The sequence below is a fragment of the Sorex araneus genome, chromosome 1 (genome assembly GCF_027595985.1).
Source record: "Sorex araneus isolate mSorAra2 chromosome 1, mSorAra2.pri, whole genome shotgun sequence".
Classification (NCBI taxonomy): Eukaryota; Metazoa; Chordata; class Mammalia; order Eulipotyphla; family Soricidae; genus Sorex; species Sorex araneus.
In genome coordinates, this window is record NC_073302.1 from 229,870,568 (window position 1) to 230,954,235 (window position 1,083,668).

The 1,083,668-nt window shown below is 41.7% G+C and overlaps 8 protein-coding genes, 3 non-coding genes and 1 pseudogene across 18 annotated transcripts; 6 read left to right on the forward strand and 6 right to left on the reverse strand.

The window, feature by feature from the left end:
* Nucleotides 1-2,110: 2,110 nt before the first annotated feature.
* Nucleotides 2,111-125,460, reverse strand: ZMYM2 (zinc finger MYM-type containing 2). Of its 3 annotated transcripts, none has more exons than XM_055134245.1 (24): nucleotides 125,323-125,460; nucleotides 95,889-96,743; nucleotides 83,578-83,863; nucleotides 81,261-81,426; nucleotides 79,727-79,939; nucleotides 58,473-58,544; nucleotides 50,542-50,692; nucleotides 50,052-50,167; nucleotides 43,377-43,493; nucleotides 41,304-41,454; nucleotides 36,648-36,820; nucleotides 31,371-31,536; nucleotides 29,847-29,881; nucleotides 20,574-20,703; nucleotides 19,325-19,440; nucleotides 18,180-18,351; nucleotides 17,596-17,721; nucleotides 15,837-15,931; nucleotides 14,300-14,468; nucleotides 13,268-13,419; nucleotides 5,964-6,078; nucleotides 5,118-5,369; nucleotides 4,673-4,793; nucleotides 2,111-2,993 (listed from the first exon to the last, which is right to left on the reverse strand). In XM_055134245.1, the coding sequence occupies exons 2-24, from the start codon at nucleotides 96,733-96,735 to the stop codon at nucleotides 2,801-2,803; spliced, it is 4,134 nt and encodes a 1,377-aa protein (XP_054990220.1). In that variant the 5' UTR covers nucleotides 96,736-96,743; nucleotides 125,323-125,460; the 3' UTR covers nucleotides 2,111-2,800. The 3 variants fall into 3 exon arrangements, with proteins under 3 accessions (XP_054990220.1, XP_054990211.1, XP_054990228.1); XM_055134236.1 differs by having other exon boundaries at nucleotides 5,115-5,369; XM_055134253.1 differs by lacking the exons at nucleotides 50,052-50,167; nucleotides 50,542-50,692 and having other exon boundaries at nucleotides 5,115-5,369.
* LOC129401472 (U6 spliceosomal RNA) lies at nucleotides 113,805-113,907 on the forward strand. The gene has a single exon (XR_008628365.1). It is a non-coding gene; the product is annotated as a U6 spliceosomal RNA (small nuclear RNA).
* A 63,484-nt stretch (nucleotides 125,461-188,944) lies between the features above and the next one.
* Nucleotides 188,945-233,595, forward strand: ZMYM5 (zinc finger MYM-type containing 5). 2 transcript variants are annotated; one of them, XM_055131428.1, is made up of 7 exons: nucleotides 188,945-188,998; nucleotides 196,349-196,838; nucleotides 197,075-197,168; nucleotides 213,212-213,497; nucleotides 214,513-214,678; nucleotides 217,083-217,295; nucleotides 223,994-233,595. In XM_055131428.1, exons 2-7 carry the CDS (start codon nucleotides 196,359-196,361, stop codon nucleotides 224,735-224,737), a joined length of 1,983 nt encoding a protein of 660 aa, XP_054987403.1. In that variant the 5' UTR covers nucleotides 188,945-188,998; nucleotides 196,349-196,358; the 3' UTR covers nucleotides 224,738-233,595. The 2 variants fall into 2 exon arrangements, with proteins under 2 accessions (XP_054987403.1, XP_054987414.1); XM_055131439.1 differs by lacking the exons at nucleotides 214,513-214,678; nucleotides 217,083-217,295; nucleotides 223,994-233,595 and having other exon boundaries at nucleotides 197,075-197,175; nucleotides 213,212-213,385.
* Nucleotides 233,596-275,506: 41,911 nt separating this feature from the next.
* On the forward strand, nucleotides 275,507-359,878 carry PSPC1 (paraspeckle component 1). 3 transcript variants are annotated; one of them, XR_008628421.1, is made up of 9 exons: nucleotides 275,507-275,997; nucleotides 279,248-279,549; nucleotides 290,339-290,434; nucleotides 297,123-297,319; nucleotides 304,062-304,146; nucleotides 306,566-306,671; nucleotides 337,413-337,445; nucleotides 356,186-356,290; nucleotides 358,653-359,878. XR_008628421.1 is itself a non-coding variant. In XM_004604510.2 (9 exons), exons 1-9 carry the CDS (start codon nucleotides 275,638-275,640, stop codon nucleotides 331,172-331,174), a joined length of 1,560 nt encoding a protein of 519 aa, XP_004604567.1. In that variant the 5' UTR covers nucleotides 275,508-275,637; the 3' UTR covers nucleotides 331,175-332,708. The 3 variants fall into 3 exon arrangements, 1 of the variants encoding a protein (XP_004604567.1); XM_004604510.2 differs by lacking the exons at nucleotides 337,413-337,445; nucleotides 356,186-356,290; nucleotides 358,653-359,878 and adding exons at nucleotides 325,049-325,106; nucleotides 328,737-328,906; nucleotides 330,989-332,708 and having other exon boundaries at nucleotides 275,508-275,997; XR_008628422.1 differs by lacking the exon at nucleotides 337,413-337,445 and having other exon boundaries at nucleotides 275,508-275,997.
* Nucleotides 359,879-360,021: 143 nt separating this feature from the next.
* Nucleotides 360,022-411,698, reverse strand: MPHOSPH8 (M-phase phosphoprotein 8). Its single transcript, XM_055124523.1, has 14 exons — nucleotides 411,381-411,698; nucleotides 399,291-399,443; nucleotides 384,819-385,640; nucleotides 382,503-382,605; nucleotides 380,764-381,021; nucleotides 374,142-374,267; nucleotides 373,767-373,855; nucleotides 370,355-370,495; nucleotides 368,943-369,029; nucleotides 365,230-365,384; nucleotides 363,045-363,199; nucleotides 361,428-361,555; nucleotides 360,806-360,889; nucleotides 360,022-360,258 (listed from the first exon to the last, which is right to left on the reverse strand). Exons 1-14 carry the CDS (start codon nucleotides 411,597-411,599, stop codon nucleotides 360,217-360,219), a joined length of 2,562 nt encoding a protein of 853 aa, XP_054980498.1. The 5' UTR covers nucleotides 411,600-411,698; the 3' UTR covers nucleotides 360,022-360,216.
* Nucleotides 411,699-412,772: 1,074 nt separating this feature from the next.
* On the reverse strand, nucleotides 412,773-508,914 carry PARP4 (poly(ADP-ribose) polymerase family member 4). Of its 2 annotated transcripts, none has more exons than XM_055139998.1 (34): nucleotides 508,575-508,914; nucleotides 497,912-498,044; nucleotides 495,866-496,067; nucleotides 493,494-493,560; nucleotides 491,221-491,296; nucleotides 490,245-490,352; nucleotides 488,906-489,055; nucleotides 487,489-487,626; nucleotides 485,960-486,133; nucleotides 483,076-483,236; nucleotides 477,373-477,510; nucleotides 475,125-475,220; nucleotides 470,215-470,398; nucleotides 469,890-470,046; nucleotides 467,403-467,527; nucleotides 464,939-465,070; nucleotides 460,636-460,722; nucleotides 453,598-453,762; nucleotides 452,255-452,301; nucleotides 451,857-451,935; nucleotides 442,997-443,134; nucleotides 440,779-440,974; nucleotides 440,033-440,100; nucleotides 438,529-438,716; nucleotides 437,180-437,279; nucleotides 435,517-435,687; nucleotides 435,069-435,149; nucleotides 433,456-433,536; nucleotides 432,648-432,743; nucleotides 431,088-431,378; nucleotides 427,912-429,576; nucleotides 424,535-424,634; nucleotides 419,247-419,373; nucleotides 412,773-412,961 (listed from the first exon to the last, which is right to left on the reverse strand). In XM_055139998.1, the coding sequence occupies exons 2-34, from the start codon at nucleotides 498,041-498,043 to the stop codon at nucleotides 412,847-412,849; spliced, it is 5,835 nt and encodes a 1,944-aa protein (XP_054995973.1). In that variant the 5' UTR covers nucleotide 498,044; nucleotides 508,575-508,914; the 3' UTR covers nucleotides 412,773-412,846. The 2 variants fall into 2 exon arrangements, with proteins under 2 accessions (XP_054995973.1, XP_054995970.1); XM_055139995.1 differs by lacking the exon at nucleotides 412,773-412,961 and adding an exon at nucleotides 417,036-417,382.
* Nucleotides 508,915-526,340: 17,426 nt separating this feature from the next.
* CENPJ (centromere protein J) lies at nucleotides 526,341-578,459 on the forward strand. 2 transcript variants are annotated; one of them, XM_004604630.2, is made up of 17 exons: nucleotides 526,341-526,584; nucleotides 530,175-530,681; nucleotides 531,255-531,378; nucleotides 537,248-537,535; nucleotides 542,724-542,835; nucleotides 543,973-544,075; nucleotides 544,586-546,170; nucleotides 549,535-549,667; nucleotides 556,928-557,093; nucleotides 562,911-563,111; nucleotides 564,657-564,735; nucleotides 565,353-565,417; nucleotides 565,649-565,765; nucleotides 572,842-572,982; nucleotides 573,059-573,143; nucleotides 573,224-573,344; nucleotides 575,313-578,459. In XM_004604630.2, the coding sequence occupies exons 2-17, from the start codon at nucleotides 530,241-530,243 to the stop codon at nucleotides 575,503-575,505; spliced, it is 3,954 nt and encodes a 1,317-aa protein (XP_004604687.2). In that variant the 5' UTR covers nucleotides 526,341-526,584; nucleotides 530,175-530,240; the 3' UTR covers nucleotides 575,506-578,459. The 2 variants fall into 2 exon arrangements, with proteins under 2 accessions (XP_004604687.2, XP_054979166.1); XM_055123191.1 differs by lacking the exon at nucleotides 537,248-537,535.
* On the reverse strand, nucleotides 539,565-539,822 carry LOC129400915 (small Cajal body-specific RNA 13). Its single transcript, XR_008627968.1, has one exon. It is a non-coding gene; the product is annotated as a small Cajal body-specific RNA 13 (non-coding RNA).
* Nucleotides 578,460-578,729: 270 nt separating the features above from the next.
* RNF17 (ring finger protein 17) lies at nucleotides 578,730-771,927 on the reverse strand. The gene is made up of 35 exons (XM_004604511.2): nucleotides 771,798-771,927; nucleotides 767,680-767,774; nucleotides 756,084-756,175; nucleotides 750,780-750,891; nucleotides 749,560-749,640; nucleotides 745,355-745,455; nucleotides 723,652-723,823; nucleotides 722,471-722,547; nucleotides 722,128-722,202; nucleotides 707,050-707,357; nucleotides 703,731-703,889; nucleotides 702,920-703,109; nucleotides 701,641-701,809; nucleotides 696,220-696,410; nucleotides 690,853-690,994; nucleotides 680,461-680,614; nucleotides 668,467-668,582; nucleotides 666,196-666,316; nucleotides 663,711-663,831; nucleotides 647,000-647,227; nucleotides 646,340-646,490; nucleotides 646,092-646,210; nucleotides 628,838-628,928; nucleotides 627,564-627,679; nucleotides 626,121-626,407; nucleotides 623,013-623,176; nucleotides 607,438-607,557; nucleotides 602,641-602,721; nucleotides 600,356-600,481; nucleotides 597,222-597,278; nucleotides 589,576-589,692; nucleotides 587,827-587,995; nucleotides 583,778-583,913; nucleotides 580,480-580,669; nucleotides 578,730-578,828 (listed from the first exon to the last, which is right to left on the reverse strand). The coding sequence occupies exons 1-35, from the start codon at nucleotides 771,925-771,927 to the stop codon at nucleotides 578,730-578,732; spliced, it is 4,857 nt and encodes a 1,618-aa protein (XP_004604568.2).
* Nucleotides 654,138-663,257, forward strand: LOC129400835 (60S ribosomal protein L5-like; annotated as a pseudogene).
* A 41,794-nt stretch (nucleotides 771,928-813,721) lies between the features above and the next one.
* ATP12A (ATPase H+/K+ transporting non-gastric alpha2 subunit) lies at nucleotides 813,722-974,434 on the reverse strand. The gene is made up of 30 exons (XM_004604512.2): nucleotides 974,332-974,434; nucleotides 970,102-970,217; nucleotides 969,165-969,280; nucleotides 965,083-965,209; nucleotides 961,951-962,082; nucleotides 960,125-960,329; nucleotides 843,211-843,819; nucleotides 842,929-842,981; nucleotides 842,346-842,507; nucleotides 838,727-838,786; nucleotides 835,304-835,507; nucleotides 834,466-834,579; nucleotides 833,321-833,455; nucleotides 833,077-833,194; nucleotides 832,561-832,829; nucleotides 831,027-831,225; nucleotides 830,752-830,861; nucleotides 829,092-829,226; nucleotides 826,420-826,612; nucleotides 823,254-823,429; nucleotides 822,053-822,189; nucleotides 819,875-820,025; nucleotides 819,249-819,417; nucleotides 819,016-819,170; nucleotides 815,933-816,056; nucleotides 815,640-815,785; nucleotides 815,010-815,143; nucleotides 814,735-814,836; nucleotides 814,108-814,199; nucleotides 813,722-813,826 (listed from the first exon to the last, which is right to left on the reverse strand). Exons 1-30 carry the CDS (start codon nucleotides 974,432-974,434, stop codon nucleotides 813,798-813,800), a joined length of 4,575 nt encoding a protein of 1,524 aa, XP_004604569.2. The 3' UTR covers nucleotides 813,722-813,797.
* LOC129401275 (U6 spliceosomal RNA) lies at nucleotides 924,432-924,538 on the forward strand. Its single transcript, XR_008628206.1, has one exon. It is a non-coding gene; the product is annotated as a U6 spliceosomal RNA (small nuclear RNA).
* Nucleotides 974,435-1,083,668: the final 109,234 nt, after the last annotated feature.

A 1,083,668-nucleotide genomic window follows, 5' to 3' on the forward strand; every position in this document is an offset into this window, starting at 1 on the left:
GAAATTCTGGAAGCAAAAAAAAAATAGTGCTAGAGAGATAACACAGAAGGTAGGGGATGCAGCTGACTTAAATACCATCACAGGCACCCCATATGGTTCCCAGAGCACCACTGGAATGATCCCTGAGTACAGAGTAAGGTGAAATCCCCTGAGCACTGTCCAGTATGGCCCTAACCGCGCCCCCCCCCAAAAAAAAAGGAAAGAAAAAAAAAAAACCACACACACACACACACACAACCAAGAGCTCTAAATCCTCAATAGTGGCAAGACAAAATTATACAGGCATTTGTTTAGAAAAGATGTACAATAAAGAAAATGTAAAATAAAAAGACAAGAGGCTTAACTGTTGTACTTTAACTGTAGATGCTAAACTGTAGCAGAAATAAATGTATGGCATTTTGTTAAATACACAATGTGACCTTTGGGAAAACTATATTGTGTTTGATGGAATATATCACCACTCTGAAGATTATAAGGTGGTTGGAATTAATCACCTTTTAATCAACAATAGTCATTCTTGGGAAAATTCTTGATGTAGTAGTTTTGGAAGAAGATTAACTATGTGAAATAGTTTGTGTTATTTTTATCTTTCTTCAACAGATGAGCAATCTATTACTGTAAAGTTATAGCAAATTTGTTGCTGTTAGTAACTAAGGAAAAACTAAGAAATAGTAACATTACTCAAATTGATAAATCACATTAAAACATCGTCATTTTTGTCAAAAATTGTTCAGATTAGGGGACTGATGGGAGGGAAACTGGGACATTGGTGCTGGGAAACATACACTGGTGGAGGGATGGGTGTTGGAACACTGTATGACTGAAACCTAATATGAACGAACAGCTTTGTAGCGGTCTATCTCACAATGATTCAATAATAAAAATCTTTAAAAAAGTAAAAATTAAAACTAAAAATATTGTCAAATAAAACCAAAACAAAATAATTGTTCAAGTAATTACTGCTTAAATATATTATCAATTACACTTGTGAAATTTTCTTAATCATGAGAAAGACACTTTTCTTAATATTTATCCTAAGAGAAATCATCTTAGGGATGGGTAGATCCTGCCTTAAAAACACCCAATTTCCCTTATTAATTAAAAAAACAAACTAGGGGGCTGGAGTGATAGCACAGCGGGTAGGGCGTTTGCCTTGCACACGGCTGACCTGGGTTCGATTCCCAGCATCCCATATGGTCCGCTGAGCACCGCCAGGGGTAGTTCCTGAGTGCAGAGCCAGGAGTAACCCCTCTGCATTGCTGGGTGTGACCCAAAAAGCAAACAAACAAACAAACAAAAAAACCCACAAAAACAAAAACCAAAAACTAATGTCATTGTAGTCCACTTCTCAGTTAGAAATAAGGTAGCAATGATTAAACACAAGTCATACTGAAAGGAGCCATGATTTCTCCATGGTGATTTGCAACAAGCACACCCCGTACCCCAAAACCCCGCCCCAACCCCTCCCCGTCTTTAGTAAGATTCTAAATGTAAAGGTTTGAACGCATTCATTGCTAGGCAGAAGCAGGAAGTTTTATAAATGCAATCTTCTATAAGAAGTAATTAAAAAATTGAAGCCAAACAACCTAACAATGAATGTGATTTCCTTTGGAAAATTTTATAGTTATTTCTTTCTTCATTTTTCAACCATCTGAAATGTCAGAATTACTACATTAGTAATCTTCATAGTAAAATATAATACCTTGCTCAAGTGAGCTTTTGGAGTATATCCAAAAATAATTTTGTGAATTTATGCACTAGTCATATTTGAGGGCAGGTACAAGAACTATAATAAAATTAGTAAAGTTTTAGAGTATTACTTGGATATCGCAACATGACTTGTATACTGAATTGAGTAGGAAGGGGTGATGGTGCGGGAAGGAAAAAAAAATCAAGCTTCTATAAATGAAAAGAATGGTTGACAAAGACCTTTTTATATACTTACACAGGACATTTTTATAAAGAAAATGTTTTGATGATCATGTTTTCAACTTATTAGTTGCTTTTTGTATATGTGTATACATATACATAGATATATATGCGTGTGTATAAATATATATTCCTATACACACACTCCTCAATAAATTGGGATAATGCAGAAAGCCACAAATGAGAAAAGGACACTAAGGTTTTAATAATGGGAACAAAAAGTTGTGTTTACCAGTAAAGATTCACATTACAGTACACCAATATTGACAGCATTCTCTTGTCTATTTTTGGTACAGAAGATGGTATCTCTCTACAGAACCTTGTAAGGCTTCAGAAACTAAAATGTGAAACAACTCCCTCCCCCCGAAACAAAACAAAAATACCCAACCTATTAGTTTACAGTTTATTTTAAAAATTCTGAAAGACACTGCAAGTTCTAAACTTTTAGTAGTGCTACCTATACATACATAACCATCTGGTTAAGAACCCAATAAAAGAGTCCCCTGAATTCAAGGAGGATTTGCAACAGTAGAGTTGTGAAATATGGATGTTTCTTACTACAAGAAAAAAAAATTATAAATGGCACATTCTCATTCATATTTTGTAATGTAAAAAGTTATAAACATACCTAATTAAATAAATAATAATAAAAAAAGAATTTGAACGTATTTGTTAAGTATCCTAAAACCACTACATAGAATAATGGCAACTTTCACTCACAGATTATTTACATGGTAATACCCATGTGTGGGTACACTGCTACAAAACTCAAAACAGGAGTAAACTTGAAATGTTTTCCATAATAAAGATCTAGCAGCATGACTGACTATCTAATGCTGTTTTATCCCGATTGCTTCTGAAATGTTCCTTTTTAGTCTGTGTCTTCATCCAGTTCATAATTGTCTTTATCATAAATATCTTTTACTAAAAGAACCCGTACGAGCATATTTTCCAAGGTGTTTCGGTCCAGTGAAGTAGATGTGTACCAGACAGGGCTATCTGTAGAACTAGAGCTTTCTGGTTGCAAATAAAAAACATCCATTCTCTGATTAAGATTCTGTGGACTTTGGAAGAAAGAAGAGAGTTAATTTTACAGTATATAATATCTCACATAATTCCCTTTTATTATCTGAAGTTAAGTACACTGCGACTTAAAGTGAATATGGTCAGACCATATATCTCATTGCTTACATTAAATATCATTACTATGATATTCTGAAAATGAATTTCTACGAGTATAAAAATTTAAATTTAATTAACTCCAAGATACTATCAACAGAAACAAATGCTATCACTAATAATCATAATGCTGCCGATTATAATTTTACAATGTGTCAGTAACTGCAAGCATCCCAATTTCAGATAGTAAAATATGAAAAAGGTCTTAGAATTGATGAAATATACTAGCACATAAAAAGATTTTTTTGTTCTTATGGGGCTATCCAGTGGGTGCATGGGGGAATTGTGGTGTTGGACAAGAAACAAGGTTGGCGGATAAAGGTAAGTGCTTTAACCATCGTACTATCTAACCCTAAAATAAAAATATTTAAAAACATTATACAAAAGAAACTTTAAATGTAAAAAATATCACCAAGATTATACTATACTAAGGTAAAAGTTTCTAACAGTTACTACCACAAGAACATCCCCGATAATGTTGCAGCCAAACTCAGACCTTTTATCAGATATATTACTTATTAGCTATAGGTTAAAGTGTTCTTGTGAGTTCTTAACAGCTAAACTGAACCTAACTATAATTTATAAAACTGCTTTAAAGAAAATTAAGTTAATGCTAATTCTTTTAAAAATTAGAGTGTACATTTTAGTCTATACACATCTCACTAGCTTGTATTTTTTATTACTTTGGTATTTGGGCTATAACCCAAGGTGCTTTTTCCTGGCTCTGTACTCAGGGATCACTCCCAGAGGGACTTGGGAGACCTTAAGGGTTGCTGGGGATTGAATCTGGGTCGGCTGTGTACAAGGAAGTGCCCTACCCATTGCACAAGCTCTTGGTACTGTTTCACAACACTCATATCTTTTAGATCTTAAAGGGCTATTTTTCTTAAATACTTAACCAACTGTTTGATTTTGTGAAGTTTTATTTAAAACTATGTTCATTATAGTATATATAAGTTACTTTCTGGCTATATCAGCAAAATTAAGTAACTGCAATAGTGACTCTTACCCACCCCCAAGCCCTACCTAAAACTTTGAATACTATTTACCCTCTACAGGAAAGGAGGTGTTACTCTTACAAATCACTAGAATGACTATTATTTAAAACCCAGATTCAGAATCCTTCCGGAGACCCCTCCCATAATCTGGGAGCTTCCCTGCTTTTTTTTCTTATCATTAAACAGTCTGCTCTAAATAGAAGGGGGAGAAAATAAAAGTCAGTTTTAAAGAATTAAAATAGCAGTCATAATTTCATTAGTTAGTCAGTGGTTTCTTAACATACGCAAGAATCCTAAAGTATGAAGTATTTTATAAAAAAGAGACTAAAGTTGTAATTGAATTAATTTGGCTATTAAGTGATTAGTCAGAGATGAGGCACAGAGATAGGAGTGCATGCCTCACCCTCACATGTGTGAAGCCTTAGGTTCAATCCCAGGTACTACCAAAAGAAAAAATAAATAAACAAAAAGACTGTGAAAAATTAAAACCAGGTCAGTGAAAAAAAATATTATTTTTCTAAAATTCATACTTCATTAAAAGAAATTTAAACACCATTAACACCTACCTTTTAGATAAGTAGCATTCAAACATTTTAACAGGACATCTAGACGGATTGGCTGTGTTTTCAATTTGTTCAAATACTGGTTCATCATCTTCATGTTTTCTTTTTCCAGTAGTAATTTTATCTTAAAAAATAAAGACTGTGTAACTTTCCTAAGTCCAATTCTGAAGATAAGTACTATTATTCACTCCTATTATCTATTATACCAAAAATTGAAAGTACCAAAAAATGGAACAAGATGTTCTTAGGAATCCCAAGTTCTGGCTTCTTTTAATCCATAATTTTTCAAACAACTTTTTTCAAAAAAAGTGAAGTGAGGGGTTTTAAGAAGACAAACTTGACTCATTTTATGAAAATGACTATCCTTAGGTTCTTAACCCAGGGGGGGTCATGGTTTGGCTATCCCTCTGCCACAGATAATCCCAAATAATGTCCATTATACTACTACCTTCATTATCTGTTCCACACAAAGAAGACACTTGATATCGAAGACAGGCTTTGTTTTCCATTGTTAAAGAATTTTTTTTCCAATGCCTAAATACAGTGCCAAAGGAAAGTCTTAAATGTTGCTCCACTGTTTTCAGACCAAAATATTTAGTGTTAAAGTAGAACAGGGTATTCAGAAGAGCTACTGGAGAGTGTGATCCTAATTGTTTTATCCTCCAGAGATAATCTTCTTCAACTCGAGAGAATATTGACCCTTAAATAGAGATATTTAAAAAGAAATATAATAAATAAAATTCTTATTTAATGGTCTGTAACAGAAAAAGTAAAGAACAATTATGTTCCAGTCCTCCATTCACACCAGGCCAACTGGATTTCATTTCAAAATTACCTATGCAGTTCTTTAACAATACAGAGGCTAAGGAACACATCAGACTATGGAACTAGCCCCTCTGGAGTAAGGGACTGGATGTTAGCTTCTGTTCTTCCGGAGGACAAGCAGACAAAGATCAGAAAGGAATTTAAATCTGTAGGAGTCCTGAAAAATACAGGTGATTTCCATTCACAAACACAATTTTTTCAAACATCTAAAAAGTAGCTTTCTTAAAGAAATTTATGTCATAATCCACTAGAGGGCTTAAAAATAAACATCCAGTTTCTTAATCCAGAGAAAGTAGGTCACATTTATTTTGAAGTTCTTCATAAATACTAGTTACCTACCACATTCTAATTTCTAATTCAATAAAAAGATAGACAAGTTTATTACTAGATACTCTAATTATGTCCAAAAGTTTCCTTAAATAAAATATCAGTAGCAAGTCAGAAACACTTGTATTTAAAAGAGCATTACCATCTGGAAGAATGCTTGGTTGCCAACTTCGGAGTATTTTATTCAATTCTTGTTCAAATGTCTGGTATCCTGGATCAATAAATATGTTGTCTTTTCGATTACTACCACACAAATACTACAAAAAAAAAAAATTCTTTAAGAAAACTCCTGCTAATTATAGTTACTGTATTTTCTTATGTTCTGTACTTAATAACAAAAACTACCTAAGTCATTAATTGTAAGTGATTTATAAGTAAAAACCCATTTAGCCTGCTCTTAAAAAAAAAATCCCAAAATATATACCTAAGACTCAGAATGTAAGAACAGGTCACTACTTGCGAGATGTAAGATATTTTCATAAAGAGTATCTGAACTCAGTTTTCATAATATAATACATGAAGAAATGATACATTAATGATTAAAAAATTCTGGTTAGAAGAACATAAATCTTACTCATGGGTACTTCAAGTTTGCAAATTATCTTCAATGGGATTTTAAAATAATATAAAAGTAAAATGTACAACAGTAGCACAAGGAATGGAAAGTAGAAATTGGGAGTACACTTGTAAATTTGCTATATTACACATGAAGCAACAAAATAAATTTTGCAAGCAATGTTTAACTGAAGATACAATCAAATTTAAATCCAAAGGCAAGCGCTAAAATATTTTTTAGTCAATAAAATAATTTGAATGCAAAAACAAAAAAGATTTTAACCGAAAACAGAAAAAGACCACAAAACAATGAAAGAGAAATACAACTAGTGAGCTTAAAAGAAAATTTTGTTTTCTTTGTGGGTCACACCCAACGATGCACAGGGGTTATTCCTGGCTCCGCATTCAGGAATTACTCCTGGTGGTGCTCGGGTGACCATATGGGATGCTGGGAATCAAACCCGGGTTGGCCTCGTGCAAGTCAAACAAGTGCCCTACCCACTGTGCTATTGCTTCAGCCCAGTGAGCTTAAAATTTTTAACCCAATTAAACTGTTTTCTCAAAACATAGGTATGTCCTTCAATTTCATATTGGCAAAGACAGCTTTCATGGTATTCTAGCAGAGCGGAATGACTTACACGGTCAAAAACATGAAATCTGGGGCCGGAGAGATACCACAGAGCTTGCCTTGCATGCACCCGATCTGAGGTTGGTTTCTTGGCATCCCATATAGCCCCTGGAGTACCACCAGGTGTGATTACTGACTGCAGAGCAAGGAGTAACCCCTGAGCACTGCTGTGTGACCAAACAAAACCCAAACAAAAAAACCAACCCTCCCACCTCCACCACCACCAATACCAAAAGATTCCCCTTCCCATTAATCTGGCCCTTTATTTTAAAATGCTTGTTGACCTAAATACACAGAAACCAGTATTGTCAGGCTGGACAAAATGAACAAAGGAGCAGGAAAGATAGTATAGTGAGGGTAAGGTGCTTGTCTTGCAGGCTTGGGTTCCATCTCTGACAACCCATATGGTGCTCCCAAGCCCCAACAGAAGTAATCCTGGTTCTGGAGCAAGCCCAACAGAAGTGATCCTTGTCTGGAGCAAGCCCTGACATTGCCAAATGTGCCCCACCCCTCCCACCGCCCCACCCCCCCCACCCAAAAACAACAAAAAAGCAAGGCCCAACAATATACAACACACTTCCTGAAGAGACCTATTTAAAGTATGCAGGTTAACAGAAAAGACATCAAGTATAAAAAGTATACACCAATCAAAAATATACTAGAGAACATCATCATCTGAGTTTATCTAACATTACTCAAACTAGTCAGAAGGAAGATCCATCAGTATAATTTAAATGTGGGAGTAAAAAAATTCTGAATTAATACTAAAAGGATGATTTAGACCCATTTACCTGACAGTCAATAATTCATTTCTAATTTTTAGGTTGGGGTGGGGTGCATTCTATAAAAACCCCTTTACTATTTCCTAAACCAGGGGAAATAATGTTGATTGTGGCACTGCTAGGTTAAATATAATAGCCAGTGGCTGGGGAGACTAATTTATGCAATTTGTTGTTGTTTTCAGCTCACAACTGCAATGTCCAGAGAATCAAAAAGATATTTGGGGAACCAGAGAGTACGGGGACACCAGGCACTCCAATATACAAAGCTAGTTTGGTTACCTCCCTCCCAGCCCTAAGCTTGGTATGTTTGTTTTTGTTTTGGGGCTACACCTGACAGTACTCAGGGATAATTCAGGGTGGAGCTCAGGGACCCTGTGTGGTGTTGGGAATCCATACTGGGTCAGGGAGTGCAAGGCACTACCGGCTGTACTATCGCTCCCACTGACATACATATGTTAGCAAGTTCCTAATTTGCTTTGTTCTGAGGCCACACCTGGTAGTGTTCAGAAACCATATGTGATGGAACTCAGGTCTGCTGTGTGAAGGGCAAAAGGGTCTTACACACTGTACGAGTTCTATGGCCCAAGTTTCTAAATCTTAAAACAGGAAATAGTGCACATTTTAATAAAACTATCAGAAAAGTGAAATTCTCATAATTAGAAAAGCTATTTTATCTTTTACTTTTGCCATAAAATATTACATATTTAGTGAAGCAAAGATCCTGAAATAATCCTCACCTATAATCTAGCAATAAGAGGCAAATAATTTCTGTGTACATTCAAAGCCCTCACAATAACATCCAAAATCTACTAAATTCAACTCTGTTACAAAAAGCAAATCCTAAATGAAGTGCCAATATTCAGTCTTTCGGAAAAAGGCTTCATCAAGAAATATATGACAAGTTAAGTGACTAGATGTCCTTACTGTTAAGAAAAGGCATGACGCTGTGTGCTTTGTTGTCCAACACTATTATGGTAATGGGAGCAATACTACACTGTTAATATTTTAATTTTTCATTACAGACAGCCTGTACTGCATCCACCTGTAGCAGTGTCGTCCCGTTGTTCAACGATTTGCTCGAGCGGGCACCAGTAACGTCTCTATCGTGAGACGTTACTGTTTTTGGCATATCGAATACGCCACAGGTAGCTTTTGCAAGGCCACCTAATTTACACAATTTACAAATATTTAATCTGCTCCATTATCAGAGTTTTCTAATTAATTACTGAAGTAAGTTTACTGGAGAAGATACCAAGGACAATCACACCTACAGAAAGTGATTCTGAAGAAAACTCAATGGCACAACAGACCAGTCTCAAGACTGGTTATCTTGATTATCTTAATTATCTTCACAGAAATAATTATCTTCACAGAAAGTTTTCAATCATGGGATTATTTAAATTAACTAGAATCAATTGAACATATGAATGCATGCAAGTGTAAAATGAGTAATATTTATATTGTATCTCATCTAGATGTATCTCTTAAATTGCTTTGTAAATATCTGAAGAAACAGTCATCAGAGCACTACATAGCACAGCATTAAACAATAAAAATAAGCTATGTAGCTCAGGCCTGTCTTGAGGTATGAGGTCAAGACTCTGATCCTTGGCTGTACTTCAATGCCCTATTATCAATCCCAATGTAATCACCAAGCCTCGCACAGTATAACCAGGTGTGTGCAAGCAACAACCACAACAAAGAGTGTGACATAAGTGGTGGCACCACTGCCAAGAACAACAAAAAGAAAGGCAGGAGAGGAAGAGTAAAAGATGAAAAGAAAAGGAAAAAATAGAGAGAGAGTTACACATTTAATTTTGCTTTCTCACAGCCACATTTTTTAAAGTATGTCAAATATTTTAATTTGATATATCTAAAATGTCAGTCCAACATAGAAATGATATATTTTCCTATTTTTCCCCCCTTTTTGAGCCTCCCCATCCCAGGAATGCTGGGGATCACAGCAATAGGGAAGCTACACAGTGCAAGGATCAAACCTGGGACTCTGCATGCCAGGTCACATGTGCCTACCTTTTCAATTATCTACCCTTATATTTTTCAAGAAGCATGTTTTAAAAATTTCTGCCTTTAAGGCCTTCTCTGCTGGACTGCTCCAGAAGGGGGAGGGTGTTGTCTCTCCGCCTGCCCTCTAGGAGCTCCAGTGAGTGCCATATTCGAGAAGCCAGCCAGAAGCTCCAGGTATGAGTTTGTGGTGATGGCAAATCCCAGTCTAAGGGACAGGGGAGGAGTAGGCCGTCCTTTCCTGCATCCCGATGGGACCCTGAGCTGAAGTCACATCCGCGCACCTTCTACTTAAGCTCCCATGTGGCCACAACCCACAGATACAGAGATGAATCTCCAATTTGAGCAACTGCTGCAGCAATTTCTTCAGACCCTGATTATGAAAAACTTAGAATTCCTTGAGCGTGCGGCCACTCTTGTAGTTGCACAACATTATATCCATAACAAGCAATACAAAACACATTGTCTAGCATTGCATTTTTGGCAGGTATGAGGGGTGGTAGGACTGGTCTTAAAGTATCGAAGGTAACTAAAGTAGAGAAAGAATATTTTGCAAGTCGTCTGCCATACAGGCTGGAGGGAGGGGGCCTAGGGAGGTGAATCTGAGGATTTTAGTGGTGGAAAGGATGGGTGTTTGACCGTATGATCAAAGTTCAAACATGAGATTTTTATTACTGTACCTCATGGTGAATAAATTTTTTTTTTAATTTCTGACTTTTATTTAATTTTTTGGGATTTTTCCACCACTTGGGACTTGAACTGGGGTCAGTAACATGCAAGGCAAGCGCATTACCTCCTGTACTATCTCTCCAATGCACAGAAATTTTGTGTTTTTATTAGTGAGAGCACTTCTTATTTCAAACTGAGTTTTAGGTGCTCTGGGTGCATTTTATAGTTCAAAAATGGCAAGTAGCATAATGTTAGATGCCTTATTAAGCTAGCTCTGATACTGGTAATTAAGAAGTAGAATATAAGTATATATATGTGTATGTGTGTGAATGACTTATTATATTTATGAAACTCTTTCATAAAATCTGAGTTTACTGGTCAAGAGGTAGAAGAATTAGGGCACATGACTACTAGGTACTGCACCAAATGGTCATCCACATGTTGCTAGGTGCAGCAATGGAGGCCCCAGACAATGTGGGGATGTGGCCCAGTAACCCCAGCACCACAGAATCTGAATTCTTCAGTACTGAATTCTTGGTCCTTCCATTAAATGCAGAGCCACCTGACAGAGAATCACTAATAGGGCTCCAAATCTCCTAAGCACTGTTTGAAAACACCCCCCACTTTCCACCCCTTTGGCACCAAATCTAAGGTGGTTTCTTTGTTTTTTTTTTTTTTTTCAAGTGAACCAAGACAATTTTTATTTAACAGAACTTAGAAATAAGTCTTAGAATTCTCTCTTTTTTGGGGTGGGATACAGGGAAGAGGACAGGGAAACACACCTTGCAGTGCTCAGGATATTCCTGGTATGTGTCAGGGGACATGTTTGGTGCCAGGTATTTGAAACAGGGCCAGCTGCAGGCAGTCAAGAGACTTGCCTTCTGTACTCTTTCTGGTCCTGTCTGGGAAATTAGAGTGTTTACAAACTATAGCTTGTGCTTACAAACGATAACATTCTTCCTAGAATGGCCTTACGGTAAAAATCTCTGGTTTTTCAGTGATTTGGGAATTTTAAATGGTTGGACCCGTTACACCATCAAAGCATGTAGCTTAAAATACATGCAAATCTACCAAAGAAAATTATGGGAAGGTAAGATAAAATCTAGTAAATTTCTCTTAAGCTATTAGTGCAAACTCATGGCCTTTGAATATATAGTTATTTACAGCAAGTACTATTCTATACCACCACTGCTAGGATAACCTTAAACAAATTTGTGCTATAGAAAGAATGTTAGGTAAAATATAAATTAGAATAGTTTGGATTATCTTCAGTAATTTCAGTATCACCATCTGCTTGTAGCATAACATCAAATTTAAGGCATACAAACCGAATTATATAAAAGGATCTCCAGGGACTGGAGACAGTACAGTGGGCAGGGCAGCTGACTTTGATTCAGTCCCCAGCATCCTATACAGTGCCCTGAACACTTCCAGGAGTACAGAGCCAGGATTAAACCCTGAGCATCACCAGATGTGGACCCCAAACTGTGAGCAGGCACCAGTAACGTCTCTTATTCAGAGACTTACTGTTACTGTTTTTGACATATCCAATACGCACGGGTAGCTTGCCAGGCTCTGCGTGCGGGCTCAATACTCTTGGTAGCTTGCTGGGCTCTCCGACACGGGCGGAGGAATCGAACACCGGTTGGCCACATGAAAGGCGAACGCTCAACCACTGTGCTATCGCTCCAGCCCGGACCCAAACAAAAAAAATAAACTTTAAAAAAAAAAATCTCCTATTATTTACCACATAAAAAATATATAGGATCCTTTGTGACCTCTGGATTCAAATTTTCAGAACTAGAGGTCATTACCTGAAACTGATCTTCATGCCCGAGACAGAAAACTCAACTCACAGATATATATTTGAAAACTATTTAAAATTCTGAATCTTTTATAAGTTGATTGCAAAGAATTAGTTACATAATTTGACAAGTTAGAAACAATTATTTGCATCTTTCTGTAATATGAAAAGCACATAGATCTATACATACATAGATATATACATCATACCTCATGATGTTAACTCATTTGCAATTGTAAGGAGGGAATGTTACCATTGTGGTTACCAAATACAATGGTAGCAAACATGTAACTTTTTTAGGCCTGCCTGTTACAAAAAAATATGAGAGAGATGAGAGCTTGTTCTAAACTTTATATTCACATTAAACTCATTTTGGATTTAGTGTAGTCTTAACTTGAGAGTTTTTTAAAAATAAATTGTTTGGGGGCTGGAGTGATAGCATAGCGGGTACGGCATTTGCCTTGCACGTGGCCGACCTGGGTTCAATTTCCAGCATCCCATATGGTCCCTCGAGCACACCAGGAGTAATTCCTGAGTGCAAAGTGAGGAGTAACCCCTGAGCATCGCTGGGTGTGACCAAAAAAGCCAAAAGAAAAAAATTGTTTTGCAGCAAAAATACCTATAGTTAATTTAAAAAATCTTTATAATAGTCTAGAATTTTCAGAGATTTTGTTCTTCTTTGTATTTTTAGTTAATAAATGATCAGGTTCTATAATGTTTAACATCTAATATTCTTGTAGCATAATGTTTTTTTCGTTCCAAAAACTAATCACATCAGGCTAGAGTGATAATACAGTGGGTTGGGTGCTTGCCTTGCACATAGTCAACATGGGTTTGATCCCGGAACCTCAGATGGGTCCCTGAGGCATGCCTAGGTGTGATGCTGAGCACCAATAGATGTGGCACCCAAACAAAAACAAACTATCACATCATCACAACAGTATTGTTATTAATATACTTTCAAATGCAGCCTTCAAATTACTAACCTCCTGTATTCCAAGGCAAAGATAATAGATGCTGTCAGGTGCATAATTCTCTCCATTTGGTCGGCGAATTTCATTGACAAAATGAGCTAACCCATAGTTAAGCTCAGCTGTGGTGTGAGAGAGGAGATCCTCTTTTAACTTTACTGATTTAGCTAAATAAAAATGAGATTAAAAATTAGTAATATTATTATTAACATAATAATAACAACAACAGCAGCAACAATAATAATAATATTAATAATAATTCCGGTGGCCAAAGACCACCGGAACCTAGCTACAGCCATGCTCGAGGCCCCTCTCCACACGACGTTCAAGGTACCAGCAGAGGAACCCAGGTGTGTGTAATCCCATCAACAGCCAACATCCAGAGATGTAAAAGCAAGCTTCCAGAAGCAATATCTTGTAGCCTACTTCTCCCTGTGGGAGAAACTGGCAAGCTTCTGAGAGTTTCCTGCCCACATGGGACAGCCTTGCAAGCTTCCCATGGTGTATTCATATGCTAAATCCAGTAACAAGCTGGATCCCATTCCCCTGACCCTGAAAGAGCCTCCAGTGTGACATCATTGAGAGGGCCCAGTCCAGAGAGACTTCTAAGATCTCAGGGGAAGGACGAATGGAGAGGTTACTGAGCCCGCTGGAGAAATCGATGATTAACGGGATTTCGTGATTGTCATCGTGATTACTAACATAAGATTAAGACGCCTTCTAACATTTATTTCATATAAGAATTTAAAAAGTAAAAGCTACACTTAAACTTATTTGAAATCACCCAGCTGTGTTCAGGGCTTACTTCTGGCTCTGTGCTCAGGAATCACTCCTGGCAGGCTTCCAAAGAACATATGGGGTGCTGTACTCAAACCTGGGTTAGCTACATTCAAGGCAAAAACCTCTACCCACTGTGCTATGTTTCCAACTACAAAAAAATTTCTTAAGCTACTTTTATGGGTTTTTTTTTTAATCTTTTAATGAACAAATCTTGACAATTAAACTGGACGCAAGAAACAAGTAAGAAAACAAAGTAAGAATACTTACAGGATTTTAACTCATCTAATACCAGAAGATCTTCATCAAGTTGCCTAGTTTTGACCCAGTGTTTCCAAGCATTTACACCATATGTGTACTTGAAGGGAAAGCTGCATTCCGAATTGTCAGAACTATCATCATGAGACTGGTATCCTGATATAGCTTTTCTCTTGGCTCCCTATTAGCAAAACACCACATGAACTCTTTTTTGGTGAAATCTATTGTTTGAAAACAATATGTCATTTCCCAGCAAATGAAAATTAACATAAATGTATTTCTATGCTTAAATTAACTGGTAGTCTGGAATAAAGGAATAATAATATTACATTATTACTTAAAATGCATATCCAGTAATGTCATATTTGTCACTTGTACAAGATTTTAAATTATTTTAAGAATCACTAAGAGGAGAAAATAAATGAAATAAGATCTTTCAATGACTAATATTTCATCTTATAAAAAATGAGCACTCAGCAAATACTAATAACTTCTTTACTTTTTAATGACACTGTTTTCTATGCAAAATAATTGCATTCTTATGCAATCAAAGTGACTTTTCATTTTGTTGCTTGTACTTTTGGTGCTCTAGCCAAGAAATACTACCAAACGACGATCACAAAGATTTAGGTCTATTTTTCTTCTAAGGCTTTTTTTCTTCTAGTTCATTTTTGGGCAGTGTCAGTATGAATCCAACTTCATCCTACTATAGGTACTAATTTCTTTTTCAGTTTTTGGGGAAATTTATAAGAGCCATCATTTGAGGGGGTTAACTTTTGATCTGTATTCTAGAAACCAGGCACATTGAAAGTTGATAGCATATTTTAAACACCTACATTTATTAATTTATTTGGATTTGATCTACCTCAATGATCAAGCAACCCATTATGTCTTCTAAATGATGGCATACTTAAAAGAGATCAAATATGATCATATTTGATCTCTTTTAAGTATACATACATACCTTAAATGAATACCTCAACCTCACTGATTTGTTTCACCAAAAATAATGAGCAAAGAACAGGTCTCCAAAAATAGCCCAAATTCTCGCAAAGTATTAGCCATTTACTTTTTGGGGGCAACATTTCATTTATCTATCTACATCAATCTTGTGAAGCTAAAAAGAAAAATTAAGTGCACTAATAACATTCATTAGTATATGAAGTAAAAACTGAATGCGAATTTTTATTACTTACAAATGAATTACTTCAATAGTCAAATCCAGAAAACAAAGTGTCTTCTAACATTCTAAAGGCCTAACTTGAAGATGATTGTATTTTTTTTTTTAATTTTGCTTTTTTTTTTTGGGTCACACCCGGCAATGCACAGGGTTACTCCTGGCTCTGCACTCAGGAATTACTCCTGGCGGTGCTCAGGGGACCATATGGAATGCTGGGAATCGAACCCGGGTTGGCTGCGTGCAAGGCACCCTACCTGCTGTGCTATCGCTCCAGCCCTAGATGACTGCATTCTTATTCTACCCACTGACATAGGCATATTACTATACAGAGTTAATATATAAATGCAAGAACACTATTAAAGTTTGTACCTTCTTTTTAGATCTAGGTCTAGGTTGCTCCTCATATTCTTCTCCAAAAACAGGAGGTAATAAAAATTCATTTTCCATATCAAGTTCCTCGGCAGCTACCAATTAAACCAAAAGAATTTTTATGTCAAAACTAAATTATACAGTCTTATAACACAGCTTTTCTGAAATAAACACAAAAACTAATCACACATACACATAAATGCACGAAAAAACTAAATGGCTATGGGGATAATCTTTGCCTGAGTGGAGAGCAAATGATTTTCTGAAACATATTCAGAAAACATTTTCTCAACATATTCTATAAACTTTGTTCACTCTTAAAAACAGTATATATATAATGGGACTAGGAAATTAAGAGATGGGTTATGCGCCTGACCCAGACTTGATTCCCGACTCCACATAATTTCCTGAGCATTGCCAGGTTACAGTCCTCATGGAAGCCCCCAAGTACTGCAAGCTGGACCCTTGCACTGAACTGTTTCAACCATTTGACCCAGCATCTGTTTGATCGAGTATTGGCAGGAATGGTACCCAGGTCTCCTGAGCAGTGTTTAGAAGGCTACCCGAAAATAATGAAATAATGAAATAAAAACTGAGAATTACTATAGTAATGAATTCATAGTAATGAACTGAAATCAATGAATTGAAATCATAGTAATGAGTTGATATCAGTGACAAAAACTATTCTAGTACAAATTAGCCACTGGATAGATGGAATTTTTTTTTTTTTGGCTTTTTGGGTCACAACCCAACGATGCTCAGGGGTCACTCCTGGCTCTGCACTCAGGAATTACCCCTGGCCGTGCTCAGGGGACCATATGGGATGCTGGGAATCAAACCAGGGTCGGCCGAGTGCAAGGCAAACCGCCCTACCCGCTGTGCTACCACTCCAGCCCCCGATAGATGGAATTTTAAAATAATGAAAGAGGACAAATCTCTTTTACAACAAAATACCTAAAAACAAACTTTTCACTTTGAAGATGAACCTAATTTCCTGAACGGTCTAAAGGAAAATGCAATCAATATTTTATTTATTTATTTATTTTTAAAGACACAACTCTTTTGGTTTGGGGCCATACCCAACTGCATTAAGGGCTCGTTCCTGGCTCTGTGCTCAGGATCACTCCTGGTAGGGTTCAACCATATGAACTACCATGACAGAATTGAGTTGACTGTAAGGCAGTGCCTTACAATATATATTAGATAGTGTAGTGCCTCTGTACTATCTCTCCAGCCCCCAAAAGACACATATCATATTTTGGGAATCCTCTGTAGAAGACCCCATATCATACCGTAGGAGATTTCCTAACCTTGACCACTTTTTCTCTTTATCTCAAAGAAAAAAAGGGGAGGGGAAGGAAAACTGTTCATTTTATATTTTCAATTGTTTTCTTTCATTACTTTGCTAAGTTTTTGGTTTTCTTTGGCCAGATATAGGGGTGCTAAGGGATGCCTCCTGGTGGTGCACAGGAGATCGACCAAAACTGGGTCTGCTGGATTCAAGGCAAGCACCTGACCTCCTGTGCTATATATACCTATGCCCCCTCCAAGACATTCTGTTTAAGTCCCTACAATTTCACCCTTTACTTCATTTTATTAAATTAGAAGTTAACCATATTCTGAGTAAAAAGTAGTAGTATATATGAACCCTAAAGACAATGATACAAACACAATTATTAATAACAGTTACAACTCCATAACTAAATTCCCAAATCATATACTTCACACCGAAAGAATGAAATAGCACTTTATTGATTACCTCTGGGAAAATCTATTTCGATATCTAAATCTGGTTCATACGGTACATCAGGCATGTTGGACTGTGTCTCTGGGTCGGAGTTCTTCAACAGATCTGAACCAATTATGTCTGTTTCAATAATTACACCTGTAATCAATTTATAGCATCATTAGAAATAGAAGTATCTATATTTAACTGAGCAAAAGTAAATAATTTAATTGTAAATGCAGAATAAGGATACATGGATTAACATGTCAACCAACAGGCATAAAAATCTTGAGATGTCAGCAAATATCAACTTTGCAATTAAGACAACTCTTAACATGCAAAAAACTAGAAATTAGAAACTAGAAATTTTTGGCTGCTCCTCTTCAAAATCTAATTTGCATACGTTGCTAGTGAAGCAACTCTGATATGTAGAATATTTCTAAAAGTAATACCTTGTCAAACACTAATGATGTACGTAACAGTATACACATGTTATTTTGTAATGCTTCCATACCAAGTTGAAGCACAATTACAACTCCCTAGAACATATTATACAATAACACTTATTAAAAACCAAGAATGTATTTATTCACAAGGAGTAATATACTGCAGCTCACTGTTGATGTTGGAAGCTTCTGTTTTCCCATCATCTTCAGTCATTATATCTGCCATTGTAAGTAACTCTGAATCGAGAGGATCAGAAGAAACTTTGCTTTTTAGCTCCTCAACCGCTGCAGAAATCTTCTCGCTACTGTCCAAAGGGGCAGGCAGAAAAACAGGAACTGGCACCTATTTAACCAAAGTGCTTACTGTTAGCATTTAGTAAACTCTTTAAGGCATTTTCCACATGAAATTTGTTCTACAACATAGTCTACTTTATAGCCTTACACTGAATAAAAGTTTTGTAAAGAACACAAAGTAGAACTGAGACAGCAACCAGACCAGAAGAGGCTCATATACAATCAGCTAGCTTTAGACGTAAAATTTTTTTCTTCGTGGACCAATGATAATGAAAATCCTGATATAGTGCCTAAGTAACGTGAGTGATTTACAAATAATATACATTTTTTTTTGCTTTTTTTTTGGGGGGGTGGGGGAGTCACACCCGGTGATGCATAGGGGTTATTCCTGGTTCTGAATTCAGGAGTTACTCCTGGCAGTGCTCGGAGGACCAAATGGCTGCTTAGGATTGAACCTGGGTCAGCCACATGCAAGACAAATGACCTACCCACTGTACTATAGCTCCAGCCTCCACAAAATAATACTTTATATCAAACATTACTTGATGTTTCAGTTCTAAACATTCTTTCTTGCTTATTAAATATTTCTTTTTCTTTTCAGTATTTGGGTCATACCGTGCAATACTCTGGGCTTATTCCCCACCTCCCACTTGCTGGCTCTACAGACAAGAATCACACCTGGCAAGGCTTACAGAAACATGAGAGGCCAGGAATTGAATCCAGGTCAGTCACTGGTAAGCTAAAGGCCTTACCCTCTGTACTATCTCTCTGGTCCCTAACAAATATTCCTAAAATGAACTTAAACATAAAACACAGTATGTGTAAAGCAAACACAGACATTTGCTAAATATTACTACAATGAAGCCATTTGATTAAGTGAAAAGTAATCTTGACAAGAGAGACTCATCAGACCTATATTAATAAAGAAAGGCTAAGACTCAATCCTCCATTCTATTAACATCATTAAAGTAGCAATCGCAACAGCTGATAAATTTCCAAATAGAAAAGAAGGTCTGACTTACAGGCACAGGAACAGTAGTGGGAACAGGAATACTCTGACTGTACATGTGCATGGGCACCGGGATATACACAGGCACAGGGATAGGCACCGGGACATACTCTGTCTTCCAAGTGTCATCTTAAAACACAGTCAATGTTAGAGGAGCAGTGTTAATTAAGACACACAGCTTGCATGGTATTAAAATAATTTGGTAACAAAATTTAAGTACTCCAGTAACCACTTAAAAGAAATTCCCAGTTCTTACTTGGTAACTAGCTTAAAAAGAATATGAACAATACAAACTAAACACAATGGCTATTATACAGAAGAAAAAGAATTTTGTCTGCATATTTTTGGCCCAAACCCTGCCATGCTCAGGACACCAGCTCCAGTGATAGGACCTGGAACTCCAGCATGTAAAACTGGCACTCTAACTCACTGAGCAACCCTGACCCACAAATAGAATTTTTTGATATAAAATAAATATTTAAAAAACACTCTAAGACTGAAGAAATAGCACTGGGGTTAAGGAGCTTGTCTTGTATCCTACTGACCCCAGCTCAAATGTCCAGCGACTCAGATGATACCCCAAGCATCACCAAGCGTCACAGAGCCAGAAGCAGACGCTGAGCACTGCTAAGTTTGGCCTACCCATCTCCAAAATTTAAAAATCATTCAACAGGCACGGAAATCCTACCAGATACCTTCCTGCCACCCCCTCAACCCCCATTTGTTTAATAAAATGAGAAGACAGGTAACATTTAATATTGAGGGAAACATATGATTTTATCTGAATCTGATTTGAAAAAGCGTCCTATCATTGCAGATTACACTTTAAAGAGACGTACCTCAAAGTTAATACTTTATCGTAGATCTTACTCAAGTAAGTTGTTTTTATGAAAAACTTCATTACTGGAGGGGGCCACACCCAGCAGTGCTCAGGGAACCATATGTGGTAGTGGATTTTAAAATTTGGGTCAACCACAAGCAAATAAGAGCCTTAACCCTTGTACTATCTCTCTATGTCTCTCCAAGGACATTTCTTTTTAGGGTGGTGGGACACACCTGACAGTGTTCAGGGTGTGCCAGGGATTGAACCTGGGTCAGCCACACGCAAGGCAAGTGCTCTCCCCACTGCACTTCTCTACTCTCTCTGCTGTGCCCCTATCCCCACCCCAGGGAAACTTCTTAATACACTTTTTTTCATTTGTGACATAATTTAATTCCAGGCTAAGGTCTGAGAGTACATAATTCTAATTTTCCTAAGTTACCTGTCTGACAAGACTTTGTCTGCATATGAGGTTTACAGTAAGTAGCTTTTGTCATTGTTAAAGGTTTGCAAAGAACTGCTTTGTTCTTCATCTCTTTGTTAGGTGTTGGAGAAGGGGGTGGTGCTGAACCCTAAAGAAAAGCAGAGAAAAACCTTATTTTTGCCTCTATTTCCCATTACCTCTTGGTTTTAATAAGTATCTGGCTTCTTGGTCCTGAAGAAGGAAACATATAAAAATGGAAGAGCAGAGCTAAATTCAATTACTGCTATCTTTATACCATAATTATAATCTGAAAGGATCAATAGGAATCTATACTAACTACTAACAAAGCAGAGTAAGCTTTCATTCTTGTACCATTTGCAAATTATTTTTCAAATATGAAAGGATAATTCTTACTTTTAAGTACAAAGGCATGAGTGTTAGCTCATGGCTATTTGAAGCTAAGTCCTAAACCCAAAAGAAACAACAAAGAGATACAAAGAATTGCTAAAATAATGATCAGAATTAGGTTATGCATTTCCTAGATCCAGGCAAATTCACTGTTTGGAGCATATCCTACAGGACAGTATGTCAAGGTCGTTTAAGCATGTTCACGACAGCAACACTTGAAGTGAAAAAATAAACAACACCCCCCTTACACACAAAAAAGTTTGAAACAAGCTAAGGACCTGTCGTTAATGGACCAAAAATGTGGTTTCATACTACCTATCAATATGGGGCAAAAATAAGATATAGAATACTAATTATTTTTTTCTCTTCGGATTTTGGGCCACACCCGGCAGTGCTCCAAGCTTATTCCTAAATGCAAACTCAGGGATCAGTCCTGGGCTGGGGAACCATATGAGATGCTAGGGACTGAACCTGGGTCAGTTGTGTGCAAGTTAAGGGCCTTACTTGCTGTACTATTATTCTGGCCCTAACAACTTTCATTACTTGGGGTAGTTCTTGGGCAGGTGGAGGGGTTGGGTGAAGCCACACCCAGAGATGCTCAGGTCATGACGCAAAAATTACTACTGGTTGTTTCAGGGACCATATAGGAGGCTTGGAATTGAGCCTGGGTCAGCCATGTGCAAGGCAAGAGCCCTGCCACTGTACTATCACTCCGGCCCTCCAGGGGTACTTAACTTTTGTACAGTTACCAAAATATGGCAAATATTTGCTCTAAAAGGTTGCTTTGAGGCTCTGAGCATATATATATATACATATATATAACCTGTTTCTTTTCAAAACCACTTTATACTTGTAATTGCATATAGTATTTCTTTAATAATGCAACATTCAGCTATAGCACTTTTTGTAATGCATATATTCTGGACTTTCACTCAGACCTGTATATAGTACACTGTAGCACTGTCATCCTATTGTTCATTGATTTGCTGGAGCAGGCACCAGTAACGCCTCTATTGTGAGACTTGTTGTTACTGTTTTTGGCATATCGAATATGCCACAGTTAACTTGCCAGGCTCTGCCATGCGGGCAAGATACTCTCGGTAGCTTGCCGGGCTGAGAGGGATGGAGGAATCGAACCCGGGTCGGCAGTGTGCAAGGCAAATGCCCTACCTGCTGTGCTATCGCTCCAGTCCGTATATAGTACAAAGAAATACAAAATAGTATTTACACTCAGTATTGTGAACACATACTGTATTTTGCATAATAATACAGATAAAATGTACCAGGGGGAAGATTAGGCTCTTAAAATCTTACACAAACATTGACCAATGTCTTTGTCTATTAATGGAGCTGCAGAATATGGCATAAGGAAATGCATTGTTAATGCTTTCAACCTTGGGCTACCTCATGAAAATCAAGGGAGAGGTTAACAAACTCTTTCAATTAAAGGAAAAGACATCAATGAAGACAGTTTGGAAGTTGAATCTCAACAATGAGTCTGACCCTTGGAACTTGTTAACAGTGTCTGGGATTCCCCATTATTTATTTATAAAAACACATTTAATGTTGTTTAAGTCTGTGCCAACATAATAAATGTCTAGTGATTGATTTCCAGTTGTCTATCACGGTGGTTTCCTTTGTTAATATCAAGGAATATTAGAGGGAAATATATTTTTACAGATACTTATAGACACACACACACAAGCACATAGACTCAACCCTTAGTAGCATATTAGTAATCTCTTATATAAAGGCTTAATGCCCCCTGGGAGAAATACAATAATCTTCACGCACGCTCTGCTAAGGAAAGGTTTTTTGGAGCATTTTCAGCAGTTTATTCATAACGAACAATACAAAATAAACTATTTCAGTTCTGCTTTGGGGCAGAGGTTGGGGTTCCAAATACGGTGGTGGGAAGTGTAATGGTGGAAGGATTGGTGTTCAAATATAAAATATAATCAAATATTGTGAACTATTTTATAAAATTATAATAAAACTAAAAGAAAACACTGCCTCACAAGCTCTCTCAGGAATTGGGGTTTGAAATTTCAAGTATACCTTGATAAAGACCTTGGATCAAAGATCACAGTTACAACAGCAGTGAGTGGACAGAAGCTGCAGTTCATCTTTACCTAAACTGTTTCTCAGGTAAAGTCTCTATAGAGAGCCTAATTTTGTAAGCTGGAACCAGGCCTGGAAATCTATGTTTTAAACATATTTTGTCACATGATTCTGGTATGTGGCCCATTTTGAAAACCTTATGAGGAGTCCATTGGTGAGCTCTTGAAGTAAAATCTCTGTGATGGGAAACAGAGGGAAGGGAGGGAAAGGGAGAGGGAGAGGGAGGAAGGGAGGGAGAGGGAGAGAGAGGGGGACAGAGAGAGAGAGAGAGAGAGAGAGAGAGAGAGAGAGAGAGAAAGAGGGGGGAGGGGGGGGAGAGGGAGAGGGAGAGGGAGGGAGGGAGGGAGGGAGGGAGGGAGGGAGGAGGAGAGAGAGAGAGAGAGAGAGAGAGAGAGAGAGAGAGAGAGAGAGAGCGCCAGAGTGGTTAGGAGTGTGCCACTGCAGGAAGGGGATGGAAAAAGGCTTTACCAGAGAAAACCCAGAAGGGGGGTGTGGGGAAGGGAGAGAGAGACACAGAGAGACAGAGAGAGACAGAGAGGGACAGAGAGAGAGAGAGAGAGAGAGACACTAAGGAGAAATCCAACTGAATATAGCATTGGTGAGCCAGAGTAGTTAGGAGTGTGCCACTGCAGGAAGGGGATGGAAAAAGGCTTTACCAGAGAAAACCCAGAAGGGCTGGAGCAGAAGTACAGGGCATAAGGTGCTTGCAAAACCATACATGAAATTTCAGGAGGCCAGTAAATATGTAGTACTGGTTATTCCTCTAGTCTATGATATTTTTATGGAAGATATAGCTCTGTAATCTCATGATCAAGTCATCAGTAATGAATAAAGAATTCCCAGGAATGGAAGTGTGGGGGGTGGGGGTGGGGGCAGAACAGAGTTAGGGGGTATTAAAAGAACTACATGAAGGCAAAGGATATTATTCAGAAATAAAACCTTGAAGACAGGGTTATCATTGTGAAGATAAGTTTTCAAGTTCTAGAAGGCAGCAGTTGTGGAACCAATTTTAAAATATTGTAGAAACTGTTCATGCTTTTTTGACCCCCCCACCAATAAACTGGCATTCCACCCCCATTTCTGCTCATATATTGTTATAGATTTGCATTCAAACTTACATTTGAGCAAGAATTCAGAGTCTCTGAAATATTTAAATCCTGGGGGATTTTGGTGACAAATGAAATTGCAATAGTTCATTTGCATAAACTTATAGGACTCAAACCATGAAAATCCCTATAACTTTTCACCCGCATAATGCTTGACAGATACTCTTTCACCGCTTTCTGATCTGCATAACATATTTTATCAGCAAACTTAGCATTTTTACACCATACCAACTAAAAATATACAGGTTTTAACATTATACCATACCAACTTAAAATGCATAGGTTTTAACATTTTCCTGATCCTTGTGTAGCATGCAATGAACTACTAAGTTCCAAAACATTATTCACAATATTTTTAAAATAATTTAGTCATACACTTATGAATCCACAAACTTAGTCATTATTTCATCTTTTCCCACAGCTTCACCATGTTAAAGAATTTATTTTAGCAATTACAGCTACCTCATCTAAAAGGAAATTCCGAATCTCTTTTCTGAATATATTCTATTCATTCCGTTAACAAAGTTCACCGTATTTCCTCCAGAAGAAACACCGATTACCTGTGCTTAGGGGCACCAGACAGCACACTTATGTTAATCCTTTATGATGGAAAATAATTAGCAAAAAGCATGAAAATATGCAAAGTATGTTTTTGCTTTTGTTTTTAAGGAAATTTGTTTACAAGAGATGAGACAAGAATGCAAAACTTTCACCTACATCAAACTTAATAAGATGTGCCTCTGTATATTTCTACCAGTATTCTCTAAAGTCCTGCAAATACTGATTTAAGAATGACAAACTTTAGAGAGTAGACAAATTTGCAAGACTTAATGAAGATTTAAATATTGTATTATTTAGGAAGCTCATCTGTGTATATGAAAGTCTGGAAGAGTACAAATCTTAAAACTTCGTGGGAGGCAGAGAGGTAGTTTAGTGAGATAAGCACATGCAAAGCATGCAGGAGGTCCTGATACCACTAGGTCCCCTATAACTCCTGAGCACAGATGGGTGAGGGCCAAAAAAACCCTGAAATATAAAAACTTTATGGTGGCTGTCTTATGTTAGAAATAATAGATATGGTCATTAAGATTTCAAACAACATACTTTATCAGAAGTAACAAAGTAATAAACAAATAAGTGACTTGGGAAATTGGTTTTAATACTACTATTAAGGCTGGAGAGATAGTACAATAGGTAAGGCTCTTCTTGCCTTGCACACATCCAACCCAGGTTCAATCCCCAGCATTCTACATTGTCCCCTGCGTCAAGAGTCATTCCAAAGTGCAGAGCCAGGAGGAACTCCTGGGCATTGCTGGGTGTGACCCAAAAACTGAAAAAAAAAAACAAAACAAAACAAAAACAAAAAAATAACAACCAATAAACAAATATTATTGCTGTTTAATCGCAGGCAAGTCACTTGAACCTCAAGTGAAAAACGAAACATTCCAAACGGCTACTTCAAATCTTTTACTGATCAAATATCTCTTATCAGGATTTTTTATCAAACATCAGTTATTTTTCAAATGAATGATACCAAACAGCTATACTAAATACCAACCACCAGTTAGGTTTGGTCTGGATTGAAAAACACTCTAGAAGCCCCCCCACAGGCATAAATGATTCCAAATTCTGTATGTCCTAAAATTGTTTTATGTTTAACCATTTATCATTCTGCAAATATTTCAACATGTCAAACTATGTCACTGGTGGCAATCTCTATTGATAATGCCTCCTATTTTAAGTCCATAAGCAATACCTATGCCTACTTATAAACACTCACATACCCAAAATAATTTTGATGACAAAAGGCATCATGTGGGGCTGGAGTGATAGCACAGCGGGTAGGGCGTTTGCCTTGCACGCGGTCAACCCGGGTTCGAATCCCAGCATCCCATATGGTCCCCTGAGCACTGCCAGGGGTAATTCCTGAGTGCAGAGCCAGGAGTAACCCCTGTGCATCGCCAGGTGTGACCCAAAAAGCAAAAAAAAAAAAAAAAAAAAAAGGCATCATGTGACTTACGTGCTAGAACAATATTCATGTCCCTCTAAAATTCACCAGAGATGGCTTTTTAAGGCGTAGCTTTTTAGGAGGTTTTAGGTATGAAAAGAGCCTTCGTAAATGGAATGAATACCCTTATAAAAGATAACCAAAGAGACTCTTACCTGTTTTAGCACTGGGACACATAACAAAAGAAATGGCCTTCACAACTATGAATAGCAGTTTAAAAAAATTTTTTAATAAAATTGAAAAAACTAAAAGAAAAAAAGGCTAAAAGAAAAAGAAATGGCCTCCAATAAGCCAGGAAGCAGGTCCTTATCAGACACCATTTCTGCTAGTACATTTATTTTGGAATTCCCAATTTCCAGAAATAATTTGCTGTTCTGTTATTAGCCATATCTGGCAGTGCTCAAGGCTTTCTTCTGTCTCCCTGCTCAGGGATCACTCCTCACTACTCTGGGGAAGCGGTGCCAGGAAATGCTCCAGCCCCAATAATTTGTAAGCCACCCAGTCTATAGTACTCTAAAGCACTTATGTTAGTTTAGAACTCAATTTGGTTTAATTTAGAAACTCAATTCAGTTCTCAAAACGTGGTCTTTTTATAACTCATTTGACAGATGAGGAAAAAACAGCACAGAAGTCACATAACTTTTTTTTTGGGGGGAGAGTAGAGTCACACCTAGTGATGCTCAGGGCTTACACCTTGCAGGCCAGAGGGTTCATATGAAGTGCCAGGGACGAAATCCTGCTCAGTCACGTCCAAGTCAAGTGCCCTCCTCACTGTACTATCTCTCTGGACTCCAAGTTACATAACTTGTTAAAGCTAAAAGCTTTGGAATGTACGTTTACCTAATGTCAGTGTCTATTTACCTACAATCTACAAATAATATCTATGCCATCTGAAATCTAAGAAAGAGCTACCATGTGTTTACTACTTATACTGAATAATCCTGAGGCAGGTACTACTTTTAGCCCCACTTTACAATACGGAAATAAAAAAAATAAACTAACAGTTAGTCCGAAATTTTAAAGCTAAGTTCTTTATCTTTATAGGATAAAGAAAGAGAATTAAAAATGATTTACAAAGCTTATAAGGATGACAGATAACTGGAAGAAAGGCAATCACAGCAATGGCGCACAGACTTTTTCTTCCTTGCTAACAATGTTCCCTCCATTCTTCTGTCATATAATGCTAATGAGTATTTCATTTTGTAGTAGGAGAAAAAAAATTATATTTAAACCCATTTCAAATGTATAATCTTTGAACTGAGATAACAAAACAGGAAGTGATCAGCTATATATTCTTCACCAGGATAAGAGTAATATTTGGATGAGTCAGATGAATTAATTTATGAACATTCCAATTACATTACTTTAAAACATTTCCATTTTGTGTGTGAAGATCAGTATCCAGACAGAGGAATAAACAGATGAATTCCAGACTCCTGTGACAGAGAAGATGTAAAGCAAAAGAAAACATACTACTTTTCTAGGATAATAAATCCATCAGTATAAAAAATAACTGAATATATAACCACCAATCTCTTGCTCATGAGGTCTCTTCAGCTGTGATTCATATTAAAATCATCAGAAAAGCTCTACCCATCTCCAACCTACTCTGGGCACCAAAGATCAAACACAGGGACTTCACATATACAAGCCATATGCTTTATCACTTATTCACATCTCCAACCCCTAAGATTTTTTCAAAAACAGAATTTCTGAGTTGGAGTCCAGTCACTCAAAGACCTCAAAAACTCCCCTAGGTAATTCTAATATGCAGTCAGAACAAAGAACCAATGATTTATTCTATCTTACCAAAACAAAAACTAGCCCAGAGTTATTGTGAACCCAATTAATGGATCCTATAAAAAAAATCTTTCCTTGGATAGAGTATTTACTCCCTTGGATAAATACAATTATTCCAACTCTAGACTTCGCATACACAGGTCAGGCTGAGTGTTCTTCAAAATATAGCAAAGTATTTTATTTTGTAACCATTAAATATAAATGGATGCCTTCAACCGAAATGTCTTAAAATTATCATATAAAAGCAGAATTTAATATCACCAAAAGAAAGAAAAACATTCAGGTTCTACCAGTTCCAACAAAAATCTCCAGATTCGTATTTCAGAAATAAATCCACAAAGCCATTAAAAATTTGGTTCTGCTGTTTCTCCCGGAAGGGAGCATAACATGAGGCCCCACAGCCATGACACCGGACTCTGTGCCAGGCTGTTCCACTCAGGGAGCCTCAGAGGGGGGCAGGTGAGAGCCCTCCCCACCCCAAGGAACCCAGCCCTGGCAGTCAACCACCCAACCCAAGGCCAGGCCTCACATGCATGAGTGAAGTACCAAGGAACCCAGGTAATACGGAACTTAGTGACCTTGGACCCTGGGCTCAACAGGACCCAGGAGCGGAGATCCTCTGCCCATTTCCCCCAGTCTCCAGCGACCCAGGGGTTATTTCCATAAGGCACCTACCACATGCTCAGGCCGACCCTCACATATGAGTGAACATATTCCTGGGGCACTCAGCCTCGAATCATAAGACACTTCCTTACCCATTCTCCATAATTGCCACACCATATTTGATGGGGTTCAGATAGTAGGCAACAAATCATTGAGGTAAATATATATATATACACATGCACATATACATATTTTCAGATATATTTACCAAAGCTCACATCACCCAAACTTGGACAAAATGTTAGTAATATCCTATAAAATGTCTTAGTGGCTCCTACCAAAATAGAATAATCTTCACACTGTTTCCTACATGAACACTTTTTTGTAAGCATGTTCAGCAGCTCTTCACAACAGACAATACAAAATATATTCTTTCGGTTGTGTCCTGGGACAGGGATTGGGGCTGGGGATGGAAACATCCCAAATTTGGTGGTGGGAAGGTGTAATATAATGATGGTGGGATTGGTGTTTGACTATTAAATGTAATCAAATATTGTGAACTAACTTATAAAATTAGAAAAAAAAACTTTTAAAAGAAACAATTATTAAGAACCAGCTGACATTAAAATAACACTTTGAAAGGAAGAAAAATAAACTTAGTGGATAAATGTTGTCTAAAAAAAAATTGGTTCTGTCTATCCTTTCACCCTTAATTCCCATAATTCCACTACAGACTCATTCACGTTAGGTCCTAATGATATCTTTTCAAATATTCCCATCCTTTACCTATTATTATTCATTTTATCTGAGACAACTTTCTAGTCAATTAAATTTTAGAAGCTTTTCATAGTTTTTAAGTATATATATTTTGGTGTGGGGTCACGGCTGGTGATGCTCAGGGATAACTCCTGGCAGTGCCCAGGTGTGTCATGTGGTGTCAGGGATAAAACTAGGTTGGTCACATGCAAGGAAAGTGCCTTACCAGTTACAGTATCTCTGAGGCCCAGTTAATGTACTTAATTTATATAGATGCTTCCACTCACATTTCAACCTCACCCAATATAGATGAAAATAACAAAAGTCACAGCGATACATTCCTCAGCATATATAGAATTTCTTATGTTAATATCTAGCAATTCAGCGAAATACTACTTGCACAGAAAAAAAGAATCTTTTATTACACAATCAGATTAGACTGTTTTATTCCTACATTATAAAAATCAGTATCTGGCACTTAATACTTACTGTTATTTTGGTTCGGGACGTCTGACAACCCTGATCTAAAAACAAAAAGATAAATATCATTTTCTTCAGAATTTTCTATTTTAAGTTATCACTTAATTTATAAAAAGTACATTTTTAAAAATATTTTTAAAGCATATTTTTAAATATATTTATAAAAAGTAAACTGTTTCAAACAAATCCACATGTGCATTGGTGAAGGGATGGGTATGTGATCGTTGTATGACTGAGACTTGCCTGAAAGCTTTGTAACTTTCACATTGTAATTTAATAAAATAAAATGTATGGGGAAAAAAAATAAAAGTAAAAATAAAACAAAACCAACAAATTAAATGAAAAAAAAGATGCCCACATCAAATTAGGGTGCTGAAATAGAGCTAAACAAGATAAATTAATTCTATATCCATTTGTTACCTCAAACACAATGCTCTTGAGGGAAGGGGACAATACTGAGTTGAGACTTAAGTCACAGTATAAAGAGTTTTTGGTACTGATCCCAACCTACTCCAGAATTGCTAAAGATGACTTTCATTTGAACTTGCAGATAACATAACAGGTCATGTTTTTTTTTCCTTTTAGGGTCACAGCCAGCAATGCACAGGGGTCACTCCTGGCTCTGCACTCAGGAATTACCCCTGGCAGTGCTCAGGGGACTATATGGGATGCTGGGAATAGAACCTGGGTCAGCTGCGTGCAAGGAAAATGCCCTTACCTGTTGTGCTATGACTCCCACTCCTTTATTGGTTTTTTTTTTGGGGGGGGGGTCACACCCGGCGATGCACAGGGGTTACTCCTGGCTTTGCATCAGGAATTACTCCTGACAGTACTCAGGGGAACATACGGGATGCTGGGAATTGAACCCGGGTCCAGACCCCATATCTGTTAAATTTTTAAGAATTTTTTTTATGACATTGTTTAGCTTTTCTATGTCAAATACAAGCTCTTTAGCATAACTTTTTTTAAAGAAAAAAATAAATTTAAAAAAAATCAGGGAGTTGGAGCAATAGTACAGCAGATAGGGTGATTGCCTTGCATATAGCCAACCACAGCAACCCCAGAGCCCCACAAACTGCAAGGGGTAAGTTCTGAGTGCAGACAGGAATAACCCCTGAGCATCACCAGGTGCAGCCCCGAAATGAAAAAAAATTAAAAATAAAAGCGAGACATCTATAGGAAAAACATATAGGTCATTTCCACCCAGAGAAATGATGACAATTTTAAGCAGCTATTAAACTAATGGCACAGGGGCTGAGCGACAGCACAGCAGGTAGGGCGTTTGCCTTGCACGTGGCCGACCTGGATTCGGGTTCGATTCCCAGCACCCCGTATGGTCCCCCAAGCACTGACAGGAGTAATTCCTGAGTGCAGAGCCAGGAGTCAGCCCTGAGCATTGCTGGGTGTGACCCAAAAAGAAAAAAAAAAAAAAACCTAACAACATAATATAGCACTTATTGTTGCTATGAATCCAGAACTAAGAAATCAAAGGCTGTTATGCAGGTTTAAGTCACTACCAAAACTATTACATACCATAATGTAAGTTTTCAGGTCCTTTCTGGGTTGTCATGTTGGGCTCATTTTGCTGACAGTAGAAACGTAATAAGCAATGTTGATCACAGAAATGTTTCATTTCCCCACGCCACTGCACTCTCTCTTTAAGAGTTCCTTGAGATTTACAACAGTCACATCTTGCAGCCTTAAAAAGAGAAGTATTGGGCACTTGGAACATGACATTTTAAAAGTGAGGTATTTATTTAAAAAAAAAAAATTCTACAAATGTATCAGTGATTATCAAATGCATTAAAAGAGTGACTAATAAGGAAAAAACAGAATTTCAACATAAATCATAGGAAAGCTATTTTTAATAATAAAAAAGCTTATAAAAATAAAGTATGCAATAGTCAAAAACATCTAAATAACCCCCAAAACTCTTACACTAAATTGATGCAATATATTTTCATATCAAAAGAGCTTTGAGAGATTAACGGCCATGATCCAAAGATTGGCAAACGAATCCCAGAACCGAGTAGCTTGCTGCAGGGATGGCTCCAGATCATGAGCCAGGCTGATTCCATCGGACACCTCAGATGGAAGCAGGTGCTCTCTATTCCCGCCTGCACAGATGAACCCCCGAAGCCCCAAACCTCCAGAAACCAATTGCCACCACCCTCACAGCTCATCTTCCAGGATTGTCCTGGGCCGCCCATGCAAGAGAATAAATTCGCTGAAAAGCTCAGGCATGCAGGACCAGTTACCAAAAATGCCAGGCTCATGGGATTGGGATTATTCGACCTTCCCGTCCTCCCCCCCCCCCCCCCCGCCCCTGATTCTGGGGTCTTGGCTCTCACACCCTCGAACTGCCTCCAGCTGCCATTTAGCACATTAATGGCCGTGAACAAATGAATCTCAGAATGGAGCAGCTTGCTGCAGGGATGACTCTGAACCCCAATTACTGAAATTGTTACAATCCCAGGAGCGCCCGGCCATGTGGTTTTTTAAATATTTTTTTTCTTTTCTGTTGAATCACTGTGAAGTATACCCTTACAAATATCTTAAACTATTCATAACAAGCAATACAAGCAATACAAGATAATTTATTCAGCATCTGCCTATGGGGCAGTCTTGAGTGGTGGTTGGAAACTTTGATATAATGTTGGTGGGAAGGTGTGATTAATGTTGGGAAGGTGGTGGGATTGATGTTGAAATATTGAATACAATCAACTATTATGAGCAACTATGAAAATAAAATTTAAAAATAAAAAAAGTTTTGAGAGCAGTATGTTATTAATGAATATCCAAAAATCCTATTACACCAAAAATATGAATTATAAATTAATCCCAGGTTCAACTGATAATTCATAAATCAATCTCAAGTGCAAGACCTGAAAATTTTATGACATCAAATTGATGGATGTTAACTTGAAGTAGCTTTGTTTCCAGACCATTTAACATAGCAATTGTAAGCATTTAAACAAATATGAATTAATCTTAACAGCATGAACTCCAATATTTTAATTCTAAAACACTCTAATTTAAAATTCATGTTTTAAGACAACTTATTTCACCAATATAGGGGAAAATAATTAGCACTGTGTTACAACTCAGTATATAAGCTAATACCAACAAATATACCTATACAGTTACATTGTATGATGGTGAGTCAATAACTCTGGTGGGAGTGGGAGGGAGTTTGGGTACCATCCATCTGTGCTCAGGGTTTATTCCTGCCTGGCTCTGTGCTCAGGAATCATTCCTGTCAGGAATCATTCCTGGCAGTCACATCTTGCAGCCTTAAAAAGAGAAGTAATGGGCACTTGTAACATGATATTTTAAAAGTGAGGTATGTTTTTAAAAAAAAAAAATTCTACAAATGTGTCAGTGATTATCAAATGCATTAAAAGAGTGACTAATAAGGAAAAAATGTATCCTGGCAGACCTGAGACAGGGTGCTGGGGATCAAATCCAGAACTCAAGGCAAATGTCCTACCCACTGTACTATCCCTTTTGCCTTGAAGAATGAATAATTTAAAGACAGACTTATTTTTGAGAGATTTCCATTTCCCTAGATATGGCCTTTTTCATTATTTAATGACTTGATAAACGTGGAGGCCAATGAAATAAATCATTAACTTGAATACAGTTGTTTTCAAACTTTGGTTTCTGATCAATAAAAATTAATTCCTGTAATTTTTTAAAGTATACTTTGGCTTTTGGGGGAGGGGAGGTAGGAAGACTAAATCACACCCAGTGGTGCTCAGCACTTCCACATATGTCTGGCTCGCTCTCAGTGGTGCTTGGTGGCCCATAAGTACTGCAAGGATTAAACTTGGCTCAACGCAAGGCAAGTAAATTAAGTACCATCTCTCTAATTCTTACTTTGGCTTTGGTTTGTTTTCATGGGTTTTTTTTTTGTGGGGGGTGGGGGGAGTTAGGGGGGAGGCAGACACACCTGGTGATGCCCAGGGGTTACGTCTGGTTCTGCATTTAGGAATTACTCCTGGTGTCGCTTGGGAAAATTACATGGGATATCAGGTATTGATTCCAAGTGGGCAATGTGCAAGGCAAGTGCCTTACCTGCTGTACTATTCTTCCAGGCCCCTTCTCTGGTTTTTTTTTTTTTTTCTACTTTTTGGGTCACACCTGGAGATGAATAGGCGTTGTTCCTGGCTCTGCACTCAGGAATTACTCCTGTCAGTGCTCAGGGGACCATACAGTATGCTGGAAACTGAAGTCAGGTCGGCCGAGGGCAAGGCAAATGCCCTACCTGCTATCTCTCCAAACCCTCCTTGGCTTTTTTATTGATATCGTTTGTGGTATTTCTGGCAGTACTTGGGGAGTCCCTGCTAACAGTGATCAAGGCGTCAATTTGTGACAGGGATCAAAATTAAGGCTCCCAAACACAAAACATGGGCCTTTTGAGCCATCTCCTCAGCCCCATTACACTTTCATAACTTCTAAGTGTTGATAAAATATTAAGTATTTTGCAATACACTATAATTGTCCTAATATTTTAAAACATTACAATGTGGATTGAGACTTTATGCCTCAAAAGGAGTTCTATGAATAAATACTATATCAAAATTCCCAGGTAGGAATATAACAAATGATTGGATTGATAAACAACTCTTATGTTGCAAACATACCCCAAAGTTAGAACACAGGCTCTTTTTTTTTTTCTCCAAGTCAGGTTATTTCTTCTGCTGAATAAATGTTAAATAAATGAAGATTTGAGATATAAATAGTAACTACTAAGTGTTCTCATTATCACATGTCTTGCCCAAAATTTCTTAACTCAAATAGTATACTGCTACAGTATTGTGTAGTTATTTAACTCTTAGCAGGTAATATCAACCAATCACATTTTATTAAAGAATGAAACACATCCTATGAAAAATTCTTATCAAAAATATTTTTAACTTAATTTAATTAATTTTTAATTTAAGACTATTCCTTAAAAACTATAAAGTGTTTCAGCTTTTAATGATCACACCCCATCTTTCTATAATTTATTCTCAAAGAAAAGACAAAGCACAAAGGTAGACATTGAAAACTGAACATTCTATTTAGTGAGTATAAATAGTACAGAAAACAGTAAAACAAGCTTATAGTTGACTATGTCATTCAAACCGGGATTGGTGGAATGTAAAGTCTTAACACCTATACTATTTCCTCTTTGGCCCAACACCCATCATTCTTCAACAACATCACTAGAATCACCCCCTCCCAACAAGAGAGAATTCTAAGTGTATAATTTGCACAGAGTAAGATATGAAGTGTTACTTAATTCTGGTAAAAAAATACCATTTATAATTTCCCTGTCACTACATTTGACCAGAACTGAGTTATTATTTTAGTTGTCACTAATTCAATCTAAATAATAAACGCTTTATTCAAAAACCCTTATTCAACCTATTAAACTAATACAACAATCTACTGTCCGATAACTGACTTTTGTCAGCATCCCAGATAGTCCCCACAGCACCATCAGGAGTGACTCCTGACCATCTCCAGGTGTAGTCAAAAACCAAAACTAAACAAAAACAAGTTCAAAATTATGAATTAATGTTTTGTATCTTATTAAAATCTACTTCAAAGGATTGTGTCCCTTTTTTAAAAAATTTTTTCCATTGTTGGCTTTTGGGTCACACCCAGTGATGCTCAAGGGTTACTGCTCACTCTGCACTCAGAAATTACTTCTGGCAGTGCTCGGAGAACTATATGGGATGCCATGGGGTGCCATGGGATGCGAGGACTCGAATCCAGATCAGCCTGTTGTTCTTTCAACCCAGTCCCTCAAACTGTAAATTTGAACTTATTCGCCCTCTCCCTCCTTCCCCTTCCCCCTTCCCCTCCCTCTCTCTGCTTTTTGTGACACACCCAGCAATGCTCAGGGGTTACTCCTGGCTCTGCCCTCCTGGTGGTGCCTGGGGGACCATATAGGATGCTGAGGATCAAACCCAGGTTAGCCCATGCAAAGCAAATGCCCTATCTACTGCACTATCGCTCGGGCCCCAAATTTGAAATTTTTTAACTGAAATTTAAGTCCTTTCAATTTAACATTCTTCAGAAAACCATAATTCAAAAGGCAAAAAACTCTGAACTGTTTTAGCCTATATCCAAGTATCCCAAACAGTTATTAAATTTTAGAAAATTACCAGCTTTGTTAAACTGTTGGGGACTGGCATGGTAGCCCCTGATTGTTTTCCCTGAAAAGGGAATAAGCAGGGGAAAAATTTGTCATTTGGGAGCACCATGCCCTGGCGGTTGACCCTGATAAGGGGGGCGAAAGGGAAGGCTGCACCTGATCTGCCTTGGCTGGGCCAAGAAGCCACATTTTCATTCCTGTCCTGTTTTGCTGAGAAAGTTCAAGGAACTGCCTGCATACGCAGCTGCAAAACGAGTAACAGAGTAGCTGGCCCAACTTGTAACCCTCGGCTTTCCCACAAATTGTCTACCACATACTATAAAGTAAATGAGTTTTGCAACAGCTGCTGTATGTTCCATACGGGCCTCCCTACCCCGTCTGCAGCTGATTCCTTCTCAGGTTAGCGTTCGACTAGCAGCGCGGTCACAGCACTAAACTACTGCTGAAAATACAGGGAAACTCTAGTTTTTGGTAATGTCTAAGTTATAGAAAAAGTAAAAATGTTTCTGTAAGTTATAAAGAGCAAACTGAAATGACAAAATGAATGAACTCTTTAACTGAACTAGGCCCATTTTGTTGACATTTTAAACACAGACAAGCTATCATATTTGTAATAATTTCAAGCTTATTCAAATAGTTGTATTAAAAACTGAGTTACTTGCCTTATAGTACCAATCCTGAAATTTTTTACAGCAGTCTTCACTACAGAAATCTCTTACAACACCATCAAGCTCTTTTGTTGCTCCCTTCTTGCAAAGCTGAGAGCAATAGTTGCAAGTAACACATCTCAGTCCTAAACGTCTTGCAAAATCTTGTTTGTACAAGAGTTTACAGCCTGAAAAACAAAGTTTTACTCTTAAATTTTTTATATTAATTTTTGATGTAAGAAAGACATTACAGGTCAAGGAGGTCACAATTTTAGAAAACTATACATACACAAAGTCCTTTCTCTCCAGATACACATCACAATTAAAACAGTACAAACACGTAAAATTTGGGAGAATATGAAGTAGCATATTAGGTAATGCACATAGGCTCAAATTGTTAATATTCTAAGACATTCAAATCAGGTAATGTCTCAGTGCTTCAGACACAAACAGGTATTTAAAAGAAATCAAACAATGTAAACCATTGAAAGGGATTTAAAAATCTTACTGATTAAGCTAAATAGGCATTTAAATTTTTTTTTTTTTTTTTTTTTGCTTTTTGGGTCACACCCGGAAATGCACAGGGGTTACTCCTGGCTCTGCACTCAGGAATTACTCCTGGCGGTGCTCAGGGGACCATATGGGATGCTGGGAATCGAACCTGGGTCGGCCGCATGCAAGGCAAACGCCCTAGCCGCTGTGCTATTGCTCCAGCCCCAGGCATTTAAATTTTTTAGGCTTACCTGTCTTAACCCTATGGGGACTTTCAGGAAATTAAATTACTTATTTTTATTTTCTCTTCCTTGCTCCCTTTCCCTTCCTCTCCTTCCCTTTCTTGACCCTACAGTGACTTTCAGGAAATAAAATTACTTTTTAATTTTTTTTACTTTTCCTTCCTTTGCTCCTTTTCTTCCTCCCCTTCCCTCTTTCTTTTCTTTTTCTTTCATTATTTCTTTCTTGCTTTCTCTTTCTTTCTGTTTGTAGGTGTGGGGTGGGGATGGGAGGGAAGGGACGCACTTCCAGTAGTCTCAGTGCTTTATCTCATTTTATTTTAAAATTTTATCTTACAGTATTTGAATACATTTAATATTCAAACACCAATCCCACCATCACAACTTCCCACCACCAAATTTGGGATATTTCCATCCCAAGCCCCAATCCCTGTCCCAAAGCACAACTGAAATAATATTTTGTATTGTTATGAAAAACCACTGAAAATGCTACAAAAAAAGTGTCCATAGAGAAAAGAGTATGAAGACTGTTCTATTTTGGCAGGGGCCACTAAGACCTTCTTTAGGATACCACTAACATGTTTAAGGTTGAGTGATGTGCACTTTCGTACATATATTTGAAAAATATATATATATGCATACATATTTCTCTCTATGATTGGTTGCCTACTATCTGAACCCCATCAAATGTAGTGTAGTACTCTTGGGAGTATGGGCAGGGTGTATCCTATGAAGTGTATTCACAGCCGCATTTGCGGCTGTGCAGTCCTGGAATAGGTTCACTCGTGCGTGAGGCTCTGCCCAAGCGTGTGTGGCGGCGGTTGGGTTTTGGAGTTTTTTAGTTCCTGGGGCTGGGTCCCTTGGGGCAGGGTGGGTTCTGATCCCATCCCTCTCTGGGGCGCTTCAAGTGAAACACCTGGCTCAGGGTCTTGTAGATGGCTATGGCAGGTGTCATATTGCTCCCTTCCGGGAGAGAAAGCCTTCGATAAGGATAGTGGCCCATGACAAAATTATCTAGCGCCAGCAAGTGGCTTATGGGCATGACCTGTGGGTTGCCAGAGACAGTGGGAAATGACAGAGGATCTCCACTCCCCGTCCCACTGAACCCACAGTCTTGATTCAAAGTTTCGTGCGAACCTCGGTAGTGCTCAGAGCTTTATTCTGAGCTCGAAGCTCAGGGATCATCCCTGGAGAGGCTCGGAAAACCATACAGGATTCTGGGGATTGCACCTGGGTCTAGTGGGTGCAAGGCCCTACCTGCTGCACTGTCTCTCTAGCTTAATTTAATTTTCCAGAGAAAACATTTTTTCTTTCATTAGTAAAATATTGCATTTACTATGTAAATGTTATTTTTAAATACAGACTTTATTTTCTAGAATCTCTACAAAATGACTAAAATATTTTTTAACTCTACTCATTGTGACACTAAAAAATGAACTTCCATTGAAGAAATCCTAATCTATCCTTAATAAACTCAAATTACATTTCCCAAACTTAACTCTCTCAACAGTTTCAAATATCCATAATTTAGTTGGCAATCATTTATGTACTACTCAATGATTTCTATTACCTTGAACTATATTTTAAAACACTCTTGATTATTTTATTTGGCTTTGTCTTCTTAATTAGATTTTGGTTGAAGTAAAACACATGTTTTTGTATTTCAGACAGTTCAGACAGTTGTTATCAAGAACAGCTGGAGAAAGCAAAAAGTGTACTTTTTTTGTGGAAGTACTGGGCACATCAAGCCAAGCTATTCCTGGCTCTGTACTCACAAATGATCCTTGGTGATGTTTGGGGGACCACATTCATGCAAGGCAAGAGCAGTTACCCCCTTTACTATTGTTCGCTGGCCTCACAAAATTATTAAAGAGGAAAAGACATATGCTTTTTAACCTTTTTTTACCCATCTATATAAGTAAGTACACACACATGAAATTTACTTAAATCAATAGTCTATTTGCTGTTGCCTATTCATTTGTAGGTGACTGGTAAAATAATAATAAATAATAATAATAGGGTGAGAAAGATAGTACAGCAGGTAGAACATGTGTCTTGCACACGACCAATCCAGGTTCAATCCCCATGTGTGCAATGCTATATTTCACCATGTATCACAAGGAGTGATTCAGAGTACAAAGCCAGGAATAACCCCCAATCAACATCAAGTGTTCCCCTCACATCAAAATAATAATAGTAAAAATGATCAATATAAGATCATGGGCAACGTGTGACCCCTCAGAATCACTTTATTCAGAGGAAACAGAAACTCCGTTTTACCGAAACAACAGAGATGGAATACAGGACACTCTATAGTGAAAGGTGTGTTGTTGGAATGTTATATACATGTGACCTTATCACTAACAGTATTGTAAACCACGGTTCCTCAAAAAAAAAAAAATTTCAAGTATTAAAAATTCTATAATTATTAGGAGCACAGAATCTGACTCAATAGTAAAGCAATGTGTAAACCCATGCTACCATTCAATCAACAGTACCACATCTGGGTCCACATATGGCAATGCCAGAAATTAAATGTGGGTATTCACACATGATTATATGCTCCAGACACTGACATAGCTCTTCTGCATTTTGTAATTGATTTTAAATAAACAGTCAACCAAGTTATTAATTTGGTTTCAAGCGAAATATACCAATTATTTAATACTTATTATATAAAGAGAGGCTCCTAAAATCTTAGGGCTAGGATGAATGGAGACGTTACTGGGCCCACTCGAGCAAATCGTTGATCAACGGGATGACAATATATACATACCTCTCAGAGAGCCCAGCAAACTACCAAGAGTATCCCGCCCACACAGGCAGAGCCTGGCAAGCTACCCGTGGTATATTTGATATGCCAAAAACTGTAACGATAGGTCTCATTCCCCCGACCCTGAAAGAGCCTCCAATCATTGGGAAAGAGTAAGGAAAGGCTGCTAAAATCTCAGGGCTGAGAGGAATAGAGAGGTTATTGGTTCCCACTCGAGTAAATTGATGAACAACAAGATGACACTGATACAGTGATACCAATTATACCTCTATAAATTAAAATCACTTGATTCAAAAGCAGTACCCTTTTACACATGTAATCTTAGATGTAAAATGTATATGTGCAAATGAAGTCAATTAATTGAATTTACTGACAATATTTTGATAATTGCTATTATTACTAGCATTTAGGATTTTCCAACCATTTCTTGCCCTCAACCAGTAATAAAATGTTGTACACAAACTAGATCCAAGGGAAAATAATTAACTATAAAACAAAGGATAAGTTTCTAACTATAAAGTTCTGGAATTCAATGTCAGAGTCAAAAGAAAGAATAAAAAGCCAAAAGCTAACTTACAACAAAAACAGTTGTAATTTCTAATAATAACAAGAACCTGAGATTTCTCATTACAACCTTGACGTGGAGAAATTAAATAAGAACTGAAATCCACTTCTATAATCTGCTACCTAAAACCTGACATCCCAAATTGAATATCTTAATTTGTAGTTAATGGCACATAATTTTTCTTTCAATTTGTTAAAAGTCTTTGCAGACTAGATCATAAGTTAGACAGGTAAATGGACATAAGGCAGGAAAAAATTCTACTCCACTCAGAAAATCAACTTTCATGCCACAAATCTGTATATTTAGAAGTAACATAATATTACTTTTATCAAAATAGATCTCAAATTTCATTGTAACAGAAAAAACAGGTTACCAAGCTTATAGAGATAAAACATCCAGAGGTTTACAGGTATTTTTAATGAAAAAAAAGCCATGGCAAAAAAAAAAAAAAATCTGCTGCTATTGTTCTACTAGACTAAATTATATAGCATTGTACAGATGGATGTAGTTATTTATCTCTATGTATACATATATATTAAAATATTTTGGAACGAATACATTAAACTTTAACAACAGTTATGAACAACAGTGTAAATACTTGCCTTCACTACAGAAAGGTCTCTTAACTCCAGAGAAATTTACTGTTTCATGAAGAGTCTTCTCCTCTTGGCAGTATTCACAATATGTAACTATGCAATGCAACTTCTTATAGTCATCTGAGCAAGTTTTGCTGCAGAATTGATGTACTTTGTTCTAAATGCACAATGGCAACCTTGGTAAGTATAACAGCACTTCGCCAGTAAGTTTTAAAAAAATAAACAAACCATTTGAATAGAAAGTTATATCATTATCTACAAATTGTGTTAAACCTCAGCTATACATTTACTATGAGCTAAAAATACCTCATTTAAGTCATTTACTACTAAATTTAAGTAATGCAACAAAATTCAATACTATTAGCTGTTTTAAAAACTACCTGGTTAAAAACAGTAAAAGACCACTAAGATAAATCTAGAAACAAACAGAAGAAATGATAAGAGAAAAAAAAATATATAAAACACAGATACAAAAAAAGATGAGAATTCTAAAGTTAATAACATTTCCATTCAAAAAAATACTCATGAATATATTCAAATAGACTTAATCATATTCCAACAACTCAGCAACAATTTCAATCGGGTCCACACAGTGCACTGATAAAAACTGTTAGCATTTCTTTGTTACCAACAATAGAAAACATACAATCTAATGATGTCATTCCAACAGCTCTGACTGTTAGGGGTTAAAACACCAAATAATGATAGTGAGTTTCCTGTCAAAAATTGCATGTAATCAAAGTAAGGAAAGAGTAAAATGATAATCATCTGCCACACAGGTAGAGGGGGAGTGGGAGGGGGGGCATGCTGGGGTTATTGGTGGTGGAACACATGCACTGGTGAAGGGATGGATGTTTGAGCTTAGTATGACTCAGACTCTATCCTAAAAGCCCTGTAACTGTTATCACGGAAACGCAATTAAAAAAAATTTTTTTTAATTAAAAAAAAAGAACTGTTAGCATTATTAGTTTCCTGAATGAACCAAAGTTAGTAATTACTTCTCCTGACCCAAAACCTACAACAGCCAGAGCTATTTTTTTTAAAAGCCAAAAATCATGAACTTGTTAAAATTTCTGGGGAGATAATTTTTCCTTGTTATGAAGGTTATACTTGATTTAAATCATCTATAAAACTTAGCAAAACTTAGCAAAGAACAAAGTAAGGAATATGGAAGCAGGAAGCAGCTCAGTAAGGAATCATTAGTGAAAGTTGCCCTATAATTGACATATAAAAAAATGAGAATAAGGAAACAATGGCCAACTGCAGAGGTCCTCTCTGAATTCTCTCTGAGGAATACTCAAGGTATTCCTCAGCAGAAACCAGGAAGTCTAGTTATGGGTATCCCTCAGATACAAATACAGATACAGATCACTTAGATTCAGTTACAGAATGACTAGCCAAAACCCAGTATTAAGATTGACTGAAGTGCAATATAATTTATCTTGTACACCCACCCCTTGTTACATACTCCACAGACTCGAAGAATGCAAAAATGTTGAATACTGTTTAAGGAAGAAATAGGAAATTAGGGCCATCTTATAAATTCATTTATTCATTCAACTGTTACTGCTTCCTTATGAAAACAAAAATTAATGATCAGATTTTGTGCTAATGGCAAAAGATATGGCAAAGTGAATGAATATACAAGAAGGCAGCAAGACAGGAATATAATTTATATTGTTATATTATTTATATAATTTTTCATTAAAATACAACTTATTAAATGACATAATAAATGACAAATTCTAATTCTTATAGGTAGCAGATCATGTAAGATGGTTTACATTTTATAGAAAACACATGAAGAATGAAGCAAAAATAGGAAGAAATGCTGTATAAGTAGATGCTCCAAATATGTACCTAAACAAAGTGGTACTCTAAACACTATTATAATTATGATTTTAAAAAGTACAGACTTGAAAAGAAACCTAGAACAACACTTCCACATTTTAAAAAAGTAACTATTATAATTATAAAACCTAAAAAGTTGATCTTAATCAAAATAAATGTAAATGGAAAGTTACTTTTCTAGACCTTTATTTTAACATTAGATAGTATTATTAACAAAATATAACTTGCCTCCCATTCCAGGATTTCTGGCTTTGAACAAAAGGAATTTTTACAATAGTTGCATTTCAACTGAATGTCACTTGGAACTACAAACTGTCCATTTGTAGATGACTGCATACTTAGTGCCTAAAACAAAGAATAGAACATACTGAGTTGTGGATTTTTTAAATTTTACTTTTCATTATTTTCAATTATCTTGATTAAATACTTCCCTAAATATATAAAACAGCATTTCTAGTTTGTCCTTTAAAATTATGCAGATAAGGGTTGGAGAGAGAGAGGCAGCCTATCCAGGTTCAATCCCTGGCACCTCATGTGGTCCCTTGAACACCATCAGACTGCTCTTTGAGAGGAAAGCCATGACTAAACCTGAGCACAACTGGGAGAAAAAAAAAGAATTATGCTTCCATTACAAAGATTTTGAAACTTAAGTTCATGTATTTTTTACCACATGACTACTAACACTTATTTTAAAAACTTTTTGTTTTTTACTTTAAGGAAATGTGAAAAAAATAATGTGAGATTAACTGAGTAATGAATTCATAAAGAATGTAAAAAAAAAACACCCCTATATCCCAGTTGTCTTTGCAATAGTTAATTTACTAATGATTTAGTCCAATTTCATCACTGCCATCATTTTCACCGGTAACAGCTTATCTATTAAACTGATCCTTTCTGGCCAGGGGGATTGCCCCATAGCTGGAAGACTGCTTCATGCTCATGAGGGGAGAAGGCAGACGGAATAGAGAAGGGATCACTAAGAAAATGATGGCTAGAGGAACCAGTTGGGATGAGAGATGCATGCCTAAAGTAGATAATGGGCCAAACATGATAACCTCTCAGTGTCTGTGCTGCAAGCTATAGTGCCCAGAAGTAGAGAGAGAGTATGGGGAATATTGTCTGCCATAGAGGCAGGGGGAGGGTGGGAAAGGGGGTGTATACCCAGGATATTGGTGGTGGGGAATGTGCACTGGTGGAGGGATGGGTGTTAGATCACTGTGAGATTGTAACCCAAACATGAAAGCTTGTAACTATCTCATAGTGATTCGATAAAATTATAAAAATTTAAAAATTTAATTAATTAATTAATTTATTAAATAAACTGATCCTTTCTGTACATTAAGAGACAGGCAGGCATTTAATTTAGCTTGGTTATAATTTTAAGAGTTAAAACAATTGGTTATAATTTTTGTTTTTTTTTTCTTTTTGGGTCACACCTGGTGATGAACAGGGGTAACTCCTGGCTCATGCACTCATGAACTACCCCTGGCGGTGCTCAGGGGACCATAGGGGATACTGGGATTCGAACCCGGGTCGGCCGCGTGCAAGACAAACACCCTACCCGCTATGCTATCACTCCAGCCCCAACAATTGGTTGTAGTTTTAAGAGTTAAAACAATTTATAGAAAGTGATGCAAACATACAGTGTCGCACTGTAGCATTGTCTTCCCTTTGTTCATCGATTTTGCTTGAGTGGGCACAAGTAACATCTCCATTGTAAGACTTGTTGTTACTGTTTTTGGCATATTGAATATGCCACAAGTAGCTTGCTAGGCTCTACCATTCTCAGTAGCTTGCCAGGCGCTCCAAGAGGGACGAAGGAATAGAACCCGGGTTGGTCACATGCAAGGCAAACGCCCTACCCGCTGTGCTTTCTCTCCAGTCCTATAAACACACATAGGCTTTAAAAATTTTGCTTTTTTCACTAGAAGAGGCATGGAACTTGTCTTGCACCCAGCCAACCCAAGGTTTGTCTAGTCAGGAGTGATCCTTCAGTGTAGGACCAGGAATAATCCCTTTAACACCATTGGGTGTGGCCCAACTCCTTCCCCAAAAAACTGTTTTGCTTTGGGGCTGGACTGATGGATATTTGGTACAGCATTGGCCTTGGACACAGCCAGCAGGCGTTTGATCCCACAGCACTGCCAGGTGTGGTTCCTAAAAGTGCAGAGTCAGCAAGCCTTGCACTGCTGGAAGTGGCACAAAACCAAACAAAAGTAGTAATAGTTTTAAAACATAAAATTTTGTCTTTTAATGAGTGGTAAATACACTGGTAATGAAAAATCATTCTTTAATCCATGCTGCATATAATTCTCTAAATTTATAAAACAACAAAAAAATAAAGGCGACAGTGAAAGGGGAAGAGAAATGATTATTTTATTGGGGTGGGGTGAGTGGGGGATTGGGCCATACCCAGTGATGTTCAGGTCTTACTCCACACTGTGTGCTCAGGGATCATTCCTAGTGATATTAAAGAGACAGAACTGGGGTTGGCTGCATTCAAGGTATGGACTTTAGCACCTGTATCTCTCCGGTCCCTATTTTATTTCACAAACTTCTGTCCAGGGTCAGAGATAGGTAGGGCACTTATCTTGCATAAAGCTGACCCAGGTCCAATCCCCTATACCTCAAATGGCACACGGGGAGTGATCCCTGAACTGAGTCAAGGGTAACCCCAGAGCACCATGGGGTGTGTCTTCCTCATTAAATTTCTTTCTCTTGGGGCACTAGTGAAGGGAAGTGGGCACTCTGACAACGGATGTAGCATAATACTAATATACACATATAAATTATAGTTAATAGTAGCATAATACAAATGCTAACTAATTTTAATTAAAACACACACAAAATTTTTTTTTGTCTTTTTGGATCACACACAACAATGCCCAGGGGTTTCTCCTGGCTCTGCATTCAGAAATTACTCCTGGTGGTTCTCAGGGGTCCATATGGGATGCCGGGGATCGAATCTGGGTCGGCCGCATGCAAGGAAGACACCCTACCCGCTGTGTATCACTCCAGCCTCCCAAAAAACACAAAAAGTTCTCCCCACATTTTAAAATACAATTAAAATTTACAGAAAAATAAAGTACACTTAAGACCGCCTCTCTCGGCTATGTATATTTTTAAAAAACTGAAACAGGAGAGATAGAACAAGTAAGGCCCTTGCCTTATGTGTACTAATCTGGGTTTTATCCCTGGCACACCATGGGTCTCCTTAGTGCCACTAGGGGTGATCCCTAAGCTCAGAGCCAGAGTAATCTAGCACTGCTGGATGTGATGCCAAAACAAAATAAATATATATAAAACAAAATAAAATTAAACCAGCAACATTATCCTAAATGTTTCTACAAACTTAAAGTACACTGAAGCTATCATTTCAAAACAGAAAATACTGTTTCATTATCTTGCTTGAAATAAAATATTAAAGGGCAAACTTCAAAAAGTATGGTTTGGTCTAAGTTTAAAAAGGGGACACATGCACACATACACATATACACACACAGAGAGCTTCTAAAGTGTTATTTTGCATTACTTTTAAGTGGGGGCTGGAGCGATAGCACAACAGGTAGGGCGTTACCATGCACGAGGCCGACCTGGATTCGATTTCTCCGCTCCTCACGGAGAGCCCGGCAAGCTACCGAGAGCCAGCACAGCAGAGCCTGGCAAGCTCCCTGTGGTGTATTTGATATGCCAAAAACAGTAACAAGTCTCATGATGATTGGAGATGTTACTGGTGCCCACTCGAGCAAATCAATGAGCAACGGGATGGCAGTGACAGTGACTTTTAACTGGAACTACTGGATTCTGAAGCCGCCTAAAGCTTATCTAGATACATCTCTCAGAAATAAAGGGTCTCGACTGAAATCTCCAGGCTTCCAGAATCAGGAATGGATCCCATCCCTCCATCTTCTTGCATTTCTGCTTTCCTAGCAGTCAGGATCACGAACAACCTCTGGGCGCCATTTAAGCGCATTAATGCCCATGATCCAGACTCACAAATGAATCTAGGAAGAGAGCAGCATGCAGAGATTCCTCCAGACCCCAAAATCACCATCCAGTTAAAAAACAAATAAAGAGGCTGGAGCGATAGCACAGGGGGTAGGGCGTTTGCCTTGCACACGGCCAACCCAGCATCCCATAAGGCCCCCTGGGCACTGCCAGGAATAATTCCAGAGTGCAAAGCCAGGAGTAACCCCTGTGCATTGTTGGGTGTGACCCAAAAAGCAAAAGAAATAAAATAAATTTTAACTCCTGTTCTAGCACCCTATGAAAAAATTGTAGAATTCCAGGATCGTGAGGCCGCTTTTATGCCCCTGATATAACAAGAGCAGCATACCATATTTGATGTGGTGGAAGGCAGAAGACAACCAATCTTGATTTAAAAAATATATACGTACATACATAAGTACGCACACACAAAGACACAAAGACACACATATATAAGCACACAAAACTCAAACTCTAACATGTTAATGATAATTCAGAGGTTTAATGGCTCAAGATAAGATACAAATATTTTCACACACTTTCCTCTAAGGAAACCTTAGATCATTTTTAGCCAACTATTCTTAACATGCAATACAAAATAAATTTTTAGCATTTGCCATTGGGGCAGGCTTGGGTGGTGGTGGTAAAACTCAAAGATGGTGGGAAGGTCTAATGATGGTGGGATCGGTGTTGAAATATTGAATGTAATCAATTACTGTGAACAACTCTTTGAAAATAAAATAAAAAAAAAAGAAGAAAGAAAGGGTCTGTGCATATATTGCTTTGGGGGTTAGGATCAAACCCAGGGATTCATAAAACAAGGAAATCTTATCTCCATTCTATAAATTAAGTACTGTACTGACAATGTACAGGAGTCAGGGATTTAGCTCAGCTTCTTAAGCAGAGGTCTTATGTGCATAAGACATGGAGTTCAAGCCTCTGAACCATATGAGCCCCTGAGAGCTTCTGGGTACAACTGACACCATATGTAACCCAAAAAATATTGTCAGATCTGCCTACCAGGTTGAGCACTGCTAGGAATGACCCCAACCTTCCCAAACACCATTGAGAGTGTCCCTTATAAAAATTTTCTTGAAATCCTCATTCTGTTTGCTCAACAACAAAAGTGAAACTAGCCCAGGGAGAGCTTAGCAATAAAGTACTTGTCTTATAAACAAGTCCAAATCTCAACTTAAGTATGACTCCCAGCAGTTGTGTTTTTTTGGGTACCACAACGAAGAGTGAACAGCAACGAAATATGTGTGAGCACTGCAACTAAAGAGCATAACTCCCAGCAAGTATGCACAACCCCTGGTGAGTAATGCAACCCAAGTGTATACAAGCACACACAAAAAATAAGTCATGCCCAACAAGCACTGTGTGTGTGCACGCACGTGTGTGGGTTCTCAAAACTTAGACCTCTAGTGATTAAGAAACAAGAAAGCAAGAGAGAGGGAAAATGTTGGCAATTTGAAACAATATTTACTAAGAATATGTGAATGACCAAGACCCCATCTTCCAAAATGAAAATCTAGTCTCCAACATGATTTATCAACTATGCTTACTCAAAGACATGACTATTAAAATAACATTCACCTGGCAAAATTCAAAACCACCTTACTTTGAAGATTAGTAACATTTTTTGTTTTGGGGCCATACCCAGTGGTGCCAGGGCTTACTTGTTCTGTTTTCAGGGTTGAGCCTGGGTCAGCCTTATGCAAGCCAAGAGGTTTACTGCTGAACCATGAAGACTAATTTACTTTTAATAACTACTGTATCATACTCAGAGCAGTGCCTAGAAGATAGAACTTTTGGACAAATTAACTTGTGAAGCATGATTTTATGCATTGATTTAAACCTTTGAGTAAAAACCTTAAGCAGAAAAACTCTACACTCTCTCATTTTTAAGGTTAAATTTGTAAGTCTAAACTAAAACTAATAAACTAATACTATCCTCTGGGGCCAGAGTGAAAGTACTGTGGGGACAGTGTTTGCCTTGCAAGTGGCAGACCTGATTTTGATCCCCAGCATTCAACATGATCCCCCAAGCACCACCAGGAGTAATTCCTGAGTGCAGAGCCAGGAGTAACCCGAGCAATGCTGGTTATGGCCCCAAAACAAAAACAAAACCCCCCAAATAATGCTATCTGATACAATCTATACTACAACTTTGATCAACTAGGTAAGAAAGCCAATCGTAACATAAATCAAAACTATCACCGTGACACTGTCTACTATAATCAGTACAATCCCCACGTACATGACATACATCTGACAGATATGGTAATATTTAAGCTCATTATTTTTGGGCCAAGTAAAAATTTAGACTTCAATAACTGGGTTCTTCATATATTTGCCATAAAATGGAATTTGAAGTGGTAAGGGGAGCAGAGGGAAAAGTTACACAACTGAAGGGAACAAAACAATGCTCAAGGAGTCTAGTGATACTTCATCAATCAGGTAAAATGGTTCATTGCTTTGGCTTAGTGATATACTGTTGCTTGGGCTTAGTGGTGCTATGATGTCTGCAGGGCTAGAGCAGATACTATTGGAGGGGAGAGTCACGTAGGGAAGGGTGGAAAGAGGCGGAGTGCTGGAAACAGAAAATTAAACTTCATCTCCAACCCCAGAATATGGAATTTTTAAGAGTCACAACTCATACAATTGTCCATACTAAGAAAATATTACACATCAGATACTGAGCTCAATTATATTAGCATCTTTTTCTCCAGTCTAAGTTATAAATACAAAAGTCCCTTAGATCAAATGCTGTTTATTCTGACTCTATAATCACTAATCTTCAATTAATTCATATCAAACTATAAAATTAGCAAATTAAAAATAAAGCAAAGAACATTACATGTTTTCTATGTATATTGAATAGGGGACTGAGATTATACAAAATAAATAACAAACCTGAAATTTAGCTACACAACTGGAATTGCAAAAGTTATACAGTTTTCCATCAGGCATTGTGGCTTGATATTGAGGTAAAGAGTTTCGTTTACAAAAATGGCAAATAATTCCCAAACCTAGGAGAGAAGATACAAATCTGATTTCTTCAAGAAGTAATAAAAGCTTTGTAAAACTCCTAGCTGACCTCTGAGAACAGTTTTTAAATTAAGCTATGCAAATTTTTATTATTTTCAAAATTATTTGTTCCTTAAATGTATCAGGTTTCTATAACCACAGGATCAATAAACAATCTCAGTCCAGGAAAACAGATATAGTAACATAATTATAGACTTCAATAACTAAAAAAAAATTTAATTTATGGAATGGCCAATATTATTTTAAAGTTGAAGCAAATTATTATAATAAAACCAAATTTAAAGAAGAAAGAATAGCTATGGGCTGAGTCATGTTATTGTGTCTTTATCCAACTTTCCAAATACCTGAAACTTACTTTGTGATTTTGCATATTTTGTCTTGTGACTATTCATGCATGCTGTTGAACAATATGGCTCCATATAACCATTAGGGCCTATACACTGAGTCATATCAAAAAACCTGCACTGTGTCCGGCAACCAGTACATGTGGTCAGTTTTCCGTATTTCTAAAATTTGAAACAAAAATACAGTTAACCATAATTTTAAAAGGTAAAGTTGTTTATTTTTCAATTACACATTTTCTTTCTGCGAAACAATTCTGTTAATCTCTAATCAGGTTTAATGGACAAGAAGTCTTCATCTGGATACAAACTGTTCCCAGCAAGGAAGCTAAATTAAATAAAAGTTTCCTTCAAAAATAGTTTTTCTCCAAAATTTAACAGAATGCCTATACGTACACAAGCGAAAAACTGAACATCAAGAAGAGTACAGTGTCTTCTCTTATACTAAAAACACAATTCTTTATCACTTAACAAAGACATTAAATGAACTACAAAAAATATATATAAACCTCATGGAAGAACTGCAATTCTTCAACAGAACAATTTAAAGACAATAAGTACTTTCCCACTGAACTGCTGTTAAAAGCACTTTTGTGACTTAAAACTTATTTACTTAAATCTTATTTACATTTAAAACCTCATTCAATGATAATAAAATATTCAAAATTATTTTTGGATATCAAGGTTACTAATTAGTTAACAGATAATAATAAAAATGAATTCTTCTGTCAAAAGTATTTGCCATCTGATAAATTAAAAGAAATGAGATAAAATATATAAAGGTAAGACTTAAGAAGGTACACGTTAAACATTAGTAGGACAAACGCAGAAACACTAAGATTTACAGTCTTACAGAAAAGCAATTCAGATAAACTGGTATATCTGATTTCCAAACTTATCATCATAGACATAATTAGAAAACAAGCATAAAACGCAGTACAACTTTTAAGTACAACTTGTATTTGAACTCTTCTGGAGAGTTAAAGAACTGCCACAACCAATTAAATCATTATCACATCCAACTTCGCAAGATAATTTTTACTGTCTTTCCACCTGATATTATTTACTCATATTTATACCCAGCAGTATCTAAATCTAATATAGCATGATGACGTAAGAAGGCACCAAATATTCCATGGGTAAATCTCTAACAGATATCAAGGAATCTGATAATCAGACTACAAACAGCATGTAAAGCAGATAAAATGTATGGATAAACTTCACAACTGCCACAAGATTTAGAAAACAGATAAATTCAAAGGAAAAAACAGTAAAAAACTAACATCAACACATACACACATTAAAAAAAATAGAAAAATTTGCTTATCATACAATAAATAAAACAGATCTGACAAAACAGTTATGTGCATGTTTTTTCTTCACTCTAGTAAAATAAAAATAACCTGTGCTGCCTGGTCTTCATTTACTAAACTATCACTAAAAAAGAAGCCCTAATTTTTACTTTTCAAAGTAAAATAATAACCCATTCTTTAACCTCTGTTAGGCTCCAAAATAAAAAATAATAATAGAGAATAATAAAGAATAGCTGCAAATCTACTAAGTCTAATGATGAGTATATACCAATGTTACAAACAATGAAGTCTTAAGAAACCCAGGCGGGGTGCAGCCACCGCCAAGAGGCCCTACACTCCAAGGACTCCTCTTTCCCAATCCAGGTCAGAGGCCCGGTGGGGGTGGCATCCAGAGCTGTGGCCGGGCTCGGGCTAGGACCGTTTTGGAGAAGTAAGCAAATGAAACCTTTTTTTATGCTTTGCATTAACAGCATGTTTTCCAAAGGACTCTAGCATAATAAAAATTTTCTTTGACCATAAGAAAATTCATCAATAAAAACAATGGAAAGATAAAAGAATGTTTAAATCTGGAACACGAAAATTACCAAGAAGCCTGCTATATGTCAGAGGGATTACAGAAAGAAAAAGTAGCTCCTAGTAGGTCAAAAAAATCTTTCATCAACATAAAAGAACTCCAATCACCTCTAATCTCAGATTAGGAATTCATTTGTTTATTAAAAGCATTCTTCATTTTGACACTGATTTGATTGGCAGAATGATCATACAATTAGTAAGTTTTAAGACGTACCAATAAAAAGTAGAACAGCTGAATTGGATCAAGTAAACAAGGAGCTAATCAACATTGACAAATGCTTTATCTGAGGAGAATGAGAGAGTACTATCAGAAAGATAGAATCATTAATACTGAGAATATTTTAACAAAGCCACTTTCATAACCACCAGTGTTTCAACACAAGGGATCCATCTAATAAAAAAGAAATATTTGCTCATGTCATACTTTCTATGTTTTAAATTGTACACAATAAAACTTAACCATTAAATGTTATAATATATGCGTTGTGTCATTTTATAAAACAAAATTAAAGGGAACGAATCCACTTTTATATTCCCTACACACGGGAAACATAAACCTACTTACGTATTCAGTGAAAGAGAATGAGACAGAAATGACTGAAACTCGATACTGATAGGAATAAATACTGGATAATTTAGGGCAAGTTGTTTTTCAGCTTACTTTTTAAAAAAACTTAATAAAATAATTTTTTAAATTGTAAGTTTCATTTAGAATATATATCAAATAAGTCACACAGATGATTAATCCAAAATCTTCTATTTAGAACTCTACATGAATATTGAAATTAAATTATCATGTATTTAAAAAAATCTTTACTCATAACTTTCCTCTTTCAACTTACAATAAATTTTGTTTATAAAATGAATTTGAACTAAATGAAACCTATTGTAGATTAAATGAATATTGCAATTTATGTAAGCACTGCATGGAATGGTGCTCAAGAGAGAAAAACTTAATATACACTTTACTAGTTGCTACAAATATATAAACTAGGAAATGGGCTTTGTTTCACAATCTCAGCCTGCACAGAACCTACTTCTTAGTACATTCAAATGCAATGTAAATATATTACCTTTATATTCATTAACATTAATGAAATTTAGCACAATCTGTCATTTTTATTGGTGGTAGCAAACCACAATGCTTTTACCAGGATCTGAACTTTATGGAGGAATAGAGAAGGAGGAGAATTCATAACTTTTATATCATTTATATTCAGCTTTACCTCAAAATATATTATAATTATAGATTAGTAATTTAATATTCTTTTATTAGTTTTCTTTTCATTTTCACTGAGACATTGTAATTGATAAAGTTCATACTAGAATTGTTTCGTGCATACAATGTCCCAACACTAAACTATCCCTACCAGTGCCCCCCCTTTCACCCATGTTAATGTTCTGATAAATATATTACATTTCAATTTTTTACAAATTTTTCTAATTATATTTTGGTATAACTGGTCCAGGTTACAGTCATAGAGATTTAATTTCTTGCATTTAATTTTATTCTGAGAATTTATGTATCTAATACAAAGAATGCCTAAAGCACACAAATAGTGGTGAACCAGTGATAGAGGAAGAGGCAATAAAACTTCACAATGACTTAATTTTCTTTTTTTTTAATTTATTTTATTCTTTAATTAGTGAATCACCATGAGGGTACAGATACAGATTCACACATTTTTTAGCTTGTTTTTCCATCATACTATGTTCGCAAACACATCCCTCCACCAGTGCCCATTCTCCACCACCAATAAGCCCAGTATCCCTCACAATGACTTAATTTTTAAACAGGGATCTAAGAAATAAATTCAGGTAGAATTTATTCTTTAAGAAAATCACTAAAATTATCTTTAAGTTACAAGATGTTTGTACTAAAAGGGGGAAAATACGAAATTCACACACCATAATATTTTTAATTTTCTTACTACTGTAGAGTTTATAATTTTTTTTATAACATAAAGTACTGCTATTTATTCAGCCATTGATTAAGCTGACTGAATTGGGCATGAACTCCACCAGTTTATAATTTTTCTCAACACAAATGTGCAACTTGTCATTTGAAAAGTTTGAACTGGCAATGTAATGCTAAGTGAATAGTTTGCTAATAACTGTGTGTGAGTGTATAAACAGTATGAAATATAAATACACAAGCACACACACAACACACATATAAAGGGGAAAATAACAATTATACCATAGATAAATCAAACACACCTTAACTAAGTGAATCATTACTATGCAATAATCACTGTATCACTGTCATTCCATTGCTCATCGATTTGCTCGAGCAGACACCAGTAACGTCTCCATTGTGAGACTTCTTGTTACTGTTTTTGGCATATCAAATACGCCACAGGTAGCTTGCCAGGCTCTGCCATGGGGGCGAGATACTCTCGGTAGCTTGCAAGACTCTCCAAGAGGGGTGGAGGAATCGAACCCGAGTCGGCCGTGTGCAAGGCAAACGCCCTACCAAACACCACATGCCTCTAGCAGATATACTAAGAAAGAACTATTAGTAGTATCACTTATGAAATACTTAAGCTAAAAATTGCATTGCTTTCATCTAATCTTGAGAAACATACAACCAATCCAGGTTCAAAGTCATGCTACCATATACCCTCAATTATTAAACTTGTCAAAGTCAAGAAAGTACAAGTTTAAAGAGAGGATCTCCACATCTAGCCATCAGGAGTTAAGAGAGATAAGCTATAACCTCTACCTTTAGCAACTAGAAAACTCGGTGAAAGATAGGAAACAATAGCTTTTAAACATTAAGCATATACAACTGGACACTCAAGGGAAAAGAAAGTGAGTTCCCCAACATTTTTTTATTGCTTTGCATCAGATTCCAGGCACAGAGCTACAAACAGGCTTCCAGTGATGAGAGGAAGAAGCTTAGAATACCTGGGCAGGGGCTGGAGTGATAGCACAGCGGGTAGGGCGTTCGCCTTGCACGCGGCCGACCCGGGTTCGAATCCCAGCATCCCATATGGTCCCCTGAGCACCGCCAGGGGTAATTCCTGAGTGCATGAGCCAAGAATGACCCCTGTGCATTGCCAGGTGTGACCCAAAAAGCCAAAAAAAAAAAAGCCTGGGCAGCTAGAACTGATGATCAGAGATAAAACGCAGTACAAAAAAAGGTATTTGGGTTATCTAATGAGGTTATGTCTGGTTGAGAATTAATCTGTACATATTTGAGAGTAAGCACCAGAGGCGAGAGAAAGAACCTCAGAAAGCAGTACTTATTCAGAGATACTCTCGGTGCTGAGATAACTCTCTGTTCCTATTTGTTAAAAGGCAGGGAGCATCAGATAAAGTAGAAGGTATCACCACGAATGTAAAAAATATATAAATTAGACTAAAGTCTGTACCACCGAAGGTTATGAAAAAACTTAAATGCAAGACCTATAGAGGTCCTGACAGCATGCCAGGACAAACTTTAAAACCATATGAAATAATAATAATCCCAATAAGCAATAATGTAAAATTAAGGATTTAAATTTTAAAAATCTACCAAGCATTTTAAAAAAATAAAAACCAGGAAAATGGCTCATTAAGATTATCAGCTGTAGAAAGAAATCTATAACTGACACATATAAAAAGAGGCAAAGATGTTTAAAGAGCTGCTGCCAAGATGTGATCCTGGGGGCCACACGTGTATGCGGCCTCTCCACAGCTGCACGAGCGTCACTCCAGACGCCAGCTAAATTTTTCAGCATAGGCAGCTCCTCGCAGAATGTCTCCAGACTGAGAACTAAGCCGCGGCCGATGCCCGCCCAAAAGGGGAAAGGTATTTCTCTCTCACCTCTTCCTTGCCGGGGGTGAAGGGCGTGGTGACTGCCATATTATGACGACCACAGATGGGGTTTACAAGCTTGCAATGATCCAATATCTGGAAGAAATCTCCCTGGACTTAGTTGTTAAAGTACAGAAATCCAAAACCTCATACCTCTTCACAACAGGTCTGACTAGTGGGGTACTCCTAACAATAATAGTGAGGTCTGTGTTGAAATATTGAATGTAACCAAAGCAAATAGAAAGTAAAGTGAAATTTATCAGTTACATGGGGGGGGGGGGGGCGCGAGCGGTGTACTGTGGTTTTTTTTTTTTGGTGGTGGGATATGGGCACTGGTGAAGGGAAAAAAAGAAAGATGTTTAAAGAGCTATAATATGCTAACATTAAACAAATCATTAGAGGAAAACATACACATAACAAACCAAAAGATGGAAGATAGAAATAAGACCCAAATGAAACTTATAGAAATGATAAATATAATATGAAAAATATACTATGAGAGATCAAAATAGTGGGTAAGGCATTTGCCTTACATGTGGCCAACAGAGTTTGATTCCCAGTAGTATTCCGTATGGACACACACACACACACACACACACACACACACACACACACACACACACACACACACACACACACTCTGAGTTATTAGAAAAGGTTAGTAAAACTAAAGATAAGGCAACGAAACTCCCCAAAGAAGAGGGTGAGAAACACTTGAGATAACAGCCTATGATCTTAAGAAAAAAATATTTTTTCTGGGGCTGAAGAGATACGACAGTGGGTCTGGCACCTGCCTTGCACATGACCAACCTATGTTCAATTCCCAGCATCCCATATGTTCCCCCAAGCACAGCCACAAATAATCCCTGAGCATCACTGAGTTTAGCCCAAAAACAAAACTAAAAAAACAATTAATTTTGCTATAAGGGATACAAATAGCTAAAATTGTATTTAATCAGGTAGCAGTATGATATCAACAAAATTTTTTATTTGATAATTGCACCATAGTTATAATTTTTTACAAAATTATATAAAATTATATAAAATTTTAAATAAATTTTTTAAAGTGATAAAACTATAAATTTTTATAACTTTATAGTTAAATATTACTGGGGATAAGATATTGTGAACTTAAAAAATTGTATCTGGGGGACTGGAGAGATAGTACAGTGGGCAGGGAGCTAAAACTACACACGGCCTACCAGAGTTCGATCCCAAGTATCCTATATGATCCACCAAGAGTAATTCCTGAGCACTGCCAGCTGTACCCCTACTCGAAAAAAGTTCTAAGAGTGCTCAAATAATCCCCAGGATATGCCACTATGTTGTCCCTCCCCCACCACCCGGCATCCAGTGTAGCACTGATGTCTGCTGAGGAACACTGTTACTGGCCCAGAGGATCCCTACCATGACTGGGGCCAAGTACTAAACCTTCAGGCTTACACAGTTAGACTGACCCTCTTGGGGGGGGGGGGGGGGGGAAGAGGAGCTTAGGACCTGTGAGCACTGCCTGGAAGGTCTTTCCATCAACCGAAAACATGTTTGAGGTGGGGTCAGAAAATAGTATAGTGGTTTGGATACAACCCAGTTTCAATTCCCACACCACATGATCCTGAGCATCTCTAGAGGTCCCTAGGTGTTTTGTGCATATGCAAAGGTCCACAGAGGGCCCTAGAACACCAAAGGGGTAGCCCAGGTGATTCCTGCCCCTCAGGGCCCAAGAAGCACTGTACCCTAGGGTCTTGCATTGAATTGTCTTCCCAATGGGCCAAAATCTTCAATTGGGTCCCCAGTGTTCTGAAGACCACCTGAAAGGCCCCTCCCAAATAATAATATTTGGGTATAAGGCTCAATGGTAGAATACATGTCTTGCATGTTTGAGGCCTCGAGTTGGATTACCAGCACAAAGAGTCATAACTTAGAATATTTTTAACACATATACCTAGAAGAAAAATATCTGTACAAGGCCAGAACCACAGTAAAGAGAGTAAGGTCATCCTGGATTACGTTCCTGGTGTGACATATGGTCGCTGGAGTCAGCTTTCCCTGAGCAAGCTAGGAGAAGAAAGTCCTGAGTACCTCATATAATTTAGTGAAATCTAATCCAAGTAATAGAAACCAAAAAAAATCAATAACCATTTAAATTCATAAATTTTAACATATGTAAATATGTCTGATTTCTCAGATACATTACAATGTGCAATGGCACTGCTAAAAACTGTTACGAGTCTTAAATCCCAGCTACTTTCCTGCTTACCTCAGGCTGCATTAAGAAGGAGTCCTGCATGTGATCTCGAACCTCTTTCAGGAAGCTTGGATGGCTACCTACCTGAAAAAAGATATTAAAAGACTTTATAAAAGCATATAAGAATAAGAAGGCAGGCTAAAAAGATAAATAAGCAATCTATAAAAGTTGATTTTATTTACCTATTTTGCAATTTATAAATTTCAACTTTATTCCAAAATGCTATCTGTCTTATCCCCAACGTCACTGTCAAATTACAGAAGAATTCTTAAATGAATTTAATTTTCCTGTAGAAAAAATTATCTGATTAAAAAAAGAAAAAAAGAAAAAAAATTATCTGTTGATAAAACAATAACGAGATAGGAAATTAAAAGATAGACCATTAGATTTGAATCATAAGGAATCATAAGGAGATCTTGGAAATATGTACTAACTTCATCTAGATAACAATATAAGTCCTACTGTAGTCTATTAACAACATTTAAAGCATCTCAAGTACAGCAAATGAAGTATCTGAAAATTAAACAAATTATAAATTTCATCATCTACAAATGACTGCTTAGGGGAACTTTTACTTAAAGCATAAGTAAAGTGCTTCCAGCACATCCCAACTTAAAACTTACAGAAAGTTTAAAGAACCCTACTTCCTGATTTTCATGAAGTTAAAATTATTATATAAAGAAGCTAGAGAGATAGTACAGTGGGCAGAGTGTTTGCCTTGCCCAATCGACCCAGATTTGATCCCCCGAACCCCACAGACCTGCCAAGAGTGATCCCTGATCACAGAACCAGGAGTAAGTCATGAGTATAGCTGAGTATGACCCAAAACCAAAAGGAAGGAAGACTTGGGGGTAAATGCTAAACATTATACAGTCTCCACTGCCAAAATCTAGATTATTAATAATCCTTATCTATAAATTCCAGAAACAAACTAAGCATTGGAAACAAAAAACAAGACAGACAAGATAAAAGTTAGGAACAAAATTTAAAAAGGATGGGAGATGGAAACAAGAAAAATAAGCAAAATAATAATAATAATTCCCAAGTAAAAAGAAGAGAAGACATTCACTAGATCAGCTGGTAGAGTGATTTCTTCCAAGCATGTCTGTTTCTTTATCCTTAATAAAGTTTACACAGGGACCCACTTATAAATCATTAACATATATATGACTTGTAAAGAATAAAAATACTTTAAATCAAAATTCTAATTCATAACAATTGTATTTGAAATAATTATTTGTTTCATTTTATTTAATAAAATATGAAGAACACTTTCTATATTCACTAGAGTTAAATCATTAGGTGCCTGTGGAAGGAGACAGGAACTAACCCTCTAGTCCACAGAATATGAGAAAAATTGGCAAAAAACACAGAAAAAGTCAGACCACCGATACCCCCAAGCAGTAACAAAGAGCAGCTCTCACTTTCATGGCTACCAACAGAAACAAAGTAGAGAGCCGAGAAAGATACCCATGGCTGACAATAATTATGCAGGGCCTTCCATTCCGCCCCCCCACCAAAGTAGAGTCAAATAAAGCCCACTAAAGAGTAAGATTTCTTAAAATGGAGGATAATAACCAAAGTGTCCAGTTTTCAATAAAAATACATCATTTATTCTATCAAAACTCAAAGAACAGCTTCTTAAAAACAATCAAGAGTTGTTTTATTTTTTTCAAGTGTTAAGTACAGATGAATTTTTTTTTGAAGTACAGATGAATTATCTGAGATTTTTAAAAAATTAGAACCCAGAAGATACCTATAGGCTTAAGAGTTCAAACCTTAGCGCAATCACATATATTGAGATGATCAGAACACTCGCTACACTGCACAAATCCTCAGCAAGAAAGGCCCAGAAGACAGCTTAGAAAGAATCTGTACCAAAAGGGAGGTCCTGGTCTTAACTATTAGGCCCCACACAGCTAGGGCCGTATTCTAGTTTCCATTAGACAGCAATGCTTGGGAAGTCAAGTAAAATAATTTAAGATATTAACTATTATAAACAACATACACCAAATATCAGCATGAAAACAGAAATAATTAACAGCAGAAAACCTGAAAATTTCACAAGCTGGATAGTATTACACTACACTCTTAAACATGGGTTAAAGAAGAAATCATAGGGCCAGAGAGATATTACCAGAGGTTAAGTTGCTTGCTTGCCATGTAAGCAGCCAACCTCAGTTCAATCTTGGGTACCATATTCGGTTCCCTGAGCACTGCCAGGATGATGCTTAGGCACAGGACCAGGAATAGCCTCTGAGGACAGCCACATGTCACTCAATCTTCCCCACTAGAAATCATAAGGAAAATAAAACTAACAACTTTAATACTAGAGATAAATAAAAATCACAAAACAATAGTAGAAATGGGGTATAGTATAAAAAGTAACTAGAGAAAATACTATAGTTATAAATATCAAAGGATAGTTTCTAATCAGTAACCTAATATTTTATCTTAACACAAAACGAAAGACAGAAAGAGAAAAGTAAATAATAAAAATTAGAGTGTAGACAAGTATAAGAGAGAACAGGAATGTAATCAAGAATGCCCAGGGCTGGAGAGATAGCACAGCGGGTAGGGCGTTTGCCTTGCATGCGGCCGACCCGGGTTCAAATCCCAGCATCCCATATGGTCGCCTGAGCACGGCCAGGGGTAATTTCTGAGTGCAGAGCCAGGAGTAACCCCTGTGCATCGCCAGGTGTGACCCAAAAAGCAAAAAAAAAAAGAATGCCCAAAGTTGGACATTTGAAAAATCACAAATCTTTATTTCAACAATGACTTCTGACTATAAAAAACAAAAAGGCAAAATATAAAGAATGAGAGGGTGGAGCAACTGTATGGCAGGTTGGGTGTCTACCCTGCAAACAGCCAACCCAGGTTTGATCACTAGTATCCCATATGGTCCCCTGAGCACTACCAGGAGTAATTCCTGAGTGCAGTCAGGAGTTAAGTCTTGAGCACTGCTAGGTGGACAACCCCCAAAAAAGAAAAAACAAATTAAAATTAAATAGGAACAATAATGGGGTGATTCCTGGAGAGATATAAGAGTTCTGATAAAATGCTATCATAAAAATTATCAACAATTTAGAAAATTCAGATGAAATAAACTATGCACTCACAGAGGACAACCAAATCTAACTAAGAAACACAAAATAGTGGCTGGAAAGAGGATGGTGGGTATTGGTTGAATCTGAAGACAACCCATATGGTACCCCAAGTCCCACCAGGAGTGATCGCTAATGCAATCAGAAGTATTAAGCACTACCAAGTGTGGCCCCTGCAAAACAAACAAAAAATCAACAAAAATACAAAATATCAACAGAGTCAAGTGACTAAACATCATCCAAAACTTGAACTAAGAGGTCCAATGATGGTTCAGTGACTTAAAGCAAGCACAAGGCAGTTAAGTTCAAACTCCAGTGCCCATACGTGCTAAAGAGTGATCCGGATAATTTGGCTGCTCGGAATTCCCAAATTAGAAAGAGCCTGTCAGCTGACTTAATGACTTAGAAAGCAACCAAATATGAAATTATGAACCTAATCACAGATGTCCTGTATAAAACAGAATGCCTTTATTAATAAATTTTGCCAAACACTTTATATAGAAAAATTATTCTCAAACTATTCCAAAAATCAGGTAAGATAGATAGCACAGGGGTAAGGTGCTTAGTTTACATGAAGCTGTACTGGTTCAATCCTTAGAACCACACCCACAGGAATAGCTAGGAGTGATCACTGAGTATCACTCTGGGGCAGGGATGAACCCTGGGCATAACTGGGTGTGGTCTCAAAATAAACCAAACATTTCCAAAAATCAGAACACTTCCCACCCTGTTCCATAAGGCCAGCATGACACCTTGATTCCAAAGCCAGATAAAAACATCACAATTAGGGGCTGGAGCGATAGCACAGCTGGTAGGGCGTTTGCCTTGCACGCAGCCGACCTGGGTTCTAATCCCAGCATCCCATATGGTCCCCTGAGCACCGCCAGGGGTAATACCTGAGTGAAGAGCCAGGAGTAACCCCTGTGCATCGCCGGGTGTGACCCAAAAAGAAAAACAAAAACAAAAAAAATCACAATTAAAAATAGTAGAAACCAGGGGACAAACAGCAGGTAAGGCACATGCCTTGCCCAGATCCAACTCAGGTTCATTCCTGAGCATCCCATATGGTTCCTTGAGCACTACCAGAAATGATCCCTGAGCAGAGGAAGGAGTAAGTCATGAGCACCATCAGGTGTGGCCAAATGAAGTATTACAAACCAATACCCTTTATAAGTATACGTATAAAATTCCAGACTATAGGGCTGGAGCAATAGCACAGCTGGTAGGATGTTTGCCTTGCACGCGGCTGACCCGGGTTCGATTCCCAACATCCCATATGGTCCCCTGAGCACCGCCAGGAGTAATCCCTGAGTGAAGAGCCAGGAATAACCACTGTGCATCGCCAGGTGTGACCCAAGAAGCAAAAAAAAAAAAAAAAAATCCAGACTATACTGGTATACAAAATTCAATAGCACATTAAAATTATGCACCATCAAGCAAAACGTATTCCAGTACAGCCAGAGTGTTTCAATTTAAGAAAACTAAGTTATCTGGATACATTACTAGGATAAGGTTTTGTTTTGTCTTTGATTTGTAAAGAGATGGGTTTCACATGCAAGTTCAAAAGCAGTAAAATATAATTTTTTTTGCCAGTACTGTCTTTATGCTTTTTAACTTATTATTTCAATAGTACTTCTATATTGAAAAGATGGTATGGCCTCCCACCTACAAGATGGTCAGACTTCTTCACCAAGACCCTGAATAAACGGTTTGAAGTTCTTCGTGTTCCTGGAGTGAGCAGATGCCATTGGACTACACTAGCACTCGACAGAGACAAATAGAGACATTATTGGCACCCGCTCAAGCAAATCAATTAATAACGGGATGACAAGTGAAACAAGTGATATTTCTATATTTATATTGGTATCAAAAAAGGTTAAAAAGTCAAAAGAGTAAAAAAATAAAACGTAATAACATATAACGGTTAGTCTAGTGAAGCAAGGATGGCTAAAGTAGTTTTAAAAATCCATGAAAATGTAGAGATTCAGATTTGGGGGGAGGAGGGTGACTTCTGTGCCACATCTGGCAATGCTCAGGATTTTACTCATGGTTCTGTACTAAGGAGATCATATGGAATAGTTTCAATACCAATATAAAAATATTATTGGTGTTTTGATTATACTTCATCAGCTATTTCTTAGAATGAACATTTTTAGTGTATTCATCCACAAATGTGAAATGTCTTCCTGCTTCTTGATACCTTATTTTATAGGTTTTAATATCGTATTGTACTTCTCATTATACAGACCCTTCACTTTGTTAAATTTATTCTTAGGTATGTAGTTCTTTTGTATTTATTAATTTTTGGCTTTTTGGGTCACACCTGGCGATGCTTAGGGCTTATTCCTGGTTCTACATTCAGGAATTACTCCTGGTGGTGCTCAGGGGATCGTGGGATGATCATATGGGATTATACTACATGCAAGGCAAACGCCCAACCTGTTCTACTATCACTGCAGCCCAAGATGCACTTTTCTTTTTCTTTCTTTACTGTTTTGGGTCACACCCAGAAATGCTCAGGGGTTACTCCTGGCTCTGCATTCAGGAATTACTTCTGGCAGTGCTTGGGGGACCATATGGGATGCCGGGGATTGAACCCAGGTCAGCTGTGTGCAAGGCAAATGCCCTACCCACTGTACTATCACTACGGCCCCCCTGAGATGCACTTTTAAATGGAACTGCTTAATTTCTCCTTTGTTATTTACATACAGAGCATACTGAATTTGTACCAGCTACTTTCATTGTGCTTAATAATTTTAAAGGAGTTTTTAGAATTTTGAATATACACTATCTACAAATAATGACAGGTTTGATTTTTAAAAAAATTTATGATAGCTATATTTGTTTGGGCTGGAGCAATAGTACAGCAGTTGGGCGTTCACCTTTCACAAGGCCGACCTGTGTTCGATTCCTCCGCCCCTCTCGGAGAGCCCGGCAAGCTACCAAGAGTATCTTGCCCACACAGCAGAGCCTGGAAAGCTACCCGTGTGTATTGGATATACCAAAAACAGTAACAATAAGCCTCTCAATGAGAGACTTTACTGGTGCCCACTCGAACAAATCTATGAGTAACAGGATGACAGAAGACAGCTATATTTGTTTACTGGTGATTATCTGGTGCCGGCAGGAGGTGGCTTATGGGTGAACTCAACAGTTGTTTCTCCCAGAGGGGAGCATAAAATGAGGACCACGCACAACCATGCCACCGGTATCTGCACCAGGGGTGCAGAGAGTGCCCCAGAGAGGGTGGGTGAAAGCCCTCTCTGCCCCAAGGGACCCAGCCCGAGCAGCTGATCTCCACTACCCCACTGCCAATATGCTCCAGGCTGCTTTCCACATGTACTGGCCGAACCTCACGCATGAGTGAACATATTCCTGGGCCGAGTTGCAAAGGGAAATATGTGTATATATATATATATATATATATATATATATATATATATATACATATATATATATTATATGCCTCTCAGAGCCAGCAAGCTATTGAGAGTATCTGGCTCACACAGAAGAGTCTGGCAAGTGCCCCTTGGCATATTCGATATACAAAATACAGTAACAATAACAGGTCTCATTCCCCTGACGATGAAAAGAGCCTCTAATCATTAGGAAAACCAAGTATGGAAAGGCTACTAAAATCTCAGGGCTGGGACGAATGGAGACGTTACTGGCAGCCACTTGTAAATAGATGAACAATGGGATGACAGTGATACAGTGAGATTTGTTTACAGTGGTACTGGATCTGTGGTCTTGCTGTACATAGTTGCTTCAGCACCATCAAAGTGCCCAAAACCCAATTCATGTCCCTGTGTCACTTCCTCTCCACCTACTACTCTTGAAAACATTCCTTCCCTCACCCTACCTGAACCCCCAAATTCTAGTCTTTCAGTCTGTACTCTAAGAGTTTATTAACTATCTTTTCCTTTGCTTTCTTTTTTGGTTGGGTTTTTGTTTGTTTGTTTGGGGGTCAAACATGGCAATGTTCAGCTGGCCGTATTGTGGCAGTCTACAAAAGCCTGCCGTAACCTCTTTTACTGTTCCCTGGTTCCCTTCACTCCTATTTTGTTCTATTTTTTAATTATCTATTTTTGGTTTGGGGGTTATGTTCAGGACTTATTTCTGAATCTGTGCTCAGGAATTTCTCTTGGTGGAGCTTTGGGGCCCTTATGTGGTACCAGAGATTGAGCCTCGGTTAAACCACTTGAGGAGCCTTACCCACTATTATCTCTTCAGCCATTGTTGTCTACTGTAAGTGAGATTTTTCTTCCATCAAACTGTGTGTGTATGTATACATGTATTTTTGCATTTTGTTTTCTAATTGACTTTAAATACCTGCTGCATAAATGAATTTGGTTGATTTTCTTTATTTTAAACTTGAACCGACACATAACAAATCTCAGACCGAGGAGCTCGCTGCAGACATGCCTCCAGACTTTGCAATAGGCCACTCTCTCGCCGGGCTACTCCAGACAGGAGCAGGAGCTGTCCCTCCGCCTGGCCCCTAGGAACCCCGACAGCCACCATCTTCCAGAACTCAATGAAAAGTCCAGGTATGTGGGACAGTAGCGACAAACACCAGGCCTCACAGGACAGGAGAGGAGACGGTTCCTTTCCTTCCCTCTGCCCAGATGGGACTGAGATGATCCCCAGGAACTGCCCCTGGCTACTTATTAAGCTCCTAAATGGCCACGATCCAGACTGCGAAACAAATCTTTGAACCAACCAGCTCGCTGCAGAGATCTCTCCAGACACTAGTTATTAAAATTTTAGAATTCCAGGAGCACATGAGAGCGGCCACATGACATTATATGCTATTCATAACAAGCAATACAAAACAAATTGTCTGGCACTGCCTTTTCAGCAGGTTTGAGTGGTAGTGGGAAAATTCCAATTAATAATGGTGAGAATGGTGTCAAAATATTGAATGTAATCAAAATAGAGAGAAAGTATTGTGGAAAATTTCTGCCACACAGGCAGGGGAAGGGTTGGAATGGGGGAGTACTGGGGATTTTGGTGGTGGAAAATTTTGGTGGTGGAGGGATGGGTATTTGATTATTGTAGACCGAAACTCAAACATGAAAGCTTTGTAACTGTATCTCACAAAGATTCAATAAAAAATAAGAAAATAAGAAAAAAATAAAACCCTAGATTTAAGAAAAACAAAAAACTTTGAACCATTATATGGTTATAGTGGTTATAACCATCATATTATATAATGTTATAAGAGAAGACTTTTGTTTTGGGGTCATACCTGGCAGTGCTCAGAGATCACTCCAAATGTACTATGGGGATCATATGTGGTATTAAAGATAAGCAGCATACAAAGCGAGTGCCTTAGTCTCTTGAGTATCAGAAATAGTTTAACCTTGGGGCTGGAGCAATAGCACATCGGGTAGGGCGTTTGCCTTGCATGCGGCCGACCCAGGTTCGATTCCCAGCATCCCATATGGTCCCCTGAGCACCGCCAGGAGTAATTCCTGAGTGCAGAGCCAGGAGTAACCCCTGTGCATTGCCGGGTGTGACCCAAAAAGCAAAAAAAAAAAAAAAAAAGAAATAGTTTAACCTTTTATAATTCTTATTCCCAATATTGTTTTTATTTACTTGATGGTGTTTCCTAATAATTTCAACATAATTTCATATAGTGGAAATAATATATTTTCCGTGTGAATGCCACATTAGATGCTGGTTTAAGGCTGAGCTAAATTTTAACTTTTATTATAAAGAAGTATTGGTATTTGTGAAGTATTAAGTATTTTACCAAAACTGAGTGTTGAATTATGAGAATTCTTTTCAATACTAAAGATAACTGTCCGGATCCCTTAAATATGGAGGTCAGAGTGGATAGGGTGTTTGCCTTGCACATGGTCAACCCAGGTTAGATCCCTGGCATCCAATGTGATCCCCTGAGCACAGCCAGGAGTAATTCCTGAATGCAGAACCAGGAAAAACCCCTATGCATTGCCAGGTGTGACCCAAAAACCAAAATTTTAAAAAGTGAAGAGTCTGTGTAATGAGAACTACAATAGTGTTAAAAGCTATACAACAAGGTATTAAGAAGCAGGAAGACATTTCACATTCATGGATAAATACATTAAAAATGTCCATTCTAAGAAAGTCAATAAAGTATAATAGAATGCCAACTAATATTTTTTTAAAAAAGCAAAACCTTAAGATTTATATAAACCCTAAGAGCCCAAACACCAACTACAATAATAAGAAAAGAAAAATGGAGGACTATTCCTGATATCAAGCTGTAACAAGAAGTGACAATAATTAGGTCCATTCACTTATATTTATGACAAATGAGCTAAAAACTATACAATGGAGAATGGAGTCTCTTCAATAAATGGTGCTAGGAAATATGCAAAATAAAATAATAAGGCTGGAGCGATAGCACAGCAGGTAAGGCGTTTGCCTTGCACGCGGCCAACCTGGGTTCGATTCCTCGCCCCTCTCGAAGAGCCCAGCAAGCTATTGAGAGTATCTCGCCCACACGGCAGAGCCTGGCAAGCTATCCGTGCAGTATTTGATATGCCAAAACAGTAACAAGTCTCACAATGGAGACGTTACTGGTGCTCGCTCAAGCAAATCGATGAGCAACGGGATGACAGTGACGGTGACAGTAATAATTGTAATAATAATAATAATAATATGGGACTCAATCCCAACAGCAAGGGAAATAAAGATAAATAGTTCTGATACATTAAGTTAAAAGGCTTTTCTATAGCAAAAAACAAGGAAACAAAATGAAAGGACAGTTTGAGTGGGAGAGGAAGATAAATTATTCATACAATGAGAACAAAAACAGGATAGAATATGAACAAAATATTTGAATAAACACATCTCCAAATGTGATGGTGAGCAAACATGCTCACCATCACTGATCAAATTAAGGAAAGCACAAATTAAGGCCCTAATGAGATACCACTTCACCCCTGTGAGAATGGCATACATTAAAAGCAGCAATAACAACTGTTGAGAAAGTATAGAAAAAGGAACTCTTCTACTCTGATTCTGGGAATGGAAATTGGTACAATGATTTTGGAAAATGTTATGGGGGCTTCTGAAAATCAAAAGATAGAGCTACCATAAACAATTTGATCTAACAATATCATTTCTGGGTGTCTATCCAAAAAATATTTATAGAAAAAAATTTCATTCACCACTCCCAGACCACAATTATTTACAACACCCAAAACACACAATAAACTAAAACGGCCTAAACAGATCACTGATTATAAAGTACATTTATACCATAAAGAACTGTTCAACTATTTTTTAAAAAGACAGAACGTTGCATTGGCAACAAAATGAAAGGAATTGGAAGCAAATAGCACTATACACTGTCGCCCCTTTGTTCATTGATTTGCTCGAGCAGGCACCAGTAACATCTCCATTGTGAGACTTCTTGCTGTTTTTGGCATATTGAATATGCCAAGGGTGGCTTGCCAGGCTCTGCCATGCGGGCAGGATACTTTTGGTAGCTTGCCAGGCTCTCCGAGAGGGACGGAGTAATTGAACCCAGATCGGCCACGTGCAAGGCAAACGTCATAACTACTGTGCTATTGCTCCAGTTCGGAAGCAAAAAAGTGAAGCCAAATAACACAAAAGGAAAGTTAAGCATTGGATGATTTCCCCTGAAAATGAAATGAGGAAATAAAACTGATTAACAAGTGGAAATCAGTAATAAAACTGAGATTACTTATCAAGGGATTTGCAGGTGAGATATAGAGGGGGAGAGGAGGCTGCTTTAAAGATTAATACAAGAATAGAAAAAATAGGAAGCCAGAGAGACGAATATCAGGAAAGACAATTGCTTAGTAACCAAGTAACTCAGTTTCAATCTCCAGCATCCCATATGGTCTCCTGAGCACCACCAGGAATGATTCCTGAGCCAGGAGTAACCCTTCAGCATCACTGGGCATGGCCGAAAAAACAAAAACCACAACAAAAAAGAAGGGAATAATAGAGTATTGAGTCGAGACTGATAGAAGAGGAGCCCTTTCCATTGTGCTCCAATCCTCCGCATCTTCTGTCTCAGCCTTTACTACCTATCTTCCAGGCAGGCTGCAGCTTTTTCCTAAAGTTGTATATGTGTGTTCTATTTTCAACCTAGAACCCTGTGAAGCCTCCCTACCTTCTTGATACCTGCCACCTGTCTACTCTCTCTACTCGTTATTTAGTTGCCACTTGGGTTTAACAACCCTTTGCACTTTTCTGAGTCTTTTCTGGCTGCCTTAACTATATATTGCTTCTTAAATATGTCCCTCCTGCATTTTAATAAACACCACCCCAGTACAAGAATCAATCCTGAAGTTTTGTTCTCCTTTTAGGAGTCACCATTAGCAGGATAGGATATGTACAAAGAGGTGTAATACACACCTGAGAAGTTCAAGAACTTGGCTTTGATCTTCAGCATTGCAGAACTCTCTGCCAGGCCAAATATCTCCGAGAGTGATCCTAGTATCCCCACCCCAACACTGCTGAAAGTGTCCCCTGCTTTTTAAAAAAAGAGTTCCCACTACCCCAGTACCTAGTCAAGTATCCAGAGTTTATAAAATCTTGGGCACAAGAGATAGTACAGGGGTGAAGGCAACTATTTTGCATGTGGCCGATGGCAGTTCACACTCCGGCATTTTTATGGTTCCCAGGACAGAGCTGTCCCTGAGCAGAGCAGAAGTATGCCCCCAAGCACAGCTGGGTGTGGTGCATGACCCACATATACATTTCCTTTCATAACACACAAGATGGTTCACTTAAACCCTGTCTGGAAAATTTAAAAAGTAACAATAAAAATAAAAAACAAACACTACTCAATCACCTGCGCAAAGGCTATGAGAAAGACCATCCACACATGATGGGCTGGGAGTGATTGTACAGTGGCTAGGACCCTAGTCCTGCATGCAGCTAAGCCAGGATCAAGCCCCAGTGTCCCATATGGTTCCCCGAGCCCTTCCAGGAGTGATCCCTAAGTGCAAAGGCAGGAATACGCCCTGAGCACCACTGGGTGTGAGCAAAAACAACAAAAAAAAAAAGGTAAAACTATAGACATATTTTTATTTTCAACAATGCATGCCTAAAATTTATAATGTAAAAATTAAAAAGCAATTAAAATATTCCTAAACAAGATCACTTACATAATAAATAGAATAAAATTGATTATCTATATAGAAGCCTATATAAAATATATATTTTAATATATAAAATAAAATGTATTTTCTATATAGAATACAAGGGTTTATTAAGTTAGTATATTTAAATTACACTTAAGTTTGAAGACGTTTCAGTACCAACACAAATGTGAAAAAGACAGTCATTTTAATTCTAAAATTTATGTGGAAAAAAAATGAAATATATATATAGTGGGAAAAAGTATATTGAGAAAATTCTTGTTTACTAGATACTAAGATGTACTATAAAATATTTACTAATAAAAAATCATGTAAAGAGTAGAACAAGAAGACAAACCAATGGAATAGTGGGTCCTGAAAGAAGCATGTAAAAATTTAAAATTTAACATAAAAAAAGATTAAACAGGGGCTGGAGAGATAGCACAGCAGGTAGGGCGTTTGCCTTGCACGCAGCCGACCCGGGTTCAAATCCCAGCATCCCATATGGTCCCCTGAGCACAGCCAGGGGTAATTCCTGAGTGCAGAGCCAGGAGTAAGCCCTGTGCGTTGCCAGGTGTGACCCAAAAAGAAAAAAAAAAAAAGATTAAACATATAATCAAAGTGGCATCTCGATCCCCCAAGTACAATTTAAGTAATTTTCAAACAGCTGAATGCAGACAATAAGATCCTATTTCTATTCAGTTATATACCAGAATGAATTCCAAGGATTAAAGATTTAAATTTCAAATGAAGGCTTATATGCATCTGTGACACAGAAAAGAGGTATATATATGTCTATATACCTACATATAGGTATATGAGACCCAAACTATAATAAAAACAAAAAACTATGCTATCACCTGAGTGCAGAGCCGGGAGTAAGCCCTGAGCACCATCAGGGGTATCATCCCCCACCCCACACAGCCCCCCCCCAAAAAAAGTGCCTGTCAAGAAAACAGGATAGAGGGTGGGAGGGAAACTGGGGACATTGGAAGTTCACAATGGTGGTTAAAATTGGTGATAAAAATTGTATGACTGAAAACTCTATTTTAAAAGTTTTGAAAACCATGGTGCCTTAATAAAATAATTTTAAGTGAAGGCTTACAGAGAAAACATAAATAGTACTCATGTAGCCTAGAGTGAAAAAAGAACACAAAGCAAAATCTAGAAAAACAATTTTTTAAAACAATTAAAATCTTGACACAATTTTTAAAAATTTATAGGGGCCTGAAAGGTAATACAGGGTAAGTATTTGCCTCACAGGCAAGTAAACCATGGTTCAATCCCCAGCACCACTCCGTAGCCAGAGCACTGCCAGGTGTCCACCTCCAAGCACAAAGTCAGGAGTAGCCCTTCTTAAGCACCACTGGTTGCAGCCCAACAAACTCCCCCCAAATTTCCATGATGAAAAATAAATGTAAGAGACAGTACAAAGGGTTAAGGATCCCCAGTTCCATATGACCACTGTAGGATGACATTACTTTGTCCTTTCCCTCCTTGCCACAAGTAGCTTGTCCCGGTTTTACCCAGAGTTTAGGCTTACCCCAGTCACACCCATCAAGGTGTTCCCGAATCTCTCCCATCCCTTTGTTTAGCTATAATCACTTCTCCATGCTCTCTTCCCCAAAAGAGTTAATCCTCTGGCTTTCCCTTAATCCGACTCTGCTAATTTGCAAGGTCAGACCTTCCTAGGATACTGAATTTATATTATATAAGTTAATATTGCCTTTCTCTTCTTCTTGTGCCTTTTGAATAATTTACTTTAAAGCTATGACTGTTTTGTATAGACACAAGAAGACAATATTATGTTTCTATAACTTGGGAATTAATTGGCCTCGAATATTCCCTCCCGGGCCTCTGCTTTCTCCACTTAAGCCTCAGTTGCCCTCAGTTCCTAGCACCCCAAAGTAGGGTCCCCGACGTGGGACAGGAAGGATCCAGGGCAAGCGGTGAGTTATGTGCTACCCTGGCATCGAGATGGGCCTGGCCAAAGTGCCTAATTCTTAACTATAAGTTAAGAGCTTGATCATAGACAAATGCTGTCATGATCCAATAGTAATTATGAGACTGGGACCCTGCCAGGGATAGGAAAGACTGATCTGGCCTGAGCACTGTAGTCTGAGATTGAGATGGCTCCAGGAGTGCAATTCTATAAGCTTTAATGCATCTCTTATTGTGTCCATACAAAATAATTAATATTATGAATTCTTATATGTTTGCTGGCTGAGGAGAAGAGAAACACGTTCATGGGACTCCGCCCTTGGGTGGATCCTCCTGCTGAAAGAGAATTAAGTCCTAGGAGAAGCATCCCCTAAGGAAAGGAATCTTACCCTATTGATGGTGACCACACCTACGTGTAGGCCCCAACCCCCTGATGCTGTGGAGATTTAACTAGGCTGTGAGAGTGGGTTGGGGGCCAGATCCACGAGCCAGATCCACGGGCCAGATCCACGAGCCAGATCCACGGGGCAGATCCACGGGGAGAGATCCAGGAGAGCGGGAGAGAAGCGGAGGGAGAGAATGAAATAAACGGATCGAGCAACCAGTTTGGCCTTCTTCCTTCTTCCTTCCGTCGCCTGCCCTCGACTGACGGCACACACAACGGTTCTGGGGCACCGGACGCAGGCGGTGAGACAGAGCCGCCTAGAGAGCCCTCGAGTGCACGCGCCCCCTCGGCGTGCTTTAGTGTTTTACAACCACCAGCAGGATTGATCCCTATACAGAGTCAAGAGTGAGATCTAAACACTACCAGGTGTGACTCAAAAAGAGAAGAAAAATACGTAGGCATTTAATGAGAAATATACAACTTAGATTAATTTCACTAATACATATTAATGCCAGTTAAAAAGTTTATAAACATGGAGGTATGGTGCCGCCAGCAGGTCAACCTGTACCTGCGGAGCGAGTGCATCAGCAGCCTGATGGTGCCTTTAGACTTCCTGATACCCTAATACGCTGATATGCTGTGCCCCTGGCCGGACCTCAACAACTTGGGGCCAAGTTTAGCAAGGAATCAAATGGCCAAAAGTTAGGTATGTGGGAGCCACACCCACAAACAACCTCCGACTTAGCTATACAAGCTTATTTATTGACCTTATTTCAGAGACCCATAAATCTTGAAAGAGATCAAAAGCAGCAGTTAGGGCCAGAAGTACAGCACAATGCAGGTGAGCAGGTGCGCCCTGCAGGGCATATGCCAATAGTTTATTTCTCTGGAAAAGATGGACACAAGGGCCATGATTCAGAAACACACAAAAGAACCGAGCAGCTTGCTGCAGAGATGCCTCCGGACTTTAAGCCAGGCCGACTTCACTGGGGTGCCTCAAATGGGGGCAGGCATCGCCCTTCTACCTGTCCCCAAAAAACCCAGCAGTTGCCAACTTCCAGAACCCAATGAGAAGTGTAGGTACGTGGATCCAGTGACAGCAAACTACAGGCCTCAAGAGATAGGGGATGGGCTGGTCTTTCTCATCTCTCAACCCCCCCACCATGCCCCATGGGACCCTGGAGGTCATGCCCGCAAACTGCCTCAGACTGCAACTTAAGCTCCTTAACAGCCATGATCCAGAGATACACAAAGGAGTCCCTGACCAGAGGAGTTCACTCTAGAGATTTCTCCAGACCCTAATTATCTAAAATTTTAGAATTCCAGGAGCATGCTGTTGCTCTCAAGGCTGCTCGACATCTTATGGTATTCATAACAAGCAATACAAAAGGGAGTATGGGAGAGACTGTCTGCCACAGAGGTAGGGGGAGGGCTAGGATGGGAGGGATACTGGGGATCTTGGTGGTGGAAGATGTGCACTGGTGGAGGGTTGGGTGACAGATCACTGTATAACAGTAACTCAAACAGGAAATCTTTGTAACTGTATCTCACTGTATCACTGTCACTGTCATCCCCTTGCTCATCAATTTGCTTGAGCGAGCACCAGTAACATCTCCATTGTGAGACTTCTTGTTACTGTTTTTGGTATATCGAATATGCCACAAAGAGCTTACCAGGCTCTGCCTTACAGGCAAGATATTCTTGGTAGCTTCCCAGGCTCTCCAAGAGTGGCAGAGGAATAGAACCTGGGTCGGCTGCGTGCAAGGCAAACGCCCTACTGCCCTACCCACTGTGCTATCTTTCCAGCCCTACTGTATTTCATGGTGATTAAAAATTAATAATTTTTAAAACAATAAAATAAAATTAACATTTTGGATAAAAAAAAGTAATATGGAGTTCATGCCCAATTCAATCAGCTTAATCAATGCCTGAATAAATAGCAGTACTCCTACATTTAAAAAAGTTTATAAACAAGCTAAACCATGTTTCAAAGAAAATGGTTATCAGGGCTGGAGTGATAGAACAACGGGCAAGATGATTAGCATTGCATGTGGCCAACCAAGGTTCAATCCCAGGCACCCCATATGGTTCCCCAAGCCCACAAGGAGTGATCCCTAAGCACACAGCTAGGAGTACAGACCCGCTACGGTGGCCCCCCCAAAAAATTTTTTTTAATTTTTAAAAAGACTTATTTGGGGCCTCTAGTGCAGTTTCAGGGGATGTGTTCTTTTACATTAGGGTTTGTTCAGATTCTGGGGACACTGGTTCTGGGAAATGTACACTGCTAGAGAAATAGGTGCTGGAATACTGTGTGACTGAAATCTAATCATGAACGGCTTTGTAATGCTCTATCCCAGTGATTCAATAAAAAAGTTAAAAAAAAAAAAACAATGATAATGGCTACATCTGAGAAGGCAGAAGGGGATAGTTAATTAAGGAGAACATGTAATTTTAGTTCCTTGAACTATGATCTTAAAAAACAAAAGGCATAGATTTAATCCTTTAATGGGATTACCATTAATCTTGTCAGTAGTGATTACTGATTCTACAACAAGGCAAAGCAAGAACATAACAATAATTTCACCAAGACAGAAATTGGTGGAGTTAAGATTTAACCCAGACCAACCAATTAAAGTCATACTAAACCCCCTAGGTATCAGAAAACTACAAATGATTTGCTACATGCCCAAGAGGAGAAGAGGAAAAATGGGGACACTGATGGAGGGAAGGGTAATCTAGTGGTGTTAGAGCACTAAATGCCTGAAACATAAGTAAAATCAACAACTTTGTAAGTCACAGTATTTTTAATAAAATTGAAAATGTTGTATCATGAACAGGAGCGATAGCACAGCAGATAGGGTTTGCCTTGCACGTGGCCAACTCGGGTTCGGTTTTTCCTGCCCCTGTTGGAGAGCCCAGCAAGCTACTGAGAGTATCTCGCCCGTACGGCAGAGCCTGGCAAGCTACCCATGGCATATTCGATATGCCAAAAACAATAACAAGTCTCACAATGGAGACGTTACTGGTGCCCGCTCAAGAAAATCAATGAACAAAAGACGACAGTGCTACAGGATCATGAACATCAAACACTATGAGATCTAATCCTTCCCATCTCCAAAGCTAGTCTTCCTTAAATTGATGAATCTCAAGTATGATACTACCAAACCAAGTTCTATAAAAGCAGCAACTTTATTTTACCTCCTACTAGAATGTACCAGCAACACAGTAGGTAGTAAATTAGTTAGTCATAAAAAATTACAGATGAACTTTTGCATTAAAAGCTCCATTTAAGCATATATGCTGCCTGAGCCCATGTGTTGCTTGCTACTATGTGGCCGAGCACATGTGTCGCTCACATCTCCCATCTTGAGATGTGTACTTTCATGCATTCATGTCTAGTGCTAGGATGTATGTAAGGGCTCTCTCCACCTTTGGAGAAGCCCGCATTCTTTCTTGAGCGCGTTACTCTTAATATTCTCTCTTCCACTTATCCCTTCCTCCTTCCCTCAAAAAGCCTCTAAATAAAATCTGTTTACTTTAAAAAAAAAAAGCTCCATTTAATAAAAAAATTGATGACCAAAGTCCAAACAGAAAAATGAGTAAAGATGCAAACAAATATGCTAACAAAAAAGGAAAGACAATCATATCTGAAATGCAATTAACTGCAGTATCATCCCCAATATAAGGGTTACAAATAAAATACTAACAGCATTTGACCAATGAAAAGGATAAGTTAACATTCTATTCAACAGACTAAAAAGAAAAGTCACTTCCATATATATTACTATTCAGTAATTACTTTATATTACTTTGGTAAGGCAAATTAGTACATGTGCATTTCACCTTTGGCCAACCATTCTGAGACTTTGCCTTAAGAGAAACAGGAGATAAAGCACTTACTTTGAATACCACTATAGTGCCCTGACACTACCAGGGGTCACTACTGAGACCATGAGGTGTAGTCCAAAGTCCCCTCTTCAAATTAAAAAAAAAATAAAATCCATCCTAAAAATCACACCTCCAAAGGACAAGGTAAAGCATAGTCTAGGTTATATCTGGAATAGCAGAAGACTGTAAGTAACCAATACAAACAACAGCAAAAATAAAATTACTATATATATATATATATATATACACACACACAGCCCCGTGGTTACTGGCATGTAAACTAGCTCAAGCAACAATATACTACATCAATAAGAAGAATTTTTAAAAGATACTATTTGTAGCATTTGATGTAAAAATATTGCAACGATGACAAATTTTAGGATACAAAAAAGTAAATAACCTACCATGAGTAAGCATTAAATTACAAAGGGCTGCAAACACTCACATATTTCCATCATAGATGTAAAAGATATATAAAATCTTAAGTGCACGGGGCCAAAGTGATAGAACAAGAGATAGGGTGCTTGCCTTCCACATGCTCAACCAACCAGGGTTCAATCCCCAGCATTCCATACGGTCTCCCGAGAACCACCAGAAGTAATTCCTGAATGCAGAGCCAGGAAAAAGTCCTGAGCATAGCAGGGTGTGGCCTCCAAAAAAACCCAAAAAAACCTTAATTGCAAAGGTAATATTAAAACACAGTAATTAGGAAATGCTAAGTGCACGAATAATGTTAAAAAATAATTAGGAAGTGATAAACTCATTACTGTTACTGCCATGAATTATCTACCCCAAATTTTTATCTTAAATCCTATTCCCAAAGAGACTGTTAAAGAGAATATAAGCTTAAAAGGAGGTAATTAAAGTTAAATGAAGCCCTAAAGGATGTGGTCCTAATCAGACAGGACTGATGTCTCTCAAACACAAAAAAACCATTCTGAGGACACAGAAATGAAACTAACTAAAAGCCAGAGAGATCTCATGAAAAAACACCACAGGGGCCGCAGCACAGAATAGTGGGAAGAGTGCTTGCCTTGCAGCAGGCCCTGGTTCTATCCCTGGCACTCCATACTGACCCCCTGAGCATTGTCAGGAGTTAATTCTTGAGTGCAGATCCAGGACTAAGCCCTGAGAATCTCCGGGTATACTGCCCCACCCCCCCAAAGCCCTGTCCACCCCTCCAAAGCAAATGAACTATCTATACATAAAAGTATATTCATCTTGGATTTTTAAGCTCCAGAATCATGAGAAAATTAACTTATTATTTAAATCCTATTTTGTTATGGTAGCATTAGCAAACTCATACAAATATAATTAAAGTTTCAATAATTTTACTTTTAATAATCAGCATTCTAAGATTATTGAAATTCCTGATTATTTTAACTTTAGCAACTACAAAAAGAGATGAGGAAAATACACTGATAAGAAATGAAGTAGGGGTCAGTGATGATACAACGGTATGACACTTTCCTTGACACAAGACCAACCCAGGTTTGATCCCCTGCACCCCACCTGATCCCTAAACCTCCAGAAGTGATCCCTGGGCAGAGCTAGAAATAAGCCCTTAGCACCACCAGGCATAAACGCACCCAAAACCCGCCAAATAGAACTGGAAAGCATAGAAAAAGTAGGTGGCTCTTTGCATTAAAAAATGTTAAATTGAGCCAGAGAGAATACAGCAGGTAAGGTACTAGGCACTGCACACAGCAGGCCAGGGTTTGATCCCCGGCACCCCCAATGGTCCCGGGCACCAACAGCAGTGATTCCTATGTGCAGAGCCAAGAGTAACCCCTATGCATCCAGGGTGTAGCCCACAAACAACACACACACTCTCTCTCTCTCTCTCTCTCTCTCTCTCTCTCTCTCACACACACACACACACACACACATTAAGAATGATGCAGAAAAATACAAAATAATAAAAACTGAAAATCAATACCTAAGAGGATCAAGAGACTCTAACAGAAGACATAAATGGGAGCTGTACTTAAGTTTCTCCTCTTTTTATATAGTTTGCTTTTGAACCATATGTATAAATTAAATAAATCAGAAGACCATAAGGACCAGTGAGAGTCATCACAGGGCAAGATCTCTGGCACATCACAGTCCCAAGCACCACCAGGAATAACCCCAAGAAAAATGCCAGTAGTAGCTCCTAAGCACTGCCAAACATGCCTCTCCCTCCCCCCCAAAAAAAGCCCTTAAAATTAAGATCTTAAGATTTTATTAAGAAACATGGGGGGGGGGGGGGGCAGGCGGGGAGCGAGCGCTGGAATAATAGCACAGCGGGTAGGGCATTTGCCTTGCACAAGGCCAACCGGAGTTGCATTCCCAGCATCCCATATGGTCCCCTGAGCATCGCCAGGGGTAATTCCTGAGTGCAGAGCCAGGAGTGACCCCTGTGCATTGTCGGGTATGTGTGACCCAAAAGGGGGGAAAAAAAGAAATAGGGGGCTAGAGAAATAGGAGAATGGATAGGGCACTTGCATCTATGAGTAATCTCAGACTTTGGTCAGGTGTGACCCAAAACTTAAAAAAAGAAAAAAGGAAATGTAAGATAACCAATCATTTGTAAGCTTTTAACAGTTTTAATGATGATATCTGCAATCTGTCTCCATCTGCACTAAAGAAAATTCCAAAGAGGAATTTTTAGTAGCTTCTTAGTAGGTAAAACCAAGGTTGATTTCCAACAACCTTTAAGTATCTCAGAATTTGTTTTAAGAGGTCATATCCATTATGTGATGACAATAATGGAATTAAACAAGACTCAAGATAAATTTGGTTAACAAATGGTGACAGGACAATATTATTATATTAATTTTTATTAAAGCAAGTTACCTGTTTGTATTCACTGACACAACTTTGACAGCAAAATCTTTTCTGCTGACCATCTATCACCAGGACATTATTCCCAGCCCCTTTGCTGGGCAGGTACTCTCCACACTGTTCACAGCAATTCATTATCAGACCATTAGCCATTCTGTATCTATTAAAGCAGTGGTCACTGCACAGCTTATGAGTCATATTTTTAAAGCTGACTTCATGGCGAATCTAAAAGAAAAACAATTTTAAAAATCTTACTGTAGCAGCATGACAAGATTGGCTAAATTACAAAGTATTCTAACAGAAAACAACTGCCTCAACAACTTTTCTGTTGAAAGCCTGTTTTGGGCAAAGTAGAAATTCATAACATTATTTTGAAACTATATATAAGTAAGGACTACGGAAGGCAGGGGAGAATGCACGAATGTCATTACTATGAAGTTTTCTAGAGACATTAAAAAGAAAAGGTAAAGACCTAGTTTTGATAGTTTTGGCATTAAACTTCTAAATAGACTGGAAATCTTTGTACAAAGCAGAAGAATTGAGACCCAAAGAAAGTAGATTTATGTTTCTGCTGGGTCAGACCCCAGTTCCACCCTCACACATCCTAGAGCATCACTGTACCCTTAGGATCCCACAATCTCTGAATCATCAAAATCAGCAAAGAATCACTAGAAAGGTGCTCCTCCACCAAAAAGATACCAATAAAGTGCTGACAAAAAGAGTCTATCAATATATGCAAGTTAGGCTCAGGTTTCTATTTCCTTTGTTTAATATTTCAATACCAAATATTTTATCAAATATTTCAATACCATAATAAACTGGAGACTGGTAAAAGAATTGGTGTCAAAATATTGTATGCCTGAAACCAAATTGTAAATAACTTTGTAATTCAAGGTGACAAAATTTCTTTTCAAAAATAGAATATGAACTTGGCTGTAAATGCTCCAGATATTATTTTTAAAAAAATAGAAAAGAAACCCAGGTAAGGGGCTGGAGCGATAGCACAGCGGGTAGGACATTTGCCTTGCACGCGGCTGGGTTAGAATCCCAGCATCCCATATCGTCCTCTGAGCAGTGCCAGGGGTAATTCCTGAGTGCAGAGCCAGGAGTAACTTCTGTGCATTGCCGGGTATGACCCAAAAAGCAAAATAAAATAAAAAAAAGAAACCCAGGTAAGTAATATATAAATTTTCCTAGATTATCCCCTATGGAAGGATGGATTATATAAAATATTTATAAAAACTTTAAAATATTCTCATCATGAAAGAGACCATATCTAACAGTCGGTAGGGTTTCTGCCTTGCTAACCCACATTAGATTCCTGGCACCCCATATGGTTCCCCAAGCAATGCCAGGAGTAATTCCTGAGTGCAGAGCCAGAAGTAACACTTGAGCATTGCTGGGTGTGCCCCATAAACCAAAAAGATTTAAAAAAAAGAGGAAAAAAAAAAAGAAAATAACAGTGATGAGTATGTAGTAGCAATTAAAGTTAAAAATATTCCATTACATATAACTAATAAAACTGACAAAACACAAAAATACATACCTCTGTTAGTTTACCACAAATTGTACATCTTGATTTATTTAGAGCTCCTTTTGTAGGATTCTGCTTATCTTCATAGAGAGACAAACAAGACGTACTACAGAATTCCTGGAAGGATTCACTTGAATCAACTTGAGCAACAATGGTTCCTTTCATTGTAGTTATATCTCTGAAAAATAAGGGAACAACAAATTCTATTTTTAAAATAATCAAATAAAAGTTTAACAAAAAAATGTTTTTAGGGGGTGGAGTGACAGCACAGTGGGAAAGGCATTTGCCTTGCACGCAGCCGACCTAGGTTTGAATCCCAGCATCCCATATGGTCCCCTGAGCACCGCCAGGAGTAATTCCTGAGTGCAGAGCCAGGAGTGACCCCTGTGCATCGCCAAGTGTAACCCAAACAGAAAAAGAAAAAAATTTTTAAAAAAAGTTTTTAAATCTCCATAGATTAAAGGATCAAACACCATTTTAAAACCCACTATGCAGCTTTAATTATTTGAAAAATATTTGAAATTATTTTAATTATTTGAAAAATATGAATATGAACATGAAAGTTGGAGAAGGAAAGCTTTTGCACAACCAACTTTATCTTCAAACTCCATAATAAGATTTTATATAATGAAAACAATCAGGGGGAAAAAATGGTAGCTTTAATTATGTGGAGTTTAATGTAAAGGACTAATAACTTACAGAACTATAAATTTGCAATTGTTATCCAATTCCCTTCCATGGTAATTAGAAAGTTTATCTAGGACACAGGAACTTAACATATATTTTTAGAGAATAAACTTAAATACACACCATAACTCAGAAAAATCCCACCATCATTCTGTAGATTTCTAACTGCAATTAGAGATATTTAAAAATAACAATAATGATCACCAATGAAATTACTCCTTCATTCTGAATTTTAAGACCCTACATAGTATAATATACAAATCTACTATAAAGCAACCTAAAAACTACATAACCATGGCTCCGATACTTGAACTTATTATTACAGTTGTAAGAGCACTAAGCCTTTTCGAAAGCTCTAAGATCTAAAGATACATTCCAATTCTTCTCCAAGAGAGAGTAAAATCCCTTTTCTGGTTTACACATACTATTTGATTTTGCTTTCCCTCCCTTTCCCCACACCCCACCTCTATTATGGTGACAGTTATTAAACTCAGGACCTCACACATGCAAGGCAACTGATCTACCAGTGAGCTAAACAATGGCAGAAGGGGCCAGGGACTTAGCTCACTTGGCTTGCATGGGTGAAATCCTGATTCAATTCTTGGCACTGAAAAAACAAACAACAAACAATAAAAAGCATTAAAAACCAAAAAATAGGGGTAGAGACAGCTCAACAAACTGAAGCATATGGTCTGCATCCTAGAGGCCAGGGTTTAAAAACCAGCACCACTTGGCCCCCTGTGCATAGCAAGAGTGACCTCGGAACACCAAGTCAGAGGCAGGCCCTGAGCAATACTGGGAATAGCCTCAAAACACAAGAAAAATACAAAAAGATTTTATCTCTCAAAAAGCTGTTGAGAACTAGAACTGGATTATTCATCAGTGAGGAAGCTAATGACTCAATGTTCAAAACAAATATGTCACTGCACTGTCACTGTCATCCCGTTGTTCACTGATTTGCTCGAGCGAGCACCAGTAATGTCTCCATTGTGAGAGTTGTTACTGTTTTTGGAATATCGAATACGCCACAGGTAGCTTGCCAGGCTCTGCCGGAAAACAAATGTAATCATACTTTTCAATAACCTTTAACAAAGTACAAATTCTGGCCCCAATATATAGTCAACATAAATTGTTTAACTTGTTTTATCTAAACAGAACTTAATGTGTAAATACATACATGAATTTTTACAATTTAAAAGAATTCAAAATGGATCACAAACAAAATTATAGACAAGCTTTTATCTATCTAAACCAATCCCAAAGCCTATGCAAGTTTATTCTATTTTCCCTCTTTTGGGGAGATAGGGGAGTTGGGCCACAGCCATCTATGCTCAGGACTTAGCCCTGGAAGAACTTGGAGAACCATCTGGGGTGCCAAGAATAGAACCTGTGTCAGCCATATGCAAGGCAATTGCCCTGCCCACTATATTATCTCTCTGGTCCCAAGTAGAAATGTCTTTTAACTACAAGCAACCTGAGCTTTATAGAAAACCCTACAAACTCATTACAAGCTTGAATTTGGCTTTAAAATTAAACTAAGTCTAACAACATTTTAAATATCTCTTTGCCTTTAAGACTGATGATTTTCCTAAGATTTCCTATGGATTTTCAAACATGGAATTATGTTAAAAGATAAACCTACTTTTTACACATCACACAGAGCTTCTTTGGGGCAGGTTTGTGAGAAAAGGAGGAAAGGCAGGTGGTGGAACAAAAGAGGTGAGCAGATCCTTTCCGTTGATAAGCTGTCTGTCCTTTCTGCAATGGCTTTTTGCAGTTTGCACAAGTGACTTTAACTGGTTTAGTAGGTTGCTGTTGGGCAGACGGCTGGAAAATCTGTTTAGGAAGCGAGGCCACCGGTGACAAAGAATCCACCCCTGGTTGCTTCTGATTACGAGGAAATGAAGCTGACTGCGAGATCCAAGAATCTTAAAAACAAAATACGAAAGAGTAATGAAACAGGTTACATATATTGAAATTTCTATCAGTTTTAACTTCCCACTTTGTACAAGTTAAAACATTAAGACAATAATACAATTCCTCTTCTTTAATATCGTTGACACATCTTTATAGACTGTGGAAGTAAAGAGTACTCAAGATCAGCACACACATGGGGAGAACATATAAATTCTAAACTAACAATGGCCCAACCCAAGAATATTTTGTTTGCCTCATCAACTTTATAATAAGGAAGCTGAAAAAACTACATTATCTGTACAGCTGTCTACAGCAAAAAGGTAAAGGACACTAGTTTTTTGTTTTGTTTTGTTTTTAATTTTATTGAATCACATAAGATAGTTACAAGCTTTCATGTTTGGATTACAATCACACAATGATCAAACACCCATCCCTCCACCAGTGCGCATCCCCCACCACCAATATCCCGGGTATACCCCTCCTTTCCCACCCTCCCCCAGCCTCCATGGCAGATAATATTACCCATATTCTCTCTCTATTTTGGAGTATCATGGCTTGCAACACAGACACTGAGAGGCCACCATGTTTGATCCATTATCTACATTCGGCACACATCTCCCAGCGCGACTGATTCCTCCAGCCATCATTTTCTTAGTGATTCCTTCTCTATTCCATCTGCCTTCTTCCCTCCACTCATGAAGGCGGCTTCCAGCTATGGGGCAATCCTCCTGACCCTTGTATCTACTATGTTATATTATTCTATACTCCACAAATGAGTGTAGTCCTTCTCTATGTCAAGAACACTAGTTGGATTTTTGGGTGTTTTTTTGTTTTGTTTTGTTTTGTTTTTGCATTTTGGGTCACACCAACGATGCACAGGGCTTATTACTAGCTCTGCACTCAGGAATCACTCCTGGGGGTGTTCAGGGGACCATATGGGATGCTGGGAATTGAACCCGAATCGGGCACGTGCAAGGCAAACACCCTACCCACTGTGCTATTTCTCCAGCCCACAAGGACACTAGTTTTAAAGAATGACTGGCTGAGGTGCTGGAGCAATAGCACAGCAGGTAGGGCGTTTGCCTTGTATTCCGCCAACCCGGGTTTGAGTCCCAGCATACCACATGGTCCCCTGAGCACCGCCAGGAGTAATTCCTGAGTGCAAAGCCAGGAGGTAACCCCTGTGCATCACCAGGTGTGACCCAAGAAGCAAAAAAAAAAAAAAAGACTAGCTGATACTTCAGTACACTAGACTGAGAAGTTACTTAAACTGCACCTGATTCTTCTATAAACTGAAAATGAAACAAACCTCAGGAATGGTAATATTCAACAGATACAATAAGCTTCTGAATAAAACATACAAATCACAAGAAATACTATGATTTATCTGTAAAAATACAAAATATTAATTAACAGAACTTTAAGTACTGTATATACATCAATTTGTATTAGTATGAGCAAACAAGTTTGACAAATATAACACAGGTATAAAGTTTACATGAGCTTATGTTCAAAACAGCTTTTTAAGAACAATTTTTCTTGAAGATGGAACAACAGACAACACAGTGGGTGAAGGGCTTACTTGTCTTGTATGCAGTCAACCAGGGCTCAATCTCAGGCACCTCATATGGTTCCCTGCACCCACCAGGACTGACCCTAAGTATAATGCCTGGAGTAAGCCCTGAGCACTGCCAGCTGTGGCCTCCCCGCAAAAGAAGAACATCTTTTCCTATTGGCAAGAGGAGAGAAGGGGGCGCAGGAAATAACTGAGGGTGTTTCACCAGTGATTCTCAAATATCCACGTCATTGGTTCTGTGCAAGAGCCCGTGGGTGTGATGCTGCTCAGGCGGTGCAGTGCTGGGATATCTGAGCTAGCCCAGCAGTACTGGGGACCCCTGGGGCTGCACTAGTGATGCTCAGGGGATCATGTGGTGCCAAGATTCAAATTCAGATTGAGAGTATGTAAGGAATGCTTTCTAATGGTTATACTGTCTCCTGTTTCTCCCAGGCTTTTTGTTTTATGTTCTGTGCTTCCATATTCTCTTGCACATTCTATAAAAGTAATTATGAGTACTCAGGCCCAGACCTCTACCTAATACCATGCACAAAAGTCAGATCAAAATGGATTAAAGACCTCAACATCAGACCAGAACCCAAAAGTACATTAAAGAAAAGGTCGGCAAAACCCTCCATGATATTGAAGCTAAAGTTATCTTCAAAGATGAAATGCCATTGACCAAGCACATGAAAGCAAAGATAAACAAATAGGACTACCTTAAACTAAGAAGCTTCTGCACCTCAAAAGAAACAGTAGCCAGGATAAAAAGACAGCCTACGAATGGGGAAGAATATGCATCCAATGCCATCCTGATAAGGAGTTAATATCAAAAACTAAAATCCAATCATAAACAGCTTTGTAAGATTCTATCTCACAGTGATTCAAAAAAATAGCTTTAAAAAATTATGAGTACTATAGAAATTATGTTAGGCCCACATATAATGATGAATCCATCATATTACTTTACCATTCCAATTTTCACATCAAACAGCATTAAAAGATGTGTACAATTATAATGGCATGGTTGCTCATCTTTTCTATGGTACTTAGAAGTCATCAGCTTACTACACCTACTGTTCCACACTCTTTTTATTATACTACAAATACTGTAACTTTATTTTTATTTTGGGGCCACACCTGCTGGGTATCCAAGGTGTACGCCTGGCTCTGCACTCAGGGATCACTCCTAGCAGGATTTGAGAGATTATATGGGATGCAAGTGTCAGTTGTGTGCAAGGCTAGTAACCCTACCCACTGTACTATCACAGTGACTCCGAAACTTTGCCTTCAAATTATTGGTCATTAATCCTCATGTCTGCTACCTATTTTCTCTTAATTTTTTCCCTTTCTAGTATCTTGAATTTTTAACTTTCATACATAACAGCACCCCTCACTCATAAGGAGCACTCCCCAAACCCACCACCACATCACTCCCAAACTTCGAAAAGTACATCACAAACTTGGGGAAATGTCCTTAGAAACAAAATCTTGAAGAGGGTAACCTCTTGGTTCTGACCTTGTCCACCAACCAATGTTTTTTTTTTAAGAGGGTTGGTATTTTCTTTGAGCAAGGGGAACACACACCCAGCCACGCTTAAGGGTTGCTACTGGCTCTGCACTAAGAAATTACTCCTGGTAGCACTTAAGGGACCATATGGGATGTAGGACTGGCCCCATGCAAGGTCAACACCCCACCCGCTACACTATCACTTGGACAGAAACCAATGGTTTTAAAGGGGCTATATATATAAAATGTCATTCAAATTCTACCTTATCACACATACTCCTCCAAAATATGTATTTTTAAATACAGAGTCAACAAAACATATTCTGAAATTTCGTTATATTGTTAATATCAGGATGATTGGCCACCTTTAATAAACTTAATAAACTTTAATAAACGGGATGTCACTGTCATCCTGTTGCTCATGAATTTGCTTGAGTGGGCACCAGTAACGTCTCCATTGTGAGACTTGTTGTTAACTGTTTTTGGCATATCGAATATGCCACGGGTAGCTTGCCAGGCTCTACCGTGTGATCAAGATACCCTCAGCAGCTTGCCGAGCTCTCCAAGAGAGCTGAGGAATCAAACCCAGGTCAGCCACATGCAAGGCAAACACCTTAACCGCTGTGCTATCGCTCCCTCATGGCTTTAATAAACAAGACAGTCAGTCAATCATAAAATAGACAATGTCATCTTAGAAAAGATATCCATCAAAAATTATTTCTGAGGAGCCAGAAAATAATCCAGAGAGCTGGAGCACATCTACTGCATGCTTGAACCTCAAGGTCAATCCCTGGCTCCACAAAGCACCCACACAAAACCAGCACTGGGTAAGATCCATGAGAAGCACTGCACTGCCAACAGAAGCACTAAACCACCAGTCCAGGGGACCAAGTATTATGGGAAGTGCCCACAACCTTAACCCTAAGCATTGCTTCAGATGCCAAAAGAAAAAAAAAATTATTTGAACATGGAACCAGGACATAATGCAGCAATTAAGGTACATGCCTAATATGCACCCTATCCATGTTCAATTCCCAGCACCACATGCCATAACGAGTAGCGCCAGATGTGGTCCTCAAGACCCCTCAACACTGGACAGGTGGCCCAGGTATCCCTGGTACTGCATGGCCACACAATATTGCATCTTTGGACACTTGCATTTCATGGAAGCTGGCCATTCACCAGAGGGGAACCCAGTTTTCCTGAACACTGCTTGGGAGCCTTACCCCCCAGAAAAGTATTTACAAGGGAAACTGAACTCAAATATAAAGAAATATCTTTTGCAACACAAATACTCCTTCAGATTTTCAAGTCTGTAGGTCTAGCACTGAATATGGTAGTACAAAAACCAATAAAAAGTTTAAATTTTATTTTTTAAGGTTTTTTTTTCTTAAACATTTAAAGTTTTAAATCAATTTGTGGGAAGGGGGGGGGCACACCTGGCAGTACTCAGGGCTTACTCCTGGCTCTATATCCAATAATTACTCCTTGAGGTGCACAGAGGACCATAGAGGATACTGGGGATCAAACTCAGGTGTGCCATATCCAAGGCAAACAACCTACCAATGAACTATCGCTCCAGCCACTAATTTCAAATTTTCATGTTCTCTATCAAATTACTTTCAACAGAAGAAACTTAATCATTTTATATAAATTATTCCAAGATAGCAGATGGTTTGGCCCAGGTTTGATCTCTAGCATGGCACTATTCCCTGAGCTGGTAAGTTTCCCCTGAGCACTGTCGGTGTGACCCATAAAAAATAAGACTAACCCCACCACTGGGGCCAGGAACTAACACAGCAGTTAAGTTATATGCCTCTCATGCAACTAACCTGGATTTGATTCCCAGCACCACATGAACCCCCATGAACCGCAGGGATTGCCCTAGGAGCCTCCAAACAATTCCAAAGTGGCCCAGGTACACACAGCACTGCACGTGCAAGCCTATGCATTGAACCACTGTCCCACCTGGCCAGACATGCCTGGTGGAGGCCACCTGGGGGTGGGGGAGGGGGGAAAGATGACAACTAGCACACAGAATAAAAACATTTTTGCTTAAGTATATTCTTGAGAGGTCTGATGATAGTACAACAAGTACAGCGTTTTCCTTGCATGCAGCCGACCCGAATTCAATCCCTGGCATCGCATATCATCCCCCAAGCACTGCCAGGAGTAATTCCTGAGTACAGAGCCAGGGTGTGACCCAAAGAAAAAAATATATATATCCTTGAGTTATTTCAAAAGTAAAAACTAGAACTGAGCCATAAACAAGCATTATCCTCAATAATGGGATAATCCTCAATAAATAATCAATAATCAATAATCCTCAATAAAGGGAAAAACCAAGGGACTTCCCTCTAAGATCAGGAACTAGACAAGGATGCCCACTCTCACCACTTCTTTTCAATATAGTACTGGAAGTACTTGCAATAGTTGTTAGACAAGAAAAAGAGATTAAGGGCATCCAGATAGTAAAGGAAGAAATCAAACTCTCACTATTAGCAGACGATATGATACTATATCTAGAGAAGCCAAAAGCCTCTACTAAGAAACTCTTGGAAACAATAGACTTATACATAAGTTGCAGGCTATAAAATCAATGCCCAAAAATCCATGGCCTTCCTATATGCAAACAATCAGACAGAGGAAGGGGACATGAAAAAAGCAATCCCATTCACAATCGTGCCCCAGAAAATCAAGTACCTCGGAATCAGCTTAACCAAGGAAGTAAAAGACCTCTAGAAAAAGATGATGGGAGGCATCACCCTCCCCAACCTTAAACCTTAAAATGCTATTCCATGAAATAAAAGAGGACATGAGGAAATGGAAACATATACCCTGCACATGGATAGGGAGAATCAATATTGTCAAAATGGCAATACTCCCCAAAGCATCATACAGATTCAACACAATCCCTATAAGGATACCCATGACATTCTTCAAAGAAATGGATCAAGCAATCCTAAAATTCATATGGAACAACACACGCCCACGAATAGCTAAAACAATTCTTAGGAAAAAGATGATGGGAGGCATCACCCTCCCCAACCTTAAACTTTACTACAAAGCGGTAACAATTAAAACGGCATGGTACTAGAACAAAGGCAGAGGCACAGACCAATGGAACAGGGTGGAATGTCCCTACACACAACCGCAAATGTATGATCATCTAATATTTGATAAGGGAGCAAGAAATGTGAAGTGGAGCAAGGAAAGCCTCTTTAACAAATGGTGCTGGCACAACTGAACAACCACATGCAAAAGAATGGGCTTAGACCTCGACCTGACACCATGCACAAAAGTCAGATCAAAATGGATTAAAGACCTCAACATCAGACCACAAGCCATAAGGTACATTGAGGACAAGGTCGGCAAAATCCTCCACGATATCGAAGATAAAGGTATCTTCAAAGATGACATGCAACTGGCCAACCAAGTAGAAACAGAGATAAACAAATGGGACTACATTAAACTAAAAAGCTTCTACACCGCAAAAGATACAGTGACCAAAATACAAAGACAATCTACAGAATGGGAAAGGATATTCACCCAATACCCATCAGATAACTGACATCAATTATCAATTGGGATGATATGGGATGCCAGGGGTTGATATCAAGGGTATATAAGGCACTGGTTGAACTCTACAGGAAGAAAACATCCAACCCCATGAGAAAATGGACCAAAGAAATGAAAAGAAACTTTCCCAAGGAAGAGATACGAATGGCCAAAAGGCACATGAAAAAGTGCTCTACATCACTAATCATCAGGAAGATGCAGATCAAAATAACCATGAGATACCACCTCACACCACAGAGACTGGCACACATCCAAAAAAACAAAAGCAACTGCTGTTGGAGAGGATGTGGGGAGAAAGGAACCCTTCTACACTGCTGGTGGGAATGCCGACTAGTTCAGCCCTTTTGGAAAACAATATGGACGATTCTCAAAAAAATTAGAAATTGAGCTCCCATTTGACCCAGCAATACCACTGCTGGGAATATATCTCAGAGAAGCAAAAAAGTATAGTCGAAATGACATCTGCACTTATATGTTCATTGCAGCAACATTTACAATAGCCAGAATTTGGAAAAAACACGAGTGCCCTAGAACAGATGACTGGTTGAATAAACTTTGGTACATCTATACAATGGAATACTATGCAGCTATTAGAAAAAATGAAGTCATGAACTTTGTATATAAGTGGATCAACGTGGAAAGTATCATGCTAAGTGAAATGAGTCAGAAAGAGACAGACATAGAAAGACTGCACTCATCTGTGGAATATAAAATAACAGAGAAGGAGACTAACACCCAAGAATAGTAGAAATAAGTACCAGGAGGTTGACTCCATGGCTTGGAAGCTGGCCTCACATTCCGGGGAAAAGGCAGCTCAGATAGAGAAGGGAACACCAAGTAAAATATGGTTGGAGGCCATGCGGGGGAAGGGTGAAGCGTGCTGAAAGTAGACTAGAGACTTAACATGATGGCCACTCAACACTCCTATTGCAAACCACAACACCAAATTGGAGAGACAGAACAAAAGGGAATACCCTGCCACAGAGGCAGGTTGAGGTAGGGGGAGATGGGATGGGGGGTGGGAGGGATGCTGAGTTTATTGGTGGTGGAGAATGGGCACTGGTGAAGGGATGGGTTCTCAACATTGTATGAGGGAAACATGAGCACAAAAATTTATAAATGTGTAACTGTACCCTCACGGTGATTCACTAATTAAAAAATAAATAAGTTTAAAAAAAAATTGAGCCATAAAGATAATTAACAAAAATTACTTATCTTAATGGTCAATATTTACTAACAGACACTTAAAAAGAAATATAGGTAAAGTTACCCTCAGACTAGTATTATATGTAACATTTTCTATAGTGAAAATGAATGAAATATTCTTTTTTCACTTTCTAATTTTATATACATATATGTGTGAATAATTTTTTTTAAGTGATTTGATGGGGCAGGGAATGAAGTCTTCCAAGCAACGCTCAGAGAATCCAGGGATAGCTCCCCCTACACTCTGCACAACTACACAGGGCTGACAACTTGGTTTCAAACCTAGTGAAACAGCATCAGGGGGCTACCAGAGTGTTATCCTGCAATGCCTGAAATACCATGTAGAGCTGGGACCAAACTCAAGGTCGAGCAAAACTTGCAGGTGCTCCAAGTTTTGTGCTATCCCCCTTACCCAAGATCACTGTATCACTGTCATCCCGTTGCTCATCGATTTGCTCGAGCGGGCACCAGTAACGTCTCCATTGTGAGACTTGTTACTGTTGTTGGCATATGGAATATGCCACGGGTAGCTATGCCGTGCGGGCAGGATACTCTCAGTAGCTTGCCAGGCTCTACATAAACTTATAAAAAAAAATCCTTAAAGTTTTTCATGTTTCTTTGACCCTTATGTACTTCTATACAATTTAAACCAAGTTTTCAATGAAACAAAAAATTAAGATTACTCAAAATTCACCAAGCTCAACAAAGTCAAAGATATTTCCAGAACTAAGACATTCAATAGTGTTTCTCAAAATAAATTTGTTGCAAGCCCTTCCTGGAGCTGGAGCAATAGCACAGTGGGTAGGGTGTTTGCCTTAAATGCGGCCCATCCGGGTTCAATTCCTCCGTCTCTCTCAGAGAGCCCAGCAAGAGCCTGGCAAGCTACAGAGAGTATCCCGCCCAGCAGAGCCTGGCAAGCTACCTGTGGCGTATTAGATAAGCCAAAGCAGTAACAAGTCTCACAATAAGAATGTACTGGTCCCCGCTAGAGCTAATCGATGAACAATAGCAACAGGATGACAATGAATGATTAATCAAGTCCTCACACATGCAAAGGTGAACATTTTTTAAACTCTTCATAAGTTGAAGGCTACAATGAAAAATACCCAAATACACAGTTGTTAATTGTATTACTTAATATGGGCTTCTCAGCAATATATTTTTATAATTATGCTCCTATTCACACCCATACATATCCCACAAACACCGAGGCACCACACAACAAAAAGCGGACTCGCTGACTACCTACCTCTATAATACATGTGTGCAGGGTTTTGGAAGCCACTATAATTTTCAAAACAATAAGAAACAGATTTCTTTCTTTTTTTTTTTTTTTTTGCTTTTTGGGTCACACCCAGCGATGCTCAGGGGTTACTCCTGGCTCTGCACTCAGGAATTACTCCTGGCGGTGCTTGGGGGACCATATGGGATGCCGGGGATCGAACCCGGGTCGGCCGCGTGCAAGGCAAACGCCCTAGCCACTGTGCTATCGCTCCGGCCCCAAGAAACAGATTTCTTTAAAAATCACTGGGGCCGGAGCAATAGCACAGTGGGTAGGGCATTTGCCTTGCACGCAGCCGACCCAGGTTCAATCCCCGGCATCCCATATGGTCCCCCAAGCACCACCAGGAGTAACCTGAGCATCGCTGGGTGTGACCCAAAAAAAGCAAATAATAGTAATAATAATAATAATAAAATAAATCACTAAACCATGCAGCCACAAGATTTCATACAACTTCATAGATAATTTCATACAATTTCACACATAATTCATAGAATTATGCCACTGATATACCAAGAGTAGCGCACCACATTTGATGAGGTATTAAGGTATAACACAACCAATCTTGATTAAAAAAAAAAAACTATATATACAAGACTCAAACTCTTAATAATGCCTAATTCGGAGGCTTAATGGCTCCAAGGTGAGATACGATTTTCACACACTTTCCTCCAAGAAAACCTTTTTGAATCATTTTTAGTCGATTACTCATAACAAGCAATACAAAATAAATTATTTAGCATCTGCCTTTAGGGAAGGCTTGGGTGGCGGTGGGAAAACTCAAAGGTGGTGGAAAAGTCTTATGGTAGTGGGACTGGTGCTAACACATTGAATGTTTGAGGGAAAAAAATCACTAAACCGTTATTTTTAAAAGCAAAAATGTTTGGTGAAGGCAGGGGTAATCACATACTTTGACCTATTAACTTCACCTCTTTGAACATAGTAAAATCTGAGGAAATAATATGCAATTTAAACAAAGATTTATCTATTATAGCCAAATACAGTAGATAATGTAAAAGTCAAATATGGGAATAAAATACCCATTGTGCAAGCGACACCTGGCTCTGCACTCAGGAATTACTCGTGCTGGTGCTCAGGAAACCATGTGCGATGCTGGGAATGGAACCCAGGTCAGCATGTGCAAGGCCCTGCCTACTGTGCTATTGCTCCAGCTCCAACCACTCAAACTTTTAAATAATAGTATAAGAAAGTACAGGAAGCAAGACTACTACTTCAACTTAGTTAAAAAAGAAAAACTGAGAGTTAGAGATAGTACGGGGGTTAAGGGATTTGGCTGTGTATGCAGCCTTCCCTTGTTTGATCCCCTGCAGCGCTCCCAAGCACAGAGCCAGGAACAGCTACCAAGGATGTCAGGTGTGACTCAAGCCCCACCCTCTCAAAAAGAAAAAAGGAAAAAGACAATGAAAGAAATGATTTTTCTTCCTTTTCTTTTCTGTTTTTTTGGGTCAGACCTGACAGTGCTCAGGGATTACTTATCAATTCAGGTTTTTGGTATTCCTAATGTTTTCACAGAGAAAAGCTGCCACATCAAAAATTTTCAAATATTTGGGGGGCTGGGAGGGATGCTGGGTTTATTTGTGGTGGAGAATGGGCACTGGTGAAGGGATGGGTTCTCGAACTTTGTATGAGGGAAACATGAGCACAAAAATGTATAAATCTGTAACCGTACCCTCACAGTGATTCACTAATTAAAAAATAAATTAATTAAAAAAATTTTTTTCAAATACTTGGGGGCTAATGTTTGCCTTGCACATGGCCAACCCGGCCAGGTGTAATTCCTGAGTGCAGAGCCAGGTGTAACCCCTGAGCAAAGCCGGGTATGACCCAAAAAGCAAAAAAAAAAAAAAAAAAAAAAAGTTCAAATACTCAAGAAGCTTATAAACCTTTCCAAAAAAAAAAAAATTTTTTTTTTTTTGCTTTTTGGGTCACACCCGGCAATGCACAGGAGTCACTCCTGGCTCATGCACTCAGGAATCACCCCTGGCGGTGCTCAGGGGACCATATGGGATGCTGGAATTTGAACCTGGGTGGGCCACGTGGAAGGCAAATGCCCTACCCGCTGTGCTATCACTCCAGCCCCACCTTTCAAAAATTTTAAAAGATTAATAAAATACTAACAAGGTTAAAATCAGATAGAAGTTCAAAATTAAACAGAGTAAGTCAAGCATATCAAAATGCATTTATTGCTGACCCCAGAACATGAGTCTGGACCAACATGGCTGAATCCGTAAATGTGGAAGTCATATGGCTAAATAAAAGGGACTTCAGCTAGAGATGGTTTGGGCTATCCTAACACCGGATTCCAAGACAGAAGCAGATTTCTGACTGTATGAGGGTTGGTACACAAAATCTCTGCATTATTCAACAATAATTACTTTTTCTTCTCATTCTTGTAAAACACAGATTAGCAACAAGTACATACAAGTGAGATTTTAAATTTTAAATTTTAGTGGTGAATGCATCTTCTTTCAATCCTTTAGAAGTCAATCACTGTATGGGGCTGGAGAAATAGCATAGTGGGTTGGGCATTTGCCTTGCACGCGGCTGACCTGGTTCAATTTCCAGCATCCCGTATAGTCCCCTGAGCACTGCCAGGGGTTAATTCCTGACTGCAGAGCCAGGAATAACCCCTGTGCATCGCTGGGTGTAACCCAAAAAGCAAAAAAGTGAAGTCAATCACTGTAATTAATTTTCTAATATTCCATAAAAAAAGGCCACACATGGTTTTGCATCTCTTAGTTAAAATATCAAACATAAAAGAATAATAAATAGAATTAATATATCTTACATAAACTAACCAAAGCTGCACCATCTACTAATCAGAAAAAGAGTTAGTCAACATTTTAAATCATTTACATGGGGTAGAAATCACTTACTACTTACCAGGATTATGATGAGTTGCAGATTCTCCATTCTGAAAAACATCTCCTGCTACATTCATTCTACCAGGATTAAAAGGTCCTACTCCAGTCTTGGTCTGTGAAGTTAAAGATGGGGTGTATGTTTGTATATTAACAGCAAAATTACTTGGCTGCAGTCCGTTAGAGACATCTCCCAAGTTGGTATTCTGCAGTGATGTTACATGTGTAATCATTAAGTTCATATCTCTCCCGTCTGTGTTTTCTAATTGGCCATCATTCACAGAGCTTACACCTGTTTCTAAGGTTGTAACATTAGCAATCTGAATTTCAGAGTCTGGTTCTGTGGTGATACCACTATTACCCATTCCTGCATTTACCTTACTTCTTGAAAAAGTAGAAGTGGAGAAATCCACATCATTAGTTCTGTTTTTAGTTTCAGAGGGTCGTTGTTCAATAAAATTGGAAGAATTTTTATCTTGAGCTTGATTTGTTTCCATGTCTTCTTCATCATCAATGACAATTGTCTCACTTACACTTCCCTTCTGAGAAGCCAATTCTTTTGAAGAAGGAAGAATTTTCGAATCATTTCCTTGTAGTTCTTCATTTTTGGATGATGTAAATGTTATGGTTCTTTGATCATTTACCACTGGTGCGGAAGGTGTGGGAGGTTGTACAGGTTCAATAAAAACAACATCATCATCATCTTCCACAGATGAGTTTTGAAATTTATTAGATCTAGATACTAAAGAATTAGATGGATTATTAAATGAATTTCCAACATTCGTGAGACTAGTTGCCATGGCCGTATTCCCTATTAAAACAGGAGTCTGATCAGTCAATTCCAATCCTGCCACTGAACCTGTGTCCATGCCAGAATCTGTTAACATAAAAAAAAAAAATGTCAGTATACGATTTTTATGATGCAAGCACTCAGCCCCAATGAAGATCCCAAACTGAGTCACTGTCACTGTCAGCCCGTTGCTCAACAATTTGTTCGAGCAGGCACCAGTAACATCTCTCATTGTGAGACTCATTGTTACTGTTTGGCATATCCAATACATCACGGGTAGCTTGCCAGGCTCTGCCGTGCGGGCGCAATACTCTCGGTAGCTTGCCGGGCTCTCTGAGAGGAGTGGAGGAATTGAACACGGGTTGGCCGAGTGAAAGGCGAACGCCCTACCACTGCGCTTATTACCTCAGTAATATAGCATATATTTCCACTTCTACAACTCCTTCTAGGGCACAGAATTTAACCTGAAACTTTAAAACCGAAACAAATAAATCCTCCCACATACATGACAGAAAATAAAATTTCTACACTTTTACATCATCTATGTACTATGTTAAAATGATATGGGCCAATCTTTAACTTCTATTATTTCATTTTCCTTTTAATGCCTTCAACTAGCTCTCATGTAACTATGGTTAAATAACCTCAGAACCTGAAATTTTTCTTGACCCTATCCAAAATGTATAAGTGGTATTTAGTCAATCACTATCTTGTGGTACTTCACAATCATGCATCAGATGAACCCCAAATATGCCTGGAACCTGTAAATGTTTTACTTCATAGGAAAAAAAGAATCATTACAGATACGATTAAATGTAAGTATTTGTAAGTGAAATTAACTAGTGGAACCTAAATACAACCATAAATATACTCTTCTGAATGGGAGAGGAATTTAGAGGAATACTAAAGGCACAAGAGATGGCCTTTTGATGGTGGAGACATTAAAGTCTAGAGTGAAATTATGCAGCACAGGAAATACTGATAGTCCATCACAAGAATGCTGAAGAGGGAAAGGAATAGATTCTCCCTAGAATCCTCCAAAGAACAGCATGGCCCTACTCACAACTTGACTCAAGTCCAGTGTCACTGATTTCTACTTCTCACCTCCAGAACCATAAAAGAAAAAAATCCTTCTTTTGCTTCAAGCCAGCAAGTTTGTGGTAATGTATTACAATATTCACTGTCATCCTGTTGCTCATCGATTTGTTCGAGAGTGCACCAATAACGTCTCCATTGTGAGATTTGTTGTTCCTGTTTTTGGCATATCAAATATACACCATGGGGAGCTTGCCAGACTCTACCATGGGCCAGTATACTCTCAGTAGCTTGCCGGAATCGAACCTGGGTCGGCCACATGCAAGGCAAACACCCTACCCACTGTGCTATTGCTCCAGCCCATTACAATAATTGCAGTATCACTGTCATCCCGTTGCTCATCGAATGCTCGAGCGAGCACCAGTAACGTGGGCACAGAGTGGGCACAGAGCACACAGAGCCGTGCTGGGGCATCCTCAACAACGCGGGATGGTACCTGGAGTGGGAACTAACACCTTACAAATGCAAAGCAGGCACCCTATTAGCAAGCATATTATATGCCCAGGTTGGTTTAAAATATTCAGGTTACTACTATAAACAGTACTATGATAACACTGCAAGTCGAAATTTTCATTTCAGTAAAATTTTAGTACATCAATATTCTAGGAATGATGGGCTAGGAAGGAAGAGTATGTGAGATGGGAGAGATGAGAGACTGAATAAACGGCAACTAATCAGCAACCAGCTTGGTCTTTCTTTCTTCGCCTATCTATCACCAACAGCCATCCCAATTCTGTCCATACACAGACACAGTGGCTCAAGAGCACCAAACAGCACACACATCCTTCCAAACAACACACACACATCCTTCCACAACTCCCCAAAACAAAAACAAACAAAAAGTAAGCCTAAGCAGTACTACATCCCTAGGTCTTCGCACTGAACCACTGCCAGAGGCTCCATTACATCTTCTGAGCACTGACTGGGAAGATGACTCAAAAAGCTGGAGCCCTGGGTTTGAATCTCAGCAGCACATTATTTCTTCAGCACTGCTGGGTGTACTTCAAGGGAAAAAGAAGTGTAAACAATCATGGCCAGAGACATATGACCTCTGGTAATCCCTAGCCAAAGCATATGCATGCCACAATTTGGCACGAGTTCAACCTCCTGACAAGCACATATGCAAGAACCACAACAAATGGGAGAATAAACAGCATCTCAGACAAGAGTGCAAGCTCAATGAGGCTGTGACCCTGGTCTTCAAAATAACAACACAAGGGCTGGAAGATAGCACAGGAGGTAGGGCATTTGCCTTGCAAGCGGCCTAGTGGGGTCTGATTCCCAGCATCCCATATGGTCCCCTGAGCACTGTCAGGGGTTAATTCCTGAGTGCAGAGCCAGGAGTGACACCAGTGCATTGCCGGGTGTGACCCAAAAAGAAAAAAAAAACAAACAAAAAACAAAATAACACAAAGGGAGGACACAGGGGCTAAGGGAAGAGAAATTAAAAATAAAACACAAAAATACAAAGGACATTAGGGTAAAGCACTAGTATGTGTGCCTTAGCAGTAGCACACATGCCTCAGATAAGGCCCTGACCTTTCCTTCAGGTACCAACAACAAAAAAGAAATGCTAAGCCAGAGAGAGTACAACAGGTAGGGCCACCAGATGTCACCAAAAATAAAAATAATTTTTAAAAAATTTTAAGTGCTCCAATAGAAATACTAGACCTTTCTTCAGCACACAGCAATTCACTTCACGAAACAGAATAACCACTCGATTACAAACTCTACATTATTCAAATAAAACCTATTCAATTTAGTCACTTTTCTAGACTAAGTCTATTAGCTATTTGTATTAAGAAATAACTTCACTTCTCTAACCTTCAATTTTAACTAGGGAGAATGACATAAAAAATTACCAGGACTTTTCTGAGAATTCGAGGAAATTGGGGCTGGATAGTACAGCAAGTGCAGCAGGTGCAGCACTTGCCTTTCAGTCAACTCAGGTTCTATTCCCGTCACCCTGAGCACCATCAGGACTAATTCCTGAGTGCAGAGCCAGGAGTATTCTTGAGCTTTACCAGTTGTGGCATGAAAATAAAAATTAAAGAAATTACTGGATATGAAAGCTATTAGCACACTAAACGCTAAGGTTCCTTATAATGTTCCATTATTGTTAAGAATTTAGGTTCTTAACAAATTCATATATTGAAATCCTACCTTACAGGTGACATGGTCTTGAGAGGATGACTAATTCATCAAAATGGAATAAAAAGACACCCGAGAGAGCCCCCTTTTCTCTTCACAATTACTATACATCAAGAAGGCAGAGATACTCTATGAACTAGGAAGCATGACTTCATCAGACACCAAGTCTGCTGGTGTCTTATTTAATCTTGGACTTCCTAATCTCCAGAACTGTTAGAAATAAATGTTTTGTCATTCAAGTCACCCAGCCCATACTATTTTTGTCACAGCAGTCCCCAAACTTTATTCTGATTCAGTGAGAATTAACACAAGAGTTGACATATTGCGGAATGGGGAAATGTAGTACGATAACATTTATAAAAAAGAAGAATATCAGTACTGCTGATAATTTGCTAGTGAACTTTGAAAAAATAATCACAATGAAAGCATTCCACATTCAAAGTGGCTCAAAAAAAAGTCATCACTTTAACCTGAACGCTTTGTAACTTTCCACATGGTGAAGTAATAAAAGAATTAAAAAAAAAAGAAAAAAAGTCATCAACAAAAAGGTTATTAGCCACCCTGGAACTGCAATATTATGCAATTATGAATTGAGCATGACAAATTTTTAAATATGAAAGTTCTTTGGGAGGGGCCACTCCAGCTACACTACAGTTTCCAGCACATCAGTGAGGAGCCATGAGATACAGAAAAGACAGGTTCTCATGTACACGATTCATTCATTCCTTTGTTCCGTCCTCCCTGGCCCTTAATTAATAATCTTAGTATATTAGAAATAGATTAATCTAAGGCACAAAAACCATCAGATACCATTAATATTTAAAGGGTTACATGAAAAGCAACAATAAGTATGTATTTCTTGTAGCACAGCGGTTTGAATCCAAGAACTCACATATGAAGGCATGTATTCTATAGATGAACCATATCAATGACCTAAGCATATTCTTTACTAATACTGAAAGATGTTTTTAAAGTACCAGTGAATGCAATTATGTTGAATAAATTAAAGAAGTATGGGAGGGGCTGCAGCGATAGCACAGTGGGTAGGGTGTTTGCCTTACAGGAGACCAACATGGGTTCAATTCCCAGCATCCCATATGGTTCCCTGAGCACCACCACGAATAATATCTGAGGGCATGAGCCAGGAGTAACCCCTGTGCATCACCGAATGTGACCAAAAAGAAAAAAAAGAAAGCGTGGGAAAATAACTTAAAGGGAGGTGAAGAGATAGATAGTACAGGGCTAAGGCCTTACATGTGGGTGACTCGAATTTGATTCCCAGCACCACAAGGTCTCAGTACCCCAACCCTAAACTGCCCCCAAAATAATAATAAAAAAAGAAATTTTATTTTAGGGTTTTGTTTTCTTGTTGTTTTTCAGGCCAAATCAAGTTGTACTCAAGGCTCTGGGCTCAGGGATCACTCCTGGGGGGCTCAGGATCATATGGGGTGTCAGGAATTGAACATGGCATCAGGTGTGTGCAAAGCAACACTACACCAGCTATACTATCTCTCCAGCCCCTAAAATAGATTTTTAGGCCACACCCAGCAGTGCTCAGGGATTACTCCTGGCTCTGAACGCAGGAATTCTGCACCAGGAATTACTACTGGTGGTGTTCAGGGGACCACATGAGATGCCAGGGACTGAACCCAGGTTGGCTATGTACAAGGCAAGCATCCTACCCACTGTACTAGCTCCAGCCCCGCTAAAATAGTATTTTAAAAAATAAAGAATGCATCAATAAGATGAAAACATAAGTGGGTACAAATTATAAAAGCAGCACTGTAGCACTGTAGCACTGCCATCCCATTGTTCATAGATTTGCTCGAGCGGGCACCAGTAATGTTTCCGTTGTGAGACTTGTTTTCCTGTTTTTGGGATATCGAATACGCCACAGGTAGCTTGCCAGGCTCTGCTGTGTGGGTGGGGTACTCTTGGTAGCTTGCCGGGCTCTCTGAGAGGGTTGGAGGAATCTAACCCAGGTTGGCCGCATGCAAGGCAAACGCCTTACCCACTATGCTATCACTCCAGTCCTATTATAAATTACAAATTATAAAGATAATCCTGGTAATGATTCACAACCTAGCATACCAACATAACTATTATTTAAAAAGGAGTCGGGGGCTGGAGCAATAGCACAGCAGGTAGGGCATTTGCCATGAACGCGGCTGACCGGACTCGATGCCGGCATCCCATATGGTCCCCCAGCCACCGCCAGGAGTGACTCCTGAGTGGCCACTGAACATCGCTGGGTGTGACCCAAAAAGCAAAAAAATAAAATGAAATAAAAGTAAAAAATAAAATAAAAAGGAGTCGGAAAAGGAAGGGCTGCAGAGATAGTTTAGCAGGTAGGGAATTTGCCTTGCATGCAGCTGACCTGGGTTAGATCCCTGGTACAAAGCCAGGAGTTACCCCTGAACATTACCGAGTATGGCCCAAAAATAGAAAAGAAAAGAAGAAAACAAAGTTAAAAAAGTTCCAAGTTAGAATAAACTAAAATATATGCAAATTAAGATTCACAATAATCAAACTGTGGGCTGCCAAGATAGAAAACTTTCAAAGCAAGGAAAGAATGACTCAGGTTGGAGAAATAATCCCCAGTACCACATATGGTCTCCTGAGGACCACCAGGGATGATCCCTAAGCACAGAGCTCAGAACCTGGATCAGATTAAAAGCAAGGCAAATAACTAGCCTCCTATACTATCTCTCCAGCCCCCAAAAGGCCTCAATTTAAATACAAAGCTACAAAGAGGTTGAAAATAAACATATAATAGATACTACAAATAGTTTCAAAAAAACTGCAGTGAAAATATTTGTAGATAATCTTTAATTCAAAAGAAAGGTTATGAGACAAAGAAACCACATATTGCTAAAAAATTTATTTCAACAAGACAGTATAACTGCAATCATGTATACACATAACAGGGGTCCCAAATATAAGAATCAAGAGTTCCACAATTAAAAGAAGAAAAAGTTAAGTATTATACTTAGTTGGGAGACTTAAATATGCCAATTTCACGAATCTGAGTATTATCAGCAATAGTGCACTGTCTCACTAGTTGCAGTCAGTAAAGCTGCAAACTTTAAAGTAAAGCTCAATCCCAGATACTACCCAAGAGGCTCTACTGTTTTGGATCCCCCGAACCACAACGAAGAATGAGACTCCGAAAAAGAACCACAACCACATAGCAAACAACGCACCATCAAAACAAAAGGGTGATTGGTGGGGCTAATTATTTTCAATAGTAAACCATTAAAATAAATACTGTTTCAGGGGGACTCAAGAAATAGCACAATGGTTAGAGTGTTTGCCTTGCACACGACTGACCTGGGTTCCATTGCCAGCATCCCATATGGTCCCCCAAGCACTGCCGGGAGTAATTTCTGAGTGCAGAGTCAAGAGTAACCTCTGAGAACTGTTGGATGTGGCAAACAATAAGAAAAAATGTCACAGTCATCCCGTTGCTCATCAATTTGCTCAAGCGGGCATCAGTAACGTTTCATTGTGCGACTTATTGTTACTGTTTTTGGCATATTGAATACGCCACGGGTAGCTTGCCAGGCTCTGCCGTTCGGGCTCAATATTCTCGGTAGCTTAACGGGCTCTCCGAGAGGGGCAGAGGAATCGAACACAGGTTGGCTGCATGCAAGGCGAATGCCCTACTGCTGTGCTATGGCTACAGTCCAACATGTGTAAATAAATAATAACACTTTCAGTAATAAGTTGAACCAACACTTCAGATCAACTAGACTTAGAATGCTCTACCTGGAGCTATAAAGAACTCCATGGATTACACATATGATCTGCATGTTTCAGAAGACCAGGGTTCATTCCCTGGCAACCCAGGGCTGCACTTCCAAGCACTGCCCCAAGCACCAGGCCTGCATCAGTCCCCAGAATCTCTGGGTGTGGCCAAAAATAAAAGACTCCACCCAGCAACAGCAGAATATAAATACAAATAAAATATTCATTTGTATAAACTGTATGGTAACTACAAAACACACGCTATGGCCCCTTTACAAACCGAAAAAGATAAAATTATATACAAAGTACAGGGTTGAAGCAATAGCACAGCAGGTAGGGCGTTTGCCTTGCATGCGGCCGACCCGGGTTCAAATCCCAGCATCCCATATTGTCCCCTGAGCACTGCCAGGGGTAATTCCTGAGTGCAGAGCCAGGAGTAACCCCTGTGCATCACCAGGTGTGACCCAAAAAAGCAAAAAAAAGAAAAAAGAACAAGAAAAATTATACAAAGTATATTTTTCTAGTTATAATAAAATGAAACTAAAAATGGAAGCATAAAAAGAAAATCAAAAATTGATACAAGGCAAATAATCTTAAGCTACTAACTAGTCAAAGAGAGAAAATACTTTGGGAAAAATACATTTTAAAATTTAAACAATGTAATGAAAGCAGTACTCAGTCAGAAACTTAAAAGATACTAACAAAAATATTTTTAAAATATATCAAATAAAAACTAAATATGAAGTCAAAATTAGGGTCAAGAGGATGCCCCTTTCATGCATGAGGCCCTTAGTTTAATTCCCAGAATCAATAAAATAATTTCTTAAAAAACATTGAGGGGTCAGGGAGAGTACAGCAGACGAAGCACATACCTTATACATACCGGATCTAGATTTGATCCCTGGCAGCACATATAGTCTCCAAGAATGATCCCTCAAAATAGACCCAGGGGTAAGCCCTGGGTACCACCAGGTACATCCCCCAAAGTGGTATCTGTCTATATGTATATGATAACTTTAAAATAATTTTTTTGAAGACCAAGTTAACTGTAATGTGTGACCCACTAGCATGTACTACAACAAAGTGTGCAAACATCACAATCAAGCGACCTTCAGGTACTGCCACCACCAGAAAGTGTACAAGAACTATAAACCACATGTTTGTGCACCTCAACCAAGTATACTGACACAAGAAACAATAACAACAAAGAAAAGCTGGTTGGGGAGGGAGAAAATCTCCCAAGAACCACTAGGAGGGCAAGGAATTTGGCTTGGCAGTAGAACAGACACTTTGCACATCCGAGGACCTCAGTTCAATTACTGGTACCACAAAGCACACATACAACACAAACATAAACAGATAAATTCAAACATTTAAAAAGAAATGTGTCCTTTTTAAAATTTTTCCTCAAAGTTTTCCGAAATAAAAAAAAATCAAACTACTTTCTCATTCTATGAGGCCACATTATATTGATAATAGAAATCCAGACAAATACCAAAAAAGCTGCAAGCCAGTATTTCTAATGAATTAAAATGCAAAGTTTCAACAAAATAGTAATAAATCAAATTTGTCCACATTAAAAAGGTTGTATCTCATGACCAAATAATAACTGCACCAGTTATACAAAGGAAGTTAAATATTTAAGTAAATCATTAGACTGCAACAGATGATTTTCTCAACTGAGGCCCTTTTCATGGGCGTTTGGTAAAATACAACACACAGAAACAATAAGATAGGAAGCAAAGTGTAGGATAACATGGGTTTGTCCTTTCTGCTTTGCCACAGGAAGCTCAGGTTTACTGGGTTACTCCCATCACAGTACTCCCATTCCTTTGTGTTTATTTGTAACTTCTTTCCTTTTGCTCTGTTGACTTGTAAATATTGTTTTTCTCTTCTCCTTCAAAGTAATGTTCTTTTTGTATGGGCACAAGAAGACAGTTAATGCTATGCTTTTATAATGTGGAAGTTAACGGATTCTCAATGATATTTACCTCCTGGGCATCTGTTCTCTTAACTTAAGCCTCAGTTGCCCTAACTTCCTAGCACCCCTAAAAGCAGGATCCCGATAAGAGACTGGATGGACCCAGGACAAGCGGTGAGCTATGTGCTATTCTGGCACTGAGATGGGCCTGGCCAAAGTTCCATAATGTTTAACTGTAACTTAAGCACATAATCATGGACAAATTCTGTCATGACCCAAAAAGTAATACTAGATTCGCACCTTGCTAGGGTTAGGAATGATTAATTTGGCCTGAGCACTGTAGTCTGAGTCTGTGGCAAGATGTTCCCAGGAGAGCTGCCCTATAAACCTCAATGTATCTCTTACTGTGTCCATACAAAAATAACTAATATTAAGATGTTAATTAAGACGTTAATTAAGCTATTGGACTAAGGAAAAAAGGAAAACCCCTAGATGATGTTTCAGCCCTTGAGCCTGATGGGCAGTCAGGAAGGGCTTTCTTATGTTGATTTTGCTGCTGGACTGGGTGTAACATCTACTCCCAGTGCAAGGGAGATGGGTAGAGAGTTGGAGGAGTTTGGAGAAAAGAGCAGGGAGCAAGATGAAGTACAGAGAGATGAGCAGGAGAGACAGGAGGAAATGGGAATGAGGGGCAGTGTGAGACTAGAATGGGGGGCTCAGAGAGACTGGAACAGGCGCGTGGAGAGGATGGAATAAACGGCAACTGATCAATCAGCTTGTCCCTCGTTTCCATCTCCATCTGCCCCATGGCACAGGCCACCCCAGCTGGGTGAGGGGTCAGAGACCACCCACCCAGGCGGTGAGGGGGAGAGCCAGCAGGCCTTCCCTGGCCACCCTGGCTACCCCAGAGATTATACAACAAAGGACACTTCTACATGATAAAGGTTATATAGAGAGAGGGGAAGGGGCTGGCGGGAAAGGAAAGCTTCTTCTCTAAAACTAGGAAAAATGGGCAGATGCTCACTTCCACCAAGGTAGAACCAGAAGCTGTAGTTGAGGCATTACATGAAGAGGAAGGAGGGGTAAAGTGGCATCCACGGGGCCAAAGGGATAGTTCTGCATGTAAGACTTGCAGCGACTATGTGATTCAATCCCCAGCATCACATATGTCCCTGAAGCACCACCAGGAATAATTCCCAAGTGCCGCACCAGGAGTAACTCCTGAACATCGCTGGGATGTGGCATCCCCACTACCACCACTAAAAGAAATGAAATCCAAAAAATAGAAAAATTTGTTGTGCAGATGACATAAGTCCCTGTGCAGAAAACATTTAAGCAAAGTAGAGGTGAAAAATTGAAACAAAAAACTCAGAACCAGAGAGATAGTTCAGGGGTTAAGGTATATTTACCTTGTATGCAGTTAACCCCAATTGTCTCCCCAACACCACACCAAACCACCAGCACCAACAGGAGTGATCCCTGAGTTCAGAGCAGGATATGCCCTGAGAACTACTTGGTGTGGCCTAAAAAATAAAAAACAACCAAATAAAAAAGAACAATCCTAAATGGAAATTAGTAATCCTATTTATAATATCAAAAATACATAGAAATAGAGAAATATATTTTGCTAAGGTGAAAGATTTTCACAAGGAAAACACAAAACACTGTTAAATAAAACATAAGTATAGATTAAAATACATCCTAGGGGTCAAAGAGATTACAGTGGAGGCATTTGCGTTGTACATGATTCAACCAAATTCTATCCCAGCACCCCATGTGATACACCACGCACGGCCAGAGATGATCCCTGAACACAGAGCCAGGAGTAAGCATCACTATGTGTGGTCAAAAACCAAACAAAAACCTACTCTATAAAGCTTGGGTTAGAAGATTTAATACTATGACGATGACAGGTTCAACTATACATAATTCACTACCAGATTCAACTATGCACAATTAATGCAAGCTCTGATAAAACAGAAATGATTTTTCCTTTTGGGAAACATCCCAAAATTTATACAGAAGCTCAAAGAAAAATCTTGAAAAAGTACATTTGGAAGGGTCTCATCCTTCCAGATTCCAAAACTTTAAATTACGGTAAATCAAAAGTGCATGGTAATGACATAAAGACAGACACACAAGCCAGTTACACAGTACAGAGCCCAGAGAACCCTCAAATATTTGGTGGAATGATTTTCAACAAAGGAATCTGAACAATTACATTAGTAAAGGACAGTGGTTTCAGAAAAGTGGGACATGCACCTAATATTAAATACAAAAAATTAACTCTACATGGATGAAAAACCTGTTTATAAACTGACACTATGGGGGAAGACAGAGAACTCAATGGCTGTGCATGCTAGAGACACAGGTTTGATACCAGACACTTAACCTGAGCACCTCGAAGAACTTTCCTCAAGCGCTGCATGGTAATAGTCCCACCCTAACCCCTAAAATATTCAGAAGCAAACTAAGTTGTATGTCAATCTAAGCTGCAACAAATTTGATGGAGGGCAATTCAAAAGACTTACTTTTGACCAAGCAATTCTACTTCCAGGAAGCCTTCGACTCCCAGCATCCCACAGGGTCCCCCAAGTACCGCCAGGAGTAATTCCTGAGTGCAGAGCCCCTCTGCATTGTCCAGTGTGACCAAAAAAAAAAAAAGTTGCAGTATTGAAACACCAAAACTTCTCTAAAAAAACAAGAGGTAAAATGAATGATGATGGACAGACACTAAATGTTTCATTTATGTTCACCGTGTCTGTATCAAGGACCTGGAATGTAGCTCAGTGGTTAAGCATATGCCTTTTATTTTTGAGTTGCTGGTGAAAGCACTGGCATTGCTTAAAACTTAAAGTGTACATAATGGGTTAAAACCATAGGATAGCGTGTTGGGCACTTGCCTTGCACACAGTCAACCTGGATTCAATCCCTGGCATCCATTCCATAGGTTCCCCAAGCACACCAGAAATTATCCCTGAGCACAGATCAGATAAGATCCGAGAACCACAGTATGTGAATGAAAAAAACAAAACAAAAAGCATAAATAAAAGTGCACAGGGATGTAAGGTGCCGCCAACAAGTAAACCTGTACCTGTGGGGCTAGTGCATCAGCAGCCTGATGATGTCTTCAGACTTCCAGATACCTCAAAAATTGCACTAAAATGGGGTCAGCTGCATGCAAAGCAAATGCCTTAGCTGCTGTAGCATACAGGTTCAGCCTTGATAGCCATACTTTAGACAAATTCTGGTAATATCCACTTATTGGCAAGAACATGGAACTGATGAAAATATAATCAATACACTAATCCAGTTAAAGACAATTTGGCAATATTTATTAAAGTACAATTCATTTTTCTTCAGTGCTTCTCTATCTTGATAGTTTTTTTTTTTTTTTGCTTTTGTGGGGTTTGTTTTTTAATTTTTGGGACACACCTGGCATTGCTCGGGGGTTATTCCTGGATCTTCTATCAGCAACCACACCTGGCGGTGCTCAGAGGACCATATGGGATGCTGGGAATGGAACCTGGGTTGGCCGCATGCAAGGCAAACGCACTACCCGCTGAACTATCGCTGTAGCCCTTGATAATTTTTTTAAAAAACTAGGGCCGGAGCAATAGTACAGCAAGTAGGGCATTTGCCTTGCACACGGCCACCCCAAGTTCGATCCCTGGCATCATATATGGTCCTCTGAGCACCACCAGGAGTAATTCCTGAGTGCAGAGCCAGGAGTAACCCCTAAGAATTGCTGGGTGTGATCGCAAAAGCCAAAAAAATAGGGGCTGGAGTGATAGAAAAATCAATGCTACACAGATTAAACAGACAGATATCAACAGATAAATTGACAACAAAACAGATTAAACCCATGTTCCCAAATTTGTTCTACCACCCTCTTACCCAAAACAGACAAAAAGAATCAGCGTTGGGCCACAATCCAGTGGATAAGGCACTTGCCCTGCACAGCAGCTGACCCAAGTTCTATCCCTACACGCCACCTATATGGGGCACTATATGGTTCCTCAAGTGGCACCAGGAGCACCCTGAGCACAAAGCAAGGAGAAAGCCCTGAGTACCACTAAGTGTGGCCAAAACTAAAAATCAGCTTCCCCCTCAAATCTACCTTCTTTAAGGCAACAAAAAGAAAACACCTTACAGCTGCACCCAAGCCTGCTTCTACCTCACTGGATCACCCCAGGGTTGACAATATAGCCCATTTTGGTAAGACTGGATTAAACCCTTAGGTAAGTTACAGTCAAGCCACAAAATGTGTTTTATTTTTAACATATCCTTATCAGAAAACTAAAACAATGTTACTGACTTTGGAAACTGGTAAGGATCATTTATGTACTCAGCTGCTAAAAAATATATTCAAGGGTTATTTTTATGAGGTCTAAAAAAAACTCAATCTAATAAATGAATCATCAATTCATTATTTGTAAGACAAAATTTCTAGGGGAAAGAGAATAATCTCTTTTTCCCCTTAGGACCAAAATTTAACTCCCAGTAATTTTAACTTTCTTTGGGAATCTCATCAATGTTATGATATTAATACCTCAATACCCTAGACTCCTTAATTTATTTCAATCAGGATGTTTCAAAGCCCCAAACTGCCTATTTCCCACATCTGGTAAATTTATCCTGCTTCATTCTGCTTTTACACCTCTTCTAGTCTGTCATTTGGGAGAAGTCTGAGCTATTCATATCAGGAATTTAGATGTCCATTCTTTAATATTTTAAACCCAGCAGTGCTCAAGGGGCTTGGGGCAACACCAAGTAATATCTGGAGACTTGGTGATGTAATACTGCTCTACACCCACAGTTCTGAAGGCTAAAGGATCTCAACCAGTGGTTCCAAAATGGTGGAATGTGAAATGTGTGATAAATGAATTCAGGGCCTAGCACATATCATCACTTTGGAGCCACATCTCCAGTCTGAGATATCATTCTTAACTTTTTCTTTAATTTTAATTTTTATTAATCTTGGCTCTTTGGGTCACACCCAGCGATGCTCAAGGACTACTACTGGCTCTGCACTCAGGAATTACTCCTGGTGGTGCTCGGGGACCCACGTGGGATGTTGGGAATCAAACCTGGGTCAGCTGTGAGCAAGGCAAATGCCTTCCTCACTGTACCATTGCTTCAGTCCAATCATTCTTAATTTCTTCACCATTTTTCACTTGCTGTCATAACATACTACTTCCAAAATAAATCTTCAAACTATCACTTTTAGCCATGTCTACTGACATCCTCTAGGCCTAAAATCTCACCAGTTTCTCTGCTGAATTACAGATATTTTATTATATAATACAGAACATCTAGCTTTTTTTGTTTTAGCTGTATCAGAATTCACTAATCATTTCTTTTACTTTTGTTTTTGGGTCACATCTAGCAGTTCTCAGGACTTACTCCTGGCTCTACATACAGGAATCACTACTGGTAGAGCTATGGATTAACATGTGACCCAGGTTAGTCACATGCAAGGCAAGTGCCCTGGCCTTCTCCAGACCCACTAATCATTTCTTAGATGGAACTCCAGTGTACTCAGGAGAAAAACTCTATCCCCTCTCCTGTAAGATGCTTGTCTATATGTTAAGTTTAACTCCAGTACCATACTACTCTTTCTCCTCTGTATTCATTAAGCCATTGTTCCATTAAATCATCTTTTGTTTCTGAAATGGTGTAAAATCTTTGTCTCTGGGGCCCTTTGTACATACTAGTCCTCTGACTGAGAGGTCCATTTCTTAACTTTCTATGTTTAGCTAAATATGTTGCTTCCTCAAAATTTCTCATCAAACACTTTATCAACCAATTCAGTTAAAAATTAATCTAAATCAGGGGCTGGAGCGATAGCACAGAGGGTAGGGCGTTTGCCTTGCACGCGGCCGACTCGGGTTCGAATCCCAGCATCCCATATAGTCCCCTGAGCACGGCCAGGGGTAATTCCTGAGTGCAGAGCCAGGAGTAACCCCTGTGCATCGACAGGTGTGACCCAAAAAGCAAAAAATAATAATAATAATAATCTAAATCAGATGCCTGTTATAATTACATCATCATACACATCATATATTTACCTAAGCTGCACTTATACAATTTGTAATTATGTTTATTTGTATCCCCCCATTAGACTAGGCAAACACCTGTGTTCTTACTCCAATAATGATCCCCCTGAATTTAAACTAGTGCCTGGTCAATAAAGAAAAATAAGGGAAAAAAAAAACCAATGAAGAATTTCTAAATTTCTCAAACAAATTGGGTTTTAAGAAAAATCTTGCAGTAGATTAAAGGAATAAAATGTAAATATAACTCCCTATTTTCTAAAGTAATGAAAAGCTTTTTTAAAAAAAAGAAAAGGAAAAAAAAGGAGAACTGAATAATTTAGAAAATAGCACTGAGGGGCTGGAGTGATAGCACAGCGGGTAGGGTGTTTGCTTTGCATACGGCTGACCTGGGTTCAATTCCCAGCATCCCATATGGTCCCCTGAGCACAGCCAGGGGTAATTCTTGAGTGCAGGGCTAGGAGTGACTCCTGAGCATCACTGGGTGTGACCAAAAAAGAAAAAAAAAAAAAAACAGAAAATAGCACTGAAGCACTGTCCTCCTGTTGTTCATCAATTTGCTCAATTGGGCACCAGTTAACGTCTCCATTGTGAGACTTATTACTATTTTTAGCATATCAAATACGCCACAAGGTAGCTTGCCAGACTATGCAATGTGGGCGGGATACTCTCGATAGATTGCTGGACTCTCTGAGAGGGACTTATACAAGGCAAACACCTACCCACTGTGCTATCACTCCAGCCCAACTTCGAAAATAAAAACACTATTCATGAATCTCATGAAAGCTGATGAAAAAATAGTCAGGTGCATAAGACCATGTTAAGTTCAAACTTCCAAGAGGTATAGAATCAAAAATACTAAATTTCAGAGACCAGTGTAATAGTACAGTGGGTAGGGTGTTTTCCTCAAACACAGCAAACCTGGGTTCTAGCCCCAACATCCCATTTAGTCCCCTAAGCACTGCCAGGAGTAATTCCTAAGCACAGAGACAGGAGTAACCCCTGAGCATCCAAAACAAACAAAAAATTAACTTTTAATAATTAGAGAATTAAAACAAAAAAGTGATCTTTACAAATTTGGCAACTGAGACAACAGAAACAAAAAAAGCAAATGTGGGGCCAAAGCAATAGTACAGACAGCAAGGCACTGTCTTACATTGCCTTACATGCGCCAACCAAAGTTCACTCCCCAGCACCCCAGATGGTCCCTCAAACCTGCCAGGAGTGATCCCTGAGTTCAGAGACAGGAGTAAGCCCTGAGCACTGCCAAGTTTTGCTCCCCAAAATCAAATATATATATATATATATATATATATATAGACATATATACAGACTGAATCATAACCACTGTTACTATGTATCTACAATTGGCCAGATGTATTTCCTATATTATTTGTATCCCCTAGCAATCTCAGGAAAGCAAGCTTCACTATATCTGTCAAATGTCTTACCAAAGATCAGAAACTGGTAAAAAGACAAAACTTGTATAAACATTTCACTGCGGTTTAAGTTAAAATACAATAAAACTCATTTCAAGTGAAAAGATCATTAATTTTAATAAGCTTATGCAGTTGTACAAGTTATTGCCACAACCCAGTTTAAGAACACCCTCATCACCCAAAAAGATTCTTCATAGAATACTCAAATAACAATGGATTTTCAAGGTGGAAAAACTGCAAAATTAAGTTACACTACTTTCCTTTCTGGGGATGGAGTGATAGCACGGTGGTTGGGCATTCGCCTTTCACACGGCCGACCCGAGTTCGATTCTTCCACCCCTCTCGGAGAGCCCGGCAAGCTAGCGAAGAGTATTGAGCCTGCTCGGCAGAGCCTGGCAAGCTACCCGTGCTATTGGATATGCCAAAAACAGTAACAATAAAGTCTCTCAATGAGAGACGTTACTGGTGCCCGCTTGAACAAATTGATGAGCAACTGGATGACAGTGACTTTCCTTTCTATGTAGTCTTAACATATCGCTAGAGCTATACCACATTCCATGATCTCAACAAATGTAAACACTTACTAAACTCCAAATAAATCTCATCTAATCATAGAATAATTAAGACTCAAAATACTTATTGCTATTAAAAACACTGTTTAAATTCATAAAAGGGAAAGACAAATGGACACTTAAGTTTAGCTAGAAGATAAGAAAACAGAACGAAAAGAGGCAAGGATGCTGGCTTTGCATTACATCTACTAAAATTGGAGCATGCCAAGAAGATTAGAATGGCTGCTGCACAAGAATGAGCCCCAAATCCATGAAGTGTTCTGTAAATTTTTATGAATTTAGTAAGTCACGATGCTTATATTTTTTTTTTGGGGGGGGGGAGTAATATCCAGCATGCTCAAGGGTTACTCCTGGCTCATACACTCAGGAATTACTCCTGGTGGTGCTCTGGGGAACCATATAGGATCCTGGGAATTGAACCTGGGTCTGCCAAGGCAAACGCCCTACCCGCTGTACTATCGCTCCAGCAGCACGATGTTTAAGCTTTTAAAAAATGAGGCAAGGACATCAAGAATAGAAAGTACAGTACACAAACAATAGGAATCAAGAGTTTGTGAAAAGGAAGACAGAGACTACTCTTAGATAAGCAATAAAAACCTTTTTAAAGATGCAGAATGAAAGACTTCCTAGGCAAACATGGTGATTCAATAAGAAAATAAATTTAAAATTAAAAAAGAAAAAGAGACTTCCTAGGCAAGAATTTAAAAATAGGATCACAATATTTAAGCAGACAACATAAAAAACTAAAAATGAGGGGTTAGTATGACAACTCAAAAAGCTAGAGGTGGGCCAGAGTGATAGTACAGTGGGTAGGGTGCTTGCCTTATACAGGGCCCACTGAGGGTTCAATTCCTGGCACCACCATGGACTGCCAAGAATAATTCCTGAGTGCAGAGTCAGAAATAGGCCCTAAAAAAAAAAAGGCAAGAGGCATATGCTTTGCATAGGGGGACCAACGTTCAATCCTCATCATTTCATGGTCCCCCCAAACAGCACCAGATATGGCCTAAAATTAAAAAATTAAAAATAAGAGCAATATTCATGGTAATCAAGAGTTGTCCAGATAAAACTAGCTCACAATTAAAGCAATGATTTTATACAGTTAATTAGAACAAGGACAAATTTTTCAAAAACAAAGAGAACTAGGAATATTTAAGAATTCGAGTACTAGGGCTGAAGAGATAGTACATGAATAGGGTGTTTGCCTTGCACATGGTCAACCTGGGTTCAATCCCTGGAACCCAATACAGTGTACCAAGCCCTTCTAGGAATGATCCCTGAAGCAGTGCCAGGAGTAAGCCCTGAACACTGCCAGTTATGGCCCAAAACCATGAACAAAACAAAAAGAATTTCATGTAGTGGGCCACAGAGATAGTACAGGAGGCAGGAGCAATATAGGACAGCAGGTAATGCACTTCCCTTGCACAATTATATTAGGTTAGACCCCTGATACTGCATACAATTCCCCATCCACATTTGGAGTGATCCCTGCGTGCGGAGTAATAAGCCCTGAGAACTGCCAAGACAGACCCAAAAACAAAAACAATTTTTTTTAGATATGTTAGGATCTGAGAAAATGTAAAATAAAATACACTGTATCACTGTCACTGTCATCCCCTTGCTCATCGATTTGCTCAAGCGGGCACCAGTAACATCTCCATTGTGAGACTTGTTGTTACTGTTTTTGGCATATCGAATACGCCACGGGTAGCTTGCCAGGACCTGCCATGCAGGCAGGATATCTCAGTAGCTTGCCAGGCTGTCCGAGACGGACGGAGGAATCGAACTTGGGTCGGCCACGTGGAAGGCAAATGCCCTACCCGCTGTGCTATTGCTCAAGCCCCATTTAAACCGTTTAAACTGTATTTAAAGAAATACGGTTTCTTTAAATAAATAATAAAAATCCAAAAGAAAAAGTTAACATTAAAAATGTCATTTAGGGGCTGGAGTGATACTATAGCGGGTAGGCCATTTGCTTTGCATACAGTCAACCCGGGTTCAATTCCTGGCATCCCATATGGTCCCCCAAGCACTGCCATGTGTAATTCCTGAGTGCAGAACCAGAAGTAGCCCCTGAGCATCGCAGGATTTGACCCAAAAAAGCAGAAAAAAAGTCATTTAGGAACCTGAACAATAATAAAGTGGTAGAGCACTTGCCTTGCTTGACTACTTGGGTTCAATCCCTGGCACACCATATGATCCCCAAAGACTGCTCAGGAGTGATCCCTAAAGTCAGTCCTGAGCTAGGGGTTGCCCCAAACCAAAAAAATTTCATTTAACCTAAATTTTCACTTCCACATTAATAGTTTAGTTCTGTAGAATTGACAACACAATTCAAATTATCTAATTATCACTAAACCTAACAAAAAACTTACAAATGCCAAATTAGGGTTATGGGTTATAGATGTTACAGACATTATAGGTTATAAATGTTATATTAACATCCAAAAGAAATGCACTTTGAACAGAGCCAAAAAACTGCTAACCAATTAATGGAACACATCTTTTAAAACTAGTTAACACATACTAGATATTATGTGACTTGCTGCATAAGTGTTTTCTACAGTACCCTGTCTGATTACCCTGAACTATTCTCAATCTGGCTCAGCTTAATAAACCAAGAAATATTATTCTCCCTAGACAAATTAAGTATTTCTTAGAAGTGAGTGATTATAAAACTTCCAGTATTACATAAATAAACTATTTTCACTTACCTAACTTATTATTACCTAAATTATTACCATAATTTCAGTTCCAAATTCATACAACAATAAACACAACAGCAAAACAGTCTGTGGTCTGGAATGCTGAAAGAACTATGTAGTTCTGCTAAAGAATGTCTCGTTCAAGTAATCATAGTTGGTCGTTTTTCTGTTTGAAACTTCTTTTTTTTTTTTTTTTTTTGGCTTTTTGGGTCACACCTGGCTAACTGCATAATTTTACATAAGAATCATAAATACTTCTCTTATTCAAATTGTGTAGTTAGGAAATAAGCTTGCAAGAACTTTAACAGTCCTTTTCTAATCTGTTAAAGAGTTTGCAAAAATTAGTTCAAGCCCTATTAAATTTACTTTAAAATAATAATCAGAGTTGTTTTTTGTTTTTGATGAAGAGGCCTTCCAAGCAGTGCTCAAGGAGCGGTCAGGCTGTTAAGGATTAATGATGGTCCAGTACTCAAGCCAGCAATTACATAAAAAACCACAGGTGCTCAGGTCCAGCAATACTAAGGACCAGAAAGCTTCCCACTAAAATTCAGGGGACACCAGGGACCCAGCAGTGCTTTGAGGAGACATGCTGCATCAGTGATCAAACTCCCAGTCTGCTCCAGTTTACTGAGCTAGCATCAGTCCCTTAACTATGTATTTTTTTAACTTAAGTTTTATATTTTTTAACTTAAGTTTTATCTTACAAAAATATAACCCTCAAGTTCACTAGGAATATGAGGAAAATATATAGACTACTCTAGAGAAATCTGATCCTTGGCAGTCTACTGATATTAAAAAGAATAGCTAAAATTTCTACCAATAATTTGGTAGCTCTTCAAGAAGGTAAGAAAGGGCAAAGGAAAGGATGTGGCTTTGTCACAAAGTGCATGCTTTGTACGCATGAGATCTGAGTTCAATCCCAGCACTGGAAAAAAATATATGTAACACAAAAATAAAACAAAAATGCACACTTTCTTTTAGAGAAAGTCCTTATAAAGCTATCAAAAAATCATAACATTTATTCTTACATCCGTAATTCACCTTTAATTTTTTGAAATATACTGATCAAATTAGTAAAAACATATCTTTCTATCAAATTAAAGATCATCAGCTTTTCTCAAACTTAATTACTTCAAATTTTCAATGAACTATGAGGGTAAAATACAGAACCATGGACAGGATAAATCATACAGCTGGTAAAGTGTTTGCCTTGCACTCAGCCAACCAGTCTTCAATATCCAGCACCACATATGGTACCCAGAGTGATCCCAGAACCTGGGCACAGAGGCAGGAATTAATCCTTAATACTTCAGGGTGTGGCCTAAAAATAAAAATTAAAAAAAAAATACACAGAAAACCAAATCCAAGGTGAACAAGAAATTCTGTAAACCTCTCAGCAGATTTTTTTTTAAATTTTAAGAGCTGAAGTGATATGATAGTACAGCAGGAAGAGTATCTTGCATGTGGCCAACCTGGGTTCAATTGCCATAGGGTCCCAGAGCCTAGCCAGGAGTGACGCGAGTGCAGAACCAGGAGGAAACCCTGAGCACTGCAGGGTGTGACCAAAACCCAGAAATAAATAAATTTTATTTTAGTCACCATGATTTACAATACTGTCAATGGCAGGGTTTCACGAATACAATACAATGTTCCATACCACACCCACCAGGCTTTTCCCTCCACCATTGTCTTCTCGTGATCCCCACATCACATCCACCTCATGAACATTTCTAAAAATCTAAAAAATTTTTAATGGTTTACAAAAATTTATTCTGCACTTCTAAAGTGAATGTACTCTATAAAACCTTTTAATAAATATATTAAAATATACCCACACGGGTATATTTTGCCCACATGGGAGAGCCTTGCAAGCTCCCCATGGCATATTCATAACCCAAATACAGTAAAAGATATATAGATACCTCTCGGAGAGCCCGGCAAGCTACCGAGAGTATCCTGCCCACACGGCAGAGCCTGGCAAGCTACCCATGGCGTATTCGATAGGCCAAAAACAGTAGCAATAGGTCTCATTCCCCTGACCCTGAAAGAGCCTCCAATCATTGGGAAAGACGAGTAAGGAGAGGCTGCTAAAATCTCAGGGCTGAGCTTAACAGAGACTGTTACTGGTGCCTGCTCGAGTAACAAGGGAATGAACAATGGGATGACAATGATAACAGTGATTAAAATATACAGTAAAACAAATTGACTGTGATCTAAATTTTAATACACTTAAAGATAGCCAACTTCTCTTGTAAAAAGATAAGGGTTTAGTGTTAGCCTTCCATCTCTTCCTATCTTTAACATCATCAGTGTATGATCAAAAAGTGATGTGCCTCCCCACCCCGGGCAGATAATAGTACATCAGGAAGGGTATTTGCCTTGCACATGGCTAACCGGGATTTGATCCCAGGCATCCCATATGGTCCCCTGAACTCTACCAGAAGTAATTCCTGAGTGCAGAGCTAAGAGTAAGCCCTAAGAATTGCCAGGTGTGGCCCAATAATCCCCACCCCACCAAAAAAAAAAAAAAAAAGGACTCAGTTTTTTAAAGGGTAGCAGACATTAAAATGTAATGCCAGCTATAAATATATATATATATATATATAATTTTCTTGCCGGCACACAAACGAAATTTAAAATTTAGAGCTGGAGCAGTAATACAACAGGTAGGGCACTCGCCTTACACATAACTGATGCAAGCATAATCCCCAGCACCATATTTGTTCCCCAAGCCCTAGACAGGAGTAAGCCCTAGGCACTTCTGGGTGTGGCACAAAAACAAAATAAACAAAAAAGTTGTTTTGGGTTTTTTTTTTTTTTAAGAACAATTGTTACCCAGAAGGGCAGAGTTCAAAATGAAGGATTTATTTCACAGCAAGTTTTCTTACTGACAGTAAGGTCTGCTGGAGTTGTGTACTTCAAAAGATTTAGATGTGACTAGTTTAAAATAGTTTAGATTTGAGGGGCTGGATCGATAGCACAGCGGGTAGGGCGTTTGCCTTGCACGCGGCCGACCCAGGTTCGAATCCCAGCATCCCATATGGTCCCCTGAGCGCAGCCAGGGGTAATTCCTGAGTGTAGAGCCAGGAGTAACCCCTGTGCATCACCAGGTGTGACCCCAAAAAAAAGCAAAAAAAAAAAAATAGTTTAGATTTGAATAGTTCAAAAGCCCTATTAAACACATACATCCTCTGTCTATGCTACAAGAACAATAAAAAACCAAATGCAATCCAAAACTGAAAAGCACATGCATCTCTACTTGCTTCATTAAATACATATCATTAGAATATTCCCAAGGAGAAAATGCTGTGAATGCTCCTCAAGTTTCCTTAAAAAATTAGTCAGGTTTGGGTCAGGAAGATAGCTCAGTGGTACAGTGAATGTTAAAGGCCCTGACTTTGATCCCTGACACCATATACCCCACTTCAAGCACTAGTGTCTTGGCTCTGGTGTTACCCAGCAAGGTATGGGCCACATAAAAATAAGCATTAAAAAAAATACATCAAATTGGTGTATATTTGTTACATCAACATTGTTAAGTGGGGCACAACAGACAAAACTAGAAAATTTTTAATTAGATTTCTAATTATACCACCCCTTTTGACAACAGAGTTTCAAACATATTTTGGGGTTTGTTTTTTGCTTGGGTGAGGCCATACCCAGAGATGCTCGGGGATTACCCCAGGCTCTGCACTCAGGAAATCACTCTTGACTGTGCTCACAGAAAGTATGGGATGCTAGGGGCTGGAGTGATAGCACAGCGGGTAGGGCGTTTGCCTTGCACGCGGCCGACCCGGGTTCGAATCCCAGCATCCCATATGGTCCCCTGAGCACCGCCAGGGGTGATTCCTGAGTGCATGAGCCAGGAGTGACCCCTGTGCATCGCCGGGTGTGACCCAAAAAAAAAAAAAAAAAGAAAGTATGGGATGCTAGGGATCAAACCCTGGTGAACCATGTGCAAGGAAACCCCAGTCATTGCACTATCCCTCTGGCCCACAAACATTCTTTTTATTTTTGTTTGTTTGTTTGTTTTCTTATTGGGTCACACCTGGCGATGCACAGGGGTTACTCCTGGCTCTGCACTCAGGAATCATCCCTGGCAGTGCTCAGAGGACCATATGGGATGCTGGGAATCAAACCCAGGTCAGCTGCAAAGCAAATGCCCTACCCGCTGTGCTATTGCTCCAGCCCCACAAACATTCTTTTTAACAGTAATATCTTAGCAGTTGATCAAAGGCAGATAGGATGAAAATTCGCTCTTACAAAAACATTGTTTTTTCCACCTTATGAAGATTAAAAATAAAGCAAAATATAATGGAAATTCTGAGAATATGAAAATTGTCATACACAGATGGTAAAGCTCCACATTCATGCAAAAAGCTGAAACATTCATACGTCAGCATATTTGTGCTGAGATTCAAGGTTGTCTCTTCAAATACCAGTCCACCTCATGGCTTAAGAGTACGGATAATAGGAATCACTCTTATCTCCCCAACGCCTAAAAAGGCAGTTTAAAGGAGATGGCAAAAAAATTACAAACTAAAAGACACCACACTAAAGAAAGATACCACAGGGGCTGGAGTGATAGCACAGCAGTTAGGGCGTTTGCCTTGCATTTGCCTGACCTCGGTTCGATTCCCAGCATCCCATATGGTCCTCTGAGCACTGCCAGGAGTAATTCCAGAGTGCAGAGCCAAGAGTAACCCCTGTGCATCACCAGGTGTGACCAAAAAGAAAAAGAAAAACACCACAAATAGCAAAGTTGTTTTTGTGGGGGAGAGGGAAGAATAGCACATCTTGCAATGCAGGGATTGAAACAAGAGCTCCCACCTAGAAAGTAAGTGTTGCAGCCCTTTGAGCTTTTCCCTGTAGCCAGCAAAATATTTGTAACTGTCAAAATACTAAGTACATCTGCAAACAATTCAAGTATTAAGTACCCCAAAGGTATAATAAAAACCTTAGTCAATCAAAACTTGTCACATTAGTGGCCAGATCAGCAATACACAGGTAAGGCATATGCCTTGTATGCAGCTAACCCGGACTCAATCCCTGGCACCACATATGGTCCCTGAATATGTCAGGTGTGATCCCTGAGCAGTCAGGAGTATAACCCCAAAACAAAACAAACAAAAATTTCTCACATCATCTTCATACTACGTATGCAGCACACTTCAGAAGGATTTGCTGGTGCTTTTTAAAGTAATTTTTTAACTCTGAACTAAATCATCACATAAAGCAAAAATCACATTTTGGTGTTATCCTTAAGAACCATAACCAACTTTTTATTGTATAATTTGTATGTCATCATCTCCAAATAAATGCTAAAAATAGCCATCTATTAAGAGTTCCTTTATTAAAAACACAACTAAGAATAAAGGAAAAAATCAGTGGTGATTCAATAAGCACTGGGAAAGTATTACAAAATAAGTGCTGCCCCTCTATCTGAAAAATTTCAAACATAGGGCTATTGATGTAAAATAGCAGGTAGGGGGGCTGGAGTGATAGCACAGCAGGTGGCCGACCCGGGTTCAATTCCCAGCATCCCATATGGTCCCCCGAGCACCGCCAGGAGTGATTCCTGAGCGCATGAGCCAGGAGTAACCCCTGTACATCACCAGGTATGACCCAAAAAGCAAAAAATAAATAAAAAAAAATAGCAGGTAGGACAGTTGCCTTGTACAATCTACCCATGTTTGATCCCCAGCACCACATATAGTCACCCCCCACAAACACACACACACACAGACACTCACTCAGCCCCACCAAGAATGAAACCTGAGAACAGAGCCACAGGTGAGTCCTGATAATTGCTGGGTGTGGCATCCCACCCCCCCAAAAAAAACAGAAAAAATTATCCTTGATCCATTTTATCGGAATGATCTTATGATTGAAAAGAATGGAAAACTTTATTATATTCAAATGCCACTTAGTAAACAATTATAGACTATATACAACTGAAAAACCTATACAGGCACTGATAAAGAAAACAAAAGGCCCTTTAAGTTTTGAAATAACAGGGCCTGGGTGATGGTACAGTGGTAGGGTGTTTGCCTTGCAGGAGGCCAACCTAGGTTTGATCCCCAGCATCCCATATGGTCCTCCAGCACCGCTAAGAGTGATTCGTGAGTGCAGAGCCAGGAGTAACCCCTGAGTATTGTCAAGTGTGACCCGAAAAAGAAAAGAAAAGTTTTGAAATGAGGCATCAAAATAATGTAACTGATACCTCTGGTTGTACTGGTTTTATTTTTTACAGGTACTAAGTTCACATGTTCTTTATTTACAATGTCCCCTAGAAAAAGAACAGAGTCTAACCTTGGGTTTTTTTTTTAACTCTTTTTTTTTTCCTTTTGACCACACCCAGTGATGCTCAGGGATTACTCCAGGCTCTGCACTTAGGAATCACTTCTGGCAGTACAGAGGTGCTCACATCGGATACTAGAGACTGAACCCAGGTCACTGGGTACAAGGTAAGCACCCTACCCACTGTACTATGGTTCCAATCCCATCACTGTTTTAATTCCTAAATTTGCAAAGCAGGCATATTAAAGTACATATTATATACTTTTTTAAAAAAATAAGTTGCTGAACTAAGGCTAAAATCAAACTGTTTAAATTGGAATTTTTGTTTTACCAATATTATCTGATTATCAACCCTGTTCCTGTGTCCTTCCATACAAATCAGGAAGAAAAACTACCTTAATCAGTGCGTTATTATGAAAAGTGACTTAATGCTTGTTAAAAATTAGTTTAGACATGTGTTTATAATTTTAGAAAGTAAATGACAGGTTCAGCATATTATTTTCACTTAGAAATCTGAAACTTTCTATTTTCAAAAACTGAATTTAGAACTGTGCTTGCAGTTAGGACCTCAATACATGTTATTATTCCTAAGCAGGCTACTTACTCAGATTAAATAATACATAAAAGGTTTCCACTGTGATCAAAATGGTGTACATTTAATATTAAGTTGCCATCTTCATCTCACTCTTTACAATGAGAATTCAGCAAATATTCAACAATAAACTTTCATTTGACCCATTTAAGCAATGAGGCCTACAACATCTAACAGATGTAAAGTTACAGTATCAATGTGCTAAGGAGAGAAACACTGTATTCGCGATGTTAGCTTTAGTGGTATTCTGTAACAAATTCCCAAATACTTGAACTGATTCTAGCACTTTGCAAGTCCACCTTAGTACTAACAAACCACAAGGACGATCATTCTCCGTTAACATATGCAAGAATGATTCAAGTTTAAAACTGATCAACACAAAAGGTCGATTACTAAGAGCAATCGTGTTTGAACCAGTGAGGGAGAACTGCCAAGAGGCAATTTCCTACCCTTCTCTATGCAAAGAAAAGGAACAGAGACAGCAAACGGCAAACGCAGCGGGGAAACTTTGCGTTTTAACTCGACCCGAATCAAACACGAAGTAGTTCTAGCTAGTCTTGAACGTCCCCCCACCCCCACTCCCTTCAACTGCAGGGGCCCTACAGGCGAAGCTAGAAACCCCACGCAGCAGATAAAACAGCATCCATTCCCACTCAGAACTCTAGAGGGCACTCGAAAGATGCCCTCCTCGCACCCCTCCTCCCGGGAACGTGAGCAGCTGCAGGCCCAGCGCTGCTCACCGAGGTCGGTCTGCAGCAGTGGGCACTAGGTCTGCAGCGGTGTATAAGTGCATGCTCCCAGCTGCAGCACAGCCCAGCCCACATCGCCCCAGGCGCAGCTACCACCCCAGGAGACATTTCTCCCCACACACACACACACGAGGGGGCAGCCCTGCCCTGAGGGCGACCCCCTCCAAACTGACACAGCCTTCTAACACGCACCCACTGATTAACCACGGAGGACTCACAATGGGGTGTTCTCACTTTTGGTCACAGATACACCAGAGACGCAGGCTGAAGGCGATCCCAGGTCCTGGGGATAAAGGGGAAAAGGGGAAGATGGACCGAGATACAGGAGCCAGATGGGAGCGCAGGCCTGTCCCTCGAGAATACGAGAAGTCGACGCCAAGGAGGACCGACCCCGCTTTGGTCACTAGCCCCGTGACGCCGCACTCCCCTCCCGCGAGTAGCTAAGGAGGAAGGGGCTGAAAACGCGCCTGGAAGGGGCGAGGGGCGCGCGGCGGCTGGGTCGGGCAGGCTGCGCCGGGAAGGGGTGGGGGAGGAGGGCCAGTGCTGCCTCGACGCCACGAAGGGCATCGTGCTTTCCCCGCATTTGCGCAGCTGCAGCCAGCCCCGAGGCTCCGGGGCATCAAGTCTCGGGAAACTGAGGCTCGCGTCACCGCCAGGGAGAAAAGTGCCACATTGGCCCCGAACACTTGCCCTGGGCCCCAGACTTGCTCCAACCCTCCCCCCCGCAGTCGGCGACCGGCAGCGCTGCCTCCACGTCCGCCATTAGCGCCCCAGCCAAACAATACGTGAGGAGCGAGGGCCGCGCCGCGCCGGGCCGGGGCGGAGCGCGGGGCCGCGGCCGGCAGGGCAGCACCCGCGCACGGGAAACTTGGGGGCCGCGGGGCACAGCGCCGGCGCCGGCAGCACCAGGCCGGCAGCGGGAGGCGCCGCCGACAGGCCTCCCCCCACCCTGCCCCCCCACCACAGGAAAAGCCCCCGCGACCTCCCACCGCCCCGGCCCGGGCGGCCCCCGCCCAGCAGCGAGCGCCCCCGCCGCGTCTGCCTCCCCTGGCCCGCCCGGCCCGGCCCTCACCGTCGCCGCCCCGCGGGCCGCGCTCCCGGCCGCCGCGACACAAGCGGCGCCCACGGCGGCCCCCAGGCCCCGACGCGCCGGCGGCCGCGGCAGCCGCGCCGCGGGGGATTAGGAGCCGCTCGCCGGGAAGCTCCGAGGCTGCCCTCACCCATCTCCGCCTCCCCGGCCGCCTCCGCCTCCGCCTCCGCCTCCTCCCGAGTCTGCGCCGCTCCCAACCACCCCCACTCGCGGCGGCCCCGGCAGGAGGACAGCTCGGAGAAGCCTCACCTGGTTCCGGCTGCGGCTCGGCCGAAAGAACCTCCGCTCCCCAGGCCCACCCCCCCCCTTCGGCCACACGCGCAACTCCGCTCGGCCGAGTCCCGGCCGGAGGGCTGCCGCGGAGGAGGAGGAGGCGGAGGAGGCGGCGGCGGCGGCACGGCCGAGCCCGGGCACGCCCCGCCCTCGCGCCCCCATAGGCGGGAGCGGAGGGCGGGCCCGGGAGCTCCGGGCACGTCCATTGGCTGCCTCGGCCTTCCTTCACGACCCCCCTCGAGGGGGTGGTCCGGGAGGCCGTCCGTCAGACACGGGCCACGCCCCCACGCTGCCGTTCCCCTCCCCACTCGGCTGGCCGCCTCGTCCCCGCCCCGGCTTGCCCCCGCCTCCCGCCCCGCCCCCACCTCAGGGTCCGTCAGGGTCAGGCCGCGCGAGGTGCGCTACCCGCCGCGCTGGCCGCCGGCCTGCTCCCGGGGGCACTGGCGTCCTCGCGGGCCCGGCACGGCCCGTGGACGGCGGCCGCGGGCGCCAGCTCCCTCGGACCCGGGCGGCTGGGGACCGCCGGCGCCCACCGAGTCCCCCTTCCCGGAGACGCCGGGCCTCGATGTGCATCCCCGGCCCGGGACGTGAAGCCCCGCGGGGCGACCGGGGCGGCGGGGCCGCGTGGGACTGGGGCCTGGGTGCAGTGACTCCCCGAAGGGCCCGAGGGCCGCCTCGGGCGCGCCTCGTCCCGGGAGACGGGCCCCGCCGCCGTCATGGCTGCGGGAGGAGACGGCGTCCTCCATTTTGTGGGGGGCGCCGTAGGACTTGGGGCGGGTGCCACGGCGGCCCTGGGGGTGGACCGGCCCGGAACGCCCCCACCAGGCCCCCAGTGCGGCCGTGAGAGCGGCTCCGCTCCCGGCGTCCGGGCCAGAGGTGGGGGCGCCGCGGGGACCGAGCCGGACGCCGCCGCCGCTCCCATCCACCAAGATGGAGGCCGCGCGGGCGCCCGGGAGCTGGGCCTCGGCCTCCTGGCCCGGCCGTCCCCGCCGTGTCCCGTGAGGGGCCCGGGGTCGCGGGACCGGGCGGGGCGCGGCGAGGGCGCCGGGAGGAGCGGGCGCGGCCGGCGTGCGCGGGAGCCGCCCGAGACGGCGCCTTTGTTCCCGCGACAGCGCGGTCCGCGGACGGCGGGGACCGGGAACAGCCCCGGAGGTGCGGGCGCCCGTCGCACTCGCCTGGCGGCTGCGGGCGGAACAACATCAGGTTCCCGAGTGGCGGCCGGACGGAACGCAGGCACGTTCCCGAGTGGCGTCCGTGCTTTTCCACGGAGCCGGCCTCCATGATGGCTGCGCACCGCCTGCTCGCAAGTCTTGGTGCCATGACTGGAAGTTCTACAAGATCATTTTGAGCTTGAGGCTTTCATGCACTTAATCACCCATGAATTGCTTCATGATGATGATTTTCTAGACTCTACCTGCAGATCTGCTTCTATTGACAGTTGACATTCATTCTTTATGATGAAACAAATTAACCTTCCATCCAAGGCTAAATGAAACAAATGCATTCCATTTAAATAATCTCTGATATCTATTTGAAGCAGCTTTCTTAAAAGTGTAGCATAACTTAGTATACTTTTTCAATTCTGAATTGAAATATACTAAGTATCTGTTTTTATCAGTATCTTACCATGTTAACATTCTGATGTCATTAACTTCAGATCAGAACATTATTACCAATGTAGGACAACATTATAGTGAAGCTAGACCATTTATTTTGTCACCATAAAACAGGACAATACCTTCTATTTGTTGAGTTTATAGTCAGTTTATAGTTAGAAGGTCTAATATACTCCCAATTCTACTGTCATAAACTTGTAGGTTAATTTATTGTTTTTTGACAAAGCTCTAAACGTCAGTGGGGCTGGAGCAATAGCACAGTGGGTAGGGTGTTTGCCTTGCACGCGGCGACCCGGGTTCGATTCCCAGCATCCCACATGGTCCCCTGAGCGCAGCCAGGGTGATTCCTGAGTGCACAGCCAGGAGTAACCCCTGTGCATTGCCGGGTGTAACCCAAAAAGCAAAAAATAAAAAGCTCTAAACGTCAGCAAATTCCCTTGCATTATAGATTCCCTGGCCACTTGATAAATAGCAACAAGAATGATATTAAAGTATTATTCATACAATATGTTCATTTAGGTCAAAGTCAATGGGCAATGAAAATTTTCACTGGGCTGTCTATACTACAAAATTTTTAGGTGGAGTTTCGAACTGTCAGTGGCAGGAGTTTTTATGTAAATTTAAATTAAAATCATAATTTTATGTTAAGACAAAAATGTATGGATGTGGGCTGGAGTGATAGCACAGCGGGTAGGGCGTTTGCCTTGCACGCGGCCGACCCAGGTTCAAATCCCAGCATCCCATATGGTCCCCTGAGCACCACCAGCAGTAATTCCTGAGTGCAGAGCCAGGAGTAACCCCTGTGCATCGCCAGGTATGACCCCAAAAAAAAAAAAAAAGTATGGATGTTCATAATACAAGTTGTAAATGGAAGCGGTAAACCAAATGTGCATCAAGTGATAAATGATAAAATATTAAATATCTGCAAAATGGAATAGTATTCAGCTATAATAAGGAATAAAGTTCTGACACATGCTTTACAATGGATGACCTTTGAAGACATGCTAAGAAAATGAATGAGATACAAAAGACCTGACATTGTGCTATTTTTTTTATCTGAATTGCCCAAACAGGGTAAATTATTTATAAATACAGAAGATAGATTGGTAGTTGTCTAAACCTGGGGAATTGAAGAGTATAGTCGAAGTTGAGGAGGTTCTTCCCGGATCTAAGAAAATGTTAGAAAATTAATTGTAGTTAATAGGGCTGCACACATTAAATAAAATCACTTTAGGTGGGTTATTTGGATAGTTTGTAAAGGGGGCTCCCAGACAGCTTAGGAGCCTCCCTTTGATTCTCAGCCCACCTGCTGGCAGTTCAGTGCATGGCCCAAGGATGCAATGCTGCTTCCGTCCTGTAGCCATGGCTCGCTTAGGGAGGTTGGGGGCCTCCAGAACCACACCTGGAAGTTCTGAGTCTTCCTGGGTCACATCAAATGGTGCTCAGGGAACCTATATGGTGCCAGAAATCAAACTTGGGTAGGATATATGCTTCACAACCCCTAGGGCTGTGTTCTGGTTCCTATAATATGCTTTTGGAAGTGAAGGTGCACACATAGTAGTGCTCAGGGTTTACTCCTGGCTCTACGCTCAGGGATAATAGCTAGAGAGACTCAGAACCACATATGGTGTCAGGGATCCAACCAGGATTGGTTGCATGCATGTCAGGTACCTTAACTACTGTACCTCTCTTCTCCTATAGTATGCAATTTTAACTCACTAAAACTCTTACTAAAAATGTGTATAATTGCATTACTCTGTACTAGTAAAGAGGAAGAATCCAGCCTTGGACCAGGGAGGTGCTCAATGGGTTGGAGCACAGTATGCATGTAGGAACCCCAGGTTCTATCCCCAGTACTGCATGCTCTACCATCACTGCCAAGAGTGCACCCCTGTCCCTACAAGGCAAAAAAATTGGGGGAAAGCGACTAAAAATTGCAAAAAAAAATAAAGTGTGAAGTCTTTGTCCTCCAAGCTTCAGTATCATCATTTATAAACTAAAGCAAACCCAATGCTGTCCTGAGGAAAAATAGTACCTGTGGATATTATATAAAAATTTAGAAGTTACTAACAATAAATCTGAAGCATTCTCATTTAAAGTAAAAAAAATCTATGATCATGGATGTTGACTAGATATGTTGTCAGGATTGTTTCACAATGTATGCATATTTCAGGGGCTGCGGATGTGACTCAATGATAAAGCATCTGCCTTGAATGTATGAGGCCCTAGTTTTGACACCCTGATACCTCACAAAGAATAGTTCACAAATATATATATACATTCATATTTTAAGTGATTATGGTCTGCACTCAAAACTAATGTCACGGTCACTGTCATGTCATTGCTCATCAATTTGCTTGAGCGGGCACCAGTAACATCTCCGTTGTGAGAACTTGTTGTTACTGTTTTTGACATATCGAATACGCCACGGGTAGCTTCCCAGGCTCTGCCATGTGGGTGGGATACTCTTGGTTGCTTGCCCGCCTCTCCAAGAGGGGTGGAGGAATCAAACCCTGGTCAGCTGCATGCAAGGCAAATGCCCTACCTGCTGTGCTATTGCTCCAGCCCTTTTAAGTTAGGTATAATGGTTTTGGGGTAATTAAGAGCTTGCTAGTAATTGAGATAAAATAGTTACTGTGAACATATATTAGGAGTCAGAGTGCTAAACTTTGAAATTTATTGCTCATAACTCACTAAATTACTGAAGGTGTGTGTTAAATTGCTAAGCCTTAATTTCTTTTTTTTTTTTAATTTTTTATTGTGGAAAGTTACAAAGTTACAAAGTTTTCAGGTTTAAATCTCAGTTATACAATGCTCGAATACCCATCCCTTCACCAGTGCTCATATTCCACCACCAAGAATCCCAGTATAGCTCCATCCTGCCCCCTCACACCCCAACCCCCCCCACGCCCCTAGCCCCCCCACCCTAAGCCCCCCCCCCGCCTGTGTAACTAATAAATTTCACTTTACTTTCACTTTGATTGCATACAATATTTCAACAAAACTCACTATTATTGTTTGGAGAGTCTCTCCCCTAAAGTCAGACCTGCTGAAAAGGAAGCATTAGATAATTTGTTTTCCATTGCTGAGGATGAAGAAGTATGAGGTCGAGTGACCACACTTAGCGGCCTCTCAGTTTTGGGTTTCTGTAATTTAGTATTTTAGTAACTAAGTCCAGAGAGATATCTGCCAGAAGTTGCATCGTTGCCAACTTGTACTTCTCAGTTACATTATATTCCACATATGAGTGCAATCTTTCTATGTCTGTCTCTTTCTTTCTGACTCATTTCACTCAACATGATACTTTCCATGTTGATCCACTTGTATGCAAATTTCATGACTTCATGTTTCCTGACAGCTACATAGTATTCCATTGTGTAAATATACCAGAGTTTCTTTAGCCAATCATCTGTTTTCGGGCACTCTGGTTTTTTCCATATTGTGACTAAGCCTTAATTTCAGCATGAATAAACTGTGAATAATCTACTCTTTTGATGGGTTCAATAAACATGCACATGTGTAGAACATTCAATAAACGTGCACCTTGTGCTTGGTAAGTTCACAAAAATAGTTATTTGGGGGCCTTGCATGCAGTCAACCCAGGTTCAATCCCAGTACCACATATAGTCCCTCAAGCCACACCAGGAGGGCTTCCTGTGTGCAGAATCAGCTTCCTGTGTGCAGAATCACCTTGAGCTCAAACAAAACATTTTTTATTATTAGCAATTGACTCAGTGAAATATTATAAATATACATATAATATTTCTGAGGCACCATAAATACTGTACTACTATCAAAAAACATCATCATACAATAAACAAGCCAAATCTTGAAAGAAATGTCCTTCACAATATGGTCAATTTTGGAGGCCAGAGCAATAGTACAACAGGTGAGGAGCTTGCCTTGCACACAGCCAAAAAGGGCATGATCCCCAGCATACCATATGATCACCAGAAGTGATTGATGAGCATAGAGCTAAGAGTTATGTCCTGAGCACCACTGGGAGTGACCCAAAAACCAAAAGTGAAAAGGGGGGCCACACCCGGTGGTGCTTTTTGTTGTTTATTTGTTTATTTGGGCTACAGCCAATAATACTCAGTTGTTACACCTGACTCTGTGCTCAATAATTACTTCTGGCAGTGATGGAGGGAGGGGGGTATATGGGATGCTGAGAATCGAATCCAGGTCGGCTGAATGCAAGGCAAGGGCCCTACATGCTACTATTGCTTTGACCTCCTAATCCTACTTTAAACATAATTTAAGAATTGGGGTGATGGCATGAAGGGTTGGAGTACAGGCAAAAGCCTAGGGATTTAACCCCAGTCCTGCAATTCCCCTAAGTACCACCAGGAGTAGCTCCTGAGCACTGCCAGGAGTGGGGGCCAGATACTTTGAATAGCTTGACTCATTAATTTTCATTTTCTTTCATTCTTTTTTTGTGTGTTTATTTGATTTGGGGGGCCACACCCAGCTGCACTCAGGGCTTACTTGTGGCTCTGAGCTCAGGGTTCTGTCCAAGAGGACTTAGGGAGCTGTATAGAGTGCAGAGGAGGTGAAACCTGGATCAGGCAAGCCACGTACCTACTATACAATCACTCTGGCTTCCCATATTAATTTTCCTGTACTAAATGATGCTATTTTATAGTAATCAAAAGTCCCTTGATGTTGTTTTTGCTTGATTTTTGCTTTCTTGCTGCTTCCCAAATGGTGCTATATTGGATGAGGATGGCCATGAGTAGCTGAAGACAGAACTGGAGTTGGCTGCATTAAAGGTATAAAATTTAATCCCTGTACTGTCTCTCTGGACCTTAGAAGTTAAAATTTTAATAACATTTTTCTAGCATTGTATGGAAAGAATGAAAGGTAAATAAATTAAAACAAATCAATTGCACAATTTAACAACTGCTTTAGAGAATTTAATATACCAAGAATATTTTTGTGTTTATTGTTCCTAATAATTCATCAAATGAACTCTAAGCTGAGTTAATATTGGTGTCTTGCTTTTTCAGGTGAGGAAACAGGGAAACAATGGTTATTGAACTTCTCTAAGGTCTTGTGAGCAATATGGGATGGAAAGAGATTCCTTGACTAAAATATTGACTCACACACAGCACCACTGGGAGTGGTCCCTGAATACCAAAGAATTTGATCCAAAATAATCACTGTATCACTGTATCACTTTCATCCCTTTGCTCATCGATTTGCTCAAGCGGGCACTACTCATGTCTCCATTCATCCCTGTCGAGTTCAGGGTCAGGGGAATGAGGCCCATTATTGTTAATGTTTTTGGCATATCGAATACACCACAGATAGCTTGCCAGGCTCTGCCATGTGAGATTCTGCATAGCTCTCTTCCAGGAGCTTTGTTTTATGGTCTCTGGATCTTGGCCACTGATGAGACTACATGGTTCTGGGGGCAGTCTGTGGGTGTGACTGCCAAGCTACTGGAAAAAGGGGGATCTGGATGGAGGAGGCCCAGACCCGATCCAAGGAGGCTTGGAATCTCAGCCACAGGTCCTGCATACCTGGGTTCCTCTGTCAGTTCCTTCATGGATGAGGCCATCTGAGTGTGTCGAGAGTGTCGTTGAGCATGACTGTGGCTGGGTTCTGGAGGTTTTCAGCTGCTAGAGCTCTGCTTGGGGCAGGGAGGGAAACTCAACCTGCCCCCCTCCAAGGGAGCCCCAGTGAAGACAGCCTGGTGCAAGGGCAGGAGATTCTGCTGACCCAAAATATATATGTTTATTATTTGACCCAACCCAAAGTAATAAACATATATATGCATACATATACATATTTCCTTAGATAAATTTTTACTTTTTCTATCTCATTTATTTAAAGATATACTATTTGCTTTCTGTATAAAAAGGAGGGCAAGAGATAGTACAGTGCCTTGCATGATCAAACCCAGGATTGATCTCAGCACCAAATGATCTCCCATGTATTGCTGGCTACACCTCTGGAGGTCCTTGAGAACCCTTGCATATTTTCCTGGAAATACCGGACAATACTATTTGGGTGACCCAGTGTTCACAGCACTCAAGCCCTTCACTGAACCACTGCCAGGTTGGCCAAGAATTGGGTGTGGGGGGCCCAGATTCCCCAAACCTACCCTCTAGCCTCACTCCCTCCAAAGAGATGCCACTTGAATAAGTAGAGTATGTGCCTTGCTTGGGTTTGCTCCTTGGAACTCTATTCTCCCTCCCAGAACTGCCCAAAACACCATCAGGAGTGGCCCTGGTCTTTCCCAATCACTACCAGTTGTGACACCCACAACCACAGAAACATAAACAGATACTTCAACAGTGGCCCCAGCTACCAAACTGAGTTCAAGTTTCCCGCATATGGTTTGGAAAACCCTATTTTAGAGAAAGTAATTCATGTGTAAGTTCACATTTTCAAAAACAGAGGTATAAGGTTGTAACAAAAAATGAGTGATATAGAATGAACTATAGATTGAAAAAACATTCCTTCAAAATAGGTGTTGAAGTTTCCTTTCTTCCTGAATTCTACCTACATGTTTTTATTTTGTTGAAACTGTAATGCAGCTAACAATAACTGTGGAAAAATGATGTGATGATTTAGAAGAGAACATAGAATCAAAGTTGATACCAGTTCTAATAATTGTTAGTTTTGTGACACTAGATTTTTTTTTCTTCTTTTGGAATTATTTTGGGGGACAGGAGCACCACACCCAGCAAAGCTCAGGAGCTACTCTTGGTCCTTGGAGAGGATATACAGTGCCAAAATTCGAACCCAAGGCTGGAGTGATAGTACAGTGAATAGGGCATTTTCCTTACATGTAGCTGATCGGGTTCAATCCCCTGTACTTCATATGGTCTCCCAAACCCACCAGGAGTTACCCCTGAGCACAGAGCCAGGAATAAGCCCTGAATATCTTCGAGTGTGGCTGAAAAAAAAAATTCAAACCCAAGCCTCTATAACCTGTTTTTAGATCTCCTTCCTTCCTTCCCTCCTTCCTTCCTTCCTTCCTTTCTTCCTTCCTTCCTTCCTTCCTTCCTTCCTTCCTTCCTTCCTTCTTTCCTTCCTTCCTTCCTTCTTTCCTTCCTTCCTTCCTTCCTTCCTCCCTCCCTCCCTCCCTCCATGTCTCCCTCCCTTCCTTCTTTATTTCCTTTCTTCCTCCCTTCCTTCCTTCTTTACTTCCTTCCTTTTTGGTTTTTTGGGCCACACTGGTGGTGCTCAGGGCTTACTCCTGGCTCTGTGCGAAGGCACCACTCCTGGCAGGCTCCAGGAATTATATGGGACTTTGGAGATCAAAGCTGAATCAACTCCCTGCAAGGCAAAATGCCCTACCTGCTACACTATGGCTCTGGCACCATGCTTCTAGATCATTTGAAGCCTGCATCTTCATTAATAAAATGAAGTGATTGTACACACTATGTCTTTGAAGGGAAAAGACCCTTCTCTCTCTCCTGTCTTTTCATCCCTTGGGATCTCAGTGTCCCCAACCAACCCTTTTTCAGTTTTCCAGTTTATTGAACACTCTCCCTTTCTCTCAGTTCCATGAGTTGTGTATTAAAGAATAAAATATGTTTGTCACTGTAATCTTATTTCAGATTGCTATCCTCCACTTCTGGGTCAGGCTGAAGTGTTGGGACACAATGTGTTGTTCATTTTATCACTCCAGCAGTACTGTGCACTCTCCAGGCTTTAGAGGTACTCACTGAAATCTAGAAGGAAAATTGCACAGGGAAGGTTATATCAAAGGATTTATGGACATCCTTCTGACAATTACATTCTATGATTTTAGTTGCTTCCAAGATTGAGCAACTTTGAATAAAATTGCTCTAAGCATCACATTCAAATTATGGAGTGGGCATAAGTTTGCAAGTCAGGAGCAGGATTGCCTGATATTATGTAAATTTATTCTTACAAAACTTCCAAACAGTCTTCCAGAGTTTACATTTCAGCCAGTAAGGAATGAGATCTTCCTTTGTTTCACTTCCTTACCCCAGAATTTGATGTTGTCAGTGGTTTGTATTCTCACCATCCTAATAAGTATCTAGTAATAATAAGAATGTGGCCATTAATGTGTAGTTATTTATTGCCATATTCTGTTAAATTTTTGATAAATTGTTGTTTTTCCACCTATTTTTTGTTTTGTTTTTTCTTTTGTTTCTGGGGTGCTTGGTAGTGCTTGGGGGTTGCTCCTGACTGCGGCAGGGGAGGACCACAAGGATACAGGAATCAAACATGTGCCTCCAGAAAGCAACCCAATCCTGCAATCATTAAAAAAGAAAAAGAAATTAAAAGAAACCAGGGGCAGAAGCAATCGTCCAATGGGCAAGGTGATTGCTTTGCTTAAGGCCGAACCAGATTTGTTTCCCATTAGCCCATATAGTTCCCCAAACACCACCAGGAGTGTTCCCTAAACACAGAGCCAGGAGTAAGCCATGAGCAGCACCAGGTGTGGCCCAAAAATACCATAAAGAAAGGTAAAATAAACTTTTAACAGATTTACAGGTCTAGAAAATTTTAATTTCTATATTTTGGTTGTTTAGTTTGGGAGCCACACTCCAAGGTGCCTTACTCCTGGTTTTGCACTGAACCCAGGTTGGCTATGTACAAGCACCTCCTTACTCACTATACCCGCGCTCTCTGGCACTTATAATTCATTTTCACTGCAGAGTAACAGAAGTAATAGAATATGATGATCTCTAACAATTTTAAATAATAAATATATATTACATGAAAGTAAAGGTCTAGGGGGAGAGTTTAATGGAATTAGAAGTTCCAGGGAAACACATAACATGTTGAGCCAATAAATAATTTATGTGGGTTTTTGTTTGGGGCTGTACCTGCGGTGGTAGAGCCTGCTCTGAGACCATGTGGTGCTGGGCATGAACCATTACCTTCTACATGCAAAATGCGTGGCCAGTGCTCTGAGCACTGTTTCCTGTCATTTTATACCAACAGATGTGGGTATCGCTGAGGATTCGGCATGCAATTTGCATGCAATAAAGCAGCACTGGGTCACTGAGCTCAGGGGACACTCCCACATGGTGCACTAGTTTCACACCTATCAAAGAGTGTCTCTGTGAGCACAGGAGCAGGCATCATAGTTGGAGGCACCCTAAGGGAGCAGTCAGGCCTCTGTGCCATCCTGGCACTACGAAAATGAAGTCAGGTAACAAAGTCCAAAGTCCAACAACAACCACAGCGAAGAATTGCCTATTGTAAAATATCCTTGTACTATGTTTCATCTACTATTCTTAGAGATGAAAAGGCTTCCAAACAGTATCTGGGCAGAGCGTAGAGTTCCCACTCAGAAGCCTGTTCCATAGCCCTCGGTGGGAGTATAATCAAGCCCTTCCTTGTCTGGGTGGACTCTGAGAATGTGAGCTCTGTGGGTCCCACTGTTGGTGTTGTGTGTGTGCTCCGTGGATTCCACTGGTGGCATGGTTAGTGCATACTCCATGGGTTCCACTGGTGGTGCTATGTGTGTTCCATGGGTTTCACTAGTGTACTGTGCATATTCCATGTTTTTCACTGGTGGTGTTGTGAGTGTGCTCTGTGTGTCCTTTCCATTCGAGGTTTCCACTGTGAATGCATGCTTCATGGGTTCAACTATATGCGTCCTGTGAGTGCATACCCCATGGGGAACATTGGTGGCACTGTGAGTGCATGCTTTGCAGTGTTCGTGGAATCATGTGTTCAGGGCTGTGACCCAGTCCTGCAGCAGCTGGTTCTGGATACAGTGTGGGGCTGGCAGGACAAAACTGTCAGATGGTTCCAGAATCCCCGGTCTCTGTCATCTTGGCCCTGTTCAGCTTGATTTAGGATCTGTCATGACAGTCACTTATAGCTGCTGTTCTGAACTTGGTGCAGTGAAGTCACTGCCTGAGAGAGCATTGGGATAAATAAAATCTTTCCTTGTGGTCGTAGCCTCATATATGGCTGATTTTCTCAGTCACCTAGGGACCCAGATGCGTGTGGGTTAGCACAGGTCCAGGTCTGTGCGGGAACCAAAGCCTGGGCAGGAGCATTGGATCACAGAAGGTGTTGGCTTGTCGTTGTCCCATTCCCTGTGCAGCGACTGCAATGGTGGCTGTGAGTCAGATGACTGCTGCAGAGCTGGTATTGGCTAATCATTCACCCCTGGGAAGACACCCACACGATATGCCATGTTTGGGTGTGCAGCTCACACATGAGTGGCTGAAGGTGCTGAATGCCACATGCTCATTTTTTAAATTAAAAAAAAATTTAATTAAAATACAGTTACAAAGTTGTTCATGATTTGGTTTCAGTCCTACAATGTTCCAATACCCACTCCTTCACGAGTGTTGATTTCCCTCCTTCCACTCCATCACTCCCAGTCTGCCTATGTGGCTATGTGGCAGGCATCTCTCTCTCTCTCTCTCTCTCTCTCTCTCTCTCTCTCTCTCTCTCTCTCTCTCTGTCTCTCGGCATTATGGTTGTACAGGTATTGAAAGTTAACCATGTATATCCCTTTACCTACTTTCAGCACTCAATTCTTGTCCAAAGTGATCATTTCCAACTATCATTGACATAGTGGTGCCTTCTCTATCCTAACTGCCCTCCCTGATCCCAGCAACTTGTGGCAAGTTTCCAGCTGTGGGCCAGTACTCCTTCCTTTCATTTCTGTTGGTCATGGGTAATAATTTCATATGATGTTTTTTATATTCCACAAGTAATGCAATCATTCTGTCTGTCCCTCTCTTTCTGACTCATTTCACTCAGCATGATACTCTGCATGTCCATATATTTATAAGAAAATTTCATGCCTTCATTTTTTAAAAATTCTGGGTCATACCCGACGATGCACAGGGGTTAGTCCTGGCTCTGCACTAAGGAAATATTCCTGGTGGTGTCAGGGACCATATGGGATGCTGGGAATCAAACCCGGGTCGACTGCATGCAAGGCAAATGCCCTACCCATTGTACTATCGTTCCAGCCCCATGACTTCATTTTTTTTTCTGGTGGCTGCATAAGTAATCCATTGTGTAGATGTACCATAGTTTTTTTTTCTTTTTTGGACACACCTGGCGATGCACAGGGGTTACTCGTGGCTCTGCACTCAGGAGTTACTCCTGGCGGTGCTCAGGGGACCATATGGGATGCTGGGATTCGAACCTGGGTTGGCCGCGTGCAAGGCAAATGCCCTACCCGCTGTGCTATCACTCCAGCTCCCGTACGGTAGTTATTTTAATTTAATTTTATTTTTTAAAGTTGTTCACAATAGTTCAATGCAGAGAATATTCAAACACCAAACCTACCACCATGCACCTTCCCACTATCATAAGAGGAAAGTGTGTAAAGATTGTTGTATTACATCCTGGAGCCTTTAAACCCTTGTATAAGAGATTATAAGCGTGTATGTTAAACCCAAACAAATGTGTGCTACTTTTGGCACATGAGTGGGCTAGGTTGCATGGCCGCATTTGCAGCCACTTGTTCCAGGATGTTCTGTGTTGCTTTCTTTCAAGAGCTTTATTTCATAGTCTCTGGATCTTGGCCATTGATGAGATAATATGGCACCGGAGACACTTTGTGGGTGTGACTGCCAAGCTACTGGAAAACTGGGGAGCTGGGGGGAGGAGGCCAAGTCCTATTCCAAGCAACCTTGGGAATCTCAGTCACAGGTCCCACAAGCTTGGGTTTTTCTGTGGGTTCCCTCATAGTGAAACTCATCCGAGCCTGTGGAAAGCAGCCTTGAGCATGGCTGTGCTGTTGGGTCCCAGAGATTTTGGGTTACCAGGGTTCTGTTGGGGCAAGGAGAGAAACTCACCCACCCCCCGAGTTGCCCCAGTGAAGATAGCCTCGTGCCGGGTCAGGACGTTCTATGCTCTCTTCTGGAGATGCACCATAGTTTATTTATCCGGTCAACTGTTCTTGGGCATTCATGTTGTTTCCAGATTCTGGGTATTATAAATAGTGCTGCACACATTCAAAAGAACAAAAGCAACCAGTGCTGGCATGTATATGGGGGAAAGGGGATGTTCTTTCACTGTTGGTGAGAATGCCAGCTGGTCCAGCCTTTCTAAAAAGCAATATAGACAGTCCTTCAAAAACTAGAAATTGAACTTCCATATGACCTCGCAATGCCACTTCTGGGAATATATCCCAAGGATGCAAAAAAGCACAGTAGAAATGACATATTTACCCATATGTTCATTGCAGCACTGTTCACAATAGCCAAAATCTGTAAACAACCCAACTGCCCTAGAATAGATGACTGGTTAAAGAAACTTTGGTATTTCTACACAGTGGAATACTATGCAGCTGTTAGGAGAGATGAAGTCATGAAATTTGTTTATAAATGGATAGACATGGAGAGTATCATACTAAGTGAAATGAGTCAGAAAGAGAGGGACAGACATAGAAGAACTGCACTCATTTGTGGAGTATAAAATAACACATGAGGCTGACACCCAAGGACAGTAGATACAAGGGCCAGGGGGATTGCCCCATAGCTGGAAGACTGCTTCATGAGCGGAGGGGAGAAGGCAGATGGAATAGAGAAGGGATCACTAAGAAAATGATGGCTGGAGGAACGATTTGGCATGGGAGATGTATACCGAAAGTAGATAATGGACCAAACATGATGACCTCTCAGTTTCTGTGTTGCAAGCCACAATACCCAGAAGTAGAGAGAGAGTATGGGGAATATTGTCTGCTAGGGAGGCAGGGGGAGGTTGGGAAAGGAGGGGTATACCGGGGATATTGGTGAAGGGGAATGTACATTGGTGGAATGATGGGTGTTTGATCATTGTGTGATTGTAAATAAAGCATGAAAGCTTGAAACTATCTCACAGTGATTCAATAAAATTTAAAAATAAATAAATAAATAAATAAATAAGGCTGCAATGAACATAGTGCAGATAGCTTTTTTGCAATATGTTTTTGGCCCATGAGGAATATTCCCAGAATGGATTGTATGGAAGCTCAATTTCTGGTTTTTTGAGGAATGCACATTCTGTTTCCAAAAAGTCTGTAGCAGTCAGCATTCCCACAAACAATGAATAAGAGTCCCTTTCTCCCAACATCCATGCCAGCACTGGTTGTCCTTGTGTTTGTTTGTTTGTTTGTTTTTTATGTGTGCCAGTCTCTGTGGCCACATACTCTTCTTGCTCTGCAGATCACACACATCCCATAGGTCTGAGCTCACTGGCCTCATTCCTGCAAGGCAGGTAGATCCTCTGCCATAGAGTTCAGGAATACAAAGAATTAAATCTGTATTCGCACTACACTGAAATTTTACTAGACACTACTCCCCTTCAGACTCATTTGTATATTGATATAATTCATGAACTATTATAATACAAGTACAAAGATGAATTGATTACAGTACTCCCTAATTCTTTGAAGGACAGGAATCAAGTGTGTTTTTGTTTTTTATCTTTGAATAATGCTATTCCACTTCTCTTTGAATAAACTAGCAATTATTCCATACATACAGGTATGGAATATGGGCTTACTAACTTTTTACATATATATAATTCATAAAATGATGCAGGCATGCTCCAAGTTGCAGATCACTTGCCTTGCATTTGTGAGACACTAAGTTCTTAGATCCAGCACCAGCTGAGCGGAGAGGACTCCTGGTGATGCCACACATCAGTACTGAGCACCAGCCACACATTTTGATAATCTTAATCATGTCCTAGAGTTCACAGAGGGAACAGATTATAGTATTTCTCCAAAAATATCTGCACTTTAATTCTATAATGCCCTGAGAAAATGGCTAATTGCTGAACCTGAAGCTCCCCCCTGCAAAGCATGTGCTCCAGCGCTTTGACCAACTACCCCAGCTCTATCTTTTGGCTCTTAAAATTATGTATTGAGATGATAACAAGATCCCTCTTCATAATTCTTTCAAATAATTAATGGAATATGTTGCTATTTGATCTTATTATTACACAGGTTTACACAAATAATTTGAGTGGGGCACAGCAGGTACTGGATCGGCCCAGGGGGCCTCAAGGAGAAGGGACCTAAGAACTGCTGGCGAGCAACTACAGGCAGGCTCAGAGAGACTTTCACCCCACTAGAATTTCTGGAACCCACACAGAAGCCCCCATCAGGGAGCCCGCACAGAAGCTCCTACTCCCTCATTCCATCTGGCTCCTTTTCCCATGGCAAATTGCCCTATAAAATACCCCCCATGCAGCCCACAGTGGTCACTACCTCACTGACCTCTTTAAAGACCTGTGAACCTCGCCTGGGAACGCCCCCAATAAAATTTCTTTAGTTTTCTTTTCCTCTCAGCCTCAGTCTCTTAACCTCTTCCAGACTTTTGGCCAGGCAGTACTCAGGGCTTACACCTGGCTCTGCATTCAGAGACCACTCAGCTGACCTCAAGGGATCACATGGGTGCCAGTAATTGAACCCAGGTCAGCAGCATGCAAGGCAAGTACATTGCCTGCTCTACTTATCTCTCCAGCCTGTACAAATTAGATTTTTTAAAATAATATTAAATTCTGTTATTTCTGTCATTCTCACATATTAGTTTTCAATAAACAATATATTTTAAACTTTAGTCCAAAGTAATACAAATAGGTCTACGTAATCTGTTTTTGTTGTATATATATTCATAGCACTGCTATATTATATAACGTTACCATATTACTTTGTTATAAGTGTAATGATAGAAAGCACACATAAGTTGCAATAAAAACTACAATTTAGGGGCTAGAATGATAGCACAGTGGGTAGGGAATTTGCCTTGCAGGCAGCTGACTCGGGTTCGATTCCCAGCATCCCATATGGTCCCCCAAGCACCGCCAGGAGTAATTCCTGAGTGCATGAGCCAGGAGTGACCCCTGTGCATCGCCGGGTGTGACCCAAAACGCCAAAAAAATAATTGCAATTTATATAGTATACTACATGCTCGGATGAGCCTCACACATGAAGAAACCGACAGAGGCACCCAGGTATGCAGGACCCATGGCGGAGATCTCCAAACCTGCTCTGATTGGGGCTGGACATCCTTCACCCAGATCCCCAGTTTTCCCGTAGCTTGGCAGTCACACCCACAAACTGCCCCCAGGTGCCATGTAACCTCATCAGTGACCAAGATCCAGAGACGATAAAACAAAGCTTCTGGAAGAGAGCAATGCAGAATCTTGCCTGGTAGAGCCTGGCGAGCTACCCATGGCGTATTCGATGTGCCAAAAACATTAACAATAATGAGCCTCATTCCCCTGACCCTGAATGCAAAAGGGAAGAATGGAGACATTTCTGGTGCTTGCTTGAGCAAATGGATGAGCAACAACACAAAAATGATGCAGTGATAACTATGTAGTATAATAAACTGCATATATTCATGACTCATATCAGTGAAACCTTTAAATCAAGATCTTATGTTTTGTAGATTGTAATTTAAAAGATGTAGTTTTAAACTTTTTGCTCAATAAAATTTATATTTCTTATGACTTTTAGTGTTATAAATTTAGTTGTTGGGAATTACAATTTTTAAAAACCCAGTAATTTGGGGCAGGAGCAGTAGCACAGCGGGTAGGACATTTGCCTTGCATGAAGCTGAACTGGGTTTGATTCCTAGCATCCCATATGATCTCCTGAGCACCACCAGGACTAATTCCTGAGAGCAGAGCCAGGAGTAACCACCGTGCATCACCAGGTGTGATCCAAAAAGCTAAAAAAGAAAAGAAAAAAATTTTTTTTTTTTTGCTTTTTGGGTCACACCTGGCGATGCACAGGGGTTACTCCTGGCTCTGCACTCAGGAATTACCCCTGGCTGTGCTCAGGGGACCATATGGGATGCTGGGATTTGAACCCAGGTCGGCCATGTGCAAGGCAAACGCCCTACCCGCTGTGCTATCTCTCCAGCCCCCAAGAAAATAAAATTTTTAAAAAATAGTAATTTGCACTGTTTCTCACGTGCTTGTCTCTATGTATCTTTGCTTATTTATTCCACTCTGGAAAAGTCAATGGTTCTCAAGCAAGTACTTCCTCTCTGCCTCATGTCTAAGTAAGCTTCATTAAATAAAAACTCTATTGCTTCTTTTTTTTTCTTTTTAGGTAACACCCGGCGATGCACAGGGGTTAATCCTGGCTCTGCATTCAGGAATTACTCCTGGTGGTGCTCAGGGGACCATATGGGATGCTGGGATTTGAACCCGATTGCCGCGTGCAAGGCAAGCACCCTACCCGCTGTGCTATCATTCCAGCCCCTCTTGCTTCATTTTTAAAACAAACAAACAAACAAAAAAACCAACCAAAAAAAAAAAGCAATTTAGAAGTTCTGAATCTCCAAAGGAAATTTTTTTCATTTTTTCCTTTCTTTCTTTCTTTTCTCTCTCTCTTTCCTCCTCTCTTTTCTTCTTTTTCTTTTTCTTTTTCTTTTTCTTTTTTTTGGGCACACCCCGCAGTACTCAGGGGTTGCTTCTGGCTCAGCAATCAGAAATTACTCCTGACGGTGCTTGAAGGACTAAATGGGACGCCAGGGATGGAACCTGGGTTGACCATGTGCAAGGCAAATGCTCTACCTACTGTGCTATCACTCTGGCCCTCCAAAGGAGAATTTTAAATGCACTTGTAGAAATGGTTGTAAGCGGGACTGGAGAGATAGTACAGATGGTCCCCCAAGCCCCACAAGAAGTGATCTCTGACCTCAGAGCCAGAATAATCCCTGAGTATCACCCAGTGGAAAGAAAATAAATCAAGTTACAAAAAGTAAGATATTTTTAAAAAGACATTCCAGGGGCTGGAGGAATAGCACAGCGGGTAGGGCATTTGCCTTGCATGCGGCCGACCCAGGTTCGAATCTCAGCATCCCATATGGTCCCCTGAGCACCGCCAGGGGTGATTCCTGAGTGTAAAGCCAGGAGTAACCCCTGTACATTGTGCATCGCCGGGTGTGACCCAAAAAGCCAAAAAAAAAAAGACATTCCAACTCCTGTTGTAACTTCAGTACCATTTCTTCTCCTGCTTGCCTTTGTTTGGCTGCAAGAGAGACTAGCTAATATGGATATGTTGCTGTACCTCTTTTATGTCTTCAACTTTATGTGTTTCTTTATTTTTCTTTAGCTTGTTCATTATAAATCTAGTTAGACTGTTCTGTTTTATCTTTTCAACTCTTTTCATCACATCAACAGTTTTAATTGCATAAAATCTTGCTGGTATTTGATAGGTTCATTTCTACATTTTCAAATTCAAATGATTTATCTATTATTAACTGCCAACTGCTTTCCAGAATGCTTTCATGAGTCCACCTAACACAAGAAAGCTAAGGTAGACTTCTTTGTAAAATTTTGTGACTCTTAAGATTTATAGACTCTGAACATGTAACAATTGCTTCAAAATAATAGTATGTTAAATTAACACACTGTGGCCAGGGAAGAGACCCCAGGCAAAAATAACTTCTCTGTATACATGTTGAATGTACTTGGGGACCCTGCAGCTCAGAGCTGAGCTTGAGCAGGGTTCAATTTTCCACTTTAAAAAAATATTTGGGGCCTTTTGGAACCTGCTGCGGAGCCAGCACGATGGAAGAGCCCAAGGAAGCGCCCTTGGACTCTAAGCTGCCCACTGAACTAATTCCGGCACGGGACCAGAGACCCCACGGCGCTGAAACAGTGGGAACCGGGCATCCCCCAATTCCTTTAACCTCTCTCTCTCTCAACTCCGAGTCTCTCTCTAGGTTTCTCCATCTTATGAGCACCATATAAGGGTAAAAGTTTGTAGTGATGTTATTTCTGGTTGTACTTTCCCTGGACTTTATACACAAACCCAAAACCGCGTGGCCGCGCGACCTAATGTCATCTTAGCATCAGCAATCTCTTTAACAGGTCGGACTTTTGTGGGAGATCCTATCAAGAATAGTCTGTTGCTGAAATATTGAAGGCAATCAAAGTGGTAGCCATCTCTCTAGAATGAACTAAGCTATATCCCCACGCCAGCTGAGAAGAAATACCCTTCTTTCTCGGGAAGAAACGCGGCGTGGTGTCAAACATAGTGTGATGTCCATTAAGCAAATAGACCTGGTGGCGTGGGAATGGGATATAAGGGGAAAATTATGTACATGGAACAGTGGGATGCTGGTGGAATCTCGAGCCGGAGCCGATACCAGCGCAAGACCTTTGGTTCCAGAAACTGCTTGCAGACACTCTACTAGTCTATCAACTAAGCCAGAGCCCCACGCCTGCTGATGACGGGAAATAACCACCTTTTTCGGTTTTTTTTTTCCCCTGTCAGGCAGCGTGGCGATTACTAAACAGGCGTGAACTCGGTGGCGCGGGGCAAGGGGGAAAAAGAAAAGTTATGTAACAAACAGCGGGATTTAATATCTCTATATTCTTAGCAGTGGAGAACTATCAAATGCCTCCTTGGCAATAGGACTGCTTTTCTTTTTTGGGGGAAACCCCAACAACGGTAGTGAGTTATGTGTTGAAACATGGAATGTAATCGAGATAAGGCGTAAACGAAGCGAAACATCACTCACAAAGGGTGGGGACTGGGGAGGTGGGAGGGGGCGGCAGGTATACTGGGGGGGTTGGTGATGGAAGATGGGCACTGGTGAAGGGAAGGGTGTTTGAGAATTGTATAACCGACATAATCCTGAGAACTATGTAACCCTCCACATGGTGATTCAATAAAATAAAAAAAAATATATTTGGGGGCTAAAAAGATAGTACAGCAGGTAGAACTTTTGCCTTACATGTACCTAACCCAGGTTTGATTTCTTGCACCCTAGATTGTCTCCTGAGCCCTGCCTGGAATGATCCCTGAAGGCAGAGCCAGGAGTAAGTACCCCCCACACACACTTTTTGGAAAGGAAGGAAGAGAAAGTGGAGGTGAGGAGAGAAGAGGGGATGGAGGGGAGGGAGGGAGAGAAGGGAAAGACTGAAAATGAAAATGACATTTAGAATGCACAGAATGCTCGCAAGGACTCTAGTGAAAAGTGTATGCCTTGCCAGTGAAGCTTTGAGTCCCACCTGGTGTGGCCTACGTGTGCCAGACCAGTTTCCACAGACCGTGCTCTCAGGTGTTCAGTCTGATCTCCAGAGCATCACAGCCAGGAAGATGCAAGACCCCACCACTATGACCCCCAGAGCACACAGGCCTACATCTACAAGCCCCACAGTAGGTGCGTGTGTGACCCTGGTGATAGAAGCAACAGAGGAAGAAGAAAAATTAAGCAAATCTAAGTCAGGGTCCTTGAGGCTCTTTTTCAAGTTTTAGCTTTTTGAGGTCCCTTGAGATTCCTTTTTTTTTAATTATTTAATTTTATTTTTATAAAGTAGTTCACAATATTTGACTGCACTTAATATTTGGACACAATTCCCACCACCATTACACCTTCCCACGCCCATGTACATATATAAATTTATACATAATTTATACATAAATTATATATTATATATACATAATTTATACATAAATTATATTTATGTATATACATATATATATGGGCTACAGTGATAGCACAGCGGTAGGGCGTTCGCCTTTCACGCGGCTGACCCGTGTTTGATTCCTCCGCCCCTCTCGGAGAGCCCGGCAAGCTACCGAGAGTATCACACCCGCACAGCAGAGCCTGGCAAGCTACCCGTGGCGTATTGGATATGCCAAAAACAGTAACAATAAGTCTCACAATGAGAGACGTTTCTGGTGCTCGCTCGAACAAATTGATGAGCAACGGATTGACAATGACAGTAATATATATATGTATACATATATATACATATTATTCAATCACCCTGAGATACAATTACAAAGCTCCCATGTTTGAGTTTTACTCATACAATGATCGAACACCCGTCCCTCCACCAGTGCACATTCCCCATCACCAATGTCCTCAGTCACACCTGGCGATGCACAGGGGTCACTCCTGGCTCATGCTCTCAGGAATTACTCCTGGTGGTGCTCAGGGGACCATATGGGATGCTGGGAATCGAACCCAGGTTGGCCGCATTCAAGGCAAATGTCGTAACTGCTGAACTATTGCTTCGGCCCCATCTCTCTCTCTCTCTCCTCTCTCTCTCTGTTTCTCTCTCTCTCTCCCTCCCTCTCTCTCTCTCTCCTTTTGGGCATTATGGTTTACAATACAGATACTTAGGGAATATCATGTTTGGTCCTTTATCTACTTACACACATCTCCCATCCCAAACTATCCCTCCAACCATCATTGTGTCATTGTGTTAGTGATCCTTTCTCTATTCCAACTTCCTTCTCCTCCAGCTCATAAGACAGGCTTCCAACTATGGGGCAATATTCCTGGCCCTTGTGTCTACTGTCCTTGGGTGCATAACCATATTTTGGATATTTCCATCCCAAGCCCAAACTCCTGGCACAAAGTTAAACAGAAATGATTTATTTTATATTGTTGTGAATAAACTGCTGAAAATGCTCCAAAATAACTTTTGTTAGGAGAGAGTGTGTGAAGATTATTGTATTTCATGCAGGGACCATTAAGCCCTTCTAAAAGTGATTACTAATATGTTGTTAAATTAAACCCCATTTAATATGGTGCGCTACTGTTGGAATATGAGTGGTATGAGGTATGAGATATCACAAAGTTTGCAGCCACGCAGTCCAGTATTACGCCTGCTGGGACTGCATTCTTTGGGGCTAGAGGGACCTCACCACCTGCTAACCCTCCCTTCCACCCAGGACTCCCCAGATGAAACAGCCTGACGCGAGGTCCGGCGGGCAGCAGCATGGCTATAGCATGTATCACTCTATGCTCTCTTCTGAGAGAGAAGGACAATGAGTCTCTACACCATGGTCGTTGATGAGATTATCTAGCACCATCCAGAAGCGGTTTGTGGGTGTGACTGCCGAGTTGCAGAAAACGTGGGGGACTTCAGCATAGGTCACCCATTCCTGGTTCCGTGGAACCCAGAGTTTTCAGTCACGAGTCCCGTATACCTGGAGTTTCTGCAGATTCAGTTGTGGGTGAGGCTCGGCCTAGGCATGTGGAGAGTGGCAGTTGAGCATGGCAGCAGTTGAATTCTGGAGGTTTTGGGGTCCCTTGAGGTTCTATATAAATTTTTGTCTTTGAACCATAACTGATGGTGCTCAGAAGCTGTTCATGGCTGAGTGCTTAGGGGTCACTGTTAGCAGAATGGAGGGACTATTACATACTGGAGATCAAACTTGGGGATTCCGTATGCAAAATGTGCACTCTGCCCTTTTAGCTCTCTCCCTGCCCTCTATATGAATTTTGGAATGGATGTTCCTATTAATACACAAATACTAAAATTTTCATAGGGATAGCATAGAAATTGTAGGTAATTAGGGGCAGTATTTGCATATTAACAATATTAAATTTAGGTGTTTTATTTTCTTTGCTTTGTTTTGTTTTTTGGGTCACACCCAGCAGTGCTCAGGGGATACTCCTGGCTCTGCACTCAGGAATTACTCCTGGTGGTGCTCAGGGGACCATATGGGATGCTGGGAATCAAACCTGGGTCGGCCGCATGCAAGGCAAACGCCCTACCTGCTGAGCTATCACTCCAGCCCTGAAATCACCAGGAACTTTGAGCAATTATTACACAAAGCAATGAATCAAACTGGATAGGTCTAAGATCTAAGGGCATTCTGTAGTCTAAGGGCCATTCAATGGTAAGGCAAACGCCTTACCCGCTGTGCTATATCACTCCAGCCCCTCAGAGTGATTCTTTATTCCAAGGTTTTTGATTACTGATTACACTTCCCTGTTTGGAGAACTAATTTGAATTTTTATTTGTCATGATTTAATATTCATAGGTTGTGCATTTTAAGGAATTTGTTGGTTTTGTATGTTTTCCTATCCATTGGTGAATAGTTGTTTATAATATTCTCTTATTTAAAATGGTAGCAAAGTCTTTATTTTTATTTCTATTTTAAACATGTAAATCTTTTGCTCAGCTATTTTATCTAAACACTTGTCAATTTTGTCAATTTTTTAAAAAATGTTTTTGTTATGGGGCTGGAGCGATAGTACAGCGGGAAGGGCGTTTGCCTTACACGCAGCCAACCCGGGTTGGATTCCCAGTATCCCATATGGTCCCCTGAGCACCGCCAGGAGTAATTTCTGAGTGCATGAGCCAGGAGTAATGCCTGTGCATAGCCGGGTGTGACCCAAAAATCCAAAAAGAAAAAAAAAAGTGTTTTTGTTCTATCTCCAGTAATTTTCTACTTTTCATCTATTTTTGCTCCAGTATTTGTTATTTCTTTCTGATAAATTTTGATTTTGTTTGGCTTTTTTCTAATTACTTTTGATATAAACATATTCAGAAGAGTGATTTAATCCTTTATTTTTAATAAATGTGTGATCTTTAATTTCCACAATTTGTAAATATTCTAATTTTCTGAATAGATTTGGGTGGTATCTATGGTTTTCATTTGCATTTTTCCTAATAATAAGTGATGTTGAGCATCTTCAATGTACTTGCTCTTCCTTTGCATATCTTCTATGGAGAAATGTCCATCCAGATTCCTTGCACAATTCTGGTTTGGGGAGAGAGAGATACACATGTGTGTGTGTGTGTGTGTATGACTTTGAAGCATGTGTTCTACCACTAAGCTACATTCCCAATCTTAGCATGTTTTTTGAATCAGATTGTTTAGAGAGTTGATATACACCTCAAGTGCAGCAGTGAAGATATTTTATACTAGCTTTGCCAGCTGGGAGTGAATAGCTTCTGATGAGCATTATTGACAAGGATGGTGAAAAATCAAATGGTATTTCAATAATTGTACACTAGCTATAAGTTTGATCAAGCAACAAAAGCACATTTGGTTCATCAGTTATAATTGCAGCCACTACTTTAAGATTACAACGAACCTAAAATTGTTGCTCATGAACTACCTTTTTCATTATTTATTTATTTATTTTTGTCACTGTCACTGTCACTGTCATCTCGTTGCTCATTGATTTTCTCGAGTGGGCAACAGTAACATCTCCATTATGAGACTTGTTACTGTTTTTGGCATCGGTCACATTTGGCAGTGCTCAGGGATCACTCCTGACACTGCACTGAGGGAACGCTCCTGACGGGATTTGAGTAACCATATGTAGTACTAGGGATCAAATCTGAGCCAGCCAACACCTATTTGTCTTATGCAGAAACCAAGTAGGCAATTATATGGGGATGTGGTAAGACTAATCTCTACTTGCTTCTTTCAAATTCTTAATAGTGGTAAAGACTCCTGAAATTCCTTACCAAAATTCAGTGTTGTTTGATTTACAGTATTTCTAGAAAGATGTGGTTCTAGTAGCCTTCCATTGTTATTTTCCACCATCACATGCCTCACATTACAGGTCAGAGAACTAATAAAGGGTTCGCTCAGTTGCCAGTATCACGAATCACGAAATCCCTGATCCCTGTTGATCCTCGATTTCTCAAGTGGGCTCAGTAACCTCTCCATTCGTCCTTCCCCTGAGATCTTAGAAGCCTCTCTCCACTCGGCCTTCCCAATGATGCAGCATTGGAGGCTCTTTCAGGGTCAGGGGAATGGGATCCAGCTTGTTACTGGCTTTAGCATGTGAATACACCATGGGAAGCTTTCTAGGCTGTCCCATGTGGGCAGGAAACTCTCAGTAGCTTGCTAGTTTCTCCCAGAGGGAGAAATAGGTTATAAGATATTGCTTCTGGGAGCTTGCTTTTAAGTCTCTGGATGTTGGCCGTTGATGGGATTGCACACACCTGGGTTCCTCTGCCAGTACCTTCATGCGCGAGGCTTGTCTGAACGTGTGGAGAGGGGTCTTGAGCGTGGCGGTGGCTGTGGTTCCAGAGGTCTTCAGCTGCTGGGAGTTCTGCTAGAGGCTGGGAGGGAAGCTGGAGCCCATCCCCTCCGAGGCGCCCCCCCCAAGACAGCCAGGCATGCGGGCAAGAGACTCTCTATACTATATAATTGATACAAAATATACTGGCAACTCAACAACAACAACAGAGAGTTGCCAGTATATTTTGTATCAATTATATAGTACTAAGTTCGGAGGAAACAGTACTGGGGTAGGTACCCACTGACTGTATGACAGACCTAATCTGAAATGCCACTGATCATTGACGTCCATCAACTTTGTCCTGCTGGAATTAGTGTTTAGCCAGAGTCCACTTTCAGTTGTCTGCAAAAAGCCTGATTACTTCTTTTTTTTCCTGAGAAAGTTACTTTGATGAAGTATCCTATGTTCCTTTGGTGAAGGCTGAAAAGATGAATCATATAAACTTTTTGCAATGCTCTTGGGTCCTCTTTCAAGAGGACTCGCTTTCTCTTTATTTAATGGGTTAAGGAACCTCTAAATTAGTTGTGTGAGAATTGACTAAGGAGAATTGACTCACTAATGTCACGGTTCAGGTTATACTTTTAATCATTGACTTAGAAAATTTTTGTCGGCATGACTCAAATAAGAATTTCAGTGGCTATTTTAATTTTAGAAATATCATGATTTACTGACCAGTATCATAGGTCAGTGTGGGTCAGATTACTCTGATTCGTCTTTGTAAATCAGGTGTCTCAATAAACATTCCTGAAAAAAAAAAGTCACATTCAATGACTGCAATTTCAAAAGTGACCTTCAGACAAGACTAATCAGAGACCTCTCCAAAGGTGCATTCTCACAGCACTGGTGAAAGGAATAGCTACTGAGCCCTCCCAGTGTTGGTAAGTAAGTTTAAAAGATAAATTCAGAAGCTGGGGTGAGAGTACAGCTGGTAGGGCACTTGTTTGCACATGGTTGACCCAGATTCAATCCCTGGCACCCTACATGGTTCCCTGAGCTTGCCAGGAGTGAACCCTGAGTATAGCAAGCCCTGAATATCATCAGCTGTGGTTCAAAAATCAACAATGCCTCAAAATGTCATTAATTGTGGATTAAACTATGGTGGGTCAGGGGCTGGAGGGATATATAATACAGGAAGTAAGGTGTTGGATAACATTGGGTTGTCCTTGCTCCTCCTGCAGGGAGCTTAGGTTTATTGAGTTACTAACACAACAGTGCCCCTGAGGCACACCTAATTCCATTAAGCACTAATAATCCTATATTGCCTTTCTCTTTCCTTTATGTCAATTGCATGGTTTATATAGCAACGTTCTTTTTGTATAGACACAGGAAAATAGTTCATGATATGCTTTGTAACATCGGAGTTCATTGACTCCAAAATAATATTTACTCCTGGGCATCCATATTTACTTGACTCAGTTGCCCTTAGTTCCTAGCACTCCAAAAGGAGGGTCTCGATGAAGGGACTGGATGGACCCAGGACAAGCTGTAAGCTACCCTGGCATGGAAAGAGGACAAGCTAAGCACCATAAGTATAATAAGTTAAGAGCGCAGTCATGGACAAACTCTGTCATGACCCAAAAAGAAGTAACTGAATAAGGACTCTGCTGACATTAGGAAAGACTAACCTGGCCTGAGGACTGTGGTCTGGGATACATAGCGAGATGGCCCCAGGAAGAGTCAACCTTTAAGCTTAATATATCTCTTACTGTTTCCATGCAAAATGTTATGAGAAGTAAATTTACTAAGTTATGTGCTATCATAGCATAGCATGGCGGGTAGGGCATTTGCCTTACAAGTAAAAACAAGTCTCACAATGGAGACATTACTGGTGCCCACTAGAGCAAATTGATGAACAAAGAGATGACACCGCTACAGTGCTACAGTGCTAAATTTATGCTGAGTATTTAAATGGGTTACTAGCTGAGGAAATTACTAGCTGAGGATTACTAGAAAGTCTAAAGCAATACACCCTGGATGCAATCCCACCCTTGAATAGATGTCCTAGTAACCTGGAGTGCTGAACCCTTAGATAAGATTTCATCCTTGAGTTAATCTCCTGAAGGGTGGCTTTAACTCTGTTTGTTGTTATGATAATATTCAGCCCCACCTTTGTTTGGACCAGAGTGATAGATAGGGCGTTTGCCTTGCACTGGCCATCTGGGTTCCATTCCTCTGTCCCTCTCAGAGAGCCCGGCAAGCTACCAAGAGTATCCCGTCTGCATGGCTGAGCCTGGCAAGCACCCCGTGGCATATTCAATATGCCAAAAACATAACAACAAATCTTACAATGAGACGTTATTGGTGCCTGCTCGAACAAATCGATGAACAACGGGTTCGACAGTGCTACAGTGCTACCTTTATGTATCCCCACCCTTCATGATTCCTATATAAGTATGCTGTGAGGGGAAAGAGGGGGAAAGAAGGGAGAATGAGAGCTGAGACTCTGGAGACTTTGGGACTTTGAGGACAAGAATATGAGGACTGTGATGAAAGTCAAGGACTAGAAGAAGGACTAGATGAGGACAATGACTGGAAGTAGAGGACTCCAAGACTAGGATGAGGTGAGACAAGGAAGAAGATATAACGAAGGAGAGGACTTTAGGTCTGTAAGGAGACTAGGATGATGGAATTATGATGACTGGGTCTATGACCAAAACTACAACTACTGACTACACCATGAGGGGAGAGATCGGAACACGCTGGGGAGGAGAGAGAAATAAACTGACTACGGACCAGCCTGAGTCCCCAGCCCAGTTTCTCCATTCCCCCAGTCCTTTGTCTGTCCATCACCATCGTCCAGCCTGGGGTGGCAGCTCTGGGCCACTGAACGCTCGCATCCCACGTGCTCTTACTTTTTCCTTAGAAATTCACAGTAAGGTACTTACTTATCTTGCATGTGAATGCAGAGGTCATGGCCTTGGTTCAAATCCATGGCATTACAAATGGTCCCTCAGCACTACTAGGAATGACCCCTGAACACAGGTCCAGAAACAGTCCTAAGCACTGAAATATATAATCAATCTCCACACACACACCTTCAATACTACCAAAAAAGATAGTGAGGGGCTGGAGTGGGTAGGGCATTTGCTTTGCAATACGGCTGGCCCAGGTTCGATTCCCAGCATCCTATATGGTCCCCCAAGCACTGCTGGGAGCAATTCCTGAGTGCAGAGCCAGGAGTAACCCCTGAGCATCACCGGGTGTGACCCAAAAAGCAAAAAAAAAAAAAGGAAGTGAAAGAAAAACTAAAGTAGGTTTGGCATCTCCATCTCCTTCACTGTGGTCCACCTTTTGGTTCTTTCAGCCAAATAACCAAAAAGTCTTTTTTTTTTCACTCCCCTTGCCTGTTTCATCAGTATTGATGGTGTGGGGTTGCAGACAGGATTCTGGTGTTGTTCAGCAGGTTCCTGGCTGGCAGATGTGGGTGCAGCCTTGTGCAGAGCTGCCCTCCTGAGCAACAGGCTCATCCCTGCCCAGAAGGTCCATTGTGAGATATAACAATTTTCACAAACTTTCTTATAATTCCACTTTCTATTTTGCTGTAACAATGTAAAATACATTATTTTTTGCCTGCCAGGATACAAAATAATGGGGGGTTTTTGGGAAACTGGGGACAATGATGTAGGGAAAGTCACATTGTGATGAAATTGGTGTTGGATCATTGAAGACCTGAAACAACTGAATTATGAATAACTTTATAAACCATATTACTTAAATAAGTTTTTTTAATCTGCATAGGATCTGGGCTCCATCTTGTACATCTCATGGTTTCCCATGCATCAGGCATTGTTGGGAGTGGCCCTAAGGTCCAAAACATCCCAGAAGTCCTAAGTAACACCCTGCACCTCAGAGTCCAGCAGTACCTCAACTCCAGTCCTAGCGTGGAACCATCTATTGGGTTAACTGACAATCCAGGGGTGGGCCCCAGATCCCTGTGCTCCATTTAGTGTCCCCCAACAAAAACTGCACAAAAAAACTGGGATGAATAAAAATTGTAAAATGATATCTCAACTAAAACTAGATGGCACTGCAATCCCCTGAAGGTACAATCAGGTAGTAAAATATCACCAAAGCACAGCAATCTTAGAATCATATAATCATAATCTGAGACTGGAGTGATAGCACAAAGGGTAGGGTACTTACCTTGCACATGGCTGAACTGGATTTGAACCCTGGCATTCCATATGGTCCCTTGAGCACCTCAAGAAGTGATCCCAGTCTGCAGAGCCACGAGTAAATCTTAAACAAAGAAGAAGCAGCAGCAGGAGGAGGAGGAGGAGGAGCCTCTGCATCTCTGGTAATCCCTGAGCTTGATTCTTCAAGAGAGGCAATAAATAATTGTTTTAATATGATAAAATATCAGTAATTGTGTAAACAGAGAGGGAAGAAATTGATAGTTTCAATGGAACGCATACTGTGCCAAACTGAGGATAAAATCTTAAACTCTAGACTTCTGTACAAACTGCTCAGTTAAGATTAAAAAAGTATTGAGGGGCTGGAGGGATAGCACAGTGGGTAGGGCGTTTGCCTTGCACGCGGCTGACCTAGGTTCGATTCCCAGCATCCCATATGGTCCCCTGAGCACTGCCAGGAGTAATTCCTGAGTGCAGAGTCAGGAGTAACCCCTGTGCATTGCTGAATGTGACCCAAAAAGCAAATAAATAAATAAATAAATAAAAAAGTATTGAGAGAGAATACCGCACAAAATCTCAAATAAATCACTTGAATCTTTTTTCCTAGGAGTGATATTTAATCCATTTGCAAACCAAGAGCACAAAGGGAAGGAGAGTTTGGATTAAACAAGGCTACAGATCTTAGAAAGAAGGCTCACCTTTTTAAAAAGAAAATGAGGGGCTAGAAAGATGAGCAATCACTCATCATTGAGCAGTGGGCCAGCACATGTTTTGCATATGGGGAAACTTGGATTTGATGTTCAGAATCACAGAAGAGAACTCCAAATAGATATCAGGATGAAAAGAGAGGGGGGGGAGAATGTGACCTACTAGTCCAGTGCGTGTCTATACCAAATAGACAAGCAAAGACACATAGGGATGAACAAGCAAGCTATGTGTTCAAGGGAAAAATATGTTTAAGAGCAAACCAATTTTTGTAATTTTGTTACTGTCAGTTGATGTAGTAATATTCTTTTTGAGCAGTGTTTGAGGCCACAGGCAACAGTGATCAGAGCTTACTCCTGACTCTGTGCTCATTGATCACTCCTGGCTATACTTGGAGGACCCTATTTGATGCCTAGATTTAATCAGAGTTAGATGGTTGCAAGACTGGTTGCCTTAATGTTTTGCCTGATATTGTCATTCTAAGTCTGTCTTATGTATATATAAAATATAAAAACTTCTATTACAATAATATCAGACAATATTCTTGAAGATATTTTCAGTGTGAGAAAAAAGTCTCAAACCTAGCATAGAATAGTATTTTTAATACTGAATTGAATTGGGGCTGGAGCGATAGCACAGCGGGAAGGGCGTTTGCCTTGCACCCGGCCGACCCGGGTTCGAATCCCAGCATCCCATATGGTCCCCTGAGCACCGCTAGGGGTGATTCCTGAGTGCATGAGCCAGGAGTAACCCCTGTGCATCGCCAGGTATGACCCAAAAAGCAAAAAAAAAAAAAAAAAGTAAAATTAAAAAAAAAATACTGAATTAAATTGATAATTGATACTCTCAGAACAAACCCATATTCCCATCATTATTTGGGAGAGAGCAAAGAGAAAGGCAAGCATCTCCTTACTCTGTCTATTGAAGAATGAGGTCCAGCTCACGGCAGAAGTTGGCAAGAAAGGGTCAGTGTGTATCTGGAATATCTTTTTACCTCAGATAATGAGGACATAATTTAACATTCTTGGAATTATGTTAAAAATACTTGATAGTCGGGGCCGGAGCGATAGCACAGCGGGTAGGGCGTTTGCCTTGCACGAGGCCAACACGGGTTCGATCCCCGGCATCCCATATGGTCCCCCAAGCACCGCCAGGAGTAATTCCTGAGTGCAAAGACAGGAGTAACCCCTGTGCATCGCTGGGTGTGACCCAAAAAGCAAAAAGTAAAATAAAATAAAATAAAAAATAAAAATAAATACTTGATAGTCAAACTGCCAGAACTTCCGCTTAACAAAGATAAAACAATTTAAACAAGAAGTGAAATGATTCTAACAAACTGAAATCCATTGTGTATGTCTCAAACCATGACTCTTTCAAGTATTTCTTTAAAAAGAATTGATCGATTTTAGTGGTTTTGTTGGCCTTTTAGTGTTTGAGTTGGAAGACATTTGAACATGTTATAGATTCTGAAGTTATTAGATATGTGCTTAACTGACATTTTCTTCAGTTAAGTAAGTTATATTCTCATTTCCTTGATAATTTACATTGATGTACAAAAGTTTTTATTTTTCTTTTTTTTTTTAATTTTGAATGAGTTGAGGGCTGGAGCAATAGCACAGTGGGTAGGGCGTTTGCCTTGCACGCAGTCTACCCAGGTTCGATTCCCAGCATTCCATATGGTCCTCCGAGCACCGCCACGGGTAATTCCTGAGTGCAGAGCCAGAAGTGACCCCTCTGCATCGCCGGATGTGACCTAAAAAAGAAAAAAAATTAATGAATCACTGTGAGGTATAGTTACAGATTTACAAACTTTCGTGCTGATGTTTCAGTCATACAATGATAGATTACCCATTCCTCCACCAGTGCCCATTCTCCACCATCAATGTTCCCAGTATCCCTCCCACCACTCTCCCCCTCCCCCCTTCCCACCCCACCTCTATGGCAAGTACATTCCCTTTTAATCTCTCTCTCTCCTTTTCTCTCCTTTGGAGTGTTATTGTTCACAATACAAGTACTAAGTGTCCATCATGTTCAGTCCATAGTCTACTTTCAGCACACATCTCCCATCCCTAGCGAGCCCTCCAAGCTGGACAAAAGTTTTTAATTTTAATAAAGTCCAATTCATATATTTACTCTCATATTAGAGTTTGGTATTACTTCTAAGAAACTATTGACAAATTCAAGGTCATGAACACTTAATCCCATGCTTAAAAATTGAGCTTTTTAAACTTAGATCATTATTTATTTTTAATTTCATATTTGCACATAAAGCACCTATGAAAATGTAAAATTATACTCATGTAGAAGCAATCAGTTATGGAGAAACAATCTAACCCTCAATTTGCCAGAGAAATTAGGTTTGGGTTTAGTTTTTCTTTAGTTTTTTTGAGTCACACCTGGCTCTGCACTCAGAAATTACTCCGGGCAGTGCTTAGGAAACCATATGGGATGCCAGGGATCAAACCCAGGTCAGGAGCATGAAAGACAGGTGTCCTACCCACTGCACTATTGCCCCTAGAAATTAGATTTTTTTCAGTTTTTCAATAAAAAAGGGCGTGACTAAACATTGAAGGATATGATACCAGCTGAAATAGACCAGTCACTAAAAGACAAATTCTGGGTTTGGGTACTTAGCTCTCTGAGCTAGAGTATGTGCATTGTGTGCCTGAAAGCAAGGTTTGGTTCCTGGTACCACGTGGTACCAGGCACCAAGTGGAATCGGGAATCAAGAGTGATTCCCAAGTACTAAGCTGGAAGTGGCCCCTGAGGACAGAGGCGTGTTACCCCAGAAGAACAAAACAAACCAACAAAAGAAGACAAATACAATCCTCAATGCAATCCACCTGCTAAAATCAGTGGTCAAAAACATAAATAGAATGGTGGGTATCAGGGTCAGGGAAAGAGAAGAAAAGGGAGTCCGTGTTTCAGGGCACAGAAAGATTTACAAAGTGGGAATTCCTCTGGATAGAGATGGTGGTGAGAGTTCACCGCAATGTGAATGTATTTACTGTCATTGAATTACATAATTAAAAACAGGTGATATTTGGGAAATGATTAAGGTGGTGAGTTTTATGTTTTGTGTATTTTTCCACTTTCATTAAAAGAGAATTTTGAAGGAATGGGAGATAGCACAGATATTAGGGTGCGTTTCTAGCATTCATCCATCCCAGATTTCATATGCAGCACCACATGGTCCCTCAAGAATTACCAGGTGCCTCCCTGGAAGCACCTGCACTGCTGGGTCACTCCAGCACCTACAGTCCCGCAGGGCCTGCACAGTACCACATCTTCACAACTTCATGTTGAACCACTGTCTGATTGCTGGGAAACACTGGGAGCGGGGGCCTGGGAATTCTGAGAACTTCTGGGAAGATACAAACAAGAGAGAATTTTTTGTTAGTTTGTTTCATTTTTGGGTCACACCAGCAATGCTCAGGGGTTACTCCTGGCTCTGCACTCAGGAATTATTCCTGATGGTGCTCAAGGGACCATATGGGGTGCCGGGAATTGAATCCGAGTGGGCTGCATGCAAGGCAGATGCCCTACCCGCTGTACTATAGCTCTGGCCCACAAGAGAGAATTTTAAGAATATGTCAATTAAAGTTCCCCCCTTCCAAAAATAGAGAAATTTGAGGACCAAAGAGGTAATACAAAGGGTAAAGCACTTAACATGTGTATGTGGTTGGCCCAGGTTTGAGGGTTTGATCCTTGGCACAACATACAGTTCCCTGACCCATAGTATGAGTCAGTGTTGGAGAGTTTAGAAATATTACGTTATTTCTAATAATAATATTAGAATAATAATATTATTAAATCTAAATAATATTAAAATCTGCTGAAAATATTTGAGGCCACGTAATATTTCTAAATTCTCCAACACTGATAATTCAGTAGTAGCACACCAGATGGGGGGAAATGTAATATAGAAGGCAACCTATCTTAACTAACCAAACAGTAACACAGAAGGCTTAACCTGTATAATGTTTTAGTAATTCCTCATAAAAGGACTTAATATCTACATGGTGACATATAACAATTTACACAAATTTCCTTCTAAGCAAATATTTTTTGATCATTCTGTTAGCATTCTGTTATTGATAACAAGCAATTTAAATAAATTATTGTTGGCCTGCTATAGGGACAGGCTTGAAGGGTGCTTGGGAAAATTTGAAACAATGGTGGAGGGAAGGTGATAATGTTGGTGGGATTGGTATTGGAATATTGAATTCCTATAACAAATCATCATGAACAACGTTGTAAAATCACAGTGTTTATATAGTGTCATGGGAAAATTTACATGACCTATTTCATGTAATCTCCAAAATAAAAATTGGCACAGAAGTTCTTTAAATTTTTTATTGAAGACAGTTAAGGAATGATTATTACCATAATGAGATCCAAATATAAAATAAAATTTAATGCAATATACTTTAAAAAATTAAAGTACGGTTTAGGACCAGAAAGATTATTTGATTATTCAGCAGTACAGTGGGTAAGGTGTTGACACAAGCCAGGTATGACTCCTAGGAATAGTCAAGAGAGGTTTGAGAGATAGTACAGTACAGATAGTACAGTAAGTAAGGCATTTGTGTGGCATGACCCCACCCCGATTAGATCCTCAGCAATCCTTCTGAGCATTACCAAAACTAATTCCTAAATGCAGAGCCAGGAGTAAATCCTGAGGATCTCCAGGTGTGACCTGAAAAACTTATATATGAAAAAAAGAGAATGGCCCCTGATCATTGCTGGGTGTAGTCAAATGAAAGAAAACAAAATTTAAAAGAAAGAGAGAGCTGAAGAGATAACACAGGTGATAAGTCACTACTTTGCATACAGTTGACCTCAGTTTGGTACCAAGAGTGAAACCTGAGCACAGAACTCAGGAGAAATCATTCTGCACCACTAGGTATGGCCCCAAAATAAACAAATGACAACTAAACATATCTGTATATTAAGTTCCAGAGATGTGATGCGAATGGTAAAGCACTTTGCCATATTATGCAAGACCCTGGATTCCATTACCAGGATCATATGTGTCCTTGTCCCAGTACTGATGGCCATGATTCTGATAGTGCTGCCACCAAGTAATGCTGCCCTGAGCACCATAAAGATAGTGCCGATAAAAACATCCACAAACAAGTACACGTCCATGTAGGATAAAATTGGGTTTGTCCTTTTAGCCTTGCTGCAGGGAACCTAGTTTACCTTAAAGCAATGTCCTTTCTGTATGGACACAGGAAGACAGTTAATATTATGCTTTGTAACTTGGGAGTTGTATCACTTGTATCACTTGTCATCTGTTGATCTTCGATTTGCTCAAGCGGGTGCCATTAACATCTCCATTTGTCCCTGTCATGTGCCAGTGTAGCCCAATGATATCTGCTCACTCCAGGAACAGGAGGAGCCTTAAACCATTCATCCAGGGTTTTTACAAAGAAGTCTGACCATCTCGTTGGTGGGAGGCCACACGGTCTTTTGACATCCTGTGGAATCCAGTCAGTAACAGCTCTAGTCCAGTGGTCATCTCTGAATCGCATTACATGTCCGGCCCATCTGATTTTTGATGTCTTGGCAAACAAGACAGAATCCCTGATTCTTGACTGTCAACAGAGATCGGAACTCCGGATTCCTTTTCTCACTTGAGTGAGACGTGATACTCCTAACATAGCTCTTTTGATTCCTTTTTGGGATACCTGAATAGTGTTCTCATCCTGTTTGCATAGGGCCAAGATCTCTGAGGCATATGTTAGTGCAGGAAGAATGGTGGAATCAAGAAGATGTGCCCAGAGTCGGAGGTTCTTTATCCTCTTAACCACTTCTTCAATGCTCTTGAAGGCATTCCACGATGCTCTCTTCCTCTTGCGCAGTTCTGGCGCCAAGTCATTTCTCATGTTGAGTTCTCAACCCAGGTACACATAGCTGCTGCATTCGGAGATGTTCGATCCATTGAGAGCAAATGGAACTAGTTCATTTTTCATGAGCTTTGTCTTGTTGAGGTTCAGCTGCAGTCCGACCATTCCACACTTGAGGTCGAAGTCAGCCTACATTTGTGTCACTTTGCTAATGTGTGGCGTTATGAAAACGATGTCATCAGCGAAGCGGAGGCGGTGTAATTGCCGACCATCTATCTTCACTCCCATTCCTTCCCATTCCAGTCTTCGAATGATGTTCGCAAGGGTGTCACTGAAGAGTTTCGGTAAAATGGTATCACCCTGCCGAACCCCTCTCTTTACATCAGTGATCACTTCCTTGTAGAAAGGTGAGATCCTGGTGGTGAATCCATAAAACAGCTCATGGAGGATCTTGATGTACTGAGTTTGAAGTCCCTGTTTGGCTAGGGCTTCGATGACCACTTCAGACTCAACAGAATCGAAGGCCTTCTTTAAGTCGATGAACATTAGACAGAGCAGCATCTTGAACTCTCGTGAAACTTCAGAGTTTGGTCACTGTGTGGATATGGTCGATTGTGCTGAATCCTTTTCAGAACCCGGCTTGCTCACATGGTTGTCCTTTGTCTAGTGTCCTGCCTATTCTATTGAGGATGACACGAATGAACAACTTGTAGACAACAGACAGCAGGAAGGTTGGGAGATAGTTGCCAATGTCATGGATGTCTCCCTTCTTGTACAAAAGAATGGTCCTGCTGGTTTTCACCGGGAAGGAATCTTGCATTCAGACAGATAGTGTGTGAAGAGTCAAGCCAGTGTATTGATGAGTACTGGCAGCAGATTCTTCAGGTGTTCGGGTTCAAGTTGATTGACTCCAAAAATATTTACTCCCGGGCATCTGCTTTCTCAACTCAGTTGCCCTTATTTCCTAGCACCCCAAAAGCAGGGTCCTGACAAGGGACTAAATGGACCCAGGGCAAGCTGTGAGCTACCCTGGCATCAAAATGGGCCAGGCCAAAGTGCCACAATACTCAACTATAAGTTGAGAACATGGCCATAGACAAATGCTGTCATGATCCAAAAGTAACGACGAGACTAGGACCCTGCTGGGTTTAGGAAAACTAAGCTGGCCTGAGGACTGTGGTCTGGAATAAATAGTGAGATGTCGTCAGGAAGAACCAAGCTTTAAATTTTATATATCTCTTACTGTGCTCATATAGAATGACATTGCTAGAAATATTAGAAGTAGATTTCCTACTACTAATTAAGTGGAGTATTAGCTGAGGAAAGAAAAAGCAACACACCCTAGATGGGATCCCACCCTTGAGTGGATTTCCTAGTAATCTGGAGTAATATCCTTATATGAGATTTTGTTAATCTCCTGGAGGAGTGGTCTTAGCCTTATTTGTTGATTTGTTAATGTTCAACCCACCTTTGTGTCACCACTCTATGTGATTGCTATGTAAACTAAAACTGTAAGAGAAGTACAGGCAGAAGACACAGAAGCAGAGCACAAAGCGAAAGAGAATCAGGGAGCCAGAAGCAAGGGAAAGAAAGAGCACAAAGCGAGTCAGAAGTAAGAGTCAGAGTCAGAAGCGAGAATGAGAGGGGCTTGGGAGAGAGAGAAGCAGAAGGACTCCAGAGATAGAAGCAGAAGGGCTCCCGAGAGAGAGATTGGAAGAAGAGAGATGAGATTGGAAGAAGACAGATCGAAAGAGACCAAAGGAGAAACTACAGACAGAGGTCGGAAGAGAGCAGAGGAGAGCCTACAGAGACAGAGACAGAAATAGAGATAGAGAGGCAGACAGAAGAAAGCACAGTGTCACACAGAGAAGCAGAGCACAAGGAGGAGTCATCCCAATCCGGTCCATACACAGCGGCTTAAGAGCACGGAACACGAGCGGTGAGAGAGAGAGAGAGAGAGAGAGAGAGAGAGAGAGAGAGAGAGAGAGAGAGAGAGAGAGAGAGAGAAAGAGAGAAAGAGAGAGAGAGAGGGAGAGAGAGACAGAGAGAGAGAGAGGAAAGCTCTACCCAAGAGCCCACAAACACAACATATCATGTCACCCCTTCCCAAGTGCACGCTTGTATTTTTTACACATCCAGAGAGGAACAGAGCTTGTGAACAAATCTGCAAGGATTGCTCTTGCCCAGACCTAGCAAAGAGCTAAGCTAGCTAATCTAGTTGGGGGCAAACAACTATCCAGAGAGACCGTATTGGTACTAGCAGACAACAGACCCTGTCCTACCAGTTCATAGCTTACTAATACTAAGCAAGCCAACCCCTCCACAATAAGAGAGCACTCTGCAGACCTCCTCCAGCAGAGCCATTAACCAAGGAACTCCCTGCCGAGGGTGGCCCCTTTCCTACCGTTGGCAGCTATTATGTGAGCGACACAGCCAAGTGTGTGTGAAAACTCAGGTTATAGCAACAGCAAAGGGAAGAGCGAATACTATAAAAAGTTCAAGAACCAGGGGCTGGAGCGGTAGCACAATGGGTAGGGAGTTTGCCTTGCACGTGGTCGACCCGGGTTCGATTCCCAGCATCCCATATGGTCCCCCAGCACTGCCAGAAGTAATTCCTGAGTGCAAAGCCAGGAGTAACCCCTGTGCACTGCTGGGTGTGACCCCCCCCAAAAGAGTTCAAGAACCATCCCCAAAAGGATTAGAAAAAGGAGGAAAGAATTGGAGCCAGAGAGATAAGACAAGAATTAAGTTGCCTGCCTTGCACATAGCCAAGCCCGGTTCTATCTCCTTTGTGCATATAGTCCCCTGCGCACCACTTGGAGTGGCCAGAAGAAAGCCTTTCAAACAGAAATCTATGGAATTTCAAGCCAGGAGTAACCCCTGTGAATCACTGGGTGTGATCCAAAAAGCAAAACAAAAACAAAAACAACCCAGGTCAGCTGCAAGACAAATACCCTACTCACTGAACTGTCATGCTGCTCCCCCACAGCATTCTTTATGTACTTGGAACAAATATGTGAATTTTATATGGCATAAAAAAATTCCCTGGAGAGTTAAAGCAAACCAGAGAAAAAAGAAGATGGGAGGCATTGCTTTCCTGATGCTGTTATACTATAAAACTATAGTAATTAAAAGTGCGTGGTATGGGAATAAAGATAATACACAATACATAACTATATTATTATAACATAATAAAATTGAGTGCAGAGATAAATTCACAGATATATGAGCAGTTAATCTATGACAAGGGAGTTAGGTGCATTAGTGGAGCAAAGATAATCTCTTCAACAAATAAGCTATCCCAAGCAAAAAAGTATTTATCTGAACCCCTATCCCATACTACACAGTAAAGCTAACTTAAAGTGAATTAAAAGTCTTGATATTTGACCATGGGCCAAAGTTAAAGTGCAGTAGATAAGGTGCTTGTCTGCAGCAGCTGGCCTCAGTTCTTGCATCCACCTTGGTCATCCAAGCAGCTCCAGGAATGATCCCTGGACATAGAGCCAGGTGTAAACTCTGAGCACCACCGGATGTCAATCACAATCAATCACAATATCCCGTTAATCACCGATTTTTCGGGCGGGCTCAGTAACATCTCATTTCGACCTTTCCCTGAGATCTTAGAAGTCTATCTTGAGTTGCCCCTCCTAATGTTGTTGCACTGGGGGCTCTTCAGGGTCAGGGGAATGAGATCCAGCTTGTTACTGGATTTTGCATATGAATACACCATGAGAAGCTTGCAAGGCTGTCCCATGTGGGCAGGAAACTCTCAGAAGATTGACAGTTTCTCCTAGAGGGAGAAGTAGGCAAAAGATAGCTTCTGAGAGCTTGCTTTTAAGTCTCTCTCTGGATGTTGGCCGTTGATGGGATTACACACATCTGGGTTTCTCTGCTGGTACCTTCATGCATGAGGCCTGTCCAAACGTGTAGAGAGGAGCCTCCAGCATGGCTGTAGCTAGGTTCCGGTGGTCTTCGACCGCCGGGAGCTCTGCTCGGGGTGGGGAGGGAAGCTGGAGCCCATCCCCTCCGAGGGGCCCCGGGGAAGACAGCCACACGTGCGGGCAAGAGACTCTACACTGGATGTGGCCCCCAAAATACACACACACACACACACACACAATATTCGTTTATTTTTATTTTTTAAATTGAATCACTGTGAGATAGACCCTTATGAAGCTGTCCATGATTAAGTTACAGTCACATAGTGTTCCACACCCATCCCTCCCCCAGTGGACATTTCTCTGAACTAGCGCACACACACAAATCTTGATATTAGACTAGAATCCATAAAATACTTCAAGGAAAACAGGCAGCACTCTCTATGATGTTGTCTTCAGAGGCATCTTTATGATTCATTGTCACTGGCTAAGAAAATCATCATCATCATCATCATCATCATCCCGTTGATCGTCAAATTTCTCGAGTGGTCTCAGTAACGTCTCCATTCATCCTAGCCCTGAGATTTTAGAAGCCTCTCTTTACTCGTCCTTCTTAACAATGCCGCACTGGAGGCTCTTACAGGGTCAGGGGAATGAGACCCAGCTTGTTACTGGTTTTGGCATATGAAACACCATGGGGAGTCTGCGAGGCTTTCCCATGTGGGCAGGAAACTCTTGGTAGCTTGCCATTTCTCCCAGAGGGAGAAGTAGGCTACAAGATATCTCATGGCCGCTTTGTGGCCGCGCACTTCTGGGAGCTTGCTTTTAAGTCTCTGGATGTTGGCCATTGATGGGATTACACAGCGCTGGGGGCAGTCCCTAGGTGCGACCGCCTGGCTACTGGAAAATGGAAATCTGGGCAGAAGAAGCCCAGTCCCGATCCAAGCAGGCTTGAAGGTCTCAGCCCCAGGTCCCACACACCTGGGTTCCTCTGCCGGTACCTTAATGTGTGAGGCTCGTCTGAACATGTGGAGAGGGGCCTTGAGCATGGCTGCGCTGCCGCTAGGCTCCGGAGGTCTTTGGCCTCTGGGAGCTCTGCTTAGGGCGGGGAGGGAAGCTGGTGCCCATCCCCTCTGAGGGGCCCCGGGGAAGACAGCCAGGCACACGGGCAAAAGACTCTCTGTTGGGTAAGAAAATAGAAGACAAAAATACAAAAGTGAGACTACATTAGACTAAGAATATTCTGCATTGTAAAAGAAACAATGAATTACTAAAAAAACAAAACAAGACAAAAATTAGTCGCAGAAAATCTCACCAGCCATATATCTGACAAAGGGCTATTAGTCAAAATGTGGAAAGCACTACTCACAAACCCCAACAACAGCAAAAACAACTCCATCAAAAGGAACTGATTTTGGGACTGGAGCCATAGCAAGGTGGGTAGGGCGTTTGCCTTGCATGTGGCCGACCTAGGTTCAATTCCTAGCATTCCATATGCTCCCCTGAGCACTGCCAGGGCTAATTCCTGAGTACAGAGCCAGGTAACCCTTGAGCATTGCTGGGTGTGACCAAAAAAGAAAAAAAAAAAGGAACTGATTGGGAGATGTACAGATTTGAGAAGAGGAAACATACCAGTGCTTCCTCAAATATAATATAGATGACCAACAGGTGAAATGAAAAAATGCTCATAATCACTTATTATCACCAAAACTACAATGTGGTATTGCCTCACACTAGAGATAATGACTTACTTTAAAATATCCAGAAATGGGCCGGAGAAATACTACGGTGGGCAAGGTGCTTCCTTTGCATAAGGCTGACCCGGGTTCAATCCCCAGCATCCCATAAGGAGTACCACCAGGAGAAATTTCGGAGTGCAAAGCCAGGAGTAACCCCTGAGCACTGCCAGGTGTGACCGAAAAACAAAACAAAATAAAATCCAGCAACAACCAGTATGATGATGTAATAGGAGTCCTCAACCACTGTGGAATGACTCTTGTCTAATTGATCCTTTATGGAATGGATGGAGACCTCTCCAAAACTTAAGACTAGAGCTTTCACTCTTGATTCCACTCTTGAATATCTCTCTGATAAACATATTTTTTTCTGAGGAACATATATATGTTATATTTTTAATACCTAATTGTAGGATAACATTGGGTTTGTTCTTTCAGCCTTGGTGCAGGGAACTTAGTTTACCTTAAAGCAATGCCCTTTCTCTATGGACACAGGAAGACACATAATATTGTTTTGTAACTTGGGAGTTGATTGACTCCAATAGTATTTACTCCCGGACATGTGCTTTCTCCACTCAGTTGCCCTTATTTCCTAGCACCCCCAAAGCAGGGTCTTGACAAGGGACTAAATGGACCCAGGGCAAGCTGTGAGCTATCCTGGCATCAAAATGGGCCAGGCCAAAGCGCCACAATACTCAACTGTAAGTTGAGAGCATGGTCATAGATAAATGCTGTCATGACCCAAAAGTAACGAGGAGACTAGGACCTGAGGACTGTGGTCTGGAATATATAGTGAGATGTTCTCAGGAAGAACCAAACTAAATTTTATATATCTCTTACTGTGCTCATATAGAATGATATTGCTAGAAATATTAGAAGTAGATTTACTACTACTAATTAAGTGGATTACTAGGTGAAGAAAGAAGAAAGCAACACAACCTGGATGGAATTTCCCCACCCCCCCCCCTTAAGTGGATCTCCTAGTAATCTGGAGTAATCTTCTTAGATGAAATTTTATCCTTGAGTTAATGTCCTGGAGGAGTGGTCTTAGCCTTCTTTGTTGATTTGTTAATGTTCAACACACCTTTGTGTCACCACCTTATATGATTGTTACATAAACTAAGACTGTAAGAGTGGAGACGATCAGGGTGAGAGTCAGAAGTAGGGGTCAGAGTCAGAAGTAAGGGTCAGAGTCAGAAGTGAGAGCGAGGGGCTGGAGTTACAGCATAGCGGGTAGGGCGTTTGCCTTGCACGCGGCCGACCCGGGTTCAAATCCCAGCATCCCATATGGTCCCCTGAGCACCGCCAGGAGTAATTCCTGAGTGCAGAGCCAGGAGTAACCCCTGTGCATCGCCAGGTGTGACCCAAAAACAAAAAAAAAAGAAGAAGAAGTGAGAGCGAGAAGGGCTCCAGAGAGAGAAGCAGAAGGGCTCTGGAGAGAGTGATCAGAACAAGAGAGATCTGAAAAGACCAGAGGAGAGACTACAGAGACAGAGTCAGAGATAGAGACAGACAGAAGAGAGCACAGCAGCACACACAGAAGCAGAGCACAAAGGAGGATCTATCCCATTCCAGTCCACACACTGTGGCTCGAGAGCACCAAATGTGAGTGGGGAGAGAGAGAGAAAGAAAGAAAGAGGGAGAGAGAGAGAGAGAGAGAGAGAGAGAGCCACCCTGAGAGACCTCGAACACACATCACCCTTCTGTGCACAAGTGTATATTTTTTACACCTAATAAATATGCCTGCTAAAAATAAATAATAGAAGGGAGCTATTAGTTGCTATTAGTATGCATACTAATAGCAACATTAGAACAAACAAATATTTGGAAACTGGAGAGATAGTACAATGGGTAAGGAACTTGCCCATTGGACATGATTGGCCCAGGTTTGATCCCCAGGACCCAATATGGTCAGTCCCTTGATCACCACCAGGAGAGATTCCTGAGTACAGATCCAGGGCAAGTAAGCTCTCAGCACCATGGGTGTGGCCACAAAACAAAACAAAACCCCAACGAAATAACAAATTTTTCTTTGGTTTTTGCCTGTTTGGGGTTATACCTAGCTGTGCTTGGGGATAACTCCTGGAAATCCTCAGAGGTCCATAAATGGTGCCAGGGATCAAACCGCGGTTGACCAATTGACCACATGTAAACCAAGTGCCTAAATCCTGTATTATCTCTCTGATCCCCAAACAGCAAATATTTCATTTAATATGTTTGTTTCTGTGGGTCAACAGGACTGTCAGCAAGTTAAAAGCAGTTCAATGGGATGGATGGGAATCAGCATCTGAACGATTTGCTGCCCTGTACAGGCCAGTTCTGTAGTGAACAGGAAACCTGTCTGGGGCAGAGGAGTTGCCCCCAGGAACAGCCAGAGAGCATGTCTCACGAAGCACTCCTCTGAGTATGGAGCACTGTGCCCTCAGGCAAAAACCCCAGGCAAAAACCATACCTACAGTGGGTAGAGTATTTGTCTTACATGCAGCTGACCTGGGTTTGATCCCCAGCACCCTATATGGTTTCCCAAACCTCATCTTGACCACTGCCCGGTGTGGCCCTAAAACCAAACAAAATAATGAGGAAGCACCACACCAAACATGAGCAAAACACTCCCTGTGATCACAACAACATCAACATCAACAAAGGGATAGGAGTCAGGGGAGGGACGAAAATATATAAAATAATGTGAGTAGGGGCTGGAGCGATAGTACAGGGGATAGGGCGTTTGCCTTGCACTCGGTCCACCTGGGTTCAATCAAGCACCAAGCAACACCAAGAGTAATTCCTGAGCTCCTGAGCACAGAGCCAAGAAATAAATACATTAAATAATTAAATAAATAAATAATGCGAGTAAATGGATTAAAAAATAATAAACAGAAGGTGAGGAGACAGCTAAAAAGGCTATGCCAAATGATCTCCCAGGACCACTTGGAATAACCCCTGAGACATTCAAAAACAAAAAAGAAGCAAATCAACAAGTAAAGGAACAAAGGATAAAGTAAGGAAAGAAGGAAGATTACGGCTAGGACAATGGGCTAGAATCCATGTCTTGCTATTAGAAACCTCCAGTTTTGTACCTGACTCCACCTGGTCCCCCAATCAGAGCCTCGCATAACTCTGGAGGCTCCTAAACATCACTACGAATGGCATGAGTGGCCCCAGTAAACTAGGCATAGCTGCTCTGTTCTTCTGTGCCCAAGTATTGACCCATTCTGCATGACCGACCCAGAATCTTCAGACTCACCCAGAGACCCTGAGCACTGCTTTAGAAGTGGCCCCTAAACCCAGAAGCACAGAAGAGGGCAGGGACTGTATATAACTCTGCGCTAGAGCCCATACCCTGCACTGAGCACTAACAACAACAACACATTAAACGAACTCTCAGAACAGTATTAGAAGATTTTCTTTTCTTTTCCTTTCTGGTTTTTCAGCACAGCACAGCAGGCAGTGCTCAGGGCCCACCCTCGCATGGAATCTCTCCCAGCAGGGCTCGTGGGACCAGATGGGATGCTGGGAATCAAATCAGGGCAGTTTAACACCAGTCTTACCCCTCCAGCCCGGAAGGCATTTTTAAATGTGTATTTTAAATGTGTGTAGATGCGATTATTCATAAATTTTGGTTTTTATTTTAAATAGGTATATGGTCACCACCATATGGACAGAAGTCACAAGGAGCCCATCAAATGACCCGGGAGCACCTGGTAACCAAGGCACTGGGAAAGGTCGGACCCCAGGGACAGTGCATGCAGCTGAACGTGGAATTCACAGAGGACTGTTCCATGACCCACAAAATGAAAGGCGGGGTCCACTACTGTAGGATAATATGGGGTTTGTCCTTTTAGCCTTGCCGCAGGGAACTTAGTTTACCTTAGAGCAATGGTCTTTCTGTATAGACACAGGAAGACATTAATAACATGCTTTGTAACTTGGGAGCTGATTGACTCCAATAATATTTATACCCGGGCATTTGCTTTCTCAACTCATTTGCCCTTAGTTCCTAACACCCCAAAAGCAGGGTCCCGACGAGGGACTAAGTGGACCCAGGGCAAGCTGTGAGCTACCCTGGCATCAAAATGGGCCAGGCCAAAGTGCCACAATACTCAACTATAAGTTGAGAACATGGCCATAGACAAATGCTGTCATGATCCAAAAGTAACGACGAGACTAGGACCCTGCTGGGTTTAGGAAGACTAACCTGGCCTGAGGACTGTGGTCTGGAATAAACAGTGAGATGTCCTCAGGAAGAACCAAACTTTAAATTTGATATATCTCTTACTGTACTCATACAGAATGACATTGCTAGAAATATTAGAAGTAAATTTACTATAACTATTTAAACGGATTACTAGCTGAGGAAGGAAGAGACACACCCTGACACACCCTTGTTTGGAACCCACCCTTGAGCGGATTCCTAGTAATCTCATCAAAATCCTTAGATGAGATTTAGTTAATCTCCCCGAGAAATGGTTTTACCCTTCTTTGTTGATTTGTTAATGTCCAACCCACCTTTGTGTCATCACCCTATGTAATTTGTTATATAAACTGAGACTGAAGGAGAAGACAGGGGCACTGATGGGAGACAGAAGAAGATGACACAAGAGAAGACACAGAAGATACAGAAGACACATGGGAAGACACACAAGCGAAGGAGACAACACAGACAGAAGAAGACACAGAAGCAGAGACAGAGAGAGGTCGGTAGAGACCAGAGAAGAGACTACAGAGACACAGACAGAGAGACAGACAGAAGAAAGCACAGAGGCACACACAGAAGCAGAGCACAAGGAGGAGCTGTCCCGATCTGGTCCATACACAGCGGCTCCAGAACACCTAACGCGAGAGCACCGCGTGGGACAGAGAACTGCCCCGAGTGCCCGCGGACAACAGAACAACAGGACACACATCGCGTCTCCCCCTCTCGGGGACACTCCATCTTTGTGTCTCCAACTATAAAACGCTACTTCATGAAATAAAAGAGGACATGAGGAAATGGAAAAATATCCTCTGCTCATGGATAGGGAGAATAAACATTGTCAAAATGGCAATACTCCCCAAAGCATTATATAGATTTAACGCGATCCCTATAGGGATACCCATGGCATTCTTCAAAGAAACGGAGCAAGCAATCCTGAAATTTATATGGAACAATAAACGCCCACGGATAGCTAAAACAATTCTTGGGAAAAAGATGATGGGAGGCATCACCCTCCCCAACCTTAAACTCTACTACAAAGCGGTAACAATTAAAACAGCATGGTACTGGAACAAAAGCAGAACTGTAGACCAATGGAACAGGGTGGAATATCCCCACACACAACCTCAAATGTATAATCATCTAATCTTTGATAAAGGTGCAAGAAATGTGAAGTGGAGCAAGGAAAGTCTCTTTAACAAATGGTGCTGGCACAACTGGACAACCACATGCAAAAAAATGGGCTTAGAACTCGATCTGACACCATGCACAAAAGTCAGATCAAAATGGATTAAAGACCTCAACATCAGACCACAAACCATAAGGTACATTGAAGACAAGGTAGGCAAAACCCTCCAGGATATTGAAGATAAAGGTATCTTCAAAGATGACACGGAACTAAGCAATCTAGTAAAAACAGAGATCAACAAATGGGACTACATTAAACTAAAAAGCTTCTGCACCGCAAAAGATACAGCGACCAGAATACAAAGACTATCTACAGAATGGGAAAGGATATTTACACAATACCCATCAGATAAGGGGTTGATATCAAGGGTATATAAAGCACTGGTTGAACTCTACAAGAAGAAAACATCCAACCCCATCAAAAAATGGGGCGAAGAAATGAACAGAAACTTTACCAAGGAAGAGATACGAATGGCCAAAAGGCACATGAAAAAGTGCTCTACATCACTAATCATCAGAGAGATGCAGATCAAAACAACCATGAGATACCACCTCACACCACAGAGGCTAGCACACATCCAAAAAAACAAAAGCAACCGCTGTTGGAGAGGATGTGGGGAGAAAGGGACCCTTCTACACTGCTGGTGGGAATGCCAACTGGTTCAGCCCTTTTGGAAAACAATATGGATGATTCTCAAAAAATTAGAAATCGAGCTCCCATTTGACCCAGCAATACCACTGGTGGGAATATATCCCAGAAAAGCCAAAAAGTATAGTCGAAATGACATCTGCACTTATATGTTCATCGCAGCTCTGTTTACAATAGCCAGAATCTGGAAAAAACCCGAGTGCCCTAGAATAGATGACTGGTTGAAGAAACTCTGGCACATCTATACAATGGAATACTATGCAGCTGTTAGAAAGAATGAGGTCATGACGTTTGCATATAAGTGGATCAGCATGGAAAGTATTATGCTAAGTGAAATGAGTCAGAAAGAGAGAGACAGACATAGGAAGATTGCACTCATCTGTGGACTATAGAATAACAGACTATAAGACTAACACCCAAGAATAGTAGAAATAAGTACCAGGAGGTTGTCTCCATGGCTTGGAGGCTGGTCTCTCATTCTGGGCAACTCAGAGAAGGGAACACCAAGTAAAATGTGATTGGAGGTCATGTGGGGGAAAGATGATGCGGGCCCAATATAGACTAGAGACTGAACACAATGGCCACTCAACACCTTTATTGCAAACCACAACACCTAATCAGAAAGAGAGAACAAAAGGGAATACCCTGCCATAGTGGCAGTGTGGGGTGGGGGGAGACAGGACTGGGGAGGGGGGAGAGGGATGTTGGGTTTACTTTTGGTAGAGAATGGGCACTGGTGAAGGGATGGGTTATCAAACTTTGTAAGGGAGAAACATGAGCACAAAAATGTATAAATCTGTAACTGTACCCTCACGTTGACTCACTAATTAAAAATAAACTATTACATTTTAAAAAAATAAATAAATAAATTATTAATATGATAAAAAAAGAATACCTTTTATTTTAAAATAATTTCAAAGGTATAGAAACAGTATTATAAATAATACAAGAAGAGATGGTATAGCAAGTAAATTGCTTGCCTTGCACATACCTGATCTGGATTTAATCCCCAAAATAAACAAAGTTCCCCTGAACAATGCCAGGAGTGACTCTTGAATGTAGATTCAGGAGTAACCCTTGAGCATTGCTGGGTGTGACCCAAAACCTAAAAACAAAAACAAAATTATAATTTTTCAAAATCAAACAAACTAACCACAGGGAGGCAAAAGGAAGTCAAGCTGCTGATCATTCCAGGCTGATCCATCTCTGAGCCCTACTTGGAATGTGAGTGAGCAGATTCCTCTCCTGTGAGGTCCACACACCCGACCTCCTCCAACATATAAATGGCCCAGTTCCACAGCTCCTGGAGCACGTGGGCACATATGGGTACACAATACCTCCTCCATAATCACAGTATTGGCAGCCCAGTAAGAGCAGAGCAAATATGATGGGAAAAGTGCACCAAGTTTAATGACCATAAACAATAACACAATAGGCTCAACCAGAAACAACCAGATCATTAAACCTTCAAATAATGACTTTAGTGACACTGTTGTGAAATACAACAATGATCACAAATTGACTTTTATTAATCTCTTTTGCTGTTTTGCCATTTTGCTATAATAAGCATTATGAATTAAATTTGTCTGTGCCTGTTAAGAAGGAAAGGGGTGGATGGAGGGGGGAAGCTGGTGACATTGGTGGAAGGAAAGTCATACTGATTGTGGGATTAGAGTCAGAACACTGAATTCCTGAAATAACTCTGTTATGAATAGCTTTGTAAATCATGGTGTTTAAATTAAAAAAAATACAAAGTAAGATCAATAGAGGGGCTAGGAGATATACTACAACAATTAGATTCAATCCACCTGGTTCAATTCCCAGTACCATCTGGTCCTCCAGCACTTCCCTTGCACACTTTGGGAGTAGCTGATGACCACAGAAGAAAAACCAGAGAAGTTCTATCAAGAAATCCCGGTGGGGCCCAAGTTAATGGTCATGTGTTCATATCTGGTGTTCCACATGCCCCAAGTGTGATTCTGGCAGCTCTACTATTTGAGGTTTGAATTCTTTGTGTGCAGAACCACACCCAGCAGTGCTCAGAAACTATTCCTGGCTAGACTCTGTGAACAGGACTGTTCTCTGTAGTTCTCAAGGCACCATATGTGGTGCTTGAGATTTGAACTGGGCTTGTGGCCACAAAAGCCACATGCAAGGAAAGCACATATGCAAGGAAAGTACATATTGCAAGAAAAGTGTATAACTTCAACTTTAAGCTCTTTGAACTTAACTCCCCTACATTTTTTTGTTTGTTTTGACTCACACCAGCGATACTCAGGGGTTACTCCTGGCTCTGTACTCAAGAATTACTCCTGGCAATGCTCAGGTACCAGTGCTGGGAATTGAATCCGGTTCAGCCGCATGCAAGGCAAACACCCTACCCACTGTGCTATTGCTCCAGCCCCTCCTCTACTTCTTTTGATTCCCAACACCGCAAGCCATTTTCAGGTGTAGATAATACAGGTATAGATAATAAACACCACAACAAGGGATTTGACCTTCAGTGAAATAGCAAACAGATGCCTGACTGTCTCAGCCAAGAAGTGTCAACACTGCACTAAGCACTGAGTGATGCCCAAGAACACTGTAACTGGGATTTGGACTCAGAACCCTAGTACTATAAGCAAAACAGACAAGCAGGTAGCACAGGTTAGGAAATCAATCCTGGGAACCTCTGTAGGTGAGCGTAAAAGCTCTACAGTGATATATATGACCCATGGCACGCACCAGAGTTGGGTGAGTTTGCAACCTTTGGTAAGTACTACATTAGCAACAAGAGGAGGAAGGCAGGAGGGGGAATTAAAAGAATAATAATTAAAAAAAAACTAGATTTTCATTCAGGTTCACTGAGTGTTAATATTTTAAAATATCTGCCAGTCTTTCACTAATCCTTCTTTATAATGAGATTTTTCTGTCCTTAGAGCTGCAACAAATTACATAAAACTTGTCTCTTTTTTTCTTTTTTACTTTTTGGGTCACATCTGGTGATGCACAGGAGTTACTCCTGGCTCATGAATAACCCCTGACGGTGCTTGGGGAACTATATGGGATGCTGGGAATCAAACCTGGGTTGGCTGCGTGCAAGGCAAATGCCCTACTCTCCTACTGTGCTATCACTCCAGCCCAAAACTTGTCTCCCCCCCCTTTTTAATCACACCTGGTACTGTTCTGGACTTACTTCTGGATCCTCACTCAGGGATCATTCCTAATGGGGTTCAGGGAACCATATGCAGTGCCAGGGGTTGAATCTACATGGAAGGCAAGCACATTGCCCTTTATTCTACCTCTCCAGCCTCAATTACTTTATTCATTTATTAATATTTTTTAACTGAGGGTTTGGACCACTTTATTTAATTTGGATTCAGAACCAAATTAAATAGTAGTGTGGTGATTGGGGCTATAATTGGCTTGCTCAAGGCTTACTAATGGATCTATGCTCAGTGATCAGTCCTTGTGACTCTCAGGAGACCATAGGAGGAGGTTCCAGGGATTGAATTTGGGTAAGTCACCTGCAAGGCGGGACCAACCCACTGTACTCTGGTCCTGAGGCCCTATTATAATTGTTAAATGCAAGGATATGATGCCACCAACAGGTCAACCTGTACCTGCGGGGCAAGTGCATCAACAGCCTGATGGTGCCTGTCTTCAGGCTTCCTGGCACCCCAAAATTGCCGCTGTGCCTTTGGCCGGAACCAAACAACCTGGAAACAAGTTTACCAAGAAACTAAACAGCCAAAAGTTAGGTATGTGGGAGCCATGCCCACAAACCACCTCCAGCTCAGCTATACAAGCTCATTTATTGGCCTTATTTCAGAGACCCATAGACAAATCTCAAAAGAGACTAAAAGCCACAGTTAATCTCAGACTCGCACATATCTGAACAGACTGGGGTAAATCAGAAGGTGCAGGATGGCCTGTGCCTGCATAAGCAGAGCCCCCGGCAGCTGCTTGCTTCCACAATCCAAAATCTCTGCCATACCCCCCACCTGACTCCACCGTCTCAGGACGGACATCACCAAGATATAATCTGCTGAAAATTCAGGTATGCGGGTTTTGTAAGTGAAATCTCCAGGCTTTCACGCAGTTGGAGGAGGGCTACCTCCCCCCATTTCCCAATACTTCTGGAAGCACTGGCAGTCACCCCCATGAACCAACTCCAGCGCCACCCTGCAAACTCTATTACTGGCCTTACTTCAGAGACTCATAAATTTAGAAAGAGATCAAAAACCAGAGACACAGCAATGAGTCCCCAAGACACCACAAAACCGGAGATCTCTCTGGGCCCCATACTGAGCCGATTTCACTGGAGCACCCCAGATGAAGCAGGTACAGTCTCCCCACCTGCTCCAGATGGAATCCCAGCAACCAAGAACTTCCACAAACAAGGCCTAGGTATGCAGGTTCCAGGATTAAATCTTCATGTCACATGGCAGCAGAGGTGCTGGGCTGTCCCTCCCCAGGTCCCTGCCCACTCGTCAGCCTGGCTGTCATCCCCACAATGTACCTCCAGGCGCCATCTTAGCACACTGACAGTCCTGGTCCAGAGGCGCCCAATTGAATCCCAAAATGGATTAGTGCCCACAGAGATGTTTCTGGAACCCAATCATTTACAATCTAGGATTCCAGAAGCACATGACTGCTGCACCCAAGATATTCATAATGAGCAATGGACAATAAATGATCTACCATCTGCCCCTGGCAGGACAAGCTTGATTGGTTGTGGGAAAATTCTAGTAAAACATAATGCCCAAGTAGAGAGAGCATTCTGGTGAAATTACCTGCCGTGGTTAAGACTGGGATGGGGGGGGGGATATACTGGCGACACAGTGGAGAAAAGTGTACACTGGTGGAGGGATGGGTGTACATTCATTATATGGCTGAATCTCAAACATGAAAGCTTTGTAACTGTATCTCGAGGTGATTAAAAAAAAAAAGTAATGTGGAGTTCATGCCCAATTCAATCAGCTTAGTCAATGACTGAATAAATAGCAGTACTACTACATTTACAAAAAAAATTGTTAAATGCATATGCTTTGCATGCAACAGGCCCAGTTCAATCCTCAGGTTGTCATAGTCCCAGAACAATAAGCTGGGAGTAGACCCTGAGCAGCACTGTATGTGACCTAGAACAAAAATACATAGAAACAGAAATCAGTCTCTCTCATCCACTGCTGGTGGGAATTTTGTCATGTTCAACCTATACACACTTGGAAAAAGTGTGTATAGTTTCCAGTAAACGTACAATTGATTTGCCATATGACCCAGAAATTCCATTTTTGGGTATCTATCCCTAGGACATTAAAATATTCATTCAAAAGGACATATACACACCATTATTCAGTGTCATCTTTGGAAATATGTATATTCAAATATTCTTCCATTTTTATTGGATTGTTTATTATTTTTGTGTAATTGAATTATATGTACTTTGGATATTAATCCCTTGTGATTTGCAATTATTTTCTTCTACTAAGGTGACTTTTAATTTTTGTTAATGATTCCTTTGTTAATGTCCCATTTATTTATTTTTGGTTTTGTTGCTTTGCTTTTGTTAGATCCAAAAACTCATCACTAAGAGTTATTGTTAGTAGCCTAACTCAGGTGTTTGGTTTATTGGGTAGATTATAGAGCCCCATGAAGACAAGACAAATTACTACTTGTAGGATAACATTGGTTTGTCTTTTCTGCCTTGCCATAAGGAGCTTAGGTTTATTGGATTACTCCCATAACAGTGTTTCCATTCCTCTGTGTTTATTTGTCACTTCTTTCTTTGTGCTCTGCTGACTTGTAAATATTGTTTTTCTCTTCTCCTTAAGTTCTTTACATAGTTAATTCAGAGCAATGTGCTTTTTGTATGCACACAGGAAGATAGTTAATGCTATGCTTTTGTAATTTGGGTTAATGGACTCTCAATGATATTTACTTCCTGGGTATCTGTTCTCTCGACCTAAGCCTCAGCTGCCCTTACTTCCTAGCACCCCCAAAAGCAGGGTCTGACGAGGGACCAGATGGACCCAGGGCAAGAGGTCAGTTATGTGCTACCCTGGCATCAAGATGGGCCTGGCCAAAGTGCCATAATGCTTAACAACAAGTTAAGAACATGGTCATGGACAAATTCTGTCATGATCTAAAAAGTAATAACTAGATTCAGACCCTGCTAGGGTTAGGAATAATTAATCTGGCCTGAGCACTGTAGTTTGAGTTCGTGGCAAGATATTCCCAGGAGAGCTGTTCTACAAGCCTCAATGTATCTCTTACTGTGTCCATACAAAAATAACTAATATTAAGATGTTAATTAAGATGTTAGGAGAAGAGGAATACTCCTAGGTGGTATTTCCACCCTTGAGCCTGATGGGCAGTCAACAAGGGATTTTTTGGGATCCGGGGCTGAGACCTCCAAGGCTGCTGGATCAGGACTGGGCCTCCTCCGCCCAGATTTCCCATCTCCAAGTAGCTGGGCAGTCACACCCAGGGAGCCGTGTAATCCTGTCAACGGCCAGCATCCAGAGACTTAAAAGCCAGCTCCTGGAACTGCATGGCCACTTTGTGGCTGTATGGTATCTTATAGCCTACTTCATCCTCTGGGACAACTGGCAAACTATTGGGAGTTTCCTGTCCACATGGGAGAGCCTGGCAAGGTCCCCGTGGTGTATTAATATGCCAAAACCAGTAACAAGCTAAGCCTCATTCCTCTGACCCTGAAAGAGCCTCCAGTATGGCATCATTGGAAGGATGAGTAGAGAGAGGCTTCTAAAATCTCAGGGCGTGTCGAATGGAGATGTTACTGAAACCGATCGAGAAATTGAGGATCAACGGGATGATGATGATGATGATTTGAGTCACACCCCATGATGCACCAGGGTTACTCCTGGATCATGCACTCAGGAACTACATCCCTGGGGGTGCTCAGGAGACACCACATAGGATGCTGGTAATTGAATCAGGGTGGGCTGCATGCAAGGCAAACTCCCTACCCACTGTGCTATTGCTCCAGCCCCAGGAAGGGCTTTCTTATATTGATTTTGCTACCAGACTGGGTGAAGCCCAGAATGAGAGGGTGGAGAGACATGGAGAGAGGAGAGAGAGAGAGTGGGAGGAGTTGGGAAACAGAGCAGGGAGCAAGATGGAGTGTAGAGAGATGAGTGGAAGAGACAGAAGGAGACAGGAATGAGGGGCAGTGTGAGACTAGAATGGGGAGCTCAGAGATTGGAATAAGCGCGTGGGGACAATGGAATAAACGGCAACTGATCACCCAACCAGTTTGGCCCTCGTTTCCTCCTCCATCTGCCCTATGACTTGGGCTGCCCCAACTGGGCCAGCGGCCGGAGACCACCAGAACCCGAGCTGTGAGGGGGAGAGCCTCTGGGGCCTCCCCCGGCTGCCCAGAGATTATACAACTACTGAGCTACATCTCAGCTCTTAAATCTATGATTTCTTCTAGGAGTCTTATGGTCTTGGAGCTTACATTGAAGTGTTTAATTTTGAATTTTTGTGTGTGTATTGTGCCCAGGTTGTTTGAACAGCATTGCATTTTATTGGCTCCTTTGTTGTCAACTAGTTGACAATATATGTGTAAGTTTAATTCTGGTTTCTCTATTTTGATCCATTGGTTTATGTGCTCTCTACCACACTGATTTCCTTAGATTTGTATTTTATTTTATTTTATTGCTGGTGATGCACAGGGGTTACTCCTGGCTCTGAACTCAGAAATTACCCCTGGCTGTGCTCGGGGGACCATATGGGATGCTGGGAATAGAACCCGGGTTGGCCGTGTGCAAGGCAAACACTTTACCCGCTGTGCTATTGCTCCAGCCCTTGTATCATATTTTTAAATTGGAGAGTGTGAGAGCTGGAGAGATAGCATAGCATGTAGGGCACTTGCCTTGCATGCAGTCTACAGGGGTTTCATCCCTGGCATCCTATATGGTCCCCCAAGGTTCCGCGAATGATCACTAGATATGGCCCCCAAACAAACCAATCATTGGAGAGTATGATTCTTTCTCAAGATTTCTTATGTTCGGGGCTGGAGTGATAGCACAGCTGGAAGGTCGTTAACCTTGCACGCGGCCGACCCGGTTCGATTGCCAGCATCCCATATGATCCCCTGAGCACCACCAGGGGTAATTCCTGAGTGCAGAGCCAGGAGTGACCCCTGTGCATCACCAGGTGTGACCCAAAAAGAAAAAATAAAGATTTATTATGTTCTCCAGGGTCTTTTGTGCTTCCATGACTTTTGGAATTATTTGCTTTGTTTCTGTGAAATTCTCATGGTATTTTTTAAAATTACATTAAATGTGTAGATTACTTTAAGCAGTATTGACATCTTAACAATATTAAATCTTCCATTCATGAGCATGGAAGTTCCCCCTCCCTCCCTCCCTGTCTACCTTCCTTCCTTCCTTCCTTCCTTCCTTCCTTCCTTCCTTCCTTCCTTCCTTCCTTCCTTCCTTCCTTCCTTCCTTCCTTCCATCTCTTTATTTCTGTTACATGTAGTCTACCCCTTTTGAAAGCTATCTTCCTGGTCCTATCTTCTACATGGGAAATTGTAAATAGTACTGTTTTCTTAATTTATCTTTTTGATAGCTCACAATTAGTGTATACAAATCAGTAAATTTTGGGCTGTTTGGGGGGCATATCCAGTGGTGCTCAGGGGTTACTCCTGGCTCTGCACTTAGAAATCATTCCTGGAGGGCTTAGGGACTATGTGGGATGCTAGGGATGGAACCCAGGTTGGCCACATGCAAAGCAAGTGCCTTACATGCTGTACTATGCACCAAAACCTGAATCAGTGGATTTTTGAATATTGACTTATGTTTAAAAATTTACTAAATTAATTTATTAATCCTAATATTTTGTGAAGTTTTGGGGTTGTTTCATTTGGGGGAGAGTACACCCAGTGGTGCTCTGGGTTTTCTCTCTCTCTCTCTCTCTCTCTCTCTCTCTCTCTCTCTCTCTCTCTCTCTCTCTCTCTTTCTCTCTCTCTCTCTCTATATATATATATGCACACACATTTTAAATTTATTTTATTTGTGTATATGACATTTGAAAATAGTAAAAGTTTTACAGAATCAGGGTAACTTTATTTCCCCCCTCCAATTGTTCTGACTAGAACTTCCAATAATATCTTTGTGTGTTTGTTTTTGGGGGGCACACCCAGAAGTGCTCAGAGCTTACTCCTGGCTCTATACTCAGAGATCACTCCTGGCAGACTCGGGGACCGAATTGAGCGCCAGGATGGAACCTGGGTCAGTTGCATGCAAAGCAAGAACCTTACCCACTTTTATTTCCACCCCACCCCCACCAATTGTTCAAACAAGAACTTCCAATCACATCTTTGTGTGTTTGTTTGTTTGTTTGTTCGAGAAGCACACCCAGCAGTACTCCGAGGTTGGTACTGAATCCAGGTCAGCCCACATGCAAGGCAAGAGCCTTACCCACTCTACTATCTCTCCGGGCCTCAGTTGTAATGTATAATTTAAGATTAATGTTTATATACTGATGTTTTGGATGGTCTATCTATTGATGTGAGTAATGTAATTCAGTTCCCTCCAAAATATTGTGTTGCTGTCAATTATGTCTCTAAGTGTTAATAGTTAATGTTTGCTTTAAGTCTTTATTAGCTTCTATGTTGGAGATATTGTCTCTAGTTGGATTTTTACCCATTATATAGATTGGATGCCAGGATTGAACTCAGGTTGGTCTAATGCAAGGCAAATGCCTTACCTGCTACACCATCTTCTTACTCCTGCTTCACAGGTATCTAACTATGGTATCTGCACTGAACCTCCAGGAATTTGTCAATCACAAATTTCACAAATTCCTACCATAACACTGATTCCTACGTACTTTTCCACTTCTTTGTCTCTGCTTTGGCAAGTGGTGATTTCCTCATTTGACAGTCTCTGATATTTGGGACAGATTTCTCTAGTTTTCAACTCACTAATGCATCCTTGTTGATTTTTCAGCTTGCTTGCTTTGCACATGTGGCAGGACAGAGTGGTAAAAACTACTGATATCCCTCATTATAATTGATTTATAATTACTGATCAGTTAACGATAGAGAGCATCTTTTCAAATGCTTAATGGCAGTTGGTGTATCTTTTGCGTAGCGGGGTATGTAACACCCAGAAATGCTAGGGGTCACTCCTGGCTCTGCACTCAGGAATTACTCCTGATGGTGCTTGGAGGACCATATGGGATGCCGAGGATTGAACCCAGATTAACTGCTTGCAAGGCAAATGCTCTCCCTGCTGTGCTCTCGCTCCAGCCCCAGTTGTTAATATCTTCTTTGGAGAAATGGTCTTTGAAGAAATTTAAGTCCTTTACCCACTATAGAGCAATTTATTTTTTGTTGCTGAGTTTTAGTTCTCTGTGAACTCTCAATATTAACCCCTCAAACATGATTTGCAAACATTTATCTTCTTTTTTTTCTGAGTTGCCTTCCCATCGTGATATCTTTTCAAATTTTTCATTTTCATAAAGTCCAACTTGTCTAGTCTTTCTTTGGTTAACTGCCTTTTAATCAAATTTGGAATTTCATTCAAAATATCATTACTAAGTCATGATTATAAAAATTCTTAAAATATTTTTCTAAATATTTTAAAATTTAAATCTATAATCTTAATTCTGACATCTTACTCTGACATTGTCTATGATATTTTGTATATAGTGTTTCCTGTAAAAATTTTACCAAACTTTTTTTTCTTTTTGGGCCACATCCGGCGATGCACAGGGGTTACTCCTGGCTCTGCACTCAGGAATTACTCCTGGCAGTGCTCAGCAGACCATATGGGATGCTGGGATTTGAACCTGGGTCGGCTGCGTGCAAGGCAAACACCCTACCCGCTATGCTATCACTCCAGCCCCAATTTTACCAAACTTTTTATAAGCATTGCATTCTATCTGTAGATTGCTTTGTACATATTGGCCTTAATTTTTGTTTGTTCTTGGGCCTTATCAGCTGTGCTCAGGGCTTACTGCTAATTCTGTGCTTAAGGATTATTTCTGGCACTACTGATAGTGCCAGAGATTGAACTGTGTTCAGGCACTTGCATGGCAAACACTTTAGCCTTTGTAGTATCTCTCCAATCCCAAGGGATTTTAAGAACATTAATGGGGCTGGGCGATAGCATAGCAGGTAGGGCATTTACCTTGCAGGCAACCAACCCAGGTTCAATTCTCGGCATCCCCTATGGTTCCCTGAGCACTGCCAGGAGTAATTCCTCAGTGCAAAGCCAGGAGTAACCCCTGTGCATCGCCAGATGTGGCCCAAAAAGCAAAAAAACAAAAACAAAACACACTTGTATCATGAAATAGGATACCACTTATTCATGTCTTCATTTTATTCAGCAATATTTTATTATTTTCATCGTACAAGTCTTTTTATCTACTTGGTTATGTTAATTCATTTATATTCTACTCCTTTAGATTCTTTGGATTAATACCTTGGGAAAAATTTTTTATTTATGACACTGTGATTTACAATACTGTTGTGGTAGGTGTTCACGCATACAATGTCCCATCACCATAGTTTCCACCGTGTCCACTTCCTTTACCACTGCCTATTTCCTCCTTAAAAACACAAAATCAGTGGGGCTAAAGCGATAGCACAGTGTGTAGGGCATTTGCCTTGCACACAGCCAACCTGGGTTCAATTTACAGCATCCCATATGGTCCCCCAAGCACTGCCAGGAGTAATTTCTGAGTGCATTAGCCAGGAGTAACCACTGTGCAATGCTGGGTGTGACCCAAAAAGCAAAAAAAAAAAAGCAAACAAACAAACAACCCTGCGCTACCCCCACCATAGTAAACTCAGTTCTGTAGACCAATTATTAGTTTCTATTGCCTCTGGTCAATGTTTATTCCTTAACATGTTTTTTTATATCTCACACATGAGATCATTCTGTCTGTTCGTCTCCTTCTGACTTCACTTGACATAATGCTCTCCAGATCCATCCATGTAGCAGCAAATTGCATGGTTTTGTCTTTTCTCTTAGATGAGTAGTATTACATCATATACATGTACGTACCATAGTTTCTTTTTCCATTCATTTGTTCTTGGATACTTAGGTTGTTTCCAGGTTTGGTTTATCGTGAATAGAGCTACAGTGAGCATAGGAGTACAAATGTCTAGGATTTTTTTTCATTGTGAAGTCTTCAGAATTTCTTACATACAAGATAATATTATCTGCAAGCAGATAATTTTATATCTTTCTTTCCAGTTTGGATATTTATTTCATTATTGGTTTGATTTCACTGACATTGATAATTTCCTTTGTGGCAGCCACAGAACTTCTTAGCTGCAATGCTTACTGAGATTTGCACCCCCTTTTGGCTTTTTTGGGTCACACCTGGCAATGCACAGGGGTTCCTCCTGGCTCTGCACTCAGGAATTACTCCTGGCAGTGCTCAGGGGACCATAGAGGATGCTGAAAATCGAACCTGGGTCAGTCACATGTAAGGCAAACACCCTATTTGCTGTACTATGGCTCCAGCCCCACTGCACCCTTTTTTTTTTTTTTTTTTTTTTTTGCTTTTTGGGTCACACCCAGCGATGCTCAGGGGTTACTCCTGGCTTTGCATTCAGGAATTACTCCTGGCAGTGCTTGGGGGACCATATGGGATGCCGGGGATCAAACCTGGGTCGGCCGCGTGCAAGGCAAACGCCCTACCCGCTGTGCTATCGCTCCGGCCCCTGCACCCTTTTTTTTATGGTGCCTACACACACCTGACTGTGGTTCAGTTAGAAACTGCTGCAGCACAGGGGATGTCAAACAGCAGAGCTGTCAAGCAGAAACAATAGATCTGCCTGAATTATCCTCACTACGTGCGGGACATGCAATTCAGTTTCCAATAATTTTTTATCCCAAAAGTAATTTAATATTTGATAGCAAAACATCAATGGCTTGTTGATTTTGTCATTAGTTCTAAATTTTACTTATTTATTTTGGCTTTTTGGGTCATACTTGGCTATATTCAGGGGTTACTCCTGGCTCTGCACTCAGGAATTACTCCTGGCAGTACTCTGGAGATCATATGGGATGCTGGGGGTCGAATCTAGGTCAGCAGCATGCAAGGCAAACACTCTACCCACTGTACTGTTGCTCCGGCCCCTGATTCTAAATTTTAACGATTATGAGATATCATGCCCTATAGAATGTGTTTTGTTTTTTTTTTTAATAGGGGCTATTCCAAGCACACCTCAGGTACTGGTGCCAGTGATCTCTATGCTAGAGGCCACCAGAGTCACAGAGGAGAAAGAAGCTGGATGGGGAATAATGCTGGGGCAAAACTCAGGGCCTCATACATGCTCTATTATTTGAGATATCACCATAAGCCTAATATTGCTTTTCAGACTCTATTTGGGCCAGAGATATGATAAAACACATGCTTTGCATGTATAAGACCTGGGCTTGCTCCCTGGCACTACAAAATAAAAAGATTTAAAAACTGTAGAATGCAGACTGAATTGTTCATGATAAAATCTGATTATTATAAGTATCTTTAATGCAACATCTTTGGGATGGGGTTGGGGGCAAGGGGAGACTGCCACACCTGGCAATGCACAGGGGTTACACCTGACTCTGCATTCAGGAATTACTCCTCGTGGTGCTCAGGGGATCCTATGGAATGCCGGAGATGGAACCTGTGAGCCACCTGCAAGGCAAGCACCCCACCAGCTGTACTATCACTCTGGTCCTCAATACCTATTTTCTATTTACCTATTGCATAACGGTCTATATTTAATAACTCAAATGTTTGTTTAGATTTGTCTTAGCTTACTGGTTAGGGGGTTCTCCACAGAAGTATCCAAAAAAGTCACTGGATCCACTCAGGGATCCATGTGATTCTAGGAAGAAAGCTTGGGACCAGTGCATGCCAGACACGTACTCAAGGAAAAATTTAATACTAATTCTGGTGATTATATGTGACCACTTGCATTTCTTTAGTTTAGTAAAATGCATCGTAATTACAAGGCAGCGTAATTTATTATGAATTTTATTTTGGGGTCATACCCAGAGTGCTCAGGGTTTACTGTGCCCAGGGATCACTCCAGGCTTGGTTGACCATAGGGGAGCTGGGGATTGAAACCGAGTTGGTCGCATGCAAGGCAAGAGCCTACCTGATATATTTATCAGGAACCTGGAAATTTTTTTACAACGTGGAACTCACTATTCATGGAAAGACAGATTATTGCAACCAACAGTATTCTCCTCTTACTGGGGGATCAGTATAGGGCAAGACTCTTGCCTTGCACACAGCAGACCCTGGTTTCATGCTCAGCACTGCATGTTTCCCCGGAACAAGGAAGGATCCTGAGAACTGCAGAATAAAGCCAAAGTTGGTTTTTTTGTTTGTTTGTTTTTTGCTTTTTGGGTCACACCTGGCGATACAAAGGGGTCACTCCTGGTTCTGCACTCAGGAATCACCCCTGGTGGTGCTCAGAGAACCATATGGGAATGGTGGGAATCAAACCCAGGTCGGCCACGTGCAAGGCAAACGCCCTACCCGCTGTGTTATCTCTCCAGCCCTAAAGCCAAAGTTTTTTTTTTTTTTTTTAAAGGCATCTTGTTGAACTCTAGGAATGTCCGTGGAAACTGCAAAAGATCTAGCAGGACTCTAATCAACCTGACAAGAGCTGCGACTTGTATCAAGTCTTAGTCTGTCATAGTTTCGACTTCCCCGGCAAGGCGGGCTCCAGCGGCTCCGTCCGCGCATCCACGAGGACCTCAAGGCCAGAACAGTCTAGCCAGTCGGACACCTGCTGGCAGGCCAACCCCGCGCAGAGGCGAGCGCCCACCTCAGGCTGAGCCCCGCCACACGTGCCGGCGTCGTCCCCGCCGTCCGCGGGCCGCGCTGTCGCGGGAACAAAGGCGCCGTCTCGGGCGGCTCCCGCGCACGCCGGCCGCGCCCGCTCCTCCCGGCGCCCTCGCCGCGGCCCGCCCGGTCCCGCGACCCCGGGCCCCTCACGGGACACGGCGGGGACAGTTGGGCCAGGAGGCCGAGGCCCAGCTCCGGGGCCCCCGCGCGGCCTCCATCTTGGTGGATGGGAGCGGCGGCGGCGTCCGGCTCGGTCCCCGCGGCGCCCCCACCTCTGGCCCGGACGCCGGGAGCGGAGCCGCTCTCACGGCCGCACTGGGGGCCTGGTGGGGGCGTTCCGGGCCGGTCCCCACCCTGGGGGCCGCCGTGGCACCCGCCCCAAGTTCTACGGCGCCCCCCACAAAATGGAGGACGCCGTCTCCTCCCGCAGCCATGACGGCGGCGGGGCCCGTCCCCCGAGACGAGGCGCGCCCGAGGCGGCCCTCGGGCCCTTCGGGGAGTCACTGCACCCAGGCCCCAGTCCCACGCGGCCCCGCCGCCCCGGTCGCCCCGCGGGGCTTCACGCTCCGGGCCGGGGATGCACTTCGAGGTCCGGCGTCTCCAGGAAGGGGGACTCGGGGGACGCCGGCGGCCCCCAGCCGCCCGGGCCCGAGGGAGACGGCGCCCGCGGCCGCCGTCTACGGGCCGTGCCAGGCCCGCGAGGAAGCCAGTACCCCCGGGAGCAGGCCGGCAGCCAGCGCGGCGGGCAGCGCACCTCGAGCGGCCTGACCCTGACGGGCCCTGGGGTGGGGGCGGGGCGGGAGGCGGGGGCCAGCCGAGTGGGGAGGGGAACGGCAGCGTGGGGGCGTGGCCCGTGTCTGACGGACGGCCTCCCGGACCACCCCCTCGAGGGGGGTCGTGAAGGAAGGCCGAGGCAGCCAATGGACGTGCCCGGAGCTCTCGGGCCCGCCCTCCGCTCCCGCCTATGGGGGCGCGAGGGCGGGGCGTGCCCAGACTCTGCCGTGCCGCCGCCGCCGCCGCCTCCTCCGCCTCCTCCTCCTCAGCGGCAGCCCTCCTGCCGGGACCCGGCCGGGACTCGGCCGAGCGGAGTTGCGCGTGTGGCCGAAGGTGGGGGTGGGGGGGGTGGGCCTGGGGAGCGGAGGTTCGTTCGGCGGAGCCGCAGCCGGGACCAGGTGAGGCTTCTCCGAGCTGTCCTCCTGCCGGGGCCGCCGCGAGTGGGGGTGGTTGGGAGCGGCGTAGACTCGGGAGGAGGCGGAGGCGGAGATGGGTGAGGGCAGCCTCGGAGCTTCCCGGCGAGCGGCTCCTAATCCCCCGCGGGGCGGCGATGGTGAGGAACCGGGCTTGGCGGGCCGGGGGAGGTGGACGCGGCGGGGGCCGCTCGGGCCGGGGCGGTGGGAGGTCACGGGGCCTTTTCCTGTGGTGCGGGGGGGCAGGAGGGGAGGCCTGTCTGCGGCGCCCCCCGCTGCCGGTCTGTCGGCTCGGGCGCTGTGCCCCGCGGCCCCCAAGTTTCCCGGGCGCGGGTGCTGCCCTGCGGGCGGGCGCAGCGTGGCGCCTCTGTGAGAGTTCCCGATGGCGGACGGGCGGCGGCTCTTCGGCCGTGAGGCCTGTGTGCGGCACTGGGAGCCGCTCTCGGGCCCGGGACAAGTGTTTGGGGCGAATGTGGCAGTCCCCTGCCTGGCGGCGACGTGACTGTCCCACCCGGGACTTGTGTCGGGAGCAGCGCTGTGGGGCCGCGCTGCAGCGTGCGGCCCAGACCAGAGGCTTCCCCCCGTTCGGCCCCGCCGCGGGCACCGGCCAGGCCCGGAGACACGCACTTCGCTGTGTGCCCGGAGCGCGGGCTCCCGGCCGGCGCCTCCCGGCACAAGAAACTTCTCCGGAAGCCGGCCGCGCTCCCCTCCCTCTCTGCCTGGCGGGCTGGCGACACCCAGCTCTGCCGCGCCTGCGGGGGCCGGAGTCGAGCCGACGTTCCCTCCGGGGGCCCGTGCCTGGTGCCAGGTCGGGCCTGGTTTCTCTGGGTGGCGCGCGGTGGGTTACGGGTTGAAGGCTCTATGGGCAGTTTCTTGGGTCGACCTGGTAATTCCCCTCACGGCTGGGCGGGGCCGCCCCACAGCCCTCCGGGAGTCTGAAAGTTTACTCGGTTTTGACTTTGGGCCACTTGGGCCGGCGCCGGGGGAAGGGGCCTGCTCCGTGCTCAGCTTCCGGCGCGGGCCCAGAGGTCTTGCACTCGAGCTAGCCACTTGGCCCACGCTAAGGTCTTTTTAAACACTTTGCACCTAATTTCTTTTTCTTTACAAAGGATTGTTATTTTGTGTCGTTGAAGAGAAGTATTATTAATGAAATCTTACATTTAAAGTTGATTTTTTGTATTCGATAGAGTATGTGTGAGAAACTTTTGCACTTATGACAGTCCTGCTAACATACACAATATGTTGTCACTATTAGTGAGTCTAAGATTAACCAGTTAACTGAAAATGACAGTTGGTTCCCTCTTACAAAGATAATCTGCCTTTTGGAATTTTTTGCTGTGCAGTGGCAGTGGTTCTAACCCAGGGCCCCTCATGCAAGGCTCTAAGCCTTACTGCCCTGATCTTCTGAAGTTCATGTACTTGTTCTCATAACCAAAAAATAATCGATGTGATTTATTTTGATACAATAAAGTACTCAGGTTAAAGTTAATTTAGCGTGGGGTTGGAGATACAGTACAGCAGTAGGACACTTACCTGGCACATCACCCTTCTGGTTTCAATCTGAAGCATCCTATATGGTCCTCCAGACCGGCAGGAGTGATTTCTGACTGCCGAGCCACCACGAGTAAACCAGTGCACCCTTGAGTCTGTCCCAAAAACCAGAAAGGGGGAAAAGAAAGTAATTTAACTCAAGACCTAGGACAGAATTGGTATAGAGTGCTCTCATTAAAACTTAGAAGTTTCAGCTGGATAGGTTTTTGAGGCTATCTGAGGAGATTCATTTTTCAATTCTGTGATGTTTTAGTGAGATCATTAAATGTGGTTATGGTTGTGGAGCTACTGTGGGCCTTCACAGGGAAAGGAAAGTAGTGGGAAGTAAGTTTTGGGTGTTCTATGGTATAGAGAACTAGATTTTAATGTCTAATTGTGCAGATTTCTGTTCTCATACTTTGGTAAGGACAAACTAAATTAGGGTCAAGAAATAAAGGAATATTTACTAGGAATATTTACTAGGAACATTTATAAAATGTACCTATTGGGTCAAATGCTGTGTATTGTGTAAAAATATACAAATGTAAATTATGTCTAATTTTCTGAAATTGTTATAAAGATTGAGTAGCAAAACTCAGCATAGCTACTAAAAGTATGTTAAATGCTTGGAGTGTAAATTTATTTAAAAAAAATACATCATTAATGTTAGCTTTAGTACCTTTTTTTTATAGTGTCTGCTTCTGATGATGTCTTTAGCTTTATGTTTCCATTTGTGCTTAACTTTTAATTTTTGGAAATCTTTTTATGTCTTTTGTACACCTAGCAGTGCTCAGCAGCTTAGTGCTCAAGGGTCATGATGCTTCTTATGGGACCTTAATGGAATCTGCAGGAACTTTACAGGGATTTTGCTCCCTTACTGTATCACCTACTGTTCCCAAATGTGAAATATGTATTCTGGTCCTCTGAGCTATTTTCCCAGCCTTCCATTTTTTATATTTGAAATGTTAATGTTTTTGCTTTTAATGCTTTCACTCATCTCTTATCATCTAGATTTCTGACCCTGTTTTTGGTTTTTACATTGTATTTGCTCTTTACTTTCTTTCCTGTCTCACTATTTTTCTATATATTGAACCACAACCAGCAGTACTTGGGGAATCTTATGCAGTGCTGGGGATGGAACCCGGGACAGCTACATGCAGGGCTATCACCTTAACCTTCTACTATCTCTTGACCTCTATTTTATGGTTTCTGTGAAAAATCTATAAGCTTGATGCTTTAACTTTATTCTTATGAGAAAAATCTATAAGCTTGATGCTTTCTAACTTTATTCTTATGAGTTTTCCTTGAGTATTTCATGATTCTTTTTTCTTCCCCCCCCCCTCACGATTCTTGATTCCTGATTAAGAATTGAATACTGGGGCCTGGATTGATAAGCAGAGCAGATAGGTCATTTGCCTTGCACACGGCCAACTTGGGTTCAATTCCCCATATCCCATATGGTCCCCCAAGCACCGCCAAGAATAATTCCTGAGTGCAGAGCTGGGAATACTAACCCCTGCTCATTGCCAGCTATGAATGACCCAGAAAGAAAAAAAAAGAATTGAATACTGGAATGGTGTTGGAACATTGTATTACTAATAAATAACTTCTTAACTTTGACTTTCACAATAATTCAATAAAACTTTTTTTTTTCTTTTTGGGTCACACCCGGCTCTGCACTCAGGAATTACCCCTGGTGGTGCTCAGGGGACCATATGGGATGCTGGGAATCGAACCCAGGTCGGCCGTGTGCAAGGCAAATGCCCTACCCGCTGTGCTATTGCTCCAGCCCCCAATAAAACATCTTTTAATGAAAGAATTTAATACTGGAAGGCAGGTTGGACACGTGAAAGTGAGCTTTCAACCTAAAACTTTATTATAGGACAATTCATTTTTGACCGGTGATGGGGAAATTGAGTCATTTTGGTGGGTGACTGGGGGGATGCACATCTTACAGTGCTCAGGGAACCATGAGGATATCAGAAATCAAAGCAAGGACTTATTCATGCAGTGCGTGTACTTTAGATATTTGCGGTATCTACCCAGCCCTGAGTCTTTAGGCCTTTCCTTTATACTGGCTAAAAGTTCCACAGAGAAGAATGTTTTTGAGGAGTCTTCTAGGTAAGAGTCTTCAGCCTCTGGAAGATAGTAGCCTGGAAACTAGCTTGCTTGGAATCGAGTGGAAAGGGAACATTCCTTATGTCTGTTAAAGGCCACATTCACTGTAGCTTGGCAAACCTCAGGGCAGAATTCTTGGATCCTCTGCAAAGACTAATAAACAAAAGCATTTGCCATAGGTGGAGAAAATCATGTTAAAAAAAAACAATGTGAGTATTGGGATCTATCCCTTGCTTAAGCTACCCACTACTACGAGAACTGCTGAGAGCTGCAGGTTCCCAAGCTTTTTGAGGATTCCACAGTGTACAGCAAACTTTTCCCATCCCTGTTTTAGTTTGTCTATTTCAGGTTCCCTGAGTTAATAATCTGCTACTCATCTTATAAACTTATGTTCCTTTTGTTCTTTCCTTGAGAGCAGACTCCATGAAGGTAGTAACCCTTTCTTATGTATGGAGTAGGGATTGTTTAGAAAGTAATATACTTAGTTTTGGGTGGTTAATTACTTAATCTGTAATAGACTACTGGTTTCTAGACAAAATTTTTTTACTTAGCCACTAAAGTATTTCTCGCTGTCTTGAGAGTAGCTGATTCTTTTTGTCTTATTTTTTAGTATATTCAGTATAACGCTAAACTTTCATTATTTTTTTAATAGATTTTTGTTGTTTTACCTTGACAGGGATGAAATGCAGGATATTTCACATATAAGTCATGTTCTCTAACACTGAACTACTTGCCTGGTTCCTACAACTTTATTTTGTTTTTAATTTTAAATGGGAATGCCTGTACTATATACTCACTAAATATGAACCTAGCTTTGGGGTTGATTATTTTGTGTAAATACATAAATATTTTTTTTAATTTTATTTTATTGAATCACCATGTGGAAAATTACAATGCTTTCAGGCTTAAGTCTTAGTCATAAAATGCTGAAACAACCATCCCTTCACCAGTGCCCATATCCCATCACCGAAGACAAAAAAAAAAAAAACACCACAGTACACCTCCCATCCCGCCCCCCCCCCCCCGACTCTCCCCCCCCCCTTGTAACTGATAAATTTCTCTTTACTTTCTATTTACTTTGGTTACATTCAATATTTCAAGACAAACCTCACCAATATTATTAGGAGCACCCCATTAGAGTCAGACCTGTTGTGAAGAGAAATGAGGTCGTGCGGCCGCTACTGCGGTTTTGTATTTCTGTACTTTAACAACTAAGTCCAGGGAGATTTCTTCGAGATCATTGCAACCTGGTAAACCCCATCTGTGGTCGTCATAATATGGCGCTTCCCACGCCCTTCATCCCCGGGAAAGGACAGGCGAGAGAGAGAAATACCTTTCCCCTCCTAGGCGGGCATGGGGTCGCGGCTTAGTTCTCTGGCTGGAGACAATCTGCAAGGAGCAGTCCATGTTGAAGTTGGTTCAGCTGGGTCTGGATTCACGCTCGTGCAGCTGTGGAGGAGCCGCACGCGCGTGCGGCCCCCGGGGTCACATCTCGGCAGCGGAATACATAAATATTTTTATGATTAATTATTTTACTATAAATGTACAGAAGTACCATGAAAAGGGTTTTACAATTGATTTGTAATTAACAGCTTTTGTAGCCTAACATCCTATCTATATCCTTTTCAGAGCCTAAAAGATCTTATAGGCAGCCCAAAAAGGAAACTGTAGAAACAGTTATTTAGTACTTTTAAATACTTTACTTTAAATTTTAAATGACTTGTTAGCAGATGAAGGGGCCGAGGAGATAATACAGAGTTTAATATACTCTTGGCAAGTGGCAGACACTGTTTCGATGCCCAGCACTGCATGTGGCTCCTTAGTGCAGCCAGGAGTGATACCTGAGCATCTCTAGGTGTTTCACAACAAACAAAAATTCCTTCTAGGGTCTGGGGATATAGTACAGTGTGTAAGGTGCTTGGCTTCCACATAGCTTCCACGTTTGCTTCCACTTAGCCAACCCAGGTTCTATACCCTCGATCCCTACCATTTCTACCATTCCCAGCACTACCAGGACTAATTCCTGTGTGCAGAGCCTGGAGTAAGCCCCGAGCATCACTGGATATGGCAAAACAAAATAAGAAAACTAGAATTTTTTTTTTTTTAAGAATATCCATTCCATAAGCAGTTTTTTTTTTTTGCATCATGTTGCTAAACTTGACACTTTTGCATTAGTTTTTAAAATGATTAATTTTAACTTGTAACTTCTATTTGTACATGTTTAATTGTTGAATGACTACTAAATTCTTCAGTAATTTTTTTTATTGAATATGGTGTCAGAAAAATTATTTATATTCATGTTGTAATAACAAGAATTCAACATTTTCACAACACTAAGAAGCATATTTTAGCTGGTGTGAGCTTTAGTGGTATAACCTTGCCTTGCATGATGAGGTCCTGGGTTCAATACCCTGAGCACTGCAAACAAAAACACGACTTTAAAAAAATATAATACTGAGGACCAGGATTGTGGCTCAGGGATAATGCACATGCCTGGAATATGTGGGTCCCACCCATCCTCCAACAAATAAAGACAAAAAACTATGCCACTGAACTGTGTATACATTTTAAAATACTAAAATGGCAAATTTTATGTATTTTGCCTCCCTTTTTAAAAAGGCAAATATAGCAATATTTAGGAAAATTACAGCTGTGAGATGTTGCTCAAAGTAGTCTGTTTCAGAACTAGTATAGTAGGACTGTGTACCTATATTTCTATCTTTCAGAGTTAGCTCTTGGAGGAGTACTGCTTTTGAGTAAGCTGATTTAATTGGATATGAACTCCACATTACTTTTGGTGTTTATTTTTATTTTTAAAAATTTATTTATTTTGCTTTTTGGGTCACCCCCAGCGATGCACAGGGGTTACTCCTGACTCTGCACTCAGAAATTACTCCCGGTGGTGCTGCAGAGACCATATGGGATGCTGGGAATCGAACCTAGGTTGGCCGCGTGCAAGGCAAATGCCCTAACCTCTGTACTATCGCTCCAGCCCCCTGAAGTTCTTTTTGGTCTTAACCAATAATTTAGTTTCTCTTTACCTAATTACACCTCATCATGAGATGTGTTCAGAATTTTCTATTTAAAATGTATAGTATTAAAAAATATAGTATAGGACTGGAAAAATAGTAGAGTCAAGACCGTTTGCCTTGCCTGTGGCCGACCTGGGGTTTCTCCTCAGCATCCCACACAGTCCCAAGCACCGTCAAGAGTAATTCCTGAGTATCCTCTGAGCATTGCTGGGTGTGATTCAAAAATAAAAATAAATAAAAATTCATAGTATAATGTTTGGTGATTTCTGGACAGGACAAAAAACATTTAATCACAGTAATGTTGAAAGCAGAAAATTTGAAAACAAAAGACTAGGGATGGAGAGACTAGAAAAGAGGCATTTTAATAGATGAAGGTATATGAAGAGTAGAGATTATATTTGAAAACTTGGTTATTGTATTGGTTCAGACATAATTTTGTACTATTTTCTATTTCAAAGAAAGATAGGTATGGGCAAGTACCACTGGATACTTTGTTTCTGTTTAAAGATGTAAGCATGGAATGGTTTATGGGAAAGGAAAAGCAGAATAGAGGAGGGAGAGGTTTTTGTCTTTAAGAGAAAAATTAAAATTTCATTTGTGGTTTTTCACTGTAATGAAATCAAATAATTACATTATTCTTTATTTTGTTTCACAGGTTCTTTGGCATGGATAAATGTTCAGTGGAAGGATTAGAATTGACTGAACAGACTCCTGTTTTATTGGGGAGTACAGCCATGGCAGCTAGTCTCATGAATGTAGGAAATTCATTTGGTGACCAAATTAGTCCTCTGGTTAATAGGTCTAGAAATTCATCTATAGAAGATGATGAGGATGATGATGTTGTATTTATTGACTCTATACACCCTCCTTCAACTGCTCCAGCGGTAACTTATCCAAGAAAGTTTGTATTATCAAAAAATGAAAAACTGCAAGGAAATTACTCCAAATTCCTTCCTTCCTCAAGAGATTTGGCTTCTCAAAAGGGTCATATAATTGAGACAATAGTCATTGATGATGAAGAGGACTTAGAAACAAATGGAGAGAATAAAAAGATTTCTTCCAGTTTTGTTGGATGGGGATTTCCCGAAACTAAAAACAAAACCAAAGATTTGGATTTCTCTACTACCAGTCTTTCAAGAAGTAAGGTAAATGCAGGAATGGGTAATAGTGTTACACTGCAGAACGACTCTGAATTTCATATTACTAATGTTACCACCTTTAGAAACAGGTATAAGCTCTGAATGCTGGGCGAGATATGAACTTAATGATTACACATATAACAGTACTGTAGAGAACCAACTTGGGAGATGTCGCTAAAGGACTTCAGTCAAGTAATTTTGGTGTTAATATGCAAACATACGCCCCATCTTTAACTTCACAGAGCAAGACTGCTGTAGGACCTTTTAATCCTGGTAGAATGAATGTGGCAGGATATGAATTTCAGAATGGAGGATTTACGACTCATCATAGTCCTGGTAAGCAGTAAGTGATGTTAAATATTTTTCTTCCAAACTTCTGACTCTTATTTTTCCTTCCTAAAATAAAATAGCTATTTTACTATAGTTTGTACCTGAAATACCTTCGGTCTCATAATTTTTATATTAGGACAATTCTTTTACTTATAAAAATCTCCAGTTTGTGCTCCTATATTATTAAATAAATAAATAAATCTCCAGTTCATTTTGTCTGTATTTTTGAGAATTGAAGCTCTGTTCATGTAATTTACCTCCAGTGCCAATTGAAGATGTACCTATTTTTGCTAGTGTGTTTTTGTTGTTATGTTTTGGTTTTTTAATTTATTGCAGTTCTGGGGAATCAACCCCAGGGACTCATACAGCATATGTTCTGAAACTTAAATCACACATCCCTAACTCCAACGATGTTTATTTTATTTATTTACTGATTCTTTGTTTTGTTTTGGACCTACATAAGCTGTATTCAACACTTAATCTTTTTTCTGTGCATAGGGATCACTCCTGACTTCTGTTTGGGGATCACTCTTGTGCTGGGGGGATGATAAGCATCCCACATGGTCTGTGGTTCCCTGAGCACCTCCAGGGGTAATTCCTGAGTGCAGAGCCAGGAGTGACCCCTGTGCATCGCCAGGTGTGACCCAAAAATTAAAAAAAAAAACAAAAAACCAACCTGACCTTACATAGATACATAGTTATAGATGGAAGTGTTATTTTAATTGTAGGTGTTGGGTTTTTTTCTCCCTCCCTCCCTCCCTCCCTCTCTCTCTCTCTCTTTCTTTCTCTCTCTCTCTCTCTCTTTCTTTCTTTCTTTCTTTCTTTCTTTCTTTCTTTCTTTCTTTCTTTCTTTCTTTCTTTCTTTCTTTCTTTCTTTCTTTCTTTCTTTCTTTCTTTCTTTCTTTCTGTGATTGTTTTGTGTTTGAACCACACTGTCAGTGCTCAGTGGTTACTCCTTGCCTCAGTGATCAGGGCTTCTCCTGGTTAAGGTGAGTTCTCAGGGAACTATATTAGTGCTAGGGATCAAACCCAAGTAGGCTGTGCAAGGCAAGTGCCTAATGCCCCGTGTTAGTTTCTTAAAGCTTTTTAAATTCCAAAATCTGAAACCATATAATGACTTTTTCATGCTTTTATTCATTTATTTATTTATTTATTTATTTATTATTTTTGGGTCACACCTGGTAATGCACAGGCGTCATTCCTGGCTCATGCACTCAGGAATTATCCCTGACGGTGCTCAAGGGACCATATGGGATCCTGGGATTTGAACCCGGGTCGGCCGCATGCAAGGCAAGTACCCTACCCGCTGTGCTATCACTCCAGCCCCCTTTTTCATGCTTTTAAAGTAATTGATATTTGAGTCACTGTCACTGTCATCTCGTTGCTCATCGATTTGTTCGAGCTGGCAGTCTCTCATTGAAAGACTTACTGTTACTGTGTTTGGCATATCCAGTACGCACGGGTAGCTTGCCAGGCTCTGCCTCTCGGACTCGATACTCTCGGTAGCTTGCCGGGCATTCCGAGAGGGGCGGAGGAATCGAACTCGGGTTGGCTGTGTGAAAGGCGAAAGCCCAACCGGTAACATTGTGCTTTGGTTGTTTAGAAAAATACTAATTCATTTGAGTTTAGCAGATCTTCCTGATATTGACACTTGAGCAAATTTTCAGAGTAGAATGGTGCATGTAACTTCAGATTTCTGTTTCCTCTCAAAATCTCAGATATTTTTGTTTAGTGGTGGGGGTTTTTTTGTGTTTTTTTTTTTTTTTCTATTCCCAGTGGTGCTCAGGGCTTATTCCTGGTTCTGGCTCAAAGATTGCTCCTGACAGTGCTCAGGGAACCATATGACTTGCCAGGGATTGAGTCTGGGTCAGCTATGTGCAATACAAACATCTTGCCCACTGTATTGTTGCTACAACTCCTTCTATATATATATTTTTTTAATCCCTAGTGCTTGTGCCACAGTAGCCAGTGACTAGGGGTTACTCTGGTGCTGTGTTCAGTCAGGGATTACTCTTGGCAGAACTCAGGGAACCATATGAGGTACTGGGGATTGAACTGGGTCAGCCATGTGCAAGTCAAGTGCCCTACCTACTATACTCTTTCCTTCCTGCCGCCCCCCCCTTTTTTTTTTAATATATAAACTTTGATTTTTCTTTTTGTTTTTTGCTTTTGGGCCATACATGGCTGTACTTGGGGCTTACTCTCTCTTCAGTGATCACCGGATCACTCGTGGTGGTGCTTGATGAACCATGAATGGTGCCAAGGATTGAACCCAGGTTGAGTATATTCAAGGCAGCGCCCAACCTGCTGTACTATCTCTCTGGCCCCTTATTTAAAACTTTTTAACATTGCATTTTGCCGGAGATGAGAGGGGGGCGGTTGTCATATCTAGCAGAGCTAGGAGGAGGGGTCATGATGGTACTGGGGATTGAAGTCTCTGTTCCTGTGTGCATTCTGCTATCCTGTTGTTGTTGGGTTTGGAGCCAAGCCGGTGAGGTTTCTATGTTCAGAGGAGACCCCTGGTTGAGCTCATACTGTGTGGGGAGTTCAGACTAAGGTTGCCAGTATCATACATTCATGCCAAGCCACTGCCTTACCTCCTCTACTTTCCTGTCCCGAAATCTATCTCTTATCTGAAAGCTCTCATTGGGAACAAATACTGCCCATCTTTTTTTTTTTTTGAAATGGGCCACATCCAGCGATACTCAGGGGTTATCCCCGGCTCTGCACTCAGGAATTACTCCTGGCAGTGCTGGGGGACCATATGGGATGCTGGGGATCGAACCCTAGTTGGCCACACGCAAGGCAAATGCCCTATCCACTGTACTGTCGCGCCAGCCCCGTTTGTTTTCTTGACATATCAAATGCATTTGATTTATTTTGAAGAAAATACCTCAATAGCCAGTTTGTCGTTGTTTCTGAAGACTACCTTGTAGTTCAGTAATTACTTCCCCACTTTCCTAAAACAACTATTGTCTTTTGGTATTAAGCTAAAGTCATTTTATGTGTGCTTACTTTTTCATTACATGAATACATGAATTAAGCCAGCCAGCCTGCCTGCCTGCCTGCCTGCCTGCCTGCCTTTTTCTGGTTTTGTTTTTTTTTTTTTTTCACACCCAGCTGTGCTCTTGAATTACTCCTCACTCTTCACTCAGAATTGCTCCTGGCAGTGCCAGGGCACCATATGGGATGCCAAGGATGAAACCCAGATCGGCCACATGGAAACGCCCTCCCTGTTGTACTGTCCCTCTGGTCCCTATTAGGCCCTTTTCATCAAAGACTGAAATTAAGTGTTCATTGTTGTTTCATCAAGGATACCTTTTGCATAATAAATAATGTGAACTGGCCTTTATCCTTGGTCTGGGGAGAGAAACTAAATCCTTGAACTTTCCCAAACATTAGAAGTGGCTTTTCTATTGTATAAGTTTTTTTTTTTTATCACACTTGAATTTATGCAAAGAGGTAAAGAAACTTCTTCTGAAGCTAACCATGTCATAAAAATGTTAGGGTTTTGATCCAATCCAACAACAGAGGAGAGTAGAAAGGCTGGAGATTGGGCTCAGTTCCATGCAATGAATGATTTCCTTCCTTCCTTCCTTTCTCCCTCCCTTCTTTCCTCCCACCGAGTGTTGCTCAGGAATTATTCCTGGCAGTGCTTAGGGGACCATACAGGATGCCAGGGATTGAACCCGGGTCCTCCCCGTGCAAAGCAAACGCCCTACCCATTGTACTATCCCTCTGGCCCCAATAAATGATTTTCTGTTAATCATATCTACAAGTGAAACACTCTTTAAACATAGTTGGGGAACTTGTGCCAGGAAGCTCTGCATTTGAGACCTTCCCAGTCTCTACATTTGGCTGGTTTTGATTGGTATTCTTTCTAATAGCTCCGTTCATCAATTTGCTCCAGCGGGCACCAGTGACGTCTCCATTGTGAGACTTGTTACTGTTTTTGGCATATCAAATATGCCATGGGTAGCTTGCCAGGCTCCGCTGTGCAGGCGGGATACTCTCTGTAGCTTGCCGGGCTCTCGAGAGGGGCGGAGAAATCAAACCTGGGTAGACCACGTGCAAGGCAAACCCTACCTGCTGTACTATTAGCTCCAGCCCCAGCCCTGATAATTCTTAAGTGGTTGTTTCAGAATTGTTTTCAGTGGTTGGTTTTGGAATAACAGCAGTTTGTGAAAATAACACATTTCCCTCCCCTCCACACAATTTCATTTTAAGTGAAGAAAACTCTATTTACTTGTATAGTTTGATTCCATTACCAGAAGTGGAAAAACTCATCATTGTTCTTGCATCAGTAGTGCAAATACTAATATAGGGAGAAGCATAAAATAGTCATAGAATTATTGTAGAAATAGTTTAACCTCAAAAGATTCCATTTTGTTTGTATTTTTCCTATAAGAATATTGAGTAGAAGTGGTGGTAACATAAACTTTTGGTCTTAGCATAGGAGGAGGGACTTGATATTTAATCATTAGTTATATTGACTTATTTCAATTGCAGTTATACTTTGTGGTAGGGGGGCAACACCCAGCAGTGCTTAGGAGCCACTCTGAACTCTGTGTTTGGGGGGCTTACTCCTGATCCTTGTGATCCTTAGAGATCCTTGTGATCCTTAGAGGGACCACATAGTTCAGATCAAGGACTGAATCAAATTTTTCTGCTTGTAAAGCTTGTACTCCAATGTGTTGAGCTCTCTCTCTCTCGCTCTGTCTCTGTCTCTGTCTCTCTCTCTCTCTGTCTGTCTCTCTCTCTCTCTCTCTCTTTTTCAGACCTGTTATCTTTTTATATTTATAATTTAGCACCTATACCTTGAGGTTATTTTTAGTCTTAATTGTAAGCAGGATTTTCATGAATATCTACTTTTGATACAGGTGTGTCATCTTGCTTTTTGGGGGTGGTGGGTTTTAGGCCATACCTGGGAGGGTTCAACGCTTACTTCTGCTCTGTGCTTAAGGGTCACTTATAGTGGACCATATAGGGTTCCAGGGATTGAACCCGGTTTGACCGTGTGTAAGACAAATGCCCTGTCTGCTACACTATAACTCTGTCCCCCTTATATTTTTTCTTGAGGAGGGGCTGGAGGTTCTTGGGATAATAGGGATCAAACTTGACCCAACTGCTTAGAAGTGCCTTACCCACTGTACCATCTCTCTGAACCCCTATGTGGTTGTTGTCATTTTCTTTTTTATTTCCTTTTTTCTTGGGGGGCCAAGGGGAGTGGGATCCACACCCAGCTGTGCTCTGGGACCACTCCTGGCTGAGCTCAAGAGACCATATTAGCTGCCAGGAATCAAACCTGGGTCAGCCACATGCAAGGCAAGTGATATCTCTCTATACTATCTCTCTGATCCCTTTACGGGTGTGTTTTTGTGGTTTTTTTTTCTTTTTAGGTCACAACCAGCGATTCACAGGGGTTATTCCTGGTTCATGCATTCAGGAATTACTCCTGGCAGTGCTCAGGGGAACATGGGATGCTGGGAATCAAACCCGGGTCAGCCGTGTGCAAGGCAAATGCCCTCCCTGCTATGATATTACTCCACCCCCTCCTTTAGGTGTGTTTTTTTTTTTGCTTTTTGGGGTCACACCCAGCGATGCTCAGGGGTTACTCCTGGCTTTTGCACTCAGGAATTACTCCTGGCAGTGCTTGGGGGACCATATGGGATGCCGGGGATCGAACCCGGGTCGGCCGCGTGCAAGGCAAATGCCCTACCCGCTGTGCTATCGCTTTTAGGTGTGTTTTGAGAAAAGTTTCACTAGTTATACTCCTGGCTGAGCTCAAGAGACCATATTAGTTGCCAGGAATCAAACCTGGGTCAGCCACATGCAAAGCAAGTGCCTTCCCACTGTAGTAAATCTGTGACCCCCATGGGTGTGTTTTGATAAAAGTTTCTCTAGTTATAATTGTGAATTCAAGTAGTTAACATTTGGGATCTCCATGATCAAACGCAGGTTGGCATCATGCAAAGCCTTACTTGCTGTCCTATCCTTCCCCTTGCTTCTCTACACATTCCCTTTTGCGGAGGGGGGGGGGGTGCCACACCTGGCGATGCACAGGGGTCACTCCTGGCTCTGCACTCAGGTATTAGTCCTGGCAGTGCTCAAGGGACTGGACCATATGGGATGCTGGGAATCAAACTCAGGTTGGCAGCATGGAAGCAAACGCCCTGCCGGCTGTGCTATCGCTCGCTCGCTCCAGCCCCCCTCCCTCCACGTTTTCTTAAAGCTTTTAATGGTAATGCAAAATTAGACCCGTTAAAGTAATTGTATTTGCTTTTCCTTAGAATTCCCTAGTCTTGTAGCTCTCCTAGGGCTAATATTATTTAATGTTAGCAAAGTGATTATTTAAAGCATTTGTATAAAGGGCCGAAGCGATAGTACTGTGGTATTTGCCTTGCGTGCAGTCAACCCAGTTAGATCCCCGTCATCCTGTTTGGTCCCCTGAACATTGTCAGTAGTAGTTCCTGATTGCAGAGCCAGTTGTAACGCCTGAGCATTGCTGGGTGTGATCAAAAAGCAAAAAAAAAAAAAAAAAAAAGTTATGCACACACACACACATATGTGTGTATATATATATAATGTAGGGGCTGGAGAGAGTACGTGGGGAAGGCTCTTTCCTTGCATGCAGTCAGTCATTATGCGTCCTATTCCCACTACCTCATATGGCCCCCTGAACCTCCAGGAAGTGAGAGTGCAAAGAAAGAAGTAAGCTCTGAGTATAACTAGGTAAGTGCCCCCTCAAAAAAAAAAAAAAACCAAGAAAGAAAAAGAAAAACCAATATGAAATGTAATAGATAAAACACCTGACATTTATGTTAATTTAGCAGAGATTCTTAATTAAATGTGTGTTGTTGTTTTTTTTTATGAGAAATGGCAATGAATTTCCCTTGGTGGGGGGGTTGTCAAACTGGGCGATGCTCTCAGGGATTACTTCTGGCAGTGCTTGGGGGACCGTATAGGATGCTGGGGATCAAACCCGTTCAGCCCTAACCTGTGCTATCACTCCGGCCCAAGCAATGAATTCCTAATGCCTAATAGGAAGGTGTGTAAATTTACTGAGTTCTTTAATTTGGGGGGGTTTTGGGCAGAGGGAGCACATGTGGCTATGTTCAGAGCTTACTCCTGGCCCTGCACTTAGGAATTACTCGTTCACAGGGTTTGGTGGACAGGGTGTGCCTGGGATCAGACCCAACTGGGCCATGTGGAAGAGAAGTGCCCTGCCTGCTTTACTATCAGTCTGACCCAAGTTTAGTTGTGGACAAGCATTATAGAATTATATCCATTAAGTCTTTTTTTTTTTTTTTTTTTGCTTTTTGGGTCTCATCCGGCAATGCTCAGGGGTTACTCCTGGCTCATGCACTCAGGAATTACTCCTGGCTACTCCTGGCAGTGCTAGGGGAACCATATGGGATGCTGGGAATCAAACCTGGGTCGACTGCGTGCAAGGCAGACGCCCTACCCGCTGTGCTATCACTCTAGCCCAAGTCATTATTTTTTAACCTGTTTTCAACTAAGACCTCACTGTTCTGCCAGTAATTCCCTAGTCTCACACCTTGGCTCTAAATGTATGCTACTTTCTTCTCTGATCCTGTTTCCCTCTCAAAATATCCTATGGTTCCACTGGGGGACAATATATCCCCAATTAAGATACACTGTTTTCAATATTACTTTGTCTAGTATTGTAAAATATGTTAATCAAGTAACCAGGTGAGTTTCCAAGACTACTTTTTTTCCCCGTTGGCAGTACTAGAGATCAAACCCAGGGCATCACATATGCAAGACAGCTCCTTTACTACTGAGCTACTGCATCCCTGGGTCACCAAGTTGTTATCAGAGAGGAGATGGTACACCAGAACGATAGTACGATAATATAGCGGGTAGTGTGTTTGCTTTGCACAAAGCCAACCCAGTTTGATCCCTGACATCCCATCAAACATTGCCAGAAGTAATTCCTGAATTAACCCCAGAGCACCGCTGGGTGTGACCCCTCTCTTTCCCCTCCACCCCCCGACCTCCCCCCTAAATAAAAAGAAATGTTTGAAGTTTCAATTTTTTATTTACTTATAGTTTTTTCTTTTTGGTTCAAACCCAGCAATGCACAGGGATTACTCCTGGCTCTACACTCAGGAATTAACCCTGGCGGTGCTCAGGGGACCATATGGGATGCTAGGAATCAAACCCGGGTCGGCTGCGGGCAAAGCACTACTTGCTGTGATATCACACCAGCCCCAGTTTGAAGTTTTAAATCTTTTGGACTGGAGCTATAGTGTAGCAGGAGTTAGGACTTGACTACCTTACACACAGCTGGCCTGGGTTCAATCCCCAGTATACAATATGGTCCTCTGAGCCCTGCAGGAGTGATCTCTGATTGCAGACCCAGGAGTGAGCCCTGAGAACTTGGGTGTTCTGTTCCAAAACAAAAACACAAACAGAAAAGAAAGTCAGTTGTGTCAGGGACAATATTTTTGTTAATGTTACTTTTGTTTTTAAACTCTTCAAGTGAATGTGGTATTGAAAAGTTATCTAATATTAAATATAAACCCCAAATTTTCTGTCAAACTAATAAATAGTAACCAGAGACTTTTAGTATAATATAGCAACGATTGTTAGAATCAAAACTCTAAAGTATCTTCCTTTACTTACTATGTACTTCTTGTAGAAATTGAAGTTGCAGCTCAGGAAAATTTTAAATACATATGTGCAATATGAAGTTTTCTAGAGTTGTGTTCTGTTTAAATCTAGGACTTATATTATAAAAATTGTGACTGTGGTACATATGCTGCCTGAGCCCATGTGCTGCTTGTGCCCACGTGGCTGAGCACATGTGTCGCCCGCATCTCCCCTCTTGAGATGTGTACTTTCATGCTTTCATACTTTTGTGTCTAAAGCTCGGTTATGTGTAGGGGCTTCCTCCACCCTTGGAGAAGCCCGCGTTCTCTCTTGAGCGCGTTATCCTTACTATTCTCTCTCCCACTTATCCCTTCCTCCTTCCCTCAGAAACCTCTAAATAAAATCTATTTACTTCAAAAAAAAAATTGTGACTGCATAAGACATAAAACTGTATGTTCCATCTTTCTGAAATAGAACTATGACCTTTAAAATGGACCTTTCAGTTGTTCTTCCATTAACCTTTAGGCTAAACTTTGTTTTGCTGAAAATTCTCTACTTGTCACATATCTATCTATGCACTGTAGCACTGTCGTCCAGTTGTTCATAGATTTGTTCAAGCAGACACCAATAATGTTTCCATTGTGAGACTTGTTACTGTTTTGGCATATTGAATAAGCCATGGGTAGCTTCCCAGGTTCTGCCGTGCGGGCGGGATGCTCTCGGTAGCTTGCCGGACTCTCCGAGAGGGACGGAGGAATTGAACCTGGGTCGGCCAAGTGCAAGGCAAATGCCCTACCACTCTGCTATCACTCTATCTAGTCCCACATACTGTAAACAGCAAAAGTCTCTTCACACAGAGTACTTAAACATAGAACTTGCTCTCGCACCTGTGTTGTATTTCTATTGCTTTTTTAACATCTCTGGCCGTGATATTAACTCTTGGGTATTCCAGTTCTATTATATATTTTTGTTTTTTGGGTCACACCCAGAGATGCTCAGGGGTCACTCCTGGCTCTGCACTCAGGGATTACCCTGGGCGTGCTCAGGGGACCATATGGGATGCTGGGAATCGAACCCGGGTCGGCCGTGTGCAAGGCAAACGTCCTACCCGCTGTGCTATCACACCAGCTCCCGGGTATTCCAGTTCTAATAATAAGTTGTGGTGAGTAGAACTTCCCAAGCAATGATCAAGTAGCCTGGGGTCCCCTCTTGGCAATTCTTGGCCAACTATGTCAGTGTTCAGTGTAAGAACCCTGCCTCAGGAGTGCTGCTCAGGATTCCAAGGATCAAATCTGGGTTCCAAGGATCAAATCTGGTACAGTCATATGCTAGACATAGCCTCAAACTCTTTTACAGTATATCTCTTCAGCCATGTTACTAGGTAATTTTTGTTTCTTGTTTTGGAGTTCTGCCCAGTGGTTTGGGGTGCGGGGTTTCTCTCCTTGTGGTTCATGTACTGCCAGGGATGGAACCCAACCTCCTATCTGCAAAACATGTTTTGCAGGCACTCACCTGTTGAACTATCTGGTCCCCACAGTTCTTTTGGGGTGGGGGGAGATTTGGCCATATGCATTGGTGCTGAAGGGCTCTTCCTGGCTCTACTTCAGGAGTGACCACTAGAAGTGCTGGGGATCTGAACCAGGACAGAGGGATGCAAGGCAAGCACCTTAATTCCCTATGTATCTCACCTGACAGGGCAATTTTTATTTTTTACTTTATTTTGCTTTTTGGGTCACACCCAGCGATGCTTAGAAGTTACTCCTGGCTCTGCACTCAGGAATTACTTCTGGCAGTGCTTGGTGGACCATATGGGATGCCAGAGATCGAACCCAGGTCATCTGCATGCAAGGCAAACACCCTACCCACTGTACTATCACTCCGGCCCCTGGGTCATTTTTTTTTTTTTTTTTTTTTTTTTTTTGCTTTTTGGGTCACACCTGGCGATGCACAGGGGTTACTCCTGGCTCTGCACTCAGGAATTACCCCTGGCGGTGCTCAGGGGACCATATGGGATGCTGGGATTCGAACCCCGGTTGGCTGCATGCAAGGCAAACGCCCTACCCGCTGTGCTATCGCTCCAGCCCCCCGCCTGGGTCATTTTTAAACCTACAGGGGTTAGGGGCTGGAGTGGTGGGGGTAAGGTGAGAAAAAATATATAAAATAGCTATTGGTAGCATCATAAGTGCTACAAATACAGTGGAAAATCCAAATTCTTAAGATGTGAGAAATAGAGCCTCCAAGAAGTGATCTATGTTTTGGGAATATTTTATCGTGTTCAATTCCAGAGAAATCTGCTGGGAAGGACTAAACATTTCAGTAGAGCTTTCAGAACAGACTTACAAACCACGAGGAGGGATGCTGATAAATTAATTATGACTCAAGCTAGTCATATGATTAAACTATATCACTGTCTTCCTGTTGTTCGTCGATGGGCGCCAGTAGTATCTCCATTCATCCTCCCCCAAGAGAGCCTCTTTTTACTCGTCCTTCCAACAGTGCCTCATTGGAGGCTCTTTCGGGGTCAGGGGAATGAGACCCATCATTGTTACTGTTTTTGGCATATCCAATACGCCACGGGGAGCTTGCCAGTCTCTGCTGTATAGGCTGGATATTCTCGGTAGCTTGCCAGGTTCTCTGAGAGGAAGAACTAGACAATAAGAGGTCTCGCGGCTGTGAATGCCATATGATTAAACAGGAGGAAATAAATGAGAAAAAGAATGAGAATATTCTTAAATGGAGAAAAGCATTAACCTGTAAACTCCAGATGTATGAATCCTACCTGAGATAGATATTCCTCAAATAATTTTCCAAAAATTAAGGTGTAGGAGATTGTAAAGGGATTAAGGTGTTTGCCTTACATGCAGCTCACCCTGGTTTGATCCCTGGTACAGCCAGTGGACTCCTTAGTACATCAGGAGTGATCCTTGAACACTGCTTGGTGTGGCTAAAAAATACCAAAATTGGGAACAATCCAAATGTTCAACAATTAAGTGAATAAATATTAGCTATACGATTGAATATTTAACAATGAAAAAAATTAACTGTTGCATGCAAGTGTGAATAAGTCATGCACGATGTTAAATTAACAAAACTAGATACAAATAATTATATAGTAATATTTTATGTAATTTATAGTAATCACTGTTACTGTCATCCCATTGCTCATTGATTTGCTCAAGTGGGCACCAGTAATGTCTACATTGTGAGATTTGTTATTAGCTATTATCTAGATGATGGGTTGGAAAGTTTGACTACAGAATATAATGTAGGTTGTTCTGTAGAGGATTGAGGGGTTTCATTTGTTTGGGGGGGTGGGGAAGTGGGATTGGATTTTTGTGTGGGTTTTTTTTTTGTGTTTAGTTCTTTTTACTTTGGAATATTTAGAACGATTTCTAATGGAATGGTACAGAGCTAGAACTTTTTTTTTTTTCCGCTTTTGGGGCCACACATGGCGATGCACAATAGTTATTCCTGGCTCTGCACTCAGAAATTACCCCTGGCTGTGCTCAGGGGACCATATGGGATGCTGGGAATCGAATCCGGGTTGGCCACGTGCACGGCAAACACCCTACCCGCTCTGCTATTGCTCCAGCCCCCAGAGCTAGACTTTTAACGGTAAGAAATGTCCTCTCTGGGTACTTGATGATACAGCCCTTGATTGATGTACTCTGCATTCCATAGCAAGAATTTTTTTTTTTTTACCCCCCATAGCTAGGCAGTCACACCCAGAAATTTTCTAGAAATATTTAATAAGATCAATAAACATTTTCTTTAAGTTTTATGGTTATATTTTAATTATATATTTGCTTAAATAAAATTTTCTATGTTCTTCAATGTTTCTTTTAGATAACACTTTTTAGATGCTGGAGTGAGAGCAGAGCAGGTAGGGCAAGTGGCTTGTATGCAGCTGACCCAGGTTGCATCTTTGGCACCCCATTTGATCCCCTGAGGACTGTCAGAAGTGAACCCTAAGTGCAGAGCCAAGAGTAAACCCTGAGAACTACAAGTTGTGGCCCCAAAACAAACAAACAAAATAGACAGCACTCTCTATATTTTATTAAATTGATAGGTGTATATTTTTCAATTTGCAAGGACAAATTTCTGCTAACCTTGCATTCTCTTAAATATTCTTAAATATATATATAAAGTATAAAGACACAGCAGAGCTTTTAAGTTCTGGCTTTTTTAAGAGACAATGAAGTAATAGATTTATGTAGATATATTACTTTCGTCTGTGAAAAGATACAATAAAATAACACAAAGGTACAGGCATAAAATCAATATAGAATTGGAGAATTTGGCAAATTTCAATGGAAGTCAATATACTACCTTGTTCAGTACCTTACCCAATTAAGTAAAAAAGGAAAAGCCCCAAAACTGATTCTTACCCCCTTATACCAGTAATTCATCCTTAAAAATCAACAGTAGCAGAAAAATGACATTTTAGAGTTGAATAGACCCATAGTAAAAATCTAGTCCAGATTTCATTTACAGCTCAACAAGATGACGTTAAAAAAATGGAAAATTAATATTTGACACATCTACACTAGTATGGACCATATGTGACTGCCTAGCTACTGGAAAATGGGGGATCTGGGCGGAAGAGGCCCAGTCCCGATCCAAGCGGACTTGGAGATCTCAGCCCCAGGTCCTGAAAAAAAATGTAAGAAACAGAAAATCATTGTTTATAAAGGTAGTGAAAGGTAGGGGAGATTATTAATTCTGTCCATGAAAAAAAATACCTTTGTGCAGCCAAGAAAAGAAAGAGGGGAGTGTATTTGCCTTGTACACAGCCAACCTGGGTTCGGTCCCCATCATCCCATATGGTCCCCCAAGCATCTCCAGGAGTGATTCCTGAGTGCAGAACCAGGAGTCACCCCTGAGCATTGCCGGCTGTGACCCAACTATAATGCAATTTTTTCATGGTCTTTAGTTTTCAAAGAATGCTCATGTGACTGAGCAGTATCCCAATCATACAAGAACATATACAATATAATGTTGAGACTTCTTTGTGTGAAATGACAAAGTATGTGTGCAGTGAGCAAAGAGAGGCTTCTAAAATCTCAGGGTTAGGATGAATGGAGATGTTACTGAGACCGCTCGAGAAAATCGGTGATAAATGGGATGATGATTTCCCATACCAAGAATTCTTTGAGGGGGCTGGAGCAATAATACAGCAGGTAGGGCATTTGCCTTGCACGTGGCCCACCTGGGTTTGATTCCCAGCATCCCATATGGTCCCCTGAGCGTTGCCAGGAGTAATTCCTGAGTGCAAAGCTAGGAGTAACCCCTGTGCATGCCGGGTGTGACCCAAAAAAGCAAAAAACAAAACAAACCACTTTGTTATTTATTTTGATTTCTTTTTGCCTGTAAATAAAAGTGCTTAGAAATAATATGTTAGAAGTTAGTTGAATAGGGAGTTAGAAATGAAAATAAAGTTGTTAGTTTTTAGCAGTATTAAAAAAGACTTTCAGAGAAAGCTATGATAGGTAGATTTTGTGCTAGTGTGCTAGTGATAAAATTGATTTTTGGTTTGGTTTTACGGCCACACCCAGCAACGCTCAGTGGTCACTCCTGGAGGATTTCGGGGACTCTATGTGGTGCAGGGGATTAAGCCTGCATTTGCCCCGTGCAAGGCAATACCCTCTCTGCTATCTCTCCAGCCCCAAAAACAATTTTTCAAGAGATAACAGGATAATTCATTAGTTCACCCACGAGTTAGAATTGCAGAATCTCAGTTCCTTCCTAAGATTTCCTCTTTTAGAATCTGTTTAAACAAAATTCCCCAATGATGTCATATTTTGAGAAGCACTATGACTTCATATAAAGTACCTTCCTGACTCTTAACCAGTAATATGTGTTAGAGGAGTCCATATCTGAATTGGGAAAACTGAGTCTTTACTAAGTAACCTACCACCCTATAATGATGCCTTAAAATGGTTTCCAGTGGGAAACAATTATTGAAAAATTGTTGAAATTACTTATGTTGGAGTATTTTGGAAGGATATTTTATTTTTAATGCCTCAAAATACATAAAAAGATTTTTTTGGTTTTTTTTTTGGGGGGGGGTCATCACCCGGTGTTGCTCAGGGGTTACTCCTGGCTTTGCACTCAGTAATTACTCCTGGCAATGCTCAGGGGACCATATAGGATGCTGGGAATCAAACCCAGGTAGACTGCATGCAAGACATGCCCTACCCACTTTGCTATCGCTCCAGCCCTATAAAAAGATATTTTAGTGGACTAGAGAGAGTACAGATGTAAGGCACTTGCCTTGCATGCAGTGGACCCTGATTAATCTCTGACGATTATATATGGTTTCCTAAAACATTGCCAGGACTCACCCACTTAGCACACCTAATGTGACCTCAAACCACCCCCACCCTATTTTTTAAGAAAGATTCTATCTGGACAATATACAGGGGTTAAAGTGCTTTCTTTGTATCTGGTTCAGGTTCCCCCCCCCCTTTTTTTTTCTTTTTGAAAATTGATGCTATGGAGGTAGCACAGGAGTTAAGGTGCTTGCTTGCCTTGCACAAATCTTTGGCACCACATATACTCCCAGTTAACCACCAGGGGTATTCCTGACAAAGAGCCTGGAATATAGCCTCTGAGCACAGCTGGGTGTGACCTAAATATCACGCCTTCCCCTCAAAAAAAAGGTTAAACAAGAATACTAAAGTAGCAGTATTTACTTCTTGATCATATGGGTCTTTGTAAAATTCATTTTTTGTTTCTCACTAAAATGGTAGGAAAATGGGGCTGGAGCATAACACAGAGGGTTGGGTGTTTGCCTTGCATGCGGCCAACCCGGGTTTGAATCCTAGCATCCCATATAGACTCTTGAGCACCGCCAGGAGTAATTTCTGAGTGCAGAGCCAGGACTAACCACTTCACATCTCCAGGTGTGACCCAAAAAGCAAAAAAAAAAGTGGGAAAATGAATTATGAAATTGGATTATAAGGAAGCTAGTTGTCATATACGTGACTCTAGTTGTCTTGGTGTTTCATTATTTTTCTTTATCCCATATTATGATAATGCTTTACTCTTAGATAATAGAAATTGCTATTTCAGATCCCTTGCACATCAGACATAATACCTCACATAATCTAAGTATCATTGACAATATGTAGGTAAACGTATATGAGAAATATGTGAGAAAACAAAGATACAGTAAAATGTACTTGCATGATATAGTTAGTTCAGGAGGTAGATTTTGAACCTAGGATTCACACTTAAATGCTGATGGCTAATATATTGCATAACAGTATCATTCATTTACACTTCAAAATGTGCAGTTCTCCTGGGCTTGTACAATGTGGCTTCTTGGCCTCAGTTATACAGCTACCTCTCCTAGTCTTCATATTGGCACAAATTAATTTCTGATGTGAATTTGAATTATTCATGACTTTCTTTTGTGTTTTACTTTTAAGATTCTTGGATATCCCAGTCAGCATTATTTCCTCGTAATCAGAAGCAAGAACAGGTGGATTCTTTAGCGCCATTGGCCTCTCTTCCTAAACAGATTTTCCAGTCTTCAGATCAGCAGCAACATATTAAACCAACTAAAATCACTTGTGCACATTGCAAAAATCCTTTACAGAAGGGACAGACTGCTTATCAACGAAAAGGATCAGTTCACCTGTTTTGTTCTACCACCTGCCTTTCCTCCTTCTCTCATAAACGTATTTCCAAGAAGAGCAATGTAATATGTAAAAAGTAAGCTGTATTTTTCAGTGACTCCTTATGGTTGAATACGGACATATGTATGTTCTCAAATAGCAGTGTATGTTCCTAAACAGGATTGTTGGGAGCAGTATCTTCAGGTTTATTGAACCGAAGATATCCTAGGGAATGTCAACTGTGGGGATCATCGTATTGTATAATTCAGGCAGGAAAACAAGGACAGAAGTATACAGATAAATCTTCTTGCTACTGCTTTTGCCTTATCACTTTCTGCCTTAATTGTCCCAAATCACAACCAGCCTTTGGATTGTTTCTATAGCAGAATTCTTATGCTTACATAATTTTTAAAAATTTTGTTTATTTTTGGTTCTAGGGCCCCACGCAGCAATGCTCGGGGATTACTCTTGATTCTGCACTCAAAAATTACTCTTGGTGGTGCCAGAATTGGACAAGGTAGATGCCCTGTCCTTAATACCATATTTGTAGCCCCCAACTTTTTTGTTGGGGGGGGCATACCCAGTGATGCTCAGAGGTTACTTCTGGATCTTCACTCAGGAATCACTCCTGGTAGTGCTTAGAGGGCCATATAGGATGCTGGGGCATCAAAACTGGGTCAGCCGTGTATAAGGCAAGCACCTTCCCACTGTACTCACTGTACTGTCTCTCCAGCCCCTCTTCCAACATTTTTGTTTCCGTATTTAGAGACTTTTTTTTTTTTTTTTTGCTTCCTAAGCAAGCAGACCTTTAATCCTTGGGGGCACTTCTGGTGATACTTGGACAAATGATCTGCTCTGATCCAGCAGTGCTTGGGATGGTGCCTGTAGAGCTAGAGATTAATCCCTGGTTTCTCATCTGCAAGACATGTCTTCCAGCCCTTGGCACTCTCTCTAGCTCCTATTTAGGAACAATTGATAAACCCAAAAGGTAGATTTTACTAGACCGAAAATTCACAAGGGATTATTAGCAGTAAAGATTGGGAGAATGAAAACTTTTTGTTAATATAGTTCTCCTTTATTAAAATGCAGTGTTAATCTATTCTTTCTTTCAGGGACACACCTACAAATAAAGCTCCTATGGTTCCTATAATGAAGCCAACTGAATCCGTCCAGAAATTCTCTAGTACATCTGGTTTAACTCTCTTTGAAGATAATCAGAATATTAGAAAAAGAGCGCTAAATAAATCAAGGTGTACAATCTGTAGTAAACTAACAGAGGTTTGTATTTCTGTATTTTAGGATAATTGTTATTTAAACCAACAAATATTTTAACTTTTGAGTGCTGTTATGTGCTCTGCCATCTACATTATGCACATCTTGAATCTGCACAGTGAAATTTAAAGAATTGGGGGGGGGGCTGGAGTGATAGCACAGAGGGTAGGGCGTTTGCCTTGCACATGGCCGACCCGGGTTCTAATCCCAGCATCCCATATGGTCCCCTGAGCACCCCCAGGGGTAATTCCTGAGTGAAGAGCCAGGAGTAACCCCTGTGCATCGCCGGGTGTGACCCAAAAACCAAAAAAAAAAAAAAAAAGAATTGGGGGGGGCTGGAGAGATAGCACAGCGGGTAGGGCATTTGCCTTGCACGCGGCTGACCCGGGTTCAAATCCCAGCATCCCATATGGTCCCCTGAGCATGGCCAGGGGTGATTCCTGAGTGCAGAGCCAGGAGTAACCCCTGTGCATCGCCAGGTGTGACCCAAAAAGCAAAAAAAAAAGAAAAGAAAAGAAATTTAAAGAATTGGAATATGAATTATGATTTAATTTACATAGTTAAGTAAATCTCCCCCGGTTTCCCCATACAGAATTGGATGTATTCAAACAAAACAGTCATTTTATGTTGGATTTTTTATTTTAATAATAATTCTAAATAAAAATGTAGTTTCAGGACATGGAAACAAATTATTCTGGTACATTTTCATGTTAAACAATGGAATGAAGGTATGCTTATAGCTTCACATTTCTTTCTACTTGCTAACAAAATTAATTTGCATATTGGCAGTCTTCACTTTATATAGTTACTAAGTTGTGTTTTCCTAAAGCCATGCAAATTCATGATTCAGTTTTATTTCTATTAACAAAGCTAAGGAAAGCAAGAACTACTTTAATATATACACAGAGTATACCATACAGAATATGGGTAATATTGATGACCTTTGGGGCTGGAGAGATAGCACAGCGGGTAGGGCGTTTGCCTTGCACGCGGCCGACCCGGGTTCAAATCCCAGCATCCCATATGGTCCCCTGAGCACAGCCAGGGGTGATTCCTGAGTGCAGAGCCAGGAGTAATCCCTGTGCATCGCCAGGTGTGACCCAAAAAGCCAAAAAAAAAAAAATATTGATGACCTTTGCCCAGAAGTTCCTAAACATACTTTACTTACAATCCTTTCAGGAGAGAAAATTGCTTAGCAACCCCTCTAAAATCTACTCTCTTGGACCACAGAGATAGTACAGTGTTCATGGCACTTTCCTTCCTTATGGCTAACCAGGTTTGATGTCTGTATGGTCCCTAAGAATCATCAGGGATGATCCTTGAGCACAGAGCCAGGACTTAGCCCTGAACATCTCTAGGTGTCACCCGAAAGCCAAAAATAAATATGTCTTAGGGGAATAAATAGAAATCCTGCTTAGTTGTGCCCTGGGCCACTACCACCCACCCTGGATTGTTACAGCCCTTACCCTAGAGGGTGAAGAGTGGAGAGGCATTGTACACACATAAAAATGCTACCATGGGGCCGGAGCGATAGCACAGCGGGTAGGGCGTTTGCCTTGCACGCGGCCGACCCGGGTTCGATCCTCGGCATCCCATATGGTCCCCCAAGCACCACCAGGAGTAATTCCTGAGTGCAAAGCCAGGAGTAACCCCTGAGCATCGCTGGGTGTGACCCAAAAAAAAAGCAAAAAAAAAAAATGCTACCATAACCCCTTCCACAGATTTTCTGGGGCAGTGAAATTCACAAACCAAGCTCGCTCACGCTTTCTTTCTCTCTTCCCGCTCTCTCATTTTCTCTAGTTCTGTCTTGTTTTGTAGGGTTTTTGGGGGAGTGACTTGTGGCGGTGCTGTGGGGTTACTCCTGGCTCTTCCCTCTTAATTCACTACTGGTGGTGCTCAGGAGACCATATGGGAAGCCAGGGAATGAAAGACAAGCACCTTCCACTGTACTTCCTCTCCAACCCGTTTTCTAGAATTAAATGTCTCTGAGAAAATTAATATAATTGTGGGGTGTTTCTTGGGGTGTTTTTTTTTTTTGTTTTGTTTTTTTTCTTTTTGGGTCGAACCCGGTGATGCACAGGGGTTACTCCTGGCTTTGTACTCAGGAATTACTCCTCTGGCGGTGCTCAAGGGACCATATGGGATGCTGGGAATTGAACCCGGGTAGGCCGCGTGCAAGGCAAACGCCCTACCCGCTGTGCTCCAGCCCCAGAAAATTAATATAATTGTATTGCTTTTTTTTTCCTGAGTTTTTAAATTTACTAAGATAAAAATGAAAATAGCTTTTTTTTTTTTTCTCAAATGAAATTTGCTATTTAAATCTTTTCTTGAAATACTTCTTTCACTGTGGTTTATAGGAAGTTGTTTCTGCTAGACTGGCATATTTACTTATCCTGTTTTTTTCTTTTAGATTCGACATGAAGTCAGTGTGAATAATGTAACACATAAACTGTGCAGTAACCAGTGCTTTAATAAGTACAGGTTGGCCAATGGTTTAACAATGAATTGTTGTGAACAGTGTGGAGAGTACTTACCCAATAAAAGTGTTGGAAACTTTGTCCTGATCATTGAAGGACAGCAGACAAGATTTTGCTGCCAAGGTTGTGCTAATGAATATAAACAGGTAATTATTTTTAATAGAAGTAATAAATGGCCACGTATACAAGAGTTTCTCCCTGTTAGATTACAATATAGATGAATCTCATTTAGTTTGATGTATACTTTTGTTTGTATCTGGGCCACACCCAGCCAAAGGGGTTGCTCCTGACTCAGTATTCAGGAATCATTACTCGTGGTTCTTGGGGGACCATATGGAACGCCAGGCATTGAACCCAGATTGGCTGCATTCAAGACAAGCGCCCTACCCACTGTATTATTGCTGCAGCTTGTGTTTGTGGGTTTTTCATGGGGCCACACCGGTGGTGCTCAGGACTTACTCCTGCTCTGCAGTCAACGATCACTCCTAGAAGTCTCACGGGACCTTATGAGGTGCTGAGGATCAAACCTGGATGTGCCATGCATAAGGCATACTCTCGGCCCATTGTATTAGCACTCAGGCCCCCAGTTTATTTTATTTTATTATTTTATTGGGGGGGGTCACACCTGGTGATGCACAGGGGTTATTTCTGGCTCATGCCCTTGAATTATTCCTGGAAGTGTTCGGGGAACCATATAGGCTGCTGGGAATTGAACCCGGGTCAGCCGCTTGCAAGGCAAACACCCGATACCCACTGTGCTATCGCTCCAGTCCTGGCCCAGTTTATTTTTATTATCTTTATGCTGTCCCATTTCTTGTGAATATTGAAATCAGTGGATAGTTGATTTTAATTTGAAAGTTGGTTTTAATCTTTAAATTCTTATTTTCTCTACCATTTTTATGGACAACTTGTCCACGTTGCTCCATATTACCACCAAAATTTGGTACTGGTTTAGAAACTGGCCTGTGAGGCCAGAGAGATGCAGAATGCAGCATGCCTTGCATGCGGCTAACAAGGATTCAATCCCCAGCATCCCTTAAGCTTCCCTGAATACCATCAACAGTGATCCTGGATGCGGAGCTAGGAGTTTGCCAGGTATGACCCAAAATAAGTTCTTTTACGGGCCAGAAATATATACCTCAGAGTGTTGGACTACATTCTTTGCATGTGGGAGCCCCATGTTCAGTCTCTGACACCAGAGTTCACTGAGCACCACTGAGCATGTCCTACATGCTTTGCATGTGGGAGCCCTGGTTCAGTGACTCCGGAGTCCATACCATGGACCAGTCTTTCTAGCCTTTGTCTCTATTTTTTTTTTCTCCCCACATAACCATTTTATGTCTGTCCCTCGCCCTCTGACTTTTCACTCAGCATGGTACTCTCTATGTCCATCCATGTCCAAGCAAATTTACTAACTTCATTTTTCCTAATAACTGCATAGTATTCCATGGTATAGGTATACCATAATATATTTATCCACTTGTCTGTTCTCTAGCACTTGGTTTATTTCCAGATTCTGGCTATTGTGAATAGTATTGCAATGAGCATAGACTTGAAATCTTAATACATCATGTTATATATTGTAAGTAAATAAGTATAATTTTACTGTTAGTACCTCAGTAAAACAGGAATCCCAATCAAGCTGTGGTTATATAAAGATAATAGATCAATAGAATGAACATTCCAAAAACAGAATCTTCTATAGTTGATTTTAAATAAGGTATGGAATCATTTTCATGAATAAAGCAAAAAAAAAAAATTTTTTTTTTTTTTAATGTTTGGTTTTGGGGCCATACCCAGAAAAATCAAGAGTTACTCCTGACTTTGCACTCAGGAATTACTCCTGGTGGTCTCAGGGAATCATATGGGATACTGGGGATCAAACCCTGCTTGGCCATGTGCAAGACAAGTGCCTTGCCTGCTGTATTTAGCCGCCAAATCTTTTAAATAAATAATGCTGTGGCTTGGATATTTTGCTTTTGCTTTGAAAATTAATGAACCTTGGTCCTATATACAACAATTAATTCTAGGGTTGCAGATATGACTCAGTGCTAGAGTCCTTGCCTTGAATGTGTTCCAAGCCAGAATTAGCCCTCATCTACATCTGAGTGTAGTCCAAAAGCAAAGCAAAACAAATAATAATGAATTTGAGATGAATTATTAATGTAAAACCAGAAACATTCTTTTATTTTTGTATGTATACTGCAGGTGATTGAATTCAGGGTCTAATGCATATAAGACTAATATTCTGCCAGTATTTTATCCCCAACCCCAAACCAAAAGTACTCTTTTATTTTTGTTTTTGTTTTGTTTTGTTTTGGGGTCCACACCTGGCAATGTCAGGATTAACTCCTGGCTTTGCCCAGGAATTAAGCACCCTACCTGTGTACTTCTCTAGCCACCAAACAAAAGCATTTTTGCCCCTTTTTTGCTTTTTTGTTTTTTTAATTTTTTATTGAATATATTTTAGATTGACCATTACAAAGTTACTTATGATTGGGTTCCAGTCATACAGTGGTCCAACACCCATCACTCCACCAGTGTACATTTCCTACCACAAATATCAAGTTTCCCTCCCACCATCCCCCAACACCCCCAACCCCCAGCCTGCCTCTGTGGATGGCACTTTTCTTCTTTCTCTTTCTCTCTCTCCTTTTGTGCAATATGGTTAGCAATACAAGTTCCAAGAGATCATCGTGTTTAGGGCATTCAGTATTTTATCGGGAAGGTAAGGCTGGAGTAGCTTCTTTAGCTGAGTGGCAACTTTGGGGTGTGGATGTGACTGCAAAGGCTTCTGGAAGTAGAGGGAGGTAGGGGAAGGGAGCCCATCCTGACCCTGAGAAAGCCTGGAGATTTAAGTTGGAAAAATTTCCAGTAGATTATAACTTGGTTAGGTCCACCCAGGGCAGGGTGGCAAGTTTGGATTGTGGGAGCAGGCGGCTGGGGGGGAGGGGGCTCTGCTTGGGCAGACACTAGGTTGACCTTCTGATTTACCCTGGTCTATTCAGCTTGCGCAGGCCTGATATTAACTGTGGCTTTTTATCTCTTGAGATGTATTTATGGGTCTCTAAAGCAAGGCCAGTAGAAGACCTTACATGGTGGTGTTGGAGTTGGTTTGTGGAGTGACTAATGGTGCTTCCAGTAGTCTAGAGAAGTCGGGGAGGTAGACCATCCCAACTCCGAGAAAGCCTGGAGATTTCAGTCACAAAACCCGCATGCCCAAATTTTCAACAGATTAATATCCCAGTGAGGTTTATTCTGAGATGGTGGAGTGTGGCCAGGGGCATGGTGGCCATTTTGAATTGTGGGAGCAATTGGCTGCCAGGGACTCTGTTTGAGCGGGCACCAGGCTGACACCCCCCTCTGATTTTGCCCTGGTCTGAGTTCAGCCTTATGTGGTTCTGAGATTAATTCTGGCTTTTGGTCTCTCTCGAGATTTACTTAGAGGTCTGTGAAGCAAGGCCTATTTATTAATGAGTTTGTATAGTTAGCTGAGCCGGAGATGGTTTGTGGGTAATGGCTCCCACATACCTAACTTTTGGCTGTTTAATTTCTCGGGAAATTTGGTCCCGAGTTGTTAGGGTCTGGCCATAGGCACAGCGGCAATTTGGGGGTATTTTCATCACTAGATAAAGATGTATGGATTTTAGCAACAGTAACCCCGAAATATTTTTGAAAAACAGTGAATACCCGCAGGTGATTTTAAAGTTATTTTTGTTTTTGACTTTTGGACCACACCAAGTGGTGCTCAGTGCTTACTCCTGGCTTTGCTGTCAGGGATCATGCCTGGAAGTGCTGGGGGACCACAGGGTTCTGGGCATTGAACACCTGTTGGCCACATGCACGGCAAGCACCTGACCCATTGTACTACCTCCCTGACTCCTCAGTGAGTCAAACTTTAGACAAAATAATGGTCATCCTCTGAAGAGTTTAAGGTTTATATATTGAGTATAATTTTTTAAATCTTAAATTGACACTAGAGGAAGTTAAAATTGGAAATATGTATAGTTAAGATACACATCAACCATGTACACAGGCTTTTTTGAATAATTATACTGCCTGCCTGGCATTTGTGTCCCCCAAAATAAGCCTGTTCATTTTACAATACTCATATCAGTAATATAAAATAACTCTTAAGTAGCAGGAAAATATAGGAATATTATGAAAAACTTATGAAATAGAATTTACATATAACTCATGTGCTTCACCATCACTACATTAGCATTTTTTTTAAATGACTAGTAACGGACTTTTTCACAGTAGAAAACCTTGATCTTATTAGAAAGTTTTAAGCTAAATAGCATAATTTTGTTCAATTTCATACCATAACAGTGTTCCCACAACTCAAGTGCAATCATGTTGTAGTATTATAACATTATAATGTTATAAGACTGGCAACAGTATCATACATCTTATGTCTGCCACATCTGATAGTATTGTTTTTCATTGTGCTTGATTTAATCTCATCTTGTTTGGTTCATCAAGGCCCCCTAAGTTTATAAACTCTTTAATTTTGCCAGTAAGCAACTATTGCATCGATTGATCTGGAAACAAAATTTATAAGTGATTAAATAATAGGATAATGGAAGTCAGTGAACTACTTCTTGCCAGTCTGGTCTATTGCATTCCACCATAGCTACAATCACTTTCATTCTATAAAAATTTTTTAAAATTTTTCCATTTTTGGGTCATACCCGGTGATGCACAGAGGTCACTCCTGGCTCTGCACTCAGGAATCACCCCTGGCAGTGCTCAGGGGACCATATGGGATGCTGGGAATCGAACCCGGGTGGGCTGCATGCAAAGCAAACGCCCTCCCCGCTGTGCTATTGCTCCAGCCTCAGAACATAACTCACTGTTATAAGTGATGTATGACAGTATATGAGGCCTTAAATCTTTCAGTGGTGTATTTCAATATATCATATGTAGTAATGTACAGATTAAGTTTTGCTTTAATCCAAAGAGATAGTACAGTGGGTAAGGTGCTTGTTTGATGATATAGCCATAGATAATTTGTGGACGTGGGGAGGGCTTGGAGTCACACCCAGTGAGACTGGATCACTCTGCTGATGCTCTCTCTGGAGACCATATGTGGTGCTGAGGATCAAATTGCAGTTGACAATTGAAAGACGTTGTAATGTAAAAATTTTTCTATAAGGAGAATGCTATTGACGTCCAGTAGGGTTGGGATCAAATGTGTTGCTAACAATTTTTCAGTGCCTAGTTTAACACCTAACACCATCATGTCTACCACAGTAAATGGTATGGCCCAAGATACTGAGACTTCTTTTTGGTTTTTTTATTTTTGTTTTTGGCCACACCAAGCCACTCTCATGGGGTTACATCTGGCTCTGTGTGTAGGAATTACTCCTGGCCTTGTTTAGGGGGTCCATATGGAATGCCAGTGATAGAACCTTAGTCTGTCTTGTGCAAAACTAATGCCCTACCCAACTGTACTATATCACACTTGTCTCTATACTATTACTTTCTAAGTCCTATAATTATAAAGGTGGCTATGTTGTAAGTGTGGTAATGATAGTGAGAAGGAGAACTCATTGAGAAGTCCATTAATGAGGAAGTCAGTTCATGATTTCTAAAACTGAATGGAAAATATTATATAGCAAATACAGTACTTTATTACTTGGAAATGAATCCACCAGAAATGTAAAGAGGGAAAATGGGTAAATGTCTGTTTTAATTAACTAGATTTAATGATGATTCATATTAAATTTGTATTTTATTTTAAAAAGTATATTTCTCATTTGAAACACTAGTTATTAATCTGTTGCTTCCGATAAATTTAATTATACATGTTTCTGTTCTCCAGGTTCTCTGTGTGGATTTAGTAGTAATCTCCAGCATAAATACTGGGACAGTTGAAAGTAAAATAGGGGTTTGTGTTCTCATATTCGTATCTTTTTTTCTTGCGATTTTTGCCCACCTATCCTCTAATTTTGCTTTTTGGGCCATACATAGCTGAGCTCTGTCAGGTATTGCTCTGTCTTAGTTGTTGAAGATCACTCCAAGCAGTGCTCTGGTGAACATGTAGTGCCAGGGGTCAAATTCAAGCTTTCCACACAAAGAGATCATTGCGGGTAGTGCTTGAGGGACTACCAGCAATGATCAGTTGTGTGCAAGACCAGCCCCTACCCAATGTACTATTACTCAGAGTTTTCTTAAACTACACTGTGTAATGGAGTTTAAGATTTGTACATTGTTCAAGTTGGCTCTGACAAAAATCATACAGCTTTTATAGATACATATGCATAGAATTGTATATATATATATATATATATATATATCTTGAGGTTTGCTTTTTTTAACTCATAAGGAGTTTGCCTTTTTTTAAGTAGAATCATAATGTAAGTGGTATTCTATAACTAGCTTTATAAGAAGATATAGCATACTACTTATAAAATTCATCTAATTATAACATCTTTTACTAAATTATCAGTAGTGGATTTTTAAATTGTTTCTGTTTGTTGACTATTATGAATAAGCTTATTCACAGCTCTCTGTGGATATATTTTACCATTTCTCTTGAAGTTGGTGAATACCTATAGTAATTTTTGAGGAATTAACAGATTGCTTTGCAAGTCATATGTGCCATTTTATATTCCCACAAGTATGGTAGGAAGATCTGAGTTTTTCCATGCTCTGCAAACACTTGTTATATTTTTATTGTAGCCATCCTTATAGGTATGAAATGGCATGTGATGATTTTGATTTGTGCCTCTTTAAGGACCAATTAAGAGCACAATTCAGTGTGGTAATTGGGCATTTGTATTTATTTTGGGTTCTTAGTTTTAACAATTCTAAGATGACCTATTTTGTTTCACTCCAGATTATGGAAACAGATTCTAACAAATTGTCTGCATCAGAAAACAGAAAAAGGAATGCTCCTAGAGAAGAAAGTGAAAGAAAATTATATGGATCATTGGATATCTGTGTGGAAAAAATAGAGGAAATACCAGAAAAAAAGGAAAAAACTTCAGCACTGCAGGTTTCAGCAGAACGTAGCACAGATTTATCCCTAATCAAACAGGATACGGCTTTACCTTCTATGTTATCCATACCTGATAAATTTCAAGAGCAACTGGAAGAAAAAAAATCAGAGGACTCCATTGTACCAGTTATGCTTTCTGCAGATCCAGGTACATGGCCCCGAATTCTGAATATTAAGCAACGGGACTCTGTTATTGAAAATGTTCCTCCTCAAGTAAGAAATTTTAACTTTCCAAAGGACAGTACAGGGAGGAAGTTTTCAGAAACTTACTATACACGAGTTCTTCCAAATGGTGAAAAAACCACTAGATCCTGGTTACTTTATTCAACTTCAAAAGATTCTGTTTTTTGTCTGTATTGTAAACTCCTAGGGGAAGGAAAAAATCAATTGAAAAATGAGAATGGGTGCAAAGATTGGCAGCATTTATCACATATTCTTAGTAAGCATGAAGAAGGTGAGATGCACATCAACAACAGTGTTAAGTATTCAAAATTAAAGTCTGATTTGGAAAAGAACAAAACTGCAGAACACAGATTTGACGAGAGTGAGGAAAATAATGGTGTGCTGTTATTGTATACGTAATTGCTATTATATATAATGCACTTAATTTGGTTTTAGAGGTGACAGGATCTTATATTTATTCAGTAAACATCTGTACCTAACAGTACCATTTTGTTGTGATACTCCTATCACAGTAGTTGTAAATGTTCATTAGCAATAAACATAGCAAATAAACAGTAAAAATTGTTTCAATTCCAAAGCTGACTGGAGTAAATAATCATTAGTACTGAATTCATAAAAATCATTAGTACTGAATTCATAAAATTTCTCCGACTATTGATTCATTCAAATTGGTATTTGAACACTGACGTTTGATAGGTGTGATTAAATTTGTCTGATTTACCCTGAAAAAGGGAAAGGCAGGCTTATATTTAACCATACCAATTTAAACAAGATAATTACCTAAACAAAAGTTATTATTCAGGGGACTGGAGCGATAGCACAGCGGGTAGGGCGTTTGCCTTGCACGCGGCCGGCCCGGGTTCGAATCCCAGCATCCCATATGGTCCCCTGAGCACCGCCAAGAGTAATTCCTGAGTGTAGAACCAGGATTAACCCCTGTGCATCGCTGGGTGTGACCCAAAAAGCAAAAAAAAAAAAAACACCAAAAGTTATTATTCAGGTAAGGTCATTTATAAATGGCTGAAGAACATAATGGATCAGAACTGCAGCTTTTGCAGTTAAACTTTATATTTGTAATACATTTCTTTTTAAGTTAGACAATATCATTTGTTACTTTAAATAGAAGTATAATTTGCATGTTACGGGTTAATGTGTAAATATTTGCGTTTTTATTATAAATGGATATAAAGAGTTTACACTATTTTCATGTTGGTACAAATATACAAAATATTAAAATGTTAAATCAGCGTTTATGTATTGTTACTCCTCTTACCCCAGCCTCTCAAGGAGACTACTTATCTGAAATTTGAGAAATACATTAATGAATGTTAATAATCTCAATTGTTTCTGGTAGGCAAGATATTTTTTTTTTTTTTTTTTTTTTGCTTTTTGGGTCACACCTGGCAATTTACAGGGGTTACTTCTGGCTCATACACTCAGGAATTACTCCTGGCGGTGCTCAGGGGACCATATGGAAGGCTGGGAATCAATCTCGGGCCGGCCGCATGCAAGGCAAACACCCTACCCACTGTGCTATCGCTCCAGCCCGCAAGCATTGTTTTCATTGTTTGATTTGTGTTGTGTGTGTTGCTAGGAATTGAACCCAAGGCCTCACACATTCAAGATAATGTGCTTTACTTGTATCAGCAGCTTATGTTTAAATTCTTTTGTTTGTTTTTGCTTTTTTGGATCACACCCGGTGATGCACACGGGTCACTCCTGGCTCTGCACTCAGGAATCACCCCTCATAGTGCTCAGGGGACCGACCATATGAGATACTGGGAATCGAACCCAGGTCGGCCATGTGCATAGCAAACACCCTACCCGCTGTGCTATCACTCCAGCCCCTCATTTGTTTTAAGTGGAGAGGAGGCAACATTTGGATGTGTTCAGGGATCACTCCTGATGGTGGAGCCATATGGGTTGTGAGGGATCAAACCCAGGTGGGCTGTGTGAAAGACAAGCTCTCTGCCCACTGTTCTTTTTAGTCTTTGTTTTAAATTCTTGTAGGACTCTAGCTATCTCTAGGATTTTACTCTGAAACAGTGTCATATGACTCCTGAATGTCATTACTACAAAACAAAATTGTTGGAGGTCTGATTCAAGGAATATTTGCAGATTCTTAGTGATGCAATAAGAGACAATTTGGGAACATATCGGAAAGTTATTTTCATTCATTTCTAATCCCCTGAGCCCTGCTAGGAGTGACCCCTAAATGTCAGAGAGCCAGGAGTAAGTCGTCAGCATCACTGACTGGGACAAAAATAATACTAATAGGCCATTCTTATGAAAATACTAAAATCAGAACCAACTCCAAAAAGTATTACTAATTGATTTTTGAGATAAAAGGAACGATGCATCAGGGGCCAGAGCTTATAGTACAACAGGTAGAGTGTTTTCCCACAGTTGACCAGAGTTTGATCCCTGGCATCCCATATGTTTCCCCAAGCAACATCACAAATAATTCTTGAGTGCAGAGCCAGGAGTAATTCCTGAGCATCGTTGTTGTGACACACAGCCCCCACGCCCCAAAAGAAGAATGGTGCATCATAGTCAATTAGGGTTATATTAGGAATATAGAACTGTTTTACCATTTAAAATCAGTTGATAAAATTAGTCACATTTGGGCTTGGTTCAGGAGTCTTGGGTTTGATACCAATACAATATGGTCTCTTGAGCATCACCAAGGAGTATCCCCTGAACACTTAAGGGTATGTGTGTGTGTGTGTGTGTGTGTGTGTGTGTGTGTGTGTGTGTGTGTGTGTGTGTGTGTGTCGCTCAAACACACGTGCTATATTAACAGTGAAAAGAGAAAAATAGGCTGGAGCGATAATACTGTGGGTAGGGCATTTGCCTTGCTGGCAACCTACCCAGCTTAGATCCCCAGCATCCCATATGGTCTCCAGCACAATCAGGAGTAATGACTAAGTGCAGAGCCAACAGTAAATCCTGAGCCACCTTTAGGTGTAACCCAAAAGGACAATAAAGGAGGAAAACAATACAAAAACACCAATATAAAGAGGATTTGATGGGTCTGATTAGTATAGTACAGCAAATATGGGTCTTGCCTTGCAAATGGCCAGCCAGGCTTAATCCCCAGCACCACATATGGTCTCTTGAGCCTTGCCACAATGATCCCTGAACACAGAGAGAGCCAGGAGTAAGCACTGCTGGGTTTGGCTCCCAGAAATAAGCATTTGAGGGCTAAGAAATAGCTCAAATAGTGGAGCACCTTCCTACTATGTGTGATGTCAAATTAGATTTAAAGAACTACATAAGCACACACCCCTCCTTTTTTAACTTTTTTTTTTTTGGAGTCACAGTGAAGAGACCGACACAGTCTCTTGCCCCCGTGCCTGGCTGTCTTTTCACCAGGGCACCTCGGAGGGAATGGGTTGCGTTTTCCTCTTTTCCGACCCCTGCCCCCCCCCCCCAGCAGAGCCTCAACAGTTGAGGACTTCCGGAACCCAGCCATGTCCATACTCAGGGCTACTCTCTACACGTTTGGATGAGCCTCACACATGGGGGAGCTAGCGGAGGAACCCAGGTGTGTGGTACCCGGAGCCGAGATCTCCAAGGCTGCTCAGATCGGGACTGGGCCTCTTCCACCCAGGTCTCCCATTTTCCAGTAGCTAGACAGTCACACCCAGAGACTGCCCCTGGCACTGTGTAATTCCATCAATGGCAAACTTCCAGAGACTATAAAACCAAGCTCCTAGAAGCGGTTGCAATGTGGCTATGTGACATTTGATAGCCTAGTTCTCCCTCTTGGAGAACCTGAGAAGCTACCAAGAGTCTACTGTCCACTCAGGAGAGCCTGTCAAGCTCCCCGTGGTGTATTCATATCTCAAATACAATAACATATTCATACCTCTCAGCCTGGCAAGCTACTGAGAGTATCCTGCCCACATGGCAGAGCCTGGCAAGCTACCCGTGGCATATTCAATATGCCAAAAACAGTAACAATAGGTCTCATTCCCCTGACCCTGAAAGAGCCTCCAATCTGGGAAAGACAAAGAAGAGGTTGCTAAAATATCAGGGCTGAGTATAAGAGACGTTACCAGTGCCTGCTCGAGCAAATCAACAAACAACGGGATGACAGTGATACAGTGATAATAAAGTTACATAGTTGTTCAAGATTAGGTTTCAGTCATACAATGCCCATCCAGGTTCCCTTCACCAATATCCCCAGTTTTCCTCCCATCATCACCTCCCACAAACCTTGCCTCTGGCTGATACTTTTCTTCTGTCTCTCTTGCTCTCTCTTTTCTTTCAAGCATTATGGTTTGCAATACAGGTATTGAAAAGTTATCTGTGTATACCTTTACCTCCTTTCAGCATTCAGTGCTTGTCCATAGTGATCATTTCCAACTATCATTGTTGTAGTGGTTGATTCTCTATCCTAACTGCCCTCCTCACCCCCGCCCCCTGCTTTGTGGCAAGCTTCCAACCATGAACCTCATTTTAATGTTCTTGGATACTAGTCTCATACTATGTATGTCCCTCTCCCTCTGACTCATTTCATTCAGCATGATACACTGCATGTCCATCAATTATAAGCAAATTTCCTGACTTTATTTTTCCTGGTAGCTGTTCTATTGCATACCCCTCCAAGCCCCACTTGGAGACTCCCTCAACACTGCTGGGTGTGACCACTACTTTTTAAAAAACTATTGGACAAAACTTTAACCATATAAGGGGACTCGAGGGATAGTACAGTGGGAAAGGTGCTTGCCTTTCATTCACCCAACCCAGGTTTGGTCCCTGGGCACCCCATATGGTCCCCCAAACCTGCCAAGAATTACGGCTGAGAGCACAGCAAGGTTAAGCCCTGAGCATGGCCAGGTGTGACCTTCAAATCAAACCAACAAGCTAATTGGGCTGGAGCGGTAGCACAGCGGATAGGGCATTTGCCTTGCGCACGGCCAACCTGGGTTCAATTCCCAGCATCCCATATGGTCCCCCTGAGCACCGCCAGGAGTGGTTCCTGAGTACAGAGCCAGAAGTAACCCCTGTGCATCGGCAGGTGTGACCCCAAAAAGCAAAAAAAAAAACAAAAAACAAACCAACAAGCTAAGCATATAAAAAGTTAACAAACTAAATCTACCAAGAAGTCTGTAATCAAGATCATATGTAACAGGGAAGTAGTGCCTATTTCCTAAATTCCAGATTTAAAAAAAAAAAGATGTCTACTGTGTAATTTCTGTTTATCATTGTTCTACTTAGTTTGATAAGGCAAGGTAAATAGAATGCATGTTTACAGGTTAGAAAGGAATAAGACTAATTTGCATTCAACCCAGCTTCTTGCTCTTGCCATCTCTGTACAAGTCTACAAAGTCTGATCAGAAAATTGGACCTCAAGATGTGCTCCCAGTGTCTCTGTTCTTCAGAGGAAATAGACTTAATTTATTATTTGGCCTTCGTGAACTTCTTAAAATGGTCACTCAAGATGGTACATTACAGCAGAAAAAAGACTACCTAGCTCTTCGAAAACTTAAAAAACTAAGTACCTTTTTTGTCTGTTTTATATTTTGGCTACATCCAGTGATGCTCTAGGATTACTCCTGGGTTGGCACTCAGGAATTACTCCTGACTATGCTCAGGGACATTTGGGATGCCAGAGATCAAACCAGGTTGGCCACATGCAAAGCTACCCATTATACTATTGCTCTGGCTCCCATTTTCTCTTGTCTTAAAGTAGACCCCTCAGTTCCTAAAAGTTGATTTCAAGTCTATGAAGTTCCTTGTGTAATGTTACTTCAAATCTGAATGAAAGTCTGCTGCATAAAGTATTCTTGGTGGGCATTTGTTTTACTGACTGTGATTACTATATCCAACCATTGTCTTATGATCCACAGGGTGTCATTCAATCTGCTATATGTTTTGAGGGGGGCCACACCCAGTGTTGCTCAGGGTTTACTCTTTGCTCTGCATTCAGAAATCACTCCGAGGGCTCTGGGAACCACATGGGTTGCCAGAAATTGAATCTGAGTTGGGTGTGTGTAAGTTTCTTACACTATGTACAGAGAGAACTCTGGCTCAATAAATCTACTGTAAATCTTTTTTGAGGGGTTGGGGGTGGGGTGTGGGGCACACACCCAGAGATGCACCTACTTACTCCTGACTCTGCTCAGGAATCAATTCTGACAATGCTCAGGGGAGCACATGGAATACTGGGGATTGAACCTGGGTCAATCACTTGCAAGGCAAATGTCCTACCTATTGTCTGGCCTATAAATCTACCGTAAATCTTAAAGATACTCTTTTTGTATGTGATTTCCTTTGTTAAACTTTGCTCTTACCTGGTACCTTTAAGGCCTCTTGAATCTGGGTGCATGCACTCTTGAACTCTGAAAATTTCTCAGAAATAATTCCTTTAACCGTTGCATCTATATCAGAATTTCTTTCTGAGTCTTCTGGAACCTTGGTGTCGTATGTTGTTCCTCTTTAATTTATCCCAGAGTTCTATTATCTGCTCTTAATTTATTTTGAGGTGTTCTTTACTGCTGTCTGCATCTCATGTTGGAGTTCACTGATTTTGTCCTTAGCTACTACACTACTTTTGAGGCCTTCCTATGAGTTTTTTGTGTTGTTTTTTTTTTCTTTTTTTCTTTTTTGGATCATAACCGGCAATGCACAGAGGTTACTCCTGGCTCATACACTCAGGAATTATTCCTGGCGGTGCTCGGGGGACCCTATGGGATGCTGGGAATCGAACCCGAGTCGGCTGTGTGCAAGGCAAATGCCCTACCTGCTGTGCATATTGCTCCAAGCCCCTGTTTTACTTTTATATTGGAAAGAAAACTAATTGTTTTCCTTACCAATACATCCAAACAGTTTAAAAAAAACTTTTTTTAAAGATCAAAAGTTTAGTATGGCCAGAGTGATAATACAGCAGGTAGCATACTTGCCTTGCATGTAGCCCAGTAATCAAACAAGATGTGATGGTAATTTGGGGTGTGGGGTGTCAGAGCCACACCCAGGGCTTGCACCTCATCTGTGCTCAGGGATCACCCTGGTAGGACTTGATATTATAGCTGCACGCAAGGCAGATTCCTTGCTATAACCTGTATTATCTCTCCAGCCCCTGTGATGGTAATTTTGAGGAAAATTATATGATTGAATTGCAATTGAACTAGCTGCTGTTTTCCTAGAACATCAGTTTTCCTCAAAAGAATGACTTACAGGGGCAATAGTACCGCATGTACTATTTGCTTTGTATGCAGCTAACCTGGTTCAATTTTCAGGACCCCATATGGTCCCCTGAGTCCGACAAGACTGATCCTTGAGTACAGAGCCAGGAAGTAAGCACTGTGTACCGTCAAATGTAGGTCCTTAAAAATATAATGACTTACAGACCAACTATGGTTGTACAGGTTTGAGTATTTGATAGATACTTTCTTGTAAAGTAACCAAGAGGACCTATTAATTCAAGGAAAACTAATGATAGTCTGTTAATTGTAACAAAAATTTGGGTTGAGTGTAGCCCAAAAACCAGAAAAAAAATTAAATCTCAAAAATTGGAAGTTTGGGGGCTGGAGTGATAGCATAGCGGGTAGGGCGTTTGTCTTGCACGCGGCCGACCCGGGTTCGAATCCCAGCATCCCATATGGTCCCCCGAGCACCGCCAGGAGTAATTCCTGAGTGCATGAGCCAGGAGTGACCCCTGTGCATTGCCGGGTGTGACCCAAAAAGAAAAAAAAATTGGGGGGCCGGAGTGATAGCACATCGGGTAGGGCGTTCGCCTTGCACGCGGCCGACCCGGGCCGGCATCCCATATGGTCCCCCGAGCACCGCCAGGAGTAATTCCTGAGTGCAAAGCCAGGAGTAACCACTGAGCATTGCTGTGACCCAAAAAGCAAAAAAAAAAAAAAAAAGAAAAGAAAAAAAAATTGGAAGTTTGAAAAACTTGTACTTCACACCTTGAACTTCATTGTCTCCCAAACATTTCAAAGTTTTTTTTTAATTTTTATTGAATCAGCATGTGGAAAGTTACAAAGTTCTCAGGTTTATGTCTCAGTTATACAGTATTCAAACACTCATCCATTCACCAGTGCCCATATTCCACCACCAAAAACCCCAGTATACCCACCGCCCCCGCATCCCCAACTGTATAACTGATGAATTTCACTTCATTTTCTCTTTACCTTGATTACGTTCCATATTTCAACACAAAATTCACTATTGTTGTTGGAGTTTCCCCCTGAGAAAGACAGCCCTACTACGAAGGAAGCATTTGATAATTAGTTTTCCATTAAAAGATTGTATGTTTTAGAAGAAAAACAAAAAAAGAAAAGAAAAATAAATAAAAGATTGTATGTTTTCAGTTTTTAGAAAAGGTCCCCGGAGCTGTGTTAGTTGCTGTTCAGTGTCGCCGGGGCTCTATCTGGAGAGGGTGTGGTGGCTGCACCTCCTCCATCTGGATCCCCAGTGTTGCTGGCCCGGTCTCCAGAACACCCGGCTTCTTCTCTGTTGAATGTGGCAAGATGGCGCCGAGGGTGGTTGGAGGGCTTGACTTCTGGCGCTGCCCCACTCCAGTGCCACCCCCCCCCCGAGGTTCGGAGTTGTCCCAGTCCCACATCCCGGAGCCATGTTAGTTGCTGCTCAGTGTCGCCGGGGCTCCATCTGGAGAGGGTGCAAACATTTCAAAGTTTTTGATGAAATTAATTGAATGTTAACAAATTTTTAGTTACACAGGCGGGGGGGCCTAAGAAGGGGGCTAGGGGTGTGGGGGTGCGGGGTGGAGCTATACTGTGATTCTTTTTTATTTATTTATTTATTTATTTATTTGCTTTTTTGGTCACACCTGGCGATGCACAGGGGTTATTCCTGGCTCTGCACTCAGGAATTACTCCTGGCGGTGCTCAGGGGACCATATGGGATGCTGGGATTCAAACCCGGGTCGGCCGCGTACAAGGCAAACGCCCTACCCGCTGTGCTATTGCTCCAGCCCCTATACTGTGATTCTTGATGGTGGAATATGTACACTGGTGAAGGGATGGGTGTTTAGGCATTGTATAACTGAGACTTAAACCTGAAAACTGTAACTTTCCACATGGTGACTCAATAAAAAAATTTAAAAAAAAAAGAAATGTTAACAAATTAATTTGTGTCAAAATTTTAGACCACCTACAGTGAACCAATATTTTGTTTTCTTTATTTTTTAAATTCCCACTCCCACACTAAATCCGTACGAGTAAAGTACAGGCTGCTTTTTTTTTTCCCTTTGGGTCACACTTGGCAATGCACAGGGGTTACTCCTGACTTATGAACTCAGGAATTACTCCTGGCGGTGCTCGGGGGGACCATATGGGATGCTGGGAATCAAACACGGGTTGGTTGTGTGCAAGGCAAACACCCTGCCACTCACTATGCTATCACTCTAGCCCCTAGAAGCTGTTCTTGTTCAACCTTGTTTGCTATCTTTAGTACTATGTGTCAGCAGGCATAATAAGGGAGGCAGGTGATGCACTGTATCTTTTTTTTAATTCGAATTTTTAAAATTTTATTTTTGTAAAGTTGTTCACAATAATTTATTACATTCAATATTTCAACACCGGACTGGAGCAATAGCACAGCAGGTAGGACGTTTGCCTTGCATGCAGCCGACCCAGGTTTGATTTCTCGGTCCCTCTCAGAGAGCCCGGCAAGCTACAGAGAGTATCCAACCTGCACAGCAGAGCCTGGCAAGCTACCCATGGCATATTCGATATGCCAAAAACAGTAATAAGTCTCAATGGAGACGTTCCTGGTGCCTGCTCGAGCAAATCGATGAACAACAGGAAGACAGTGCTACAGAGCAGTGCTATTTCAACACCAATCCCACCACCGTTACACCTTCACACCACCATTATTTTGAATTTTCTCACCATTGCCCAAGCCTGTCCCAAAGGCAGATGCTAAATAATTTGTATCGTATTGCTTATTATGAATAATTGGCTAAAAATGATCCAAAAAGTTTTCCTGCCACTCACTATGCTATCACTCTAGCCCCTAGAAGCTGTTCTTGTGAAAAGAACAGCTTCCTAGAAGCTGTTCTTGTGAAAAGAACAGCTTCTAGGAAAGTGTGAAAATTGTTGTATCTCACCCTGCAGCCATTAAGCCTCTATACAGAGGAAATCACTAACACGTTACAGATTTGAGTCTTGTATGTGTGTGTACATACATATTTTTTTAAATCAATATTGGTGGTCTTCTACCTTACACCCCATCAAATGTGGTGTGCTACTCTTGGTATATCAGTGACATAAAATATGAGATGTTGTACAGACACTTTTGCAGCTGTGCGCTCCAGGAATTATAAAATTTTAATTAGGGTGCTAGAGCTGGAGTTAAATTTTTAACTGGATGATGATATTGGGGTCCTAAGGCATCTTTGCAGCATGGTGCTCTCTTCTAAGATTTATTGTGAGTCTCTGGATCATGGCTGTTAATGCAGAGGCAGTTCATGGGCGTGACTGCCAGGGACCCAGAAGCACAGGGAGATGGGAAGAGGGGGCCCATTCCTGACTCCTTGCAAGCCTAGAAATTTCTGTCACAAATCTTACATACCTGGGTTTTTCAGCACATTCTTTCTCATGCTTGTGAAGGTCGGTTGTGAGCATGGCAGCGAATGTGTTCTGGAGGTTTGCAGCTGCCAGAATTCTTTTGGGGCAGGTGGAGGGAGACATCTGCCCCCCTCCAAGGCATCTGAATGAGGTCAGCCTGGTGTGGGGTGAGGAGACATCTCTGTAGCGTGCTGCTCTCTTTGGAAGATTTCTTTGTGAGTCCGCACTGTGTCCTTAAAGACAACACCTTGCTTTAACAAGAAGATGTTTCCTGTTCCCTATGCTCACTGTTGCTGCTGGCTCTGTGAAATGAGAAGCAGGGAGGTTCTGTTTCTCTACTGGGTCCCTCTCAGTCACCGGTGCTCATAGAAATCACTGGTCTAGCTTAGGTCAGTCTTAACCTCAGCGTGGGAGTTCAGAGCCATCAACTTTCCCTCACATAAAAGACTATCAGGAGGGTGTGAAATGGTGAAGCAAGGAAGTTTTTTTTTTTTCAAACATTTCTCTCTTTTTTAATGTTACTGTGCAATTTTACTTGCTTTTTACTTATTTTTAAATTTTTTTTCAAATTAAATTACAGTGAGATACAAGTAAAAAGTAAACTCAGACCTCTATCTAATGCCATGCACAAAAGTCAGATCAACATGAATTAAAGATTTTAACATCCATAAGGCACATGGAGGAAAATGTAGGCAAAACCTCCATGACATTGAATCTAAAGGCATCTTCAGTAAACTAAGAATCTTCTGCACCTCAAAAGAAACAGTGACCAAGATACAAAGACATCTTGTGGAATGGGAAAAATTATTTATCCAATACCTATCTATTAAGGAGTTAATATCAGGGATAGTTTTGTTTTTTAACTGAAACTTACTTAAAAACTTAAGGAGAGAGAAAGAAGGACATGCTAGAGAGAGAAAACAGACTTCTCCAGAGTGGAAATAAATAAGCAAACGATACAACAAAGATGTGAAGCTTATGTTCAAGGGAAAACACGGCATTGAAGAGTAAACCTGAACCAAGATTTTCATATGTGGCAAAATCATGTAAGAGTAACATCTATTCCTAGAGTCGGATGAATAGCTTTTCTGTTTTTTCTGTTTTGTTTAGTTTTTGGATTACACCCAGCAGTACTCAGGCCTTATTCGGAGTTTTGCCCTCAGGGAGCACTCCTGGCAGGACTCCTGGGACGCTGGGGATGGAACCCAGGTTGACTGTGTGCAAGGCAAGCACCCTACCTGCTGTGCTATTGCTCAGACCCAAATTGATAGATTTTAATGAATTGAGTCTTCTTTAATTTAAATTTTATTTTCCCCTTACAACTTATATAAACACTCTGGTTTACAGAGTTGATTGTGTAGATTTGTTACATTCAGTACTCCAACACAACACCAATCCCACCATCATTGCACCTTCCCACCATCATTTCCACTTTTCCCAACCACCCCGTAAGCCTTCCCCCATAACAGACCCTCAATAATTTATTTTATATCGCTTGTTAAATAATTTGCTAAAATAATGATCAAAAAAGTTCCCTTAGAAGGTCAGTGAAGATTGTTATATTTCACTAGAGAGCCATTAAGCCCTTGTATAAGAGGTCACTGAAATGTTATTACAGGTTAAGCCTTCTGTGTTTATATTTTGGTAATCGAGATGGTTGCCTTCTACAGTCTGGTGTACTCCTGGTTTATCAGTGTGTAGATTTTGAGATGTCACATGGCCATGAATGCAGCTACATGCTCCAGGAAGTCCAAAAATTTTAACTCAATACAGCTGGAGTTAAATGCTTAACTGGGTGGTGACTTTGGGGTGTGAGACATGACTACCAAGCCTTTCAGAGGAACAGGGAGATGTGGGGGAGATTGCCCATCCCTGAAAGCCTGAAGATTTTAGTCACAAAGCCTGCATAACTTGAATTTTTCAACAAATTAATTTCTGGATGAGTTTGTTCAAGCAGTGGAGTCTGGCCGGGAGCATGTTGGCAATTGTGGAGTGTGGAGGTTTTTGGCCTCCAGGGCTCTGTTTGGGTGGGCATGGAGCTAACCCACCCTGCTCTGGGGTGACAGGGTCTAGAAGAATCTCTGCTGTAATTGAGTCTTAAAAACACTAAGGTGATTTCTAAATCTATATGTAACTAATTGGACTGGAGCATTCGTCCGACCCAAGTTCTATTTCTCCATTCCTCTCGGAGAGCCCAGCAAGCTACCGAGAGTATCCCACCCACACAGCAGAGCCTTGCAAGCTACCTGAGGCATATTCGATATGTCAAAAATAGTAACAAGAAGTCTCACAATGGAGATGTTACTGGTGCCCGCTCGAGCAAATCGATGAACAACGGGACGACAGTGCTACAGTGTGTATGTAACTAATTAAGAAACTGTTATTTTCAAGTTTGAGGCATAACAGCATAGAATTTACACTGGAAAGTAAAACAGCATAGATATTGGAAGACATAGATATTTAAGATATAGGTAGGAGCTGAGAAAATACCTCAAAGGGATAAAGTATGTGCATTGAATAGTAGGTGTCTTGGTTCCATCTCTAGCACCACATGCCCTCTTCCTGGGTGTAGCACCCCAGGCCTCAGAAGCAGAACATAGCAGCATCCAAAGAGCCAACAGACCTGGCACCACCACACAGCCAAGTGCATCAGGAGTAGCTCCTACGCTCCCATATACAACTGTTTGGGGAGACCGCACAAATGACTATAAAGATACAGGTAGGTGGATAGATATTTCAGTAGATGATGTATATCTTTGTGGCTAGATTTTCTTCAGAGTCCAATGATTACGATACTTTGCATCTCTCTATATATATGTATATATATGCAAATACACCTATGCATGCTCAATGCTCAAGGCTGATTCTTTTTTTTGTTGTTATTTTTTTAATTCCCACTCCCACATTAAATCCATACCAGTAAAGTACAGTATGAAAGAAATGTCAAAGGCTGCTTTTTTTGCTTCTTTTTTTTTGCCTTTTGGGTCACAGTCGGCAATGCACAGGGGTTACTCCTGGATCACGCACTCAGGAATTACTCCTGGCGGTGCTCGGAGGACCATATGGGATGCTGGGAATCAAACCTGGGTTGGCCACGTGAAATGCAAACGCCCTACCCGCTGTGCTATTGCTCCAGCCCCTATTTTTTAAATTTTTCATTAGTGAATCACCGTGAGGCACAGTTAGACTTAACAAACTTTCGTGTTTGCGTTTCAGTCATACAATGGCCAGGTTCCCATCTCTCCACCAGTGCCCATTTTCCACCACCGATGGTCCCAGTATCCCTCCCACCACCCCCACAACACTCTCCCCCCAACCCCCTGCCTCTGTGACAGGGTATTCTCTTTTGCTCTCTCTCTCTCTCCTTTTGGGTGTTGTGATTTGCAAAAGTGTTAAGTGGCCATCATGTTCAGTCTATAATCTACTTTCAGCCCGTATCTCCCATCCCGAGAAGGCACTCCTAGCACCCTTTACTATCTGAGCTGTCTTTTCCCCCAGAATGTGAGGCAGGCTTCTAAGCTTGTGGAGTAATCCTCCTGGTACTTATCTCTACTGTTCTTGGGTGTTAGTCTCCCATTCTGTTACTTTATATTCCACAAATGAGTGCAATCTTTCTATTTCTATCCCTCTCTTTCTCACTCATTTCACTTATGATACTTTCCTTGGAGGCTGGAGCAGCAGGTGGGGTGTTTGCCTTGCATGCGGCCGACCCGAGTTTGATTCCCAGCATTCCATATGGTCCCCTGAGTACCACCAGGGGTAATTCCTGAGTGCAGAGCCAGGAGTAACCCCTGTGCATCGCTGGGCGTGACCCAAAAGGAAAAAAAAAAAAAAGCATCATACTTTCCAGGTTGATCCACCTATATGCAAATTTCATGACTTCATCTTTTCTAACACCTGCAGCTGCGTAGTATTCCATTGTGTAGATGTACCAAAGTTTCTTTAACCAATCATCTGTTCTCGGGCACTCGTATTTTTCCAGATTCTGGCTACTGTAATCAGTGCTGCAATGAACATATAAGTGCAGATGTCATTTTTACTATACTTTTTTGCATCTCTGAGATATATTCCCAAAAGTGGTATTTCTGAGTCAAATGGGAGCTCGATTTCTAATTTTTTTTTTGCTTTTTGGGTCACACCCGGCGATGCACAGGGGTTACTCCTGGCTCTGCACTCAGGAATTACTCCTGGCGGTGCTCAGGGGACCATATGGGATGCTGGGAATCGAACTTGGGTCGACCGCGTGCAAGGCAAACGCCCTACCCGCTGTGCTATTGCTCCAGCCCCTCTATTTCTAATTTTTTGAGAAGCGTCCATATTGTTTTCCAAAAGGGCTGAACCAGTTGGCATTCCCAGCAGTGAAGGAGAGTCCCTTTCTCCCCATATCTGCGTCATGGCTGATTTTTGGCTCTATTCTCAGGAATCACTCCTGGGTGGAATCGGAGGACCATATGGGATGCTTAGAGATTGAACTTGGCATGGTCACATGCAAGGTAAAAGCCCTACATGCTGTATTATCTCTCTGGTCCCATCTTGCAACATACTAAATACAAAAGCAAATTTTGAAATTCAGCCATTTTCTATTAACCCAAACACATTTTCTATTAAACAAGGTATTAAAAAATGTAAAATAATGTTTACTAGATTTTTATTTTACATACAAAGACATGCAAGATACCAGCCATTTACTCCAATTTTTTTAAAAATAGATTTTAAATAGATTCATGGCTGAATTCTATGTTGTTTTGTATCTGGGGTGGAGTAGGAGGGCGGTTAGGCCATGCCCAGCAGTGTTTAGGACTTATTTCTATCTCTTCTCAAGGATCACTTCTGGTTGTGATCAGGGACCATATGTGATTTGATAGATTGAAGTCAGATGGGTTGCATGCAAGGCAAGCACTTTATTCATTGTATTATCTTTCCTGTCCCTTTTTTTTTTATGTGTTTGTTTGTTTGTTTGTCTTTATTTTGGGGCCACACCAGCCAGTGTTCAGGGGTTACATCTGGGTCTGTGCTCAGGAATTAGGAGAGATGCTGGGGGAACATTATGTGATACTGGGGATTGAACGTGGGTTGGCACATGCAAGTTAAGTGCTCTAACTGCTATACTGACTCTCCATCTCTTAAACTTTTTAAAAAGAATGTCATAGGGGCATTTGCCTTACATGTGGCCAACCAAGTTCAATCCACAGCATCCTATGTGGTTCCCCAAACCCCATCAGGAGTGATCCCTAGGTATAGAGTCAGGATTGTACCCGGAGCAATGCCAGGTGTGACCGAAAAACAAACAATTATTTTTTTTTTCATTTGCTTAAGCCTTCCACTAGATTATTGCTCTAGCAGTCCTTAGCAAATTCATACAGTCCTCAGAGTCCATTTGTGCAGCATGTGTTAAATAATACGACAGTTAGCACATACCTAATTGTCTCTGCTCATCCATTGAAGGATATAGGGGTTGCTTCCATCTTTTGGCTATTGGAAATAGTTGCTATGGACACAGGGGTACAATTATCTCTGAAACTCCACTTTCAACTCTTTTGGGGTATATACTCAAAAGTAGAGTTGCTGGGTCATATGGTAATTTCTTTTTAACTTTTGTCCTACTGCACTAGTTTTTTCACACTAGTTGTAGGATATCATTGTATCCGACAAACCAATGATATTGTAGGATATCATTGGTTTGTCCTTTCTCCCTTGCCACAGAGTTTGGGCTAATCTGGTAATAATCTCTAAGCTATTCTAGACTACATTGGTATGTCCTGCTCCCCTTGCCACTAGGAGCTTAGGTGTATCAGTCACACCCATCAAAGTGCTCCTGAGTCACTCCCATTCCTTTGTTTATCCATAATCACTTCTATGCTCCCTTCCCCAACTAGTCATTCAGCTCTTCCCCTAATCAGACTCTGTTAATCTGTAAGGTCAGACCTTGCTAGGACAGTGAACTTGTATTGTAAATTAATATTGTCTTTCTCCTCTCTTATGTCTTTTGAATAGTTTACTTTAAAACAATGTCCTTTTTGTATGAACAAAGAGAGACAATTGTTAACATGCTTTAGTAACATGGGATTTAATTGGCTTCAAATATTATTCACTCCCAGGCATCTGCTTTCTCAACTTAAGCCTCAACTGCCCTTACTTCCTAGCACCCCCAAAAGCAAGGTCCCGATGAGGGACGGGATGGACCCAGGGCAAGCAGTGAGTTATGTGCTACCCTGGCATCGAGATGGGCCTGGCCAAAGCGCCTAATGCTTAACTATATGTTAAGAGCTTGGTCATGGACATGTCATGTCATGATCTAAAAGCAACGACGAGACTAGGACCCTGCTAGGGATAGGAAAGACTAATCTAGCCTGAGCACTGTAGTCTGAGATCGACATAATCCCAGGAGAGCAATTCTATAAGCTTAATGCATCTCTTGCTATGTCCATACAAAATGATTAATATTATGAATGCTTATATGTTAGTTGGACAAGGAGAGGAGAAACTCACCCATGGGATTCTGCTCTTGGGCGGGTGTCCTGCTAAAAGATTATCTGTCCTAGAAGAAGCATCCCCTGAGGGAAAGAACTTTACCCCATTGATTGTGACCACACCTATGTGTTAGCCCCAACCCCTCATGCTGGGGGATTTAACTAAACTGAAAGAGTGGGCTGGGGTCGAGTTCCAGGGCCAGTTCCAGTGCCACTCCTAGAGCGAGATCTGGAGAAGCTAGATTGAGATCCAGATCCAGAGGATAAGGAGAATGAAGTAGGATGGGGGAGGAAGAAGCAGGAGGAGAATCAGAGGAGAATGGATATGGGAATGGAATAAACTGCAACTTAGACCAATCAGCCTGGTCCCGTTCCTTCCTTCACCTGCCTCATCATCGCCATCAACCTTCCCAGTGTGGTGCCCGCTCCTTTTTCTTTTTTGTGTTTTTACACAGTTATACCACTTTACATTCTCACTTGGGATGCAAAAGGATTCCAACTTTCTTATCACAATTGTTGTTTTATGTGTTGTGTGTATCTGATAATAACACACTAATGGGTGTGATGTGATATCTCACTATGAATTTACCTAATGATAAACCATGTGGTACCCATGTTGTATTCAATATGCCAAAAACAGTAACATAAAATTCAAATACATACACAAAAACGGTTTTTATTGAAATCAATACTGACACTTTAAACATCTCTTAGTAGGGTGTAGGCATGGTCTGGTTTGCTCCTCACTTCTCCCTAGGCAGTCAATAGGAGTGATTACTGATTTTTTTTTTTTTGCTTTTTGGGTCACACCCAGCGATGCTCAGGGGTTACTCCTTGCTTTGCACTCAGGAATTACTCCTGGCGGTGCTCAGGGGACCATATGGGATGCCGGGGATCGAACCTGGGTCGGCCGCGTGCAAGGCAAACGCCCTACCCGCTGTGCTATCGCTCCAGCCCCGATTACTGATTTTTTTTTATTTTTATTTCTTTAGAATGACCATGAAAAAAAAGTTATAGAACTTTCAGGTTTAAGTCTCAGTCATACAATGATGAAACCCCCATTCCTTCACCAGTGCACATGTTCCACCACCAAGAATCCCAGTATACCTCCTATCCCCCCCACCAGTGCTTCACTTTATTCTCTCTATACCTTGAATACATTCAATATTTCGACAGAAAACTCACTGTTATTATTTGGAATTGTCCCCCAACAATCAAACTTGCTGAAAAGGCATCATTTGATAATTTGTTTTCCATTGCTGAGAATGAAGAATCTATGAGCTTGTGCATCTGCAATAGCGTCCACGCGATTTTGGATTTCTGATATTTCAGTAATTAAGTCCAGAGAGATTTCTCTCAGAGGTCACATCACTGTTAGCTTGTACCTCTGGTTAGTGGGCTCTATAAGATGGCGGTCACCATGTGGCCACCGCCACCACCACCGCGGAAAGGAAAGGCCAAGAGAGAAAAAACTTCCCCCTCCTGGGGCGGCATGGGGTCATAGCTCAGTTCACAGTCTAGATGCATTTCTTTAAGAAGCTGCTGGGTGTCAAAAGTGGTTAGTAAGCCTCTAGGATCATAGTCTTTTAGGAACAGAGGAGTTGTTTCGTGTGCGGTCGCTCCGGATCTCATCAGATTACTGATTTATTTTTGAGTATCACTTTTTCTTCTTTTTTTCAATTTAGAAGAACAACCCCATGCCTATTATCCACGGGGAATGGAAACTTGTGTGCTCACAAAAAGCTATATACAGAGAGGCCTTTCCCCACCCATTCCACTCTCACCCAGCTATGTTCAGGGCTTCTGATTCTGTGCTCAGGGATCACTCCTGGGGGCTCGAGACCATATATGGTGCTGGGGTCGAAGCTTGAGGTGGTAGTGAGCAAGGCAAACACCCTGTCCAGTATACTATCTCCCAGACCCTTATGTTCTATGTGAATTAACTTAATTAATTAGAGTTCTGAACACTTAGAACTCTAAAGTAGGTGTTAAATATCCATAGTCTCTAAATCTTTCCCTTTTATTTTTTAATCTTTTTGGATTTTGTGTCACACCTGACGGTGTTCAGGGGTTACCCCTGACTCTGCATTCAGGAATTATTCCTGATCAAACCCAGGTTAATGCCCTATCCACTATATGTCACTCCAGCCTTGTTTTTATAAATTAAATTTTAATTGAAATACCATGTTTATACTATTATTAAGGTTTTTTTTTCTTTTTGGGTCACACCTGGCAATGCACAGGGGTTACTCCTGGCTCTGCACTCAGGAATTACTCCTGGCGGTGCTCAGGGGACCATATAGGATGCTGGGAATCGAACCCCAGTTGGCCACGTGCAAGGCAAATACCCTAGCCGCTGTGCTATCACTCCAGCCCCCTATTATCAATGTTTTTAACGCTTAGAATATTACCGAACCAGATCTCGTCTCTTTTGAGATTTCCCTTGCAGTCTCAGTTCTGTTGGCCGTATCTCAGGGTTTCCTTCATTTGGGCATTGGCTTTTTCCTTGTTTTGTTTCTTTGGTCTAGGGGCTTCCGTAGCCAGTTGTGCTCAGGACTTACTCCTCACTCTACACTCAGGCATCACTCCTGGTGGGACATGGAGGACTATATAGGATACTGGGAATTGAACTTGGGTCGGCTGCGTCCAAGACAAGTGCCCTACATGCTGTATTATAGCTTTGGCCCTTCTTTTGTTTTTCAGTGTTTTAATTTTTGTCTTGGGGGGGCACACCCAGATATTCTCAGAAGTTGCTCCTGTCTCTGTGCTCAGGGATTATTCCTGATGTGGTGCCAATATGTAGTGCCGGAGATTGAATTTGGGTCAGCTGCAACAAAGGCTGATGATACTATCATTCTGGCCCCTAAAAATTTTAATATATTTGTTAGTATATTTGTTAATATATTTGTTATTAGTTACTTTTTTGTTGTTTTATTTTGGAACCACACCAAGCTGTGCTCAGGGCTCTTTGCTAAGGGTCCACCTCTGGCGGGTTGGGGGATCCCGTGGGGTACTGGAGATTGAACTCAGGTCAGTTGTGTGCAAGGCTTATAAAACCTTATCTGATTTACTATTGCTCCAGCCCCATGTTTTCGGTATTTTTGTGTATGCTATTTTCACTGATGTGAGATGATATCTCATTGTTGTTTTGATTTGCATTTCTCTGATAAGTAACGGTGAAAACTTTTTCATATGCTCAATGGCCTTTCACATGTCCTCTTCATGGAAATGCCTTTCATTTGTTTTTGTTTTGGGGCCACACCTAGCAGTGCTCAGGGGTTAACTCCTGGCTCTGCACTCAAGAATTACTCCTGGAGATGCTTGAAGATTATGTGGGATGCCAGGCCCTCACTCTATGCTATCACTGCGGTTCCCATCTTTTTTGATTCTTAAGTACTTGGTTTTCAGAGTACAGTTATAAATGTCATTTTCTTAAAAAAAAAAGTATTATCTTTACATTACTGTTTGGTATAAGAATTAATCATATTTAAGGACCAGAGCAATAGTACAAAGGTTTGGTTGCACGTAACCAAACTCTGACTCAATCCCCAACACCCAGATGGTCCCTTAAACCCCACCAGGAGTGATCTCTGAGAGCAAAGTCAGGAGTAAGCCTTAAGTGCTGCTAGGTGTGATTCAAAGACCACCCTCTCAAAAATAAAAAAAAGAATTAATCATATTTCTGTGAATTAGCCTGCTACTTTGCTGTACAAATTAGTGTTGCTAGGAGTTTTTTTCTGGAGTTTTAGGATATTCTATGTTTAATATCAAGCATCTGAGAATAGTGATGATTTGAATTCTTTTTTACCAATATGAATCTTTTTATTTTATTTTTTTCCTTGCAAAACTAAACTTTAAAAAATTATTGAATACTTTTGACATACACCATTACAAAGCTATTCTGAGTGGGTTCCAGTCATACAATGATCCAACACCCATCACCCCACCAGTGTACATTTCCCACCACCAGTGTCACTGTTTCCCTTCCACCATTCCCCAACACCCCTGACCTTTGTGGCTGGCACTTTTCTACTTTCTCTCTCTCTCCTTTTGTGCAATATGGTTAGCAATACAGGTACCAAGAGATCATCGTGTTTAGGGCATTCAGTATTTTATCGGGAAGGTAAGGCTGGAGTAGCTTCTTTAGCTGAGTGGCAACTTTGGGGTGTGGATGTGACTTCAAAGGCTTCTGGAAGTAGAGGGAGGTAGGGGAAGGGAGCCCATCCTGACCCTGAGAAAGCCTGGAGATTTAAGTTGGAAAAATTTCCAGTAGATTATAACTTGGTGAGGTCCACCCGGGGCAGGGTAGCAATTTTGGATTGTGGGAGCAGGCGGCTGCGGGGGAGGGGGCTCTGCTTGGGCAGACACCAGGTTGACTGCCCCCTTCTTATTTACCCTGGTCTATTCAGCTTGCGCAGGCCTGATATTAACTGTGACTTTTTAATCTCTTGAGGTGTATTTATGGGTCTCTAAAGCAAGGCCAGTAGAAGACCTTACATGATGGTGTTGGAGTTGGTTTGTGGGGTGACTAGTGGTGCTTCCAGTAGTATAGGGAAGTTGGGGAGGTAGACCATCCCAACTCCGAGAAAGCCTGGAGATTTCAGTCACAAAACCCGCATGCCCAAATTTTCAACAGATTAATATCCCAGTGAGGTTTATTCTGAGATGGTGGAGTGTGGCCAGGGGCATGGTGGCCATTTTGAATTGTGGGAGCAATCGGCTGCCAGGGACTCTGTTTGAGCGGGCACCAGGCTGACCCCCCGCCCCTGATTTGCCCTGGTCTGAGTTCAGCCTTATGTGGTTCTGAGATTAATTCTGGCTTTTGTTCTCTTTCGAGATTTACTTAGGGGTCTGTGAAGCAAGGCCTATTTATTAATGAGCTTGTATAGTAGCTGAGGCGGAGATGATTTGTGGGTATGGCTCCCACATACCTAACTTTTTGCTGTTTAATTTCTCAGGAAACTTGGTCCCGAGTTGTTAGGGTTCGGTCATAGTCACAGTGGCAATTAAGCCTGATGGTACCATCAGGCTGCTGATGTACTTGCCCCATGGGTACTGGTTGACAATCTGGTGGCACTGCACCCCCCTGAATCCTTTTAATTTCTTTTACGTTTCTTACCTAATTGTTGTTGCTAAGACTTCCAATTTAATGATAGCAATGAGTGTGCACACCCTATTCTGGGCCTAATCTTTTTTTTTTCTTTTTAGGTTACACCCAGCAATGCACAGGGGTTACTCCTGGCTCATATGCACAGGGGTTACTCCTGGCTCATATACACAGGGGTCACTCCTGGCTCATTACCTCAGGAATTACTCCTGGGGGTGCTCAGGGGACCATATAAGATGCTGGGGATAGAACCTGGGTCGGCCGTGTGCAAGGCAAATGCCTTCCTGGCTGTATTCTGTATTATTGCTCCATGGGCCTAATCTTGAAGGCTTTCAGTTTGTTGGTTTTTGGTTGTGCTTTTTTTTTGGTTTTTTTTCTTGGGGGGGGTCACACCCGGCGATGCACAGGGATTATTCCTGGCTCTGCACTCAGGAATTACTCCTGGCGGTGCTCAGGGGACCATATGGGATGCTGGGATTCAAACCCGGGTTGGCCTCATGCAAGGCAAATGCCCTACCCACTGTACTATCACTCCAGCCCCTGTTTTTTTTTTTTTTTTGAAAGAAAAATATAAGCCTTTATTGGCAGTCAGAGGAGGAGATTTTATTTTATTTTTTGATTTCTAACTTTTTATTTTTTTATTTATTTATTTTTTTATTTTTTTTTTTTTTCTTTTTTATTTTTTTTTTTTTTGCTTTTTGGGTCACACCTGGCGATGCACAAGGGTTACTCCTGGCTCTGCACTCAGGAATTACCCCTGGCCGTGCTCAGGGGACCATATGGGATGCTGGGAATCGAACCCGGGTCGGCCGCGTGCAAGGCAAACGCCCTACCCGCTGTGCTATCTCTCCAGCCCCTATTTATTTTTTTAATTTTTATTAAATCACCATGTGGAAAGTTACAAAGTTCTCAGGTTTATATGTCAGTTATACAATATTCAAACACCCATCCCTTCACCAGTGCCCATATTCCACCACCAGAAACCCCAGTATACCCCCCGCCCCCACCCCCTACCCCCTACTGTTTAACTAATGAATTTCACTTCATTTTTTCTTTACCTTGATTACATTCCATAATTCAACACAAAACTCACTATAGTTGACATAACTCTCTCTCTCTCTCTTCTTTTTTCTCTTTTTCCTTTTCCCTTTTTTTTTTTTTTCTTTTTCCCCCTCATCCCCCTTCCTGCGCCTCATAGTATGGTGTACGCCACGCCACGTCGGCCAGCGTGGGGCTTTTGCTTAGTTCACAGTCCAGAGGTGGCTGCTACATTAAAAACCTTCAATATTTTCAACAAAAACTTACTGTTATTATTTGGAGTTCCCCCCCAAGTCAGACCTGTTCAAATGGAACCGATTCACATTGCTGAACAATTATAAATGCGTCCGCGCGGTTTTGGATTTCTGTATAAAGTCCAGGGAGAATTCTGCCAGAAATTACATAGCCCAGCTCACAGTCCCAGTGCATTGCTGTAAGAAGTCTCTGAATTCAAAGTCTTTAGGCGCAGAGGGTCCGATTCGCGCTCATCGGCTCCGGGTTTATCTGGGCCGAGGGCGTGCCGGTTACGCCCCCTTCCCATGAGTTCCTGGGAGCCCCCAAAGTAAAATCCGAATACCTGTGGGTCTGGAATCAGAAGATGGCGCCTGCCACATGGTGCCGCCAGCCCACTGCTTTCCATGCAGGAAGACAGGGTGGGGAGGAAAAAAAAATCCACCCCCAGCAGCACCGAGTTGTAGCCCAGTTTGGTGTCCCAATGCATTGCTCTCGGGTGCTGCGCTGGATGCCCGAATGTGTTACATCTTTGGAGTCAAAGTCTTTAAGCGCCGCAGAGGGTCCCAGCCCCTGTTTTTTTTTAACAAATCATTTTTTTGTTTTGTTGGACCACACTCAGCGATGCTGTTGGCTCTGTGCTCAGGGATCACTCCTGGTGGGGCTAGGGAGATCATATGGGGAGCTGAGGCTTGAACACTGGTTGGCACATGCAAGGCATACACTCTACTCACTTTATTATCACCCTGGCCCCTTTTAATGTAGTGATGAATTTGATTTTTTGGTAATTTGTTGACGATCTTTTCATCTACATCAGGAAAATTAGTCTGTAATTTTCCCTTTTTTAATTTGTTTTAATTTTTTAAATTTTTTTTTGCTTTTTGGATCACACCCAGCGATGCTCAGGGGTTACTCCTGGCTTTGCACTCAGGAATTACTCCTGGCAGTGCTTGGGGGACCATATGGGATGCTGGGGATCGAACCCAGGTCGGGCGTGTGCAAGGCAAACGCCCTACCTGCTGTGCTATCGCTCCGGCCCCTTTTCCCTTTTTTTTTTTTTTTTTTTTTTTTGCTTTTTGGGTCACACCCAGCGATGCTCAGGGGTTACTCCTGGCTTTGCACTCAGGAACTACTCCTAGCGGTGCTTGGGGGACCATATGGGATGCCGGGGATCGAACCCGGGTCGGCCGCGTGCAAGGCAAACGCCCTACCCGCTGTGCTATCGCTCCGGCCCCCTTTTCCCTTTTTTTAGTGGCGTTTCTATCTGCTTTCGGTATCATTATAATACTGGACTCAAAGAAACTGTTGAGGAGGAATCTGGTTCCACTTTTTGGAAGTACTTGACACAGAAAGGTATAGTTCCTCTGAAAGGTGAGAAGAATTCACCAGGGAACCCATCTGGACCTGGGTTTTGTTTGGAGAATATTTTTTTATTGCTTATATCATTTCTGTGCTAGTAATTCATCTGTTCATGCTTTTCACTTCTTCCTGAATCAGTCTTCGGTGATTGCAAGATTCTCAAATTTATTCATTTCTTTAAGTTCTCCAAATTAAAAACAAAGTTGTGGGCTGGAGCGATAGCACCGCGGGTAGGGCGTTTGCCTTGCACGCGGCTGACCTGAGTTCGATTCCCAGCATCCCATATGGTCCCCTGAGCACCGCCAGGAGTAATTCCTGAGTGCATGAGCCAGGAGTAACCCCTGTGCATCTCCAGGTGTGACCCAAAAAGCAAAAAAAAAAAAAAAAACCCAAAAAACAAAAAAAAACCCAAAGTTGTTTTGTATTATCTGTGCTATTGTTGTAACTCTCCCCTTTCACTAATTTCTCTTCCTGCGTCTTTCTTTCTTTCTTTCTTTCCTTCTTTCTTTCTTTCTTTCTTTCTTTCTTTCTTTCTTTCTTTCTTTCTTTCTTTCTTTCTTTCTTCCTTCCTTCCTTCCTTCCTTTCTCTTTCTTCCTTCCTTCCTTTCTTCTTCCTTCCTTCCTTCTTTTCTTTCTTTCTTTCTTTCTTTCTTTCTTTCTTTCTTTCTTTCTTTCTTTCTTTCTTTCTTTCTTTCTCTCTTTCTTTCTCTCTTTCTTTCTTTCTCTCTCTGTCTTTCTGTCTTTCTTTTTCTCTCTTTCTTTCTCTTTCTCTTTCTCTCTCTTTCTCCTTCTTTCCTTCCTTCCTTTCTTCCTTCCTTCCTTCCTTTCTTTCTTTCTTTCTTTCTTCCTTCCTTTCTCTCTCTGTCTTTCTGTCTGTCTTTCTTTGTCTGTCTTTCTTTCTGTCTTTCTTTCTCTCTTTCTTTCTCTTTCTTTCTCTTTCTTTCTTTCTCTTTCTCTCTCTTTCTCTCTCTTCTCCTTCCTTCCTTCCTTCCTTCCTTCCTTCCTTCCTTCCTTCCTTCCTTCCTTCCTTCCTTCCTTCCTTCCTTCCTTCCTTCCTTCCTTCCTTCCTTCCTTCCTTTGTGAGCCTTTTAATTTATTTTTTTTTAATGTTTACTTTTTACTGCAGTTGACTTTACTCCTGGCTTTGCAGTTAGGATTCACTCCTTCCAGTGTCCCAGGATACTTTGTGCTGCTAGGGATTGAATCTGAGTCAGTTGCTCAAAAGACAAACACTTTATTTATCTACTGTGTTATCACTCTGACCCTCCTTTTTGATTATTAACTAAAGGCTTGTCAATCTTGTTTATTGTTTTTTTTTTCTTTTTGGGTCACACCAGCGATGCACAGGGTCACTCCTAGCTCTGCACTCAGGAATTACTCCTGGCCGTACTCTGGAGACCATATAGGATGCTGGGAATTGAACCGGGGTAGGCCACATGCAAGGCAAACACCCCACCTGCTGTGCTATCACTCCAGCCCCTGTTTATTGTTTTAGTTATAGTACAGCCGGTAGGGGATTTACCTTGTACTTGGGAGACCCTGGTTTGATCCCCCGGCATTCCATATAGTCCCCTAAGCACCGCCAGGAGTGCAGAGCCAGGAGTAAACCCTGAGCATCGCTGGGTATGACCCAAATGCCACACACAAAAAAAAAAGCTATTGGTTTCATCTATTTTTTGAACTATGTTTTTTATTTGTATAATGTTGGCTTCTGCTATCATTTTAATTATTTTCCTCTTTCTACTTACTTAGGGTTCTTGTTTTTATTCTTTGTTTCTTGAGATGTGATAAAATGATGTTTATTTTTGCCTTATTTCCTGATGAAAGTCTATTGCTATTAAGTTCCCTCGGTATAGTTTTTGTTATGCTATCTCTGTTCTGGAAGCTGATGTCTTCCTTATTATTTGATTCCAGTAAACTTTTACTGCACAGGGCTTGGGGCACTCACTGATGATGTGTTAAAGATACTCCTGGCTCAGTGCTCAGGGAACACTGAGAGGCTGCTCAGGGAATCTGTCAGGTGGGCCATTGAACGTGGGCTCCCATGTGCAAAGCCTGACATATTCCAGGTTTTTCAGCTAACTCCTGACCTCTGTACCCTAGAACATTCTTTTTTGATTTCCTCTTTGACCCAATGCATGCTCAGAATAAGTTGTTTAGTTCACAAGTGATAGTTTTAAATTTTCTGTTATCATTTTTGTTTGTTTTGGGGCCACATCCAGTGGATATCAGAGCTTACTCCTGGTTCTGTGCTCAGGGATCACACCTAGTAGTGTTCAGGGAGCCATATGGGTGTCAGGGATCAAACTAGCATCAGTTACATGCAAGGCAAACACTCTGCGTTCTGTACTCTCTTCCGGGCCCCCTCAATTTTCTGTTATTTCCACTTTCAAGGTACTGTGGTATGAGAAGATATGTGATATAATTTTTATCTTCTTGATTTTATGTGGACTTGTTTATTGGAGGGAAGAGGACCTCTCAAGAAGTGTTCTGGGAGTCCAGGGGTCACTCCCAGAAATTCTTTGTCTATCAGGCCAGATTGTTCATGTTTGGGCCAGAGAATGTGGCACTACACAGGGCTATGGTTCTGGGAACCACCAGGGTCACCTGTGTGATTTGGGGCAACCAGGGTTATACTTGGAAATGTTTGGGTGCTTTCAGGGTTCTATCTGTTTGGTGGTCCAGGGGACAATGCAGTGTTGGGATCAGCCTACAATCCTACACATGCTTTGCTATGGCTCCTGTCCTCTAACATCTCTCCTTATTATGTGTTTCAGGACATGTGTATTTAGTTAATGGCTCATGTGCACTGGAGAAGAATGTACATTTCAGTTTTGTGTGATGGAGAGCCCTACAGATGTCTATTAAGTCCAGGTCTTCCGTTTCTTTCTTTACGACTGTTCTCTTATAGTGTTTTATCTATCCACAGTTGAAAGGGTGGTATGAAAATCTCCTAGTATGATTACACTGCTGTTTATTTTTTATTCATACCTGTTAGTAATTGCTTTGTATATTATGATGCTATTTTGATATACATATATTGATGTTACATCTTCTTGATGCGTAGATTCCCTTGGCCATTTTATGTTCATCTCTATTTCTCCTCGTTTTTAATTGGAAGTCTGTTTTGTCTGATATTTAGTATGGATAGCTCACCTTTTTATTTTTATTTTTTTTTTAAGTTTAGATGTGCTTTATTATTATTTTTTTTTAATTTATTTATTTTTAATTAGAGAATCACCGTGAGGGTACAGTTACAGATTTATACACTTTTGTGCTTATACTTCCCTCATACAAAGTTTGGGAACCCATCCCTTCACCAGTGCCCATTCTCCACCACCCGTAAACCCAGTGTCCCTCCCACCCTCCCCAATCCCATCTCCCCCCACCCCACCCTGCCACTGTGGCAAGGCATTCCTTTCTGTTTTCTCTCTCTAATTAGCTGTTGTGGTTTGCAATAAAGGTGTTGAGTGGCCGCTGTGCTCAGTCTCTAGCCCTCATTCAGCCCGCAACTCCCTTCCCCCACATGGCCTTCGACTGCAATGTAGTTGGTGATCGCTTCTCTGAGTTGACCTTTCCCCGGAACGTGAGGCCAGCCTCGAAGCCATGGAGTCAACCTCCTGGTACTTATTTCTACAGTTCTTGGGTGTTAGTCTCCCACTCTGTTATTCTATATACCATAGATGAGTGCAATCTTTCTATGTCTGTCTCTCTCTTTCTGACTCATTTCACTCAGCATGAAACTTTTCATGCCCATCCACTTAACTACAAAATTCTTGACCTCCTTTTTTCTAACAGCTGCATAGTATTCCATTGTATAGATGTACCAAAGTTTCCTCAACCAGTCATCCGTTCTGGGGCATTCGGGTTTTTTCCAGATTCTGGCTATTGTAAACAGTGCTGCGATGAACATACATTGCAGATGTTGTTTCGATTGTACTTTTTTGCCTCTCTGGGATATATTCCCAGCAGTGGTATTGCTGGGTCAAATGGGAATTCAATATCTAATTTTTTGAGAGTCGTCCAAATTGTTTTCCAGAAGGGCTGAACCAGTCGGCATTCCCACCAGCAGTGAAGAAGGGTCCCTTTCTCCCCACATCCTCTCCAACAGCGGTTGCTTTTGTTCTTTTGGATGTGTGCTAGTCTCTGTGGTGTGAGGTGGTATCTCAAAGTTGTTTTGATCTGCATCTCTCTGATGATTAGTGATGCAGAGCACTTTTTCATGTGCCTTTTGGCCATTCGTATTTCTTCCTTGGTAAAGTTTCTGTTCATTTCTTCGCCCCATTTTTTGATGGGGTTGGATGTTTTCTTCTTGTAGAGTTCAACCAGTGCTTTATATACCATTGATATCAACCCCTTATCTGATGGGTATTGTGTAAATATCCTTTCCCATTCTGTGGATAGTCTTTGTATTCTGGTCACTGTATCTCTTGCGGTGCAGAAGCTTTTTAGTTTAATGTAGTCCCATTTGTTGATCTCTGTTTTTACTAGATTGCTTAGTTCCGTGTCACCTTTGAAGATACCTTTATCTTCAATATCGTGGAGGGTTTCGCCGACCTTGTCTTCAATGTACCTTATGGTTTGTGGTCTAATGTTGAGGTCTTTAATCCATTTTGATCTGACTTTTGTGCATGGTGTCAGGTCAAGGTCTAAACCCATTTTTTTGCATGTGGTTGTCCAGTTGTGCCAGCACCATTTGTTAAACAGGCTTTCCTTGCTCCACTTCACATCTCTTGCTCCCTTATCAAAGATTAGATGGTCATACATTTGGGGTTGTGTGTAGGGATATTCCACCCTGTTCCATTGGTCTACGGCTCTGCCTTTGTTCCAGTACCATGCTGTTTTAATTGTTACTGCTTTGTAGTAAAGTTTGAGGTTGGGGATGGTGATGCCTCCCATCATCTTTTTCCCAAGAATTGTTTTAGCTATCCTTGGACGTTTGTTATTCCATATGAATTTTAGGATTGCTTGATCCATTTCTTTGAAGAATGTCATGGGTATACTTATAGGGATCGCATTGAATCTGTATAATGCTTTAGGGAGTATTGCCATTTTGACAACATTGATTCTCCCTATCCACGAGCAGGGTATATGTTTCCATTTCCTCATGTCCTCTTTGATTTCATGGAGTAGCGTTATGTAGTTTTCTTTGTAAAGGTCTTTTACTTCCTTGGTTAAGCTAATTCCGAGGTACCTGATTTTCTGGGGCACGATTGTGAATGGGATTGCTTTTTTCATGTCCCTTTCCTCTGCCTCATTGTTTGCATATATGAAGGCCATGGATTTTTGGGTATTGATTTTGTAGCCTGCAACTTTACTGTATAAGTCTATTGTTTCTAAGAGTTTCTTAGTAGAGGTTTTAGGCTTCTCTAGATATAGTATCATGTCGTCTGCAAATAGTGAGAGTTTGATTTCTTCCCTTCCTATCTGGATGCCCTTGATCTCTTTTTCTTGTCTAATAGCTATCGCAAGTACTTCCAGTACTATATTGAAGAGGAGTGGTGAGAGTGGGCATCCTTGTCTTGTGCCTGATCTCAGAGGAAAGGCCCTTAGTTTTTCCCCGTTGAGGATAATGCTTGCCGTAGGCTTGTGATAGATGGCTTCGACTATCTTGAGGAAAGTTCCTCCAAACCCCATTTTGGCGAGGGTTTTCATCATGAAAGGATGTTGGATCTTGTCAAATGCTTTCTCTGCATCTATTGATATGATCATATGGTTTTTATCTTTACTTTTGTTGATATGCTGGATTATGTTGATTGATTTCCGAATGTTAAACCATCCTTGCATCCCTGGGATGAATCCCACTTGGTCGTGATGTATGATCTTTTTGATGAGTTGTTGGATCCTATTTGCTAGTATTTTGTTGAGGATCTTTGCATCGGTGTTCATCAGGGAAATTGGTCTGTAATTTTCTTTCTTAGTGGTGTCTTTGTTGGATAGCTCACCTTTTTATTTAGGCTTCTACTCGTAGGGTTTTTCTTAAAGGGCTTTTACTTTGAGCCTATGTTTATCATAAAACCTGTCCCTTCTAAGCTCAGGTTTGGCTCTTGAAAGTTGGGTTCAGGTGCAGGAGCAATAGTACAGAGGGTAAGCATTTGCCTTGCACACAGCCAACCCAGGTTCAATCCCTGTCATCACATATAGTCCACCAAGCAGAGCCAGGAGTAACCCCTGGGTATTGGCGGGTATGATCCAGAAAGCCCCATCCGGCAAAAAAAAAATTGGTTCATTCACTTTTTGCTTATTTGTTTTTTTGGGAGCGTTGTTTGTTTGTTGGTTTAAGGGCCATACTTAGAGATGCTCAAGGCTTATTCTTGGCTTTTTGCTTAAGGTTGACTTCTCATGGTGCTTGGGGACCACATGTGGTGTCTGAAATCAGACTGGGGTTGGCTGTGTTGCAAGACAAATGTCTTAACCCCCCATTAATTTTTGTCTTTTTTTATTTTATTGATTCACCATGAGATATAGTTACAAGCTTTTATGTCTGAGTTACAATCACACAATGATCACCCATTCCTCCACCAGTGCACATTCTCCACCATCACTATCCCCAGTATACCTCCACCTTTTCCACCCTCCCACTGCCTCCATGGCAGACAATATTCCCCATACTCTCTCTCTTACTTTAACTCTCTTTCTCTCTCTCTCTACCATAAATTGCATTCTGGTTTGCAATTTAGATACTGAGAGGTTATCATGTTTGGTCCTTTATCTACTTTCGGCACACACCTCCCATCCCAACCGAATCCTCCAACCACCATTTTCTTAGTGGTCCCTTCTCTATTCCAGCTGTCCTCTCCTTGCCTGCTTGGGAGGCAGGCTTCCAACTATGGAGCAATCTTCCTGACCTTTCTATCTATTGTCCTTGGGCATTAGTCTTCTGTTATGTTATTTTATACTCCACAAATGAGTGCAGTACTGCTATGTCTGTCCTTCTCTTTCTGACTCATTTCATATAGCATGATACTCTCCATGTCTATCTACTTACAAGCAAATTTCATGACTTCATTTCTCCTAACAGCTGCATAATATTGCATTGTGTAGATGTACCAAAATTTCTTTAACCAATTGTCTGTTCTCGGGCACTTGGGTTGTTTCCCGATTTCAGCTATTGTGAAAAGTGCTGCAATGAACATATAGGTACAGTTGTCATTTCTACTGTGTTTTTTGTACCCTCAGGCTATATTCCCAAAAGTGGTATTGCGGGGTCATATGGAAGCTCAATTCTTAGTTTTTGAAGGTCTATTCATATTGCTTTTCAAAAAAGCTGGACCAGTCGGCATTCCCACCAACAATGAAAGAGCTTCCTTTTTCCCCCACATCAATGCCAGGACTGGTTGCTTTTGTTCTATTGAATATGTGCCAGTCTCTGTGGTGTGAGATGATATCTCATTGTTGTTTTGATTTGCATCTTTCTGTAATTTTTGTCTTGGGGCTATTTCCAGAAGTTCTCAGAGGACTATACAGAGTGCCAGTGATCAAACTGAGATTGGCTGTGTGCAAGGCAAGCTCTCTACCGCTGTACTATCTCTCCAGACCCCCTAGTCTCCTTAAATATCAAAGCTTGTGATACTTGAATTCATTAAACCCAATCCCATTATTACTTCTTTCCAGAATTTTGTGTTTTAATTACCTTCTTATTTTCAAATTGGGGTTCTTTGTTTATTTTAGTGACCATTGAATGCATCTTGCAGTGCATATGGTGGTCATCAACTTCTTCATATACTATTTGTCTATAAAGTTTATATCAGACTTTCAAAAATGTGACTAATGGCCTAGTTGGTTTTTCTTTTGGATGCCTGTTTCAATGTATTGTATCATTCTATTCCATTCTAATCTGTTTTGCTTGACAGATCTGCTGATTCTTATGGTTCTGGAATAAATCATAGGTCCATGATATTATCTTCATTTTAAAAATTCTTTTTTATAAATTAGAAATTGAGCTCCCACTTGACCCAGCAATACCACTGGTGGGAATATATCCCAGAGAAGCAAAAAAGTATAGTCGAAATGACATCTTGCACTTACATGTTCATCGCAGCACTGTTTACAATAGCCAGAATCTGGAAAAAACCCGAGTGCCCCAGAACAGATAACTGGTTGAAGAAACTCTGGTACATCTATACAATGGAATACTATGCAGCTGTTAGAAAAAAGGAGGTCATGAATTTTGCATATAAGTGGATCGGCATGGAAAGTATCATGCTAAGTGAAATGAGTCAGAAAGAGAGAGACAGACATAGAAAGATTGCACTCATCTGTGGAATATAGACTAACAGAGTAGGAGACTAACACCCAAGAATAGTAGAAATAAGTACCAGGAGGTTGACTCCAAGACTTGGAGGCTGGCCTCACATTCTGGGGAGAGGGCAACTCAGAGACGGGATCACCAAGTACAATGCAGTCGGAGGCCATGCGGGGGGGGGGGGAGGGGGGGGAAAGGTGATGCGGGCTGAATGTGGGCTAGAGACTGAACACAGTGGCCACTCAACACCTTTATTGTGAACCACAACACCTAATTAGAGAGAGAGAGAGAACAAAAGGGAATACCCTGCCACAGTGGCAGGGTGGGGCGTGCGGAGATGGGATTGGGGAGGGTAGGAGGGATGCTGGCTTTACTGGTGGTGGAGAATGAGCACTGGTGAAGGGATGGGTTCTCGAACTTTGTATGAGGGAAACATGAGCACAAAAATATATAAATTTGTGGGGCTGGAGCGATAGCACAGCGGGTAGGGCGTTTGCCTTGCACGCGGCCGAATGGGGTTCGAATCCCAGCATCCCATATGGTTCCCTGAGCACCGACAGTAGTAATTCCTGAGTGAAGAGCCAGGAGTAACCCCTGTGAATCACCGGGTGTGACCCAAAAAGCAAAAATAAAAGAAGAGGTTTGCCACCTTTATAAAAAAAAATGTATAAATCTGTAACTGTACCCTCATGGTGATTCACTAATTAAAAATAAATAAATTAAAATATATATATACAAAGTTAGTATTTCACATATTCATTTTCTAAAAAAATTATTTTTTATGGGGTAGGAGTGATAGTACAGTGGGTAGGGCATTTGCCTTGCACGTGGCTGATCCAGCTTCAATTTCCAGCAACCCATATGATTCTTCAAGCCCACTGGAATTGAGTCCTGAGCTCAGAGCCAGTAGTAAGCCCTGAGCACTGCTGGGTGTGGCCTCAAAACAGAACAAACAAGCAAATAAACAAAAAAAATTTTTTTTCCAGGACTAGAGAGATAGTGCTGCATGTAGGTTATACACCTTATATCTGTCCAATCTGGGTGTGATCCCTGAACCCAAAGCCAGGAATAAGCCCTTATTACTGCTGGGAATAGCCCCCAAACAAAAACAAAATTCTTTTCCCCTTCTTCTGTTCTTCTGTTCTGTGTTTTTTAAAATGCCTCTTGTCCATGAGCACACTAATCCACTTTTCCACTTCTGTCATTCTGCTGCTAAGCGCCCCTGTAATCTTCTAGTCCCCTATTTTACTATGCATTTCAGTTTGGCGATTTAAGTTTTCTCATATTTTTTTTCCTTTCTTGTTGATGCTTTCCTTCACTGTTTTCCTCAGCTCGATGACCAGCCTTCCCATTCTCACTTTGAGTTCCTCATCAGGGAAATTAGAATGGTCAGGGGCAGTGTAGCGGGGGGTCATTCACTGGTTTTCGTCTTTATCCCTTAAGGAGGTACATTCTTCTGTGTGTTCCTTGATGTGAGGGTTTAATTTCCTGCAGGCCTGGGTGGCAGTGTAGAGGTGTCTGGGCAGAGGATGAACAGCAGGCCCAGGCTATCAGTGTGCTGAGTCAGCTGAAACACAATACATGTTGCCCAGTGCTGCCACCTTGTGTCAATATCTCAGGGCTCTTGACTGCAGTGTGGCCCTAGTTTGGGCCCAATAGTAATCTTTCCATTTAGAGAGCCCAATTTTGCCCTCCACCGACCAAAGCCCAGTTATCCACCAGTTGCCACCATTTGCTGAAACCTGTCAGGTGCTGACCAACCTGGAAATGTCCATGTCTCAGTGTTCCGGAGTCTGAACAGGCAGGATGTCTTGCCAAAGGTACAATCATTCATTCAACTGGGAACAAAACCTGTGTGAGACAGTCAGCTGTAAAGGGCACGAGCAACTTTGATACCTTGAAGTTGAGCTGCCCACCCACCAGTCCTCTACTTCTGTGCTGGCATTTTGCCCTCTCTCCTGCAGAATGGCAGCAGGTAGTCGTGGGTGGGGAGGGAAGGCTTGGGGTTGTTAGGTTCTTAGGCACAGATGCCCGTCTGCCCACCACCTTCCACTTCATGGTTTGAGTGGTGGTTTTTAGGAGGGCCTTGTCATAAAAACTCTATGCTCAACTCTCTGCAGAGCCTGAGTGCAGATCCAGTAACTTCTGACCATCACCGGGTTTTCACAGAAGACAAACCAAAGAAGTATTCATCATCACTCATTATGGGAAATCCAAATCAAAAGAACAAGATATCATCTCACATCAGTAAGAATGATACATGACAAAAACTGAAAAAAAAATTACTGTTGGCAGGAATGTGGTAAAAAAAAGGAACCCTCATCCACTGCTGGTGGGAATGCCGTCTGGTTCAATCCCTATGGAAAATAATAAATTTTCCAGGGAAAAAAAAACCCAACAACTAAGAATAGAGTAGAGCTTCTATATCACCCAGTGATTTCACTTCTTAGCCTCTACAAAAACATTCATTCAAAATGATAGACACATACCTATGTTCATTACAATGAGTAGGGTCTGGAAACAACCCAAACGCCCAATGCTTGTTCTGACACCATACCCATCACCGGTGTCTAAAGGACCTTTTCAGTCACCCTCCTGCCCAAGTAAGTTCTATAGACAAACTTTCCTTTTCTGGAGCCTTTGGCTATTTATTGTTACCTATGCTTTTTTCATATTCCACATGTTAGAGAGTTTTTGTTTAATTGTGGAGGTGGTGATACACACATACAAATGAATAAAGATAAATGCCTGAAGTTCCACAAAACTAAATCAATTGATAAAATTTTGTTTGTTTTGGGGAATCATACTTAGAGGTGCTCAGGGCTTATTCCTGGCTCTGCACTAAGGGATCAATTACTCCTTGAGAGTTCAGGGGACCATATGTGGCGCCAGGGATCAAACTCTGGTCAGGACATTAAAAGCAAACACACTACCCACTGTACTACCACTCCATCCCAGTTGATAAAATTTTTTTTAAAAAACTGTATATCTCTCCTTTTCACAGGTATATAAATGAAAGAGCAATAATATGAATACTTCTATGTTAATACCTTAAAATTTACATGAAATGGGGCTGGAACAATAGCACAGCGGGTAGGGCGTTTGCCTTGCACGCGGCCGATCCGGGTTCGATTCCCAGCATCCCATATGGTCCCCTGAGCACCGCCAGGAGTAATTCCTGAGTGAAGAGCCAGGAGTAACCCCTGTGCATTGCCAGGTGTGACCCAAAAAGCAAAAAAAAAAAAATTACATGAAATGTTTGTACAACTATGTAATTCAGTGATCATCGATGTAAAGAGAGGGGTTCAATAGGGCGACACCATTTCACCAAAACTTTTCAGTGTCACCCTCGAGAACGTCATGCAAAGACTGGAATGGGAAGGAATGGGAGTGAAGATAGATGGTTGTCAACTATACCACCTCCGCTTCACTAGCAACATCGTTCTAATAACACCAAACATTAGCTAAATGGCATGAATGTTGGCCGACTTCGACCATGAGTGTGGAAAGGTCGGACTGCAGCTGAATCTCACGAAGACAATGTTCATGAGAAACGGACTAGTTCCTGACATTCCATTTGCTCTCAATGGAACGAACATCTCCGAATGCAGCAGCTATGTGTACCTGGGTCCAGAACTCAACATGATGAACGACCTGGCACCTGAGCTGCGCAGGAGGAAGAGAGCAGCGTGGAACGCCTTCAAGAGCATCGAAGAAGTGGTTAAGAGGAAGAAGAACCTCCAACTCCAGGCACATCTTTTTGACTCCACCATTCTCCCTGCAGAGATCGCCTCAGAGATCTGGGCCCTACACAAACAGGATGAGAACGCTATTTGGGTATCCCAAAGAGGAATCGAAACAGCTATGCTTGGAATATCACGTTTCACTCAAGTGAGAGAAGGAATCCGGAGTTCCGACCTTCATCGATGATCGAGAATCAGGGACGCTGTCTCGTTTGCCAAGGTGTCAAAAATCAGATGAGCCAGACATGTAATGCAATTTGGAGCTGTTACCGACTGGATTCCACCAAACGTCAAAAGAACACGTGGCTGCCCACCTACGAGATGGTCAGACTTCTTCAAGACCCTGACAAAGGCTTGAGGCTCTTCGTGTTCCTGGAGCGAACAGACGCCATTGGGCTACACTAGCATGCGACAGGGATGAATGGAGACGTTACTGGCATCCACTTGAGCAAATCTATGAGCAACGGGATGACAAGTGATACAAGTGATACGAGTGATATAATTCAGTAACTATAACTGTATAATTAAGAGTGAGGAGAGAAGAATGTTTTTTTAATATTAACTTTTTATGTTATTGAATCACTGCGAGATAAAGCATTACAAAACTATTCATGATTAAATTTCAGTCATACAATGTTCCAACACCCATCCCTCCATCAGTGTAATTTCTCAGCACCAATGTCCCCAGTTTCCCTCCCAACCCATCCCTGCCTTCCTTTATGGCAGGCAGGTACCTCAAGGAGGGGAGAATCTTTAAAGCTTAAAAGAAAATCTGAATAAGGCCATAAAAGTATAAAAATGTTTTATCATAAAAAGGGAAAATTGGATTTGTGTTAGGAAATATCATATAATGCTTAAGTGTTTAAATTAATAGATAAAATATTATTAATTTAAAAATCACCCAAATAAAAAATTTATGATTAATGAAATGCTAATTCATTATTGAAAAATATAATGTTTATAAACATCTTGGGCAAGGGACTGAAGAGAAAGTATAGCTGGTAAGGCACTTGCCTTTGCATACAGCCAACCAGGTTCAATCCTTGGCTCCTCATGTCCCTGAAACTTGCTGAGAGTGATCCCTGAGCACAAAGCCAGGAATAAGCCATGAGCACTGCTGGGTATGGCTCACATAAAAAAAAAATTCTAAGCAAGCTAGGAGTAAACAAACTTATCTTTCTTCCTTTCTTTCTTCCTCTCTCTTTTTTTTTGTTTGTTTGTTTTTGGGTATACCAGTGACGCTCAGGAGTTACTCCTGGCTGTGCACTCAGGAATTACTACCGGTGATGTTCAGGGCACCATAAGAGATGCTGGATTTCAAAATTGGGTTGGCCACGTGCAAGGTAGCAACTTACTTACCTGCCGTACCGCAGTACAATCTCTGCAACCCATAAACAGATCTTTCTTAACCAAGCAGGGATAACCACACGTGAGTGAATGCCAATTTCACTGTCAAACTGTTGAGGTTTGTCATTAAATAAGCTCATATTTCCTTAAGCTGTTGCCTATTCCTAAAGCTCTGGATTGTTTCTTCAAATATGAACGATGATCTAGATGAATAGACTCTTCTTTGTGACATGCTCATTTCATTGAGATTTATACTGTAACCTTCAATTCTCTTCTGGCTTTTAAGATCTCATTTGTGAATATCCTGTGAATCTTATGGATTTTTATTTTTATCTTTGGCTTTTGTCATTCTGGTAACAATGTATCTTGAAATTTTTCTCTTGTGGTTCATTTCTACTGGTTCCCTTTAAAAAATTATTTTTATTTTTATAGTTGTCCATAATAGTATGTTGTTTCAGGCATTACTGTGATTTACTTAGTTGTTTGTAGTATAACATTGGTTTGTCCTTTCTCCCTGGCCACGGGGGGCTTAGGTTTATTGGGTTACACATATCACAGTGCTCCCGAGGCACTCCCATTCCTATGTGTTTATCTGTAACCTCTTCTCTGTGCTCTGCTTCCCCAACAGGTCAGTCACCTTTATCCCCGAATCAGACTCTGTTGATTTGTGTTTGTAAGTAAAATATTATTTTTCTCTTTCCCTTATGTCCTTTTGCATAGTTTTCTTCAGAGCAATGTCCTTTATGTATAGACACAGGAAGACAATGCTATGCTTTTGTAACTTGGGAGTTAATTGACTCCAAATAATATTCATTCCTGGGCATGTTTTATCTGTTTTCATTTTCTTTTTTTTCCTTTTCCTTTTTTTGCTTTTTAGGTCACACTCAGTGATTCTCAGGGAGTACTCCTGGATTTGCACTCAGGAATTACTCCTGTCAGTGTTTGGGGGACCATCTGGGATGCCGGGGATCGAACCCGGATTGGCTGTGTGAAAGGCAAACGCCCTACCCACTGTACTATCACTGTGGCCCCTGTTTTCTTGACTTAAGCCTCAGTTGCCCTTAGTTCCTAGTACCCCAAAAGCAGGGTCCTGACAAGGGATGGATGGACCCAGGGCAAGCTGTGAGCTACCCTGGCACCGAAATGGGCAGACCAAGCACCATGATACTTAACTATAAGTAAAGAGTCTCTTGCTCCCACGCCTGGCTGTCTTCCCTGGGGTCTCTCGGAGGGGGTGGACGTCAATTTCCCTCTATGCCCCGAGAAGAGCTTCCACAGCCAAAGACCTCCGGAGCCTACACAAAGCCATGCTCAAGGCCCCTCTCCACATGTTTGGACGAGCCTCACTCATGAAGGAACTGGCAGAGGAACACACGTATGTGGGACCCGGGGCTGAGACCTCCAAACCTGCTTGGATCAGGACTGGGCCTCTTCCTCCCAGATTCCCCATTTTCCAGTAGCTAGGCAGTCGCACCCAGGGACTGCCCTTGGCGCCATGTAATCCCACCAATGTCCAACATCCAGAGACTATAAAACCAAGCTCCCGGAAGCATGAAAATGACATCTTATAGCCTAGTTCTCCCTCTGGGAGAACCTGGCATGCTACCGAGAGTTTCCTGCCCACATGAGAGAGCCTCACAAACTCCCCATGGTGTATTCATATGCCAAAATCAGTAACAATGTTGGGTCTCATTTCCCTAACCCTGAAAGAGCCTCCAGTGTGGCACCGTTGGGAAGGACGAGTAAAGAGAGGCTTCTAAAATCTCAGGGCTTGGACGAAGGAGATGTTACTGAGACCGCTCGAGAAATTCGATGATCAATGGGATGATGATGATGATGATGATGATGATGATGATGATGATGATGATGATAAGTTAGGAGCATGGTCATGGACAAATTATTTCATGATCCAAAGAGTAACAACTGGATTAGGATTAGGATTAGGACCCTGTTAGGGTTAGGAAAGACTAATCTGGCCTGAGCACTGAAGTCCTGGATCTATGGAAGATGTCCCCAGGAGAGCCACCCTACAAGCTTAATGTAGCTCTTACTGTGTCCATACAAAATTAATAGAAAGATGATTTAGAACTAAGTTGTTGGTTGTTGGACTAAGGAAAGGAGAAACACACCCCTAGGTGGTATTTCGCCCTTGAGTGGAAATTGTCTTCCTTGGGAAGGAAGGGCTTTCAGCTTTCATACGTTTATTGTGCTACCTCACCTGGGTGTAGTTGCTACCTAGAATGCTTGGAGGTTGGGAGGGAGGGAGGGAGAGAGAGAGAGAGAGAGAGAGACAGAGAGAGAGAGAGAGAGAGAGAGAGAGCGCCACACCCACTGCTTATTTATTTGGTGATTGCACAGTTGTTCATAATAGTATGTTGTTTCAGATATTTAGTTTGAAGAATACCAGTGTGACCTTCCCTCCACCATGTCCCCAGTTTCCCTCCTAACCCTAACCTGCCCCCTTAGACGCATAACAAATTTACTTTATATTGGTTGTTACAACAAAACTTAAAAAATGGCAAATAGATTGATCAGAAAATAAATCACTAAGAAACAATTTGTGATTGCTATATGATTTTAACCTACATAAATACAGAGATTAAAACCATTTAATACAGTCTAATAAAATGCCTATTCTCATATTTTTTTCTTTTTGGGTCACACCTGGCGATGCACAGGGGTTACTCCTGGCTCATGCACTCAGGAATTACTCCTGGCGGTGCTCAGGGGACCATATGGGATACTGGGAATCAAACCTGGGTAGGCAGCATGCAAGACAAATGACCTACCCACTGTACTATGACTCCAGCCCCATGCCTATTCTCATTTACATAAGTAAGTTTTTAACTCTGGGACCTAAAGTATATTGCACTACATTTTATTTATACTTGGATCTCCAGACCCTGGCAAGCTACCCGTGGCATATTAGATATGCCAAAAAGAGTAACAACAAGTCTCACAATGGAGACGTTGCTGGTACCTGCTCGAATAAAATTGATGAACAATGGGACGACAGTGCTACAGTGCTACTTGGATCTTATTATGGAAATTATCATGTCCTACCTGTCATTAAAACTTTAAAAAAATTTGTGCTGACATATTTTGAAATTTAGATGAACTAGGTAAGTCCTACATATATAAAATATTTCTTTTTTCACCTACACTTTATATAAACATGGTGGCTTACAAAGTTGTTCATGATGGTTTGTTACAGGCAATAATTCCAACACCAATCCCACTGCCACCATTACCTTCCCATCACAATTGTTTCCGATTTTCCCAGCCACCCTCAAGCCTGTCTGTATAGCAGACCTACCACAATAGTTTACTTTACATTGCTTGTTATCGATAAATTCCTAATAGATTGAACAAAAAATATTATTCCTTAGAAGGAAATTAGTGTAAATTGTTGTTCTCACCATGGAGACATTGAGACCTTGTATGAACTTGCTAAGATGTTGTTACAGGTTTAGCCTTCTGTTAAGCCTTTGTTAGTTGAAATTGATTGCCTTCTACATTACAATCCCATCCAATCTGGTGTGCTACTGCTGTGGAATTTGGACATGTCATGTGACTGCTTTTGTGGTTATGTACTACTGGTATCCTTTTGGGTTCTGAATATGGGTGCCTGAACTCCTCACCTCTGGGAAATCCCTACCCATTGTTTCTTTAACAAGTAGTTCTTCAGTGAATATGCTTTTTTTTTTTGTTTTTCAGGCATTTTAATGAATATTATATTGTTCCTCTTGAACTCCACATAGTTGTCTGGTCTTCTGTTCATTTATTTTTTGAACTTTTCCCATTTTCTGTTATTTTCTACTAATTATTGCATCTCATCTTGGAGCTTAATGATTTTTTTCCTCTGCTTTTGCTGTTCTGTTCTTCATACCCTCTACTGATCTTTGTGTATGTTTGTGTTTGGTCTTTGTTTTGGGGTCACACCCAGTGGTGCTCAGGACTTACTCCTGGGATCATTTGCGCTCAAGGATCATTCCTTGTGGGGCTTAGGGTACCATATAGGATGCCGGGAACTAACCAAGGTCAGTTGTATGCAAGCACCCTATCCTCTGTACTATTGCTCCAGCTCCTCTACTGGGCTTTTTATATCACCCACCATACTCTTCACTTCTGTCACTTCTCTTCTCTGTTATGTTTGTGGAGCTTTTGCTGTGCTGAGTGTGAGTCTTGGTAGTTGGCCACACACAGGGCAAGCACCCGACACATACACTATCTCTCTGACCCACAATTGGACACATTTTAAGATTCGTATAAACTTCCAATATTGATCCAGGTTGTTAAATTAAATAGGTCAATTATAAGTATAGAAATAAAGAATAGGTCAGTTTAGATGTTATAGTGTGTAAGGCATTTGTCTTGCATGCAGTGAACAGAGTTCAACCCCCAGTACCACATATGGTTCCTGCAGCCCTGCCAGGAGTGATCCCTTAGCAAGCCCAAAACAAAATATATTAAATAACAAAAAAGAAAACCAAAATGAAGAGTAATCTAATTTACCAAAATCAAAATTCCACGACCAGACAACTCCACAAATTAATTCTATCACATTTTCAAGATCTATTGTCCTTCTCAAATTTATTTTTAAAATGAGAAATGAAGGAGTTGTAGAGATAGTACAGTTGAGTAGGGCTCTTGCCCTTGCACGTGACTGGATTTGATCCCCAGCATCCCATATGGTCCCCTGAGCCCACCGGGAATGATACCTGAGTGAAGAGCCAGGAGTAACCCCTCAGAGGCACTGTGGGGTATAGCATAAGAACCAAATGAAAAAAAAAATAGAATTCTTATGCATACATTTCATGAGGCTACTGTTAACCTTATCTACAAAGATATGATAACTGCATTATAAAAATTAAAAGGTATAGACCAATATTTCTTTTTTTTTTGCTTTTTGGGTCACACCCGGCGATGCACAGGGGTTGCTCCTGACTCTGCACTCAGAAATTACCCCTGGTGGTGCTCAGGGGATCATATGGGATGCTGGGAGTCGAACCCGGGTTGGCCAAGTGCAAGGCAAACGCCCTACCTGCTGTGCTATTGCTCCAGCCCTCAATATTTCTTTTTTTTGTTGTTGTTGGTCTAACTTGCAGTTTATTCCAATCTTCTCTCTATACACTCTCCCGACCTCTCTACACCTTTCCGCCCTCTATACACTTTCTGCCTCTATCCACTTTCCCCCTCAATATTTCTTTTTGGTGTGTTTTTTGGTTCACATCCTGCAGCATGGGGCGTACTCCGGTCTGAGCGCTGGTGGGACAGAGAGGACCATGAATCTCTAGCTTGAGTTAGAGGTCCCACAAGCAAAGCATGGGTTCTGATCATTCAGGTTTTTTCCCTGGCCTTAAACTGATAGCTCTGATGATCACCGGTGTAAAAATACACAGTACATTATTTTCAAATTTAATCTGACAACGTATTCATCATGACTGAGAGGGATTCAGTCCAGGGCTACAAGGATGATTTACTTTACACAAATGAAACATTATAATGCACCTTATTAAAGAAAGTAAAGGATCAGAGAGGCCGGTTAACAGGCTGAGTACATGTTTTGAAGTTTGGAGGTCTGGATTGAATTACCAGCATTATATGTACCCCAAGAACCTTCAGGAGTGACCACAAAATAGCTGCCAACATTGCCAGGTGTGATGGCTTCAAACAAACAAAAATCATAACCAAAACAAAAAACCAAGGAAAGACAAAAATTACATGGTCACAAATACTGAAAAACATTTGAGAATATTCAATACCTGCTTATGATAAAAAATCTTAATAAATTTGGAGTATAATATATCTCAGTGGAATATAATATATTTCAGTAAGAAATTCTGAATATATTTCAGTAAGAAATTCAGTGGGGAAAGCTTTTTTTAAAATTTATTTTTAATTAGTGAATCACCGTGAGGGTACAGTTACAGATTTACTCATCTTTGTGCTCTTGTTTCCCTCATACAAAGTTTGAGAACCCATCCCTTCACCAGTGCCCATTCTCCACCACCAGTAAAGCCAGCATCCCTCCTACCCTCCCCAATCCCATCTCCCCACACCCCACCCTGCCACTGTGGCAGGGTATTCCCTTTTGTTCTCTCTCTCTAATTAGGTGTTGTGGTTCGCAATAAAGGTGTTGAGTGGCCACTGTGTTCAGTCTCTAGCCCACATTCAGCCCGCATCACCTTTCCCCCGCATGGCCTCCGACCACATTGTACTTGGTGATCCCGTCTCTGAGTTGCCCTCTCCCCAGAATGTGAGGCCAGCCTCCAAGCCATGGAGTCAACCTCCTGGTACTTATTTCTACTATTCTTGGGTGTTAGTCTCCTACTCTGTTAGTCTATATTCCACAGATGAGTGCAATCTTTCTATGTCTGTCTCTCTCTTTCTGACTCATTTCACTTAGCATGATACTTTCCATGCCGATCCACTTATATGCAAAATTCATGACCTCCTTTTTTCTAACAGCTGCATAGTATTCCATTGTATAGATGTACCAAAGTTTCTTTAACCAGTCATCTGTTCTAGGGCACTCGGGTTTTTTCCAGATTCTGGCTACTGTAAACAGTGCTGCGATGAACATATAAGTGCAGATGTCATTTCGACTATACTTTTTTGCTTCTCTGGGATATATTCCCACCAGTGGTATTGCTGGGTCAAATGGGAGCTCGATTTCTAATTTTTTGAGAATCATCCATATTGTTTTCCAAAAGGGCTGAACCAGTTGGCATTCCCACCAGCAGTGTAGAAGGGTCCCTTTCTCCCCACATCCTCTCCAACAGCGGTTGCTTTTGTTCTTTTGGATGTGTGCTAGTCTCTGTGGTGTGAGGTGGTATCTCATGGTTGTTTTGATCTGCATCTTCCTGATGATTAGTGATGTAGAGCTCTTTTTCATGTGCCTTTTGGCCATTCGTATCTCTTCCTTGGGAAAGTTTCTGTTCATTTCCTCACCCCATTTTCTGATGGGGTTGGATGTTTTCTTCTTGTAGAGTTCAACCAGTGCTTTATATACCATTGATATTAACCCCTTATCTGATGGGTATTGTGTAAATATCCTTTCCCATTCTGTAGATAGTCTTTGTATTCTGGTCACTATATCTTTTGCGGTGCAGAAGCTTTTAAGTTTAACGTAGTCCCATTTGTTGATCTCTGTTTCCACTTGGTTGGCCAGTTGCATGTCAGTGGGGAAAGTTTTAAAGCGTTTTGCCTTAAAGAAGAAAAAGATGTTCTCTCACAACTAGTGCTCAAAATAGTGTTGGAAGTCTTAGCCAGAAAATAATTAGCCAAGAAAAATATATAAACGAAATCCATGTAGAGAAAGAAAAAAATAAAGTTATTGCTATTATAATACTTACCCCAAATACAACTCATAGTAAATGAATACAGTAAAATTGGAAAACCAAAACCAGTGCACCAAAATCCATTACATCTGAATACGAACTATAAATTAAAGGAAAGAGAAATAAAAAAAATCTCGATTTACTCACTTATTAAAAAAATAGAAAGATAAAACAAGCATAAAATAACACCTGGGAGTAAAATATTGTTTTTGTTTAGTCTTTGATCCATACTTAGTGGTACTTAGCACTTATTACTGGTTCTAGGTCACTCCTGGTGGGCTTGGAGGACCATATGAGGTTCTGGGGGGTTGATCCTGGGTTTCTCACATCCAAGGCAAGATTGCTTCCTCTCTTCCCAGCACTTCCAGTAGTGATCCCCAAGCACTGAGTTAGTATAGTCTCTGAGCACCCCAGCTTTGACTCCCAAACCATTACACGACAAAAATTACTGATATGGAAACATAAAAGGTCCTGGGTAGCCAAAGGAATGATGAAGAAGGAAAAAAAAGCCACCAAGAAAAATTGAGGTCTTTCCTTTTCTTCTTTCAAAGTGACAAAGTGATAATATAGTATTCCGATTCTCCTTCTGCTTCTTCCTCCCCATGCTACTTCATTCTCTTTCTTGATCCCACTTCATTGTCCTTCTCGCTCTGGATTCCTCAGCCCCCTCCTACAGCCCACTTAAATCCCAAAGCATGAGTGGTTGGGGTAATTATTACATGTAGGTATGGTCATAAGTCAACAGAGGTAAAGTCTTTCCCTCAGGGAAAGCTTCTTCTATGACAGATTCTCATTCAGCAGGAAGATCCACCCAAGAGCAGGATCCCATGGGTGGGTTTTTCCTCTCCTTGTCCAACAAACATATAAATATTCATAATATTAATCATTTTGTATAGACACAGTAAGAGATAGATACATTAAGCTTATAGAATTGCTTTCCTGGGGTCATCTCAGTCTCAGACTACAGTGCTCAGGCCAGATTAGTTTTTCCTAACACTAGCAGGGTCCTAATCTCGTCATTACTTTTGGATCATGACAGCATTTGTCCATGACCATGCTCTCAACTTATAGTTGAGTATCATGGCGCTTTGGTCTGGTCCATTTCAATGCCAGGGTGGCTTACAGCTTCCGCTGGGTCCATTCAGTCCCTCATCGGGACCCTGCTTTTTGGGGTGCTAGGAACTAAGGGCAATTGAGGCTTAAGTCGAGGAAGCAGATGCCCCGGAGTGCGGATTGTTTGGAGACAATTTACTCCCAAGTCACAAAAGGATAATATTAACTGCCTTCCTTTGTCCATACAAAAAGGACATTGTTTTAAAGTAAACTATTGAAAAGATATAAGAAGAAGAGAAAGGCAATATTAACTTACAAGTTCAGAGTCCTTAGAAGGATCTGACCTTACAAATTAACAGGGTCTAATTAGGGAAAAAGCTGATTAGCTGGTTAGGGAGGAGAGCACAGAGAGGAGGTTACAGATAAACAAAGGAATGGGAGTGACTCGGGAGCACTATGATGGGTGTAACTCGATAAACCTAAGCTCTTTGTGGCAAGGGAGAAAGGACAAACCAATGCTATCTTACAAAAGACCATAAAATGGAGAAAGGAAAGTCTCTTCAATAAATGGTGGTGCAGGGGGCCAGTAAGATAGTACAATGGGCATGATGCTTGCTTTGCATGGACTGACCTGGGTTCAATCCCTGACACCCCATATGTTACACCCTAGGAGTAATCCCTGGCTCAAAAATAAAACAAACTCAAGAAACAAATGGCAGTGGGAAACTAGATAACCACATGCCAAAGAGGAAAACAAAACTAGAGCTATAAAAAATTAATAAAAATGAATATAAGAAAAACATTTTAAAAATGAATATAAGGACTTAAAATTCAGGCAGGAAAGATAGTAACTTAAGATGTTTGCCTTACATCCCATCCATCTGGGTTCAAAACCCTGGCATCACATATGGTCTCCTGAGCATCACGAGGGTCATTTGAGCACTGAGCCAGCAATGAACCAGGAAGAGCCCCCAAGGACCTCTTGTTGTGGGCAGCCCCCACCCTCCGAAAATAAAAGCTGAATATTATAAAATACATAAAGAGGAAACAATCAATATACTACTTATGGGCATCAGACAGACATCAGAAATACCTTTGGGTGGGCAGAGTGATAGCACAGATGGTAGGGTGCTTACCTTGCACATAGCTGACTCGGGTTTGATGCCTCCAGCATCCCTTATATCCTGAGCCTGCCAAAAGTGATCCCTGGGCACAAAGCCAGGAGTAAGCCCTGAACACCACTGGGTGTGGCCCCAGAACACAAAAACAAAACAAACAGAACAAAGAAAGGTCTTCTGGAATTCTGAATTCTGATGCATTCAAAGTTAAATGCTGGGGCTGGAGCCGACCTGGATTCAATTCCCAGCATCCCATATGGTCCCCTGAGCACCGCCAGGAGTAATTCCTGAGTGCAGAACAAGGAGTAACCCCTGTGCATTGCCAGGTGTGACCCAAAAAGCAAAAAAAAAAAAAACCCAAAAAAATACCCAACAAAGTTAAATGCTTTTGTACAGTAAAGGAAATCACTACAAAGAGGCATGAGAAATAATACAATAGGTAAGGCACTGGCATTGCATATGGCAAAGTCAGGAATAGCCCCTAAGCACCCAACCCCAAACCCCTCAGAAAAAAACTATCACAAAGACAAAAATGTAACTTACTGGATAGGAGGTATTTGCACATCATACACCAGATAAAGTGCTAACATCCAAAATACATAACTCATAACTCCACAACACACAAAAAATCTGACCACACATAGGAATAAACTCTTCTTCAAGGGGGACATTTGATTGGCCAGAAGACACATGGAAATTGCTCCTTATTTTTTATGTTTTTGGGTCACACTCGGCAATGCACAGGTGTTACTCCTGGCTCATGCACTCGGGGAATACTCCTGGCGGTGCTCGGGGCACAGTATGGGATGCTGGGAATCGAACCCGGGTGGCCATGTGCAAGGCAAACTCCCTACCCTCTGTGCTATTGCTCCAGCATACAAATTAAAACTATGAGATGAGACCTCATTATGTGAAAATCTATCTCAAAAAGACTTGGAACAATGTTTGTGGGAGAGGGTATTTATATGAACTGTTGCTGGGAATGAGTATTACTGCGGCCCTATAGAAAATGGTATGGAGATTCCCTAATTAAAAATAGCAATAGTACTTAGGGTGGGTGCTTGCCTTGTATGCAGCTGCTGTGGGTTCAATTCCCAACACTAAACATAGTCCCCTGAGCACTGCCAAAAATGAATCCTGAACTCACAGCCAGGAATAAGGCCTAAGCACCACTGCATGTCAAAATAGGAAAAAAAAATGCTATATACCCATCATTAGCACTTGCTTATAGGTACTTACCCAAATAATATCACTGTATCACTGTCATCCCGTTGCTCATCAATTTGTTCGAGCAGGCACCAGTAACATCTCTATTGTGAGACTTATTGTCACTGTTTTTGGCATATCGAATACACCATGGGTAGCTTGCCAGGCTCTGCCGTGTGGGCGAGATACTCTCGGTAGCTTGCCAAGCTCCCTGAGAGGGGCGGAGAAATGGAACCTGGGTTGGCTGCATGCAAGGTGAACGCTCTACCCATTGCCCTGTCGCTCCAGCCCACCCAAAGAATATTAAAGCACTAATTCAAAAAGACATATTCATAGAAGCACCATTCTTAATAACCAGAAATAGAACCTAAATGCTCAACCATAGACAAATGGAAAATGTGTCTATGGAACATATATTCAATGGAATACAAACCAGCTCTTAATCATTTTTTAAATTAATTAATTATTTGAATCACCGTGAGATAGTTACCAAGCTTTTATGATTGAGTTTCAGTCATACAATGATCGAACACCCATCCCTCCACCAGTGCACCACCAAGATTCCCTGTTTCCCTACACCATGCCCCAACACCCCACCCACCACCCCCAGCCTCCCTCTACGGGAGGCACTTTCTTTCTTGCTCTCTCTCTTCTTTTCCATTAGGCATCTTGCTTTTAAAAAATTTTATATAAATAAGCCTTTAACAACATAGATGGAACCTGAGATAAATATGCTCAGTGAAGTAAGTCAGAAAGTAAAAAATATTACTGTATATTTCTATTACATGTAGAACATAAATTACCATAGCAAATGAAGAAACACATTTCAACGAAATAACCCAGTCTATGAAAATATAATTTTGAGATGGCTAGGGTATATTCTGATAAAGGGAATTCAGTCTGAAACTGCAAACGGCACTGGGAATTGGTGTCAGGTGCAGCACAAATAGTGAAGAAGAGACACAATGAAATAGAATTGAGATCCTAGGGATAATTCCAATTTGATTTTTTTTTTCTTTTTGGATCACACCTGGCGATGCACAGGGGTTACTCCTGGTTCATGCACTCAGGAATTACTCCTTGCGGTGCTCGGGGGACCATATGGTTGGCTGCATGCAAGGCAAACGCTGTACCAGCGCTCTAGCCCTCCAATTTGTTTTTGTACCACAACTGGTGGTGCTCATGGCTTACCCCGATTTTGTGCTCAGGGATCACACTAGTGTGTTTTCAGGGATGGAACCAAGGTGTGGCAAAGGCCCTGCCTGCTGTACTGTGGCTCTGGCCCAGCAGTTTACTCTTTTGATTAATTCTGTTATATGAATGTACTGCTGTCTATACAATCACTTGCTTGACAATTGATTTTCTGCTCGTGCTCATTACAAATAATTTGTATACAGATTTTTGTGGGTACATAAGTTTTCATTTCCTGTGGGTAACAGGCATGGGAATGTTCTATAGTTTTTTATTTCTTTTCTTTTTGGGTCACACCTGGCGATACACAGGGGTTACTCCTGGCTCTGCACTCAGGAATTACTTCCAGCAGTGCTCAGGGGACCATGTGAGATGCTGGAAATCGAATCTGATTCGCCGGCAAGCAAGGCGAACGCCCTACCTCTTGTGCTATCGCTCCAGCCCCCCACCATCCCCCCCGCCAAATGTTCTTTTGAGAAACTGCTTAATTCGTTTTTTCATTGTGAATAAATTTCTTTTTTAATACTCAGCTAAGACTGAGGCACTGTGGCACTGTGCAGAAGTGAGTAGTCTAGTAGACAATGTATGGTTTGCGAATATTAAAATATTTGCAATTTAGGTCTTCTTAGTGGGGGTGGGGGTGGCATAGCTCGGCAGTGCTCAGAGGCTATTATTGACTCTGTGGTCAGGAGTGACCCTGGGGGGGGTGTCAGGTACCATCTGCGGTGGCCAGTATCAAATTAGGGTGAGTGAGATGCAATACAAGCATCTTAACCCCTTACTCTCAGACCTTGACTCAGGTTCATTACCAAAAAATCTTTGTTGACCCATGGCATATGGTTGCCAGTTCATGGTCTGGTTGTTTAACTTTCTTAAGTAAAATGACTCTCCGGGCTTAAAAACGTGCTTGAGCCCAAACGCTCCGCAGCTTAACTGTTTCGTCACACAACAGCACAGTTTTCCCACCAATCACCAACAATCTGTTTCCAGCGTGGGGCTGGGCGATGGGTTGCGCCGGCGGATGCCCCGGGCTCTTCCAGTCTCTGTGCTCGACAGCGACCTCTGGAGGGGGGAGCGGAGCGCGCGGGTGCGGCGGCGCGCGGGCCGGAGGCGGCCGTTAGCCCGGGCGCGCGCAGGCGCAGTGGCGCCGGCGGGCGGGGGCGGGGCCCGCGACCGTGTCTCTCAACTGCGGCGGCTGGCGACGCCATTTTGGACGTGCGGCGGCCAGGGCAGCGCGTAGCGGCCGCTTCCCCGACTCGGGCCGGGCCTAGGAGCGTTCCCTGCGCCGGCGGACCCCGAGGATGATGCTGAGAGGAAACCTGAAGCAGGTGCGCATCGAGAAGAACCCGGCCCGCCTCCGCGCGCTCGAGACGGCGACGGGCGAGGGCGAGCCGGCAGCCGCCATGGCGCTGGCGCTGCCCGCGGAGTCCGCGCCGCCCGCGCCCGCCGACGAGCGCGCGGACGAGGAGCTGGGCTTCACTATCGACATCAAGAGCTTCCTCAAGCCCGGCGAGAAGACCTACACGCAGCGCTGCCGCCTCTTCGTGGGCAACCTGCCCACCGACATCACCGAGGAGGACTTCAAGCGGCTCTTCGAGCGCTACGGCGAGCCCAGCGAGGTCTTCATCAACCGCGACCGCGGCTTCGGCTTCATCCGCCTGGTGAGGGCCGGGCTGGGCCGCGCGCATGGCGCCCGCGCTCCCGCCTCCCTTCGCCCCGCCGCCCCTCACCCCCTGCCCTGCTCTCTGTCTCCCCTCTGCCCCCGCCCCCCCGCCCCTTCTCTCCCCGCCCCCGCCCTTCTGCCCCCGCTCCCCCGGCCCCGACCCTCCTGCTTTGCTTCCTCCCTCTGCCCCGACCCCTGCCCTCGCTCCGCTCCTCCGCTTTGCTTCCCCCCTCCGCTGGCCTCCGTCCCCCGTGCCGCTCTGGCCCGCTAGTCTTGCCTCCTGCGCCCCCTCCTCCCCGGCGTTCCAGCCTCTGCTGCCTCCCGTCCTGCAGTCGCTCCCCTGGCCCCAGCCTTGGGGGTGGGGGAGGGGAGGCGCCCTGTTGGTGGCTCTCGCATGCCGGCCCCTTCGGGTCCAGCTTCCGGAGTCGCGACGCCTCTGACGCGAAGCGGGCCTGGGGCGGGCCAGGGGCGCGACGTGCCAATCGGGTGCGAGCTCCCGGAACCCTCCCCTCTGATCAGCGCCGCCGGCCGCCACGCGTTGGCCGCTCCTGGACCTGGCTCATCCTGGCAGCGATGCTCCCGCGACTGTGAAGCCCGGTGGTTAGTGCTCCACTCTGGAACCCGGCCCTGGACATTCTGCAAGGGAGAGATGAATTCTGTAGGACTGTGTATATATATATATATATATATATATATACACACATTTCTTTTTGGGTCACACCCAGCGATGCTCAGGGGTTACTCCTGGCTTTGCACTCAGGAATTACTCCTGGCAGTGCTTGGGGAACCATATGGGATGCCGGAGATCGAACTTGGGTCGGCCGCGTGCAAGTCAAACGCCCTACCCGCTGTGCTATCGCTCCGGCCCCAGGACTGTATATTTTTATTACACAGCTCAACTAGACAATACGCATCTGTCTCCCTAGAAAATTCGAAATGTTTTCCAGTAACAGGCAGGAATTGTGCTTCATTTTTGTTTTCAGACCACACCCGGGCATACTCAGGGGTTACCTGGCTCTGTGCTTAGGGATCACCTATAGGATGCCAGGGATGGAACCGGGGTTTTTCTTGTACAAAGCAAACACCCTCCACTACCAGCTGTTCTGTTGCTGCAACCCCCACACTGCCTTATTTAAGCAAACAGAAAACTTGTCTCTCCTCCCCCCATTCAGTTGCATTGACTATTTACTGGCCCTCTCATGGGTCCAACATCCCTGTTTTAATTTATTTTATTAATGCGGCCGGGGAGGGGGGCAACATCGGGTGGTGCTCGGGGCTTGGTCCCGACTATGCCCAGGGATCACTCCGGGTGAGGCTTCAGGGCCTTTGGGTGCCTTTCAGGGCCTTTGACTGCATTCAAGGCAGCACCTTCTGTTAGTCTTTGCCCCCTTCATTAAAAAAGTGGTGAATAATGGGTACAATGTCACTTATTTTGGGAAACATAGACTCTAGCCAGAGAATCTTGTGCTGTATGTGTGTGTGTTTTTTAATATGGCTGTGGGTTTTTTTTTTTTTCTCAAATCTGTTTTGGTAGTCTGATCTTAAAGACGATAATTTATAGGCTCAAAAAAATCCTTTTTCTTCCTACCGAAAAATTACTGTTAATAATTCCTTTAGTTTACCTTTGACTGGAGTGATAGCACAGCGGGTAGGGCATTTGCCTTGCACTCGGCCCACCTGGGTTCAATTCCTCCGTCCCTCTCAGAGAGCAAGGCAAGCTACCAAGAGTATCCAGCTCCCACAACAGAGCCTGGCAAGCTACCTGTGGTATTCCATATGCTAAAAATAGTAACAAGAAATCTCACACTGGAGATATTACTGGTGCCCTCCCAAGCAAATGGATGAACAACTAGATGAGAGTGCTACAGTGCTTTACCTTACCTGCCCATCCCGTGAACTTTCAGCTAACAGTGATTTGGGACTGTCGAATTTTAAAATGGGACTAGTTTAGTCAAGGTGTTAAGAAACTTACTTGATTACTGCTTTTTGGTGCTGGGGATTGCGCCCAGGGACTCCAGTGAGGCATGGGATCCATCCTGAGTCATCTCTCTGGCTCCAGATTTTATTTTTGGGGGGGGGCTCCCAAGCTATGTTTAGGGGCCAGGGGTCACTTCTGGTGATAATGTCACCAACTGGGCGAATATTTCAGTGTCGGGAAGGATGTGGTGTTTTGGGCTGCAGTACTGGGCTTTCAGAGCCATCTCTGGTGCTGGAGGGCCTCCAGGGCTGTACCTCATGCCTGATGTCTGGCAGTACTGCTCGGGATCCAAGTAGGTACTGAGCCCTCACCCATTTACTGTCTTAAGCCCCATTTAACGGGGGCTGGAGCAATAGCACAGCAGGTAGGGCAATTGCCTTGCACTCTGCCGACCCGGGTTCAATTCCCAGCATCCTATTTCCCCTCCCCCCTCAGCATCGCCAGGAGTAACCCCTGTGCATCGCCGGGTGCTACCCAAAAATAAATAAATAAAATTTAAGTTTAGATAGACAGTTCTGGCTGGTGGCTTCTATTTTGGACGGCACAGCTCACTGCTTTTTCTTTGTAAGACACTGACTTGGGGCTGGGAGATGTGCTTGCTGGGCTGTAAGGTGTTTGCCTTGCTTGCTGACCAAGATTTATCCCCAGCACTGCATATGATTCCCCAGCATCTTCAGGACTCTAAGCAGCCTCACATACTTGGGTCCTTGGATTGAACCACCAGCCCATTTGCAGAAAAGCACCAACTGTACCCCCTTTCCTGCTTAGGAAACACCTGTCCCCACCCCCAAACGAAAGTAAACAAACTGAACACAGTTCATTGGCTTATAAAATTGCAGTGAAAAGAGTTGCTTGTAGTTGTTTTCTCCTTCGGTACCTCTGCCTCCAAACCTATCATGTTAAATTTTGGTCTAGAAAGGTTAAACATTTGTCATTTGCAAAATAGAATTTAGTTCATAAGATAAGGTAATTTGAACTATTAAGAGTTGTAATTGTTAAGTAGACGTGTAAATAGTTCTTTAAAAAGCTCTTTATTAAATAGTTTTTAAGTAGTCCTTTATATTTAAGTACTTTTTATCAAATAGTTCTTTAATGTGGTGGTTGGTGAGATAGTACAGCAGGAAGTCTCTTGCCTTGCTGCTGGCTGGGTATGTTTCCTGGCACTACATGTGGCCCCAGCTAGGAATGATCACTGAGCATGACACTTGTGGCTCAAAAAAAAAAAAAGCTACTTTTTTTAACAAGTGATTTTTCTTTTTCCCCCTTTAAGGAATCCAGAACATTGGCAGAAATTGCAAAGGCAGAACTGGATGGCACCATTTTGAAGAGCAGACCTCTTCGAATTCGATTTGCCACTCATGGAGCAGCCTTAACTGTTAAGAACCTTTCTCCTGTTGTTTCTAATGAGCTTCTGGAGCAAGCGTTTTCCCAGTTTGGTCCAGTAGAGAAAGCTGTTGTGGTTGTGGATGACCGAGGTAGAGCCACAGGAAAAGGTTTTGTAGAATTTGCAGCAAAACCTCCTGCAAGAAAGGCCCTGGAAAGATGTGGTGACGGGGCATTTTTGCTGACAACGTAAGTTTTGCAAATCTGTCTTCTATCCAGTTGCATATTATATCTACTTTCCATACTGGAATTATGTCTTTCCTAAATCTTAGTAGATTTTGAGTGAATACTCAGTGATATTGATATGAAATTTTTGTTTGCCTATACAAATTAGGAGTGATATTCCCAGCGTCCCATGTGGTCCCCTAAGCACCACTAGAAGTAATTCCTGAGTGCATAAGCCAGGAGTAACCTAGAAAGCAAAAAAAAAAAAAAAATTCCCTATGATTCTTGAACCTCAGGAAATTTTCTTTCTCCAGTCATTTTTGGGTTATACCTGATGGTGCTGGAGGACACCTCCTTGGCTTGCTGGGTGTCCCTCGGGGAACTGTGGAGGTCAGACCAAGGGCTCTGATGTGCCAGGCCTGTGTTCCAGCTCTGCACCTTCTCCATTGCTCTCAGCATGTTTCCTATCGTAATTTTTTATTCATCTTTCTATTATATGCAAAGCAGAACTTTTTACTTGAATGGGAGACTTTAATATCTTTTCACCTAATTTGCATATATTATTTGTGTATTCTGCGGCTTTTTTTTTTTTTTTTTTTTGCTTTTTGGGTCACACCCAGCGATGCTCAGGGGTTACTCCTGGCTCTGCACTCAGGAATTACTCCTGGGGGCGCTTGGGGGACCATATGGGATGCCGGGGATCGAACCCGGGTCGGCCGCGTGCAAGGCAAATGCCCTACCCGCTGTGCTATCGCTCTGGCCCCTATTTTGCGTCCATTTTTAAGTACAGTACTCAGTAAGTATTAACAAATCTCTCTAGGTAACCTACTTCTAGCTTTTTTGTTTGTGCCCTATATGGGGTCATGTAAACTGAATATGAAGGTCTTTAAAACTGACAAGAGTAAAAGGTTTCTTTTTTTCTTTTTTGAGAATCAGTTCTCTTATTCCATTTGAACTAAATTTACAATAATACTTGTAGCACTGTAGCTCTGTGGTCTGGTTGTTCATTGATTTGCTCGAGCGGGCACCAGTAACGTCTCCATTGTGAGACTTGTTACTGTTCTTGGCATATCAAATACACCACGGGTAGCTTGCTTGGCTCTCTGAGAGGGACGGAGGAATTAAACCTGGGTTGTCTGTGGGCAAGGCAAACTCCCTACCCGCTGTGCTGGTTTTGCCTTTCCTCTCCCCTCATGCTTGTTCTTCTGCATTCCAGTCAGGATCCTTGGTCACCTGACTTCCCCCAAGAATCAGTAAAAAGTTTGTGTGTGCAGTGATCAAAATCAAATTCATTATCAACTGGAATGAATCCAAGGGTTTCTTTTTTTTTTGGCGTGGAGGGGGGTGGTCACACCCAGAGGTGCTCAGGGGACCATGTGGGATGCTGGGAATCAAACCTGGGTTGGCTTGGTGCAAGGCAAATGCCCTACCCGCTGTGCTATTGCTCTAGCCCCAATTCAAGGTTTTTGTGGCAGTGCAAGTCCATTCTACATTTCTCAGGCAGAGAGTGGCCCAAGTGAAGAAAATTGAAAGAAGCCCTGGTCTAACCTGTCCTCACAGCCAAGATAACGGGTGAGGAAGTTGATCTTTACTGAGTGTACAGACCTTCATTGTGAGCCTTGGGTTTCATCCCCTGTACTACAGAAACTAGCTAGCAGACAGATAGGAGACAGAGAACATTCGTATTAACCAAATTTCTTTGTGCTCTTCTGTGCCAGAGACCAGCCTTGGGTAAATAGGCCTGAAGAAGGGATGCCATGAAGGTTAAGAAAAGAGACAGATATAAGAGAAAATCGTAGTGTCAGAGTGCTCACAGCCTCACAAACTGTCCCCTACTGTCCTTCACAAACAATATTGCTTATGTGGCCTGGAAAGATAGTATGGCTGGTAGGGTGTTTGCCTTTCATGCAGCTGACCAAGTTTGATCCTCAGCATCCCTTATCCCCTGAGCGCTGCCAGGAGTAACTCCTGGGTGCAGAGACAGGAGTAACCCCTGAGCACAGCCACATGTGGCAGACCTGTCCCTCTCCTCTCTCAATTGCTTGGAACCAGTAATCAGGAAGAGTAACACAATTCTTTGGCAGAATGCCTGACTTTATTTGGGCTAGACTTTTATGCTTCTGCTGGCCTTAGTATTTCAGGACAAACATCTTTGTAATGGACTTTCTCAAAAGTAGATTCCTTGAGAGGGAGCAGAGATGACGCAGATAGTGATACTTCTGCCTGGGTAGTATTTCCTATCCAGGAGTCAGTATTCTGAGTTTAAAAAGACTTAAACTGTCATCTTGTCCTTTATCTGTCTTGGTCCCCAACTTCTGCAGTTACCAGTTCCTGTCTGTCCTAGACCACTGTGGACCTTTCTACAGTTGTAAATTAGTCTTTTTTGGTACTGCATATATTATTATTATTTTTTTTGCTTTTTGGGTCACAGGGCAATGCACAGGGGTTAATCCTGGCTCTGCACTCAGGAATCACCCCTGGCGGTGCTCAGGGGACCATATGGGATGCTGGGAATCAAACCCGCATCGGCTGCTTGCAAGGCAAACGCCTTACCCACTGTATGACCGCTCCAGCCCCTGCATATATTCTTTTATGTATTTTTCTTTTTAAAGCATGAATTTTTGTTTCTGGTGGTGTTTTTTAAAGTAGCTTGAGGTGCTTTTGTTAGTTTGCTCCTGATTGGGCTCAGTTTGCTCCTGATTGGCACTGGGGATTGAACTTGAACCTCCTGTATGTGAGTCATGTTAGCATAATATTTATGAGATTTTACCTATGTCATGATACCAGTATTCTGTTTTGCTGGCAAATTTGTGTTCTTTAGTTTGCTTTTTGTTCTTGGGCCATACCTGGTTTAGCGGACTGGAGCAATAGCACAGTAGGTAGGCCATTTGCCTTGCACGCGGCCAACCCAGGTTTGATTCCTCCATCCCTCTCAGAGAGCCCGGCAAGCTACCGAGAGTATCCCGCCCACATGGCAGAGCCTGGCAAGCTACCTGTGGTATATTTGATATGTCAAAAACAGTAACAGTCTCACAATGGAGACATTACTGGTGCCCGCTCAAGCAAATCGATGAACAATGGGACTACAGTGATACAGTGCAATGATTTCTGGTTGTGTGCTCAGGGCTTACTCCTTGCTGTGCACTCATGGATCATACCTGGCAGGCTCAGGGTGGGAGCATATAGAGTGCAGGGAATCGAACCTGAATCAGACTCATGCAAAGCAAGTACCTTACCTGCTGTACTCTCTTTCCCCTCCTTAGGTTATATTTTATTACATGTGTTTTTGACTGCTGGCCTTGTAAATCTGTTAATTTTGTATATATGTTACATATTTTCCTCTGTGATTTTATGGAAAATGGTTAGGGGGTATCACTTTTATGAATTAAAAAAAATTAAAGCCACATATTATTTAGGAACACATAGCTACAAATGATAATACCTAAAACAAAATTCCTCTAACAGTAACATAAGGCAAAGGAATGATAGACAAGTGTAAGAAAGATCTGGGGGAAGGGGCTTTGGGGGGTTTGTAAGGGCAGGGGAGAGGGAAGGGCAATAAGAATAGGGTGCGTGAGTGATGCCTGAGGTTTCAGTAATATTCTCTTAGCTGGAAGGCGGGCACAGTGATGCCTTGATTTTTCTTTTTTTTGGAATTTTGGGCCACACCTGGCTATGCACAGGGGTTATTCCTGGCTCATGCACTCAGGAATTACTCCTGGCGGTGCTCAGGGTACCATATGGGATGCTGGGACTCTAACCTGGGTCGGCCATGTGCAAGGTAAATGCCCTACCCACTGTGCTATCACTCCAGCCCCTTTGTCATATTTTTAACTCTGTAATGTGTATGTATATTATGTACTATTATTTATAACATTATTATAGATGGACTGGAGCGATAGCAATGTGGGTAGGGCATTGGCCTTGCGTGCCTGGGTTCGATTCTTTCATCCCTCTCTGTGAGCTTGGCATGCTACCGAGGGTATTCCGCCCGCCCGGCAGAGCCTGGCAAGCTATCCGTGGCATGTTGGATATGCCAAAAACAGTAATAACAAGTCTCACAATGGAGACGTTACTGGTGCCCGCTCGAGCAAATGAACAACCGGATGACAGTGCTACAGTGCTATATGTTCAACTGAATGTTGTTCCATTCTGCATTTCCACCAGCAGTAAATGAGAGAGTTCAGTTGTTCCATAGTCACATAAACATTTGATATTTCAGTTTTTAGTATGTTCATATGTATAGGAGTACCTTGTGGATGAAATTTTACTTTACTAACAGTAATGATCATTTTGTTTTTTTACTTTTTTAAAAAAGTTAAAAATTGTTGTTATAACCCCATTATTTACCAAGTTGTTGATAATGCAGTTGGTTTTAGGATTAAATGTTCCAGCACCAATCCCATAAACAGTGTGCCCTTCCCTCCACCAGTGTCTCAAGTTTCCCACCCACTATCCTAGCCTGCCCCTTGTAGGCAAATCGGATTATATTTGTTACAAGCAAATGGAGTTATAATATCTAAGATCATTAAGATTCAGTTTGTGATCCTCATGATAACGGTAATGTTACTGAGGTTTTGCTGTGCTGGTTCATGCTTTGGGCTTCTGTGTCATCATTTGGGCTCATTTTGCTGGGTGGGATTCTCAGCAGCTTTCTCTTTAGATCTGTGATCCTACTGGGTTGATGGTACTACGAAAATTTGAGGTATTGCTTGGCTGCATTTGTGGCTGCTTGGTCTGCAAAGTAGATCTGGGACAATTTGGTGGCTTGGCAGTTTGGTGAGGTTCAGTTATGGAGCCTGGCTGGGATCTACTGGGCCTTCATGCAGAAAGGAGAACCTGCTCGCTTCCATTCCAAGAAGGTGCCAGAGTTTTCAGTCATGACCAGTCTGTGTGTACCCTGTTCTAGTGAAGTGGTGACACTGGGCCATTTCTGGTTTTTTTTTTTTTTTTTTTTTTTTTTTTTTAAGTTTCCTAGCCTTTTTGAAGTGCCTCTTGAAATTTTTTTCAAGTTTTTAATATATTGGTTTTTGGAGCTATATTCAATCGGGGCTCAGGTTATATCCAGCCTCAGCACTTGGAGGTCACTCCTGGCAGTACTTGGGATCAAACCAGAAATCCTACATGCAGAACAGATGCTCCAGCCTCTTGAGCTACTTGACACTTTAAAAGCAGGGTTCAGAGAAATAGCAAGTGGGCAGGGTACTTTCCTTGTACATAGCTGACCCATGTTTGATTTCCTAGCATTTCATATAGCCCCTTAGCTTAAGTGCAGAGATAGGTGTAACCCCTGAGTGTGGCTGGGTGTGGCCCCAAAACTAAAAAAGATGGACATGGATCAGGCATGTTCTTTTCCATCCCAAACCTAGTATCTATTTTGACAGTGGGTTTGGGGGAATGGGGGCTGCACCTCTCTGTGCTCAGGGGTCAGTCTTGGGGTTCAAAGGATGGGGTTCTGAGGTTGCTCTCAGTTAAGACAAATGCCTTAACCTGTGTATACTCTCTCCAGTCTGAAACTTGTCTTTTTTTTTTTTTTTAATTTGTTTTTATTTTTGGCTGTGTGTGTGAGGTGCTATACCTGGAGGTGCACAGGGCTTACTCTGGCTTTGTGCTCAGAGTACTATATGGGGTATAGGATCTCTGTTGTCATCTTAATGGTGACTTGTCAGTTTTCCTGTAAGAAAGTTTTTATACTTTTTTTTTTTTTTTTTGCTTTTTGGGTCACACCTGGCGATGCACAAGGGTTACTCCTGGCTTTGCACTCAGGAATTACTCCTCGCAGTGCTCAGGTGACCATATGGGATGCTGGGAATCGAACCAGGGTTGCCTGCATGCAAGGCCAATGCCCTACCCGCAGTGCTATCGCTCCAGCCCCAAGTTTTTATACTTATCATGGTTTTAAAAGTGGATTAAAAGTAAAAGTTCTTATGGTGATTATTGCCTTGGCTTTTTTTTTGGGGGGGGTCATACCCGGTGATGCTCAGGGGTTACTTACTCCTGCCTCTGCACTCAGGAATTACTCCTGGCGGTGCTCAGGAGACCATATTGGATGCTGGGAATCAAACTCAGGTGGGCCAGTTGCAAGGCAAATGCCCTACCCGCTGTGCTATTGTTCCAGCCCCTCCCCGCCCCCATTTTTATTTATTTATTTATTTATTTATTTATTTATTTATTTATTTATTTATTTATTTATTTATTTTTGGGTCACACCTGGCGATGCACAGGGTTTACTCCTGGCTCTGCACTCAGGAATTACCCCTGGCCGTGCTCAGGGGACCATACGGGATGCTGGGATTTGAACCCGGGTCGGCCACGTGCAAGGCAAACGCCCTACCAGCTGTGCTATCTCTCCAGCCCCCCCCCCCCCCCCCCCATTTATTTTTTAATTAGGCACATACCCAGTGGTGCACTGGGCTTTCTTCTGGTTCTGTGCTCAGATAACACTCTTGGTAGGCTGGGGGTGGGGGGGGCCGGGGCGGTGCTGGGCATCAAACCTGGGTTGGCCACATGCAGGCCAGCACACTATCTGCTGTACTGTCACACCACTGTCCTGGTCTCTGTGTCGTGTTGTTTCCCCACCTCCCCACACCCGTTTTCTTTTTGCTCTTCTTCCTCCCCTTTTTTAAAAATCTGATAGTTTGACCATCTTGATAGAGATAATTAAGTTTTAGGGTATTGGATGTAAAAAAATATTTTTTCTCATGGAGCTTAGATTGGGGGTTTGCATAGCATTAACAGTTTAGAGGATTAGCACTATAATCCCTCAGTTGTATTCTATTAATTTCTGGCCACACAGTAAGCTGTAATAATTAAATAATGAATGAGTGAAGAAAGTAATAATGTAGTAGGCGAGGCATGGGTGTGGTTATAGGTATGCATTTTATGTACACCCATCTGTGCTCCGGGCTTTTGGCTTTGTGCTCAGGAATCACTTCTGGCGGGACTTGGCAGGGCTCTGGAAACTAATGGGGTGCCTGGGATTGAATTTGGGTTGCACACAAGAGCCTTAACAATTCTCGCTAATTTCCCCCTTTTTAAAACTCCAAGTGTTGGTTATATCTTTTTAAATTACAGCGAAGCATGGATGAATTTTATTTTTTAAGAGAATTTTATTATTTAAGAAGGCTAACTCCATGCTGGACTTAAAGGAAAGTATTGGTTTATGGAAAAGAGAAAGCAAAGATACACTCCCAGGTACAGGGAATGGAGGGCTTAAGTGAAAGCACATAACCATTTAATATATATATGTGTGTGTGTGTGTGTATATATATAAATGTAGGTAGCATTTTGAATAAAACAGCTCTAAGAGTTAATGCATTCGGGGGCTGGGAGCGATAGCACAGCGGGTAGGGCGTTTGCCTTGCACACGGCCGACCCAGGTTCGAATCCCAGCATCCCATATGGTCCCCTGAGCACCACCAGGAGTAATTCCTGAGTGTAGAATCAGGAGTAACCCCTGTGCATCGCCGGGTGTGAACCAAAAAGGAAAAAAAAAGAGTTAATGCATTAGACATTTTATATCTGTTTATAGTTGTGATTGTTTGGGTTTTCCCCTGACTGCTTAGTGCTTACTCCTGGCTCTGCTCAGTGATCACTCCTGGGGGTGCAAGGGGGTTCAGGGAACCACATGTAGGTAGTGTGGGGAATAAAACTCAAGTCAGCTGTGTGCAAGGGAATTGCCCTACCGTTGTAGCTGCTCGTTTTGGCCCCTTGCTTTCCTTTTTATCTCTTTTAGTGATTTCTTTAATCCTCTCTCTTTTTTTTTTTGTCAAGAGTGGATCAAAAGGATTTAATTTCTAAATGTAAACATCTTGTATAATCAGTTTCTCTTGGGCTGAAGTCTAGGGGTTAGTGCATACGTTGCATACATCTGACCCCATTCTAGATCCCCAGCCCTGTATTTCCCCCATCCTCTTATTCCCAGCACTGTGTGGTGCGTCTTTTTGTGTCCCAGCACTGCTGGAGTCAGGTCATCCTGAATATTGTGGGCCTGAGCTGTGAACCTCTGGGCTTGTTGACCAAGAAATGCCAGAGGACACCCAGTCTTTTGGAAACTCCCTGCCCCCCCCAATCTCCTGAAGATACTCTTAATGCCATAAAACAAAGTAAAAATGTTTCCCTTACTGTTGTAGGGGAACTTCTGCTCATATATTAAAAATGCTGCATAGGGGCTGGAGTGATTGCACAGCCGGTAGGGTGTTTGCCTTGCACTCGGCCGACCCGGGTTCAATTCCCAGCATCCCATATAGTCTCCTGAGCACCGCCGGGAGTAATTCCTGAGTGCATGAGCCAGGAGTAACCCCTGTGCAACGCCAGGTGTGATCCAAAAAGCAAAAAAAAAAAAAAGAAAAATAGAAAAAAAAATGCTGCATAATATTTCATTGTAACTACTTGCTAGAACTCCTTTAGTGGGCATTAGAATAGCACATTATTAAATGTTAATTTCTTTACCTTTTTGCATAGTGATTAACCTGTGGCAAAGATATGATAGATAAATGCTACATACTCTTCTGGACATGGATTTTTTTTTTTAAAGATGTAAGTTTACTGCAGAATAAAATACTAGGAAATTAAAAAAAATCAACATTTCAAACTTAAAATTAAAAAATATTAAGACATTTTGAATGGTTTCATAGTACACTGAACTTTGGTGAGCTGAACTGTATTAGAAAGCCAAGAATTAGCTATTGCTAGATAAATTGCAAATTCTTGAACTTTGAGGAAAGCCTCTCTGTCTTCTTTATGTGAAGAGTAGCCTTGAATATAACTATTAAGTCAAATTATTGTTTACCTCATTTTCCTTTGAGAACCTTTTCTCTTTTTTAATTTTTTTGGACCATACCCAGTGCTCAGCAGATATTTCTAGATCAGTGCTGAAGGGTCACTTCTGGTGTCAAGGGGCTATACATGCTGTGGATTGAACCCAGGGCTTGTGTGTGCCAATTTTTTTTTTTTTGCTTTTGTGGTCGTACCCGAGATGCTCAGGGGTTACTCCTGCTTCTGCACTCAGGAATTACTCCTGGCAGTGCTCGGGGGACCATATGGGATATTGGGAATCGAACCTGTGTTTGCCGAGTGCAAGGCAAATGCCCTGTCTGCTGTGCTATTGCTCCAGCCCTGTACTATTTTTGAGGGAGGATTGGGATGCTCTGGCACAAGTGCCCAAGCACCATACAGGGCTAGTAATTGAACCTGGCAAATGCTCTGGCCCTTTGACCTCTCTCCCCAGCTCTTTGATTTTATTCTTTCATTTACTTAATTGGTTTTTTGACTGGTCTGGCATTACTGGGGGTGGGGGGAGGTGGAGGGAAATGTAGTTCCAGGGATCTATTTGGGGCTCTTGGGGCTGAAGAGAGTATAGTAGGAGTAGGGTCCCTGTTTTATACGTGACCAATCCTTGGCACCTTGTACTGTTCTGACCCTCGGCAGAGGTGACCCCTGAGCATAGAGCCAAAAGAAGTCTGGTGTAGCTGAAAAAGCAGGAAAAAAAGGAAAAGAAGAAAATTTAGGGCTTTAGCAGGCGAAGCTTATGCTTTAGCTTTGGTCCTTTCATTTTTATTAGTACAGGGGGTTGGGGAGAGAAATAATTTAATGCTTCCTCTATCAGTTATTTTGTGACTTGTTACATTTGTTGATTCTTGTTTTATTATTTGGCACACCTGATGGTACTCAGAGCTTACTTAAGCTCCATACTCAAGGATGACCCTTAGCAGGCTCAGGTACCATATGGAATGTTGGGGATTGATCCTGGGTCGGCTACGTGCAAGGCAAACACCCTACCCATTGTATTATTGCTCCGGCCCCTCTAACAGTTTGTTTTTGGCTGTTGGGCCGTACCTAACAGTGCTTTGGGGATGCTCCTGGGGAGAGTTTAGGGGACCATTTGGTGTAGGATTTGAAACCCAGCATCCTGTTTGCAAAACTTGTGGGTCATGTATCTCAGCATTCTCTTTTCCTGTCTTCCTCTTTGAATTTCTTTGAATGTCACGTTCTGTTTCATAACTTGATTTTTGGGCCATATCTGGAGGTGCTGAAGGATTGCTTAGGGGAGCATATCAGGTGCTGGGAACTGAAGGCCACTTTGGAAGGCAAGTGTCCTACTTGCTAATACTATTGCCCCAGCCTTTTCTGGTTCATAAGTTTTAGGCCTCATTTTAGCTTTTAGAAAGACTGAGCAAGTCTGCCAGAAGCAGAGGGAAAGCTGTCAAGCATGCAGAGGTGGGAGTTTGCAGGGGATGATAATACCCCATACAGAAACTAGGAACTAGCGTCTCTTTTTCTTATTGTGGTACGTTGTGGTGCCTGGAATTGAACCTGGGCCTCCTGCATGCAAAGCTGTGTTCAGTCCACTAGAGCTAGCTCCTCAGCCTCTTTGTACTTTACAAAGTTAACCCCAAAAGTGGGTTAAGTGTTTATTTACTTTCCTGTTATCTTGAATAGACCGTATGTTTATTTCTTCTTTGTCAACTGTCTTTGGTACAATTGAGTGTTTGACTTGCTTTGTCAGTACATTTAATAACTTCTAAAACATTTCTCTGAATACCAAATTTTTTTAAAATTAATTTATTCTTTTATTGAATCACCACGTGGAAAGTTACAAAGCTTTCAGGTTTAAGTCTCAGTCATACAATGCTCGAACACCCATCCCTTCACCAGTGCAAATATTCCACCACCAAGAGTCACAGTATACCTCCCCCTGAACACCAGATTTCTTAATTGCATACCATGGAATTGTGAGGAAAATGCTACTAGTATATTGGTTCTAGACACTATTAAATTAAAATAATAATTATTAATGCTTTTGACCTCTTAGAACTCCTCGTCCAGTCATTGTGGAACCTATGGAACAGTTTGACGATGAAGATGGCTTGCCAGAGAAGCTAATGCAGAAAACTCAGCAGTATCATAAGTAAGATTTTATTAGATGCATGCTATTAATGGTGCTTAGGTATAGCACTACACTTGATAGGAAGTGTTTATCTAATATTCTGTAGAGTTAAATCTAGTTAGTAGGTGTGATATCTACATTGTGTACTGATTTTCTTTCTTACATGACTGAACCATTACTCAGAAAAATTTAATCTGGGCAAGAATATATAACTTTGAGAATGTCAGTAATCTAGAGAAACTGATATATTTGTATTATGAAAATTTTTCTTTAATAAATTGCAGGTGTATTATAAGTTGAAGACGGGAAGGGGTTGTTGAGAATAAAAGAAGGTAGTAAGGAGGATGAGTAAGAACTCCTTAGATATGAAAGTGGAAAAATAGGCTGTTTACAAATGTTGCAGATTTCTTACCTATTGCCTTTTAGTGTGATGCAAATAATTTAATAAAAGTTGTTTGTACTGAGCAAAATGTGTTTTAAACCATCCCTTGTTGTAAGAGTCTTAACAGGTAAGACTAGCTTTTTTTTTTTTTTTTGGTTTTTGGGTCACACCTGGCGATGCACAGGGGTTACTCCTGGCTCTGCACTCAGGAATTACTCCTGGCGGTGCTCGGGACCATATGGGATGCTGGGATTTGAAACCGGGTCGGCCGCGTGCAAGGCAAACACCCTACCCACTGTGCTATCACTCCAGCCCCATGAGTAGCATATTTTGTTTTACAGTTTTACAGAAACTGGAATGCGTTTGTAACTCATGCTGTTCAACGTGCTGTAGTGCAACTTTGAGCTGTCTATACTCATGAGGCAAACATGTATATGTATATATACATTTTATTTTTGGGCCAAATCCGGCAATGCTCAGGGTTACTCTTGAATCTGCATTCAAGATTACACCTTACTCCAGGCAGTGCTTGGGGGACTATGCCATATGCAGCGTCGGGGATCAAACCGGGGCTTGTCACATGTAAGGCAAGCACCCTACTCATTGTACTATTTCTTGAGCCCCTTCAAACATTTTTAGTGGTTTTGATTAAACAATAAATTGTGAACCAAAGGTAATACAGTGGTTATAAAAGGTAATACAGCAGTTATGAAGTGGTGGGAAATACTTCGGTGTTTTAAAGCTGCACTTAGCTATGCTCAGGAATTATTCTGTGCTCAGTGATCACTCCTGGATGATATGTAGTCCAGAGGTGCCAAGGCTTGAACTCCATTACTATCTCTTTGACCCAGAAGTTTTGTTTTTTGGGAAAATAGTAACACTTATGGGGCTAGGGATATGGCTCAGTATTAGAGTATGTGCCTTATATAAGTGAATCTTGGGCTTTGTCTCTGCACTGTATAGTTCCCCAAGCACTGCCAAAAGTGGACCCTTTTCAGCCCACAATCACAAAATGAAAACTCAATTGAGCACTATAGGTTTAGATCTAAGGGTTTGTGTATTTGAAGTTTATTAATACTGGCAATTGCTGTAAAGAATATGTTTCTATTAATACTTTTAAAGTACATCATGCTCAACAAAAAAATAAAAATTTTTAGATTTGGTAGTTCTTTTGTTTTTGGTGTTTGAGCCATACATGGTGGTGCTCAGGGCTTAACTTCTGGCTCAGTGTTCATGGATTGCTCCTGGCGGGCTCAGGGAACCACATGTGGTGCTGTGGTTCAAACTTGGTTGCGCAAAACACTCTAATTGCTATACTATCTCTTCATCCCCAAGATTTGATTGTCTTGGTTACAGATGTTAACTCATGGTTAACTCATGGTAGAGTACCTGTATTTATAAAGCCTGCGGTTTTAACCCAACATAAAAAAATAAAATTTCTGGTAAAATTTCTGGTAGGTCGTTTGCCTTGCATGCGGCCGACCCGGGTTCGATTCCCAGCATCCCATATGGTCCCCCCAGCACCACCAGGGGTAATTCCTGAGGGCAGAGCCAGGAGTGACCCGTGTGCATTGCTGGGTGTGACCCAAAAATTGCAAATATATATATATATTTATTACAATGTTGAAAATGATATTTTTTATGTTACTTTCAATGTTGATTGATGTTAATGCTGTTGAATATTTTTCTTATTGTTTACTTTATTTTTGGGTTTCCCTAGCAGTTCTCAGGGGTCCAGGGCCCAGCTCAGTCATACTGGCATGATGTGGCTTGGGTTCAGCAGTGCTGCGGGCCACCATAGTTAGCCTGGCGTAGGGAGCATGTGGTTCTGGGACCCAGACTGTCAGGCAGTTATGCACTCAAGTCCTTTTAAGTTCTCTGGGCCCCTTGCCATTGGTCTAAATACAAATACTTGCTCTATACTTAATGTTGGTAGTAGACCTAAAATTCATGCTGCATGAGGATAGAAAGCCAGTGGTGATTGGAGGAAAAATAAGAACAGAGATACGATGAAAAATGGTTGTTCGGAATCAGAGGAACATGACTCATTTACATTATTGTTCATGTAAGTTTGATGTTGTTGCTTACCTGAGAAAGTGACATTTGATTAAATAGCGTTAAAGGAGGGAGAGCGCCACACAGCTCTCAGAATTGCAGTGGGAAATGGCAATTTCAGCAGAGTGGAGTATTACTAAAGGCCTTGAAGCCTTTATTATTGATTCTGGCTTGTCGCAGGAATAGTCAAGGGGTGATTTTAGCATGAGTATCTTCAGTGAGGGGGAAAGTAGTCGGAATCTGGTTGAGATAGAACATGTTGGAAGGGGGGAAAATACCATGTTGGAAGGAGATTGCTGAACCTTATATGAGAAAGGAAGAAGCACTGTAATGACTAACAGGAGCCTTTTTGCCATTTGAAGAGCCACAGGCATAATTCAGGAGCCTGCTGACCTGGAGTCTTCAGGTGTAGAGGTGAGAAGTGGTCAGATTTTGGATATGATTTGCGTTTCTGTTTTTCATTTTTTTTTTTGGAGGGAAGCCACCAACTATAGTTGGGAGCTCAGAGCCATTCTAGACTATATCTAACCTGTTAGAGGCTTGGCTGGGCTGGGCTGCTGGGGCCCTCAGGGCTATAGCTTTAGCAATTAGGCTATTCAGTTGGGAGGATGTGCAGAGTGGGGCTGGTCGAACTCCCGGCTCTGTGGGTCATGCACTCCAGTATTGGAGCTGTCTCCCCAATCCTTGGATATAGTGTGAAAAGAAACTTGATTTTGCTGATGGGTATGGGGATATGTTTGTTTTGGGGCAATGCCTGGTAGTGTGCAGGGCCTCTGGTGGTGAGGGGTCACTGTTGGCAGTGCTTAGGGGATCACATGGGATGCTAGGAATTGAACCTGGGTTTGCCATGTGCAAGTTAAGTGCCCTGCCTGCTATGCTATCTTTAGTCCTCATAGATTATCTTTTAGGAGATTATTGAGATGATTATCCATTGAAAAGAATGGTTAAATGGAAGTAACTGAAAGTATAGATACCAGGTGAAGTATGGTAGAGATTTGGAGGAGGAAGATAAGGAGCCCTTCTTTGTTCATTCCTGGGATGGTTTGGTTATCCTAAAGATGTGTGGAAAGGTGGGGGAGAGTCAAAAGAAAAAAAGTTGTTTTTGTCTACATCAGTGTTTGAAGTTTGCTCCTGGCAGTGGTTGGGTGACTGGTGCAAGGGATCAGGCACAGGATTCTTTTTCTTTTTTTCTTTTAATTTTTCTTTAGTGAATCACTGTGAGGTACAATAGACTTACAGACTCTCGTGCTTGCGTTTCAGTCATATAATGGTCGAGTACCCATCCCTCCACCAGTGTCCATTCTCCACCACCAGTGATTCCAGCATCCCTTCAACCACCCCCCTCTGCCTCCCCCCACCCCTACCCCTCCTCTGTGGCAGGGGTAGGGGTGTTGTGGTTTGCAATAGAGGTATTAAGTTGCCATCATGTTCGGTCTATAGTCTACTTTTAGCCCGCATCTCCCATCCTGAGCGGGCCCTCCTAGTGCTCTTTACTTGGTGGTCCCGTGTCTATCTTAGCTGCCTCTTCCAGCATGTGAGGCCAGCTTCTAAGCTGTGGAATAATCCTCCTGGTACTTATCTCTACTATTCTTGGTTGTCAGTCTCACATTCTGTTACTTTATATTCCACAAGTGGGTGCAGTCTTTGTCCCTTTCTCTTCCTGACTCATTTCAGTTAACATGATGCTTTCCATGTTGATCCACCTATATGCAAATTTTCTGACTTCAATTTTTCTAACAGCTGCATAATATTCCATTGTGTAGATGTACCAGAGTTTCTTTAACCAGTTATCTGTCTCGGGCACTTGGGGTTTTTTCCAGATTCTGGCTATTATAAACAGTGCTGCAATAAACATAATAAGTGCAGATGTCATTTCTACTTTAGTTTTTTTGCATCTCTGGGATATATTCCCAGAAGTGGTATTGTTGGGTCAAATGGGAGCTCAGTTTTTAATTTTTTGAGAAGTGTCCATACTGTTTCCATACTGTTGCTGTCTGAACCAGTCAGCATTCCCACCAGCAGTGAAGGAGAGTTACTTTTTCCCCACGCGGGCAGGCCCAGGATTCTTATATGCAAAGTGTGTGTTCCAGTCTATTGAGCTCTGGCTTTTTCCTTGGTGTTCTCAAATAGAGAAAATTCAAATTGATTTTTAGGTGTTGAATACCTAGATCATAGCTACTATCTGATGCTGTTTCTCATTCTTTCTTTTTGTTGCTGCTTCCTCTTTTATTGCATAAATAATTGAACCCAAGTCGACCTTGTGTCAGGCAAATATCCTACCTGTTATAGTATCACTCTGTTCTCCAAAGATTTTTTATTTTGCTCCTTGGGTCACAGCACAGAAGTTACTCCTGGGTCTTGCACTCAGGAATTACTCCTGGCAGTGCTCAGGGTACCATATGGAATGCTGGGAATTGAACTGGGGTTTGCTGAATGCAAGGGAAACGCCCTACCCACTGTGCTATTGCTCTAGCCCCAAGACTTTAAGAGCAGGTTTTGGGTCATGCCCAGCAGTGTTTGGGCTTACTCCTTGCTCTGTGCTCAGGAATCCTGGTGGTACTTGGTGGACCACAGTGTGGTGCTTAGGGGATTGTACTGGGGTTTGTCATCTCCAAAAGCAACTCTTATTTACTCTCTGACACATCTCTCCAGCCCCTATGTAGTTTAATATATAATATTAATTTTCTGACCCAGTATCAAAACTGTTTTTGCAGCATGTGTCTTTTGCTTGGGAGTTTATGCAATGCCAGAGACTGATTCCAAGATCTCTCCAACGTAGTATTAATATTCCCTTTTTGTGTTTTGGTTTAGCTAGTTCAGGTAGCACATTATGTTCAATAAACACTAGTTGCTTTATGTTATTTGTCCTTAATTTATATTATCTTTTATAAATAGATTTTAATTTGTATAATTTTTCAGTTAGATAACAATTACATAGCCTAAATAATTACATTTTTATCATTCAGATTTACTTCTATGTTTCTGATATATTTTTTTATATTCCTTTGTAATGTTTATTCTGTATATACCTTTTGCTATTTTCTTTTCTTTCCTTTTTTTTTTTTTTAAAGAGTTTTATTTTATTGAATCACCATGTGGAAAATTACAATGCTTTCAGGCTTAAGTCTCAGTTATACAATGCTGGAACAACCATCCCTTCACCAGTGCCCATATCCACCACCCCCCCCAAAAAAAAAAGAAAAAAAAAAGCACACCTCCCATCCCGCACACACACCCCCGCCATGTAACTGATAAATTTCACTTTACTTTCTATTTACTATGGTTACATTCAATATTTTAACACAAGCCTCACTTATTGTTAGGAGTACACCAATAGTCAGACCTGTTGTGAAGAGATATGAGGTCGTGCGGCCACGGTAGTGGCCACGGGGTTTTGAATTTCTGTACTTTAGCAACTAAGTCCAGGGAGATTTCTTCCAGATATTGGATCATTGCAAGCTTGTAAACCCCATCTGTGGTCGTCATAATATGGCGGTCACCACTCCTTTCACCCCCGGCAAAGGAAGAGGCGAGAGAGAGAAATACCTTTACCCTCCTGGGCGGGCATGGGACCGCGGCTTAGTTCTCAGTTTGGAGATGTTCTGCGAGGAGCTGCCCACGCCGAAAAATTTAGCTGGCGTCAGGAGTCACGCTCATGCAGCTGCGGAGAGGCCCCCTGGATCACATCTTGGCGGTGGGAGGTTTCTGATATTTTTTTTTGGTCTCTTTTTTTTCTTTACCAGGCTAAATAGTAAGTACAGTGGGGAAGGCATTTGCCTTGCTTAACTAGGTTTGATCCTCTGGCAGTTTGATTCAGTTTGATCCATTAAGGAGTGACCCTAAGTGCAGAACCAGGATTAAGAGCACTGAGGGATGTGGCCCAAACATTAAATTTTTTTCCTTTGGCAAAACGCTTTCAGAGCAAAAACAATCTGTACATAATAATTTAGGGCATATTTCATTCAGATTTTGCAGACTGCTTTATTGTAATTGTTAAGTAAAAACCAAAATAGGTCTTATTGCATTATAGCATTATCACTTAGGTTTTATTCCTGATTACACAGTATAATCAGGCATCCATAGACAGTTTCCAAAACTTTGGCTTGTTAAATCATGTATGATCATACATTGCCATGGAGTAATTCATGTATTTCTTAACACAGGGCTCTGAACATTGTTAAGTGCTTGGCAAATAGTTTCTTTCATTTTTCTCATTTGTTGTTGTATTTTTTTTTTTCATTTATATTTCTATGTTTTTAAATTTAAACTTAGGGAAAGAGAACAGCCACCGCGATTTGCTCAACCTGGTACATTTGAATTTGAGTATGCATCTCGATGGAAGGCTCTCGATGAAATGGAAAAGCAACAGCGCGAGCAGGTGGACAGAAATATTAGAGAAGCCAAAGAGAAGCTGGAGGCAGAAATGGAAGCAGCTAGACATGAACACCAGTTAATGCTGATGAGACAAGGTAAAAGTGCATTCTCACCTAGATGTGGTATAATTTTTTTCTGAGTTATATAATACTTTTTAGTTGCATATTAAGAGGGCTCAGAGATAGTTGGAACTCACTGTAGGGCAACTATGTCCCTTTACAAGTGAACTTTATAATTTTTCATGAAGAAAAACACCATTGTAAGTAGATTGTTGATAATTAGGCATATTAAATATTGCTAGTAGCAGATACACATTTCTATTCTTAAAAAGAACAGCACAGGGTCTGGAGCTATAGTACAGTGTGTAGGGTATTTGCCTTGCACCCGGCCAACCAGGGTTCGATTCCCAACATCCCATATGGTCCCCTGAGTTCCACCAGGAGTAAATTCCTGAATGCAGAGCCAGGAGTAACCTCTGAGCATGGTCAGGTGTGACCCAAAAAGCAAAAAAAAGAAAACCAAAAAACAGCACAATATGTGGGTTGATATGTTACCAGCTTACATAACCTTTTGCTTGGTGGAAAGAATTAGGACAATTACATGTTACGGCTGCCGATGAGTATGACTATTGAATGCAGTTATAACTGAGGGTTGTAGAGATGTGATAGTGAGTGAGGCACTTGCTTGCATATGGCTGACCTGGGTTAGAGCTATAGCACCACAGACTATTCCCTTTTCGGAGTGATCCCTGAGGCTGCTGCGTGTGCCTCCAATTCCTTAAGAATAGCAGTCATAACAGGTGATAGAATCCATGTATCAGATAGTTCACATGGCTCACTAAACATATAATCAGCTCAGTTTTACCCTTCTCCTCTTGGTTTTTTTATTCAGTGTTTATTTTTTAAAAAATTCTCATTGAATTACTGTTGATTACAAAGTTACAAAGGTATTTGTGATTGAGTTTCATGTGTACAACATTCCAGTCTCTTCACCAGTATCCACTACCATCCATTGGTGTCCCCAGTTCTCCTGCAGCCCCCAGCCTGCCTGTAGCAAGCACATTTCCCCTCCACGGTTATCTTAGTGTTCTCATCACATTTATTCCCATGCCAGTGGAAGGCTTCCTGCTGAATACCGATTCTCCCACTCTTCCATTCTCTTCCTTTGGATGTTTGATATTCCCCTAGGAAATGTCTTTATGGTCCACATATGGTGAGGTAATTCTGACTCTGTTATTACTCTAGGAAATGTCTTTATGTTGCTACTGAATACTGATTCTTCCCCTCTTCCTTTCTCTTGTCTTTGGATGTTTGATATTCCCCTAGGAAATGTCTTTATATTCCACATATGATAGAGATAATTCTGACTCTGTTTCTCTCCTGCTCACTGATTTTACTCAACATGATACTCACCAGATCCATCCACGTAGCAGCAGAGGATTTTTTTTGAGTGTTTGGGGATGGGAGGGAGGCTTGGTTATTGGATCACATTTGGTTCTTAGGACTTACTCTTGGTTATGTGCTCAGGCATCACACCTGAAGCATGGAATACTGGGGATTGAACCTCGGTTGAGCAAGGCAAGTGTCCTATAAACTCCAGCCTTCATCTCTCTGTATTATTATTTTATCTTTCCCATCTTTTTGTTTAATTCTTTTTTTTTTTTTGCCTTTTGGGTCACACCCAGCAGTGCACAGGGGTTACTGCTGGCTCACGCACTCAGGAATTACTCCTGGCGGTGCTCGGGGGGACCATATGCCATGCTGGGAATTGAACCTGGGTTGGCCACATGCAAGACAAACGCCCTACCCGCTGTGCTATTGCTACAGCCCTCTGTTTTACCATTTTATGTCTCCTGGCTCTGCTTAAAGATTACTCCTGTGGGAGTTCAGGATCATAACGGTGCCCACAATTGAACCCAGGTTGTCTGTGTGCAAGGCAAATGGTCTCCCCATTGTATTTTATAGCCCTTGCAGTTTTATATTTCATTCAGCATTTTTAGGATGTGCTCTTTTTCTTTGTGCTCAGAGATCACTTCTGGCAGTGCTTGGGAGTCATGACTCCAGATTGGGAATGTGCGAGGCAAGCTTTTAATGTCTTTATACTGTCTCACCAGCTCACTATCCAGCATTTCTAAAAGTGTATTCTAGTTGTGTATGGGGGATTAGATTCTACAGAAACTCATTATTTGACTTACACAAGCTCAGACCTGATTATAGGATGTTGTTCAACATGCAGAGTGCTGGCCTTGCGTTTAGAAGCCCCAACTTTGATTTTTCATACTGCATGGACCCCCAAGTACCTTTGGAAGCCACATCAGAATACTGTGCCCTTGAGTAATATCAGGTGTGGTGACATTCTCTCTGCTGCCCTCCCTCTCCCCCTTTCAAAGAAATAGTTTAATCTCAAATCTGGAAGTAACTTGACCTAACTTCATGCACATGCACACTTCCCCAGCCTCCCCTATTTTTCCTTCTTTGTAAGTGTTAATAAAAACAGGACAATTCTGGGGATGCTCAGGGGCAAGAACCCTGTAGTGCTACGGTCACACCTGGGCCACACCCATGGTCCTGGGAGTCAGGGAGTCACATGGGCTTGAGCCGCACTAGTATGTGCTGCTATATAAATTATTTCTTACAACTTACTTTATTATTTCATAACTTATTTCATTATTTCATTTTGAGCCTTTTTTAATTTAAAAATGTCCATTCTCTGGGGTGTAGAGTATATAAGCTAAACATTCCTTGATGATAAATCATTAGGACATTTATTTTAAAACACCACCCACATTGAGTTATGATTACATATTTAGTTTCTGGAGCTAGGTGCTACACCATTTTAGCTGTCTTTAATTCAGCCATCTTCTTGGATGAATTACTTTTTATTATATCCTTTAATGGAGAAACTATGTCAGTAGATATTTTTGTCAGAGGGTCACCCTAGACTGCTCCCGGTTTACTCCTGGCTCTGTGCTCGGGGTCATTCTGGCAGTGTATATTATATTGTGATTGAGTCCAGTTGGATGTATGCAGGACACCCTACCCACTATACTCTCTCTCCAGATCAACTGTGTCAGTAGATGTGTGTATACTTTTAAAATCTAATCCTGAAAACCCTATTTATCCTTTTCTTTCTGTTTATTTTAATGTAAACATATGTATATTTATATTTATTTTTATTTATTTATTTATTTTTTGCTTTTTGGGTCACACCCAGCAATGCTCAGGGGTTATTCCTGGCTTTGCACTCAGGAAATACTCCTGGCGCTGCTTGGGGGACCATATGGGATGCCGGGGATCGAACCCGGGTCTGCCGCGTGCAAGGCAAATGCCCTACCCGCTGTGCTATCGCTCCGGCCCCTGTATATTTATTTTTAAATGGTTGTGAGACACTGTTGAATGTTTATAATCTGTTAAATAGTTTAGCTCATCTTGTGTTCATTAACATAGTTTCCTTTTTGTTAGTTAAAACTTGGCTATAAGTTTTCATATATTTTAGCAGATTTTGGTGTTGATTTTTATTGGATGTACCACAACCTTTTAATAATTGCTTTATGTATATTTTAATTTAGTTATTTAGGGAAGGGCCCATACTCTTCTGTGCTTAGGGACTACTCTTGAATGTGCTGAGGGGGTCACATTCGGTGTTGGATTGTACCAGGGTTGGCTGTGTGTTGAGACAAACATCTTAACCTTGTATTGTCTTTTCAGCTCCCTGTCATAATTCCTTTTAAAAAGGGCTGTTTGGGGCCAGAGAAATAGTACAGCAGGCAACACCTTAGCCTGACTACTGCCAGGTGTGCTACCTCCAAAAAAATCCATGGAAAAGCATTGGTTGAGTACTTGTATATTCTGGAATATTAGATGGTCTTTTTATTTTAAACTATTGCTTGAATGATAAGAGATTCATCAATTACCTCTCCTTTTTTTTCAGGACCTCCTAGAAAAGAGGGGATCATACCATGTCCTCTTGAATTGAAAGTATGAGCTCAGCTTTCTGAGCTAGTCTTCTTTAATATATAGCTTTATGTGTTTTTTTAAATCATTTTTTGTTGTGTAAACCTTTTAAAAATGTTGTTTGGTCAAGTAACATGTAGAGCTTGGACTTCATGTCTTTGTATGCCTTTAGAGTATTATTGTTACTTTGTGTAGTGCAAGGGATCAAGCCCATATGCAAAGTATGCAGAAGTCTGCTACTTGGTCATAGTCCTCATATTTATAGGTAACTTCTGAATTGACATGTCAGATTCACTTGGTCTATCCCTCATATGCCAAAAGATATTTTTTAACAAGATGTTTTTAATGTATTATTTTGTTTTTGAGCCATACCCTGTGGTGCTAAAGGCTTGCTCGTGGTTCTTTGCTCAGGAATCATTTCTGTTGGAGACTGGGGAACTGGGGTGCTGGGAATCAAACCCTGGTCACCGTCATTCAAGACAACCCTCTGTACTCTCTGGTCCTTGCTTTATATTTTTTAATGTTTGACACTTTATTTTAATCTCGGCACTTACGAAGTGTTCGTAATACCATTGTTCCAGCATTAGTCCCAACACAAGTGTTACTTCCTCCACCAATATCCCCATCCTACCCACCCTGCAAGCCTGCCCTGTTTGCAGGTACAAAAGAATTTATTTTGTATTGTTTATTACAATATATATCACAATAATGTGATAAAAGTGTTTGCAGATTTACTGAGCTGTTTGGCACTACGTGAGCCTTCTTGTATTTTCTCTAATTCAGCTTAGTGTTAGTAGGCTTCTCTGCAGCTTTTCCATCACATTTGTGGTGCTCCTTCACGGCTGTAAGGACTCTGAAATTAGTGTGGCTATGTGCTAGTGGCTTGATGTCTCATCGAGATTAATTATGGAGCTGGGATGTTGGGCCATTATATGCTTGAGGATGTTGGTGTTGGGTATGGGTAGGGCGCTGGGCCTCTTAGCAGTATGGGGACTTGGCCCGCCCTCATCCTGAGATGAGAAAGTTCCAGTGCCTGGAGACTATGCCACCTGGCACAACTCAGCGCACTCTATCGACAGTTCTGAGGATACTATTTTTTTTTTGCTTTGGGTCATACCTGGTCATGCACAGGGGTTACTCCTGGCTCTGCACTCAGAAATTACCCCTGGTGGTGCTCAGGGGACCATATGGCATGCTAAGAATCCAACCCGGGTTGGCCGATTGCAAGGCAAACGCCCTACCCATTGTGCTATTGCTCCAGCCCCAGGATATTATTTTTAATTAGGTAAATCATTTCCCCTTTGGATTGAACACTAGCATTCTATCATTCTGTATGTACTGTGGTGCTGGTATAGCATCCATCTTAATTAGGATTATTACTGCTCATTTGCCACCTCAGCTGAGATGGGGTACCAAAGCTCAAACCTGGAGTGGGCAGAGAAGTGTGATGCTTAAGGTGAGGGCTTCTGGGAACCTAGGTGGGGTGGAGAGTTAGTGAGCCACGGTGCCTGCTCAGGCTGACTTCGATAGTGAGGGCTGTGCAGGCTCTCGGCCTGAACTTAACTCGAGTTGGGAGCTGGAAATGTCCTGACCCAGGAGGGTCTTTAATTTTTTTTTTAAGTTCTCAGGTGGCTTTGAACATTAGGTAAAGTGCTTTGGAATTAGGATTAATTTGAATGACCATAGAAAAGCTTAATGGCCATTTTTTATGTATCTTTTTTCTTTGATCATTAAACATGATTAAATTTCTAGTGTGTAAATGGTGGCGGAGGATTATTATTCCATATTAAGACATTGATGCTTGCCTTACTAGAGTTACTAGTGTTTTACACAGATTGTAACTAGAGTAGGTTACTTTGTATATTGTTAAGTAAACTCTGAAGATTGCAATTTATTAAGAACATTTAGTTGATAAATTACATTCATTTCAGAAAATTTAGATAACGTGTTAAAGAGGAAGAAAAGGGGAACCAGTAATTGTACCACCCATATATATATATTTTTTTGCTTTTGCTTTTTGGGTCACACCTGGCAATGCACAGGGGTCATTCCTGGCTCATGCACTCAGGAATTACCCCTGGCGGTGCTCAGGGGACCCTATGGGATGCTGGGATTTGAACCTGGGTCAGCCGCGTGCAAGGCAAACGCCCTACCCGCTGTGCTATCACTCCAGCTCCCCACCCAGATTTTTATGTTTGTTTGGGTTTTGGGCCACACGCATTGGTGCTCAGTGCTGTTCCCCTTTAACTCTGTATGAAGGCATCACTCCTGGGGGTGCTCCAAGACTGAATGGGGTGCCAGGGATGGAACTCTGGCTGGCTGTGTGCAGGGCAAGCTCTCTACCTGCCATGTGTTGCTCTGACCCTTGATTTAGTATTTTAAACTAATTTATGAGGCACACACATGAAAGATACTACAAAGTGTTTGAGCATTTGGGAAGTTTTAGTTCTCAGATGTGTAAGATAAACCCTTATGTCTTACCCTATTCTGGAACCCCTATTCTTTATGATACATCCAAGATTGGTCAATGCAGGAATACTCTTTTTGTTTAAATGATCTTGTTATCTTTTAGTTTAGTTTTCTTTTGGCCATACCCAGTGGTGTTCAGGACTTATTCCTGGCTCTGCACTCAGGGATTGCTCTTTGTGGGACAGATTTTCATTTTTTTAACCTAAGGATAAATTTTATTCTTCCAGGCCCAAGAATCAGTTCATAAATGATACTGATTGGTATAATTTATCAAATTATATCACAGTTTACAGTCTTTGACTAGAAAAAATAATAGGTGAAAAGAGAATTTATGAACATCTCATAGGAGATCTGTTTTGATCTGTAAAAATCAGAAATGCGAACAAAAATATTAATGTGTGATCAATATTTTTAGATCTAATGAGGCGTCAGGAAGAACTCAGACGCTTGGAAGAACTCAGGAACCAAGAGCTGCAAAAAAGGAAACAAATACAAATGAGGTAAAAACATCAAGGTGCTGGGGTGATATTAAAAGGACTGGAGCACGTGGTTTTTTTTTTTTTGCTTTTTGGGTCTCACCCGGCGATGCACAGGGGTTACTCCTGGGTGCTCAGGGGACCATATGGGATGCTGGGGATCGAACCCGGGTCGGCCGTGTGCAAGGCAAATGCCCTACTCGCTGTGCTATCGCTCCAGCCCCTGGAGCATGTGTTTTGCAAGTGGGTACTCCAGGTTGGATTCCCTGGCTTCCCAAGGTCCCTGGGACTATAGGGTACTTATGAATATCACTGACTGGTTTTCCGCATCCCACAAAAGACCAAAATCATGCTAATGTGAAATTGTGTAGATTTCATTTACTACTATTGCTACTCATTATAAACATTGTACAATTTGGAAAATACATGGAAAAATAATTTTTAAAAATTGTCTTTTGCATCCATTAGACTGTATTATTTTTTCAGTTGGTATTTACAATTTGGTTATACTGTAAATTTACATAAGAAGTTTGGGCATTATTGTGCATAATTTTAGAAAGGATCATGATGACCAGAGCAGCCTCCTTCTCCCCTTTGTGATTCTCCTCACTCTTATCCAAGGGTATATTGAAATTGTTTTAATTTTCCCAAGTGCTTAAAACAATTAACAATGTTATATGTCTTGAGTTTATGCAGATTTTTAAATTACATTTCAAATTGAAAATTGGACACCCCAAGTGGTGCTCAAGGGACTCAGGGTCCATTCGTGATTCTTGGTCAGACAGCCCGAACTGTTGAATGGTAGGGCTTGAAGATGCAGATTTCTAATTAGGCACCACTGTGCCCGGAACAATCAGGTAGGATCGCTCAGGGATGCTTAGGGGCCTTCAAGGGCTGTGTTGCTCTGACCCTTAATTTATTAACACGTGATCTAACACTTGGGATTGAAAGGAGCCATATAGAACTGGCAGGTGCCAGTTTTTGTTTTTTTTTTCTTTATGGATCACACCTAGCGACGCTCACGATTTGTTCCTGGCTCTTACACTCAGGACTTATTCCTGGGAGTGCTTGGGGAACATATAGGATGCCGAGGATTGAACCCGGGTTGGCTGTGTGCAAGGCAAACACCCTACCCGCTGTACTATCGCTTCAGCCCACCCACCCTCCGAAAATTTTTTGGCTACAGTTTTTGACTAAAGAAATTTGAAACTATCATTAAAAGGCAGGCTGGTGAAGAGATAGTACAGTGGATGGTACTAGGGTGCTTGCCTTGCACACAGCCAACCCAGATTCTATCTCTGGCACCCCATATGGTCCCCGAGTCCTCTAGGAGTGAGTGACCCCTACGAGCAGATCCAGGAGTAATCCCTGAGCACCAGTGGGTGTGGGCTCCCCTATAAAAGGGAGGGTGTAGGTGGTGTAGGGTGTGGGCATTGAAAATCTATCTCAGAACCAGCCTGGAGGTAAGGTCCATGCATTATATATGTTTGAGACCCTGGGTTTGTCTTCCCCCTTTTCCGCCCTGCAAAAACTCAAATGGGGCTGGATATTACAGTGGGTAAGCCTTTCATGCGGCTGACCCAGATTAGAACCTTGGCATTGCATATGGTCTATGAGGAGTTGTCCCAAGAGTGGTTTCTGAATACAAAGCCAGGGCTAATCCTTGAGCATTGCTGTGTCTGGCCCATAAAGAAAACAAACCAAACAAAACAACCGTATGCTCAACTTAAAATGTTTCAGTAAGGAAGGTTGGGTGAGTGTATGTATAGGTTTTTTGTTTCTTTTTTTATTTTTGGGTCACATCCTGCAATGCTCAGGGGTTGCTCCTGGCTCTGCATTTAGGAATTACTTCTGGAAGTGCTTGGGGATACCATCTGGGATGCTCTGTAACCAAGCTGGGTGAGCTGTGTATAAGGCAAATGTTCCCTATCCACTGTACTGTCAATCTGGGCTCTGTTTGAACATTCAAAACTTCCCCTAGAACTACCAAATCAAGAACTGTACTGAGATGTAGTATTCTCTGAATCTTCTCAGTGGTTCTAATGTATCCTATATGTTGAGAATCACTATTTTACACTTTTATTTTTTTTTTTCCTTTTTTTGGTCACACAGTGGTGCTGAGGGTTATTCCTGGCTCTGCATTCAGGAATTTCTCCTGGCGGTGTTGGGAGTACCATATGGGATGCTGGGGTTTGAGCCTGGCTTGGCCTTGTTCAAGGCAAACGCCCTACCTGCTGTGCTATATCTCTATTCTCAGATACGGTTTAAGTTCTGTTGATTTCTTTACGAAGATTGGAGCAAAAAGAAGGAAGATAAGATTAGTAAGACAATCATTAGCCATGTTTTGGCATAGTGTAACATGTGTGAATGTTTTTTTTTTTAAACCTGCAATAAGTGGTTTAGACTTCAAGTATGTTAAAATTTCTATTTCAAAATATTTCAGACATGAAGAAGAACATCGTCGTCGAGAGGAAGAAATGATCCGGCACAGAGAACAGGAAGAACTCAGGCGACAGCAAGAGGGCTTTAAGCCAAACTATATGGAAAATGTAAGTAAAGGGTTAGTGAACTAAAATGATTTCATTTTGTCAGGGGTAATGGTATATACTTGGAATGTCTAAGATTTATGTAGTTAAATTAACTACGTAACTACATTAACTACATAAATTATTTTATAAACTCCATAATCCATAGTGTAATCAACATGTGTTAGATTATGTTTTATTTTGCAGTCGTTCTACATTTTTCATGTATAAGTTAGACTAATGCTTTTCACATTGTTTAGGTAGTGAGGAATTTTCTTGAGGAAAGTAATTATTTTTTCATAATTTTCTCCCATTAATCTTAATATATCAGTTAAATACTTTGAACAGTTCATATTTTCATCTGATTTTTCACTATTTGTTGATAGTATAGTGTCTGTATTGGAAGAATGTCAGTTATAGAAGTAGACAACTAATTTGCTTATTTTCTGATATCAATTATTAATAACCTGCTGATCCTCTTCATCTTCAAGTATACCTACTTTTAAAATTTTTGTATAAAACCTTAACTTTACTTTGTATGATTTCAAAGTATTTTAATACATATATCCAAAGATGATGTCATTATATCTTTAACTAAAGCCCCAAATTTGTTCAGATACAGTGTATCCTGATTGTTGGGTTTGTAATTTTAACGTTTTTCCTTTGTTTTTTGGACCATACCCATAGGCGCTTATTAGGTATTCCTTTTGTTTTGTTTTGTTTTGTTTTGTTTTGGAGCCACATCTGGCAATGCTCAGGGGTTACTTCTGTCTGTACAGTTAGTAATTACTCCTGTCAGTACTCAGGGACCAAATGGATGCTGGGGATTGAACCCTTGTCGACAAAACCAGGCCCTACCTGCTGTACTGTTGCTCTAACCCCTCACTGGGTATTGTTGATCTGTGCTTAGGAGTGGTCTCTGGGAACTTTAGGGGACCAGGTGTGCTGTCAGGGATTGAATTGGGGTGGGCTGTGCATCAGGCAAGCACCTTAACCACTATATATTTCCTGCTCCCAAACTACGGGTTTTTTTTTTTTGTTCGTTTGTTTTAATTAAAAGTTTTCAAGGAAACATCTTGTGCCAGAGAGATAATATAGGGGTGCACTTGCGTTGCACCCTGCCAACCGTGGTTTAGTCCCCAACACTGCTTAGAGTTGATTCCCTTGAGCTTTAGAGCCAGGAATAAACTCTTGAGTACTGCCGTTGTGTCCCAAAAACAGAAAAAAAGAAACGTTATCTTATAGGATATCTCAACATCCTGAAGTTTGCTGATTTTTATTTTTCAGCTTGTTTCTTCCATCCTAAATATTTTGTAATCTGTATTTGTTGTAATATGTAAACAGGAAACTCCAACTTAAGTTTTGTTTAGGGGAAGCAAAATTAGAACTAAACAAGAATGCTTCAACTGTTTTAAAAATTTACAGGTTCTGAATCATAATTGCCAATTTTATGTTTCATGTTGGATACAGTATCGTTTTTCAGATTATTATATTGGAGGTAGGGGAGAGGTTTTTGATTTGTGGGTTATACCTAGTATACCTAGTGGTACTCGGGGCTCACTCTTGGCTTTGTGCTCAAGGATCACTCCTGGTGAAACTGGAGGACAAGCAGTATTCAGTTTGGCTGTGTGAAAGGAAATCTCTATACTGTCTCTCTGGAAAATATATTAGTAATACTTTTTCCGGTAGCTGTTAAAGGTTTTTAGACTAAATGTGTTATGGAGCAAATCATTGTTGCCTTTTTTTTTTCTGACTTCCTTTCTCTTTGTTCTCCTGTCTCCAGAAAACATTTTTAATCATTTTTATTAGGGCCTGGAGAGACAGTACAGTGGAGTTGCCTTGTATACAACCAACCTGGGTTTTCAATCCATGTCACCTCATGGTCCCCTGAGTGTAAAGCCAGGAGTAAACTCTTGAGTACAGATGGGTGTGGGTACCTCGTACCCCGTTTTTTTTTTTAATTGTGAAGATGTAGGAGTGACTCTAAAGAGCTGAGCCACATGTTCTTTTTTTTTTTTTTGTCCTTTTTTTTTTTTTTTTTTTTTTTTTGGTTTTTGGGTCACACCTGGCGATGCACAGGGGTTACTCCTGGTTCTGCACTCAGGAATTACTCCTGGCGGTGCTCAGGGGACCATATGGGATGCTGGGATTTGAACCCGGGTCGGCCGCGTGCAAGGCAAACGCCCTACCCGCTGTGCTATCACTCCAGCCCCTGAGCCACATGTTCTACAGGTTATGGACCTTAAGTTCAATTCTTGGGTTCCCTTGGTAACTTCTAAGTAGCTGTACTCATTGCTGGACTGTGACAGTGCTCAAGCCTGCAGAGTCTGGTGGAGTAAGATTCTGTAGTGGCCCAGGCCACCTGACTCTTATGTTGGGGGACCCATCCCTTGCACCAAAATGTCTGAAAGTTGTTAACAAAACACAGAAATTTTTATTCCTAATTAGCATAAAATTGTTTTTTTGCCCTCCATTAATCTCATTGAATACAAAAATAAGTGGCATTTGAATTCATTTTTAATTTGTTACATCGTTAATATTTAACTGATTTTGAAATTTTAATGTTTTTAAGTTATTTTACTTAAAAAGTATTTATCTTGGTTTTGGGGTGACACCCAATTGATGTTCAGGATTTACCTGGCTTTGAGCTCAGGGATCACTCCTGGCGGTCACTCAGGACACCGTATGGAGATGCATGTTGACCTCATGAAAGGCAAGGGTCCTACCCAACATACTATCTCTTCAACCCCAACTTTCAGATTTTATTACAAAATTTTTTGAGTTGAATTTTAACATATTAACATTAATTTTTTAAACTATTTTTATGCATTTTTTTCTTTCTTGGATATAGAATATTGACTTACAAACTGGTGTTAATAACATTATTTGGTTGTTATATTTGTAAGTCATTTGGGTTTATTATTATTGTGAGGCTATAAACTAATGTGGAATTGAGCAATATATATAAGCACATGTTTGAAAGTTGCTAACTAGTGCTTTTGTCATCAAATAGAACTGTAACACTGTCATCCCATTGCTCATCGATTTGCTCGAGCGGGCACCAGGAACATCTCCATTGTGAGACTTGTTACTGTTTTGGGCATATCGGATACACCATGGGTAGCTTGCCAGGCTCTGCCGTGTGGGCGGAATACTCAGTAGCTTGCCGGGTTCTCTGAGAGGGATGGAGGAATCAAACCCGGGTCAGCTGTGTTCAAGGCAAATGCCCTAACCGCTGTGCTATAGCTCCATCAAATAGAAACAAGATAAAATTTCACTCTGATAAATTTTAACGATGCTTTACCGTCAAGAATTATGAAGTTGTGCCTTATTCTCCTAGTTACTTGAATAATTTATTTAGATTTGATGGAGTTCAGCCTTCATGATATGTTTTGGCATAAGTTTTACATTGTCTGTGATGTATAGATACATGTTAGGGAAGTTGATGGAAATATGTTCCATTGTGTTCAATATGATTAATTGACTATCTTACACTTTATTGCAGGCACTATACTTTAAAATTCTCTAGTTATTAAACGATACATCTGATGTTTTCTATATATTTAGTTATCATTGTATCATTGATATCATTGAAGATCAGATAGTTTTTTAATGACTATTTTATTCAGAGACTATTTGAAAATGTAACTCTAATTTAAAGCAAATTGGATGCTTAAAACTAATTTTTGTGGATAATGTTGAATGTATGATACACTTACAGAATAAATAGATATATAAATACTTAATTTAGTAGCATTTCAAAATTCCATCAAGGTTGTGCTTAGAAAATTAGATTAGGTAACAGGTACATAGTTTGTGTTTTAAAAACGTTTTGAAGTATCTATTAAGTATGTTTTAAGCTTCACATTAATTTGAGTAGTTTGACTAGAGCAGAGGTTTGCAGATTAGAATCCAAGGTACATGCCATTTTAAGCTCCCATACCAAATCACTGAGAAATGTTGTTTATAGTTTTAAAGGTTTTGATGAATAAGAGTTTCAAAAAAAGATACAGAAGTGTTTGTGATCAACAAAACCTAAAATATTTATTTATTTATTTATTTTAAATTTATTTATTTTTAATTAGAGAATCACCGTGAGGGTACAGTTACAGATTTATACACTTTTGTGCTTATACTTCTCTCATACAAAGTTTGGGAACCCATCCCTTCACCAGTGCCCATTCTCCACCACCCGTAAACCCAGTGTCCCTCCCACCCTCCCCAATCCCATCTCCCCCCCACCCCACCCTGCCACTGTGGCAAGGCATTCCCTTCTGTTTTCTCTCTCTAATTAGCTGTTGTGAAAACCTAAAATATTTAACTCTGATTTTTTTATAGAAAATGTTGGCTGTATTCTGTGTTGGAATGATTGCTTTTGATTTTTTTTAGACTGAAAAGTTACCTTTGTGTTCTTAGTTTCTGGAGTTACTGTATTTAAGGTGTTAGACTTAAATATTCCTGGGAAATTTATATTTGTCATTAGAAGTTTTGAGGTGACACAGTATATTATATTATCATTTGGTTTCTAGTCTTAGAATAAGACTACATATAAATTCACAAAGTAGTAAAATATGAACACAAGATCTTTACTGGTCTTAATTCTCCTGTGTTACTGAATAAAATCATCGAGGTAATTGCTTATCAATTCTTCAGTTACTTTGTAAACTGAAAAGTGTGAAGCAATTTGTAATGTTTGTTTTTGTTTTTGAAATCCTTGCAATTAGGCCCTTTTATGTGCATTCTCTTTTCCATTGTTCAATTTAAAGGGAGGAATCAGAATGGTAAGTGTTCAGCTTGCCCAAGTAGTAAGAGTCTATTTTTTCACCTCTCCTTTCCTTCTAATAATTCCCTTAAAACTATCCCAGTGTGGTTAACAGTCGCCAAAGTAGAATGTGAAGAACTGAGACCCTATTTTAATTCTTAAATAGTACTTTTTTTTTAGTGTAACATGATGAAAAAAGTGTCTAGAATGCATTAGCTCGCACCGATTGAAAGTTTAATTTATATTTTATACTTTATTATCTAAAATTTAAACTAATATTTTAAAGTAATTGTAAATTACAGATGTTGTCTTTCACCTCTGCCGCTTTACATTTTTTTGACTACCTTAACAAATCATTCACTTTTTACATGGAGACTTAACCGAACTTAATTTTTTTTTTTGTTTTGTTTTTGGTTTGGGGCCACACTTGGTGGTTATTCTTAGCTCTGTGCTGAGGGGACTGTGTGCATTGCTTGGGTTTAAAAGTGTGCTTCCTAGAAATGCACTTTCTATCTCCCTGATCTTTAGAAATCAGTTTTTACCAGAGTCTATTTTAACCATGTTTTAGATGATATTTTCTGGTTGAAATTTTTCATCTCAGAGGTAAATCTGAAAACAGAATTATAGGATTCCCTTGTGATTGTTTTCAAAATAAGGTGGTCCTATATTGTAGATAACTAATTTACTTATGTATTGAGTCTACCACTCAGTGGATACCGTCTTGTGTGGAATAAAAGGCAGATTTTAATGACACTATTTTGTAGTGCAATTTTGCTTTTTAAGTAAAAAAATAGTAATTCTGATCTGTTTTCAGAATATATACGTGACTTGATACTAAAAAAAATTTTATTAGCATCAGTATAAGAATTAACTGTATACTTGTGCATATGCATAATAAGCTTGAAAATAAAGGTGTTACTGTATAATAATATATTAACTTATTATCTTTTTTTGTTGAAGCTATTGCATCTAGCTTCCTGGGATGGTTAAATAACAATGCTTCCAAAAAAGTTAATAGAGTGTAACTAGATTTTAAGGATATAATGCCTTTCTTGCCTCGAACATTTTTTTGATGGTTTGTTAAAAATGGGTACTTTAGTCTTTAACCTAAGAATTTATTCATTTGTTTGTAATTCCAGTATATTCTGATGTATTGTTCTTTAATTTCTTCCCCCCTCCCACCCTCCCAAGTTCATTCTGAACAGTCTCAACCTTTCCAGCATATGTATGGAATTTAGATGTGCTGATAACCTTGTTCACCAAATATGGTGATACTGTAGTTTGATTGGATTGTTTCATTTTGTTTGCTTTTGAACCACACCTCATGATTCTCAGGGGCTACGTACGGCTCTGCGCCAAGGAATTGCTCCTGTTGGTGCCCTAAGGACCTTATATGGTATGCTGTGGATCGAATCCAGGTTGGCTGCATAAAAAACATATTTTGATATTGATCACACCTGGTGATCACTCCTGGGGGCCATATGAGTTGCTGGTAATTGAACTCAGGTTGGCTACATGCAAAGCATGTGCTCTATGTGCTGTAATAATCTGTTCAGTGGATTGGAGCTTTGAAAGAAATGTCAGTTTGCTGAGATTAAAAAAACTGCTGTATATTAAAGTGAAATTAAAATAATTGAATTTTAAAATGGGAATTAGGGGATTTAAAGGAAGGAAGAATAGACTCAGGGTCAGGGTATATTTAGCATTATTAATAACATGTTAATAGCCTGTGTGGAATTTTGCTGTGATATTTGGACTTCAGTCTATCTGTGGAAGGTGTATTATCTCAAGTGATACAGTGACCTTTTAGGTTTTTTAAGTATTTTTTTCTAGACCAAGGACCAACAGACTAGAGTAGGCCTGGCCTATGCCATATCTGAACACCAGGTATTTTCAGATCGTTTATTGGGCAGAACCTTGTATGTATATGATAATTGGACTTTCATTCATCTATGAGACTGTATTCATATGAGACTATTCTAGTATGTAATACCCTCCACAGACTGAAGACTTATTCCCTTTTTTTTGGGTGGGGGTGAGGGGGGCGGTGCACATTTGTCTATGCTCAGGTGTTACTTTTGGCTCTGCACTTGGGAATTGCTCTTGGTAGTCCTGGGGAACTATATCTCATGTTGGGGGTTGAACCCAGGTTTGCTGCATGTAAGCAACTCCCTATTAAACAAATGACAGATTAGGGGATTTTTATGGCCTCTTTATCCTGCAGGATTAATTGGAGAATTTTTTGCCTTCAGAGAATTTGATAACAGGTTTTGGCTTAGACTTGCATAGAAGGTTATATTTTTTTGAACTGGTCAGTTCCAGTGTTTGGACATGATGGTGAAAACCAAAAGAGAAAAATCAGTTACATGTTATTGGTGAAGTTTTTGTTAATATATTTTTATTCATTAAAATAATTGTTTCTACAGTGAACAAAAAAATTTTTGAAGTTATGTGGTACACAATTGAAATTTTGAGTAATTAAAGGAATATAAAGGCAAATGTTTATAATTATATAGACTCTTTAAAGTCTTTGATATTGTTAAAATTTGGGGTACTTAGATTGGTAATTATACCAACTATGGACTTTTTAAAATCATAAATAGGTAATTTAATAACTCAGTTATATAAAGGTAAAAACTTAAATTTTTTTCAATCTGGGAAAAGTAAAATTAAGAGTGCTAAAGATGTGCTATAATAGATTTGAAGTGGGTTTTCTCAAGGAAACTTGAATATATGCCCACGCATATATACGTGTCTCATAAGATTATACATAGCATTTCTTGCTTTCAACACATCTGTATTTAACAGGACCCTTAGATGTTGCTCAGGTCCTGTGGTGCCAGTGCTTACTTGAACCAAGTGGTGCTTGGGGCATCAAGGCTGCACCCAGTAATGAGTGGGGTGGGGAGAATGCTTGGTATTTGGTTAGGGTGTATGCTCAGCTTGTGACTCTATGTCCTGTTATTCATATTTAAAAATCCTCTGTTTTATTACTGATTTCTTTACACTCTACATGTTATATCAGAGCATACTATGTTCTTTCAGGTTAATATTTATATGTAATCAGTATTTATATGTAATCAGTTCTCTTCTGTTTTCTTTTGTTATTGTTTCTTGATTTTAGCTACTTATTTAAAAAACTATTTCCACTAATTGTGTTTTCTTGAGTTTTTTTTTTTCCCTTTAAAATTTATTATATTTTGGCCACACTGACAGTGCTCAGGAATCACTCCTAGCAGTAGTCCGCGGGGACCATGGGATACTGGGGGTCGAATTTGACTTGGCTGCGTGCAAGACAAGCACCCTACCCACTGTACTATCTTTACAGGTCTCATCTTGAGTTTTTGATGTCAGAAATAAAAAACTTATATTTTCTAAGCAGAGAGAATTAAATAATTGTTTGATCTGTTTGTGTTTTCCCAAAACACTAGTACAGGTAAGTCATTAAGATTATCAGTGGTATTTTGGGGGGCTGGAGTGATAATATAGTGGGTCGGACGTTTGCCGACCGAGGTTCGATTCTCAGCATCCCATTCAGTCCCTTGAGCACCACCAGGAGTAATTCTTGAGCCATGAGCAATCCCTGCGCATTGCTGGTCGTGACCCAAAGTGGAAAAAAAAAATCTGTCTTTTTAAATTTTTATTTTTATTTTTATTTATTTTTGGTTTTGGGTCATATCCAATACTGCTCAAGGCTTACCCTAGATAGCTCTACACTCAGGAATTACTCATTGTGGTGTTCAGGAATTATGGGGTGCTGGGGCAATTCCTTACCCTCAGTACTATTACTCCAGCTCCTTTAGTGTTCTTTATGCACACTATTTCCTTTCCTTTAACAAATGTTGATGTTTCAGATCATTGGTTTTGAAAATATAGGTGCCTTGGAGAGAAAATTATTCACTATTCACGTCTACTTTTGAAGACTTGATACTGGAATTTTATAATTCTTTAAATGATAAATAACTATTTGTTTAGTTTTCAGCCAATACACTTTTGATACGCGATTGCACTTGAATAATTTTTTGAATATTAGGTCTGTTTGGAGTTTTCACTTGGAATGAAAGTAGTGCTGCGACTGGGTAGCTGGCAGGTAGCTTAAAGTGCTAGAACATGTATGCGGCCCTGTATTAGATGTCTGGCACTGCCTGGATTTCGGATACTGCTGGTTGTAGACCCTGTTGAAACAAACACACATTTCTAACATTTAGTAGTACTGAATAGAGGCATCAAGAGAAATCAAGCCCCAGAGTTCTGCTTTTAAGGACTTGGAATATTTTGAGTATAGATTATGTTGAGAGAGCTAAAGGACCTGAGAATTGAGGGAGATTTCGTACTGTATTGTCAAGGTATTACTGAATAGTCAGTCTAGTTATTTCTGAATAGTCTGCATAGTTGTGAAAATTACTTTGGCTTTTAATTGATTGGTTGGTTATTTCAGCCATGGGTATAGCTCTTATCTTCTCATTTAAAAAATGGTTCAATGGGGCCGGAGTGATAGCACAGCGGGTAGGGCGTTTGCCTTGCACGCGGCCGACCTGGGTTCGATCCCCGGCATCCCATATGGTCCCCCAAGCACTGCCAGGAGTAATTCCTGAGTGCAAAGCCACGAGTAACCCCTGAGCATTGCTGGGTGTGACCCAAAAAGCAAAAAATAAAAAAAATAAAAAAAAATAAAAAATGGTTCATTATAATCTTGTTTCAGCGTGGAAAAATCTTTTTGTTAATGTCGAGTTTTTGAGGGATTGTAATAGGTATTGTACAGTGGAATTTAATGTTAAGTACTTTCAATGAAAGATTCTAGGAATACAGCATAACTTGTTACTTATATTTTGTGACTACTTTCTTGATATTGTTACCTGGGGCCGCTTTTAGGAGATGTGTCTGACAGGGTCAAGTGATTGTGTAAAGAAAACATTTTTAGGCCAATCATCTGCATTTTTTTATATTTCATACGAAAGTTGTGAAACTTCATAGTACTACCTGAAAACTAAGAATTTTGTATACTTTATCAAAGATGTTAATAAGTTCATATAGTACCTGCACTCTGATGGCAAAGTGCATTTCTTTCAGTTTTACTAAATATAGAAATGACACATTTTCAAATTTTATAATTACTAAAAATTGAAACCTCTAGGTAAGTTTGAATTTTAGTTTTTTGACACCCTTTATAACCACTTGACATACTGGCTTTTCATGTGGTTTGTATGTTTATTTTTCTCAAGATAATCTTCATTTGGTGTTTTATTGCTTTGTCTAAATCCTGCTTTTAAGTAAGTGATGTGTTTTGTACAGCTACATTGTAGTAGTTTCTCTTAGAAGATTAACATTTTTAAATTTCTTTTAGTTGCCGCTGAAATATTTTTAACAACTGTTAGTACATGTTAAATTTTGGGTTTGAGTTTAACGACTTAGGAAAAAATATGTAACTTTTTTTAAATTTCAGAGATTTTGGTAGAGTATGTCATGATATTCTACCAAATATAAGAATATAAGAAAAAATATAAGAAATATAAGAAAAAAGATAGTGTCCCTTTACCCCCATAAATTATGTACTTAATATCTTAATATATTAGCCAGATACATTTTACTTTATTCTTTTCATGGGATCAATTTGGAATTTCTTTTTGTGCAATTTAGATACTGGGTTTTTTTTTTTTTTTTTTTGGTATATATACTTTTACTTGTCAGGTCTTTTTTTTTTTTTTTTTACTTGTCAGGTCTTGATAGTTATTTTGACTGGATATAAAGAGATTGTGTGTAAAGAAGTGCAAACAGCCCTGGGAAGAAAATAGGGGGCTGAAGCAATAGTACAGTGGGAAGGGCATTTGTCTTGCACGCAACCAACCCTGGTTTGATTTCCAGCATCTCATATGGCCCCTGAGCACCGCCAGGAGTAATTCCTTCATGCAAAACCAGGAGGTAACCCCTGTGCATTGCGGGTGTGACCCAAAATTTGCAAGAAAAAAAAAAGGAAAATAAAATATATTGAAATCCGTTTTACTATGTTGTAGCCCACGTATTTATTACTGCTGCCTTTGAGAGATTGGAGTAAAATAGCACTGTAACACTGTACTCCCGTTATTTATCGATTGGCTCGAGTGGGCATCAGTAACGTCTCCATTGTGAGACTTGTTAATGTTTTTGGCATATCGAATACGCCACAGGTAGCTTGCCAGGCTCTGCCGTGCAGGCGGGATACTCTTGGTAGCTTGCCGGGCTCTCTGTTGAGTGACTCTTTTAGTTTGAGAGGTATACACATCTTGTATTTCGTAGGGTGAGTTAAGAGTCACCTAACTAGTTATTTGTTGGTCATTATTTCTGATAAAAAATGTATCAGGTAACATACTTATTTCACAAATACAATTGGTGATATAAATTAGGATCTAATTTGTTCATAAGGATGCATTAAAGAACTTTTTAATTCACCTTATTTATTAGACTAGTTTCAGGATCTGTTTGCATGGACACAGCCAAGAATCTATAATTTACATTAAGGCTCACTGTTGGAAGTGCGCACTATACTGGGTGTTTGATAAGTGAATAATGGCATTTACCTAATAATTTGGTATCATGCCCTAGTTTGACTGCCGTAAAAATCTGCTATATTCTGCATATGCCTTCTTACATAGCAAATTCTGCTGCCTTCAACTATTCCCATTGATTTTCCTTCTTCTGAATGTCTGATTCTGAGAATTATATAGTATATAGCCCTTTTCTTTTTGTCTATGTCTCCTAGATCTTTTCATGACTTGATGGTACATTTCTTTTTAATACTGAGCACTGTTACATTGTTTTGATCTACCACAGTTTGCTACTTAAAGGACATCTTGGTTGCTTCCACGGTTCATCAATTTTGACTAAAGCTTCTGTGTAAGCATCAGTGTATAGGCTTTTGTGTGGACAGTTTTTAAATCCTTTCTGTAAATACTCAGGAGCAAGATTCTTGCTGGATCTTATGGTAAGAGTTTTTAATTTTGTGTGACTCTTAATTTGTCTTTCAAAGGACACATAAATTTTGTATTTCTGCCAGCAGTGAGTGAGAACTTCGGTTTCTCACTTGCTTCCAGTTTCAGTTGTTAGTGTTTAAGATACTGGCCTTTGTAATAGTTGTGTTATCTCAGTTTGCATTTTCCTAATGACACATGATATGTTTTACTTTTGCAGCCGTAAAACTTAAGTAGTGTTTTCCTAGTATATATGGAAACAAATTTGAAAAGTAAATTTCAAAGGGGGAAAACCCACCATCGGTCTCTGAAAACATGGAAGAACGCGTCTGAAATCACACCTTTCTTCCCAGCAGTGAGCAGGAGAATCTTTGGAAATTACTTTTTTAACTGCCTGAGTTAAGGATGTTTAAAAGGATTATTAAATCTTCCTAGTATTCTTTATTGATTATACCAGAAAATTTATGTGCTATCATTTTGCTTTTATCTATAGGGAAAATGCTTACTCTTTTTTTGTTAATTTATTGTTGCTGGTTCTTTGGGGGTTGTTTACTCTTAGTTTAAATTATTTTAGTTTTATAAGGAAAATGTATAGTTAATGTATGCCTTTTTAACTTTTAACTCAATAAAATGAAGTTTATTTAAAGGTAAATCTATTTTAAAAACTCAGGTCCATGTATTTTTCCAAATGTGCTATTTGTTACCCAGCTTTATACTGACAGTTTCATTTCTCCCATTGACATTTTTGTGGGCCACAGCCAATAAATATGGGGCCTTCACTCTTTGGGCATTGGGGACTGAGCTGTACTGGGAATCAAGTTTTGGGCTCCTTTGCAAAGCATGTATTCCAGACTTAGAAGTGTCTCTCCAGTCCCGATCTTACTACCTTATAAAATCTGGAAGAAAATTTTCAAGTGCTCAATATAATGTATTTGGGGGAAATATTTTAGTAATAGTTAAAAATAGAAAGGTCTAATCATACTGTTCGCATCTTGCTATAAATCTCTCTAGAATCATTCAGTTTAGTGGAATGTCTTATGAGGGGGTGTGTGTGTGTGTTTCGTTTTTTTAAACATCAGAAAATTAGCATTTTCTTTATTATGGTATCTGAGTTATATAGTGATCTCGATAATTCTTCGAAGTTTTTTGAGAGACTTGGGTTTCATTCCTGGTACCACATGTGGTCCATAGGTTCAGAGCCAGGAGTAAGCTCTGGGCACAACCAGGTTTGGCATTTAAAAAAGAAAAAACTAAAAATACCAATCATGAAGGCCAGACCTGGTCAGGCATTTGCCTTGCACCTGGTTCGCCCTGTTTTGATCCCCAGTGTCCTATATGGTCCCTGGAGCAGGTTCAGGAATAACTTTTGAACACGCTGGGTGTGTCCCAAAAGAATTTTAAAAAAAGCAAAAAAGTATTGATCAGCACTTAGGAACAGTGATTCTCAGACTTTTGGTTTCAAAACCCCTTATGGGATTTTAAATTATTTTCAATAAAATAATTCTTTAAATTAATTTTATTTAATTAATGTTGGACCCCTTCCCCATACAGTGCGTTTGCTTAGGTTATTTTGGTGTTTATCATATTACAAATTAAAAATTTCTAAGAAACTTATAATGGATAAAATATTAACCTTTTGTGCTTTTTTTTTTTTTTTTTTGCTTTTTGGGTCACACCCTGCGATGCACAGGGGTTACTACTGGTTCTACACTCAGGAATTACTCCTGGCGGTGCTCAGGGGACCATATGGGATGCTGGGATTTGAACCCGAGTTGGCCGCATGCAAGGCAAACGCCCTACCCGCTGTGCTATCGCTCCAGCCCCAAAATAATAAACTTTTGAGGTGGGGCGAAATCTCTTCATTGTTCAACTTTACTGATGGGAAGAAGGGAATTGTGTTACTGTTCTTTAAGTGTTTTACTGCATTTGACCTATTTGCCTCAGCATTCCATCTATATCAAAATGTTCTGTTGGTTATAGTAACATGACTTAGTCATGTATACATAATTAGTACATTGAAACATAACTTTTACCCTTTTCAGAACACTTAATGGATGTTCTTTGATACAAAAATAAAATAAGCTGTTTTCTTAAAAACATAAACTGTTTTCTTAAAAACATTCTTTTCTGTTTATGATTTCTTGGTTTATATTCAACTTTAAATTCTGAAATACTGGGGCCGGAGTGATAGTACAACCTGTAGGGTGTTTACCTTGCACTCGACCGACCTAGGTTCAATCCCCGGCATCCCATATGGTCTCCCAAGCATTGCCAGGGGTAATTCCTGATTGCAGAGCCAGGAGTAACCCCTGAGCATTGCTGGGTATGAACCAAAAGGAAAGAAAAAAAACACTTAAGTTTTTTTACCCATATAATTTGCTAATGACATGCATCAAATTAAGAATAATATTGGAACCAATTCATTATACAAACTATCCAATTTGGGGGCCATACCGACAGTGCTTAGGCTCCAGGCTCCTTTCAGGGATAACTTCTGGCATTGCTGGGGGACCATGTCTAGTAGCCCTGGGACCAAACCCCCAAGTTTCAGTGTATTAAACGAAAATCATATTTTCCTTTTTTGCATGGTCAGGGGTTTGGCAAAACTCAGCAGTGATCAGGGGCTACTCCTGACATTGTTCTCAGAAGTAACATATATCCCCTATGACCATATACAATGAAAGGGATTAAAACTGCAGTTGGCAGCATAGAAAGCAGAAACCTTAATCTTCTGTACTTACTCTCTGACCCCATCTTTCCAGCTGTGCGCTAGTCATCTACAAAAACCTGACAGGTACCTAAATGCTTTTTGATGTTAAAAATATTTTTCCATGTAAAGTGTCTTTGCTTCTAACTTCCAACCCCATTTTTAAAAAGGTTCTATGTGTATCCTCTACTGTGCTCAGGGATCACTCCTGTGAGGCTGGAGCATATGTGGTTGCAGGGGTCTGTCCTTTGTTAGCAGTGTAGCAGTGTGCAAAGCAGGTGCCCTGCCCTGTACTATAGCTCTGGCCCCCAACATAAGAATTTTCATATATATTCTTTACTATTTTTTGTTGCAAGCATGTGAAGGATAGGATATTAAAAATGAATGCTAGGGTCTTGGTATGTCGTAAGGATTTTTAGCCCTTCCCTGTGTTTTTGTTTTTGTTTCTGAATTTTGAGAGTGAAATGTCTATAACTGTATTTGATATTTTAAGACATTTATTAGTTTGGTTGTAGAAGTTTTGCAAGGTTGTTGGGAATTCGTAGTGTTTCATGAACCACACATTGAGAACTGTTTTAATGAAATGCTACTTTCATATAGTCACACCTTTTTTTTATCATTTGAATTTAAGTACACTTAAGTACACTTTAGGGAATACATTACATAATTGCTCTACCAGAAAACCTCACCTTTTAATCACCATAAGAATAAACTTCTGGCCAGAAGATAGTATAGCAGGTAGGGCATGTGCCTTGCATGTGGTTGGCCCAGGTTTGATTTCCACATCCCTTTATATTTCCCTGAGCCTGCCCAGAGTGTAGACCCAGGAGTAGGCCCTGAGCACTGTAGGATGTGATCCCAAAACAAAAGCCATTAAAAAAATAAAAAGTATCCTTATGGAACTCTGGTTAATATGGGGTATAAGGCTCTTGTCCTGTGGTGACAACCACAACCCTGGTTAGGATCCCTGGCATGTCATGCAGTCCTCTGACAATTGCCTGGGCCCACTCCTGAGCATGGAGCAAAGAATACTCCCTGAACCCTGCAGAATCATCCAAATCCTTACCCTATTTCCCGCACACACAAAAACAAAAAGAAAAGAAAAAATGCCCGTGAAGGTGGAAATTCTATGCATTCCTGACAGAAGGCTATGGATTAGCTGCTATAACGGTATGACCCTCATTACCTTACTTATTTTTTAGGTTTTTGGGTTACGATTTGGCAGTGTTTTGGGAGGTATTTCATCTCAGTTCTTGGTGGATCTCTTCCTGATGATCCGGGGCTCAGATAGCTTGGATTCCTGCTATTTTAGACTATCTCATCAGTTCTTGAGTAAATTTTTGAATAGTTCTGTACTTTAGCTTTATAATCTATTGAATGGACTGAATAGCAGTAGAAGCAATTCATAGAAGAAATTTTCTTGTGCGGTTTTTGCGTAATAACACAGTTTCAATATATGACAGCTGGCTCTCATGCTTAATTTTTATAATTATAAGTACTGTCTTCTCTTTTTTAAGACTACCTTCAGGGACTGGAGATAGTATAGTGGGTAAGGCATTTGCCTTGCACATGGCCTATCTAAATTTGATCCCCAGCACTTTGGGGTGTTTACTGGGAGTAAACCCACAAAACTCATTTGCCATCTCTGCCCCTCTTTTTTTGGGGGGGGCAAACTAGAATTTGCCCTTCTAAAAAATAGATTGTATCTAGTTATACTATTTATTTTTGTTGGTCTTTTTCCCCTGAAACCCCTAATTATTAAGAAAAAAATACTAATTTTCTTAGGGGAAATGTAAACTAAATAGTTGAATATTTAGTTTTATTGCAGGATGCTTTAAACAGCATGATTTTTAATAATGGTATGCTATTGTAAGACATTCTGGTTTTCTTTTTTTTTTTTTTTTTCTTTTTAGAGAAAGACACCCCTGGGTCTCTTTATTTTTTATTTTTTGCTTTTTGGGTCACACCCAGCAATGCACAGGGGTTACTCCTGGCTCTGCACTCAGGAATCACTCCTGGCCGTGCTCAGGGGACCATATGGGATGCTGGGATTCGAACCCGGGTCGGCCGCGTGCAAGGCAAACGCCCTACCCGCTGTGCTATCACTCCAGCCCCCATTCTGGTTTTCTTAAACAAGATATTTTTCCTCTACAAAGAAATCAGTAATGTCAAAATGATCCTTGCAATGCCAGAAGACTGGAGATTTGTATTTTGGAAACAAAGGATAAAGAAGTACCCATTTAAAATGTTCTTATTGGCAGTTTAAACTCTGTAGCCCTGCTTCCAATTGAATTAACAGCCAAAATGAACCCCAAATGGCTCAATTGTTGGTACAAAGGAAGGAAATTATAAATATCAGCTATGACCTTGAGGCTAATTGTACAAACAAGCCTAGTGCAGTCATCCATGTATTTTTAAAACCTAGCATATAGATGTTAATGAGCCCCCTTAGAATTAAAACAAGATATTGTAGAAGCAACCAGTTTTGGTAAACAGCAAGACAATAAGTATTAATCCTTTAGTAATTAGATATTGCTTTCCTAAACTTTCTTTATAGGAGCAGATCCTAAATTAAAAATACAGCTCTGAAGCTCTTGCTTTCTCATCTCAGTGCCTTCATCCCTCCAAAATCAGAAACATAAAATTTGTGTGTTTTACTTTGGTGCCAAAATGTCATCTTTTCTAATAACAAGTACCTGGGTATGCTGAAGTAGTTTATACTTTTAGATTCTATGTTGAGGTAAATAGCTTAATTTGTTAGTATTACTAGATGTAGTACTTAGTATATAATAGCAAAATTACATGACTCCCATCAGGAGAGGTTTTATAAAATTGGCTGATCAATTTTACATAGAAGTTTTTTGAAATGAGATAAGCTTATTTGTAATTTCAAAAGAACGGCTTTGAGAAGGTCTGACAAAATTTCTGAATATTAGTACAAAAATTTTCTGTGAGATGTGTAAGTGGTATTTTTATTTTACCTTAACTTGAGGCTAATTTTGAAGGCCTTTCTATTATGTTAAGTATGAAGTTGTAAAAAGCTTAATGGCATTTATAAACTTAGGTTTTCATTTTTTTTACTGCCTTATAATCACTTTTCACCAATATTTTGTATTACTGAAAATACTAAATTATTTTTTAGATTTGGGCATCATTGCTTTTGTGTCTTTTTAATTGCTATATCAGAAATTGGAAAATGATTATCAAATAATAGTGGAAATTTTAGTCATAATATGTTGAATAATTTCATGTGACATTTTAACTTTCAGTATATTTCTATATAACTATTGTTTATAAAATTTTATGAGAAACAGTTTTTGTATTGACACTTAAGACATTTTGAATATTTGTATGGTTTTTGTTTTGGTAAGACATTTTATTTGTCAACTGTCTAATAACACTTTTCTTAGGTTTCCAAGTAAAATGTTGAAATAAAAGAAAGCAGGATATGTCAGGTTTTTCATGTTTGCGGAGTTGTGGTTGTAGGTCATGGGAAAATTGGGTATTTGAATCATGCAAATGTGAATCGCAGCATTTCTAAAATGAACATTTTGAACTTTAGCTTGGTATTTAAATCATAGATATTTATGTCATGATTGAATGCATTTAAATAGAAAAATGATAGGAGTCATTTCATGTTTGTCTTAAATAACCTTAGGGAAAATGATCAATGACCATGGTTATAATTCCTGGTGATCTAGATATCTGTATTTTATCTGTCAGAATTAAAATATTAAAAACATTCTGTGGTAGATTTTATATCAGCTGACTCATTAGCAATACAGTGATTTAAACTGAGTACATTTGTATTTTACTTGGGTGACTGACTTTTCTTTTCAGTGTTCTTATTAGTAAATGGCATTTGGAAAATTTGAAGAATTGAATGGAAAGTTATGTCCCAATTTATTCTTTTCTTTTTGATTTTAGATGGGAAATGTAAAGTCATAAGATCGATAGGTTGACTGTGCCAACTTATGCTTACTTTCAGAGAGAACAGGAAATGAGAATGGGTGATATGGGTCCCCGTGGAGCAATAAACATGGGAGGTAGGGATTCGAAGCAAAGACTTCGGTGACTTACTTGTGATTTTGGGGGGAACTGTACATACTGTCTGTGGTATCTCTATGTCAGTAAAAAAACTAAAACATGAAACCAACATTTTCAGTAGTGGAGTCTATTAACACATTAGATGGAAATGAAAAGATATATATGCCTAGGAAGAACTTTTTTTTTAAGGTTAAAATAATGTTTGTATTAATGGATTAATGAAAGAAACCTGTAACCAGGTTTTGATATACCCTGAAATGTTAGTTGTTGCGTTGTACCTTGGAATTGTTAGATTTTGAGTTGCAGTGTTTTAAAAACTTTTTGAGTATTTAAAAAAATTCTGTTTCAAGCTATGTTTTTGTGTAACTTTAAATCTATTTTTAGATATGACTGGTATTTAGCACTTTTAACTTGTATTACTGTGCACATAAGAACTCTTGGGGAACGTCTTTGACTTTTAAGGACATGAGTTGTGCATTGCATATTTAGTCTAATGCATATCTATAGGTTTTATGTGAAAAAATTTTTAAAGCCCCTAGATAAATACTTTCAGTGTTGATTGTACAACCAGGTTGTTCTCAAACTGTGAAAATAAGCCTAGGGAAAAGAAGTGTTTGATAAGGTAGGCCTTACTCAGTGTGGACTTTGAGGTGTCACAGGCATCACATTTGTCCTAGAAAAAGTATCTCTAAGTTGTAATCTTTACATAACCCAGATAACGATGTTGTTTCAAAGATTATATTACTGTACATTTTAGTGAATTTAACAAATACCCAGCGAGCAAATTCCATAAATTCCATATATTGCATGGAGTAAAATAATCTTAAAATTTCTAGTATGTTGAATAAGCATTTTCTATGATCAGTGTTTTTCCCAGTTAGATTATATTGAGTCATGATTTGTTGTTTACTTGGTCACTTTACTTTACTAATTCGTAGTTTCTGAGCAAATGAAGCAGAACACATGACCTTTTAACTTACAAACTTAGTCATGGGAGCTAGAGAGATAGTAATGATAGGCGGTGGGTGAAGTGCTTACTGCACATGGCCAACCCATGCTTGATCCTCAACTCCCATATGGCCCACCCAGTCCTCCCAAGAGTAAAGAGCCAGGTGTAAGCCTTGAGCACTGCATGAAAACAAACTTGGTTGTCAAGTTAGTATGATGGATAAGTGAAATAAACAGTGAACTAAGAGTGCACAGAGTTCTAAAGTTCTAATTGTGGAGCATAATTGAGTAAGGTAGTGTACAGGTACTTTCTTGACGAGGTCTCTAATAAAATTCATATTATTTTTAGGATTATAAGGGTATAGATTACAACTTTTGAAATGCTGTTACAATGACTAGTAATTAACATCAAAACCAAATTCAAAAGATTTTCTTGTCTTTTTTTTTTTAATTCTTGAAAAAAAATTCTTAGCTTCGTGGTGAGAAGTTCTTTCTCCCTCCCCCACCCCCTGTTTTTTTTCTTTTTGTGTCACACCCAGCTATGCACAGGGATTACTCCTGGCTCATGCTCTCAGGAATTACTCCTGACGGTACTCAGGGGACCATATGGGATGCTGGGAATTAAATATGGGTCGGCTGTGTGCAAGGCAAACGTCTTACCCACTGTGCTATTGCTCCAGCCCCTCCCCCACTCCTTTTAAAAATGTTTTTTGACAATCTTATCAGCATTCACTTCAAAATATTTTCTTGTTAAAAATTTAAGGAAATTTAGAAATTTTGCATCATATTCACTAGAATATTATTACAAAGCCACCCTAATTTTCAGTCCAGGTTTTCTCCTGTATAATATGGGAGTTTATCCTGAAGATTGCTTTGGATATACGAAGCATCATTATAGTTGAATGTCAGTGTTGTATTTGTGAAGTCATGTCCTGTTAATAAGTTACACTGAATGTAGCAGATGGATTTTTTTGAGGGGGTGGCCTGTAACCTGTTCCATTCCAAGTCAAGCAATTATAAAAAGACTTTATAGTGAACTTCCTGATATAAAGTAGATCTTATGGATCTTAAGTCTAAACTTAGTACCTATAAAAAGAGAAAGATGTAATGACTAGAAATTACTGTATTGGCAGTTGGAAATACTGTTTTTAAAACATATATGTTGTATGTAACAATTACATTCTATTAGTACCAGGAGGGAAAAAATACAAATCCCTCCCCCCCTTTTTTTAAAGGAAAGTTGTAAGATTTCCCTGTCCCTGTCTCATTTTTGCTTTGGGGTATATTGTTGAAGTCTACAAAAAATTATTTATTATAGGTTTGCTAAGGAAATTGAAATTTTCTTCTATAATGAAGATTCGTCAGCAAAATCTTTTTGGTATTAAGAACATAATTCTTTCTTAGAAGTTGTTACCTAATATTCACAATGTCTATAGTTTCTTGGGGGATTAGGTTGAGAAGAGCTGAATATTGCCAAGGGCCTGCTAAATAGTGAAACCTCTGCTATTCTATGGACTCAGCCATAAATGTCACATTAGGTTTTATATAGTGAGGTGTTATGTAGAGCTTGCAGTCTTTGGTTGCAGTGAAAACTTTACTGCATGCTGACACTGTTACTTGCTTTTGGGTAGTTGACCTACATGATGAAATACTGGAAGAAAATGCTAAAACAATTAGCCTTTTAAAATGAATTTTAAAATAATAAGCCAAGGATGAGTACTTAAGTTACTTAATACTTAGGTAATCAAAGTTACCTAAAAACATATGTGACTCCATTGTAAATGGATTATTATAGCTCAAACACTGATGCAATTAATGAGGAGTGCAAATGTATGATGAAAAAATACGATGGCTATCTGATTGTTCCCATTCCAAAATTTCAGCATGCTGACATTCTCAGTTTCAATAATTTATCTGTTTCACGTCAGATTTGATTGTATTTTGTTCCACTTCCTTGGTTCTGAGGGGTTATTCCTGGCTCTGTGCTCCAGGATCACTCTTAGTGGTGCTTGGTCACCATATGAGATGTCAGGGATTGAACCCGGTCAGCTGCTTGCAAGGCAAGCACAATTGCGCCGGCCCCTTCAGTTTCTTTTAGAAGAAGTTTTATAGTATTATTTCAGTGTTTTTGTTTAGATTAGTTATTTATTAATTTATATATATAAAGTTTTTAAAATAAGCCTCTAGAACGTGGGGTGTTAAGTAACTGATATCCAAGAGGTTACAGTAAAATTATATGAATTGATAGGTTTCCCCTGTTACAACTTAATAGAATTTAATACGTGATAATAAAATATTTTTAGTTAATACTTTCGCTAATTTTCTTTGCTTTTAAACTGGTAGAGTGGTGACCAGTGTTGAGGAATGTTTGGCTAAATTAAGCTAAAATAATAGTAAATAATACTTAGAGTTAACTTTCATGCGTTTATAGTTTTAAAATTTCTTAAATAATTGGCAGTCATCTCATTTGTTATAACGTGTTTGGGGTATAAAAACTACAGTATGGAGTATGAAAACTACAGTATGTGCAATTATCTTTGCACAGTAGATAATTGAGTGCTCCTTTCTCAAGAAAGCAAAATTATTTTAGTAATACTTTCATTAAATTGCCTGTGTTGTTAAATTTTTGATGTTTGCTAAACGAAGATAGGACAGCTCTAAGTATAGATTGTTTTGCATAGATGCGTTTAGCCCAGCACCAGCTGGTAACCAAGGTCCTCCTCCAATGATGGGTATGAATATGAACAACAGAGGAACTATAACTGGCCCGCCAATGGGTCCTGGTCCTGCCATGGGACCAGAAGGAGCTGCAAATCTGGGAACTCCAATGATGCCAGATAATGGAGCAGTGGTAATGTATCATGAACATTATTTTAACTATATGTGATAATGGATATTCTTGCCTCAAAGATAACTTCACACTTAGCATGATTTGGCACCTTTATTTTGGCAGTGAACATCTAATGGAGAGAAAGTAATTTTGTGAAGTTACAATGGTTTATGAAAATTAATATCCAGAGTTAGAATTAATGTCCATGGCATGCTTTTTGTCTTGAAGTTTACAGCAAATACAAATCCTGATTGCAGTTAATTTTTAGTGTCTGTTTACCAGGATTCAGTGTTTTGTGGTCAAATATTTTGACTATGTATGATCTTAGCCCATGTGAACTCATAAACTTTAATGGGAGGCAAAACTTCAGTATGTGTGATGCTCAATTTTGGGTAAACATTTTATATACAGCGGTTTGTGCTATTAATCCCAGATAAGTGAGTTTTAAAGTTACTTAATTTTATATATCTTTCAAACTTATTTAATTTGTGGACAGTATTCGGACTTGAGAGTGTGAAGATATCTTTGGTTTAAATCATTTTTCTTAGATTTGAGTATCTGTAAGGCTGGTTTATTTCCCTTAAAACTTGTCACTTTAATATATGAGACTATATTAATAAAATATTTTTTCATTCATCTGTTGTTAATACTTGCTCATTTAGAAAAAGCAAACGTGTTATGATATGTTTTGAGAAGTCACTTCAGTTGTGGCTCTCTTTTTGTTTGGGGTTTTTTTTTTCCCTCTCTCTCTTTTGGGCCACACCCAGTGATGCTCGTCTTACTCCTAGCTCTGCACTCAGTGCACTGGCAGTGCTCATGGGACCATATGGGATGCTGGGAATCGAACCTGGGTCGGCTGTGTCCAAGGCAAATGCCCTACCCACTGTGCTATCGCTCCAGCCACTCTCTTTAGTTTTGAATTGACCACAGTTACCCACGGTGCCTTCATTGCTCAGAGAGGAAGAGAGCACTGCCGAGTAACTATGGCCTTGCTTGTAAATCCATCCAAAGCTCAGAGGTGGCAAAGTGAATATGATTCTTAGAAATTACAAAGTTTAATTTCATCAGTCTAATTTTTAATGCAATATTTTTAAGAATTTGGGAAAATTATGTGTATCCTGTGATTTTTTTTTTTAACAAGTTTTTTATTGGGAAGAATGGGCAGTGCCATAATGTTTACTAGAATTAGATGGTACATTTTTCATTGAGACTATTTTATAGTGCACTAGTGAAAGTTAGTCAGGATTTATGCTACTCTGAAGTTTTTTTTGAAACTGAATCATGATAAATAACTTTAGAAATAAGCTGACTGATCCCCTGTTTCTGTCTCCATGAAGTTGTGAATGTTATTTGAATATTGATTGCCCGTAAGTTTGTTGCACTGACATTTCAGTACTGTGCTTTTGGAATTCTTTTGTTCTTTGATGAATATATGTGGTTATTATTTTGTAGATTTTTTAAATATGTCATTCAGTATATTTTAGTGAACAGTTTTTAAACTTTTCTCAGCAATAGGCATTTTAGAAAACTACCTTGGAAGTTTCCGGTTGAAATTTTATTTTTTTGTGTTTACACCAGTAATTTTTACATTAAATTTTTACATTAAAAGCTTTGTTATTGAAATTTTAATGATGTTCTTTAAAAACAGTGTGATACTGCTTTTAATTTTTTTCTGATTATTTGAGTAAAGTTTTTATTATACATGGTTATGTGCATTATAAACCTGAACAGAAAACCAAACAGTACTATAATACTGATTTAGGTAGGTTGAAGATGTCATTCACTTCATAATATCAGTCTTTTTTAATGTGTGTGTGCGCACGCTTGTGTGTGTGTGAGAGAGAGAGAGAGAGAGAGAGAGAGAGAGAGAAATTGGGCATATCATTTGCAATATGTAATTCTTCAGATGCTTCTTTGAAACACTTTTTCAAACATAGTAACTAATTAAATTGCTCCTTTCTTCCTTCTATGTATGATCCTGATTCTGCTGGACTTTCTGCTGAACTTCATGACATCACCACTTGGGATTTTGCCAATATTTCTTGTCACTTATATTTGGCGTGTTCCAAATGGACTTCATATTTATTATGTGACATTACGTAGCACAATGATAGATTTCCACAAGGACCACCGTCACAGATGGGATCACCTATGGGCAATAGAACAGGTTCTGAGACCCCTCAGGCACCAATGAGTGGTGTAGGTCCTGTTGGTGGTGGTCCTGGTGGGTTTGGTAGAGGAGGCCAAGGGGGCAACTTTGAAGGCCCTAATAAGCGTCGTAGATATTAGATATTCTTTATTTACTGGATATTTAGAGAAAACAATTTAGTGGTATGCCTTTTCACTTTTACCTGTTACTTGGAAGAAATGGTTTTATTGTTAATGTATGTAGACTTTAAAGTTTTCTTTTGTAAAACTTGAGGTTTTTGTATTTTTCTTTATTCATAAGCTTTGTAGGTTAGAACGGTAATGATGATGATGTTCATCATTGTGAATGTTAAAAATATTGTTGTGACTAGCTAAATTTAAGTATGCCATAGTACTGTGAAATCTATGTAGTTACTTAATCTCAATAAAGAAATCATTTTGGATCATTTAAAATGTTATTAGTGGTATATTCCCTTATAGTTTTGCCTAACCTTGCTATAGCAGTAATAACGTTGCTTTAATCCAGTCCATTTGACAAAATGGTTTTCTGCGTTTTAGTTTGTGCAAGTGGCACTTAGAAATGTAGTGAGAACTTTTGTCATTAAGTGTAGATAGGACAGCAGGGAGGGGTGGGATGAGGGTGCTTACATGTATGACCCATGGCTGTGCTTTGAAATCAGTTACTGTCTACATCTGAATTATTCTGAATGATTCTGAATATTTAAATATTACGAGAAGGAGTAATAAGGATCTTTATCCTTTATTATTATTTTTTTCTCAAATTAACCTGCTGAATCTTACAGGGGAAAAGAATCTGTTTGGATGGAGGCAAATTTTTATTGCTTTAAAATGATGTCTTTATAACATTATCTGCCATTTAAAATTTTTTTTTTTCTTTTCGGGTCACACCCAACAATGCTCAGGGTTTACTCCTGGCTCTGCACTCAGGGATTACTCCTGAGGTGCTTGTGGGACCACATGGGATGCTGGGGGATTGAACTCGGGTTGGCCGCATGCAAGGCAAAAGCCCTGCCCGCTGTAGTATTGCTCCGGCTCCTTAAATTTGATTTCTATATGTAGCTCTTGCCCTTCAGAATTTCTTTAAAGTATAGTTAGGTTGAATATTAAGGATTTGCTGTTTGAGTTAAAAGAATTAAGACATTTCTTGAATTTGATTTATAGAAGTATGAAGTATATGTCTTTAGAAGTATAGAGAAGTATAAGTTGTCTTAACTGCAGTTTTGTAATCTTTTTTTTTTTTTTCAAATTTGGTAATTCTCCAGGAAAACTTGTTTGATAAGTGTATTTTTTTTTCTCAAGGAGTAGCATGTCATTTTTTAAAAAATGAGGCTCATTGGAATCAGATCCTATCGATTTACTGGCAGATACACATTCTGTTTTTCAAAACCAAGCAGAAACTGGTTTTATAACATAATGCTTGTTCCAAAACACTGCTATATATTTAAGTCACTGCTATATATTTAAATATCTATGAGTGATGTTTAATTAAAAATGAAATTTAGGAATCATTTTCCATCAAAAATCCAATGCATCAGTCTCAGCTCAAAATAGGTATTTCTTATGTAACATTTCAGTTTATTATTACCATGCTTTTTATTAGCATTTTTATGGTTATGTTTTGTTTTAAAATAAACTTTAAAAAATTACCTCTTTATGGGGATGTTTTCTGGTGTTTTTTTCTGGGGGGCATGTTTTTGACAAATCTGGCTAAAAGTTGACTTAAAATAGTGAATTATGAAGCAATTGACATGCATTCTTTTGTATAAATTAATTTTTGTATACACTTATAGGATGTTAAATTTTTAAACAATAGTATGAATGAAATTTTCTAAAGTTTGCAGTATTCCTAGTAGTTTTTATTTCAACACATTTTTGACATCTGGAGATTGTAAAATAGTCAAAAGTTGTTGTCTTTTATGTTTTCCATGATTAAGTGTTTTGAGTGGAAGTTTTAATTTGATAATGTGCGGTGAATTTTACATTAGCTAATATTTTTAAGTGAGTTGTTGCAGTTAAATATACTTTCCCATCTTTATTTTACTCATAATCTTTAGGTGAATTTTAGCTTTGTATTTTGTTTCAAAGCTGAATTATGATTGGGAGAAATTTGAACCTTTGATGTTAATACCAAACTATTTGGCCAAGGAGACTGGGAAATTCTCTTTAAGATTTATCCAAGAACATTTGAATGCCTATGCGCAAAGAGATGTCTTCATCTCCAGTTCAACTCTGGCTCCAAGAACAGAGTTCTCCACAACTTTCCCCCTGCATCAAGAAAAATCTTGTTCCAGTACTTGCCAAGTTTACCTGGGGGATCAGTCAGCTTCTGAGTGAGAGTCAAGTGGAGCATCTGTGAACTCCTAGTTACTCAGTTTTTAGTGTTTTTGTATTAAACAATTTTGTGGCTAATTCGGTCATTTTGACTTGTGAATTATTATATCACAAAAGTTTTTTTATGTCATTTGCATAAAAGTGGTAGAAATAAAAATAAAGAATAGTATTAGCATTTCTAGAAAATAAGTGTGAATTTGTCATATTTGCCTCAGTAATTCCTCTCAAAGGTAATATTAAAACAATCTTCTTATGATATGAGAATATTATGTTTTTGTGTGATCATTTTTAACTCTAAACTTAAAGACTGTAGGATTTAGGTTTCGTGTGCTCTTTGTGATTAATATATAAAATAAAGGAACATTCATTTTTTCAATTTTATTTTACCAGTGTATAATGTCAATATTTTCTTGTTTATTTTGAAAATAAATTTATTTACATCCAGCGTTGAATGAACTTTTAGTTTTCTCATACTTCATAAAGTTCGATTTGTTCTAAGTCTTGAGAGTTAAAATTTTTTTAATAATTAGTGCTGAGCATTCGGTGGAAGAGCTCATAATTGTTTTTGATTCTAAAATGTGTGTAATACTCAGAGGGAACTACCTGTTTTACCCAGAATTGCCATTTAGTAGAACATTTTGAACAAGGATAGTTACTGAAATATTGTCTCTTATTACCCAAATACTATCTCTTGCATTTTATATTGAAACATTGGAATATTATTTGTTCATATATTGTAATTGCTGAATTTTAGTATGCATGATTAATAGTCATTAATGGGGTTAATCTAGATTCTTAATTAGAAAAAAACATGATATTGGATGGAAGGAACTTATGTTTAAAAAATATGATCAAAAGTATGGTTCAGGTTTGGGAATATATTATCAAGTTAATAAAAAAAAAAAGGGGCATATTTTGTAATAATAGAGGAAGCTTCCTGGGAATTGGTGGGGTATTTATATGTTGTGTTTTTGCTTCTGAAATTTAACATCTAATAGTAGTTACTGAAAATTGACATGTTAACAATGCTTTTTAAAATTCAGACTTATTTTTACAAGTAAGGTTGTGAATTCCTTTTATGACTCATAGGTCTAGTAATTGTAAATGATTTTGTGTTTTACTTCTATAGATAAGAATATGCATTAACGATCAGGCATTAGCAGGGACTCTGGTCTATGAGCATACATTAAGGAAATAGCTATCCATTCATAAGTTATGTATTATAGTGTGGGTTTATTTTATCGTAGTTCCATTCCTTACATGAGTAAATCTACATCAGTTTGTTCACTCCATTTATGTGAAATGCTGTAGGCTTGTAGTTTCCAAGTCAAATGAGGTCAGGTAATGTATGACTACAATTATATCTACATAGAGTATATTATACAATCGATTTTGGGGAAATAACTATCAGATCTTAGAACTTTATACTGTGATCTATAAAATTTGATGATAAGCATTGTATGTGAGCTTATTTTTATATCAAAACCATTTACAGTTGAAAATTTTCTTTTGTTTCCTCATTTAATTGAGTTAAAATGATTGAAATTTGAATCTAATGACTGAATATTTAAATGTTCTACCAACGTGCTAGCTTACCTTGACAGGATCTTTTTTTTTAACTAAGTTTGAACTGTAATTATCTCTCACTTGTTTCTTTAGTACTCTTTGATTATATTTTTATTATCTGGTAAAATGAGCAGTATGTACTTTGTTATATACTTAGTTTTCCTTTAAAATAGTAATTCTATATTTTCTTGAACAAAGATAGCAAATATTTTAGTTTAACTAGAGTTCATCCGTAGATATGAATTTTTTCAAAATTATCACACTGCAGCAAATAAATTATGTTGACTTATGTTTTTCAAAATTTCTAAAATAGCTCAGAATTTTTGTTTCTGTTTTGAAGATATGAATTTTCAAAGAATTTGTGTTCTGCTTGTAATGTGAATAATTTTTTTTCAAATCTGCCCATTTTATTTATTTTTTTTAAATTTTGCTTTTTGGGTCACACCTGGCTCTGCACTCAGGAATTACCCCTTGTGGTGCTCAGGGCACCAACCCTCTGTGCTATCTCTCCAGCCCCAGATCTGCCCATTTTTAAATGTTAATAAAATTTAAGTTCTGTCTTGTAGAAAAATCCAAATTTTCTGTGAATGCAGTTAGCCTGGATTCAGACATGAATCAGAGCTGGAGCAATAGCACGGTGGGTAGGGTGTTTGATGTGCTCTAGACTGACCAGGATTTGATCCCCAACATCTCATATGGTCCCCTGAGCACTGCCAGGAGTAATTCCTGGGTGCATCGACAGGTGTGACTCAAAAAGCAAAAAAAAGGGGGGGAGGGGGAAATTAGGTAAAATTAAGTTGAATATGCGTTTTCCTTTTAAATATTTCCTCATGTTTAGATAACTAGTCAACTGTCATTACTAATTAATGAAACGTTCTACATAATCTGCATAATGCGTATTTGTTTTCCTTTTGGGGTCACACCTAGCAGTGCTCAGGGGCTACTCCCAGCACTTGGGAAACCTGGTGTGGTTGCTGTGAGGGTGGAGCTGGTGCCTGCTTAGCCTGCTAAGTTCTTTCCAGCTGCACCGTGTAAGTTGGTTGGTGGTGGCGAAGCGTCTGAAATTGATGCTGATATTAAAAATTGACATGGTTTTGGGGATTTCTGGGGGGTGGAGGGGGATTTGGCTTTTTGGATCACACCCGGCAATGCACAGGGGTCACTTCTGGCTCATGCACTTAGGAATTAACTCCTGGCAGTGCTCAGGGGGATCATGTGGGATGCTGGTATTTGTACCCAGGTTGGCCGAGTGCAAGGCAAACCCCCTACCCGCTGTGCTATCATTCCAGCCCTTTGCTTTGTTTTTTAAACTCATTATTGAGTCAACATAACTTTTATTATATATTTTACTTTAAGGGTAGAAACACCTCTGTTAAGTAATATCAAGTTAAATAGCTGCAGTGACCAATAATGTGTAACTTTGTGTGGTTACCTAAGACATTATTTTTAGTTTTTTAAAATACACAATGTCAATGATTAGACTTGTGCATGTGAATAAGAATCTGCTGTGTGAAAATAAAACATTTTATATCTTGCCAGAATGCTTTTTTTTCTTTCGTATTTAAAAGAGCAGAAGTATTTCAAATCTAGTGAGTTGTTTTAGATTTATAAATGTTGTCGGGTAGGTTTTTGTTTACTTTGTTTTTGTTTCATTTGTTTTGACACTGGGTAAATAACTGAATTTACGTATGGTGATTTTCCTTTAATAGTTTTCAACTAGGAACCAGAGAAATAGTACTAAGGTTAAGGTTCTTATCTAACATGCAGTTGTGGCCATACAGCCCTCTTCGTCCTCTTAGCACACCTGGTTGTTGCCCTTCCTACCCCACTGAATATATTTTTTACCTTTTAATATTCATACAGTGATTTCTTACTATGTGGGTTTTTTTTGTGTTTTTTTGGGGGGGTCACACCCTGTGATACTCAGGAGTATCTCCTGGTTCTGCACTGAGGAATTCCTCTGGTATTGCTTGAATAGTGGTGGGAGGCTGGGGATCATGTGGGGTGCCAGGAGTGAACTCATCTGCAAGGCAAATGCCCTACCTCCTATTCTGGCCCCTTGTTTGCTTTTTAATTTGGCAGAATATGTTCATATTTGTGAACTTGTTTAGACTTTTTAAATGTTGGGATTACTTTGGAGTTAATAGTAGCTAATTAACGCTAAATTTCGCTTACAGATTTTTTTTTGCTTTTTGGGTCACACCCAACGATGGGCAGGGGTTACTCCTGGCTATGCACTCAGGAATTGCTCCTTGCGGTGCTCAGGGGACAATATGGGATGCTGGGAATCGAACCCGGGCTGGCCGAGTGCAAGGCAAACACGCTACCCACTGTGCTATCGCTCCAGCCCCTCTCTTTACAGATTTTATGGGAAACATCTTTTATTCAAAATTTCACTGTTGGTTTTTTTTTTTTTTTTTTTGCTGCCTGTTGTTCACGGATCATTCCTGATGGTGCTCAGGGGGACTACATGGAGTACCAGGGATCTGACCAGGTCAGCTGTGTGCAAGGAGATACGTATCTCTCTGCTATACATCTCCCCAGCCCTTCTTTATTTCACTGGAGCAGTATGAGTCAGAGGCCCTGCTGTATCTTGGACCCTTTTAAATAAGTGAGAAATAAGTTGAAAAGCAAATCCCCGTACTAAGTAAAGGATAGGAACCATGAATTTTATTTAATTTTTATTTTTATTTATTTATTTATTTATTTTGCTGTTTTGGTATTGGGTCATACCCAGGAATGCACAGGGGTTACTCCTGGCTCATGCACTCAGGAATTAACTCCTGGCGGTGCTCAGGGGACCATTTGGGATGCTGGGAATCTAACCCGGGTCAGCCTCGTGCAAGGCAAACGCCCTAGCCACTCTGCTATCGCTCCAGCCCCAGAAGCCATGAACTCTTAAACCAGTGGATCTCGCAGTCTGCATTAATGTCAGGTAGAGCATTCATCTTGAATACACATAATGTGTATTTCTAACAAATTCTCAGGTAATAGTAATAATTTGGGACGTCAAAACTTTGGCAGTTTATTATCTTCTTACTATTTCTTTTGTTTCGAGGGGCCTAGCAATGCTCAGGGGTTACTATTCGCTCTGCACTCAAGAATCACTCGTGCCTGGCTTAGGGAACAGCTGGAGATAAAGCCCACATTGGTTGGCTACATGCAAGGCAAGCACCCGAACTGCTGCACCGTCTTTCCAGCTCTCTCGCACATTATTTTCAAACTCTTTTTGCTCCTTTTTGGGTGGTGGTGGTGGTCAGAGTTCACTCCTGGCAGACTCGGGTCCATCTAGAGATCCAGAGATTTAGTCTTGTGCTGTACTATTTCTCTAGCTCCTGAATTTAAGAATTTTTTAAAAGTTTGTCGAGCATAGATCTTATGCTTTCTAAAGGATTTTCGCTTCACGGTAAACTCCCACAAAGAGAAATAAAACCATGTAAATATCTTCTGTCAGTATATTTGAACATACATATCCCAAGGGTGAAGATACTAGAAAAGTGTCTGGTCTTACTTTCTTTGTAATGGTGAATAGAATGACACCATTTTCCTTGAGGTATAATTGGTTCACATATGGCTCATATGTTCCAGATATCTAATGGTACCACATGAAACCAAGTAGGAGTGTGTTTCGTCTCATCTAAGAGTATGTGGGTAAATTTCTCGATATACTTGATTTTTTTCCCATTGAGAATTTCCTTAATCAAATAATTTTCTCTCCTTTGGTAATTATTTAAAGAAAACTACAGTGGTTTAGACTACTGACATTTTCTGACTCAGGTATGGTGTTATGAGCTACTTTGCTGCCATCCCAATAATACACACAGACACATTGGCCTTCCCATACTAAGAAGCTCTAAAAGGTTTAGTTTTATCGATACAGTTCAGATTTATGAAGAGTGCTTAAGGAAATAGGTAGTTTTTTAAATAGTTGCTGATGATGTTAAATTAGGTTTAATCAATAGTCACTATTCTTAATTAGGAATGGAACTCAAGGAAATTGAAAGAGACAAATCTGTAGTTTGAGACTGGAGATACAATACAGAAAGTATTCAGTCTAAATTTTTGCTGTGCATATGTAATATATATAGGAGGAGTTAGCTAATTTATGAACTAGTGTTTATAAAATGTTCTAAAGTGGTTCAGTCTTTTTTTTTTTTTTTGGTGGGGTTTCCACACCACCAGTGGTCAAGGGTTACTCCTGTCTCTGCTCCGGGTTTGTCCTGGCGTACTTGGGATCAGAAGGAGCACCATGATTGCTGGGCTCCCTGGCCCCAGTGGGTAAATCTTCTAGCCTATGAATGGATGGGATAATCTCCAGTGCCCTTCCAACCTCATCCTTTACCCCTTGGTCAGTAAACACGAAGGTTATTTTCATTTTGCTGGATGTTTTTGTAGGTTTTTTTTTTTTTTCCTTTTTTGGTCATACCTGGCGATGTACAGGGGTCACTTCTTGCTCTGCACTCAGGAATTAACCCTAGTGGTGCTCAGGGGACCATATGGGATGCTGGGAATCAAACCTGGATCAGCTGCGTGCAAGGCAAACACCCTACCCGCTGTGCTATCTCTCCAGCCCCTGTTTTTGTAGTTCTTTTAAGAAATACAAAAGTGAAATATGGTCGTCACCTCTTCCAATTTCAGGTCACTTCGTCGGACTCTTGGACAGTACGTGGTGAACATCTTATTTCATCTTTCCAATATTCTCAATACTACAACACAGTATTTGTCACTCTGTATTTCTAGAGTCAATGTGAGGAAAACTCATGGTGGAAAATCAAGAACTGAGTACCCAAGACCTCTTAAAGCACTTGAATGGAAATTATATATATATATATATTTTTTTTCTTGGTCTCTATATAGTAAGAAAATAATGTTGGTCTTTGCCTCCTTTTCCGCTTGAGGTCAGATGGTTGACAAGAAATGGTTGAAGTGTTGTGATAATATCTCTGATTATCATAGAATCAATTTATCTCTATAAAACAGATTGCCTATTAGTGTTTCATAGTCTCAGGATAAAGATAGCCAGTAGAGAATGTTACAAGTTTCCAACTTTTAATAGAACTTAGATTATATATTCTATCCTTTAGAGAAGTATTGTGAGGGAGAGAAAGAAAATGTAGGATGGATGAACGTGAATCAGAATGGAAACTGAGAGACTGGAGTTACAAAAGATGTTTTACAGTATCTGATGTAAAGGTTATACAAGTCAGTATTTTCTTCATGGTTTGGCCAACCTAAATAAAGTGTTGTTTTGATGCTGGCACCTCGCATACTTTGGAGATAAGAGAAACTGTCAAGTGCAGAGGACTTCTGTTTCCTTGCATCTGTGTGAGACCCAAGTTTGAAGCACTGCAAAGAACAACTGCACCATCAGTATAGCCCCCAAACCAAATACAGCCTCTGTTGTAAAGGAAAGAAGAGCTTTCTGGAGTGTCCAATCCCTTTTTGTCTCTCCAGAAAAACAGCCTGTGTGTGGGGTTTCAACCTTCGGCCTTTCATGTGCTGTGCTACAGCCAGCCTGTCCTATTTTCTCTGTATTGAGACTTCCCTCTTGTGTTTTTGATTGGATTTTGCACTGGCCTTTTTCTTTGCATTAAAGAAAATGTTAGATGAGCCAAATGTGGGAGCAAAGAGCAGTTTACAGGGAAAAGATACATCCAAGGAATCACGCAGCAGCTTCTCTTTTCTTTGTTGGTGTGATTTTCTCTGCAGACTTCTCACATGTGCTAATCATATATCATACAGTAAAAGGTCTGTGTGCCGGTTCTTCTCACCATTGAACTCGGATCAGTGGATTATTCAGGAGAATAAATCTCTAAAATGTGTGTTATGAAGGGAACACCTAATGCTCTTCCTGACTTTCTTGGGGTTTAGAGATTGAAGAAGTACTACTTCGTAGAAACATTTGACAAAAGACTTTTTTGTATCTTCGATGTTGATATTTCCCAAGGAAGAATTTAAAACTTTTCCTAGATGATGGAATTGTGATCTGGTTAATAATCAGTTATTGGTATGAATATTTTTGTGGAATGAAAATAATAGAATGAATTTAAATTAATTGGTTTTTAACTCAAACTTAAAATATTTTTCTCCATAGCTAATTTATAGTATAGGAGATAAATTTTTCGTTTGTTTTGTGCTACACTGAAAATGTTCAGGGGTACAATGCTTAGGGGTTACTCCTGATTGCGCTCAGGAATTACTCTTGGTGATGCTCAGGGGACCAATGTGATATGGTATGCCAGGGATGGAGTCTGGGTCAGCTGTGTGCAAAGCAAGTGCCCTACCGCCAGTACTATTACTGTAGCCTTGACTTAAATATTTAACACTTCCTAGAACCATGGTTGAATTCTCTTTTTACTAAACGTGACTTGGATTCTAAGATTGTTCAATTACTTCTGCTTTATATAGGTTTTCATAATCCAGCATTTGCTATGTATCACTGCTTTAGTTTTTCATGTTCTTTTTCTTACCTCCTGTCTCTCTCTCTCTCCCCTCTCCCTCTCCCCCCTTACCTCTTTTTTTCCCCCTCTCCCCTCTTGGGTCACAGCTGGTGACAGGCTTACTCCAGGCTCTGTACTCAGGAATTACTCCATGAGATGCTTTCAGGACCAAATGGCATTCCCAGGATAAAACCAGGTCCATCATGTGCTGCTGTGCTCCACTTAACTTCTCTCTTGATCCCACAGCATCCTCCGGAGACTTCTCTGAGCTAGGCTGGTCTATTGACCCTTTGGAATATACACGCTGTTTTTATCTTTTTGATTTTTATAATGTTTTTCACAATTTATTACATTCTATATTATAACGCCAATCCCACCACCATTATGTCATTTTCACAACTATCACCCATTCCTTCACCAATACCAGGCCCTAAATTTTGTGTTGATGTTATATATAATTTCGTCAAACATGATTTGAAAAGCTTTGCTTTGTCGGAAAGAGTGTGAAGATCTTTGTATCTCACCCTGGAGCCATTAAGCCCTTGCATAAGCAATAAGTAACATGTTGATACGGGTTGGATGCTACTATTTTTAATTGTGATTGGATGCTTTCTCCTTCACATCCCAACCAGTGTGGTGTGCTACTCCTAGTACATCAGTGGTGTAGAGTATGAGCATTTGCAGCTGCGTGCTCCAGGAATTCTAAAATTTTTAATGGGGTTAAGTGGGCTGGAGCATTAGCACAGCAGTAGGGCATTTGCCTTGCAGGTGGCAGACCCAGGTTCGATTCCTCTGCCTCTCTCGGAGAGCCCAGCAAGCTACCGAGAGTATCTCACCCACATGGGCAGAGCCTGGCAGGCTACCCGTGGCGTATTCGATATGCCAAAAACAGTAACAAGTCTCAAAATGGAGAAGTTACTGGTGTCCGCTCGAGCAAATCAATGAGCACCGGAGTGACAGTGACAGTGATATGGCTGGAGTTAATTTTTTTAGTTGGGTGGTGATTTGGGGGTCTGGAGGCATCTCTGCAGCTATTTGATCTCTTCCAAGATTTATTTGTCAGACTAAATCATGGTGGTTAATGAGCTTATATGGTGCCTGAGACAGGTCATGGGTGTAACTGCCTCCAGAGGTCCAGGAAGAGCCAGGGGTGGGGAGAGGTCACCCATCCCTGACCCTGAGAACCTAGAGATTTCGGTCATAAAACCCACACACACACTTAAGTTTTTCAGCAGATTCGTTCATGGGTGAGACTCATCCCTGCCTGTGCAGATTGGATGTGAGCATGGCTGGGACTGGGTTCTGAAGGTTTTCGGTTGCCAAGGCTCTGGGCTATGGAGGACTCATCCACTCTCCGCCAGGGTGCCCTGGATATGAGGGTCGTGATGTGGGACCTGTAAGCCTCTGAGAGCCTCTCAGGAACATGCGCTCTGTCTCTGCTCTCCCCTTCCTGCGTATTGAGTATGGGGTAGCCACAGGTTGCCTGTCAGCCAGGCAGTTTCCTCTCTGCCTTGGTGAGCGCTTCCCAAAGTGGTACTGGGTCTACTTGGTTATCATTCAGTAGACACTTTAGAATTCATGTTGCAAATGAACTGATTCCCAGTTTGTCCTGCTGGGGGAAGGGGGGCAGTGGGAGGGATTTCCCAAGTGCTGCCCTGGGGCCACTTCCCGCTGTTGTCAGTGGGTGTGCTGGTCCTGCACTGGTGACATTACCTGGCCGTGGCCATGCTTGGGGGCCTTCGGGCTATACCTGGTGGTCCAGGGGAGGAAGAGGTGGTGTTTGGAATTAAAACAGATTGGTTGCAAGCAAGATATTTGACTCTCTTAACACTGTATTACATCTCTGGTCTTTCCTGTTTTTTAATCATTTTAATCATTTCATTTTGGGATATGTGACTGATAGTTATTGTGTATTTGCCATTATTTATTTTTTTAATTTTAAAGAGGTTTTGGGTCACACAGATGGTCCTCTGCGTTCATTCCAAGCTCTCTGCTCAGGGATTGTAGCTGGTGGTATGGAGCAGGGAGTAGGATTACTGGGGTTCAAACTAGGATTGTCAGTATGCAAACACTTCCCTGCTGTGCTCTGCCCCTTTTTGGGCTTCATTCTGAAAATAGTGTATGAGCTGGAGGACTCTAGTGTGGTGTTGTAAGCTCTTCCATGGACACAGGTTTGGTTCCCTGAACTGCTGAAGGTTGCTACTGAGCACTGCCCTCGCTCCCAGAGTAACTGTTTCATCACTCTGTTAAAGGTAACTTCAGTTGTTCTTCCATCCTGAGGCCATTCCCTGAGGCTGTCCTCAGGCTGTGGTTTGTGCCATGTGGTTAAGGTGGTGGATTGCTTTCTTTTGGTACTCGGGATCACTTTACTGAGGATTAAACCCGCACATTTTGCATTGCAAACTATTGAGTTCCAGCTTATTTATTGAGCACTAGCCCGCAGAGGAGCTTGTGTATGAAAGTGTTACTACTGTATTGTCATGATACTGGTGTTTTTTTTTAACACTACTTGTTCAATAAAATTAATGACTTTATTTTCCTCCCCCAAAAACAAGGCCCACAAATGAATTATATCTTGCTTTCTTGGGAGGAGCCTAGATTTGTAGATGTGGACCGGTTCTACTGATTGGGAATGTGTTTCTGCATGGTGTTGGTGAATGGCTATGTAAGCGGGATGTCGGCTCAGTGCTAGACTGGCAGAGCGGTGTAGACAATAGGGGTCTGCTCTTCACCAGCTGCAGATGTAGTGGAAACTAAAATGAAGCACAATCATAATGCAATGCAGGAAAAGTCGAAGAACACTATTAAAATAGTACCTTTTAATAATCGATTTGAGCGGCTGGAGCTATAGCACAGTGGGTAGGACATTTGTCTTGCACTTGGCTGACCCGGGTTCGATTCCCAGCATCCCATATGGCCATATGATCACCCAAGCACCGCCAGGAGTGATTCCTGAGTGCAGAGCCAGGAGTAACCCCTGAGCATTGCTGCGTATGACCTAAAAAGGAAAAAAAAATCAACTTGAGATTTTAATTTGGTGTACAGATAGAAGTAACAACTTAGAATCAGTCTTAAAATTCTGCTATTGATACAGAATGTCTCTTTCCCTTGGTCTGGAGGTTATTAGCTATCTAGATCCCATTCCCAGTTTGAAAAATTGCGCAGAATGTGCAACAGCTCAGTGGTTGTGTGGTAGATATATCTGGGTGACTTGATATATAAAATTTATTAACCAAAGTTAAATGTTAGAAAGTTTGGAGGAAAGTGATGAATTTTTGAGAAAATTGACAGGAAAGGATTTGCACTTGTAAGGGAGGTGAGAGTTCATTTTCAAAACAGATTGGGAAGAATTAATGAGTTCAGGGATTAGAGGGATAAAAATCTCAAGGATCCTGTTCAAGCCAATCTAGATCTTGATTCAGAGAGAACTTCCTTTGTGGCCCCTGTGAACTGATGGTTGGTTTGTTGACTCAAGCGCCACACTCCCTGAGTCTCCTGTGTGCCTGAGCATGCAGACCTTGCCCTGCCAGTGGTGTGTTCTGTGTTCCTGCCTGTGTGCTCTACTGACAGGCCTTGGGGCCGCACTGGCAGTGTGGGGATCTGGAGGGCAGCCAGGTGCTGGGGTGTACTTGGATTAACATGCTAGTAGGATTGGAGCGGATAAAGTATCGATGAAGACATTAAGTAAATGACTAAGTATTAATTGGATATAATAATAAAAAGAGGAATCTTATTTAGAAGAAATAAGGTAACAATGACAAGTTTGAATTGGGAGATAATTTTGCTGCCAACTTATTTAAACCTGGGTGGAAGGCTTCAGTTCCTTGTTAAATCTAGAAAGGATGTTTAATGTACAAAATCTTGCTGGTGCTTAGGAAAAGCTCTTTGCTGGGACAACTTTTATTATCAGTCAAGTGACTATTAAATACAAGACCAGTGCAGAATTTATATGAAGGGCTTGATAAATTGAGGTTCATAACATGCTACACATTTAAGACTTCATAGGAGGGCCAGAGACAGGGCTTTTACTCTCCTGAGACTTACTCCAGTTAGCACCACCTATGGTTCCCCAGATATCATAGGGGTGGCCCCAAAACTTGAAACAGATTTTTTGTTTTTTGCTTTTTAGGTCATACCCGGCTATGCTCAGGGGTTACTTCAGGCTCTGCACTCAGGAATTATTCCTGGCAGTGCTTGGGGGGGGGGGGGGCATATAGGATTCTGGGAATCAAACCTGGGTTGGCTGCATGCAAGGCAAATGCCCTACCCACTGTGCTATCGCTCCAGCCCAAAATAAAATTTTTTGTTCTGATTTTATTTTGTTTTTTTATTTATTTGTGTTTTTGGTGTGGTGGGCGTCTGGGTCACACCTGACCATGCTCAGGGTTTACTCCTGCTTATGCACTCTTGGATCACTCCTGGTGGGGCTTGGGGAAGCACATGGGATGTTGGAGTTGAACCCAGTGGTATTATCTCTCTACCAGCCCCTCCCCCCAATTTTGAAATAAAAGGCTCCATAGAATACAGTAGTGCTTCCTTCTATCATCTACTGAAACATCAGTGCTTTTTCTGTTTTTTGTTTGTTTGTTTGTTTTGTTATTGGGCTACAGCTCGAAGTCCTCAGCTTTTCTCTCTCTCTCTCTTTTTTTATTTTTGCTTTTTAGGTCACACTTGGCGATGCACAGGGGTTACTCCTGGCTCATGTACTCAGGAATTATTCCTGGCGGTGCTCAGGGGACCATATGGGATGCTGGGAATCGACCCCGGGTCGACCGCGTGCAAGGCAAATGCCCTACCCGCTGTGCTATCGCTCCAGCCCCTCAGCTTTTCTCTTGAAATCAGTCCTGGTGGGCTTGGGGACTATTTCCATTCCATGCTAGGAATGGAAATCGGTCGGCTGCAAGTAAAGCAAGTGCCCTACCTGCTATACTGTTTCTCTGATCCTGAATCCGCAGTGTTAAGGAAATGGAAATACATCAGATACTATTGGCCTTACCAAAATAATGTGGAACATAGGAATAGGCTATCCTATTGCCAACTTTAAAAATTCATCTCCAGGCCTAATAGCTAATGTCTAATTTTTTGACATTCAGCTATTTTTCTTTGAAAAACCTTAACTCTTAAAAATCTATTAGCTGGCTTTCCAATACTATTTATTTTGTTTGTGATTTGTTTGTTTTGTTTTATTCTGGGACCATACTCGGCATGCTTGGGACCGTCATCCTTTGTTGGTGCTCTGGGAGCTTGGTGCTGCCAGGAATGGGAACTGCGTGTCTTGCACACAAAGCCTGTGCTCCAGCCTTGAAGCCACATCGCCTGTCCTAGGTCCTGCCTGTTGATTAGTAAAGATACACGACTGAGTGCTTCAGAGTATGCATTTGGCATATGTATTAAGAGAAAAATGGTGTGTGTATAGTGAAAGTGAGTTTCTGCCTCTGGTCTTAACTCATACAGTTCCTGTAGTCGGGCAACAATCACTACACATTCCTTTTTGATGCTACCAGCCTATTTTTGTGTGGTATACATCTGTGGTGCACAGGCAAAGGTACTGTAGCAGGTTCTCATCATTTTCTTATTTCCAGAGAGCATTCTGTATTGGAGATGGTATCAAATGCATGTGTCTTATTTTGACTCACACCCAGTGATGCTCAGGAATCACTCCTGGTGGACCTAGGGGGTCACAGGGTGCTGGGGATCCAACCCAGGTTGGCTGTGTGTCAGCAAACACCCTATCTCTTCAGCCTTTAGGAGTCCTCATGTTTACATATATTAGTTGTTCGTTGCTAGTTATATACCACGTTTCTTGCTATTCTGCCACTGATCTTCCTTCTTTCCTTTTCACTGTTCTGTCGAATGCTATTTAAATGTTTCTACATGCTGCCTTTCTTCATTGAAGAATGAAAATTTTATTTCCTGTAGTCCTCAAGTCAGTGAAGATCAGAATTTGAATAAAACTGGTAATGATTGTTGCAGGTAGTAGTACAAATTTAGCAAACATTGGTTTGGGGAGGGGGCTCAAAATCTGGATTTCAGGGCTGGAACAGCCTTACAGCGAATAAGACACTTCTCTTGCTCATGACAGTCTCAGTTTCTATCCTGGCACCACATATGGCCTGGCTACTCCTGGAACTACTCCACGAGTGATCCGTCAGTGCAAAGCCAGGAGGAAGCCTGAGCACCAAAGGTATAGCCTGAAAACAAAAATAAAAGTTCCTAGAAATATCCTTATAAGTATTGACATTGGATGCAGTAAGTTACTATTTCTTGGACTAGACTTATTAATATTTTAGTTGTGAATCTAGCTTGTTGAAAGACTCTTAGGATTGCCCAGGGAACCTGGGACAATGGTGACTCCTTGTCACAACTGAGGGCTGTTCTGATCATGCTCGGTCACACCCAGCCTCCCAGGGGTCCTAATCCATTCTGGTTCTCTGCCGAGCTTGTGCACCAGCCCTGGAGCTCCGTCCCCAGCCCTCGTGGGTGTGTTTGACATGACATGGTAAGCATTAACAATTTGCCATACAGGAGGTTTTACAGTTTGGGAATAGCTTTATATATCCTTTTGTGATGGAAGTGGGCATTGGTTGGTTCTCATTTTTGATATTTTATAAATTTTCAGTGACTTTTCGGGTATATATAATTGAAGCACGTCTCGGACTGTCTTCAGCAATGAGTCTCTCTGAAGATGATCTTCTGCCCGCCGAGCTCTTGGCTCAGTCTGCTCACACCCCTTTCCCTGCTGGGGGTGGGAGTTCTCTTCCATTTAGAGAACTTCTGTAATGCTCTTGTGTTGCTTTGTCCAGAGGCCTAATGGGAATTTTGTTTATTTATTAAAATTTGGTCCAACCTCATTTTTTTTCAAGGAAGATTTTAAAAAAATTTGTCTTTGACTTTTTGGGGGTCGCACATCTGGTGGTGCTCAGGGTTTTCTCCTGGCTTTGTGCTCAGGGATCACTCCTGGTAGTGTCTAGGGCCTATATGTGTTGCCAGGAATCGAGTCAGGATGGTCTTGGTTTCAGACAACTGTTATTAACAGTTGTGCCACCTCCTTGGCTTGGGCCTTTGTGTGTGTGTTTGAGAGCAGTGCGGAGAGCGGAGCGGGGAGTTAGCTTGCAGGAAGTGCTGCTGTGTTTTGCCTGACTGCTCGGGTGAGAGATCTCGGAGGTGCACAGAGGGCCAAGCACCTTCCCCCTTACCCACTACATTGTCCATCTAAATTTGACTTGAGATTAAATAATTTTAAAAAATTGAATTTACAAACAGATAATTAGTAGCCATTATTTACCCAAGAAATTGAATGTAGTTGAAAAGACAAATACCAGGTATTTTAAATTCCACCTGTACTTTAATACTGGATTTGTGTTTGGGGCCAGACCTAGCGGTGCTTATGAGACGCTGGGGTATGAACCCAGTTGGATCCCGTAGGAAGCAGGTCCCGCGCCCAAGTATTTTGATGGTCAGGTAATATGTATCTCTCCAAGGTAAGGTATAAAGTAAACATTTTCTTTCACCATGTGTCTTACTATACATTTTAAAAGATAGCTTTTTGGGCTGGACATAGTACAGTGGGTAGGGTGCTCATGTTGCACGTGGCTGACCTGGGTTCTATCCCTGGCACCCCATGAGTGTTGCCAGGAGTGAGCCCTGCCAGGAATTACTCTGAGCTTAGAGGCAGGCAAGAGTAAATCCTGAGCAGTGCTGGGTATGATTCAAAAGAAGAGTAAAACATCTTGTTTGGGTTTTAGACCTCACGGGGCTGTTCTGAGAGCTGACTCCTTCCTTTGCTCAGGTAGGTGGCTGCATGAGGATAGGACTGTATGTGATGCTGGTGATTGAACCGAAGTTGGCTGCATGTGAGGCAAGCTCCTTAAATTTCTCCCCAGCTCTGCCGTCCAAGATTCAAAAATGTTTGCATTAATATTGTGCGGTACTATAGACGGTTCTAGGTATTGTGGGGTGCAACTGGCATGTATTACTGTGGTGGGGGGAAACATTCTCCTACTTTAGCTGGGAAGGTTAGGGAACTTCGAGCCATTATATGAATTACCAAAAGGAAGTTGCAAAGTGAGGTATTGAAAGCAACAGGATGTGAAGCTGAATGGATTCTACTTACAGGGAAAATAAAAGTTTTAATAAAGACAGGAGCTGAATGAATAGTGCCATGTAGCTTAGCACTTTTCATTGTGTTTTTTTGTTGTTTGGGTGTTTTCTTTGTTGTTGTTTGACTTTTTGGGTTATGCCCAGAGATGCTCAGGGGTTAAGTTACTCCTGGCTCTGCACTCAGGAATTACTTTGGCAGTGTTCCAGGTACCATTTGGGATGCCGGGGATCGAACCTGGATTGGCTGTGTGCAAGGGAAAATCCCTTCCCACTGTAGTATCGCTTTGGCCCTTCTTTGGTGATAGTTTTATTCTGTTTGGGGCACACCCAGTGATGCTCTGCGATACTCCTGTTGGGACTGGACATTTGGGGGGTATATGAAGTGCTGCGGATTGAACCTGGGATGTCCACATGCAAGTCAGAGCTAGCCCTGTAATTCCTGTGCTATTTCCTGCTCATACAATGAAATTTTAGCACCACAATTATGTATTATAAATGTATATTTTGTTCCTAGTATCACTGTCACTGTCATCCCGTTGCTCACCGATTTCCTTGAGTGGGCACCAGTAATGTCTCCATTGTGAGACTTGTTACTGTTTTTGGCATATTGAATACACCACACATGACAGCCTGGCGAGCTTGTTCCTGGTATACATATACACATATGAATACATGTATAGAGAGAGATCTTAATCTTCCCTTCCACCTGGAACTGACTTTATCCTTGAGACAGGTACTGGCTCATGTATGATGTCATGCAGTATATGCCTGGTATATGGTCTACTTGAGAAATGCGAAGGTATCACAAAGACATGGCATGTGGGGAGTGAGGATGTTTAGTAAATGTTCTTGAAAAGGAATCTTGTGTCTTGTGGAGAATTAACTTAATCAAAGAGTGTAAAAACATTTGGATCGGTGAGACTAGAAGCAGGAGGCAGAGGAAGGTATGACTTTCCTTGACGATGTTCGATGACTGGCTTTGTACATAGTAGATGATCAATATATAACAGTGCAGATAATACTTGTCTAATGTTTGAATAAGTTTTCCCCAATATAACGTTCTAATTTTATTTGATACATGTAAATGGATTCTGAAGAAAAGTTTTTCTTAGTTGATTTACATGTCACCTTCAAAGTAAGTAACAATAGTTTGGTATTTTTATTCTGAAAGTGCTGATAAATGAATGTGAAAACTTGTTGACATTTCAAACTTCATTTGAGATATTTTCCATATCATACATGAGTCTAGTTGGTAAAATACCAGTGGGACTATTCGGTTTGGCAGTAGTTTGTTATATATATAGAAGCTTAGAAGTTATAGAGGCTGTGCAGGTAAAGTTAATCATGATCACAGTATTTTGAACGTAAAACTGTGATTACGCATGCACTGATTAAGGCGAAGTTTACTGGGCCGGAGCAATAGTACAGTGGGTAGGGTGTCTGCCTTGCAAATGGCCGACCTGGGTTTGATCCCCAGCATCCCGTGTGGTCTCCTGAGTAGCACTGTCAGGAATAATTCTTGAGTGTAGACCCAGGAGTAATCCCTGAACATCAGTGAGTGTGACAGAGGGAGGTGGGGGCAGGGGAAGGGGGAAGGATGGTTTCTGAAAAAAGTAGGTGCTCAAGTGTTCTTATGTCATCACAGGAGAAATTTTGGGGGAGGTGAAAGGGGAGACCCCTTGGCAATTATTTGCTTCTGCTTCCCGTGGTACTCAGGGAGCCCTCTGTACCAGGGGATCAACAGGACATGAATTTGCAGCCATGGTGCCCTGACCATCTCCCCGCTCTTACCCTGTGTATTCTTTGTGCACACATCCAGCTCCGTTCTCAGCCTCACTGTTGCTGCGCTTGGGAACAAGTGGCAAAGATTGACCCTGGGCCTCTGCTTGCAGAAGAAAGCAAGGCTGCTTCGCTTGCTTCTTCCCGGAAGCCATAACTGGCGGCGCTCTGCACTTAAGGGTGGTTCCCAGCATTGCATAGGAATGTCATGTGGTACAGGGATGGGTCTCAGGCCTCATGCTGCTGTGTGTGCACATGTGTGCTTGTGGGGGGAGTGCAGCCTTGTCAGCAGTGCACATGCTCTACTCATGGTGATGCATGGGAACCACCTGTGGAACCATTGCAGTGCTAGGGAGCAATGGGTCAGACTCATCACATCTTATTTCCTGTACTCTTCTGTCCCCGTGCCGTATCTATATATTATTTTGGTTTTGGGGGCATGCCTCAGGGGATACTCCTTACACCTGCCTCAGTGTTCAGGGGTCACTGGGGCTTGGGGTACCAAGAAATTAAACCAGGATTACGCTGTGCCATCACTCTCCAGCTCTTACATATTTTAGTTCCTTAAAAGTTTTTTTTATATGTTTTAAAATATTTATTAAAATTACATTTTATTTGGCTGGAGAGTTGGTGTTGGGCCATACCCGGCAGTGCTCAAAGTTATTATTGGCTATGCGCTCAGTAATTACAAGGGGCCACACACAAGGCAGGCCTGCTGTGCCACCTCTCGGGCCTCTCAGCTGACCTTAGTTTCAGTAGTTTGAGGTCTTGTGAGATCCTTTCCAGGTCACTCATTGTCATTGGCGGCAGGCACTGGTTCTTTTTTACCTTGGTGTAGAATGTGGAATGTTACAGCGCTAGAGCTCAAGTTCTAGTTCCTCTCTGTAGTGTTTTGAGATCCACATAGCCCTGCTTCTCACCTTCCATCCCCTTCTGCTCTGTTTTCTGCTGGGGACCCCGTCCACTTGTCTTCCTCATCTCGTGCCTTAATCTGTTTCTAGGGGCCAAATTGGAATCCCAAAAGATTGGAAAATTGGGATCTATAATGTTATTTTCACCAGTAGTAGATTCTTTTTCTATTCCCCCAACTTTTTTTTTTTGCTTTTTGGGTCACACTTGGCAATGCACAGGGGTTACTCCTGGCTCTGCACTCAGGAATCACCCCTGGCCATGCTCAGGGGACCATATGGGATGCTGGGATTTGAACCCGGGTCGGCCGCGTGCAAGGCAAACGCCCTACCCGCTGTGCTATCTCTCCAGCCCCCCCCCCCCACTTTTATTTACTGTTTTTCGCAGAGTTATTCATAATAACATTTGTTACAGGCATTCAGTATTCCAACACCAACCCTACCACCTTCCCTCCCTCAGTGTCCTCATTCACCAACTTCCCTCCCAAGCCTGCCCCCTTAGCAGGCACAAATTAATTTATTTTATATTTCTTGTTAAAACTAAATGGCTAATTGATTATCAAAAAACATTTCAGTAAAATTTGTAAAAAATTGTTTTTATCTCACCATGTGGTCATTAGGTCCTTGTCTGGTGGCTTACTCAGCTGTTGTTGCTAGTTGAGCCTTCTGCATTATTGTTTTTGCTTATTGAGCTTAATTGGTGCCGGTGTTACTTTTCCATTTAATTTGGAATGTCTGTAGAACATCCCGTTGCTCATCAATTTGCTTGAGTGGGCACCAGTAACATCTCCATTGTGAGACTTGTTACTATTTTTGGCCTATCAAATATGCCACGGGTAGCTTGCCAGGCTTTGTCATAGGTTAGGTAGCTTGCCGGGGTCTCCAAGAGGGACGGAGGAATCGAACCCGGGTTGGCCTCATGCAGGGCAAACGCCCTACCCGCTGTGCTATTGCTACAGCAATTGTGCATGTGGGGGCAATTTGGGATGTCAGTATTGGAGAATTCGAAGGTATTGCTCTAGAAACTCCAGAATTTTTTTTATATGTAATTTTTTTTTTTTTTTTTGCTTTTTGGGTCACACCCGGCAATATAGGGGTCACTCCTGGCTCAGGCTCTCAGGAATTACTCCTAGCAGTGCTCAAGGGAACATCTGTATGGGATGCTGGGAATTGAACCCAGGTCCTCGGCATGAAAGGCAAACGTCCCACCTGCTGTGCTATCACTCCAGCCCCGAAACTCTAGAATATTTAATTGAGCTTTGAGTTTGCATGGCAGAGCTTATGAAGGCTGTGGGTGTGACTGCCATAGCTTTTTGGAAGTAAAGGAGCATGGTGGGGCTGCCCACTCCCACTGCCTGTACCTGGCATTTTCAGCTGTTTGGCATCTCTGCAGAGCGTAGTCATAAGGCAGTGGAATCAGGCCACTGGCATGGCGGTATATGGGGTGCCAGTGCAGCTGCTGAGGCTTCAGCGGGGGCGGAACTCGGCCCACCACAGTCCAGAGGGCACCCCAGTGTTGCCCGCTGGAAAACCAGTGTGTCCCCAAGATTTTTGCAGCTAATTGGTTTGAGATTTAATTTTTTTTTTTCTTTTTGGGTCACACCCAATGATACACAGGGTTACTCCTGGCTCTACACTCAGGAATTACTCCTGGCGGTGCTCGGGGGACCATATGGGATGCTGGGAATCAAACCCGGGTGGGATGCATGCAAGGCAAACACCCTTCTCGCTGTGCTATTGCTCCAGTCCTTGAGATTTAATCTTGAGTATAAAGCTGGAGGATGATCTCTAGGGCAGTAGCTGTCAGTTCTCTTTCTTTAGTGCATAACTGGACGTCATTTACACAGAAATTGTTCTGAACTTCTTGTATAATTCATTTGTCTTGAGGAAAGATTGAGTAGAATAGCTGAGTGGGATACATGAGCGTTTCTGAGAAACTCCACTTCTCCAATGTCTGTTAGTTTGATACCCCACAAGCAGTGTCCATGGTTTCTGTTGCTCTCGCCCCCTTACCAGTATCTGACTGGGAGCATGTTTACCATAAATCAGGATAAGTTTGTGTGGCTTATTGTGGCTTTAATTTACAGTACCTTCTAATGTTAGGAACTTAGTATAGACCTTTTTCACCATTCAGATACTTTATTCTGTTATGAGATTTGGGTGGTGTGTGTAGGAATTAGGTTTTTGGTCCATACTCAGTGATGATTAGGGGTTACCCCTGGCTCGGGTTTGAACCCAGGTTAGCCGCATTCAAGGCAAGTACCCTACCCACTGTATTATCTTCAGAGCCAAATAATTTCTTTTGGAAAAACTTTACTGTTTAACTACATTATACAACTAGGTTACATGGTTTTAAGTTGTTAAATGATGTAAAAATTCACTGTGTATAACTTGTGGTATTAAAGGATTGGGGACAGAATATGGAAATAGCTCCAGGGCAAAGCACATGGTGAGAGGGCCCTGAGTCTGGTCCTTGATGCAGGCATCATTGGTGGCTTGCTAGCCTGAGCATGGCATTGCTGGATCAGGACCCCTCCCCCTGTCTGTCATAATTTGTGTGCCACCCCTCACCATAATTTGCAGACTTTTAACAATTTGTTGGCATGCAAATATCAAATATGAAGTCAAACATTTTGAACCTGATTTTTATTTACCCAGTTTTAAAATTAGTTTAAAGCTTTTGTGAACATTGTATTAGTCTTGAACTCATTGTCTTGCCTAATCATTGGGCTTTATGATCTTGGCTAGGGGATTACTTTTTTTTAGAATATTATTGAGTTGACCTTTTGTTTCACTTTGGAAATTTATAGTTGGGTGGGTGGTTTAGGCCTCACCTGGCAGTGCTCGGGGGTTACTCATGTCTCTGCTCTCAGGGATCACTCCTGATGTTGTGTGTGGGACCATATAGGATGCTGGTTATCGAATCTGCTCTACTATTGCTCCATCCCCTGGGAACAGCTGTTTTTTAGGATTAGAAATAATGATACCAGTGTATCAGTTTTTTTGTACTCATGTTTCAAATCTAAATTATGCATGTTATGAAAGTGCAGTGCTTGTAGTAACTTGCAGTAATTTGTAGTTACATAATAAACCTCATCCTCATTTTGTCAGCTTTATTGAATTCAACTGTTCAAAGACAATTATTGGCCAGGAGTGCAAGGCTAGGAGTAATTCCTGAGTGCAAAGCCAGGAGTAAACCCTGTGCATCGCTGGAGTAACCCACCCCCCACCCCCCCCAAAAAAAGGACAATTATTGGCAATTAGACCTTGGCTTACTTATTTTCTAAGTAGTAGTAAGTTAACGCTTACATTTGTAGTAAGTTATACTAATATTTACTAAAAGGTTTAGTAGTTTCTGGAATCATTAACAATCCAGTTGACCCATAATTTATAACTTTTATATTCTCCTCAGCCCTATTTTTACCAGCGCTAATAAATTCTACCAAAGCCATGGTTAAAAAAATCAACTGAACTGAAGTATATGTGCCCCCAGAGTAAGCTCAAAAGTAACTTTAAAAGCAGATACCCAAGAATTACTGCAGTAGAATGCTGCTTTCACAGGGAAAACACTGTAAGAGAAAAATATGTTGATTTGTGGCACATCTTACTGAAAAAATACCCAACATTTGTAATTCAGAGAAATCCATAATACCCCCATTAAGTTACATGCAGTATCACCATTTTGGTTTTTTTAGCAGCACTCAACTTGTCTCATCCAGGCAGTGGGTATAGGGGAACGATATGGGGTGTTGTTATAGAATTGATTGCAGGTCGGCCGATACAAGGTAGTGAATTAAAAGGATAATCCTTACTGAACAGAAATAAATAAGATGGACTTGGTGCCTTGTTTTTTTTCCAGTTAGGGGGAGGGTGGGTGCTAAGTGAGGGATTCATACATGTACTCAAAAGCCAAACCTCCAAGAGCTAAGTGGCGCTTAGTGATTGCTATAGAGACCTTAAGAGATTAATGATTAATGTTAAATTAATTAAATTTACTCTATTTCTAGGAAGATAAAAGGAAATATGGATGAAGCTGCCTAAAATTCAGCTTCCAGAATGCACCAGAAGTTTAGAGACTGAGAAATGCTGGAATCACTTTTACTTCCTTTCAGGTTTGTCAGCATGCCTCTCCCTCACTGGGTTTCTGTGGTTCTTCCTGATGCTGTTTGCTGTTGCATTTGTGGATAATTAACTGAAATTAGTCCTGTAATTTGCGGCAGTAATGCATGCCAGTTTGTCCAGGTAAAACTGATCTGAAAGTAGAAACGACTATGGCTAGTCACTTACCTTGCACCTGGCTGACTCAGGTTTGGTCCTTGGCATCCCCATTAGACCTCTCAGGAGTGATCCCTGAGCACTGCATGGTGTATGCCAGCTAATCCATCCTCCCCACCTCCACCCCTCTAGAAAACAGGAAAGGTTTTCAATCTCTAACATTAGTGTTATCTACAATAATTTTAAATGGTTTAACAGGTTTTTAAAAATATGTTTTTTTACATGGGGCAGTGTGTTGCTTGCCTGCATGCAGCTGACCTGGGTTTGAACTGCCAGGAGTAAGCCCTAAGAATCACTGGGCGTCAGACCAAAGCAAAAAAAAAAAACAAACTTGTTCATTCCAGATGATTTATTTCCTTATAGAAGTTACCAGTAACTAATGATAGGAACCTCAGAGTATTGGGAAGTACTCCAAGGACCGAAGGTTTGAAATTTAAAGCTTGTATTCCAGCCCTTTATGCTCTCCAGCCCCTCTAAACTTCCCAAGGCCTGAAAAATGTTTATTCTCAGGTGGTGATGTTGGGTAACACTGGGTTGTTCTTGCTGCTCCAACAACAGTGCAACTGAGGCGCATTCAATTCCATCAGGCACTAATAATCTTAAATTGCTTTTCTCTTTCCTTTATGTCATTTGTATGGTTTCTTTAGTAATGTCCTTTCTGTATAGACACAGGAAGACAGTTGATGCTATGCTATGTAACGTGGGAGTTAACTGACTCAAATAATACTTTCTCTGGGCATCCATATTTACTTAAGCCTCAGTTGCCCTTAGTTCCTAGAATTCCAAAAGCAGGTTGCTTTTGGATGGACCCAGGGCAAGCTGTGAGCTACCCTGGCATCAAAATGGGCCATGCCAAAGCGCCATACTTATCTATAAGTTAAGAGCATAATCATGGACAAAGTGTCATGACCCCAAAAGAGGTAATCGAGTAAGGAACCTGCTCGGGTTAGGAAAGACTAACATGGCCTGAAATATATAGTGAGATGTCTCCAGAAAGGGCCAACTTTTAAGCTTAATATATCTATTACTGTGTTCATACAGAATGACATTGCTAGAAATGTAAGAAGTAAATTTACTGTAACTGTTTAAGTGGATTACTGTCACTGTATCACTGTCATCCTGTTGCTTGAGTGGGCACCATTTTGAGACTTACTTTTTTTTTTTTTGGCATATCAAATATGCCAGGCTCTCCGAGAAGGGGGGAAGAATCAAACTCGGGTCAGCTGCGTGCAAGGCAAACGCCCTACCCGGTGTGCTGTTGCTCCAGCCCCAGGAGGAATCTCTTTAGATGAAATTTTGTCTTTGAGTTAATCTCCTGAAGGAGTGGCCTTACCTCTCTTTGTTGTTATAATGTTCAACCTCACCTTTGTATCTCTATCCTACATGATTCCTATAGAACTAAGGGCTGGCAGACGAGGTGAGGTAGAGTAGACTGGGAGGGAGAGTTACTGAACGAGACTAGACATTGGGGAAGGAAAACAGAATTAATACAGAACAAGACTCTGGGAAGGAGATGCTGAAAAGAAGGTGAGGACTGGACCACGAGACATTGGGAAGGACGTGAAGATGAGATGCTGAGGACTAGAAGTTGAGGAGGAGGAAGAGGTCGACACCAGAAAGACGAGGAGGAAAACTGAGACGTTGAGGTCTGAGAGGAGACTAGGATGATGGAACTCGGCGGGCCGAGACTACGGCCAAAACGACGACTACGACTGCACCAGGGAGGGGAGAGAAGCGGACTGCTGACAAGCCTGGGGCCCGGTTCCTGTTTGTCCATCCTTGAACGCCATAACCGTGTCCTGCCTGCATGTGCCCATCACAATACCCGTTCGCTTTTCTCTTTTATTTTTTGGCAATGCACAGAGGTTGCTCCTGGCTCTGCACTCAGGAATTACCCCTGGAGGTGCTCAGGGAACCATATAGGATGATGGGAAGTGAACCCAGGTCAGCCGCGTGCAAGGGAAATGCCCTACCTGCTGTGCTCCAGCCCTTCCAGCCCTCTTTCTTTTATTTTAAAACTTAACAATGGTACACGTTTTTAGAACCACGATATTTAACTCCGAAACTACTAGATGAGCTATACCAGTTAGAGAAGTTAGTGGATTATTAATGAAAATTTTATAGAACTTGTAATTTCATAGCTTGGAAGATTTATGACTATAAATCTTGTTTACTAATGAATTTTTTTTCCCCCTCCAGATCATTTTGTCAGGAGAAATGCTGACCCAGGAGGAAGGAGCAAGAAAACTATTTCAGTTATTAATCTGTGCAAATAACATGGGACACTATTTAAAGCTATAGCCAGTCTTATATATATGCACTGTGCAGTACAGACTTTTCCCAGCTTTTCAAATTCAGATGTGTTCTGATGTGTCAGTGCTGGGAAGTAGCACAGCCTACCCTTTCTTCATCTTGAAGTTCCCTTATGCTACAAACAGAAATTTGGTATGACTTCCATGATTAGGAATTATGCTTTGCAACTGGCTGGGTTTTGATCCCTGGTATGCAGTAAGTCTCCTGAGCCCCGCACAAAGCCAAGAATAAGCATTGAATATGGCCAGATATGGTTCCCAAAATAAAAATTTTAACAGTAATCTAGTCTGGTATTTTTTTTTGTAGCTCAGGATGACTGCAGTACTAATTATAATCTTTTTGCTAAGTTCTTTATCAGGCAGGCCCCTTGCAGCAACAAAGTATTTTGTATGCTAATCTTATAACTTGACAAATTTGATTATAAAAATGGGAGTGACTGAAACCATTGTTTTTCTCCTCAACACCACCCCTATGCTAATTGTCTAAACATACTAGATCAGATTTAGTGAGTCAATAAATAATTGAATAAACCAATTAAGCTGTTTTTTCTTTTCAGTGGATCTGGTCAGTGATCCCAGTTCTCATGCATGCTTAATGCATTCCATAATTGCAATTACTGGCTTGTACACAGCCGCAACAGGATTGGCTGCCTCATTAGAGTTAAAATGAAACAGAGCCATCAAGGAAAAGCAGGATTTCTAATAATTAAACTTTCATAGATTGTTTATAAAGTTTATGAAATAGTTTATCTATTTCTAGACTTCATTTCATGTTCTTTTCCCTGTTTGCTTGTTAGAACAACGTACCATTTTATCTTTGCCAAGACTTGAGCTCTAAAGAAAATAGGCCCAAGTGTTTCTAGTGAGAAAAGTAGTGGAAATATGAGAGTCGTTTCTTGGTGCTAAGAATATATGATGCTAAGAATAAAAACAATATTACGCATTTTCAGGCTGAGCTTTTCTGTTTTCTTGTTCACTAAGCAGTGCTTCATGGGAGCCACACACAGGGTCCTGGTGCAGCACCCATACTCTAGCTCCCAGCACAGGCTCCCGGCCCCCTCAAATATTTCCAAAAAGTGTAAAGTTAGATCTGTGAGTAACCTACAGCATTCTTGGAGGTTGGTGGAGAATCAAAGACAGGTTTGTAGAAAATTTCAAGTTTTTTTTTCAAGGCCTTTTAATACTCTTAAATTATCCTTTTATGTACCATTCCACACTGTGGAAAAACAAATAAGCCATCTGAACACAACAGTGAGAACAGTGGCACAGATACATCTGTATTTGATAACATCCATATCACTGTCCGCTTTGACAGATTACAGCAGATGACAGGCCTCAAGCTGCCAATTGTTCACAGATGAAAATTATTACTTAGAAGTGTTAGCTACGCCAGAATTCCAAACTGCTTCAGAAGAACTATTTCGTATAGCCTTCGTCCCAATTCTGTGTGGTCACTGTAGCTGCACTCTGTATGCGCCTATCAACAGCTTCACCTAGCAAAAGCAAAGACACGGATCAGTATATGTCACACCACCAAGACATTGCACTTTGTTTTGGGGGACCTTAAGGGGTGACCAGATTGGTGTGTGCAAGGCAGGCACCCTCCCCAATGTACTCTGGACTCTCACTTTCAGTGCCCTAGCAGTGGTTGAGGAAAACCCTCGTGCTAACTATGTTTGGGAATGGCCCCAAGTCTGGCAGAAGCCATGTGGATACATGGGTCATACTTAAGGCTATGTTCCCATCCCTGTCTTGTTACTTTCCAGGTTCAGGTGAAGTGACATTGCCACCTCAAAGTACTCTGTAGGACAGACACACCAGAATACATTTTCATTTCTTTTTGTTTTGGGTTCCAAGCATTTCTCCAGAGGTCCTGCCAGGAATACTGAACACCTGGGCCAGTGTTCAGTGCTGTGGTGCAGCCTGAGCCCCAGGGTCCAATCATGGCTGGTACTGGGGGCACAGCGTGCCTTCTCCAGCTATGTACTAAGAGTGAGCTAGAGAGAAGCTTTAGCAGCAACACTATGAGCATAGTCTCACCTTAGCAGAAGGTGCTTCTGTCAGTCTTAGAAAGAGTTTATTGAGGCCTGGGACGGGACTGAAGGAGTAGACGAAGTGGCTGTCCTGAGAAGGAGACGACATGCGGTGGTCACTCTATCAGCATAAACAGTCCTAACAGCCCAATGGCATGCAAGTAGAACACACAAATTCTGAACTTAAAAACAGGCTGTGATTAAGGATGGAATCTGGATAGAGTCAAGACCCTGTATGGTAACCATTTTGTTTAGTTCAACCTTAGGATTCTAAATGTGGCAGTAAGTTCACATGTGGTTACAGCCACTAGTAATAAGCTAGCTTGTTAAATATTTTTTAAAATTATGCCTGTATGATGGTTCAGCTGGTAAGCAGTGGGTCTTCTAATCGGCAGTACACCTAGCAGTATAATGAACTATTTCAGTATCAGGTATTTCCAGTAACAGTCTTGTTGTGCCAGTTCTAAGATGGTAAGATTATTAACAAACATAAATAATTTTACTTTATAGGTTATAGGGTCAGCTGCCTCTTTTGACAACTGAATTATAATGAACATTTAAAAAGCCATCTATAACTTTGTACTACAGAAAAATAATGAAGTAGGACAATAAAATCAGGAAAATCTTACCAGAAAAACAGGTAGTTGAAATTTATCATTTAAAACTACAGCTTGCACACTACATGGTCCACAGAGCCGAGCAATAACTTCTCTTCCCAAGAAATTTGCATGGAAAATAAACAGCAGGATCCCTGACCCTGAGCAAGATGTAAACAGAGAATTAATTTTTGATCTGGGGGAGTCCCCACACCCGGTTGTGCTCACAGTGCTCCAAGGCTCTGACTGGTGGTTCTGTGGATGTGGTCCAGGCATGCAGTAGAACTTGTGCTCCAGTCCACTTCTAGCCTGGACCTACAAGTGTCAATTCCAACACCAACAGGGCCAACACTCAGAACCCCAGGAGAGCCCCCCTGTAAGGGGGGAGGGGCACAGACAGCTTTCAAGAATGTGCTGGTGAAAAACCGGTGTTGGGGGTTGGAGCAGTAGTACACCAGGTAGGGCGTACTGCCTTGCCTGCAGTGTTGTGGGCCAAAGTACATGAATCTGCTGGATTCAGTTCCTGAAAAGTGGTATGGTACATGCCAGTATTTCTGACCCAGGTCACAAAGGGGGCCATGGGTAAGAAACTGCGCAAAGGGGTTTCTGAGGCTAGGATAGGGACCCAGAAGGAAGCGAAAGGAAATAAGGTCAGGAAGCGCCCCTCCCTGAGGAAGGTTGAGAAACCTGACTCTAGCACAAATAACACATGGCAGACCCCTTCCAAATTAGCTAATTATTGCCCATTAATTTCCTCACTAGGCTAAGCAGGTGTTAAATATGGTCAAAGTCTTTAAAGGAACTAGATGGAGCTTTCTCAAGTTTGAGAGTGTGTCAAGTCGCCTGAGAATCAGTACGTGACCCATTCCAACTCAGTCTCACACGAAAGTGCCAAGAAACATGAAGATTTTATAAAAAGTGTGTCTGATTATTGGGGCTTATTCTTCACTAAAAATTTCAGAACAGCTACACATTATACACACACACACATACACCACCCAGCCTGGTGTATTTCCTACCCCAAAAGGCTTAATGTTTTCATATATGCAGATTCTGTCCTAGAAGGCCAGCTGTGATCCTGTTAATCAGAGGATAGGAATCAGAACCAAAGTTTCCTTCTCTTATTACTATATTGACAGGGCAAGAAATACTTGTTTGAGGGGCTGGAGCCAGAGCACAGTGGCTATGTACAAGGGGTGGGGTGGGGGCACATTTGCTTTGTACATACATAGCCAACCTGGATTTAATCCTCAGTATTCCATATGGTCCCCAGAGCACCACGAGTAGTGATTCTTTGCTGGGTTTGATGTGACCCCAAAACCAGAAAATACTTCTGCAATTACGGGCTGATGGTGGAGCCCCATGTTCTCTCTGGCTCTTTTCTAGGTTTTTAATAAAAATGTTAATTCTGGACCTAGCACCTAAGAGAGCATATTTACTAAGAATCAGTATCGTTCCTACTGCTATCTTCCACAGTGGAACCAACCCCCGCCCCCCCACCCCGAACTCTGGGCCATTCAGAGTCCTGTAGGTATAGCAGCTCCTCAGCCAAGTGTTGTCCTATAACCATGTGGGATACCACTTAAAGGCTCTGTTCAAAGAAAGAAGCTGTTAATAAACTCACATTTCCCACAGAAAACATGAATTTACCTTCTGGTATGTTCTGTGGGGGTTTGTAATTGAAATCGGTGGAGAAATCTGGCCCCTCACAGAGACGGTGACATGCTATTGGGAAAACTGGTTCCAGAAGAACAAGACGAGCTTCGAAGTAATCCCTGATGGTTTCCTCTGCTACTCTTGAAAGTCTAATAAAAAGTAAAGTAAATTTCTATAGGGGAAGATAAATTTGACACTGCTAACCACTAAAGCCCTTCCCAGATCACAGCTATGATTTTTTCAGTCCTCAGCACCTGACACCAGGCCTCCCCCTCCACACTGCCAGCACTGCCAGTCTGCTGAGCACCCTCGGCTTGAGTGGCTGTTACAAAAAATAAAGGAGCCATTGTTCGTCACCTTTCTCGGAACAAAGGTAAAAGCTGTGTGCATTACTAGTGGGAAGAATCTCCAATTGGGGTGGGGGCTCAGGGAAACCATGTAGGAGATAGGGTGCCTGCCTTGCATGCAGCTGACGAGGGTTGGCACCCCCAGAAGGTCACCATGAGCATTACTGTGTATGGTACAAAACCAGTGAGAGTACAAACCAACCATTAGAACCTCCAATAGGAGGGCTGGTTTGAGTAGGTAGGGAGCTTATTCTGCATCAGGCCAAACCAAGTTTGATCACTGGTCCCCAGCACAAGCACTGCAACTGAAAACAGACATGACAGCACACCCAGTGCAATGTAGCCACCTCCTGCAAATGCCCAAGAATCTCCTATGGGGCCAGAGGGGCAGAGAGGTCCCTAGACACTCTCTGCAGGAGGCCAAGATCAATCCCCATCACCACAAGGCCCCCTGAACACTGCCAGCAGTGATGCTCAAACACTGAGTACATCCTGGTACTACAACACTGTCACTGTGAAAGGGGATAAGCTACCAAAGCATGAAAATGCAGAAAGACATGAAACAACTAAACAGCAAAAACTGTAGGAGAAAAATAACAGCTGACCCCTGTATGACAGAGTTGAACTATGAGATTTTTTTTCTTTTTTTTGGGTCACAACCAGCGATGCTCATGGGTTACTTTTGGCTCTGCATTCAGGAGTTATTCCTAGCGGTGCTTGGGGGACCATATGGGATGCTGGGGATTGAACCCAGGTTGGCTGCCTGCAAGGCAAACGCCCTACCCACTGTACAATTGCTCTGGTCCGAACTATGAGAGTTAATGGATTCTTCTTTCCACTGGTTCTGCATTCACTCCACCAGCAAAATGTATTCTTGTATAAATGATAGATCTACAATAAACTTCATTCTCTTCCAATTTGGGGGGACTGTAGGCAACTTTGGGGAAGTCATGAGTTACAGGCAGATCTTTCTCTCTGTGGAGTGGGCAAAACTCAGTGCTCACAAGTGAACTACACACAAACATGAAAAAAAACAGGGCGACAGCAGAGAAGGAACAGGAGGAATTGGGCTACAGGGAGGCTGAAAATACTCTGCCCCACACTGCAGTGCTGTCTTAGGGCACGTGCAATCTCGGAAGGAAGGAAGGGAGCTCTGAAAGCAGGCGGGACCAAGCCAGCTTGGGCTCTCTAGGGAATGTTGTGTGTCCCAGGGCAGGATAGGAGTGTTGGCTTACGCACACAGAGGATGAACAGGAAGTCTGCTTTTCTGCTCCAATTATAAACTTAAAACTGTGGCAAAAATAATGTAAAAATGTAAGAACAAAAGTGACCTGAAGTTTAAACAGTTCGAAGAAAATGTAAGCCCTAATAAGGAATATAACAGTAAAGGGGCTGATAGATCAAATGCTAATAAATCCCACTTCTCTTCTACCTGTGACACCACCCCTCCACTAGCTACTGCAGGGTGGGGAGGTTTGTATGAGCCTACAGCAGTGGCACCCCACAAGTACCACAACTAACAGCAGACGTGACAGTACACCCAGGACACACGGAAACAGCATGAACAGCCACAAGGAAAGGGGAGGGGGGAGGACCCAGGAAATCCCAAACCCAGAGAAATTCCTAAACAGTGTTTCTAAGTTCTTGATAATTTGCAGATAATTTATATGCCACATGTTAAATTCATGAGAACAGGTCATTAGTAGAACTTCAAACATCACAATCTTTCTGAATTATTTTTTTATATACAGGTCATTCCGGGCATATGTGTTCAACCAAGCAGTTACCTCACACTTTATGACTTAACTATGCCATACTCATGTCATACTTACGTTTCTAAATGACTCTTGAGCAAGTCATACACCAGCACATTGTTACACTGCTTTGCAAAATGGAGTGCGCTATTCTGGTGCTTGGACAGAATATTGCAGTCAGCTCCGCATTCAATTACAAGCCGTACAATGTCCGAATTGCCTCTTTTGCAAGCCTGCATCAAGAAAACAGGAATAATGACTTCTTCACTGTAAAGTAAGACAATCCACGAGTGCAGGAAGTCTTGCAGGGACAGTGGGTGAGAGTAGCAGCCAAAGTTCATTTTGAGTCTGATGCTGAGAACCTGCATCTGCAAGCAACTCATTTCCTCCAATCCACTGCAAGCAGTTGCAAAGATGCTTGTGAAGCTGGAGCAATAGGACAGCAGGTAGAATGCTTGCTTTGCATGAGTCCCAGTGGTGGGCGTTCTTGGGCACTTCGGTGTTGGTGGGGTTCAGTAAGAACATTAAAGCAACACTGTAATTTAAGCCAGGGGCAGTAAGTAAGTAGAGTGGGAGAGGCACTTGCCTTGTATACAGCTGATCTGGGTTCGATCGGAGCCTGTCAGGAGTAATTTATGAATGCAGAGTATGCCCTGTTCACCATAAATGTAGCACCCCCCCCCCCAAACAATAACAACAACAAAAAACAGGTATGGTACTTCTGAAAAGTCTTTCTAAGTTCTTCTGTGCCCCACGCTTATCATGTCTTAGCCGAGGTCTCCAGAAAATCAAGGGGTCTCTTACACCTGAAGAATTTGGTACCTCAGGCCAGAGTGATAGCACAGTGGGTAGGACATGTGCCTTGCATGCGGCTGACCCAGGTTCGATTCCCAGCATCCCATATGATCCCCTGAGCATGCCAGGAATAATTCCTGAGTGCAGAGCCAGGAGGAACCCTTGAGCATCACTGGGCATGACCCAACCCCCCAACCTGCGAGAATTTGTTATCTCTAAAGCACCTAATAGTATCACCAAGTAGCTGCATAAAGGACTAGGGAGAACAAACTGAATCCATGTCTGTTGCAGCCCAACCAGAGTTTACAGACCATATCTGGGGGGAAGCACCTAGGTTCTGGGTTCTCAGCCAGGTGAGTTCCATGTCACTGGCCGACCAGTTAAGAAGTCACAATTTCCATCCCTGGCATGAAAGGAAATAACGAGACCTGAGAAGCAGGTGAGACCCGGCAGCCAGGCCCCTCCTGGCTTCCTCTGAGCAGCAGAAGGAAGTGGAGCCATGAAGCCTCAAGCGAGACTCCCATCCACAGCCATCCAGTGCCCACATCTCCACACAATGGGCTCTGAGCTGCACAATAAGGAGGCAGTGGGCAGGGAGGGAACAAGGAGAAGACTGGGAGGGACAGGACAGAACAGGGAGAAGAATGGGGCGAAAGCTGGAGAGCAGAGACCAGCCCTTCCGAGGAGTAACCACAGGGGAGTTCAGGCTGATCCAGGAGATACTGCAGGGGAGATGTATCAGCAACTGTGCCCATTAAGGGGCACCACAACCCACTGGACAACCTTCACCTCAACCGAATCGGGCCCAGTGCAGGGAGGGGGCAAGGGAAGCCCAGCTGAGGGCTGCCAGCAATGGCCTGTGACGAGCAGGTGTCGTGTGCGTGGGGCTGGGGACCCGCCCAGTGAGGCAGGTATGGCCTCCTGCTCCACATGCAACGCAGCACCCAGTATCCCGGGATCTCAGTGACCAATCCTGAAGACGGGATCCATGTTTCTTTCTTATTCTAGAACTTCATAGAAGAGACTGGATCTACCGAACAGAGGATCCTTAAAGCAACCAAAAGCGATGCTTTCCTAACAAGCAAGTAAGTCTAGACTGTTTCATTCAGATACCAGTGACAGTGAGCAAGGCAGGGCCAAGTCTCCCTCCTTGTCCACCTCCGCTCTCAGGGGTCTCCTGAGGACCCATTTCCTCACCCTCTTCTGCAAACCTAGCACCAGCACCCCAACAAGGCTGCCACCTCCCCCCTATTTCAGCATCTCCACAGAGTGCTGGCTTGGCTCGACTCTGCAGCCCCTTCCCCTACCTCTCACCATCCCCCCCCCCACCCAGTCCCTTCCTCCACAGCTCCACGTGGCTCACACCTCCCAAGGGAGCAGGAGCAGGAGCTGGAGCACACAGAAGGGCGGGCCTTGACCTTCCTCACACCGGCATGTCCCAGCAGGGCCTCAGGCCCCCTGGGCCTCACCATTCGCTCACAGGCCACGGGATACTGTTAGGTCAAGGGGCCAGAGTTCTAACAGCAGGGAAAGCGCTTGCCTTAGTGCAGTTGGCTAGGTTCATCCCAGTATTCCATATGGATCCCCGAGTCCACCAGGAGTAATTCCTGAAGGCAGAAACCCCTGAGCACCACTGGCTGTGATCCAAAAACAAACAGAACACCAAAAAGGAAATACAACAATGAGCATTCAAGGACTCCTTCAAAACAGTCATCACTTCCTGAACTCAACTAAGTTACTTTGTAAATCATAGTGACTTAAAAAAAAAATTTTTTTTTTTAATTATTTTGGGCCATACCTGGTGGTGCTCAGGGCTCATTCCTGGCTCTGAACTCAGTTATCACTCTTGGCAGGGCTGAACAGATCATATGTGGTGCCAGGGATTGAACCAGGGGTGGTCACGGGCAAGGCCAGAACCTTACCCCTGCCCTGTACTATCTCTTTGGCCCAGATTAAAACATACAAGAATACTTCCATAAAGGCAAGGTTTCAGTCTCAAGAATGGAAGATAGTAGATGAACCCCAGGAGCCAGGCCTTAGAGCAGTGATGTTCCAGAAGAGACTCAGACCCAGGTGCTGAGTGCACTGAAACACATGCTGCTGGCCTGATGTCCCCTATCACAGTGTATCGGAGAACACCTGGGATGAGGCAGGCAGAATGTGCCTCTCAGGAAGATTAAGGAACCAAAGCAGGGCTCAGACTGGTCTCAAGGGCACAGCTGGGAAGAAGCGGAATGGAATGTGTCACGGAACAGAGGCTCATCTGCCACCAACAGAGGGTGACAGCAAGCTACTCGGGGCCAGGGAGAGAGCACAGGGGGAGGGTACTCGCCTTGCACGCAGCTGACCCCAGCTCAATTCCCGGCATCCCACATGGTTCCCAGAGTTCCACCAGGAGGCACCCCTGAGCACAAGAGCCAGAACTAACCCCTGAGCACTGATGGATATTCTCTACCCCTAAGAAAGTGGAAAGCAGTTTGGGGGGGTGGGGAACAGAAGGCTTCAACAATCTTGCACCAACACCAGAAGCCTGAGAAAACAATTGAGTTTGGGGCAAGAGCACTAAGACAGCTGGGAGAGTCTTTGCCTAGCACACGACCAACCCAGGTTCAATCCCTGGCACCCCATATGGTCCTCGAGCACCACCAGGAGTAATTCCTGAGTGCCCAATCAGGAGTAACCCCTGAGCATCAGTGGGTGAGGCCCACAAATAGACAAATAAACAAAAGGAAGACCTTCGTGGGTCTTCCTTCATAGAGGCTCTTCCCCACGCCCGTTCCGCTGACTCCTCTCAGCCTCTGCTAACTCCTTCCCACTGCAGTGCCTTCGGCTTCCTCTGCAGCCTCATGAGATCTGGAGAAGCAACACCACCTGTTCAGCTGTTCTTGTGCTGGCCTTCAAAGACGTGTCTAGGACAGAGGTGTTGAGACTTGACATTCCAGGGCCAGCAGGGACGCTGATGCACCGTGGAGGATACAAAATTGGATGGGCCTTACCTTCATCAGGGCAGTCTCCCCATTGCTCTGTTGGACGTTGACAAATGCTCCTGCCTCCAGGAGAATAGCCACTGTTGTCAGGAAGTTCTGTGAAGAAAAGGAAATCGACTGTTACTCCCAAATATCTCAACAAGAGAAGTGTTTCTATCCCAAGGAAGTGGTGACTACCGGCAGTGTGGTGCGGGGCAGCTGCCAGATTCCCCCAGCACCCAGACATGCGCCACAGCATTACCCATGGGGCCACAACTCCAGAGGAAGTCTGACCACTGGTTTTCCTCAGGGCCCCTACAAGCCGGCCTGCTAAGAGTAGAAACGCAGGGAGGGCAGACAAGAAGCTTCGGGGCTGCACCTCAGCACTTTATATCCCCAAGTACCCGCCAAATCTGAAACTAACACTACACAGACCTGGAGCAATAATAAAGAGGGCAGGGCGCTTGCCTTGCATGTGGCTGACCTGGGTTCAATCCCCAGCACCACATGCTCCACTGAGCCCTCTCAGGAATGATTCCCAAACACAGAGCCAGGAATAATCCCTGAGCCCTGCTGGATGTGGCCCACAAAACACACACAGGCACAGATCCCTAAAATACAAAGGTACATGCAATCAACCAAAAGGAAGTCAATCTTTGCTAGAAAATGTGTTAAAACCACCTCAGATGGAAATCAGTATCAGTACTTTTTTTTTTTTTTCTTTTTGGGTCACACCTGGCGATGCACAGGGGTTATTCCTGGCTCTGCACTCAGGAATTACTCCTGGCGGTGGTCAGGGGACCATATGGGATGCTGGGAATCCAACCCAGGTCGGCCACGTGCAAGGCAAACGCCCTATCCGCTGTGCTATCGCTCCAGCCCCAGTATCAGTACTTTTAGGAGTCCTTTTGAGCATACTGTACTCTGACACATTATTTTTTAAAATTCACATAACAGGTAATCCCACTTCTCTGAGAAAGAGATATGGCATCACATCTGCAACATTCCAATTATATATATCTATATAGATAGGTAGATATAGATAGATATAGATATCTCACTGTATCTGTATCACTGTCATCCCGTTGCTCATTGATTTGCTCGAGCGGGCACCAGTAACGTCTCCATTGTGAGACTTGTTACTGTTTTTGGCATATTGAATATGCCATAGGTAGCTTGCCAGGCTCTGCCGTGTGGGCGGGATACTCTCGGTAGCTTGCCAGGCTCTCCGAGAGGGGTGGAGGAATCGAACCCGGGTTGGCCCTGGTCGGCCACGTGCAAAGTTATCGCCCTACCCTCTGTGCTATCGCTCCAGCCCAGATATAACTTGGTGAATCACCAAGTTGAAACAACAAACTACTGATTATAAAAAACAAACAGTCCACGACTGAGGACCCAAAGCCTGACGGTCTGTCATGTGACTGGCAGGTTGGCCCACAGACCTTCTCAGCAGCATGGATGAGGGCTGTTGTCCCGTTCTTCTGTCGCCCATTCACCTGGGCTCCTTTTCTGATAAGGAGGCGAAGCAGGTCGTCCTGGCCCCCCGCTGCCGCGAGCATCACCAATGTCATCCCGCTTGAATCCTTGATCCAGTCAAGAAAAATAGATGTCAGCTTTCATCGAATAAGTTTCTCTACTTTTGTGGGGGGTTTGGAGCCACATCCAGTGGAGCCGGGGGAACCACGTAAGGGAACTGAATCTGGGGTGAAAGGATACAAGGTCTGAGCCCATATAATTTCTCCAGCCCAGAAATTTTGTTTTGGTTCTGGGTCACGCCTGGCAGTGCCTGGAGAACCAGATGCAGTGCCAGGATTTGAATCAGGCCATGGCAACAGTCACAAGCTAGGCAAATGCCTTAACCTCTGTGTTATCTTTCTGGTCCCACATTTTAGAATTAAATCTTTGCAAACAAGATGTTCCACTGTGTAATCCCTAAAGCACAATGACTTAAGTTTTAACTCTGAAACACAATCTTTATTCCCCTGTATATATAACACCGTAAAGCATGACTTTTCTTTTTCTTTCTTTTTTTTTTTTTTTTTTGGCTTTTTGGGTCACACCTGGCAATACTCAGGGGTTATTCCTGGCTCTGCACTCAGGGATCATTCCTGGAGGTGCTTGGAGAACCATATGGGATGCCAGAGATCAAAAACAGGTCGGCCGCATGCAAGGCCAATGCCCTATCCACTGTACTATGGCTCCAGACCCACCATGAAATTTTATAACTCTTAATCTCTGTTTAGTTGTCCCAAAGATAGCGGGCAGGAAATGAGCACTGGCAGAGAACTGGAGGGGAGTGTTTGGACTCAACAAAGGCTGGCCTAGAGGACTATAAATGCTTGCAAAGTGAGTGAGCCCCAAACTGCTGGGTGTGGGCAAAACAAGAGAATGGAGCTGGGGCCACATGCAGGCATAGAGAAGAGAATCTGAGGTGAGAACAGCACCCTCCTATGGCCATCCCCAGCAAGAGTATAGATAATGAGAAAATCAGAAAGAAAGGGATGAAATCTGCATGAAGCTGACAAAACAGAGATTGGCTGAAATAGTTCCTTGTATTAGTTGAAATTAACACTATTGTAGAAAGTCAGTAAGTGTTTAACCTGTGTCAATTAATTTAAGTTTTTTTACTGGGAAGGTCTGCCTGTGTGAATTATCTGAAAAATCACAAATGGAGAAAAACCTTTCTCTGGAGAGCACTTTAGAAGTATTCAAGAGGATACACCAAGTCTGAAATGAAATGGTTAACAGTTCCTTTCTTTTGTTAAAGTCTCTTACATGTAAAAACAAGGGGGAAAAAAAAAACCTTTTACGAAGTTAAAAAGTTTCTAACAGTGTGCTTTACTGATGAAGATCAAGCTACATATGTATTAAAAAACAATGAGAACAGAAGGGCTGGAGCCATAGTAGCTGGGTAGGGCTCTTGCCTTGTATGCAGCTGACCTGGCTTCGATCCCTGGCATATCATATGGTCCCCAGAGCACCACCAGGAGTAATTCCTGAGTGCTGAGCCAGGAGTAACCCGAGCATTGCCAGGTGTGACCCAAAAAGCAAAATAATAAAAAAGAGAACAGAAAGATAAAGGCTATTTACCAAAACAAACAAACAAACCAACAAACAAAGAGCACAACAGAAACAGAATCAGCAACACTCCTGTCCCAACCAGGAACCACAGGGTAGCATCTAGCATCCAGTTACTCGGAGGCTTGACGATACATATCACTAGGAACAAGCAACTTAATTTGATATTTTGGAGCAGACAATTCCCTATCCAGAAAATCCAAGGCCAATAATTTAAAAGTGATCAAAATAGGGCTGGAGAGATCCTCCAAGGGTTAACACACTTGCCTTGTATGCCATGCTTTAAACCCCCAGCACACCTCTGAGGGGATTGGAGTAAGAGTCTCGTAAATGAACTGCAGATAGTCCATGCACGTAACAGAAATCATAGCTTTACCGTAACATGGAACAAACCATTAGAAAACAAAAAGGGGGGAAGGTTGCATTGATGACAATAAGATTAATTTCAACCTTTGCCCCAACCCCCACAACCCCTTCAGCATTGTTGTTAATGTGCTATGGTGACTGATGCTATGCTGTGATGAGGTGACTGATGCTGTGTTGTGCTTAGCTGACAGATGTCTTGTGGCGACTGATGCCATGTTGTGCTGAGGTGACTGATGTTGTGATATGGTGAGTGATGTTGTGTTGTGCTGAGGTAACTGATGTTGTGATGTGGTGAGTGATGTTGTGCTGTGCTGAGGTGACTGATGTTGTGATGTGGTGAGTGATGTTGTGCTGTGCCGAGGTGACTGATGTGCTGAGGTGATTGATGTTGTGATGTGGTGTTGTGCTGAGGTGACTGATACTGTGATGTGGTGAGTGGTGTGATATGGTGACTGATGTGATGAGGTGACGATGCCATGCTGTGATGTGACTGATGTTGTGCCGTGATGAGGTGACTGATATGTTTAGATGAGGTGACCATGTAGTGCTGGCTGCTCACAGGGCAGGCTGAGGAGCTCACCAAGGCTTGCCCTCTGTAGCTGCAGTGCTCATGGGGGAAGAGAGGGATGGACACCCCTTCTGTGCCTGTAGCACAGCTGTCTGACTGCACCGTGCATGTGGGACATGGGATCAGACTGTGCCACACACTTGCAAGGCTCTGAACCCTCTGAACTACTGTGAGCCATTCCACCTGGCTCCCAGGAAGTTTTAAAATTTAATCTCAAAGAACTAATCCTAATAACCCAAAACTAAGCTGAAATACATGAAAATCTTTTCCAAAACAAGATACCCCTACCCCAAAAAACATAAAGGAAATGGCAGACAGATATAATTGCCAAAAAAATGAAAGCTCTGAAGCAGCAAGTTTCCAAACCCAACCCACGGGCCAGAAAGATAGCTCAGTGTGTTTGCAGGATGCCAGGGGTCCACACTCCACCCCGCACTACAGGTGCCCTCAAGCACGTCTGGTGACTCCAAAGCTAACTTTCAAAAACAAGACCTAAAAACAAGGGGGAAGGGTTATTAATGTGCTTTCATATTAAAATGCCACATATTTTAAAAGTGAAAATGAAAAACCTCCAGCAACGATAGAAAGAGCTGGAAGGAGATGAACTACGGAGGAAACGTAAATTGTGGCACAAAAACAACCACTTCCAAGACAGCAGATAAACCACACACAGATGCAGATGCAACTTAAGCAAACTCAATGGCATGTGTATTAGAGGACTGAATTTATAGGGCCTGCCATTTTCCACACTCTAGATCTCTAATTTTATAAAGCAAACGTACATTTATATATTAAGAAAAAATTCATTTAAATGGGCGACTTTCTATGTTTCAACAGATTACCTCTTGGTCTAGGTTATAGTCTTCATTTGAATTAAGAGCAATCTTCACCTTAATATACTCCCCATTTTTCACAGCATCCCTTAATGAATCTAAAATAAAAGAGAGGAGAGTGAGATCAAAAGGGAATGAATGCCCTGACACAGAGGTGAGGTGGGGTAGGGGGTAGGGGGTGGGAGAGTGGGAGGGATACTGAGAACACTGGTGGAGGGGACTGGGCACTGGTGGAGGGATGTAAAAAAAATGCAAACATGAAAGCTCATAAGTTTATAACTGTAATTCACGGTAATTCACTAATAAATAAAATAGAAAGTAAATTAGGTTTTTTTTTGCATTTTGATTCTTGAAAAGGATGCCTGTAATTCCAAAACTACTCACTGCTTGTAACTGTATCCGTCACAGGAAAATGCTCATCTTCCCCATCAAGATGCTTTTGAAAATCTTCCAATTTCATCCACTCCAATTGCAAATCCATGCCCAAACTCAAAATCTGTTGTTTACCATCTGGAACATAGATGAGACTTATTAAACTCTTCCAGACTAAAAAAATACCATGTCGGGAGCTGGAGCAATAGCACAGTGGGTAAGGCGTTTGCCTTGCACGTGGCCGACCCGAGTTCGTTTCCCAGCATCCCATATGGTCCCCTGAGCACCACAGGAGTAATTCCTGAGTGTACAGCCAGGAGTAACCCCTGTGCATAGCCAGGTGTGACCCAAAAAGCAAAAAGCAAAAAAAAAAACAAAACAACAAAAAAAAAACCACCATGTCATCAAGGGCTGGATTTATTTATTTGTTTTCTTTTTGGGTCACACCGGGCGTTGCACAGGGGTTACTCCTGGCGGTGCTCAGGGGACCATATGGGATGCTGGGAATCGAATCTGGGTCGGCCGCGTGCAAGGCAAACCCGCTGTGCTATCGCTCCAGCCCCTGTGGGGCTTTTTAACGTTATGTATATATGTAAGCCATCACAACAGGAGCTGCTGGGGGCTACCCCTGCCTGTGTCCCCTGTGGTGGTGGACAGTCGGGGACTGTGGGGTGCAGAATAGACAAGACCTCAAAACTGGGTCAGCTGCATGGCAAGGGAAACAAGAACCCTTAGCTTCTGTACAATTTACCTGGCACATTAAGATTACATACTTTTTTTTTTGGAGCTCTCCCATAAGAGAGTGGCAGAGCTCAAGGGACTTTAGAGGCAAAACACAAAGTGCTCTGGGTGTATATACACTCTGTAAATATGACATTAAATAAACTAAGGGATAAATAAGTTTCTGGTTTCCTTAGATTGTTATGGTCCTGAAGAGGCATAAAGATAGAAAGGTAGTTACTGGCTGTAACTAGTGAAGTGTGTATTTCTATACAGGCTTAAGCCACCGAAAGGGACTTGGTAAGGGGTTATCACAAGATAAACAGCACATTTTTTCAGATCATTCTCAATCATTCTTGTAGGTTGCCAAGCTTAAGGTCTAAAGCAGGGTGCAGGAACGACCTCCCTCCCCCTCTCTCATACACACAACACATGCACATGCACACACACACTCACACTCGAATCAGACCTGTGACTTCCCTTTCTCTCATACGCATACCACATATATGCACGCATGCACGCATACACACACACACACACACACACACACACACACACACACACACACACACACACACGTCAGACCTGCATGGCAAGTCTATCAATCCTCCAGCCAGCTCCGTGCCATGCTAGATCCCTCCCTCTGATCTAATATGGGTTCCGACACTAGGAGTAGGACTAGGCTCATTCATCCCCTAAAAGTAGCACAGGGTGAAAGCATGACTGCTTGGAGTAATTCAGAATGGCAGTTACATTAGAGAAAAGCTAAAAGTTATCTGATGGTGAGTTTTAAAAGGATTCTCATCTAAAACCAGTTTCACAAACTATGTAGTTGTTAGTTAGGGGTTAACCTTTCCACAGAAATGAAGTTGTTTGTTTTGTTTTGGGGCCACACGCAGTAGTGCTCAGGGCTTACTTCTGGTTCTGTGGTGAGGGGTCACTCCTAATGGGCTCAGGGGCCCATATGGATCCTGGGAGTTGAAACCGGGTTGGCTGCATTTGGGGCAAGCACCTACCCACTGTAATATTTTTCCAGGCTAGGAAATGAAGTTTGTCGAGACTTTTACAAACAGGTGAACTTTTCCCCAAAGCCCTCAATTCAGACCAATACTATCTGCTCCCTCTAAGAGCACTCATTTCACAAGTGGAACAGCCCGACCCGCTTCCTGCAATTCCAGCTTCTTGTCAGGGTCACAGAAACTTGCTCCACCATTTTTTCTGACTAACAGTAGTAGTAGCACTGTAGCAGTGTCATCCTGTTGTTCATCAATTTGCTTGCGCTGGCACTAGTAACGTCTCCATTGTGAGACTTGTTAATGTTTGTGGCATATCGAATACACCACGGGGAGCTTACCAGGCTCTGCTGTGTGAGCGGGATACTCTCAGTAGCTGCTTGCTGGTCTCTCCTAGGAGAGGGACGAAGGAATCGAACCCGGGTTGTTTGCAAGGCAAATGCCCTACCCGCTGTGCGCTCCAGTCCCAACAGTCAGTCACTGTCATCCTATTGCTTATCGATTTGCTCGAGCGGGCACCAGTAACGTCTCCATTGTGAGAATTGTTGTTAGTGTTTTTGGCATATTGAATACGCATGGGGAGCTTTCTAGGCTCTGCCGTGGGGGCGAGATACTCTCGGTAGCTTGCTGGCTCTCCAAGAGGGGCAGAGGAATCGAACCTGGGTCGGTCGAGTGCAAGGCAAACGCCCTACCTGCCCGCTGTGCTATGGCTCCAGTCCCAACAGTAGTTGTAGCAGCAGTTAAAAGGTTAATTAAGGAGTGTCATTAAGGAGATTACTTACATGGATACAGTTAATCCCTGTATAATAATGGAAGGAGGAAGCCCCTGTTCTCTGGCCAGCTGTTTTAGAGGACCCCATCCTACATTTTAAACTTTCCTGCAAATTCCACAGCTCTGACAGAGGCAGTTCATAGTTTTCCACACCCATAATTACACTAATCTGTTCAGGTCTGGGGCCCCCAGGAGACAAATTTAACAAGAAATACCTAGGCAGAAGGTGAGATACAGCCCTCCCCAGCCTAAGTGGGAGGTGCAAGATGTGGATCTTATTTTGGCAACACAAACAAAACATCTCTGTATGGGAATTTTCTGAGACTTGGTTGTATAAAAAACAGAGTCTTCCTTTATCTCCCCATCTGTTCCATGAGTCATATTTAACTGTCTTATACCAAGTTCCTCCCCACCTAGGGAGTTTGTTTTATGTTTCAATAAACTATCTTTCTGAGTATCTAGTACTTTCATTCTCGGTATCAATACTAACTAAACAACCCAGGAGCTGTGGACAGACAAGAGACCTGCGCCATGGCTCCCGCGTCAATAACCTCTAAGCAGAAGCATGTTCCAAAGAAAGCATGGCTTGCCCACGAGCTGTATCTCTACTAGATAATGGGACACCCCCCACCTCACCCCCACAGGTTTGCATGAGGACTTCCAGTACCACAGTACCATAAGGACTTCCGGGAAGCTGGACAGATGGAGGGTTCAGAGAAATCCAGAACATTAGAGGCCGGTTAAAAATAACAGAACATCAGAGGCCAGAGAGGTAAGCAGGTAAGGTGTTTGCCTTCCATGCAACCCACCCAGGTACGTCCTCAGCACCCCGTATGGTTCCCCAAGCATGCCAGGAGTGAATCCTGGGCCAAGAGCCAGGAGTAACCTCTAAGCATTACCAGGTGTGACCCCCCCAAAAGAACAGAAGTACCAGGACATCAGCGGCCCCAAGCTTGCTTCAGAACATATCTGTGTTTCTTTCGTAGTAGAAGCTGGATTCAAATCCTATCTTCAAGCCTACCAAATGCAGGATCCTTGACACAGACTGGAAGACCTTTTTGTTTTCATTTAGGTGCCACACCCAGTGGTACTAGTGATTAAATTGCTGCCTGTCCTTGGGCCCTGTACCATCTCTCTGGTCGTTTATCAGGTAGTTTCAACTTCTTATTCTTTCTGACTGCCCACCTACGAGACGGTTGGACTTCATCAAAACCCTGAATGAATGGTTTGAGGCTCTTTGTGTTCCTGGAGCAAGCAGACACTATGGGACTACACTAGCACACGACAGGGACAAATGGAGATGTTACTGGCATCCACTCGAGCAAATCAATGAGCAATGGGGTGATAGGTGATTCTTCCTTTTTAGATTAAAAAAATATTAGGTACACATTAACGAGTGTTACATGTGTTGGAGTCACACTGGAGCACTTCAGACCTGACCTGCATCTTCAGGGGTGATCACTAAATCCTGGTTTATGTGGGAGTTACATCAGGCCCAACAAAAAAACGCTTAAGACAGGTCCAAAGCAATAGTTACAGCGATGCCTTGCACTTGACCAACCCGAGTTCCATTCCCACATCCCATATGGTTCCCCAAGCCTGCCAGGAGTGATTCTTGAGTGCAGAGTCAGAAGTAACCCCTGAGCACCCCTGGATGTGGCCAAAACCCCCAAAAAGAATTTAAAAACCCTCTCAGGAAAGCAGCCAGGAGCTCTAGCATCCAACAGTTCAAACACTCTCCACAGTCCAGGCAGCAGCTCTCAGAGTCAGCCTCTCCCCAGCCCAAGAGCCCAGGGCAGAGGTAGGGGGCTCAGCCTCTGCTGGCGTGCACAGCTCTGGCATCCTACTCACCGGGTGACGGCGGCTGCAGCGTGGCCCAGGGCAGGCGCTGGCCTGGGGTGGCCGGGCACGGGCAGCTCCCTCGCGGTCCCTTGTGCACACTGGCTGGGAACCTTAGCGCACTCCTGAGCTTCATTTCCGCGTCCCGATGGAACCAGGGTCTCCGGCTCGGGAGCCAATTCCTCCCCTCTGGGGCGTGGGGGTGGAGGGCGTGGCCACAGTAATCAGGGCCTAATTCCCGGCCAACCCCGTAGCATCAGCATGACAAAGCCCCTGGGCCCACCCCTGGGGCTCAGGATCGCAGGCAGGCCGGGGGTCAGGATTGGGGGCTGCTATCTCAGCTCACTGGGAGAAGCATCTGGCAGAGAAACAGGAGCCCTGAGCACCAAGGTAATCAGCTCAGGTCTCCACACCTTGCTGTCTGTGGCTGCCCGCCTCTGTGGGAGGACTGTTGGAGATGGCGGCTACGCTCAGGAAGGGTCCAAACACCGCCCCTCTAAGCAGAGTGAACCTCCAGTTTTCTGAGCCCACATTCTCCTCAGGCTGTGTGGGACAGAACTGCACCACCCCTCTTCCTGGGAGTCGCCAGCCTCCCCCGAGGAGCTGACTCCACACCCTTGCACTCTCATTTCTCCTACTAAATATCCGATTAGATCCATCTAGAGATCTGAATAACAGTATCCAAATTTTTTTGTTTGTTTGTTTTTTGCTTTTTGGGTCACACCCAACGATGCACAGGGATTACTCCTGGCTCTGCACTCAGGAATTACCCCCTGGCAGTGCACAGGGGACCACTATGGGCTGCTGGGAATCGAACCCGGGTTCATCGAGTGAAAGGCAAACGCCCTACCCGCTGTGCTATTTCTCCAGTCCCTGTATCGTTATTTTTAAAGGTTCCATCATTACAACATTATGCTTCAGAAATTCTTTATCATTTCGGAATAAGCCCTACTTGGATGAATGACTGTGTAGCCAACATTTTTAGTCTACTTCTCATGGGGGCTTCCCAAAGGTGCTCAAGAGGCCCAAGGTCCTGCCAGTGACTGTCGGCCACCCAGGTCCATGGGTTAATGCAAAGAGGTGAGAATGTGGTGCTGCTCAGGCCCCGTGATGGGGAGCTTCACGGGTGTGCCCAGGGACACAGAAGGGGCACAGGGTGCTGGCTGAGGCTGGTTTTCTTCACCTATTTGTGTGCTGCTCTAGAAACCTCCCACCATCTCCAAAATCATGAAGATACCCTGTAAATGCCTAATATGTAACCATTCACTTTACATTTTAACCCATCAGAATTTTCTTTTCCTTATGGGGTTTTGCCTTTTCTTTTTTTGTTTTCAGGCCACACCTGGCTTTGTGTTCAGGGATCACTCATGGTGGTGATCAAACCAGCATGCAAATACCCCGCCTGCTTTCTGATCTCTCTGGTCCTTCCTTTACAGAGTCTTTCACAAATGGAGAACCACATATCCTTACACAATCTCTAAGCAGTTCCCCCTTGCCATGGAGCTGAGCTACCCATCCCTTTTTACATCCGCAAGGCTCTGGTTTAGCAGATTTCTACTTCTGCAAGGGTATTCTCACTTCAAGTGTCAAGGAAAGAATGTCTGGACCTGCCAGAAGCTTTGATAACAACACATGACTCACAAATCATAAGAAGTTCTATCAGCTTAACCTCTTTACACTTGCTATCCTAGTTTTTAACTCCTACACATGATTCTTTGCTCCTTCTCAGCCAATTTCAATATCCTAAGGAAGACACTTATAACTTATAAGTTATACTTATAAGTTATACTCTCATTGATTTATTGCTGTGTTATTTACTCCAAGAAAAAGCAAAATTTAAATTTTGATTTGATAAAGGTAGGGAATGGGAAATGGGGTGGCAGGCCAGGGAGAAAGCACAGGAAGTAAGGTGCTTGCACAGGGCCTTGCATATGGCTGACCTCGGCTCAATCTTGGGGTCCCCAAGTAACACAAGGGGTAACTCTGGGGCAGGAGGCCAGGAATAGCTCCTGCGCATTACTAGGTGTGGCCTAAACCCACCTCTTCCACCTCCAAAAGATTTTGGATGTTTCTGCAAGAGTAGGTTATGAACATACTATAAAAACTAAGAAAATGTTTTATCAATTTTGAGATCACCCCTGTCTTCAATATAAAGAAATTGTTCATTTAGAAAACTCAAACCTTCTACTTCATTATTTCCTGATGCAAAGATCAGAATTAGAATGGGAGAAATAAGGAAAAATCCTATTACTATCCTGAAAAAGTTTTACATGACCATTAATTTACGCACCAGCATTTTCCTCTGCTTGGCACACTCGGTCTGCAGCCTCTTGGTCAGCTTCTGAGGCTATGTACATCCACGTATCCACCTCTTCTCTTGGATTCCTTCTCTCCTTAAGAAATGGCTTTGTTTCCTTGGGTTTGTGATCCTCTGTGACTTTACAATCTAGTGACATATCTTCTCTTTTCCGATTATTCTCAGGAAAATCAGTTCTTTCTTCTGGAGTTAATTTAAATAAGTCAAATGCATTTCTGATTTCCTTATATGCTATTAAAAAAAACCAATGGTAGATATAATTCAATCAAAATTTGTTGCAATAAAAAGAAAATATGCTAAATAGGTATTTTCTTATTTTTATTAATAATTTTATAGTATTTGCACTGGTTAGAAAGCATGATCAGATTTACAATCAAAACCATTGAATTGTCTTTCTACAGTTGCTCAATATTTTTAATGGGCCAAAGCAAACAGCTAATAACCCATCATCCCAGATAATGCCCAGTTTTGATTTTGACAAAGGCCTACTGAAGACAGTGTGTTTCAGAGGAACCTCAGTGCTGCTACTAGCAAGTAACTGTACACTGAAGTTGATCTTGTTTAGAGCAAAACAGCTCCTGGTGGGAACTGTAAGAAACGGGAATGGCCAGCACATTGGAGTACAGCTGCAAAACAGAAACTGTATCTATGGAAACCCTCTTGGATATTAGATAGAAGTGGAAGTGGAGAGAAGATTGGCAATATATTACACCAGATACACAGGGAAAATCACAATAAAACAAGGAGAACAAAACCCAAGAAGTCGTCCATGATGAACTCTGGGCATAAAGTACATACGTTTCATTACGGGGAAAAATGAAACTCAGAATCCCAGTGCATCACTGAGAATGAAATGATTATAGGCCAAAGGTGGCTGAAGGGCTGAGAGCAAGCTCTGCAAACAGGAGGCATGTGTTCAACAGTGGCAAAAAAGGGCAAAATTGAAAAACAACAACTAAAGAATGGAAGGCTGGGGAGATGGTATAGGGGTTAAGGTGCTTGCCTCGTATATGGCCAACTCAGGTTGACTCTCTAGCATCCCATATGGTCTCCTGAACACCACCAGGAATGATCTTGGAATGCAGAATCAGAGGTAGCCCTCAGCACTGCCAGGAGTGACCCCTTCCAGACATCAAAAAAAAACCCAAAAAACCCTGAGTTTTCTCATTTAGCATCAACTATAAAATAACCCCTTTCCACAGTAACTAATGTAATTTCTCTATAATTTCTTTTTATGTTCTGGATTTTGGGCCACACCCAGTATTGCTCAGAACTTATTCCTGGCTCTATGCTTAGGGATCATTCAGGTGGGGTTTGGGGGCAATATATGGTGGTGGTGGAGATTGAACTGGGGTCAGTCACATGTAGGACAAGCTTTTCAGCCAATGGATTCTCTCTCTGGCCCTCATTTCTCTGTAATTCTAATCTACTCCCCAACATTAACTCAAAGGAATAAAAAGCAAGTTGAAGAGAGGAAAAATTCTAGAAACAACAAACTGTTAAACAACTTGGGTAACTGGCTACACATAGTTTCATACAGAAAAATCTTTAAAGTCCTTTAAATTTAAAAACAATTTAAAAACTAAATTTCTCATTTCTTTAACATTGCAAGTTAGAAAACAGAGACTGTGCTCAGAGTAAATAAAAACAAAAACAAAACCAAAATAACAGAAGTGATAAATGATAACCAGAGGTTAAGTATTCATACTTACCCTTTAATCCTTTTGGGTCTTTTCGGCATTTTTCTTCCTTGTCCGGATCATGCCTTCTCTGTACAAATTTTTCTTTGGATTCATGTTTTTTAGTGTCTTTGTCCTGAAATATTCATACATCAGACCCAAAACAAGAACACATCATGGGCTGACACTGCCTGCATACCTAGCATGGAACCACTGACTACTACATGAGTCCACTTTTGTTTTTTGGGGCCTTACCCAGCAGTGCTCAAAGACTGACTCCTGGCTCTGCACTCAGGGACACTCTTGGTTGGCATAGGGGACCATATGAAATGCTGGGATGGAACCTGGTCAGCTTCGTGCAAGGCAGATGTCTTACCTGCTCTACTATGGCTCCAGCCCATACAAATCCTTTCTTGTATCAAAGACTTCCTCAATCAAGATGAATGCCAATCAAAAACCCAACTCCAATTGTTTCACCTTTAAATAAATTTATTGAGCTTTTTTTTATATGTACCTACAGTCCAACCAATATGACTATTTTTCTTTCTCCATATTCTCCCAAGGTTGGGAGACTCTGGCCAAATGGGTGACCCTGAGGATGAGATTGACTGTTTGGTCAACAAAATAGTACTCAGGGACCTCCAGGGTCGCACTGCAAGATACCTGGGTGGGGAGGGGGAAGAGACAGTGTGCTATGAGGGATCAACCTGAGAGCAGCTACATGAAAGGCATGAGCCTTAATTCCTGTGTTGTCTCTGGCCACAACGCAAGCCATACCCAGCAGTGCTCTGGGCTTGCTGCTGGCAGGCTCAGGAGTCCCTGTGGGGTGCCAAGGATCAAACCCAGGTTGGCTGCATGCAAGACAAGTGCCTTACCCTCTGCATTATTGCTTTGACCCCCAAGCAGAATATTTTTTAAGATTACAGAAGAACTGTCACTGTCATCCCATTGCTCATCAATTTGCTCGAGTGGGCACTAGTAACATCTCCACAGTGAGACTTGTTCTTACTGTTTTTTGGCATATCGAATACGCCACGGGTAGCTTGCCAGGCTCTGCCGTGTGGGTAAGATACTCTCAGTAGCTTGCCAGGCTCCCCGAGAGAGGCGGAGGAATCGAACCCGGATCGACCGCATGCAAGGTGAACGCCCTACCCGTGCACTATTGCTCCAGCCCAGAAGAACAGTAAGAATAAAAAAAATAAGCTGAAGAACTGTTTACAATAGCCAGAATCTGGAAAAAACCTGAGTGCCAGAGAACAGATGACTGGTTAAAGAAACTTTGGCACATCTACACAAAGGAATACTATGCAGCTGTTAGAAAAGATGAAGTCATGAAATATGCATAAAGGTGGATCAACATGGAAAAAATCATGTTAAGTGAAACGAATCAGAAAAAGAGGGACCGACATAGAAAAATTGCACTCATTTGTGGAATATAAAGTAACAGAATGGGATACTAACACCCAAGAACTGTAGAGATAAGTACTAGGAGGATTAGTCCATAGCTTAGAAGCATGACTTGCATGCTGGGGGAAAAGGCAGCTCAGAAAGAGAAGGGACCACCAAGTAAAGGGTGCTAGGAGGGTCGGTTCAGGATGGGAGCGGTGGGCTGAAAGTAGACTATAGACCGAACATGATGGCCACTTAATACCTCTACTGCAAACCACAACACCCAAAAGGAGAGAGAGAGAAAAAGGAAATGCCCTGCCACAGAGGTGGGGTGGAGTGGGGGGGAGGATGGGGTGGGGGTGGTGGGAGGGATGCTGGGACCATTGGTGGTGGAAAATGGGCACTGATGGAGGGATGGGCACTCAACCACTGTATGACTGAAATGTAAGCATGAAAGTTTGTAAATCTGTAACTGTACCTCACGGTGAGTGATTTATTAAAAAAAAAAAAGAAGCTGAAGCTTTAAGCTTTCCAACACAAGGTTACATGTCATCTGAATACTTCAAATAGCTTGGGGGTGGGAGTGGAGGCGGAGGGGCATGGGGAGAGGAGGACACACACAAGGCAATGCTTATTACTCCTGGCTCTGCACTCAGGAATTACTTCTGACAGTGTTCAGGGAACCTTATGGGGTGCTGTGGATCAAATCTGGGTCAGCCACGTGCAAGGCACATGTCCTACCCACTCTAGCTCCAATATCCAGGATTTTAAAGTACTTATTACTTCTGAGTGACTCCCTAAAGACAGGAAAGCATTCTGCACAGTTGTGTTTCATTGTTTCCTCTTCATTTGCTAAATTTCTTAATCACTCCCAAGAGTGCTGGCTTGACCAGAACATTTCTGCATTCTCTCTGGTAATACTGACTGCCCTTCAATCAAATTCCCCAACCCTGGACTCACCTCCCCTCCGGGGTCTGAGGACCGGAGGATTCTCTCCTCCCCACCTGGCCTCAAACTCTTCTGAGTCTGGGCAGACACAGGGGTCACTTTATCTAAATCTGGGGAGTCTCTTCCTTGATTCCTTTGCTTCTTAAGTATGGTTTTCTTCTCTAAGAAAAGATTCCTGTTTTCCTGTTTTTTGCTCTCTTTAGGGTCCTCAGTCTTTCTGGGTTTGGTTTTTTTCCTTTTTGCTCTAATATCAGACTCCTCCTCAGTACTCAAAGAGATTTCGAACTGTTTTTCAAAGATGTTCTCCTGAATTATATCTTTCTCTTTTGCACTTTTAGTTCTTTGATCTCTGTTATCATCTGAAAGCAAATCTTCATTGTCATCTTGAGAAGGGGAATCATTAAGTACACTTGATTCTGAGTCTAAGTGAGAGTCAATACATTTCTCTTTTCTTGTCTTTCTGTTTTCTTTGGAAACATCTCTTCCTGTAGTCTTTGATTCTCTTATTTCACACCTTTTAACTTTTTTTAACTCCTTTGTCTCTTTCATTTCATCTTTTTTTTGTCTTTTGGATTCCTTTAACTCTTCTTTGGCTTCCAAGTTTCTTTTTTTTGTCCTGGCATCAGGACCTTTACAGGGGCTCTCCAGACCGGGTTTGGGTTTATCTTTCAGTTTCCCAGTCTTTGCTCTTTTCTTTTTCACCTCGTCAGGACTTCTCTCTTCTCTATTCCTCAACTTTTTCTTTTTCTTTTTTGGTGAAGTATCTTCTTTCGTCTCACTCTGCTGATCACTATCAGAGTTTGTCTCAAAGATGTCACTATTTAAAGATAGTCTCTAGAAAACATTAAAAAAATAAATATTAACAGTGTTTTAGAGGGTCTGAAAAGTACTGCTAATAAAATATGATGGAAAAACTTTCACACAGTTTCTCAACTCTTATATTTACCTTAATATACTATTATGGTAATTAAACTCAACATCGTAAACAATATAATATTACTAAGTTAAATATTACTTATATCTGATTCAACAACTAGTTCTTGGTGGTAAGGATGAGTATCAATTTAATAAAGCAGATAAATACAGTGGAACAGAAAAATGTCAGTAATGCTGAAAAAGTAACTATTATTATAATTCTATGTATGGAGGGTAATGCATAATTTAAATCTTAAAATATCTAAAAACACCATGGAAGAAATTTGCCCAGACTCTTCTTGGCTATCAAAATAGTAGGTTCCAATCCAAAAAAAGTAATTTTTGACATGATGGGTTCCAGAATATCCTCAAATTATCATTACATTTCAACTATATATAAAATAAAGAGGACTGCACTTCAATAGTTTTTATTATATAATCTGATATATTCAGTTAATACTTCAATGATTTATATTATAGCATCTGAAATAGCTCCTATAAAAACACATTTCCTTATTCATTTTTGGTTTTCTATTTTGTGGCCCCCATAGCGGTACTCAGAATTTACTCCATGGTTCTGCATTCAGGAATCACTCCTCACAGGGCTTGGGGGACCACAAGGGGTGCCAGGGATAGGACCCAGGTCAGCTGCTTGCAAGGCAAGCACCCTACCTGCCATACTTATGCTGCAGGGCCATATTTTTCTATTTAAAAAATATCGGGGGCTGGAGCGATAGCACAGCAGGTAGGACATTTGCCTTGCATGCGGCCAACCTAGTTCGATTCCCAGCATCCCATATGGTCCCCTGAGCACCGCCAGGAGTAATTCCTCAGTGCATGAGCCAGGAGTAAATATCCCCTGTGTATCAACAGGTGTGACCCAAAAAGCAAAAAAAAAAAAATCGTTAAGTATTCATGTAGAACTCAAAACAAAGTATCTCCAATACTTCCAGTCACATTTCCCCAAATTCTTTTCTCCTCAATGATGTAGGAAAATTGTAGGTATGATTCCAAATTTCTTTACAGTGCAAAGGGAATCTCCCTGAATTGATACATAAAGAATAAGGCAATTATAGTCCAGAAACTGAAAACAAAACCAAGTAAATATTTCTGGGGCCAGAGAGATAGTAGAGTGTGCATGGCATTTGCCTTGCACGTGGCAGAGTAGGATCCTGAGCCAGGACCAAGGCTTGAGCACTGCAGCACTTCCTGCCCCAAACCAGAAGACAAAAGATAAAGCAACTAGGATAGTAAAACAAAAACCCAACAGATTGGAGCTGGAGCAATAGTAGAGGAGTAAGTCACTTGCTCTCATGCTCCTGACTTGATCTCCAGTGCAACATATGGGCCCTGAGCACCATGGGATGTGCCCTATACCCAACTGAGGGGAAAAAAAGACCTAAAAAAATCTATAACCGAACACTGCACTGTGTCCCAAGGGGCCCCAAAATATATGCAGGTAGGGAAAAATCTCAAAAACTCCTAAGAGTTGTGTGTGCAATACAAATCTTTCACAGAAGGAAGCAAATGCAAGTGAGAATGGGAGAGCAGGGCAGGGTCTGCAGGACTGAGCCTGTGACAGGCTGGCTCTGCCCTGTCACATCTATAAGTGCCCAAGAATTCTGGCTCCCATCCAGAATTCCACAGCAGAGTCTCAAGAGGAGAGATACTTAAGATTGACCTAACCAACAGGATGGGGAAAGTAGAACCAGGTGTACAACATGCCCCAAAAAACTAAATCCCATCAACTAAGACCACACTTTTGAGGTGGAGCAACAGTACAGTGTGTAGGGCATTTGCCTTGCATGTGGTAGACCTGGATATGATCCCCGCATGCCATATGAACCCCCAAGTACTACCAAGAGTAATTCCTAAGCACAGAGCCAGAAATAACTTTTATCATCTCTGGGTGTGACCCAAAAACAATAACAAAAATTCAAGATTTCTGATCCCTTCATACTAATAAAAGTTTATAAGCCACAGAACTAAAAATGAGCGTTATCCTCTGCCTTCTCAAACTAAATTTAATCCTACATAGACAGCAGAAAATTATGTTTTTGTTGTTACTTAAAAAAAACAATTTAGGATCAGAGTAAACTAAATTTTCATATACTAAAAACAATAAAAGTGTGTCAAAGATGGTCATAGAAGAGTAGGGAATATACAACTCTGAGATCTTAAGAAAAGATCAAAGAAACAGCAAGCAATGCTTTATGCCAGATGTTGGATGAACCACAGTAAGATACTTAGGAAAATGGGAATCAACAAACGAAGACCCAAACTGGCATTCCAGAATAAAAGCTGACACTGCATGATGTGAGAGTTTTATTCTCAGGACCCTTCTTGTGAGAGGAGGTTCTAGAATTTGAACACGCACCAGAAACACAGGCATCCCACTTCCCAATCAGGGTTGCAGGAGCCAGACCAGCACCTTTAGCACTGATGTGTCAACAGTTGCCCAGTGACGTAGGATTGACTCAGGAAAACCCGAGATGACCCGACCTCACATAAGGCATGGGCAATTGGCTTAGAGATTTGCTTCTCGAAGAAAGTGAGAAGGATCACTTCCAGAAAACAGAGCGTGCACTGTGTACCTACAAAGAAACGAGGGACGGAGTTTCAAGAACACAGACTTTGATTGCTTTGTAACTATCAACTGGGAGAATAGTGAAGAGACAGTCTTAGGTCTGATGGGAGGGAGGAGGCAGAAAACAGGCACTGAAGCAGGTTTTCAAACATCATTTTTTTTTTTTTTGGTCACATCTGGTGATGCTCAAGTTACTCCTGGCTCTGCACTCAGGAATTACTCCTGGCGGTGCTTGGGGGACCATATCGGATGCTGGAGGAATCGAACCCAGGTTGGCCGTATGCAAGGCAAATGCCCTACCCACTGTGCTATTGCTCCAGTCCCATCATTTCCTTCTAATACTGAGAATGGGAAAACATAAACTGGTTCCAGTTCTCTGCAAGAGATACTAAACACATTTTCTGGAGAGATCTGACTTCTCTTATGTTGTGGAGATATATATTGGAGTTTAACGGGCATTTTCCAACTGTTCCAGCCCAACTGCCTGTATGAACATGGAATGGGGGTATGAGTGCATGCATTCATCCAGGGACCCTGTCTCCAACACTCCACAGCCCAGAAAGAATACTGTCCCTTGTCATTTATGAGAATACCATGCGTGAAATTCATAACCAAGTACAAGTCGCCACTTCCCATTAGACATGTTTGGGTCTTTAGAAGTTTGATTTTTTTTTTTGGGGGGGTGATTAGAAAAGTGCATCGGAAATTAACTCCTATTTATGGTAAAACTTGCTTTTTTGGGAAGAGGGGGAGGGTGTCTCACACAGCGGTGCTCAGGACTTCCTCCTGACTCTGTGCGCAAGAATCACTCCTGGTGGGGCTCAGAGGGCCATACAGAATGCTGGGGACAAACCCAGGTCAACCATGTGTAAGGCAAACACCCGACTCACTGTATTTTCGATCTAGCCCTAAGGTTTTGCTGTACTTTATTTTTAAATTCTTTTGGGCCACACCCAGCAGTGTTCATGTTTTGTGCCTAGGGATCACTTCTGGAAGGGCTCTAGAGACCACCTGTGATGCCGAGGATCAAACATGGGTCAGCTGTGTGCAAGGAGAGCACCCTACCCACTATACTATCAATCTAGCCCCAATGTTTCGTTGTACTCTATTTTTGTCTTTTGGACCACACCCAGCAGTGCTCAGGTCTCTGTGCTTAGGAATAGCTCCTGATGGGGCTTGGGAGACCGTATGTGGTTCTCCAGGATCAAACATGTGTCAGCTGTGTACATGATAAGTGCCCTATCTGCCGTACTAGTTCTCCAGTCCATGCAGTACTACTGTTTAACGTCAGCTTCAAGAAACTACTGAAGACTCTTGAGAACTCACCTTAATTAAAAAATAAATGAAGGGGCCTGAGAGCAACTACCAGAGGTCAGGCACTGGCTTTGCATAGGGCTGTGGAGGAAGAGAACATGATACAAATCTGGTACCCTTATGGGCCCTGGGCACTGCCAGGAAGTCACTCTTGAGCATGGGAGTAGGAACGAGCCTGGCTGGATGTGGCTCAACCTCCCTGTGGCCCCCATGAAACTGGCAAATGGTATTGTTTTCATGGCAGAGCACATGCCTAAGATGTTCAAAACCCTGGCTTTTATCCCTGCCACCACATGGTCCCCTGAGCACTGAGCCAGGAGTAAATCCTGAACACTGCCTGGTGTACTTCCAATTCCATGCAAAACACCAAACAATGTTTTGTTAGGGGAGTTCTTTTTGAGAGTTATGGGAGGAAGTGAGCATAGTATTAGATATTAGAAGGCAGAAAATCAAACCTTTGAGGGAGTGTGATAATGGTCATTTTTGGTGGTGGGGGCGTCAAACCTGGTGATGCTCAGGGATTGCTCTTGGCTCTGTGCTCAGGAATCACTCCTGGCAGTGCTGAGGGACCATATGTTGTCCTGGGGATTGAATCCGATCAGTGCCCTACCCGGTGTACGATCACTTTGGCACTTTTACAGTGGTCACGTTTTATTTATTTTTGGGTTTTGGGGTCAAACTCGGCAATGCTCAGGGGTTATTCCCAGCTCTACACTCAGGAATTACTCCTGGCAGTATTCAGGGGACCATAAGGGATATTAGGGATCAAACCTGGGTCGACTGTGTGCAAAGCAACGTCCTATCCACTGTACTATAACTCTGGTTATGTTTTAACAATTCCATTTTTTCTACTATTTTTTAGTCTAACTGTATCATGTAATTTGCGGGGGTGGAGGGAGTGTTTCCAAGCAATACTCCAGGAGCCTGGGGTTATCAGTGACATTTGGGCCTGGAAATGCAGTGATTGTTGCGCATGCATAGCACAATGAGGGCTTCTATGGCTTCTCCAGAGAAGGGAGGGCGGGGCAGGACTGGAACTCAGCTGGAGTATGCCAAGTGCACACCAGGTATGAGCTCTAGTACTTTGAATTCATTTGTCCCTGTTATTGTATGTTGTTACATATGGTATATTTCCAATATATGTTAATCACCGATAAATGGGAGACCTAACATATTTATTACCTCTTTTTTTTTTTTTGGTGGGGGGGAGGAAGCAGCAGTTTGAGGCTACATTCAGTAATACTCAGGTTACTTATGGTTGTGCTCAGGGTTCAAACCACACAAATAGATAGCCAGCCCTGACATACCAAATTTACTAATGCTGTGTACATGGTCTATATAACACATTTAATTTATATAACACATTTAATTTTGATCATTTCAACGATATACCTGAAATTAAGTTTAAAAACACCTCAACAATACACCTGAAATTAGCTTTTAAACACTCCGGCAAGGCGACAGTACAACAGGTACTGTTATATGCTGGTCCCCGGAGCATTATCAGGAATGATCTGTGAGCACAGAGCCAGGAGTAAGTCCTGAGCACTGCTGGGTGAAGCCTCCAAAACAAAAAATAAAACCACCGAAGTCCAAAAAAAATTTTTAAAGCCCCCACACTCCAGCAAACAGGATGGGCAAGAGGGAGTCAGACACCTCCCACAGAAAAAGTATTAATAATGGTGAACAGTCTTTGTCTTTTTGCTTTTTGGGTCACACCCGCGATGTACACAGCTTACTCTTGGGCTCTTCACTCAGGAAGTACTCCTGGCATGTTCAGGGGACCATATGGGATGCTGGGAATTGAACCTGGGTCGGCCTTGTGCAAGGCAAACGCCCTTCCCACTGTACTATTGCTCCAGCCCTTGAACAAGTCTCTTGACACTATTTTTCTCATTTCACTGATAGGTGTTTAATTTTTCTTTTTGGTATGGGTACCTCCCAAGCAGTGCTTGGAAATCTGGAGATCCTTCCGATAACTTCGGCCAACTGGGCTAGTGGTTCATAACAATGGTCCGAGGCTGTGGGGCCGGAGCAATAGTACAGCAGCTAAGGTGCTTGTCTCGTAAATGGTCAATCCAGGTTTAATCCCTGGCACCCTATATGGTGCCCTGAGCACCATCAAGAGTGATCCCTAAGCACAGAGTCCTAAGCATAAACCCTGAGTTTCACCGGGTTTAGCCCTCAAACAAAACAACAAAAGAATCCCCAAAAGGTTTGTACTGCTCAGGCCCTGAAGTATAGACGGTTACCCAGGACAGCCTGGCAGGGCCATCCCAGGGGACTCAGAGGCCTTCAGGGTAGCACCCAGCAATGCTTGGGGCCCAGATGGTACCAGGACATAAAGCACCTACCTTGATCCCTTTACTACATCTTCAGTCCCTACTACCTAGTGATTTTTATAGGGGCCTCACCTGGTGGAGCTGGGCCCTGGGATGCCTGGCCCTGGGCTGTAGGCCTTAGAGCTCGGTGCTTCGGCCACAGTGCGTGAAGTCACCAAACACAGTGATTCTCAGAGGCATGTAGGGTGGGGCAGGGCTGTGTTCAACTCAGAACCCTCTCAGTTCCCTATTCATTTTCAGATGTTCAAAGGAATCAATTCTAATTTTTAAAACTACTTGCACAGGGGACTGGGGAGATGGTACAGAGCACAATGGTGGTCTGATCCCCAGCACCAAACACCCACCCTGGCAACACAGGAGCAGGCCTGGTGCCCCCACAGCAAAATAAAACAAACAAAAACAATATATAACTGCATAGCAACCACAACAAAATACCAAAACCACACAAAGCACAGTCTGGGTGTTTCTGGTACACTATTCATCTTGTCTTATTCATTTTAAGGATTTTCCAGGTAAGACCAACGCAGTATTTTTATTCAAAAAAGAAAATCTAAGAACAAAATTGATCTCATACTATCTACACTGCGCTGACTGGCATTAATCAGGGCTGAGCAAATAGCTAAGACAGTAACTCTATGGGAACGCTCAGCACTATGGTATGAAGTGTAATGACAGTGATAGGAGATAGAACTCTTTCTTGGTGCAGAATCCTTTAGTCTTTATTTTCTCACTGTCCTACGTGAGGTAACTGTGTCAAAAGATTCAAACACACATTAAGTCTAAACACCATGCTTTACTTTTAAATTATTTACATGCCTCAAATTGAGAACCCCCAATCATAAAGCTGATTATCGCTGAGCCATGTACAGGGCCAATTTAAATTATTCAAGCTCTTCAAATTTCTGCGAGTGCTTCAATTTGGAAACTTTAATTTCAGTAAGTTATCAGGGTTCCAGGAATCTACAATACAAAGAAATCTGAAGCTGCTGAAAATACTTTTTGAAAAAACAGTGGAGCTAGGGACATGCCTGTGTTCATCTCATCAGCAGCGCACACACACAAAAAGTAAAACAAGAGAAAATGGAACCATTTTTGGGTTGTTTTTTCCTTCAGTTTTATTAAGATATAATTGACATACATCTTTAATTTAAGGTGAACAAGCATGATAGTTTCACTTACATATATTATGAAATGATTGCCACAATAAATTAACATCCATCATCTCATTAATACAATACAAGGAAAATGAAAGTTTTCTCCTTATAATGAGAACTCTCAAGATCTACGCTCATAACAACTTTCATACCTTTAACTACAGCCTACAAAAATTATGTGTATGTTTTTAATCATATAGCAATGTTAATGATAGTCATCACATTGTATCTTAGAAATTATTCTTTTATTTGTTATTCTTAGAAATTCTTTATTTTGGTTTTTGGGCCACATCCAACAGTACTCAGGGCTTACTCCTGGCTCTGTGCTCAGAATCACTCCTGGTAGGCTCAGGGGACCAGTTGAGGTGTCAGGGATCAACCCAGGTCAGCTGTTTGCAAGGCAACATTCTACCTTCTGTACTACTGCTTTCGCTCCAAATTGCTTATTCATGTAATTGGAAGTTCATATCTTTATCTGTCTTCCAACTTCCCCTATCCTACCACACAACCCTACATCTGGTGACTATATTTTGGACATCTTTTTCTGTGATTTTAAGTTTCTACATATACGTGAGATCACTTTTGCTTTCTGTCTTATTTCATCGAGAATTAATGCTCTTAATGGTCACCAATAATATTGTTGCAGAAGTTAAGATTTCCTTTTCTATTGGGAAGGGGCTGTTTTGGCCCATTCCTGTCAGTGCTCACAGAACCATATGCTGCCAGGAATTCAACCTGGTACTTCTGAATGCAGAGCCATGTGCTCTGGACAACTCAGTTCTCGCTCTGGCCATAAGATCTTCTTTTATAAATGTCTGAACATTACTTCATGGATCTACATATTCCAGCTTTTTTATCCACTCACCCAGCAATGGACACATAAAAGGTCTTTATTATCTATCTGAAACAGTGACCAGTGAGAACCTGGCCCACACATAATACTATGTTTACTTTTTTGTTGTTGTTTTGTTTGGGACCCAGGCTCAGGACTTATCCTGGCTCTGCACTCAGGGATCACTTCTGACAGGCTTGGGCGACCATGCAGTGTTGCCAGGTAATCGAATCTGGGCCAGTCACATGCAAGGCAAACATCCTACCTTCTATACTGTTGCTCTGGTCCATATCTACTTAAAAAAAAATGAAATGTTGATGTAACAGTAAAGAACACGTTCATCTGTATCATAGAATATGAATTATAAAAAGCTCAATGCAAACTAGGGGCCGCCTTATTTGTATTACAACTCTAAGGAAAACAAAGGGTTATAATAGTAGAGGCCAAGTTGGGGCTAAAAGGGGCACCTGGTAGGAGTGTGGTATTGGAATGTTGTAGACATGAAATCCTATTGTTGACTGCCTGTAGCACTGTCCTCCATTGTTCATCATTTTGCTAGAGCGGGCACCAGTAACATCTCCACTGTGAGACTTGTTACTTTTTTTGGCATATCGGATATGCCCCAGGTAGCTTGCCAGGCTATGCCGTGCGGGTGGGATACTCTCGGTAGCTTGCCAGGCTCTCCGAGAGGGATGGAGGAATCGAACCCTGGTCAGTCACGTGCAAGGCAAACGCTCTACTCGCTGTACTATCGCTCCAGTCCCATCATTGACAGTATTGCAAATTATGTGCCTAAACTTTTTAGAAAAGGTCTACACCCCTATTCTCACATAGATATCAATTAACATGTCAGTTTTATCTTTTAGTTTTAAATACAAAAAGATTGGGGCCAGAGAGATAGTATAGCAGGTAAGGCAGTTACTTGCCTTCCACATAACTGACCTGGGTTTGACCCCCAGCTTTCCTTATGATCCCTGGAGGGCCACCAGTAGCGATTCCTGAATGCAGAACCAGGAATAACTTCTCAGCACTGCACGGTGTTGCCCCCAAACTTCCAAAAAGATAAAAAGGTACTTAAATGGTGATACATTTTCATTACTGAATGAATGTCACTTCTATGTATTTTCCAGTAACTCAGATTAACCACAATTTTTGGAAGTATTATAGCAATCATTTGCAATTTCTGCACTAAGTTTTAAGAAAGCAATCTCAGACTTTTAAGTAGAAAAGTAGACTGAAGGGGGCCAGAGAGACAGTGGAGTAGGTAGCGGGCTTGCCTTATATGCAGTGACCCGGGTACAATCCCCAATATCCCATATGGTCCCCTGAGCACTGCCAGGATTAATTCTCAGGTACAGAGCCAAGAGAAACCCCTGAGTATAACCAGGTATGCCCTCCAAAACAAACAAAAAATAAATGAAAAAGACAGGAAAGTGACCAAAGGGGTCAGAGAAATAGTATAGATGAAAAGGCTGACTGGGGTTTGATTCTGAAACCCCATAGGGTCCCTAAGCACTTCCAGGAGTGATTCCAGAGCACCACACCAGGAGCAAGCAATGCCCATGCTAGGCTCTGGCTTCAAAACAAACAAAAAAGCAAAAATGCATTATAGATACTTCTGTAGAAAACCCTCAAAGTAAAAAAAAAAAAAAAAAAATTTGGCTTTTTGGGTCACACCTGGCTCTGCACTCAAGAATTACCCATGGCGGTGCTCAGGGGACCATATGTGATACTTGAACTTGAACACAGGTCGGCCACATGTAAGGCAAACACCCTGCCTGCTATGCCATTGCTCCAGCCCCTCAAAGTATTTTTACTGGAAAACACTGACAATTTTTATAGGCAGCACTAACTTAATTACAGGCGTGAACAAAGGAAATCCCCTCCCCCCCATTTATTCCCTTTTTTGATTTTTGGGTCATATCCAGCTGTGTTCAGGGTTTACTCATAGCTCTGTACTCAGGATTCACTCCTGGTGGGCTTGGGTGACCTTACGGGGAGCCAGATATCAAACCCAGGTCAATCACATGCAAGGCAAGCACCTTACCCACTATACTATCTCTCTGGCCCCATTTTATAATTTTTAAAAAATAAATCTCAATTTTTTAATCTGTAGCCAAAAAATCTCAAAAGCTAATGAGCAACAAATTCGGCAAAGGGGAAGAAAGGTCAGCAACTAGTTCTATTTTGGCTGCACTCCTATCCCCAATGATTAAGCTGAAGAGTTGGAATTGAATCCGGGTCAGTAATTAAGTGTAATACTTGGTAAATGAGAATTCGTGAGAAAGATAATGGCACAGGAAATGAGGGCCACAGAGATAGTATAGGGAGTTAAGGTGCTTGCAAACTCTGGTTAGATCTCAGGTACTCCATAAGGTTCCCCACGCACCACCAGGGGTCACTCCTGAGCAAAGAGCCAGAAATAAATCCTCAGCACTGCCAGATACAAAACCCCAAAACTTAAAATAGTGACTGTTGAGAAATTCTTTCCAATAGAGAAGTATTTTCCTAAAATTTTAAGCTTAATACATTGATGCCTGCATATAGCCCAAATGACTCATACTTGTATATGGATGAATTACCACAAATTGCAGCATCAACGCATTAAAAGTAAGTCTCAGGGACTAGAGGGACAGCACACAGGGGTAAGTAAGGCTCTGCCTTACATGTCACTGCTTAACCATGACTGTTTCTACTCTCCAGCACCATGTATAGTCCCAGAACTCTGCCAGGTGACTCCTGAGCACAAAGCCAGGAACAGGCCCTGGTGTTGCACAACACAGTTATTGTCCTCCCACCCCAATCCCATCCCCAACCCTATATTCACTCCCCAAGCTGGGGAAAACAAATCTAAAAGTGTATGTCTCAAACACATCAAAAAACAAATGAAGAATTCTCCTCATTTAGTCCATCAATAACCTTTTTGTTTTGTGGACAGCTTAGCAGTTTACAGGGGTTTCTCCTGCCTTAGTGCTCAAGGGACTTGGAGATGCCAATTAAACTGGGCTTCCTACGCAGAAAGCATCAGTTCCAGTTGTTTCAGTCATCTGTCGGGCCCAACAGTTTCAAATAAAAAAATTATAAACTACGTTTAATCAGAGGTTTAGCAAAGTGAAAAGGATAAAGACTTCTTGTGAGTTTCAGCAACACTCTAACTAATAAAGAAGTGAAAAATTCAGATAAGACCTCAATCCAAAACTCTTAAGGTTTGAGAGTAACACAATCTCTGTTGGTTAAGGCTGTATTTGGAGAGAAATAGAGAAGGAGGGAGGAGAAGCTTTCATTCTAATCACGTAAAGTGTTAGTACAGCAAAAGAATTGAGGCTGAAGAGGAAGGGTCTCTTCTGAATTCATTTTGAAGAGTACTAAAAAATTTTTTTTCTTAGCTTTTGCTTAGTAATTAAAAAAGCATTTATTAAAGATGCTATCATTGTAGCATAAATTTTAAAAATCTGGCTAATCCACTCTTCCATAGAGAAGCTCATTTAATATCAAATTAAAGCTCAAACCAAAAAGGCAATCTAGGATGATAGGTAAGAGCTGGCTCTATCATTATCTATCATTACTCACTGGTGAACTTAAGACTGGTTACTAAGTTTATTCAGGTCCTAGGATCAATACTTACCTCAAACCATTAAAGTGTTGGCACATGCATATACTCAGTATATAGAAGATGTCTCTGGTATTGCTACTACTATTATTAACAACCACTCATACGTGGTCAATCAAAATATAGCCCTAATATTGCTCTGGTGATTTAATTTGTCTAGGTTTTTGGGTTTTACTTTTGCAATGCTGGAGACTGAATGTATGCAAGGCATGTGCTTTGCCACTGAATGACATCTCCAGCAACAATAAAGTTGTGTTTTTTTAAGTGGTGGGTTGGGAGGATCTGTCATAACCAATAGTGCTTAGGACTTATTCCTGGCTGTTTTCAGGAACCATTCTCGAAGGGCTCAGGAGACCATATGTGGTACTAGGGATTGAACTGGATTTGGCTGTGTACAACCCCTACACTATCTCCCCACCCAGGAAAGCAATTATTTTTTCTTAAAATGAAGAATTTAACAGAAATCTGTTTCTGATAAGAAACTTGCACTTTCTGAATATAAGAATTTTTACTATATACGTTTAAGAATCTGCCAGTAATCTAAAATATGATCATTAACTCCAAAGAAAAGGGCAAAGCATTTAGTATGAATAATGGGCTGATTCATCTTATAAATAGAAATAAATAAAACATACGTGGAAAATGAGCAAGTCTTAACACAACTCTGGATATCCCATTCTAGCCGCCCATCAGTCTTTTTCAAAAGTGCTGATGATAGGCTAGAGCACTCGAAAAGGGCTCATCCACGCTGTACATGCTAGAGGCTGGCTCAGTCCTAGCACACCATGTTAGCCCCAGCACCACAGGGAGAAGCCACTGAGCACTGATGGGTGTGGGCCCCCAAAAGAACGAAAATAAAGCACTGATGACAAAAGCTTGATTTAGCTGAGTTCCTCTGATATCTTCCTCTTGCTTTATTTCAATTAGCAGAAACACTTGTACTATGTTATAAAGCAGATAAAATATAAGTTTGTAGTTACATTTATGTATTTAACTACAAATAATATAAATTGTAGTTAATATAATAGTTGCATTTGTAAGAGTAAAATTTTGAATAGCTCTGCATACATATATTCTTTAAGCATACAAAAATAAGTTGCTTGCACATGAACAAACAAGTGAAGCTGTGACATTCTCTCCCCTTCACTTTCATCTTACTCTTCTTTTGATGGTGGTGGGGGCCTCCCACGAGGTACACAGGAGGTCTGGGAGCCCGGTTGGTGATTCTCAGCAATCCCGGCTGTGGAGTCGGCACAAGGACCTGGGGATGCCAGGCTGCTCAGGCTCTGCGGTGTCAGGGACACCTGGGCCGGCCCACTGGTGCTGGGGGTCATCTCATTCTTAAAGAAAAATATTAACCAGTATGTCCAAGTCACAATTATTTGTCAGCTACAATCATGCCTGCTACAGAAAGAAGTTTGGCAAAAATCAAATAAAAACATCTGTGAGGCTTGGAGAGAGAGCACAAGGATGGAGTATGCTTTGCATGTGGAGGCCCTGAGTTCAATCCCAGATAAAGGACGGTCCCCCCAGCACTGCCAGGTATTACCCTGGTGACCTCCAAGCACTGCGTGGGAGGCTTCCCCTTAAGGACACACTCAGAGATACTCAACTGGTGATATGGGGTTTACAATACAAATATTTTACATTTTATTATAAATAAGCTATAGATTTTTATCAATGAAAACAATACATTCCAATAAAAATAACAAATAGATGAAGCCTACTACCTGAGTCTCATTCCTGGCTGATCTTGATTTCTCTGCAAGTCTGTTTCTAAATTCAAGAAGAACTTCTTTGCAATCCTGGAGATGAATCTCTGGTTCCCAGGTATCATCCTCTGATGAATAGCCCTTCCAGCGAACTTTGTAAAGGACATTACCCTGTCAAATACATTAAAAACAGACAAAACACGTTACAAACTTTATTCAGCTTCCAATACCAAAATGGTGAAAAAGTATGACCATCTATAGAAGTAGTTCCTTGATCCATTTCCAGACACCAAAGACTGAGTTTTCTTTTTGTGTACTCTTTGAAAAAAAAAATCAATTGAAATGGCAGGGGGTGGTGGTGGGTAGGAGGGTAAAAATGACAAACAGGGATTCCCTCCATCTGTTGTATTTATTTTGATTTTTTTTGTTGTTTGGACCACACTCAGCAGTGCTCAGGAGGACCATATGGGGTGCCAGGGATCAAACCCAGATCGGGTGCTTGCCTTGCAAATGTCTTTTAAAATGTATAAATTATGTATTTCTTCTTCTTTTTTGGGTCACAGTAATCCTAGCCCAAAAGGTTATTCTTTGTTTTTTGCTTTTTTTTGGGGGGTTGGGGGGTCACACCTGGTGATGCTCAGGGGTTACTCTTGGCTCTGCACTCAGCAATTATTCCTGGCTGTGCTCAGGGAACCATACGGGATGGTGGGGATCAAACCTATCTGGCCACGTGCAAGGCAAAACGCCCTACCTGCTATACTATGGCTCCAGCCCTTTACTTTTTTTCTTGAAAGAATAACCTTTTGATGGGGCTGGAGCCATAGTAAACAGGGTAGGGCGTTTGTCTTGCACGTGGCCAACCTGGGTTCAATTCCCAGCATCCCATATGGTCCCCTGAGCACCTCCAGGAGTAATTCCTGAATGCATGAGCCAGGAGTAACCCCTGTGCATCGCCAGGTGTGACCCCCCCCCAAAAAAAAAGCAAAAAAAAAGAATAACCTTTTGGGCTGGGGAGACAATTCATTGGGTTAGGGGCATGATGTATTTATATGCAATCTGAAAGGGTAGTTAAGAAACCAATTTCATTAATAAAGGCATCTGAAAGAATAAATTAAACCTTAAAAAGAAAAGCAAGACTTGTACACTAAAGACTCTAAGACATTATTGCAAGTAATCAACTGGAAAGATAGCCTGCGTTTTTAGAAAAAGCTAATATTAAAATGCTAACAAGAGGCTGGAGATAAGAGTAAAGCAGAGAGGGTGTTTGCTGTGCACATGGCTGAACCGGGGTTTGATCCCCAGCATCCCATATGGTCTCCTGAGCACCACCAGGAGTAATTCCTGAGTGCAGAGCCAGGAGTAACCCCTGAACATCACCAGGTGTGGCCCAAAAACAAAATAAATAAAATGTCAACATATCCAATGTAGTATTTAACAAAATTTCAAAAGCCATGTGTGAAAAGCCACAGAAAAACCAGAAAAAACACACCTTAAATTCATATGTAATTATAAGAGGTCTTGAAGAGCCAAAGCAACCTTGAAAAAAAAAACAAAAGCATTCAGTGCCTGATACCAAATTTTATTAGATAAGCTTCAGTAATCAAAACAGTATGATATCAGCATAAGGACTGATATTTCAAAAGAGTTCAAAAATGAACCTATACAGCTATGGTCAACTGGTTTAAACAAGGATCCCCAGTCACTTACCAAGTAAATAAAATTGTGCTGGGAAAACTGTATTATCACACGCAAAAAAGTGAACCCAGATCTCTATTGTACCTCACAAAATAAATGCACAATGAATCAAAGAGCTAAATTTAAAAAGCTAAAACATTAGGCTCACAGGAAAGAATCTTAAGGATCTTGATTTTGACAAAGGGTTCTTGAATATGCTATCAAAAGAACAAAACAAACAACAAACAAAAATATCCCATAAATTGATCTACACACACACACAGAGAGAGAGAGAGAGAGAGAGAGAGAGAGAGAGAGAGAGAGAGAGAGAGAGAGAGAGAGAGAAATCTTGAGATCCTTGTGGCCAAAAGTGCTTGCATGCAGCAGGAGACTGAGACATCATGCACTGGGCCACCATCCATTGCCCCTGGCGCCAGCACCACAGTTATGTCTGAGTGCACTTCCAGTCACTACAGCAAGAAGAGAGGAATGGGGTGGAGAGAAGATTTTGAATTTCAAACAATTTGAAAAAAAAGTTTTTGTAGGGGCTGGAGAGAGTGTACAGCAGGTAGAATGCAGGTGCCATAAGGCTTGCAGTCTACTGGGATTTGATCCCTGGCATTCCATATGGTGTGCCCCCTCCACCCCCCAGGAGTAACCCCTGAGCATCTCCAGGTGTGGCTCAAAACCCCTTCCCCTCCAAAGAAAAGGTCCAGAAGGGGGGGAGTTAGGGAGTGAGTTTCTGTACACCAAAAGACAGAGTTATTAGATAACCCAAACAATTGGAAGTAACATCTACAAATCATTCTGAAAGGGGTTTCTTTATATAAACAAAGTTCTACAACTCAAAAAGACAAATCACCAATATTAAGAGTGAAGAGTTGGGGCCGGAGCGATAGCACAGCGGGTAGGGCGTTTGCCTTGCACGCGGCCGACCCGGGTTCGATCCTCGGCATCCCATATGGTCCCCCAAGCACCGCCAGGAGTAATTCCTGAGTGCAAAGCCAGGAGTAACCCCTGAGCATCGCTGGGTGTGACCCAAAAAGCAAAAAAAAACAAAAAGAGTGAAGAGTTTGATGTGCATATGCTGCCTGAGCCCATGTGCTGCTTGGGCCTGCACAGCCAAGCACATCTGGTACCTGAGCACATGTGTCGCTCACATCTCCCCTCTTGAGATGTGTACTTTTATGCTTTCCTATCTAATGCTGGAATGTGTGTAGGGGTGCTCTCCGCCCTTGGAGAAGCCCGTGTAACCTCTTGAGTGTTACTCTGTCTCTTACTCTCCACTCTCTCCGACTTTCTCTCTCTCCTTCTCTTCAAAATCCCTCCAAATAAAATGTTTTACTTCAAAAAAAAAAAAGTGAGTTTGAAGAAACGCTTCTCTAAAGATATATATATGGCCAATAAGCACATGGAAAGATACCCAACATCACAAGTCCTCAAGAAAATGAAATAAAAACTACGATACTATTTCACATCCTCCAGGCCATTAATAAGACAAATATAAATATGGAAAAATGTCTTGTTGAGGATGTGGAAAAATTGGAACCATCTTACACTTGGTGATGGTAATGTAAAATGCTTCAATAGTTGTGGGAAAAGTTTCGCAATTAAAAAGTTTCATTACCCCATAACCCAGCAATTGTATTCATAGGTATAAACCAAAATAATTAAAAACAAGGGCTCAAAGAGATATTTGTGCATCAAAGCAGTATTAGTCCTAATAGCCAGAAAGTAGCAATAGTCCAACTGTTCATCAGTGGATGATCAGATAAAGTAGATGTGGGACAGACACACTTACACTACTCAAACATACAAGGAGAGGTGGAGAGAACTCAACAGGTCAAGCCCATGTTCTGCACGTAAGAGGCCTGGGTTCAACCCCTGCACTGCCAGGAGTAACACCCAACAGAGTCAGTAGTAGTCCCCTAACACTGCTGGGTGTGGCCCCAAACAAAACAGTATTAACAAAGGAGGAATTTAAGTGAAGGCATGGGGGGGGGGGGAATAAGGTGGGAGAGAGCTCAACAGGGTGAAACACATGCCTTGCAGCCTCAAATTCTCAGTCTCTGGGTTTTCTCCCATACCACATGTCAACAGCTGTATCCCCTCACCAAGTTCAACCACAGCTGGGTCAGATCATGGTGATAGTGAGCTCATACCATTGCGCTGTTTCCAGAAGTACCCCCGGATTCATGTGCATCTCCAGAGTGCCCTACTCCTCCACAAAAGGGAGCTAAAATACCAGCAAGCTTCTACTGTAACTGAACAGTCCTAAATCTAATGCTAGTTATGATATATGATCTAAGCAGGCTGGAGCGATAGCGCAGTGGGTAGGGCGTTCACCTTGCATGCAGCTGACCCGGGTTCAATTCCTTTGCCCCTCTCGGAGAGCCCGGCAGGCTACCTAGAGTATCTCGCCCCCACGGCAGAGCCTGGCAAGCTATCTGTGGCGTACTCAATATGCCAAAAACAGTGACAAGTCTCACGATGGAGAAGTTACTGGTGCCCACTGGAGCAAATCGATGAGCAACGGGATGACAGTGACAGTGACGGTGATGATCTAAGCAATGGGAATTGAGAGTATGACTAGTCCTCTCTTGCTTTCATTTTCTGGGTCATACATACCCTGAAGCTCTCAGGGGACTCTGCCATGCCAGCATGCGATGCAAATACTCCAGTTATCTGAATGATCTCCCCAGACCTAAGAGTTCCGTAAGTATTAAGAAGCATATCTCAGTCATAGCTCCACTTAATGTGCTGAATATTTGTTATATTTTGCTTTTTGGGTCACATCCGGCAATACACAGGGGTCACTCCTGGCTCTGCACTCAGGAATTACTCCTGGCGGTGCTTAGGGACCATATGGGATGTTGGGAATCGAACCTGGGTTGGCCGAATGTAAGGCAAACGCCCTATCCGCTGTGTTATCGCTCCTACCCCGTTATTGTATTTTTAATACAAAAGTGGAATGAAAGCATTTCACTCATTCAATAAATACTGAAGGTCACTGTTAAAATAAATTACAGTACTGAATATTAGGACTAAGAAGAATACTCCTCTATAGCCTCTTCCAAACAACTTTTTCATGTTCCAAATGTTTCAAGACTTAAGTAGTCACTTATTTCCTTGCTGGCAGCTATATCACAGTTTTTAAATAACAAAATACTCAATGCAAAAGTTATCAACATGGCAGTTAAAGTAAAAAATTCTCTCAAAGCAAATATTCTTACATGTTTGGAAACTGAGTTCTGTAATTATACATAATTTATAAAAATTAGGAAAATAGGGCTGGAGCGATAGTAGAGTGGGTAGGGAGTTTGCCTTGCACGTGGCCAACCCAAGTTTGATTCCCGGCATCTCATATGGTTCCCTGAGCACCGCCAGAAGTAATTCCTGAGCGGAGGGCCAGGAGTAACCCCTGCGCCATCACTGTGTGTGACCCAAAAAGCAAAAAAAAAAAATTAAGAGAAATAATATTTTGCTTTGGGGCCACACACAGAAAAAAATCTATCTTTCAAAAAATATCGGAGCTGGAGCAATAGTAAAGCAGGCAGGGTGTTTGCCTTGCACACGGCCGACCCAAGTTCAATTCCCAGCATCCCATATGGTCCCCGAGCACTGCCAGGAGTTAATTCCTGAGTGCAGAGCCAAGAGTAACCCCTGTGCATTGCCGGCTGTGATCCAAAAAGCCAAAAAAAAAAAAAAATCTGTCTGGATAACTGTAGATCAGAGGTTCTTACATATATATAAAATGCATATATTCTACACATTATTTGTAGTGCTCAAGGATCACTCCTGGTGGTGCTCTGGGGACCATGCACAGTCCCCAAGAGCCAAGAATCAAACTAGGGTCAGCTGCATGCAAAGCAAATGCCTTAACCCCTGTACTCTCTATACCATGGGAAAAAAAAAAATATATATATATACACATATATATTTTTATTAAATCAAAATAGATATCCTAGTATGATACACAATTTGAAAAGGGAAAGGCTAAAAAACAGTGACCCATGTATTTACCTCAAACTATTAGATTACTAAGGGGTTGGAGAGAGAGAACAGCAAGTAAGGCACTTGTACTGCACACAGCCAAATCTGGTTTGATCCCATACATACTAAGCACCAGGAGTGTTCCTGAGCACAGAGCCAGGTGAGCACAATAGAGCACAAGCCCAAAATAAAACCTAAATCCAAAAAGGCAGAACACTAAATTTAAAATATAAGTAAAATCTAAAAATTTTTCAAAAGTAATATCACTACCCATTACTGGTTTATTCAATGTCCTGGTTTCGTTTTTTGAGGCACACCCGGCAGTGCTCAGGGCTTATACCTGGCTCTGTGCTCAGGGCTTAGGCCTGACATTGCCCAGGGGAATCAGATGAGGAGATGGGGATCAAACCCAGGTCAGCAACCTGCTGTGACAGTGCCCTGCCCACTGAATTATTTGGTTTATTCAATAAACACAAAACTGATTTGCCAAAATAAAAGCCTTCTTAAGGTTGAATGAGAGTACATAGACTATAGATCAATAGGGGCAAAAATGATAACCAAGCAACACTTACTTCCAATCTATGGTTGTGACATATCTTTGTGTCTAACTTCTTTTAATTTTCCTCACTAATGAATTATATTTTATATTCAAATATATCAAACATTTTGCTATTCTGAATATTTTGTTCTTGTATAATAGTATCAGTATTTAAATTTCATATCCAACTGTTAGCACATAAAAATACATGTGATTTTTGTACATTACTTCTTCATCCTGCAAGTTTAAAAAATTTACTATTCATAGAAAAAAAAGAGAGAGAAGAAATTTGGTTTAACTATGAAATCAGCTAGGTTTGTGGCTCAATGGTAAAACCATGCCTTGCATATGTGATGTCCTGGGTTCAATAGCTAGAACCTCAAAGAAAAGGATCTAACTGAAATAGAGTAACTATGCAATCATCTCTACAGTTACAGGGAAAAAATGTCAATATCCAGTGAACAAAGAAATAGGAGTGAAGTACACTTGCCTGTTCTGTGGCTATTGTGGCATTAACTCCCAAACACTGTATATGGTCCTTCAGAGCACTATCTGTCAGGAGTAGCCAGAGAACTGACAGGTATAGCCCCCCTCCCAAAGTAACTAAAAAAAGATTTATTTAATAAAATCTGAGCCCTAAATTACATTATACAAAGAAATCAACTTCAAGAGAAGTGTCAATATAAAACACAAAAGGTGAAACAAACAGGGACTAGAAAAAAAGAAAGAGAATTAGGTAAGGAAAGATTTCTCAAACCAGAGAGAAAAAAAAAAACTGCATCAAGTAATAAATGTCTTACGTTATCCATATTAACTTCTGATTGTCAAATGACATAATGCTACTGCTATAATTGTGACAGAAGAAATGGATCTGGTCACTCACATCTCTCCTGTCTATGGGTCTTCACCCAATTTTTGGCTCACAAGACTCAGAAGACTTGGTTTCACTAGGAGGGCCTGCTAAAGATGTTGCCTGTTACGCAAATACGGTGGCTTGGGTGGGAGAAAGAAGTGTCCACCAAAACCCAAAAACAAGCAAGGGGAAGGTGGGAAGATGTACGTGTGTACATGGGGAACCAGGGAGATGGCATGCCTGGAAAGAGTGCTGAGACTCTGCATCAATTCCCCAAATCCTGTCCCAAGAAACCGGCCATTAGCTGCAGCCAAAGATGTAACACAAATAATGTGTCCTTAGTTCTGCAAACCAGGCTAAGAAGTGAATAAAACTGGAGCAGGTGACAAGAACCTGTGATGTACAACTCATCTGGACAGAAGCACAGGGAACAGTCAGTTCACGGCACCTGAGTCTTAGGTGACTTAGGCCTTTACCTGTGGAATGTGAAGCTACTTCAATTTGGCAGTGTCAAACTATGCTGAATCTCATGCAATACCAGTAGGACATGTGAGAATTGCTTACTGACATGGGAAACAGACAGACACATGGAAATAGGTCTCTGGACATCAACCTCAGCAGCACACCTCCAAACAAAGGGAACAAATCTAAAACACATAAAGGACTCCAACAAATCAATAAAGAAGCACAGCTCAGTGGAAAAGGGGAGTTGAACAGGCACCTTATACATGATAAACCAATAACTATATTTATGAGAAAGTACTATAATTTAATACTGATGTAGGATCCAGAGAAATAAATAAACTAGGAAACAACAACATATGCCCACGAACTAGCTAAGCAGAATAACAGTATCAAGTGTTGTCTGGGGTAAGAAACAAAGGAGAGCTAAGGCAGTAATACAGTGGGTAGGGCATTTGCCTTGCACGTGGCTTACCCCGGTTCAATCCTGGGAATCCCATATGATCCCCTAAGCACTGCCAGGAGTGATTCCTGAGTGCAGAGCCAGGAGTACGCCCTGAGCATTGCCAAGTGTAACTCCAAAAACAAAAACAGGAAATTTTGTATCATTAGTAGAAATGTAAAACAGCACACTACCACTTCAAAAATTAAAGCAAAAGACATCTGTGTACCTTATGACTAAACAATTCCAGTCCTAGATATAATCAAAATAAATGTGCACAGTGCATCAAGATATAGGAATGATCAAGTTCACAAAAGCAATATTCACATCATAACAAAACTGACAGTAATATAGTTTACAGTATATAATAGTATGCAGCAATAAAAATCTACAGACCTAAAATGTGCATAAACAGCAAAAAATGGAAAACTATAGATCACTGGACTAAAAAAAACAAAACAGCACCACATGAATTAGTCTCACAAAGAGGCTGAGCAATAAAATATAGCTACACAAAATATTTAAATAAAGGAAAAAAGTTATTCCCGAGTGTAGAGACAATGTGCAAATGGAAAAGTGCAACCAAAGCAGTAATTACAATATTACAATTCTGCTTATTCAGAGGGGCCAGCAGGGTTAGCAAGGCTAATCACCATAGTAACACACCTCATGATAACCACTAAGCTGTTAACACAGAAATACTTTGTTTATACCCTAGATGGGCTGGAGCAATAAGCACAGCAGGTAGGGCGTTTGGCCAACCTGGGTTCGATTCCTCCGCCCCTCTCAGAGAGCACGGCAAACTATTGAGAGTATCTCACCTACATGGCAGAGTCCAGCAAGCTACCCATGACGTATTTGATATGCCAAAAATAGTAACAAGTCTTATAATGGAGACGTTACTGGTGCCTGCTTGAGCAAATCGATGAGCAATGGGACAACACTGACAGTGTGACAATGATACCTTAGATAATCGAAAATAAGAAAATAAGTCCCAAACTTTTACCACGTAAAAATGAGATCTTCTGTAAACAAAAAAATGGCATCTAGTGAGACAAAGACATGGCTCAACGGGTGTGCAGAAAGACAAGGTTTGATACCCACCACCACAGGTCCCCAAGAACTGTAGGAAGCAGTTCCTAAGGGCAAAACTCAAAGCGTTCCCTAAAACCGTATTTTTGTTTTGCTGACATACCCAGTGACACTCAGAGGTTACTCCTGGCTCTGTACTCTGGAATTAGTTCCGGCAGTTGCTCAGGGGACCACGTACAAGGCAAGCACCCTACCCGTTGTACTATTTCTCTGGCCCCAACAGCCATATTTAGCAATAAAAATATGGCTTATATATAGAGGTGTACCTGTGCACCTATCTTTTTTTTTTCTTTTTGGGTCACACCCGGCAATGCACAGGGGTTACTCCTGGCTCTGCACTCTGGAATTACTCCTGGCGGAGCTCAGGGGACCATATGGGATGCTGGGACTCGAACACGGGTTGGCCGAATGCAAGGGAAACGCCCTACCCGCTGTGCTATCACTCCAGCCCCTCTACCTATCTTTATATATTAAAAAATGCCTTTGATCCCGTATGCCAGGTGGTTCCCCAAGTTCCACTAGGGGTGATTCCTGAGGTCAGTGCCAGGAATAAGCCCAGAGCACCACCAAGTGTGGCCCAAAAGCCAAAATCCAAAACAAATAAAGCATAATGCAATTCCCCTGGCAACCACTGACCAAATTCAGGCTTATTTAGGGGAGAGACGGGGAGGGTGTCACTCCTGGCTCTATACTCAGGAATTACTCTTAGTGGAGCTGAGGATATGCTGTAGGATCCTTACCATATAGGATGCTATAAGGAAGCTTGATGCGCCCCCATCAGGGCAAATGGAGAACAGGCCTTGTCATGCAGTGAGTTTCATTCGGGATATGATGCTTGTACCAAGAAGGCGGGGGGCACGCACAGGTGCCTCAAATGGCCTGGCTTCTTCAACTGTAACTCATGACTCCACAACTGAATATATGGGGTCATGAAAAAGGTAATGGGGACCAGTGGGGAAGGTGCTTACTAGCACGCCTGGGTTGGATCCCCAGCACCCGGTAAGTTTCCCAAAACCCCACCAGGAGTGATACTGAATGCAGAGCCAGGAGTATGTCCTGAGCACCACTGAGTGTGGCCCAAAGAACCCCCCTCCAAAAAAAAAAAAAAAAGCTTATAATTTATTACCAGTACCTGTGATTTGTGTACTACTTTATATACCCAGAGTTGTATAAAAATTTCTCAGGGAAGGGGCCGGAGCGATAGCACAGCGGGTAGGGCGTTTGCCTTGCACGAGGCAGACCCAGGTTCGATCCCCGGCATCCCATATGGTCCCCCAAGCACCGCCAGGAGTAATTCCTGAGTGCAGAGCCAGGAGTAACCCCTGAGCATCGCTGGGTGTGACCCAAAAAGCAAAAAAAAAAAAAAAATTTCTCAGGGAAAAAGGGGTCAGAAGCATCCTTGGATTATCAGGAAAGGCATCGGGACTTTGCATAAACACACTGGCTAATCTGCCCTCTCTTCTACAGTTCTGTTTTCTAGTCATCCCTGTTTACTGCTGTATTAATCGGAAAATCTGAAGTAGGTACAAAAATTATTTATGAGGGCACCGAAAAACCCAAGGCCCCAAGAACTAGAAATTTCTCTCAATTCTACATAACTGCCCCCCTCCTTTGCTGTGTACACATTGAAGTTTCATCATTTAATGGCTTTTGACTAGAATTTAAGGTTCAAGGTAGTGCCCATAGTTTTTGGTTTTTTGGGTTTTGTTTTTGGGGTCATATATGGTGATGCTCAGGGGTTACTCCTGACTGCACTCAGGAATTAGTCCTGGCGGTGTTCAGGGGACATATGGGATGCCCAGGATCGACTCAGGTCAGCTGCATGCAAGGCAGATGCCCTACCCGCTGTACTATTGCTGCGGCCCCCATAGTTCTTTAGAATCAGAGATAATATGTATGAATAGGTAAATAATTTTTCTTAAGGGAGGGGTGGGTGGTTTGGGGCCACATTTAGGAATACTCAATCACTCCTGGGGGCTGGAGCAATAGCACAGCAGGTAGGGTGTTTGCCTTGCATGCGGCCGACCCAGGTTCGATTCCTAGCATCCCATATGGTCCCCTGACCACCGCCAGGGGTGATTCCTGAGTGCAGAGCCAGGAGTAACCACTGTGCATCGCCGGGTGTGACCCAAAAAGCAAAAAAAAAAAAAAAAAAGAAAGAAAGAAAAAGAAAATCACTCCTGGCAAGGCTTGAAAGTGGACCATATGTGGTGCTGGGATCTGCCATGTGCAGGGCTAGGGCATTCCCCTGTACTATCTGCCCACCAACCATCATCTTAATTCCACGTTCTGACTACTTCAGTTGCAGGTGATATGTAAAGTATCTAGAATTAATCTTTTATCTCAAGGCACTTCAATCTATTTGGGAAAATCAAAAATGTTCGATCTTTACTGCACTGGAATTATAGACTGTGGAGATGGCACTGGACTTCAATTAATCCTCACCCACTGGACTTAAGAACTTGTGCACGTAAGCAATTGTGCTAAATACACTCGGTGTGCTGGTCAAGTGCTGAAGAATGAACACGGGAGTAGCTGGCAGCAGATGACCAGGGGAACCCACTCTGAAGCTAACAGGCGCTGGGCCCAGCCCGGGGGAGGCACCCCCGCCCCCACCCAGGGCCCGCCGCTGCCACACCGTATCCCCCCGCCCCCCACCCCAGGCCGACCGCCTCACACCTGCACCCCTCAGCAGGCCGAGCCACACCTCAACCGCCCCTTCCCCGGACGCCGTCCAACCCCCAACCCCGCACGCGGCCTCAGACCTCACCGTGCCCCCGTCCGCCGCCTCGCCTCCCGGCACGCCCTCCCCCGCCCGTCGCCTCTCTCCTCACAGCCGCCTCGGGCCTCGCCTCGGGCCTCCCCTCGGCCCCCACACGCCGCCTCACCCCTAAGCCGCCCCGCCGCCCTCGGCGCACGCAAAGCCCGCCCGGGCGCTGCCAGCAACGGAGGCTGTGAAGCAGCGCCGCCGCCGCCCCCTGGCCCCGCACCCCTCCCGCCGCACAGCCCAGCCCCGAGCGCCGCTCGCTCCCGGCCGGCCGCTCTCACGCGCACCTCTTCGATCTTCATGTCCAGGATCTGCTCCACCTCGAACACGTCCTCCCCGTCCACGCTCTCCGTTCTCTTCGAGGCCACGTCTGGCCCGTCCCCCGCGGCTCCATCGTCTTCGCCTTCTGCCTCGGACGAATAAGCGTGCCCATTGACACCTGAAACAGGAACTTCAGCCTCACCCGCTCCCTCCGCGTCTTCCGCCGACGGCGACGGCGCCGCCATCACCGGTGCCTAGCAAACCGCCGAAGAAAAGCGGCTGCGACACACAGGCCGGCGACACCTCGCGCTCGGCGTTCCGCCTGCGTCTACGCCAGTGACGTCACGCAACAGGGAGGAAACTAGCCAATGGAGGGCTTGGAACCTGGAGCGACACGGACACGAGCTAATCAAGTCAAGGCGGGCGACCTGGAGCCTGCAAAGCCTACGGGAAGTTGGTGGGCGGGCTGAGGGCCGGGGCGGAAAAGAAGGGGGGGGTCTAGGGGGCGGGGCGGAAGGGAAGGGGGAGGGGCCGAGGGGCGGGGCGGGGAGCGCGGGGCTGAGGCGGGCCCTGACGGTGGGAGGAGCTCGTTGCGTGAACTGTCCCCGCGGGCGGGAGGTGGGCGGGCTGTGGCCATCGCCGTGGTTCCCGTAGTTGTGGAGGCCAGTGGCTGGAGTGTGCCCGGCGCCTGCAGCGCTCGCCTCTTCCCCCAGGGCGAGGCAGGGACCTGCCTTGCCCGCCCGGAGCCGGGGCTAATTGACGCCAACAGTCCGACCCCCCCCACCCCCCCAAGCTCCTTGAAGGAGCTGATAGCTGGGTGCCACCGCTGTGGCATAACTCTCAGTGTCCCTGTGTCTCAGCGCTTTGGGAATGTCGGAGGACGGGATACGATTTTGTTCGCATCGTGAAGGAGTTGCCCAAAGTTGCTGGGTGAAATTTCCTTTAAGGATAAAATTATTTTCTCATTTTGAATCATCACTGTATCACGCTCATCCCGTTGTTTGTTGATTTACTCGAGCGGGCACCAGTAACGTCTCTATTACACTCAGCCCTGAGATTTTAGCAGCCTCTCCTTACTCGTCTTTCCCAACCACTAGAGGCTCTCTCAGGGTCAGGGGAATGAGACCTATCCTTACTGCTTTTAGCATATCAATTAAGGCATGGGTAGCTTGCCAAGCTCTGCAGTGCAGGCAGGATACTCTGGTAGCTTGCCTGGGTTAAGAACCTGGAGCAACACAGACATGAGCTATAATTTTGAATTATAAGTGAGAAAATAAAGCCTTTGTGGCAGCCAACGGGATTTTTTTTTTTTTTTTTGCTTTTTGGGTAATACCCAGCAGTGCACAGGGGTTACTCCTGGCTCTGCACTCAGGAATTACTCCAGGTGATGCTGGGAGACCATATGGGATGCTGGGAATCAAAACCGGGTCGCCCGCGTGCAAGGCAAATGCCCTACCTGCTGTGCTATCACTCCAGCCTCCCAACGGGACTTTTAAGATGCTTGTTGAGTCGTCTTCCCTGCCCTTTGCTGCTGCCATGACACCACGGCTGTGCCTGCACGGTGACCATGTCCTCGCAATGATGCCGGGCCAGCGGGGTGGCTGCAGCTGGACACATCCAACATGTGAGTCAGCGTATATAGTGCAACAGCCCGTTTCATTAACAAATCAAGGCAAAAGAAAAGGGACGGCTTCTAAATTTATGGAAAGCAAACAACTTTTTTTTTTTGCCTTTTTTGGGTCACACCTGGCGATGCACAGGGGTCACTCCTGGCTCTGCACTCAGGAATTACCCCTGGCGGTGCTCAGGGGACCATATGGGATGCTGGGAATCAAACCAGGGTTGGCTGCGGGCAAGGCAAACGCTCTACCCGCTGTTCTATCGCTCCAGCCCAACAACATCTTTTACATTCTGATGGAGTCACGAGATTTTCTTTGCTTTCATTTACTTTTGGGGGGTTCAGAAGTGGACTGGAGTGATAGCACAGCGGGTAGGGCATTTGCCTTGCCCTCTCAAAAAGTCTGGCAAGCTACCAAGAGTATCCCATACCCATGGCAGAGCCTGGCAAGCTACTCTTGGCATGTTCGATATGCCAAAAAACAGTAACAAGTCGTCTCACAATGGAGACATTACTGTGCCTGCTCGAGCAAATTGATTAACAACAGGACGACAGTGCTACTTCTTGGGGGGTCGGGAACCACTTCCTATGATAGCCAACCAAGCCAATTGTTTCAGACCTGGGGCCCAGCAATGCAAAGCTGCAATGGCCTAGCAGGATGGTGATCTAAGCTTTACAAAGCTTTCATGCTTAAGTTTCGGTTATACAATGATCAAACACCCATCCCTTCAGCAGTGCACATTTTCTGCCACCAAAATCCCCAGATTCCCCCACATCCCAACCCTTCCCCTACCTGTGTAGCAGACAATTTCCATAATACTCTCTCTCTACTTTGATTACATTCAATATTCGACACCAGTCCCACCATTACTATTTGAAATTTTCCCATCACCACTCAAACAGAGGAAGTAATTTCTTTTTTTTTTCTTTTTGGGTCACACTCAGCGATGCACAGGGGTTAACGCCTAGCTCTGCCAATCAGGAATAACTCCTGGCAGTGCTCAGGGGACCATGTGGGATGCTGGGAGTTGAACCCGGGTTGGCTGCGTGCAAGGTAAATGCCCTACATGCTATGGAAGTGATTTCTTGATAAAAAATTGGCCTCCAGGAAAAAATGTGATGCTCTAGTACCCAAGAAACATGTAATTTTTGGATGCCAGAATTTAATCCCGTGCTGATACTGAATAATAGAAAGCCATGATTCTTGGTGGTGGAATATGAGCACTGGTGAAGGGATGGGTATTCGAGCATTGTATAACTGAGATTTAAACCTGAAAACTTTGTAACTTTGTAACTTTCCACAATAAAAAATTAAAAAAAAAAAAGAAAGCCATGAGAAGAAATCAATGCTAGTCTCCCAGGAAAATAAGGACACTAGGCAGGAAAGGACCTGTATCCTCCCAGGACCACAGATGCTCCACTGACTCCATTAGCTCCATGTGGTTTAAACCCAGGATTTTGGAAGTCACTCCAAAGAAAGGCAGGTGAGGGGCTGGATCAATTGCACAGCAGGTAGGGCGTTTGCTTTGCACTCGGCCAACCCGGATTCAATTCCCAGCATCCCATATGGTCCCCCAGCACTGCCAGGAGTAATTCCTGTGTGCATGAGCCAGGAGTAACCCTGGTGCATCACTGGGTGTGACTCAAAAAGCAAAAAAAAAAAAGAAAGGCAAGTGAGCTCTACAGAAAACTCTTGGGCAAATGAGAGGGGAAAGGAACAGGTAGGCTTGGATACATAAACAGGAGCTCAAATAAACTGTGGTATTATGGTGTTTTCAAGAGAGAATGACTTGGAAACAGTAGTGTGGAAAAAAAAAAACAAAACAACAACAAAAAACCCCAGACCCTCAAAGTGGGTTATAGACCCAAATAGAAATGCAGGGCTTAGAACTTCTGGACACAGAGAGTCTAGGTGACCTTGGATTTGGTGATGAGAGTTTTGGTGCCATGTGGAAAGGAAGATCCATGAAAGAAATGCACATATCAAGGAATCTGCAAACCAACAACCACATGAGGAGGAAGCTGACTGCAGCTAATGTCTGCCAATTTAGGACCCAGAAGTGGGCTTGGATGTAGCTACATCACACAGGTCAAAGTGTGTGATGACCCTTTCTGGGTCGACCCCGGAAAGATCGACCCCAGAGGCAACTGAACCACTTTGGACACGAGTGGCGCCCCCAAAATGCCTCCAAACTGTGTGCTCGGAGCTTCTGGCCCAGGCGCTGCCGGCGGGGTATGCTCTTTTCTCTCTCAACTCTTTCTTTTTGAATGCAGCGAGGCAATAGCCGGTTTTTAGACTATGCAGGAAGCCTGGGAAAGCCGATGGGGCGGGACTTCCGGATCCGCCCTGTGCCGGCCGACATTTAAGCACAGAGCCATGTGGGGACACTCCTTTCCGGCCCCACGCGAGATCGACCCCGGAGGCAACTGAACCACTTTGGACACAAGCGGCGCCCCCAAAATGCCTCCAAACTGTGTGCTTGGAGCTTCTGGCCCAGGCGCTGCCAGCGAGTGATGCAATTACCAAAAGAATTTTCCCTGGACTTCATATAGAAATCCAAAACCGCGCGGCTGCGATTGCAGCCGCGCAACCTAATAATCTCTTGATTGTCAGCAACGTGTAAATGTTCCTTTTTGGCAGGGCTTACCGTGGGGGGAAACTCCAAACAATAGTACTGAGTTTTTTGTTGAAGGGTAAAAGATTGTAACGATAGAATTTTAGGCAGAATTTTCCCTGGACTTTATATAGAAACCCAAAACCGCGAGGCCTCGGCAGCCTAATGTCATCTAATCATCAGCAATATGAAATGGTTCCTTTGTAATGGGTTGGACTTTGGGGGGACCATAATAGGGTTAAAGTTTGTAGCGATGTGTAATTTCTGGCTGTACTTTCCCTGGACTTTATACAGAAATTCAAAGCCTCGAGGCCACTGCCATGGCTGCGCAACCTATTGTCATTTAATCATCACCAATATGAAATGGTTCCTTCTTAATGGGTCGGACTTTGGTGGGAAATCCTAACAAGAATAGTAAGTCTTTTGCTGAAATATTGAAGGCTACCAAAGTGGTAGCCATCTCTATAGACTGAACTAAGCCATATCCCCACGCCGGCTAAGAAATATCCTTCTTTCTCGGGAAGAAACGCGGCGTGGCATTAACCATAGTATGATGTCCATTAAGCTGACACGGACCTGGTGGCGTGGGAATGGGATACAAGGGAATAAATTATTATGTACTTGGAACAGCGGGACGCTGGTGGAATCTCGAGCCGAGGCCGATACCAGCGTATTACCTTTGGTTCCAGAAACTGCTTGCAGACATTCTACTAGGCTATCAACTAAGCCAGAGCCCCACGCCGGCTGATGACGGGAAATAACCATCTTTTTTGGTTTGTTTTCCCTTTGTCAGGCAGCGTGGTGATTACTAAACAGGCGTGATCTCGGTGGCGCGGGACGAGGGGGGAAAAAAATAGAAAAGTTATGTAACAAACAGCTGGACTTAATATCTCTACATTCTCAGCAATGGAGAGCCATCAAATGCTTCCTTGACAGTGGGACTGTCTTTTCTTTTTTGGGGGGAAACCCTAGCAACAATAGTGAGTTATGTGTTGAAACATGGACTGTAACCAAGATAAAGCGTAAACGAAGTGAAACTTTACACTTACAAGGGCGGAGACTGGGGGGGCGGGAGGGGGCGGGAGGTATAATGGGGTGGTTGGTGATGGAATATGGGCATGGGTGAAGGGAAGGGTGTTTGAGTATTGTATAACTGACAATCCTGAGAACTATGTAACCCTCCACATGGTGATTCAATAAAATTTAAATTAAAAAAAAAAAAGTGTGATGATTTCTCCCCATTTGTCTAATGCTTCCCACTCAGTTTTCTAGTAGGTCTCTAAAAGGGGAGAGGGAAGTGAGCTAGGACCACCAAAGAGCTCTCATCACTTGGAATATTTAAAAACAGGGAGGGATATATGACTCAGTGAGAAAGTGTGTGGGGCCCTGAGTTTGAGCCCCAATACAGAAAAGTAAATTATTCAAAATTAAAAGAATCCACAGTGCTGTCACTTAAAATTTATTGTTTATTCATGCATTAAAATAGCTCTATTATTATTTTAGGGTGACTTGCTAAATTAAATCAAATCATAATTTCATGATAGGTATCAATGTTTGATTATTTAATACATTGAAACATGATGAAAGTATAAAATACAGCTTCATTTGATTAAGACTTGACTGAAGTGTGATGAGGCAAAGCGGTGCTTATGGGTTGGATTCCAGTAGTTGTTTGGTGGCTAAGTCCCAATCTTTACCCAGCTCAAGTCGTTGGCAGATAGATGGATACTGTCCTTCAGTTTTTCTTACCCATTCACTTGCTTTCTTGATTTTCTTAAATGCCCAAGGAATATGCCTAGATTTTTAAAAAAGTTTCCATCAATTTTAGAATATAACTATATATGCCATGTAATGTGGTCCCAAAGCAAGCACATTACATCAAAGAAATTCATTCAAACGTTGAACTGTTTAATAAGCACCATTCTCTTTCACATTTTATGGAAGTTCTTATAATAACAATGTGGTGCTTTGAACACATGTGATACATTTTCAAGTGTACTTGGTGGGTAAAACATATTCTAATACTCCCAGCTTTCTGTTTTGTTTGTGCATCACTCCCAGCTCTATGCTCAGGGATTATTCCTGATCATGTACAGGGGACCATATGGGATGCTGGGGACTGAACCTGGGTCAGCCACGTAAAAGCAAACATCCTACCTGCTCTATAGTTGCTCTGTCCCCACTTTCAGCTTTTTTTTTTTTTTAGCTTTTCTGATTTCCTTGATACTCTCAGGGCAATGCAAGCTTCTTCAATTCTCTCTCTATATATTTATTAAGATCCTCTTTCCAGGGGCCAGAGCACTAGTACTGAGGATAGGGCATTTCCCTTGCACACAGTCGACCCAGGTTCGATCTCCAGCATCCCATATGGTCCCCTGAGCACCGTCCAGAGTAACCCCTGAGCATCACCAGGTGTAACCCAAAAAGAAAAAGAAAAATCCCTTTCTATTTATTTTTGGTTTTGTTTTTTTGTTTGGTTGGTTGGTTTTTGGACCATACTGGCAGTGCTGAGGGTTTACTCCTGGCTCTGTGCTCAGGGACCACTCCTGGGTGCTTAGAGGACCATATGTAGTGCATAGGATTTGAACCAGGGTCAGCTGCACGCAAGGCATACCTTACACCAGTACTATCTTTCAGGCCGCTCTTCCCATTCTTCTTGATCTAAATTTTATACATTTCTTTAAGAACAAACTCAAGAATTTTACAAACTAGACTTTCTAGACTTCAATTTTTCTTTAATTTCTACAATACTACCTACACTCAATTCTATTGGTTACCTGCAGAATACCTGAGACTCTTCCATGAAACTGACTCAGATTTGATTCTATCACATAAAAACTTGCATAGAAAAAGTATGCACCAGATAAAAACTTCAAAGTTGGCTAAAAAGACAGTACAGGAGTGAGCCTCGCACGATGCTGCAGTGGACCCTGGCTCGAACTCCAGCATCCCATTGCTGGGTGTACCCCTTCCCCCAAAAAATTTAAAATAAAAAAGAGAAAAGAAAAAAATTATAAATTTGAATCTGAGCTTTCAGGTGCAAATGAAGTTATATTTGTCAAGTAAATACTTTAGAATATATTTTCTTTAGGATGTTATTTGATGGTTTGATATAAACCTTTAAATATTTCAACAAAAATGCCTGAACGTGGGTTTCCTTTGTATTCTTATTCCAGGCCCTGGAGTTGTTGAGAGAACATGTCTGGCCCCAACATCTAAAACAAACAAAACCCCCAAAAAACAACCTCAGAGGGGTAGGAGCAATAGTCCAGTGGGTAGGGCGCTTGCCTTGCATGTGGCCAAGCTGGGTTCAATCCCGAGCATCCCATCTGATTCCTAAGCCCCACCAGGAGTAACCCCTGCAACACTGCCAGGTGTAGAACAAACAAAAACCAGAAATCACACAGCATCAATATACTATAGTGGAAAGGCACGAACTTAGGACACAATCTGGGCTCCTCTGAAGGCTCTGACTAAACTCTCAGGCCCATTTCTTGAGCAACCCAAGAGGCAAAAACTAGGCAATTTCCTCTGATTCCTCTAGAAGAGCACTGGCTGTATGGTGTCTGGAGCCCTTTGGGAGGTTTACTTAAGAAATGGTACAAGAATGGTACAACTCATTTTTTTTATGAGTTTTTCAATACTATAGTACAAGTTACCCGAAAAGAGAAGCGTCATTCAGTTTCATCAGTGATCTGATTCCCTCCTGCTCCATGGCGAGGCAAAGAAACTGCAGCACGAGAAAAGTGGCGATCAGGTCCAACAGACACTCTCTTCCTTTTATACCTAACAGTGAAAAAAAAAAAACCCACATTTATTGGGAACTGCAATTCTAACAGTGACCATTTATAATCATCCTGCTAGGAAATGACTAGGTGGGACCCGGGAGAGAGCTCAAGTGGTGTGCGCAGTCATGTTGCTTGCTGGAGGCCCAGGCCAGCCCTGACCAGCAGGGCCAGGCACACAACCAGCCAGCTGCAAGCTTCCCCTAAAAGCAGTAGGCATGCTACTGAGAGAAAGGAAAAGGAATGATCAGGCTACAGAAAGAGCTGGGTGGGCTAGAGAGCATGCTTTGCAAACTGAGGTTTGGGTTTGATTCCCAGCACTGCATGGTCCCCTGAGCACTGTGAGGAGCAACATGTAAGCAGAGTCTGGAAATGCCCCTACGTACTACCACCTCAAAAAAAGGAAAAAAGAAAATTATAATAAACTATAATACATTAGGGGCAGGAGTGATAGTAAAGTGAGTTGGCATTTGTCTTGCTGCAGTCGACCAGGGTTCGATCCCCAGTATCCCTTATGGTCCCTCAAACACCGCCAGCAGTGATTCCTAAGTGCAGAGCCGGGAGTAACTCCTGAGTACCATCAAAAACAACCAAAAGAGAAAAAAAACTATAGTACATTAGATAGATATCATAAAACATTATAACATTTTTCCAGGTCTCAAGATCCTCAGTTATTAGATTGTCGCTTTTTTAAAAATTTCCTGTTTGGCTTTTGGGCCACATCTGGTGGTGCTTAGGAGTTACTCCTCTCTGTGCCAAGATGATTCAGGCACATACTCAGTGCCGGGGACTGGACCCTGGTCAGCTGCATGCAAGGCAAGTGCCCTACCCCTGTGCTATCTCTCTGGCCCATTAAATGTTTAAATATGATGTTTAAAGAAAAAAATGAGGACGATTGGAACATAAGCCTATTATATTATCCTCATAGTTGTCAGAAAAATGAATTCTATCCACAGATCACTTCCCTTGATGCCTGCTATAATAATACATGTGCACATGCACATACACACAAATGCACATAAAAACATACTAATCCATTTGTAATCAATTGATATGACTGTACTGAGCATATTGTTACTTTTCATGATCAGTATTGCTGAGTTGAATTTCTAGACCCAAGCTGAAATTACTCCTCCCTAGGTACTAACTCAGAAAATCAAAACCTATAACTTTCCACAAAAGATATCGTCAATTTCCACACACACGGCCACATCCAGCCACCTCTGAACTTTTCTGTTCTTTTATCTTTCTAAGGTCAAATGTGCAGCCTTAGTCAATCCACTTATGCACAGATTTTATTTCTTGACTTATAATAGTTATGTCCAGATAAACAGGATTTTTTATTTATTTATTTTGGTTTGAGGACTACATCCTGAGGCTTTGCACTCAGGAATTATCCCTGGTGCTGCTCAGGGGACTATATGGGAAACCAAGGATCAATCCTGGGTTAGCAGTGTGCAAGGTAAGCCTCCGACCCCAGGATTTATTGTTTTATCACTATCACTATCACTATCATCCTGTTGATCATCAGTTTGTTCGAGCAGGCCCAGTAATGTCTCCATTCGTCCTAGCCCTGAGATTTTATTTATTTTTTATTATTATTTTTTTAAATTTTATGCTTTTTAATTGAGACACCGTGAGAAAAGTTACAGGGCTTTCAGGATCAAGTCTCAGTCATACAATGATCAAACACTCATCCCTTCACCAATGCACATGTTCCACCACCAAAAACCGCAGAGACCCCCCCTCCCTCTCCCTCTCTGCCTGTGTGGCAGGTGATTTTCACTTTACTGTCTCATTGACTTGATAACATTCAATTTTTGACAGAAAACTCACTATCATTATTTGGAGTTTCCCCCCCAACAGCTAGACCTGTCGGAATGGCATCATTAGATCGTATGTTGTCTATTGTAGATAACAATGAGCATATGATGTTGTATGGTAGTGAAAGTGGCCACCCAGTTTTGGGATTCTGATATTAAGTCCAGAGGTATTTCTGCCAGCAGCTGCTGCATTCCGAGATTGGTTTGTGTGCCTCTGGGATCATGGTTGTTCTCGATTGGGGGTGCTGTTCGTGGGAGGCCGCTTGGGGTCTCATTTGGGCAGAAAGCAAGGCCAGTTCTGCCCCAACCCCATTGTGAGATTTCCCATGCGTCCCATCATTGCAAGTTCCTACCTTTCTGTCCAATTGGCACTAAACAGTGGCAGTCACCATGCTGCCGAGAGGGGAAAAGGACGAGGACAAAAACTCTTTCCCTCCCGGGGCTGCATGGGACCATAGTTTAGTTCAAAGTCCACGAGTGTAGCTGCCAGCAGCTGCTGGGTTTCTGTGCCTCTGGTATAATGGCTACTCAGGGGTGGTGGAGCCGTTCCTGAGCGTTTTCTTTGAATATCAGGAAAGGTCTTACGCGGACTTGTGGTTTGGAGAGATATCCCAGTCCCACATACCGGAGCTGCGTTAGTAGAAGCTCAGTGTCGCCAGGACTCCATCTGGAGAAGGCGGGGACTCTGCACCTTCTCCATCTGGTGCCCTGGTGTTGTGTTGTTGGCCAGTCTGGGGTCCGGAGCATTCTCTGGCTTGCGGTGCCACTGGCCCGGATTCTTACTGCTGACTCTTGCGGCAAAATGGCACCGAGGGCGGGTTGAGGACGTGACTTCTGGCAGCAGGGGCAGGCTGGAGACTGGGCTGGCGTCGCCCTGTTCCAGTGCCCCCATGCATTTTGGAGAGATGTCCCAGTCCCACATACCGAAGCCATGTTAGTAGAAGCTCAGTGTCACCGGAACTCCATCTGTAGAAGGCGTGCTGGCTGAACCTTCTCTGTCTCTAGCCCTGAGATTTTAGCAGCCTCTCTTTACTTGTCCTTCCGAACGGTGCTGCATTACAGGCTCTTTTGGGGTCAGGATAATGAGACCCATCACTGTTACTGTATTTGGCATATGATATGATCAAACACCCATCCCACGGGGAGCTTGCCAGGCTCTCCCGTGCCGGAAGGAAGCTGTCGGTAGCTTGCCAGTTTCTCTGAGGGAGAACCAGGCTATAAGAGGTCAAGCGGCCATGAAGCCTCACACATGAAGGAACCGGCAGAGAAACCCAGGTGTGCGGGACCCGGGACTGAGATCTCCAAGCCTGCTTGGATCAGGCCTAGGCCTCTTCCACCCAGATCCCCTATTTTCCAGTAGCTAGGCAGCACACCCACAAACTGCCCCTGGCAGCGTGTAATCCCATCAACGGCCAACATTGTTTTATCAATCTTTAAAAAATCTGTTTTTATTTATCATGATTTCCTTCTTTAGTTCCAGAAAAATTTTAGCACTTGGGTCCTTTTTAATTTCCTTCCTAATTATCTTGGTGATGCTCATAGGCTGTTTCTGGTTCTGTGTTTGGGAGAGATTCCTAATGGTGCTCAGGGGACCACATGTGGTGTAGGGGACTGAACTGGGGCTAACCACAGCGAGGCAAGCATCTAACTCTAGTCCAGTCTTTCTGGCTTCCACCAGGGTACTTTTAATAACTTGTGTTGGCAACACCACCACATTAAGGCAGGTTCCTGGGTCTGTAAATAAATATGTGGATTGGAACTTCTTTTCTGGTTGATATTTGACTATTACAGATATAAGAAATTCACTTCTAATTAAGTTATTAAAAGTTTGGTTTTTTGGTTTGGGAGGGCCACATCTGACAATGCTCAGACTCTGCACTCAAGGATCACTTCTGGTGGGGCTCCAGGGACCATACAGAGTGCCAGGGACCAACGCAGGTGGGATAACATGGGGTTTGTCCTTTTAGCCTTGCTGCAGGGAACTTAGTTTACCTTAAAGCAATGGCCTTTCTGTATGGACACATGAAGACAGTTAATATTATGCTTTGTAACTTGGGAGCTAATTGACTCCAATAATATTTACTCCTGGGCATCTGCTTTCTTGACTCAGTTCCCCTTAGTTCCTAGCATCCCAAAAGCAGGGTCCTGACAAGGGATGGAATGGACCCAGGGCAAGCTCTGAGCTACCCTGGCATCAAAATGGGCCAGGCCAAAGCACCACAATACTCAACTATATGTTGAAAGCATGGTTATAGACAAATGCTGTCATGATCCACAAGTAAAGACAAGACTAGGACCCTGCTGGGGTTAGGAAGATTAACCTGACCTGAGGACTGTAGTCTAGAAAATATAATGAGATGTCCTCAGAAAGAACCAAACTTTAAGTTTGATACATCTCTTACTGTGCTCATACAGAATGACATTGCTAGAAATATTTGAAGTAGATTTACTACAATTATTTAAGTGGATTACTAGCTGAGGAAGGAAGAAAGGGACACACCTCGACACACCCTTGTTTGGACCCCACCCTTGAGCAGATCTCTGGAGTTATCTCCTTAGATGAGATTTTGTTAATCTCCTGGAGAAATGGTTCTACCCCTTTTTGTTGATTTGTTAATGTTCAACCCACCTTTGTGTTACTGCCCTATGTGATTGCTATATAAACTAAGACTGTGGGGGAAGAGAGAGAGAGAGACAATACAGACAGAAGAAGACACAGCAAGGAGAGGACAGAGGCAAGACAGAAGCAAGGAGAAGACACAGAAGCGGAGAGAAGATACAGAAGCAGAGACAGAGAGAGGTCGGAAGAGACCAGAGGAGAGACTACAGAGACAGAGACAGATAGAGAGACAGACAGAAGAGAGCACAGCAGCACACACAGAAGCAGAGCACAAGGAGGAGCCATCCAGATCTGGTCCATACACAGTGGCTCAAGGCGCGTGCGAGAGAGAACTGCCCTGAGAGAACAACACAACACACATATCATCTCCCACTCCCGATCTCACATCTTTGTAATTTTTTACAGCCACATGCAAGGCAAACACCTCCCCTGCTGTACTATCTCTCAGCCCCAAGTTCAGGTATTTTAATAGCAGCCTTTCCTACTAAGGCAACAAGTTGATAGTCAAAATAGTTGCCATGACAATAAACTTACAGAAAAAGGCATATTGTCATCTTAATAAGTATGCACAAGTAATACCTTAATTGGTGAAAAAGATATAATTAAAAATAAATCCCTCTTTCTGCTGGTTAATTAATATTATATTTACAAATAACTGATCCAAAAAATTAAAACAATTAGGAACAAGCCATTTAGTAAATAGAAAACTAGTGACTTACCTAGAGATCGAATGCCTTTTTTGTCCAGAAAGCTGCTTAAAATACTTGTATTAAGGCCTAATAGAACCCCTAATTCTGGTGTTAGTTTCCAGAAGCCATCCTATGAGATTAAGAAAATACATTTAACCTACATTGTTGAAATTTTACACATATAAAAACTATACAGTGAATATTGTACATTTGTATTTCAGCTTATTAAGATATTTCTAACACTCTTAGCTTTCTCCCATTTTTGAGACATGACAATTCAGGACTTTCAAGTACTGTGAACACCAAGTATCTCATGACACTTTAAGAAGTCTGGAACAAGGCTTGTGTGTATGTATGTTAAAACATGGCATGTTCTGGGGCTGGAGTGATAGCACAGAGGGTAGGGCGTTTGCCTTGCACGCGGCCGACCTGGGTTCGAATCCCAGCATCCCATATAGTCCCCTGAGCACCGCCAGGAGTAATTCCTGAGTGCAGAGCCAGGAGTAACCCCTGTGAATCGCCAGGGGTGACCCAAAAAAGCAAAAAAAAAAAAATTAAAAAAAAAAACATGGCATGTTCTATTTCTCCCTTGCAACAAGGATCTGATCCAAGTTTTTTCCAAACTTTTAAGTAGTGTGATTTTTTTTGTGTGCAAAGAAATTTAAAGTGCCAAAAAGGACTCATAAGAACTTCCAAAAAGATCAACAAGCTGCAGAGATGCCTCCAGACCCTGGGTCATGCTAAGTCTTATCTGGAGTACCCCGGAGAGGGGTGAGGGAGCCCAACACCCACACGAACAAAGCCGTGGCAACCCAAAACCTCCATAACCCAATCACTACTGTGCTCATGTAGGACTTCACAGGCTTGGGAGGAGCCTCATCCAAGAATGAATATGCTGAAAAACTCAGATATACAGCTTTTGTGACTGAAATCTCCAGGGTCTCATGGAATCAGGGATGGGCAACCTCCCCCATCACCCTGTTCTCCTGGGAGCCTGGCAGTCATGCCCATGAACTGCCTCTGGTGCCATATAAACTCGTTAACCGGCCATGATCCAGAGAATCGTATATCTCAAAAGAGATTAACAAGCTGCAGAGATGCTTCCAGACCTCAAAGTCACCATCCAGTTAAAAACTTAACTTCAGCTGTATCACCCATTCAAAATTTTAGAATTCTTGGAGTGACATCTCATACTCTATATTACTGATATACCAGGAGTAGCACATCACATTGGATGGGATGTAAAGTAGAAAGCAACAAATCTCAATTAACATAAAGCTTAACATAACATAACAATAAGGCTTAACCTGTAACTACATGTTAGTAATCTCTTACATAAGGGTTTAACTGCTCCAGGGTGAGATACAACAATATTCACATTTCTAAGGAAATCTTTTTTGATCATTTTTAACAAATTATTCATGAAAATCAATACAAAATAAATCATTTAGGGCTTGCTATTGGGGCAGGCTTGATTGGGAAAATTGGAAATAATGGTGGTGGGAAGGTGTAATGGTGGTGGGATTGGTGTTGGAATATTGAATGTAATAAATGATCATGAACAATTTTATAAAAATAAAATAAAATTGAAATAAAAAATAAAGTGCCTTTTGTAGTATTTAAATATTAAAATCACACTTGCTAACCATAAAATTTTTACGTTGAATATACTTTAAAAACTGATTTCCTTATGCCTGCTGCCCTCACCTGTCCAAGCTAAGGCCAATTTTTGTCCTATACATAAGAACATGTATAAGCCTGAGGTCAGGTCAGCTCTGAAGAAAACAGGCAGGGTAAATACATAGAGCAAGCAGAGGAAGGAGAAATTACAGGCAGGGTACAGGTTCAAGATCTATAGCTAACATGAAAAATAATCACAGTCTATTCTATCTTTCCAGCAAATCCTTTCAGAGCAACTACACCTTCTTGGCCTGAGAGGACTCTGGCAGAATGCCAGCACAGCTCACCCACTGTCACAGCTCATGAACAGCTAGGCTGGGTTTATGCCGAGGGCCTGGCTTCAGGGTACACAGGGAGTGATCTTGGGTAGAATTCTTGCCACACTGTTTTCCTGCACATTTTTTCATGGGAGGGAAACTGAGCTCTGATAGTATTTTGTTTAGCCTGCCAAAATGCTGTATGAGGTAGAATCCTTATTCTCCCCATTATATGGATAAGGAAACTAAAGATTATTTGACTTGCCCAAATCACAAAGTGGTAGGACTATGACTTAACCTTAGTTCTATAGGGAATGGAGTTGCCTTTCCACTTCACTAAACTAGAGATGTGATAATCAAGTTTCAAGGCTAGTGCAGGAACTAAATTTATACGATGTATGTTGGCTTCATGACCAAAATAATGGGCTTTAGCACCTGTTTGTGTAACAGTTCTAAGTCCTATGGAAAATATTCTAGAACATGCTTAACACTGCATGTGTCTTACTTCACAATGGGAATGAGCTATACAAATTGCAGTATACCATGATGACCTCTCAGTGTCTGTGTTGCAAGCTATAGTGCCCAAAAGTAGAGAGAGAATATGGAGAATATTGTCTGCCATAGAGGCAGGGGGAGGGTGGGAAAGGGGAGGGTATACCCGGGATATTGGTGGTGGGGAATGTGCACTGGTGGAGGGATGGGTGTCTGATCATTGGGAGATTGTAACCCAAACATGAGAGCTTGTAACTATCTCACAGTGATTCAATAAAATTTCAAAAATTAAAAAAAAACAAATTTTAGTTGTACAACCCAGGAAATTTAAGGTTTTAGCCTATGATCTATGTAGGAATGCTAAATCTCAACATAAACATTCATTATGCTTTTCTGGTCCTAGCAGTTAGAAGTAGATAAACACCAGTCATCACCAAGAACAATATTTTGCTCAATTCACTTTTTGTTTTGTTTGAGGGACACACCTGGCTGTGGTTGGTGATGACTGGTGTTTTTCTACTTCTAAACTCAGTCAGAAAAGCACAGTACAGCAGGAAGGGTTCTTGCCTTGCATGTGGCTAACCTGGTTTAATTCCTGACATCCCATATGGTCCTCCAAGCACTGCCAGGAGTAACTCCTAAGAGCAGAGCTAGGGAATAATCCCTGAGCATTGCCGGGTATAGTCCCCAAACCAAACCAAATCAAACCAACAAACAAAAACCTAGGCCAGAAAACTAGGGCTTGGGGGAATGCGATGCAGGTACCCAAGTCCCAGCCTCTTGCATATAAAGCCTGTGCTCCAGCCCTTGAGCCATCTCCTCAGACACTGAGCAACTTTCCAAAGCAGACCATTCTCAGGGAAGGAAGCGTGCAGGCTTCCATTCTGGCAGACGTGCCATACCTCTTCATGGTAATCTCCTATTTGATGCTAAATTACATACACATCTAAGCAGAGAAATAAGAAATAAGACAAATACCTCAGTTTGGAGATTGAAGAGTTCAGTCCAAGGCAAGAAATTCTTCACTTTTTTGAAAGCGTGGGACATATCCTCCTGGTCTTTATCTGCCAGCAAGGGAGTAATAAAGCTACTTGGTTTCCAAGACCTTCTCTTCTTTCTGAAAAGATGTCTACTTTGTGCTCCATCATTTTCTGTTTCCATATGACTTTTCTTATTTGTGGCAGTTAGAAGATCATGTTGGAGAGAATCTGGCGCTGCCTTGCTATCTGTCTGCCCACTCATTTGCTGTGAATCTGAAGTAGGAGGGCCAGGAGGTTTTTTGGAAGAGGATATCCCAAAAGGAAAGAAAACTGGGCTATCCCCAAGGACATTGCTGAGAGAAGGAAGGAGGGCGCTAGCAGCGGGGACTTCAGGAGGAGCAGGCCTCATGGGCAGTGCTTTCTGCTTATGCATATGTTTGAGAGTGGTATTAACAGCAGAACCCATAGCAGATCCAAACAGGCCAGAAGAAGAATCCAGCCTGTGATGAAGGTCTGTGGAACTGCCAGTACCTAGGACATGGCTAGATGGGGCACCATCAGGAAGAACCGATGGTGGGGAAGTGCCATGAGGACCAGCCCCTGGGCCATCAGCGAAGGAAGGACCAGATGGCAAGTGTGGAGCAGTAGAAGCTGATTTGAGGGGACCATAATGAGAAGCTGGCCCTGCAGAGCCAGCAAGAGGAATGGGAGCTAGGGCACCATAAGGAGCACCAAATGCCTGAGCACCAGTAACAGAAGGTACTGGTGAGGGGCTATAAGGGGGCTGTTGGGGGATGGGGAGAGGATCTAGCTGTGGGGGGACAGGAGAGCTGAACAGTGGGAGAGCAGGGGGACAGACTTGTCTTAGGGGAACAGGAGAGCTGAAGAGTGGGGGGGCAGGGGGAGAATACAGCTGTTGGGGGGTGGGAGAGCTGAAGAGTGGGGGAGCAGGGGGACAGGGAGGAGGGTAACCTGTATGCTCTGGGAGGCCAGGAGGGCTGACAAGTGAGGGAGCGGAGGGAGCATTCAGCTGTGGGGGGGCGGGAGAGCTGAAGAGTGGAAGGGCAGGGGGAGAATCCAGCTGTTGGGGGGTGGGAGAGCTGAAGAGTGGGGGAGCAGGGGCACAGGCTCGCCTTAGAGGAGCGGGAGAGCTGAAGAGTCGGGGTACAGGGGGAGAATTCAGCTGTTGGAAGATGGGAGAGCTGAAGAGTGGGGGAGCAGGGGGACAGGCTTGCCTTAGGGGGGCGGGAGAGCTGAAGAGTGGGGCAGTAGGGGGAGGATGCAGCTGTGAGGGGGTGGGAGAGCTGAAGTGGTGGAAAGCAGCGGGCGGGCTGGGAGAATCGAGGTGGAGCTCCTGAGCAGCAGGTACAGGAGGACAGAAGGCAACACAAGCAGCGTCCATCAGCTGATTTGGGAAACAAAGTGAAGAAGGCATAGCCATGGCTTCCTTGGCTCTTCGTTTGAGTCCCAGGGCTTTAAGTGAATCCACCTGACTTAAATCCAAAGCCTTGTCCACACCTCCAAGTTCAGAATCTGGCAGCTGAGATCCTAACTTAATCAAGTTGGAATATTCAGGAACTTCCAACTTCGATGAAAGATATTTCCTTTTAGTCACACTTTGATATTGCAAGTCTTCATCCTGTTCAGGGGACATTGAATGAGGCTGCCCAGGAGGGGAAACAATAATGAGCAGGAAAACACAAATTAATCAACAATCAAGCTAACACAAGCTGCTTTCCCAGGTGCCAGATAACTGCCCAACCCAGAGCTCTGAAAAGAGTTAATTCAAGGCCAATTAGACCACATTTTATAGTCTGAGAACTGAATATAATCAGTGATAAATATATCAAATCTTCATTTCTTTTTATCCTTAAAGTCTTGGAATATTTCTTTAATTGATTTGGATTATGGGTTTGGGGCCACCAGCTGAGCTCAGGGCTTACTCCTGGCTCTGTGCTTAGGGATCATTCTTGGCAGGGAGCAGGGTACTGGATGTGGTGCCCTCTTTACTAGTTAGCATGTGGCAACTTCCTTTCTACTTAGAGGATCTTATATGATTAGGGAAGTGAGCCCAGCTAAACCATCTCCCTGGTCCTATTGTTTAATTTTGCCATTGTGTTATTTACTATCTCATATTAAATATGACCATGAACCAAAGTAAATGGTACCTAATGTACTGCAGATTCTTAACTAACATAGTTATTTAACAATGGACAAAACTGGAGGGAAAATGGGGACATTATTGGTGCGAAATGTACACTGGTGGAGGAATGGGTGCTGGAATATTATATGACTGAAAATCAACCATGAACAGCTTTCTGTGTATCTCATGATAAATTAATAATAATAATAATAATAGATTACCTTCTTATGATATGAAAACAAATAAAATAAAAATGGGGCAAAGGTAATGAATGCTTTGCATATTACATTTCCCCAGAATTCCTGTAATCAGCAACTTTTCCCCTTCATCTCTTTTATCTTTGGGTCACACCCGGCGATGCACAGGGGTTACTCCTGGCTTTGTACTCAGGAATTACTCCTGGTGGTGCTCAGAGGACCATATGGGATGCTGGGATTTGAACCCGGGTTGGCTGCATGCAAGGCAAACACCCTACCCGCTGTGCTATCGCTCCAGTCCCATCCCCTTCATCTCTTAATTCCTAAATTTCAGCAATTTTACTTTTCTAATCTGGATACCTGAGAGGCTTATAATTAGCACTGTGTTTTTCTTTTGTTGATGACTATGCTTTCCAATTTCTGTTTAAGTCACATTTACAACTTTCTATTATGTTTTTGGTCATGAAGACAACACTATCAAGTGCAATAAGGTATAAGAGGTAATGCTGGTGAATTAAGATAATATTAGATCAAAATGCTGTCATTACTTTCATGGTGATGTCATGTCACTTAGAGAAATGGCTTCATTGCCTTTGGGACAGTTTGCTTGTCTAGGAAGGAAGTAAAAGCACAGTTGCTCTATTCTCATACTTGGCAGATGTATGCGGTGATTATATGTGGTAACTTTCCCATAATATAATAACAGTTTTATAAATGTACAAATATTTTCCATTATCAGAAAGACAACAGCTTTAGCATATATAAGGAATAAGCTGCTATTTTAGCAGAGTTCCCCTTGAATCTGAAAGTATGAAAGAAAAATTATCAATGTACCTGTTTAGCAATGACTCCCTCTATCACTCTGGCCTCTGATTGCTCCTCCTGGCACAGCATATCAAGATCTTCAACTTCCCTTGACCGGTAACTTGAGCTGTCACCGTTCAGATCCGGAAGGAGAAAATCTTCATAATCTAGAAGGTCCTCAGGAACAAGGTCCCCAATATGTAGCATATTGGACTCTGGCTGCTCTTGCTGCCAGCTCATATATGGCAGACAGTCAACATCTTCTTCAGCAATGAGGGTCATAATATTTGGAATGTTAGGTGAAGATGATTCATCACTACCCTATATTGAATCACAAAAACAGACATCAGAACTATGAATGATGACTACATATTGTAAAGCTTTGTGAGCATTTGGTTTGGAGTGTGTCAAGAGTGTCCTGCGTCACAAATCCCGGAAGACACCACAGTGCTGGAGATCTCTCCAGGTCCCATACCAAGCCAATTTCACTGGGGCACCCCAGATGGAGCAGGTGCAGTCTCCCCAACTACTCCAGATGAAATCCAGATGATCAAGAGCTTCCATATGTAAGGACCAGGTATGCGGATTCCAGGACTAAATCTCTAGGCTGCATGGCAGCAGAGGACCCAGGCTGTCCCTCCCTGGGTCCTTGCTCACCCAGTAGACTGGCTGTCATGTTCATAATTTGCCTCCGGGTGCCATCTTAGCGTACCAAGAGCCCAGGCCCAGAGGTGCCCAGTTGAATCCCAAAATGGATTAATGCCATACAGAGATGTCTCTGGAACCCAACTAATTTATAATGTAGAAATTTACATTTACAATTGTGGCTGTGCAAGCTGTCATGATATTCAAAATGAGCAATGAGGAATAAATTATCTAGAGTCTGCCCCTGGCAGGTAGGTTTGAATGCTGGTGGGAAATTTCAAGCAAAACATGATGCCCCAAATTAGAGAGTATTGGAGAAATTGTCTGCCATAGAGGCAGGGTGAGGACTGGGATGTGGGTGGTGGAAAATGTGCACTGTTGGAGAGATGGGTGTTCCATCATTGTATAGCTGAATCTTAAACATGAAAGCTTTGTAACTCTACCTCACAGTGATACAATTTAAAAAAATAAAAGTAATGTGGAGTTCATGCCCAATTCAATCAGCTTAATCAATGACCGACAGTACTAATAGCAGTACTCCTACATTTAAAAAAAAAAGAGAGAGAGAGAGTGTCCTGCATCCTGGGCCACAAGTCAGAAGAAATTAGGGAAAAGATGAGCACACTCCACAGAGGAGCACTGCAGAATGGGGCACAACCTGGGTAGGGCTCTGCCGACTGCTCCTGACTCTGCTCTCACACTTACAATGGAGGACAGGACTCTTCAAAGGGAGATCCAGCTCTGTTGTATTATTTTTGGGTCTTGGGTGAATACAATGAGAAAGGCCAAAAATGTAATAAAATTATACCTTAATCTTAAAATGTGCAAGTAGCTAATTAATCACAATGACATAAAAACTATGGTACGTGAATCACTGAGCCTGCTTGAGTCATGCCCTCTGATAAGTAAACACATATGAGGCAGGTGTAAATGAAGAACACCTACCCTCTTCTCAACCGCCACAAAGCTTGTGAACTGTGTTATGAGAGTGTTTTCTTTACTGAGTTTAATAATCAGAGACTTTAAATTTTGCTTCTTCATCTAGGAGAAAATAAATAAAATTAGGTTCTGTTTTATAGGTACTTTACAAGAACATTAGAGCATGTAATTATTCATATTTGATCCTGTCTAAACACCCTGACCAGTGACCTCACAGTCCTGGCAAACTAGGATCCAGTGATAAGCTGTCACAAAGAAAAGGGCTCATGCACTGCCTTCGTACCAGCTTTCTCTTTCTCTTTCTCCCTCCTTCCCTCCCTCCGTCCCTCCCTCCCTCCGTCCCTCCCTCCCTCCCATCCTCCCTCCCTCGCTCTCCCTCTTTCTCTCTCTCTCCTCCCTTTCTCTCCCCCCCCTCTCTCCCTCTCTCTCTCTCTCCCCACCTGGCAGTGCTCAGGGCTTATGCCTGACTCTGCACTCAGAGATCCCCTCTGGGCTTGTCCATCTATTATGATGGGAGTCCTAACACCTGCAACGTCTCTTCTCCGAGTCCATGTGTCTAACAGCAAAGCTGCTCAGGGCTCTCTTTGATAACACCAAATTCTCAGGAATCCCCTGACACCTGTTCTTTTGCTGATTCATTCAACAAACATATATTGGAATACCCTCTGCCCCAGGTATGGAAAAACACAGAATAGATGTCCCCCCACTGCTGAGTCTCCAGTACACTCTCCTCCTATAGTATATTTCCTGAATGAATCCACTGGAAAAGAATTAACCACAATGCACAATGGTGTCTACTATGGCAAGAGAGAACCTGGTGGCTGGTCTCATCCTGGTGGAGAATGCCATCTTCATAATCTCGGATCAGAGCCCGTGCCGTCAGTTTGTGGATCATCTGTGTTTCAGCAAGAAAGGAAAGACATTCAAATGACTTCTCATCAGTCTTACACAGAAAAGCATTTTCTAAAGTTAAGCGCAAATTACACAGGAGAAACATGCATTTAGGTTTACATTTGAACAGATGCATAATTATGTGACCACCACCAAACAAAGACAGATCCCCTGTGGAAGTGTCCTCCCGTGCTATGCAGCACCTCCAACCCTGAGCCAGCAGGCAGCTGCATGCTCTTCCTACAGTCTTGTCTTTTCTATGAAAGGCCATTTTGTCCATTCATTTCAAACTTTTTTGGTGGGGGGGCCATATCCAGCAGTACTCAGGGCTTAATCCTGGCCCTGTGCTCAAAGATCATGCCTGCTGGGGGTGGAGGACCATATGGGGTGCCAGGGATCAAGCCTGGGTAGGCTGCATGCAAGGCAAGTGCCCCACCTACTGTCTTCTTTCTCTGGTTCATTTCAAACATTTGTACCTTTTTTGTGGGAAGAACTGGTTTTCAGAACTTAGGTTACCATGGTAGGGGATGTAAGACAGGATGTGGGGACACTGGGACAGTAGAGGAGGGAAGTGGACAGTCTGGTGGAGATTGTGAGGCTGGTGCACTGTATGCATGAAACCCTATCATGAACAGTCTCATAAATCATGGTGCCTAAAATTTAAAATTGAAAAAATGAAAACAAAATGGCCTCCAAGTTAAAAAAGATAATGGGGTTGCTAAGGGCGGGAAACAATAAGTCATGAAAGGAAGATCCCCTACTTGGCCATTTCTTTAAAAAATTATTTTGAAGGGGTTTTTGGGGTATACCCAGTATTGCTCAGGGCTTACCCCTGGCTCTGCACTCAGGGATCACACCTGGCAAGGCTCGGAGGACCATATGGGGTGCCAGGAATCGAATCTAGGTAAGCTGTGTGCAAGACACTTGCCCTACCTACTGTACTATCTCTCCAGCCTGGGCTGCTCTCTCTGCCTCCACATACCCATCCCAGCTGACTGCAGGATGCCAAAGCACTCACCACCAGTGCACAGCAGTGGCTGCAAATTAAAGGAAGCCAAGAGGACAGAAACCAGAGCCACAGGCCTTGAGACATGGGTCATTGAGCTCCAGTGACAGGCCAGAGAGTGCCAGTGACTCTCAGACCAGAATGAAACCAGCAGTGAACCTCAAAGATGACCAGTGAGAGACCAACATGGACTTTGGGGATTAAAGCAAATGGGATCCAGTGTGATGCTGGACACAGGACAGAAGGGATCCAAAACTCCCTTCTTGAGGCTGTTGACTGGGTAACTATCTTCACAGCATTTTCATACACCACTCAAGAGCCCGAGGGGGAGGAAGCCCACTTTTGCAGTGACAAAAATATCCTTGATCATCCCGTTAACAATCCTGCATGTCATAATGCGTACTGGACTGTCAATATAGCAAAGCAACCATGAGAAAGGAAGTTTGCACAGCTTTGCAGAGTTTTATCATGAAAACAGGAAAGTGTAAATTACCAAAAATGCACCCATAGTTTGAAGCTTTGAATCTTACCGTTCCCTTTGTTTTCTGCAGTTCAGTAGTTGATACCATAGTAGAAAATTCTTTCTCATGGATTAATGCACACAGACATGCCTGAAGTAGAGATGGGGGTGGAGAATCCATTAGATCATGAAGGGGTTCAGGCCAAACCCTATGATGCTTAGGACTTACTCTTGCCTCTATGCTCAGGGTTCACTCTGGAGAGGCTCTGGGGACTTTATGAGGTTCCAGAGATTCAACCCAGGCCAGTCCCATGCAAGGCCAACATCCTATCTACTGTATTATTGTTCCAGCCAGTTTAAGCACAATGCTTTCAGTGACCCTCGCTCATAAATGGAAATCAAACCTACTATATTCCCAGAAGGAGAAAATTTGTGACTATACTATGATGGGTATGGGCAAGAGAGAAGAAGATTGGGGAACACACCACGGGCCCCACAGCTCTGAGGCACCTACTTACCTGTGTGCAGTGGGGGATGAAGCCGTAGACCAGGAGCCGCTCATTGTGGAACAGGGACTGCACCTGGGCAGGAGCCTGCAGTGGCTCTGGGGCACCAGTGCTGAGCTGCTGCCATTTGATGGAGACAGAGTGACAACTTGGGGAGTGGAACCTGGTGATCTGGGCTTCTATCTGGAAAAGTGGAATCACTTTTCTTCCAATCCAGAAAACAGTCACTAAACATCTAAACTAAGCAAGTCCCCCTTCTAGCCTGTGGGACTTGAGTTTTTTTTTCCTTTTCTTTCTGCTACAGGATATTATTTTTCCCAAAAAAAGATGTTGTTGTTGTTGTTGTTGCTGTTGCTGTTTTGGGTCATTCTCTGCAGTGCTTGGAAGTACTTGGAACTGGAGATTGAACCTCGACCTTCTGCATGAGTTCAACCTACTGAGCCATCTCTTTGGTCCCCAAGAAATATCTCAATTGGAAAATTTAATAATAGCAGTAGCACATAATTTATTTGCGTTTTTGCTGGTTTGGGGTCACACCTGGTGGTTGTGCTCAGGGCTTAAACCTGGCTCTGTGCTCAAGGATCAATCCTGGCAGTGCTCAGGGGACCTTAATACATGGTGCTGGGGAGTGAACTGGGATCTGCAGTATGCAAAACAAGCACCTTAACTCCTATATTATTCCTCTGTCCTGTTAGCACATTTAAATGTACAAAATGCCCTAAAATTATTTCACTGATAGTTAACCTGCTAAATACTTTGGAAGGATGTAGACTCCGGTCATAAAAATTCTACAAAGGACTTGAACATACATCTCTCCAAAGAAGATATGCAGATGGTTAATGGCATATGAAAGAATTGTTCAATATTATTAATCATTCAGTAAATGTAAATCAAAGCCACAAATCAATTCTAAGTGTGAGTTTACTTTACAGGAATTAGAAGGAAACAATTCAAAAGTCTACTGACAAATGAATCAATAAACAAAATATGATATCTATTATGGGGGAATATTGCTCAGTCTTAAAAAAGGAAGACACTATTGATACATGCTACATAGCATGGATGGCCCCTGAAAATGTGTGAATCCAATATGATTGGACAAATACACTCAGTTTCACTCTGTGGGACCTAAAACAAGCTTCATAGTGGACAGATGGATGCCCCCACTATGGTAAACTGATCTGTATATTTTCAAAAAGTTTAATCTGATAAGATTCTACTTTGCCCAATAAAAATTAATCTTAGCAAGACAGAGATTATGATACTTTATTAAGAAAAGTCTATCTGTAACACTTTTATTTATTTATTTTTGGACCACACCTAGTGATGTTCAGGGATTCCTTCTGGCTCTGCAATCAGGGATCAATCCTGGGGGAGTTGGGGCACCCTGTGAGATGCCGAGGGTCGAACCCCAGTCAGCTGCATGCAAGACAAACACCTTACCTGCTGTCCTCTGACCCAATCCCTCTCCTCTACGCTTTTAAGGCAGAAAGCAGTGCTGAGCTAGCAAAGTCTCAGTGTGGTATGCCTGTGACGTGCCCAAAGCATTCCCTCTAGGGAGAGGATAAGCGGTGGGTATCTCACACTGATTTCTAATGGCCTTTGCCCAGATTAAAAGCACAGTAGTCAGCACACCTGGAGAAAGAGTAGAAATAAGATGTGTTGATTAACATACCTGTTTTTTCCAGCTATGTTTGGATTTTGAGTTAAAATATTCAAACACTCCGGCACCACACTGAGACAAAATCCTTAAGGTATGACGGTTTGCTGTAGAACTGATAATATTTCACAGATTTTAATTTTTAAGAAACCTTAGAAAGATTTCTAAAGTGTAGGCAGTTAAAATGTTGACCAATTCCCAAACCCATAGAAAAGACCTTACAGATAAAAGAATGAGTATTTTTCTGTAGCTAAGGTTAACAAGAGAAAAAACCTGAAGAATTGGGAAGCTCCTATGTAGCAGAGGGCTTATTCTCTTCCACAACATAAAACTGTACAAATTCTTCTTTTTTCTTTTCTTTTCTTTTTTTTTAAATTTTGGGTTATACCTGGTGTTGCTCAGGGGTTACTCCTGGCTTTGCACTCTGTAATTACTCTTGGTGTTGCTCAGGGGACCATATGTGATGCCAGGGATCGAACCAGGATCGGTCAGTCACATGCAAGGCAAATGCCCTTCTCATTACACTATCACTTCAGCCTCTGCAGAAATTCTTGACTTTAAATTACTGAAGAAAGGAAAGGAGAACTATCCCCTGGGCACTACCAGTTGTCACTCCTGAGCACAGAGACTGATTCCACTGGATATGGTTACAAAATAAACAATTAAATGCTTGGCTGTAGCAACAGCTACAGCCTAAGCATGTGTTTTGCATGCTGGAAGCCTGGGTTGGATCCCTGGGTTGTGATTCTGCACAGTCTCCTGAGCTTCACAGGCAGCAGGAGCACAGAGCTGGGAGCATCCCTAAGCACTGTTGGGTGTTTCCCCGCCCCCCCCCCCCGCAAACAAAACTGAAAAAGCAAATGCAAATAAAGGAGCCAGAAAGGTTGTGAGGCAGCAAAGCAGTGAGTAGGGACCCAGGCCTGGGGCACTGCCCTCCCAACAGCTCCAACAGGGCCTGTGCCAGGTGCTCCCAGCTCTTCAGGTTCTTCAGGACAGGTTGGCACATGGGGCTTTCTGCAAGATCTATCATCTAGCACTGATGTGCTGCTTGCTCTAAGCTTTCAGCTCGGAGCTCTTTCAGGCAAGCCCGCAGGGTCAGTGTGTACATAGCGAGACAGTCTCCGCCAGAGCCCAGAGACTACACACACACACACACACACACACACACACACACACACACGCACACACACACACACACACACACACACACACATATATATATATGTAGCTTCTATATATTCAATCAGCTTCAAACCTGGAAAAAGGCCTGAGCAGGCCAACAGAAATACCTCTAAACCAGGGGCCAGGGGCAAGAATCGCAGCATCACCACACCTTGGGGGCTGCACCTCCTGCTTGCACTCACCTGACCCCGCAGGAGAACAGTCGCGTGTGCCCGACACCTCTCTTCACCAGCCGCAGCGTCAGCCCTTCATTTTGCAGGTGCCCATCGGAGATGAGGAGAATGTTCCGGAATCCTCGACTAGGGTACAGCAGATTTAAGTAACGGAGCACTTTCCAGAAATCCGTATTTCCCATGGTTGGTGTAGCTGACTGAAGGCAAAGAAGCAGAAGCTGATCACCCTTTTGTGCAGGTTGAATTATTAGTCACTGTGATCAGTTACTCCCCACGTCCTTTAATAAGAGTTTGGAGATATTGCCACTTGGAAGGTATTTCTTTTTCTTAGTTTTTGGGCCACATCTGGCAATACTCAAGGGTTACTCCGGTTCTGCACCCAGTAACTATTTCTGGCAATGCTCTGGAGGAACATATGGGGTGCTGGGGATTGAACCTGGGTGGCCATATTCAAGGCAAGTACCCTACCCACTGTACTGTCTCAGCATTCCTGAAAGGTATTTTTTTTCTTACACATTTGTGGAACAATCATACCTTTTATTCACAATACAGTAACTATCACCAATTGGCTCTTGTCTGCTCTTTTGGTTGCAGCTGTTTTTGGCTTTTTGGAGCTATACCTAGAACTTCTTGAGGACTACTACCAGATCACACTGCTCAGGGGTCACTCCTGAATGCTCAGAGAACCATGAGATGCTGGAGATCAAACCCAGAGATCCACATGCAAAGTCTGTGCTCCAGTCTTCTGAGCTTTCCCTGCCTCCCATTTTTCCTATTTTTATTTTGGGTGAGGGGTTTAAGTCATACCTGGTGGTCCTCAGGGGCTTACTCCTGGCTCTGTACTCACGGACCACTCCAGAGGATCAAATCTGGTCAGCCTAGTGCAAGGCAAGAATCCTACCTGCTGTACTATCTCTCAGGTCCCTAGCTTCTGCTTTTAATTTTTTCCCTTTTTCCCTTTTTTCTTTCTTTTCTTTTTTCTTTCTTTTTTCTTTTTTTTTTGCTTTTTGCATCACACCCAGCAGTGCACAGGGGTTACTCCTGGCTCTGCACTCAGGAATTACTCCTGGCAGTGGTGGGGAACCATATGGGATGCTGGGAATCGAACCTGGGTCGGCCGCGAGCATGGCAAACGCCCTAGCCATTGTGCTATCGCTCCAGCCCCTTCCCTTTTTTCTTAATGGTTTTCAGAAACATCCTCAGCCCCAGTTTTGCCAGCATGGACTGAGAAGACAACTGTCATCTCAACTTGCTTACTGGAAACAAAAAGAAGAAAACAGAAAAGAAAACACTCCTGAAGTATTTAAGCAGGATTGTGTCTGCATACTGAGATAATAGGCGAGCTTTTCTCTCCATCCTTAAACTCCCATTTTTCTCTGATGAGTTCATAATGATTTTACAATGAAGTGAAAGAGCTCTTAGACACTATAAAGGCTTCATGTCAGGAAGTGTTCTGCTGGTGGTCTCTAGGCTAAAGTCCTGGGCAGCGCCACCAAAACACGATTCTACTCACCATTATGAACTCAGCTGCTTTATTGTTGTTTTTGATATAGGTAGGATATGAAAATAACTCCTTGTAACCTGTAATAAGATTGGCAGGAGGTATTATTATTCACATTATAGAATGATGAGAAAGTGTTTACTATTTTTTGTTTCGTTTTTGTTTTGGGGCCACACTCGGCAATGCTCCAGTCAAGAGTAACTCCTGAGTATGGGAAGTCATGGGTAGAATCCAGGTTGGCAGTGTGCAAAGCAAGCTCTAGACTGTTTTAAATTGATCCAATGACTACAAAGTCAGGACCGAAGGTCATTATATTCTTATTATTTTCATCAAACAGGGAAGAAATGAAAGTTTGAATGTTTAAATACTTTGCCTTAGGTGACATTGAGAGTTAGTAAGTGAGCAGGGTTAGGATCTGAACAGAGGGACCTAATTAAGAATTCTTGTTCTTTTTTTTTTGTTTTTTGGGTCACACCTGGCGATGCACAGGGGTCACTCCTGACTCATGCACTCAGGAATTACTCCTGGCGGTGCTTGGGGGAACCATATGGGATGCTGGGAATCAAACCTGGGTCGGCCGCGTGCAAGGCAAACGCCCTACCCGCTGTGCTATCACTCCAGCCCCAAGAATTCTTGTTCTTAAACTGCATCCCATACTCCCTGTCCCCAGATGGGCCACGAGCTGTGCATAAGGAGGGAACACCTGAGCTGAGCCACAGTTCCACAGGACACACATAACATTCACAGCCAGTGCTCACCTGTGCCAAACTTGATGATGTTGATCTTTTGCTTCTTGCCCATCAAGGACAGTGCATATAAAGCAATTTGCTTGGCTTCTAAAAACACTGCACTCTCCATGGAATTGGAGCAATCAAGACAAATAATCACTTCACTCTGCTTGGCCAGGCCATGGAGAGCGATATCAAGGTTTGGTTGGAAAACAAGCATGCAGGCCTAAAAGGAACAAAGGCGCTGGTTTGATGCTGATTTACACTGCTATATTATGTGCTAAGAGGTCACAAAACTTCACCTAAGGATTATCCACCATAATTCTAAAGGATAGCCACAGAACTGAGATATTGGCCAAGCTTCTGAAAGTGGAGTGACGACCATCTAGGTGTGACTGATGTGAAGTCAGGGAAAATTTGGCAACAGTAAATTTCTGAATGTGCAGCAAGCAAAACCAAATTTAAAATCAAACATGTAAGAATTTGAGGGGCTTCACCAGAGCTTATACATGTTAAATGAATTTACAATTGTTCTACATAATTCTTTAGGTTGGGAGAGGATTTCCAATACTTTTTAAAATGGCACTGAACCAACTCCTGCCATTTTGTATTTTTACAAAGTGGCATTCACAGCACTGATAATTATAAAATAAAAATATTGATGAACACTGAAAATGTTAAAAATACTCTGTATTCCACAATTAAATTTTAACATAAAAATAAACAAGCATATTTGTCTCAGTATACAAATTTGTTTTGGTCTTTACTAAATGGTATTACTATATGTATAGCAATTAATTGTTTTATTCTTTGGTATTTTATTTTCTGGGCCATATCTGGTTCAGGGTTACTCATGGTTATGTGCTCAGGTCATTCTGGGCAGGGATTGGGGAGCACATGGGGTTCTAGACATTGGACCTGATTGACCATGTGCCAGGCAAGTGCCGTAGGTGACATACTATCTCTCTAGCCCACCAATGAACTATTTTAAAATAAATTTCTTTACTACTTATTATCAGTAAATGTTTGATTTGTGTAACTATTTTACATAAATATCCAGGGCCACATGAACATTTCTTGGACAAATAAAGCTAGAGAGATAGTACAGCAGTTTAAGGCACTTGCCTTATAAATGGCCAACACCATTTAGATCCCCAGATTTGGTCCCCCCCACCAAAATATAAATACGCACTTAGGATTTACAAAATTCAATATAAGTATAAAAATGTTGGCTTTTGTGTATGTTTTGAGGCTACACTCCTCGTGCTCAGTGCTCACTTCTGACTCTGCACTCAGGTGTCATTCCCAGCAGGGCTCCAGAGCGCTGTATGGAGCACTAGAACTGAGCCTGGGCCAGCCATGTGCAAGGCAGTCACCCTGCACAGTATGCCATCTCTCACTTACCATAGAGTTATGATTTTATTAGAAAAGATCTACTTGTAAAAGTAGAAAACTTTCAAATAAAATAAAGCTATAAAATGCACTTAGAAATAAAGCAGAATTCTAATAAAAAGCAAAGTGTCAGGATTGGTGTTTCCATTATTACAGGTCATAACCCAAATCAATGAAGACTAAACATCTGAAATTCATATAGTATCAACACTGTGGATAAATATTCTGCCTCTCTCTTTCATATATTGATATACACTATTCTAAAAGAAACATGATTTCCATTGTGACTACTAAAATATGTATACTTGTCTTTAATTTTGTCAACCAATACTTAAAGTGTAAGTGCAATCACATGATTAAAAACTCCCTCAATTTTATTGGGATATTGATATATAATTATGCTTATGTTTAAGGTATACAAAGTATTTTATACATACATAATGAAATGAATACCACAATATGTTAATCTTTCCTGAGAAATAGTAGTTTTGGTTGAAATCTTTTATACTACTTATGTTGGACAGAACCTATAGTTTTAGTTATAAAATTTTGGTGTGGTTAAAAAATCATTTTGTAACTAGTTTTTCAGGACCATCAATAATTTCAAACCTAAATAACTCATTTTTATTATTTTTTTAAACTTTCTTTTTGAGGGGGCCACACCCGGCGATGCTCAGGGGTTACTCCTGGCTCTGTGCTCAGGAATTACTACTGGCGGTGCTCATATGGGATGCTGAGAATCGAACCCGGGTCGGTCGCATGCAAGGCAAACACCTTACCCGCTGTGCTATTGCTCCAGCCCCTGATTACTTTTTTTTAAAGAGTGTCTCCTACTTTTAAGTAGGAAGGACTTTACCTCACTTTCTTTTTCTGGATGTTTTTCAACCCACATTCTTGGGAGATAGGCATCAGTCAGACCAATGCGAAGACAAAACCCACTGCTGTCTAAACGGCTGCTTTCCACGGTGCTGATGACAGCTTTGCAGTCTGTTCTCTAGAAAACAATCACCGCGACAAAGTCAATCACAGACTGGTCCCACAGCATCAGTTTGCTCTTCCCGATCAAGCAGCAAACCCCTGAGCAATTTCCATTAGGATCAAATATAGACAGACATTTTAAATTATGAGATATAGGCTTTATCAGCATGACAATCACAGCAATCACTTTCCTGAAAGTCAAAGAATGATGTACTCAGTGAAATGCAGGGAAAAGTAAAAGAATCTCAAACCCTGATTTCAAGGTTATAGATTTAACTATTCAGTTAGACTTATATGATTATAGAGGAAAGTATACCAGATAAACATAACTTAGGATAGTAAAATAGAAAATTCAATAGGGAGCTTATAATTGTACCTTAGATTTAAAGTACATTTCAATAGATATGCTGTACATCAATAGAAGTAGTTTTATCAATAGAGAACATAGATGATGAACTTTAAAACAATAATGAAAAGGATAGGCATAGAATGACTGTACTCATTTGTAGAATAAAATAACCATAGTATGAGAATAATACCCAAGAATGGTAGAAACAAGGGTCAGGAGGACTAGCCTATGGTAGGAAGCTGGCCACAGTGGTGGGTGCAGAGAGCAGTTAGGATAAAGAAGGGATTACTATGACAATGATAGCTGGAAATTATCACTCTGGACAAGAACTGAGTGCTGAAAGGCGGTAAAGGAATATATATATATAGTATAGTATATATATAGTATACTATATATATACTATATATATAGTATACTATATATATATACTATACTATATATATACTATACATATATATATGCTAACCATTCAGTACCTGTATTGCAAACCATAATGCCCAGAAGGAGAGAGAGAGAGAGAGAGAGAGAGAGAGAGAGAGAGAAGAAAAGTGCCTGCCATAGAGGCAGCTGTGGGGTTGGCAGGAGGGAAACTGGGGACATTGGTGGTGGGAGATGTACACTGGTGAAGGACAGGTATTGGAACATTGTATGATTAAAACCCAATCATAGACAACTTTGGTTTTTTATTTTTTTACATTTTTACTGAATATCCTGAGATAGACTATCACAAAGCTGTTAGTGATTAAATTTCAGTTATACAATGATCCAACACCCAACCCTCCACCAGTGTTCCACCACTAGTGTTCCCTGATTCCCTTCCACCATCCCCCAACACCCCACCCCCAGCCTCCCTCTGTAGCTGGCATTTTTCTTTTTTCTCTTGCTCCTTTTGTGCATCATGGTTTGCAATACAGTCACCAAGAAGTCATCGTGTTTTTTTCAGGGCATTCAATATTTTTATCAGGAAAGTAAGGCCGGAGTAGCTTTTTAACTGGAATCTTTGGAGTGTGGATGTGACTGCCGAAGCTTCCAGAATTACAGGGAAGTGGGGACCCATCCTGACCCTGAGAAAGCCTGGACATTTCAGTCACAAAACCCGCATTCCTGAATTATCGACAGATTATATCTTGGTGAGGTCTGGCCTGCCAGGGGCATGGCGGTGATTCTGAATTATGGAAGCAAGTGGCTGCTAGGAGCTCTTCTCACACAGGCACAAGCTGACCCACCGCCCTCTGATTTGTCCTGGTCTGTTCAGCTTTGTGCGGGTCTCAGATTAACTGTGGCTTTTTAAAAAATTAATTTATTTTTTATTTTTTTTTGGCTCAACTCTGCCTTTATTTTTTTCGTTAAGAAGGGAAATAAAGAAATACAGGAGAATAAATGAGACATCGGGCTCTGCAAACTACATGAGCACATATCCAGGCATGTAACCCAGTGAAATACTTGACAGTAAGGTTTCATAGCTCCACGCTCCATGGACATAAACAAGATATACTGCTAAGCACAGCGATTTCTTTCATGGAACTTAATTAATTTTTTAATTAGTGAATCACCGTGAGGGTACAGTTATAGATTTATACATTTTCGTGCTCGTGTTTCCCTCATACAATGTTCAAGAACCCATCCCTTCACCAGTGCCCATTCTCCACCACCAATAAACCCAGCATCCCTCCCACCCCCTAATCCCATCTCCCCCTACCCACCCTGCCTCTGTGGCAGGGTATTCCCTTTTGTTCTCTCTCTCCAATTGGGTATTGTGGTTTGCAATAGGGGTGTTGAGTGGCCATTGTGTTCAGTCTCTAGTCTACTTTCAGCAAGTATCACCCTTCCCCCAAGTGGCCTCCAACCACATTTTACTTGGTGTTCCCTTCTCTATCTGAGCTGCCTTTTCCCTAGAATGTGAGGCCAGCTTCCAAGCCATGGAGTCAACCTCCTGGTACTTATTTCTACTATTCTTGGGTGTTAGTCTCCTACTCTGTTATTTTATATTCCACAGATGAGTGCAATCTTTCTATGTCTGTTTCTCTTTTTCTAACTCATTTCACTTAGCATGATACTTTCCATGTTCATCCACTTATATGCAAAATTCATGACTTCATTTTTTCTAACAGCTGCATAGTATTCCACTGTATAGATGTACCAAAGTTTCTTTAACCAGTCATCTGTTCTAGGGCACTCGGGTTTTTTCCAGATTCTGGCTATTGTAAACAGTGCTGCAATGAACATATAAGTGCAGATGTCATTTCGACTATACTTTTTTGCTTCTCTGAGATGTATTCCCAGCAGTGGTATTGCTGGGTCAAATGGGAGCTCAATTTCTAATTTTTTGAGAAGCGTCCATATTGTTTTCCAAAAGGGCTGAACTAGTCGGCATTCCCACCAGCAGTGTAGAAGGGTCCCTTTCTCCCCACATCCTCTCCAACAGTGGTTGCTTTTGTTCTTTTGGATGTGTGCCAGTCTCTGTGGTGTGAGGTGGTATCTCATGGTTATTTTGATCTGCATCTCCCTGATTAGTGATGTAGAGCACTTTTTCATATGCCTTTTGGCCATTCATATCTCTCCCTTGGGAAAGTTTTTGTTCATTTCTTTTCCCCATTTTCTGATGGGGTTGGATATTTTCTTCTTGTAGAGTTCAATCAGTGCCTTATATACCCTTGATATCAACCCCTTATCTGATGGGTATTAGGTAAATATCCTTTCCCATTCTGTAGATTGCCTTTGTATTCTGGTCACTGTATCTTTTGCGGTACAAAAGCTTTTTAGTTTAATGTAGTCCCATTTGTTTATCTCTGTTTCCACTTGGTTGGCCAGTTGCATGTCATCTTTGAAGATACCTTTATCTTCAATATCGTGGAGGGTTTTGCCAACCTTGTCTTCAATGTACCTTATGGTTTGTGATCTGATGTTGAGGTCTTTAATCCATTTTGATATGACTTTTGTGCATGGTGTCACGTCGAGGTCTAAGCCCATTCTTTTGCATGTGGTTGTCCAGCTGTGCCAGCACCATTTGTTAAAGAGGCTTTCATTGTTCCACTTCACATTTCTTGCTCCCCTATCAAAGATTAGATGAACATACATTTGGGGTTGTGTGTAGGGATATTCCACCCTGTTCCATTGGTCTGAGGCTCTGCCTTTGTTCCAGTACCATGCTGTTTTAATTGTTACTGCTTTGTAGTAAAGTTTAAGGTTGGGGAGGGTGATGCCTTCCATCATCTTTTTCCCAATAATTGTTTTAGCTATCCGTGAGTGTTTGTTGTTCCATATGAATTTTAGGATTGCTTTATTTATTTCTTCAAAAAAGTCATGGGTATCCTTATAGGGATTGCGTTGAATCTGTATAATGCTTTGGGGAGTATTGCCATTTTGACAATGTTGATTCTCCCTATCCATGAGCAGGGTATATGTTTCCATTTCCTCATGTCCTCTTTTATTTCATGGAGTAGTGTTTTATAGTTTTCTCTGTAGAGGCTTTTTACTTCCTTGGTTAAGCTGATTCCGAGGTACTTGATTTTCTGGGGCACGATTATGAATGGGATTGCTTTTTTTATATCCCTTTCCTCTGTCTCATTGATTGCATATAGAAAGGCCATGGATTTTTGGGTATTGATTTTATAGCCTACAACTTACTGTATAAGTGTATTGTTTCTAATAGTTTCTTAGTTGAGGCTTTAGGCTTCTCTAGATATAGTATCATATCGTCAGCGAACAGTTAGTTTGATTTCTTTCTTTCCTATCTGGATGCCCTTAATCTCTTTTTATTGTTGACTGTGGCTTTTGATCTCTTTCCACACTTATTTATGGGCCTCTGAAGGAAGGCCAGTACAACAGGCTCCATGGTGATGCTGGAGCTGGTTCACGGTGATGACTGCCAGTGATTTCAGGAGTATAGGGAAGTACCTGGGGCGGGGTGGGGGGGCAAGGAGGTGGCAGAGGTTACCATTCCAACTCTGAGAAAGCCTGGAGATTTCAGTCACAAACCCCACATTTCTGAATTTTCAACAGGTTGATAACTCAGTGAGGTCCAGCCTAAGACAGTGGAGTCCAGCTAGGAGTGTGGTGATAATTTTAGATTGTGGGAGCAAGGGGATCCCAGGGACTCTGCTTGGGCGGGCAGAAGGCTGACCCACCCCTCTCCGATTTACCCTGGTCTCTTTAGCCTTGCATGGGTCTGAGATTAACTTCGGCTTTTGATCTCTTTTGAGATTTATTTATGGGTCTCTGAAGAAAGGCTGATAAATAAATTCGTACAGCTGAGCCAGAGATGGTTTGTGGGCATGGCTTCCACATACCTAAGTTTTTGTCATTTAATTTCTCAGGAAACTTGGTCCCAAGCTGTTGGGATCCAGACAAAGGTACTAGTGGCAATTTTGGGATATCTGGAAGCCTGAAGGTACCATCAGGTTGCTGATGTACTTGCTCCACTGGTACAGGTAGACCTGCTGGCAGTACTACACCTCTGGGTGCTGGGGCATGGGCTGCTCTAACTCAGAGTTGGGGGTATGACTATGTGTTATAGCTTGGTGGATGATGCCACATGGAAATGTGTTCAGGAAGTGGAACCTGCCCACCCTCTGCTACTGAGAACTCTTCAACCTCTTCCGGATGAACCTCAGGCCACCTGCTGGGAGATGAGTGTGGCCAGTCTTCCAGCTGACACAAACCACGGGTCAGGTGTGCGAGTAAGAGCATTTGAAGCCACCTGTATCCACCAAACCAGTCCAGCCTAGAACTATTCAGTCCACAAAAAATAAACACTTGCTTTAAACCACAAAGCCTGTGGACTGTTATACAGCAAAATGAGGAAGCTTCTAATTAAGATTGGACTAAAAAATTATACCTCTATTTATCTCTATTCCCTGGCAGAATCCTAACAATCCCTATAATAAAAGAAAAGCAATAAAAATAGCAGCTTCCTAGAGATATAGGAAACAGGAAGGAAAGGAAAAAAGAGGGAAGAACTATGAACAATGTTAAGACGGTGGAAGCTGGGCTAAAGAGGGAGCACAGGGGGATGCAGTCACTCTGCAGATCCCAGCCCTGCCTGAATCCCAAGCACAGAGCCAGGAGTGAGCACCAAGCACAGCAAGCATCACTGTGTGCGACCGCAACCCTTCATACTTCCACAGTCTCAGGAACACATGATTAAGGGGAATTGAAGAAACTGAAGAAAAATTGAAGAAACACATCTTATGTAAAAAAAAAAAAAGCTACTTTTATTTTAGGTATACAACAAAATGAGTGACAATCAAACTAGTAGGAAATTTCTTACTTTTTTTTTAAAGAAAAACTATTTTGGTTTTTGGGCCACACCCGGTGGTGCTTAGGGTTTATTCCTGGCTCTGTGCTCAAGTGCTCAGGGACCATATGAGGTTCCTGGGACTGAAACTGGTTGGCCACACACAAGGTAAGCATGCTACCCACCATCCACCTCTCCAGCCACTATGAAATTCCCTAATATCTGGGATAAAAAGAAGATTCTTGGAAAACTGATGAACAAAACAAAAGATATCACAAAGAACAGGGCTAAGAATATCATTTAGCTTCTCAAAAGTAACCTCGGAAGCTGAATACAATGTTTTTAACATTAAAAAATATTTTTGATTGAGAGTCTTTGGTTTACAATACCATTAATATTGGTTCCTCATGGGCATAATTTCACCATCATACCCTTCACTAGAGTCCTGACCTCCCTCCCTCAAGGACCCCAACACTCTCTCTCTCATCCCCTCTCCCCAGCTCAATTGTGTGGCTCAGTTCTCCTGTTGTGCTGCTTTTGGCCCCTTGGTGCTCCCTTGCTGTGTGCCTTTAGGTCCCCCTTTGGGCTATCATCCTGCATCTATCCCCGCACTGGCTGACTTCAGGCACAGTATACCCTCTAGTTCCATCCATGCTGTTCCTGATATCCTAAGATGATCTGTGACCTGGGATGAAACATCCACGAGCTGATCAAGTGGATCCAGTGAGTGGGTGGAATAAGAATGTTCTTGGACTCGGCAGCAAGGATCCTCTGACCGAGGGCACTCAGGGGGCTGATGTGAACAGGAACAAGAACTTGTGAGGGAAAATAGCCAAGGCAGACCCGAGTCACCAATGGGTCCAAGTGGAGCGACAGAGACAAACTGGATGGGCGACAGGTGATTGCCCCAAATGGGGGAACCCTGAATTCAATCCCTGGCACCCCTCCAAAATAAGGCAAAGTAAAATAAAAAGAAAACAAGTCTGGGACAGAGAAACAGGACAGGTGGGTATTCTGGATGGGGGAAGTAATTAACAATTGAGAGCTGGAACTCAACAGTGGGAAAACAGCATATTTGTTTCTTTTTGGTTTTTTTTTTTTTTTGGCCACATGCAGAAATGTTCAGTGGTTACTCCTGGTTCTGCACTCAGAATTATTCTTGGTGGCATTCAGGGAATCATATGAGATGTTGGAGATGGAACCTGGTCTGCTGTGTGCAAGGCAAGTACTTTGCCCACTGAACTATCTCTCCAGTCACTGGAAAATAATATTAAGAGGGGTTTTAACTGCTAAGAGGAGTCCTAGAAAAAGAAGAAATAAAAAATAAATTCTGGGGCTGGATCAATAGTATAACACGTAGGTCATATGCCTTGCACGCAGCTGACCTGGATTCAATACCTGGCATCCCATGTGGCCTCCCGAACACCACCAAGAGTAATTTCTGAGCAAAGAGCCAGGAGCAACCCCTGAGCATTGCCAGATGTGGCTCAAAAACAAACAAATGAAAACAAAACAAAACAAAAAATTCCTTCACCCCCAACTGTATAAAGCAGTAAAAAAAAAAATCCAAGTACAGAAAGAATATTATCATCGTGACCCATTTCTTGGCTTCATGGTAAAGTAATATAAGTATGTAGCAATGTAGCATGGTCGTCGCTTTGTTCATCGATTTGCTTAAGTGGGCACCAGTAATGTCTCCATTGTGAGACTTGTTGTTACTGTTTTTGGCATATCAGTATAGATAGTTATAAACATTGACCATCAATTAAAAAATTACAACAAGCTTTGAAATAAAGGAGAAGGAAAAGTGAGAGTGGTCAGGAAAAAGAGAGTGAAGTTCTCACCAACCATCAAACAGAAACAAAAGATGATTTCTGAAATGGCGAAATATTAACAGCACCAAGAAGCCAGGGAGATGCTCAAAGAGTTTGAGCATGTGCTCTGTGTGTGAGACCCAGAGCTGCTTCTGCCACAGCATTTCCCCCAAAGCACCTGGGTGGTCTGTGGCCCCAGCACTGGTCAAGCGGCCCCAGATCCTGAGCATGAGGCCCACACTGATATGTGAGACCCCCTGGGAGTGGCCCCCAAAACATCAGGGAAGTTATGCCCCCATCTCCCCTCCTCCAGATAAAAGAGGACCAGCATAAAGTGCTAAAGTTACTATTGAAAATGGGTCACCATGACCAGACTCTGGTTTGTGGAGAGGCAAAGAGAAACCAAGTCTATTGCTATTAGCATAATTTAACTTAATTTTTTTTAATATAATCACTGTAAGACAAACAGTTACAAAGATGTTCATGATTGTGTTTCAGTCATACAATGTTCCAACACCGTCTCTTTACCAGTGTACATTTCCCACCACCAATGTCCCTAGTTTCCTCCTTCCACACCACGCCCCCCCCCGCCCAACCCGCAGTCTGCCTGTATGGCAGACACTTCTCTCTCTGTCTCTCTGTCTCTCTCTGCCTCTATCTCTGTCTCTGTCTCTGTCTCTCCTTTCAGTCATTACATTTTTCAGTGTACATACAGACACTGGGACAGACATAGAATGATTGCACTTATTTGAGGGATATAAAAAACATAGTATGAGACTATTCCCTGGGCTGGAGCAATCGCATAGTGGTAGGGCGTTTGTCATGCATGCGGCCAACTCAGGTTCAATTCCTCCACCCCTCTCTGAGAGCCGGGCAAGCTACCGAGAGTATCTCACTTACACAACAGAGCCTGGCAAGCTACCTGTGGCATATCCAGTATGCCAAACACAGTAACAACAAATTTCACAATGGAGACACTACTGGTGCTCAGCAAATCGATGAGCAACAGGATGACAGTGACAGTGACAGAGACTATTCCCAAAGGACAACAGAAATGAGGGCCAGGAGGACTGGCCTACAGTTGGAAGCTTGTCACAAGTTTGGGGGAGGGGTGGGCAATTAGGCTAGAGAAGGGACCACTATGACAATGACAGTTGGAAATGATCACGCTGGACAAGAATTGAGCTGAAAGTATATAAAGGGATATATATGATAACCTTACAGCATTAAGTTTTATTTAACCCTGTGCTAATATTGCTTTGATGAAATAAAGTAAATGTTACTATGAAAGCTTGTAAGGAATAGAACATGACTAAAAAGAAAAAAGAGCAACACTAACCTTTTGTTTCAGTTCATGTGTATCACTAGAAATGAAGTCGATCACATACGGCATCTCAATGGACATAGTCAATGAGAAGCTACCGGAAACGAAGAGAAAGTTGCCTCAGTTCAGTATCTTAGACAGTAAACAATAATGCAGAAATGCTCTTCATGTTTTTAAATGAAATCTTAAACCAAAAAAGCAAACGAGGGGCTGGAGAGATAGCACAGCGGGTAGGGCGTTTGCCTTGCACGCGCCCGACCCGGGTTCAAATCCCAGCATCCCATATGGTCCCCTGAGCACGGCCAGGGGTAATTCCTGAGTGCAGAGCCAGGAGTAACCCCTGTGCATCGCCGGGTGTGACCCAAAAAGAAAAAAAAAAAGCAAACGATTTGTTTTGTATTTTAGGTACTAACCTTTGCTCTGTTCCAATTTCTTTTACACAAATCTTCTCTACTGTATTCTGTTAAAAGAAAAGATAGATCGAGGTATAGCCAGGCATCAAGTTTCTCAGTAAGGTCCTAGTTGAATATAATGCCACCAAGGCCACAGCTCAGAACTGCAACAAGTTGGCTAGGCTGTTTGGCATAAATATTCCATTTGTTCATGAAATAACAGTAACTTACACGATATAACGATTATGAAGGATATTTAACACCATCTGGACAGATTTTAATTTTACAAATGTCCATAGATATGCACACATACATACCTTATATATACATACATACCTGATGTGTGTATTACAGATATACTACCTATACACACAATTCACATGGATACATACAAAATAAAAAGTCTGGAAGATTTATTACAAGGTGTTAACCTGTAGCTTTGGGCTCCCTTATCTGGTTCTGACAGAACTAAGAACTAAGAACAGTTTAGGACTGAGGTGCTCAAAAGGCGGGAACCCTGGCTTTGCATGCAGGACTGGTTCGTTCCAAAAACACATGGTGGTCCCCCAAAAGCTGAGGATTACCCTCCTCAGAGAAAACAGCTGTGCCTTCCCCTTTGGCTTATTTGCACTCTTTATGCTTACATGGATTCCTCATGATAAACATGTAGAATAGACACAAAAAATTTCAGTGACTGCATCAAATAGGAAATGTAATTCATCTGGAACAGAGAGAGAGTGGGAGGGCATTTGCTTTTGACCCAGCACCTCACACAGTTCTCCAAGTGCCACCATCAGTGATCTCTGAGTGCAAAGCCAGTAGTAAGCCCTGAGCACCATGAAATGTGACCCTCAAAAAAAGAAACTTACATACTTTTCTGGTAATTTTTTGCTTTTAGGTCACACCTGATGGTGTTCAGAGGTGCTCCTGGACATGTGTTTCTCGGAGGTTGTTCTGATAGTGTTTGGGGAACCTCATGTTGTTCCATCCCTTTGAACATTTCCAACCCTTGGACTTGATGACTTTACTCTCTTAATTTTATAAACATCACACATGTCCAAATTTTAAATGTCAAGTTGTAAAATGCAGATGAACTCGATACCTAAAGAAATTCATCTTAGATATCCTTTTTCTTTTGTTTTTGTCTGGGGGCCTCACTCAGGAGTCCTGGAGACTCTGCGGTGCTTGGGAGCTGCTCCCGGTTGGGGCACTGACCCCGCTCCCGCAGCCCCCACCCGCCCCACGGGAAGCAGGTGTCTGGTCTTTTGCGATGTCTCTCCAGCCCTATCTTAGATGATTTTTTCCTTCTCTAAGAATAAATCAAAAAATAAAGAATCTTAAAATGTTGTCTCCAGGCTACCCACCTGAATGTTTTCATTCAAAGCTTTGTCCTGTTGCCAGGGTGCCACAGAGGCGGGAATGAAGAAGAGGGCCGCAGTGCCCTGGAAGCTGAGCTCCGTGATATAGGTGATTTTGATAAGCACCTTACCTCTTGGAGGCAAGTTCCCAATGCTGACAGTGAAAACATCCTGAAACAGAAGCAAATGACTTGGCTGGTGGCTCAAAAGAACACACGTTCTCTGTTTGTCAAACCCTCCTGCTACATGAGCTGACTGAACTGTAATATGCTGACTTTTCCCCAACTGGTACTAACAGTGAGACAGATTCTGGAGCCAGGCCTGGTTGCTACTGCAATGTAGTGTCCAGGGAGGCCTTGCCCTCAGAGAGCCTCTGTGAAGTCACACACTCAGCGCCGACTCTCACTGAGCTCAGCCAACACTTATTCTTCCTTAACTGGGTAATGAGAGTCATGGTATGAGGAAGCATAAGCTTGTAGCAGTTCACTAGGAGAAAAGCAATAAAAGTAATAGACAGGGGCTGGATCGATAGCACAGTGGGAAGGGCGTTTGCCTTGCATGCAGCCAAACCGGGCGGACCGATCCCATATGGTCCCCCGAGCACTGCCAGGAATAATTTCTGAGTGCATGATCCAGGAGTAACTCCTGTGCATTGCTGGGTATGACCCAAAAAGCCAAAAAAAAAAAAAAAGAAAAAAGAAAAAGCAATAGACAGATGCGGTTCCCCCCCACCACCCTCATATTCTCACTGAGATCCTCTGAACTCCAGCCACATTTGCACTTGACTTAACCACATGGCCATGAACATTTATATGTTCCAATGAAGAGTGCATTATTTCAATGCTTAGTCTAGGTTTATAGAATCCACTGTTCCTTTTGACATTAAGAATATCCACTTGTGGGGGAAAGATGATGCGGGCCCAATATAGGCTAGAGACTGAACACAATGGCCACTCAACACCTTTATTGCAAACCACAACACCTAATCAGAAAGAGAGAACAAAAGGGAATACCCTGCCATAGTGGCAGTGTGGGGTGGGGGGAGACGGGACTGGGGAGGGGGGAGAGGGATGTTGGGTTTACTTTTGGTAGAGAATGGGCACTGGTGAAGGGATGGGTTATCAAACTTTGTAAGGGAGAAACATGAGCACAAAAATGTATAAATCTGTAACTGTACCCTCACGTTGACTCACTAATTAAAAATAAACTATTAAATTAAAAAAAATAAAATTATGATTGTTAAAATTAAAAAAAAAAAGAATATCCACTTGTCTTGTAGCAGTGGGGCTACATATCTCTTCATTTCCAGCAATGAAAAACTAATTATCAGATGTAGTAGGTCTTTCTCTCTTGCTTGGAAACTCTAACAACTATAGTGAGTTTTGTGTTGAATTATGGAATGTAATCAAGGTAAAGAAAAAATGAAGTGAAATTCATTAGTTATACAGTAGGGGGTAGGGGGCGGGGGCGGGGGGTATACTGGGGTTTCTGGTGGTGGAATATGGGCACTGGTGAAGGGATGGGTGTTTGAATATTGTATAACTGACATATAAACCTGCGAACTTTGTAACTTTCCACATGGTGATTTAATAAAAAGTTAAAAAAAAAAAAGAATATCCACTTGTGCCCTAAAACAGATGACTGGTTAAAGAAACTTTGGTACATCTGCACAATGGAATACTATGCAGCTGTTAGGAGAGATGAAGTCATGAAATTTGCTTATAAATTGATAGACGTGAAGAGTATCATGCTAAGTGAAATGAGTCAGAAAGAGAGGGACAGACATAGAGGGACTGCATTCATTTGTGGAGTATAAAATAACATTACATGAGGCTTACACCCAAGGACAGTAGATACAAGGGCCAGGGGGATTGCCCCATAGCTGGAAGACTGCTTCATGAGCGGAGGGGAGAAGGCAGATGGAATAGAGAAGGGCTCACTAAGAAAATGATGGCTGGAGGAATCAGTTGGGATGGGAGATGCATGCCGAAAGTAGATAATGGACCAAACATGATGACCTCTCAGTGTCTGTATTGCAAGCTATAATGTCCAAAAGTAGAGAGAGAGTATGGGGAATATTGTCTGCCATAGAGGCAGAGGGAGGGTGGGAAAAAAGGGGTATACCGGGGATATTGGTGTTGGGGAATGTGCACTGGTGGAGTGATGGGTGTTTGATCATTGTGAGATTTTAACCCAAACATGAAAGCTTGTAACTATCTCATGGTGATTCAATAAAATTTTAAAAATTAGGGGGCTGGAGAGATAGCACAGTGGGTAGGGCGTTTGCCTTGCACGCGGCTGACCCGGGTTCAAATCCCAGCATCCCATATTGTCCCCTGAGCATGGCCAGGGGTAATTCCTGAGTGCAGAGCCAGGAGTAACCCCTGTGCATTGCCAGGTGTGACCCAAAAAGCAAAAAAAAAAAAAAAAAAAATTTAAAAATTAAAAAAAAAGAAATATTGAATAGAGAGAGAGTATGGGGAATATTGTCTGCCATGGAGGGAGGGTGAAGATGGGAAAGGGGGTGTATATCGGGGATATTGGTGGTGGGGAATGTGCACTGGTGGAAGGATGGGTGCTTGATCATTGTGTGAATGTAACACAAACATGAAAGTTTGTAACTATCTCACAGTGATTCAATAAAATTAAAAAAAAAAAGAATATCCGCTTGTTGGGGCCGGAGCAATAGTACAGTGGGCAGGGCATTTGCTTTGCATGTGGCCAACCTGGGTTTGATCCCTGGCATCCTATATGGTCTCCAAGCAATGCCAGGATTAATTCCTGGGTGCGGAGTCAGGAGTAACCCCTGAGCATCGCCTGATATGACCTAAAAAGCCAAATAAAAGAATATCCACTTGCAAGATAGAATAAGCATGAAGAGGTGGTTACAGAACAAGGGCATAAAAAAAACTGGAAAGATGGGGTGTGGCCAGATGGCCACTCAGCAGGGATGAACGGTAGTTCTGGCTTTGTGTAGGACATAGGACAGGTCCCACAGAGTATCACTTTCGTGACTGCCTGAACTCCTCAGGTCGCTGAGTTACAAAGCAGCCAAGGAAACTGAATTCCAAGAAGTGGCAATCACCTCTGGACAGCGGGGATACATCTGGGACACGAGGATTTCTGCAAGGCTCAGCGTGGACAGCACTCTGGTGTAGAGTAGCTGGGCTCCCTCGCACAGGAGGGCTTGAATCACTCAGCTTCTCTCCATTGCCTAGACACTCTCTCTGTTCTTGGTTTGGACAAAAATAATTTCTCTTTATTTTCCCATTAACTCTCTTTTGTTTGTTTGTGTGTGGGCCACACCCAGCACTGCTCAGCAGTCACTCCTGGTGGGCTCGGGGGACCATATGTGATGCTGGCCCATTGCAAGGCACATGCCCTACCTACTGCATGCCCAAACCTATTAACTGTAACTTTTTCCATTGCCTCCCTGCTTCAGCATCAGGACTATATACTAGCCCTCTATCTTTATAAATGGAATATTAAGAGTCTAGGACTGATACGCTCATTAATTACCATAGTAGCAGAAGGCAATGACCCAAAGTTTACCAGGTGGAAGAGAGGGACAGCTCTAGCTTTCTCTTAGATGAAGGGATGCCTGAGCTCTACACTCAGAAATTACCTCTGTCGGTGCTCAGGAGACCATATGGGATGCTGGGAATCGAATCCGAGTCGGCCATGTGCAAGGCAAATGCCCTATCCGCTATGCTATCTCTCCAGCCCGAGCTAAGATTTTTAAAACAATTTTTTTAAAAAAAATCAAACAAATATGCCACCCCGGGAGGGGAAAGGTTTTTCTCTCTCGGCCTTTCCTTTCCCGGCGGCGTGGCAACCGCCATCTTTTAAGGTGCGCTAAATAGAGGTATGAGTTTGCAATGATTCAACTTCTGGCAGAAATTTCTCTGGACTTAATTACTAAAATACCAGAAATCCAAAAGGCCTCATATACTCTTCATTCTCAGCAATGTGAAACAAATGATCAAATTATGCCTTTTTGGCAGATGTGACTGTTGGGGGAAAATTCCAAATAATAATAGTGAGTTTTCTGTTTAAATATTGAATGTAATCAAAGTAAAGAAAAAGTAAAATGAAAATCATCAGCCACACAGGCAGGGGATGGGGGTGGGATGGGAGGTATACTGGGGTTCTTGGTGGTAGAACACGTGCACTGGTGAAGGGATGGGTGTTTGATCATTGTATGACTGAGACTTAAGCCTGAAAGCTTTGTAACTTTTCACATGGTGATTCAATAAAAAATTTTAAAAAATCAAACAAATAGAGCCAGGCCATTTTAACTAGAAAGAGGTTTCTGTAAATGGTATTACAATAGTTCAAGTTTACTGGATTGTGACATGGAAGGAAGAATAGTGTGAAAAGACTCAAATCATAGCCAGGGGGTGGAGAGATGGTACAGGGTTAAGCCTAGTACACTAGGCTGTGTACTGCTGGAAGGAGGGGGAGAAGGAAGAAGGTAGAGGGTGGAGGGAGGAGGGGAAGAAAAGGAAAAGGAGAAAAGAGGAAGGAAGGGAGGAGGAGGAGGAAGAGGAGGAGGAGAAGGCAGTGGCAGCAGCGGTGGCAAGGCCAGGGAGGGTCTCTGAGGCCCATAATGAGCCTGAAGATGATGGGCCCTCAATTTAGCTGATGACTATGGAAAGGTAATATAGGCCACATTCTCTAGATAAACAGTTGAGGAAATGCCAATATCTAATGAACTGGATACGGAAGGTGGAGAAGAGGAAAGGAAGAAATAAAGGCTCGTTCTCAGCTTTCCTCCTGGCCTGGCTGGGCGAATGGGGGTGACACTGCCAAGGGAAGGAGAGAAGGAGGCTACAGACTGGGTGTGGAGGCAAGGGGGCTGATTTTATACCGGATCTCTAACAAGCAGATGAGTTTTCGGTTTGTTTTGGTTTGGCTTGGTTTTTAGGCTACAGCTGACAGTGCTCAAGACTATTCCTGGATCTGCACTAAGGGATCACTCCTGGCAGGGTTCAAGGAACCATGTGTGGTGCTGGGGATCAAACCCAGGTTGACTTTGTGCAAAGCAAATGCCTTATACACAGTACTATCACTCTGGCCCTGTTTTCAGTGGTTTTAGGTTTATTTTATTTATTTACAGGACACACCTGGCAGTGTTCTGGAATCACACCACTTCCAGCAGAACTCAACCCACCAGGAGTGCTGGGAGTCATGGAGGCTGTGTTACGTGGAGCTAGGGAGGGAACCCAGGGCCTCTCTCCTTTGCCACTATTGATTTACTTTAACAAAAGCTCCACATTATTCTTCTTAACCTGACTTCAAAATATATTAAAGTTTACATGTAAAAGTCTCTTGCCCCCGAGCCTGGCTGTCTTCACTGGGGCCCCTCGGAGTGGGGTGGGGTGAGTTTCTCTCCCTGCCCTGAGCAGAGCGCCGGCAGCCAAGACCTCCAGAACCCAGCCACAGCCATGCTCAAAGCCCCTCTCCATACGTTCAGACGAGCCTCACGCATGAAGGAACCGGCAGAGGAACCCAGGTGTGCGGGACCCAGGGCTGAGATCTCCAAGCCTGCTCGGATAGGGACTGGTCCTCCTCCATTCAGACCCCCCATTTTCCGGTAGCTTGGCAGCCACACCCACAAACTGCCCCTGGCGCCGTGTAATTCCATCAACAGCCAAGATCCAGAGACTATAAAACAAAGCTCCTGGAAGCAACCTCTTATAGCCTAGTTCTCCCTCTCAGAGAACCTGGCAAGGTACCAAGAGCATCCTGCCCGCATGGCAGAGCCTGGCAAGTTCTCCATGGTGTATTCGATATGCCAAATACAGTAACAATGATGGGTCTCATCCCCCATACCCTGAAAGAGCCTCCAATGCGGCACCGCTCAGAAGAATGAGTAAAGAGAGGCTGCTATAAAATCTCAGGGCTAGAACAAATGGAGACATTACTGGCGCCTGCTTGAGCAAATCGATGAGCAACGGGATGACAGTGATAGGGTGATATGTAAGGTATATATATCACTGTATCACTGTCATCCCACTGCTCATTGATTTCCTCAAGTGGGCAATAGTAATGTCTCCATTGTGAGACTTGTTATTGTTTTGGCATATCGAATACACCACAGGTAGCTTGCCAGGCTCTGCCTCACAGGTTGGCCCTCAAATTATATAGGACTTAAGATCACCAACCACCATGAGATGAGATGTCTTAAGTTATACTTTTGACCTCCTGCAACTGTAAGCGTACTGAAATTTGTTTATATTTCTCTGAATTCCAATGGTGCGGTGCTTACTCTATGTTAGTATAAAAGTTTTGCTAGATATATGTGTGTGTATATATATATGGTGGTTCAATATATAGTTTCTGCAAAGATGTTTAGTTTACCTTACCAAAAAAAATTCTTTATTGTGCCTTCATTGAAGGACTCTTGGAGAAGGGGGAAAATCATTTAAATTAAAATAGACTTCAGGATTGGACTGATAGTACATCGAGTCAGGAGTTTGTCTTCATGTGGCCGACCTGGGCTTGATCCCCAGCTCCCACATGGTCCCCTGAGTTCTGCCAGGAGTGATTAGTGGGTGCAGAGCAGGATGAACTCCTGAGCATTTCTGGGTATGTCCCCAAAACAAAACAAAACAAAACAAAACAAAACAAAGAAACTGAATCAGACTTGGACCCAGAGAGATAGAACTGGGATTGATGCACCTGCTTGTATGTGGCTGACCCCAGTTCACACCCTGGTACCAAACCTACTGCCTTGTCCCCACTGGGAGTGACTCCTGAGCGCAGAGCCAGACTAAACCCTAAGCACTACTGAGTATAGCCAAAATTTTTTAATTATTTGTTGGTAACACTGACTTTCTTTCTCCTTGATTTTAAGTAGTCAGACAGGTTTGATAAGCTACTAAGGCTATCAGCTCCTGGGCTAAGAGGGAATAAAATTCTGAGGCCCCAGTAGCATAGATTTTCCTAGTTCCTAAGTACAAATTTCCTATTTGTAATCACTGTACAATTCTTTGCTTTATGAGTCCGGATGCTGGACAATGGATGGAAGCTAAGTCTTACCGCTGAGTCTTGGTCCATCAAGTATGCACCATGGCCTTGACTTACAGCTTCTCTGTACTCCTGGTGGGCTTCTTCCTTCTCTTTAATCTGAAAAAGATGGGCTTTTATGTGAGTCATAATATGGTCCGTGATCTCAGATGTTATCAGTGAAGACTTCACTAAGAACCAAGCAAATTCATAACACTAAATTGTTTATGAATGAAAATGTAATAATGCATTATCCAGTAAGGTGATAGATACCATGCCTAATTTGAGTTTGGATCAGAAAAAAGTCAACCAAGAAGAAATGCTCTTGAGTTGGGACTAAACAATTTCAGAGCCAATAGTTTAAAAAAAAGTTTGGCTCCACCTCCCTGTACTTCTGGAAGCTCCAGTAGTCACACCCATGAGTCACTTCTGACAATGCCATGCAAGTGCATCTACTAGCCTTGTCCCAGAGACTCATAAATAAATCTCAAAAGAGATCAACTAGCCACAAAAATATTCTTTGGGAGGGTCACACCCAGAGGTGCTCTGAGGTTATTCAAGGTTCTGCACTCAGGAATTACTCCTGCTGGTGTTCAGGGAACCATATGGGATGCTGGGGATCGAACCTGGGTTGGCCACGTGCAAAGCAAACATCCTACCCACTGTATTATTGTTTTGACCCCCAGTAAACATTTTCTGGGTTCCTGCTCATGGCTGAGACATCCAGGGAACCAGGAAGTGGGATGGGTTAGCCCAGTGCCCACCCAAACAGAGCCCTGGCAGCTGCTCGCTGCCACACTCCAAAACTGCCTCCATGCCTCTGGCTGAACTTCCAACCTCTCAAGACAGAACCTCACTCAGAAACTAACCTGCCGAAAATGCAGGTATGTGGATCTTTGTGACTGAAATCACTAAGCTTTCCCAGAGTAGGGATGGGCTGCCTCCCCCACAACCTCCCTTACTTCTGGAGCCCCGGCAGTCGTGTCCACACCCCACAGCCACCATCCAGTTAAAAATGTAACTCCAGGGGTTGGAGCGGTAGCACAGCAGGTAGGGCGTTCGCCTTGCATACGGCCAACCCGGATCCGATTCCTAGCATCCCATGTGATCCCCCGAGCATCGCCAGGAGGAATTCCTGAGTGCAAAGCCAGAAATAACCTCTGTGCATCACCGGGTGTGACCCAAAAAGAAAAAAAAAATGTAACTCCAGCTCTCTCCAGTTAAAAATTCTGAACTTCCTGGTCCAAACTCTATAACACTAATAATCCAGAAGTAGCACACCAAATTGGATGAAATGTAATACAAGAGACAACCAATCACAAATAACAAAACCCCCTCACCCCCCACCCCACCCCACCTCTGTGGCAGGGCATTCCCTAAAAACTTTTTTACATATGTAGATCTTACCGATTCCATGTAAACTCCAAAATATATTAACAAAGAATTTTTTTAAGTTTTATTAATGACAGGTAAGATGATTATTATCATATGAGATCCAAGTATAAAATAAAATATAATGCAATATACTTTATGCTCCAGAGTTGAAAACTTTCTTCTGTGGATGTGAATAGATACTTTTTTCATTTTTATTTATTATTTTATTTATTATATTGTATTAAATGCTTAAATTTACAGTATTTAAAATCATATAGCAATCGCAAACTGGCTTTTACTGATTTATTTTCTGATCATTTTATTTGCCATTTCTTAAAATTTTGTTGGAACAAGCAATATAAAGTAAATTTGTTATGTGCCTAACAGGTTGGGTGAGAGATTGGGTGGGGAAACTGGTGGAGGGAAGGTCACACTGGTGGTGTTAGGACGCTAAATGCCTGAAACAGCTGTATTATGAACAACTTTGTAAATCATGGTGTTTCATTATATCACTGTCATCCCATTGTTCATCGATTTACTCAAGCGGGTGCCAGTAACGTCTCTGTCCCAGCCCTGAGATTTTAGCAGTCTCTTCTTACTCGTCTTTCCCAACAATTGGAGGCTTCTTTCAGGGTCAGAGAAATAAGACCTGTTATTGTTACTGTTTTTGGCATATTGAATACACCACAGGTTCTGCCATGTGAGCGGGTACTCTCGGTAGCTTGCCGGGCTCTCTAAGAGGTATATATTTTTATTTCTCTCTATGATGATGTGTTGCACAGCTGCTTTGCGGCTGCATGGTCCAGGAATATGTTCACTCATGTGAGGGTAGGCCCGAGTGTGTGAAAAGCGGCCTGGAGCATGGTGGCGGTTGGGTTGTGGAGCTTGGCTGCCAGGCCTGGGTCCCTTGGGGTGGGGGAGGGCTCTCACTCGCCCTTTTCTGGGGTGCCTCAAGTGAAAACAGCCTGGTGTGGAGCCCAGTGGTATGGTTATAGGGCCTGATTTTATGCTCCCTTCAGGGAGAAAGCAATTGTGAGTTCTAGAGGTGAGGAGATTATCTGGCGCTGGTAGGAAGTGACTTATGCATGTTTAAAATATCTCATAATTGCATATATTTGATAAATCCATTTATTTGTTCTAAGAATTTTTAATTGAATTTTGCTTTCTATAATATATATGAATTGTGATTCTCGGGATGTGTAGTTAAATACAAATAGTATGTACATGTCAGGGGCTGAAGAGATGGTATAGTGAGCAGGGCAATTGTCCTGCATGCAGTGAACCTTGCTTATTCCTGGGCACCACATGTCCCTGAGTCTTAACCCCCAAGCAAGGCACACAACTTACCAACCCACTGTACTATATTTCTCCAGATAAAATGGAAATTTTAAAACATTATAAAGTAAAGCTTTCTAGATCTTGCTTACACAGGGACTCAGAATTTGTTTAATAACCACACAGTTCAATTCCAGCAATAATACTTCTTATTATTTTATTAATGTAATGGCATTTATGAAATTCCATGAACTATACTTTAAATAAGTCTTCTACACTTGTGATTTCTTAGGTGAATGATTTACTATGTTTATGAAAACAGAATTAATATTAATGACCTCATTTGATGTTTTCTACTGACAAGTTGCGGGCATATTTTTGGTGATTTTGTTGTGACAGATGAGATCCTCTTAAGATGCAATTCGATTTCCTATGAACTAGTTAGGGAAGATGATTCTCTAAACTAATCTACCTACTAAGAAAGATTGTCTTGTTATTTTATTATGGTGGGCAGAAATATAGACTTTTGAAAAACAGAAAGAGTGTTATTTCTGGAGCTTCTGTAATGAGCCATGACCCTGGCACTGGACAAGGCCTCACTATCTCCACTAGCAGAGCTGCACAGACTTCCCCCAAGAAGTCAGGAACAAGGTGTGCTGCCAATACCAACAAATTCCACAACTATAGTCTGACTCTAAATTTGCAATAATGAGGTAGCAAAATGAGTGAGAAGCTTTCATTGTTACCAGGACCATTACAGAGATGTTGATATTTAGCAATGTGTAGTTTAAGGGAACGTGAAAAAGCATAAAGTGAGCCGCATCAGGGATGTATCAAAAGTACCTTAAAAATCCTTTTATATCTCTGAGATATCTCAGTTTTTCCTTCAGATTTCATTTTTTAATAAAAAAAGTCACCATGGTGTTTAAATTTTTTAAAAAATCAGAATTTTATACTGAACCATAATCTTTAAAATTTCTTAAAAATCAATAAAATTTAAAATTTACAGACTTAATCACCTGCTACTTCTTTTTTTTTGTTTGTTTTTACTTTTTGGGTCACACCCAGCAGTACTCAGGGGACCATACAGGATGCCGGAGATTGAACCTAGGTTGGCCGCATGCAAGGCAAATGTCCTACCTGCTGTACTATCACTCCGGCCCATCAACTGCTACTTCTTTAAGAACAATTTATCTTAAAAAGATACAACAGGGCCTAGGAATTGCTCAAAGATGAGTTCTCATGAAAGAACATGAGGAGCCCTGAGCTCAGTTCCCAGCACCGCATGGTCCCTGGCCCCCTGGGAGGGTCCCTGAGCAGCACCAGATAGGGCCCCCAAAGTTAAAACAATAACTTTCAGTTTGATTAAAATAGCAGGGTGCAGAGGATCAGTTTTCACAAAAGCAGGTGAGGGCTTCACCGATTTCCCATGTGGCTTTCCTGCTTGTCTATTAGAATCTCCCTGACAAATGAAGACATGACAGTCAGGGACGGAATGGTCCCAGGGAGGACTGCCCACGTGGGGATGACTGCAGGAGCCTGACTTAGCAAACAGTATCTCTGAGTTTTGATATGGCTGCTACTCAGCCTTATAGCTGTAAATAAACTTAGAAAATAAAGATTTGAGGCAATAGGAGGTTGATGTTTGAAGCCTTAGAGTAAGTCACAACTCATTTTCTCCCCTTACCTCTCCTACTATGTGCTTCCCATTGATGAAGGCTTCAAAACCGCACACAGCTGCCTTGTCATCCAAAGGAAAAATGTACTTTGCTTCAATGGGTACGTGACTTTGATTAGTGTATGTCTGAAAAACAACAATCTGAAAGGGAAAAAAAATCATATACTCTAGGAAACCATGTGGAACAACTATTAATAGAAACTATTAAGCACATTAAAAAAAAGTCCCTGAATTTCTATACCATCCCTTAAACCCTCACCCCTGGGTCAGGACCCACCACTGACACATAGAATCCACGTCACACAGGGGAACGGTGAAAGTGCCGGAGCTCAGCCAGCATCCTCCTCAGGGAAGCAGGGCAGCCCTCAGGAGATGCTATGTTCTCATGTTTTATGTTTCAAAGGACACTTGGAGTCACTTAGACCAGAGGTCTAAGTCAGCTTCATGTTCTGTGTATGACTGTGCATTCAAAAAGTACATGATTTGAGGAGTTAGGAAGAAGCTCAAAGAGCTGGAGTGTTGGCTTCCCTGCAGCACCCTGCATCCAGCCACTGTATCATATGGTCTCACAAGCACCACTTGGTGTAAACACCACCAAAACCCAACAGCAACAGGGGCAGACTGATAGTTCAGCAGGCAGGGCATTTTCCTTGCAAGTAGCTGGCCTGGGTTTGATCCCTAACATCTCATGTGATCTCCCGAATACCATCAGGAGTAATTTCTGAGTACAGAGCCAGGAGTAACCCCTGAGCATACCAAGTGTGCCCACCCCCCCCCATCAGAGAGAGAGAGAGAGAGAGAGAGAGAGAGAGAGAGAGAGAGAGAGAGAGAGAGAGAGAGAGAGAGAGAGGGAGGGAGGGAAGGAGAGAGAGAGAAAAACAAAAAAAATCAATAGCAACAAAATTTGCTACATGAGGAACGACTTGGCGCCAGAACTGCACAGGAGGAAGAGAGCAGCATGGAAAGCCTTCAAGAGCATCGAAGAAGTGGTTAAGAGGATGAAGGATCTCCAGCTCCCGGCACATCTTTTCAATTCCACCGTTCTTCATGCACTAACGTATGCCTTAAGACCTGGACCCTACCCAAACAGGATGAGAACGCTATTCATGTATTCCAAAGAGGAATCAAAAGAGCTATGCTAGGAATATCACATCTCACTCAAGTGAGAGAAGGAATCTGGAGTTCTGACCTCTGTCGACAGTCAAGAATCAGGGATACTGTCTCATTTGCCAAAAATCAGTTGCCAAAAATCAAAAATCAGATGGGCCAGACACGTAATGAGAATCAGAGACGACTGCTGGACTAGAGCTGTTACCGACTGGATTCCACGGGATGTCAACAGACCGTGTGGCCGCCCACCAACAAGATGGTCAGACTTCATCAAAACACTGAATGAATGGTTTGAGGCACTTCCTGTGCCTGGAGCGAGCAGACAGCATTGGGCTACACTAGCACATGACAGGGACAAATGGGGATGTTACCGGCGCCCGCTTGAGCAAATCGAAGATCAATGAAAAGACAAGTGATATAAGTGATGATGACAAAAGTTCTTTTGGGAGGACTTAAAAGAGAAACTAACATACTATATCATATTTTAAATTTTTATTCACTTCCTCTGGACAAAACTGGTATCTAACTAAACTAAAAACACTCAACTCAGGGACCCGTATACCTCACATATGTGAGGCTCTGAGCTCAATCTCAACACCACATTGCTCCCCACCTGTCTGGCATCACCAAGAGTGACCCCAAAACCAAGGACCTGAAAGAGTACAGAAGGTAGGGTGCTTGCCTTGCACATGACCAACCCAGGTTACATCCCTGGCATTCCATATGGTCCCCTGAGCACTACCAGGAATAATTCCTGAGTGCAGAGCCAGGAGTAACCCCTGAGGGTCACTGGGTATGGCCCATAAACAAACAAAATAAAATAAAACTCGAAACTCCACAAAAACAGCAACACTAATTTATTCCAAGAAGAGTACAATGTGTTAGGCATGGGTGACAGGGCTTTTGTCAATGCAGCACCCTCTACTTGCAGCAAGCCTTCTTCCCTGTCTTCATGGTTTCACTTTCCAGGACACCCAGGAAGGTTATCAGGAGATTTCCTACATTGTTGGCTCAGGCATCACCTAAGGAGGACGACCCCACTCACTCCAGTCACATGCTCAAACCTCTCCTTCCTGGGCATTCCTGTTCTCTCTGCTGAGACTTTCCTCTCTAGCACCGATCACATCCAGCAGTCTCGGCATTTCATTTATCATATTTACTGTCTATTCCCCGCACAGCCTGTGCTCTGTAAGGGAAGCTTCCTTCCTGTTTATTGCCGTGTATGAACACAAGGTAGAACAGTCCCTAGAAAGTAGTAGTGACTCAATAAATGAACATATTTAACACATACATCTGTAACCAAATTATCACTTATAAAGCACACATACTTACCTTAGATATCATAAACCCACCAAGAACATACCTGAGCTATAAAGTCTATTATTTTCCCCTTGATGCAAACATCCTCCAGAGGAACCAAATTCCCAGAGATATCCTGAAGGCCGGCCTTGATGCTGCTGTCAGGTTTGGTGTCTGGTAACTGGTAATCTATAGTCAGAACATAAATTTACATTAACTTTTAGCACTCAAGGTCACCTATGCGCTGTTTCTGTTATCTTGGTCTTTATTTCTTCCCTTCATATATTATATTTTAGGAAACATGAACAATTATACATTTTCTCATGTTCAACAGCCAATGCTGAAAAGTAAGTAAACCCCCATGAGGCACACAGTAAGCTTTTTAACAGATACCCTGACTTCTCAAATCTGGAGATTGCTAGAGTAATTTTGAAAACCAAGAATCGTACTATTACTAAATGATAGTTAAACATAACAGAAGTACACAAAGATATCAAGAATATCTAAATAAGTGTAGTTTAAGCACAAATCTAGATATTTGCATTCTATGGCTTGCCATTCTACATTGGTCTGTCACTGATTTGTAATGCCACAAACTTGTGCAGGAACAATACAAGACTTCCAAGACTCTCAATCCAATAAAGTAAAAATATAACTCCTAATACAGTTTCTGGGGAAATTTTCTTAAAACTGTTCTTGGTGGTACAAGATTATAGTTATGGTTAGATACATAAATATAGGCTCTCTTGCCAGATATTTCATTAACTGATTCCTAGAGGAAAAAAAATCATCCTCTTGAAAAAATATGAAGTCACACATTTATTTAAGAAAAAAATCTGATCAGAGCTAGAGTTATAATACAGCAGGTAGGGGTGGTCCCCAAAGCACCACCAGGAGTAATTCCTGAGGGCAGAGCCAGGAGTAATCCCTGGGCATCACTGAGTCTGTTCCCTCCTAACCACCAACTCAAAAAAAATTTTTTTTAAGTAAAACAAATCAATATAAGGGCCTTGCATATGTGTCCCATTAGCACAGCCCTGACTTGCAGATCTGAAACTACACGCTTAGTTCGGACACTGTCTACATGCCCAGTGTGAACTGAGAGCGCAGCCACAAAGTATGCAAGCACCAACACAAATGACAAAGGACAGGACTAGAGAAATGTCCATGTGTTTTATAATGCTGTTAATCATGATGTTATGGTTTGGTCTTCTCATTGTCTGAGATTCTATCATCCTCGCAAATCTCTGAACTACTAATATATGAGAAGCACATTAGAATGGAGGACCTTTACTTAATGCAGATATTAATCTCATCCCATCTGAGAGAAGATGGAAGCCACCAAGACTATGCAGTTGTCCAGCAATGCCACTTTTGGGGAGTACTAAGTTATCAGTGAAACCCAAGCTTATTCCTAAAGCTGTTTGACCAACCCCAATATCCCTACTTGACTTTCTGTACTTTTTTTTTAATGAATCACCATGAGATAGTTACAGATTTACAAACTTTCATGCTCATGTTTCAGTCAGACAATGATCGAGTACCCATCCCTGCACCAGTGCCCGTTCTCCACCATCAATGTTTCCAGTATCCCTCCTGCCACCACCATCCCCCAGCCCCACCGGCTCTGTGGCAGGCACATTTCCTTTTACTCTCTCACCTTTTGGGTATTATGGTTTGTAATACAGGTACTAAGTGGCCATCATGTTTGGTCCATACCCTACTTTCAGCAAACATCTCCCATCCTGAGCGAGCCCTCCAACCATCATTTACTTGGTGGTCCTTCTCTATCTCAGCTGCCTTTTCCCCCAGCATGTCATATGCCAGCTTCCAAGCCGTGGAGGGATCCTCCTGGCCCTTATCTCTGCTATCCTTGGGTCTTAGTCTCCCATTATGTTACTTTATATTTCACAAATGAGTATAGTCATTCTATCTCTGTTTCTCTCTGACTCATTTCACTTAGCATGATATTCTCTATGTTGTTCCACTTACATGAAAATTTCATGACTTCATCTTTCCTAAGAGCCGTAAAGTATTTCATTATGTAAATATACCAGAGTTTCTTTAACAAGTCATCTGTTCTCAGGCATGACATTCTGTACTTTGATGTCTATTTTTGTGTATTTATGTTCATACCACACCTGGAAGTGCTCAGAGGCCACTCCTGGTTCTGTGCTTGGGGTTGACTTAACAACAGTGGAGCTAAGGGGACCATGGGGTTGAACCAATTTTTGGCTGCATGCAAGATACTTATCTCAACCCTGTACTTTTACTTCAGGCCTTATACTTGGACACCTAAAGTTGGTTCAGCAGTTTTCATGTTTGCTATTCTGACACAGAAAAGATCAATAGAGTTGTGTTAATGAATAAGATGTAACTTTGCGATGACTTAATCTTTCTTAAACATACCGTGATTTTTACAAAATAAAAAAATATAAAGTATTACATATAAGGATATATGTATAGTTACCAAATATGACTATAAATTCCACTGAATATGCTTGAGTTTTCTTAGTACCATGTAGAACAGTATTCAAAAAAACAATATTACCTTTAACTTCTGAAAAATCTGGAGACTCAGTTCTGAATTCCTCTAATTCAGTATCATTGCAAGGACAAAAGTCCTTTATTTCATCTCCAGGTATACAGAACTTAATGATATACTTCATTTTAATCTGATTGGTATTATATACTACAAATTCATCATCCTAGAGAAAACAGAAATTCAAGATGGGAAAAAACTGACAAAAGTCAAAAAGCAGAATCTGCTAAGGTAGAAAATATTAAATTCATATGGTAGACATACAAGTTTTGAAATTAAGCATAATTAATAAAATCAGAAATCTTCATGCACATTTCTTGGTATAAGTAAATACCTCAAAGTCTGTGCTGCCAGTGGCTGCTCCTGCAACACCATGGACACTGTCGTAACCTGGTGGCGCTTTCGTTAAGGAGAAATCTCTCTTCTCTAAGTCCATGTACTTTCCAAGGGCAACGTCACAGATGACCAAGAGTCTGGAGCCTTCTGTCTCTCCTGGGCATGAGTACTTAATACTTGTACTACATGGGAAAGAAAAAAAAGTACAGATTTATAGACACTTGGTAGTAATATTTTGTGTAAAGAAAATACTGATTAAAAGTATTTGCTAATACTCCCCAAAGCATTATACAGATTTGATGTGATCCCTATAAGAGTACCCATGATTCTTCAAAGAAATTGACCAAACATTCCTGAAATTCATATGGAAAAACAAACCCCCCAAATAGCTAAAGCAATTCTTGGTGGGGAAAAGAGATGGGAGGCATCACCTTGTTCAACCTCAAACTATACTACAAAGCAGTAATAATTAAAACACCATGCGTTTTTGTAAGTCACACACACATGACTCCACTCAGCAGGGCTGCAGGCTTCCTCATTTTCTGTCTCCATATCACCTTCTGGTCTCAACACCACACTCTCTGAAGAGCTCAGTGACTACCTGCTTGCTTGCAATCACTCCTTAATCCATTTTGATTTTATTTTTGTGCCACTCCTGACGTTACTGCAGGCTTACTTATGGCTCTACACTTAGGGATCACTCCTGGCAATGCTCTAGGGAACATGAGGGGCGCCAGGACAGAACCCGGGTCAGCAGCATGCAAGACAAGTGCTCAACTTGCTGTAGTATGGCTCAAGCCCCTCTTTAACTCATTGTAATTAGGCTTTATTCAGTTTCCTTCACTGAAGACACTTTGCTAACAACATTGAGAACTTACATTTGGTTAAACAAAATCCCATTAAAAACTTATTTTAAGGTGCAAAAAGTTTTACTTTGAAACATTTTATACACAAAGAGAAAAGAAGGCTGACAATGTAAATATAATGTTCAAAGATAATAACACTAAGCACAATATAGTAACCACAGATTGGAAGAAAAAGAAAACCTGGGGGTATGATCCTGCCAACAGGTCAGCCTGTACCTGCGGGGAGAGTGCATCAGCAGCCTAATGGTGCCTTCAGGCCTCCTGATACCCCAAAATTGCCACTGTGCCTTTGGCCGGACCCCAACAACTTGGGACCAAGTTTACCAAGAAATTAAACGGCCAAAAGTTAGGTATGTGGGAGCCACACCCACAAATCACCTACGGTTCAGCTATACAAGCTCATTTATTGGCCTAATTTCAGAGACCCATAAATAAATCTCGAAAGAGACCAAAAGCCACAGTTAACCTCGAACCTGCACATGGCTGAACAGACGGGGGTAAATCGGAGGGGGAAGGTTGACCTGTGCCTGCCCAAGCAGACCAGCCACTTGCTTCCACAATCCAAAATCACCACCATACCCCCAGCCTGACCCCATCGTCTCAGGACAAACCTCACCAAGATACAATTGGCTGAAAATTTGGGTATGTGGGTTTTGTGACTAAAATCTCCAGGCTTTCTCGGAGCTGGGGTGGGTTACCTTTCCCACTTCCCAAAACACATGGAAGCACTTGCGGTCACTCCCACGAACCAACTCCAGTGCCACCCTGTAAATTCTATTACTAGCCTTGCTTCAGAGACACATAAATAAATTTTGAAAGAGGTCAAAAGCCAGAGACACAGCAGAGATATCCACAGGCTGGATATCTCTCCAGACCCCATACCAAGCCAGTTTCATCAGGGCACTCCAAATGAAGCAGGTGCAGTCTCCCTGCCTGCTCCAGATAGAATCCCAGAGACTAAGAGCTTCCACAAGCAAGGCCCAAGTATGTGGGATCCAGGACTAAATCTCCCTGTTGCATGGTGGCAGAGGTGCTGGGCTGTCCCTCCTCACTCCCCACCCGATCATTGTCCTGGCTGTCAGCCCACAATGTGGCTCTGGGCATCACCTTAGCACACCAACAGTCCTAGTCCAGAGACGCCCAATTGAATCCCCAAATGGATTAGCGCCCTACAGAAATGTCTCTGGAACCCAAACATTAACAATCTAGGATTCCAGAAGCATGTGGCTTCAGCACCCAAAATATTCAAAATGAGCAGTGAACAATAAATGATGTAGTATCTGCCCCTGGCCGGCAGGCTTGAATGGTGGTGGGAAAATTCAAGTAAAACACAATGCCCAATAGTAGAGAGAGAGTACTGGGGGAAATTGCCTGCCATGGACCCAGGGTGAGGACTTGGATGGGGGGAGGGATACACTGGGGACACTGGTGGTGGAAAATGTGCACCGGTGGAAGGATGGGTGTTCGATCATTATATGGCTGAATCTTGAATATGAAAGCTTTGAAACTGTATCTCATGATGATTCAATTTAAAAAAAAGGTAATGTAGAGTTCATGCCCAATTCATTCAGCTTAATCCAATGGTTGAATAACTAGCAGTACTCCTACATTAAAAAAAATAAAGAAGAAAACCATTATTCCTACGTGGCTTCATACTGACACCCCCAGAGGTAATCTAATCATTATTGGTTTTAGGGAGGGTAATGTTCTTTCCTCTCTTTTTATAGTAGTGATACAAATCTGTGCCCCTCAACAGTGAATGTTTAGTGTTGGTTTTTCTTTGCATCTATAGTCATAAAGAATTTTTTTGTTCCATGTTATATCCCATGGGTATGTGCAACTATAGTGCCCTTGCTTACACTATTATATTGTCCATGTAGAATGATACCAAAATGCTCTGACACATCCCACTGCTAACGGACCTTGTATCATTTCCATGTTCTGTTATTAGTGTCATTAGTCCTTCCTTTTTTTATATGTCTCCTGGTACAAGTATGCCATACTATAATTTTTCTAGGGTTATGTCCCTTTTATATTTTTAAGGGGACCACCTGAAAATTGCTCAGGGGGCCTGGGGATCATTTTCTACAATATGTGGCCAACTGAGCCAGACCATTCAATGCTGAGCCCAGCTTTTCAGTGCTCCTTGGCCCCAGCTGTACTGGGGAACACTTATGTCACCCCCAGCGATGTTCAGGAGCATTCGAGGCTCACCCACCATGCTTGGGAACCATGTGGTGTGGGCCTCAGCTTTTGACCTGGCTCCCTGATCTTAGTGGGTTCTTGACCCAGGTTGCATATTATATTCCTCCTTTAAAAATAGAAAACCGGGGGCTGGAATGATAGCACAGCGGATAGGGTGTTTGCCTTGCATGCGGCCAACCCGGGTTCGATTCCCAGCATCCCATATGGCCCCCTGAGCACGGCCAGGGGTAATTCCTGAGTGCAGAGCCAGGAGTGACCCCTGAGCATCGCTGGGTGTGACCCAAAAAGCAATAAATAAATAAATAAATAAATAAAGTAAAAAATAAAAATAGAAAACCAAGCCTCATTCCTAGAAATATTGATCAAACTAACTGGGGTGAAATCAGCATCAGCAGCCTTGAGAAGCTCTCCCAGATGTTCCAAGGTGTGGCTGGAATTGCTGAGTCTTACAATCAACAAATCTCTTCAACTATACCAGATAGTGTAAAAATTTTTTCAAGAGAGTTTATCAATTTATACTTTTACCAACATATCTGAGAGTTCAGATTTTTTTTCCGGTTTGTTTGGTTTTAGTTTTGAGCCACACCTAAGGGTGCCCAGGGCTTATTCCTGACTCTGCACTCAGGAATCACTCCTGGAGGTTCTTGGGAAACCATACAGGATGCCACGGATTAAACTCATGTTGGTTGCATATAAGGCAAGTGCCCTACCTGCTGTACTATGGCTCTGGCTCAAGAGTTCAGATTTTTCTAGCAAGTGACTAATACTCAGAGATGCTGAACTTCTTTTGGTCTGTATGGTAAATGTAAACTCTATCATGATGGTTTAGTAAGTTTTTGATTACCAATCTTTTCAAATATTATTGTCTGTTTCTCTTCTGTTGGTTCATATTCATGTCTTTTACTCTTTTGCTTATTGGGTTATCTTTTTTTTGGAGGATTTGTAGGAACTCTTTGAAAATCCTGGGTAATTATCCCTTCTTATGGGCCAGAACCCAGAAGCCATCATTTAGGTCTGTGACCACACAGATTATTTAATTTCTCTGAGACTGTTTCTTTTTATAAAGTGCAGTCACTATACCAGCTGTGAGGTTTACAGACAATCTACAATAGACATTTAGCCTGGTGCTTGACACAGGGCAGGGATTATACATGTTTTGGCTATGGCCAGGATGAAGCTCAAAGGCGGTGTGCTGATTTGTATGTGTGAGGCACTGAACTCAATCCCTGGCACTGCATGAACAAACAAACAAAAAGTTACATGGCTGACTAAGTATTAGCGAAGATGTTGAAGATAAAGTGTTATTGCAGGCATGCAGAGCTTATACATAATCCATAAATTGTTTAATGTGACACAGACTATAGGATCTCAGGTTATCTATGATATAGAATAAAAACAGGACTCCAGTCATGAGGGTGGGTCAGAATTAAATAGGCATAAAAGCTCTCAAGATAGAAAAAACACTCAGATGATTTCAAGTATCCTAAGTATCCACCACTTCTGTCATATAGAGAGAAAACTGGTTGTTCTCAATGATCTCTTTTGGGTAAGAAATTCCTCACCAAAGAAGACAGGAAATATACAGTGTATACTCAGTAGTGGCTGATTCCTTGGTGCTGGGTGTGAATTACATAATTTCTTTTTTCTGCTTTTTGGGTCACACCCAGCAATGCTCAGGGGTTACTCCTGGCTCTGTACTCTCAGGAATCACTCCTGGAAGTGCTGGGGGGACCATATGAAATGATGGGTATCGAACTCAGGTCAGCCGTGTGAAAGGCAAAGACCCTACCCTTATACTATCACTCCAGCCCATGAATTACATAATTAACATACTAACCTGAGTGAATTGCTGAAATATATGCCACTCCCAAGATTTCCAATGTCCGTTCTTTTCACACCACGGTCTTCAACTACTCTGGGTAAAAGTAAGCCACTAAAAAGAAAAGGACATTATAACGATTTAATAAGAAAAAACAAGCCAAGATCATGCCATACAATTCCAACAAAAATAGGTGTTTTAATTGCTCGAAGAAGACCAGTGTGCTAATAATCCAGACTCAGCAAGACAAATGTTGCATGACCTCCCCTGCATTCAAACAAGTTAAACTCTGACATCTATAGAGTAAATGACAGCTTCCAGGGACTATGGAGAGATACTTCCAAGGTGGAGAGATATTGGTCAAATGTGCAAACTCTCAGTTATAAGATGAATACATTACAAGTTCACTAAGTCCTAGAGAGCTAACAAGCCGCACAGTGGTTTTGTTCCTACGACTGTATTGTATGTTTGGAATCTGCTGAGGTCATGTCTTCTCATCACAAGGAAAACAGGTAACCAATGAGGGGATCAATATGCTCATGAACTTGATTGTGGGGATCATCACACATACCATAAAAATCACATTATGTCAACCATGTCTCCATAAAGTTGGAAAATAAGAAATAAAATCTATAGCATGATATAAAAAAAGAAAGCATTCCCGGCTGAGAAGTACTATGGGGGAAGGTGCTTGCACTGCCTGCAGCAGACCCTCTTCAATCCCCTGCATCTCATAGGGTATCCTGGGCACCATCTCCTGATGATCCCTGAGCACTGCTGGGTGTGACCCAAAAGCAAACAAACAAACAATTCAAAATAATCCCACAGAAAGAGTCCCAGGTGCCACTGAAATGTACCAAGCTACGAATGATTTCTTGTTTCTCTCTCTCTCTGTTTCTCTCTCTCTCTTTGTTTCTCTCTCTCTTTGTTTCTCTCTCTCTCATCTCTCTACCCTCTCTTCTCTACCCTCTCTCTCTCTTCTCTACCCTCTCTCTCTCTTCTCTTCCCTCTCTCTCTCTCTCTCTCTAAGCTTTTTTGGGTCACACCTGGTAACACAGGTCAGCTACGTGCAAGGAAAAAGCACTACCCACTGTACTATCACTCCAGCCCCAATTTCTGATTACTCTTAACTTGTCCTGGGTCACTGGACAATTTTCCTATTCCTGGTTTTCCCTCCTCAGGCAGAGGTGCGCCCCCACCCTGCCACTCCCTCATACCCCCATGGCCATTCTCACTTGCTCAAGGCCTTTTAGATGTTCTTACTGGCTGTTTAGTATATAGGGGATGCTGCAAAGTGAAACCATGATTACTTTTGGGAAGGGCAGCTAAAGGGAAAATTCTAAAATTCATAGACTAAAAAGCATACCATAAAAACACAAAAATCAAAGCATCAGGCCCACATAACTGCACCATTCCTTAATGGCAGTGGCTCCAAGTTCCGAGTTCTCCCTTCCCATCACAAAAATGAAGCAAGTCCCAGGGCTGGGGAGACAGACCAATGGCGGGGCACTGCTACATGGAAGAGCCTGGCTCAGTCCCTGTGTTGCAGAGTCCCTGTGGGTATGGCCCTCGTGGTCCCTTTGGCTGAACATGGCAGGGAATGGCCAGGATACTAATGATAATAATAAAGCAATTGCTAACCATGAACTATACTTCAACATATATAGCAATAAATACAAATTCTATACTTTTTCATAATTTATTCAATTTTCCTGGGAATATTGTAACTATCTTTTTTGTTGTTATTTCAGGGTACACCCAGCATTGTTCAGGGCTTACTCCTGGCTCTGTGCTCAGGAATCAGTCCTGGTGGGGCTTGGCAGACCATATGCAGTGCTGGGGATCAAATCTGAGTTGGCTGCATGTAAGGGAAGCACTTTATCCACTGTGCCATCTCTGGTTTAATAGATTTCTTCATAGTTTAGGTCACATGGTTACAACATGGCTTTAACGCACCTTACCACCACCAAAGTGCCCAAGAACTTCACCACTGTGATAGAAGTATGTTTTTTCTTTCTTTTTAAAATTTATGGTCCACAGCTGGTGGTGCTCAGGACTTATTCCTGGCTCAGGCGTATCTCCTGATGGGCTCAGGGGACCATATGGGGTACCCAGATTCAAGGAAAGTGCTCTACTCGTTCCAGCTGCATAACTAGTTTACTTTAACTGCAGATATTCATTTGATATAAACAAGACTGAAAAATGTAAGGGAAAAAACCCTGCATATCTGTGAAGGAAATGTGGGAATAGAGGAATGTCCTTTTACCGGGACAGGATTCCCACGAAGCTCTGCACGGCAGAGCCATGCAGCAAGGTCTTCACGTTGCCCAGCTGACTCTGAAACTCCAGGGTTTCATCCACTCGGCCAACTCGAAACATCTGCAGGATGTTCACAGGAGCCACACTGTAAGAGTGAGAGGAAGGCCTTGCTGAGAGAACATGATAGCAATCAAAATTAAAAATGACGAGGAGGAGCAGAAAACATACAACAGTCACTGTGAGCCAGTGAGTGACAAATGCACTTTGAGAGGCCACTAGGGAACACAGACTCTCAGGACAGGAACAAGGACATGAAGTGAAACCTATAGCAAAACTAAAGTTCTGAAAATAGGTTACAAAATCTGATGCACAGTATGATCCCAAATGTGTCAAATCCGTGGTGTGTGGGAGGCAGAGGGAGCGCATTCATCTCTCTGTGATCACACTCAGCAGACATTCTCTGTGTCAAGCATTCGACAGGGCACCCATCGCACACTGGGTGTAAGACATGTTATCAGGGCTGGAGCGATAGCACAGTGGGTAGGGCAATTTGCCTTGCACGCAGCAACCTGGGTTTGATTCCCAGCATCCTATATGGTTTCCCACCCCCTACCCTCCCAAGCACCACCAGGAGTAATTCCTGAGTGCATGAGCCAGGAGTAATCCCTGTGCAATGCCAGGTGTGACCCAAAAAGCAAAAAAAAAAAAAAAAAAAAAAAAAAAAAAGACACGTTATCAGCTTTGTGGAACTTATATTTTAGAGACAAAAGTCAAGAAGTTAACAAGCTCAGCAGGTTTTACTTTTGTTTGTTTTTAAGACTATACCGTGGTGCCCTGGGCTTGCTCCTGGTTCCGCACTCAGAGCTCACTCCTGGCAGACACTGCAGGTCATATGTATGGGGTGCCAATGATCGAAACCCAGTCTGTCCCATGCCAGGCAAGCACCTAAGCCATTCAGTAGGTTTCAAAACACAGCAGTCTTAAATGTCATGATGGTAACCAACCAGACTTAGAGCCAGAAAGATTTCTCCTTGGAATGGCATTTATTGGCTCATGGCCTGATACAACAACCACCTTAAGATCTTATCAGTGTGCACTGGAAAATGAATTGGATGGGGTAGCAGTAGGAAGGAGCCAAGCAGATATTGCTGGGGGGTTCACAGAGAGGGCAGCATCTTCCAGAGGAGACATCTCTTTTTCAGGCAGGGAGAGCGAGTAGCCATGGGACTAGTGGTGTGTCAGAGGCAGAAGTGCTAGATGTGCTGATGAGGAGGTGAGGGAGGGGAGCAGCAGAGCTTGGAGGACTAGGAGGATGAAACAGGGAACTTGCCTATGCCTAAGAAGATGGCTAAGCCAGAGTTCCCTAAAACCATCATGCGCATCCCACTGGTGGCTTGAATGAGCTAAGGAAGGGACATATGAGCTACAAAAATAAGGATATATTACAAATCAGAACCCTTACTTCAGAAAGCTGATTTACCAGAGCACTGGGTATGGAAAAAAAATTAGTAATTCCTTAGGAGAAACATTCTATATCAAGGTGCTAACATTATATATTTTCTCTGGGGAGTGAGATTTGGGGTGACCACTAGATTTTTCCATATTTTTACATACTTTCTAAACTTTTAGAAAGGACTAAGAATTTTGTAATCAGGATAAGATTAATATGCAGCCCAAGCTGAAGGAGTTGTCGTGTAAGCTTTACATGCAGGGTTTATAGCCTGGTCTATAAACCAGGCAAAGATATCTGGCAAAGATCTTTAGGAATCATTTAAAAAAAAAACAGAAGTATGAGGCTGGAGTGATAAAACAGCGGGTAGGGCGTTTGCCTTGCACTCGGCCAACCCAGGTTCGATTCTACAGGGCACCCATCACACACTGGGTGTAAGACATGTTATCAGCATCCCATATGGTCCCCCAGCACTGCCAGGAGTGATTCCTGAGTGCAGAGCTAGGAGTAACCCCTGTGCACTTCTAGGTGTGACCCAAAAAGCAAAAAAATAAAATAAAATAAAATAAAAATTTTAAAAATTAAAAAAACAAGTAGAACTTGCAAAACACTAATATCAGCTATTTTGAAGTATATATTTTGCAGTACTTAGTATACTAAAAATGCGTGCAAGCCCCACATTTAATTAGTTCCAAAACATTTCCTCACCCCCCCCAAAACACCCCACAGTCATTTAGCAGTCTGTCATCACTTCTCTCTCTTACAGCAAAAGCAATTTTTTCAGTTGCCATGAATTTTATTTACCTATTCCAGGTATTTCATATAAAAGAAATCATACAGTATGTGGTCCTGTTTCTGGCTTCTTTCACTCAGCAAATCATTTTCAAGATTCACATGTGTTGAAGCATAAGCACTGATATTCCTTTCTTTGCGTGGCTGCATAATATGTATATATGTATGTAGCAAGATTTGTTAATTAGCTCATTCATTGGTGGACACTAGGTTGTTTCTACCCATAACAGAGATCACCATAACAAAATGCTTCTATGTATAAGTATCTGTTTGAGTAACTGTTCAGTCCTTTGGACTAATAATAACTAGGAATGGACTTACTAGGGCATAAAATATGATAAAATATATGCCGAGAAACCACCAAACAGCAGCTGTGTCATTTCATATTTCTACAATCATGGTACAAGGGGTTCCAATTTCTCTTCATTCTCATCAATAGTTCAGTTTTTCCATGATTTCTTTTCTAACACATATCTTACTAAGTATGGTATGATATTGTGAATGGCATTATGAGAGATTGATAAAGGAAAAGAGGACATAATTTGTGAGAACTCAGAACTAGTCTTTTGGGGAGGCACAGCTGGGTCTGGTTTAAATGACACTGAAGGACCAGAGGGCTAGTACAGAGACTTGGTACACATACAAGGTGTACAAGGTGTACAAGTACACATACAAGGTGCTTGTCTTGTATGTGGCCAAACATGGCCCTACCTATGGTTTCCTAAGCACTGCCAAGAGTGATCCCTGAGTACAGAGCCAGGATTAAGCCCTGAGTACCACCAGATGTGGCTCAAAAAACAAACAAAAATTAATAAAAGGGTTGGCATTAAGGAATACAGCTTTCAAACAAAACCCACACAGACCCTAATTTATCTACTGATTTTCATGGAGTAAATTAATTTCTAGTTACTTAAGATTTAGCAGTTATACACCAAGTAATATGTAATTGGAGATCCTGCGCGGGAAGGGAGATGCGTGCTGAAAGTAGACTAGAGACTGAACAGGATGACCACTCAATACCCTTATTTGGAACCACAACACCCAAAAGGAAAGAGAGATACCAAATTGGAATGCCGCGCTACAGAGGTGGGGAGGGGTGGGGGGGATAGGATTGGGGGGGTGGGAGGGATATTGGGTTCATGGGTGGTGGAGAATGGACACTGGTGGAGGGATGGGCTCTTAAACATTGCATGAGGGAAAAACAAGCACGAAAATGTGTGAATCTGTAACTGTACCCTCACTGTGACTCACTAATTAAAAAATAAATTAAAAAAAAGATTTAGCAGTTATAAATTAATCCTAAATCAGCCATATACATTTGCAAGAATGGTTCCAATTCATCAACATGCTCTAAAAGTGTGTGAGGTCTCTGGTTAATTAGCTTGGTCTGTTCCAATAAGATCAGAGACGCTAGAAATGCCCAGGTAGGGGCGTATACAGTGGGATGAATGACCAAATATACAAACAGCAACTTCACCTGAGACCAACTGTGATACTGGACTTAGAAAGAAATGGCTATTTGGTTCATTGAGGTAGCCCAAATATATACAAAATATATATACAAAGTCAAAATATATACAATTATCCTATATATTTAGTTTAAGCCCATAGTTCCTAATTCACCACTCCCCAAATATCGGGAATTCCCTAAATACTAGAAATGCTAATGGTGTCTCTTGCTATGTGAATGAGAGCACTTTAGAGAAAACAGCCCCTTTAGAGGAATCTAAGGATAGGGCTGGCTGCTAGGAGCACTGATATTGATTTTAGACCAGAATTTCCAGTCCTGATCACAGATCAAGAGACAAGAAGTGAAGATTGAATTTAACTGTCAATAGTTGATGAGTTCATCCATCATAACTCTCTCCTGGGCCTCAACACATGCCCCCATAGGAGGGACTTCACAAAAGCACACTGGCTTCCAGAGAAAGGCGGGCCCGACAGACCATGGATGCTCTGTGTCCCTTCCCATACCAACCCCACGTCTCCTTTATATAGTCACTTCTGAGCAACAGCCTATGGTCAGGGAGGATTGAAGATGTAGATAGGCGTTCTGTTCCTGTGAGAAGCTGTAGAAAATAAGCCAGCTCTAAGGAGAGCACCTTCAGGATCTGTCAGTCAGAAGCACAGTAACAGCCTGGGCTCAAGAGAGCATGGAAAACAGAGCCTGGGAAATCTGATGCTCTCTCCAGCCAGCCAGTATCAGACTTAGCTGAATCAAGAGGGACTTTCAGACACTGCTGTTTGAGAACTGCTGTCAGGAGAGAAGACTCCGTGCATGTCCCCATGGGGACTGGGCCAGGGGAACCCCTAAACCCTCAGCAGCAGAACTCATTTCTGAACCTTGAAGCTGAGTCTAAACTCCTAGTCAAGATGATTCAACCCAAGTACCACCCCCAAAGAAGGGTTGTCTGAGCTGTGATTCATGTATGTGTGGTTACTATTGGTTGTAGAATCAGCATAAGAGTCAAACACACTCAGGCTGGAGTGATAGCATGGTGGGTAGGGCGTTTGCCTTGCACATGGCTGACATGGGTTCAATTCCCAGCATCTCATATGGTCCCCCGAGCACCACCAGAGTAATTCCTGAGTGCAAAGCCAGGAGTAACCCCTGTGCATCGCCAGGTGTGACCACCCCCGCCCCCCCCCAAAAAAAAAAGAGTCAAGTACACTTGGTGGGCAAGGAAACAAACAGGACTGCCATTTAAGGCTTGATCTCTTGACATGGTTTCCAGATCCCACTTGGTGTTTTGTTTGTCAGGGAATGGGCATTTAGAAGCTGCTGTGCATATATTCCCACATTCTGAGATCTTGACTGAAGTGGGATTTTCTTTTTAATGCTCTTCAAAATACAAACTCAAATACCATTTAGATTAGAAAATTTCCATGTAATTAGTAAATGAGGCAACCTTAAAATGAGTTAATTAGCATGAAGTGTTTAGAATAGCATAGAATACAGCTCCAAGCTCTATTACAAAACAGAAGAAACTGGGCTAGAGAAATGGTACATCAGGTAGTGTGTTGCCTTCAATCCCCAGAATCCCATATGGTCCCCCAAGAACTGCCAGGAGTAACTCCTGAGTGCAGAGACAGGAGTAACCCCTGAGCATCGCTGGTTGTGACCCAAAAAAAGCAAAAAAAAAACAAAAACAAAAATCGAAGAAAGAAATTTGTCATCAATATAATTATCTTGATATTTAGGATTAAACCACTTAGGAAATCATAAAAATTAGCTCTTTGGGTTTTGGGTTATTTTTTAGGGGACACATCCGGCAGAGTTCAGGGCTTAATTCAGGCTCTGTGTTCATGGATCACTCATATCAGGGGGCAGTGGGCCATACGTGGTTCGAGGGATCAAATCCACTATGCGCTGTATTATCTCTCTGGCCCTGGAGATTAGTATTTTTTTTTAACAGACTACAAAAGTATTACAAACAGAAGATCCTAAGGAATTTCCTTTGTGCTTACCTGTGGTTATTCTGTAATATCTCTTTTCTAATACTGATAAATTCTTCAGTGTTTTGTTCAACATGTTCAATTTTGCACCTCAATGCATGGTATTTGGCAAGAGATGGTGGGTTGGGTTTGGACAAATTCGTTTCACAGACATTAACCATGTCTCGTATTAGCTATTGATAGAAATTATACACAGATATTAGAAAAATCACACATTACAGTATCTGCCATTTACACTTTTAAGAAATACACTTTTATGAAAACATAAAATTTCCCCTGTCTTTGAGCAATAACAGACTGTACTGGATATCAGGCTGGAGGTGGTGAATTAAGTGGATACAGTTGCCTCCTAACCAGAGGACACACAGGATAATAATAATAGTGTATGTTAGGCTGGAAGCTCATTTATTGCTTTCAGATAGTTTTCAGGTATGTTCTTTCTTTCATTTACCCTGGTCTTCTTATTTGTTATCTTTATTGTATAGACGGGAACAGTGAAGAGAAAATGCTTTCAATAGAAACTCAATCATTAGACTTCAAGTTCAGTTCTGCTTAACATAAATTCACTCCATGTGTTCTATATGCGAGGCAGTGTATCAGGTTTGGAAGATATAAAGACAAATACGATCCTCCTGTGAGAGAGGGAAACCAAGTAAATTTTGGTATAGTTTTTCCTATGGTGGGATATGCTGCCCCTGGGGCCACAGCATCAATTTTGTGGTGGCTGGAGCACTTTCTGTTGATTTGTTTAGAGAAGACAGATTTCCAGGGTTGCTAAATGATTGTTTTTTCTGAAAAGGAGCCAGTAGGCCAAATAAGTTTGGGAACCTCTACTTTAGTACTTAGGTCATGGAGGTTCAAGGAGAGAGCACAGTTTCTGAATATTCTGAACTGTGTTTGTGATAAGGATGTGCTACTTTTAATATCTCTGACAAAAAGACATTGAAGGGATCCATTGCCATTTGCCATTCATTTTCAGGAATGAGACTTCAGGTCACTAAAATAAAGTAAAATACCAGTGTGGTCTGATATGAAAGACAAGCATTTCTTATCATTGTGATATCTGATGTATATGTAACAAGAGCTTGTCTACTGGAGCCTGGGTTTGCTGGAAATACACATGGAGGTGTATGTGATCTCTCACTACAATGCAGCAAGAGTGATTCTGCAGTCAGCATTGTAGCCATGTGATTTCGAGGTGGCTACTTGCCCAAAATAAGGAAAGAGAAACATTCCAAGAGAAAACATAAGGTGGGTACTGCTGGCTTGAACAGAGTAGTAAATTCATTTTCTTGGACTTCACTCACACAATTGTTTCTTCACTCACACATATTTATTCATGACTACACAGCAGATTCTTTTCTTTTCTTTTCTTTTTTTTTTTTTTTTGGCTTTTTGGGTCATACCCGGTATTGCACAGGGGTTACTCCCTGGCTCTGCACTTAGGAATCACTCCTGGCGGTGCTCAGGGGACCATATGGGATGCTGGGAATCAAACCCGGGTCAGCTGCATGCAAGGCAAACACCCTACCCGCTGTGCTATCACTCCAGCCCCTTACACAGCAGATTTTTAAATGCCAATTTCTGTCTTAAGTTTTATTGCTGTTCTCATAATACTATTTGAAAGTGTTTTAGTTAAGTATGTGAAGTTTATTTATAAGTCTCCTTTGGGGTGCCAGGATTCCAACCAGAGTAGAAGCCACATATTGAGCAAAAGGATCAACCTTTGTACTATCTCTCTGGCCCTTTTTCTTTGTAAACTTTTGAGGGTGGGGGTAAGAGTGGAGGAGTTGGGCCACAGATGGAGTTGCTCAGGGCTTACTCATGTATGCTATGCAAAACATGAATATTAGATTGGAAAAGCCTTTTTTTATGTAATTAACTGGTTCACCTCATTTGTTCTTTACTAATTTATATTACAGACTCCTTGGGGAATTCATTGAAACTACAATTTCCCTCCAAACATGCAAAATCCTACACTTGCAAATGCTCCAGTCTTGTTGAGCTCTCTTCCCATGTGGCAACTCAGAACCAGAGTTTTCTCTGAGAGAAAGAGAAATGTTCTGGCTTACACCAGCAGCCATATTCTGGTGGGAAGGGGAGCAGGATGACAAGGAGCTGTCCTGCCACAGGCAGCACAGAGCAGGAGAGAGCAGGGCGTGATATCACGCAGCCCTGAGCTATAACTTTGTGTCCTCCCAGACTTCATATCACCTCCGGGCAAATGCCTCTTCATTGTCAACACACTGACCATTTCCTGTTTTATCTGCAAAAAAGAATTCTATCTCTTCCCATAACCTGAAAAATTCTTATACAATGCAGTAATTCCAGACATACTTGCATTTGCAGTACTATTCCACCACATTTATGCCAGGGAATATGGTCAGATAACTTCCCAGAAAAGCCAACACTTTATAGAATAGTCCAGCAATTTATTTTGGGGAGTTGGAGAGATAGGACAGCAAGCAAGTATGCCTTGCATTCAGTGGACTCAAATTCAATCCCTGGCACCCCATATGGTCTCCTGAGACTTCTGGAAGTGAACCCTCAGTGCAGAGTCAGGAGTAAGCCCTGAGCATTACAGGCGTCACCCCAAAATAAAAACAAAAAAATGTATTTTTGTGCAAAAACTCTGGAGATAGTTTCTTTTTTTTAATTTATATCATTTATCTTTCTTTTTTTTATTTAAATTTTATTGAATCACCATGTGGAGGGTTACATAGTTCTCAGGATTATGTCAGTTATACAATACTCAAACACCCTTCCCTTCACCAGTATCTGGAGATAGTTTCTGTTATTCAACATTATCCTGTTCATCAGATTTGTTCTCAACTATTTTACATATCACCTTGCTCTCAACATATTTTAAGTTAAATTCGGTATTTCAGATATTTACCTGGCAGAGGTCTTCATCTTTAGCTATTGTTTTCAGGTTAACTTCTTTAGCAGTTGCATCTTTTTTGGGTATCAATCTATTGAACTCTGTCATTATTTTTTGAAGTTGTTCTTGTGTTTCTCCATTTTTAAGTGCTGTTTTCGCTAGAAGGAGAATTCCCTCTGCCTTGTTTACCTTTAAATAAAGGACGTCATACATTTACTAAACTAAGCCTTGATGATCATAGAAGTAGAGGGACAGCTAAAGTAACATATCATAGCCATATCATAGCCATTAGTTCTCTACCAGACACTGATAAAAACAAATGCTGATGTTTCTCAGAGGCAGAGCTCAGCTGTGACAATGGGGACAAGACAGGAGGAGTATTCCAGTACTAGTATCTTAGCTAAAGGAAAGAATTAATCTTCTATGTTTATATCTCTACAACTCTACATAGCAACCGTATCTACAGCACTTGTATCCACATTTGTAGAATCCATTATTTATACTGTACAATCATGTATACACTGATAAATCATCTGTATGTATAAATCAGCTGTGTCATTTATAACTATGTCTATACATCACTGTCCATCTGTGATTTTATATTTACAAAGCTACATTAAACTCTATGTTAATATCTATAGATGTTAGTATAGATGCTAATATATACATATTAGTACCTATACATCTACAGCTATGTCACCTGTATGTACAATGTATACATCTATATGGCATCTAAATCAGCGCAAAAAATATCCTTATATACTTCTTTTTCATCTGTGTCTATACCTATAATTACACACAGAAAGAAATAATTGTGTAACTAAAAAGGACTTAATTATTTTTTTGTAAGAAATGTAGAAAGATGTTGGAGTCAAGGTAAGAATAAAATCCTACTGAACATGTTTTTAATTATGCAAGTATTTTTTTCACCTTAGCCAGGATTTGTTTCTGCCTGAAATAGATTAGTTGGATTCCAGAGAGATAAACTGCCTGATTATTTTGTTATGGCAGTGCAGTTGCATCATGGGGTGCATTTTCTTTATCTGCTGTTTCACTAATATATAATTAAGAAGTAAAAATCATTTTCTGAAGGGCTAGAAGCATTTTGGTTTTCCCTACATTGCCAGAAGTTATAAACCTCTGAAGCCATGTGATGGTACAGACTAGAGATTAAACATTTGTCTTAGCACCCAGCCCGTCTGTGTCCTTGAGCTGGCCTGAGACCAGCCCCTTGACATTGCAGAGCGTTGTCATCTATGGAGCCAGAACCAAACACTGACCTCTGACCAGCTCCCAAACCTGATGCAGTTTTAAGAGGCTTATTTCCCCTCCATGCCTTGCTATTCTCTTTTTTCAGAGAGAGAAGACAGAACAATGAAGGGTGGCTCTAAGAACACCTGGATCAACAGTGCATTTGTTCCATGCTTTCATTTTGAATACACGTTTATTGCATTACCTTTGGTGCAAATGTATTATGCAAGCTAAAGAATCAAAAGGAGGAACTGTCTGCCAGAGGTTTTGTTTCAAGTACACACTTGACTTACATCATTGAGACTAATGGTGTTGGCCGGTCTGAGGAGCACATGTTCCAGGTGTCCGAGAGCTTCTGTCCAAATCATTTCCACCAAATCACTGACCTCCGGGTTTAGAGTATTTGAACTTATCTCTTCCTCTAAAAGCAACTGCAGTAATAAAATAACATCAGCAAGACAGTTTTTATGACTGGGTTCATCTGAAACCAAGAGGAGTTGGGGAGATGGCTCACAAGTCTGGAGCATTTGCTTTGCATGCAGGAGACTCAGGTTGGATCCCTGGCACCTCATGATGCCCTGAGCACCACTGAGAGTGATCCCAAGTACCATGCTAGAAGTAGTAACCCTCCAAATGTACAGGTGTGGCCCCAAACAAAATCAAATAAATAAATGTAGTTTATCAACCAGGTGGCAGAGTAGACCAAACCATATATATAGATATAAATTCTGCTCATCACACAGTGATTCCTAGTCAATGAATTAGCCCTTTAAAAAAAATAAAATCAGGGCTGGGGATGAGAATAACTGGTAAAGTACCTGTCTTACTGTGTTCAGTCCCTGGCACTGGCCCTCAAATAATTCAAATAAAATAAAACCAAGATGAGCAGCAGCTTGAGAAGAAAGAATCTTGCTGGGAGTCACCCACAGCCCAATATGCACCGAATCAACCTCCTGCTCACAGCCTCCTCCTCTGCCCCTACTCTTCTTCTAACCACCACTTCTTCTTTCTCCCTTTTCCAATTCCTTTCTCCATCTTCTTCACTCTGTACCTTTATACCTTCCAGAGGTGTGCAATGGTTAGCGCCTTCAGGATTCCTAGACTGTGTTCTGATGAAATCTTAGAATGCTGGCAGGGTCCGTTGCTGGAATAAGGAAATCTGCTCGGAAGAATTTCGGAGTGACAAGCCCACTCCGCCACCACAGTTTTCACTGGGGTCGCCACCCTCGAAGTCCTGTTCTTGTTTTTTTTTTTTTTTTTGAGAGTGTTTCAATTTGCCACAAAGAAAACACTTCTAGGGTCCCAGAGTATTGCTTTGAGAGCATGAGGCTGTGAATTTAATCTCCAAGTCTGCCCACCCACACCAAGGCTGGTCCTGACTGCTCTGCTGTTTCAGAAGACCAGGGATCACCAGGCATATGCAGCCCAGGGCACACCACTGCCAGGTATGTGCAAGCACTAAAAGCAAAGTGTGTGAGAGCCACAGCACTAGAGCAACTAGAGGAGTGGACAGCCACGAGCAAATATGCAAACACCGAAAGAGTGAGTGAACAGCACGTGGCCAACAGCACACCAAGCACGACTGTGAGCCCCTGGTCTGCACAGAACAGCAACAACAGAACAGGAAGAGATGAGGAAAGAAAAAGAAAAAGGAAAACTCCTATTAGGGCAATCTGGTGATTGACACGAAGTATCACACATAAAGCTTACTGCTTGCAGCTGCTCCGATGCGAACTGCATGGCTTCTGGCGTGACACGCTCCCGTAAGAGGAATCCTTGCTGCCTCAGCTTCTCAACGCAATTCTCATAGCACTGACTTGCATCTGCAGAAGTTTTCTTCACAGAGGAATGCCTTTCAGCCTGTGAATTACAGGTTGAAGAAAAGTGTTAGGTTATGAGGATGTAGTGACTTCTTAACATATCAGTCCTTGTTAAAGGCCTACTATTACCAAAGGGTACAAGCACATAAATAAGGGGTTGGTGTGGTAAGGAACACCATATGCCTAAAATATTCCTAATTTTCTAAATCATGGTACCTCAAATAAAAATAGTACGCATAACTTTTTTTTAAAGTAGTGTACATTTTAAATTATATTAGTATGTTAATAACCCCCCTTTTTTTCTTTCTTGGACACATTTAATCTTTGATGACCTTTCTAGATCATTCCCAGGGAACTAGAATAAGTGTAGATGTCAGCTACCTATTAGGGAAAGCTGCTTGGATAATTGTGACTTCTCCTAAGTTAATCACATTCATATAACGAACTTACACAGCTGGTAGGAAACCTGAACCTGAAGGTGACTTCAGAGCATCTTGACCCTAGGGCTGAGGGACAGAGCCCTGTGGGGAAGGGGAGTGATGCTGAACCCAGCTGGTGAGTCTCCTTCCCTGCAGCAGACTTGGCACACCCAGAGGGGCAAGTGGGAGCCCAAGAGCCTGTGTGAGAGCCAAGAGTCTCCTACTTGGGTCATCTACACAGCAGCTCCCTGGTGAGCTTGCGGCACTGTGTTTGAACTCTGGTCAATCTGTCTGAGTGTTTGTTTCAGATGTGTCTGAGTTGGATCCAGTACCTGAGTGTGTAGGTGAAAGCGTGCTTGGTCTCCCCTCCCATGAAGAGTTCACCATCACCTCTTCCCTGCGGTAACTTTTTTTTTCTTTTTGGGTCACACCTGGTGATGCACAGGGGTCACTCCTGGCTCTGCACTCAGAAATTACCCCGGCAGTGCTTGGGGGACCATATGGGATGATGGGAATCGAACCCGGGTCGGCCACATGCAAGGCAAACGCCCTACCCACTGTGCTATTGCTCCAGCCCCACCCTGTGGTGACTTCTGAGGAGGGACAGTGTTGTCCAGCTCTGAGTCCTGCTCTGAGAATATGGCAAGAGCCACTGGAGGGAAGGAGCAGCTGACCTGTGCCCCTGGGGCACACTCAGCCTCAAAGGAGAACATGTGCTTGTCAGCTGCTCAAACCAGGAGCGTCTGACAAGCACACACAATCATAGGAGGGCTCGGAGAACACACTCACCAGGGTTGGCCTGGGGCTTACCTGGGGGCCAGGCCCCAGCAGGACCGAGGAGATGGCAAACATCGCCTCGGTGGGTTCCTTGGCACAGCGCAGCTCTAGGAGTGCAATTTGGAGACACCCCTCTTCCTCCTGCAACGTATTAACACCTTCAGCACAGTTGCATTCACACCTACAGCATAACCACACACTCACACCTGCATGACAGCTGCACACTCACAACTGCAGCACACTCACACCTGCATGACAGCTGCACACTCACACCTGCAGCATACTCACACCTACAGCACAGTCACACACTCACACCTGCAGCACACTCACACCTGCAGCAGAGCTGCACACTCAAACCTGCAGCATACTTACACCTACAGCACAGCTGCACACTCACACCTGCAGCACAGTCGCACGCTCACACCTGCAGCAGAGCTGCACACTCATACCTGTGGCACAACTGCATATTTACACCTGAACTACAGCCTCACACTCGCACCTGTAGCATACTCACACCTACAGCACAGTCACACACTAATACCTACAGCATAGCCGCACGTTCACACCTGCAGCAGAGCCACACACTCACACTTGTGGCACAACTGCACACTCACACCTACAGCACAGCTGCAAGCTCACACCACAGCACAGACACACTCACACCTGAAGGACAGCCAGACATTGACATCCACAGTCCAGAGGCACTAATACTCGAAGCAGAGTGAGACATTTATGCCTGCAGCACAGCCTCACAGTCAACGCCTGTATAGGTCACTCACAAACGCTGCTCCCAGGGAACCAGTTCATCCAATGACAGTTCAGAAAATACAGAAAGTGTCTAGGAAAAGTTACTGTCACTGCAACCATAGAACACCAAAAAAATCATCTTATGTTAAAAACAGATATTCAGGATATGTATAATTTAAAGAGAGAGAGAATATTGCCAAACAGGAAAAATAATCAGAAGTTATTCAAATTGCTATTTTTTTTAAACAGATGAATGACTTACTTTTTCCAAGATGTTATATTTTGCCACTTCAAAAACAGGAGGAAAATGAGGAGTTTCAACATTCTCTGAGTGAAACCTGAAATTTGTATTAAAATGTTTACAATAAAAATCAACTAAAAAGAATTTTCATTCAATTTATTTTTTGTTTTTGACCACAGACAATGCTCTGGGGTTTCTTCTAGTCCTGCACTCAGGAATTACTCCTGGTGGTGCTCCAGGGACCATATGGGGTTGCAGGGATTGAACCCTGATCAGACATGTGCAAAGCTGTGCTAGCTGCTGTGCTATGGCTCCAGCCCCCTTTCATTCAATTTTTCTTTTTGTAGCTCTCCTATTCCTATAAAAAATGTCAAATCCCAAGGTCGGCAAAACCCTCCACGATATTCAAGATAAAGGTATCTTCAAAGATGACACAGAACTAAGCAATCTAGTAGAAACAGAGATCAACAAATGGGACTACATTAAACTAAAAAGCTTCTGCACCGCAAAAGATACAGTGACCAGAATACAAAGACTATCTACAGAATGGGAAAGGATATTTACACAATACCCATCAGATAAGGGGTTGATATCAATGGTATATAAAGCACTGGTTGAACTCTACAAGAAGAAAACATCCAACCCCATCAAAAAATGGGGCAAAGAAATGAACAGAAACTTTCCCAAGGAAGAGATACAAATGGCCAAAAGGCACATGAAAAAGTGCTCTACATCACTAATCATCAGAGAGATGCAGATCAAAACGACCATGAGATACCACCTCACACTACAGAGACTAGCACACATCCAAAAGAACAAAAGCAACCGCTGTTGGAGAGGATGTGGGGAGAAAGGGACCCTTCTACACTGCTTGTGGGAATGGCGACTAGTTCAGCCCTTTTGGAAAACAATATGGACGATTCTCAAAAAACTAGAGGTTGAGCTCCTATTTGACCCAGCAATACCACTGCTGGAAATATATCCCAGAGGAGCAAAAAAGTATAGTTGAAATGACATCTGCACTTATATGTTCATCGCAGCACTGTTTACAATAGCCAGAATCTGGAAAAAAGCCGAGTGCCCTAGAACAGATGACTGGTTGAAGAAACTTTGGTACATCTATACAATGGAATACTATGCAGCTGTTATAAAAAATGAAGTCATGAAGTTTGCATATAAGTGGATCAGCATGGAAAGTATCATGCTAAGTGAATTGAGTCAGAAAGAGAGAGACAGACATAGAAAGATTACACTCATCTGTGGAATATAAAATAACAGAGTAGGAGACTAACACCCAAGAATAGTAGAAATAAGTACCAGGAGGTTGACTCCATGGCTTGGAGGCTGGTCTCCCATTCTGGGCAACTCAGAGAATGGAACACCAAGTAAAATGTGGTCGGACGTCATGCGGGGGAAGGGTGATGCATGCCAAATGTAGACTAGAGACTGAACACAATGGCCACTCAACACCTTTATTGCAAACCACACACCTAATCAGAGAGAGAGAACAAAAGGGAATACCCTGCCATAGTGGCAGTGTGGGGTGGGGGGAGACGGGACTGGGGAGGGTAGGAGGGATGCTGGGTTTACTGGTGGTAGAGAATGGGCACTGGTGAAGGGATGGGTTCTCGAACTTTGTATGGGGGAAACATGAGCACAAAAATGTATAAATCTGTAACTGTACCCTCATGGTGACTCACTAATTAAAAATAAATGAATTATGAAAATAAATGTCAAATCCCTTGGTATCTCCTGAGATGTTTCAAAAAACAGTCTAAAGGTTTAGAATGAACAGATTCCTCCTTTGCATTACCCTGGGACTCTGGTGCCGAATGCTGAGGGTTTCCATGGGAGACATGAGGCAGGAAGCAGAGTGGAGGGAAGAGAAACTGCCAACCAGGGCCCCGCAGAGTGTCCACTTTCCAGGGTGATCAGTGCCTTCCAACTCTCCCCCTGACACTCCCACAAGCCTGTAGCGCTACAGTACAGCACATTGGGTGCTTGCCTTGCACATGGCCAACCCGGGTTCGATCCAGCATCTCATATGGTCCCTGAGTCTGCTGGGAGTGATTCCTGAACACAAAGCCAGGAGTAAACCTGGAGCACTGCCGGGTGTGACCCCCAAACTAAAAAACAACAACAAAAAGAGTGAGATCAATTATATAGTGATGATTGGAATTAGGCTTTCAGATGCACATTAAAGCTCTGGTTTACAACAATGTACACTTGAAATTTATGTGTTAGCAAACAGCATTTTAACTTGAATTTTAAAAAAATGTAAAGAAATAGATTACGGAGTTATGTCTACAATGTTTTCCTCTTCTGTAGAACTGTCCGGGGGTAGATCATCTATTTTCTCTTCTAGAATTAAAACAAATAAGACACTTGTTTATTACTCAAAAATTTATTAAAATGAATGAAACAACAAATCCCAGAATTAAGATTTTTGAACACAAGCCACATTTGCCACACTGTACTATTTTTTAAATATTTTTAATTAGCTATAGTTATTGGTAACCTAAGCAAATACTTTTTCCGTTGTCTTTTTTTTTTGGCAGGGAGGCTATACTTGGCAGTGCTTCAGGTGTACTCCTGCCTCTGCACTCAGGGATCACTCCTGGCAGCACCCAGGGGAAGATACAGAATGCTGAGGATCAAAGTCAGGCTGGATGCATGAGAGGCAAGTGGTCACTGTTATATCTCTCTGGCCCTTAAGGATAGTACATTTGGGAAAGAGAAAGATAGGTAAAAAGATATTGAGATCGGGGCTGGAGTGATAGCACAGCGGGTAGGGCGTTTGCCTTGCACGCGGCCAACCCGGGTTCGAATCCCAGCATCCCATATGGTCCCCTGAGCACCGCCAGGGGTAATTCCTGAGTGCAGAGCCAGGAGTAACCCCTGTGCATCGCCAGGTGTGACCCAAAAAGCAAAAAAAAAAAAAAAAAAAAAAAAAAAAAAAAAAAAAAAGATATTGAGATCATATTATGCCTCTTTTTTGATAAGCATGTGAGAATTCTAATGCAATCTATATCTGTGTCACTGTATCACTGTCATCCCGTTGCTCATCGATTTGCTCAAGTTGGCACCAGTCTCTATTGTGAGACTTGTTACTGTCTTTGGCATATTGAATACGCCACGGGTAACCTGCCAAGCTCTCCCATGCGGGAATGCAATCTATATATATATTTTAAATGGTATTTTTCTCATGTGAAGATTATGTGAGAATAGTTATGAGATGTACTTCTAACATACTATAGAATAAGAATGAGTTCTTGACTAATATGTCACAAAGGAACTTGGCATATTCTCAGAAGAGAGAAATTCAAGGACTCTTCTGTATAGCCAAACAGATTCTTCATATCTTTTTTACAAAGGAATTATAACCTATAGCATGATAAAATATGGAAGGATTTTTAATGCAAGGATTTTGCTCGTTATATTTATGCTATCAAGATTTCAAATGTTAAATTCTAATGGTGGCTTTTATTCTGTTTTGGTTTTTGTTAGTTTGGGGGACACACTGGCTATACTCAGGGGTTATTCCGGACTGCACTAAGGGATTAGACCTGATAGTGCTTGGGGGACCATATGGAATGCCAGGGATAGAACCCAGTTGGCAAGAGTCCTAGGCAAGCGCCCTACCTGCTGTACCATCTTTGTAGCCTCAATGACTATTATTCTAAACATAGCTGAATTTAGAAATTCAGAATGCTTTCCATGTAAACAGTCTATACTATCTTTGCCTATTTTGTTTCAATTATCATGTTCTGTGAGAAAGAAACACTTGATGACATTTGTTCTAAAGAAGTTGTACCACACCAAAAACATTTGTTATAACATCTGATACGCCTTACTACAAATGAGTAGTTATCAGAACTACCTGACTTGTTTGTTTTCATTTGTTTTGGGGTCATATTCAGCAGTGTTCAGGGGCTACTCCCTACTGGGAACTCAGGGGTTGCTCCTGGCAGTGCTAAGGGTCTGATGCCAGGATCAAACCTGGACCTCCACATGCCAAGCCTGCATTCCTGCCCACTGAGCAATTGCCTGGCCCAGAACTGCTTGACTATTGATGGGAATCAAAAGGAATATATTTCCTTATGTTCAAAGACTTTCTTCTTGGTAAGATTCCAATACAAAATCTGTTTATAAAGGAAATATTTTCCTTTTGAAGATATAATGTTTTGGAAAGAATAATTTTTTCAGAAAGATATTTTTGTTTATTTGCTTTGGAGCTATACTTGGTGGTGCTCAGGGCTTATTCCTGATTCTGCTCAGGGCTCACTCCTTGTACGGTCGAGGGACCATTTGGGATGCTGTGGATCAAACCCAGGTCAACTCATACAAGGCAAATGCCCTACCTGCTGTATCGGTCCAGTCCTGATGAAAGAATTTTTAAACACAAAGTTTCATCCCCTCTGCTTAAAATTACATATCACATTTTATGAGATTATCAGTGTTTTCATGATTAGCTGAACCTGACCAAACTAAACTGAATATCAAAAAAATCTCTTTTTATTGTCTTTGTCCTTCACCATTTTGTTGCCCAGTTTTTCAGAGTAAGAGGCTTATTTATTTTTATAGTTTATCTAGACAATCCTTTGAAATATCTGACACATCCATGTGTTTCACCCAAGGAATATATTGAGTACCCAATCTGAAATACCAGAACTCATGGTCACTTCTTCTGGAGGTAGTGTTTCTTTTTGTGGCTGGTTAGGATCATAATTCTTCACATCCAAAAGCCTCCTTTCTCTGACAGATTCCCATACAAAATCAGGGCTCGTAATGTGCATGTGGTTCTTCAGGGTGGACTTTAGGAGGTGCTGACTGAGGACATCCATGCAGTCTATGATGACATGTGTGCACTGAGGTGAAAGAATTGATTAATTCTGCTTTAGTAAGAAGCAAATTTAAATCATTTGTTTTTGTGCTATTATTTTCACTCTGTTTGAAGACAATCTGTAACAACTTCTCTCAGATTTCTAAAACTGGAAAACAGCATCATGTCCTGTCCTCTACAAGTTAAGGAAATCAGTAGTTTTAAAGAGTGTGATGATGGGGCACCATGACAGATGAATTTAACCAAGCAGAATTTTCCAAATTTTCACTACTATAAACAATAGGGACCACATATCTTCACGTACAACCTTCAAATGTGTTTATTTCCTTACAAAAGTGAGAGGTTCAAAGAGTATTCATTATTTATTTAAAATTTTAATGTTCATTTGTTTTGAATAAAAATAACAGAAATAGAATAGATGGAAACAGAATAAAGTACTGTAGAATACATAAAAAGCAAAAAGTGATAATGAGTTAACTTATTCCCTACCACTGTTCTCTACCCTTTCCTCCAGACATTCCTGTGATTTTTTTTCCTCACATGTCCCTCAGAACTATTTTAACACTGATAAAACACATATCAGAACACTAACCATTTTTGCATACCACAAATGGCAGCATACTAAACACATTTTGGATTTTGGGGGCAGGCAAGGGGAAAGAACATCACTGTGCTCAGGGCTTAGTCCTGACTTTGTGATCAGGGATCCCTCCTGGCAGTGCTGAGGGGGTCCTATGTAGTGCTAGAGATAAAGCCCAGGGTGGCTTCCACAAAGCAAAGCACTTCATCTCCTGTACTGTCTCTCTGGTGATATATGCTGGGTGATCATTCCTTATCATTGCCCACTGCACTTCCTAATAGCTATTGTGCACATTTCAGGTAAAAGGTTGTGCTTGCAACATGTGAGAGTTTCAAAAACAGAGACCAGGTTCACGTTCTCTACCCAGAAAATCAAGTGAGCAATTACTTCAGGCAAGAATTATTCCTCCACCCACAGAAACAGTGAGGGTGCAGTTCTGCAGAGCAAAATTCGTATACATGGCTGCCTTAATGGGATATAGACAGGGATTTCTATTTCTGATATTCATAGGCAAAGCATTAAATGTCGGAGAGAAGCTGACATTCTGAGGGAGCTGAACATGCTTACTGGACTAATCGGGCTAATCAAGCCGACTGGATTCAACCCCCCAGTAACCAACCAGACTCAGCATGCAGATCAGATTCAACCCCCAAAAATCAATCAGACTCAACATGCAGTTCCAATAACCAATCAGGCTCACCATGCAGGCTGGGTTCAGTCCTACAGCCTCAGGAGGGGCAATGGGCAGAGCAAACACTGCTTTGGAGGTCCTGGCTCATGACTTATTTTACTGGCTGACTTATTTTACTTCTGACAGGGCAGTTAAAAAAAAGAGGTTTGCCCAAATTTTGGTTATTTCCAAAATTTCATCTATCTGTGCAATGCTATCCGTAAACCCTCAGGCCCTCAGTTTGAAAGAAAAGCAGCTTCCCTGAACTTTAACTAAATCAAACTGGTGTCCAAGCTAGCACAGCTCATTTTCCCTGCTCTTTCCCTGGTTCCCTACAAGGCACATGGGCACATGTCATTTGAGTGCTGCCATCTCAGTGAGTGACTAGATTTGTATGAAATGTGGGAGTTTTGCACTTTAACTTTTCTCCTTTAAAAACAGATTTGGCTGGTGGGAAGTTATTTCTATTCCTGACACTGGCTGGGCTGGAGTGCTACTAGACACTCAGGACTCTGCTCACAGACACAAGGAGAAGGTGGGCTTTTCTCTCTATTCTCACATTGCCCTGGTCCACACCCCTTAATGCACTCTGTTTGTCATAGCAGGAATTTGGAAATACCTGAGAGTTCAGTGAAAGGGAAAAATTGCCACCATTTTCCTTGATGTCAGTTTGTAGCTTTTTCTTCTGGTCACGGGATAGGTGCTTGACTTTCAAACAGAAGGTACAATTTGCGAAGATTCCCACAGCCATCCTGCAGAGGTGAGGGAAAGAATGCTTCAAGTCAGAGTTTGTAAGTGACCAAGTAGGTGACAAATGCACCTGACAGTTGCACTTCGGGCAAATTAGCATTGTTATTGGTGCTAATCCTCCAGACACAACCCACTGGGGGCCCCTGTCAACAACAGGCCCCAGGATGTGGTGCTCTGGAGATAACTGGGCCCTTGGCAGGCTTGGGGCTCCAGGGCGGCACCAGGGATACTCAGGAGGCCTGTGGTGCCAGGGGTCAGACCCAGGTCAGGCACCTCAAACCCCGCTACTGACACCTTGACCAAATGCCCTATAAAGGGAGGAGAGGTGGGTAAAGAAATTCCTATGGAGCAATAAACCCCCACAAACAGCTAAAAAAAATCCTTGGGAAAATGAAGATGGGAGGCATCACTTTCCTTAACTTCAAACTGTACTACAAAGCAGTAGTAATTAAAACAGCATGGGATTGGAATAAAGACAGACTCAAAGATCAATGGAATAGATTTGAATCTCCCAATACTGACCCTCAAATACAAGATCACTTAATCTTTGATAGCACGGTAGCACTGTCATCCCATTTTTCATCTATTTGCTCAAGCGGGCACCAGTAACATTTCCATTGTGAGACTTGTTACTGTTTTTGGCATATCGAATATGCCATGGATAGCTTGCCAGGCTCTGCCGTGCGGGCAGGATACTCTCAGTAGCTTGCCGGGCTCTCCAAGAGGGACAGAGGAATCGAACCTGGGTCGGCCACATGCAAGGCAAATGCCCTATCTGCTGTGCTATCACAAGAAATATGAAGTGAAGCGAGAAAAAGCCTCTTCGACAAGTGATGCTGGGAAAACTGGGCAGCTATTTGCAAATAAGTGAACTCAGACCTCTTTTTAACACCAGGCACAAAAGTAAGATCAAAATGGATTAAAGATCCCAATATCAGACCTTAATTCATAAGGAACATGGAGGAGAATGTCGGCAGAACTATTCATGACACAAGCTAAAGGTATCTTCAAAGATGAAACACCACTGACCAAGCAACTGGAAGCAAAGATAAACAAATGGGACTATATTAAACTAAGAAGCTTCGGCACCTCAAAAGACAGTGACCAAGATACAAAGAGAGAATGGGAAAAATTATTTACCCAATACCCATCTCATAAGGGTATACCAAGATATATAAGGCACTAGTAGAACTCTACAAGAAAAAAAATTCAACCCCATCAAAAAATGGGGAGAAGATATGAACAGAAATTTCCTCAAAGAAGAAATATAAATGGCCAATGGTGGTGGAGCAATAGCACAGCGGGTAGTTGTCTTGCACACAGCCAACCTGGGTTTAATTCCCAACATCCCATATGGTCTGCTAAGCACTGCCAGGGGTAATTCCTAAGTGCAGAGCCAGGAGTAATCCCTGTGCATGGCCGGGTGTGACCCAAAAAAACAAAAACAAACAAACAAACAAGAAAAAAAAGAAATATAAACAGCCAAAAGACACATGAAAAAATACTCCATATTGCTAATCATCAGGGAAATGCAAATGGAAACAACAGCAGCAAGGTATCATCTCACACCATGGATACTGGCACACATCAAAAAGAACAAGAACAACCAGTGCTGGTGTGGATGTGGGGAGAAAGGGACTCTCCATTGTTGGTGGGAATGCTGACTGGTCCAGCCTTTTTTGAAAACAATATGAGCATACCTCAAAAAGCTATAAGTTAAGCTTCCGTACGACCCAGCAATACGCTCCTGGGAATATACCTTGGGGGCTCAAAAACACACAGCAGAAAAACCATCTGCACTTCTATGTTCATTGCAGCACTATTCACAACAGCCAGAATCTGGAAACAACCTGAGTGCCCAAGAACAGATGACTGGATAAAGAAATTATGGTATATCTACACAGTGGAATACTATGCAGCCACCAGGGAAAATGAAGTCATGAAATTCACATATAAATGTGTGGACATGGAGAGTATCATGTCGAGTGAAATGAGTCAGAGGGAGAGGGATAGACATAGAATAATTGGACTCATTTGTGGAATATTAAAAAAAATAGTATGAGGGGGCTGGAGCAATAGCACAGCAGGTAGGGCGTTTGCTTTGCATGCGGCCAACCGAGGTTCGAATCCCAGCATCCCATATGGTCCCCTGAGCACTGCCAGGGGTAATTCCTGAGTGCAGAGCCAGAAGTAACCCCTATGCATTGCCGGGTGTGACCCAAAAAGAAAAAAAAACAGTATGAGACTAATACCCAAGGGCAGTAGGAAAAAGGGCTAGCAGGAATTGTTCACTGTTCAAAGCCTGCCACAAGTTGTGGTCCAGGGAGGGCATCTAGGACAGAGAAGAAATCACTATGACAAAGAGAGCTGTAAATAATCACTCTGGACAAGAATTGAGTGCTGAAAGTAGGTAAGGGGACAAACATGATAATCTTTCAGTACTATATTGCAAACCATAATGCCCAAAAGGAGAGACAATGATAGAGAGATAGAGAGAGAGGAAGATAGAGAGAGACAGAGAGAGAGAGGAAGGGGTAGGGGGGATTGGAGATATTGGTGGTGGGAGATGTACACTGATGAAGAGATGGGTGATGGAACATTGCATCACTGAAACCCAATCATGAACAACTTTGTAACTGTGTATTCACAGTGATTCAATAAAAAAAAGAAGGGGGAGTGATAGTATAGTAGGTAAAGCAATTGCCCTGCATGCAGCCAACCCAGATATGATGCTCAGCATCCCAGATGGTCCCCCAAGCACCACCAGGAGTAACCCCTGAGCATCACCAGGTGTGATCCAGTACCCTCCCCCAAAATAAGATACTATAACCAGCCACAGAGATGGCAGAACAAGTAGGACACTTGACTAAAACAAAACAAAAAAAAAGGATACTGCAATCATGATCACCAGCAAAATGGAATACTTCCTTAATTTTCAGTTTGTGTTCAAAATTAAAAATATAAAATATAGGGGCTGGAGCAATAGCACAGCGAGTAGGGTGTTTGCCTTGCACGTGGCCAACCCAGGTTCGATTCCCAGCATCCCATATGGTCCCCTGAGCACTGCCAGGGGTGATTCCTGAGTGCAGAGCCAGGAGTAACCCCTGTGCATGGCCAGGTATGACCCAAAAAGCAAATATATACATATATATAAAATATAGATGCATATTGCTTTAAATGGAAAGAGCCTACCAGGAGAGATCCCCAGTGCAGAGCCAGGACTAAGCTCAGCACAGCCAGATGTGGCACCCCTCAAAAATTTCATCTTCAGATAGCTACATGTGAAAAACAAAATGAGACCAGTATTTAGCACCATTCACAGAACTTAAAGTAGATGAAGGCTACTAGATTAGGTCAGAATCTATAAACTACATTGAAGAATACATAGTCCAGACTCCAAAGGAAATGGTCCTCAGAGGGGTCTTCAATAAGCTGACCACAGAGGAATAGACAATAAAACCAAAAATTAACAAATGGGATGACATCTAATTTTAAAATTTTTCCATGAAGAAAGAAACTCAAAATTAAGACACCCTACTGAATGGCAGAAAGGTTCTGTATACAATACATCACATAAAGGGCTAATATCCAAGATCTATGGATATCAAAGCTCAACAGCAAAATTAAAAAAATAAAATCTAATAAACCAAGGGTATTGACAGACACTGGTGAAGGGATTGGTGTTGGAACATTATATGCCTAAAATCCAATCATAAATAACTTTGTAATTTCATGGTGACTAAAACTTAATAATTTTTTTAAATACCCAAACTGAGAAAAAATTCCAACAATTCTACCCAAAATTGGGAAAAGTAGATGAACAGAGATATCCCCAAATAAGACATCCACATGCTAGTAGGCATATTAAAACTAGTAGTAGTCATGGTCATTTATTAGGTGCAAATGCAAATAAAAACAAGTGAGAATTGCATATACCAAAAAGTCTGGAAACTGCCAATGTTGGCAGGGGGAGAGGGAACCTTCATCCACAGTTGGTGGGAATGGTCTCTGGTTTAATCCCTATGAGAAGCAACATGAAAATTTTTGAAAACCTAAGAATAAAGGAGCTAGAAAGATAGTACAGTAGGTGTGGCACTTGCCTTGGACAGTGTTGGGCCCAGCTCAATCCCCTGCACCACACACAGTCCCCCAAGTACTTCCAGGAGTATGCCCTGAGCTTAGATTCAGGAGTACACCCTGAGCTCTGCCAGGTATGGCAAAAAAGCAAACAAACAAAAGGTAGAATAGAATCAACTCTCATATGAACCAGAGATAACCATACTTTGGCATCTCAAACAAAAACACTTACTCAAAAGGATATATGCACACATATATATTCACATACATATGTTCATTATAGATTTATTATAATATACAAGAGATGGAAACAACCCCAATGTCAACTATGGATGGATGGATCAAGAAACTAAGGTAAATAGGGGCTGGATCAATAGCACAGTGGGTAGCGTATTTGCCTTGCACACAGCCGACCCAGGCTGATTCCCAGCATTCCATATGGTCCCCCAGCACTGTCAGCAGTAATTCCTGAGTGTATGAGCCAGAAGTAACCCCTGTGCATCACTGGGTGTGACCCAAAAGGAAAAAAAAAAGAAACTAAGGCAAATACACCAAATGGAATATCATGCAGCTATAAGAAAATTTTGCAATTTGCTGCTACGTGATGGAACCAGAAGGTATCATGCTGAGTTAAGTCAGTTAGAAGAAGAGGGGCTGACAGAACAATCCCTCTCAGAAGTTAGATATAAAGAAACATAGTTTTTCTTCTTTTTTTTTTCTTTTTGGGTCACACCCAGCGATGCACAGGGGTTACTCCTGGCTTAGAACTCAGGAATTACTCCTGGCGGTGCTCAGGGGACCATATGGGATGCTGGGAATCGAACCCGGGTCGGCCGCGTACAAGGCAAACACCCTACCTGCTGTGCTATTGCTCCAGCCCCAAGAAACATAGTAAAGGCGCAACAAATGGCAAAGGCAATATATTAGAGTTAGTCACAGAACTGATTTTTCCCTGGGGAAACAGAGAGAGGGATTCCTAGGACACTGGTGTAGGGATGCGGCACTAACAGTGGTGTCATTTTGGAATAATGTATGTTTAAAATTATCATCTACAGTACTGTAAATCACAGTGCCTCAATAAATAAAGGGGGAATGGCATTTGTAATTAAATTTGAATTTCCCCTCTTTTGGGGAGGTGGAGAATATTTGAGCCATTTCCAGCAGTGCTCAGGGCTTACTTCTGGCTCTGTGCTCATGAATCACTCCTGGGAGGGCTCAGGGGACCAGATGCAGTTCAAGGTAGCAAAGCAGGCTGGCTGCACACAAGGCAATATCCTAAGCCCTGTATTATCTCTCCAGCCTCTAAAGTTCAAATTTCTCATCATGACTCATGGCCTGGTCCCTTTCACCGGCCTCATCTTGCACTTCCCTCCCTTTTGCCTTTGCCACACTGGCTTTTCCTTCAGGTTGTCAACAAGCAAACAAAACAACAATACATTTTGGACTGGAAATGAAATACAAAGGTAATGCACTTGCCATGCACGTGGCGCACCCTGGTTCAATCCCCTACACCATACAGCCTGGTGTGTCCCAATCTCCCCTCCAATCCCTTCCCCAAACAGGCACGTTCCCTGCCGCCTGGCACATACTGTTCCTTCTCCCTAGAGCCCTTCTCTTTTCTCCAACCCACATGTGTAAACAAAAAGCCAATTTGTAGTAGAATCTGACCAACAAAGAGGGGTTCCCATTTTTTTCTTATGAGGTCTAGTTAATGAAGTTTCTTGATTTAACTGTGCCCTCCATAATGTTAACACTTTTTGTTGATTGTACTTTATTTATTTATTTGTTTGTTTGTTTGTTCATTTATTTATTTATTTATTTATTGCTTTTTGGGTCACACCCAGCAATGCACAGGGGTCACTCCTGGCTCATGCACTCAGGAATTACTCCTGGCGGTGCTCGGGGGACCATATGGGATGCTGGGATTCGAACCTGGGTTGGCCGCGTGCAAGGCAAATGCCCTACCCGCTGTGCTATCACTCCAGCCCCTGTTGATTGTACTTTATATTCAAATGGTTATTTAGCATTTGCTTCTATCTGGGAGTGATAATGACTTTGTGAAGGGTATTCACCATGGTATTTAAATTAGTCTATCTTGCTCTTAATCTTTGAAGTTAAAAACAAAACAAAACAAAAGCAGGTGCTTGCCTTGCATGGGCTCACCAGAGTTCAATCCCTGACACCCCTATGGTTCTCTAAGCCTTATCAGGAGTGATTTCTGAGTGCAGAGTCAGGAGTAAGCATTGCAGGGTGTGAACCACCCCCCTTCCCCCCCAAAAAAGTAGTTTCTACTTAGAATTCTAAAAAATCTAGAACTGTATCTTATCAACAAAACTCAAATTCTAAAAATTACATTAATCTTTTGTTTTGTTTTCCTTTTTATTCTAGCTTTCTTTTTCTTTTGGGGGAGATGGGGGCAGTGGCTATACCTGGCAGTGCTCAGGGCTTACTCATGGAGAGGGCTGGGGGACTCTACGGGGTGCCAGGAATAGAACCCACAGCCTTGCAAGGCAAGTGCTTTACCCGCTGGAAAGCACTGGAACGCACTTCCAGCCCTGTCCTAGGATTTTATTCCTAGCACATGTATATTGTAATGCACTATACTGTCAAACTTTAAATCATTCTATACTCACAATAGCTATCTTACATTTTATTTCACCATTTTATCCTTAAGCATTCCTGAAAAACATTTTTCACAGAGGTGAAGGGGTTCAGAAAAAAAGTCCTTTAAGGTGAAGTCAGGTAAGAACCAAGTGACTTCAGAGGCAAAGTTTTACATCTCCCTTCATCACCCAGAAGAATTTATATTAGGGCTCTTGTCAGAAATGAGAGTCATTATCAGAAAGAAATTTTGATGACATACCTGATGCTATGGCAACCATTTAGTTCCCGGGCTGTAGTGATATTACAGGGATTAAGGCACTTGCCCGAATACAGAAAATTTTCCATCCTTACAGTAACTATAAATGATCTATTCCTTTTTTTGTTGGGAAAATTTAATTACTTTTAAATTTTGGTATCTGGAACACAACAGTGATGCTGTGTTCTTTATATCTTTGTTTGCACCTTTATATCTTTATTTGCAGTTCCATCATCAGTCTTAAAAATTGTAACAAATGGGGCTGGAGCGATAGCACAGCGGGTAGGGCGTTTGACTTGCATGCGGCCAACCCAAGTTCAATTCCCAGCATCCCATATGATCCCCTGAGCACGGCCAGGGGTAATTCCTGAATGCAGAGCCAGGAGTAACCCCTGAGCATCGCCGGGTGTGACCCAAAAAAGCAAAAAAAAAAAAAAAAAGTAACAAAGTCCTTAACAATACTGTCAATGTAACTGGGGTGGTGATGGGGAGTGGGGAGATGGGGGATTGTTTTTGAGCCACACCCGGTGCTCTGTGCTCAGGAATCACCTCTGGCAGTGCTCATAGATCACATGGGTTACCAGTGACCAACAAAACCCAAGTTGTTCATCACTGTCACTGTAATCCCGTTGCTCACCGATTTGCTCGAGTGGGCGCCAGTAACGTCTTCATTTGTCCCTGTTGAGTGCTGGCGTAGCCCAATGGTGTCTGCTCACTCCAGGAACACAAAGAGTATACTGTTGCTACTGTTTTTGGCATATCAAATAAGTCACAGGTAGCTTGCCAGGCTTTGCCGGGAGTTGATCATGTGCAAGGTCTTACCCCTGTACATTTCTCTGGCCCCTGTGTCTATGTAATTTTTATTCTTCATAAATTAGATTACTTTTCAGTTTTAGCTTAAATTATATTATTTTTTAGTTTTGCTTAAATATCCTGATACATTATTAGATTTTCTAACACATTAAAAATATTATTTGATCTTTCTAAAAATAGCCTCTCTCTCCCCCAAAGTAAATCAACCATTCTGAAGAAATTTAAGCAACAGCTACAGTGATAAAAATCTTCAAAAAAAAAAAAGATAAAAATCTTCAAGATTCTTATAGTGGTACACAACTTAGTTCATTTATCTATAATAAATCAATCATTCAGTTGTACAATTGAAATGGGTAAAATTAAAGGCAAGAAAATCATACCAAGAAAGTTGTTTATGTGTGTTCTGGTCTGCTTTTGACCACACTCAGAGTTACTCAGGGGTTATTTCTGGCCATGGTCTGCACATGGCCTTTAAGTCAACATCCAGAAACAACCCTGCTATTAATAATTTGGTATCAGTTACTTTCTTATATTATCTTTAATGAACTATTTTTCTAAAAGAGAATTATGCAATATTCCATTTTTAATTTTATAGGCGGTCTCTCTTATCTAAGTTTCAACTTTCCCAATGTCACTTATTATCCTTTAATATATCTGAGTAACTATATAAGTTTTGCGTTATTTAACTTTTCCCCAAGTCATTAAATATTTGGTTATTATTATAAATACACTTCAAGTAAAATGAGTTTTTGTTGTTGTTTTGTTTTGGGGTCACACCCAGCGGTGCTCAGGGGTTACTCCTGCCTCTACACTCAGAGATCAGTCCTTGGTGGGGGCTGGGAGGATCAGATGGGTCGGGGTGGGGGATTAAATCTGGGTAGGCAACTTGCATGGCAAACTCCCTACAAGGAAACAGTGCTGCACCACTGCTGTGGCCCTCAAGTCAAATATCTGTAGATATATTTGGGGCCAAATAGATGGTGAGAGGTGGAATTTTTTTTTTTCTTTTTGAGTCACACCGGACGATGCACAGGGGTTACTCCTGGTTTGCACTCAGGAATTACTCCTGGTGGTGCTCAGGGAACCATATGGGATGCTGGGAATCAAACCCAGGCAGGCCGGGTGCAAGGCAAACGCCCTACCTGCTGTGCTATCTCTCCAGCCCCAAGAGGTGGAATTTTTTCAGGGCAGTTTTTAGGCTTCAGAGAGTGTGTGTGTGTGTGTGTGTGTGTGTGTGTGTGTGTGTGTGTGTGTGTGTGTGTGTGTGTGTGTGTGTGCGCGCGCGCGCACGCGCGCGCGCGCGCACAAATTTGTCTAACAAAGATGCCAGAAAAAAGAGAGAGAAGTGGGGGGACAGGGAGAGGAAGCGATAAAGGGAGAGAGGGAGGCACAGGGGAGGGGGGTAAGAGACGTGCCTTGCACACCAACCCCATGGACCTCGGTACACCCCTAAACCAAAATAATAAGTTGACTGGTACATTTTCTGTCCAACAATTGTTCTGTTTCTATTTGGGGGTACTTAAGGTTCACGCCTGATACTCAGGGACTCCACACTAGCATCTGGGTCTCCTGTTCATCTTTCCGACCCCCTTCTGACCAATCTCATCCCCAACACCCGGTGTTAAGTGGGTTGGATACAAACGTTCTGGGAGAGGGTGCCTCCCGGGGTCCCCCGCGTCCCCGGAGTCAGCTGTGGCCTGGGCAGCCCCGAGACCCGCGACCCTTGACTCTGGGGCGTGCGCCTGCCCCGATGGCCCTAGCAGACAATGCTCGGCAGGCCTGGGGCCCTCACGCGGCCTGGGTTCGAGCCCGCCACGCCACGGGCGCTTCAGGGCCCGGCCGGCCCGGAACCCCACTCGGTCCGCGGCGGCCACTCCACGGCGCCCCTGAGCTCGGGCGGGGCCACATGCTCTGGGCAGGCTCCCCGCACCCGGAAGCCCGCACCCCGCACCCCACACCGCGCACCTGCACTCCGCACCCCACACCCTGCACCCCGCACCTGCCCGGACTCCTGTGCCCCGGGACGCCCCGCCGCCACGCCGGGTTCCTCCCCTCAGGCAGGGCTGGCAGCGCCTAGCCCAGAGCCGAAGGCGGTGAGTCACCAGAACCCCTGATCCCCGTGACTCGCCACCTTTACACCGAGTTCCCTGTTATGTCGGGGTTTCAGTCCCAGGGTAGTCACCAAAGCATGTGTGCGCGTGTGTGTGCGTGTATATGCATGCGTATTCGTGTGTACGCGTGTATGTGCGCGTGTGTGTGTATGTGCATGTGTTTACATGTGTGCGCCTGTGTGTGCGTGTGTATGCGTGCGTGTATATGCGTGTGTATTCGTGTGTGCGCGCGTGCATGTATGCGTCCGTGTGTGAGTGTGTGTGTGTGTGCAAAACTCCCTTCGAAACCCGATTTCCAGGAGGCAGACAGGCTCTCCTCTCCCCACTGTCCGAATTCCTCAATAAAACGATTTCACTTTGGGACGACGCCCCGGTTTTTGGCATCTTAGAAGCAAGAAACAATCGAGGCCTCTGCAACCTGCTCGTCTACCCAGTGTGCGGTGGCGCGGGGGACCTCGGGGTGTGGGCGCGACTCCTGGGACCCTGCTCCCCTTCTCCCGGGCCCCTGCTCTCCCTCTCCCAGGACCCTGCGCCCTCTCTCCCGGGCCCGGGCGAGACCTTGCCGAGGTCCGCAAGGCCCCTGGCACCCGGAGCTGTGGCTCCCGCAGGACGCGCCCCTGGGCGGGGACAGGCTTAGTCGCGACGGTCTGGGCCCCAAGGTGCCCACGCACCTGGCAGGCGACGCGGCCGCCCGAACAGCTGCCGGCGCTGCGGGTGACGGTCCCGGATCTGGGCGCTGCGGGTGACGGTCTCGGCTCTGGGCGCTGCGGGTGACAGTCTCGGCTCTGGGCGCTGCGGGTGACGGTCCTCCAGGAAGCACTCCGGGGCGGCGCCTTCCGAGCCTGGAACCCGTCTCCCTTCCCCGCGCTTCCGGATTCCGGGCCGACCCTTGTGCTGGGCGGAACCGGCTCTGCCCGCCAGCCCCGGCATCCACGGCCACGCCGGAACCGCACACTGGGCGCAGCCGGGCGGGGGCGCGGGTCCCAACGGGAGTCCGCCGCAGGCCGGGGCTTCGGGGCTCCTGCCGGGCTGCGCGGGGGGGAGGGCGGGGAGTCAGGGCGGGGAGTCGGGGCGGGCTCGGACGCAGGCGGTGCCCGCCGCCGGGACGCGGCGCCTCTCGGGCGAGCCGAAGAGGCTTAGCGATTTAACCGCGAAAGCCTCCGAGTGAAACACAAGCCGTCACGTTTCCCTCGAGTCTGGGCACCCAGAGCGCTAACGTGCGGGGTGGGGTGTCACTGCGCGCGGCCCCTGGACCAGGGCCAGTCCATCGCCTCCTCCACCCCCCACCGCCCACTTCGGGGCAAATCCAGTTCTGAAAGCAAAGGCCAAGGCTTCGTCACTTTGTATACCGCCTAGTCCCCGCTGTGCGTTTCTGTTTGCCATAGGTGAGTCAGATCAGCCAGGATTCATTCCCTCAAGTGCCAGCCAAGGAACAGCAGAGTCTCATTTTAGAATCAAGTGGCACACCACTGCGTACCCGTACCACACCCTCGTTATCGTCCTTCTGTCTGGATATGTGGGGTGTTTCCATATCTTGGTTATTGTACTTGGCACTGAAATGAACATTGGTGTGCCCATAGCTTTTCGAATTCATGTGTATACATTTTGTGTCCTTGGGAGAGATATCAAGAAGTTTTATATGATCACTGGATCATATAAAAGCTCTACTTTTACTTTTTTGGGTGGGGGCTGGGCCACAGCAGAAGGTACTGAGGACCTGGCCCTCCTGGCTCTGAGCTCAGGAGCAACCCCTGGCTGTGCACAGGGTACCATAAGCGATACTGCTGTAGCACCAGCTACATACAGAGTGAGTGTCTGACTTCCCTTTGCTGCCTCCAAACTTCCATTTTTTATAAAGAAGTTCCATACTGTTTTTCATAGAGGTTAAAGCAAACATTTCTACCGACAGTGAGTGGTTACTTTTTCCACACATCCCCACCAACACTGGTTGTTTAGAGTCTTTCTGATCTGTGCCTTACTGGTGTGAGATGATATCTCTTTGTTCTAGTTGCATTTCCCTGGTAACAGGTGAATCAACAAAGGATGTGAAAAACTTGTACATCAAAAACTGTAAGTTAATATGAAAGAATAAAAGAGGACACCAGGAAATAAAAAAATTAGTCCATGTTCATGGATTGGAAGAATTAGCATTGTTAAAATGAAGATCCTACCCAAAGCATTATACAGATTTAGTGCAATTTTCATCAAAATATTGATGACATTGTTCAAGAATTTAGAACAAATGCTATAAAAAATTGTAGGTAGTCATAAAACTTCCCAAATGGACAAAGCATTTCTGAGGGAAAAGAAGATGGACAGTGGGCTGGAGCGATAGCACAGCGGGTAGGGCGTTTGCCTTGCACGCGGCCGACCCGGGTTCAATTCCCAGCATCCTATATGGTCCCCTGAGCAGCACCAGGGGTAATTCCTGAGTGCAGAGCCAGGAGTAACCCCTGTGCATTGCCGGGTGTGACCTAAAAAGAAAAAAAAGAAGATGGACAGTATAACATTCCCTGGTTTTAAATCATACCATAAGGAGATATGATCCAGAGCCGCGGCTCGAGAAACAGACCCTCTGTTCCTAAAGACTTTGATCAAGAGGTCTTCTAACCCATTTTGTCACCCAGAGCGGCTTCTTGCAGCTATGCATCTAGATTGAACTGAGCTAAAATTTCAGAAACCAAAAACCACACACGAACTCAGAGTCTTCACTCTCAGCAATGCAAAGAAATTATTAAATGATGCCTTTTCAGCATGCCTGATTGTTGGGGGAAAATTCCAAACAATAATAGTGAGTTCTCTATTGAAATATTGAATGTATTCAAAGTATAGAGAGAATAAAGGGAAGATCATTAGCTACTTAGGTGGGGGATGGGGAGGGGGTATATTGGGGTTCTCGGTGGTGGAACATATGCACTGGTGAAGGGATGAGGGTTTAATCAGTATATGCTTGAGACTTAAACCTGAAAGCTTTGTAATTTTTTTCACGGTAATTCAATAAAATAAAAACTTAATAAAAAATCATACTATAAGGCTATAGCAATTTTTAAAAAAGCAAAACAAAAAAACAAAAGGGCTAAAGGACTGGAGCAATAGTACAACACATAGGGTTAGATCTCCAGCATCCCAGGTTAGTTGTACAATGGATAGCCTGGGTTAGATCTCCAGCATCCCAAATGGTCCCTTCAGCCTTCCAGGAATGATTCCTGAGAAGAGCAGAGCCAGAAATAAGCCCTGAGTACTGCCAGGTGTCGCTCCCCCCAAAAAAAAAAAAAAGAAGAAGAAGAAGGAAGAAGAAGGAAGAGGAGGAGGAGAGGAGGAGGAAAAAGAGAAAGAAGAAGGAGGAAGAGAAGGAAAAGGAAAAGGAAGAAGAGGAGAAGAAGAAGAGGAAGAGAAGTCTGGAGAGAGTACAGTAGGGAAAGTATTTGCCTTGCATTCCACCCACCTCGTTTGATCCTCTGCAACTCATTTGTCCCTTGAATCCCACGAGGAGTGATTCCTGAGTGCAGAGCTAGGAGTAAGACCTGAGCAGAGCCAGATGTGGTCCAAGAACTAAATAGTAGCACTGTAGCACTGTCGTCCCATTGTTCATCGATTTGCTCGAGCGGGCACCAGTAATGTCTCCATTGTGAGATTTGTTGTTACTGTTTGGCATATCGAATATGCCACGGGTAGCTTGCCAGGCTCTGCCGTAGGCTTCAACAACAACAATTCAAGAACTAAATAAAACAATTAATCTATAGCAATTAAAATGGTTTGTACTGGAATAACAATAGACTCTCAGACCAACAGAATGTAATTCAAAACCCGGGATTAGCTTTCAGATATATGGGCAATTAATTTATGACCAAGGAGCTGCATACATGAAGTAGGACGAGAAACCTTTTAAATAGATGGATGTTGGGAAAATTGTATTCCTACATGCAAGAAGGAAAAAAGAAATTTGACTCATATCTCACATCATGCAAAATGGTGACCTCAGGATGTCCTTAATGACCTTAGGATAAGGCACCAGAGTGATAGTGCGTGCAGTGGGTTGGATATTTGCCTTTCATGTGGCAGATCAACCAGAGTTTCACTTGTGTCACTTGTATCACTGTCATCCTGTTGCTCATTGATTTGCTCAAGCGGGCACCAGTAACATCTTCATTTGTCCCTGTCACATGCTAGTGTAGCCAAATGGTGTCTTCTCGATCCAGGAACATGAAGAGCTTCAAACCGTTCATTCAGGGACTTGACGAAGAAGTCTAACCATCTTGTAGGTGAATGCCAGGCATTCTTTTGATGTCCCGTGGAATCCAGTCGGTAACAGTTCTAGTCCAGCAGTCGTCTCCAAATCACATTACGTGTCTAGCCCATCTGATTTTCGATACCTTGGCAAATGAGGCAGCGTCCCTGATTCTCGATTGTCAATGGAGGTCAGAACACCGGATTCCTTCTCTCACTTGAGTGAAACATGATATTCCAATCATAGCTCTTCCGATTCCTCTTTGGGATACCCAAATAGCGTTCTCATCCTGTTTTCATAGGGCCCAGGTCTCTGAGGCATATGTTAGTGTAGGAAGAATGGTAGAGTTGAAAAGATGTGCCCAGAGCCAGAGGTTCTCATCCTCTTAACCACTTATTTGACACTGTTGAAGGCATTCCACGCTGCTCTCTTCCTCCTGCGCAGCTCAGGTGCCAGGTCGTTCATCATGTTGAGTTCTCGATCAGGTACACATAACTGCTGCATTCAGAGATTTTAGTTCCATGGAGAGCAAATGGAACGTCAGGAACTAGTCCGTTTCTATGAACATTGTCTTTGTGAGATACAGCTGCAGTCCGACCTTTCCACACTCACGGTCAAAGTCGGGCAGCATTCATGCCACTTGGCTAATGTTTGGTGTTATTAGAATGATATCATCAGTAAAGTGGAGGTGGTGTAGTTGCCAACTGTCTATCTTCACTCCCTTCCCATTCCAGTCGTCACATGATGTTCTCAAGGGTGGCACTGAAGAGTTTCGGTGAAATGGTGTCACCCAGAACCCCTCTTTATGTCAATGATCACTTCCTTGTAGAATGGTGAGATCCTGGTGGTGAATCCGTAATACAGCTCATGGAGGATCTTGATGTATAAAGTTTGAATGCCCTGTTTGGCTAGGGCTTCAATGACTGCTTCAGTCTCAGCAGAATCAAAGGCCTTCTTTAAATCGATTAACGTTAGACAGAGCGGCATCTTGAACTCCTGTGGAACTTCAATAAGCTTGGTCACGATATGGATATGGTTAGTCATATCCTTTTCGGAACCTGCCTTGCTTGCATGGTTGTCCTTCGTCTAGCGTTCTGCCAATCCTATTCAGGGTGACTCGAGTGAATAGCTTTTAGATGACAGACAAGCAGGGTATGATTCTCAAAACTCCATATGGTTCCCTAGCACTGCCAGGAGTGATCCCTCAGTACAGAGCAAGGAGTAAGCCCTGAGCACTGCTATATGTGGCCCTTTCCCCAAATAGACCTCAGGATTAGGTCAGAATCAATAAGACACATGGAGGAGAACACAAGTATAGATTTATAGATCTTGGAATAGCCCTTTTTCTGGTTATGGTGCATAAATATTTTCTCCAACTTAAAAGTCTATCTTTTCATTTTAGTCCAAAAATTTTTTAGTTTGATCTCATTTCACTTTCTTATTTTTTGGTTGTCTTTGCCAAAAATAAAGTCAAATCACTAAAAATATCTCAGAGGTCTATCTATATCCTTCTGAACAGAAGAGCTATGCAAAATCGAAGGGATTTTGTTTGCTTGCTGGGCCACACTCATCCTTGCTGACTATTCTTGACTCTGTACCGGTTCCTCCAGGTTCGGAGGGTTGCTTCCAACACTGGCCAGATGAAACTCAACCACCTTAACCCTTATACTATCTCTCTGGCCATCACCTATGACCAAGTTAAAGGTTACAGTTTTGGAAAAGTTGAGACTGTAAACAAGTTTTATATATATATATATGTATATGTATTAAGTATCATATTGCTAATAAATCTGTTCTCTCTCTCAAAGATAATTTTTAAAAGATTTTCAGAGTGTTCAAATGTGGAATATAAAATAACAGATTGGGAGACTAATACCCAAAAATAGTAGAAATAAATACCAGGAGGTTAGCTCCATGGTTTAGAAGCTGGCCTCACATGCTGAGGGAGAGGACAGCTCAGATAGAGAAGGAAACACCAGGTAAAGAGTGTTCTGAGGACCCGCTCACGATGGGAGATATGTACTGAAAGTAGACTATAGACCAAACATGATGGCCACTCAATACAATTGCAAATTACAACACCCAGAAGGAGAGAGAGAACAAAAGGGAATGCCCTGCCACAGAGCCAGGGGTGGGGGGCTCAAGGGGAGGATAGGGTGGGGGTGGTGGGAGGGATACTGGGATTATTGGTGGTGGAGAATGGGTACTGGTGGAGGGATAGGTGCTCGATCATTGTGTGTGACTGGAACGCAAGCACAAAAGTTTATAACTCTGTAATTATACCTCCCGGTGATCCACTAATTTAAAAAAATGAAGATTTTTAGAGTTTTAAGGCTATGGTAGTGTCCCTAACTATGTATGTAAAAAATACATCTGCCACAGCATCTCATAAAATAACCAGGATTTGTGCTCAGAGATCACTTCCTGGCAGGCCAGTAATTGAATCTGGGTCAGCTGATGTGGAGGAGCACTACAATAAAACCAGCTGTCACCTTTGATTCTGTTCAGAAGAAATAGTCAGGTTGCAAAGAAAGAAGGAAACACAGTGGCTTGTGCGGGAGCAAGAAATCTCAGCATTTTGGAACAAAGGGCTCCTGGGCCTTTGAATCAAGTGCGGTCTGCCTTTCCCTCCACCCTCTTTTTTTCTTTTTTTGCTTTTTGGGTCACACCTGGTGATGCACAGGGTTACTCCTGACTCTGCCCTCAGGAATTACTCCTAGTGGTGCTAAGGGGACAGTATGAGATGCTGGGAGTCAAACCCAGGTCGGCCACATGCAAGGCAAACACCCTACCTGCTGTGCTATCGCTCCAGCCCCTCCCTCCACCCTCTTGCCATGTACACCATTAGTCATTAGTTTGTACAGAGAACAAAGGATAAACTGTTGGCTCAGCTTGGCATCAGAGACACAGGGTGGAAAAGCCTTGAGACTGTGGAAACATTTGCTCTAGCTGGCAGGAGTCTCCCTGCCAAGCTGTTTGTTTTGCTGCCCCTATAATTCTGCTGGTACTTTCTCTAGCAGAATGTTTTCCACTCAGACCTGTGCTCTCTCTAGCAGGATGGTTCTTGATTAAGCTTGAACTTTCCTAGCAGGACTTTTCTGCTTAGGCCTGAACTTTCTTTGAGCTTTCTTTACCCAGGATGCTGCCCATATCTTAGGGGGTGCATTTATGGAATGATTTCCCACAGACCTGGTGTAAGGCAAACGCCTCACCTACTCACTATCTCTCCTACCCCTCTAAACTTCTGAATCACTAGACCTAACACTACTATAAGCTGGGACTAAAACTACAAAAATTAACTTAAAAATGTGTCTGTCCAGGGGACAAGTAGGAAACTGGGGCCATTGGTACTGGGATACAGTCACTGGCAGTGGTGAGATTGAAGTTGGGACCATTGCATATCTGAAACTAAAATTGTCAACAACTTTATACATCACATTGTCTAAATAATAAGAAAATTTTGAAGAAATATATATGCCATTTCAGCGAGGTAAAGACTCAAGATTCATTGAAGGCAAAGTAATGAGAAAGAAAAAAAAGTCTCAGATACTGAATGCTACAGGCAAATGGACAGGGAGGGACCAAAGGAGTTTTCACAAAAAATAATAGCAAGATACGATTTAAAGTTATCAAGTCACCAGTCCTGAAGTAGCTTGAAGGCATGAAGACATCAAGCAACCAGAGAAACTGAGGCACCAGCCAGAGAAAAGGAGATCGCCTTAGGAAAGGAGAAGCTCCCAGAAGATCATGAAAGAGCCTATCAGAGATCTCTTCCCTTTGGCTACATCCTAACAACAAAGTCCCAGGTGGAATATTTGGGTGAATCCCTACTATGAGACCATCTCTGTGAAGGCAAGTGGGACAATCTACATCTGGAGATTTGCCCAGCCTCAATCTGAGATGTGTACTAATGGCTTTTTTCCTTCTGGAGGTGCTCTTGTTCTCGCTCTCTTTTTTTTTTTTTTTTTTTTAATTTTATTGAATCACCATGTGGAGGGTTACATAGTTCTCAGGATTATGTCAGTTATACAATACTCAAACACCCTTCCCTTCACCAGTGCCCATCTTCCATCACCAACCCCCCCAGTATACCTGCCGCCCCCTCACCTCCCCAGTCCCCACCCTTGTAAGTGATGTTTCACTTCGTTTACGCCTTATCTCGATTACATTCCATGTTTCAACACACAACTCACTACCGTTGTTGGGGTTTCCCCCAAAAAAGAAAAAGACAGTCCTATTGCCAAGGAGGCATTTGATAGTTCTCCACTGCTAAGAATATAGAGATATTAAGTCCCGCTGTTTGTTACATAACTTTTCTTTTTCCCCCTTGCCCCGCGCCACCGAGTTCACGCCTGTTTAGTAATCGCCACGCTGCCTGACAAGGGAAATAAAAAACGAAAACCGAAAAGGATGGTTATTTCCCGTCATCAGCAGGCGTGGGGCTCTGGCTTAGTTGATAGACTAGTAGAGTGTCTGCAAGCAGTTTCTGGAACCGAAGGTCTTGCGCTGGTATCGGCTCCGGCTCAAGATTCCACCAGCATCCCACTGTTCCATGTACATAATTTTTCCCCTTATATCCCATTCCCACGCCACCAGGTCTGTTTGCTTAATGGACATCACACTATGTTTGACACCACGCCGCATTTCTTCCCGAGAAAGAAGGATATTTCTTCTCAGCCGGTGTGGGGATATAGCTTAGTTCAGTCTAGAGAGATGGCTACCACTTTGATTGCCTTCAATATTTCAGCAACAGACTTACTATTCTTGTTAGGATCTCCCACAAAAGTCCGACCCATTAAAATGGAACCATTACATATTGCTGATGCTAAGATGACATTAGGTCGCGCGGCCGCTAGTGCGGCCGAGCAGTTTTGGGTTTCTGTATAAAGTCCAGGGAAAGTACAACCAGAAATAACATCACTACAAACTTTTACCCTTTTATGGTGCTCATAAGATGGAGAAACCTAGAGAGAGGCTCGGCGTCTCCATTTTGCGCTCAGAAAGCCTCGGCCCCTGCGCTGTGCTCGGGAGGAAGAGTTGAGAGAGAGAGGTTAAAAGAATTGGGATGCCCGGTTCCCACTGTTTCAGCCCGCTGTGGGGTCTCCGATCGCGTGCCGGAATTAGTTCAGTGGGCTGCTTGGAGTCCAAGGGTGCTTCCTTGGGCTCTTCCATCATGCTCTCTCCGAGGCAGGGTCCAAAAGCGCTCTTGTTCTCTCTTGAACACGTCTCTCCCCTTTCTTTTTCCCTCTTTCACTACTTTCCTCTCTCTAAATTTCTCAAAATAATATTGTTTTGCTTCACTATTCACCCACTCCTGAAATTCTGCAAGGGAAGGTGGCATTCCTGAAAAACGTGAGCAAAGGAGCTAGAGCAATAGCATTTTCACTAGCAGTGAATGAGGGTTCCTTTTCTGCCACAGCCCTGACAGCATTGACTGTTTCCAGTCTTTTAAAGACTGTTTCTAGTCTTTAGCATTCTCACTAGTGTGAGATGATATTTCATTGTTATTCTGACTTGCATTTCTCTAATAATAAATGATGATGAGCATTTTTTCATATGTTCATGAGCATTTGTTCATGAGCATTTGTTCATGTTCTTTCCCTGTTTTGTGGATGGAGTTGTTTTTTCTATTTTTCTATAGTTGAGCTTTGTGAATGCTTTATCTTTGTGAGTTCTTTATCTGATATATTGTGTGCAAAATTTTTCTCCCATTCAGTAGGGTTCTTTCTATTTTAGCTTGAGTTTCTTTTGCCATGCAAATACTTTCTTTCTTTCTTTCTTTCTTTTTTTTTTTTTTTTTTTTTTTGCTTTTTGGGTCACACCCAGCGATGCACAGGGAATACTCCTCGCTCTGCACTTAGGAATTACCCCTGGTGGTGCTCAGGGGACCATATGGGATGCTGGGATTCGAACCTGGGTTGGCCCCGTGCAAGGCAAATACCCTACCCGCTGTGCTATTGCTCCAGCCCATGTCATGCAAATACTTTTAATTTGATGTCATCCCATTTCTTTGTTTTTGGTTGTCTTGGCTTCTGTAGTCAGCTCATTGAAAACACCTCTGAGATTTATTTCCTGGAGAGTGCGGCCTATGTTTTTCTTAATGTAGTTTATGGATTCTGGCCTAATCTCAAGGTCTTTAATCCACTATCAATTTACTTTTACAAATGGTGTAAGATATAGATCAAGTGTTTTTTTTTTCTTTCTATTTGGGTCACACCAAATAATGCTCAGAGGTTACTCCTGACTCTGCACTCAAAAATTACTCCAGGTGGTACTCCGGGGACTGTATGATATGCTGGGGATTTAACCTGGGACAGCCAAGTGTAAGGCAAATGCCCTACCTGCTGTACTGTTGCTCCAACCCCGTGTTTTTTGGTTTGTTTCCTTTTTTTAAAAAAGGTAGCTATCCAGTTTTCTCAACACCACTTTTGTAGAGACTTTTCTGACGTCTCTTAAGGTACTTAGGTTTTTAGTTATAGATTAATTAACCATAAATACAAAGATTTATCTCAGCAGCCTCAATTCTATTTCACTGATCTTCAAGTCTATCTTTATTCCAGTATCATTTATAACTTTGTAAAAGAATTCAGAGTCAGAAAATGCAGTATCGGGGCTGGAGCGATAGCACAGCGGGTAGGGCGTTTGCCTTGCACGTGGCCGACCCGGGTTCGAATCCCAGCATCCCATATGGTCCCCTGAGCACTGCCAGGGGTGATTCCTGAGTGCATGAGCCAGGAGTGACCCCTGTGCATCGCCGGGTGTGACCCAAAAAGCAAAAAAAAAAAAAATGCAGTATCTCCCATCTTTTTTTCTAATCATTACTTTGGCAATTCGGGAAGTTTAATGGTTCCAATCAAATTTCAGTAGTTTGTTTTAGGTCCCTGAGGAACATCATTGGAAACTTAATAGGGATTGTTCTGAATGTGCATAATGCTTCGGGTAGAAAGGTCATTTCAACAATGTTGATTTTTCCAATCCATAATTGAACAGGGAATATTTTTTCCTGAAAAATATTTCTTTCAGTAGTGATTAAAATTTTAACTATAAAAGCCTTTCATTTCATTTGTTAAGTTGATTACTAGGTATTTGATGTTCCTAAACACTATTTTGCAAGGGGTTGTAATTTTCTTTCTTTTTTTTTAGCTCATTATTTTCATATGGAAATAGCACAAATTAAAAAAAATTGGGGGCTGGAGAGATAGCACAGCGGTTAGGGTGTTTGCCTTGCACATGGCCGACCTGGGTTCAATTCCCAGTGTCCCATATGGTCCCCCGAGTACCATCAGAAGTAATTCCTGAGTGCAGAGCCAGGAGTAAGCCCTGAGCATTGCCGGGTGTGACCCAAAATTTAAAAAAAGCAAAAGAAAATTTTTTTAAAATTATTTTTATTAAAAACACCAGGCTGGAGTGATAGCACTGCGGGGAGGGCCTTGCACATGGCTGACTTGGGTTCGATTTTTCCGTATTCTCTCGGAGAGCCTGGCAAGCTACCGAGAGTATCTCGCCCACACAGCAGAGCCTGGCAAGCTACTCATGGGATATTTGGTATGCCAAAAATGGTAACAAGAAGTCTCATAATGGAGACGTTTCTGGTGCCCTCTCGAGCAAATAGGTGAGCAACGGATAACAGTGATGACAGTGAAGATGCTTGTTCCAGTGAAACTTAAAGAAATGGCAAATAGAAAAAAAAACAGAAATGGTAAATAGAATGATCAGAAAATTAATCGGTGAGAGTCAATTTGTGATTGCTACATATTTAAACTTATGTAAACAAAGAAAATAAAACCCTTTAACACAACATAATAAAATATTTCTTTTCATTTACATAAGTAAGTTTTCAACTCTGGAACTCTAGAATCTAAAAATCTATTGCATTAAATTTCATTTTTATATTTGGATCTAATAATTCCTCACCTGTCATTAATTAAATTTTTATTTTTATTTATTTATTAATTATTTTTTGGGGGGTGTCACACCCAGCGATGCACAGGAGTTACTCCTAGCTCATGCACTCAGGAATTACTCCTGGCGGTGCTGGGTAGACCATATGGGATGCCAGGGATTGAACCCAGGTTGGACGCATGCAAGTCAAACACCCTACCCACTGTACTATTGCTCCGGCCCCTAATTAAATTTTTTTTCTTTTTGGGTCACAGGGCGATGCACAGGGCTTACTCCTGGATCTTAACTCAGGAATCACCTCTAGCGGAGCTCAGGGGACCGTATGGGATGCTGGGAATTGAACCCGGGTCGGCCACATGCAAGGCAAACGCCCTACCCGCTGTGCTATTGCTCCAGCCCCCCCAATTAAATTTTTAAATAACTTATGTGCTAATATATTTTGGAGTTTATATGAAATAGGTAAGACCTGTTTATGTAAATGTTTCCCTCTATATTTTATATAACTATGGTTTGCAACTTGACCATGATTATTTATTATAGGCATTCAAATTCCAATACCAATACCACCATCATTATCACCTTCCCTCCAGTTTTGTCTCCAAATTTTCCCAACCACCCTTCAAGTCTGCCTCCCTAACAGACCCACAATAATTTATCTGATTTTGTTATCAACAAATTGCTAATGGAATGATCAAAAAATATTTCCTTAGAAGAAAATTATTGTAAATTCCCACGTCTCACCATGGAGACCTTAAGTCCTTGTACAAGGAATTACCAAGATGTTGTTACAGGTTAAGCCTTCTGTGTTACTGTTTAGTGAAGATTGGTTGCCTTCTATGTTACATCCCATCTGATCTGGAGTGCTGCTACTGGATTTTCACTGTTGTAGAGTTTGGAGATATCACATGGCTGTGAAAGTGGCCGTGCACTCCAGGAAGTCCAGACACAGCTGGAGTTAAAGTTTTAACTGGGGGGCCAGAGTGATAGTACAGTGGGCAGGGCATTTACCTTGCATGCGGCTGAACCAGGTTCAATCCCTAGCATCCTATATAGTTCCCCGAGCACTGCCAGGACTAATTCCTGAGTGCAGAGCCAGGAGCAACTCCTGAGCATTGCCAGGTATGACCCCAAAACACTCACACACATAAACATTTTTTTAATTGGGTGTGGATGTAACTGCCTGGGCTTCTAGAAGTACAGGGAGGTGGAGGGAGGTAACCCATCCTGAACCTGAGAAAGCCTGGATATTTCAGTTCCAAAGACCTATGTACCCAAATTTTCAGCAGGTTAATTCCTGGGTGATGTCTAGTCCTGAGACAATGGAGTCCAATCAGAGGCATGGTGGCAATTTTGCAATGTGAGGGAAGCAGCTTCTCTGTGCCGGCCCTGGGCTTACCTCCCCACCCCCACCCCCTGAAACCTGGGGGTGCCCTGGATATCTCAATCTGAGAAGGTATCCAAGAAAATTTTCCATGGCTAGTTGATCTCTTTATTTATTTATTTATTTTGCTTTTTGGGTCACACCTGGCGATGCACAGGCATTACTCCTGGCTTTGCACTCAGGAATCACTCCTGGCGGTGCTCAAGGGATCATATGAGATGCTGGGAATCAAACCTGGGTTGGCCACATGCAAGGCAAATGCCCTACCAGCTGTGCTATTGCTCCAGACCCTAGTTGATCTCTTTATAGATTTATTTATTAGTCTTAGAAGCAAGGCTGGTAGATTAACTTAGATGGTATCAGAAGTGGTTGGTTGGGCATGGTGGTTGGTGTACTTCTGGGCTTCTGGAAGTACAGGGAACTTCAGTTGTGCAGCCTGCTACCTTTATGTATTGATTTATTGTTCCTAAGAGTTTTTTTTAAATTTAATTTTAATTTTTAAAATTATTTTTATTTTTTATTTATTTATTTTTTAAAAAACTTATTTTATTGAATCGCCATGTGGAAAGTTACAAAGTTCTCAGGCTTATGTCTCAGTATACAATGCTCAAACACCTCTCTTTTCACCAGTGCCCATATTCCACCACCAAAAAACCCCAGTATACCTCCCATGCCCCACCCCTCCACCCCCGCCTGCATAACTGACAAATTTCACTTCATTTTCTCTTTACCTTGATTACATTCCATATTTCAACACAAAACTCACTATTGTTGTTGGAGTTTCAACATACAACTCATATTGTTGTAGTTTACCCCCCAAAAGTACAGCCCTACTAAACAAGGAAGCATTTGATAATTAGTTTTCCATTCATGAGAATGAAGAGATATGAAATCACACGGCTGCGCAGTTTAGGATTTCTGTATTTTAGTAGTTAAACCCAGGGAGAGGCAGGCTTGGGCTGGGGCCGGAGCTTGGGCTCCGGTCGAGATTCGACCCAGGTGGACATGCCTCTGCACAGCCGCGGGAATGCCGAACGAGCAGGAACCAGAGGCAGCTTTAAGACTTGGGGTTCCAGAGAGTGCTTGCAACCATGTATCCAGACTGTGAACTAAGCTTTTGCTCCATGCTGCTCCAGGAAGGGAAATGATTCAATTTCCAACTTTAATCTCCCTGGATTTAATTACTAAAATACAGAAATTGTAAACCTTCTGTAATTTAAAATTTTATCTCTCCATTCTCATCAGTGGAAAACTCAATATCAAACATTGCCTTGTGCAATAGGGCTGTATTCTTGGGGGATAAATTCCAACAAAAATAGTGAGTCTGTGTTGAAACTCCAACAATAGTGAGTTTTGTGTTGAAATATGGAATGTAATCAAGGTAAAGAGAAGAGTGAAATTTATCAGTTACCCAGGCGGGGGTGGAGGGTGGGGGTGGGAGTGGGAGGCATACTGGGGCTTTTGGTGGTGGAATATGGGCACTGGTGAAGGGACAGGTGTTTGAACATTGTATAACTGAGACATAAGCCTGAGAACTTTGTAACTTTTCACATGATGATTCAATAAAAAAAAAAAAGCCCAGGGAGATTTGTGTTGGAAATTGTATAATTTCCTTTCCTGGGGCAGCATAGGGCAAAGGCTTAGTTCACGGTCTGGAGACATGGCTGCAAGCACTTGCTGGGACCAGAAGTCGTGTAAAAATTTTTTTTTAGATTTTTATTGAATCACCATGTTGAAAATTACAAAGCTTTCAGGCTTAAGTCTTAGTTATACAATGCTGAAACAACCATCCCCTCACCAGTGCACATATTCCACCACCAAAAAAACCCCAGTATACCTCCCATCCCCCCGACCCCTGCCTGTGTAACTGATAAATTTCACTTCATTTTCTCTTTACTTTGGTTACATTCAATATTTCAACAAAAAACTCACTATTATTGTTTGGAGTTCCCCACTAGAATCAGGCCCACTGTGAAGAGATATGCGACTGCGCGTTTTGGATTTCTGTATTTTAGCAACTAAGTCCAGGGAAATTTCTTCCAGAAATTGGATCATTGCAAGCTCGTACCTCTCATTTGTGGTCATCATAATATTGTGGTCACCACGCCTTGCTCCCTCCCAGCCCCCCACCCCCTCCGCAAGGAAAAGGCGGGAGAAAAACCTTTCCCCTCCTGGGCAGGCATGGGGCCGTGGCTTAGGGCTTAGTTCGCAGTCTAGAGACATTTCTGCAAAATGCTGACAGTACCGAAAGTAGTTTAGTTGGCCTCTGGAATCATGCTTGTGCAGCTGCGGTGAGGCCGCACACGTGTGGCTGCTGGGATCACCTTGTTTTTTATTTTTATATTTAGATTTTAGGGCCATGCCTTGTGGTGCTTAGTGCCTATTCCTAGCTCCATGTTCATGGATCACTTCTAGTTGGGCTCAGGGGATCATATGTGGGGATGGGGATTGAACCTGGGTTGGCTGTGTGCAAGACAATCAATCCCTACCCAACTGAACTATTGCTCTGGCCCTTCTAAGAGTTTTTTAGTAGAGTCTTTACACTGGAGCGATAGCACAGCGGGTAGGGCGTTTGCCTTGCATGCAGCTGACCCTGGTTTGATTCCTTTGTCCCTCTTGGAGAGACCAGCAAGCTACTGACAGTATCCTGCCTACATGGCAGAGCCTGGCAAGCTACCCATGCCATATTTGATATGCCAAAAACAGTAACAACAAGTCTCACAATGGAGACGATACTGGTGCTCACTCGAGCAAATCGATGGACAATGGGATGACAGTGCTACAGTGCATATTATCATGCCATTTGCAAATACAATCATTTAATTTCTTATTTCTAATTTGGAACTTTTTAATTCCTTTTTCTTGTGTGATTGCTGTGGCAAGGACTTCTAAAGCTATATTGAACCAGAGTGGTGAGAGTGGACATTCTTGCTTCGTGCATGATCTCAGGGGAGAAGTTTTATTTTCAACATTACATATGATATTGGCTGTTGGTGTGCTGTAGATGGTAGTTATAATCTTGAGGCGTGTTCTTCCAGCCCTATTTTTGAATTTTTTTTTTAAAAACATGGAGAGATGTTGAATCTTTTAAAAGCCAACTCTACATCAGTAGATAAGGTCATATTATAATTGGTGTGAGGAGCTACTAGGGATTGTGACCTATCTCTTTATCTGACAACTGAGAAAAAGAGGACTGCAATTAAGTTTAGAATAGTTATTCGAGGACAGTCAACATGCAGAACCTCAGGCTAGATGTAGGAAGTAGATTGCCCAAATGTGGTTGGTAATGGTGCATTCTTTTTTTTTAAAAAAAAAACTGTTGTTTTTTTTTTTATGGAATCACTGTGAAATATACCTTTACAAAGCTGTTCATGATTGGATTTCAGTCATACAGTGTTCCAACACCCATCCCTCCACCAGTGTACATTTCCCAGAACCAGTGTCCCCAGTTTCCTTCCCATCACCCCCAACCCCCAACCTGACTCTATTGCAGGCACTTTTCTTCTCTCTCTCTCTCTCTCTCTCTCTCTCTCTCTCTCTCTCTCTCTCTCTCTCTCTCTCTCTCTCTCTCTCTCTCTCTCTCTCTGTGTGTCTCTCTCTCTCTCTCTGGGCATTGTGGTTTGCAATATTGATACCGAAAGACTATTAAGAATGTCCCTTACCTACTTTTTTTTTTTTTTTTTTCCCTTACCTACTTTTAAGGGAGTGGGTTTCTTACAGGCCTCTCCAGGGAAGGCGGAAGGGCAGAAGTTGGCTCATGGGATACAAAAGTGACCACTAGCTGTTTCTGAGGACCGTTGTGCTGTGAAGACTGTCTCCTACCACAGGAAACTTCTGAAGGGTGAAATGTTCCTCTTGTTAGTCAGGCTAGGGGCCTGCTGTGTGTGCTCCCGTCTACCCACCTCTGTCCTTTCTCTCAATCTTTATTTTTCTTCTGTTGATATAGTGTATTACATTAGTTGATTTCTATATTTTAACTCTTCTTGTATCCCTCGGGTGAGATTACTTGATTGTGGTGATACATTGCTGGATTTGGTTCCCTTAAGGCTTCCTTGAGAATCTTAGAATTAATGCTTAGAATTAATTAATGCTCTTAGAATTAAGGGCGGTTGATGTACAATTTTCTTTTTTAGTGATATTTTGCCTGCTTTTGGAATTAGGGTATGCTGACTTCATGAAAGCCGTTAGGAAGAATTCCTGCCTCTTCAATATTCTGGAAAAGCTTGAGGAGTATGGACACTAAGCCTTCTTTGAAGTATTGGTAGAACTCACTAGTGGAGTTCTTGGAAATCATGGATTGCGGTTCTTCTACTAGAGAGAATTGAAGCTCAGGTACCAATGGGGACTATGCAATACTGGCACCAATTATTATTCTTTGAGTTCTTTATTTTGTGTTCAAAATAGTTTTGACAACTGGGGACACACACACTACCGAACGCATTCACTTATGGTAAAAAACGCGAGCAATGACTTTTTGCTGCGTTGAAATAGAGGGGCCAACTGGAAACTTCATCCCCCGTCAAAACAAAACACAGAGAATAAAAAACTCCTAAAGAGACCATCTGTCGGGCATATGTCCTCATCTCAAATCACCGCTAAAACTGCCGAGCTCGGTTTACCAGCTCAGATAACAATGCTAATTGACTTCCGGGCCGCCTTGGCCCAACGGGCCGGCAGGGAGGGCAGGGGCGTGTCCGAGCGGAGCGGGGCGGGCAGGGGCGTGGCCTAACGGGAGTGGCCGAGGGGTGGGAGTGTCGGTGCGTGTCCGAGCGGAGCGGGCGGGAAAGGGGCGTGGCCTAGCGGAGCCGGCGGGGGTGGGCGTGTTGGGGGCGTGGCCGAACGGGACCGTTTTTTTCTCCCGCGCCGAGCCGCGGGCCGCGTCGGGGCGGAAGGCGGAAGTGGTCTCCCGTCACACCGTCCCCTGTGGCGCTCCTGGGAGTTGGAGTCCGCGCGCGTGGGCGGCGCGCTCGGGCCGCGGGGCTGGACGCCGGCGGGCACTCTGTTTCCCAGGCGCGCTCGGCGGGGGGCGGGGCTCGCGCCCGGCGCGCTCGTGGCGGCCTTTTCGTAAAGGCTGCGGGCGCGGGCGCTGAGGCAGGCGGCGGGTGGTGGTCCGGGGCCGGATGCGGTGTGTTCCCGAGGCCGCGGGCAGGATCGGCGGGCGCAGGGCGAGGTCAGTCTGGGCGGGGCCGGTACGGAGGGCCCGGGAGGTGGGGGCGGCGGCGAGCCGGGCAAGGGGCCCGCGGGTGCAGGGCTTGGCGTTGTGCCGCGCGGGGCCCGCAGGTGAGCGGGTGCTGGCGGACCCCGAGCGCCGTGTCCCGGTGCGCCCCGTCACCGAGAGGGCATCGGCCCGTCTCCTCGGGACTGCCGGTCGTCTCCGCACTCCTCACACCAGACCCCCGGGCCCGCGCAGCGCCTTTCCCCTTCCTTCACGCTGGCAAACTGCGGCTGTCCGTGGCGGCGGGGCCCGGGGCCGCCCGCGGTGCCCGCTGGTACGCGCCGAGGGCCGCGCTCGGACCGTCCCGCCGCTCCGGCCTGCGTGCTCGGGGGTCGCCCCCGCCGGGCCCCACGCCTGCCCCGGTCACACGCTCCTGCTGGCCTGCCCTGGCGGAGAGAGGGCTTCGGGGCGGGCGCGCAGGTACCCGCCCTCCTGCCTCTCGCCCTCTGCCCGCTCTATCCCGATGGAGCCGGTGGTCTTTCTCTCGTTTTTCTTGCCGCTGGAGTGAAGTCTTCCGTCTGACTCCGAAGTTGAGGTCCCGTAGCGTCCCGCTTGTATTTGTTTTCTTGTAGTTTGAGTTTGGCACTGACATCTAACTCTTTAATCTGTTTTGAAGTGATTTTTGTGTATGGTGTTGTTTTGCATATGGTAATTCAGTTTTCCCACCATCATTCACCGAGATTTGCTTTTTCCCTTGTATGGCCCTGATTTGGTGCTGGAGGCTTGGGCAACACTCCACCATGCTTTAGGGGTGCCTCCAGCAGTGCTCTGGGGGCCTTGTGCTGCTGGGACCCGATTTGGGGTCAGCCACATCCAAAGCAAGTGCCCTGTTGCTGTTGTCTGTGGCCCTGGTTTGGTTTCTTATCCTTGCTTATGTGTGGGTTTACCTCTGTTTACCTCTGTTCTTTTGTTTGTTTTTGGGCCACACCCAGTGGTGCTCAGGCCTTACGCTTGGCTCTGCATTCAGGAGTCACTCCTGCCATGTTCGGGCACCATGTGGGATGCTGAGGATCCAACCCGGGTTGGCCAAGCGCAAAGCTGTAATATTGCTATGGTCCCAGAATGGGCTGTCTGTTCTGCCTGTTTTCATTCCAGTATCACAGTGTTAATTACTATTGCTTTGGGTTTGATTTTGTTTTGGGGCCACCCTGCCTGTGTTCAGGGTTTACTCCTACCTCTGTGCCAGGGATTGAACCTGGCTTGGTCACATGCAAGGCAGTTACTGTAATGAAGTCAGTGAGCGTGATGTTTTCCATATTTGTTTTCCAAGTGTTATTTTAGTTATTTAGGGTCTTTTGTGGTTCCATGCAGTGCAAGTTTTAGAATTGTCTTCTATTTCCTTGAATAATGTCATAGACCTATTGATTGCTTTAGGTAAGATGGCCATTTTGATATTTTTTTTTCCCGTTCATTCACATTAAGCACCTTGGGTTTTGTCCTTGTTTCTTTCAGTAATATTTTACAGTTTCCAGTGTACAGGCCTTCACCTCCCTTCCTAGATTTATCTTGGGTAGTTTTTCTTTTCTTGTGCCTCCAGTACTGTGTCCTCATCTTACACTGCTTCTGTGGGTGGGAGGCTAGTATTGGCTTCTCTCTAGCACAGCTGAACACTTTTGTGTGACTTGGACAAAGTAGGTCCATTTGCATCCTGGAGGGTAGTGTCTCCACTGCAGATGGAGCTTTGATGTCAGGGGTGGATCATTTCCTCCTCATAGGTGAATGGACCAGGAGTTTTCTACCTTAGTTGAAATATAGTCATCTGTTACTGGGAGTCCTGGGAAGGATATGATTCCATGTCAAATTCCTATTAATATGCCCTCCAAGCCTTCCTCTGTTAGGTTTGAAAGAGGAAGAGGTGTGTTCTTGAGACTAAAGTAGAAAGCTGAGTTTGGGAGGTTGCACTGTGGATTGCTTGGCCCCCCAAGTTCCTTTCCTTAGAAACAGTTGCTCTGACTTTGGATGTCCATGACTTTGACCAGTGTGGTGAGTTACAGCTGCTTCTGTTGGATCTATAATGCCATTTTACAAAGTGAAGGTTTCAGGGGCATTTCTGTACACAGGAAGGTCATGCTGGAAATTTACCCATTTCTTGATAAACAGGAGGTGGAATTGTGCCTTGCTCCTGCCTCATTGCATGGTGGACTGCAAACAACCTTCTTTTCTCTCAGAAGCTGGTGTGACTGTATCTGGTTTTCCCATGCACCAGGCAGTAAACTCTCATCTGGCTTCATTCCTGTCCTTCTCTATTTCTTACACCCATTAGCTGACTCCTGTTAATGAACACTTATGTTAATGCCAGTTTATTACAAATGTTCAAACCCCGCCCCCCCATCAGAATGCTGTTAAATTGCTGAGTCTAAGTTTCTCTGCATTTGTAGTGAATAGATACTGTCAAATTACCCTCCAAGAGGTTTTTCTAGTTTACATAGCACAGCAAGTAGGGCATTTGCCTTGCATGTGGCTGACCCGTATTTGATTTCTGCATCCCTCTCGGAGAGCCTGGCAAGCCACTGAGAGTATCCTGCCCACACGGCAGAGCCTGGCAAACTACCCTTGGCGCATTAGATATGCCGGAAACAGTAACCACAAGTCTCACAATGGAGATGTTACTGGTGCCTGCTGGAGCATATCGATGAACAATAGGACAACAATGCTACAGTATTACATTCCCAAGTACTATTTTAGGAGAGAGTTCTTTTTTTTAATTTTTTTTTAAAATTTTTAATTAGTGAATCACCGTGAGGGTACAGTTAAAGATTTATACATTTTTGTGCTCATGTTTCCCCCATACAAAGTTCAAGAACCCATCCCTTCACCAGTGCCCATTCTCCACCACCAGTAAACCCAGTGTCCCTCCCACCCTACCCAGTCCCGTCTCCTCCCACCCCAAACTGCCACCATGGCAGGGTATTCCCTTTCGTTCTCTCTCTCTGATTAGGTGTTGTGGTTTGCAATAAAGGTGTTGAGCGGCCATTGCGTTCAGTCTCTAGTCTACATTTGGCACGCATCACCCTTCCCCCGCATGACCTCCGACCACATTTTACTTGGTGTTCCCTTCTCTGAGTTGCCCAGAATGAGAGACCAGCCTCCAAACCATGGAGTCAACCTCCTGGTACTTATTTCTACTATTTTTGGGTGTTAGACTCCTAGTCTGTTATTCTATATTCCACAGATGAGTGCAATCTTTCTATGTCTGTCTAGGAGAGAGTTCTTTACAGTACTAGGTGTTAACCATTGCCAACACAGCCTGGTACAAAATTATATATTCTTACTGATAGTTTTATTTTAGTGTCTGGGCATTTATACTTTGCTGTATTGTTTGTGTGCTCATATTTTTTGGGGGGGTTGGACCACATTGGTGAGGCTGTTTGTGGCTCTGTGCTTGGGTGTGGCCTTTGGCGGTGCTTGGGGGCCATATGTGATGTCACGGATCTCAAGACCTGGGCAGCATTGCAAGGCAATTCAATAGATTTTTGTTCTGGAAGGTTTTGGGTAGAATGGCTTTAATTAATATAGATTTTTTTTTTATTATCTTCTTTCTACAGGTGTTGGACTTTACTAGCTCTTCTGGCATTTACATAGTTTTCATATAGAAGCAGCACTGGACTAAAATGTTCCTGATGCCGGCCTCTTCAGAGTTGAGCAGTGGGCAGGACTTCTTAACCCAGTGGATTACCAATCCTTCTCGGGCTGGGGTAATACTAAATCGTGAATTTCCCATCCTGGAAGCAGATGAAGAGAAGCATGCAACTGTGAACATATCTACCAGCTTTCCCGTAAAAGCTGTACATTGTTTAAATAGCTTCAGTTTTTTAAGTGAAGAGGATTCACTTGAAGAACAGAAATTGAAACCTACTAGCCCTTACAAATTACAGTCAGATGAATCTGCAGCACAGACTGTCTTCCCTTTAACCAAAAAGGGCCCACAAATTATGGCATGTGAGGGTGCTACTGGGCATTTGGAAGGTAACAAAAGTGACTTTATTTCAGAAACTGAAAATGAAAGCAAAGACTTGGCTTATAAAGATCCACTTTTTAAAAAGCTTGAACAGGTACAGTGCTGTGTGAAATATTGTGAAATCCTCAATATATCAGTTTGCTTTTTGTCTAATGTGAAACATGAGAATATGTTTAGCATGTAAAACATAAAAATAACATCTTTAAGTTCCTACCTTATTTTGCAAAGACTAAATTGTAAATGGTTGATCAAAAATTGGGAGGGAAAGTTGGTCATGAATCTACTGATATCTATCTTGTTTTAAAAGGATTCATATGACCTTTTTTTGTTCTTAGTTGAGATAGTTGATATGAATTTCCTTATAAAAATTAAATTTTAGGGGTCGTGGATGTGGCTCTATGGCAGAGCACTTGTCTTGCCAGATTTCCTGGCATTTCATGACTCTCTGCTGGGGACAAATACCCTGTCCCCTAACATCACCAGATATGGCCCACAAACTAACCAAACCCACAAACTGAATTTTTGAGTTTGCAGTTTGGTTTCGTAGGGGCCCCCTTTGAAATGATTTAGAAATACTGCAGAAGACTGATTTGGAGGGAGTAAATGTAAGTAGCAAAGGACAATAAGTGTAAAATTCACTTAATGAAGTTAATTTATGTTTAAAAAGCTGAAAGAAGTGCAACAGAAGAAGCAGGAGCAACTGAAGAGGCAACAGTTAGAGCAACTGCAGAGACTCATGGAGGAGCAAGAGAAGTTGTTAAACAAGGAGTCTGGGCAGCACATACTCCCAGGTACTTTGGCTTTTTTAGGACCTTCAGTTAGTACAATGATAAGCAGTTGAGTGTTTTTCTTCAGTAGTCTAACAAGTTATTTATCATTTCTTTAGCATATGTTGTAAAGTGTAATTTCTTTACAGGCAGGTAATTCTGATGTAATTTAGAGATGGAATATGATTGGGATGTTTGGAAGATATGCCATTTTTTGTCTAGATTAAAGGTACTTGTTTATTTATAAAATAAAATTTTCAAAAGACCTAGCAAAATAAATGGTCTAGAGCCTAGGGCTGCTGGCTTACAGCCTCTGCCTGATGAATGGAAAAGTACTCGGTTTATGTAATCCGCTTTGCTCAGCCTAATAACCATATTAAAAGATTTTCTCTGCTTGGATACGTAATTCTTTTGATGTATGCTGGATCAGTTATCAGAAAGCATGATGTCCTTACTAGAGATTCAAATGTTATCTGGAGAGTGACTTTAAAATTTTTCAATCAGATTCCGTTGTAGCAAATCCATTGCAAAATAGTACTCATACTTTCAAAGAAGTTTCATCAGCCAGCCCTTAATGGTGTTGTGTGTTTGCTCTGTGATTAAAATTATGACAGTTATGAGTAGTTGGGTCTGATAATGGTTGCTATTGTATTGTGTCCCACAAGTGTTTGAAAAACAGCTGGGACAATGTATTTGCTTCTTAGTGCTGCTTTTTTAAGTGATTTATTTTATTAATTCAGGCCTGTGTATTGTCATTGAGAACACAGAGAAGGAAAACAGTGACAAATGAGTGTGCAGGTTGTGATGGGAGGGATTTGAGTGGTGGTGGTGGTGAGGGGTGCATAGATGAAGACCAGTTGAGGGTGAAGTTTCTCAACCTGGGGCTACGTGGCCCTCTGGGGCTAAAAGGTAGTCCAGGAGGGGTCATGGTAGGAGATAAGGGGGGCAACCAATAAGACATGGGGGCCCCAGGAAGGAAACAAGGTCAGAAGGAAGTGATGGTCAGAAAAAGTTTGGGGAGAAGAAACGAGCAGAAACTTTTCCAAAGAAAATACAAATGGCCAAAATGCATGGGGAAAAAAATACCCTCACACCCGAGAAATTGACACACATCACTAGGAACAAAATCAACTAGTGTTGGTGTGGATGTGGGGAACAAGGGACCCTCATTCACAGCTGGTGGGAATGGTTCAGCCATTTTGGAAAACAATATGCACACAACTCAAGAAACTAGGAATTGAGCTTCTGTATGACCCAGCAATCCCACTTATGGGCATTTTTCACTTTTTCTAGTGAAAAGACAGATGCATTCATTGCAGCACAATTCATGAAAGCCAAAACCTGAAAACAACCCAAGCGTCCAAGAACAGATAAAGAATGTCTGTCCTGTTAAAGAAACTATGGTACTTACACACAATGGAATATTACTAGGTTATAAGAAAAGGTGAAATCATGTAATGTGCTGTTACATGGATGGATATAAGAAAGGAACATAGGGAATAATATGCCCACTGGCCTTCAGTAAGATGCTGACCGTTCGGGAGGGATGTGCAGGGAGGATAGGATGGGAGGGGGGACACTTTGACAGTGGTGGAGGTAATGGCCACTCTGAGGGAGGGTGTTGGGCTGGAATGTGTCAGGCATGAAACCCTTTCAGTAAGTGTTAAAACCCATAGTAGCAAAAAATAAATGCCTGTCATAGAGACATCTGGGGATGGGAGGGAGTGGGGGTCACTGGTGTAGGAGTTGGTGTTGAAACATTGTATTCCTGACAGTCATGAAAGACTTTGTAAATCACAGTCCCTTAATACAATTTTTTTAAAAAAAGAAGGATTGAGAAAAAATAGTTTAGGAAATTTGGATATTATATTGGAGAATAAAGAGAATGTGTACTTTGAAGTAGATGGTTCAAGATTCCTTTATGGAATATATAAAAAGAATAAGATTATAAAAATAATAGTCCTTATTTCATAATAAGATTATGAAAATAATACTATTTTAGAAATAGCACTAAAGTAGAGTTACAGGGAAGCAGATTTCAAAATTAATAAAAGCACTGTCACTGTCATCCTGTTGCTCATCGATTTGTCCGAGCGGGCACCAGTAATGTCTCTCATTGAGAGACTTATAGTTACTGTTTTTGGCATATCCAGTATGCCACAGGTAGCTTGCCAGGCTCTGCGGTGCGGGTGCCATACTCTCAGTAGCTTGCTGGGCTCTCCGAGAGGGGCGGAGGAATCAAACACAGGTCGGCCGCGTGAAAGGCGAACGCCCTATCGCTGTGCTATCGCTCCAGCCCAATAAAAGCACTAAGTTCTCTAAATGGAAGTTAGGTCAGTGAGATGTGAGGAAGGGTTGGGGATGATAAGGCCACGGTGGAGGGAAATGGGCAATATGGTTGAACATCTGGCACTGAAATGTGCATAAACTGTGCCTCTGATAGTATTATCAAATTGTAAAATACAGTGACTAAAATTAAAGAAGAAAATTTAAGAAAAGGGAGGGTTGAGACCTTGAGCTGAAATGTAAATGATCAGGTGTCAGCCTCTTCCAGGGTCATCTTTGATCTCCACATTTTCAGACTGATCTTCCTAAATGAATGTTAATAAACTATTTCTCTCCTTAAAACAAAGTACTAACTCCATTTAGTTATGGACAGTTGCTTTCAGGCAGTGGCTGCACATTTTCTTTTTCTTCTTTTTGCTTTTTGGGTCATACTTGGCAATACACAGGGGTTACTTCTGGCTTTGCACTCAGGAATCACTCCTGGCGGTGCTCAGGGTGCTGGGACTCAAACCCGGGTCGGCCACTTGCAAAGCAAACGCCCTACCCGCTGTGCTATCGCTCCAGCCCCCATGGCTGCACATTTTCATACATAACCTTCTTATATGGTAGGCGTGTGCTTTACCACACGTTTTGTTTGGTTTTTCCTGTCACATCTAGCAATGTGCAGGACTACTCGGGGTGAGTTGCCTCTGCACTGCTTGGGAGAACCATAGAGTGCCAGGGATCTAACCCAAGTTTGCTGTATGGGAAGCCTGTACTCCAGTTCATTAAGCTATACCTGACCCATGTGTGCTATGACTTGAGCTGTCTCCCTGGGCCCTGCACAGTTTTTGGCATCAGAACCACTTAAAACTCATTAAGTATTTGAGGACTCCAAATAATATTTATTGTATGTGCTATTGATATTTATTATTATAGACATTACAACAGAAGCTCAAAAAGCAATTCATTTAATAACTATTTTTTGTTGTTTTTGCTTTTTGGGTCACACTTGGTGATGCTCAGGGGTTACTCCTGGCTCATGCACTCAGGAATTACTCCTGGCGGTGCTTGGGGAACCATATGGGATGCTGGGAATCGAGCCCGGGTCAGCCGTGTGCAAGGCAAATGCCCTACCCGCTGTGCTATTGCTCCAGCCCCCAGCTATATATTATTACAGATAACTTTTTGTTTCTGTGTTTGGACCATATCCAGTAGTGTTTGGGAATCATTCCTGGTGGGCCCTGGGACTATGTGTGGTGCTGGAATTGAACTCAGGTTGGCTGTGCGAGCCTGTCACAGGATTTAGTTTACCATACTATTCCCCCAGGCTCCCCTCATGTTCTCAGTTTCTGCTCCCTTTGAGTATTTGTTATTCCCCTACTGTGTTTCTTTATATCCCACATGTAAGATAGATCATTTGTGTCTGTTCCTTTCCATCCCACTTAGCATGATGCTCTCCAGATCCATCCATTTAGCAAATTGCATAATTTCTCCTTATAGTCTAGTAGTATCCCATCCTGTATATGTACCATAGTTCTTTTATCCAATCATTTATTCTTGGACATTTGGGTTGTCTCCAGGTTTTGGCTTTCGTGAATAGTGCTGCAATGAACATAGGAGTGCATTTGTCTTTTCTAAACAGTGTTTTGAGCCCTTGAGGTAGATGCCCCAAAGTAGGATTGCTGGGTCATATTGCTTAATTCCTGCTGTTTGAGAATGTGTCCATATTTTCCCAAAAGGTTGGACCAGTCTGCATTCCCACCAGCAGTGATTGGGGTTTGGAGTTTTTTCTCATATCCACACCAGTACTTGTTTTTGTTTTTGGTGATGTGTGCCAGTCTCACCAGTGTAATCTTAAGAAAAAACACTTTCTAAAAATAAAACAAACAAACAAAAAACCAACACAGGTGGGAGTGATAGTACAGTGGGTAGGGTGCTTGCTTTACGGGTGACTAACCTGGGTTCAATCTCTGTCATCCCATATGGTTACCCAAGCCCTGCGAGGAGTGATTCTTGAGTATAGAGCCAGGAGTAAGCCCTGAGCACCTCTGGGTGTTTTTTATGAATCAAAAAGACTTTTATGGGCTGTAACACAGAATGCTTACTGACTGGAAACAGTAGAGGTCATTTTATTTATTTATTTATTTATTATTGAATCACCATGTGGAAAGTTACAAAGTTCTCAGGCTTATGTCTCAGTTATACAATATTCAAACACCCATCCCTTCACCAGTGCCCATATTCCACCACCAAAAACCCCAGTATACCTCCCACCCCCGCCCCCCCACCCCCAACTGCATAACTGATGAATTTCACTTCGTTTTCTTACCTTGATTACATTCCATATTTCAACACAAAACTCACTACTGTTGGAGTTTCCCCCCAAGAAAGACAGCCCTACTACCAAGGAAGCATTTGATAATTAGCTTTCCATTGCTGAGAATGAAGAGATATGTAGCCCCACTGCTTCAAGTACATAACTCTTTTTTTTCCCTTTTTCCTTTTCCTTTCCCCCCCCCTCACCCCCCTTCCCGCGCCTCATAGTATGGTGGACGTCAAGCCACGTTTCTCCCCGAAAATGGGAAACAAGTGGGAAAGAGGGATATTTCCTCTTCTCGGCCGGCATGGGGCTGTTGCTTAGTTCACAGTCCAGAGAAATGGCTGCTACTTTGATTACCTTCAATATTTCAACAAAAAACTCACTTATTAGTTGGAGTTTCCCCCACAAGTCAGACCTGCTAAAAAGGAACCATTTCACATTGCTTACTATTAAGAGATGTTAAGTCGCACAGGCGCGGTTTTGGATTTCTATAAAGTCCAGGGAAAATTCTGCCAGAAATTGCATAGCCCATCTCACAGTCCCAGTGCATTGCTGTAAGAAGCTGTGCTAGATGCCAAAATGGGTTAGAAGGTCTCTGGAATCAAAGTCTTTAGGCGCAGAGGGTCTATTTCGCTCTCAGCAGCTCCGGATTTATCTGGGCCGAGGGCGTGCTGGTTACACCCACTTCCCATGATTCCCTAGGAGCCCCAAGTGTAAAAACCGTATACGTCTGGGTTAGGAGTCTTAGAAGGTGGGTCCTGCCATGTGGATGTTGCTGCCGCTGCCATTTTCCGTGCATAAAGACAGGGTGGAGAGGAAAGATCCATCCCCGGGCAGCTCGAAGTTGTAGCCCAGCTCACAGTCCCAGTGCATTGCTGTAAGAAGCTGCGCCAGATACCAAAGTGGGCTAGAAGGTCTCTGGAATCAAAGTCTTTAGGCGCAGAGGGTCCGTTTGGCTCTTAGCAGCTCCGGATTTATCTGGGAGTAGAGGTCATTTTAAATGTCTGTTTTTGCTCATTATGTCACAGCTGTGGAGTTGCCAAGTCCTAAGCAGAGCTTCTCACATATGGAGCATGAATATGAGAACTTTCCACACTGAGGCATTATACCTGCTGTCTGCCCATGCAAATATAATTAAAATTACAAAAGATTAGAATTGAAAAATTTCACAATTCTTATAAATATACCTTCCTAATGAGGGGGGAAATACTTGTATAGCTTGGAAAACTTTGTTCGAGGGGTTACTAGAACATAGAGAAACTGCTATAGAAAGTCACTAGCTTTGTTGAATTTTGTAATTCCAAGGTATAACTCTACTGCCTGATACTCAGAGCCCAAAGTATAGATCTCCAGGAAATTCTGCTACCATAGAGAAAAACACCCCCTTCTTATCAACTGTCAGCCAGAGTCAAACACAAGGGAAAATGTACACTTCCAACTTTTTATCTGATCAACAAAACCACTTCAGCGAAAGTGTTCCTCAGGATCTTGTCTCAAGCGGTGCATTTCCCAGTTTGTTTTATGTAGCAAAATATCAAGGAGCACCTGTGAAAAAGAGTGATTTTAAGGAAGAAAATTGTAATGACTGTATAGGTGAGTTACATATATTTCTCTCCTGTATTTAATTTCTGTACTTAACTATTACGAAGTTGCCCTAAGACAAAAGTCCTTTGTGCATTTTTCTCCTTTTCCCTGTGGCTTTAATTTTAATGTTCTCCGTGTGGTCCCAGCTTGTCCTGGGATTGGATGCGGATCTGATGTGGAATTTGTGACTTTCCAAGAACAGTTGATCAGTACTCATGCCAACTTCTAGCGCTACCTGGTTCATGGGGTTTTGGAAAAGGAAGCAGTGAGTTCTGAATGTCCTGTTTTCTTTGAGTGCTTCAAAATAATTTTCAAATATGTGTGTGGTGAGTAAAATGATAGGAAATGTGAAATGTGACAACTAGGTGAGTGATGGGACTTATTTTTCATAAAAGGAATATCCGGGGTCGCAGAGACAGTACACCAACTGTGACCCTGGTTTGAATCTCTGGCACCATATATGTTCTGAGTATATCTCAGGGGTCACTCCTGAGCAGAGCGCCAGGAATAGTCCCACAGCATCACCAGCTGTGGCCCCAACACTCCACACCATTAAAATAGAAGAAATTTTCTTTGGGTTACGGGAGTTCCACTGTTTGTCAACACTTCTGTTACCCAGTCCAGTGGTGCCAGAAAATTGGTGCTCAGTGTGAAGGTCAAAAGTCAGGGAGTTCCCTTCAGGGCACACAACCCTCTCTTCCCACTTTTCATTTGGAGGAGCCAAGGATTGAACCCATTCCTCACACATGCAAGGTAAGTGCTCTTCTGCTCTCCTTAAAAAAAAAACTTTATATAGTGATGGGAAATATATGCATATATATATGTGTATATATACATATGTGTGTGTATGTGTTTATATTTTTTACTCATTCAACTAGAATGTATGGTACATTATGTAGTCTTCATAGCCACAATCTTTTTTTTTTTTTTTTTGTGGGGGTGTTGGTATGTTGTGTTTTTGGACCACAACTGGCAGTGTTCAGGGCTCTTCCTCACTCTGTGCTCAGGAGTCACTCCTGTTGGAGTTCAGGGAACCATTTGCAGTGCCAGGGACAGAACTGGGATCTGCTGTATGCAAGGCAATTGCCTCCCCCTGTACTTTCTCCAGTTCTTTTTTTTGGCTTTTGGGTTACAACTGGCAATGCACTGGGATTACTCCTGGCTCTGCGTTTAGGGATTACTCCTGGCGGTGCTCGGGGAACCATATAGGATGCTGGGAATTGAACCCAGGTTGGCTGCGTGCAAGACAAATGCCCTACCGCTGTGCTGTTGCTCCAACCCCACTTTCTCCAGTTCTGCACCCACAATCTTAGGTCTTATGCTATGTCCAGGCTCTGCATTCGGGATTTCTCCTGGGGGGCTTGGGGGGGGACCATATCGGGTGCAGGGGATCAAATCTGGGTTGGGCACATGCGAAGTACTACCTACTATACTATCTCTCTGGTCCTTGGTAATTTTAACATAAATTAGATATTCCATTTTAGTGATATTATTGAGTATGTTTTTGGAAAGTTATAGAATAATGCAGACAATATGACAAAAGTAATCTATACTTACTATTCAGGATTGGACACTATAATATTTCTTCCTTGTTATGGAAAGTAAGATGTCTATTTTTTTTTTTTTTTGCTTTTTAGGTCACACCCGGCAATGCACAGGGGTTACTCCTGGCTCTGCACTCAGGAATTACTCCTGGCGCTGCTCAGGGGACCATATGGGATGCTGGGAATTGAACCCGGGTCGCCCGCGTGCAAGGCAAATGCTCTGCCGGCTGTGCTATCGCTCCAGCCCCAAGATGTCTATTTTTTAATATTTTGTTTATTAAAATTTTTGAGGGATTTTTGAGCTACACCTGGTGGTGCTTCGGTGTTACTCCTGACTCAGTTCTCAGGGACCACTCCTGATTTTGTTTTGGGTGGTGCTGGGGATCAAACCAGGGTTGGCCCTCTGTAAGGTACACCCAGTACTATCACTCCTGGATGTCTTTTTATTATTTTTTAATTAAAATTTTTTATAAGTTATAAATTATTTTTTTATAATTTATAGCAGTCCTTAGTGTCCAGCAGATACCACTCTGTTTGCGAACAATATTCCAATCTCTCACTGTTACTGATAGCAACATGGCCCAGTCATTATCACTGTGGCAATAATTACTCAAGAACTGGGAGGAGAACTGCATATGAGTTGCTGGGACTCGGTCAGTCGTGTCTCTGCTTCCTCTAGAAAATGCTCTTTCTGTATGCTGTCTGTGTGCTCCTGGGCACCAGCAACTCACGTGGCCCCTGGGCTGCTCATGGGTACCAGGAACCCCATGGCTCCCAAGCTGCTTGAGGGCACCAGCAGCCCCATGCAGCTCTCAGGCTGCAGAGGTTTTTATTTTTGAAAGAAGAATATACATGGGCTGGAGTGACAGTACAGCGGATAGGGCATTTGCCCTGCATGCAGCTGATCCGGGTTCGATCCCCACATCCCATATGGTCCCCCGAGCACTCCAGGAGTGATTTTTGAGTGCAGAGCCAGGAGTAATCCCTGAGCATTGCCAGGTGTGACCCAAAAAAGCTTGTTACAATGTTATATATATATATAAGTATATATATACTATATATATAGTATATATTTATATATATTTAAATATATATAAATATATAAATTTATATATATAGTATATATATATAAATATATATATATAGTAACACACTGTCATCCTGTTGATCATCGATTTGCTTGAGTGGGCCCAGTAACATCTCCATTCATCCTAGCCCTGAGATTTTAGCAGCCTCTCTTTTCTCTTCCTTCCTGATGGTGCCGCATTAGAGGCTCTTCAGGGTCAGGGGAATGAGACCCATCATTATTACTGTATTTGGCATATGAATAGCCACGGGGAACTTGCTAGGCTCTCCCCCATATGGGCAGTAAACTTGGTAGTTTGCCAGGTTCTCCAAGAGGAAGAACTGGGCTATCAGATGTCGTGCGGCCGGAAGCTTAGTTTTATAGTCTCTGGATGTTGGCCATTGATAGCATTACATGGCACTGGGGGCAGTTTCTGGGTGTGACTGCATAGCTACTAGAAAATGGGGAATCTGGAAGGAAGAGGCCCAGTCCCGATCCGAGCAGCCTTGGAGATCTTGGCCCCGTTCCCACACACCTGGGTTCCTCTGCCGGTTCCTTCATGCGTGAGGCTTGTCCGAATGTATGGAGAGTGGCCTTGAGCATAGCTGTGGCTGGGTTCCGGAGGTCTTCACCAGCATAGGATTCTGAAAATCATCTCATGGGGCTGGAGTGATAGCACAGTGGGTAGGGTGTTTGCCTTGCATGCGGCCGATCCGTGTTTGATTCCCAGAATCCCATATGGTCCCTTGAGCACCGCCAGGAGTAATTCCTGAGTGCAGAGCCAGGAGTAATCCCTGTGCATTGCCAGGTGTGACCCAAAAAGCAAAAGAAAAAAAAATTGTCTCATGGGCTGGGGAGATATAATAGTGGGTAGGACATTTGCTTTGTGTGTAGCTGATCCAAGTTCGGTCCCTCTCACCCCATATAATCCCCCAAGCCCTGCCAGGAATGATCCCTGAGCACAGAGCCAGGCATTAGCCCTGAACACAGCTAAGAGTGGTCTAAAACCGCGGCGGGGGGGGGGGAATCATTTGTTTTATTTTTGTATACATTCCTTTTTGTTTCAGTATATTTTTATGCTCTTTTAAAATGTAATCATATATGCCATAGACATGCTTCCAGACCCTGTGCCACTCTGTTTCACTTGGGGCAATCCCCAGGGGGCGGGTGAGTTCCCCTTCCCACCCCAACAGAGTCAGTCCTTACAGCTGAAAACCTCCCGAACTCAATGGCCACCATACTCATGGATGCTCTCTATACGATCAGATGAGCCTCAGCCACATGGCCACTAATGCTTCGAATGCTTTACATCTCATACTTTACACCACTGTTGTACCAAGAGTAGCATACCACATTTGATGGGGTGTAAAAATGAAGGCAAGCAATAAATGGGGAATTATATATATATACATATATATATGCACATATATACATATATATATACACACATATACATGTATATATGTGTGTGTGTGTGTATGCACACTAGGCTCAGCCTTTGTGCATATTACTGATCTCTTATAGAAGGACTTAATGACTCCTGGTTGATATACAGCAATCTTCACACTCTTTATATACCCTCAATTTTTAGAAAATTTTAGACATCCTAAAAAGTTGAAAGACCAATGTTAGTATAATTACTACTTGGATTCAGTATGTTACCATATATTTGTGTGCATATAATTATATGTATGTGTACCTATATCTAGAGATGGATATATATGTATACATATATGTATACATGGATATATATGTATACATATATCGATATAGAATTAATATCTGTCTTGCTAAACCATTTGATTGCAAGTAATACACAGATATTTTGGTAAGTAATTTCAAGTATTTCAATATACATAAAGTAAATATTAGGAAATTCGTCCATATATAAGTACAGTGTTAGCTGTTTTACCTAAGGACAAAAGTCAGTCAAAATTTTTTAATATTTAAATTCACTTTAGTACTCTGTATTATTCTAAAAATGCCTTATAATGTTTTTTGTCACTTCCTTAAACCCAGATTTTAAATAAGTTCATGCATTACATTTGGTGGTTGTAACTTTTAAGCTTGTTTTTGTTCTTTTGTTTTTAAACCACATGCTAAATGCTCAGGTTCTGTGCTCAGGGACTGTTCCGTGAGTGTTCAAGGGAACTATTCAGTTCAGGGGTTGAGCCCCGCCTCCTACATGCAGAGCACATGTTTAGATGCCTGGTGAACTAGCTCTCTGCCCCTCTTTACCCTTCATCAATTTAGTTATCTCCATTTTGGGGGACCGTGGAGATGCCTCATGGCTTGCACACCATACTTGGCTTCCTTCCAGCTGTGCTTCGGGGAGGCCCCTCAAAAACAAACCCCAAAACAATAACAGAAAGCTTACATTTTCCCCGTAGTATTAGCCCTTTGAAGAGTGTTGCATTTAAATTAGTTTTTCTTTTATCACATTCAACAAGTCCTCAGAATTCTAAAATCTTTGGCATATATTGTTTTTATAGATAAATACAGTTTTGCATAGTAGATCATAAAATTCTCAAGACTTTACTATGTCTACCCTTTCCATTCCCACAACTTATTTCTCATTTTATCCTAGGAGAAGATATTTTACCATGTTTGGAGAAAGTGACGGAACAGTTTCAGGAGGGGAGTGAGATGAACTTACAAAAAGTTGGTGGCTCCTCAGAAGTGGTTAATATTGAAGAAAGGTACTATCTCTGTTGAATAGAAATGTGACAGTTTAAATATATCTAGCCATTGTCATTGAGCACTTTGTACTTTGCTTGAATGTACTTTTTTTTTTTTTTTTTGCTTTTTGACTCATACCTGGAGATGCACAGGGGTTACTCCTGGCTTTGCACTCAGGAATTACTCCTGGTGGTGCTCAAAGGACTATATGGGATGCTGGGAATCAAACCCAGGTCGGCAGCATGCAAGGCAAACGCCCTACTCGCTATGCTATTGATTCAGCCCCTTGAATGTACTTTTAGTGTAAATTTGAAGATACAACCTATCATAGTTACTAACAACAGAAAGAGGTTGAGCATATGGTCAGTGTTTGACATTGAATTTGAAGGATGGAAGTATTTTTTCAAATAAGAAAATTATCTAGATAGTTAATCTTCTCTTAAGTAATGAATCCTGTATTTGAGAAGAGAAAAACAATTAGAACCTCACATTTGATGTCACTTGAAAATTAAAATTTTGCAACTCTGGTCACGGAATTAAAAAAAATTGTGACAGGTAAAATCCGTATTGAGATTCTTCATTACTTAATTTTTTTTTTCTTTTTGGGTCACATCTAGGAATTCACAGGGGTTACTCCTGGCATATGCACTCAGGAATCACTCCTGGCGGTGCTCAGGGGACCATATGGGATGCTGGGAATCGAACCCGGGTCGGCCGCATGCAAGGCAAACGCCCTACTCATTGTGCTATTGCTCCAGCCCCAAATATTTGAAATATTTTAATGTAGGTTACCGATGAGCAAAATTACTTCTTTTGATTGTTGCTTAGTTTGCATTATTGAAGATATTTCTTAAAGAATACATATTTGATAAACTTAGATACTTTAAAATGATATGTATATGTCACTAACAAAGTTAACCTCTTGTAAGTTGCTGGACCTCAGTACGATACCTTAGTGCCCTGGAACCCTGGGTGGAGTGTTGTGAGTGCCTTTGTTTCAGGGAATGGAAGAGCACTGTAGTGCTTATCACATTATTGAGGCAGGGCTGAGAACTCTCCAAAGCTTATTTCTTAGTGAAGTCAGGGCATGTGAGGCACATTAAATGTGAAATGCCACATCATGATCTGCATACTAAATAATTTTCTTTCATGAGCAGGCCGATTAAAGTTGCAACTAGAGAAAAGAAGCAGACATTTGAAGACTATTTAGAAGAACAGATTCGGTTGGACGAACAGAAAATGAAACAAAAACAGCTAAGGGTTAGCATTACCATTAGTTTGCTTTATTGAAAACTTCATAAAATTATTATTACTTGGTTTTTGGGTCACACCAGTAATGCTCAGGAATTACTCCTGGCTCTGCAATCAGGAATTACTACTGATGGAATTTGGGGGACCATATGGGGTGCCAGGGATTGAACCTGGGTCAGCTACATGTAAGACAAATGCCCTATATACAGTACTATTGCTCTGGGCCAAGTTATTGAAAACTTTGAAGATTTGTGTACAATTTCTTTTCTTTTTTCTTTTTTTTTGCTTTTCACACCCGGTGATGCACAGGGGTTATTCCTGGCTCATGTACTCAGGAATTACTCCTGGCGGTGCTCGGGGGACCATATGGGATGCTGGGAATTGAACCCGGGTGGGCCGAGTGCAAGGCAAACACCCTACCTGCTGTGCTATCACTCTAGCCCCTGTATAATTTCTTTTAAAAATAACTTCATGATTACCTGAATATACCAGAATTAATTTAGATACTCTTTGTTTTAGGAAGCAGAAGGATCATTGCTAATCAAAGCAAAACCTAAACAGCCATTTTTGAAACGAGGAGAAGGCTTAGCTAGATTTACTAATGCTAAATCTAAATTTCAGAAAGGAAGAGAAGGTATTCTAGAGAATAACCAGAGCGTTTTAGAGGATCGACCTATATTTAAAATAGACAGACAACAATTCCAACGGAAAACTGCTCTTATAAGTAAAGAACTAAGTACAGAGAGTCCTCCTGTTAAAAAAACCACTAACCCCAGAACCAAGGCGGGTTCTGTCCTGCTCAATCAGAAGCCAACGGTACTTAAGAATAAAAGGAAAAGCCTTTCTCCATCAGGATTGAAAATTCCAGTAAGGAAGAATTGTGATGGGCAGGTTAGAGACCAGGCCAGATTAGAAAAGAAACATGAATCTAATAATAAAGAAAATGTACCTGAGTATGTAAAGCCTAGTAATATGACTTGTAAAGTCTGGAGTCAAACACAAGGTAAAGACAAACCACCTCCTTTGACTGGAGCTGCCAGCTGCAAGGCTTCTAGAAGTGAGGCTGTGAAAGAGGTGGAATCTGCCCTAGACATTTCTTTCCAGAAAAAGTTGGAGAACTGGGAACAAGAAAAGGAAAAGGAAAATTTGGAATTAGATGAATTTCTGTTTCTAGAACAAGCAGCTGATGAGATATCATTTTCCAGTAATTCCTCTTTTGTACTGAAGATTTTGGAGAGGGACCAACAAATTTGCCAAGGTCGCCGACTGTCTTCTACCCCTGTCAAAACTGTGCAGCTAGAAAACATGACACCAGACCCTGTTAATCATTGCAGTCAAAATGAGACTCCAGGGGGCTCTGGCTGTGGGCATCATCATGAGTGTGAGACTGCACCCCGACAAGTGGACTCTGCGTTCCCATCTGATGGACTGAGGGAACTGTCCCGTAAAGCCAGTAGGAAAGTGTTCGAATTGAGCACTTCTGAGAATCCAGCTAGGTGGAGTATGAGCGAAGAAGGTGCTATGGATAGTGACAGTAGTACTACTTTTGAGGAACTTGATATCACCATAAGGCCCTCAGCTGAGGATAAAGGAAGGGCTTTTAGCCACAGCGGGGAGAGCCTGCAGGTCTCTGACAGTGAGAGACCCTTCTGGGAAGCCGGGGCTCAAACAGAGACTGAAAGGAAAGATGCTGACCTGGATTTGTCTGATAAAGATTATAGTAGTGATGAGTTTGCCAGAGTAGAAAACTTGAAAAATGAAGCTGTAAATATCAGTAAAATTGACTTCGATGATGAAAGAACTTGGACTGACCTTGAAGAACATTCATTTAAGAATGATGCTGTTCTTGGGAATGGAGCCATTCCAGCATCTCCCCACACAGCCTGCTCCTCAAAGGGTGAAATATGTGCACCTGACAGGACAATAAGAAGGAAGGTCGCCCCTGTGAGGAAGGGGGAAGGACTGAGCAAACCCAACAGGAGCTCCAGCCCTCCCGCATCAGATCTGATGATTAAACTCTTCCCTGCTTTGAGACCGACACCAAAACCAGAGTCACACTTGGGAAATGAATCCAAATTAAACCAAAGTCAAGACCACCCGTCTGGTAAGTCGGAGCATTACAAACGATGTCAGTGTTACAAGTTTAATGTTCTTATCAGTGTTGACAGAATACCTAAAATTACTACCGAAGCTGCTCCCAAGTCAAATGAGATGAGTTGTTAAAACTTGGTTTGATTAATGACTCTAAATGATTGTAGAAGAGATTTCAATGACTCGTATGTGCAGATTTTTTGAATGAGGTATTTGAATGGTATGTCATACTATACCTTAAAATTAGTAACTATGAGAAAATGAAATAACTAGTATTTTAAATTTATGGATGTATTATTGTGGGTTCAACTTCAGCATACTTTCTTTAACGCACATACTTTTTTTTGGGTGGGAGATGTGGTTTGGCCACATGTGGCAATGCTCAGGGCTTCCTCCTGGCTCAACATGTAGGAACTACTCCTGGTGGTACTTGGGGTACATGGGATGCCGGGGAATAAACCCAGGTTGGCTGTGTGCACGGCAAGCACCCTCCCCCCCTCCCCCACTGTACTGTCTCTCTGGCCGCCTGTGCATACTTTAAAAAGTTAACACTTTTGTTTGTTTTTTGGGCTACCCTTGGCTGTGCTCAGAAGCCATATGTGTTGTTGGGGATTGAATCCAGGTCAGCCACAGGCAAGGCAGGTGCCTTACCTGCTCGACTATCTGGCCCCTTGTAATAAATTTTTTTTTCTTTCTGGGTCCCATCTGGCTTTGCACAGTGGTTACTCAATGCACTTCTGGCTCATGCACTCTGGAATTACTCCTGGCAGTGCTTAGGGAATCATATGGGATGCTGGGAATCGAACCCGGGTTGGCCGTGTGCAAGTCCTACTGGCTGTGCTATTGCTCCAACCCCCCTTGTAATGAATTTTGAAGGTTGTTCTAACACATAAATATCAGCCTCTATGTAATGGCTGTACAGTATTTAGTTGATGAACTTTGCAAACTTATATTAGAAAACAATTTTATAAACTCTTAATGTCTTTGCAGAGGATAGGTGCTTTGAAATAAAAATCAAAACCTAAGCTATATTGAAGAATACTTTGTTTTATGGACCCTAACTGGCAGTGCTCAGGGCTTACACCTGGCTCTGTGCTCAGGGATCACTCCTGGCAGGACTCTGGGGACCATCTTGGTTCCCCCCCAGGGAACTGGGCCAGCCACGCACAAGGCAAAAGCCCTACCCGCTGTGTTGTCTGTGGCTCTTGAGTACTTTTATTTAAAATAAATTCAGCCAGCCATGGATGCTTTAAAGCATAAAGCTGTTTTTAAAAAGTACTTGTCTTGGGGCTGGAGCAATAGCACAGCGGGTAGGGCGTTTGCCTTGCATGCGGCCTACCTGGGTTCAATTCCCAACATCCCATATGGTCCCCCGAGCCCCGCCAGGAGTAATTCCTGAGTGCATGAGCCAGGAGTAACGCCTGTGCATCGCTGGGTGTGACCCCAAAACCAAAAAAAAAGTACTTGTCTTCTTTTTATTTATTTTTGTCCCCCAAGCTGTGCTAAATAGACCTGGGGCACCGACTGGACAGGGGTTCACTGCGTGGGCTCTGTGGTCCCTGGGACTATCTGGGCCACCTGATGGTGCTCAGAGGCCTCCAGTGTTGGAACCCTCTCCCTTCTCTAGGGGTCTCCCCTAAAGCTCAGAGGTCAAGCTTGGGACAGCTGTGTGCTGAACAGTGTACTTTTTCAGAGTAGTCCTTTTCACAGGAAGTTTGGAGGCTTCACAGGTATAGAAGGAAACATTTTTGACTAAACCACCCAAAGGTAACTGTCATATAATTTCCTTCTTGTTATTTTTCCTTGGTATTTTTGTGTGGTAGATATAAAGCCTGCCTCATTCCTTTCGACTAGATTATTACATACATAAAACTCCATGTACTTTAAAAATGGTTAAGATCATTATGAATTTGGCATGATTTCCTTAATGTTGTACAAATGTGGTGTTTTTTTACTGTTTAACATTGAGGGCCGGAGTACTAGTATGCCAAAAAGCAAAAATGAAGTAACATCGAGGATAGATTTTTATGCAAAAATAATTTATATAATTTTATAAGTTCTTCCACTAGATATTTTACAATTAGAATACCTGGCCAAAGGATAGTTATAAACCTGATCGAACACCCACTCCTCCACCAATGCACATCTTCTACCACAATGTCCCCAGTATCCCTCCCATCCCACCTCTCCCCTGCCTCTATGGCAGACAATCTCCCCCATACTCTCTTTTGTATTGCTTGTTATGAATACCATAAGATGTCTCGCTGCTGCAAGCTCCTGGAATTCTTAAATTTTAGATAATTGGAGTCTGCAGAAATCTCTGCAGTGAGCTAGAGCTGCTCGGTTCCGTGATTCTTTTGTGTGTCTCTGGATCATGGCCATTAAGGAGCTGAAATAGCTGTGGGCGTGACCTCCAGGGTCCCATAAAGATGAGAAGGACCGACTCATCCCTTACCCCTTGAGGCCTGGAGTTTGCCGTCACTGAACCCACATACCTGCACTTCTCTTTGGGTCTGAAAGTTGGTGGCCGCCCCATGAGGGTTCTTAGGGGGCAGGTGGAGGGACGATGCCTGATCCCGTCTGAGTCACCTGGTGAAATTGACCTGGCTTAATGTCCAGAGGCATCTCTGCAGCAAGATGTGTCTTTTGTGTGTCTCTGGATCATGGCCATTAAAAAGCTTTTCTTTTGTGTGTCTCTGGATCATGGCTGTTAAGGAGCCTAAAAAGCACTGGAGGCCACCTTTTAGCCTTAAGATTTAAGATTTATTTCCCAAAACATAGTTGAAAGACAGTAGACTTTCATATGAAAAAAAAAAACCACAACCAAACCTTAATTTGTATGTGTTTGGTATGTGTTTGATTTGTAATGGAGGTAAACTTTGATTCTGATCTTTAGTTTTTTAGATTTTATTAATAACTTTTTCTTTCTTTTTTCTATTTTGCATGTGTGTATTTTGGGGCCACAATTAGCCGTACTCAGAGCTTGCTCGTGGCTCTGCATGCAGGAATAGTTCTGGCGGTGCTTGGGGGACCCTGTATGGGTTGAACCAGGGTTGACTGTGTGCAAGGCACATGCCCTGACTCCCGTTATCTCTCAAACTGCTTCATATCTTAAATGTTCTCCTTCCCCTATATTTATTTAAATAGAAATTTGATTGGAATGGTTTTATATATAATATTTACCTTACTTTCAAATTGATACTCATCTGAGGTAGAATAATTTGATTCTTTAATTTTTTCCTTTTTGTTATTTGAAGGGTTGTTCTAATCCTGTTTTACGAGTATAGGTATTTACCGGATTCCTAGCTCTTAGTTTTAATTAGCTAGCAAGTTTTGCTGCTGAAATTTGGAAATTCATTATTTGGTCTATTTTACAGGTGAGAGTGCTAGATCTCAAGTTTTGAGAGAGAAAGTTTCAGAATTGGAAACAGAAATAGAAAAATTTAAAGCTGAGAATACAACTTTAGTAAAACTTCGCATTGAACAAGAAAGTTCCTTGGAAAAACTCAGGCAAGTTTATATCAGTATATTGGGAAAAAATATACAGTGTCTCAGTTTTCTCTGTAAAATTTTATCTAAACTATTAGAAACTTTTTATTTGAGGATCAATCCAAAGGTGAAAGAAATGAAAAGGAGGTAAAATCTGTTCATGAGTTTTTTACTTGGCTTTTTTTGTTTGTTTGTTTGGCCACACCCAGCTATACTCAGGGCTTACTTCTGGCTCTGCTTTCAGGGATCACTTCTGGTGGGGCTTGGGGGACCAGATGGGATGCCAGGGATCGAATTGGGTCAACTTCATGCAAGGCAAATGCTCTACTTGTTGTATTGTGCTGGATACAATTGTGTGAATTTTTAATTAAATAAAATTATCTATTACTTTAAAAGGTGCTTAAAGGGGAATTATCTTGGAGTAAGATCCTAAACCAAAAATTGAAAATGTTGGGCAGTGTTAGTACTTACCTTGGGAGGCCTTAATAAAAATGCACACACCAACTGTGTGGCATGAGGCAATAGATGTTTCATTGATCCTGTTCTGAAGGTAGAAGCCTGAAGTCACGATTTAGGCAGGGTCACTGCTGCTAGTGGCTCCCGACATTGCTTATTGTTCCTTAGGACGTAGCAGAGGGATATCTGGGTTGTTTCGTCATGAATAAAACTGCTGTTAATGATGTTTTGAGTCTCTGTTTTGATTCTTCTCTGCTGCCCTGTTCCCACCCCCAAGTCTTCTTGTGCTGGTCCTTGTGACTCCCTGACAGAAGTTCCTCACATTTGCCCAGTGGTCAAGAAGGGTCTCATCTCGTGGTGGCAGTGTTCACCTACTTGAGCATGGATGCTTGCCTTGGGAGGGTCACTGGGTGCTCATATATGCTTATGGGGGTCACACTTCTCACACATGGCTTTCAGTTGTGGTACTTGCCGAGGTGGCAGTGGTATAGCTGGAAATCACTGTAGTGCCAGGAAGCTGCATGACAAACAGTTGAGCTGCCTGCCAGGATTGTTCTTGTTCTGTGTGCTTTGGCCAGGGATGGGCGCATGGCCTCAGTGTGCCTGGTAGGCGGTTCAGCTTTGAGCCATCTCTGCATGTATACTCCAGTGGAATCGCTGGACTTTGAGATGATTCTAGCCTCAGTGTTTTGAAGGACCACGGTACTGTTTCCCACAGCATCTGCTTTAGGTTACAGTCTGTCGATGGGTACATAGTAAACTGACCCTGCATCTCAGGTAGGAGTCTTGTGTGATTATGGGCGTTTTAAGAACCACGGTCTTTTTGTGTTACTGAATTTGGTTTAATTGAGGATTTTCGGGGCTGGAGCAATAGCACAGCGGGTAGGGCGTTTGCCTTGCACGCAGCCGACCCGGGTTCGATTCCCAGCATCCCATATGGTCCCCTGAGCACTGCCAGGAGTAATTCCTGAGTGCATGAGCCAGGAGTAACCCCTGTGCATCGCCGGGTGTGACCCAAAAAGCAAAAAAAAAAAAAAAAAAAAAAAAATTGAGGATTTTCACTTTTGGTTTCTTGTGTTGTCTTTTTTGGGCCTTGTCAGAGTGTGATAGTGTGATACTGGCCTTATATAATGAGTTGGATGCATACTTTTTTTCCCATTTTTAAAAAATTGAATCATCGGGAGATACACAATTACAAAGCTGTTCATGATTGAGTTTTTGGCATACAATGTTCCAACTACCCATCCCTCCACCACTGTTCATTTCACCACTGTACGTTTCCCACCTCCCCAGCCTGCCTCTATGGCAGGCACTCTCTCTCTCTTTCTCTCTCTCTCTTCTCTCTCTCTCTCTCTCTCTCTCTCTCTCTCTCTCTCTCTCTCTCACACACACACACACACACACACACACACACACACACACACACACACACACACCCCTCCGCCTCTTGGGCATTATAGTTTGCAATACAGGTACTGAGAGATTATTGTGTTTGTTTACCTACTTTCAGCATGTAGTTCTGATCAATAGTTTCCAACTGTCTTTGTCACAGTGGTTCCTTCTCTATTCCAGCTGCCTTCTCCCACAGCACTTGAAGCAGTCTTCTAATTGTGGAACAATCCTCCTGGCCCTTGTTTCTACTATCCTTCTGTATTAGGATCATATTATGTTTTTTTTTTAATATTCTACAAATGAGTGCAATCATTCTATGTCTGTTCCTCTCCTTCTGACTTACTGCACTCTGCATGATACTCTCCATGTCCATCCACTTATAAGCAAATTTCATGGCTTCATTTTTCCTGACAGCTGTGTAGTATTTCATTGTGTAGATGCACCATTGTTTCTTTAACCAGTCATCCATCTGTTCTTGTGTACCTGGGTTTTTTTTGGATTCTGACTATTCTGCAGTGAACATAGACGAACTATCATCTTATATCACAGAGACTGGCACCCATCAAAAAGAATAAGAACAACCAGTACTGGCATGGATGTTGGGATAAAGAAGGAACTCTCCTTCATTGGTGGGAATGCTGACTGGTCCAGTCTTTTTGGAAAACAATATGGGCATTCCTCAGAAAGCTAGAGATTTTTTTTTTTAATTTGATTTTTTTTTTTTAATTGAATCACCATGTGAAAAGTTACAAAGCTTTCAGGTTTAAGTCTCATTTGTACAATGATCAAACACCCATCCCTTCACCAGTGCACATGTTCCACCACCAAGAACCCCAGTATACCTCCCATCCCGTGCCTCCCCCCACCGCCTGTGTGGCTGATGATTTTCACTTTACTTTCTCTTTACTTTGATTATGTTCAGTATTTCAACAGTTATTATTTAGAATTTTCCCCCAACAATCAGACCTGCCGAAAAGGCACCATTTGATAATTTGTTTTCCATTGCTGAGAATGAAGAGCATGTGAGGTCTTTTGGATTTCTGGTGTTTTAGTAATTAAGACCAGAGAAATTTCTGCCAGAAGTCACATCATTGCAAGCTCGTACCTCTGTTTAGTGGGCCTTATAAGATGGCGGTCGCCACGCCGTCGGGGAAAGGAAAGGCCGAGAGAGAAAAACCTTTCCCCTCCCAGGTCAGCATGGGGCCGTAGCTTAGTTCACAGTCTAGAGGCGTTTCTGCAAGAAGCCGCTGGGTGCCAAAAGTAGTTAGTTGGCCTCCGGGGATCATGGGCATTCAGGAATGGAGGGGCCCAAAAGCTAGAGATTTTTTAAAAAAAATTTTTAGGAAGAGTTTAGGAGTTTAAGGTTGGAAATAATTATTTTAATGTTTTGTAGAATTTACTTGTTAAGTCCCCGAGTCCTGAACTTTTGTTGATAAGTTATTAATTTTCATCCACTCTTATTTGTCTTGTTTGCTCTTATTTGTCTTATTCAGGCAAGTGAACTTTTCCTAGATTCAGTTTTGCTATGTTTTATGCTTTGAGGAATTTATATTTTTTCTAGTATATTTAATTTTTTTTTATTTTGTAGGTAATAATCCCTTATGCTCATCTTTATTGCTGTGGTATTCTTTGTAATGTTTCCTTTTCATTTCTGGTTTTATTTGAATCTTTTTTTTTCTTCGTAGCTAAGAAGAGGTCTGTTGATTTTATTTTTTCAAAACAGTTTTTGGTGTTTGTATATTGTTTTCCTTTTTGTGTGTAAGTTTGGTTTTAGACCACACCTAGTGGTGCTACTGCCATCCAGGCTTGGGGGCCTAAATTTGGGTCAGCTTTGTGTAAGGCAGAGTGCTCTATTTGCTGTCTTGTCTCTCTGCTTCTCTGTTTTTCTGTTTTTAATTCTACTCTAATACTCTTTCCTTCTGCTAGTCTTGGCTTAATTTGTTTCTTGAAGTGTAAAGTTAGGTTGTTATTTGATATAAACTTCACACTTACTACTGATTTTGCCATATTCTATTTTGCGTATAGTGGTTTTTGCTTTTATTTATCATGATTAAAAAAAAAGTTTGAACCTTTAAACATAAAGCTTTTTTCCATGCAGTTGTTTCAGGTATTCAATGTTCCAATTCCAACCCCACTACCAGAGGGACCGTCCTTTCACCATTGTCCTCAGTTTTCCACTCACCACCCAAATCTTCCAACAGGCACAAACAAATTTGCTTCATATTGCTTGTTACAATAAAAGGCATAATTCCATTTGGAATTATCAAAAAGTAAATCAATAAAAGTTTCTGAGAGAGGCTGGAGCTATAGTACAGCGGGTAGGGCATTTGCCTTGCATGTGGCTGATCTGGGTTCGATCCCCAGCATCCCATATGGTCCTCTGAGCACCACCAGGAGTAATTCCTGAGTGCAGAGCCAGGAGTAACCCGTGTGCATTGGTGGGTGTGACCTGAAAAAGAAAAAAAAATGTTTCTCATAATTGTTATATCTCACAGTGGTGTTCTAGTTCCTCTTTATTTTTTAAAAAATTTATTACAGAATCACTGTGATGTACAGTTACAGACTTATGAACTGTGTTTATATTTCACTCACACAGTGATCGTTTACCCATCCCTCCACCAGTGCCCATTCACCTCCATCAATTCTTGTTCCTCTTTAAATGAGCTTTTTTGACCCTCTTTTTCTTTTTCTCACGATAATGCATATATTAGCTCTACTGTCAGTGCCCCATATATCCCATAGCCTTTTCTTATTTTCATACTTCATATTCTTTTCTTCTCTGGTTGGATAATTTAAAATTGTTTAGAGTTCACAGATTCTTCAGTTTGGTTGTATCTGCTGTTGAAGTGTTGAATTTTTATTTTTTTTTGCAATTTTCACTTTATTGTATTCCTCAACTTTAGCATTTAAAAATAAACCTTTTATTTGAACTTCTCATTTTGTTTCTTGTATTTTCCTGTTTTTTGTTGAGTTGTTTATATTCTGTTGTAGCTTACTGAACTTCCCTGAAATTATTGTTTTGAGGCCTGAGAGCAGATACAGGAATGAAAGTGCTTGCCTTGCAATGTGGCTGCTGGGCATGGTTCAACTCTTAGCATGACTTGGTCCCTGGAGCACTGCTGGTAGAGACCCTTGAGCACAGAGCTGGAAGCCTCAGCTACTCTGTTGGGTATGGCTCCAAAACCCACCTGCTCAAAAACTGAACAAACACACCTTGTCCATTTCTCTCCCCTCCCCCCCCCACTCTAGGCAATTTATAAATCTTCATTTCTTTGGAATTAGTTACTGGAGCTCTGTTTACTTCCTTCAGTTGTGGCATGTAGGTGTGATCCTTTGTAAGCCATGTGGGCCCCTGCGCTGAGGTCTGCCTTTGAAAGGAGGTGTTCCTCCTGTCGTAGTCTGGTTTGGCACTGAAAAGACCTTAGCTGTACTAGATCTCTTGTTCTGCCTCCAGGTGACACTTAAATGGGCTTAAATCATCTGGATCTATTGACTGTTGCTGGCTCTGCAGCGGGGTTCGTAGTTGTCAGGCTTGGTTGTTACCATACCCCCTGGGTGGACAGTACTGGGACCAGGGTCCAGCAGGGTTAGATCTCGGTTATGGGATTGGTTCTGGTGCCACTGTTGACCCTGTTATCAGGGTTGCACATGGATATGAATTCTGCCCAGTTCCTTAGCATACTTACGGTAGACAGAACTATCTGTCCTCTGGCAGATGAACTGTGGCTGGGTCAGGGATGCTGCTGCTTTTATTCTCTGAGGTCCAGATATGGTCAGTTTGTCTCCATGGTTTGCCTCTGCCCAGTGACTATCCGTAGTTGCTGGGCTTCCATAGTTCCCTCTCTTGAGAGCACTTTTGTTGTGATTTCTTATTCTACTGCCTTGCTAATGTCACTCTCAGAATGAAATGGGGTCTGATATTCCCTCAGATTTGTTTAGTCAAATATTCCAAAGTTTCACAGACCCTGTTTAGTTTTTTTTTTTCAGGGGGGGTGTCACATCCAGCGATGCGCAGGAGTTCCTTCTGGCTCTGCGCTCAGGAATTACTCCTGATGGTGCTTGGGGGGCCATATGGGATGCTGGGTATTGAAAATGCCCTACCCGCTGTACTATTACTCCAGTCCTGACCCTAATTAATTTGGTTCCAGGTTTTGTTATGGTGAATTTTTTTTTTTTTTTGGGTCACACCCGGCGATGCACAGGGGTCATTCCTGGCTCATGCACTCAGGAATCACCCGTTGGCGGTGCTCAGGGAACCATATGGGATACTGGGATTGGAACCAAGGTCGGTCGCGTGCAAGGCAAATGCCTACCCGCTGTGCTATCACTCCAGCCCTATGGTGAATATTTTCAAGAGTGTTCTGTCACAGGGGAAACAAACAATAACAGAGAGTGTTCTGTTGTGTTACCTGCTGCTTCTGATTTAGCCACACTCTCTCCACAGAAACCCTCAGGTCTTAGTCTCTGATTGCTTTTAGGCGTTCTTTTCTTTTCTTTTCTTTTCTTTTCTTTTCTTTTCTTTTCTTTTCTTTTCTTTTCTTTTCTTTTCTTTTCTTTTCTTTTCTTTTCTTTTCTTTTCCTTTCTTTTCCTTTCTTTTCTTTTCTTTCTTTTTTCTTTTTAGGGATGTCAGGAATCGAACCCGGGTTGGCTGCATGCAAGGCAAACGCCGTACTTGCTGTACTGTTGCTGTGAGACATTATTTTAGATAACATCTCTTCTCCCAAATTTGCTTTATTTCCCTTCACCTGTCTAGTGTTTTGTGTATTCTATCAGTCTCTCTTATTAGACAACTGCCCTCCCATTAGGCTTCGGACATCCTGCAGGAAATAAAGTGTTTGTTTCTCGCTGGTTTCTGCGGCGCCCAGTCCAGCCCCTGGCCCATAGCAGGCTGCGCTGCTTGACTCCTCCTTGGAGTTAATGTTCATCCACTTGGAGGAAGCCTGATCACTGCAATAACTCCTCAGCTCCAGCCTGTTCTCAGGGTTCCATTTGGGTTCATAGGTGGAATTCCAAATTATTACACAGATTATTAATATAAACTTTTTTTTGGGGGGCAGTGCTCAGAGGCCCTGGGGCCCCTCCTGGTGATCCAGGGACTGGTTCAGTGTGAGGCCTGAGGTCGCAGTGCTTCGAGACTTCGCACGTCTGGGTCTCCCAGGCCACCTGGGCTCAGTGTGGTTCGCTGCAGACAGGGCATGCACTTCTGTGCTATTCTAAAACTATGGAATTGGTCCCTTTAGGCCAGAGCTTCCCAGAGTGGACAGTACACCCCCTGCTGTTGGAGAGAACCATGGGGCCAGTAGTAGCTTGGGTGCAGTTGGGAGTTGCTCGCTAAGGGGTGCTTAGTGATTTATCTTTCTGAAGAAGGCCTGTGAGGCTAAATAAATAAGGGGATCTCTGCTTTAGATGGTAACAGGATTTGGTTACTTTAGGAAAGAAATTACAGACTTTGAACAACACAAAGCAAAAGAATTAGCTCAAATAGAAGAACTTAAGAAGGAGGAAATAAGGAAGCTACAAAAAGAGCGTAAAGTTTTTGAGAAGTATACTACAGCCACAAGAGCTTTTCCAGATAAAAAGGAACGTGAAGAAATACAGGTATGCCAAGGTTTTTTTTTTTTAGCTCTTTGGGTCACACCTGGCGATGCTCAGAAGTTACTCCTGGCTCTGCCCTCAGGAATTACCCCTGGCGGTGCTCAGGGGACCATATGGGATGCTGGGGATCAAACCTGGGTTGGCTGTGTGCAAACCCCTACGCGCCATACCTACTCCAGCCCCAGGTATGCCAATTTAAAAAATTTCACTTATATAAATTTATAAAGATAATCTGTTTTTTTCATGTCTTATCTTTTGGACCACACTTGGCAGTGCTCACAGCTTACTCCTGGTTGTGTGCTCAGGGACAATTCCTGGTCATGCTTGGGGGGGCCTTACACTCAATGTTAAAGAAAATTTGGTATCTTTTTTCTTTTTGTCTTTGTTTCATATTTTTGAAATGTCAAATTCTTTCTTTTGTCATTTTCTATTTTGATTAGTCATTCTTTTAGGAAAATTTTCCTCACAAAGATTATCTTAATTCTTTTTTTTTTTTTTTTTTACCATTTGAGAATATCTTGACTTCTTTGTATTTGAAAGTTATTTCTCTGGATATAAAAATTTCAGTTAACAGTTCTTTGCTTTAGCATCTGAAGAATCTTGTGCTACTTTATATTAGGTCCCATAGTTTTTGATGAGAAATCTGCTGTCAATTATTTCTCTCCATACTTTTTTTCTCTGGTGTCAAAATTTTTCTGTTTTTTAAAAAAATTTATTTATTTTTTAATTAGTAAGTCATAGTGAGGGTACAGTTACAGATTCACACATTTTCGTGCTTGTTTTTCCATCATGCAATGTTTGAGAGCCCATCCCTCCACCAATGTCCATTCTCCACCACCAGTGAACCCAGTATCCCTCCCACCCTCCCCACTCCCATACCCCCAATCCCACCCCGCCTCTGTGGTGGGGCATTGTAATTTGAAATCTCTCTTTCTCAAAATTTTTCTTTATATTTGGATTTTAGAGTTTGACTGATTTCTTTTTAAATTTTAATTAAAAAAAATTTTACCTTTTGTTAATTCTCCATGAGGTATAGTAACAAAAATTTCATGTTTGAACTTCGATCATATGGTCATCAAACACCCATCCCATCACCACTGCACATTTTCCACCACCAAAATCCCCAGTATCCTCCCTCCCCATTCTACATCTCCCCCTGCCTGTGTGGCAGACAATTTGCAAAATATTCTTTCTCTACTTTAGCTACTTTCGATATTTCAAGACCAGACCAGTCCTACCACCCCTCATACCTGCCGAAAATGCAATGCTAGACAATTTGATTTGCATTGCTTGTTATGGATATAATGTCTCACAGCGGCAAGAGCGGCCATACGCTCTAGAAATTCTAAGATTTTAATAACTAGGGTCTGAAGAAATTGCTGCTACAAGTTGCTCGGGTCCGAGATTCGTTTGTGTGTCTTTGGATTGTGGCCACTTGGGAGCTTAAGTAGACAGTGGGCAGATGTGGCGTCATCTTGGTGTCCCATCAGGGCGGGGAGAAGGAGGACCCACTCCTCCCCCGTCTTGTGAGACTTGGGATTTGCGATCACTGTGACTCGTACCTGGAGCTTCTCGATGACTTCTAGAAAATGGCGACTGCTGTGCTCTTAAAGGGCAAGCGGAGGGACAATACCTGCCCTTGTCTGGAGCAGCCCAGCAGAGAAGGCCTATTGCAAAGTCCTGGGCTATCTCTGCCACATGTTGCTCGGGTCTGAGATTCGTTTGTGTGTTTTTGGTATCAATTTTTTAATCAGCCATTGGTTCAACAAATTAATTTGCAAGATACCACATCAAGAATATCTTTATTTTAATTAATATTTTTTTGGACACATGTGGCAATGCTCAGAGCTTACTCCTGGTTCTGCCCTCAGGGATCAGTCCTGGTGGCTTGGGGGACCATATGGGATGCTGGGGATTAAACCCAGGCCTGCCACATGCAAGGCAAATGCCTTACCCGCTACTATCACTCTGGTGTCTGTAATCTGATTTTTAAAGAGTGAAACAGTTCCTTTTTGGACCTTTTTCATTACATTTCTTGCCTATTGCAACCCATAACTTTAAAGCAGCAAAACTTCTTTAAAATGTCTGTGTTCACTGTCTCCACATTGCACCTCCTGTTTTCCTTTTTTCCTCAGTGAGGTTTCCTTCTGTATTGCCACCCAAAGACTGTTCTGTCTTGATGTCCACCTACCTCGGTGTTAGGCTTGGTGGTTAGTTCTAAGTCCTTGTGCATTTGGCAGTCAGTGCAGGGCTGCGTCCCACAGGTCCTGACTGGGCTGGACTCTCAGGACCAGTCCCTGTGCTCTGTGTCTTCTCTAACCTGTTTGCCTTGTCCCATCCTCTTGATTTTTTCTGCTTCCACTTAATGATGAGATTCCTGCAAAAGGGAGGCAGTCCAGTCTTCTTTGATAGTCTCACCTTGCTTCATGGTTAAAACGATGATTTCTGGGGCTGCAGAGGTAGTCTGTAAAAAACTAAAGAACGCCGAGGGGGCGCGTGCACTCGCGGGCTCTCTAGGCGGCTCTGTCTCACCGCCCGCGTCCGGTGCCCCAGAACCGCTGTGTGTGCCGTCAGTCGAGGGCAGGCGACGGAAGGAAGAAGGAAGAAGGCCAAACTGGTTGCTCGATCCGTTTATTTCATTCTCTCCCTCCGCTTCTCTCCCGCTCTCCTGGGTCTCTCCCCGTGGATCTGCCCCGTGGATCTGGCTCGTGGATCTCGCCCATGGATCTGGCCCCCCAACCCACTCTCACAGCCTAGTTAAATCTCCACAGCATCAGGGGGTTGGGGCATACACGTAGGTGTGGTCACCATCAATAGGGTAAGGTTCCTTTCCCTTAGGGGATGCTTCTCCTAGGACTTAATTCTCTTTCAGGAAGAGGATCCACCCAAGGGCGGAGTCCCATGAATGTGTTTCTCTTCTCCTCAGCCAGCAAACATATAAGAATTCATAATATTAATTATTTTGTATGGACACAATAAGAGATGCATTAAAGCTTATAGAATTGCTCTCCTGGGGCCATCTCAATCTCAGACTACAGTGCTCAGGCCAGATCAGTCTTTCCTATCCCTGGCAGGGTCCCAGTCTCATAATTACTATTGGATCATGACAGCATTTGTCTATGATCAAGCTCTTAACTTATAGTTAAGAATTAGGCACTTTGGCCAGGCCCGTCTCGATGCCAGGGTAGCACATAACTCACCGCTTGCCCTGGATCCTTCCTGTCCCACGTCGGGGACCCTACTTTGGGGTGCTAGGAACTGAGGGCAACTGAGGCTTAAGTGGAGAAAGCAGAGGCCCGGGAGGGAATATTCGAGGCCAATTAATTCCCAAGTTATAAAAACATAATATTGTCTTCTTGTGTCTATACAAAATAGTCATAGCTTTAAAGTAAATTATTCAAAAGGCACAAGAAGAAGAGAAAGGCAATATTAACTTATATAATATAAATTCAGTATCCTAGGAAGGTCTGACCTTGCAAATTAGCAGAGTCGGATTAAGGGAAAGCCGAGGAATAACTCCTTTGGGGAAGAGAGCATGGAGAAGTGATTATAGCTAAACGAAGGGATGGGAGAGATTCGGGAACACCTTGATGGGTGTGACTGGGGTAAGCCTAAACTCTGGGTAAAACCGGGACAAGCTACTTGTGGCAAGGAGGGAAAGGGCAAAGTAATGTCATCCTACAGTAGTCCATGTGGTTAAGTGCTTGCCTTGCATTCTTTTGGACTGACCCTGGTTTGGTCCCTGGTTTGCATGGTTTCCCGAGGTGTGGGGGAAAAACCCCTTAGCACAGAGTCAGGAGTAAAGTAGCCCAAGTACTGCTGGGCATGGTCCTTTATCCCCCAGAATTGTGATTCCTGTGCTGAAAAAGTTCTAATCTTTTTCCTTTTGACCATAGTTTAGGAGCATGGTTATAGTCGAGTTAGAATTCATGGTGTCAGTGGACAGAGTCCCTGCTCCTCCATCTCCAGCTGTGCTCTTATCCCGGCCCAGACTGCTCTCTGTGCTGGCCTCTGCCCACTGCCATTGGCCTTTCCACCTGCATTCCTCAAGCTAACTCCCAGCCTCCTTTGCAAAAGTTGTCCTTAGATGATCTTTCCCTACCAGGCGATGACAGCCTTATCCTCCTCTTCAGTACCTCAGTCACAGGCTTAGAATTATCTTTCTCTTGTATTTTGTGTTGCAGAAAATCAAGTTGACTCTGAGTTAGTGGACCACCACTGTTGGCTCTGACTATTGTTTCCTTCTGTGACCACCTCACTCTGTTCTCAACTTGCATTCCTGCCATGACCACTTCTCGTAGCACTCACCCTGCTTTCCTGCCAGGACCACCTCTCATAGCACTCACCCTGCTTTCCTGCTATGTCTGCCTCTTGGCACTCACCCTGGTTTCCTGCCAGTAACTATGGGAAGCAGGTTACAGACCTTCCCTGCTCATGACCCTTCCATGGCTCCACATATTCCTTAGCCCGAGTCCTTCTTGGGTCAAGTCACTGTAAGAAGTGGAGGAATATGTTTGTTACCTGGCCCCTACCATCTGCAGCTCTTTCCTCTCAAGACTCCGCTTCAGTTTTTTCCACCCTCAGACCCAGCTCCCTGCTTCCTGCTATGTGTACTGAAGCCTCTCCTTCACCTAGAAAAGTTTTTTCCCTCCTCTAGTCTGTTCACTGTTTCAGTATGTACTGCTCCTGCCCACCTCCAGTCCCCCAGAGATGACCCCTCTGCACAGATCTCTTAGATCTCTTGCTCTGCTTTTTCTCTTCTCTTTTCTCTTCTTTTCTTTTCTTTTCTTTTCTTTTCTTTTCTTTTCTTTTCTTTTCTTTTCTTTTCTTTTCTTTTCTTTTCTTTTCTTTTCTCTTCTTTTCTTTCTTCTTTTTTCTTTTTCTCTTTGGGTCACACCGGTGATGCTTAGGAGTTACTCCTGGCTCTGCACTCAGGAATTACTCCTAGGGGTACTTGGGGGACCATATGGGATGCTGGGGATTGAATCTGGGTCAGCAACATGCAAGGCAAATGCCCCATCTGCTGTACTATCACTCTGGGCCAGAAATCAGTTTTCTTTAAGCTTACAGATACAGTGGCATCCGAAGTACCCCAGGTTCCTACCAGTTCCCGTCGTTCTAGTACCCCCGGGGCATTACTCCCAGTGAGAAACACGGCGCTGTCTTTCTGTGGCTCTCAGCCAGGCTTGGAATGACAAATGCTGTAAAGGAAGCATCACTTTGCTTAGTCTGGGCACTAGTCTTGATTTCTTCCCAAGAATTTTTTCTGAACTACTCAGTTTCTTGAAGCCTGTTCTTCTCATGAATTCTAACAGGAGTCAGTTTTGAATCTTTGTTTTTGTTTTTTTGGCCACACTTGGGTTGCTCCGGGCTGGCCACATGCAAGGCAAGTGCCTTAACTCCTGTACAGTCTTCCCAGAGCTGTGACTTGGAATCTTATTTTTTTCTTCTTTACATCAACTCATGTCTGTTCATAATGAGTTCCTGTTAATCTTTTCTTTCCCTGATTCCCCCACTTATCTTTTTCTTTCTCTGTTAGTTTGGACTTTTCTTGCCTGATCGTAGTATTATTGCTGTGAACTTCTAGGTGTTATCTGCTTCCTTTATTTCCAGACTACTGGAATGAATTTTGTTGACCTGAGGTTCAGGCTTCAATTTGACCTGTTCTTTTTCTGGAAACCAAACCAGACAGCCAGTGTTGCTGAAGTGTGGTTGACTCTGCCTTCCCTTTCTGTCTCTGTTGGGAATTAGATCATCGATCTCTTCATCTGTGACACTGCTTCCATTTAAAGATTTTTTTTTTTAAAATTTTGTCGAGAGGCTTTGAAGCAGCAAATAGCGGATTTACAGGAAGATTTGAAAAGAAAGGAAGCAAAATGGTCAAGTGCACATGGCCGTCTGAGAAGCCAGATAGAAGTGCTGGTCAGAGAGAACACAGAGCTCCGTGAGGAAATTAAAGTGATGGGAAGGTCACGGCTAGACGCTTGGAAGAGAGCCAGCGCTGCTGAGAGCAGCATGAAGGTGCATCGTGTGGGGTTGTCACCAAAGCAATTGGGCTTTGTGGTGGGGTAGGAGGTGGCAGGTTTTGTCAGCAGAATGGAGGTGTTAAATATTTGAGCAGCAAATTCATAAAGTAAAAGGGTCAGGTGGCTGCTGGGGGAATTAAATTTTATGTCATTTGTATTTTACCACAATTAAAATTTTTTTGACCATTGCTATAATAAGCAATTTTCAGTTATTTCTGTAATTATTATGAAGTAAAATTAGCCAACAGGTGAGCTCATAGTTCCAACCAAAATTGACCTTGTGAAGCTGTTGCCTGTCTAGCTGTTACCCTTTTGAATAAATTTCTTATTCTGTCTTTCATTCACCTGCACTGTGTTGGGCCAGACACTACTTTGGTTACAATAAAACAGACAAACTTCATTGTCCTCTTGGGATTTGCGTTCTAGTGCTGTAGGATTTTATAAATCAGACACATGATATGAACAGAGAAAGCAAAGAAGAAAGAGACTCATCCCCAGTATAGATTTTTTAAAATTTTTGGGTCCCATCCAGTGTTGCACAGGGGTTACTCCTGGCTCATGCACACAGGATTTAAATTACTCCTGGTGCTGCATGGGGGACCATATGGGATGCTGGGAATCAAACCCGGATCAGCCGCATGTAAGGCAAACGCCCTACCCGCTATGCTATTGCTCCAGCCCATTATTGACTTTAAAAAATTATTTTGGAGGCTGGAGAGATAGTACAGTGGTTAGGGTGCTTGCCTTGCATGCAGCTGACCCAAGTGCAATCCCAGACACCATAAATGGTCTTCCAGACCCTACCAGGATTGATCCCTAAGTACAGAGCCAGGATTAAGCCCCGAACACTGTCAATTGTGGCCCAAAATTCAATGCAACAAATTTGTTTGTCAACTTTTTAAAGAAACTGGCTAATTTTGTAGAATATCCTGTATCCTGGATTTAAACGTTTTGAAGTTTGTGATTTTTACAGATTATGACAGTGAAAAGTTGTAGTTTGCCTACTAGAAGGCATTACTGAGGAACAATGGGATAAAATTGGAGGAAGGAGAGGAAGCAGGGCAGAAAGCAGAAACTGAGGCATTATAATATCATCCCTAGTGCAGAAGGGTTTGCCACGGTTGGCATACAGAGGTGAGACTCAACTAGTTTTGGGGTAGGTGGGGAGGACAGAGAGTGACTTGGTTGGAAGTGGTGTGGGAGGGAGTAAGGGAGATACTTGTCCTCACTCTAAGGAGGACAGTGGTGAGCTGTTTAGGTTGGACTCGATGTTTAGAGCTAGGCTGAGAAAAAAGTGCTGGGGCGAGCTGAGGACTTGCTGTTGTTGACCAGCTCCTGCTTTGCTGCACAGCTGCAGGACACTCTTGTCTTCTGTTGTCTGTTATGTTCTCATTTGAAATGAATATATGCCCAAAAGGGGTGTATGTGTAAAAGGACAAACTTAGAATATAGTCTTTGTAAGCAGAGTTCTGTTAGTTTCCTTTGTTGCACTAATATGGAGACAAGCAGTAATTTTATATTTAAAATTATTTCAATATAGAATTCATCAGTTCGATTTCAAAACAACCATAGTTCTTCAGAAAACCAGGCAGAAAAATTCAAGCATTTGCCAACACAAGGTAAGAAGTTGTATATTTTTTGTAATTTTTATAAATATTTAAAAAATATAAATGGAATTTACATCCAACTTAAGAAATGAAAAGTTGAAGGGGCTGGAGGATTAGTATACAAGTTATGGCTCTTGCCTTGCTTGGGACTGACCCTAGTTCCTTCCCCTCAAGTCTGCTCTTATCGCAGGCCCTGAATAGTTTATTTTATATTGCTTGTTATAAATTCACCAAAAGTGGTCAAAAAATGTTTCCTTAGAAGAAAGTGTATGAAGGTTGTATCTCACCATAGAGCCATGAAGCCCTTGTATAGGAAGTCCTGGTTTTCTACCTAAAATACCTGTAGCTCCATTTTTTAATGTTACCTCTTTATCCAGATATTTAGCTCCCAGAAAACAGGTCAGGTATTTTTCCTTTTTTTTTTTGCTTAGGACCTAAATACTTGAATGTATATTTGAACTTACGTAGCTAAGAACTCCTACGAGTTAGTAAAGAATAATTTTGACCTTCTTAATGCTTAATGGAAGTTCATGAAGGAAATAAATTAAGGAAATGTTGGACTGTAATAATAATAATTAAAAAATTTCAAGTTAATAGTAAAACTAACTCTAATAATTCTGTTCTAACAGGCAATCCATCTCGAAGATTCAAATCTGTGCCTTCAAGTGATGTAGGCAGTTCAAATAAGGGACAAGTAAATCTCTTTATATTTTTATATATTCAAACACAGATTATTAGGCTTGAAATTGATTAGTTAACTGATTTAAGTATCTAGCCCATTGATAAGTTAATATTGTAAACGTTATTCTATATAACACAGAACCGTCATAGATTTCAATTGCTCTTATAAATAAATGGGAGATTTAGCTGCTTAGAATGCTGTTACCTGTCTTTTAATACACACAAAATTCTCTTGACTTTCTAGATTTCCTCACCCAAGGAGCCACCTGACATAGTGAACTTTACAGACTGCAGATATAAAGAGGATGATGAAAAAGGAGAAAATGAAGAAATTCAAGAAGTCAGTCATCCTGATGGAAAGGTTATAATATTTTATTTGTTTTTGTTTGTTGGTTTTTTGGGTCATATCCAGTGATGATCAGGGGTTACTCCTGGCAGTGCTGGGGAGACCATATGGGATGCCGGGGATTGAACCCTGGTCAGCTGCGTGCAAGGCAAACGTCCTAACCGCTGTACTATCGCTTCGGCCCCGGTTATAATATTTTGAAAAAATGGAATGCTATAAAAAAATTAACCCGGGTTAAAATTGAGTTAAAACATTGAGATGATTCAAATAGTTGACGTTTTGGACAGTCCATGAAGCTTATGAACCTTAAATGGGGGCCAGGAAGATAGCTCAAAGGGCTGGAGAATTTGCTTTGTTTGAGGGCGTCCACCAGACATAGTAAAAAAAAAAAAAAGGACCTACTTGCAGAATAATCCATGAAGTTTCTTAGGACATGACCGTGGGTGCGGGGAAGGAAGAATATAATTGCTTTTTTTTTAAAGAAAAAATATTCGGGGCTGGAGCGATAGCACAGCAGGTAGGGTGTTTGCCTTGCATGTGGCTTACCCGGGTTCAATTCCCAGCATACCATATGGTTCTCCGAGCACCGCCAGGAGTAATTTCTGAGTGCAGAGCCAGAAATAACCCCTATGCATTGCTGGGTGTGACCCAAAAAGCAAAAAAGAAAAAAATTGTTTTTATGAAGTTGTTCACAGAAATTCATTACACTTAATATTCAAACACCAATCCCACCACCATTGTACCTTTCCACCACATTTCAAATATTTCCACCCACTCCAAATCCCAAACCATGCCCCACAAAGCAGAATCAAAGCAATTTTGTATTGCTTGTTATGTATAATATGCTAAAAATGGTCCAATAAAGTTTCCTTAGAGGAAATTGTGTGAAGATTATAATATTTCATCCTGGAGCCATTAAGCCCTTGTATAAGAGATTAGTAACATATTTGTAAATCCCATCAAATGTTGTTTCCTACTCTTGGTACATCAGTGGTGTAGAGTATGAGAGGTTGCTACAGGAATTTTAAAATTTAGAGTACGATTATACAGTAGATTCACTCAAGGGTAAGACCGTTAGATTATATTATGCCAGGGGCAGTTTGTGGGTGTGACTGCCAAGCTACTGGTAACCTTGGGAGGTGGGAGGAGGAGCCTATTCCTGCTCTGAGTGAGCTTGGAGATTTCAGTCAGGGTCCCGCATACCTGGGTTATTCTGCAGATTCACTCGTGGGTGAGGCTCATCTGAGCCTGTGGAGAGTGACCGTGAGCATGGTGGTGATTGAGTTCTGGAGACTTTCCACTGCTGGCACTTTGTTTGGTCAGGGAGGGAAACTCACTCACCACCCCCCCTCGGAATGCAATCACTTTTTTAAACTTTGTTGTTCCTCCAATCCTAGTTCAAAACATCTTTGTAATCCTTGATACTTTTTTAAAAGCCTTAGTTCTAGGCCTGAAATACCTGCAGATTTTTTTCTTTCTTTTTTTTATTTTTTAAAAATTAAAAAAATTATTTATTTTTTTTATTGAATCACCGTGTAAAAAGTTAGAAAGCTTTCAGGTTTAAGTCTCAGTCATACAATGATCAAACACCCATCCCTTCACCAGTGCATGTTCCACCACCAAAGACTCCAGTATACCTCCCATCCCACCCCCACCTCTGGCCTGTGTGGCTGATGATTTTTATTTTACTTTCTCTTTACTTTGATTACGTTCAATATTTCAACAGAAAACGCACTATTATTGTTTAGAATTTTCCCCTAGCAATCAGGCTTGCTGAAAAGGCATTGTTTGATAATTTGTTTTCCATTGCTGAGAATGAAGAGTATATGAGGTCTTTTAGATTTCTGGTATTTTAGTAATTAAGTCCAGAAAAATTTCTGCCAGAAGTCGCATCATTGCAAGCTCGTACTTCTGTTTAGTGGGCTTTATAAGATGGTGGTTGCCACGCTGCCAGCAAAAGGAAAGGCCGAGAGAGAAAAACCTTTCCCCTCCCGGGGTGACATGGGGCCGTAACTTAGTTCATAGTCTAGAGGCATTTCTGCAAGAAGCCGCTGGGTGCTGAAAGTAGTGGGCCTCCGGGATCATAGGTGTTCAGGAATGGTGGAGCCGTTCGTGTGCGGCTGCTCGGGGTCACATCTGGGTGGAGAGTGGTGCCGGTAATGGCCCCCATCTTGAGATCTCCTGCACATCCCGTCACTGCCTCTTTCATTTTTTTATTTTAAAAGTTGTTCACAATAATTTATTACATTCAGTAATCCGACACCAATCCCACCACCATTATTTCTAATAGTTGGAGCCACCACCTAAGCCTGCCCCAATAACAGACCTAAATAATTTATTTTATATTGCTTGTTATAAATAATCCGCCAAAAATGATCAAAAAGTTTCCTTAGAAGAAAATGTGTGAAGATTGTTGTATCTCAGCCTGGAGCCAGATTTACTAACATGCTGTTACAGGTTGATTCTTGTGTGCTAACAAATATAGCACTGTAGCACTGTTGTCCCGTTGTTCATCAATTTGCTCAAACTGGCACCAGTAACATCTCCATTGTGAGATTTGTTGCTGCTGTTTTTGGCATACATAATATGCCACAGGTAGCTTGCCAGGCTCTGCTGTGCAGGTGGGATACTCTCGGTAGCTTGCCTTGCTCTCTGAGAGGGACAGAGGAATCGAAACTGGGTCGGCCTTCTGGAAGGCAAACATATATATTTCACATATATATATATATATATATACATATATGTATATATGTATATATATCTAAAATCAAGATCAGTTGCCTTCTACTTTATACCTCATCCAATGCGATGTACTATTTTTGGTATATCAGTGATGTAGAGTATGAGGTGTCGCAAATGCCAACAGCTCACATTAGGAATTCTAAAATTTTATAGAGCTGGAGATAAATACAACTGGATAGTGACTTTGGGTCTAGAGGTATCTCTGCAGCTTGTTGATCTCTCCCAAGATTTGTGTGTCTCTGGATCATGGATATTACTGAACTTATATGGTGCCAGGCAGTTCGTAGGTATGACTGTCAGGCTCCCAGAAGAGCAGGAAGATGAGTTCTGGAGGTTTTCAGCTGTTGGGGCTCTGTTGGGGTGGGTGAGTCCCACTACTTTTCTCTTTGTCTCCAGCCTGCACAGTTTTATTCTTGGGCATAGAAATGATGATGAGGCTGCAGAGATGCCTCCGGACTTTAAGTCAAGCCGACTTCACCGGGGTGCCTCAGACAGGAGCAGGCGTCATCCCTCCACCTGCCCCTGAAGAGCCCTGGCTGTTGCCAACTTCCAGAACCCAATGAGAAGTGCAGGTACGTGGGTTCAGTGACGGCAAACTTCAGGCCTCAAGGGACAGGGAATGGGCTGGTCCCTCTCATCCCTTCCCCACCCCCCATGGGACCTTGGAGGTCAGGCCAATGAACTGCTTCTGACTACTATTTAAGCTCCTTAATGGCCATGATCCAGAGACACACAAAGGAATCTCCGAACCGAGCAGCTCGCTGTAGAGGTTTCTCCAGACCCTAATTATTTAAAATCTTAGAATTCCAGGAGCATGTGGCCATAAGACTATTCTAATAAGCAATACAAAATAAATTACCTAACATCGGCCTTTTTGACAGGTTTGAGTGGTGCCGGGAAAATTCAAAATAATAGTGGTGGGAAGTTGTAATGGTGGTGGGACTAGTGTCAAAATAGTGAATTTAGGGACTGGAACGATATAGCACAGCGGGTAGGGCATTTGCCTTGCATACAGCTGATCCAGGTTTGATCCCCGGCATCCCATATGGTCCCCGAGCACTGCCAGGGGTAATTCTTGAGTGAAGAGCCAGGAGTAACCCCTGAGCATCGCTGGGTGTGACCCAAAAAGCAAAAGCAAAAAAAAAAATAGTGAATGTAATCAATTACTATGAACAACTTTATGAAAATAAATTTAAGAAAAAAGGAAAAGATGATGAACAGGAAAACTGTTGGTTAGTTTTGCCATTGGAAAAAAGAAAAGATGGAGAAGGAAGGGTCATAAATAGGTTTCTGTGGGGCTGGAGCGATAGCGCAGCCAGTAGCGTGTTTGCCTTGTATGCGGCCAACCTGGGTTTGATTCCCAGCATCCCATATGGTCCCCTGAGCACCAGCAGGAATAATTCCTGAGTGCATGAGCCAGGAGTAACTCCTGTGCAATGCCGGGTGTGACCCAAAAAGCAAACAAACAAACAAACCAAAAAAAAAAAAACCAACCAAAAAAACCCAGGATTTCTGTGAGTTCAAAATATGGGTGCATGATGCATGCGTTCTGTGACCATGAACCGCCTCCCCATCCTGGCCAGCTGACAAAAACAGATGAATGAAGGAGGGAACGGGGTCTCCAGGCTAATTAGTAATCAGTCACCGTTTATTCCAGTCTTACTGCACCACTATTCTAGTCTCACAGCATTAGTAATGGAGAAATCAATGAAGGGTTGGTGGTAGCAATTCCACATAGGTGTGGTTGCACAATGCACAGGTGTCAGCTCTTCAGGAGTAGCTTTTCTGGGACAGAATCTCATCTTGATAGGAGACCTGCCCAAGGGTGAAATAACATCTAAGGGCATATTTCCCCTTTCCTTAGTCTATATCCATTTAAACAGTCATCTTAAATTTACTTTTTAGTAATATTTCTAGTTATTTTGTATGGACACAGTAAGAGGTAAGTTAAACTTAAAGGGTGACTCTTCCTGGAGACATCTTGCCATCTATCCCAGACCACAGTCCTCAGGCTAGGTTAGTCTTTCCTAACCCCAGCAGGGTCTGTATCCAGTTACTTCCTTTTGGGTTTGTCTATGACCGTGCTCTTAACTTACATGTTTCATAGTGCTTGGCCTGTCCCTTTTCTTTTTCCTTTTTTTAGGATTTTATTATTGAATTTCTGTAATATCTTTACAGAGCTGTTCATGATTAGGTTTCAGTCACCCATCTCTCCCCAGTGTATATTTCTTTCCACTAGTGTCCAGGTTCCCTCCCACCACCTCTCAACTGCCCCTGCTGCCTTCCCCCCCCACAGCCTGCCTCTATGACAGGCATTTTTCTTCTCCTCTCTCTTTCTTTCTCTCTCTCCCTCCCTCCCTCTTCCTCCTCTCTCCTCTCTCCTTCTCTCCCTCTTCTTCTCTTTCCCTCTCCCTCTCTTTTGGGACATTGTGGTTTGCAGTACAGATACTGAAAGGTTATGAAAAGTTATCTGGTATATCCCTTTACCAACTTTTAACACTCAGTTCTTGTTCAACATGATAATTTCCAGCTATTACCATTATTCCGGTCCTTTCTCTGTCTTATCTACCCTTGCCATAGACATACTTTTGGTTGATTCCCTGTTTTCCCTGGCCGTGATATGTCTTCTACCATATATATTTTTTATATACTGCAAATGAATGCAGTCATTCTATATCTGTCCCTCTCTGGACCTGTCCCTTTTCGATGCCTGGGTAGCTTACAGCTTGCCCTAGGTCTGTACAAGTTCCTCACCATGACCCTTCTTTTGAGGTGTTAGGAACTAAGGGCAACTGAGGCTTAAGTTGAATAAATATGGCAGATGCCCAGGAGTAAATATATTTGGAGTCAACTCCCAAGTTCCAGAAGCATAACATTGTCTTCCTGTGTCTATACAAAAAAGACATTCCTCTAAAGTAAACTATGCAAAGGACATAAAGGAAAGAGTAAAGTGATATTTCATTTGCATATACAAAATCCAGAATCCTCAGAAGAATCTGACTTTACAAGTCACATTCTTGTAGTGATTAACAAGATAGGGGAAGCAAAGGACAAAGGAGAAGTTAAAGATAAACACAGAGGAATGGGAGTGCCTCGTGGGCACTGTGATGGGTGTTACTCAGTAAATCTAAGCTCCCTGCAGTGGGGGAGAAAGGACAAACTAATGTTATACAACTGATTTCTTAGCAGTTTAAACCTGAAGACAAATAAGGGATTTTTTTCCTCAGGTTTAAAAAAAACTACTTTCTCAAATGTTCCATATGTTCCCTTTACATTGAACTTACAGATCCAAAGATTTCTATTAGCATTGAGGAGTGAGGGTAACAAATTGTTCATGAGGAAAAGTTTTTCTTAGAAGATTTCTAGCTAATAAAAACGGAATGAGAAAATCCTCAGTTTCCAACTTTTGGTGGAGTCAAGGGTCTAACAGTCATCAGTACTACTGAAGCTTTAGATTGATAGTGTGGCAGATCTGACTTGACAACCTGAGGTTACAAGGAAAGTGAGAAGGTATTTCTGAATGTGCTGCCTCTAAAAAGCTCGGTACCACTTAAGTTACTGTTAGAACTGTGCACTTGATTTGAATCATGCTTCATTATCTAACTTTGTCTTTAATAAAGGATAATATAACGGAATATGAGAATGTCAGGTAACACACCATAAAGGAAAAGCAATAAGTCAATTCAGAATGTGGGAAATTTTACCTCTTCAGTGGCCAGGTTCCTTCTGTTGTTGGTAAACAGGGTATTTAAAAAGAGTATTTAAAGTTGGTGTTTTCTCTTAGAATTATGTCAACCAAGTATGTGTGCATTTTGTTTTGTCCCTGATTCAGATAAACTATAAAGGTTTTTCTGTGTGAATTAAGATTGTGATACTATGAAGGAATTTCAGTTATGGGTGATAATGGTCTGATAAGAATACTTTCATTATTATTATGTTACCTGTTGTCTACAGGTAAGGTGAAGCCTGAAGTTTGCGTAAATAAAACAGCACTATAACCTCTTTGCCCCCTGGAAAAATGTTTGGGTCCAGTGAGACCTTGCATGCTGCTGGTCTAGGTTCCAGCACCCCGTGGTCCCCCCCACACCTAGGAGGACCCGGCTGTCCCCAGCACTGTAACCTTGGGCCCATGCATTGACACTCGGGAAGCAGTTCTCCTGATCACTGTTTGGGAGGCCTCCACCAAAAAAGGTGGTTTGTGGGGAAGCAGTGACAGAGCAGTGGTAAAAGTGGATAAGTTTGTTAATAAGTTTAGTTTTGGAGAGAACAGAAATTTCAAAGCAGGCAATTAGGGTAAGTATTAAAGATTTTTTTTGTGATGTGGATCTATAAGCTCTTCATTTTTGCAGATTGAAAAGGTTTATAAGAACGGGTGCCAGGTCATACTATTCCCAAATGGAACCAGGAAAGAAGTGAGCGCAGACGGGAAGACAGTTACCATCACTTTCTTCAATGGTGATGTGAAGCAGGTCATGCCAGACGAGAGAGTGGTAGGTGTCTGGGGGCTCTTTTGCTTCCTTCCAGTGTCAGATCTCTGGAGACAGGCAGACTGCATTGTCTTTACAGATCTACTACTATGCAACTGCTCAGACCACGCACACTACCTACCCAGGGGGGCTGGAAGTCCTCCATTTCTCAAGTGGACAAACCGGTAAGAACTTGTTTTGCCCTCTTAGTATGCCCTGCCTTTAAACATAAAATACTTATAGAAACCTTGTCTTTAAAAAACAGAAAAGCATTTTCCAGATGGGAGGAAAGAAATCACATTTCCTGACCAGACTATCAAAAATTTATTTGCTGATGGACAAGAGGAGAGCATTTTCCCAGATGGTACAATTGTTCGAGTACAACGGTATGAAACCTGTTAAATCTGTTTCTAGATTTTCCCATTTGTATGGTTCCGTTGTTAGATGGCCTGTGTGAAGAGGAGAGAGGCAGTGCCTGGGAATCCAGAACTGATGAGTCTGTACCGAGACCTGCATGGTACAGACCTCATGTCTCACCATCCGCAAGAGGCCATTGTCAACCGCACTTGGATTCCACTGGTCCTCTTGGGGCGGGAAATGATCCCTCACCCGAGTTCTCGAGGACCTGTGGAAACAAGGCTGGAGTAAGGAATTGCTCTTTGCAGTAAAGTCAGTCCTAAATTCTACCCAGTTCTTCCATCACTTTCCCTTACAGTAAGAGTTTTCAGGAGGAGATGACCAGTGAAGTAAATAGTGTGATTTAGAGATTATGAGGAAGGAAAGAATAAGCATTCAAAGGGGAGCGAGGAGAATAGTATAGATTCGGGCCCACCCCTCAGAATGGGGAGGTGCCCTACTTTTGCAGTTGGGTTTTTTTTTTTCTTTTTGGGTCACACCCAGCGATGCACAGGGGTCACTCCTGGCTCATGCACTCAGGAATCACCCCTGGCGGTGCTCAGGGGACCATATGGGATGCTGGGATTCGAACCTGGGTTGGCCGCGTGCAAGGCAAACGGCCTACCCGCTGTGCTATCGCTCCAGCCCTGCAGTTGGTTTTTTTAATTTTAAATTCATCGTGAGATACAGTAACAAAAATTTCAAGTTTGAACTTACATCACATGGTCATCCAACACCCATCCCTTCAGTGCAAATTTTCCACCACCAAAATCCCCAATTCCCTCCGCCCCCCCATTTTATACCTTCCCCTGCTTGTGTGGCATATAATTTGCAAGATATTCTTTCTCTACTTTAGTTACCTTCGATATTTCGAGGCCAGTCCTACCTCCCCTCATATCTGCTGAAAATACAATTGTTAGACAATGTGTTTTGTATTGCTTGTTATGGATATAATAATATGTCGCGCTTTACTGTACAGGTCAATTGTTTCTAAGAGTTTCTTACTAGAGCTTTTAGGCTTCTCTAGGTATAGTATCATATCGTCTGCGAATAGTGAGAGCTTGATTTCTTCCTTTCCGATCTGAATCCCCTTAATATCTTTTACTTGCCTGATGGCTATTGCTAATACTTCCAGTACTACATTAAAGAGAAATGGTGATATGACTCCTTACTGGGTAATTTGACTGTTGGGTGGGACTAAGCCTACTGCAGGAGTACTGTGGAGAGAATGTGCAGGGGGAAAACTAGGAATGCGTCTAGGAGGGGCTGGAGTGATAGGACAGTGAGGAGGGCATTTGTCTTGCATGCAACACACCTGGGTTTGATGCCCACCATCCTGTATGGTCCCCTGAGTATGACAGAAGTGATTCCTGAGTGCAGAGCCAGCAGTAATTCCTGAGCATTGCCTGATGTGTGGCCCAAAAAACAAAGGAATGTGGGTAGGAGAGGAAATAAGTGCCATAATCAAGGGGCTGGAGAGATAGCGTAACGAGTAGGATGCTTGTCTTGCACGCCACTGAACCTGGTTCAATTCTCAGCATTCCATATGGTCCCCTGAGCATTGCCAGGAGTTGTTCCTGACTGCAGAGCCAGGAGTAACCCCTGAACATCACCGGTTTTAACTCCAAACTGCCCCCTGCCCGCCCCCCTGTCAATCAACCAAAAAAAGGTAAAAAGGGCTATAATCAAAAGACTACTTTAAAAATGGAATCTGCTTGCCACAAAGGTGGGGCTGGGAGGCGTGGTGGGAGGGATACTGGGGTCATTGGTGGTGGAGAATGGGCACTGGTGGAGGGATGGGTACTCGATCATTGTTTGAAATGTAAGTATGAAAGTTTGTAAGTCTGTAACTATTTCGTGGTGATTCATTATTGTTTGACATGTTAAACAAAAAGGGTACTTTAAAATGATTTTTCCCTAGTATATGTTATACTTTTAATTCTATTTAAAACATACAGAGATGGCAACAAAATCATCGAGTTTAATAATGGCCAAAGAGAACTCCATACTACACAGTTCAAGAGACGGGAATATCCAGATGGCACTGTTAAAACTGTATATACAAATGGCCAGCAAGAGACAAAATATACATCTGGTCGAATAAGAGTTAAAGACAAGGACGGTAACGTTATAATGGATACAAAATTATAATGGTCCTTAAGTGACTAATCATGAAATAACACTAACTTAATTTTCTTGTTGAAAAAATGTACATTTATTTCATGTATGTTCTGTTGTTTAATTTGTATGTACTCTGTGTGTATGTGTGTGTTTGTATGACTCTATGTAAATGGAAAAGATTGCTTGGATTCTAAAATAAAACTCAGTTTTTTAATTTTTAATCTTTTGAAGTGGATAAGGGAAACATTTTTCATCTACCCTAGTCTGTCACTTTACTGTCAGGTTTTTGACTGCTTTATTACAAACTATATAGACTTACTAAAAATAAGTGGTTGTAGATGGTTATAAAATCTAAGAAAAGCAAGTACTACATGATCATAGATTTCCTACAATGACCACCAGCTACAGAACCAGGACTTGCATAGAATGTTTATTCAAAAAATAAATTAAGTTTTACAGGGGCCAGAGAGATAGTACATTGAGTAAGGCCCTGGTCTTGCTTGAGGCCAACTTATGCCAGGTGTGGGCCGAAAACAAAACAAAAACTTTCCAGTCGAAATATTAATATTACTATGTTCAGTTATACCCAAATGATACTGTTTTTTAGTATATACTTTATTTTCACAAAAGTAGTTCACAATAGTTCAGTACAGATAATATTCAAACACCAATCCCACCACTGAGCACCTTCCCACCATAATAAAAGTGAAGTGTGTGAAGTTTATTGTATTTCATTCTGGAACCATTTAAGTCTGTATATCAGAGATACAAGCAAGTATGTTAAAACCAAATAAACGTGTGCTACTTTTGGTACATCAGTGGGCTGGAGTATAAGAGGTTCAGGACAATATGCAGCGCTCTCTTCCAGGAGCTTTAGTTTTATAGTCTCTGGATCTTGGCCATTGATGATATTACATAGCCCCGGGGGACCAGTTTGTGGGTGTGACTGCCAAGCTACTGGAAAACTGGGGAGGAGGCCCAGTTCTGATCCAAGTGGGTTTGGAGATCTGTCACAGGTCCCGCATACCTGGGTTTTTCTGCTGGTTCCCCCTCAGGTAAAGCTTGTACTTCTTGGGTGAGGCTGGTTTGAGCATGTGGAAAGTGGCCTTGAGCATGGCTGCAGTTGGGTTTCTCAGGTTTTTGGCTGCTGGGGTCCTGCTTGGGGCAGGAAGGGAAACTCAACTTTCCCCCTTCTGAGGTGCCCCGGTAAAGACAGCGTGGTGCGGGGTCAGGACATTGCCAAAATGAAACTATTTTATATCCTACAGATGTTTTTTAAATTTTAATGGGAGAGCCCGGCAAGCTCCCAAGAGTATCCCGCCTGCACGGACAGAGCCTGGCAAGCTACCCGTGGCGTATTCGATATGCCAAAAGCAGTAACGATAGCTCTCATTCCCCTGACCCTGAAAGAGCCTCCAATCTTTGGGAACGATGAGTAAGGAGAGGCTGCTAAAATCTCAGGGCTGGGAGGAATAGAGACACTACTGGTGCCCACTCAAGTAAGTCGAAGAACAATGGGATGACAGTGATACAGTGAGTAACTTAAAATAATGAATGCATATATTGCAATTGGTCAAATAAGAAATCAGGTGCAAGAATTCACTTATATTGGTAGAGAAAACCTCACTGTTGAGCAGTTATGATGAGGTTAACTGTAACTAGTCAAAATGAGACTCTTGAGGGGGCATGAACAGAAGAAAAATGTCCTTGATGGAAGGGCACATCATCTACATGTAAATTTATACAGCAGTTACAGGTTGTTCTACTCAGTAGTTAAACATGAAAGCTAAACTATTCCAGGTGACTTAAGGATTGAATGTAAAAAAAAGCTTAAAAAATTTTAAAGATAGTAAGGAGCTACCTGTATTTTGACCTCAGAACAGAGACTTTAAAGGAGACACATAAAGCACAGATCTTAATGGCTGAGTTTGCATGTCCAAAGAGGTTACAAAAGAGAAAAAAGTCACACACTAGAAAAGACATGCATAACTGGAAAAGGATTAATATTCAGAATATATACAAAATAAAAAGAAAAAGAATTCTTACAAATAACATAACTGGAAATAATTCAAGAGAAAAATAGGTAAGGCTTTGATTGTTTTTTTCTGTTTGGCCACATTCAGTGGTAATAGTAGGTGCATGGGGTGAAATCTGGGGATCCTGTATGCGAGGCACGTCCTCCAAACCTGTGAGCCATTTCTCCAGCTCCTCCCAAAACACTCAGTAAGTCTCAGGGGCTCTTGTGCTCAGGGTATTATCCAGTGCTGGGCTGGCTGCATGCAAAACAAGACAAACACCCTAATCTCTGTACTCTCTACCCCCTCCCCCAATATGTGTAACATATATATATATTTTTTGGGGGGTGGACAACCACACCTGATGATGCTCAGGATTTATGCCTGGCTCCACACTCAGGAATTACTCCTGGCAGTGCTCCAGGGACCATATGGGATGTGAGGGGTTGAACCTGGGTTGGGCACAGCAAGGCAAATGTCCTCCCCGAAGTACTATTGTTCTGGCCCCTCCCCCTAACATATTTTTTAAGGTGAATATACATTATATATAACTGAATTTATGATAATAAAATGGGCTAGATTATTATTTTCATATACCCAAAGTACTTTATTTGAAATTATAGTAAAGTAAACAATACTAAAAAAAAAAAACAAACTGTGTTTTTCAAACAACTAAGAACAGTTCAACATGCAATGGGGGAAAAAGCAAGTACCACCATTACAGAAAAAATCAGGGAAAAAAGTTTAAATAACAGAAACTTTTCTTCTAGGCTGTTGTATATTCTCTGTACCGTATATCTGAAAAATAAAATGTGTTCATTTAAACCTTTGCTTACTATAAGTCACTTGTTTTTATTAATGTGAATGGATAAATAACAGGTTTACCCAACTATCTTTAATGACCTTGTTAGGAAAACACCGATGTACAGTTTTGCTGTGATGAAACTATGCATTGGACCTGCTCTGAGCTGTTCCCATCTGAGACTCTGAATTTCCAGGATAGCCATTCTAAGCACTCACAGATGAGAGCCCTCTTTTGATGCTGTTACCCAACAGGTGAGGACTAATGAAGAAATTTAGAAGGTTCTTGTTGAACTTTGTCATTCCTTTGAGAAAACAGGTGAGGACTGTTCAAAGGTACCTTTTTTGTGAGAGTTCAGCAAGAATCTTATGCTTACATTAGTAACATGGCTTCACGCCCACTGGAGAGTTATTAAAGTCATTATCACAGTACTTACATCATTCATCTTTGTCTGCAAGTCCCATTTCTACTAATGACATATGAACTGGATAATGTTCATCTTCATACAGTGTGACTGTTAGTTCTGGAGCATGAGTCTAAAATGAAAAGATAAAGCTGTTCAATAAAAGTCTGCTGTATTTTTTCTCCTACATCTAGTTACTTTGGAAGTAAAAGACATTAAGTTTATGATATATGAACTATTCATTCATAAGGTATTTTTAATGGTTTCACATCTTTTTATGTGAAAAAGTTTCATTCAGAAGTTCCATTCTTTTCATGTATGTTTAGTTTTCCTAGATGGGGCCAATAGGCTTTATTACAATATGTGTTAAAATTCATAAAGCATTATGTATGCTGTGCATAAACTGTCCAGATTTTGAACATTACTGTCAGGTGAATGTGTGTGTGTGTGTTTATACCAACTTGCCCTATGTATTATTTTCAGTGGCTTCAGAGAAGGTGTGCAGTTATTTATACCCCTCTACACATATTAGAAACATGACAGGTAAAGATATTTTCAAAAGCACTTTCTATTGAGAGCACTTTCATAAGGTTCTTTTTATTGGAATGGGGAAGTGGTTGGGGGAGGGCTCCTAAGTAATGCTCAGGGTATGGGCTTCACTCCTAGCAATCCAGAGATTTGGTGCTAGGGACCTCTAATCAGACTTAGCCCCTAGATTTTTTTTTTTTTTAAAGCCATATCCAGCAGTGCTCAGCACTTTGTTCTGTTTCTGTGCAGATATCACTCCTGGCAGGGCTTGGGAGACCTTATGTGGTGCTAGGATCAAACCTGGGTTTGTCATGTACAATGCATGCACCTTATTCTATCTCTCCAGCCCAGAGTTCATTCTTTCCATTTTAAAATTTAGTCAGAGATACCATGACTTAGAACAGTACTGATGTTACTGTTTTAGGCTTATAGTGCTACTGTACTACATGGCTGGAGTGCCACTCTCCTTCACTAGATCTCACTGGTAAGCCTCAGTTCCGTTGGCTGTAGCAGGCTTTGTTTTCTTTGGTCATACCACATATCAGTTAGAACTTAGGTTCCCAAACTTTTGTGGCTCACTATCTCTTTTTTCAGAAAAAAAATTATTCAGAGGGACTGGAGTGATAGTGCAGCGGGTAGGGTGTTTGCCTTGCACGTGGCCAACCTGGGTTTGATTACCAGCATCCCATATGGTCCCCCAAGCACCGCCAGGAATAATTCCTGAGTACAGAGCCAGGAGTAACACCTGTGCATTGCTAGGTGTGACCCCAAAAGCAAAAAAAAAAAAAAATAAATAAAATAAAAAATAAAAAAATTACTCAGCATCCCCTGGAAATGTGCCTTTATATGAACAAAGCCTATCAATTGCATCTGCACTGTGCTTTCTATCCTGGCCTCCAACCATTCTGGCCTCCTTGGGGCACTGGCACTGCTGACTTTGGGAAACGTTAAGATGAAACCAGGAAACAAACCAGGGTTGGCCATAATGCAAGGAATACAACTTAATCTCTACAATTTCTCCAGTGCCATTCTTGATATTTTTATTCTACTTGTTGCATCAATGTTAATATAATTGAGGGCTAATAAAAAGATGGTTAAATATACCTGGGACATCATTTTAACAAGCCTCAAAATTAGTCCCCCTGTATTTACACTTTTTTCCCACTTTAAAGCATTTTTACATTGAACTGCATAGGTTCACTTTACAAAGTTAATAGGGACCCTAGAAATAGCTTCAAAAGAACTTTGGCATTTACCATTGAAGAAGCATAAAGGTGTTTTCCTTGAATACAGTCTATCATGGCCCACAATGCTTCCATGCTCCATTTAGGACAATATGGTATTCTTGTCTTTCCTGAATCTCTTATGGGTGGTTTAAACCCTGCCAAGAAAACCTTTATGGCTCGGGTTGGATACTGCATAAGACGAAGAGGAATTTGACGTAATCTGTCACAAAAGAAATTCTTAACATTCTTAGAATGTCACAATTAAAATTAAAACTTTAAAATGGGAAATATTTATGACATTAATTTAGCAATAATTTTTAAAATATGATACCAAATCAACAGGCAATAAGAAAAATGAAATTATATAATGTCAAAATTTAAGATGTGTAAAGATCACAATTCATAGTGGCAATTTGCAGGATAAAACTATACAGTAATAAATAGGTCTTTCTCCAAGTAGGCAGAACAAGAACATGGCATTACGTAGCATTAGTGATCTTTAAAGAAGTGCTTATCTGTCCACAAAATAACTCAGTCCCACTTGGATCAACAACCCAATGAAAAGCTGATGTGTGTGGGGGGCTGGAGTGATAGCACAGTGGGTAGGGCATTTGCCTTGCATGCAGCCGACCCGGGTTCGATTCCCAGCATTCCATATGGTCCCCTGAGCACAGCCAGGGGTGATTCCTGAGTGCAGAGCCAGGAGTAACCCCTGTGCATCGTCGGGTGTGACCCAAAAAAAGCAAAAAAAAAAAAAAAAAAAAAAAAGAAAAGAAACGCTGATGAGTGTGTATCTGAGTAACTAGGACTTTCCCGTAACTCAGAATGTTAAAATGGTATAGTTGCTATTTGGCACAATTTGGTGCTTCCTCCAAACAGTAAAAGTGGATAATCGTTATGATGGACTTCTGGGTATTTAGCAGGTCATTAAGGTAGATTTGCACAGTCATGTGCATGGCATTATTCCCAATAGCTAGAAGATAGAATCAACCCGATTTATCCATTGATAGATGAATGGATTAATAAAAGCAGTATGGTAGAATATTACTCAGCCTTACCCAAAAAGGAAGAAAATTCTGATAGGTGTTGGAACATAGGAGAAACCTGAGGATGCTAAGCTAAGTGAAATAAAGCCTGAAAAATGTAAATACTGTATGATTCCATTTACATGAGATAGCTACAGCAATCAAATAGAGTTAAATAGAATGTTGTTTGTCAGGGGCTGATGAGAAGGGATTGTGGAGGAGTTATGAGCACAGTTTCAGTTTTTCAAAATAGAAGTTGTGGAAATTAGGTACATAACAATATGAGTATAGTCAAACAATATTGAACCTTTAATGAGATTAAATCTACTTTTAATATGTGCCCAAAACAATAGAAAGCCATGATGGCCAAAAAGTGAAAACATCTCCACCTTGCTCACCATATCCCTGGTAACCAAAGTAACCCTAGATGTATGGCTGTCCCTTACTTCAAACTATACTGCAAAACTACAGTAATCAAAATAGTGTGGCACTAATGAATAAGGACAGACTCTTTGACAAATGGAATTGAATTGAGAGTTCAGAAATAGATTCTCAGGTGTATAGACAACTAAACTGTCAATAATGGAGACAAAAAGGAAGTGGAGCAAGAAAAAGCCTCTTCAACAAATGGTGCTGCAAAACAGATCACAGGCCTTGATATCAGACTAGAATTCCTAAATTAAATTGATAAAACCATAGGCAGAAGACTTAATGACACTGGACTTAGAGATATCTTCAGTGATTCAGTGCCATTTGCCAGGCAAATGGAAGCATGATAAAAGGGACTAAATCAAATTAAGAAGCTGCAAAAAAAATGACCAGGAGGACACCCAAAAGCATGCGAGAGAATATTTTTCCCACCACTCTGACAAAAGATTAATATCAAAGATATATAATGCACTGGTAGTATTCAACAAAAAAGAAAACCACTAGCTCCATCAAAACTGGAGAAGATGACCATAAATTTCCTCAAGAAGACAAAAAATATGACTAACAGGTATACAAAGATATGTTTTGCATCACCATCTGGGAAATGCAAATCAAAACAATGAGATAGCTTACACCAGTTAGCCTGGCACACATCACAAAAACAAAACAAAAATCCCAAACCAACCAGTATTGATTGGTATGGATTTAGGGGGAAAGGGTTCCTCATTCACTGCTGGTGTTAGTGTCAACTGGTCCAACTCTTTTTGGAAGAGTATGGACACTTCTCAATAAACAAGAAGTTAAGCTTCCAAATGACACCCTCAAATTCCACTTCTTGGCATCTATTCTAAGAGCTCAAAAACTTCAGAAAAGACATTTGCACTCTTATGTTCACTGCAGCAATACTCACAAAGTCAAAATCTTGAAACAACCCAAGTGTTCAAGAACAGGTATCAGATAAAGAAACTATGGTACTTATGCACAGTGATGAAATGCAGTTTGCTGCTATGGGGATGGATCTGGAGAGTGTGATGCTGAGTGTAACTAGAAGGAGAGAGACACAGAATGATCTGTCATGTGAGATACAAAGGAACAGTAAAGAAATAACATGCACAAAGACAACAGAAATTGAACCAGTTTTCAGCAGGAAGCTTCCCATGGTAGGGAAGTGGGGGAAGGGTAAGAGAATGGTAAGTGGGGACCCGGACAATATTGGGTGGAAGCAGATAATCTGGTGGGTGTGGTGCTAGAATGTTTTATGCATGAAAACCCTACCAATTAATAATACTGTAAATCTCTGTGCCATTAAAAGCGTCCATTTTTATGTACCAGAAATACGGGTACAATTTCTGTTGGCAGGCAAGTGGTGAAAAACGAACCCTCATTCATTGCTGGTAGGAATGTTATCTGGTCCAATCCCTGTGGAAAACAGTATGTTGAATCCAATAAACTCAGAATTGAGCTTCTACATGACTCAGCAATTCCATTTTTGGGTATCTCCCCAAGGCAGAAAAAGTTCTGGAAATAGACAGTAGTAATGGACTGTATATTGCATTGTGAAACAATGTCAATTGTACACTAAAGTTGTAAATTTTATAATAATTTATCACAACTAAAAAAACACTTAAAAAATTCCTACATGAGAAATTACATAAGAACATTGGAGGATGCTCCTGGGCACTTTGGTGGTGGTGAGTAAAATATACATACATCAAGACTAAACGCTAATACGACTACAAACATACTACCTTAAAACAGTTATAATCTTAATTCCTAAGTATGCAGCTTAAATGGTCTCTTAGAAAAGATAAAACCTTCCCAATAGTAATAAAGAAAAATCAAGAATCCTAAGTCAATCAATTTAGAAACAAAACCTGTTTATTGTCAGCTTTCCAGTTGTTCCGTAGTCAACAAATTGTACCAGGATAGTTAGAGGATTAAATTCTTTAATGGAAATTATCTTTGCTCTATACCATAAACCATCATCATATTCTGCAAGGCAAGGCATTTCTGGAAAGACAAAAAGGGAAAATACACATTGCCTTTTATTTTCTTAAAAGTATTTTGGATACAGAAAAATACAAAGAAAATGAAAGTACAAAGAATATAACAAACATATCCCCTTAATCCATATTTAAACACTCAGAAAATGAATATGGCTATATGCTGGAATCTGCCTTTTTTTTCTGTTTGTACTTTATAAATCTAGTTTTTTTCTAATTACTAGAGTTTAACATTACAGGAGGACACTTTTTCCATTTTGAGTTCCTAGTTTTTGTACTGGCCATAGCTTAAATCAAAACTTCTTAATTTTTCTTCTCTTTCTTCCAGTTTTTATGTGATCCTGGGAATAAAGGTACATAAAACAGGTATATAAGTCAAACATTTGCTAATAATAAATCATAAAATATTGATTTAAAAATAGAGATCATGAGAACAGACGGTTAAAGAAACTTTGGCACATTTACATAATGGAATAGTATTTATCTGTTAGAAAAGCTGAAGTCATGAAATTTGCTTATAAGTGAATGATCATGGAGAATATCATGCTAAGTGAAATGAGTCAGAAAGAGAAGGGCAGACAGTATGACTGCACTCATTTGTGGAATATAAAATAACTGAGACTAACACCCAAAGAAAGTAGAGACAAGGGCCAGGAATATTGCTCCATGGTTGGAAGCCTGCCTCATGAGCTGGGGAAGAAGGCAGCTGGGATAAAAAAGGGATCACTAAGTCAATGATGGTTGGAGGGATTGCTTGGCATGGGAGATGTGTTCAGAAAGTAGATAAAGAACCAAACATGATGGCCTCTCAGTTATCTGTATTGCAAACCATAATGCCCAAAAGCAGTAAGAAAGAGAGAAATTGCCATAAAGGCAGGTGGAGGGGTAGGGTGAGGGGGGGATACTGGGAAATTGGTGGTGAAAAATGTGCACTGGTGGAGGGATGGGTATTCTATCACTGTATGTCTGAAACTCAAATATGAAAGCTTTGGAACTATCTCATGATGATTCAATTAAAAAAAAAAAAGGGACCAGAGAGACAGTACAGTGGATAATGGTTCCTGCCTTGCACATGGCTGATCTGATTTTGAGCCCTGGCACCACATATGGTCCCTTAAGCACGGAGCTAGGAATAAGCCGTGAGCACTACTGGGTGTGGCACAAACACTAAATAAGTACAATTTGATTTTGGATTGCATTGACAATGCTGGGGGCTACCTCTGGGGCTCCATGCTCTGGCGATCATGCAGTGCCAGGGACTGACTGAACCTGGGCTTCCCTTATGCAAAACATGTACTCATCCCACTGAACTATATCTCCTACCCTAAAAACAAATGTTAAGATTTTTTTCACTACCTCACATTCAAGTATGTGACTCCATATGGGGCCTACATCCAGTTTATAAAGCTAAGGTTTACATCATTCTTCCATTGCGCCCCCTCCCTACACTTCCCTGAGTCTATTTCATTTGAATCATTTTTGAAAATGAAAATAGCATGTTTTCTGTCATTTCTGCTTTAAATTTTGTCTTTCAATCTGTTTCCTATAAAACCAGAAATGAAGATTTAAAAAATTGCTCTGCTCATGTTTTTAAAATTCTTCAATGAATCTTGACTCCATAGGACTCCTCCTCCTAAACCAACCATCTCCAACCACAAAGCTTTCACATGTTACTAAGAATGGTAACTGTTTCCCTGTCAGGAATATGCACCTGCATCCTTATGATAAGCTACTCTTCTTTCACATATAAGCTACAATACTTATGAAGCTCTTACTCCTCACTGCTTTCTCTGATTTTCATAAAAGCTATTTTCACACTGTACTTGATTTACAAGGCCTTTCTCTATTAGCCTATTAGTTCTTTGTGCATAATGATAGTTTAAAATTTATAAACAAAACTCCTGGTGCAAGCAATCCCTCAGTAGAATGTTTGCTTGTGCACTTTCTTTGCTGCCCGTGGTGTGCACCTGTGATGTATACTCTCATTCTCTGCCTCTTATTGTTTCTAAACAAAACTATTTTACTTCAAAAAATGTTTGCTCGTGAATTTAACCTTGAATAAAATTGTGGAAAAAAATTTTTTTTTTGTTTTCAACAGAATCAAGGCAGATGTACACCTAGAAAGATAGCAGAGTAGACAAATATACCTCAAGTTCTTATTTTGCTTTTTTTCTACCCTTTGTTTTCTACTCTCCTCCACATAATTTTCACAAGCAATTGTGTAGTGGTGGACAAGCATTTAAAATACTCCAAGGGGGGAGGGAGGGAAAAATAAGTAAAATACTCCAAGGTACAACATTTAAAAAAAATTAACAAATGCATTTTATTGGCTCTGTATATGATTTCTTGAATATACTGACAATATGAATAAGGTACAGGATCTCCTCTAGGGCCAGGAGATGGTTCAGAGGACTGAGCTGATGCTATGCATGTGTTCGACCCGGGTATGATCCCCAATGACCTGGTTCCCCGAGTGCCACTGGAGCCACCCGGTATAGCCCAACTTATAAAAGAAAAAGAATTTCATTTAATTTTGTGAGCTTAGTAAATAATGGGCTGAATTGCAGTTAAAGTCCATTTGCATTTCTTAAAAATATGGCTAATATTCAACTGCTCAAAATTAAGCTTTATAAAAACAGTGTCATGTTAAGCCAGAAAACAACTTCAAAAGAAAATTTTTTTCAGATGTTCATATTTAACAGGCACTTGCCTTGTAGAATGAACTTATATGTAGGTAAACTTAAAAAAATCATTTTATTAAAGAATACTTAGAAAATGCACAAATAATGTATAGCTCCATAAATTACCACATTAAACACTTCCTTTGAGATAAGAAGCACAGTGAAGAAGACATAATTTCTTCCAGTTTGTAGCTATGAATTTTTTAAAAGGCAATGAGCTTACTGTTATTTTACAATTTATACTTTTACAGTAAGTACTTATGAGCACCTGCTTGTGCAACTGCTGGTGAAACAGCAAGTTACCAGCTCACAGTGTTACTTGAAACTAGTGGAGGATGGAGAAGAATGAGGCCAGGGCATGAGTTTTTACAGTGTAGAGGAAGATTCCCTGTAGGGGGAAGTGCACATTTGCTGTGATTTTCTTTGAGGAAATTGCTTTGCTAAAATAACTTGATACATATAAGATATCAAGAGCAAATATATTTTCTATACTACGTACTGAATAAATATGTAGACATTACTCTTGGTATTTGCATTATCAACACCAGCAAATAGATGCATTGTCTTTACAGGAGTAACACACACATGTAAACAGATAGAATGGGCCAGAAGAAGAAAGGGCAATAGGACTGAACTCTGTCAGCTACTGACAGGACAGATGAGTTCACTTACCCAACTCCAAAATGATCAGCTTGGGTGGCTTCTAACTAAAAGTACTCTCATTTATATCTTAACTCACAGGTCCAATACTCTGAGCTAGTGGCAAAATCTCAAACTTTGAAAAATCTTTAAATAGTTGCTTTTACTTTGTCACACCTGGCAGTGCTCAGGGATTACTCCTGGTAGAGCTGGGGGCAACATATGGGATGCGAGATTGAACCCATTTTGGCCACCTGGGGTATTATCATTCTGGTCCCAAGCAATCATTTTTTGAATGTAGTCTTTATTTTTTTGAAAAGTACCCATAGCACTTAAGAATCTTCTCTTTGTTCACTTAACTACAAAATAGAAGAGATCATCTAAGGGCATCTTAAGAATCCACAGAGATCATGCACTTAAAGTGAATGTACTAAAATGATCGATTAATGGTACTGAGGGTCAGATCATTGGTTAAGTCCATTCGCTGAATATGAGACCCTGGGTTCAATTTCTACTCAAGGAAACACAAAAGTAAAATTAGAAAGAGGCCATTAAAATGACAGTTATTAAGAAGTGCCTTATTCGGAGAAGATGGTATACCTGTTCTAAAATCTGTCAGAGGAGGAAATGTCTCCACCTTCTTATTAAATCTCCGTAGTGCTTCCTCAAGGTTCTCAGACCCAGATTCCCAGGTTATTCCATTGCCATCTGAGTTACTATGCTTATTAAACAGATCACTGTTTTCAACAGAATCAAGGCAAATATACACCTAGGTAGAGGGAGGGAAAAAGCTTTCATGTTTTGTAATCTCTTAATATATAGAGGAAATTACTGTGGTATACAAGTCTTCAATGATTCTCTCCTTTATCACACGAGTTTATTTTTGTGACTCTCCCTCTCCCAAACACAACCCAGAAATTGTGGCATGACTTCTGAGATCATATTATAAAAGATGTGTGCCATTTTAGTGGTGCCATCTACCACTGCACAAACTTGAGAAGAGGGCACCAGGGCAAGAAACTGAGTCTCCAGTTGGCATCTGTGAGTTTGTTAAAATCCTTCTCCCACCCCTCCAGCTCCCACCTTTCTCACAATGAAGTCTTTTGAGAAATCTTGAGCCAATATTTGAGCAAGATGCTAGATTATCATGTACTGTTTAGGCTGCTAAATTTGGGCAGTTTTGCTATGTAACAGACAAAGCTAATACCCCCCAAATTAAAAAGACTAACAATAGTCATATAAAACTATGTCTCTGATAAAGTCTTACCTTCATGTGAGAGGACAGTTTACTGATGAAATGGCTGAAGAAATGCCTATACTACTATATCACAAGGGAAATCTTTTTTCCTTTTCAATTTTTTCTCCTTTGGCCATACCTGTGGTACTCAGGGACTACTTCTGACTTGGTGGTCTGGGGTCTTTCCCAGTGGTGCTTGGGCAAGCCCTACAGTGCCTGGGATAGAACCCAGGGCTCTTATACACAAAGAAGGCACTCCAGTTCTTTGAGCCATCACCCAGACAACAGTTTTTGTTATCGTTTATTTATGGGCCACACCTGGCAATGCTCAGGGCTTACTCCTGGATCTCGTCTCAGGGATTACTCCTTGCAGGGCTTGGATGCCCATATGGTGCTGAGATCAAACCTGGACTGTTTGCGCACAAGGCAAGCTACCTGCTATACTCCTCCCCCCAACCCTATTTGTGTTTGTAGTTAGTCATACTTACTAAATGTCTACTATGTGTCAGGAATTAATCTAGCTTCTAGGGATATCATCAGTGATTCAAACAGTCAAAAATCCCTGTCTTCATGGAATTACATTTCAGTGAGGAATGTGGCCTGGAGTGCACTAGGAGGTAGTAAGTTAAGTAGTATGGACAAAACAGAGCAGGTTAAAAAGCGTTGATGGTTGAGGCATGAGGAGGGCTGGAGAATGAGATAGGTAAGATTTTATAAATGAAAAGAGTTCCAGTTTAAAAATCTTATATAACCAAAAATAAATATATGGAACTGGTTAAGAAACATTTGCCTTGGAACTGGCATACAGTGGGTAGGGTGCATGCCTTGCATGCAGATCTAGGTTCAATTCCCAGCATCCTATAAGGTCCTCTGAGCCCTGCCAGGAGTGATCCCTGAGCAAAGCCAGGAATGAGGCTTGACTAATGCCAGGTGTGGCCCCCTAAAACAAAACAATAAACAAGAAAGGAAACATTTGCCTTAAGTATAAATACATTTTCTGATTAAGAAATAATAGGGCATGCAAACTGGAAGCGACTGATTTTCAATTATTTAAAGTCAGAATACTAGGAACAAATCCAATTCTAGCTAGAGTTTATAACCAAATTACATACTTCATTAGGTGAGATTACATGCTTAACTTGAACAGCATAGAGTTCTCCTGGGGGAGGCAGAGATGAAGATAAATATGGTGGTAAAATAGGAGTTTCTGTTTCAGACAAAAGCAATTCCTAAAATCACAAATAAATCAAATTTCAGAATAACTTACAGAAATCCTTCACTTTACTTAAATTCATTACAGTGTCTATTTAGCAGAAGACAAGCTCTTAGATAATGAAAACAAAATGATATTTTTGGTAGCAGGACCAATAATAAATGAAAGATCTTTAGTCTTCATTGTCCCTTCACCAGATTGAAAACAGATTTTGTGTTTTTAAAGGAACAACCCATGTGAATATTTAAACACATACACACCATTTTGTAACAATGAATAATTATTGGTACTTGCCTCTGCTGGGGACTTGTGATACTTCATTATTTCATTATTTTAGACTACTAGTTCTATAATAATATGTGAAATGCCAAAAGAAAATTTAAAATTATTTTTAAAAAATGTGCTCTTGGGGCTGGAAGATACAGTACAGTGAGTAGATGTTTACTTTGCACCTGTCTGGCTCAGGTTCAATCCCCAGGACCCCATATTGTCCCCTGAGGCTCCGAGGAGCGATTCTTGAGTGCAGAACCAGGAGAAAGCCCTGAGCACTGCTCGGTGTGGCTCGGTATAGTTTTTACTAGAACAAAAGGTATGCTCTTTCTATAAATCTTAAGAATTATAAAATATTATGTGTTTACCAAGAGTATTGGGCAATTAATAGTAGTTAAAAAGCATATATGAAATAAAATGTGGGTTTTCACTTAGCAAATTAAAATTCTTGGACTGTAATGAACAAAGAAACAAACCCATCACATTCAAATTGTAGATCATTTTGTTACTACAGAACCTCTTCAAACTGGTGAGAAAACATAACATTTGAAGTAGTTAACAGAAGGTGCTGCTGGAAGTAACTGCCTCCTGTTAGATTCTATCACTATGTTCTAAAGCACAAGCAACACTTCTTTTAGGGCTGGGGGTCTGCTTCCAGCACTGCTTGGGGAACAGCCTGAGTGTTCGGTGCTGATGCTGAGGATGTGGTAGTGTCTGGGCTTTGTGATACCAAGAACTATCAGGGAGGGCCACTACGGCCATACCCAGTGGTATTCAAAAGCTACATGGTGCCAGGGCTTGAACTCAGGTCTAGCACTTGCTAGGCAAGTACCCCAACCACTGAGCTCTCTCCTAGACCTGCAATACTATATTTTATAATCATTGGAATGGAATTCTATTTGTAAGTACAAATTTTCTAGCTAAAAACCCTTTACTTTCTACACCAATAACACAAGTGGCAAAAGAAAAAAAAGACCATCATAGTAAAAAAACCTGAGTCCTTCAAAGAACACAATAAAGAAAGTGAAAAAATAAAATGGGAGAAAGTTCTGCAAATCACTTATCTGAAACTTCTATATAGAATATGAGAAGTATTATAATTGAACAATATAAATACAACTCAAGTAATGGGTAGAGAATTTTGTTGTTGTTTGCTTTTTGTGCCACATCTGATGATACTCAGGGTACTCCTGGCTCTTCGATGAAGAATTACTTCTGGTGGTGTTTGGGGGATCAAATGGGGTGCCTAGGACTGGCACTGTCCTAGTGTCCCAGGTTGGCAGTTTGCAAGACTATGACCTACACATTGAACTATTACTCCAGGGCCATGGGTAGAGAATATATGCTGATGAGAACTTCTAATATTTACTATATAAGCAACTTTCACACATACAATAGTGTTAATAGCTGCAAACAGTATGAACTGAGGTTATTACAGGAAATTTTAATGGCTCTCACCCATTTTCCCCCTGACTTCTCACCTCCCCCCATTATTGGCAGTGTGTTTATGAGTTCATTTAAAAAAATGCCACATAAAAATGAGATCATAAAGCATTTTCTTATATTATTATTGAATCACTGTGAGATAGTTATATAGCTTTCATGTTTGAGTTTCAGTCATACAATGATTGAACACCCATCTCTCCACTAGTGTACATCTTCTACCAGCAATATCCCCAGTATCCTTCCCATACCAACCCTCCCCCTGCCTCTATGGCAGACAATTTCTCCCATACTCTCTACTTTTGGGCATTATGGTTTGCAATACAGATACTGAGAGGCTATCACGTTTGGTCCTTTATCTACTTTCAGCACACATTTCCCATCCTGAACGATCCCTCCAACAATCACTGACTTAGTGATCTCTTCTCTATTCCAGCTGCCATCTTCCCCAGCTCTTGAGGCAGGTTTCCAACTATACAGAAATATTTCTGGCCCTTGTGTCTACTATCTGTGGGTGTCAGTCTCATATTATGTTATTTTTATATTCCACAAATGAGTACAGTCATTCTGTCTGTCCCTCTCTGACTCATTTCACTTATCATGATTCTCTCCATAACCATCCACTTATAAGCAAATTTCATGACTTGAGCTTTCCTAAAAGCTGTAGAGTACTCCATTGTTTCACTGTCACTGTCATCCTGTTGTTCATCGATTTACTCGAGCGGGTACCAGTGACATCTCTATTATACTTAGCCCTGAGATTTTAGCAGCCTCTCCTTACTCCATTTTGTAGATGTATCAAAGTTTCGTTAACCAGCTGTGTGCCCTTGAATACCACTGGATATGGCCGTGGTGGCCCTCCGTGGTAGTCTTTGGCATCACAGAGCCCAGACAAATCCTCAGCATCAGCACTGAACACCCAGGCTGTTATCCAAGGATTTCTGGATGCAGTCCCCAATTTAATGTGCTTAGGGAAATCCCTTATTATCTCTTTGGGAACTGTCTTGTCAAATCTCTTGGCAAACATCATTTGTTTGATCTTTTGGCAATTAATTTGTATGATGTTTTTATATATTCTGGATATTAATCCTTTATCAGACATATGGTCTGCAAATACTTTCTCCCATTCAGTAGTCACTGTCCCACTTTGTTGATGGTTTTTCTTTGAATGTGACCATTTTTCTTTGTTTAATATACTTAAATTTGTTTGATTTTGTTTTTGTTGCCAAACTTTGGGTCAAACTCTGGGCAAAGCAGGCACTGTCCCTCCACCTGCCCCCTAAAAACCCTGGTGGCTGCCAACTTCCAGAACCCAATGAGAAGTGCATGTATGCAGGTTCAGTGATGGCAAACTCCAGGCCTCAAGGGATAGGGGATGGGCCGATCCCTCTCATCCCCTGTCCCCATGGGACCCTGGAGGTCATGCCCACAAAATGCCTATTAAGCTCCTTAACAGCCATGATCCTGAGACACAAAAGAATCTCGGAACCGAGCAGCTCGCTGCAGTTATTTCTCCAGACCCTAGTTATCTAAAATTTTAGAATTCCAGGAACACGCGCAGCTGCTCTTGCGTCACGTGACATCTTATACTATTCATAACAAGCAATACAAAAGAGTTTGGGGGAGAATGTCTACCATAGAGGCAGGGGGAGGAGTGGGATGGGGGGATACTGGGGACATTAGTAGTGGATGATGTGCACTGGTGAAGGGAGGGGTGTCTGATCATTGTATGACTGAAACTCAAACTGGGAAGCTTTGTAACTGTATTTCATGGTGATTCAATAAAAAATAAAAAAATTAACATTCTGAATGAAAAACAAGTAATGTGTAGTTCATGACCAATTCAATCAGCTTAATCAGTCGCTGAATAAGTAATACTCCTACATTTTAAAAAAAACCCAGAAACTCTGCACAAAGGAACTGAACATAGTTATCTCTGAAGAAAGCAAAACAACAATAGCCAATAGCTTATGAAATGATGCTCATTATCATCAGTTATCAAAAAAGTACAAATAATAGTAATAATAATAGCCAATAAAAGTCACAGTGAAAAGCCAGGGAAATAATTCAGCAGTCATAGTTGCATGTCATGTATGTGCACTGAGACTCCAATTCAACTCCTGGCACCACATGATCCCCCTATACCTCTAGGTGTAACTCTCCAGGCCCTAGCACTTAACTGTCCAGCAAGCTGGCCAAGTATCACTAGGAGGGGCTCCCAAATACCATGGTGATTGCCTAGGAGGCCCCTCGAGCCACAGTGAGATAGTCATTCTGACAATCCCAGGATGGCTAGGCGAAGAGTCAGCTAGATAGCAAGGGCTAGTGGGCATATTGAAGAAAGTGGGACCCTTGTGTATTTCAGGTTTAAAAATGAAATGCTGCTGCCTCTTTGAAAAAGTTCTTTAATGTTGTGCAAATGGGTTAAGGTGAACATTGTGGTTTAATCCCCAGCATCACCTGGTTTCCCTGGCATTGATACATCTGGCTTTGGAGGCCCTCATACCCCTCCAGGGTGACATAGGTACTTGCTGGCACCAAAGAGTCTGAGTGGTACCTCATCTGGACTGCAAAATTTTGTTAGCCAAGAACTGCAGGTGAGACTCCTGTGTCCCCCAAATCCACTGTAGCACTGTTGTCTATTGTTCATCAATTTGCTCGAACGGGCACCAGTAATGTCTCCAATGTGAGACTTGTTACTGTTTTTGGCATATCAAATACGTCATGGATAGCTTGACAGGCTCTGCTGTGTGGGTGGGATACTCTTAGTAGCTTGCTGGGCTCTCCAAGAGGGACGGACGAACCCGAGTCAGCCATGTGCAAGGCAAACGCCCTACCTGCTGTGCTATCGCTCCAGTCCAAACACCAAAAAATCACAAAATGGCATACAGAGCCTCCTTAAGATTGAGGAATTTCATTTCCAAGTGTAAAGGGCTAGGAAAAAGTTCAAGAGCTAGAGCACACACGATTATTATAGTATGTATGAGTTCAATCTCTGCACATCATATGATTCCCCAAGCATTGTTGGTCATAGTTCTGATTGCCCCCAAGCACTGCTGGCCCTTGCTGGGCAAAGATCTACCAGGGGTAGCCCAGGGTTCCAGCCCTTAACCTCTGGCACCGCTGGGAGTAGTGACCCCTGTAAATACAGCATGAAAGTTCATAGTAGCTTTATTCAAAATTGTCAAAAGATAGACACAATCTAAGTATCCTTATCAGATAACAGATATAAATAATGTGATATATACAGACAGTGAAATATTATTTAGCAATAAGAGATATAGAACATGAGTAAATCTCAAAAACATGCCAAGTGAAGGAAGTAACAAAGGACTATGTATTGTATGATACCATTTATGTGAACTGTCCAGAACAGGACAGAAAATTAGTGGTTTCCAGGAAGCTGGGGAAGGAGGGAATATGTGATGTGGGATTTTGTGAGTGATGAAATGTGAAATTAAGCAGTGGTGATGACTACAATTCTAAATGTGCAATGGAAATCTGGTCAATGGCCTTGATCCAGGGACTCATTATCCTCTTGGAAGAGAGCATAAAATGACACAGGACATAACCATGCTGCCGACCTTGCACTGTAGGATAACACAGCCTCAGGCAGTTTAGGTTTATTGGGTTACTCCCATCACAGTGCTCCACTCCTCTGTGTTTATTTGTAACTTCTTTCTTTGTGTTCTGTTGACTTACAGTTTTTCTCTTCTCCTTGAGTCCTTTGCATAGTTTATTCAAAGCCATGTCCTTTTGTATGGGCACAGGAAAGGAGTCATTTGACTCTACATGATATTTTCCTCCTGGGCATCTGTTCACTTGACCTAAGCCTCAGCTGCCCTTACTTCTTAGCATCCCCAAAAGCAGGGTCCCGACGAGGGATGAGACGGACCCAGGGCAAGCGGTGAGTTGTGTGCTACCCTGGCATCGAGATGAGCCTTGCCGAAGTGTCTAATGCTTAACTATAAGAGCTTGGTCATGGACAAATGCTGTCATGATCCAAAAAGGAATAACTAGATTCGGACCCTGCTAGGGTTAGGAATGATTAATCTGGCCTGAGCGCTGTAGTCTGAGTCTGTGGCAAGATGTTGCCAGGAGAGCTGCCCTACAAGCCTCAATGTATCTCTTATTATGTCCATACAAAAATAACTAGTATAAAGATGTTAATGAGTGTCTGGACTGAGGAAAGGAGAAAAACCTTAAGAGGTATTTTGCCTGCTGGCAGTCAGGAAGGGCTTTGGAATGTCCCTAGGTCTTATGTTGATTTTGCTACCTGACTGTGTTTAGCCTAGAGAGCAAGGTGGAGAGAGACAAGTAGGGGAGAGACTAAGGAGGGTGGATAATCCAGAGAGCGAGAGGAGAAATGGGGAGCTCAGAGAGACTAGAACAGGCACGTGGAAAGAATGGAATAAATGGCATCTGATCAATCAACTGGCTTGGCCCTCGTTTCCTCCTGTCTGCCCCATGGCCTGGCTGCCCTGGCTAGGAGAGCGGTCTGGGACTGACTGCCCACCTCCACCCCCAAACCTGGGGGCAGCCCCTGGCAGATATTTACACTGCACCATGCCATTTCATTCAGGGCACCTAGGAGAGGGCCGGGTGAGACCCCTTCCCGCCCCAAAGGCAGCACCAGCAGCTGAAAACCTTCAAAACTCAACTGCCACCATGCTCACACTTGCTCTCCACACGCTCAGGCCGAGCCTCACCCATAAGTAAACCTGTGCCTGGACATCTTGTACCTCACACGACTCAAGCTCCAAGAGTAACACACCACATGGGGTTTAAAGCAGAAGGTAACCGCTCTTAGAGGGAAATATAATTTTACACACACACACACACACACACACACACGGATTGGAACGGTAGCATAGCTGGTAGGGCATTTGCCTTGCCGACCCAGGTTCGATTTCTCTGTCCCTCTCCAAGAGCCCAGCAAGCTACCGAAAGTTTCCCGCCCATACGGCAGAGCCTGGCAAGCTACCCATGGTGTATTTGATATGCCAAAAACAGTAACAACAAGTCTCACAATGGAGACGTTACTGGTACCTGCTTGAGCAAATTGATGAACAACGGGGACGACAGTGCTACAGTGCTCTCTCTCTCTCTATATATATATATATATATATACATATATACCTATACATATGAATAATATATATTATATATATAAGCACACAAGGCTCAACTCTTAACAACATATTAGTAATCTCATATAGAAGGGCTTAATGGCCCCTGGGTGAAATACAACAATCTTCACACACTTTCTTCTAAGGAAAGTTTTCTGGAGCATTTTCAGTGGTTTATTCATAATAAACAACACAAAATAAATTATTCCGGTTCTGCTTGGGACAGGGGTTGGGGTTTGGGATTGAAACATCCAAATATGGTGGCAGGAAGGTATAATGGTGTTCGACTGGTGTTCAAATATTAAATGTAACAAAATATTGTGAACTACTTATAAAAATTAAATTAAAAAATAAATGTTCCATGAATTACTAAAGTTTAAAAAAACATAATTTTAAAACATGCTAAATGTACCTCGATAAGTTTTTATAAAAGAAAATTCTTTTTCCTTGAATTTGTATCACAGAGTTTTTTGAACTTGTTTGAATTACTGCAGCCTTTTCATAAAAATAATCACTCCCTAAGGAAAAATGCCTTTTTTAACTTGACAGAGAGTGACTACCAACAGTACCCAGAACTACTACTATATCCTTGGACTGTGCTAGTGCCCCCCAGGAGTATACTGCCCACTTGGGAAGCACTGTGGTACCACTTTGCTTGCACGAAGAAGCACCCAAGGTTTTCAAATCATTAGAAAGAGCTTACCTCAAACTTGATTTCCCATCTTTCCTCTTCATACTTTTTATTGTAATTCATTGGTTTCTGAAATAATATACACTACTATAAATAAATCCACCTTTATATTACGTCAAAGAATTTTCATATTTTATCTTTGTATAGGCAAATTAACTGTCCTTACTGGCATTTATTTTACTTCAGGTTAATATAAGAAAAAAAATCTAATCTTAGTACTTAATGCTGCAACAATATGAAATCCTAAAAATCATACCCAACTTATATCAACAGTAATTAGTTCATTAAACATGTGTGGGAGCTTTTCCTCTAATAATAGTTGAATAAATAAAAGAAGAAATTCAGATGGCCAAAAGGCACATGAAAAAATGCTCTTCATCATTAATCATTAGGGAGATGCAGATCAAAATAACAATGAGATACCACCTCACACCACAGAGACTGGCATGCATCCAAAAGAACAAAAGTAACCAGTGCTGGCATGGATGTGGAGAGAAAGGGACTCTCCTTCATTGTTAGTGGGAATGCCGACTGGTCTAGCCTTTTTGGAGAACAATATGGACATTTCTTAAAAAACTAGAAGTTGAGCTCCATTTTACCCAGCAATACAACTCCTGGGAATATACCCTGGAGGCCCAAAAACACACATCAGAAACACCATCTGCACTGCCATTGTTCATTGTAGCACTATTCACCATAGCCAGAATCTGGAAACAACCTGCCCAAGAATAGATAAATGGATAAAGAAACCATGGCACATCTATACAATGGAATACTATGTAGCTGTTAGGAAAACTGAAGTCATGAAATCTGCCTATAAATGGATGGACATGAAGAATATCACGCTGAGTGAAATGAGTCAAAAGGAGAGGGACAAACATAGAATGAGTGCATTCATTTGTGGTATATAAAAAATATATAGTAGAATACTAATGTCCGTGGCCAGGGAAAACAGGGGCTAGGAGGACTGGTGGAACTAACTACAAGTGTGTGTGTGTGTGTGTGTGTGTGTGTGTGTGTGAGAGAGAGAGAGAGAGAGAGAGAGAGAGAGAGAGAGAGAGAGAGAGAGAGAGAGGAGGGGGGAGAGGAAGGGAGAAAGAGAGGAGAGACAAAGAGAAGGGAGAGAGAGGGAAAGAAATGGGGGGAGAGAGAGAGAAGAGAGAGAGAGCCTGTCAAAGAGGCAGGCAGGGGGTGAGGGGAGGAAACCTCGGACACTGGTAATGGGAAATGTACACTGGTGGAACAATGGGTGTTGGAATACTGTATGATTGAAATCTAATCATGAACAGCTTTGTAAGGGTCTATCTCATAGTAATTCAATAAAAAAAGTAAAAAATAAAAAAAAAGAATGCCTGTGTGCATATGGGGATGGACTCTCCCCTCAAAACAAAAAGCAAGCAATTAGTATTACATGTACATAGTAACATCAAATTTCTATTTGAGAAACAATTTTCTGTAATCAACTGAACACCTTCGGTTGTAATTAACTGAACAATTTTTGGTTGTATACCCTTATTAAAATTAATATTAAAATTTTAACAGGTAAACATTACAGTCCAAAATAAAAATCTTACTATAAAATGTTAATGTTATTGTTTATTATGGCAATATTTCATTTTGCTTGGTTTTTGGACCATGGCAGCTATACTCGGGACTTACTCCTGGCTCTTTGCTCAGGAGCCTCACCTATCACGGCTCAGGGATAATCTGTGGTGCCAGAGATCAACCCTGTGTCAGCTGTAAGTGCCTCTGTACCATACTATCTCCCTGGCCCTGAATACACTGTTTTAAAATGTACTTATGGAAACTTGTGATGTAAAACTATAATAGGCAAATTATTTTTACATGTTCAATTCTTTCATTATAAATTCATTCTCAGTTAATTTTAAAAAAATTTTTTTTAAACTTTATTGAATCACCGTGAGATAGTTACAAGCTTTCATGTTTGGGTTACAACCTCACAATGATCAAACACCCATCCCTCCACCAGTGCACATTCCCCACCACCCAGATATGCCCCCCCCTTTCCACTCTCCCCCTGCCTCCAAGGCAGACAATATTCCCCATACTCTCTACTTCTGGGCATTATAGCTTGCAACACAGACACTCTCAGTTCATTTAAAGGCTAGGGTATTTGCGCACTCATTTGTGGCATATAAAGTAACATAGTGGGAAGCTAACACTTCCCTGGTCTAAGATAAAGACCAGGAGGATTGCTCCACGGCTTGGAAGCCAGTCTCACATGCTGGGGGAAAAGGCAGCTGAGATAGAGAAGGGACCACCAAGTAAAGGATGCTTGGAGGGCTCACCTGGAATGGGAGACGTGTGCTGAAAATAGATTAGAGACCGAGAATGATGGCCACTTAATACCATTATTGCAAACCACAACACCCAAAAGGAGAGGGAGAGTAAAAGGGAATGCGCCTGCCACAGAGGTGGGTCGGGGTGGGGGTGTGTGGTGGGGGTGGTGGAATACTGGGAACATTGGTGGTGGAGAATGGCACTGGTGGAGGGATGGGTATCGATTGTTGTATGACTGAAATGTAAGCATGAAAGTTTGTAAGCCTGTAACTGTACCTTACGGTGATTCACTAAAAAATATAAAAATAAATAAATAAGTGAAAAAAATCTGTAACTATGAAAGTGTATTTATCTTCCTCCCCATTAATTTTTAAAAATACTAAAAAAGAAGCAACAAAAGCAACTAGAGTGTATTGCTATTGAAACTAAGTTTAGATTTCTGCTCCAAGTTTCCAGTGCGGCATCATTGGGAAGGATGAGCAAAGACAAAATGTAAAAAGACAAAATGGAAATTCTGTTACAATTTCAAATAAAAGGAAAATACATTTTATCTGGGGAGAGAGAGTCCTTAGCTGCAACCAATCTAGCAATTAAAAAATTTATATCATTCTATAATTTAGAGTTTCTATCAAATTTTTTTGGTGTTTTGGGCCATACCTGGTGGTACTCAGGGGCTATACTGGGCTCTGTGCTTAGGAATGATTTCTTGAAGTGTTTGGGGATGGTCATATATAGCTCTAGAAGTTTGAGCCTGTATCAGGCACATGTAAGGCAAGTGCCTTTCTTCTAGAATGATGAGTTCTAGCCCCCACAGTTCAGAGTTTTATAGAAAGTATTTCACTTACTTCTTCTGATATTTCCTCAGGGTGTTCAAAAATGCAATGTTTATGGTGTGCCATAAAATAAGAAAGTGACATTCCATCAAAATAGATATGAACAGATAATTTTCCCCAGGGGTTTTCAGGTAATTCCTGTTTAAATAAAAATATAATTAAAAATAAATAAAATAGAAATATAGATTTTTAAATAAAAATCTATTTGGAAAATAAAATTTTACAAGCAGAAAATATATTTCTAACAATCACAGTTTGGGTTTTTCAATATAAATTTCCTCTCATATTTTGGCAGATTACTGGCAATAACTATACTACTCTGGTTTATGTAAAATATACTTTCCTTAAGTTAACACTTTTATTTATTAGAAAATATCTTACTATATATACAATTACTACATCATTTATAAGATGATGATAATAATTTATATTCTTCATCATCATCATCATCATCATCATCATCATCATCATCATCATCCCATTGATTGGTCGAATTTCTTGAGCGGTTTCAGTAATGTCTCCTTTCGTCCTAACCCTGAGATTTCAGAAGCCTCTCTTTGCTCATCCTTCCCAATGATGCCGCACTGGAGGTTCTTTCAGGGTCATGGGAATGAGATCCAGCATTGTTACTGGTTTTGGCATATGAATACACCACGGGGAGTCTGCGAGGGTCTCCCATGTGGGCAGGAAGCTCTGGGTAGCTAGCCAGGTTCTCCCAGAGGGAGAACTAGGCTATAAGATGTTAATAATTTATATTATAAATAATTTATATTTATAATTAATATAATTATATAATTTATAGAATTAATAATTTATATTAAGGAGGAGACTTTTAAAAGATAGCAGGAATTAGAAGAAATAGAAAATCTAAAAGGAATCATGATAACATCTTTAAAACTTTCCATTTCATTAATTACTATTAGCTACTTAACATACACAAGCTAATAAACTGATATAATTTCTTTTTTTTTTCTTTTTGGGTCACACCCAGCGATGCTCAGGGGTTACTCCTGGCTTTGCACTCAGGAATTACTCCTGGCGGTGCTTGGGGGACCATATGGGATGCCGGGGATCGAACCCGGGCCGGCCGCGTGCAAGGCAAATGCCCTACCCGCTGTGCTATCACTCCGGTCCCTAAACTGATATAATTTCTTAAGATTTTTACTTAGTCCCACTCTACTGCAAATTGATGTTATTACACTTAGCATTCCAGGACAACTCCTTGTTTCTAACTTTTCCTATGATCCAGTTTTTCATTAATGCAGCAGAGGGAAAATACTAGAACACAAAGTTAGTCGATGTCATCCCTTTGTTGATGCCCTTGAAGCCACCAACATCCCTGAACAGGGGAGGTCCTTGGAAATTTCCGAAGTATTTCAGTAGGTATTTCACTCTGTCCTATTCCTTCTACTTTTCTAAGCAAATTTTCTCTCAGCACTCTGGACATCTTGTCTTGACCCTCTTTGCCTACTCTGGTTTAGTTATCTCATTTTAAACTCTTCTCTCAAGTCCATTTTGCAGTGATAGCTTCCTGAGAGTCTACCTTTAAAACAAAATCTCCTTCCATTAACTACCCTTCCATATCACCCTGATAAAATTTCTTTCACTTCTTATATGATATATCTTATCTTTTGTGTTTCCCACCATGGAAATGAAGTTTCACAATGGTAGGCATTTCTGATAATGCAGTTCATGGCTGTCCCTCCAGCACATAAAAGCAACTTGTGATTTTATTTGTATAGATGGTCTGGGAAGGTTCCATAAATAAGGCTGTATATTCATAATTTATAAGAAATCAGGCAGCTTTCGGTATTGTACATAAGTAATCACATTAAACTATAATAGGCAAAGAAAGATACCTTGGTAAATGAAAAAAATTCAGTCTAATCTTCTCTGATTTTTTTCTATAGAGACAGAGAGGGCTCTTGATATTAAAATAACCAAAAGTAAAGTTACTCTACTTGAATCATCTCCACTGGCTTACTTCCTGTGTTACACGCAGAGTCACCCTGACAATTACTACATTAATTTATAAACATCTCCGATTCTCTGATGCTAGATATCAATTTCAAAGTAAGTACCAACTATTAAGTGACTTCAGTGATTATGAAACTTCTTAGGAATTTGCGCAGTTAGATTTATTGAAAACAATTGTAGGAACCAAAGTGGTGACTCCTTTTATGTAAATGATATATTTAGTCACATACCATTCATCATAAAAATATGCCTCAAATCATATTACCTGTAACACTTTAATGCAAATAATTTTAATCAAATATTATTTTAATATATTTTACCATGGCATGAATTTCCACTTCTCTCTTTGAAAGCAGTTCCCGCAGGAGTTCTACAGCATCTGGTTGCCAGATATTTCCAACCTATTTAAGAATAATAAAGTCAAATTAGTTGACAATACATGAGAAAGAGCAGTAAATAAGGAAAGTGTTGGAAACAAAAGTCTTTACTTCACCCTGTAATACTCAAAGCAGCTTGCACTTTAAAAACACAAACATATGTGAGGGCTGGAGCAATAGCACAGTGGGTAGGGCCTTGCAAACGGCTGACCTGGGTTCGATTCCCAGCATCCCACATGGTCCCCTGAGCACTGCCAGGAGTTAATTCCTGAGTAAGTACATGAGCCAGGAGTAACCTCTGTGCATTGCTGGGTGTGACCCAAAAAAGAAAAAACAAAAAAACAAAAAAACCCAACAACCAAAAACCAAAGAAACAAAAACAAAAAACCCACAAACATATATTAAAAGAAAGCATGCTCACTATTTAGTACCATACATAAAAATTAAGTCAAAATGGGTTAAAGATTCTGATATTAGACTGAAAAACTGTAAAATAAATGAAAGAAAACAGGTGCTACACAGCAGGAGCTCAACATCAGCGATATATTTGGAAAATAAATGTTATTAACAAGGAAAAAAAAAAGTACAAATAATAAAAAAAGAAGCTACATAAAAACTGTCCAGAGTAAAAGCAGCTTGAAAAAATGCAGAGGCAATTTGCATATCAAAGATATGAAAAGAACTGATATGCAAAATACATAAAGAACACATGGAACTTCACAAAAAAATGCAAGCAAAGCTTGAGCAGATAGCTTGATAGCTCACAGGGATGATAGAGCACATGCTCTACATGAAAGCATGAGATCCATATTTGATCCTTGGCATGGCATAGCCTCCCAAGCACCATCAGTGTGACCCTAGTTACCCCCCTGCATCAATGAGCCTAAGCACCAAGAAATGAAAGTCTCAGGGTGGGGGACCCAAACACTAATGTGAGGGCATCCCTCAAGGAAAAGTAACCCAAGAAAAATGGATGAAAGGCAAAGATTAGAAACAACAAATGTTGGCGAGGATGAGGAGAAAGAAACCCTGGTATATTACTGGTGGGCATGTACATTGGTATAGTGTGTATGGAAAACTGTCTTGACATTCCTTTAAGAAATAAAAATAAAAACATCTTATAATCCTGCATTTATATGAATATGAATATAATTTGAAAGGTACTGTACCCTTAAAATAGTAGTTACTTGCAATAGCTAAAACATGGAATCAACCTGAATGTCCATCAAAACGTGACAGGATACATTTGGTGTAGATGGGCAAGAAAGAAGAGAGCAACCCCAGGCCTAATTCCTCAGATTTCTCAGGGGGTCTAGCTACAAATACTTGTACAAGTAGAAGCCTACCAAGCTCAATGAGCGAAAACTATCACTAAAGGCACAAACAACACCAACAAGCTAAGTAAATTCACAATGTGTGAAAAATGTTGGCACACACAGCAAAGCATAAGAAAGTATGAGAGTCGAAATGAGAAAACCGCTACAATAAGAAATGACAGAAATAAAGAGCATGGGAGGTGATATAAAATATTCAATAGAAGCTCTGAATAGAAGTTGCACAAAAGATCAAGAAGCTCCAAGACATGAAGGAGGTAACTGCTAGGAAATAATTGGGAAATAACTGAAGGAAAACAGTTTGAAAAGATAAAACAGCAGAGAACTATGGGATGAGTACAAGAGGAGAAATATAAGAACCTTCAAGGTGCATGTGGTTCCTGAGCACATGTTGCTCGAATCTCCCTTCTTGGTATGTGTACTTTCAGACCTAATTCTAAGATGTGTACTGTGGGTCTCGCTTTCTCCACACTAGAGAAGCCTGTGTTCTCTCGACCTTTTTATACTCTCTCTCTCCCCTTTCCTCCCTTCCTTCCTCAAAAGTTTCAAATAAAACCTGTTTATTTTCAGGATTATAAGAATTTGACATAGAAATTAAGAATTTCTATGCTATTACATGGTTTTCAATAACAATTAAAAACGTTCCATTCATGTGTTATTGCTAAAAGACAAAAGGAATTATTGAAGTTCCTGAAGAACAGGAAGGCAAATTTGATGAATAAAGAAATCATCTGAAAGAATTTCCCAGAGCTGAGGAATAAAGGTACTGAGATCCAAGAGACCTGAAGGGACCCAAAAAAATATAGACTCAACTAGGAAAACTCCAAGACACACTTTATTAAAAATAACAAAAGTCAAAGATACAGAACATTGGAAGCAAGCAGCAAGATCAAAATTAGAACTTACATACAAGTTTTGGAAAGAGCAGATCTATCAAATATAACTCTATAAGCCAGAAGAGAATGGAGCGGTATAGTACAAAAACTCAATGAAATGAATACCTCACCAAAAATGCTCTATCGAGCTAGATTATCATTCTAGATATGAAGGAATGATACAGAGGTTCATGGATAGGCAACAGCTTAGGGAATTCAGTCTTGAAACTGGTTTTGCAAGAAGTATTAAATGAGCTTCTTTATGGACAGGACAAACTTCCCAATATATGTCATTGAGACTGGAGCAATAGTATAGCAGATAGGGTATTTGCCTTGCACGTGGACGACCTGGGTTTGATTCCTGGCAACCCAGATGGTTCCCTGAGTACTGCCAAAAGCTAGAGCCAAGAGAAAGTGCTGAGCACTGCCAGGTGTGGCCCAAAGACAAAAATTATAATATTTTCTGATATAAAGCCAATATTCCCTTTTTTAGGATAAAATACTTTTATAGGTCTATTCACATTTTTCCATTTAATTTTTTTTACCTTTTAATTTTTATTTTAAAAAAATTTTTGGCTAGACTCAGTGATGCTCAGGGTTATTTTTGGCTCTGCACTAAGGAATTGTTCCTGTTGGGTTCGGGGGACCTTATGGGATGCTGGGGATTAAACTCAGGTAAGCCGTGTGGAAGGCAAATGCCCTAACCATGATAGCAGAGATGCTCCTGCCAAACATTGCGTTTTCTTACCTTAAAATATACTATATAAGATTACAATAATAAAACTAGAGTTGTATTAGAATAAAGGCAGACTCGAAAACACAGTGGAATAGAACCGAGAGTCAAGGAATAAATCCTCAGATCACGTAAGTTTATGATAAAGAAACTACACGTATTAAGTAGAATGATGAAAGCCTCTTCAACAACAGTTGGAAAAACTGACCATCCACATGCAAAAAGTGAATTTGAGCCCCCTTTTCACATCAGATCACTGTCACTGTATCACTGTCACTGTAATCCTGTTGCTCATTGATTTTTCTCGAGTTTACACCAGTAACGTCTCCATTGTGAGACTTGTTGTTATTGTTTTTGGCATATCGAACATTGCCAGGCTCTGCCGTGCGGGTGAGATACTCTGAAGCTTGCCGGGCTCTCTGAGAAGGGCGGAGGAATTGAACCTGGGTCGTCCATGTGCAAGGTAAATGCCCTACCCACTATGCTATAGCTCCAGCCCTTCACATCATATACAAAAAGTTAATCTGAAACTGAGGAAAGACCTACATTTTAAAGCCAAATTCATAAAACACACTAAGGCATAACTGTTACTGTCTACAGTTAGTGTCTACAATGATTCAACTTCACTGGCAGAAAAAATGAAAGTAAAAATAAATGAAAGGGATTGTACCATTAAAGATTAAAAGGTTTCTAGACCAGGAAAAGAAACCATAGCTAAAATAAAAATATATCCTGAATAGGATAAAATAACTGCACAATATATAAAACCTTACAGAGGATTAATATCCAAGAGACATAAAGCACTCACAGAACTTAACAAAATAAACTATCCCATTAAAAAATGAGGTAAGTAGTAGAACAGATGCTAAATGACCAAGATCTGGAACAGGAGCTAGTCAGTGAAGATCTGAAACTACCCAAGTACCAAAAAACACACGAATGGATGAAGCAGTTTATATATGCATGGGTGTGTGTGTGTGTGTGTGTGGGCGGGGGGGGGGCGGGTATGCATGCGCCTGTGCTCAAGAGACAATGATAAAACCTTATATTTCACTAACTACAACTTGGATGAAATTAGATGGTTTCACGTGAAGTGTCAAAAGAAGGATAAATACATGATGATCTCACTCTTACAAGGAGAATAAAAAGACAAAAAAATCAGTGGCTAATGAAAAGAAACTCTAAGATTCTACTTGTAAAATTGAGCCTGACAAGGAGCATGGGATACGGAAAAGAAAGAATGCCGGGACAGTGGTAGAGGGATACTGGCACTCTGGTGGTGGCTGTGGTGTAGCAGCAACATATGCTTAAAACATTAATTTAAGCTTCAAATTTGTTAAATTTTGGATAAAATAATAAAATCTGTACAATCTCATGCCTTTATCATCAATGTGGATGCCTTTTCATCAGTTTTAAAAAATATATTTTCAAAAGGACCCTTTGGTTGTCTTAAACTTATTTTAGAAATTCTGACATCATTTTGTTTTTTTGGACCACACCAAGAAGTACTCAGAGCTTATTCCTAGCTGTATACTCAGGGATCACTCCTGGCGGGGCTCGGGGCACCATATGGGATTCTGGAGATGGGAACCTAGGTCAGCTTTGTGCAAGACAAATGCTCTATCCACTGTACTATTGCTCTGGCTCCAAATATATATATATATATGTGTGTGTGTGTGTGTGTGTGTGTGTGTGTGTATTGCTGTAATTAAAAGGAATTTCATTTTATGTTAAATTTCTAGAAAACTGTTTATAAAACTTTAAAATAAATTATTCTCACAAAATACCGTTTACTTACAGGTGCAGTATTATAGAGCTGACAAGGAATACAAAACTGGGGTGTATCAGGATATAGCAAAATAGGGTACAGATGACACTGTGGAATCTTCTCAGTGAATCCGTGGTCTAAATATTGTACCTGAAACAGGAAAAAGAAAACCTCTAACTAAGATTTACTACTAAAATCTACTACTAAAAGACAGAAAGGAGTCCCTGGCATTAAAAGAAAAAAGGAATCCCAGAAGGATACCTGAAGCTGAATCTTAAAACTCTTCTGAAAAATAGCAGTACTGTGGGGCTACAGAGAGCACTCTTTGCATATGGCCAGCCTCCAGGTCTTGGCACTCAGGCTCTTGACAATGACCTCTAGTCTAGTTGGCTGAGAAAGACCAAGAAGTGTCCCTGGGCCTTCTGAGTCCCATTTGGGACACGGACACGGACACACACACACACACACATACACACACACACACACACACACACACACACACACACACACACACACACTCTGTATTCACTCATACCATTGTATATCAAATCTCACTGTCAAATGAAAGATTCATATCAAAGTTTTAAAGACATTTTATTAATTAAAAAATGTATTTTGACTCCCACCGGTTCCCGGGCTGCAGGGGCTCCCCTGGAACCCCCCGAATTCCCTGCGATCGTGGACACGCCTCTCCACTCCTCTGTAATGCCCGAACTCCCAATCAGGTACTCACAAAGAGGACTGGGACTCCACCTACCTACCGGAGGGACACTCTCTCACCCGCCTACCCCGCCCTGTCCCCCAAGAGATTACTGGGGGGGTGGCCTGTAGGTCGGGGGCGTGCCTCAAAAGGGGGCGTGGCCACTTACCGGAGTATTGGCCGCAGTTTTTTCTCTTTTTTTTGACATAAGACAAATTTATTATGTAGAACAAGATCAATAGAAACATTTTTATAAACTATACAAAATGACTGAACTTTGATCCACACTTTTAAAATATCCATGTGGTTAGATGAATATACCTGGGATTTGAAGGGAATAGAGCTGCTAGTTGGTCAGTGGGAACCTGAATTATTCAATTTGCCAACTTTTGGTAATTCTCCTAAGATGAGTTCAATCATGGATTTATCTAACCATCGACCCATAAGTAAATTATCATATATGTTTGTGATTGATCTGTGTTAAGAATATTAAATAGAAAGATGTAGAGAAGGTTCCTAGGATCTTTTTTTTTTCTGGAATTTTATTTTATTTTATTTTTTTTGCTTTTTGGGTCACACCCGGCGATGCACAGGGGTTACTCCTGGTTCTACACTCAGGAATTACTCCTGGCAGTGCTCAGGGGACCATATGGGATGCTGGGATTCGAACCCAGGTCGGCCGCGTGCAAGGCAAACGCCCTACCCGCTGTGCTATCGCTCCAGCCCCTATTTTATTTAAAAAAAATTTTTTTTATTGAGTCACTATGTGGAAAGTTACAAAGTTTTCAGGTTTAAGTCTCAGTTATACAATGCTTGAACACCCATTCCTTCACCAGTGCACATATTCCACCACCAAGAATCACAGTATAGCTCCACCCCGTTCCCCCACACTCCTAGCCCCCCACCTGTGTAACTGATAAATTTCACTTTACTTTCACTTTGATTACATTCAATATTTTGACAAAACCCACTATTATTGCTTGGAGTGTCTCCCCCCTAAAGTCGGACCTGCTGAAAAGGAAGCATTTGATAATTTGTTTTCCATTGCTGAGAATGAAGAGGTATGAGGTCGAGTGACCGCACTTAGCAGCCTCACGGTTTTGGGTTTCTGTATTTTAGTATTTTAGTAGCTAAGTCCAGAGAAATATCTACATTACATACTCTATAACCTACTTCTTTGAAAATCACCCTGGCCATCTAAATCATTTTTTTGCAAATTAGTCCTTTAGCTGACTTGAACTTCACAAAAGCTGTCAGTGAACAATAGAATCTCCACAAATTCCTCGTAAAGACAGCACAGCTTTAAGTCATCACTAAAGGCCCCACATAAACCAAGAGGAGAGCCTGAGAACAAGGAAGTATTCTGGAATTGGAACAAAGCCACCAACATCAACTTAGCACAAACAGAATACCCCCCGCAGAAAGAGGGAATAGGGTTAGACAACTAGAAGGCTACAACTATAGACTTCCGTAACAATATGAAGAAACAGCAAAAATTCCCTCCACAAAGAGAAGATGAAGAAAATATTCAGAAATCTGCAAAGGGTCCACCCACATACTGGACCTCTCAGAAAAAGAATTCAGAGAAGAAATCTTTAAGAGAGTCGATGTACTCAAAGCAACCATGGAACAGACATCCAATAAATTAAGGGAGGAGATGAATGATGCTTTGGAACAGTCAACCAAGAAAATGCAAGAAGAAATGAGATCAGAAATTTCAAAGTTACAAACAGATGTCACAAAGCTACAAACAGAAGTCACACAAATAAAGGAGTCGGTAGATGAATTAAAAATCTCAGTAGGTGCCCTCAACAGTAGAATGACTACAGCCGAAGACAGAATCAGTGAGCTTGAAGATGAGCTGCAGAAAGCTTACAGACAACAACAAATAATGACAAAAGACCTCAAAATGGCTACAGAGCAAATCAGAGTCCTTGGGGATGACTTCAAGAGGAACAACATAAGAATCATTGGAGTACCAGAAGCACAGGGAAGTAATCCCAATGAAAAAAACACAGTCAAAGACATCATTGCCAAGAAATTCCCAGAGCTGGGGAAGGCAGGCATCCAGATCCAAGGAGTCCAAAGATACCAGCAAAAAGAGACCCGAATAAAAAGACTCCAAGGTATATTATAGTCAGAATGACGGATGCAGTGGATAGAGACACAATTCTGCAAGCAGCAAGGTCAAAGAAGGAAATCACATACAAAGGAGTACCCCTCAGATTTACAGCAGATCTATCAGAGGAAACCCTCCAAGCCTGAAGACAATGGTGGGACATAGTGAAAAAAACCAATGAAATGAATGCCTCACCAAGAATACTTTATCCGGCTAAACTCTCACTCAAACTCGAAGGAATCATACACTATTTCTCGGATAAACAACAGCTCAGGAACTTCATAGACTCAAAACCAAACTTAAAAGAAGGACTAAAGGGGCTATTGTAAGTCAACGAAGAACCCCACAAGAACAACAAACTCCACAGGAAGGTGACACAAAACCCCATGACAATAATCTCTCTCAATGTCAATGGCCTAAATGCACCAATTAAGAGACATAGAGTGGCAAAATGGATTCAGAAACTAAACCCAACATTTTGCTGCCTGCAAGAAACACACCTGAACAGTCAGGGCAAACACAGACTCAAAGTCAAAGGGTGGAAAACAATACTGCAAGCAAACAACTCCCTCAAAAAAGCTGGGGTGGCAATACTAGTATCCAACAACATAGATTTCAGGTTGAAAAAGATTAGGAGGGACAACAAAGGTCACTTCCTATTTATCAAGGGATATGTGCAACAGGAAGAAATCACACTCTTAAACATATATGCACCTAATGAGAGACCGGCTAAATACTTAAAACAACTCCTAACAGACTTTAACGAGGACATCGCTAACAGCACAATAGTAGTCGGGGACTTCAACACTGCCCTATCACTTCTGGATAGATCGACAAGAACAAAACTCAGCAAGGAAACACAGACTCTGAGGGAAGAAATAGAAGAGAGAGAGAGAGAGAGAGAGAGGCCTAAAAGACCTATACAGGGCTTTGCACCCCAAAAAGAAAGAATACAAATTCTTTTCCAGTGCAAATGGAACATTCTCCAAAATAGACCATGTACTGGGCCACAAAACATACCTCAATAAAATCAGAAAAATAGAAATTGTATCAACTATCTTCTCAGGCCACGATACACTGAAGATAGAAGCTAATCACACACAGACGCAGAGAATCAAAACAAACACCTGGAAATTAAACAGCTCAATGTTGAACAATAAGTAGGTCAGGAAGGAAATCAAGGAAGAAATCAAGAGATACCTTGAGACAAATGAGAATGAAGACACAAGCTACTAAAACCTATGGGACACAGCTAAAGCTGTGTTAAGGGGAAAATTTATAGCTCTGCAAGCATTCCTTAGGAAGAAAGGGCCTACACAGATAGCTTGACTTCACAGCTCAAGGCCTTAGAAAAGGACCAAAAAAAAGAACCCAAACCAGACCGAAGGAAAGAAATAATAAAAATTAGAGCAGAAATTAACGACATGGAAACCCTGAAAACAATCCAAAAGGTCAATGAAACCAAGAGCTGGTTCTTTGAGAAAATAAACAAGATTGAGAAACCACTAGCAAGACTCACAAAGAAAGAGAGTGAGATAACCCTAATAAACTGAATCAGGAATGAAAAGGGGGACATCACAACAGAAATCAACGAAATTCAAAAGATTGTCAGAGACTACTTCGAAAGCCTGTATGCCACAAAACAAGAGAACCTAAAAGAAATGGATGAAATCCTTGATTCCTACAATCTCCCAAGACTGAACAAAGAAGACTTGGAATACCTGAATAGACCCATTAATATATATATATTTTTTCATTGAATCACCACGTGGAAAGTTACATAGTTCTCTGGGTTATGTCAGTTATACAATACTCAAACACCCTTCCCTTCACCAGTGCCCATATTCCATCACCAACCACCCCAGTATACCTCCCACCTCCCGCCCCCTCCCATCCCCCCAGCCCCCCCTTGTAAGTGATAAGTTTCATTTTGTTTACTCTTTATCTTGATTACATTCCATGTTTCAACTCATAACTCACTATTGTTGCTGGAGTTCCCCCCCCCCCCAAAAAAAAAGGCAGTCCTACTGCCAAGGAAGCATTTGATAGTTTTCCATTGCTGAGAATGTAGAGATATTAAGTCCCGCTGTTTGTTACATAACTTTTCTTCATTTTTTTCCCCCCTCCTTCCCGCGCCACCAAGTTCATGCCTGCTTAGTAATCTTCATAGTATGATTGATGCCATGCTGCCTGACAAAGGGAGAAAAAACCTAGAAAGATGGTTATTTCCCGTCATCAGCTGGCGTGGAGCTATAGCTTAGTTGATAGTCTAGCAGCATGTCTGCAAGCAGTTTCTGGAACCAATAGTAGTGCGCTGGTATCGGCCCCGGCTCCACCAGCGTCCCACTGTTCCATGTACATAATTTTTTTCCCTAATATCCCGTTCCCACGCCACCAGGTTCGTGTCTGCTTAATGGACATCATAATATGGCTAGCGCCACGCCACATTTCTTCCCGAGAAAGAAATATTTTTTCCCCTCAGCCAGCGTGGGATTATAGCTTAGTTCAGTCTAGAGAGATGGGTACCACTATGATTGCCTTCAATATTTCAACAAAAGACTTACTATTCTTGTTAGGATTATCCCCCCAAAGTCCAACCCGTTACAAAGGAACCATTTCATATTGCTGATGATTAGATGACATTAGGTTGTGCGGCCGCGCGGTTTTGGGTTTCTGTATAAAGTCCAGGGAAAATTCTACCAGAAATTCTATCACTACAAACTTTTACCATTTTATGGTGCTCATAAGATGGAAAAACCTAGAGAAATACTGGGCCCCCGCTGTGGCAGCCTGGTGGAAATGCTCAGTTCACATTCTGGAAGTATTTCAGTGGGCTGCTGGTGTCCAAAGTAGCTCTTTTGGGCTCCTCAGTCATGCTGGCGCAGCAGCAGCGGTGAGAGTAGACCCATTAATATTAAGGAAATTGAAACTGTAATAAAAAAGAAATCTCCCCAAAAACAAAAGCCCAAGTCCAGATGGATTCACTGGCGAATTCTTCCAAACATTTAAAGAAAACCAGTTGCCAGTTCTCCTCAAGCTTTTCCAGGAAATTGAAAAAACAGGAACTCTCCCAAACAGTTTGTATGAAGCATGCATCTCTCTAATACCAAAAGCAAACAAAGACATCACTAAGAAAGAAAATTATAGACCAATATCCCTGATGAACATCGATGCGAAGATTCTCAACAAAATATTAGCAAATAGGATCCAACAACTCATCAAAAAGATCATACACCATGACCAAGTGGGATTCATCCCAGGGATGCAAGGATGGTTTAACATTCGGAAATCAATCAACATAACCATCATATCAACAAAAGTAAAGATAAAAACCATATGATCATATCAATAGATGCAGAGAAAGCATTTGACAAGATCCAAGATCCGTTCATGATGAAAACCCTCACCAAAATGGGTTTTGGAGGAACTTTTTTCAAGATAGTCAAAGCCATTTACCACAAGCCTACGGCAAGCATTATCCTCAATGGGGAAAAACTAAGGGCATTTCCTCTAAGATCAGGCACAAAGATGCCCACTCTCACCACTTCTCTTCAATATCATACTGGAAGTACTTGCGATAGCTGTTAGACAAGAAAAAGAGATTAAGGGCATCCAGATAGGAAAGGAAGAAATCAAACTCTCACTATTTGCAGATGATATGATACTATATCTAGAGAAGCCTAAAGCCTTTACTAAGAAACTCTTAGAAACAATAGACTTATACAGTAAAGTTGCAGGCTCCAAAATCAATACCCAAAAATCCATGGCCTTCCTATATACAAACAATGAGGCAGAGGAAAGGGACATGAAAAAAGCAATCCCATTCACAATCATGCCCCAGAAAATCAAGTACCTCAGAATCAGCTTAACCAAGGAAGTAAAAGACCTCTACAGAGAAAACTATAAAACGCTACTCCATGAAATAAAAGAGGACATGAGGAAATGGAAACATATATCCTGCTCATGGATAGGGAGAATCAATATTGTCAAAATGGCAATACTCCCCAAAGCATTATACAGATTCAACGCGATCCCTATAAGGATACCCATGACATTCTTCAAAGAAATGGATCAAGCAATCTTAAAATTCATATGGAACAACAAATGCCCACGGATATAGCTAAAACAATTCTTGGGGAAAAGACGATGGGAGGCATCACCCTCCCCAACCTCAAACTTTACTACAAAGTGGTAACAATTAAAACAGCATGGTACTGGAACAAAGGCAGAGCCGCAGACCAATGGAACAGGGTGGGATATCCCTACACACAACCCCAAATGTGTGACCGTCTAATCTTTGATCAGGGAGCAAGAGATGTGAAGTGGAGCAAGGAAAGCCTCTTTATCAAATGATGCTGGCACAACTGGACAACCACATGCAAAAGAATGGGCTTAGACCTCGACCTGACACAATGCACAAAAGTCAGATCAAAATGGATTAAAGACCTCAACATCAGACCAAAATCCATAAGGTAAATTGAAGACAAGGTCGGCAAAACCCTCCACAATATTAAAGCTAACTGTATATTCAAAGATGACATGCCACTGACCAACCAAGTGGAAACAGATAAACACATGGGACTATATTAAACTGAGAAGCTTCTGCACCGCAAAAGATACGGTGACCAAAATACAAAGACAATCTATGGAATGGGAAAGAATATCCACCCAATACCCATCAGATACCAAAGGTTGATATCAAAGATATACAAGGCACTGGTTGAACTCTAGAAGAAGAAAACATCCAACCCCATCAGAAAATGGGGCGAAGAAATGAACAGAAACTTTCCCAAGGAAGAGATACGAATGGCCAAAAAGCACATGAAAAAATGCTCTACATCACTAATCATCAGGAAGATGCAGATCAAAACAACCATGAGATACCACCTCACACCACAGAGACTGGCACACATCCAAAAGAACAAAAGCAACCGCTGTTGGAGAGGATGTGGGGAGAAAGGGTCCCTTCTACACTGCTGGTGGGAATGCTGACTGGTTCAGCCCTTTTGGAAAACAATACGGACGCTTCTCAAAAAATTAGAAATTTATATTTTATATTTTTATAATTTATTTATTTTTAATTAGAGAATCACCGTGAGGGTACAGTTACAGATTTATACACTTTTGTGCTTATACTTCCCTCATACAAAGTTCGGGAACCCATCCCTTCACCAGTGCCCATTCTCCACCACCCGTAAACCCAGCGTCCCTCCCACCCTCCCCAATCCCATCTCCCCCCCACCCCACCCTGCCACTGTGGCAGGGCATTCCCTTCTGTTCTCTCTCTCTAATTAGCTGTTGTGGTTTGCAATAAAGGTGTTCAGTGGCCGCTGTGCTCAGTCTCTAGCCCTCATTCAGCCCGCAACTCCCTTCCCCCACATGGCCTTCGACTACAATGTAGTTGGTGATCGCTTCTCTGAGTTGCCCTTTCCCCGGAACGTGAGGCCAGCCGCGAAACCATGGGGTCAACCTCCTGGTACTTATTTCTACAGTTCTTGGGTATTAGTCTCCCACTCTGATATTCTATATACCATAGATGAGTGCAGTCTTTCTATGTCTGTCTCTCTCTTTCTGACTCATTTCACTCAGCATGAAACTTTTCATGCCCATCCACTTAACTACAAAATTCTTGACTTCCTTAAAAAATTAGAAATTTAGCTCCCATTTGACCCAGCAATACCACTGCTGGGAATATATCCCAGAGAAGCAAAAAAGTATAGTCGAAATGACATCTACACTTATATGTTCATTGCAGCACTGTTTACAATAGCCAGAATCTGGAAAAAACCCGAGTGCCCTAGAACAGATGACTGGTTGAAGAAACTTTGGTACATCTATACAATGGAATACTATGCAGCTGTTAGAAAAAAGGAGGTCATGAACTTTGCATATAAGTGGATCAACATGGAAAGTATCATGCTAAGTGAAATGAGTTAGAAAGAGAGAGACGGACATAGAAAGATTGCACTCATCTGTGGAATATAGAATAATGGACTAGGAGACTAACACCCAAGAATAGTAGAAATAAGTACCAGTAGGTTGACTCCATGGCTTGGAATCTGGCCTCATATTCTGGGGAGAGGGCAACTCAGATAGAGAAGGGAACACCAAGTAAAATGTGGTTGGAGGCCACGCGGGGGAAGGGTGATGCATGCTGAATGTAGACTAGAGACTGAACACAATGGACACTCAACAACTTTATTGCAAACCACAACACCTAATTAGAGAGAGAGAACAAAAGGGAATACCCTGCCACAGTGGCAGGGTGGAGTGGGGGGAGATGTGAATGGGGGGGTGGGAGGGATGCTGGGTTTATTTGTGGTGGAGAATGGGCACTGGTTAAGGGATGGGTTCTTGAACTTTCTATGAGGGAAACATGAGCACGAAAATGGGGAGGGAAACTGGAACCCATCCCCTCCGAGGGGCCCTGGGGAAGACAGCGAGGCATGCGGGCAAGAGACTCTTGCCTATACACAAAGAAAAAAAAAACTTTGATTTTAAAATAGAGACCACATCTCATGCTAGAGTGGGTGGGGTCATGTGACAGGGGATTAAACTTGAGGCTTTGTGAATGTTGGGCATCTGTTATACCACTTGAGCCAAGAAACTTGTTATTTTTTTGTTTTGGAGCCACACCCAGTGGTGCCAAGGCTTTACTCCTGGCTCTGCAGCCAGGAATTATAGCTGGTGGGGCTCAGGGAACCATATGGGATGCCTGAGATTGAACCCAGGTCAACTCTGTGCAAGGCAAATACCCCACCTGCTGTACTACTGCTCCAGCCCCAAGAAACTTGTTTTTATATCATATAGTGTTCCTCAAAATTCTTGTAAAGTAGCTTTTTGAGAAGACTTTTTTTTTAAGAGTAGCTTGGTTTTAAAAGTAGAGAGAATTTGGGAAGTTGTCTGCCATAGAGGCAGGGTGAGGACCTGGATGTGGGAGAGGGGATACTGGGACATTGGTGGTGGAAATTGTGCACTGGTGGAGGGGTGGGTGTTCGATCAACATATGGTTGAATCTCAAACATGAAAACTTTGTAACTCTATCTCACAGTGATTCAGTAAAATTTAAAAAAAAGAAAGAAAGAAAACAACAATAAGAACAAAGAGTAGCTTGGTTTTAAACAGAAACTGAGAGGAAGATACAGAGATTTTGCAAGTATAATCTATAATCACCCCCCCCCCCCCCCGACTGACATCTTGCAGTAGTATGGTAATTTAGTTTTAATCTTCTAAACTATGCAGGGAACTAGAGTACAGGGCTTTGGGTGCTTGCTGTGCTTGCAGCCTGTTCTGGTTCGATCCCCAGCACCACAAATGACACTGCCAGGAGTGATTCCTCTTTATAGAAGAGCAAGTAAGGAAGCCCTCAGTGAAGCCATGTGAAGTCCCTAACTCCTACTCCTGCTGTGTCCAAAGACTTTACCTTCACATCATAGTCATCCAAGTCCACAGTTTACAGTAGTTTGTTCTTGATAGCATCAATCCTGTAAGGCTGACCTTTATAAAGAGATCTATCCCTAATTAGAAGTTCATACTGAGCATTTTTATTATACTCTACACCCACACATCATGATCCTTTGTGTTTGGCCTAGTCAACCTTCTCATGCAATTCCTTGTGAAAATAAAGCTTTTTATTGGTTGATATTCAAGATCAATAAAGCACTCAAAAAACTCACCAAAAAAATCTAATGAATCTAGAAATCCATAAATGGGCCAAGGAGATGAACAGACATTTTCCTAAAGAAGACATATGGATATGAAAAAGTGCTTGTTAATCATAATTAGGGAAATGAAAATCAAGACACTGACAGGTCTAATGCCTGTGAGAATGGCACATACTAAAAAAAAATTTGAAATAACCAGTGCTGGCAGGGTGTGGTGGTAAGAAAGGAACCCTCAACCCCATGGATATAGTTTTGAAGATTTCCTCGTGGGAATATCATCTGGTTTAACTTCTATAGAAAGAAATATGGAAATTTTTCCAAAGAAAGGAATAGAACTCCCATATGGCTCAATGATAGGACCTTTTGGCATCTATCCCCAAAGACAAAAACATTAATTTGAAAGGATATATGCACATCTCTGCACTTAGTACAATAGCCATGATATGGAAACAACATAAATGCTCAACTACAGATGAATTAATCAAGAAATTGTGGTATATACAAGAACTGTAGAAATAAGTACCAGGAGGTTGACCCCATGGCTTCGAGGCTGGCCTCACGTTCCGGGGAAAGGGCAACTCAGAGAAGCGATCACCAACTACATTGTAGTCGAAGGCCATGTGCGGGAAGGGAGTTGCAGGCTGAATGAGGGTGAGAGACTGAGCACAGCGGCCACTCAACACCTTTATTGCAAACCACATCAGCTAATTAGAGAGAGAGAACAGAAGGGAATGCACTGCCACAGTGGCAGGGTGGGGTGGGGGGGAGATGGGATTGGGGAGGGTGGGAGGGACGCTGGGTTTACGGGTGGTGGAGAATGGGCACTGGTGAAGGAATGGGTTCCCGAACTTTGTATGAGGGAAGTATAAGCACAAAAGTGTATAAATCTGTAACTGTACCCTCACGGTGATTCTCTAATTAAAAATAAATAAATTATTAAAAAAAAAGAAAAGAAATTGTGGTATATATATATATACATATATAAAACAATAAAATATCATGCAGCTCCAAGAAAGAACAAAATCATGCATTTTACAGCAACATGGATGGAACTTGAGGGTATCATGTTTAATGGAATCAGTCAGAAGGAAAGGGACAGATATAGAATAATCTCTCTTATTATGTGGGACTTAAAGATACACAGTGAGTTAGCAAGAACGGTCCAAAAGAAATATAATGAGAGAACTGATCCACACAATTGAGTTGGGAAGGTAGAAGGTGAGATTGAGGAAAGTGGGAATCCTTTGGAGAAGGAAATGGGTACACTAGCAATGGGTGTGATGTTGGAACTATGTCCATGAGAAATCATTAATAGTATTATAAACCAAAAAAATTTTAAGAAATAGTTTTACTCTCTTCAGTTTTTTTTCCCTTTTTTGGGCCACACCTGGCGATGCACAGGGTTTACTCCTGGCTTTGTACTCAGGAATTACTACAGGCGGTGCTCAGGGGACCATATGGGTTGCTGGGAATTGAACCCGGGTCGGCCGTGTGCAAGGCAAATGCCCTAGCCACTGTGCTATTGCTCCAGCCCCTTCAGTTTTTTTTTTTTGATATAACATCATATCTTTTTCTTTTGCCTCTTAATGGGCCATGGGCCAGAGAGAATACAGGAGGTACTTGCATGTGGTTGCAACTGCTGCGACCCCAGTTCAAATCTCTAGTATCACATGTGGTACCTTGAGTACTGCAAGGGGGTGGCTCCTGAGTGAAGATCCAGGAAAAACCTCTGAGCACATTATGGTGTGACCCAACCTCCCAATAAAGATTGCTTTCTTTTCATAATGGGCGTTTAAGGTTTTTTGATGGCTTATCTCTCTTTCAGTACTGTACCATAACTTATCATCTGGATATATTACAGCTTATGGTTGTTTCTAATTTCATCAATAATGAATTAAGCAGGCTACTTCCACCATGCCCGTTCTGACTGAGGACCTTCCAGTGGCAAGCAGCTGGTGTGAGCTCAGGAGACCCATGCTCCCACGTGCCCAGAAGCCAAGCATTAAAGTGAGTGAGGATTCCTGCCAGGTGCAGCTGGTAGGGAAGGTGAACCTGGAATGGTCAGGCTGATTCCTGAGGCACAGAGGGGGCTGGACAGGTGGATGAGGCTGGCAAGGAAAGGGGAGGAGGGGCTTTACAAGTCCACCTCCTTGGAATTTGACTCAGCATTGCGCTGTATATGTACCAGATCCTTTGCAGGCCTGGGTTGCATAAGCCACCTGCTGCCTGCTGCTCCATGATGGCTACTCGCCTGGGCTGGCTCATCTCATGATGCCAATGAATACCCTGCTGCAGGGGGTCGCTGCCCCCATACAGACTAGGACTGGCCTCTGCTATCTCTGTAAGCTTTGGGTTTCTGCCCACCAGGTGGGCCTCTGTCTCCTCCCTTTGGCAGTAGCTCAGCTCACAGCATGGCCATCTGAGCTCCCAGGTGACATCTGCACCTTGCTTTCAGGTGTTTGATAGGCAGTCTTGGAACAGGCTTGAGAGGAAGCAGACAGGCCCTAGTTTTGGCTTGTGCCCACCTCTGTGGGAGCTCTGAGTACTTCTGTGTCTGCATGTGTGAGCTGTATATCTTGCATCCACAGATCTCATGACTCTCCCTGTCTCAATCCAGGGCACCACTGCCTGACTCTTGTGTCCCCGCTGGTGCCTTGGTGCCTCTTCTGTTCTCAGAGTCCCTTCATGTTCCAGTTGGGTGTTGAGAGGCTCCTCTGCCATCAGCGCTACCTCCCACAAGCTGGGTTGCTCTGCTTACTTCATTTTCTGGAGCTCTGGCTCACAGAAATAAACCCTCTGTGCCCACTGCTTCACTTTTTGAATAAATAAGCCTGCTGGAATACAAGAGTGATCTCTGCATCCATTATAAACAGAAATGATTACAATTAGGCCTTAACCACCAACTTCAGGCAATCACTGCACCTCCAAGACAATGGCCTGCAGAATCACCCCTCCGGACATTTGTTTATACAATGCTGGGAGGGACTCAAACTGCAGGCCTCACTTAAGTAACTGTGTGTCCTCCCATTGAGACACCTGTCTGCCCCTAGTACGAGTCTTTGGCTTACCACTAACTCTTTCCTGAGCTGGGGAATTCCACTCTTCCTTGAGAAGGAAGAGGCCGGAGTGAAAATTCTTACACTCGGGGGCTGGCTATGAATTTCAGCATCATTAGACACTAATAGGGTGATCCTGAGCACATTAATCAGCCTAAATTTCAATTTTCATATTAGCAAAATAGGAAGAATTATCTATATTTGTGATAGTTGGAAAATAATTACAAAATGTATACACAGTGAAAGTTAAGAAAACCCAATATGCTATGGAATTGTTAGATAGTATCATCAAATAACAATAAATTCTTTTTTTTTTTTTTTTTTTTTGCTTTTTGGGTCACACCTGGCAATGCACAGGGGTTACTCCTGGCTCTGCACTCAGGAATTACCCCTGGCCATGCTCAGGGGACCATATGGGATGCTGGGATTTGAACCCGGGTCGGCCGCGTGCAAGGCAAACGCCCTACCCGCTGTGCTATCTCTCCAGCCCCTAAATTCTTATGTGAGTGAAAATATAAAATTTACTCCTTTAATTTTTCTTCCTAAAACTAAAATTTTCAAGTGAGACTATTTAATTTCTTTACTTCAATACAGTAAATGAGATATTTTCATCTATAATGTATAAGCAAGCACACTTTTTAAAAGAGCATTCAGTTCTAAACTTTAGAAAAATATTTTGTATGAAACTCAAACATTTCATATATTCTGAAAAGCAAGTTAACCTTTGTCTCAAAAGGTCAAATTATCTGCATCATAAACAAATTTACTTAGAAGATATTTAATATGCTGAAAAATAAATTTTTGTAAAATTTAATTTCAGTTTTTTGGGGCTACAACTGGCAGTGACCGGGGTTCCTCTTGATTCTGCACTTAGGAATCACTCCTGGCAGAGTGTGGGGACTGAGCCTGGGTCAACTGTGTGCAAGGCAAACAACCCTCTACTTGCTGATATGTGGCTCTGCCCCCTCCCCCAAACTTTTATTAAACACCATATATACAAAGTGGAATGGCAATTATAAGTAAGTAATAACATTAAAATATCAGTGGTCAAATCCCTACCAGGATTGCCTACTGTTATTCAGGTTAGTAGAAAAACTATTTTAAAAATAAAAATTAAAATAAAAATTCTTATTACAAGCCTTCCCACAGAATTAAGTCATTGAAGCATATTTTACTCAGTAAATTAAGAATTGAGCTGCCATATGACCTAGAAATGCCACTTTTAGGCATCTACTCCCAAGACAAAAAAAATTTATTCAAGAAGATATATACACACCGTTATTTATAGCAGCTAGAATATGGAATCAATCTATGTGTTCAGATGAGTAGATTTTGAAATAGATTATAATCCACAAGAGATGAGTGGATTCTGAAGATGTGGAATGTTATACAGTTGAAACGAATGATAAAATCATGCAATCTGCTGCAATCTAGTTGAAAATGGAAGTGAAGTGAGTATGTTGAGTGAAGTAAGGCAGACGAAGAAAGACAAGCACAGGCTAATCTCACAAATGTGATATACAGATTAGCTGGATCTATTCTGGCGGTAATGGAGGAAAAGGAAGAAAGGAAGAAAAAGGGAGAGAAGGGGAAATTCCTAAATCACCCTTGGCCCCTGAATAGGAAGAAGAACATAGAAGGAAAGAGATTGAGGGAGGAAGCAAGAAGAGTAGGAAAGGGAAATCAAGGGGAAATAGGGTCAGGGGCTGTGAACATACTGGTGATACGGGAGAGTAGTATTGCTATATATACAAAGCACAGACTCAATAACACTGAAGCAATGGGATTTAAATTACAACCACCAAACTTTGAAGTTTGTCTATCAAGGTTGGGGGTGTGTATAGGAGGGAAGCTGACACTGGTGGTGGGATTGGTGTGCCTGAGACATAATTTTGTAAATCAAGACTCATCAATAAATTTGTAAATCACAGCTCTTTAAATGAAAAACAATATAAATTAAGCTTTAAAAATGATATTTTAATCAAACTTCACATATTTATACTTAACAAACAATTTAATGTTATAGCACTCAGTTGTAAAATAACCACATTAGAATGTAGACTCACCCTGATGGTGCCTCCAACAATTTCCATGACCTTGCCCCGATACCACATGGTATCTGATCCTCTTACTGCACAGGCTTCTCCCTTCTTCCAGAAATATGGCTCCAAAAGACCAAGGCATTTCAAATTATTCTGAATTTCATTCATCATTTTTATTAGTTCAAATTCTGAAAAAACAGTATTTTAAGAGAAATTCCCTACCACTTCCAACATGAATATATCACTAATCATTAATAATTTCATCACTTAATTTAGAAATCTCTATAAAATGGTTTTAATAAATTCAAGTCAATTACTTCTATATATTTGAAAATACACTAGAATGTGCTTTGCAGCTAGGGACTAGCAGCATATAAATATTCCCATCTCTGATTATTAGGAGGATCATTATATTGACTGCAAACATCATTAAAAGCTTGAAGTATATATTAGATATGAAATACATATATACTAAATACGTATCAGATAGCCTGGCTACAATAAACTACCTCTTTAAAATATTTTTTTTATTATAAAAAAATAAAAGCAATGGCTTGTTTACTGTCATTGAAAATAGAAAAGTGTGTGGATGATAGTAAGCAGATAACATTCTAGGTATTTTATATTGCCATGTATAATTTCTTTTTTTTTTTCTTTCTTTTATTAGTTCACCATGTGGAAAGTTACAAAGCTTTCAGGTTTAAGTCTCAGTTATACAATGCTCAAACACCCGTCCCTTCACCAGTGCACATATTCCACCACCAAGAATCATAATATACCTCCCCCCTTCCCCCCACCTCCCCAGCCCCCCACCCCGCATGTGTAACTGGTAAATTTCACTTTACTTTGATTACATTCAATATCTTTAAAATATTTTTTGACAGCACACTCAAATGAAAAGGACACTAGTATTTGATGCATACAGCATAATGCTTGTGATAATTTAAAATTCTGCTATTATTTAGCAATTAACTGGTTCATAATTTCTCTAGTAAATATACCTATAATCAATACTATAAATGCCAAGTTCTGGAGTCAGTTCCCAAACTGGTTCTCCCACGATGGTTAAGTGATTTTGGGTAGTTCCTTTACCTCCATAGAGCATCAGATTAACAGCACAATGTGCATTTATTAGTACTGTTGGGTTAGGTCTAACACATTGCGTGGTATGTATAATAGACAACTAACCAACTTTATTCACAAATCAAGCAAATCTGGATTAAGAACCATTCCTAGAGGCCTTGAACGTTGTTCACTTTTTCTAGTCAATTGTCAAAATCTATTGTTTGCAAAGTAATAAATAGTATTTAGGAGATGATCAAATGAGATAAGATTTTCAACAAATTCAAAGCCACCATACCTTTCATACCTTTATCTATGGCAAACTTACATAGGGGCTAATGAAGTTTAGGTCTGCTGAGGGCTGGAGTTGCTATGAGTTAAGTGTATTTTGCACACAAAGAGGTTTTAGTATTTGTACAGAGCCTAAAAAGATCTGAGGAAGGACCTGAATATTCTCAAGGGGTCCCGAATCTAACTTTTTATGATTTTGTTTTATATATATAAATTATATTTATATGGCACATAATTTTATATAATATATAAAATTTAAATATATATATAAACTTGACTTTTTTTTTCTTTATGGCCACACCCAACTCAGGGCTTTCTCCTGGCCCTGTATTCAGAGATCACTTAGGGTGGGGCTCTGGGGACCATATGGGATCCTGGGGATCAAACTTGGTTTGGCTGCATGCTAGGCAAGTGACTTATGCACTGTACAATCTCTTCAGCCCCTTCTTTTTCTTTTATTGTAGCGTGGGGGTGAGACAACAGTGATTCTCTGTCAACTGGGTCAGAAGTTCAAAGTAAGGACCTGATGAAGCAGTGCTCTTGGGTCCTGCAGTGCTGAGGAAACCCAGGCCACACTAGTGGTGCTGTGGCTACCAGGGCTGCACCTAGTGAATTTGTACCATCTCCTGGTCCCTCAGAATTCTATTTTCTTAGTCCAAACTTATATAAACATCAGTTCTTACAAACCAGCCCAAGAAAAAGAAATCTTGTGTGAAAAAAATCATGGAATTTGCTTATAAATGGATGGACATGGAGAATATAATGCCAAGTAAAATGCTTCAGAAGGAGACAAACAGATAGAGAATGACTGCATTCATTTGTGGGATATAAAAAAAAGGTAGTATGATACTAATATCCAAGACCAGGGAAAACAGGGGCCAGGAGACTGGTTGGAAGCTTGCTACAAGTGTTTTTGGGGCAGATGGCAGTTAGGACAGAGAAGTGACCAATATGACAATCCACTGTCCAGAGAAGGTTGTCACTGTCACTGTCAACCCGTTGCTCATCGATTTGTTGAGTGGGCACCAGTAACATTGAGAGACTTACTGTTACTGTTTTTGGCATATCCAATATGCACGGTAGCTTGCCAGGCTCTGCCGTGCGGGATCCATACTCTCAGTAGCTTCCCCGGCTCTCTGAGAGGGGCGGAGGAATCGAACACGGGTTGGCCACGTGAAAGGTGAACGCCCAACCGCTGTGCTATTGCTCCAGCCCAATATGACAATAACAGTTGGAAATGATCACTCTGGGCAAGAACTGAGTGTTATAGTAGGTAAAGTGATATACATGATAACCTTTCAGTATTTGTATTGCAAACCATAATGCCCAAAGTGGGGGGAGGGGAAGAAGGTGGGGAGAAAGGAAGAGAAAGAGAAAGAGAGCGTGGGGAGGCCTGAGGGAATCTGGGGATCAGAGGTGAGAAATGTACACTGGTGAAGGGATGGGTCTTGGGACACTGATTAAAACCCAATCATAACAATGCTGTAACTGTTTATTTACAGTGATTCAATTAAATAAAAAAAAAAGAGAAACCCTGTGTTGTTCTCAGAGGCCATTTGATACTGGGGATTAAATTCAGACTCTCATGCATTTGAGGAATGTGCTCCACCACTTCAGCTATTTCCTCCACCACTTCAGCTATTTAACAACTACAACAGTCCTGTGAAAATGAGGCACAGAGGTTAAACACTTGCTTAAGGTATTTTAAACTGTATCTCTTACTACAAAACTTGAGTTGCTAGTATTTTTACTAAGTTTATATACTTTAAACAATCTTACCTGACAATTTCGGTACTACAAATATAGTTCCATCATCATCTATGCAGCTTACTATTGCTTCAAATACTTTCACATTAGGAATAGTTGGTGGTTTATAGCATCCAATGGTTCTTGGTTCTAGGATTTTCTCCTTAACTTCAGACACCTTGTGTTCACTGATATTAGCACTATCTTTTTTATCAGAGTCAAAATTAATTTTAATTTCCTTAGTGATCATTGAAACTTCTTGCCCATGAAGGATCTGCAGAGACTTCTCAGATAATAGAGAGCTTTTTTCTAACTTAGTTCTGCAATATACAAAAAAAGAATAGGTCTAAATATAAGCAAGTAAAAAATGTTATGGGGCAAAACAATATAAAATGATGATATTCATAGCAAAAAATAGAAAATAAATTATTTAGCATCTGTTCTGGCAGGTAGGCTTAAATGGTGGTGGGAAAATTCAAAATAACGGTGGTGGGAAGGTGTAATGGTGGTGGAACTGGTATTGAAATATTGAATGTCATCAATTAATGTGAACAATCTTATGAAGATAAAATTTAAAAAATAAAAAAGAATGCTTGATATACATTTGATATTTAAAGAATCTTTTTGTAATCTAGGATTACTAGTCTAAATTGGTCTATGAAAATGAATACTAACTTATAAAGATAATAATTTTAAATTACTATATACTTTCACTTGAATACTTTAAATGATCTCATTGGAACCAAAGATGCTTAAATTTAGTAACTGAACAAACTATTTTACTTTGTTTTTTTGGATCACACTCAGCTGCAATCAAGGGTTATTCCTGGATCTGTGCTCAGGGATCACTTCTGGTGGGCTTGGGGGAAGCATACAGGGTGGCAAGGATTGGACCAGGGTCGGCCACATTCAAGGCAAGTATCAAATCCACTGTATTATTTCTACAGGTACAATAAATTCTTAAATGTAACTACTGTTCAGTACTTTTTAAATTTCATGCAAACACAATTTGGCATACACCTACTCAGAATTTCTGCACAAATTTTAAAACATTTCTACCTAAGCAAATGATACCACATTTTACTCCTGGCTTAGGGTATAAATGCCAAAGCAAATGAGAAAGTATAAAAGTAACAACACCAGCATGGGTTAAACTAGGCAAAAACTGATAGATCTAAAAAAGAAATAAGTAATACCCATCGGTGATCAGGGGTCCCCTGGCACAGTGCTTGGGGGACCATATGTGGTGCTGGGGATCAAACCCTGGTCAGCTGCATGCAAGGCAAGTGCCTTACCTGCAGCACTATTGTTCCAGTCCCAAGGATTTTTAAAAACTGGCTCCTTGAGGTTGGCCTGTGAATTATTTTTAAGGGTGTAAACCAGATGAAGTTCAGGTTTGGAAATATACATATATGAATATTTATAATGGCAAATAAGAAAACTTCATCTCAAACTAATGTTTAAAAATGTCTATACCTTGTTTCTCTCAAAGCCAAACCTTTCTTAATCAAATACTTAGAAACATCAACACGCTCTCCTTTTTCATCTCTGCAGAAAATTTTTACAGGTAACGGCCACGTTGTGTTGTTTTCCTGAAGTGATTTAAAAGAATTAAGTATAAAACACAAAAATGAAATCTCATAAAAAATATAATTCCCACATGCATTTATTTCTACCACTTTTCTCTAAATCTCTCTCTCACACCCACCCACCCAATCAAATAAATTTATTCTTATGCCTGAACATATCAAGAGAAAAAAGCATGGATAACATATGGGGAGAGATAGTTCTTTTGTGAAAAATATTAGGAAGATATCACTGTGAAGCTGAAAATTACCAAAGGGAAAAGTCTGAGGACAGAGGCAGGAAGTATGAGGGAGTGCTAACTTAGAAAATCACAATGAAAACTTTTCTTCATACTAAAATGGAGTGAGGGCAATATCAACGACAGGTTTCTCTTGTCTCCTAAATATTTAACAAATTATAGAATGAATCTCTTTTGAGATATGGCTTTTTTTTCCCCCACAACAAAGGTAAAGAAAGTAAAGCATTACACAAACAAGACATTCTGCTTTATGTAGAATGATAAAATAAAATAGAGAATGTAAACAGAAAGAAAAAACTAACACAGATAATTATTTATATAAAAAAATTCTAATAGATTAATGCAGCATACATCAAATTAGGAAAAAATAGTTAAGAATATTTTAGTATTCTGGAAATACAGTGATTTCACTAAAAATCTAGTTTGTAAAGACAAAATATAGAAATGCACTGTCTTTACATTCTGGTTTTTAAAGTGCAAATTTCTAATGAAGGATATATATATATATATATTTTTTTCTTTTTTTGCTTTTTGGGTCACACCCAGGAGTGCCCTGGGGTTACTCCTGGCTCTGCATTCAGGAATTACTCCTGGCAGTGCCTAGAGGGCCATATGGGATGCCGGGGATTGAACCCAGGTTGGCTGCGTGTAAGGCAAACGCCCTACCCACTGTACTACCACTCTGGCCTGAATATATACATATTTTAAAAGAATATTTCTTTAGATGTTTTTATTTGTTCATGCAGTCATATATGGTATGCCTATCTTTAAACAGGTGAAATAAGACCTAAAACATTTGCCAAAAAGTCTTACCTTGCTATTTGCTCAACAGTAAACAAATGGAACTCTAGAAAATGTAAATGAAATAACACAGATACCATGCTTTACCTTACTTATCATACCTGTAAGATTATACTTATCATACCTGTAAGATTATAGTTGCTACAGCTCCAGTTAAGTACAATGAAAGACAGTCACAAGCTGTCGCTGTCCACTTGTCACTCCCACCAGTTGGTCTAAAACAAAATTTGAAAACTTGTTAAAAATGTGGCATTGAATATAAAAACAAAAGAACCATGATGTATTTATTTGAACCAACTACATATGGAGTGAGAAATCAATTTAAAGATGGTTGCATATTTTTAATGATTTTCTTTCTGTTTCCACTGCTGTTTGTCTATTTCCCTGTTCTACTAATTGAGTCATGTTACATACTAATTTATGTATGTTTCACTGCTATATTGACAATTCTCTCCCCTCAAAATAAGTAGTAGGTGTGTTTTAAGTATTTTCACTATATATATATGTGTATATATATATATATATATATATATACTGCATACATAACTAGAATACAAACTCTAACACAGCAGGGATACATATTCTGCCATGGCCATCGCCATGTTGAGAATGCACATGATTAAATGTTTGTCACACAAAAAGCATTCCAAAATACGAGAAGCGAATAAAAGCAGAGTCCCTTTATATCAATAACGACACTGATCAAATATTTTTGAAGTTTTTTTTCTTGGGAGAAGAGTTAAATATAATATGAAATGCCATCTATGATATCAGCCTCAATTTACAGAAAATTAATTTTAAAAATATTCCTAGTATAAAGTATTAACAGATCACTGAAAAACACAGTATCTGACCTGGGTTTCCACTTTAATTTTCATAACTGAAATTTAATCTGCAGTTGAAATCAAATGATTTTAGATGTTTCTCTTAATCAAATCCAACCCCCCAAAGTAAAGAATTGCTATATCAAAGATACAACAAATAACAAAGTGGTTCTTGAAGGCTCTCTAGACATAGTTCCTAGATTTGGAGTTCTACTGAAGTTTACCCGTCAGCTAAACACAAACTGATCCTGACAATCTTTTCAAGTTTAGTGAGCTAACAAAACCAACTGTGTTTGCAGTCTGGACACCTACAATTTATTTAATATGATATATTATTTATTAAGAAGCCAGTATTCTACTGAGCGAGGTGGTGAATACAGGAATTCTAGTGCCAGAATTCCAGTCTGAGGCTCCAAAGTGTCAGGGAGGACAAGAAGACGTGAAGACACTGAAGTCAGAGTGGTTCAGAAAACACAGTCCTGCCGTGCTTTAAGGTAATACAAGGTCTAGCAAAGAAGAAAATCGAGACTGGAGGCTAAAACTAAAGTTTTTGGTTTAGGTAGTAATAGGAGTCCTCAAGTGAAGCTGAGCCAGCAGATTCAGTTGCTGGAATGGAATTCGTGACGGGGCTTTGTCTTGTCTTCCAAGTCCCTTTTAATATCTTCTAGTTTTTTAGCCAGGCTTGGCATGTCATAGTTGTGGGCCAGAAACTTTCTGGGCACATGGCCATCCTGTAAATCCAAGCAGAAACTGGAGCGTGAAGTTGGCAAGGAGGGCATGGAGAACTCTTTTACTGGTAATACTGGAACAACAGCTCCCAGGTTAGTGTTGAGAAAATTAACCAATGTGTGTGCAACAGTTTCAACTTCCTCTTATCTACAGGGGATCTATGCCCAGGCTCCAAGAGGGTACCTATTACCTGGTGTTCGGGGCTACTTTCAGCTCTGTGCTTATGGGGTCAGATGGTGTTGGGGATGGAACACGGAGTTTCTTCATAGAAAGCTTATATATAGTCCAGCCCTTTGAATGATCTGGCCCATAAAGGATATTTCTTTTTTAAAGACCCATTTCATTTTTATTTTTCAATAGAAACTTTAAAAAAAATTAAAGCACCATGATTTACAAAGGTGCTCACAGTTGAGTGTTAGACATACAATACTGCAGCACTGATCCCACCACCACTGTCAACTTTACTCCACCAATGTTGCCTGTTTCCCTCCATGTCCCTCCCCATCTCCAGTTTGCCCTCTAGACAGGCACCTTTAAAATTTTTTTTTTTATTTTAATGAATCATTGTGAGATACAGTTACAGACTGGCAAATTTTCATTTTTTGTTTTTAATTTTATTGAATCACTATGAGACAGTTACAAGCTTTCATGTTTGGGTTACAATCTCACAATGATCAAGTACCCATCCCTCCACCAGTGCACATTCCCCACCACCAATATCCTGGGTATACTCCCCCTTTCCCACCCTCCCCCTGCCTCCAAGGCAGACAATATTCCCCATACTCTCTCTCTACTTTTGGGCATTATGGCTTGCAACACAGACACTGAGAGGTCATCATGTTTGGTCCATTATCTACTTTCGGCATGCATCTCCCATCCCAACTGGTTTCTCCAGCCATCATTTTCTTAGTGATCCCTTCTCTATTCCATCTGCCTTCTCCCCTCTGCTCATGAAGCAGTCTTCCAGCTATGGGGCAGTCCCCTTGGACCTTGTATCTACTGTACTTGGGTGCAGACTGACAAATTTTCATGATTAAATTTCAATCAAACAATACTCGAGTACCCATCCGTCCACCAATGCCCATTCTCCACCACCAATGTTCCCAGTGTGCCTCCCGTCACCCCCACCCCTTCCCAACCCCTGCCTCTGTGGCAGACACGTTCCCTCTTAGTCTCTCTCTCCTTTTCGGTGTTATGGTTTGCAACATAGGCACTAAGCAGCCATCATATTTGATCTATAGCCTACTTTCAGTACACATCTACTGTCCAACCATCATTTGCTAAGTGGTCTCTTCTCCGTCCCAGCTGCCTTTTCCCCCAGCACATGATATCAGCTTCCAAGCCATGGGGCGACCCTCCTGGCCTTTATCTCTACTATCCTTAGGTATTATTCTCCTATTATGTTACTCTGTATTCCACATATGGATGCAACCATTCTGTGGCTGTCCTGCTCTTTCTGACTCATTGCACTTAGCATGATACTCTCCATGTCGATCTAATTATATGAAAATTTCAAGGTTTCATCTTTTCTAACAGCGGCACAGTATTCCATTACGTAGATAACCAATGCTTCTTTTATCAGTCATCTGTTCTTGGGCACTCGGGTTTTTCTTCCAGATTCTGGCTATTATAAATAGTGCTGCAATAAACATACAAGTGCAGATGTCATTTCTACTGTGCTTTTTTGCAACTCTGGGATATATTCCCAGAAGTTGGTCAAATAAGAGCTCAATTTCTAGATTTTTGAGAAATGTCCATATCGTATTCCAAAAAGGTTGGACCAGTCGGCATTACCACGAGTAGTGAAGGAGAGTCCCTTTCTCCCCACATCCATGCCAACACCAGTTGCTTTTGTTCTTTTGAATGTGCACCAGTCTCTGTGGTGTGAGATGATATCTCATTTTGATCTGCAGCTCCCTGATGATTAGTGATGAACAGCATTTTTTTCATGTGCCTTTTAGCCCTTTGGATTTCTTCACCGGGAAAGTTTCTGTTCATTTCACTGCCCCATTTTCTGTGGGGTTGGATATTTTCTTCTTGTAGAGTTCAACCAGTAACAAGCAACTTTCTAAGTTCAGTTGGGTGTCTTTATATCAGTGTTATTGGCTCTGTGGTTTGGATATCTGGTTCTATCATTCTGTAATACCACCTCTGTACCTGAACCTCCAGACCTGGCCACTGTTGCTTCTCATGTTTTTTTCTCCCTGCACGTCCCCCACACCTTTCACCCACCTCCCCCCCCCAAAAAAACAGACAGATGCACACACTCTTTATTTCCTTCCCCTCCCTGGCACCAATGTTGACCTGGACATCCCTCCTTAAAACACTGCATTCTCTCAGATATTCTAAATACCACATACAAGTGACATCATTCTATGTTCATCTGTCTTCTACTTTACTTCACTTAACAGGATGTCTTCCAGTTCCATCCATGTTGCAGCAAACTGCATGATTTCATCATTCTTTACAGCTGTGTAATATTCCACTGTGTATATATACCACATTTTCATGATCCACTTAGCTGTTGTTGGAAAGCTATGTTGATTCCAAATCTTAGCTATTGTACTGAGTGCTGCAATAAATAATGTTATGCGTACATTCTTTTGAATGAATGTTTTTCTGTCCTGGGAATAGATATCAAAACTGGAGTTGCTGGTTCATATGGGAGCACAATTAGAGTTTACTGAGTACTCTACATACTGTTTTCTGTAGGGGTTGAACCAGACAACATTTCCACCAGCAGTGGATGAGAGTTCCTTTTCACTACATCCCTGCCAAAAGAGATTATTCCCAGTATTTTTGATATGTGCCATTCTCACTTGTTTAAGATGATACTTATTGTCATCTTGATTTCGATTTCCCTAATAATAAGTGATGATGTGCATTTTTTTCATGAGCCTGTTGGCCATTCATTGGTTTTCCTTAGAGAACTGTCTGTTAATCTCCTCTCCCCATTTTTACATGAGGTTTTAGATTTTTGTAGCTATTGTTGCTCTTTGTGGGTACCTAAGAAATCCCAGATATCGACCCTTTACCTGATATGTTGATTGTGAATATTTTCAACCACTCAGCTAGCTGGCAGTTTTAGCTCTACAGAAACTTTTGCCATACAGAAGCTTAGTATGATGTAGTCACAATTGTTTAGTTCTGATTCTGTAGCCTTTGCCAATGGCATCATATCATTGAAGACTCCTTTGTCTAGGTTTTGGAGTATTCTGCCTATATTTTCCTCTATATATTTTATAGATGCAGTCTGATCTCAAGGTCTTTGATCCACTTTGCATTGACTTTTGTGTAAGGTAAGAGATGGAACCAGCTTTAATTTGAGTAATAATAAATATTATGATTTAATATTTTTATTTCTGAAGTGTTCTGGTCAATATTATCCCCATGTACTCTTTTTCCCCAACTCTTAAACAGGTATTTGTTTTTTGTACCACATCTTGCAGTGCTCTGAAGGTCCTCAGGGAGACCAGATGTGGTGCCAGGGACTGAATAAGGATTGGCAGCATGCAAGGCAAGCACTTTACCCACTGCATTTTCTCTCTCTGGCCCAAACAGGTATTTCCAAATGGTTAAAGATGATATTTATTTTCCTTAAAAACATACTCAAAATCATTCAGTTCTAACAATTATAATTACATTAGCTGTTATAATATACACTTTGATGTGCTACAAGGATATACTCCTTACTTCACAGCCATTTTTTTCTTTTTCTTTATTTTTTAAATTTTGGGCCATATTCATCACTGCTTAAGGCTTATTCCTGACTCTTTGTTCAGGGATCACCCCTGGCAGGGCTTGAACCAGGGGACCATATAGGGGCTGGGGACTGAATCAGGATCGGCCACATACAAGGCACTACCCACTATGAAAGATATCTCCAACAGAATTCTCTTTAAGCTAGCTGAAAAGGTGCTTACTGAGGCCAGAGTGATATAGTATAACAGGTAGGTGGCTTGCCTTGCATGTAGATGACTCAGATTTGATTTCTGGCAACCCATATGGTTGCCCGAGTCCACCAGGAGTGGTCCCCTAGCTGAGAGTGAGAAGTCTTGAGCACTGCTGGGTGTGGCCCCCCAAAAAACAAAAAACTAAAGGTCCTTATAATATATTGTTAATGCCATATCCAACAAAACTTCTAAGGAATACTCTGAACCATATGAAAACCAAATCTATATTAGATTTTTTGTTCAAGTGTTACCTTGAAAGAAAAACAAAAAATTTATAGAACTTGAAGATGACATCTGAGTCAGATGACCTCTCCAAGATTATTAGACCAAGCTAGTATTATTTTTCTCTCACTGCTGCTTGATTCTACCTTATTTTCTTGCTCTTTCTCAATGTTTTTAGCCTGATATCCCAGTATACTGAAAAAGGGAGAACCTTTCTTCTTTTTTTTTAGGATTACTCCTATTTATTCAGCTATTGATTAAGCTGAATGAATTGGGCATAAACTCCACATTACTTTTTAAAATTTTTAATTATCATAATAGACCATTACAAAGCTGTTCATAATTGGGTTTCAGTCATACAGTGATCCAGCACCCATCCCTCCAAAGGTGTACATTTCCCACAACCAATGATCCTTGTTTCCCTACCACCAACCCTACACACTCACCCCGCACCCACCCCGCCCCAAGCCTCACTCATAGAATGAGTGTCTTCTATGGGAGACACTTCCTTTCTTGCTCTCTCTCCTTTTCCTTTTGTGCATTATGGTTTGCAATACAGGTACTAAGAGATTATGGTATTTGTTCAGGGCATTCAGTATTTTTATTGGGACGGTAAGGGTGTAGTAGCTTTTTAATTGGGTGGCCGCTTTGGGGTGTGGATGTGACTGCTGAGGCTTCCAGAAGTACAGAGAGGTGGGGGGAGGTAGCTCATCCCAAGCCCGAGAAAGTCTGGAGATTTCAGTCACAAAATTCTCATACCAAAATTTTCAGCATATTGTCTCAGTGAAGTCCATCTTGAGATGGGAGAGTCAGACCAAGGGTATGGTGGTGATTTTAGATTATGGAAGCAAGCAGCTGCTGGGGCTCTGCTTGGGTAAGCACCAGACAAACCCATCCCCCCCCCAACAATTTATTCCAGTCTATCCAGCCATGTGCAGTTTTAAGATTAACTGGGCTTTTGATCTCTTTCAAGATTTATGGGTCTCTGGAACAAGTCCAGTAGAAGAGCTTACATAAATAGAGATAAAGAGCATTTTTTCATGTGCCTTTTGGCCATTTGGATTTTTGAGAAAGTTTCTGTTCATTTCATTGCCCCATTTTCTGATGGGATTGGATGCTTTCTTCTTGTAGAGTTCAACCAGTGCCTTATGTATCCTTGATATTAACCCCTTATCAGAAGAGTATTGGGTAATATTCATTTCCATTCTGTAGACTGTCTTTGTATTCTGGTCACTGTTTCTTTTGAGGTGCAGAAACTCTTAGTTTAAGATAGTCCCATTTGTTTATCTCTGTCTCCACTTGCTTGTACAGTGGAGTTTCATCTATAAACATACCTTTAGCTTCAATGTCGTGGAGAGTTTTGCTGACCTTTTCTTCAATGTACCTTGTGGATTCTGGTCTGATATTGAGGGTTTTAATCCTTTTTTTTTTCTTTTAGGGACACACCCAGCGATGCTCAGGGTTACTCCTGGCTCTGAACTGAGGAATTATGCCTGGCAATGCTCAGGGGACCATCACTCTGGCCCCAAGGTTTTTAATTCATTTCGATATGATTTTTGTACGTTTTTTTTTTCTTTTGGGGTCATACCTGGCGATGCACAGGGGTTACTCCTGGCTCTGCACTCAGGAATTACCCCTGGCGGTGCTCAGGGGACCATATGGGATGCTGGGAATCGAACTCGGGTCGGCCGTGTGCAAGGCAAATGCCCTACCCGCTGTGCTATCGCTCTATCCCTTGTGCATGGTGTTAGGTAGAAGTCTGAGCCATTTTTTGCATTTCACTGTCGAGTTTTGTCAGCACCATTTGTTAAAAAGACTTTCCTTGATCCACTTTATATTTCTTGCTCCCTTATCAAAGATTAGACGATCATATATTTGAGGGTGTGTGTAAGGATATACAAGCCTATTCCATTGCTTGCAGAGCTGTAAATTTTCCCCTTAAAACTGCTTAACTGTGTCCCACAAGTTCTGGTAGCTCTTGTCTTCATTCTCATTTGTTTCCAGGTATCTTTTGATTTCTTCCTTGATTTCCTCCCTGACGCATGTGTTGTTCAACATTGTTTAATTCCAGGTATTTGATTTGATTCTCCGTTGCTGTGTGTGATTAACTTCTATCTTCAGTGTGTCGTGGCCTGAAAAGATAGTTGATACAATTTCTATCTTCCTGATTAAATTTAGGTATGTTTTGTGGCCCAGAAAATATTGCATGTGCGCTGGAAAAGAATGTGCATTCTGTTCTTGGTGGATGAAAAGCACCCTGTACATATATTAGCCCTCTCTCTTCCATTTCTTCCTTCTTTCTTGGTGAATTTTATTCCTGTTGATCTATCAAGAGATCATAGGGCTGTGTTGAAGTATCTGACTACTCCCGTGTTACTCTCGATGTTCTCCTTGAAGTCTATTAGCAGTTGTTTTAAGTATTTTGCTCGTCCCTCACTGGGTGCATGTATGTTTAGGAGTGTAATTTCTTTCTGCTATACATATCCCTTGATTATAAAAAAAATGCTCTTTGCTGTTCTTTCTAATCTTTTCAGCCTGAAATCTATGTTGTCTGATACTAGTATGGTCACCCCAACTTTTTTGAGGGAGTTGTTTGCTTGACTGTTCAGATGTTTTTCTTGTAGGCAGCAGAATGTTGGGTTGTTTTTTAATCCAATTTGCCACTCTAAGTCTCTTAATTGGTGCATTTGGACCATTGGTATTGAGAGATTATTGTCATGGGGTTATGTGCCATCTCTGTAGAGGTTTGTTGTGCTTGTAGGGGTTTGTCTTGTCTTACAGTAGCCCCTTTGTCCTTCTTTTAAGGTTGGTTTTGAGTCTGACGTTCCTGAGCTGTTGTTTATCCATGAAATGGTGTATCTTTCCTTCGAGTTTGAGTGAGTTTAGCTGGATAAAAAAACTCTTGGTGAGGTGTTCATTTCATTTAGTTTTTTTGACTATATCCCACCACTGTCTTCAGGCTTGGATGGTTTTCACTGATAAGTCTGGTAAACCTAAAGGCTGCTCCTTTGTGCGTGATTTCCCTTTTTTTTTTTAAATTTTTTTTTATTAGTGAATCACTGTGAGGTACAGTTACAGACTTACAAACTTTCGTGCTTGCATTTCACTCATACAATGGTTGAGTGCCCATCCCTCCAACAGTGCCTATTTTCTAACACCAATGCTCCCAACATCCCTCCCACCACCCCCACCCCGCCTCTGTGGCAGGACATTCCCTTTTGCTCTCTCTCTCTCCTTTTGGGTGCTGTGGTTTACAGTAGAGGTAGTAAGTGGCCATCATGTTCAGTCTATAGTCTACTTTCAGTCCGCATCTCCCATCCCGAACAGGCCCAGCTAGCACCTTTTACTTAGTGGTCCCTTCTCTATCTGAGCTGCCATTTCCCCTAGCATGCGAGACTGACTTCTAAGCTGCATAATAATTCTCCTGGTACTTATCTCTACTGTTCTTGGGTGTTAGTCTCCCATTCTGTTTGCACTTATGAGTGCAATCTTTCTATGTCTGTTTTCTTTTTAAAAAAATTTATTTTATTGAATCACCATGTGGGAAGTTACAAAGTTCTCAGGCTTATGTCTCAGTTATACAATGCTCAAACACCCATCCTTTCACCAGTGCCCATATTCCACCACCAAAAAACCCCAGTATACCTCCCACCCCCCCACCCACCCCACTCCCGCCTGCATAACTGAAAAATTTCACTTCATTTTCTCTTTACCTTGATTACATTCCATATTTCAACACAAAACTCACTATTGTTGTTGGAGTTTCAACACACAACTCACTATTGCTGGTGGAGTTTACCCCCCCAAAATACGGCCCTACTGACAAGGAAGCATCTGATAATTAGTTTTCCATTGATGAGAATGAAGAGATATGAAGTCGCGTGGCCGCTACTGCATTTAGGATTTCTGTATTTTAGTAATTAAATTCAGGGAGATTTATGTTGGAAATTGCATCATTTCCCTTCCTGGGGCAGTATGGGGCTGAGGCTTAGTTCACAGTCTAGAGACATGGCTGCAAGCACTTGCTGGGACCAGAAGTAGTGTAGCTGGCTCTGGATCTTGGTCGTTCAGCAGCAAAGTGGCCATGCAAAAGCATGGCCACCAGGGTCGAATCTCGGCAGAGCGCCCCTGCCCGAGACTGCCCAAGCGTCCCACTGTGTCAAGTTCAAAACACATTTTTTTTTTCCTCCTTCCCGAGCCACCAAGTTCATACCCGCTTAAAAGTCCCACGATATGGCGGACGCCACGCTGCTTCTATGTCTGTTTTCTGACTCATTTCACGTAACATGATACTTTCTATGTTGATCCACCTATATGCAAATTTCATGACTTCATCTTTTCTAACAGCTGCATAGTATTCCATTGTGCAGATGTACCAAAGTTTCCTTACCAGTCATCTGTTCTTGGGCACTCGGGTTTTTCTAGATTCTAGCTGTTGTAAACAGTGCTGCAATAAATTTATAAGTGCAGATGTCATTTAAACTATACTTTTTTTGCATCTCCGGGATATATTCCTGGAGAAGTGGGTATTGCTGGGTCAAATGGGATTTCAATTTCTAATTTTTTGAGAAACGTCCATACTCATTTCCAAAAAGGTTGAACCAGTCGGCATTCTCACCAGCAGTGAAGGAGAGTCCCTTTCTCCCCACATCCGCGCCAGCACTGGTTGCTTTTGTTCTTTCTGATGTGGTCCAGTCTCTGTGGTGTGAGATCTTGCTGTTTTGATCTGGATCTCCCTGCTGATTAGTGATGAGGAGCATTTTTTCATGTGTCTTTTGGCGATTCAGATTTCTTCTTTGAGAAAATTTCTGTTCATTTTATTGCCCCATTTTCTGACGGGGTTGGTGATTTCCTTCTTTGACCTTGTTGCTTGCAGAATTGTCTCTATCCGTGGTATCCTTCATTATGTTACGATATGCCTTGGAGTCTTTTTATTATTGTCTTTTAGCTGGTACCCTTTGGGCTCCTTAGATCTGGATTCCTGCATTCTCCAGCTCTGGGAACTTCTCACAAATGGTATCTTTAACTGTTGCTATTTCACGTGTGTTGCCTCCCTGTCCTTCTGGTACTTTGATGATTCTTATGTTGTTCCTTCTGAGTTCACTCCCTAGGTCTCTGATTCTCCCTAGTGCTATTTTGAGGACTTTTCCTGTTGTATGTTGTTCCCTGTATGCTTTCTGCAGTGCAGCTCATTTTCAAGCTCACACTGATTCTGTCTTCGGCTGCTGTCATTCTACTGTTGAGGGCATTCACTGAGTTTTTAATTTCACCTATTGAATCCTTTATTAGTGACACTTCTGTTTGTAGCTTTCTTATTTCTGCTCTCATATTTTTCCTGTATTTTATTGACTGTTCCACTGTTTCTTTCATGTCATCCTTTAATTTACTTGATGCCTCTTCCACTTTTCCTCTGAGTTCATTGAACATCCTCAACATTTCATCTCTGAATTCTTCATTGAAAAGATTGTATTTGTAGGTATTTCGTGTTGAGGCTTCTGGGCTCTTTTCCTCATCCACTCCTTGTGATGGGGATTTGCGCTGATTCTTCATGTTGCTCAGGTTGTATGGAGGTGGGAGCCTCCAGTTCACTATCAGTGTCCCCCTCTTGCTGTGAGAAAGATTTCTAGATGAACTCGGTTGATGGTGGTCACCTTTTCCTCATTCTAGAATACTAACTTCCTCTTTGATGTTCCTCTGTGACTTAGTGAGTCCTCTAGTGCAGCTTCAGAGAGGTTATATTCTTATATATTAGGCTTGTTCAGTTTCTTGTGTTCACTGTTATTTTGGTGAGATTGGAATAGGCTAGTGGACTACTGGCCTGATGTGTTTGGGATAGCCAGGCTGTTCTCTACAGAATTAGGTAATGGAATTAAGATGTGAGTCCAAAGTGCTGGGAAGGGGAAAAATAACTGGAGCTGTGTGAGTGGCTGCCACCCCAGAGGCCATGCCCCAGCCGCTGCTGTACTGTGGGGGAGTTGGCCGCTTGGTGACTGATGCCTGAGCAGGATTAAAGTCCCATTTCTCATGCAGTTCTAAAGCTGGCTGGGGATCCCCTCTGTCCAGGGAGCTCCTGAGGCACCATGGCCGAGAGCGGGGAGGGTCTTGCAGTTCCCTGGGTTGGTTTTCTGGGCACACCGTAGTGGAGACACAATCCCTGCTGCCACTATGCCTGTGGGGGAGCTGGCCACGTCTGTGCCTGAGCAGGATTAAAGTCTCACTTCTTATGTAGTCCTAAAGCTTGCCGAGGATTCCCTCAGGCCTGAGTGCTCGGGGGGCACCTTGGCCGAGAGCGGGGGGAGGGGGGTCTTGCAGTTCCCTGGGTCAGTTATCTGAATATGCAGCTCCCGGAGCCTTAAGGTCTTGTATAAGTGACTACTTATACAAGAATCACTTTCACTGTATCACTTTCATCCCGTTGTACATCGATTTACTTGAGTGGGCACCAGTAACGTCTCCATTCGTCCCAGCCCTGAGATTTTAGCAGCCTCTCCTTACTCTTCTTTCCCAATGACTGGGGGCTCTTTCAGGATCAGGGGAGTGAGACCTGTTATTGTTACTGTTTTTGGCATATCAAATGCACCACAGGGAGCTTGCCAGGCTCTGCCGTGTGGAAATTCTTACTGTACTATAGATACATTTTACTGTCCTTTTGGGCCACAAGGGGCTGTGCTCAGGGCTCACTCCTGGCTCTAGAGTCAGGGATCACTCCATATGGGGTGCTGGAGCTAGAACCTGGATAACTCATTATTTCTTCCCATTGTTCCAAATATTTCTATTCTCATATCTATATTACAAACCATTTACATGTCACAAGTATAAGCATTTCTCTTATGTTAAACTATTAATATTGCAAAAGGATAGCATTCACTAAGTGAAAAAATTCTAATGCATAAAATTTACACAAATAGTTAATACCCGTTGAAATATCACTGTGTTGTAGGCATCACTAAGTTATTTACACGATAATATTTAAATACAACAACCCTATGAATACTATTAGGCATGATTTGTGGAAACAAGTGTAGAAAAGATGTAGAAAGATGACTAGCTATTTTTAAGATCTGTATTTGCTAGGGTGAAATAAATGTAATGCGTAACACCACTCCTTGTGTCAAAATCTCTCATCCCTTGGTTATCTAAAGCATATTTTCTTACAGATTTTTCAAAAAATGGTTCACAAAAGCAATATTCTCTGGGTAGTCATATCAATTTATTATAGGCTTTACACTCAAAGATCAGTTTAGCTGCACTTAAGAGTCATAACTATTTTCCCTGATTATTTTTTTAAATAAGGTTACTCTATTACTTCTACCATAAAATCATGATGACAATGAGATTTTTAAAAAATTAGTAATTTTACTAGACAATGTTTTGGAATACTAAATATGTAACAAACCCTTTCTTTTTTTCCCTAATGCTTTTTTTTTATAATTTATTTATTTTTAATTAGAGAATCACCGTGAGGGTACAGTTACAGATTTATACACTTTTGTGCTTATACTTCCCTCATACAAAGTTCGGGAACCCATCCCTTCACCAGTGCCCATTCTCCACCACCCGTAAACCCGGCGTCCCTCCCACCCTCCCCAATCCCATCTCCCCCCCACCCCACCCTGCCACTGTGGCAGGGCATTCCCTTCTGTTCTCTCTCTCTAATTAGCTGTTGTGGTTTGCAATAAAGGTGTTGAGTGGCCTCTGTGCTCAGTCTCTAGCCCTCATTCAGCCCGCAACTCCCTTCCCCCACATGGCCTTCGACTACAATGTAGTTGGTGATCGCTTCTCTGAGTTGCCCTTTCCCCGGAACGTGAGGCCAGCCGCGAAGCCATGGGGTCAACCTCCTGGTACTTATTTCTACAGTTCTTGGGTATTAGTCTCCCACTCTGATATTCTATATACCATAGATGAGTGCAGTCTTTCTATGTCTGTCTCTCTCTTTCTGACTCATTTCACTCAGCATGAAACTTTTCATGCCCATCCACTTAACTACAAAATTCTTGACTTCCTTTTTTCTAACAGCTGCATAGTATTCCATTGTATAGATGTACCAAAGTTTCCTCAACCAGTCATCCGTTTTGGGGCATTCGGGTTTTTTCCAGATTCTGGCTATTGTAAACAGTGCTGCGATGAACATACATGTGCAGATGTTGTCTCAATTGTACTTTTTTGCCTCTCTGGGATATATTCCCAGCAGTGGTATTGCTGGGTCAAATGGGAGCTCAACCTCTAGTTTTCTGAGAATCGTCCATACTGTTTTCCAAAAGGGCTGAACTAGCCGGCATTCCCACCAGCAGTGTAGAAGGGTCCCTTTCTCCCCACATCCTCTCCAACAGCGGTTGCTTTTGTTCTTTTGGATGTGTGCCAGTCTCTGTGGTGTGAGGTGGTATCTCATGGTTGTTTTGATCTGCATCTCTCTGATGATTAGTGATGCAGAGCACTTTTTCATGTGCCTTTTGGCCATTCGTATTTCTTCCTTGGTAAAGTTTCTGTTCAGTTCTTCACCCCATTTTTTGATGGGGTTGGATGTTTTCTTTTTGTAGAGTTCAACCAGTGCTTTATATACCATTGATATCAACCCCTTATCTGATGGGTATTGTGTAAATATCCTTTCCCATTCTGTGGATAGTCTTTGTATTCTGGTCACTGTATATCTTGCGGTGCAGAAGCTTTTTAGTTTAATGTAGTCCCATTTGTTGATCTCTGTTTTTACTAGATTGCTTAGTTCCGTGTCACGTTTGAAGATACCTTTATCTTCGATATCGTGGAGGGTTTTGCCGACCTTGTCTTCAATGTACCTTATGGTTTGTGGTCTAATGCAGACGACATGATACTATATCTAGAGAAGCCTAAAACCTCTACTAAGAAACTCTTAGAAACAATAGACTTATACAGTAAAGTTGCAGGCTACAAAATCAATACCCAAAAATCCATGGCCTTCATATATGCAAACAATGAGGCAGAGGAAAGGGACATGAAAAAAGCAATCCCATTCACAATCGTGCCCCAGAAAATCAAGTACCTCGGAATCAGCTTAACCAAGGAAGTAAAAGACCTTTACAAAGAAATCCCTAATGCTTTTTTAAAGAGCCATGATTTGGGGGGCTGGAACAATAGCACAGCAGGTAGGGCGTTTGTCTTGCATGCCGCTGACCTGGGTTCGATTGCCAGTATGCCATATGGTCTCATGAGCACCTCCAGGGGTAATTCCTGAGTGCAGAGCCAGGAGTCATCCCTGTGCATCCCTGCGTGTGACCCAAAAAGCCAAAAAAAAAAAAAACGGAGCCATGATTTACAAACTAACTGAAAGTTTTAGTTCAAGCATACAATAATTTAGCACCTATCCCTCTCTAGTGTCAACTTCCCAATCCCACTCCACCTCCACCTGTCAACCTGATAGACACATTACAAAGTTCAGTGGTTGCCACTTAAATCTCATTTTTGTAGTTCTGCAAAAATCTGTGTTTTGGGATAATCACGAATCACGAAATCCCGTTGTCGAGTTGCCTGAGCGGTCTCAGTGACCTCTACATTCGTCCTATCCCTGAGATTTTAGAAGCCTCTCTCTTCTCAGCCTTCCCAACGATGCCACATTGGAGGCTCTTTCAGGGTCAGGGGAATGATATTCAGCTGGTTACTGGCTTTCGCACATGGATACACCATGGGAAGCTTGCGAAGCTGTCCCATGTGGACAGGAAGCTCTTAGTAGCTTGCTATTTTCTCCCAGAGGGAAAAGTAGGTTATAAGCTATTCGCTTCTGGAGCTTGCTTTTAAGTCTCTGGATGTTGGCCTTTGATGGGATTACACATACCTGGGTTCCTCTGCCAGCACCTTCATGCGTGAGGCTCGTCCGAACGTGTTTCACTCATATCACTGGTTATAACTGGAGCCCTGATGCCCGTTAGCCCATTACTTCTAGTTCTCTTCTTCCCTATTGATTTCTTTCCTTCTGTCTGCCTCCTATCTAAACACTGGGGTCAAGGATGACGTAAGCATCTCCTTTTACTACAATACTTTCCTCATCCAGTAGTCCAGATTCCACAGATAAGATCATCCTGTGTTTTTCTTTCTTCCTCTGGATTACTTCATTCAACATGGTATCTTCCAGTTCCAACCATTTTGCAGCAAACTGCATGATTTCATCATTCCTTGCAGCTGCATAGTTTTCTACTGTGTATATATACCACGTCTTCATAAACCATTTACCTATCATTGGACACCTAGGTTGATTCCTTGTCTTAGCTATTGTATTGAGTACAGCAATGGTGTGCATATGTCCTTTGAGAGAGTATTTTTAGGTGCTGGGGATAGATGCCAAGAAGTGGAATTGCTGGGTCATATGGCAGTTCAATTGTAAGTTTACTGAGAACTCTCCATACTATTTTTCACAGGGGTTGTACTAGACAACATTCCCATCAGAAATGAATAAATAAGTTTCTTTACACCATATCCCGCCAACAATGCTTATTCCTTCTATTTTTGATGTGCGCCATCCTCAGGTGGTATGAGATAGTATCTCATTGTTGCCTTGATTTGGATTTCTCTGATAAGTGATACTGAGCATTTTCGCATGTTCCTATAGGCCATTTGATTGCCTTCCTCTGAGAAGTGTCTATTCATTTCCTCTCCCCATTTGTCAGTAGAGTTTTTGAATTTCTTTTTAGTTATCTTTGGGAGTATTTTATATATCCTCAATATCAAATCTTTATCTAATGTGGTGACTGCAAATTTTTTTCCCCATTCACAATGAGACCTTTTGACTTACTTTAAATAGTCATTTTAGGAACAGGTTCTTCAATTGCAATGTTTAGTATTTTTCTTTAGTTCTTTTTGGTTTTCTTCTTGAGAGTCAGTCCTATTAAATATGTTATTTTTTGGTCTATTTTAGAAACCTTTTATTTTCTTTTGAAATCCTGTATCCATGATATATCACAACTACTTGTTTGACGAAGGGAGAAACTTTGCTACCTATTTTTGCTTAGAGTGACTTGTGTGATATTTATTTCTGCTTTGCAAGTTAATGTCTTTATGATAGGATTACAGGAGGCTCACAAGGTATTTTATACTATTTCCCCAGTTTTTTCTTTTTGGTGATTTATACATTTGTAATTTTTCAAAAAATTATAAGTTCTTGAAATATCTTTTATTTCTATGTTTGTCAGGTTTCTTTTTGGGAGGGGTTTTGTGTGCATGTGTACGCGTGCATGCGTGCGTGTGTGTGTGTGTGTGTGTGTGTGTGTGTGTTTGGGGGGGTTAGAGGGGGCATACCTGGAGGTGCTCAGGACTTACTCCTACTCTATGCTCACGAATCCCGGCAGTGCTCAACAACCGCGTGAGATGCTAAGGATAGAATCAAGGTAGCCTGTGTGCAAGGAAAGCACCATACTTGCTGTCCTGGTCCCATTCTTCAATTTTAAAATATCAGTTTGAATTCCACTTACATACCTCCTTACATCACCAATCTTTATTTCCTTAAAACAATTCACTAAAATTTATATGCTTCATATTTTTATCTTTTACCTTTTTTCATCTCTTAAAATCAACTACATTTTATAAAATTTCAGAATGCTAGTGGAATTAAAACTGATAATAACCCATCAAAAATGGTTAAGACAAAATAACACTCAATAATTAAAAGTTAGTTAAAAAAAACTACCTTATATCAACAAGAGAGCATTCCAAGGATAATCTTCCCATTGCTTTTAGGTTTTCTTGAAGTTGTCTTAAGTCGTTAGTATTCACTATTAGCTCAACACCCACATCATAGAGCAAGACCTATGAAAACAATAACTTTTAAGTCTGTGGAAAATAATTTTGTAAATGGAAAGAAATGTATTAAATAACTCCAGGAAATAATATAAAATATACTCATTTTAATTACTGCATTTTACACTCTGCATTTACCTCTACCAATGTGTCTGTAATCATTCTGATGATCTGACCTCTTCGCCACTGATTTTTATCTGGAACTTTAACAGCACAATGCATATCATTTTCCCACTTGATGGGTTCCCATTTTGAGTTTTCATAAGCAGCTACCATCTTTTCTTCTAAACTATATAAGGGAAAAAAGGTTGTAATTTCCTAAACCTTTACATACAATTCTATGTTCTACTGTTTCCCCTTATTTTACTCTAAACTGAATACCTTTTTCTCTTTAAATATCCAAGCATATTTTTATTGTAGAGTTTTTGAAGCAGCTCTTTCCCCAAATACTTCAGGACTTACTCGCTATTTCCATCTTCAAGATCTATTTACAATATGACTATTTCAAAAAAAATCTCTGTCCCCAACTGCTTTTCTGTTTTCTCTGTATCTTTATTACCATCTGTGTAATAATTTTTTTCATTGTCTCCCATTCTAATTTTAGTCCATGATAGCAAAGTCATACCATTATATGCGCAATAACTAAAATCATGGCTGTCAAGTTTAAAGTGCTCAATAAATATTTGTGGAATGAATACATGCTAGTTAGGTAAAATAACTAGTAAATAGCATACTATTTATGCCTTCCAGTTATTACTAATATAGAAAAAATCTGTAAGTCATTTTTTTCTATTATACCTATGAAGTAAATTTTCTGTTAATAACCACTGAACATAAATCTTCTCTGGAGATATTACATTGCAAATATGCACAGGCAGTTCCTTATTATAAAGAGATTGGAGGTTCTCAGTAGGGAGAGATTTTGCAGACACAGGATTTAAGTTGTTTACTTCATTAGAAATAATTTCTTCTGGAGAAGGATCCCATACTTCAATATCCTTTTTGGAATTATTTTTTGGGGTATATCTGAAAAATAACAGCATTAAAAAAATGAAAAGTTTGCAAAATTTATGTTTGCATTTGCATACACCTACATAGAAGAGTTTTGTTTTTGATTTTTGAGTTACAGCTATTGGTACCTGGACACTATTCCCAGTTCTGTGTTTGGAAGACAAAGGAATGCCTTAGATCAAACCAGACATCCTACAGCAAAGCAGGCACTCAGCTTGATGAGCTACCTCTCTAGTCCCTGGAGGCGAATGAGTTTTATCTACGATTCACTGCTTCCTACCTTTGAAATTAATGAAAAAATGTAGTATTGTTAAATAGGAATTCTTAACTACAACTAAAATGAACACAAAAAGAAAACCTGAAAATAAGTTTTTACTTAAAAAGTAGCTTAGTTGGGTACCCAATGATTGTATGACTGAAATGAAAGCATGAAAGTTTGTTAGCCTGTAACTGTATCTCATGGTGATTCATTAATAAAAAATTGAAAAAAAAAGCGCTTAGTGATATCCAAATCAGCTCAGAGTGGGGGTGGGTATAGGGACACACCCGCCCCAGCAGAGCCCTGGCAGCTGAAAACCTCCAAAACTCAATTGCTGCCATGACCACGGCAGATATCCACAGGTTCAGATGAGTCTCATCTGTGAGTGAATCTGTTGAAAAAATTCATGTATGTCGGTTTTGTGAACATAACCTTCAGGCTTTCACAGAGTTGGGAATGGGCTACTTCCCTTTATCTCTTAGCTTCCAGGAGCCTCGGAGTACACACCTCTGAGGTCATATAAGCTCATTAATGGCCATGATCCAGAGACTCACAAATAAATCTTGGAAGAGAGCAACAAGTTGCAGAGATGCCTCTGGACCCCAAAGTCACTATACAGTTAAAAATTTAACTCCATCTATATCACCCCATTCAAAATTTTAGAAATCCTGGAGCAACATCTCATACTCATCACTGATATATCAGGAGAAGCACACCACCATTGGATAAGGTGTAAAGTACAAGGCAACTGATCTTGATTAAAAAAAAATCACTCCTGGCTCTGTGCTCAGGGATCACTTCTGGCAGGATTTAGGGAACTATATATGAGGTGTCAGAGTGTCAGAGATGTCACTATTACTCTGGGCCCTCCCACGATTTTATTCTTGTATTAACTTCCAAGCCTCACGCATGAGTGAAGTCCCACACAAAACCCAGGTAATGTGGAACTTTATGATCTTGGACTCTGGGCTCAATGGGACCCGGGAGCAGAGATCCTCTGCCTGCTTCCCCCAGTCTCAGGTGACCCAGGGTCACCCATAAGCCACCTCCTACTAGCGCTGGATAATCTCATTGGCCACCCTCCAGAACTCATGGCTGCTTCTCCTGGAAGGGAGCATGAAATGAGGCCCCCATAACCATGCCACCGGACTCTGAACCAGGCTGTTTTCGCTCAGGGCGCCCCGCGGGTGGGGTGGGTGAGAGCCCTCCCCACCACAAGGGACCCAGCCCTGGCAGCCGACCCCCACTACCCAACCACTGCCCCGCTCCAGGCCGCTTTCCACACACTCTCAGGCCGAGCCTCACACATGAGTGAACATATTCCTGGACCATGAGGCCGCCACACATCATCATAGAGGGAAATAAATATATATGCCTCTCAGAGAGCCCAGCAAGCTACCAAGAGTATCCTGCCCACACAGCAGAGCCTGGAAAGCTCCCCGTGACATATTCAATATGCCAAAAACAGTAACAATAACAGGTCTTATTCCTCTGAACCTGAAAGGAGCCCCCAATCATTGGGAAAGACAAGTAAGGAGAGAATGCTAAAATCTCAGGGCTGGGACGAATGGAGCTATTACTGGCACCTGCTCGAGTAAATCAATGAACAATGGGATGACAGTAATACAGTGATATATTTGCACACAAGGATCCCTGTAACAGCATGGTAGTAAAATCTCTTATTACAAGGGCATAATGGCTCCAGGCTGAGATATAAAAATCTTCACACATTTTCTTCTAAGGCACCTTTTTGGGATCATTTTTAGTGAATTATTCATAACAATCAATGCAAAATAAATTATTTAAGGCCTGTTATTGGGGCAGGCTTGGGTGGTGTTGCAAAAGTTCAAAATATCGGTGGTGGGAAGGTGTAATGGTGTTGAGCTTAGTGTTGTAGTATTGAATGTAATAAGTTACTGTGAACAACTTTAAAAAAATTAAAAATAACAGCATGGAAGATATCATACTGAGTTAAATGAGTCTGTGAAAGAGGGACAGAAGGACGTAGTGATTTCACTCATTTGTTAGATATAAAGAAACAGGTGAATAATACCCCAAACTTAGTGAAAGCTTGTCACAATGGGGAGAGGACAGAGAAGGGAACACTATGGTGATGATAGTGGTAAATGATCACTCTGGACAAGAACTGGGTGCTGAAAGGAGGTAAAGTAATAATACACAATATCCTTTAGGTAATAGTATTTATTGTAAACCACAGGGGTAAAAAGTGTTTGCCATAGAAGCAAACTGGGAGGAGAGTGTGAAAGGAAAACCGGGGACACTGGTGAAGGGATGGTTGCTCAAATACTGTATAACTGAAACTCAATCATAAACAATTTTGTAGCATTGATTCTCATAGTAATTCAATTAAAAAAATTAGCTGGGAAGAGTGCCCTTGAATCCTGGGTGAGTACTGAATGGCTGGATTTTGAATATAGATCTGTATCAGCCCAGAGGACCACCCCTCCAGACCCTATACCTACCCGCATCCAGTAATCCTACTGATCAGGTAGCCCTGTCCCCAGTCTATCCAACCCAGCTTGGGATGAAGAGCTGTCAGTTGAGTATTTAGATCTCTAACCCTATGTTATTATTTTTTTTAGCTACACCCTGTGGTGTTCAGGACTTATTCCTGGCTCTGAACTTAGGGATCACTCCTCACTGGCTTGGGGGACCATACAGGGTGCTGGGGATTAAAACTGGGTCAGCTGTGTGCAAGGTAAGTGCCCTACCTGCTGTACTATCACTCCAGTCCCAGAATCCTAACTCTCTTATCTAGCTCCATTGCTAACACTCATTGAAACATGTTGGAACAATGAGAAGTTCAAGGAAATTACCTTCTAAGGATCAAAGGGACAGTTCAGGGATGTCTCTAGCCCATCAAAAACCTTGACAACGTTCAAGGATCAGGAGTCTTCATATTGCTAGAGAAAATGAAGGAAGCTCTGGAGAGGAATTCAGTCAACTCAAAGAAAAGCTGATGTAAATATTAAAAAATACACTGAAATGGAATTGGAAGAGAGAAAGAACACAGTAGCGTCACAACAGAATGCAGAAGACCAAATCAGTGATCTAGGAGACAAAACAAAGTTATCATCACAAAAGAAGAGACAACAAAAAAGCAATTTAAAAAATGGAAGAAAATGTAAAATATTAACAGAAGATGAAATACCTTCAAATCATAGGACTATCTGGAGAAGAAAATGAGAAAGAGGAAGACTAATGGAAGAGATAATAGCTGAAAACTTCCCCAATTATTGCTGGCAAAGTTGTGATTAGACACAAGAGGCCCACAGAGGCCAAAGAAAATAGACCCAAGCAGAACAATACCAAGATACATTGTAATCAAAATGGCAAGGAGCAAAGAGAGAGACAGATTATTTAAAGTGGTACAATAAGATAACCCTGGCTTTTTTAAGTTCTTAGCTTGAAGAATTGTTTTCCAGCCTTTCACTTTGAGTCTGGGTTTGCTCTGACTATTCAAATATTTTTCTTGCAGGCAGCAGAATGTTAGATTCAATTTTTAAATCCATTGTGCCACCCTGTGTCTTTTAATTGTTACGTTTAGACCACTCACATTGAGAGAGATTATTGTCATGGGGTTTTGTGCCATCTTTCTTTAGAGGACTTCTGTGTTTGTGGGGTTTGTCTTGCCTTACAGTAGCCCCTTGAGTTTTTCTTTCAATATTGGTTTTGAGTCTATGAAGGTCCTGGGCTGTTTTTCCATGAATCTGTGTATCATTCCTTTATATCCGAATGAGAGTCTAGCTGGAAAGACTTTATTTAAAAATTTAATTTTTAAATTCATGGTTAAGCCTCCATTTTGTTAATTTTTTTTAAACTGTATCTCATCATGGGTTGGAGTGATTGCACAGCATAACACAGTGACAGCACGTTGCCGACCTGGGTTTGATTCTTCTGCCCCTCTCGGAGAGCCCGGCAAGCTACCGAGAGTATCTCGCCCGCATGGCAGATCCTGGCAAGCTACCGTGGCATATTCGATATGCCAAAAACAGTAACAACAAGTCTCACAATGGAGACACTATTGGTGCCCGCTTGAGTAAATCGATGAGCAATGGGATGACAATGACAATATCTCATCATTGTCCTTGGGCCTGATTTCATTTGGTAGGTATGCTAATCTAAGGGATGCTCCTTTGTATGCAGTTTATTTCCTTGATCTTGCTGCTTTCAGTATTGTATCTCGACTATGGTGTCTGTCATTCTGATTAGGATATGTCCTTTAGTCCTTTTTATTGGGGTGTCCTTTAGGACTTCTTGGATAAAGATGTCTGCATTCTTGAGCTCTGGGACTCATTTATTTATTTATTTATTTATTTTTATGAATCACTGTGAGTTAGACCCTTAGAAAGCTGTTTGTGATTAGGTTTCAGTCATACAATGTTCAACCACTGACTGGGAATTTTTAAAAAAATTTAATTGAATCACTGTGAGATAAAGCAATACAAAGCTATTTATGATTACATTTCAGTCATACAATGTTCTAGCACCCATTCTTCCACCAGTGTAATTTCTCAGCAACAGTGTCCCCAAGTTTCCCTCCTACCCCTTCAAGTCACTCTCCACCCTCACCTGCCTCTATGGCAGGCACCTCTTTTATCTCTGACTTTAGGCATTATGGTCTGCAATACAGATGCTGAAAGTTTATCACGTATATCTCTTTACCTACTTTCAACACTCAATTCTTGTTTAAAGTGATCATTTCCAACTAGTATTGTCAAATGGACCCTTCTCTATCTTAACTACACTTCATCCCCCACACCCTTGTGATAATTCCCAACCACTGACCAGTCCTCCTGGCCCCTTTTTCCCTGGCCTTGGATATTAGTTTCATACTTTTTTTTTAATATCCCACAAATAAATGCAGTCATTCTATATCTGTATCTCTCTTTCTGACTCATTTCACTAAGCATGATACTCTACAAGTTCATCCATTTATAGGTAAATTTCATGAACTCATTTTTTCCTGACAGCTATGTAGTATTCCATTGTGTAGATGTACCATAGTTTCTTTATCCATTCATCTATTTTCAGGCACTCTGGTTGTTTCCAGATTCTTGTTATCGTGAATAGTGCTGCAATGAACACAGAAATGCAGATGGTGTTTCTGCTGTGTGTTTTCGGACCCCCAGGTTATAATCCCAGAAGTGGCATTGTAGGGTCAAATGGGAGCTCAATTTTTAGTTTCTTGAGAAATGTTCATATTGTTTTCCAAAAAGCCAGCTGCCATAATCCAGAGACTCACAAACAAATCTTGGAAGAGAACAGCACACTGCAGAGATGTCTCCGGACCCTGTGCCAGGCTGATTTCACTGGGGTGCCTTGGAGGGGAGCAGGCGTAGTCCCCAGCCTGCTCCAATGAACCCTATAGAAAAACCCAGGTATGCGGAACCAGTGACTGAAAACTCCAGGTCTTAAGAAGTCAGGAATGGGCTGCCATTTCCCATCTCCTCATTCTTCTGGTGTCCTGGCAGTCATGCCCACGAACTGCCTCCAGGTGCCATTTAAGCGCATTAAAAGCCACGATCCAGAGACTCACAAATGAATGTCGGAAGAGAGTGGCATGCTGTAGAGATGTCTTTGGGCCAGTTATTTAAAATTTCTAGAATTCCTGGAGTGTGCAGCTGCTTTTGCAGTGGTGCGACATCTCATACTATTCATAACAAGCAATCCAAAATAAATTATTTAGCATCCGCCAGTGGGTGGTGGAAAAATACAAAATAATGGTGGCGGGAAGGTGTAATGGTGGTGGGATTGGTGGTGAAATATTTAATGTAATCAATTATTGTGAACAACATTATGGAAATAAAATTGAAAATTAAAAAAGAAAAAGCCACCTGAGAAGTTTTTAATAGTGATGTCTTTAACTGTTACTATCTCATTGCCTCCCTGTCCCTCTGGGACTTCGATGATTCTTATGTTGTTCCTCTTGAATTCATCCCATAGTTCTTGTTATGCCCTTTAGTTATTTTGTAGACTTTTTCAAAACTTTGCTGTTTCCTGGAGGTTTTCTGCATCTTATTCTCAAGCTCACTGATTCTGCTTTCAACTGTTGTTGCTCTACTGTTAAGGGCACCCACTGAGTTTTTCATTTCATCTACTAAATTTTTAATTAATGCCATTTCTGTTTGTAATTTCATTATTTCTGCTTTCATTTTCTTCCGTATTTTACTGGATGTCCATTCCACTGTTTCTATGGGCTCATTAAAATCCCCACTATTTCGTCTCTGAATTCTTTATCAGAGACGATATTATGTATATGAGCATTCCTTGTTGAAGCTTTAGGGATCCCATCTTCATCCACTCCTTGTGATGGGTTTCTGCGTTATTTCCCTGTGGTGCCTATGGTACTCTGGAGGTGGTTCTTTCTATACACTATCAGAATCCCCCACCTCACTGCCTGGGAAGGATCTGGAGGAGCTTGGTGGGTGGTGGTCTCCTTTTCCCCCAAATATGGTATGGTGAACCAAGGTTGAACCAAGACGATTTGGAATACCTGAACAGAATGGGGTGGGAGGAGAGGAGAGAGGGAGGAAGGGAGGGTTATAAATGACATAATACCACTGGCGAAGAAAATAAAAACATCTTTTCTTCCCTCCAGAGGTCTGCTCAACTTGTAGTTCTGTGTCAAGCCACAAACGATGGTTTCTGTTCTGCAGGATGGAGTTTGTTAAAGTTGTCAAGAATAAGGTGTATTTCAAGAGATACCATGAAAAATTTAGAAGATGACGAGAGGACAAAATGGATACTATGCTCATAAACATTTGGTAATACAGGATAAAAATAAGTACTATGCACCAAAATACAGAACAATAGTCTGTGTAACCAACAGACATCATTTGCCAGGTTGCTTATGACTGTATAGGAGATGTGATAGTTTGTGCAGCATATGTTCATGAATTTTTAATGATGTGAATGTTGACCTGATAAATTATGCTGCAGGGTATTGTCCTGCTGCTGGTCCACAGGCTTCTCAATAGATTTGGCATGGACAAAATTTATCAAGGGTAAGTGGAAGTCACTGGAGATTAATATAATGTGGAAAGCATTGATGGACAATCTGATGAACAACCTGTTATTTGAATGCAGGACTTGTCAGAACAACTACTGGAAACAAAGTTTTTGGGGCCCCTGAAGGAGCTGTGGATGGAGGCTTTTTTTATTCCTCACAGTACCAAATGACTCCCTGGTTATGACTTTGAAGCTAAGGAATTTAATGCTGAAGTATATCAGAAACACACTATGTGGCAGAACATTACAGAGTATATACATTACCTAGTGGAAGAAGATTAAAATGCCTACAAGAAAGTTTTCTCAACATATAAAGAACAACATAACTCCAGACATGATAGAGGAGATGCAGTAGAAAGCTCATATGGCTATATATATGTATATATATATATGGTGTATATATATATAAGGTATATATATAAGGTGTATATATAAAGTGTGTGTATGTATGTGTGTGTAATATATATGAGAAGAAGAAAACTAAGAAGTTAAGAGACTGGAGCCATAGTACAGCGGGTACGGGGTTTTCCTTGCATACTGCCAACCCGGGTTTGATCTCCAGTATCTTATATGGTCCCCCAAGCACTATCAGGAGTAATTCCTGAGTGCAGAGCAAGGAGTAACCCCTGAGCAATGCCAGGTGTGACCGCAAAAGTCAAAAAAATGAGAGAAATCTTAAAATATTAGTGGGATTGTCCCAAAATATCTCTTGCTCAGAAGAAAGACTGGGTAGTTCAGAAGAAAGGAAGCTTCCTCAGAGTTCAAGACAAACTGTTGGGAGATAAAATCAAATCATTGTTTTTTTTTTTACAGAGACTTTGCAAAGACAGTAATAAACCTATTGTCCAAACAAAACCAAACAAAAATCAAACAAAAAGATCACTTTCACTGTATCACTTTCATCCCGTTGTTCATCGATTTACTGGAGCAGACATCAGTAACATCTCCATTTGGCCCAGCCCTGAGATTTTAGCAGCCTCTCCTTACCCGTCTTTCCCAATGATTGGAGGCTCTTTCAGGGTTAGGGGAGTGAGACCTGTTATTGTTACTGTTTTTGGCATATCAAATGCACCACAGGGAGCTTGCCAGGCTCTGCTGTGCAGGAATTCTAACTGTACTATATAGATAAATTTTATTGTCTTTTTGGGCCACAAGGGACTGTGCCTAGGGCTCACTCCTGGCTCTAGAGTCAGGGATCACTCCATATGAGGTGCTGGAGCTAGAACCTGGGTTGGCTGCCTGCCCACTATACTCTCTCTGCAGCCCCTAGAAAGCAGTTTTAAGAAGGCATTCAACTTCAAGATCCTCCACATTCCAACTCTGGTGGTATAATCTCTCCTTCACAGCACTCCATCTCAGGGCTACCCATATGGTCTTCAAAGTACAAACTGTGTTTATTTTGGCTTTTCTATCTTTGGAGAATTCTCCTTCGTTTAAATGATTTTACTTGGCATGCTCTTCAAGCCCGTGTTCTTCCTTGCTTGTCTCTGTATCTTTGCTTACTTCTCCTCTGGAAAAGCCTGTGTTCTCTTGAGTGTACATCTCCCTTTCTCTCCCATCACACCTTAAATAAGTTTCAATAAAACTTTCTTGCTTCACCAAAAAAAACAAAACCAAAAAAACTACCTTAACAGCAATAACAACAAACCAAGAGCCTCCACACCCAACCTTTGCCCTATTAAGGGTCCGCATTACAGCTCCCGAACTTGCTTGCAGCTCCACCACTCCAGGTGAGGCTAGTCTCCAGCGGCCATCACTGGGCTTACTCAGAACAGGAGGCAGAGCCCCTATATGCAAGCTTGGCCCAGCAGTCTCCACACCTGATTTGCGCAATAGAAACACAACAGCCCCGCAAGCGCACAGACACATACATAGTAATGCAACAGATTTATTCAGCAAATCATACACTGCTCAGTTTTACTTCCCTGTCTTTCAATGAAGACACACAGAGAAGGAAAACAGCAACCCTCAGCCTAATCCCTCAGCATCTATCAGGGGATCAAAGACTCACCCCTAGCACAGCAAAAAACCAAAATAAGACAAAACAAAACAAAAACCTGGTAAAGCAATGGGGAAAACATGATGTAGAAGCCCATCAAGTAAAAAAAGTGAAAACAGCATCCCTGAAAGCAGAAGCAACACTGACCAGCTCAATAAATCCTCAGACTATGACTTTAGTGACACCATGATGAAATATTTAATGAGCCAAAGAAATGATGGCACAGGTAGTCAGCACAGCATAAGAAACTATAGGTTGAAAAGACAAAACTACCACATCAAACATGAAGAGCCTGGAGGTGATATAGAAAACTCAGTAGAATCTCTGAACAGCAGAATAACAGCAGTTGAGCAAAAAGATCAAGGAGCTCCAACATGAGGAGGAAACTCTTTGGGTTTTTTTTGGTGGGCAAATGGTGACTTTTTTTTTTTTAGTCAATCACCATGAGTTACAGTTACAAACTTATGAACTTTCATGTTTGCATTTTATTTATATCCCTCCACCAGTGCCAAGTCCTCTCCACCAATGTTCCCCACCCCACCCCACCTCTGTGGCAGGGCATTCCCCCTTGTTCTCTCTCTCGAGGAGGAAATTCTTAAGAAACAACAGAAGGTAGAAAATGGTCTAAAGAGAAATGAAGAGCATGCCTAAGAACGATGGGATGAGTTCAAAAGAAACAACATCAAAATCATCAAAATCCAGGGAGAACAGGCAGGTAAATTTGATGAAAAAAAAGGAATAATTGATAAGAATTACCTAAAGTTGAGGAATACGGGCACCAAGATCAATGAGGCCTGAAGGGTCTCAGCAAAAGCAGACTCAAGTAGGAAAACGCCAAGATACACTGTACTCAGTGTGACAAAATTCAAAGATACAGAACATTGAAAGCAAGATACAAAACAGAGCCCTTATACAAAGTGTTGGATATCATTGGTTTGTCCTTTCCCCCTTGCCACTAGGAGCTTAGGTTTATCAGTCTCACCCATCAAAGTGCTCCCGAGTCACTCCCATTCCTTTGTTTATCTGTAACCATTTCTACCAGTTTATCTGCTCTTCCCTTAATCAAACTCTGTTAATTGGTAAGGTCAGAACTTCCTAGGACACTGAATATTATAACATTGCCTTTCTCTCCTCTTTATGCCTTTTGAATAATTTACTTTAAAGCTATGTCTTTTTTGTATAGACACAAGAAGACAATATTATGTTTTTATAACTTAAGACTTAATTGGCCTCGAATATTATTCCCTTCTGGGCATCTGCTTTCTCCACTTAAGTCTCAGTTGCCCTCAGTTCCTAGCACCCCAAAGTAGGGTCCCCGACGTGGGACGGGAAGGATCCAGGGCAAGCGGTGAGTTATGTGCTACCCTGGCATCGAGATGGACCTGGCCAAAGTGCCTAATTCTTAACTATAAGTTAAGAGCTTGATCATAGACAAATGCTGTCATGATCCAATAGTAATTATGAGACTGGGACCCTGCTAGGGATAGGAAAGACTGTTCTGGCCTGAGCACTGTAGTCTGAGATTGAGATGGCCCCAGGAGAGCAATTCTATAAGCTTTAATGCATCTCTTATTGTGTCCATACAAAATGATTAATATTATGAATTCTTATATGTTTGCTGGCTGAGGAGAAGAGAAACACATTCATGGGACTCCGCCCTTGGGTGATGGTCCTGCTGAAAGAGAATTAAGTCCTAGGAGAAGCATCCCCTGAGGGAAAGGAACCTTACCCTATTGCTGACCACACCTATGGGTAGGCCCCAACCCCCTCATGCTGTGGAGATTTAACTAGGCTGTAAGAGTGGGTTGGGGGCCAGATCCACGGGGGCAGATCCACAGATCGAGAGAGGAGCAGAGAAGGAGAATGAAGAAGCATGGGGGAGGAAGAAGCAGGAGGAGAATCAGAGGAGAATGGAGATGAGATTGGAATAAACTGTGAGTGAGACCAACCATCTTAGCTCCGTTCCGTTCCTTCACCTGCCTCGCCGCGCTCAACTTTCTTTTTATTTTTGTGTTTTACACACAAAGGAAAGCCTGTAAGATTTACAAATCTATTAAATAAGACTTTATGAGAGTATATAGGGATAGAAGACAAAAACTCAATAAACTGAACATCTAAGAATACTCTATCCAGTTAGATTATCATTTGGATTTGAAGCATCTAGAAATAAATGCGACTACACCAAATTAAAAAGTTTCTTGATGAGAAACTTGTTGGCATGGGAGGGAAGGAGGGAGAGAGGGAGAGAGGTGAGAGAGAGAAGCGGGAGAGAGGAGAGAGAGAGAGAGAGAGAGAGAGAGAGAGAGAGAGAGAGAGAGAGAGAGAGAGAGAGAGAAAGAGAGAGACCCAAATAAACCACAGGCTAAAAGACAACAAATTGAATGGAAGAAAATATTTGCACTCAACACATCAGATAAAGGTTTAATATCCAAGATATATAATGAACTCACAAACATAAACAATAAACACCAAAAAATCCTCCAAGAACACTATCAAAAAATGGAGAGTAAATAAACAGACACTTCTCTGGATATGACAGATTGATGGCAATAGGCACATGAAATTTTGGTCATTCATATTTCTTCCTTGAGAAAGTTTCTGTTAATCACCCCATTTTCTGATGGGGTTGGATGTTTTCTTCTTATAGAGTTCAACCAGTGCCTTATATATCCTTGATATTAACCCCTTATCAGATAGATACTGGGTGAATATCCTCTCCCATTCTGTAGTTTGTCTTTGTATTCTGGCCACTGCATCTTTTGTGGTGCAGAAGTTTCTTAGTTTAATATAGTCCCATTTGTTTATCTCTGTTTCCACTTGCTTGGTCAGTGGTATGTCATCATTGAAGATACCTTTAGCTTCAATATCATGGAGAGTTTTGCCGACCTTGTCTTCAATGTACCTAATGGATTCTGGTCTGATGTTGAGGTCTTTAACCTATTTTGATCTGGCTTTTGTGCATGGTGTTAGGTTGAGGTCCAAGCCCATTTTTTCGCATGTGGTTGTCTAGTTATGCCAGCACCATTTGTTAAAAAGGCTTTCCTTGCTCCACTTCACATTTCTTGGTCCCTTATCAAAGATTAGATGTTCAATCATGAAAGCTTTTTAACTGTATCTCACAGAAATTCGATAAAAAAAAACTGAACAGATACATAGTTATGAAGAGGAACATTCATGGGATTAGCTGGGTATCCTTGATTATAACTGATGGGTGATACATTCTGCTAGCTGATCAAACCACTATCAAGAATGCATAATGATTTCCCTTTAAATTCAATACTCTGCTGCCTACCCAACACAGCTGCCCCAAGTTTTCTAATTGTGAGTGTGCTTTAATAAAATATGTTTTCCTTTTGCTCCTGACTTTGGTAAAATCAGATAGAAAATAGCCAATTTGTGTGGAGCTGCTGACAGCATATTACTTAATATTAATTAAAACACTTAATAGTAGCAAAGGGATCCTAGAATCAATGTTGTCACTCCTATCATTAGTGATGTTAGGATTGTGAGCAGTCCTATATCATTATCATTATATCATTATATATTACATATATAACATTATTTTATATTACATATAACTATATATAATCATTATATCTATATCATTAGTGATATAACTGGCTAACTGCATAACTCAAAGAACACAATGCTAAGAACTGTATCTCTAAGTTCTGACAATGTAACTAATTTATTGTATGGTTTATGTATTCTTGTAAAAATATTAACATCTAATAGTGAGGTGACAGGTGCATTGTGTGTTCTGCTTTTGGTATTAAATGAATTTTGAGTATTAATTTCTTGAGTTGTTTAAAACAAAGGGAAATATAACATTTAAATATAGTTTTATCATGATCCACAAAGAGAGAACTGGTAAGATAAATTCCACTTAGATTCAAGAAAACTATACTCTGTGAAAGTCAATGTCTGAAAATATTTGCAAGAGACCAGTGATATAGGAATATTTCCCAAAACATACAAAGTACTAAAATGCAATGATAACCCAATTTAAAACTGAGCCCAAACTTTAAAATTTGCCTCCCCAAGAAAAAAACAGAGATGGTAAAGAGCATTAGGAAAGATTCTCTACATTGTAGGTCTGTGGGGCACTAAATATTGAAACAAAAAAAGTTACTATGACAACAGTATCTATTCCTATGGTCAAAATCTGGAGCTGACAACACAAAATGGTAGAAAGGAAAGCCTCATTCATTTTTGGTGTAAAAACAAAATGATCCTATTACTTTAGGTGGTAATTTGGTTATTTGTTACCATACTAAACATACTTCTACCATAGGATACAGCAACCACACTCCCGAGGGAACTGTAAACTATGTCCAGGGTCAGAGAGATTGTACAGGGGTTAAGGCAATTGCCTGGACATAGCAACTCTTTTTTTATCCTTGGCATTGGATGTGATCCCCAAGCACTTCCAAAAGTGATCTCTGAGAACAGAACTGGGAATAAATCCAAATACCACTGGGTGTGGCCCCACCGCCACCCTCATCCAAGGGGGGAAAAAAGAGAAAACTATGTCCAGACATGAATAACAGAGCAGTCGAACTCAAGAGCAACCAATATGTCTCAGAGTTACACAACGAAATATTACTCAGTACTTAGAAGAAACAAGCTGTCCAGCCATAAAGGTAACATACTATATAAGGAGGACACAGATAGAAAGACAATTGCAAAACTAAAAGAATTTGTATCTAGAATATATAAAGAAAACTAACATTTCAATGACAGTCACTGTCTCTGTCATCCAATTGCTCATCGATTTGCTCGAGTGGGCACCAGTATGTCTCCATTGTGAGACTTCTTACTGTTTTTGGCATGTTGAATACACCACGAGTAGCTTGCCAGGCTTTTGCCATGCGGGAAAGATACTCTCGGTAGCTTACCAGGCTCTCTGAGAGGGGTGAAGGAATCAAACCTGGGTCGATCGTGTGCAAGGCAAATGCCTTACTGCTGTGCTATGTATTTAAAAGGGAAAATGCAAAGAGACATGGACCAAAGAAATTCTATACACAGCAAATAACTACAAGAAAGCATTTCCACTAGCAGTGAAGGGAAGCTTATTACAAAATCCCCACCAAAACTAGTTGTTTCCACTATTCTTATGTATGGCATTCTCAGAGATTACTCCTGTCAATGCTCTAGGGATGACATGAAGTGCTGGGAATAGAACTGGGGCTGGCTGAGTGCAATGTAACTGCCTTATCTCCCCAGTTCATATCTGTGTTTCATATTGCTAAAATGCTGATTAATTTATATCTTAGGTATTTACTGAAGAGTGTATGTGTATATGTATATATATACACACTATATGTATACACACAACATACACACAAAGACCTGTATATGAATGTTTGCAATTTATTCATAAAATTTTCCTGAACAGAAAATAATCCAAATGCTCAACAATTGGTCAGGGAATGTATGTTATTGTGATGAATCTGGTGAATAATAAAAACTGACCAAATAAGGAATACTCGTGAGCAATAAAACTGATACATGCAACAAAATGGGAGAATCCCAAAAAAGCATGATAAATGGGAAAATAAATCAAATATCTAAGCAACACACTATCTGACCTCATTAACATGAAGTCACAGGAGAGTCAAAATTACACACAGAAATTAGATCATTAGATGCCAAGGTACTGTGTGGAGAGAGGGGGACTGATTCTAAGGGAAACTTTTGGTCTAAGTTTAGCTCTTCAGCTCTATGAATGTTATCAAAACTCCTAACTATGCACCTAAAAAAACATGAATTTTTATTGTACATCTCAATAATCCTGACTTAAAAATAAACGAAGCATATATTTAAGTGTTTTTCTTTATTTCCTCCCCTCTCTTAAGCTTTTTTTTTTTCTTTTTGGGTCACGACACCCGGCAATGCATGGGGGTCACTCCTGGCTCATACACTCAGGAATTGCTCCTGGCAGTGCTCAGGGGACCATATAAGATGCTGGGAATTGAACTCAGGTTGGCCAAGTGCAAGGCAAATGCCCTACCCGCTGTGCTATCACTACAGCTCAATTTTTTTCCTTTCTTTTTGTTACAGGCTTTTTTAACCACTAGCTTGTCCTGGGTAAAATTAGCACAGTGACTCAAGTATGGTTCTTTTTTAAAAAGTCTATCTTGACCAAAAGAAAAAAATCATATTTAGAAAGTGGGCTACTCTACCACTAGGCTTATTCTCTACGACCCCCCCATTTCATGCTTAACTCTCTTCTTTTTTTTTTCTTTTAAAAAAATTATTTATTTTTTAATTAGTGAGTCACCGTGAGGGTACAGTTACAGATTTACACATTTTTGTGCTTGTGTTTCCTTCATACAGTGTTCACGAACCCACCCCTCCACCAGTGCCCGTTCTCCACCACCAATAAATGCCTTCCACCATCCAACCCATCTCCCCCCACCCCACCCCACCCTGGCTCTGTGGCAGGGTATTCCCTTATGTTCTCTCTCTCTCTCTCTCTCTCTCTCTCTCTCCAATTGGGTGTTGTGGTTTGCAATAGGGGTATTGAGTGGCCATTGTGTTCAGTCTCTAGTCTGCTTTCAGCACGCATCTCCCTTCCCATGCGTGGTCTCCAACCAATTTTACTTGGTGTTCCCTTCTCTATCTAACCTGCCTTTTTTCCCCAGCATGTGAGATCAGCTTCCAAGCCATGGAGCCAACTTTCTGGTACTTATTTCTACTATTCTTGGATATTAGGCTCCTACTCTTTAACTCTCTTCTTAAACAGGAACTAAAGGCTGCCTAGGAGGCATTCTACAGAGAAGATGCCAGTCTCCTTTACTTAGAAATATTTTGGTTTTGGGCTCCTTCTGGTAGTGTTTAATAGACCATGAAGTGCATGCGTGTGTGTGTGTGTGTGTGTGTGTGTGTGTGTGTGTGTTTATGTGTGTTAAACCCAGCCTCCTGTGAACAAAATGGTTTTCAGACCTTTGAACAATATTTTCCTTCAATTTCTAGTAGTCATTCTCTTGGCTTCAAAAATTTTAAGATGAGGGAAGACCATTCTACTCTTCCTGAGACTAAAGATGCCATTTGTTATTCCCTCCATCTTTTTGGACTCCCAACAGAGAAAAATTCCCCAGATTTGTGGATGTAGATATCTAATGGAACACAATAGAACAACTTCTCTTCTTGTGACCAAATATTACAAAAGGACTTAAATAAAGCCACTATACAGTTTCACTTACCCTACTTCATAAGATGCTAGGCCTTCTTTGACTAGCTGGTCATTAATACTAGTAGGAGTCATCTCAGGAACACCAGGAGAATCAAAAAGTTCTACTACGAGCACATTATCTTCTGTAATTTCTGCAGAATCATTAATATTACAGTTTAAGGAAAAAATAAGTTATAAATATACTAAATGAGTCAATTAAAAATTGGAAATTATTACACATAGATGAGGATTTTGTTGACTGATGTTCAGTCTCTTGGGGAAAACATTTTGCTGAAATGTAATTGTATTGTCCATCATATTTGCAAGCTAATATTTTAAGTTATTGAGTAATGTTTTTAAAGAGGTTAAAAGTTATATCAGAAAAAACAAAAACTCATATATATTCACTGAAGTATTCTGTTGTGATTTTAAAGTGTCTTATCAAATTCAATCAAGTTCCAGAGATCAAAAGAAATGAATGAGTTCATTCAGGCCAGAGATTATTTGAGAAGGTTTGCAGTTTTTAAAAGAATAGCACAAAGAGAACCATACAATAACTGAAAAAAAGATGAATATATTTTATCATTTGGAAATGCACAAGATCACTTTATGTTTACACCTTTAGACAAAAGTTGGTAGCTGCTACTCAGAATTTTAATTTGAAATAAAGACAAACCATTAACAAGCATTAACACTGGTAAAGGTTTTGGTATCCATCTCAGAGAAGTCAGATATAAGGATGTAATTTTTATAATTACATTTTACTTAAGAAGAATTATTTTTTCAGAACTTTGTTTCAATGAACTGAATACATTATCATAGAGATGTTGTCTTCTTTTAAGGTTACACGACCCTGAGCAGCTATATCCAAGTTTCAGTTTCCTTGAAACAAAATAGGTGAATAATCATACGGTAGTTGGATTCATTTAATGGTAGTATGGTAAGAGTGAGAACTATTGGATAGAGTTGATTGTCACATGATCCTATATATATTGCACTAATAGGAAGCTCAATACATGCATGGTTATGGTTGTGGAAAGTTAACAATATCCACATGGAAAACATATTCTTAATATATCTAGACACTTCAAACTGGAACAGTATAAAACATATACTGCATACTTATTAAATCCCCTGGGAAATTTTGAGGAAGTAGCTCTACACCATTACCATCCCAAAGTGGAATGTATGACTATTCACTGTAGGGGAGGTAAAGGTCAAAAACAATTTCATATGAGTTCTAATCAGGTTTTGCCATTAAAACTTTGATTTTTCAGAAATTTTGCAGCTACAAAATAGGTTAACAGAAATCTGTGTCTTAGTCTCTCTCTCTCTTTTTTTTTTTTTGCTTTTTGGGTCACACCCAGCAATACACAGGGGTTACTCCTGGCTCTGCACTCAGGAATTACTCCTGGTGGTGCTGGGGGACCATATGGGATGCTGGGAATCGAACCTGGGTCGGCCGCGTGCACGGCAAATGCCCTACCCGCTGTGCTATCACTCCAGCCCCTGTGTCTTAGTCTCAAACTGTTCCAAAAGAAATAACTTTTCCCAAAGTATGCTAAAAATATGCTGTTGAAATTAAGTCAAATCATCATCATCATCATCATCATCATCATCATCATCATCATCATCATCCTGTTGATCGTTGAATTTCTTGAGCGGTCTCAGTAACATCTCCATTCGTCCTAGCCTTAAGGTTTTAGAAGCCTCTCTTTACTTGTCCTTCCCAATGGTGCCGCATTGGAGGCTTTTTCAGGGTCAGGGGAATGAGACTCAGCATTGTTACTGGTTTTGGCATATGAATACACTATGGGGAGTTTTCGAGGCTCTCCCACATGGGCAGGAAACTCTCAGTAGCTTGTGGGTTCTCCCAGAGGGAGAACTAGGCTATAAGATGTTGCGTGGCCCCAAAGTCAAATAAAACAAAATAAGACAAGATTTTATTAATCTTGTCTCACTTCCTCTTACTTTCCTGCAAAATAATCATACCCAAACCAGAGCTAGGGCCCCAGGAAAACAAAGCAAACAGAAATAAAATAAGTGACTTTCTGACTTCATCACTTTTTAAGTCATCATGTATTCACGGTGACTTCATTTTCAAGGCTAACTATGCCTTGTGTTCTGACTTCAGGTATTAAAAGACTCTAAGGAAACTGTTATTTCACTGTATCTAATTCTCAATAAATGTTCATTCTCAGTATTAGTGATGATGAATTTTTGCTGAAACCTGGAAATGGTGTTATTTTTATATAATTTTTTTGTAAGGACATAAGTGTATCAATGTATTACTGTCATCCTGTTGTTCATTGATTTGCTTGAGCGGGCACCAGTAACGTCTCCATTCGTCCCTGTGGCATGCTAGTGTAGCTGGATGGTATATTGGGGCTCTTTCAGGATCAAGGGAATGAGGACTGTTGTTACTACTTTTGGCATATCGAGTATGCCACGGGTAACATACGAGGCTCTGCTGTCTGGGAAGGACATAACAACTCATAAAAATGGAAATAACTTACTAATGACTGAGCAGGTCATAAATTTATCTTGAGTCTTTTCTTCAAATTTTTCTTTAGCTTTTTGGGGCCACTGTTTGGTCCGTTTACATGGTTCAATATAGGCCAGCTTACATTTAATTGCCTGTGTGAAACCAAACTGCATTAAGAAAGTTTCTACATTATATTTAAAAATAGTTTTATGTAAGCTTGTCTAGACCCATACTTGTATCTGAACTTAAAATATATTTATAAACTAAATGTGCAAAGGTGCTACTTAATATTAAGCCATATTTTAAATGCAAATAACTGGAGTCAGCAGAGTATTTGGGAGAATAAATTATTGTATAATCAGAGAATGAAATAACAAGAATTTCTAAAGAATCACCAGATACTTGTGCTACACTCTATAGAGTCTATTCCTATAAAGTCTAATCATACTAGATTACAAACAAAAGATTCATCTTAGAAGTACATATTCAAACATTTTGAATAAATCTGAGTGATTTGCCTAATTCTGTTTATCTACAGCTTCAATTTTTTTTTAAACATTCACACATTTCTAAAAATAATATTTCTTAGGGCAAGAGTAATAAGTGTGGTGGGTAAGGTGCTTGCCATGCACATGGCCAATCCAGGCTCAATCCTGGTACCACATATGGTCCCTGAGCTCTGCCAGGAGTGATTCCTGAGTGCAGAGCCAGGAGTTAGTAATAAAATTTCCATTAACATAGTACAGAAATAAGAAAACAAGTTCCTTTAATCTTGTTTATCTCTGAGGATTTCAAAAGAAGGATAAATTTAATTAATTTTTCCAGATTTATCTCTCTGGCACATACCATATATTCTTATAAACAAAGAGGATCACATCAGCAGTCCACCTGCAATCAGCTATTATTTACATATCAAACATGAAACTATTTTTTTTAACTTTTTAAAAATTTTTTATTATTTTTTTAATTTATTTATTTTTAATTAGTGAATCACCGTGAGGGTACAGTTACAGATTTATACACTTTTGTGCTCATGCTTCCCTCATACAAAGTTCGGGAATCCATCCCTTCACCAGTGCCCATTCTCCACCACCAGTAAACCCAGCATCCCTCCCACCCTCCCCAATCCCACCTCCCCCCACCCCCATTCCCTTCTGTTCTCTCTAATTAGCTGTTGTGGTTTGCAATAAAGGTGTTGAGTGGCCACTGTGCTCAGTCTCTAGCCCTCATTCAGCCCGCAACACCCTTCCCCCGCATGGCCTTCGACTACATTATAGTTGGTGATCCCTTCTCTGAGTTGCCCTTTCCCCAGAATGTGAGGCCAGCCTCCAAACCATGGAGTCAACCTCCTGGTACTTATTTCTACAATTCTTGGGTGTTAGTCTCCCACTCTGTTATTTTATTCTATATACCACAGATGAGTGCAATCTTTCTATGTCTGTCTCTCTCTTTCTGACTCATTAAACATGAAACTATTTTTTTGGTGGGGTGAGTGGGACATAATCTGTGGTACTCAGAAGATCACATGTGGTGTGCAGAATTAAATTTGGTTTGGCTGTGTGCAAGGCAAACACCTTAACCCTGAACTCTCTCTGACCCCAAACATGAAACTCTTACATAAAATCAAAATACTACATGTAAATACACAGACACACATATAAATGCATATATAAACATTTAGAATTAATGATTATTTCCTGTTATATCTATTTCTTTTTTTCATTAGTTTTCTTTTTGTTTTGTTTTTGGGCCAGAGTTGGCAAGGCTCAGGGCTTACTCCTCTGTACTCAAGGATCACTCCTAGTGGGGACCACATGGGGTGCTAGAGATCATATCTAGGTTGACTGCAAGTAAGGCAAGCATCCTACCTACTGTACTATGGCCCCAGCTCCAGGTATACATATTTCTTGCTTTTTTTTGGGGGGGGGGTGCGGTCAAACCTGGCGATGCACAGGGGTTATCCTGGCTTTGCACTCAGGAATTACTCCTGGTGGTGCTCGGGAGGACCATATGGGATGCTGGGAATCAAACCTGGGTCGATCGCGTACAAGTCAAACACCCTACCCGCTGTGCTATTGCTCCAGCTCCTCCAGGTATACATATTTCTTAAACAACAATTACAGAACTCTTCTGTGTCAAATTATTTACAGACAAAATATCCTTTCTATCAAATTACTTAGAGACAAAATAACAGTCAATAGAATATGTATATCGTGAAAAATTGCTTCTAAAAATGCTTTCATATTTGTGCTAAGTTTTTTTGTGCTAATAGTTTTACTCTGATTCACAATAAGTAGATTACCTTCTCTGGGGGCTTCAGAAACTCATCCTTGATTTTACGCATTTCTTTAAGAGTTATTTTTGCAGTATTACCGAAGTCTACATACTTAACTTCAACTTCACGATGTCCAGGAAATCCTTCAGAGATTATGAAATCAGAAATCACAAACTCAGAATGAAAATAAATTTATCGAGAGAGAACAAAAAGGAATACCCTGCCACAGTGGCAGGGTGAGGTGGGGGGAGATGGGATTGGGGAGGATGGCAGGGATGATGGGTTTATATGTGGTGGAGAATGAGCACTGGTGAAGGGATGGGTTCCCGAACTTTGTATGAGGGAAACATGAGCACAAAAATGTATAAATCTGTAACTGTACCCTCAAAAAATAAATAAATAAAAAAAGAAAAAAAAGAAAATAAATTTATCTAATAAAATTTATATTGGGTTTTAGCCAACTAGATTAGAATATTTCTATGTTCAATAATAGTTAAAATTATATCTAGTACATAAATTCAAAATATGGCCATGATTCACATAAGAACAATGATATTAAGGTATCCATATTCCAAAGTAGAAATTAAGAATAGTCAAATTTCAGGATAATTAGGAGAGATATCAAATGGTAGTTGTTATGACCCCCAAATTAAGAACTACACTTTGTTGGGGCTGGAGAAGTAGTTCAAAGCCACACTTTGCATACGGAAATTCCTAGTTAGATCCACAGAATCCCATGGTCCTTCTGAGTACCAAAGCCATGAGTAGCCCCTGAGTGCTGGTGGGAGTACAAGTGTGTCCCCCAAACCAAATTAGAGTTTGTTACATTGAGTTAGAACCACAACATGTAACTTTAAGCAAGCTAAATAGCATGTCTAAGACATTCTGAGCAATTACTCTTTTATTATTATTATTATTATTATTATTATTAAGGGTTTTGGGTCACTCCCAGAGATGTGTGGGGACTACTGTGCTCAGGAATCACTCCTAGCAAGCTTGGGGACCATATGGGATGTTGGAGACTGAAACTGGGTTGGCCATGTGAAAGGTCTACCTCCTATGATTGCTTCAGCTCCTGAACAGGTAACTTTTCTTGTACATGAATATTTTATCTATAAAATGATTATACCATAGAATAAGATTTATCAATTTAAAATAACATGCAAAGCACCAGCCACAAAGTGAGCCTTTAATGTTTAAATAATAAGTGTTTGATCAATATAGGTAATCAAATAAGGCAAGATATTTAAATGAGTAACTCACTAATAGAACCGTATATAATTATAAAAATTCATAAAAATTTTACTTGAGGGACTACTGTGAAAATAAGCAGAGAGAAAGATTTATTAAAATTTACTTTTGGCCACTTCCTGCTGCCGTCTGCGACCCCCGAGTTTCTGAAGCCACTCCGCGCTCGCCCTGCGCACCCCGTCTCCCGAACCGGCTTGTAACTGCGCACCTCCTTCAGGTACGAGGACCATCCCTCGGCCACGCCCTCCCGTCCCCCCCATCAACAGGAAGACACTGGGGGCGTGGCCTGTGTCTTAGTGGGCGTGGTCTCAAAGTGGGCGTGGCCTACTTTCGGAGCGGCCAACGCTAACTCGGCCGCAGTTATTCTTTGCTACCTCAGCTCAATCGGTACTGTGTATTCCTTTGAAAATTCACTTTTGCGATCTCAAACACTTACGCAAAATAGCCATTAGCTTAGGCTGACAGTATAAAAACTATCACTGAATAAGGGAAGTTTAGCACAACCGGAGCCCCTTCTTCCCACAAAAAGGAAGAGGAATAAATAACTACAAGGTGCCAACTCTATACTTCCATGACAATATGAAGAAGCAGCGAAAATCCCCTCCGCGAAGAGAGGGGGAAGAAAAGATACCAGAAACCTCAACAGGGGCTTCTCACATCTACGACCTCTCAGATAAACAATTCAGAGAGGAAATCTGGAGGAGAGTCGACCTACTCCAAGCAAATATGGAACAGACATCCAATAAATTAAGGGAGGAGATGAATGAAGCGCTGGAACGGTCTACCAAGAAAATACAGGAAGAAATGAGAGCAGAAATGAGAGCAGAAATTTCAAACCTTCGAACGAAGTCTCACAAATAAAGGAATCGGTAGATGAAATAAAAATCTCACTAGATGCCCTCAACAGCAGAATGACTACAGCCGAAGACAGAATCAGTGATCTGGAAGATGAGCTGCAGAAAGCTTATAGACAACAACAAATCATGGCCAAAGACCTCAAAATGGCTATAGAGCGAATCAGAGCCCTGGGGGATGACTTCAAGAGGAACAACATAAGAATCATTGGAGTACCAGAACCGCAGGGAAGCAATCCCAATGAAAAAAACACAGTCAAAGATATCAATGCTAAGAAATTCCCAGAGCTGGAGAAGGCAGGCATCCAGATACAAGGAGTCCGAAGAGTACCAGCAAAAAGAGACCCGAATAAAAAGACCCAAAGGCATATCATAGTCAGAATGACGGATACCATGGATAGAGACACAATTCTGCAAGCAGCAAGGTCAAGGAAGGAAATCACATACAAAGGAGCACCCCTCAGATTTACGGCCGATTTGTCAGAAGAAACCCTCTGAGCCCGAAGACAATGGTGGGACATAGTGAAAAAACTCAACAAAATGAATGCCTCACCAAGAATACTTCATCCGGCTAAACTCTCACTCAAACTCGAAGGAACCATACACTATTTCTTGGATAAACAACAGCTCAGGAACTTCATAGACTCAAAACCAATCTTGAAAGAAGGTCTAAAGGGGCTACTGTAAGACAAGGAGGAGCCCCATAAGAACAACAAATCCCACAGAAAGATGACACAAAACCACATCACAATAATCTCTCTCAATGTCAATGGCCTAAATGCACCTATCAAGAGACACAGAGTGGCTAAATGGATCCGGAAATTAAACCCAACATTCTGTTGCCTGCAAGAAACACACCTGAACAAACAGAGTAAACATAGACTCAAAGTCAAAGGATGGAAAACAATCCTGCAAGCAAACAACTCCCTTAAAAAAGCTGGAGTGGCCATCCTGGTATCCGACAACATAGATTTCAGGATGAAAAAGATCAAAAGGGACAGCGAAGGTCATTTTCTGTTTATCAAGGGATATGTACAACAGGAAGAAATCACACTCTTAAACATATATGCTCCTAACGAACGACCGGTTAAATATTTAAAACAACTCCTAACAGACTTCAAAGAGGACATCACTAACAGCACAATTGTAGTCGGAGACTTCAATACGGCCTTATCGCCTCTAGATAGATCCACAAGAACAAACTCAACAAGGAAACACTGACTCTGAAAGAAGAAATTGAAGAGAGAGGCCTAATAGACCTATACAGGGCCTTACACCCCAAAAAGAAAGAATACACATTCTTTTCCAGTGCACATGGAACATTTTCTAAAATAGACCATGTACTGGGCCCCAGAACATACCTCAATAGGATCGGAAAAATAGAAATTGTATCAACCATCTTTTCAGACCACGATGCGCTGAAGATAGAAGCTAACCACTCACAAATACGGAAAATCAAATCAAACACCTGGAAATTAAACAGTTCAATGTTGAACAATGAGTCGGTCAGGAAGGAAATCAAGGAAGAAATCAAAAGATACTTAGAAACAAATGAGAATGAAGACACGAGCTACCAAAACCTATGGGACGCAGCTAAAGCTGTGTTAAGGGGAAAATTTATAGCTCTCCAAGCATTCCTCAGGAAGGAAGAAAGGACCCACATAGATAGCTTGACTTCACGACTCAAGACCTTAGAAAAGGACCAGAAAAAGGACTCCAAACCAGACTGAAGGAAAGAAATAATAAAAATTAGAGCAGAAATTAATGACATCGAAACCAAAAAAACAATCCAAAAGATTAATGAAACAAAGAGTTGGTTCTTCGAGAAAATAAATAAGATTGATAAACCGCTAGCAAGACTCACAAAGAAAGAAAGAGAGAAAACTCTAATAAATCGAATCAGAAATGAAAAGGGGGACATCATAACAGAAACCAGTGAGATTCAAAAGATCATTAGAGACTACTTTGAAGGTCTTTATGCCACAAAAAAGGAGAACCTAAAAGAAATGGATGGATTCCTTGATTCCTACAATCTCCCAACACTGAAGAAAGAAGACCTGGAATACCTGAATAGACCCATCCATGTTAAGGAAATTGAAACTGTAATCAAAAACCTCCCCAAAAACAAAAGCCCAGGCGAGATGGTTTCACTGGCGAATTCTTCCAAACATTTAAAGAAGACCTATTGCCTGTTTTCCTCAAACTTTTCCAGGAAATTGAAAAAACAGGAACTCTCCCAAACAGTTTCTATGAAGCACATATCTCCCTAATACCAAAAGCAAACAAAGACACCACTAAGAAAGAAAATTACAGACCAATTTCCCTGATGAACACCGATGCGAAAATCCTCAACAAAATACTAGCAAATAGGATCCAACAACTCATCAAAAAGATCATACATCACGACCAAGTGGGATTCATCCCAGGGATGCAAGGATGGTTTAACATTCGGAAATCAATCAACATAATCCAGCATATCAACAAAAGTAAAGATAAAAACCATATGATCATATCAATAGATGCAGAGAAAGCATTTGACAAGATCCAACATCCTTTCATGATGAAAACCCTCGCCAAAATGGGGTTTGGAGGAACTTTTCTCAAGATAGTCGAAGCCATCTATCACAAGCCTACGGCAAGCATTATCCTCAACGGGGAAAAACTAAGGGCCTTTCCTCTGAGATCAGACACAAGACAAGGATGCCCACTCTCACCACTCCTCTTCAATATCATACTGGAAGTACTTGCGATAGCTATTAGACAAGAAAAAGAGATTAAGGGCATCCAGATAGGAAAGGAAGAAATCAAACTCTCACTATTTGCAGACGACATGATACTATATCTAGAGAAGCCTAAAACCTCTACTAAGAAACTCTTAGAAACAATAGACTTATACAGTAAAGTTGCAGGCTACAAAATCAATACCCAAAAATCCATGGCCTTCATATATGCAAACAATGAGGCAGAGGAAAGGGACATGAAAAAAGCAATCCCATTCACAATCGTGCCCCAGAAAATCAAGTACCTTGGAATTAGCTTAACCAAGGAAGTAAAAGACCTTTACAGAGAAAACTACAAAACGCTACTCCATGAAATCAAAGAGGACATGAGGAAATGGAAACATATACCCTGCTCATGGATAGGGAGAATCAATGTTGTCAAAATGGCAATACTCCCTAAAGCATTATACAGATTCAATGCGATCCCTATAAGTATACCCATGACATTCTTCAAAGAAATGGATCAAGCAATCCTAAAATTCATATGGAATAACAAACGTCCAAGGATAGCTAAAACAATTCTTGGGAAAAAGATGATGGGAGGCATCACCCTCCCCAACCTCAATCTTTACTACAAAGCAGTAACAATTAAAACAGCATGGTACTGGAACAAAGGCAGAGCCGTAGACCAATGGAACAGGGTGGAATATCCCTACATACAACCCCAAATGTATGATCATCTAATCTTTGATAAGGGAGCAAGAGATGTGAAGTGGAGCAAGGAAAGCCTCTTTAACAAATGGTGCTGGCACAACTGGACAACCACATGCAAAAAAATGGGTTTAGACCTTGACCTGACACCATGCACAAAAGTCAGATCAAAATGGATTAAAGACCTCAACATTAGACCACAAACCATAAGGTACATTGAAGACAAGGTTGGCAAAACCCTCCACGATATTGAAGATAAAGGTATCTTCAAAGGTGACACGGAACTAAGCAATCTAGTAAAAACAGAGATCAACAAATGGGACTACATTAAACTAAAAAGCTTCTGCACCACAAAAGATACAGTGACCAGAATACAAAGACTATCCACAGAATGGGAAAGGATATATACACAATACCCATCAGATAAGGGGTTGATATCAATGGTATATAAAGTACTGGTTGAACTCTACAAGAAGAAAACATCCAACCCCATCAAAAAATGGGGCGAAGAAATGAGCAGAAACTTTACCAAGGAAGAAATACGAATGGCCAAAAGGCACATGAAAAAGTGCTCTACATCACTAATCATCAGAGAGATGCAGATCAAAACAACCATGAGATACCACCCCACACCAGAGTCTAGCACACATCCAAAAGAACAAAAGCAACCGCTGTTGGAGAGGATGTGGGGAGAAAGGGACCCTTCTTCACTGCTGGTGGGAATGCCGACTGGTTCAGCCCTTCTGGAAAACAATTTGGACGATTCTCAAAAAATTAGATATTGAATTCCCATTTGACCCAGCAATACCACTGCTGGGAATATATCCCAGAAAGGCAAAAAAGTACAATCGAAACAACATCTGCACATGTATGTTCATCGCAGCACTGTTTACAATAGCCAGAATCTGGAAAAAACCCGAATGCCCCAGAACGGATGACTGGTTGAGGAAACTTTGGTTCATCTATACAATGGAATACTATGCAGCTGTTAGAAAAAAGGAGGTCAAGAATTTTGTAGTTAAGTGGATGGGCATGAAAAGTTTCATGCTGAGTGAAATGAGTCAGAAAGAGAGAGACAGACATAGAAAGACTGCACTCATCTATGGTATATAGAATATCAGAGTGGGAGACTAACACCCAAGAACTGTAGAAATAAGTACCAGGAGGTTGACTCCATGGCTTCGAGGCTGGCCTCACGTTCCGGGGAAAGGGCAACTCAGAGAAGCGATCACCAACTACATTGTAGTCGAAGGCCATGTGGGGGAAGGGAGTTGCGGGCTGAATGAGGGCTAGAGACTGAGCACAGCGGCCACTGAACACCTTTATTGCAAACCACAACAGCTAATTAGAGAGAGAGAACAGAAGGGAATGCCCTGCCACAGTGGCAGGGTGGGGTGGGGGGGGAGATGGGATTGGGGAGGGTGGGAGGGACGCTGGGTTTACGGGTGGTGGAGAATGGGCACTGGTGAAGGGATGGGTTCCCGAACTTTGTATGAGGGAAGTATAAGCACAAAAGTGTATAGATCTGTAACTGTACCCTCACGGTGATTCTCTAATTAAAAATAAATTAATTAAAAATAAATTTACTTTTGTTTTGTTTTTGGGCCACACCTGGCAGTGTTCAGATCTTACTCTTGCCTCTGTGCTCAGGAATCATTCTTGGTAAGCTTGGGGGACCAGATGGAGTGTCAGGAATCAAACTCAGATATGTTTTGTCAAGTCAAATACCCCACCTGCTGGAATATCTCTCTGATATCCTCAAAACTGACTTTTGGGGATATCCCCAAAACTGACTTTTTAAAAAATACCCAGTATGGTTGACATTAGCCTCTCAGCACATCTGCTTCTAGGCTCAAACATGCTTCTAGGCTCATCCTCTATTTTCAAATTTAAAGATTAACACAGTAACTCTGATTTTATTTTTTCTTTATTTTTTGTTTATAATTTTATTTTAATGAATCACTGTAAGATACATTTACAGACTTACAAACTTTCATGATTGCATTTTAGTGAAGCAATGTTCAAGTACCCATTCCTCCACCAGTGCCCATTCTCCACTAATCTTCCCAGTATCCCTCCCCCCCTCCCCTGCCCCTTGCCACCCACTGCCTCTGTGACAGGCATATTCCCTCTTACTCTGTCATTTTGGGTGTTATGGTTTGCAATACAGCCATCAAGCAGCCATCATTGGTCCATAGTCTACTTTCAGCATGCATCTACGATCCCAAGCAATCCGTCCAGCCATAATTTACTTAGTGCTCCTCTCTCCATCCCAGCTACCTTTTCCGCCACCACATGAGATTGGTTTCCAACCTGTGGGGCAGTTCTCCTGACCCTTATTTAAACTATCCTTAGGTGTTATGTTTCCAATTATGGTACTTTATATTCCACAAATGAGTGTAGTCCTTCTATGTCTGTCCCTCTCTTTCTGACTCATTACACTTAGCATGATACTCTCCAAATTGATCAATTATATGCAAATTTCATAATTTCATTTTTTTCTAACAGCTGTGCAGTATTTCATTGTGTAGATACACCAAAGTTTCTTTAACCAGTCATCTGTTCTTGGGCACAGTAAAAAACATCTGCTAGGGGGCAACTGGGGGAGAGCCCCGGTGGCTCTGCCTGTCAGCTGCCTCTGGCTTCAGGGGATGGGTCCCGGACCACTAGCAGCCCAGGCCATGGGGCAGATGAAAGAAGAAATGAGGGCCAAGCTGGTGGATTGATCAGTTATCGTTTGTTCCATTCTCTCCACACGCCTGTTCCAGTCTCTCTGAGCCCCCCATTCTAGTCTAACACTGCTCCTCAATCCCGTCTCCTTCTGTCTCTCCTAGCCCCTCATTCCTCCATCCCAGCTCTCTGGATTCTGCTCTTTATTAGTCTCCCCCCCTACTTGTCTCCCTCCACCTTGCCCTCTGGGCTGCACACAGTCTGGTAGCAAAATCAACATAAGAAAGCCCTTCCTGAGGGCCCCACAGGCAAAATACCTCTTAAGGAGTTTTTCTTCTCTTTTCCTCAGTCCAAAAACTCCATCAACATCTTAATACTAGTTATTTTTGTACGGACACAGTAAGAGATAAATTGAAGCTTGTAGGGCAGCTCTCCTGGGAACATCTTGCCATAGACTCAGATTAATCTGGCGCTCAGGCCAGATTAATCATTCCTAACCCTAACAGGGTCCAAATCTAGTTACTACTTCTTTTAAAAAAATATTTATTACATTTAATATTCTAACACCAATTGCACCACTATTACACCTTCCCACCACTTTGTTTCTTTTCTTTTTTTTTTTTTTATTGAATCACCATGTGGAAAGTTACAAAGCTTTCAGGCTTAAGTCTCAGTTACATAATGATCGAACACCCATTTCTTCACCAGTGCAAATGTTCCACCACCAAGAACCCCAGTATACCTCCTATCCCCCCCCAGCCTGTGTAGCTGATAATTTTCACTTTACTTTTTCTTTACTTTGATTACATTCAATATTTCTACAAAAATTCACTATTATTGTTTGGGGTCCGCCCCCAAATCAGACCTGCTGAAAAAGAAGCATTTGATAATTTGTTTTCCACTGCTGAGAATAAAGAGATATGAGGTTTTGGATTTCTTAGCTACATCAATGCTTTAAGACTCTTCAGTTTTTTGTACTGAGTTGTAAGATAAGGAATGGAACTGAACATTTTTTAAACTCAAATTTTCAATAATATATGAAAGCAGCATCAGAACACCTGGAAGGTCTCCAAACTACCTCACATTTGTTCCCTGTGAGAAAACCATCAGAAGATACTTAACAAAAATAAGGGAGCACATGGCAAACATGGAGTTGAGATAGACAGTCTACTTAAACTATAAGAGACAAGCAGTGTAATGAGAGCAGGGCGTTTTTATAGTAAAAACAGAAGGACGTTTTATAGTAAAAAAAAAAAATTAAACGATTTTCTAAAAGTCAGACTTTGTGGAAAATTGTCTTGAAATATTGGGAAAACATGACCACAGATTAAAAAATAATGAAATTTATGGAGGTAACTGAAAAAATTTAATATAGAATATTCTGCAGTTAAAATAATTATAAAGATTATGGCTTTAACTAGAATTTGTAACAGAATTATGGGGGAGGGAATGGAGATTATAAAACCACATAAGTGATCTAAGTATATGTATAAATAACAAGTGAGACTTAAGAATCAACTAAAGTATCGCATATGATTTAGAAGAAATAACAGACCTTCCGAAATAGCTAAAACAATGGAAAGTACTCAACTGTACTACAAAGTGGTAGTCATTAAAACAGCATGGTACTGGAACAAAGGCAGAGCTGCAGACCAATGGAACAGGGTGGAATATTCTGCCACACACCCCCAAATATATGATCATCTAATCTTTGATAAGGGAGCAAGAAATGTTAAGTGGAGCAAGGAAAGCATGTTTAACAAACTGTGCTGGCAAAACTGGATGGCTACATGCAAAAAAATGGGCCTAGACCTCCACCTATCACCATGTACAAAAGTCAGTTAAAATGGATTAAAGACCTCAACATCAGACCAGAATCCCTAAGGTACATTGAAGATAAGGTTGGCAAAACCCTCCACGACATTGAATCCAACGGTATCTTCAAAGCTGACACGCCACTGGCCAAGCAAGTGAAAACAGAGATAAATAAATGGGACTATCTCAAACTAAGAAGCTTCTGCACCTCAAAAGAAACAGTGACCAAAGTACAAAGACAATCTACAGAATGGGAAAGGATATTTACGCAGTACCCATCCAATAAAGGGTTGATAACAAGGATATACAATGCACTGGTTGAACTCCACAAGAAGAAAACTGCCAACCCGATCAAAAAATGGGGTGATGAAATGAACAGAAACTTTCCCAAAGAAGAAATCCGAATGGCTGAGAGGCACATGAGAAAATGTTCAACATCACTAATCATCAGGGAGATGCAGATCAAAACAACAATGAGATATCATCTCACACCACAGAGACTGGCCCACAGCCCAAAAAACAAAAGCAACCGGTGTTGGCACGGATGTGGGGAGAAAGGGACTCTCCTTCACTGCTGGTGGGAATGCTGACTGGTTCAGCCCTTTTGGAAAACAATATGGACGATTCTCAAAAAGTTAGAAATTGAGATCCCATTTGACCCAGCAATACCACTCCTGGCAATATATCCCGGAGAGGCAAAAAGGTATAGTAGAGATGACATCTGCATTTCAATGTTCATTGCTGCACTGTTTACAATAGCCACAATATGGAAAAAACCAGAGTGCCCAAAAACAGATGATTGGCTAAAGAAACTCTGGTATATCTACACAATGGAATACTGCGTAGCTGTCATAAAACATGAAGTCATGAAATTTGCATATAAGTGGATCAACATGGAAAGTATCATGCTGAGTGAAATGAGTCAGAAAGAAAGAGACAGACATAGAAAGATTGCACTCATATGTGGAATATAAAGTAGCTGAGAGGTACAAGCTTACAATGTTGCAATTTCTGGCAGATATTTCTCTGGACTTAGTTACTAAAATACTAAAATACAGAAATCCAAAACCGTGTGGCTGCTAGTGCGGCCTCTTGACCTCATATCTCTTCATTCTCAGCAATGGGAAACAAATTATGAAATGCTTTCTTTTCAGCAGGTCGACTTTAGTGGGGAGAAACTCCAAATCAATATAGTGAATTTTTTGTTGAAATATTGAATGTAATCAAAGTAAAGTGAAAGTAAGGTGAAATTTATCAGTTACACATGCGGGGTGGGGGGCTGGGGAGGTGGGGGGAGAGGGGGAGGTATACTGTGATTCTTGGACGTGGAATATTCGAGCATTGTATAACTGAGACTTAAACTTGAAAGCTTTGTAACTTTCCACATGGTGATTCAATAAAAGAATAAAAAAAATGTAACAAAAAAAAACAATGGAAAGTACTGGATCAGAGCACAAAGACTACAGAATATGACCTGCATGAGTGAGTTTATCCCTAATAAAACATGGGTCCTGAAGCATTGCCAAGAGTCCCCAGTATTGCCAGTGTTCTTGGTTAGCATCAATGGGTGTGGTATTTCCTAGGAGTGGTGCCAAGTTTCCTCCATCAAAGAATTAAAACTATTTGCCTTTTAGAGGAGTGTATCTAACCTGCGTTGTCTGCATGCTAGGTGCTGTACTAATTCTCTGTCCCCAGGTATAGGAATTTTTTGCTAATACAAATACACTGCACTATTATAGCAGAATACTGTGTATATAAAATAACAATTGAGTCATTCATTAAGTATTACATAACTTAAAAATTAGGCAGACATTAGAAAAAAAAAGTTAAATCTTAGTCAAACAGAAAGTAGCCACAGTTTATCTTTAACGTCATCACCAGTTTTTTAAGTAGAGATAGCAAAAAGTTAAGATCAAATATCACTTTTATGATTTAATCTTAATTCAAATGATATTTTTAAGCTTAACATTTCCTGGTAGAAATAGCATGAAATTACCTACCGATAACTTTTGCTCGATACCAAACTCCATCTTCAAATTTAGCTACACAGGCTTGATCTTGAACTGGACAGAGGATTTCCAGATTTTCCCCATCCTCACTTTTATAGAATTCCTCAATTGTCTTCAATAAACATAAAAAATCCAGGCTTTCCATCTAAGAAAGGAAAGAATAAAGGCAATGCAGATTCATAGAAACTTGATATTTAGATGTTGTGTTATTACAGGCATTGCTCATGCTCATTCAAGTTGCAAAAAATTTAGACAAATCAATTGTTATTATATATATATATAATATTCTGTTATAGTAGTACTGTGTATATTTATTAGCAAAAAGTTCCTATACCTTGGGAAAGAGGAATAATACAGCAGAGGAAGGTGCTTGCCTTACATGCAGACAACCTAGGTTAGATACCTGGCATCTCATATGGCCCCCAGAGCCTGCCAGAAGTGATTTCTGAATACAGAGATAGGAGTAACCCCCTGAGCACTACAAGGTGTGGTCCAAAAACAAACACAAAAATCCCCATCACCATATCTCTTAACTCCATATTCTAGCTCTTCCATAATAGTATTTATTTTATATCTTTCATAATAATATTTATCATTGTTTTATCAAAATGAGATCAGATGTTTTGATTTCCTTTTTCTATAGTCCTCATTCTTAAGTACTTAACTAAATATCTATTAGTACTTCTAGATTACATTTCTATTTCCTTAACTGACCCAAACCAGTATCCAATTAAAGATTATAAATTTTTCTTTTTTTTTCTTTTTTCCACACCAGTAGTGCTCTGGTGTCCCTGAGTGCAAGGTACTGAATCCAAGTCCCCCCACATGCAAAATATACATTTCAGTCCTAAACTATATATTTTATATTATATTAATATTTATGTTTATATCATCATGTGTGTCACCAAGTAATTCATGGAGTGTTATCTTAGAATGATGTGAATTCAGCTTTTTTTTTTCTTTTTGGGTCACACCTGGCGTTGCACAGGGGTTACTCCTAGCTCTGCATTCAGGAATTACTCCTGGTGGTGCTCAAGGGACCATATGGGATGCTGAGAATCGAACCCGGGTTGGCAGCATGCAAGGCAAACGCCCCACCTACTGTACTCACTCCAGCCCTTGAATTCAACTTCTTATCAGGCATCCATTCAATGCTTTTACAAAAGTGAATTGATAAATCTTTTTCAAACTAATTTTATTTTTTTTAATTATTTTTTTTAATTAATTTATTTTTAATTAGAGAATCACCGTGAGGGTACAGTTACAGATCTATACACTTTTGTGCTTATACTTCCCTCATACAAAGTTCGGGAACCCATCCCTTCACCAGTGCCCATTCTCCACCACCCGTAAACCCAGCGTCCCTCCCACCCTCCCCAATCCCATCTCCCCCCCCACCCCACCCTGCCACTGTGGCAGGGCATTCCCTTCTGTTCTCTCTCTCTAATTAGCTGTTGTGGTTTGCAATAAAGGTGTTCAGTGGCCGCTGTGCTCAGTCTCTAGCCCTCATTCAGCCCGCAACTCCCTTCCCCCACATGGCCTTCGACTACAATGTAGTTGGTGATCGCTTCTCTGAGTTGCCCTTTCCCCGGAACGTGAGGCCAGCCTCGAAGCCATGGAGTCAACCTCCTGGTACTTATTTCTACAGTTCTTGGGTGTTAGTCTCCCACTCTGTTATTCTATAAACCATAGATGAGTGCAATCTTTCTATGTCTGTCTCTCTCTTTCTGACTCATTTCACTCAGCATGAAACTTTTCATGCCCATCCACTTAACTACAAAATTCTTGACCTCCTTTTTTCTAACAGCTGCATAGTATTCCATTGTATAGATGTACCAAAGTTTCCTCAACCAGTCATCCGTTCTGGGGCATTCGGGTTTTTTCCAGATTCTGGCTATTGTAAACAGTGCTGCGATGAACATACATGTGCAGATGTTGTTTCGATTGTACTTTTTTGCCTTTCTGGGATATATTCCCAGCAGTGGTATTGCTGGGTCAAATGGGAATTCAATATCTAATTTTTTGAGAATCGTCCAAATTGTTTTCCAGAAGGGCTGAACCAGTCGGCATTCCCACCAGCAGTGAAGAAGGGTCCCTTTCTCCCCACATCCTCTCCAACAGCGGTTGCTTTTGTTCTTTTGGATGTGTGCTAGACTCTGTGGTGTGGGGTGGTATCTCATGGTTGTTTTGATCTGCATCTCTCTGATGATTAGTGATGTAGAGCACTTTTTCATGTGCCTTTTGGCCATTCGTATTTCTTCCTTGGTAAAGTTTCTGTTCATTTCTTCGCCCCATTTTTTGATGGGGTTGGATGTTTTCTTCTTGTAGAGTTCAACCAGTGCTTTATATACCATTGATATCAACCCCTTATCTGATGGGTATTGTGTAAATATCCTTTCCCATTCTGTGGATAGTCTTTGGATTCTGGTCACTGTATCTTTTGCGGTGCAGAAGCTTTTTAATTTAATGTAGTCCCATTTGTTGATCTCTGTTTTTACTAGATTGCTTAGTTCCGTGTCACCTTTGAAGATACCTTTATCTTCAATATCGTGGAGGGTTTTGCCGACCTTGTCTTCAATGTACCTTATGGTTTGTGGTCTAATGTTGAGGTCTTTAATCCATTTTGATCTGACTTTTGTGCATGGTGTCAGGTCAAGGTCTAAACCCATTTTTTTGCATGTGGTTGTCCAGTTGTGCCAGCACCATTTGTTAAAGAGGCTTTCCTTGCTCCACTTCACATCTCTTGCTCCCTTATCAAAGATTAGATGATCATACATTTGGGGTTGTGTGTAGGGATATTCCACCCTGTTCCATTGGTCTATGGCTCTGCCTTTGTTCCAGTACCATGCTGTTTTAATTGTTACTGCTTTGTAGTAAAGTTTGAGGTTGGGGAGGGTGATGCCTCCCATCATCTTTTTCCCAAGAATTGTTTTAGCTATCCTTGGACGTCAAACTAATTTTAGTAGGATTTGTGAAATGATCATTTTATTAAAATAGAGCCTTCTCTTTTATTTTTATTTTTGGTTTGTACCCGATGATGCTCAGGGGTTCCTCCTTGTCTCTGTACGCAGGAATTGCTCCTGTCAGTGCTCTGGGGGAACATATGGGATACTAGGGATTGAACCCAGGTCAGCTGTGTGCAAGGCATATGTCCTACCTGCTGAACTATGCTCCAACCTGCTCTTATTGCTTTAAAACATAGCTACTGTAGGGGCTAGAGCAATAGCACAGCATGTCTTGTACATGACCTACCTGGATTTGATCTCTAGCAACAGACAAGGTCCACCAAGCCCTGCCAGGAGTGATCTAGGATTAAACCTGAGTAAACCTCCCCATGCCCATAATGAAAATACCAGATGATTCAGTAATCATCATCATGATCATCATCCCGTTGATCATCGATTTTCACAAGGGGTCTCAGTAACATCTCCATTCGTCCTAGCCCTAAGATTTTAGAAGCCTCTCTTTACTCGTCCTTCCCAATGGTGCCGCACTGGAAGCTCTTTCAGGGTCAGGGGAATGAGACCCATCATTGTTACTGGTTTAGCATATGAATACACCACAGGGAGCTTGCCAGGCTCTCCAATGCGGGCAGGAAACTCTCAGGCAGGAAACTTGCAGTAGCTTGCCAGGTTCTCCCAGAGGCAGAACTAGGCTATAAGATGTCCAAGCTTCGGGAGCTTGGTTTTATAGACTCTGGATGTTGGCCATTGGTGGAATTACACAGTCCCAGGAGCAGTTTCTGGGTGTGACCGCCTAGCTACTGGAAAATGGGGGATCTGGGCGGAAGAGGCCCAGTTCTGATTTGAGCAGGCTTGGAGATCTCAGTCCCAGGTCCTACACATCTGCATTCCTCTGCCGGTTCCTTCTTGTGTGAGGCTTGACTGAACTTGTCAGAGTCTCTTGCCCTCGAGCCTTGCTGTCTTCACAGGGGCTCCTCAGAGGGGGTGGGTTGAGTTTCCCTCACCACCTCGAGCAGAGCCCTGGCAGCCGAGCAATGGCAGGCGAAGCAATGTCGTAATATTATAGCCAAAACATGCAAGTACAAAAGTACTCAGGGCCACAGTGCTAGTTAAAAGGGCTGGACTGCAGCATGCTTTGCATTCTAAAGATCAAGTTTAATCCTCATTACCACATGGTCTGGCCAGTACCTCTGGGAATCACCCCTGCATATCATGCGAGGTGTAATCCCTAAGTACAGCCAGATATGGCCGAAAATCAAACAAATAAATGAAAGCACTCCTTGTTTATTTAAAAACTAAAAGAAACAACAGCTGGAAAGATAGGATAGCATAAGGTGCCTTACATGTGGTGGACCTGGGTTAGACCCAACATCACATTTGGTCCCCCAATGCCAGCACTTCCAGGATTAATTCCTGAGTGCAGAGCCAGGAGCAACCAGAGTATCACCAGATGTGGCCCCCCAAAACAACAACAACATTAAGAAGAACAAGGCACTCAGGTAGGTTCTCTCCACCTCACTCAGACTTTCCCCATTTTAGTTACAACTACTCCCCAGGCCCCAAAAACAAATAAAAAAAAAGTATTTTATACTAATTTATCTTATTTAACCTGAACATCACTACCATCAAATGCTTATTTTCTCCCACTGTTTAGACAATGTTAAGACATATTAAGTGGTGCCCTCATGGCCACCGATTATCCTTCCATTCCCAGACCCAATACCAAAATGTGAGCTTCTTTTATTTCTCTCATGGTCTCTCCCACCAATTCCAATCTTTTTTCACTCTTTACCTTCAGGCTCACCTCTTTCAAACGTTGGGCACTCTCCCACCTACCTTCGCCCCTGCATGATATTGCTAAGGTGAGCACAGAAGTTCCCTCAAGAGGACCCCAACCACTTTTCCAGCCCTATCTCCTCTACTCTTTAACAACTCTAATCTCTTTCACAAATTCTCATGCAAAAATCATTCACACCTGTGTTCCCACCAGTAGTACACACCTGCTAGCATTTCTATCTCCCTTGCCTAAACCACAAGCTTCGCCCAACAATTCCTAGCCATCTTTGCCAGATAATAAATAGCAATGTTGTAGACCATGGGGGACTCGATTGTTTCTTAAATACAGTTAGGAAAGCAATGTTAAAGGGAAGTCTCTAGAGCACCGTGAGTCTTCATTTCCCTTAATCTTTACTTCATGTCTAGGGACCTCAATGTTCTGGTTTCCTCTAGTTGGTGTGTATGTCAGGAACTTTGTGGACTTTATAATTTTTTGCATAAAAAATCTCAAATTCAAAACCGAAATGTAAATATATGCTGAGAAGTTTACAAACACACTGAAAACTGTGAAAAAAAAGTAACTTCCATGGCTGCCAGAGATTCAGGAGAAGGGAGGAATGAATAGGCATAGAACAGAAGATTGAAGGGTGATGCAGGTACTCAGAATGATACTACAATGGTACACTGTATTTTTGTCCAAACCCCACCAAGAATGAGCCCTAATGTAAATGCTGGGCTCTGTGAGATCATATTGTGTGTCACTGTCATTCTAAGGTAACCAATTTTAACAAATGTATTCCTATATGGGTATACTGATAATGCAATTTATGTGTTGATGCAATGGGTCCAGGGGCACTCTCTGTACCTTCCACTCCATTTTTCTGCAAGCCAATTGGATACTCTGAAAAGTCAATTTTTTAAAAATACTGAGTAAGAATAATGGCATGGGTGGTTCAGCGGTAGTGGATTCAGTAATACCATTCCATTTTCTTAATGTATCCAAGAAGGGGTTGGAATGATAGCACAGTGGGTAGGGTGTTTGCCTTGCACACGGTCGACCCGGGTTCGATTCCCAGCATCCCATATGGTCCCCCAGACCGCCAGGAATAATTCCTGAGTGCAGAGCCAGGAGTAACCCCTGTGCACTGTTGGGTGTGACCCAAAAAGCAAAAAAAAAAATGTATCCAAGGAACACAGACATATTAATTTAAAGGATTATTCACAGACATAAAAATATGCTGAGTGAAATGAATAAGGAGAGACACAGAATGATTGCACTCATTTGTGGTATATTAAAAACTATGAAATTAATACCCAAAGACAGTATAAACAAGAGCTAGGAGGACTGGCCCATGCTTGGAAGTTTTGGGGGCTCACTTAGGACAGAAAAAGAACCACAAAAAGACAATGACAGCTGAAAATGATCACTCAGGGAACAAGAACAAGAACTGAGTGGTGAAAGAAAGTGAAGTGATATACACGATAACCTTTCAACACCTGTATTGCAAACCATAAGACTAAAAGAAAAGAGCAAGAGTGAGAGCAAGAGAGTGAGAGAAGAAGAGAGATACAGAGAGAGAGAGAGAGAAGAAAAGGAAGGCTATGGTGCTGGTGGTGGGAGGGAAACTGATGACAATGGGTGGTGGGAAATGTACACTGGTGAAGGAATGGGTGTTGCAACATTGCACCACTGAAACCCAATCATGAACAACTTTGCAACTATATATCTCATGGTGATTCAATTTAAAAAAAGATAAAAGGATTCTTCATACCCCTATGTTCATGGCAGCATTAATTGTAAAAGCCTGTAGCATATCGTCCTATTGTTCATCAATTTGCTCCAGTGGGTACCAGTAACATCTCCATTGTGAGATGTTACTGTTTTTGGCATATTGAATATGCCACGGGTAGCTCGCCAGGCTCAGCCGTGCGGGTGGGATAAACAGAAGCCATGAGAACTGTCACAGTTGGAAGCCTGCCACAAGTATGTGGGGGGGCCGCAGAGTAAGGATAAAGAAGGACCACTATGAAAATAATAGCTGGGAATGATCATTCTGGACAAGAACTGAGTGCTTGAAATTACATAAAGAGATATATTTGATAACCTTTCAGTATCTGTATAGCAAACCATAAGGCCCAAAAAGGGCAGGGGGAAGGGGGAAAGGGCTAGGTCAGGGGAGGGGGAAGAAAAGTGGGGGCAGGAGTGGGGGAGAGAAAGAGAGGGAGGAGAAAAGTGCCAGCATCAGAGGCAGGTGGGGGAGGGAGGGATAGGAGGGAAACTGGGGACATTGGTGCAGGAAATGTACAATGGACTGGTGTTAGAACATTGTATGACTGAAATCCAATCAGGAAAACCTTTGTAACTATGTATCTCACGGTGATTCAAAAAAATGTAATAAAAAGATAAAATAAATTAAAACAAATAAGCCATAGTTTGAGCCCAAGAGATAGTACAGTGGGTACTATCCAGGTACTACGCAGATAGGGCGCTTGCCTTGAACATGACCAACCCAGATTCAATCACTGGCAATGAACCAAGCCCACCAGGAGTGATTCCTGAGTGCAGAGCCAGGAGTAACCCCTGAGCACCACCACGTGTGTCCCAAAAACCTAAGGAAAAAAAACCAATAAATAATCCTAGTTCTTTTTGTCATTCTCCTTTTCAATGACTGTTCAAGAGATGGGCATATGGCCTATGGCCTATTCTGAGTGACTGAATTGTGAAATAAAGCCAATTAAGAAGACTTTCTTTCCAAAATAAAAATTGTTCGGGGTATTTTATCTCAGTCCCTTGCTTCCATAGTAAAAGAACTGGTGTTATCAGTCCCTAGAAAAGTGTCTGTCACAGAAGCAGGGGTGGAGGTAAGGAGATAGGAGGGAAACCGGGGTCATTGGTGGTAGGAAATGTATACTGGTGAAGGAATATGTGTTGGAATACTTGTATAACTGAACAACTTTGCAACTGTGTATCTCACAATGATTCAATTTAAAAAAAAATTTAAAAATTGGTGTTAAGACATCTTTTTGTTTTTGGGGGAAGGGGATCACTGGATAACCGACATCTGGGGCCTATACCTGGCCATAGGCTCAGGGGTCACTTCTGACAGTACTGAGGTGGGGGTGGGAGGAGTGTGAGTTTGCATATGTGTTAGCAGGGATTGCGCCTGGATCAGCTTCATGCAAAGCAAGATTACCCCTGGGCAATCTCTAGCTCTAGAAAGTCATCTTAAAAGCCACAAAGAAATAGGAGGTGGGGACAATCAGGTTTGTAGGCTTTACATGTGCCAGGATGCAGGCTTGCATGCTTTGCATGTGCCAGGATCCAATTTTGAACCCTGGTACAACAGCCCCCAACCAACACCACTGAGTATAGCCCTGGAAGCCCTTGTGCACTGTGTCAGGGTGACCCTGGTGGTAAAAGCCTAAAGATGGAATTAATCTACATGTTCACTGACAGATTATTGGATAAAGAAACTATGGTATATATAGTCAGTGGATTATAACTCAGCTATAATAAATGATGAGCCCCCACCCCAAATCAAGATGATAATGAGATATATCTTACACCAGCAAGAATGGCATATATCAAAAATATTGAGACAATCTTTTAGGCAGGAGCAATAGTCAACGGGTAGGGCGTTTGCCTTGCACACGGCTGACCCGGGTTCAATTCCCAGCATCCCTGAGCACTGCCAGGGGTGATTCCTGAGTGCAGAGACAGGAGTAATCCCTGTGCATTGCCAGGTGTGACCCAAACAGGAAAAAAAAAAAAAGGAATGTGGTTAAAAAGGACCCTCATCCACTGCTTGTGGGAATGTTGTCTGGTCCAATCCCTATGAAAAACAGTATGGAAGGTACTCAGTTAACTCAGAATTGAGCTCCCATATGACTCAGCAATTTCACTTTTTGGCATCCATCCCCGGGGGGGGGGCATTTATTCAAAAGATGATGCACACCACTTTTTACTGCAGCACTCAATAAAATAGCTAATATTTGGAATCAACTTAGATATCCAACAACAGCTAAGTGGATCATGAAAATGTGGTATATATACACAATGGAATATTACACAGCTCTAAGGAATGATGAAAACATGCAATTCGCTGCAACATGGATGGAACTGGAAGATATCATGTTAAATGAAGTAAGCTAGAGGGATAAACACAGGATGATATATCACTTGTATGTGGTATTTAAAATATCTGGATGAGGGAATGCAATGTTTTAAAGAGAGGGATGCCCAGTTCAACTTGGCCTCAGGGTATAGGGAGAAGGAAAGAAAGAGTGGAGGGGTGGGGAAGAAGAGACAAATGAGAGCAACAGAGACCAGGTCAGGGGATTCAGGTACAAAGATGGTGTTGGGAATTGTAGAACCAAACATCCAAATCACAGAGTCAGCAACACTAAAACCAAGAGACTCAAATTTTAACAAACAAAAAGATGCCTGTCAAGAGGGCAGGCTGGAGGGGGCAGGGGACGCTAGAGGGAACCTGGGAAGATTTTGGAGGGAAATGGACACTGGTCATTGGATAGTTGATGCAATATTGCATATCTACAACTCAACTATGAATAACTTTGCAGATAATGGTGCTTTAATAAAAAATTAAAAGAAAAATATGGATGGGACTTGGATGGAGGTGAGTACGAAAACCGAATTAAGGCATAATATGAAAACAAATTAAGATTTAACCCATGAGCAGAATATAAATAATACATTTATTTAGAAGCACACACATATTTACTCAGTGCCAAATAAGTGGTAATCTACAACTCATTTTGGGAGCCAGTATAGTATATGCATGAGATGTTAGGCTTTGAATGAGGCTTCACTATTAATTTAATCCTGGCTCTACCCCTTTGTAGCTCTACAGCCACAGGCAAATTGTTTCATCTCCACATCTAAATGAAGATATACTTTTCAAATGATTGATGTGAAGATTAATGAGTTAACTGAAACCACATATTATGGTCCTTAGAGTGAACTTATAGAAAACACTGATAAAAGAAGTTAACAGGACAAACTCTTCTTGCTATCTAAACAGAAAGTCGTACCACCAAAATTTAATGTAGCTATAATATCAATCTCTTTTTTGTTCAAATTCATATATTTGGTAGTATCAAACTGTCAGATATGCAAGGTCAGAAAAAAAGTTTATCATTATGTTTAAATTTGTCAATATATCCTCTTTCCTATGTCTCTATATTTCAGAAGGAAAACACTAACACTTTCAGTATCTATGTATGCCATTTACCTCCAAATTTCACTAGCATAAATAAAATTCCTTTAAGCTGCTATAAATTATGTGAATTTCTTATTTAAAGTTACAGTTACTGGAGCTAGAGCGATAGCACATGGGTAGGGTGTTTGCCTTGCACGAGGCCAACCCGGGTTCGATTCCCAGAATCCCATATGATACCCCGAGCATCGCCAGGAGTAATTCCTGAGTGCATGAGCCAGGAGTAACCTCTGTGCATCGCCAGGTGTGACCCAAAAAGAAAAAAAAGTTACAGTTACTAATACTTTAAAATTTAGAGAAGACTGATAGTGCTTTACTCTATATTCATACTGAGATCTAATTTGTTAACAGATTTCTAGCTCAAATTTGAAAAAACAAATTACTTCAAAGGAACGTTATATACTTACCAACTGAAGGTAGAAATCAGTAGGACTATTTATGTGACAAACCATAACTGAAACAGCTTTCATTTCCTTAGGCAAAATAGGTGGATGATAGCATAATGTCATGTTTTTTTCAGAGTAACCTCTTGGTGATTGTGACCGAAACCTAATTGAAACATGAACAAGAGTTATTTTCCAAGAAGAATATCTTCTCTCCCAGTGATTACATCTGAATAAAGAGCTTTTACATATATTATCTATAGATAATATTCTCTTTTTCTATCTTCTATTACATTTCTTAGAACTGTCATCAGCTATTAGATTGGGTTCAATAAGATGTCAAATCTCTAAACTCAAATCTTCAAATCTGAGCAGATATGGGCCTGTATGTTCTAATCAAATTTAAGACCTTTTACTCTTTCAGTAGAATTTATAACCAGAGTCTATGGCAGCATTTAATTAAGACAAGCTGAATGATCTCTGTGGCCCTTCAAGTTCAAAGGATGTATTTTAATTTTTCCAGTATGTGGGTAGCTTCTGGAGTCATCCTATTTCTCAGAAGAGAGAATACTTTCCACAATTTCTATGGCTACTTTGTCATCTTTGTTCAACAGACACACAGGGAAGCAACTAAAGGTAACTTTATCTATTCTGGATTAATATTCTAGATAAATGAATTAAATAGGTTGGTGACTGTGAACTTACTGCAAAGGTTAGAAAACTTAAGTAGGAACTCAAGTTAAAGCATAATATATAAAACCATAGTTGTTTATAAAATTAAACATAAAGTTGTTCATTAGTCGGACTGAAGCAAAAGTTCAGTGGGTAGGGTACTTGCCTTGCATGCACCAACCCAGGGTTGATCCCCACACCATTTATGGTACCTTGAGCCAACCAGAATGATCTCTGAGTGCAGAGCCAGAAGTTACCCCTGAGCATTTCTGGGTGACTGAGGCTCAAAAACGACAACAAAAAATGTTCATTAGAAGTAGTTTATATTTTGAGTTGATTTGTCTATTTCCCTAGAACATACTACATATACATCTTTGTTTAATATTTTATTATATTAAAACATATTTTTTAACCACTTAAAATATATCTTGTACAAATTGACTTAAGAGTCTATAGTAATTAAATAAATTTGTTTTTGGTGTTTGGTTCATACCTAGTGTGCTCAGTTTATTCATGGCTATATAAAACCATATGCAGTATTGGAGATTAACTCTGGATGTGCTGTATAAAAACTTTATATGCTGTATTCTCTCCAGCCCCTAACTTTTTAAAAATTGAGATAATATTGGTCTCTCTAACATAGTCACTTGATCTTTTCACTCTACTCCCCCACTCCTTTGTAAACTGTTTTCAATGAACACTATCCCCTTGCTTTTTACTATATACCACATGAATAAGATAATCTCGTATTTGTCCTTCTCCTTCTGAATTACTTAACTTAGCATATCCCTCTCCAGTACCATCTCTATTGTAGGCAAAGGCAAGATTTTGTCCTTTCTAATAGCAAAGTATTACTCCATTGTGTGAAGCATGCGTGCTACCACTGAGCCACATCCCTGGCCTAGAGTCTAGTTTTAAATTTATTTACTATTCTAATTTATAGCTATAATATAATCACTGTATCACTGTCATCCCGTTGCTCATTGATGTGCTCGAGCGGGTGCTAGTAATGTCTCCATTCATCCCTATTGCATGCTAGTGTAGCACAATGGTGTCTGCTAGCTCCAGGAACATAAAGAGCCTGAGATTTTAGCAGTCTCTCCTTACTCGTCCTTCCATACAGTGTCGCATTGGGGGTTCTTTCAGGGTCAGGGGAATGAGGCCTGTTTTTGCTACTGTTTTTGGTATATTGAGTATGTCATGGGTAGCTTGCCAGGCTCTCCTGTAGCTATAATATATCACTTGTATCACTTGTAGTTCCATTGATCTTCAATTTGCTCGAGCGGGCACCAGTAACGTCTCCATTTGTCCCTGTCGCGAGCTAGTGTAGCCCAATGACACCTGCTTGCTCCAGGAAAAGGAAGACCCTCAAATCATTCATTCAGAGATTTGACGAAGAAATCTGACCATCTAGTTGGTGGGCGGCCACAAGGTCTTCTGACGTCCCGTGGAATCCAGTCGGTAACAGATCTAGTCCAACAGTCATCTCTGAATCACATTACATGACAGGCCCATCTGATTTTTGATGCCGTGGCAAATGAGACAGCATCCCTGATTTTTGACTGTCGACGGAGGTCAGAACTCCGGATTCCTTCTCTCACTTGAGTGAGACATGATATTCCCAACATACTCTTTCAATTCCTCTATGGGATACCCTAATAGCATTCTCATCCTGTTTGCGTAGGGCCCAGGTCTCTGAGGCATGTTAGTGCAGGAAGAACGGTGGAATGGAAAAGATGTGCCCAGAGTCAGAGGTTCTTCGTTCTCTTTACCCCCTCTTTGACGCTCTTGAATGCATTCCACGCTGCTCTCCTCCTCCTGTGCAGTTCTGGCACCAAGTCGTTCCTCATGTTGATTTCTCGATCCAGGTACACATAGTTGTTGCATTCGGAGATGTTCGTTCCATTGAGAGCAAATGGAGCTTCAGGGACCAGTTTGTTTTTCATGAACATCGTCTTGTTGAGATTCAGCTGCAATCTGACCTTTCCACACTCGTGGTCGAAGTCGGTTAGCATTTGTGCTGCCTGGCTAATGTTTGGTGTTATGAGAACCATGTCATCAGCGAAGAGAAGGTGGTGCAATTGCCAACCGTCTATCTTTACTCCCATTCCTTCTCATTCCAGTCGTCGCATGATGATCTCAAGGGCGGCACTGAAGAGTTTCAGTGAAATGGTATCACCCTGCCGCACCCCTCTCTTTACATCAATGATCACTTCCTTGTAGAATGGTCAGACCCTGGTGGTGAATCCACAATACGGCTCTCAGAGGATTTTGATATACTGAGTTTGAACGCCCTGTTTGGCCAGGGCTTCGATGACCGCCTCAGTCTCAACAGAATCAAAGGCCTTCTTTAAGTCGATGAATGTTAGACAGAGTGGCATCTTGAACTCTCGTGAAACTTCAATGAGTTTGGTCACTGTGTGAATATGGTCTATCGTGCTAAATCCTCTTCGGAACCTGGCTTGCTCGCATGGTTGTCCTTTGTCTAGTGTTCTGCCTATTCTATTCAGGATGACATGAGTGAACAACTTGTAGAGGACAGACAGCAGGCAGATTGGGCAATAGTTGCCGATGTCGTGGATGTCTCCTTTCTTGTACAACAGAACGGTCCTACTGGTTTTCCACTGGGATGGAACCTTGCATTCAGACAGGTAGTGTGTGAAGAGTCGGGCCAGTGTATTGATGAGTACTGGCGGCAGATTCTTCAGGTGTTTGGGTCTGACCTTGTCCGGGCCAGGTGCTGTTCGCGTCTTTACCAGCGAAATGGCGTGTTGGATTTCAGAAGGGAGAACATTGAGAACAACATATCCATCCTGTGGAATTTGGTTTGTGGGCAGGTGGACATGGCTGTCAAAGAGATCCGAGTAGAAGTCATGAATAATTTTCTCCATTGCCTTTCTGGAGGATGTGACAGATCCATCGAGATGTCGGAGGGCAGTCATCTTGGTCTTGTAGTTGGCGAAGGACAGGCGAGTGTTGTGAATACTTTTCCCGGCTTCTGCTACACTGGCCAACACTGCTGCTCTTCTCTCTTTGAGGTCTTCCTTTATCGCATCTCTGCACAGCTTTGTGAGCTCGGACGTTAGCTTGTGGTTGCCTGAGGCTCGTGCCAAATCACGTTGACGAATGAGCTCGAGAGTTTCTGAAGATAGGCGTCTGTTTGTGGCTTTCTCACTCTCGGCATTCTTCGCACAGATATGAAGGTGCTGAACCAGTCGACTGTATTCCTTGTCGATGTTGTCAAGGATGGCATCTTCCCATGTTGCTGCAATAGTGCCAAAGAGCTCCCAGTTGGTGGTCATTCTGGGAGTTGTCTTCTTAGACTTAAATTTTGTAGACTTTTCTCCCCACTCTGTGAAGTAGAATTTCGCATGAAGGAGATGGTAGTCTGATCTCGTTTGGAATTTTGGGACAACAGCGACATCGGTCAGGCAAAACCTTCAACTGAATATGATGTGGTCAATTTCATTGTGGAACTGTCCACCGGGAAACTCCCATGTCCAGCGTTTAGATTCGGCCTTCTGGAACTGTGAGTTACCATGGATGGTCTTGGTCGACATGATGAATTCAGACAGTCTCTCACTCTGATCATTCCATTTTAGGCCATGTGTCCCAATGTGGAGTTCTTCGGGCGACCTTCTCGGACCTATCTTGGCATTAAAATCACTGACAATGATCTTGTAGAAGGTGTGGTCTTTATAGAACTTCTCCAGTTCCATGTAGAACCTCTCAGTTTCTTCTTCATCGTAGTTGGAAGTTGGTGCCTAGATGATGAAGATAGAAACTGCAGGCAGTGAGCCACATCTATTCAAGCGTAATTGTCCAATTCGGGTTGTTAGACATTCGAATGAATTGATGCTCATGGCCAAGTTCGTGTTGACAAGGACACCAACACCACCAACGCCTCTGTTGTCGCATATTCTGAGGAACAATTCTTCTCCAGTGTTGAAAATGGCGTGATGTGATTGATGTCTCCTTGTTTCGGTAAGACCAATGATGTCATACTTGATCTTCTGCGCTTGCACCATCAGGTCCTCGATGGATGCTTCTGATGCCAGTGTTCGTGTGTTGAAAGTACAGACAATCATTTTAGTCTTTCTTCATTTTGGCAGTCTAGTTCATCCCCGAGATTTTTTCAGCCTCTCTTTGCTCATCTTTCTTAACGCTGCCGTATTGGGGGCTCTTTCGGTGACAGGTGAATGAGGCCAATTGTTGTTACTGTTGTTGGCATATCGAATATTCTATGGGTAGCTTGCTAGGCTCTGCCGTGCGGATGAGATACTCTTGGTAGCTTGCTGGGCTCTCTGAGAGGGATGGAGGCTTTTAGGGCGGCCTCCAATTGCCCTTAGAGGTATTACCATGGTTCACACCAAATGTGAACCCTATCAAATATGGTGTGGGAATAATAGGTATTAAGTGTTTTATGGTGTGTCGCGGTGGAGAGCAAGCTGGAGGGTGGCGGTGGCTGGGTAGTGGATGTAGTGGGGGTCAGCCAGTGAGGTGTTTATCTTGGGTAGGGTGGGGCATCTGGGTTGGACCCCTCCCTCAGATGCCGGAGATTGGAGGAGGCAGACAGAGGATCTTGTTTCCAGGTCTCGCTGAACCTAGAGCTAAGGTCACAAAGTTCTGCTTACCTGGCTTTGCGGGGCTTCACTCGTGTGTGAGGTTCAGCCCACACACTATAATATATAAGTGTTTAAATTTTAACATGTTACCTACCTTGCTAGCTCCATAAAAACTAATGCATCTCTGAGAGACACAGGCATATCACTGCTTATTTTGTTTGTTGGTGGTTTCTGCAGATCTACAATAAGCACTCCATCTTCTTCCCTAAAAACTTTCATTAAAACAGCCTTCTTATTTACCATTTTCAAAAATTCTACTTTAGCTTCTTCTCCCCAGCCTTCATTCTGTGCAAAAGAATTCCAATATATTTAAATTATTATACAATGTACTTATTAGCTGCAAATTTAGCTTTAGTTGGATATATTAATCAAAACCTACAAACAAGTAAAGGCACTGAGTCAACAATAGCTATTAAGCAGCAGGTGGGGTCACAAATGAAAAGATAGTCTCTACACATGCACAATTCAAGGACCATATTTTTACAGTTTCAAGGTGTCCATGAGCTAGCAGCATTTTAGATTTCAGTTTCATTTCTAAATGTAAATGTGAACATTATATTTAAAATCTTTGGTAAGTAGTGCACAATAATTTCCAACTTAGACACAAAAAATTCAAAAGGTAATTTTGAAATTATAATTAAAGCTATATAGTAATATAATCAAGAATTTTATTATCATTATTAGTGCCATTATCTAAATATGTGAGGTATTAGGCTGCTCAACAAAGCAAAATACTTGTGTAAAAAATTGGGGGTCTCCCAAGCTGTGTTCTAGGCACCTGGGGAACAATCCCAATGATATTTGGCTTTGTGATGAGGGTCTGAGAGTTCAGTGATTGAGGTCTGATGATGTGGTGCTGCTTGGGCCAGGTGGTAGGTGGGAAAGACTAACGGGGTCATCCTAGCGGTGTTTAGAGACCATCAGAATCATTTTTGGGGGCTATAAGGCCCACACTCAGGTGTTGCTCAGAGATCACCAGAGCTACACTCAGTGGTGTTCAAGGGGTCATGCAGGGCTGGGGATGAAATTTGAGCCTGTGCCTGCACCAATGCATGTACCTTTAAGGAATCTCCCCAGCTGTGTAAAAGAAAAAATTTAAGATGACCTTTGAACCTTAAAGCACTCATACATAAAATTTCAAGGTTTAAAAACAAATAGAAATCTTTCTAAAGATATTGAGTATAAAATTTGAAATCTCTGGGTTCTTACAGAGTTGAGGATAGGCTACCCTCCCCCATCTCCCAGTTCTTCTGGAAGATTGGCAGTCATGCCCATTAACTGCCTCTGGCACCAAATAAACTCATTTGCTGTCCATGAGCCAGAGATTATAAGTAAATCTCAAAAGAAATCAACAACTTGCAGAGATGCTTCCAGACCCTGTACCAGGCTGAGTCCTTTAGGGTACCTAAAGTCACCACCTGAGCTGTATCACCCCATTAAAAGTTTGAATTCCTGGAGTGCAAACTTTTGAATTCCTGGACATCTCAAGCTCTACCCCACCCAATAAACCAGGAGTAGCATACCACATTGGATGGAATGTAAAATAGAAGGCAACCAATTTTGATTAAGAAAATATAAACACATAAGGCTTAACCTGTAACAGCATGTTAGTAATCTCTTCTACAAGGGTTCAATGGCTTCATGGTGAGATACAATATTCACACTTTCTTCTAAGAAAATGTTTTTCATAATTTTTAGTGAATTATAACAAGCTATATAAAATAAATTATTCAGGGCCTGCTAGAGGAATAGCTTTGAAGGATAGTTGGGAAAACTGGAAATAATGGTGATGGGAAGGTGCAATGGTGGGATTGGTGTTAGAATATGGAATGTAATTAAATCATAAAAAACTTTATAAAAAGGGCACTGAGTTATAAAATTAATATAAAATTATAAAATACTTAGTATAAAATTAAAGTTATTCACAACAGAAAATGCAAAAAATACATAGAAGACAAAACGTTGCTTCTGAGAGCCCCTATGCTTGACTTCTGCCATTTCAATAGGAACAACTTGACACCACAGACCCTATGCTTGCTACTTAACCCTCCTATCTATGTCAAGCTAACTTCCTGGGGATGATATTCTCTGGGGCATTTGCAACAGGAAGCAGATTCCCTTCCCTTTCAGCCAGGTACTGTAGCCTCCATGCTTGAATTGTGCCATACCTTGCCAGGCTCTCTACATTCTCTGAACAGCTCCACTCATCACAACTCACACTGCCCACACTTATATCTCCTGTCACTAAGTGAGGACTGGGATGGAAGAAAAAGCTCAACATTTAATCCTAATCCCTCCGAGACTCCCAGGGGTGCTAACTACAATGATTCACTGCAAAAGGACACAAAACCCAATGGAAAGATGCACATAAGCTCACCAAGCTTCAATGAGTGGAAATAGTACAAGTACTCTACCAATACCTAACAGCTCTTGCAAACTCCCAGAGAATGACTTTAATGACACCATGTTGACGATATTTTAAAAAGCTCAGAGAAATGAAGGCACAGGTAGTCAGCAAAGCCCAAGAACATATAAGAAGGGATCTGAGAAAAGTATACTTAGAATAAGTGACAGAAATGAAGAGTACAGTAGGTGATAGAAAGTATGAGCAGCAGAGAAACAGTATTTAAGGAGATTGAAGAATTTCAGGATGAGATGCAGGAACCCTCTAAAAATACAAAAGATGGAAAGTAATCTGAAAAGAAATTAACAACACACCAGAAAGCTATGGGTGAGTTTAAGGGAAACAGCTTAAGAATCACTGGATTCCTGAAGAATATAAAAGCAAATTCAATGAAGAATCACTAATTACAGAAATCATAGATAAGAACTTCCCAGAGATGAGGGGTGCAGGCACTGAGATCCAAGAGAATCAAAGGATCCCAGCAAAAATAAACACAAATACAAAAACTCCAAGATACGTTATAATTAGAATGACTAAGTCCAAAGACAGAGACAGAATCCAAAAGTATGAAGATCAAAAAATGCATCTTATATATAAAAGAAAATCCATAAAATTCATAGCAGATCTCCCAAATGAGACTCTGTAAGACAGAAGAGAATGTTGGAATATAGTAAATAAATAAATACTTTGCCAAAACTATAATTCATGTTTAAAAGAGTGATACAGAACTTAATGGACAGGCAACATCTTAAGGAATTCATAGCCTTGAAACCAGTTTTGCAAGAACTAAAGGAACAAACTAGTTCCTGACATTCCATTTGCTCTCAATGGAACGAACATCTCTATAAATGCAGCAGTTATGTGTACCTAGATCGAGAACTCAACATGACAAGTGACCTGGCACCTGAGCTGTGCAGGAGGAAGAGAACAGCATGGAACGCCTTCAAGAGCACTGAAGAAGTTGTTAAGAGGACGAAGAACCTCTAGCTCTGGGCACATCTTTTCGACTCCACTGTTCTTCCTGCACTAACATACACCTCAAAAACCCGGGCCCAGGGCTGGAGCAATAGCACAGCAAGTAGGGCGTTTGTCTTGCACACAGCCAACCCGGGTTCGAATCCCAGCATCCCATATAGTCCCCTGAGCACCACCAGGAGTAATTCCTGAGTGCAGAGCCAGGAGTAACCCCTGTACTTCGCCAGGTGTGACCCAAAAAGCAAAAAACAAAAAAAAAAAAAAAAAAGAAAGAAACCTGGGCCCTACGAAAAGAGGATCAGAACGCTATTCGGGTCTCCCAAAGAGGAACTGAAAGAGCTATGCTTGGAGTATCACGTTTCACTCAAGCGAGAGAAGGAATCCAGAGTTCTGACCTCCACTGACGACTGAGAATCAGGGACACTGTCTCGTTTGCCAAGGCGTCAAAAATCAGATGGGCTGGAAATGTAATGCAATTTGGAGACGACTGCTGGACTAGAGCTGTTACCGACTGGATTCCACGGGATGTCAAGAGAACGCCTGGCCGCTCATCTACGAGATAGTCAGACTTCTTTGTCAAGATCCTGAATGAACGGTTTGATGTTCTTTGTGTTCCTGGAGTGAGCAGACGCCATTGGGCTACACTAGCATGCAACGGGGACGAATGGAGACGTTACTGGCACCCACTTGAGCAAATTGATGAGCAATGGGATGACAAGTGATACAAAGGAACTCTAGACAAAACAAACCTCAGCATTTTGTCACTAGGTATGGCATTCACTCATGGTGCTTATGACTTCCCTCTGCTAGATTACAGACTGTTTACACTTAGCATGCTAAGGGATTTTTATATTTTTCCAACATGAATTAACATTTCAATTATATTGAATGTTATACTTTTTTAAATGACTCTTTACATCTATAGATTTTTATTACAATCTTTTACTTATTAATGTAGGTACTTATGCATGGTCTGTAATATAATATGTTCTAAGATAGTTAATATTCCATTTTTCTATTATAAAAACATTTTCATAGGTCTATTCAGATTTTCCTTAAGTTTTTCTTAATTTGCTGGCACCTCAGTGAGCAATCAAAAGGTTTTCACCAAGACTGGAGCTGAAGTAGTTGAAGCCACATTTTCCCAAGGCCAGTGGCTGTTAATGCAGCTGCAAGACAATTTACCCCTCCATATTTCATAAAAATTTTTTAGAAATTTAGAAGAACTCACTACAGGAGGAACACTTTTGATTATCATTGCTAGGCATGTGGAAGCAAAGATAAATAGGACTACATTAAATTTAGAAGCATCCACACCTCAAAGAAAACAATGAGTAGAACACAAAGACAGCCCACAGATAGGAGAAATTATTTGCTATCACTAATCTGATAAAGAGCTAATATCTAAGATATATAAAGCATTGGCAGGACTTCACATAAAAGAATTATCTAACCCCACCAAAATTCGGGGAGATGAACAGAACTTCAATGTTGCTGAAGAATAAATATTAATATTACAGCTATCATAAGTAGAATAATATGTTATTATGGAAAGTGAATAAATGCACATAAACATCATAAACATATAAACATAACACTCTACAAAATTTCTCCAGATTTTCTGGCTTCAAAATTTAAAAGTTTTTTTTGGTATTTTATTTATCATTACTTTAATATATGCCTGTTAAACTCAATTTCTCATTAAGAACATTTTTATTTATTTATTTATTTTGCCATCTGGACTTTATTGATCTAATAAAATTACATTAAGAATTGAAATGAATTATACATTATTGTGCTCATGTTTCCCCCATACAAAGTTCGAGAACCCATCCCTTCACCAGTGCCCATTCTCTACCACCAGTAAACCCGGCATCTCTCCCACCCTCCCCAGTCCCGTCTCCCCCCCCACCCCACACTGCCAATATGGCAGGATATTCCCTTTTGTATTAAGAACATTTTTAATAATGTAAACTGAAGCTCATTTCATATTCTATTGGTTCTAAGTATATTACGCAAAATGTTTTTTCATCAAGAGAAAATATGCCTTGAATTTGCACAGATAACAATATGATTGGTCATACACAGTTGAAAAATATAATACTTAGCACCTGAAAAAAAATAAATCTCACTTACTGAATTCTGTGGAACAATGTCTTTCAATGCGCATGGCTGTGCTAATGGCTTAATGTCTTTCAACAGACTTTCAAAATAAGATTCAGACTTCCTTAGAATCAGACATAAGTCATTTAACACTATATGCTTCTTAGCAATGTGTTCTGATCTCACATAGGAATCACCAACTCTAAATAAAATCAAGTAACATTTAATGGAAATAAAGTTTCAAGCCAAAACTTACCCCCAACTATACATTTCTAAGGATATCCTAAGTTCAACATTCTAAATAGTTAAATTCCTGCTCATACTTTTTTTACTATTATATAAACTTGGAATAGTTTTTATAAGAAAGATACTCTTTTTACCTCTAGAATTAAATTTCAACAACCTCCTTCTAAATTGCCTTTCACATAACTATTAGTTTAAGCTTAAAGGGGATAAGGACCACCACAAAACAGAAATCTAGTTTTAAAGTTATAGCTATTATATAAAGTGACACACTTTTGTTAACACTGTTCGTTACTAAAGAAACATTTTCAGTTTTTTTCTTTTGTTTTAGGGTCACACTTGATGATGCTCAGGGATTAGTCCTGGGTTCACTGTGGGCTCAGGGGACATATGGGATGCCAGGCACTGAACCTGGATTTGCTGTGTGTAAAGCAAGTGCCCTATCCACTGCACTATCTTTCTGGTCTCATCAGTTTATTTTCATTGAAAACTAATGAAACAATATTTGATCTAAGATGAGTTAGATGCCATATGCCAATATATCATGCAATAATTATTTTGTTGTTTTTGGGCCACACCTGGCTGTGCTTAGGAGTTGCTTTGGCTCTGTGCTCAAGAATGACTCCTAGCAGTGTTGGAGGGAGGTAGGTAGGGGGCATATCAGGGTGCCATATTGGATGCCGGGGACCAAAGCCTCTTGGCATGCAAAGCAAGCGCCTTACCTGATCTACTATTTATCCAAATGTAATCAACCTTCTTGACTCTAATATTCTTATTTAAAATCTCATTAAAAAATCATACCCTGCTTTGAAGCAACGGAGAAAAGTACTAAATCTATAAGATATGTATTTTTTAAATCTCCCCATCTAGTAACAGTCAACAATCATAAATACTTTACTAATTTGGTTACAAGATAAAATATAGAGAAAAATAAAATACAGGTCCTGGAAGTTGAACAGAAAAGGATTTCTTGCTACTCCTTCAAGATGTCCTTTTTCCTCTGACCTCCATTCTCCATCCCATGTTGAACAGTAAGCCAGAGACATGTAATAATTATAAAATATCATACCTTGTAACATTTAGGACTTCAGAGTTTCCAAAATCTACCATGAATATTTGTATTAGTGCGACTTCACAAACTGAGAATCTGGTTGGACTACTAAGTTTTCTAGTATCTTCACTTTCTATTGGAATTAATTCAGTGATAATTCCTCTACACCACATTTTATTTTCAATACTTTTGACAAATATTCTTGCACCTAAATAGAGAAAGTGACTGTAATTTTAGCATTTATATGGGAAAACACCTATTTTTTTATACACACAAACATTAGTTGTATAACTCTGTCATGTTATGAGGATTCACCTAGGAGACACAGTCTTCACTGGAGATGAGGTGCAAAACACATAACCCAGTTCACCTCACACCTTAATACATATATTCCTCATTCAACAATAAACATTTTTGGAGGTGAAGGATACATTTATGGCACAGATTTGGTAACTGTTTCATGGGTAAATATTTACCTATAAACAAAAATTATATTCATTAAATATGTACCATTTTTCCATGTTTATACTGTTACAATGAAGATTTTTTCAATTTTTATTTAAGCACTGTGATTTACAAAACTATTAATAGTAATTCAGACAATGTTACAAACTCAAAACCATTACTAATGTCATAGTCCCTCCACTAATGTCCCAAGGTTTCAACAGCAAACTTTAGTTAACTCACCTATAATTTAACTTATATTAAATAATTCCGAAATTTTTGTCCTTAGGATCCAAATTTATAGTATAAAAAAAGTCTATGTGGGTTAGCCAAATGTTACGATATCTAATTAAACTTCACATTTTACTTGGTGTAATTTCATTACCTAGCTCCAAAATGTCAGAATGATCAAGAGGTAGGCTCTTATTGCAAAACTGATTTATCTTCTTTTCCAATACTGTTACATCATTTATTTGTGAATACTTCCGAATGTAGAAGTGGCAAGGATGTATAACATGGCTTACAAAAACTAGCTCAGGAGAACCTGCATTAGTATTTAAACAATATTAATAAATAATATATTAGGAAAGAATTCACAAAATCTGAATAAATATTCTATAAAATAATCATTATGAAAGAGGCCAAACCCAAAATAGTACCCAAGCAGATAACACAAATAAGTAGTATTTTCAATATTAAATTCCCCAAGCAAATAAACCTGGACTACAAATATTTTATTTTACTTGTAAATTTATATTGAATGAGTAGCTGGATAATTAACAGTACTGCTACAATCCAGCATGTCCAGCATAGCTACATTATATATAATTCAGTATATTATATCAAAACTTCAAAATTTATAAGCATATTTAGAATTCTGGGTTAGTGTGCAGACAGTGTAAACAAAAATGAAAAAACGTGTTATATACAGTAATTAAGTCAACTGTTTATTTTATTTTTAATTATTCAGTGATTACATTCAATATTCCCAACACCATTATTTATAATCTTCCCAACCACTACTCAAGCCTGCCCCAATGTCAATTCTTAAATGATTTATTCTGCATTGCTTATTATGATTAATTCATTAAAATGATCAAAAAAGATTTCCTTAAAAGTATGTGTGTGAAGATGTTTGTATCTCACCCTGGAACCATTAAGTTCTTATATAAGATTACTAATATGTTGTTACAGGTTAAGCCTTGTGTGTTAATATTTTCTTAATTGAGATTGGTTGCCTTCTACTTTATATCCCATCCAATGTGGTGTGCTATTCTGGGTTTATTAGTGGTGTAGAGCTTGAGACATGCAAGAATTCAAAAATTTTAATGGGGTGATACAGCTAGTATTAAATTTTTAACTGGGGGATGACTATGGGGTCGGAAGCATTTCTGCAGCTTTTTGTTTTGTCTAGTAAAGATTAAAAATAAAGACTAAGGAGTTTAAATTTGAGACACCCAACTATATATAGATGGCAAAAGTTGAATAAATGTAGTTTTAATTATTTGATAGAGATCACAAACAGTAATGCCCACGTTGAGAACAGGGGCAGAGATAAAAGTTTTTAACACCTCCAATCCTGAACGAACACGATCCCGGAGGACCACTAACTAATTTTGGAACCCAGCGGCTTCTTGGAGAAGTGGCTCTAGACTGTGAACTAAGCTATGGCCCCATGCCATCCCAGGAGGGGGAAGGTTTTTCTCTCTCTGCCTTTCCTTTCGGCAGCAGCAGTGGCAGCAGCAGCAGCGTGGCAACCGCCATCTTTTAGAGCCCACTAAACAGAGGTATGAGCTGGCAGTGACATGACTTCTGGCGGAAATTTCTCTGCCAGAAGAAATTACTAAATAAATTACTTAATTTACTAAAATACCAGAAAACCAAAACCACGTGGCCGTGTGACCTCATATCCTCTTTTTTCTCAGCAATGGAAAACAAATTATCAAATGATGCCTTTTCAGCAGGTCTGATTGTTGGGGAAAAATTCCAAATAATAATAGTGTGTTTTCTGTTGAAATACTGAATGTAATCGAAGTAAAAATTATCAGCCACACAGGTGGTGGGAGGGCAGGATGGGAGGTATACTAGGGTTCTTGTTGGTGGAACATGTGCACTGGTGAAGGGATGGGTGTTTGATCACTGTATGACTGAGACTAAAGCCTATAAGCTTTTCTCATGGTGATTCAATTAAAAAAAAAAGGTTTAACAGGGAAGACAGTTGACAGCAGTATTAACATTTCAAAAACAATTTTACCAATAGAATCCAATATAATATTAAAAAGTTTTAGTTATCCACAAAATTCATTTTTCTTCACTGCTATATGCTATGGAAGAATTTCTATACATATAGCAATTTCAGTACATCAAGCTCAGAGAATAGTACCTGCTTTTGATCCAAAGGAAAGAGATGAGTTTTTCAGAAGGGTTTTTTTTGAGTATCTGGGTGTATCCACGGGATAATCTGTGAATGTTTCATAAAACAGAAAATGAAGGCAAGTCTACTTATTTTATTAAGTTGAAATGGTGAACAATTTTTTAAGAAGTTGTTCTTATATAGGAAAAGTACTGGAATAGCTAGACACCTATATTGGTAGGTAAAGTTATGATAGGTTTAGCACACTGAGGCTATAGTGGTGACAATACACTTGGAAATGAGAGAATCAGTACATCTTTCTTTGTTTTCAAAGTATTATTCTAAAATATGGTTTCACTTATATGTGGTAGAGAATAAAACACAAATTAACAAGACAAAAATTAACTTTAACATTGTAGCACTGTAGCACTGTCACACTGTGGTCCTGTTGTTCATCGATTTGCTCTAGAGGGCACAGTAACTTCTCATTGTGAGACTTGTTACTGTTTTTGGCATATCGAATATGCCATGGGTAGTTTGCCAGGCTCTGCTGTTCGGACGGGATACTCTCGGTAACTTGCTGGGCTCTCGGAGAGGGACGGAGGAAACGAACCATGGTCGGCCATATGCAAGGCAAACACCCTACCCACTGTGCTATCACTCCAAACTTTAACATTATAAGAACAAATTAGAGGGAACTGCAAAGGAAAGAACAGAGAAGCAGACTGGATAAATCAGGTAAAAAGGGCCAACTGTATAATGAAAGCTGGAATGAGACTTGTAACAGTAAAAATAATGTAATATATTCCTATACTGACTTATATACTGATGTACATCTAAAACCATATGCTATAAAGCAATGTGGCTTCACAGTAATATGTCACTTCCTCACCAGCATTGGAAATATAATTTTGGTACATTTAAGCATTATAAAAATATCTATTATTTTCATAATAGATTGTTTATAACTGATGTACTCAGAGAAATGATTTAAGAAAAACTTATTAAATTCAAAGACAGTATCATGAAACTTTATCTTATAATCTAATTTAAAATTTCACATTTTATACAAGGTTTAAAATATTTTCTGAAAACTAAAAAAGCAATGCCCTAACAAACCAGTTATTAAACTTATACCTCAGAGCCTTTCTATATTATTGAATTAAAAATAAGATTTTCCTTACTTTGGAAAATGAAAGCTGGGGCATAAAATCTCTAGGCAGTAACTCATAATGTTATGGGTACAGTTGCTAAAAGCAATGTTTTTGTTAAGTACAAGAAATAAAAATGATACCAAGTTTGCTTCTAATTCAGATACAATAAGGAGTTTAATTTTGTCTTTTTCACTCACTTTCCAGGTTTTCTTCAATAATTTCTTCAATTATCACATCAGGACTGGAGCCCATCTGAGGTAGAGCAGCAATAATTTTAGGAGCTGTAGCTGAAACCAATTCTTTATGTGGCTGAAATATTTTGACCTCTAAATGTGCATCATTGCTTTCTCTTTGCAAAGGAGATGGTGCGGTTTCCTTAGTTAGGATAGACAGGTCAACCTTTTTTTTTTGTAGTGATGAGTATGTATCACGAGAAGAAAATTCCTTTTTACTATTACATTTGTTTTGAACATTTTGTTCAATTTCCCTTTCTTGTGGATCACATCTGTTAAAAAATATAGAGGCATATGGCTACTTTAAATCATTTAATAAAATGTTAAAACTCCTACCTTCAAGTCATTTCCTTTTCATGTGACATTCAATACTAAGACACAATGAAAGGGGAAAAGCTGGCAGTACTTTTAAGACAGCTTTACTGACATATAATTCACATATCATGAATCCAATTTTCCTTAAATTTAAAATTCTTTCTGGAGTGATAGCACAGCAGTAGGGCATTTGCCTTTCACGCGACTGACCCATGTTTGATTCCTCCGCCCCTCTCGGAGAGCCCAGCAAGCTACCAAGAGTATTGCACCCGCACGGCAGAGCCTGGCAAGCTCCCCATGGTGTATTGGATATGCCAAAAACAGTAACAATAAGTCTCACAATGAGAGACATTACTGGTGCCCGCTCGAGCAAATTGATGAGCAAGGGGATGACAGTGACAGTGAAATTTAAAGAATTTTAAATTTAATGAACCATCACCACAATAAAATTTTGAAATATTTATACTGTCCCAAATGAAAATTTTCATATTCCAACCCCAAGTAAACATAAGGTTTTAGTTGGCCAACTAAGAGGTATAGACAGTGAAAAGCTGAAAATTTGATGGTTATGTCAGAAAAATTTTATACTAAAGAATATTGTGTACAGGGGACGTGCCTGGGCAGGGGGGGTGGGTGTCCCATGCTTCAGCCTTCTGTGCGCTGTCTTAGTCAGCCCCTCCCTATCACCAGGTAACTTCAACTCCAGATCAATCGCGCTCTCTTCTTCCTGCCCCTCTGAAAGAACTCTCACGCCGGCTCCGCCCGGCCTGGGGGACTTCCGGCTGGTGGGGGAGTGTCCTCTACTTCAGGGGCGTGTCCTCTACTTCAGGGGCGTGTCCTCAAAGGGGGTGTGGCCTATTTCGGAGTGGCTCCCACTAACCCGGCTGTAGTTGCTTTTCTCTCTCTCCTAAACTCCCCATTTAGGTCACAAATCCCTATGACCTACTACTAGGAGAACAACCTGGCCTTCTTAATCACTATATGCCTATAAGCCAGTAACTCATCCTAACTCCAGAAAAAGTGTCAGGAATACAACTAGGTACACAAAGCACTCATAAACAGACCATAGCCTCAAGCCTTGACTAGAAGCCCTACATAAACTAGGAACATCGCAGTAATGTAAGGAACTATTTTAGAAGGGGGAAAAGATTACCATTATCCATTTAGCTTGCCTACAATCCCTTCCTGGAGCAAGAGGAATACTGATATAGAATCGGGAGCTTTCACCTCTATTATTCCATAACAACATGAAGAAACATTGAAAAAATCCGCCAAAAACAGAAAATGAAGAGATTCCAGAAACCTCAATACAGGTCACCCACAAATACAACCTCCTCTCAGATAAAGAATTCAGAGAAGAAATTGTCAAGATGGTCGAGGAACCATGGAACAGACAACCAATAAACTAATGGAGGATATGAACACAACCATGGAACGAACAATCAATAAACTAAGGGAGGATATGAACACAGCCTTGGAATGGACCACTAACAAAACACAGGAAGAAATGAGAGCAGAAATTTCAAACCTATGAACAGAAGTCACACAATTACAGGAATCGGTAGATGAAATAAAAAGCTCAGTAGTAGCTCTCAACAGTAGAATGACTGCAGTGGAAGACAGAATCAGTGAGCTTGAAGATGACCTACACAAAGCTTACAAACAACAACAAATAATGGCAAAAGACCTCAAAATGGCTCTAGGGCAAATCAGAGTCCTAGGGGACGACCTCAAAAGGAACAACATAAGAATCATGGGAGTACCAGAAGCACAGGGAACTAATCCCAATGAAAAAAACACCGTCAAAGACATCATTGCTAAGAAATTCCCAGAGCTGGAGAATGCGGGCATACAGATCCAAGGAGCCCAAAGGGTACCAACTAAAAGGGACCCCAACAAAAAAACCTCCAAGGCATATCATAGTCACAATGATGGATGCCGCGGATAGAGACACAATACTGCAAGCAGCAAGCTCAAAGAAGGAAATCACATACAAACGATCACCCCTAAGATTTACAGCAGACCTATCAGAGAAAACCCTCCAAGCCTGAAGACAATGGTGGAATATAGTGAAAAAGCTCAATGAAATGAACGTCTCACCAAGATTACTCTATCCAGCTAAACTCTCACTTAAACTCGAAGGAACCATACACTATTTCTCAGATAAACAACAACTCAGGAAATTCACAGACTCAAAACCAAACCTAAAAGAAGGTCTAAAGGGACTTCTGTAAGACAAAGAAAAACCCTAACAAGAACAACAAACCCTACAGAAAAATGGCACATAATCCCATGACAATAATCTCACTCAATGTCAAAGGGCTAAATGCACCAATCAAGAGACACAGAGTAGCAAAATGGATTCGGAAACTAAACCCAACTTTCTGCTGCCTACAAGAAACACAACTGAACAGTCAGAGCAAACACAGGCTCAAAGTCAAAGGATGGAAAATAATCCTACAAGCAAACAACTCCCTCAAAAAAGCTGGGGTGGCCATACTAGTATCTAATAACATAGATTTCAGACTGAAAAAAATTAGAAGGGACAGTGACGGTCATTTTCTATTCATCAAGGGATACGTACAACAGGAAGAAATCACACTCTTAAATGTATACGCGCCTAACAAGTGACTAGCTAAATATTTAAAGCAACTTCCTAACAAACTTTAAGGAGGATATCACTAGCACCACAATAGTAGTCAGAGACTTCAACACCACTTTATCTCCTCTAGATAGATCAAAGAGAACAAAACTCAGCAAGGAAACAATGGACCTGAGGAAGAAATAGAAGAGAGAGGGATTATAGACCTATATAAGGCTTTACACCCCCAAAAGAAAGAACATACATTTTTATCCAGTGCACACGGAACATTCTCCAAAATAGACCACGTGCTGGGTCACAAAACATACCTCAACAGAATCAGCAAGATAGAAATTGTATCAACCATCTTCTCGGACCATGATGCATTGAAAATAGAAGCCAAGCACACACAGACACGGAGCACCAAATCAAACACCTGGAAATTAAGCAATTCCCTGTTGAACGAGTGGATCAAAAAGGAAATCAAGGAAGAAATCAAAAGATACCTCGAAACAAATGAGAATGAAGACACAAGCTACCAGAATCTATGGGATGCGGCTAAAGCTGTGTTAAGGGGAAAATTTATAGCCCTGGAAGCATTCCTCAGGAGGGAGGAAAGGGCCTAAATAGAGAGCTTGACTTCACAGTTCAAGATCTTAGAAAAGGACCAGCAAAAGGAACACAAGCCAGACCGAAGGAAAGAAATAATAAAACTTAGAGCAGAAATTAATGATAGGGAAACCCAAAAGACAATAAAACAAAAAGCTGGTTCTCTGAGAAAATAAACAAGATTGACAAACTGCTAGCAAGATTCACAAAGAAAGAGAGAGAACCGTAATAAACCGAATCAGAAATGAAAAGGGGGATATTACAACAGAAACCAATGAAATTCAAAAGATCATCAGAGACTACTTTGAAAATCTCTATGCCACGAAACAAGAGAACCTAAAAGAAATGGACGAATTCCTTGATTCCTACAATCTCCCAAAAATGAATCAAGATGACTTGGAATACCTGAATAGACCCATTAATATCAAGGAAATTGAAACTGTTATCAAATGTCTTCCCAAAAACAAAAGCCCAGGCCCGGATGGATTCACTAGCGAACTCTTCCAAATATTTAAAGAGGACCTGTTGCCAGTTCTCTTCAAGTTATTCAGGGAAATTGAAGAAACAGGGACTCTACCAAACAGTTTCTATGAAGCTCGTATCTCCCTAATACCAAAGGCAAACAAAGATACCACAAACAAAGAAAACTACAGGCCAATATCCCTGATGAACACGGATGCGAAGATTCTCAACAAAATACTAGCAAACAGAATCCAACAACTCATTAAAAAGTCATACATCACGATCAAAGTAGGATTCATCCCGGGGATGCAAGGATGGTTTAACATTCGGAAATCAATCAACATAATCCATCATACCAACAAAAGTAAAAATAAAAACCGTATAATCATTTTAAATGGATGCAGAGAAAGCATTTGACAAGATCCAACACCGATTTATGATGAAAACTCTCACCAAAATAGGCTTAGAAGGAACTTTCATCAAGATAGTTGAAGCCATCTACCACAAGCCCATGGCAAGCATTATCCTCAATGGAGAAACACTGAAGGCCTTCCTTCTAAGATCAGGGACAAGACAAGGATGCCCACTCTCACCACTTCTGTTCAAGACAGTACTGGAAGTACTTGCAATAGCAATAAGGCAAGAAAAAGACATTAAGGGTATACAGATAGGAAAGGAAAAAATCAAGCTCTCACTATTTGCAGATGACATGATTCTATACCTAGAGAATCCTAAAACCTCCACTAAGAAACTCCTAGAAATAATAAACTTGTACAGCAAAGTTGCAGCCTATAAAATTAATACCCAAAAATCCATGGCCTTCCTATACACAAATAGCGAGTCAGAGGAAAGTGACATTAAAAAAAAAATCCCATTCACAATTGTGCCCCAGAAGATCAAGTACTTAGGAATCAGCCTAACTAAGGAAGTAAAGGATCTCTACAAGGAAAACTACAAGACACTACTCAATGAAATAAAAGAGGACACGAGGAAATGGAAACATATTCCCTGCTCATGGATAGGAAGACTTAACATTGTCAAAATGGCAATACTCCCCAAAGCACTATACAGATTCAATGCAATCCCTATAAGGATACCCATGAAATTCTTCAAAGAAATTGATCAAACACTCCTGAAATTCATAGGGAACAATAAACGCCCCCAAATAGCTAAAGCAATTCTTGGGAGAAAGACAATGGGAAGCATCACCCTCCCCAACTTCAAACTTTACTACAAAGCAGTAACAACTGAAACAGCATGGTACTGGAACAAAGGCAGAGCCGCTGATCAATGGAACAGGGTGAAATATCCCTACATGTACCCTAAAATATATGACCATCTGATCCTTGATAAGGGGGCAAGAAATGTGAAATGGAACAAGGAAAGCCTCTTCAACAAATGGTGCTGGCATAACTGGACAGCCACATGCAAAAAAATGGGCTTAGACATCGACCTAACACCATGCACAAAAGTCAGATCAAAATGGATTAAAGACCTTAACATTAGACCACAATCCATAAGGTATATCAAAGACAAGATTGGCAAAACCCTTCACGATATTGAAGCTAAAGGTATCTTCAAAGATGACACGGACCCAAGTAATCAAGTAGAAACAGAGATAAACAAATGGGACTATATTAAACTAAAAAGCTTCTGCACCGCAAAAGACACAGTGACCAGAATTCAAAGGCAATCTACAGAATGGGAAAGGATATTCACCCAATACCCATCCAATAAAGGGTTGATATCAAGGGTATATAAAGCACTGGTTGACCTCTACAAAAAGAAAACATTCAACCCCATCAAAAAATGGGGCGAAGAAATGGACAGAAAGTTTCTCAAGAAAAAAATACGAAGGGCTAAAACACACATGAAAAAATGCTCTTCATCACTAATCATCAGGGAGATGCAGATCAAAACAACTATGAGATATCACCTCACACCACAAAGACTGGCTCACATCCAAAAGAACAAAAACAACCGCTGTTGGCGTGGATGTGGGGAGAAAGGAACCCTCCTACACTGCTGGTGGGAATGTTGACTGGTTCAGCCCTTTTGGAAAACAATATGGTCGATTCTCATAAAATTAGAAACTGAGCTTCCATTTGACCCAGAAATACCACTCCTGGGAATATACCCCGGAGAAGCAAAAAAGTATAGTCAAAATGACATCTGCACCTGTATGTTTATCGCAACACAGTTTACAATAGCCAGAATCTGGAAAAAAACCGAATGCCTGAGAACAGATGACTGGCTAAAAAAACTTTAGTACATCTACACAATGGAATACTATGCAGCTGTTAGAAAGTATGAAGACATGAAATTTGCATATAAGTGGATCAACATGGAAAGTATCATGTTGACTGAAATGAGTCAGAAAGAAAGAGACAGACATAGAAAGATTGCACTCATGTGGAACATAAAGTAGCAGAGAGGTACGAGCTAGCAATGATGCAACCTCTGGCAGAAAGCCCTCTGGACTTAGTCACTAAAATACTAAAATACAGAAATCTAGAACCTCACGGCCGCTACTGTGGCCACGTGACCTCATATCTCCTCATTCTCAGCAATGGAAAAAACAAATTATCAAATGCTTCCTTTCCAGCAGTTCCGACTCTGGGTGGAAAGTCCAAACAATAATAGTGAGTTTTTTTGTTTGTATATAATCAAAGTAAAGAGAAAGTTAAGTGAAATTTATCAACTACACAGGCGGGGTGGAGGGCTGGGGGGCGGGGGGAGGTTTACTGTAGTTCTTGGTGGTGGAATATGTGCACTGGTGAAGGGATGGGTGTTCGAGCATTATGTAACTGAGACTTAAGCCTGAAAGCTTTGTAACTTTCAACATAGTGATTCAATAAAAAAAAAAAACGTAAAAAGTAAAAAAAAAAAACAAGAATATTGCGTACAGGTCTTTAAAAGGTGTTCTTTTGACTGGTTCAATTAATACAATTTTCTCATTAATTCAATGACTTAAAAATAAAGTGTGGGCCTGCTGGAGGAAAAGGTAGCTTGAGATAGAGAAGGGAATACCAAGGAGAGGATGTTGGGAGGACCCATTCGGGTTGAAAAATGCATGCCAAAAGTAGACTACAGACCGAACATGATGGCCACTCAATACCTCTACTGCACACTACAATACCCAAAAGGAGAGAGAACAAAAGGGAATGTCCTGCCACAGAGGCAGGGTGGGGAGGTGGGGGATGAGGTGGGGATGGTGGGATGGATACTGGGAATATTGGTGGAGGAGAATGGGCACTGGTGGAAGGATGGGTAAATGATCACTGTATCACTGAAATGCAAACATCAAAGTTCATAAGTTTGTAACTGTACCTCACAATGATTCACTAATAATTTTTTTAAAGTGTAGGAAACAGTAATAGGTACAATTCACAGAAAATCACTTGAAACCCCCACTTAGTTAAAATTTATCAGTTGCCTGAGTCTTATGGGTATGATGATTCAATTGCCATTAAATCAAGCTGATAGTCACTTTAGCTATGCAAGTATAAAAATTTTATCAAAGTGTGTTTTGCACTTTATTATTATTATTATTATTTTTTGCTTTTTGGGTCACACCCGGCGATGCACAGGGGTTACTCCTGGCTCTGCACTCAGGAATTATCCCTGGCGGTGCTCAGGGGACCATATGGGATGCTGGGAATCGAACCTGGGTCGTCCGCGTGCCCGCTGTGCTATCGCTCCAGCCCCCCCCCAATGTTTTGCACTTTAAAATATACATTATATCAAAGCAGCTTGTATTTTAGTTAACTGATAAATTTGTTTTCACAGCTAATTTTAGAAGCCTTTTTATAAATACTAACCAAAGAAATAAACTGGATTCAGTAAAGACACATTATATGTCTCTTCCAACAGAGGGAATGCGTTGTTTTTGGTTTGTTTTGTTTTTGGGGTCACACCTGGTGATGCTCAGGCTCCTGAGAATCAGGAGTTACGCACTCAGGAGTTACTTCTAGCAGTACTTGGGTAAACATATGGGATGCTGGCAATCGAACTTGGGTCGGCTATATGCAAGGCAAGAACTGTTCCCACTGTACTATCTCTCCAGCACCCAAAGGGAATGCATTTTAAATAAAAATCTGAATACCTTCTGAGAACACATATTTGTACACAATTTTGCTACTTAAACACCTTTTAAGAACTTTTATTTAATAGAACATTTAGTCTAGTTTCATAAATACCCTGTGACTTCCAGGACATCACACTTTTTCAACATCTGCCTGTTTGTTCTCAGTATTTTTTTTTTAGGTTATCCTTTCCCTGTCTTAAAGTTTGGTATTTTTCTATGATATTGTCCTTTACCTGCTTCAGTACTTTCCTCTACATGTTTAATTCCTTTATTTCAGGTAACAGGATTATACAGTGTTCAAGTCTTATGTACAAAGCACTACACACCCCTGCCACTTAAGTGCCTATGATTCTCTCCCTCGAAACTTGTATTATCTATGGTACAACATTCCTCTGCTCTAGCCACTCCCTTCCATTACTTGTAGACTGACGATTATGATTTTTGCACAAACCCTCAATTTGTCTCTCTATATACTATGGATGAGTGGGATCAACCTGTCCTTCTGCCTCTGGATTATTTTACTGAGTATGATGTCCTCCATCCAAGCTGTCCAAAACTGCATGACTATTTCATTGTGTATATATCACAAGTTCTTATTCACTTACCTGTTATTAAACACTTGGACATTTTGATTGCTTCCATATCTTGACTATTGTACTAAGAGCTACATTAAACACAGTAGCACATACACCTTTTTGAATTAATGTTTTTGTGCTTTAATACCTAGATACTTAGAAGTAGGATAGGTAGGTCAAAAAGGAGCACTAATCTTTTTGTTGTTTTGTTTTTGGGGGCCACATCCAGCAATGCTCAGGGGTTACTCCTGGCTCTCCTGGCAGTGCTCAGGGGATCATATGGGATGCCAGGGATCAAACTCAGGTTGGTTACATGCAAGGCAAGCACCCTATTGGCCCCCAAAGGGAGCACTAGTCTTTGAGGAATTTTCAAATTATTTTCATAGGAGATGGACCAGGTGATTTTCCCATTAGCAATAAATGGAGGTTACTTTTTCACGACACCTGCCAAAATTTATATATATGTGTATATATATCACTGAGAATGTTGAAAATACACATATATTATCACTACATCACTATCACTATCATCCCACTGCTCATCAATTTGCTCGAGCGGGCACCAGTAACATCTCCATTTTGAAACGTGTTACTGTTTTTGTCATATCAAATACACCACGGGTAGCTTGCCAGGCTCTGCCGTGCAGGCGAGATACTCTTGGTAGCTTGCCGGGCTCTCCAAGAGGGGCAGAGGAATCGAACCTGGGTCCGAACACGGGTCGGCCATGTGTAAAGCAAACACCCTACTGCTGTACTATCGCTCCAGCCCATGTGTATTATATAAATGTTATATATAATATGGCTTTCTTCCCCAGGGCCCTTCGGAGGGGGTGGGCTCCAGCTTCCCTCCCCGCCCCAAGCAGAGCTCCTGCAGCCGAAGACCTCCGGAGCCTAGCCACAGCCATGCTTAAGACCGCTCTCCACACGTTCGGATGAGCCTCATGCATGAAAGTACTGGCAGAGGAACCAGGTGTATGGGACCTGGGGCTGAGACCTCCAAGCCTGCTTGGATAGGGACTGGGCCTCTTCCGCCCAGATTTCCCATTTTCCAGTAGCTAGGTGGTCACACCCAGGGACTGCCCCTGGTGCTGTGGTGTAATCCCACCAATGATCAACCTCCAGATACTTAAAACCAAGCTCCAGGAAGCAGCCATAAGACATCTTATAGCCTACTTCTCCCTCTGGGAGAACCTGGCAAGCTACCGAGAGTTTCCTGCCCACATGGGAGAGCCTCGCAAACTCCCCATGGTGTATTCATATGCCAAAACCAGTAACAATGATGGGTCTCATCCCCCTGACCCTGAAATAGTCTCCAATGCGGCATTGTTGGGAAGGACGAGTAAAGAGAGGCTTCTAAAATCTCAGGGCTAGGACGAATGGAGACGTTACTGAGACTACTCGAGAAATTTGTCGATCAACAGGATGATGATGATGATGATGATGATGATGATGATGATGATGATGATATATAATATGTATGTGATACTTCATTGTAATTTTGATTTGTTTCCCTAATGTGCATTTTTTTATATTCTTAATGGCCACATATGTATGTCTTCTTCATAGAAGTGTCTACTTATCTCCTTTCCCCATTTTTGATACGTTTTTTTTTCCCTTGCTAACAATACTCATTTCAACTGCACAATCTCAAAGTTTAATTACTACCTATAATCAGAACTGGAAGGTTATGAGATACTTTCCCCCCAAACTGGGAGAAAATTGCAAAGATTACTCTGTTTAAACTTAAAATTGAGATAGGATCAATATAGATTTCCTGAGATAATAGCTTCTGATAATAAAAAAAGCTTGTAGTAATATCTGAAAGAGTGTGTTGGTTAAGAAAGGATCCTGAGGGGCCAGAACAACAGTACAACATGTAAAGTGTTTGCCTTGCATACAGTGGACCGATATTCAATCCCTGGCATCCCATATTTCATACAGCCAGGAGTAATCCTGATCGCAGAGCCAGCAGTAATCCCTGAGCATCACCAGGTATGATCCCAAAAGAAAAAAAAAACAGAAAAATGAAAGCACAAAAGGATGTAAATTATCCATGGAAATACAGAAAGTTACAGAAGCAAATATGGGGTGGGGTCCCCTGGGTGGGGGGGGGGAAGATGCGTGAGTCCCCCTAACAAAAAGTCCCAATGATGGGATATGTCCCTCGGTAAAAAGTTTAGGTATCAGAATGCAAATGGTTTGCAAAAGTGCACTCAGGAAAGAATAAAGTAGCAGGAAAGAATAGAGGACAAATATCTGCCAGCTGCAAATGTGACAGACAAGCATAGAAAAAGGCTGTTTATGGTACTTTAGATACAGGGGCAGCATGGGTAAAAATAGAATAAGAAATTGTTAAAACTGTTCTCTATATTGCAAGGGTGCCTTCTGATAACTATCTAAAATACCTCAATCTCAGGTCTTCATGTACCTGTTGAATGCTGATGTGCTTACAAACTATTCTTAACGTCTGTCAACAATGGTTCACCAGTTGGATCCCAGAGGGGATGGGAAGCTATAATGTACTAAATAAACTGCTGGCCTGTGAGCTCAAGGAGGGCTGCCTAGGGCACCCAAAACTTGAACAATCTATTTGAATTTGTCTGATTCCTTATATATTTGTTTGTCTCATTAACTGTGACCAACCTTTCAGAACAGACATCAAAGATCCCAATCTGACTGGCATTAAACAACCTTTTCTTTTAAGATCTCTCCCGTGAAAAAATTATGGTAGACTATCTAGGTCTAATTATTGTGCTTTATTACAAACAAGATTGCAAACAAATCAACTTCACAGATTCAAAACCAATCATGAAAGAACTGAAGGGGTTACTTTAAGGCAAGACAACCCCTCACAAATAGACCAAACTTCTACAGAAAGATGACACAAAAACCTATGACAAAATCTCTTTCAATGTCAATGGGCTAAATGTACCAATTAAGAGAAACCAAGCAATAAGACTATTGAACCCAACACTCTGCTACCTGTAAGAAACACATTTGAACAATCAGAGCAAACACGAACTCAAAGTCAAAGGATAGAAAACAATTCTTCAAGCAAATAACCCCCTTAAAAAGACCAGGCCTCAGAAAATCAAGGACCTTGGAATCAGCTTAATTAAAGAGGCGAAAGACCTATGCAAAGAAAATTACAAAACAGTACTTCAAGAAATAAAAGAGGACATGAGAAAATGGAAACACATCCCTTGCTTACAGATTGAGAGGATTATTATTAAAATGACAATATACCAAACCATTATACAGATTCAATGCAAGTCTCTACAAGCATACCCATATCATTTTTTATTATTTATTTATTTATTTATTTATTTTTTGCCTTTTGGGTCACACCCGGCAATGCACAGGGGTCATTCCTGGCTCATGCACTCAGGAATTACTCCTGGTGGTGCTGGGGGGACCATATGGGATGCTGGGAACCGAACCCGGGACGGCTGCGTGCAAAGCAAATGCCATACCTGCTGTGCTATGGCTCTAGCCTCCCATATAATTTTTTAAGGAAATAGATCAGTTTTGAAATACATGTGGAATAATTCCGCCCCCCCCAGAAAAAAAGACCTAAAGCAGATCTTGAAAAAAAGATGAGAAGCACCACTTTTCCCAACTTCAAACTGCACTACAAAGTAGTCATAATTATAACAGCACAGAATTGGAATGAAGACTCAGATCAATGGAATAGATTTGAACATCTTGACACAGATCCTCAGGAATATTATGAAGAGATGAACAGAAACTTCCTCCAAGAAGAAATACAAATGGCCAAATGGCACATGAAGAAATGCTCAACATTAAATAAAGGAGCAAAATATACAAAATGGAGCAAAGAAATCCTCTTCAACAAGTGGTGCCAGGAAAACTAATCAGTCATATGCAAAAAATAAACTCAGATCTCTTTCTAATGCCATGTGCAAAACCCCAATCAAAACTGATTAAAGACCTTGATATTAGACCTTAATCCATTAGGCACATAGAGGGAAACTTAGGTATACTTCTCCATGACATTCAAACTAGAGACAATTTTAAAGATGAAACACCACTGATGAAGAAATAGAAGCAAAGGTAAACAAATGAGACTACATTAAACTTAGAAGCATCTGTTGTACTTAAAAGGAAACAATGACCAAAACACAAAGACAGTCAATGAAATGGTAAAAATTATTTACCCAATACTCATTTCATAAGGGGTTAATAATATCCAAGATATATAAGGCACTGGCAACTTTACAAGAAAAAAAACCCACCCAACCTGATCAAAAAATCACAAGAGATGAACAGAAACTTCCTCTAAGAAGAAATACAAATGGTCAAAAGGCACATGAAAAAAGTGCTCTGTAGAATGAATGCACTCATTTGTGGAATATAAAATAAAATAATATGAGACAAACACTCAAGGATAATAGAGACAAGGCCAGGAAGATTGCTCCATGGTTGGAAGCCTGCCTCATGAGCTGGGGGAGAATGCAGCTGGGATAGAGAAGGGACCACTAAGTCAATGATGATGGCTTCTCAATATCTGTATTACAAATCATAATGCCCCAAAGTAGAGAAAGAATGAGGGAAATTGTCTTGCCATAGAGGCATGAGGTGGGGTGGAGGTGAGGTGGAGAGGGGGTGACGGGAGGGTTACTGGGGCATTGGTGGTGGAAAATGTACACTGGTGGAGGGATGGGTCACTGTATGACTGAAATTCATTCATGAAAGCTTTGTAACTGTATCTCATGGTGGTTCAAATAAAATTAAAAAAAAAGAATAAAAAAGCAAACTATTTCACATTTTTTTTGGATAAAAAAAAACAAAAAAGTGCTCTGTATCACTAGTTATCAGGGAGATGCAAATCAAAACAACAATGAGATATGTCATGCCACAGAGACAGGCACAGGTCACAAAGAAAAACCAGTGCTGGCATGGATGTGCAGAGAAAGGAATTCTCATTCACTGCTGGTTGGAATGTTGATTGATTCAGCCTTTGGATATTCCTAAAAGATCTAGAAACTGAGCTTCCATTAGATCCAGCAACAGCACTCCAGGGAATATACCCCAGTAGCCCAAAAACAATGCAGAAAAGCTGCACTCCTCTGTTCATTGCAGCACTATTCACAACAGTCAGAATCTGAAAATAGCCTGAGTGCCTGAGAACAGATGAGTATATAAAGAAGCCATGGTATATCTACACGATGGAATATTGCACAGCTATTAGGAAAAATTAAGTCCTGAAATTTGCTTATACAAGAATGGTCATGGAGAGTACCATGCTTGATGAAATCAGTCAGAGGGAGAGGGATAAACAGAATGATTGCACTCATTTTCAGGATATAAAAAAACAGTCACTGTCAACTGTCATCCCGTTGCTCATCTATTTGCTCGAGCGGGCACCAGTAACATCTCTCATTGAGAGACTTATTGTTACTGTTTTTGGCATAACCAATATGCACGGTAGCTTGCCAGGCTCTGCCACGCGGGCTTGATATTCTCGGTAGCTTGCCGGGCTCTCTGAGAGGGGTGGAGGAATCGAACATGGGTTGGCCGTGTGAAAGGCGAATGCCCAACTGCTGTGCTATCGCTCCAGCCCCAAAAAACAGTATGTTAAGAAATTCAAAGACAGCAGAAACAAGGGCCAGGAGGAGTGGTCCACAGTAGGAATCATGCCACAAAGTAGGAGGGGGAGTACAATTATGACAGAGAAGGGACTACTATGACAATGATAGTTGGAATGATCACTCTGGACAAGAACTGAGTGCTGAAAGGAGGACACTGCCTAAAAAAAAATGACAGAGAGAAGTATTTGACATAGAGGCAGGGTTATGGGGACAGGCAGGAAGGTTGGGTTGAAAAACTGGGGACATTAGTTGTGAGAAATGTTACACTGGTGAATGGATGGGGTTTGAATGAAACTCAATCATAAACAACTTCGTAACTGTATATCTCATGGTGATTCAGTTAAAAAAATAAAAATAAATAAGATGTGCGAAGGGGGGAAGAGGGTAAATTTGTGTTTAAGAGAGAATATGGGCTTCTCCAGAGTGGAAATAAGCAGAGACATAGAAACAAGCAAGTGAGATAGATGTTCAAGGAAGAACATGGGCTTAAAGAGCAAACCATGTTCAAGGAAGAACATGGACTTAAAGAACAAACCAGAAATTTTCAGTTTGAATAAAAGTGATGCCAGAGGGTTTTGGCTGATTTGTGAATTAGGGAGAGGAAGTGCAAGCATAATAGAAAAGGGAATCTGCCCTTTTCTCTCTATTCACCTCTATCACACAGGGAACTGAAACTATTTTGATCTTTAAATAACTTTTCAGTTTTTGGATTATATACACTAAACATTATTTTTCTTGTCTCTTAGTTTTTCTGTCCTTTAATTCCTGCTAAATATAGCATGTTGTCATTCTTATACTTACTTTGTTGAGCCTTCAAATTCAATCTTTCCCATATTGTTGAGCACATATATCATCTCACTGCAATTCATATTTAACCTAAAATAAAACACTACCATGTAAGTAAATATATTTTCTAGTACAAGTTTATTATATTATCTAAGTAAAAATCAGTTGCTAAAACTGACAGTTTTAAAAGAATACTTAACATTCTAGGTTATCATAAATTACACTTACTTAAATTTGGTCACTGTCTTGAGAAACATTTGTGGTCTAAATACTGTTTATAGTTGTTATCTATTTTCATATATCTGGGCTCTTGTATATTTTTTGTACACGTTATGGTCTCCTAAATGATCTTATTTACCTGGGAGAGCTTCTTTGCTTGAGAGAGCAAACTTGTGACAATTCATTCTCAAATGTAAACTTCAAAGTTCGGATAATCTAAATCAAAAGAAAAATGTCACTAATACCTGAATTTTTGTCATATATATGCTTAAATAAAGTAAGATTTTAGAAGAAAACTATGCCATTCGAGCATTTCACTAATGTATTCAAGGTTTGATTTTAGACACTAACATGATATGATTTTAATAAATGACTTTATATAGAGTAACAAATTTTAGCAGACAACAATAAAAGAATTAGCTAATGAAGAATATAGTTATATACGTGAAAACTGTGACACTTACATTCTACATAGCTATTCTCAAATGCTCTCATTTTTTGGCTTCATATTTCTAATGACACTAAGTGGGATAAAGACCAAATATTACCTTTTTCACTTTGAAATACTTCATGAGTAATGCTCCCTTAAATGATTGTTATTTTTAGAATTATAGTTTGAGGGAGGATTGACAAAGAAATATGGTTGGAATCTTTTTTATTTTTCACTACAAGTTAGAGATTTGAGAAATTATAGGGTCAGATAAAAACTAAAGTCTGGAGGAGTTTAAAAATAATAGCATATCTATATTCCAAGGGTAAACAAAACTAGTAAGGAAGACCTAGAGTTAGCCCTATAATGCGAATTCCCTATAATGCGAAATATGTTATTCTTTCCCTCCCCCAACTCTAATCTGCAAGGCATGTGATTAGATAACAGGATAGAGCTAAAGCTTGTGTCCTGAGCTACACATTTAATGGGAAGCTTGAGGGGAGAAGAAAAAATCTGAATGGGTTTTTGAACTAAGTATTTAAGTCAAGCTAAAAGATACACAGAAATATGAAAACAGTCCCATTTGGTTTGCTATTCTTATTTCTCTTTGTTGTTTCTGTTTTTGTAGTGCCAGGAATAGTACCTACTTACTTACTCTTGTATGTTACAAAGAACTTACTAAACCATTTCTCTAAGTGGAAAACTATAAAATGCTAATTGAATTTATTAATGGTTGTCTTAGAATTAAACTAAGAATTCTAAATTGATGTCATTAGGATAACTTGAAAAACAATTTTTGTGAAGTCATAAACATTATAATCAAAAACATGTAAAATACATTGCTTCATATCATTTACATGTTTACTTTTGTACATATAATTGTAAACTACCTGATTTACATCACAGTATGTCCTTAGAGATGGTGCTGATTTCAACTCTTTTGCTATCTTCATAGCTGCATCCAAGTCATTTTTTTTCTCTTCAATATAGCTTCTGGCCATCATTACAGTTGATAAGTAATCATCTGTATTTCTTACTAATTCTTCACACAGTTTCTTTTTCCTTCATTTGAAAAGCCAGAGTTACTTTGTAGTATTTCTTAAACATTTATATGAAACTGAATTTATATTCACTGTATCACTGTCATCTCATTGCTCATTGATTTGCTTGAGTGGGCACCAGTAATGTGTCCATTGTGAGACTTATTACTGTTTTTGGCATATCAAATACGCCACGGGTAGCTTGACAGGCTCTGCTGTGCGGGTGAGATACTTTCGGTAGCTTGCCAGGTTCTCTTGAGAGGGGCGGAATTTATATTGATAGTATCAAAAGAGTAATTTTGTTAAATTACTTTAACATGTCTACATGAGGTAGTCAATTGACTACATAAATAGGATGAAAGCTATTTAAGTATAACTCTAGAAAAATCATATTTACAGAAGGATGTAGTTATGATGTAGATATAATTATCATTGAATTAGAGAGGCATAGGCCAGCTAGATGATTTGATCTAAAAGAAAGAGAAATTCTGGCTATCTTACAGTCACTAACTTCATTAAAAAGACATATCTGTATACATTTTTTAAGGTCTACCTGTTATCTTTATTAAATTTTGGATTTTGAGTCACCTCACAGTTCTTAGGACTTATTCCTGGCTCTGTGCTCAGAGACCACTCCTGGTGGGGCTCAGTGGTGCAGGGGATAAAACCGGGGTTGTCTGCTGGCAAGGTAGGTGCCTGACATGCTGTATGGTGTCAGCCTCCTACCAGCTTTTTAAAAACTTTCAACAAGAGGGACCCTCTGTTCCTAAAGACTATGATCCGAGGGGTCTTCTAACCCATTTTGGCACTCAGAGCGGCTTCTTACAGAATTGCATCTAGACTGTGAACTATGCTACAACCCCATGCTGCTCCGGGAGGGATTTTCCCTCTCTGCCCTGTTTTTCTGCAAGGAAGATGGTGGTGGTGGCAACACCCACGTGGCGAGAGCCACCTCCTAAGACTCCTAACCCAGAGATATGAGTTTGCAGTGATGTGGCTCGTAGGCGATCATAGGAGGGGGGCGTTACTGGCACGCTCTCCACCCAGATAAGATCCAGAGCTGCCGCTCGAGAAACAGACCCTCTGCTCCTAAAGACTATGATCCAAGAGGTCTTCTAAACCATTTTGGCACCCAGAGCGGCTTCTTAAAGAAATGCATCTAGACTGTGAACTGAGCTAAAATATCAGAAATCCAAAGCCGCGTGGCTGCTGTCACGTCCACACGAGCTCACAGAGTCTTCATTCTCAGCAATGAAAATAAATTATTAAATGATGCCTTTTCAGCAGGCCTGATTGTTGGGGGAAGATTCCAAACAATAATATTGAGTTCTCTATTGAAATATTGAATATATTCAAAGTATAGCGAGAATAAAGTGAAGATCATTAGCTACTTAGGTGGGGGCTGGGTGGGAGAGGGTATATTGGGGTTCTTGGTGGTGGAACATGTGCACTGGTAAAGGGATGGGGGTTTAATCATTATATGACTGAGACTTAAACCTGAAAGCTTTGTATTTTTTTCACGGTGATTCAATAAAATAAAAATTTAAAAGAAAAAAAAAACAGAAATAGAAAAAAAAACTTTCAACAAGAGTTTCATGCTAAGTGAAGTGTCAGAAAGTAAGAAATACGTACCAAATGATCGCAATCACAGGCAGAATATAAAGAAAGAGATTAGATAATCCCCAATGCAAACAAGCCCGGACACATGATCAATAGAACTGTGTAATGAAGAACCTGGGGAGGAGGCTAGAGGAACAGGCCTTGGGATAATGGAGAAATCTGAAACACTTGGTGGAGGGACTTGTTTAGCAGCAGTGCAACTATAAAAAAACTTCAATTGTACTGAAAACTGTGATACCTCAAATAATTGCTTAAAAGTCTACATCAGAAGATACATATTACATTAAAATGAAATTTTAAAATAGACTTTACTCAGTCAGAATTTAAGCATAATTACTTTTCAGGATCAGGGACACTGTCTCGTTTGCCAAGGCATCAAAAAATCACGTAATGTGATTCAGAGACAACCACTGGACTAGAAGTGTTACCGATTGGATTCCACAGGACGTCAAAAGAGATTACTTTGAAAGTCTGTATGCCACGAAACAAGAGAACCTAGAAGAAATGGATAAATTCCTAGATTCTTATAACCTCCCAAGGAGGATCGAAGAAGATCTGGAATACCTGAATAGACCTATTACTATCAAGGAAATTGAATCTTTAGTCAAAAGTCTTCCCCAAACAAAAGCTCAGGTCCAGATGGATTCACTAGTGAATTCTTCCAAACATTTAAAGAGGACCTATTGTAAGTCCTTCTCAAGTTTTTCCAGGAAATCAAGGAAACAGAAACACTCCCAAACAGTTGTATGAGGCACATGTCACCCTAATAACAAAAGCAAACAGAGACACCACAAAAAATTACAGGTCGATATTGCTGATGAACATGGATGAAAAGATCCTCAACAAAATATTAGCAAATACAATGCAACAACTCATCAAAAAGATCATACACCACAACCAAGTGCAATTCACCCCAGGGATGCAAGGATGATTTAACATTTGGAAGTCAATCAGCATAATCCATTATATCAATAAAAGAAAAGATAAAAACAATATGATCATATCAATAGATGCAGAGAAAGCATTTGACAAGTCCAGCACCCATTTATGATGAAAACTCACCAAAATGGGTATGGAAGGGACTTTCCTCAATATAGTTAAAGCCATCTACCACAAGCCTATGACAAGCATTATCCTCAATGGGAAAAAACTAAGAGCCTTCCCTCTAAGATCAGGGACCAGACAAGGATGCCCACTCTTACCACTTCTGTTCAATCTAGTACTGGAAGCAGTTAGGCAAGAAAAAGATACGAAGGTGTAGGATGACATTACTTTGTCCTCTCCCCCCTTGCCATGAGGAGCTTGTCCCGGTTTTTCTCGGAGTTTAGGCTTTCCCAGTCTTACCCATCAAGGTGTTCCCGAATCTCTCCCATCCCTTTGTTTAGCTGTAATCACTTCTCTATGCTCTCTTCCCCGAAAAGAGTTAATCAGCTTCTCCCCCTAATCTGACTCTGCTAATTTCTAAGGTCAGACCTTCCTAGGATACTGAATTTATATTAAGTATTAAGTATATTAAGTTAATATTGCCTTTCTCCTTTCCTTATGCCTTTTGAATAATTTACTTTAAAGCAATGTCCTTTTTGTATAGGCACAAGAAGACAATATTATGCTTTTGTAATTTGGGACTTAATTGGCTTCGAATATTATTCATTCCCGGGCATCTGCTTTCTCCACTTAAGCCGCAGTTGCCCTCAGTTCCCAGCACCCCAAAAGCAAGGTCTCGACGAGGGACGAGAGGGATCCAGGGCAAGTGGTGAGTTATGTGCTACCCTGGCATCAAGATGGGCCTGGCCAAAGTGCCTAATTATTAACTATAAGTTAAGAGCTTGATCACAGACAAATGCTGTCATGATCCAAAAGTAATGACGAGACTAGGACCCTCCTAGGGATAGGAAAGACTGATCTGGCCTGAGCACTGTAGTCTGAGATCAAGATGACCCCAGAAGAGCAATTCTATAAGCTTTACTGCATTTCTTATTGTGTCCATACAAAATGATTAATATTATGAATTCTTATATGTTTGCTGGATGAGGAGAAGAGAAACACACTCATGGGACTCCGCCCTTGGGTGGATCCTCCTGCTGAAAAAGAATCAGTCATAGGAGAAGCATCCCCTGAGGGAAAGGAACCTTACCCTATTGATTGTGACCACACCTATGTGTATGCCCCAACCCCCTCATGCTGGGGGGATTTAACTAGGCTGTAAGAGTGGGTTGGGGGGGCAGATCCAGAGATCCTGAGAGAGATCGAGAGCCGGGAGAGAAGCAGAGAGAGAATGAAAGAAACTGATCGAGCAACCAGTTTGGCCCTCTTCCTTCCATCGCCTGCCCTTGACCAACAGCCATACACAGCGGTTCCAGAGCACCGAACGTGGGCAGTGAGACAGAATTGCCCGGAGAGCCTGAGAGTGCACACGCCCGTCGGTGTGCTTTAGTTTTTTTACACTAAGGGCATTCAGATATGAAAGGAAGAAATAAAGCTCTCATTATTCTCTGATGATAAGATACTAAATTTAGAGAACCCCAAAACCTCTAGCAAGTAACTCTTAGAAACAACAGACTTGTATAGTAAAGTTGCAGGCTATAAAATCAATACCCAAAAGTTCATGGCTTGCCTATACACAAATAATGAGAGAGAAGAAACTGACTTATAAAAAGCAATCCCGTTCACAATCATGCCTCAGAAAATCATGTACCTCGGAGTTAGCTTAACTAAGGAGGTAAAGGACTAGTACATTAAAACTACAAAATGTTACTTCATGAAATAAAAGAGGACATGAGGAAATGGAAACATATTCCCTGCTCATGGATTGGGAGAATTAACAATGTCAAAATGGCAATACTCCCCAAAGCATTATACAGATTCAATGCAATCCATATAAGAACACCCATGAAATTCTTCAAAGAAGTAGATCAAACACTTGTAAATTCATATGGAACAACAAACCCCCACAAATAGCTAAAGCAATTCTTGGGAAAAAGAAGATGGAAGGCATCATCTTCCCCAACCTCAAACTGTATACAAAGCAGAAAAAATTAAAACAGCATAGTACAGAACAAAGGCAGAGCAGCAGACCAATGGAACAGGGTTGAATATCCTTACACACACATTCAAATATATGAATATCTTTATACACGTTCATCTAATTTCTGATAAGGGAGCAAGAAATGTGAAGTGGAGCAAGGAAAATCTCTTTAATAAATGCTGGCAAAACTGGACAGCTACATGCAAAAATTAAAAAATAGGCTCAGATCTCTACCTAATACTGTGCACAAAAGTCAGATAAAAATGGATTAAAAACCTCAACATCAGACTAGAATCCATAAGGTACACTGAAGACAAAGTCGGCAAAACCCTCCACAATATTGAAACTAAAGTTATCTTCAAAGATGACTTGCCACTGACCAGACAAGTGAAAACAGAGATAAATAAATGGGATTATCTTAAATTAAGAAGCTTCTCTATCTCAAAATAAACACTGACCAAAATACAAAGACAATATACAGAATGGGAAAGGACATTCCCCGAGTACCCATTTGATAAAGATATATATCAAGGATATATAAGGCACTGGTTGAACTCTAAAGAAGAAAACATCCAACCCCACCAGAAAATGCGGTGATGAAATGAACAGAAACTTTCTCTAACAAGAAATCTGAATGGCAAAAAGGCATATGAGAAAATGCTCTACATCAGAGATGCAGATCAAAACAACAATGACATATCATATCACACCACAGATACTGGCCCACATCCAAAAGAAGAAAAGCAACCAGTGTTGGTATGGATGTGGGGATAAAGGGACTCCTTCACTGCTTGTGGGAATGCTGACTGATTCAGCCCTTTTGGAAAATAGTATGGACGTTTCTCAAAAAATTAGAAATTGAACTCCCATTTGACTCAGCAATACCAATCCTGGGAATATATCCCGGAGAGGCAAAAAATGTATAGTAGAAATGACATCTGCACTAGTATGTTCACTGCAGCACTGTTTACAATCGCCAGAATCTGTAAAAAATCCGAATGCCCGAGAATAGATAACTGGCTAAAGAAAATCTGGTACATCTACACAATGGAATACTTTGCAGCAGTTAGAAAAGATGAAGTCATGAAATTTGCATATAAGTGGATTAACATGGCTAGTATCATGCTAAGTGAAATGAATCAGAAAGAGAGGGACAAGCGCAGAAATATTGCACTTATTTGTGGAATCACTTGTATCACTTATCATTCCGTTGATCTTCAATTTGCTCAAGCGGGTGCCAGTAACATCTCCATTTGTCCTTGTTTCATGCTAGTGTAGCACAATGATATTTGCTCACTCCAGGAACAGGAAGAGCCTCATTCAAGCGTTCATTCAGGGTTTTGATGAAGAAGTCTGACCATCTCGTTGGTGGGTGGCCATTTGGTCTTTTACGTCCTGTGGAATCCAGTAGGTAACAGCTCTAGTCCAAAGGTCATCTCTGAATCGCATTACATGTCTGGCTCATCTGATTTTTGACGCCTTAACAAACCAGACAGTGTCCCCGATTCTGATTCTTGACCGTTGACAGAGGTTAAACTCTGAATTCCTTCTCTCGCCTGAGTGAAACGTGATACTCCAAGTATAGCTCTTTCGATTCCTCTTTGGGATACCTGAATAGCGTTCTCATCCTGTTTTCATAAGGCCCAGGTCTCTGAGACGTATGTTAGTGCAGGAAGAATGGTGGAATCGAAAAGATGTGCCTGGAGCCAGAGATTCTTTTCCTCTTAACCACTTCTTCGATGCTCTTGAAGGCATTCCACACTGCTCTCTTCCTCCTGTGCAGTTCTGGCGCCAAGTCGTTCCTCATGTTGAGTTCTCGACCCAGGTAGGAGATGTTCGTTCCATTGAGAGCAAATGGAACATCACTAGTTTGTTTTTCATGAACAATGTTTTGGTGAGATTCAGCTGCAGTCTGACCTTTCCACACTTGCGGTCGAAGTCAGTCAGCATTTCTGCCATTTGGCTAATGTTTGGTTTTACGAGAACGATGTCATCAGTGATGCAGAAGGTGGCATGTTAGTGCAGGAACATACCACCTTCCATATGTTCCAGGAACATACCACATACCATAGTGAAGACCATCTATCTTCACTCCCATTCCTTCTCATTCCAGTTGTTGCATGACGTTCTCCAGGGTGGCACTGAGAAATGGTATGACCCTGCCAAATCCCTCTTTTTACGTCAATGATCACTTCCTTGTAGAATGGTGAGATCCTGGTGGTGAGTATTTAACACAGCTCAGAGGATCTTGATGTACTGTTTGAATGCCCTGTTTGGCTAGCACTTCGATGATCGCTTCACTCTAAACAGAATCGAAGGCCTTCTTTAAATTGATGATGTTAGACAGAGTGGCATCTTGAACTCTTATGAAACTTGTTTGGTCACTGTGTAGATATGGTCAATAGTGCTGAATCCTTTTCAGAACCTGGCTTGCCTGCATGGTTGTCCTTCGTCTAGTGCTCTGCCTATTTTATTCAGGATGACTCGAGTGAACAACTTGTAGACGACAGACAATAGGCAGATCAGGCAATAGTTGCTGATGTCGTGGATGTCTCCCTTCTTGTACAACAGAACGGTCCTGCTGGTTTTCCACTGGAAAGGAACCTTGCATTCGGACAGGTAGCATGTGAAGAGCCGAGCCAGTGTATTGATGAGTACTGGTAGCAGATTCTTCAGGTGTTCTGGTCTGTCCTTGTCTAGACCGGGTGCTCTACACATCTTTACCAACAAAATGGCATGTCAGATTTCGGATGAGAGGATGTTGGGAATGACATATCCATCCTGCAGAATTTAGTATGTGGGCAGGTGGAAATGGCTGTTGAAGAGATCCGAGTAGAAGTTGTGAATAATCCTCTCCATTGCCCTTCTGGAAGATGTGATAGATCCATCAGGCCATTGGAGGGCAGTCATCTTGGTCTTACAGTTGGCGAAGGACAGGCAAGCATTGCAAATACTTTTCCCATCTTCTGCTGCATCGGCCATCAATGCTGCTCTTCTCTCTTTGAGGTCTTCCTTTATCGTTTCTCTGCACAGCATTGTGAGCTCGGATGTTAGCTTGTGGTTGCCTGAGGCTTGTGCCAAACCACATTGACGAATGAGCTCGAGTTTCTGAAGACAGGTATCTGTCTGTGGCCTTCCCACTCTCGGCATTCTTTGCGCAGTCATGGAGGTCCCTGAACCAGTCAATATTATTCTTTGTCGATGTTGTCAACGATAGCATCTTCCCACGTTGCCACAATAATGCCAAAAAGCTCCCAGTTGGTGGTCATTCTGGGAGTTCTCTTCTTAAACATAAACTTTGCAGACCTTTCTCCATGCTCTGTGAAGTATAAATTCGCATGAAGGAGACGGTGGTCTGATCCCATTTGGAATTTTGGGACCACAGCGACATCGGTCAGGCAAAACCGTCGGTTGAATATGATCTGGTCAATTTTATTGTGGAACTATCCACCACGAGACTCCCATGTCCAACGTTTAGATTCGGCCTTCTGAAACTGTGAGTTACCATGGATAGTCTTGGTTGACATGATGAACTCAGACAGTCTCTCACCCTGTTCGTTCCATTCTAGACCATGGGTCCCAATGTGGAGTTCTTCAGGCAACCTTCTTGGTCCTATCTTGGCATTAAAATCACCAACAATGATCTTGTAGAAGGTGTGGTCTTCTTTATAGAACTTCTCCAGTTCCATGTAGAACTTCTCAATTTCTTCTTCATTGTAGTTGGATGTTGGTGTGTAGATGACAAAGATAGAAACTCATGGCAGTGAGTCACATGTATTCAAGTGTCACTGTCAATGTCACTGTCATCCCGTTGCTCATCGACTTGTTCGAGCGGGTACCAGTAATGTCTCTCATTGGGAGACTTATTGTTACTGTTTTTGGCATATACAATATGCCACGGGTAGCTTGGCAGGCTCTGCCGTGCAGGCGCAATACTCTCAGTAGCTTGCTGGGCTCTCCGAGAAGGACTGAGGAATCAAACACGGGTGGGCCGAGTGAAAGGCGAATGCCCGGGGGGTTGTTAGGCAATCGAATGAATCTATGCTTATGGCCACGTTCATGTTGACAAGGACACTGACGCCACCGATGCCTCTGTTGTCGCATGTTCCGGGGAACAGTTCTTTTCCAGTGTCGAAAATGGCATGATGTGATTCATGCCTTGTCTCGGTCAATCCAATGACTTCATATTTGATCTTCTGCGCTTGCACAATCATGTCCTCGATGGATGCTTCTGATGCCAGCATAATGCATTAAAAATGCAGATAGTCATTTTATTCTATCTTCTTTTCGGCAGTCTAGTTCGGCCCTGGGAACTAGCACCCTCTCCTTACTCGACCTCAACACTGCCATATTGGGGGCTCTTTTGGTGTCAGGGGGAAGAGGTCCATTGTTGTTACTGTTTTTGGCATATCAAATATGTCATGGGTACCTTGCCAGGCTCTGCAGTGTGGGCAGGGTACTCTCGGTAGTTTGCCGGGCTCTCTGAGAGGGATGGAGGCTTTTAGGGCAGCCTCCAATCACCCTTAAATGTGTTCCCATAGTTCACACCATATTTGAAGCCCATCAAATATAGTGCGAAAATTATGGAAAATGGGTATTAAGTGTCTTATGCTGTGTCATAAGTGGCCTGGAGTGTGACAGTGGCTGGGTTGTGGAGGTAGTAGATGTCCGCTGGTGAGGTATTTATCTGGCTCTGGTAGGGTGGGTCATCTGGGTTTGATCCCTGGGGTGGGGCACCGGAGACTCACAGAGGATCTTGTTACCAGGTCTTGTTGAGCCTGGATTCCAAGGTCACAAGGTTCTCCTTTACCTGGTTCTCTGGGGCTTTAGTCATGTGTGAGGTTCGGACCGAGTTTCCGGAAAGCGGCCTGGAGCATGACGGTGGCTGGGTAGTGGAATTTAAATTTTTGGAATATAAAGTAACAAAATGGGAGACTAACACTCAAAGATAGTAGAGATAAGGAACAGGAAGATTGCTCCATGGCTTGGAAGCTGGCCTCACATGCTGGGGGAAAAGGCAGCTCAGATAGAGAAGGGTCCACCAAGTAAAGGATGCTTGGAGGACCTGCTCGGGAAGGGAGATATGTGTTGAAAGCAGACTATAGACGGAACATGATGGCCACTTAATACCACACCCTAAAGAAGAGAGAGTAAAAGGAATCTGAGTGCCATAGAGGCAGGGGGGAGGGGTTGGGGTGGGAGTGGTGGAAGGGATACTAGGAATATTGAATGGGCACTGGTGGATGGATGGGTACTCAATCACTGTATGACTGAAACGTAAGCACAGAAATTTGTAAGTCTGTAACTATATCTCACAGTGATTAATTAAAAAATAAAATAGATTTAAAATAAAATTTTAAAAAAATTTGGTATATCTACACAATGGAATACTTATGCAGCTGTTAGAAAAGATGAAATCATGAAGTTTGAATATAAATTAATCAACATGGAGAGTAACATGCTAAGTGAAATGAGTCAAAAAGAGTGGGACAGATACAGAATGACTGCACCCATTTGTGGAATACAAAGTAACATAATAGGAGAGTAACACCTAAGGATAGTAGAGATAAAGGCCAAGAGGGTGGCCCCATGGTTTGGAAGCTGATTTCATGTGTTGGGAGAAAAGGCAGGTAGTATGGTGAAGAGACCACTAAGCAAATGATGGTTGGAGGGACCACTCGGGATGGTAGATGTGTGCTGAAAATAGGCTATAGACCAAACATGATGGCTGCTTAGTGCCTATGTTACAAACCATAACACCCAAAAGGAGAGAGGGAGTAAGAGGGAATGTGCCTGCCACAGAGGCAGGGGGTGGGAACAGGTGGGGGTGAGGGAGAGGAGGAACATTGGTGGTGGAGAATGGGCACTGGTGGAGGGATGGGTACTGGAACACTGTACGACTGAAACGCAATCACACTAGTCTGTAATCGCAATCACGCTAGTCTGTAATCATCCAAGTTTGTAAGTCTGTAACTATCTCACTGCAATTCACTAAAATAAAAAAATGATTTAGGTGCATATGCTGCCCTAGCCCATGTGCTGCTTTCTCCCGCATGGCCGAGCACATGTGGTGCCTCTTGAGATGTGTACTTTCATGCTTTCCTAGCTAATGCTGGAATGTGCGTAGAGGTTCTCTCTGCCCTTGCAGAAGCCTGTGTTCTCTCTTGAGTGCATTACTCTTTCTTACTCTCCCACTTTTCTCTTCCTCCTTACCTTCAAAAATCCTCCAAATAAAATCTGTTTTAACTGAAAAAAAAAGGGGGGGGCTCTAACTGACACCAGCACAAGCCCAGAAAAGGCTAGAGCCCTTCAGAGAGAAGCTCCAGCAGGAAAATGTGTTGTAATAAGGACATGAAAAAGGGCCATCAAAAACTTCAAGGTTTTCCCTTGACAGCACCATAGCAAAGGAATTTTATTTGTGTAGAAAGCCCAATGTGTGGCCAGCTAGGGAGAAAACCTAAGAAACTTTGCAAAGACAAGCATATATCTCCCAATTCTGGGGGGTGGCCTGCATTTCTACCTGAGATGTGTACTCTCTGCTTTCTCCATCTGGAGAAGCCCACATTCTCTTTTGGATACATTTCTCACTCCCTCTCTCTCCCTCCCACCCTCCTCACCCTGTTTCTTTCCTACCCCTCCTTTCCTCACAATCTAAATAAAGCTAATTTACTTTACTATTTGCTTCCTGCTGGAATTCTTTACTGTGAGGGAAAGACAATGGACCCCAAAGCCTGGGTAAGATCTAGGACTTCCTCTTGCTATAAAGGGCAATTCCTTGCTCCAGTCTGAGTTCAGGTCTCCTTGAGAAACTGGCTGGCAGAAATCATTTCCCACACCATGGCAGAACAACTGGACTTCAGGTACTTTGTTCTTTAGGTGCAAGTACACTTGTTCTGCCATGGTGTGGGAAATGATGGCTGCCTTGCAGGGCTGGTGAAATATGAGGTCAGTACCATGCAGGGGCTCATTGCAGACTTTTATCAATCCTAGATTTCCCTAGGCACTTCCTGCAAAACCAAGTTTGGTAGAGGGAGGTAGCCTACTTCCTTCGTGATCTTGCCATTTTCCTTTCTCCCTACTTCATGTAAGGTATCCTGCTGAAAGGTAGAATCTATGGGAAATATTCCATATATTTACATCATAAGTCTGAGCACTCACAAAATGAAACAAATCTCCACCAAAAAAGTAGGGAGAAGCGCTGAATAGACACATCTTCAAAGAAGACAAATACATTTTATGAAAAAGTGGTCATACTGATTATCAAGGAAGTGAAAATAAAAATAATGAAAAAGTGAAAAAAAAATCTCATGCTGATATTATGGCTTATTTCAAAAAGCCCAGAAATAATTCATGCCAGCAAAGATTCAGTGAAAAAGAAACCCCTCTTTTTCAGTTTACAAGACTAGTTACAATACAACTAGTATTGTAAACTGATTCGTTCTCTATGGAACACAGAATGGAAATATCTACAAAAAACTTACAATAAGCCTTTCATATGACTCAGTGTTTCCACTCTTTGTCATCCAAGTAAAAAGCTTTAATAATTGAAAAAATATCTGTGCACCTATTTTCATTGTAGCACTAAATAGTCAGGATCTGGAAATAGCCCATGTACCCAACAACAGATGAATAAATTGTGGCATATATACACAATAAAATAACAATCATAACAAAAGAAGGAATCATATTTTTCTACAAGTTGGATAGAACTGTGAGGTATCATGTTAAATAAAGTGAAAGGGAAAAGTACAAATGCCACATAATCTCACTCATATGTGCTATATAAGCACAGAAAGTGAGCAGAGGATGTTTTATGGAAACAAATCTTTCAACTCTGACAACAAAGACCTGAGGGCAAGGAATGGGGAACAATGAGACAAGAAGAGGCCTATTGGTATTTCTGGGAATTTGGTCATTGTGGTAATATAATACTGCATGCCAATAGCATAAAAATTAAGTATCACTTATCATCCTATTGATCTTCAATTTGCTCAAGCAGGCTGGTAACGTCTCCATTCGTCCCTGTCATGTGCTAGTGTAGCACAATGGTATTTGCTTGCTCCAGGAACACGAAGAGCCTCAAACCATTTTTCGGGGTTTTGACGAAGAAGTCTGACCATCTCATAGGTGGGTGGCCACGTGGTCTTTTGATGTCCTGTGGAATCCAGTCGTTACAGCTCTAGTCTAGCAGTCATCTCTAAATCGCATTACGTGTCTGGCCCATCTTTATAACATTTTGTTACTACTTTTGGCATACTGAATACACCATGGGTAGCTTGCCAGGCTCTGCTGTGCGGGCGAGATACTCTCAGTAGCTTGCCGGGCTCTCCGAGAGGGACACAAGAATCAACCTGGGTCGGCCATGTGCAAGGAAAACTCCCTACCCACTGTGCTATCACACCAGTCTATCGCTGTGCTATCACAACATAGAGACATTACTGGTGCCTGCTCAAGCAAATCCATGAACAACGGGACAATAGTGCTATTATAAACCATTTTACACAATAATAAAAAATCGGGGGGAAGAGTACAAAGTACAATGGTTAAGAGTACATATATTTACCTAGCATGCAACTATAGCCCTTACACTGGTTTGAATCCAGTGGTATATAGTCTCCCAAACTCCCATTAGGTATGGCCTGAGTACAGAACCAGAAAATACTCCTAAAAAGTGAACCCAGAACCCCTGAGCACCATCAGGTGTAATTTTCCACATCTTGCCCAAGTCCCCAGCACACTCAAAAATACTGGGCTAGTGGGACTGTACAGGAGCAATTTCTCTGCCTTACAGTCAACTCCAGTTAAATCCCTGGCATCACATATGGTTTCCATATGGTTTTCATGTATGGTTGCTATGTGTGGCTTCCCAAAATATCATAAAACTTTATACACATAATCAAAATGTGGAAGGAAAAAATGTTGGGTTTTTTTGGGGGGATCCCCCTCGATGGTTCACTGCCTCTTTGTGGCGAGGGGATAGAAACAGTAACAACTGGCAAAGAGCGAGCCAACATGCTGCCCGCACGGCAGAGCCTGTCAAGATACCCCGTGGCATATTCGATATGCCAAGAACAGTAACAACAATGGGCCTCATTCCCCTGACACCAAAAGAGCCCCCAATATGGCAGCGTTGAGGTCAAGTAAGGAGAGGGTGCTAGTTCCTAGGGCCGAACTAGACTGCCGAAAAGAAGAAAGAATAAAATGACTATCTACATTTTTAATGCATGCATGCTGGCATCGGAAGCATCCATCAAGGACCTGATTGTGCAAGTGCAGAAGATCAAATATGATGTCAATGGATTGACCGAGACAAGAAGGCATGGATCACATCATGCCATTTTCGACACTGGAAAAGAACTGTTCCTTGAAACATGCGACAACAGAGGCATTGGTGGCATCAGTGTCCTTGTCAACACGAACTTGGCCATAAGCATCGATTCATTCGAATGCCTAACAACCCCCAAATTGGACGATTACACTTGAATACATGTGTCTCACTGCCTGCAGTTTCTATCTTTGTCGTCTATGCACCAACATCCAACTACAATGAAGAAGAAATTGAGAAGTTCTACATGGAACTGGAGAAGTTCTATAAAGAAGACCACACCTTCTACAAGATCATTGTTGGTGATTTTAATGCCAAGATAGGACCAAGAAGGTTGCCTGAAGAACTCCACATTGGGACCCATGGCCTAGAATGGAACGAACAGGGTGAGAGACTGTCTGAGTTCATCATGTCGACCAAAACCATCCATGGTAACTCACAGTTTCAGAAGGCCGAATCTAAACGTTGGACATGGGAGTCTTGTGGTGGATAGTTCCACAACAAAACTGACCAGATCATATTCAATTGACGGTTTTGCCTGACCGATGTTGCTGTGGTCCCAAAATTCCAAATGGGATCAGAACACGGTCTCCGTGCAAAATTCTACTTCACAGAGCATGGAGAAAGGGCTGCAAAGTTTAAGAAGAGAACTCCCAGAATGACCACCAACTGGGAGCTCTTTGGTACTGTTGTGGCAATATGAGAAGATGCCATCAATGACAACATCGACAAAGAATATGACTGACTGGTTCAGCACCTCAATGATTGTGTTAGGAACACCGAGAGTACGAAAGCCATAAAAAGACACCTGTCTTCAGAAACTCTCAAGCTCATTCGCCATTGTGGTTTGGTGAGAGCTTCAGGCAATCACAAGATAACATCTGAGCTCGCAAAGCTCTGCAGAGAAGCGATAAAGGAAGACTTCAAATAAAGAGTAGCAGTGTTGGCCAATGTGGCAGAAGCCAGGAAAAGTATTTGCAATGCCCGCCTGTCCTTCAGCAACTATAAGACCAAGATGACTGCCCTCCGATGTCCTGATGGATCTATCACATCTTCCAGAAGGGCAATGGAAAAGGTTATCCACGATTTCTACTCGATCTCTTTGATATCCATGTTCACCTGCCCAAAATGCCAAATTCCACAGGATGGATATGTCGTTCCCAAAGTTCTCACTCCCAAAATCCGACACGCAATTTCGTCGGTAAAGAAATGTACAGCACCCGGTACAGACAAGGTCAGAATGGAACACCTGAAGAATCTGCCACCAGTACTTGTTAATACACTGACTTGGCTCTTCACACACTACCTGTCTGTATGCAATGTGCCATCCCAATGGAAAATGAGCAGGACCGTTCTGTTGTACAAGAAGGGAGAAATCCACGACATTGGCAACTATCGCCTGATCTGCCTACTGTCTGTCATCTACAAGTTGTTCACTCAAGTCATCCTGAATAGGATTGGAAGAACACTAGATGAAGGACTATGGAAGCAAGCCGGGTTCCGAAAGGATTCAGCATGATCGACCATATCCACATGGTGACCAAACTCTCACAGCAAGAGTTCAAGATGCCGCTCTGTCTAAAATTCATTGATTTAAAGGAGGCCTTTGATACTATGGAGACTGAAGCGGTCATCGAAGCCCTAGTCAAACAGGGCATTCAAACTCAGTACATCAGGATCTTCCGTGAGCTATATTACGGATTCATTATCAGGATCCATTCTACAAGGAAGTGATCATCGATGTTAAGAGAGGGGTTCGGCATGGTGACACCATTTCACCGAAACTTTTCATTGCCACCCTCGAGAACATCATGCGATGACTGGAATGGGAAGGAATGGGAGTGAAGATTGATGGTCAGCAACTACACCACCTCCGCATCGCTGATGATATCGTTCTAATAACAGCAAACATTAGCCAAGCTGCATGAATGTTGGCCAACTTCGACCATGAGTGTGGAAAGGTCAGACTGCAGCTGAATCTCACGAAGACAATGTTTATGAGAAATGGACTACTTCCTGACGTTCCATTTGCTCTCAATGGAACGAACATCTCTGAATGAACTATTGGGCATGCTTTGTATTCTGTTTGATCCTCACTACAAATACTGCATAGCCCCTTGAGCTCTACTGGGAAAAATCCTGGAATATCATATTGGGAGCAACACTTGAGAGCACTGGGTGAGGCTCAATTTTGAATAAACAAAATTCAAACATAAAAAGGGATAAAATTGAAGATAGAAGCTGGAGTGATAGTACAGTGGGTAGGGTGTTTGCCTAGCACACAGCGAACCTGGGTTTGATCTTGGGCATCCCATACGGCCCTCCAATCATCACCAGGAGTAATTTCTGTGCAGAGCCAAGAAGAACCCCTGAGCATCACCAAATGTGGCCCCAAACCCAACAAAACAAACCTTTAAGATAGCTACATTTAAACATAGACACATAAATACATACAAATATATGTAAACATATAGTGAAGATGGAGAGGCTGGAGAGATAATACAGGAATAAAGTACTTGCTTTACATGTGACCAACCATGGTTTGATTCCAGGCACTGTTTCTGCTCCTTCAAGTACTGCCAGGAAATCCCTGAGCACAGAGCCTTGAATAAGCCCTGAGCATCACCAGGTATGACCCAACTGCATGTTATGCTCCCACTCCCCAAAACACTGAAAGGATAGAAAAAGATATCTCATGCAAATAGTAGCCAAAAGAGAATGGTGTGAACAAAATGGAATACAAGTAAAAAAAATTGTAGCCAAAACAGTACTGTACGGCTAATATTGGACAAAATAGAATTTAAATAAAAAATTTTTTTTGGGGGGGCACACCTGGCAATGCACAGGGGTTACTCCTGGCTCATACACTCAGGAATTATTTCTGGTGGTGCTTGGGGGACCATATAGGATACTGGGAATCAAACCCAGGTTGGCTGTTTGCTAGGGAAACGCACTACCCACTGAGCTATCACTCCAGCCCCCTTAAATAAAAATTTTTACAGGAGATAAAGGATGTCCTCATGTATCGATATTCTTGGCCAATTCACCAAGAAGATATAATTATAAAGAAATTTTGGCACCAAATACAAATGCTCCCAAACATATAAAGCAATGACAGAATGAAAGTGAAAAATAAAGAACTCTATAACTGCTATAGGTTGAGACTTCAACATCATATTCCCAGTAGTAGACAAAAACATATATAATATTAATAGGTAAATTACTTAGGCATTATAGATCAACTGGACCTAACAAGATATAAAGAAGATATGACAGAAAATATGGAGAATATTACATTACAAATAACAGAGAAAATACATTTTCCTCAAGTATACATGAAACATCATTCAGGCTAGGTCACATATTAGGTTACAATCAAAATCTTATTTTAAAATATTGAAAGATTACAAAGCATCTTTTCTGTACACAAAGCTGTGAAACTATAAGATAGAAGAAAATTCAGATGTGAAAATTAAATCACATAAATGGCTCAGTGAAACACCATTAAGAGAGGCCTTTGCTTTGCACACACCTGACCATGTTCAATCTGCAGCACCCACATGGTTGCCTGAACCCTTCAAGTGTGATACCCAAGGGCAGAGCCAGGAGTTAAGCTTGAGCAATGCCACGCATGGCCTAACCCCTGTATCACTGTATCACTGTCATCCCATTGCTCATCAATTTGCTCGAGCGAGCACCAGTAATGTCTCCATTGTGAGACTTGTTACTGTTTTTGGCATATCAAATACACCACAGGTAGCTTGCCAGGCTCTGCCGTGTGGACAGAATACTCTTGGTAGCTTGCCGGGCTCTCCGAGAGGGCGGAGGAATTGAACCCAGGTCGGCTGCATGCAAGGCAAATGTACTACCTGCTGCACTATTGCTCCAGCCTAACCCCTACATCAGGAAAAAAAAGAGAAAAATTACTAAGACACTCTCTTGAGACAAACTCCCAAAATATTAAAATGTATGGGATGGAGTTAAAGCAGTGTTAAAACGAATCAACTTACTAAAAACAAAGACTGAGTGGATAAGATAATCAAATTTTTAGAAATAAGACAGAGGAAAAAATGAAAAACTGCCAATAAACTGGATAACCTAGAAAAAATGGTGAAATCCCTGAAAACATCTATGAAAACTAAATACTGAAGAAAAAGAAAATCAGAATTAATATTTGTGGCGTATACAATATGCCAAAAACAGTAACAATAACAGGCCTCATTCTCTTAACCCTGAAAGAGCCTCCAATTGTTGGGAAAGATGAGTAAGAAGAGGCTGCTAAAATCTCAGGGCTGGGATGAGTGGAGATGTTACTGGCACACACTCGAGTAAATTGATGAACAATGGGATGACAGTGATACAGTGATACCCCCAACTATTCTAAATATCCTGTAGGGGTCCGGAGTGATAATACAGAAGAGTAACGCTGTACACAAAGCTGTGAAACTAGAAAGTAAATAGAAGGAAATTAGAAAATTCACACATAAAAATTAAATCCCCAAGCATTGCCAGGAGTGATCTTTTGAGTATCACTAGGTATGGCCCCCAAACAAAAAACAAAACAAAACAAAAACATACAAAGAAATTCTTCCCCAAAGAAAAAATAGTGGTTTTTCAACTTCCAGTGCCAGTCTATAGGTATAAAAGGTTGAAAACCACTGCCTTCCTATACCATATGGCTTCACTGATGAATTCTATACAAATTCGATGAACAATTAAAACAAACCTTTCTTAAAAATTGAATATGCTAGTGCACTTCCTAACTCACTCTATGAAGCCAGCATTAAGAAGGTAGAAGAAAATAAAATCTGAGAATTGGTATAAAATTCTCAAAAAATACTTGTAAATCAATGCAGCAACATATCAAAACAATACTATACCATGACCAAGTATAAGGTAATCCTAAATGCAAAAAGTTTCTGCATAGAAAAATAAATTAACATAAAGAACATTAACAAAAAATAAAAATAGCCTTAATAATTATAAGTTACACAGAAGTATTTGATGTATGTCAACACTCATGATAAAAATAAACTATAAACTGAGGAAACCACATCAACACATTTATTAAAGGCTATGAATGGAAAAGCCATAGCTAATATAACACTAGACTGTGAACTGATAGCTTTTCTTCTAAGATTAAGAACAAGAAAATGTGTTTATTCAACTGATATTTAATATATTACCATAAATTAGTTCAATTTTTCCGTCCCTCTCAGAGAGCCTGGCAAGCTACCCATGGCATATTCAATATGCCAAAACAGTAACAACAAGTCTCACAATGGAGACGTTACTGGTGGCCGCTCAAGCAAATTGATGAACAATGGGATAACAGTGCTACAGTGATACTTTTGTTTTTTTATGTTTAGGGTCCACACATAGCAATACTCATGGGTTACATGAAAGGGAATTACTGATGCCTTTTCAGCAGGCCTGATTGTTGGGGGAAAATTCCAAACAATAATAGTGAGTTCTCTATTGAAATATTGAATGTATTCAAAGTATAGAGAATAAAATGAAGATCATTAGCTACTTAGGTGGGGGCTGGGTGGGAGGGGGGTATATTGGGGTTCTTGGTGGTGGAACATATGCACTGGTGAAGGGATGAGGGTTCAATCATTGTATGACTGAAACTTAAACCTGAAAGCTTTGTATTTTTTTCTTTTTCTCACGGTGATTCAATATAATAAAATAAAAAAATAAATAAAATAAAATATTTGCTTAACTGAAAAAAAAACAAAAAAGATTAGGTAAGAAAAAGTCATCCAATTAGAACTGTATCCTACAGAATTTTACCCCACAGATTACAAAGCATGAATGTAGGATGCCAAATAACAGCATCAATAAAAAAATATAGGGCAGTCTGGGCTTTGATCTGAGGACATGCTTTACCCTGGTGGGTGTGGCCACAGTGGGGGTGTACAGTATGGCCTACATAAAAATGGGCTCCAAGGTGATGTTTATTGTGCTTGATCATCTCTGCCCCATGCTTCCTGCTCTTGTAACGGTGATCACTGTAATGGTCATCCCCAAAGCAGTGTATCCTAGGACATGACTCAGGCTGCAGAGAGCAGTCCTGGAATGTTGGAGGCTCACAGTCTGGTCCCCTATGGCCCCAGCCCTGGCCAGGTATGGCTATGGTGGGCTGTAAGCATTGCTGGGAGTGGCTCCTGTTGAATCAGAGCAGACCAGCCCTGATAAAACAAGACAAAATGCACTTATTATCATAAGGTTCTGTGGGTCAGGAGTAGGAATGCCACTCTAGAGGATCCTTGGAAGGCTGCAGTCAGTTGTGTCCATGCTGGGTGCCTGGTGCTGGCCATGGGCGCGACCATCTTCCATGCACCCAGGCAACGGCTGGCTGAGAGCAACTTCTAGGTGCTCGTTGTCCTGCAGCCTGGTAGGGGGAGTCTGCGCCTGTCCCAGGGGCAGGTCTGCTGACCCGGAGGTGGTTTGTGTGCTCCATGCAGGCCTACGTGATGATGTGTAGGCCCCTGTATGTGGGCTTGTTCAGTCAGTTCCCGAAGTTAGGAAGGAGAAAGGAAGGCTGAGGAGGGCAGTCACACTGTTTTAGGCCATTCTCAGCTGCTGTGTTATGACAACTTGCTAGTCCACGCCAGATCCCATGGACCATGCCCAGGGAGGTGGAACCACTGAGAGTCCTTTCATGGTTGATTTTGAGTCACACATGGAGGTGTTCAGGATGACTCCTGGTTCTTTACTCAGGGATCACTCCTGGAGGTTTGGGGGACTGTATATGGTTGGGGATTGAACCCCCATGTCTGTCACATGCAAAACAAACACTCTTCCATCTGTACTATCACTCCAGCCTCAAAAGATTAAAATATATATACATATACACACACACACACACACATATATATATATATACTCAGGAACTACTTAAGAAGGAAACAAAACCAAAAATATTTAAATACATATAATGCAGATGACAAAAACACTAAAGATAAAAATAAAAGACATATGGCTGGAGACATTGTTTAATGGGATGAAAATGTTCTTTGCATATGAAAAGTTTAGGTTCAATACCCAGTATCTGGTCCCCTAAGAATAGAATCAGGAATAGACTCTGAAGAGCACTAATTGTAGTTCCCAAGTCAAAGTAAATAAACAATAAATAAAACTCAACTTCATAGAAGGCAATATTTGTTAAGGTATCAATATTATCCAGTGCAATGTATAATTCAATGCAGTCACTATAAAAATACCAGATATTTAATGTAGGAAATACCTTCCTACTTTCCATTGCCAAATCAATCCTGAATTAAAAGAACAAGTTGGAAAGCACACATATCCTGATTGCAAAACTTGCTTAAAGTTACAGAAATCAAAACTGTGTATATGCTACTAACATAAAGAACAGGCAGGCCAATAAACTCAAATAGAACCCAGAAAGAAATCACATGAATGGTCAACTGAATTTCAAGATAAATCACATTCTAAGATAATTCAAGAAGAAAAAATTAGTCTCAACTTTTTTCCCCAAAGGGATACTAGAAAAATTTTTACAATTTTATACCTCCTGTACTATTTTTCTGGACCCTCAGTAATTGTATTATTACCTGGAATCAAGAGAAGTAAAAAGTTGATCAAATTGTTTCTCCAGAACCTCTATCATACTGACCATCTCTTCTTTTGCTTTAATGTGTATGTGTTCAAGCATCTGGAAGGGAAATAATACAAAAACAAATTTTGTAGAAGTTGTACTATTCAATGTAATTTTTCTGAATAAAAGGAACTTTTGCATACTTTTAATAACAACACAAGAAGAAATCAGATGATACAAATGGGATAAAGGTTCAAATTTAAATTCTTATACTATCATGTTGAGTGAAATGAGTCAGAAAGAAAGAGACAGACATAGAAAGATTGCACTCATATGTGGAATATAATGTAACCGAGAAGTACAAGTTGGCAACGATGCAACTTCTGGCAGATATCTCTCTGGACTTAGTTACTAAAATACTAAATTACAGAAACCCAAAACTGAGAGGCCGCTGAGTGTGGTCACTCGACCTCATACCTCTTCATCCTCAGCAATGGAAAACAAATTATCTAATGCTTCCTTTTCAGCAGGTCTGACTTTAGGGGAGAGACTCTCCAAACAATAATAGTGAGTTTTGTTGAAATACTGTATGCAATCAAAGTGAAAGTAAAGTGAAATTTATTAGTTACACAGGCGGGGGGGGGCTTAGGGTGGGGGTGCTAAGGGCTTGGGGGGGTTAGGGGTGTGAGGGGGCAGGGTGGAGCTATACTGGGATTCTTGGTGGTGGAATATGAGCACTGGTGAAGGGATGGGTATTCGAGCATTGTATAACTGAGATTTAAACCTGAAAACTTTGTAACTTTCCACATGGTGACTCAATAAAAAATTAAAAAATAAATAAATTCTGATACTAGGGAGATGCAGATCAAAACAACGATGAGATACCATCTCACACCACAGAGACTGGCCCACATCCAAAAGAACAAAAGTGACCGGTGTTGGAGCAGATGTGGGGAGAAAGGGACTCTCCTTCACTGCTGGTGGGAATGCTGACTGGTTCAGCCCTTTTGGAAAACTGTATGGGTGCTTCTCAAAAAATTAGAAATTGAACTCCCATTTGACCCAGCAATACCACTTCTGGGAATATATCCCGGAGATGCAAAAAAGTATAGTAAAATTGACATCTGCACCTATATGTTCATCGCAGCACTGTTCACAATAGCCAGAATCTGAAAAAAACCCGAGTGCCCAAGAACAGATGACTGGCTAAAGAAACTTTGGTACATCTACACAATGGAATACTATGCAGCTGTTAGAAAAGATGAAGTCATGAAATTTGCATACAGGTGGATCAACATGGACAGTATCATGTTAAGTGAAATGAGTCAGAAAGAGAGGGACAAACATAGAAAGATTGCACTCATTTGTGAATATAAAGTAACAGAATGGAAGACTAATACCCAAGAACAGTAGTGATAATTATAAAGAGGAGTACTCCACAACTTGGAAGCTGACCTCACATGCTAGGTGAAGAAGCAACTCTGATTGAGAAGGGATCACCAAGCAAAGGGTGCTAGGCGAGCCCACTAAGGATGGTAGATACAGGCTGAAAATAGACTATAGACCGAACAAGATGCCTACTTAATTCCTCTGTAGCAAACCACAACACCCAAAAAGAAAGAGCGAGCAAATGGGAATTTCCTGCCATAGAGGCAGGGTGGGGTGAAGGGGACAGGGTGGGGGTGTTGGGAGGGATGCTGGGACCATTGGTGGTGGAAAATGGGCACTGGTGGAGGGATGGGCACTTGATCATTGTATGACTGAAACGTAAGCATGAAAACCTGTAAGTCTGTAACTTTTGTCTCACGGTGATTCACTAATAAAATAAAATTAAATTTAAAAAAATTCTGATACTATTGTGAGTCTGCATAGTTGTTGGCACTGTGTATTAAAAGTCTAGAAAATCTACTAAGTTAAACTTACTGTGTTTATCATTACACAAAGAATCTGTTTTGGATAGCTATATTTCTACGCAGTTGGGTTCTTTAAATAAAAATTAAAATGTAAAATATTTGTATTAAAATGTTAACTGAGCTGGAGCGATAGCACAGCGGTTGGGCGTTCGCCTTTCACACGGCCAATCCGAGTTCAATTCCTCCGCCCCTCTTGGAGAGCCCGGCAAGCTACCGAGAGTATCTCGCCCGCACAGCAGAGCCTGGCAAGCTACCCGTGCGTATTGTATATGCCAAAAACAGTAACAATAAGTCTCTCAATGAGAGACATTACTGGTGCCCGCTCGAACAAAATGTTAACAAATCCACATACTTCTTTGTATTTTTAAGCATTTGGGATCTGTGACCAGTTTTTTCTTCCTCAAATTTCTGCCTTTTGGAATAGGAATAATTATCCTCAAGTATTTCAGAAGAAGTTAGCTTATTATATACTTTCACAGATTCATCACTAGATAGAAATTTTGGCCAGGAAAAATCATATTCTGAGTTTCACCCATACCTTATTTATCCTGGTTTTTTTTGAGGGAGGGAGGAAGGAAGGGGAGCGGAAGGGGAGAGAAGGGGGAGAAAAGGAGAGTGGTAGAGGGAAAAGAGGGAGATAGAGGAGAGGGAGAGAGACATGCACAAGAGAGAATGCGGGCTTCTCCAGAGGTGGGGGAGAGAGCCCCAGTGCACATCCCAGAATTATATATGAAAGTACACATTCTAAGAGGTGAGATGCTGGCAACACTTGTATTCAGGCACCACATGTGCTCAGCAGCAACAAATAGGCACAGGCAGCAGATGGGCTTGGGCAACATATTTAAAAGATATTTAGATGACCTGGAGGTACAGAAAGTGCTTGTCTTGTACGTGGTAGACCTCGGATGAATCCCAACACTGCAAATGGTCCCCCGAACACTGACAAGAAGAGATCCCTGACTGCAGGCAGAGAGTAAGCCCTGAGCAAAGCTGGGCATAGCTCCAAACCACCTGCCTCTGCCCCAAATCCCATAAAATCAAAACCACAACTCTCTTTATATGTATTCATTTAGATGAGATCCTGCACTCATAGCTGATAATGAGCTTAAGACTTCTGGTAAAGCTGGGATAAGCTAAATGTATTTGACATACTAGAAGGACATGAATAAGTTGGAGGTCAAAGAGCAGACTCTTTTTAAAAAAAATTATTAGTGAATCACTGTGAGGTACAGTTACACACTTAAAAACTTTTGTGCTTCTGTTTCAGTCATACAATGCTCGAGTACCTGTCCCTCCACCAGTGCCCATTCTCTACCACCGATGATCCCAGTATCCCTCCCACCATACCTCTGTGGCAGGGCATTCACTTTTGGTTTCTCTCTCCTTTTGCATGTTGTGGTTTGCAACAGAGGTATTGAGTGGCCATCATGTTTGATCTATAGTCTACTTTCAGCGTGCATCTCCCATCCTGAACAGGTCCTCCAACCACACTTAACCTGGTGTTCCCTTCTCTATCTGAGTTGCCTGTTCCTCCAGCATGTGAGGCCAGCTTCCAAGTTGTGAAGCCAACCTCCTGGTACTTATCTCTACTATTCTTGGGCGCTAGTCTCCCATTTGATTATTTTATATTCCACAGATGAGTGCAGTATTTCTATGTCTGTCTCTTTCTTTTTGACTCATTTCACTTAGCACGATACTTTCCATGTAGATCCACTTATACGCAAAGGTCATGCCTTTTCTAACATCTAACATCTTTTCTAACAGCTGCATAGTATTCCATTGTCAAAGAGCAGACTCTTATGGGTCAAATTTTACCCCTTATGCATAAATTCTCAAAGTGTAAGTATTAACTCCCAGGTATTGAATTCATTGAATGTCTTAGTTGTGACTAATCTAAATTTGTATAAATCTGGATGCTTAGGAGCTTGTTCCTTGTTACCAAAAATGAGGGAGTTCTTTTTGGAGGATGAAGTAAGGGAGAATAAGTAAACTCTGTGTAATGGTATATAGTCCAATAAAGAGCAATATTAAATTACCTGGAATTCTTCCAAGACAAAATTCAGATCACAGTGAGCAGAAACCACATATCTTTAACAGTTTCAGTATCAGTAAAATGTTAACATGAAAAAGCTAAGAAGATAACCCTAGCAGGTCATGACAATTTCCCATTTTGCATGTTTCTGAGTCAATAAATGATCATGCTTAAAAACTCGGTGCTAAGCTCTGACTTCAGTAATGATACAGCCAAATACATATTATAGAGAATATATCCTAATTCATAATAGAATTTAATCACCCAAATGCTTACTTTTACAGCTGTATTTAATTGTTCAATATTATAGTCTGCTACCTTCAATGCTTCATCTATTTCTTCTGCAGTTTTGGTCTCCTGAAGAAGAGAAAGAGGAATAGAAACAAATAAAAATTAAAAAAAAAAAACAAGATGCTTAGCTACAATTAGTGACAAAACATTAAGTTTTCATTTTTGTCACGAAAGCAACCCAGACCCATTACAGAAATTGAAATACAAACAACAAAAACAACACTTTTAATCCTACTTACCTTGAGTGATCAAAAATCATAAACATTTTAGAGTTGTGGTTATAGCACTCCAGATATTTTCAAGGTATAATTTAAATTTTAGATATCATAATAATTTTTCAACTTAAAAACCTGTATTGTGGGGGCAGAAAGTTAGCTTAGCGGTCTGAGTGCACGACAGGCCCAGGTATGACTCCTGAATCCTAGCACTTCATGGCCCTCCGAGCACAGTAGGGATCCATGCCAAAGAACAACAGCAAAATTACCTTAAGTAAAAGTCATTGTAATAAAAGTACGTATGAAAAATTTTTACAGAAAATCATTACAATATGGCCATGATTTAAATTGGACTGAGACAATGGTGGAGGGAAGTGGACACTATAGAGTGTGGTATGGAACATTATACATATAAAACTATCATTAATGTATTATAAATCACCATGCCTTAAATTTAAGAGACTTAAATGTAAAGCTAACGTTAGTGAAACTCTCTTTTCCCCATACCACCAATGTCTTTTAAATAAAAATAATACTTCAAAAACTTCCTGAAGCTTGTATTTCTCAGCTTAAAATAACACATTAGTAATGAGGTATAATAATATGTAACATGTAATCTTCTATCATATCAAAAGATATCATTAGGTCTTTTGGTAACCATTAAAATAGTTGGGAAACCACACAATTTATAAACTGGAACTTTAAAGAAGTTTCATGTAAATCTGGTTCAATAATCAGGCTCAATAAAAAGAATCAAGTTATTAGTAAATATCATTAATCCTAAAACAGTTGGTCAAAGGTAGAATAAGCTGTCTTGAAAAGAGCAAAATTGTTCAATCATGGCTTAGAATAAAAATTTCAAATAAGGAGTGTAGCTTTGTTACCTCCAAGCTTCTAAAAGAATCTATACGTATAGGAAATGTATGAGAAGGAAGTCATCAGAGACAAAGTAAAAATGTTTCATCTTCATAAATAGCATTCTTTTCATACCATCATTGCAGTTGATAGGTTCAAAATACTCTTGCATGTGGAGACCGAATGTTCTAAACTAACAGTTAGCTGATCAGCAGTCTTTTTAAAGTCTCGAGAACAATTCTTTATCCTAAAAATATCAAGCACATAATTTTAAACATCAACATTCATATCATAGTTTTAGCCCTCTATTCTGATTTAGACTTTCTATCAAAAATAATTCATATGAACTATAAAAATTCACACTATTAGGTTAGTAATCATCTCTTTCAGTGGGTTTCGATTGCTGGTCTGCAAACAGGTGCAGGTTGGCAAGTGTGAAAATTACTGATCTATGCTAAGAAAAGCATGAATAATTATGCTCCCATATATTTTAAGTTTTTGGTTGCAGTACAACACACATTTCAAATGGGAAAAATAATCTCATACACACTATTGTAAGATAAACTGCCTGAGAGCTTCTTTCCCAGTACTCTGATGTCCTCAAGAAGACATTATCTAGGTAATTTACTACTGTGGAAAATAAAGATTGCCTACATGAGTAGAGGGCCATCTTTTTTTCTTTTTTATTAATTTTAAAGCATTGTCATTCAGGGAGGGGGAGGGTGAAAATATTTTCTATAGATATCATTAGGCAGTGAAGGTATTTTAGGAAACTTTGATACTATACAAATTTGCCATATTGCTAGCACTGATAAGATTCTTGGGACCACAAACAATAATGCTTGGGGGATTGGGGTGTTGGGGATAGAGCGTGAGGGTACCGTATGCAGAAAACTCACCAGTCTTTTGGACTCTCTCCCCAGTCCACTCACAGTTTCATTACCACTCTTACAATAGGGTTGCCTTTGAATATTTAATTTACATTTATTTGGAGGGAGGGTACAACTGGTAGTTGGGGGCTCAGGAGCCCCCCCCCAGCAATTCTTGGCTGACCCTGCTGACAGTTCAGTACAAGGGCCTAACTATGTAGTACTGCTCAAGACCCTATGGTGCTGGAAACTACTAAGGCTACTTCAGCAGTGGTGAGGAGTCTCCAGGGACATATCTGGCAGTGCTGCCCACAGCTACTTTTGTTGGGGCCATGTGGTGTTAGGGATAGAGTCTGTGTCAGGTACACACCTAGCATGTACTATCTCCTAACTGCTATGCCAGCTCCCAATTCCTATATTCTCTCTCTTTTCTTACATTCTCTGTTCAAGTCAACTCTATTTGGTTTTCACACATTGTCCAAGCCCATTGTGGCTGCCATATTACATATCTGACCTAAAATATTTAAATCAGGAATCCAACTCAACAAATTACTAAAAATTACAGCTTACATTACCGTGCTTTCAATCGCTCCTTACCTGGTATCTTTTTTGGTGAAGAAATTAATAATAATTGACACATTCTCTCTCTCTCTCTCTCTCTCTCTCTCTCTCTCTCTCTCCTTTTTTGTTTTGGGAGCATACCTAGTTGTATTCAGGGGTCAATCCTATCAGTGCTTAGGGAACCATATGTGGTTATGGGGATCAAGCTGGGGATGACCATAAGCAAGGCAACAAATGATACATCCTATACTAATTCTCTGGCCCTGTTATAAACACAAATGTCAGATGTTAAAATTATTCACCTGCATAAATAATTTGCGAGAAATTAGTAAGTTTATACTAAGTTAACTTGCAAATAAAAAGTTGTACTTCTTGTAAACACTATAGCTAACAGTGTTTAAAGATTTTCTTCTGCTAAATTTTAATCTTTATATCCCTATTTTGGTTTTCTAAGTTACTTGCAGGTCTCTAATAGTTTGTGAAAGAATTCTAATGTTTAAAATGTTATTCTTTTTTGATGGAGGAGAAGTTTGGGCTACACGCAGGTGTATTCAGGTCTTACTCTTGGTTCTGCTCCTCAGGGATTACTCCTGATCTCTTTTAGGGATCACATGCAGTGAAGGGGATGAAACCAAGGCTGGCTGCCTGCACTATCTTTCCAGCCCTGCATTATCTTTCCAGCCCCTAAATGTATTATTCTTTTTGTTTGTTTTTGTCTGTTTTAAGGCCACACTTGGAGGTACTCAGGGTTTACTGTTGCTCTGGCCCTAAACATGTTCTTTTAGAAGAAAATTATAAAAGAAATAACTTTAAAATATAAAGCTATTTTGAAAAGTAAATAATTATGCTGTTGAGAAAATATGAGTGTATTAGTTCTGAGGGTTCCATTATTTACCTGTTTCAAAATATAAAAGATAAAAGAAGAATGAAATTTATTACGTATCAAGAAATATCATTGTTTGAAAAACATACATTCTTGGGGCCAGAGTGACAGTGCAGTGGGTAGGGTGCTTGCTTTGCATGGAGTCAACCTGGGTTTGATCCTCAGCATCCCATATGGTCCCCTGAGCCCACCAGGAGTGATCCCTGAGTGTAGAGCCAGTAGTAAGTCCTAAGCACTGCCTAGAAAACAAGAATCTGCAACAAAAGCTTACTTGTAGAGAGGATTTAGTTTGAAAATATTAAATGAGAAAACTTTGGGGGAAAGATTTTGGAAAACCTTTTGAATAATTTACTTTTGAAAGTAAATTTCAATTTTTTGGCACACTAGATGGTATACCTATCTAGAGACGAATATAATCAGATCTGACTTGAATAATGTTTAAAGTAGAAAATTTAACACAGAAGCTCAGACCTCTTTTCTTGAAAAGCAAAACAAAACAAAAAACACAGATTATGGCACTGGATTGACTTTAATATATAGAAAAAAAGGGCTAGGGGTGAGTAGGACTACCTCTTTTGCAGGCCTGAACATTCCTTCACCTGCCACAATACTTTCCACTGTTTATTTTGTTTGTTTTGGGGCCATATCTGGCAGTACTCAGGGCTTACACCTGGCTCTGCACTCACTTCTAGTGGGCTCAAGGGACCACATGTGATGCTGGGGATCAAACTTGGGTAAGCCATGAGCAAGACAAGTGTCCTATTTGGTGTACGATCATTCACTGTTTAAAACAGTCTATCTCACATACTATGCTTCATAGTTGTTTTAAGTTTTTTTACAGGCCGCTCATACCAGATGATCCTTAGTTATGTGTTCTAAGCAGTTTACAGAGAGCAAATAAAGTAACCAATAAAATACAAATAAAGCAATCATATTGACATGAAATATGCTAAATTCCCCTGGTTCTGTCACCAACTAGCTGCTAGACTACAAGTGAATGGTTTTAGTATCCAAATAAATAACTATTACTATTCTTTCATTTTCTAAGTATGGGTTTAAGTCAGGACACAGAAACTGCAGGAGAAATAAATATGAAAAGATACGTTAATAAAAAGAATCTGAATCTAATTTGGATATTCAGTGAAGAGCCATAAGTAACAAAGAATTTGAAAATGCTAAGGAGATAAAAGAACACAGAATTTAAAATAATACAAATTGAAAATAAATTATAGCGAAATTAGAACATGCAGTTAGAATGAAAAATATGAAGAACTGCATTAATTTATAGATGCCTGGTGTCATTAACAAAAAAAAGTTAACAATGAGATAGTTTCTTAAGGGTATAATATACTTTTTTTACTACTCACATAATAAATTACCATACACAATGTGCCATATGAAGCTATAAAGTGTATAATCACTACCTGAATAGGATCCTAGTGAGCTTAGTAAGAAGGTTATTTAATCCTTAAATAAAAAGTTGTAAAATAAAACTCCCCAGTTTTCTTTCATAATCTATCCCTCCCCTAGTCAATCCTAAATGTAAACTTACATAGGATGGAGAAATGATTTCAGAAAAATTGTATCACGGCCAGAGAGACAGTACGGGAGTTATGACACTTGTCTTGCATATGGCTGGCCCTGGCTCCACCCCTAGAATCCCATATGGTCTCTTGAGCACTGCCAAGAGTGACCACTGAGCACAGAGCCAATAAAGTCCTGGCTATAAACAGTAACTAAACCTCCCAGAAATAGCAAATGTCAAACATGTTTTTTCTGTGTTGAGTACCAGGGATGTAAAAAAGCAGTTGAAGCATGGTCCATGAGTCTTTAAAGGAGCATAGGCTCCATTAAAGGAAGGGACTTACAAATAAGAAAAATAACAAAGGTATGTGTTACTAGCTGAGACATGTTAAAAAAATCCACAGAGCAGATCTGGAGAGACAGTACAGGGATTAGGGCTCAAGAATGGTATGTGCCCAATCCAGGTTTGATTGTTGGTACTATATGACCTCCTGAGCATTGAAGAGGCCCCTAAACACTGCTGGAAATGACCCTGGAGCCTCAGTACTTTGGGGATGGCTCTGATCATCTCTGACACTGCAGGGTTCGAGCAGCACATTCTTGGGCTGAAGCACTGAATCTCTAGCCTTGGTCTAGAATCACTGAGTGTGACCCCAGGGCCCAATTAACTTGGAAAACTACTCCCTATCCTACCTCCCCAAATAAAAAGATGTATGCATTACTAATTAAAAATAACACTTGTTAATGTCTTATAGAATAATCAAAACACGAAGTATCCTATTTCTTTATAAATCACCTCTCAAACTCCCTCTTCCTCTTCTTCAGTATATTTGTAGAAATCAGTGGTCTAGTGAAATGTTTCCAACGTTTTCCCAACTATGGCCCCCTTCTGATTTTGGCTCCTTTTTTGTGAGCACCCACCACTGCTCCTTCCCTGCCCTTTCCCCCATCAGGCTTCATCCTATGGCTGGCTCTCTAGTGGACCCCCAATTACATATTTTTCACCTGTAGCCCTTTTGGACTATCCTGGGGGCTTCCTCTTGAGCAATGCTGGTCCAGTGAGTAAAAGGGTTCCCTGAGTTCTGTGTGCTGTACTAAAAAAATGTATTAAACCCAAAGGAGGTACTTTAGGAACCACAAACTTAAAGTCACATGATCAGGAGCACAGATAATATTGTGGGATGTCAGTGGTACCTAGGCTCCTAAGGACATGGCTGTGAAGACTCTGATCCTCTGATCTCTTACCAGTTGGTATGAAGCAAAGATTTGCCTGCAGGTTGAGGGAAGCATCTGGATTAGTGGGACAGTCTTCAGAGACTGAGCCTTAACATGTGGACTCTGAGGCTGTTTCTGGATAGGTGGTGTTAGAAGTTAGATGAATTCAGGGTATCCAATGGATACCAAAGAATTATTTGCTGGTATAGAAACCTATAGAAAGTGCATTGGAATTGGAAATTCACAACATAAAAGCCAGAACAATCTATAAACTTAAATTAACAATCTTAACATGGGTCTAAAAATTACTTTTTATCATAATGGTAAAATTACTCTTTAAGAAATATAATGAATTTTCAATATTAAAATAGTACACATCAAACATACTTTTTAGTTTGCAATTTCTCCATAAAAGAATCTTCTTTAATACATCCATCTACTGTATAGTAGCCTTGTCTCATATTTATAGTTGTAGCAACCTTAGGAAAAATAAAATAAAGAAATCTTATTCAGTAAATTCTGTTTAGGGCTGAAGCAATAGTACAGTCGGTTGGGCACATGCCTTGCATGTGGCTGACCCAGATTTGATCTCTGGAATCCTATATAGTCCCCTGAGTACAATAGTAAGATATGGAATCAACCTAAATATTCAACAGATGAGTGGATCATGAAGATGTGGTATATATACACAATGGAATACTACACAACTGTTGAAAAATGATGAAATCATATAACTCACTGCAACACGGATGGAACTGGAAGACATCATATTAAATGAAACAGGCCAGAAGAAAAAGGATAAACACAGGATGACATCATTTATCTGTGGTACGTAGAATAAATGGATGAGAGAATTCAGTGTTTTAAAGGGGGATATGACCACATCAACCTTGGCTCCAAAGTACAGAAAGGAGAAGGAAAAAAAAGAGTGGAGGGGAGGGGAATAAGAAACAGATGAGAAGAAACAGTGGTCAGGGGATTCAGGTACAAAAGTGATGTTAAAGAATGACAAAGTTAAATATCAAAATCACAGAGTTAACAGTACTGAAATCAAGAGATCTAGCCAAACTTAGAAAAGTGCATGTCAAGAGGGCAGGCTCGGGGCAGAAGGGTGAGAGGTAGGGGACGGATATGGGAGGGAAATAGGAAACATTGCTTGAGGGAATCTGACACTGGTTGTGGGGTGGGTGCTGCAATATTGCATGCCTAAACCTCAACAATGAATAACTTTGTAAATCATGGTGCTTTAATTAAAAAGAAAAAGAAAAAAAACGTTTAAAATTAATTAAACATCCAGCTTTGGAGGTAAGGAGTATGTTTTGTCAAAGTTTCAAGTATGACAGCAAAAATGCCTACGTTTTATCAGATAATTAGGGAAAAGATGCTACTTTGAACAAATCGTATTATAATAAATGTTACTATTATTAGCTCCCAGTAGGTCCAAGGGTACGCCAACCACCAATTCTTGGACACTCTGGTTGGAAGCTCAATGCAAGGACCCAAAGATGGTAGTGCTTAGGATCTGTAGTGTCAGGGATACCCAGGACAAACAGCAGTGAAGGGACCCTTCAGGGCCTCACTAGGTGCGTGGCATTTCCAAAGCTTTACACTACAATGTTCAAGGAACCATGTGTTACTAAAAATCTAACCTGGGCTGGGCACACTAACTGCTGTATGATCTCTTGGCCCTGAGGAATGAAGGAATCATTTTAAGAATTCCTCCCCCATCCCTCTACCCCAAGCCCTACCTCCAGCCATATTGAAGGCCAAATTTTGTAATATATACTATTTCTCATTCCTCTACTCTTGGATAATATCAGCATATTTGATTTAGGTCATTATTCCAGAAAATTTAAGAAAATAGTAAATGCAACAGATATAAAAGATTTCAGTTAAGGGGCCAGAGAGATGGTACAAAGGGCTGAACATATGCTTTGTATGCGTAAGCCTGGGCACCATGTGACCCTTAAGCACTGACAGGAGAAATGCATGAACACAGAGTTGAGAGTAGACCCTAAGCATTGCTGGGTGGTGACCCTAAAACAAAAATACATGTAACAAAAACCCTAAGAACAAAGATTTGGGGCTAAAATGATAACAGCAGCAAAGCCATTTGCCTAACATGCAGCTGACCTGGTGTGCTCTCTCCAAGCAAGACACATGGTACCCTGAGCACAAAGTAGTGAATCCTATGTACAGAGCCAGCCTCTAGACACTTCCTAGTGTGACCCAACAGCCCTCCACCACTCCAAAACATTTCAAAGTTATATTCTTAACTTGTAATATATGTAAAAGATTTCTCCCTCAGCTCCCACAACTAATCACTTATTTCCCACATTTCATCACATTTATTCTTTGAATAACTTATTTTTTGAATTTATTTTTATTCATTTCAATACAGTATTTCATAAGTCAATTCATGGATCAGTTTGACACTTGGACTCTATAAATGTTCTGGTTCCAAGCGCCATCCTGTCTGTACCCGCGCCATCCTCTCCATCGCAGATCCTGGTTTTCTGGCACTTGACACCCCACCTTCATTGCAGTGGGGATGTGGCCTCCACAGAAGTGGGCATGGGCTCTTTGGGAGTGGCAGCAGTTACTTTCCCCTTTTCTGACACTCTGGAACCTCATCTTCATTTCTACCACCTAATTCTGTGGAGAATATCCTGGCTATCTCAAACATATTAGGCCAATAGTTCAGCAGCGTATTCCAATTGCACCATAATACTGGTGTCACAAGAAGCTCTACAAATCCAATAAAAAGGAACACATCCTCCAAAGCTTCACTAGAGACCTCACCTAGGCTGCTGAGGAGCACCTGAGAGGAAGGTGAAACTCTATAAGGAGAAAAGGTGACCACCATTGACTGAGCTCATCCAGAATCCTTTCTCACAATAAGAGGGGAACACTGATAGTAAATGGGGAGGTACCACCACCATACTACTACAAAACCAAGAAGAAATAGTGAAAATCCCCACCACGAGGAGAAGATGATGAAAAAGGTTCAGACGCCTCAACAAGCATTACCCACAAATATGATCTCTTCAATAAAGAATTCAGAGAAGAAATATTGAAGATGTTCAATGAACTCAAAGAAATGTTTCAACAGACATCCAGTAAATTAAAGGAGGACATGAAAGAAACAATGACATGGACAGATGAGAAAATACAGGAAGAAATGAGAGTAGAAATTAAAAAGCTACAAAAAGAAGTGTCACAAATAAAGGATTCTGTAGATGAAATTAAAAACTCAGTGGGTGTCCTCAATAGTAGAATGGCTACAGCTGATGACAGAATCAGCTAGCTTGAAGATGAGCTGCAGGAAGCTTACAGGCAACAAAAGCAATGGGAAAAGACCTCAAAATAGCTCTTAGGCAAATCAGAGACCTAGGAGATAATTCCAAGAACAACATTAGAATCATTGGAATACCACAAGGATAGGGAGACAACCACAATGAAAAAGCCACAGTTAAAAATATCATTGCTGAAAAGTTCCCAGAGCTGGAGAATGCAGGCACCCAGATCCAAGGAGCCCAAAGAGTGCCAGCTAAAAGAGACCCTAGCAAAAAGACTCCAAGACATATCATAGTCAGAAAGATGGATGCCACGAATAGAGACACAATACTGCAAACAGCAAGGTCAAAGAAGGAAATCACATACAAAGGAGCACACCTTAGATTTACAGCAGACCTATTAGAAGAGACCCTCCAAGCTCAAAGAGAATGGTGGGATATAGTGAAAACATTCCATGAAATGAACGCCTCACCAAGAATACTTTATCTGGTTAAACTCTCACTCAAAGTCAAAGGAACCATACACTATTTCATGGATAAACTCAGGAACTTCATAGACTCAAAACCAAACTTAAAAGAAGGACTAAAGGGGCTACTGTAAGACACAGAAAAACCCTACAGGCAAAACAAACCCCTACAGAAAGATGGCACAAAACTCCATGACAATAATCTCTCTCAATATCAGTGGTCTAAATGCAACAATTATGAGATACAAAGTGGAAAAATGAATTCTGAAACTACACTCAACATTCTGCAGTCTATAAGAAACACATCTGAACAGTAAGAGCAAACACAGACTCAAAGTCAAAGGATGGAAAACAATCCTGCAAGCAAACAGCTCCCTCAAAAAGCTGGGGTGGCCATATTATTATCCAACAACATAGATTTCAGGTTAAAAAAGATTAGAAGGGACAGCAAAGGCCATAGTTTAATAATCAAGGGATATGTACAGCAAGAAGAAATCACACACCTAAACATGTATGCACCTAGTGAGGGGCCAGCTAAATACTTAAAACAACTGCTAACAGATTTTAACAAGGACATTTCTAACAACACAATAGTAGTTGGAGACTTCAACACTGCCCTATCACCTCTAGATAGATCAACAAGATTAAAACTCAGCAAAGAAACACTGGCTTTGAAGAAAGAGACAGAAGAGAGAGCTAATAGATCTATACAGGGCTCTGCACCCAAAAAGAAAGAATAAGCATTTTTTTTCTAGTGTACACAGAACAGTTTCCAAAAGAGACCATGTGCTGGGTCACAAAACATACCTCAATAGAACCAGGAAGATCGAAATCATATCAACTACCTTTTCAGACCATGATACATTGAAGATAGAAGTTAATCATGCACAGACAGAGAGAACCAAATCAAACACCTGGAAATTAAACAACTCAATGTTGAACAACGAGTGGGTCACGAAGGAAATAAAGAAAGAAATCAAAAGATACCTGGAAACAAATGAGAATGAAGACACAAGTTACCAGAACCTATGGGACTCACCTCAAGCCGTGTTCAGGGGAAAATTTATAGCCCTGCAAGCAATCCTCAGGAAGGAAGAAAGGCCTACATAGATAACTTGACTTCACAGCTCAAGATATTAGAAAGGGACCAACAAATGGAGCCCAAAACAGGCAGAAGGAAAGAAATAACAAAACTTAGAGCAGAAATTAACAACATAGAAGCCCAAAAAACAATCCGAGAGATCAATGAAACCAAGAGCTGGTTCTTTGATAAAATAAGCAGGACTGATAAACCACTAGCAAGGTTCAAAAAGATAGAGAACCCTAAAAACCAAATCAGAAATGAAAAGGGTGGGGCATCACAACAGAAACCAAAGAAATTCAAAAGATCATCAGAGACTACTTTTGAAAGTCTGTATGCCACAAGAGAAATTAGAAGAAACAGATAAATTCTTGGAGTCCTATAATCTCCCAAAGTTGAACAGAGTATTAATATCAAAGACATTGAAACTGTAATTAAAAGTCTTCCAAAAAACAAAAGCCCAGGTTCAGATGGATTCACTAGCGAATTCTTCCAAACATTTAAAGAGGACCTATTGCCAGTTCTTCTCAAGCTTTTCCAGGAAATGGAAGGAACTGAAACCCTCCCAAACAGTTTCTATGAGGCACTTATCTCCCTAACACCAAAACCAAACAAAAACACCACAAAAAAATAAAACTACAGGCCGATATACCTGATGAAGATGAATACAAAGGACCTCAACAAAATATTAGCAAATAGAATCCAACAACTCACCAAAAAGATCATACACCATGACCAAATGAGATTCATCCCAGGGATGCAAGGATGGTTTAACATTCAGAAATAAATCAACATAATCCATCATATCAACAAAAGAAAAGATGAAAACCATATAATCATATCAACAGATGTAGAGAAAGCATTTGACAAGATCCAGCATCCGTTTATGATGAAAACTCTCACCAAAATGGGTATAGAAGGGACTTTCCTCAATATAGTCAAAGCCATCTACCACAAGCCTATGGCAAGAATCATCCTCAATAGGGAAAAACTAAGAACTTTCCCTCTAAGATCAGGGACGAGACAAGGATGCCCACTCTCACCATTTCTGTTCAATATAGTACTGGAAGTACTTGCAATAGAAGTTTGGCAAGAAAAAGATACTAAGGACATTCAGGAAGGAAAGGAAGAAATAAAGCTCTCACTATTTGAAGATGATATACTATATTTAGAGAATCCCGAAACCTCTACCAAAAAACTCCTAGAAACAATAGACTTGTATAGTCAGGTTTCAGGGTATAAAATCAATACCCAAAAGTCCATGGCTTTCCTATACACAAATAATAAGAGAAAAAGTGACACGAAAAAAAAAAAACAATCCCCTTCAGAATTATGCCTCAGAAAATCAAGTACCTCGAAATCAGCTTAACTAAGGAAGTAAAGGACCTGTACAAAGAAAACTACAAAATGCTACTTCAAAGAAATAAAGAAGACACGAGGAGATGGAAAGATATCCCCTGCTCATAGACTGGGAGAATTAACATTGTCAAAATGGCAACACTCCCCAAAGCATTGTATAAATTCAATGCAAATCCCTATAAGGATACCCATGACATTCTTCAAAGAAATGGAGCAAACACTCCTAAATATATGGATTAATAAGCCCCCCCAAAAAGCTAAAGCAATTATTTGGAAAAAGAAAATGGGAGGCATCATCTTTCCCAACCTCAAACTGCACTACAAAGCAGAAATAAATAAAACAGCATGGTATGGGGACAAAGGCAGAGCCACAGACCAATGGAACAGGGTGGAATATCCCTACACACAACCCCAAATGTATGACCATCTAATCTTTGATAAGGGAGCAAAAGAAGTGAAGTGGAGCAAGGAAAGTCTCTTTAACAAATGGTGCTGGCAACACTGGACAGCTACATGCAAAAAATGGGCTCAGACCTCTACCTAACACCATGCACAAAAGTCAGATCAAAATGGATTAAAGACCTCAACATCATACCAGAATCCATCAGGTACATTGAAGACAAGGTTGGCTAAACCCTCCACAACATTGGAGCTAAAGGTATCTTACTATTTTTTTAATTTTTTATTAGATAATCATGGTGATGTAGTTGCAAACTTCTGAACTTTTGTGTTTGCATTTCACTCATACAGTGATCGTTTACCCATCCCTCCACCAGTGCCCATTTTCCTCCAACAATGGTCCCAGTATCCCTCTCACCACACCCACCCCATCCTGCCTCTTCGGCAGGGCATTACCTTTTGTTCTTGCTCTTTTGGGGTGTTGCAGTTTGCAACAGATGTATTGAGTGGCCTTCATGTTCAGTCTATAGTCTACTTTCAGCTCGCATCTTTCAACCCTAATGGGTACTCCCAACATCTTCTACTTCTCTATACGAGCTGCCTTTTCCCCCAGCATGTGAGGAAATTCCAAGCTGTGGGGCAGACCTCCTGGTGCTTATCTCTACTACTCTTGGGTGTTAGTTCCCCACTCTGTTATTTTATATTCTACAGGTGAGTGCGATCTTTCTATGTCTGTCTCATTTCACTTAACATGATACTTTCCATGTTGATCCACTTATATGCAAATTTCATGACTTCATCTTTTCTAACCGCTGCATACTATTCCTCTGTGTAGATGTACCAAAGATTCTTTAACCAGTTATCTGTTTTTTAAAGGTATCTTTAAAGGCGATATACCATTGGCCAAACAAGTGTAAATACAGATAAACAAATGGCACTACCTTAAACTGAGAAACTTCTGCACCTCAAAAAATACAGTGACCAGAATACAAAGAGAGTCTACAGAATGGGAAAGGATATTCACCCAAAACCCATCTGATAAGGTATAAAGAATTTACAAGGCACTGGTTGAACTCCACAAAAAGAAAACATCCAATCCTATCAGAAAATGGGGCAATGAAATGAACAGAAACTTTCTCAAAGAAGAAATCCGAATGGCCAAAAGGCACATGAAAAAATGCTCCTCATCACTAATCATCAGGGAGATGCAGATCAAAACAACAATGAGATACCATCTCACACTACAGAGACTGGTACACATCCAAAAGAACAAAAGCAACCAGTGTTGGTGCAAATGTGTAAGAAAGGGACTCTCCTTCATTGCTGGTGGGAATGCCAACTGGTTCAGCCCTTTTGGAAAACAATATGGACGCTTCCCAAAAAATTAGAAATTAAGCTCCCATTTGATCCATCAATACCACTTCTGGGAATATATCCTGGAGAAGCAAAAAAGTATAGTAAAATTGACATCTGCACCTATATGTTCATTGCAGCACTGTTTACAATAGCCAGAATCTGGAAGAAACCCAAGTGCCCGAGAACAGATGACTGGTTAAAAGAAACTTTGGTACATCTACACAATGGAATACTATGCAGCTGTTAGAAAAGATGAAGTCATGAAATTTGCATATAGGTGGATCAACATGGAAAGTATCATGTTAAGTGAAATGAGTCAGAAAGAGAGGGACAGACACAGAAAGATTGCACTCATTTGTGAAATATAAAGTAACAGAATGGGAGACTAACATCCAAGAGTAGTAGAGATAAGTACCAGAAGGATTACTCCACAGCTTGGAAACCAGCCTCACATGCTGAGGGAAAAAGCAGCTGAGATAGAGAAGGGACCACCAAGCAAAGGTGCTAGGTGGGCCCTTCGGGATGGGAGATGCAGGCTGAAAATAGGCTACAGACTGAACATGATACCTACTTAATACCTCTATAGTAAACCACAACACCCAAAAGGAGAGAGAGAGCACAAAAGAGAATGCCCTGCCACAGACGCGGGGTGGGGTGGAGGGGATGGGGTGGGGTGGCAGGAGGGATACTGGGATCATTGGTGGTGGAAAATGGGCACTGGTGGAGGGATGGGTACTCGATCATTGTATGACTGAAATGTAAGCATGAAAGTTTGTAAGTCTGTAACTATCTCACAGTGATTCACTAATAAAAAATTTTTAAAAAAATGAACAGAATAAAAGGCACTCCACAGACTGGGAGAAAGTATTTGCCCATTACTCAACTGACAAAAGTAAGTATTCAAGAGATATAGAGCACTTATAAAACTTGATAGGAAAACCATCCCATCGCGTCCTGGAGGGAGGCAGGTGAGACCCCTCCCCACCCCAAGTGACACAGCCTTGGCAGCTGAAAACCTCCAGAACTCAACTGCCACCATGCTCACGGCCACTGTCCACAAACATGGGTCGAACCTCATCCATGAGAGAATCCTCAGAAATCCAGGTATATAGGACTTTGTGACTGAGAACTCTGGTTCAACGGGACCAGGAACAGAGATCTCTGCCCATATCCCCTTGTCTCCAGCATCTCAGCAGTCAGGCCCATAACCCACCTCTGGCTGGTATCAGATCGAGTGTCCTTCTTTCCTGGAAGCATAACATGTCACTCACACAACCACGTTGCCGGACCCTGTGCCAAGATGCTTCACTTAGGGTGCTCCAGAGGGGGAGGGCAGGTGAGACCCTTCCCTACCCCAAAGGACCCAGCCCCAGCAGCCAAAAACCTCCAGAACTCAACCGCCGTTCCTGGCCATTATCCACATGCTAGGGCCAAGCCTCATCCATGAGTGACCTTTTCCTAGACCACGTGGCTGCATTTGCAGACTTCATATCACACATCCTACCCATACTCCAAGACTACCGCACCACATTTGATGGGGTCCAATGTATGAGCAGGTTAGTAATCTCTTATAGAAGGGCTTAATGGCCCCTGGGTGAAATACAATTATCTTCACACTAATATTCTGTTATAGCTTAGTGTCATTTTATTTGTTTTTTTCTCCAGTATTTACTTTTTACTTCCATTTATTTGTTTTGGTTTTGGTGCCATACCCATTGATGCTCAGGGGTGAATTCTGGATGTCCACTCAGAAATTAATCCTGGCACTGTGTGGGGAATCTTATGGGAAGCTGTGAATTGAACCTTGGTAGCTTACTGAGAGGGGCGGAGAAATCGAATCCGGGTTGGCCATGCGATAGCACAACGGGTAGGGCATTTGCCTTACATGCGGCCAACCCGGTAAATCATAGGTACAAGAATAAAAATAGCAAAAATACAATTCCAAATTATTCTACTACAATAAAACTTTCACCAATACACACAAATAAATGTTTATATATGTAACAATTTTTACCATATCTAATCTCCAAATTCATTAATTCACAATGAACCAAGAATTAACTATAACATATCGACTATCAATGATTTTGAAGTATACAAAGAATTTTTAGATAATTAAGATTTTACTCAATCTCTTGTCATACAAGTAGAGCAGATTATTACACTGAGAAGTGCTACAGTGTATGTTTTCCACACAGGAACCCTGGATTCAACCCCTCATACTGCATGGTGCTCTGAGCACTGTTGGATATGTCCCCCCATTCCCTATCCCAAAAAAGAAAAAAAAAGAAAACTCATATATTTCCATTTCACAAAAAGGAAAGTTAGGGCCACCCAGCCGAGATCCGGAGCAGCCGCACACAAAATGGCTCCTCTGCTCCTTGAAGACTATGATCCTGGAGGGATAGTAACCACTTTTGGCACCCAGTGGCTTCTTATAGAAATGCATCTAGACTGTGAACTGAGCTACAACCCTATGCCGCCCCGGGAGGGGAAAGGTTTGTCTCTCTGGACCTTTTCTTTCTACACGGGTGGTGGCAGAGGTGGTGGCACTCACGTGGAAACTGCCATGTTCTAGAACCCACTATCTAGAGGTACGAGCTTGAAGTGACGTGGTGCACAGGAGATCTTGGGATGGGGTTGTTACCGGCACGCTCTCCACCCAGACAAGATCTGGAGCAGCCGCACAAAAAACTGAGATCTGAGCTAAAATATCAGAAATCCCAAACCACAAAGAGCTTATATTCTTCATTCTCAGCAATGGAAAACAAATTATCAAATGATACCTTTTCAGCAGCTTTGATTGTTGGGGGAAAATTCTAAATTATAATAGTTTTCTGTTGAAATAATGAATGTATTCAAAGTATAGAGAAAATAAAGTGAAGATCATTAGCCACACAGGTGGGGGGGGTGTGAGGGGGAGTATACTGGGGTTCTTGGTGGTGGAACATGTGGCACTGGTGAAGGGATGGGGGTCTGATCATTGAGTGACTGAGACTTTTACCTGAAAGCTTTGTGACTTTTTTCACGGTGATTCAATAAAAAAAATAAAAATTAAAAAAAAAGGAAAGTTAGGTTTAAGATTAACATAATGAAGACTGTATTCTAAGTCTCTTGCCTCCATATTAATTTTCGTCACACTGTCACTGAAAACAACAGGGACAAATTATCATCTGATAATCAAGATGAACATTAAAAATTCAGACTAACACAAATTTATAGGAAAATAATATGCAAATAGTTATTTTTGTATTTGTGAAAAATGCTCATTAGTAGTAATATTAATCATAAATTTTCACTGCATTTTAAAAACCTTGATCTATTATTAAACATTTCAGTCATAGTGAAACAATTTTTTTGAGGGGCTTTTGATATTTACATTAACTTTGTCATTTTTCTTCTCATGTATTTTGGCATTTTCACAAACATAAATTTCAAGACACAAAGTTGAGATAGGGGAAATTAAAAATATGCTTACATATTTCGGGTGTGGTATAGGGGGGTTTTTTGGAAGGACTTTATTTTATTAATAAAAAAGAGAAAAATACGACATATAGGTCCAAGAGAGTCAAATACAAAGGCTGATATTTTACTTTAACTTTATATTTTTCTTGAGCCTTCTGAATTATAAAATACAAAAGATGGTAGGGGAGGATTTATTTTTTGCCAGGTATTTTTTCTTCTTAAAGTAGACCAAGTCTTTATCAATCTTTGGATCTAGTACTGAAATTTGTGTTAATTAAACCAAATTCAAGTGTTATGGTCTAGCATGTTAATAGCAAAGCACCAATTTTTACTTTCTAATTAAAATTATGTTTAATTTGATGGGCCATAGCTAGTGCTCAAGAGTACTCCTGGCTTGGGCAATCATGTGATTCCTGGGATCAAAGTGGGATTCCACCATGCAAAGTGTGTTCTATAGCCCTTGAACTATCTCCCTGGTTCCAGGTATCCATCATTTTGCTAACATTTCTGCTTTTGATGTTAAGCTGTAATTCATTCAATATGAAATTCATTCAACTTACCTCACAATCAGGGCACATAATTGTGCTATATTCTTCAGTTATTAACAAGCACAATTCACAAAAAGCATGTCCACACTGAAGTTCATGGTGGTGACCTATTAAAAAAATTCTAACGTGAATCGAATTTTCCAGTTTCTTAATACTAATGTAAAGTACTAATCAGGGGGCTGGAGTGATAGCACAGTGGGTAGGACATTTGCCTTACACGCGGTCTACCTGGGTTCAATTCCCAGCATCCCATATGGCCCTCCGAGCACCGCCAGGAGTAATTCCCGAGTGCATGAGCAAGGAGTAAACCCTGTATAATGCCAGGTGTGACCCCTCCATCCCAAAAAAAGCAAAAAAATGTACTAATCTGAAGGGAATATCAAGTATTATTATGAACAGGAGTTATTAATCAAAATTCAAGAGAAATTACACAAGTCAAAACAGGAAAGAAAATCGGAGAAACCATGTACTTATATGTAATATTCCTCGCAGTAATTTAGCCAAATTTAGAAATTATCTGTTCCATATGCTCTGAAACTGAGTCATAAGTTCTGTAACATGCTTAATTTTTGATAAATATCATGATTGAGTAGCTTGTATAATATATTTAAGCCAGAGACAGGAAAACATTTTGCTTATCTGGCCTTAAATGGCATAATCCAGATTTCAGCTTTGTTCTGCTTTTTACTTCATCATTCTGCCCTCTATTTTTATTTCTTATCTGCTGAATGTGATATGAAAGCCAAAACTTGGCAAGACTTCCTCTTTTATGATGTATATAACATGGGCAAAGACAGAAACTAGGGGGCTGGAGCAATAGCACACAGCGGGCAGAGTGTTTGCCTTGCACGCAGCTGATCCAGGTTCGATTCCCAGCATCCCATATGGTCCCCCGAGCACCACCAGGAGTAATTCCTGAGTGCAGAGCCAGGAATAACCCCTGAGCATCACCAGGTGTGACCCAAAAAGCAAAAAAAAAAAAAAAAAAAAAAAAACCAGACAGAAATTAGATGCCACTACAGTGACACAACCAACCAACCAATATAAGATACTTTCAGAAACCTAGCATTTGTGGAGAAATATAATGTGCTTTTGTCTTTTTTGGGTCATACCCAGCGATGCTCAGGGATTACTACTGACTGCACTCAGGAATCAATCCTGGCAGTACATTCCGGGGATAGAACCAGGGCCGGCCACACCCAAGCCAAATGCCCTACCCACTGCACTATCACGCCAGCCCAAGAAATACAATCTTGACTAAAAAATTTAATAGCAATGTTAAGTTGAAAGAAATTATATTGGGTTAAAGCCCACTCTTGACTTTTGTAACCTCACTTTGTTCTGCTTCTGTAACCATGCTTATGCCCCTGAACTGTATATAATAATGTATTATGCCTGGGCCCTGTCACATACATCCTGACATCTGCCTGTCGGTTGGGCTGGAATTCACGTACGTGCCTAAGAGATAGGGACCTGCTCACAGAAGGAGTTGCTAAGAACAAGGAGCCCAGATAGTGACTCCAGTCCCACGGCCCAGCAGATAGTGACTCTGGCCCAGTAGATAGTGACTCCAGCCCCTGACACAGAGTCTAGATAGCGACTCCGGTCCCACGGCTCTACAGATAGTAACTCCTGACGAAGGGCAAGAAGAATGAAAGAATGTCTCCAGACACACGAATTCTGAGATAGTGGCTCCGGACGAGGCTACGTGACTAACGTGACTGGCCTGGAGGACACAAGCCCCATAAAAAGGCTGCCCTGACTAGCAAAAACCGCTGCATCCACTTGAGGTGCAGCCCCAACATGTTGGTCTGAATAAACTTTTTCCTTGCAAGACTGGCCCGTCTCTGCTTCTTGCGGCTCCGGACCCAACAGCAATGGGTATGGTATTGGAATTAAGTACAAGGTAGAGAATCATTAACAATACTGTACCTCAAAACTCAAGAGTATTATGTACTAGAATTTTAAATTTATCATAAGTTTTGACTTATGTAGCTTTAAAAGTTTGTGATTTTGAAAGCAAGGAAAAAATGGAAAGAACTATGTACACAGTCATTAGCAAAGTTAAAGCTTTAGAGTTCTTGCTGATTAAGGTAGGTGCACTACCAGCTGTACTAATTCTCCTGCCCCAAAATGACAAAGCCTAAAGGAGTTTTTAAATCAACTGGAATACCGTTTTAAACTTGCTTACAATCAAGCAGAATAAAGTTGTATTTAAACAAAAAATTACCAGTGAAATAAGTTTGTACTGTTTTACAAAATTTTTTTTTATAAAGTATGAGAGTCTCTTGCCCGCATGCCTGGTTGTCTTCCCCGGGGCCCCTTGGAGGGGATGGGCTCCAGCTTCCCTCCCTGCCACGAGCAGAGATCCTGGCGGCTGAAGACCACCAGAACCTAGCCACTCTTCACACGTTTGGCCAGGCCTCATGCATGACGGTACCGGCAGAGGAACCCAGGTGTGTGTAATTTCATCAACGGCCAACATCCAGAGACTTAAAAGCAAGCTCCCAGAAGTGCGAGGCCTCAAGATATCTTAGAACCTACTTCTCCCTCTGGGAGAAAATAGCAAGCTAATGAGAGTTTCCCACCCTGAGAAGCCTTGCAAGCTTCTCAGGGTGTATTCATATGCTAAAGCCAGTAACAAGCGGATCTCATTCCCCTGACCCTGAAAGAGCCTCCAATGCAGAACCGTTAGGAAGGTCAAATGGAGAGAGCTTCTAAAATCTCAGGGATAGGACGAATGGAGAAGTTACTGAGCCCGCTCGAGAAATCGACGAACAACAGGATTTCGTGATCGTAATCAAATTTCTGATATTGTACTAATCAAAATATTTTGTTGGTACGTTACATACAACATACAAAGCTCTTTTACAATTCTGCATGCATAGAAGGGAATATCAAACCCCATCTTTCCACTAGTGTTTTCTAGGCAATTTAATAGAAACACATGGATATACAACTGATTTTGGGTTTTTTCTTTTGGGTGAGGGCCACACCTCGCGGTGCTCCGGGTTTAGTCCTGGCTCTGTGCCCAGGAGACCATTTGGGGTGCTGGGGATCGAACCTGGATAGGCTGCAAGGCAAACACCCTAACATCACTCCACCCCCCCAAAAAAAAAAACCCACAGTGATTTTTGAAAGACTGCATTGTAAACTTTGTGTAATACTATTTCACTCAACACATCAGAGGTGTGTGTTTGTTTTTAAGAAACGGTCACACCTGATGCTGCTGAGGGATCACTTGTTGGGGACGATATATCATGTCAGGGTGCAAGACCTTCTGCCTTTGGCCCCAGCAGAGGTTTTACCTTTTTTTTTTTTTGTACAACAGGTAGAGAACATTAGCCAGTCAGCATAAAACAGTGAGTCAACTCTCCATAGGTTCACATTCCCTAACAATGCCCTTTTAGAGACCTGAGAAAATGGTCTCCTAAATACTCGCTTTAAAAGTGCCTACAGGGGGGCTGGAGCGATAGCACAGCGGGTAGGGCGTTTGCCTTGCACGCGGTCAACCCGGGTTCGATTCCCAGCATCCCATATGGTCCCCTGAGCACCGCCAGGGGTAATTCCTGAGTGCAGAGCCAGGAGTAACCCTGTGACCCAAAAAGAATAAAATAAAAGCGTCTACGTACAAGCACTGCCCAGGTATCCTTAGAACCAGGTGAGGCTTTTCGGCAACTACAGCGCCCCGCAGGTGTGTGTCCCAGGAGTGTGTGTGTGTGCACTGTGTCCCCACTAGTGTCCCCAGGACTGTGTGTGGGCACTGTGTGTGTGTGTGTCGTGTACCCACTGGCGCCCGCGCGTGTGTGGGGCGCGACTCCTCCCTGCGCGCAGCTCCAGGCTGCTAGGCCCCTCATGCCGGCTGTCCGAGGCAGGGGTCGCCCCTCCGCGAGCCATATGGGCCACGCTCGCGGGCGACCCCGGGCCGGGGAAGGGGCACACTGAGGGGTCCGGCCCGAGTCCCGCAGCTCGCGGAGGGGAGGGAGCGGCCAGACGCCCTCGGCCGCGGGGTCTGCGGGGCTGGGCTGGCGTGCGGCCCCCACACGCGGGCCTGACGGGCGGCGACCCGACACTCTGCGATCCACGTGAAGCCGCTGCCCGGCCCTCAGGACAAACCCACGGCTATTCACCTGAAACTCCCGCCACGCTTCTTCCACATCGAGCGCACTGGGTCTCCGCGCTTCCGCAGGGTCGACCCAGCCTTCGCATCTGCCGGTAGGAAGAGAGGACGCGCTGGGCCACGGACGCCTCGGCCGCCATCACGTCCTCTCGGCGCCGAGGACCGAGCCTCGTGCTGGTCCCAGCGTGCCCCGCAGCAGCGACCCGTGATTGGAGGCGACAGCTCCGGGGTGAGCCAATCAGTGTGCAAGGAGGCAAAGTCGAGCCCGCCCAGCCCGCCCCTGCGCTCACGGCCCGTGCGCCCCCGCGGACTCCCGGGGGCTGTTAGTGGTTTCCTGAGCGGAGGGGTCCTCCCTGCCCAAGTCTCTCGGCCCGATGGACTCTGCAATCGCAGTGAGCGGAGTCATATCTCCGCCTGCACTGTTACTACCGTTTGTTGGTGACTTCAAGCCTTGACATGGAAGCAGCCCCCCGCCCCGCCCCGCCCCGCCGCCTGCCCCGTATGAGAGGCAAGAAGCCGAAACCCCGGGACGTTCAGATTTGACGGCTTAGTGTGTTTAAATTCATAACAGTGACTTCGGTAGGAAAGCCAATCAGGAGCTCGGGAGGGAGGACTGCAGTCATTTCAAGCTCAGGAGAACTCGCTGTTCCTGGTCGTTGGGATCCCAGTGCAGACAAGGCTGGGCAAAGAGTGGGGCCGAGGCTGCGGACGTGATTAGGCGTCTGCCATGAAGCTTGTACAGGTGCCAGGGAGAGCTGGAGTTCCGTGAGTTATGCATGCATGGAAAATGATGCCAAGAAGGGCTGCATGCATAGGAAAGATCTTTCTTGAAGTTTCTTGAAGACTTGAGACTTAGGGGCCTTAGAGATAATGCAGCCAATCTGTCTTGGCTCGGCAGGCCTGGGTTCCATTCCCGGCATCCCATATGCTTCCTCAAGCTCCCCAGGTGTAATCCCTGAGCACCGCCAGGTGTGCTACAACCCTCCCCCCCACCAAAAAAAAAGTCCCCTGAACGTGGATTGAGAGCTTAACTAAACGAAAGAAACAGCTTTTCCAGGAAGAGGAAAATAATATAAACAAAGGAAGCATACAGCCGGTACTCTGGTCTCTTCAGAGTCTAATTTATAGATCATTTGGGCAGAATATACATTTATTTATTGTGAGGGAACTACAGAAAGTGGGGCTTCTTTCTGTCCTTTCTGTGACCCCTGTGCCTACGTGCCTGCTGGCAGGGAATCTGGAAAGCTTCCCGCGTACATTGACCCATGGAATCCGGGAGGAGTCCTTGGAGGAGATGTCACCAGCGTATATCTGAAGGAGGAATTCTTCAGACGTACGGGGCATCTTGTAGTGTGTTAGAAGGAGGAATTCTTCTGACTGCTGTGAGAACAGACAAGAGACAAAACAGACCCTCCTCTGTAATCTCTCGTGCCTTCCCCTCCTAAGCACAACCGCATACCACGTAAATTTGTGACTAACCTTCTCGGGCTAAGGTAACAGTGCCTACGTGACTAGCTATGTATATAAACCCCCTGCTGAAAGAATAAACTTGCCTTCAGCCCTCAGCCACCAAGCTGTGTGTCTGCTGTTGGTCCCTCAGAACTCCTGTCTCGGCTGCATTCTTAGGGGCTGGACCCCGACAATTTATGTTGAGTTATTTGGAGAGTTTGACACGATAGACTAAGGAATTTGGATTTTACCCTTTAATACGTTGATGCCATGTGCACAAGTATACTACATTTGAAAGTGGCTTAATACCATTGCAGGGCCTGCTTTAAGCTACAGCCTGCTAGTGAAATTGTGTGGGATGAAGTAATAAGGTAGCAGCGAGGAAACACCTGGGGACTGCTGGAATGGGGTTTATCAACTGCTAAGAATAAAAACTTGCATTCCCTTGGCCAGGAGTGAGCTGGGGCCTTGGCGACGCTGCCCTCTTCTCCCTTGCTCTACAGCCCTGGTCGGGGGGAGGAGTGGGTACTGCTTGTGGTTTATTTTTAGTTGGATTTTTTCCCTTTTTTTTTTCAAATTCAATCTGGAATCAGAATGCTGCGGATTGCGGCAAATGGTCCTTGTAATAACCTTTACCCACTCACCCCGGTCTGGTCCCTGTGCCCATAGCCCTTTACCCAGGCACCACCCCTACAGACTGGGGACCAGCCCCCTCCCCTGCCTATGTCTCTCCCCAAATCCCTTTAGTGGGGGAGGGAAAAGGAGGAGAGGGGAGGGGACCTGTCCCCTCCTCGGGCATCTAGGAGGGCCCTGCCCCCATGGCTTCACCCTTTCCTGTGGGCTCTCTCCCCGACACATTTGTTAAAATCAAACCTGAATAAAACTACAAGTTTATTATGAAAAAAAAGAATAAAAACTTGCAGACATTCCTCATTTTCTCTTTTCCTCTTTACATTCACACAAACAAAAGAAATGTTCTTTTCAAAACCTCACTGCTTAAAACAAAACAAAACCAAAAAACCCAGCTCCCTTAAAGCCCCCAATAAACCAAACCCACCCAAAATCACTTAAAATTTCACTCCCTTGCTATCTTTAACCTATCTTATGCTGTACATTAATACCATTAATACTGGGACTCAGAGTACTTTTCATTTTTTTCTTATAGCTAAGTCATATTTCACTGTATATAGATACCACAGTTTCTTTATCCAGTTATTTGTTCTTGGACATTTGTTTTTTCCCCAGATATTGTCCGATAATTTTTTTTATCATTTCCTTCCTTCTACTTACTTTGGGATTCATTTCTTGTTCTTTTTCCAGTTTTTCAAGCTATGAGTTTAGAAAATTATTTTGAACTTTTTCTTTTTTTTCCTGATGTAAGCAGTATTTCTATGATCATCTGGCTAAGTACTGTTTTTGTTGAATCTCCATAGGTTCTGATAGTTTGTGTTCATTCTTGTTCATTTCTTTATTTTAAAAAATTTACCCACATTCTTGTTCATTTCAAGGGATCTTTTATTTCTTCTTTGATTTCTTTTTTTGATCCAATTGCATTTTAAAAGTACATTGTTCTGTTTCCAAATGTTGCAGCTTTCTCCAAGTTTCTATTATTTATTTTACCTTCATGGCATTGTGGTCTAAAAAGATACTTGTTATGATTTCTATTTTTGTAACATTATGAATATCCAAATTATGTCCAAGTATATGATATATACTGGAGAATGTTTTATGTACATTGGAGAAGAATGCCTATTTTAATTTTCTGGGGGTTGAGGGCCCTGTATATATCTATGCAACCCTTTAAATTCCTAACTTAGGGCTCATCTATGTTGATTTATGTCTTGTTGATCTGTCCAATGGTTAAACTAGAGTATTAAAGTATTCCCAAAGTATTTCACTGCCATAAATATATCTTCAAAAATCTGTTTGCAGTTGATTTATAAACTTTGTTGCCCCTTCATTTAGTGCTTATATTTTGACAAGAGTTAAGTTTTCTTGATCTGTTGATCTTTTTACCAGTATATTATCTCTGATTATTTCTTTTAGCTTGAAGGCTATTTGGTCTGATATAAGTCCCTTTTAGTTAATCTGTCATTATTCTTAAATTGTATCCAACATTTTACTCTGAGTCCATGCTTTTTGTGAGAGTTAAAGTATGTCTCTTGTTAGCAACAAATGGTTGTATACTGATTCCTGTTCCAGCCACTCTGCACTTTTGTGGGGAATTTCAGTCCTTTCACATTTCGAGAAACTATTTGTATGAAGGACTTTGTTTTCATGTATCTATGAGGTGTTTGTTTGCTTGTACTTCAAGGTAGAAGATTCTTGGATACAGATTATTTTCATATAATATAGTGTAAATTTTATTCCATTCCCTTGATCATTTAGAGTTTCCCTTTTTAAAAATTTTGTTTTGGCTTTTGAGCCACACCTGGCTGTGCTCACCTGGCTCTGTCCTCAGGGATCACTTCTGACAGGCTTAGGGGACTTAGGGATTGAACCCCAGTTGGTCACATACAAGACAAGCACCCTGACTGCTGAACTATCACTCCAACCCTCATCATGTGGAGTTTCTTTGGAGAAATATGCTTGTATATGAAGTTCTGCTTCTTTCTGCCTTTAGGAGTCTATCTCTGTCTTTGGCCCTTGCTATTTTGATTACAATGTGTCTTCTTGGATTTGGGGTTACTTTGGCACTCTTTGGGTCTCTTGGATCAGTGCTACAATTTTCTTTTTCATATTGGAATAATTCTCACTCTTTGTTTCTCCAGCTCATCATTGTTCCTCTCTATCTTTCCCCTCTAGTTCTGTAATTACTGCGATTCTGAGATTGTCCTTCCCGTATTATCAACCATATCTTTATATTGTGTTCATTTTTCTCTTCCTTTTTCCCTGGCTTTTTTTATGTTGTTGTAGCTGTATACCAAATCTTTGAGATCACTGATCAATTTTTTAGGTGTTTATTTTTTTATTTTTTAAATTAATTTTTTAATAAGTGAGTTACCATGAGGGTACAGTTACATATTTACCCATCTTCGTCCTTGTGTTTTCCTCATATAGTGTTTGAGAACCCGTCGCTCCACCAGTGTCCATTCTCCACCACCAATGAACCCAGTATCCCTCCTACTCTTCACTCCCGTCCCCCCTCCCCCACCCCACTCTGCCTCTGTGGCAGGGCATTCCATTTTGTTCTCTCTCCTTTTGGGTGTTGTGGTTTGCGATAGAGGTATTGAGCGGCCATCGGAGATCACTGATTAATTTTCATCTTTATCCATTATGCTCCTGGGACTTGCTATTCTACTCCTTAGCTCCTTCATTTCTGTTTGAATTGTTCTTTTATTTTTCCCCCCAGGCTTTCTTCAAGTTTATTGATTTTTTTGTTAAAATGCACTTTTCAGATCCCTTAACATCAATATTCTAATGTTCTATTTTTAAAAGGTCTGATATTGTTGGGGGAAATTCCTGAACTTTTGTCACCCTCCTTGACACAGCTGTGTTCCTTTCATTTTTTTATGGTGATCTGTTCTTTGAAGGGTATGATTGGCCACTTGTTACTCCTGGGCTCATCTCAACAGTGGGTTTGGTTTGACTTGCTTCCCATGGGACCTGTGCTGTCCTGGGCCAGTGTTGGTGCAGTTGTGGGGCTCCATCTTGAGCTTCACATGTGAGGCAGCTGGTCTGGGAGCACTCACCCACTTCTGGGGCTCCTCCTGGATGTCCTGGAAGACGGATTTCTTTCTTTTATATTATTCTTAAGGTGAAATGGTTTACCAATATTAAGATTTTGACATACAGTGTTACAACACAGATTTATCACCAAAATGTTAATATGCTTCCACAATTGTTTCTAGGTCTTGGTCTCTTCTCAGTCTCTTCTCTCCCTGTCATAACTGCAGTTCTAATATCAGAGACCTAGGAATTTTTTTCCATAGGACATTGTCAATTATCTTATTTCTCATATGTTCGTATTTGTCTTTTATCTTTATGATATTTTGCTGAAGGTAATATCTTTTTAATTTTTTTATTATATTACCATGAGATGCACAGTTACAAAGTTGTTTATGATTGGGTTTCAATCATACAGTGTTCCAACACCCATCCCTCACTAGTGTACATTTCCCACCACCAATGACCACAGTTTCCCTCTGCAATACCACCCTCAGTCTGCCTCTGTGGCAGACACTTTTCTTCTTCCTCTCCTATGTCTCTGTCTCTCTTTGTCTTTCTTTATCTCCCCATCTCTCTCCTTTTGGGAATTATGGTTTATAATATAGGTAATGAAAGATTACCTGTATATCACTTTACCTCCTATCAGCGCTCAGTTCTTGTAACATGACCTCTTTTAGATCTATCCATGTTGTAACAAATACAAGATTTCATCTTTCCTTATAGCTGAGTAGTTCTCCATTGTGCATATATGCCATAATGTATTTTCCCAAATAAGTTTTTAATTTAGGCAGTTGATTTACAAATAATTCCATAATAGAGTTCCAGGCATATAATATTTCAACATCAGTCTTGCCAGCAGTCAAGTGTGACTTCTCTCCTGTGTCCCCAGTTTCCCTCCTATCCTCCAGTATGCCTCCTTAACAGGTACATTTTAAAGTTTAGTTATTGTAGTTTGGGTCTCATGATTACAATATTGATGGCTCTGTGGTTTAGATAAATACATACACCTCATCTTCACACCACCAGTGTGTCCAAGACCCCTACCCCTGTTATCTTTATGTCTAACCCTTCTTTTCCCCTTAATCTCTTTCCTGTGTTGGCCTTTTTGTTTCCACTATCTAGGATCAAGGGTTTGTCTACCTTTGCTACCTAGGATTCCTTTCTCTTGTTATTCTTTATGCCACAGGTAAGTGAGAGGATCTAGTATTTGTTTTTCTTCTTCTAACTTCACTTAGTACAATATACTCCAGTTCCGTTCAAGTTGCAGGGAATCACGTGATTTTGTCATTCCTTGCAGCTGCATAGTTTTCCATTATATATACATATATATGCATGTATAAATATACATATATGTGCATCACTCTATCACTATATCACTGGCATCCTGTTGCTCATCGATTTGCTTGAGCGGGCACCAGTAATGTCTCCATTGTGAGACTTCTTGTTACTGTTTTTGGCATACTGAATATGCAACGGGTAGCTTGCCAGGTTCTGCCATGCGGGTGAGATATTCTTGGTAGCTTGCTGGGCTCTCCGAGAGGGGCGGATGAATCGAACAAGGGTCAGTTGCATGCAAGGCAAATGCCCTACCTGCTGTGCTAATGCTCCAGCCCATATGTATTACATATATATGTATATATATATATATATATATATCTTTGTTATCCACTCATCTGTCTTTGTACACCTGGACTGATTACATATTCTAGCTATTGTACTAAATGAACAGTGGTACACATATGTATATGTCCTTTTGAATGAATGTTTTTGTATCTTGATATATACTGAGAAGTATACCACAATTGTTTTATCCACTCATTCAACTGTTACTGGGAACTTGAGGTTGTTTCCAGATCTTGATTATTATAACACTGATGAGCTGAATATAGATAGGTATGTATTTATTTCTTGTTTTTTTTTAAATTTTGGATCACACTCAGTGGTGTTCAGGGCTTTTTCCTGATTGTGCTTAGGGGTCATTCCTGTTGGAGTTGTGGGGGGGGGGGATATGGAGTACTGGGATGGAACTTGAGTCAGCTGTATGCAAGTTTAATACCTTACAAGCTATACCAAAATTGGCAAACTGTTGACTAGATTCACCAAGGAAAAAAGGGGAAAACCCATAATAGCATCAGAGATGATAAAGGAGAAATTATAACAGACACCTCAGAAATACAAAGTATCATAAGAGGTTATTATGAACAAGCTTGAGAAACCTAAAAGAAATGGATGAATTCTTAAAAATCATATGAACTCCCAAGATTTAACCAAGAGGAAATAAAAAACTTGAACATATCAATCTTGACTAAAGAAATTAAAATAATAATTAAAAATTTCCTCCAAAACAAAAGATGGATTTACTAGAGTTCTACCAAGACGTCAAAGAATACTTAGTTCTTATACAGCTCAAGCTCTTTCAAAATCTTTTTTGTTTTTCCCCCTTGGGGCACCAGGACCTATGATCACTAGCTGCCCTTCTACCAAAAAATAATGTAGGCTATCCTAGGGATGCAAGAATGGCTCAATAGATGCAAATAAATTAATGTAACATCATATCAACAAAAGAAAAAATCATAGGGTCATATCAGTTTATTCAGAGAGGGATTTTTGACAATTATAAATGTTGATTTATCATTCAACATCCATCAATGATAAAATACATTAGAAAACAGGGAGACAATAAATATGCCATAAGATAATAATGACTATCTACAATAAACCCACAGCTAGTGTCATACTCAATGGTGAAAATCTGAATGTATTTATCCTGAAATTAGGTATAAGGCAGGGATGTCCACCTTCATCACTCGTCTTCAGTGTATTTTAGGAAGTCTTTGTCACAGCAGTTAGACAAAAAAAAGGTATCAAAAAGATCCAAATTGGAAAATAAGAAATCAAGGTATCAATATTTTAACACAATATGATAATATTAAGAGCCCTAAAAACTCCATCAAAACCCTTTTACAAATAATAAACCAATACTGTAAGGTAGCAGGTTACAAAATTAACACACAAAATGGTGGCATTTCTATATGTAATATTAATGAACTGGGAGAGAAATAAATTTAAAAGACAGCCCCTTTCAAAATAGCATCCTCCAACATCAGATACCTAGAAATCAACCAAAGGAGTGAGAGATCTATCCATTAAAAATTATATATCTATGCTAAAATAAATAGAAGAGGATACCAGAAACCAGAAAGGTTCCCTGTTCATTGATGGAAAGAACATTGTCAAAATAACTTCCATACCCAAATCATTAACAGATTCAATACAATACCCATCAAAATTACAGTGATACTTTTCAAACACTTGAAACAAAGTCTACTAAAATTTGTACAGAACCATAAAATTTCCCAAATACTCAGTGGGACAGTGGGGAAAAAGCAACTTGAATTGCACTATAAAACTACATGATACTGGAATATAATAATCAAAACTACATGGTACTATAATAACCAAAAGTACATGGATTGCTTTGGGAATTTGGGAAATTTGATGGTGCTATATAAATTGACCCACAGCAAAAGGAATAGAATTGAGAGACCTGAGCTAAACCTCCAGATTTATGGACAGTTAATCTATGAGAAAGGAGCTAAGCATATGAAGTAGAGCAAAGAAAGTCTCTTCAACAAGTGGCATTGGGAAAACTGTAAATGAAATGAGAACTGTATCTCACACTACTTGCAAAAGTAAATTCAAAGTGAATTATAGACTTAGAAATTAAACCAGTATTAATAAACTATACTGAAGAAAACAAAACAAAACTCTCCAGAAAATTTATCTCAGAACTTACTTTTCCTTCCTTCCTTCCTTCCTTCCTTCCTTCCTTCCTTCCTTCCTTCCTTCCTTCCTTCCTTCCTTCCTTCCTTCCTTCCTTCCTTCCTTCCTTCCTTCCTTCCTTCCTCCCTCCCTCCCTCCCTCCCTCCCTCCTCTCTCTCTCTCTCTCTCTCTCTCTCTTTCTTTCTTTCTTTCTTTCTTTCTTTCTTTCTTTCTTTCTTTCTTTCTTTCTTTCTTTCTTTCTTTCTTTCTTTCTTTCTTTCTTTCTTTCTTTCTTTTATAATGGATCCCTGTGAGGTACATTACAGACTTACAAACTTAAAATTTTTTTATTATTTAAAAAAAATTTTGCCTTTGTGCCGCTACGCGAGATCGACCCTGGAGGCAACTGAACCACTTTGGACACGAGCGGCGCCCCCAAAATGCCTCCAAACTGTGTGCTCGGAGCTACTGGCCCAGGTGCGGCCAGCGGGGTATGGTCCTTTCTCTCTCAACTCTTTCTTTTTGAACGCAGCGAGGCAACAGCCAGTTTTTAGACTATGCAGGAAGCCCGGGAAAGCCAATGGGGCGGGACTTCCGGATCCGCCCTGTGCCAATGATATTTAAGCACAGAGCCATGTGGGGACGCTCCTTTGTGCCGCCACGTGAGATTGACCCCGGAGGCAACTGAACCGCCAGCGAGTGATGCAATTACCAAAAGAATTTTCCCTGGACTTCATATAGAAATCCAAAACCGTGCGGTTGCTATTGCAGCCACGCGACCTAATATCTCTTGATTGTCAGCAACGTGTAAATGTTCCTTTTTGGCAGGGTTTACCATGGGGGGAAACTCCAAACAATAGTACTGAGTTTTTTGTTGAAGGGTAAAAGATTGTAGCGATAGAATTTTAGGCAGAATTTTCCCTGGACTTTATATAGAAACCCAAAACCGCGAGGCCGCAGCAGCCTAATGTCATCTAATCATCAGCAATATGAAATGGTTCCTTTGTAACGGGTTGGACTTTGGGGGGACCATAATAGGGTTAAAGTTTGTAGCGACGTGTAATTTCTGGCTGTACTTTCCCTGGACTTTATACAGAAATTCAAAGCTGTGAGGCCGCTGCCATGGCCATGCGACCTAATGTCATTTAATCATAACCAATATGAAATGGTTCCTTCTTAACTGGTCGGATTTTGGTGGGAAATCCTAACAAGAATAGTAAGTCTTTTGCTGAAATATTGAAGGCAATCAAAGTGGTAGCCATCTCTATAGACTGAACTAAGCCATATCCCCACGCCGGCTGAAAAGAAATATCCTTCTTTCTCGGGAAGAAACGCGGCGTGGCATTAACCACAGTATGATGTCCATTAAGCTGACACGAACCTGGTGGCGTGGGAATGGAATACAAGGGAATAAATTATTATGTACTTGGAACAGCGGGACGCTGGTGGAACCTCGAGCTGGGGCCGATACCAGCGTATTACTTTTGGTTCCAGAAACTGCTGGCAGACATTCTTCCAGACTATCAACTAAGCCAGAGCCCCACGCCGGCTGATGACGGGAAATAACCATTTTTTTCATTTTTTTTTCCCTTTGTCAGGCAGCGTGGTGATTACTAAACAGGCGTGAACTCGGTGGCGCGGGACGAGGCGAGGGGGGGGGGAATAGAAAAGCTATGTAACAAACAGCGGGACTTAATATCTCTACATTCTCAGCAATGGAGAGCTATCAAATGCTTCCTTGACAGTAGGACTGTCTTTTCTTTTTTGGGGGGAAACCCTAGCAACAATAGTGAGTTATGTGTTGAAACATGGAATGTAACCAAGATAAAGCGTAAACGAAGTGAAACTTATCACTTTCAAGGTCGGGGACTGGGGAGGTGGGAGGAGGCAGGAGGTATAATGGGGTGGTTGGTGATGGAATATGGGCACTGGTGAAGGGAAGGGTGTTTGAGTATTGTATAACTGACATAATCCTGAGAGAACTATGTAACCCTCCACATAGTGATTCAATAAAATTTATAAAAAAATTTTTTTTTAAATTTTTTTGCTTTTTGGGTCACAGCTGGAGATGCACAGGGGTGACTCCTGACTCTGCACTTAGAAATTCAGAAATTACTCCTGGTGGTGCTCAGGAGACCATTGGGGGGATACTGGGAATCGAATCCGGGTCAGCTGCGTGCAAGGCAAATGCCCTACCTGCTGTGCTATAACTCCAGCCCTCAAACTTTTGTGGCTACGTTTCAATCATACAATGATTGAGTACCCATCCCTCCACCAGTGCCCATTCTCCACCACTAGTAATCCCAATGTGCCTACCCCCACCCCTCATTCCCCCAACCTCGCCCCGCTTCTGTGGCAGGGCATTCCCTTTTGCTCAGAGCAGTCTTTAATGAGATGACCAGAGAGGCAAAGACAATAAGACCAAAAATAAAATGGGATTATGTCTAAAAAGATTCTGCACATAAAAAGAAACACAAGCTAAAATAAAAATCCTACTTAATAGGCATATAAAATATTTGCACATGATAGGGAAATAACCAAGACCTATCATTCACAAAGCTCAACAAAAGATTTCAGTAAGCCCATGTAAAACCAGGGAGAAAGATAAAATATAGGTGGACAATAGGTATCTGGAAAAACTCATAATTTATTATTAGAGAAATTCAATTAAAACAATGAAATATCGGGGCTGGAGTGATAGTACAGCGGGTAGGGCATTTGCCTTGCATGTGGCCTACCCGGGTTCGATTCCCAGCATCCCATATGGTCCCCTGAGCACAGCCAGGGGTAATTCCTGAGTGCAGAGCCAGGAGTGAACCCTGAGCATCACTGGGTGTGACCCAAAAAGCAAAAAAAGAAACCCAAAAACCAAAAACCAAAAAACAAAATGAACAATGAAGTATCATCTCACACCAGTGAGAATGGCATATTGAAAAAAAAAAAACAAGGAAACAGTGTTGGCATTATTCTCGTAGGAGAGGAACCTGCATTCACTTTTGGTTGGGATGTTTTTTGGTTCAACCTCTATGCAAAGCAATATGGAAATATCTCCCAAAAGTAAAAATAGAATTACCATCCAATCCAGATATTTCACTTGTTGGCTTCTAGCTCTAAAACACAAAAAAACCCTATATTCATTGCAGAGCTTATTGCAATATCAAGCTATGGAAACACACCAAATGTCTAAATATGGATGAATGGGTTAAAAACTTATATACATAATTAAATACTGTGAAGTTTTAAGAAAGGACCAAATGATGCAATTTGCCATGGCATGGATGTAACTAGAGGATATCATACTGAGTGAAGTCAGAAGAAAAGACATAGATACAGAATTATGTGTCTCATATGTGGGACTTAAAGATACACAGTAAGGTAGCAACAAAGGGCCAAAAGTAACAGAGCTGGAGAGTGGGCCCACAGAACTGAGTATGTGAGTGTTGGAGATGGAATGAAAGTGACAAGGCTTTGGGACCTTGGTGGAGGTAAGTGGACACTCTGGTGACAGGTGTTGGGTATTGAAATGATGTCCCCATAAAACTATCATTAACAGTATTGTAAATCACAATACCTCAAAGATAAAAAATTAAAAAATTGCATATTGTTTCCCTTATATGTGAAGTTTAAAAAGTCTCTCCCCAAGCTAAGCATTCATTTCAATAATTGTTTTCCATGACATTTACTAGTTTTCTTTCTACTTTAAATTTCAATTTTATCATTAGAATTAGGAGTTAAAAGAAGAGGTGTTCAGTGTAAACATGAGAACCCAGGACAAGGTCATGAATCTTGATTTTCCCTTTACATGTGTATTTCTTACATATACACCAACAGTGTAGCATCAATAATTTCAGGACACAGAGGCAGCTAGATAGTCCACAATTATATTTTACTATTTGTTAAAAAATGGGATCAAATATTTTGTTTTCTTTCAATTTCTCTATATATTTTTTATAAAGTAGTTTACAATAGTTTTTTGCAGATAATATTCAAACACTAATCTCACCACCAAGCACCTTCCCACCACAATAAGAGGGAAGTGTGTGAAGGTTATTGTATGTTGTTGTATTTCATTCTGGAGCCATTTAAGCCTGTTTATAAGATAATACAAGCAAGTATGTTAAAACCAAACAAATGTGTGCTACTTTTGGTACATAAGTGGGTTAGAGTATAAGAGGTCACCTGGCCATGAATGCGACTGTGCCCTCCAGGATATTCTGTCGCTCTCTTCTGGGAGCTTTGGTGTATAGTCTCTGGATCTTGGCCGTTGATGAGATTACATAGTTCTGGGGGTGGGTGAGGCAGTTTGTGGGTGTGACTGCCAAGTTACTAGAAAATTGGGGAGCTGCGGGGAGGAGGCCCCATCCCTATCTGAGCGGGCTTGGAGGTCTCAGTCACAGGACCACATACCTGGGTTTTTCTGCCAGTTCCCACTTGGATGAGGCTCGTCCGAGTGTGTGGAGGGTGGCCTTGAGCATGGCAGTGGTGATTGGGTTCTGGAGGTTTTCGGCTGCTGGGGTTCTGCTTGGGGTAGGGAGAGATACTCAAACCACCCCCCTCCAAGGTGCCCTGGTGAAGACAGCTTGGTGAGGGGTCAGGAAATTCTGTGGGGATCAAATATTTTGATTCTGTATTTGTTTCAATAAAAGCTTGGGCTTATCTTTTTTTTAGGGTCACTAGTATATCATGATGTTATCCAAGGAATTTATTTTCCACTGTTCTCATGAACTGTCTGTGTTCAGTTCAAATTTAACAGTAATTGCTCACCTGGTGTTAGAACACAGGACATCAGTAGGGAGAGTATGAAGTGTATCCAGCATCATGGCATAGCTTAAAAGTACACCAGATGGCGCCAGGTCCCTCAAAAATAGTATTTGCTATGTGAATCCTTTTTGTAAAAGCTCTGCTACCTCGCCTCTGGCCGTTGTGTGATCGTTGAATCACTGCAGCTAAAATTTATAGTAAAATGTATTAGCTATCTTTTATGTCTGTTTTAGAGAAGACAGAATATCCATTTCTTTCAAGAAGTGAGTCTGGCTTAACCACCCCCCCGCCCCCCGCCCCCCACAACACCTAGGAAAAGGTATGAGGGTAGAGAGGGATACTTAGAAATCATGGAACGCCTGGGGCCAGAGAATAGTACAGTGGGTAGGGTGCTTGTTTTGCATGCAGCCAACCAGGGTTCAATTCCTGGCACCCATATGGTCCCCTGAACCTGCCAGGAATGATCACTAAGCACAGAGCTGGGAGTAAACCTTGAGCACTCCCCACTCCTCAGCATACAATACCCCTTCCCCCCCAAAAAAAGAAATCATGGAATCTCATCTCCTTGTATAAGTTGGGGAAGCCTGGTTTTAGAACAAATGGGCTTTCTTTAGTCAAGCTAAAATCTCACCTTCTGATTTTTAGACCATGCTCTTGCTCTTTTATGTCCTGACTTCCACATCCAGTTCCACAGTACTCTGAGGCCTTGGGAATTAGAAAAAGAAATGAAACAGTGGGCATGGCAGTTTGGATTATGGTGAGATGAAAGCTGCTTTAGGCCAGTTTGGGTGGTTTATAGGGGTCAGGTGATTCAATCTTACTGCTACAGAATTAAGGGAAAGATTGGGAGCTACAGAATTAAGGGAAAGATTGGGAGCTTCAGCTTTTTCATGAATAATAGTCCTGAAGAGCTCAAGTCAGTTGTGACCAGCAGGGTCTGAGAAAGTGTACTCCGCGAGTCACTCTAGGAGGCAGGGTGCTGGCATCACCGAGGTGCCTCCCACACACTCTTCAGGACTTTGGGTGACTTGAAAGAACTGTTCATGTACCATTTATATGCCCTACTAGCCAAGCTGGGTGTGGGCATGGGGTGGCACATTTCATCAATTTAGCCAGAATTTAGTCCACAGTCTGAATTCACGACTCCAGGTTTTGGTATGCTTGGAGATGTTTTGAGAATGAGGGTTCAGGAATCCTAGAGATTTAGGAGGCAAGGGGAGCCCAGGTCTGTTCCCATGCTTCTATCTTGCTGCTGATGTTCTGAGCTCCACAGCCTGACATGGTTCAGGTTTCTCAGTCTCTTAATGACTCAGCACGTTTTCCTAGTTCCAGCCATTCTTAGACACATATTCGCTATTGACTGTCTCAGACGTTATTCTTTTGGAAGCATAAAGCTGAGGTCACCATGAGAGAAACATCACCTCTGTTTTCAGTCAATTTTGTTTGTCTGCACTGAGGCAAGTTACTGTGATCAGAAAATCTCCAAGAGCAGAGTCAGTCCCAGGACATGCTTTGCAGAGGCATTATGGTGAGGCAAATAAAGGAATTGCTTTTGGGGTTGATTTATTTTAAGATGGGGATGTCTCCCAAGCACTGTTCAAGGGGCCTTGGGCCTGGTAAATTTTTTTTTTGGTCACACCTGGAGATGCACAGGGGTTACTCCTGACTTCGTACTCAGGAATTACTCCTCTCAGTGCTCAGGGGACCATATGGGATGCTGGGAATCAAACTTGGGTCGGCCTCATGCAAGGCAAATGCCCTACCCCACTGTACTATTGCTCCAGCCCTGGGGCCTAGTAGTTCTTCACCAGTCAGGTCATACAGTTGAATTCGAGGGCCTAAAATACAGTGCTACTGGGCTTTGTGAGGCCAAAGAATACAAAGGCCATCTGGCAGTGATTGGGAGCTTCCACAGTCACACCCTGAAGAGTTCAGGGGACCATGTGAGATCAAAATGGGTCATGAGCCCTACTTTCTATGTTATGTCCCAGTCCTTAGGGGTTGACTTTTAATAAAACATATCTGCACTTTCAGACTCTAATAGCTATGATTATGGGGCTATACTTTTGGTTATGAGATTCTCAGCCCAGCCATTTCCCTGAAACCTGCAGTGTACCTGTCTGGTATGTCCAGCATTTACCTACAGTCCTTGTTTTCTCCAACCCACGGTCAGAACACTTCTAGTCTCTCCTCTCTATATCATAAAAGAATAAAGAGCATTTAATGCAAAGTTCTAGAAGCTGAATCCCTGTCTCACTGTGGCATTTTGTGACTGCCATTTCATCAGAGACACCACTAGATGTGGTTCTCAAACCCTGGTTATGCGTGCTTTTAATGAAGGCTTACATTTTGCTGATGGCATCTGCTGCTGTGGCTTCAGGAAGCAGGTGAGATAATAAATGAAGAACTGATTGTCTCACAGTACTAAAGGGAGATGTGAACATTATGGAACTACGGCAGCTAAGTTGCAATATTACTGTGTTTATCACTCTGTTTTCCCCAGGAAAGAAATCCCAGTCTTGGGGCTGGAGTGATAGCACAGCAGTTAGGGCTCTTGCCTTCCATGGGGCTGACCTGGGTTCAATTCCCAGCATCCCATATGGTCCCCCGAGCACCGCCAGGAGTGATTCCTGAGTGCAAAGCCAGGAGTAATCTCTGCGCATCGCCGGGTGTGACCCCCCCCCCAAAAAAAGAGAAATCCCAGTCTTTCTTCTCCTGTCAGAGGTCCCCTAATCACCTCCCATTCCCTCAACTTTCCTCTTTAGAGCAATGAAGCAGGGCAGGAGCCATAACAGTGGATAAGGCATTTGCCTTGCAAGTGGCCAAGCTGGGTTTGATTCCCAGCATCTCATGTGATCCCCTAAGCCCTATCAGGAGTGATCCCTGAGCCCAAAACCAGGAGGAAGCCCTGAGCACTTCTAGGCGTGGCCCAAAATCAAACCAAAAAAAGTAAATGAAGTTCACATACTACTCAAAATCATCAATTAATTCATTCCTAAAGCTTACCATTGTCCTATGTGAAAGTGCTCTTAAAGCTCAGAAGCTTTTCAAATTGACTTCACCAGTAGCAGTGTCAGATTCCCACAGGCACAAAGCACTCAGGTTTCTGTTGTTTGTACATGCATAACCTAGTTATGCTCCATCTAATTTAAATTTTTGTGCATATGTCTCCTATGGGTTAGTTTGCCTCTGGAAGCAGACTGAATTTTTTTCAAAAGGGTCACTATATTATTTCTTGTGGTATGCCACTGACATATCCCCTCTTGGTGGGTGTGGGAGTTGATAAAACCATGACCTGGAGAGGTGGGTAAAGGGAGGTCTTGTTAAGTGCTGTTGACTCTTAAAAGTCTGGCTTTTGTTCTTTCTTTTCTATTATGTGGTAATGGTCAAAGAGCTTCTTCTGCTTTTAAATTTGGTTAAAGAGGAGCTTATGGCCCTGAGACATGTCTCACCAAGAATGCTGCTTGCCAAAAAAGACAAGAAAGGAAATGCCTGCACAACACAGTGGAGACAGTGCAAATGCACTTAGCTCAATAATGCCTGTTACCTGGAGAGGTCATGTTACCTTTCTGAGAATTATTTTCCTCACCTGCAAAATGAACATGTTACTCATCCCTGCCTCAGATTGCTGCTCACAAGGCTCACTGGGCACAGGACTTCCCAGTACTTGACACTCAATGGTCCAGTGGGCACATAAGCAAAGCTGGAATCTTACTGATTCTACACTTGAGTCCCTATATTCTTAAAAGGAATTTGAATGAAGACTTTACTGGAGAAGCACCATGAAAATGTTCAATTCCAAAAAAGAGGGAAATTGACTTCTGGCCCCAGTATTTTGACATTAAATGTGTGGGTCATTTTTCAGGTGACATTGACCTTCCCTGTTCCTGGAGATGTTAATGAATGGAAAGAATGTGGGCTGTGCCAGGTGAATACACACATGTGAGGTAAATAGTGTGATGGAAAGTGTGCAGCCTTTCCCATGAGACTTTCTTTTCTAAAAGCCTGTGGCCAGACCCCATCAGTATTTCCCCTGTAGGAGTAAAACCTGGAAATGAACCCTTCCTTGTTTTCCAGTTCTGCTTTTTTTGTTTGCTGACCCTGAATTGCCTTGGAGGTGGAAACAGGTAACTGATGAAAATTCAGAAGTCTAGAGTAGTGACATATTCTAGACCTCGCTTCTCAGTCTTCCTTCCTGAAAAATGAAAGTTGGTAATGTGTACTTCTCTTAACTATCACTAGTGTTATAGTACTAAATAAAAAAATTATAAATTGTTATAAAGTCATTTAAATGCTTCCTTTTTTTTTGCTTTTTGAGTCACAACCCGATGATGCACAGGTGTCACTCTTGGCTCTGCACTCAGGAATTACCCCTGATGCTGCTCAGGGGACCATATGGGATGCTGGGAATCGAACCTGGGTCGGCTGTGTGCAAAGCAAATGCCCTACCCACTGTGCTATAGCTCCAGTCCCACTCCCGGTTTTTTTTTTGTGTGTGTGGGTTTTATTTGGCCTCACCTGATTGTGCTCAGGGCTTACTCTTGTTTCTGTGCTCAGGGAAACTCTTGGTGGTGCTGGGGGACCATGTGGGGTATTAGGGATCACTTGCAAAGCACGTATCTTGCCTGCTGTACTATCTGTCCTATCCCTCAAATACTCTGGAGGTTTTGTTTTCTTTGTAAATACATCAAAATTATCTATGAGAAACATTACTCTTTTTAATTAGAAAAGATTGAAATAAATACCTTTGGATTTCCCAGGAGTTGACTGATTCCTGGTGCATGAGAAATGGTGGTGTACAGTGGCTAAAAGCAGACACTGGAATAAGATAGATTGGGTTTGACTCACAGCTCTGCTATTTGTCTTCTAGCTAATGATGGATGTCCTGGAATGGACTTAATCTTTATCAGCTGTAAAATGGGGTGATGACAACAACATTGCCTACCTCCTAATGCATTTCTGGAGAACAAATGAGTTAACATACATAAAATGCTTATACAGTGCCTGGCACTTTTAAAAAAGGCAAAACATAGAATTTTTGGGACTGTGTCATCTGCTATGTTTCTCTATCCTTCTCTTCAATGTTCTTCTTATCTTTAACTTGTCTATTTTAAGACTTCATTTTTTAGGATCAGGGAAGTAATACAGCAAGTAAGTCACTTACCTTGCAAGGGGCCAACCCACATTTGATACTTGGTCCCTTCAGTTATAACAGGAGTGATCCCTGAGCACAGAGCACAGAGCTAGGGATAAGTCCTGAACACAGTTAGATGTGGCCCAAATCTCCAACAAAGAAAAAGAATTAATTTTTTTAGAACAGCTTTAGGTTTATAGTGAAATTTAGGGAAAACTAAAGGAATTTGTGACACATCCCTGTTCTCACAGATGCATAGATTTCTCATTATCAACATCACTCATCAGAATGTACTTTGCCAAGGGAGTGTTTAAGTGGTGTTCAGGACCAAGGAGCCACTTGGTGTGATATTTGGCCAATTGAACCATTGGTTTAGTCTGAGGATGTGGTACTAATGTGGTACTGATCAGGTCCTGTGGCCCAAGAAGTGCAGGAAATCTGGTGCAGTGGCAGGTATCAAACCCAGACACCTTAACCTCTGTACTTCAAATTATTATTTCTTCAAATCTGAATGATAATTTATCTGGATAAAATTGGTGAGGTATTAATTTCATTGTGTTTATATCCTTCTCTATTCTGAATAGAGCATACTTTTATAAGTTTCTGTGCCATCTGCATATCTTTGTTATTATGGTCTTTAGCCCATTTACTCTTTAAAAATAATTGGTTTACATTATTATGGAATTTTAGGGGTCTTCACGTTGTGGATTACATCATTAGTAGTAACTTGTGTTATTATGGAAGTTTAGAGCTTCACACCTCTCTATGTATATACTATTCATCACGCCCACTGCCAAAGTTCCAGTGCGATACCACTACTGGGAAGATCTCTAGATTCAATCTCCCACTTATCTCCCTTTTCTTCACTTCAGGAATGCCATCACATGGCTCAGGGGGAAATGGGCCTCTTCCACTGACAGGCCAGAGTAGGTGGGCCACACAGGCCTAATGGTTTTTGTCCCTCATGAATATATGGCAATGGCAATTTTCTTTTCCTTCCTTCCTTCCTTCCTTCCTTCCTTCCTTCCTTCCTTCCTTCCTTCCTTCCTTCCTTCCTTCCTTCCTTCCTTCCTTCCTTCCTTCCTTCCTTCCTTCCTTCCTTCCTTCCTTCCTTCCTTCCTTCCTTTCCTCTCCGACGCTGTTCATGATTGCATTTCAGCCATACAGTATTTCAATACCCATCCCTCCACTAGTGTACATTTCCCAGCACCAGTGTCCCCAGGTTCCTTCCCATCACTCCCCCACCACCTGCCTGCTTCTATGGCAGGCAACTTTCTTCTCTTTCTCTCCTTTTGGGCACTGTGGTTTGCAATATTGATACCGAAAGCTTATCCCTTATCTACTTTCAACCCTTAGCTCTTCTTGTCCAGCATGATCATTCCCAGCTATTATTGTCATAGCAGTCTCTTCTCTATCTTACCTACCCTCAGTCCCCCACACACTTGTGGTTAGTTCCAACTATTGCCCAGTTTCCCTAACCCCTGTTTTCCCTGGCCATGGATATTATTCTTCAACTACATATATTTTTATATACCACAAATGAATGCAGTCATTCTATATCTGTCCCTTTCCTTCTAACTCATTTCACTCAGTATGATACTCTCGGTGTCCATCCATTTATAGGTGAATTTCATGATTTCATTTTTCCTGATAGCTGCATAGTTTTCCATTGTGTAGATATAGATGTCAATTTTCTGATGGAAGTTTTTTAAGGTGAATATGCCACATCTGCTCTGCCTCTAAACATATTTATTAGAATTTTACTCCCATGGATTAGTTTATTATTTCTGTCTTGTGGAGGTTTATCCACAGATACTGCATCCCAGGAATAGTCAGGTAGATTTGAGTCAAGTCTCACAGAGCTGTGGGTGTATATGTTATTGACAATGACTTTGAAAGGGGTATTATCTTACTTCCAGGACCTACTTCAACTTCCTGGGTACCTGTTTGACTCCAGTCTTGTTATGGTCTTTTTCCTTTCTTGAGGCTCAGCTCCCAGCCCTAAAGACTGAACTTGTCAGTCATATGTTTTTTGGCCTGATCCTGAAAGACAGCTTCTGTGCACAAATGTCCTGACTCCTGTGTGGAGGCTGCTCCACTGAGACCTGTACCAGCCTGACAATTCCAATGTTTCCTACATCATTTACCTTGGTGCTATTTTACTTTCAGGCACTGAATTTGTGAAAAGAATGAAAGCAGGTAGAAAAAAATGGAAAAAAATCAAAAGAACATTTTTTATTATAGTACTTTCAGCCTTAAAAAATGCTATTCTCCACAATATCTTAATTTGTCTTCAAAAGAGCTCTGTAGAAGGAATTTATATCCCATTAAAAAGAGTTGTACTTTGCCCTAAATTTCCATTAAATTTTATCTTAGAATCTCTAGATTAAGAATAAAATTTCCCCCAGTTGGCTTTCAGTGTGTTAGAGTGAGGGCTAGGACATAGGAATGAGGACAGAGAAGGAAAGAACAACCTGGAGTTCTGGTCTGGAGTGGAAAAAACAGCATTAATGAAGTTAAAGTGAAAACCAGAATTAGACCAGAGCAGTGCTGACCTGCAGTTTCCAGCAGAGCAATCAAGTCAGCGGCTTTAACTGTGTTCAGTCTGGATGCCCCTAAACAGAGCCAAGTAAACACAGGATCGTGTGTGTATGTGTGTGTGTGTGTGTGTGTGTGTGTGTGTGTGTGTGTATGTAATTTAAGAGTATTGATTTAAAGATAAAATCTCTGAAAATTGTAGTATAAAATATCATTTATAAAAGGTATTTACATTTATTTATAAGGAATGCCTGTGTTTTTTCTGGAAAAGAGGGAATAACTAAATCTCTCTCACCCAAGGAGAAGGCACAATTTAAATGTGCATGGCAACCAGAACCTTTGGTACTGTGCCTTTCCTGCTAACTTCCCATTAAGTACCTTTTCCCCATCCCCCACCATCTCATCCTTTGTTTTGGAGTAGGGCTTTGGGTCATTTTGGGTGGCTTGCATGACTTCACAGTGTCATTTGATGTGAGGATTATTTTGAGGTAATGGAGCCCTTCAATGACTTTCTATTTCCTAAATTGACATAGGAAGGACATCTATTTCAGAAAGAAGATACCTTATGATATATCTCTTCATCTAAGAAACATATTTTCCAAGCATATCTTCTTCATTCCTATGAATTGTCCTCTTTCTCCTTATATTCAACCCCCATCCCTTTCTCCATATCAGTAGGACATTTATCCATCTCTTTTACCTGGCTGCTTTTTTTGAGTACCTACCTTTGGAAGTTTCCAAAAAGTAAAAAATAAAATTTCCTTTATCCTGTTGATGTCTCATGTAAATATGATTGTTATTTTATTCACATACTAGCCCTAGAAAACCAAGAGGGGAATGAGAATTTCTTGTTCTCTATTTATTGTAAAAGGAGAGTTTCCAAAGGAAAATATAAAATTATGATTCATACAGATAAAAGATGAACAAGTATTAAAGATTGTATGTATCTCATTATTTAGATGAGGAACTTAGGCAATTAGAACTGGTTCAAAGGAGCATCAAAACACACATGTCCTTGGAATCAAATTGAATGTCAAGTGGTATGAACAGGGAGAAAATTAACTTTTCTAGGGAATGGGGCATTGGACTCATCGAGGATTGATTTGCATTTCTATATGAAGGATTATTTTGAATTGCCTTTAGTCACCTGGAAGTGGTAAAGCAGCAGGGCTAGAGACTGTACTGTAGGCAGAAGGGAGTTTTCCATGGAAGTTCACTCTCCTTCCACCCAAACATAGATTTTAAAGTCAGGTCTTCTAGTGGACAGAAGAAATGGGCAGTGGTGGGCACTTAGCCTCAAGTTTCCTATGCTCTTTCATGCTGTCTTTTTTGTTTTCAGTTAATCTTTTAATTTAAGCACCATGATTTGCAAAGTTATTCATAGTTGAGTTTCAGGTCAGGTATACAAGTTTTCAAATTTCCAACTCAGTATCAACTTTCCCCCACCAGTGTCCCCAATTTCCCCAGCCCCCCATCCTCAAGCCTCCTCTTTAACAGGCACAAATTTAAGTTTGGTTATTGCAGTCTGGAGCTCGTGGTTTCAATTTTGTTGATTATATAGGTCAGATATAGAGTTGTATAACACGTCTTCACCACCAGTGTGTCTGAGGTCCTGCCTCCTGCTCGCCTCTTCTTACTTTTACCCCTTAAATTTCTTTCCTTCCCTGTCCTGGAAGGAACTTCTATAGTACAGTTTCTAGGGACCTTTCAATGACTTCCATTCCCTTGTCCTGTTATTCTATATATAACAGACAAGTGAGTCCATTCTACACTTGTCTTTCTTCTTCTGCCTTACATTGCTTAATATGATATTCTCCAGTTCCATTCAAGTTGCAGCAAATTTTGTAATTTCACCCCTCCTTGCAGCTGCATAGTATCCCATAATGTATATAAACCACAGCTTCATTATCCACTCATCTGTTGTTGAACATCTATGTTGATTTCATATTCTAACTGTAGTGCTAAGTGCTGCAATGAATAATGGTGTGCAGTTGTCCTTTTGAATGAATGTTTTTGTGTCCTGGGGGAATTGGTGGATCATAAAATAGCTCTATTCTTCTGAGAAATCTCCATAACAATTTCCACAGGGGTGTAATGAGTCAACATTCCCATTATCAGAAGATAATAGTTCATTTTTCACCATATTCATGCCAACTAAAATTGATCCCAGTGTTTGGATACATAATATTCTCACTGGTGTCAGATGATAATCTCATTGTAAATTTAATTTGAATTTCCCTGATAATGAATAATGAGGAGCACTATTTCATGTGCCTATTGGTTATTTATCTGTCTTCAGAGGAATGTCTGTTCTTTTACTCTCCACATTATTCACACTTTTGTGAACATGAATGAGAATGTTTTAGAAATTAGCACAGCGCCTATGTATTACATAAATATTAGCCACTGTTGTTGACCTTTAAGGAACATTAAACTGCTCCATTGGAATAATGACAGTAGAAAGTATGATTATAGAGATGTTAACTTTTTCTTCTTCTTTTTTGTTTTTAATGTAGGAGTACTGCTATTTGTTCAGCCACTGATTAAGCTAAATGAAGCAGGCATGATCTCCACATTACTTTTTTTTTAAAAAAATTAAATTTTATTTTCATAAAATTGATCACAATAATTGTTTTTTAAATTTATTTTTATTTTATTTTTATTTTAATGAATCCTCATGAGATACAGTTACAGATTTGCAAATTTTTATGATTACATTTCAATCAAACAATGTTCAAGTATCCATCCTTCCACCAGTGCCCATTCTCCACCACTAATGTTCCCAGTGTCCCTCCTGCCACCCCCACCCTTTCCCACCCCCTGTCTCTGTGGCAGACACATTCCATCTTACTCTCTCTCTCCTATTGGGTGTTATGGTTTGCAACATAGGCATTAAGCAGCCATCATGTTTGGTCTATAGCTGACCTTCAGTACACATCTACCATCCCGAGTGATCCCTCCAACCATCATTTGCTTAGTGGTCCCTTCTCTATTCCACCTGCCTTTTCCCTCAGCACATGAGATCGGCTTCCAGGCTGTGGGGTTACCCTCCTGGCCCTTATCTCTACTATCTAACATATTCTCCTATTATGTTACTTTCACTGTCTGTATCACTGTCATCCCATTGCTCATCGATTTGCTCGAGCAGGCACCAGTACCATCTCGATTGTGAGACTTGTTACTGTTTTTGGCATATCGAATATGCCACAGGTAGCTTGCCAGGCTCTGCTGTGTGGGCGAGATACTCTCAGTAGTTTGCCAGGCTCTCCAAGAGGGATGGAGGAATCAAACACGGGTTGGCCGCGTGCAAGGCAAATGCCCTACCCACTGTGTTATCACTCCAGCCCAATAGTAATATTATATATTAAATTATAGTAGAATGAATCACTGACAGGAATAAAAATAATTAGAATTCACTGCATTTTATAATAAGAGTAAAAATAATAAAAATGCAAGCAACCCTGAAGAATGAAATTGTAAATAATAATGAAGTATTGCTTTCTTCTTAAGACTAGCTAACACAGGGAAGAAAGAAGGGAAGGAAAATAATAAGACTGGTATAACTGCTACTTACTAAAGAAACGAAAGATACTGCATTTATAAGGAAAGGTGAGGAAAGTAAAGTTAGATTATACAAAGTAAAGGTAAACACTAGTGGGATGTTTTTTTTTCAAACATCAATCATTTAAAAACAGAAACCGGAGTGTGGGGAGCGGGAGGAGGACTGGAGTGATAGAGGGCGTTTGCTTTGTACACGGCTGACCTGAGTTCGATCTCCAGCATCCTATAGCACCAACAGGAGTAATTCCTGAGTGCAAAGCCAGGAGGAACCCATGAACATTGCTTTTTGAGGTAATGGGGATCAGTACTTTAATATATGGATTTTGGGGGAGGCAGGGCAGTTATTAAACAATATTTCTCAAAATGTGCTATTTTTAAAAATTTTTTAAATTTTTTTTAATAACTGTGGGGTACAGTTACAACTTTATGAACATTCATGTTTGTATTTAGTTTACTTCCCTCCACCAGTGCCCATTCTCCTCCACCAATGATCTCAGTATCCCTCCCACCACCCCTATCCCAACCCCCACCACCCCATCCTGCCTCTACGGCAGAGCATTTCCTTTTGTACTCTCTCCTGTTGGATGTTGTAGTTTGTGACAAAGGTATTGAATGGCCATTATGTTCGGTCTATAGACTACTTTTGGGACGCAGCTTTCAATCCGAGTGGGTCCTCCTAACATTCTCTACTAAGTGGTCCCTTCTCTGTCTCTTCTGTGTTTCCCCCGAGCATGTCAGGCCAGTTTCCAAGCTATAGGGCAGACCTTCTGGTTCTTATCTTTACTACTCTTGGGTGTTAGTGTCACATTCTGCTACTTTATAATCCACATATGAGTGCGATCTTTCTATGTCTGTCTCTCTGACTCATTTCACTCACATGATACTTTCCATGTTGATCCACTTATATGCGAATTTCATGGCTTTGTCTTTTCTAACAGCTGCATAGTATTCTATTGTATAGATGTACCAAATTTTCTTTAACCAGTCATCTGTTTTTGGGCACTCTGTTTTTTTCCAGATTTTGGCTATTGTAAATAGTGCTGCAATAAACATACAAATGCAGATGTTATTTCTACTATACCTTTTTGCATCTCCGGAATATATTCCCAGGAGTGGTTTTGCTGGGTCAAATGGGAGCTCAATTTCTAATTTCTTGAGAATAGTCTATATTGTTTTCCAAAAGATCTGAACCAGATGGCATTCCCACCAACAGTGAAGAAGAGTCCCTTTCTCCCCACAACCATGCCAACACCGGTTGCTTTTGTTTTTTTGGATGTGGGCCAGTCTCTGTGGTGTGAGATGATATCTCATTGTTGTTTTGATCTGAATCTCCCTGATGATTAGTGATGTAGAGCATTTTCTCATGTGCCTCTCAGCCATTCGGATTTCTTCCTTGGGAAAGTTTCTGTTCATTTCATCACCCCATTTTTTGACTGGGTTGGTAGTTTTCTTCTTGTGGAGTTTAACCAGTGCCTTGTATATCTTTGATATTAGCCCCTTATCTGATGGGTATTGGATGAATATCCTTTCACATTCTGTATACTGTCTTTTTTAATCTGGTCACTGTTTCTTTTGAGGTGCATAGGCTTCTTAGTTTAAGATAGTCCCATTTTTTTCTTTTTATCTCAGTTTCTACTTGCTTGGTCAGTGGCATGTCATCTTTGAAGATACCTTTAGTTCAATGTCGTGGAGGGTTTTGCTGAACTTTTCTTCAATGTACCTGATGGATTCTGGTCTGTTGTTGAGGTCTTTAATCCACTTTGATCTGGCTTTTGTGCATGGCATTAGGTAGAGGTCTGGGCCCATTTTTTGCCAGCACCGTTTGTTTAAGAGGCTTTCCTTGCTCCACTTCACATTTCTTGCTCCCTTATTAAAGATTATATGATTATATACTTAAGGGTATGTGTAAGGATATTCAACCCTGTTTCACTGGTCTGTGGATCTGCTTTGTTCCAATACTATGCTGTCTTAATTATTACCACTTTGTAGTACAGTTTGAACTTGGGGAAGGTGATGTCCCCCATCTTTTCCCCCCCAAAAGCTGCCTTAGCTATTTGTGGGGGCTTGTTATTTTATAGAATTTCAGGATTGTTTGAAGAATATTATGGGTAGCCTTATAGGGATCATGTTGACTCTGTATAATGCTTTGGGAAGTATTGCAATTTTGATAGTGCTAATTCTCCCAATCCATGAGTAGGGGATGTTTTTTCATTTCCTCATGTCCTCTTTTATTTCTTGAAGTAGCATTTTATAGTTTTCTTTGTACAGGTCTTTCACCTCCTTGGTTAAGTTTATTCCAAGGTATTTGATTTTCTGAGGCATTATTATGAATGGGATTGCATTATTTACATCACTTTATTCTTTCTCATTATTTGCATTTAGGGAAGCCATGGATTTTGGGGTGTTGATTTTGTAGCCTGCCACTTTACTATACAAGTCGATTGTTTCCAGGAGCTTCTTGGTAGAGGCTTTGGGGTTCTCTAAATATAGTATCATGTCATCTGCAAATAGTGAGAGTTTGATTTCTTCCTTTCCTATTTGGATGCCATTGATGCCTTTTTCTTGTCTAACTGCTATGGCAAGTAATTCCGTTACTATATTGAATAGTAGTGGGAGAGTGTGCATCCTGTGTTGTCCCTGATCTCAGAGGGAAGGCTCTTAGTTTTTTCCTGTTGAGGATAATGCTTGCCATAGGCTTGTGGTAGATGTACAACTAATATTATTGCTTTGTAAGTGGAATTGTTCCTCTATTTCAAAATTTTGTGTTTTATAAAAAGAAAATGGGGGAGATGTAGGATAATGTTGGTTTGCCCTTCCTCCCTGGCTGCTGGGAACTGGTGTTTGTTGATTGCCCCCCACCTGTCTATTACCTTTGCCTCCTGATCAGAGTCTGCTTGTAAATATTGTCTTTCTCTCCTCCTTAATGTCCTTTGCATGGTTAGCTATTTCAGAGCAATTACTTCCTTTGACTCTATTGAGGAAAGTTCCTTCAACTCCCAATCTGCTGAGAGTTTCATCATAAACAGGTGCTGGATCTTGTCAAGTGCTTTCTCTGCATCTATTGATATGATTATATGATTTCAATATTTTCTTTTATTAATGTGATGGATTATACTGATTGACTTGTGAATGTTGAACCATCCTTACATCCCTGGGATGAATCCCACTTGGTCATGGTGTATGATCTTTTTGATGAGTTGTTGGATTCCATTTGTTAATATTTTGTTGAGGATCTTGCATCTGTGTTCATCAGGGATATCGGCCTGTAATTTTCTTTTTTTTGTGGTGTCTCCATTTGCTTTTCTTATTAGGATGATATGTGTCTCATAGAAACTGGGAAAGTTTCTGTTTCTTCAGTTTCCTGGAAAAGCTTGAGAAGAACTGGCAATAGTCTCTCTTTAAATGTTTGAAAGAATTCGCTAGTGTTTTTTGAGGGGAAGTCGTTTGATTACTGTTTCAGTTTCCTTGATGGTGATAAGTCTATTCAGGTATTCCAAATCTCCTTGATGGTGATAAGTCTATTCAGGTATTCCAAATCTCCTTGATGGTGATAAGTCTATTCAGGTATTCCAAATCTTCTTGGCTCAGCCTTGGGAGATTATAAGAATCTAAGAATTTATCCATTTCTTCTAGGTTCTCTTGTTTCGTGGCATACAGACTTTCAAAGTAATCTCTGATGATATTTTGAATTACTTTGGTTTCTGTTGTGATGTCCCCTTTTTCATTTCTCATTCGGTTTATTAGGGTTCTCTCCTTCTCTTTCCTTGTGAGTCTTGCTAGTGGTTTATCAGTCTTGCTATTTTCTCAAAGAATCAGATCTTGGTTTCACTGATCTTTCAGATTGTTTTTTTGGGTTTCCATGTCATCAATATTTGCTTTAAGTTTTATTATTTCCTTCCTCTCACCTGGTTTGGGCTCCTTTTCTTGGTCATTTTTTAAGATCTTGAACTGTGTAGGCAGGTTATTTATGTGGGCCCTTTCTTCCATCCTGAGAAATGCTTGCAGAGATATAGATTTTTCTCCTCAACACTCCTTTAGCTGCATCCCACAAGTTCTGGTAGCTTGTGTCTTCATTCTCATTTCCAGGTATCTTTTGATTTCCTCCTTGATTTCCTTCCTTAACCATTCATTATTCAACATGGAGTTGTTTCATTTTCAGGTATTTGATTTGATTTTCCATTTCTGTGTGTGGTTAATTTCTATCTTCAGTGCATCATGGTCTGAAAAGAGAGTTGATACAGTTTCTATCTTTCTGATTCTGTTAAGCTATGTTTGTGGCCCAGCATGGTTTATCTTAGAAAATGTTCCATGTGCACTGGAAAAGAATGTGTGTTCAGTTTTTTGGGAATAAATAGTCCTATGTACATCTATTAGCCCTCTCTTCTCCATTTCTTCCTTTAAGGCCAGTACTCTCTTGCTGAGTTTTAGTCTTGTTGATCTATCAAGAGGTGGTAGGGTGGTGTTGAAGTCTCTGACTACTTTTGTGTTGTTACCAATGTGCTCCTTGAAGTCTGTTAGCAGTTGTCTTAAGTATTTAGCTGGCCCCTCATTATGTTTACTAGTGTGATTTCTTCCTGATGAACATATTCCTTAATTATTAAAAAATGGCCTTCACTGTCCCTTCTAATCTTTTTCAGCCTGAAATCTATGGTGTCGGATACTAGTATGACCTCCCCAGCTTTTTTGAGGGAGTTGTTTGCTTGAAGGATTGTTTTCCATCCTTTGACTCTGAGTCTGTGTTTGCTTTGACTGTTCAGATGTGTTTCTTTAGGCAGCAGAATGTTGGGTTCAGTTTTTTAATCCATTTTGCTACTCTCTGTGTCTTAAGTAGTGCATTTAGACCATTGAACATTGATAGATATTATTGTCATGGGGTTTTGTGCCATCTTTCTGTATGGGTTTGTTTTGCCTGTAGGGTTTTGCCTGTAGGGTCTTCCCTTTAGTCCTTCTTTTAAGTTTGGTTTTGAGTCTATGAAGCTCCTGTGCTATTGTTTATCCATGAAATACTGTATAATTCCTTCGAGTTTGAGCCAGATAAAGTATTCTTGGTGAGGCATTCATTTCATTGAGTTTTTTTCACTATATCGCCCCATTGTTATTGGGCTCAGATGGTTTCCTTTGATAAGTCTGCTGTAAATCTAGTGGTGCTCCTTTGTATGTGATTTCCTTCTTTGACCTTGCTGCTTGCAGTATTGTGTTTCTATCTGTGGGATCTGTCATTCTGATTATGATATGTCTTGGAGTGTTTTTATTATGGTCTCTTTTAGCTGGTACCTTTTGGGCTCCTAGTATCTGGATGCCTGCATTCTCCAGCTCTGGGAACTTCTCAGTGATGATATCTTTAACTATTGCTACTTCACTGGGGTTGCCTCCATGTCCCTCTGGTACTCCCATGATTCTTATGTTGTCCCTCTTGAATTCATCCCCTAGGTCTCTTATTTGCCCTATAGTGCTATTCTGAGATCTTTTACCGTTTTATGTTGTTTCTTGTATGCTTTCTGCAGCTCATTTTGAAGCTTACTGATTATGTCTTCAGCTATTGTCATTCTACTGTTGAGGGTTCCCATTGAGTGTTCAATTTCATCTACCAAATCTTTTATTTGTAACACTTCTGTTTGTAGCTTTCTTATTTCTGCTCTCATTTCTTCCTGTATTTTGTTGGCTGTTCCACTGTTTCTTTCATGTCTTCCTTTACTGGATGCCTGTTCTACCATTTCTTTGAGCTCATTGAACATCCTCAACATTTTACCTCTGAATTCTTTATTGGAGAGATTATATTTGTGGGAATTACCTGTTGAGGCTGCAGAGATCTTTTCTTCATCCAGTCCTCGTGGTGGAGATCTGTGCTGTTTCTTCATGTTGTTGTGGTAGTTTGGAGGCGGGTCCCTCCAGTTCACTATCAGTGACCCCCTCTTGCTGAAATAGAGGATTCTAGACGCGCTTGGTTGATGGGAGTCTTCTTTTTCCTCTTTAAGTATACTCCCTCTTTGGTGCTCCTCTTTGCTTAATGTTGGGCCAGTAGTGCAGCTTCAGAGGGTCTTTTCTTTTAGGTAAGGATTATTTAGATTCTTGTGTTCACTGTTATTTTGGTGGGTTTTCGGTATATTTTGATTGGAACAGGCTAGTGGTCTGTGGCCTAATGTGTTTGGGATAGTCAGGATATCCTGTTCAGAATTAGGTAATGAAGGTTGAGCTGTGAGTCTAATGTGCTAGGAATGGGGAAAATAACTGTGGCAGCTGCTGCCCCAGAGGCCATGCCCAGCACACTGCTGAACCTGTCGGTGGGAGGGCCACTTAGGTCCCTGCTGGAGGCTGGAGTTTCCTCTGATGGGATTCTGAGGTTTGTGGCACAATAATTGTTTACATCCAACATTTCACACCAGTCTCACCACCATTATACCTTCCTACCACTATTATTTTGGATTTTGCCATCACCATCCAAGCCTCCCCCATAGGCAGATGCTAAATAATTTATTTTGTAGTGCTTGTTATGTATAGTATGAGATGTCGTGTGACTGCAAAAGCAGACAGGTGCTCCTGGAATTCTAAAACTTTTTAAGTATTTGGGGTCTAGAGACATCTCTGCAGTATGCTGCTGTCTTCTGAGATTTGTTTGTGAGTCTGTGAATCATGGCTGTTAATGTGCTTAAATGGCACCCAGAGGCAGTTCTTGGGCATGACACCAGGAAATTGGAAGGATGGGGAGAAAGGGAAAGATCATCCATCCCGGACTCTGTGAATCCCGGAGTTTTCAGTTTCTAGTTCCACATATCTGGGTTTTTCAGTGGATTCATTCTCAGGCGTGAGGGGCTCAGGATGAGCCTGTGGAGGTCAATTGTGAGTGTGGTTGTGATTGGGTTCTGGAGGCATGTGGCTGCTGGGATTCATTTGGGGCAGGCAGAGGGACACACCTGCCCCTCTCTGAGTGCCCCAGTGATATCAGCCTGGCATAGGGTGGGAGGCATCTCTGTGGTATGCTGCTCTCTTCCAAGATTCACCTGTGAGTCTTTGATTCATGGCTTTTAATGCACTTAAATGGCCTGATCTCTTTCAAGATTTATTTATGGGTCTCTGAAGCAAGGCTGATAAATGAGCATATATAGCTAAGCCAGTTTGTGGGCATGACTCCCATATGCCTAACTTTCGACTGTTCAGTTTCTTGGGAAACTTGGTCCCAAGTTGTTGGGGTCCATCCAGAGGCACAGAAGAAACTTTGGGGTATCAGTAAACCTGAAGTCCCTATCAGGCGGCTGATGCACTTATCCCAGAGGTACAGGTTGACTTGCTGGGTGGCAACATACCCCAGATCTTAGTTTTTTCAATGTAGTTAGAAACACATAACATTGTGCATCTAGTTGTCTATTTCTACTTACAAAGTATCCTGGAATGAAGATAATTCAATAATATTTTCTCTTTCTCCCATCTTCTCCATGGTTATTCAGGGAAGCTGGTGACTTTCTTAGAAGTCTTACTGTAATAGTTTGCATCATTTGTGGACAACCTCCCTGTCCTATTTGTGAATGACAATCTGTTTATCCTATTGAAGGTATACAAGCAAATAGTGATCTCACACCTATCACTGCCTGCTGGACTTAACTTCTCCTTCTCCTCCTCTCCCTCCTCCTCTGCTTCCTTCTCTTCCTTCTCCTCCTCCTCCTCCTTCTCTTCCTCTTCCTACCTACTCTTCTCATCTTCCTCATCTCCTCTTCCTTGTTCCTTCTTTTCTTTCTTCTCCTCTCCTCTATGTGTTCCTCCTCCCTCTCTTCCTCCTCCACCAGCTTTTGCTGGAGGCCTCTACCTTCTTCACAGAAGCCAACAATAATGCTAACTTGGAAAGTGAAGCAAGTAACTACCTTTTTTTAAATGATCTTCAATTGTTTGGCATTGCACCTGCAATGAGACAACCTCACTTAAATGATTATTATTATTATTATTTTTTAGTGAATCACCATAAGATACACAGTTTCAAAGCTCTTCATGATTGGGTTTCAGTCATACAATGTTCCAACACCCATTCTCTCCATTAGTGTATATTCCCACCACAAATGTCTCCAGTTTCCCTCTTGCCAGCCCCCCAGCATGTCTCTATGGCAGAGACTTTCTTTTTTAATTGAATCATCGTGAGATACAGTTACAAAACTTTCATGTTTGAGTTTCAGTCATACAACGATCGAACACCCATCCCTCCACAAGTGCACATTTTCGACCACCAATGTCCCCAATATCATCCCACCCTCCCAACCCTCCCCTTGCCTTTATGGCAGACAATTTCCACCATAGTCTCTCTAATTTTGGGCATCATGGTTTGCAATATAGATACTGAGAGGCCATCATGTTTGGTCCTTTATCTACTTTCAGCACATATCTCCCATTTCGAACAAGTCCTCCAACTGTCATTGACTTAGTGATACCTTTCTATTCCAGCTGCCTTTTCCCCCAGCTCATGAGGCAGGCTTCCAACTATGGAGCAATATTCCTGGCCCTTGTCTCTACTGTCCTTGGTATCAGTCTTGTATTATGTTATTTTATATTCTTCAAATGAGTGTAGTCATTCTGTGTCTGTCCCTCTCTTTCTGACTCATTTCACTTAGCATGATACTCTTCATGACTATCCATTTATAAGCAAATTTCATGACTTCATCTTTACTACAGCTGCATAGTACTCCATTGTGTAGATGTACCAAAGTTTCTTTAACCAGTTGTCTGTTTTCCAGCACTGGGTTTTTTTCCCCCCAGATTCTGGCTATTGTGAATAGTGCTTCAATGAACATACAGGCACAGATGTCATTTCTACTGTGCTTATTTGCACCCTCGGAATATATTCCCAGAAGTTATATTGTAGGGTCATATGGAAGCTCAATTTCTAGTTTTTGAAGGAATGACCATATTGTTTTCCAAAAAGGCTGGACCAGTTGACATTTTCACCAACAATGAAAGAGTGTCCCTTTCTCCCCACATTCGTGCCAGCACTTTTTTTTTTCTTTTTCGATATGTGCCATCTCTGTGGTGTGAGACGATATCTTATTGTTGTTTTGATTTGCATCTCTCTGATGATTAGCGATGTGGAGCCTCGCTGTGCCTTCATGTGCCTTTTTGTCATTTGTATTTCTTTTTTGAGGAAGCTTCTGTTCATTTCTTCTTTCCATTTTTTGATGGCATTGGAGGATTTTTTCTTGTACAATTCTGCTAATGTCTTGTATATCCTGGATACTAATCCCTTATCAGACAGGTCTTGGGTAAATATTCTTTCCCATTCTGTGGACTCTTTCTCTATTTTGGTCACTATTTCTTTTTCTTTTTTCAAGTTACAATGTGTAGCTTAATTTTTTAAACAAATTTCTTAATGATTCACCGTGAGATACAGTTACAGACTTACAAACTTTGGTGATTGGATTTCAGTCATACAATGATCGAGTACCCATCCCTCCACCAGTGCCCATACTTCCCCACCAACCAAAAAGCAATCCGAAAGATCAATGAAACCAAGAGCTGGTTCTTTGAAAAAACAAACAAGATTGACAAACCACTATTTCTTTTGATGTGCAGAAACTTCTTAGTTTAATGTAGTCCCATTTGTTTATATTTGTTTCCACTTGCTTGGTCAGTGGTGTTTCACCTTTAAAGATATTTTTAGCTTCAGTTTCATGGAGGGTTATGCCTACATTTTCCTCCATGTACCTTATGGATTCATGTCTGATAGTGAAGTTTTTAATCCACTTAGGTCTGACTTTTGTGCCTGGTGTTAGAGGTCAGAGTTCATGTTTTTTTGCAGTTAGCTGTTCAGTTTTCCTACCACCACTTGTTGAAGAGTTTTTTTCTTGTTCCAATCATATTTCTTGCTTCTTTATCAAAGATTAAGTCATCATATATTTGAGAGTCTGTGTCAGAATATTCAACTTTGTTCCATTGGTCTGTGAGTCTGTTTCTATTCCAATACCATGCTGTTTTAATTACTACTGCTTTGTAGTGCAGTTTGAAGTCGGGAAAGGTAATGTCACCTATCTTAATTTTTCCAAGAACTGCTTTAGTTATTTGTGGGGGTGTATTGTTCTATATGAATTTCAGGAGTGTATTGTATATTTCTTTGAAGCATGTTATGGGTATCCTTATAGAGACCACTTAAATTGGTACAGTGCTTTGGGGAAAATTGCCATTTTGATAATGTTAATCCTCTTTATCCATGATCCGGTGATGTGTCTCCATTTCCTATTTTATTTCTTGAAGTAATGTTTTGTAATTTTCTTTGTGTAGGTCCTTCACCTCTTTAGTTAAGCTGATTCTGAGGTACTTGATTTTCTGAGGTACTATTGTGAATGAGATTTTTTTAAATATATCTGTCTTCTCTTTCATTATTTGTATATAGAAAAATCATGGACTTTTGGATGTTGATTTTGTAGCCTGCCACTTTACTATACAAACCTATGGTTTCTAGGAGCATTTTTGTAGTCTTTAGGATTTCCTAAGTATAGTATCATATCGTCTGCAAATAGTGATAGCTTGAACTCTTCCTTTTCTATCTGTATGCCATTAATTATCTTTTTTTTGCCTAACTGTTATAACCAGAACTTCCAATACTATAGTGAATAGGAGTGATGAGAGTGGGCAACCTTGTCTTTTCCCCGATCTTAGAGAGAAGGCTCTTAGTGTCTCCTCACTGAGAATGATGCTTGCCATAGGTTTGTGGTAGATGCCTTTGACTATATTGAGGAAAGTTCCTTTAATTATGGCAGAAACTTTTCTTCTTTCTCTCTTTCTGCCTGTCTCTCTCTTTCTCTCGTCTTTGGCATTATGGTTTGCAATATAAATACTGAGAGGTTTTAATGTTTGTTACTTTACCTACTTCTAGCATGCAGTTCTAATAATAATAATCCAGAGTGATTATTTCCAACCATCTTTGTCATAGTGATCCCTTCTCTATCTCAACTGCCTTCTCCCCCAGCTATTGAGGTAGGCTTCCAACCGTGGACCAATCTTCCTGGTCCTTGTTTCTACTGTCCTTGGGTTTTATCTTATATGATATATTTTTTAATATCCCATAAAACTATACGAATGAAATTTCTGCCTATGTCTCCAGCTGCCTGATGATTCATGTTCCTGATGTTTTAAACTGTCCATTCAGTGCTTACTTATATTGCTCTCTTCCTGGAATTCTGCTTTATACACTGACAGTGGCTGCTATTTCTTAACCTTATTCTCAAATAGGACTTTACTGAGTTTGTTGTCTAAAGTAGATTCACCACATTGGAAATACAAAAAGCTTGTGTTGTGTTTGCATATTGAAATGTCTTTAAATGTGACATTTTTTTTTTGGCTTTTTGGGTCACACCTGGCGATGCACAGGGGTTACTCCTGGCTCTGCACTCAGGAATTACCCCTGGCTGTGCTCAGGGGACCATATGGGATGCTGGGATTTGAACCCGGGTCGGCCGCGGGCAAGGCAAACGCCCTACCCGCTGTGCTATCTCTCCAGCCCCTAAATGTGCCCCTCAACAGGGGTTACTCCTGGCTCTGCACTCAGGAATTACCCCTGGCTGTGCTCAGGGGACCATATGGGATGCTGGGATTTGAACCCGGGTCGGCCGCGGGCAAGGCAAACGCCCTACCCGCTGTGCTATCTCTCCAGCCCCTAAATGTGACATTTAAATGTTACCCTAAGAAGGCTATGATGGCCATACTTGACTTAAGGACTGAAAAAGTTATAAGAGACAAAGAGGTGAATTTTCTAATGATCAAGAGATATGCACATCAGGAAAAACTCACACCCTAAACATATATACACCTAATGAGAGACTAGAAAAATACTTAAAACTTATAGACTTCAAAGAAGACATCAATAGCAACTCATCAATAGCTGAGACTTTATTTTTGTTCTATCACCACTTGGTAGATCAGCTAGAATACATCAGCAAGGAAATACTGGATTTGAAAGAAGAAATGGAAGAAAGGAGTTTATTAGGCAAATACAGGGATTTTAATCCTCCAGGGCTTAAATCCACATTTTTCTCCAGTGCACATAGAATATTCTCTGTGATATACCACATACTGGGACACAAAACATACCTTCATGAAGTCAAAAGGATAGAAATATCAACTATCTTCTCAGAGCATGATGTATTGAAAATAAAAGTTAATAACAAACAAATGGAGAAATAAATCCAATACCTTAAAAGCTGCTTGAATCAGGACTGACCTCTTCCACCCAGATCCCCCATTTTCCAGTAGCTAGGCAGTCACACCCAGAAACTGCTCCTGGCACCGTGTAATCCCATCAATGGCCAACATCCAGAGACTATAAACCCAAGCTCCCATAAGCATGGGGCCACAAAGCGGCCATGTGACATCTGATAGCCTAGTTCTCCCTGTTGGAGAACCTGACAAGCTACCAAGAGTCTAATACCCGCTCAGGTATATCAATATGTGGATATGAATACCCAAATACAGTAACAGATATATACATACCTCTCGGAGAGCCTGGCAAGCTACTGAGTGTATCCCGCTCACCTGACAGAGTCCGGTAAGCTACCCGTGGCATATTCAATATGCCAAAAACAGTAACAATAGGTCTCATTACCCTAACCCTGAAAGAGTCTCTAATCTTTGGGAAAGATGAGTAACAAGAGACTGCTAAAATCTCAGGGCTGAGTGTAATACAGATGTTACTGGTGCCCGCTCAAGTAATTCGATGAACAACGGGATGACAGTGGCAGTGATACAGTGATACCTTAAAATTAAATACCTCACTATTGAGCAAATAGCTGCTATGTGGGTGAATCTGTAGAGTATCATATTGAGTGAAGGTAGTTAGAGGGAGGGGGACAAACACAGAATGAACTCTCATATATGGGATATAAAGAAAATTCTTAAAGGAATAACAAAGTACAAAAACAATAGATAGGAAGAGCAGAACTGTTCTTCCATAAGAAACTTGCCACTGGATTGGAGATGAGGGGGGCGTTAGTTAGTGAGGGAAACGCTAGGACAATGGTGGAAAGGAAAAGTGTCTACAACAGAGGCTGGCTGGAGGATGGGAGGGAAACTGGACATTATGGGGGTATGTGGACACTAGTAAGGGGGTTGGGGTTAGAGCATTCTATGCATGAAAATAATAACTTCATAATTCTGTAATTCATGATGTTTTAAAATAAGAAAATTATAAAAAGTGTCTTTAAATGTCAAAAATTATTATCAATTTATACTATTTTGACCCCTATACTGAGTTTATTTTTGTTATGTTTTGTTTTGGGGGACTCCATCTGGTGGTGTTCAGGGATTACTCCTGATTCTGCATTCAGGAATGGCTCCTTGCAGACTCAGGGAGTGATTTTGTGCTGGGCTCAAACCCAGGTTAGCCACCTATAAGGCAAGTGCTCTTCTGAATGTACTATCTCTCTGTCCCAGCCCCTGTCACCCCAGTGAGTCTTGAAAGACAATGAATATTTGAGCTAAGAGTTACTCTAGGTCCTACAGGCATTAAAAAAAAGCCTTTATTACCATTTTACCTAGAATAATAGCTACTGGTACATATTTCAGATTTAGGATTATCTCCATAAACAACCTCTAGTCACAAAACGCCTATATAACAAGGAAAATATCTAATTTCAAATCATCTTATTTTTGTCATATGAATCATCTTCCTTTCTTTGAAGTGCCAGGTCCTTATTCCATACTTGACCCAGAGGATAAAACTCTTCATCTGTCCTACTTAATCTAGATTTTAGAAACACAGTTTACAGTCATATACATTCTTCATTTTTTGTGATTAAACTTCTTTTTTCTACTTTTCTGTCTAATAGTGATTTCATTATTAAACTAATCATTGGAAAGGGCGGGGAAGGGAGAAATGTTCTTTCCAAACTTAGAATCCTAAGAGCTAGGAATAACTTTTTGTTAAGATAAATTAGTAGGTAGTGAGAGTCAAGTGATTTAATTTTCTTTTTGACTCTTATTCCAAAAATTTTAAGTGAGTTGTAATTTTAGAATTTGAATAAAACATATACTATTTTAAAAACTAAAAAGTCTAAATATTCAGTCTTATTTTCCTCTGAGATGTAACTGGTCATACTGGTTAGACTAAGCTAGATTCAACTGCTATTTAAATTCAACTTAATTGCTATGTTTTTCTGAAAAGTAGCTAAACCTTAGGTTGGTCAATATCCCCACAAAACACTCTCTGAATAGGAGTTTGTTTTTTTCCTTGCCTGACTCAGCCTACAAGTTAATATATTTACTTGATATCCCTGCTTCATCTCTGGTATTGCTTAAACAAAGTCATTTGTTCATTTAAAATATTTTATAGTCATTTTTTGTAAGAATAAGTACGCACAAATATGAATGTTGTTCCAGACATGTTCCTGCTGTGAGGAGACATATATTTTAATTTAGTTCACTTTTAACCTAATCCACCCCGAAATTAAACCACTTACACTTTGTGGTCTATTTATATCCTCTCCTGCTGGTCCTGACAGGATCAAAAGCTGCCAACTGTCACATCCAGGAACACCAAGACTGATTGGCAGTTCAGAGTAAGGAAAGTAATTCTTAACAGAGGTTTAGAAAATAGTATTGCCCTGTTAGAACCAGAATGGGAAGGTAATGAGGACGCTGTATGGGATCAGTTCAGTGTTAACTGACTGACTAATAGAGTTTAACAGTCCTGAGGACAGCAATTTAGTTTAACTGAAATATATGCGCACAGCCTACATTGTATATAAGAATATCTTTGCAAAGGCTCATCACCTCTTTCTGCTTCTAAAAGTGATCCTTGAGCAAAAGGTACAGAAAACCTCCATTTTCCTGTTCGAGAGATGCAGTCCACAGTCATTGACAGTAGAAAGTTCTTGTCTAGACTAAGAAATGGGCTGTATCAGATGGGGGCAGGTGTCATCCCTCCACCTGCCCCCTAAAATCCCCAGTGGCCACCAACTTCCAGAACCCAATGAGAAGTGCAGGTACGTGGGTTCAGTAATGGCAAACTCCAGGCCTCAAGGGATTAGGGGATGGACCAGTTCTTCTCATCCCTCCATCCCCATGGGATCCTGCCCACAAACTGCCTTCAGCTGCTACTTAAGCTCCTTAACAGCCATGATACAGAGACACACAAAAGAATCTTGGAACCTAGCAGCTCACTGTAGAGGTTTCTCCAGACTCAAATTATCTAAAATTTTAGAATTCCAGGAGCATGCAGCCACTCTTGCAGCTGTGCAACATCTTATGTTATTCATAACAAGCAATACAAAGAGAGTTTGTGGGAGATTGCCATAGAGGCATGGGGAGGGGTGAGATGGGGGGATACAGGGGATCTCGGTGGTAGAAAATGTGCACTAGTAGAGGGTTGGGTGGTTGATCATTGTATGAATGAAACTCAAATAGGAAAGCTTTGTAACTATCTCACAGTGATTTAAAAAAAATAATAGCACTGTAGCACTGTAGTCCATTGTTCATCGATTTGTTTGAGTGGGCACCAGTTAACGTCTCCATTGTGAGACTTGTATTACTGTTTTTGGCATATAAAATATGCCATGGGCTGCCTGCCAGGCTCTGCCGTGTGGGCGGCATACTCTTGGTAGCTTGCCAGGCTCTCTGAGAGGAATGGAGGAATTGAACCTGGTTTGTCCATGTGCAAGGCAAACACCCTACCCGGTGAGCAATTGCTCCTGTCCAAAAAATAAGAAAATAAAATAAAATTGGGGCTGTAGCGATAGTACAGCGGGTAGGGCATTTGCCTTGCATGCAGCCAACCCGGGTTCGGTTCCCAGCATCCCATGTGGTCCCCTGAGTACCACCAGGAGTTAATTCTTGATTGCATGAGCCAGAAGTAACCCCTGTGTGTGACCCAAACATATGACCCAAAAAGCCAAAAAATAAATAAAAATAAAATTAACATTCTGAATTTTAAAAAAGAGTAATGTGGATTTCATGCTCAATTCAATCAACTTAGTCAGTGGTTGTATAAATAGCAGTACTCCTTCATTAAAAAAAAGAAATGGGCTGGAGTAGGCCATGGAATGGAGAAGTTCCACCCAATGTCAGTATTGGATTCAATAAATGTAGCTGTTCAGTATGTAGCTAACAGACTATCTTCCTACAGAAAGGGGTCCTGTTAGACCCAGAATGGAAAGTCATCCTCCCTGTCTCCAGATTGGAACAGAGACTCAGAGTGGAGTCAGAGACTCCTGGTGAGGTAACATTTAGAAAGTTAAGTCCCATATTGTTACATTCCATTAAAAACTGGAACTATATCCTATTTGTTGAGCCCTGTGTGCTCTGTAGTTTGGAAAAACTTGAATAAATGAAATATGACAATGATTTTATAAAACTTCTTTTACTTAAAACATGAACCCTCTCTGGGGCTGTCAACATTGATAAAAATATCACACATGATAAACTAGCTAAGCATGAAACACAATTAACATCGCCTCAGTCTGGATTGTGCTTTTAAATTTCTTTATAAGGAAGAAATATTCCTTCTTTAAACCACAGCAATTTTCTCCCAAGGAAAAATCTTAATGAAAACCCACTTGTGTTAATTGTGCAACTAGAGTTAAGAATGGAACTCAGTTTGGAGGATCTGGGATGAGAGTGTGGGTGGAGGGCAGTGCAGGAGGGCCTGAGGAAGGTCCAGAACACTGCTGGAGGAGAACCCTCCTGTGAGGGATTTTAAAATATTTCCAAGTCATAACATGTTGCTGTGTTGCAGTGATTGAAACCTGATATTGCTTCCATTTCTTGCAAAACATCTGAATCAACCTTTTCTCTTTCTTTTTGAGTCAGGTGACTGTGATGGTATGTTTTCTGGAAATTCCTAAAAATTTAGCACAATGGAGCCATAAACATATACATTTGTATATGTATACACACACTTCAGATATAGAAGATACATATCATATAGACTTCTCTAAACCATTACTTTGACACTGATACATTTTAAATATAGATGGAAATAATGTATAAACAGTCATATTTTGTTTTAAAGTACAAATAAACTGAAAAACGTCTATGCTTCCTTTCCTTTGTATCTTGATACAAAGAAATACATCAAACTCAGTGGTGTGATATCATTCCTGAGACCATCTCCTTGCCAGATGATGAAGAGCATCAACTCCATCGTCAGTTGAAAGGCTTGCAAAACCAGGTGTCTTAATAATACATATTCTTATCCCACCAGCCTGCGGTGGTAAAAACAATGTAAATTAGAAATGGAGTGTCTGTTGAAGTAGATAAACAGAGTCTAAAAACCAAATTAATAAAAAATTTAAAAAAAAACAAAAAACAAAAACCAAAAAACCCCAAATTACTAGTTGGGGTCTGGAGAGATAGTACATGGCTGACCCTGATTTGATCCCATCACCCCATATAGTCTCCAAGCCCTGAATGCAGGGAAAGGTAAGCCATGAGTATTATTGGGTGAGGACCCCCTCCTCCAAAAAAACCCCAGTTTACTACTTACTTCCTGGGTAAAGTCTAATGAAAAGTTTTCGCACTTCATCATACACCCAAATGAGGATGGCATGTGGCACAGCCACGAACCAATACTGAGGCCTAGAAGCAGAAGGGGGAGCAGGTGAGTCTCAGTGTAGCAAGAGGGAAGGCCCCACCTGAACCAATAGGCAGAGTTTTCCCTGCCTTACTGGAAAGAGCAAACTCATTAGGCCACACACAACATAAAGCTAGAATGCTTTTTATTGAGTCTGAACTGTGAGCACTTGAAACAACATCTGTCTTTGAAATGACTTTTGGGTAAGGGGGAGAGAGAGAGAGAGAGAGAGAGAGAGAGAGAGAGAGAGAGAGAGAGAGAGAGAGAGAGAGAGAGAGAGAGAGAGAGAGAGAGAGAGAGAGAGAAAGAGAGAGAGGGAGAGAGAGAGGAGAGAGAGAAGAGGAAGAGAGAGAGAGAGAAAGAGAGAGAGGGAGAGAGAGAGAGAGAGAGGAGATTCCAAAAACCTATTTCCTTTTCTTGGAAAGCTAGCAGTTCAGAGCTTCTGGTTCTCAGGGAGGGGATTTAGTGTCATTTCTTGGAAGACTTTAGGGCAAGAACTAGAACACTGATGCTTGTCTGTGACAGCTCAGAGGGACTCACCGGAGCATGGTGAAATTCAGGGCAGTGATGCTTCCCAAGCCGTAAGATAGGATCAGTGCAATGATGATCTGAGAGGCTATCCCCACCCAGATGACTTTATTTCTATAAAATAAAAGCAGATTCTGAAATTTGAGGCTCCTGGAACCAACTACCAACCAGTTGGAGTCAATGCTTTGCACATCCTCAGCAAAGCCCTTACCATCAGGCACTGAGCCCAAGGTTAGGTTAGCTGTTAGGTTAACAGGGTTAGCTGTTAGGTTAGCTGTGGGTAGTACCTGAAGAGGCCCTGCTGGAAGATGGAATTTCTCCGAGTTTTTCTGATGATCAGATCAGCTATTTGTTGAATCATGATGCCAACAAAGAAAGCTGTGTAGCCTGTCCATTCTAGGTACTTCCTTTGGTATCTCGTCTGTCAGTGGATAGAAAAAGGAGGCTATGAGGCCCTAGATGAGGAATTCAAGGAATTTCCATGCAGTTCTCATGATTGCTTTTTTTTCCAGTATCACCAATATTGATTGAGAGATGATTACTTCCTTGGGTTTGAAATGGAACAACCCGCCGCCCCAGCCCCCACAATTGCCTCAACTCTCTTTAATGAGGTGAGTAGGAAAGATGGTAATCTAGCTAGTTTGGCCCAGCTGTAACTATGTTGATTGATAATAATCTCTTACCAGCTACAAATTGAATGTAGAAACTGAGCCTTGGCACCCAACCTGATGTGTGAGGCAGAGTTCTGGTAGGAGTCAAATGGTATAAACCCACCCCAACCCCTAGGCCCCAAAGCTCTGCTTAGAGATAACCCCTTTACTCATCTCATGAAGCCATCCTGGGGAATAAAGGTTCTGCACCAGCCAGGGCAAGAAGGGACAGGAGAGAGAAGCACAATGACAGCGCCTGCCTCTCACCCATTCTTGTCCGTAGCTGTCTTCCAAATCGTTCACATGGTCCATCTCCCACTCCACCCGTAAGTTAAGGAGGTTGCTGGGCCTGAAGCCTTCCTGTGCGTAGACAGTGAAATACACTACAAAGGCTCCCAGGGCTTGCATGAGTCCTGAGGAACAAAAAAGATGAGAGGCCAGGCTGATAACACCTTCCAAAAGGCCTGTTCTCACCTCCGCCACCCACCCACCCTGCAGAGAGTTCTGACTGTGACTGGAGGAACCAGTGTGTGGTCTCATGGAACACCTTAGACACATACCAATGTGCAGGTAGGAGTAAGTGGCAAGTGGCTTGTTCACAAGTCTGTCCCTCTTCTTGTGACGAGGCTTCCTATTCATGATGTCACTTTCTGCTTTCTCATAAGCCAAGGCAATGGAGGGGATCTGAAGGGAGAAAACGTGAAGTCTGACCCTGAATAGGAGGTGCTGCTGAGGGTCCAATATGGTTATAGCAGGGGCCTAAGAAGGAGACAGACTCTGGGTGGTGTTGGGGGAACTTGGAACTGGTCTATCTCGGTGGCAGACAACAACAAGGTACGTCTGCTGGGCAGGATGCTGTTCCATTGACAGAGCACATGCCTTGCATGTGAGGCCTAGCCAGAGGCGCAGCACCACTGTGTGTATCTCCCCACCCACAAATTCACCTGCTTTTATTTGTTGTAGTACTTGGGAGGGATCACACATAGAGTTCCATGCCTCGCATTGTCTAAAGCAAGATGGTGAGCCAGGTTTGGGAGAGCGTTCCGGCAGCGTTGGCACCATCTTGCCTGCCTCCATCTGCTAGAACTCTGCTAGAACTCTGTTCTCTATCTGCTAGAACTCTTAGACAGAGCCACTTGGCTGGTTCTGCCTTGCACCATGTGCTCTTGTCAGCAGCTCTGTACTAGACAGAGCCTGACCCTGACAGCTATGGCAAGCAGTTCTTACTGGAATGTTTTGCAAGATTCGGATAGAATCTGAGTCTGGGGATGACGTGGGCTGCGCAGATTGGAGGCAAGATGGCGTAGATGCCACCCGAACCCGTCGTGCTCTCCCGATCTCACCTCACCATCTTGCATGCAGCTCAGCACTCCAAGACACGGAACTCTATGCATGATCCCTGTTGGAACTCTACACATGATTCCTGATGGACATCACCAGTTGATTTGCAAGATTCGGACAGAATAGCGTTGGCGAGGCACAGAGAAACCACAGAAACCATGGCAGTGGCCGCAGTGTCACTACCTGTCTTGGCCAGGCTGAGTTGCAGCGCTGTCTGACATAGAGCCCTAGTGGCAGTGCATGCAGTGGCTCGTCCACTGTAGGGTGCTGTCAGCCAACCACCGGGTCACCTGGAACTCAGCAGGTGTTCGACCTGGCACAGACCCTCCACAATAGGGTTCTGCTCTGCCAGCTGCTCAACAACCTCCAGGTGCACTCCATCAACCTCTAGGAGGTCAACCTGAGGCCACAGATGTCCCAGGTGCTGCCCAGAAATGCAGGCAGGTGCGTGTTTGCCAGTGTGCAGATCGTTATAACATGCCAGTTGACCAAAAGCTTACATTTGGTAGTCTGGGAACACCTTTAAAGGCAATTAGAGGCTGCCCCCAAAGCCTCTGTCCCTCTCAAAGAGCCCAGCAAGCTACTGAGATTATCCCGCTTGCACGGCAGAGCCTGGCAAGCTACCTGTGGTGTACTCGATATGCCAAAAACAGTAACAACAACGGTCCTCATTCCACTGATCCTGAAAGAACCCCCAGTATGCCATCGGGCTACACTAGCATGCAACAGGGACAAATGGAGGCGTTACTGGCGCCCACTCAAGCAAATCAATGAACAATGGGATGATAATGATGATAGTGACAGTGCTTGGGAGACTATGCCTGGCAGTGATCATGAGCTAGTGTCTATACCTGAATTTATCAGGCGTGAATCCAGGCCCTCATACATGCTAGGCATGAGCTCTATCAGTTGAGCCAAATCTCTGCCCCCTCCATCTGCTTTATAGCATCACCACATGTGGGTAGGTCTAATGTTTCTTAGAAGACCCTTGTTCCTCTGGATGATTTCCGCAGCCAAGCTCTCTCTCACTGAGGCCACTGGGCCACAGTGATTCTCTCACATGTGTTCCATGTGGAGGGAATTGGGTTGACCTCCAAACTTCCTTATACACCAGATCTGGGCTAGAGAACCTGAATTTCTAACAAACTCACTACAGAAAGAAAAGAGTATAAGAAGTCTAGAAACTTGCTGCCTGCTTTTCTTATCTCCCTTCCTCCCTCCCTCCCTTCCTGCCTCCTCCCCTTCCCTTAATCCCTCTCTTTCTCTCTCCCTTCCTTCCTTTTTATTTTTATTTTTTGGGGGTTTGGTTGGGCCACACTAAGCAGTGCTTAGAGTTTACTCCTGGCTCTGCACTCAGTTATCATTCCTGGTGATGCTCAGGGAGTCATATGAGGTGCCTAGGATTGAGCCCAGGTTGGCCTTGTGCAAAGCAAGCTCCCTATTCTCTGTACTGTCTCTCCAGCCCAAGCCTAGAAATTTTCTGACTGTAAACTATTTGTTTCTTTGATTTGTGAAGGCATCCAACTCCCTGTGGAGTGGAGAGAGCTACCTTGGGTGACAAACAGTAGAGGACACAGCAGTTCAGCCTGCCCCTGTGGGAGCTCACTTAGAGGTCTTTCACCTATACAAGCTGAGCCAAGTGACTATCACACAGCTTCCATTCCCCTTTCTTCCCCTCCCTCCTTCTCCCCCTCCTTCCCTTCCTTCCCTTTCTCCCATCAGTTGGGAATCAAAACCAGGACCTCCTACGTAAAGCAAACTGCTCAGCATATGCCACACCTGACCCACATCCCTGACCCTACAAGGTTTTCTTAAGTGGACACAGAACAGACAAAGTGAGGGCTTGGGTGATACAACTGAAGGTTGAAGCAAGACTTTATAAAGTGTTTAAACAGCACCTAGTGTTTAGGTGGGGCTATTATCATCTCATACTCTTACTTCACACAGGAGGAAGATGGGGGAGGGGGCCCTGAGTCATCACTTTATCCTCTGGGCCCAGAGGGTCATGGCAGACTATTTTTTGTGAGTCTGAATCTTCTTCCTCACACTTGACCTCCACACCCCCAAACAAAAGACAGGTTGCTCAAGTAGTGAGTACATGCCTTGTGGGTTTGAATTTCAAGATTTCACTCTGGCACTGTTACCCTGAGCACCACCACCTCGACAGCAATAAGGAATTGAGAAGTATCAGGTGTTCACATGACAGTTCGAGAAGTTCTGATGGAGTCCATCTCCTGACGATGGTGACTGGGGTTTACATTGCCTGATAGTTGCCAATCTCATTCCCTTTGGTGCTACTCACTATGTCTGTGCCCAGGTCGATGAAAAGGATGGTGATGGTGCCGATGGGAAGAGGCAACCCCGCTGTGATGTAAATCAGGAAGGGGCACAGTTCAGCGATGTTCTTGGTCAGTGTGTAAGCAATAGTTTTCTTTAAGTTGTCAAAGATCAGGCGACCTAGGTGAAGAGGTCATTCCTTACAGGGATTACTTTCTGTTCCCTGCCCCAGGAGATATCATGTGAGCCCTCACTTACCCTCCTCCACCCCTGTGACTATGGATGCAAAGTTGTCATCCAGCAGGACCATGTCAGCTGCATTTTTGGCGGCGTCTGAACCTGATATTCCCATGGCAATCCCTATGTCTGCCTTCTTTAGCGCAGGGGAGTCATTCACTCCATCTCCTGTCACTGCAACAACTGAGTCCTGTGGGAATACAGTGAGAAAAGGGGAGTGAACAGGTCACAGGTGTCTCAAGGAGATACTCTGAGACTGTTCTGGAGAAAAGAGAAAGACAAGGAATCCCAGAGAAGGAAGAACCAGCTCCAAACCAGTTGTTTCCCTAAACTTAAATTCAAATTTGTACAGGCATGAAGCATTTTGGGTTTGATATCTCTACCTATACATTTTTTTGCACTCTGACAACACAAGTTCTCTGGTGTATTCATCAGTTCTTTCCTGACAAAAAGACCTCCAGGAAGCAATGAGCGAAAGAGCATGGGGACCTCTTTAGAGGTAAGATGTGAGGGAATGAAGAAGTCAGAGCCAGTCTCCTGAAAGCTTTAAAAGATACTCGGTCTGATCAAGACCCACTTCTTACTTCATATTCTCCATAATACAAAACAGGAACAGAAAACCTTTCCTTGGCATTGTGTCTGCCTACCTGCCTCTGACAGCCTTCCACAATGATTAATTTCTGCTGGGGAGATGTTCTGGCAAAAACAATCTCTGGGTAGTTGGTTAGGAGTTCATCCAGTTGTTCTGGGCTCATGTCCTTCAACTCAGTTCCAGTTACCACAGCAGCTTTTGCATCCCTAGAGGGGCCAAAGGAATTGTGAGATCCTAGGACTGGGTTGAAACAATGTTCTGGTCTAACTTTGACCTTACCTGGAACCTGATATCTTTGACCCCAAAACCCAAAAAGTGGGTCATGGGGGTTGTGAATACTGGAGACACTCTGGGGACTAAAAGTTGAGGCTTACTTTCTTCTATCATAAAACAATAGGAATGAATCAAGTGGCCTCCCCTTTCTGGGTGAGAAGTGATATTTCCTAGGGCAACACTTTACACAAGAAGGTAAAAGAATCTGTTGTTCACATGTTTTAGGGTACTAGAGTTCAGTTTAGTATCAAAACACATGTTTTTTGCAGTTTATATAACTTTGATAGCATGTCTGTTATGCAATAAACTAAAAAGGGAGAAAATTTATTGATATATTCTTTGAGGAAAACTCTTGTCCGTTGACTCACAGTAAGGTTTTTTAAATGATAGCATGTACAGAACTATTGTATTTTTCTGCTAAAACTCACTGCGTTAAAGCACACTTGAGTCTCTTCCTTGGTGCACAAGGCCAGGTGACATCTGTGCACTGATTTCATCCCACTAACTGCTCCTCGAGCCCCCGGGCCCCTCAATTCTGTGTCCTAACTACCCTAAATCTTCAAGGTCTTATTATGTTTGCCAGGAGTCAGTATCTTCTTCTCCCCTTCCTATAAAACACTGAACACCTAAGCTTCAAATCTCAATTTAAATACTCAAGTACTAAGCATTGCATACCCTTTCTTTACTTAAATATATATGTATATACATACATGTATATTTAAAATTTTGAGATTTTTTGTGGTCAGTCTATTTCTCCTCTTCTGTTAAATATTGCCATTCTTGAAAAATTATGGGACTTTCTAAAGTTTTGGTAAGAAACATAAGTAAGATAAGAAGGCAGGAGTACAGGAGTATGTGACCATGAGCTAGGGATGATGATGAGGATAACTGAAAAAACTCAAGAAATAATACCCCAGTCTCTCCTATCCGATGAGTGATTCCTAGACAATTATACATAATTCTATTGCTTTAGAAAAGGTAATAAATACATGAAAACTCCAAACCTTTTTCCCTAGGTGATTGATATTTATGCAACAAACCCTAAGTCTGTAACTGTCCAGTTTTCACTTGTTGCTGGGGTATTAGTTTGTTACCTGACAGCTCAGGATCTCTAAAAGGCATACATGTTTGGTAAACTAGAAGAGGGTTATTGGTCTCCCATTTCTCCTGCATGAGTGAAAGTGTGATGAAGCCAATGATCATTTGTTTTCAAACTGAGACTTTGGAGTTTCAGGCTCACTTAAAGGAGCATCAGTTCAGGTGTTCCTTTATTACACTTACTGCACCACAGTGTGATCTTATTCTTCACTCTGGGTAGATGGAAAGCTCCACAAATACGGTGTCTAGAAGGTTCCTGCTAGGTTCTATGTCTAGCACAGTACTTGGTGTAGTTGGCACATAACAATTATTAAAATAATTAATACAACAAGAATGAATGGTCAGGTGACTGGACCAAATGTAATATGAAAAAAATTAGGAGACACAAGGAAAAAAATTTTAAAAAGACTCTGCAAAGGAAATTTCTATTGTGTTTACTTCCAGAAAAAAAGCATGTTTAATAGTGCACATTATGCTGCCAACTGACTAGATAAAAGCTACAGATGGAGACTGGAAAGTAGAAAAAAGTTAAGGAACCTAAATATCCCACATTACACAGTGGAATCAATGGAAATAACTTCAAATTATTTCAGTTTTTTCCACTGCACTCTAAATTGGATACTTCAATTTTCAAATATACTTCAAATGGGTTTTAAACTTTTGGGGGGCTTTTTGTACCACATGCAGCATTGCTCAGGGCTTACTCCTGACTCTTTTTCCATGAGCGTTTTGAGAATTTTTCCAAACAATACAGCTATTTCTATACAAAGCCACCAGACCTTTTGCATACTGTAACAAATGAAAATATAGAACCACTGGAATCTTTGAGCATGAGTTTCTTTTAAGTTGTTTCTGTGCTTACCTCTTGTTAACTTGCTCCACAGAAATATTGAGGCGTTTTGCAATGTCTTCCACTGTCTCACTATTGGCTGAAATGATACCGACACTCTTGGCAATGGCTTTGGCAGTGATTGGATGATCACCTGTAACCATAATAACCTAGATCACAAACAATGAGAAAGGAATGTGGTCAATGAGGAACTTAGCTGGACAATTTTGGGGCAGTTAAATATTGTTTTCTCCACTATGACTGGGTAGAACATAGTTAGTGATTATTGTATTTTACCCTCTTGATCATTATTTTTTTCTTTAAATTTTTTATTGAGTCACTGTGAGATAGACCCTTACAAAGATATTCATAATTAGATTTCAGTCATATTGTATTCCAACACCCATCCCTTCACCAGTGTACATTTCCCAGAACCAGTCTCCCCAGGTTCCCTCCCATCACCCCCCTCTGCCTGTCTCTATGGCATGCACTTTCCTTTTCTCTCTCTCTCTCTCTCTCTCTCTCTTTCTTCCCTCCCTCCTTCCCTCCGTCCTCTCTCTTGGGCATCGTAGTTTGTAATATTGATATTGAAAGGTTATCAAGAATATCCCTTTACCTACTTTTAACCCTCAGATCTTGTGGTTATCAGATCAGCGTGATCATACCCAGCTGTTATTGTTATACTGGTCTTTCCTCTGACTTGATCATTCTTGATCAGATTAAAGATAAAACTGTTTGTGAAAGGCACTATAATCCTATTGAACCTATCTTTGCTTCTCAGCTTCCTGAATTCCCCCTTCTAACATTAGAGGAAACTTTGCCCCATTGTTGTTACCAATTTGTGAAAGGGCTAGTGGGTGTCTACTTGGACCAGTCTCATGCAGCTTCAGTAATCTTTATATTAATATGATAGTGGACTCCATATTTTGGTACTGCTATAAAGAATACAAATGTATAATGAAAATATTAAATAACACATTATTTTACTCTCTCATAGACTAGAACAAGATGTAGTAACTTATGGCATAAGGGTTGGAACAGGAGCCTTTACTCACTCTGGTTTTCTCAATAGACATAATCCTTTTTGTTATGGGACAGGTATTAAAATATTAATGTGGTGAAAGTAGAGATAAAATAAATCATATTTACAGATACCTAAAGCCTATGTCCTATGATCAAATATTTGCATGGAAAGCATAAGCAGAGGATTTCTGAGGTCATGAAAGACTCCTACCTTGATCCCTGCACTCCGGCACTTAGTGACTGCATCGGGCACAGTGGACCGGGGAGGGTCAATCATTGACAAGAGTCCCACAAAACACAGGTTGGAAGTTGGAAAGTTCATAGTGTCTATGTCAAATGAGTAGGTTTCTGGAAACTCATCAAGTGGTAGGTAACGATGACAAAAACCTGGAATGAATATGAATTCCTGGGTCAAAGGAACCATGATAAGAAATGATAGCAAGGCAAAGACATTTTTATATTCACTATTAAACACTTCAGAGTATACCAGAACTTTTTCATTCCTTCAATTTCATTATGTATATTGTTGTTAGGAAAGACCAAAATTTATCCAAAAAACAATTTCCTGTGTAACAAAGTTTTCTAATATATTCTAGAGGTGGAAAGACCAAAAGTAAGTGAGATTCTTCACTTTTGAATATGCTTCACTTGAATAGTAGGAGGACTGGAGACATGGAGAGATAAAACATAACACCATGAGAACAGCTATAATAGAACTCTGCTTCAGGGCCTGGGGTGTGGGAAGACTCAGTCAAAGAGGTCATGTGGGAGTCTACTCCTGAGAGAGGAGTTGAGGAAGAAAGGGAGTTTTTTGTTGTTGTTGTTTTTTGGGGGCTGTGTAATTTCAGGCAGATAAAACGGTTGGTGCCACTGCATAAATGAAGGAATAACCCAGGGTATCCCAGAAGTGGTACAAGTTCAGTGTGAAAACCAAGTATGAGAGAAAGGCTGCAGGAAAATGGAGAGGAACCATTCCTAAGGAGGCATGCTGCCTCCCTTAGGCTGAGGAAAAGGGAACACCTTATCTGGCTCGCCTTCCAAGGTAGAACTTTCTTATCATCCTTTATATCAAATTTGTTCTCTTTATAGCCCTGCTTCTTTGCACATTTTAGTAAATACAGCTAAACATGAGGTTCCTCAAATGACTCTAGCGAGATGGGAATCAATACCACATACGAAAGAGATTACATGGAGTTTGTGGGTAATTTAATGCAGAAAACATTATTATCTTATTTATCTATCTTACCCACTTCACAAAATCCTTTAAAAACACATTACAGATTCTTCTATTGGTAAGAACTAACATATTCTTACCAATTGAACCCTATTAACCATGAATTTTGGTTACCTCAAATTTATCCTTCCATAGTTTGGAGAAACCGTTTTGTCAACCCATGTTTGTCTTGACCAAAATGTTCTGAACTTCAGACATCACCACCAGTCACCTACTACAGAATAGCTCCTAAGACATTTTATACCTCTCATATCCCTGTCTCAGCTACCAGCTGTGTTTTAATTCCCCCTAATTATGATGGGGAAGCTTCATCTTGTTTGTTTGTTTTAGGGCCATACCCAGTGGTGCTCAGGGTTCACTCCTGGAATTACTTGGGGGACCATATGTGGTACTTAGGCTTGAACCCAGGCTAGTTGCATGTAACGCCAGTGCTCTATGTGCTGTACTCTCTCCAACCCTTGTGTTAATCATCTTTGAAAACTAACTTTTCTCCCTAATTACGTTCTAAATCTTAACCACTTCTGCTTCCATTTGGTATCTCATATAGAACCCTGTTTTACATTTCTTGGTTTAGATCAAATTTACACCCTCTTTCCACTGAGTAAAAAGGCAATTTCCTCAGAAACCCAGGATTCTCCTCTCAAGCAGCTGCCAAGAATGATCCTTTTGAGAACAAGAACAACCAGTGTTGGTGTGGATGAGGGGAACAAGCAATCCCCATCCACTGCTGGTGGCAATGTTCAGTAGTCCAACCTTTATAGAAAAAAATAAATATTTTTCAAAAAAAGTAAGAATTGAGCCTCCATATAGCCCAGCAATTCTGCTTCTTGTTACCTACCCCAGGAGCCCAAAAAATCTATTTAGAAAAGACATTTGCACTACTATATTCATTGTGGCACTATTTACAATAACCAAAATCTGGAAAAAACTGGATAAAGAAATTATGTGTACACAATGGTATACTACTAGGCTCTGAGAAAAGACAAAATGATGCAATTTGCTGCAATGTGTATCGAGTTGGAGCATATCATGCTAAATGAAGTTAACTAGGAGGAGAGGGACTGACACAGAATCATTGCTCTCACATATGGGATATAAGAGACATAGTGATGAAATAACTAATGCCTAATGGCAACAGAACTTAAAAACTGGTCAACAGAGCTGATTTTATCATGGGTAGGGAGTGGCAGGAGGCAGGTTGAATGGGAGTGTGGTGGCCAGACAATGATGGAGGAGAATAAACACTTGGTGGAGCAATGTTGGAATGTTGTACACATGAAACCCTACCAGTAAAATTATTGTAAATAATGGTTCTTAAAATAAAAAGAATTATTCTTTTGGAGGGACTGGAATGATAGCACAGTGGGTAGGGGTTTGCCTTAAATGCGGCTGACCTGGGTTTGATTCCTCCATCCCTCTTGGAGAGCCGGCAAGCTACTGAGAGTATCCCGCCCACACGGAAGAGCCTTGCAAGCTACCCATGGTGTATTTGATATGCCCAAAACAGTAACAACAAGTCTCACAATGGAGACATTACTGGTGCACACTAGAGCAAATCGATGAACAAAGGGGCTTCAGTGCTACAGTGCTTCTTTTGGAGACACTAATTCTGATCTGTTCATTGTTGCAGAATCTTGGATGACACCCTACTGACTACAGAATAAAGCCCAGCTTTCAGGAATAAGGTATATAAACCCTCCGTGTCCTGGTCTCCTTTCTGTATTCCCAGCCATGTTTTCCATGTGTCACCACCTCCACCTGCAGCACTGCACACAGACTGGCTCCCACACAATCTGAGCACACACCATCTCAATTGCACCTTTGAGCTTTAGCCTATGGAGGTGCCAGGACTGTGATTACTTATTTCTTCAAATACTGTCAAAGTTCTCTTCACATGTAACTCTTCCCATAAAACCTTCCCCATATTTCTTCTCCCTGCTTCTTTCTCTGGAAATGACCCCCAACTCTTGGTGGAATCAAATCTCCTGCGCATGTTTCCCATGCTGGCTGTCATGTTCTGTTTTCCTGGTGCATGTGGAAGCCACAATTGCTTTATAGCTAAACACAGGTCTCACGTCATGCCTTAAGCTAGCACAAAGCCTCCCTGATAGGTAACCAGGAGGGTTCTGTCATGACTGCTCACCGAGCACACGCTCCCCTAAGCCTCCCAGCTCCATGTAGGCAGTGTGGAAGGCCTCGGCAGTGCTGCGGTCCAGAGGCTGCTCCTGACCGCCGACCATGATGGTGCTGCACTTCTCTAGGATCCGCTCAGGAGCCCCTTTCATCACCAGAAGGAAACGCCGGTCAGTGGGGTCATCTGTCTCATGGATAGAGAGCTGCAAAAGGGCATGTATGAGTTAGGACAGCCTACTGCCATCTAAGGGTGCCCTCTTCACTGCAAAGGACCTGAACTGTCCAGCTCTTTCTAGTAATGTGCCACAAACAAGAAAGCAGTTGCTTTTCTCACTGCTCTACTTCTCTGTAAGCTATAAAGGAGGGCGCTCTAACCTCCTTCTTTGGTGGCCAAGTAGTACACTGGATGGAGATTTGGTCTTAGCCTATAGGAGTGCCTGCATTTGAATCCATATGAAGGGGAGTCTATATGTCACACAGAACCTGGCTGCTGTAGGATGCAGATGTGACATCAGCCCCTGGAACCTTGGGGACCCGCCAAGCAAGGATGTCTCAGATGCCCATGAGGGCTCTGCTTTGTGTCATGCCCTGTTGCTACCTCACTGTTGTGAGCAAGAACCTTACACACCTTAGCAACACTGAGCTCAGGCCAGTGTGAGTGCAGCAGGTGCTCCTGTGCTTCGTCTCCATACAGAGGCAGTTTACTGCTCAGAGGTGAAGAAATGATGAAGGTGTCTAAGGCAGCGTCTGCTCTACAGTATAGGCTCAGTATATCCATTAAAGGATAGGTATCAAGTTTTAACACCAATATTAAATTGTAAAATTGTATGGAACTCTTCTTACCCCTTGAAAGGGGCTTTATAAGATGAGTGTTTGGAGAGAATATGCAAATTACAAAAGTTCTATGACTTTGAGTTTATCTGTTGGATTCTAAATTAACAACTGTTAGATTTGGGGATATCAGAGATGACTGGAAAAAATTAGAGGGAAAAATAGCTAGTTGATTTCTTTCTATGACTAGTAAGTACACTGAAGAACAAACCACAAGGAACAAGGAAACTCAACCACGGAACCAACTCAAACTAGAACCCAAACTAAGATGTAAACCAAATTCAAACTCTCTTATTATTCTGATATTTTATCATGATAGGAATTTCAACATTTAAAACAGAAGAATTCTCAGTGCTTACTGATTTAAATGCCTCACATACTGATTATTTAATCCCCTAAACTCACTAATGTTCTGGGCACTGTCACTATTGTGCTTTATGAGAGGGAGAAGTCTTGTAGGTAACAGGGCTGAGCTGGGACTTGAGCTCAGGCCAGCAGTCTCCCGAGTCTGTGGTCTTAACTGAGTAGAACAGACAGGGTGACATTTTAAATTAAAAACACTGTTCGTTATATAAAAATTGATAAAATATCGGCCAATTTTTCTAAGACAAAAAACTATAAAAAATATTTCCATGGATACAATCTAAGCTTTGGGAATTGTTACTCCAAGATCAATGAGAAACAGACTTTCCACTTTGCTTCCTTTAACTAATAGATATTCCAGAGGTCTCCCAAAGTTGTGACACCTTTTGTTTCATCTATGGATGTAGATTATGTGCCATCTAAACAGCTTTAACACCATCCAGAGAAGTTCTTGGGCTCTTCAGCAGGAAGCATGGTACCCTTCCCCTTTCCAGTCCTAGATCTGGGAAGCTTGCTTGACATAACAGGTGAGACTCATAGAATCTGCTTTTTCTAATTTCTCACATGCTGAGGAAGCACTTCACTGCTCACCACAGTGGATGCAACACTAGCAGGGATCTGAGCTGGTCCTACTGGGAAGCCCACACAGTCTTGCTCTTCAGAGCACTGGCCTCTGCTTCTGTGACACCTGATCTGGCCATACACCTCTGAAATAATGCCTAGACCTCAGTTTCCTTATTCTCTACCCATCTGAAGAGTGGTAGAGAGTTGAATGATTTAATAAGTATAGCAATCAGAACATACTATTGTTATTCTATTATGTATAATGTGAATGTATTATGTGTATGTATAATTTCATGTATTTTATGTGTAATATATAATATTACCCATTGTATGTAATATTATATGTTATATGTAACATGAATACCTGCTATGTGTAACAGTATATGCATAGCAGTATGTATAATAATTGTTATACTGCTCTCTATAACTGTTATGTGTGGGTGATCACCAGGAATTTCTACGCAATATGGTAAAATGAATTATCCTATTTATGTTCTTTAGTGTCATGCAAAGCCAAGTAAGGAGGCCTTGCTCAGTCTTGTAGCACCAGCAGACCTCACTGAGAAGCACACTTGCATCTACTGTTCATTTGTACTAATACCAATTGACTGGTATTGTTCACCCCAGGCCTGAGGAGCTACAGGTAGCAGGGATGAATGTTGCCTCCAACCATCTTCACAGAGGGGAGGTTCCCCCATATGTTTGAACTAACAGATCTGCTTTGGTTTCTGCAAAAGCAATCAATATACATGGACTAGTCTGTGTGTGGTCCCTGCAGTAACTCCATTGTCCTTTCACTACCAATTTCAGGCAAAGGAAGTAGCTGACAAGAAAACCTGCTCTGAATTTACGGAACCATGTGGAGGTGTGCAGGTAGACACAAGATACTAGTGATAACAGACCCAGTTGTGAGAAAAAACTCACCTGAAATTTGTTGGTTGAGTTAAAAGGAATTTCAGCTACTTTTCGATTTCTTTTTCTTATTTCCATCACATCACCCAAAATGACTTCTGAGAATTTCAAAAGAGCAGTTTCTGAGGCATCTCCAACTACAACTTTCTGAGATTCAAGAGAAAAGCAAATATTTGTGGTACATAATCTTATTTCTATGTGATTTCCCCCCAGTGAACCAATGTTTCTTGACTAAGTTTACACCCAAATTTGAGGTACAAACCGATTGAACTATTAATAAAGGATTTGATATTATGATAAATGTGTTAAATGGTATGGTACCTTATACTGGTTTTACAGAAGTTAAAAAAAAGTCAGACTCCAGGAGACTGTAGGTTTCATGGAAAAGCAGATGACCCAGGTCTGGAAAGATGGATTACTGATACACAGAGTGGCAGAGAAGCATTAGAGCTAGAATGCTTAGGAGGAAAGAATACAGAGGAAGACATGTGCTATAAACATTGGGAGCAAAGGAAATACAAAGGTAGAATGAAAAATGGTTCACCTGTGAGCAGGCAGATCTCTCAACTGGAGAAGCAGATACTAGAGAAGTGAGGACCATTTTTAATGGAAGTTAGGTTAAACTTTTTACCTAATGCAGTATTTTAGAAAAACTAGTGGGATACTAAAATGATTAGGGAGGAATAAACTGGAATCATGAAGCTAAGAAAATGGCATAGTTACTTATGTGCAAAGTTTAGTGATACTAGAAATATAGATAATAGAATCAGAGGACTTAGCGACTCACTAGATATAAGTAAAATATAAAGTTTAAAGATGACTTCCAAACATTTTGGACTGGGGATAAGAATAAAACAGTTATGTCTTAGAAAAATAGAGAATGTGGGAAGAGATCTTGTAGGCAGGTTTAAGTGGCAACTACAAATTATTATATTTTTTTGGAGAACCTCTAAGTGATTTTTTCAAAATAAAAAAATCCACAGGTAGAGGTCTGTTTGTAGAGTTTTGGTGGGAAAATAGAACTGGATATAAGGTTTTGAAAGATAGATGAAGAAGTGATTGGTCAAAAGAGAACAGAGAAGCTGTCTTATAAAAGCTAACAAATATTTGGAAGAAAAAGAATCTATAGAGACAGATGAGGAATAGAATCTATAGAGACATATGAGGAATCCAGGGAAATACAGGTTCTGAGAGAAAAAAAGAGAGAAAGGGAATAAGAAAGAGGTGAAATGGAAAGACAAGTGAAGGAGAGAATGAAAAAAGTTAGTGTATATTATAATATTCAGGTCCATTTAGAGTTCTAATTGCTGCCAAGAGGAATTTTCAGTCTGATTTCCATCTGATTATAGCTTAAACATCAGTGACTTTTAGAAAAATTTTTTGAATTTCCATTTAATGGTAAAGAAGGTAGGAAAGGAACTTGAAGTCATAGTACTTTTCTGGAATGAGAATTTTGAAAGATGGAAGTCCACATGCTGAGAATGTCTAGACAGTGCTGTAATTTTTCAGAGCTATAAAAGTGAAGAAACTCTTCTTCTGGTATCATCAGACTCGATCTTATCAGTACAGATGCTACTCAACTGGAGAGACTAACTCAAGTCCTAAGTTGGAACAAAGAATACAACCATTTCAAAGTGGTTGGGATTTAGAACCTGGAGTGCTGGAGCTGTACCTTCATGATGGGGACATTTTCTTGTCCTGGCTTGAACTCAGCTCGGTTACACAATGTTATGATCTTTGATAAGGAGACCCAGGTTCCAGAGCTTTGATCAAAAGTTTGATCTGAAAAACAGGAGAACAGTGGCTGCTGCGGGGATTGGCCTTCTCCAGGACCAACTACTCTTAGACAGAGCCACTTGGCCGGTTCTGCCTTGCACCATGTGTTCTTGTCAACAGCTCTGTACTAGACAGAGTCTGACCCTGACAGCTTTGGCAAGCAGTTCTTACTGGAATGATCTTCACTGGTGTCAGCCACAAATATCTGATGGTCAAACCATAGATGGGCCACAGTCATCCTGTTCTGAGTCAGAGTACCAGTCTTATCTGAGCAAATGACCGAGGTGGAGCCCAGAGTCTCAACTGCCTCCAAGTTTTTTACCAGACAATTCTTCTTGGCCATACGTTTTGCTGTCAGAGAGAGAGTCACCTGAACAGAAGACAGAGAGAAACTCTGAGAGAATAGCCATCTGGAACTTGATCCATCAAATGTCAGGAGAATTGGAGTTGGGACAGTTGGAAGTATATCAAATCAATCAAGTTGACTTAGTGGTTGAGAAGCCACTAAGAAGCATACATACTGCCCTTCTGAATTAAACATGGAGTTTTGTCTCTTCTTCCCTTGAAGAAAATGACCTGAGAGCCAGGTTTGCTTGTGAGGCCAGGTCAGTGCTCAGACGTCATTATAAAGGAGCATGGGCTGTGTGGCTTTTGACATCCAATTTAACTGTATATGCTTGCTTGTGAAAGAACTTCACTTGCTAATCTACAAAATTCAGAAGCATTTCTATTCATTTTAAGAGCTTTGTAATTTTAAATTATTTAATTAATTTTTTGGTATGTATTCTAGACCACATCCAGTGGTGCTCAGAGGGCCTAAAGCAGTGCTTAAGTGTTACTCCTGGCAGTGCTTAGGGATCATGTGGTATTGAGAACTGAATCTGGGTCTCCTGAATGCAAATAATGTACTCTAACATTTTGTGCTATTCCTATAAACACTTAAAGAACATTTCCTGAAAACTCCCAGATCCAAAGGGTTCCTTTGCCTCCAATTTATTACTGTATGCTCGAGTCAGAGCTGATGTGTCAAAACTCTTGCCTTTATTCAGGACACAGAAGACTTTCTGCATCTGTCTGGAGGTCAATGTGGTCCCCATATATATACTGATAACTCTATCCAGTCTCCCTTTCATAGGTCCCACAGCACAAGGGGGAAGAAGGGATTTTTATTTTAGGGTGAATTAAATGGGTCCTCACTAAGGGACACATAAAGCTTAATTGGGGGTACTGGGCAGGAATGGGTAGAATTACTTTGCAGAAAAGACTGGGAGAATATGAGTGTGTATGTGTGTGAGGGAGGGTGTGGAGGAACTGAAGGAACAAAATATGTAAACAATATCTTAAATATCTTGTTATAGAAATGTCCAAGAAAATTTTTCTTTCTTTTTCAGAAATGTGGAAATTTGGGGAGGGTCTCAGACCATCTAGAAAACTTGTAGATGATTGTTACTGCTTATTTTAGGAGAAAAATTACATGTCTCTTCCAAATGGATATCATGAAAATAAGAAGTTTCAAGGACACTGAATTTGAATGTTCCCTTTGTCTAAGAAATGGTCTATTGGGACATCCTGTGTCTTGTCTCTGAGGAGGAGAGAGTGAGGTTCTGGAGAGGGAGGTGGTTTGACTGTGATGGGAGCTCATCCAACCAGCAAGATGGTCTGTACTTATGGATTAGGGAACCAGCCACCTGACAGCATGACTCACAGTGACAGTGGCCAGGAGACCCTCAGGCACATTGGCCACAATGATGCCAATGAGAAAGATGATGGAGTCCAGGACTCGATACTTCATAGATACTGCAATGATGAAGAAAAGGACGCCGATGGAGACAGCAACTCCCGCCACGATATGCACAAAGTGCTCGATCTCAATGGCAATGGGGGTCTTCTCATTCCCCACTCCTGAAGCCAGGGAGGCGATCTGGCCAATAATGGTGCGGTCCCCTGTGTTGATGACCATGCCTGTCGCAGTGCCTACAGGTGAAGTAGACATTTTATTCTAGGGACCTCCACTAAAGAAGAAGACAGATGCACAAGGCTCTCTGGGGTGGTTAAATGACGCTTAGCACACAAATTCGAGATGATAAATCATTTCTCTAGTCATTTTGATTCCATGTTGTCTCTGGGAGAAGCATTGTGGTGTGAAATGCCAAGAGACAGAAACCCAAGGCCCATGGGGAGGGAAATGATGTGGATGGGGTTATGCTGACAATAGGCTCACCTTCCAGACAGGTGGTGGAATAGAAACCAATATTCTTGGATTCCAGGGGGCTGTCATGGGTGAACTCACAGGAGCGGGATTGGGGCTCAGATTCCCCAGTCAGAGATGAGTTATCTACCTAGAAGGAATGGGGAAGGCTTCTCAGGATCAATCAAGGTGCTCCTGGCCCCTTACTAGAGACCAGAAGAGACCTGAGAAGGACAGTAAGTTCTGAGTACAAAGCTGAGGATCCCCTGATGTTTACCTTACACCCCTGAGCATACAGTAACCTGATGTCAGCTGGGATGCGGTCCCCTCCTTTGATCTCCACAATGTCTCCCACCACCAGCTGCTCTGCTGGGATGGTCTTTTTCTCTGAGTCTCGGATGACAAGAGCTTGCTGCAAAAGAAAAGTGAGAGGATACCTTAGGTCTGAATACTGCTGCCCCCACAAACTCCAGGAAGAGTGTGGCAGAGGCTACCCCTGACTAGAGCAAAAGAGTGGAACAGAAGATTCTCACTTGGGGCCTGGGGATGTTAACAATGTTTTGATTTGCTTTTGATGGGGACGAGCTCATGAAGATGTGCTTAGAAGCAGAAAATGCCTCCATGGACAGATAGGGCAAAGTGATAGCCCTTTCCCGATAGGAAAAGCAACAATGAAGAATGAGGGATCCTAGTTGGATGTCAGGATTGGGATGAAGGGCTGAGCACAGGGTTGGATAATATTGCTCAGCTTTTAGAGGGTGGAGAGGACCCCTCCCACTTTAGTATCTAACGAGGCATTCTTTCCACCAGAGCCAGTGGGCAGAACAATGTGGGAAGAGGGGAGCAGGGTTTCTCCACTGGGAACACTTGAGAACCACATCTAATAAGACTTAAAAGTGGAAGCAAAGTTAGTCTCACTCTGGAGCAAGAGTACAGAGAGTAAGGCACAGGTTTTTCATGCTGTTGACCCCAGTTCAATCCCTGGCACCACATGTGGTCTCTTGGTACTGTTGGGAGTGATTTCTGAGCACACATCCAGGTGTCGCCCAAGACTTTGCTGCAGCCCTCCAAAATTCACAAAGAATCATAGATCAACCACTGTTGCAACAGAGAACATTTCTGAGCTTGCATACTTTGTTTCCAGAACCACAGAATCACACAGGCTGACAAAGAGCTGTCACTATGCCACTCTGTTTTGACTAAGCACTTCTCTAACCCTAAGAAGCTTATAATCTTAATATCCCAGAGGAAGAATGAGAGGGAAGGTTAGAAAGATGAAGTTACTCACCCATACTCTGCCAGACTTCTCAGCCACCCAACAGCAGGCACTCTGGAGAGTGAGCCCTCTGCTCCAGGCCCACCTTCTCCTTGTCTGGTGTGTCCTCCCCTGCAGTCATGTAGAGACCTGGGGTGACTACTTACCTGTGGAATCATTTTGCTGAAGCTGGCCATGATGTTTGTGCTTTTTGCCTCCTGGTAGTAAGCAAATATCCCAGTGAGAAGAACCACCAAAGCCAGAACTGAGCCCAGATAGACCTGGAGAGGAGAGATGGATGTGAGCCAGGTCTGAGGCTGCAACCTCAGGAAGTCAAGACAAATGAGACTGAGTCCAGGTGGAATTTATAGGCAAAAAAAAGTATCTTTGAAGGTGCAGAATTTTGTAATATCAAAGGATATTTTTAGTTTTGCAGCACCCCCTACAGTTCAGTTTTAGGGCATTTCCTGGTCCCAGTGATCAGCACTCATGCTGTCCTTCCTCCACTCAGTGATCACTCATCTGCTTCTGTCCCCACTGAATGTTCTGCTCATTTCACATCAAGGGGATGAAATAGCAAGTTCTTTCCATCTGCCTTCTTTTTATAGCACTGTGCCAGCCAACTTGGTGTTGTTTGGTTCATAGTCATCAATGTGAAAAAGCTTTATATTAAACATAGAGAATTGTTTTGGGGGAGAGAAAGCACAAAATGCTTCACATAGAAGTATATTTATTTCTTCATCTATGAATTTAAGAGAGCTCTTGCTCTTCTTAAAATTCATGCATATCTTGCCTCTGAGATATCAGAGAGTTTGATATCTTTTGTATTTGACTGCTGGAAAGATTTCATCAAATCTGATGATGAATCATTTCATCAAATCTGAGAATAATCAGTGAGCTTTTTTGGGAATTCTGACCTAAATTATGCTCATTAAAGAGATCACTTTGTGGTCTGTTTCTTCCCTATTCTTAATTTAGCAAAACCAAGGATATCCCAGTTCTTACATTGTCCAGCGATGAAGACTTATCATTGGCATACTGAATTCCATATGCAATCCAACACAAGATCGCTCCTATCCACAGGAGAATGGAGAAGCCCCCCACCATTTGTTTCAGGAATTTGATGATCTCTGGGGTCTCCTTTGGAGGAGTGAGGGCATTGGGTCCATCCCGAGTCAGGCGCTCAGCAGCTTGGGTGCTGGAGAGACCCTGAGAAAGTAGAGCAAAAATAGACAGAAGTCAGACCTTTTTATTCCTTGAAGTGAGTGTCCTGCAAGCTGTGAGTAGGAGTTACTAGGTCCAAGAAAGCCAGAGAAAAGTGAACATCTCCATATATGTACTCATTTATTTTTCAAAATGGTCCCAGAATAAAGACTCTTACTATTACCCTTCCCTGACAGATGTGGATTTGGAGAGTCACCGTCTTGGAAAGAGCAGCTGCAGTCCTCACCGGGGAGCCAGCTCCAGAGATACCCCACCACGCTTCTCTGACATATGCTAATGCTAGACCAAGAGAGCAGCCTCTTGGCTCAGAAAGATTCTGAAGAACAGAAGCTACCAGCCAACTTAATGGCAACATATTTACTACCAGAAAATCCTGTCTTGAAACTTCTAGAGTGTATGGGATAATTTCCCATCCTTAAGCCTGTTATAATTTTTGCTTTCTTATGTGTTCACAGTTCTAAGTTTGTGCTCATAGGTAGAGTTCTGAATTCCACTGGTGAACATGGTACTACTTCCTCATAAATGTCTCTTGGTAAGCAAGCACCCCTTTTCCAGTCTAGTACATGAGGCCCCTTCTCCTTAGAGTCCTGTACGGTCACTCACAGTGTGTTTTATTCACACTGTCTTTAATGAAGAGACTTGTGTGAATGTCTTTTCTGCCTAGGATGTTGAAAGCTACTTAAATTAAGAACACAGATTTATTCATTTTGCTGTATTCATTGGGCCCAGTTTTTTTCAATGGACGAGGCTCAAATACTTCTAATACTTGGCTTTGGAGTTCATCAAATTGGTATCATCATTCCCACTTACAACTTACTTTCCCAAAACCCACATTGATGTTTCTCAGGCTGTTGGACATTTCAACCAAGATGTTCCAGAGACATTTCAAATAGTATAATTTCATTTCAAATAGTATAATTCAAAATAAAATCTACTCTTTTCTCTTCTTTTCATTATCCGCATCCTCTGGGGCCTAGTTCATTATGTGCCCAAATTTCCTTTCACAGACTACCATGTTAGATGGGATTTACCTGAACTCTGACATGGCAAAAACTTACCAACTATTGAGTCTGTACTTAATCTTTCATCTTCCCCATATTGCTTTTGCTGTCCTTTTGTTTCAGTATTGAATAACTTTTCCACTATTCTAAACATTTCCATTTACTAGAAGATTAATTTTATGAAATTTCCTTCTTCTGAAACATTGTGTCCCTCATAAGAACTATAATCCTTATTCCTTAGTTAATGTGATAGAAAAAGCAACAGTGTTACAAATATTGTCAACATTTAGCCCTTTTATAGCTGTAATATTGTGGTTTACAAGAAATTCATAATTTGTTCTTTATAAAAAATTTTTGGCTCATGGCAACTTAACAGTTTTGGCATTTCCTAAATGTTGAGAGTGAAAGGTGTATTTTTTTATGTCAATGAGGTAACTTTGGGGTAGAAGCTCCTAAGAATGGAGGCGAGTTTTCATGGTAACCAGCCTTGTGATTATAATGCTGGAATTTTAATTCTTACCCTGAGGTGAATTTCAATTGTATTTTATCAAGACATTAATCAGCCATGCCAATGTAACAAAACCTCCATCAAAACCTGAAAAGAGAGACTTTGAAGAGCTTCCAGAATAGTCTACCATAGAGGCAGAGGGTGGGATGGGATGGGGAGGGGGGATACTGGGGAAATTGGTGATGGAAAATGTGCACTGGTGGTGGGATGGGTGTTTGATCTTTTTATGACTGAAACTCATGAAAGCTTTGTAAGTGTTGCTCATGGTGATTCAATTAAAAAAAGAGCTTCCGGGTCTGTGAACATGTAAAGATTTGGGGTACATAACATAGCTGGAGAGGGAACACAGAAGCTTTGTGCCTATATCTTCCTTCCTGATTCTCCTCCACTGGCTGTTCCTGGTGTCTTGAAGTGGAGGGTGATCTCACAGACTGACATCTGTACCCAGATAATCTAAAACCATCTCTATCTGAGTAGATGCTAGAATTGAGTTGAAATTTGTTGAGTTTTTGATGCTCTGATGGTGTCTGAAAATTGTTTGTTGATGGAAAGTCTACATATACACTCAGAATTAGAACACACTCCTGTCTCTCTTCTCCAGATACACTAGTCCTGGAACCCCAGTGTGCTCCCCAGAACATTCTGTACTTTCTGATTCCTGAACACTTGGCCATTGTGACTCTGAATCACCCTTCAATGCCCCAGTTCAAACCCTGCACATCCAGGGAGCCTCCAGTCACTCTGGGAACAGTCTCCTGCTCTCTTAGCTCATCATCACACTTCTGTTTTTCACAGAGATAATATTATGGAACTTTTACACATGCCTGTCTCCACTCCGAGTGGTTACTCCTAAGGCCCGGAATGTTGGCTCTTCTCTGCCTCTCTCAGAACTAGTCTACTATGTCACAGAGGGTTTTTTGGTTGATTTTAGCAAACATGTTCAGATCCACTGATATCAAGACATCAACTCTTGAAACTTGAGATTGAATTTATAGAAGGAGGCTACAGTTTTGAGACAGGAGACTTGGGCCACATTTGGCAGGACTCAAGACTTACTCCTGGCTCTGTGCTCAGTGATCACTCTTGGTGATGCTTGAAGGATCAAACTGGGGTCAACTTCCTGCAAGGTAAGACCCTTAACCTTTAGATCATCTCTCTGGTCCTGACATGCAGGGTTCTGACTCATTCTATACCCTTGAGTTTTAGCCCTGGCTTCCCTATTCTTTCCAGGACCACTATACTTCATTGACCAGGACTAAGAGCAACTTCTGACCAAGGCTATGAGGAAACCTTCAAACCTTCCCTCAGACATTGGAGCTTTTCTGTCATCACAGTTAAAAGCAATGTTTATGGGGGAGGGCTGGCAGGGAGGGAGTGCCAGTTTTGCATACAGAAGCTCCAATGCCACCACGAGTAGCCCTGAAGCTTTGCTAAGTGTGGCTCCAAATACCAAAAGAAAAGTATTCACTACAGTGAACTGTTCAGGCTCAGCTGAAGGGTGAATTGGGTGGTGTGAGACATGACAGAAGTCCATCCAGCCTTCTCTGCTTGGCAGTCACATGGATGGCAGCTGCTATGGTCAACACAGTGCTAAATCCATTCTACAATCTGCATCTATGTTTCGACACTCTACACACAGTTTGCACCTCCTCCACAAGAGTCCTCTACCCAACTATTATCTCCCTGATGACTTACCGTAGTAATGTTTGTACTGTATTTCGTTTCCAATTCCTTATTGCTGAGTTTGTGGTCATCCTTAAGTTCAAGGGGGAGGAAAAAAGAAAATAGTGACTTAAATCATTCCAAAAGACATCCTCCAGTGGGGGAGAGGCTGGGAAATGTGGAGGAAAAGAAGCTCTTTATGTCAGGTGCTGTCTAAGGGAAGAAAGAATTTTAGCACTCTGCTGCAGGAAATGTGTTCAAATTTACCCACCAGCGGATTTCTGACCTTCCCTAAAGAGTTCAGACTTACGCTGCCATTTATCAATTCATTGGGTTTTTTTGTTTTTATAATGGGAAAAACAATATATTTCACCTCAATCTGATCTCCAGCACATGCAAGTCCAAGCACATCTGTCATCCAGGTATCTGCAATCAGATACCTGAGACTTAGGTAGCTCAATGCTTAGAAATGAAGAATCTGCCATTTCCATTTTTCATAAGGGAAACAGCACCTTACCTTTCATATGCTTAACCCTGGCATGTCATGGACCCCTGAGTACCACCAAGGTGGTCTGGGAAGTTCCTGACACTAAAGGGCCTGAGCAGCATCACCCCTCAGGTGCTCACATTGAACCCCAGCCCCACTGGCTGAGAATCATTCCAAACAATCAAGCAACCTGTCCAATAAAACCAGTGGTCATATTGACTAATTTTGCTACAGAATCATTAGACTAAAACTGAGTTTATAGCATTGATACCACTGTTATTTTGGGCTTATTATGAGAGTTTTACTTCCCAGATGCCAACACTAGTACCTTTTCTGGGGTTGGGATAACCAAAATCATCTACAGATATTACTAAATGTTTTAGAACAGAAAAGCGGGAAAAATCCTTTTCTTTTCCTTTGAGAGCCAATGGCTCAAGGACTCTCTTCCTGAAGCAGAAAAACACAGGGACTTCCTTTCTCTAAGATCTGGTTGAAATAAGGAATTATATTTTGATTGGTACCAGAACCATGTTTTTTCCTAAGTGTATTAAAAAAATTATATGCTATGTTAAAAGATTAAATTTTCTAATTAAAAATATTTGGGGGGTGCAGGAGAGATAGTACAGCAGTTAGGGTGTTTGCCTTGCACACGCCGACCTGGGCTCAATTCCCAGCATTCCATATGGTCCCCTGAGCACTACCAGGAGTAATTCCTGAATGTATGAGCCAGAAGTAACCCCTGTGCATCACCAGGTATAACCCCAAAAGCAAAACCTAAAAAATAAAAAATAATTGGGGGAATGGATAGATAGTACAGGTATAAGGCCTTGCATGTGGCTGACCCAGTTTGATCTCTGTCACTGCATCTAGTGTCAGGGAATAGAAGTTATAGACATTGTTACCCTCTCCTTAGCCAAATTCATTGAATTTATTTCTAGAACTTCAAAGAACAAAGACATAGTTTTGTGGTAGTATTTTGTGAAGATACAAGTCACCATTAGAACCATGTTTTTGTGGATGCAGCCTGTCCTTGCAGGTCAAATCCCTTTCCTCCCCTTAGTCCTGATCTGGGGGCTGAAAAGTGTTAGGGAGAACAGAGTGTGGGCACACCCTGCTGAAGAGTGCTGCCAGTCTGTCTTCCTAACCATCTCCTGTCCAGAGCTGGGAGGTGGGAAGGCAGCACTAGGTCAAATCCAGGGCCTACATATGCAACAGATGTGCTCCCTACCACTGAGCTGCTCTCCCCACCTTAAACTGCCCCTTAGAGCAGAATATCCTGTTCAGGTTGCAGTCAGTATCCCTTCGTTTATTTGGATGCTCTCATAAAAACTCTCCTTTTCTGGAGAGTTCAGTAGGCAAGAGCATTTAAGTCTGCTGGAGCTGTAAGTGAGACATTTAGCGGGTAAAAGAGATAGAGATAGATTATCTTCACTTTGCAGAGAGGGGAACTCGGCTAATGCTATGGAAATTACTTTTCTATATTATTCATCTTCATGAAGTGCTCAAAGAATCTTAGCAACACAAATAGGCATATCATATTCATGTCATATGCAGAATATATATATATATACATATATAAAGTGCTTTAAGGAGCACTTGACATGTCTTTGATCCTAAGTGCTAGCAATATCAAGAAGATAAGGATGACTATTGTTAGAAGTTGTGCTAAGTGCTTCTCAGGCATTGTTTTCCATACCCTCTTAACTTTAAGCGATTGGCACTGTTTTTAATTCCTATATATCAAAATAGAAAACTAAACTTTAGCCAAATTGAACTTGAATTTAGGTCAGCCAATTTCTAAGTTCTCTTTCTTTCTTTCTTTCTTTCTTTCTTTCTTTCTTTCTTTCTTTCTTTCTTTCTTTCTTTCTTTCTTTCTTTCTTTCTTTCCTTCTTTCTTCCTTGTGGGGGCTACACTGGGTGCTGCACAGGGATAATTCTTGGCTCTGCACTCAGGAATTACTCCTGGTGGTGCTTGGGGACCATATGGGATGCTAGGGATCGAACCTGGGTTGGCTGCATGTAAGGCAAATGCCCTACCCACTGTAGGTTCCAAGATTGTATTCTTAAGTGCCTATCAGAATATCAATGGATAATTTCCTAGACTTTGGCTCTCAAAGTTTAAGGTATGCTCCAGGCAAAATAAAAAGTCCCAATTCAGAGCTTTAGCCAGTTTTCAATAGAATTAAAGCCAATCCATAAACAGATGCCAATCAGCTTGCCACATTCTGGAAGTTCACAGACCTCCCAGCCCTGCCTCCTAATCAAAAGGCCACAGAGCCTCATGGTTTGTAGGATCTACCAGCATTATGTAGCTCAAGTTGCAAGCATTCCACTGGAACCAGCCATTTGCAGCCAGAGGCGGTCTTGTTCCTGGTGGTAGTTTTCGTGAACATTCTGATTCTTCTCGAAGAATCGCAGTATGGCACTTTCATAAGGTACTTTACAAAGTCCTTCCAGTCTCATCTCACTTTGCTTTGCAGAAATGCAAATTACTTTTTTCTTATTTTACAAGAAAGAAGTGGAAAATCTCCCAGTGGCAGATTAATAAGTGCAAAGGGGGGGGGACTTAGTGAGACTTGCACTCCCAGAGTTCAGGCTTTATATTCTGACCAGAAGAGTATGGGGCACAGATACAGGAATCTAGCAAGACAGTCTTGACCTTTCTCCAGGGGAGAAACTAAAATCTGGCAAGTTTTTCTTATCTATGTTTTTTATTTTGTTGTTGTTATTTCTGGGTCACACCAGAGTAGTGCTCAGGGATCACTCCTGGTAGAGCTCAGGGAACAATATGGGCTACTAGGGTTGGCTGTATGCAAGGCAAGTGCCCTATCCGCTGCACTATGTCTCTACCTGCACACTTCAGGCTGTATGTGAGGCAACAGGAAGGACATGTGCTCCTCCCCTTGGGGTCTGGAAATTACTTCATAGTGGGAAGGTCTCTGGGTACCCCCAGGAAGCACCTACACCCAGAACCAGTATAAACTCAGATGGATGGGGTGGGGGACAGACACTATGCTCCATATTTTTGACGAAGCAACACATCTAAAGAGACTTTTAAGTCCTTGGGACTGCTATTTCCTTTTAAAAGAGAGCTACAGGGTCAAGCTCTTAGTGCAGGGGGCCACTGGCAGGCTTCCATTGGGCCCAAGGATGAAATCCACTTACCAGATCAAGCTGTTTTTGGGGCTTCTCTTTCTGGTGATGCTTCCTGAGTTCCAGGCAGTTCTTCAGGCCCCTGTACTTCTCCTTACCAGTCCTGTTTCTATCGTCTGCTATCTCTATGTCTTTTGTTCCACTGAGCTCCACGGAGTAAATTTCTGGTGTTTTCTGAAAGGAAAGCAGAGATGGGCTTTGTACAGAGGTCTCAGCCTTACCCCCTGAGGCTCCCCTTTCCCAGAGAACCCCCTCTCTCAGAATACCCACTCCTGCTTCTTGCAGGTGGGGTTAGGGAAAGGTGGAAAGTCTCCCTCTATTTGAGACAAGACCCAAGATCTGTTTTTGAGTACTTAAGGGCCACAGAACTCCAGAACCCCAACCGTGGGCAGTCAACACCCCTGGACACCTTTCAGACCTGCTGGGTTGCTGTGGGTTTGAACCTCACTTAAAGGGACCTGGATTTCCCACAGTGATTCCCCATTTCTGCAGCATCCTGGTGCGGTCTGAGAAGTGGGGTGCAGAATGCGGGGTGCAGGGCGCAGGCGCGAGAATAGGTGCGAGTTTCGGGGAGGGGGCAAGGAGGTTAACTTACCTGTCCCATGACACTGGTGGCACAGCCCGCGGTGGGCGCGGGGGCCTTGAGGACTGGCGTGCGGAGATGAGTATGTGCGTGCGCAGCAGGGGTGTGTGTGTGTGTGTGTGTGTGTGTGTGTGTGTGTGTGTGTGTGTGTACGAGTAGGTGTGTGTTTGTGTGTGCGAGAGTAAGCGTGCTGCTGTGTGCGTGTGGGTGTAAGAGGAAGAGGAAAGGTGCAGGAGTGAGCAGATGTGCCTTGCCTCTGTGCCCCTGCGCCCTGCAGCCTTCGCGGCGACCAACTGAAGGCCGCCGGCTGCTGCGCCTTAAATGCACCCGCCCCGCCCACGGAGCCGCGCGGGAGGACGCGGGAGGCGGGCCCGGCCGAGCAGAGGACCAGGGACCGGGCGCAGGAACTGGGTCCCGAATTGCGAACCCAGCTGGTCGAGTCACTCCTGGCCAGTGCGCCCCCAGAGGGCCCCAGAATGACCACAGCGAGGGACAGCGTGCAGCGGACAAACGCTCCCAGTACACCTGCACCCACCCGGCTCTGCCGTCCCCACCCGCCCCGACCCAGTCCTTGCCGCCGGATCCCCGTCGGGCTAAGCAGGGGCCGAACCAGGGAGCGAGCAAAGAAAAACACTGAGGATCTGAGGCGAACCAGGCTGGGCCCGGCGAGAACACGCACTGGGGGTGCAGTCGGGGGTGTGAGGGACCGAAATTCTAGCTCAAGTTCCTGCAACAGTGGGCTTCTGCGGAATATGTGCCGTGTGCTCTCTCCTGCCCGCTGGACGCACTCACTGGTACACAGCGAGGAACTGAGTCTGACGCTCCAGGTCTCGCTCTCCCGCTGGCATCGCCAAGAAGGGCGCGCGGGCGCCAAGCTGGATCCCCCCTCTGTCCAGTTCTGTTCTAGACAGATACGAACAGAGAAGCAGAAACATCCGGGACTCAAGCCCGAGAGTACCCCACACATGCCGCTTGCTTAGGGGGGAGAGGAGAAGTCTGGTGGAAGGTGATCTGAGGAGAAGTCGGATCCTCCCCCGCAGGCAAGGGCTGTTTGTGCTTGCGGGTGTCAGGTGGGAAAAGTGTTGGCTACAGCCAAATTGTCCAGAGCTTCCTTTGTCAGTCGCACCTCTCTGTCCTGTGGGGGGAGGGCTTTTGCAGGTGCCAGTCCCAGCCACTCTTGCCTGCCATGGTGTATGTGGCATCTCTGATGGTATTCATGAGTGTGACCTCTACTAGGAGGACAAATGGGCATCTTCCTTGCATGACACCATTCTGGCTTCAGGGGCTCTTTCCTTTGCTGTATCAGTCCTCCTGCTGTTATCCCTTCATGTCTCTGGGAAGAACAGGGCAGGTACCTTTAACCAAGCACCTCACTAGTTTGGTGTGGTCTGCCAGTCCTACAGTTAGGTATGTCTGTAACAACAGTGTTCAACAACTTTGATCACCAGGTTGGCACCCACATCCTAGAGCCATCTGCTTCCAGGAGGGCAGCTCTGTAAATATTGTGCCCACTAAAGTGTCAGGGAGCTCCCAACACAGCTTCTTTGTTGTGGAGATCTTGTTTTTATTCTGGGGGGTAGGGATGCTTGAGGAGGCATACCCAGGAGTGCTCTGGGGTTACATCTGGTTCTGGACTCAGAAATCATTCCTGGCAGGCTCAGGGACCAGGGATTAAACAGAAGTTGGCATATGCAAGGCAAACATCCTAACTGTTGTACTCTCGCTCCGTCTCCCTGTTGTAGAGATCTTGGCTGATTCCAACAACTGACCGTTTTGAATATTATTCTTCCAACCACATTAGTTTTTGATAGGGTGAGGTCTTCTAGAGCAAGATCTTGTGGGGTAGAACTAGTTGTATTTCCCCTTGGGAAGACAGACATGCCGCTTTTGTTGGGCCCAGAGACTCTGGGAAATGAATGCTGGACTCTATCCAGATATAATGGACATTGGAACTGGTTATAGGGTCAGGGTCCATCCACAGTCACCTGCTCAGCCCAGATGCAGTGGAATTGTTTTCACCTGAGGCTGACTTGCCTTTCCTTCTATAGAAGCCTGGAGAGGATCATTTAATCCACAAATAGTACATATCTGAATGGACTGTCAGTATCTATATTATGCAAAACTAATCTTCAGCTCATTTTAATCAATGAATATCCTGTACTAGATTGATCTGTATAAGATTTGCAGGATGGTGAAAGGAAATAGTACTGAATTGTGCAGTTTTCTGCCCTCAAATAAGTCACAGTTGGTGAGGCTAAATTAGTGAATTCATAACAAATTGGCTAAAAGAAGAATTTAACATGAAAAAGATTCTAAGTATTTTAAGACTTCAGAGGAATGATGAGGTAATGTCACAATATTCTTATTACTTTGAGTCAGTGGTATGAACTTTGCTGCCCTGCCTCATACTCCTGCCTCAGGAGAGTTGTTGAGGAAAGGATGGGTTAAAAGCTGTTTGTCACTTACATGGTCCCTAATTGCCTCTCTGCTGCAGAGTCCCTGGAGCAGGCAAGTCCACCAGCTGGCTTAGCAAGTGTGAAGGTGAGGATTCAGGTGGTAGAAGAGGAAGGCTCCCTTCCTGCCACACAGCCCACTGAGCCGGTGCTTCGGCCGCCCACTTGCCTCTGCTGCCTGGATTCCTCTCCCACACAGACATCCTCACATCTGTCCTCTCAATGTTCCAGGAGACGATGACTCTGCAACGAGGAGCGAGGAGCGATGATCAAACAACAAAACAGAAGCAGGCACACCTCTGCACTGTTTCCTCATTCTTTCACTCATAACAAACCCTGACACTGACTTATAAACATTGTACAGAAAGGAAATCTGCTCGGAAATGCACTGTAGCATGGCCTTGCCTGGGGCGGCTGAAGCCATGGCAGGGCATCTGTGGTGTTTCCTGAGGCTTCCTGAATTTCTCTGCGTGTCCCCATCATTTCTGAAAATGCTAGACCACTATAGTATGTTTTCCCTCTGAGTTATTGGGGGCAATAAGATACATTGTCAGAAGTATTAATTTACTTTCAGTGGTTGAAAATAAAATGGATTGTGCATTGTTTCCTCATATCCTTGTCTCATGTGAATCACCTTCACCATTACTGTGGTTGGAATATGTGTAATAAGTAACAATGTCACATGTAGTTCATGCAGGGTGTTACTGATACAGGAGTAGTGAGGAGGTTTCTGTGTTCTTCCACAGTTTCTAGTTTCTTCAATATTTTCAAGGATGAATGCTCAGACTCAGATTTATTAAGTAGAAAAGTTTATTGGAAAGTAGAAAAGCAAGAAACTTTCCAGCACGGGAGGAACTTAGTATAGGACTAAGTTAAATATGATTTTTTTTTTATAGGAAAACTGGGTTTTTGTATTACTTACTAAGTAAAGTATCAGAGGATTCCCATTTGTTTCCTAGATATGTCTTGTTAATTTAGGGTTCATTTGTGTTGCTAAGATAAGAATCTTCCATTTCTGTAGGATAACGTGGAATTTGCCCTTTTAGCCTTGCCACAGAGAACTTAGTTTACCTTAGAGCAATGGCTTTCTGTATGGACGCAGGAAGACAGTTAATAATATGCTTTGTAACTTAGGAGCTGACTGACTCCAATAATATTTACTCCCGGGCATCTGCTTTCTCAACTCAGTTGCCCTTAGTTCCTAGTACCCCAAAAGCAGGGTCCCGATGAGGGACGGAATGACCCAGAGCAAGCTGTCAGCTACCCTGGCATCGAAATGGGCCAGGCCAAAGTGCCACAATACTCAACTATAAGTTGAGAACATGGTCATAGACAAATGCTGTCATGATCCAAAAGTAACGATGAGACTAGGACCCTGCTGGAGTTAGGAAGACTAACCTGGCCTGAGGACTGTGGTCTGGAATATATAGTGAATGTCCTCAGAAAGAACCAAACTTTAAGTTTATATCTCTTACTGTGCTCATACAGAATGACATTGCTAAAAATATTAGAAGTAAATTTATATAACTATTTAAGCGGACTACTAGCTGAGGAAGGAAGAAAGGACACACCCTGACACACCCTTGTTTGGACCCCACCCTTGAGCGAACCTCCTAGTAATCTCATCAAAATCTTTAGATGAGATTTTGTTAATCTCCTCGAGAAATGGTCTTACCCTTCTTTGTTGATTTGTTAATGTTCAACCCACCTTTGTGTCACCACCCTATGTAATTTGCTATATAAACTAAGACTGTAAGGGCACTGATGGGGGACAGAAGATAACATAAGAAAAGACACAGAAGACACACGGGAAGACACAGAAGAGAAGGAGACAACACAGACAGAAGAAGACACAGAAGCAGAGACAGAGAGAAGTCGGAAGAGACCAGAGGAGAGACTACAGAGACAGAGAGAGAGAGACAGACAGAAGAGAGCACAGCTGCATACACAGAAGCAGAGCACAAGGAGGAGCCGTCCTGATCACAGCAGCTCAAGGGACATCGAATGGGAGCGGCATGTGCGAGAGAGAGCTGCCCTTAGTGCCCTAGGACAACAGAACAACACCACACATTATCTCGTCTCCCCCTCTCCCGTGTGTGCAGAGTTGTGACTTTTTACACATTTCCACTTGGTAGGGGCTCTGTTTATTTAGACTTTTAGACTCCTCATTTCACAGTGTGCCCAGATATTGCCCTTTGTCTTAGTCTCCTGTGAGCCCAAGGTCTGGGGCAGAATTTATAGTCTTTTTTTAAAAATTATTTTTTAATTAGTGAATCACCATGAGGGTACAGTTACAGGTTTATATTTTTTCGTACTCGTGTTTCCCTCATACAATGTTCGAGAACCCATCCCTTCACCAGTGCCCATTCTCCACCACCAATAAACCCAGCATCCCTCCCACCCCCTAATCCCATCTCCCCCTACCCCACCCTGCCTCTGTGGCAGGGTATTCCCTTTTGTTCTCTCTCTCCAATTGGGTGTTGTGGTTTGCAATAGGGGTGTTGAGTGGCCATTGTGTTCAGTCTCTAGTCTACTTTCAGTATGCATCACCCTTCCCCCGCGTGGCTTCCAACCACATTTTACTTGGTGTACCCTTTTCTATCTGAGCTGCCTTTTCCCCAGAATGTGAGGCCAGCTTCCAAGCCATGGGGTCAACCTCCTGGTACTTATTTCTACTATTCTTGGGTATTAGTCTCCTACTCTGTTATTTTATATTCCACAGATGAATGCAATCTTTCTATGTCTGTCTCTCTGACTCATTTCACTTAACATGATACTTTCCATGTTGATCCACTTATACGCAAAGTTCATGACTTCATTTTTTCTAACAGCTGCATAACATTCCATTGTATAGATGTACCAAAGTTTCTTTAACCAGTCATCGGGTTTTTTCCAGATTCTGGCTATTGTAAACAGTGCTGCGATGAACATATAAGTGCAGATGTCATTTTGTCTATACTTTTTTGCTTCTCTGGGATATATTCCCAGCAATGGTATTGCTGGGCCAAATGGGAACTCAATTTCTAATTTTTTGAGAAGCGTCCATATTGTTTTCCAAAGGGGCTGAACCAGTCAGCATTCCCACCAGCAGTGTAGAAGGGTCCCTTTCTCCCCACATCCTCTCCAACAGCGATTGCTTTTGTTCTTTTGGATGTGTGCTAGTCTCTATGGTGTGAGGTGGTATCTCATGGTTGTTTTGATCTGCATCTCCCTGATGATTAGTGATGCAGAGCACTTTTTCATGTGCCTTTTGGCCATTCGCATCTCTTCCTTGGGAAAGATTTTGTTCATTTCTTCGCCCCATTTTCTGATGGGGTTGGATGTTTTCTTCTTGTAGAGTTCAAGCAGTGCCTTATATACCCTTGATATCAACTCCTTATCTGATGGGTATTGGGTGAATATCCTTTCCCATTCTGTAGATTGTATTTGTATTCTGGTCACTGTATCTTTTGTGGTGCAGAAGCTTTTTAGTTTAATGTAGTCCCATTTGTTGATCTCTGTTTCTATTAGATTGCTTAGTTCCGTGTCATCTTTGAAGATACCTTTATCTTCAATATCGTGGAGAGTTTTGCTGACCTTGTCTTCAATGTACCTTATGGTTTGTGGTCTGATGTTGAGGTGTGTAATTCATTTTGATCTGACTTTTGTGCATGGTGTCAGGTCGAGGTCTAAGCCCATTCGTTTGCATGTGGTTGTCCAGTTGTGCCAGCACCATTTGTTAAAGAGGCTTTCCTTGCTCCACTTCACATTTCTTGCTCCCTTATCAAAGATTAGATGATCATATATTTGGGGTTGTGTGTAGGGATAGAATTTATAGTCTTGTGAAATTGTTAATTTCCCCAGTCTCGGGAAGAGCTCAGGAATTTGCAGAGATGTTTAAGATGTAGAATGGGGACAGCAAAAATGAAGCAGCTTACAGCAACTGGCATGAGCAAACTGTGGCTTCCTCTTTCATTACACAAACGTGTTCAGATAACTTGGAGGGAACATATGAGCAGTTCTGTCTGTTGGCACCCACATTCTTCAGAGAGATAGTGATAACTAGGCACTGAATTGGACGCATAGCCCCTCCAGGGATTCCTCCCAAAGAACTTTTCCAGGAAGAAATAAGATCCATCAACCCAGAGTGGGTCATCCCAAGGAGTTGAGGAGGGTTCAAGCTCATCGAAAGATGAGCACTTCTTGAAGCAGATCAAGTTCAAGTGCATTTTGAGGTCTGGGCGATTTGAAAGAGTTGGGAGGATTGGGTCCTGGCTTCAGCCAAGACAGACCTTGGGGAGGAATGAAAAGGGAGATGCTTGTGTGAGAGGAGGGTATTGTCTCCTCAGCTACTAACAGCACTGTCAGGTTGTTAAGGGGTGAGTGTGGGGTTGGATTTAACTTGTGTCTGGAGTAGTAACTGAGTTTCTGAGCAACTTGCTGAGAGAAATACAGCAAATCACAGAGGCCTCCTGACTGGGAATTTTCTTGGCATGAAGCTGTTCTAAAAGCAGATTCTAATGAAGAACTTATGGACCTCAGTACCTGATACTCTTAGCACCAGTTTATCTAGCCTAAGCCTCTGCTGTTTCAGATATAATTTATTTCTTCTATCAGATGTCTTTGAAATGAAACCAGGTAAAGGGAAAATGACAGACACCTGGAGAGTGTGAGGTACAGAGGAAAGTCCTATAAGGTATTAGAATCTCCCTTCTCAATGTTCCAGTAAATGGGCATTTATTTATTCTTGTGTGTGTGTGTGTGTGTGTGTGTGTGTTTGGGCCACACCCAGCAGAGCTCAGAGCATTCCCCTGTCTGTGCACTAGGGAATCACTCCTGGCAGGCTGGGAGACCCTATATCCCATAAGTCCCCACATTTATTTATTCTGTCTCACCAGGTGAACGAATTGATAGGATAACTGTGCTGGAGAAAGAAATTATGAATTGCAAGAATGTCATGAGATGGGGCTGGAGTGAAAGTACAGCAGGTAAGGCACCTGCCTTGCATGCAGCTGATCCGAGTCAATCCCCACATCCCATATAGTTCTCTGCACAATGTCAGGAGTGATCCCTGAGTGCAGGACCAGGAGTAAATCCTGAGTACCACTAGAGGTGGATTCCCTTAAAAAGAATGGCATGAAACATGTTTCTTCTCATGTCCAAATATTAGCTTTAATCTGATAGAGATATTGGTGTCATTCTATATGATGATCAAGGTTAATAAAAACTTTGATTTTTATTAACAGAATTTTACATTTTCTTTTTTTTTGTTATTTTTTAAAAAATTTAATCAGTGAATCACCATGAGGGCACAGTTACAGATTTATACATTTTTGTGCTCATGTTTCCCCCATACAAAGTTCGAGAACCCATCCCTTCACCAGTGCCCATTCTCCACCACCAGTAAACCCAGCGTCCCTCCCACCCTTCACAGTCCCATCTCCCCCCCACCCCAGACTGCCACTATGGCAGGGTATTCCCTTTCGTTCTCTCTCTCTGATTAGGTATTGTGGTTTGCAATAAAGGTGTTGAGCGGCCATTGTGTTCAGTCTCTAGTCTACATTCGGCTCGCGCCACCCCTGCCCCGCATGACCTCCGACCACATTTTACTTGGTGTTCCCTTCTCTGAGTTGCCCAGAATGAGAGACCACACTCCAAGCCATGGAGTCAACCTCCTAGTACTTATTTCTACTATTCTTGGGTGTTAGACTCCTAGTCTATTATTCTATATTCCACAGATGAATGCAATCTTTCTATGTCTGTCTCTCTTTCTAACTCATTTCACTTAGCATGATACTTTCCATGCTGATCCACTTATATGCAAAGTTCATGACTTCATTTTTTCTAACAGCTGCATAGTATTCCATTGTATAGATGTACCAAAGTTTCTTCAACCAGTCATCTGTTCTAGGGCACTCGGCTTTTTTCCAGATTCTAGCTATTGTAAACAGTGCTGCAATGAACATATAAGTGCAAATTTCATTTCGACTATACTTTTTTGCTCCTCTGGGATATATTCCCAGCAGTGGTATTGCTGGGTCAAATGGGAGCTCAACCTCTAGTTTTTTGAGAATCGTCCATATTGTTTTCCAAAAGGGCTGAACCAGTTGGCATTCCCGCCAGCAATGAAGGAGAGTCCCATTCTCACCACATTTGCACCAACACTGGTTGCTTTTGTTCTTTTGGATGTGTGCTAGTCTCTGTGGTGTGAGGTTGTATCTCATGATTGTTTTGATCTGCATCTCTCTGATGATTAGTGATGCAGAGCACTTTTTCATGTGCCTTTTGGCCATTTGCATCTCTTCCTTGGGAAAGTTTCTGTTCATTTCTTCGCCCCATTTTCTGATGGGGTTGGATGTTTTCTTCTTGTAGAGTTCAAGCAGTGCCTTATATACCCTTGATATCAACTCCTTATCTGATGGGTATTGGGTGAATATCCTTTCCCATTCTGTAGATTATATTTGTATTCTGGTCACTGTATCTTTTGTGGTGCAGAAGCTTTTTAGTTTAATGTAGTCCCATTTGTTGATCTCTGTTTCTATTAGATTGCTTAGTTCCGTGTCATCTTTGAAGATACCTTTATCTTCAACGTCGTGGAAGGTTTTGCCAACCTTGTCTTCAATGTACCTTATGGTTTGTGGTCTGATGTTGAGGTGTGTAATTCATTTTGATCTGACTTTTGTGCATGGTGTCAGGTCGAGGTCTAAGCCCATTCTTTTACATGTGGTTGTCCAGTTGTGCCAGCACCATTTGTTAAAGAGGCTTTCCTTGCTCCACTTCACATTTCTTGCTCCCTTATCAAAGATTAGATGATCATACATTTGAGGTTTTGTTTAGGGATATTCCACCCTGTTCCATTGGTCTTCAGCTCTGCCTTTGTTCCAGTACCATGCTGTTTTAATTGCTACCGCTTTGTAGTAGAGTTTAGGGTTGGGGAGGGTGATGTTTCCCATCATCTTTTCCCCAATAATTGTTTTAGCTATCCGTGGGCGTTTATTGTTCCATATAAATTTCAGGATTGCTTGATCCGTTTCTTTGAAGAATGCCATGGGTATTCTTATAGGGATCGCGTTAAATCTGTATAATTCTTTGGGAAGTATTGCCATTTTGACAATGTTTATTCTCCATATCCATGAGCAGGGGGATATGTTTCCATTTCCTCGTGTCCTCTTTTACTTCATGGAGTAGCGTTTTATAGTTTTCTTTGTAGAGGTCCTTTATTTCTTTAGTTAAGCTGATTCCAAGGTATTTGATTTTCTGGGGCACGATTGTGAACGGGATTGCTTTTTCATGTCCCTTTCCTCTGTCTCATTGTTTGCATATAGGAAGGCCATGGATTTTTGGGTATTGATTTTATAGCCTGCGACTTTACTGTACAGGTCAATTGTTTCTAAGAGTTTCTTACTAGAGCTTTTAGGCTTCTCTAGGTATAGTATCATATCGTCTGCGAATAGTGAGAGCTTGATTTCTTCCTTTCCGATCTGAATCCCCTTAGTATCTTTTTCTTGCCTGATGGCTATTGCTAATACTTCCAGTACTATATTAAAGAGAAGTGGTGAGAGTGGGCATCCTTGTCTTGTCCCCCATCTTAGAGGAAAGACCCTTAATTTTTCTCCATTGATGATAACGCTTGCCATAGGTTCGTGGTAGATGGCTTTGACTATCTTGAGAAAAGTTCCTCCAAAACCCATTTTGGTGAGAGTTTTTATCATGAATGGGTGTTGGATTTTGTCAAATGCTTTCTTGCCTCTATTGATATGATCATATGGTTTTTATCTTTACTTTTGTTGATGTGATGTATTATGTTGATTGATTTCTGAATGTTAAACCATCCTTGCATCCCCGGGATGAATCTCACTTGGTCATGGTATATGATATTTTTGATGAGTTGTTGGATTCTATTTGCTAGTATTTTGTCGAGGATCTTCGCATCAGTGTTAATCAAGGATATTGGTCTATAGTTTTCTTTGTTAGTGGTGTCTTTGTTTGCTTTTGGTATTAGGGAGATATGTGCCTCGTAGAAATTGTTCGGAAGAGTTCCTGTCTTTTCAATTTCCTGGAAAAGCTTGAGGAGAACTGGCAACAAGTCTTCTTTAAATGTTTGGAAGAATTCTCCAGTGAATCCGTCTGGACCTGGGCTTTTGTTTTTGGGGAGACTTTTGATTACAGTTTTGATTTCCTTGATATTTATGGGCCTATTGAGGTATTTCACATCTTCTTGGTTCAGTCTTGGGAGATTGTAGGAGTCAAGGAATTCGTCCATTTATTTTAGGTTCTCTTGTTTCGTGGCATACAGACTTTCAAAGTAGTCTCTGATGATCCTTTGAATCTCCTTGGTTTCTGTTGTGATGTCCCCCTTTTCATTTCTGATTCAGTTTATTAGGGTTTTCTCTCTTTCTTTCTTTGTGAGTCTTGCTAGCGGTTTATCAATCTTATTTTCTCGAAGAATCAGCTATTTGTTTCATTGATCTTTCGGATTGTTTTTCGGGTTTCCATATCGTTAATTTCTGCTCTAAGTTTTATTATTCCTTTCCTTTCATCTGGTTTGGGTTCCTTTTGCTGGTCCTCTTCTAAGATATTGAGCTGCGAAGTCAAGGTATCAATATAGGCCCTTTCTTCCTTTCTGAGGAAGGCTTGCAGAGCTATAAAATTTCCCCTTAACACAGCTTTAGCTGCGTCCCATAGGTTCTGGTAGCGGTAGCTTGTGTCTTCATTCTCATTTGTTTCAAGGTATCTCTTGATTTCTTCCTTAATTTCCTTCGTGACCCACTCATTATTCAATAGTGAGTTGTTTAATTTCCAAGTGTTTGATTTGGTTCTCTGCGTCTGTGCGTGATTAACTTCCATCTTCAGTGCATCATGGTCTGAAAAGATAGTTGATACAATTTCTATCTTCCCAATTCTATTAAGGTATAATTTGTGGCCCAGAACATGGTCTATTTTGGAAAACGTTCCGTGTGCACTGGAGAAGAATGTGTATTCTTTATTTTTGGGGTGTATAGCCCTATATAGGTCTATTAGCTCTGTCTCCTCCATTTCTTCCTTCAGAGCCATCGTTTCCTTGCTGAGTGTTGTTCTTGTCGATCTATCCAGAGGTGATAAGGCAGTGTTGAAGTCTCCAACTACTATCGTGGTGCTAGTTATGTCCTCCTTAAATTCTGTTAGGAGTTCTTTTAAGTATTTAGCTGGTCGCTCATTAGGTGCGTATACGTTTAGGAGTGTGATTTCTTCCTGTTGTACATATCCCTTGATGAATAGAAAATGACCTTCGCTGTCCCTCTGATCTTTTTCAGCCTGAAATCTATGCTATCGGATACTAGTATGGCCACCCCCGCTTTTTTTTTGAGGGAGCTGTTTGCTTGCAGGATTGTTTTCCATCCTTTGATTTTGAGTCTGTGTTTGTTCTGACTATTCAGATGTGTTTCTTGTAGGCAGCAGAAAGTTGGGTTTAGTTTCTGAATCCATTTTGCCACTCTGTGCCTCTTGATTGGTGCATTTAGACCGTTAACATTAAGAGAAATTATTATCATGGGATTTTGTGTCATTTTTCTGTAGGGTTTGTTGTTGTAGGTTTTTTCCTTGTGTTATAGTAGCCTTTTGATTCCTTCTTTTAAATTTGGTCTTGAGTCTATGAAGTTCCTGAGCTGTTGCTTGTCCATGAAATAGTGTATGGTTCCTTCAAGTTTAACTGAGAGTTTTGCCGGGTAGAGTATTCTTGGTGAGGCATTCATTTCATGAAGTTTTTTCACTATATCCCACCATTGTCTTTGGGCTTGGAGGGTTTCTTCTGATAGGTCTGCTGTGAATCTAAGGGGTGCTCCTTTATATATGATCTCCTTCTTTGATCTTGCTGCTTGCAGTATTGTGTCTCTATCCACGGCATCCATCATTATGACTATGATATGCCTTGGGGATTTTCTATTTGGGTCCCTTTTAGCTGGCACCCTTCTGACTCCTTGGATCTGGATGTCCGCATTCTCTAGCTCTGGGAATTTTTTAGCAATGATGTCTTTAATGGTGTTTTTTTCATTGGGATTGGATCCGTGTGGTTCCGGCACTCCCATGATTCTTATGTTGTTTCTCCTGAGGTCATCCCCTAGGACTCTAACTCACTCTAGAGCCATTTTGAGGTCTTTTGCCATTATTTGTTGTTTCCTATATGCCTTGTGCAGCTCATCTTCAAGCTCACTGATTCTGTCTTCGGCTGTAGTCATTCTACTATTGAGGGCTCCTACGGAGTTTTTTATTTCATCTACTGATTCTTTTAGTTGTGTGACTTCTGTTCATAGCTTTGAAATTTCTGCTCTCATTTCTTCTTGGATTATCTTGGTGGAGCGTTCCAATGCTGCATCCATATCCTCCCTTAATTTATTGGAAGTTCGTTCCATAGTTGCTTCGAGTTCGTGAACCATCCTCACAATTTCCTCTCTGAATTCTTTATCCGAGAGGAGGTCGAATTTCTGGGAAGTCGCTTCTGAGGTTAGTGAGTTATTTTCTTGGCTCTCTCCTGGTGGTGGGGATTTTCGCTGTTTCTTCATGTTGTTATGGACTTTACTATCCGGTGCTCTCCTTAGCTTGGGAGGGGCCTCAACTGAAGATGTGGGGCTATGCTCTTTTTACAAAGGACTTTTATGTGCAACTTGATGTGTTCACTGACAGTTTTTGTGAAATTAGGATAGGCTAAGTTACTTGACTATTAACATATAGTGACTAAGATGACCAGGGAATTCTTCAGAGGAGTGGGTTCTATCAATTGTGGCCAAAGCATAATGCATGGAATGGTAAAAAAACAACTGCGGCCGCGTTAGCGGCCTGTGGAAAGAGACCACGCCCACTTTTGAGGCCACACCCCCTAAGGTGCTGGGCAGGGCCTCGAAGGGATTTCCTATTTACCTGCAGAGTAGAGATTGGTCAGGAACCTTCGGCGGCAGCCCAGAGGTGCCAGGCGGGGTGGGGGCTTCAGGGCGAGCCCCAAGCCGTGGCGGAGAATTTTACATTTTCATATTGATTTTTGGAGCTGTGGGGCTGGCATCCAAGCTGTGTTCAGGGATTCTAGTGGCAATTGTTAGCACTGGGACCGGATGTGGTACTATTCGGGAATGCTACATGGATTAGCAGGCCTTGTGCTGTGCTCAGGACCTACAGGGCTGCATCCTGCAATGTCTGTGGTGCCAGGGATTGATGGAAATCTAGTATGTGCCACATACCTACCCTATACCTACCCATGTGGTAATCTCTGGTGCCTTCAAGTGATGTTAAAAGAGGTCAACCCTCCACCTAAAGAGTCCCATATATTCTCATGACTTGTGAAACGCTAGGTCTGGTTTGGTGTGGGGGAAAAAAAGTGTTCCTATAAACCAGGCACTAATAACATAGTCAAGATTTTAATTGACATATGTTTTCAGTTTTCTTGGGCAAATGCCCTAAAGATAGAGTTGTTAGGACATGGTAACTTTGTTTAATTTTTGGAGAAACTTCCAGTTTTCCAAAGCATCTGCAACATACATGTTCTCACTAGCCACCTACCAAAGTTGAAATCCTTCTATATCCTCCTCAGCATTTGCTATTATCTGTGCATGACTAATTATGTTGAGCATCACTTCAAGTGCTTATTGTTGGAATCTCTTCTTTGGAGAAATGTCCATTTGAATACTTTGCCCATTTTTGAATTAGGCTCTCTTTATATTATTGGATCATAATTTTTTTCTGTAACTTAATTTTAAAAAAACCATTAACTGGATGGTGACTTTGGGGTTTGGAGGCATCTCTGAGGTATGTTGCTGTGTTCCTTTCTTCTGAGAGGTTTATCTGTGAGTCTCTGGATCATGGTGTTAAGGAACGTATACGACACCAGAGACAGTTCATGGACGTGACTGCCAGGCTACTGGAAGCTTAGGGAGATGGGGGAGGTTGCCCATTCCCGACTCTGTGAGAACCTGGAGATTTCAATCGCAAGTCCCACATACCTGGGTTTTTCAGCAGATTCACTCATGGATGAGGCTTGTCCGAGCCTGTGGAGATCTGCTGTGAGTATGGTGGCAGTTGAGTTCTGGAAGTTTTTGGCTCTTGGGGTTCTGTTAGGGTGGGGAGGGGAACTCCACCACCCCACTTCTGGGTTTCCTGGCATGGGTTCTGGAGGCATCTTTGTGGCATGTGGCTCTGGGTTCTCTCATAGTCATTCTTTTAAAAAATCGAATCACCATAAGATACAGTTACAAAGCTTTCATGATTGATTAGCAGTCATATAATGATCAAGCACCCATCCCTCCAATAGTGAGTATTTTCCACCAGCAATACCCCTAGTATCCCTTCCGTCAACAACCAGTGCTGGCTTGAATGCAGGGAGAAAGGGACTCTCATTCATTGTTGGTGAGAATGCTGACTGGTCCAGCCTTTTTTGAAAACAATATGGACATTATTCAAAAAACTAGAAGTTGAGCTTTCATATGACCCAGCAATACCAGTTCTGGGAATATATCCCGGGAATGAAAAAAAAGCACAGTATAAATGACATCTGCACTTGTATGTTCATTGCAGCACTGTTCACAGCATCCAGAATCTGGAAACAACCCAAGTGTCCAAGAACAGATGACTGGTTAATGAAACTATGATACATCTATGCAATGGAATACTATGCAGCTGTTAGAAAAAATTAAGTAATGAGATTTGCTTATAAGTGGATGGTTATAGTCATTTTAAAAATTCTTTCACTGGTATACTTACTACTTGAGTAAACCATTATTTTTGTATCTCTTCATTTGGCTTATGTTCTAATAATTCTGATTCATCTGTGTTGTTCCAAATGGTGGGGATCTGTAAGTTCCTTGTAATTCCTGAGTAGTATTCCAATACTGAGTAGTATTTTGGATTTATACAGAATCTTTACTTATTCATTTGTTGATGGGTGTTGGGTTATTAAAGTGTTGCATGTTGTGAACAAAGCTGTGATGAACATGGGGTGCTTAACATCTTTGGAATAAATTAGCACTTTTGTGTTCTTCAGTAAAAACCCAACAGTGAGAGATCATATTCTATTTCTATTCTATTTTTTTAAAAAAAGTATATCCATGTTCTTTCCCACTTTTGATACAGCAATTTACATTTCTGTTAATAGTGTGCAAAGCTTCTCCCTCACTTTTTTTTGTTTGGCCCAACGTTTACCTCTTGTATTTGGATGATAGCCATTCTCACAGGTGTGAGCTCTATTTTTTATTTATAGGTTTTTTCTGATAACCATATGAGGTAATTTAAGTGATTTTCTTTGACAATCCAACATGTAAGTCAGCACTAGGTAAGTTGGTCTGATTCCATGAACATATTTCTCTTTTGATTAGCACATATAAAAATTTTGCTCTAGAATCAAATGAGAAGTCACAGCTTTTGTTCACATTTAGCTCTGATCAAAGGTGGATGTAGAGGAGTGGATCACACCACAACCTACTGAAGAGTTCAGAACATGGTTAGAGACTTCAGGTGCTTTGTCTATCAGCCCAGGGAAGTAAAACGCATGTAAAAGAAACAAACAATTCCTTTCAAGGGGTGTTGGGGAAAGCTGGCAGCAGCATGACTGCAAATTCTACTGTGAAGTTCCTCTAAGAAGTGAGCAAGTGCAAGAATGGTAGATTTGACCCTTCTTTGCCTCCCTCCCCCAGCCACATAGGAAGGGTTACAAATCAAGGGTCAGACCTGCTCAGAAAAGTGCATGACAGGGAGGCCAGAAGTGTGAGAGACCCTGCCACAATTGGAACATCGTCCTGGGATCCTGCAAAGGAAATGCTTGGTACATGAAGTTGCTTGATGGGAAATCTTTATGAGGCTACCCTCAGGACCCCTTAACATGAATTAGAAAATAAAGCCACTGCAGAAGTGTGATCTGTGTTAATTCACCTGAAAATGCATGGGTTTAGGCGGGTAAACAGACATCAGACTGGAACAGCAGAGCAAGCTGTATTTAATTAATTGGAAGATGCAACAGAGCAGGGCTGAGCTCAGGTGGAGGGAGGGGATGAGCGAATAGGGTTTGTCATGAGATGGTGTAATGTCACCAGTAGATCCTTTTAAGATTCTGTACTGACTTCTTTTGTCTCTCTTCTCTTCAACATAGGGTTCCAGAAAAATAAAAGCAACCTGGTAGAGTTACATTTCTTAGAAAAAATAGCTTTTAATATGTCTCAATTATTTTATGAGACATGCTTATACCAAATCAAATATTGAGTTGAAATGTAAATTTTTCTTGATTGTTTTTCCCTTATCACTCTGGATGCCAACTCCTCCCTGCCCTGTGAGGGATCAGCAGGCACACCTTCATATGCTTTCCCTATCTTTTCTGCCAAGCAAGAAAGGAAACATTTAGATCTTTCGAGGTCAGGCTAGTCCCTACTAAGAACCCAAGTAAATAGATTTCTTAAGTCAGTCAACTTGAATGAATGCAGGAGTAAGTTGTTTTACAAAATCTAATATCTAACAAAATATATAGTTTTAGAAACTTTTCAGTCAGGAAATTCTTATCACTGTGCAGATAGCAGTCCAGTTCTCTTAGGGAACATAGTGCAGACATTCAAAATAGCACTGAAAAAAAAAAAAAGTTTACTTTCAGGGTTCATCGCTAGAAGGCGCACATTCAGAGACCACTGGAGGCCAGGATTCCAGGAGACCTTTGCCTTTGAGGGTGTATAAGTGCTTGCTCTGTTTGATCATTGTAAGGTTGTAACCCAAACATGAAAGCTTGTAACTATCTCATGGTGATTCAATAAAATTTTAAAAAATTTTTAAAAAAGTACTTGCTTGAAGGATTCTCCACTACTTCACAAATACATTATTTCTGACTGGGCAATGAACAATTTAGGCAAAAGACAAGGCCAAATTAATCAGGAAAAAAAAAACAGAAACAACTGCCTCAATGGTTAATAAGCACAAAGAAATGACTCAATATTTATGAGAAAAAAATCAAGTAGCGAATGTTTCTCTCTACTCATGCTAGACAGGATTTGGAATCATGGTATTTAACATTCCAGTGCTTGCTTCTTCCAAAAGCAGCCTGAGTTGCAGTGTCTCTTATGCGGTATTTCATTCTTCTGTCTTCACAAGAAAACATGATCTTTGTTTCTATGTTTCTTGGCTTAGGTCTCATAGGTGCTTGGAGAAATGAAAGACTATAATTTAAAGGGAGAGCTTGTGGCTGGAGTGATAGTACAGCTGTAGGGTAAGGTGCTTCCGTATTGCCAATGGAGTTGGATCTACAGAATGCCATATGGTTCCCTGAGCTCCGCCAGGAGTGATCCCTGACTGCATAACCAGGAATAACAACCCCCAGTCCCCATGCATTGCAGGCATGAGCCCCAAAGACATTATAGCCCAAAACTTAATTATGAATCACTTTGTAACTTTGTAACTTTTACCCTAGCCAAACAGGACATTCAAACTCAGTACATCAGGATCCTCCATGAGCTGTAGTATGGATTCACCACCAGAATCTCATCATTCTACGAGGAAGTGATCATCGATGTAAAGAGAGGGGTTCAGCAGGGCGATACCATTTCATCAAAACTCTTCAGTGCTCCCCTTGAGAACATCATGCGACGACTGGAATGGGAAGGAATGGGAGTGAAGATAGATGGTCGGCAACTACACCACCTCTGCTTCGCTGATGACATCGTTGTCATAACACCAAACATTAACCAAGCTGCACGAATGCTGGCTGACTTCAACCGTGAGTGTGGAAAGATCAGACTGCAGCTGAATCTCACGAAGACAATGTTCATGAGAAATGGACTAGTTCCTGGTGTTCTATTTGCTCTCAACGGAACAAACTCTCCGAATGCAGCAGTTATGTGTACCTCGGTCGAGAACTCAACACGACGAACAAAATGGCACCTGAGCTGCACAGGAGGAAAAGAGCAGCATGGAACAGTTTCAAAAGCGTCAAAGAATTTATTAAGAGGATGAAGAACCTCCAGCTCCGGCACATCTTTTCAACTCCACCGTTCCTCCTGCACTAATATATGCCTCAGAGACCTGGGCCCTACGAAAACAGGATAAGAATGCTATTCGGGTGACCCAAAGAGGAAAGAACTATGCTTGGAATATCACATTTCACTCAAGTGAGAGAAGGAATCCGGAGTTCCGACCTCTGTCAACAATCGAGAATCAGGGACCTTGTTTCCTTTGCCAAGGTGTCGAAAATCAGATGGTCTGGACACATAATGAGATTTGGAGATGACTGCTGGACTAGAGCTATTACTGACTGGATTCCACGGACGTCAAAAGAGCACCTGGCCGCCCACCTACGAGATGGTCAGACTTCTTTGTCAAGATCCTGAATGAATGGTTTGAGGCTCTTTGTGTTCCTGGAGCAAGGAGACAGCATTGGGCTACACCAGCACCCTACAGACACAAATGGAGACTTAGTGGCACCTGCTCGAGCAAATTGATGAGCAATGGGATGACAAGTGATACAAGTGATTGTAACTTTGTAATTCATAGTGATTCAATAAAAATAATAAAAATTGTAAACAGTGCTGCGATGAACATATAAATGCAGATGTCATCTTGACTATACTTTTTTGCTTCTCTAGGATATATTCCCAGAAGAGGTATTACTGGGTCAAATGGGAGCTCAATTTCTAATTTTTTGAGAAGCGTCCATATTGTTTTCCAAAAGGGCTGAACCAGTCGGCATTCCCACCAGCAATGTAGAAGGGTCCCTTTCTCCCCACATCCACCTGCTCAGGAAGGGAGATGCGTGCTGAAAGTAGACTATAGATTGAACACGATGGCCACTCAACACCCCTATTGCAAACCACAACACCCAAAAGGAGAGAGAGGACAAAAGGGAATGCCCTGCCACAGAGGCGGGGGTCTGGGGGTTGAGGGGATGGGATTAGGGGGTGGGAGGAATACTGGGTTCATTGGTGGTGGAGAATGGGCACTGGTTGAGGGTTGGGTTCTCAGACATTGTATGACGGAAACACAAGCACAAAAATGTGTAAATCTAACTGTACCCTCATTGTGATTCACTAATAAAAATAAATTTAAAAAATGAGTAAATAAGAGAGTCTCTTGCCCACGTGCCTGGCTGTCTTCCCTGGGGCCTCCTCGGAAGGATCGGCTCCAGCTTCCCTTCCCACCCCAAGCAGAGCTCCTGGCAGCCAAAGACCTCCGCAGCCTAGCCACAGCCATGCTCAAGGCTCTCCACATGTTCAGACGAGCCTCACGCATGAAGGAACTGGCAGAGGAACCATAGTGTGTGGGACCCAGGGCTGAGACCTCCAAGGCTGCTTGGATTGGGACTGGACCTCTTCTGCCCAGATTTTCCATCTCCCAGTAGGTAGGCGGTCACACCCAGGGACTGCCCCTGGCACTGTGTAATCCTGTCAACGGCCAGCATCCAGAGACTTAAAAACTGTCTCCTGGAAGCATGCGGCCGCTTTGCAGCTGCGCGATATCTTATAGCCTACTTCTCCCTCTGGGAGAATCTGGCAAACTACTGGGAGTTTCCTGCCCACATGGGAGAGCCTGGCAAAGGTACCCATGGTGTATTAGTATGCCAAAACCAGTAACAAGCTGGGTCTCATTCCTCTGACCCTGAAAGAGCCTCTAGTATGGCATTGTTGGAAGGATGAGTAGAGAGAGGCTTCTAAAATCTCAGGGCTTGAACGAATGGAGATGTTACTGAGACCGCTCAAGAAATTCAATGATCAATGGGATGATGATGATGATGATGATGATGAATAAATACATAAATAAATAATAAAAAATTTAAAAATAAAAATATTTAAAATAAATGTTCAGTGGTGAAAATTAAATACATAGCAAATACATAATACATAGCAAAAATTGAACAGTACTCATCTTAGGAAAAAATAATAAAACTTAGCAAATGAGTGCCATACTCAATGGCAAAGTGTTGAGTAGTTTGTCTTGTCTTTTAAAGAAGCCTTTTTAATGCTTCTTTAAAACTGCAAGATGATTTTAAGGCTATGAATTCTCTAAACTCTTGCCTCTCAATGAAGTTCTGTATCTCTCCTTCATATTGCTCTGCTGAACTCATTTCATAGTTCCCTGGGGGTGCTGTTAATTTCTTTTCTTTTTCAAAAATTTTTTAAATTTTATTGAATAACCATGAGATAGTTACAAGCTTTCATGTTTGGGTTACAATCTCACAATGATCAAACACCCATCCCTCCACCCGTGCACATTCCCCACCACCAATGTCCCGGGTATACTCCCCCCATTCCCACCCTCCCCCTGCCTCTATGGCAGACAGTATTTCCCATACTCTCTCTCTACTTTTGGGCATTATAGCTTGCAATACAGACACTGAGAGGTCATCATGTTTGGTCTATTATCTACCTTTGGCATGCATCTCCCATCCCAACTGGTTCCTCCAGCCATCATTTTCTTAGTGATCCCTTCTGGTGCTGTTAATTTATTTTCAGACTTTTTCCATCTTATGTTTCTAGAGGTTTCCTGCAAGTCATCTTAGATATCATCAATCTTTTCCTCAGAGGGTTATTCTGTTACTCAGACCTTCTATTATGTTTTATTTTATTTTTACATAGTTGTTCAGAATAACTCATTACTCATTACATTTATTATTTGAACACCAATCACACCACCATTTTCACCTTCCCACTATAATATTTCAAATGTTTAACCCCAAATCCAAAAGTGTCTCCCCCAAAGCAGAACTGAAATAATTAATTTTATATTGATTGTTATGAATAATCTGCTAAAAATGGTCCAATAAAGTTTCCTTAGAGGAAAGTGTGTGAAGATTTTGTATTTCATCCTGGAGCCATTAAGCCCTTGTATAAGAAATTACTAATATGTTTATTAAAGGTTGAGCCCTGTGTTCATTCCTTGCTGTCCAATAGGCTTTGAAAAGGTGGTGGCCACCGTGCCTCAGGGGAGAAAAGGCAGAAGGGACAAACACCTTTCCCCACTCGGGGTGGCATGGCACCATAGTTTAATGTTCAATCTAGATGTGTTTCTGCCAGAAGCTGCTGGGTTCCGAGACTGTGTGCCTCTGGGATCATGCTGTTCAAAAACCAGGAGCCGTTCATGGGCGGCAACTCAGGGCCTCGTCAGGACGGGGAGAGGGGTCGATTCCATCCCCTGTTCCGTGAGGCCCCGCGTGTCGCTGTTCTCTCTCTAGTTTTGGGCAGGGGAAGATGCTAGATCATTTATTTTTCATTGTTCACCTTGTATATCAGAAAAGGTCACGTAACTATGCATAAGTGGCCACATGCTTTGGAGGAATAGTCCTGTAGCCACATACTGGAGCCATGCTTGTAGAAGCTTATGGTTACCGGGATTCCATCTGGAGAAGTCAGGGAGATTGCACCTGCTCCATCTGGAGTGTCCCAGAGATATTGGCTCGGTATGGGGCCCGGAGAATTCTCCAATGTTGTGGTGCCTGCCGGGTTTCTTTACTCATGATAGCCATTTTCTAGAAGTCAGCAATAAGCTCCAGGTATGATTGGTGGTGGCACCAAAAACCAGGCCTCATGGGATATAGGAGGAGTGGGCACTCCTCCTTCCCCCAGCCCCGATGAGACTCTGAGATGATGCAACACCCAGCCACTGTCTACTTAAGCTCCCACATGGCCAGGATCCAGGATCCAGAGACACACAAATGAAACTTGCATTCAGCAACTTGCTGCAACAATCTCTTCAGACCCTAATTATTAAAATTTTAGAATTCCTGGAGCGTGTGTCTGCTCTAGATGCTGCACAACATTATATTGCATCCAAAACAAACAATACAAAACACATTGTCTAGCATTGCCTTTTTGGCAGGTATGAGTGGTGGTGGGTCTGGTCTCAAAATATCGAAGGTAACTAAAGTAGAGAAAGAGAGTATTGTGCAAATTGTCTGCCACACAGGCAGGGGGAGATATGGAATGGGGGAAGGGGGATACTGGGGATTTTGGTGGTGGATAATGTGCACTGGTGAAGGGATGGGTGTTGGATGACTGTATTATCGAAGCTCAAACATGAAAGCTTTGTTAATGTACCTCATGGTGAATTGATTAAAAAAATAATAAAAATTAATTAAAAAAAGAAAGATATGCAGTGCCTCCCACTACATCTGAGCAAGCAGTCTGTCCTGGAGAATGTTACATGTGCACTGGAGAAGAATGTTCACTTGTTTTTTTGCGGGGTGGAGGTTCTGAATATTTCTGTTAGACCCAGTTCTTTCAGTTCCTATTTTAAGGTTCTTTCTTCTTTACTGATGTTATGTCTAGTTGATTTGTCCAGAAATGAGGGTGAGGTATTGAAATCTCCCTCTACTGTTGTGCTGCCATTGAAGTCAGTCGCTCTTCAGATCTATTAGCAGTGACAGTGTAAACTTTGCTGCATAAATGTTGATGAGCATTAAGTCCTTTTGATAGATTACTCCATTAATTAGTATGTTATATCCTTCCCTATCTTTTATTATATTCTTCAGTTTGAAGGATATCTAATCCAAAATGAGTATGGGAGCCTCTGTATTTCATTTATTTATTATTTTTACTTTAATTGAATCACCATGAAATACCGAGTTACAAAGCTAATCATGGTCGGGTTTCAGTTATACAGTGTTACAACATCCAGCCCTCCACCAGTGTGCATTTCCCACCACCAATGTCCTCAATTTCCCTCCCACTACACAGTCTGTCTCTATAGCAGGCAATTTCCTTCTCTCTCTCTCTCTCTCTCTCTCTCTCTCTCTCTCTTTCTCTCTCTTTCTCTCTGTCCTCCTTCTCTCTCTCTCTCTTTCTCTCTCTTCCCCCCACTCACTTTGGGGCATTGTGGTTTGCAACACAGGCTATCATGTTTGGTCCTTTACCTATTTTTAGCATGTAGTCCTTATTATCCAAAGTAATCATTTCCAACTATCTTTATCATGGTTGTACCTTCTTTGTCCCAACCTCCTTCTCCCCCAACATTTGAGGCAGGCTTCCAACTGCTTTTTATAGTCAGTCATTAAATTCTATGAATGTCTTCCAGCCTGTATTTGTTATGAGAGTTTAAGTGTGTCTCTAACAACAGAAGGCTGGGTTTTATTGACTGAGCCATTCTTTTACTCAGAGTACTTTTTTTTTTTGCCTTTTGGGTCACACCCGGCAATGCACAGGGGTTACTCCTGGCTCTACACTCAGGAATCACCCCTGGTGGTGCTCAGGGGACCATATGGGATGCTGGGAATCGAACTCAGGTCGGCCGCGTGCAAGGCAAATGCCCTACCCGCTGTGCTATTGCTCCAGCCCCTCAGAGTACTTTTATGGTAGAGTTTAGTCCATTAACATGTAGAGAAATTATTGATATGGAGGGATTTGATGCCATGTTTATTTGTGGAATTTGGTTCCTTGTTTGTATATGATGTTTCCTTTTATAAATTGCCATTCAGTAACCTTACCAGGGCTGAATTTGATTCCAAAATGTCTTCAACTGCTGTTTGGAGTTTCTTAATTCCTTCTTGCACTGAGTGACAATATTGCTGGGCAGAAGATTCTTTTTAAAAATTAATTAATTAAGTTTTGTAAAGTTGTTAATGATCTAATACATTAAATATTCCAACATCAATCCCACCAACTGGGTAAAAGATTCTTGGGTAAAGGTTCTTTTCATTTAATACACTGTATATGTATTCCTTTTGTTTTTTTACAGATTTTACAGAGTTTCATTTGAGGAAACTGCTGTGAATTGTTTTTCTTTGTATAAGAGGTTTTTCTCCTGTCTTGTGGTTGTAAGAAATCCGTCTCTGTCTTTGGTCCTTGCCATTTTGACAACAAGATACCTTGCTGTTGTTTTGTTTGGGTTTACTATGGTTATTATTCTTTGAACCTTTTGGATCATTGTTCCCATCTCACCCTTCAGGTTGAGGAATTTCTCAACAATTATTTTATCAACTAGTCTTTCTTCTCCTCTCCCACCAACTTTTCTTGATTCTGAAGTTGTTCCTTGGCATCGTCAATGATTTCTTTTATATTCTCTCCATTATTTTTTCCTTTATTTTTTCTATTTCCTCATCTCTTACTGGAGTTAACTGCTTCTTTGAGTACTGATTTGATTTTTAGTTTCCTTCATATTGCTTCTAAGGCTTATATTGCAGACTTTAGTTTATTTACTTCTACTTGGACAATATATTTCATTTTTTTCCCATCAGGGTTTCTTCAAATTAATTGATTCTATGCTCAAATGTCATTTTCAGATCATATGATTGTTGTCCAAAAAACTTTTTCAAGCAGATTACAGAGGTCTGATGTCATTGGGGAGCTCTTACGGCAGTTGTTATTATATGTCTACATCTCTATATTTCATTTTCCCTTTGTCTTCAGCACTACATTTGCCACGGTTAGGATTGGAGCGGTAGCACAGCGGGTAGGGCATTTGCCTTGCACGCGCGGACCAGGGTTTGATTCCTCTGTCCCTCTCGGAGAGCCCTGCAAGCTACCGAGAGTATCCCATCCTCACGGCAGAGCCTGGCAAGCTACCTATGGCATATTCTATATGTCAAAAACAGTAACAAGTCTCACAATAGAGACGTTACTGGTGGCCACTCGAGCAAATCAATGAACAATGGGATGACAGTGCTACAGTGCTACAGGTTGAGTTGTGCCTATGCTGTCTACATCTAGAGAGATCCCTTGGCCTAATGCTGGGAATAAAGAAGTTCTGGAAGAGCCTTTGGACGTTTGCTGCCACTAAGGGCGTGATTAGGTCTCATTCTTTTTGTTTGTTTGTTTGTTTCTGGGTTACACTTGATGGTAATCAAGGGCTTCCTGGCTCTGCACTCGTGACAGGGCTCAGGGGGACTATATGAAGTACCAGGGATTAAACCTAGGTTAGCCACATGCAAGGCATGCAATTTATCCACTGTACTATCTCTCCAGTTTCAGGTTTTATGTTTTTAATGATGGCTTTTGGCGCTTCTGGGCTAAAGTTTGAGGATCCTCATCAGAACTTTGAGTGTATGAAGAGAATGGAATACTGCTGTTGCAGGTTTATGCATGTGGCCATGTGTTTCAGAGTTATTGGATAACTTGTTGATGCATCAAGACTGGGCTATGCACAAGAGGGCAGGGCTGAAATCTTCTGTGCCTGACACTTCAAGGGGGATTGACATACAGGAAGTGGGGCTAAATGGAAAATATTCTGGCCTAGGGAAGAGAAAGAACTTTGTTATTTAAAAAATATGTTTTTCTTTCAGTTTTTGATTTTAAAATGTCAAAGTTTATCATTATAGTTTTGCTTACTTATTGTAATTTATGTAAGATTTTGCTCTAGAATTTATACATTTTACAATTAGCTATTTGAAGTGAAATATATTTTTAATAAAAATGTTAGGAGAGTGGTAGGAGAAGGAGTTAATTATCTTGAGGAAGACATAGTTAATATGTCTCCCTAAAGGATATTTATTGAAGGACCTTATCAATAGAGAGGATCCTTCTATTTTTATTAGTTTTCTATTTATGAAAAAGTGTTTACTTAAAAATATTTATTTTCAATCTATGTTAGTCCGCCATTTACAGTTTCTTACAAATTACATATATGTGGGTTTAAAAATCAAAGCTAATACTTACTGATATTCATGTATAGGTGAACTTAGTATCTTATTATTATTTTTTGGCTTTTTGGGTCACACTCGGCGATGCACGGGGGTTACTCCTGGCTCATGCACTCAGGAATTACCTCCTGGCAGTGCTCAGGAGACCATATGTGATGCTGGGAATAGAACCCGGGTCGGCCACGTGCAAGGCAAACACCCTACCCACTGTGCTATTGCTCCAGCTTTGAATATAGTATCTTATAATTTCAGTTTTTCTTCTAATTTCTTATATTGGTTGCAACCCATCCTGCACCAGATAAGCATCAGGTATTAGGGAATGTGTGATGGAGACACATCTCTCCTAGTAATAACTGTCAGAAGAAAGCTGCAGGATGGTGATGCACCTTCCCTTCATGCCTCTGCCCCTCTTTTTACTTCTATAGTCTTTGGATCACTGGTCTTTTCCTGCCAGAAGGTTGGAGACCCAGAAATCACTGTCACCACAACATCAATTTTTCAAATGATTTTTCTGAGTAGGGGATAACCCCATGATTTTGGGGGGGAACCTGGAGTTATGCCCCTAAGTACTGTGTGGAAATTTAATATTCATTACTGGCAATACTCTTGGGCCACCAGGGCTACACCTCGAGGCATTTGGGTTGCATATAGTGCTAGTGCTTCTATGAAGTTTGTGTTCTACTGCTTAAGAAATTTTGTTTCTGCTTCTTGACAGCATCTTTAGTTGGGAATGTATTGTATGGAGTCAGGCACATTTTCCCAGGAAAAGTTTGATAATGTGAAAAGAGCCCTGGACCGAAAACCAGAATCCAGATTCTTTTTATGAGACAGTAGACCTGAAACCTGCCTTATTCCTCCTGGTCTGATATACTCACATGCTGTAAGTTCACAGGTGATGGTGAAGGAAAAAACACTGCATACTATAGCTTTTGCCCATTGGTAGTTTTAGAATCTGACTTGTATACTTGGTATTTCAGGAAGACAGTGTTGAAGTTGAGAGTCAAGATAATCTTGATACAAGTGCTCATATAGTTTTCATTGACATGATCTTGGAACCCAGCATGGTATAATTGTGACCCTTGTCAGGGTCAGACTTACACTGTAGGTAGTTAACTCTAGGTGACAAATCCCCATGGAAGATGCCCCTTGTGTCCATTCAGTGGTTGGAAACACAGGATGAGGACCAGCACCACTTCCAGTCCCTCTAATCTCAGCCTTCATCTACCTGGCTCAAGAAAGCAGCAGAACTGGTTTGAAGAGGCACTTCTAAATTAGCTAGCATAATTGTACTCAGAGGTATGTGCATAAGGGAGAAACAGTGTGAAAGGTCTTAGATCCCCATTATATCCAGCAACTGGAAACTGGCCAGATTAGCTGATCAGAACCAGACCTGTCTGATCTCAGGTAGAGAAAAGCAGGGGCATCTCAGGGCTTTACCCACAATTTGTAACTTTCCTCTCATTTTTCTTTAATGTATACTTATTTTAATTTTGCAATTTTAAACATTTTATTTGCTGCTTTTTATTTTCAATCTTATTTCACTTTCTAATTTCTTTTCTTGAATCATAAGGTACATTGTTTATTGTGTTTCAAAAGCTACCAGTTTATGTCTTTTTAAATTTTTTTTTAAATTTTATTGAATCACCGTGAGATAGTTACAAGCTTTCATGTTTGGGTTGCAATTTCACAATGATCAAACACCCATCCTCCCACCCATGCACACTCCCCACCACCAATATCCCGGGTATACTCCCCCCCTTTCCCACCCTCCCCCTGCCTCTAAGGCAGACAATATTCCCCATACTCTCTCTCTACTTTTAGGCATTATAGCTTGCAACACAGACACTGAGAGGTCATCATGTTTGGTCTATTATCTACTTTCGGCATGCATCTCCCATCCCAGCTGGTTCCTCCAGCCATCATTTTCTTAGTGATCCCTTCTCTATTCCATCTGCCTTCTCCCCTTTGAACCACCATGTGCTATAGACAGGAAAACTATCTGGGTGAATCCATCATGCATACTTATTTTTCTGAAACTCTGCCAGAAATACTACTAACAATTAGATATAATGATAATGACATTCACCTGGACACTCTGGATATTTCGAGAGCTTTGTGGTCTGGTTTTCCAGTGAAGGAAATGAGGAAATGGAAGCTTCCATAATAGATTTTCCACCAAGCTGGCAATGAACCGTTTTGGAGAGCAATATTTCAACTCTGGTATGTAAAACTTCAGAGCTGTAGACAAAATAGAATCCTATGGGCATCATTTCACTGAGCCAGTCAACCAATTGATCAATAATCACATAAGAATTGTGTGCATTAGAAACCATTAACAGTATTGTAAATCACATAATTTCTATGAATAAATAATAATCACAACACAATCAACATTCAACAATCAACAAACACAAATATTTGTTGATATTCTGTCATATATACTAGTCTTGTACTAGACAGTGTACACGTTGCTAAGAAAATCTAGGCTCTCCTTACCTTATGAATGGGGTAGGTTAACTATATGAAGGAATAGATCAAATTGGCAGTGGGTACGGTTGGGGCACTTTCATATTGAATGTGTGGTGCAAGTTTGCCTACAGAACATTCTCATTTTACCACCTGGAAAGGAGAAAATTCTGAAAGGGTGGAGTTCCCTAGGCTATGTACTTAATTCACTTGAGGAATTTGGTCACATTATCACATTTGAAGCAAAAGGAGAAATCAGCTGTCTGCACTGGAAGAAATGTACATAATGGTTGGCAGTGTGACTGTCCCAGTTAAATAATGAATTGTGTTCCTAAGGTAAAAATGTGAATGATGTTTATAACTTTATATTTACTTTACTCTTCAAAGTTTATCATCTAGATACCAGTTTTATAATTAGCAAAAAAGAAAATAGGTATTTTTAAAAAACTGTAATTTAGGTATTTTGAACTTAAAACTTTTACCCCCATTGGGGCTAGAGCAGTAGCACAGTGGGTAAGGCATTTGCCTTGCATGCGGCCGACTCGGGTGCGATTCCCAGCATCCCATATGATCCCCTGAGCACCATCAGGAGTAATTCCTGAGTGCAATGCCAGGAGGTAACCCCTCTGCATTGCCAGGTATGACCCAAAAAGCAAAAAAAAAAAAAAAAAAAAACCCAACAACTTCCCCTCCCCCATTTAAACAGCTAACCTCTTGTTTAGATCCCTAGACCCAGTTGTAAAATTCTCCATAAATCACAGAGTAGTTGAAAATTAATTATTAACTGTGCTGAGTTTCTCCAAGGCAGTTATATCTGGTCATGAAACTAGTGTGAGAGCTGGGTTTAGGGGCATGCTGGTGGGTCAGAGGGAAGGTAGTAAGTGAAAGGCACAGAGAGAAGGCCAGACCTGTCAAGGATGGTAGAAGTACCACTGTGCAATGGTGCTTCCTGATCCCTTCCAGCTGCTGCTGTTCCACCCATGACATGGTAGGGGCACTGGTCAGAGTGAGCATGTAATCTCATGCAAAGTCATTTCTGCTTTCTCCCAACAGGTGCCTTGTCTCTCAGTCTCCTCATTTAGGGGATTCTGAGAAAGTCTTGTTGAGAGAGAGAGAGAGAGAGAGAGAGAGAGAGAGAGCATTATAATAACTTTTATAGCTTTTATTTCTCAGAATACCTAAACTTTTCAAGAATAAAAAACAAATGTCTATATCTTGATAGTATTGTTGGCAGAGTAACTTAGTAAAGATCCTCAGATATACTGAGGCAGATATTTTTGGTCAGAGGCCCCATTCTAGGTTTACATGGAAGTCTTTTTTTCTGAACAAGTCTTTTTTCTTGGGTTTTGTTTGTTTATTTATTTGTTTTGCTTTTCAGTCTCTTGCTTCCTCCATTTCCTTAATTGCAGGGCTTCCTGGAAGAGACAATGCAATGCTTTGAATGTTCTGTAGCATTCCTTGGGATCACCAGTTTGTTCTAGTCAGATTGAGTACCATAGGAGGAGGAATATCCACGGGACATGAGTGAAAAGTGAGATTGATTTCTGCACAGAGGTCAGCACATGTGCTTCCTTTCCTCTGGAGGTGGGGGGAGAGGTAGAGTAGGAGGAGGCAATTCATACCTATAACCAAATTCTACGTGTGTGAGAAATTCCTTGGCTATGTTGCACCACTAACTTTTGGTATTCACTTGTTCTAACACATGACTAGCTTATACCCATGAATACAAGCTTACATGTATGGGGGGCATTGAAATAAAAAAAAGGAAATGGTATTTTAGGCTTGAATCAGGAATCTCCTGGTAAAACATCCTATTGTGTCTCCATGTTGAATAAGATGGGCGATGTCACTATTAGGGGGCTGCTGAAAATCACCATCCTCATCATAGGTGTGTGATCCAAACAATAACTACAGTTTTGTTTGGATTTGGAGAAATAGATCCCTGTTAAGAAACAAAACTGAGGGGCTGGAGTGATAGCATAGCGGGTAGGGCATTTGCCTTGCATGAGGCCTACCCCGGTTCGATTCCCAGCATCCCATATGGTCCCCTGAGCACCGCCAAGGGTAATTCCCTGAGTGCAGAGCCAGGAGTGAAGGAGTGACCCCTGTGCATCGCTGGGTGTGACCCAAAAAGCAAAAAAAAAAAATTGAGCTGGCAAGAGAGTTAAAAAAGCTAGAGAATTTGGCTTCAAATGCTTAGTTTCTAAGTTGAACCACCAGGATTAGATGTATCAAAAAAATACAAACAATTATGCAAATATTAAATATGAGATACAATAGTTATCTGGAAAAACTGTCTTGTGAGGCTGGTGAAGACTTTACGGAAGATTCACTATAGCAGATGGCCTTGTAAGTAAGTCAGGTTTAGAAAGGTATTAAGACAAGGGGATATTATTAGGGAAATCCAAATCAAGATACCAATGAAATATCATCTCACAACAGTGAGAATGGCACTTGTCAAAAGTACTATGAAAAAATCTGTGTTGGTGGGGATGTGGTGAAAAAAACCCCTCTCATCAGCTGCTACTGGGAGTGTTGTCCAGTTCAACCCCTATGGAAAACAGTGTGGAGGTTTCTCAGAAAATTAAGAACTGAGCTACTAGCAATCCCACTTCTGGATATTTACCACAAGGACACAGAAGACATGAATCCAAATGGACATATGCAGAACAAAATTCATTGCAGTACCTCTTACAATAGCAAGGTTATGAAAAACAAACTACATAGCCAAAGATAGGTGAGTGGATTATGAAATGGATTATAAAGGTGTGGTATAGATGCAGAAAGAAGTACTATGCAGCATCAGGGAATAGCAAAAATCATATAACTTGGATAAAACTGGAGGATATCATATTGAATGAAATAAGTCCAAAGAAAGACAGCCACAGGATTACCTCACTTATTCGTGGTATATAGAATAGCTAGATTTGGAAATGCAAGGTATTGAAGGTGGGAAACTAAATCACATTTGGCCCATGTGTATTGGAAATAGAAGGACTGGGAAGGAAATAAATTGGCGGGAGAAGTAAGAAGAGGCATAAGGGAAGCAACAGGGGGCAGGGCTCAAGGGGATTTGAGTACATGAACTACCAGAGGAGTGGTGTAGCTAAACATTTAAACCACAGGTTCAATAATACCATGAAACCCAAACTGCAACAACCAAACTTAAAAATGTGTGAGGGAACCTGAGGACACTGGTGAGGGGAAATTGGCACTTGGTGGTGGAATTGGTGCTGGAACACTGTATGCCTGAAGCTCAACAATGAATAATTCTGTAAATCATGGTGCCTTAAGAAAAAGTATTTTTAAAAAGGAAAATAGAACTTTCGGTGAAGGGATTAATGCACAAGAATTTGAGGCCAGAAAACCTAAAAATCTAATGTGACTGGAATGTACTCTCTGAGGATGGTATAGATTGGGAAGGTGAGATGTCAGCGAAAAAGGAGAATTCAATTCAAATATGAATTTACAGTAATTAAATGCATTTACAGTAAAGAGTTATCTGATAATGTGATAGTAAAACTTTGGTAGCAATCTAGAACCGTGTCCATCAGGAAAAGTTGGTGAGTTGTGATGCTGCCAGTTGGCTCAGTGTTGAGCGTTTAGCCAGACTAAGTGTGTCCAACCTATAACCAAAATAAAATAAAATCCAATTGAATAAGAACACCCAGTTAAATAATAGTATTAATGAAGTGTCACAAGTCATTCTATAACACTTCTTATTAATGAAAATCCACATACACAAACACACCGAGCATATCTTAACACTTAAAGGATTCACACAAATTAACTCTAAACTATGCCTGGGGAAAGGGCCTTGGAACTGGCCACAGTTATATCTGCTCAGTAAGATCAGAATTTTCTCCTTGGAGAGTTTTTGAAGTGAATGGAACCTAACTAGATTACTTTCTGGTCACTTGAGCCTGCTTCTTTCTCCAGATCTAGCCCAAGCTGGATTTCAACCTTGCTTATCACCTAGGTGAACCAGATCAGACTTACTTTATTTCACATCAATTAAAATGCATTTATAATTTAAATGAAGGTGGTAAATACTCTTAGAAGAATAAAAACGGACTTTTATCAAAAGTATTAGTTACACTAATAATTTAAATTAAATTAGGTTAATTAAATTAATTAATCTACTTTAATTATCTAGCAAGGTACATAGGAACTATTCAACAAATGACGTAGGAAAAATTGCTCATGGAATAAACTGCACTTTGGTGCACATGACACAACATGTACCTGCTTTATACACTACCAAAATACAACAAAGCAATTAAGAATGAATACTTAATTGTGGAAGTGGAGGTCTCGTTCTGTTCAGCAGGGAGAACCCTTCGTAGGGCGCAGCCGAAAGAACAGACGCAGAGCCCGGAGGAGGGAGAAAAGGCCTTTATTCTATGGCAGTTACAGTATTTATACCTCCCTGTTGGGAGGAGGTGGTGCCAGGACCCCCAACAGAAATGGAGGGTGTGGTACGGGATTTAGCTAGTAATAAACAAATGCTGATAGGATAAAATCAGTAAGATTAGGAGTGGCAACCTTTGCTAGGTGTGGCATGGGGTTAGCTAGTGATTAAACAAATAGTGACAGGATAAGATCAGTAAGGTAAAATGGCTCCCTACATCTCCCCCTGTTTTGTTTTAACTTAAATGTGGTCAGGGGAGGCATTGTCCGGTATCCCTTGTGACATAAAGACTCCATTTTTGCAGGGAGAGGAAGGAAAGGATGATCGGGTCTATGCAGGGGGCTCCTCATAGGCCCCATCAATCCTTGGTTTTGGAGTAACCTCTAAGCTATACCGGAATACCTCGCAGGGAGCCGGGCCGGGGTATCAGCCCTCCCTTGCAGTGCTTTGCCTGGCAACCTGATCCACAAGAATAAATCCTTGGGAGCCTGGCATCCTCAAGGTAAAGAACTGGGGGAAGATGAGGTCCTACAAATCAAGCCAAAAATCCTTAAACACTCGAAAATCTCATTTGTTACTCTAAAGATATTAACCCAGCCCTGGACCCAAAGTAGCACTTGCTGTAGAGTGTCCAATTGTTGCTCAACATCATGGTTGACAGTAGCCTGCATTGTCCCAAGGTGGTAAGAGTCATTTTGTAATGTTTAGACGAAGTTGTGTGTCTGGACCAAGGCTTGAAGAACTATTCCTGCAACAGCATCAGTGGTGGTTACAGCAATGAGTCCAGGATAGCTGCGATCAGGGGCCCAAGGAATTGTCAGGAGTGCCGGAGCAGTTGTGTCAGGTCTTCAGTCAGGAGCCCTTTATCGGGGGAGCGTTGCCATTCTCTGGTCAGGTTCACTGGTAACCATATGCGATCTGGCCCTTAATAAAATTATACTGTGGGGAGAATCTTGGATTGAGAGGGAAGAATTGAGACAGGTAAATAATGCACAATCACCAGAAAAGAAAAATCTTTTTGTGAGTGATCAGAGGTAGTATGAATTTGGGACTTGGTATGAATCCAAGTCTGAAAGTGAAGAGGGAGACAGGGAGGCACTCCAATGCAGACAGGATCAAGTGAGTATCCTAGAGAAAAAATTAAAAGGTGTTTCTCCTTTATTCGGCAGCTGAGGCATCTGTGGATCCCATGGAGGGGGTAAAAGAAAGGAATTGTTAGCCCAGATACTGGGTCCTGGCATGGTCCAATCTACAACCTGTAAAAGTGGAGGGTGAGGAATGTAAGTCCAATAGATATGTTTAGCTTACTAGAATTCAAGAGGATTTCAACTGTTAATAACTATTAATGTTCTCCCAATATGAAATCTGGATTGAAAATTTCAATTTCTTTGTAGGCGTCACATTCTGATTAGAAATCGTTGTTTTAGACCTGATCTAGCAAGCTCCAAAGATACTTAGATCTTTTAAGTTGCTGGGCTCCATATCACTCTGACCTCCCTTGATTTTGTTTGCCCAGATCTAAGAACTACTGACTTTAAACTAGCTCTAATACTCGAGTGTTCCACAGACAGAGAGACAGACAGTCAGACAATAAACATCATACATGTGCACAAATATATACTTGATCGATCAATCTGACCCTTCAAGAATGGCAGGAAAAAACTGATAGACTGAGAAAGGAAAGAGCAGTCCCCAGGGCAAAGTGAGCCCTGTCGGCCGATTGGGAACATTGCTCCCTGTTTCTCTGCCTGTGCAGCCAGTTTCCTGCTTGTTGAAAAAACGGGTCAAGAAAGCACTTTTGTTGATATAAGCTGGCAAAACCTTCTCAAAGTTGTTGAAAACTAAGCAGAACTAAGAAAGATAATGAGACAATTGCACACACACTAGGAGCACACACACAAATCTTACTCCTGCACACGCTCGGACCAGTCCTTCTTTCACGCAGGTGTGCACCCCACTCACCACATTCACACTGAGACTCCCGATCCTGCCCTACGGGCATCATCTTCGGTCTTGAAGTAATGCTGGTTCCTGCTCCAGCCAGGCCAAGTCTGAATAACTGTTCTGTGAGCGAGACCACTAGTTGGTCACTCCCGACGCGGCTGACTGAGCAGAAGCAAGTTCCTGGGCAGTGGCAGAAGAGACACTGTCCTCAGAGGATTCATTTATTCTCTGGGTGGAAATTGGTTCAGCCAGAGCAGGTGTGTCGACCTGCCTTATCAGTCGTTCGGGGAGCCAGCGGGCTACACTATCAGCAGCATCAAATATGCAGGCTGGATCAGGGCCCTTCCATAGACCACTCAGAGGGTCTTTCCACCTTACTTTTGCATAAGTGTGGCTGGTGGAAGTATGCCAAAAATGGTCCGCTGCGCTGCGACCTTCTTTGTCCAGTATAAGAAAATTCATGACAAACAAAGCGTGAGATAGTAACGTCTTAGGGGAAAGCGAGGCTGGGTACAGTTCCTTTTCTGTCCGGAGCTTTTGAATATATGATTTAAGAGTGAGATGGGCTCGCTCCACTATCCCCTGCCCTTGAGGATTATAGGGGACCCCTGTATGATGGGAAATCTGCAGCTTCTTACAAAAATGCTCAAACTTTTTTCCAGTGTATCCTGGACCATTGTCTGTTTTTATTAGCTGTGGTTTGCCCAGTACAGAAAAGCAGTGCAAGACATGAGCAATGACATTTTTTGAGGCCTTTCCAGTCTGGGCTGAGGCGCAAATAAACCCACTAAAGGTATCAATAGTCACATGCACATATTTAAGCTGCCCAAAGGAAGGAATATGAGTGACATCCATTTGCCAGATGGCATTAGGGACTAGTCCTCGGGGATTGACCCCTAAGTGAGGCACGGGTAGAAGGGATACACAGGAAGGGCACTGGCGCACAATCTGCCGTGCCTGCTCATGTGTGATTTTAAACATAAGGCGGAGAGTTTGAGCATTCAGATGGTGAAGGGCATGTGCAGTTGTGGCCTCCTGCAGCAGATCTGCTTGTAGAGTTAGCGCTGTGAAAGATTGGGTGGCCAAATCTGCCAAGTGATTACCTGCCGCCAGTGGCCCAGGGAGGTTAGTGTGGGCACGAAAATGACCTATGAAAAATGGAGCTCGCCGGGAGCGAATATACTGTTGGATTTGCAAAAACAATGATGTTGCGGGGGAGGAGGGTTTAATGTAACTAATAGTCTCCAGTAATGGTATAGAGAAGGCCACATAGGCACTATCCGTGTATAAATTGAAAGGAAGAAGGGAAAAATTTTTAAAAACCATTAGAACAGCTGTGAGTTCAACCAGCTGAGCAGAGGACTCCTTTGTGGAAAAAGAAACAGTCTCACCCTCACAGGCATAGGCGGCCTGGCCATTAGAGGATCCATCAGTGAAAATCACTTTAGCCCCAGGGATAGGGCTGGTCTTAGTGACAACAGGAAAAACCCATTGATGTAAAGCCATAAATTGTATCAACTTATTGGGGGGATAATGATTATCTAAAATTCCTGAAAAGGAAGCGCAGGCGATGGGCCAATCATCAGTATTTTGAAGAAGCCAATCTATCTGTTCCTTATTGTAGGGTTGAATAACAGAAGCCGGTTCAAGACCAAAGTGTCTGCGAGAGAAACTCCTTCCTTCAATAATTAAGGATGCCACTAAGAGATAGTAGGGTACAAGAACTTTCTTTGGTGTGGCAGGAAGGTGAATCCAAGAAACAGGGTTTTCCTGCCAAATTAAGCCCATGGGGGAATGAGGAGTAGCGAAGATAAGGAGGTGAAAAGGGCGCTGATAATCTAGAGAGCAAACAAAGTGACCTTCAATCGCTTTTTCTATGAGAACTAGGGATTCTCGGGCTGCTGGTGTTAGAATCCGAGGGGAAGAAGGGTCAGCATCACCGCGCAAAAGGTCATACAGGGGCATAAGGTCTCCTTTGGTAAGTTTCAGATAGGGACTGAGCCATGTAATATGCCCAAGCAGTTGTTGAAAATCATGTAGTGTCTTTAATGAAGTAAGCTTCAGCTGCGTTTTTTGCAAAAGTACACGGGACCCCTGAAGACGAAATCCAAGAAAGGTATAAGGGTCAGCGATCTGAATTTTTTCGGGGGCAATTTGAAAGCCAGACTGAGTAAACGCACGGATCACCTGATTGCAACAGAGCATAGTGGCCTGTGGGTCAGATCCAGCAAGCAGTATATCATCCATATAATGGATCATATAGATGTCGGGCCATTGTGCCCTAATGGGAGCAAGAATTTGAGCCACAAATTTTTGACACAGTGTGGGGCTATTTGCCATTCCCTGGGGTAAAACCTTCCATTGAAAACGTTGCATGGGCTCTTTATAATTAATAGCTGGCAAACTAAAGGCAAAACGGGGGCGATCATCAGGATGCAAGGGAATTGAGAAGAAGCAGTCTTTTAAATCGAGTACTATCTTATACATTTCTGAAGGAATGGCTGCTGGGGACGGCAGTCCAGGTTGAAGCGCCCCGAAAATGACCATGGTTTTATTTACTGCTCGTAGATCCTGTAGTAGTCGCCAACTGCCGTTTTTCTTTTTTATAACAAAAATGGGTGTGTTCCAGGGGGAAGAGGTGGGTTCTATGTGTCCCGCCGCGAGTTGTTCCTGCACTAACAACCTGGCGGCCTGTAATTTTTCAGTGGGAAGCGGCCACTGGTCCACCCATACAGGCTCATTGGACTTCCATATGATCTTATCCGTATGGGGTGCAGGAGGAGCCGTGGCAGTTACTGAGAATAAACCTAAGCCTGTGTGGTCATTTTTCACTGGGTCAAGGGCTAGCGGCGCAGGCGTGCCCTGGAGGTATTTTCCTAGAACCTTTCCGGGAGAATAACCTACTGCAAGGAGCATGTCTAGGCCCTTGGCATCAATTAGTATAAGGTCCATCTGTGAAAGAATATTCCTGCCCCAGAGATTGAGTGGGAGCCCGGGCAGAACATAGGGGCGTACCATCCCGGAACTTCCCTCCTTGGTGTGCCAATCAAGCGTAAATGAGCTTAACATAGGGTTTTGGGATTGACCTATACCCTGAAGGTGAGTCAGTGAGGGGGTGAGGGGCCATCTTTTTGGCCAGTCTTTTTCAGCAATGACCGTTACATCCGCACCAGTGTCAATCAGACCTAAAAACTCCTTCCCGTTGATCTCTAAAGTCATCAAGCCCTTGTGATTAAGAATGCGTTGGGCAAAAAATGCAAAAGTCTCTGACATTGGGGGTGGTTTTTGTACTGTTGTTATTGGAGTGAGTATTAGCTGTGCTAGCCGCGCGCCAGCGTCCAAGACTGAAAATGGGGAGAGTGATTCAACTACTACTCCAATCTGCCCTTGAAAATCAGCATCTATAATCCCGGGGAGTACTTGCATGCCCTGAGGGAGCATATTGCCTCGCCCAATAATTAGGCCAAAAGTTCCAGATGGCAAAGGGCCACAGGCGTTGACATACACTATCTGGGGACCCTGTTCTTTAACTAATATTGTGCGGGAGGTGGCACAGAGATCCAATCCGGCTGAGTATGGGATGGCTCTGCAGAGGGGTTGGGTGCCGATGGGTTGAACAGCCCATGATTTTGAGGTGCCCCGGTCATGGGAGAGGGAGCGAATTGGGGGCTGGACGCCGATGGGTTGAACGGCCCATGATTCTGAGGTGCCCCAGACACGGAGAGGGAGCGGACTGGGGGCCCTGGGGCTGGCCCTGTATCCAGTTTCCCGGCCTGGCCTTCTGGCGGCACTCTGACGACCAGTGGAAACCCTGTTTGCACTTAGGGCAAGGACTTCTAGGTCTGGGCCGCGATTTTTTATTGGGACAGTTTCTTAGAAATGTCCAGGCTGCCGACAGCCAAAGCACAGCTTGTTCTGACTGCTCGATGGTTGAATAGAGAACTGTTTGAAGGCAGCCCCTATAGCATGCCCTATTTTTTGGGTGGTGGGATCCACCTCGGAGCATAGCCTAATGTATTCTGAGAGGGTCTTCCCACGCTTATAGGGGCGGAGTGCGGCCTGGCAGATGGGTTTAGCATTCTCATAGGCCAAATGGCGGATCAGCTCATTATCCGTCTCTTCGTTTCCCATGAGTTTTTCAGCCGCCTCCGTGAGGTGCCCTATGAAATCACTATCACTATAGGGCTCGTTAGCTCCCTGACGAACCTTGGCTAAGGATGTTACCACCGACCCTTTAGAGGGAAGTCCCTTCCAGGCCCGGAGGGCAGCCACATGTATTTGGGCAAGTAGCCCTGGGGGAAATTGAGCCTGCACCTCATTAGAATCAAAGGGTGCCTGACCCTGAAATTTAGCAAAGATCCAGGATGAGGAAGAGCCTCCTGCCTCGACGTTGCGGCGCGCCATTTCTTGGCATCGTTCTAAATAATCTGCTTTCCACAAGAGATAGTCTCCCCTACTCAGGACAGCCTTAGTGACTGAGAACCAGTCGTTCGGCGTGAGCCATCCCTCACAAAAGGAGTCCAAAAGGCCAAGCATAAAAGGAGCAGTGGGGCCGCAAGAAGAGACAGCAGCCTTTAAATCTTTCAGGTCTTCGAATTTCAATCTACGGTAGCTTTGGCGGATTGGTGCCTGCGGAGCTACGTCCTGAGGGGAATTTTCCTCTTGGGAATGTGCCCCTTCCTCAGGCTGATCGGCCTCCTCAACTTCTCTGTCTGAGGGATCATCATCAGGTGGAGGCGTGGCAGAGATGGGGTATTTGGGGGCCCGAGAATGGGACCTGGTAACTGGGAAGGCAGCCATAGGTTTTGAAGCTAGAGTGTGGCAGGGCGGAGGAGAGACCGAGTTTGCACTAGATTCTTGGGAGAGGGTAGAAGGCTGCAGGGCACTCACTAGTTCCTGAACCAGCTGCCTTATTAAGGTGGCGGTGTCCTGGGCAAGCTGGCGGGGTGCCTCACTGGCATATGGGGGATTAAAAAAGGCAGTGTCATGGGACAGATAATGGAGTGGTGGAGCTGACGGCTGACACCTCTCCTCCTCATTTACCTGGGTAGCCTTGTCCTCCAGCTTACACCTCTCCTCCTCATCTACCTGGGTAGCCTTGTCCTCCAGGGGCAAGGATTTAAGTTCCGGAGGAGAGGGATCGGGGATATCAGAAGTCACAGACTAAAGTCTCGGAGGTGCCTCTGCGCGGGAGGGCTTAGATAAGGGAGCAGGATGGTCAGAGCCTATGGTAGTAGAATTTGAGGAGTCAGTCCCCTGCATGGGGGGTGCCTCATCCCCAAAGACTGAGGAAGCCTCTGAACTCTCATACTTTTTCCTCAAAAAAATCTCAATTTCGGAAACACAGTGCTGAATCTCTGAAAATGGCTGACTTTTTCTCGCCTTAAAAATCTCATTTAAGATCCAAATAAAATTAGCGAGACAAAGGATGCAAATAACTGGGGATTCCCAGGAGTAGATAGGGATGGAGGAATCAGAGGGTAAGTAGGCCATTCCCGCACCACGGTGTGTGCCAAGAGAAAGGCGACCCTCAGAAATACTCACTTTTTCCATGAATTCGACAGCCATGTTGGGCGCCAGGTGTGGAAGTCGATGTGGAGGTCTCGTTCTGTTCAGCAGGGAGAACCCTTCGTAGGGCGCAGCCGAAAGAACAGACGCAGAGCCCGGAGGAGGGAGAAAAGGCCTTTATTCTATGGCAGTTACAGTATTTATACCTCCCTGTTGGGAGGAGGTGGTGCCAGGACCCCCAACAGAAATGGAGGGTGTGGTACGGGATTTAGCTAGTAATAAACAAATGCTGATAGGATAAAATCAGTAAGATTAGGAGTGGCAACCTTTGCTAGGTGTGGCATGGGGTTAGCTAGTGATTAAACAAATAATGACAGGATAAGATCAGTAAGATACAATGGCTCCCTACACTTAATTATATTTTTAAAAATGAGCAATAATGTTTGTCCCAGGTTTGCAACATGATAAAATGTCAGGAAATCTTCAACATATTTTATCATTATTGGAAAATTTAAAAATCATATTGTTATTTCAGTAGATATAGAAGATGAATTCAACTACTCAATTTTTGCTCTTATATAAAATTATTTAATTTATCGTTTTTCAATTAAATTATAATTATAAAGCATATTTATTTAAAACCATACTTGATGTCATACCAAGTTGTGAAATTTTAGAAGAGGTTCATTAAAATCAGACATACAATGCCCCTGTTACACATCAATAACCGAACATTGCACTTGTTTCCAGCAAGTGTAAATTTTTACAGTCATGAAATTATTGCCTGAGCAGAAATCAGAAAAACTTGTTATTAACTAGTGGTAACTTTAATAATTTGTTCAATAATTTGGATAGATCATTCAGAAATTTAGTAATATTATTTAGTAAATCACCAAATATTTTGAATTTGAGCAGCCCTCTTCTAAATAAACTTTGTGTAAAATAAGTCACCCAAAATTAAAAGTCACCCAAATTTTGCATAAATATAAAAGTACAAGGGGCTGGAAAAATAGTGTAGAGGTTAGGATGCTGGCCTTGCAAGTGTGAGCTCCAGCATCCTATGGTTCCCTAAAGCACTGTAGGGAGTGACTTGGAGCACAGAACTGGGAGTAGCTCCTGGGAAACCTGGATTTGGCTCAAATCTCCAAGAATAATTAAATAAATAAAAATTAAAATGAAAAATGAATACACAACATATAATTTGTGGGATGCAGTACATAAGAATTAGTTAAAAGGAATTTTGTAAATTTAACTGTTTATAGTAGAAAAATACAGTTCTTCAAAGTGTTTAAGTTAAATAAGGAAGTAGAAGAGAAAAAAATTAAAGCTAAAATAAGATGGATAAATCAAGATAAATAAAATCAGTGAAATATAAAACAGAAACATAATAAAACAAGACAAAAACTGTTTTACAAAATCAATAAGGGACCACAGCAATTGCACAGCAGATAAGGCACTTGTCTTGCATGCAGCAGACCCAGGTATGATTCCCAGCATCCCAGATGATCTTCTCCCAGACACCACTGGGACTGATTCCTGAGTGCAGAGCCTGGGCATTGTGGGGTGTCTCCTCAAAACAACAACTACAGAAAAAATTAATAAAATGACTAAATATAGACAAATTAGTGATAAAAGAGAAACAAAAGGGGATTATCATATGATACTAGATACAATAAAAATAAGACATTAAGATTAAATAATTTTGAAATTAAGTTAGTAAGAATGAATCATCTTATTTGTTTTCATTAATACTTAAAAAATAAGAAAGTTAAAATTCAAAATACACCTCAGTTGTTCTGTATATGATATCACATAATGTTCTGATTTCTTGTCTGAGAGTGCAGAAGAAAGGCAATCCACATTTGTGCCTGTATCTCCAGGTTATTCTCAGGACAATTGGCCCAGTACAGAAAAGAATGGAAGAGAAGAAGTAAGAGTCCTCTCTCCACACCCTTCCTTATCTTTGTTTTTATTTTAAATACTTCTAAATTTCAAATAAAATATAAGGTTTGGATATAAAAATGTTAGATGACCAATCCACTTTAGGATTTGTTTCATTGGATAAAGAAGGTGAATTCCTCATTTATTGGGTTATGACCAAAGTCATAGGTCAAGTACTAATAAAAGTTATTGGCAACCTATGAGCAAAGGCATAACTAGTAAAGTCAGAGGATTTCATTGCAGGGTTTATCATGCCCTTCTAGGCAGAAAGTTAGGTTTTACCCTCTCTGCTAAGGGAGTGCAGGAAAGAAAACCTATTACACTGTTGCACCAGCCCTTCTGTTGAAAAATAAGACAACAAACAAAACACTGTGGGATTATTATATGCACTGAATATACATAATGTATTTAAGATATTATAGATAATATATTATGTTGTGTGCAAATATATATAACATCTAATTACATAATATATTATATATTGAATATATAATTTTTTATTTTTCTTGAAATTTGATAAAAGTTTTAGTTTGTTTTAAAGTATTATTCAAATGCTCTAGATTCCAAATTGCAGGCATTGGTAGAGGGCACAGTAGGAGTACGGTATTAGTTTCAGTATAATTAGAAGTCCTTTATTAGACTGTGGGAGGGTCATATTTCTCATCAAGGCGCCTCAAAGTCCTGAGTTAAATATTAGGCTCAGACTCAAACTATGCTGAAAGGATTGAAGAATCCTTTTTAGCTTTTGTGTTGGTATTTTGTTTTGTTTGTTTTGGGACCACACAAGGTGCTCTGGGCTTACTCCTGCCTCTGTGTTCAGAGATCACTTCTGACAGGATGCAGGGAACATACGTGGTTCAAGGTCAAACCCAGATCAACTGTATAAATTATATACAAGTGCTGTTATTGCTTATATGCAAGAAATGCTGCAAAAATGAAAATGAAATTAAATGTAAATTTATTTTGGATAACATTAATGATATATTTATATATTAGCTAATGTGCAAAGTCACAAATAGGGTGTTTCTAGAATATTATGAAGGTGATGTATCTAAAGCCATATTTTAAATTATTTTCTCAGGTAATTTGCATTTTTTCTTGATTTCTTGGTTAATCTCATTAAAAGTATCAAATTATTATTTTTGCTTCACACTGACTTGCAGAGAGTTTAGTGGAAGTATAATTGCCAGACTGTCCATTATTTTCCCTTTCCTTTTTCTGGATAGGGGAAGGAGAGTGAGAGTTTGGGGTTATGCCTGGTGGTGCTCAGGGTTTACTCCTGGCTTCATGCTCAGGGATCACTTTTTGTGATACTCAGGGAAATATATGCAATTCTGGGAATGAAACCCTGGTTGATTGCATGCTAGGCAGGCACCTTTACTCCTGTACTGTCTCTTTGGCCCCTTACTATGTACTTTTTAAAAATTTATTTATTTATTTATTTTGGCCTGACATTATTAATATTACCTACATTTAAGTATTCTTTTTTTTAATTAATTAATTTATTTTTAATTAGTGAATCACCATGAGGGCACATTTACAGATTTATACACTTTTGTGCTTATGCTTCCCTCATACAAAGTTCGGGAACCCATCCCTTCACCAGTACCCATTCTCCACCACCAGTAAACCCAGCATCCCTCCCACCCTCCCCAATCCCATCTCCCCCCACCCCACCCTGCCACTGTGGCAGGGCATTCCCTTCTGTTCTCTCTCTCTAATTAGCTGTTGTGGTTTGCAATAAAGGTGTTGAGTGGCCACTGTGCTCAGTCTCTAGCCCTCATTCAGCCCACAACTCCCTTCCCCCACATGGCCTTCGACTACATTATAGTTGGTGATCCCTTCTCTGAGTTGCCCTTTCCCCAGAATGTGAGGCCAGCCTCCAAGCCATGGAGTCAACCTCCTGGTACTTATTTCTACAATTCTTGGGTGTTAGTCTCCCACTCTGTTATTCTATATACCCTAGATGAGTGCAATCTTTCTATGTCTGTCTCTCTCTTTCTGACTCATTTCACTCAGCATGAAACTTTTCATGCCGGTCCACTTAAATACAAAATTCATGACCTCCTTTTTTCTAACAGCTGCATAGTATTCCATTGTATAGATGTACCAAAGTTTCCTCAGCCAGTCATCCATTCTAGGGCATTCGGGTTTTTTCCAGATTCTGGCTATTGTAAACAGTGCTGCGATGAACATACATGTGCAGATGTTGTTTCGATTATACTTTTTTGCCTCTCTGGGATATATTCCCAGCAGTGGTATTGCTGGGTCAAATGGGAGCTCAACCTCTAATTTTTTGAGAATCGTCCATATTGTTTTCCAGAAGGGCTGAACCAGTCGGCATTCCCACCAGCAGTGTAGAAGGGTCCCTTTCTCCCCACATCCTCTCCAACAGCGGTTGGTTTTGTTCTTTTGGATGTGTGCTAGTCTCTGTGGTGTGAGGTGGTATCTCGTGGTTGTTTTGATCTGCATCTCTCTGATGATTAGTGTACATTTAAGTATTCTTACAAGAAAATTTTAAAGCTACTTGTCTACACCATTGTAATTTTTTAAAAGAAAAATGTTTCTGGGAGGATAAAACGCCCAGCTTTTAATTCTGAGTGTGAGTTTGTGAGACTAGTAAGTCTGTCATCTTCAAGGCCTGAGGAGTAAGTCTCTCAGTTATAGGACTCTTTGTATTCTTTTAAGCACAGCATCTTACACCTGTATAGTTAAATTCTGAGAAGAAGTTAATGATTATAGTTTATGTTCAACACCATGTAGTCTTTAACTGTATAAGGATGCATGGCATTGAGAGCAGAAGTTGGATGCTGAGCCAATCAGAGGGCAGAGGACACAGATCAGGTGATGGGGTGGGGGACATGTTTCTCTCAGGTGGGAATCAGAGTCAGCGCCAGAGAAGCAGGAGGACAGTGAGTTTCTACATGGGAAGGAGAATTCACAAAAGAGGGGAAAGAAGGCAATGTCAAAAATTTAAAAGGAAAGAAAAGATAGACTTTGAGAAATACTCATTCCTGAAAAACTCAAGTGCTCTTTATCAAAGAATTATTTTAAAATTGGGGGTTTTTTTGCTTTGGAATTATGGAGACTAGGTTAGTGAGCTCAAAGTATATGCATTGTTGGAAAGTAATCTCTGAGTAAATGCATCTGTTCTTTTTTTTATAATGATATCTTTTTTATTTTTACTTTTTTATTTATTTTATTTTTTAAATTTATTTATTTTTTAATTAGTGAGTCACAGTGAGGGAACAGTTAAAGATTCACATATTTTCGTGCTTGTTTTTCCCTCATGCAATGTTCGAGAGCCCATCTCTCCACCAGTGTCCATTCTCCACCACCAATGAACCCAGTATCCCTCCCACCACCCAATCCCATCTCCCCACCCCACCCCGCCTCTGTGGCAGGGCATTCCAATTTGTTCTCTCTCTCTCTCTCTCTCTCTCTCTCTCTCTCCTTTTGGGTGTTGTGGTTTGCAATAGGGGTATTGAGTGGTCATCATGTTCAGTCTGGAAAAAACCCGAGTGCCCGAGAACAGATGACTGGTTAAAGAAACTTTGGTATATATATACAATGGAATACTATGCAGCTGTTAGAAAAGATGAAGTCATGAACTTTGCATATAAGTGGATCAACATGGAAAGTATCATGCTAAGGGAAATGAGCCAGAAAGAGAGGGACAGACATAGAAAGATTGCACTCATCTGTGGAATATAAAATAACAAAGTAGGAGACTAATACCCAAGAATAGTAGTATATAATACCAGGAGGTTGTCTCCATAGCTTGGAAGCTGGCCTCATATGCTGGGGGAAAGTCATCCCAGATAGAAAAGGGAACACCAAGTAAAATGTGATTGGAGATCCTGCTCGGGAAAGGATATTCGCACATCTGTTCTTGATTGAGTTGTCGTATTTGAAATGCAGTTAGACACAATATCCTGCATACAGAAATATCCAAATGTGCATAGGTATAGCTTTAGTGAATTTGAAACCTTTCTTATTGTTGATGACTTGTAAATATCTAGAAGTAAGTTTTCTTATGCTGGTTCACTGGAAGAACAGGGACACTTGTGAGGGCACAGCCTGGAGGCTGGTCAGGACCTTCTAGACCACCAAGGCCAGTAGTGACCCTCCCTGTTAACTTGGACATGCCTCTGTCCTGGGCCACTTTGCTCTCTGCAGGGTGGTGGATAATACTCCTGGTTAATATAAAAATATAAAGCAATGCAGAAGCAGGGTGTGGTGGGTGTCCCAGTCAGTTTCCATCTTAGTAATGAATATCAACAAATTACAGCCTTTAAATCCAATCTCTACCCTACCACTTTCCATGGTGGCCCAAAGTCTTTGCTGTCTGACAAACTGTAGCACAAGGGGAAAGGTTTCAAGTATAGCACATGAAACCCCACTGTTGAAATGTGACCCTTAGGGTCACAATAGCTACTTTAGAAGAACTTTAGACTGAAAAAAAAGTTTGCATCACAATAATACACACAGCTACATCTCCTAGAACTGCTCTTGAGCAGAGCACACCCATCCCTACATTTAGAACACATCAGATAAACCACAAAGGCACATATCTAGAAGAATCTCTTCTCCTTGTCTTGGGCCTCTGTCCCACCCACTTCTAAGTAACATTTGTATATTGCTTTCCCATCCACCTCATGCCAGGGAATCAGGACAGGAAATATTTGTGAGGTTTTCAAAAGAGCTTACCATAGTGTTTTTCTTTTCCAGTTCTTACCCTCTGAATCTACAGCAGAAAATATTCATAATCTTCTGTGCATTGTTTTTCTTTTAATTTTTATTAAACAGCTTCAAGTCAAAGAAATGGCTAGTGACTAGAAAATGAATTTATGGGTCAGCCCATCTTGCTATCTAGTTGCTCCACATCATTATGCAAAGCTCCCTATAGGGAAGGATGAAGTGAGGAAATACTGTACTGGGCTTCAAGTCCATTTGCTCTGTACTTATCTTTGTTGAGTAACTGGAATATTTCTCTTAGGCACCACAGGTGTCCCTTCCTCACCTGCACTAACCTTAACTTAAGCAGTATCAAGCTCTTGTTCCAGCATTGTCTTCCAGCTGGCTCTGATGCAGACTGTCCTGATAGGTCTAAGTGATCCTTTATAGCTCCTTCCTCTTACTAGTATTCCCCAAAGTGGGTGATAACATTCCCTGGTGGATGCTAGAATGGATGCGTGGTGGTGGTGGTGGTGGTGGTAGTAACCTTGGGTGTAATTGCAATGTTTTCTATTTGTTCCCTTGAAGAAGATAGATATCCAGGAGGGCTCATTTTTTCTTTTTTGTTTTCAGAAAGGGGTGTGGTGGGTCTAATAAACTTGGTAAGCTCTGCTAGACTCATGAAGAACTCAGGTGAATGAAGAAAATGTCCAAGAATTACTTAGCCCATAGGCTGACCTCTGCCTATGAGGTCAGATGATTGTTATTTCAATTAAACCCTCTAGACGTCAATGAGATACCAAAGATCCTGGATTCTTTGTATTTTTGCTATATATAAATTCCTTTTAGTTTTTAACAATCGAGGTGTAGAATGTGGATATTTCACAGGGATAATTGATGGGCTTCAAGTCACCTTTTTAGGGGACCCTTTTATGATTTTAGTCTCACCTGAGAATAGGGCCATTGGCCTGCCAGGAAGTGTTAGCACCAGATCTGATAAGTAGTGCTTCCCGAGAACAGATGACTGTTTAAAAAAACTTTGGTACATCTACACAATGGAATACCATGCAGCTGTTAGAAAAGATGAAGTCATGACCTTTGCATATAAGTGGATCAACATGGAAATTATCATGCTAAGTGAAATGAGTCAAAAAGAGACAGACATATAAATATTGCACTCATCTGTGGAATATAAAGTAACAGAATGGGAGACTAGCACTTAAAAATAGTAGAGATAAGTACCAGGAAGTTGGCTCCACAGCTTGGAAATTGGTCTCACATGATGGAGGAAAAGGCAGCTCAGAAAGTAAAGGGAACGCCAGGTAAAGTATGGTTCAAGGGCCTGCTGGGGATTGGAGATATGCACTGAAAGTAGACTATAGATCAAACACGATGGCCACTCAATACCTTGATTGCAAACCACAACACCCAAAAGGATAGAGAGAACAAAAGGTGGGGTGGGGGGGATGAGATGATGGGGTAGAAGTGATACTGGGATCATTGGTGGTGGAGAATGGGCACTGGTGGAGGGATGGATACTCGAGCATTGTATGACTGAAACACAAGCATGAAAAGTTCTAAGTCTGTAACTGTACTTCATGGTGATTCACTAATAAAAAAAAAGTAGTAAGTGCTTGTCAGTGTAGTTCTTATTGTGTTGGTCATAAAGCAGAAATTTCTGTTAAATATTGCTTAATGGATGATGTAAAGGAGGCATTACTGATAACATGTACATAGCAAAAGATTGGCTGTCAAAAAATCAGAATAGTTACTTTCTATATGAAAGCAAACTTAGGCCCATGTTATTGAACCAAGTATGCTGAAAGTAGTCCCCAGTGATCTCCCCAGCCAGCATTGCTGGGAGGCCTTCACATTACCAAATGTTTATGATGTATTTTAGGACTTTTTCAAATAGGGTAAATTTTTCTGTTGTTTGTGATTATACATTAATGATAAAGGTTCCTTAGAGTTTCAAAATGATGTGTATATCTATGCTTTAAGAAACAACAGCTGCTAAATTTAACTCTCTAAACTGCATTTATTCTAGAAATATGAGTTCATATGAATTAGTTTTCAATGAAAGTAATATTTTTTCTATTTTATTTATTTATTTATTTTTCCATAATTTCCAAATTTTATATGTTATTATTATTATTTTTTTAAAAAACATTTTTATTGAATCATTGTATGATAGACCCTTACAAAACTGTTAATGATTGGATTTCAGTCATATAGTATTCCAACACCCATCCATCCACCAGTGTACATTTTTAATCTATGTATGGATGAATTTGTCTGGTTTCTCCAAGCCTGCTCTGGACACGCAATAGCTAGAACTTTTACCTGTGATTCTGCATTTTATATCTCCTTCCAGCATTATGAGGGCTAGGACAGATATTTTTGACATTGTGTTCATTCAATATCTCAAATTTTATATGTTATTTCTATGTTTTCAGTGATAGTTCTTATATTTCTTACAAACCTGGTTAATAAGTCTGAATATTATTAGTTTTGCTACTTTGTCACTTCATCCCACACGTTACAGCTCTCCAGCAATTTAGTACCATCTTTCTTTTGTGGACCCCTTGCATAGTGTTGTAATTTGGTTGGAACAATTAGTTTTTTGGTGACTGGCTGTTTTTTTTTTTAATTTATTTATTTTTAATTAGAGAATCACCGTGAGGGTACAGTTACAGATTTATACACTTTTGTGCTTATACTTCCCTCATACAAAGTTTGGGAACCCATCCCTTCATCAGTGCCCATTCTCCACCACCCGTAAACCCAGTGTCCCTCCCACCCTCCCCAATCCCATCTCCCACCCACCCCACCCTGCCACTGTGGCAAGGCATTCCCTTCTGTTTTCTCTCTCTAATTAGCTGTTGTGGTTTGCAATAAAGGTGTTGAGTGGCCGCTGTGCTCAGTCTCTAGCCCTCATTCAGCCTGCAACTCCCTTCCCCCACATGGCCTTCGACTACAATGTAGTTGGTGATCGCTTCTCTGAGTTGACCTTTCCCCGGAACGTGAGGCCAGCCTCCAAGCCATGGAGACAACCTCTTGGTACTTATTTCTACAGTTCTTGGGTGTTAGTCTCCCACTCTGTTATTCTATATACCATAGATGAGTGCAATCTTTCTATGTCTGTCTCTCTCTTTCTGACTCATTTCACTCAGCATGAAACTTTTCATGCCCATCCACTTAACTACAAAATTCTTGACCTCCTTTTTTCTAACAGCTGCATAGTATTCCATTGTATAGATGTACCAAAGTTTCCTCAACCAGTCATCCGTTCTGGGGCATTCGGGTTTTTTCCAGATTCTGGCTATTGTAAACAGTGCTGCGATGAACATACATGTGCAGATGTTGTTTCGATTGTACTTTTTTGCCTCTCTGGGATATATTCCCAGCAGTGGTATTGCTGGGTCAAATGGGAATTCAATATCTAATTTTTTGAGAATCGTCCAAATTGTTTTCCAGAAGGGCTGAACCAATGACTGGCTGTTTTGTTTGTTTCTCTGTTCACGATAGCTTCTTGCATCTCAATCTTTCCTTCTGAACTAAATTTCCTCTTTTTGAATATCTTTAGAAAAATTTAACATTGGGAATTTATTTGTGGTAATTACTTTTACTGAAAATTAGAAACCTTTTTTATGGTTTGCTATTGGGGTCACAACCAGCAGTATTACTTCAGCTCAGTGCTGATCAAACTTAGGCCAGCAGCATGTAAAACATGCACCCCAAAATTTTGAGCTTTTGTTAGCTCCCTGTCTCTTCTTTTATTCTTTTATTTGAAAGTGTTAGTTTGTTCTGTTCTGATATTTAAAGAATAGTTTTGTTGTATTAAAATTTGAACCCAGTTTAATAGCTACTTGAGGATATTTCTGTATTTTTTCTGTCATCTCTTATTCTGCCCCCACGCCTGGTTGTCTTCATTGGGGCCCCTTGGAGGGGGGCGGGTCGAGTTTCCCTCCCTGTCCCAAGCAGAGCCCCAGCATCCGAAGACCTCCGGAACACAGCCATAGCCATGCTCAAGGTCATTCTCCACATGCTCAGACAAGCCTCACGCATGAAGGAACCAGCAGAGGAACCCTCGTGTGAAGGACTCGGGGCTGAGATCTCCAAGCCTGCTCAGATTGGGCCTGGGCCTCTTCTGCCCAGATCCCCCATTTTCCAGTAGCTAGGCAGTCACACCCAGAAACTGCCCCTGGTACCTTATAATCCCATCAATGGCCAACATCCAGTGACTATAAAACCATATAAAAAACTATGAGCAGTAATGTTTCTAGTCTTTTTTACAGAAACATGGAGATAAAGAACCATCCTGATCAACACAGGAACACAGTATGTAGAGTAATTTTCCAGGTGATAAGAAACAGTAATAAAATGTGCCTTCCCCCATTAAATGATGGTACTTCCTCTAGGTTTTGCTCCCCTTTCCCTACCCTCACTTCAGAAGCTTTTTGACAGAAAGCCCTCACTCCAGGCCCTTTCTTCTGGATGGACACAGGCACTCTCAAAGAGGTCTCACTTTCCCTAGCAGCTTCCTATCTTCCTTCCCTTCCTTCCCTTCTTCCATTAAGAACTTCTTTTCACTCAAATGTATTTCTTCTAATCCCATTACTCTTAGAAACAGTATGTTGTACTGATAAGAAGAAATCTATCTTTTGCATATGGCAAGATGTATCTGATCACTAATACCATTGACTGCAATGGTATTAGTTGCATTTCAAATGTATCTTATATTTTCTTCACTTATTAGTCCAGCAAATACTTTGAACATGGTGTCCAAACTCAATACATCAGGATCCTCTGTGGGCTGTATTATGGATTCACCACCAGGATCTCACCATTCTACAAGGAAGTGACCATCGATGTTAAGAAAGGGGTTCGGCAGGGCAATATCATTTCACCAAAACTCTTCAGTGCCACCCATGGAGAACGTCATGCAATGACTGGAATGGGAAGGAATGAGAGTGAAGATAGATGGTCGGCAACTACACCACCTCTGCTTCACTGATGACATCGTTCTAATAACACCAAAATCAGCCAAGCAACACAAATGCTGGCCGATTTCGACCATGAGTGTGGAAAGGTCGGACAGCAGCTGAATCTCACGAAGACAATGTTCAGGAGAAACGAACTAGTTCCTGATGCTCCATTTGCTCTCAATGGAACAAACATCCCCAAATGCAGCAGTTATGTGTACCTAGGTTGAGAACTCAATATGACAAACAACCTGGCACTTAAGCTGTGCAGGAGGAAGAGAGCGACGTGGAATGTCTTCAAGAGTGTTGAAGAAGTTGTTAAGAGGACAAAGAACCTCTGGCTCCGGGCACATCTTTTTGACTCCACTGTCCTTCCTGCACTAACATGTGCCTCAGAGATCTGGGCACTATGAAAACAGGATGAGAACACAATTTGGGTCTCCCAAAGAGGAATCCAAAGAACTATGCTTGGAGTATCAAGTTTCATTCAAGTAAGAGAAGAAATTCGGAGTTCTGACCTCCGTTGATGATTGAGAATCAGGGACACTGTCTCCTTTGCCAATCAGATGGGCTGGACATGTAATGTGATTTGGAGATGATCGCTGGACTAGAGATGTTATTGACTGGATTCCACAGGATGTCAAAAGAACGTGTGGCCGCACACCTATGAGATGGTCAGACTTCTTTGTCAAGACCCTGAATGAACGGTTTGAGGTTCTTCATGTTCCTGGAGCGAGCATACACCCTTGGGCTACACTAGCATGTGAATAGAGACTTGACTGGTGCCCACTCAAGCAAATCTATGAGCAAAGGTATGACAAGTGATACAAGTGATACAAATCCAGCAAGTAACATTTTATTACTCATTTTGAGATTTAGACATTTTAAATTTGAAGATTTTGTCTTTGTCAAAAGACAGAGATGTGATCCCTTCCCCACTCCCTTTCTCTGAAATATGTGTCTGTCTGCTGTTTCTTTTAACTTCAAATTCTCTCAATATTTTCAACTTCTTCATTTCCCTTGGCCTCATCATTTAGTTTAGTTTTCTCAGATGTAATTTCAATTCTACTACATCTCTTTCAAGCTGTATACATTTGGCTATTTAGCCTATTTATTGAATCTATAATTTTGATGCTATGGTGATTATCGCTCAAAGTTCTGGTTAATATTTTTTCAAATATCCCCTCTTCAATTCCTAATAAAAATATTGCTTTAAAAACAAAAGAAATGTGACTCATAGTTTTAAAGAGTCCACATGTTTTTACATTTTCTTTTTCATTGCCATTCTGTTATCTAAATACTTAGTACTCCAATTTTTCCATTAATTTTGATGATTTTTACCGAGTGTTGAGTCTTCATTTGTTTTTTTCATTTATGACCATGAACTTTTATTTAGTGGAGCTTGCTTTCTCCAAGCCCTACTTCTCTCTTATAATGTATCTTACATTCTGAGGCTCTCTTAACATTGTCTAAATGTCCTAGAATATAATTAAAAAATCTAGAAGGAATAACCTCTCTCATACTTAAACTATATTACATAATCTATAGTGACCATGGGCTGGAGCGATAGCACAGCAGGTAGGGCATTTGCCTTGCACGCAGCCAATCCGGGTTCGATTCCTCTGCCCCAATTGGAGAGGCCGGCAAGCTACTGAGAGTATTTCGCCTGAACGGCAGAGCCTGGCAAGCTACCCATGACGTATTCAGTATGCCAAAAACAATAACAAGAAATCTCACAATGGAGACATTGCCTGCTCGAGTAAATTGATGAGCAACAGGATGACAGTGATACAGCGATAGTGACCATAGTTATGCATATATTCTGCTGACAGAAACATGCTTAAGCCATAAAAACCATGTATTCTCCTCCCGAGGATTCAGTTTTATCTTCTTTTTGGAAGTTCTTTGACATAGATTTGCCTTTTGCCAACACTGTCACAGCCTAACTCAATTTACACTGCCATATTTCATGCCAACACTGTCACAGCCTAACTCAATTTACACTGCCATATTTCAGGGTTTCCTAATTTATAGCATCTAGGAATTTCCTTTCTCACATGGCCCTACATTTTCTTCCATTTATAGAAGAGTCATAAAGTAAAAAATTGTTCTAGTTTAGCAATCCTAAGAACTTTATGTAACTTAAATTATAAGTAGTGCCAGACATAGACACTACCACCAACAAAACTGGGTAAACTGATCATCTTGTAGAAGTGTTGTAGTGTTCTGCGCTATAATGACTGGCTTAATAGGCAAAGCTGCTGGTGTTTGAAATTTCTATCATGCTCGTGGCAGTGCTCACTATGCAGATTTGACTCTGATTACTTTATGGTTCCTGTACTTCACTCCATTTTCTCTAGAATCATGTCTAGCAAAACCCATATGGCCAAAATGTAAAATTTTATAAGTCAAGACTAACGGGAGCAAACCCAAGAGAAAAATCCACACCCAGTAAAATAAATGGAATGAAAGGAGCAAACAGTTAAATTGGACTGAAGTACATGTCACCAACATACATAGTATGTATTTTATTTTATCTGCAGAATGCAGATTGGATCAAGTTTAGATGACTGTCACTTTTTTCACATCAAATAATTGAAAACTGATGATAATGAAGGCTATATCTGCCTCTTTTACTGACATAAAAGAAAATAAACTCAATGTTGGTGAAAGAAGAAGTTGAGTGGGACTCCAGTAAAATCTGGAGTAAATACTTGCACCATCCATGCCCGTTCTTCAGATCTCCATCAGCCCATCCCCACACCTCAGACCCTTTGCTTGCTTTTCCACCCTTCCAAGTGAGGTAACACTCATGAATAAAATTCATAGGGCCTTTTTGGAACTGGAATGGGATTCCCCTTCCTCCTAGCAGGGTCCCTGCAGCCTCCACCACTGCCTCCACCATCACAGCACAGCAGGTCACATCCACATCTCCTGAACAGCTCCACTCATCACACTTCACACTACTCACACTTCTAACACCTGCCACTGGGTGAAGATAGGCAGGGAAGGAAAAGAGCTATCCCCAGATTATAAAAACAATAAAACACACTGTTATACTTTTATGGATTTATTTACATTTTCTTAAAATTGTGTTATTCTCCTCTTCTCATTTCTATTAATACTATTTTAAAATACTGCTGCATAGAATTCATACTATTAATTTTAATTTTTTTTTTCTTTTTGGATCACACCCGGCAATGCACAGGGATTACTCCTGGCTTTGCACTCAAGAATTACCCCTGGCGGTGCTCAGGGGACCATATGGGATGCTGGGAATCGAACCCAGGTCGGCTGCGTGCAAGGCAAATGCCCTACCCGCTGTGCTATTGCTCCAGCCCCATTAATTTTAAAAATTTATACCTAAAAATAGAAATATACAATTTTTGAAAAAATTTTATCGACTTACTGATTTACAATTTTGGGAAATTTAAGGAGTTAAGCTTTATTCATTTATGTGTGTTAGGTGTTAGCATCTTCAGAATAAATTTTCAAACATATTTCTTTCATGAGTGGGATATACTGAAACATAGTAAGGGACAACAAATGGCCAAAGTCATCAGAACTGGAAATTTTGTCTATAGAACTGAGTTTACAGAAAGCAGGTGAAGGACCAAGCATGCTGGTCTCTCAATGTCTGTGTTGAAAACCACAATGGAGAGAGAGAGAGAGAGAGAGAGAGAGAAGAGAGAGAGAGAAAGAAAGAGAGAGTGATATAAAGTGTCTCCTTAGAGGCAGGCAGGGGTGGTGGGAGGATGGGATGGGAGAGAAACTTAGACTAGACATCGATGGTGGGAAATGTACACTGGTGCAGGGATGGGTGTTGGAACATTAGTATGCCTGAAACAGGATCAAGAAAGTTTTGTAGCCTCTTCAACAAGTGGTGCTGGGAAAACTGGATAGCTACCTGCAAAAAATGAACTCTGACCTCTGTCTAATGCCAGGCACAAAAGTCAGATCAAAATGGACTAAAGACCTCAATATCAGTCATGAATCTATAAGGTACATGGAAGAAAATGTAGGCAGAACTCTCCATGACATTGGAGCTAAAAGCATCTTTTTTTTTATTGAATCACCTGAGAAAAGTTACAAAGCTTTCAGGTTTAAGTCTCAGTCATACAATGACCAAACACCCATCCCTTCACCAGAGCACATGTTCCACCACCAAGAACCCTAGTATACCTCCCATCCCACCCCCACCCCTCACCTGTGTAGCTGATAATTTTCACTTTACTCTCTCTTTACTTTGATTACATATAATATTTCAACAGAAAAATCACTATTATTGTTTGGAATTTTCCCCCAACAATCAGACCTGCCGAAAAGGCATCATTTGATAATCTGTTTTTCATTGCTGAGAATGAAGAGCATATGAGGTCTTGGATTTCTGGTATTTTAGTAATTAAGTCCAGAGAAATTTATGCCAGAGTCTGGTTAGTGGGATATATAAGATGGCGGTTGCCACGCTGCCACCGAAAGGAATGTCCGAGAGAGAAAAACCTTTCCCCTCCCAGGACAGCATGTGGCTGTAGCTTAGTTCACAGTCTAGAGGCATTTCTGCAAGAAGCCACTGGGTGCTGAAAGTATTTAGTGGGCCTCCAGGGTCATGGTCTTTTAGGAGCGGAGGAGCCATTCATGTGTGGCCCCTCGGGGTCTCATTTAGGCAGAGAGCCTCAAGCTAAAAACATCTTTAAGGATGAAACAGCACTGACCATGCAGATGGAAACAAACATAAACAAATGGGACTACATCAAACTAAGAAGATTCTGCACTTCAAAAGAAACAGTGACCAAAATACAGAAAGAGCCCACAGAATGAGAAAGAATATTTACCCAATACCCATCTGGTAAGGGATTAATATCCAGGATATACAAGACACTAGTAGAATTGTACAAGAAAAAAATCTTCCAACACCATAAAAAAATGAGGAGAAATGAACAAAAGTTTCCTCTAAAAAAGAAATACAAATGGCCAAAAGGCACATGAAAAAATGCTCCACATTGCTAGTCATCAGGGAGATGCAAATCAAAACAACGAGATATCATCTCACACCACAGAGACTGGCACACATTCAAAAGAACAAAAGCAACCAGTGCTGGCGTGGATGTGGGGAAAAAGGAATGCTCTTTCACTATTTGTGGAAATGCCGACTGGAAAACAATATGGACAGTCCTTCAAAAACTAGAAATTGAGCTTCCATATGACCTCACAATACCACTTCTGGGAATATATCCTGAGGATGCAAAAAAGCACAATATATTTGCAGTTCACAGGCACATACTGAGAAAAGGAATTATATATCATGCTGTTACTCGAGGCCAGTTCACAACCAATTAGATTCTCTTGTCTTATTTAAAAATATACATATTTATGACTATCTGCTATTCATCCCATTAAAAGTAGCTTGTCTGTGTTTAAAATAGGTATTTTATTTAACTCTTTCTCCATTAAAGAAGACATATAGAAAACTAGCACAATAGAAATGACATCTGTACCTATATATTCATTGTAGCACTGTTCACAATAGCCAAAATCTGGAAACAACCCTAGTGCCCTAAAACAGATAACTGGTTAAAGAAACTTTGGTATACCTACACAATGGAATACTATGCAGCTGTTAGGAGAGATGAAGTCATGAAATTTCCTTATAAATGGGTAGACACAGAGAGTATCATGCTAAATGAAATGAGTCAGAAAGAGAGGGACAGACATAGAAGGACTGCACTCTTTGTGGAGTATAGAATAACATCACATGAGGCTGACACACAAGGAAAGTAGATACAAGGGACAGGAAGATTGCCCCATAGCTGGAAGACTGCGTCATGAACAGAGGAGAGAAGACAGATGGAATAGAGAAGAGATCACTAAGAAAATGATGGCTGGAGGAATCAGTTAGGATGGGAGATGTGTGCTGAAAGTAGATAATGGACCAAACATGATGACCTCTCAGTGTATGTTTTGCAAATCATAATGCCCAAAAATAGAGAGAGACTATGGGGAATATTGTCTGCCATGGAGGCTGGGGGAGGGTGGGAAAGGGTGTATATACCGGGATATTGGTGGTGGGGAATGCACACTGGTGGAGGGATGAGTGTTTGATCAGTGTATGATTGTCACTCAAACATGAAAGCTTGTAACTATCTCATGGTGATTCAATAAAATTTTAAAAAAGAGAAAGCTTTGTAACTTTGAAACTATGTATCTAACAGTTAACCCAAATACATACATACATACATACATACATACATACATACATATATACATACATACATACCTGGAGTGAAAAACAAGATTTTAGAAGGTATCTTTGTACAGGCTATAAAATATAGTTAAACTATTAAGACATTTTTGTTGCTGTTGAAATAATTTTAATTATTGAAGAACAGTCATTTAATATTCAAATAAAAAATTAAAACCGGAGACTGTGTAACACTTTTGTTTGTAATATTAACCTATTCTACATTACTTCACTTTTGTCAGAGTTCATTACTTATATGTCAAAATTACAATATAGAAGCTTCTGTAAGTCTATAATGAAGATTATCAGTATAGATTTTGCCACACCCAGAGAAGGAAGCTTGAGTTCAGGACAAAATGTTTTGCGCTCTGTGTGTGATTTCAGTCCCCAATTGTGCTGTTCTTTGCTGTGAGGTCAAGGACTAATTACTTACAGAGCAATTGTCTTCCTACATATAAAACTAGGCCAATAATATAGTCTATATGTGATCTTTAAGGATGAAATGTGAGGATGCATGTAGAGTATTTAGACTATATAGAATCTGATACCTTTAATTACTACCAAAAAGTGGTAAGGATTCTTCCTAGGATTCTCTCATCTCCCTAAAACAGATGCCATTTATCAGCTCATTGGTATGTTAGTTCTAACTCCTCTTTTTAAAAATATGTGGCTTGAGTCATTCAGGTGAGTAAGTATGAGAAAATGAGAAAGCTGGAAGCTTCAGGTTGAGCCTTGGGTGCAAATTTGTCCCGCTATTTTCTGAGAAGGGACTGTGGCAGTCTCATTTAATTTGTCTTAATAGTCAGGATGCTAACAGACAAAGGCACTTATGCTGGTCCTCACCTTTGCATAAATCTTTGTCCAAGCATGAGTGTCATGAACTTTCTTTGAGTATTATAGTAGAACTTTTCAAGTCAGCAATTGCTGGTGAAATGAAGAACCAGAAAGGAGAAATCAAGACTACAATAGAGCAGGGTAAGAAAGAGTGGCAAATTCTGCAACAAGTCTCTTGATGTGTAACCACAGAAAAGAAAGCTTGAGTAATTATGTTTTAGTGGTGTAGTTTTCCTGTGCATGTGTGTATCTGAGGATGAATACATATCTTTTATCTTTCCAGTGTCTAGAAGCAGGCCCTGTATAATGTACCTTGTTAGTGAAGCTGAAGCCCTGACTCAAGAACCGCCCTGTGGTGGGTGGGGAGGCCCAGAGAATAGTTGAGTCACTTAGTTGATGGAAAAACCTGGCTCTGTTTCTGCCAGAGAAGTTGGCCAAGGATGGAGACCTTGAAAGAACTTCATTCTTCTCCTACTTTGCATAAGATTCTTGAACTTGATACTTTAATTTCAACGGGAGAAGAAAGTTTTTTTTTTTTTTATAGTTTATTTTTAATTAGTGAGTCAACGTGAGGGTACAGTTACAGATTTATACATTTTTGTGCTCATGTTTCTCCCTTACAGAGTTTGATAACCTATCCCTTCACCAGTGCCCATTCTCCACCACCAGTAAACCCAACATCCCACCCCCCCTTCCCAGTCCCGTCTCCCCCCACCCCACCCTGCCACTATGGCAGGGAATTCCCTTTTGTTCTCTCTCTCTGGTTAGGTGTTGTGGTTTGCAATAAAGGTGTTGAGTGGCCATTGCGTTCAGTCTCTAGTCTATATTTGGCCCGCATCATCTTTCCCCCGCATGACCAACAACCACATTTTACTTGCTGTTCCCTTCTCTGAGTTGCCCAGAGTGAGAGAACAGCCTCCAAGCCATGGTGACAACCTCCTGGTACTTATTTCTACTATTCTTGGGTGTTCGTCTTATAGTCTATTATTCTATATTCCACAGATGAGTGCAATCTTTCTATGTCTGTCTCTCTCTTTCTGACTCATTTCACTTAGCATGATACTTTCCATGTAGATCCACTTATATGCAAACGTCATGACCTCATTTTTTCTAACAGCTGCATAGTATTCCATTGTATATATGTACCAGAGTTTCTTCAACCAGTCATCTGTTCTAGGGCACTCGGGTTTTTTCCAGATTCTGGCTATTGTAAACAGTGCTGCGGTGAACATATAAGTGCATATGTCACTTCGACTATACTTTTTGGCTTTTCTGGGATATATTCCCAGCAGTGGTATTGCTGGGTCAAATGGGAGCTCAACCTCAAGTTTTTTGAGAGTCGTCCATACTGTTTTCCAAAAGGGCTGAACTAGCCGGCATTCCCACCAGCAGTGTAGAAGGGTCCCTTGGGAGAAGAAAGTTTTGAGGGAAAAAACAATTTGTGTTCCTCAAGTAGCTAAAGAGTTTCATTTGGGAGATTTTGGATGTTGATTTGGAGAGTTTGCAGCTCCAATTGTTTTCTTATTTGCTCATTTCACTCAACAGCATTTTCACTTATATATGCTTTCAACTTTTCATCAACAATTACCAAGGCCTTTGTGCTTCATTTCAGTCATTGTGCTCCAATGTCTCAGTTTAACATATGTTAACATGCTCATTTTTACAGAAGGGGAAGTTCAGAAGCTAGGGGATTTTCCCACCAAAGAGAGAGATCAGACAACAACCTGTAGGAGTATTTGGGTCCTGAAGATAGATAACTATATCCATTGTCTTATGTTACTTCCTGGTCACTGTGTTTAGGTCCTATGGTCCTGGAGGATCATGAAGGGTGACCTGTTGTTAGGGCATTTTCCTCTTCTGGCCAACAAACTGAAAACAGAAGTTGCTTCCTCCATAGGGGCTTGGTTTCAACTATAAAACAGGATATTTATATAAAACACATCAAAGAAAATAGGCAAACACCTTATCCAATTTACTTCATTGATGTGTTCAGGGATTGAACTCCAAGGGTAAAGAAAACAAAAGCAAAAATAAACAAATGGGATTATTTCAAACTAAAAAATAAATGCTGTTATAACAAAAGTAACTATCGGTGAAACAAAAGAAGAACTATGGAATGGGAGAAAATATTCACACACCATACATCTGACAAAGGACTGATCTCTAAGGTGTATAAGATATCCATGAAATTTAACAAGAAAAATATCGCAATCAAAAAATGGAGAAAATAATGAACAGATATTTTACTAAAGAAAATATACAAATCACCAGCAGGCACTACATAAATAATGCTGTGCCTGACTTTTTATCAGACAAATGTAAATAAAAATGACAATGTTCTCTCATATGTGAGAGTGGCCTTTGTAAGGTCAGAAACAGCAAGCCCTACTAACACATAAATATGCAATAGCAATTGATCCAGCCTTTATGGAAAACAATATGGAGATGTCTCAAAAAACTGAAAATACATGTAATAATATGACCCAGAATTTCACCTCTTACATATCTATCTAGAGAATGTAAAAACACGAATTCATAAAGATATTAACTCATTATATTCTTTTTTTTAATTAAGGCACTGTGATTTATAAAGTTATTCATAATAGAGTTTCATGCCTACAGTGTTCCAACACCAATTCCATTACCAGTAGAACTTCCATTGTTGCCCAAAGTTTTCTTCCCACTTACCACATTATAAAGTTTGGTTGTTGTGGTTTGTGTCTTATGCTTTTAGTATTGTTGGCTCTGTGGTTTGGATAGGAACACACACCATTTCTATACCAATGATATACTTAAGGCCCTTGACCTCTGGTCCCATTTGTTTCTTCCTGTCCAACTTCTTCTTATATTGTCCCACAATTTCTTTCTTTACCTCTTCTTTCTGTAATCTAGGTCCAGGATAATCTAAGTATCCTCCCTTTGGTACCTTGCATTCCCTCAGCCTGTTATTCCATATATCACATATAAATGAGATCATCAGATCTTTATCCTTCTGACTTACTTCACTTAACATGATATCCTATGAAAAACTCACTTAATTTTTATAATACCCAAGAGCTGGAAACAAAGCAACAAAGTATTCAATGAAAGATGAGTATGTATACACAAGCAAGCATAATATATATAAACATGATGAAACACTACTCACATGAAATGCCTTTTGCTACAACATAAGTAGAATGGGAAGTCATGCTAAGTGAAATAAATCAGGAACAGAAAGACCAACATCAGATTATCTAATCTATATATGGAATATGAAGAAACAAAGCAAAGAAACAGATTAAAACCAAACAAAAACAAACCTTTGGACCTCTTACAACAGAAATAAGGTTACTAGGTTTACAAAGATGTAAGGGAGAGAACTGAAAGGCAGGAGTGGATCCAACTGATGGTGAAGGGATATCAGTACTTGAGTGATGGGTGTGGTTGGTAACATTTTGAAGATCACTGTATCACTGTATTGCTGTCATCCCGTTGATCGTCAATTTGCTCGAGTGGGCCCAGTATTGTCTCCATTCTTCCTGGCCCTGAGATTTTAGCAGTTTCTTTTTACTCGTCCTTCCCAACGGTGCTGTATTGGAGGCTTTCAGGATTAGGGGAATGAGACCCATCATTGTTACTGTTTTTGGCATATGAATATGCCACGGGAGCTTGCTAGGCTCTCCTATGCAGGCAGGAAACTCTTGGTAGCTTGCCAGGTTCTCCAAGAGGGAGAACTAGGCATAAGAGGTTGATTTTATAGTCTCTGGATGTTGGCCATTGATGGGAATTATACAGCGCTGGGGGTAGTTTGTGGTAGTGGCTGCCAAGCTACTGGAAAATGAAGGGTCTGGATGCAGGAGGCCCAGTCCTGAATCGAGCAGGCTTGGAGCTCTCAGCCCCGGGTCCTGCACACCTGGGTTCCTCTGCCAGTTCCTTCATGCGTGAGGCTAATGTGTGGAGAGGGGCCTTGAGCATGGCTGTGGCTGGGTTCTGGAGGTCTTTGGCTGCTGGTGCTCTGCTTGGGGCAGGGAGGGAAACTCAACCCACCCTGCTGCCAGAAGCCCTGGTGAAGCCAGGCGCAGGGGCAAAAGACTCTGGGCAAGATGTCAACATTTTGAAGATATGTGAAACATCTCTGGTATGTGAAAATATATACAGTCTGATAAAACAACATTACCTCAATAGAAAGGAGAAAAGACAAATAGCTTAATTAAATGAAATCTACACAGACTTCCAGCTCTAACTTCTGGTATTTATACTGATGGTTATTTATACAGATTTTCCTCAAACCACCATCTCTTGTGTCTCTTCACCTCATGAACTTTCAGCTATAGTCTTATGAAACTGAAAAGAGATAAAGGTGTTTGTGGGGTCTAATATTTATTACAAAGAGCTAGGTTTTTCACCAGTACTGGGATGACTACTCTTTTCTCAAGTCCTGATTATCATTAGGTCTTGCACTCTTTTACTTTAGTATTTCAGATATTTATAAACCGTTCATTATTTCCATGGTTTATTGTCTTTCTATTTTCTATATCTAGAATTCTTTCTTTTTGCTCGCTTCAAGAGAGCTCAAGCAAGAATAAATAACTGGCTGGCCCCATAAGAATACTTGATATTTTGGTAAGAAGCTAGATATGGTAAGAAGCAAGAGAATCTTGGGTAAGGATGAGAATGAACATCAATGGTTTTCTCTATAAAGAACTTGAGATTCTTTCTGACATCTTATAAAATAATGAGCAATTGGAAACTATTATTTGTGGCAGGGGTAAAAAGTTGTTCTTTCTTTCTTTCTTTCTTTCTTTCTTTCTTTCTTTCTTTCTTTCTTTCTTTCTTTCTTTCTTTCTTTCTTTCTTTTTTTTTTTTTTACTTTTTGATGGCTTCCTAAGAAACTGTTTTGTACTATCTTGCTTATTAATTGTTCTAAATGTTCAATTCAGCATTAGAATATATAAACTTTTTTTTGAAAACTTTTGTTTTTGTTAATTTTTTGTTTGGGGGCTACCAGACAATATTCAGAGTTACTCTTGGCTCTGTGTTCAGGGATCACATCTAGTAATACTTAGGGGACCATGTGGAATGCCAGGTATTGAACCTGGGTCAGCCTCATGCAAGGCTACCTGCTGTACTATTACTCTGGTCCCTAAATTATTTTCATGTTATAGAATAATATCCAAAAAGATTTTACTCTTGGCTTGTAAATACATTAACATTCAAATGCATCAAATTTAAAATTCATTAAAATTCAAAATATAGCTTCACATATTTTCTCCAAAGTCTTATAAAAAATCTGAGATCAGACACTAAAACATTACAAGATATCAAATCACTTGCCCTACTCAATCACCAGTATTATTAAGGATCCTGGAACTTTTCAAGTTCACATTGATTGAAATGCCGAGAAAACACTCAGAAGAACTGATGTATTAGTTCTTCAAGCTAGACAAAAATATATAAGAATATATTTTTGGGATATATTAGGCATAGAGAAGTAAGTTGAATTTATCAATTCAACAGAGTTATCAATTCAACAGAGATCAAAACCTTGATAGTGTATTTGGTAAAACTTAAGTTTTCATGGTTTAGAACATTGAAATTTATCTCTCATACCAAGTGGGAAAGGTGAGAGGGAGGGTGGGAGGAAGGGGATTTCCTCAGAGCGGTTCTAGAATCAAGGGAAGCAAGCCACAAGAAGTTCTGCCAAGAGGCCTCGCCCTGTGTGTCAACACCCTGCCAGGGAAGGAGGAAGAGAGAGCAAGGAAGATCTAGCAGGGTGTGATGCGCAAGTCCTGTTTGTCTACTCAGTCAAGTGGCTTTAGCTAGCTACTAGTAGACAAGAAAAGAAAGTTCCTGCCTGATTAGATGTTTCTCAGCAGTAGTTCTTCTATCTGCAACTCTCTACCATAATCACTGTGTGTGTGGTATCATGTTACCAGGGGCTGCAGTGCAGTCTGTGAGGATGTATGCTTCCCTTCTCACCACTACCTCTTCCTACTCCCCATGTACCTTTCCCTCACTTCATCTGTCCCTCTTTATCAAACTCAGCTTTGTAAGTTATCTCACAGTGATTCAATAAAAAAAATCTTGGGGGAAAAAATAAAAGGAATTCAGTATATACTTGTTTCCCCCTAACCAGGATGGGAACATTAAAGTTAATGACTTAGGCTATGGTTGCCTTACCAAATGTAGTTTTCATCAATCATTGCCTTACCTAGGAACTCCAGGGATCTCCTTTTTGCTGCATCAAGAACACACAAGGATGCATTCCTTGTCTGTCGCTCTAGACCTCTTGCGACATGAGCACTATTTCCCTGCCCAAACTTATCTCTTATATTCCTTTGTTCTATAGAGGTGAATAACTTTTGGCTATTGTGGGTGTTTATTGACTATCTCCTCTGATTCTGTACTCAATGTTCTTGAAGGCCATTCTAAGCTCCATCCACATTATTGAGTGGAGCTTCCCCCAATCTGAACTTTCACCTATCTTTCAGGTTAATACATTGACCCTTACTTTTTTTCCCTGCCACACAAATCTTCTCACTGCTCAGGGTTCTGCTAATCTGGTCTGCTATAGTGTGTGTGTGTGTGTGGTTGTGTGTGTGTGTGTGTGTGTGTGTGTTGTAAAAGAGAAAACTGAGAATGGCACATGAGCAAGGCTTGTCCTATATCAGAGTTACACTTCTGTTTCTCTCCATCTTTGCATCTAAAACTGTGTTTTCCTCAGTCAAGAAGTCTAACCTAAGCCCCTGCAACTAATTCCTATTTGAGCTGGACTGCCACCTGGCTGTAAGGATAAGTACTGTTGTCTTATAGCAGTTCTTTGAACAGCTGAATAAAGATTCATTTCTGCCCCCTTTTCTTCTTTCTCATGGAATACTAAGAATTTACTTCAAGGAAGATCTGGGAACTGTTTCTTCTTCTTGTGTTCAGGGTGCCAGTAACCTATACTGACTTACTGGTTACTTATTTAAAATTTAAAATGCAGTATCCATCACTGGCCATGTAATTATTGTGCATTCACAAAAGTTAGCACAATTAAACTCAACAGGTCTGTGCCATAGAATATTGTCATTCTCATTATTCTAAGAAGAAAATTGGGCTTCCTAGAGACTAAGGGATAGGCCAGAGAATGGAAGAATCATAACTATTAAATTCAGGTCACCTAACATCATATTCTATTCTTCACTCCCATTTATTTGACTTTCTATTAAAAACCATTGATGTTTCAATAGTAGGACCATTAACAGTTTCAGTACAGGGATTGGGTAAGAATGTTACTTATAGATTGTACCTTTAATTCTTGATCTACAAATTACTTGAATGAAACCTCCTGGGACTTCCTGTCTCCACCCCTCACCTGTACAAATCTAATCAAATCTACAGAGTAGTTAAGGAAAATATTTGCTTCTCTGAAACAACAACCTTTTTTAGAAGCATTTTTAACAACTATGCTTCAAGGACAGGGAAAAACAAAATTTGTTATTCTTTGTCTTCAAAGTTGTTTGCCTGTTTCTGACTTGTGCAGTAGTGTGAGTTGATACTGAAAACTCCAAACCAGCTTGGAAGTTTCTGTGACAAACTTTGTGTGCTTCAGTGCCTTTTTGGATGAGAAGAGGGACAAAGAGTGTTCCAGAAAAATCAGGAAACACTCAATTGAGAGTTCTCCTCTCACTGATGTTGCAATGGACTCTCCAAAGGCCACCTGGCTATGGTTTCCTTGATCTCCCACAACTTACAAAGCAACATTTGCAAGTGTGCTACAGTTTACACCAGCATTTCTGAAACACAGCTAAGAATTCATTGTGTACGAGAGCGCCATAAGGTAGAGTACTATATTACTCAGTTTATATCTGACAAGTGGATTTAATAACTCATAGTTTCCCAGTAAGTAGTAATGGTCATTCTCTAACGTGCTCCTAAGCTTCTGGTGCTGGCTCTGTCAGGACTCTTCCACAGGTCCTATGGATTCTGTTCAGTTCTTGAACTCTTCATTGAACCATTGTTTTCAGAACATCCTCTCATATTAGTCCCATGTTTCCACAGCTCTTTCCAATAATAACAATAATATTCAGTACAATTTACTAAATTTATTGCCACATAGTCAAGACCAAAGACCAACAGGCAGTTTCTTAATGAAAATGATTATCCAAATGAAGTGGATCAAATTAAAAAAAGTTAATATTGGTCAGAACTATTTTTTTGTTTCAAGTACTGTTTCAAAATCCATGGCATCTCACATTATTCTCCCTAGCAGCTCAGAGGCAGGTCCCTGTGAGTTTCCAAGAAAAGTGTGGGCAAACAGGGAACTCAAGTGATAGGTGGCTGAGAACAGTTCCCCTGGCCAGCTCACAGTGATGGATGGATGAAGAACTGGTAACAGAGAAACTGGGTCCCAGTCTATTGAGATTCAGTTTATTTCTCTTATTCATCCCCTGCTTCGTCTGATCTCTCCCTTTATGGTGCAATCATAGTCAGATATAATCACAGTCTCAGTCATCATAGTTGCATCATTCTAGTCTCCTTGTAGATCTCAAAGTCCTCTACTTAGTTATATCTTCTTCCTTGTCTTGTCATAGTCTCATAGTCCTCTACTTCCAGTCATCGTTGTCATCTAGTTCTCCTTCTAGTCCTCACAAAACCCTCTATTTCTCAAAGACCTCAAGGTCCCAAAGTCATCATCTTTCTAGTCCCCACTCTCCCCTTACAGCATAGTTATATAGAGATCATGAAGGGTTGGGTACACATAGGTGGAGTTGAACATCGTCATACCAACAAACAGGTAAAGCCACTCCTTCAGGAGAAGTTCTAGGAGATTCACTCAAGGACAAAATCTCATCTGAGGGTTCAGCACTTCAGATTACTAGGAGATCCGCTCAAGGGTAGGATTCCATCCAGGGTGTATTGCTTTCTCCTTTCCTTAGCTAGTAATCCATTTAAACAGTCATAGTAAAATTACTTCGTATAATATTTTTAATCATTTTGTATGAACATAGTAAGAGATATATTAAGCTTAAAAATTGGCTCTTCCTGGGGACATCTCGCTATATATTCCAGACCACAGTCCTCAGTCCAGATTAGTCTTTCCTAACCCCAGCAGGGTCCTAATTCAGTTACTTCCTTGTGGGTCATGACAAAGTTTGTTCCATGACCGTGATCTTAACTTATGGTGCTTAGCTTGTCTCTTTTCCATGCCAGGGTAGTTCACAGCTTGCCCTAGGTCTATCCAGTGCCTTCATTGGGACCCTGCTTTTGGAGTGGTAGGAACTAAAGTCAACTGAGGCTTAAGTCAAGTAAATAATGGATGCCCAGGAGTACATATTATTTGGAGTCAATTAACTCCATGTTACAAAGAATAGCATGAATTGTCTTCCTATCTATAGACACAGGAAGGACATTGCTAAATAAGCCATGCAAATTACATAAAGGAAAGAGAAATGCAATATAAGATTATTAGTGCTTGATGGAATTGGGTGTACCTCAGGAGCACTGTTGTGGGAGTAACTCAGTAAACTTAAGCTCCCTGAGGGAGGACCAAGGACAACCCAATGTTATTCAACAGGTCCCATCATTGTCACACTTGATAAATGAGAAAATAAAAACTGAGACTGAGCTGGGAGGATTGCCCAACCACTAAAGAGTAGAGTTGAATTTTAATTGCAACTCTTTATGAATACACAAGATTTTCTCTGACATTTAAAACCCAGAATCCATTTATTTGCCTTGTTCAAAAATAGTTTGGATATTAAAAGTAAAAAAATAATTAAGAAATTTAGCTCCTCAGATTTTTTCTTTGTAGGTGGGTCAACCCAGTCTGGGTAATTTTATTCTTTGGCAATTCCTGTAATATTCTTTCTTTCTTTATTTTTTAATTTTTAATTTAATTAATTAATTAATTAATTTTTTGCTTTTTGAGTCACACCTGGCAATGCACAGGGATTACTCCTGGCTCATGCACTCAGGAATTACTCCTGGCGGTACTTGGGGGACCATATGGGATGCTGGGAATCGAACCCAGGTTGGCCGCGTGCAAGGGCAAACACCCTACCCACTGTGCTATCACTCCAGCCCCAATTTTTAATTTTTTTAACTTAAATTTTTAAAAATTTTATAAAGTAGCTCACAATATTTGATTACATTTAGTATTCAAACACCAATCCCACTACCATTACACCTTCCCACCACCATATTTTGGATAGTTCTATCCTAATCCCCAATTCTTGCCCCAAAGAAGAACCGAACTAATATATTTTGTATTATTATGTATTGTTTGCTATGAAAATTACTGAAAATGCTACAAAAAATATCCTTAGAGGAAAGAATGTGAAGATTGTTGCACATCACCCAGGGGCAATTAAGCCTTTCTAAGAGAGATCACTAACAAGTTGTTAAGGTTGAGCCTTGTGTGCTTTTATATATCATATGTATCTATCATGTATATATCTGTAAAAAAATTTCCTTTTAGATTGGTTGCCTCATACTTTAAACCCCGTCAAATGTGGTGCAGTACTCTTGGAGTATGGGTAGGGAGTGTGGTTTTAAGTGTTCTGGTCGCAAATGCCTCAAATAGTTTCACTTATGGGTGAGGCTCGGCCAAGCATGTGGAGAGCAGCCGTGAGCATGGTGGCAGTTGAGATCTGGAGGTTTTCAGCTGCTGGGGCTGGGTCCCTTGGGGCGGGGAGGGGACTGAGTGAAACAGCCTGGCATGGGGTCCGGTGTCATGGTTATGGTGAGAATCATGTTATGCTCCCTTCCGGCAGAGAAGGACACGCGATCTGGATTTTTTAAAAAACTCTTTGGTTCTCAATTTCCTGCACATATTTCTTCAGAAGTATTAAGTTTTCAGACCAGCTTGAATAACTGCCTCACCAGGACAGAGCTGGCCCTGGGGGACACATTGGCTGATTTTCTTTCAATGAGTTGTTTTGAAATCACAAACTTATACTTTTAGTGACTTTTGCATCTCCAATCATTGCAGAAGTTACAATTAAAATCAATTTATATAGATATTGATGTGGAAGAGGTAAAACTCAAATTTCCACAAGACACTAACAGTATGCTGCTTTCTGCTAGTTCAGGGGCAGCATGAAGTATTTCAGAAACCTACCAGCAATTTTGGCAATTCTTGTCATTAGAGAGTCTTAAGGGACACTCAGGCCTTTTCTACAGTTCCCACGTTGTTACAGTTCATGAGGAAATACTGAGGGAAAACATGACAGGTTATGACAAATCAATCCTATAATCAGAGACTTGAATGGGGGAATTTGTCTATACTCTTTCAGTCTATAGTACAAACCCCAGCACACTCTTGCCGTTCTTATGCTAGTTAGCAACATCAGATTCCTGTGGAATGACAGGGTGTTGGAGTTCATTCAGAAAAGTCTTACTTGGGCCAGAGTTAATAGGACATTTGGCTTTTATGCAATCAACCCAGATTTGATCCCTGACACTGCATTTGGTGTCCCCAAGCCCTGCCAGAAGTGATCCTTGAGCACAGAGCCAGAAAAAAAACCCTGACAATCAATGGGTTTGCCCCCCAAAACAAACAAACAAAAAAAGAAAAAAAGGAAAATAGAGAAAAAGAAAATAAAAAAGCCTTATAATCTAATTTCCTAACTAATATTTACTATGGCTGGGACCTGTCACAAATTTTTCACCTTCAGAAAGAGGCAAGAGTTTACTGGTGGGGTTTATGAACTTGAAATACTGCCTTGAACTCTAAATATTTAGTAAATTTAATTTCCCTTCAGTCATAGAAGAACTGAATCAAAAAGAAACACTTATAAGAAGGAAGATAAATGGAGCTTGTGTGGAGTTGGAGTGTCTAATGATAAGACATGATACAGAGGCAGTCACAGAGTGGGAGAGAAAATTATGCCTTGGATCACTTGGAAGCATTATCTTGGCTATGTTCTGCTTAGGAAGGGGGACCTAATCTACATTAAAAATACAAACTTATGTAGTCACAATAATTTGAAAAGCAATCTCATGACAACAACATTATCATCATCATCATCCCGCTGATTGTCGAATTTCTCGAGTGGTCTCAGTAATGTCTCCATTCGTCTTAGCCCTGAGATTTTGGAAGACTCTCTCTACTCGTACTTTCCAACGATGGTGCATATCTCATGACATAACTAAAGTATAAAACACAAAAACCAATCAAGACATTTGGGTCCCTTCCCCCTTCCTTTTCTGGAGAAGTTGGGCTATTATATTCTTCTAGTAGGAAAGATGGGTCACCACTGAACTCAGCTTGTCATTCTCTGATGGTTAGAGGCCCTGGTTTTTACTTACTTTTAAAGGGCTCACCTCTTTCAACACATCTTTCTGGGGCAGCTGGGTTGTTGTATTCCTTGGGGGGCCAGTAGCTGGATTCTGCTTATCTTTCTCTGAAAGTGAAAGGTCCTGCAGGGATGCAATTTCTGGCAGAATTTTCCCTGGACTTTACACAGAAATCAAAAACAGCGCAGCTGCAACAGTGGCCGCACGACCTAATATCTCTTAATTTTCAGCAATGTGAAACAGTTCCTTTTTAGCAAGTCTGACTTTGGGGGGGAACTCCAAACAATAACAGTGAGTGTTTTGTTGAAATATTGAAGGTAATCAAAGTAGCAGCCATTTCTCTAGACTGTGAACTAAGTCATAGCCCCACGCCGGCCAAGGAGAGGAAATGTCCCTCTATCCCGGTTGTTTCCCATTTTTGGGGAGAAACTCGGCGTGGCGTCCACCATATTATGAGGTCTATCAAGCAGGTACGAACTGAGCGGTGCGGGAAGGGAGAAGAGAAAGAAAAAGAAAAAGAAAAAAAAGGAGTTATGTACTTGGAGCAGTGGGACTTCATATCTCTTCATTCTAAGCAATGGGAAACTAATTATCAAATGCTTCCTTGGTAGTAGGGCTGTCTTTTTTGGGGGGAAACTCCAGCAACAATAGTGAGTTTTGTGTTGAAATATGGAATGTAATCAAGGTAAAGAGAAAATGAAGTGAAATTCATCAGTTACGCAGGTGGGGGTAGGGGGGCGGGGTGGGAAGTATACTGGTGTTTTTGGTGATGGAATATGGGCACTGGTGAAGGGATGGTTGTTTGAGTATTGTATAACTGAGACACAAGCCTGAGAACTTTGTAACTTTCCACATGGTGATTCAATAAAATAAAACACACACACACACACACACACACACACACAAGATAGTCCCGTTTATTTTTCTCTGTTTTCACTTGCTTGGCCAGTGGTGTGTCATCTTTGAAGATACCATTGGCTTCAATGTCGTGGAGGGTTTTGCCGACCTTGTCTTCAATGTACCTTAGGAATTCTGGTCTGATGTTGAGGTCTTTAATCCATTTTTTTTTTGCTTTTTGGGTCACACCCAGTGATGCACAGGGGTCACTCCTGGCTCTGCACTCAGGAATTACCCCTGACAGTGCTCAGGGGACCATATGGGATGCTGGGAATCGAACCCGGGTTGGCCGTGTGCAAGGCAAATGCCCTACCTGCTGTGCTATTGCTCCAGTCCCAGAGGTCTTTAATCCATTTTGATCTGACTTTTGTGCATGGTGATAGGTGAAGATCTGAGCCCATTTTTTTCATGTAGCTGTCCAGCATAACTCGTACTTTTGAATGCCTGAAAGTCTAATACAGATCTAGAATGCAATAGTAGGGAAATTATTATCTCAAAACAAATTGCCTTCTCTGTTTGCTTCTCTAAATGTGTTTACTATTATCAAAACCAAAAAAGTTTTCTTATATTCTCACAGTGTATCTTTTAAAAAATATTCATATTTTTTAAATTATAACATCAATATCTGCATACACTAACAATATTGCTGTGTGTCCCTAGGCAATAAGGAAAGTAATTTCCTCCAGGTTTTTGCAAAAACACCATTTTTCACATTTTTAGTTTTAGAATATAAATTATAGCTGTAGGATGTTTCCTTATTTGTATTAAGATAACATGGTTTACAGCATTTCCCGTATTATTGTTTTACACTTGCAATACTACGCATGAATCCCCATCACTAACGTTAACCCTCTACCACTTGTCCTATTAGTATTTCATAATCTGAGCTAGCTTTGTGAACCTTCCCCATACTTGGGTTTTTCAGTAGATTCAACATGGATTTGGCTGTCCGAGCCTGTGAAGATGGGGCGTGAGAACGGTGGCGATTGAGTTCTGGAGATTTTCGGCTACCAGGGCTCTGTTGATGTGTGGAGGGGGATTCACCTGCCCCACTTTGGGTTGCCCTGTATAGCACGGTTCTGGAGACATCTCTATGGCATATCGTTGATGTTTCTTTTGTCTAGCATGCCTTCTTCCAAATATCCATCAGTTAATTTTTATTCACTGTTAAGATTTACTTGAAGGAACAGAGAGATAGCATAGGGTATTAAGAACTTTACTTGCCTGCAATCAACTCTGGTTTGATTCCTGGAACCCCATATGATTCCCCAAGCTCTAACAAGTTATCCCTGAACATAGGGTCAGGACCTTGAACATTGCTGGGTGTGACTCCCACCCCTCACCCCTCAATTGTTTTACTTATTGTTAAATCACCAATCAAGTAGTGGCATGAATAGTCAAGAGGTACAGAGTGAGAGAGTGGATCATAAAGTTGAACCTAATTTTCTCTTTCTTACAAGACACATATCTGAAGGGTCATGGTAAACATAGATTTAATGTATAAGGCTGAAAAACAATCTTACAGGAAAACAATGGCCTTAAGAGGCTGAGGTGAACATACTTATATCAGACAATATAGACTTTAAATTGAAAAAATATTATAAGGGACAGTGATAGTTAAATTTTAATGATCAAATATTTTTTGAATCAAGAAAAACTTATACCCCTAAACTAATGCAACCCTAAATTAATGCAACTAGTGACAGACCATAAAAATATTTAAAGCAATTGCTAATAGAACTTGAAGAAATATATTGACAGAACACAATGGTAATAGGAAATTTTAACACTTCCTCCCACTGCTGGGTAGATCAAGTAGGCAAAAGCTCAATAAGAAAACACTGACTTTAAACGAAAAAAATGGAAGAGATGGGTCAAACAGACATGTATAGAAGCCTTCATCCCCCAATGTTGAATAATAATTTCTTTTCCAGTGCTTGTGGGACATTCTTCAAGTTAGAACTTATACTGAGGCAAAAAAAAGAAACCCATATCTCCATAAAATCAAGACGATAGAAATTTTATCTATCTTCTCAGACCACACTATTTTGAAAGTCAGAAACTGGAAAGAACTCAAAACTTGAATACTATGGGGCTGGAGTGATAGCATATCAGGTAGGGTGTTTGCCTTGCACTCAGCTGACCCGAGTTCGAATCCCAGCATCCCATATGGTTTCCCGAGCACTGCCAGGGGTAATTCCTCAGTGCAGAGCCAGAAGTGACCCCTGTGCATTGCTGGGTGTGACCCAAAAAGCAAACAAAACAAAACAAAATTAAAAAAAAACCTTGGATACTAAATAACTTACTACTGAGTGAACTGGTCAAAGAGGAACTGAGTCAACTGGTCAAACATTTTTAAAAAAATCAAAAGTTTCGGGGCTGGAGCAATAGCACAGCGGGTAGGGCGTTTGCCTTGCACGCGGCCGACCCAGGTTCAATTCCCAGCATCCCATATGGTCCCCTGAGCACCGCCAGGAGTAATTCCTGAGTGCAGAGCCAGGAGTAACCCCTGTGCATCGCCAGGTGTGACCCAAAAAGCAAAAAAAAAAAAAAAATCAAAAGTTTCCTGGAAATAAATGAAAAAATAAAGCACAATTTTCAGAACAAATGGGACAGAAAATATGCTAAAAAGAAAGTTAACCGTGATTCAAGAATACATCAGGAAATAAGAAGGGGCCCAAATAAATAATCTAACTGCATATACTATATATTTCTAGTAATAGAAATATATCACCGAAGGGAGCCCAAAGTAGGAACAGAAGAAAAATAATATAACTTAGAGTGAAAAATCGATGAAATGGAAACCAAACAACCAGCCAAGCAGACCAACAATATAAATGATCAACAAGCCCAAGAGCTTTTTAATTCTTTTTTAAACGACAAAATTGACAAATCATTAGCTAGACCCATAAAGACGGGGAAAATGTTAATAAACTAATCAGAAATGAAAGAGGTGATAGTACAACAGATACCACAGAAATTCAAAGATATTATGAGAAACGTTATGTCATTAAATTAGAAAATCTAGACGAAATGAAAAAATTCTTATATTCTTTCAACCTCCAAGACTAAATCAGGAGGAAACAAGCACCTGACAGACAAATTACTGGCAACAAAACAAAAATGGTAGTCAAAAATTCTCCTCCTAGGGCCCACTTGGGATGGGAGATGTGGGCTGAAAGTAGACTATAGACTGAACATGATGGTCCCTTAATACCTCTATTGCAAACCACAACACCCAAAAGGAGATCGAGCGAGCAAAAGGTAATGCCCTCCCACAGAGGCGGGGTGGGGTGAAAGGGATGGGGTGGGGGTGGTGGGAAGGATGCTGGGACCATTAGTGGTGGAAAATGGCACTGGTGGAGGGATGGGTACTCGATCATTGTATGACTGAAACACAAGCACAAGAGGTTGTAAGTCTGCAATCATACCTCACAGTGATTTACTAATAAAAATTTTTAAAAAATTCTTCTCCTGGGGCCGGAGCGATAGCACAGCGGGTAGGGCGTTTGCCTTGCACGCGGCCGACCCGGGTTCGATCCCCGGCATCCCATATGGTCCCCCAAGCACCGCCAGGAGTAATTCCTGAGTGCAAAGCCAGGAGTAACCCCTGAGCATCGCTGGGTGTGACCCAAAAAGAAAAAAAAAATTCTTCTCCTAACAAGTCAAGTCCAGAGGGATTTGCTAATGAATTATCCTAAAGCTTAAAGGAACAAAGCACATCCACCCAGTGCTGCCATGAAAAAATGGTCCAGCTTCACAACTTCATGATTAAATTGGTGGAGGGAAGTTGACATCATGGTGGGATTGTTGACAGAACATTGCATGTCAAAAACCCAACTGTGAATAACTTTGTAATTCATGGTGCTTTAATATAATAAAATCTTAAGGGAAAAAGGGTAGAGATGCAGCCAAGCCACTGAAATTCACGAGTACACCAGTCTTTGTCCTGAAAGCTCTTGTGCCCCTTGGAAGGGTGGCGGACTGAATTGTCCCTGTTTTACAGATCCTGGACCTCTTAGTACTTGCGCATGTGGCTACTCTAAATTCCACAATACTGACAACCTGGTAGGAGCACATCAAATTAGATAGGAAAGTTGTATAAAAGCCAACTAGTCTCAATAAACAAAATCAATAACAGAGAAGGCTCAACTAGTAACAAATAGCTTAGTAACCTCCCAGGAAGTAACTTTAATGACCCCCATTGTGAGATATAACACTTTTCACAAATTTTCTTTTACTGAAAATTTACTGAAATTTTCTTTTGTTGATTAATTTCATTAGCCATTTTGTTGTAACAAGCAATATAAAATAAACTATTTTGTGCCTGCTAAGGGGGCAGGCTTAGGGGGTGGGTGAGAATGGGGACAATGGTGAAATGACAGTCTTACTTGTGTTGGGATTAGTGTTGGAGAATTAAAGGCCTGAAACAACTGTATTATGAACAATTTTGTAAAAATGTTTAAATGAAGTTTAAAAATTAAGAAGCATAACAACCAAACAAATAACCTCTTTTTAATTTTTCTCAGGTTCTTCAGGAAGCTGAAGGAACAGGAATCATCCCAAAAAGTTTCTAGAAGGCAAATGTTACCCTGATACCATAAACAGACAAAATAATCACTAAAAAAGAAAATTATGGACCAATATTACTGAAGAGCATAGATGCAAATATGATCAACAGAATACTAATAAACTAAGTCCAACAATATATTAAAATATAATACAGCATAAGAAAATAGTATTTATTCCAGGAATGCAAATATGATTTAATATATGTGAGCCAATCAATATAATACTACGTCAATAAAAATCATGATCATGTCTATAATGAGAAAGCTTTTAACAGGATTCAATACCCATTCATTAAAAATGCTTAAATACTTAATAAAATGGGTTTAAAGGAAATATCCTAGACATAGTTAAAGCTAATTACCATAAGGAAACAGCAAATATTTACTCAGTGATGAATGACTAAAAGTCTTCTCTCTAAAATCATCAAAAGTCAAGGTTGCCTACTCTCACTACTATTACTTAGTATAGTAATTGAAGTACTTACCATTGATAGAAATTAGGCAAGAAAGATTCAAATTAAGGGGATCCAGATTGGAAAAAATATTAAAGTATAATTATTTGCAGATTACGTGATATTCCACATTAAAATCCTTGATAATACACAATAAAACTCCTAAAAATAATAAAATTATATAGTAAAGTGACAAGCTACAAAATTAATGCATAGAAATTCATGTCATTTCTATATGCAAACAATGAAGTTGTTTCAAGAGAGAAATTAATAAAAACTCCATTCACAATTATGCTGTGAAGTGCCAAATACCTGAGAATCAAATTAACAAAAATATTGAAAGATATAAACAAAGAATATTGAAAGTCACTAATAATGTAAATGAAAGAAGACACAAATAAATGGAAATACATCACTGTTTATGGACCAGAATGATTAATGACTAATGATAGTCTAAGAGGTCAGCCTTCTCAAAGCACTATACATACACAATGTAGTCCCATGACATTCTTTAGAGATATAGAGCAGAAATTTTTAAAAATTTATGTCCCACGACATTCTTTAGAGATATAAAGCAAAAATTGTTAAAAATTTATGTGGAATAATAAAACCCCATGACTAGTCAGAACTATTGTAGGAAAAGAGAAGATGGAAAGCTTTTCTTTCCCAACTTTAAAGTATACTATAAAGCTATATTTATCAAGAAAGTTTGATACTTGAATAATGACAAACTTTTAGATCAATGGAATAGAACTGAGAGTCCAGTGACAGACCATCAGGATTGGACAGCATCTTTCACAGAGTTTCTATAAATGTTAAGTGAATCAAAGAAATCTTATTCAACAAATGGTGCTGGGAAAACTGATCAGCCAAATGTAAATAACTGTACTAACACTCCAGCCCCAAACACAACTTTCTTTAAAGGAAATTAAAAAAGGAAAAAAAAACCTTAATCCACAGGATCATAGCTGAAAGGGGATGAGGTACACCAGATTCTACAGAATATGAGGCATCATAGAGGACTACTATAAGCAAGTCTATGCCTTCAACCAAGCTGGAGAACCTATAAAAAACAGAAATTTAGGTTCCTATGACCTTCCAAGAATCATGAGGAATAGAAAAACCTGAACTGGCCAAATATTAGCAATAAAATTGAAATTGTAACCAAGGGTATCCTCAGACAAAACCCAGGTCCAGAGAGTTTTACCAATGAGTTCTACCAGACATTTAAATATGATCTATTACTTACTTCTTTTGAGCCCTTCCATACTGTGAAAACATAGGAATTCTTCCAAACAATTTCTCTGTGGCAAATGTTAACTTGATGCGAAATTCAAATGACATGTGACAAAAAGAGAAAACAACAGACCCATATCTCTGTAGAATATAGGGATATCCCTCAACAAAATCTTAGTAAATTGAATCCAGCAATAGATCAAGGATTTACATCACGACCAAGTGTATTTTATTCCAGGGATGCAAAAACGGTTTAAAATAGATAATTATATAATATGCTTTGTAGAATAACATTGGGTTTGTCCTTTTAGCCTTGCCACAGGGAACTTAGTTTACCTTAGCAATGTTCTTTCTGTATGGACACAGGAAGACAATTAATATTATGCTTTGTAACTTGGGAGCTGATTGACTCCAATAATATTTACTCCTGGTCATCTGCTTTCTCGACTCAGTTGCCCTTAACACCCCAAAAGCAGGGTCCCAATGAGGGACTGAATGAATATAGGGCAAGCTGTGAGCTACCTTGGCATCAAAATGGACCAGGCCAAAGCGCCACAATACTCAACTATAAGTTGAGAACATGGTCATAGACAAATGCTGTCATGATCCAAAAGTAACGATGAGACAAGGACCCTGCTGGTGTTAGGAAGACTAACCTGGTCTGAGGACTGTGGTCTGGAATATATAGTGAATGTCCTCAGGAAGAACCAAACTTTTTTTTTTTAATTTTTTATTGTGGAAAGTTACAAAGTTACAAAGTTTTCAGGTTTAAATCTCAGTTATACAATGCTCGAATACCCATCCCGTCACCAGTGCTCATAAGAACCAAACTTTAAGTCTGATATATCTTACTGTGCTCAACACTGTCACTGTCATTGTCATCACTGTCATCTTGTTGATCATCTATTTGCTGGAATGGGCCCAGTAATGTCTACATTCATTCTAGCCTTGAGATTTTAGCAGCCTTTCTTTACTCGTCCTTCCCAATAGTGCCACATTAGAGGTTCTTTAGGGTCAAAGGAATGAGACCCATCATTGTTACTGTATTTGTGTTGGGGCTGGACTGAGCTATCAGGGCGAGCCCATGTAGACTGTACCGTACTACAGACAGGAACAAGGGACCCATGAAAATGGGCGAGATTTCTCGTGTGTCCTGACTGGTTTGGGTGAAGCTGAACATTTTCCCCCTTCAAGCTGCCTCCAGAAAAATAATTTAAGTATTTTGAAAAGAGCAGTTTTCCTTCTCTCACAGAAACCAGGCTGGTCTTTGACATGCAGATCTCAGGTGTTAGCCAGACCTGATCTTTGATATTGTAAATGGCAGGCTTTGGCTCAGCCTTGTCTTTGGGATGTAAATCCAAGTGCTTTTAGCCCAAGAAAGGTTTTGGTTTTGGTTTTGTATCTTCTTTCCAAGGCCAAAATTACTGGCCTACAGATGCAAGGAAATAATGAATATTCTACTGCCTCAATGTTCTTCCTGTCTTTTGATGCCTTTGGTGAGGTCACTGTATTGCGCCCTTTAGAGGTACCATGATCAATAAAAGGAGATCACAGGGCTCTCTACCTTTGTCACAGAGTCAGAAAGAACCTTGGCCCTCCATGAAATACATTTCTTCTGCGTTCCTTGTCTCAGTGCCTCCGACTGCACGTGTGAGGCTTATCTGAACGTGTGGAGAGGGGCCTTGGGCATGGCTTGCGCTGGATTCTGGAGGTCTTCGGCTGCCGGGGCTCTCCTTGGGGCTGGTGGGGCGGGAACTCAACCCACCCCACTTCCAGGGGCCCTGGTGAAGATAGCCAGGGGCAGGGGCAAGAGACTATGTCACAGAAGTTAGTCAAGAAAAAAAATTAAAGGGATTCAAGTTGAAAAAGAAGTTAAACTATCAGTATTTTCAGATGATGCGAACCTAAAACATAAACAAAGAGAACCCTAAAGATATCACTAAAGGAAATTGTAAACAAAACAACAAAGTAAATTGGCATAACATACAATCAGCATATAAAAATTCTTTTTATTTCTATGTACAAATAATAAACCAGAAGATAAATAGGACAAGAAAACAATCATGTTTACATTTGTGTCAAGAAATGTATAGGAATCAACTTAAGAAAGACAAAATACCTTTACTTTAAAAACTGCAGGTAACCATTAAAGAAGAAAATATTCTCTATGTTTATGAATTGGAAAAATTAGCCTCAGATTATTTTAATTGTGAGATATGAGTGGGAATAGTGAGATAATGAGATACATATAAAATGAGATAGTTTATATTTAGCACTGTATCACTCTCTTCCCATTGTTCATCAATTTGCTCGAGCAGGCACCAGTAACATCTCCATTGTGAGACTTGTTGTTACTGTTTTTGGCATATCAAATATGCCACGGGTAGCTTGCCAGGCTCTGCCTTGCGGGCAAGATGTTCTTGATAGTTTGCCGAGCTCTCTGAGAAGGGTGGAGGAATCACACCCGGGTTGGCCGCGTGCAAGGCAAACGCCTACCCGCTGTGCTCTCAGTTTATATGTAAAAGAATTAAATTGAACCAATATTTCACACCCTGCATAAAAGTTAACTCAAAAATGGATTAAATATGGATTTATGTTAGACCCCAATCCATTAAGCATATCAGAGAAAACATAGGCAAGCATTCCATGACATTGATTTAAGTGGTGTCTTGGTTATTCATGTTCCACTGACAAAAAATAAAAATAAATAAATAAATAAATGGATTACATCAAATTAAAAAGTTTTGCACTGTGAAAGAAATTATAATCTCAAACAAAAAGATACCCTTTGGCTAGGTCAGAGAGATAGTATAGCAGGTAGGATACTCACTTTTTATGCAAATAGTTGAGGTTTAGTCCCTGCTACTGAATTTCCCCAGGGCACTTCCAGCAGTAATCTAGATGCACAGAACCAGAAGTTAAACGCTCATTATCACTGACTTGTCCCAAAAAACAAACAGACAGAAAACACACCAAACAAAAAATCCTACTGAATGAAAAAAAATATTAACCTAAAATACATCTGAAAAAAGGTTAATATGTTAGGATATACAGAATTTACAAAAATGAACAATGAAAACAATTCCATAAAGAATGAAAATTTCTGTGTTCGCTTCGGCAGCACATATACTAAAATTGGAACGATACAGAGAAGATTAGTATGGCCTCTGCGCAAGGATGACACGCAAATTCGTGAAGCGTTCCATATTTTTAAAGATATCATTGCTAAGAAATTCCCAGAGCTGGAGAATGCGGGCATCCAGATCCAAGGAGCCCAAAGGGTGCCAGCTAAAAGGGACCCCAACAAAAAAACTCCAAGGCATATCATGGTCACAATGATGGATGTAGCGGATAGAGACACAATACTGCAAGCAGCAAGGTCAAAGAAGGAAATCACATACAAAGGATCACTCCTTAGATTTACAGCAGACCTATCAGAGGAAACCCTCCAAGCCTGAAGACAATGGTGGGATATAGTGAAAAAGCTCAATGAAATTAACGTCTCACCAAGATTCCTCTATCCAGCTAAACTCTCACTTAAACTCGAAGGAACCATACACTATTTCTCAGATAAACAACTCAAGAACTTCATAGACTCAAAACCAAACCTAAAAGAAGGTCTAAAGGGGCTGCTGTAAGACAAAGAAAAACCCTAACAAGAACAACAAACCCTACAGAAAGATGGCACATAATCCCATGACAATAATCTCTCAATGTCAATGGGCTAAATGCACCAATCAAGAGACACAGAGTAGCAAAATGGATTCGGAAACTAAACCCAACTTTCTGCTGTCTACAAGAAACACACCGGAACCGTCAGAGCAAACACAGGCTCAAAGTCAAAGGATGGAAAACAATCCTGCAAGAAAACAACTCCCTCAGAAAAAAAGCTGGGGTGGCCATACTAGTATCTAACAACATAGATTTCAGGCTGAAAAAGATTAGAAGGGACAGTGACAGTCATTTTCTTTCATCAAGGAATACGTACAACAGGAAGAAATCACACTCTTAAACGTATACGCACCTAGCGAGTGACCAGCTAAATATTTAAAGCAACTCCTAACAAACATTAAGGAGGACATCACTAGCACCACAATAGTAGTTGGAGACTTCAACACCACTTTATCACCTCTGGATAAATCCACAAGAACAAAACTCAGCAAGGAAACAATGGCCCTGAAGGAAGAAATAGAAGAGAGAGGGCTTATAGACCTATACAGGGCTTTACACCCCCAAAAGAAAGAATATACATTTTTCTCCAGTGCACACGGAACATTCTCCAAAATAGACCACATACTGGGTCACAAAACATACCTCAACAGAATCAGCAAGATAGAAATTGTATCAACCATCTTCTTGGACCATGATGCACTGAAAATAGGAACTAAGCACACACAGACATGGAACACCAAATCGAACACCTGGAAATTAAACAATTCCCTGTTGAACAATGAGTGGATCAAAAAGGAAATCAAGGAAGAGATCAAAAGATACCTCGAAACAAATGAGAATGAAGACACAAGCTACCAGAACCTATGGGACGCGGCTAAAGCTGTGTTAAGGGGAAAATTTATAGCCCTGCAAGCATTCCTCAGGAGGGAGGAAAGGGCCTACATAGAGAGCTTGACTTCACAGCTCAAGATCTTAGAAAAGGACCAGCAAAAGGAACCCAAGCCAGACCTAAGGAAAGAAATAATAAAACTTAGAGCAGAAATTAACGATAGGGAAACCCAAAAGACAATCCGAAAGATCAATAAAACAAAAAGCTGGTTCTTTGAAAAATAAACAAGATTGACAAACCGCTAGCAAGATTCACAAAGAAAGAAAGAGAGAGAACCTTAATAAACCGAATCAGAAATGAAAAGGGGATATCACAACAGAAACCAATGAAATTCAAAAGATCATCAGAGACTACTTTGAAAATCTCTATGCCATGAAACAAGAGAACCTAAAAGAAATGGACAAATTCCTTGATTCCTACAATCTCCCAAAAATGAATCAAGATGACTTGGAATACCTGAATAGACCCATTAATATCAAGGAAATTGAAACTGTTATCAGATGTCTTCCCCAAAACAGAAGCCCAGGCCTAGATGGATTCACTAGCGAATTCTTCCAAATATTTAAAGAGGACCTGTTGCCAGTTCTCTTCAAGTTATTCAGGGAAATTGAAGAAACAGGGACTCTACCAAACAGTTTCTATGAGGCTCATATCTCCTAATACCAAAGGCAAACAAAGATACCACAAGCAAAGAAAACTACAGGCCAATATCCCTGATGAACACGGATGTGAAGATTCTCAACAAAATACTAGCAAACAGAATCCAACAACTCATTAAAAAATCATACATCACGATCAAGTAGGATTCATCCCGGGGATGCAAGGATGGTTTAACATTCGGAAATCAATCAACGTAATCCATCACATCAACAAAAGTAAAAATAAAAACCATATAATCATTTCAATAGATGCAGAGAAAGCATTTGACAAGATCCAACACCGATTTATGATGAAAACTCTCACCAAAATAGGCTTAGAAGGAACTTTCTCCAAGATAGTCGAAGCCATCTACCACAAACCCATGGCAAGTATTATCCTTAATGGAGAAACACTAAAGGCCTTCCCTCTAAGATCAGGGACAAGACGAGGATGCCCACTCTCACCACTTCTGTTCAACATAGTACTGGAAGTACTTGCAATAGCAATTAGGCAAGAAAAAGACATTAAGGGTATACAGATACGAAAGGAAGAAATCAAGCTCTCACTATTTGCAGATGCCATGATTCTATACCTAGAGAATCCTAAAACATCTACCAAGAAACTCATAGAAACAATAGACTTGTACAGCAAAGTTGCAGGCTATAAAATCAATACCCAAAAATCCATGGCCTTCCTATACGTAAATAGCGAGTCAGAGGAAAGTGACATTAAAAAAAAAAATCCCATTCACTATTGTGCTTCAGAAGATCAAGTACCTAGGAATCAGCCTAACTAAGGAAGCAAAGGATCTCTACAAGGAAAACTACAAAACACTACTCAATGAAATAAAAGAGGACACGAAGAAATGGAAACATATTCCCTGCTCATGGATAGGAAGATTTAACATTGTCAAAATGGCAATACTCCCCAAAGCACTACACAGATTCAATGCGATCCCTATAAGTATACCCATGAAATTCTTCAAAGAAATGGAGCAAACACTCCTGAAATTCATATGAAACAATAAACGCCCACAAATAGCTAAAGCAATTCTTGGGGAAAAGACGATGGGAAGCATCACCCTCCCCAACTTCAAACCTTACTACAAAGCAGTAACAATTAAAACAGCATGGTACTGGAACAAAGGCAGAGCCGCTGATCAATGGAACAGGGTGGAATATCCCTACATGCAACCCAAAATATATGATCACCTGATTCTTGATAAGGGGGCAAGAAATGTGAAATGGAACAAGGAAAACCTCTTTAACAAATGGTGCTGGCATAACTGGACAGCCACATGCAAAAAATGGGCTTAGACATCGACCTAACACCATGCACAAAGGTCAGATCAAAATGGATTAAAGACCTCAACATCAGACCACAATCCATAAGGTACATCGAAGACAAGGTCGGCAAAACCCTTCACGATATTGAAGCTAAAGTTATCTTCAAAGATGACACGGACCCAAGTAATCAAGTAGAAACAGAGATAAACAAATGGGACTATATTAAACTAAAAAGCTTCTGCACCGCAAAAGACACAGTGACCAGAATTCAAAGGCAATCTACAGAATGGGAAAGGATATTCACCCAATACCCACCTGATAAAGGATTGATATCAAGGGTATATAAAGCACTGGTTGACCTCTACAAAAAGAAAACATCCAATCCCATCAAAAAATGGGGTGAAGAAATGAACAGAAACTTTCTCAAGGAAGAAATACGAATGGCTAAAAGGCACATGAAAAAATGCTCTTCATCACTAATCATCAGGGAGATGCAGGTCAAAACAACTATGAGATACCACCTCACACCACAGAGGCTGGCTTACATCCCAAAGAACAAAAACAACCGCTGTTGGTGTGGATGTGGGGAGAAAGGAACCCTCCTACACTGCTGGTGGGAATGTCGACTGGTTCAGCCCTTCTGGAAAACAATATGGTTGATTCTTAAAAAATTAGAAATTGAGCTTCCATTTGACCCAGCAATACCACTGCTGGGAATATACCCGGAGAAGCAAAAAAATATAGTCAAAATGACATCTGCACCTTTATGTTTATCTCAGCACAGTTTACAATAGCCAGAATCTGGAAAAAAACACGAATGCCCGAGAACAGATGACTGGCTAAAAAACTTTGGTACATCTACACAATGGAATACTATGCAGCTGTTAGAAAGCATGAAGTCATGAAATTTGCATATAAGTGGATCAACATGGAAAGTATCATGTTGAGTGAAATGAGTCAAAAAGAAAAAGACAGACACAGAAAGATTGCACTCATATGTGGAATATAAAGTAGTAGAGAGGTACGAGCTAGCAATGATGCAACCTCTGGCAGAAAGCCCTCTGGACTTAGTCACTAAAATACTAAAATACAGAAATCTAGAACCTCACGGCTGCTACTGTGGCCACATGACCTCATATCTCCTCATTCGCAGCAATGGAAAACAAATTATCAAATGCTTCTTTTCCAGCAGGTCCGACTCTGGGGGGGGGGGAACTCCAAACAATAATAGTGAGTTTTTTTGTTTGTATGTAATCAAAGTAAAGAGAAAGTAAAGTGAAATTTACCAACTACACAGGCGGGGTGGGGGACTGGGTTGTGGGGTGGGGGCGGTGGGAGGTTTACTGTGATTCTTGGTGGTGGAATACATGCACTGGTGGAGGGATGGGTGTTCAAGCATTATGTAACATAGACTTAAGCCTGAAAGCTTTCAACATGGTGATTCAATAAAAAAAACTTTGAACATGGTGATTCAATAAAAAAAAAATTAAAAGAAAGAATGCAAATTTCTGAATAGACTTTCTGCAAAGAAGGCATACAGATAACCAATAAACATGTGAAAAAATGCTCTTTTTCACTGATTATAAGAGAAATGAGATAAAAATGACAATGAAATATTTTTCTGTATTGTTAATTTTTTTAAATTTTTGGGCCACACCAAATGCTGCTCAGAGTTTACTTTTGACTCTATGCCCAAAAATTACTCTGCATCATGCTTATGGGACCACATGGGATGCCTGGGATTAAACCAGGGTTGTTCACATACAAGGCCCCCTGTACAGTACTATCTCTCCAGCACCCAACAATAAAATATTTATGAATCAAAAAACTAAGGAAAAAAGTGCTGTTGAGTCAACATCATCATCATCATCCCATTGTCATCGATTTTCTTGAGCGGTCTCAGTAACGTCTCCATTCGTCCTAGCCCTGAGATTTTAGAAGTCTCTCTTTACTCATCCTTTCCAGCTGTGCTGCATTGGAGGTTCTTTCAGGGTAGGGGAATGAGACCCATCACTGTTACTGGTTTTGGCATTTTGGCATATGAATACGCCACAGGGAGCTTGCCAGTCTCTCCCATGCTGGCCGGAAAATCTCGGTAGCTTGCCAGGTTCTCCAAGAGGGAAAACTAGGCTATAAGATCTTGCTTTCTGGAGCTTGGTTTTATAGTCTCTGGATGTTGACCATTGATGGGATTACACGGTGCTGGGGGCAGTTTCTGTGTTTGACTGCCTAGCTACTGGAAAATGGGGGATCTGGGTATAAAAGGCCCAGTCCTGATCCAGGCAGGCTTGGAAATCTCAGCTCCGGGTCCCGCACACCTGGGTTCCTCTGCCAGTTCCTTCATGCGTGAGGCTCGTCCAAGCGTGTGGAGGAGAGGGGCCTTAAGCATGGCTGTGGCTGAGTTCCCAGAGGTCTTTGGCTGCCAGGACTCTGCTCGGGGCATGGAGGGAAACTCAATCCACCTCCTCTGAGGGGCCCCGGTGAAGACAGCCAGGCGCGGGGCAAGATACTCATATGTATGTGTGTGTGTATGTGTGTGTGTGTGTGTGTGTATAACAATGAAAAACAGTGCAAGCAATGCTCTGTGTTCATAAAAGAAAATGGCATTTCACCACCATGACATCGTAAATCAAAGACAGAAGTTTTGGGAGAAGGGAGCAACGAAATCAAGCAGAATAAATAGCAAGAGACTAGAAGCCAAAGGGGGGCAGTTAGAAGGCAAGTCTCTAACTTGCTCTAAGGCAAGTCTTCTAAAATCCAGAATTTTCTATACTTTTTTATATACTTTTTAAACTTTCTTAAAGCATCATGATTTGCATGGCTGGTTTTTTGAAACACTATGTTCCAGCACCAATCCTGCTACTGGGATCTTCCTTCACCACCACCAGAATTCCCAGGTTTCCTCCCACTTCTGACCCCCCGTTCCCCCACCCTGACACATTGACGGGCACATCTTTAATTATGGTTATTGAAGCCTGGATCTCCTGTTTTCAGTGTTAAATGTGTGGTTTGGATATTTAGCTGCACCATTATTTTAGGTCATGGATGTACCCAGAACCCCCTGGACTCCACTCCCCATTGTTTCTTTTCTCTCTTCTTTCCCCCTGCTCCCACCTCGACTATTTTTCTTCTCTGTGCTTCTCCTTCCTATAATCCGGGGCCAAGGATCATCTTAGAGACCCCCTTTCAAACATTCCATTCTCTTATCCAGTTATTCTATAGACTCCATATAAGTGAGACCATTCAGTGTTTGTCCTTCTTCTGGTTTACTCCATTTAACATGATACCTTCCAATTCCATCCATGTTGCAGTGAATTGCAATGATTTCATCATTCCTTACAGCTGCATAGTATTCCATAATTTATATATGTGTATACACATATATACATATATATGTATATATATATAGAGAGAGTGAGAGATGGTCCAGTTGTTCATTGTTGAACACATAGCTTGATTTCGTATCTTAGCTATTGTTCTAAGCGATGTAATAGATAATGGTTGAATATGTCCTTCTGAATGTATTTGTGTCCCAGGAATAGATATCCAGAAGTGGAGTTGCTGGGTCATCATGGTAGCTTCTTCATTTACTGAGATATCTCCATACTGTCTTCCATAAAGGATGAACCAGACAACATTCCCACTATCAGTGGGTGAAAGTTCCCTTTTCACCACATCCCTGACAACACACTTGGGAAAGATTTGTCGGAGAGGGAGAAATATGAGGCATTGCATACGGTAGAGTGCAAGGAAAACTTGCTGAAAATTCTAGAACCATAAATTCAAATATTTATTCCACTACTTATTAGCCAAAATATCTCAGGAAAGGAACATTTGAACCTCAGTTTCTTAGACTGTAAAATAGGACTAATAGTAGAGAGAAAATAAAATAATAGATGTAAAACTTCTAGTAACACAGTTCCAAATACCTGTCAGCAACTCAGCAATATTTCATTCTTCAGGCTATTATTACTTATCAGATGGAACTCAGTTGTGGAATATACTTTAGGAGATGTGACCAAAACTACAAGAAGGGAATTTAGCTTTAAATAGAAGAAAATTCATTTCTTTTTCAAACGTATCACAAAGCAAATGGAGAGGAGTAACTTTGCAGATGAGGTGGGAAAGTGGGTGAGCAGCATTTTGAGAGACACAGAAATGTCAAGAGCTTAAATAGTCAATGCTCTAACTAAATGCAGAGTGAGATTCACAGAGGCTGAAGACCGAAGACAGTTTCTGTAACACTCTCCATATGAGATGTCTAAGCATCTCTTCCTTATTCCTCTCTCTCCCTCTTTCCAAGAAATATTTGCAGCTCCTTGAAATAAGAGAAATATTTTTTTATAATTTATTTATTTTTAATTAGAGAATCACCGTGAGGGTACAGTTACAGATTTATACACTTTCGTGCTTATACTTCCCTCATACAAGGTTCGGGAACCCATCCCTTCACCAGTGCCCATTCTCCACCACCCGTAAACCCAGCATCCCTCCCATCCTCCCCAATCCCATCTCCCCCCCACCCCACCCTGCCACTGTGGCAGGGCATTCCCTTCTGTTCTCTCTCTCTAATTAGCTGTTGTGGTTTGCAATAAAGGTGTTGAGTGGCCGCTGTGCTCAGTCTCTAGCCCTCATTCAGCCCGCAACTCCCTTCCCCCACATGGCCTTCGACTACAATGTAGTTGGTGATCGCTTCTCTGAGTTGCCCTTTCCCCGGAACGTGAGGCCAGCCTCGAAGCCATGGGGTCAACCTCCTGGTACTTATTTCTACAGTTCATGGGTATTAGTCTCCCACTCTGATATTCTATATACCATAGATGAGTGCAGTCTTTCTATGTCTGTCTCTCTCTTTCTGACTCATTTCACTCAGCATGAAACTTTTCATGCCCATCCACTTAACTACAAAATTCTTGACTTCCTTTTTTCTAACAGCTGCATAGTATTCCATTGTATAGATGTACCAAAGTTTCCTCAACCAGTCATCCGTTTTGGGGCATTCGGGTTTTTTCCAGATTCTGGCTATTGTAAACAGTGCTGCGATGAACATACATGTGCAGATGTTGTTTCAATTGTACTTTTTTGCCTCTCTGGGATATATTCCCAGCAGTGGTATTGCTGGGTCAAATGGGAATTCAATATTTAATTTTTTGAGAATCGTCCAAATTGTTTTCCAGAAGGGCTGAACCAGTCGGCATTCCCACCAGCAGAGAAGAAGGGTCCCTTTCTCCCCACATCCTCTCCAACAGCGGTTGCTTTTGTTCTTTTGGATGTGTGCTAGTCTCTGTGGTGTGAGGTGGTATCTCATGGTTGTTTTGATCTGCATCTCTCTGATGATTAGTGATGCAGAGCACTTTTTCATGTGCCTTTTGGCCATTCGTATTTCTTCCTTGGTAAAGTTTCTGTTCATTTCTTCGCCCCATTTTTTGATGGGGTTGGATGTTTTCTTCTTGTAGAGTTCAACCAGTGCTTTATATACCATTGATATCAACCCCTTATCTGATGGGTATTGTGTAAATATCCTTTCCCATTCTGTGGATAGTCTTTGTATTCTGGTCACTGTATCTCTTGCGGTGCAGAAGCTTTTTAGTTTAATGTAGTCCCATTTGTTGATCTCTGTTTTTATTAGATTGCTTAGTTCCGTGTCACCTTTGAAGATACCTTTATCTTCAATATCGTGGAGGGTTTTGCCGACCTTGTCTTCAATGTACCTTATGGTTTGTGGTCTAATGTTGAGGTCTTTAATCCATTTTGATCTGACTTTTGTGCATGGTGTCAGGTCAAGGTCTAAACCCATTTTTTTGCATGTGGTTGTCCAGTTGTGCCAGCACCATTTGTTAAAGAGGCTTTCCTTGCTCCACTTCACATCTCTTGCTCCCTTATCAAAGATTAGATGATCATACATTTGGGGTTGTGTGTAGGGATATTCCACCCTGTTCCATTGGTCTACGGCTCTGCCTTTGTTCCAGTACCATGCTGTTTTAATTGTTACTGCTTTGTAGTAAAGTTTGAGGTTGGGGAGGGTGATGCTTCCCATCATCATTTTCCCAAGAATTGTTTTAGCTATCCTTGGACGTTTGTTATTCCATATGAATTTTAGGATTGCTTGATCCATTTCTTTGAAGAATGTCATGGGTATACTTATAGGGATCACATTGAATCTGTATAATGCTTTAGGGAGTATTGCCGTTTTGAAAACATTGATTCTCCCTATCCACGAGCAGGGTATATGTTTCCATTTTCTCATGTCCTCTTTGACTTCATGGAGTAGCGTTTTGTAGTTTTCTTTGTAAAGGTCTTTTACTTCCTTGGTTAAGCTGATTCCGAGGTACTTGATTTTCTGGGGCACGATTGTGAATGGGATTGCTTTTTTCATGTCCCTTTCCTCTGCCTCATTGTTTGCATATATGAAGGCCATGGATTTTTGGGAATTGATTTTGTAGCCTGCAACTTTACTGTATAAGTCTATTGTTTCTAAGAGTTTCTTAGTAGAGGTTTTAGGCTTCTGTAGATATAGTATCATGTCGTCTGCAAATAATGAGAGTTTGATTTCTTCCTTTCCTATCTGGATGCCCTTAATCTCTTTTTCTTGTCTAATAGCTATCGCAAGTACTTCCAGTACTATATTGAAGAGGAGTGGTGAGAGTGGGCATCCTTGTCTTGTGCCCGATCTCAGAGGAAAGGCCCTTAGTTTTTCCCCGTTGAGGATAATGCTTGCCATAGGCTTGTGATAGATGGCTTCGACTATCTTGAGGAAAGTTCCTCCAAACCCCATTTTGGCGAGGGTTTTCATCATGAAAGGATGTTGGATCTTGTCAAATGCTTAAATGCTTTCTCTGCATCTATTGATATGATCATATGGTTTTTGTCTTTACTTTTGTTGATATGCTGGATTATGTTGATTGATTTCCGAATGTTAAACCATCCTTGCATCCCTGGGATGAATCCCACTTGGTCGTGATGTATGATCTTTTTGATGAGTTGTTGGATCCTATTTGCTAGTATTTTGTTGAGGATCTTCGCATCGGTGTTCATCAGGGAAATTGGTCTGTAATTTTCTTTCTTAGTGGTGTCTTTGTTTGCTTTTGGTATTAGGGAGATATGTGCTTCATAGAAACTGTTTGGGAGAGTTCCTGTTTTTTCAATTTCCTGGAAAAGTTTGAGGAAAACAGGCAATAGGTCTTCTTTAAATGTTTGGAAGAATTCGCCAGTGTAACCATCTGGGCCTGGGCTTTTGTTTTTGAGGAGGTTTTTGATTACCGTTTCAATTTCCTTAACATTGATGGGTCTATTCAGGTATTCCAGGTCTTCTTTCTTCAGTGTTGGGAGATTGTAGGAATCAAGGAATCCATCCATTTCTTTTAGGTTCTCCTTTTTTGTGGCGTAAAGACCTTCAAAGTAGTCTCTAATGATCTTTTGAATCTCACTGGTTTCTGTGATGATGTCCCCCTTTTCATTTCTGATTCGATTTATTAGAGTTTTCTCTCTTTCTTTCTTTGTGAGTCTTGCTAGCGGTTTATCAATCTTATTTATTTTCTCAAAGAACCAACTCTTTGTTTCATTGATCTTTCGGATTGTTTTTTTGGTTTCGATGTCATTAATTTCTGCTCTAATTTTTATTATTTCTTTCCTTCGGTCTGGTTTGGAGTCCTTTTTTTGGTCCTTTTCTAAGGTCTTGAGTCGTGAAGTCAAGCTATCTATGTGGGTCCTTTCTTCCTTCCTGAGGAATGCTTGGAGAGCTATAAATTTTCCCCTTAACACGGCTTTAGCTGCGTCCCATAGGTTTTGGTAGCTCGTGTCTTCATTCTCATTTGTTTCTAAGTATCTTTTGATTTCTTCCTTGATTTCCTTCCTGACCCACTCATTGTTCAACATTGAACTGTTTAATTTCCAGGTGTTTGATTTTATTTTCCGTGTTTGTGAGTGGTTAGCTTCTATCTTCAGCGCATCGTGGTCTGAAAAGATGGTTGATACAATTTCTATTTTTCCGATTCTATTGAGGTATGTTCTGGGGCCCAGTACATGGTCTATTTTAGAAAATGTTCCATGTGCACTGGAAAAGAATGTGTATTCTTTCTTTTTGGGGTGTAAGGCCCTGTATAGGTCTATTAGGCCTCTCTCTTCAATTTCTTCTTTCAGAGTCAGTGTTTCCTTGTTGAGTTTTGTTCTTGTGGATCTATCTAGAGGCGATAAGGTCATATTGAAGTCTCCGACTACAATTGTGCTGTTAGTGATGTCCTCTTTGAAGTCTGTTAGGAGTTGTTTTAAATATTTAGCCGGTCGATCGTTAGGAGCATATACGTTTAAGAGTGTGATTTCTTCCTGTTGTACATATCCCTTGATAAACAGAAAATAACCTTTGCTGTCCCTTTTGATCTTTTTCATCCTGAAATCTATGTTGTTGGATACCAGGATGGCCACTCCAGCTTTTTTAAGGGGGTTGTTTGCTTGGAGGATTGTTTTCCATCCTTTGACTTTGAGTCTATGTTTACTCTGTTTGTTCAGGTGTGTTTCTTGCAGGCAACAGAATGTTGGGTTTAATTTCCGGATCCATTTAGCCACTCTGTGTCTCTTGGTAGGTGCATTTAGGCCATTGACATTGAGAGAGGTTATTGTGATGTGGTTTTGTGTCATCTTTCTGTGGGATTTGTTGTTCTTATGGGGCTCCTCCTTGTCTTACAGTAGCCCCTTTAGACCTTCTTTCAAGATTGGTTTTGAGTCTATGAAGGACCTGAGCTGTTGTTTATCCGAGAAGTAGTGTATGGTTCCTTCGAGTTTGAGTGAGAGTTTAGCCGGATAAAGTATTCTTGGTGAGGCATTCATTTCGTTGATTTTTTTCACTATGTCCCACCATTGTCTTCGGGCTTGGAGGGTTTCTTCTGACAGATCGGCCGTAAATCTGAGGGGTGCTCCTTTGTATGTGATTTCCTTCCTTGACCTTGCTGCTTGCAGAATTGTGTCTCTATCCATGGTATCCGTCATTCTGACTATGATATGCCTTGGGGTCTTTTTATTCGCGTCTCTTTTTGCTGGTACTCTTCGGACTCCTTGTATCTGGATGCCTGCCTTCTCCCACTCTGGGAATTTCTTAGCAATGATATCTTTGACTGTGTTTTTTTCATTGGGGTTGCTTCCCTGCGGTTCTGGTACTCCAATGATTCTTATGTTGTTCCTCTTGAAGTCATCCCCCAGGGCTCTGATTCGCTCTATAGCCATTTTGAGGTCTTTGGCCATGATTTGTTGTTGTCTATAAGCTTTCTGCAGCTCATCTTCCAGATCACTGATTCTGTCTTCGGCTGTAGTCATTCTACTGTTGAGGGCATCTAGTGAGATTTTTATTTCATCTACCGATTCCTTTATTTGTGAGACTTCCGTTCGAAGGTTTGAAATTTCTGCTCTCATTTCTGCTCTCATTTCTTCCTGGATTTTCTTGGTAGACCGTTCCAGCGCTTCATTCATCTCCTCCCCTTAATTTATTGGATGTCTGTTCCATATTTGCTTGGAGTAGGTCGACTCTCCTCCAGATTTCCTCTCTGAATTGTTTATCTGAGAGGTCGTAGATGTGAGAAGCCCCTGTTGAGGTTTCTGGTATCTTTTCTTCCCCCTCTCTTCGCGGAGGGGATTTTCGCTGCTTCTTCATATTGTCACGGAAGTATAGTTTTGGAACCTTGTAGTTATTTATTCCTCTTCCTTTTTGTGGAAATAAGGGGCTCCGATTGTGCTAAACTTCCCTTATTCCCTGATAGCTTTTATACTGTCAGCCTAAGCTACTGGCTATTTTGCGTAAGTGTTTGAGATCGCAAAAGTGAATTTTCAAAGGAATGCACGGTACCGATTGAGCTGAGGTAGGAAAGAATAACTGCGGCCGCGTTAGCGGCCAGGGCTCCGAAAATAGGCCACGCCCACTTTGAGACCACGCCCACTAAGACACAGGCCACGCCCCCAGTGTCTTCCTGTTGACGGGGGGGGGGGGGGGGGGACTGGAGGGCGTGGCCGAGGGATGGTCCTTGTACCTGAAGGACGTGCGCAGTTACAAGCCAGTTCGGGAGACGGGGTGCACAGGGCGGGCGGGGAGTGGCTTCAGAAATTCGGGGGACGCAGACGGCAGCGGGAAGGGGGGGCGGGAGGGCGTGGCCGAGGGATGGTCCTCGTACCTGAAGGACGTGCGCAGTTACAAGCCGGTTCGGGAGACGGGGTGCGCAGGGCGGGCCAAATAAGAGAAATATTTTATTTGTTTTTGCATAGATGCATTTATGGAACCTGATAAGTTTAGAAAACATTTGCTAAATATGTAAATTTAAAAAAATCAGGGGCCAGAGTGATAGTACAGCAGGTAGGGCATTTACCTTGCACGTGGCCAACACGGGTTTAATCCCGGCATCCCAGATGGTTCCCCAAGCACTGCCAGGAGTAATTCCTAGTGTGGATCCAGGTGTAACCCCTGAGCATAGCTGGATGTGACCCCAAAAGCAAAAACAAAATCTACTCTCATTTCTGAGCCAGAGATAGTACAGTACAGCAATTAAGGTGCTTGTCTTGAATGTGACCACTCTGGTTCCATTCTTGGCATCCCATATAGTCCAGCAAGCACTTCCCAGGAATAAGTCCTGAACACCACTGTGTGAGGCCCAAACAAGCAAACAAAATCCTCATGTGTTAGCAGAAATATAAACCAATGCACCCTCTATGGAAAGCAGTATAGAAATTCCTCAAAAAACTTAAAGAATTACTATGTAATATTGAAATTCACCTCCTAGATCACAAAAGCATAATCTGGAGATGTACATATACACTGTTCATTGTGATGCTTACAATCACCATTGTCTGAATATCCAGCTACCCAACAGCATGTGAGAGGACATAGATTCTGTGGTCTCAAGACATAGGAAATCTATTCAGGTCTATGATCAAGTGCTGCTTTTTTTTTTCTACAACATGGACAAAACTTCAGGGATTATGCTAAGTGAAATAGAATCTCAATCATATATGTACATGAAGAAAGAAAACAATGGAATAGAAAATGTCCAATGAAAATAAGCCCTTAGACTCTGAGGTTGCAGAACTGAGATTATTATAGTGGGGCAGTGAACTGTGGAGGTAGAATGCTTTCAGTGTTGTGGTGGGTATGTTTAGTAACACTGTGTCCCTAATGTATTTATGTATTTACAGCCTTGTAAATCAATGGCACCCTAATATAGAATAAATTTTTAAAATGGTTTCTGAAAATATCGGTTCCTCTGACCAGGAGTGTATCAGATATGTTTCAAATGGAGCTTGACAGCACCAGAAGAATTCTAACTTTACACTATTGGGCCAGTTTACCAAGATAGCTTCAGAGTAGGTTTTCTTTACAGTGTATTTTTCTTTTCTTTATTTGTGACCACTCCTGGATTTACTTGAGACCTATATCATACAGTACCAGGTATTGAACACAGGGCTCCTGAATGCAAAACTTACACTTTATGGCTGGATGAATCACTCACCATCTTAAAAATTATTTCTTAATCGAATCGCCACAAGATTTACAGTTACAAATATGTTCATGATTGAGTTTGTCATATAATGTTCTAACACCCATCCCTTTACCAATGCAAATTTCCCACCACCAATGCTCCCAGTTTCCACACACTCCCTGTCCCTTCCTTGCAGCCGTCTTTTATGGCTGACATTTTTCTCCTCTCTCTCTTTCTTTCAGGCACTGTGGTTTGAAAACTGCTGCCGAAAGGTTATCATCTATATCACTTTACCTCTATTAAGTTTTCAGTTTTTGTCCAGAGTGATCCTGTCCAACTATCATTGTCATAGTGACCCCTTCTCTGTTTTAACTGTACTCTGTCTCCCACTTTGTGGACAATTTTTTACCATGAACTAGTTCTCCTGGCCCTTGTTTCTGCTATCTCTGGGTATTATTCACATCTATGTTTGCCCACAAACGTCCCTTAAAAGAATTGTGCCAATTTATACACCCTCCTGTACACTTATGTGATACATAAACATTTTAATTTTGAAAGTTAAATACTTGTAATGTGTCAATCATCCTATCCTAGCTCTTTGAAGAACATGTTTCTATACATATTGAAATGATTAGTAAATGATATTTATATATATTCACTGAAACTGTGGGTGTGGGCATGCCAGGGACTTGAATGATGGGTGGCAGAGAAACTTTCCTCTGGCCGGCAACAGCGATGGACAAACGAAAGACGGGGAAAAAGAAAAACTGGGCCCAGGCCCAGGCTGGTCGGTAGTCAGTTCATTCCTCTCTCCTCTCCAGCGTAGTCTGATCTCTCCATTTACAGTACAGTTGTAACCATAGTTTTGGTCATAGTCCCAGTTACCATCCTAGTTCCATCATCCTTGTCTCCTTGCAGACCTCAAAGTCCTCTACTTTGTTATATTTTATTCCTCATCTCATCATAGTCTCATAGTCTTCTACTTCCAGTCATCATTGGCATCTAGTCCTTCTTCCAGTCCTCACAAAGCCTCTAGTTCTCAAAGACTTCAAAGTTCTGAAGTCCCCAAAATCTCATTTCTCATTCTCTTACAGCATTAGTTATATAGGAATCATGAAGGGTGGGGGTACACATAGGTGGGGTTAAACATCGTCATACCAACAAACAGAAGTAACGTCACTCCTTCAGGAGAAGTTCTAGGAGATTAACTCAAGGACAAAATCTCATCTCAGGGTTTAGCGCTCCAGATTACTAGGAGATCTGCTCAAGGGCGGGATTCCATTTAGGGTGTATTGCTTTCTCCTTTCCTCAGCTAGTAATCCATTTAAACAGTCATAGTAAATTTACTTCTTATAATATTTCTAGTCATTTTTATAAACATCACTGTCTCACTGTCATCCCGTTGATCATCGATTTGCTCAAGCGTCGCCAGTAATGTCTCCATTCGTCCACGCCCTGACATTTGAGCAGACTCTCATTACTCGTTCTTCCCAGCGGTGCCGCATTGGAGGATCTTTCAGGGTCAGGGGAATGAGATCCATCATTGTTACTGTATTTGGCATATTGAATACACCACGGAGAGCTTACCAGGCTCTGTCATACAGGTAGGATGCACTCAGTACCTTTCCAGGTTCTCCAAGAGGAAGAAGTAGGCTATAAGAGATTGCATGGCCACATTAACAAAGCTTGAGGGAGCTTTGTTTTATAGTCTCTGGATCTTGGCCGTTGATGGGATTACACGGTGCCAGGGGCAGTTTGTGGATGTGACTCCTAGGTACTGGAAAGTGGGGGATCTGGGCGGAGGGGGCCCAGTCCTGATCCGAGCAGGCTTGGAGATCTCAGCCCACACACCTGGGTTCCTCTGCCAGTTCCTTCATGGTTGAGGCTCATCTGAGCATGTGGAGAGTGGCCTTGAGTATGGCTGTGGCTGGGTTCTGGAAGTCTTTGGCTGCCGGGATTCTGCTCAGGACAGGGAGGGAAACTCAACCAGCCCCCCTCTGAGAGGCCCCAGTGAAGACAGCTAGAAGCAGGGGCAAGAGATTCTGCTTGTATGAACATAGTTAAAAGATATATTAAAGTTAAAGATTGGTTCTTCCTGGAAACATCTCACTATATATTCTGGACCACAGTCCTTAGGCCAGGTTAGTCTTTCCTAACTTTAGAAGTGTCCTTATTCAGTTGCTTCTTTGTGAGTCATGACAGAGTTTGTCATGACTGTGCTCTTAACTTATATTTATGGGGCTTAGCTTGTCTCCTTTCGATGCCAGAGTAGCCTAGAGCTTGCCCTGAGTCCATCCAGTGCCTTGTTGTGACACTGCTTTTTAAGTGGTAGAACTTAAAGCAACTGAGGCTTAAATCAAGTAAATATGATGTATGGAATGAAGATAGACGGTTGTCGGCAACTACACTATTCACGAATGGAGTGAAGATAGACGGTTGGCAACTACACCACCTCTGCTTCGCTGATGACATCATTCTAATAACACCAAACATTAGCCAAACGGCACAAATGCTGGCTGATTTTGACCACGAGTGTGGAAAGGTAGGACTGCAGCTGAATCTCACCAAGGCAATGTTCATGAAAAATGAACTATTCCCTGATGTTCCATTTGCTCTCAATGTAATGAATATCTCCAAATGTAGCAGCTATGTGTACCTGGGTCGAGAACTCAACATGAGGAATGGCTTGGCACCAGAACAGTGTAGGAGGAAGAGAGCAGCGCAGAACCTTCAAGACTGTCGAAGAAGTGGTTAAGAGGATGAAGAACCTCTGGCTCTGGGCATATCTTTTCGACTCCACCATTCTTCCTGCACTGATATATGCCTCAGAGACTTGGGTCCTATGAAAGCAGGATGAGAACACTATTCAGGTATCCCAAAGAGGAATCAAAAGAGCTCTGCTTGGACTATCACATTTCACTCAAGTGAGAGAAGGAATCTGGAGTTCTGACCTCCATTGACGATCAAGAATCAAGGACGCTGTATCTTTTGCCAAGGTGTCGAAAATCAGATGGGCCAGACACATAATGCGATTTAGAGGTGACCACTGGACTAGAGCTGTTACTGACTGGATTCCACAGGACATCAAAAGATCGCATGGCCATCCACCTATGAGATGGTCAGACTTCATCAAAACCCTGAACGAGGCTCATCCCATCCAGGTATTGGCCTGTGTCAGGGCTCCTTCCTGGAGCCGTAGCCGTGTTAGTGTTATTCTCCCCCCTCTATATTCCACAAGAACCAGAAGTTACCCTCTTAGTTGGAACTTTCACCAGGTTAGCTTAACCACCAGAAACATATTAGCCAATAACTCAGTAAACCCACCTCAGTTAATATTGCATCATAAGCAGAATAGTAACAGTGAGTGTGAAGGGCTAAGCGACATAGGTCACAATGGTAAAACAACACAGATCCCCACCAAGCTTACTTATTGAAGAGGCTAGCCAAGAAGATCCCAACAGCAATGAAGTGCTATACAACCTCCCTGACAAGGAATTTAGAAAGGAGTTACTGAGGATGCTTAGGGAGCTAAAAAGAAACAATGGAAAGCAATGCCTATAGACTACAAGAGGATTTGAAGGTAGAAATGTGGAAAATGCAAACAAAATTACAAACAGAAATGTCAGACCTGAAAAACCTGGTAAGTGAAATAAAGAACTCAGTGGAAGACCTCAGCAGTAGAGTAACAACTGCTGAAGACAGCATCAGTGAGCATGAAGATAAAGTCCAGAGACTCTATAGAAAAGAACAGAAAATGGAAAAGAACAGATGGCAAGAGAAGATCATGATTAGGCCAAGAATACTAATATAAGAATTATAGGAGTCCCAGAGGGACAGGAAGAAAACCCTGATGAAGAAAAACTGTCAAAGACATCATTGCTATGATGTTCCCAGAACTGAAGAAAACATGCAACCACATTCAGGGGCCCGAAGGGTACCAGCTAGAAGAAATACAAATAAAAATACCCCAAGACACATCCTGATCAAGAGGACCAAAACCTTAGATAGAGACAAAATCCTGAAACTACCAAGATCAAAGAAAGAAATTGCCTATTAAGGAGCATCCTTAAGATTCACAGCCGACTAGTCTGATGAATCCCTCATCGCCTGAAAACAGTGGTGGGATATAGTGAAAAAACTCAATGAAATAAATGTCTCACCAAAAATACTTTACCCGGCTAGACTCTTATTCATAACAGAAAGAACAACACACAGTTTCACAGAAAAACAACAGCGCAGGAACTTCATAGACTCAAAACCATGGTTACAAAAACAACTGAATGGGCTACTTTAAAACAAGGACCCTCAAATACACCACATTTCAGTAGACAAATGGGACAAAATCCTGTAACAATAATCTCTCTCAACATCAATGGGCTAAATGCACCAATTAAAAGACACAGAGTGGCAGGATGGATTAGAAAATTGAAACCAACATTCTGCTGCTTGAGATGTGCAAGAAACACATCTCAATAGTCAGAGCAAACACAGGCTCAAAGTCAAAGGCTGGAAAACAATACTACAGGTGAACAACTCCCATAAAAAAGCTGGGGTAGCCATCCTAGTATGGCTAAAGATCACTTTGATTTCAGACTGAAGAAGGTCACAAGAGACAGTGAAGGTCATTTCTTATTGATAAAGGGATTGATACAACAGGAAGAACTAACAATACTAAATATATATGCACCTACTGAGGGACCAGCAAAGTGCTTAAAACAACTACTCATAGACTTGAAGAAAGACATCGATAGCAACATAATACTAGTGGGAGACTTCAACACTGCTTTATCACTTCTTGATAGATTAACCAGACTCAAGCTTAGCAAGGACATACTTCATCTGAGGGAAGAAATGGAAGAAAGGGACTTAGTAGATATATACAGACACTTCATTCTCAAAAAGCTGAATATACATTCTTCTCAAGTGTGCATGGAACATTCTCCAAGATATATCAGATGCTGAGCCACAAAACATACCTCCATAAAATTAAGAAGATAGAGATTGTATCAACGATCTTCTCAGATCACGATGTGCTGAAATTAGAAATAAATCACACACAAACAGAAAACGAAATCAATCACCTGGAAATTAAACAGCTCACTATTGGACAACAAGTGTCTTAGAAAGGAAATCAAAGAGGAAATAAAAAGATTCCTGGAAATGAACGAAAATGAAGACACGAATTACCAAAACTTATGGGACACAGCAAAAGCTGTGTTAAGAGGAAAGTTTATAGCTCTACAAGCATTCCTCAGGAAGGAGGAGCGAGCCCACATAAGTAACCTAATCTCACAGCTTAAAAGCTTGGAGAATGATCAACAAAAGGAGCCTAATCCGAACAGGAGGAAAGAAATAATAAAAATTGGAGTAGAAGTTAACGAGATGGAAACCCAAAAAACAATCTGAAAGATCAATGAAACCAAGAGCTGGTTCTTTGAGAAAATAAACAAGATGGAACTCTAGCAAGACTCACAAAAAAAGGAGAGAGAAAACCTCAATAAACCGAATCAGAAATGAAAAGGGGGACATTACAACAGAAACTACAAAAAGTCAAAGGATCCTCAGAGTTTACTTTGAGAATCTATTTTTTTCTCAATTGTCATTTTAAAAAATGTTTTAAAATTTTTTATTGGTGAATCACTGTGAGGTACAATTACAAACTTATGAACTTTCGTGTTTGCATTTCAGTCATACAATGATCTTTTACTCATCTCTCCACCAGTGCCCATTCTCCTCCACCAATGATCCCAGTATCCCTCTCACCACCCCCACCCTATCCCCCACCACCTCATCCTGCCTCTGCAGCAGGCATTCCCTTTTGTTCTCTCTTTTTTTGGGTGTTGTAGTTTGCAATAGATGTATTGAGTGGCCTTCATGTTCAGTCTATAGTCCACTCTCAGCTCTCATCTCTCAACCCTAATGGATCCTCCCCACATCCTCTATTTGGTTTTCCCTTCTCTATCTCAGCTAACTTTTTCCCCAGGATGTGAAGCCAGTTTCCAAGCTGTGGGGTAGACCTGATCCTTATCTCTACTACTCTTGGGTGTTAGTCTCCCACTCTGCTAGTTTATATTCCACAGATGAGTCTAATCTTTATGCCACAAAACATGAAAACCTCGAGTAAATGGATAAATTCTTATATTCTTATAGCGTCCCAAGGCTGAACCAAGAAGACCTGGAATACCAGAACTGACATATCACCATCAAGGAAATTGAAACGGTAATAAAAATTCTCTCCAGGCACAAAAGTCCTGGCCCAGAAGGATTCACTAGTGAATTCTTTCAGACCTTTAAAGAGGACTTACTTCCAATCCTCTTTAAGCTTTTTCAGGAAATTTAAGTATCAAAAACACTTCCAAAGAGTTTCTATGAAGCAAATATCACCCATATGCCCAAAGCAGACAAAGATACCACAAAGAAAGAGAATTACAGACCAATATCCCTCATGAACACAGATGCAAAGATCCTCAACAAAATATTAGAAAATAGAATCCAATGACTCATCAAAAAGATCATACACCATGACCAAGTAGAATTCATTCCAGGGATGCAAGGATGGTTTAACATTTTCAAGTAAATCAACATAATTCATCATATCAAAAAAGAAAATAATAAAAATACGATCATATCAATAGATGCAGAGAAAGCATTTGACAAGATTCAGCACCCGTTTATGATGAAAACTCTCAGCAGAATGGGCATTGAAGGAACTTTCCTCAATATAGTCAAAGCCATCTACCACAACTCATGGCAAGTATCATTCTCAATGAGGAAAAACTAAAAGCCTTCCCTCTAAGATTGGGCATAAGACAAGGTTGCCCGCTTTCACCAGTCCTATTCAATATAGTACTGGAAGTCCTGGCCATAGCAGTTAGACGAGAAAAAGATATCAAGGGCATATAGATAGGAAAAGAAGATGTCAAGTTATCAGTATTTGCAGACGATATGATACTATACTTGGAAAACCCTAAAGACTACAGAAAAGCTCCTAGAAACAATAAGTCGATATAGTAAAGTGGCAGCCTACAAAATCAACACCCAAAAGTCCATGGCTTTCTTATATACAAATAATGAAAGAGAATAAAGAGACATTAAAAAAACAATCCCATTCACAATAGTACCTCAGAAAATCAAGTACCTTAGAATCAGCTTAACCAAAGAGGTGAAGGACCTCTACAAGGAAAATTACAAAACACTACTTCAAGAAATAAAGGAGGACACTAGGAAATGGAGACACATCCCCTGCTCATAAATAGGGAGAATTAACATTATCAAAATGGCAATACTGCCCAAAGCACTATACAAATTTAAAGTGGTCCCTATCAGGATACCCATGGCATTTTTCAATGAAATAGACAAAACACTCCTCAAATTCATATGGAACAATAAACTGCACGTATAGCTAAAGCAAATCAGAAATAAGAAGATGGGTAGCATCCCTTCCCCAACTTCAAACTCTACTACAAAGCAGTAGTAATTAAAAGAGCATGGTATTGGGATAAAAACAGACCTGCAGACCAATGGAACAGAGTTGCATATCTTGTCACAGACCCCCAAATATATGGCCACTTACTCTTAGACAAAGGAGCAAGAAATGCCAAATGGAACAAGGAAAGCCTCTTTCTTCAACAAGTGGTGCTGGGAAAACTGGAAAGCTACCTGCAAAAAAATGAACTCTGACCTCTGTCTAATGCCAGGCACAAAAGTCAGATCAAAGTGGATTAAAGACCTCAATATCAGACATGGATATATAAGGTTTATAGAAGAAAATGTAGGCAGAACTCTCCATGACATTGAAGCTAAAAGCATCTTTAAGGACAAAACAGCACTGCCCATGCAAGTGGAAGCAAACAGAAACAAATGGGACTACATCAAACTAAGAAGCTTCTGCACTTCAAAAGAAACAGTGACCAAAACACAGAGAGAGCCCCCAGAATGGGAAAGAATATTTACCCAATATCCATCTGATAAGGGATTAATATCCAGGATATACAAGACACTAGTAGGATTGTATAAGAAAAAAATCCTCCAACCCCATCAAAAAATGGGGAGAAGAAATGAACAAAAGTTTCCTCAAAAATAAATATACAAATGAGGGCTGGAGTGATAGTACAGCGGGTAGGACGTTTGCCTTGCATGAGGCCAACCTGGGTTTGATTCTTAGCATCCCATATGGTCCTCTGAGCACCGCCAGAAGTATTTCCTGAGTGCAGAGCAAGGAATGATCCCTGTGTATTGCTGGGTGTGACCCAAAAAGAAAAAAAAAAGGAATACAAATGGCTAAAAGGCACATGAAAAAATGTACCACATCACTAGTCATCAGGGAGATGCAAATCAAAACAGTAATGTGATATCATCTCACACCACAGAGACTGGCACACATTCAAAAGAACAAAAGCAATCAGTGCTGGCTTGGATGTGCGGGAAAAGGGACGCTCTTTCACTGTTGGTGGGAATGCTGAGTACTCCAGCCTTTCTGGAAAATAATATGGACAGTCCTTCAAAAACTAGAAATTGAGCTTCCATATAACCCCTACAATACCACTTCTGGGAATATATCCCGAGGATACAAAAAAGCACAATAGAAATGACATCTGTATCTATATATTCATTGTAGCACTGTTCGCCGTAGCCAAAATCTGGAAACAACCCGAGTGCCCTAAAGCAGATGACTGGTTAAAGAAACTTTGGTACATCTACACAATGGAATACTATGCAGCCGTTAGGAGAGATGAAATCATGAAATTTTCTTATAAATGGATAGACATGGAGAGTATCATGGTAAATGAAATTATTCAGAAAGAGAGGGACAGACATACAAGGACTGCACTCATTTGTGGAGTATAGAATAATATCACATGAGGCTGACACCCAAGGAGAGTAGATACAAGGGCCAGGAGGATTGCCCCATAGCTGGAAGCCTGCTTCATGAGCGGAGGAGAGAAGGCAGATGGGATAGAGAAAGGATCACTAGGAAAGTGATGGCTGGAGGAATCAGTCGGGATGGGTGATGCCTGCTGAAAGTAGATAATGGACCAAACATAATGACCTTTCAGTGTCTATGTTGCAAGCCAAAATGCCCAAAAGTAGAGAGAGAGTATGGGGAATATTGTCTGCCATTGAGGCAGGGGGAGGTCGGGAAAGGGGGTGTATACTGGGGATATTGTTGGTGGGGTGTTGGGGATGGACTGAGCTACCAGGGCAAGCCCATGTAGACTGTACTACAGACAGGAACATTTTCCCCCTTTAAGCTGCCTTCACAAAATAATTTCAGTATATTGAAAGAGGAAGTTTTTCCTTCTCTCACAGAAGCCTGCTGGTCTTTGACATGCAGATCTCAGGTGTTAGCCAGGCCAGACCTTTGATATTGTAAATTGTAGTCTCTGGCCCAGCCTAGTCTTTGGGATATAGATTTCAAGTGCTGCCTAGTGTGTAATAGACATGTAGATTTCCTGTGGCAGCCCAGCCTTGTCCTTGGGATGTAAATCCAAGTGCTTTTAGCCCAAGGAAGGCTTTGTTTTTGGTTTTGTATCTTCTTTCAGGAGGTCTAGATTACTGGCCTGCAGATACAAGGAAATAATGCTGCCTCACTGTTCTTCCTATAACATCTTTTGATGCCTTTGGTGAAGTCACTATATTGCGCCCTTTAGAGGTACCATGATCAATAAAAGGAGATCCACGAGGCCCTCTGCCTTTACCAAGAGCCAGAGAGAGCCTTGGTCCTCCATGAGACATATTTCTTCCACATTCCTTATTTCAGCGCCTCCGACCACATGAACGTTCACACAACAGTGGGGAATGTGCACTGGTGGAGGGATGAGTTTTTGATCATTGTGTGATTGTAACCCAAACATGAAAGCTTGTAACTATCTCACGGTGATTCAATAAAATTTAAAAGATAGGTATTCTTGATTACATACACTTTTTGTGGCAGTGTCTTTGCTGGTACCTGGAACAGGGTATAAGAGGCCTTTGTGCTGCCTTGCCTAGCTGTTAGGCACATGGGCTCTAGAACCCAGAGCTTGTAAAACTCAAGAACCTAGATACTGTTTCACCCCTAAGCTCTCTATGACTTGCCTGAAGCCTGTACTGGACACAGTATTATGTCCTTTACGATTAGGCACCAGGAGATGGGTCTTGCAGCACAGATCTGCAAGGGTGTGTCACCTACCTGAGTGGCTTGGTGGCCTTGGTGGCTGAGTGAAGATGGAAATACAGGACCCTTGGCTGGATGACATATCTCTGGTCTTCAAGGTTTTTAATCTGTCCAGTCTTAGCCCCTTCACCCATCATAGGTTGAAACATATTTATCCTCCAAATTCTGTCTGAGTATGTTTCTGTAAAACCTAGCTGTGGACAATGAATACCTCTGTGTGGTCAGAGGGCAGCTGAGAGCACAGCCATGGCACACACTTCCACAGCCTTCCATGATCCACATCCCATTCTGTTCACTCCCACAATGACTCTGGAGGCCTCATTTCCTGACATTTAATAATTATGAATATTCTAGGGACTATAGAATTAACCATAACTAAACTGGTATAGGGTTTTATTGAAAACAAACATCACTTTTTGTGTGTTTGCTTGTGTGCACTAGGAATGGATGGGTTTATTTTCCTGGTAGGATTTGTCTGGGGAAGGTGACTTTCAGCTGTTCTGGTAAGGAACAGAAAGCCTGTGCTCTGGGCTGCTAAATCCAGCTGGGTGTATGTTTATTCATTTAATATTCAAAGTAATACAGAGGAAGTATATTAGTATTCCCATCTGATAGAACAAGACATAGGATGACAGAGGGTCTTCCAACTGTTTGCTGTATACAGAAATAACTAAGAAATAACTAGTTTATTTAACTCTGAAGTGATCTAAAGATTTATGTATGATTGTTCTTTTATGTCAGACTGAAGCAATAGCACAGCACATAGGGAGTTTGCCTTGCACACGGCCCACCTGGGTTCGATTCCTCTGTCCCTTTTGGAGAGCCCGGCAAGCTACCGAGAGTATCCTGCACACATGGCAGAGCCTGGCAAGCTACCCATAGTGATTTGATATGCCCAAAACAGTAATATCAAGTCTCACAATGAAGACGTTATTGGTGCCTGTTCTTGCAAGTCGATGAAAAACAGGACAACAGTGCTACAGTTATTTTATAATAAGGGGAAATGGAGGCTTATATAGGATATGGAGCAACCCAAATGTCGAATGACAAAGGAATAAAGAAGTTGTCACAATTCAGGGTAACTTGGTTGGAATTTGTGGGTATCATGCTGAGCAGATAAGCCAGAGACAGAATATTAAATACAGGATAGCTTCACTCCTCCGTTGCATATAGAGAAAACAAATCAAGAGCATGGACAATATCAACTGATAATAAACTTCAGATACTGGAATAAGTTGAGAATGCCAGCATAAGAGAGTGAGGGAAAGGATCAAATGGGCCAAGCTGGAAGGAACATGGGAGCACAGGCGAAGAGTCTGGAACACTATGGGTGATATTTAGGGAGATAACAGTTTGCACCAAAAGCATAGCTGTCAGTCACCAAATACTCAGTGAATGGGAAGGGTGACTTGTGGTTAGGGAGGGGAGACATGGGAACTTCAGTGGTGGAGGTTGCAGTACACCTTTGTACACTTTGTACAACTTTGTACACCAACCAGAAACTTGAGAATGGTTGTAATCATGTTACCTAAACTACAATTAAAAAAAAAACCACGAAGGCTTAAAGATGTCAGATCCGGAGTGGAACAGCTCAATGTGGAGCTGATGCTTGGGGCCAAGGCTGTGTCCTTTTTAGGTTTTTCCAGGTCTCTGTGCAAGTGTGGGGAGGAGTGGATGGCAAACAAGACTCAAATATCACTTAAAAATAGTTTCAGGCTCCTCCCAAAGAAAGGTGGGATTCCTTTCTTTATACATAACATTTTAGAATATCCCCCAAGTGAAGAAAGATAAATTAATAAGCTTGACCTTCCCAGAATGCCAGATACACCACAAAGCCTTAATGCATAGTATTTTACTTCTAGCAGGGACACTGCAAATCAAGAGTTATAAACACCCTTGTTTATGTGGAAGGGAAACTGAGGCACAAGAGATAGCCAGCATTCACTCACTGCTGCTCAGGCTTCAACTCTTTTTTGTGGAGGAGGAGTCTGAGTCCTTGGATGCTGCAGCAGGATATTATTTGGCCACAGCCTTTACTATGCACAAAAATGCCCAAACCAAAATATTTTCTGGCGTCTTCTTCAGAGAACAGTGTCCTTTACTGTCCAGGCCCTATCCATCTCTGTCTGTAGCCAGCCATCTGATGGAGTGTAGTGTCCCCAAAGGCTGAGTATCCCTATTTATGAAGTGAAACTTTTTTTTTAACAAATTTTATTTAGAGGCTTTTTATTTACTTATTTATTTTCTTTTTGGGTCACATCCAGCAATGCACAGGGGTTACTCCTGGCTCATGCACTCAGGAATTACTCCTAGCGGTGCTCGGGGGACCGTATGGGATGCTGGGAATCGAACCCGGGTTGGCCGCATGCAAGGCAAACACCCTATCCGCTGTGCTATCACTCCAGCTCCCATGAAGTGAAACTTTTTATAGGGATTAACAATTGTTAGGGAATTCCTTGCTTCACTTATCTTACATTTGTAGCACCATAAACACTGCCACTGTCAAGGTAACTGGAGGGCAGGTGGAAGGCTGTGCCATGCTGTTGTTGTTAAGGACACAGGAAGGAATTCAGAATAAGATGGGCAGAGCATTGACCTAAGGCCCCAGTGTGAGCTGTGAGCACCTCCAACACAGAAATGTTTATACCGCCTACACAGAGGAAATGACAGGCCCTCTACCCAAAGCCCGGGACACCTCTAGAGGCAGGCAGTGAAAGCAAATAGCTGAGACTCCGTCAGGACTGGGGCTCTTGGGCACTCAGAGGCTCTCCTTAAGTAAATTAAGTAGAAAAAGAGAAATTTGGAGAACTAGAAATTATTTTAAAGATTACAATTCATTGAATTAGCTCATTATGAAGTATCCATGGAAAAAAGTATCCATGTGAGTCTCCTGACAAATGCAAGGTGGGAGGTAGTCATGGCATTACCATATTTCTGCCTATTCCTTATATAAATTCTTTCATGACACATTATTGAGAAAATATGAATTCATACAGACCAAAATTTGTAAATTCCAAGAGTTTTAAAATGGTTTGCTTTGCAACTTTAAGACATTTTAATATTTAAAAGGGCAGGAAGTTGACTTTGGAATTTATATTGAAATTATATTAACCTACTAGTAGGAATGAAAACTTTGGTGACTTCCAGTAATTTGTTATGTTGAATTTTCTCTTTGAATGTGTTTTCTTAACTTTTAGCCTGTGAAATGGTAAAGGCATTATACTTCTACACTTGATCTTAGACAAAAGTCCAAGAAGAGATGGGGCATTATACTTCTAAAGTGAGAGTGATTCTTAAATAAGCCTTGGATTCAGTCATAGTCAGATGTGAGATTTCTGAGGAGATTGACTTAGAAACCAGTGACCCATGCAAATTAGAGACAAACTCTACTTGAGATGCTGTGAAAACTTGCTGACCAGTACTTACCACCTGTATCTCAGTGTTCACAATGAACCTGTCATTAGACATCATCATAGCCTGGTAGCTCAGACGTGGGTCTTGTGGTCAGACAGACCTGGTTTAAGTAAGCAGGTAGGGCATCCCTGTGGCAATACATTTGGGAAATCATAAAAGCAGGATATGATTGGGCTATCGAGATAGCACAGCAGGTCAGGCACTTGACTTGTGCATAGTCAACCTGGGTTTGATTTCTCAGGACCCCATATAGTTCTCTGGGTCCTTCCAGGAGTGATCCCCAATTGCAGAACCATAAGTAAGCCTTGAGCAGCCCAAAGTGCACCCTTCCCCTCCAAAAGAAATAAAAGACAAGATACAATCAAAAGAGGAGTTCCTTCTTCTTTCCCCAAATCCCAATGCTTGACCCTCTTTGGGGATGATTTCTCAGGAACAATGACCTTACTGGACTCTGAACAATGGCAGCACAAATGTGTCCCTTGATAGAGGAGATGTTTCTCCTGAACAGAGATCACCCTTTATGGCACACTGCATTTGTGGACCACTTACAACCCAACTTGGAAATGCGTAATTCACATACTTTACAGCATTCTCTCTCTAATCCCTCTCTCGTTTTCTGAAATAAAAGTTTTTATTTTTATTCATTTTTTATTTAATCACTGTGAGATAGACCCATACAAAGTTCTTCAAGATTAGGTTTCAGTTGTACAGTGTTCCAACAACCATCCCTCCTGAAATTGTTTTTGATTTATCATTTTTTCATGAAATTCTCTTTTGAGGAGAGGGAGAAGGAGATTTGGGCCATACCTGGCCATATCAGAAATTGAACCAGGATTCGCTGCACTCAATTTAAGACAAGTGACTTAACTCCTATAATATCTTTCTGACCCCTCCCCCTGAAATTCATTTCTAAAGGAATAGACATCAAATCGGAGAAAGTTGAGTCAATAAACAAGACTATGCAATAAACAAGACCATGGCTGACATTTCCTTGTCTTATGACAGCTTCTGCTTGTGCAAAAGCTTATGCTCTTCTGAGACCATGACTTCCTGACTGTTCAGGTGGGAGGATACCCCCACATGGTGCAGATAAACTTTGTCTCATGGACAGTGAAACTAGCATGACCTTGTGCAGACTTTATTGGTCTTAACCTCTTGGGTACTTCACCAGTGAGGCTGTGGTAGGTCACATAGAGTGTAGCAGCACTATTTCTATTGTTATCACCTCCTCACTGAGTGACTTCACACTCACTTCATCACTATCAATTTGGATGTGGATAGTAATTTTGTTGAGGCCACAAATAGCTATTTTTTCCACCCTTTGTTTTTTCATCTTTCAGAACAGAAATGGTGCCACTTACCTAGTATGATTTCCATGAGCAATAAACAAGACTGTGTAATTAAAGTTCTTGGTCCACATTTCACACTTACAAAGTGTTTATTTTATGGAAGTGGAAAAAATTATTTGAGATTACTGAGCACTGTGCACAGAGCTGGAATTCAAGGAACATGGGCCTTTAGGGAGGAATTCTCCTGTCTTGAGTTTCCACTTTAATTAAGATGTATGTCTATGTGCACAGCTTATATGCCCAGCTTGGATTTGGGTGTCTAATAGCAGCTCAAACCAAAACCAAAAAGTATGCAAGATTCCAGGTGCTTTTAACCCTGTGTGCCTCTTGGAATGTATTATTAAGTAATTATCATAAAGGCCACTTTCTCCACTTTAGACTCAAAGTGAGGTTCAGAGACCAGCACCTGGGATACTCTCCTGTAGCTTGCTAAAAATGTATCATCTCTAACCCTAGAATCATAAGCTCCACTCCAAACAGCTCCCTGTGATTCTCTGGTAGGTGCTGTTTAAGATGTGTTGATGTGTCCTCCCCCTCTAATCTCTGTGGACACCAAAGATCCAGCATAATAAAAATCTGTACTGGCAGCTCCCTGTTCTGGGCTTGTTTCTGGGAATAAAAGGTGTTTTTTCCCGTAATTTTATTGAATCACCATGAGATAGTTACAAGCTTTCATATTTGGGTTACAATCTTAAAATGATCAAACACCTATCCCTCCACCAGTGCACATTCCCCACCACCAATATCCCGGGTATAACCTCCCTTTCCCACCCTCCCCCTGCCTTGATGGCAGACAATATTCCCCATATTCTCTCTCTACTTTTGGGCATTATAGCTTGCAACACAGACACTGAAAGGTCATCATGTTTGGTCCATTATCTATTTTCAGCATGCATCTCCCATCCCAACTGGTTCCTACAGCCATCATTTTCTTTTTTTTTATATTACAATTTATTTTTTTTATTTTTATTTTTTAATTAATAGTTTATTTTTAATTAGTGAGTCAACGTGAGGGTACAGTTACAGATTTATACATTTTTGTGCTCATGTTTCTCCCTTACAAAGTTTGATAACCCATCCCTTCACCAGTGCCCATTCTCCACCACCAGTAAACCCAACATCCCTCCCCCCCTCCCCAGTCCCATCTCCCCCCACCCCACACTGCCACTATGGCAGGGTATTCCCTTTTGTTCTCTCTCTCTGATTAGGTGTTGTGGTTTGCAATAAAGGTGTTGAGTGGCCATTGTGTTCAGTCTCTAGTCTATATTTGGCCCGCATCATCTATCCCCCACATGACCAACAACCACATTTTACTTGCTGTTCCCTTCTCCGAGTTGCCCAGAATGAGAGAACAGCCTCCAAGCCATGGTGATAACCTCCTGGTACTTATTTCTACTATTCTTAGGTGTTCGTCTTATAGTCTATTATTCTATATTCCACAGATGAGTGCAATCTTTCTATGTCTGTCTCTCTCTTTCTGGCTCATTTCACTTAGCATGATACTTTCCATGTTGATCCACTTATATGCAAACGTCATGACCTCATTTTTTCTAACAGCTGCATAGTATTCCATTGTATAGATGTACCAGAGTTTCTTCAACCAGTCATCTGTTCTAGGGCACTCGGGTTTTTTCCAGATTCTGGCTATTGTAAACAGTGAACAGCCATCATTTTCTTAGTGATCCCTTCTCTATTCCATCTGCCTTCTCCCCTCTGCTCATGAAGCATTCTTCCATCTATGGGGCAATCCCCCTGGCCCTTGTATCTATGGTCCTTGGGTGTCAGCCTCCTGTGATGCTACCCTACACTCCACAAATGAGTGCAGTCCCTCATGTCTGTCCCTCTCTTTCTGACTAATTTCACTTAGCATGATACTCTCCATGTCTATCCATTTATAAGCAAGTTTCATGACTTCATCTCTCCTAACAGCTGCATAGCATTCCATTGTGTAGATGTACCAAAGTCTCTTTAACCAGTCATCTGTTCTAGGGCACTTGGGTTGTTTCCAGATGTTGACCACTGTGAATAATGCTGCAATGAACATATAGGTACAGATGTCATTTGTACTGTGCTTTTTTGCATTCTCAGGATATATTCCCCAAAGTGCTATTGCAGGGTCATATGGAAGCTCAATCTCTAGTTTTTGAAGGACTATCCATATTGTTTTCCAGAAAGGCTGGACCAGTCAGCATTCCCACCAACAGTGAAAGAGCGTCCGTTTTCCCCCACATCCACGCCAGCACTAGGTGCTTTTGTTCTTTTGAATGTGTGCCAGTCTCTGTGGTGTGAGATGATATCTCATTGTTGCTTTTATTTGTATCTCCCGAATCACTAGTGATATGGAGCATTTTTTCATGTGCCTTTGGGCCATTTGTATTTCTTGTGCCTTTGGGCCATTTGAACTTCTGTTCATTTCTTCTCCCCATTTTTTGATGGGGTTGGAGGATTTTTTCTTATACAATTCTACAAGTGTCTTGTATAATCTGGATATTAATCCCTTATCAGATGGATATTGGGTAAATATTCTTTCCCATTCTGGGGGCTCTCTCTGTGTTTTGGTCACTGTTTCTTTTGAAGTGCAGAAGCTTCTTAGTTTGATGTAGTCCCATTTGTTTCTGTTTGCTTCCACTTGCATGGGCAGTGCTGTTTTGTCCTTAAAGATGCTTTTAGTTTCAATGTCATGGAGAGTTCTGCCTTCATTTTCTTCTGTGAACCTTATAGATTCATGTCTGATATTGAGGTCTTTAATCCACTTTGATCTGACTTTTGTGCCTGGCATTAGACAGAGGTCAGAGTTCATTTTTTTGCAGGTAGCTTTCCAGTTTTCCCAGCACCACTTGTTGAAGAAAGAGGCTTTCCTTGTTCCATTTGGCATTTCTTGCTCCTTTGTCTAAGAGTAAGTGGCCATATATTTGGGGGTCTGTGACAAGATATGCAACTCTGTTCCATTGGTCTGCAGGTCTGTTTTTATCCCAATACCATGCTGTTTTAATTACTACTGCTTTGTAGTAGAGTTTGAAGTTGGGGAAGGGATGCTACCCATCTTCTTATTTCTGATTTGCTTTAGCTATACGTGCAGTTTATTGTTCCATATGAATTTGAGGAGTGTTTTGTCTATTTCATTGAAAAATGCCATGGGTATCCTGATAGGGACCACATTAAATTTGTATAGTGCTTTGGGCAGTATTGCCATTTTGATAATGTTAATTCTCCCTATTTATGAGCAGGGGATGTGTCTCCATTTCCTAGTGTCCTCCTTTATTTCTTGAAGTAGTGTTTTGTAATTTTCCTTGTAGAGGTCCTTCACCTCTTTGGTTAAGCTGATTCTAAGGTACTTGATTTTCTGAGGTACTATTGTGAACGGGATTGTTTTTTTTAATGTCTCTTTCTTCTCTTTCATTATTTGTGTATAAGAAATTCATCAAGTTATCACTATTTGCAGATGATATGATACTATACTTGGAAAACCCTAAAGATTATAGAAAAGCTCCTAGAAACAGTGAGTCTATATAGTAAAGTGGCAGGCTACAAAATCAACACCCAAAAGTCCATAGCTTTCTTATATAAAATGTGGTTTTCCTGTTTGCTAAACATCTGGCTACTCTGAGGGTTGAAGTAGAACACGTGGGGCTGGCCCTGGTTTTTGGTCTGGGTGAACTTGTCCCCTAATCTAGCGGTATCTTTCCAGTTTGATCTTTCAGACTCATAGCAGGACTTCAGCATCGCCATGGGCATGTGACCACTGAGTCCCCCAGGTGTCTAGCTCACAACTTGATTTTGTTGAATCCCTTGATATCAGTGTGGAGAAATAGGCCCATGTTTGGGTTGTATTTTGGTGTTTGGTGGTTATACATGGGATTTCTAGTTCTCTGCGAGTCTGCACTGACAACCTCAGGGATCTGTAGAAACAAGTTGAATACAAAGAGCTCATGCAGCAATGAAGACAGAACTGTGGGCTTCTTATTTTTAATCTTGATGCTACTAATGGGCCAGGACTCACTCTTAGCTGTATACAACAACATAAATATTTCTCAGTCAGTTGTGCCATTCAGAAAGGCAAACTCCAATCTGCAGTCCATCTCCTCTATCCCGGGCCTAATGAGACACAGTTGGAGAGTCTGATGCTGAGGAAGCATATGCCTCCTCAGGGGCCTGGAGAACTGAATTGCAGACTCTCAGTGGGAGGGACCCTAGAGACTCATACCCTGATAATGGAGCATTTCCAGACCAGGGGATGATCAACCAGCAGAACTCACTGAAAGGCTGAGGCATGATGGGTGGGCACTTTGCAGTTCCCTCTAGGCCCCGCTGAATATCTGCTCAGGGTTCATCTAACTGGGAACCAGAAGGGAGCTGACAGTTCTTAGGGCTTCAGAACACAGGCTCCTTCCTCTACTCCCACTTCCTCCCAGGAAGGGTTCCTCTTCCTATTTTGAGTCACCCTTGATTTCTTCTGGTCAATAATAAAATGTTGTCTTCTCTCTCTCTCTTCCTCTCTCTCTCTCTCCTCCCCCCTCTCTTTTTATTTCACCTCCCACCCCGCAGCTACCTACAATGCTTTCCCTTCTCTCTACCTTCCTCCTGCCATCCATGCTTGGAAGACTGAGATAAACTCCAAGTCCTTCCTTAAAGCTGCTCCAGTGGCTACAGTCAGTGGCTACTCTCCCTCATCCTAAGTTTATTTCTGCTGCTTCCCTCTGTGCAGTTTTCTCTGTATTGGTGAGGTCCTACAGTAATCAGATTATGTCAGGGTGAGTATCTACATCCACACGATCAGTTACATTCATGGAACATTGTACAGAGGGGTGTGTGTGTGTGTGTGTGTGTGTGTGTGTGTGTGTGTGTGTGTGTGTGTGTGTGTATGAGAGAGAGAGAGAGAATGAGAGAAAAAGACAGAGAGAGACATAAAAAAAAGGGAAGGGGTGAGAGGTTCTACCTTTAAGGAAATTATAGTATAGAAGGAAGGATAAAACATGGCACCAGGACTAAGGTAAGAGCTAGAAAAATGGCAAAATAAAATAACCTGAGCTGTCCAAGGAAGAAGATAACTGAAAAGGAACTAAGGAACATTGCAGTGAGGGACCTCCAGTGAGTTTTAGAGGTAAAGAACATTTTCCCCCAGGTCTAATGGCAGAGAGAATAAGGGAAGGAGGTGTAGGGGAAAAGACATAGAGGCACAAAATGCCGGTGGCCTCAGGGGAGAGGGTGTCCTGGGTTCTTGCTGCCCTACGTGTACAAAGAGACTCCTTTCTGTCCTCCAGAAGGCCTCTGGAGCTAGTGGCACTATGCTTATTTGGGGTCCCCAGAAGCAGTGGAATGGTGAGATAGGAAAGCCTCTACTGTGACTGCTGCCAGGCTCCCAGGCTCTCCTAGCCCTCAACAATCTGAAAGCAGGTGCCCCTCCTGTGAAGCTTTGGGGCATTTATCCTAGCAGATAAGGTGTTTGCCTTGCATGCGGCTGACCCGTGTTCGATTCCTTCATCCCTCTCAGAAAGCCTGGCAAGCTACCAAGAGTATCCCACCCACACAGCAGAGTCTGGCAAGCTACCCATGGTGTATTCGATATGCCAAAAACAGTAACAACAAGTCTCACAATGAAGATGTTACTGGTGCCTGCTAAAGCAAATTGATGAACAATGGGACAACAGTGCTACAGTGCTAAAGTGGCACCTGAAGAGAAACTATTGCTGGGAGAAAATTGGAGAGACAGGGCTGGAAACATGTTAATTTTTTCAACCTGTATGACTTTATTTTCTCATAGATTGAAATTAGCACACACCAGGGGAGGTCCAGGCTCAGGATAGATGCAGATGTTTCCAGATGGGAGCAGGCCATAAAACCTTACACACAATCCTACTCTGCTTCTTTAAGTGCTCAACCAGTCTAGTGTTCCTTGTAGAGATGGCATCCTACTACAGCCCTCTGTGTGACTCAGTGTTTTACCCAGGCTGGGCTGGCTTCTTCTTTCACGTGTTTGGCTCTCGGACACCTGGAGGAGCAGGGCCAGCTCGCACTCCAAGTCTCCAATCTGCTGAGTCAGCTGGGTTCGCCTCACCTCCAACAAAAGGGTCTGATCACTCTTCAGAGCCCAGATTCCGAAGGTCTTTATGTCTGGGCTGTTGTCATTCTTTGGTTGGAATCTTGCACTCTGCCACACAAAGAGGAAGATGTTGGGTGCCACAGGAAAAAGCACATGTAGAAAGCAAAAATATGACTCTTGAGAGTTACCAGTTCACTCTGTTCTGGACCCATGTGGTGGTCATGGCCTGACTCTTGCGCTGTAGTTTTCAGGATTAACATCTATCCTTGCACTTGGGAAAAATGCCAACAAGTGTACTAACATTACCAGTAAATAATAAAGACACAGTGTCCTTTGAGTTTATGGTACTGAATTAATACATAACAACTAATTATATCATTACACAATCATCGTTAACAATTTGGAACAATTGTTGAATAATTAAGTATTGTTGCATTTTATAGTCTCTAAATTAATCTTGCTTTTTCCTTCCTTAATACCAAGGATATTTATGTAATGACTCATTGATAATGAAGTTTCCATATTACTTTATCCTCCTCCAAATTGTTATAATCTCAGTTCCTGAATTTGTCTGACTAGAGGCATCTCTACCTGGTATCCCTATGTGGAACTGATACCACAGCTGCTTAAGGGAGAGGGTGGCTGCTTAGTGAGGAACTGCCTCTCAGGTTTGTGTCCTGGGAAAATTGATGAAGTTCAGAGTGCAGGCATACTGAGAGAGAACATAATAGAAGCAGGTGTCTGCATCTGGGTTTCATGGGGGAGAATCCAACACAGGGACTCAAGAATATTTGGGGTTGGTGACACACAGTCCCTGTAGCCTGTGACTATGACACAGATTCTGGCATGCCTTGTTTGCATTCAACATAAATTTTCCTGTTATTTTACAAGCATGAGTGCCTTCCTTATTGTTTAGTATTGAGAAAGAGAGGTCAGTTTGACCAGGGAGAACCGATTTTCCAGACTACATACTCTGTATCCAAGGAGCTTCCCCACCTCTCACCTGTCCCTCTGTGTCCCTATTCCCAGAGATACAGTAGATGGCCCTCTCTGTTCAGATGAGGGAACTCTTCTGAATAGGGCTTCCCTGCACAGATGTCTGCTATGGAAAGCCAGGTGTGAGAAGGTCTATCCATGGCCCTCTACCGTAACTAATGCTCATCTTCAGCAATTCAATGAGAAAAGGGAAACACTGAACTCGAAAACATCGAGAGTGCCAAAAACCAGTTGAAGTTTAGTGGGAAAATAGTATTTTAATGCAGTATCAGTAAGTCAAACTAGCCAACAGGGCAACTGACTATTTACTTAGAAATAGTTTTATTGAGATCATTTTGTAGATTCAACAGAACTTTATCTTCAAGTTTTGTCTTTGCCCTTAACTATGCTTCCCTTTTTCTAGACCCATCATGGTTTTTCTGAACTTCAGACTTCCTTTTGCTTAACTAAAAAGGCAACTCAGATTAGTTGGTGGGTTCTTCAGTCAAATCTTATTCTACACACAACTTTCCCATGTAGAAGGGCCATGTAGAAAGCAGAGAGTTATATGATTTTGAAGAGGTGTCAGTTCACTCTGTCTTGGACCCACTAGGTGGCCTTCTTCTGATTCCTGTACTTTAAAATCTTCAGTATCAACACCTATCCTTACATTGGGGAGAATTAAGTTCCATACCCCTGAGATTACCTGTCTGTGGACCCCTCAAGAACTGGGGTGAAGGTCTTCTTCACTTACCACCATTGGATCACCTTCACTTAGGGACAATTGACCTGACTCATCTTCCTGGAGCTTGAAGGCTTCAACCGTCAGCCGGAAGAATTCTTCATTTAGCTCATCCAAGGTGTTTTCTACCTTCCGTATTTTCCTCTATAAACAACGAGCAAATGGCATTTATTGTTTACTTTTATTCTAATTTATAAAAATCCATTCAGCTCCTGTTTATAAAATTTATAAAAATCCATTCAGCTCCTGTTCCATGACAGTCAGTGTGATCATAATTTATAAATTTTTAAATGAAGTCAGAGCTGTTCTCAGAGTTAAGAATTTAATACTAAGTATATCTAAAAAGAAAATTTAACAAGAAAAAAACAAGTGACCCCCAAAGTTTAATCTAGTTATTGTAGATTACAGAAGGCATAGGAGCAAACACAGAAGGACACATAACCCAGGTATTGTGATCATGGAGAACTTTATGAAAGAGAACTTTATGAAAAAAATAGCTATTTTTTTTTGGTCTGGAGTTCACACTGGTACATTCAAGGCTAACTCCTGACTTTGTGCTCAGGAATCACTTCTGGCAATACTCAAACCAGATTCAAACCAGAGTTGTTTGCATGCAGGATAAGCTCTATGCATATTTCTATGCTATTTCTATGACCCTTTACTTAAATCTTAATAGTTAATGTAAACTAGATGAATAGCCTAAGGGAGGAGGGCATGCCAGGCAAAGGAAATAGCATGTATAAAAACAAATATGAGAGCACATTGTCAACATCTATCCATCAAACATGCATTTATCCATCTTCCATTTATTGTTTCTCCCATTCGTAGATTTATGAAGAACCCAGAGACTATTGCATAGTCAGTTCTTGAGCTCCATTAATGAACTTCCACAGAGTTCTATCAAAATCAGCTGACATTAAACAAGTGTTAATTAAGGGTATGCTGGGGCTACTTTGGGAAGTAGAAAATTTGGTTTGGTAGTAGCATGGAATTTGTTCATAAAAGTGCAAGGGGATACTGAAGCAATGGCCCTAGTATGGAAATAGGAAAAGCTCCTTAGGAAGGCTGTGGGTACTCTGGAAGGCTTTCTCCTGAGTAGATCTCGCTATATTGTCAGTGTACAGTGTGGAAAACTGCTGATGTGGGATTCTCTTGTACTATGTTTGGTGAATAAAATATTAAAAAGTTAACAGTACATATTTTGTAAAAATTTTATAAAAAGAGTGCTACTTTGCTTGTCCTGTGGCCTTTTATTTTTTTCTATTTCCAGCTTTTTTTGTGACCATAAATACTGATAAAGATGGAAATCACATACCAACTCAAGAACACTAAGATAGAAGGACCCCAGCGTTCATCAGTGTAGATGTTCTCTGTGGTCATCCTATGAGCTAATATGATGTCAGATAGAATGGTGTACTTATCTGTCATAGAAAGCCCATGTTTTACTTCAAATATGAAATGCTAGGTAAAATGTAAACGCAAATGCAAACCATGGTTGAACAGAAACTTTCTCTCTGCTTAAGACAAAGAAATAAGTTAGGGGAAGCAAGGAACTGAAGGCATAGGAGTAATTCTCTTTAGGAGATAATGTCACCTCTCAACTTGGCAGGCATCATGAGGCAAATTATGTAGGAGAATTGGTCTGGGGTTTTTTGGGAAAAGTCTGGACCCAGGAATTGATTGAATCGTGGCTGAACTTATTTTAAAATCCTGCATTCAATCCATGCACACAGCATCACTATTGGGCATGCCTCTTGCCTAAGACAACGGTTGGTATAGAAAAGATAGGAAGAGGTTGAAATATGATACTGTATAGCACACAAAGTAGGCCAGAATGCTCTTCCCAAATGAAAGATGTGGAAACTAGCTTATAACAACACTGAGAGCAGCAAACCTCTATAACTTGTGAGTGAGACCCACATTATTGCCTTTAGAGATGCCTTGTATAGGATAATCCCAATGAAATTAACTGGTCTCTCAGTTCTCCAGATACTCTCCGTATGTATGTGTACAGGTGTGTGTGTGTGTGTGTGTGTGTGTGTGTGTGTGTGTGCACGTGAATGCATCTTGTACAGGCTTTCCTTTCCAGGATTGAGTCTTGCCTCATGTTCTGAGCTGCCAGGATTGGCTCTGGCCAACCAAAAAACTTGAATAGCAAAGTCAGAAACTGCATGAACAAATGATTGAGTTCAAATTATTCTTTAATCTGGAAAGTATCTTAGGTCTTCATTGATAAGTTTGCTGATATTTTTTTTTGGACCATAAATATGCCACCAATTTTGTAGCAAAAAATGTCCCTAGGGACTAAAATGTCCATTAAAGCCAATTTGTATGGTTAAATTGATTTCATCATATAATAGTTTTTCTTAAAACCAGTTTCCAAAATCTTACTGATGATGGTAAATGAAGACTTATTGCACTTCAGCTAACTATTTTAGGGACAGATATTTAGATTCTTTGAAAAATTTTAATACAATTTTACTGGATTTAATTTGCTTTGCTTTACTTTAGGGCTATTTATTCTTCTCCCACCCCCTCCAACTACTAAAGCAAAAATATCTGTTAATGATAAATTTTTGACTTAGGAAATCCTATTTTATATTACAGTGTGATCTAGCTATTACTACTTTAGTTTAGAATTTTCTTCCACTCTTTTGAGAATCCTTTTAAACTTTTTGACCAGAGAAATAGTTCAGGAATTAAGGTGCTTTCCTTGCATACCATCAAACCTGGTTTGATCCCTGGCATAGCATATGGTTTCCTATACACTTCGAGGAGTGATCTCTGAGCTCTGAAACAGGAGTAAAATCTGGACATGCTCAGTGATGCCCCAAAAACCAAATAAAAGAAAATCTTTAAACTTTCACAGTCTTTAATATCTTATCCATACAAATAGTGTAGATAAATAATGGACACATGTTGATTACATAATTTCCAATCATTATTTTCCAATCCTAATTTTTTATTCACAAAAAATATTGCTTCTAGTAACCATCTCATATTTGATTTATGTCTCCCAATGTCACCTATGGCGTTTAGGTAAGAAGCAGGACTGAGGTGTATGGTAACTAAAAGGAGTTCAGAAAGGTGATAACCCAGGGAATTTCTGAGGCAAAGAGGATCTTGGTTAAGGCCTGCTCCTACCTGTAGTGCAGGAAAGGCTCTGGGTCCACATGAAACCTCACAGAGCCACTCCCCAAGGCCTGGAATCTCCATACTTCCTTTGGAGTCACCCTGTGGGCGTTTTCCAGGAGCCAGGGCCTGCTGGGGACTAAGAAGAAGAGAAATGAGAGGTTTTCTCTCATCATCTCTAACCAGGATAAAAAACATTGACCACTTTGACCTTTTTCAAGAGGCTTAGGTTAGAGAAAGATTTGATATTAATGTGACAGAGAAATGATAAACTTTGAAGTTCTTGGAACTGAGCAATTATGTCCAGGCAGACTTCCTCTCTAGCATAAGGAAGTCGAATTAAGAAAAGCTCTCTTCCCTCCTCTGATTTACCTAAAAACAGCATATAAGTTTCATAGATGCCTCCATTTACTGGGAAATACGATCATCACTGCAGACTATTCTAAACTCTCATCAGTCCAGAGCTGGAACCTGAAGAGCTTACATAAAAATCTTGGTGAAACTTTCTTCCATAATTAATTTCTCCATGTATTTCCCTTCTTGTATTTTTCCACTCTAGAAACTCAAAATCTTATCACTACCCTGAAATGTATTTTTGCTCTATAAAGTTTCTAGATGAACCCAAGTTCTAACAACTCCTCTGAGAAATACTCATCAATGAGTGTTCTTTTGTTTATATCCCTTGTTGATTTTTTTTACAGTGCTGGGGATTACTGAACCCTGGACCTTACACATATGAATCAGTGCTCTTACAAAACCTTAAATTAACAGAGAAAAATATTTTTCCTGAAGAACCAGATCAACTGTACCCTTACAAAAGGCAGAGCCCCTCTGTGCCCATAGTCTGCTGCTCTCTGCCTTGCCTTTGTGACCCATAGAGAAAGATGTTTCAGCACTAATTACCCCCAGGGAACTGTCCTAATCCCTGGGGTTATGGGTTCTTGCTTACAACTTTTTACCTCATTACTTATTATATTCACCCTAAGCTTTAAAAATCTTGAATGAGAATGCTTCTTGCAGACATCCTGGTGAATATATGACTATCCACTTCACCAAACCTTTGGGAAACTCAGTTCTAGGCCTAATTGGACATTTGAAATAAGAGACCAGTATTGTCTTAAAGAGGCTTTTGACCTTTGGGATTCACTCTTGGGATTAACTCTTGGGCTTTCTTATTTCCTTGTCAATTCTATTCCTCTTCAGGCATACCTTTTGTATTAGTAATGCTGCTGATTAGGAACCTCTCCTTATTTTCCAGGCTTAGATGATATAAGTACCACAATCCCTTTCTTGAAGTGTACAGATATCATTAAATCTCAAAACCTTGTATTATAATCAGACTTTCTTCCTGTCTTGTTAGTCCATATAAAATATGTCAATCAGTATCAGTTTAGATACTTCTTCAAAGGAGGCATATAAGATGGCTAGCAGGCATAAGAAAAAGTCTTGGAAGGTTATAGGAATCTAGAATTATGGAAATGGAAATCAAAATAATAATAGGCTATCATCTCACACCAGTGAAAATGGCATGTTAAAAATACAAGAAACAACAAGTCTTTTCAGAAAATAATATGGACTTTCCTAAAAAATCTAGGAATTGAGCTTCAATATGACTCAGCAATGACACTTATCAGAATATACCACAAGCGCCCAAAAACAAATTGGAGAAAGGGCATTTGCACACCTATATTCCTTGCAATATCACCCATAATAGCCAAAAATCTAGAAACCTAAGTGTCCAAGAATAGATTACTGGATGAAGAATCTATGGGTATGTATACACAATAGAATATTACCAGGCCATAAGAAAAGATAAAGTCTTGCAGTTTGTTGCTACATGGAGGTACCTGGAAAGTACCATACTAAGTGAAGTTAGTCAGAGGGTGAGAAACTGACACAAAAATGATCTCATACATGGAGTATAAGGAAACAAAATGGGGGTATAATGAATGCCCAAAGACAATGGAAACATAGGACATGAGAACAGTATTCAGCAGGAAATATGCCACATGAAGGGGCTGGGATATAGGATAGGGAGGGGCAAGGACTGCAGGGGAGAGAAGATCAAACAGGAGGATAAAATGGTGCTGAAAGGTGGTATAGTGTTTGTATGGAACCCTACCAGAGAGAGTACAAAAATGCAAAATTTTATATATTTTAAAAATTGCCTCTTGTAGAAGCAGACTGGTGAATGGGAGGCAAAAGACAGGAGCACAATTGGTGGAGATAAGTGGACACTGGTCAAGGAATTTGTGTTGAAACAATGTATGCCTGAAACCCAATCATGAATAACTTTGTAACTTCACAGTGACTAATAAAAAATAAAATAAATAAAAATACTAGAATCAACCAGAACAGTAGTGGGGTTGCTGTAATGAAAAAGGAACATTCACTGTTGGTGGAATGCCATCTACTTCAGCTTCTTTGAAATGCAGCATAGATACTTCTCAGAAAAGAAGTAGTAGCTGGAGAAGTAATGCAGAAGATAAGATACTTTCCTTGCATGAAGCAGCAGTAAAGACCACAACCCTGTTTTGTATCCCCAGCATCACTGTAAGTGTTATGAGGGACCATCCTTGAATATAGAGCCAGAGCCAAGGAATAGCCTTGATCATGGCCAGATAAGTCTCCAAACCCTTCCCTCCTCCCAACAAAATGCAAAAGGACCATAGAGGTAAGTCTGTAAGCTAAACACAGCTTTGCATGCAGGAGTAATCCATGATTACTGATGGGTGTGGCTCAATTATTTTTCCCACTTTTTGGGTCATACCCAGCGATGCTCAGGCATTACTCCTGGTTCTCCACTCAGGAATTGGGAAGCTATATGGGAAGCTGGGGATTGAATTTGGGTTGGCAGTATGCAAGGCAAAGGTTCTACCCACTGTACTATTGCTCTGGCCCTGCTCAATTTTTTTTAAAGAAATAACTACTATATGATTCAATCATTTCACTTTTTGGAATCTACCCACCAAACACAAAAGCACCCACCAAATTCCAAAAGATACATACATTCCTATGTTCATTGCAACACTTAGTAAAATTGTCAAGATATAGAAACAACCCAAATTTCCAACAACAGATGAATGAATAAAATAACTATAATGTAATGAAGATAATGAAGGTTTTAAAAATGTGGATGAAATGGAAGTTCTATGTTAAATAATTCAGAAAGAACAAATACCAGATGTATTACTCATTTATGGAATATATAGAGATAAAATAAGGTAATAGGCAGTATTGAGCAATGACAAATCCTTAGCTTTATCTTACAAAACAACAGTGAGGGGAGCAAAGAAGTGAAAGAGAAGCACCCTGGATATAAAACAGGGATTCTGTCACAGGTTCTGTCACAGTGGTGGTAGAATGCAGTGATTTTGTACATTGATACCTTAAACTCTTTAACAACCCAAAATAAAATAAAAGTATAACTGTTAGTGAAATTGTCCTTAAGTTGTGTCTCGTGGAATTGACTGGAAAATGTTTACTCAAGATCCATTATGTTGAGGGCAAAGTCCTTTATAGAACCCTCAACTCCAGCGTCCTACCTTTCCCCCTTCTTGTTCCTCTCTCTAGGGTTCCTCATTCTCTAGGAACCTCAGGATCCAGGCCCTGTTACTTTAGCAAGAGAGTATAAATTTATATCCTTTTGCATGTAGATTTTAGTCATCTAAGTTTCCCAGACTTCATAAATAATGAAGTGAAGAGAATAAAATACTTCTGGAAGGAAGGACTTATTTGACAGTCAGAACCGAGACAGGGGATCAGTGCTAACAAGTTGGAAAGGTTGTCCCTAAGATTTATACCTACTTGGCTCAAACTCCAGCTCTGGCACTGAACCTCTCTGATTCTTCTTTTGCTCATCTGTAACATGGAGCTAGTCTCTATTTCACAGTGTTGTGAGATTGCATTCAATTGCAGGTAAAATGATTATTTCAGTAAGTAAATAAAAGCAGTCAATACATCAGAACAATGTTCTGATTGTGTTCTGATCGTGAATAATAAGCTCTCAGTAGCAGGAAGCTTTAGGTCATACCCTAAGAGAATGCACTGTGTATAAATTCTTGTCTGACAGCCCCCGCCCACACCCTGTGTACCTGGCACTTTGGGATTCCTCATCTGAGGGTTGAGGCTGGAGTTTCAGAAACACATCATTTTCCACCTCTGGCTGATAGTGGGGAAGAGGCTGTTTTTCATCAATATTGCAAGAGGCCTAAGAAAAACAAAGAGCTCCATTAAGTGCAGAAATCTGTGTCCAGAAGAGACTTGAGGTGGATAAGGACAATGCTAAATCAGTGCAGGCCATGCACTCATCTGCACATGGAATGCCATATTTCTGTGTGGCCAATTATTGTCTCTTGGAGTTTTAAGTGCCTGATTATAACATTTAAGACTCTAGGTGGATTGTGGCCTCCCATTTCTATTTCCTCAGCCCCTTCAGGGGCCTATGACTTGGGGTATCCACTTGTGGCAGACACCTCACTCCACCAATAATTCTTCTCCTCTTTGATACTCAACTCCTGGGACAAGGTCAGTAACTCCTATATTCACATAAGATGCCCAGTCAGCAAGAAGACTGAGGAGATTATCTCTGACAAACATCTGGGAGGGCTGTTAGTGCTGGAGCCAGGGAGTACCTATGAGCACAGACAGGACACGCTGGGTCTCTGACACCAGAGTATATGAGTGTATGAGTGTACTGTGTGTGAATGTGTGCATGCATTGGTTGTGTAGGGGTGTGCGGTGTGTATATGTGTGTGGCTGTAGTGGTATGTAATTCATGAGTGCATGTGGTATAAATATGAGTGTTTGAATATTCCCACATAACTTGATGCACTCACAGTATATGTGAAGATATACACACATGTAGTTGTATATTTATGTGTGCATGTTTGGGTTATATTTGGTGTGTGTATGCATGTGAGTGTACATATGTGTGGGGACACCAAATGAGTCTCCTTAGGGTTAGGGTAACAACAGAGTTCTGCACACACAGGCCATAGAGATGTCTAGTAATCACTGGGACCCTTTCACCTTCCTACTGTTTCCAGCTTCTTGCTTGTACACATGAGAAAGTGCAGCTGCCAGGGCTGCTATCACGGTGCCCAGCTCCTGCTGAATGCCGGAATGAAACAAGTGGGTGGTGGTACCTGGGGAAGAAGCACAGGCAGATAGGCCTCAGACATGGGCATCTCATTGAGCCACAGCAACTACATGAACCAGGACTCTGTCTGATGTGGACTTCATGCTGCCCCACTTCCAGGCCATTCTGTGTGGTCATGAGTCTGCTATGCTGATTTCCCCAGAAACCACTCCCATCCTCACTCTGTATGAATGTCATTCCAATGTGCTCAAACTATGCAGCTTGAACTGAAGAACACATTATGGAGTTTTGTGGTACAACTAGTTATGTTTTGGTACTTGGGTTTCTCTTCCAGAATATCTGATCCTAGTTCTTAGTTTAAAAAAATCTCAGAAGGGACAGGAGAGATAGCACAATGGGTAAAATCTCAAAAGCATTTGGTCTGCACCTCTTTATACATCTCATCTGTGACCTCTGATTCATCCAGCATTTTTTATGTTCTGTGTTTTTCTTGTGTACTTCTGCCCCTTTCAAAACACACACATACACACACACTTTAGCATAGTTTCTAGAGCCATATGGTGGAGACGCCACAAAATGGAGTTTTCTATGTATAATTTTACCAAAGGATTGATATTTCTTTTTCGTTTTCTTAAGCTTCATCACATGATTTCTGGGGAATGGAAGTGCCACATATAAAAAATAATGGAAAGTTCCTGCCTCAGCTAGAAATAATCAAATGTGGAGCCAAATACATGAATATTCCACCACCAGCTTTCACAGTGTCCAGAGAGAAACTTCAGGACATAGGGTATTACACGTAAGCGCAGGCAACTTACGAGATGTGTCTTTGTTTTTCTCAAGATCACCTAGCTATTTGTTCCATCCCTGAAGCATATGGGTGAGAAATTTTTAAAAAGGGAATGTTTTGGGGGTGGTTAAGGAAAGCTCTAGCATCATATTTTGGTCTCAGGGTTTTGGAGGTGATGTATGCACACAAGCACACACAGAGATAGAACACCTATGTACACACATGCACATACACCACATGCACACACACCCTACACATACGGCACACCCTCACACATGCCAGAGAGAGTTTCAAGTGACAGCTGTCCAATTTTTCTCCTTTGAGACAGAAATTCTGGTGGGCAGATGGATACAAAACCTCTTTAGTACTTAAGGAGAAAGTGGTAGGCTGTACTTTGGCCCCAGTCATGCTCTTTATGTGATACCCTAATCTGGAGAGAGACTTTGGAGAACAACAGGAGAGATTCCAATCCAACTTGGCTATTGTGTTCTGCCACAGAGCCAGTATCTCCCTGAGATGGGGTCTGGTTGTGTTTTTAGAATTAGTTCTCAATTTCTGTTGCCTTTGGGTACTTGTTTCTTTACTATTTTACTTTATATCCCACATATGCAAGGGTCATTCTATAAAGTCCCTCTCTTTCTAACTTCATTTAGCACGATACTCTCCAGATCCATCCACTTAGCTGAAAGTTGCATGATTTTGTCTTTTCTTAAAATTGAGTGTCCTAGGAAACAAAGAGCAAACCCCGTGTGTGGTGCTGCGTTTGACTGTCCCCCTGGGTTTGGGCTGAGTGGCTTAGGAAATGAGTGTGAAACAAGTGGACTGTGTGGGATTTTTCATTTTTAAATAGATATTTTGGTGCTGTATATGGTGAGAGACTTTCCTATTAGATCACAGAACCATCTCAGCAGTTTTGTTGAAAATAAAGGTTTCTCTTAAAAAATAAAATTAATAAAATTCAAAAAATTGAGTATCCTAGTCCAGCCTAGCCAGCCTTATTTTTGTATATATGTACCATAGTTTCTTTACCCAGTAATATGTTCTTGGGTTATTTCTGGATTTGGGCTAGTCTTGACTTTAACACAATTAGCACAATTAACAGGTGTGTAAATATCTTTTCTGAAGAGATCCTTTGGCCTTTTGGATAAATACCAAGAGGCATAATTGCTGGATCATACAGGAGATCAATTCCTAGTTGTTTTTTTTTTAAAGACATATCCATATTGTTTTCCCAAAAAGCTGGACCAGTAGACATTTCCACCAGCAGTGGATGACAGTTCCTCACCCACCATCTCTCCAATAATAATTGTTTTTAATCTTTATGATGTGTGCCAGTCTTACTGGTGCCAGTCTTAGGAAATGAGTGTGAGGAGACATATTGTTTTGATTTGCATTTTCCTGATGATATGTGATGCCAAACTTTTTTTTTCCATATGCTCACTCCCAATCCTTTTCAGGCTCTCTCGGGAGAAATGGGAATTATGCTAAATGGTTTCTACAGGGAAAGCATTATTTTGATACCAAAAGAAGATGATAGAGACATCACAAGAAAGCAAAACTATAGACCTATATCACTGATGAGCTTTGATGCAAAGATCTTCAACAAAATATTAGCCAAGTAGTTCCAACAATATATCAAAAAAATTGTATACTGAGTGGAGTATACACAGAGTGGAGGGCAGACTGCTTGAAAACAGTTGCTGAGATGAGATAATAGATTGGGTTTAATTACTTGAACGGCCCTAAGTCCTAGAGGTGCCCTCTTGCAGAGGCTTTGGCCATAATTCACACAGGGCCATCATAGCAGTATGAGGGTGGATGGGGACCTGCATATGCAGAGATGTGTCGGCTGGAGCCACCAAGTACTCTTCAATCACTGAGTGTAATCCAGAGACCATGTGCTGGAACCCTACGATGTCCCTCCACAGTTCATTTACACCCTCCCACAAACCCTGCTGGAGGACTCGATCCATTAGGCACTGACGTGCTTCCATTGGAAACTCTTCCTTTGTCTTTTTCAGCTTATCGCATAAAACTTGCTATGGTCATTACCGCAGTCTGGAATGTTCATTAGTCTTCTAATCATTTAACTGACTTCAACTGATTTTTGTGATATAAACTTAAGAATCATTTCCTTAGGAAGTCTTAATATTTCTTATTATTTTGTAAAACCCTACTAAACTATTTCTCAAATTTGTGCTGCACATTGGTAGTAAATTTTACTCTTGCATTTATACTTTTATATAGAATTAACCAATCAGATGTCTATCTCCTATTCTTTAAGCCAAAGCCATAATCACTATATTTGCCTTACTTAGATAGTAATAGCTGAAAAAAATTAAATGAATTTATTGAATATAATGCCATGAGAGATATATAGAGAGAGATTTGCCTGCCCCAGTATAGTAATAATCACATGTAAATTAACACTGGTGAAGTTCCAAACTTTATCTTTCTATTCCAGTTAGGAGAAATATAGAAATAATTGGAAAATGCAACAGAACAAGTATTTAGGAGTGGGGAAGCTCAAGATACAGAAATCTGAAAGAGAAACTTAAATCATCCAATTTATAAATATAAAAATTTCATCATATAATGATGCAGCTGGAGATTTATAAATTGAAATATCATGGGTGGCTTCTTAACAGGTCTGGTAGAGCAGTGGTGTAGATATAAATTTGCACTTATTAGAGGAGTTTATGTTCAGTGCTAATTGCTTATTATTTGCTTATTACATTTGCTTATATAATATTAATAGGCATTTGCCTTGCACGCGGCTGACCCAGGTTCGATTCTTCCATTCCTCTCGGAGAGCCCGGCAAGCTACTGAGAGTATCCCACCCACATGGCACAGCCTGGCAAGCTACCTGTAGTGTATTTGATATGCCAAAAACAGTAACAATAGGTCTCTCAATGGAGATGTTACTGGTGCCCGCTCGAGCAAATAGATGAACAATGGGATTACAATGCTGCAGTGTTATATAATATTATATATGCCTATACATGCTTATATAACATTTCATATATTTGCACGTATGCATGAATATTTTATATATCATTTACATAATATTTGCATAGTATATTTTGCTTATATAATATTGCTTTTCATATTTTATTTTTAGTATTTTTTATTATATATGATTATTTGCTTATTATTCAGAGCTTATTATCTGTTTACTTAAGTCTGCTCCCCTGCAATCATGCCGTGTTTTATGTGCTCAGACCGTCAGTACAGTCTGGTCACCCAGAAGGGTGATGAGTCCAAGTGAGTTGATGAATCTGATATACATAGAAAGGTGCTGCACAAAGTTAGGGTTAACATTAGGACTTGCCACCTGATTTGAAAGTCCCACCTGGAGGCTGCTCTTACCTCGAGGAAGCTGCCAATGGTCCCGTGGAGAAACTGCAATATGACTCTCCCACAATTCCTTACTTTGCTCAGTATTTGATCTGGCAGTGGCTCTGGCCCCCATCTCTGGGTCTCCACTCCCACTGATATCTTGCCACTCAGTGGGGTTGAGGCTCTGCAGAAAGTTCTGAAAGGGTCAGTAGTGGTCACTTTCTTTGTTGTGAATTGTCTTCTTGCCTTAAAGGCAATAGGCATCTGGAGCCTGGGGTGTTGGAGATGATGACGACTCAGTTTGGGAGTCGGGGCTGACCTTGAGCTCCTGGAGTTGCTGTGTGGCACCCCTGTAGAAGGCCAGTGCATCACTCCTGTGCTGGCTCAGCTGTGCCACCATGTGCAGGCTCTGGTCCTCCAGTTTGTCATAGATACTGTGGATGCTGAAGTCCTCCAGAGTCTTCACCTGAAGAGGCTCCCCTGTTGGAACAGGCCTTGAAATCAGACTTAGGGTGAGCATGAGTCAGAAGTAGGATGTGCGAGGATGGGGTGAGTAAGAAGGGTGGTGTTAGGGAGAGGTTCTGATTCATCACCATCCCTCCTTCCCATCAGGATTTTGCATACAGAAACAGGGGTAGAGGAGAGCAAAGGACTGCCTGCAGGAGGAAGACAGAGAAGGGTCCGTGCGGGAGAGGAATGGCAGGATAGCGGTGATGTGAAAACTGAGGCAGGATCTCATTAGATGAAGGAGAACAGAACCTCATTTATTGTTGTGGCTGACTTGAGGCTCTGCTTCCTGTTTGTACAGAGCAGGGTGTCCAACCCCCACTTTGCTGAGAGGTGTCTCCCAGTCTCCACAAACCCAGTCAGTCAAGGTAACTATTTGTTGGGAGTCCTGCACAGGTCTAAGTACATTCTGTTACCTAAGTCTTGGTTATCTCTGTCTCTGGAGACACCTGTTCATATACCTCCATGATTCAACCTCTTGCAGGTTTCACAGTACCTAGATAGCAGAGACGCAGATACTTGTTTAGCTAAATGTCTCTTCAAGCTTCCAAAGTTGAGTGTGTGACTAGGCTGACTTCAGGAGACCAGTGACTTGAAATCAGGACACCTCCCTTGGTTATTGCTGTGCTCCTGACACAGGGTCTGAGTTGAATTTCACATTTTGCATGAATGCCTTCGGCTCAGGTTCTTAACCCCTTCACTTACTTCTTCCTTAAACGGGCCTTCTCTGTCAGGACACATGTCAGGGAAGCCCTTATCCCTCCTGCCTGTCCCTGTAGTGCTGGATCGTGGAGGATGTGGGAAAGGGTTGTGACCCCCTGCATGCCTGGGCAGGTGTAAGTGTGTGAACCTGAAGCTTAACTGATGTATACTGTCACCCCTAAGCTCCTCTTTCCCCAGCTAGAGATAGCATACAGGGAGAAAGCTTGTGAGAAAAACAGCCATTTGCCAGAATGTTAATTTTGTTACCTGTAGAGTGGTGGGAAAGAGGACAGGATAGGAAACTTGTAGCACACCAGTGGGGTACCTGAGCCCCAGGTGATGGCTTCTCTGCAATAACCTCTTTCCACAAAGCCCCAAGATCCAGGGTCTTCAGAGGCTGCAAGGCTGGAGAAAGGAAGCAATCTCAGTGCATGTGTAGTGGTGCTGGTCCAGAGGCCAGACCAGTGATGAGGATCACAAGTCAGTACAGGAAGGGCTCTGCTGAGTCCTCAGAACAGTTCCAGGCTCACAAATGTGGCCAGAGCTAGATCAGGGAGCAGCCTGGCCCTTAAGCTGCAGTAAGGCTGGAACAGGTTTGAGGGGTTGTGGGAGACTCACCTGTCCCTCAGGAGAGTATACTCAGTGGGAAAGTGGGGTTCGCTGAAACCCTTCCACCGAGGTTTCCACGTTCGCATGGGGCAGGCCTGGGACACTGAAGGTCTCAACAAAAGGCCCAGGCCTGTCAAGAGCATTGTTGCTAAGGCAGCAGCCAGCAGCACCCCTAAATGGTGGGGGGAGGAAACACATGGTGGATGACTTGGAACCCCTCCCCACATGCAAGTTCTCTTCTGAAGTGTGACACTGGGCATTCACTTTCCTGGCCCTGGTCTCTCATCTCTCTGTATTTGGGCTTTAATTAGTCACACATACCATAAGACACCCTAGTTCTTACTTCTGAGTCTTCATGGTGTCAGTTTTGCATTCTGTACCCCTTGTGTGAGGACCCCTCCATTATTTGACCCTTACCAGCACCCTGGGGCCTAGTTTTAATTCTGAAAGATTTTCTGGTTGCTTTGTGCCCAGGTGGCTCTATGCCTCAGCCACTACATGGCCACCTTTGCTTTCTACAAGGGCACAAGCCTAGAGAGTTCCCTGCAGATTGATGACAATGAAGACAAGAAGGAAGAAATATCAGAGAGCCATGCAGGAACATGGTTTAGGAATGACTGTGACCTGATGACGTCACACTATGTCCTTCTCCATGGAGGAACCCCAGCCCCAAGGCAGCTGCCCACATGTGAGGATTGGCAGTAGTAGAGGAAGAGAGGGGAATGGCAACCATATTTTCTTGGCCTTCAAACGAAGTTTTATGTCCTTGAGCCCAAGTGGAGCCCTTGGGTCATATCTAGAGTAATATGTATGGCTAGACATGCACCTTGGGGTTATGTGTACCTCCTATCCCTCGCCCCTCTGGACCGAGTTAGTACCTGTGATTGTGGTCCAATCTGGGCCCAGATGCGGTAGCTTGTGTCTAACAATGCCGTGCCTGCTAAGCTGGTATGGGGAAGAAGGCTGCACAGGGGACAGGCCAGGGTCACAGGTCACCCCTTTCTTCTTCACCACCACCACAGCCATGCATCCGGGCAACCCATTGTCCTGAAACACGTATGTTCCAGGATCTAGGAACTGGTGTGCAAACCTGGAGGTTAGGACCGGTGTATTGGGAGAGTCAGCCTGGGGTAATACTGAGCAGGGCCTCCCCCAACTCTCAGTGGATTCTGTCCAAGAGCTGTTGAAACCCCAGCCCCCTACCTCAGTTTCAGCATACAAGAGACTGTGCCCACGGTATTTCATGACCTTATGCCTCACAGAGTCTGTTTATCCTACTCTGGTGTCCTCTGTGGAATGAGGAGACCATGTCCTAGATATCTTGCTGCTGTTACCTTGAGAAGCTGAGGTCAGTCTCCTGCACTATGTGATGGAGTCGCCGGAAGGCACCGTAGTCCCAGCGGGGATTGCTATTGAACAGATGCTGCTTCTGGTACACAGGGTAGTGACTGGCCGATCGATCTGTGAAATGAACTGAGGTCAGCCCCCAGATGACCCAGCCAGGGAGCTCAGCACTCAGAAGAGAGTGGAAACATTTCACAGAAAGAGTATGCTTCACTCCTATGTAAAGGTTCATTTAACAATCTTGGTGTCAGGACAAGACCCTCAGGCTGAGGAGTCTATAAGCACAGCCTATAAGCATTAAAAGCCCAGGCCAGAGGCCTGTGGGACCAGGAAAGGGCCCTTCATGGGCATCTACAGCAGAATGCCTGGCACTCTCAGTATCTGTGATCTACAGCCTGGGCAGACCTAGCCACAGACCTGAGTATGCAGCTAATTCAGCCTGTGGGATAACAGCGGCAGAAAGGGTGAATAGAACTCTGTCAAGGAAACAGTGCTCTTGCATAGACTTTAAATTTTCTTCCATCCCTTTCCCCGCCACACTTACCCCCCAAAGATGGGACACTGGTCTCCCCTCCCGCATGGTTTGTGGAAAAAGGGAAGGACAATGCATTTCTGTTCTCTTTGAAGACATTAATGCAAGGAAGGGAGGAAGGGGACAGTTTGTGAAGAGCTGAGCCTGGAAACCAGGGAAAAGACAACAAATTTAGAACTCATTTCTGGATTTACTACCCTTTCAAATTCTCTTTGCCTTGAAGCCATGACTTTTGTGGTCCTCTTACCTCTCTCTAGACTATAGTGCTCCCACCCTGTGTTCATATCCCTGTATCAGTCGGCCCAGCTACCCATCACCCTGGGGCATCCTTATAAGCAGGTAGTGGGTAGAAAATTCCATCCAACCTTGGTAGCATCCAGGAAAGGGCCAGATGGGGAAGGTGGGGGTGGTAGGGGAGAGTTAAGATTTATTGATCCCTCAGTATTTGAAGGTCAAAATAAAGCATGAAATGATGAACCAGAGCCCTTTTCCCCATATATGAAACTGTCTCATGGTCTGATTGGTGGGATACCAAGGAGACAAGGCTATTCTCAGTGCGTGGAAAACCATACACTTAGGTGCCCAGAGATGGAGGAAGATGCAAGCAGGCTCAAGGGATAGAAGGAACCTAGGTGTAGGTTGACTTATTGAATCTCTAACAAGAACACAGGCCTAACATATTTATAGGCTGCAGGGAAAAAGTACATAATGTTAGGGTTAGAAATATATTCAAGTATGTATCTGAGGCCAGTGTGAAGTGACATTTAATTGATAGAGACAGGACAAGCTTGTGATGCTGAATGCAGGATATACATGAGAGACCAGGGAAGGAGGCAGGGGCAAAAGTAGCACTCACTGTGAGGAAGAATATGAAGATGGAAGAGAATCACATCCCCTTCCACCAGGCAGACCACTGGATTCGGAATATGGGAAAGGATGTTGGTATCTTCTGAGCTAGGATGCTCCAGACCTGCAGTCTGATAATGCCTTTGCAGCTGAGGACTGGACATAGTTCTTCCTGGGGGGATTTTGAAAAATGAATAGTAAAGCTGTTGTTAAATTCTCTCCCTATTTTCTTTTTAGAAGCAGTATGAGACTCCTGGAGACTTTCTTTCCCCTGGGATTATTTCCCTTGGTCACTTCCATGGTCTCTGCCACTCTAACCTTCCTAACACGTAACACAGAGCTGAGACATTTCTGAGAAGCTGTCAGTTCTCCAGGCCTACCCCTGTGGGAAGAGAGCTGCAATGCCCCTAATCCCCCCTACCCTCTCTGGAGGAGGTGCCTCCCCTTCCCACTTACCAAGGAGGAAGGAGACGAGTATGTCCACTCTGGAAATGACAAAGCCAAAGATTCCATGGGGGCCATACTGGACCAGATGGACTCTGGCATGTCCCCAGAGAAACTGGTCTAGGCCTAAAGTACTGGATACTTCCTGACAAAACACAAGTCACCATTGTATGCAGGGGAGGGGAGTAGGGCACTGGACAAGTAGAGAAGACAGACCAACTCAGATGGAGACCCCTGGCATCATGCCCGAGAGTACTGGCTCCCTCTCTCCTTTTGGGTATCTTCTTTTTTACAGGCTTTCCCAGTTGGCCTCCAGCATGTCGCCTTGTCTTATCTTTGGAAAATACCCCTGACCAACTCAGGTCCTTGAACTTTGACTCTCTTTTATGTTTGTACACCTCCTTAGGAACAGCTTGGAAACATCTCTATTTTATTCTAATTCTGCCATACATTTCATGCCAGATGATCCTTTTCACTCTTTCAGGAGTCAGTAGACAGTCACATAGAATCTTCTAGAAGACAAACATTCAGTGTAATCTAGCTCTGCTCGCCATCCTCCCACATTGATGAAGATTCAAAAGTGGTCATAGATAACTCTGTCCTATGACCGAGAGGCTCAGGGATGAACCCAGAAAAACTCTACATTTTTTAAGGCGACAGGGAAAGATTTCATTTACCTGACTCTCACTTCACATTTTCATAAAGCAGTACTCTAGTTCATATGTACGTTGCTTCTGATGATCCTATTTAGCACTCAGATCGAATGGTTGATAAAATACCACTTACCTCCTTTGTACCATTCATTCCAGCCTGCAGGACAAACACTAGCGCAAATACCATAGACTAGGTAGAAAATACTGGTCATCAATCGACTTTTCTACCCATTTCCTAGATTTCATAGACTTCATGTCTAATTTTCCTGAAGCTTGAAAGTGTGGGTGGCTCTATTTTCCTATCCCCATGATGGCTCAACCCCTTGCATGGAGAGTCCAACCACACCCAAATGAGGACAGTTAGGTTATGGTAGATTCATTTGCTCTCAGTGTCAGATATTTCTAAGTTGTCAGTGGCTGCCCCTTCAAGTCCCCTTGTTTTCTCAAGCTGAGCTTACCCTCTGGATGCTGTGCCCAGCCTTGTCCTTCATGCTGATAATCAGCTCCCCGTCCAGGCCCCTTGTCAGAGAGAGTTGGGAAGTTCTGACCAGACACTGGGCATCACAGAGTTTTTCCGCTGAGACATACCTCTGGCACTGGCAGCTACAGGAAAGGAAAGGGTGGGTGATAGCACAGTGTCCAGGATATGAGTTTACTCCAGAGTATCCTTAATGGGGGTCCATGATTACTTCTTACAGTGGACTCTACCCATGTAATGTCCATGACAACCTTGACATCTCTTAAATGTCCATGACATTTATGGACATTTGTTCAAGAGAAATGACATGACATTTCCATGCTCAGTCAGTTCTGATCAAAGGCTGGGTGATTTAGTTTTGAATTTTGTGGTTTCTGAATGTTACAGAAACATGATTGTTCATCCCCCAAAACTGTTGACTCAGCAGACCACCAGCACAATGGTTACCTCTCTACCTTTCTCTTGCATCTCTGGCATCAGTTCATAGGTTTTCTGGCAGATTAGAACTCAGACAAAGTCAAGGTCTCTTGGCTTGGTTTCTAGATGAAGTCAGTTTCTGCACTTGGCTCAGAATTCTGGTTGTGAGCCTCTCTCTTGCTGCCAGTACCATTGGTCCCCTGAGCTCTGGGTTGCTTCCACTGGCTGGTGTGGGCCTGATTCTCCTTCAGGAAATGCTGACATTACAGGATTTGGAAGGAAGAATGACTCATTCTCCCACTATGGAAAATCCTGACAGCACCTTCAAATGGGGAGGGATAGTTGGGACGTGTCTGAAGTGGTGAATTCATTTATTCTTTTTGGAGCTGGTGAATTTACTTGTTCTCAGTGTCTTATTGTCACTTACATGCCCAGTTCAGCATTGAGTTCCCCTCCCTCTGGGTGACAGAAGATCGAGCAGTCATATTTCTGGGCAGATACACACTTGCGAGTGGCTGCCAGACGGACATCTCCAGGTAGACATCGCTCTGCCACCTGCAGGGCAGTAGGGGAAGAAAATCCGGTGTCTCACCCCTGCAAACCTTAAGTGGGTGTTGGGGAAGACATTCAGGAGAACATGATCCTCTGTTGTCCCTGAAGTTGGACTGGGGAATTGGAGACTCCTCACACCCTTTTCTGGGAATGAACACTCTGCCACTCTGCTTGTCTCCATTCCTAGAAGTTGCTTAAGGACATACTCCTAAGATAACAGATGCTGTCATAAAACTCTGAATGTGGTTGATGACTAAATTTTTAATATTGGGAGTCAGGTGAGGGAAAAATTACTTATCACTGGAGACAAGATCTCAGAAGTTCCCTTGTTATTTAAAACTGCCACCCATAACTCTGGGGTAAGTGATATCTAGGCCTTTTCCTATATCATCCCATCTCTTGAAGATTGGATGCTACTGAGGTTACCTCTCAACAACAGAGGCACACTCAGCTTCAAAAACATTTCCGAGATGAGTGTAGGGTCTCTGGGGAACCAAGCTCCTTCAAGATGTTAGACACTTCTAGGCAAACTTACTAAAGATTAAGCTTAGGTTTGTGGGTAGAGAAGGACACTCAATTGTCATAGAAGACAAGTTTGCTGCCTTAGGAAGATGATTTGAGGTCTGCTTAGAAAGAATGGACCCAGGCTAATACAGGACAACTTCACAGGAAGTGGTTGGAGAGTGGTAAGGAGCAGGTCAGGAAAGGCTTTCTGGATGGAGAGACACTGGCTTTAAAATAGAGTTGTGAGGTCAGGACACTGAAAAGTGAGGGTTGTTAAGAGGCCAAACAGTCAGAGCATGCCAAGGAGACAGGTACAGTTGGTTGGGCCAGTGGAGAGGGGTTTTCAGGAGAAGGAACGTTTATAAAGCTGTTTAGTTGGCTAAGTGCCTCTTATATCCATGACAATGACTCACATCTACTGAAGGAACAGTTCCAGGATGGAGGAGGAATGCGGCATAAGAGTTTCTTTCCTTTTGTTTTTTGGGATGTGGGCCAGTCTCTGTGGTGTGAGGTGATATCTCCTTGTTGTTTTGATCTGCATCTCCCTGATAATTAGTGATGTTGAACATTTTCTCATGTGCCTCTCAGCCATTTGGATTTCTTCTTTGGAAAAATTTCTGTTCATTTCATCACCCCATTTTTTGATTGGGTTGGCAGTTTTCTTCTTGTGGAGTTCAACCAGTGCATTGTATACCCTTGTTATCAACCCTTTATCGGATGGGTACTGCATAAATATCCTTTCCCATTCTGTATATTGTCTTTGTATTTTGGTCACTGTTTCTTTTGAGTTGCAGAAGCTTCTTAGTTTGAGATAGTCCCATTTATTTATCTTTGTTTTCACTTGCTTGGCCAGTGGCGTGTCAGCTTTGAAGATACCTTTGGCTTCAATGTCGTGGAGGGTTTTGCCGACCTTATCTTCAATGTACCTTAGGGATTCTGGTCTGATGTTGAGGTCTTTAATCCATTTTGATCTGATTTTTGTACATGGTGACAGATGGAGGTCTAAGCCCATTTTTTTGCATGTAGCTGTCCAGTTTTGCCAGCACAATTTGTTAAACATGCTTTCCTTGCTCCACTTCACATTTCTTGCTCCCTTATCAAAGATTAGATGATCATATATTTGGGGGTGTATGTCAGAGTATTCAACCCTATTCCATTGGTCTGCAGCTCTGCCTTTGTTCCAATACCATGCTGTTTTAATGACTACCGCTTTGTAGTAGAGTTGGAAGTTGGGGAGGTTGATTCCTCCCATTTTCTTTTTCCCAAGGATTGCTTTAGCTATTCGTGGGGGCTTATTGTTCCATATGAATTTCAGGAGCGCTTGCTCCATTTCTTTGAAGAATGACAAAAGCAACCGGTGTTGGCGTGGATATGGGGAGAAAGGGACTCTCCTTCACTGCTGGTGGGAATGCCGACTGGTTCAGCCCTTTTGGAAAACAATATGGACGATTCTCAAAAAGTTAGAAATTGAGCTCCCATTTGACCCAGCAATACCACTCCTGGGAATATATCCCGGAGAGGCAAAAAGGTATAGTAGAGATGACATCTGCATTTCCATGTTCATTGCCGCTCTGTTTACAATAGCCACAATATGGAAAAAACCAGAGTGCCCGAAAACAGATGATTGGCTAAAGAAACTCTGGTATATTTACACAATGGAATACTACGTAGCTGTCAGAAAACATGAAGTCATGAAATTTGCATATAAGTGTATCAACATCGAAAGTATCATGCTGAGTGAAATGGGTCAAAAAGAAAGAGACAGACATAGAAAGATCGCACTCATATGTGGAATATAAAGTAGCTGAGAGGTACAAGCTTACAATGTTGCGATTCTTGGCAGACATTTCTCTGGACTTAGTTACTAAAATACTAAAATACAGAAATCCAAAACTATGCTGCTGCTAGTGCGGCCTCCTGACCTCATATCTCTTCATTCTCAGCAATGGAAAACAAATTACCAAATGCTTTCTTTTCAGCAGATCGACTTTAGGGGGGAGAAACTCCAAATCAATAATAGTGAATTTTTTTTGTTTAAATATTGAATGTAATCAAAGTAAAGTGAAAGTAAAGTGAAATTTAGCAGTTACACATGCGGGGTGGGGGGCTGGGGAGGTGGGGGGAAGCGGGGAGGAATATCGTGATTCTTGGTGGTGGAATATGTGCACTGGTGAAGGGATGGGTGTTTGAGCATTGTATAACTGAGACTTTAACCTGAACGCTTTGTAACTTTCCACATGGTGAATTAATAAAAGAATTAAAAAAAAAAGAGTTTCTTTCCTTGTGTCATGTCAGAGAAAACACACACCTCTGAAGAGGCCAATTATTTAGAACAATGGTATCACTTGTATCACTTGTAGTCCTGTTGATCTTCGATTTGCTTGAGCGGGCGCCAGTAACATCTCCATTTGTCCCTGTTGCGAGCTAGTGCAGCCCAATGATATCTGCTTGCTCCAGGAACAGGAAGAGCCTCAAATCATTCTTTCAGGGATTTGACGAAGAAATCTGACCATCTAGTTGGTGGGCGGCCATGAGGTCTTCTGATGTCCCGTGGAATCCAGTCGGTAACAGCTCTAGTCCAGCGGTTGTCTCTGAATCGCATTACATGACTGGCCCATCTGATTTTTGATGCCTTGGCAAACGAGACAGCATCCCTGAGTTTTGACCAATGACGGAGGTCAGAACTCCGGATTCCTTCTCTCACTTGAGTGATACATGATATTCCCAGCATAGCTCTTTCGATTCCTCTTTGGGATACCCTAATAGCATTCTCATCCTGTTTGCGTAGGACCCAGGTCTCTGAGGCATATGTTAGTGCAGGAAGAATGGTGGAATCGAAGAGATGTGCCCAGAGTTGGACGTTCTTCGTTCTCTTAACCACCTCTTCGATGCTCTTGAATGCATTCCATGCTGCTCTCTTCCTCCTGCGCAGTTCTGGCATCAAGTCGTTCCTCATGTTGATTTCTTAACCCAGAGTCCCTTTCTCCCCAATCTATGCCAACACCAGTCGCTTTCATTCTTTTGGATGTGGGCCAGTCTCTGTGCTGTAAAATGATATCTCATTGTTGTTTTAATCTGTATCTCCATGATGATTAGTGATATAGAGCATTTTTTCATGTGTCTTTTAGCCATTCGAATTTTTTCCTTGAGAAAATTTTTATTGTATGACTGTTACACAAGCACCAAACTCTGAAACTATACCCTCACGATGACTCATTAATAAATTAAATACACTGTGTTATTTAATCTAATGTGTTTCACATAGATCTATGATAAAGAGGGCTATATTGCCTAGTTGTATTGTGAGCTTTCTGGGGTCTGATCCTTTCTACAGTGGGAATCCACCCAACATGGAGAATTAAACACTAATCTGACAAAAACGGTGCCTTCCTGCAGATGCCAATGCATCTGGGGCCTCCCCATTCTCAGGTTTTCATGCTTTACCTGGGGCTGACAGTCCTCATCATTGCTGGTCTCATCATGTTCCAGGCCCCTCTTGTCATAAAAATAATATCCTGTTTGACAGATGCAGGAGCCATCCAGCTTCTGGAAGACCCTGTTCAGACCTCGACATGTGCAGTGGGAGGCACCTAGAGAGAGAGAAGTTCTATAATCTGTCACAATGAAACAGTTAAACCAGGGTCCTGAGTTGAACTCTGTCCATAGGAAGCTAGTTATCTATATGGAAAGATTAAACACCCATTTTGCCCAAATAATTGACCTAGATATTTTCCTGGGTATTAGATGAAATCTTCCAAGTCAGTGATTCTCAACTCTGACATTGTATCAATATCATAAGAGGATTTTTTATTTAGAAATTTTTGGTGTCTGAGCCTCCTTTATGCCTATTTAAATAAAAATCATTGAATTGAGACAAGAGTACTCTATTGGTTTATTGAAGAACCAAGAACCTGTTTCAGATCCAGAGATGATGCTGATGCCTTAAGAGCCATATCCTTCTCTCGACTCTGCCTTTGAGAAATGTATTGCTGGAATTCAACCCACTTATCTCACAGCCTCCCCTATTTATTTTTTCTTATGAGGTGACATGGGAAATTGCTCCGTAGATGCAGGTCTAAAGACTTGGGAAATATCAATTTTATACCAGAACTTGTAAGTAAAAAATAGACTTGAGTCCCACCAAGCCCAAAGGAGTGGGCTGCTACTTCTGGTTGAGTAGGGAGCAACCATTCATGAGATGAGTCCTTCATAATAAGGTTGCAGTCAAGGCTTTGACCCAAGACCCCCTCTGCCTGAGTGATGTGACTTTCTTTGCATCACTCGGCAGTTTTATGTAGTGATGTCAAGTGCTTAGTTTTTTTAAAAAAATAGAATTCAGTTTTGTACTTGAACTCTGAGATTCAAAAAGAATCTCTGGACTTGTTAAACTCACCACAGGGTATAGTCACACCTGACTGAGAATTCCTGGCGTAGCAGGGTCACAGCTTGGCTCCACCCTCCACAATTGAGTTGCTATTCAACCTGAAAGATTTGTAGCTGCTGTTGTCTTCCTTTAGCTTGGAGATACTTCCTGTAACTCAGCTTCCCTAGTCTGGATGCACCAGACTAATCTCCAAGTTAAGTCAGGAGACAAAAAGTGCAAGGCCTTCTCCTAGAACGTTCAATTCTATGCATGCACCCACTGTGTCAGCAAAATCCTGGGAACTGGCAGAATCCAACAGACAAATACAATTGCTTCTAAACAGCAGGGATCAACTGTTTTCAAGGTTGCAACTGATAGATACTAATCCAGAGGTCATAACACATAGCACACACTCTAGGGGTATTAATATGTGGTTTGGAAGAGGCATACAAAAACTGGTACTGGAAAATGCAAAAATTCCTTTAAGATATAAAAATCAGCTTAATGAACGTATGTAATTGGGCACACATGACCATGATCTCTAGCCACTCCCCACAAGGAAACACAAGCAGATGTGAACCATAGGCTAGAATTCAGGTTAGCTAGATTTTTGTGCAATAGCTACAGGGGAAATGTGCCACAACTTCCCTGTAATCATCAAGGTATACATAATTCAGAGCCATAAACTTTTAGTATATAAGCATTAAAAAAATCCTTGGGGAAGAAAAGCTGACTTGGATGTAGTTGATCGTGGTTTGATCTCTGGCATTACATAATGGAACATCAAGCACTCTCAGAAGTTATCCTGAGCAGACAGCCAGGAGTAAGCCTTTAGTACTTCCAGGTAAGCTCTCCCCAAACCCTAAAAAATAACCCTCATTAAACACACATGGTTTCCAAAAATCAGTAGAGTCACAGGCCTGATTCTGTGAACAACTGTAGTTGATTGATGCTCAGGCCAGTTGAAACATGGAACTTCATCCTTAATTCCCACAACACACCAGAAATAATGAAAAAATTAAAGAAATTCAGTTACATCAACAGATAAGGAGAGAAACACAGGTAAGTCCTCAGTGACATGAGAACTTCTTACACTGAACTAGGATGATTTTGGAGCAAAAATCCTCTTGATGTTCAATGGACCAAGGGAATGATTGCAAGAGAGAATCAATAAATTTTAAGACAAATTGATGAAAAATAAAAGAATTCTTTTAACCAGAAATGAAGGATTCAAAGAATACAATAGCAGAACTCAGCAGGAGAATGGAAGAAGTTGTGAATGGAACCAGCTACCTTCAGACAAGACATACAATACTATCAACAAAGAAAAGGGACTAGAAAAAAATTTTGAAATAGGAAGAAAAATTTAAATATTTGACAGAATCAAGGTAAACAACTCTATTATAGGAATTTCATAAAGAGAGGAGTGAAAGGGAATAATATCTATTTGAAAGAATAAAAGCTGAGAAATTCCCCAATCTGAGAAGGAAGAAATGTGTACTGATCCAGGAGGCCCAACCAATGCCAGACAAAATAAATCTAAATTTAAGAACACTGAGACACATTGTAATCAAAATGGCAAGAACAAAAGAGAGAGAGATAGACTCCTGGAAGCAGCCAAAGAGAAAAAAGCCATATAAACAAGAAAAACATTATAAAATTCACACCATATTTCTCAAATAAAATTCACAAACAAAAGAGAATTCAATAATACATTTAAAGCACTGTCTAAAGAACCTTGAAATATTCTTTGTTCTGTATTTGCACCTATTTTATGGAGTGATACAAAACATTTTCAGACAAATAACATCTAAAGGTACTTTTCACATCTAAATATCTCTTCAAAGACTACTGAATGGCCTGAACCCTTCTATAAAAGGCATAGAGTGGTTAGATGGATCAGAAAACAAAATCCAACCTGTTGATTACAAGAGATACTTGAATTCTCACAATAAATACAGACTCAGTGAAATTTCAGAAAACAATCTTTTTGGATACTGGTAGACTAACAAAAAGGGATAGCATACTTTATCAGAACAAATAGCACTCAAGCTAAAAAGAAAGTAATGGGAGATAGGGATGGACAATGTATGCTGATTAAGGTGATTAATAAATCAAAAGTATTTAACTCTCAATAACATATTTGCACCAAATAAAGAGACAACATAATTTATAAAGCAACTCCTAATAGACTGAAGTGATATATCAATGGTAAAATAGTAGTAGGAGATTTTAATACCCGACTATTGGGGTGTCATTGGACAGATAAAGCAAATCTGTTCATGAAACAAGAGCCAGAATGACAAATTGAAAGAACTATAATTAATAGGCATGCACAAGATTCTCCACTCCCAACATGCACATCACTAATACATATAATATAGAATGTTTTTCAGAATAGCCACATGCTGGGACACAATTTGTTTCCATAAAGCCATGAAAATAACAACAGTATCAAGAATCCTTTCAGAACACAGTGCCATGGATGTAGAAATTAGCTACAGTAATAAAATTGGGAAAAGCTCGAATATAGTGTCAGGAAAGTATTGCGTCAGAAAGGAAATCAAAGATGAAATAAAGAAGTCTCATTAAATTGAAGAGAAAATATCAAAATTGATGGGACATAGAAAAACTATTTCTAAGGAGAAACTCCATAGCAATAGAGCTTTAATTGGAAACAAGAAAAGCTTAAATGAATAAAATAACTCACAATTTGAGAAAATAGAAAAAAAACAAAAAATAAATCCCAAACTATAATGAAAGAACAATGAAAATAGGAGCGAGAATCAATGATATAAAACTCAAGTAATCAAGGCAGCTGCCCCGCCCCATGTCCTGCGTGTCCCGTCTCCCGATCCGGCTGTCTAACGGCGGCCTGCCCACCCAGGTACCGTCACTGACTCTCGGCCATGCCCTCCCGTCCCCCACTTTCCGCCTAACGGGGTCCCCGACATCCTGCAGCTGCCCCGCCCCATGTCCTGCGCATCCCAACTGGCTCTCTAACAGGAAGACACGGGGGGAGGGGGTGGCCTGTATCTTAGGGGGCGTGGTCTCAAAGTGGGCGTGGCCTCCTGTCGGAGCGGCCAACGCTAACGCAGCATCAGTTATTCTTTGTTACCTCAGCATAATAGTTACTGTCTATTTTTTGAAAATCACTTTAGCCATCTCAAACACTCATGCAAAATATCCATTAGCTTAGTTTGACACTATAAAAGCTGTCAGTGAATAAGGGAAGTTTAGCATAAGCAGAGCCCCTCCTTTCCTCAGCAAGAGGGAACAAGAATAGATAACTACAAAGTTCCATAACAATATGAAGAAGCAGCGAAAATCCCCATCACCAAGAGAGGGAGAAGAAAAGATTCCAGAAACATCAACGGGGGCTACTCACATCTACGACCTCTCAGATAAACAATTCAGAGAGGAAATCTGTAGGAGAGTCGACCTACTCCAAGCAACCATGGAACAGACGTCCAATAAATTAAGGGAGGAGATGAATGAAGCACTGGAACGGTCTACCAAGAAAATGCAGGAAGAAATGAGAGCAGAAATCTCAAACCTACGAACGGAAGTCACACAAATAAAGGAATCGGTAGATGAATTAAAAATCTCACTAGATGCCCTCAACAGTAGAATGACTACAGCTGAAGACAGAATCAGCGACCTGGAAGATGAGCTGCAGAAAGCTTATAGACAACAACAAGTCATGGCCAAAGACCTCAAAATGGCTATAGAGCGAATCAGAGCCCTGGGGGATGACTTCAAGAGGAACAACATAAGAATCATTGGAGTACCAGAACCACAGGGAAGTAACCCCAATGAAAAAAACACAGTCAAAGACATCATTGCTAAGAAATTCTCAGAACTGGAGAAGGCCGGCATCCAGATACAAGGAGTCCGAAGAGTACCAGCAAAAAGAGACCCCAATAAAAAGACTCCAAGGCATATCACAGTCAGAATGATGGATGCTATGGATAGAGACACAATTCTGCAAGCAGCAAGGTCAAAGAAGGAAATCACATACAAAGGAGCACCCCTCAGATTTACAGCAGACCTGTCAGAGGAAACCCTCCGAGCCCGAAGACAATGGTGGGACATAGTGAAAAAAATCAACGAAATGAATGCCTCACCAAGAATACTTTATCCGTCTAAACTCTCACTCAAACTCGAAGGAACCATACACTATTTCTCGGATAAACAACAGCTCAGAAACTTCATAACTCAAAACCAATCTTGAAAGAAGGTCTAAAGGGGCTACTGTAAGACAAGGAGGAGCCCCATAAAAACAAAAAATACCACAGAAATATGACACAAAATCCTATCACAATAATCTCTCTCAATGTCAACGGCCTAAATGCACCCATCAAGAGACACAGAGTGGCTAAATGGATCCGGAAATTAAACCCAACATTCTGCTGCCTGCAAGAAACACACCTGAACAAACAGAGTAAACATAGACTCAAAGTCAAAGGATGGAAAACAATCCTGCAAGCAAACAACTCCCTTAAAAAAGCTGGAGTGGCCATCCTGGTATCCGACAACATAGACTTCAGGTTGAAAAAGATTAAAAGGAACAGCGAAGGTCATTTTCTATTTATCAAGGGATATGTACAATAGGAAGAAATCACACTCTTAAACGTATGTGCTCCTAATGAACGACCGGCTAAATATTTAAAACAACTCCTAACAGACTTCAAAGAGGACATCACTAACAGCACAATTGTAGTCGGAGACTTCAATACGGCCTTATCGCCTCTAGATAGATCGACAAGAACAAAACTCAACAAGGAAACACTGACTCTGAAAGAAGAAATTGAAGAGAGAGGCCTAATAGACCTATACAGGGCCTTACACCCCAAAAAGAAAGAATACACATTCTTTTCCAGTGCACATGGAACATTTTCTAAAATAGACCATGTACTGGGCCCCAGAACATACCTCAATGGAATAGGAAAAATAGAAATTGTATCAACCATCTTTTCAGACCACGATGCGCTGAAGATAGAAGCTAACCACTCACAAACACGGAAAATAAAATCAAACACCTGGAAATTAAACAGTTCAATGTTGAACAATGAGTGGGTCAGGAAGGAAATCAAGGAAGAAATCAAAAGATACTTAGAAACAAATGAGAATGAGGACACGAGCTACCAAATCCTATGGGACGCAGCTAAAGCCATGTTAAGGGGAAAATTTATAGCTCTCCAAGCATTCCTCAGGAAGGAAGAAAGGGCCCACATAGATAGCTTGACTTCACGGCTCAAAACCTTAGAAAAGGACCAGAAAAAGGAACCCAAACCAGACCGAAGGAAAGAAATAATAAAAATTAGAGCAGAAATTAATGACATCAAAACCAAAAAAAAAAAAACAACAATCCGAAAGATCAATGAAACAAAGAGCTGGTTCTTCGAGAAAATAAATAAGATTGATAAACCGCTAACAAGACTCACAAAAAAAGAAAGAGAGAGAGCCCTAATAAATCGAATCAGAAATGAAAAGGGGGACATCATGACAGAAACCAGTGAGATACAAAAGATGATTAGAGACTACTTTGAAGGCCTATACGCCACAAAACAGGAGAACCTAAAAGAAATGGATGAATTCCTTGACTCCTACAATCTCCCAAGACTGAACAAAGAAGACTTGGAATACCTGAATAGACCCATCAATATTAAGGAAATTGAAACTGTAATCAAAAATCTCCCCAAAAACAAAAGCCCAGGCCCAGATGGTTTCACCGGTGAATTCTTCCAAACATTTCAAGAAGACCTGTTGCCAGTTCTCCTCAAACTTTTCCAGGAAATTGAAAAGAAAGGAACTCTCCCAAACAGTTTCTATGAAGCATACATCTCCCTAATACCAAAAGCAAACAAAGACACCACTAAGAAAGAAAATTACAGACCAATATCCCTGATGAACACCGATGCGAAGATTCTCAACAAAATATTAGCAAATAGGACCCAACAACTCATCAAAAAGATCATACATCATGACCAAGTGTGATTCATTCCGGGGGTGCAAGGATGGTTTAACATTCAGAAATCAATCAAACATTCGGAAATCAATCAACATAATCCAGCATATCAACAAAAGTAAAGATAAAAACCATATGATCATATCAATAGATGCAGAGAAAGCATTTGACAAGATCCAACATCCTTTCATGATGAAAACCCTCACCAAAATGGGGTTTGGAGGAACTTTCCTCAAGATAGTCGAAGCCATCTACCACAAACCTACGGCAAGCATTATCCTCAACGGGGAAAAACTAAGGGCCTTTTCTCTAAGATCAGGTACAAGACAAGGATGCCCGCTCTCACCACTTCTCTTCAATATAGTACTGGAAGTACTTGCGATAGCTATTAGACAAGAAAAAGAGGTTAAGGGCATCCAGATAGGAAAGGAAGAAATCAAACTCTCACTATTTGCAGACGATATGATACTATATCTAGAGAAGCCTAAAGCCTCTACTAAGAAACTCTTAGAAACAATAGATTTATACAGTAACGTTGCAGGCTACAAAATCAATACCCAAAAATCCATGGCCTTCCTATACACAAACAATGAGGCAGAGGAAAGGGACATGAAAAAAGCAATCCCATTCACAATCATGCCCCAGAAAATCAAGTACCTCAGAATCAGCTTAACCAAGGAAGTAAAAGATATCTTCAAAGAAAACTATAAAACGCTACTCCATGAAATAAAAGAGGACATGAGGAAATGGAATCATATCCCCTGCTCGTGGATAGGGAGAATCAATGTCGTCAAAATGGCAATACTCCCCAAAGCATTATTCAGACTCAACGCGATCCCTATAAGTATACCCATGACATTTTTCAAAGAAATGGATCGAGCAATCCTAAAATTCATATGGAACAACAAACGCCCACGGATAGCTAAAACAATTCTTGGGAAAAAGACGATAGGAGGCATCACCCTCCCCAACCTCAAACTTTACTACAAAGCAGTAACAATTAAAACAGCATGGTACTGGAACAAAGGCAGAGCCATAGACCAATGGAACAGGGTGGAATATCCCTACACACAACCCCAAATGTATGATCATCTAATCTTTGATAAGGGAGCAAGAGATGTGAAGTGGAGCAAGGAAAGCCTCTTTAACAAATGGTGCTGACACAACTGGACAACCACATGCAAAAAAATGGGCTTAGACCTTGACCTGACACCGTGCACAAAAGTCAGGTCAAAATGGATTAAAGACCTCAACATTAGACCACAAACCATAAGGTACATTGAAGACAAGGTCGGCAAAACCCTCCATGATATTGAAGATAAAGATATCTTCAAAGGTGACACGGAACTAAGCAATCTAGTAAAAACAGAGATCAACAAATGGGACTACATTAAACTAAAAAACTTCTGCACTGCAAAAGATACAGTGACCAGAATACAAAGACTATCCACAGAATGGGAAAGGATACTTACACAATACCCATCAGATAAGGGGTTGATATCAATGGTATATAAAGCACTGGTTGAACTCTACAAGAAGAAAACATCCAACCCCATCAAAAAATGGGGCGAAGAAATGAACAGAAACTTTACCAAGGAAGAAATACGAATGGCCAAAAGGCACATGAAAAAGTGCTCTACATCACTAATCATCAGAGAGATGCAGATCAAAACAACCATGAGATACCACCTCACACCACAGAGACTAGCACACATCCAAAAGAACAAAAGCAATCGCTGTTGGAGAGGATGTGGGGAGAAAGGGACCCTTCTACACTGCTGGTGGGAATGCCGACTGGTTCAGCCCTTCTGGAAAACAATATGGACGATTCTCAAAAAATTCGATGTTGAGCTCCCATTTGACCCAGCAATACCACTGCTGGGAATATATCCCAGAGAGTCAACAAAGTATAATCGAAACGACATCTGCACATGTCTGTTCATCGCAGCACTGTTTACAATAGCCAGAATCCTGAAAAAACCCGAATGCCCTAGAACGGATGACTGGCTGAGGAAACTTTGGTATGTCTATACAATGGAATACTATGCAGCTGTTAGAAAAAAGGAGGTCATGAATTTTGTATTTAAGTGGATCGGCATGAAAAGTTTCATGCTGAGTGAAATGGGTCAGAAAGAGAGAGACAGACATAGAAAGATTGCACTCATCTATGGCATATAGAATAACAGAGTGGGAGACTAACACCCAAGAATTGTAGAAATAAGTACCAGGAGGTTGACTCCATGGCTTGGAGGCTGACCTCACATTCTGGGGAAAGGGCAACTCAGAGAAGGGATCACCAACTATAATGTAGTCGAAGGCCATGCGGGGGAAGGGAGTTGCGGGCTGAATGAGGGCTAGAGACTGAGCACAGTGGCCACTCAACACCTTTATTGCAAACCTCAACAGCTAATTAGAGAGAGAGAACAGAAAGGAATACCCTGCCACAGTGGAATGTTGGGTTGGGGGTGATGGGATTGGGGAGGGTGGGAGGGATGCTGGGTTTACTGGTGGTGGAGAATGGGCACTGGTGAAGGGATGGGTTCCCGAACTTTGTATCAGGGAAGCATAAGCACAAAAGTGTATAAATCTTTAACTGTACCCTCACGGTGATTCACTAATTAAACATAAATAAATTTTAAAAAACTCAAGTAATCAATACAAGGTTCTGTGAAACTAGGAGTTGATTTTTCAAAAGAACAAGTAAGATTCCTATACTCGCAAGGAAAAGCGAGAAAGCCCAAATAGATTAGCTGAGATGAAAGTGGAGAAATTACAACAGATTCCTCAGAAATAAAAAGAAGTTACTCTGAACAACTCTATGACACTAAGCTGGAGAGTATGAGAGAAACTGATGAACTCCTGCAATCATATAACCTCTCATATCTGAATTATGAAAAAGTTAGGACACAACACATAAGTAAGAAAACTGAACCAGTTTTCTTAATTAAAAATTTCCTCAAGCAGAGAAACCCACATTCAGATGGGTTCACTAGTGAATTCTATAAAATCTTCAAAGACTTACTACCTATATTTCTCATTCCCTTCCGAAGTATTAAAGAAACAGAATATTTCCTAACAGCTTTTATGAAGTAAACATTATGTCGATACGAAAAGAAGAAAGAGATAATACTAAAATTAAACTAAGACAAATATCCCTGATGAACATACATGCAAAGATCCTTAACTAGTCTTAACCAACTGAATCTATCTATATGTCAGAAGGGTCAAACACCATGATCAAGTGTGATTTATTCTAGGGATGTAAAGATGGTATACACAAACTATTAACACAATACTTCACATCAATAAAATGAAAAATTAAAATCGAATCACATTAATAGGTGAAGAGGAAGTTTTTGACAAAGTTAAACATCTACTCATAATAAATACCCTCAACAAAATACAATAGAAGAAATGCATGTGTTCAAGAGTATACAATGAATCTACAGCCAACATTACAATCAACAGTTAAAAAGTTAAAAGTTTATTTTATCTTGAGATCTAGTACAAGTCAAGGTGGCCCACTTTCTCCATGATTTCTCAATGAAGTTTTAGGAATCTTTGCCATAGAAATCACTCAAGAAAAAGAAATCAAAGGCATCAAATTGAAAAAGAAGTTAAGCTATCATCATTTACATATGGCACGACAATATGCATAGAATACCCTTTTAAAGATTCAACTAATACAAGTGAACCGATATAGCAAAGTATCAACATAGCATATTTGAACTGGGTGACCACACTTTTGTGCAGCTGCATTTGCTACTTTTGGTTCCAGAAACTGCTTGCAGCCATGTCTCTAGACTGCGAACTAAGCCATAACCCCATGCCGGCCGAGGACGGGAAATATCTCTTTTTCTCTTCAGGCGGTGTGGTGTCAGCCATAATATGAGGACTATTTATTAAGCAGGCATGAACTTGGTGACTCAGAAAGGAGGGGGAAAATATTCTATGTACTTGAAACAGTGGGACTTCATATCTCTCCAGTTTCAGCTATGGAAAACTAATTATCAGATGCTTCATTGGCAGCAGGGCTGTCTTTCTTGGGGGAAGACTCCAACTATAGTGAGTTTTGTGTTGAATTATGGAAAGTAATCAAGGTAAAGAGAAAATGAAGTGAAATTTATCAATTACACAGGCGGGGATGGGGGTTGGGGGGCAAGTTTTGGGAGGTAGACTGGGGTCTTTGGTGGTGGAGTGTGGGCACGGGAGAAAGGATGGGTGTTTGAGTATTGTATAACTGAGACATAAGCCTGAGAACTTTGTAACTTTACACATGGTGATTCAATAAAATAAATTTAAAAAAAGAAGTAGTGCTATAGACATGATGAATACTGTGCAGCAGTAAGCAAAGAGGAAACCTTGCTGTTTTCTGCACTTTGGATGAAATTGGAGATGTCATATTAAGTGAAATACTTCAGAGGGAAGACAAATACAGAAACAAAACTACATTGAATGAGAATAAACTCTTAAACTTTGATTGTAAAAGTGACATTCCCAAGTAGTGTTGGTGGGAGGGGGTGCTTGGGCGTGTGGGGAGTTGGTGAGAAGAGGCTGGGGTGGACTACAGTTACCATTACCATTATCATTACTACACTACCATTCAATATGGCACTGGGAGTACTTACCATAGGAGTTAGGCAAGGAAACAGATATCAAGGGCATCCAGATAGAAAAGGAAGAAGTCAAGCTATCACTATTTGCTGATGACATGATATGATACTTAGAAAATCATCAAGACTCTACAGAAAAGCTCCTAGAAAGAATAGATTTGTATAGTAAAGTGCCAGCTTACAAAAATCAATATCCAAAAGTCCTTGACTTTCCTATATACAAATAATGAAGAGAAGAAAGATATTTTTTAAAAATCCTGTTCGCAATTGTGCCTTAGAAAATCAAGTTCCTCAGAATCAGTTTAACTAAAGAGGTGAAGGACCTATAAAAGGAAAACTACAAAACACTACTTCAGGAAATAAAAGAAGACATGAGGAAATGGAGATACATCCTCTGCTCATGATCAGAAGGATTAACATCGTCAAAATGGCAATATTCTCCAAGGCATTGCACAGATTCAATGCTGTCCCATGACATTTTTCAAAAAAATAGACAAAACACTCCTGAAACTTATATGAAACAATAAACTCCCATCAATAGCTAAAGCAATCCTTGGGAAAAATAAGATGGGAGGCATGGAGAAGGTGCAATCTCCCGATTTCTCCAGATGAAATCCCGGCAACACCGAGCTTCTCAAATATGGCTCTGGTATGTGGGGACCAGGACTATTTCTCAAAACTGCATGGGGACACTGGAACTGGGAAGTTCCATCCCAGCTTCTAGCCCGCCCCTGACCCCGGAAGTCATTCCCTCAACCTGCCCCCAGCGTCATCTTGATGCACACAGCAGTGAAGAATCCTGGCTGGTGGGCACCACACAGTGGAGAATGCTCCGGACCCCAAACCGCGCCAATAACACTGGGGTGTTCCAGATGGAGAACGTACAGTCTCCCCGCTTTCTCCAGATGGAAACCTGGTGACAATGAGCTTCTACTAACATGTAACTAACATGTAACCAGTATGTGGGGACCAATTTCTCCAAATCACATGGCCAACCTTTGCTGATATACAAAAATAACGTTCAGGAGTGGCTCCTTTGCCCCTGAATGACCATGATCCCAGAGGCACACAAACCAATCTCAGAATGCAGCAACTGCTGGCAGAAATGCTCCTGGACTATAAACTAAGGTATGGCACCGTCCTCGGCCTTTTCCCCTTTGTAGAAGCATGGCGACTGACACCTTCAGAGCAAATTGGACAGAGAGGTAGGATCTTGCAGTGATGGGGTGCATGGGAAATCTCAGGGTGCAGGGGGTGGAACCAGCCCTGCCCCTATCCAAACAGGAACCCAAGTGGCTGCCTATGAACGGCTCCTTCGCTCCTGAACAGCCATGATCCCAGAGGCACACAAACCAATCTCGGAACACAGCGGCTGCTGGCAGAAATACCTCTGGATTTAATTACTAAAATACCAGAATTCCAAAACTGTGTGGCCGCTATTGCGGCTGTGTAACATCATATGCTTTTCATTATCAGCAATAGAAAACAAATGATTTAATGATGCCTTTTCAGCAGGTCTGATTGTTGGGCAAATATTCCAAATAATAATAGTGGGTTTTCTGTTGAAAATTGAATGTAATCAAAGTAAAGAGAGCGTAAAGTGAAAATCATCTGCCACACAAGCAGGGTGGGGAGTGGGATGGGGGTTATACTGAGGTTCTTGGTGGTGGTACATGTGCACTAGTGAAGGGACGGTGTATGATTATTGTATGACTGAGACTTCTTGTTTTGAATCTTAAAAAAATGTTTTATTAGAAAATCATTGTGATATACAGTTATAAACTTATGAATTTTCATGTTAGCATTTCACTCATACGATGATCGTTTACCCATCCCTTCACCAGTGCCCACTCACCTCCACCAATGATCCCAGTATCCCTCTCACCACCCCCACCCCATCCCCCACCACTCCACCCTGCCTCAGCGGCAGGGCATTCCCTTTTTTTCTCTCTCCTTTTGGGTGTTGGAATTTGCAATAGAGGTATTGAGTGGCCTTCATGTTTTGTCTATAGTCTACTTTTATTTTCTTTAATTTTTTAATTTTTGTAAATACAATTCATTTTATTAGGTTTAAAAGTTATTTACTTTCTTATATGAAAATCAGACTGGAAACAATCCCTGAGAAATTGTGAGTGGTATTTATTTTCTTCATATATTATCTTCTCGGTGACTTCTATTGATCATTTATTAATTTTATTAAAAAAATTTGAGGTCAAAAATATGAATATACTTAATAACTATTCCTAAGCACAGATGTCAGTATCCAGACAGCTGAAACTCTTTGAAGATGTACTTAAATCATTAAGTAATTAACAATGAAAATATTAGACATAGCAAAAATAATAAATACTAAGAAAGCTTTTTGTTTTAATGTCTACATTTCAATGAAATATATTAACCTCAATCTCTGACAGTGTTTTAGAACTTGATAAATCATAGATAATCCATAATTACCTAGAAACAAAAATTGTGGCTATCTTAAACTAACATTATTCACCAGAACAATTTGGATAAAATAATAATTTTATTCTTTTTTTGGTCTAACGACCAGATAAGAGGAAAGCTTTTGACTAAATATTTTATTTATTTATTTATTTATTTTTTAAATTTTTATTTTATTGAATCACCGTGACAAGAGTTACAAGCTTTCAGGTTTAAGTATCAGTCATATAATGATCAAACATTATATAGTTTACTTTTAGTTTGCATCTTCCAACCTGAATGGGTCCTCCCAAAATACTCTACTCGGCATTCCCTTCTCTATCTGAGCTGGTTATCCCCTAGCATGTGAGGCAGTTTCCAAGCTGTGGGGCAGACCTCCTGGTCCTTATCTCTACAACTCTTGGGTGTTAGTCTCCCACTCTGTTATTTTATATTCGACAGATGAGTGCAATACTTCTATGTATGTCTCTCTCTTTCTGACTCATTTCATTTAACATTATACTTTCCATGTTGATCTACTTATATGCAAAGTTCATACTTCATCTTTTCTAACAGCTGCATAGTATTCCATTGTGTAGATGTACCAAAATTTCTTTAACCAGTCATCTATTTTTGGGCACTCATGTTTTTTCCAGATTTTGGCTATTGTAAACAGTGCTGCAATGAACATACAAATGCAGATGTCATTTCTACTATACCCTTTTGCCTCTCCAGAATATATTCCCAGGAGTGGTATTGCTGGGTCAAATGGGAGCTCAATTTCTAATTTTTTGAGAGTCGTACATATTGTTTTACAAAAAGGCCGAACCAGTCGGCATTCCCACCAGCAGTGAAAGAGAGTCCCTTTCTTCCCACATCCACCCCAACACTGGTTGCTTTTGTTCTTTTGTACGTGGGCCAGTTTCTGTGGTGTGAAATGGTGTCTCGTTGTTTTAATCTGCACCTCCCTGATAATTAGTGACATAGAGCATTTTCTCATGTGTCTTTTAGTCATTCGGATTTCTTCTTTGAGAAAATTTCTGTTCATTTCCATCCCTTATTTTTTGATGAGGTTGGGAATTTTCTTCTTATGGAGTTCAACCGGTGCCATGTATATCCTTGATATCAACCCCATATCAGATGGGTATTGGGTAAATATCCTTTCCCATTCTCTAGATTGTCTTTGTATTTTGGTCACTGTGTCTTTTGAGGTGCAGAAGCTTCAAAGTTCAAGATAGTCCCATTTGTTTATCTCTGTCTTCACTTGCTTGGCCAGTGGCATGTCATCTTTGAAAATACCTTTAGCTTCAATGTCGTGGAAGTTTTGCCAACCTTGCCTTCCATGTACCTTATGGATTGTGATCTGATGTTGAGAGCTTTAATCCACTTTGACCTGACTTTTGTACATAGTGTTAGGTAGAGATCTGAGCCCATTTTTTTTTGCCTGTAGCTGTCCAGGTTTGCCAGCACCATTTGTTGAAGAGGCTTTCCTTGCTCCAATTCACATTTCTTGTTCCCTTATCAAAGATTAGATGATCATATATTTGAGGGTGTGTGTCAGGAGATTCAACCCTGTTCCATTGGTCAGTGGCTCTGCCTTTGTTCCAGTACCATGCTATTTTAATTATTACCATTTCGTAGTATTGATTGAGGTTGGGAAGGGTGATTTCTCCTGTATTCTTTTTTCTAAGAGTTGCTTTAGCTACGTGTGGCGGCTTATTGTTCCACATGAATTTCAGGAGTGTTCCCTCCATTTCCTTGAAGAATGTCATGGGTATCCTTACAGGGATTGCATTGTATGTGTACAATGCTTTGGGGAGCATTGCCATTTTGACAAAGTTAATTCTCCCAATCCATAGCAGGGGATATCTTTCCATTTCCTCGTGTCCTCTGTTATTTCTTGAAGTAGCGTTAGGTAGTTTTCTTTGTACAAGTACTTTACTTTCTTAGTTAACCTGATTCTGAGGTATTTGATTTTCTGAGGCACGATTGTGAACGGGATTGCTTTTTCATGTCACTTTCTTCTCTCTCATTTGCATATAAGAAAGTCATGGACTTTTGGGTATTAATTTTATAGCCTGCAACTTTACTATACAGGTCTATTGTTTCTAAGAGTTTCTTGGTAGAGGTTTTAGGGTTCTCTATGTATAGTATCATATCATCTGCAAATGGTGAGACCTTGATTTCTTCCTTACCTACTTAAATGCCCTTAATAAATTTTTCTTGCCTAAACGCTATTGCAAGTTCTTCCCGTATTATATTGAACAGAAGTGGAGAGAGTGGGCATCCTTGTCTCATTCATGATCTTAGAGGGAAGGCTCTTAGTTTTTCTCCATTGAGGATGATTCTTGCCATAGACTTGCCGTAGATGGCTTTGACTATATTGAGGAAAGTCCCTTCCATACCCATTTTGGCAAAAGTTTTCATCATAAATGGGTACTGGATCTTGTCAAATGCTTTCTCTGCATCTATTTATATGATCATATGTTTCTTTTGTTTTGTTGATATAGTGGATTATGTTGATTAATTTTCAAATGTTAAACCATCTTGCTTCGCCGGAATGAATCCCACTTGGTCATGGTGTATGATCTTTTTGATGAGTTGTCGCATTCTATTTGCTAATATTTTATTGATAATCTTTGCATCTGTGTTCATCAGGGATATTGGCCTGTAGTTTTCTTTTTTTTTGTGGTGTCTTTGTTTGCTTTTGTAATTAAGGAGATATGAGCCTCATAGAAACTGTTAGGGAGGGTTTCTGTTTCTTCAATTTCCCGGAAAAGCTTGAGAAGAACTGGCAATAGGTCCTCTTTAAATGTTTGGAAGAATTCTCCAGTGAATCCGTCTGGACCTGAGCTTTTGTTTTTGGTAAGACTTTTGATTAGAGTTTCAATTTCCTTGATTTTAGTAGTACTGTTCAGGTATTCCAGGTCTTCTTGATTCAGCCTTGACAGATTATAGGAATCCAGGGATTTATCCATTTCTTCTAGGTTCTCTTGTTTCTTGGCATACAATTTTCAAAGTAGTCTCTAATGATCTTTTGAATTTATTTGGTTTCTGTTCTGATGTCCCCCTTTTCATTTCTGATTCGGTTTATCAGGGTTCTCTCTCTCTTTCTTTATGAGTTTTGCTAGTGGTATATCAATCTTGTTTATTTTCTCGAAGAACCTGCTCTTGGTTTCATTGATCTTTTGGATAGTCTTTTGCGTTTCCATGTCGTTGATATCTGCTCTAAGTTTTATTATCTCTTTCCTTCTGCCTGGTTTGGGCTCCTTTTTTTGACCCGTTTCTGAAACCTTAAGATGTAAAGTCAAGTTATTTGTGTGGGCCCTTTCTTCCTTCCTGAGAAATGCTTGCAGAGCTATAAACTTTCCCCTTAACACGGCTTTGGCTGTGTCCCACAGGTTCTGGTAGCTCATGTCTTCATTCTCACTTGTTTACAGGTACCTTTTGATTTCTTCCTTGATTTCCTTCCTGATCCACATTCAACATTGAGTTGTTTAATTTCCAGTGTTTGATTTGGTTTTCTGCGTCTGTCCATGATTAACTTCTAGCTTCAGTACATCATGGTCTGAAAAGATAGCTGATACAATGTTGATCTTCCTGATTCTGTTGAGGATTGTTGTGTGGCCCAGCACATGGTCTATTCTGGAAAATGTTCCATGTACACTGGAAAAGAATGTGTATTCTTTTTTGGGGGGGATATAATGCCCTGTATAAATCTATTAGCCCTCTCTCTTCTATTTCTTCCTTCAAAGCCAAGTATTTCCTTGGTGAGTTTTAATCTTCTTGATCTATCCAGAGGTAATAGGGTGGTGTTGAAGTCTCCAACTACTATTTTGGTGCTCACAATATCCTTCTTAAGGCCTGTTAGCAGTTGTTGTACGTATTTAGCTGGTCCCTCATTGGATGCATACACATTTAGAAGTGTGATTTCTTCCTGCTGTACATATCCCTTGGTTAATAAAAAATGACTTTAATTATCCCTTCTAATCTTTTTCAACCTGAAATCTATGTTGTCTGATACTAGTAAGGCCACCCCAGCTTTTTTGAGGGAGTTGTTTGCTTGCAGGATTGTTTTCCACCCTTTAAGTCTGTGTTTGTTCTGGCTATTCAGATGTGTTTCTTGCAGGCAGCAGAATGTTGGGTTCAGTCTCTGAATACATTTTGCCACTATGTGTCTCTTAATTTGTGAATTTAGACCATTTACATTGAGAGAGATTATTGTTATGGGATTTTGAGCCATCTTTCTGTAAGGGTTTCTTGTGCTTGTAGGGGGTTTTCTTGTCTTACAATAGCCCCTTTAGTCCTTCTTTTAAGTTTAGTTTTGAGTCTATGAAGTTCCTGAGCTGTGATATGTCTTAAAGTTTTTCTGTTAGGGTCTCTTTTAGCTGGCACCCTTTGGGCTCCTTAATCTGCATGCCTGCATTCTCCAGCTCTGGGAACTTTTTAGCAATAATTTCTTTGACTGTGGCTTTTTGATTGGGGTTGCTTCCCTGTCTTGGTACTCCAATGATTCTAATGTTATTCCTCTTGAAATCACCCCTAGGACTCTGATTCGCCCTAGAGCTCTTTTGAAGTCTCTTCCCATTGTTTGTTGTTGCCTGTAGGCTTTCTGCAGCTCATCTTCAATCTCAGGATTCTGTCCTCAGCTGTAGTCATACTACTGTTGCAGGCATCCACTGAGTTTTTTATTTCATCTATCGAATCCTTCATTCGTGACATTTCTTTTTGTAGATTTTTATTTCTGCTCTCATTTCTTCCCGTATTTTCTCGGCTGTCTGTTGTATTGTTTCTGTGAGGTCCTCCTTTAATTTAATGGATAACTTTTCAATCTTTATGTTGAGTTCATTGAACATGTTCAGCATTTCAACTCTGAATTCTTTATAGGGGAGCTCAAGTTTGTAGGAAACGCCTATTAAGTCTCCTGGACTCCTTTCATAGTTCTCTCCTTGTGTTGGTGACTTGCACGCTGTTTCTTCATGTTGTTGTGGTGGTATGGGAGAGGGACCTTCAAGTTCACTATCCCTGTTCACTCTGTTGCGAAAAAGGAATCTGGATGGTAGTTATCTTTTTATTTTCCCCTTCTATAACATGCCTTTCCTCTCAGATGTTCTTTTAATCCTTTAGGTGAGGCCTAAGGTGATACTTTCAGAGAATGTGCTCTTTTATTTATTTATTTATTTATTTATTTATTTTATCACCATGTGGAAAGTTACAGAGTTCTCAGGTTTATGTCTCAGTTATACCGTATTCAAACACCATCCCTTCACCAGTGCCCATATTCCACCACCAAAATCCCTGGTATACCCCCCGCCTCCCACCCCAACTGTATAACTGATGAATTTCACTTCATTTTCTCTTCACCTTGATTACGTTCCATATTTCAACACAAAACTCACCATTGTTGTGGGAGTTATACCCCCAAACAAGATAATCCTATTAAGGAAGCATTTGATAATTAATTTTCCATTAAAAGATTGTATGTTTTCAGGTTTTAGAAAAGGATGTGTCCCAGTCCCGAATCCTGGAGCCATGTTAGTTGCTGCTCAGTGTCGCCCGGGCTCCATCTGGAGAAGGTGTGCTGGCTGCACCTTCTCCTTCCGGCTCCCCTGTGTTGTTGGCCCCAATTCGGGTCCGGAGCATTTTCCGGGCCGCGTTGCTCACCAGAATGCCTGCCGCTTCTCTGTTGATTGTGGCAAGATCAAGAATGTGCTCTTTTACATTGGGTGTTGCACAGGTACTTGTATTCATTGGCGTTTTGGTGAAATTAGGATAGACTACTGACCTATTGTCCTACTGTCTTTGGGATAGTTAGGATGTTACTCATACACATAGGTAATGAAGGCTGATGTAACAACAGATTACTTGGTGTCGAGAAAATAACTGTGGCCAGGCCCCAAAAGAGGCCACGTCCACTTTTGCCATGGCCACGCCCCCTGAAGATTAGGCCTTGTGCCCTGCCCCACAATAGCTAAGCCAGAAGAGAAAATGGAAAATGGCTGCGGTGCTTGGGTCAGCGGGGTGGGATGGGGGGCACGGTGGCTGGGCTGTATGACTGAGACTTAAACCTGAAAGCTTTGTAACTCTTCTCACGGTTATTCAATAAAAATAAATAAATAAATAAATAAGATGGGAGGCATCATCTCCCCCAACATCAAACTGTACTATAAAGCAGTAGTAATTAAAACAGCATGATAGTGGAATCGAGATAGATGTGCAGACCAATGGAATTGAGTTGATTATACTGACACACACCCTCAAATACACGATCACTCAATCTTTGGCAAAGGATCAAGAACTGTGAAGTGGAGCAAGGAAAGCCTCTTAAAGTGGTGCTATGAAAACTGGACAGCTACATGCAAAAAATAAATGAACTCAGACCTCTGTCTAGCTCCAGGCAGATAGAAATGGACTAAAGACCTCAATATCAGACCTGAATCTATAAGGTACATGGAGGAAAGTGTAGGCAGAACCCTCCCTGATACTGAAGCTGAAGGCATCTTTAAAGATGAAACACCACTGACCAAGCAAGTGGAAGCAGAGATAAAAAAAAAATGGGACTAGATTGAGCTAACAAGTTTCTACGCCTTAAAAGAAATGGTGACCAAGATACAGCGACAGTTTATAGAATGGGAAAAATTATTTACCCAATACCCATCAGGTAAGGGGTTAATATCCAAGATATACAAGGCACTGGTAGAATTTACAAGAAAAAAGATATCAAACCTCATCAAAAAATGGGGAGAAGAAAGTGTCGCTCTGGATGGGAGATGTATGCTGAAGGTGTGTAAAGGACCAAACATGATGGCCTCTCAGTATCTGTATTTCAAACCATAATGCCCAAAAGGAAAGAGAGAGAGAGAGAGAGAGAGAGAGAGAGAGAGAGAGAGAGAGAGAGGGAGAGAGAGAGAGAGGGAGAGAGAGAGAGAGAGAGAGAGAGAGAGAGAGAGAGAGGAAAAGCGCCTGCCATAGAGGCCAACTGGAGGCAGGGGAGGGGGGTTGGTTCCAGGAGGGATATAAGAGATGAGAATAGGTGTTAGAACATTGTATGACTGAAACCCAGTCGTGAAAGCTTTATAACCATGTATCTCATGGTGATTCAATTAAAAAGTAATCAATTAATTAAAAAAAACAAAGAAAATTAAAAAAAAAGAAGCAGATTAGAAGTGACACAAGGACAATTGTACAAGGTGAATTTGCCAGTGGTGTGGTACAGTAACCTTCCTTTTGCATATCAAACCCTTGAAAATTCACACTGTTGAGGTCATGTCACCTAAGCTATAATCAATCACTTCATCAATCAATCACCAGGATCTGAAGACAAGTACTCACCAGCAGGAGAGAAAGCAGAGCTCCCACAGGGCAGGCAGCCCATCTGGCCTGGCCAGGGGTTGAAAGTGCCAGCGGGGCAGGACAGGCACCCTCCAACTGCTCCCGCCCCAGTGCTATTTCTGAAGGATCCTGGCGGACAGGGCTTCGGGCTCCGACCACCAGCAGGACAATAGTGCCCCACAGGGCAGAGCTCACCACTGTAATTTTCTGTCCCTACAAGGAAACAAGGGGAAAATTCTGTGCCAGGACTTCTGCTGCAGAACTGAGAGAAACAATGAGCTTGCTGGGGGTGAGGTGAGGGGGCAGGAGGAGAGGCAATAAAGCAACTCTAGACTGCAGTAGGAGCATGGGGTCTTGTGCTGTACCATGTCCCTCTCCCCAGGAGTCCCTGGCCTCCTAGGCATACTGAGCACATTTCCACCTTTCTTGGTTGTTGGTTGTTGACACATTGGGTGGTGCTTGTCTTATTTGGGGGATTACATGCTTTACAAGCTTCAGTGTGGTGGTTCAGCTGATGTTCACAGCACATCAAAAGGTCTTTTAACTCTAATATCAGGACATACTGTGACTGCCTTTTTCTCTGAATCCCTTGCCCCTGCATCCTTCCCTCTTGGTGGGTTTGCTTCCCCTATGCTCTCAGGGCTCTCAGATCCCTCTCCACTGGCCTGCGCTTTGAACTCACTGGGCTTTGATCTCCAGCTCTCACCAAAGTCCAGGCCCCCCTTTCCTGCTTTCACCCAGGGTTTCCAACTTACCTTGGCGGCAGCTATATCCAGAGGGACAGGGCTGGCAGGGCTGGGCATCCACGGCCTGGCTGCGGTAAGTACCCTCCTCACAGAGTCGACAGCAAGTCTCCCTGGACACTCTGAGATCATTTCCATTCAAAGCCTCGGAGCCCCCTGGACATGCATGTGGGTGGGCACTTCCCAGGGGGCAGTAATAGGGAAACACACAGCTGCAGAGACACAAACCCTCAGGCCCCAGGTCACAGGCAGGACTGTGTGCTGCTGTCTCTCAGTTGGCCAGCATAGCCCTGACATTCCACCAGCTGGGAGGGAAGTGGAGGGGAGAGGAGTCATTGGTGCTATCCTAGAGAGGACCGAGCCAGGCTTGTTCTGCTCAGCACCAACATGCCCTCCCGAGCACTAGAGAGCCTGAGTTATGCCCTATTGGTTAAGCCCTGTCCCATCTCTCCTGCCCACCAAACACCAGACAAGAGTTGCAAGGAGTGAATATGACTGGCTTGGGTGGGGTCAGTTGCTCCTGGACACAGGCTGTGTCATGAAATATATGATTCCCAGTTATGTTTGGATTTCTCGTTACAGTTGGCAATGAGTAAATGATGAGCATGAGCATATCCCAGCATCCCCACGGCTCACAATCCTGAAACCGACCTGAAATTCACTGTAACTGGGTCTCTGTATTTTCATTTACTAAATCTGCCCACCCTGCACAGGATATCTGAAAATAATAAGTTGCAGTGTCTCAGTTTGCTTTTTTACCCTGGGCCAGAGGCAGGGCTCATGAATCTCCAAATGAGGCAGCTCAAACAGAGGATTGTCCAGATCTTGGATCCGAGTCCTGCAGTTTGCCCCAAATTCTTTTGGAAATGGAGGATTTACTCATATCTAGAGAACCCAAAGACTGAGATGGGGAGGTGTCAGACTCACCTGGGGAGAGCAGGGTACTCACCGCTGCCCTGGGCCTGCATAGGTGGAAGATCCAGCAGGGCAAGCATAGCCTTCTGGGCAGAGTGGGGGAACCCCAGTCTGGGGCCCACAGTAAGAACCAGCCCTGCACATGACCTCAGCAACAGCACCTAAGGGAGGCAGGAATGAACCCAGCTCCTAAGTATGAAGAAAACTAGGGCATGAAAGGGGAGGGACTGGGCAAAGGCAGCCTGCCTGAAGTGCAGGGAGCTCAAGGAGAGGACTGGGTGCTGGTGGTGGGGGTTGGGGTGCTTCTCACCTGCAGGACACTCAGTCCCTGCTCTGCAGGGGATCGCAGACACATCTGAGTGGTGTCTCAGCTCAGCCGCAGGGCAGTAGTGGCCAGGGGGGCAGAGGTTACAGTCTTTGTGTGATGAAGCCCCTGGCTCTGTCCTGTAGGTGCCTGGTGGGCAGAGAAAGGCACCCAGACCACCAGGACACCAGTGCCCTGGAGGACACGGGTGGCCTTCAAAGGAAGATAAACCTGGGGGCAAATGCAGAGGAAATAGAGGTCCCACTGACCCTCCCAAATATTTCCCTTAGATCATACCTGGACTGAAGGCAACCTCACCTGGGACCTGGCAGAGGTACCCAGCAGGACAGGGAAGGCATTCAGCCTGGCTCTGACCTCCTTCCACTGCGAGGTAGGTGTGTACAGGGCAGGCCTGGGGAACACCTGGTTGAGTCTCTCTTCCTCCAGGGCAATAGTGGCCAGCTGGGCATGGGCTGGTGTTCAGGTGCCCTGGGAAGCAAGGGTTGTGCTTTCTTCCTACCCCCTCACCCTTCTGGGGATCTGCACACTCCAGACCACACAGGAGCATCTCACCGGCTCTGCACCAACGCCCAGGGGGGCAGTGCCCACAGTCCTCCTGCTTTTTGGCTCCAGGGATGGCCCTCAGAGTGTGAGGGGGGCATGGAATGGGGGCCCCACTGCCCTCTGGGCAGTAAGATCCTGTGACACAAGAGGTCCTGTTAACTGGGCTGGAAGGTGAGGAGCTGCTGAGTGGCAGGGCAGTATAAGGGACAATTCTGGGAACAAGGCCGAGAGGTCTGGCTCCCTAGGAACTTGTTGTGTCAGTGGCCATTTGGATCGCAGAAAAGTGTATTACCTGTTACATACTACATACATGTATATGTGAATACACATAAAACTGGAGTTTAGGAGTCTGTCTTTTACCCCAAATGAGCCCTTTGCCTAGTAAGTCGCTCTGAGCACCATGTTTCCTTCCCTTCTGCCGCCTTCACATCCAAGGGCAAGATACAGGGTATGTTACCTGGTGGGCACAGCTTGGAACACAGTTGTCTCGGAGTACATGGACTCATCAGTTCAGTGGTCCCAGGTGGACAGAAATAGCCAGCAGGACATTTGCCCCATACCTGTCCACTTCTAATACCAGGGAGAGGAGTTAGAGTGAGAAGCTCAGTTGGAAAGAGTCCTACATCAAATTTCACTGATTTCAGACAGTAAAATTGCAAGGCTGTGTGAACATAGCACATACACAGACAGTATGTGAGGCTCAGGGTCCCTTGGATTGTCCAAAGCTCCACTCCAGCAAAGAATAGATTTCTGGGTATTTATCCTCAAACAATGGATAAAGAGCAGGACTCAGGCTATCATGACACCCAAAGGTGGCAGAATGGGCAGTAAACCACTCTAACCCTGCATTCTAACCACTCTAACGACTACTAGTCACTCTAGCCACTACCAATAACTCTACCTGTTTTCTAACCTCTCAAATCACAGTAACTACTACTGATCTGCACTCAAATTACCACTAACCACCTGCGATCTAACCACTTGCGCTATAACTATTCTTAGAACTTCTAACCACTCTAACCACCTCTAACCACTCTAACCACTGCTAACCACCTGCAATATAACCACCCAAACCACTCTAACCATTACTGTAACCACCACTCTAACCACTGTAGCCACTACTAACCACCTGCATTCTAGCCACTACTAACCACTCTAATCCTCTTCCCTCTAACTACTCTAATAACTACCTACTCTAATCACTTTGACCACCACTAACCTGCAGTAGTGCCCTGGGGGACAGACGGAGCAGTCACTCTCTTCTTGGAGACCTGAGATGTTCTGGGGAGTAAAGGTCCCTGGAGGACACAGATGTGGTGACCATGTTCCTGAATGGGAGGAAGGACACGTGATGCTGAGAAGTTTAGGTCTCACCATCTCCCTGCTGGTGTCTTGCCTTTTCTGTGCCTTTCCCCCATCAGTATCCTGCCATCCCCATACTCCAGACATTCCTTGCTTCTTTCTTCGAGCTAAAGACATGTTAACTGCAGTCCTCTTCTAGGATCATTATCCTTTTATCAAGGAGCGAGGGCTTTCTTGGTGGGGAATGTTCAGGCAGCAGTGAAGCTTTTGGGAGCACGGAGAACCTTCAGTCTGGGAGCTCACTGGGTGCCTGCTGTGCTTCAGGCCCCTTCAGCTTCCATGGATTGAGCTCCAGAACCCTCCACAGGATTCAGAAGCTCCTCCTAGACACCCAGTTAACACAGATTTGCTGTCATGTATGGCTCAGGTTTTCCACAGACTGAATTCATAAAAGAGCAGGGTAGGGAGTATGGGTAAGGCAACATGAAAACAAGAAAAACAACATGGAGTGGAGAAAGGAAAATTGAGGAGAAACGAGAGGAGATTGAAGACCGTAAACATGCTCTTCACAACAGGCATTCCTAGTGCCATCTAAGTGTCTAATAGGAAGTGAGCATACCACAAATTGGATGGGTAAATGGATAGATGAATGAATGGATAGATGGACAGATAGGTACATAGATGGACGGACGGATGGATGGATGGATGGATGGATGGGTAGGTGTCTGAATGGGTGAATGGAAAGTTAGGCACATGGACATATATATAGATTAATACAATGGCAGATTGGTGCATAGATGGATGGATGGACAAACAGATGCATTGATGAAAAAAAAAGGAAAGGGGGTACTAAGGAAAAAGAAGGGGTTCCATAGACATGGGGAGATGAGGCATTGGGCATACCAGCTGGGCAGTAGGCATGTGCTGGACAGAGCTTGGGCATTCTGGTGCCGGAATGTGGGCAGTAAAAACCAGGTGGACAAGGGAAACAGACATTTGATCCCAAGGAGGGCTGGTACTCCCCTCGGTTGCATGGAGCAGGCCAGGCAGCCCCTGTTTGGCAGAAGTGACCCTGCATTGGACACAAAGTGGTGCTTCTGAGAACTTGGGGGTATGGCCAGATCTCAGTAGGGTGGGGGTGGGTTTGGAGGTCTGGCACTGTTCTGTCTTGGGGCTGATTTAGGACAGTGCCTGGAGTGTAGGAGTTCAGGAGGCTGGACTAGCAACCGGGAACACCAAATTGGGAGATGGAGAGAGGGGTGTAGTCCTTCCTGTGAGGCCCCAGAATAATCTGCACTATCCAGCTCAACCCTGGGTAAGGTTCCTTGGTTCCCTCCCAAAGCTCCCAGGGATGTACCTGTGGGCAGGGGAGAGCCAGGGGACTGGAGGCTCTGGGGTCGTGAGTATAGTCATAGCCAGTGACACAGGAGCCAGAAGGCCAGCTGAGAATGAGGCCAGGACAGAAGGATCCTACTGGGCAGTGCTCACAGTCGGCCTCCGAGACACCACCTAGATGAAAAGGTTGCAGGGCCTAGGCTCATGTGAACCCACACGGGAAAATCAACTTCGAGGGGGATAGATAGCTTTCCTGGGTCTAGGAAGGAGCCATGTGCAGTGTTAGTTGAGTGAAATCATGACAGTGTTCAGCACTGGGCCCAGTTTGCATGTGGAGGAGCAGGCTCTAAGGCACGGAAGACCTCCGAACCCACCCAGACCAGCTTTTCTTAGGCTGTGTCCATCCTGGTGGAACTCCAAAGGCCAGGCCTGCCCCGGTCCTGCTGTGCTGTTTGTGTCCACTCCTCGGGTAGGAGACAGAGAGTCTCAGATGGAGGTGGGGCACATGCTCACCTGGTGAGCTCCTTGTTGTCCCCCTGGGGCATGGCCTAGGGTGCATAGTCCCCTGTGGGCAGAAATGTCCCAGAGGGCAAGGTCCGTTGGGAAGGAACGCAGGCTTTCTTCTAGGAGTAGGGCTGGCTGCACCCCCCTCACAGTAGTAACCAGCCGAGCAGAGTCCTTGGGCACAGAAGAGGCAGAATTTTAGGGGAGCAGCAGAAATCTCAGCAGCTTGCACCCAAGTCCCATGTGTACTGTGAACCCTGATCCACACCTTCATATTCCCCAGATGCTGTCTCAGACCCAAGAGATTCAGTAAACTAATGAGGAAGAATTTTCCAGAAAAGTCCAGAGACAAAGAATCACAGAGTGTCAGCCTTGGCCTTGGCTGGGCCCCATGGGTAGAAAGGAGGGTGAAGAGTGACCACGAGAATTATTTTTGGGGGCTTCCTCCTTTGACCTCATGCAAACTCTTAGCTCTGAGTTCTAATTTATAAGGATCAAAGCAGTGGGAGGTGGCACTGCTGTTATCACCACTGTACAGGGGAAGAGATTCAGGCCCCTTAGGGTAAGCAGAATCCAGACCACAACTGCACTAGTGGAGCCGGGCCGCAGCACTCCTGTGAGGAGCCTGATGCTCTCTGGGACAGAGGAGCTGCTGCGAGGCCTGTGCCTGGCCCTGAAGAGAGGCCCAGCGCCAGATGCTGGGACATGGCACCTACCTGCAGGCTGCCAGTTGCCCTCCCCAGGGCAGTAGCTCCCTCCAGGGCAGGGCTGGCAGGAATTGGAGGAGAAGGCACCTTCCCTTGAGTTCAGGGTTCCCTCTGGGCAGGGAAGTGCCGAGCCTGTGTGGGCCGGGCAGTAGTGACCTGTGAGGGAAGGAGAGGAGGGGAACTTGAATGTCCTGACATCAGGGCTGCTTCCGGCATCCCATCACTCCCTCCTCTCATCATCTGTGGCAGAGAACTCAGGGCTGCCTTGGGGAGATCTGGAGGCAAGGAAGGAGACACAAGTTCAACTGATGGAGGATGACGGTTGGGGGGCTTTCTTAGAATCCAGTCTGGTCACACTCAGCCTTAGTGTCTACTGGGGCAGTTACAATGGGCCTCTATGTGTGAACGTGTGTGTATGAGTATGTATGTGCAAACATGAGTGTGTGCATGAGCACATTGTGCATGCATATTGTGAGAATATGTGTGCACAGCCACATGTGTAGACACATGTATGAATGAACACACATGTGAAACCTTGTGTATGTGACATGTGAATATGTGTGTACACATAGGGGTGAAGGCACTGGGGTTTCTGGAGTCATTTCTTATGAAAGGAAAATTGTCCATTTCTGTTAGGCTTCCTGTCCTGGTGGAAGAGGGTCATGTGTTCCTCTATCCCTGATATTTCCCTGAGAGAAAGTACTTGGATCACCCACCCAGCAGCCCTGATCATGCCAGACATTCTATGGGAGTGGGGAGAGGAGGTCGTCTTGATATCTCCTCGACAGCTTTTTTGCTGCCCAGAATCAACAGCTCCCACAATTGGGCTGGGACTGACTGGTGTTGACTTCACTCACCAGGACAGGAGAGTAGTGTAACCAAACTGGGGAGGGGGTGGCTGGACTGTGTGCAGGGATGTGGCTCCTGATCTATTCCCCACTCTACCTCTATGTAGCCTGTTTAGCCCCATTGCATCCTAGTGGCTGGCTGCCTGGGAAGACTGAGACCTCATACATGAATTATGAGGTGCCTGGGTCTCTTCTACATGGTGCACTGAGGTGCATTTCTGGGGTGCTGTTGCCTGCCTTACCTTTGGGGCAGATGGTGGGCTTCACGGTGGCAGCCTTTGGGCAGTAGGTGCCTCCTGGGCAGGGCAGGCAGGTGTCAGCTCCAGGAGATGGACTGAAGGTGCCAGGTTCACAGGGAGCTCCCATGTGGGCCCCTGGGGGACATTGGAAACAAGGAGGGCATCTGTACGCATGGATTCCACCTGAGGGTGCAGGGACAGTGCTGCCTCCCAAGAAGATGTACCTGAAGAAAAAGAGACAGTGGTGGCACAGTCTGCTCCAGCAGGACCCCAGGTCTGGGCAGAAGGGAAGAAGAAGGGGCTGTGAAACCCCATGTCACTGGGCTGTGTGAGGTCTCGCCCCTGTGGTCAGGACCCAGGAAGGGCCCTTTGGGTGAAAGGATCTTCTGGACTTTGACTCTAAGGCCTGTTTCCATCCTTGTGAGGACATCACTGGGGCTCAGGAAGAGCTTTAGGATTTGGCCAACATATTCCAGAATGAGTTCTGTCCATAGTGACTCAGCAAGCCCAAGTCAGGGACCCTTCCCAGGGCATGACTCAGTTACCACCTACCCTGCATGGCACAGCCCTGCCTCCAGGGTATGGGACAGCCCAGCATGGCTGCAATAGTGTCCTGAGGGACATGGCTGGCACTGGTTCTCCCTGGCCAAGCCTTGGACAGAAGCCTAAAACCCAGGTCTGCATGGCACTGGAGAGCCTATTCCCAGGGGGCAGAAGAAGCCAGGAGGGCATATGTAATTCTGAAAAAGTCGCACTGCCTCCACCTGTTCAGCCAGAGAGGAGAAAGGACTTTAGCTAAGCTATGGTCTCAGGCACCTGAGAGAGATGACAAGGACCAATGCCAGGTGAGGGAGAGACTACCTAGCAAATAAGACACCCTGCACTAAAGCATCCCAATAATACATGCTTTCACTGTGCTGGCTCAGGTCTATGGACAGACTTCATGGCATCATGGCATTTACTTCCCTCCGTCCTCATCTCCTGTCCTCTTTGTGACAGTGATGTGGACCTTTCCAGAAGAATAGGCCATCTATGTTCTAAAAGGGACTTTGCAGCCCAGCCTGGGTCATAAATGTCCAGGTTCATGTTGAAAGTTAGGAAGAAAAGGAGACCAAGAAACAGTCAACACACTGACACCAACAGTCTGCTCATCCGTCTTGTCCCTCCTGCGCTGCTCTCCTGTGTCCAGTCCCAGAGACCCAACATGGGGCCTCTTGTTTCTCAGTCTCTTCCTGTCTGAAAGGGACCTGGGGCCTCACAGTCCACTGTGAGGACACATGGGCACCACCCAGGGAAGCTTCTGGCATGAAAGAAAGGCTTTGCACATGCTATTTCTAGCTGCCTCGTAGCGTCAAACTCAGATTGTCTACTATCAGGCAGGCGAATGCTCTACAAGAAACTCCATGGCCTGTGCAGGTAGAAGCTGCTGGCTTTGAAGCTGTTGAGTGTGAAAAATATGACTATTTGGGAATCACTGAAACAAGCTACTACTGGGCCCAGGCCAGGTCCTGGGGATGTGGGGTAAGAGAATCTTTCTCTAAGAAAGGGCAGGGCAGTCCACATGATAGGAGCTTCTGGACAGCAACATTGGTCCCAGTGCATGTCACCACTATGGAGTGATCACAGAGTCCTGTGCAAGACACATCCCTGGGGCTGATCTTGTGCTGGATGGGGGTGGGGGACACTGCCCCCCCATTGCAGTAATGGAAGGGGTGGCAGGGTCCTGATGGCTGGGACAGCCCTTCTGACACACAGAACATGCCTAGAGAAAACAGAGTTGAGGCTGACTGCCTCACCCTAGCATGGGGAGCTGCTGGCTGAGCTGAAGCTTGAATGAAGGATGAGCGGGAGATGGATGGAATGGCCTTGAGCTGTCAGCACTCTCTCTCCACTGGCTCTGGTCTTTCATATGAGCTAGGGTTGTCTTGGGCCTTAGTGAGTGGGTGCCTAGGGCACTGGGCAGGAAGAGGACTGGCCCGCAGCCCCACAACTGGACACAGGACTTGTTGCCTTATCAATACAGGTGGGAGCTGCAGGCCATGTCTCTCTGAGACCTGCTGCTCCTCAAGTCCTTCTCACCCAGCCCTCCAGCCTTGATCTCTGGAAATCCTGTGGTTCAGAGTCCACCAACCTGTAGGACACAGTTCACAGTCCAGCTCCTCAGTGGCTCCTTGCCAAGGTCCATATGTCCCTTGAGGACATGGGTGGGCAGTGGCTGAGTGGGAGCCAGGGGAACAGAAGTGGCCTTGAAGACACAAGTGATGGCCTGGAGCTGTGGGACCTAGGGGGTAACAGCAGGTGGGTCCTGCTGCTGGTGTAACCCCAGCCTTTGAGGGTGCTGGGCAGAGATCCTGAGCTGGCCCCTGCCAGACTCTCAGCTGAGGCATTTTATCCTTTGTTGGGTTTCTGGACATGTTGATGGGAGTGCCCTTGCAGGCCTATTGGTTCTGCACCAAGGAGCCCACTTAGTGTTGGAATTGTGCACGAGAAACCATTACTAATAGTATTGTAGACCACAGAATACCAACCAACAAAAATAAACCAATAAAGAAAGCTGCTTAGATCAGGACATCTCTGACCCTCAGCAACCCTGAATATTGAGCACCAAGCTCCCTTTCTCCAAGACATGGGTCTTGCCACTAGGCTCACTTCCTGCTTTCCAGCCCTCAGCTTGCTCAGTGCCCCAGAGCATGCTGGCTGGGCTGTGTGGGCCTCCTGGTGCCTGTTTAGAGACAGCGCTGGCCTAGGATCTTTCTGTCTCATACTGCACCTGGTGCCCCACATGGCAGCTCTGCTCAGAGATGACTTGAGTAGTCACCAGCCACACTTCACCCTGGTTTGGTTCCCAGCATGCTCTTCCCACCTGCAGCAGGATCCCCTCCCTCCACATGCCTTCAGTGTCTCAGAGGGTCATTTCACACGGACCAGCACTATTAGGACAACTCCTTTCTGCACAGAGACTCCTGAGATGCAAATGAGTGTGCAAAACTCTGAGAACAGGAAGTCAGTGATTGTGAGGGAGGACAACATGGGTCTCAGGTGCCCCTCTCAGTGAGTTCCCCAACCCCAGGATCTCACCTGAGTCCGAAGCTTCACAGTAGTATCCGGCAGGGCACGGCTCACAGAAGCCCTTTGCCTCATGGGGCTGAAATGTTCCATTACCACAGGTCCTTGGCTGGGAAGAGCCCTCTGGACAGTAGAAGCCCCGAGGACACCGAAAAGATGGAGGGGTGGCTGAGGTCTGGCCAGGAGGGCAGTAATAACCTGCTGAACATGGCCCATCTGGGAAGCGTTTCCCGACAGCTATGAAAGGAGATGGAACAGATTCAGTGAAGGCAGAGATGAGGGCTGCCTCTGGACTGACTCAGTTCGGGGCATAGTGTGCCAGATTGCTTATCTGTGCCCATCCCCATGCAGCTGTGCAAGGCCCTCTCTGAACCCGGACTTCATTTGTGATTGCTCCGATGGGGAGGAGGGTAGACAAATTAGAAGGCATGCTTGGTCCTACCGCATAAAGTGAGGGATGCTGAATGGGAGGCTATAAATCCAGGTCTTCTGTGGGTTTGCTGGGATGCAGGGATGTGCCCCACTGCAGTTATGGGCCAATGTCTCACCACTTTATTCTGTCATGATACATAATGCTCTGGCGGGGAGAATCTGGGGTCTTAGGGACTGGTTCAGGTCATTCAGACCTCTCTTTTGCATCCCTGAACCACACATCCATGCCCTGGCTGTCCCCTTGAGCTATAGACAATGGTGCAGACAAACAAAGCTGAAGGCATTGGCAGCACACCCTCCCTGCCCTCTGTAGTTTGGGCCTTGTGGAACTTCCGATCCTCAGGCCAGGCTGAGTGAGGCCCTGATCCTGTCTGGTCTGTACCTTATCCTTCTCATTCTTGCTACCCAAGCCTCGAATGTCTCTGGGATATGCCTTCCTTCACCTCCTGTTCCAGATCTCCTCCCAAAGATATCCAGGGTCCTTGTCCAGATTAGCCTGAGCTTGGCATGTTTGCTCTGGTCTCTTCCATCCCTTTCCTTGTGTGATTTACGGGGAATCTGGCCATTAGAAGGTCTTCCCTCCCAGCCAGCAGAACAGCTTCCTTTCTAACCCTTGACTGTCTCCAGCCACAGGGGTCTTGTGAGAATTCAGGATCTGCAGGCAGGCTCACCATGGGCCCAGTGGAGCCAGGTAGGGGAAGTCTTGTCACCTGAATCCAAGCAGAAATATCCTGCGGGGCAGGGTCTGCAATCCTGTGTGCTGCGTCCGCCAGGTCGCTCCCGGATGGTGCCCCTGGGGCAGGGATACTGGACAGGGCTCTGGGTGCCAAGAGGGCAATAGTAGCCAGCAGGACAATCCATGGGCCAAATAGGACTGGCCCCTGAGTCCAGGGTGTCAGAGGTACAGTACCTGGGATCACAGAGTGGGAGATACAGAAGAGGAAGCTGATATCACCCCATTCCCAGACCATTTAGGAGGCAAGCATTCCCCAGAGGAGGTGACAGCTTCTGGCCCTGGAGGGTTTGAGCAGGATCATCTGAGGTGAGATGAAATAGACCTTGGGGCTTCTAATTTCTGGAGTCTTTTGCATGGAGACTGCACTTTTCCAGGGCCAGCCATGCACTTGAGTTTTGATGACATGCAGAGCTATGGGGCCTGAGGGAGAAGGTCACTGGTTCCTGAACCCAGTTTGAACCCTCTGACTACCAGTAGTCGGGCACAGTCAGCTCCCACTAGCTGCTTACTTTCCTGCAGGACATGTTTTGCAGTGACTCTGTCCAGGTTCATCCTGATACTGCCCCGGGGGACAGAGCTGGGCCTCCAGGCTGCCAGGGGGGCATGCATGCCCAGGGGGGCAGAGGGTTCCTAGAAAGGCCAAGAGAGACAGTTATTTCCTGTTGGTATGTCCAGAGTGCCATCCTCTTACTGCACCTGAAGTGTGGCTGCAGATAGGGTGTGGGGGTAGTTATGCTGCTTGGCACATTGAGATGCTCCTTAAACAGTGGCTTTTCTGCCTATGTCACTTTAGCAAATGCTGTGTTGAGTAAGCTTCAGGAGGTTTTAATCTCTGTCACATAAAGGAAGGCCCCACAAAGACCTGGGGACCTCAGGGCCCCTGATGTATGAAGGCATGAAATGCTTTGGAGCTAATTGCTGTAGAGCTAATCAGGAAGGAACAGGAAAGGGCAGAAACTTGAACCCTCTCCATTTCTGGAGGATGGAGCTAATTTTATGCCTTAATAAATCCGTTTGGTTTATTTCTCAGAGTAATTTATGCATTCTTTGTGTATGTTGGGGGGAGGTGGCGGGGTAGTCGGCAGGGGGATTTTGGTGCTCTGTGCTCCAGAATCACTCCTGTCTTCTCACTGGGGTCTTCCATGATTCGGGACTTTCACTCCCCAAGCATGGACTTTCTAAATTTAATGTGTTTATGCTTCTAGTTTTTTTCTGGCATTCCCAAGCAACCTCTTTTTACTTTATGAGTTTGGGATGTGAATTCACTCACTCACTCACTACCAAACAGCACTTCTGGTTCCTTCCACCACCCACTGAGAGTGCTCAGGCCATCCCTTTCTTCCAGGTTGGCCCCTAAAGGCCCCCAGTACCCATTACAGGTCCTCTTACCTGGACTGTGGCCAGAGACTGAAGCCCCTGGGCAGAACCAGCCCCCTTCACACAGGGCCTCTGGGGAGCACAGGCCAGCCAGGGAGCAGAACCAGCCAGCTGGGCATGGCTGACAGTCCTCCAGTGATGAGGCTCCTGGAACAGGTAGAAATGAGCCTGCAAGAGCACACGAGTGAGTGCATTTGTGTTCACTTGCATCACAGGCCAGAGACTGCCCTCGCAACCCCCTCTTCATCCCCATATGGGTTCAGAGCCCTGTCAACACTTCTCAGCCCATAATCATTGTCAAGTGCCAATCACTTCTACCCACTCCTACCTCCAGCAGAGCTCGGTTCCCTCTCTACAGCCACTCACCCATCACTGGCCCCTGTCCTATGCCATGTCCCATGCCATGTGGGTGCAGGAGGCTGCCCCTCTGTGGGTGCATGTTGGGAGTCTCCTACATGTTGGGAGTCTCCTTTCCTATGCTTAGCCGACAGGCTGCATGACTCACCAGGGGGGCACGGAGCAGGCCTGGTACTGCCCTGGAGACAGAAGTGACCCGGAGGACACAGGTCTCCAGTGATGCCATCAGTGGGGTTAGGGACAGAGGCTGCCCGAGTGCAGTGGAAGCCGGCACTGCAGGGCCCAGACACAGTGGCCAGGCCAGGCAGGTGACAGTAGGAGCCTATGGGAGGGAGGGACAGGCTGCAGGCTCACTCATGTCCTGGCTTCGGTGGGCAGTAGGGCACCCTGTTGCCTTACCTGGCTCACAGGGGGCACAGTCTGATGGCTGGATACCCCCTATCTGTGGCCTGTAGGTGCCTCTGGGACAAGGGAACTGAGAAGCAGAAGAGGTGGCCACGGGGCAGTAGTGGCCTGCAGGACACTCATTTCCGAACAATGAGGATGTGTTTGCCGGGCAGAAGAAACTAGAAATGACAAAAGGGAGTGGGGTGCTCTGGGGACTGTGGGCTGCAGAAGTGTAGGAGAGGCAGTGCCCACCTGCCTCACAGCATTAGTGGGATTTGGGGGCTACATGATTTCAGTGGCAGCAAGAGACCTAGGCAAGATTCTGGCAATAACTCAGTCACACCAGCAGGTCCATCAAGTCCATAAGGAAGCCAGCAGGGTCAAAGCATAAGTTTCCAGACATTCTAGAGCCACGGAAGGTTAAGTGAAGCCGGACAGAGATGCCTGGAAAGTTGCGGCACAGGGTCTAGCAAACTCACCCCTGAGGACAAGGCTCACAGTAGTCCTGGGCAGTGAGTTCACTGTGGGTGCCTGCGGGGCAGGGCTGGGGAGCGGCAGTGCCTGCGGGGCAGAAATGCCCTGGAAAGGAAGTGGACCTGCACTTCAGGACCAAAGGCCCACCCTGCCATCAAGCCACCTTGAGTTCTGGGTGCTCCCCCTTCTTTCCAGGCAGCCCCTGTACCTGCAGTACCTGCAGGGCAGGGGCCTCCTGTCTGCTCTCCCAAGGAGCCACGAGGGTCAAGGGCCCCACTGGGGCAGAAGAAACCTGCCCTGCAGAGCCCTGAGGGGCTGGTGAGGCCGGCAGTACTGCAGAAGTGGCCAGGTGGACACGGGGTGCAGGAGGCCTGGTGGAGACACCCAGAGATGCTGAGCCCTGGGACTGCAGAGAGAGAGCTGAAGGCTCATGATCTCATGTGGGGGCCCAGGGCTGTCCCCACCCACCCAGGAGCACTGAGAAGGGGACAGTCCCTGACCTCCATCCCAGGAGGACCACACTCCTCCTGGGTGGGAGAGCTCCTCATCCCTCTCAGCCCCATCTGCGGCTCCCCTGCCTGGCATGCTCGTCCCAGTTCCCTGGGGCATGCTCCTGACAAGAGCTGGGGTCCTCTGGCCCCAAACTGCTCCACTAGCTCCCACCCTGCTGATTCTACTCACTGCTCAGAAGAGAGCTGGCACTCCCCGGCAGTAATCACCACTCTGGGACCCCGCAAACCTGGGAAGTGCCTGGGAAGGGCCACTCTGGGGTCCCCACTCTGGGGAGTGCCTGCCACTCTGCCTGCTCACTCAGAGCAGTCCTCATCATGAGCCAGAGGTGTTGCTGCTCTATTCCCTGCTCCAGCGATTCCTCCCTCAGCACTCTTGCCCTGCACCTTGACTGTACCCCTGCTTCAGTGGGTGCTTCCTGCTGCATCTCAGGGTTTAAATGCAGCTTTCAGCTGCCCCGTGTGCCGCCAATACACACATGCTGGGTGTCTATTTCTGGCCAGTGAGTGAACAAAGTCAACAGATAGGAAAGAACAAAAAACACCATAGCCTTGTGGCATGTCTTAGCGGAGAAGACAGAGTAATCAAAGGCAGGAAGTGCCACAGGACATTGGGGGTGTGGGGTCTAAAGGACCAAGGAGACCCTGAGTCAGGCCTGAAGGGGAGAGGCCCCTGGTCAGGGAACCCTGATCTCCAGTGTTTGTGACCACCCATGAGCTCAGGGCCAGCAAGGTTTGGCCAGGTCCCAAGGGGGCCGTTCCCCATTTAGGAGCTCCCCAAGCAGGTCCCTACCTCTGCGGCAAGCTTGATGCGTGTGCTGAAGGTGCCGGCTGGGCAGGGCTGGGGCACAGCTGAGCCCTGGGGGCAGTAGTGTCCCTGAGGACATGGGCCAGCCCCATCTGGAACAAGAGATAGGTCAGCTGGCCACTGAGAGGAGAGGCTCTGGCACCGGTGGCATTGGCTCAGACCTGAAGGGGCTGCTGGAAGGCACCTGAGAGGGTGGTCCCAGACCTGCTGCACCTGAGCCCAGCAAGAAGCTTATCCTCACTAAAGCTGTGGGGCATCTGGAGACACCGAAAGAGGCTGTGCCCTGGGCTGTGACAGAGAGGCCAAGACTCACACGGGCCATGTCAGCTCCTGCACTGTTCTGCCACCTGCTCCTGCTCTCACACTTGCCCGGGCTCTAGGTGCCCTGTGGGGCCTGTCCCAGGGCCCCAGAAAACCACCCCCAGGATGACTTGTATAATGGGAAGTGGCTGCTCTGAGTTGCTGCCCAACGACTGATGCTTCAACCATCTGGTCAGCAGGGCTGGCTCTTGCCTGTGACTCTAGGTACAGCTCAGACCCTCTCCCTGAGCCCGTTTCTTTCTTGCAAGAGATAGGGCCTGGGCTGGACCATGGGGCTCTGTCCATGCTCCTTGAGTTTAAAGGAGATTTACCTCCACCTTCAGATTAAAAGTGCTGGAGTGATCCCTTAGCTACCTATGAGAATCCCTTGAGAATATCAACAAAGTCCCCATGTCTGGACAGTCACCCACAGGCACTTTTGAAGGCCTGGTGCTCCCCCCTGCCAATCCATGACCCACATGGTGATCCCTGGGCTGGACCACGTAGGGTTTGAGGTCCTCAGTGGATGCTGCTCGCTGCACTGCCATGGTGAAGACACCTGTATCTGAGAGTAAGACTGGAGCACCCTCCTCACTGACCACTGGTCATGACACAGTAATGGACCATGGACTAAACTGTCACTATGGCCTTAGGAAGTAGCGGGTCATGGCTGGGCCCCACTGGGGAGTTGGTACCTTCAGTGCCAGCCTCAGGGTTGGGCCGGGTGGAGCCCCGGAAGCAGAAGAAGCCCTCCCAGCACTGTCCACCTGACGCAGTCGCGTTGGCCTCAGGACAGAAGTGACCCCGGTCACAGGCTGTGCAACCCTGCAGGCAGCTCAGCCCAGGCTCAGGGCCATAGGTGCCCGGGGGACAGGGTCGCCAGTCATGCGCTGTCCCTTCCGGGCAGTAGAAGCCTGTAGGGGGCAGTTATCAGGTGTGGGGCCACAAGGGCAGGAGGAGGCAGGGCCTGAAGGTCTGGGGCCCTCTGCTGCCCACCAGTACATCTCCGTCCCTGAGCTGTGCTGTGGGACACTGCTGGACTGATGGCCCCACCCCACCCTTGCAGTTGGATTCTCTGCCAATAGGTGCTGAGCTGCTGGTGGCACACGCACCTCTGGGGCACAGCTGTGGCTTCATTCCTGGAACACAGTAGTGGCCTCTGGGGCAGACGTGACACTTCGGTGTGTGGGGGTCAGAGACAAAGGAGCCAGGAGGACACCGAGGGGAGTCAGCTGTTTGCCCGGTGAGCCCCAGAATGGTGCTGGCAGGAATGGTGGCTCCCATGCAGGAAACACTGAAGAAACGTGGCCGAGAAGAAGGTCCTCCACCAAGGAGGGCCATGGGGGACAGTAGTCAGGGCCAGGACTGTCCAGGCATTAGTCTGCTTGCCCCTGAACCCCACTTCATGTTTGACACCTCTGGCTTGGCTCCAGGAGTGCCCGCCTGACCACTGGGTTGGGTGGAATGATGCAGAGAGGGGATGCCACAGGTCTGGACACAGAGTGTCTTCAGTGACTGCACACAGGACCATTGGCTGTGACAGCACTGTCCTTGCTCCTCTGCATGTGACCTTAGAGCCTCACTGACCTTCTCTTCTTGTCCCCAAGCTCGCATGCCCCAAGACTTGAGTTCTTTCCTCCCTCTGTGTACATCATCCCTGAGGACGCAAATGTGCCCACCTTTGGTGGCAAGGTCCTGGCAAAGTTGGAAGCTGGTCCCCAGGGCAGAGCTGTCCTCCAGGGCAATCTAGACATCCTTGTGGGTTTCTGGTCCCTTCCTTAGACCAAGTACCTGGAGGGCACCGGGCTGGAATGGGGGCACCTGCAGGTCAGAGAAGTGACAGGGCATGAGGGAGCTTTTCAGTTTCCAATGGCCTAAACTAAGCTCTGTACCCTGCATCCCTCTCTCCTGTCAGACCAGAGGAAGTGGCTCTTAGTCCCCAGTATTCAGGGGGCAGGACTGCCCAGCTTCAAAGTGTCCCTGGGTCAGTATTACTGGCTGAACAAGAGATGTACCATCCTCCAGGTGAGGGGGTGGGAGAGAGAGCAGCCAGGCCTAGGAAAACCTGTTGGGACAGTCAAGATCTGGGGCCCAAGGATGAGGAACTGTGGCTCAGGGGAGACTTGGAGCCAGGCTAGGGAAGCTTTCAGGTGGGGAGGTTGAGGCCTGCAGGCAGGGTGGAGAGAGGAATCCCAGGGGAGACAGCTTTGAGCTCAGCCTGCACAGCTCAGCGTCCCCTCACTCAGAGACACTGGGGCTCAGTTCAGCTTCCACCCACCATGTTGGGGGCCCTAGATAAGTGAGGTACCTGAGAGGCAGAAGTGCCCTTTGGGACAGAGTAGTCCCCCAGGCCCGTCGGTGGGAGCCTCACTGCTGGCCCCTCCTTGGCACCAGTGACCAGCAGCACAATCTCCTAGGAGAGTCACCTGTCAGCTCATGTTTGCTGAGAAAACATGCCATCCCTTATTGCCAACCCAGGACACAGACCTACAAGCTGGAGTCACACCAAGCTCCTGAGCCAGAGTGGGCTCAGGGTTGGGGCTGCTTGTAGTTTATCTTCACAGCTGTCTCTCTGGACTTCTATCTGCTCAAGCACCCATGCATCGCCCAAGCACCCATACATCACCCAAGCACCCCCATATTGTTCCAGTACCCATGCATCACCCAAGCACCCACATATCGCCCAAGCACCCACAGATTGCCCAACCATCCACACATCATCCAAGCACCCAAAGAAAGTGACACATCCCTTTGCCCATCCAAAGCAGCTAATGGGGAGGTTTGCTGAGGCACCGAAGACCTCCCCAGAAACACACAGAGACAATGCTACGGGCAGTGGTGACTTCTGCTGAGAAAAGAGGGAGGCAGAAGTAGTTTTAGTTTGCAGTCAAATGCTCAACTACTTAACTGGAGACCCCATATAACTGCTGACTCAGGGGCTGGGAGGTGCTTAGGGACTCAACCAAGGGTTTTCCAAAACCCCCGATGTAATATCCCAGATTTGGAAAATATCCAAATGCTCAACTACAGATGAATGGATCAAGAAGTTGGTGGTACATATACACACAGTGGAATACTATACAGCTCTAAGAAAGGACAAAAACATGTAATTTCCAGCAACTTACATGGAACTAGAGGAGATCATGCTTAGTGAAGTGGATCAGAAGTAAAGGGATAGATAATACAATGATCTCTCACATGTGCAGCTTAAGGACAGAGCAAGGGGGCAAAATAAACATAGTTGGAGAACTGATCCACACAATCGAATTGGTGTTAAGTGGAGGTTAAGTGGAGAGGGTGTTGGGGTCCTAAGGGAAGAGAGGTGGGGCCACTGCTGATGGGTGTGGTGCTTGAATTATGAATATGGGAAGCTGGCATTAACAGTACTGTAAATCACAAAACCTCAAGCAGTAAAAGGCTTAAAAAAAACTGAAAATGAAACCAACATTGATATCCAAACCCACACATGCGGACTTTAATGTTGGGGTATGTGTATTGGCAGTGTGTGGGGGGTTGTTTCTGGCATAGGGGGCTATGGAAAGTAAGTGGAAAGATGTACCTCCTCCCAGCCTAGAGCTGTTTGGACCCTAGATTCAGGTCCTCATTTTCACCTCCAAGTTTGTTCTCATGAACATGGTTGGCCGGCCAGGCCCTCTGCTGCCCATGGTTGTCCTGCCTCCAGGATGGTCCATACCTGTTGGTGCGCTGAGCCCTGCCAGAGCACAGAACTTTCCAGCAGGGCACAGCTGGCATTCAGTGACACTGGTCAGGCCCTTCTGAGCTCCATAAGTGCCCACTGGACAACTGTTCTGTGTGGCCATGGTTGTGCCCAGGGGGCAGTAGTAGCCTTGAGGACAAGGGTGCAGACTGAAGTCCTGGACAGGCCCCTCCGTGGAGTCACAGTAGTAACCTGGCAGGGAGAGGAGCTCGAAATAGCCTGGCCAGAGTCAGTCCTCCTGCCTCTTCTCCCGCAGCTTCAGCTGAGTTGTCAGTGCTTGGATCTTCTCACTGGGTTACCCTCAGCCAGGGTCCAATGCTGGTTGCTCACCTGCCGGGCACTGGCCACTGGGAGCCTGGATACCAGCCTCCTTGCAATAGAAGCCAGAGGGGCAGGCTTGGCACACGGAGGGCACAGTCTGCTGTGTGAGGCTGGAGAACGTGCCTGGTGGACAGGGAGTGGGCCTGGATGAAGCTTCAGCTGAAGGTTGGGGAGAGGAAGGCATGTAGTAGCTCCTCAAGGACCAGCCTGACTGGAAACATCTCCCTCAGCCCAGCTCCCAGGCCCCCTGTTATGACAGACCCCAGGCCCAGACCCTGCCCTGACATTTGAGGAGCATAATCAGGGATGAACCACTGCTGTGGGCTGGGGCAGCTCGGCCCCTGCAGCCGGCCCAGCTGTGTCCTCTCTACACCTCCCCTGCAACATCACTGCCGCCTCCTCCTGTCCTGTGGCCAGATGCAAATAGGGCATATCCTTTTGGCTACCCCAGCACAGGGAGGAGCCAGAAGGTGGCTTGAGACACTTACGGCAGAAGGTTCCAGGTGGGCAAGGAGCCCCTGTCACGCCATCATCTGGAGCAGGGAACACAGCTCCTTCTGTGCAGAAGTAGCCAGCCTGGCAGTGCCCAGAGGGTGTGGTGAGGCCTGGGGTTGGGAGAGGGAGAGGTTGCTGTGAGGAGCAGAATGCACACCCTGAGGTTGTGCTGAGTGTTGGGTTCCAGCCCCCTCCTCCCTAGTCTGTTTCGCAGTGCCATGGCAGACAGGGCAGAGCATGGCTGGAGCATGGCCAGGCTGACCCAGGCTAGAGTCTCTGGCCTTCCATGAGACCCCGGGCCCCAGAGATGGGGTGGGAGGCCCAGTGTGCAGCAGCAGCCAGCCTGGAGTGATGTTAAGAACTCTGTTTGAGATTTGCTTCTTCTCAGCTGTTTCACTCCCTCAGCTCTTCGAGAAACTTCAATCCATTGTCAGGGGTCTTACCTGGTCTTACCACACTGGTCAGAACAGGCTCCTTACCAGACCTTGCACAGAAAAAGCCTGGCAGGCACGGTATAGGCTCCGGGCTGCCCTCGGGACAGAAGGTTCCTGCTGGGCACTTGCCCCCTGTGGCTGTGGCCGGACACAGACAGTTGGTGCTGGTGTAGTTATCTAGGTCGAAGGGGCGAGCCGTCCATGCTGCCAACACACAGAACCAGCCTGGGGCAGGAGCCAGGGAAGTGGTAAGCATGGGGGCTGGCAGGAGGTTGATCCTGAGGGCAGGGACAGGGCCCAACTGGCCAGGCTATTTCAGGAGAGGCTAGAGACACATCATAGATGCCAGAGTCTCATAGGGGAGTGGTGGGAGCTTCTCAGGGACTCTGGGGGCACACCTGCATCACAGGGCCCAGAAGGCTTTGTGAGGTTCTCCTGGCCACAGAAGTGACCTGGGGGGCAGGGCAGGCAGCTGTCCAGGCTCTGGGTCCTCGTATCAGGGTTGAAGTAGCCCCGGGGACAGGGAAACTGGGTTGCAGACTTCGTACCTGAGAAGCAGAGTTCAGGGGAGGAAGCTCCAGCAGGGCTGACGGTGGCTGTTTGCTCCACTGTAGTTGAGGTTACAAGCATGCCAGCGTCTGTGCCCTCAATGCATAGTGACTGCCCCCAACCCCACTGGTGATCTCCATTCTGGGGTCCAAGTCTAAGGTTTTTAAGCACTAGAGCCTATCTGTACCTGCAGAGAAGACTGGGAGCAGCAGGACTTGGTCCCGTCCCTCTACTCTCTTCCACTTAACAAGACACCCTCCAGTTCCAGAGGCTGGAGTGATAGCACAGCAGGTAGGGCGTTTGCCTTGCATGCGGCTGACCCGGGTTCGAATCCCAGCATCCCATATGGTCCCCTGAGCACCGCCAGGGGTGATTCCTGAGTGCATGAGCCAGGAGTGACCCCTGTGCATCGCCGGGTGTGACCCAATAAAAGCAAAAAAAAAAAAAGACACCCTCCAGTTCCACCTACACTGGAGCAAGGGGTCTGCCTACACTTTCCTTAGAGTTGGGTTGCTTTCCACTGAGGATCTAGCACAACTTATTTCTCCACTGTGTCACTGTCATCCCACTGTTCATCGATTTACTTGAGTTGGCACCAGTAACGTCTCTATTACACTCAGCCCTGAGACTTTAGCAGCCTCTCCTTGTCTTTCCCAATAACTGGGGGCTCTTATAGGGTCAGGGGAATGAGACCTATTGTTATTGTTTTGGGCATATCGAATACACCACGAGTAACTTGCCAGGCTCTGCCACTTTCTTTCTCCACTACTGACCCATTATTCTCCATCTTCATGCATAGCATGTTTCAGACAAATCCCAGCCTCCGTGGCAGGGCAGACATCTAGACAATCACTTGTACTCACTGTCCAGTCTGTGTGTCCTGAACCTGAGTTCACAAAACCACAGACCATACAAGCTACATTTTCACTCAGGTCTACTGTACTGAAAGGAATGGCACTAAAAATTGCATCGCATAGAGGTGAGGAACTTAAAATTCTAACGTTCTTTGCTGATGTGGCCTGTTACTAGTAAGAAGTAGAAATTCTAATGAATATTAATTTTGCAATTTGAATAAATGTAAGGCTTTTATTTAGATTGATTTTAATTACTAAACAGTTGGGGTGGGGGAACCCAAATTAAGTTCTGATGTGTACTCTAACACAAAGAGACCAGAAAGACATGCCAAGTGAAAGGGGCCAGCTGTGCATGACCAGAGAAGCCACAGATGGGAGAAGCTTCAAAAGATAAATATCTGGAGACTGACTAGATTTATGGCTGGTAAGAGTTAAGGTGATAGATGAACTAGAGGATGGGGGATAGGTGAAAGTGAGGGAGAAAATTTCTTTTTGAAAATGCTCATGTATTTTAAAGAGACAGCGAGAACTTGGGTGAGTCTATTTCCAAAGTTGGTTTGGGCTTAGCCCACAGCATCCCACCCCCAGCTGAGCTCACCCAGCCCTGCCGCCTGATGCTCACCTCGGGGGCAGAAGAAGCCAGCTGGGCAGGCATGCTCACTGTAGTTGACGGTATTCTCGGGGCAGTAGTATCCGGCAGGGCAGGGGGAGCAGAAGGCTTGGCCAGTTAACTTGCTGTAGGAGCCAGCAGGACAAGGCTGGGGGAGACTGGTCCTTCTGGGGCAGAAGTGGCCTCGGGGACAGGCACCCCCTTGCTCTGAGTGGCCTGAGCAGAAGAGAGAAGCTGAGAGAGGCCCAGGACTAGAATTTCTCTTTACCCACATATTTCTTGAACTTTCCTGTGCTCAAGGAGAAAGATGTGGAGAGAGCTCCTCCTCATGATGGACAAGACCATCCCCAATCCTAGACGTTCCCACAGGGAGCCTCGAGTCCCTACTCAGAGATGCCCAACTCAGCCACATCTGCTCAGTGGAGTTCTTGAGGTCTCCTGGACTCTGCTTCCTTTCTGCCAACCCGTCACCTCCCATCTGAGGCCTCACAGGGTGGGGATGAGGTAATCCATGAACTGTGAGCTGGGACCATGGTGCTGGAGGCAGGTAAGTCATGTGCACAGGCAGCCCTGGAGGTGCGAGGACAGGTTGGTGGTCCAAGAGCTTGGATCACAGCACTGAGCACCTGTCCCTGAACCTGTCCCTGTTCAGCTCACCCTGAACCCTACCTGCCTCACACACTTCCCCACCATCAAACTTCTTGAGCCAAGGCAGTCCCTATCATTAGAATGTCCCTCCAGCCCACTCCTGTCCAAGCAGGTGTACCTGTTGGGGTGGGTGAGGAGACGCCTGCCACACAGAAGTAGCCAGGAGAGCAGGGGCCAGAGGGAGCAGAGAGGCCAGATTCCCCACAGAAGTGGCCCGGGGGGCAGGACAGACACTGAGAGGACACGGAGAGGAACATCCTGGGGAGACATAGAAACCTGAGTGTGTGGCTAGGCAGGATCTGAAAGAGAAGAGAGTAGAGTAGTGGCTCTCAGGACTGAGGAACATAACCTGGAGGGATAATGCCTTCTTGTACTGCCTTCCTGCACTGTCTACAGATGTTGTTTCTCTGTTCTTTAAGGATCTGTGGAACCTGGTAGATTTAGTAGATTCAGGGCTGTACTCTGTAATGCCATCTCTCCATTCATTCATTTGCCCACCTATCTACCCATCATCTGTCTGTACATCTATCCGTCCATCCATCCATCCATCCATCCATCCATCCATCCATCCATCCATCCAACCATCCATCTATCTTTCCATCTATCCATCCATCCTTCCATTCACATCCACCATCGATTCACTCATCCTTCCATCTCCCTCTCTCTTCCTCTTTCTCTCTCTCTCCCTCCTATTATCCCCATTTCTCCTAAGATTGACATCTGGTTATAATTGTCCTTTTTTATGCAAACCTTTATTTCAAATCTATGATGTACAGAGCCTCCTTTCCCCCACTCCCCAAGTCCTATGCTTTGGCACCTTGTCAGAAGACTCAACACTGAGCTAGTCATTAGCTTCTCACTGTCCCCTTGCTCTCTGAACTGGAGGGTCCTAAAGATGGAGACATGGGCTGTGCTCTTAGCGATACTTTGCTTTCTCAGGCAGCTCCAGCAGCTGCATGCCCCAGTTCTGTCCTGACCCTCAGCTTTCTGACCAGGACAGCTCTGAGTTCAGCAGGGATCCAGGCACAATGACAAGTGATACTCACTGATCTGAGTAGGTGCCCACAGGGCAGGGGAGGGGCAGTCCTGTGCCAACTGGACAAAAGTGGCCCTGAGGGCAGGGCCCCCCCACTGTGGAGTAGAGGGTCCTGTTCCCATGCATGGGCTCAGCTCCTGCACACAATGGGGAGGTGGTGAGAAACAGTCAACCAAGCTCCCCACAGCAGCCCCACTCCCATCAGATTGAAGAAGCGAGGTGGAGAGCTGGGGCAACAGCAGAGGCAGCAAGCTGTGCACCCCCCAGTAGCTCTCAGATTTAGATAGGATCTACCTAGACCACACAGAGGGGAGAAAGAACAGGGTTGTCAGCATCCAGCCTTATTCTAGAGTGAAGAAAATACAGGCTGTACCCAGAGTTCCAGGCGCTCTGCCCCGTGGAGAAGAAGAGCCAAGTTCGCTGTTTCCGTTTGGTCATAGAATCATGCAATGTTGCTGATCATTAACATTAGAAGAGGGGCCTTATACACGATGGGAAGGGCAGTGTGGAGTATGAGGCTGACCTGCCCAGGCTCTGTTATCTGCAAGTTTCTGCATACCTGAGTGCAACTCCACATATATGCCAGGCCCAAGTGGGCCAGGACACATGGGAGGGAGGAGCTCGCCTGGGTTGCTTCACAACTCAAAGTATCTGACATGACAAGGGAGGAGAAGCTGCTCCCATTCATCTACTACCTGGTTATGCAGGTGTTTTTCTTCTTCCTGAGGATCCCAGCCTCAACCCCAGGATCCCTTAGATGCACCTGTGAGTGGAACTGTCCCTCAGAGACACCAGGGACAACATTATTCCTCCCCTGCACAGACCCATCTCCTTAGAGAGGTAAAATCAAGCACAACAACTGAGGCCCACTTGGTGACCCAGGTTCACTTGGCAGGGCCTTATTAGGGTCACTTCTAGAGTCAGGCCAGGTGTCGCCATTGGATGCACATGGAGAAACTTTGGGTCCCCAAGCCTCCCATACCCCAAAGCTCACCAGGTCCCCAATGCAGCTATACAGAAATCAGCCTGGAAAGATGAGTCTTCAATGGACCTGACTCTGTGTGTGGCAATGCTTACAGCCACTGATTTGTCAGTGAGCTCACAGCCTTGCTCCCAGATACAGCTATGCCATAACCTGGCTCCTCCATAGTACCTGCTGGCCTACGTGAAATAACCATTCAGCCTCCTTCTGGATTCTATTTCCTTCCCTGCCCTTGCTCTGTCTTCCTCAAGTGTCTCTCAACACGAGGCTTCCATGATCTCCTGGCAGGTTTCTGACTGTGGAGGCCCTTGTCTCCCCAGCTCCCTGGTTCTGCATCCAGCTGCAGGCAGAGGTTGCGTCTCACATCTTAGACACAGCCAGTAACTCTACCTCCACCTCTGTCAGGTATGGTCAGGTCCTGGACCTAGCTCTGGCCATGCTTCTCTCCCCCAGCTGGCACAGCTGGCACAGCTGGCACAACTGGAGGACAGAGGTAACCAAGACTTCTCTGCTGGTGACTCTTGGTCAGGGATACTGAGCAGCACCAGATCTCCCATGGGTGCCTGCCGGGGCTGGTGCCTCCCACTGCTCTGAGTCAGCCCAGGCACCTGTGCCCAGGCCATGATGTTGCTCTTGCCCAGGTGCATCCACCAGGGAACTGTGAAGGCAGCCGTGGTCCTCAGAGCTGAGCTGACCCAGGGGCCTTGGGGTCTGGGCGCCTCCTGGACAGTAGAACCCTGGAATCAGAGAAAGTGCCCAGGCTGTTCTGTCTGGATTCTCCGAGGCCCTGCCACACCCATGGCCTTGGCGAGCTGAGGATCTGCAGCACTTCTAGGTGAGCCAATGCTCTAGCCCCATAAAATCTACATTTACATTCACGTGTCTTGCACTTAGTTGTGTGTGAGGGCAGTCAGGATGCCTATCCGGGCACCTCCCCCTAATTTAGAAACCCCAGCAGCCCCCAGAGTCTGCCTTGGGCTCTCAGGTTCTGCACTCTGCCTCAGGGCCAAAGAATCAGCCACTGCCCAGGGTCTGGCCTGGCTTGACTACTGCCCTGGGCTTGTCCTCCTCCCATCAACTTGCAGAGATGTAGGACTCACCTGGTGCGCATGCGCCGCTGGGGGTAGCGAGGCCCGTGGAGGCACAGAAGAGCCCGGTGGGGCAGGGCAGGCACCAGCTCTCATCGCGTGCCCCTTTCTCTGCATTCCAGGTGCCAGCAGGGCAGGGCCACTGCCTGGGATGCTTAGTGCCAGCCAGGCAGAAGTGGCCGGGGATGCAGAGGCCACCGAAGGGAAGCTTCTCCTGGAGAAAGAGACCTGTTGAGGCTCCAAAGGCAGGGCCAAGGGTCCCTCCTGCAGGCTCCCTGCAGCCCCTGGGTTCTGCCTATGGAACAGTGTGTCCCTCCCCTGGGGACTGCTATGGGTTCCACTTTTCAGAAAATAAAGTTCCTTCAATTGGTAAGTAACCAGCAATGCAAACCCTGCAATTTGCTGAAAGCATGGATGTAACTGTTTGGAATAAGGCACTTCTGCCAAGCACCTGCATCTGTGTGTCCACTGTCTATCGCCTCTATGCCAACAAGGGGTTCCTGCTCAGATGGGCTGCTTCACTCATTTGTCACTGTGTCCCGTTCAGGGCAAGTTGGAAACTGACAGCCTATGCCCTCTGCCCTCTCTGCTGCCTGTGGATATTGGTGCTTCTCCTAAGCCCTTCAAGGCTTCCATCACCCTCTTCAGATGACCGCTCATGTCCCCTAGACTGGCTCAGGTCTCAGTGCTCAGACCAGGTCTTGCCTGCACTCACCGGGGTTGAGGTGTTGGATCCAGGCCCACAGTGGTACCCAGGAAGGCACAGGCCCTGGGGCTGCACCAGACCAACTCTGCCGCAGTAGGTCCCTGGCTGGCAGGGCTGGCAGTCCTCTGCTCGAGCAGCCTCGGGGGCCTCTCGGAAAGTACCCTGGGCAGAGAGGAAGGGGTGAGTCAGGCTTCTGGAGGGGACCTTGTCTTGCCCCTCCACTTTCTCAGACAGACAGGAAACGAGATATCTCTGTTTGAGGAATAAACAGAGGTCTTGCCCCTCCACTTTCTCAGACAGGCAGGAAAAGAGATATCTCTGTTTGAGGAATAAATCCTGTAGCACATGGGACTGTGTGGAGTTCACTTTGCCAAAAGTGACTGCACACCCCAGGATCTCATTCCCAGCCGGTTTGGGGAGTAAGAAGTGGAGCAGTGGAGAGACAGGGCCTTTGGAGACTGCAGAGTGGATACTGCCCTGTACTGCCGCACCCAACCAGGAACTTTCCACACCCTCCCACCACCCCTCTTCCATTTCCCTTCCTCCCCCACATAGGGCTGTGCCTTTGCCCCTGGAACCTTCTGGACCATAGCAAGTAATGGGAACACGCTGTGGAGATCTAAAGAGTCCAGTGCTCCTCTCAGTGGACTGGGGTGTGGCCATGGCACTATGAAGAGGTGTCATCACCCAGCCATTGTGCAGTCCATGGCAGTGAAGGGTCACATGGTGGAGGCTCACCACAGGGCAGGGGATGAGTTGCAGGCCCTGTGCTGGACAGTAATGGCCAGGTGGGCAGGCCATGGGGTGAGGCAGTCCTGTCTGGTTGCAGAGTTTTCCTCCTGGGCACTCCTGGCACCAGCGATGTCCTGGGCCCTGAAAGTGGGAGTAGCAGATGGTTTCTCCTGCACTCCGAACACCCACCCTGGCTGACAGACGCAGACCTCTGGGAATCATGAAGTTGGGCCGGAAGGCTGCTGGCTGAACTTGTCCATGTACCCTTTTCCAAGGAGCGGGGCATGGTGGGGTTTGGGACAATACCTGCAAGACTGAGTAGCTGTCCAGGCACTGAGCCCATGCCTCCCCCCTCCACCCCGCCCCTCCTGCCTAAGGACAGACTCTATTTTGGAAGCTCTTACCGAGAAGCTGCCGGGGCTACATGGTATCGGCGTGGTGGTGCCCAGCTCAGGGCAGTGGTGGCCAGCAGGGCATGGCACACAAGCCACTGCCAGCCTTGCACCTGGACTCTGGTGGAATGTTCCCCTAGATGAGAAGCAGAAACCTGTGATGATCACATAAGGACCACCCTGGAGGGGTCACTATTTGGGGGTCAGGGATCCCCTCACTGTCCAGTGAACCACAGGCTCACAGAGACCTGGGCCAGGCTGAAGATAATTCACTTCCTCCTCAGAGAATGACCTGAGGAGGACCCAGTGAGGCCATGTGGCTTCAGAGATTTGCAACCAGACTGATGGTCTGGCCCTGCTTCCCTTCTCTTCAGTCTGTCTCTGCTTCTCTTTTTATCATATTGGTGTGTGAATGCATGTGCATTCTCTCTCCCTCCCTTTCTCTCTCTCATGTGCACTCTCTCTGCTTCCCTTTCACTCTGTTAGTTTCTTGCTTTCACACTCTCTCTTATTCTCTCTTGCTCTCTCATCCCATCTTTGTCCTTGCTAAATAGTGACCGCCCTTACATGCTAAGGTGTTGAGGACATGGGTGACTAGTCATACTAAAAATCCCTTTCTGCTGTGTTGTTTTTGCTTTGAAGGACAGTGATTTGTCAGTTTTTAATATGGTAATTTTTTCCATCTTTTGGTTTTGCCTAAATCTACTACATCTCAAAATTTATAAATCTATCATTCGTTTCGTCATTTAGAAATTTTGCATCGAACCTGTATTTGATCTGAAATTTACTTTGGTTAATGATGTGTTTCCTTTGTATCAAAACACTCACCAGCCTTTTTCCACCCACCATTTCTCCTGTTTTACTTTCTGGCCAGTGGAATAAAAGCACAGCTTGAGGAAAGGGTTAATTCAATAGAGTGCCCCAGAGTTTGGGTCTATGGGGACTGGTACAATAGCACAGTGTGTTGTCTTGCATGCAGCCTACCTGGGTTTGATCCTAGGTACCATGTATGGTCACCCCAGCCAACCAAGAGTGACCTCTGAGTCGTAGAGACAAGAGTAAGCCTGAGCAGTCCCAGATGGGCTCCCAAACAGAGTTGGGTCTAGGATCTCTATTGGGGCCTTGACTGTGATGACTGTGGAGAGTTCTCATCCTGGGTTGGACGACTCTGAGGTATCTTCCCCTGGGCAGGGGGCCTGGCCTCTCGCTGCCAGTACTGAAGCTAGGCTGTGGTCACAGCCTCCTCACTGCCCTTGCTGAAGCCCACAAAGGTTGGGTGAAGACAGATGGGCAGACAGGGCTTCTCACACATCAACCCTTCACCCTGGACCGGAGCCTGCCTGTTCGTGTCATTCTCTGAATGCAGCTTGCCCCTGACCTTGTCCTAACTTAGTTTTGGGAATAGTCTCTCACCTGGGACAGGGCACGGGATAGGGCGCCCCAGCAGGGCAGAAGGCTCCTGGAGGGCAGGGCTGACAGTCTCCCATCTGACCATGTTCTGCTGGATGGTGGTAGGTGCCCGCCAGGCAGAGTGATTGGATGCCCCTCTCGGTGCCTGTCTCAGAAAGAAGATAGTTGAGGAGTCAGAGCCATCACGCCTGGGCATGGCTGCCCATCCCCCTGCTCCTGGTCCTGCCACCCACCCAGGATGAGCATTTGTTCCCACTGTGAGGCTCATTCTCAGGGACTGCTCCTTTCTACCCTTCTGTTGGGAAGGAGTATACAGGTATGTTGAGGGGCTGCCCAAGAACCCCTGCTGGCAGCACTCACCTCACGGGAAATATATTCCCACTTACCCCATGGGCAGGAGGACCCCATTTTGCACACCCCTGATGGCAGCTGGATCCCCACCATGCAAGGCAGCCCTGCGGACAGGGTGAGCACTCAGTGTCTGTGGTTAGTGCAATTTGGTGGCATGGAAACTGGGTTGGCTGCTTGATGCCAGGAGGGCAGCAGTGGCCAGCTGGACAGGGGCTAGAGGGCTGGCTGAACTCCTGGTTCCTGCAAGCTACCAGCTGAATCACATCTGGGAGCAATGTCACCTCCACATTTCTTCCCCCATGATTGGGACTCAGGTCCAGTATGGGGCAGAGCCCCTGGGCTAGCAGGGACCATGAGGCCCATTTTGCCATGAAGTGGCCAGCTGGCAGCACAGGGCTGAAGGCCAGACTCCCTTCTTTCAGTGAAGCTGGTCCAGGGACAGATTCCTATGGGTGCCAAGGCTCACCTCATTCCCAGGACAGGCCAGTCTTGCGGGACAAATGTCACACTGTGGTGTGTGAGAGGGGTTGCCACAGGAGCTTAAGGTTCCAGGTGGACAGACCTGAGTGGAAGAGCCCGCAGGCCACATACCCCTGCAAATGTGAGCAACAGAACCCAGTGACTAGGGACTGTGATCTCAAAAGAATGGCAGTTATGTCACCATGGGGCAGAGGGGGACCTGGAAGCTCTTGGGACCCCAGCAGTGATGAGAGAACCTGTGGTCCCCGATGGTGGGAAGGGGTCTGCCTTGGAACCAGGTGACAGATGCCAGCCACAGCTTCCCTTGGGCTGGGATGGGCGTCCTGGCACAGGGAGGGCGTGAGTATCTGCTGTACTCCAACAGGGAGGTCCCGCCCTTACCCGGATCCACTGTCCTCATTAGATCAAGTCGGTGGTGCCCAGCCACAGGCCTGACCCACTGGGCTGGGCAAATGCTCTGGGATGTCTCTCTGGCCTAGGTGGGGGCTAGAAGTTCCCAGGTGGTCCGAGATAGGCTGATGGGTGCTGCTAGGGCAGATGAGTCCCTCAGGGCCCTGCAGGAACTGGCCGGGCACTGGGGAGGGAATAGGCAGGTCACTGTGAAGGGCACTGAAGCTTTCTAGACCCACAGACAGGTGCCGTCTAGGCCCAAGTTTGCAGGGTGCCTATCCTACAGATCGCAGTCCTCTGCTCAGACAGCCTTGGCGGCATGCCCCACAGACCCTAGGTGGGATCTCCTGGCTCTCCAAACCCCTTCTGCCTTTCTGCAGAGTGGGGACCACCACACCGTACGGGTATGTAAGGAGGAAAGAGCCTCATGCAGTGCCAGCCCAGGGCAAGGCCACCACTCACCTCGAAGAAACCAAAGGGCTTAACAAAGCCACTGGGTGTCGCTGGGAAGGGTGCTTATGAGTGCTTGTGTGCATATGTGTGGATGCGTGGTTATGTGTACGCACATGTGTTTGATGTGTGTATGTGGGCCTGCACAGATCTACTGGGAGGCAGGTGAGGCAAGCAGGTCTGTGCTTGCCTGACAGGTGGTGCTGTGGGACTCAGAGGTGGGAGCCCCGGGGAGAACTGAGGCCCCCTGCCTAGTGTCCCCGTCACTCCTCCTGTGAGGTACATTCTGTGAAGGGTTCTGGAGTCAGGCAAGGGTGGGAGCTCTTCTTGGGAAATGGGGAGAGCTGAGGCTCCCCCTTGATGTTCTGTGCACTGTCATAGATGAGGAAGTCGCCAAGGTGGCATGTCATAGAGGGGGGTGGAGGTGGGAGGAGGCCTGGGCATGCAAGGGCAAACGCGGGTCCCTTGGTGCGTCTTTGGTACATATAGCGGTACCCAGTGTCTCTGGACATCGCTGCTGGGTCACTTATCTGGAGCCCCATGATTAGGTTTATCTTGTGCCCCTCAGGCTGGTCCTCCCTGAGACCACATCTCTGTGCCTGTTCCTGGCTGTGCGGCAGCAATTGCAGGGTAGGCAGAGCCTGCCAACCTACAGCCTCTCAGCTCCAGGCTGCCCCCTAGAGCTCAGAACTGGGCAGGAGCATGTCCCTCGGGGATGATGCTGGGCTCCAAAGCCCTTCCTTCAGGCATGGGGCAGTGAAGGGGGCTGTGTGTGAGGAGGCTGACGTCTGACCTTCCAAGGTCTCTCCAGCCCCAATTTTTAAAATGTTTTTGCAATGTGATTTACAGTACTATTGCTGATAGAGTTTTATATACAACACTTTATAGTCTCTCAGCTCCACCCGCTTCTTCCAGGCAGCCCCCATTTTTATTTTAAAACTTTTTCTTTTTTTCCATGTGCTCAGCCCTTGTAGTTCCAGTCACATGACCTCTCCGTTATTAAGTTCTGAGTTTTCTGTATGTGTTCTCATTTCTCAGCTAAGTACAGACTGAGGCCTTCAAAGAGACCCTGCTGCCTCTGAGTGTCCCTTCCTGGTGTCCCTCATAGCTCCAGGATAGCTGCTGAACCAGAAGGCCCATGCTCTGCTCCTGGCTCGGCCCAGCTTCTCAGTCAGCCTGGGCCCAGCTTCTCAGTAACTAACTGAGCGGTCTGCTCCCCAGTAGGAAGCCAGGTGGAGCTCAGAAGCTGGTGCCGATGGCACTGAGGTACCTTGAAATACCGATGAGGCCCAGCCCCGCTGAGGCACAGTCTGCACCCCGGTTGCTCTGGCTAGGCTCCCTGGATGCAAGGGCTATTGTTGGGAGAAGGAGCTGGATCACAGACCAGGAATGGCCTCTGGGAGGTCTATCACAAGTGCCCCTTTCATTGAGGTCCACAGCAGGTCTGCTGAAGGCTGTTTCCCACCCTTGATTGGCGCATAAGCCTGTCTCCAGTTTTCTCTGCCCAGAAGCCCCAGGGGTTCGTGTCAAACAGTCAGTGGCTCCTGCTGAGGTTCTGTGATGACTCTACCACGCACTGCATGCTCTGTGTTCAAGCATGGTTCTCGGGTCCATCAATCTGTCTTCAGGGAGGCCTTGGGGTCTGAACAGAGGGTTCATCTCTTCCTCCACAGGGAGCCCCTGGGCCTGGACAGAGAGTCTATTTCTGCCTCCACAGGGAGGCCCTGGACAGTGGATCCAACTCTCCCTCTATAGAGAGGCCTTAGGCAGTGGGTCTCTCCCTCTGCAGGGAGGCACTGGGGCTGGGCAGCAGGCCTGAGGGAAGAGCACGGCTGACTGATGAACAGGCTGCACATCAGCCTCTGTCCTCTCTGCCCTCCTCCAGCTTTACTGACCCTAAGAGTAACTCTGCTCTCGTCTGCTGAAGCTTGAAATTTGCAAGCTCCCATTTGCTCCAGCCCTCCTGTGAGGCACTTGCTTCTCACTAGTAGGCAAAAACGTCCCATTAGCTGGCGTCCTTTCTCTTTGTGCTGTTCACTGTCCATACAGAGGGAAATCCACGGCCTGCTACCCTAGACTCCCCGCCCCGCCCCCTCCACACACACATTAGAGAGCAGTGGATGAAGTTAAGGAGATCCTTGTTCAAGGCAAGGGAGAAGGTGAGACCATTCCACACATGGTGCTGGCACCTTCCACCACAAAAGCACGTTTCCCTGCAACGTGCCCCCCCTTCCCTGCAACGTGTCCCCCCACCACACACACACTGTGCTTTTGGCTGGTGCACCTGGAATGTAAACATAGTGTGTTTTCAACCTAAACAAAGTTGAGGAGGTAAATCTTTGTAAAAAATCTTACAGAGTCCTAAAATTAGCAATAATTTAAAATAAGGAATGCTAGTGATACTTTTTGGTTCTCAGAACTATAGCAGCTACACTGGTGCTGCTGGTCAATGTGAGGGGTGCCTCAAAGCCCAGACCCTGGCATTCCCTACTGACCCCAGGGAGTTTGTTTTTAGGAACTTGGCACTCTCTGGTGTTCCCTGATTTCTTGTACCTTTTCATTCCTCAACTCTCAGTGTTCTTCAAGTCTTGTCATGTTAAATACACCTCTTGAGAAAGTGCCACTTCAAATCTGAATTTCTTGTGTCTCTGTAACTAGATGGTGAAAGTCCGAGCAATGAGAAGATGGTGAGAAGAGGCAGAAGCTTCTTATTTCTTTCTGGAATCATGGCATAGGAGAAAGGGGGCTCCAGGACACTACTCTCTGCCTCCCTGCTTCCTCTCTAGGATCGCAAAACCTGTGCTCACTAGGGATCTAGACATAGAAGAAAGTCGGGGCTGCCTCTGTGTGGGGTCAGCAGAACAGGCTCTTGACACATGACACATGAGAGCAACTTGCTGAGAAGCAGTCCATTTGTGTCTAATTTCCCATCATTCCCACTTTAGCTAGAAATCTGAGCTCTGGTACGTTAGAGAATGATTCAATCCCATCTAACAATAGCAGCTACCATTTATTGAGCATTTACTTTGAACTTTCTTCATATGCATTCACTTAATAAGCACAACAGTCATTACTATAATCAACTGTATTTTAAAGCTAAATAAAGGAGCACTTGAAGAAAGTTTAAATAACCTTGGCCGGGGAATTAGTACAGTCAGTAGAATGCTTGCCTTGCACTCAGCTGACCCATGTTCAATCCCTAGCATCATATGTGGTCTCCCATGCCACCCAGGAGTCATTTCTTTTTTTTTTTAAATTTATTTATTTTTAATTAGAGAATCACCGTAAGGGTACAGTTACAGATTTATACACTTTTGTGCTTATACTTCCCTCATACAAAGTTTGGGAACCCATCCCTTCACCAGTGCCCATTCTCCACCACCCGTAAACCCAGTGTCCCTCCCACCCTCCCCAATCCCATCTCCCCCCCACCCCACCCTGCCACTGTGGCAAGGCATTCCTTTCTGTTTTCTCTCTCTAATTAGCTGTTGTGGTTTGCAATATAGGTGTTGAGTGGCCGCTGTGCTCAGTCTCTAGCCCTCATTCAGCCCGCAACTCCCTTCCCCCACATGGCCTTCGACTACAATGTAGTTGGTGATCGCTTCTCTGAGTTGACCTTTCCCTGGAACGTGAGGCCAGCCTCGAAGCCATGGAGTCAACCTCCTGGTACTTATTTCTACAGTTCTTGGGTGTTAGTCTCCCACTCTGTTATTCTATATACCATAGATGAGTGCAATCTTTCTATGTCTGTCTCTCTCTTTCTGACCAGGAGTCATTTCTGAATGCAGAGCCAGGAGTAAACCCTGAGCACTGCTGTGTATGTACCCCAAACAGTATAAAAATAAAACAACTGCCAAAAAACCCCAACTTGAAGGTTCTTCTCAACCCCATGCAATGCTGAGTCAACAAGAGAACCTCGAGAGGGGTTGGGTGATCCCAGTGTCTGCCCAAACAGGACCTTGGTAGCCAAAAACTGCTGCACTCCACAATCGTCACCATGCTTCTGGCCAGACGCCATTGCTAGGAGTGAGCCTTACCCAGAAATTATTCACTGAAAAACTCAGGTATGTGGGTTTTGTGACTGAAATCTTCAGGCTTTCATGGAGTCGCACATGGACTACCTCCCCCCATCTCCCTGTGATTCTGGAAGCCTGAGCAATAGCACACATACCCCAAAGCTTTTACACAGTAAAAATTTAACTCAAACTATATCACCTCATTAAAAATTTTGAACTTCCTGGAGCGTACACAGCAGCATTGATGGCTGTGCAACATATCAAACTCTACAACACCAATAAACCAGGTGTAGCACACCAGGTTGGATGAGATATAATGTAGAAGCCAACAACCAATCTTGATTAACAAAATATAAACACAGAAGGCTTAACCTGTATCAACATCTTAATAATCTCTTATACAAGACATAATGGCTCCATGGTGAGATACAACAATCTTCACTAACTTTATTTTTCTAAGGAAACATCTTTTTAATCATTTTGTTAGCAAATTATTGATAACAAGCACTGTAGCACTGTTATCCCGTTGTTCATCGATTTGCTCGAGCGGGCACCAGTAATGTCTCCATTGTGAGACTTGTTGTTACTGTTTTTGGCATATTGAAAATGCAATGGGTATCTTGCCAGGCTCTACCATGCGGGCAGGATAATCTCGGTATGTTGCCAGACTCTCTGAGAGGGTCAGAGGAATCAAACCTGTCAGCCGCATGCAAGGCAAATGTCCTACCCGCTGTGCTATTGCTCCAGTTCAAGCAATATAAAATAAATGATTGAGGTCCTGTTATGATGGCAGGATTAAGGAGTGATTAGCAAAATTAGAGAGAATGGTGAAGGGAAGGTGTAATGGTGGTGGTATTGGTGTTGGAATGTTTAATGCCTATAACAAATCATTATTATAAACTTTGTAGGAGCTGGAGCGATAGCACAGTGGGTAGGGCATTTGTTTTGTACGAGACCAACCCAGATTCGATTCCCAGCATCCCATATGGTCTCCAAAGCACTACCAGGAGTAATTCCTGAAAGCATGAGCCAGCAGTAAGAATAACCCCTGTGCATCGCTGGGTGTGACCAAAAAAGCAAAAAAAGCAAAACAAACAAACAAACAAACAAACAAAAAACCAACTTTGTAAAACACAGTGTTTATATAATGTGTAGCACTGCACTGTGGCACTGTCCTCCCATTGTTTATCGATTTGCTCGAGTGGGCACCAGTAACATCTCCATTGTGAGGCTTGTTGCGACTGCTTTTGGAGTATCAAATACGCCATGGGTAGCTTTCCAGGCTCTGCCGCGTGGTTGGGATACTCTCAGTAAATTGTTGGGCTCTCCGAGAGGGATAGAGGAATCGAACCCGGGTCCTCTGCATGCAAAGCAAACGCCCTACCCGCTGTGCTATTTTTTCAGCTGTACATAATGTGTAAAGGGGGAGAATAATAATAAACCAAAACTTCATATCCCTCACAGATAATCATAACAATAGTCTCAAGAGATTTCAAAAGACTGAAATAGCAGTTCATTTTCCCACCAACATGAGTCAAGGTGAAGTCAATGACACCTTAAGAAGGCCCAAGTAGCATTTTAGTCTGCCCTTCCAATAAAATTGACAGGTACAGCGACAGCAGGGGACGTGGTCTCTGGGGCTTCAAGCCCAGAAAACTGACTCAGGGAACTGCATGACCACCCCCCTCACTCATCCAAGGTGCCCCCCCTCGCTCCCAGCACCCAGACCAGAGGGAATCCTCAGAAAGTTTTAGGACTGCATCAGAAGTGGGACTTTAATCTTTCTCAGGCACTGACACGGCTGACTCCCTCACAGCGCTTTGTACTCACATCTCAATCTCCATTACCTAATTCTGAGGAGGACAGCCTGGCTATCCCAAACAAATGATACCATCAGCACACTAGCCTATTCCAATCTCACCAAATTAACGAATAACGCAAGAAAAGGAACAAGCCTAATATAAAAGAACACATCCTCTGAAGTTGCACTAGAGGCCTCACAAAGTCACAGAGGAGAACCAAATAGAAGTTAATATTCTGGAAATGGAAAATGGTGACCACCATCAACCGAGCTCATCCAGAATCCTTTCTCGCAATGAGAAAGGGACACTAATAGTGAACTGGAGGGTCCCACCTCCATATTACCACATCAACATGAAGAAACAACACAAATCCCCACCATGAGGAATGGGTGAAGAAAAAAACCCAGAGCCTCAACAAGGAATACCCACAAATACAATCTTTCCAATGAAGAATTCAAAGATGAAATGTTGGGGATGTTCAGTGAACTCAAAGTAATGGTAGAACAGGCATCTAAAGGAGGACATGAAAGAAGCAGTGGAACAGACTGCCAATAAAATATAGGAAGAAATGAGAACAGAAACAAGGAAGCTACAAACAGGAGTGTCACTAATAAAGGATTGAGGAGATGAAATTAAAAACTCAATGGGTTCCCTCAACTGTAGAATGGCAACAGCCGAAGTCAAGATAAGTGGGCTTGAAGATGAGCTGCAGAAATCATACAGGCAACAACATATGATGGGAAAAAGACCTCAAAATAGCTCTAGGGAGAATCAGAGACTTAGGGGATGAACTCAAGAGGAACAACAAAAGAATCATCGGAGTACAAGAAGGACAGGGAGGCAACTCTAATGAAGTAGCAACACTTAAAAATATCATTGCTGAGAAGTTCCCAGTCCTGGAAAATGCAGGAGTTCAAAGGGCACCAGTTAAAAGAGACCCTAATAAAAAGACTCCAAGACATACCATGATCAGAATGACGAATACCACAGATAGAGGCAAAATACTGCAAGCAGCAAGGTCAAAGAAGGAAATCACATACAAAGGAGCACCCCTTAGATTTACAACAGATTTATCAGAGGAAACCTTCTGAGCCAGAAGAAAATGGTGGGATATAGTGAAGAAAAAAAAAACAACTCAAAAAATGAATGCCTCACCAACAATACTTTATCTGACTAAACTCTCACTCAAAATCTAAGGACCAATGCAATATTTCATGGATAAAGACAGCTCAGGAACTTCACTTGCATCACTTTTATCTCTTGTCATTCCGTTGATCTTCAATTTGCTCGAGCGAGCACCAGTAACGTCTCCATTTGTCCATGTCGAGTGCGAGTGTAGCCCAATGATATGTGCTTGCTCCGGGAACAGGAAGAGCCTCAAATCGTTTATTCAGGGTTTTGATGAAGAAGTCTGGCTATCTCATTGGTGGGCAGCCATAGGGTCTTTTGATATCCCGTGGAATTCAGTCGGTAATAGCTCTAGAACAGCGGTTGTCTCTGACTCGCGTTACGTGCCCGGCCCATCTGATTTTTGACGCCGTGGCAAACGAGAGAGCGTCCCTGATTCTTTTTTATTTTTATTTATTTATTTTATTAAATCACTATGTGGAAGTTACAAAGCTTTCAGGCTTAAGTCTCATAATGCTCAAACACCCATCCCTTCACCAGTGCACATATACCACCAAGAACCACAGTAAACCTCCCTTCCACCCCCCGCCCCCTAGTCCCCCACCCCGCCTGTGTAGCTGATAAATTTCACTTTACTTTCTCTTTATTTTGATTACATTTCTCTTTATTTTGATTACATTTCTCTTTATTTTGATTACATTTCTCTTTATTTTGATTACATTCAAAGAAAAAACTCACTATTATTGTTTGGAGTTTCCCCTCCCAGAGTCGGACCTCGATGGAGGTCGGAACTCCAGATTCCTTCCCTCACTTGAGTGAAACATGATATTCCTCTTTGGGATATCCGAATAGCATTCTCATCCTGTTTTCATAGGGCCCAGGTCTCTGAGGCATATGTTAGTGCAGGAAGAACGGTGGAGTCAAAAAAATGTGCCCAGAACTGGAGGTTCTTTGTCCTCTTAACCACTTTTTCAACGCTCTTGAAGGCATTCCACGCTGCTCTCTTCCTCCTGCGCAGTTCTGGTGCCAAGTCATTCCTCATGTTGCGTTCTCGATCCAGGTACACATAGCTGCTGCATTCAGAGATTTTCGTTCCATTGAGAGAAAATGGAATGTCAAGGACAAATTTGTTTTTTATAAACTTAGTTTTGTTGAGATTCAGCTGCAGTTTGACTCTACCACACTCACGGTCGAAGTCAGCCAGCTTTTGTGCCGCTTGGGCATGATGTTCTCGAGGGTGACACTGAAGAGTTTTGGTGAAATGGTGTTGCCCTTGCGGAACCCCTCTCTTTATGTCAATGACCACTTCCTTGCAGAATGGTGAGAACCTGGTGGTGAATCCGTAATACAGCTCACGGAGGGTCTTGATGTACTGAGTGTGAATGCCCTGTTTGGCTAGAGCTTTGATGACCACTTCAGTCTCAACAGAATCGAAGGTTTCCTTTAAATCAATGAACATTAGACAGAGAGGTATCTTGAACTCTCGTGAAACTTCAATGAGTTTTGTCACTGTGTGGATATGGTCGACTGTGCTGAATCCTTTTTGGAACCGGGCTTGTGCACATGGTTGTCCTTTGTCTAGTGTTCTGCCTATTCTATTCAGGATGACTTGAGTGAACAACTTGTAGATGATGGATAACAGGCAGATTGGGCGATAGTTACCGATGTCATGGATGTCTCCCTTCTTGTACAGCAGAATGGTCCTGCTGGTTTTCCATTGGGATGGAATCTTGCATTCATACAGGTATCGTGTGAAGAGTCAAGCCAGTGTATTGATGAGTACTAGTGGCAGATTCTTCAGGTGTTTGGGTCTGACCCTGTTTGGACCGGGTGCTGTAGGAGTCTTTACTGACGGAATGGCGTGTCAGATATTGGAAAGGAGGACGTTGGGAATGACATATCCATCCTGCAGAATTTGGTATGTGGGCAGGTGGACGTGGCTGTGGCAGATATCTGAATAGAAGTCGTGAATAATACTCTCCACTGCCCTTCTGGAAGACGTGATAGATCCATCAAGACATCGGAGGGCAGTCATCTTGGTCTTGTAGTTGGCGAAGGACAGGCAAGCATTGCAAATACTTTTCCCAGCTTCTGCCACGTCTGCCAACACTGCTTCTCTTCTCTCTTTGAGGTCTTCCTTTATTGCTTCTCTGCACAGCTTTGAGAGCTCGGATGTTAGCTTTTGGTTGCCTGAGGTTCGTGCCAAACTACATTGGTGAATGAGCTCGAGAGTTTCCAAAAACAGGTGTCTGTTTGTGGCTTTCCCACGCAATAATGGAGGTGCTGAACCCATTGATAGTATTTCTCGTCGGTGTTGTCTACAATGGCATCTTCCAACATTGCCAAAATAGTGCCAAAGAACTCCCAGTTGGTGGTCATTCTGGGGGTTCTCTTCTTAAACTTAAACTTTGCAGTCCTTTCTCCCCTCTCTGTGAAGTAGAATGTTGCATGAAGGAGTCGGTGGTCTGATCCCATTTGGAATTTTGGGACAACAAGCGACATCAGTCAGGCAAAACCTTTGATTGAACAGGATGTGGTCAATTTTGTTGTGGAACTGTCCACCGGGAGACTCCCATGTCCAACATTTAGCTTTGGCCTTCTGGAACTGTGAGTTACCATGGATGGTCTTGGTCGACATGATGAACTCAGATGGTCTCTCACCCTGTTTGTTCCATTTTAGGCCACGGGACCCAATGTGAAGTTCTTTGGGCGACCTTCTTGATCCTATCTTGGCATTGAAATCACCAACAATGATCTTGTAGAAGGTATTGTCTTCTTTATAGAACTTCTCCAGATCCATGTAGAGCTCTCAATTTCTTCTTTATCGTAGTTAGATGTTGGTGCGTAGATGATGAAGATAGAAACTGCCGACAGTGAGCCGCATCTATTCAAGTGTAATCGTTCGATTCATGTTCTGGAGCATTTGAATGAATAAATGCTTTTGGCCAAATTTGTGTTGACAAGGACACCGACACCACCGATGCCTCTGTTGTCACATGTTCCAAGGAACAGTTCTTCTCCAGTGTCAAAAATGGCATGACGTGATTGATGCTTTCTTGTTTTGGTCAGACCAATGCCATTGTACTTGATCCTCTGTGCTTGCACCATCAGGTCCTCTATGGATGCTTCTGACGCTATCATATGTGCGTTCAAAGTACAGACAGTCATTTTAGTCTCTCTTCGGTTTGGAAGTCTAGTTCATCCCTGAGATTTTATCAGCCTCTCTTTGCTCATCCTTCTTAATGCTGCTGTCTTGGGGGCTTTTTCAGTGTCAGGCAAATGAGGCCCATTGTTGTTACTGTTTTAGGCATATTAAATACACCATGGGTAGCTTGCCAGGCTCTGCCGTGTGGATGGGGTAGTCTCAGCAGCTTGTGGGGCTCTCTAACATGCATGAAGGCTTTTAGGGAGGCCTCCAATCACCCTTACAGGTGTTCCCATGGTTCATACCATATTTGAAGCCCATCAAATATGGTGCAAAAATTTTGGAAAATGGGTAGAAAGTGTCCTGAAAGTGTTCTGGAGCATGGCGGTGCCTGGGTAGTGGAGGTAGTGGAGCCCCTTTAGTCCTTATTTTAAGGTTGATTTTGAGTCTATGAAGTTGACTAAAAATCAACCTTAAAAGTAGGACTGAAGGGGCTACTGTCAGACAAGAAAAACCCCTACAAGCACAACAACCTCTACAAAAAGAAGGCACAAAACCCCATGACAATAATCTCTCTCAATGTCATTGGTCTAAATGCACCAATTTAGAAACACAGAGTTGCAAAATGGATTGAAAAACTGAACCCAACATTCTGCTGCCTACAAGAAACATATGTGAACAATCAGAGCCAACACAGACTCAAAGTCAAAGGATGGAAAACAATCCTGGAAGCAAATAATCCTGGAAGCAATCCCTCAAAAAAGGCGGGATGGCTGCCACGTCTGAGACATCTCGCCGACCGGCCCTGACCCCTCCCTCTTCCCCAGATCATGATGCGCTGAAGATGGAAGTTAATCACACACAGACGCGGAGAACCAAATCAAACACATGGAAATTAAACAACTCACTATTGAACAATGAGTGGGTCACGAAGGAAGTCAAGGAAGAGATCAAAAAATACCTTGAAACAAATGAGAATGAAGACACAAGCTACCAGAACCTATGGGACACAGCTAAAGCTGTGTTAAGGGAAAAATTTATAGCTCTGCAAGCTTTCCTCAGAAAGGAAGAAAGGGCCTATATAGATAGCTTGACTTCGTAGCTCAAGATCTTAGAAGAGGACCAGCAAAAGGAACCCAAACTAGATCGAAGGAAAGAAATAATAAAACTTAGAGCAGAAATTAATGATATGGAAACCCGAAAAACTATCTGAAAGATTGATAAACCGCTAGCAAGACTCACAAAGAAAGAGAGAGAAAACCCTAATAAACCGAATCAGAAATGAAAAGGGGGACATCACAACAGAAACCAAGGAGATTCAAAAGATCATCAGAGACTACTTTGAAAGTCTGTATGCCACAAAACAAAAGAACCTAAAAGAAATGGACGAATTCCTTGATTCCTACAATCTCCCAAGATTGAACCAAGAAGACTTGAAATACCTGAATAGGCCCATAAATATCAAAGAAATCGAAACTGTAATCAAAAGTCTCCCCAAAAACAAAAGCCCAGATTGACTGGCCAATTCTTCCAAACATTTAAAGAGGACCTATTGCCAGTTCTCCTCAAGCTTTTCCAGGAAATTGAAAAGACAGGATCCTTTCCGAACAGTTTCTATGAGGCACATATCTCCCTAATACCAAAAGCAAACAAAGACACCACTAACAAAGAAAACTATAGGCCAATATCCCTGATGAACACCAATGCAAAGATCCTCAACAAAATACTAGCAAATAGAATCCAACAACTCATCAAAAATATCATACACCATGACCAAGTGGGATTCATCCCGGGGATGCAAGGATGGTTTCACATTCGCAAATCAATCAACATAATCCATCATATCAACAAAAATAAAGCCATATGATCTTATCATATGGTTTTAAAACCATATGATAAAAACCATATGATCATATCAATAGATGCAGAGAAAGCATTTGACAAGATCCAATATCCGTTCATGATAAAAACTCTCACCAAAATGGGTTTTGGAGGAACTTTCCTCAAGATAGTCAAAGCCATCTACCACGGACCTATGGCAAGCATTATCATCAATGAAGAAAAACTAAGGGCGTTTCCTCTAAGATCGGGGACAAGACAAGGATGCCCACTCTCACCACTTCTCTTTAATATAGTACTGGAAGTACTAGCAATAGCCATTAGGCAAGAAAAAGATATTAAGGGGATTCAGATAGGAAAGGAAGAAATCAAGCTCTCAGTATTCGCAGACGATATGATACGATATCTAGAGAAGCCTAAAAGCCTAGAAACTCTTATAAACAATTGACCTGTACAGTAAAGTCGCAGGCTATAAGATCAATACCCAAAAATCCATGGCCTTCCTATATGCAAACAATGAGGCAGAGGAAAAGGACATGAAAAAAGCAATCCTGTTCACACTCGTGTCCCAGAAAATCAAATACCTTGGAATCAGCTTAACTAAAGAAGTAAAGGACCTCTACAAAGAAAACTATAAAACGCTACTCCACGAAATAAAAGAGGACATGAGGAAATGGAATCATATCCCCTGCTCATGGATAGGGAGAATCAACATTGTCAAAATGGCAATACTCCCCAAAGCATTATACAGATTTAACGCGATCCCTATAAGGATACCCATGAAATTCTTCAAAGAAATTAATCAAGCAATCCTGAAATTCATATGGAATAATAAATACCCACGGATAGCTAAAACAATTCTTGGGAAAAAGATGATGGGAGGCATCACCCTCCCCAACCTCAAACTTTACTACAAAGCGGTAACAATTAAAACAGCATGGTACTGGAACAAAGTCAGAGCCGCAGACCAATGGAACAGAGAGGAATATCCCTACACACAACCCCAAATGTATGATCATCTAATCTTTGATAAGGGGGCAAGAAATATGAAGTGGAGCAAGGAAAGTCTCTTCAACAAATGGTGCTGGCATAAATGGACACCCACATGCAAAAGAATGGACTTAGACCTTGACCTGACACCATGCACAAAAATTAGATCAAAATGGATTAAAGACCTCAACATCAGACCACAATCCATAAGGTACATCGAAGACAATGTCGGCAAAACCCTTCACGATATTGAAGCTAAAGGCATCTTCAAAGATGACACGGAACTAAGCAATCAAGTAGAAACAGAGATAAACAAATGGGACAATATTAAACTAAAAAGCTTCTGCACCGCAAAAGACACAGTGACCAGAATTCAAAGGCAATCTACAGAATGGGAAAAGATATTTACCCAATACCCATCTGATAAAGGGTTGATATCAAGGGTATATAAAGCACTGGTTGAACTCTACAAGAAGAAAACATCCAACCCCATCAGAAAATGGGGCGAAGAAATGAACAGAAACTTTTCTAAGGAAGAGATACGATGGCCAAAAGGCACATGAAAAATGCTCTGCATCACTAATCATCAGGGAGATGCAAATCAAGACAACTATGAGATACCACCTTACACCACAGAGAATGGCACACATCCAAAAGAACAAAAGCAACCGCTGTTGGAGAGGATGTGGGGAGAAGGGGACCCTTCTCCACTGCTGGTGGGAATTCCGACTTGTCGAGCCCTTTGGAAAACAATATGGACGATTCTCAAAAAATTAGAAATTGAGCTCCCATTTGACCCAGCAATACCACTCTGGGATATATCCCAGAGAGGCAAAAAAGTATAGTCGAAATGACATCTGCACTTATATGTTCATCGCAGCACTGTTTACAATAGCCAGAATCTGGAAAAAACCTGAGTGCCTGAGAACAGATGACTGGTTAAAGAAACTTTGGTACATCTATACAATGGAATACTATGCAGCTGTTAGAAAGGATGAAGTCATGGACTTTGCATATAAGTGGGTCGACATGGAAAGTATCATGCTAAGTGAAATGAGCCAGAAAGAGAGGGACAGACATAGAAAGATTGCACTCATCTGTGGAACATAGAACAACAGAGTAGGAGACTAATACCCAAGAATAGTAGTATATAATACAAGGAGGTTGGCTTCATAGCTTGGAAGCTGGCCTCACACGCTGGGGGAAAGTCATCCCAGATAGAGAGGGGGGCACCAAGTAATATGTGATTGGAGATCCTGTGCGGGAAGGGAGATGCGTGCTGCAAGTAGACTAGAGACTGAACAGAATGACCACTCAATACCCCTATTTGGAACCACAACACCCAAAAGGAAAGAGAGATATCAAATTGGAGTGCCCCGCTACAGAGGCGGGGTGGGGTGGGGGGGATGGTACTGGGGTGGTTGGCAGGGATACTATGTTCATTGGTGGTGGAGAATGGACACTTGTGGAGGAATGGGCTCTTAAACATTGCATGAGGGAAAAAACAAGCACGAAAATGTGTGAATCTGTAACTGTACCCTCACTGTGACTCACTAATTAAAAATAAATAAATAAATTTAAAAAATAAATAAAATCAAAATGCAAAAAGGAGGGATGGCCATACTAGTATCCAACAATATAGATTTCAGACTTAAAAAGATTAGAAGGGACAGCAAAGGACATTTTGAAATAATCAGGGGATATATACAAGAGAAAGAAATTACTGTCCAAAATATAGATGCACCCAATGAAGGACCAGCTAAATTCTTTTTTTTTATTATTAGTTTATTTTTAATTAGAGAGTCATCGTGAGGGTACAGTTACAGATCCATACATCTTTGTGCTCATGCTTCCCCCATACAAAGTTCAATAACCCATCCCTTCACCAGTGCCCATTCTCCACCACCCGTAAACCTAACATCCCTCCCCCCCTCCCCAGACCCGTCTCCCCCCACCCCACCCTGCCACTATGGCAGGGAATTCCCTTTTGTTCTCTCTCTCTGATTAGGTGTTGTGGTTTTCAATAGAGGTGTTGAGTGGCCATTGTGTTCAGTCTCTAGTCTGTATTCCACCCGCCTCACCCTTCCCCCACATGACCTCCAACCACATTTTACTTGGTGGTCCCTTCCCTGAGTTACCCAGAATGAGAGACCAGCCTCCAAGCCATGGAAACATTCTCCTGGTACTTATTTCTACTATTGTTGGGCGTTAGTCTTATAGTCTATTATTCTATATTCCACAGATGAGTGCAATCTTTCTATGTCTGTCTCTCTCTTTCTGACTCATTTCACTTAGCATGATACTTTCCATGTTGATCCACTTATATGCAAATGTCATGACCTCATTTTTTCTAACAGCTGCATAGTATTCCATTGTATAGATGTACCAGAGTTTCTTCAACCAGTCATCTGTTCTAGGGCACTCGGGTTTTTTCCAGATTCTGGCTATTGTAAACAGTGCTGCGGTGAACATATACGTGCATATGTCACTTCGACTATACTTTTTGGCTTTTCTGGGATATATTCCCAGCAGTGGTATTGCTGGGTCAAATGGGAGCTCAACCTCTAGTTTTTTGAGAATCGTCCATACTGTTTTCCAAAAGGGCTGAACTAGCCGGCATTCCCACCAGCAGTGTAGAAGGGTCCCTTTCTCCCCACATCCTCTCCAACAGCGGTTGCTTTTGTTCTTTTGGATGTGTGAGGATCAGCTAAATTCTTAAACCAACTGCTAATGGAGTTCAAGGAGGACTTTGGTAGCAACACAATAGTAGTTTGAAACGTCAGCACCACCTTATCACCTCTGGATAGATCAAGAAGTTTAAAACTTAGAAAGGAAGTACTGGCTTTAAAGGAAGAAATAGAAGATAGAGGGCTAATAGATGGATACATGTGTAAACACAAAAAAAATGGGCACAGGACAGCGGTGCTCTATCTCTCTCCCACCGCCTGTGTTCGGTAGTCTCGAGTCGCTTCCTCCTCCCCAGGGAGGTTGATGGCGATGAACAGTAGAGTGAAGGAAGGAACAGGTTCCAGGCCTGTTGGTCTCAGTTGCAGTTTATTCCATTCCCATCTTCATTCTCCTCTGATTCTCCTCCTGCTTCTTCCGCCCCCATGCTACTTAATTCTCCTTTTCGCTCTGGATCTGAATCTGGATATGGCTTCTCTGGATCTGGCTCTGGAACCCCCAGTCTACTCTTACAGCCTTGTTAAATTCCCCAGCATGAGGGGTTGGGGCTTACACATAGGTGTGGTCACAGTTCTTTCCCTCAGGGAATGCTTCTTCTAGGACAGATTCTCTTTCAGCAGGACGACCTGCCTAAGAGTGGAATACCATGGTTGTGTTTCTCTTCTCCTTGTCCAAACTAATATATAAGCATTTATGATATTAATCATTTTGTATGGACACAGTAAGAGATACAGTAAACTTGTAGAATTGTTCTCCTGGGGTCATCTTGATCTCAGACTAAAGTGCTCAGGCCAGATTAGTCTTTCCTATCCCTAGCAGGGTCCTAGTCTCATCGTTGCTTTTGGATCATGATAGCATTAGTCCATGATCAAGCTCTTAACTTATGGTTAAGAATCGTGGAGCTTTTGCCTGGCCCATATCGATGCCAGGGTAGCTCACAGCTTGCCCTGGATCCCTTCAGTCCCTTGCCAGGACCCGACTTTTGGGGTGCTAGGAACTAAGGGCAATTGAGGCTTAAGTTGAGAAAGCAGATACCCAGGAGTGAATAATATTCGAAGCCAATTAAATCCCATGTTACAAAAGCATGTAAACAACTGTCTTTCTTTGTCCATACAAAAAGGACATTACTTTAAAGTAAACTCTTTAAAAGACATAAGGAGAGGAGAAAGGTAATATTAACTTACAATACAAATTCAGTGTAGTAGAAAGATCTGACCTTACAAATGAACAGAGTCTGATTAGGGGGAAAAGCTGATTAACTGGTTGGGGAAGAGAGCATAGGAATGGTTACAGATAAACAAAGGAATGGGAGTGACTTGGGAGCACTGTGATGGGTGTGACCCGATAAACCTAAGCTCTTTGTGGCAAGGGGGAAAGGACAACCTAATGATATCCTACATCACAGGGCTTTCTATCCTCCACAAACCTAATACAAGTTCTTTTCCAGTGCACATGGAACATTTTCCAAGATAGACCATATTCTGGGCCACAAAGCATACCTCAATAGGATCAGAAAGATAGAAATTGTATCAACTATCTTTTCAGACCATGATGCACTGAAGATGAAAGTAAATCACACACAGAAATGGAGAATCAAATCAAAAAGCTGGAAATTAAATAACTCAATATTGAACAATGAGTGGGTCAGGGCAGAAATCATGGAAGAAATCACGATACCTGGAAAAAAATGACAATAATGACATGAGCTACCAGAACTTGTGGGACACAGCTAAAGCAGTGTTAAGGGGAAATTTTATAGCTCTGAAAGAATTTCTCAGGAAGGAAGGTCCTACATAAATAACTTGCTTTCACAGCTCAGGATCTTAGAAAAAGACCAAAAAAAGGAGCCCAAACCAGGCAGAAAGAAATAATAAAACTTAGAGCAGAAATTAACTACATGGAAATCAAAAACAATCCAAAAGATGTATGAAACCAAGAGCTGGTTATTGGAGAAAATAAACAAGATTGATAAACCACTAGCAAGACTCACAAAGGAAGAGAGAGAGGATGCTAATTTCATTTCAGAAATGAAAATGGGGACATCACAATTGAAACCAAAGAAATTCAAAAGATCATCAGAGATTACTTTGAAAGTCTGTATGCCATGAAACAAGAGAACCTAGAAGAAATGGATAAATTCCTGGATTCTTATAACCTCCTAAGTCTGAGCCAAGAAGATTAGAATACTTGAATAGACCTATTCCTATCAAGGAAATTGAAACAGTAATCAAAAGTCTTCCCCAAAACAAAATCCCAGGTCCAGTTGGATTCACTACCAAATTCTTCCAAACATTTAAAGATAACCTATTGCCAGTTCTTTTCAAGCTTTTCCAGGAAATTGAATAACAGAAACATTCCCAGTTTCTCTGAGGTACATATCACTCTAATACCAAAAGCAAACAGAGATACCACAAAAAAAAGAAAACTGCAGGCCGATATCCCTGATGAACACAGATGTGAAGATCCTCAACAAAAATATTAGCAAATAGAATCCAACATCGCATCAAAAAAATCATACACCAGGACCTAGTGGAATTCTTCCCAGGGACACTAGGATGGCTTAACATTTGTAAGTCAATCAACATAATCCATAATATCAATAAAAGAAAATATAAAATCTACATGATCAATCAATAGATGCAGAAAAAGCATTTGGCAAGATGCAGCAGCCATTTATGATGAAAACTCTCACTCAAATGGGTATTGAAGGAACTTCCTCAATATAGTCAAAACCATGTACCACAAGCCCATGGCAAGCGTTACCCTCATGGGGAAAAAATAAGAGCTTTCCCTCTAAGATCAGGGATAAGACAAGGATGTCCATTCTCACCACTCCTATTCAATGTAGTACTGGAAGTACTTGCCATAGCAGTTAGGCAAGAAAAAGATATTAAGGGCATTCTATAGAAAGGAAGAGATCAAGCTCACTATTTTTTTAAAAAAAATTTAATGAATCACTGTGAGATGCAGTTACAGAATTACAAACTTTTGTGATTACGTTTCAGTCATATAATGATCGAGTACCCATCCGTCCACCAGTGCCCATTCTCCATCACCACCATCACCAATGTTTCCAGTATCCCTCCCACCACCTGCACCCCATGCTCCCACTCCGCCTCTTTGGCAGGCACGTTCCTTTTACTCTCTCTCTCCTTTGTGGTGTTATGGTTTGCAGCAAAGGTCCCAAGTGGCCATCATATTTGTTCCATAGTCAACTTTCAGCACACATCTCACATCCTGAGTGAGCCCTCCAAGCATCATTTATTTGTTAGTGCTTTCTCTTTCCCAGCTGCCTTTCCCCCAGCATATGAGGCAGCTTCCAAGCCATGGAGTGATCCTCCTGGTCTATATCTCTATCTATTATTCTTGAGTGTTAGTCTCCAATTCTGTTACTTTATAATCCACAAATGAGTGCAGTCCTTCTATATCGGTCCCTCTCTTTGTTACTCATTTCATTTAGCGTGATACTCTCCATGTTGATCCACTTCTATGCAAATTTCATGATTTCACCTTTCATAACAACTGCATAATATTTCATTGTGTAGATGTACCAGAATTTCTTTAACAAGTCATCTGTTCTCAGGCACTCAGGTTTTTACAGATTCTGGCTATTGAAAATAATGCTGCAATACACATATAAGTGCACATGTCATTTCTACTGTATTTTTTTTGCATATCCAGGATATATTCCCAGAGGTGGTATTGCTGGGTCAAACGGGAGCTCAATTTCTAATTTTTTGAGAAACATACATACTGTTTTGCAAAAAAGGCTGGACCACTAGCAATGAAAGAGAGTCCCTTTTTCCCCACATCCATGCCAACACCTGTTGCTTTTGTTCTTTTGGATATGAGCTAGTCTCTGTGGTGAGAGATATCTCATTGCTGTTGTTTTCATCTACATCTCCCTGATGTAAATCACTGTGAGATGCAGTTGAGATGATGCAGATTAAAAATGCAGATTAAAAATGATGAAGAGCATTTTTCATGTGCCTTTAGGCCATTTGGATTTTTTCTTTGAGAAAGTTTCTGTTCATTTCATCACCACATTTTCTGATGGGGTTGGATGTTTTCTTCATATAGAGTTCAACCAGTGCCTTGTATATCCTTTTTCTCAACCCTTTATTTATCCTTGATATCACCCTTTATTGGGTGAATATCCTTTCCCATTCTGTATATCGTCTTTGTATTCTGCTCACTGTTTCTTTTGAGGTGCAGAGGCTTCTTAGTTTTAAATAGCCCCATTAATTTAACTCTGTTTCTACTTGACTGGTCAGTGGAGTGTCATCTTTGAAAATACCTTTAGCTTCAGTGTCGTGGAGGGTTTTGCCAACCTTTTCTTCAATGTACCTTATGGATTCTGATCTGATGTTGTGGTCTTTAATCAATTTTGATATGACTTTAGTGCATGTTGTTAGGTAGAGGTCTGAGCTCAATTTTTGCATGTAACTGTCCAGTTTTGCCAACACCCTTTGTTAAAGAGACTTTTTTCTTGCTCTGCTTTATATTTCTTGCTCCCTTATCAAAGATTAGATATCATATATTTGAAGGTGGTCGTAAGTATATTCCACGCAGCTCTGCGATTCTGTCTTTGTTCTAATACCATGCTGTTTTAATTATTACCGCTTTGTAGTAGAGTTTGAGGTTGGGGATGGTGATGCCTCCCATCTTCTTTTCCTTCTTTGCTTTAGATTTTCATGGGGGCTTATTGTTACATATGAATTTCAGCAGTGTTTTTTTAAAGTATTTATTTAAAGAATGTCATGGGTACCCTTATAGAGATCACATTGAATCTGTATAATGCTTTGGGGAGTATTGCCATTTTGACAATGTTAATTCTCCCAATGCATGAGCAGGGTATATGCACTATTTGCGCAAAATATGATACTATATTTTGAGAATCCTAAAGCCTCTACCAAGAAACTCCTAGAAACAATAGACTTGTATAGTAATGCCGCAGACTATAAAATTGATAAAGTCAAAAGTCCATGACTTTCCTATATGCAAACAATAAGAGAGAAGAAAGTGACATGAGAAAAGCAATCCCATTCACAGTCATGCCTCAGAAAGTCAAATACCTCGAATCAGCTTGACTAAGGAGGTAAAGAACCTGTACAAACAAAACCACAAAACGCTACTTCACAAAATAAAAGAAGATGGAAACATATCCCCTGCTCGTGGATTGGGAGAATTCACATCGTTAAATTGGCAATACTCCCCAAAGCATTATACAGATTCAATGCGATTCCTAAAAGTAGACACAAGGCCAGGAAGATTGCTCCATGGTTGGAAGCCTGCCTCATGAGCTAGAGGAGAAGACAGCTGGGATAGCAAAGGGATCACTAAGTCAATGATGTTTAGAGGGATCACTCGGGATGGGAGATGTGTACTGAAAAGAGACTGTTTTTGTAGCTAGTAAAACAGACTTTCAACCAAAAAATAATGAAAAGCAATATCACAGGTGACATTCTCAACAATAATAAGAAACAGCATGAATAACACAATGAAGATAAATTAGAGACAAATGAAATGGAAAAATTCAGAAATATAAAAATTACCAAGTGGTTCTAAGAAGGAACAAAATTATGAATAATGTTAAATTTATTAAAGAATTTGAATTGAAAGACTGTCCCATCAAGAAAGTTGTAGGTCCTATGGGTTTACTAACACTTAAAATAAACACATGAAACCTACATAAACTCTTACATCAGATAAAGTAATTTTATGAGTTCTGGTATCATTATTTTGATACCAGAACCAGACAAAGAATCAAGGTAGGACTACATTAATACAGACATAAAATTATTATAAAAATATTAACAAATAAAATTCAACGGTGTTTTTAAAAGATAGAATGTCACAACCATGTGACATTTGAAGTGAGGCACTTACCTCAGTAATTCAAGCCTGGAGTGATATTCTAAAAACAATAATTTTTTTCCTTTTGTTTTTGGATCACACCCATTGACAATCAGACTGCTCTCTCTGCACTCAGGAATCACTCCTACCATGGCTCAGAGGATCATATGGGATGTTGGGGATCAAACCTGGGTCAGTCATATGCAAGGCCTATCCCCTATACTATCTCTTTAATCCCTGATAAAACAGTGATTCTTATAATCCTATCAATAAAGCAAAACACAGGAGTAAAACCATATGGAAACCTGGGGATTGGGCCTGGATTCGTTCCTTCCAATGCAAATGCCCTACCAGCCATACTATAGCTCCAGTCCCAGATTTGAACTTTCTCAAAATAAATAAAGATAGCAATTACAAAAAACCTAGATCCAATGTCATATGTGATGATAAAGTACTAAACATTTTTTCTTAAGGTTTTGAATAGGGAAAGATGTTTAGTTCTGTTTAAAATAGTATTGGAATTAACTGACAGTATAATAAAACCAAAAACTTAACAAAAGTCACAGAAATCAAAAAGTTAAGTCAAAAGTCTTAATTCACAGATTCATGATTGCATGAGAAAATACCATGAAATCTATCAATAAGTTTGTTGCAAATAAATGAGATAGGTAAGCTTAAGGGATAAAAGGTCAACACAAGAACATCCGTACTAACCAGGGTCTTGAATAGATGTTTGTATATACAGGTTCTTAAATACTAATATGTGAAAGCAATGCAATATCATTCCATTTATAATGGAATATTACTCAACCTAAAAGAGAAGGAATTTTGTGATATATGTGTGTGTGTGTGTGTGTGTATATATATATATATATATATATATATATATATACCCATAGCTGAATCTTGAGGGAATTAGACTACATATAAAACATCTGTCACAAAGTAAATACTGTTTAACTTCTCTTACATGAAATACTTGCAGTAATCCAAATAATGGAACCAGAAAGTGCAATAATAATTTCCAGGACATGTAGCATGGGGAATGGGGAGTTATAGTTCAGTGGGTTTTAATGGAATCAGAAAGTACAAAGTACAATAATAATTGCCAGGAATTGTTTTGGTAAGTTGTTATAAGTATAATTATGTTTTTTAAATTTTGATTTCAGTTGCTTGTTGAACTTACTGATTTTTTCCTATTTTGTTATTTTATCATAACAAATGCACTCAACATAAAACTTATATTCTTAACCATTTGGAAGAGTATAGCTCAGTGACATTAGATGTATTCATGATGTTATGTTACCATGATCACTATCCATATTCATGCATTTTTACATTTTGCAAAATTGAAGGTTTAAACCCACTAAACTATAACTCCCCATTTCCCATGCTACATACCAGACAATTATTATTGTACTCTCTGATTTAATGGAATTATGTCTGTCAGCATCCTCTGATGCTTGTGTTCCCAGATTATGACCCTCTCTGTGTCTGCACTGTCTCATTTCATGCCTCTGCAGTCCTGTGCATGTGGCCTGGGACCAGCTCACATGGACTCTACACTCAGAGCCTCCTGAATCCTGCCAAGGGACACAGACAACTTATGTGCCCTGTATTTGCTTATGGTCCTCAGCTCACTTCTGCTCCCTGTAAGGTGGAGCTGATAGCCAAGGGTTCTACCTGTTTAAAAATAGTCCAGCGGGTAGAAGCCACAGCCAGCATGCTGGGGTCTGGGCTCTGTCCTGCTGAGAAGGCAGGGAGGTGGTGATTGACACCTGTCCTGGGCACTGGATGTCTGCTCAGGGAATTACTTTGAAGATTCCCTAAAGTCTTTATTCATTTGATTTCCTCTGTGGAAAAAGTTTACGACCAACGTGGCCTCCATGTGCCTTCATGGAAAGTTGTGGAAATATCTCTGTGACCCACAGAGATTTTTCTTCCTCTTTTGTAACTATTGTTGGAAATTCAGGCCTGACTTGCTGTCTTGGGCTGTAGCTATTGCGCATCCTATAGGATGAAAAATCACCACAGAGCTGAGTCCTGACATTTGTCCTCTGCTCCTGCACTACACACAGTTGACATCTGATGACATGAGCTGAGCGAATGATGGAGAGAAAGATAAGTGGTGTTGGCTCCACAGCTTCCTTCACAGCTTCCATCCAAACTCTCCCACCACTCCACATCATCCCAGCAGCCCTGAAGTGGGTCTAGTGTAGCCTTTATTGTGTGCTTAGCTGGGAGAGCCCATGGAGCAGAGTCCGAAATGGGCAGGCATGTGGACTGCCCCCCAAGGAGATCCATGGTTTAACTTTTACATTTGTTATAAGGAAGTTTCCAGGGATCCAACTTCCTCTGTGAACTTGCCAGTAATCTCCATTCCTCCATAAAGAGTAGTTGTAACAAGGATCTGTTACCCTGTGGGAGGTGTGTGAGGTCACCTGGTGATCTTTGCTCTGAGCTGCTGCAGTTTCAGAGGTGGACCTCAGAATGGTTCTGCTGCACAGCAGCCATTTGTAGAGTATCGAGCAACTGAGTGTGGACCACATGCAAGGAGGGGCCCTGTTGGCACAGAGGTGCACTGAGGCCTTTCACACCTCACCTAGGGATTTTCAGTTCTACCAGCTCAGCTGGAATTCTTTATACCTTCCCCACTAGGACTGTCTTGATAGATAAGGGACAGTCCACTAAATGGATGACTCAGCTGATGGTTTTGGAGGACCCAGGGGATAGACTGAGTCCTCCAAACCATGAGAGGTCCTACCTTGGGTGTCTAGGTAGGACCCTGGCCAGGCCAGTCATTTATGTCTTCCTTAGTCACAGATGGAACTAGAGTAAGAGGCTGAGGTATGAATCCTTCATCTGATTTGATGGATATATGAGCAGGAATGGAGAGGAGGGAGCCTCCCTTATCAGAGAGCACAAAGACCAACGTTCCTTAAACCACCCCATCTTGAACATGGGCTAGAAGTGGAAACTGAGTTGAAGCCTCTGGAAGAATGAGTCACAGACTCATGCTGGACTCTCATGCCCCAGAAAACTTGTCATACTTCGGCCTCCTAGAGGAGATGGACTGCCTAGCTCCATCCTTTGCTTACAGGAGGGCAACCTCAATGACCACCGTCCTGCAGGTTTGGCCCCCATTCCCTGTTAAGGAGCAGTGGACAGGATTGGTACCTCTCCTCTCCTCTGTTCCTGGGAAACCTCTGATCCTTACTAAAATCTTACAGGCTGATTCCAGATACAGCGCACTGGCTTAGTTGGCAGAATTGGCAGAACTGTCTCAGTGGAACTCTCTTCTGGAAAAAAGGGCATCCTCCCTCAGAGAGAGAAATAAGAAAACAAAGTTCCTCCTACACTTTGGGGGGGACCATTTCCACTCCCCCCAAGTGGGGCCTTCTCCAAGAATACTGTCACCTTCACAAAACCATGCAGCTGTTGGCAACAGGTGCTATGGACAATGTGAGAAAGCATACAGATCATGTCACAGAGACAGAGGAAGACCAAGAGCCTCTGGAAACTGGTGTTGTGGGGAGAGTCACAGCTTCCTAGGAAGTCTAGGGCCCAAAGTGCTTGCAGTCAGCATCCTGTGATGGCATCTTCTCACATTTCATTCCCCAGCATCTCATTTTACAGGGGAAGCTTGGTTGCAGATAATTCCTGAGTTGAGCCAGTGCCCTTCTGAGGCCTGCTGGAAGGTGTCTCTTCTCCCACAGGTCAGACACCCATAAAACTGGTGAAGACTCGAGGAAGAGCTCACTGAGCTTTACCTCAGAGCTCAGAAAACTCTTTTAAGGGGACTCAAGATAATCTGGCTTAGTGGGGAAGGCAAAGTACCAAACGTTTTTGGAACAGAGATTTTGTTCAGGTTCCAGCTTTCCCATGGTAATCATCTCTCTCCACCTCAGAGCTCCTGTGTTGTATTAGAACAAATATTTACCTCAGAGATTGTACACAACAGATAGAAAAGATTATATATAATTTATAAATAAAATGTAGATTTAGAAGATATCTATGCATATTTACATAAGTGCTATATATTACATATGAGTATCTATACAATTTATCTTTTAAATAAATAACAGATTTAATTTGATAAAGTCTATTACAAGCACTTGTTTCACTTTAGTTTAAGATAGAGAAACAATTCACAGAGAAGAGTGAGTGCTCCCTCCCACCCGCCACACACACACACACACACACACACACACAAATATACACACACAGAGTCGTATGTGATTCAGCCCCGAGTGAAGGTTTGGAGAATGAAGGACTGGAACTTGATGCATTTCCTGAATCTCAGAGCCCCCTTACCCCAGGCCAGGGAGACAACAGAGACCTTCAGACAAAGGGATAGTATGGAGACTCCCAAAAGGGAATAGTTGTGTGCCCCCTAGGTAAGGGCACTGGCCCAGAAGAGGAAGATTGTGGAAAGGACAGACCCTTTGACCCAGTGAGGAATTCTTTGAGCTCCACATCCTTGTATGCAGAGTGTGTAGTTGTGTGTAGAGTTGAGACATGATCTGATGGTGTGTACAGAGGTTAGAGGGTTAGACACCACAGCCGAGATGTCATGGCCATTATTTCTTTGATCTTGCTCTCAACTCACCTGCAGGGAGGGAAGCCAGCAGTGGGGCTAGGGTCATCCAGAAGCACGGCTGTGGCATGCTGTTGTTGTGACCAGAGGGACTGGCTGGAAAATGTACCAGTTCTACAGCCCATCTAGGCTACACTAAGCTTGCAACCTGATCCTTTGTGTCCCCACCAGGTCTCCTGGGAGACGTGGCCTGCTGAGGCTCTCAGAAGGAGGGTGAAGTAGAGCTTGTGACAGGTTGTCTACCCCTTTTCCCAGCCTGGGAGTCCAGACTTGTCTCCCGTGAGCCTCACCGGCTATGGGATCCTGCAAATATCATGTTATCCCGTATCAGTTTCTTCATTTGTCCCAGAGAGAGCAATTTGAGAGGAGAGAAATTTGAGAGGAAATCTGCATACACATGTTGGCATCCTTATTAACTCAGATCGCAATTCCTGCAGCATTTATCAAGTTCACAGGACTTGTTTGGTAGCACTCAAGCACCACATGAAAATACAGAAGTGACAGTCTTGACTCCTAGTCCAGATTCCTAACTTAAAGGTTAGGAAGCAATTGCAGATGCAATCTGCACAAACCAGGCCCCACTGTGTGCTGGTTTTAGCTACCTTTATCAGGAACCTGCTGGCAATTGTGTTCTTCAGGTGAGGACAGTGACTTGCCTGAGGAAGCCCAATGAGAGACACAGCAGGAGCTTGTGTGTGGCCTGTCACACTTCCATTGTGAAATTCTGTGCTTCTTTATTTGTTTTGATTTATTTTTGGACCATACTGGGCTATGCTCAGGGGTTACTCCTGGTTCTGCAACCAGGGATCATTCCTAGCAGGGGTCAGGGGACCATATGGTATGCTGGCAATTGAACTTGAGTGGGCTGCATGCTAGGCAACTTGAAGCTCTGTACTTCTTATGGCCCCTGGAGTCTGTCTGGACATGAATGTAAATGCCCTTTTATTAACCCACAAATGACCCCTCAGAGTGTGGTGTAGAATGAATCTGTGATTTGAATTTTAAGTCCCAGGAGATATTGCAGATTGGGATGAGGAATTTCCCCTTAAGAGCTGATTATGCATAGTGCTATTAACTGTCGCTGCTCACTGAGAAAGCAGAATATTTTAGAGCTGGGAGAGGTTAATAGGCTGCAAAGTTCTGTAAAGTATGACCCTGAACATGCACAGCGTAGAAAATAGTCCTCTAATATAAAAGTCCCAAGTGGGGGAAATCCCCCGGATAAGACAAGTTTAGCTTAGTTCAGATAACAAATGCTGAAAATGTGTACCTAGTAGGAAATATGCTGTTAGATTAGCATAGGAAATTATCATAACTTCAAAGCTATATGTTAAAAGTACTTGCTGATTGTTTATGGCCATAGCTATTGTTTACCATTCCTTGGCCATATGGCCATATCTATATAATGATCCCAGCCTGTGAGAGAGGAGAAAGGTGATGCTAAACTAATTTTTAAAAGCCCCAAATGTTCCTAGCTTGGAGCTAATGAGGCTAGTTTGCTTTAAGCTGATAAAGTGTTGTTTCAAGCTGCTAAATTTAATTATCTTGTCCTGTTCTTTTAGTATAAAAATTGGTTTATAACCATTTAAAAAGTGTCACATAATGGTTGCTCCACCCCTTCCCCCCCAAAAAAAAACTGACATTAAATATGTGGTACTATAAATAAAATACTTACGGTGAAATGAGTTCCAAATAAGCAAACCTGGGGCTGGAGAGATAGTGCAGAAAGTAGGGCATTTGCTCTGTGCATGGCTGGCCTGAGTTTGATCCCCAGCATCCCATATGGTCCCCCAAACACTGCCAGGAGCAATTATTGAGTACTGAGCCAGGAGTAACCTTTGAGCACTACCAAGTGTGGCCCCCAAGCCAAATCAAACTAAAACAAAAAAGCACAAGACAAGCAAACCTCAAGAACATGGAATTTTATCATAGATAATATCATATTAAAGAGTTTAAAATTGTTATAATGGAAAAATGCAAAGAGGCAGAAGAAAATTCAAGTGTTATGAGAACTAAGAATAAAATATTAGCCAAAAATTAAATTAAAGTACATAAGGTAGACCTAAAAAGTTGAAATAAGAAAACTGATTTAGAATATAAGACCAGCAAATCAGATTTTAAAAACTGCAAGAGAAACAGGATAAACCAAATAAACAGCTGAACCAGTGAGCTTGAAGAAAGTAAAAAATGTAAAAATTAAACAAGAGGTGTAAAAAAAAAAAAACCCTAAGCCTATTTGACTCTCTTTTTCTTCAGTGGGAGGCCTTTTATAGAGATGAGTGCCCGGAGGCTGACCACCATAACGCAGTTCCCACACCCCACCAACTTGGACCTTGGATCACCTACTGGGGGAGGGAATAGCTAGAGACTCCCACTGCCTATTGCAATAGCCAGCTGGATTTTTTGCCTAAGTCTGTTTATGCGCAAATCAGTCCAGGGAATGGCTAACGCCTAGTGCTGATGGACCCTCAGGCGCATCTCTAACTTCCCTGCAGCAGAAAGCAACAGAGCGTTGTCTGACTTTGTTCAGAGAGTTAAAGAAAGTGTGAATCTCCAAGACTCAGAACCCAGCATTCAGGATGAAATGGTACACCAATTGGTGTGGGGTGGAGTGACTCCTGAATGTTTGCAATATGCTCATTATAAGGATTGGATCATAAAAACACAAGATGTAGGACCATCCTCCTTCCTGCTGCCTTGCAGGGTTATCACGTGAGCAATCCTCGCTGCTTTAGATGCAGTTAGTTAGGTCACTGGAGGAATAACTGTCCCCAGAAGGACCCTCCCAGAAGAGCTTCCTCCAAGCCTAATACCCTCTACCCTCTGTGTCAGAAGGGACATCATTGGAAAAAGGACTGCAAGTTCAAAACTCACAAAGATGGGTCTCCTTTGAAGAATTTAGCACCCCCACCTTTCCCATTCCCACCAAAAATTTTCTGGACTGACCCAATAGTTGGGAACTCCCACTGCTCACCATGTCTGATAAGAAACCTCTCTCAGTTTCAGAACTAGGAAAGTAAAAAAAAAAAGTAAATCTGATCACAACTTTGTCATAATTTATTTTGGTGGCTTTATGTTATCAAAAGCACTTTCCTGATCCATTTTTAACAAGCAGGAAACAGACTGGTTAGGCTGAGAAATGGAGGCAATCCCAATTGGCCGATGGGGTTAAACTTGCCCTGGGGACTGCCCCTTCCCTTCTCAATCCATCTGTTTTCTCCCTGCCACTCTTGAAAGGTCAAATTGATCAATCAAGTACATATGTGTGCACATGTACATGTGATTCTTGTTGTCTTTTTGTCTGTCAGTCTATGTTGAGTACTCAAATGCTAGAGTCAGGTTAAAATCAGAAGTAGAAATCCTTAGACTTGGGCAAGCAGGATCATCACAAGAGATCAGAGTGATATACAACCTAGCAATTTAAAATGTTTAGGTGCTTTTGGACAGAGAAACTGAAATTCTTGATCTAAAATCTTATTGGAAAAACATTAATCGTTATTAACAGTTGAAATACTTTTAAGTTTCAGAATCTGCAAAATTTTGGAATAGTTACAGAGCTAGTAGTGCCTGAAAATAAAGTGAAGAGTTCAGAGAATGTAAGGCTTTATCTTACAAACCTTAGCCAATCTTAATGAAAAGGTAGACCATTTTACAAAACAACAAAGGTACAGAAGCCACCAAAAACAAAGTTTGCTCTTTTTTTCATAAACATTGGCAGTTCAAGTGTTTTCTTATGCTAATATCAAAGTTTGAAAAAAAAAAAGGGAACTTTTTCTGTGTCTGAAAGCTTGTTTGTATCCTTGTAGAATTGTTAAAGTATCTGGTGTAGAAAGCTCACGATTTGAAATAACTAAGGTACAAGAAATACTGAAATTAAGCCAAAGAAGGTTTTCTCATGTTTCATAAAAATTGGTACAAAAGTTTTCTTATCTGGTATGTCAAAAAATATATATTTGTATTTTCATTGAATTATTAGAATCTGAGTTGAAATAATTGTGGTACCTAAAAACAGGTTCAAAGAGTAATGGTTTAGTTTAAAACAAGAGTATCTAGTTTCAAAATTGCTTGCAAAGCTTATCCTACCAGTGTTTTATTTGATCTCTGAGACTTTTGGTAACTAAAATTTCTAGAGAAAATTAGCAAAGAGTTATAATGGGTTAATCTCAAATGTCAGCCTGATAGCCTGATAGGAGCCATAACATTGTACCTTGGTAAATGTTGTAAAGATTACAGGCTTTACTGCTGGAATTCCAAACTAGCTTCAAAAAACCTTGGGGAAAGTTTTAGGGATGTTAGGCACTCCTGTTGGAATTCCAGAACCAGATTTAGGCATTCTCACCAAAGAAAAAAAGTGAGTCACTTTAGAATTCAAGAGGCTGAAAACTGCCCTTTTGGCTTTCATAACCTGTTGACAAAGGCAGCTGCCCCCCTCCCCCTCAACATACACACTCTTCTCCTCCACCTCCCCTGCCTTATCTCAGCAGAGGCCAACTAAAACTGAGAATGGTAATAATTTACAGTCTCATTCTGATTTCAGAAGTTGATATCTGAGCCCCCACTACACTCCTGCCATGCCTATGCGCCTGCATGCCCTCCCCCAGGGCCCGATCTCATTCCAGCATTCTGAGGGCAGAGACACCCTGCTCTCAGCAGCCCAGCCCTCCGCAGACCCTGTGCTTCCTGCTTATTCATCCAGGTGCACCAGCCCCCCTCAATAGGAGCCCTCTCCCCAACAACAGGGCCGGGAGGGGGCGTGGCCTCCGCGGTAGTGGGCGTGGCCTCCGCGGTAGTGGGCGTGGCCTCCACTACAGGGGGCGTGGTCTCTAGGGGCAGCCTCTGCAGTTATTTTCCCCTCTTCCAGTGCACTTGACTCCAATCTCAATCCTCGTTACCTAACTCTGTAGAGAACTTCCGGCTACCTCAAAACAAAAGGCCAATAGGTCACTAGCCTATTCTAATTGAACCAAAATAACAGTAAGATTCCTTTCCAATTACACCAAAATATGGATGAGCACAAGAAGATATACAAGCCCAGTGTAAAAGAACACATCCTCCGAATCCACCAGAAACCTCACTAAGAGAGAACAGTGCTAGTGAACTAGAAGGTCCCATCTCTAAACAACTGTAACAACATGAAGAAACAGCGCAAATCCTCACCACGAGGAGAGGATGTAGAAAAGAGTCCAGAAGCCTCAACAGTGATTACCCACAAATATAATCTCTCCAATAAAGAATTCAGAGATGAAATGCTGAGAATGTTCAACGAACATAAAGAAACAGTGGAGCAGTCAGCAAAGAAAATACAGGAAGAAATGAGAGCCGAAATAGGAAAGCTACATTCAGAAATGTAATGAATAAAAGACTCGGTAGATGAAATTAAGAAAACAGAGTGGGTGCCCTTAGCAGTTGAATGGCTACAGCTGAAGATAGAATCAGTGAGCTTGAAGATAAGCTGCAGAAAGCTCACAGACTACAATAAACAATGGGAAAAGACCTCAAGATAGCTGTAGGGAAAATCAGAGACTTAGGGGATGATTCCAAGAGGAATAACATTAGAATCATCGGAGTAGCAGAAGTGATGCCGGTGGGCCCCACGGGTGAACTTGCGTGAAGCGGGGAGGAGAAAGACGGTCACTTTCTCCCCAACCGCCTCTACCACCCAGGACCCAGAGTTACTGGGTTCTTGTCTCGCTCGCAGAAAAGAATTTCAGGAGTAGACAAGCAGTGAAGTAAATAGATTTTATTCAGAGGTTTCTAAGGGAAGGAGGAAGGGATAAGTGGGAGAGAGAATAGTAAGAATAACATGCTCAAGAGAGAACGCGGGCTTCTCCAAGGGTGGAGGAAGCCCCTACACATAACCGAGCTCTAGACACAAAAGTATGAAAGCATGGAAGTACACATCTCAAGAGGGGAGATGCGGGTGACACATGTGCTTGGCCACATGGGCGCAAGCAGCACATGGGCTCAGGCAGCATATGTGCTCCCTTCCTTTGTTCAAGGTGTCTTTTATAGGGTTTCTTCAATCTGCCCCCAGGTGGGGCTTCTTTCATTGATAAGGAGGTTACCAGGGAGGTTGGGAGTGGTGATGGCATTCTTTGGGGAACTTCCTGGGGAGGGGTCCATCATCCTCAGGGTCTGCTGATGGTTTCCTCTGGGTCTTTTGTTTTCTTGAATCTGCAATTCTTAAGAGACTCTGTTAAATCTCAATTTTCCTGCCAAGGGCCTTTCCCTATCTACCTGCCTATATCAGAAGGACAGAGAGGCAACCCTAATGAAAAAGCCACAGTAAGGAAATCATTCCTGAAATGTTCCCAGAGCTGGATAATGCATACGTCCAGATCCTAGGAGCCTGAAGGGTGCCAGCTAGAAGAGACTTTAATAAAAAGATTCCAAGACATATCATAGTCAGAATGATGGATGCCATGGATAGTGATACAATACTGCAAGCAGCAAGGTCAAAAAAGGAAATCACATACAAAGCAGTTCCCCTTAGATACACAGCAGACTTATCAGAGGAAACCCTCAAAGCCTGAAGACATTGTTGGGATATAGTGAAAAAACTCAATGAAATGAATGTCTCACCAAGAATACTCTATACGGCCAAGCTCTCCCTCAAACTCGTAGGAACCATACACAATTTCATGAATAAAGAATAGCTTAGGAACTTTATAGACTCAAAATCAAACTTAAAAGAAGGACTAAAGGGGCTCCTGAAAGATAAGAAAAACCCTACAAGCACAGCAAACCCTCAAACCCTTACAGATGGCACAAAACTCCACAACAATAATCTCTCTCAACATCAATGGTCTAAATGCACTCATCAAGAGAAACAGAGTGGCAAAATGCATTTGTAAACTGAACCCAGCATTCTGCTGCCTACAAGAAACACATCTGAATAGTCAGAGCAAACACAGACTCAAAGTCAAACAGTGGAAAACAATCCTTCAAGCAAACAACTCTCTCAAACTGGCCATACTAGTATCAGACAATGTAGATTTCAAGTTGAAAAAGATTACAAGGGACAGCAAAGGCCATTTTTTACTAATCAAGGGATATGTACAGCAGGAAGAACTCACACTCCTAAACGTATAGGCACCTAATGAGAGACCAGCTAAATACTTAAAACAACTTCTAACAGATTTTAGGGAGGACATTGCTGGCAAAACAATAGTAGTTGGAGAGTTCAACACTGGCTTATTACCTAAGGATAGATCAACAGGATCAAAATTCAGCAAGAAAACACTGGTCTTGAAGGAAGAAGTAGCAGAGAGAGGGCTAATAGATCTATACAGGGCTTTGCATCCCCATAAAAAAGAATACACATCTTTTCCAGTGCACACAAAACATTTTCCAAAATAGATCACATGCTGGGCCTCAAAGCATACCTCAATAGAATCAGGAAGGATAGAAACTGTATAGACAATCTTCTAAGGCACTGAATGTAGAAGTTAACCATGCACAGACGCAGAGAACCAACTCATACACCTGGAAGTTAAACAACTCAATGTTAAACATTGAGTGGATCAGGAAGAAAATCAAGGAAGAAATCAAAAGACACCTGGAAGCAAGTGAGAATGAAGATAGGAGCTACCAGAACCTGTAGGACAAAGCAAAGCTGTGTTAAGGGGAAAAATTATAGTTCTGCAAGCATACCTCAGGAAGGAAGAAAGGGCCCAAATAAAAAACTTGACCTCACAGCTCAGACCTTAGGAAAGGACCAACAAAAGGAGCCCAAAAAAGGCTGAAAGAAAGAACTTAATAAAACTTAGAGCAGAAATGAATGACATGGGAACCCAAAAACCAATCCGATAGATCAATGAATCTAAGAGCTGGTTCTTTGAGAAAATAAATAGGATTGATAAACCACTAGCAAGACTCACAAAGAAAGAGAGAGAGAGAGAACTCTAAAAAATATAAAAAAATGAAAAGGGGGACATCAGAACAGAAAACAAATAAATTGAAAAGATCATCAGAGACTACTTTGAAAGTCTGTATACCATGAAACAAGAGAATCTAGAACAAATGGATAAATTTCTGGATTCCTGTAACCTCCAAAGGCTGAACCAAAATGATTTGGAATACTTGAATAGACGCAGTACTATCGAGGAAATTGAAACTGTAATAAAAAGCTCCCAAGAAACAAAAGTCGAGGTCCAGATAGATTCACTAGAGGATTATTCCAAACATTAAAAGAGGACCTATTCTGTAATCAAAAGTCTCCCCCAAAACACAAGCCCAGACCCAGATAGACTCACTAGTGAATTCTTCCAAACATTTAAAGAGGACTTGTTACCAGTTTTCCTTTTCCAGGAAATTGAAGAAACAGAAACCTTCCCAGACAGTTTCTATGAGGCACATATTTCCCTACTACCAAAAGCAAATAAAGACACCGCAAAAAGGAAAACTACAGGTCAATACCCCTGATGAACACGGACGCGAAGATTCTCAACAAAATATTAGCAAATAGAATCCAACACTCATCACAAAGATCATACACCACGACCAAGTAGGATTCATCCCGGGGATGCAAGGATGGTTTAATATTTGGAAATCGATCAACATAATCCATCATATCAACAAAAGAAAAGATAAAAATCATATAATCATATCAATAGATGCAGAGAAAGCATTTGACAAGATCCAGCACCCATTTATGATGAAAACTCTCACCAGAATGGGTTTAGAAGGAACTTTCCTCAAGATAGTCAAAGACATCTACCACAAACCAATGGCAAGCATTATTCTTAATGGAGAAAAACTTAGGGCCTTCCCTCTAAGATCAGAGACAAGACAAGGATGCCCACTCTTACCACTTCTATTCAATATAGTACTGGAAATACTTGCAATAGCAATTAAGCAAGAATAAGACATTAAAAGGGCATCCAGATAGGAAAGGAAGAAATCAAGCTCTCACTATTGGCAGATGATATACTATTATACCTAGAAAATCCTAAAACCTCTACCAAGAAACTCCTAGAAACAATAGACTTGTACAGTAAAGTCGCAGGCTATAAAATCAATACCCAAAAATACATGGCCTTCCTATACGCAAATAACGAGACAGAGGAAAGTGACATAAAAAAATCCCATTCACAGTCATGCCCCAGAAAATCAAGTACCTCGGAATCAGTCTAACTAAGGAGATAAATGATCTGTACAAAAAATACTACAAAACGCTACTCCACGAAATGAAAGAGGACATGATGAAATGGAAACATATTACTTGCTCATGGATAGGAAGATTTAACATTGTCAAAATGGCAATACTCCCCAAAGCATTATACAGATTCAATACGATCCCTATAAGGACACCCATGAAAATCTTCAAAGAAATGGACCAAACACTCCTGAAATTCATATGGAACAATAAACGCCCACGAATAGCTAAAGCAATTCTTGGGAAAAAGACGATGGGAGGCATCACCTCCCCCAACCTCAAACTGTACTACAAAGCGGTAATAATTAAAACAGCAGGGTAATGGGAAAAAGGCAGAGCTGCAGACCAATGGAACAGCGTGAAATATCCCTACACACAACCCCAATTGTATGAACATTTAATATTTGATAAGGGAGCAAGAAATTTGAAGTGGAGCAAAGAAAGCCTCTTTAACAAATGGTGCTGGCATAACTGGACAACCACTTGCAAAAAAAATGGGTTTAGATCTCAACCTATAACCATGAACAAAATTCAGATCAAAATGGATTCAAGACCTCAACATCAGACCAAAATCCATAAGGTAAATTGAAGACAAGGTCGGCAAAACCCTCCACAATATTTAAGCTAACTGTATATTCAAAGATGACATGCCACTGACCAACCAAGTGGAAACAGAGATAAACAAATGGGACTATATTAAACTGAGAAGCTTCTGCACCGCAAAAGATATGGTGACCAAAATACAAAGACAATCTATGGAATGGGAAAGACTATCCACCCAATACCCATCAGATATCAAAGGTTGATATCAAAGATATACAAGGCACTGGTTGAACTCTAGAAGAAGAAAACATCCAACCCCATCAGAAAATTGGGCAATGAAATGAACAGAAATTTTCTCAAAGAGGAAATCCGAATGGCCAAAAGACACATGAAAAAATGCCCCTCATCACTAATCATTAGGGAGTTGCAAATCAAAACAACAATGAGATACCATCAGACACCACAGAGACTGGCATACATCCAAAAGAACAAAAGCACCTGGTGTTGGCGTGGATTTGGGGAGAAAGGGACTCTCCTTCACTGCTGGTGGGAATACCAACTGGTTCAACCTTTTTGGAAAACTTTATGTATGTTTCTCAAAAATAGAAATTGAGCTCCCATTTGACCCAGCAATACCACTTCTGGGAATATATCCAGGAGATGCAAAAAAAGTATTGTAAAAATGACATCTGCACTTATATGTTCATTGCAGCACCATTTACAATAGCCAGAATCTATAAAAAACCCGAGTATACGAGAACAGATGACTGGTTAAAAAAACTTTGGTACATCTACACAATGGAATACTATGCAGCTGTTAGGAGAGATAAAGTCATGAAATTTGCATATAAGTGGATCAACATGGAAAGTACCATGTTAAGTGAAGTGAGTCAGAGAGAGAGGGACAGACATAGAAAGATGCAATCATTTGTAGAATATAAAGGAGGAATGGGAAAGAATATCCACCCAATTCCTATCAGGAGGAAAATGAGACAAGGAAAGATGTTTGAGGGGCTGAAGAAGCCTGGTATTCCCCCATTTCAAGTCAGGGGAACTCACCCGTCCAAAATGTCACTCTGATTACATTCATAGGTGCCCAACATTGGGGGCCAGATGTTGGGAAACAAGTTTTTCCCCAACGTGCCTAGACACCTTGCACACCAGGTCAGGGCAGACGTGGGTAGAAGGATGACAGGCGCACAGAGAAACCACTTTGGGAGAAGTGGATGGCTGCTCACTTTATTGCCAAATACACACATATTTTATAGAGGGCCTCAGCTTACAAGAAGGTCCAATTACATAAAGTTTAGCAGTATTGGCCTGTCAGCTCTCCTACTCTGCTTTGCCCGAGTCCAATTCCAATCAAAGCTAGTCTCTGAGGTTAGGATGACCTGCTAAGCATACGTGACAGTTTCTGTGTCTTTTGCGCATGTGACTAGGAGGTTAAGTGAGACTCGAAGTTAAACACCTAGTGCTGGCTGACACCCTGTTCTTGCCAACTTTGCCCAGATACTCCCTCTTGAGAGGTTTCACTTCTGGGCCACTTTGCAAGATTGGTTGTTATCTGCTCCAGTGCCTGTCACAATGCTCCACACAGGAGAGCCGGAGGGTACCAGCTAAAAGACATAATTAAAAAAAAAATACTGCAAGACACATCCTTATCAGAATGATTAAAACCATAGGCAGAGATAAAATTCTGAAAGTAGGAAGATCAAAGAAAAATATTGTTTATAAAAGAGCATCTTTAAGATTTACAGCAGACTTATCTGAAGATATCTTCTGAGCCTGAAGATAGTGGTGGGACATACTAAAAAGACTCAATGAAATTAGTGCCTCACCAAGAATTCTTTATCTAGCTAGACCCTCATTCATATCAGTAGGAACAATACACAGCTTTACAGAACTGAGGAACTTCCTAGACTAAACCATGGTTACAAGAGCAACTAAACATGCTAATTTAAGATAAGACAAGGCCCTTAAATACATCAAACTTCAGCAGAAAGACGGGACAAAACCCCATAACAATAATATTTCTCAAAGTTAATAGGCTAAATGTACGATTAAAAGACACAGAGTGACAGGATGGATCAAAAAATTGAACCCAGCATTCTTCTACCTGCAAAGGACAGATCTGGAATCAGAGCAAAAACAGACTCAAAGTGAAAGGATGTAAAACAGTTCTACAAACAAACAACTCCCTCAAAAAAGCTGGGGTGGCCATACTAGTATCAGACCACATAGACTTCAGACTGAATAAGGTCACAAGAGACAGTAAAGGTCATTTCTTTTTTAAAAAATTTTTTATTAGTGAATCACCGTGGGCTACAGTTACATATTTACAAAATTTCATACTTGCGTTTCAGTCGTACAATGACTGAGTACCAATCTCTCTACCAGTGCCCATTTTCCACCACCAATGATCCCAGTATCCCTCCCACCACCCCACCCCCTCTCCCCCACCCACCCTGACCCTGTGGCAGGCATTCCCTTTTGTTCTCTCTTTCCTTTTGGGTGTTGTAGTTTGCACTAGAGGCATTGAGTGGCCATTTTGTTCAATTTATAGTCTACATTCGGCTTGCATCTCTCAACCCGAGTTGGTCCCCCAAATACAGTAAAGTCATTTCTTAATGATCAAGGATCTGTACATCAGGAAGAACTCACACTCCTAATGCACCAAATGATGGACCAGCAAAATACTTAAAACAGCTGCTCAGAGACTTGAAGAAAGACATTGATAGCAGCACAATAATAGTTGGAGATTTCAACACTGCTTAATCACCACTCAATAGATCAATTAGACTAAAGCTCAGTAAAGACATGGTTTATCTGAGGGAAGAAATGGAAGACAGAGGTTTAGTATATATATATATATATATATGTACACTAGATTTTATATATAAATATATATATACATATATGACATTTCACCCCCCAAAAGCTGAATACACATTCTTCTCAGGTGCACATGGGACATTTTCCAAGATAGACAAAATGCTGAGCCACAAAACATACCTCCAAAAAATTAAGAGAATAGAAATTGTATCAACGATCTTTTTAGGCCATGATGCATTGAAAATAGAAGTGAATCACACACAGAAACAGAAATTCAAATCAAACACCTGGAAATTAAACAGTTCACTATTGAACAACCAGTGGCTTAGAGAGAAAATCAAAGAGGAAATGAAAACATTCCTGGAAACAAATGAGAATGAAGACATGATTTACCAGAATTTATGAGACACTGCTAAAGCAGTGTTAAGAGGAAAGTTTATAACTCTACAAGAATTCCTCAGGAAGGATGAGTGAGCCCAAATAAGTAACTTACCTCACAGCTTAAGATCTTGGAGAATAACCAACAAAAGTAGCCCACACCAGGTAGGAGGAAAGAATAAAACTTAGAGCAGAAATTAATGACGTGGAAAGAACCCAAATAACGATCAGAAAGATCAATGAAACCAAGAGCTGATTCTTTGAGAAAATAAGTAAGATGAATAAAACACTAGCAAGACTCACAAAGAGAGAGAAAGAAACTCTAATAAACAGAATGAGAAATTAAGAGGGAGACAACACAAAAGATACCACATAAATTCAAAGGATAATCAGAGATTACTTTGAGAATGTTTATGTCATGGAACAAGAGAACTTCCAAGAAATCGATATATTCCTGGACTCTTATAATCTCCCAAGGCTGATCCAAGAAGATTCAGAATACTTGAACAGACCTATCACTATCAAGGAAATTGAAATAGTAATCAAAAGTTTATTCAAAAGTAAAAGCTCTGGCCCAGATGGATTTACTAGTGAATTCTTCCAAACCTTCAAACAGGACCTACTCCCAATCCCATTCAAGATTTTCCAGAAAACTGAAAAAACAGAACCACTACCAGTTTCTATGAGGCAAATATCACCCTAATACCAAAAGAAGACAGAGACACCACAGAGAGGGAGACAGAGAGAGAGAGAGAGAGAGAGAGAGAGAGAGAGAGAGAGAGAGAGAGAGAGAGAGAGAGAGAGAGAGAGAGAGAAAGGAGAGAAAGGAAAGTACCTGCCTCCTAGCCTAGCTACAGCCATGCTCATGGCCCCTTTCCACTCGTTTGGATGAGCCTCATGCATGAAGGAACCAGCAGAGGAACCCAGGTGTGTGGGACCTGGGGCTGAGACCTTCAAGCCTTCTCGGATTGGGACTGGGCCTCTTCCACCCAGATTCCCCATTTTCCAGTAGCTAGGCGGTTAAACCCACAGACTGCCCCTGGCACCATGTAATCCCACCAATGGCCAACATCCAGAGACTATAAAACCAAGCTCCCGGAAGCGACATCTTATAGCCTCGTTCTCCCTCTGAGAGAATCTGGCAAGCTACCTAGAGTTTCCTGCCACTGAATGAATACACTCCCCATGGTGTATTCATATGCCAAAACCAGTAACAATGATGGGTCTCATTCCCCTGACTCTGAAAGAGACTCCAATGCGGCACCATTGGAAAGGATGAGTAAAAAGAGGCTTCTAAAATCTCAGGGCTAGGACGAATGGAGACGTTACTGAGAAATTCGACAATCAACTGGGATGATGATGATGATGATGATGATGATGATGATGATGATGATGTTGAACTGTCTTTTAGTTTTGGCCTATTTCTTTTGTAATTCCTTACTTAACTCTTGCAGAAGCTCTTTCATTTGATGCAGTCCCATTTGTTTATTTTTTTACTCTGTCACCTTTGCCAATGGCATTGCATTATTAAAGACATCTTTGAGGTCCAGATCTTGAATCCTTCTGCCTATATTTCCAATATATTTTATAGATCCTAGTCTGATCACAAAGTATTTGATCTACTTTTAACTGATTTTTGTGTAAGGCGTGAAGTTTGGAATCCAGCTTTTTTACATGTTGTTATTCAGTTTTGCCAGCACGTTTTTGAACAGGCTCTTTACTCCATCAATGCTCTCAGCACCTGTATCAAATAACAGGTGACCATACATATGGGGGTTTGTCCTTGGATATTCAATTCTGGCCCATTGGTCAGAAAGTCTGTCCTTATGCAATACCATGCTGTTTGATCATAATGACTTTACAGGATAGTTTCGAGTTAGGTAAGGAATCCACCCCTCCCCCTCCCCCACTCCATTTTCTTATTTTTCATTATGGTTTTGGCTATCTGAGGTCTTTTATAATTCCATGCAAACTTTATTATTTACTATTCTAAGTACTTGAAGAATGTCTGAATTTGGATAGATTGTATTGAATTTATATAGTTTGGGTAGGATGGTCATTTTGACAATATTAATTCTTATGATTAAAGAGCATGGAATATTTTTCCATTTCTTTAGATCTATTTTTTTCCCTTATGTTATAGTTTTCATTGTGTAGATCTCCCACTTCTTTTGTTGATTCTTAGGTATCTGAAGTTCTTGGACAGTATTTTGAATAGGATAGATCCTTTGATCTCTTTCTACTGATTCACTATTTCTATAGAATGCAACCAATTTTTGTGTATTGTCTTTGTAGCTGACGCTTTATTGGTTAATTAATTTTTTTCCTAATTTTTGGTGGACTCTTAGTTGTTCTATGAATAATATCAAGTTGTTTGTAAATTGAGATAATTTGACTCCCCCTCCCCCAATTTTTGACCCACTTGTTTTCCTTTTCTTGTCTGATTGCTGATCCTGGGACTTCTTAAACAATGTTAACTAAGAGAGAAGACAGTGGATATTCTTGCCTTGTATTTGATCTCAGTGGGAATGTTTACAGGTTCCCACCATTAAAAATAAAAATCACTGTAGGCTCATTATAGATAGCCTCTAATATCTTTTGGGGGAATGGGGTCACACATGGTGATTCTCGGGGATTACTCCTTGTCAGGAATTAATCCTGGCAGTCCATGGGGGACCATATGGGTTACTGGGGATTGAACCTGGATCACCCGCATGCAAGGCAAACTATCTGTATTATTGCTCCGCCCCCTAGCCCTTATTACTTGAACTCCTATCTTGTTGAAGGTTTTTACCATAAATGGATGTTGGATCTTATCAAATGTTTTCTCTTCATCAATTGATATCACATGATTTTTATCTTTCTCATCACTGATGTGGTGTGTTGTGTTAATTGTGTATTGAAATGTTTTTTCAAAACATTTCAAAAGATGGATTAAATGTTTTTAAATCCATCCTTGCATTTAAAAACATTTTTAAGTTGAATCACCATGAGATAGTTACAAAGCTGTTCATTATTGGATTTCTGTCATACAATGTTCCAACATCCACGTCTTCACCAGTGTAGATTTTCCACCACCAAAGTCCCAGTATCCTGTCCACACCATCTTGGCAACCTGTCTCTAAGGCAGGCACTTTCCTTTCTCTCTCTCTCTCTCTCTCTCTCTCTCTCTCTCTCTCTCTCTCTCTCTCTCCCCTCCCTTCTATCTATCTCTGTCTCCTTTTAGGCATTATGGTTTGCAATAGAGAGGTTATCATGTTTTTTCCTTTCAGCACTTATACAGTTCTTATACAGAGCAATCATTTTCAACTATCTTTGTTTATAATAGTCTCTTTATTCCGACTGCCTATTCTCCCAGCACTTGGAACAGATAGCCTTTTTGGAAAACAATATGGGTATTACTCAAAAAGCTAGACATTGAACTTCCATACAAACCAGCAATACCACTTCTGGGAATATATGCCGGAGATGCAAAAAAGTACAGCAGAAATGATATCTGCACTTATATGTTTATTGCAGCAGTTTACAATAGCCAGAATCTGGAAAAAACCTGAGTGCCCGAGAATAGATGACTGGTTATAGAAACTATGGTACATCTACACAATGGAATACTATGCAGTGGTTAGGAAAAAATGAATTTATGCAATTTGCTTATAAACGGACAGGGAGAGTATCATGCTGAGTGTCAGAAGGAGAAGCACAGACATAGAATGATTACAATCATTTGTATCACTTGTCTTCCCATTGATCTTCGATTTGCTCGAGCAGGTGCCAGTAACATCTCCATTTGTCCCTATCACGTGCTAGTGTAGCCCAATGATATCTGCTTGCTCCAGGAACAGAAAGAGCCTCAAACCGTTCATTCAGGGTTTTGACAAAGAAGTCTGAACATCTCATTGGTGGGCAGTCACGTGGTCTTTTAACATCCCACGGAATCCAGTTGGTAACAGCTCTAGTCCAGCGGTCGTCTCTGAATTGCATTACATGTCTGGCCCATCTGATTTTTGATGTCTTGCCAAACGAGACAGCATCCCTGATTCTTGACCATCGACAGAGGTCGGAACTCCAGATTCCTTCTCCCACTTGAGTGAGATGTGATACTCCTAGCATAGCTCTTTCGATTCCTCTTTGGGATACCCGAATAGCGTTCTCATCCTGTTTGCGTAGAGCCCAGATCTCTGAGATGTACGTTAGTGCAGGAAGAATGGTGAAATTGAAAAGATGTGCCCAGAGTTGGAGGTCCTTCGTCCTCTTATCCACTTCTTCGATGCTCTTGAAGGCGTTCCACGCTGCTCTCTTCTTCCTGTGCAGTTCTGGCGCCAAGTAGTTCCTCATGTCCAGTTCTCGACTCAGGTACATGTAGCTGCTGCATTCAGAGATGTTCGTTCCGTTGAGAGCAAATGGAGTGTCAGGGACTAGTTCGTTTTTACAATCATTTATGGGATATAAAAAAATGAGTCTATGTTTGGGTGCAAATACAGTAGAAATAAGGGCCCAGAGGATTGGCCCACTGTTGAGGGTTTTTAAAAAATTGTATTTATCTATTTATTTTATTGAATCACCATGTGGAAAGTTACAAAGCTTTCAGGCTTAAGTCTCAGTTATACAATGCTCGAACACCCATCCCTTCTCCAGTGCACATATTCTACCACCAAGAACCACAGTAAACCTCCCTCCCCCCACCTGTGTAGCTGATAAATTTCACTTTACTTTGATTACATTCAATTTTTCAACAAAAAACTCACTATTATTGTTTGGAGTCCCCTCCCAAAAAAAGTCGGACTTGCTGGAAAAGAAGCATTTGATAATTTGTTTTCCATTGTTGACCTCATATCTCTTCATTCTCAGCAATGGAAAACACGTTATCAAGTGTTGAGGATTTTTGAATTAATGTTCTTCAAGGAAATTGTTCTGAAGTTTTCTTTTTAAGAAATGTTTCTGTCGGCTTTGGGTATTAGTGTAATATTAGCTTTATTGAAGGTGTTAGGAAGCATTCCTATTTCTTCAAATATTTGGACGAACTTAACGATCAGCGGTAGTAAGTCTTCTTCTCTGAAGGTTTGATAAAACTCATTGGCAAACCCATCTGGACCAGGACTTTTGCTTTTGGGGATATTCTTAATTACTGTTCTAATTTCTTTGCTTGTGATTGGCCTGTTTGAGGTACTTCTTATTTGTTCTGTTTTGGGAGATTACATGTTTCTAAGAACCTGTCCATTCTTTCCTAGGTTCTCCAACTTAACAGAGTAGAGTTGTTCATAGTAAACTGATCGTCTATGTCACTGGTCCCCTGGTGCATTTGGGGCCAATGACTGTTCCCCCAGCCAATGGAAGAAGGAATGGGTTCACAGGCTGGTTGTGAGTGGCACTTTATTCAAATCAGTCAGCATTATTATAGAGAAATTATGAAGGGGTGAGAGGAGCAATTACACATAGGCGTGGTTAAACACTGACATAAATAATAAACAGATGTAAAGTCCCTTCTTCAGGGGAAATTCTTCTAAAAGATCCATCCAAGGACAGAATTTCATCTAGGGGTCCAGCACTCTTAATTCCTTCTAGGAGATCTGTTTTTAAGGGTGAACTCCATCTAAGGGCATACTGCTTTCTCCTTTCCCTTACCGGTAATCCATTTAAACAATCATATTAAATTTACTTCTTAATAATATTTCTAGTCATTTTGTATGAACACAGTAAGAGATACAGGCTTTTATCTTACCATAGGTTAAGCTTAAAATGGTCTCTCTGGACTCATGGTAAAGGATGACTTTTCCTGAGGATATCTCGCTATATTTCCCAGACTACAGTCCTCAGGCCAGGTTAGTTTTTCCTAATCCCAGTGGGGTCCATATACAATTACTGCTTGTTGAGTCATGTCAGAGTTTGTTCCATGACCACACTCTTAACTTAGTATATACTTCTAATGGTGCTTGCGCTGTCCCATGTCAAAGCCAGGGTAGCTTATGGCCTCCCCCAGGTCCATCCAAGTCTCCTGGAGGGACCCTCCTTTTGGAGTAAAAGGAACTAAGGTCAATGTAAGGGCAGCTGCGGCTTAAGTAAATGATGAATATCCAGGAGTAAATGTTATTCGGAGTGAATTAACTCCCGTTTTATAAAAGCATAGCATTAACTGTCTTCCTGTGTCTATACAAAAAGGACATTGCTTCGAAGTTAAAATATGCAATGGGCATAAAGAAAAGAGAAAAGCAATATTTCACTTACATATACAAAATCCAGAGCAATCAGAAGGTTGGACTTTACAAGTTGCCACATCTGGAGATATTTGTGTGTAACAGTAGGGAAGGAGAACACAAAGGAGAGGTGAAAGATAAATACGGAGGATTGTGAGTGCCTGACTGAATTGGCTGTGCCCTGGAAGCACTGTGGTGGGTGCAATTCTTAACTCAAGCTCTCTGAAGGAGGAGAAAGGACAACCCAATGTTAAGCCTAAAATGCTTGGAGCTATAATTCAACATTTGATGATGTCTTGGATTTCTGAAGGTTCTGGTGTAATTTTTCACCTTTTGTCTGATCCTATCTGAGTACTTTCTACTCTTC

Excerpts from the sequence above, each read along its gene's own strand:
- RNF17 (XM_004604511.2), bottom strand. The coding sequence starts at position 771,927 with ATGGCGGCCGAGGCGTCCGTGGCCCAGCGCGTCCTCTCTTCCTACCGG. Across the intron at positions 602,722-607,437 it reads AGCTCTATAATACTGCACCT|GTTGGAAATATCTGGCAACC; the intron begins GTAAGTAAACGG and ends ATTCTTAAATAG. Across the intron at positions 597,279-600,355 it reads CTGAGGAAATATCAGAAGAA|AAACCAATGAATTACAATAA; the intron begins GTAAGTGAAATA and ends ATATTATTTCAG.
- MPHOSPH8 (XM_055124523.1), bottom strand. The coding sequence starts at position 411,599 with ATGGCGGCGCCGTCGCCGTCGGCGGAAGACGCGGAGGGAGCGGGTGAG. Across the intron at positions 399,444-411,380 it reads TGGACATGAAGATCGAAGAG|GGTAATGTCCTTTACAAAGT; the intron begins GTGCGCGTGAGA and ends TGTATTTGACAG. Across the intron at positions 361,556-363,044 it reads CCCACAGAACATACCAGAAG|GGTCAGGGATCCTGCTGTTT; the intron begins GTAAATTCATGT and ends CATCTTGCTCAG.
- PARP4 (XM_055139995.1), bottom strand. The coding sequence starts at position 498,043 with ATGGCTGTGGGAATCTTCGCAAATTGTACCTTCTGTTTGAAAGTCAAG. Across the intron at positions 470,047-470,214 it reads CTGGCAGCACAGACTTTGAG|GATGATGAATTTGTAGTATA; the intron begins GTATTTACTTAT and ends TGTTTTCTCTAG. Across the intron at positions 429,577-431,087 it reads AGGGAGTCATTGCTAAACAG|CCTCATTCAATGTCCCCTGA; the intron begins GTACATTGATAA and ends CCTCCTGGGCAG.
- ZMYM5 (XM_055131428.1), top strand. The coding sequence starts at position 196,359 with ATGGATAAATGTTCAGTGGAAGGATTAGAATTGACTGAACAGACTCCT. Across the intron at positions 196,839-197,074 it reads CCAGTCTTTCAAGAAGTAAG|AGCAAGACTGCTGTAGGACC; the intron begins GTAAATGCAGGA and ends TTAACTTCACAG. Across the intron at positions 214,679-217,082 it reads TCTGTAGTAAACTAACAGAG|ATTCGACATGAAGTCAGTGT; the intron begins GTTTGTATTTCT and ends TTTTTCTTTTAG.
- ATP12A (XM_004604512.2), bottom strand. The coding sequence starts at position 974,434 with ATGGGGGCCAGAGCCACTGCCAGATCAAATACTGAGCAAAGTAAGGAA. Across the intron at positions 970,218-974,331 it reads CCATTGGCAGCTTCCTCGAG|GTACCACCACCCACTTGTTT; the intron begins GTAAGAGCAGCC and ends CTTCTTCCCCAG. Across the intron at positions 832,830-833,076 it reads TTCCACCACCTGTCTGGAAG|GCACTGCGACAGGCATGGTC; the intron begins GTGAGCCTATTG and ends CTTCACCTGTAG.
- ZMYM2 (XM_055134236.1), bottom strand. The coding sequence starts at position 96,735 with ATGGACACAGGTTCAGTGGCAGGATTGGAATTGACTGATCAGACTCCT. Across the intron at positions 79,940-81,260 it reads TTTGTGGTAAACTAACAGAG|ATTCGCCATGAAGTCAGCTT; the intron begins GTATGTATTTTT and ends TTTTTCTTTTAG. Across the intron at positions 14,469-15,836 it reads GACCTAGATCTAAAAAGAAG|GGAGCCAAGAGAAAAGCTAT; the intron begins GTACAAACTTTA and ends TTTTGCTAATAG.
- PSPC1 (XM_004604510.2), top strand. The coding sequence starts at position 275,638 with ATGATGCTGAGAGGAAACCTGAAGCAGGTGCGCATCGAGAAGAACCCG. Across the intron at positions 325,107-328,736 it reads TGGAGCAATAAACATGGGAG|ATGCGTTTAGCCCAGCACCA; the intron begins GTAGGGATTCGA and ends TGTTTTGCATAG. Across the intron at positions 328,907-330,988 it reads TGCCAGATAATGGAGCAGTG|CACAATGATAGATTTCCACA; the intron begins GTAATGTATCAT and ends GACATTACGTAG.
- CENPJ (XM_004604630.2), top strand. The coding sequence starts at position 530,241 with ATGTTCCTGATGCCGGCCTCTTCAGAGTTGAGCAGTGGGCAGGACTTC. Across the intron at positions 542,836-543,972 it reads GTGGTTAATATTGAAGAAAG|GCCGATTAAAGTTGCAACTA; the intron begins GTACTATCTCTG and ends TTTCATGAGCAG. Across the intron at positions 546,171-549,534 it reads AAGTCAAGACCACCCGTCTG|GTGAGAGTGCTAGATCTCAA; the intron begins GTAAGTCGGAGC and ends TCTATTTTACAG.